We start from the raw sequence: 946,113 nt of genomic DNA, 5'->3' as shown, positions 1-946,113 counted from the left end.
GAATATTTGTTAACAAAAATTGGACAAGAACTTCAACACAACACAAAGCGTAATGCAGCTTACCCCATGACAAATAGGTAAACCAATTCAATAAGAAATGTATTGCGTCAGATACCTAATAAAATTATAAATTAAAAAGCAAGAAGTCTACCCTCGTTTTAAAATACTTGTCGCAAAAACTTACATTTTATGTAAATTGTACCTTACCATTAAAATTTTGTAAACACAATATTGTCATCAAAAGCTACAGGCATTTTTAACATATGTAAACGTTTATTAAACAGCGTTTATAATTGTAAAAATTGTAAGTTATTTATTTGATTTTTTTTTACTTATTTGTAGGGTTTATTAAACAGCACTTGTAAGTTAAATTTAACAAATTTGTGACTTTTTTACAAAATTGTTGGATTGTAATGTTTATTAAATAGGGCCCTGAGCTCAACGAGGTCCTCTGGAGTTGCAGGCGTACATAGGCTACGGAGACTGCTTACCATCAGGCGGGCTGTATGCTTGTTTGCCACCGACGTAGTATAAAAAAAATAGTTTTGTAGGTAGTTTTAATTTTAGGTGACATTTTATTCTAAGTTTGTTATTATATTTAAGTGCATGTGTTATTGGTCTGAATAAAAAAAATTACAAAAAGATTGTCAAAAATCTTTTTTTATAAAAGATCAAGAATGTTTCTAGAATGAAATCTTAATGTCAAAAGGAAGGATAACAATGAAAATTGCACTCCCAACAACAACGTACGGTCGAGTTCATAAATATGTACACATTTCTTCACCGTATTCCATTGCAACAAGGTGAAAAAACACATTACATATGTACACATATTTATGAACTCGACTGTACCCAATTAATGTTTGTTGTTAGCTATTCATAACTTATTGGTCCCATAGGTGACCGTTAACACTCTCGTGGGGTTACTTTTTATTGTGAGGGTATTTCTATAACACTAGGGATGAAAACATGATGGAAATAGCTCCAGTGGTGACGTATTTTTTTGTCATGACCCTTGACACCAAAAAACTTTAGTTTTTTAAATAAACAAATATTATAGGACATTGTTACACAACACAATTATTAAAAATTACTTGATATAGGGAGCGTGCATGAACTGTAGGAGGCAGCACAGGAGCCGTCAGATTTTTGGCGCGAGGCGTAAATGTGATGTTTATTGTTCCATGTAGCCCACAAGATGGCAGAACCTACTATGCACTAGATAACACGTGACGTGTTTGTGACGTGAATGTACATGTTTATTGTTCCGATTCAGGCCACAAGATGGCAGATCCTCCAACGCGCACGGTCCCTATAATGAACTGTTATAATCTCTGTATTGACTTTCATGACAATTTATTTCGGGGTATTGCTGCAATGTTCTGCCGCCAGAGTGCAGCACTAGCACATATTATAAACCATAGATGTATTTAAGTATTTATATATTATATATATCGTTGTCTGAGTACCCACAACACAAGCCTTCTTGGGTTACCATCGGACTTTGTAAATGTATAAGAATGTCCCTATAATATTTATTTATAGAGTAGTTTATAAATACTATGCCTTAAACACTTTTTTGACAAGTTTTAATTATGACATTGATGCAGCAAGGCGGTTTGTTTACAGTATGGAGTGTAGATCGGTATCAATCGGTATCGTATCGCTTATGGAGTGTGGAATTAAAAGGAGTCACATCTCTTATGGTAGAACTGTTGCAAAAGTGTCCAGCTGTCAGCTATAAATAATAGTTCCAAATCTCTCCAGAGTAGCGCTAGAGTAGCTAAGAACCTAGGCGCTATTGACGCCACCTAGTTAAGGTTTTTTGATGACACTTTTTGGTACATGGAGATTTATTTCCTTACCTCCACCTTCCGTAGTTTACAGGAAGCCTATTGCGAACCGCGTTAATCTAAATTTAGTTGTCTGCTTCTCTATCACTCGAATATGGTGTCGCGACGGACGCGAAAATCCGATGCCACAATACTAATTCACCTGCGGCAACACCGAACAGCGCCCTCTATGTGGAACTGTGGTAAGTTAACCAACGTAGTAAGTTGGTGAAGCTAGATTCAGTATGGCGCGAAACGCGCTAGTTCTATAAAATGTGATATAAAGTGAGGAAGCCTACAGCTGTCCGGAATCATCTAAAGCTAAGTATTTTATTTACTTGGTGAAAGCTCGCAGTAGTGGTATGGTTTCTCTGTGCGATTATCTCCTTTATTCCTTTCTGGTTCGAGCTTGCCACGTGACCTTGACGTGGAAGCTATTGGGAGCCCATCTTAGGTAAGGCGGACTAGGGACTTATGATTGTGTAGGAGTCTGCGGCTTCGGCCGCAGATCCTCCTATATCAATGTGTAAGAGAATGGCAGGTTTAGCTGCTAGATGCTCCCCGTAAGGGGGGCGGCTACTATAGAGAAAGGCGTTAGGAGTTCTGTGGCTTCGGCTGCTAGGTTCTCCTTTATCCCCGTGTAGGAGTAAGGTGGCTCCGGCCGCTAGTTACTCCTTTATCAGCACGCAAGGGGCAGCTTCGGCTGTGGTACGCCCCCTTGAAACCAGAGAAAGGCGTTAGGAGTTCTGTGGCTTCGGCTGCTAGGTTCTCCTTTATCCCCGTGTAGGAGTAAGGTGGCTTCGGCCGCTAGTTACTCCTTTATCAGCACGCAAGGGGCAGCTTCGGCTGCGGTACGCCCCCTTGACTATACAGCTACTTAGGTAGTTGGCTTTGTGTAACCTACATCCGGCCGGGTAAGATGGGGCTCACTAGTAAGATATATAGATTTATGTGTGGAGGTTAATGGTTTGGAGAATACCATGTTCATAGAGCAATTTTACCCACAGATCTCGGGTGTCATACATTCAGGCGCCTTAAGATAAGCGAAGCAGATTAAGGCTCCTCTGGCCCAGGAGTTGAGGTGCAGAGAGAGTGAGGATGAAGAGTCCCTTATGGGATATGAAGGTATGTATGCGATGCATTCTATACCCCAATAGAAACCCCCCATATATAACACACACACATATATAAGTTGCCGCCTTTCCCCTCTTTACGGTCTCATTTATATACCGTAGGCGGCTAGGGGAGAGGCGGCCACAATGGTGGTTAATGCTGGGATTCAGCAGTTAAAGAACCAAGGCTTTGTTGAGAATAAATAATATAAAGAATGCAAAGCATACATCTTCACTATAGGCATATATGTTTACTATCGGAAATCATAGATGGCGCTAACAGTAGCGAAAACTGCGAGGTTTTATATTTTATGTGTACATTTTAAAGTGTTTTCTTATTACATCTGGTTCGACATTAATTTAGGCTCGTTTTAAATAAAGAGGCTGGCATTAATATTCATCAATTGAAGATATTTTGAGTTAATAAGTCATGTTTTTATATACGTGAACGGCAGAACATCAACATTGTACGGAGCCAACATGAAGAAATTACATCGCGGTGACCGGAAGCAGTCACACGACATTTTCATAATGGATGTATTTTATTTTCCAATTAGAATGGAGTCGCAAATTAGTAAAAGAATAAACAAAGATGAATAAAAAAGGGATTGGTGCATTTGTCTATATTTATCAATTATGATATTTATTACTTTAAATTAAGTGATACACTATTGTGTAATAATGCCTTCGAGTTACCAACGTAACCGGAAAAATAGGCGGCGCGAACCGCCTAGAACAAGATGGCAGGTGTTGCCACACTAGGAAGATTATCCACCAAATCGCGGAAAATGTGCGGATTATCGGGATTCTCAAGAAAATTAAAGAAGAAAGAAAAATTATGTCGCTAAGCTGATTCAACATAGAAAAGTTATACGATAACCAATTTCCAATAAGACGCTTCAGTAGGTACGTCATAGCAAAGCGTACTTAGATATAAGTAGAAGATTTACTTTATTTTATTATACATTAGTTGTTAGAGTTGTGGATTTAATATGATTATAATAAGTAAACGTATGCGAGTCAGAATAACTAATAAGCATCTTATAAGAAACGTACGTGTAGTAGATAAGAGTTTGTATGAGTAAGCACTCTACATTTTACCTTTTATATTTACGTTATACTTTAGAACTTAAGTAGTTTTAAGAACACAAGGATGCAATCATTTATACGGAATCAACATAAAGAAGAAAGAAATTTGTTAAAGGCCCTAAATTCATTTCATATTTATCGAAATTTATGGGGTTTGAGTTGACTTTGGCAACACTGACTGTTGCAAAGTGAACGTTCCACCATTTTGAATCGTTGGCGGAAGATCTCCAAGCAGACGCGAGTTCCCCGGGAAGGTTCCTCAAATTATGCTGGTAAATATTGAGAATATTATAATTTAAAGGGCACCAACAAAGGGATAAGCGTGTAGATAGGCAAGATTGTGAAAAACTACGTATTTACTTCATAGGTACAGTGAACTCGCCGCCGCCAACCACACCGGACAAGACAACTCGGATTTGACGAAAACCCCCCTGATTAGACCTGCTATCGGACTAGACTATTTCTCGGTAAGTTTTTAAACATTTACTTCACAGTGACAGAGCTCTATTCTGTAAAACAAATGCGCGCGACGAAAATTATTTCATAGCAAGCGATCCGACAGCATGGCGGCCATGATCATTTGGGTTTCTAACAAGAAAAGGAATCCGTTTTTAACTAAGTATTCTTCCGTATGTATGAATTATGAGTCGATTTCGTCTCCTACTTTATTGAAATAATTTCACTTTCTAGAAGTTGATAGTTGGGGACGACCGTAGACAAGAGTCAACCCTATTGTTTAGGTAACACGGCTCATATTAGTACGACTCAGTTTTAGAAATATCTAGAATTTTCCAAACAAGAGGCGAACCTTAGTAATTTTCCAAGCTTACTATAGGCCTTCTGGAATGTTATCTCGGGTTCCCTAGTTAGATAGTTTGGTATTATTACGCTACCTTATTTAAACTAAGAAAGACAATTTATTTCTTTATGAATTGATTTACGGCGTATGTACAAAGGATTTAGTCGAGTAAGTAAACGTTAAGTAAGAAGTATAATTATATACAATATTATGTATATAGGCCTAAAGGGAACTTATACCTGATTTATTTTACATGCATTCCATATTGAAGTCCATGATTATATTATACGAAAGCAATTGTGGTGTGTATGTGTATATATAAGTTAACATCTTCTTTCCAGATTTATTGTGGTGACTTTTATGTGCAATTAGACTCATTAGATAAGTGATTCTTTGAAGTGTTCAAATAAATAAAATTAAAATGATTACTAAATAAATAAACCAAACAAGTGAAATAAAAATAAAATAATCATTAAATAGATCAATAAAACAAGTGAAATGGAAATAAAGTATTAATTTTCGTTGTGCTACGAGTGAGCTTGAATCAGAGACACCAACATTAGAGGTTGTGTTGTGGCAACAGTGTATAAACGTCAACATCACTTACTGACGTCGATGACGCTTGTATTGGTGTAACCTATAAGTTATAAAGATAAAACTAGACACATTTATATGTAGGTGTGTATGTTATGTTGCCTTCCACCCTTGTTTTACTCCCTCATGATATTTAAATGAAACATCGGATTATGATTGGGTCAATGGTTTCATTCATGTAATTTAATTGACTTTGATTTTTATTCTTTCTTTGGTTTCAAATTTGAAAGGATTTTAGAGATCATTAGTTAAATTTAGATTTCAATATTTTGAGATCATTAAAATAAAGAATAAATAAAATAATTTAAAATTAAACAACCTAAAGTAAGTATGAAACATAGTTACTGCAAGGCAGTATTAATTAAATCTACAAGCGTAATCATTTCATACATAAGTAAATAAATAGGACTTTAGGTTAAATGGGTTTATTTCTATACGTTACAGGATTAAACAAGAAAAGAGCTTACACAAACAACATAATGGACGATTTGCTTTTAAGAAGGCTTAGGCTCATTAACGACAAACTCACCACAGACCTAGAAGTTATTCCTGTTACCATTAATTCAGAGAACTTAGGGCAGGCTCAAATTACTTACAGTAAATTAGATGCATCTCTGAAAAGACTTGACAACGACTTGATGGAGTACTTTCGCTTGGCTTCGACACCTGCTTCTGATGAAATATGTTTACTGAGTGGATTGCAACTTCAAGCAGAGGAGACTTTGGCTGAACTTAAAGTGAAGATCGATCAAATAACTTTGAAAAGCAATGCTACAGAGAAACCTCCGGAAGCGAATGCCTCGTGCCGACTCCCTAAACTTCAGCTGCCGGTGTATAGTGGAGACGTGCTCTTTTGGTGTGAGTTCTGGGACTCCTTCAAGAGCAACATTGATTCAAGAAATCTGCCTGATGTTGACAAGCTCTCCTATCTTAAAGCCTCGGTGACGGGAGATGCCAAGAAAGCCATAGATGGTCTGTCTACTACTAATGCTAATTATAGAATAGCCATATCAATCCTGAAGGAGCGTTTCGGCAAGACCTCTCATCTCATTGACGCGCATTATGCAACACTATATAAGGTTAAGATGGCCAAAAGCACCGCTGAAGACTGTAGAAAGACATTCAACGAAGTTGAACGAAATCTCAAAATTTTGGAATCATTAGGTGAAAACATCAATCACAATCATCTTCGTTTTATGTTGCTGGAGAAATTTCCACCCGATCTAGTTTACGAAATTAAGCTGAAGGTTAATGATGATTCTATACAAGAAATCAGGAACCAATTAGATAGAATTATTACCGCAAAAGAGGATGCTGAAAGGATTTCAGGAAGAAAACGCACGCATGAAGCAGAAGATAGTACAGTCGGAACTCTACATATAAATGTGAAACGTGCAAGAAGCGCATATCCACCCAAACAGCAACAAGGTCCCCCTAAGAAACAAAATCCTCAAGGAGGTTTTGATAGAAGACCGGAAAGGAAGAATAAGTTTGATAGTATTAATAAACCCAATAAATGGAACAGACCAAAACAAACTCCGACTTCTAACAAGGATCAACCAGAACCTCAGCAGGGCTCTTCGAAGGGGAGAACAGCGTGGACATGCATCTTTTGCAAAGGTGATCATTACAATGATAAGTGCTCTGAAGCTACTACCTTAGCAGAAAGAAAGAAACGACTTGGAAAGAAATGCTTCATGTGTTTGAAGTTAGGCCACTTTATAAAAGACTGCAAGAACAAACGTAAGTGTAGCATTTGCTGTAGTGAGACACCGCATAACAGAGCTTTATGCCATTTAAATTTTCAGAAGAATACTGCAATGAAGAAACAGTCCTGACGGTTCTAGGAAAGGGATTCACTACTCTTCAAACTTCTGTTGTTAGGGCTAACCCCCTAGATGATAAAAATAAACAATATAAATATAGACTTCTTTTAGATCCAGGCTCTCAGCGCTCCTATGTCACATTTCAAACTGCCAAGGAATTGAAGCTTCCCATTGAAGAGGAAAGTCATTTAACTATATTTACCTTCGGTGAAGATCCTCCTAAAGAAATACATAGTCCAATAGTTACTTTACAATTGCTGTCAAGGACAAATAAGAAGATAGTTATACAAGCCAACTGCGTTGAACGTATTTCAAGAGGATACATACCCACTGTCAAGTTGAAGGACTTACCGGAGTCATATATACTAGCGGATGACGGCTCGCTAAGCGGACAGGTGCAGATTCTGGTTGGAAACGAGTACTACTTCAACCTAATTTACGAGAAGAAAATACAATTGGGTAGTAACCTGTTCCTGGTCGATTCTGCCCTTGGTTGGATAATAAGTGGTAGAACAGAACCACAGCTTAGTGACGAGCCCTATGTAGTGACTTACGCTCAGACTTGTATAGAAACGAAGCTTCATCAACCTGACCCACCCCTTTGTGATGGAGACATAAAGAGCCTCTGGGAACTAGAATGTATAGGTATTAGTGATTCACCGAAAGCAACTAGAGAAGAAGAAGCAATCAAGTATTTTAATAATACCACTCTAAAATTAAATAATCGTTACACGGTAAGCTGGCCGTGGATAACTTACCCACCGGACTTACCCAATAATTATGGAATGGCTTTTGGTCGCTTATCAAGCTTATTGAAGCGTATGGATCAAGGCACGTTGTTATCATACGATGATACGTTTAAACAACAATTAGATAAGGGTATAATAGAAGTTGTACTTGCTTCAAGAACGTCAACGGATAACGTAGTTCACTACCTACCCTTCCATGGAGTATGCCATCGAGGGAAACCTATGAGAATAGTTTATGATGCTAGCTCCAAGAGCAGCAAAGACACCAAGAGTCTGAACGAATGTTTATACAGAGGACCACTCATGTTAGAAGACCTCACAGGTTTACTCATTAAATTTAGAACTCATCAGATAGGACTAACCTCGGATATTGAAAAGGCGTTCTTACAGATGGCGTTACACGAAAAGGATCGTGACGTAACCAGATTCCTGTGGCTCAAAGATACCTCTAAACCGATATCTCAAGACAACCTATTACACCTTAGGTTTTGTAGAGTTCCATTTGGCGTCATTTCGTCACCGTTTTTGCTTAATGCAACAATCAAACACCACCTGTCTAGTGCGGAACATCAACAAGTCAGACTAAAAGCAAATGACATATATGTGGACAACTTTGTTTCGGGTTCCAGCACTACAGATGAAGCGATGGAGCTCTACAGAAATCTAAAAGGATCTTTTCAAGATATTTCAATGTCACTCAGGGATTGGAGCTCAAATTCTCGAGAATTTATGAAGAAAGTTTCTGATACATGTAAAGAAGATAAAGTAAAGGTACTTGGTTTAGAATGGGACATTAAGAAAGATACTCTTCAGTTGAAACCTAACTTGCAAGAGGAAGCAGTCACAAAAAGAGGAATACTGAAGACTATTGCATCAATCTATGATCCATGTGGTTATGCCGTGCCCTATACTCTATCATCTAAACTCTTTCTACAAGGACTCTGGAAGGCTGGAGTGTCGTGGGACTCGCCATTGTCAAGCGAACTAACAGAAGAGTGGAACGTCATCAGACAGAACTTAGAAGCCATTAGGGAAGTGTCAGTGAACAGATGCTACATGAAGACACCAGTGGGAAAAGGCTACCAACTACACTGTTTCACTGACGCCTCCCTACAGGCTTATGCAGCATCAGTCTTTTTAGTTTGCGGCTCGGGGAAAAGCTTCATCATTGGTAAATCCCGTTTAATACCAAGTAAAGATCAGGAGAGTCTCAAGATACCCCGTCTTGAACTATTAGGAGTACTGATTGGCAGTAGATTGATAAAGTTCGTTCTTAAATTCTTCCAGCAGAAGATAGCAAGGCAAGTCTTATGGACCGACAGCCAGATAGTCATAGAATGGTGTAAATCTGACAAACTATTACCACCTTTCGTTGCCAGGAGGATAGAAGAGATCAGAACAAATAAAGATCTGGAAATCAGATACCTTCCAACAGACCTAAATCCAGCAGACGTAGGCACCAGACCCACCTGTTCGAGAGAGGACGGGGAGAAATGGCTGAGTGGTCCACAATTTATAGTAGAAGATCCGAAGACGTGGCCAACTACATCCGGCAGTGGACCCACCAGTTCTCTCTTGACTGGGGAGGGTCTTGGGATCCAAGAAGATGAAGAACTGATGGAAATAGATGATCCAGATATACCTAATGTTAACCCGGTGGAAACGGAAGATGGCACAACTGCAAAAGAGATAATAAATCAAGAGAATGGTCAGATGCCAGACAATAAGTTTCAAAAATTGAAAGAAATTCAAGCAGAGTATTTTCCTCTAGAAGTAGAGGGAAAAGTAACTAGTTTAAGTTTGAATTTAGGCATATTTAAAGATATAGATGAGTTACTGAGGTGCAAAGGTCGTATGAAACACACAAACTGGTCATTTGACAAACGCTATCCTATACTTATTCCAAAAAATTCAGATTTCACCAACGAAATTATAATAAAGACTCATCAAGAAAATAAACATGTTGGAGTGAGTCACACGTTAGACAAGATAAGGGAAACATACTGGATTCCACAAGGAAGAAGCCAAGTTCAAAGGATCCTGAAGAAATGCCCTGAATGTATGAGACATGACGGAGGGCCATATAGACTACCGGAAACTCCTGCTTTACCGAAAGAGAGAGTCAACTATAGTTCTCCATTTACATACGTTGGTACCGACTACCTGGGACCACTTCTAGTTAACAATGGGAATGGCAATTGCAAAAGGTGGATTAGCCTTTATACATGTTTGGCTGTAAGAGCCATTCACCTAGAAGTTGTAAAGGACCTAACAGCGGAAGAAGGTTTATTGGCCTTACGCAGGATGATTTCAACAAGAGGAGTGCCTATCTTGATAACGTCTGACAACGCAGCTCACTTTAAGTTACTCTCGGAGATTCTTCAGAATCCATACTGCGTAGATAAAGAAATAAAATGGAAATTTATACCACAGTTAGCACCATGGCATGGAGGATTCTACGAGAGATTAGTCGGATTGGTTAAGAACTGTATGAAGAAAACTTTACAGAAACATTTATTGAATGACAGCCAGCTGGTTACAGTGGTTAAAGAAATAGAAGCGGTTCTTAACACAAGACCTTTAACTTACGTGGACTCGGAGCCTGATCATGTATTAAAACCTTCAGACTTTCTTACCATGGGAAAATGTATCATTATGGAAACGTCAGGAAAGGATCCTACTACGTCACAAGGAACGGTGACTAAAGACAATTTAATTAAAGGTTGGAAGAAAGCACAGATAATTCTAAGAGAATTTAAAGAGATGTTCGAGAACCGGTATCTCCTAAATTTGAGAGAAAGATATTCCCACCATCCTAAAGAACCTAGGGTAATATCCAAGTTGGCTCCAAAGATAGGTCAAATCGTGCAGATCAAAGGTGACACGAAGAACAGAGTCAATTGGAAAGTTGGGAAAATAGTATCTTTAAGAAAAGGCGCCGACGGTTTATGTAGGGTTGCCACGGTACGAGTAGGAGATACAGAGTATACAAGATCTATCGCGCATCTCTACCCGTTAGAGATCGAAGATGGAGAAGAACAGTGTAAACAAACATCATCTTACGACGAAAGCGCAGAAGAACCTCTGCAACTTCCTAATCTACCCCGTTCGTCACGCAGAGATGACATGACGGTGGATTCCGTCAACGATGTTGCCGAATCCGAGTCTCTTTCTGAGCAAAGATGCACGCAAGCAGTCAGAGATAAGCCAGAAGAAGAAGTACAACCTTATGCCTCGCCAGTAGAGGGAAGGAGTTCCTCTCAACGAATCCTAGAGCCTATGTATAGTGAGTCAAACGAGCCTAAGCCTAAGTCTATGTCCGAACCAGAACCGTTCGCGGTCGTCGACCTCGAATCTTACGAGCACACTAAGCCAGAATCACACAACCTGGAGGAGGTTACGCTAGGCAACGAGTCAAGACCTAAGAGAGCCGCAGCTCTTCGAGCCCTTGAGAAGATCAAAGAATGGACCAGCAATCTAGTCGCCCTATTCCTGCCTGTGTTGGGGAGTGTCGCGACGGACGCGAAAATCCGATGCCACAATACTAATTCACCTGCGGCAACACCGAACAGCGCCCTCTATGTGGAACTGTGGTAAGTTAACCAACGTAGTAAGTTGGTGAAGCTAGATTCAGTATGGCGCGAAACGCGCTAGTTCTATAAAATGTGATATAAAGTGAGGAAGCCTACAGCTGTCCGGAATCATCTAAAGCTAAGTATTTTATTTACTTGGTGAAAGCTCGCAGTAGTGGTATGGTTTCTCTGTGCGATTATCTCCTTTATTCCTTTCTGGTTCGAGCTTGCCACGTGACCTTGACGTGGAAGCTATTGGGAGCCCATCTTAGGTAAGGCGGACTAGGGACTTATGATTGTGTAGGAGTCTGCGGCTTCGGCCGCAGATCCTCCTATATCAATGTGTAAGAGAATGGCAGGTTTAGCTGCTAGATGCTCCCCGTAAGGGGGGCGGCTACTATAGAGAAAGGCGTTAGGAGTTCTGTGGCTTCGGCTGCTAGGTTCTCCTTTATCCCCGTGTAGGAGTAAGGTGGCTCCGGCCGCTAGTTACTCCTTTATCAGCACGCAAGGGGCAGCTTCGGCTGTGGTACGCCCCCTTGAAACCAGAGAAAGGCGTTAGGAGTTCTGTGGCTTCGGCTGCTAGGTTCTCCTTTATCCCCGTGTAGGAGTAAGGTGGCTTCGGCCGCTAGTTACTCCTTTATCAGCACGCAAGGGGCAGCTTCGGCTGCGGTACGCCCCCTTGACTATACAGCTACTTAGGTAGTTGGCTTTGTGTAACCTACATCCGGCCGGGTAAGATGGGGCTCACTAGTAAGATATATAGATTTATGTGTGGAGGTTAATGGTTTGGAGAATACCATGTTCATAGAGCAATTTTACCCACAGATCTCGGGTGTCATACATTCAGCCGCCTTAAGATAAGCGAAGCAGATTAAGGCTCCTCTGGCCCAGGAGTTGAGGTGCAGAGAGAGTGAGGATGAAGAGTCCCTTATGGGATATGAAGGTATGTATGCGATGCATTCTATACCCCAATAGAAACCCCCCATATATAACACACACACATATATAAGTTGCCGCCTTTCCCCTCTTTACGGTCTCATTTATATACCGTAGGCGGCTAGGGGAGAGGCGGCCACATATGGAAGAGTGATAGAGAGGCAAATAACGAAGTTTTGCGTAATATTCCCTATTGTGACGGGAAGGGAACAAGATTAACTCATACACCGCTGAGGTACGTTCGTAGCGCAATGGCGTAGCGTTTCCCGGCATGTAGCGTAAAAGCTTCGTAGAGGCAAAACGAGGTTTTATTTATACTACGTCGATGGCAAACAAGCATACGGTCCGCCTGGTAGTAAACACTCTCCGTAGCCTATTGACGCTTGCAACTCCAGAGGAGTTACATGCGCGTTGTCGACCCAAACACTCCGCGCCCTCGTTAAGCTCTGGCAATCTTACTCACCGGCAGGAACACAACACTATGAGTAGGGTCTAGTGTTATTTGGCTGCGGTTTTCTGTAAGGTGGAGGTACTTCCCCAGTTGGGCTCTGCTCTAGAACTGGAATGACATCCGCTGTGCTGTGCACTACCACACAAAGCGAGCTGACATTCACAATGACCATACTTACCTCTCTTTAGACGTCGATTACGGACATACCGGGGTCGGGATGTGTCATTATTACACTGATATCAAAATGATATTTGAATCATGTTATTTAGTGATCTCGCGTCTCGCCCGTCCCAATACATGTACTGACAAGTACGAGCGATACGCACAATATTCCGAGGTTTTCCCGAGGGTCTACAGTATGGAAAAGGAGTGTAGAGGTTTTTAAAGGGTCGGCAAAGCGCATGTAACACCTCTGGAGTTGCAGGCGTCCATAGGCTGCGGTGACTGCTTACCATCAGGCGGGCCGTATGCTTGTTTGCCACCGTCGTGGTATTAAAAATTAAAAAACAATAACTGAATGACATCAGTTAGATATCATCCTGAGAACAGTGTACGTTCGAATTGGCCTGTTAGTCATTTACATAATAAATATCCAATATATCGGGAAACTCGGGAAGTCGCAAAAACAAATATAACAAACGTGTCGTGATGGGAAAATCTTAATTATATTACATAGGTACCTACTTCTCGTCTTCTCTCGTGTCGAGGTTCCCCTGAACAGTGGATGCCCAGAAAGCAGCGGTGCTGACAGCCCGGACCGTGGCATCTCTCAAGTCAGATTCAGAGCACGAGTGCGGGCACGCGGGGCAATTGGGTACTTGACACATGTTGAATATTATAACAAAATTTAGTTAAATGGATAGAAAATGAGCCATCCATTATAAAAAGGTGGAATCCAAAAATTTTTATTGAGGCGCCAAAGTCTAAAAATATTTTTTTTGTCTTTAAAAAATAGATAAAAAAATGGTACCATACGATACCATACATTTTATTGAAAAATAAATTGTATGACAACTATACACATAAACGCAATATTTCAGAGTCAAAATGGCAATTTCCTTGATCTTCCATACATTTAGGACAGACTCATATGATGTGACGTCACATCACATTATAATATTGTTAGAGGCGTTTCAATCGTCGAGTGCGAACGTCAGACTTTAACTCTCATTTCTGATCTTTGTGTTGCTTAAATGCCATGAGTCCTATATAGACATTTGATCCTCAGGAAAATCAAGATCGTTTGACATTATTTACTAAAAACTGTCAATCCAGCAGACTACTGATAGGTACTGAAAATTTCGGAGGAGGTTTGAACTCACGCGCTTAACTATTTGTTGGGAGCAACCTGTAGGATCCGTCCGTACGCCGCAGTAGGCTACCTGTCTTTAAGACTGTTTTGTTGTAGATTTAAGAGGCAAGTATAGCACGTGAACGACAAAACGCCGTACAAAAAGAGAAAACGTTTTTCTACTTCTAATTATTTTCAATTCTCCATGATTTTTTAGTATGTTATTAACATAATGAAAATCTAGGTTTATTGTGTGCCCCACACGACTCTTCTCTTTCCAAACAGACTCTATATTTTTTGTATTGCAAATTTTGAAAAAACAAGGAAATCCTATAAACCTAGTTTCTCACATACTAAAAAATAATGGAGAATGAAAAATATTTAGAAGAATATATACATATATTTAAAGCGAAACCTAGAATATATTATGCTGAAGCGATCGACATCAAAATCAAAGTGATGTGGTAAGATTTAGTTAGTGGAAAACGTTTTTTCTCGAAATATAATTTCATAGAAAAAGTACCGTTATTTACCGCTTTTCTACCCTCTTAAGATACATTTACAATTCCAAGATGCAGCTAAGAAAAGCAAATTAATACCCCTAGCCACCCCCGCAGACAACCCCTCAACAAAACCGCAATACGCATGCGCGAACTACCCGCCTGTCATCTAATCTAGTCAGCTGTCACGGACCGAAGTAACACGTCGCGAATTTTACTGAAAAACGTATAAAATATTCAATTTTAGATATACTGTAGTGGCTATAAATAAAGGGTTTAGGAGATAAAGATTAAATCGTGTGAAGTGCTTAATTATGGAAATGATTATTTGAAAATCGTTTGTGAATATCAAGAAAGCTGTGATTTTAGCTGTGACTATTAAATATTTAGGTAAAAGAGTGTTACTGTGTTCATTTTGTTTGATTTTTAAGATTTGAAGCATCCAGGTTGAGTCTAAGTTACTAAGTACGCATTACTGCATGAAAGCATATCTATAAAACTTCGTATTCTAATATTGTAGACTAGGTATTCAAAAATATATAATGTCGACCTTATTGCAAGGTAGTAAGAACGTTGTAATGTACTCGTAACTTCTGACATAAGAAGTGTTTTATCTCTTTCAATTTAGTGAGATGGGAAGATTGATCTTTGCTATATGTACCTTAGTAGCAAATACAGTACAAGTTGATGTATTGTACAGTCAAGGCGTTAAATATCGACACGGACAAAGTGCCAAAATTATGTATACACGATTTTATTGCCCATACATTAATAGTGTTTACATATTTTTGGCACTTTGTCCGTGTCGAATTTTAATACTTTGACTGTACAGTAATTAAACAGTAACAATTTGAGTCAGACCAAGTTAACTCTACATCGATTTGCCAAGCAACAGAGTTTTAAAGTGCCATCGTAAAGCGCGAATTCTTATGAAAATATTAGGTCTATGGGTACTTCCTTACCTTTACGCCGTATCGAGAAATTAGCTTTCCGACTCTCTTGACGGACTCTACCTAATTAATTTTAAATTTCAGATTTCTAATGGATAACCTATTTCAAAATGGATGCTTCTTAAATAATAGCATAGTTTTGGGCGGTTATCATTATCACACCACTCTGCACTTCGGAGCGGCGTCCGGTACTGCGGTTTTTAACTTTGTACTGGTAGTATCTTGATTTGTACCTATGCAATACCCGTATGCAAAACCCGTATGATTAACCCATTGGCTGCACCTCTTCGTGCGAAGGTGCGAATTGCACGACGGTTCGCGCTTTCAGACGGAGATGCGATGCCGGCCTCATGGTATGCCACACCGAGCTCCATAGAACCGTTCGGAATTTTGTTGATATACGCCGTTCGTCGGGCACCGCATCTCCGGACGAAGATACGGAGCAAACCATTGACATATATCTAAGGACTGGCCTTACGGGCAATAAGAATGGGGCCAGTACAGCGGTGTCACGCACACGCCAATCGTACAGTCTAACGCCACAACGCGATTGGTTGACGAGTTCGCGTCACGCGCGCGATTGGTCGCAACTAGTTGCGATAGACTGCACGATTGGCTCGAATTCGTGAGTGACACCTCTGAACTAGCACCATTAGCGTCCTTATATATATGTTAGCGAAGCAAACCACACCACCGTACCGTCTTCGCCGCACGCGAATTCCTCGATGTGAAATGCGATAACCGCCATAAAATTATAATATAACATATAATACCAAAGGTTTAAAGTCAAATCATTTCATTACTGCATTTCAGTGTATAATTTTAAAGAGTTAATCATTTCATTACTACATTTCAGTGTATAATTTTAAAGAGTTAATCATTTCATTAATGCATTTCAGTGTGCGTGTGTGTGTGAACTTTCGTGTTAAGAATCGGCCTTGGGATAACCCTGCCAGTGACAGTGATAAGACAGCATATGTGGTCGCAGTAAGTGTTATTATGAGCCGGATGGACATCGAGAGTGTCGAGTCCCACAATCACTTTGAGGTAAATTAACTTATATGTAATATAAAAGTTGGTAGCACGTTAGTATCTTATAAGGTAAGCGCTCTACTGCTTGACATGCTAATGCCTAATGAAAGACAAGACAAGACAAAGCATTTATTGCAATCATATTAGGTAAGTACACAAAATTACATAATATGTATCCTGCAAGAGCGCAGCAGTCTTATAACTAAATAACAAACTAGTACAAAGATTTACAGACAATTATTTGAGATCACAGGCAGTACTTTAGAGCTAAGTTACCTACTCTTAGCATAGGTATTAATTTAACGTTTCATTATCAAAAAACTCCAGCAGCGTATAGAAAGATTTGTCTTTTAGATGTATGTTAAGTGCTTTATTGAATAGTTTTGAATTTTCTATTTCTTTTATTGACTGCGGAAGTTTATTAAAGATTTTTATGCACATCAGTGTGGTCCGGAGTGAAATATTTTTAAGGTAGAAGTGGGCAAGGAAAGGAAGTTATTTTGGCGGAGATTTAATGGTTTTGCATGACGCCCTGCTGTCATCTCTATTGACAGTGACTTATTTTTAAAGATGATATTTACTAGACAGTGATGAGTACTCGGACGTTTACTGGCTGTTTTTATCGGCTACCTACAGAATACGTGTCTATATTTATAAGATTTAAATATCTGGGAGACCGAGCTTTGCTCGTTAAACATATTAAAACTCAAAAATTTCTTAGAGATAAAACCTAGCTAGATCGAATGTACGCCCTTGAAAACCCCCATATATAGCAAATTTCATCGAAATCGTTAGAGCCGTTTCCGAGCTCCCCGAAATATAAAAAATATATATATTTATATACTGATATATACAAGAATTGCTTGTTTAAAGGTATAAGATTACCAAAACTAAGTATATGAAATGGGAGAAAATGAGGGAGTAATTATGGTCGATCTATGGTAATCCTTTAAGGCACGGACTAAATGCCATCACGTATGCAACGTATGCAATGCGGTATAAAAGCTGAACCCTGAAATTTGTATACTTGGAATAGTTATTTGTACAACAAGAGAGCAAAGTTTGATATTTCTTCGAGTGCTGGTTTTGAGTCCCGTGCAAGCGAAAGATTCTATAATAGATTCACGAGCGTAGCGAGTGAATCTAATTTAGAATCTTAAGCGTAGTAAGGGATTCAAAAGCGCACGAGATGTAAATAACTTTGATCTCGTGTAGTACACAAAATTTTTCACGTCAGTCAGCCATCAAAAAATACAACCTGAAAAAATGTAATCCAGACGGACGGATCACTATTTCACTCATGTTTTCTGAAGGTATTCTAACAATTAACTTTAATTACCGCAGTAAAACAAAACGAAAGAAATTTCAATAAAATAATACGAGAATAATGAATTAACGAACATCAATTGACAGTTCAATCGACAACTTTTTATTGTAAAAAAAAAACTGTAAGATCCGGTCCGAGTTGCGGATACTACTATTTGTCAACTATAGTAGAGATCGTTAAAAGTAGTTAAGTAGAATTATTTACTGCAATTGCGTAAATTTGTATACGTTCATTGTTTTGATTGTATAATAAAATACGTAAAATATGGTTTTTATTAAATTTTAAACTTTTATTTCATTAATTAATTATTACGAATGAAGACTCGTAGGGTGTTTTGGAACGATGCGGTCTGACTTATTTGGGGGGTCTATTATAAACCGTCAATATACCGTTGAATTACGTATGCACTTTTTTGTCTCTTTCTTTTTGCTAATGACGTGAAAGGGATAAAGACAATAGAATCCAAATATTTCGAACTTGTATTAGGCCCCGCACGTTGAAATGACATTCGAATCTAAAGGTCACTTGAATGTTATTTTGTCTCACTCGGTGAGCAAAATGCGATTTTGCTCACTGTTTTTAAGCAGCAAATTACCCTTGTTGGAGCTGCTGACGTGAAAACATAATTTTCATACGCAACGCAACGCATGACGAGTATAGTCTCCAAGCATACAAATTTGAGGGTTCAGATTTACATAATGCGTTGCATACGTTGTACATGGGCTTAGTTTATCCCTGCCTTCAGGATTATAATTATGACGTCTGTGTGAGTTTGTGTTGGTCAGTCAAAGTATGATTCCAGTTGAAGCTTCTCCTTATGAAGCGAAATATGTCGACTTATAATAACGAGCGATTTGTTAAAATATACTTAGATTGACATCTCAGAATAGAACTTTCCAACGTCTTTAGAAATTCAATAATCATTCCCGTGCCCTATTATCGGAATTTAAGGGAAATCGTGCAAGTTTCGCGCTTGACCGAGCGGAATCCCCCCAAATGGGGGAATTGCTTCACATTCGCCGGATTTGAGGCGAATTGTGGGGTTTCGGGTTTACATGAAGTAAGCGCGTAATTCGTGGATCATACTAGGTCAAATATAGCTTATATATCTTTAGAGCTCTTTCTCACTGAACAATTGAACATCCCGTTTTTTGCGGGTACAGTTTTCTGTACGATTCACGTTTTAGTAGTTAGTATACTTGCTAATATGTGTCATTCTCAATTAAAAGTGACCCTGCCTACGAAGCCGATGGTCCCGAGGTTCAAATCCTGGTAAGGGCATTTATTGTGATGAGCATGGATATTTGTTCCTGAGTCATGGGTGTTTTCTATGTATTTAAGTATTTATAAATATTTATATATTATATATGTCGTTGTCTAAGTACCCTCAACACAAGCCTTATTGAGCTTACTGTGGGACTTAGTCAATTTGTGTAATAATGTCCTATAATATTTATTTATTTATTATTTATTAAGATCCGATCAAAAATCGATCTGATCGAAACGATACCGCTATACCTTTTGCCTTTGATCTCTTATATGGCGCCACTTTTTGATATTTAACAAATTTAACACATATCAGTGAAAGAATAACATCAAAGTCAAATGGCATGCTAAAATTTTTAATCATGTGTCGAAAGATGGCAGTAAATTTAATGTGACTGCAAAGTTTCCTTTGACAATCCACCTCTATTTCAAATTATCTTTGGTCATGGAGACTCTTCGTGAAATAGAGAGAAATTATAATTAAAGTAAACCAACTAGAGCCAAAAAATATCAATGTTATAGGGAATGAAACGTTATAAGTTTACATTGTATTTTCAATTTTATAGCGTTACGCAAAATTTTAACAGAAGTAGGTGTATTTTAACAGAAGTAGGTATATTTTAACAGAAGTAGGTATATTTTAACAGGAGTAGGAATATTTTAACAGAAGTAGGTATTTTTTTATCTTTTATTCAGAAACAAACAGTCATTCAATAACATTGAACAGTAGATTAAGCAGCAGTAAATTGACCTATAGTTTCCTTAATTTACATATCAAAATACGAAGCTAATGCACTTTTTAAATACAAAAATATAGTATATAAATGCAAACAATTTTTACAATACTTTAAACAAATATCTACAGCTTGTCTATATACAGTACAAGTTGATTAATACCTAAAAATAAAAGTGAACATCAAAGTCATGTGAAATTTAAGCTAAATAACAACCAAAGATGCATATATCTCAATTATTAGAAAAAATATGCTTATTTAGGTATTCTTAATACATATCATGTGAATGCTTTTTTCAGTAAAGTAGTTGTACAGTTAAATATATCCACATCTGTGAGTTTTTCATTATTATTAAACAGTTTACAAACACGCTTAATAAATGCATTACTAGCATAACGAGTATCTTATATATCTTAACAGAAGTAGGTATATTTTAACAGAAGTAGGTATATTTTCAGAGAAATTGACGAAAAACGTCAAAACCCGCGCCATCGCGATATCTTCCTTCACAAGTTTGCTTTGTGCCGATGCAATCTAGGATGGAACAAGCTTATATAAAAGATGTCTATTTACTCTCCATTTAAAAAAAAAAACAAGTTATGGTAGACTGGGAATAGATTTAATAGCGTCAAATTTTTTGTTCCTTTCTAATTTCATCCGCCTCTTCTCATCAACCGGACATCACCAATTTTAACGATGTGTTTAAGTGTCTGCTCCAAATCGCAAATACATATCGATGGCCTTTGGGCTTGAGGGATACCAAATAATAGGTTGTTCCCGTTGGGACGCCGGCGTGAAAGGTGAGACTACCTGCCCTTAACTTAAATACATAGGTACCTGCTAACGTTTTTGAAGAATAGGGTTCTGTAAGTTATCACAATTTACTAAGTTAACATTATTAATATCTTGCGGTATCATCAGGTATGTCATGTTTGAAAACGTACTTATAGGGGACGGGTGCTTCATCATACACACGTAGTCATTTTTCTGTCTGTAAATTGACATATGGAAAATATTTTTACATAATTTGATATATAATAACCATAGCTATGTCCCTGCGTTTGACTTTTTCGATTACTTATTGTAAGAATTAGGAACGAAAAACAGATTTTGTACATTTTTCTAAATGCTTCTAACTCTTATAATAATTAAAAATTCGAAAAAAATCAAACGTATAGCTGTATATAAAACAAATAGCGTCAAAATATTTTCATTTCAGGACAATGAGGGCTATGTTTGTATGACATGGCGACTTCGCATTTTTCTCTTTGCGAGGTACGAAATGAGTCACAAATAGAATCTTTTGAATGTACAATAGGTATAGTTATTCTTTGAAAATATTATCCTTAAAGGATTATCGGGTGACTGAGGCGCCTGCGTCGTTTGAGTCATAGCGAGTAGTGCATCAATCGCATTGCTATTTAGTTTTTATAGGCATTTATTTTTGAATTAATTTGAAAACTCATATTATACTTCACTTAGCTATAATATATGTTAAGAATAAACCACGCTAACTCCCGTATATTGCGGCTTTTCAGCTGATTGGCCAATTGGGTGTTTTACATTTGGTATATGACTGCTTTAACTGGTAAAGATCGATTTAGTATTTTGCATTTCAATTTAAATTATTCATTAAAGGAACCTTAAAGTACTTGCCTTGTAGCCACTAGCCACTCTTACACCGAAGAAAATAACGGGTACCTGCTCAGTAGGTGTTGATACCTAAAAATACCTATAATAAGGGTCTATATTTCACAATGTCGAAATAAAGTCCTGAATAAGCTACTTGCCACTTATCTGATGAAGAAAGTCATCGTTGGCGTTTCACAATCTTCAAATAAGCTTAACTGGTAGATAAAGTGCTAAGTTTTACAGGAAGTTTTATTTGGCAGTTTATTTTATTTTTATTTTATTGGTATTCAGGATAACAACAGCCGTAAATATAACTAAACATATAAATGCTTACATAAAAGAAGGCCAATGACAGTCATCCATTAAATTGCAATACATAACAAAGTAAAATAACAAAAAAAATTAAAAACGACGAAAATGTACAATATACACACAAATGCTCGAAACCTTAAAAATACGTACCGGTCGTAAAATATGTACTTAATGAATAATCGAGTTTAATTTACTTTTGGTAAAAGACCATAAAATTTGCATTAGTAACATATCCAAATAAATACCTGAACATAGTATTTGAACTGAATTTTTATTAATGGTAGAATTAGGTAGTAAGAAATAAAAATTTCAACATTTAGAAAGAAACTCCTTTAAAAAAAAAAAAAAAACCTCCAACAAATTGCATTGCATTTCCCTAGTAGGTACCCATCAACACATAGCTTGAAGAAGTTATGATATGCCTACTTAGATATTATTATTGTAAGATTTGTACTTGTTTTCTTATTTTACGAACGAATTAGAACAAGTGGCAAAAATAATACAAAACGGATTTTATATTAATTTTCGTTATCTCTGAGCAAAACGGAATATATGTATTTTTTAAATTTATACTCAGACCCTACAAAAGGATCGGCAGAGCAGAATTCGGTGTTATACAAGTGTGGGATCCGTGATAAGACGGCGTTAGAACCATAGTTAGTGGAGTGGAAGGGAACATGAAACAGAGTTGTGTGTCGAGTTCGACGTCTTGGAACTCGAAACGATAAGCCAGATAACAGTTCAGGGCAGTCTAACCCATTTCTAATTATATCGAAAAGTAGGCTCAGTTAATTTATTTAAGAGCAATTCCTAGCTGAGCAACTTTTCAAATCTCGAATTTTTGAAGCTATGTTTCTGTCGCGCTGCGGTGGGCGGGAGCCGGAGCTATCTAAGTGTGAGTGCGCGCACACAGACGCAAGACTCGTGCGCTCGCTCATTGCGCGCCGTTCCGTCGACATCGCCCGCGAGCCAGACGGAATTTATTCTGCGCTGCCCGACGCAAGTTGTTTATGTTGTTACCACGTAATATTGTTTTTCATTTTTATATTATACTGTATCTATTACACCCTAATACCAAACACCCTATCACCTGTACTAAATGTATTTTACACCTATGATGACGAAATAATAAATGATTGATTGATTGATTGATATTAATTACCATATAGGTAAAAACTGCAAAAAAGAATGATGTCTCAGCTTCGGTTGTCGTCGTACAGTCAAGTGCAAAAATATGTATCGAAAGAATCGTCTCATAAATATGGTAATACGCTCTTATTACACTGGAATAAGATGCTATGGGACATATTTTTGAGTAAGATGTGTACACCCATATTTTTACACTTGACTGTACCTATCCGTATCAGTAAGTTGGGAGTGATCATGGTGTGTTGTGAAATTTTGTATGTAGGTATAAAATAAATATACCTATGGTTAAACTACAATCTATTTAACTTGTAGTACGATGGGGCTAAACTTGGGCCGCCTTATTGAAGAACGTATCGCAATGACAATCTGGGTAAAGTATGTTGGGATAATGCCGGACAATTTTGGGACCAATTGAGAGAACTCGTGAAAAAATGTTTTTTCGAGATCTCAACACGTGACAGATTCTTGAAGTACGTAGCGAATCGTTAAATAATAACCGTAGATTCGGCCTGAATTTTGGTAATCTTCAACATTGAACGGTTTTAGTTTTGTACCTGTGTAAAGATGAGACATACTTTTTTTTAGGGTAACGAGTGTTTTGCCATCAAGGGAGAACATTGGATGGTGAAAAAAAGTTGCTTTTAATGGAAAGAGAATAAGGTATCACAAAGAAATAGGTCCGGTGTCTACCCTTTTGTATCCGATCTTAAACCGGATACAAAAATTGGTAAAATTGTGGCTCTCAAACTTTGATACCTATGTCATAAGGCAATTTGATAAGTAAACAATGTGCTAAGAAACCTCTTATTGTAAGGTTTACCCGAAGTAATAAAAAAAAAATCACTAAAATAATAGATACGTTGCGTAGTTTTGACAATTTAAGATTTCATGAACTGTACAGGTTTAGGGAAAGTGTAAATGTATTGTTTATTGAATGGATGTACTGGAAGATATTAAGTACTTAAGTAGGAGGGACAAAAATCAAAATAAAAAATAATCGTGCCCAGTCATTTTTAATGAAGGTCGCCAAAAAAATAAGAATCAAACTTAGAAATCAAAAAGACTAAGTAGTTCTTTAAAAAGGTCAAGGTCACTGAGAGCCCATCTTGAAGTATGGAAAATAATTAAAATTGCGATTTTGTTGGTTTAATTTTGCAATTATGTATATATATATATATAGTCTAATACAATCTTTTTTTTTTTGATAAAATGTAAGGATCGTATGTAAAGAGTAAAGTAAATATATAGGAAAAGAGAGCCCTCTTGAAGCGTTTTAAGGAAACTAATTTCGAAGCCCTATCTCTATTTTGTATCCGAAACTAGCAATGTATGTATGCGTGCACATCTCTAAATGCATTCGTATGTGTAGGTACTTTATTGCGAAAAATTGCTCATTTGCTATCTAATTTACTCGATTTTGTTATAAATTTCAACATGTATCATCATCCCTATACAATATAAATACTCTTTATTGCACACCTCAATAAAAGAAAACAATACAAAAGAAAACATACACATAAGCACAGGTAAACAACATGCGGTCTTATCGCTAAAAGGCAACCTTTGGGTTGCGGAAATTAAAAAAATTACATTGTCAGTAACCGTCGCGCTGGTAGTGGTACTGGATAAAAATAATGGTACGAAAGTGTGATCAAGAAAACAATAAATGTGATAATTAAGGTCAGTAGGTAAATTGAAGAAAATTTAAAGTTTGATAATCACTGCTGTTTTTTAAATAGGTAAAGATCTGATTGTTTCTGGTCCGATCTTTACCTGGAAGGGTCAAGATCGGATATCGCTCTACAGCAGTGCTAGGTCTGTTAACACAATTACAAAAACAAACACAGTTTCATCACAATACGCAAAATAAATTACAGAGCGAAGATCGGATAGAAGGAAGAATTCGCGAAATTTACCTTGCTCTCTGTGATTGCACATAGCACAAGCCCGACTCCCTGAGCGACGCGGGGACACTGACAGTCGAGGCGCAATGAAATGGCGTCTTACACAATGTTGCCAACATTAAAAAATAAAGCCTAATTATATTAAATTTGCTATCTAGTGGCAAACATCAAAGTAGTTATCTTTTACTTGTGACGCACAAGTGTGAGCAATGTAAAATACTATATTTCTAAAAAAAATTGCCTACTACGTAATAAAAGAAAATGTGATTATTAAATTATAATACGAAAGGTGGTCAAATCGCAAAATGCTGTCGTTTTATTTAAAATAATGAAATAATTAGACCAGTTCCGAAAGTACCGAGAAATCCCGGTTCTTTAAAATAGTACCGGTTCTGCAATCCCTAATAAGGATGTTATGCCCATCACTATTCCTTCTGTGTACGTATATTTAGAAACTGTCTCCGGCTCCAATTCGTGCGATAAGGACAACTGCAGCTCGGACCGAAATTCACTCGCAAAAAACTCAAAAATCGAGGTTTCGCTCTCGACTGTTTCCTCCTCCAAAACGCAACTAATCATTATGAAATTTTGGAAATTGCAAGAGGAAGAAATAATCTGTGCCGCTATGTTTTGATTTTTTGGATATTTTTTGTCATATTTGTATACTGTGCCTTTTTTTACAGCCAATTCAATTTAGCCGTTTTTGCGATTTTCGAGGCGCTGTATCTTTCTTCAAAATAAAATAATCCAAAAAAGCAAAACATAGCGGCACAGATATTGATGATATTGATCTTATTTGAAAAAATCACTGCTCTAGGTTAAAAATCCAGGGAGGAATCAGTCGAGAGCGTTTGTATGGAAAAATCGCAACTAGGAATTCCTCTTAATTAGCTATCCAATACTTAACTCACACTTTGTGAAACGGGCCCTGGATCTATCTATTCCTCTTCTTCCAAACATTACTAAGCGCACTTTCGGACGTTTTTACAAGGGTTCTCAAAAAAGGATCCCCTATTTTTTTTCTAAGGAACGTGCCAACCCACCTACTCGCCGACTCAAAAAAACAAAGACAACACAATGCAACACTTTTTTATAACCAACTGAGCAACCCATCAATCGGAAAAATTGTAAAATCATTCTAATGACTTTTATGTTAAGGATGAGAATTAACTGTCAAAATACAATTACGGGGCTAGCTGATGGTGTGTGAATCTTATTTTGTCTGAGATTTGAATATATGAATAAAATTAAATGGAGTCCTTAGGCCTTGAGTATAACATGTTAAACAAAATGTTTCGATCCCACATAAATATTCTCGCAGGCAAACTTAGTTCTGCAGCATTTGCAGTATGCAAAATCCGTCACTTAACGGACGAAAAAACAGCTAGATTGGTGTATTTTAGCTACTTTCATAGTGTCATGTCATACGGCATCTTGCTTTGGGGTAATGCTGCTGATATTAATACCATTTTTGTACTGCAAAAGCGCGCCATTCGTTCAATTTATAAAATGAAGCTTAGAGATTCTCTTAGAAATAAGTTTAATTGGTATACTGACTTGTCAAAAGTGCTTATTTTTAAGCCTACTTGAATAAACGATTTTTGAAGTTGATCAGATTAGTAGAACGGAAATCGGCGATGTTTTGATTGAGCAATATTGATCAATTTTCATTTTAAGCTGTTTAAGTACTACCTATTGGTTATATGGAGTAGTTAATTATGCAATCAATAGCAGAAAATAGCAATTATTTTTATAGTTACACAGTGTGCCAATTATAGACGGGCAATAATTCAAACCGTACAGAATGTATTTGTGTAATCATGAATTAAGAAGTTTTTTCGAGTGTCACTTAATTAAGTCCTTTCTTTGTTTGTGGTTTTTGTTCAATCCTCTGAAGTCAATTCGGGTAATTTTGGTAATTAGGTACTTAATGTAAAAAGTTATTTAGAAATCTCTCGTATTGTAGTGAAATATGAGCCGCTTTCGGAATCATCCACTGCATATTTTAGTGGTTTTTCCTTAGTTTCTAAATAAGGTTGATTGTTTTTAATACTACGTCAGAGGCAAACAAGCACACGCCCCAGTTGGGCTCTGCTCTAGATCTGGAATGGCATCCGCTGTGCTGTGCCCTACCACACAAAGCGAGATGGCATTCACAATGCCCATACCTCTCTTTTGGACGTAGTTTAAGGACGCACCCGGGTCCAAAACCTGGATTTTCAGGAACGATAAAACCTCTTTGGATTCTATTTTGAAAATTTCAATCAGCACTGCCAGTGGTGACAAAATGAAAGCAAATAGAATTCAATCAGCAGCGGCAGCAGAAGAAATCGTTTTTTGACTCCAAAACGGGGACATCATTTTAAGCTGTAAGGATTTAGATCGACAATGGCTTGAAGCCCATACCATGGTTTGATCGAATCGTTGTCCTCTTTTTCATGTCTACAATACCTAGACTGCATTATTAATGGTTCCCACGACATCCCCAGTTACCACGAAACAGCACTATTAACACTGACCATTAACAGACCTTAATGCCTTTGAAATAAGATTGAAAAATTGTCAGTTTAGAGGGTAGGTAAAGGTATAATTTCATGTTCACAATCGTAGAATTATGTTGCGTGCGCCGCCCCCCTGTCTGGCTGCCACCCCACCCCTTAGCCACAGAATATAGCAAGCCCTAGACAAGTAGACTTACCCTATAGGTATGCTATGATTTTACTTTAAGATATTTACATCAAATTGTTAAAAACTGCTAACTATCAGTTATCAGTCCGATAGGGGGGGCACGAAAAAATCACGGTTTTGTTAAACATAAATCTTGACTTGGCACTTCAAAATAGCGAGTCTAAACAAGATTTACTCTATACAATACTATTTATCTTAAAATTAGGTCGAATGAAAAAAACATTTAAAAAAGTGGCTGTGACATAATCGGACAGACAGACGGACATGACGAATCTATAAGGGTTCCGTTTTTTGCCATTTGGCTACGGAACCCTAAAAATACACGTGAGGTTATGTGGGGGGGGGGGGGGGGGGGTTCGCCAAAAACCTCACCAAATATCACCAAGGGGGAGGGGGGGAGGGTCAAAAAGTAGCCGAAAAAACCTCGCATAATTTGTGCACAAGCCCTAAAGCAAATAAATGATTACTTCACTTTTATACGCTGAACAACTTTTACTGTTCCGTGAAATTGTACATTTAGGTTTAATAATTTAAATACGTATATCCTAATAAGAATACAAAATTTTAATCAGTTCTAGCTTGTATCAAAAAAGAAAGAAACGCCAGGCTAAATAAAAAATAAATAAAAATACGCGATTTAGTCCCTTGCTAGTTTACAAAATTGTGATCGAAAATCGTGTTAATTATTAACCAATTGATAGTCTGCTGATGATGATGGAGACCGAACTTTGCTTTAGAAAATCTGTAATAAAAAAAAATTGAACAAATCATCCTCTTTTGATTTGGGCTTGTTCAAATCGCCTAGGTGTACAAATGACTGTCTAAAAAAAGTACAGTGGCATCAAAAGATTAATAGATATAATGAAAAACAACTTAAAGGGAACCTACCTCTTCAAAAATCATTTATTCAAAGGCATAAACACTTTGGACAAGTCATGCAAAGTAAAATATATCTAAATATTACAAACATTTATTGAATTTTAATTATAGAAAGTAAGAGAGAAAAAATACAATTAATTAATTAATAAAAATTTCTCGTGAGATAAAAGAGATAAAGATAAAGATAGTTTATTATTCAAGTAGGCATATTACAATGCGCTTATGAACGTCAAATAAAGCTACGCCGGCTCTAACCCTACACCTCTGACCCGTGGTCGTATCATCGAATTCCGACATGATGTCATGATGTCTATGACAAAAAAATATAGGTTTCCGAGAAATCGGGGACATACCTACATGAAAACAGCTAAAAAAAGGTCTCAAGAAATTAAAAACCTTTTTGAAGATGGTTAAATTAATTTACCTACATGCTGCATACTCTATGTGCAGACTTCTAAAACATTTGTATAAGTGGCGCCTAGCGTTTGACATGCGATTGACTACACCGGGGAAAAAGGTCGTAACACCAACGAAACGTTACAAACGATTCATAACTTTACCACGCTGACATAAGACTGCAAATATTGTGATAAATTGTGACGCTGAAATGATTCATTTTATAATCAGAGAGGCAGTTACTGAAACTCCACATGTTTTCGTATTTGAAGATACGAACACGATACGGGCACTTTAATTAGGTAAAATGTACCTACGTGCTTTCATGGGGTGAAGATTGGTTTAAGGGGTCGTTCAGTAGAAAATGTGATCTCGATCTGACATGAAGATTTGATAAGTGCGTCGCGCTTTGACAACACTGGATTCAATTCAAACATCGGTTGTGCTGTATGTCGTTGTCCAGTTGTTCTGAAGCACCCTAGAGGTGCAGAGAGCATCGAGCATTCACAAGCTCGCGCCACGCCTTCCTATCTTCACCAACACTCCAATTGAGGGGGGATTTAAATCTTCTTGGGTCAGAGGTGTAGGGTTAGAGCCGGTGTAGCTTTATTTGACGTTCATAAGCGCATTGTAATATGCCTACTTGAATAATAAACTATCTTTATCTTTATCTGGCCTCACTCCAGTTCAGCCCGATCGCCCCTGAGGGCGCTGAGGTCCTGGTCGCCGAGTCCCTGAGGATCTTTCGCGTTTTCTGGCAAAAAACTATTCGGAAATTCGGAATGAAGACTTTTGAAGTATATGCTGTCAAACATCGGTGACGAAGAAATTGCGACACAGAAATGGAGATGGATCGGACATAGTATTCGGAGAGGGGAAATGAGTAATTCAAATATCGCTTTGTGCTGTGTAGAACAAAAAAATCTTACTCGAAACAAGTGGAATAGGAGGACTAAAAATTTGATCAGTTCGACTAAAGATTCGAGTCAACCCCTTCCCAGAATAAAGCCTTTAAATGGCTTAGTCGTTCATAGCCCCAACGATTGGTTTTCCGTTTGAATTGCTTACCCGTTTACTTGACTTAGCTGTAGGAAAGGGTTTCCCTTTCAGAGATACCGCTAAAATGAAAGGGTATCCCCTTCTTAATTCAAAAAAATATGACACCTGTGCTGTCAACGCGCTAGACACCCAGTCCTTCGCTTTAAACATAAATAAGAAATACTTGATTCTATTTTACGAATAGATAGTTGAAAATGGCATAAGCGTTATAATTTATAATCGATACCCCTTCAAGGGGCTAGCTAGGAACGGCTATCAGCTTACCCGTATTATGAAGCGCTTAAAAAGCCAAATGAAATTTGGTAAGCAAAGCGTTACGAAATACCCCTTCGAAAAGCCTCGAAGGGGATACCGGACCGCTCCCTGATTCAGGATCCTTATGATACACAGACAGAGGTCACTATAGGTCTCTACTACCTACCTTGTTTTATGCATTGTTTATTATTTAATACTTAAAATATAATGCTGGCTTAACATTTAGGGAAAAACGCCCCTATTATATTAAAGTCACCTTTATAATATTTACAATATTTCATTCTCTATTCAATAAAGTATTGACTGTAAGTGCCCCTCGAAAGTAAACAATAATTCCCATTCACTCGCATCCGGCGTCCTTTGTGCCGTTAAGTCGATCATTCGCTCATTCACTCACTTCCGCTCGGTCCCTGCTAGAGTGGAACAGGATATCGATAAATTGAGGAATATTTTAATATTTTGATAATAAGATGCTTCTTATACTTTTTTTTGGTCAGACCAAGCTCATTTGGCGGCGATTTTGATAGCTGTGCAAGTAGTTAATTTAAACGTCATAATTTAATAGAAGTTTAAAATAACACTTGCACAATCTGTGCTATCAAAATCGCTGCAGGTTTACCTTGGTCTGACTCTAGGACACACTTAAATCTAATCTCGCTCGAATTTGGAGCAGCCCAACCGGAGAACAAACTACCTTACAGCCTGTCTAGCATGAGTTGCGTTCTCACTAAATAATTGAATTTACATGTGTTTTCAGGCGATTGAATTTACACGTGTTTTCAGGCGATGGCCAAGTCTCAATATATTTATATAAAACATTAAAGAATTTTAATATTGATATGCGTCACTATAAGATGTTGTTAATTATTACATAACAACTTAATGCTTCGAGTACGGAGATTCCAGACACAATTGATTTTCAATTGTTATGGACCACGATCGTGGCCTTAGAGACTGGACGTATTAAGACAGAAAGTCGCTTAAGTAGAGACTGAATAAATTAATAACCGACTTGGTATTACATGGATCTCACAACTTTTTACCGCAGAACAACTGAGTTGCGAGACAAGTATTGTTTTTGATGGGATGTACTTTTTCTACTCGTCGACTGTTATGGTTGAATTAAGATATCGTATACCAAACTATAATTGCGTACTTTTCATGTATCCCAACTCAACTATAACATTCATTTCGATGTGCTGTAGTCAACTATGATAGTTTATTACGATACAAGTGCGAAAAATAGGAAATTCGTAACGAGTGGCGATAAATTAAAACACGACCGAAGGGAGTATTTTAAATCGACACATGTATCGTACAACGTTTTACAGTACATATGACCCTTAAAATTTTCGACATACTTACATAATGTGCCAATTTACGCACTAGTGCGGAAAAGTAGCACCATATGTACTGTAAATAAAATACCAATCACCTGCCGCCGCGCTCCCATAGAAAATACTAAACGGCGCTCCGCGCGTTTACCTATACTTACAAATTAATCTTCTTTCTTCTTCTTTTCGTGTCGAGGTTCCTTTTTTTTTATACGATGGAAGCCCAATAGGCAGTGGTGTTGACAGCCCTGGCGGTCGCGTCCCTCAGATCCAGCTCCGAGCAGTGATGCGGGCATGCGGGGCACGCCAGTAGATGTGCCATGGTTTGCGTTGCTGTGTCGCAGGTACATTGAGTCGAGGAGCTACGGAGCAATCCCCATTTGGCCATATTTTGCTCAGCGACCAACATAATCTAATCGCTAAACATAATCTTCATTAATTATTTAGCTTCTACAGTCAAAAAAGTATTATTTTAGATGACTCGTAGAAAAAGCATTGTATACATTAGTGATATAATCAAGCTTTTCAATCTCGCCCCTTACTTAGTAGTTAGTACACAAGGTACTTACTTAGTAGTTAGTACACAAGGTACTTAGTAGTTAGTACACAAGGTACTTACTTACCTAAAATTTGGGGCCAGGGGCCTCCACAACTTAATTGCCCGAGGCCTCCAGACCTCTAAATCCGGCATTGGGCTGTGATGTTGCTACTGTTACGAGACGTGCCCTTAACTATGTAAAAGTTAAATGTAGAACTTCGCTTCGCTTCGCTCGCTCGTTTGAATATTTAATATAATATCCATATAAAAACTTATAGCTTTCGGACGAAACTTAATTTAAAAGATGTGTGCGGTATAATAGTTTTTGTATATATGTTATATATATTATAGAATATATATGTATTTCGTTGTATATATGTGTATATATTTGTTGCAGATTATATACCATATATATTGTAGGTTGAAATAAATTCTTTTTCTATTTAATTTTTTTTGCGCCACTTTGTACAGTACGGATGTCTACCGTCTCCAATTCTCCCTCAATTGCTCAAAGGTTAACTGGAAGAGATCCCTTAAAGTGAGAATTTCGCCTTTGTACTAAAAGATAATGATAAAAATATGTTTATTGCACAAAAAAGGACACAGAAAAAGTACACAGTATACTAATGATGAGTATTTTATTTACTGTTTTGTTTTCATTTCTGTAAAATAAAGAGTTTTACTACTACTACAAAATATATAAGTCGAATTAACTAAAACAAGCGTTTCAAGTATCTCTCTTCTATCAGTACCCCTAGTGTAAATTTAGTCGATAGCGAAACGTGACGTACGCGTTTGCGTTAAGTCTCATTTTGTATGGGTTTTTGAACAGCGCGCCAAGCGGGACGTTTTGGAAAGTCAAAAATCTCATACAAAATGACACTTAACGCAAACGCGTACGTCACGTTTCGCTGTCGAAAATATTTACACTAGGGGTACAGTACCCCTAGTGTAAATTTGATCGACATCATAACATGACGAACGCGTTTGCGTTAAGTCTCATTTTGTATAGGATTTTGAGTTTCCAAAACGTCCCGCTTGGCGCGCTCTTTCTAAATCCAATACAAAATGAGACTAAACGCAAACGCGTACGTCACGTTTCGAAATCGAATTTATTTACACTAGCGGTACTGATGTTCTCAGACTCATATTCTTGCTCCTCCCTTATCTACTTCAAAATTTTATAATAGCTCTTTTACCTTCCGGGCTGTTCGGTTATGGAATGCTTTGCCAGTAGAATTAAGATTAGCTAAATCTCTCTCCATTTTCAAAAATCAGCTGGAACTATACTTTCTATCCCTACCTTAAGTTGCCATTTTATATATTGTATATGTGTAAGTATATATTTATTAGTATATTGTTGTTGTTGTCCTAAAGCACCCCAGAGGTGCAAAGGGCCTTCACAAGCTCGCGCCACGCCTTCCTATCTTCAGCTCGTCCTCTGGCCTCGCTCCAGCTCAACCCGACCGCTCGTAACTCTTAGGACGGACCGTTGCCAAGAGTGTACAGGACGCCCGGAGCCACGGGTTCCGTCCGGCGGTTTCCACGCGAAAGCTATGGTAGCATTATTCGTTTATTATTAGTATATTAGGTATTGTTTTAATACTTATACACCGTGTTTTTATTGAATTCCGTTACCTTCGGGGTATCGGTAAGTACGTTTAAGGAAACTAAATGGCATAGTTAATATTAAAAAAAAAAAAAAATGTATTTTTTTTACTATTTTTATTTTTATAAAAAGTAACTAAATGTTTCATATAGCGTTGTTGTAACACGGGCATTACATTTAACTCAACCAAACAATTGAAAACTGTGACATATCAATGTCATTTCGAACATCGATCGTCCGAGATAGTACTTACGTTTAGTAGCAAATGTATGAACTCGCACTAAACACTAATCAATAAGTAAACAGGCCCTAAGGCAAGTGTACACGCTCGTAAGGGCCTTATAAGATAAAAATTAATGATTGATTATCTCCGAAATGGAGTTAATTTGAATATCGGTGCCTTTGAGAAAGTTATTTAATTTAAGCTCAGGAATGCACCTTCGAAATTAAAGCAAATCAAAACATTTCTCACTAGATCCATTTTGGATCTATCGAGAATGAGGGAAACGTAGTCCCCATTTTATGGATATCTATATCCATAAAATTATGGAAAATAGTTTTTTTTAATAATTTGGTGTATATTAACCATAGCTATGCCGAAAACGAGCGAAAACCAATTTCATAAAAATGCTCCTAAATTTTATATTAAATAAAAAATCATACAACAAATTATGTCAAAATATTTCCAATACCTAATGTCAAGATCCAGAGAGGAAAATGAGAACTACGTGTGTATGAGAGGCGATTACGCATGGGGGCTCCATTTTCCTCTTAAAATATTAAATGCTTTTCACACATCATAAAATTCTCTTCATCTCCGCACCGCCCGCCGTCGGCAGGGTGTTCATCCTCACACCCTAGAACCTAGGCGAATAAAATTAAATGTGGATGAGGTAGTTCTCCGATACTTAGGAAAATCAGATAATGTACATAATATTTGTACCAGATTTTCTGAAACTTTTACTAAGGAAATTTTATGTATTAAACATACATGTGATGTTAAATTCTTGGTTCGTGACTCTTATGTTAATAAAATTGATTTGTCTTTTAGATATAAAAAAGTGTCTGCAATTGATGTTGAAAAGATTATTAGTAATTTAAACTCAAAAAAGGCACCTGGCATTGACAAAATAAGAATAAAAGATATTAAATACATTAGGAAGCAATTGTGTCCCATTCTGGCTAAATTCATCAATTTGTGTGTGATAAAAAGCGTTTATCCAGAAAACCTGAAAAAATCTTATATAAGACCAATTTATAAAAATGGAAATCATTTGGATTATACAAACTACAGGCCTATCGCAATCCTGTCAGTAATTAATAAAATTGTCGAGAAGGTGGTTGTCGGACAAGTATCAGGTTTTCTGGAGAAACATAACATACTCACGGACTCGCAGCACGGGTTCAGGAAAGGTAGAAGTACGGGGTCGGCTCTGGCACAATTTTCAGATGAAATCAATAGCCGCCTAAACGAAGGTAAACAGGTACTTGCGCTTTTTATTGACTACAAAAAGGCATTTGATACCCTGGACCATGAAGTGCTTCTGCAGGCGATGCGAGAATGTGGCATTGACGGCCCCGTCAATGACTGGTTCCGCAGCTACCTGGCGGGCAGGACCATACGCACGAGCATCGCCGGCACCACGGGCGCGGAGTGTGACGTCACGCTCGGGGTGCCGACCGGCTCGGTGTATGGCCCTGTCGGCTACGTGATGCTGGTCAACAGCGTTGTAAACGTTATAAAGAAATGCAAGGTATACATGTATGCGGACGATATGTGCCTACTATATTCGCATGCAGATATATCGGAAGCTCACAGGTGTATTCAAAGCGACTTTGACGAGATTACTAAATGGGCCCACGATAATGGAATAATTATAAACATATCAAAAACGAAAAGTATGCACATATATTCCCCATACAACCGCAGAGCTAAGTCGGTCAATTATAACGAGGTAGGTGTGATAGGACACGGATACGATTGCCTGCACAACCGAAAGGATAACAAATGCAACTGTGAACCGCTAGAATACGTAAACACTTATAAGTATCTAGGTATGCATATTGATCACAACTTTAATTGGAAAACACACATCAATGTGGTTTGTTCAAAATTACGCTCAGTAATGGGCAAAATGTACTACTTACATAAATTAATTAGTAAAAAAACTATGCTTGTAGTATATTATGCACTAGCGGAATCAGTGATATGTTATGGACTTAATGTATATGGCAGAACCTTCCAAACGTATATTGAGGAAATTAAAAAGCTACAGATACGATCACTCAAATACTTATTGGACAGCAAAACTAAAAATAATCTGAAAGGCGTCTATGAAAAACTTTATAAAATGTATAAAATACTACCTGTGACTCAAAGAGTACAATATTTGATAGCTATAGATAATTACTATAATAATAAATATAAAGTGTTTAAGAAAAGCAGATATAGAACAAAGAATATTAGAATAAGAAAATATGTACAACATTTTGTCAAAAACTATTATGGTAGAAGAACAGATAAATTTTTGGTCCCAAAAATATATAATGATATAGAATGTTTAAGAGAGGAAAATAAATATAGCATAATGGAAGTAAAGAACAAATTAAAAAAAATACTTTTAGATAATTTACCTTGACCTCAGCTACCGTGTATTATTATTATTATTAGACTTGTTGTTTTTGCATAGTCTATCTTCTTGTAAAATTATGTACTTGTATAATTTAGGGCATGTAAGCATAGAATGATAGCAACTTAATCCCTTAACGTGTCATAAAAAAATATAGTTTTAAATTTGAACTCAAATAGCTGTCAATAGAGTAGAAGATTATATCAGCCATATACGAGTATATAGGTTGCATATGCGGTAAGGGGTTAAGTACGGTACCTTTTTAGGTGCATAAAAATGTAAAAAATGAGCGCTGTCTCGCCAACAAACCGCATAAGCAGTTTGGCGAGTAACTTTAAAATTGATTATGTATATGTGCCTTTGAAAAATAAATGAAAAAAAAAAAAAAAAAAAAACCTAAATGGTCACGCACTGTGCGGTTTAAGAGGAACTTCCTCCCGCGCACGCTCCGGTTGTGGAATGAGCTACCTGCCGAGGTTTTCCCGAGGGTCTACAGTATGAGGTTCTTCAAAAAAGGAGTGTGCAGATTTTTAAAGGGTCGGCAACGCGCATGTAACACCTCTGGAGTTGCAGGCGTCCATAGGCTACGGTGACTGCTTACCATCAGGCGGGCCGTATGCTTGCTTGCCACCGTCGTAGTATAAAAAAAAAAATTACCTCGTATCACGTATCGTGCTAGTAACCTTTTAACTTACAATTATGCACTCATTATCGATATCACTTATCTTATCATAATCGGTATCAATTAATGTAAGCCAATTTTAAATTCAATTGGCCTTTTGTGGCAAGATTGCATCATAGCGGCACGAGTCATTAAACTAATTATCTTTCATTGTTTTAAGTAAGTAAGTAAATATTCTTTATTGCGCCAACAATTATACATTTTACATACATGTACAACTACAAATGAATTTTAAAGGAAAATAGAACCAGGTAACAACAGGCGGTCTTATCGCTAAAAAGCGATCTCTTCCAGACAACCTTTAGGTAGCAGGAAATTTAGTACTCATACAAAAGTCAACAGGTAGTGCAAGGAGCTAAATATGGAGACTATTAAACACAAACACACATACTACTTATACACCGTGTTTTTTTTGATTTGCTTTAATTTCGAAGGTGCATTCCTGAGCTTAAATTAAATAACTTTCTCAAAGGCACCGATATTCAAATTAACTCCATTTCGGAGATAATCAATCATTAATTTTTATCTTATAAGGCCCTTACGAGCGTGTACACTTGCCTTAGGGCCTGTTTACTTATTGATTAGTGTTTAGTGCGAGTTCATACATTTGCTACTAAACGTAAGTACTATCTCGGACGATCGATGTTCGAAATGACATTGATATGTCACAGTTTTCAATTGTTTGGTTGAGTTAAATGTAATGCCCGTGTTACAACAACGCTATATGAAACATTTAGTTACTTTTTATAAAAATAAAAATAGTAAAAAAAATACATTTTTTTTTTTTTTAATATTAACTATGCCATTTAGTTTCCTTAAACGTACTTACCGATACCCCGAAGGTAACGGAATTCAATAAAAACACGGTGTATAAGTATTAAAACAATACCTAATATACTAATAATAAACGAATAATGCTACCATAGCTTTCGCGTGGAAACCGCCGGACGGAACCCGTGGCTCCGGGCGTCCTGTACACTCTTGGCAACGGTCCGTCCTAAGAGTTACGAGCGGTCGGGTTGAGCTGGAGCGAGGCCAGAGGACGAGCTGAAGATAGGAAGGCGTGGCGCGAGCTTGTGAAGGCCCTTTGCACCTCTGGGGTGCTTTAGGACAACAACAACAATATACTAATAAATATATACTTACACATATACAATATATAAAATGGCAACTTAAGGTAGGGATAGAAAGTATAGTTCCAGCTGATTTTTGAAAATGGAGAGAGATTTAGCTAATCTTAATTCTACTGGCAAAGCATTCCATAACCGAACAGCCCGGAAGGTAAAAGAGCTATTATAAAATTTTGAAGTAGATAAGGGAGGAGCAAGAATATGAGTCTGAGAACATCAGTACCGCTAGTGTAAATAAATTCGATTTCGAAACGTGACGTACGCGTTTGCGTTTAGTCTCATTTTGTATTGGATTTAGAAAGAGCGCGCCAAGCGGGACGTTTTGGAAACTCAAAATCCTATACAAAATGAGACTTAACGCAAACGCGTTCGTCATGTTATGATGTCGATCAAATTTACACTAGGGGTACTGTACCCCTAGTGTAAATATTTTCGACAGCGAAACGTGACGTACGCGTTTGCGTTAAGTGTCATTTTGTATGAGATTTTTGACTTTCCAAAACGTCCCGCTTGGCGCGCTGTTCAAAAACCCATACAAAATGAGACTTAACGCAAACGCGTACGTCACGTTTCGCTATCGACTAAATTTACACTAGGGGTACTGATAGAAGAGAGATACTTGAAACGCTTGTTTTAGTTAATTCGACTTATATATTTTGTAGTAGTAGTAAAACTCTTTATTTTACAGAAATGAAAACAAAACAGTAAATAAAATACTCATCATTAGTATACTGTGTACTTTTTCTGTGTCCTTTTTTGTGCAATAAACATATTTTTATCTTTATCTTTTAGTACAAAGGCGAAATTCTCACTTTAAGGGATCTCTTCCAGTTAACCTTTGAGCAATTGAGGGAGAATTGGAGACGGTAGACATCCGTACTGTACAAAGTGGCGCAAAAAAAATTAAATAGAAAAAGAATTTATTTCAACCTACAATATATATGGTATATAATCTGCAACAAATATATACACATATATACAACGAAATACATATATATTCTATAATATATATAACATATATACAAAAACTATTATACCGCACACATCTTTTAAATTAAGTTTCGTCCGAAAGCTATAAGTTTTTATATGGATATTATATTAAATATTCAAACGAGCGAGCGAAGCGAAGCGAAGTTCTACATTTAACTTTTACATAGTTAAGGGCACGTCTCGTAACAGTAGCAACATCACAGCCCAATGCCGGATTTAGAGGTCTGGAGGCCTCGGGCAATTAAGTTGTGGAGGCCCCTGGCCCCAAATTTTTTCCAAATAAAATGGTAAATTTACCTAATTCTCTATTGTGGGGGGCCCCTCTTTTGTGGAGGCCCGGGGCAGTAACCCCGGTTGCCCTCCCCTAAATCCGGCCCTGCAGGAGCCACTTAAGCGTCTTTAGGAGTCTTCATCGAAACTGAGATATGATCATAACCTACCGATTTTTTGTTCGGCTTGTCAACCGATAAATCGTAAATTTATCGATAACATCCCCTCTCTACCGCCCTCCGGGTCACTCGTTAACTGTACTCTAATGCACTCAACTGCATTTGTCTTCTGCATAGGGTCATGTTACAATCGGATTCAAAATGGCGGATCTTCATACGTCTTCGTTGGCGTTTACGGCGTTTTTGATGCGGAGGGATGCAATTGAATGATTGTCTCGAATGTTTTAAGTGAGATATTGTTGTTAAGGGCTTGGAGTGTGTCAATGGCCTGGATGTAAGAGCTATTAGGGCCAAAGTCAGGGTACTCTCATGTTCTTTAATTTACAGACACACTGTTGAAATGTTGTTTAAAAGCCTTTCTAAAACAATGTTTTGGCTATAGTCCTCATGTTAATCCGATGCTGATTGGGGACATTCGAATACCTTCGCAAATGTATCTAAACAATGTTCTTGAAAATTTTGACGACCGGTTTGGCCTAGTGGGTAGTGACCCTGCCTACGAAGCTGATGGTCCCGGGTTCAAATCCTGGTAAGGGCATTTATTCGTGTGATGAGCATGGATATTTGGTCCTGAGTCATGGGTGTTTTCTATGTATTTAAGTATTTATAAATATTTATATATTATATATATCGTTGTCTAAGTACCCTCAACACAAGCCTTATTGAGCTTACTGTGGGACTTAGTCAATTTGTGTAAAAATGTCCTATAATATTTATTTATTTATTATTTATTTAAATACCGAAAAGAAACATACATCAAATGATATTTTACAAAATGTTAATATCTTCTTTAAAAATTTTAGGCTCTAACTAATTAAAAAAAACTTAACCTCGATATATGTAATGCCTATAAAAACTTATTAGGCCAGTTCTCAATAAATCTCATTCCCACTTCTTAGATACATGGTACGCTAAGATTATGGCATCTCGCTCGTTTCTTCCCAGCACGTGCAGAATGTGGAATGAGTTATCTCCTGAGATTTCTTCTGCGCTACGATATGGAGTTCTTCAAGAAGCTGGTATTTAGGTTCTCAAGGTTTGGTGTCCTGTCCTGTCCTGGCCAGTTTCGACCACGGCGAGTGTTGTAGTACTGATTAATAAGAGCGACGTTCGTGAGCTCTTAGGTGGCTGTCATAACCGATTTTAGCAGCAAATGTACGGCCACATTCACGGCACCACCCCTCCGACAAATTGTAATTGATGACCTCAGGTGGTCGAGCCTTTAACTCGTCACGTTTTGCATCCAGTTCCACTCGCCTCTGCTCTTCGAAGGCTTGCAGTTAAGTCCACTTCAGCCGATCTTGTGCCAAAGTCTCCCAATGCGATGGTTCAATGTCACATGTCCGAACGCGCTTCACGACGGTGACCGCCTCCCATCGGTCGTCTGCTTGAATAAGTACAAAGTCAGTATTTACTGCCACATAAAAACAGAGTTCTGTATAAGAGACCAGTCATATGGTAATCTCTGGTCAATTGATATCTTTGGCAAAATATGTGGTATGTGAGCAAACTCACGTAGTCCCAGTAGCCCACGTGTGACGGAATGTCACCGATAGTAATTTACGACTTATTATTGGCTGTTATCAGTGATATTAATGATACGAGGAAGCGATATCGGCTGTTGTTTTGGGCGTGGGATTGTTAATGGCTTAGTACTTAATGCGAAATGTATTTCAAAGTAGTATTTGATAACCTAACCTTAACCGAACTTGAACAAAACCCAAGCAAGATGGACTAAGGTGACTGCTTACCATCAGGCGGACCGTATGCTTGTTTGGCACCGTCGTGGTATAAAAAAAGATTGTAATAGCACTATATATATATTTATCCAGTTTTTCAGTATAACCTAAAAATTCTATTTGCGAAGTAAAGGAAAGGGTCGAAAGATGTCTTAAATAATAATATACCTAATAACAGTAATAACATTGTTTTATATGAAAGAAAAGTTTCAAAGTACGGTTACGTCTGAAAATATAGATACGAAAAAAGTGCCAAAAATATGCATACACGACTTTATTGCCCATATATTAAGGTAGTGTATACATATTTTTGGCACATTTTTTGCACCGATATTTTCAGACGTGGCTGTACATACAGAGTGTATTTTTAAGACGACCGCATAACCAGAGGGTAGTTAGTTTAGGCTTTAATGAACACACTTTCATAGGTATTATAAAAAAAAGACTAGTTTTTTTTCCATATTAGAACTAAGACTAGTTTATTTTACCTTCGCATTTAATGACGCGACGTCACAACTGTCACAAGTACATTGCCGTTCCAAAAAATATCAAAAATAATTATGCTTTGGTCTTCTTCTTCTTAGTCGTATACTCTTGTCAGAGTAGTCTTGGTCATTGCGGTCGTTGTACGGCTTTTTTCGCTGTTTCCCACCATGCTTCTCTATTCACTCACTCATCCACTCACTCCACCACCCACTTCGTTCACTCTCGCATCTACTACGGTCACGTTACGCGCCGGGAAGACGACGCGATGGAGAGGCTGGTTGTTCAGAGCAGAGTGGATGGCACAAGACCCAGATTGCGGCCCTCAATGCGATAGACCGACCAAGTGAACGCTCTCACCGGGTCACCTCTGAATCTGTGCGCGCGGTAGGCAATACATAGAGAAGCATGGTATGCTTTGGTAGTAAAGACTAAATTTAAAAAAAATCTTTGAGTATCGTTTTATAGCATTAAAACCTACGTCTAATTTAAATTTGCGATTAATATCAAAAATACACACTGTATAATATAAAACATAAAGTACAGTATTTATAGAATACTGAATTAATACGTATAATGAACATATATTTTATTGTTATAGAAACAACCCAGGAATCCGTTTGGCAATAAGAGCTAGGAACCAGATAGTAACTCACTGCAACAAGTTGCATTGTGCAAGTTCATTCTAATTGCACGCTTTAATTGTGGTCTGTCTGGACACTTTGATAACGGCTGCATACCTAATGAGATATATTTATTTAAATATAAGTAAAGCTATACAACTGGATGTGATTGAAACCTATAAGAACCTCTCATAGTCCATACCCTCTTTAAGATGAAAAAAAAAAAAAAAAAGTTGGTGTTCCCCTTCCGATTCATGCTATTGAAGTTCCACTGTATTATATTATCGCTCCAAAACCCGTGTTATCGAAGTTGGGATGAAGACCAGCAGGCTAAAGTGGGACTGGGCTGGACATGTCTGCCGGATGAACGATGACAGATGGGCCAAAATAGCCACTAGCTGGCATCCCCAGTGTAGTCGTGGCAGAGGCAGACCGAGAAAGAGATGGCGGGACGACTTGGATGCGACAGCGGGATTGGCGGGATCTTGCTCAGCACAGGGAGGATTGGAAAGCGAGAGGAGAGGCCACACAAATAGGCTAATAAAAAAAAAGAAAAAACTTTACATCAGCTGTTGGATGCGGGATATATACCTAGTTCGTGTCATCCACGATGACGCGCAGATTTGTCAATTCTAACCTCTAATAACATCACAATACGTGTCAAGGCATGCGTCTTTGTGAATGACACGATCTATAAGAATATTCCATTTTGTTTCTTTCAAAGATTAATAATAACAGATAACAGTGAAATTACCTCAATAAAAGCCTGTATAAATCAAGCTACAAAGATCATTTAAAAGGGCGCATTTTTGACCAGTTATTGACATTATGAGTCTTAAATTGAGATATGGAATAAAAGTACTCTCAATTAATTATACGGTAAGTCGTCCTTAACATTCAGTCGAGTTATGTGTGTCGAGCCCACGCGCTGCCGGCGGTGCCTATTGTGCCGTACATGGTACATAAGTACATAACATAAGTATTGATACGGTAAAAAGGCACTTTTCTGTACTCGTCCGTAATATGCTTTAGGTAATCTGGATTAAAATGAAACCTTTTGATAACTACAGTAAGCTACACAGATAACTGACTTCCCTGCATAGAAAATCTTTGTAAATTACGGTACATATGTTACAACACTTTAAATAGGAAACATTTACTGATTTGGGTTTATGCTTCTGGTAGTACAGTCAGTGTCAAATACTCTGTAGCAGTCAGAGTATACAGACAGTAATATATATAGACAGTAAGGCTATCAAATTTTAGCATGCTAAAAACCAGAGTCACAACGGTTTAAAATAAACGAAATAATTGAAGTATATGCATTATTTAGACTAAATAATTATAACATTCCAACTGTTCGAAGATTAGTCCATACGTAACATTTAATCTCAAAACCGGTTTAATCAAAACCAACCTAAACGGGATACTAAAATTTTATCCGTCCAGTACCCCTAGTGTAAATAAATTCGATTTCGAAACGTGACGTACGCGTTTGCGTTTAGTTTCATTTTGTATTGGATTTAGAAAGAGCGCGCCAAGCGGGACGTTTTGGAAACTCAAAATCCTATACAAAATGAGACTTAACGCAAACGCGTTCGTCACGTTATGATGTCGATCAAATTTACACTAGGGGTACTGTATTGCGTTCACTCGATTTACTATATTGCTCTTTATCAACATTAATTTGCACAGCTCAATAAATACGAATTACAATAATTGTCAGAACGGTCCGGAAGTGACATAGGTCAGATGTCAATGACAGTGACACTGATTTGACATGTTGGCGAGTAAATGCCTGTAAATGTCAATGTTGCGCGTAGGGTCCGACAAAACTTACAAGTTGGTGGACGAAATAAATTAATAAATGAAGATTAATTGGCTACTTGACAGTTTTCTGGAAATAATGTCAATCGATCTTGATTTCCCTGAGGATAAAATGTCTTTGTAGTACTCATTTTTAAAGCAACACAAAGGTCAGAAATAAGAGTTAAAGCTCGCACTCGACGATTGAAACGCCTCTAACAAAATTATAATGTAATGCGACGTTACATTATATTAAGTCTGTCCTAAATGTATGGAAGATCAAGAAAATTGCTATTTTGACCCTGAAATATTGCGTTTATGTAAATAGTTGTCATACAATTTATTTTTTGATAAAATATAAGGAATCGAATTTTACCATTTGCTTTTTAGGGTTCCGTAGTCAACTAGGAACAGTTGACTTGAAAAACCCTTATAGTTTCGCCATGTCCGTCTGTCTGTCCGAGGCTTTGCTCCGTGGTCGTTAGTGCTAGAAAGCTGAAATTTGGCATGGATATATAAATCAATAAAGCCAACAAAGTCGTACAATAAAATCTAAAAATTAATTTTTTTTTAGGGTACCTCCCCTACACGTAAAGTGGGGGTGAAATTTTTGTTTCGCTTCAACCCTAGAGTGTGGGATATCGTTAGAAAGGTCTTTCAAAACTAATAGGGGTTTTCAAGAAACATTTTTTGATAAAGTGAATATATACGGAGATAATCGTTCCGAAAGAAGAAAACAATGTGTCCCCCCCCTCTAACTTTTGAACCATAGGTCCAAAAAATATGAAAAAAATCGTGGAAGTAGAGCTTAAGAAAGACATTAAATGAAAACTATAGCGGACATGATCAGTTTAGCTGTTTTTGAGTTATCGCAAAAAGTTTTCCCTTCTTGCCTATTTGTTTAACTCGGGTGAAAGGTACCGTTTCATCCCTTGGTTAACAATTTACTATACTTTAAGCTCCAGTTTAGCTTATTGTGACGGAAGAGTAACTACGGAACCCTACACTGAGCGTGGCCCGACATGCTCTTGGCCGGTTTTTCTTTTTAAAAGTAAAATATACTTAACATTACTGTTTATGTTAAAAATATATCTGTCTGTTTCTGTATGTGTGCAATAAAGAGTATTTGTATTGTATTGTAAAATGCTGCTCAAATATTTTTATAATACTTATACGTAAAAAGTTAACTAAAGTAAGCACGTATACCTAAATTCGATGGTATTTCTTAAAGTAGGGCAATGGGATTTCAAGGTAGGGCATTGCCCCATAATGCCTAGCCTAGGCCATGCCCAGCAGTGGGACACTAATCGGCTCGTTATATCTTATCTTATACCTTTAAACTAGCAATTATTCTATATTTATATATTTCGGGGATCTCGGCAATGGCTCTAACGCTTTCGATGAAATTTATTATACGGGGGTTTACGGGGGCGAATAATCGATCTCAGGAAAAAAGTGCATTTTTGGGTTTTTTATATGTTTCCCGAGGCAAGCTCGGTCTCCCATATATTAGCTATATATAAATAATTACATCGTGGGAAATTAGATGATATAAATATTTACATCAAGCAATTACATAGTGTTTGCTTACGAATAAAATATAGTTTGTTTATGATAAACATATTTACAGATTATAAATAGTCCTTGGGAGTAACTGATAACAGAGATAACACACCAGTTTCTCGAGTACAAGTTGTGCAGGAAGATTACAGTACTTCTTCAGTATATATAATAATAATAATAATTCAGCCTATATTACGTCCCACTGCTGGGCACAGGCCTCTTCTCATGTGCGAGAGGGCTCGGGCTATAGTCCCCACGCTAGCCCAATGCGGATTGGGGACTTCACATACACCTTTGAATTTCTTCGCAGATGTATGCAAGGAAACCTCCTCACGATGTTTTCCTTCACCGAAAAGCTGGTGGTAAATATCAAATGATATTTCGTACATAAGTTCCGAAAAACTCATTGGTACGAGCCAGGATTTGAACCCGCGACCTCCGGATTGAAAGTCGAACGTCATATCCACTCGGCCACCACCGCTTGTACTTGTAGTATATCAACTGAAAAGTAACATTTTATCAGTAGTTCAGAAGGCATGAAAATTATCTTATCTTATCATTTTCGGGGGCCCTTGCGGACAAACTTCGACCCATAGGGATCTTTTGTGTAGTTGCTTAGGAAAGATCCATCAACTACTCAAGAGATTTTCCGACCATCTTACGTCCCGGATGATGGAGCTCATGGGTAGCATTTTGAATTCCTTTGGTTCCAGATAGCGTGCTCCGAAGTCCTTCATTCTTTGTCTGGCGAGGGCGTGACATTCACACATTAGGTGTTTTATTGTCTTCTCCTCTTCGCCACACATTCGACAATTGTCGGAGTGTCCCAGCCTGGCCAAACCTCCTTTGACCCCGTCATGGCCAGTAAACACCCCTGTTATAATTTGGAGTTGTCTTTTGCTAAGTGTCCATAGCTTTTTGCTCCAGCCAGAGTCTACTATACACCGTGGGCCAATTAAAAGGGCCGATTTTTCAATCCCCAGATAAATCGCCGAATAGTTATCCCACCGATAAAAATAACTGACTGTTTATTTGTTGGTTAAAGATTTTAAATTTTTCATTCCTTTTTTATCCAGAGAATAGTTATCTGTGGTCTTAGCCAGCTAACTTCGTTTTAAACAAGTGTGAGCAGGATGCAAGGATACAGAACTCAACATGTTAGAGTGAAACAGAAATACAACGCTTATTTGACGTTTGTTGCCAAACCAAACATAACCTATTACATTATTATTATTACCCGCGTAATATACGTACGACAGTGTCGTGTTATTTTATTATTATTTAAAACCGAGTTGTTTTGTGATTATTGCATTGAAAAATGAGCGATATGAAGAAACGTGAACGTTTCTCCAGCTTTGAGAAATCGAAAGTGCATTTATTAACCGAATTTTTAATAATAAATAAATAATATATATAATGATATAAATTTATAGGTATATATTTTGATGCTACATATATAAATAAAAGCAGATCAAGAATATAGTTTGCTTTAGATATTTACTTTTTAATACATTAGTATTATTATTGTTGTTAATATTAATATTTTTCTATTAACATTCTAAATTTTATTCTAGTATCTTATATATACTCGTATTTTATATACGGCGTCAAAAATATCCATTAGGTAGCCAGTTCAAGGTTGTAACATAACCTAAAACGTCCAACTTAACAGAGCGATAGGTACTAACTGGCTCTTGAACGGACAGATAACTTTATTCCTCCGTTAACGGATTTATTCCTCAGTTAACTGCTATCTGACTGTTGAAAAACTGAAGTTGCGGCTATCTATAGAATAAAACCTATCTGACTGTTTAACTGGGGATTGAAAAATCGGCCCTTAAAGGTGTATTCTTGACCGCATTTAGAGACCAAAATATCATTATAAAGTTGTCTGAAATCTTGTTTTAGAGATAAAGTAGATTTTTGTGAAAATTGTTTCTGTTATTATATAGTGAATAACGCCTTTTTAGCTGTGACGCTGCGACTATGTGACTTGGTTTAGACATACCTACTGCTAGACATTAAATTTTTAAAGTAAACTCGCAATTTTTTTTGAAAAAAAAAACTTTACTTATTCATTGTAATGTTTTTTTTCATCAGGGTGGTTGGTGGTGGGAAGGTATTGGATTTGTACTGTACTGCATTAGATTTGTGGCATAAGTACAATCTCGTAGATAAGTATGGTTTTATCAACTTGATGACGAAATCGTTACATTATATTGATCCGAATATCGCATTGTCAGTCCACGTCAGTATTTTGTCACCATTACGAGTGATGGAGACAGCCTACGCGATAACTGTAGTGTAGCTTTGTCAAACGTCTAGTGGCCGGATGATCCAGTTTTAGTAGGGTTCTGTAGGCAGAGAATTATTATATTAGCTGCACATTTTTTCATATCATTATTCAAATGTTTTCAGGAAGAAATACGTGTTTATAAAATTGTTTGTACATGTGATGAGCATGGATATTTGTTCCTGAGTCATGGGTGTTTTCTATGTATTTAAGTATTCATAAATATTTATATATTATATATATCGTTGTCTAAGTACCCTCAACACAAGCCTTATTGAGCTTACTGTGGGAATTAGTCAATTTGTGTAATAATGTCCTATAATATTTATTATTTATTTATTTATTTTATATATTATTTAAATTACGTCCCACCGAGTTTCTTCGAGGCTGTGGTGTAAGGCTAGGTTAGGTTAGCCGATACAGGTCGTATTTAGCAAGTTTTACTAAGGGGCCAATTCCGAAATCGCGAAAAGAAATTGGTTCCCCCATAGAAAACATCAACATCTGGTCAGCCAAAATATAAGATACAGCCAATTTTTTTTTTGTTATTTTGGGGTCGGTCCCATAGTAGAAGTAGATCAGCATAACCTATATATTTATCACGCAAAATATTATCAATACTTAGTTTAAAAAAAAACCTGTTTATAATATTTTGGCACCCCTATCATAAAATCGTCTCGCGCTTGTCCAATCGCTCCGCGATCAAGTACTTATCGTTTCGTCACCGGCGCGCGCGCCGATCGATCACGGGCGCGCAACGTAGGGCTGTCAACGATTTAATTAATTCCATTTCGAATTGCGATTATAAAATTAATGAATTCGATTATAGAAGACAAGGTCGTGTATGACGGAAATAATGCAGGGTTTATGATGGGTATAGAGGTTCAAATTGTATGAGTAGCTTGCATTTAGCGGCTTTTATTGTTATTATTTTGAATTGGTAGGTAGGAGAAGTTGAGAAGAAAGAGCTGAGAGTCCTAGAATTCACAAAAATCTAAATTAACAGGATTTTATTCTGCGATGCTATCATAAGCAAAACGCTAAAAGTTCGGATAAATTTTTGCATTTCTTAAAGTTTTAAAGTTAGACCAAACTAAGTTGGCAGCGATTTTGATACCGCAGACTGTGAACGTGTTATTTTAAACGTTATAATTTCATATAAGTTTAAAGTAACACTTGTACAGTTTGTGTGCTATTAAAACCGCTGCCATCTTAGCATGGTCTAATTCTAGTTTTTACCACGTTCCGTAGGTATTGTATAGGTATTTATGGATGTTTTTAAACTTGGCAACTAATTCCGAGGTATAATTACGCTTGGCAACAATGGCAACTTATCCTGACAATCGGCGTAGGCATTCGTTTTACGAAAGCGACTGCCATCTGACCTTGAACGTCATAGCTATGGATAATTTACATGAAATTATTATTATTATTTTTTTTATGTAATAGGCTGCAAACGAGCAGACGAGCCGCCTGATGGGAAGCAGTCATCGCCGCCCATGGACATAAGCAACATCGGAGGAGCCACTTATGCGTTGCCAACCTTTGAGAACCCTAAATACCTGCTTCTTGAAGAACCCCATGTCATAGCGCAAGGGAAACACCTCAGAAGGTAGCTCATTCCACAACTTGCACGTTCTGGGAAAAAACGAGCGAGATGGTTTTCCACGTGTCGAGAAAGTGAGGATGAACTTTGTTTCTTTGGCGGGAGGTGCGGTGATAAAAACGTGACGGTGGCACCAATTCAAAAAGTTCTTCAGAACATTCCCCATTGTACAGACGGTAGAACAGGCATAGAGAGCCAACGTCTCTCCGAAGACTGAGAGGTTCCAAACCATTATGTTATAATATTTTCCATAATGTCAATATCCAGATAGGAAAACGGGGACTGCATTTGTATGAAGAAGCCCCTTTCCTCTTAAACCGCTGAACTGATTTACTATAAATGTAATTTGGTTTACTTATAGAGGGTTCGAGGCCCGAGGAAGGACATAGGATGGTTTTCATCGATAATTATCATTATCATTCCACGCAGACGAAGTCGCGGGCATAAGTTAGTATTCTATAATAAAACACAGAGGTCAACGACCTTATCTGACTGCAGTGATAACAGGACACATGTTTGCTCGTGTGCGTCGCGCTTTGCTTTGTGAGTCATCGTGTGCGCCGGGCTTTATTAGCTCAGGATCATAAGGGTGCAGACACATTATCAAGTTATTAGATTTATCCTTTCGCCGGACTATATCAATGGCACAGAAACATATGGCCCCCCTGATGATAAGCGGTCATTGTAGTCTATGGATGCCGACATCCCTAAGGTTGTTACATGTGCGATGCCGATCCTTTAAAAACCTGCACAATTTCTGATATATTGCTGCTAAGGGGGATAGAGAAATAACGCGTATTCGTAAATAGCTTTCTTTGTCCCTTACAGCAGAAAGTGTCTTGAAAAAGGATGTAATATTGGGGTGGCAGTAATGTGGCGGCAAACGAGTGACATTTTATTAAGGAAATTGACAGATACAACGGTAGCAATAATGATGCCGCAACAGCAATACAGCTGCTGTTCACAGCCGATCGTCACCTGAAAAATGCAAGCCGAAGTCTTACATTAAGAGGAAATACCAGCTAGGCCCCGTCTCAGATTTAAGAATTTTAGGTAAATATCTCCGTCGCATCGTGCTGGCGGCTCATAAAATTAGTGCGATAAGGGCAACTGCGGTTCAGGCGAAAAATCCTACTTAAAAATGTCAGATATCGAGGTTTCATTCTCGACATTGTCCTCCTCCAAAACTTAACTTGAAAGAAATTATATGTGTCTGACCGTTTTCATTTATTGTTCCCGATTTTTTACGATAGGCGTCTGTTTACGGCGCATTTATTTGGCCGTCTTTAGCACTTTTTAAAGGAACCTAGTTCTTATTATCTAGAACTAATTTAGCCGCTTATCACGGCTATATTAGTTCAAATTTGAGGTACGGCCTTATCCTTTGGGGGGCCAGTTCAAGTCTGGATAGAGCATTTATTGCACAGAAAAAATGTATCCGAGCAATCTGTGATTCACGCCCTTATAAGTCATGTAGAGAAATGTTCAAAAATTTAAAGATCCTGACGCTTCCGTCTTTGTATACATATATTGGAGTCGTGCATTTTCGTCAAGAACCATATGGAACTTTTCACGACGGCCAAAACTGTGTTTCCGAGGGGCATGAGAAATGAAGGTCGTCTTGTACATGATAGTATTCCTAAGACTTCATTATATAACAGACAGTGTTTTGCAATGTGCATTAAAGTGTATAACAAGCTACCGCAACGTATGAGGGAGCTACCTATTAATAAATTTAAAAGAAGTCGTGTTTGTTACTTATTGGATAAAAATTATTATTGCCTCAAAGATTTTCTCTCCGAAAACATCCAGGAGTAAAATAAAATTGCTGATTAAAACTGTTATTCAATAGTAATTAAAATTTAAATTGTGTAAAGTTTTTGCATGCTAGTATTATTATATACATATAGCAGAATAAGCAACAAATTGTCAAAATTACATCTGTGGACACCAAAATATGTACTTATTCTATGCAAATAAAGTTATTCTATTCTATTCTATTCTATAAAAACAGGAATATAAAAAACAAAACGCAGGTACTAGTAATATTGAAGTCATATAAAAGGGCTTAGGGCCAAAATCCAGAGAGGAAATTTCAAACGTTTGTATGGAAAAATTACGACTAATGTTTCCCCTTAAGCGGTAGCGAGTTGTAAATATAATCTGACACTTACACTACAAATAGAGCAGGAGCAAAGCATGGGGGCATTATGTTTAACGTTAATATATTTGTACAAGCTTTATTGCTCGTTGGATTAACGAGGGTTCACAGAATTTAGATTAAGTTGTTGTGGGTGGCGTGCTGGCTATGTGCAAGTTTCATGGGTAAAATATTGCTGCATGAGCCGTGGCAGAAAATCTTGTTCACCACACCAACTGGTAAAGGTCCTCTTGATTGTTCAATAACGAATGAGAAAGTTGCATTTTATCCAAATGTGAGGCAAAGTAATTAGATGTAAATTTTGAGATATTTTCTTGTTAGCTGGTAGAATTGACTTTTAAATTATGTTTTTTTTATTACGTTCGTTTGGATTTGATTTAGTTTGTATCTTTTTTGGTATTTCGTTATTAGTATTTTCCTCGCGTTGGTGTGGTGAAAAAATGTGTGTTTCACTCGGAGGCAGTTCGTTTAAAACTCGTGCCTTGAAACCCTCGCAACGCTCAAGATTCCACTTCTCGAACCAACCAGCGGTTAAAGAACTTTGCCCCCTTGTAACACAAATAACTATTAAGAGGGCAAGGCAACCTGGCTCTTAATTTTACTGGACTTAGGTTCAATTGAAACTTAGTACTGTATTGATTTTTAAGTTCACTTCTGTGGACAAAATCATGAAAGTTGACCCGGGTATCATTGCGCTCCGCGAATTCAGCCATTTAAGGTCCTTTTTTTTTGTTCACGGAGTGAGCGAATGCGTTTACGCACCGTCCCCCCAGCCGAGGGAAGGCCATGATGGGGGGGTACCTATGTGGGACTCGCCGCTCCTGTCCCCTCTCTCCTGGTGAGAGGGGGGGGGGGAGAACTTGACCCTACCCACTAAACCCACTCCGGCGTTTCGCCCTCTTTGCCGTTTGCGAGAGCGCCATGGGATCGAGAACACTCCACCACATTTAGGGTCCTAGCTAAATTGGTTGTTCAATCATTACGTAATTTAATTTAATCATTTATTTCGGATAACAAGACCCATACATTACTTATTAAACAATATAATAATAAAAACAGAAACATTTAAAAATTAATAATAAAAAAAAGTCATTAAGTAATTAATTTAAAGCATTGTCAAATCATAACATCACTAATAAGAATAAATTAAAAATGAAATAAAATTAAAATGCGTAATGGAGAGTCCATTTTAGCTAGAACCCTAAATGGCTGAACGATTGCGGAGCGTGACTGTAAGTAAATATACACTTTTTTCTTATTTGAGTCTTACTTACGTATACGTACGCCTGTAAGGGCGCGGAAAAATCATATTTAGATCCGTTTTACTTCGGGATGTCTTAGATGTCTACAGGAAAAATGTGAACGAATTAAATGCAATAAAATGTGTAGCAAGATGCCTTGGTAAGGCAGTGTCTTACGTGAGCGAATAATTCGCGAACGCGAAGCGGCGCGGCGCGGGTGAATTCATTCCTTTGATACCTATGGAAGTGTCCTACGTGGGCGATCTCGGAATATCGTTGGGACGCCGCGCCGCGAGTCGTCGCTCACGTAAGCCGCTGCGTAAGCAGTGCGGTAACGTAAGGGTTGCTGAATGCAGCAATTTTCAAAATCATCACCCTAAAGCACATTACAAAAATGCCTTAACGTGCAATATTTATATTATCAAACATACACACATGAACTGCTGTTTATGCGTGCATGCTTTACTCACAAACCGAACATCCCATGTTTATTTGCTTTACTTTTTACTGCAACACTTAATCTTTTACTACACTTCCTTTCTTAGCAATATCGTCAACTTACTTTGCTGTCTGTTCAAAAATCTACTCTAAATCTATCTTCATAAAATTCTACTTCAAATAATCTACATTTTTATGTATTGATATGGAAAATTAGCCTTTAATTATGGTAGGTATAAAGCGTAAATTGGATAATATTGCGGTGTGGCCTGTGATCTATTTTGGTAGTTGGTAAAAACATATGTTTTGTGATGCAAGATGGTTTTGTCGTATAAGGAAAGAGTCCGTTTTGAAAACTTTTTATGGCGGGGAGAAGGAAGGCAAGTAATTGAGTGAATGTAAATTACAGACAGATGGGGCAATATTTTCGTATGGTACTGGTACTCTTTTTTGGTACGGACGGCTGAAGGATGAAATGCGCTCCCGCCATCTGTATTCCCTGATAAATATGATCTCGGTCTCTTAAAGCAAGAGTGAGTAGGCTTTTACTGATCTGGTGAGCTCCATCTTAGACCTTGTCTTTACTATCCATCAGGCGGCCGAAAAGTTTATAATAAATAATCTCATTTTTTATGATAAAAAAATAAAATCGACTTCAAAAAATACCAAAAGCGCCATACATGTACCTATAACATTTTTTTTTTTTTTTCTTTTATTCAGAAACAAACAGTCATTCAATGACATTGAACAGTAGATTAAGCAGCAGTAAATTGACCTATAGTTTCCTTAATTTACATATCAAAATACGAAGCTAATTAAGCTAACATTTGAAGAGTTCCCTCGATTTCTCCAAGATCCCATCATCAGACCCCGACTTGGTGCCAACGGGACCATCTCGGGGTTATACCATTATTTGAAAATCGGTTCACGATTCTCGGAGATATCGAGTAACATACATACAAAAAAAAACTCTCCCTCCTTTTTTAAGTCCGTAAAAAAAAGTACGAAAGCATTTATGCGCAGGCTGAAAATGCTGAAACGGGTATCTTCAATCAATCCCTGTTTCTCATTCCTAATAAGTATTTAGTGGCCAAAGTCACCTTAGATCAATGGTATATTCCCTTATATTGGGTTATTTCTGCGTACAGCAAATTGAACATAAGACAGAACCCTCCCCTTTGTTCTGGGAAACTAAACAGGATGTCGTAGCGCCGAGTTAGTGTGGTCCATGGAAGAGGGGTGGGAGGGGCTGGATCGCTTTTGGGCTGCGCGCGCGCCACATGCGGGCGGTAGGGGTGACACTTCAGAGATATTCTGTTATACCTACTCGTTATGACGAAGTCTTGCCCGATGATTTAAAGCAGAAAAGAATTCGCACTTCACAGGAACCATCAACAGATTCGCGCTTTACCTGCGACCTTTGTGGCAGGAAGTGCTGTGTTGCGATTGGGCTTTACAGCCACAGGAAAAGATACAATACAATAATAATAAATAATAAATAAATAAATATTATAGGACATTATTACACAAATTGACTAAGTCGCACAGTAAGCTCATAAGACTTGTGTTGAGGGTACTTAGACAACGATATATATAATATATAAATATTTATATATACTTAAATACATAGAAAACACCCATGACTCAGGAACAAATATCCATGCTCATCACACGAATAAATGCCCTTACCAGGATTTGAACCCGGGACCATCGGCTTCGTAGGCAGGCTCACTACCCACTAGGTCAAACCGGTCGTCATACAATACAATACAATACAATACAAATCCTCTTTATTGCACAACCTCTGAAAAAATGTACATGGAATTGGAAACACAAATAATACATGAAGATAGAGGTAAACAACAGGCGGCCTTATCGCTACAGAGCGATCTCTTCCAGACAACCTATAGGTAGTGGAGAAATGAAACTTAAATTAACTAATTAGGAGGTGCAAAAAAAACTAAACAGCAAGCTAAATTACCCTTAAAATGTAACATACTACTTACATAATTATAAGAAGATGAAAATGAATGAAGATTAAGAGATGTGCCGCACCTCCGATCTCCGACGGTACACGGACCTCTTCTTCCCAATGAACTGTCGCTGTAACAATCATCTGTCAAGATGCTGTGGCCAATGATGATGATTGAGAATTCGTATCAATTTTTTATCATGTACTAAATGGAATTAAAATGTAGTTCTGTATAACAGTTTAGCTAGCTGTTTAAAGTAGCTGCTTTATATTATTAATTGGCTACTACCCGTGACTACTAAATTAAATCGTTATTAATGACATATAAAAAAAAAAACAGTAGCACTCCGAGAGTACCGACAAAATGGAAAACATGAATCCCATCTCAAAAAATTCCAACATGCTTGTGTATCTATACAATATAGTATGTACATACTTATATACAGAGGTGTCGGTGACGGAAACAGTGTCGCGATTTCAATGATTTTTCGCATCTCAAAAATTGCCCAAAGAAGTTTTCACTTCAACTATATTTTATATTGTAACGTATTGTTTGTATGTTTTAAAAGTAATTAACTAAAAAGATACACATTAGATTGGATATTTTCCGCTTCGGACAACAAAACACACTGCGATCTTCAGCGTTCAGCGATTTCGGTGCGAGCGTTTTTTTCGTGGACATAATTATGATAAGTGGCAACCCTGGGTCAGTGTCACATTACGCAACGTTATGAAGTGCAGATGGCCTGCACATTTACTCTGGGCACCACAATACAAATATTAAGTTTCTTGTAAGTTTGTTATCTCTGCTTTCCAGTATCTCTGCGCAAGTATCTCTGTGTGTCTGTTATCTCTTCATGCTGAACTGATTTGGATAAAATTAGGTATGAAGATATAATTAGGTGAGGAATAACTTTTACTTAAGTATATGAATTATACATCCGTATCATAATAGTTTTGTCTAATCTAATAACAGTGAAGAATGGAAGAAAGTAACTTTTACTCACCGGTCAGGGGGCGTAGCCAGGATGACAGTCGTTTGCAGATATCAGAACGAAACGCTATTGTCTCTCTATCAGTCTATCTCCATATTATTGCGGTAGAGACAGCGTTTCGTTCCGTTTATCTGCGAACGATTGACATCTTGGCTAGGCTCCCGGGTCCCTAGCTGGGGCATTTCACGAGCTGTCCCGTAAAAACGCATTTTATTTCGTTCGTACATTGAAGTGACAGGAAAAAATCCTATACCTGCAAATTTCCAGAAAATTCGCGTTGGTTCATAGGACAATGGTATATAATTTGTATACATAGGACAGTCAAGTGCATAAATATGTATCGAAAGAATCGTCTCATAAATATGGTGTTCTTATTACACTGGAATAAAATGCTATGGGACATATTTTTGAGTAAGATGTGTACACCCATATTTTTACACTTGACTGGACAATGGTAAACAATTTCGTGCAATGCCCCCTTTTCTATTTTTAAGCAGCAAAGTATGCTTCTGAGACCATGTCTGTAGACCGATTAAGAGGAAAGAGGACGGCCGCTACTCCATACAAACATAGTCCTCATTTTCCTATCTGGATATTGTGGCATTATGGAAAATGACAGATGATGAGGACAGTATGAAAAGACGATTTCGCGCTGGTCCTCCACTTTTGCCTTAACCAAAGAGCGAATAGCATCATCAGTTGTTGTATTCCGATTTATCAAGTCAATGTACTGCCCGAAATATCTTAATTGCTACTGCACTGTGCGGTACAGTTAGATGCACAAATGCACACGCCTTATATGCACCCTTTATCTTACGCACACGTGTTCGTGCTTAGATAATTTGAGTGACACAACTGTAAAACATAAAACGTTTAAGTTTTTAGGGTTCCGTAGTCAACTAGAAAGCCTTATAGTTTCGCCATGTACGTTTGTCTGTCTGTCCGTTTGTCCGTCCGCGGCTTAGCTCCGTGATCGTTAGTGCTAGAAAGGTGAAAAGCATGAATATATAAATCAGTTACGCCGACAAAGTCGAAAAATAGAAACTAAAAATTGTGTTTTTTAGGGTCCCTAATATGAAAAGTGGGGATGATTTTATTTTCGTTTCAACCCTGTAGTGGGGGTGTCGTTGGATCTTCAATATACATTTTTTTTGATCAACGTGATAGTTTCAGAAATTATTTATTTATCGTATGGCGTTTACACACTGGTTTTTACAATAATGATTACATATTCATATTCATTACTGAGTTCGCTTCTTTTTTTTTTTTATATAGCTCCAGTGTGCGCTGCGAGGTTCGGAAGGAACAGTGCAGCTGCCAGTTTTGTTGAAGGAAAATAAATGTGTCCCCTCTCCTCTAATTCTAGAACCATAAAAAAAACAGAAAATGAAATACAGTTAAAAGTTAAGAGGGGAATATACTATGTGATCGTCATACAAAAAGAGAAAACGTTTTTTCGTTAGATTCCAAAAGATATTCTTCCCTCTTAAAGCATACCAAAGTTGTTTAAAACGAATGACAGTTTATAATGAATGAATAAAAGGCGTGAATTTGCCAGTCTCTGACGTTCTATTTGACAGCTGACAGTGACAGCGGAAGGGCGTTCCACTCGCTCCAGGCTGGATTGACAGCAGGAAGTGTGGATTGACAGATTAGAGTGCCATAATATGACAATTGATAATAGTTGTGTAAGTTTGTAGCACTTGGCTGACGTTGAGATTCAAGATGGCGCAGACGCGGAAGACGTATCGAGAATATTTTTCTGTGTTTTGCTCATTAATGTTGTTTAAAGTGTAATATTGATAGCTTATTATGCAGTGAACTATCGTAGAAGTGTGCAGCTAATGAAAAACTAATCTTGAAACGCTTTTAACCGAGTTTTATCAACATCCGGCAATCCATCGTGGCTTTTACTAAAGTCCAGCTATCTCTTTACTAAAAGCAACTACCGAACAACGTCATGCTCTGCGAGCACACTTAAAAGTTACTACTGAACAACGATACTTGACATTGGCAAAATGAGATTTGATGGGTTTGAATGGATTAGGCTATTTTAAAAGAAGAAGTTTGGGCCATTGGGCCACTTGGGCTATTTTATATGTATAATAATTAATTATTTTTGTTTAGTCACATTCAAATTTAGTTTTCAGTTAGTTTGTGTATGTACGAGCCCGGGTTCAAACCCGGGCTCGTACCAATGAGTTTTTCGGAACTTATGTACGAAATATCATTTGATATTTACCAGTCGCTTTTCGGTGAAGGAAAACATCGTGAGGAAACCGGACTAATCCCAACAAGGCCTAGTTTACCCTCTGGGTTGGAAGGTCAGATGGCAGTCGCTTTCGTAAAAACTAGTGCCGACGCCAAATCTTGGGATTAGTTGTCAAGCGGACCCCAGGCTCCCATGAGCCTTGGCAATATGGACAACGCGAGGAAGAAGAAGAGTTAGTTTGTGTATTTATTTAGTCATTTAGTATAATAATACATTAAATAAAAAATATTTTGTGATAAAAAACGTCATGTTTTTTTGCTGTCCCAACTCGATTGTTGAACTTCTAAAGTATTTTTTTTAATGTACTTATTCGTATAACAACTTAACGATGGCAAAATGTATATAGACTGATAAATACGATATTATTATTATTAAAACATATTATGTTAAAAACTAACACACTATCTAAATATAATTAAAATTTGTTGAGACGGAATCTGAACATAGCGTAAATTTCCATTCGGAAATCGCTATTTGACTGTGTAACTTAAAATATTATTTATATATGCTCCTGACCGTTTTCGGCCACGGCGACTGCTTCAACTCCTTTTTTGGCGTTCATGTGCTCTCGTGTGGCTGACGTAGCCGATCTTGTTGGCAAAGACCCGTGCGCACAACGGGCACGAGAGGACACCATCAATATAATTATAGCTGATCACCGCTGGTGGTCGGGCTTTCAGCTCATCCCTCTTGTCGTCCAGATCTGTTTGACGACGGGATTCAAAAATATCCGTATGTTTCTTAATCAAAGATCTCCACACAGGGCGGTTGTCAAGTCTCGTGACAAGTGGTAGACAGACAGATATAGTTTACCTGTAACTGGTATTGTTATCTAGCTATTGACATACCTGTATCTAAGGACGGGCCTTACGGGCAATAAGAATGGGGCCAACACTGCGGTGTCACGCACTCATATTTGAGCCAATCGTGCAGTGTAACGCCACAACGCGATTGGTTGATGAGTTCGCATCACGCGGGCGATTGATCGCAATCGCAACTAATTGCGTTAGACTGCACGATTGGCTCGAATTCGTGCGTCGCACAACTGAACTAGCGCCATTCTTACTGTTTTCTTTATGTATTGTTTTTTTATTGAGGTGTGCAATAAAGAGTATTTTATTGTACTGTATTCTTAGTACCCGTAAGGCCTGTCCTTAGATATATGTCAATGTATCTAGCACTTAAGTTTGTCAAATCGAAGGGCGGCTACATTCGCAATTGTTAAGAATGGTGTTAATGACTATTGATTTATAAGTACAGTAGAACCTCGATAACTCGACCCTCGATAAGCCAAATCCTTCGTTAACGCGAAATAAATTGTTTTTCCGTTTCCTTCAAAGCCCAAAACATATATAACTAGTTAGATTAAATCCCTAAGACGAAGAAACAAACAATTTCCTTCACGGAAATTCAGTACAATTTTTATCCCTATAACTTGAAAAGTTAAATTTGACCTCTAATTGTATCTTGAAAAACCAGACATATTGTTTTAGCGCCACTATTTTTCAAAGTTTTAAATTAAAAAACCTCTGTGACTGGACAAAAACAACAAGATTATGATTTTTCTTTTTATGTAATATGAATTATTAGTTATTACTATTACTTATAAGAACAAATTGTTTGACATGATGCCAACGGCCGCTTTCTATCACCGCACCGCTCGCCGTCGGCAGGGTGTTCATCCTCACACCCTAGAACCTAAATGGTCGCGTAATGTGCGGTTCAAGGGGAATTTCCTCCCGCGAACGTTCCGGCTGTGGAATGAGCTCCCTTCCGAGGTTTTTCCGAGGGTCTACAGTATGGGGTTCTTCAAAAAATTAGTTTATAGGTTTTTAAAAGGTCGGCAACATCTCTGGAGTTGCATGCGTCCATAGGCTGCGGTACTGCTTGTCTCCCACCGTCGTGGTAAAAAAAACATGGCATCAACTATAAGATGAATAATTAAAATACACTCGTTTGGAATAGGTTTCTCGCCGATACCGACTTAATTCTAAATAAATAAAATAACCATGTTTTTATAGTTATTGTTAAATAGATATTCATATCATAATTAGAATAAGTAAACTGAACTGGACTGTGTATCTCGGTGAGGACTGTCGTGGAGGAAAATGCATGTTTTATGTGTAAGTTAGTTTTAATAGAACCTTATGTACATTTTACTCTGTTTGTTCTCCTAATAAATAAAATAAAGTAAAATTTGCTTCTTTCAAGTCGTATTCAAGCTCGTTTTTGCCCAGAACGTACAAGTTGTGGAATGAGCTACCTTTTGATGCGTTTCCCTTGCGCTGTGACATGGGGTTCTTCAAGAAGCAGGTATTTAGGGTTATCAAAGGTTGTCAACGCGTAAGTGGCTCCTCCGATGTTGCTTATGTCCATGGGCGGCGATGACTGCTTCCCATCAGGCGGCTCGTCTGCTCGTTTACTCAATATACTCCATCGGTCCTCGAAAGAGAAAACGGAACCCTTATAGGATCACTTTGTTGTCCGTCCGTCGGTCTGTCTGTCTGTCAAGATCCTTTTTCTCAGGAACGCGTGGAGATATCAAGCTGGAATTTATATCAAATAGGTCTACTGTCCCTTGGAGCTGTGAAAAAATCAAACCTCTAAGTCAACGCAATCTAAAGATACAGCCGTTTATGCCGCAAATTTTCGACACTCGCAAGGGAATCAAAACCTACAGGGTACTTCCCGTGAACTCAGAATCTTAAAATTTGGTACGAAGCAACGTTTAATAGCACAGATAAAGGAATAATTGTGGAATAGAACATACTAGAACCTCTATCTATAAGTATAAGGTCATAGCTAATTAATTACGTTACGATTAAGGGTCTCAACGTCAGCTATTGACGTATTCGCACTCATTGGCATTCAAATAGCTATACGAAAGACTATGATTGAATGAATTATGCAGAAATCTATATTTGACTGGTTAGTCATATACATACATCGGATTTTAGAGCGCTACATCTTTATATGTATTATATAGGAAATTCCCATATCGATAAAATGAATTATAGAAGCTTTTCCCATATACGCTCCTTCCTTCTTCCTCGCGTTGTTCCGGCATTTTGCCACGGCTCAAGGGCCGGGGGTCCGCTTAACAACTAATCCCAAGATTTGGCGTAGCGAAGTTTTTACGAAAGCGACTGCCATCTGACCTTCCAGCCCAGAGGGTAAACTAGGCTTTGTTGGGATTATATCAATTGATATTTCGTACATAAGTTCCGAAAAACTCATTGGTACGAGCCGGATTGCGAGTCGCACGCTCTTACCGCTAGGCCACCAGCGCTTCCTCCTTAGCACACAACACAGATCTCCAGGTCTGTTTGTTATTTATCTTTGTCTCTGTACATTGTACAGTCGAGGGTTTTGGAAGGGGCATTTCGAAAAGCTTTGCTTACCAAAACCGTTGCTCTCTAACTCTAAAAGCGCTTTGCTGTGCTTTTTTGCTTGTATGTAAATTCCATGTTGACGTATAAAAGTGCCCTTGTGGCCTATTTGCTGAATAAATGTTTAAGTGGAAGCCTTTCATTTGGTACAGGGCCTATTCGTGGGAAATAGAAAATAACTTAGGGTTCCATAGATATAGCTATTACTCAGTCTCCGCTGTGGGCTGTAACATGAGCTGGTCATGTGGTATTTCTAGAAACAGATGGACAAAACTGTTGCATTATGGAAAGAGCGTGATGACAACCGCCTAAAAGAAAAACCCATTGCACGCTGTTAATATAAAGACATTACAAAGTTGTTGGTCCAAACTTGCAAACTGTTTTGGATCAAGAAAAATGGAAGAGGTATTTTTGTGAAGTCACTTTAAATTAAAAATACTGTTTCGAATGCAACTTATTATTATATAAAAACATTCCCAATGCAGTAGCTTAACGTAGCCGTCGGGCTCGGCTAGTATTCGGAGGCTTTTCAAAAGTACCAATAGGAGCGCTCGACATTATGAATCGCGGCCAATTAGAAGCACCTAAATTTAAACCACATTTTGTACTGATTAAATATTGCAAAATTACTCTCTCATCATCTTCCCTACATCAACAACTAACCACTTTCTACATTTAACCGTTTTGGCAATTAAACCCTACAAGGGTTTACCACTACTTTAGTGCATTGGAAAATTATAATTCACTAAGAATCGAAGTTTTATTCGAGTCGTCGAGATCGACCTGCACGGCGGCTACAAATACTAACAAGTAATTAAAAAACAACTTTTTACTAACATTAAACTAAGCACATATTTATGAAGTAATGTAATTAATAACAGGAAATAAAAGGCTTTCTATTTCTTTTTTTATGAGTTTCAGCTCACCATATGTTCGTTCGTTTTCCACTTATCAGTAGGTTATAAGAACTGGTCAAGCCTGAGTCAGTCTTTAAAAATACTCGTATTATAGGACATCCACAAATTAACTAAGCCCCACATAAACTCGCCTGCTGTGCGGGCTCTAAGGCTGCTGAACTCCCTTCTGTCATGGGCACCAGATTGTGATGTTTGCAAGTCGATGGACGGCTGTGTATCAGATGTGTCTGCGGTATTGCGAGGTGATGGACGAAAGTTGATTGTGATCTGTTTTTCATAGTATGTAATCCTATTATATAATCTGAATTGTACAGTGCTTTGGTCTCGACTGCTGTATGCTGTATATTATTATGTTTCAAAAAAAAAAATTAAGCTTAAGAAGGCTTGTGTTGTGGGTACTCAGACAAGACAGACGATATGTAATTAAAACAAATACTCAAATACATAGACACTCATGACATGATGACTCAGGAACAAATATCTGTGCTCATCACACAAGTAAATGCCCTTAGAATATCGAACTACGCATAAAATATAATTGAATTCATCGGCGTTTTAGGCATGGTCACTATCTACTAGGCCAGACTGGTCGTCGAAGCAAAATATACCACGAAACCCTTGCGGAGCAGGACTGCAAGACGAATACCTACTTTGAATTCCGTATAAATATTGACCACAACTAGGGTTGCCATCCGTCCGGGTGTCCTAGTTTAGAGGGCGTCCGGGGAGCGTCCGGGTGGGATTTCATTTGTAGTCCGGGTTTGAAAATTTGAAGTCTTAGGCCGCCCGCGACACACGCACAACCTGTTTAAAAGAACCTGATGACATATCCGGGTTCTGGCTCTAAAATCCAGGGTTTTCACGCGTCTTGTCCTGGTTTCCAAATTTTTAAGATGGCAACCCTAATCACAACTAACAGAAATACATGATGAAAACGTTCGAACCCAATTCCTTATAGTTTAAAAATCGATTATCAATGAATGTATCGCCAGGTTTACCGATATATACTTACCCAGTTTAATGGTACACACTGTACAAAGTACTACATTGAATTGAATTACTTATGAGGCTGCCGAGACTCCATTGTGTCTGTAATGAATTTATTAAACACGTGTTTGATAGTTTGTATCACACGTGCTTCGTATAATGTTTCCTGGAAATCGCAAGATTAAATGTAATTCTAGAAAGCCCTAGGTCGAAGCGTGCTTTATACATTATAATATTGATTAACGTTGGTTTGTAAATAATTGATTTGGTTTTTATTTTTCTGCCCTCTGGTCGGAAAGCGTCAACTTTGCTCCCGCTGCGCTAAACGAAGTGGCCGCTTTCCGCCTTCGTCGAGCAGAAAAATAGTATGCGCACCACGGGAGGAATCGTAGGACATCCCATTACGCGTGTTTGCCACGCGATTTTACACGCGGCACGCGATGTCCTACTTCTCCTCCCTTGGGACACAAATAACTATGGATGCTCCGGCTGATGTGGAATGAGCTCCCTGCCGAGGTTTTCCCGAGGGTCTACTCTTTATGGGGTTCTTAAAAAAAGGAGTGTACAGGTTTTTAAAGGGTTGGCAACGCGCGTGAAAAACCTCTGGAGTTTCAGGCATCCATAGGTTACGGTGACTGCTTACCATCGGGCGGGCTGTATGCTTCTATGCCACGCTATTTTTTGGATTAGTTTCTAAGCGGACCTCAGGAGACATACTCCGCAGACAAGAACCTGGGACAACAGGAAGGAGGCCGGATTCGAACGGAGTCTTTAACTTACGTGGTTAACGCCCAGGGTGCGTAACCAACATGCCAATCGTTTACGTTCCAGCGCTGTCACTGTCGCACTAATATGGAAGAGTGGGAGAGAGACAAAACGTTTCGTTATCGTAGTGCCACCTGACGTGACACCACGACGGCTTGATCGCTTTTTATTGAATGTACAGTCAAGTGTAAAAATATGGGTGTACACATCTTACTCAAAAATATGTCCCATAGCATCTTATTCCAGTGTAATAAGAGCGTAGAATATTATGAGACGATTCTTCCGATACATATTTTTGAACTTGGCTGTATGAGTCAGTTTACAAATTTATATACAACTAGTAGAACCATATTAATGAGACGATTCTTTCGATACATATTTTTGAACTTGGCTGTATCTGTTTCAGTCTACAAATTTATATACAACTAGTAGTGGGAGTGGGGTCTGGTTAAATTCGCGGGAAACCGTTGGTTGAGGGCAGCGAATAACCGGTCGTTGTGGAGATCCTTGGGGCTTTGTCCAGCCGTGGATGTCCTTCGGCTGAGATGATGATGATAAGTAGTGGGACTACTTAAAAAACAAATCAAAATGAATAATAATATTTTGTTTTGTTCCCAAAGTTGTAAAGACGTAATTTTATTTACATGTCGAATCGCATGAGGTTCCCTGTCAACTATCAATTAAGACAAATGCGACGCCTGCTGGAATGTCAGTTAGTGTCAATTACTTAAATAACTGCAGCACGTGCTGGCCGGTAATTGCAGCGGAGCGAGATGAAGATTTACGGGACCAAGGGAGTCACGGGACGACGCTATTGTGCGCTGTGTTGGTAAACATTGTACGTAAACAATGTAAAATAATAGCCGTCATACTCATTGTGACATGTTTGTGACAAGGGCCCCGGGGGGGGGGGGGGGGTCACAAACTTTTCTATAGTAATCTAAATTGTATTTTTTTCTTATTTAATGCATGTTAATTATGAAAATGTGTCCCGCCGAGTTTCATGCCGGTCCATATTGGGATACCCTCCTTCAATTGAGGAGGGATTTAAATCTTCTCGGGTCAGAGGTGTAGGGTTAGAGCCGGTGTAGCTTTATTTGACGTTCATAAGCGCATTGTAATATGCCTACTTGAATAATAAACTATCTTTATCTCTTTATGCGTCACTTTAACTTCATCAGTAACCAAAAAAGTATTTAAGAAAAAAAAATCTGTACAGTTAAATAACAAGTTTTTGAAATGATAATCGTTTTTATTCGTTTGAATTTTCTTTCCTAATCTGTTTTGGGTAATAAAATTACAAATTTTCTTTAATCATAAATATTTTGATCAAATATTAATAATTCGATTTGCTGATTTCATTGCAATCAAAATAGCTAAAAATGTGACGTCACACCATTGGGTTGCTAAATGTGACAAGGTGGGGGAGGGGTAAAAAACCTAGAAATTCGTGTGACATAGTTAATGGATGACCCCTTAGGTTCACATCTCTACCATGGACACTATGGACATACTTACAGTGCAGCCAACGTGCCAATCGTTAACGCTCCATAGTGAACGAATATGGTTAATAATAATAAGTATCGTCCATTCAATTTGAAGGGGCCCACTGATTAACAGTCCGCCGGACAATATCGGCCTGTCAGTTGTTCGAAACTGTCAACTTTTTGTTCTCACTGACAGACCGATACAGTCCGGCGCACTGTTAATCAGTGGACCCCTTAAAAGCTGGGCTCTTGTCGGTGCAGCTCGATGAAGTTGTCTCCACCCTCCACTTTGGTGGATCGGGAGCCAGCCCTTTGATTATTATTATTTATTATTATAACTTTTTTGGTCTTTTTTTTGCAAGTCTGTAAAATGATTCCCGGCTGAAAAAATGATGCGACTGCCGTCTTATTTCGGATCGGCTTGACTCCTTGGCGCTGCGTAGAGATGTGGCTTCGCTCTACATTTTCTATCGCATGTATAACGGGGAGTGCTCCGAGGAATTGTTCGGATTAATCCCTGCCGATTCTTTTCGCCATCGCCCTACGCGACAACATTTCCATCCTCACCACTTAGATGGTTGGCAGTCCTCAACTGTGCGTTTCTCCAAGAACTTTCTGCCTCGCAAAGCTAAACTGTGGAATGAATTGTCACCTGCGGTATTTCCGGACCGATACGACCTTCAAACCTTCAAGAAAAGAGCGTACTCCCATCTTAAAGGCCGGCAACGCACTAACAACCCCTCTGGTGTTGCAGGTGTCCATGGGCGGTGGTAATCGCTTACCATCAGGCGATCCGTCTGCTCGTTTGCCTCCTCTATCATAAAAAAAATGATTATTTATTTGACATTGTTAATCAAACAAAAATTTCTTTCGTCATAACACAAATGTAATCCGCACAAGCATCGTCACACACTTATTGTACATTAACACTAAAACAACTTATAAATTCCGCAACAAGTTTCATCAAAAACATCGATAATCTAACGCCCGTCCCACTCTACAACAAGCCCGGCCCAAAAGTTCCCATTATGCTTTTTTTTTTTTTTTTTTTTTTTTAAATAACACGACGGTGGCAAACAAGCATACGGCCCGCCTGATGGTAAGCAGTCACCGCAGCCTATACACGCCTGCAACTCCAGAGGTGTTACATGCGCGTTGCCGACCCTTTAAAAACCTGTACACTCCTTTTTTGTAGAACCCCATACTGTAGACCCTCGGAAGGGAGCTCGGAGGGGGAATTTTTGGTCTTTCCCTCCATAATGTACATTTGTTGTCAGTCAATTGATGTTCCCAACGACTTTGTTTTGTTACAGCATTTTAACAACACGTTAAGGCCGCAAAATGCATCGTTGCGACAGAAATTATTAGTACAAATTATACTTCACCTACTGTATAAGCGCTGGAGTGCCAACATACTGCAGTTAATTATTAAGATAATTATATGTAATACTGTCTTACTATTCATAAGTGCTTGTTGCTAGGCCTACATGAATAAAGTTTTTGAATTGAGTTAGGTCTCGAGGCTTGCGGGTTATAAACCAATCAATGTGGGATGAATAGTTAAAAAAATGTAGTCCGACAAATTAACTAAAATTTCTCATGCAAAATAAAATGACTGATTATACCTTTGGTAGGTTCAGTCAGAGACGGAAATGGAAACATATTGGTTAGTTTGTTATCAAACTTTAAAATAAAAATCCGAGTATTTACTTAGATAAGACTTAAACAATACGTCTTACCGGTAATGTGTTTATTTTTTGTGTATGTGTGTGTGTTTGTTTATTATTTTTCTACTAAACGTAACTATTATCTCAGACGATCGATGTTCAAAATATTATGTCACAGTTTTAAATTGTTTGGTTGAATTAAATCCTGGTAAGGGCATTTATTCGTGTGATGAGCAAGGATATTTGTTCCTGAGTCATGGGTGTTTTCTATGTATTTAAGTATTTATAAATATTTATATATTATATATACTAGTTTCTATGTTTTTTTTTTATGTGTTTATGTACATTACTAACAAAATATGGATCCTTGGTCTGAATTAAAGATTATAATATAATATAATATATCGTTGTCTAAGTACCCTCAACACAAGCCTTATTGAGCTTACTGTGGGACTTAGTCAATTTGTGTAATAATGTCCTATAATATTTATTTATTTATTTATTTATTAAATGTAATGCCCGTGATACAACAACACTATGCAACATTAAATAACTTTTAATCAAAATAAAAAAATTGAAAAAATTATATTATTTGAAAATGAACTACGCCATTTAGTTTCCTTAAACACACGGTGTAAATATCCTCGTCTATCGGAGTAAGTCGGATGCGTTTCGCTGATTGGTTTAAATGTAAGTAATGTCGGAATGCGGTCGGAATTGCATTTGACAGTAGCCATTTTGTTCCAACCGCATTGCCTGTCAGGATCGGGTGACAGTTTATTGGGTCGATTCTGCAATTAGACAAATTACTAGTGGCTCTGTGTGCTGTTGCCCTCACGAGAAGCTTAAAAAATGTAATTAGTAACGAAATAAATAACACGAAGTCCGACTATGGATTCTTGAATAAACTAAAAGATCACCTTATCAAATAAGCTTATTATAAATTAAATGTTTATTTTTAACTAGTCCCTACGCCAAATTTTGGGATTAGTTGCCAAGCGGATCCCAGGCTCCCATGAGCCGTTGTAAAATGCCGGGATAACGCGAGGAAGATTTTTTTATAAGACCAAGAATTGCAATTAGTTAATGAAGTACATATACAATTAATAAAAACTCGGTCTTCTCTTGAATGAACTGTTTGCTGTGCTCTAAAGGGTATCATGTTGTATACAATTGTATGTAATAGGTTAAGATACAATGTAATATGCAATAAAGAGTAAAAAATAAATATATTAATTCAAAGCGAACTCACAATAATCTTAACCGCCATTAGACCATACTGGATCCTTGAGTACTTTATGCCAATTCCGTCATTTTAACTTTTTCCACTTTTATTTCTTTTTTTTAACGGAGACTGCTTACCCATCAGGCGGGCCTCGTGTTCAGATATTTATGAGCGCCTTCGCCGCTCCGATATATCTGATGGCGACTGTACCTAACTTGACGATCCTTAGCAACATTCTTTGGGTCTTGTAACTTGTTCAACTTTGCCCACGCCACCCCCGCTTAAAAAACTACATATCTACACATCCCACAACCTTATGCACATTCATTTAAAGCCCATTATCGCTCAACCCAAATGTAAATATATCTAGGTTTACGTGATTAGATTTTTTGCAGATTATTTTGGAACTTTATCGCAATAACTAAATTACAATGAGAAGTTGAAGTGTGTCAAAGCAGTTACAACGACAAGGTACTAAAATGATTGTTGACAATGATATCAATACGTGTGTTTTTAAGACCTTCTTACATTGATATAAGGATTAAAATTGCTTGACTAAATTATATTAGACTAAGATTTTTTTGCACGTTTTCTTCTTGTCCCCTTTATTAGGAGATCTAGAGACATCTATTAATTAATTAAATTAGTTTTTTATAAAGCTTCCTTATAAAATATCCCTACGGCGTAGTTCAGAATATCGATAGAAAAACACGCGCATTAGAATCAGTAATCTATTCGATAGTGACAATACCTCAAAGTTGAAGGGTCTTGGTTTCGAATCTAAGTAAAGGTTGTCATATGGAAAGATGGAATATCCTGATCCAGCAGGGTTCCTGGACGGTAATTTATCCAAAACTTTAAAGCGCTTGAATCCCTTCCCTTATTCTAAAACCTTTAACGGGCTACTCTAGCCCCTTAACTTGCTAATATGTGCTATAGCTACATCATAACCTTCCTTTTTAGGGTTCCGTAGCCAAATGGCAAAAAAAACCCTTATAGATTCATCATGTCCGTCTTTTTTTTTATACCACGACGGTGGCAAGCAAGCATACGGCCCGCCTGATGGTAAGCAGTCACCGTCGCCTATGGACGCCTGCAACTCCAGAGGTGTTACATGCGCGTTGCCGACCCTTTAAAAATCTGTACACTCCTTTTTTGAAGAACCTCATACTGTAGACCCTCGGGAAAACCTCCATCTGTGTGTCCGATTATGTCACAGCCACTTTTTCTGCCAAAATTTTAGTGGTTTAGTGAAATTTTCACTTAATATTTATTTATTATTTGACTCCCTAGACGCTATTGCAGATTTAAGAGAGTAATTAATTCGTCTTCTTGTCGTTAATAAGTTTTTGGCAAAAATTTCATTTTTGGTACAAGCTTTTATCGCTGACTATACTTTTCTTTCCACAAGTAACTATAATAATCATCGAGACAATTCTAAAAACCCCAAACACAATTAGGTTACGTTGTTTTATCACAGAGTTCCTATGGCCACCTCCTGTCTCCATCATCAGATCATCTCGATGATACCATAATATTGCATTGTCACCCGCCTTACATATGTGTGCAAATTTTCAGCTTCATCGGAAACCGGGAAGTGGGTCAAATTTAACTTGCAAGATTTGATTACAAACAGACAACGGTCAGGTGAAAGTAAATAAAAGCTTGTAAAAACCAGTCAAGTGCGAGTTCGTTTTACTCGCGTACCGAGGGTTCCGTACAAACTTTGAATAATCTCGTGTAACTAGCGGCGAAAGACTTTTGATGAGAAGTACCTACACTAACAATAAGTATAATTGTGTACAGCGCCATCTATCGGCAACTTGTCTAACTAATTTGCACGATGTAATGCACGTATACGTTGGTTTTTCGAGGATAATTAGGGTTCCGTACCCAAAGGGTAACTAGAGTTCCGTACCCAAAGGGTATAACGGGACCCTATTACTAAGACTCCGCTGTCCGTCCGTCCGTCTGTCATCAGGCTGTATCTCATGAACCGTAATAGCTAGACAGTTGAAATTTTCACAGATGATGTATTTCTGTTGCCGCTATAACAACAAATACTAAAAAGTACGGAACCCTCGGTGGGCGAGTCCGACTCGCACTTGTCCGGTTTTTTATCTATCATGTGAACCGATTTCAAAAATTGTTCTTTTATTTGAAATAATGTGTCTTAAATGTAATCTCATACAAAATTTAAGGGAAATAAACACACGTAAAGTTGGTTAAATTGCAAAATGAAATCGGAAATGTATTTTGTTCTTTAAAAAAAGTTATCAAGATAGATAGATAAATTCAATATGTCTGGGTTAGCGTTGTTCATATAACTATTCAAAATTTCAAATCGATAGCTTAAGTGGTTGTCGAGATAATTAGCGATGTGACCGACAGAAAGTCAGACGGACGGACAGAAACGCACCATGAGGGTTCCTTTTGTACCTTTTACGGAACCCTAAAAATGGTAAATTGTTTATTACTACACAAGTGAGCTACATTTTCGGCTCTGTAGTTATTTTTTACATTGGCCGATTCTTAATAAAATAAAATAAATATGCTCCAATCTGATTATGTTCATATAAGGTATAGGTAAGAACATTGCGTCGTTTAAGATGTTAAGTGCGTTGTACACTTGACAGTACATCCGGACGCAAAATGGTGATTCCGAGCCTTTTATTGTTATTTTATTGTTTTTACGAGGACGGCCTGCAGGTTGAAAGTGTGCGCCTAAAAAGGAGTAAGAATGTACCAAAATCGTGCACCGAAATCGTGTAAGTTATTAAATTGTATGACGTGACATTTTATCAAATTTGACATCTGTATTTACAAATCTCGCATGTTAGTTTGTATAATGATACGGAAATCGGCCCCCGACTCTAATTCACATAAACTACTATTATGTGACTGGTACACAATAGGAGGCATTAAAATACAAGCAAATTATGAGCTCTCTAATATACTCGTACCTAGAGTCTGTGCGGAAAGAGAAGAGTCGTGGAATGTATGGGGCCCAATACATTCCACGACTCTTCTCTTTCCGAACAGACTCTATATTGAAACATTTTTAAATTAATTTTATTTGCATTTATTTTTATTTTATTGAATTTTGTTTTTGTTGTATTTTATTTGATTTAATTTCAATTTATTTATTCTTAATCATCATTAATTATTCCCGTTACAGTGTATACTATACACTAACCTAACCTAACCATATATTTTATGATATAAAATTTGTACTAACAAAAAATATCTCAGTTGGTCTCTCAATAAAATGAAATTGACTTTTTTTTTTACGATAGTGGTAAATTGAAATCTAGGTTATCTACAATTATAGGATACTGTTCAATATCTAATTATTCAGTGTTTTGTTATTCTCGGGACATGATAGTCGAGATTCTGTTCCTTCTTGAATTTCAAAAACATTGTTAGAGAGACAGAGGGGGAGCATACAGAATAAACCCATACCGGCCCTGGTATCACCTGCATTCTACCACGGAACATGACTATCATCTTCTATTCTTCAAATGGCTTCAGGGCAAAAAATATAATGCGACTGAGCGACTACTCCAACTGTAAGACACATAAGAAGGAGTTCCCAAGCGCACGGACGCTTACACACACACACACACACACACACACACACACACACACACACACACACACACACACACACACACACACACACACACACATAGTGTTGGTTAAGACTCGAGTCCATTGAGTCCTCTGCTTTAAGACTCGACTCAGTTTTTCACTCTTATAATTAAGACGAACCTCGAGTCCTTTTCGACTTATTAGAGTCCCGAGTCGTTTGTAGAGACTTGAGTCCTTTTCGGAGACTTGTAATTTTTTTACATATAACTTCGAAATGCGTTGTCTTTATGTAAAAGTCATGGATGTACATAACATAAATCATACAATAACGCCTATTTCCTTTACTGTAGTTCAGGTGAAACCTATAAAATTGTTGACTGTCTTAATTCTGAGACTCGAGTCCTTTTGATTTGCGCTTAAAAATACTCAACAAAGGACTCGACTGGGGACTTAAAAGACTCAGAAGTTTTTTAAGCTCTGAGTCTCGTAAAAACGAAAAGACTTGAGTTCCTACCAACACTACACACACACACACACACACACACACACGCACGCTCACACTGTCCCTTTCTTCTCAATCGTGCAAGTTATCAGCATGATAACTGAAGAGCTCTGCTCTTGTTGGTGGCGTAATCGACAATTCCTTTCTGTCATGGGCCAATCTTTCGATTTCCCCATACGACGTATTCTTTTTCACTTTGCTGAAATATGTAATTCTAGGTTTTTCTCTGCTTATAATCGTGCAGGTTCCTGTAGTGTGTTTTGTGCATGTGGTGGCTCCTGTGTTGTTGCTTATGTCCATGAGCGACGATGACCGCTTCTCATCAGGCGGCTCGTCTGCTTGTTTGCTGACTATAATCTTTCAATATTCTACACATCAAGCCCTAAGTCTTTTATGTACGTACAGCCTTTCGCGTTCGCACTGGACCATATGTTTAATGACCTCTGAATTGGTTCTCGTGTGAATTTGAGCGGTTCCGTATGAGCCACTTCCGACTATCACAATAATCTCTATATTTGGACGGAATACTTGCCTTTGTCCTTTCACTTAGGGTTGTCGATAAGATAGATTATGGACAACTTGGAACAATACAAATTATTTTATTAAATATGTGTTTTTTTAAGTAGACATCCTACTATATATAAAATAAACTGAAATATTCGTAGGTGTCCAGCTAGCCTTAAAGAAAAAGTGATCAAGCCACTATGCCACTATGTGAGTTTTTTTAATACTACGTCAGTGGAAAACAAGCATACGGCCCGCCTGATGGTAAGCAGTGTCCGTAGCCTATGGACGCCGGCAACTCCATAGAAGTTACATGAGCGTTGCCGACTCTAACACTCCACACCCTCGGTGAGCTCTGGCAACCTTACTCACCGGCAGGAACACAACACTATGAGCAGGGTCTAGTGTTATTTGGCTGCGGTTTTCTGTAAGGTGGAGGTACTTCCCCAGTTGGGCTGCTCTAGATCTGGAATGACATCCACTGTGCTGTGCCCTACCACACAAAGCGAGATGACATTCACAGTGCCCATACCTCTCTTTTGGACGTAGTTTAAGGACATACCCGGGTCCAAGTGATTATTTGAGGCGAACGGGGTAGCCAAGAGGTCCGGGGTGTTAGCCACGTTAGCTAAACAAGATCGATTACGGCCTCCGCCACATGAGAGCTTAATGTTTACTTTTCTTCTCAGTATATTATATAAGTCTATTTTAATTGATAGATGTCTCTAGTGTCTCCTTTTGATAAAGCTGCCGGAGAAAACTTTTTACACGTTGTCTGAACTGCTACTTTTGATGTTACTATACTTCACCAAATTAAATTTTCATACACAACCGGTCTGGCCTAGTGGATGACCCTGCCTATAAAGCTGATGGTTTCGGGTTCGAATCCCGTTTATGGCATTTGTTTGTGTGATAACCACAGATATTTGTTTCTGAGCCATGGGTATTTTCTATGTATATAAGTATGTATATATCGTCGCTTAGTATCTATTAGTACAAGCTTAGCTTAGTTTGGGACAAGGTCGATCTATGTAAGATTATCCCCAAATATTTATTTATTTATATTTAAATGTCTCTATTTTTCTGGAAAAACAAATACCGAATCTGCATGTTGCTTTTTGATTTTAAGAGACCGTGATTGTATTTTTCAGAGAATATAGACGTTGCGAATTCCATTCCTTAACAGATTATACTAGGAAAGAACGCAAATCGCTTAGTGCGATATAATTTCACAATCATAACACATTCGTAATAGTAACCTTGATCTAAAAAATCACATACACCATCTAATTACAATTAACATTATAATTAAACACATGCCAATACTTATACTTTGACAGCCCTAAAAGAAAAAAATCATAAAAGGTCATCTCGGTTTAGCCGCTAGGCCACAGAGCTTTTGTCCAAATCGGGCGCTGGTCGCGGTGATATGGCCTGGTGAGTAGTAACGATCAAATGTGGGCGCGTTTCCATTTTGTTACGTGACTGATAAAACACATCTCAGGTTAGCCGCTAGGCCTCCGAGAGATATTGTCCAAATCGGGCGCTGGTCGCGGTGATATGGCCTGGTGAGTAGTAACGATCAAATGTGGGCGCGTTTCCATTTTGTTACGTGACTGATAAAACACATCTCAGGTTAGCCGCTAGGCATCCGAGAGATATTGTCCAAATCGGGCGATGGTCGCGGTGATATGGCCTGGTGAGTAGTAACGATCAAATGTGGGCGCGTTTCCATTTTGTTACGTGACTGATAAAACACATCTCAGGTTAGCCGCTAGGCCTCCGAGAGATATTGTCCAAATCGGGCGCTGGTCGCGGTGATATGGCCTGGTGAGTAGTAACGATCAAATGTGGGCGCGTTTCCATTTTGTTACGTGAGTGATAAAACACATCTCAGGTTAGCCGCTAGGCCTCCGAGAGATATTGTCCAAATCGGGCGCTGGTCGCGGTGATATGGCCTGGTGAGTAGTAACGATCAAATGTGGGCGCGTTTCCATTTTGTTACGTGACTGATAAAACACATCTCAGGTTAGCCGCTAGGACTCCGAGAGATATTGTCCAAATCGGGCGCTGGTCGCGGTGATATGGCCTGGTGAGTAGTAACGATCAAATGTGGACGCGTTTCCATTTTGTTACGTGACTGATAAAACACATCTCAGGTTAGCCGCTAGGCCTCCGAGAGATATTGTCCAAATCGGGCGCTGGTCGCGGTGATATGGCCTGGTGAGTAGTAACGATCAAAATGTGGACGCGTTTCCATTTTGTTACGTGACTGATAAAAGACATCTCGTTTTAGCCGCTAGGCCACTGTGAGATATTCTCCAAATCGGACGCTGGCCGGTGATATGGCCTGGTAACGTAAAGTAGTAACGATCAAATGTGGATGGCTTGATGTGTAAATGTATAAAAATATTATTAGCTTTGTAGTAAATTATTAGGCGTATTAGCACCATCACTAACGAATTACCCCCTTACTCGGATTCATAAATCTTAACAAAACTTTGTCAATCTTTATCTCTTTCCAGCAGACGCAAATGTGAATATGACAGAAAAGAACAAACGAGCATCAACGGCTTGTTTGGTTTGACAGACGTTTATCGATAACGCTTGCTTGGTTTTTTCTTTTTCTTCCAAATAATGTACATTTTTAATTTGATATTCGTTACCCACCCAACAACAACTACTATGGTCCATGATTTCAATATGAGATTAAGTATCAATAGAAACGTTCTTTTTGGTTCTTCAATTTAGCCTTAGAACTACGACATTTTTAGCCTCAGAACTACGACATTCGTCAATTGCGGGCATTTTTCTCTGTCACTCTAATTACGTCTTAGTAAGAGTAAAAGAGAAAGATCCCCGCAATTTGCGAATTTCAGTTTTCGCGGTAAGCCCCCTGAACAAAAGTATTCAAATTAGGTTGGGTATAGTTGGGTGATTTTACCGTCTTTCAGTTAATTATAAAAACCTAGTTTTGAACCAGAAATTGCTTTGTATTTTTAACCCCCGGTGTTTATCTGTGTGTCTGTCTGTCTGTGGCATCGTAGCTCGCCAACGGATGGGCCAATTTCAATACGGTTTTACATGAAAGCGAGTTTTCCTGCGGTGGATCTTAGCTATGTTTCATAGAAATCGATTCAGCAGTTTGAAGAGTATCAGCTCATTTCCAAAACAATGTAAGGCATTTTTTGCATAACATATAGCGAAGGGTTTGTTTTAATAAAATAAAAAAAAATTAGGTAATAGTTATTTTGGCTCGCAGTCAGGTATTCCTGCCTCTAACGTAACGTGTGGACATATACTGGACATATTTGGGCAATTATGAAACTTTACCTCATGAAATGCCAATGGCTTTTGGCACCCATGTGGCCAACTTGGCAACATGGGTGCGAAATTTCGTAACTGCATGAGTTCATCTTGCATTTATTTTCAATCATATAGGGCCTAAAAAAATATTTATGGCTTCTTGTCACGACCTTAGGGATGGGACCGAGGCGTCGTCGCACATTATAAAATTCCGAATATCTTTGACGTATCGTATCGTCCAGTGCAATGGAAACAGCCAATCAAGTGGCTTTTAGCCGGCCATTCCGCCCACCGCTGGGCCTCCGTGGGCGAGGTTTCGCAACTCTCAGGGTAGCGAGAGCAAATACCTGACAAATTGACAACAGTTTACAGGTTTTTATCTTAAAAGTCTGGTAATTTATTAACCTGAATTTATTGATTTTCGACTTATGTGAGTTCAGGACCTTAAAAAGAGTATTAAAGAGGGATACCACATACTCGTTAATGCAAAAAGAGACAAAAAAAATCCACTTCTAAATATTTTCTATTTTCCACGATTTTTTAGTACTAGGTTTATAGGTTTAACTTTTTTTCAAAATTTGCAATACAAAATTTTTTTTTTGAATGGAAACCGTTTTACTCGGTTTTCCTCCCCTGTTATTTTCCTCCACATTCATTCGTAATACCTGACTTTCATCCCTCCGCATCACATGCCCGTACCATGCTAGGAGATCCGCCCTTATTTTACAAGCTTTTATTTAACTTGCAATGTACCTATGTTTGTACGGGCCAAATCTTGCAAGTTAAATTTGACCCACTTCCCGGTTTCCGATGAAGCTGAAAATGTGCACACATATATAAGTTGGGTGATAAGATAAAGCAATATTATGGTACCAGCGAACTATCAGAATAAAAACTAACAGCGGTGGCAGCATGGTTCCATTTTTATCACTTGTCACTATGCCCGTTACTTTCGCGCTTGTATACTTGTTAGAACGTGACTGGCATGGTGACAAATGATAAACAGCCGACCATCTTAGCCATACAGCGGTGGCAGCATGGTTCCATTTTTATCACCTGTCACTATGCCCGTCACTTTCGCACGTACATACTTGTTAGAACGTGACAGGCATGGTGACAAATGATAAAGAGCCGAGCCATCTTAACCCTTACAGCTGGCCATAGGAACTCTGTGATAAAACAACGCAACCTAATTGTGTTTGGGGTTTTTAGTATTGTCTCGATGAGTACGAGTGTTAGTTGCCTATGGAAAGAAAAGTACAGTCAGCGATAAAAGCTTGTACCAAAAGTGAAATTTTCGCCAAAAACTTATTTTACTACTATGTTGCAACTTTCAGGTTTCCTCTTATATACTCATTCCTTATTCTATCCATTCTTGTCACGCCACACATCCATCTTAACATTCTCATGTCATTCTCAACTTCATAAATTCGTGTGTCAGTCAGTAAATCAGAGTTACGGTAAATTTTTATAGGCACAGATAAGGATCAAAGGCATGGATACCCGAACCCAATAAACAACTGTCCCCATGACCTGTCAACATTCTGTCGCGTTAGTTTATTAGACGGTACTGTTAATAGTGTTAGTCATCGGCTACAGTAGCTGATTTTAGTACAGTCGGATAAAGATAAGATAAAGATAGTTTATTATTCAAGTAGGCATATTACAATGCGCTTTTGAACGTTAAATAAAGCTACACCGGCTCTAACCCTACACCTCTGACCTGAGAAGATTTAAATCCCTCCTAAATTTGAGGAGGGTATCCCAATATGAGACCGGAAAGAAACTCGACAGGACACATCGTTTCAAAACATTACATCTTATGATTAACAAGCATTAAATAAGAAAAAATACAATTTAAATTACTATAGAATTCATGCAATTACATACAGTACGTACTTTTCTTTACAGAAATTTAAAAATATATATGTACAGTCGAGGAAATTGATTCTTTAGCAGTTAACGTGTCACGTTACAATGGACATCTCTTACCATAAGTATGTACAGCCAAATTTACTCGAACCGCAAGTTGCGAAAGAATCAATGTCCGCGACCGTACATCAAATAATACAAATATGTGGCTCTTTCAGAAAACATATCGAATTCTTACAAAAGGAAAAGAAAATAAAATTAATAAAAAATTAGACTATAGGGTATTATTATTAAATTTAAAATCGAAGCCATGTCTCCTAAGAACAGATGTGGCTATCTCTCATAGTTTCTGACTTCTCCATACTAACCGTTTTGGATTGATCACCCTGTATATTATATAAATCTGACTGATTGCTGACTGATAGTATAAATCCTACAGTAGAAGTTTAGTAAATATATGTATTTATTTAATACTTATTGCAAAGGAAATAAAGTAAAAAATGCCAGAAAGAATTCTCTAGGAGTCGATCATTAAGCCAAACATACAGGTTGTTTATTTAGTCACCTGAAGGCAATAATTTACGGACTGAAGACATAGGTCCTACTGCGCAACTTTTACTATGGAACCAACACCGTAATAAGGAAAAAAATTGTCTGTTTCATGGGAGAATCAACTTTTTAGCGTCACTCGTTGCCATGGTTACGATTAGGTGTCCAGGGGACAAAAGTTCATTGAAATACTGATTTTATGGTACTTAAATGTATTAAACTTGCGTTTTTGTGGTCGTTATAACCAATGTCCATAATGGGCCCCCTACTAAGCATGTTAATAGAACGGCATGCAACGTCTCTTAAAACAAACTGTGCCACTGTTGTCCCTTGGACAACGGGACAGGATAACAAAACAAAAAAAGTTGATTCACCCTCTGAATACATTTTGGCTGTCTGACCTTGACATTTTCTATAGATAGTAAATTTTTATTCGCGATTTCGGGACTGATCCCATTGTGAAAGTAGTTCAATATGACCTATATATTCAGCCCGTAAATTATTGCCTTAAATAAACCCTGTATAATGTTTTAGCTACGGGGTAAATTGAAAAGATTTAATATTATATAATTAAAAAAAATTACCAAGTACGTTTCCTGGTAAAATCTTCTTCTCTTCTTCCTCGCGTTGTCCCGGCATTTTGCCACGGCTCATGGGAGCCTGGGGTCCGCTTGACAACTAATCCCAAGATTTGGCGTAGGCACTAATTTTTACGAAAGCGACTGCCATCTGACCTTCCAACCCAGAGGGTAAACTAGGCCTTGTTAGGATTAGTCCGGTTTCCTCACGATGTTTTCCTTCACCGAAAAGCGACTGGTAAATATCAAATGATATTTCGTACTTAAGTTCCGAAAAACTCATTGGTACGAGCCGGGGTTTGAACCCGCGACCTCCGGATTGCAAGTCGCACGCTCTTACCGCTAGGCCACCAGCGCTTTTTTTTCGTTTCCTAGTAAAATAGTTGCTTAAAAATAAATTATTTAAAATATGATACCCTTTCAGCCTTCAGCCAAACACAACAGAGCCCTGGAGTTATGTCACATACTAGCTGTATGTTAAATATGTATGTTATAGGCTTTTGTTGTAAATATTCAAATAATTATAATAATTTATTAAATTTAAATTTAAGGTTGACTGGTAGATAATGCCTGGTGGCATTAAGTCCGCCTTTTGTACTGTAAGATTTTTTCTTTTGTGCAATAAAGATTAAATAAATAATAAATATTGGGGAAATCTTACACAGATTAACCTAGACCCAAACTAAGCAGAGTTTGTACTATGGCGGAGTACTAGGCAACGTTATATAAATACTTATATATGTATGTAGATAAATACACATAACTAAGGAACAAGCAGCTATGTTCATCACACAAATAAAATGCCCTAACCAGGATTAAAACCCAGGACCATCGGCTTCATAGGCAGGGTCACTACCCACTAGGCCAGGGCGAGACCGATCGTCAAAAAATATTACGTCAAAAAAGTATTTAAAAAATTAAACAAACTGTAGTAGGTAGTTTATTTAATTTTTTGAATACTTTTTTTGACGTAATATTTTTTGACGATCGGTCTCGCCCTGGCCTAGTGGGTAGTGATTACTAATATAACACAACCCGTCCTGGTGCGTTGGTGGGACAAACAGTACGCCTAGTGTAAATATTTTCGACAGCGAAACGTGACGTACGCGTTTGCGTTAAGTGTCATTTTGTATGTGATTTTTGACTTTCCAAGCGGGACTGTTCAAAAACCCATACAAAATGAGACTTAACGCAAACGCGTACGTCACGTTTCGCTATCGACTAAATTTACACTAGGGGTACTGATCTTTTAAGATACGGACTGTACAGAGTTCACGTACACACGCTAAAACCATAATGATGACGTATTCGCGAAAATATTTGTTTGTTCGTGCCGATTTGAGTGTTTGTTGTTCCTTGCTCATTATCTCTTTATACGGATGTGCTGTTGTTGAACAAATAATTATCAGATAATAGTTTACTTAGACAGGTGAAATGGGGAATTAGAATGCTGCGACTTTAATTTTTACAAACTTTTTATAATTGCTCTGAATTACTCTTGGAGTAACAGTCACCTGCAATATGTTACATAACGAAGGCCGCAAAAAATAAAACATTTAAAACAATTGAAATTGCATTAACGTTTAATGCTTTAAGCAGTTCCATATGAGCTTATCCAACAAAACAGTAAATTTTACTGTTCCAAAAAACAGTAAAGTTTACTGTTCCGAAAAACAGTAAATTTTTCTGTTTTGAGTACCTAGATAAAATATAGTGACTGTTCGTTTATTTTTTAACGTTTTTTCAATACTTAGAAATGTTAAAACAGTTTAAGTTACTGTTTTGTATTTTACTGTTTTCCAAACATTTTTTGATATTGTATAAAGCAGTTAATCTTAATAAGAATCACTTTAATGTGTGCTCGATAGATCAGATTTCTTTCAGTACATGTATTTATACATACATATTTATAAATACATGTACTGAAAGAAATCTGATCGTCTGTCTGTTAAATCTGATATTACGACCGGTTTGGCCTAGTGGGTAGTGACCCTGCCTACGAAGCTGATGGTCCCGGGTTCAAATCCTGGTAAGGGCATTTATTTGTGTGATGAACATGAATATTTGTTCCTGAGTCATGGGTGTTTTCTATGTATTTAAGTATTTGTAAATATTTATATATTATATATATCGTTGTCTAAGTACCCTCAACACAAGCCTTATTGAGCTTACTGTGGGACTTAGTCAATTTGTGTAATAATGTCCTATAATATTTATTTATTTATATTTTATTCATATCCTAATCTAACTCATAAGATTCTTATTTTCCGGTGATTTTCTTCTCACAATCCCAGGCTTTAGTCTCAGGACGTCAGACAAGTTATCGAGTTGAACAGAGTCGCTATTCGGACACTGACATCGTACGTGCTTAGATTGGGTATGCCGATGCCGCTGTTCTGCGAACTGATGTATGGAGATTTGTACTAGAATCCGAGGTAACTGTTACCCTGGGCATTGTTAGGGCTTGGTATTTTTATGGGTCTTTGTAAATAACACCAAACAGAATTTGAAATAGAGGTGTATTGTCAAAGAAAACTTTGTTGCGATTTGAGTAAGATGGCAGTAAATTTACGTAAATACATAGTTTTCTTTAAAATACATCCCTATTTCAAATTCTCTTTAATAACAGTATAGCCGTGCGAAAGAACTTTTTGACCCCCGACGTTCTTGAAATACTCGAGTTCTTACTAACTCTAGCATCCTCAACTTTTTGAAAACTAAATTAAAATCAAGATCGATTTACACCATGAAAACAAGTTGTCATCAAAACAATTGCCTCCACACTACGAACGTTTTACATAAAGTACCAAAATAAACGCGAAATTAATGCAGCCGCCAAAAAACTTAATTCAAAAGATTAACGTACACGTGTTAACTGTTAATTACTTGTTTATGTTAATGTTAATACATGTACATTCAATTAATGATATTATGTAATGGCCGCCCACTAACGGAGGTAAAAACTATTTGCGCATCTAAATGGCACTTAAAGTTTGCACAGGGTATGAAATAAACCGTTTATTTTTAAAAGTATTAAAAAAAGAAGTTTAGGTTTGCAAATTTGTTACACTTACAATAGTAATATTACTCTGGAGGGGTATGATGGTTGCGCTCTCATTGTCTAATGAGACTAATGCCGAGTGACGCCTGATTCATTATCAGGCGTCACTCGAGCAGGGATCGGTTCGGTATCCCCTTCGAGGTTTGCGGAAGGGGTATTTCGTAAGGCTTTGCTTTGCTTACCAAAGCCGTTGCAAACTAAAAGGGTTTTAGCGCTTTTTAAGCGCTTCATAATACAGTTAAGCTGATACTCGTTCCTAAGCGTTAACTTCTTGAAGGGGTATCGATTATAAATTATAACACTTATGCCATTTTCATCTTTCTCTTCGTAAACATAGAAACAAATATTGCTTGTTTATTTTTAAACTTTAAAGTGAAGGACTATGTGTTTAGCGTGTTGATAGCACAGGGGTTATAACTTTTTTAATTAGGAAGGGAATACCCTTTCATTTTAGCGGTATGTCTGAAAGGGAAAGCCAATCGTTGCGGCTATTCGATAAACGACTAAGCCATTTTGAGGCCATTTTTCTGGGAAGGGGTGGCACTCGAGTATTTAAATAGTGGTTGTTATGTAAATGTGTTAGTGATTAGTGTTTGAGTTTGAGAAGACATGAAATGTGACGAGATTTTTAGACACTAGATGTCAATCGATGGGTATCAACATCAACTATCGTGTGTCGGATATTGTCATATATCTAAGGACGGGCCTTACGGGTAATAAGAATGGGGCCAGTGTCACGCACACAAATTCGAGCCAAACGTGCAGTCTGACGCCACAACGCGATTGGTTGATGAGTTCGCATCGTGCGGACGATTGGTCGCAACTAGTTGCGTTAGACTGCACGATTGGCTGGAATTAGTGAGTGACACCGCTGAACTAGTACTTTTCTCAACATTTATTCGCTTTGCTTGTCATTCAATTACAGAATCTTTCGCTTACTCGGGACTCAAAATCAACAGTCGCAAGAAAAACTAATTTTCCTCTCTTGTTGCACAAATAACTATTTAAAGGGCCGTTCGTCCGGACATTCACAATAGATCACTGCTAGGTTAACGTGGCACTAAAAAGGCCCGCAACACAAAATAAGTTGTGTTTCGATCTTCTCGTATCGTACTCTGCGACGATTTCAAAAACAGATGTCCACCGCCGGCAGATTTTGCCATAAACGGTGCAAGTTTTTCCGTAATCTGCTAATAGTCAATTTGTAAGTTAACCGTGCGATCAATGTAAGGCTTTCGGTTTCGACAGAGGTTCTTGATGAATATGTTTCCCTTTTTGTGTACATGCTGTGAATTTACTTTGCAAATCTGATGTGGTGAAATTATGTCGGTTTTTGACCATTACCAGTATTTGTTTACTTCTGAAACGGAGGCCATCGCTTTCGCTCGTTCAACAATAATTACCTAGTGTCTCATCTCATTCATATCACCAAATCGCAAGACCTATCAACTTTAACCACATGGCGTAAGGACGTCATTACAGCGTCAAACGCATGAGTCATCATGCGTGCTGTGCGCGTGCACTCGAGTGCACTGGAGGTCACACCTTGACCGCGCTACCCGTTAGTTCGAATTAGCTACTGTGTCCATTTACGTATCAAAAGTCGTCACACGCTCCTCGCAGTTTTCATCGTTTTTTGTCAAGTTTTGAGTCGTTACTCCTATATTAGTACTGTGGATAGAATTATTAGACAAATGGCTATCGGTTCCTCAATCTTTTATCTCCATTCTGGTCTACCGGATTTTGAAATCTAAAAAACACTTTTTTCGTTACTCAATTGCTGTGAAGGCTCTTACATATACGAAATATAAATATTTGGGTTCGTCCTTGACGTCTTTAAAAACTCACGTCAGTGGTCAGAGATCTTAATTTTAAATAAATTAATTTCAGGCCAACAAACCAGTTTTTTAGCCTAAAATTGTTCTTGATGCCAAATATCTCGAAGACAAGAACTTTGAAGTAAATTGGGACATTATTGCTCAAAGCCGTTGTTGTTGATATGATAAGCTACAAAAATATTTCACATTAACATTACATTAGAAAACTAAGGGATTCAGATCGAAGATCATTGGCGCCAGGGAGCCCATTAATAAATAAATAAATAAATAAAATTCTTTTATTTCAGACAGGGTCCATATACATCTTACAGTTAAAACTACAAATAAAATAAAATAAAATAAAATTAAAAAACACAATTACAAATTATATTTACCACAAATAAATACTATTCTTATACACACATTATTTATATTACACCATTTACACATAACTGACACAAAAATACCCATTAATAATCAATATCATACATGACATTAAGACTAGGTATACTCGAACATACAATCGTATAGGTGGGCCGATATGTACAATGGTATAAAGGTCCAATAAAACAATAAATTAAAAAAAATCGTATAGGTAAAATGCCCAAAACGGGCAACGCGTAACGCACGTTTGTGACACGATCTCTAGACTTAATTTTCGTCATGCATACTTTTCACAAATTCAATTTAATGAAGACCTATACGGGAAGACCGTCAACAATTTGTTTCGTCGCTTTTAACATTTGATTGAATTTTAGTTTTTAAATTTCAAAATTAAAACTTTAATTTCAAAATTTAAAATGTTAATTTCCTAATAAAATAATAATAAATATCATTTATTTCAGACCTTGGTCCATACAGTGTTAGTACGACTTACTCTAAAAAATTATATTAAATTATTATTGAAATAAATTAAACTTACGATATTTAAGGGCTTAAAACTTACAATATTTTAGGGTTTAAAACTGGAGCCAGGCACATACACCAGTAATAACTACATACACTCATGCGAGTTGTGTGTATGTAGCTACCACTGAGTGTACCCTGGTCCAGTGCACAAGAAGCTGACTGTCAAGCCTGTCAGCTATAATTGCCAGGAGACTGTTGCGGCTGCCCCGCAGGCGCCGCAGCGCGGCCGCGCAGCGCGCGCGCATGATGGCCTGGAACCCGTCCACGCGCGCATCCGCGAACATCCCGGACGCGCTGCACCAGCGAGGCAACCGCAACAGTGCCCTGAAGGCATTGTTGTATTGGATGCGTAGGTCGCTTAGCGACCTTTGCGTATAGCTGGTCCATAGTGCACATGTATAGAAGGTAGTGCAAAAAGCTCGAAACAATGTTATTTTTACTGGCGCGGTGGAACGCCTAAATCTATGTGCCAGCATCTTTGCTCTAGTCGCCAGCGCCCTACGCTCCCTTTTTATATCCTCGTCATCCTTCATATTATCACACACTACATGTCCTAGGTACTTAAATACAAATACCTGTTTTAAAGGGACGCCATTGAGCAATACTGGGGGAAAATCATCCTTACATTTATTACTATGCTTAAAAATCATATATTCACTTTTAGTACAGTTATATTTAAGGCCATGACTAATAGCATATTGCTCACATACATTTAGCAATTTCCTAAGCCCTCCTATAATGTCCGAAATATTTTTTTTACCTGTTACGCTTGTACACAGACTTTAGGCCCTGCGCTGGACTAGCAAGATGGCCATGCGATGATTGACAGCACGCATTATGGAACGCACCATCGTTGGCCCACCAACTTTGATGTGCGGACGAAAAACCGACACCGATCGCCATCCAGCCGCGCCATAAGCTATCCGACACCACTAACCTCTACACGCTGGCCCATCTTAGTTGGCCAGTATGATGGTCCATCGTGTAGCCATCACAGAGGGCTGTCAAACATCGTAGCTCGTTAAAATGTTCTCGTGGGGAAAGGTTGACAGTTCTGTAATTCCATATGGACTGCTGCAACATCCATATTTAATGTTGATCAGTTCGTTACTAGTGCGTGGTGTAACCAAACTAACTATATTATGCCGCCTTGATGTCGGCTGTATAAATAAGAAGATAATTGATTTCCTAGAATATTGTAATAATTACTTACTGGTCTATAAATAGACTGCAAGTGAGTAAACAAGAAGAGAAAAAACTGTCGCCAGAACTGATTTAATTTAGGGTTCCATAAGATTTTCTCAATACGTGCATAACTAAATACGTTAGAAACAGTATAATGAATGGCTTAGGTATTTAGACCCTACTCATAGTGTTGTGTTCCTGCCTCAACGAGGGTGCGGACTGTTAGGGTCGGCAACGCTCATGTAAATCCTCTGGAGTTGCAGGCGCCCATAGGCTGCTTACCATCAGGCGGGCCGTATGCTTGTTTGCCATCGACGTAGTATAAAAAAAGTTCATTTTACAGTATAGGTACATATGGTACTACTTTCCCGCACCCGTGCGGGAATAAGCACTTTCCATGCATACGAGTATGTCGAAACTTTAAAGAGTAATATGTACTGTAAATCGTACGATAGACGTACGAATAGATAATTCGCAACTCGTGTCGATTTAAAACACACCCTTCGGCCGTGTTTTAATTTATCATAACTCGTTGCGAATATCTTATTTTCTGCACTTGTATCGTAAATAACTATTTCAGTTAACCTTCTTGGAATTGTACCTGTAACAGGGTGTTTTTAAGTCATTTGCAATAATTTACGGGGTTAATAAGTAATACATACTGAGTAACTTTTACTTTGAGACCACCCCGAAATAGCGAATAAATTGACTCTTCCATACAAAATATCAGCATCAGACCGGCCAAAATGCAACACAGCCAATATTTTTTCTGGTGGTCTCATGTAAATAATAAAAAAATCTCGAATGTTCAGTAAATCGAACCCTTTCCTCCCTAGTTACATATTCGCTCTTGTCTATTTCTAAGCTAATTAAACTCGATTTTTTGCAAACTGCAAATACCTACCATATGCGTACAGCGGCGAGCGTAGACCGCATACCTCGACCATATATACATTATACACTATATCCATCCGTGTTGGCCGAACGTTCATTGCAATTGAGTATTAACCATTAAAATTTGAACCGTAAACCGTAACGGACGGTTACAGTTTACGGTTCAATTTGTAATGGTTATTGGTCAATTGCATTAACGTTTCAGCCCGTACTGCTGTTCATGTCCATACAAACTGACTAAGACAACCTATTTTTTTATTAATTACTTATGTATTATTATTTACTTATTTACATTATTTACTTATTAACGTCCTCCGAGCCAAGTCTGTAACCTAGTCGGAGGTCCCGGGTTCGAATCCTGGTACGGGCATTTATTCGTGTGTTCAAAACAAATATTTGTTCCTGAGTTATGGACGTTTAATATGTATTTAAGTATTCTATATCTATCTATTATACAACGTGTATCTACTTTCTGGACATTGAGATCCCGAGTAAAGTTCCTTCTCAGGAATGTTCTAGTATGGTAAATTATTTGATTAGATAACCATAAAAAAATTAAGTCAAATTAATTCAAATAAATCATTAATAAATAGGAGCAAACTGTATTAATCGTTTACGATGACGATAAAATTAAAATGACAGTGACATGACATATACTTTTCAATTACCGTGTACCTACATATAGACTGGGATAGAAATTCAAAATTGTGGTTGTGAGAAGCAAATGATGTAACAAGTTGATAAGCGAGTTATTTCAGGGTTTTGGCAATCGCTGAATCCGAAAATTGCTATTAGCACTTCGAATTATCAATAGTTTCCTCAAATTCAAGATGGCCGCCAAAAAAAAAAAATATATATAAGCATACCATGTGGGGTATCAAATGAAAGTGCGTCTTGAGTAGATAACAAATATATAACATGTTACCATATCTGCACTCACTGGTCAAGCATTTTTTTTTAAACATTGAAAAAAAATCAAGTTTAGGCGTTGATTTTGCATTGCCGTAAATTAAAAACGACTAAATGAATTTCTGTAAAACCTTTTATTTATTACTTGGGATGTCCTCTTAATTAATTAAAAGGAACAAAGACTTCACCAGAAATATTTAAAAAATAACAGATTCTCAGCCATTTCAACTTTTTACTCATTTGTCGCTTGACATATTAAAATCTTGGAAACGGCTTTAACGATTTCGATGAAATTTGGAATCTGAGGGTATTCGAGGGCGAGAAATAGTTTTAGAAATTAAAAAATGCAGGTTTTAAAAAAACGCAACAAAAATTTAGCGTTTAAAACTTTAAAAAAATATTTTAGCCGCCATCTTGGATTTCAGGCACAAGGAGTAATATGTCGAAGTGCTAATAGGGATTTTTAGATTCAGCGATGTGCAAAACCCCGGAAAAGATCTCTTAGCAACTTGTTACATCTTTTGCTTCTCACCATCAAAAATAGAAGGAATTCTGAATTTCTATCTCAGTCTAATACGAGTACAGGCTATTCCGAAATCCGAAGTATTCAATCGTAAAAATCGTATATCCATTATACTGTGGCGTTTGGAATGACGGCCCGATTTAAAGAATGAAATACGATAACGATAAGTTCTGGTTTAGATACGTTCTCATTTAGATATCGTTTGTATGTCGTATAATTGACAGAAGCAGCTCGATTCGGGCAACCAATGTCACTTTGACGTTAGAAATATCGTAGATAGATCTTATTGGGATCATAGCGGAATTGAAATGAACATCAATTTTGACATGTCGTTTAGTTATCGATCTTTTAAAGATCTTAAACATGTCTTAATCATTCTTCGAATCGGGCCGTGAGACTATGTACATAGGTTAGAAATACCCTAATCGACACGTCCTATTTATCTATGTCCAGAGGATAGAGAAACGTTGTATATATGTCAAGGACCTACAACACAAGACTAAAGGGGCCCACAGATTACCAGTTCGCCGGACGATATCGGCCTGTCAGTTACTCGCAAAAGCTGAAGCTGAGATGCTGAGAAGTGGTGCATCTATTAATTTTTTTGTACTTGTAGATAATTATTAAATTTATTATTATTATTATTTTGTATGTCACTAACCTTAATTAATTTTAAGATTAGTTGTAACTACTAACAATTATGGATCTATTATGGATTCGAATTAAATAAATAATTGAAATTGAATTGAATTGATAGCGAATAACTGACAGGCCGATATCGTCCGGCGAACTGGTATTTCAGAGGGCCCCTTTATAGTGCATGAAATTTGATGCAACACATTGTGGCTGGCAGGACATTAGCAGATGAAAAGAAATGTACAAAATAAATAAAATTAGGAATAAAAACTTTGAAATCAATGTGTTTTTTTGTAAATCTCTCTGAGCCCGCTAAGGAAAAATAGCTTTGCGATCCTAGCGGAATAACGGTATTTTTTTTAGGTACGTAATTACATTTCGGGAGAAAACGTTTTTCACTAACTAAAACTTAACCAAATACTCGCTGTAAAAAATTGTATTGCAAATAAAAAAATGTATATATATATGCGTGGCAAGAGCAGTTGAAGCTACTAAGTCAGCTACACCCAGAGTATTTTTTATTTCTATTTTTTTATCAGGTGGGTTTCATGCAGTCAGCCACCGGACTATAATCACAGAATATAAATAACAGTACTACCGTACAGAAATGACACTTCCTACTAAACCGAAGTTTGACAGCGATTCAGGGACGAATCGAGCTGTCCCTTTCTAATGTGATGGCACTATCCCTTTCGGATATTTACGCTTTTCAAAATTCAAGTCATTATATTATCTGTGGTCGTGCACGCATAGAGACGTTAAGTTGTGTCAACCCTAATAATTGTTCGGAACAATGCTGAGGGCCTACCGCGAACCACGTACGACGTGTTGCCTCTCTGTCGCACTTCTACATTTGTACGTAAGTGTGACAGGGAGGCAACCCGTCGAACGTGGTTCGCGGTAGACCCTCCGAGCCGGACAGAGCCGAGAATGCCCGAAAGGAGGAGTGTCGCCCCACTGCTATAAAATGTACTGCGTAGTCTTTTTATTTTTGTTATGTTTTTATGAACGCACCAGAGTTCATCGACTCTGATTAGATAACACGTGTGTTCCATACGTGACCTATTTCTGATGGCTCCAGGACACATACAATATGTAAGAACAGACGGTTGACTATATTTCGGTAATAAAACGGATTTACATTCAGTCTGCCATTTGTAGTTATTTTTTGTTGTGCAAGAAAGTTATAAATAGATATTTTTTTCGTGTTGGTGTGAGGGGGTTGGGGCTGTAGGGAATAAAGCGTCCTGTTTATCGAAATCTTTGTTATAATTGCATCGAACTGTCCTTTCTGTGCCAATCTATACTTGTACTTTTACAGTACCTCTGTAATTTATGGGTAATAGCGTTGGCTATAGATTTATATTACTTTGTGTTATTCCATGTTGTTTTTGTTTAAGTACAAAACAATTTTTTTCGTTTTATATGGTAACTAATATATATAACCCCAGTTGCTAGCTCTGTAAATAAGTAATTTATATAAAACCTGTATTAAGAATTATTATAATGAAATTGCTCAAAACAAAAACTATGATATTTGAGGGTTTTCGATGTCATTATTAGCTACTAGCTTGATTATATATCCCAACCACCAATCCACCAATCTCGCCACCAATTTATGGCAGTAATAAATTATATGATGATTTTCGTAGTTTATCTACGTCCAATATTACAATCACTAATTATCTTTTGATTTTCAACTAAAATAATATCGGAGTCAAAGCATAAGGAAAATCATTTTTTGAATACCCTATTTTGCGTCCCACTGCTGGGCAAAGGCCTCCCCTTTCTTCCGCCACTCATCACGGTTTGGTGCATGCTCCCGCCAGTCGCTGCAAAAAAAGCGTCGAGGTCATCCCGCCATCTTTTTTTGGTCTTCCTCTGTCCCGGCTAATCTGCGGTGTCCATTCGGTAGCCAATTTGGCCCACCGATCCGGGTGCATACGGCAGACGTGTCCCGCTCCCGCCCAAACAAATAAAAACCAGTCAAGTGCGAGTTTGTTTTACTAGCGCACAAAGGGTTCCGTACAAACTATGAATTATCTCGTGTAACTATAAAGGCGAAAGACTTATTAACAGAAGTACCTATACTAAGTATATTTGTGTACGATGCCATCTATCGGCAAATTGTCTAACTAATTTGCGCGATGTAATACACGTATGTTGGTTTTTGGTAAATTGATATTTTATATCAAAAAGGTGTATTTAATGTATCTCATAGAAATTTCAGGTGTAATAAACATACGTAAAGTTGGTAAAATTGCAAACTGAATATGGAAAGTTTTTTTGTTAATTTAAAAAAAGTTTCCAAGATAGAGGTCTGATTAAATTTTTCCTGTAAAATATATACTTAGTAATGTTAATTTAATATTATGTAAAAATTTCATAATTTTTCGTCAGTAAACTTCGGAGATAAATCAATTTGAGCTCTTTCAAATGATACCCCACGTGACTTAGTTACTAGACTTTGAAATTTTGCCCCCTCTTCATATTAGGCATTACCCATAATTATTATTAATAATAAAAAAAAACTATCAATGTGTCTGGGTTAGCGTAGTTCATAGCTATTCCAAATTTCACATTGATAGCTTAAGTGGTTCTCGAGATATTTAGCGATGTGACAGACAGACAGACAGACAGACGGACGGACGGACAGAGTCACACCATAAGGGTTCCTTTTGTACCTTTTTGGTACGGAACCCTAAAAATAGCGTAAATTGTATTATTATACAGTTTAATATATACGTTTCTTAGCTGTGTATAAGTTCAACTTCTGTTATATTTAGTTTTCTATGCCATCATCCAGAACGGATGTAGGATATCGGGTGTGCAATGAATAGACGTTTTCATGCTCCGTTGACTGGCGTTTGAGACAAAGATGGAATAAATTAGACCTCACTGGTTCGGCTAAAGTAGGGTGGCCTTAGTTCACTCTTTGATGATAATATTAGTTTACATTTGTGTCAGTGCTTTCCTGGGGGCAATCTTCTACCGCCTTAAATGGTAACAGTTGTGGAGTAGCCATACGCATCATAAGTCGTAATGAGGTGGGTGGTGGGTTATTTATTTAATCGTATGGCATGCACGGTTAGGCAATCAGAGAACAGCTTTGAGGTTGTTAAGCCAGGTAACTACGTCGGGTGTCAAGACATCTAGATCCTCAGCTGGGCCAGGATAGAAGTGAAGTGGGCAGCGCCGAAATATGTGCTCAATGGTTTGTTCTTCTTCGCCGCACTCGCAGAGCGGAGACTCCTTCCAACCCCACTTATGTTGGAAATAATTACAGCGGCCATGACCCTGTTCTCAACCTGTTCAGACGACACCAGATCTTTCGAGGTAGATGGAACCTTTTTGGTTTTCTCGTCGGATCTGGGAGATAGAGGTCATCTTTTCCAACCGTAGCAGTAGACCATTTATCTTTCCACCGGTTCAAGATGTTAAAATTGCTTAGGCTTGGCGCTATAGCACAGGGTGGGTTTCGAGAGACCAAACGTTGTGGGGGAGGGTAGCAGAACTCTGTGGTGATGGGTTAAAAATTACAGACTGATTGTTATTGCCCCATTAAGACGGTTTTAGGGTCCCCAGCATGCTCGGTTCTCCATACAAACGTAGTTACGCTCTCATTTTGAAACGACTAGCTAGATTGCTCTGAAACTTTGTACTTACAATAGGATAAGGTATATCTAGTCTTGTAATTACTTAGTTAAAAAATGCAGCGAATTTAAATTTGAACAGTTTTGAATGATTCATGGTTAGTTTCACTAGATTTTCGACACCGACCCGCTATCACCAGTTACCCGTGAACAAGATGCATGTAACTGCGTCGAAATATCGGGAGCTCAAAAACAATATAAAAAACTGGCCAAGAGCATGTCGGGCCATGCTCAGAGTAGGGTTCCGTAGTTACTCTTCCGCCACAATAAGCTAAACTGGAGCTTAAAGTATGGTAAATTGTTAACCAAGGGATGAACTGTGGGTGTACTATGAAGGGGAAACGTTTTGCGATAACTCAAAAACAGCTAAACTGATCATATCCGCTATAGTTTTCATTTAATGTCTTTCTTAAGCTCTTTTTTTTATATTTTTTGGACCTATGGTTCAAAAGTTAGAGGGGGGGGGGGGGGACACTTTTTTTTTTCTTTCGAAGCAATTATCTCCGAATATATTCACTTTATCAAGAAATGTTTGTTGAAGACCCCTATTAGTTTTGAAAGACCTTTCCAACGATATCCCACACTGTAGGGTTGAAGCAAAAAAAAAATTTCACCCCCACTTTACGTGTAGGGGAGGTACCCTAAAAAAAAATTAGATTTTATTGTACGACTTTGCCGGCTTTATTGATTTATATATCCAAGCCAAATTTCAGCTTTCTAGCACTAACGACCACGGAGCAAAGCCTCGGACAGACAGACAGACAGACAGACAGACGGACATGGCGAAACTATAAGGGTTCCTAGTTGACTACGGAACCCTAAAAAGGTAATCACGGTTCGTATCCCGGTCGATCAAAGTCTAGTTAAATTTTTCATACTAAACTTGCTTATTTTTTATTTCGTTTGTATTATTAATTGGAGCTATATAAACTAAATAATAGATATACTTCATGTCATTGAATGAGCAAAGTTTCATTATAATCTAACGCGTAGTTTTAAAATGAAAACGAAACTCTTTAAGTTTTTGGTCCGTAGTCAGCAATGTCTGGACGTAATGCTGAGTGAAACATTTGGAATTAATTTAATTTTTTTTTCATTGTTACAGGTACAAATGACGAGAAATCTTAATGCGGTTCACAGAATACATCTACTTACCAGGTTTCAACAGTTCTTATAGTTTCGGAAAAAAGTGGCTGTGACATACGGACGGACAGACAGACAGACAGACATGAAGAATCCATAAGGGTTCTGTTTTTTGCCATTTGGCTACGGAACCCTAAAAATTTTGAGTTTCACATCGTATCGAAAGTCGATAAGTGAGAAGTCACTTTGACAATTCTAAAATGCCACGATAATAGGGACCGTGCGCGTTGGATGGTCTGCCATCTCGTGGCCTGAATCGGAACCATAAACATGTACATTTTCACGTCACGTGTTTTCTTGTGCATAGTAGGTTCTGCCATCTTTTGGGCTACATCGGAACAATAAACATCACATATACGCCGCGCGCCATAAATCTGACGGCTCCTGTGCTGCCTCCTACAGTTCATGCACGCTCCCTATACGGCTTATGTAAATAAATAAATAAGTTATATTAATGTTTTTCAAACATTTGATTTTCAAATGAATGTTCTATAATAATAATGTTTTGTTTATTTATAGTTATTGTAGTAGTTATTATATTTATAAACACATAAAGTAAACATGTAAGGGTCAGATGATAAAACATCTTAGGTCTTCGTGCAGTCTTGAACTGAACGCTCAGTTCATCGTCTCTTCTGATTCCGCTCTGACAAGAGTTATTTCTACAATATTTGTATTTAAAAATACAATATTAAAAATGCTGTATAATCGTATAATATTTCTATTCTTTTTACCATCAATTATCGCCGACTGCTGCTATCCAAAAGCTATACAGTTTAAAATATGTAGCAATAAAACAAAATCCTGCCATTATTACAACGCAAAGAGACATCATGATGGTTCCTGCTACGCTATGGTGTGTGGTGATGGGCGCGGTCCTTCGATTTATAGTGATTGTGGAGTTGGGGAGTGCAACATCTTTGGATGCGATTGTGAGGGTGGTTGCAAGCCAGGGGATGCGGTGGAGCAGTTTGCAAAAGTGCATGGTGCTGAGGTTGATAAGGTTGGGATTTTAGTGTGGCATAAGCCTTGTGGGCAATATCCTTTGAAGTGGCAACATGCATGTAACCTATGGGCGTCGGTACATTGGCGAGAGTTTGTTTAAAATAAACGGTAAAATTTAAGTTTAGTAATTAAGGTCAATGTGAGGAAGTCCGTCTATCAGGTAAGACCGTCTGCAAGTTCTTTCGTCGCTTCTGATTCTTGCGTTTGTCGTCTGCGTGACATTACGCCACACCACAATAGATCTTCGGAAAGGTGGCCTCCGCTACTGGACGCCTTCACCGCGGCCCCAAAACCTGGCCCCGCTCAAATGGTACCAGGCTAGAGGTCGAGGGGTTGGGTAACGATCGGTATATCGTCCTCAAAATGACGAAGATTGACCTCCTTGACCTCCCCACATCGGTCGACCCGAATCAGCCGTCGCAGCCGGAAGGCGGACACGGCCACTCATACCTCTCTCCAGGGAGGTAACGAAGGACATCCATCCATCTTTCGTTTGTAGATATACTCCACTTACAGAAGGTCGGAAGCAGAATTATCGCAGCTTTTGACTGAGTATTAGGGAAGTACGTACCTTACACAGTTCTTGCCTTAAGACGGCCTTGCCCACGTCTTCCACATAGTGATTTTTAGTTTGGCCAAGTTTGTCTAGAATTAGGTTGAATTTGTTTAGGTACAGTAATGTTATCCTATACGTTAAATGTAGACTTTAATATATGGGTTTTTTTATATAAAAAACAAAATAAGTTGTAATAAACGTATGTTACTCTCTTAATCTAAGTAGGTAATTTTATGAAATTCTAAATTATATTCAGGACAATGTTTGAGTAAAGTCGTTAATAAGTTACTTGGTACTTATCTGACGAATAAAGTCATCGTTGGCGTCTCACAATCTTCAAATAAGCTTAACTGGTAGATAAAGTGCTAGGTTTTGTACATGAAAATATCTGTCAGTTAATTTATTTGTTAATTAGCTCTCCGATACTTCACTTGGACATTGTGAAACAGGCCCTAAATATCTTTGTATACTCCTTTTTTTATTATAATATAATTGTTAGTTTGTTGTTTTATTCGGTCATGCTTTTGTTATAATTCAATTCTTGTGTCTTTAAAATTCAAAAGACAAGTGTATTATAAAATACTATACTAAAATAATTTCCTAAAAATATTTTAATTTGTGCCGTTTATGTGAGGTATTTTTTTTTATTTACACGGCATAACTGCATATGCCAATACACCGATTAATTAGACTATACAAATACAAAACATATATAAAATTAAAAAAAAACAGATATTCATTAATAATCAAATGCAAGTGCTGTAAAGCCTATCATCCATCATCTCACAGAACCTCAGACACTCCTGGCACACATAAACTGAAATAGATTTCATTTACGAAATAGTGATCTAGATCTGAAATATGAATCGATTAAAGCGAAATTTGGTATGATGATTGTCTGAGGCTCGGGAAAGGACATAATAATAGTTTTTATCAATAATGATCATCCCCTGCAGACGACGCCGCGGGCAGTAGCTAGCTACATGTAAGGATAAAATATTCTTACAAAAATAGTTTACATTAATGGCATATTGCGATCGTGATCTATTCGGGCTGACGCTTTCAATATTAAGTGCACTCGCGAGAATGCAATAAGGGTTCGGATATAAGCGCGATTCTCATTGCGGAACGAGATGAACTGAAACTGGGCCAACTTGTTTTCCATACTAACGCTTCAATTTTGCCTTGCTTCTCTCAACAACAGCTTGCTGAGGACGTTGGCCGAGAGACTCGACTGTCCGCTCACTAAATACTGGGTCGGTGTGGTGATTGGGAGGGATAAGTAGGGCAAAGCCTCTTGGTGAGGTGGTTAGGCATGGATTAGTTTGTAGTTGATTAACATAGATAATAAGATAGCTATAAAGGTTTTTTACTAAAAGCGCTATGAATTTTTAATGGTCCGAAATAAACAATTTTTATTTTTATTTTTTTATTTATTTTTTATTAAACCTATAATGAAGGCACCATGTATCACGTGAATCACGTTGTTGTTGGTCTTATGGCACCCCTGAGGTGTATAGGACCTCCACAAGATCCTTCCACGCGTTTCTATCTGGAGTAACCGTCTTGGCCTCGTTACAGCTCAGTCCTATGCCTCGCAGTTCTTTATCTACGCTCCGCCTCCAGGTGTGTACGGGGCTTTTGCGGGCTCGCTTTCCGCCTTGAGGCCGCCAGTCAAATGCGATACTGACGCTGTTCGCAGCTCCTCTTCGTAGAGTATGTCCGATCCATCTCCATTTCCTCAGCGCTACTTCTTGGGCGATCGGAGGTTGTCGCCACATACTTTACAAAACCTCATTGCTTATGGTCTTTGGTCAGAAAATGCGGAGGATCGATCGGAGGGACTTATTGACAAATAATTGTAGATTGTGTGTCAGCCCCGTAGGTATATGATACGTGAGTTACAAATCACGTATCATATACCTACGGGTGACATAATCTCAGGAACCCGGGGGGTAACATGGTATTCTCGTAGAAATGCATGGTATCAAAATCTCGTAATCATCGTCATTGGCTTTACAAGCCTTTTTCGTAGCTTTGTTAAGCTCTGGTTTCCTAGGATAGCGGTGCTGTCATATATCGGCCGTAATATTACGGACGCAAAAATGTTCCTTCAATCACCTCTCTAGGAAACCGCGTCATTTTGTTTACATAGATAACGTTCTAGTGACGTCATTTCATGAAGTTACCGGCTATCCTAGGAATCCAGAGCTTTAGCCAATACGGGAGCGGCAAACACGAACAGAAGCGTGGCAGATGTAGTTTGCCCGTGGCAAACTCATGTCGTTCTGATGGCGCCTGGGTCGCTTACTTTTTTTATGATATAGAAGCACACAGAAGTACAAACGAGCAGACAAACTGCCTTATAGCAAGCGTCAAGTGATTATACCTGAAACAGAAATGGTAAGAAATGTTGTAACTTGCATCAAAATGTCTTTACTCTTAATAAAATTGAGTTACTACTGAACTGGTCATCGGACTGTTCGACTAGCTTAGGAAACCGAGGCAATCCGTGTCCAGGAATAGACAGACGGACAGACGTATTAATAGCGCGGCAGTTCAAGAGCAGGAATGCACCGGGGATAAACTAGGATTAGTACACGTTTAGCTTTTCTGAGGAACCAGACTCAATACCGCATGTTTTGCAGGAGTGAAATTTGATACAACATTTCAAACTTTTGCATTTTGTTTGAACAGATATTAAAACATATTTAAAATATACAATAACAATATAAACAACAAACAACAACAACAATATGGACAAGGAACATAAGAGACTGGTTGGACGTGGGCAGTACAGAGAAACTAATTCGCTTGACTTCAGATAGAATGGCATATAGACATAAGGTCGCCAACCTCCGGGATGGAGAAGGCACTTAAAGAAGAAGAAGAAGAATAACAATATATAAAATGGATATATACAGATGATTACTATAACTAGCTTACATCTAATATAGGCGCTTGAGACTTGTACCAAGGATGCTCGACGGCATTTCCTCGTTGTATCGTAATACTGATACGTTGTGCGAGGAAGCCGCCAGCTCTTCGGTCACCAGTTACGTCAACCAGACGTTTCGCGAAAACCCCCCCGCGCTCCCCGCGTTCCCCTAGTGTAAATAAATTCGATTTCTAAACGTGACATACGCGTTTGCGTTTCGCGATTTCTCCAAAAAACTAGTGCACGCTGGGATCCCATGGACCTAGTGTTTCAACGCCAAGTTTAAAATTTAAAACCGAGTCTATTGCGAATTCCAAGTCACCATCACCACCATCCACCATGGTGGGTATGCATCGTGTCATTCACGAAGACGCGTGCCTTAATTCGTTTATTTATTCGTTTCGATTGATCAATCACGTGTGCAAATTACACTAAGAGCTAAAATCACTTAAAAGATTAAATTTTTTGGAGAGCAAATGTATGAGAATTCTAAGGGGGTTATGGCACCATTATTCAGCCTGGCAACATCGGCTTTCTTGAACGCGGTCTAATAATAGGGTATTTGACTACTAGTCAAATCGGTTTCTTATTTCGAACTGTCAAAACGATTTGCCACTATAGACTTTATATGAAACACTATATAGTTCTATACGAATTATAAAATAGAAATAGTGTATAAAAATAAGTTCAGTCTATGTTTATCTATTAATAAATAAATAAATAAATAAATATTATAGGACATTATTACACAAATTGACTAAGTCCCACAGTAAGCTCAATGAGGCTTGTGTTGAGGGTACTTAGACAACGATATATATAATATATAAATATTTATAAATACTTAAATACATAGAAAACACCCATGACTCAGGAACAAATATCCATGCTCATCACACGAATAAATGCCCTTACCAGGATTTGAACCCGGGACCATCGGCTTCATAAGCAGGGTCACTACCCACGAGGCCAGACCGGTCGTCGCGATTAATATTGTGGTGTTTTATTTCGTGCATGGAGTGTAATAATTTATTTTAAATACAATCAAATACCCTATTGATTTTTTTTTAAATTTTTTTTTCAAAAATAGTATGGTACATTTTAAACTCATTTTAGGTTCGCCAAACTTACGTTTAACGGCGAAATGATGAATAATAAATTTCACTATTTATTATTTATTTATATTTATAATCGAGTGTATCGTGAATTTATTTTGTTACCCTTTGTTTCCGGTGTTTCGACGCAGGTTTCACTAGTCGTGGTCGCGGATATGGTTCGTGTCACGAAGACGCGCAGGTTTGTCAAATCTAACCTTTAATAAGATTTATATTTATTATTATAATAGATTGTTCGTTTATGTTAATTTAGTGTAAATCATAATGAGCCCATTTACTCACTGATTTCACGGAAGAAATTGAGCCTTTTATCTTTACTCGCGTAATTATGCGGGTTGACAATGTTTACTAGATTCACAAACATATGAAAATTGGCCGCGTTAGCACGCACGACGCTCCTGTGCCGTTATGTCGCGTGGGGCAAAGCAAAAGAATACAGCGAAAAAAATATTATGTACCTAATTGCCTATTAACAATTGTTCTACTTTTTATCAAGCCGATTGTCTGCAAGCGACAATATTTTTTTAAATCACTACATAAAAATAAAGATGTGCATATGTACAATGCGCTTATGAACGTCAAATATAGCTACACCGGCTCTAACCCTACACCTATGACCCGGGAAGATTTAAATCCCCCCTCAATTGGAGGAGGGTATCCCAATATGGACCGGCAAGAAACTCGGCGGGACACATCTTTTCATTTTATAAAACAAAGTCCCGTCGCTTCAGTCTATGTGTATATATGTTCGCGTAAAACTCAAAATCTAATGAATGGATTTGCAAGCGGTTTTCACCTATCATTAGTCATCTTGAGAAAGGTTTAGGTGAATAATTTGTTAAGGTTTACCCGTGCGAAACCGGGGCAAGGCGGTAGTTAAAGATATGAAAAAATTCACCTCTTCAACGTAAGTCCCCCATTATCCGGGGTCGGCTCTCCTTCTCCACACAGGACGATTTGTTGCAGTTCCGGCGTCAATATTTGTGTTTTTCAGGTTATTCTGGACCGTTGTCAGCCAAGTAGCAGGACGTCTTCCACGGCCTCGTTTCGTCGTTGGTAGATCCAATACTACTCGTACCATGTGATCTGAAGACCGTCTGAGCACGTGACCGTACCAGCGTAATCGCTTTTTTCGGCTTTTCTTCAATAGGAGCGATTTTAAAACTGCCTCTCGCGTATTCGTTACGGATCCTATCTTTCCGGGTGACTCCAGCTGACCAGCGAAGTAGGCGCATCTCTGTTGTATGTAGTTTTTGAACGTGTTGTTTTGTTGATGCCCAGCATTCGGTTCCATAAAGTAAGGCGGGTCGTACTGAGGTTTTATATAATTTACCCTTTATTTTTAAAGGCATATGAAAAAATTCACCGCCGAGTACAAAAGCAAGGAATGGTAAAATTCCCAAGCGTCTGGTAAGCTTCGGTAGCAGTTGGTTAGGTAGGTTCCAATGGTCACAAGTTTTAATCTTGGCCGATTTAAATGTCCTTGAATGTTCTTGTTGCTACGACCATGATCACCGCTACCTATTAGGTGGCTCGTCAGCTTATTTGGTGCTTTATTGACATAAAAAAAAACTTGCCTGAAACCATTTGAGAAGCACTTTGAGATTTGATAGCATTTGGAGAATTATGTGAAAATAACTTTGTCTGTCTGTTGCCTCTTCACTGAATCGCTGAAATGATTTAGATGAAATTTGGTAAAAAAATAGTTTGAGGAATGGGCATAGGATAGATTTCATCATCATCTTCGTTCCATGCAGACGAAAATGCGGGCAGAAGCTAGTAATGAATAAATGCGTATTTTAGTGTCACAGTTAAAAAAATTATGCTTAGTAAAATAAGCCAGATAGTTACGGAATAAGTATAAGTATATGAAAACTAAAACAAAAAACCGCATTTTATCGACTTAGAGAAGTGATCCCACAAATGTTCCGCGAACAAAGTTTTGTACGGAACACTAAAAATAATTACCTATTGAAATCGATATGCGATGTATGAATATTGTATGTAGTTTATTAATTATAGTAATATTTTGATTTGTGTATTATACATGTAGTTTATTATATTTTTCAGTTGTCTTCAATCATTTAAATATTTGCTTTAAGTTTTTTACATTTACCTTAGGCATCAAGTCCGCCATTTGTACTTTTTTTTTTGTATTCTGTGCAATAGTTTAAATAAATAAATAAATCGTCGGTTAAGAATGCAAACATAAATCCATTTTTTAAATTTATTTATATTTAACTTTAATGTGTATAAAATTAGGCGCAAGCTTCACTGTTTTCAGAAATGCATTTGGCAGGTTTACACTCTTAGCCAACGAAATATGCTGTTCGCTGTGAAACCGCTCTCTACCTATGAGTTGCGTCCACCGTCGAGCCTACTTCGATGAGCTCCCAACCCGTTAACAATGCGCGACAACATGGACTACACGCACACTTCCTTTGTCCCCACTTTTACCCCTCAACATGTTACTAACAATAGCTATTTTGCATATTTCCTGGAGCATGTATAGTTTCTAGAAACTTAACTCCTCGGATGTCTAAGCAGAAGCATAAAATTATTAAATTAAATTAAATTCATGCTCACAGATCAGTGCTTAGACATACGAAAAGAATAGTTTTGGTCTGAGCATGCGACTTTTCAACGGGGCCGAAGGTTACGCTGGTTACATATCAGAATACACAGGAAGGCCTCTGAGGAATATCTCTGTTTGACCCAATGGTTGACTAATAGAGAATGCCTTTTGGGATAAGTTCGCTATTTGTACTTTTTTATCTGTGGAATAAAGTTTAAATAAATAAACGCCTTTGCGCAATTCACCAAATTTTTATTCCGTTTAGTGCATTAGGTGGATTAGCTTTAGGTATTTCTTGTCTAGGTAAATTAGCTTTGAATAGGTGTTTCATGCTTTAGGTACTTCGTGCATTAGGGGTTTCGTCCATGAGGTTATTTGAACTTAAGTATAAACTTAGATCATATAATGTTTAAGTATAATGTTCGTTAGGTAAATCCTATAGGAGCCATATTTGACCTAGCACTTAACGTGACGTGCAATAGTGTCTAAGTCAATTAATGGGAGTCTAAATAAATTAATGGGAATCTAAGTCAATTAATGGGAATCTAAGTCAATTAATGGGAATCTAAGTAAATTAATGGGAATCTACGTCAGTTCATGGGAATCTAAGTCAATTAATGGGAATCTAAGTCAATTAATGGGAATCTACGTCAATTCATGGGAAGCAGATTGTGTTGGGCCCTTGAGAGAGTAGTCGAAAACCGTTATAATGATGACTAGAGGTAACATAAACGTTTAGAAATAATAGTTATCTAAATATTTAAATTAAAAGCATGGTCTTGATGCAATTTTAATCTCTTAGAGCAATGAATTAAAAAATTAAACAGCCGTGAATATTATGTCATAGCTTAAAGTCTATGGCCCCTAAGTTTACCTACTTATTTCTCTATGGTCATAGTTATCATAAAATGCTTCGTATAGAACATATGGAAGTTATTTTGAAATAAGTAATATTTTACCAGACTAAACAAAACGCTCATAAACACGTAAACAAAAGCTAAACACAAACTACTGAAACAATAGCGTAGAAAGTCCGTCCGTCCGTGTGTGTATGATGTATGATGTATGGCTCGGCGCTTGACAATGCTCTTTGTGTGATCTATGCGTTGACATTTATTTGACATGTCGCGAATTGTCTGGGAAGTGCCTCCGACATATATGAGCTTCATATATATGTACACAGTCACTTGCAATATTGTCTTGCGCAATGAATTGGACAGAAACATCTGATTTGTAGAGCGTTACGAGGGAAGTATGTACCGGCACCAATCATGGAACATTTAAGAGAAAATTTGTAGTGTTTTTGATATTTCACCGACACCTGTAAAATTTCTACCGCTTTACGCTTTAAAAGTAGAATTTTCAATTGGTTATGTTTTCTTTGTATTTAATGAAAGCTACTGTAATTGGTTTCAATATTATTAACCAATTAAAACTGTGTATTTTTTCCTCCAGTCATGGAAAATATGGCACAATTCATTTTCAAACTAACAAATATCAATGAAAAATTAAACTTAAGCAGCTCTTTGCATGTTTATGGTAAAATGTTGCCAGCGATTAAAAACGGTAAATACTTGTTTTAGGATTTGTCTATACCATTCCATTACTCGAGCCTGTTCCATTATAGGGGTGTTTACTATATCCAGTATACGTGAACGGCGATACAAAAAGAGAAAACGTTTTTCCACTTCTAAATATTTTCCATTCTCCATGATTTTTTTGTATTTTATTGACACAATGATATTCTGTAAGTAGGCCTCAAGGGCTCTTTTACAATGTCAATAAAACATTTTTAGTAACATCATAGACATAGACATAGACATAGAAGTTATTTATTTAACACCACATTGAAACATGTTTACAGGCAATACTACAAAACATTACAAGCCTTAAAATGAAACTTAATTAGGCACAAATTTATGTTTACATGTAGATAACTAAACTTTTAAAATTATGATGCTAAAAAGGAGCGAACCTCAGCATGTGTTGCAGCAGGCTTACCTACTACAACGCTGGTTTTCAGGCCGACCCTTCGTACAATACATCAATACATCATATAGTGACATGAAAAATACATAACAACATTTATAAATACAACAGCGAATACCTGGGTAAACATTACATTATAATAATCTTAAAATAAATAATTAATAAAATAGCCACTGTTAGTTTCACTTTCCATGTCGGGAATCGAATCCGGGACCATTTAGAGGCGGATATGATTAATGTCACTTTCGTTCTCATATAATTGTGATAGGTATGTTACATGTGTGGTGTATTACGTGTGGTGATGGGAATTACGATGGGAAGTGTTTGATTGACGGCTATTAATACACTGAACCATAGAGAAAAAAATTTTACTTAAGAAATTATAAGTTGTATTTATTTTTATTTTATTTTATTTTATTTATTTAAGGTTTACCAACAGATACAACACTACAAAAAAATACAGATAAAAACCCAAAAATACATGAGTAAGTGTCTATCCAATAATAGGTAAACACAACATGCGTTAATACTTAATATATATTTAATCAATTAAGACCTAAAGTATAATGTAATATAACATACTTATCGTTAAATTTGGTACTTCGTTTACATGCAGCTAGCGTTTTTATACTTTTTTATACTATAGCATTTTTATACAAATAATTCTTATATCTACTTTGACTTAAAGATAATATGTCGACTCGGGAGGCTTTAAATAACTTGTTATGTTCCCTACATATTCTATGTAGTATGGGAGGTATGGTAAAACGTATTGTTAATAAGTTTTTCATCACACTTGCTCGTAAAAGATCTTATTTCATGCAGGTGGACAAAGGCATGTATTATTCCCGGGGGAGTTATGGATTGTGAAATAACTTCCTCGTGCTTAAAAAATACTGTTTCATACTAACGTCGAGAGCTGGATGCACGATGACCACCTAGAAATAAATTATCTAAAAACAAAATTAATGACCTTCTACCCCTAGAGTCTGGCTACTGAAATATTACACAATATTTTGGCGGGAAATTAAAAAAATCTAGGGCTGGTCACACTGTGCGTAGTAGGAATTATAGTTTTAATGAATATTTGGCTAGCCAGACTCTATCAGAAAGAATCATTGGCAATCGATTTCAGCCACAACTCTATTAAACGAGAAGTAATTGACTCATTTTCATTACTCGGAATCACCATAGATAAAACATATCCTGGAAACCGCACGTAAATAACATTAGAACCAAATTATCTAAATTTTCCTATGCACTTCGCGAAATTAAAAAAAAACTACAGACATAAAAACCACTCTCACTTAATCTTATGCGAAAATAGTAGTGATGCTCCCTCCCTTTTCATTAAGCAAAAAACCTGATACGAATAATCCGATAGTTATATATATTATATTATATGCCTAGGCCTCTAGGCACCCATTTGATAACTATGGAAATGATTATTACGTCACTCTTCGTTGCATCATTCTGATTTATAAATAAATAAATATTAAAGGGACATTCTTACACAAATTGACTAAGTCCCACAGTAAGCTCAATAAGGCTTGTGTTGAGGGTACTTAGACAACGATATATATATAAATATTTATAAATACTTAAATACATAGAAAACACCCATGACTCAGGAACAAATATCCATGCTCATCACACGAATACATGCCCTTACTAGGATTTGAAACCGGGACCATCAGCTTCATAGGCAGGGTCACTACCCACTAGGCCAAACCGGTCGTCACTTGTATAATAAATTACCTGAAGAAATTAAAAAAAGAAGAAAAAGATAGTATTTTTGCAAAGAAATTAAAACAAATGCTTATTACAATATTCTGTGAATTAATATTTAAACGAGAAACTATAAAATGTAAATTTTTGTATAATAAGCTTGTTACAATTGAAGAATTGCCATGCTCTTGCAGCAAACTTTTATTTCATAAGAACTTATGTAAATACAACATGAAAGCAAAGAAACTAACTGAATACTTGGCGCCGTACCGTGGAGCAAGAGTTGGGTGTATTGGGATGGGGTGGGAGTAGGTTCCAGGTGTCAATCGAAATATAGCAAAGCTGGAGTTGCAGGTGTCTATATCCTACGGCGACTGCTTACCAGGCGGGCCATATGGTTGTTTGCGTTAATATAAAAAAAGAGACCCAGGAGAACGTAACCGTAGAAACGGGTGACAAGAAAAAGTTGATAGAACCATTTAAAATGACGATACGTAATATGACCATGATGGGTCATCGGATTGTTTCGGGTCATGGGATTAATTGATTGTAAGTATTTTGACAGATCCGCCATCTTAAAAAGACCTCTGAATTATTAATAATATCCGTGTACTTCATTTTAAAATATATTTTTAGTACATACCTTGTATACCTTTACGACATGTCAAAATTGACGTTTATTTCGATTCCGCTGTGATCCCAATAAGATCTATCTACGATATTTCTAACGTCAAAGTGACATTGGTTGCCCGAATCGAGCTGCTTCTGTCAAATATACGACATACAAACAATATCTAAATGAGAACTTATCTAAACTAGACCTTATCGTTATCGTATTTCATTCTTCGCCCGATTCGAAGCCCGATACTTGAAATTAAAAGAGGAAGTCATGCCTACAGTACCAAAATAATATTTCGTAAAATATATTCTAGATAAAATGTGACGTTCTCAAGCAACAGGTATGTACCACATTGTCGCTTACCATAAGGACACCCTGGACAGATTATTCGTATAAAGATACGAGCTGTCGTACTGCGTCCTTTTTTGCTGAGAACGTCCCAAATATGGAATTTATGTTAAAATTATGTCACAATATACCTACGATACTTTTACTTAAGTGGAGTTTAATAGAAAAGACAAATAATGTAAACAAACCAATTTACCTTCATTTCTTTCTGTAATCTTGCACTTTTTGTGGACAACCGTGGATTTTATCAGCAGTTTATATACCTGCTTAAACCTTTTATTAGAATAGAATAGAATAGAATAGAAGAAATTTATTCAGAAAACGCTTAAGTTTAAGTATCTAATACATGAGACGACAGAATCAATTTATTATTAAGCGTCACTGAAAAGGTCTCCACTCAGCCTAATGTCAAGATACCACCTAAGGGTCTCGACGCTGGTCTTCCGTGGAAACCTTTCCGAGAGAGCGCAGCTACACGCTAAAGTACAAAGTTTTATATATTTAAGTACAGAAGTTTCAAGTAAGGCTATAATTATTATTCAATTAAAAACTACAATGACAAATAAATTATTTAAATTATCGGTACCTAAACAGTCAGTCAGTCGTCATACAAGGCGAAATAAATTATAGGGTAGGCGTTCGTTCTAGTACATGGCATAGTGATGGCACAGGAGTATACCCAATATTTATAATTTGTGTATGTAATATTCATATTAATTACTGGTTAAAATATAATTGTATATTATGAATATTTCAATGAAAATAATGATCGTGAAACGTTTAGGTTATACGTAACGTCATATAAAAAAATCTATCATATGGCTCCACTACACTAACTTTTACGTGTTTTTTCATTTCCTGTCTATTTTTAAATGTATGGTGCACAATAAAGAATATTTACTTACTTTACTTACTTACTTACACGATGGGCCATCATTCTGGCCCACTAAGATGGGCCAGCGTGTAGAGAGGGTAGTGCTGTCGGATGGCTTATGACGCGGTGGGATGGCGATGGGATGGCCACGGTGTCGGTGTCCACACATCAAAGGTAGTGGGCCAGCGATGGTGCGTACCGATCTACACGTGGCCCATTCCATAGTGCGTGCTCTCAACCATCATATGGCTATCTCGCTGGTCCAGCGCTGGGCCATCGTGTGGAGGAGCTAATATTTGTTTACTTTTTGTCTTTTCTATTGGACTCCACTTGACAAACCAAGCGAAAAAAAATTTAAGGTTCAGAAAAACTAAGTGCAGGTCTGTTGAGTTATAAGTTAGAAGTTAAGGGGTTTTTGCCTACAAAAGGTTTAGTAGATTAGACTCTGTTTACAGAACCCTAAAAATTAACTAAAATAGCAAAGGATCCAACTACGATGGTTATGTTTGCGCCGCGGGCATCTCATAATAAGCCGAATGATCGATAGATCACATAATGTTTGCTATTTGACATGATATACCGTATCTATTGATCTGATGAGGTTTTAGTAGCACCTCATATATCTATAGTTTTTTTTTTGGTTTTATAGTAGCTATTTTTAATATTATGTGTTGGATGTTACATAGATACAGATACAGTTATCAGTATCACATGATAATGACAAGATAAAGGATCTTTTTATTGAGTAGTGTCAAAAAGTGACGTTTGTGCTATCGCGTCGTTATCATCATGTGAAAAACGGGGTCTGTAAACTTTTCAGAAGTTAAACTGCAGAAGTTGCCCATGGAAATCATTAAAAATAAGTTTCTTGCATTAAAAGATTCTATATAATCAATAAAAGTATCCTATACGCATCAATGTGGGTTGTTTAGGGCCGATTCGTCTGCTCGTTTGCCTTCTATATTTTTTTATACTACGTCGGAGGCAAACAAGCATACGGCCCGCCTGATGGTAAGCAGTCTCCGTAGCCTATGTACGCCTGCAACTCCAGAGGAGTTACATGCGCTTTGCCGAAGCCCCTTCGAATTGAGACTGTCAATCTTCGGCCAAACGGCTGCGAGGTAAGGTAACTTCCATTCGGGGCGCGAAGGAGCGTGACCATTCTGTGTGACTGTTCAGTAGGTAACAGTCATGTCTGAAAATATCGATACGGACAAAGTATATATACTCTCCCGGCTGGTTTCCACCACGGCGACTGCTTCAACTCCGCTGCTGAAGACGTTCATTTGCCTTCGTGTGGCTTGCGTAGCCCATCTTATATAATAACTAACTAACTGCTTTGGCTCTGCGATTCAAAAAGAATCTTGGCCTCCGAAACGAGAGAACGCCACCTGTCCCAATCCAGCGCCGTTTCCACCCATGAGTTGGCATTCAGCCGACGCAGGTCCCCCTCCACGACATCACACCAGCGGTACCTGGGGCGCCCGATCGGTCAACGGCCAGTTGGTCGCTTAAGTACGCTTCCTTGACTGCCCGATCCTCCCCCATTCTTAGTAGGTGACCGAGCCAGCGAAGTCTGCGGGATTTAGTTACGACGATGATATTGGGCTCAGCCACCAACTCCTCGATCTCGGCATTTTCCCAGATCCTCATGAGCACTTTTCTTTCCGATATCAGGAGCTGACTTTCCGCTTTTTGAGTTAGTGTCCAGGCCTCACAGCCGTATATATATATGTATATAATATTATATAATAAAAAACACCCCCACCCACCGGATTCGCAAGCTGAAGTGGCAATGGGCAGGCCACATCGCACGCAGAGAAGATGGCCGATGGGGTCGAAAAGTGCTCGAGTGGAGACCACGGACTAGCAAGCGCAGCGTAGGACGTCCACCCACAAGATGGACAGACGACCTTATTAAGGTCGCCGGAAGACGATGGATGTGGGTCGCTTCCAACCGGTACATGTGGAGGTCCAAGGGGGAGGCCTATGTTCAGCAGTGGACGTCTTATGGCTGAGATGATGATAATGATGATGAATAAAAAACACAGAATAAAGACTTGTAAACACAACGGGCTGGTAAGAACACCATTGCTGTAATTATACCTAATAGCTGCTGGTGGTCGGGTTTTCAGCTCGTCCCGTCTCATATCTAATTAGATAAGTCATAAGTCGACGGGATTCAAAGTCATCAATTTGTTTAATGACAAAAGGTTAACCAGTGGTATGATCTTCAATACAAATTGTGTTGCATTGTGTTTTATGTTTCATCTGCAAATAAGCGATTGATTGAGTTGCCAAGTGGACCCCAGGCTTCCATGATTGGTGGCAAAAGCCGGGACAACGCGAGGAAGATGATGATGATATCAACGTAGTAGAATAGGTAGCTGGTACCATTGGCACGGTCGCAGGTATGCTGGCGCGGCGCCAGGGCCCCGTTTCCGCGGACGATGCGTTTTGTCGCATAGCGCATACAGGTCAAAGGTCGATGACCTATAAATAAATAAATATTATAGGACATTATTACACAAATTGACTAAGTCCCACAGTAAGCTCAATAAGGCTTGTGTTGAGGGTACTTAGACAACGATATATATATTATATAAATATTTATAAATACACCACATACAAAACACCCATGACACAGGAACAAATATCCGTGCTCATCACACGAATAAATGCCCTTACCAGGATTGGAACCTGGGACCATCGGCTTCATAGGTAGGGTTATTACCCACTAGGCCAAAGCGGTCGTCGAAACGTCTATTTGTAAACAAACCGACACCGACGATATTATATCCTTAAATATTAAAGTTTGCTAACTACTTTTCTGTGAATGATGAGGATCCTGGTTTTTTGTGGTCTACATGTTGCATTCATTTGTTTAAATTAGCCAGCTGATAGGCCTAGGCCGTTTATTAAACGCCAGCATCTAATTTGATGCCTAGGCTTCTCTAGGCACCCATTTGATACTTATGGAAATGATTATTACGTCACTCTTCGTTGCATCATTCTGATTTATAAATAAATAAATATTATAGGACATTTTTACACAAATTGACCAAGTCCCAAGGTAAGCTCAAGAAGGCTTGTGTTGAGGGTACTCATACAACGATATATGTTATATACAAATACTTAAATATATAGAAAACATCCATGACTCAGGAACAAATATCTGTGCTCATCACACAAATAAATGCCCTTACCGAGATTCGAACCCAGGACCATCGGCTTCACAGGCAGAGAGAGGCACTACCCACTAGGCCAGACAAGAATAGTTTATATTATTAGATTTACGAACTGGCTTGAATATACGAGTGATGTTTTACATTTCCACCTGTTTTTTTTTATCTCTACATTGGACTTTTTTCTTACCTCATTTACTGTGACAATATAGTAGATTGTTAACCAAGAGATGAAAGGCACTCATTTCAGTAGGGGTAGATTGGGGCTCGAACGCAATGAGAGCGCTAATAGTCCGAGGCTGAAATTATGCCTTTTACCCGAGTTAAACACTTTACTTTTCATTTCGAATACGATGAAAGTAAAATATTATGTGTTTTTAAAGAAACATGATTAAGTATATACTTTTTAGGGTTCCGTAGCCAAATGGCAAAAAAACGGAACCCTTATAGATTCGTCATGTCCGTCTGTCTGTCCGATTATTTTAATATTTCTTGAATGTACTTTATTTAATTAACTATTTAGATAAAAGAATCGTTATTTATGAAATGGGGAGTTAAATATCAGAATGGTAATTGTAAAACAAATCCATTTAAAACAAAAATTTAATTGCCTAGCGTAAAACCAAAAAAGAAAATACTTGGAAAGTAAAATGCTCCAGTGCAGAAACGTATCACTTTCTGCACACTTCATCGAACAACAACTCTCTTTCAGAGCAGAAGAAATGAGATATTTACTGTTCATTATTTCATTATTTTCTAATAAACACTCATTCAGCTAAATCATATATTTACACGGTTAATAATTATAACAACAGATCTTTCCCAACAACATCTGACTGATTTCTCAAAATAAAGTAAATAAGTTCCTGAAATCCTGAATCACTGCTGTGAAGTTCATATCGAACGCGTGACTCATTCTATTTGTCACTCATTAAATGTTGAGTAGATTTCGCCGCCCGCCCAACGGGACATTTACACCCACTAAATTAGTATTTTATACAATCGACGGCCCGATTCGAAGAATGAGTAAGACACGTTTAAGATTGTGGAAAGATCTTTAACAGATCGATAGCTAAACGACATGTCAAAATTGACAATTGAAATTGAGTTGCTTTGTGTGGTAGTGCACAGCACAGCGGATGTCATTCCAGATCTAGAGCAGAGCCCAACTGGGGAAGTACCTCCACCTTACAGAAAACAGCAGCCAAATAACACTTGACCCTACTCATAGTGTTGTGTTCCTGCCGGTGAGTAAGGTTGCCAGAGCTCAACGAGGGGGGGAGTGGGTTAGGGTCGGCAACGCGCATGTAACTCCTCTGGAGTTGCACGCGTACATAGGCTACGGATACTGCTTACTATCAGGCAGGCCGTATGCTTGTTTACCACCGACGTAGTATAAAAAAAATCTTAGAAGAGACACACAACTAAACTTCTGTCAAAAAAAATTGACGTTTATTTCGATTCCGCTGTGATCCCAATAAGATCTATCTACGATATTTCTAACGTCAAAGTGACATTTGTTGCCCGAATCGAGCTGCTTCTGTTAGTTATACGACATACAAACGATATCTAAATGAGAACTTATCTAAACCAGAACTTAACGTTACTGTATCTCATTCTTCAAATAGGGCCGATAATAGAGAGCTTTTTCAGTCGAGTACAGTGTTTAGATAACGAAGCTTGCTGAGTTGCCTAAGTAAGGTACGAGATTGAAAAGCTTGATAATATCAATATTTGTATACAATACTTTTTCTACGAGTCATCATAAATAATATTTTTTTACTATAAATCTAAAAAAGTAGTTTTCGATCGCGATGTTTTTTTATCATTATCAGGATTAATAATTGTTGACAATAACAAGATTTTAATCTATTAGTCACTGCAATATTTGTATGACATATAATTATAAAAAGCCCCGTCTTAACTATTCTAAAAATAGGAAACGAAACGTAGTAAATGTCACACTATCGATAACTAATCAGTTCCGTGATAACACACCCAGCTTCGTAGAACAACAGAAAGGGTATACGGTCACGTCTGAAAATATCGATACGAAAAAAGTGACAAAAATATGTATACACGACTTCACTGCTCATATATTAAGCTAGTGAGGTAAGTAAGGTAGATATTTTCAGACGTGACTGTGCGAGTACTACGCGTCGTGATTAGGTCGCGGTCTTTAATTGCTGAGCCATTTAGGGTTCAAGCTAATTTGGTTGCCAATACTAACGGTATGAAATTACCAATGTAAAAAAATCCTAAGCGGCTCAGCAATTAATGTCCGTGACTGTACTTAGGTGTAGTTGGACTAAGGTTACTATCGTACGGCGAACTGGGGTCCATTTCTCGAACCATGGTCCCATTTCTCGAACCATGGGCCCATTTCTCGAACGGTATTAAACTAATAATATTGGTCCACGAACTTTCAAGTCGTATGGGTTACCATGGCAACACGCACGCTAATAATATTAGACTAATATCGTTCGAGAAATAGGCCCCATATTAGGCTAATATTATTAGTGTGTTATCATGGAAATCCATACGATTTGACATTTGGTGGACTTATAAACCATTCGAGAAATGGGCCCCTAATAATCAGTGGGCCCCTTTCGATAGCATAAGGCTCGAAATCTACGTAAATACATGATGGAAATTAAATAAATTAAAAATATAATGATTTGCGAAAAACATATTATATATTTATTATATAACATATGTGTATACCATAGATATTTTTTAGGGTTCCGTAGTCAACATATTACAGCCTTATTTTGCAGTAAGTTTCACAGGTAAAAGTGAAACAGTAACGTTAGTGAGAGTGGAGGTTATTAAACTGCAGTTAACTAATAACCTATCTCCTTCACACGTTAATACCCTTGTTAATTTTATTACCTACTTTACTATGTTCCCGCGCTTTCAGCTTTTCCAATCAATGACAATGGGAAAATCGCGGAGAAATCCACTCATGCGCATACTTTAGACGTCTGCGCGGAATATATGCGTAGGAAGATTATAGCGAAGTAAAATCGAGTAAAATACATGACATCAGGAGTATGAATACCTCGTATTTCAAAATTCAAATTCAAAATTCAAAAATTTATTCTGCAAGTAGGCCTCAAGGGCTCTTTTACAAGTCAATTAAACATTATAGTAACATCATATAGTGACATGAAAAATACATAACAACATTTATAAATACAACAGCCAATACCTGGGTAAACATTGCATTATAATAATGTTAAAATAAATAATAGTCTCTATGCTTAAAAATACATTAAATCTGGAGATGTAAAAGATCCCCAATGTCAGAGTACTAATACTAATAAGATTTGGAGGTGTAAAGTCTCTCCAAGTGTCAAAATAATATATATTTAGATTTTTCAAAGCTTGTTATCGCCTACTGCTGCTGAGCATAGGCCTCTCCTCCAGTACGCCACTTATCCCGGTCCTAGGCCGTTCTCATCCAGAAATGACCCGCAATCTTCCGAACCCAACGAGCCAACGGACGCCAGCCACTCCTTCCGTCTGAAAGCGGCCATCATTCCCTTAACAATTTGGCCTACCTGCCATCACTCTGCCTGGCAACATGTCCCTTCCAGGTCCATTTTAATTTGGTAATGACGTGTCCGGCTTCTTGCACCTTGGTATGACGTCGGATCTCGACATTCCTCACTCGGTCTTGAAATTTGATGCCGAGCATGGCGCGCTCCATGGCGCTCTGTCCCAAGTAGCACACGGGGTGGGAAATAGCTCGTATATCATATCTATTTAGATACTTAAGTGAAATATATAGCCATGACTAAGTTCTATATAGGTGGAAGGAACCCATATAGACCCAATATAGACCAAAAAGGAGAAAAATTGCAGCCTATTTTTGGTTCTAAATTGAATCTATAAGAGATCTCTCGATTACCTTAAGTGGCAATTAGAACTATGGGTGACAGTTATGCGCAGTGAACGATTTATATTGAACGAATGAATGTATTACAATTTCAGTTCGGTCAAGGAGTGATAAATGAGACGCCCAATTTCCTTTGAGTGGCGTGGCAACAATTAAGACAATAAGTTGTGTTTTAAAAGTGAATGTGATCTGCCATTTTAATTTTGGATGTACATATCTGTTTGGTAAAGTGATGAAAACTTCACGTTATACAGGAATTGAAATAAGCACGAAATCCTTGCGAATGATTTTTTACTGTGAAACTATAGTATGGTTTCTTTGTAAATTTCGATGCGCCTTTGATTTGATCCAGGAATATTTAAAAGGAGAGTGCTAAATCAAATGAGGAATTGATACTGATAAGAAATAAAACTGTTAAAAACCTGACCTAATGATTGTAGGTTACGTACAATGTTAAAGTAACATCGTCACAACTATCAAAGGTCTGTGATTATGCGTCAGTGTGATAAAATTCTGTTTAAAATAATTCATTTTCAAGGACTCCATTTGTAAACATGGCGGAACAAAAAATATTTTACAGTGTTTATTTTCACTTATTTGTTCCCTATTTAGAACTATCAGGTCTGAAAATCACTCATTTGTATCTTGCGAGTGGCAAAGCAGTGAATGCTATTGACAGAGGAGGCACCGCAATAGCAAAAAAAAATCTGGGGGCAGGGTAGTGCCCCCGCCAAGACGAGCAAAGCGAAGCGCATGGGCTACCTTTTCTAAAAGCGCTTCGTCGTTATTTTGAACCCTCATAACTTGGGTTCGGATTATACCAGATAAACAAAATTCTCGGGATAATATAATGTCAATAGTGGACTAATTAAGCATAAAAAAATTCAGATGCATAGCTCTCATACTTAAGATTCTGTTCGTATCGGAAAAACCCCGTTTTCGTCACTGACTCACTTCACTCACTCACTGATGATCACCCTTGGGGTACTTCCTGAAGTCCTAGGAAGCAAAAATTTGGTATGTAGCATAGTATTAGTATACAAACAACAAAAGAAATTAAAAAAATGGAAATTCATAGCCCTTAAGGGGGTGAAAAGGGGGGTGGAATTTTGTATGGGTAATCAATAACCGCTGAACCGATTTAGATGAAATTTAGTGTGTAGATAGTTTTTCCTATAGGGAAGGATATAGAATAGTTATCAACCCCAAAATCACCCGTAAAGGTGAAAAGGGAAGGAAAAGGGGATTAGGGGGAATAGAGGAAAGTTTGTAGAGGGGATCAGTAAAAAAAGAAGATTATATAAAAGATGCCCCCAGATACGTATTTCGGGATTTTTAATAGTAAATTTCCCCCAACCATTATATATGTATGTGATAAATATTTAACTATTTGGCCCATTGGTATGTTTTTCTTTGTAATGTGTAATCTTCTTATTCCTGTAATGTATTCATGCACTACCTGTCACTAAAGCTTTTTGTTCTTTATATCCTGCTACCCTAAGGTTGTCTGGAAGAGATCGCTCACAGCGATATGAACGCCTGTTGCTACCTTTATTTACATTGTAAATCTGTTACTGAATTTTTCTTCTGTGGTCCAATAAAGTGTATTTACTCTACTTACTTTACCATTTATATTAGGGGATGGAAGATTGTCATAAGCAACTTACAAAAAGAAGTGAAATCCTATCAAAAACATTTTCATGGAAAATGTTGCCTAGACAAAACCATAAGGCTCGCACTGTCAAAAAGTTATCAGATTTCTTGTAGAGCCAAGCTTCTAACTCTACAAGCCCTTACTTCACAAACTCTACACCTTAGTCAAAATATGTGGCTTGGCCGTTTCGTTACTACAAGTATACTTAGTGAATAAATTTTGCACCTTACGCCCGTGTGACAGTAGCGAAACGGCCATGCCACATATTTTGACTCTTGTTGTAGAGTTTGTGAAATAAGGGCTTGTAGAGTTAGAAGCTTGGCTCTACAAGAAATCTGATAACTTTTTGACAGTGCGAGCCTTATGGTTTCGTCTTGGCAACATTTTGATGAAAATGTTTTTGATAGGATATTATGTATATGACCTAATTTTGGAACTGTTAGATCGTTAGTGGTTTGAAATAAGTGAAAATAACTGCTTTTGGTTTTCAAGAACCTCCTATTGAGACTTAATTATGCGTTGGAGTGGCAATAAGAGTATTTCTAGCCCTTAAAGTTGCAATCACTTTAGGTTCCAAAAGGGCCGTAAAATTATCTCTTTAGCCACTATTGGTGATATACTACTCTATTATACTAGTCATTTGGAATTAAAAGTTCCAAATAAGGGTATGTTCCCACTTATTTGTAGAAGTTGCTTATAAGTGACTTTAGGGCCTTATATAGCACTATTGCTTCTTATTCAGTGACAATTAAAACCTGCATGCAACTTTAAGTAGCAAAATCGACTTTACCCAACCATAAGTAATAAAGTAGAAACAATAAACGTTCCTAAGCAACTACAAGTGACAGGATGAACTCATATACAATTTTGAGTTGTGTTTAAAGGTATAAGTTTTATCAAACACTGTTAAACCACTCATTTAGAACATAAAGCTATAAGATAAGCTGCAAAATTCACTAATGTGCTGCTTGGGGTGCCACTCGAATTGTATGCATAGTCTCCTTAGTGAGCGTCCATGTTTCGGCACCTAAGTCATGGTGGACAGGACACATTGGTTAAAGAGACGAGTTTCAAAGATGATTAAAAAGTAAGTTTATCATATAATTTGAGATTTCATTTTCAAGTTTTTTTTATTCTCTCTTATACAGTATGTATTTTTGATAAGATTGCATAATAATCAAAGGCTATATAGTTCAGGCTTTAATAAATATACTTTAATAATTTTCATCATTCATAATTTTGTAAGTATTTATATCCTCTACTTTCTGGTACCTTGTTGTACATGTTGCTGCATTTGTCATCCTCTTATCACTCTCTCCTCTCATCTACACTTCTTCTTCTTCTTCTTCCGTCCCTGGTCCCGTTATCTGGGGTCGGGTCTCCTCACTCTACGGCGCCAGGTTGATCTGTCCTGGGTTGTCGGTTTTGGCAATTGGGCTTTCTCATCTACTCAAAGTTTTTTTTTATAAAGATAGGCAGGCTTTTGACCACGATATCTCATCTGATGGTAAGTGATGATGCGGTCTACGGTGCAGCACGCTTACCTATGAGATACCTATTTACTCTAGCCTTGAAGAGATTCAGATTGTACTCATACGGAAACACAGACTCGGGCAGGGCATTCCACTCCTAGGCAGTTCGCATAAGGAATGTTGAAGCAAAAAGCTTCGTGCGTATTTGTGGAATACCTACCATGAAGCGATACCAGAGTGCCGATTGTCTGGTAGTCCGATGGTGAAATGGGGATGGACAGTTTTTATTTTTCCATATAAAATAATTCAGCAAGCAAAGTATCAATACTTTATTTGAACTCAAAACATCACATTTAATTACGCGACGTCACAACTGTCACAAATGACCATAATGTACGAAATACATTGCCGCTTGAAATATTTTCAAAATTTAAATATGTTTGGTAGTTAAGACTAAATTTATATTATAATTTATAACATTAAAACCTAGTCTAATTTAAGTTTGCGGTTATATAAAAAATACACACTGTACAAGTTGATTTCATTCATAACTAGAGACCGTAAATTTGCACCGGTTTGAACAAGCAGAATAAAGGGAGGGTGTGTTATGGTATAATTTTAAACATTACTTAATTCACAGTTAAAAAAAAATTACGCACAGAAGGCGAAATTACCTACCTTGTAATCTTAAGAATCTGCAGTATCTAAGCTTTAAAAGACACTGCACCTACTTAATCTTTCTGGTTTAACCCATTGGTTGACTGGCAGAGAATGCCTTAAGGCATTAAGTCCGCCATTTGTACCTTCATGTATTGTGCAATAAAGATTAAATAAATAAAATAAATAAGCTCGGCCAAATTTCATCTTCCCATGGAAATGGAGTTTCGTTCTCATTTTGAACCTACATGTTGCACTGTAATGAAGTTTTTCATATAATACGAAGTGCATGGTGGGGGTAAGTAAAGCGATCCCAGCGCATAAGGTGGTAAAAATTTGAACTAACTGCGGATAGCGTTTTTAACATTTCGTACAATTATATGGCTCGAAATGAAACTTTGATTTACGATTACTACTGAAATATTAATTTAAATTGTATGAAAGGGATCATTGTAATCTGTATGAAATGCTTAATATAACTAACGTATTTATTTTGATAATTGTTAATAATGTATCCATGTAAATAGCTTTGCAAATGCCACATATTACGTGATCTTTTTCTAGAAGTTAAGAATGGATATAGTAAGTTATCTTTAAAAGATAGACATTTAACATCGCGGACTTTTTTGTAGACCTATGAATGAGAAACAACCCCACCATACATTGTGTTGTTATAGCTCAAACGGATTAGGCAGCGTTTTCGATTAACGCTCCTAGCCAGCGTGATTTTTTCCGACAACATCGTTATATTTCAAACAATTTACACAAAACCTTAACAAGTTATATACTTAAGCCTTCCTCAAGAATCACTCTATTGATAGATGAAAGCCGTATGAAAATCCGTTCAGTAGTTTTTAGTTTTGGAGTAGTTTTAAAAGATGTAGTGAATTGACGTTTTCCCCTAGACTTGCGGACACTAGGTTGCGTGACAGTCGTGCACGCTCCCATATCTTTAGTTAGTTTCTATAGTTCTAGCTTATAAAACAAATGAAATAGAGCAAAAATAGATAGAATAGATGATAGATAGAATACTCTTTATTGGCACACCTCAGTTAAAAGATACAAGAAAATAAACAATTGATTAAATGTAGAAGCAGACAACAGGCGGTTTTTATCGCTAAAGAGCGATCTCTTCCAGACAACCTTATAAGTATAAGAAAATCAGTTTTTATGTAAAATTTAATTCGCTGTATTTTTTTTATCTATGGTATCAGAAGCTACATAAACAGAGAGCGCAACTTTGGTGCCGATGACAGACGTATGACGTCAAGCTAAATACAGAGTGTTGTTATCTGGATTATAGATACTTAATAAAATAACAACTTATTAGCCTCTTTAGTTTACTGATATTGAAACTTAAGTTGAAAGTTTTTATACGTACTGGCCACGTCATGTTGGAAATAATAATAAGAATAAGAATAAGAATAAGAAACCATTTATTGCCACACAAAATACAATGTTTCACTTAAAAATAATAATAATAGGCATGCGCGGCAAAAGGAACGGACTCAGCGTACGCTGCGTCAGCCATTTTATTACAAATTGATTGCGCAGCGCTGATTTTCAGTCCGTCCCCTTCACTGAACCACATTGATATGACATGCGGGTTAATGGATTTTTTGTTTTATTACCAGAGATAGCTAATGTATACAATTATAGTACGAAAGAAATAAAGAAATGACAACCAACTTCTGTTTACTAATATTTTTATTAGTAAAATATAATCGAAATATTATTGTTTGAAGTCGCAATGGAGTCTATGCAGCCGTATATGCGTTATTCCCATCAAAAGAAATTGATTTAAATGAAGAATGGTTGACCGTCACCAACATTTGCTCCAGGTGTGGTTATAGTGACCAGTGCGACGCCAATTTTGTTAACTGGCGAGAGATTAAAGAATTATTTAGCCCTGAATGTACGTCTGAAATGTAAGTATATATCTAAATATTAAGAAAAGACTTCGTCATTCAGAGGAACATTTTGTTGTGTTGTTTTATTTACACGCGGAATAATATTTTTTGTTTGAATTAGAATTAGTCATTACTCAATAAAAAATGTTAATCGTTTTTTAATGTTTACATTATTTTTTGTGAAATTACCAATCATTTTTATAAATAAACAATTATATATATATTATCATTATTAAGAATCATTAAGGTGTTACAATGTTGTTTTAAAAAAACATCCTGTATGCGACTTAACGTCATAACGACGTCACCAGCACGAAAGTTTCGCTCTCTGTACGAAAACTAATTAAAGGCATAAATATACCTTATCCTATTGTAAGTACAAAGTTTCAGAGCAATCTAGGTAGTCGTTTCAAACTGAGAGCGTAACTACGTTTGTATGAAGATCAATTGAATAAAATCCGACATTAAAATAAAACCCTTTCTGATCTGAACTGATCAATATCATTTTTTTCTACGTATTGCTTTAAATTAAGCGGTAGAATTTAGTACCAAAATTCCACGGCCCCCTCTTAAATTTGTCTACGATAGTATTGTAGTACACTACCTGGAATCTGTCAAGTTAATCCGATATGTCGAATTTATACCATCTTATAATCATTTAACTGTTCATCAATGAATCTTATTGCATTACAATAAGGTCTATTCTCACTCAGTAGTTTGTATCTTCGTTTTTAAATATACAACATTTTAGTTTTAAGCAAATTGAGGGGTGCATTCTCGCAACATCGACCATTTTTTGTTTAAATCTTTTGTTTGGTATCAATGCGCTATTCATAAAGCTATGCTATTGAACTATTATTGACAGTTTTTAGACGTTCCACGCTGTATAATAAACGATAAAATATAAAAAAATATCGGCCAAGAGCCGACATGCTCAGTGTAGGGTTCCGTAGTTACCATTCTATCAGAATAGGCTAAACGGGGGCTATAATAGAGAAATAGACGTAGAAAAATAATTATTTAGCATAAAAGCTACAATAGTACATTACGATACAAGTGCGAAAAATAGGAAATTCGAAACGAGTGGCGATAAATTAAAACACGACCGAAGGGAGTGTTTTAAATCGACACGAGTTGCGAATTACCTATTCGCACATGTATCGTACAACGTTTTACAGTACATATGGCCCTTTAAATGTTCGACACAGTAACGTAATATGCTACTTCTCGCACTAGTGCTATAAAGTAGCCCCATATGTACTGTAAAGTAAATATTGACACGTACACCATATAGGATGCCGCTCAGCATAAGCCGTGTCTGTTAAACGGCACTGGTGTTCATATAATAATAGCAACAGATAGAATAGCAACAGAACAAGACAGAATATGTGTAAGAAAGGGAGAGAGAGTTAAAAAATATTTCTTTTTGACTATGTCCGCTTATTTATAAACCTTCTTGGGTTATGAGTAAATACTTTTTAAGGTTGTACTTAATAAAAGAGATAAAGGATTTGCAATTTCTGATTGGTGGCGGTAAATTGTTCCAACACTTACGGCCCGACTCGAAGGATGAGATACGATAACGGTAAGTTCTGGTTTAGATAAGTTCTCATTTAGATATCGTTTGTATGTCGTAAATTTGACAGAAGCAGTTCGATTCGGGCAACCAATGTCACTTTGACGTTAGAAATATCGTAGATAGATCTTATTGGGATCACAGCGGAATCGAAATAAACGTCAATTTCGACATGTCGTTTAGTTATCGAACTTTTAAAGATCTTTCCAAAACCTTAAACATGTTTTAATCATTCTTCGAATCGGGCCGTTTGTATGGTTCACTATAAAGAGATGACTGTTGCAATAACTCAAAAACCAATTGCAATAAAAAAAGGCCTATCCAACTATACCTCACACCATTGGGTTAAAGCGAAAAAAAAAAACATTTTGTATGGTACTAAAAAAAAACTTGTATTTTTTATTTCACCGTTTAGTCGCCATCATGCATGATTGGATGATAATTAAATTACCAAATTGCAGCTTTCTAGCACTAACGATCACGGAGCAAAGCCGCGGACGGACGGGCAGACGGTCATGGCAAAACTACAAGGGTTCCTAGTTGACTACGGAACCCTAAAAATGGGCAGATATACGCTACGCAACTTTAGGATTATGATTATTATAAAATCACGTATTGGCTCTATGCGTAAGGCGGCTATGGCATACATCATTGAGTTAAATAAAGTGTACATAGGTTTACTATGTAAAACAGAGTAAACAATTGTTATTTGTTTTGTAAGATCTCCTCGGGCTTATCTAATGTTAAACATATTTTTTTTTTGTCTTAAAATATCTAAATTGAATCACGATCGTTTCAAGGCACGATGAGGGTTAAACAAACTCTGCTATGGAATTAAACACAAAAGTTTTTCATACACGAATGCGAGGAAAATACTAAACGTAAAACATTATAAAACATATTCAAATTATCGTTCTTATTTTTAATCACGGCCATATGAAAATAAGACCAACACTGTAACAAGTTGTATGTTGTATGTTAAATCTGAATCCAACTCCAGTTTCTTTTGGGTAGTTTTATTACATTGTGCTTACGTGTGTTTATGAATGAACAGAATTGCGAATGACTTGGCTGAATGACTATTTGAACTACTACGCATACTTATTGTAATATATTCTTATAAATAACTATTAAATATATTTCTCTAGAATTGACGTGACAGTATTGACCATCGCTACTTTATAATATTATAAATTATAATGTAAATGCATACTGTTTAGAGTCCAGAACCCGGACATGTCAACAGGTGGCCTAGGACTTAAAAATTTTAAACCCGGACTACAAAAGAAATCCCCCCCGAACGCTCCCCGGACGCCCTCTAAACTAGGACAAATCCGGGGAAACCCGGACGGATGGCAACCCTACTCTTCAGGAAAGATCCGTCAGCTACTCAAAGTCCCACCTTTAGTTTAGGCTGTGTATCTAAAATAACGAGATTTTACTCTAAATGTTTCATCTGCTTTGCCGCATCTGATATAAAAAAAAAACATTTATTCTGGTAAAAAAACCCTGCTTATACAATTTTGTTTTCTTCTGCCAAACTGCAAGACAGTTTGTTGGCAGAGGGAACTCCCTTAAATACAGATGGGTTAGCTTATTGCTTAGTTAATTAATAAGTTAGTACGGTACATCTTATAGCTTATTGTGGTGGTAATTTAATTTTGTTTAATAGAAACGTTTTCAATTTACATTTAAACATTCTAAATGATTTACATTCCTTTATATCATACGGTATTTCATTATACAATCATTTGTTCATTCATTTGTTCCTCGCAATTAGGTATTACGAGAAAATCATAAGTTATAGTAGAATGTTAACTGTCAAAAGGTGTCATTTCTATTTTAATCCCATCAAAAATAAACCGTATTATTAAAGCAAGAAAGCTCATTTTGAAGTAAAGTGACGTGGAAAATAAGTTTTTTCTAGTAATCAGTTATAGTCTGTTAGCTATTGTTTGAGGGAAATCGTGTGGGAACTAGTTTTTGTGCGAGTATCTTACGTTGTAATTATGCTTAAGCTAACTGTAACACTGTGTAATAGAAGTTCTTCCAATATGTCAATAATAAAGGTTTGGCAGTATTTTGACTTGAAGAAAAACGCTTTAAGCATTCAGTTATTATTACTATATAAATAAGCCATACCAAACAATGAACCTGTTGCATTCGCAGCCTGTATCACGCGACCAAAACGTCGTAAGCGCCGTGAAATTCATATCGCTTGCGCATTTAGGTCGCGAGATTCAGGCCCAGCTTACATTGTTTGTTATCGGCGGACAACAACTCATGGCGCAAAATACTGGTTCCCTGTGCCAGTCTTATACGTAGTAGGTAATAATAGTGAAGTAACTTTAAATGGAATGAACGGGGAAGCCTAGCCAAGATGTCTGACACAGAACATCGATAAATGCCAAACGAAAAGAAAAAAAGTCGTGTGACTATCTCTTTTCATTATTTGTTTTTAAATTGGCGTATTCTAGCAACGATTGTAATGAAAGCTATGTCCCCTGTAGGGCTAAGATGGTACCATGCTGCCACTGCAGATCAATCGAAAGTTCAAAATAATTTAAAAGAATGAAGTAAATTGAAAGCTCAAAAAACCGCAGTCAAATAACGCTAGACTTATAGTGTTGTGTTCCTGCCGATGAGTAAGGTTGCCAGAGCGGTGAGTGCGAGTGAGAAAGAGTGCGGTGAGGGTCGGCAACGCGCATGTAACTCCTTTGAAGTTGCAGAAGGCTAGGGAGACTGCTTACCATCAGGCGGGCTGTATGCTTGTTTGCCACCGACGTAGTATAGAACAAATATATAGAAGCAATTTTATTGAAGCCCCGAATGATTATATATTAGGTACCTACTTTATTGTTCACCTCATTTTGTTGCAATGTAAATATTACACTTGTTTATGGTTCTATAAATTTCCCACTGTTAGGCAACGGCTCCTATGTCTCACCAGTCTTATCCAGTGCACACTCTCGCCACTCTTCAAAAAATTATCAAGTTCGTCCCGTCATCTTCGTTTTGAGGGCTATTTTGTGGGATCCAATCGCAATAAAATTATATAATATATGTTTGCTGGTAATATTGCAGAGCAGAAGACGATTTCACAACTTGGGCATAAAATTTGCAGTTAAAGTGCTGGTTCAAATATTTATATTGTGCGTACATAATAGGGAAATACCGTCTGCGTGAAATATTACAGTTCCTGACAATTAAATTCATTATCACATATGTATTTTGTAATACTCGTAAGTATTGCTTTTATTACAAGCTTTTATTTAACTTGCCCTGTTAGTATATACGGGACAAATCTTGCAAGTTAAATTTGACCCACTTCCCGGTTTCCGATGAAGCCGAAAATTTGCATACATATGTAAGTCGGGTGACAATGCAATATTATGGTACCATCAAGCTGATCTGATGATGGAGACAGGAGGTAGCCATAGGAACTCTGTGATAAAACAACGCAACCTAATTTTGTTTGGGGTTTTTAGAATTGTCTCGATGAGTATTAGTTGCCTGTGGAAAAAAAGTACAGTCAGCGACAAAAGCTTGTACCAAAAATGAAATTTTTGGCAAAAACTTATAATTTATAGTGCCTTATTTAATTTTTTTTTCTTACACCATTCATGGGAAAAAATCCACACCAACTGGTAAAGGCCCTCTTGTGTTTAAAAACAAATGAGAAAGTTGCTCTTTATCCACATGTGGGGCAAAGTAATCAGATGTAAATTTTGAGGTTTCCTTATGTTAGCTGGTAGAATTGACTTTTAATTGATAATTTTTTTATAACGTTCATTTGGATTTGATTTGGTTGGTTTTTTTTTTGTATTTCATAGTTAGTATTTTCCTCACGTTGGTGTGGGGAAAAATGTTGAGTTTCACTCGGAGGCAAAGATTGTTTAGCCCTCGTGTCTTGAAACTCTCGCACCGCATTTCTCGAACTACTTTCTACGCTCATGGTTCAATTCTAGAATCTTTCGCTTGCTCGGGTATCAATATTAGCACGAGCGGTTAAACAACAACTTTGCCCCCTTGTAAAACAATTGTAAAACAATTTGCTTTTATAGATGTTGTAGTCTAAATTCAGATCCCGGGTTTGAATCCTGGTCATCATCATCTTCCTCGCGTTATCCCGGCATTTTGCCACGGCTCATGGAAGCCTGGGGGCCGCTTGGCAACTAATTCCAAGAATTGGCGTAGGCACTCGTTTTTACGAAATCGACTGCCATCTGACCTTCCAGCCCATAGGGTAAACTAAGCCTTATTGTGGTTAGTCCGGTTCTCCGAAGATGTTTTCATTCACCGAAACACGACGTAAATATCAAAGATATTTCGTACATAAGTTCCGAAAAGCTCGTTGCTATGAGCTGGGCTTTGAACCCGCGACCTCTGGATTGTAAGTCGCACGCTCTTACCTAAGCCACCAGCAGCTTTAACACGGTCATAATTTTATCACTTGTCACTATGCATGTCACTTTCGCACTTGCATACTTGTTAGAAAGTGACAGGCATGGTGATAAATGATAATTTGAATCCTGTAAGGGTAAGATGGTTGGCTCTTTATCATTTCTCACCATGCCTGTCACGCTCTATCAAGTATGTAAGTGCGAAAGTGACGGGTATAGTGACAAGCGACAAAAATGGAGCCACTGCTGGTAAGGGCATATATTTGTGTGTCTATCACGAATATTTTTTGTTCTGAGTTATGGATAATTTCTATGTATTTATCTATTTATATCGTTACATGTTTTTGTTGGTAATATGATACCACTAAGGGCCACCCCACACTAGCGTCTCCCGAGCGTCGGCGTCCAGTCAACTCTATGGCTGCTGCTCGACGCAACGTTGGCGCAACTGCGCAGCAACGACGTCATTCTCCATAGCGCCGACTAGAAGCCGACGCTAAAAAGACGCTACTTATTATTAGTGCTTTTCTTGCCTCTACTAATAATTTCACAACACGTTTTCTCAGAAACGTCGACCATACATCCAAGGACGCTAACCCGTGCGATGCGTCCAAAATGAAGTAAACGAAAAAACTCCATTAAGATTGATCTCGGAACTGCACGCGCCAAGGTCACCCGCGCGGACGCAGGGTTGGTTGAGACTTTTTACTTTTAATTTTGATGTATCGATTTAAATTACATACATACACACACTCATTTATTAAATATATATTTATTTTATACAATATATATGGGAGAGGCCTTTGCCCAGCAGTGGGACACGAAATCAGGCTAGAAAAAAAAAATACGAGTATATATATAAAACCACAAATGCATTTTTGAGGGAATGTTTTTGGGAGTTTTTGAAACATTTTGAATATAATTTTTAATATTTAAGTTCCTTGTTGCAATAATATTTTTGATTGTGAATATTTTAAGTACGTACCTACCTAGCACAAAGTGAAAAAGTGTCATTATAAATGTAATATTTTCATAGAAGCTTGATGACTTTAATGATGACATTTCCACACTATGTAATTTGAAACTCTATTACTGTTATAGGAATCTAAACATTTTTTTAAATGTTTAAACCTAATATTTATGAAGGCAATATGGAAGAAATTCGAATAATAATTAATTATAGCTATGCGCTCTTTTTACCGGTATATTACCTTCACATATTTAATTAGAAATGCGATGAATAAATAATTCTGAATCAATGATCTTGGCCTTAATAATAATTCTAGAAATGTTTGTTCGAAATAAACAGAAATTACGTCAATTCCTTAACTTAGAATGGTTTATTGCAAACCAATAAGGAAAACAGTACTTAATTCAATGTGTAAGTTATTTCAGTTCGTTATTGAAATTGTAATTTTGTTTATTATATTCGTTGTTGAAAAAAGAAATCAGTAACCAGGTAATAAAAAACTTCTTAAACTCCTGAAACCTAGAAGTACTATTGTATTGTTTTTAGATTAGGAACCTTTAATTACTCATTGAAAGTTCTAAACAAATTATAAAATATGTATAAAACATTGTATGCTTTATGGTAATTATGGCTCATACGGTTAAACAATTAAAATATTATTGGCAGCCCTCAAGAGCCAGCCCTAGCGGTATCCACGCTGCGCCAGCGCCGTCACCCGGCAGTACACTCGCGACTCCCGCGCTCGACGCACGCCCGATCGACTCGCGAAACTTCGAAATTTAAAAATATTGTAGTGACAGTGGTGCTTTTTGACGGATTTTATTTGACACTGGGACCAGTGGGACTTTTTTATTTTCAAAGGTATTTTTTTATATTTGTAGTTTTAGAGTGCGGATAATGTAATGTTAAAATTTAATTATGTCAATTAGGTACAGGTAGTAAATGTAAATAATAGTTATATAATTTATACTATACATATAAAACGATGCATTTTTGTGTTGCTAATTCATATAATATTATTTATCTTTGTCCAGCTTAGCATACTATTTATTTAATATTTTCTAGGAATGGTAAACTGAATTAGCATGATATTAAATGAATATTCTGACATTTTGAGCACACTGGCTTATTAAAGTAGAAAGATAAGCAAAATAAGATCTAAAGATTAGTGTTCTCAGAAACCAATTCTAGGAAACAAAAAGTTTACAAACCGGTTTTAATAAAATAAAACAAAACTAAAAAACTGCACCATCGCGAATCTTATATATTCTAGTACATCAAATATAAATAAATAAATAATTGATGGATTCAACGATAAGCGCCAGTCTCTATTGTTTTAATTAAATTTTATACTGAATTTATCAACAAAAAATTGAATCTTTCGTTTACAATATATTCTACGAGTATTTGTATCATTCACCAATTCAACATATTCAGTTTTTTTCTTATAAATAATTCAAATAGCTAAAAAATCCGTGCACAGTGGTTACGCCGCAGGATTTTCAGGGCAAAAAGTCTCCTAAACGACACAAAAATGTTTATCTTCTGCGATAAATGATAGTTTATCGGAATTATTGACGTCACAAAATTAATTTTTGTAATCCACATCGGACTTCGATTCGCACTTTATGGTGATTGCCATTTATTGATAAGGCTTAAGATTAAATTAATTATTGGCAAGCTCTTATTTCCTTTATTACTCAAAACTTTTCGCGGCACCAGATTAATTTTAATTCGTTTGAAATATAATTGTAGAGGAAGAGTTTTTTTTCTTATTATTCAAGAAATATTATTTAATTGCCTAGTAATTTACTGTCTGTAGGAAATAAATACCTAAGTTTTTACCAGGAAAATGGCATGTTTATATTTCAACACTAATAAATCTATTTATATATTGTGTCAAAAAACTATTATATGCCTTATTATTATTAATTATTTATTTCTGATAAAATTTTATCCATATAATTGTTATTTCTACATTTTCTACGTTGGTAACTTAACTACTAGGTACATTACTTATTTATAACTCTTAATAATTGCCTAATAGTAACGTAAATGCTATTTTATTTCTATATTTATTATCCGCCGATAAGTAGAGTTTAAAAACTATAAAAAATGTATTTGTTATTGCAGATAAGGATACTATTATAATTATAACAATGAATAAGATAGTATTAGAAGAAACCTGTGGTATTAATTCACTTTTAAAAGAAACCGTTAAATTACAATACTTAATATTATTATCATAATATGTTACCAATAGTTTAGGTTTATATATTTTGTGACATTACAAAAATAAACCAGAACGAGACCTTATTGATATAATTAATTTAAAAAAATATCTATATTACCATATAATGATTCTACTTTGCTCCCCTCTCGGTAATTAGCTCCTATTTCCTTAAATGATTTAACACTAAATATATTCAAATATTACATTTCTATTGTGTATGTATACAGGGTGATTCATGAGACGTGAGCTGGACTAAGCCTACACAATCAGTAAATGTTAATGAATCGTTCACCATCATATTTAAGTAAAACAATCACGCTTTTTATCTGTTATTTAACTTTTTCTTAAGGACAAATTTGATTATCTACAATCATGGACACCCTACAACACTTAATTAACAAAGATAAAACCTCTTTAACCGTTATGACAGCACTTTGATTATGAAGTAAATAAAATGTCACACTTGAGTGAGATACGATTTTATAAAAGTAACCAGACTCCGATGACATTCAATTTGTCACTTATTATGGATAAAACAAAGAGGGTGACCATAAATATCGTAAATAAAATAAAACTCTTTTTTTTGAACAGTAAAAATTAAATTAACGTTAACCTCACAAATACTGGTACGAAACAGTTGCTGATAATTTACCGAATATGCAGGCTTGATCCTGCTCACGTCTCCTGAATCATCCTGTATACTTAGGTAAACGCATTCATAACTTTGCGCCCCTAAGTAAACAATATTCATAATTTCTGTGGATTCGTAATCTGGAGCAAATTAGGACCATTTTACGGTTTGAATAATATTAGTAAGTGAATGCTCAAGAAGTCAAGACTTGCAGCTAAACCAGAGGACATTAGTAGATTATAATTAAACTCGGAATCCCACGGGAAGTGTCGTTATCGCTATTCCGGGACATAGTTGAGGTTTAGCGCTGGAATATATCAATTCGAGACGTTGAGTTGAGACATACAGCAGTAAAAATACTTTTCGGAAGACGTTTGGCGTTTAGGAGTTTGGCTATGACTATAAAGTTGATGCATCATGCATTTCGATCTGAACGATAAAAAGTTTGAACTGTTCGGAAGTTATGGTCGTAATTGTCTACGTGACATGAAAAAGACAGTGTTCGTCTCTTTTAATCGCGTGGTTATAAAAAAAGACACCTATTTTATCACGTGGATAAACATATAAAGTATGATTGTCATTGTCATATATTTTATCAAAATACGAAAATTAAATATATAACAACGTTGTCTTGTCCTAATTTAATTGGTACAAAATAAAATGTGTTCTTTGTTTCTACTCCATAGCTCCACTAAGCAAATATTCGAAAATATTTTTTTGTTAAAAATCTTCGTATATATTGGCGAATAAGATTACAAGTAGGTACCATAAGTATATTTGCGTATAAATTGACCTTCTAATCGTGTGACCCAGAACTTAATATTGATCTCAGTACATTAATTTAATAAAAAATAGACTTAACTTTAATTTACATAATCCAATAAGCAATAAAAAGGGTCACGAATTCTAATTTAATTGAGAGGTTATTTTAAATAATAAGGGACATCAAAAATGGTATTATGTCATTGTACGGACCGAAACGATGCCATAAATAAAATTATGGTAATGTTTGTGTGTGAGTCACTGTAACGTATGATTATTTATTTATTATTTCGCGTAAATTATAGGAAATATGAGTTTCAGTTAAATTTAGTAATGGTAACATAAATGTACTTATTATTTGCTATAAAGGGTAAATCAAAATTAGTTTATACAATAAGTCATTTGCCTGTTTATTAAAACTAAACGAATAAATGACACATCATATTGGTTAGTCATTTATAAGGATATTTTACTTCACTTTCATTAACGATAATACGAAAGTGGGGCACGATATAGTGAAACATATGCGATACATATAAAAATTAACTATCAAGGACTGATAAGATTTAGTCACAATTTTCTAGGAACAACACTGGTCTGTTGACTGATTCTGCTGGTGATAAATATCGTTCTGATTAAAATGCTCGTAAATTTGGTGCGTAACGAACAATTGCTTTGTGTAACCTTCAAAAACAATTGCTGAAGACACTGAAAGGAGATTTAACCTTCATTTTATAATTTGAGTTTAATTGCATGTGTAGTAAATTAAATATAATTACTTTCCGTGATATTACAGTTAAAAGTTTTAAAGTTTTGTATAAACTTCAGATGAAACATATATATACTGTTTCTCGCCCAGTGGTAGACTGGTAGAGTCTACCACTATAGTCTACGAGCACAATATTATTATTAATTTTCAAAACATAATGTGATATTTGTTGTTTTGTTGATATGTGGTTGTCTGGAAGAGATCTTTATAATAATACAGGCGTCTGTTGCTAACTTGTTTATGTTATTGTTTTATTCTTTGTCGGCATAAACAATATTTGTTTCACATTGTAATTTAAAATAAATATCTTAAAAACTCGTCTCAATTAATTCGCATTACTTACTTTCCAAAATTAAACGTCTCATTTTTCATACAGTTTGATAATACAATTTAACGCCATTTTTATAGAGATATGGATACCTAAGTTTATTCGTGGCCAAAAATATAAAGTAACACTGCATGCACTGTTAACTGTTAAGCGTTAAGGATTATTTTATCTTCTTCATGAATTTATGTCAATGCCTCCCGGAGCCTTAAGCTCTCCGAATAATCTAACTAATTGTACCTAATTAATAAGTGGTGAACGGTGTTGGTCACACATACTGTAAACAGTGTTTAAAATACTTTATATTTAAGCCTTTATTGTAGTGAATTTTTGTTTACCTAAATAAAAAAAATAAAAAATAAAAAAAGAGACACAAAGAAACTTATACATAACGTTAGAACATACGTAACGTTACGTTGTGTAATAATCTATAATATTTATTTATTTATTTATTTTATACCTGAAGTATTACTTTATAATACACACCTGAAGTATTATTTTATTCTCATACCTTATTATGATTATGTCATACTTTATTATGTCATCCCAGTAAATATGATAAAAAACTTTAAAAAAATTATTCGTTTCACCCCTTTTCTTGAAGACAAATCGTTGTGACACGTACATTAAAGCCCACAGCCGTACATTGCCGAGTGACCTCGCGGCCCGGAAGCACTGCAGCCTCGCGGCGACATTTGAGATATGGCTGTGTCGGACAAACTGTTTCTCTATTTAATTTAACTCCTTACTGATTACCACGGGTACTATTGTTTTATTTTACTATAACTATGACTACAATGTTTTTGTTGAAGAGACTCTAAATTGACTATCGTTTTAGCCACAAATATTAGTAAGTAAATCGGATGTTATGTAACAAGCTAAAAAATAGATTTATATTTAGACTTTTAGTCTTATAAAATTACACTATAAATTATGCTAAACTAATCTACATTAATTTATATTATGATCGTCATGAATTAATATTTATATAATATTATTTAATAAATTAATGGACATAATTCATAAAATCTCCTAAAAATATTCAATAAACTTCGCTTTCGACAAAAAAGAACATTCGACGACGCTTTCGAACATTTTGCCCCATTATGAAACATTTTTTTCTCTGAAGAACGATTTTTTTTTCTCTGTGCAAAAATTTAATCATTCTCTAAATATTTTTTTTAAAGGAATGAAAAATAGATGTTTCAAAATTTTACATCAATATTACATAGTTTAAACATTTTTACAACGAACCTTTAAACACATAACGCACCTTTAAGATTATTTCTCATGAATGAAAGATATCAATATTAAACGAAGTATCACTATAAAACGGTGTTGTTTAGTCAAGTACTAACTGTTCAAGGCTATCAACGATTTCTAATAAATAAGTCTATTCAAAGCCCATACTCCATTATCAATCGGAAGCTAAAGCATACCATTCACAAACCAACAAGAATTTCTTTCTTATCACAACAATGGGCTGCTGTGCCGGTATCAGAAGCTATAAATAATCCAGACGATAAGCGAATTCCATAATTATGGACCGGAGTAAATAGCTTCCAATCTTTAGCATTTACGACTGCGATCACTAGTTTTATTTCCTTTTTAATGCGCTGGTATAATTACTAGATATGAAATATAAATACAATTTTACCGTATTTGTTTTGTATACTATTTAATTTTATTTTCATTTTGATATTTTGTTTTATAATGTAATTTATATATAATGTATGTATGTATGTTTTAATGTAATGTTTTGAAAAGATGTGTCCCGCCGAGTTTCTTGCCGGTCCATATTGGGATACCCTCCTCCAATTGAGGTGGGATTTAAATCTTCTCGGGTCAGAGGTGTAGGGTTAGAGCCGGTGTAGCTTTATTTGCCGTTCATAAGCGCATTGTAATATGCCTACTTGAATAATAAACTATCTTTATCTTATCTTTATTCATTTTCCTTTTCTTCATCGTTTTTATTACCGCATTCTAGAGATAGATGCAAATAATTTTAAAGGATAATTCAATCATCACTTACAGTGCTTAACCAATATATCCTTCCAAGACCCAGAGTCATTTAGTATACAGTTTTGAATTTGGAACCTTCTTTTATTCCATTACAGTTTGCTTCGATGTGATTTTGTTATGTTTTGAAAGGATATCGGGACTTGGTAGTTTATGCCAATAGGGCGTTTTTAACCCACTTGCCTGTAACCTTATGGCTCCTCAACACGATGGCCCAGCGTAGGCCAGTCCAAGGGACGCATTTATGCGTTAGAGGGAGCAAGTGATATTGCTATCTCATCCCACCGCATAGCTGCGTACCTTAGACTGGCCTACGCTGGGCCATCGTGTAGAGGAGCCCTTAAGGAGTTGAGTTCAGAACAAAAACGAGTTCTGGGCTATTTTTGGAATCATTTTTTGACGTAGTTAAAGAAAATAAATGACCCAAACAAATATGAACAAAGGTTGTCTGGAAGATATCGCTCTTTACCAATAAGACCGCCTGTTGTTTTTTAAGCTGTATTTTTTATTGGGGTGTGCCAATAAACAGTATTTTATCTATCTATCTATGACCATCGACATTATTTTCCACGGATATTTCAGACATAAAAACGACATTGTAAATCCACTCTATTATTAAACTGTTTACCTAATAATCTTGTTAAGTTGTTAGGAACCACTCGCGCGCATCGCTCAATAACGCTTACTTCACGCACATTACATGTTCTCTGCTTATGTAAATATATACACAATAATAATACTAAAAGGTTCTAACTTTAATCACCTCCCAGTAGGTATATAGTAAAGCCTCGATAATCCGTACACAGACTAATCCGAAATGCCGAGTGACCCCTATATTTGATGGAAAAAGCCTTTGCTTGGTCAATAAATAGAATTGGACTATAAATTTGACGAGTACTTAAAAGGATTTCTTATTTCACATCACAATTATGTAGTGTTGAGTGGTTTTGTTACTAAGTTTATTTGTTTTTGTAATCTTTGAGTATCTTTAAATATATTTTTTCAGAATATACGTATGTTTTATTGTCTAACATACTATAACGCAATGTTCCATGAGTCCGAACAGCGGTGGTTTTTTCGAAGTACGGATTATCGAGGGCCTACTGTACCTACAACTTTTTGCAGGTTTTGATTAAAATGTGCCCTTGTATAGTCTATTTTCATTTCATCAATTTTAGGTAGATACATTTTGTTGCTGTTACCACTATTTTCCACCTGAAGCGACAATTTGTAAACCTTATTTGCATAGCCATAAGATTCATTTATGAACAGTCAACAATGTTATTATGCGGAAGGATAAACTGCTAATTTAATTTGTCTGTCAGTTGTCGGATGTATGTTAGATTTTTTGCTCGTTCGGAAATGATTATTTTTAGATGGTGAGTGATCGATAAAACGTCATAACTTGACCGTTTTGGTGCCTTATCGCATTGAGGTGTCAAAGTGATTTGAATATGATGACTGGAAAAAATGCCGCTACCTTGAGTATTAAGACAGCCTTAAGAATCCGCAACAAGCTCGGCCGAATCTCACCTTCCCATACAAACGGAGTTTTGTTCTTATTTTAAACTACGTGTTGGATTGTAATGAGATTTTTCACATACAATGACACGAGGTATATCTATGCCTGTAGTTAGATTATATATTTCTAGCCTCTAAAACAAACGAAATAGAACAAAAACATGTTTTTTATGGAAAACATAAATTCGCTGTATTTTTTTAACTCTGGTGGCTGAAGCTGCATAAAATAATTACACAGGCACAAAGTTTCAGAGCAATCTAGTTAGTCGTTTTAAAATGAGAGCGTAGGTAACTAAGTTTGTATGGAGAATAGAGCATTCTGCGGACTGTTAAATGGATATAAAATATAAAGACATTAGATACTAATTTTTTTTTGTCATTTTACTCTGTATTCTGACCCTACACCAATTAGGATCTTTCGGTTTGGCTCATGGTTGACTGGTAGAGAATGCCTTCTGGCATTAAGTCCGCCATTTGTACTCTTCATGTATTGTGCAATAAAGTTTAAATAAATAAATAAATAAAATAATTTAACCCTTCACAGACTTCGCAAGCGACGAATGTAGAAAGAAACCCCACGACATAAGCAAAATTCCTATAAAAATATAACGTTTGTTTTGTTTGTACACTGTATGGATGCCAAGTCGGTACAGGGTTAGAATATGGCCAGTTATGGCCTCTTCATACGTCTCCGATAATTGCATGCGACATATACACATTGCGGCATTTGATCGATGGATTGAATTCGTTACTTTTACTTAGCCAGCAATTCTCTAAAATCACGTGTCATATGTTGCAGTTGCAACGTCTCTCTCAACGTCTAGGAGAACTTTTGGTACCGCAGAATTCGCTCTAGAATTATTCCAGGTTCACTTGGTTATTATGGAAATGTATACATTGTCCAGATATATATGCAGAAAAAAACGGCCGTGTTATGCTGGTATTATTATAGAAAAGAAGTAAATGATAGATTTGCTGAATTGTGCAGTTTTCAATTAATTTATTGTTATTTTTGATATAAAGTTAATTTAAAATTACTTAAAAAATAAACCTGTTTTTTGTGGCAATTTAGCAAAAAACCTGTGAATTGGAGACGTAGAATTTGGATTTTTAAATAAAAAAACCGTATTAAAACCCTTCTTCGATCTTCATGCATTATTTATTTCTAACAATAAAATCATTCACAACCAACATACTGCACTTTCCCATCTGCCATTACTACCGAAACTAACGATATTGGTTCCAATAAAAATAACGATTCACTCCATAATGAGCTCAGAAAATGGGACCACCCTTTAGTAAAATTTAAATAAATATCACATAAATCTTTGATGCGCCATTAAGGGTCGCGATGTTCAACATTAAGGACCTTTAAGTCCTCTAAATTATGATTTAGCATATAAATGTGATTCTAATTTGTTTACGCCCGTTTCGTCTTAATTGGGGTAAGCTTGAACCACTGTCCACAATGTTTACATTTGCCTTAGACTTTTGTATTTATTTTCTGTAAGATGAAAGATAAAGATAAATATCAATTTATTCAAGTAGAATCTTTTGGATCTCTTGCATCGTCAATATCTAAAATTTTATCTTAAACATGCATAATTACAATAAAAATGAATTGAAAGGAGTAAGTAAAATACAAGGGAATGTCTACAAATCACAAAATAAAAATACATTGCCATTTTAAAATTTCTTAAAGGTTCTAAGATAAATTTGTTTTAATTTTGTCCAATTGGGGTCGGCTTGTGGAACCACTGTGTAAGTACAATATTTAAATTCGCCTTAGATTTGTCGTATTTATTGTCGATGGTCCTGGGTTCAAATCCTGGTAAGGGCATTTATTCGTGTGAATAGCATGGATATATGTTCCTGAGTCATGGGTGTTTTCTATGTATTTAAGTATTTATCAATATTTATATATTATATATATCGTTGTCTAAGTACCCTCAACACAAGCCTTATTGAGCTTACTGTGGGACTTAGTCAATTTGTGTAATAATGTCCTATAATATTTATTTATTTATTGTCTTATTTTTAAAGCTACTAAGATAAAACATGACACCATAACACTAACCCCGATTTTCGTTTGACAGGACATCGGTGTTGGTCTGTTTAACATATGGTTAATTTTTTAACTTGAAGATGCTCCGGTCAATCTATTTTAGACCTTATTAGTGTGAGTCGAGGTTGAAGTTATGACTTATGGGGTGTATATTAAAATAGACTGTGCGGGTGATGCGCTGTAAACAGATTAGCCTAGTAAAGGTGTAGGGTTAGCAGAAAAATGTGTTAGTAATGTAATAAAATGTTTTTTAGTTCACAAATGATTTTATTATGTAATATATACATATATGTATAATAAAAATGGTTTTATTATGTAACATATATATAATATATAATAAATAAAGCGAGGCGATACTTTACTCCGGGGCAAAGACTGCTGCTATATAAATCGCAAGTCAGGCGCGCTGTACGAATCGTTGACGATCCGACACTCACAAGCGGTATTGAACCTTTAAGTCTAAGGAGAGACTTTGCCTCCTTGTGTGTGTTCTACCGCTTGTACAATGGGCTGTGCTCTGAGGAATTGTTTGACATGACATTTAACATAAGTTTCCCCTTAATATTGTGTTCGTAAAAGACAATGTTGTAATATAAACAACACAAAATCGCTTTTAGTGTACCAACTGTAGAAATATTCAAGCTTACATAATCTATGAACTTTCCAAAAGATCATAACTTTAAAAAAACCTGCAGTTGATATTGAATCGTAAGTCATTACAAATATGGTACACTTGTAATAAAAGTATATTACAGTACATATGGGGCTACTTTATAGCACTAGTGCGAGAAGTAGCATATTATGTTACTGTGTCGAACATTTAAAGGGCCATATGTACCTACTGTAAAACGTTGTACGATACATGTGCGAATAGGTAATTCGCAACTCGTGTCGATTTAAAACACTCCCTTCGGTCGTGTTTTAATTTATTGCCACTCGTTTCGAATTTCCTATTTTTCGCACTTGTATCGTAATGTACTATTTTGTGATGATATTTAGGGGGTGTTGTGAAGGGTTGTTTGGCTTTTATCAGACGAGTGGTTTTTATGATTTATACTGTTTACCCTACATGGCCGAAATGTTGCTATTTTGCACGTTTGCCATCTGCACTATTGTTGAAACAAGAAGCTTATTAAGGGGGTGCTAATTAAATTTTTTAGTTTTTACATAGGCTTCGTCACATTACAGAAAGCTCATCCGCCTCAGGTTTCGTCAAAACCGAATGTCTAATCACACATAAGTCATCTGCAACACACACAACAGCCAGTGCTTACAATCAGGCAGGCCGTATGCTTGTTTGCCACCGACGTAGTATGAAAAAAAAAAAAAAAAAAAAAAAAAAAAAAAAAAAAAAAAAAAAAAAAAGATGACTAATTAACAAAAAGTGTGTACAAGAATAATAATAAAAAACCGGCCAAGAGCATGTCGGGCCACGCTCAGTGTAGGGTTCCGTAGTTACTCTTCCGTCACAATAAGCTAAACTGGAGCTTAAAGTATAGTAAATTGTTAACCAAGGGATGAAACGGTACCTTTCAACAAATAGGCAAATTTGCATAATCAGTACCTAATTAAAGTAAGTCTTTTTACTATGAAAGAGAGACTTTTTGCGATAACTCAAAAACAGCTAAACTGATCATGTCCGCTATAGTTTTCATTTAATGTCTTTCTTAAGCTCTACTTCCACGATTTTTTTCATATTTTTTGGACCTATGGTTCAAAAGTTAGAGGGGGGGACACATTTTTTTTTCTATCGGAGCGATTATCTCAGAATATATTCACTTAATCAAAAAATGTTTGTTGAAGACCCGTATTAGTTTTGAAAGACCTTTCCAACGATACCCCACACTGTAGGGTTGAAGCAAAAAAAAGTTCACCCTCAATTTACGTGTAGGGGAGGTACCCTAAAAAAAAAAAAAATTTTAGATTTTATTGTACGACTTTGTCGGCTTTATTGATTTATATATCCGTGCCAAATTTCAGTTTTCTAGCACTAACGACCACGGAGCAAAGCCTCGGACAGACAGACAGACAGACGGACATGGCGAAACTATAAGGGTTCCTAGTTGACTACGGAACCCTAACTAGTTGACTACGGAACCCTAAAAAGAGAAAACGTATATCCTAATCCGGTAAGTACCCGGGTACAAACGTCCCCATAACATCAGCGGCGTTTCCACGTTGAACAGCCAACGATATACGTTGGACCAGGTACGAACCAGACCTAGACCTAGGATCGCAAAAAAAAAAGGGTTTTTTAGGGGTAATGCCATGAAGAAAACAAAATGCAAGGGCAGACTCCAACCAGCATCTTACGAGTAAAAGGTAAAATAGATAAAATACTCTTTATTTGCACACCTTAGTAAAAAGATGCAAAAGAAAAGAAAAAAATAATGATTGAATAGATGCAGAAAGGCGGTCTTATTATGTTACAGTTGAGTAGATAGGAAAAAAACACGAAAACATGGCTAATTTTCATTTATTTTTAGTTGTATGTCGTTACATACCCTGCATACATTAGCAGTATAATTTCAGTATAAAATAGCTAGTGATGTCGCCGATTTAGAAACAGCGCGCCAAGCGGGACGTTTTGGAAACTCAAAATCCCATACAAAATTATACTTAACGCAAACGCGTACGTCACGTCACGATGTCGAATTTTACACTAGGGGTTCAGACCTGATTCATTTTAATCAGTAATGTATTTTCAAAGTAATCGAGATAAAAGATTAAAACCCGCGCGAAATGGTCCGATTCGAACTTTAAGATACATCAAAAAATTTCTAAAAATACGACATGTCAGTGTCAAAAGTGAGGTTTTTGTTTGAAGAAATTTTTGACACTGGCATATCTGATCTAATCCATATCGTATGGATGAAATGTTTGACGTATCTTAAAGTTCGAATCGGGCGATTGTAATTTCTTGCGTCGCAATAGACAGGGATAAACAGCTTTTTTTATTCTTAATTGAAGAACGACCAAGCGTTCTGTCTGGAAACACAATTAATTAGGTACCCTAAGATAACTTATTTCGGAATATCATCATCATTTATTTCGGGCACAAATCCCATATACATATATAATATATAAATACATAGAAAACACCCATGACTCAGAAACAAATATCCGTGTTTATCAGACAAATATATGCTCTTACCAGGATTTGAACCCGGGACCATCAGCTTCATAGGCAGGGTACTACCCACTAGACCAGACCGGTCGTCAAATCATATGTTTAATAATAAAAAATAATTTATTGTTTTGATAAGATGCTCTACTATTCACATTCCCATGTAAATAGCGATAGCAGCACATAAACAATTGAACCGTAAGATCGGTAGAACTGCAGATAACAAGTAAAAGTTACATTCTGTACCCCTAGTGTAAATAAATTCGATTTCCAAACGTGACGTACGCGTTTGTGTTTAGTCTCATTTTGTATTGGATTTCGAAAGAGCGCGCCAAGCGGGACGTTTTGGAACCTCAAAATCCTATACAAAATGAGACTTAACGCAAAAGCGTTCGTCACGTTATGATGTCGATCAAAGTTACACTAGGGGTACTGATTCTTGTGACGAATTAATGCTGGTTCTGGCACAGTCGCAATCTGGATGTAACCTTAAGCCACACCATTGCCAATTACATTAGTTAACTCTAGTGAAATGTGTAATATTTCATAGAAAACCTTCACTGTCAACAATTACATAATAATTGATTGGTCACACATTTTATTTACTTTCATTTTACTTTCTGTAACTGGTTATTTACTTTGAGATAAACCACGTATTTATTGTGTACCAACGTCCACACGCAATTTGCTACACACACCACATTTTCACCCCTTTGAAGGTTGAATTCCAAACAGTCCTTTCGTGTTGGAGCTCTTCAATATTTGAAGTATATAGTTGTGTATCAAATTTCATAAAACGCTGGCAGCTTAGCGATAAGAACGTGAGACTTTCAATTCGGAGGTGGCGGGTTCAAGCACTCGCCTGTACAGTCTCGGACGTTAATTGTTGAGCCACTTAGGGTTTAATTTACATTGGATATAGTATTGACAACCAACTTAGCTTGAACCCTAAATAGATCAACAATTTAGAGTCTGTGATCGTACCAATGAGTTTTTCGGAGCTTATTTGCGATATATTATTTGATATTCGCCAGTCGCTTTTCGGTGGATGAAGACATCGTGTAGAAACCAGACTAATCTCAATAAGGCCTAGTTTCCACGTTGGGTTGTAAGGTCAGATGGCAACCGCTTTCGTGAAAACTAGTACCTCACTAGTAGGTCATCTGGATGAGATTGGCTCAGGACTGGGATAAGTGGCGTACTAGAAGAGAGGCCTATGCTCAGCAGTGGGCGATAAAAGGCTGATATGATCATGACGATGAGTACCTACGCAAATTATTTTAGTTGCCAAGTGGACCCCAGGGTCTCATGATCCGTGGCGAACATTCGAGACAAACGCCAGGAAGATAACGATGACATCTTTCAAATTTCAAGGACCTATTTTTAACGGCTTAGGCTATATGTTCATTCAGTATGTATACACCGTGTTTTTATTGAATTTCGTTAACTTCGGGGTATTGGTAAGTACGTTTAAGGAAACTAAATGGCATAGTTAATTTTCAAAAAAAAATTTTTTTTTTTGCTTTTTTTTTACTATTTTCATTTTTATAAAAAGTAACTAAATGTTGCATATAGCGTTGCTGTAACACGGGCATTACATTTAACTCAACCAAACAATTGAAAACTGTGACATATCAATGTCATTTCGAACGTCGATCGTCCGAGATAGTACTTACGTTTAGTAGCATATGTATGAACTCGCACTAAACACTAATCAATAAGTAAACAGGGCCTAAGGCAAGTGTACACGCTCGTAAGGGCCTTATAAGATAAAAATTAATGATTGATTATCTCCGAAATGGAGTTAATTAGAATATCGTTGTCTTTGAGAAAGTTACTTAATTTAAGCTCAGGAATGCACCCTCGAAATTAACGCAAATCAAAAAAAACACGGTGTATAACGAAACTGTTTTTCATACAAACTAACTCGAACAAAAATCGAAGGGAAAAAGGGAAGAGGGAAAAGAAAAACTACATGGATGAATAACCTTAGGTATTGGACGGGAATTGACGCTGCTACGCTTGGCAGAAAGACTGCGAATAGAGAAGAGGTCTGGACTGTGGTAGAGGATATGGTACCTAAAGAAGAATAAATCCCAAAAAGAATCTTGGCCTTCGAAACGAGAGCGTGCCACCTGTCCCGATCCTGCGCAACTTCCTGCCAATTACTGACGCGAAGCTTAAGCAGATCCGCCGCACTGTCATACCTGGGCTGTGCCACCGGACGGCCTTCAGTCAGTCTTTTTTTTTTTTTTTTTTTTTTTTTTTTTTTTTTTTTTTTTTTTTTTTTATGGTAGAGGAGGCAAACGAGCAGACGGATCACCTGATGGAAAAGAAAGCCCCCTTGACTGCCCGCTCCTCTCCCATTCTGAGTAGCTGACCGCACCAGCGAAGTATGTGGGCTTTCGTTTCGCCAATGATATTGGGCTCGGCCACTAACTCCTCGACCTCGGCATTTCTCCGGATCCTCCTGGTGCCATTATCTCACTGAATAGGTCCCAGGCTCTTGCCAACTTTACATACATAGATAAATATTATCGCCATGTCTAGTATATGTCTTGTCCATGTCTCATCACATATATGATTGATATGTGGGTGACCTTTGAGTCAATGCCTTATCTATATCGGGTCAGATGAGTGTCATAATTCAATGTTATGTCAATGAGTATCATCTAGGCTGGACATGTAACTATGTCGATAAATTGATATGTTTATATTGATTTAACAATAAAAACTTAAACAAGAATAATCTTACAGATCAAAATAAAAATTATAATTACAAACTAAACTAAACTTAAAATAACGCAGCAGCCGAAAACGCTGGCAGCATTTCCTCGATGGATTGTTATACTAATACGCTGAGCAAGGAAGTTGCTAGCTCTTCGGTCTCCTGTGACGTCTCTGAGTCTCTTTGACAGGTCTTTGCATAGACTGAGTGCCTGGGCCCCACGGATCCTGTAACTGATTTATTAGCATAAAAAACTCCATGAAAAACCCGTACAAAGACTAGCGTATACCTACAACTTATATGCATTCTTTGCAGCAAATTGCTTCTTAGAGCTTAGACTGTGTGGTTTACATAATAATGGTATTCTTTTATGCGTTAAAGCATTAAAAACCAAGTCTCGGAACCGGTTATAAAAATAGCTGTTAATACCGGTTTAATTCGATTTTATTCCGAACTTTCATAAAAACGCGATCGTTTTAAGAACTTTATTGTAAACTAAATAAACCTGTTTATTCGACGAGCGACGAAACGGCCGCCCGGCCTGGTGGTGTGCCGCGTAAATAAAGACACCGATATAGGAAGAAACCAGTTTTTATTGTTCCAAACCGGTTATTCTGACAAGAACTTTATGGAAATGTTCATCTAAAAACCGGTTTGAAAATAACGGTTTTACGAACGAAACCGAAATTAAAAGGTTTTGCTCCAAAGTACAAGATAACGGTATGGAAATTTAACCGGTTTCCGAGCCATGTTAAAAACAAAACTAAACTATTTGTTAAATAATCTTATCAAACTGATACTTTCTAAGTTAACATACTCCTGCTGGATAACAATTAGAGACAGTGCAAATTAATTTAATAAATTAATTCGGCAGCTTTCAAAAAAGTCATTGATGTCACGGGGGACCGTAGGGCTGGCTCCTTCCTCGCCCAACGGATCGGCATAGCGATCCAAAGGGGGAATGCAGCCAGCCTTATGGGAACCCTTCCACAGGGCTCTGACCTGGGTGATCTAGCTTAATATAAATAATTGAGCTAGGTCACTCATGTTATGGTTTTTTTTTAGGTTTTAATTTTAGTTTTGTAGATAGGTTTAATTTTAGGTTACATTTTATTCTAAGTTTGTTATTATTTAAATGTATAGTTGATAAATTATATAATATATATAATTAATATCATTTATTTTTATTAAACGTAGCAAACATAAACAAACCATTTTGTTCTGCTATCTCTCCTTAAGGCGACAACGGAAGTCAGCCAACCGTGCGAGTTGCGCAAGCGGGCATTGTCTTGCTGACCCTACCGTCTGTCAACACACGCATAATGCTTCTCACTGAACGTAATGTCACTTTGTGTTGCTAAATGTGACACTAGGTTATTAGTGCGAAGTTTGACAAATGAAATTATATTATTATATTATAACGAGCCTATTGTGTCCCACTGCTGGGCAAAGGCCTTACAGAAAACCGCAGCCAAATAACACTTGACCCTACTCATAGTGTTGTGTTCCTGCCGGTGAGTAAGGTTGCCAGAGCTCAACGAGGGGGGTGGGGTTAGGGTCGGCAACGCGCATGTGACTCCTCTGGAGTTGCAGGTGTACATAGGCTACGGAGACTGCTTACCATCAGGCAGGCCGTATGCTTGTTTACCACCGACGTAGTATAAAAAAAAAGGCCTCCCCCCTCTTCTTCCACTCATCCGGGTTTTGAGCTACGACCGGCCAGTCCCTCAAAAAGGAGTCTAAGTTATCCCGCCATCGCCGACGAGGTCTGCCAGATCCCCGGTTTGACTCGTGGGGCACCCAATCCGTGGTTATCTTGGCCCACAAGTCATTCGGCATGCGGCAGACATGCCCAGCCCAGTCCCACTTTAACTTGGCCGCTTTTCGAGCTACATCTATAATCTGAGTTTTTAAATATAAATAGAAATGTTTTTAAATAGAAATTATAGTTCAATATTATTTATTTATATTCCCTTTATTTCTTACGTTAGGCTATTTACAATAACCGCACATTTATCGACACCAAACTTCATGTTGATGGCACTACTGAAGACTTCGGTGGTTTTCAGTAGCTCCAACAAGTCTTGGCTATTTGGTGCAAATAATTTGAGGTCATCCATGTACAGAAGGTGAGAAATGACTTCACCTCTCTCCGAAGCCGGCAACCTAGTTCCAAATACTTCAGCAGGGTGCTGATGGGATTCAGAGCTAGGCAGAACCACAGGGGACTCAGGATATCACTCTATTTATATTATGTATAATAAATTAATATTGCAGGACAAATTATTACACAAATTGACTAAGTCCTACGGTAAGCCAAGTAGGCTTGTGTTGTGGGTACTCATATAACGAATTAAAGAAAAAACAAAATGGCTGTTTCATACATTTTGGACCTTGACATTTTCTATGGGAGAGAAAAAATTTTTCGCGATTTCGGGGTTGGTTTCATAGTAAAAGTTGCTCAGTATGACCTATATATTCACCCTGTAAATTATTGCAGGTGACTAAATAAATACATATAAATATCTGTGCTCATCACACAAATAAATGAACTTACCGGGATTCGAACCCAGGACCGGCTTATGATAATATGTATATTTAAAACAAATCATAGAATATGTAATTTTAATTTATGATAATAAAAACCAATGACAACATTAATATAGTATATGCCTACTCGTAATTTCCTTAAATTATTAACAGGTTGTAGAACCTTGTCGTAATAATGCAATATTGCAATTAAAATGAAGTAAGAACAATTAGTACGCTGTTTATTAACTTTGTAAAGGTCGTAAACCGAAAAGTTGACTACGCATGTTAACACAATTTCCTTCCTGTTACAGGGTATTTGGTACGTTTTGGTAACTTATTTTATATTGCAATACATATCTCTTGAAACTAAAATTTAGAACGTATACACTCGTTCTTAACACTAATCAGTATTTGCTACTAAACGTAAGTGCTATCTCGGACGATTGATGTTCGAAATGACATTGTTATATTATATCACAGTTTTCAATTGTTTGGTTGAATAAAATGAAATGCCAAAACATTTAATTACTTTTTATACAAATGAACAATAAAAAAAAATGGGAAAACCTTTTTTTTTATCTATGCCATTTACTTTCCTAAAACGTACTAACCCATACCCCGGAGTTAACGGAAATCAATAAAAACACGGTGTATAATATTATTTTTTTATAAATAGTATCTAAATGAATATTTAATATTACATATTTAACAATGGCGAAAAAAAGGGTAGGCCTTTGCCTAGGCTAGCAGTGGGACACAAAATAGGCTACAAAAAAATACTAGAATACACATTGCAACTGAATTTATTTGATGTGAAATAAAAATTATTGTTCGTTTTTTCATCAATTTTATTAATATTTAGACCTAAGTACAAGGTCGTGTTTGAAATAGAGTATAGACATTATGTATTTTTATAATGTTAAGTAAACAATTTTGTCGACCACTGTCCAATGATATGTAATATACTAATATTAATTAGACCTGTGACTATATTAAAATAAAAACTGATAAATAGGTACGAAAACATTGATTCAACTTACATTAAAGATTGTGAGTTAAGTATAAGAATGAACTGAAATGTATGTTATATATTATTTACAAAAGAAAAAGTGAACAATGCTTTTGTTGCAATTTTGCAAAACAACAATATATTACAAAAATACAATATTTTTGTATTTTTATAAGACTTTATTTTGATTGCAAAACCGCAGTGGCAGCATGGTTGCATTTTTATCGTCTGTCACTTTCGCACTTACATACTTGTTAGAACGTGACAGGCATGGTGACAAGCGATAAATATGCGACCGTGCTACCGCCGCTCTCATTGCAAAATACAATTATTGTGTAGGTAGTAGGTACCTTAATCTAAACAATGACTTTAATAAGACACTATAATGAGGTTATTAAGGCATAATAAGATTATGTACAAGGTCATTCGACTTAATGGCGTGTCAACGTACGTTGCAAGGTAAAGTAAGTGTAGTATTTTTTTTTAATTTATTTCAAAATTTAAATAAAATTATTCTGCAAGTAGGCCTCAAGGGCTCTTTTACAAGTCAATACAACATTTATAGTAACATCATATAGTGACATGAAAAATACATACAACATTTATAAATACAACAGCCAATACCTGGGTAAACATACATTATAATAATCTTAAAATAAATAATTACTACAATACAATAGAGATGTATAGTCTCTATAGTTAAAAATACATTAAATCTGGAGATGTAAAAGGTCTCCAATGTTAGAGTACTAATACTAATAAGATTTGGAAGTGTAAAGTCTCTCCAAGTGTCAAAATAAAATTTATACTGAATGAATAAATCGCGTCTGGATTGTTAAGCTACAGTCTCATAAACTAATGCTACAGAATACATAACTAGTATGTACCAAGTCAAGAATATTATAAAATATTACAGAGACGTATAGTCGCCACGGTTAATACATTAAGTTTGGAGATGTATAAGGTCCCCACGGTCTGAGAAAGTAATAATACACAATAGTAATGACATTAATATGATTTGGAGGTTTGGAGGTGTAAAGGCTCTCCAATATCTCATCTCTCATTTAACAAATATACGCCGCTACGACGCTCTATTTGAGACATCACAAAAACTAAAACTAACAGCAGTATAGTGTTTCCCCCATTAGTCATTCACACCACTCACGCCTAGACAAACACACGGTCAAACAGTCCTATCTTTAAACTAAAACGGGACTTTATCTCATGAGTACAATACATCAATGTTATACTATTGGTTCTCTGAGCTGTACTCGTCGTTTTGAAAAACACTCAAAAACTGAAACAAAGAGGATCCATACAGGATGTTCATTTACTCACCTGCAATAAGTTACGGCAGGGATCGGAAACCGGTATTTTTTGTATGGGAACGAAAACGGTATTTTTTCGTTCTTTGTTAATTACTTCATTTCTAATTAGGCAATCTAATAATACGAAGTCGTTATCTGAAAACACAACTGAGTCCTACATTTGGAGTATAAAATAAACCGAAATATAAAATATTTCGAAGTTTTTGCAAAAAACCGGTTCCGATCCCTAAGTCTTCTATGTCTTCTATATTGGTCGTACTGAGCTACTTTTACTGTGAGATTGACTCCGAAATCGCGAAAAAAAAATTGTCTGTTCTTACATTGTGGCTTGACCTTGAGATTTTTTATGAGTATTTTTTTGGCGATTTCGGGGTTGGTCCCATAGTAAAAGTTACTCAGTATGACTTATATATTCAGCCCGTAAATTATCGCCGGTGACTAAATAAACGCCCTGTATAATTATCGATCCTGGAGATGTATTCTGATTGTAACAACTGGTTTTGAATTTGATCTGGATTTGTTATGGATACGATCTGTTAGTGGTAAAGGTAACGTTTTCCATTGAATAAATGATACTTTTGACATACTTAGTATATGCACAACAAATTCAGAACCTGTTATTACATTCAAGCACCCGTAGCACGGTCTCATTTTTATCGCTTGTCATTATACCTGTCACTTTCGCACTTACATACTTGTTAGAACGTGACAGGCATAGTGACAACCGGGACCGGGATAAGTGGCGTACTAGAAGAGAGGCCTATGCTCAGCAGTGGGCGATAAAAGGCTGATATGATGATGCTGATGATAGTGACAAGTGATAAAAATACGACCGTGCTACCGCCGCTGAATAAGCGTCCTGCAAAAAAAATCACGAGAATAAATATTATAGGACATAGTTACACAAATTGACTAAGTCCCCACAGTCAGCTCAATAAGGCTTGTGTTGAGGGTACTGAGATAACGATATATTTAAAATATACAAATAAATAAATATAGAAAACAATAAATGCTCATCACACGAATAAATGCCCTTACCAGGATTTGAACCCGGGACCGTCGGCTTCATAGGCAGAATCACTATACCCACTAGGTCAGACTGATCATCATAATTAAGCTGCCTAACATACATACAAAAGCATTTGCTAGCGGAAACGGTGACGCTTCAAAAGAGACTACCAACAACTCGACTATTTCCAAAACGGTTCTAGTTACATGTCGTTCTATAGTGACTTAAGCCGTTTTTGAATGAAAGGTTTGAGCATAGATAAGATACGTAACATGATAACTGTTCTGACAGTTGGCAAACAGCAGGGCGACGAACTAAAATAATATTGACAGTGCAAGTTCCTGCCATTATTATTAGTCTGTGCCATGCAGAGGTCTCAAATAACTACAAACTATGGTGAATAGAGGTAGGTAGAAAACTCTCTTATGAAAGAACTTGCAAAAATGTCCAGCTGTCAGCTATAAATATCAGTTTGAATTCTCTCCAGAGTGTAGCTCTAGCCATGTAGCCACTTCCCAGTAGTGGCAGCATGGTTCCAATTTTATCACTTGTCACTATGCCCGTCACTTTCGCACTTACATACTTGTTAGAACGTGACAGGCATGGTGAAAAATGATAAAGAACCGACCATCTTAGACCTACAGGGCAGCTTATTTGCGGCGCTTGAGGTCTTCGGCCGAAGATGCCGCAGCGCTAGCAGCATCTTTGGTACCCGGAACATGGGACGTAACGCAAATAATTTTACATGAATATACCACGCCGTGAACAATGATGAGTCCACGTGCTTTATAAGATTTAATTGACAATGATCCAGTTGATATCGTGATAATGACAGGCGACTGACACGTCACTGTCTCTTCCAATCGCCCTTTAATAGTAACGTTTATTTTATCTCATGGATAACTCCATCCATACATCATATAGCCATTACATTATATATAGCCTGTAAAAGCCAGATTCTAATTTCATAAATTGTTACGATTTTGAACTGGTTTTGACACGACCAATGTCTTGGTGAATATCGCGCCTGTCACACACGACTTTCACTTCATTCATCAAATCTTGAAGGTCGTATCCATAGAGGTACAATAATATAGATTTGAAATGGGGGAGGGGGGAGATGACCGAATGAGATGCTGTAAAGGAACCTTCAGTTCTAGGAGTAGCAGAGAAAGCGCAATTATTGTCTGTCCTTGTCATAGTCTCACTTTTCCTTTCTGCCTAATTATAAGTGACGTAGACGTTTTTTATTGCCCACCGTTTTTTATGGTAGGACAATGAACCAGACCAAATTACGTAGGTCGTTTTTGGTATGTTGTCAGGTATGTTAAAAGGTTTTTAATTTTGTCGGATTGCGTATGTTCTCTCTCACGGGCGCATGCGTTATAGCACATCTATACGATCCTTTCATCTATGGTCGTTTATAAGATCAAAACCATAACAATTTGTTAAGTCTGAATCAAGCTCCAGGTCTTCATCAACTCCCCTATGCATTGTGCGCCAAAATCCGCTCCGGCGCAACTTTCCCGCGCACAATGGCTGACGCACGCGCTCCTGTTTCGGCCGTGGCCAATTGACTCCTTATTCAGCTGGCATGGTTAAACGGTCCGAATAAAACAAACAGGTAGAAAATGGTCCAAATAAACTGTCTCTTAACAATAACTGTCTTAGAAAAATAGACGTCTTAGTATATAGGTAGATAGATATACGAGTAAACTTAGGTACAAACAGCATGTTAACCAAGGGATGAATGGCACTCATATGTAGAGGCAGTTTCATGTTCCAACGCAATGAGAACGCCAACAGTCCGAGGCTGAAATGATACCTTTCACCCGAAATAAACACACTACTTTTTATTTCGAATACGAGGAAAATAAAATATACGTGTTTAAAAAAAATATAGGTACGAATTAGTACTTTAATAATATTTCTTAAGGGTACTATCAATTAACAATTTAGGTAAAAGTATCGTTATAAGATGGGAATTAAATATAAGAATGAAAATTTTACAATGAATCCATTTAAAACCTAATTATAATTATATAAAAAAATAAAAAAAACTTTCTTAGAAAGTAAATTGCTCTAGAACAGAAATGTATCACTTTCTGCACACTTTATAGAACAACAGAGCATCAGAGCATGAGAAATGAAGCATGAGCATGACCAGAGCATCAGATGACAAATCTACTCTCTTTCTTTTCTGTTCTCAATTATCTGCTAAACAATTTCAGATTATTTTAGAGACGAAAAATTAATTACACTAATTACATAATTAGGTACTTTGCCCGCAGGATATTTTTTAAACGAAAAATTATAATATGTAGAACAATTACGGTACTTTTGAACGCAAACTGTTTCACTACTTGAAAAAGTATTTCAGGGTGGCGGTTAATAAATAATATAAAAATAATTAACCGCCACCCTGAAATACTTTTTCAAATAGTGAAACAGTTTACGTTCAAAAGTGCTGTAATTGTTCTTTAAAAATCGATTAAAAAATATCCTGCGGGCAAAGTACCTAATTACGTAATTAGTGTAATTAATTGTGCGTCTCTAAAATAATCTGAAATCGTTTTGCAAATAATTGAGAACAGAAAAGAAAGAGAGTAGATTTGTCGGGTTATTCCAACTAGTTACCACCAAACCAAGTTGGTGGTGGTTGGTAAAAGGTGGGAAAAAAATTCCCAGTAGTTACCACTGGTAACAAGTGGGAATAACCCGATTTGTCATTGCCATGCCTACATTCTACATATTTGCTAAATATTTGCCCGTGAAATAGAATCACGGACCGAAACGATGGTATTAATTAACAGTAATTGCTCGTTAACTTTTAAACGTTACCCTTGAATCTGATGGATGTGGCAATTGCTCCTGTCCACGACAATTGGTGGTTTGACAACATTCGGGTGGCAAATGTCGCCATTTTTCATACTTGGGAAGATGACAACAAAACGTGTAGATCAGAGGGCCTACCGCGAACCACGTTCGACGTGTTACCTCCCTATCACGCTTACGTACGAATTCACAAGTGCAACAGAGAGGCAACACGTCGAACGTGGTTCGCGGTAGGCCTCCAGAAACGGGTAATTATCAACCGTACAATACGTCTTTTATCTTTTACAGGCTTTTATTTGATTTGCTCTGTGTGTTAGTTTTGTTAGGTAAGGCTACTTGTAATTGGAAATATTTAAAACGAACTATGTCGCGTACTATAAAATAAGGTCTAAAGTTATACCGGATAAAAAATACTAAACAAAGTAAACTCCATTTTTTCTCTTAATAATTAGGAAATAATGTAGGTATAATTATTTTATTTAACTTGCCTTGTTAGTATGTAAGTATGTATGTGGTTCAAATCTTGCAAGCTAAATGTGACCCGCTTTCCGATTTCCAATTGAGTTGAAATTGTGCATACATATTTACATCGGATGACAATGCAATATCATGATGACATGGAGCTAATCTGATGATGGAAACAGGTGGTGGCCATGGGAACTCTGTGATAAAACAACGAATAGTGGTGTTTGAAGTTGTTAGAATTATATATATATGAGTATTAGTTGCCTGTGGAGAAAAACAGTCGGCGATAAAAGCTTGTATGTGGTGAAAATGTTGTATTACACTTGGTAGCAAAGTTTATTTAACCCTCGTACCTTGAAACTTTGCAACGTTCAAGTTTCCACTTTTCGAATAGCTCGCAAAGCTCGTGGTTCAATTTTGAAGTCTTTCACTTGCTCGGCTATCAGTATTAGCACGGGCGGATTGAAAAAAACTGTATGAAACAAATAACTATTCTGGACCCAATGTTTCTCTTACGTTAGGTTTATGCCTTCCTTACGAGTACCTACTAACCTCTTTAACTAACTTCTATTAAGTTAATGGTCATAAACATATATCTTATAATGTTTTTTCCCTTGTTCCAGAGCCAATGTCCATCTAAAATGTCGTCAGCAGGCGCCGTCCTCCTGGAGGCGCGGCCGTTCAGGCCGTTCAAGTCCTCCGAGGAGTACCTGTACGCCATGAAGGAGGATTTGGCCGAGTGGCTGACTATCCTCTACCCTGAGCTAAGGATCAATGCTGACAACTTCTTGGACAGGCTGGATACTGGCGTCGCTTTGTGTCGGGTAAGTGTCATAGATTTATAGAGATTGTAGTGAAACACAACTTGCTAAACAAACACTGATTTATTTTATAAGTAAGGGTACGCATTTATTAAACTACATTTACCCGTTAGTTACATATACTACAGAGGTATCTCTAGGTCATATATGAAACAAGTAGCCTTATTATTGGCTTTGAGGCTGTAAAAGCGCTCTGAGGACCTGTACGCCATGACGGAGGATTTGGCAGAATTGCTGATCATACTGTACCCTGAGCTTAGGATTAGTTGGATAACTGGCGTCGCTTTGTGTCGGGTGTCTTAGATTTACAGAGATCTTTCTAGACATTTTTATGAAATAAGGCGTCTTATTCTTGGCTTTGACGCTGTTCAAGACTCTGTGGACTTGTATGCCATGAAAAATGATTTGGACGAGTGGCTCACTATCCTCCACCCTGAACTTAGGATCAAATGCTTTCTTGGACAAAAGTCGTGCGTGAAATGCGCCCCAACCACTAAGACGATCGTCGTGTCGTGTCAAAATCATAAGAAATTTTAATGATCAAAGAATAAAATACACAAAATAACACTTTAGTAAATCAAATGGATGAAACGAAGCTGACAAACTGTTGTTGACAGCTTTTATGATGACATTTATAGCGAATAAACACATAAAAGAAACATTGACACACATGTTTGTTAAGCGTGTGTGACAAATAAGGAAAACCATGGTTCTACCATTTTAATATTTGAAATTCAATTGTAACTACCTATATAAGTACAATACTACCTACAGATATTTATTTATGGACTTCATATGGACAAACGGTATTCCAATCCTCTTAGTACCTATTAGGTTCAAAACTGTGCATTTCAATAGGCATAGTCAGCCCAAAAGCCTCACAAATCTTATTTTATTAATGTTTGTAAATAAATAAATATCGCAACTCGACACTATCATTATCAGTTCATCAATAAAAGCGATAACCAATCAATAAGGACGACGTATCAGTTTATCTCTTAATGAAACATACCTGCTATCTTATCAATAATATAAATATGATAATATTTTCTTGGCCCCTGTGTCAAGTGGCGCAGCGTAAGGAAATGGCTTGACATACGCTTGGGTAGTGATCAATTTTATTCGCTCCATGCATTACATGATTGTGGCACCGCCAAGGCTCGGGAAACGGTTAATTTTTCAAATTTTTCAAGCCGTTATCATGTACTTGGCGCAAAACCTTTTTTGGTTTCGTTCGTGGAACCGTTATTTTTAAACCGGTTTTTAGGAGAATATTTCTATAAAGTTCTTGTCAGATTAACCGGTTTAGAACAATAAAACCGGTTTCTTCCAATGTCGGTGTCTTTGTTTACGTGGTACACTACCCCCGTAGTGTACCACGTTTCGTTCAGCTGGCCGTCTCTTCGCTCGTCGATTATACCGGTTTATTTAGGTTATAATAGAGTTCTTAAAACGTTCGCGTTTTTATGGAAGTTCGGAGTAAAACCGAAACAAACCGGTATTTACTCGTATCATTTTCCTATCATTTTCATTTTGTAGGATAGTTATGCTTGGGTTGTGATAAAGTGAAACGAATAAATCATAGATGGGTCAACATTAAGCATACTTTACTGCCAATTTGCGAAATGTCCCACTTAAGCAGTTCACATATTTCTATCAAAAGCTGATGTTTTCTGCGAATAGGTACATACTAATTTTATTACATTTTATTTTGGCCTAATCCCTACTAATATTATAAATACAAACGTAACTATGTTTGTCGGTCTGTAATCTTCTCATGCTTAAAACCTTTTTTTTTTAAACTATAACGGACTAATTGTCCGTTATAGTGTCCCTCTCCCCGTGATCTCTATAGGTTCCGTTGTGCTATTTCTGGCCAGTTACTGATGAAGGTGTCTAAGTCGTCTGCCTGGGTCTGTAACTTGCGGCATCCACATGGTGGTTATACTAGCCCACCTATCCGGATGCAGATCTATTTAGATGAAATTTGGCACGGGAACAGTTTAAGTGCTGGGGAAGGACATAACTATTATCATTTGATTCACTCAGATAAAGTCACGTGTAGAAGCTAGTATTTGACGCTAGTATTGACGACCTGTCTGGCCTAGTGGCGCCTGGTCAAGGCCTAAAAGCCGAAGGTCCTGGGCTCGAACCCGCATAGCGGCATTTATTTGTGTGATGATCACAGATATTTGTTCCTGAGTCATGGGTGGTTTCTATGTACCTATATATGTACTATTGCGTCGCCTAGTACCCATAGTACAAGATTTGTTTAGTTTGGGATTAGGTTGATCTGTGTATTTATTTATTTATTTATGTATAGACCAATATTGACCAATGTGTTTTCCCATTCGGGTGCAACAACTCCCACACGGACTCCCGAACTGGTTCAGTACACGGATTGGCAAACTGGCTGGGTATTGCATTAGGTGCGCGGGCGCTGGTGAGGTGAGCCAGTGTAGTGTGGCCTTTAGATCCCTGTCACTCTAATAATATATTAGAGAAAGGTAGAACATCTCCCAATTTAATTCTGATTCTTCTAGCTTTTTAACCGACTTCAAAAAAGGAGGCGGTTTTCAATTCGGCTTTTTTGTACGTTTGCTACTTCAGAACTGTGTTATTCCTGAACTGATTTGGAAATTCATGTTTTTGTTTAATTCGCAACATCATTAGCGAAACGAAATCCCACAGACTTCGCAGGTTCGGTCACCTATTAGGAATGGGAGAGGATCGGGCTGCCGAGAGGGCGTACTTGGGAAGACCGACTGGTGGCCGCCTGGTAGGTCGGTCCAGATACCGCTGGGGAGAGTGTGGAAGCGGATCTGCATCAGATTCAAGCCGATAATTGGCAGGAAATGGAGCAGGATCGGGAAAAGTGGTGTACTCTCGTTTCGGAAGCTAAGACCCCCTTTGGGTCGCTGACCCATAATTACTATTACTCGTAGGAAGGAAGTTGTTGTTGATGAGTTTCAGATTGGACCCACTAATGTCAAAATTAATTTATGAAGATGATTAAACCCGCAAAGTTGCAACCAACTACGATTGATTGAATGCTACCTATGCCTTAATCTGGAAACGGCGGGGGTTTTAGGACTGGTTTAATCTAGTAATCAAATTAAGCAATTATAATAACATCCAAGATAATCCGGCAGGCGTTTAGCAGAATGTCACTTTGACTCTGACGAAACGTGACGGTATTTAAATTAGATATGTACCTGTCAACGTGCACCTGGTGGTTGACCAGTTGTAGGCCTGTGTTTTGGTGTTGGGTAATCCTTCATTAACATAAGTACGTGTGACATGATGTGACAGAAGTTAAGATTTAAAGTTTGCTGGCAAAAGTTGATACTAGAAAATTCGTAGTAGTAGGTTCACTTAAAATTTACAGAAATTGAGGTACACGGGTGAACTTATCCCAACTTGTCAGTTTTTCTTTAAGATAAGTTAGCAGCGATTTTGACAGCCCAGATAGTGCACGTGTTATTTTAAACGTCAAACTTCTATGAAATTATGACGTTTACTTAACATTTGCACAGGCTGGGCTATTTAAATCGTTGCCAACACAGCTTGGTCTGACTCTATTTCAGTTTATAATTTATATAGTGTAACTACTTAAAAAACACAAATAAAAAAAATCATAAAACTAATTTTATGTGTTCCCTAGTGGAACTCCCTATAAGGGGGATCTTTGCCGAGTTGGCACCTTCGAGTGGGTGAGTGGAATACTCTAATAAGATAAAATAATTAAATGAAAGAATGTTATTCTGATTCTGACGAAACTAGAAGTTATTTAAATGAGTTATGTTCCTGTCAACGTGCACCTGATGGCGGCTGACCAGGCAATCAGTGTTGGGTAATCGTTTGTTTACTTATTTACATAAGTAGATATGACAGACGTTCAGATGGAGGAAATTTGCTGTCAGAATATAAATTTAGAAAATTAGATATCACAATGGAAATGGAACAATGTTCCCAATTTTTGTAAAAGTCTTGAAATTCGGTATGTTTATTTATTTATTTATTTATTTTACATGGAGAACCAACAGCTATAACTATAAGTTAATAAAAGAGGTCCTGTTTTCATGTCCAGTCACGTCAGATACGGTTAGGGACCACGATAAACTCCCGCCATCTTGGAAAATGTATTCCATCGTTTAGAAATTCGAATGTTTTAAAATTTCCACTTAATTGAATTTAATAAGTGCGCCATTTTCAGGCAGCATAACACATTTCCTGAGGTAATGCCTAATTAGCTCTGATAGGTCTAATTAGCTCCGGCATGCCTACTAATATATTTAACGTACTAATGTCAAATTATAGATTTTCAACTTTTGAATTGACTAGGTGCTTTAGAGAGTCACAAGAAATTCGCCTAGTAAAAAATTGTACATTCCAACTACTATTTACATTGAGCATTCGCAACAATTGCGAAGTCCGCAAGGTCGGGCCGATATGGAAGACGCTAGATACCATCTTTGTTTTGCAACTAAATTACTTTTAAGGTCGCACGCTACTGTTCGCTTTGGGTGTCAAGAGACATCGGAAATTTGTATACCTACTCGTATTCAGAATTAGAAAGAGTAAATTAGGAGTTTTTATACGTAAGTTCATGTTCTTCTCTTTATTTATTTAATCGTATGGCGATATTGTCAAATAGGCAAAGATACACAAAAGATAAGGCAACATCCAGGTTATGCAGCCACTGCACAGTTTCGGGCGTCAGGTTGATGTGATCATCTCGTCTCCCCGGGTAGGCGCGGAGAGGACATCTCCATGGTTTGGTCTTCGATGCCACAATCACAAAGCGCGGAGTCGGTCTATCCCCATTTGTGACGGAAAAAGTTACATCGTCCAGTTCTTAGGCGATTCAGTCGGCACCATTGCTTCCTAGGGAGGTCCATTTCCTTATACTTGGCTGTTGGGTCAATATTCACGGCCGAAGTTTCAGCTTGGTTCATCCAATCTTGTTTCCATAGCTGATCGGTGTCAAAGGTCTCCTTAGAAAGTTTTGCTGCCGCTGCATATACTGGTCGTCAGGACTTGAGTCCCGCTGCAGGTGGGTTGGTAAACTCTGGCTTCTTGTCTTATTGTCATTGAGCGCATGCAAGCGTGAGTGAAATGGATGTGCTTGCACGGGAGCGCAGAGAGATGGATGTGAGGGCCCAGGAGCGCAGATATCATATTTTTGAATTTTAATTATTTTGTACGTTTAAATATATAAAAAGTAATCGATCAATTCCCTCAAATATCATATTGCCGATTTTTAGAAGCAATTTTAATAATTTTGGCTTACGAGCATTAGGTCCTGTCTTCATATTCCATCAGGTGTGACTACGGCCAACCGCCGATGAGATTTGTGATAGTAAAAATTATAGAGTACTCTCTATCGGCACATCTTAGTAAAAGCTTAGAGAAAAACAATTGATTAAATATAGAGGTAGAAAACAGGCGGTCTGAGAACATCTAGTTTGGGGATTTCTCATAAATTTCCCCGTCTCACTTTACCAACATTTCAGTCTTGAACTTGGAAATGTCTCATACTTCAAACACAGTACATTCCACCGGATAGGCGCAGTATTCCTGCGAGTATACAGTATCGGTTACACATATCTGTGAGTCAAGTTACGCTGAAACAGTGTAATGGGGCCTGATTCATTGAGCTCGCTATCTTTTTATTATAGTTTAAAACTTTTAGGTTTGTAGATATTTTTCAATCGCCGCCCTACACACCGGAGAGTGAAGACATGCCAAAGATTGTGTTCAGTAGTAGCCTATTCACTCTTGCTTTAAAAAGACCGAGGTCATATTTATCAGGGAATACAGATGGCGGGAGCGCATTCCATTCTTTAGCAAATCATTTCGCGCGGACAAATGGAAGATTTACGACGATCGGGTGCATTCGTTCCCCGCGCCTGGATGTCCGATAATGGAAAAGGATAGATAGAATATAAAGGAAAAAGTAGGCATAGAAATATAAATAAGCATAGAGTGCACACTCCATACATCGGTTTTCTTGCCAAAACACGTATTATTTTCGTAGTCGACACCTTTACGTTTACGTTTAAAATAACACTTGCACCGTCCGGGCTATCATAAGTGCTGGACCTGACCGCTTTTTTTCCGGAGGCGTTGACCCAACTTTCTGGTATTTTTTTTGGCAAGTTTTAAGTTAAATTATAAAAATTTTGTCCACGCCGCAACCAGGCTGGCAAATATAGACATTTAGTTAAGCTATTTCGTAATAGCAGTTAGGCATGACGAAAGCCTTCAGTTGCCGCGACTGTCTCAGATTAGCATAACCGAGCATATCATTAAACACCCTGTAATTATAGCGGCTTAGCGCCCGGCGCGGGCGCCGGTACACAGAATATGGAACAGAGAGTACACTTCACAATGTCCTATTTCACAATGTCCAAGTATTGAATATCTAATTAGCAAATAAAATTATTTTATCTTTATCTACCAGTTAAGCTTATTTGAAGATTGTGAAACGCCAACGATGACTTTATTCGTCAGATAAGTGGCAAGTAGCTTATCCAGGACTTTAGTCGGACATTGCGAAACAGGTCCTTAGTATAATAGAAACGCAGTAACATTTCTAATAGCAAAGAACATTTAGTATAGAGGCCTATTGCCAAAGTAAATTTTGTAGTCACCTAAATTTACTGCCATCTTTCGACACAGGACTAAAACTTTTAGAATGACATACGGCTATTTGACCCATGTCCTTTCACTGATATGCACTAAATATCAAACGGTGTTGCCCTACTCGAGTATAGGTCAAAGGTATATCGCCATCTATTCGAGCATACATTTTTCTTGATGTTTCGAGGCACGTTTTTATCTTAGACTTTATTTATTTTATACAGAGTTATATATCTTTGGTATTACATAGAATTGCACACAACATGACACCGTAGTGCATAATATGAGTTGAAGTTTTCAAATCAAAGTTTATAAAAAAGTGGGCTATCTGGCTACTCTGTGGCACATGCGCCGGCGCTTGATTTATTAATTTTACTGAATAAAATAATAATTACCGATGATAGATTCGCACTTTATGACTATTATGTTAGGCCTGGCTTTGTGAAATAATTGGTGGGTAAGTACTTGTAAAAATAACGCAATGCTAGCTTGTTATGATTTATTGATTGTTTTCAAGCTATTATTTACTTCGCAATGTTACTTTTATTTATTTTTCATTTAAACTTTATTACACACTAAAAACGGCATTCTCTACCAGTCAACTTTCCTTTTGTGTGTAACTCTTAGAACAAACAATATATTTAAAAGCGAAAATCACATTTTTTAAATGTACCTATAGAAAGTTCTTTCCCCTTATCTTTAGCGTATAGTCGTATGCACTTCAGGGGGCCTAGTCAAGATAACAATCGTACACCGACAAGAGTCAAACGAAAAAAAAAATTAAGCGTCATGACTATTTGTATACATTGTAAAAACCTTTATGCCTTCAAATTCAGTAAGATACGAGTATTGGTATAAAATACCGGCAAGCGAATATCGCAGGTCTGGATTCAAACCCACAGCCTTTTCCATATCGCACGTCACCTGCGCCGGCGCCTCCGCCCACGGTAGATCGGCGATAGATCGCCGAACGCCCCCGATCGGCTCAGATCAAGGCCGATTGGTAATTCGAACAAGCGTACACTGGCTGCTATAAAACATGACAACTTACAACATTGTTAAAGAACATCATAATATGTAGGCAAAATCAGGAATTTTATAGTACATTGTGCAAAGAGGGGGGGAAACTGAAATTTTGCAAACGAGGTCTTTAGATGCACGACAGCCGCAGGCTGCTTCTTACACCCGGAGTTACAAATAATTATTTTCATCATCACACACCTGCGAAGAAAAAAACTAAATTTTAAGCGAAATAATTCCTAAATACGGTGACATTTCTAACATTCGTCCGCCATTGTTGTCATTCTTTGACAGGTTAGGCATCGAAGGCACAGACCTATCCGGCATTCAGCCACGATTGAAAATTCTGAAAATATATTTCAAAGGCAATTTTTTTTTTAATATAAATAATAAAAATAAATTATAAAGGTTAGTATTTTAAAAGTGAAATTTATTTATACCTACTTGGTTCGTAGGGAGTTATAGCTTTTTTTTCACAATCCATAACTGCCGCGGGAATAATACCTTTGTCCTTTTGTGCCTTTGTCCTTCAGTAAACCTGCATGAGATAAGATCTTTTTCGAGCAAGTGTGATGAAAAGTAAGTTTCGCACACACTAGCGAATATGTTTGTGTAACAGACCAAAGGTAAGGCTAAAGATTATGTTGATATTACGCAAAATGTATCTGTTTATTTATCTATGTAAATGCGTAGGCCGACATGTTTTTTTATCGTATCGCTATGATAAATTCATGTTTATCAAATGAGTGACACTGAAAGCAACAGATAATTTTGTAATGCTGTGTTAGAGATTGGTATCATTGAAAAACTGTCAGAAGTGCACTTAAGGGCAGGTGAAATGGGTCACTATGGAAATATTCATAAAAAGTGGCTCGTTTTTATTACTTTTATTTTTAGTACTGACACATCTAAGGAATTAGTTGTATTAGGTTTACAAATAGATTAGTTAAGGCATGTATCAAATTATAACCTTTACTTAATTGTAATCATACGCATACGTATTCATACGTATGCATACGTATTTCAGTGATTGTACACTTTTGTTTGTGTTTGTCATACATTCACCGTTACTTCTGTTTTACTAATTTCCTCAAAGGTTAACTGGAAGAGATCCCATACAGGGATAAGTTCGCCTTTGTTGTATTTAATTTACTCTGTAACTGTGTTTTTCGTGTTTTTATTTCTATGTACAATACATGTGGCATACTTTGGTATGCGAGGTCGTGTATTCCCTGGAGCTGTTACAATTGAAATGAAATTATATACAGTATACGGCTAATGTTGGTTCTGTGAGCTGTAGACCTGGCGAACCCAGGTGACTCCGCCATTTTGAAAAAATATCTGATGAAAAATAAAATATATTTAGTCATCGAATCTGCTCATAAAGACGAGAATCGGTTGATGATTGCGACCTGTAGAGGGGATCATCCGGACATTATGAAATAATTTTGCCCAAGCTGAAACGGAGGCCTTCATTAACGCCCAGTCAATAAATAATGACTTGACAAGACTTCTCATTTGCACGGTACTAGTAAATAGAGGTGGATCATTAACCCACTCGCGATTCGTCGTTAATAGGTAGATATGTAAACGGCACCAATTATGGGACATTTAAGAGAAAATTTGGAGTACTTGATGAGAAACGCCAGTTACGGAAAGAAAGACCTAAGCCCTCCTACGTGTACACGTTCAACGCAGCTGGCCAACTTTATTGTCACGCGTGCAATAGAGTATTTAAGAGCAAGTTCGGCCTGGCCAGCCACATTAGGGCTCATGCTAGACAACCTCCATAATGTGTTTATTTGGGGTCGCCGTCATCGAAAACGATGAGGAGGACTATACTATATATTTCACCAACATTTGTAAAAAATTTACTGCTTTATGCTTTAAAAGTTGAATGTCCAATTCGTCCTTTATGTTTTATATGTATTGAATGAATTAAATTAAAACTGGTTTTTTGCTCCAGTCATGGGATGTATGGCGCCATTAATTTTAAAATTAATAAATATCAATGAAAAATTAAACTTAAGCAGCTTTTTGGCTCTTGTTTATGGTAAAATGTTGCCAGCGATTAAAAACTGATGGTAAATACTTGTTTTACAGGATTTGTCCATACCATCCCATTACTGGGGCCTGTTCCATTATAGGGGTGTTTACTATATAACAGGTTCAGATTGTTGGGGTAGTACCATGATGCACCTTACGTTGAACCTTGCAAACTACCTACTTGTTTGATCAACGAGGTCATTTAAAAAAAGATTTCTCAAAAATTTTAGATTAAGTAATTGAATTTATTTATAGTGGATTCAGCTTAAGAAGGTATAAAAAGTAGTAACGTAGCTAATACATAATATCCGGGAGACCGAGCTTTGCTTGCGAACATACAAAAACTAAAAAATGCGCGTTTTCCCAGAGAAGACCTAGCTAGAGCGTTATTCGCCCCCAAGTACCCCCATATAGCAAAATTTTATCGAAATCGTTAGAGCCGTTTCCGAGATCCCCGAAATATATATACATATATACAAGAATTATTTTAAGAAATATATACTTACATTTAATAAAGGCATAACATGTACTTAAACGGTTTTATTTATATTGGAATTGAGGTCTTGCCCCGCATATTCCCAGACAGCCACGGGCATTTGAAAAGCAGATCGCTTCAAAGGAACTTCCATATGTATTCCAAGTACGTGACGGTAGTGCTAAACAGGGATGGAATGTCTTTCAATATTCGCGAAAACCAATGCGAATATATTTGTTGTTACAGATCAGTGATTAATATTCTCATCTGTAGCCTATTCATTTTTGATTTGAAGATACTGACTCATAGATTGTAATCTTGAAGGAATACATACGATAAGTGCGACTTTCGGGCCCAACATTGCTATTATTTTTCATGTGAACATTATGCGTCACTTACATTAGGTCAGCGGTTCCTAACCTGGGGGTAATTACCCCCGTGGGGGTAAAACTGGTATTTCACGGGAGTAATAAGCTTAATTAAAGATATCAAAAACATAAGACCTCTAAGAAAGACTATTGATGATTATTGGGAGGAGGGGTAAAATCAGGATCCCTAGTTAGGGGTGACAGACTGAAAAGGTTAGGAACCACTGCATTAGGTTGATCGCCGTGTAGATCTGTGTATGATATCCCCTGATATTTATATTTTATTTATTGCGTACTACGCTATATTTTTGTTAAAATATTCGAGTTGCATATTTCCTTAGCCTTGGTCTTCGTCCTCCTGCCCTTATCCCACGTTATGTGGGGTCGGCACAACATGTTCTTCTCTTCCATTCTCCTCTATCATTCGCCACCTCAGCACTCACTCCTTTCTTTCTCATATCCTCTTTCACACAATCCATCCATCGTTTTTAGGGTCTACCATCTGCTCTCCGTCCATCAACATTCATTCCTAACTTCCTTAGCCTTGGTACCTACATAAACTAACTGTTTCTGTTTAGCCGAATGGTTGACTTGCAGGGAATGCCTCAAGGCGTTATGTCCGCCATTTGTATTCTTTTTTGTAAATTTGTGCAATAAACTTTATATAAATAAAGATATAGAGCCGTATAATACACAAATTTGCCAAAGTTAATTTATTATATGTATGTCTATTACGTAACACGTCTATTTTGTCTCTAACAAAAGTTAACGATTTAAAGCTGATTTTTAAAATGAGGATACGACTACTTAATTGTAATTAATCTCGCGAATTCAAGTGCGAATGTGAATGATCGTGACATCCCTAGTGCCTCAGCTGTGCGAATTGGATTCAGCGGCGAAAGGTTTAATATTCCGTAGTGGTTGTGGGATATCCGCACTACCGCAGGTGATTTGACCTAGCTGGAGTCGTAAAAAAGGTACTGTAAATGTGGAAAGAGTAAGCAGATTGTCATGTCTGTGAAACTAAGGTGTTATATATGTTTTATCTCATAATATTACGCACTTTTTGAAGAATGTTTTCCCCGGTTTCCACCATTGTGCAGCGTTGTTATGGGAATCGTCTGATTTATTTATGATTCGCGGACCGTGACGGGCCGGAATGACAATCAGTTCGTGGTTTGTGTCAACAATGTGAAACGTGTTTTATGGGGAAATGCCATATTACCTACATAAGATTTTTTTTCTATATATGGTATTATATATATATATTAGTACATTACGATACAAGTGCGAAAAATAGGAAATTCGAAACGAGTGGCGATAAATTAAAACACGACCGAAGGGAGTGTTTTAAATCGACACGAGTTGCGAATTACCTATTCGCACATGTATCGTACAACGTTTTACAGTACATATGGCCCTTTAAATGTTCGACACAGTAACGTAATATGCTACTTCTCGCACTAGTGCTATAAAGTAGCCCCATATGTACTGTAATTTTTTTTTTAAATTAACAAGAACGCATTGGAGTAATAATGAAAGTCGCAAATAGGACCTGTTAAAGTAGAAACACTTCATATTTTGGCAATACTTAGGCTAAGGCGGAGATGAGTAGAAATGAGAAACTTAAAATGTTAAAGTTGGCTTGATAGAAAAAAATCAAGAATACATGTCTAATTTTCTTTATTTTCAATTGTATATCCTTTGTCTGCACACCATAGTAGTTAAATTTTAGTATGAATTATAAATCGACACGAGTTGCGAATTACCTATTCGCACATGTATCGTGCAACGTTTCACAGTACATATGGCTCTTGAAAGCTTCGACATATGCACGGAAAGTGCCGATTCCCGCACGCGTGCGGGACAGTAGCTCCATATGTGCTGTAATAGTACATTACGGTACAAGTCCGAAAAATAGGAAATTCGAAACGGGTGGCGATAAATTGAAACACGACCGAAGGGAGTGTTTTAAATCGACACGAGTTGCGAATTGCCTATTCGCACATGTATCGTACAACGTTTTACAGTACATATGGCCCTTTAAATGTTCGACACAGTAACGTTCTATGATAATTTTCGCACTAGCACTATAATGTAGCACCATATGTACTGTAATAGTTATTTTCGAAACGAGTGCGAAAAATAGTACATTTAAGGGCTGTAAATTACAGTACATATGGTGCTACTTTCCGCACTAGTGCGTAAATTAACACATTATGTAACTATGTCGAAAATTTAAAAGGTCATATGTACTGTAAAACGTTGTGCGATACATGTGCGAATAGGTAATTCGCAACTCGTGTCGATTTAAAACACTCCGTTCGGTCGTGTTCTTTCTCTGCTTCTCTTTCATTTATCGCCACTCGTTACGAATTTCCTATTTTTCGCACTTGTATCGTAAATAACTATTTCAGCGTTATTGAGATGAAAGGTAAAAACCTGCAAGATGGCTAGAGTCAGACCAAGGTAAGTTGGCAGCGATTTTGATAGCCCAGCCTGTGCAAGTGTTAAGTAAACGTCATAATTTCATAGAAGATTGACGTTTAAAATAACAGGTGCACCATCCGGGCTGCCAAAATCGCTGCCAACTTGTTTCAAATTTTATCTTGTCTTTAGGTACATGTCAACAATTGGCTACTTGACTGTTTTTTGTAAATAATGTCAAACGAACTTGATTTTCCTGAGGATCAAATGTCTATATGGGACTCATGGCATTTAAGCAACACAAAGGTCAGAAATGAGAGTTAAAGTCTGACGCTCGCAGTCGACGATTGAAACGCCTCTAACAAAATGATAAGGTGATGTGACGTCACATTATAAGTCTGTCCTAATGTATGGAAGATCAAGGAAATTGCCATTTTGACCCTGAAATATTGCGTTTATGTGTATAGTTGTTATACAATTTATTTTTCAATAAAATGTAAGGAATCGAATGGTACCATTTTCTTTTCTAATTGTGAAAGACAAAAAAAAAATTTGTGAAGTCGGAGCCTTGTATTTTTTTATTATCTCAATATAATTTTTTAATATCAACTTTTTTTATAATGGATGGCTAATAATTTTCTATCCATTTAACTAAATTTTGTTATAATATTCAACATGTGTCAAGTACCCAATTTAGTAGGTCCGTAAGATATTGCATTGACTTAGGTATTACGATCATAACAGTTCACTGACTTGACATTTTAACCGCTAATTATAAATAACTGGACACTTCCTTCTGGTTATTTATGAGTTCACTAATAATACGCGATAAGTACTGTACGCATATGTTAATTTTGTATAATAATAAATAAATTAAACGTGTGAATTATTTATTATATATAAATTAACAAAGATGTCATTAAACCTACTTATAGTGTTGTGTTCCTGCCGGGGAGTAAGGTTGCCAGAGTAAGGTTGTCAGTGCGGGGTGTTAGGATCGTAACCGCTTACTATCAGGCGGACTGTATGCTTGTTTGCCACCGACGTAGTATTAAAAAAAACACGTTACTGCGTTACTGTATTAGTTATCGTTGCTAAAAATAATTACTTAACCAATGAAAATGGAGCGAATAGAACTTATTGCTAGTTTTAATTATTTACAAGAGTCGAAAATAAAATCTTTAAATACTTTCGATAGGATAAATAATACTAATAAAAACACAAGTGCAACCGCGTGCGTAAACTAGTATCCCCGAGTGACGGCATAATTCGTGCGCGATGACATTTATACTCGCCTTTGAACTTTACATGCGCGCGCGCCGTTTAGTTAACCAGCTTTATTTATTGATATCACTTTACTAAATTATCTTACTCTGGTAGCAGTGGTAGCACTTCTGTGGAGGTCGCGGTTCGAGCCCGGCTTGTGACAACAAAGAGAATTGGAAACAGAGAGGGATTCTCAATGTCTCTCTGTTTCCCAATGCCCCCACGATCCCATATTACTCCTTATCTCTATATGAACAAACTTTTAAATATGGATGGTCGACGTACCCTATGTTTTGCCACGCTTTTATTTGGTATTTGTAACAGTAAGAAACCCACATATTTGCATGAAAAGATGGTCTTCCAACAGCGTCGTAATAGGCGTGTTCCCCGACTGATTTGCCCAAGGCACAATACCGCTGCATTTCGTGCAGTTTTCGTTATGCTGCCACGAAGTGTTGGAACAACCTTCCACCTCCTATTTGGGGGAGCACAACTGTTAGTAGCTTCAAATCTAAAGTGAAAACATACCTAATAGCTCAACAGTTAGTTACCGCAATATAATGAATTCGTATGTATAATATGTCTACCTTTATAGCTGTAATTTATAAGTATTTTTATTTGATAATCCTATTGATAACTGATTATTTAAGGTCTGTGCCTTCGGCTTGACCTTTCGGAGATTACCTGTTATACCAATAGATGCAATTGTGCTGAGCAGCTAACACCGGATCGAGTCTGCGACCGTATCTGTCACACAAGTCGCGCAGTATGCCGTTCCGGATACCTCGCTGGCTCATATATAGAAAACCAGCGCCGTTGACAACGCTTAGTCGTACCAACTGCAATGTTGAGTGGAGACCATTTCAGCCTCACATCCTTATCTGTCTGTTTTGTATTCTTCAACTTCCCCTGTTTCTTTTTTATTTCTTGTTGTTGTTAATGTATTTTCTTCTTTGTAATAATTGATGTGTTGCCTGAATAAATATTATTCTATTCTAAATTAAATTTTGTAGCCACAGTAAATTTACTGCCATCTTTCGACACACGATTAAAACTTTTAGAACGCCATATGACTTTGATCCTTATTTTTTCACAGATATGTGTTAAATTTGTTAAATATCAAAATCACATACCGGGCATCGGCTAAATTAAGGTTGTGGTGCCATCGCTCGAAACGATGCCGCCATACCTTTGGACTTTGATCTATTAGATGGCGCCACTTTTTGATACTTAACAATTTTTTTTATATTATTGCAGGTGACTAAATAAACGTCCTGTATTAACTCCTTCCCTTCCATCCACTTCCCAAAACGTCCATCTTTCCCGAGCCCACTCCTTGACACTCCACTTGACACCTGTTCAAACTTAATGGTCAATTAACACGAACTTGACATTAACGCCGACTGTCTGCCATTTTCGACCATTAAGGAGTTAAAAACATCTGTCAATGTCGAGAGCCGAGATTCGGATATCCAGTAATCTGATTAAATGCTCTTTACGTAAATTACTATGTTAATTTACTTTAACAAGGGTGTGAAAATACTTACTGGGTATCAATAAATAATTAAACAATAACGGCTAGAAAGCCTAGCCGATATCTTATGGAAATATATACCTACGCTTACTTAGAGTGTTTACTCCATTCATATATTTTCTTACTCAACTCTTCGTATGCGTAAGCACTGATCAGTGCGCATGAATTTAAATTCATAGCTTACTACAATATAATTTATATTCGTTCCCACTGATCAGTGCTTACACATACGGACATACGAGGGGTTTATAGTAATAAGTTGTACGGGAGGTATGGTTATACTAACGATTAATATGATCAAATCTTTTTCATAAATATTAAGAAAGTTTTCACTTAGAGTGCTAAAAAGTTATTATAAATGGGGCTTTATCGATTAATTATATAATAATAATTAAGGCCGGCGCCCCACTGCTGCGCACGCTACATCCACGGCCCACGTTTTAATACAAACCGTGGGCAAGCCCACGAAATTTTGTATAGGAACGTGGGTCGTGTACATAGCGTGCGCTGCAGTGGGGCGCCGGCCTAATACACGAAGCGAACACATCCAGTGACAATGCCTACGAATTGGGAGTGTGCGGGTTCGAATTCCGGTCAGAGAATTTATTTTTGTGTTTGTTACGAAGATATAAATATTATAGGGACGTTCTTACACAAATTGATTAAGTCCCACATTAAGCTCAAGAAGCCTTGTATTGTGCCTTTGTGTGATAAACGCAAATGTTTGTTCTTGAGGTATTTGTTACGAATATATAAATATTATAGGGACGTTCTTACACAAATTGACTAAGTCCCACAGTAAGCTCAAGAAGCCTTGTATTGTGCCTTTGTGTGATAAACGCAAATGTTTGTTCTTGAGGTATTTGTTACGAATATATAAATATTATAGGGACGTTCTTACACAAATTGACTAAGTCCCACAGTAAGCTCAAGAAGCCTTGTATTGTGCCTTTGTGTGATAAACGCAAATGTTTGTTCTTGAGGTGTTTGTTACGAATATATAAATATTATAGGGACGTTCTTACACAAATTGACTAAGTCCCACAGTAAGCTCAAGAAGCCTTGTATTGTGCCTTTGTGTGATGCTGATTAACGCAAATGTTTGTTCTTGAGGTGTTTGTTACGAATATATAAATATTATAGGGACGTTCTTACACAAATTGACTAAGTCCCACAGTAAGCTCAAGAAGCCTTGTATTGTGCCTTTGTGTGATAAACGCAAATGTTTGTTCTTGAGTCGTGTGGTGTTTTCTGTGTATATCAATATGTGTTTATCATCGCCTAGAACCCATATTATAAGCTTGGCTTAGTTTGGGGCTAAGTCGATATGTGTAAAATTGTCCCCTGACATTTTTTACAAGCTTTTATTTAGTTTCACTTGCCCCATTATCTGTAATCAAATCTTGCAAGTTAAATTTGATCCACTTCCCGGTTTCCGATGATGCTGAAAATTTGCATACATATGTAAGTCGGGTGACAATGCAATATTATGGTACCATCGAGCTGATCTGATGATGGAGACAGCAGGTGGCCATGGGAACTCTGTGATAAAACAACGCAACGTAATTGTGATTGGGGATTTTAGAATTGGCTCGATGAATATTAGTTGCTTGTGGAAAAAAGTAGTCAGCGATTAAAACTTGTACCAAAAATGAATTTTTTGCCAAAAAATTTTCATTTTAATATCTGTATTTGGAAGAGTATACCAGTTACCAGGGTAGCAGATATAGTTCGTGTCATCCACTATGACGCGCAGACTTGTAAAATCTAACCTCTATTAACATGAGAATACGACTCAAGGCGTCGTCGTGAATGACGCGATCTCTTTTGGGCGTTGTTTCAACCGCTGTATTGTATCATCATTGCCTGCTCCTGTACACAATACACTCGGCCTGATTCGAAGAATAAGATACGATAACGATAAGTTCTGATTTAGATGAGTTCTCATTTAGATATCGTTTGTATGTCGTATAATTGACAGAAGCAGCTCGATTCGGGCAACCAATGTCACCTTAGAAATATCGTAGATAGATCTTATTGGGATCACAGGTCGCATTTTTGTCACCTGTCATGCCATGCGTCACTTTCGCACTTACATACTTGTTAGAACGTGACAGGCATGATGACAAATGATAAAGAGCCGGCCATTTTAGACCTACAGAATCGAAATAAACGTCAATTCTGACATGTCGTTTAATTATCGATCTTTTGCAGATCTTTCCAAGATCTTAAACGTGTCTTAATCATTCTTCGAATCGGGCAGACTGCCTGTTTTTATACCCCAGCTCATTTCACTGCCCATTAACCATAATTTTATAACATTCCCATTTTCAAACATGTCATAATTACCTCCATTTCGGCAGCAAACTAAACTAAAAAAAAACATGGCGCAAGACGCCCTTGCCCGTTAAGAATATGCTTGGCCAGTTTTTTTGATATTATGACAGAGGCCTGTCATATCGCAACTGCAAGTATAACAATTAATTTACTTAATTGCGTGATAAATCAAAATTGTTTCTTTTTGGGTCCGTTAAGGTGTGGACGTGCAGTAAGAGTGGAGTCATGTTTTAGGAATCCGTGGCGATCTCGAAGCGTGATTAACGACAGATATATTAAAATAGGCGCACAGTTGAAATGGTCCAATGTTTATTTTTCCGCTGGATCGGGACAGGTGGCGTTCTCTCGTTTCGGAGGCCAAGATTCTTTTTGGATCTCTGAGCCAAAGCAGTTAGTTAGTTATTTTTCCGCTATAATAGTAAATAATAAAAATAAAATTACAGTTAATCATTTAAAGACCAAGGAACGCTATTTTTCGGTGTTCTTAAAGGTTCGTTCTATAATCTGAAGTAGATTTCACATACTAAAATCCTCACAAATCACTCCGTTGATATTAGTGTTTCTACATTAATATGTAATCATATTTTATACTTTAAATGTAAACACAAGACGGCTTGGGCTATATTCCCCACGCTGACCAAATGCGGATTGGCGACTTCACCTTTGAATTTCTACGCAGATGTGTGCAGCTTTCCTCACGATGTTTTTCTTCACCGAAATATATAAAGAGATATTAAATTTATACCATGAAGGTTCTTTATTATTGTGTTTGGCTATTGTCTGGAATAAAATTTAACCATGATTTGAGTATCCCACTCATCCAGAACCCCTAGTGTAAATTTATTCGATATCATGTCATGAGTCATGATGTACATGTTTGCGTTAAGTCTCATTTTGTATGGGATTTAGAAACAGCGCGCCAAGCGGGTTTTGGAAACTCAAAATCCTATGCAAAATGAGATCAACTCAAACGCGTACGTCACGTTTCGCTATTGAATAAATGTACAATGTACCTCAACAAAAAAAAAGAAAACAAACACTGAAATAAACAGATTTTTTTTAAGGGTACTGGTCTCCAATGAGTACTTCCCTTTAACTCAACGCGTCTTAATAATTTACTCCTCTTTCCGTCCGTCTCACTCAATTAAGGGGTGAATAAAAATATTTAAAGCACAATTAACCCTTATATATACGTCATTAAGAGCCATTAGTGATAATGAAGCCTTGTGATTGGACGATTAAAAGTATTAACTCTTTAAGTCTGAGCTGAAAATTGTAAGTGATGTTTTAAATGTTTATAAATACACTTAATTAGTAATTACTGATGTTTTAAGTGAAAAAGTATTCCCTTGAGTTTTATTGAGACTTGCATTGTACAGTCGCCATCAGATATATCGGAGCGGTCAAGGTGCTCATAAATATCTTATCACGCCTCTATTATCAAGACGTTAGAGTGCGTCTTCAGATAATTTCAGTACTAACCCCGATATCGAAAAAAAAATACTCTCCCATAGACAGCCAAAGTGTACGAAACAGACAATTTTTTTGCGCGATTTTTGGGTTGGTCCCATAGTAAAAGGTTCTCAGTCTGACGTATATATTCATCCCGTAAATTATTGCAGGTGACTAACACATTCTGTATTATTATTCCTATTCCAAGTGCTCTTACTTAGTCAATAAATAAATAAATATTATAGGACATTATTACACAAATTGACTAAGTCCCACAGTAAGCTCAATAAGGCTTGTGTTGTGTGTACTCAGACAACGATATATATAATATATAAATATTTATAAATACTTAAATACATAGAAAACACCCATGACTCAGGAACAAATATCCATGCTCATCACACGAATAAATGCCCTTACCAGGATTTGAACCCGGGACCATCAGCTTCGTAGGCAGGGTCACTAGTAGTGACCGGTTTGTGACTCACTACCCACTAGGCCAAACCGGTCGTCAAAGTCAATGATTGTCTTAATAGTTATGGGAGTGATAAAACGAAAAATGTTACATACTAAGTATACAAAAAACCAATAAATAATGGCCATTATCACACACTTAAACCCTATTACTATTTTATCCATAGTAACATAATGAGTCATTAGAAATCTTAAAATAGGTAACACCTGAAGATACCAGTTTTTTAAATCAATGACCTATAGCTAAACAACATGACATCACGTAGCAAAAACTAGACAAACTAACACATTGACAGGCAAATTAATTGTTTCAACGCTATGTTGTTTTTCTATCTTGGCGTCTGTCTGTCTTTTTTTTTTTATACTACGTGGGTGGCAAACAAGCATACGGCCCGCCTGATGGTAAGCAGTCTCCGTAGCCTATGTAAGCCTGCAACTCCAGAGGAGTTACATGCGCGTTGCCGACCCTAAACCCGCCCCCCCCCCTCGTTGAGCTCTGGCAACCTTACTCACCGGCAGGAACACAACACTATGAGTAGTATGAGTAGTGAGTGAGTCTTGTTTTACCATTATAAAAAAACATTGTATTGTCCATTCGACATGTTTTATTGTCGTAAGTTGAAATAACATAACACTGCAAAGGCGTTACCGGCACTTATTTTATAACGACTTGATTATTTTTTAAATATTTGTCAAAAATTTTTATATAAATAAATACTTATGGACGATCTTACACATATCGATCAAGCCTCAAACTAACCAAAGCTTGTACTATGGGTACTAGGCGACAATAAACATACGTATATAGATAAATACATACTTATATACATAGAAAACATATATGACTCAGGAACAAATATTATATTCATCACACAAATAAATGCCCTTACCGGGATTCGAACCTGGGACCATCGGCTTCATAGGCAGGGTCACTACCAACTGAGCCAGACTGGTCGTCGATTTATTTATTACGTCAGGATAGATAACTTGCGTTATTGTAACAAAGGCGAACTTATCCATTAAAATGAATTCTTTAGATGAAAGGAACTTTACTTTTGGGGTAGCAAGGCAAGAAATAAATAATTTATACCATCAGGTAGAGCAGGAATAAGTTTTTGGCAAAAATTTCATATTTGCTACAAGCTTTTATCGCTGACTGTACTTTTTTTCCACAGGCAACTAATACCCATCGAGACAATTCTAAAAACCCCAAACACAATTAGGTTGCGTTGTTTTATCACAGAGTTCCTACGGCTACCTCCTGTCTCCATCTTCAGATCATCTTAATGGTACCATAATATTGCATTGTCACCCGACATACATATGTATGCAAATTTTCTGCTTCATCGGAAACTGAGAAGTGGGTCAAACTTAACTTGAAAGATTTGTCCCATACATACTAACAGGGCAAGTTAAATAAAAACCTTTAAGAAAAGGTACTCTTTTTTTCTATACTACGTCAGTGGCAAACAAGCATACGGCCCGCCTGATGGTAGCAGTATGCGTAGCCTATGTACGCCTGCAACTCCAGAGGAGTCACATGCGCGTTGCCGACCCTAACACTTCGCACCCTCGTTGAGCTCTGGTAACCTTACTGACCGGCAGGAACACAACACTATGAGTAGGGTCTAATGTTATTCGGCTGCGGTTTTCAGTACGGTACTTCCCCAGTTGGGGTCTGCTCTAGATCTGGAATGACATCCGCTGTGCCCTATCGTACAAAGCGAGATGACATTCACAATACCTCTCTTTTGGACGTAGTTTAAGGACGTATCCGGGTCCACAATATTTGTTTCTGCTGTCCGGGCGGAAAGCGTCAACTTTGCTCCCGCTGCGCTAAACGAAGTTGCCGCTTTCCGCCTCCGTTGAGCAGAAAAATAGTATGCGCACCACGGGAGGAAACGTAGCACATTCCATCCCGCGTGTTTGCCACCCTCGCCTTCGGCTCGGGTAACAATTTTACACGCGGCACGCAATTTCCTACTTTTCCTCCCTTGGGACACAAGCACAAATAACTATATCTCAAAGACCAGGTAGTGTTGCCAGTGTCCATGGGTGATGGTAATTGTCTCCTATATCACTAAAAAAAACTAGTTTTTTTTAATCCTACGTCGGTGGCAAACAAGCATACGGCCCGCCTGATGGTAAGCAGTTTCCGTAGCCTATGTACGCCTGCAACTCCAGAGGAGTTATATGCGCGTTGCCGACCCTAAACCCCCCTACCCCTCGTTGAGCTCTGGCAACCTTACTCACCGGCAGGAACACAACACTATGAGTAGGGTCTAGTGTTATTTGGCTGCGGTTTTCTGTAAGGTGGAGGTACTTCCCCAGTTGGACTCTGCTCTAGATCTGAAATAACATCCGCTGTGCTGTGCCCTACCACACAAAGCTTACTTGTGTTTTGCCACGTCCAACATTCATCTTTTTAACATGTTATCACCCTCTTTACATATTGAAAAAGAAATAATAAATGTTATTTACTTAAAAGTTTTAAAGTAAAATAGTGAACAATAGCAATACAGCCCGAATGTACCCGTTAAGGCGAAAAGCGTTTCCGAGCGTGTAGCTGTCACACGGTGACAGGACAGGCGTGTAGTAGCCAATAGGTTTCAAGTTTATTTTAAGTGCTTTTTGAGGTCCTGTAGATTGATAAATTAAATACTATTTTAGAGTTCCTTGCTTGTAATTAAATTATAGCAATTAAGTTACTGAATATATCCAGTAAGGTAAACATGGTATACCTAGTTGTCACTTGGGTGACAGGACAGGCGCGTACAATAAATAGCTAATAACTTTCTTAGCTTAAAAGTTTGTTTAAGCGCTTTTTGGGGTTCTGTAGATTGGCGGAGAGAGTCTATTCTAGAATTATTTGCTTTTTTAATTGATTTATTAAAATCTAATATAGAACAATGACAAGAAATGTACGAGTATGTACTCGTTAAGACGAAAAAGCGTCCTTTCGCGTGTAGCTGTCACTCGAGAACAGAGCAGGCGCATACCACCATTCCAGTTATATTCTTATATCACTAATCTTATATTTTAAAAATTATATCTATTCAGCTCTCCCAAACGTTGCTTGTATTCTAGGATTACAGCCAGTTTAGCCTTATCATATACACTTAGCACTCTACAGTAATTAAACAAGTTTTAATAACTATTTCAAAATTAACAGTTCTGAATGATTCACGGTTAGTTTCACTAGACTTAAATCGACCGGGATATATCGGGAGCTCAATAAAAACAATATAAAAGTTAGCCACTGTTTATATCCCGGTCGATTTAAGTCTAGTATTTCTAAATTTTTGTTTTATTTTTAGCGGAACTATGGTTTTTAATATTCTTATTTGCTTTTTATGAACTCGTAAATGCGATTAATTTTCAGAGATTCCCCATGTTAGTTTGATATTAAATTTAATTTAATTAAATATCATTTATTTTCAGGCAACTAAGGCCCATATATACATACCTTACAAACTAACATACATACAATAATAATATCTCAAATTCTAAAAATCATTTACTATTTATTACATTAATGCGGATCCCGTATGGCTGAATAGTCATGTAAAGTTCGCCTCAGTGATGATAATAATCTTCTTCTTCTTTGCCTAGCCTTTTCCCATGTCATTTGGGGTCGGCTCTCCTCGTCATTCTTCGCCAGGCGTATCTGTTCTGGGTCGTCGAGACATTTGTTTGAGCTTTCTTAAGGTCGTTGTTTATGACGGACATCCAGGTCGTAAGGGGTCTACCTCTGCCCGATCTTTTGGAGCCAACGTTAATGCTCAGGACTAATAATACTTGATAATAAATAATAATAATTCAGCCTATACACGTCCCACTGCTAGGCACAGGCCTCCTCTCATGCGCGAGAGGGCTCGGGCTATAATCCCCACGCTAGCCCAATGCGGATTGGGGACGTCAGTGATGATAGAGATGATAAAAACAAATTAGGAACAGTCTCCAAATCCTCAAGCTTACGCATATGACTGACAATAAAACAATACAAATACAGTGACGATTCTTGTATGGCCCTAGCCGTAATCGTATGTATGGGTGGCATTATGTCACAGTCACGGCACGATGGCATAGATTATTTAACTGTAGACATGACATGGAATATATTAATAGGTAATGAGAACGAAAGAATTAATGCTGGCTGTCAATGCTGGCATTGTCAAAAAAGGTGAAAACCATTCTCATATTAATCGAATTGTACTTATATCTTTTTTTTCATTCAATGTTTGAGTGAGTAATAAAAGTGAAGTCCTTTTTTTTCAAAAAAGATTTCTTTGTAACATTTTTTTAAGGTAAAGAAATATAAAAAATAAGTCCTAGGTTCAAATCCTGGTAATAGTGCTCCCACGTTGACTGCTTTAAAATGTTATAAAACATTGTGTGACAGGGACAACGTAAATTAAACACTATCAATACTATCATGTTATAACAGCCAATGTGGGAGCGCCATAAGGGTATTTATTTGTGTGCTCATCACACATATGTAATATGGATGTTTGTACGAACCTATTTAATTATTAACTTATTATGTATAACGTCGTCCAGTACCCTCAACACAAGCTTTAAATGTTGAGCTTATTGTGTAAAATTGTCCCAAAATACAATATTTACTTATGCTATGCTTGATAAAATAATGTTTTTTTCCTCTTTTCAGGTAAGTCTATTGTCCACTGCATTGGCATACTCCCGAGCGAGGAAATGTTATCTAGAGAGGTGAAGTCGATTTTAACGTTAACGAAGTGGCGAGAAAAGGTCACCTAACTTTTTTTTTAATAATATAGTGAAATACGTACTATTTTAAGCAGCGATTAAGAAAAACGTATCAGGCCCTCTGATCGGAAATCCGAAAAAGGCGCAAACATCGGAAATCGAAATTTTGCTAACCGTACGAGTGATAGAGTGGCAGGTAGTCGTAACGAAATTTCGATGTTCGATTTTAGCGTTGGCCCTCTGCGCTTACAATGCGTCAGTAAGTAGCATAGTAATATCGTGCTTCTCTCAGAGGCAGGTAGGTCGTAGGTAATCCAAACCATTAACAAAACAATAGCGTGCTAATCTGTATGTTTAATGATTCGTGGCGCGTCGCGCGCATCCTGTTGGCGCATGCGCGTAACTGGAGTTTATCTGTCACCGATTGTATTGATAGATTATCGATAAAATTTGTAGTGCATGATTTCAAAATCGGTAATCTTTTTGTGTAAATAATAAAATAGGTGTATGTATTATGGACCAACAAAAAATTAATTACGAAAAACTAACAAGAACGTAATCATAACAATTTATTATATTGTTGACGACCGGCTTGGCCTAGTGGGTAGTGACCTTGCCTACGTAGCTGATGGTCCCGGGTTCAAATCTTGGTAAGGGCATTTATTCGTATTATGAGCATGGATATTTGTTCCCGAGTCCTGGGTGTTTTCTATGTAATTAAGTATTTATATATTATATATATATCGTTGTCTAAGTACAGTAAATTTATTTATTTATTATCAACATTTTATAGTTACACGATGCTACTAAAATGCGTCACAATTTAAGAAGTAGGTGGTACGTTATGAGATTTTTTTTACAAACATTATAAATTCGAAAACTACAATTATAATTCAATGTTCACTTTTTGTTGCTTATATTTGAAGCTACAAAAAGTTAAAAACGTTTTGTGCAAATGTTTAATTCAATACAATGTATCTAATAAGTAAGTGTGAGATTGTGATCAAATGCTTACCCTTTTTCAATAAAAAAAGGCTCCGCAGCCAGCCTTTTCTATGATTGTGGAAGGCTTTCACATTTGTATGTATGTATGTATGTATATACTTTATTGTACATAGAAATAAAAAGACGAAAAACACAGTACACATTTGTGTGTGTATAAACAAGCCCCAATGTGAGGCCAGCCACACTTGCCCCGCAGTCACACTTAACTGAGTGCCAAACATACTCAGAGCCTGTTTCACAATGTCCAAGCAAAGTTATTAGTAGATATTCAGGGAATAACCTACTTGCCACTTATCTGTTGAATAAAGTCATCGTTGGCGTTTCACATACTTCAAATAATCTTAAGTTTTGCTGCTAAGGAAGTATTAATCTGGCAGTTAATTTATAATATTTGTTAATTAGCTATCCAATACTTTACTTGGACATGCTGCTAAATCAGAGTTACTTATCTGAAAGCTCCCAAAAACGTAGAAAGTGTTTAGAAACTGTAGTAGATAGAAATGGTCAAAGACAATGAGGCATAAACTGTAGAAGGCCTAGCCCCGGGCGGTGTCGTAAACAAACCGAATTTAGTAATCACTTTCTTTTGCAGGACGAGAAAGTGTGGGCAGTCACAGTCACTGTACGCTAGTACGTAGTACTTGGATTAGACTGAATAGAAAAGGGAACATTTTAAATGAAAATTACCTGTAGCCCGAGAGCATAGGTCAATACTAGACCGCAAACCATGGCACATCTACTGGCGTGCCCCACATGCCCGCATCACTGCTCGGAGCTGGATCTGAGGGACGCGACAGCCAGGGCTGTCAACACCGCTGCCTATTGGGCTTCCATCGTATAAAAAAATAATGCGGTTCATAGAATACATCTACTTACCAAGTTTGAACAGTATAGCTCTTATAGTTTCGGAAAAAAGTGGCTGTGACATAATCGGACAGACAGACGGACATGACGAATCTATAAGGGTTCCGTTTTTTGCCATTTGGCTACGGAACCCTAAAAAGGAACCTCGACACGAAAAGAGGAAGAAGAATACTAGATTGTTAACCAAATGATGAAAGGTATAACTCATTTCCGTCGAGGTAGTTTGGCCAATAGTCCGACTTTGAAATGGTGTCTTTCACCCTAGTTAATTATCATTTAGGATGCAATGTAAAATCCATGACAACATAATTGTATATAAAATGACATGTAAATGTAAATATTTACCAATAAATATGATATCATATCATATCAGAATAGGTACGAAGAAAGGAAAACACATGTGCATTTTGAAATACACGGCTAAGTATAAACTTCAGTAGTATTTATTGAGACTTTCAATTAATAATTTCGGCAAAAATATTGTTATTTATGGAATGGGGAGTTAATTATCAGAATGGAAATTGTAAAACAAATCCATTTAAAACCAAAAGTTTAGTTGAAGTAGAAAAATACGTACTTTGAAAGTACAGTGCTCATGTTTTCTGACATTCTTACACTATTTTTATTTAGGCAAATATTCCATCTATTCTTCCAGATTTCAAATGAAAAACGAATGTAGATTATTTAATAAGTAGCAATAAGTGAAGTAGGTAATGCAGACTCAGTTGAGTTGCTAAAAAGCTTGCTTATCAGATGTTATCTTCGTACAATGACTTGATTTTGCATGATCATCAAGTCACTTTAATAATTTGTGTCTCGTGTATATTTTAGAGTTCTGCCAGCGATTGCTAGTACGAAAGGAAAGTGACATAGGTACGTATCCCCTGGAAGAGGATCACGAAATGGGCCATCAAAACATAATGAAACATATATTTTTCATTGAATTTGTATCGAAACAACGAAGAAGAAGATTAACTGAATAATATAAAATACACAGATAATTCAGTACCCCTAGTGTAAATAAATTCGATTTCGAAACGTGACGTACGCGTTTGCGTTTAGTCTCATTTTGTATGGGTTTTTGAACAGCGCGCCAAGCGGGACGTTTTGGAAAGTCAAAAATCTCATACAAAATGACACTTAACGCAAACGCGTACGTCACGTTTCGCTGTCGAAAATATTTACACTAGGGGTACTGATTATATTCAGTAGAGCAAAAGTCAAGTGTGTTTAACATTAAAAACGAAAAGATTCCTCACATTGGTAACTGTATTATAGTAAACATTTTTAAGGAATAATCTTTATTTTGTTGAGCTCATTATTTGACTGCTCCCCAGTAGTTACGGACGCTAAGCGGGGCAGCCATCGTGCACGCTTCCAATATATTCATTTAGACGTAGTACTGAAGTGAAATAGGTATAGTCAAATGATTTCATTTGTGAACCATTTCGTACCTTGTCAAAGTGACAGTATGTCTCTTTGTCATTGTGACAAGATTCGAAATGGGTCACAAATTAAATCTTTTGATTGTACCTTGTTGCCGACTAACTAGAGCGGTAAATGAAAACTAGGTTCTTATAGTAAAACAATATAAAAGTAAAAATATGTACAATACTACCAAAACAACTACGTCCAAAAGAGACGTATGGGCATTGTGAATATCATCTCGCTTTGTGTGGTAGGGCACAGCACAACGGATGTCATTCCAGATCAGAGCACAACTGGGGAAGTACCTCCACCTTACAGAAAACCGCAGCCAAATACCACTAGACCCTACTCATAGTGTTGTGTTCCTGCCGGTGAGTAAGGTTGCCAGAGCTCAACGAGGGGGGGCGGGTTTAGGGTCGACAACGCGCATGTAACTTCTCTGGAGTTGCAGGCGTACATAGGCTACGGGGACTGCTTAGCATCAGGCGGGCCGTATGCTTGTTTGCCACCGACGTAGTATAAAAAAAATAAAAAAAACTAATATCCGTCAGTACGAGAGTCGTAAATAAGTAAAAGATAGTCACTGGCCTTAACGTGCGTAGATCCGTAGATTCTTGAGGTAGCTCGGAACCGAATGAATGTGGCTTCGGATGTCTTTGTATGTCCAACGTCCAACGAAGTGCGCTCACCAAGGCACCTTCATATAAAAACTTCAGCAGAAAAAAAATCGGGTAAATAAGTAACGGCCGTCTTACATCTCGAGATCAAAGAAGAAGTAAGGGCTTCAACAATCGTGCGTGCTTAAATTTCCGTTTTAAACCTATTCCAAGCCCCATTTTGTAAGAAAAACCAGTAACATACAAATACGACTTGGATTGGATTTACCATAAAACCACCCAACTATAGTCCAAAGCTCCCAACTATGGTCCACAAATAAACTCAATTTTTCTCGTTCAGTACCCCTAGTGTAATTTTAGTCGATAGCGAAACGTGACGTACGCGTTTGCGTTAAGTCTCATTTTGTATGGGATTTTGAACAGCGCGCCAACCGGGACGTTTTGGAAAGTCAAAAATCTCATACAAAATGACACTTAACGCAAACGCGTACGTCACGTTTCGCTGTCGAAAATATTTACACTAGGGGTACAGGTGTATATTTTACTATATTTTTGTAGTTCTAAGGCAAAGTATGTTTATAAATGGAAGGTAAAACTAGGAGTAAACCAAAAGGAACATTGGTATAGATACTTAATTTCCTTTTGAACTTGTGGACCATAGTTGCAGCATTGGACTATAGTTGGGTGGTTTTACGGTAGGTACTTAAACATAAGCAGAAATTTTATACCTAAATATACAAATATTCTTCTTCCTCGCGTTTTCCCGGCACTTTGCCACGGCTCATGGGAGCCTGGGGTCCGTTTGACAACTAATCCCTAGAATATAGTTATAGTTATAGTAATCATCTGTATATATCCATTATGTATATTGTTATTGTAAATAAATCATCCCTAGAATTGGCGTAAGCACTAGTTTTTACGAAAGCGACTGCCATCTGACCTTCCAACCCAGAGAGTAAACTAGGACTTATTAGGATTAGTCCGGTTTCCTCACGATGTTTACCTTCACCGAAATGCGACTGGTGAATATCAAATGACATTTCGTACATAACTCCCGAAAAACTCATTGGTACGAGCCGGGGTTTGAATTTGAACCCGCGACCTCCGGATTGCAAGTCGCACGCTCTTACCGCTAGGCCACCAGCGCTTTAAATATCAGATATCTATGTATAAAATTAAATTAAATTAAATTATTATAATAAAAAGAAAAAGCCGTATACGTCATTATTTTTGATGAAAACTCCTATAAATCAATGACGGAACCCGAAACTTCTTTGTAAATATTTGCAGAAAGATGATCTAGAATGATTAATGAAACACATTACCCCGCGCTTTTTTTCTCTGACCGATCGGCTTAATTGCCATTCGCCATTGTTACTGATTCTCACTGCTTTTAGTGCCACTTTAATTCGTAAAGTGTCAGTTTTCATATTCTAGGTAGTAATTAAAGCTGGAATCCTTTTAAGACGAAAATCTCGAAATCGCTTTTTCATACATGCTCCTACGTTTGAGTTTTTTCTAATTTTAAATTATTATAAGTGCTCTGTACCCCTAGTGTAAATTTATTCGATAGTGAAACGTGACGTACGCGTATGCGTTAAGTCTCATTCTGTATGGGATTTAGAATAGCGCGCCATGCGGGACGTTTTGGAAACTGAAAAATATCATACGAAATGACACTTAACGCAAACGCGTACGTGACGTTTCGCTATCGAATAAATTTACACTAGGCGTGCTGAGGATTTAAAAAAAAAATTAAATCGGTTATTCGCTCCTGATTCTTACAATATTCAATAAATCAAAAAAAGTAAAACGTAGTGGCATAGTTATGGTTAATATACATCAAATTATGTAAAAATATTTTCCATAATGCCAATATCCAGAGAGGAAAATGGGGACTACGTTTGTATGAAGAAACGGCTGTCCTCTTTCCTCTTTAGATTGTAACAAGAAGTTGCGTTGTTTTTTGGAAGAAAGTAGTATTGGTTTTTGGAATTAAAGATAGTTGACATTTTTGCTTAGCTTCCATTTATATTACTTTTTACAAAATTAACATAATGAGCTGATTTTATTTTGCTGCCTAGATAGAGTTCCCTATTCTGCTGTACAGTCAGCGTCAAATACTTCGTACGAAGTATTTGACGCTGACTGTACACTTAGCGCGATTTCCCTGTACCTATGTCGTAATAAACCTGTGGTGGGCAAACTTTCTTAATGGCGGGCCAGAAAAACTACTCTAAGGTATAGATTTAAAACAACATCTAGTTTTTCAATCATAATGTAATGAATATAGCAAAAAAATATAATTATCTTGATCGTTTATTTCAACCCACAGGTCAAGGATGTTAACCGTATGAAATGAACTTTGTGTCTTGGTTGGTACAATTAAGAAGAGGCTAGCTAATGCAATATTGTAGTTGGGTCAAAATGATTTTCATTGTCTTGATTTTTGGCCCCAAAAATGTGACGGAGTGTAGCTTTTTGTATGAGATTAAATGCAGTTTTTAATTATTCTTATGGTCAATGTAATCTACAGTTAAACAGACATGCAATACTACTCGTCTTTTATTATTCATTTAATGAAATACAGGAATACAAGTTTGACAGAGTGGTCAACAAAAAAACCGGCAGGTGCGAGTTGGACTCACCCACCGAGGGTTCCGTACTCTTTAGTATTTGTTGTTATAGCGGCGACAGAAATACATAATCTGTGAAAATTTCAACTGTCAAGCTATCACGACGGACAGCGGAGAAAAAGACAACTAAAATTATTAGACTATTATTAAAGGCCTTGAAAAATTATACGGAATATCGATAATTGCAAAGAAAGAACTCAAAAAAAAATGCTTAAAAAGTTAAAGTTGCTCGATATAAAGAAATAACGACAACATCACGAAATTTTCATTTATTTGTTGCAGTACAGTCGCCATCAAGTATAATTAGAGCAGACGAGATGCTCAAAAATATTTGAACACACACTCTAACGCCTTGACAATAGAGGCGTGTTCAGATAATTGTGAGCACCTTGGCCGCTCCGATGTATGTGATGGCGACTGTACGACGTTACCCTGCAGTCAGCATCAAAAGTAGCGGATCAAACAAGGTTTCAAAAGTGTCTACCATACTGTAACAGCTTAAAAAAAGTGACGGTTCTATATGTAGAACAGTTTAGTCTGTAAAAGATATAAGTACTTTTGAAAATGATTTTTAGAGATTTATCTATATTTGGAAAAGTTATCCGGAATATCAGATACTTTTGGCTCGTTATTTCATCCGTTACTATTGATGCTGACTGTACCATAGCCGTATAATTATATATAAAGTAAAATAACTAGCGATATCGAAGTATATGATCAGAAAAAGTCTAAACTAGAGTATGTTATCAGAATCATTGAGACGAACGGTAAAAAACCTTGCGAAGGCAAAATCTTCCTTCGCAAGATTCGCGCGGAGCTCATGTTTTGTGCTTCCTCCTAATTTACGGGCTTTAGGTTTATGGCTCCTCTAACAGTGTTGATGTTAGTATTACATAGTATGGTAGTACATAATACTTGTTTATTTGTATGAAAACTTTGATCTTACCGCGTAGATTGAATTTAAGAATTTTAAGATTGATGAATGTTTGTAATCGATTTGTATCAATAAGGCACGGATTGATGTCATAATTGGCATACTGACAGTTTTATTAATAGTTAACTAAGTTATAATCAGAATAAATGTATGATATATACTGTATTATAGATCTTAAAACATTATAAAATACCCTCGTTAAAATAATGTCATAATTCCATATATATTTACATAATATTATACCAAACCGCAGCTAAATAACACTAGAACTTACTCATAGTGTTGTGTTCCTGCCAGTGAGTAAGGTTGCCAGAGCTCAACGAGGGTGCGGAGTGTTAGAGTCGGCAACGCCCATGTAACTCCTCTGGAGTTGCAGGCGTACATAGGCTACGGAGACTGCTTACTTATAAAAATCTATTTTGGTCAAATTACCGAATTATAGGTATTATTTGGTTTATATCCATTGAGGTCAGTATTGTATAGGTAAGTAATTGGCTACTTGACTGTTTTTTGTAAATAATGTCAAACGATCTTGATTTTCCTGAGCATCAAATGTCTATACACCGTGTTTTTATTGAATTCCGTTAACTTCGGGGTATTGGTAAGTACGTTTAAGGAAACTAAATGGCATAGTTAATTTGCAAAAAAAAAAAATTTTTTTTTGTTATTTTTTTACCATTTTTATTTTTATAAAAAGTAACTAAATGTTGCATATAGCGTTGTTGTAACACGGGCATTAGATTTAACTCAACCAAACAATTGAAAACTGTGACATATCAATGTCATTTCGAACGTCGATCGTCCGAGATAGTACTTACGTTTAGTAGTAAATGTATGAACTCGCACTAAACACTAATCAATAAGTAAACAGGCCCTAAGGCAAGTGTACACGCTCGTAAGGGCCTTATAAGATAAAAATTAATGATTGATTATCTCCGAAATGGAGGTAATTAGAATATCGGTGTCTTTGAGAAAGTTACTTAATTTAAGCTCAGGAATGCACCCTCGAAATTAACGCAAATCAAAAAAAACACGGTGTATAAGACTCATGGCATTTAAGCAACACAAAGATCAGAAATGAAAGTTAAAGTCTGACGTTCGCACTCGACGATTGAAACGCCTCTAACAAAATGATAAGGTGATGTGACGTCACATCATATAAGTCTTTCCTAAATGTATGGAAGATCAAGGAAATTGCCATTTTGACCCTGAAATATTGCGTTTATGTGTAATTGTGTATATAGTTGTCATAAAATTAATTTTTCAATAAAATATAATATAAGGAATCGAATGGTACCATTTTCTTTTCTATTTTTGAAAGACAAATTTTATTTTTTATTTTGTGATTTCGGATCCTTGTATTTTTTTATAACCTCAATATAATTTTTTAAATTCCACTTTTTTATAATGGATGGCTCATTTTCTATCCATTTAACTAAATTTTGTTATAATATTCAACATGTGAAAAGTACCCAATTGACAATGTTGGTTTGGTAGACAAGTTGGACAGAAAATACAAACTACAACAACTCTTAAGATAATTTTATTTATATTTTTATTTTACTCTAAAAATGACAATATTTATTAAATTAAAATTGTTATACACTTTATCGGGACATCTTGAAGTCTTAACAGACGTGTTAATGGCTGAGCTGTTCTCTACTCTGAGTTGGCGGTGGGTAAGGGGAAGCACGGTGCTCAGCACCTGCGCTACAAGAACGTGCTCAAACGGCATCTGAGCACTTTGCGCCATCGACCCTGAATGATCCTGAGTTTTGAGCCTTGGGAGGAGCTTGCTCTTGGCGTTCTACCATCCATAACGGTGTAAAAACATGAAGATAACCGCCTCACTAGCCTAGACATAAAGCGCCATGTTACAGAAAGAGAGACCGAAGCGCTCCTACGTGTACACGTTCAACGCAGCTGGCCAACTTTATTGTCATGCGTGCAATAGAGTATTTAAGAGCAAGTTCGGCCTGGCCAGCCACATTAGGGCTCATGCTAGACAACGACCATAATGTTTATTTAGGGTCGCCGTCATCGAAAACGATGAGGAGGACTATATATTATATTGTATTAATAGCTGAGAGACTGTAGAAAATTATAAAAGAGAAAAATTTGATCAAACCATCTAATAAACTATTAAACCTCCCACATAAACCGACATTTCCTAGATTAGATGATGATTAAAAATTTACTTATAGACAAAATTTGTCCTTTAACGAAATGGTGACAACTTCCAGTACGTTGAGGGTCCCTGAGGTCATTTCACCGGGGCCCCTGCGGAAGCCATGCGTCGTGCTTGGAATACCCGACACACTTCCTCTACTCAAAGATGCCCTGTTGGGTGATAACTGTATTATTAGTAGGACAGATTAAAGATAGTTATGCGGGCTAAACAAAATAAAAATAAATCAATAAAGACAAAAATATTACGTGAGAAATTACTAGTTACAAGTCTTTTCTACGGGACCTGAGTCGTCGCCAGCTAGAAAGAGGCCTTGACTCCCGCTCCGGGTTTTTCCTGATGCAAAGGCTGTCCTTCACAATCTCTTGGACACCTTTGCGTCGGGGGCAGCCCGGGACTGGTATCATTAGGTAGGTAGTTATTTTATACATTTTTAGTTTATTTTTATATTTAAGTTCGGATACATTTAGGTTTAGTGATTCAGTTTAATTTTAATTAGTTTTATATTTAAATATATTTTAGTCTGTATTTTCATGAAATATATTTGTCCTCCCGTTAAAAGTTAAACATCGATTTGAGTAACACTATCCCATATTTTTTTTAGTGCATCAACATAGATTCACTAAAATAATATGAGATAGTGTTACTCAAATCGACCTATCCCAATCCTATCCTAAAATAATTAAAAGATAAATTACTAAATGCAAAAGTACAACGAATGAATACTTACATGATACCAATTATTAGGTATAGTCAGCAAAACTATTAGTATGGAAGTCTTGCAAACATAGAATACACATTATATAACACATTTGTAGGCAGATAATCGTTTTGCTGATTGTACACATACCTAGGCAAAAACTTTAACACCTGTTTGTTATATAAATAGCAACAACTATATCGCTCAATTTGTGATCAAGATCAAAAGTTTATCATGTATAATAACCATTGGAAGTATTTGACCTTATAATACGATTTTAATACATAATCGTAAAAAAAAGACTTTGTTACCTCTCGAAACACAACAAATAGTAGAAAGGGATATTTTAAAGAGCATTTAAATTGTATTGTAGTAAATTAGTCCTTTGTGTCCTTCCCGCAGTCTTAATTGTGAAGGGCTATTATGGCTCATTAGGACGAAATTAAGGTAATTAAACACGCATTTAGAGCAATGTTCTTAAAGTCCAGTGAACGAGGTAAATCACTCTCAATACAATTGTGGTTTTAACAGGCGAATCAACACTGAAAAAAATATGATCTCTCAAGCACAATTAAAGTAGTTTCATAACACTATAACACACAATAACAGCTTTATACAATATCAAAAAATGTTTGAAAAACAGTAAAATACAAAACAGTCTCGTTAACTGTTTGGACATTTCTAAGTATTGAAAAAAACGATAAAAATAAAAGAACAGTCACTACATTTTAGCTAGTCAAAACAGTAAAATTTACTGTCTTTTCGGAACAGTAAAATTTACTGTTTTATTCAATAGGCTCATATGGAACTATTTATTGCATTAAACGTTAATGCAATTTCAACTGTTTTAAATATATTTTTTTCTCAATGTACTTTTCACTGAACCACTCGTTGCCATTGTTACCGTAGCGTGGGTGGTTCTTAAAATCCTAGTTTGATGGCATTTAAATTAAACGAACATGCATGGCAGTTATGCGACCTTTCTGCAATGGAGTATCTGCTAAGCACCATAATTTAGCTAATGAAGTACAAAATGTCTTGCAGCAAATAGTTGATTCATTCAAATTTTGTATTCATAATTTTCAAGGGCTCGCCATGATAATGTACAAAGTTGTTAGAGAGATTGAAGCAAACTATATTTCTCATTTAGTTAATTTATGTTCTAATCCACTTCTAATCCTTTCTCTTTATTTGTAGTACCATAGGTCAGAACACAAACGATTAAAAGTAATGTAGTGCGTTAATTAATAACGCCATTATTATTTAGTATCAATTGCGAGCTAGGTTTGTTTAATTATATCACTTAGGTATTAAATGTTCTTTACATTTAACATATTATTATAATAGGATTGCGATTTGTTTTCGCCTGTAAAACTTTTTCTCATTTTTTGCTGACTTGTCAAAAACACAAAATTTCATAAATTAATCTTATAAGTTGGCTTGTAGGTATACACGAGGTAAACACTAACCCCCTTATTCATAAACGTGTACTAAAGTTACGATGCCGCTAATAATCGTTTGTCCCTTTCCGACGTATTGGTATGATGGAAAGCGACAAACGATTATTAGCGACATCGTAACTTTAGTACACGTTTATGAATAAGGCCGGCGCCCCACTGCTGCGCACGCTACATCCACGGCCCATGTTTCAATACGAACCGTGGGCAAGCCCACGAAATTTCGTATAGGAACGTGGGTCGTGTACATAGCGTGCGCAGCAGTGGGGCGCCGGCCTAAGGGGTATGCGTAGAAATCAGTCGTTGTTGATTGAAATACAAAGTATGTCTAACATGAGTAACATGACTTTTGGTTAAAAATAAGTAGAAAAAGTTAACGAGCGGATGTCGGGTAAGGTTAAACCGTTTTCGGCCATTTTGGCATTATAACTTAATAATAAAATTGCGGGTGGCCTTTCGGGGTCTTTGTTTTGGTTGGAAATTAAAACAATCAAGGAATGTCAAGGGTTCTGTCACTTTGTATTTTTTAGTGATCTAGTCTTTTATTAAAAAGTTTGCTAAAGAGATTCATATTACTTAGGGTATTTCTGAAAGCAGATTTTAAAGTTTTTGAACTAGGTGTCACATAATAGAGAAATAAGTTTTTGGCAAACAAAATACATGTTTGATATTGTCGTTCGATTTGTAGCTGGCCCTGACGGGCTAATCCTTTGTCTATTGTTAAGTAAACGGCACGTGCCACTACCAGCAAAAAAGGGGTCGTATAATTCTAATCGACACCTGAGCGCGGGCTAGTACAACGCTCAAAAAACCAGTGCAGGTGCGCTTTCCGATAACGCGCCTTTGTTACGCATCTCGAGCACACCTTTTAGACTGGTTCTGTAGCGTTCGACTTGCCGGCACTCAGTAACCGTAGAGGGACCACACAAGAAATCGCAAGTTATTTTCCCATTTGTTCATTTTGAATTGAAGTCGTAATTCAACAACCGGTTAAAGTGACCGGACCATTTTTTATGCAGGTAGTAGCACGTGCGGTTTCACTAGACAAAGGATTAGCCCGTCGGGGCCAGCTACAAATCGAATAACTATACAAGCTTTTATCGCTGTCTGTACTTTTCTTTCCACAGTCAACTAGTACTCATCAAGATAACTCTAACAACCCCAAACTAAGTGTAGTTTGCGTTGATTTATCACAGAGTAGGCTTGAGTCGGTCAGGACCGAAGAACTAAAAGGAATGAAATCCCACCACAGACCGAAAGGAACTAGTTCATCTTAAGCGCTCTTAATCGGTCTCGGTCCTTTAGTTCAGTAGTCGGTATGTCAGCGGGCCTACCGCGAACTACGTTCGGCAGGTTGCCTCCCTGTCACACTTACGTACGAATTTACAAGTGCGACAGAGAGGCAACACGTCGAACGTGGTTCGCGGTAGGCCCTCAGTACCAAGTAACAAATCGGTCGGGAGCGAATGATCGGAATGAGTCAAGGTCAAGAAATTCGCTCTCTCACGCTCTCGCTCTGTTTATTTGCGAGCGAGAGCAAGATATAACCTAGTCATCCTCATTCAGATCTCGAGATTTGCTCCTGAACTAAAGGACCTAAAAGAGCGAACTAGTTCGTTTGACCGATTGACCGAGATCGGAGCGCTCTTTTTAAAGACCGAGCGGGCACAACTCTATCACAGAGTTCCCATGGCCACCTCCTGTCTCCATCATCAGATCAGCTCCATGTCATCATAATATTGCATTGTCATCCGATTTACATGTGTATGCAAAACTTGTGGAGGGCTTGGTACCTGTCTTTATTATATGACATCTATGTTAGTTTATAACTTGTAACACACATAAACTATTTAAGTACTTATTTCCTTTTTTTTTGTCTAGTCTTAAAGCGTTAAGTCCGCCATTGGTAATTTTTTTTGTTATTTGCGCAATCCAGTTAAACAAAGTAAAAATAAAGATAGGTACCTATATATAAGTAGGTATCATCTGCAGATCTCTAGAAACAGTCTATGCATTAAGTCAAGGCCGAAGATTGCCTCAGAGCGCGCCTAATCATCATTTTCTGACGTTTCATTAATTGAAAACCTAAACTAATCGAATAAAGTTACTAGACCATGTAGTACACACTTAATTGGGCTATTGTGAACAGGCCTCGTTAGAAGCGGGAAAAAAACAAATTTGGTCTACTCGTATTATGACTAGCTGAAAATTAGCTATACGTCCAAAGGGGTCAGAATCAGTACCCCTAGTGTAAATATTTTCGACAGCGAAACGTGACGTACGCGTTTGCGTTAAGTGTCATTTTGTATGAGATTTTTGACTTTCCAAAACGTCCCGCTTGGCGCGCTGTTCAAAATCCCATACAAAACGAGACTTAACCTAAACGCGAAAGTTACGTTACGCTATCGAATGAAAGTTACACTAGGGGTACAGAATCAGAATCAAACTTTATTGAGAAAATATAATTATATTACATGTCAACACATTATATCTATTTTATAGGATCACACATTATTATTTTATAGATGAAAACATTACTTACACAAATATAATTATTTCAAGGTTCATGCATTAATTACGTCACAAGGGGGTGGGAGGGAGTCAAGAAAATGTGACATCTTGTGACACATTAATTACGTCACTCATTTAGGGGGAGGGAGGGGGACATGTAAATGAGACATGTGACATGGGGGAGGGAGGAGTCACAAAGTTTGTGACGTCACTTTAATTTCGTCAGTAACCGAAAATTGATTATGTTTTTTGTTCGCTATACAGTTATTTTATTTTCCTAATCGGTTTCTTGGTATAAAATTTCTAATATTTCTTTTATCAAGAATATTTTATCATTAAAATATCATTATTTTCAAATCACCGATTTCGTAGAAAACAAAATTGTTAAATATGTGACGTCACACCCTGAAGGAGGGGTTTGCCAAATGTGAAAAAGTGTGACAAGGAGGGGTGGGGGGTAGGGGTGCCAAAGGTTTGACAGCCTTCTAGCCTAGTGGGTAGTGCCCTGCTTCCGAAGCAGGGAGGTTCCTGATTTGAGTCATGGCAGGGGCAATTATTTGTGTATTTATCAAAAATATTTCTTCGAGAGTTTTTTCATTGTCCTTTATGTAAATTAGAATATATATAACAATATATATCGTCGTCTATTACCTTCAATCCTGACTGAGCATACTGTGGGATTAGATCAAACTTTTTAAAGGTGTTTTTTTTCTTTTTATTTTGGCACAAACAGTCATTACAAAAGAGTTACATTATAAAATATTACATATAATATAATATTGAAAATACAGTGCCGAAAACGTTATAGATTATAGTTATTAATTTTGTTGCAATGGACCTGAATTAAATATAAGAACAAGATGAAATTGAAAGAAGGAAAACGTTCAAGCGCTGACCACTATCCCAGTAATTGGCACCATTAAACATAAGTCATTAACAGTATTAGTGACAGTGACATGCCAAGCACTAGGACGTTCACCCTCGTAATTGTTTACTACCTACTCAATATCTAAGCGTGTTATTGGTACATTATACATTATTATTTTATCATTCGTAGCTTGTGAATTTATCATTAATTTTATTTTTCAACCCTGTTAGGCGATTAGCCCTAGTCACTCCTGATGGCAAGTGAAGACAGTGCCTAAGATGGAGCTCACCGGTTCAGTAGTAGCCTATTGACTCTTGCTTTACAGAGACCGCGGACCGAGGTCATATTTGTCATAGAGATGGATGGAACGCATTCCATTCTTCACCGTCCGTACCAAAAAAGAGGAAAACTAAACAAAACTAAAACAACTAGACCTAAAAACTAAAACTAGGAAAGAAGTAGCTCTTAAACAAATTTTAAGGTTATTTTAGATCACAATATATATATATATATTTACGCAAAGCTCATTAATAATTGAAATAATTTTCACTTTTAAACTGACCTACATTCTCACCAAATCATTTTACCTATTTCATTAAAAACCAAATGTCATATTTGTTAATGGTCAAATCTCCTGTCCCTAAATGGGCTCACTGATTACCAGTTCGCCGGACGATATCTGTCTGTCAGTTATTCGCAAAAGCTGACAATCACAAATAACAGACAGGCCGATATCGTCCCGCAAACTGGTAACCAGTAGGCCCCGTAAGTTAAACATGTTTACATTTTCATAGTTTCTCCCAATACAAGAAGGATAACGAATACATAATTAATCTCATATTAAAATTAAACGAAAGTGCACCACCAATTATTTTCTATTACAAACTAAATCCACAAACACGAATGACACTGACTAATTACGAATACGCAATCGAGCGAAAGTGTGGACAGCTATTGAATCGATTCGATTCGTCGCGGGTCGATAATCGATTGGAATCGATGGATGCAACCGATGGTTATCGCCAATGCCTAGGAAAGTTTGGCTCCGGGCGAGAAGATTAAGCTTATTTATATTAAATACAGATGATATTGTTCTTTAAAATGCACATATTTTGGTTTGTAGTGTGTATTTAAATACTTTATTGTACATAAGACAAGTTAAAACACAACAAAGACAAAACATATACAAAGTACAGTGTATAGTTTATCATAGGTAATATCAAAGAAAATTTTGTTACAGTAAATTTTGTAGTCTACTAAATTTACTGCCATCTTTCGACACAGGACTAAAACTCCCAGAATAACATATGGCTATTTGACCCCTGTTCTTTTACTGATATGTGTTAAATATCAAACGGTGTCGCCATCTACTCGAGTATAGGCCAAAGGTATATCGCCATCTACTCAGCATTTTTTCCTTGATTTTTTGAGGCACGTTTTTTCCTTAGATTTTATTTATCTTATACTGAGTTACATATATCGTTGGTTAGTATTTAATGCATAAAATCGTTGGTATATATATTATTGACTAAGCGTCCTTATTTTTTAAGCAAGCTGAGGTCTTATGTCTCAGTCTTGAAAGTACTGTTTTTTTTTTTTTATAATTTCGTATGTAATTTGGTATATAATATAAGTTATTTTAGTGTTAACTCTGCCATATTTCATGTGATGTTGAATAAAAAAATTCTATGTCTATGTCAAAACCAAACAAATTGATTGACCTTGAACAACAATCAATAAGTATTGTGCTTTTTGTTTTCAATATAACCTCAAATGTTTTCCTAAATCACGGACTAATGAACTAAAAAAAGATCTATAGATCGCAAAAAGTATGATTTACGCGGGTCAAAGCCTACGCGCGCGTCGGATTGATTCTACGCCGGTTGGGCGTGCGTGGATCATTGATCAAAACAAATCCATGGATCAGATTATGTCAGGGATTTTGTAATCGCGTTTATAAAAAAATTATTATGCCAACATTACCGTAGGTTTTATTTTTTGGTATTTGTTTAAGGATGAGAAGTATACATTTACACTACATATGTTGCTACTTTCCCACACGTGTGTGGAAATGAGCACTTTCCGTGCATATGTTGAAACTTTAAAGAGCCACATGTACTCTAAAACGTTGTACGATACACGTGCGAATATTTCACAACTCGTGTCGATTTAATAATATTTTCTGCACTTGTATCGTAAATAACTATTGCTATGCACATCATCAGTTGTATTTCCTTGGCTTGTATGGTGACAGACTTCACAATTTTTAATGACGATCTTAGGTTAGGTAGGTATTAGTTAAGTAAAATAAAATATTAGATTCTAGTTTGTAACCGTTTGTGGCGTGTGTGATTGCCTAATATAATTATAATAAAATTATCTTTCAGTTGCCATAATGCTATTTCATATATTTTTACTTGTTATAATCTAAAGTATATTTCCTTATTAGGTATTTAAATTCAGTTATTTTTAACTGACTTCAAAAAAGGAGGAGTTTCTCAATTCGACTGAATTATTTTTGTATGTATGTTACTCGATATCTCCGAGAATCGTGAACCGATTTTCAATTTTTTTTAAATCGAACGGGTATAACCCCGAGGTGGTCCCGTTGGCACCAAGTCGGGGTCTGATGATGGGATCTTGGAGAAATCGAGGGAACTCTTCAAATGTTATGGCGCTTTTGGTAATATTTGAAGTCGGTTTAATTTTTTTGTTAAAAAGTTTTTTGGGGTTCCTTACCAAAAGGGTGAAACGGGACTCTATTACTAAGACTCCGTCCGTCTGTCACCAAGCTCGTAAACCGTGATGATTAGACAGTTCAAATTTTGACATGATGTTTTCCAACTCGCACTTGTTTAATTACTCGATAAGTTTGGCTAGTTTTTTTTTCAGTGTATATCAAAATACCAGCAATGTCACGAACTGCTATTATAACGTCTTAAACAGTCCCTGAAGTCCATATCTCGTTTCCCAAGAAGGCTAATCGTTTAGATACCATTTAACTTAATTGGTTAGTCACCTAAACCTTCAATTGCCCAAATTACATCACGTACACTCAAGAGCTAGAAAAAGGGACACTTGGTTTGAAGCTTTCCATATGATGCGACCCGTTTTGATTGGTTTTAAATGGAGGGCTTGTTAACCAATCTAACTCAAGAAGCCATAAACGATTAGTTTTGAAGGTGAAAGTCAGAACTTTATGTAGATAATAATTTATTATAGTAGTTTATGACTTTTCGGCTTGTTTATTAACGTTTCGATGTGTATGTGTTGCAATAGTTAATCAAGAGTGATATTCAATTAAAATAAAAAATACCAATGCAGCTCTTAAGGACTCATTTTATACATTAAATACAAGCCAAAAACTTACATTTTTGAATGTAAGTCTTTGACAAATAATAAAAAAATTGTACAGGTTATTATCGCTGACTGTACTTTTCTTTCCACAGGCAACTAATACTCGCCGAGACAATTCTAACGAACCCAAACATAGTTTGCGTTGTTTTATCACAGAGTTCTCATAATCGCTTCCTGTCTCTATCATCAGACCAGTTCCATGTCATAATATCGCATACTGTCATTCGATTTACATATATATGCAAAATTTTGGCTCAATTGGAAATCGGGAAGTGGGTCAAATTTAGCTTCCAAGATTACCCACACTAACAAACAAATAAAAGCTTGTAAAATAATGAGAAAGATGCATTGCAACCACTCGCTACGCTAATAATTATAATTAGGACGAGGGGTTAAACAATAACTATCGCTTTGTGTGGTAGGGCACAGCACAGCGGATGTCATTCCAGATCTAGAGCAGAGCCCAACTGGGGAAGTACCTCCACCTTACAGAAAACCGTAGCCAAATAACACTAGACCCTGCTCATAGTGTTGTGTTCCTGCCAATGAGTAAAGTTGCTCAACGAGAGTGCGGAGTATTAGGGTCGGCAACGCGCACATGTAACACCTCTGGCGTTGCAGGCCTCTATAGGCTACGGAGACTGCTTCCCATCAGGCAGGCCGTATGCATGCCACCGATGTAGTATGAAAAAGGTAGGAAGTGATCCAAAATCTACAAATAAAGTACACATAATTGTGTGTATCTCGCGAGCTCGCCAAACTGTATCGACTGTTGCGACAACCACCCACACAGCAGCCCACGGCCAGCCTTGAAACCGCATATGATTTTTATAAACACTTATAAGGCAACACTTAGTTGTGATTAAATGAGTTTTTATTGAATTGAATCGTTAAATCATTTTTGAACGAAAAGTTATGAATTTTAATTTTTATCAAGCAGACACGTCTGGTAACGATAATATGATTTTTATATTAAAGAAATAAGTTTTTGGCAAAAATTCCATTTTTTGGTACGAAACTTTTGTCGTTGAATGTACTTTTCTTACCACAGGCTCATGGAGACAATTCTAAAAATCAAATACAATTAGGTTGCGTTGTTTCGTCATAGAATTCCTATGGCCACCTCCAGTCTCCATCATCAGATCAGCTCGATACCATAATATTGCATTGTCAACAGACTTACATGTGTATGCAAATTTTCAGCTCAGTCGGAAATCAAAATTCAAAATTCTGAAATTTATTCTGCAAGTAGGCCTCAAGGGCTCTTTTACAAGTCACTACAACATTTATAGTAACATCATATAGTGACATGAAAAGTACATAACAACATTTATAAATACAACAGCCAATATCTGGGTAAACATTACATTATAATAATCTTTTTTTTTATTATTATGAAACAAACGGACATACAAAAAATATTATTTCAGTTTCTTCTCTTAATCTAGACCTATAGTTTCCATGTTTGTTAAACATATCTTTATATAGAAGCACGAAAAGTACCTATCTACGTTTAGGTTCAGCTAAATAGTAAGAGGTTACACAGAATTTGAGAAATCAGATTTACAAAACACTCAGTGAAAAGCACAATGTAAAACACGTTCTACATTTATAACAACTTTTGAATAAGTATGAAGTATCGACAAACATGACATAATAATACTTATTATATACGCGTTAAGATTTATATCCTACTAGGCTTGAATACTGTTTTCAATGAACTTATGGTACAATTAAATATGTCTACATTTTTTACAATGTTATGATCATTATAGAGGGCACATGCTCGTTTAATAAACATATTTTTAGAATAGTTAGTTCTACTACATGGAATGGAGAATAAATGTTTGTATCTGGGACGACATCGGCGCTCTTTATGACCTGGAACTCTTAAACATATGTCTTTCTTATATCTTAAAATAATAATTACTACAATACAATAGAGATGTATAGTCTCTATGGTTAAAAACATATTATATCTGGAGATGTAAAAGGTCCCCAATGTCAGAGTACTAATAAGATTCGCAATCTGGAAGTGGGTCAAATCTAGCTTCCAAGATTTGAAACTAACAAAATAACATACATACTAAAAGGGCAAGTTAAATGCTTGTAAAAATGGAAAAATCCACAAAAATAGAAAGGTTTTGTTGGAAGCGATGAATTTTCCCGTTAAAAACTCTCTTAAAGCTCTAAGTGACCAGTACCCCTAGTGTAAATAAATTCGATTTTGAAACGTGACGTACGCGTTTGCGTTTAGTCTCATTTTGTATTGGATTTAGAAAGAGCGCGCCAAGCGGGACGTTTTGGAAACTCAAAATCCTATACAAAATGAGACTTAACGCAAACGCGTTCGTCACGTTATGATGTCGATAAAATTTACACTAGGGGTACAGTAGGGCTAAAATGGTCAGCTCTTTATCATTTGTCACCATGCCTGTCACGTTCTGACAAGTATGTAAGCGCGTACTGACAAGTATGTATTTTATTTCTATTGAGACCTACATAAAATTATATAATGTCACTAATTAGAACAAATATGTTTTAGACTATTTAATAATTATGACATCGCATATTAGGAGAAGTGTAAATATATCTTATAAACCATTATACAAAGAATAATATACAGGGTATACAGTAAGGGGTTCTTCAAAAAAGGAGTGTACAGGTTTTTAAAGGTTCGGCAACGCATTTGTAACACCTTTGGAGTTGCAGGCGCCCATAGGCTACGGTGACTGCTTACCATCAGGCGGGCAGTATGCTTGTTTGCCACCGACGTGGTATAAAAAATATATTTATGTAATTGATTAGGTAATATAATTACTTTTATTACGTTATTCAAAATAACGATATATGAAACTATAATATAATATATGAAAAGTAATTATTAATAATGTTGTGTACCCCCCAAATATATGTTACTATTAAGTTATAATAATTATTAAGTAATTTTTTGATGTATATTAACAATCTTTTTCATTTATTACAGGTAAGTTGACATTTCACTGATGGAGGCGAGTGTACCATTAAATAAGACATCAGGTAAATATCACCCATAAACCAAAAACATTAAATTAACCCTTTCAAAGCCCAAACTGACGTGCGCGTCTACAGTCCAATTTCAACCTTCGTGCATTACGACAAGGTTCACGTTGCCGCGCCGCGCACAATAGGCGGCGTTTAAAGGGTTAAATAAGACATCACGTAAATGTTACCTATAAACCGAAACCATTAACCCATGGTCGAATTTCGTTAATTACAAAAACACATAATTTAGGTCACAAGCCTTATAGAGTAAATTCCCATAAAACAGTCATTGTTTTTTTAGGGTTCCGTTCCCGAAGGGTGAAAAATCCTATCATTATCCCTCAGTTTTCCGTCTATCTGTAGTTTTTAGTTCAATGAAATATGTGTATTTTGTGTATTCCTACAATAATAAGTAATAAAACTGGCCAAGAGTATGTCGGGCCATGCTCAGAGTAGGGTTCCTTAGTTACCCGTTCCTCAAAATAGACTTTTGGCTTAACCGATAATATTCGCTATAGTTTTAATTGAAAGTCTTATTAATCTGTACTTTCACGATTTTTTCATATTTTTTGGACCCATAGTTTAAAAGTTTGAGGGCCCCGGGCACAATTTTTTTTCATTCGGAGAGATTATTTCGGAATATATTATTTTATCAAAAAATAATTCTTGAAGACCCTTGTTCATTTTGAATGACCTATCCAGCGACACCCCACACTATAGTGCTGAAGCGAAAAAAAAAATTGTCCCCACTTTTCGTGTAGGGCACCTCCCCTTAAAAAAAATCTATTTTTTATTTTACGACTTTGTCGGCGTAAGTTATTTATTATATATCCATGTCAAATTCCCGTTTTATTGCGATAAAGCCGCCTGTTGTTTACCTCTACCTGTGTTGCTATTTTCTTTCTGTATTTTTTTTTTCTACATATTGAGGTGTACAATAAATAGTACATATTTGTATTGTATCAATACTGAAACAGACTAAAAAACCATTGTAAAAAATCGGTGAACGTGCGGAACTATCAGAGCGCCAGTCCGACTCGCAATTGGCCGGTTTTGCGGATTCCGTACCCAAAGGGTAAAAGCGGGACCCTATTTCTAAGACTCCACTGTCCGTCTGTCTGTCACCAGGCATGATCCGTGAGAGTTAGACAGTTGACATTTTTACAGATGATGTATTTCTGTTGCCGCTATAGCAACAAATACTAAAAACAGATAAAAATAAATATTTAAGTGATATTCCCATACAACAAACGTGATTTTTTTGCCGTTTTGTGCGTAATGGTACTCGTACGGAACCCTTCGTGCGCGTGGCCGACACGCACCTGGCCGGTTTTTTATTTTTTAATCACGGACGGATGCGTGACAAGTGGCCATTCTGCAGCATCCGAACACGCATGGTTTAAAAAAGTCAATGTTTTGGCGTATCTGTTCATGAGAGTGTGACATTGGACACGGGCGTGGATGGATCAGCTTATTGCACAATGTAATTGGTTATTATAAAATATTCGGAATTTAAAGACGATTTTAAACTTTTAAGAAATAAACATTTTATTTATAATAACAATGTTTATATACAGTGATGTTTCTATAACTAGCTTAAATCTAAAATAGGCCATTGAGGCATTGTCGACCGACGATTGTCGATTGTTTGACGACCGGTCTGGCCTTGTGGGTAGTGACCCTGCCTACGAAGCTGATGGTCCCGGGTTCAAATCCTGGTAAGGGCATGTATTCGTGTGATGAGCATGGATATTTGTTCCTGAGTCATGGGTGTTTTCTATGTATTTAAGTATTTATAAATATTTATATATTATATATATCGTTGTCTAAGTACCCTCAACACAAGCCTTATTGAGCTTACTGTGGGACTTAGTCAATTTGTGTAATAATGTCCTATAATATTTATTTATTTATATTTATTGTACCAAGGATGCTGGCGGCATTTCCTTGTCTCGCAATGCTCATACGTTTTGCGAGGAAGCCGCCAGCTCTTCGGTCACCAGTTACGTCAAACAGACGCTTCGCGATTTCGTCTTTTAGGTCTAGGTCTAATGACAAATATGGCTTAAACTTTTGTCTTTGTAAATTTATTATTAATAATTGCATAATTGATTAATATTTTTTGACGACCGGTTTGGCCTAGTGGGTAGTGACCCTGCCTACGAAGCTGATGGTCCCGGGTTCAAATCCTGGTAAGGGCATTTATTCGTGTGATGAGCATGGATATTTGTTCCTGAGTCATGGGTGTTTTCTACGTATTTAACCCTCTGCAACTGAGGTGGGATTCTTGTAATTATTCCACTGAGGAGTAGTCTGTCAGACGTGCATTTTAGTTGCTATTATATTTAAAAATAATGAACTACTATAGGTGTAAGTGTATTAGTAATACTTTTTAGTAATGTATAAAACCGACAAAGGTTAATTTGATGGAATAAAACTCATAAATCAGTAAAATATTCAATATTGTTTATAAACATCATAATATAGGAACTTTTGCCACACCCCTTTTTAAAAAGCTATATAAAAAAAGTGAAACATAAAATCAATAATTATAACTTAAATTTACCTTCTTCTGGCATAAAATAAACAATAAAAAAATAATCAAAATAATCCTTAGAGCACTTTTTTTTAAATTCAGCCTTGAAATTCGGTCTTGCAGTCTTCGCAAATTAGCGCCGCACACTGCAGAACAATCGGTTTTGCACAAGAATAACAGGCAAATCTCGTTTGCTGCTTCAATTTGGCTTGGGCAAACACGACATATTTAGGATTCAGGCTCAGTTGGTGGTGGTGGAGGAGGTAAATCACTACCTAAAACACAGCGTAAAGTCAGCCTGATCATCGTGTCTTGGTAAAGAAAGAATGTTATAAGCAGGTGTTCTCGACGTCCTTGAAAAATCTGTTTAAACCAAACAAATACATTTTTGCTACGATAACAATCTCGATTTGACGTTTGAGTTTCGCTCTGCATCCTTTTTTTTGTAACTCTGACATCGGAATCTCTAGTCTCGGCTTGCCTACGCTCTCCCCTCCTCCCCCTGTTCTCATTCACCACTCTTGGCGCGGAATCCATAACCTCACCTTCCAAACTTTATTCTTCGCCTGCTGACATTTCGCTTTCCTCATGAACCACCTCTTCAATGAGAAAGTCCTGGTCGGCTACATCATCGTCACAATCACTGAAGTCCTCTTCAATTAACCATTCCAGAATTTGCTGCTCGTTGTTAATATTTACAACTCGAGAGGCTTTTCTGTCTGAGCTTCGCCATCTAGAATTAGATACCTAACAATATACTGAAATGCACCTAGAAAATATTTTTACAATAATTTACTGAGGTTACGACTGGTAGACACTATGAATATAATTATTTTACTGACGTGACGTATGTGAGACAGTATGGAGTTATAACAATATTACTGACAACACGTCTGCTAGACCCATCACTTATTACTGACCTTATGTCCTATGGACACCAAACAGCTCTAACTCCACCCATGCGCACGCCGCAGCTGCCGTCGCTGCGCTGGTGGGACGCGTACGTCCACGCAGGAAGGTACAGGGAGAGACAGAACGATACGCCACTAAATGGCGACGTAGCAACAGCGCATAGGTATTGTGGTGTCTGTCAGACGTAACGTCAGTTGCAGAGGGTTAAGTATTTATAAATATTTATATATTATATATATCGTTGTCTAAGTACCCTCAACACAAGCCTTATTGAGCTTACTGTGGGACTTAGTCAATTTGTGTAATAATGTCGTATAATATTTATTTTATTATTTATTTATTTTATTTTATTTAGTTAAGTATATTTGCATGCAACAATGTATTTTAATTGGTATTTGTATACCTAGTTTCAAAATTGTATGCATGTCGGCGAAACAGAGTTCACACATATATTTTGTACCTACCAACACTGTTACCTGTGTTTACAAATAAATCATTTGAATTGAATTGAATTGTCTGTGTATATGGTAAAGATCCTGATCGAATTTAAGTCATCTTTTTGCACTTTTGTCGATATTTTTTGGTCTTTACAGTACCAACGAGTTTTGAATTACGATATTTTGACCAACACGCTCATATAAAAAGTAAAAAATAAAAAATATCTATATAGTCAATCCTTTACGCCAGTAAAAAAGGCAGACAATTTAAAAAATGCAAGCGCGTAGCTTTTTTCACCCATAGATTTTAATTATTTCGCGCCATTTTCTTCTAATAAAATTGGTTTGTTGGATGACACACGGTAAATTAACATCTTACAGTGACTTTTATATTTAATTACTACATATTTGTGGTTATAGTTTTTCCATAATACAATACAAATACAAATAATCTTTATTGCACACCTCAATACAGAAACAGTACAAATAATACAACACATCACATAATACCAATGTAATAAAATATGTACCTAATAATAATGTAGCGATTGCATCAGAATTGTATTGTCATAATCTTAATAAAATTAGGTATATTTGATAACTTAAGTAAATCTTTTTTTGCCATTCCACAATGAAATTGCGGTCGAATATGGAACCAAATTAGCTTTGGTTATTTAGGAACGCGGTAGAGTTGAAGGCCAAGTTCGGTTAATTTTTTACTCAGACCTCAAAGTAGATACATTTTGCAACGATTTTACGAGCGATAATAAAAGCAAACCTCGAAAAATTGCAATTCAAAAAGTACGTGACTCGATTTTTTCATCGAACATGTCGCCATTAAATTTTTACGTCCAAAACAGCATTGTAGCAACGGCCTCTAAATGCCCAACAAAAATGCAATACACGGTCCTCATTATTTTCCCTGTGATTCACAATACATAACTTCGTGTGATATCACCGAAATTTTAAAAATAACAATCGCACAGATTGCCAAAGGAATGCCTGGCCTTACTGTCAACGACCGAGCTTAATAAGGATGTTAAAGGCATTGGCTTTTGACCATTTTACTTGCGTTTCGATGATTTGCCTTCGAGGTTAACGAGTTTAATCATTGGCATCAATGCTGTGAGTGTACAACTAAATCACAACGCGGCAGAAACGAGAACTGATAAATTTGCAAATTATCGAATGCCGCGGGCTATTTCAAGAGCGGGTAAATTATGATGATAACAAATGGTTTGCGTTTGGAAATTCTTTTTACTTAGTATGACAATGTTTTTGTATCTGTGAACGGGTTCCAGCAGGCGTTCTACATGACATAAAAGCTCTCCAAAGTGTTGGATTATTATCGCCACGCGAGCCTATCACAAGGCCGGGATTTAGGCCCGTGAAATCAAAATTATAATGATAAATTTATTTGCATTAAATATGGTAACATAAATAGGTTTTAAAAATATATTAGAACAATCATATTTATCCGTGAACGGCATGCAAAATACACAATGTAAATGTCTTATAATTATGTCTAGTAGAACTAAAATTAAATTAATATTAAATAACTAAACCCAAAAAAAAGCTAATAATTGGTAGATATCTTAAAACTCATCTCATAAAACAGTTTTATTATTTTACGAAAATATTACTGAAAATATTATTTAACCTGAAAGTTGACTAATAAATTAAACTTTTTATTGTGAAATAAAGTTTATATAAATAAAATACTACTTAACGAAATTATTAAGGTTAATTGACTTTTAGTTTTCAATAATGAAAAAAATGTGCACAGAATCAACAGCCAAGTTTGTTGAATCTGATCTACTAAATTTTTATTCATGTACTTACAAACAATGCTATGGGCCTTAATATGGGCTATTTACCATTTGTAGGGTGTAATACATTGTAAAAAGTATTATGTATCAAAATATTCAATGAAAAGGTTGCATGTATCTTGGTTATCAATTTCATCAATATTTAAATAAATAAATATTATACGACATTATTACACAAATTGAACTAAGTCCCACAGTAAGCTCAATAAGGCTTGTGTTGAGGGTACAGTCAGCATCAAAAGTAGCGGATCAAACAAGGTTTCAAAAGTATCTACCATTCTGTAATAGCTTAACAAAATGTGGTGGTTCTATATATAGAACAATTAAGACTGTAAAAGATATACTTTTGAATATAAATTTTAGAGATTTAGCTGTATTTGGAAAAGTTATCCGGAATATCAGATACTTTTGGCGCGTTGTTTCATCCGCTACTATTGATGCTGACTGTACTTAGACAACGATATATATAATATATAAATATTTAAAAATACTTAAATACATAGAAAACATCCATGACTCAGGAACAAATATCCATGCTCATCACACGAATAAATGCCCTTACCAGGATTTGAACCCGGGACCATCAGCTTCGTAGGTAGGGTCACCCACTAGGCCAAACCGGTCAAATATTTGTTCCTATCAATGTATTTATCCATATACGTATGTATATCGACGCCTATATAGTAACCATAGTACAAGCTTTGCTTAGTTTCGAGCCAAGTCGATCTGTGTAGGATTGTCCTCAAATATTTAATTATTTATTTTATTTATTTGATAATCCCGTGACCATAACTGTCTAGTACCTACACTCCAGTATGTTCTCAATTAAACAGTTGCACACTCAGACCATACGTAAACCTTATTCCTTAGCAATAAAGACTACTAAAAGTCAGTTAAGTACGAGTACATCCTCGACAACCAATGCCATTTGCCTACGAGTGTGGACGCAGCCGCACCATGACGTGAGTCACCGCGGCCTCCCGCGGACCGCCATTGTTGCCATCGTTTGCAATTACTTTAATTGTTCACCTGACATAGACAAATACATGTTAAAGACTTACAATACATAGTCATAGGTACATTATCTATATCTAATGATGACGACTTGTCTGGCCTAGTGCGTAGTGACCCTGCCTATGAAGCTGATGGTCCCAGGTTCAAATCCTGGTAAGGGCACTTACTCGTTCTCTTTATTTGTTCCTGAGTCATGGGTGTTTTCTATGTATTTAAGTATGTATGTAATTATTATATAATATCGTTGTCTAAGTACCCTAAACACAAGCCTTCTTGAGCTTACTGTGGGACTTCGTAAATTTGTGTAATAATGTCCTATAATATTTATTTATTTATGTAATACCTTTAAACGAACAAATATATATTTACAGTACATATGGGGCTACTTTATAGCACTAGTGCGAGAAGTAGCATATTACGTTACTGTGTCGAACATTTAAAGGGCCATATGTACTGTAAAACGTTGTACGATACATGTGCGAATAGGTAATTCGCAACTCGTGTCGATTTAAAACACTCCCTTCGGTCGTGTTTTAATTTATCGCCACTCGTTTCGAATTTCCTATTTTTCGCACTTGTATCGTAATGTACTATTATATATTTTAGGGATCTCGGAGACGGCTCTAACGATTTCGATGAAATATGCTATATAAGGGTTTTCAGAGGCAAAAAAATCGATCTAGCTAGGTATTATCTCTGGGAAAACGCGCATTTTTGAGGGTTTATATGTTTTCCGAGCAAAACTCGGTCTCCCATATATTAAATTGTTATACAATCAGTTACTCATCTTTGTTGGAGATCATGCCTTTGTTTATTAATTTAAACTTTATTGCACAAAATAAAAAAGCAGAAATGTCGGACTAAATCCTTTTGCATCTTTAATTTTATTTTGTTATTTGTAAAAATACTCTTTTAAATACTCTAGAAGCGCATAAAAATACTCTAGAAGCGCTGGTGGCCTAGCGGTAAGAGCGTGCGACTTGCAATCCGGAGGTCGCGGGTTCAAACCCCGGCTCGTACCAATGAGTTTTTCGGAATTTATGTACGAAATATCATTTGATATTTACCAGTCGCTTTTCGGTGAAGGAAAACATCGTGAGGAAACCGGACTAATCCCAACAAGGCCTAGTTTATCCTCTGGGTTGGAAGGTCAGATGGCAGTCGCTTTCGTAAAAACTAGTGCCTACGCCACATCTTGGGATTAGTTGTCAAGCGGACCCCAGGCTCCCATGAGCCGTGGCAAAATGCCGGGACAACGCGAGGAAGAAGAAGATTTGTAAAAATACTCTTACGGGTTTACAATTGACCCCATAACGCTTACAAGATAGTACCCATATAACTTAATAAATTAATTAATTATAATTAAAATTAACCGGTTAACGTCACGCACTATCTAGTTATATAGGATAAATCCCCAAAATGACAAATTATATTATGTGCACGCAAATTATATGCAATTCCCTTATTAATTTATCTGAATTTTTATTCAGGTAACAAAAGGTTATTGATAAATATGTATACAAAAATAACATATAGGTAGGTACATATAAAAAAATATAATAACATGTATTTATTTGTCTTTGTCAACTACTTAGACGTCTTAGACTAAAATAAGTCATAGAACCTTAACTTGACGCGTACGCACCGTGTATCTCGAGCTCGATTCAGACGTAACGACTTGATATGGTTTTAAACTGATTTAGATACAACATTGACGATCGTTTTGCTGTATGGCGCGCGCAATTTTTATTTCATTTCACATCCACCAATTAGCGAGCGATTTTCAAGGTAGTATGAAAACTAAGATACGTAACAAGTTGTTAAATTTCAATTGGGTCCATGGTTAACTGTTAACTGTTTTTTTTAATCATATTTCAAACACATAAGTTCTACAATTCAATTAATAGTACAAAAACAAGTAATTGTTTAATTATTCAATCGATCGAAAAAACAAACAGTAGTCGAATATAACGGGATGTTTGTATCTTAATGTTGTGTTATTTGATTGGGCGTGTGAAAGAAGAACAAAAAATAAACAGTTCGTTAATGAGTGTAACTGTTGTGTGTCTGTGTTATGATTCACATAGATTGTCAAGATATGCATGTTCAGTTTCTTTGTTACTTTTGATATAATGATATTACAAATTACTGATACTCTAAGAGTTGATCGCGTCAATCGTATATTTTTTTACTTTGGAGCCAAGTCCGAAAAGGCGAAAAACAAAACCGACCAAGTGCGAGTCGGATTCGCGCACGGAAAACGGCAAAAAAAATATGTTTGTGGTATGGGAGGCCCCCTTAAATATTTATTTTATTCTGTTTTTAGTATTTGTTGTTATAGCGGCAACAGAAATTCATAATCTGTAGAATTTTCAACTGGCTAACTATTACGGTTCATGAGACACAGCCTGGTGACAGACGGACGGACGGCGAAGTCTCAGTAATAGGGTCCCGTTTGACCCTTTGGGTACGGAACCCCAAAAACGGGCTTTCAGCGATTAATATTTATGTTTATGTCTTCAAATAGCTGTTTTTTTCAAGAATGTACGACTTATTTAGCTCTTGTCTGTGTAAGGTAAAGATTCTGACGGAATCATACTCATATTAATTAGATTATATTTATTTATTTCACTACATATGATTACTGTACAAATTACATTCATGTCAATTTATAAGAATCTATATTGTGATGGTCAGAAATAAATTCAAATAATAGCAAGATAATCCAAATAAATTCATTTCATTAATTATACAGAATGATTCAGTAGACGTGAGCAGGATCATGCCTGCGTATTCAGTAAGTTATAAGCAACTGTTTCGTACCAGTACTTGTGAGATTAACGTTAATTTGATTTTTACTGTTCAAAACTTTTTTATTTTAAGTTCGACATTTATGGTCAGCCTCTTTGTTTCACCCATAACAGATGACAAATTGAGGGCCATCGGAGTCTGATTACTTTTGAAAAATCGTATTTCATGCGCAGATTTTTCCTTGATAAATTTTCTTCTTCATCAACTTAATGATTCACACTTGGTATAATTATGTATGTTTATTTGTATTAAGTATATGTGTAAGTTTATCAATATATAGTTTATATTCATATATAGTCTCGGTTACAAATTCATTTACTTTAAAAGACACTGCACCTACTTAATCTTTCTGGTTTAACCCATTGGTTGACTGGTAGAGAATGCCTTAAGGCATTAAGTCCGCCATTTCTACCTTCATGTATTGTGCAATAAAGGTTAAATGAATAAATAAATTTCACTCAAGTGTGACATTTTTTGTTCTTCATAATCAAACTGCTGTCGTAAAGGTTAAAGAGGTTTTATCTTTGTTAATTAAGTGTTGTAGGGTGTCCATGATTGTAAATAATCAAATTTGTCCTTAAGAAAAGTTAGATAACAGAAAAGAGCGTTATTGTTTTACTTAAATATGACGGTGAACGATTCATTAACATTTACCTCATGGATCACCCTGTATATAATATGAGAAATTTCTCCTGAAAAGGATCATAAAAAAATATCAATAATAAACAATGACAATGTCAAATAGGTATGCGATTATAAATTATGAAGTTATGTCAAAAAAAAAACACTTAGTGAACATAATGGGTTGTCCAGAAAAAGTTTCTCAATAGACGCTTAATGTTGTATCGGTTGTATTTTTTTTATATTTATAGAGAACGATTTTTTCTGCTCCACACAGAAAAACCGATGTTCGAACCAACTCATAACAATATAATTCTACATATAGGATATAAATAAATAAGTACATAGCAGGAAAATACAACGAGGCACAAACGGCGCCGGTGTTTCGCTTACGTCAGGCGTATGGAACTTATTATTACTTAATATGGTAACCGACCATATTCAATCCATACTAATAACAGTACCTATACGAGTCTTAAGTTACTCAGCCTATCCTGTACCCCTAGTGTAAATATTTTCGACAGCGAAACGTGACGTACGCGTTTGCGTTAAGTGTCATTTTGTATGAGATTTTTGACTTTCCAAAACGTCCCGCTTGGCGCGCTGTTCAAAAACCCATACAAAATGAGACTCAACGCAAACGCGTACGTCACGTTTCGCTATCGACTAAAATTACACTAGGGGTACTGTTCACGGTAAAACGAAGTATGGACTCAAATGAAACGAGATAGATATACAACTTGTCATATCAAGTTATAATCGTGGTCATGTTTTCTACATATCTTACTTAAAAGGCCATTGACAGTTAGAACGTCCTAAAATACAACTACTGATAGACAGACGAACAAGTAACTGTTACCTCCTACGCTGCCCTTGTATTAGGGAGATACTAGTTTTTTTCCATGACTTCGCCCGCTTTAAAGTTGTTATTGATCTGATTTAGGTCAATCTTGTACTGGATTATATGGTTAGGTTATGTTAGGCTAGGTTGAAGAAGAAGAGGGTATGGTTTCTATGTAGTTTATATGAGGAAACAGGCGGGCTGTCGATCACGTGTCGCGTTCATTCAGCCCAATTCCCTAAAGTAGGAGCTGTAGGTTACTGTATATTATTATGTTTAAGGTATTTGTACAATCTTACAATATTGCCATTTAAAAAAATATATATTTATAAATACTTAAAATTCGAGCGGCCAAGATCACATACCCCTATTTTTAACCCCCGACACGAAAAGAGGGGTTAAAATAAGAGCGCCAATGTCTGTCTGTCTGCGTCTGTCTGTGGCATCGTAGCTCCCCAACGGATAGACCGATTTCGATTTACTTAAAGGGAGTTTCCTTGCGGTGATTCTTAGCTATGTTTAATAGAAATCGATCCAGCAGTGTGAAGAGTTCCATGTTTTTTTGGCATATAGCGAATGGGACTTTTTAAATGTTTAAATTAATAAGTATTAAGACGTCAGTGCATGTGTAAATATTTTTGAGCACCTCCAGCGCTCTGATCTATCAGACTGACGGACAAATAACTGTCACCTCCCACGCTGCCCTTGTCTTAGAGATGTTGATCTAGAATCAATCTTGTGGGCGATAATTATTCCACTGAGCGTCGAGGTAGCCATATTTTGACAGCAGATGATTTAGTTACATATTAATGTTATACAGGCTGCAGAGATAGTTGACCTGCATACAATATTCTATAGAACAAACCTAAGGCTTCTATTCATCTTTCTGTCGATTAATAAAAAAAAATAAAAAAATGTTGACCTTGGTCCACTTTGGAATTTTTATTGGTCCTTACTGTTACTGCAAAAGAACTTGGCTCTGCCAACTCTCGTGCCCACAAATAAATACAAGAAATGTGAACGATTCTTGTAAAATATCTATATAAATGTCGGAAACGGGCCTGGGATAACTGGACTTCCAAGCATCTATAGGCTACAGTGTCCATTTACCAGCGCACTTGGAACTGAATTTATTATATGAACTAATAATAACTTGTCATTATTTATATATGTAACTATACATATATGTATATATGAATGTATTTATTGTACTAGTGTTTATATATAATATACATATTATTTTAATGCATGTAAATATGTCTATGTCTTTAGTTTGTGGAATTACTTACTTCTATGTATGTATCGGCACGGTTATTCATAAACGTGTACTAAAGTTACGATGCGGCTGATCATCGTTTGTCCCTTTCCGACGTATTGGTATGATGGAAAGGGACAAACGGTGATCAGCGGCATCGTAACTTTAGTACACGTTTATGAATAAGGGGGTAAGTTCTTAGTTTACTGCTACCCAAAGGTTGTCTGGAAGAGATCGCTTTCTAGAAATAAGACCGCCTGTTATTACCTAGTTCTAAACTGTATTTAATTTTTTGACCATTTTCGACTGTATGGTGCACACCGCACAATAATAATAGTACATTACGATATAAGTGCAAAGTTGCACATGTATCGTACAACGTTTTATAGTACATGGCCCATACGTAATGTGTTCATTATCGCACTAGTGCGGTAAAGTAGCACCATATGTACTTTAAAGTATATTGGCTTACCTATTTAATTATAATTATTTTAAAAATAAGCCACACATATTCAAAATATTCAAACGAACCTTGCAGACGAGCATTAATATACAGGGTGTAACACAAGGTACCTGATAGATTTAAACCACGCACTTCAGAGCCCAAAAGAAGGAAAAAATGTTACCTATGCTTAGTAAAATTTCGCAAAAAAAAAAACTTTTAAGCAGTGTGCGAAAAAGAATTTTATCGATTTTTTTGTTTTTAAAACCTATTTTTTGCAAAGGTTACTTGTCACTTTTTGACATTTATCAAGAAGGATATTTAGACTACGCGCCATAACGGCCACCAAAAAAGCATTTTGCATCTAAGTTACAATAAGATGTTTTTTTTTATTGGTATTGTCTCTGAAACTAGGCGAAATCCAGAAAAGTTTCTATGACATTTTAGTCTCTAAATGTGATCAGGAATACACTGTTAAAATCTTTCGGTTTCATGTTACACCGTGTACGAGGTACCTACACGGCTCGTCAGTAAACTAGGTACCATACTCGTATAGGTACCTAGTTTACTGACGAGCAACAGTAGCCCTATAAGTACACCTCTTCAGTGACGCAAGTGGTGACAATAGTGCTTCCTCCGTTTGTCCGTCTGTCTGTCACAGCCGGTCTGCCAACTGGGTCGGCGCGGGTCAAGGAGCTTATCATTAACGAATACTCTATGATTTTCATATACTTGGTGTTATTTTTTATATAATACAAAATCGACCGGAATATTTACCGTGATTACCTTGTATGCATCTTGTTCACGGGTAACTGTACCCCTAGTGTAAATAAATTCGATTTCGAAACGTGACGTACGCGTTTGCGTTTAGTCTCATTTTGTATTGGATTTAGAAAGAGCGCGCCAAGCGGGACATTTTGGAAACTCAAAATCCTATACAAAATGAGACTTAACGCAAACGCGTTCGTCACGTTATGATGTCGATCAAATTTACACTAGGGGTACTGGATATAGCGGGCGGGTGTCAAAGTTGTGTAAATATCGGGAGCTCAAAAACAATATAAAAGATAATCACGGTTTATACTCGTATCCCGGTCGATTTATGTCTAGTAGTGAAAGTAACCGTGAATCATTCAAAACTATTAATACAAGATATACTCATATGTACGAGATTTTACTCATTTCTATAATATAGCATAGATAAGCTTTTACTATAGCAGCAGTTCTGAATTCTCAAAATAAAAACTATGCGGTGTTGAAAAATTTTGAACTTTTAAATATATTTTTTTGCCTTTTAGGGTCGATCTCATAACAAAAGTTGCTCATAGTCGCGTAAGTATGTCTTACATCTTAAATCGTTAAAATTATACCCCTTACGTAGGTCTTTAAAAAAAAGAAAAAAATCAACCAAAAGCTTACGAAGAAAAGTTTTTATAAAAATATTACAATCTTTTTTTAACGCTTGTTTCAATAATACACGAGACATTATTTTCAAAGCGATTCTGTGCAAAAATAGCCACTTTATCAAAAAACCTTATTTAAAACCTTAAAGTTATTTTTAAAGAATATCGTTGATATGTTTGAAATTTTAATAGTTAGATAAACTGTCAATTAGTACATATTCTAAAGTACCTTTTTTTATTGACAGCTTGCATTGCAACAAACACCGCTATAAAATGTCGAGATACGATTGAACAGGTACATTTAATGTGAGGATAATTTACGTTCAAAATTCTAAATATTATACTTTACTTTTCGTCTTGAGGAATAAATTAAACGATGTAATTATTTTACTCAATAAAAAGCGATTAATTTAAAGTTTTCGATTTAGTTAAAAGTTACAAAAAGAAACAGAGCTGAGCGGTGAATAGCTCAAATTGGATAAGTATGTGTGTGTGCGCGATATCGACTCGGCATGAAGTGAGTATGTGTGTGTGCGCGATATCGACTCTGCATGAAGTCAGAATTTTATCTTCGCGACCATAACTCTATCGATCTATTATTTCGTATATCTGGCAAAACTTCCGATTGGGTAATTTTTGTCCAAGTCCTTCAACAGGTCTATTAAATATCCAATAAGGCTAACTCCCTGCAACGACCAGTCCGCGTGGGTAGACTATTTAGTTTAATATGAACTATTTGCGTAACTGTCTGTCTGTCACTGCAACTAATTTATACCAGTCCGGGACAAATTTGTTTTCAAAAAGACAGGTGTTTATTTCGTTGATTAGTTAGTAAAAAGGTTTCAATATATCGCGAATAGTAACTATAATTTCGTTCGTATAATTTGATGATCAGTACCCCTAGTGTAACTTTGATCGACATCATAACGTGACGAACGCGTTTGCGTTAAGTGTCATTTTGTATAGGATTTTGAGTTTCCAAAACGTCCCGCTTGGCGCGCTCTTTCTAAATCACATACAAAATGAGACTAAACGCAAACGCGTACGTCACGTTTGGAAATCGAATTTATTTACACTAGGGGTACTGTACCCCTAGTGTAAATAAATTCGATTTTGAAACGTGTCTCATTTTGTATTGGATTTAGAAAGAGCGCGCCAAGCGGGACGTTTTGGAAACTCAAAATCCTATACAAAATGAGACTTTACGCAAACGCGTTCGTCACGTTATGATGTCGATGAATGATGAATTATTACTGAATACTGAATTATTTATCTTATGTCCAGTTGTGTGCGAAAGTGTCCAAATTTTTACCTTTTTGTGTAGGTAATTTAGTATCAGAAGCTAGAAAATATAACATTTTTTTTTCTATATTTTATTCTTCCTTATAGTATAGCTAAGCACCATACATGACAACGATACCCATAATTTTATATATCGCGGTCTGTCTAGCACCTACATTGTGAGAGAGACGGAATATACCAAAATATATCGTAATATACCGAGCTATATATAGTAAGTTATTGTAAGATGCCTTGCTATACGATATCGTAATATAACAAAATATGTATTATCGCGTCGTATGTGGACTCTGTCAAATAGTACGTAAAATATGTCGTAAGATGCCTATGTCTTTCGGTATTATCGCTCCGTCTATCGATCTTTATGGGAAGATTGCAGATATTAGCGACTGGTTTAATATAATGTCATATTTTGCAAATTGATATGACATTACAACCGCGCACGACGCTGGGTCCTTAAAATTATCCCACAAATCTTGCATTCCAACGGACAATCTATCAGACGCCCTAGGCCCTATTCATGAAAGCTCTAGTACTCGTCTGTGAACTGTCCAGTGAAACTTGAAACATTAGGGCCATTTGCACCAATCAGTAACCCGGGGTTAACCGGTTAAACCTGGAGTTACTATGGTAACCAGTACAATTTGACACTGGATTAACGGTTTAACTGGTTAACCCCGAGTTAGTGGGATGGTGCAAGAGACCTTTGTAAAACCTATATATTAGTCATAAAAAACCTTGGTACTTTCAAGAAAAGAGGGTATTTACGCTCATCTTAATGGCCAGCAACGCACTTGCGACACCTCCAGTGTTGCAGGTGTCCATGGGTGATGGGAATTGCTTACCGTCAAGTGATTCGTTTGTCTGTTTGTCTCCTATATCCAACCTTTTTCTTGAAACGGCCACCAACAAAACCTAACATTTAGGATTTGGCCTACCACTCTGTAACCACACGTATTTGAGTTTGTGTTTGTTCCATTGTCATTTTAAAGTCTGTTAATTTTAAGGGTGCATTCCTGAGCTTAAACTAAGTAAGTAACTTTATCAAAGTATTCTAATTATTTCATCTGCATTAGGGCCACTGTACATATTGATTAGTATTTAGTATGAGTTTATACATTTGCTACTAAACGCAAGTACTATCTCGGACGATCGATATTGGAAATGTCATTGATATGCAGTAGTTTTCAGTTTGATAGATTTAAATATAATGTCCGTGTTAGAACAACTTTATTAATTACTTTTACACAAAAAAAACAGTTTCCTTAAAAACATACTTAGCATACCCCGAAGTTAACGGAGTTTACAAAAAAAAAACCGTGTATGTAGCATATATCTCAATCAAGGCCAGAATTGTATTGGTTCCCCACCTATTTGTTAACTTCGTGAATCGTCCCTTAGGGCCCTTGCGAAATAGTTTCCATTATTAATGTGGCCACGTCCATTGACTTATAGTAGCCCTGTGATAGATCGACAGCTACAAGCTATGTTGCTTGAAAAATGATGCGAAGATCTGTCCGAATGATACATCAAGTCAGTGTTATGTCCTGATGTCTAAAATAATTCTTAGATCATTCAGATTTTCATAGATTACGTGTTTTAATGGTTGATTTTTCTGAGTTTTTCTTGGTGTGGGAATTGCATATATCGTAGCGTTTTTATTCGATATATAACATAAAATAGTCTCGCATCTTTAGTTTATTTGGGTATGTTATTTCCTTCTACGATAATGTTACGCATGATATTTACGCTTTTAATATAAAGGCGACCTTTAAATAATGCAGCATATCGAAATGCTAAGTGAAGAAAAGCGAATAAAAAAATACTGCTATGAAAATTCACCAGCTACTATGAAATAACTTATTTTTAAATAATTTAACAAGTTTACCAGGTTTAGTTTTCTAAATTATATTTTTAGTATAACCATTAAAGTATTTAAACTATAATAATAATTGAGCTTATATACGTCCAACTGCTGGGCACAGGCCTCCTCTCATGTCTCCCCCATATAGTCACCACGCTGGCCCAATGCGAGTTGGGGACTTCAAATACACCTTTGAATTTCATCGCGGATGTACGCAGGTTTCCTCATGATGTTTTCCGAATAGCAGAATAGTGGTAAATATCAAATGATATTCCGTACTTAAGTTCCGAAAAACTTATTGGTACGAGCCATGATTTGAACCAGCGACCTCCGGATTAAAAGTCGGAAGTCATGTAAAGTATTAAAGCGAAGATTTATTGTGAAAAGTCACCAATCTTATGCATCAGCTGCAAGAAAATCAATGTCCGTTTGACAAATGATCATCGACCAGATTCAAATTGTATGCGCCATGTTGCAATTCCTAATGATGGTAATATGTAGAGGTTTGATATATGGTCCCTTACTCCGAAATGTATGTATATTTAATACATAAACATATTATACTGATGTAATTTACATATCAAGATTTAAGCACATAACAATGCTAGTGTAACTTTAGAATAAGTAAATAAATATATGTTTAAAGGGGCTGATTATTATAAAGTATAGTCGCCATCAGATATATTGGAGCGGCTGAGTTGCTCAGAAATATTTGAAACACGCATACTAAGGCCTTAGATAAGGCCACGCATACTAGAGGCGTGTTCAAATATTTGAGAGCACCTTAGCCGATATATATCTGATGGCGATTATATATATCTGATGGTAATAATAATTAGACATAGTCATTACATCCTGGCGAGTGCTGCCTCTGTGTGCGTCCCATGATCCCATGATACGGGCAAGAGCAGCATCCGCACGGTGTATCTCTTACATTTCATTAAAGTGTCAAAAGGGTATCTACCTGTTGGCTTCGGCTCCGCACACGCCTCCTAAAGGTCTGGAATACCATTGTACCGTGATGGGAAAAAGTCACAGGGCAAAATAGAAGATTTATATATATATCTGTCCCATTTTTAATAGATTTTTAGTCAAAAGCTTTCAGCATCATTGAAACTATTGAGCTCGTGGATTATTGCTAAGGGCTAAAGAAAACATCCTGTTTCTGTCTCCAAGAAAGTATCAGGAGCTCTAATATTTGGCTGATAAATGTTTTTTTTTTTTAAATATAATAGGACATTATTACTATTACACAAATTGACTAAGTCCCACAGTAAGCTCAATAAGACTTATGTTGAGGGTACTTAGACAACGATATATATAATATATAAATATTTATAAATACTTAAATACATAGAAAACACCCATGACTCAGGAACAAATATCCATGCTCATCACACGAATACATGCCCTTATCAGGATTTGAACCCAGGACCATCGGCTTCGTAGGCAAGGTCACTACCCACTAGGCCAAACCGGTCGTCAAAATAGTCTCCTAGTTCAGATCGTTATATATTACAAGTTCAAATACAACACTGTCCTTGTTAAAATGACAGTAACTACAGTTTAATTTATACTACAAAGTGGCTTTAGCAGCTCAGATATTTGACCATTTATGGTTAATTTCCGTGAGTCGTGTTACAGTTGAGTTAAATTTATAGCCCACGCCACTTGATTGTTAACTTGGTAAACTCTTTGTTATTATTTTGTAATAAAACGGCAAAAAGGTTGCTGCGGACTCTAAAGGGACCCACTTTCCGGACTTTCCTTTCAGGACCAGTTCGCCGAACGATATCGGCCTGTCAGTTATTCGCGATATCGTCCGGCGAACTGGTAATCCGAGGGTCCCTTTAGAGTCCGCAGCAACCTTGGCCGAATTATACCTTTCTTCGAGCTTGCTGCGGACACTTAATCATAAAAGTAAAGATAAACAACCACTATACAGTAGCATTCACCTGAACAACCTGTGTACAATTTGCCACCAAATGTTTGGTCTTCTGTACCTAACAAACGTTCCAGTGTAGTCATCGCATCTTACTCATTGCACAATTTAGCTAAAGTAGCAGTTAATCTGAACTTCCTTGAGTTACTGCTCGGTATTATTAAGCGATTTCTGTAAATAGTTCAGTAGATATAAATAAATAAATAAAATATTTATAAAAAACAAAAATGAAGTAAATGAAATCAGGAAAATTACTTAGTGTCAAATGGTATTGGTAACCATGGTAGGTATCTCCAGGTTTAACCGGTTAACCCCGGGTTAGTGGAATGGTGTAAGTGGACCTTAATTGTACAATACATGACATATTGCTGCGATTATTGTATGTATTTGCAGTCGCAGATTTTCATTCAATAATTGAACGTTCGATGTGATAAAGAGAAAATGGAGGTTGTGCGTAGAAAAATCTTACGGGGATGAGTTTTGCACCAGCAGCATTTGTTTTATCGCCTTTTTACAGTGATTTTATAGAAAGTACATATCTAAGTGACACTTGCGCCAGCCCGGGTTAGCCACTAACTCCAGGTAACTCCAGGTTTAACCGGTTAATGGTCGGGTTAGTGGCTTAATCCTGGCTGGCGAAAGTGGCGCTATTCAACTTTAATGAAATTATGGTAAAGATAGACGAGACAAAGGGATTAGGTACGTAAAAAAATCCAGCTCTCAAAATTAGTTCTATCTACACGCAGTCTACGATTTTATACACAAACACACACACATAATTTAATACCTATCTTGTAACAATATGATCGGGCCTTGTACATCTTTACATATATTTAAGATTTAGCGACAGCGCCACTCATGGCTATATAAACCGATTCTTGAACGGCATAATCGCCCACATTTATGGCAAATAAACTGAGGGTCCTACACGATAATTAATTATACACACCTAGACTCCTTAACTCAATCTTTTCAATTTAATTTTAGTAGTTCAGCTTGTAAAACTGCATGTTTTTATATGAAATAAACAGGTTTTTTTAAAAGATTTACTACAAATATATCCCAACACCCTAAACTAACTGCGTTGCCATATCGCTATCTACACATCACAATTGTAGCCCAATTACTGCTGATAAACTCAGGATGCAAAATGGGGTCAGGCAGATTGCGAATTGAGAACCCCACTTCAACTGTCATAAGCCAATCACTTGTGAATTATTTATTTATTTATACTTTATTGCACATAAAATATTAAGTACAAACGGTGGACTTAATGCCTTAAGGCATTCTCTACCAGTCAACCACTGGGTCGAAATGAGACTTGTTAGGTGCAGGCTTTGTACTTGAGAATAAGATATCATTACCTACTTAATATTTACAAATTAAATACTAATTAATCTAATATTATGAAATCATAAACTTCAACATATACTTGTGATATTTATTTCTAGTTAGGGGTTTGGATTATCCTTCAATAGTTAACTCGCTTAAATGTGCTAGTTCTCTTATACCTCAGTAGGAAAAAGTGTGTTCAATCAATTTTATATTTGATCTAACTCATCAATTAATAATTTATCATAAATTTTTCTAAAAAATCACACTTTAATAACATTGATTTCCGTTATTACCTGGCTGCCGGGCACGCACGGCTGTCCGCTCAGTGCTCAGCGAGCTCCGATCTGAACTCTCGGCGCCTTTGGCGCTTGCCTTGACTCTTATTGTCATCTTATTAAAGATTAGATTTGACAAATCTGCTCGTCATCGTGGATGGCACGAACTACGATACATGATGAGGCTATTATTATTGGACGTTCTTCTTAATGCGAAGTTTCAGTGTGCAAATTACATTCATTAACATATATTGTACCTACACAATCTTCTGATGATATCTAAGACACACATGAGGATGAATATGTATAAACGCGATGTGAAGCAACGTGTCAAGAGGTCGTGTTTGAGCTCAGCCATCTTGGTCAGCTGCCTAGGGCGACACAAAGCATAAAACGTTGCAAAATACATTGCAAGTACGGTACTTAGATGATTATAAACAATTGTAAATTGAAAATAGTTTCATTTTGTTAGCAAAATATACAAATGTACTAAGTCCCACAGTACGCTCAATAAGGCTTGTGTTGTGAGTAAGTATACTAGTACCCACACCGCACCGGTACAATACTATATATAAATACATAGAATATATATATTTTATTTATTTATTTATATAACTTATGTTATGTATTTGGAGGAGGCCTTCACCTGCGGAGGGGTTCTTGCACTTTAAGTACTATTAGTCTAAAAAGAAAAAGAAAAGAAAAGTTAGCGTTAATCATAATCTAGATTTAGTGTTTTTTAGCTATGGCAAAATGTATAGTCTTAGTTTGCAGGAAATAAAAGTATTTTTTTATTTTTATTATTTATAACTTATGTATGTATCTTTATGTATTTAAGTACTTTATAATTAATTTATGTGTATTAGGACTCTAATTCTTTCAATAACAATTTCCTTTAGTTTTAAATGCACCGCCTACAATCTTTTCGGCTTTGCCCTAAGGTTGACTGGTAGAGAATGCTTCATAGCATTAAGTTCGCCTTTTGTACATTAAGTTTTTCTTGTCTGCAGTAAAGTTTAAATAAATAAATAGAAAACACCCATGACTCGGGAACAGATATACGTGCTCATCAATCGAATAAATGCCCTTACCAGGATTTGAACCTTTTTTTTAAATCTTTATTGAAAAAAAAGGGTTTTTTCACAATTTAAAATGTCACCCTTATTGTGACATAGCAAAACAAATCAACTCTTATTTATAATTATCTACGCTTAATACCTAGGTTAACAATCTCATATATCTTCTTCGCCTGTTTTGATTGCGGGTAGGCTAAAATTAAGTTAACTTCACCTATGTTATATAAATTACAATTGTATTTTTGCATGAAGTTTATCCTCTCAGCCTCGTTTCGAACACATTCCACCAAGATATGGAACACATCTTCTTTCACTTCACATTCGGTACAGTTTGGTGACTGGTTCTTACCCATTATAAATCCGAAACTATTAAGTGGAATGTGTCCGGAACGCAGCCTGAGAGCAGTAACAACATCTGATCTGGCCATATTTAACCCTGCAAACCAATTGAACCTACCTTAATCACCTATTAGTGGGTACTAGGTCAAACAGGTGTCCAACAAATAAACCCAAAATGATGTCAGGAGATACGAACGTAACTTTGTTCATAATCATTGCAAAGGTAAACAACCAAATGCTTCAACGAAGCTATGGCGGATCACCAAATGTATTATAATAATCCGCACCGCACAAGCATCGTGAAAATGATAATAAATAATAATAAATAAATATTATAGGACATTATTACACAAATTGACTAAGTCCCACAGTAAGCTCAATAAGGCTTGTGTTGAGGGTACTTAGACAACGATATATATAATATATAAATATTTATAAATACTTAAATACATAGAAAACACCCATGACTCAGCAACAAATATCCATGCTCATCACACAAATACATGCCTTTACCAGGATTTGAACCCGGGACCATCAGCTTCGTAGGCAGGGTCACTTCCCACTAGGCCAAACCGGTCGTGATAAATTAATAATTACGTAGCCGCATTTGTGACCTACTGTTTCTAAAGTATTTTCTTTTCTACCCGTCGACTGTAATGGTTGAATTAAGATTTCGTATACCAAACTGTAATTGCGTGTTTTCATAATTTCATAGGAAATTAAGGAACCATTCAATTTGGAAACGGATTAATCCGTCCCCATACGAAAATAAAAGTTTCCGAAACTATTTAATGTGAATAATAACTGACATATTATTTGTAGTTTAGTCTATTACAAATTAATATAGGTTAAGATGTCATATCATATCTTAACAATCGTACGAGACGCAAATAGAATCCAGATCTAAATCTAGGATGAAAGGATCTCACTGTTGCAACAGTGTTGTAACATTACAAATGGCTGCGGGCTCTGTAATGTTGGCAATGCAGACAAATATGCCGGATAGCGATCTTAGACTTGTTTATTTATAATATAAACTTGAAATACCTATAGTTGCCTATCGCCTATAGTTCTGGTGGCCTAGCCGAGATGTAAAACAATAATCGAAACTTGAAATAATGTATGGAATGGGTTTGAGTACCCGTCACAGTCGTCGGGACAGTTTCAAAACTGACATATACACCTCGCTCGCACTTATATGCGAGTACGAGGGAGATGCATAGAAAGTAAGTTACGTTCTCAATAGAGTTTTTGTCAGTGCCGAACTGGTGGTAGCCACACTGGTCGTGTGGGCGTTACGAGCTTACACGCGCGTTATATTACAGTACATTTGGTTTTTACGAGCTAACACTCTCCTACTGTCTACGCGTAGGCTCGTGTAAAACGCTAGTCTGAAACCGCCCTTACACAAGATATAAGATACATAGCAAACAATTATATAAATACAACAGCTAAATACCTGGGGAAATATTTCAGTATAATAATCTTAAAATAAATAATATAACAGTTATATGTGGTCTCTACTTATGGTATAAATTAAACTCTGATATATATGTTCGGGTCATTCAAATAAAATTGTTGCGGCAAGCATAGACAATGTATAAATTCAATAGGTACTTAACATTTCATTAAACGCAGCCGCCACACTGAGAAATAAAACCATTTAAAACAATTGAAAATGCTTTAACGTTTAATGTTTTAAACAGTTCTATATGAGCCTATTGAAGAAAACAGTGAATTTTACTGTTCCGAAAAGACAGTATATTTTACTGTTTTGAGTAGTTAAAATGACTGTTCGTTTTTTTTTATCGTTTTTTTTTTCAATACTTAGAAATGTTCAAAACAGTTAACGTTACTGTTTTGTATTTTACTGTTTTTCAAACATTTGTTGATATTGTATGAAGCAGTTAATCTTAATGAAAATCACTATAATGAACCATATTTTTTTCAGTGCATAAAGGACGATCTGCGACATATAATATCCCACGGAAATTGATCGAACATACACTATAAATTACGCAACATAAACTATAATTGGCCATAATGTAAACCGCGAGCTTAGTTCTGAACCTTTAAGTCCTTTAACGATGGCATAGACAAAGGACGAGGCACAATAACCGGGCAATTAATGAAGTAAACAATGTTCTGCGCGGGCGCCGGTCGTGACACGGCGCTCTGTGTGGTGACCATGCTTCGAGATGTCTTAGGATAAATTCGGGACTAATTTTTGGTGATAGACAAAGGACGAGGCTGAATAACCAGGTAATTAATGAAGTGAACAATATTCTGCGCGGTATTATATTACTAAATAATTAATATCGACGCTGTTAGGAAGTATATTCTGCCCTCATATTAGCTGTTAGAGTAATTTGAAAATCATTAAATTATCCTTGTTTATTAAATCCATTTATTATTTTAATTTAATCAATGAAATGCTTAATCATGTAAATTTTAATGTCTAGTTTTTAAATCGATTTAAATTTTCGTTTTTATTTTAATTCTTTTTATAAATGTTATATGTATATGGATCAATGTTGTCTGCAATAAATGATTTAATAATAATAATAATTAAAAGTTTTCTGACATATGACTTGTACAATTTTTTGTGTGGTGGGCAGTATTCTGGAGTTTAAATCGTTAGAATTTTGATGCACATGCGGTAACTATTTTTCATATGATAAAAAGAGCACTATTATGAACTATATCTAACACAAGTCTGTCCTCAAAGATAAGAATATCATAAAGAGTCCTTGAAAAGTGTGAAGCGTGGTCACCCTCATCGTTTGTCGCTGCGATGGCCGGCGGCGTAATCGGCCGCGGCACGACCCGCACGCTCCAGCGACAAATTAGCGTGTGGTCCTGCAACTATGATGCACTGAGGCCCTATTACACCAGTATTGGAGGTTACCGGAGGATTTGTCTAATCCAGGGGTTCCCAATCTTTTTCAACATGTGGCGCAGTTACAAGTTTAGTATTTCGCAACGGCGCCCTTGTAAGCCCCGGCGACCGGCGACACGACGCTATATTATTTACCGATGCGAGCGCTCAAAGAGGTACCCGCAAATATTTGTGGTTTCGGATAATGATAGAACTCACGGCGCCCCTCTTTACTTTCTACGGCGCACCAGGGCGCCGCGGCGCACACTTTGGGAACCCCTGGTCTAATCAAACATCCGATCCGATCCGTCTGCTTGTTTGCCTCCTCTATAAAAAAAAATAATAATAATATAAGTCAAGATAGGTTACAGGTGTTCCAAAATTGAAGCGCTTACCTTGTGACAAATAGTACAAGTTGTCTTTAGTCGCATCTGGGCAAGCGAGAGATGTACACGTGCTAACGAGCTCCCGCTTGCCGAAAGAGAGACAAGCTCATGTTTAACAACGAGTATGACAAAGATGAGTGGAATGCGAAAATTAATCTAAAATAACAGATTTCTTTGTAGGTATAGAAATATATAGTAATGAAATATGGAAGTATTTCTTGTGCTCCTAGCGTATCAATAAAAATAATTACTGTCTTTCCGGAACAGTAAAATTTACTGTTTTGTTCGACAACAACAGCTGTTTAAAGCAATAAACGTTAATGCAGTTTCAATTGTTTAAAAATTTTTTTTTTTCTCAATGTAGCAACTTACAAATACATTATTTTACTTATTGTATAATGTCCATCGTACTCACAGCTGACTTAAGGTCACGTAGCCATTTGCTCGTTACCTCCTACCTTTTTCTCCTTTTACGAAGTCGGTTAATAAACTACGAACAAACATAAACAAGTCAATAATGATTCCATATAAATGTCTTGTTTACTGTTAAGGGTTTGCCTGATTCGCGATATGCTTTTGCGCTTAATGAAGTTATATTATATTCTTACTATATTTTACTCGTATAGTGTAGGATGGTGAGTAAAACCGAGGCCAGAACCCCTAGTGTAAATTTATTCGGTTACGTGACGTACGCGTTTGCGTTAAGTCTCACTTTATATGGAACTTAGAAACAGCGCGCCAGGCGGAACGTTTTGGAAACTCAAAATCCCATACGAAATGAAACTTAACGCAAACGCGTACGTCACGTTACGCCATCTAATAAATTTACACTAGGGGTACAAATGACACGTAGCAAATATGCATCAAACATACAGGTTGTTTTTAGGGTTCCGTACCCAAAGGGTAAAACGGGACCCTATTAAGTACTAAGACTCCGCTGTCCATCCGTCTGTCACCAGGTTGTATTTCATGAACCGTGGTAGATAGGCAGTTGAAATTTTCACAGATGATGTATTTCTGTTGCCGCTATAACAACAAATACTAAAAAGTACGGAACCCTCGGTGGGCGTGTCCGACTCACACTTGTTTTAAATTAAGTACCTGTCATATTTATGTACATAAAAGGTGTAACGAAAATAGTGGGGGGTTGTTGGCATATTCGGAATATTGATTAAGAAAAACTGGAATAAAATAAGTTTTACGTATTTTTTTTTCTCCTTTGTATGGAGGGTTGGTCGACTTGGACGACCTGCCCCAAAGATTTTTTTTCTTGCAAATAAAATATATTTCTTTGCTAATCAAAGATCAAAACACTATCGAATATGTCCTTCGACGGATCCTAACTATTTTTGTTTGTATAAGTCATAAATGAGGCAACTTTTTCTGGAGTACCAACCCCGAAAATGTATGATCATTTTGGCTCGTCAGATATTGATGTTTTCTATGCGAGAGACATTTTTTTTTCGTGATATCGGGGCTGATTACAGAGTAAAAGTTGCTCAATATGACATATTCATCAGGCGGGCCGTATGCTTGTTTGCCACCGACGTAGTATAAAAAATACATCTCGCAAAATATTCACGATAATTAAAAAAAAACACCCACGATAATTAAAAAAAAAAAAACACCCACTTAATATAATTAATAGGTAAGCACACTAAACTTGGAGAACTTGACTGATGGCTGCGTGCGTGCTTTCTGGTGATCATTTTGATGATAACTTGGTGTAGGTTTTATAATGATGGCAAACTGTTTCAGTGAAATGTAGGAGGAGTTTATGGTAAAAAGATGTGAAACTGTTTGTACGCACAAACATTGAATACCTAGGCAGAAACCTACATACACTACCTATATGCTACCCTTCTTTAGCCATATGATAAATTATAACGAGAATAAAATATTATTCGTTTTATTATAAGAAATCTGTATTATACCAAAGACGATGTAGAGAATTACTATACTTAACTAGCTTAAATATAAAATAGGCCCTTGAGGCATTTTAACAAGGATACTGGCGGCATTTCCTCGTATCGCAATACTGATACGTTGTGTCCCATGACGACCCATGGACCTAGAGTTTCAACGACGCCAAATTAATATTGTAACGCAGTATTATACCTATATTATGTTGTGAGGTCAAAAGTCTCATTAATTCCAATGATGTGCATTTCGCAACAACGTTATACTTATCAATATATTTTTTACAGTCACGATTAGAAGACAATGAACTGAACCGTCAGCTGATTAGGTATTTCGTTGCGCTGTTCAGCTGCGATGGTGGTGTAATGGTCAGCATAGTTGCCTTCCAAGCAGTTGATCCGGGTTCGATTCCCGGCCATCGCACATTTTTTTTTTTTTGTTTTTTGTTGATGTTTGTTTTGATCAAACCGTCTAGCATGAGTTGCGTTCTCGCGCCCTAGTCCATACTTGAAGAACGCGACTCGCGCGCTCGAGAACGCAACTTATGCTAGCAGGTGCGGCATTGTGAACGGTTTCTCTCGTTTCTTTTTTTAAATGTATGCTCTTATTTAGTCTACTGTTGGAAATAACTAACAACATTTTCTTTATCTTGAGCACGAAATATTTTTATCATTAAAAACTTATGGATATATTTATGAAATAATGACTTATTTTATTTGCTCAACAAAAAATATATAATTGGTAAAACACACCTTCAGTAAACAAATCTTTGTGTTTACGATTTATTAAAATGTCCTTAAGTTAATTTTGAAATTAACTTTAGGTATCTTCTATCTATGTACTAGAACTAGAGTCCGACCAAGCTAAGTTGGCAACGATTTTGATAGCCCAGCCTGTGCAAGTGTTAAGTAAAATTAAAATAACACTTGCACTGTTTGGGCTGTCAAAATCGCTGCCAACGTATCTTGGTCTGATATCAATATCCCAACCATCCAAAACAATATGAATGATCTCATAGCGATTTTCTCTAAATCCCTACTTTCAGTAAACAATAACCAATTTTCCAAAGCAGTCCATTTTTCCCATAATTCCGAGCCGTGTCATGACTCCGGCATGGAGGTCGTCACCCCTGAGATAATGGCGTAATTATAATTCTTAAGATTGTCCACTTAGATGCATTTAATTTTGTAGATGAGGCTTTTAATCATTTGACTCTACTATTTTACCGCACAGATTGCATTTGATGTTTTAAACCATAGTATATAGTATAAAAATGTATACTCACAAATATAAACATTAAAATATAAATATGTTTTAATCATACATAAAATTTACCCAAAATTTCTAGTATTTATTGTTATGCCAAGATTTTTGGGATATTTTTCGTATTTCATGAAACTCTTCTTCTTCTACCAGCTTTGCCAGGGTCCGCTTTCTTACTTGCTTTCCTGCACTTTGCGCGATCCTGGGCGTCCTATCGTGTTAGCTCGTTTACGCTCATATCTGCTTTTTTTTAATACTACGTCGGTGGCAAACAAGCATACGGCCCGCCTGATGGTAAGCAGTCTCCGTAGCCTATCTACGCCTGCAACTCCAAAGGAGTTACATGCGCGTGAGCTCTGGCAACCTTACTCACCGGCAGGAACACAACACTATGAGTAGGGTCTAGTGTTATTCGGCTGCGGTTTTCTGTAAGGTTCCCCAGTTCCCCAGAGGCTCGTCAGTACCCGTCACACAAATAAATGCCTTTACCGGGATTTGAACCCAGGACCATCGGGTTCATATAACGAAAAAGAACATGAATCATCTATCGACCCGTCTATCCATTAATTGGATCTACACCAGCGACAGCGGATGCGCGGGCGCCGCTCTGTTAGCTCAATCATGTTGCTTTTAATTCGACTGCAACTGCAGCGCAAGCGCAAGTAGGGGGTTAAGTACGGTCATGTTGAAATCGAAGGAATTATGATTTTAGATTACCTATGTTATGGTCTTTGGGACATTCCACACCTACTCAGGTTTCAGTGTTTTTTTTTATTTCAGTACCTATTTTTTTTTAATATACTACGTTGGTGGCAAACAAGCATACGGCCCGCCTGATGGTAAGCAGCCTCCGTAACCTATGTAGGCCTGCAACTCCAGAGGAGTTACATGCGCGTTGCCGACCCTAAACCCGCCGCCCCCCCTCGTTGAGCTCTGGCAACCTTACTCACCGGCAGGAACACAACACTATGAGTAGGGTCTAGTGTTATTTGGCTGCTGTTTTCTATAAGGTGGAGGTACTTCTCCAGTTGGGCTCTGCTCTAGAACTGGAATGACATCCACTGGCTGTGCCCTACCACACAAAGCGAGATGACATTCACAATGCCCATACGTCTCTTTTGGACGTAGTTTAAGGACGTACCCGGGTCCAAAAGCCTATATATGCAATACAGATTATATCCTAGTCCAGGAGTCACCAATTAGTTTTTTTCATGGGTCCGGAAGGGTAGCTGAACCCTTTAGAGAACAAAATTTTTAACTATATGTATGCCCCTCCCCTCCCCTTGGCCATCAGCTGGCGACACCCTTTGAATAGACTGTTGAAGAATGCATCTTGGCCTTATTTGAAACACTACCAAGATTTGTCTTCCGATTTGGCATATAAGACCCAGGAACACATCTAAAAAAGGCAAGGTCGAAAATAACTCGCCACCGCCTCCACCCCATAAGGCCCTCAAGGTAAGGTCAAGGTGCAGGTTCGAACTCGGACCCGTCATATTTGTTATACCAAGCTTACCCACTCACTTTTATTACTTGTAAATAAAGTCGATAATTAGATAAGAAATTGTTAACCCTTTGAAAGCCAGTGTTTTTTTTACTCCCGGCAATATATATTGCGATGTCAAAATTCCCAAAATCACCCAGTGACCAACCCAGAAATCGCGAAAAAAATATTGTTCCTCCTATTTCTATGGCACTTATTTTTTTTTTTTTATTTTATTTCAACAGACAATGAATACAGTCCATATTTGTTAGTATCAACTTACAACCTATGTTATGTTACAGTACGACAAATTAAAATGGCGTGCAAAAAAATTGCACGTAAAAATACGCAAGTAAGTATAACGGGTTGGCACTGATTGACTAGCACGTTATTAGCAAAGTAATATTTTTTTATTTTAATTAGTGTGAATTTCCGCAAAGTAACGCCTGATTTTATTTATTCAAATGGCATGTGAACAAGGTGAGCTTTGGTTCCGGTTATATGGAGTGAGCTTTTAGGGTAATGATGTGTAATTGGTCTTAAGGTCGTTTTGGCGACCTTAGTGTTACCATTTTAATAATTTGTGCGATATAAATGACATAATAATAAATACAACACACAATGACATATAAATGGCATACAGTTACTATAACTAAACATAAATCAAACGAAATCTAAGCAACACTAAAATATTTGGATTTAATTGAATCATTCGTCAAGTCAGGAGACATCGCATAACAATTTATGCGATATGTCTCCATCACCACCACCCTGTGCCACCACACCAATCGATCGATCATGAAACAGTCGACGTCGATCGATAGTTTATACTAGAGCAATCAATCGATAATCGACCGATGGTAGAATGGAACAGTCGACGTCGACCGTCTTCGTTTCTATTAGACCATACCAATCGATTGATGTCGATCAATGGTATCGATCGATGATCGATAGATTGGTGTGGTAACACCTAAAGACAAAGAAGGGGATCACTTTTAACAAAACTTACGTTAAATTAAACAAAACAGAGGCATTCAATTAAGTATTATAATTAACATAAACAACGTGTGAACAAATAGAAAAGTAATTCAAACATTGCATCTGTCATAATTTCCTGTTATCGATTAGAATGAATGAAGAACATGTAAAATATTATTGACAGTACGTTAACTCTAAGTTGTTAGTTTAAACCTAGCTGTATAAGTGCGTGAGGTTAAAAACCGCCAATTTTCCAGTAGGTAAGTACATGCTCGCTTTGGTAAAAGGTCAAGTGACAGTTTATGATTGATTATTGTATTTCTGCAGTTTATCTTAACATTTTTTCGCAATGTGTTTCAAGTCGTTAGTTCCTTAAACCAAGTTTTTTTTTTACTTGCAACTATTGGGAAACCATGCAACAAAATAAATCTATCATATAATATTATTCAGACACATTTTTCTGCACCTGGATCCGCATGTAAATAAATGGCCGGGTTTCGGCTACTTAGTAGACTCAGGTCAAAGCATTGAAATATTATTACTACATATTAGAACCTGCACTGTTGTTGTTTTGACAACAAACCATAGAACCGGAGAGTGAATGTCGCGACCTAAATGCGTAAGCGCCATGAATATTTACGGCGCTTATGACGTTTTGGTCGCGTGGTACAGGTTGCAATTGCGACACTTTCATTGTTTGGTATGGCTTCTCTATAGTAATAATAACTGTGTGTCTATGAATTAATGGCTGTAATATCAATTTATTTATTTTATTGTTCTTTTGTCGATAAAATTACTTTTATGAAATATGGAACGTTTATTAAGTAATGCAATCATTCTCATTATATTTTACCAATCATTATTAACTTGGTTTGCTGCATCCTATCAGGGTCCACGTACTGTACACCTAGCATTGTTTATGTGTTTTGTTCTTGGTTGGAAATAAATAAATTGAACTCTATGGGTCAAAGTTATGGAGTGTGGATTTAAGAGGAGAGAAATCTCTTATGGTAGAACTGTTGCAAAAGTATCCAGCTGTCACCTATAAATAATAGTTCCAAATCTCTCCAGAGTAGCGCTAGAGTAGTTAAGAACCTAGGCGTTATTGACGGAGTGAAGTGCGCTGTCTATGATTTGATTTTTTTGTTCAAGTACTCTAGCGTAGCGCCACCTATTTAAGGTTTTTTGATGACACTTTTTGGTATATGGAGATTCCTTTCCTTACCTCCACCTTCCACGGGTCAAAGTAGTGTTTATTCTGACTGTGTGTCAGATGTCAATTTCTCTTCCTGCCAGTGCACAGATTGACTTGTCAAGCGTGATCGATTACGTGCTAATTAAACGGACCATTAAAACTACGTGAGAAAGTAAAAGTCACTCGTTAAAGCGGTAGCTGGCGGCGGATTGTCAAAAACGTACGTACATTTTTAATGAGCAAATTTGGTGATTTTCTATTTAGCAAGTAGAAATCAAATAACCAATTCAATCAAGCGTTACTTTTTTATGATATAGAAAGCGAACGAGCAGATAATAAATCCGATGGTAAACAATTCGCCCGTGGACACTTGCAACACCAGAGGGGTTGTAAGTGCCTTGCTGGCCTTTAAGGAAGTACGCTGGTTTCTTGAAAATTTGAAATTCGTATGGGTTAGGTGAGAGTTCGGGCGACAGTACATTTCACAGTTTGGCTCTAAAAATACAAAATTATTTGTTTCAGGTATAACAACCACATTAAAAAATAAAATTAATGTATAAAAATAAAAATGATTTAAATTACATTAAATAATTAAAACATAATTTACAAAGCTACAAACAGACTTCATTAATAATTTTTATTTACATATGTTAAATTTATATTTGTATCAATGTGTATTCAAAACTTGCATTTCATTAATTTCAGTGATTATCCACTTTTATTTTTTATTTATTTTATTTTATTTCTTATCCCATACAGGGATAAGTTCGCCTTTCTTGTATTTAATTTACTCTGTAACTGTGTTTTTCGTGTTTTTATTTCTATGTATAATAAAGTATATACATACATACATACATACATACATTATTATTTATTATACAAATAATTAATTATTAGCGGCACTAGGTAATAATTACTTTGTTTGGCCAGTGATGATTTCTACCCAGTGTTTTGTCATGGGGCATGGGCTTTGCGAGCTAAGAAATTTCTGGAGAATAGCACAAAAATTTCAAATGATGGAGGGTTTAAGCTTTTAAGAGAATAGCATTTTTTTCGTGTCAACGATTATTTCGTACTATGTTCTAGACATGTGTAAGTAATGCGCGTAACATCACAAATGAGATATCACTCAAACGCGTAATGTTGCATTACGCATCACTCCGAGAAACCAAGCATTACTTCAAACATCACTCGAGCATATGACTGGCCGAAGCGCGCGTAAACTCGTAAAGCATCAATATAGATTGACGCGCCGGTAGTCGGTACGAAAGGTCCGTTCAAGTAGAATCCGCGTAATGTATAATGAGCAATGAGACGTGATGGTGTGATGTGTGATGTTTGTTTGCCATGCTATCATTACTTTGCTATCCCGCTCGCACCCGCACTCACTGCTCGCTCGCTCTCATTCCGCAATGCTTTCGGAACACTTCGGATCGGTCCGCTCGGCCGGTCGGTAGCAGTCGCATTTGAGTTATTGCAAATTTCATTAAATTGATACGATAACGGATTTTTGCACCTGCAATCGATTTAAAACTGTAATGCGTTACCATAGAGCTTACAATGATTTTAGTATTTTACCTATAAGGATGCGGCTAAATGATAATTCGCTTGCGAGTTTGAATTTGACGAACAAAAACGTATTTACTGTTTATTATTGTTGTGAAATGTTTGGTTTGGTTGACTTTCGCGGCAAACTAAATTAAGCACGAGTGAAGTTACTTATTTATCTTTAATTTAATAGTGAGCTAGTGTTTACAGTACATTCTCGTATCAGTATCATATCATAATTTTATTGATATACCCAAATAAAAATACTACCTAGTGACTCTCGATGGCGTAATCTCATTAATTAAGAGATATTTTCTTTTATTTTTTATCTATGATGCATATTCTACGACTATAAAAATAAAAACATTACAAAAACGATCTATCACATGGCGGTGACAAAACGCAATGCGTAATAGATCGACGCGCCGATATGATACGCCCTAGAGTCCTAACACTCGCTGCGTAATGTAGTTGGTACTGTGATGAGTGTGACGTTGCCATCACGCGCGCGCCCGCGCGCTGTATTCGTTCGGGTAATGTTTCGTTTCGAGTGATAAGTGATGTGATATCTCAGTGTAACATTACGTTTTCGAAAAAGTGATGTGATATAGCATTACTTTATGAAGCACTGTTTCGCGCATGTCTACTATGTTTATGTTCAAGTTATCGATGTTCCACTGAATTACCTATGTAAATATGCAATGTCCATACGATGCATCTTAAGAAAAGAAATATGACTGTACTTACCACTTTTTGAACTGATGGATAGCACATTCATCTTTATATTAACAACACTCCATCACGACCTGAATATGTAACAGTACCATCAGCAAATTAACATTAAAAGCCTTTTTTCTTCCGTATTGCACCCTTTTACGGATATCTAGGTAATAAATCTGCTCTGAGTGTGACTTTCAACTTACAACAAAAAGGTTATAACCACCAAAACATATTAATAGGTATAAGACAATTCTTAATTGCTGTATTTACTTCATTAAAATGAGTCCATTTAATACGACTAGCTAAATTGCTCTGAAACTTTGTACTTGCAATAGGATAAGGTATATCTATGCCTGTAATTAGTTTATGTAGCTTCAGATACCATTAATAAAATAAGTTTTTGGCAAAAAAACATTTTTGGTACAAGCTTTTATCGCTGACTGTACCTTTCTTTCCACAGGCAACTAATACTCATCGAGACAATTCTAAAAACACCAAACACAATTAGGTTGCGTTGTTTTATCTCAGAGTTCCTGTGGCTACCTCCTGTCTACATTATCAGATCAGCTCGATGGTACCATAATATTGAATTGTCACCCGACTTAGGTACATATGTATGCAAATTTTCAGCTTCATTGGACACCGGGAAGTGGGTCAAATCTTACTTGCAAGATTTGATTACATACCGACAGGACAGACAACGGGTCAGGTGAAACTAAATAAAAGCTTGTAAAAATACGAGTACAACGAATTTAAGTTGTTCATACAAAACTTGTTTTCGCTCTATTCCGTTTGTTTTGGAAGCTGTATAAACTAAATTCAAGCATAGATATACCTCATGTCATTGTATGTGCAAAGTTTAATTACAATCCAACTCGTAGTTTTAAAATTTATATTCATAGAGGATTGTCACTTGGCTAGTCCTTCATTGGCTACGGTGATCGCTTACCATCAAGCAGGCTGTACGCTTGTTCGACGTGTTAATAAAATCTCACTTACGCCCGAGTACTTAGTTGCGTGAGTCAGTCACCCTGCGGCCTTGCGCGCGCGCCGAGGCCGGTCGGCTCCGGTCCTTATATGGGGCATGCGGAGCTTCCCGTCACGTGGACATTCTAACTTTACTGTAAAATTGTTAATTGTAATTTTATTGTGACCATAAGAGACTGCCAAACAAGCAGAGGTAAGAGAACCAAGAAAAGTAGCAATTTATCTGATGGTTAAAACTTTTTGTTTGTTAATACTTTTTGACTGATCGTAGATATGTTTTCGTTTCTTGTAGGGCAACTCTAGGCTCATATCGCGAGAATTTATACATCTAATCCTAGAAAGGTACATGTCTGGTTTAGCTGCAATATACTTTTCTTGTCGTTAATCACAAATCATAACTATCTCTGTATCTTTAGGTATTTCAATAAACCTAAACAAACAATTTGTACATTTTCGGCTAGTTATAACATTTATTGGTTAACCAACCAAATACAAAACCGCCTGGATCTGACACTGAATGACCTGACTTTAACCTACATCATGTAATGCTTTCATCTTACCCTTAACGGGCCTAAGGAGCCATTTAAGGGGAGGATTTTGTTTACTTTTATTTAAACACTTATAGATATATGATGAGATGTTCGTCTCGTCTGTTAACGTCGTAATTAGGATCTTTCGGTTTGGCTCATGGTTGACTGGTAGAGAATGCCTTCTGGCATTAAGTCCGCCATTTGTACTCTTCATGTATTGTGCAATAAAGTTTAAATAAATAAATAAACGTCCGATATCCGATAAAGTAAGTACGGCTAACAATTTTTGTTGCCCATAAACACCTGTAATACTAAAGGGGTTGAAAGTGCATTACCGGCCTTTACCTTGCCCTTTTTTATGACGGAGTGGGAATGCATTTAGCACGGTGTGTGGGACTCGCCGCTACTTTTCTCTCTCCTAGTGAGAGGGCGAGTAGAACTTGGCCAAACCCACTCCGACGTTTCACCCTCTTTGGCATTCGTGAGGGCGCCCTGGGATCGAAAACATTCCCCCCAGGTGGAATCCCCCTTTACCTTGCCTGCCTTTATTTTAGGACAACAATCTAAGTGGTGAAGATAGATACTGTGTAAAGCGATGGCGGAAAAAAGCACCGGGGATTAATCCGAACAATTCCTCGCAGCACCAGTGTTGGTTAAGACTTAAGTCCTTTGAGTCATCTGCTTTCTTTAAACTCGACTCAGTTTTTCAAACTCTAGATATTAAGTTGAAACTTGAGTCCTTATCGAGTCCTAAGTCTTTTGTAAAAATTTGATTTTGAAGAGAACTCTCAAATTATGTACAAAAGTTTTCTACAAGGCATTGTGTACACATTAAATTCATGGGTTATGCACAAATCATTAAAAAATGACAATTTTGTTTTGTGCTAGTTGCAGAAAAAATCCTGTAAACATTTTGACGAAGTCTTTATTCGAAGACTCGATCCCTCTATGTCGCACTTAAAAAAACTCATCAAAGGACTCTACTCGGGACTTGCATAACTCGGAAGTTTTTAAACGCAGAGTTGGGTAATAACGACTCTTCTTCGGGTAATGAAGTTCTTCTAATTTAGACTTGAAAGACTCCAGTTCTTACCTAGTTGGTAAGAACTGGAGTCTTTTAAGTCTTAACGCAGCACTCCTATAACTTGCGATAGGAAATGCAGAAAAAAAGGTGTTTTTGTATTGACATTTAAAAGTAAATTCATTGAGATAGGTCAAGAACGAGTAGAACGACTAAAAATGTCTATTAAACTAACCTTTGTGTTTGTCAGTTATTGATAGATATCCTTCTAAATTACAGATAACATGATTTGTTCTTGCAAATCAATTTCCGCCTGCGCCTTTGCTATTGATATAACTTAATTTATCACTATTATTACTAATTCTAGATCACTGATAACGATGTTATCATTTGTAATGTCAGTGCGAACAGCCTTGCTGGTGGACAATCGATTATAAATACTGTAATAGTTATTGATCACCATACTGGGCTATTTATGGCGATTATACGGTATTAGTCTGAATCTGATATAAAATTATATCATATATAATTTCCACCTCATAAGAATAAGTAGTAGGCTATGAGGTTATGAGTCAAAGCTTAGAACAGTTATAACTTAACTCGATAACGAATATAATAATACACGCTAAGAAATTTTATAATCAGAAAACTTATTTTATGATTTGCTGTAATTACTTTGACTCTGAATATGCTAATTTTGCAATAACTTTAAGAATGCATACATATCTCTATTAACCTATTTGACATAGCACTTGCCACAAAAAATGTGTGTGGTCCGTACTAACAGGCCAATCCGTACTTGAATATTCTTCTTCTCTGTCGTTTCGCTCTTAGCAGAGCGGTCGTGGTCACGTTGAGGCGCCCGCCATCTCTCCCTGTTGGTGTTGGTAGACTGTCTGGCACAGTAAGACACGTGGTTGCCAACTGCGGATTTTATTTGTCCAGCGCATAGGTGACCTGCACGCGATCTGGTTCCCTCCACTCTTCCTTGTAAGACCAGCCGAGCGGCTATGGAGTCGTTATCAGAGACATGTCCAAAGTACTGCAGTATGCGCGACTGTACTTACGGGCAATGAACGCTGTGTGATGCCGAGCTGCTGGAGTATGGACTTCTGTCTCCATGCATCCTCGGCATAGGGGACTGTCTGTGACTCCTGTTATAAAAAGATGTTTGTTAAATAGTCCATGACCTGTTATGACACTTGACTGACCTTCCCTAGTTGAAGGAGCGCCCTTGTGAGTTTTTCGTTGATGCCAGGCATGGCTTGTTTGTTATTAGTCGACCATGTCAATCCGTCCACGATATCCGAAGCATCTTCCTCCAGCACTTAGACTTAAATATACTGTCATGAGAATGATATTTAAATCATGTTATTTAGTTGTGCGTCTCGCTCGCGCCAATACAGTACGGACAAGTACGAGTGAAATGACTGAATGACATCAATTAAATATCATTCGGATCAAAATGGCCGCTAAGGCAGCCTGGTTCTCATTGATTCGTCATCCAAAAACATTGTATGCTGAGAATAAACACATAATAGTAACCTAGTGCGCCAGAAATCCCGTTTTGACAATTACGAAAATATAGCGTTATGAAAATTACGACAACAATAGTTTTGAGAGTTTCTGTGCTAAGGTCGGCTTATTGTTAATCTTTACAATAGGTTACAAAAATTAAGTAATTATGGAAGCCTCTTTTACCCCAAATATACGAGCCATACTCCATTATCTCATGCGACTGTTTTAAAACATAGTGTACGAGCAAAAGTGCACGGCCACTTTTTAAATGAATAGTTAATAGCATCGTTCGTAGACGTTTCTGCTTTCTGCTTTTCTGCAGAAATTAATTTAGGATGGGTGGCACATAGTGAATTGGAAGTACGGTAACCGTTTAAGAAGTGTAACGCTCTTACGGTAGATGTCGCTAGGGTTCCCTAGACCAATATGGTGGAAAGATTCGCTGGCTATGGATGAGGTCTTGGTGGCTCAGTTGGCAGAGCGCTGGAGTATCGATCCAGAGGCCGTGAGTTGAAGTCACACCCAAGGCAGCAATTTTTCCACTTTTAAATTTATTCAGAGATGAATAAGGGGTCCATACAATTTTGCAGCGGGGTGTATACTTGAAGAATATTCAATTCAATTTCAATGTCATTTATATTAATATCAATGGATATTTTTCCGTCCCTTGAGATAACTTCAGGAAGGAGTTCGACCTATGGGCAAAGCGTTGAAAGAAAAAAGTAAACATATATGTTTGGGGTCAATTTGTCACATAGCCCCAAACAAATGAAGATGAAATAGATAAAGACATAGAAAACCATAATTCAGGAACAAATGTAATGACCCCGGCCGGCAAAATGTCCCACTTTGTCGCTAGCCATAAAGATACAAACAAATCTGCAAGCGGCAAACTGGGAAGTTTTGCCGGCTGCGGTCACAAATATTGGTGATGACATTAACAAATGCCCTTGCACGGATTGGATCTACTCGGACCCAGAACATCCAGCTTCGTAACGGCAGGGTCACCACCGACTAACGGCCCGATTCGAAGAATGATTAAGACACGTTTAAGATCTTAGAAAGTTCTTTAAAAGACCGATAACTAAACGACATGTCAAAATTTACGTTTCTTTCAATTCCGCTGTGATCCCAATAAGACCTATCTACGATATTTCTAACGTCAAAATGACATTGGTTGCCCGAATCGAGCTGCTTCTGACAATTAAAAATATAAATGATATCTGAATGAGAACTTATCTAAACCAGAACTTATCGTTATCTTATCTCATTCTTCGAATCGGGCCGTAAAACTACTGGCCGCTAAAAATTTAATGTTTAGAATGTTGTAAATTTTGTAGTACAAAATACATTTACAAAATGTCACTAACTGTCCAAAAACAAAACAAAACATCCTCCTTATCCGCAATCGGCAAACAGGTGCTAACGGGGATCCAATTGAAAGCGAGAGTCGGCCTTGAGCGGTCTTCCGGTTTTGATATCGGCGCCGGCGCATGGCCCTCAATCGACGGTGCTGTTGTGATCTTAGGGCCTACCGCGAACATCGAACTTCAAAAATTGTTGGCATCTTTCTCCTTTACCCCAATTAAGGCGTAATTGAAGTGACAGAGAAATATTTATTCGGTGATCGCGGTGGGCCCTCTTATGCGTTCAAAATTCAAATTCCAATTCAAAATTCAAAAATTTATTCTGCAAGTAGGCCTCAAGGGCTCTTTTACAAGTCAATACAACATTTATAGTAACATCATATAGTGACATGAAAAATACATAACAACATTTATAAATACAACAGCCAATACCTGGGTAAACATTACATTATAATAATCTTAATTGGTTAAATGGTTAAAAACACATTAAATCTGGAGATGTTAAAGGTCCCCAATGTCAGAGTACTAATACTAATAAGATTTGGAAGTGTAAAGTCTCTCCAAGTGTCAAAATAAAATTTATACTGAATAAATAAATCACGTCTAGTCTGGACTGTTAAGCAAGCAGTCTCATAAACGAATGCTACAGTTGGTATGCGTTTTGGACATATCCAAATAAGATAGAATTAATTCATCGAATCACAAAATATGGTGAACGATCTTCATTCTACTATAGTATTATGATCTTATGTTGCATTGTGCTCGTTGCGTTTTGGACATGTCCGAATAAGATTAAAGAGTTTGATTGTGAACTTGGACTTTAATCGGAAATGCTATTGTGATCGTATATTGTGTTGTTGAACATGACCAAATAAGATTAAATGGTTCATTCAAGTTCAAGATAATCAAGATGGTTAACCTGACCTATATGATCATTCGACAATGGTATTTTGATCTTGGCTCGCATTTTAGACATGGTCAAATGAGATTCATATAATTCATGGTTGAACTTGGCCTCTATATGCCAGGTTATGACACGTGATCTTAAGTTGCACATCTTCAAAAGGGCATGAAGGTTCGTTGTCCAATTGAGATCGAAGATTAATCATGTACTAATAGCTCATAGCCTTCATTCGACAATTTTGGTAGTAGAATTTAGAATGGAATCATATTGAAATAAGTTGCCAAAAACGGGCTTCTAACTTTGATGTAAAACAGTATGTATCATATTTATGCGTATGCATTCATACCGTTAACAAATCTCCATTCAATCTCACATTCGTTATCTTCGTTAGGCAAATAAGAATGCACTACTTACTTCTTTTTTTATCTGTGTAACGTCACATCACACCATATCACATTCATACAAAACGATAAGTATTATTCAAAAGAGTGACAACTTTTATTTTGAATCTAATTATTATATCATACTAAATTTTATGTCGTTATAATTTTTTTCCTCAGGTTTTGATAAAATTTGATGAATAGATAGAGTTCCCTATTTTGTACACTGTATAGAGATACATTTTTATTTTATTTTTTATTTTTTATTTTATTAAGCTTCTGAAAAGAAACTTCTGAGCTCCCAAAACGTTTGAAATTTTCGTAATTCAACGGGTATGGAGATGGACCCTACTCAGGGTCCGTGTTGTGAAACATTTAAGATAAATTAAGATAACTGTATGTACCATGGAATGCAATAAATAACTTAAATGTTAGACATCAATCATGATTTGTTTTATTAGTATTATTATTTTTTGTATTGACATATTTATTTAGTTTGTAAGTGCTTTGGTGTAATACTCATAACATACTGTAAACTTACATTGTATTTAAGTGAAAAAATGTAATAAATATATTTTTGTGGTCCCAAATTGGAATCTCGTGTTTATTTCATAATGAGAACAGAACCTCTTCAAATTTACCAAATTTTACATTTTTACATAAAAAGTATTAAAACAAGATTTTTGAGAAAGCTTGTTACAATGTCGAACTTATCAAAATCAGAGAAAATAAAAACCGACTCTCAAAAGTCGATATTTTTTACAATTTGAATTAAAAAGTATTAAAACAAGATCTTGAGATCGCTTGTTTCAATGTCGAACAGCGCCGTGGCGCCAGTACCTGAACTTGGCACTGTCATGAAATGCCCGTTAAAGTTCTTTATAGCACTGCTAATTTGGAAGCTAAGTATACGAACAAAATGAATCGGACATCGAACAAGATCGCTCTTGTCAACGTCGAAGAGCCGTGGCGCCAGTATCTGAACTTGGAACTGTCATGAAGTGCCCGTTAAAGTTCTTTATAGCACTGCTAATTTGGAAGCTAAGTATAGGAACAAAATGAATCGGACATCGAACAAGATCGCTCTTGTCAACGTCGAAGAGCCGTGGCGCCAGTATCTGAACTTGGAACTATCATGAAGTGCCCGTTAAAGTTCTTTATAGCACTGCTAATTTGGAAGCTAAGTATAGGAACAAAATGAATCGGACATCGAACAAGATCGCTCTTGTCAACGTCGAAGAGCCGTGGCGCCAGTATCTGAACTTGGCACTTTCATAAAGTGCCCGTTAAAGTTCTTTATGGTGCTGCTAATTTGAAGGCACTTCATTTATGAACACTTGAGGTTATTTAAGTAAATAAATAATAAATAAATATTTTAGTCCATAATTTTTTACTTATTTAATTTACTTACTTATTGACTAAGTCCCACAGAATGTAAGGCTTGTGTTGTGGGTACTTAGACAACGATATATTTAATAAATAAATACTTAAATACATAGAAAACATCCATGACTCAGGAACAAATATTCATGCTCATCACACAAATAAATGCCTTTACCGGGATTTGAACCCAGGTCTTTTGGCTTCATATTAGGCAAGGTCACTAGCTACTAGGTCAGACAGGTCGTCATAGGGTCAGACCAAGTTAAGTTGGCAGTGATTTTGACAGCCCAGAGAGTGCAAGTGTTATTTCTTCTATGACAATATGACGTTTAAATTGAATTGCAAAGTTTTCATTATAATCACGTATTAAATACAGAATGAGTCATAAAAATATGAACAAACGTTCGCAGATGAATCAATAGATCAGTTCCGATCGCGAGTTCAGTGTCGCAAGCGCAGCGGCGTTACTAATGGAACTCGATTCGTACTCGCCTTACCTAAGTCGCTCTCGTTTAGCTACGAGCTATTGATATCTTCTTGAATTAAACAACTGAGGACAGGGACGCAGCATTAGTAAACGTTTTCGAATATATTAAACTTAGTGTAAACATTTCCGTAACATTTAGTTAATAAGGTTTGTATATAAAACTTATTCTTGCTCTAATTTCTTTGTATGACAACCCCTAGCAACGAAACTTACCAGACATACGGCCCGATTTGAACTTTGAGATACGTCAAATATTAGGTCTAGATACGATATGGATCTGATAAGTACGAGTATGTCAGTGTCAAAATTGGCGTTTTTGTTTGAATTAACGTCACTTTTGACGCGGACTAGCAAATGTCTGACGTATCATAAAGTTCAAATCGGGCTGTAATTTGATGTTATTTCCGAACATCGTTTTAAAATTAGAGTGTAACTTTGAACCGCTGGCTAAATTCACGTTGCTTTTTAGAATTCTGAGCAGTAGGCCCTCTCTGTCGCTTGAACATGTGAGAGCGATAGAGACAGATAACGATTTTTCGATTTTGACGGTAGGCCCTCTGATGACAGTCGAGTAACAGTAGTAACGCACCGGCGCATGAGCATAATGATTCATCTCGACGGGATTAGTGTTTTAACAGTTATTAATGGCTTCATACGCGATGTGGGCCCAACGGTGGGCGCGTGGGCTTGGGTACAGTCAGTGTCATAGCTCAGCGTTCAAAACCACGTACACTTAACTAAATTATGTATATGTTACTCTAAAGACCCATTTTTAGTCAAAACGCATTTTCCCCAGTTAAAGCTGCATTTCCAGCTTTGTGCTTCCAGAGATGTGCGAGAATGCGTAGCGAGGGATGTGTTAAGAACCAATAGAATCTCTTAATTTACCTATCCTCGCTCAGCGCAGCTCTAGTCGGCATTTATCTATGTGTTCTTAACGAAACACCCACTACGCATCTTTGCCGGTCTCTGGTGGAATCGCAGCCTTAAAAACTAGTTTTCCGTTTTGCCCCAGCGAAAAACGCGTTTTCACCAGTTAGAATTAATTTCCCGTAAGGCCTCGGTGAAAACTAGTTTTAACGGGTATTTTTCAGTCAAAAGCCTTAAAAACTAGTTTCCCGTTTTGCCCCAGCGAAATGCGTTTTCACCAGTTAGAATTAATTTCCCGTAAGGCCTCGGTGAAAACTAGTTTTAACGGGTATTTTTCAGTCAAAACTAATTTTCGTGTTGTGCCTTGGTCAGTATGTAATACAAAATAGGTAAATATAAATTAATTGTAGAAGTAATTAAGATATGTATAAGATTATTTAAATGCAAAACACATCGCCTGAGTTACGACTACATTTTAAAACGATAAGTGCTGTTTTACAATATCATTTAAAATACATATTTATAACGTCTATTGCAAGATGTTAGGCGCCAGTTACAATATACATTCGCGCAAAGCGTAATGAGGGAATGAATATGCAATGTACGAGTGCATAAAGATAAATAAAATAAATAAATATTATAGGGACATTTTACACAAATTGGCTAACAAGGAAAGGTACCCAACTGTCCGGTTCCGATTTGATTCATATTTATATATGTTATAGAGTAGTCTAAAATAACGGGCACGTATTTTTTTTAGCTGCCCAAACTCAACCTATTGGGAGAAATTGTCCTCCAAAGTACTAAAAAGTTACTAAATCTTCTAACTCCTATAGAAAGTGATGCTCGAGCAACTTGCTAGTTAATGGCTGGTTTGAGTATATGTTTGAAAGTAGCAAAAAATAATGAGCACGTGTTTTGTTATATCTGCTTAAACTCATTTTTTCCTAAAAAAAATCGAATTCAAAGTTTTATAATATCTTATGGCTAAAGTTACACATAAAGACGGGTGTGTGTTACGTTTATTATATTCCTGTTATTTATTATAATTACCAATGTTCTTTACATACAAACGCAATACGGTAATTACGCATCAAACACTACACGACTTTATGGTAATGTAGGTAATAACTATGCGGCATTTGCGCTTTGCATAGAAACCGCCGCTCCGCTCGCGTTACTTCATTGGTACTCATTGCGTGGCATTTTAGGGTAATAGCGTATTTAAACGTCGTATTTTGTACTTATATTAATTTAAGTATGGTTTTATTGGTCACTTGGGCAAGGAATTCGATTTTGAAATGATTGGCTTTTATTTGCCTACTTTAGAGTTGTTTTCATTTCATATTGTGATTTTGCGATATCCGACACATATTTTACAAGTTTTTATATAATAGTGATTTATTTATTTAATCGTATGGCATACCTAGTGACAGATATTAAAGTTTTAAAGTAAACTCGCCATTTTCGTCTGTAAATAAAAAAAAAACTTTACTTATTCGTTCTGTTTTTTTTTTTCACCAAGGTGTAAAAATAAATAACGTGTGTGCATAAAACGCAAAAAGAAATTTTTTTTTCGGAAAAAAAAATTTTTTTTGGCGAATTTGGCCAAAACTTATATAAAATTTTTTGCTCCTTATGACCTCAGGAATGCGTGGTTAAAATCTGTCGGGTTTAATTGGCCCACGGTGTATATAATATATAAATATTTATAAATACTTAAATACATAGAAAACACCCATGACTCAGGAACAAATATCCATGCTCATCACACAAATACATGCCCTTACCAGGATTTGAACCCGGGACCATCAGCTTCGTAAGCAGGGTCACTATTATTATCCAATAGGCCAAACCGGTCGTCAAAATTTGTTGTAGGTCACTAGGTCATATACCATTGCATGTATTGTAGGTTAAAATAAATACCTTTTCTATTTTTTTTTTTGCGACACTTACAGTACGGATGTCTACCGTCTCCAATTCTCCCTCAATTGCTCAAAGGTTAACTGGAAGAAATACCTTAAAGGGATAAGTTCGCCTTTGTACTAATGATGAGTGTTTTATTTCCTGTTTTGTTTTCATTTTTGTACAGTAAATAGTTTTACTACTACTACTACAAGCCTTATTGAGCTTGCTGTAGGGCTATTTAAGTCGATTCGTGAAATTGTCTCACAATTTATTTATAGTTATACACAGAATGAATTATTTGATTCCATTAATACACACATAAGACACACGGCTGCTGAAGTGGTGGAGTATGTACACCAGAAGACCGGCTACACGCTGAGGGTGTTCCAGCTTCGATCGCGTCACTACGTGCATTTCAACTCTTTTGTTGTGCGCGTGCCGCGACCGCTGCAGGGGACCATCGAATGCGCCGACTTCTGGCCGAAGGGTGTCGTGTTTCGGAGGTTCCGGGGCAAACTGCCGAATCCGACACAAGAGCAGCCGATTCAACGGAGCCACGCCGTTTTGTCGCCTAAATAGTGTTTAGTTGTAATGTTATAAAATGTATATGTATGTATATGTTAGTCTGTAAGGTATTTGTAATATGGGCCTTGTTGCCTGAATCAAATTTTAAATAAATAAATAAGAGGCTTAGTGATATAATAGTTGTAGTCCTGATGTTGTTACTATGATTCTGCGTTTAACACAAAACATACACTGTTTATTTTTGGCAAACATTTCATTTTTGGTACAGGCTTTTATCGCTGACTATATTTTTCTTTCCACACGGGCAACTAATACTCATCGAGACAATTCCAACAATTCTAAACACAATTAGTTTGCGTTGATTTATCACAGAGTTCCCATGGCCACCTCCTGTCTCCATCATAAGATCAGCTTCATGTCATCATAACCCTTTTCCAGGCCGCTCCAATCTAGAAGGCTTTCCCAAAAAATACAAATATATTCCAATCAAAACTTTGCTTTGATCATTCATTATGTCACATTTCCCGAATGTCCTGTCTAATTTGAACCTTAAATCTGAATTCTAAAGTTGAATTCGTACTAACGTACGTATGTACGTACCGTACGTTGAAATTGTACTATACCTGCATAAGGGTTAAGCGTATTGCACTGTTATCCGATTTACATATGTATGCAAAATTTCAGCTGAATCGGAAATCAGGAATTGGGTCAAATTTAACTTCCAAGATTTGCCCATATTAACAGGGCAAGCCAAATAAAAGCTTGTAAAAATTATTTCAAACAAGTGCACTTGATTCAATTGCTCTTTGCTCCACAACAGCTGATGTTCAGCAAACTAATCAACTAATTTACGACCAAACGAAATTGAAATAGACTAAACGCCATTTTTCTCTATCAATTAGCCGATTGCTTGTCGCAGGCATTCTTTCTAGTCTGATGATCAATGATTATACCTGATTATTGAAAATTCCTTTAAAAACCAGTTTAAATCTGAGCTTAGATTTCACATACTGGTTAAGTATCTGGAGGGCAAGATATGTTGGTACCTTGACTTGAAAATTAGATAGATGCGTGCTAGTAGAGATATCAGATGATGTTAATCGATATCTCATGTTTCCCGGTAGAAAGTGATCAAATGCATAATCATTTTACTGCGAAATTGTTAATTGTACGGTTGCTTACGAGAATATAAATGAACAGTATTTTATAATTACGTATAAAGAGGTATCTCGTCAAGATAATCGAATACTTAGGTTTTTATTCAGTAATAACTTATGTTTTGTGTCGTACATGTTCCTTTAAAACAATTTTTACAGACATGAGATTTTTCCTAGTAGGTAGTTAAAGTTGAAGTTTTTATGCCAAGTGCCACGTCAAGTATGGAGATTATAGGGGTATATGCATGCGTTCTTATTGCCAAGTTTGAGCAAAGTTACAGTGGCCAGAGTCTATTTAATATTTCTCCAATATATATTACCTCAAATAATCAAACGAAGAAATTTAGCAATCAACACTAACAGTTGTTTTTCTTTTGTTTCAGCACGCCAACGCCGTCCGTGACTCGGCCCGCCTGATCCTCGACTCTCCTGCCCCAGAATCCGAAGATGCCCTCACCCTGGCCAAAGCCCTCCGCTCCAGACCCCCAGTCAACATGCTGCCTGCTGCTAAAGCTGGCACCTTCTTCGCTAGAGACAACCTTTCAAACTTTATAGATTGGTGCAGGAGAGCACTTGGGATTTTGGAGTGTCTCCTCTTTGAAACTGATGATTTGTGTCTCAGGAAAAACGAGAAGCATGTGGTTTTATGTCTCTTGGAAGTAGCGAGGAAAGGAGCGGTTTTAGGTATGCCGGCTCCGCTGCTAGTTCAAATGGAGAAGCAGATAGAGAGAGAACTAGCAGGAGAGGAGCTAAGACCTGATGATACGGCGCTGGGATTGGTTCCAGTTGGTCCGCAGCCGCAGCTGGTGACCAATGACTTGAGGAGTTTAGATGAGAGGGTGAGGGACTTGGTGGAGAGGTGCTCGTGCCCGACACAGTTCCCGATGGTGAGGGTATCGGAGGGGAAATACAGGATTGGGGATACGAGGCTGCTGATCTTCGTTAGGGTGAGTTTACTGATTTATACTGATGTTTACCAGTAGATATTTATGTATGAATTTGCGAATTAACGCTCGAATTAATTAAACAAAAAACGTAAGGAGGGGTTTATCCATTTCAAATACATAAATTTAGCTATTTTACGAGTATATATAGTAAGAATGAGATTACAAGTAAATTAAATACTTGGGCAACATCACGTTATAACTTAGCTTTGTCCTAACACTTAGGTATCCTGATATTATAATTACAAGCATAATATATTAGGTGCTTACTGTTTTGTTTATGATTCACTTAAGTTACAACATTCCTCGCTACTTACGTTTCTGTTTATGTAAGTGCTTTGTTTCCTGATTTAAGCTGATGATATATGCGCTTTGATCAACATAAACATTTATTTGTTGATAAAGATACCACTTCATAAATTGTGGAGATCAATGGAATCGAGTAGACTATTTTAGTCCGATTCAGATTCAACAACTTGTTACAGAATGTTGGGAACAAATCAAATTATTTTATAGTGTTTTTTAAGTATTCAGAGTTACACGTAACAATCAGGGTTGCCGTTATTATTCGGAACTGATAGGATATACGTATTCTGCAGTGTATTAATATACGGGACGAAAACGGAACGAGAAAAATACGGGGCGCGATACTGAAATACGGTAACATATAATATATAATTTATATTCAGAATGAACCTTCTTACTGCATTGGTCGGTGCATAATATCTTGAATATACATTAATGATTTGCATGTTATGTGCGTATTGACGATAATCGAATTAATATTCAATAAAGTACCAATTTGAGTCCCACGTTTTCGAGGCAAAACAGCCTTTACATAAACGTAAATTATTTAGAAATGAATAACTAAAATCGGTGGTAGCTTACATTCTAATTTGAAGTTTGAGTTATATACTTAGATCAAATATAAACTACTTCTTGGTTCAAAGAGCATCAAGAAGTTATCAAATCGAAAATTTTGGTTGCGTATATCGATATGTATCAGCTTATGTTACATTCTTTATACTTTTACATACTTTTACATTCATTCACATTAGGCATGCTCAGTAGTATTTTCTTATTCTCACCAAAGTCTAGTTTTTCCCAAACTCGTCTATCTAAACGGCCTCGTTAGGTCCAACCTTGCGACTCTATATGGACCAACCAACCACCAACCTAACCTGACCCTCACATTCGTCAATACAGATAATAAATAAAAAAGCTTCCATAGAAAACTGAAGAATGATCACCAGATGGTATCCTCCCAAAGGTCAGCTTGAACTGGCCGTTTAAAGGTCGCACAACTAACGTTTTTCTGCAAATATCTTGTGGGCATTTGATTTGACCAAAAAAGGAGAAGATCGTGAGTCACCGCCGTGTTTTGGTCTGACCGGTATGTGGTATTAATTAAACACATGGCCGGTTATTTTTAACGCGACGGTTAAATGCTTTTACGTACAGTGTAGTAGGTAATTTATCTTTATAGATTACTAGTTTTTTTAAGCGGCATCCTTTGCTGCGATGTGGTAAATTGAAAGTGGCGAGTCAAGATCCGTGTGTTGATTTCGTCTGTAGTTTATCTTGGTGAAAAAAATAAATGGACGAAAATAAATTAAGTAGAGAGTTTAAGGCTGGTGTAAGGACCATTTTATTAAGCAGTAAAAATCTTACTTTGTAAAGCTCGTTGTCTAAATGTCTTTAGACTTCATGATATTTACTAAAATGATTTGTGTAGGTAACAGTGACTGTATCAAATGAATATGGAAATTTTGCGGATTCATAAGTCATAACCCACCATGCCGGATGGGAAGGGATCCTTGGGTCCAAGATTGCTCGCTTAGCTGGATATTGAGAACGGGTTCTAGATTACTTTTAATTAAACAGTCTATCTGGAACAGAAGATTTTTCCAAAGGGGACAGCAGCTAAGTACATAAGTTAATTTAAGGACAAATAGGCAATATTTTATAATACTTATCGCATAATGAGCGCTAATTTCTAGCAACCGATGAGAATGATTTTCGAATTTAGACACAGAATTTTGAACAAAATGTGCAAAATTTTCTTTGAATATAGGAGATCCCAGGAGGCAAAGGTTACTTTTGTCGAGTAACTTAATGTTAGGTGGAAGTTGGTTGAATTTTTGTTTCAAGTTATCAAGGTTATTATGAGAATTTTGAATAAATAGTTCATACTTATTGAAATTTAATTCTAGGCCGATGGATTTTATTTATCAATTATTACAGAAAGATCGGCTAATACAGTATTTGTGTCACCTCCTAGGGTCCCGTCATCCAGGTACCAAACGTTAAATTTGATGAATAGCTACATTTTTGGAAGAACTAACTGGTTATATTTAGCAAGACTTAGATATTTGTAATATGATTTAAATGGAATTTACTTTTTGCTTTCAAACGGAATCACGATGGTACAAATTCAGAACGAACTTATATACCTATCACACCTATTCATAATGAAGATGAAATGTAAAAAACCTATAATCTATACTAATAAAATAAAAATTTACCGCCTCATACTAAACACTTCCATCTCTCTACAGATCCTCCGCTCCCACGTGATGGTTCGCGTGGGTGGCGGCTGGGACACCCTAGCCCACTACCTGGACAAACACGACCCTTGCCGCTGTCGCGCCCAGCACCGCACCTCCCTCTCGGCGCGCCTCGCCCGCCCCAAGCAAGATTTAGCTGGAGCCACCGTCACCTACGAACGACCAGACCCTTACCAGAAAGAACCTACTTCTTTACAGTATTCCAAATTCTACAACGAAGAAAGACCACACTATCAGAGTAATAACAGACTTGACGCTCCAACAAGCTTACCTTATTTAGGAGAATTGGAAAGAGCTGCGTCTCCAAGCAGAAAACACTTAACTCCACGCGCGAATAGCCCTGGTCGAAAATCCTCCTCACCAGATCGAAGAACGAAGATTGTTCCCACTAATCATTTAGTACCCACGCCTCATGCTGTAAGAAACAAGAGTCCTAGACCAGTATCTCCTGCACCAGCGGCAGAGAGCGCGTCTGATAATGGGTCTGAGGTGTCGGATGAGGGGTATAGGAGTTTGGGAGTGGTGGCTGGATCGACGCAGGGATCGCCTTCGACTAAAACGACGAATCGATATTCGATGCACAGCCAGAATTCGTATGATGACGCTGAATATAGTGGTAAGTTTATACTTTTAAAACTCTTTGATTTAGCAGAATAATTTTTGGTTTTAAGCAAGACGACTAGATTTTACACCTAACACCACGTATAAACTACTACTAATTAGTAAATACTAATGAAGCAATGCTGCAGAATAAGCTTTATATGCAATTAGTTAGGCATAAATAAATATTTATGCTTCATTGCTCATAAAATATTAATTAAGTACAAATGGTGGACTTAATGCCTTAAGGCATTCTCTACCAGTCAACCACTGAGTCAAAAACTGCCACTGGATATTTCATAGTGTTTGAAGGTGTGTAAATATTTAGTCGATTTTTTTTTTATACTACGTCGGTGGCAAACAAGCATACGGCCTGCCTGATGGTAAGCAGTCTCCGTAGCCTATGTACACCTGCAACTCCAGAGGAGTTACATGCGCGTTGCCGACCCCAACCCCACCCCCCTCGGTGAGCTCTGGCAACCTTACTCACCGGCAGGAACACAACACTATGAGTAGGGTCAAGTGTTATTAGGCTGCGGTTTTCTGTAAGGTGGAGGTACTTCCCCAGTTGGGCTCTGCTCTAGATCTGGAATGACATCTGCTGTGCTGTGCCCTACCACACAAGGCGAGATGACATTCACATTGCCCATACCTCTCTTTTGGACGTAGTTTAAGGACATACCCGATTCAGTTCTTTCCAGTCTTATCTACATAATGCAAATTCTTTTTGCCTTCGTCCTTATTTTCTTTTAGGTATTTTGTCACGGCTGTCGCCTTCCATTGACAAGTATTTCAATTTTACGTCTCATTATTTTTGTCTAAGTAATTAGATCGTCTTGTTATACCTTTAAGGCACCTCGATCTGTTTCTAGATTCAGAGTTTTATTTTCAATATGGTCTGTTTATAATTTAATCTTTTGGGGCTCTTAAAAATTGATACAAGGAAGTTTAAAAGCACTATAAAATACAATATATTAATACATTTTACGCATACATGCAAATAAGATGTAAATGTCTCACTTAATGCTTTCCATAAATGTAACGATAAGATATACTTTACAAAAATATTTAAAACACAAAATGGAAGATTCAATGTTAATCAGGTAATTATCGTAAAAAGTATCGGTGCTAAAAGGGTAGTAAAATATTAATGTCGTCGATGAAAACAAAATGAATTTTAGACAAGATTACATGGTAATTTAATGTTAATGACATTCATGACAAGGATGTTTTGATATCGGAATAAAATTGCAATCGTATATTTTATGTTCATCGAATCTTCTTTAAGAGGTACGAAGTAACATTATGAAACTACATTTAGTTAGTTAGTTTTATAGGTTTTTAATAGACTCGGGAAATTTACATTTAAATGCCATTTCAAAAAGCTTTTAAACACATACCGTTGTGTGTGTGTGTGTGTGTGTGTGTGTGTGTGTGTGTGTGTGTGTGTGTGTGTGTGTGTGTGTGTGCGCGCGCGTGTGTGTGTGTGTGTGTGTGTGTGTGTGTGCGCGCGTGGGTGTGTGTTTATGCCGTGAAAAATGTGTTTATTAAACCAAAAAGTTGTATTTGTACCCAATTATTTTCTATCTGATGTAATCAATATATTTTTTCGTACAATAAAGTGTTTACTTACTTAAATTTATAGGATATCTGAGACACAAAATATCACTGTTGTAATTATTATATTTTACTTATTTACTTGCTTCTGCGGCGCAGCGACCCGAAGTGGATCTTGGTCTCCGACACCACAGACCGCCATGCTTCTCTGTCCAAAGCCGTTACTGTTACCGTAATTATTATATTTTGCATATAATTTATTAGGCACTAAAAGTTTCTCACTCACTTTTACCCTTTAGTTCGTGTTACTGGTGTATCCAAAAGTAAAATATATATTTTTAAAATTTAGTATTGTTATATTGGAAACCTTGAAAAGATTAACCTAAATGTTTCAAGCCCTATTGCGTCTCCGATGTCGATTATGTGCCTTTCAAAAATGTATAATAAAAGTTTGGCAATTTCGCATCAATTCGCTCAACAAAATTGTCATTTCATTGCGCAATCACAAATGACATTGTCAAATGAAAATTGCGTTCCGCAATTGACATGGCGCGTGGCGACACACGGGACATTGTTTGCGTATGCACTTATTGAATAGATCTCGAAACGCATTCATACATACATGCCAATTGCTAATGGATGAGGTATGGTCCATGTCAGAGGAGAAAAGCTAAGCCAGAATACGACTTACGGCTGATAAAATTATTTTATTATATCTTTTGGTTTATATTATGTTTATATATGATATATTTTAAAGTAATAGTGACCAAATCCGAGCCAAGAGCGGAGTAGTGGTCACTGGAGGGTTTGATCACTTGGTCACTAAATTTATTATAGTCTAAGCCAGAAAGTATTTGAAATCGAAAGTTTAGCATAAATTACGAATTACACTTACAAGTGTTAGTATAATTCTGTCGTATAATTATTCGAATATATTGAATCGACTAGATATTTTAATGCTATAAATATTAAAAACCATTTAAAAGCCATTTTGGACACAAAAATATTGCTACACTCTTAGCACCTACGATTTAGGTATTTATTTTATTTATTCACCAACTTACATTTACAGTTAAACCAGACATGCAAGTTATGGGTTACATACATACTACTACTAATTAGACTAAGCTTATCACTAGATTTAATTAATATTAATAGTTGTGGGTGTAGATATTGACTCTAGGTAGCGGGCTGCTGTGGCTAGGAATCTCGGTTCTGTTTTTATTACACTGATAGATGCCCTGATAAAGTTAAAACTATTGATATTACATATCGTATCCTTAGGTAAAGCATTCCAAACGACAGATAAAGTAATTTTCGAAAAAGCGCTGGTGGCCTAGCGGTAAGAACGTGCGACTTGCCATCCGGAGGTCGCGGGTTCAAACCCCGGCTCGTACCAATGAGTTTTTCGGAACTTATGTACGAAATATCATTTGATATTTACCAGTCGCTTTTCGGTGAAGGAAAACATCGTGAGGAAACCGGACTAATCCCAACAAGGCCTAGTTTACCCTCTGGGTTGGAAGGTCAGATGGCAGTCGCTTTCGCAAAAACTAGTGCCTACGCCAAATCTTGGGATTAGTTGTCAAGCGGACCCCAGGCTCCCATGAGCCGTGGCAAATGCCGGGACAACGCGAGGAAGAAGAGATAAAGTAATTTTCGCTTGCTCTATTTTTCGTTATTTTTTAAATCAACCTGTGTAAAACAAGCTTAAGTTTAAATTATGGAAACGGGAATTAATCGCGTATTAAGTTTTAAATTAACCTCCGTTTTAAGCTCAAGTTTTTTAAACATATTTTCTAACATATTAATATCTTTAAAACTTACAACAAATAAGATTATAATAAAATTATCATACCCGAAAAGACAGAGTTTTGCATAAACATGTGTTGCCAGTGATGCGTAGCTTCTAAATCAAGCTTGCGATACACAGTAGCAATGATTCCGGGGCGTGGTGCAAGAGGAAGGAATACAGCGATTTGTGTTGCTGTGGCAATAGGGACGATTAACGGCCTCGTGACCCTGCCTACGAAGTAGAAGGTACCATTTTTACCTATCCCCAATTGGCATTAGGCATTTCATGAGTAATCATTAATCAGTAGCAATAATTTAATCAAGACTTAAAATCCGAGGCCACAAAATGACCATCGAGTATATATATATGCCAAAAATATATCTATGCTTTTCTTCTTTCGTTATCTTCTAACGGAAGTCGTGGTTCATCTGGAAAAAATATAGCTAAAAATAACGCGTATGTACCATATTTTTTTCATATCCCAATACCTTGTTATTTAAAAGTTACAATAAAAATCAGTCAGGGTTGTCACTGTCGTAATGCATTTCCGGATATGTTTTATCGTTTTTATTTTAAACATGAAAGAACGCGTTTTTACAACATTTCAATTGTTACACAAAGTTGAAATAAAAATGTTGATAAACCAATACACAATTCACCCTTTGACCGCCAAGGACGTCAACTAACGCACGCGGCTATCAACCTTCGTGCATTTGGACAAGGTTCACAATGACGCGTCGCACACGATAGGCGTGGCGTTCTAATGATTAATAAATAAATCGCTTCCGCGCTCGCGCCCGCGCCCGCTGCCGCCCGTGCCGCGTGAACGTTTTCGCAACTCCGGCGCATCGGCGCGTGCGCCGTTGCGTGTGATTGTCCAGTAGTGTTGTGTGGTACTGTACTGGGTAATTGAATATGTCTATGTTGAATGCAGTTGCCAACCGAGAAAGGTTATTATGGGCTAAGTACTTGTATGTGCTTTTTTATGTATAAATGAAATGTATAGCTCAAGAAAATTAACCGGAATATGGGCAATCAGGGGAAATAATTCGTGTACATTTGTAAATTAGTAAAATTATAGCTTGTGCTGGTGCCAGATCAACATACTAAAAGTCCTCGAAGGTGGAGGTTGTGCTGACGGTGTAAACGACGTTTTCTTAAATCTTCTATTTTTTGTCTCTTTGTTACTTAAACACCCTGTAGCCCTAAAGTATAACGTACTTATAAATATTCAACATAGGTATGAGCAAAAATTTGAAAAAGGGTACCTTCAAACTCCAATACCCCCTCAGCATAACCCCGACCCCCCAGGATTTTTAGTGTGTTTATCCGGAAACCATAAAGTATAACTATAGGTACCAATTTTCAAAACTAGACGAATTATTTCTGTTTCCAAATATTATATAGGTATATTATATATATCGTTGTCTGAGTACCCTCAACACAAGCCTTCTTGAACTGACTGAGGGGCTTAGTCAATTTGTGTAATAATATCCAATAAAAAATATAATTAAATGGCTTAAATTAATAAAAATAATAAACAGTCACCTTCATCAACACTAATTGCCCATGACATACCTTATAAAACATCCAATTAAAAAACTATTATACACATAGACAAATACCTCCATCATACCTTAGACAGTCTATCATAGAATAATTTGTCTATGCTTCCTGGATTGCCTTGTTTGGTTCGAATATGGCTTTTTACCTTAATCGTACCTTACCTTAACTTCCTTTTCCGAGTTTGTTTACGTCGTGTTTATGGTTGTGTAAGAAAAGATAGCTTTATAGTCAATACCTTTCTGAGATCAAATTTAAACACTCGTAAATCACACTAAAATTAAGTTAATTTTGCGTGTTTATGTCACTCTCGCGACATGTTTCTGAGACTAGACTCTCATGTAAAACATGTCGCGCATTAAAAATAAAAGCGGCCAAGTGCGAGTCGGACTCGCCCATGAAGGGTTCCGTACCATTTATGACGTATTAAAAAAAACTACTTACTAGATCTGGTTCAAACCAATTTTAGGTGGAAGTTTGCATGGTAATGTATATCATATATTTTTTTTAGATGTTTCATTCTGTTATTTTAGAAGTTACAGGGGGGGGGGACACATTTTTTCACTTTGGAAGTGTCTCTCGCGCAAACTATTCAGTTTAGAAAAAAATGATATTAGAAACCTAAATATCATTTTTGAAGACCTATCCCTAGATACCCCACACGTATGAGTTTGATGAATTATTATTTTTTTTAAAATTTTAAGACGTTTTAAAAAAAAACTACTTACTAGATCTCGTTCGAACCAATTTTCGGATGAATTTTTATGACGTATTAAAAAAAAAACTACTTACTAGATCTCGTTCAAACCAATTTTCGGTGGAAGTTTGCATGGGAATGTATATCATATATATTTTTTAGATTTTTCATTCTGTTATTTTAGAAGTTAAGGGGGGGGGGGGGGGGGGGACACACATTTTTTCACTTTGGAAGTGTCTCTCGCGCAAACTATTCAGTTTAGAAAAAAATAATATTAGAAACCTAAATATCATTTTTGAAGACCTATCCATAGATACCCCACACGTATGAGTTTGATGAATTATTATTTTTTTTTAATTTTAAGACGTTTTAAAAAAAAACTACTTACTAGATCTCGTTCGAACCAATTTTCGGTGGAAGTTTGCATGGCAATGTATATCATATATTTTTTTTAGATTTTTCATTCTATTATTTTAGAAGTTACGGGGGGGGGGGGACACTTTTTACCACTTTGGAAGTGTCTCTCGCGCAAACTATTCAGTTTAGAAAAAAATGATATTAGAAACCTCAATATCATTTTTAAAGACCTATCCATAGATACCCCACACGTATGGGTTTGATAAAAAAAGATTTTTTGAGTTTCAGTTCTAAGTATGGGGAACCCCCAAAATTTATTGTTTTTTTTTCTATTTTTGTGTAAACATCATAATGCGGTTCATAGAATACATCTACTTACCAAGTTTGAACAGTATAGCTTTTATAGTTTCGGAAAAAAGTGGCTGTGACAGAATCGGACAGACAGACGGACATGACGAATCTATAAGGGTTCCGTTTTTTGCCATTTGGCTACGGAACCCTAAAAATAGACAAACACATATAATTCACAAGAAACGTAACCTGTAGATGGGTCATTCTACAAAAATCTCATTCCCCTGGCAATACATTTTCGCAATTTCCCAGGAGATGCCGCTTTATTAACATCTCATGATTGGTGACCCGTGCTAAGTTCCATCTACAACCATAACTGTTAAGCGGAATCTTCTGGGAATTCGCGAATAGGTATAGCCAGGGGAATGAGATTGCTGTATGAGGTAGAGGAGAACATACGAAAGCATTATTACCCAACCTGAAACGGAGGTACTTTTCCCTTGCTCGGCAAATGAGTATATAATTTAAATATTTATATATTATATATATCGTTGTCTAAGTACCCTCAACACAAGCCTTATTGAGCTTACTGTGGGACTTAGTCAATTTGTGTAATAATGTCCTATAATATTTATTTATTTTTTATTTTTTTTAATCTCTCTCACACTCAATATTAACATAGTTTAACATTGTTAACATATTTTCTTAATGTTAAAAACTTTATCCTATATTCTAAAATAATTATTTCCCTTTTACTTTGAGATTATTAAATTGCTTTAAACTGTTAACTTAACTATTACTTTAGCCAAATTATAATTTAATTCATTACTTTCTGTACCTACATAATTAACGTGCGTTGTATTGGTTTAATATAACCTTAACTTGCTGCTGGAAGAGCGGGGTCTCCTGTCACAAGTATTGATATACTTACCAGGAGGTCCCAACCCTTTCTCAATTTGTAACACAATGATTGTGACCAATAAACGATTTTTTCATTTTCATTTTTTTTTCAATCTGTCCAAATCAATCAAAATGAAACCCAGAAAAACACATACTTAATTATAACTAAAAATACACATTGTTAACACAAACTATACTATGGCAAATTGCGTCCACATATACTCATTTCTTCGCTCCTACAATTGATTGTGTGATATGTGCCCGCCCCACTTAACCACCGCTATACAAGAGGCGGGCACAGATAGGAAAACGATTTGTATTGAGCGTCTATTCCCTAGTCATTTGTGCCCAGCGGGGACAGATGAGAATACACCTTTATACTTTATATAAAATTAATTAATCATCAATGTACTCTACCAATGTTAGACACACATTCAGCAGCATGTATCTAAACGTACCACGTGTTCACAATAATCTGCACACGCTATTCTCTTATCAGATCCAGGTCAAGTTTTATTCTCGAAATGAAAAGGTCAAAACAACAAAGACTATGCAAAACATTTTGACCTTGTTCTTTTGACATTTCAGCTTGACCGTAACACCTGTAGACGTCTAAACTGATCCATTATGGTCATCATTCACACTGTTCATTATTGTCATGGTAAACCTTATTGCTAAGGTATTAAGGTTCATCTATAGTCAGTTATTGGTTGATAACCAGAGAGTATTAAATATTCAAGACGAAAAACCTCCATAAAACAGCGCGTTCGCGTGCCTTTTTTTAGTTTATTTATCATAAAGGTACATAACATTGTGACACCTCTTTGTTCCTCGCCAAACTGCGGTCGCAGTTTGTTGGCGAGATAGCGCTCATTTATATATCTATGCTATGCACTTAATATACTAAGCTTAGGTACTATGTGTAAAGATATACTATTGGACAAACCAGATTTAAAAAATACAAGCCCCGTCGTCTCTTTAAAGTTGCAAATAAATTGTGCAAAAGCAATATGTCAATACAAATGATGATGTTAAAGGTTCATTTTTGCCGTATAATATCTAAGTGTGCAATCTGTCATCTATTGCTTTTATGACTTACAAACATAAAATTCGACTTTCTTGACCGCTGCTGCACAAACGTGTAATTAAAGCATAATAAAAGCCAATTAAAAAAAAATGATTGCTTTATTTAAGTTTTAAATCTACTCTTCTAATTATTTATAATTGCGGTCACTCAAGTTCAATTTTACGTTTTGGAATTATAAATAGCATTGGGAAGAGAGGAATAAATAATATACATTTATTGGACGTTACAAAATGTATATAAAAAGAAGACATAAAAAACATAGGACGCTAAAATAGGATCTCCACTCAACATAATGCCGCGGCAATCCATGACGCTGGTTTAAAATGGGGGTTTGCCTTAAAATAATTAGTAGCGACGTGGTAGCGACACACACGCCAACGACACATAGAAAAAAAAACAGATATAAAAACGTAACGAAAAAATAATTAAAGCATAACTAAAGGAATAAAAAAAAAATGTACATGACAATTTTAACTACCGCTATTAAGAAAATTTAGAAGGTAGGTAAGTAAAAAGGTAAGTATGCTTTAAGGTGATAAAATAACTAAAACGAAAAAAAGATAATTAATATCGTCTACAACATTGACCGTTCTCGCGGCATTGTACGGAGGCTGTCAGTCTTCTTTATTCACTAGACTCTGGTGCTAACCTAAACATCTCCGTCGCAAACCATATCAGAAAGACCACATTCCTCGATCATAAAAGGCATCCCAGCTTCGCACTTAGCGTTGGCACAAAAGATCTTCGGAATAAAGTCGATATTCCTCTGACCCCGATTAAATCAAATGTTGACGTGGGCGGTAAATGGTAACAACTGTGTTATTAAGCAGTGATTGTCGTCTGGCTGAATGCGCCAGGAGCGCGAAGCCATTAAAAAAAAAAAAAAAAAAAAGCAGTGATTGACAGTTGGGTTTATTATGTTGGTAATGGCGGATTTATAAGGAGCGGTTGGGAAATGGTGAAGGTTAGGGTTTTGAGGTTGTCTGTTTGGGTAAAAGTAAAGCCAAGCCTTGGACGAATGAAATGAGAAGACGAACAATGTATATGTCGGCGGCCTATCATAAAATCCGGCAGATCAGAAACTTGCTCAGAGTTAGAGACGCCATTTGGCAATAACTATTATTTGAGGAACGATAGACGTTGTTAGTCTTGGAGGATTTAAAAAATAGAGACGCCTGGACTGTATTTTTATGTACAAAACAGTCTGCCGATTTTTGCAGGGGAGGGGCACGTCAAATGTATGGCTAGTTCTACGTAACGTACAAATAGCCATGTCAGATAAACGCCAGTCCATACACTACATATGACCATTGGCCGAGCTTTTTGACAGAGGGGTAAGCTCTTAAAGGCGTCTCCAGTTGTTAAATCCTCCAAGGTTTTAGTTGACTTGTTTTATTCGTCAAACGTTGGACATCCAAGCCAACCGAAAAATATACAGATGAATGCTGGCAACCTATAACTAAGTTTTAAATGAAAGTTCACTGACATTTGGAAATTTAAAGCTATAAGGGGTAAGATGAAAACTGTCTTTCATACTGGAGTCAAAAATGTTAGCTGTCAGTAAAGATTTTTCATTGAAAATTATAAAACTGATTGTGAGGCCTCGTGGTAACTTATTAGTACTTACCGCGGCTTTCGTACAAAAATTATACAATAATTGGTATTTTCAATGTCAATTCTATTATATCTTACTCTTTAGGGCTCCTCTAGACGATGGCCCAGCGTAGGCTAGTCCAAGGGACGCAGCTATGCGGTGAAATGAGATAGCAATATCACTTACTCTAACGCATAAATGCGTCCCTAGGACTGGCCTGCGCTGGGCCATCATGTAGAGGAGCCATTAAACGAACATAATAATTATACCGATTAAGTAAAATTCTCTCACATGAAATAACTAAAATAAATAAATATTAAAGGACATGTTTACACAAATTGACAAACCCCACAGTAAGCTCAAGACGGCTTGTGTTTTGAGTACTGCGACGATGACATGTATATGATATATGATGATGATGTCCTCCCAGACGTATCCGTCGACGGCGACATCCTGACAAGTTATTTTTATTTTTTTATTAATATTGTTTTTAAATATTATTTATTAACTATTACGCACATGGGCGCGAGCGTGACTTGCAAATCCAAATTTAGTCTTGAAAGTTCGGCTGCACGGAGCACAGTAGAGCTGTCCAGATGAGTTGTATGTATAGTTGTAGGAGGGCTTGGGCCGAGTTTTTCGGAGCTGACGTTTGGCGTCAAGATCTTCAAGCCGGGTGCGTTCAAAGTTGTCAAGACCCGTACTGACAGCAGCTCGCCAGTCCGATCTCCGAGTCGCAAGCTCCTCCCACGACTCGCAAGATATGCCGGTGGCCAACAGATGGCGTTTTACGACATCCTTGTAGCGTAGGTATTGCCCGCCAGCCTTACGTTTACCTGAGGCTAGCTCAGAGTAAAATACTTTTTTTGGCAGTCTTGATGGCGCCATACGCACAAGGTGCCCACACCAACGCAATTGACCTTTTATGAGCAGACACTCCATACCCGGCATGCCTGTTCGACGTAGAACCTCCGAGTTTGGAACACGATCCTGCCACTTCAACCGTAATATTGCCCGGAGACATCGTAGATGAAATGTGTCTAGACGTTTAATGTCCCCTTTGTACAAACACCATGTCTCCGAGGCATAGAGCAGCACAGGCATGATAATTGCTCTATAGACGGCGAGCTTTGTGTGAAGGATAAGATCGTGCGATTTCCAAACTCGCTGGTTCAGTCCACCAAAGGCCGCAGCAGCTTTGGCAATCCTAGAGGAGACTTCGGACTCGAGACGATTGTCACTCCGCAACAGAGTCCCTAGGTATCGGAATGTACCCACTTCGTCCAGTGCATTGCCCCTTAAATAAGCAGATGCATCGCTCGCAGATTTCCCTCTAGCAGGTTGTTTGACAATCTGGGTTTTCGATGCACTGATTACTAGGCCAAACTTGCGACATGAATCATCCAAATTGTCCAAATAACTCTGCAGGACCTCCATGCTATCAGCCATAAGACAGACGTCGTCAGCATACAGGATTTCAGTAACCGAGGCATACTGTAATTTGCGTTTAGCCCTGAGACGTGATAGGTCGAAAATACTCTTGTCCGTGCGAAAGTTCACCGATATCTGGTTGTTGCATTTCTGGAGTGCGTCATTCATCACCGCCGAGAAGTAAATGGCAAATAAGGACGGAGCCATGACACAACCTTGCTTAACGCCACTTGTGACTGGAAATTGCTCTGTGAAGGTGCTTTCATGACGTACACGAGCAGTCATACCCTCGTGAAATTGGCGCACTAAGTTGACAAACTTCACAGAACAACCACACTTTTCTAACACTGTCCACAAAGCTGTTCTAGGCACACGGTCAAAGGCCTTTTCGAGGTCCACGAATCATAAATTGAGGTCATGGTGTTGCTCAAGACTTTTTTCCTGCATTTGCTTGACGACGAAAATAGCATCAACCGTACCTCTATTTGCTCGGAATCCACACTGAGATTCGGGAAGGAAACTTTCGGCAAGTGCGTTAAGCCGCTTATTTATAATATGGGCAAGTATTTTGCCTGCCACATAAAGCAAGGCAATGCCTCTGTATGAACCACAATCTGAGAGATCTCCCTTTCCTTTATAAAGCTTGGTGATATTCGCATCCTTCCAGTCTTGTGGTATAACCTCGACATCCCAAATGTAATTTATGAGGTCAAATAACCTTGATGTGATGCTGGGTCCTCCATACTTGAATATTTCAGATGGTAGGCTGTCAGACCCCGGTGACTTACCGTTCTTCAGACGGTGCAGTGCAGCAATAAATTCTGTGAAGGACGGCGGGTCATCTAAGTTTGATACAATTGGCAGGTTCTCAAGCGAGCTTACATAGGATAGATCTACTCCTTGGCTACCGGGATTTAGGACATCATTGAAGTGCTCAGCCCACCTAAGGAGGACCTCCTCGGGATCTGTTAGTTTCATTGTTTTATCACGTGAGTAAACTGGGGCAGTTTTCGTACGACGAGGTCCATATACGGATTTCAGACCTTCGAAGAACTTTGCAGTTTGGCTGGTGTCTGCCAACCACTGCAATTCCTTCGCTTTCCTCTGCCACCAGTTATTTTTCATCTCCCGAATCTTCGCCTTTAGTTCCTGCTGGATGATGCTACGCTGTCCCACATCGACGACACCCCTTAAGACGCGCCGAGATCTTTCTACTAGCTGCCGTATGTCCGCATCAGATTCATCGAACCAGTCTTGGTTTTTCTTTTGCGGCCTACCTAAAGTCTGCAATGAGATATCATAAAGAGTCTGCGCGTAAGTGCTCCATCTGACATCAACTGAAGGAGCGTTGACGGTATGGGACATCGCTGCATCGAACTCAACGTCTAGCTTGTGCCGTATTTCTTCATCGTAAAGAAGCTTTGCAGAATCTAAAAGTGACGGGATCTTATGATTTGCTCTGCGCGGCGGCTTGTACTTCAGCCTCATCTTGGACCTTATGAGTCGATGGTCGGTCCAGCCCTGAGCACCGCGCATTGCCCTTGTGATGAGTACGTCGCTTATGTCACGTTTGCGAACAATAATGTAGTCAAGGAGATGCCAGTGCCCAGAGCGTGGATGCATCCAAGATGTTTTATACTTATCCGGTTGCCTGAAGAAGGTATTCGTTATGCTTAGATTAAATTCCGAACACAGAGTGAGTAGAGCAGCACCATTGGAGTTGCACTTTCCCACCCCATGTTTTCCTAGCACGTCCCTCCAGGCAATGTGTTCAGTACCAACACGCGCATTAAAGTCCCCAAGCAAAATCAGTTTGTCGCAGGGCGGAATATTCTGCAAAACTGCACGCAAACCTTCACTGAACGCGAGTTTATCATCATCAGATGCTGTCATGGTGGGGGCATAAACGCTTACAAGATGCAAATACTTCCTGGGTGTCAAGTGGAGTCGTAATGTCATGAGCCTATCGTTGATGCCTTTAGGAGGCTCTAGTAGCGTTCGGGCGATGCTGTTCCTAATCGCAAATCCGACTCCACTGGCAGCTCGTTCATTTGCAGGCTTGCCTATCCAGTAGTAGGTATAGCCGCCCAAGTCCTCACAGAGCTCCCCGCTATCTGCTAGGTGAGTCTCGCTGATCGCAGCAATATCGATGTTGTATCTGGATAATTCGCGTGCTATGAGTGCAGTTTTTCTTTCAGGACATTGGTTATTTACGTTATCTAGTAAGGTTCTTACATTCCAAGCAGCAATATTGAAATATTTATTAATTTTGTTTATTTTCTTTCGACCGCTAAACATTGGTGACCAGTCGACCGCGGTTAGCCGGCTGGGATAAAAAGAGACGAGCTTTGTTTAGGCCACCTTTTCTAGGCCCTTCCCCGGATTGGGGAAAGCAGTGCGATCCCTAAATAGGGCTGCTTTGTCATTAGGCGAGCTGCCGAACCAGTCCTCTCGTCTCACTTGAGTCACGGAGCGACCATCACCGCCCAACCGCCTACGTGCAGAGAACCAGCTAAAGATTAAACTCACCAGTTCAATCCCCACCACCAGTCTCCATCGCCGTAGGACTGCACTCATTATCCAGTAATTCATGCCAGGAGTCATCAGCGCGTGAATATATTAAAGTGGGTAAGCATTTGCGCGCACACAGACCCACTCTCTCGTCCCCTAACCCAAGTTACCAGTGGAGCGGAGGTCCGCTACGATGTATGGGGTGTATGTGGGGTTTTTTGCAGTGGGAACAGTTAGTACACTGATCGATCTACCAAAGTAGATACTGTCTTCTGACTGGGCTGTAAATACTCCATAAATCTCTTCACTGGTGGCTCCAAGCAGCTGTCATGCACACAGCGGCCACACCCCGGTAAACCGCGTCGATCCGCGGGCTAAACCCAGCGAAGGGGCCGTCTCTATGCGGTTAAACAGGACAGTCCCCCCATCCAGTGCACAAAGTCTCTAACGGCTTGGAAGGCGATCACCGCTAGTATGGCACATGATTCGGCGACCGAGGCGTTACAGCAGGGTATTCGTGACGTGCCTGTAAGGGCGCATGTAGGGGCTCATAGAAACATGCGGCCAGTCACTGCATCCATATGCAGTGTATGATATATATTAAATACTTAAATACGTAGAATAACGGTTAATATTTTTTTAACTCAAACAAGAAAAAAAAAATTATAAAATAGGTACGGTAGGCAATGAAGGCATTCTAAAATATTTGATAGGTATGATAAAATTCAACATTGAAACAATCCAAAAGTGGTATACTCAAAAACATGTGTACGAAACATTCCAACTCATTTTGCAACCTAATGATGTTTGTCTTAGCTCTCACGGCATAGAAAACAAGCGCACAATGCGACACACAAAAAGAAAATCGCACCGTTTGAAGTGCACTTTGCTATACCAACTTAGATGTACACTTATACAACTGCATTGTATATCTTTTGTTATAAGAGACAGGGTTGAAAATTGGTTGAAATGGAGTTTAAAGACTGATTTTAGAACTTTGTGTTTTCAACTTGCAAATTTTGCTGTAGCAACTGGAAAGGAGTTCTTATCAACTACAAAGTAGGGTTTAAAATGGTTTGTATTCTAATGTTAAATATGTAAAGGGCTCTCATATGGTCAGAACGTGAGAGTATTTTAAATAGGTGAGTCAACGACCTTATTAAGGGCATGCAAATATTATTTTCATTCGTGTCGAGTTGAATTGTAATAACGATTTGTTGATTCGAGTGTTTCAAGGTGCCTCGTTGAAGTACTTTGTACTTGAAGCAATACATATTTATATTTGAGGTATGGCTTGAGGATCAATTAGTCGATGTTTATAATATTGCAATAGTCCGGGAATCATTTTATTATTCGTGCTTCTTTGACATGACATGGATTCGAATTGACAAGAGACATGACACATCATTAGGAATGTTATAGGGACCGTGCGCGTTGGAGGGTCTGCCATCTTGTGGCCTGAACCGGAACCATAAACATGTACACTTACACGTCACGTGTTTTCTTGTGCATAGTAGGTTCTGCCATCTTGTGGGCTACATCGGAACAATCAACATCACATTTACGCCTCGCGCCAAAAATCTGACGGCTCCTGTGCTGCCTCCTACAGTTCATGCACGCTCCCTATATATTCATGTAATATTTAAAAATAAGAAGTGTGAGTATGAGGGTCAATAGTTATTTGTGTCCCAAGGGAGGAAAAGTAGGAAATTGCGTGACGCTGCCGCGTGTAAAATTGTTATTCGAGCCGAAGGCGCCTTACGGAGGGCAGAAAAATTATTTTCGTTGTTTTGTTTATTACTGGAACTGGAACTTATTGTTCCCAATAGTACATTACGATACAAGTGCGAAAAATAGGAAATTCGAAACGAGTGGCGAATTATCTATTCGCACATGTATCGTACAACGTTTTACAGTACAGTACCTGGGCGACCGAGCTTTGCTCGGTTATAATTATTTATTGTAATATGGTGGTCTATAGGTGATAATCTTAACTACATTTTTTTACTAATTTAAACTTGTCTAAAACAATAAAAATTAAAAAATGTAAAAATATAAACTTGAACATATAAAAAAAAAACAAAAGTTAATCACCGGGCGAGATTCGAACCCGTGACACTCGTTTCTAGCCGTCCGCGTCTTCACCCGCTGGACCAGACGGACAGTGGCCGGCAATACGAAATTAGCGACCATATTCTGCGTCGAAAGAAAAACGCACGAAAACTCGAAAACACGCGTTTTCCCAAACATAAGACTAATCTAGATCGATTGTATACCCCCAAAAACCCCCATATACCAAATTTCAGCGAAATCGTTAGAGCCGTTTCCGAGATCACAGAAATATATATACAAGAATTGCTCGTTTAAAGGTATAAGATATGGCCCTTTAAATGTTCGACACAGTAACATAATATGCTACTTCTCGCACTAGTGCTATAAAGTAGCCCCATATGTACTGTAAAATATATTTATGACGGAGTGTAGCTTTTTGATTGAGATGTTTTTCTTTGTCACGTATATTTATAATCGACATCTAGAAAGACATGCTACATATAGCACTCTACTTTTTAATTTATTTGATAGAGGTCACAAATCTTATACAAGCGTGATATAGTGGCCTGACACAACGAAAAGAAATTTGACCCTAGATGTTTTAACATCTATGTACAAATACATAATAAATACCCTTGTTATTCCTTTCTAGTTTTTACACTTCGAAACGTAATTCTTATTGAATAGATGCATTTTTAACTACAAATAAAAACGGGACTTAATCCCGTATTAAGTTTTAAATTTACCTCCGATGTTTCGAGGATGGCGAGAAAATGTTCAACAACAAGTGCGGGTAGTTCGAAAAACTCGCGCGGCTAGAAATTTTGATGTCAACTATAGCCAGTCTTCTCCGAGAACACGGGGACAACGCCGTTCTCGAAACGTTGGAGGTAAATTTAAAACTTAATACACGATTATGTCCCGTTTGTATTAGTTAATAATGTGTAAAAATCCGTCCGTCCGTCCGGCTGTCACCAGGTTGTATCTCATGAGCCGTGGTAGCTAGACAGTTGAAATTTTCACAGATGATGTATTTCTGTTGCCGCTATAATACTAAAAACAGAATAAAATAAATATTTAAGGGGACTTTCATACAACAAACATAATTTTTTTGCCGTATTCATAAATAATGGTACTGAACCCTTCGTGCGCGAGTCCGACTCGCACTTGTCCGGTTTTTTCATTATACATTCATTTCATAGTTATTTAAAGTGAGCCATTAAAGACACTTAGGTATACCTAAATATATACCTAAAAGTTTAGTTAGGTAGTTAAAAAACCGGCAGTGCGAGTCGGACTCGCCCACCGAGGGTTCCGCACTTTTTAGTATTTGATGTTATAGCGGGAACAGAAATACATCATCTGTGAAAATTTCAACTGTGTAACTATCACGGTTTATGAGATACAGCCTGGTGACAGACGGACAGGCAAACAGACAGAAGGGCAGCGAAGTCTTAGTAATAGTCTTTATCCGGGTTTAGCATATCTTCTTACTTTAGGGTTCCGATTAAAAATAAAACTCGTCCTGACATTATACGTATACTAAAAAATATTGATCCCATTTCTAATAACTAGTCACCCAGAAACACGTGAAATCAAAATACAGGCATAATACAATCACTCATCTAAAACAATGTGTGGAAGCAATTAAAGTTATTCACAGCTAAACCAGCTCAGTGACCCCGCTAATGAATTAATATTTACACGTCACACGATTGTTTGCCAAAACACAGAGGTCAACGAACTAATAATGTCCTAATTTAATTGTGTAACCTTTTATAATCTGTGTACTGTGACAGTCTGATCCTGCTTATAAAATCTGTATTATGCTTCGCCAATAAGAGGACTAGAAAATTATTCCAAAATCAAACCCAGTGGTCAACATTTGCCTATCTCAAACACACATATTCGTATGATCAATTGATCAATCCCTCGTGAGCATAGCATATATCGTTAAAGGACAAGTTGTACCACGCTGTTTAACGTTAAATACTCGTACGAGTATGACAGCAGCAGCTGTCTTTCCATGACCACCTTTCATACAAGGAAATTTTAACGAACTACGATGACATTATTACCCTGGTCCAACCAGCCCTAAATTCTTTTCTTGATACAACGAATTATTCCCAGCCTATGTGTCTGTTCAACTCGCAGCATGTCAACAAAATCTAACTCATTATCTCTTCTCATTTCAGAGCGTCTCGACCAAGACGACGGCTGTCACATGGATCGCGACCGTGTCGACGACTACGTCAGCCTGAACACCGGCCTCCGCAAGACCGGATACGCTGACACCTTCTACGGAGGCAAGAAACCCTCATCCATCGAAGACAAGTCCAACAGGACCAGCCCTGAGCGCATTGTCGTCGTAGAAAGCAATAACTCACCAAGCATGAGCCTTCGAGCCAGCAGAGAAGTCGAACCCAAGAAAACGCTCCGCAGCCGACCCCCCAGCAGGATCCCACATTCACCCGTCCGCGCCAGAACACCCAGCCGTGGCAACACCCCAAGCCCTAAACACACAACCAATGTACAGACTTCACCTAAACTTACTCCAAAGTTACCACCAACAGCCAGAAACACTTGGAGTGGACGCACTGCTCCTAATCAAGCCAAGTCTAAAGCCAGACCGACTATTGGCGCTGATACTTTCGATAATCCTAACAAATCTCCCAAAGCAAGGCCTAAAGCCGCTCCTCAGAATGAAGCATTCAAGAGAAATTCCCCGCTTAGAGCTAGCAGCGTTACTCTCCGCTCTCCACCGAATCAAAAGCCTCTAAGTCCTTTACTTGAACACATCTTAAGGTCTACAGAAACTGCTAAAGACGATGCTGCAGTTTTGGAAAAGATGAAGGAGATTATCAGAACGTATTCAAAAGGAGAAGATTCCTTATCTAGGACAAGCTCTAAAGACTCTGATTACGCTGATTTCACTTCAGCGTGGGTAATGTCTGACGGGAAACTGGAGAGGTCGACTAGTACAAGGCAGTTAGCTGCACCAAGGAAGGATCCAAGGAACGGAGCCTCCAGGATCCCAGCTCCTGTGTCGATAGGATGCCGGAGGTCCACTTCTACTTCCCAGTTCCAATGACAGGAGTCTCAGGATAGTGAGCTCAGTGACAAATAAAGACTGAATGCCGGAGAAGGGTTGTGATGGTTCATGTCAAGTGATAGAAAAAGTTCCGTTTTGGCAATAATTAGAGTGTATTTGGAAGACGATTTCGAAGGTTTTTGAACGGCCTGGCATAGTAGCTATAATTCAAAGCTCACGCCTGTTATGTATATGATATATCTTTTCTATTTATCGAATATAGCGTAGGCTATCAGTTATACTTATCTATCCATATCTTTTATGTGTATTAGTTATATCAGTAATGTTTAGATATTGTAGTGTTTTTGACAATTTTCTAATGTCGTCTAATTAGTGTTCGTCTTTACACTTAAAATGTAGTAAATTTACACTAACATAAAAGTAACATCATAGTTTATTGAAAGAAGTAAGGCTTCTTGATAGACACTGGTTCGTATGGAGCCGAATATTGTGTAAACTTTATATTAGGATGACCTATTTTTCTCTTTTAACACTCTTTTATGTGGTGCATTGTGTGAGAATGTGTCAATATGTTAGGGTATTTACACCACTTTTTATTATGAATTGGTCATCACTATAACTGATTTCTGTGAGATAATCTGGAGCTATTTCGGCTTGGAGTGGGAAATCATTTTTTTAACCTAACACAATTCAAGCTACAATAGTTGTAGTTTATCTTTGAAAAAAAAATAATGACAAATTTTAACTAAAGACATTTTAAATAATCCTGTAGATATAACTTAACAGATTAAAGTTAAGAGGCATTAGAGTTATATTAACGTTAGATTGTACTTTTTTTTAAACCATTAAAGCACCAGAACAAACCTTGCCTTAAATGTTCTACTAGAGTCTGTGCGGAAAGCAAAAAATGAAAATGTCATCTTTTGGACAGTGGCATTCTTTATTTATATCTCTAGGTGAGTTCTGGTGTTAAATAATATGGTCTTATATAACGTTACGCGGGTTGATTCACAAATAGCGACAAAAGATGGTGCTAATTTTAATTTTAGGTTAAATGAAATATGGCAAGATCCAGTAAACCCCATCTTGTACGTCAAAACGTATTATACGAACAAAAACACCATTATAGATTTTCGACAAGTGAAATACTTGCATGGAACCTATGTCAGTGGCGCACTGTGACATTTTATAGCATATACATCTTAAAATAATATCTTTTGAGCATATTAGACAGGCGTTAAAAGCTTATAATCAGGCCTCGGAGTTTTTTTAGCACGGTAAGACTAAGGAGAGCTATGGAGTCTTTGTTAACATTAAAATTAAGTTCATACTCATACTCATCCTCATTAATTTAGTTCATAAAATAAATAATAGCTATAAAAAATACACCACCATCTTCATTGACGAGTAACAAATAATATGAAGGTAAACAACCCCATAGAATTAACAATCAATATCCATAGAACACGTAGCTATAGGAATGAGTTCTTCAAAATCTTCACATGGTACGTGTACGTTGTTTATTTCATCAGTCCAGTTGTAAAATGTGTAAATAATTGAGACTTTTTCCATGTTCTCTGGAGTGAAACATGTTCTATGTTGGTCAAAAATCCACTTATGACACGAAAAAGATCTTTCCACATCGACTGAAGTTAAAGTAGCATGTTTTAGAACTTCCTCAAATTGTTGTGAGCTTGCCATCGTTCGTATTTCATTAATATCTGGGTTCCTTTGGAGAACTTTTACAAATTTATCTCTAATCGTGTCAGGGCCGAAACATGTAAAAAATTGTGTAATGTCGTCTATTACTTGAAACGCTTGCTTTAATGGAATATTTGTACACTGTAATTTTGTAATAGATTCAACAATAACCTGATAATTGTCTTTAATAAAACTAAGCTCATTTGGCATGTTCATATCCATCAATGCGGTTTGGGCGTTTGCTATAGAGATGGCTTCTTTTCTTGAAAATTCAAAAATAATACTTTTTATTTGCTCATAATGATCCGCGTAGTAAAATGCAGCATTCAACCATGTCCCCCATCTGGTTATTACAGGCCGCGGCGGTAGGGGCACATCAGGGGCCATCGTCTTAAATATTCGTGTTCTCTGTGGCGATTTCAGAAATATCTTTTTTACATTTGATATTAAGGCGTTGACTCCTTCATGTTCTGATCTTATTTGTTCAGCAACACGATTTAGGGCATGCGCTAAACAAGTAACATGTTTCATGTTGATAAATTTCCGTTTTAAAATTTTGTCTGCGAGAAGCATATATGCAGCGCTGTCCGTGCAAAATATTAAAAATTTGCCAATGTTACCTTCGAAATTACCTTGCCACAAAAACATAAGACTATTTTCTACCACTTCAGCGATCGAGTTTCCATTGACTTTTTCTAATACCTTACATGATAGTAAGAAGGGTCGACACGAGGATCCTTGTAATGACTTTACTATAACATTGACAACGCAATTACCAATAACATCTACTGTTTCGTCCACGGAAAGCCACAGGTAACAATCTTTAAATGAGTTCCTTATTTTGTCCATAACTGGGTTGTAAATTTTTTGGAGATAAAATTTTCTCAAAGTTGATTCGTGTGGAAGTCTTTTATTCGTTATTGGGCAGCAATATTTTTCCATGAATTTTCGGAATTCGGGATGATTAAGTCTGTTCCAAGGAATGTTGCAGGTAACCAGGAACAAGCAGAGATCAATATAGAAGTCGCTTATAGCTCCACATTTCTTTTGGTGCTTGTCAGAATTAACATGTTTCAGAACGTTGTCCTTTTTCAATCTAGTTATAGAACTTTCACACACAGTGCAGTATATAACTGCTTGATCGGTATTATACTCTAACTCTTCATAGGGTTCTATCCAGCGCTGTATAAACGAAGAACGTTGGCGAGATTTTGTATTGTGTAGAATGCTGTTGACATGCTTTAATATAAAAGTGTGTCTTAATTGCGTGAGATGTACGTCACAAGACACACACATTACTACACATTTTTCGTGATCGTAAATAAGATCTTTGTACGGTTCAATCCAGTGCAAAATTTCAGATATTTGTGGATCCGTCATAATGAAATCAGCAATTTATTCCGAAATTTGCCTTAAATGAATATATTGAAGTAACAAATCATACGTCTTAATATGTTGATACATGACATATGATGTCATTAAGTGCATTATCTAAAGCGGCCAGTGACAACGTATAGTTCCTTATCTTAACAGTAATTATAGTATGTAGGTACGTTAAGTACTTAAATAAAATATTGGAGCGATGACACTGCAATATGGGTAATATAATAATATTAACATACACATATACATATTATTACTTTTTTATAATATAACATTTAATTAAATATATGTAAACAGAATTAATTACATATAAGTAGTCTAAGTATTTATAAAACGATTCGGACGAACTTAATTAATGAGGATGAGTATGAGTATGAATTTAATTTTAATGTTAACAAAGACTCCATAGCTCTCCTTAGTCTTACCGTGCTAAAAATACTCCGAGGCCTGCTTATAATATCCTTGCCTTGTCCCATGATGCTTTGCGACTCTGACATATGTTGCAGGTGTATGGTTTTGTTATAAACGTTCAAATCCAAGACGGGCGTAAAGGCGGGATTCAACCAGTGTGTGGAACAGTGTGGCACAAGCATTTTTGTACTGAAGATGCTTGTGCCGCACAGTGCTGCACACTGGTGTAATCACGCCTTACGTTAATACTTTATTTTCAAGTAGAAAATTATTCAACAGAGATTTTATTTTAGTTCTAAGTATACGATAATCGTCGCCCAATATAATTAGTTTTAAAAAACGATTTTAAAATAAGTTTTTAGTTAGAAATTACGTTTTTTAAAGTTTTTTATTCAAGACTAAAACGGACCCGGTTGATTAACAAAATTAACATAGTATTTATTGAGAAATTAGCATTTGATGAGCATTTATCGGCGATCATTCCAATTTACCGGGAATTTTTTTTTTTTTTTTTTTTAAGTAATCTCATGTTTTGTCTATAGCTGTAGTTTTTCTAAGCGTCATAAATGATCATTCTCGACAGATTATTCGCAGAAATAAAGGTTAATGTGGGTAAATAGAGAAAAAAGAATACATTGAACGAAACGCAAGGGGTTACGTCAAAAACCCGCGTTTAAGTGGAAATGCGTATTGCCCATTGCCATATATTATATCTAAGACCCGACGGTCTTACGGACAATAAGAATGGGGCCAGTACAGCGGTGTCACGCACACGAATTCGAGCCAATCGTGCAGTCTCACGCCGCAACGCGATGAGTTCGCACCACGCACGATTGGTTGAGCCAGTTCCATTAGACTGCACGGTTGGCTCGAATTCGAGAGTGACACCACTGAACTAGCGCCATTCTTAGTGCCCATAAGGCCCGTCCTTAGATATACATGTCAATGGTATTGCCTGTGAAAAAATCGAAAAGTTGCGGGGATCAGTGTTACGTGGGAAATCGTGTTAAGTGGATATTATTAATTTGTGATTACTTTGTCGCTTTGAAGGACTGCAGTCCAATTGTACATAGGTTGTGAAGTTTAGCAGTTGGTGGTTAGGTTATATGGCATTGAACTACATCCAAAATCATACCTCATCTAGTATACCAATAAAAGAGTATTTTTTCACTCGCTAGTAGTGTAGAAAGCTTAGTGACTTGAAAATATAAGGGTTCTAATTGCATCAAAATTTAAACCGAAATATCAAATTTAAATTGAATTAGACCAAGCTAAGTTAGCAGCAATTTTTATAGCACTGTGCAAGTGTTATTTTTATGAAATTATAACGTTTACTTAACACTTGCATAGCCACAGGCTATCAATCACTGCCAACTTAGCTCGGTCTATGTCAATGTCAATTCTCAAAAACATAGGTATACTCAAAAAGAAAATAACAATTCCTCAATAAAGTGTAAGGGCTCAAATTTCCAAAAAAAATAATTGCTAAGAGTCAGACCAAGATATGTTGGCAGCGGTTTAACAGCCGAGACAGTGCAAGTGTTATTTAAAACGTCAAACTTCTATGAACATATGATGTTGACTTAACACTTGCACAGGTTGGGCTATCAAAATCGCTGCCAACTTAGCTTGGTCTGATGCTAAAAATGTTGGCACAGGATCCTCGCATTGGGAAAAAATGTTAAAGTGCACCATCCCATAAACCCGGTTAACCGGTTAAACCTGGAGTTAACAGAGTTACCAGTGCAATTTGATACTGGGTTGAAGGTTTAACCGGTTAACCCCGGGTTAGTGGGATGCTGCAAGTGTCGCTAGGTACAAAAATGTAATAAAAACCTTTATATTTGTCACGCAATATAGCCATGCCATAGACGGTCCAAAATATAAATATTTTTGGAAGAATAAATACCTGAGAATAGCTATTTGGTGAAACATAGACGCAATATTTTGACGACCGGTTTGGCCTAGTGGGAAGTGACCCTGCCTACGAAGCTGATGGTCCCGGGTTCAAATCCTGGTAAGGGCATTTATTCGTGTGATGATCATGGATGTTTGTTCCTGAGTCATGGGTGTTTTCTATGTATTTAAGTATTTATAAATATTTATATATTATATATATCGTTGTCTAAGTACCCTCAATACAAGCCTTATTGAGCTTACTGTGGGACTTAGTCAATTTGTGTAATAATGTCGTATAATATTTATTTATTATTTGTTTATTTATTAATATTATATGATGACTATGAGTCTATGTATTACCAAAAGTATGAAAGATTTAAAATTTGTATTCAATGTTTCTGATGCTTATTATATATGTTTCATTCTAACTTGTAAGAAATATTAAAAATAATTGTACATTTAATAAAAAAGGCGTATTCTAATTTTAATAAGAGGATGAGAATTAGATCTAGATTAGTTATGGATCTAATCTGTCAGTGTCAAAAGTGATATTTCTACAACCAATAACCTCACTTTTCACAATTACAGATCAGATCCATAATTCACATCCTCTTACTAACATGAAATTGAAGTGAACAAAGAAAAAAGAATCTTTTTTTTAAATGTGCAATTATTTCTTAAAATCATGCTTCGAAAAGCTTGATCAAGATCGCTTCTCTCTGTCCAATTATAGGCATCGCTTAACGTGCGATAGAGACAGAAGCTTTCGCAAACTATGCTAAAATAGTAAAATATTGAATAAGTTAGAATCGGAACCCCGATTGTACATTATGTGAACCACCAGGCTATTCTATGCTTCTACTAAATACTACATTTGTGCGCATTGTGGATTCGGCTTACAACGACTTAAAATAATGTAAAACAATGTTTTTTTTTATCACTATTCTAAAACAAAGTCCCCCGCCGCGTCTGTATATCTGTATGTTCGCGATAAACTCAAAAACTACTGAACGGATTGTTATGTGGTTTCACCTATCAATAAAGTTATTCTTGAGGAAGGTTTAGGTGTATAATTTGTTAAGGTTTTGTGTAACCCGTCCGAAGACGGGGCGGGGCGCTAGTTACATTTAAGGCTATTTGTATAAGTACTTCATATGTTAAAATCTAAGTTTTGAAAACAAAATGTGAAACCAAATCAAGCTGTAAATGATATTTGGTATTTTTTTAATATAGTCTTTACATATTTCGCATAAATATGCATCAGGTAGATGAGGTAGAGTATTATATTTATGATACTTTGTCGCTTTTTGTGGCAAATTCTGTTTACATTTTCACATTATTAAAAATGTTCGTTGTGAGCGAATCCACAAATTATTTAGGTATAACTTGGTGTAACTTAGTTATGGTTGAGAATATAGAGTTATAATTAAAGTATTAAAAGCTAAAATCTATCAGATAAATAATTACTCACTAGATGGCGCCCAAATACGCCTGAAACTCAGATTCAGGGTGGGTACAAGATGCCAATCGTTCACGCTCCGTAGCGTAGTTATCTCTATCACTCTTCCATGTTAGTGCGACAGAGACAGTTGCGTTTCGTTCGCTACGGAGCGTAAACTATTGGCATCTTTTCTACGCACCCTGATTGGCAGTCCTCAACTGTGCGTTTCTCCAGGAACTTTCTTCTTCGCACAGCTAAACTGTGAAATGAACTGTCGCCTTCAGTATTTACATATCGTCCAGACCGATACGACCTACAAGAATAAAAACCCTACAAGACCAATAAGAGAAAAAGGTGTCCATGGGCAACGTTAATTGCTTACCATCAGGCGATTCATCTGCTTGTTTCTTCTTCCTTCAGTATCATTAAAAAATTACGGGCGCCGAAAAACCCCATCTAATGAGTTTTAAAACACGATATTTTAGTTTATACTTGTATTGTACCTCTATAATCTCTGGTTTTGGTTAGTTTATTGCTAGAGGCTAAGTGAAACTTAGTTGCTTCATGGTCGTTACCACTGACAATGCCATAGACATTCGTTACTCTATTTCACTGAATAAACTTGATGCAAGATAAATGTGTTTTTTATTTAATTTTCGCGTTAACAAGAAAATCGAAATTTCGTTATCCAACCTCTATCAGTCGAGTAGAGTCGAGTGTCGGGCAGATAAATAAATTTCGATTTTTGCTGTTCCCGGTAGGCCCTTAGTAAACAAACTGCCTTGATGCATCAATGTCATATTTTATTATCTGTGAAAATTTGTCAAAAAACAGTTAAGGTACGATATAAGTTACTCTAAGTATGTATAAGTTACTCTATGGTTTACGAAAATGCTAGTGCTACACTCTGGTGGCAGAATATTGCAGTAATACTCCCTATTCAGTGACTGCAAAACAATGGCGCAATACAGCGCCATCTGTTTTGGTTGACAAACTAAGGGGCGCGTCTTTTTCTTAAGACTTTACCTCTACAATCAATTCTCTTTAATATGAATATGACTGAACAAGATGGTGGTGATAAGGAAACTTTCATTAGGAGCAACAGAGAGAGCGCTGTTATCGTCTGTCGATTTCTGTCTTACTTTCAACTTTGCCTACTTCAGAACAAACGCCGCGTCAAAACTGTAGAAGTAAAGCCCGACCAGGAATATATGATCATTGTCAAGAGGGCGCTGTTATTCCCATGTATAGGGAGCGTGCATGAACTGCAGCACAGGAGCCGTCAGATTTTTGGTGTGAGGCGTAAATGTGATGTTTATTGTTCCGATGTAGCCCACAAGATGGCAGAACCTACTATGCACAAGAAAACACGTGACGTATAAATGTATATGTTTATGGTTCCGATTCAGGCCACAAGATGGCAGACCCTCCAACGCGCACGGTCCCTATAGGGTGACTGTTCAGTTTAGTATGAAAGATTTAGTTTCAATAAAAATTCCGCAATATGGCGGGTGATCATATATTAGTGGTCAGGCTTTACACCAATGCTTGGTGGGCAACAATGAACCCGGCTAAATTACGTAAGTTGTTTTTGGTATGTTGTCAGGAATGCTAAAACTTCTTTTTAATTTCATCGCATTCCGTATTTCTGTCCTTTATGGACGCACGCATATGTCAACTCTATAGTAGGTATAATTCCTAGTGAGTATTATATTCTTTGGTATAATTGCTTTAAGCAACTAAACTTTAACGAAGTGTGTCTCTTTGAATTTAACTGCCAGCAAAAGATTATTACTGTCATAAAAAAACTGACACTGTCAAACGAAATCCTGAAACTATGCTTACCAGAATATTTAGTTTATATTAGTATTTAATTCTCAATACTGTAAAAGTCTTTATCAATATGCAGTATTGAGGAGAAACTGGAAATGAAACCCGAAGCGACAAATACATGGAGTTTTTTTCAAGCCATCTGCTTTTTTATATTATTTTATGCCGCGGTGCTCTCGATTCGGCGGCTGGCTGTCATCTCCTTCCAGTCTGACGATAGCTGCTGACTCTCTGCCTTAGAAGGTATTTATTTATTTATTTAGGTTTGCCTATTGATGCAATATATATATATATATATATAGTCCTCCTCATCGTTTTCGATGACGGCGACCCCAAATAAACACATTATGGACGTTGTCTAGCGTGAGCCCTAATGTGGCTGGCGTAGTATTGATGCAATACAACCAATACTACGCTACCTACTAATACTATATTACTTCCTACAATATATGGTACGATTCATTTCTACAATCCGTCGTGACAGACCGATCGAAGCGACGGCAGGGGGAGGAAACTAGAGCGATCGGGCGTTCTCAGCTCCATTCGGCTCAGCATTGCTCCGAGAAATTATTAGCCAATAGGATACTAGCAAAAACATCACAGTCAGGAGCTGATTTGACAAGTGCGTTTAGGTATTGTAAGGCGCGAACTAACGGTGAGTTCCTGTACGCCACAGTGCGCGCTTTAGGAACTGCCAGTAAGTCGCGCTTACGTGGCCTAAAATTCGTCTTTGATTTGCGTCTTTGATTATATGGCTCTTTGCAATCAACGGTGCGATTTTTGTCTCCTACTTGGCGCCGCACACACTGCATCGATCGCGCATCGATCGCAACGACCGATTACTCTGCGTATGACTCGCAGAGTCCTATCGTCACGATTTTCGTCAGAATTATCGAAGTGATTAATCGTACCATATATGGGAAGACACGGCATGCATGTAAGTAGAGAGAAAGTAAGAAAGAGCTGGTAGCTTCCTCGCTCAACGTATAAGCCTCAAAATTCAGCGAGGGAATGTCGCCAGCGTCGGCGGTACTATTTTTAGATTTATAGTCTGTACTATAAATGGGTACTGCAGTACCCATTTTTAGATTTATAATCTGTCACATAGCATTGGCTCCAGAGAAAAAAAGCGGCAAATTTAAAAAATGTAGGGGCGAATTATGGTCGTCCCATAGAAAATTTGAAATTCGCGCCTTTTTCTTCTGAAAAACTTGTTTGGCCGGTAATACCTACTCTAGTCCTATTTTAGATTTATTACAATTCCGTCTAAGCTAACTTTGCATCTACGTAAACAGGAAAAAGTGTGGAAATGACATAATAAACAGTAAAACCACCCGATAATGGTCCAAAATCATCCAACTATGATGATCGAGAAATACCTTGAATATCTTTGTTCAGTAGGCATAGTACAGGAGTGGCGTGACAGAGTAGCCCGCGAGATAGACTACATCTCTCTCTATCACTCCTCCATATTAGTGCGACAATGACAGTTGCGTTTCGTTCACTACGGAGCCAATGAGTAATTGAAATAAAAAAGTTTCTTTATCTCAGCCATATTAACAGAAAAATACTCGCCTACACTATATATTTCTTTCAGGATTTCTCTTTAGCATGGGAGAGACGAAAGAGGCGATTATACTCGGCTTCGTGATTTATTTCGTTCTAATAACGCTTTGTAAGTATTTCTTTTTCAAATAAATTATTATGAAATGGAATTTCACAACAAAATAGTGAAGAAAATTTTTGAGATCAGCGCCATCTACTCGTTAAACGAAGAACTTCTTTCGCAGTACTTATAATCAACGAAGCGTTCTGCAAAGCGGTCTGCATGAAGTATGCCCGCCAAGTCGCTAACGGAAACCTGCAAGACATAGAAACCAACGAGAGAAGACCCTCAAAAGTCATCACAAGGTCCCCTTCGCGATACGACCGAGGCGACGTACCTAAACATTACTACCCGAATAACAACTGTATGTATGTCGTTTAAGTAGTGTGAACAATTTCCAATAGATGGCGTTAAAACTATTAGTTCTGCTACTCACCGACAGGTAGCGTGGTTTTCAAAACCAAACAAAATGTTAGTTCGTAAAAAAGTTTAATTTATTATCAATCTTACATTACCAATGAAATAAATATAGAAAATCAGACGTTTCTTAATGCTAAACCCACTTAAACACTACTTTTATTCTTAGTTTGTCTTAATATAAATAATTATTCTTGTTTTCTTATTACAAATCCGTCATTAAAGTTTTCTACAATTCATAATAATAATTTCATTTAAATTTAATGGTGTAGACAGAAATTTTAAGGTTGTATTATTAATATATTATAAAGACTTTGGTTTCTTCTCAATAAATAAGTAATATCAAAAACAAACGACATTGTTCATAGGATTTTTCTCTGTTGCGTTTCTGTTGAAAGTCCAGATCTTTAAAATTAGTGAGAACTTAAGTCTAATTCAGTCTTCTAGAAATATTTTATTCATAGGCACCTTATCGAAGATGGTGTTAGTGACGTTTTGGAACACGGAGCTGAGACTCTTTTCGTAGGATTCCTTTAGCTCGTTGAACACTAGTTCTGAGTTCTCGTTCAGGAACCTAGAAATAACGAAACAAAAAGTCAAGTATCTGTCACTAAATCATTAAAATGGGTTTGTAGTAATTTCGTTATAACGAAAATTAGGTATATGTTTAAAAATTGGGATTGTCATTTAGTCCAATCTGTAGAGTTGAACTAAGCTTTGTATAATCTGTTTTTTAGCTGAAGTATGAAGGTACTGCCCATGGAAAATATGTAGTATGGAACGCATATATGTTTTTTGCGTAAAAAAATATTGAATATTAATGAACAAAATCCCTGCTCCGTCAAAACCGTTAAGACAAAACACCAAACCGGTGCCCTTAAGATGACTTAGTATTTCCCTAAGGCGTGTAAAAAGAAGAAATGGAAGTATTTGCACGCTTCTGACAAGCTTCCGTGGCTTAGTGGATTGAAAGAAAGGGCGCAAGTTCGGGACTTTCCGGAAGCGGGAAAACTTGTATAAATATTTATAGTATCGCTCGCAGACGTATTTTTTTTTATACTACGTCGGTGGCAAACAAGCATACGGCCCGCCTGATGGTAAGCAGTCTCCGTAGCCTATGTACGCCTGCAACTCCAGAGGAGTTACATGCGCGTTGCCGACCCTGAACCACACCCCCCCCCCCCCTCGTTGAGCTCTCTGGCAACCTTACTCAGCGGCAGGAACACAACACTATGAGTAGGGTCTAGTGTTATTTGGCTGCGGTTTTCTGTAAGGTGGAGGTACTTCCCCAGTTGGGCTCTGCTCTAGATCTGGAATAACATCCGCTGTGCTGTACCCTACCACACAAATCGAGATGAAATACCTCTCTTTTGGACGTAGTTTAAGGACGTACCCGGGTCCAAATCCGGGTATGTGTTTGATAAAAAATAGTTTAAGCTTACTATTTCTATGTTCTCAAGTAATAAAACTTTGATCTTACAAGTTCATCTGGTCGCCGAGCCGCTTGTCTCCGTTGAAGAGGTTGGTGAAGTGCAGGAACACCCGCTTCGGGAAGAAGCGGACTTTGTAGTCCTTGATGTGCATGTATGTCTGTCCGTCGCGTAACACCGGCTCGCCTATTAGATCATGCTTCACTACTAGGTTCACTGGAATCGCATATAAAAATTGCATATTAATTAAGGTTAAGGATTAAGAAAAAATCGTCCACCAGTGTTTAATAGCTGATGAAGATGGCGTGTACATCGTTATTGAGTTGCCGCGTAATTGACGACCTGTCTGGCCTAGTGGGTAGGGACCCTGCTTATGAAGCTGATGGTCCTGGGTGTGGAGAGCACGTAGAATAGTTCCTGTTTTATAAGACCCAGTACCCAGTATTTACTTAAAACGACAAACCACAACTTTTCCTCTACTGCCTCCAATGATAATGACTTACCCATAGTAACATTGGCGACACCTTTCCCTTGGATGGGTAGCACCAGGATCCGACCCTTCATCACGTAGTCAGCTATGAACTCCATCTTTGGAGTCAGGGAGTTGGTCACCAGGCGGTAATGTTTCAAGTCGGCTCTGGAAATGAAAACGGATGATGATAATCACTAAAAGTACGAATTTTTTATAGGAGTTGTCCAGTTTTCCACGTTTGCTTAGCATCAATGTATCCTTGGCTTTAAGACTCGTCTCAGTTTTTCAGACCCTTATAAAAGTCAAAGCTTAACGAAACCTTGTAGTAAATTTTAACTAAACCCCATTCTTTTGTTGAGACTGGAGTCATTTTCAAATAACTACCTAATTTATAATATATTTAATTACTTCCAAATGAGTCCAAAATGGACTTTCATGTGAAACTGATGTGTTGTACACAAATCAGACAATGACGCTTATTTTCCTTACTGTTCGTATGATATATCTGTTTTAAAAAAAAACTAGTCTTTATTCGGAGTTCGGAGGCACAAGTATTTTTGAGTTGCGCTTCAAAATAACTCAATAAAGGACCTGACTTGGCACTTAAGAGACTCGAAAGTAATTTAATCGTTGAGGCTCGTTAAAAGCAGTGGAGTCTTCAAATGTATCTGATCATAGGCCTCTCTTTTAGATACTCCAAACTTCAATTGTTCTGGTCCCGAGTTAATCGGATGAAATACAGATCTAATCCAGAAGTGACCTGACATTTTCCGAATGTCACCGACCCAACAAGCGAACGGCTAGGCGCTTCTTTCATCCGAATGTGGCTACCGTTCTGTTAATATTTTTGACCACCTGTCATATATCACTCTGCCTAGTAATATGTCACACCCAACTCCATTTTAGTTTGGTAACGACGCAACCCACGTCTTGAACCTTGGCGAGGAGTCGGATCTCGACATTCTTCACTCGATCTTGAAGATAGATGATAAGCATGGCGCGCTCCACGGCTCTCTGTGCTACTCGGGAATTTATGCACAGCCTTCTTAGTATTTAATTATATCTAGGTTCCGTACTTGTAAGTGGTGAGGATAGTTTCCGCCAGCCCATGAAGTTGTATCTTCCTGTAGTTCTGCGCTAGGACCACGGGACCGGCGCCGGATTGTATGTTAATGGCCGCTACGAGGAGGGGCTCTAGTGATGGCACAACGAGCTCGGGAATGCCTGAAATCGTTATAACATTGTAATTTTAGTTTATGAACCTAATATTGACAGTAGTCCAATCTCCTTACTTTTACTCTAGATTCCGTTAAACTACTAATCAAAAAGCGAGTAGCGATGAGGGTGTATTCCTCGCGAGTAGCGATGAGGGCTGGACATCGTTGGAGTCTTATTTCTTTGAAACGTTAAAGGCATAAAACTAAAGTCAAGTACGTTCCTCTCGTAGTCTATAGAGGAATTAGCTGGGTAATCAGAATCAATCTTATACGAATCACCTTTCCTCATCTTCCTGAGGGCATCAGGAACGGCAGCTTTCAGGCATTCGTTCAGCTGCGGGTCCTTCTGTCGGCATCTCACGAAATTCTCCGCTGAAAATAATGTTTTATTATCATTAAATATTTTAAGTTTTCTATTATATTTCAGGAGATTTATTAAAATGTTTTTTTTTTGTAATGAGTCCCAGTTGTTGAGCCACGGAAAGTTTTTAGGAAATGTTATGGTTTAGTATAGTAATGGTATAGTATGCATGTTATCATGTACAGTACGTTTTGAAAAACATATAAGTATGGTTCGATTACACCAAGTCATTTCCATCGTAGTTCGTAAACATTTGCATGCATAAATATATGACATGATGACAAAATATTGACACTCATATGTTGTTTCCGTACACGAGTTTAATGACACTAATAATCAATGTAATATCCATGACCCATTCATGGATTAGGACAGTGTCACAAAGACGTGCCAGGCTCATAAAGTACCGTATTTATTTCGCAGATCTATCCTTTCGCTTTATGAGCACTCCAACCTTCGTCGTACGTGGCCAAGATTCATAGCCTAGCTGACCCTCAGATAAAAGGGAGTGTTGACCTAATGGTCCCTATTATGATAGGTACCTTTACTCACATTTAATGCCAAGAAAACGTATATGTGTTCACTGAAAACGGGGTGTCCGACACCGTAAGTGTTATAGGACTAATCACTGGGCGACCAGATACACTGAAAAAAATAGATAGCCGAACTGGTTTTGTAACTTTACTAAATAACTAAACTACGGTTATAAGAAAATAAACTTTGCATAAATTTACAAACTTATTTTGTAGTGTATACCCAGTACCTGAACACTGATAGCCAAACACGGTTTTGTAACATATAACACATAGTTCGCAAGTCCCAATTTTTGTGTATTTATTTAATTTTTATTTAATTAGGATTACCAACAGATACATCTTACATGCTCTTAAATCTATATGACAATCAGGACTGATGCTTATCTAATTATAGGTAACCACATCTTATATAAGTGTCTTCTACCAGTGAACATGCAGTAATCTTACGGTTAAATTAATTAGTACCAGTACATTACATTAACTAATGCTATTCGTACAACTAGGATGATGGTACGAGTAAATAGTTGATAACAATTATTAACTACTTATATACAAATATTTTGTATAAATATTTTATTAAGTATTTTATTAAGTGTAAACAGTAACCAAAATTTTGTTACAGTTATGCAAACCATTTCTTTCAGTGTAGTTTACCATACATCTTACATTTATCACAAAGTGTTGCTTCACACCAATTCACAGTCCACTCAGGTGTGCTTGAGCCATCGCCAATCACAAGGCCTAGTCTAGTCACAGACCTTGTCACAAATAGGTACCCCACGATGATAACTATACGGGTTTCGAAACTGCGGTCAATCAACCCGAACTCTTGCAATAAGTATAATTACCTCATTTAAATAAGCGGTAGGTAATTTTGTATATTTAAAGCGGTTCTAAAATATGGGGATTTCAAAATTGTACATATTTAAAGCGGTTCCCAAGATGTTTCAAAATGAGCCCTGCTGACCTCGAGTAATGAAAGAATTGATAAGTAAGTTCGACTGATGAAGGCGAATGAATGAATGAATGAAAGTTTATTCACAAGAACATATGGTACATTATAATCTAATCTAATGATTAGATATAGTTAATTGTGGGTCTCTATTGTTTCCCATAAAGTTTTAAGTCATAATGTATTGTTTGTCCGCATTTTCGTTAGTCATAATTTGGTTTTTCTCAGAAACGCGTAACTTTTCAGGATTGCCATAAAACAAACCTAACCTAACCTAACCTATCTATAGGATAATCTAAGGAAATTCCTGAAAAGTTAACGGTTTCAGAGTTATGACTAATGATAATATGACTATCATTACATTATGACTTTCAATAATTATGTCAAACAAAGGGATCCGAGTTAATTGTACATTATTGACCCTTGGTATGTTCGGTCTTAGGGCATGTGACATTTTTTTTTTAATATTTTTTTTTAAATATTATAGGACATTATTACACAAATTGACTAAGTCCCACAGTAAGCTCAATAAGGCTTGTGTCGAGGGTACATAACTTAGACAACGATATATATAATATATAAATACTTAAATACATAGAAAACACCCATGACTCAGGGACAAATATCCATGCTCATCACACAAATACATGCCCTTACCAGGATTTGAACCCGAGACCATCAGCTTCGTAGGCAGGGATATTACCCACTAGGCCAAACCGGTCGTCAAAATTTATATTGACACAGTTCATGCATGTAAAAGGAAAATGCATGGCGATGATGGCGACTGTACCTACTGACCAACAAACGTTAATGTTGCTTGACTATAAGTCGCAAGTTACTACTAGGTAGGTTCCTAACTTATAAGTCACTGGTTGGTGTAACACGTACTGTAAAACATCCCAATTATAGTCCAGGGTGCGTAGACAATTTTAATATTACTCTTCCACATTAGTGCGACAGAGACAGTTGTCACAACTTCAAGAAGCGAGATGACCTCTGTCGTAGTTGTTTGTATGCTTTTGTCGTGCCAATGCGTACTCTCCTTATTTAAGTCGGTTAAACATCTACTTCCGCCGAACTTGACCTAGCTCGCTACATTTCTCGCTTATCGCTTGCGCAACCGCTTTCGACGTTACGTGCGCTGGCGCAGGCTATACTGTCCATTGTCAAGGCAGGAGCGGAAGCGGAAAACGGTAGTTCGTTTGACATCGCCAGAGGAGCAGTGCATTACAGTTACATTTTTACCGTTCCAGTGTTTATACATATTCATATTCTTTCTAATGTTATAAAACATATATAGGTCAAGAATTTTATTAAATTACTTCGAATAAAAGTTTTACCATAAAATTTCCTACGTTGGTTAGTTTCACTCTACGATCAATACTTTAGGAGCTACAGAGTGTTTAATTTAACAAAGAGACGAAAAATAAACGCTTGAAGAAAACGTTGTTTTTTCGTAATTGTTCATCACAACTCAAATTTTTAGTTTAGAATAGGCAAGATTAGTCACCTGCTGACCAAATATAAAAAACGGCCAAGAACACGTCGGGCCATGCTGAGTGTAGTGTCCTATTTTAGCGTCCAAATGTTTTTTTTATGTCTGCATGCCTTATTTTTAATGTACTACGCTGTGGCTTTAAAAAAAATGTATTTTCTTTCTTCTTTCTTTCAAACAAGGATGTGTTTCGATATTCTTAGCCACTCCGGCCATCCCTACCTATTGTACAAATAGAGCGCATCGCTCTAGCGCAAATCGCTGCGCACATCGTTCCGCTTACGCTTAAGCCGTAGCCTTACCGCAGAGTTACGTTACGTGTTTTAACGTGCGCTAAGAGTTACGTATCTCTTTGTTTCGGTTACGATGGTTGCGTGAAGTGATCGACGTTATATCTTCTTTTTGATACAGTGAATAAACAAGCATAAGGTATGCGCTCATTGATGCTGATTGACGTAAATTGACGTTGCTTGCAATTCTTATCGTGGACATTTCTCTACTTGTTTATATTACTTATTTTAGTTAAATATATATAGTAGTTAGATCACGACGTCCAAGTCCGAATAAGTGCTGCTTGGGCAAAATGGCGAGAAGTAACCGGTGTCATCTGCGACCCTAGGATACCGGTGAAGCTAAAGGGCCTTGTGTACAAGAGCATCATCCGACCAGTCCTACTATATGGTAGCGAGACCTGGCCTGTCCTCGGAAGACATGTCCAGCAGCTTCACGTCACCGAAATGAAGATGTTGCGATGGATGTGTGGCGTTACGCGATTAGATCGCATACGTAACGAACACATTCGTGGCAGCCTTGGAATTCGTGACGTAGCGGATAAGCTGCAGGAAAGTCGCCTCCGATGGTATGGCCATATAAGCCGCAGACCAGTAGACTACGTCGCAAATAGATGCCTCAACCTCACTGTCTAAGGCCCTAGATCACGCGGCCGCGGTAGGCCTAAGAAGCGCTGGCTGGAGGTCGTGAGAGCGGACATGGTGGAGAGCAATCTCACACCTGAGGATGCCGAAGATCGGGCAAAGTGGAGAAGATTAAGTAGGAGAGCGGACCCTGGCGCTAGGCCGGGAAAACGCTAGGTTGAAGAAGAAGAAGAAGATATATAGTAGTTAAATAGCTATAGTATCAATACAACGTTTCTTGTGTGACGGATGTCTTGTACTATTAAGTGATAAGATAAACGAGAAAATATCACGCCGATAATCAATTTAATAAATGTATTTCGTGCTTAGCAAAAAAGTCTGATTATACAGCCACCGTAGTGGAACAGATAATAATAGATTAAGAAAATTTGGAACTATGAAATCATTTTTTTTCTACGTCTAACGCGATTGTTTCTTTTAGTTGCCCTATCACGCACATTGCACTCTGTCTGTCTGTCCATCTGTCGGTTACTAGGGACTTTGTAGGGATAGATTGAGGTCCGAGGACGAACTCAGTGTAGTTTTTTAATCATCACCAATTCACCATTACACGCAGGAAAAGAGGGGGTTCGCAGGAAAGTTTCTGCCCCCCGAAGCTATTATACATATGGGTAGAGAAATAACCAGCTTTTAGTCACCGATTTCAACTTAATATTTTACCGTAAAACTAGTATTACAAGTTATCATCGAACTAACGACCCCAGGAAAGCAAATTATGTAAACCTCGAGCGAGCAGAGCCGCAGGGCGTAACTAGTAGGAAGTTATTTAATATCTACGTAATGTGCCTAACCTAACTCAACATAGGCTGTTGCGTCATATTGTTTACCTACAAATTACTTATAACTTATAAGAAATTTGCGTCTTTTTAGTTACGTTTGCATTGTTTACGGATATTAATGTCACATGCACGTGCATGGTGCAAACGTTTTTAAAGTGTGTTCGGAAAGAGAAGAGTTGTTGAATGTATTGGGTCCCATGCATTCCACGACTCTTCTCTTTCCGCACAGACTCTATAAGCTTTTATTTAACTTTCCCTGTTAAGTGTGTAGGTATATTATTTTGTTAGTGTCAAATCTTGGAAGCTGAATTTGACCCACTTCCCGATTTCCGATTGAGCTGAAAATTTGCATACATACGTAAGTCGGGTGACAATGCAATATTATGGTACCATTGAGCTGATCTGATGATGGAGACAGGAGGTAGCCATAGGAACTCGGTTTTTAGAATTGTCTCGATGAATATTAGTTGTCCGTGGTACGAAAAGACTTCTACCAAAAATATTTATTTTTGTTAAAAACGTATATGAATTTATGATCAACTAAATACATGACATGACATTTGCCGTTTTCGCTAAACAAAATGCCAACTCATGGTAGCCACACCCCTATGTTTAGCCATTCATACACGTTTTACAAATGAGATTTGATTTTTTTTTTATCTCGGCTAATAATAAGACAAATTTCATATGTAGGCAGGTACTGGTCAATAGATCTTGGACAATCTCGGTGTTCAATACCATCGTTCTCCGAAAAGATTACTGGGGCATTCCACAAAAAGGTTTACTTCTTATCTGGAATGCCCCATCAGCAAGATAAATCTCATGGTACTGCGATTTCATTATTATCACTTGTCACTATGCCCGTCACTTTCGCACTTACATACTTGTTACGTGACAGGCATGGTGACGGGTGATAAAAATGCGATCCTGCTAGAGAGCTGGTCGATAGACCTTGAACGATCTCGGTGGTCAATACCATGGAACTTCCGAAACGACTCAAAAGGAATGCCAATCAGAACTTTACAACAAAAGGTACATTGATATGCCAAGGATGATGTTATTGAATGGGTGAATAAATGGTTGTGATTATTCATCATGATTTTAAGCCGTTTCCAACAGACAGCACCAGAGCGTGCACGGAAGAAGAGGAAACAACAAAACACATTCTCCTAGACTGCAAACAGGTAGAAGTATACAGGAACAAACACCTAAGGACTCCGTGCACACTAAAGGAGGCAGTTAGCAACCTGAAAGCCTTGCTAGGCTTCGTGGAGGAGCTGGGGTGGTTAGAGTAGCGCTACCTCGTTTCACTCAAAATCGGCACAATGGTTGTCGATTTGCGTAAAATGCCCAGAAGCACTAACTAAGCCTTTTCCAGGCCGCATCAATCTACAAGGTTTTCTCAAAAAATCCAAATATATTCCAATCAATCCAGCTCTGATGATTCATTTGAATACCCCTTTACGGCCGGGAAAAATATTTTGCAAAGATTCATAAAAAATGCATGTGAACCGTTTTTAATTGTTATAAAATACGCGTATAAAATGTTTAAAAAAATCCTAGTGTCCTTTATCATAAAAAAAATCGCGTGCACGAAAGTGACGTTCAGGAACTATCTGGAAATGCACGAACGTGCAAATTCATTGAGTTTTGTAAAATAATATGACTAAAACGCAACATTTTACAGAACAATGCATGTGTATGCTGCACATGCATAGCATATGAAGTAATCACTATTTAATTTAGCATAATTATCACAATTTTCTTTAAGAATCAACATCTTAACGATTAAAGAATGATTAAAAACAATAATCAACAATTGTAAAGTACTCTCAATTCAACTACATCTAAAGGAAATGCTTGAAAAAAATATTTTGACGTGTAACGAACACGTTGCATTTAATATAACGAGTAATAGCCCTGCTGAAGCAGTCTGAAGCAGTCTGAAATTGGCGGGCTCTTAGAGATTTGGTATCGTCAAATTGAAGCATCATCTGAAACATCACTCAGACGCCTCAGACATGCTTCACTACGTCGTTTTCTTGGTGGTTTAACCAACATTTCTAAGATTTTGAAGCGAAAATCGAGTAAATCCAGTATTTCGCACCTAGGACGGCCTATGGCATCACAATCAAGCGAATATCCATAAAATGAATATTGATTCATTCACATGTAAAAAGAAAGAAAGAATTTAGTTTCAGTGTCCATCTCCTTTTTAAAGAAAAGGTATATCAACGCCTCCCATGGGTTTATTAGTTCATAACTTTTTCTGAAGCTGTAACATACACGTATGACCGAATCTTTATCTCCCATCTCTTGACAACCTTAATACTGATCGTTCCCGAGCAGTTAGACAGTAGGAAAACATATTTGTTGTCTTTCCTCCTAACTAGTGACACTGGGTCTGTCACCATCAGCAGACTCTCTTTAGGTACATCTCATCGTATTCGTCGTTGATTCTTTGATTTCGTTTTCAATTCATTCAAAAAGCGAATAAGGGAATTCTTCGAGGTCATCGTATAATTCCTCAATATGTGATACTCGTATCATTATTGCACAAAATTTCAAGGAATTTTTTGCCTCTTAATGGACGCTTAAAAAAACACAAATCTAACATTACAAAACGAAAAGTATTATAAAACTATCAAACATATGACTATTTCTTTTGATTTGATTTTCTGCGCAGAAGCCGGATAGACAAAAACTTGCAAATAGTTATGACCATCGATTTACGGGCTACGGCCGAACCCACAAATTCGTGCACTTCTTTTTTACGAGCATGTAGTTTCCCCTTAATAACTTATTGTTACTCTAATTTGTGATAAATAAACACACATAACTCTTTTACTGTAATAATTAAGTATTAAATAACAAGTTTGATACCAAAATTATACAATATTAAGAACTTACGTGTGCCACTACTCCCATCCAAAAATGCCACCATCTTCAAAGCAGTCTCGCGACGGACTGATCCTACTGACCTGCGGTATTTAGTACTGAAACGTGTCGCTAATGTCTGCAGATTCGATCGGAATAGGTCTGAGCTCGAAAAGACAATTTACTTGCGGGCAGGATTTTTTAAAAGTAATTTGCAGAATTATATCGAACCGGTCGTAAAGGGTTATAAGTCACATTCCTCGAAAGTGCAAACTAATTTGAACCTTCAATCGTTATGCTAAAGTTGAAATTCTATTGGTGCGTATGTGGTCGATAAATTGTATTTTGCTTGGAAAAGGGTTAAGATGAAGATGAGGTGAGGTGTGTATTCGAGTCCAGAGTCGCTTACGAACTCCAAATATTTCTGAGTATGCTAGGAAGTCTGAGTTTTGGTTTTATACTGAATCGTTAAGACAGGGTATCGATCCAGGGCATGAAATGTTATAAAACTGTTCATCAAAATAGGTTAGAATTGTTACGTACGTACCTATAATTTAGCTACAAACAAACTGAAAACTACCAAGAAATTTTTGCCAAAAACTTATAGAATACGAGTACAATCCCACCAAAAACATTTTCATGCAAAATGTTGCCATGACGAGACCATAATTCTGGCTGCATTGTCAAAAAGCTATCAGATCTTCTTCAACAGCTAAACAAAAATATATACCTAAGTCTATTTGTACAACAATTTTACTTTTTAAAGGAAAATTACCTATAACTCTGAACAAACAAAATCATAAAATCATAAATAAATAGGCAATGAAAAAGCGCAGTGGACGCTCTTGACCCAAATACGATTCACATCAACAACATGGTATTTTGAGTGGTATTTTAATGGTATTTTAACAGTGCAGTTACCGTAATGACTCTTATACCCAAAGCTCTGGTAAACACACACTTTGTGCCGAAAATACGCTACCAGAGGCGAAAAAAGACAAACGATTATCAATGGCATATTAGGCTTAGAAGATGTTTATCGATACCGCCATCAGTTATCATAGCTAAAGAAGCGCTGGTGACCTAGCGGTAAGAGCGTGCGACTTGCAATAGTTGCAATCCGGAGGTAGCAGGTTCAAACCTCGGCTCGTACGCAGAGTTTTTCGGAACTTATGTATGAAATATCATTTGATATTTACTAGTCGCTTTTCGGTGAAAGAAAACATCGTGAGGAAACCGGACTAATCCCAGCAAGGCCTAGTTTATACCCTCTGGGTTGGAAGGTCAGATGGCAGTCGCTTTCGTAAAAACCAGTGCCTACGCCAAATCTTGGGATTAGTTGTCAAGCGGACCCCAGGCTCCCATGAGCCGTGGCAAAATGCCGGGACAACGCGAGGAAGAAAAGAAGGTATCATAGTTAACCTAAATTCCAGTGAAGCCTAAATCTGATTTATATCACAGATTCTACTTAAATCAGTAGTGGATCTTACCAAACTCCCTGAATTCTGTTCGACCCCTGGTGGAGCATATTAAGAGATCCTACTGGACAGAAGGGCTTGCAACTCTAGATTTGTCACATGCATAAAAATCGTGAGAGTCAGAATGGCGGGTGTACCTAAATAAAATCAAATGAAAACCATACCATATTTTTGTACCTAATTTGTACTATTTAGTACCTCCTTTAAAAAAAATTGTACCTCATGGTACTTAAAGTTATCACCAAAAACAGTACACCCGCCATCCTGACAGTCAGAATGGCGGGTGTACTTTATTACGATATATTCCCGTGGTTATTGATAAATTCTATAAAAGGCAAATTTTTGTACCTTTTTTGTACCTTCATATTTAATTATAATATTAGCCTTTTTATTTGTGGTTTCTAAGTTTCATTTATGTATGTATGTATGTCTTCTATAGTTATTATTACTATAGAGTAATAATAACTTAATGTTGCTAAGCAAAGTTATTTACTATTGTAAGTAAATAAAATATAAGTCTTACGATATTGTAGCCGCCGTGCAGATCAGGGTCTCGACGACTCAAATAAAACTTCGATTATATGAAGTGAAGTATAATCTTCCAAAAGGTACTGGTTTAGGGTTCTTGCCAAAACGGTTCAATGTAGAAAAGTGGGTGTTGATAGTATGAAGGATGATGAAAGAGTGATTTGCAATATTTGATCAGTTCAAAACGTGGTTTAAATTTAGGTGCCTTTAATTAGCCGCGTTAGAAAATATGTGGAGCGCTCCTATTGGTGCTTTTGAAAAGCCTCCGAATATTAGCCGAGCCCGACGGCTGCGTTTAGCTACTGCATTGATTTTTATACAATAATAAGTTGCATTCGCAACATTATTGTATTCGTTTTAGATTGATGTTACGTGTTGACTTTTGATATTCGTAGTCGATAATGCATAATGATTCCTCTTACAATGTACGTGTTTAATTTATCTCTGTCAAGGTTGTTTACCTAATCGATAATCATAGTATATTGGCATACTTAGTGCTAGAATATATCTGCATATTAACATGGCTAGGGATATATACAGCTTAGATCCACTACAGATCAGTTTTTTGTATGATATGTATAAGAGGCAAACGCGCAGACGAATTGCCTGATGGTAAGCGATTACTCTCGCCCAGGGACACCCGCAACATCAGAGAGAGAGAGAGAGAGAGAGAGAAAGATCACATTTAATTAAATATAGGTAAGTCGGAAAAGTGAGCTAATGTGGACAGTAAGGTAGAAAACAAAACACTAAACCCGAAATCAGCGTTTTTGATTTTTCTGACTTTAAAACTTATAGTAGTTATAGGTTTTTACGTTCAGAAAAAAAGTAATCTAGGTGTATGAAAACAACATTACTTTTTATTAAAGGCATTTGTATAAAAATGACAAGGAGAGCCGACTCCAGATAACGGGAAAGGCTTAGGTAGAAGAATAGGCATTAGTTACAAAATGATTTCAAACTTAATGAATTTGTGTCGTCAAAGAAAAAGTCTTATTTATTTGATAAAAAAATAGTACTGATTAAAAAAGTATTTGTGAAACAAATGTCTGCAAGCGTTAGGGTGGCGTAAATTTGTACGCCATCCTAAGACGTCGAGGGAACGAATAGAAAAATTCGCACAACGTGCAACGTTCGCACACATCTGGTAGGCCTCCGGCTTCCGTGGCTCAGTTGGCAGAAGCGATTAGACCTGTGTTCCAATGATCGCAGTTTCCAGTCCTGCCGGGGGTGTAAATTTCTCCATTTTTCATTTAATTTAATATTTGTAGGTACTGATAGTACTTACTGATTATTTCCGAAACATAATAGCATCACCAAAATAAATGACCACAGTTTTGAAACAGCTATACAGGTCAAAATTATGTGTGTATCAATATCAACTAGAGTCTGGTTGGAAAGAGAAGAGTCGTGGAATGTATTGGGTTCCATACATTCTACGACTCTTCTCTTTCCGCACAGACTCTACAATTGAATCTCCAAAATCGTAACTTACAAAAATAAAACTATTTATAAAGGGCTTAACCTTTTTTGAGGTAATAAAAACACACTCTTTCTAAGGAAAAAATAGCAGTTTTAGTACCTACATATTCAAGATTTTATTAACCTGCGACCTGCCCTGGCTTTGCACTGGTTACACAAACAAAATAAATTATACCTACACCTATACTTTCCTCTAGAATCACTCTATCAATTGGTGACAACCGCACGAAAACCCGTTCAGTAGTTTTTGAGTTTATCGCGAACACGCGGCACACGTTCGGCCCGATTTGAAGAATGAGATACGATAACGATAAGTTCAGCGGTGGCAGCATATGTAAGCGCAAAAGTGACGGGTATTGACAAGTGATAAAAATGGAACCATGCTGCCACCGCTGGTATAGATAAGTTCCCATTAGGATATCGTTTTTATGTCGTATAGTTAATTGACAGAAGCAGCTCGATTCGGGCAACAAATGTCACTTTGACGTTAGAAATATCGTATATCTTATTGGGATCATCATCGGAATCAATTTTGACATATCGTTTAGATATCGATCTTTTAAAGATCTTAAACGTGTCTGAATTATTCATTATTCGAATCGGGCCGTTTGTTTTTTAAGGTGTAGTGATATAAGGTTCCAATTCGGAAACAAAACAATTGCTCAAAGGACTCAGGGGATCCCTGTTTTTATCAATTTGTAAATAAATAAAAAACTCACGCAGCTCACTCCCGAACGCTACTCCGACGGTCACAACGGCAAGCACTCTCCACATGGCACTGTCACGCACTGTTGCAAAATGCGCGCCGCGCGGTGCACGCGCAGCTTTATGTGCTTACGGCGAGGGGGGCGCACGTTCCAATATATACACCGTCGGCCCGATTCGAAGAATGACAAACGATAAGTTCAGGTTTAGATAAGTTCTCAATTAGATATCGTTTGTATGTCGTATAATTGACAGAAGCAGCTCGATTCGGGCAACCAATGTCAATTTGTCGTTAGGAATATCGTAGATAGATCTTATCGGGATCACAGCGGATTCGAAATAAACGTCAATTTTGACATGTCGTTTAGTTATCGATATTTTAAAGATCTTAAACGTGTCTTAATCATTATTCTAATCGGGCCGCGTGTTTTTACTACGTTAATTTTAAGGGTACATTCCTGAGCTTAAATTAAGTTACTTTCTCAAAGAATTAATGGTATTATAATTAACTCCAAAATGGAGATAATCAATAATCATTTTTTATCTCTACCCCTGCGGAAGTTTAATCGATAGGGTGACGTGACGTACGCGTTTGCGTTAAGTTTGTATGGGATTTTGAGTTTCCAAAACGTCCCGCTTGGCGAGCTGTTTCTAAATCCCATACAAAATGAGACAACGCAAACGCGTACATCACGTCACGCTCTCGAATAAATTTACACTAGGGGTTCTGATAAGGCCCCTACGAGTGTGGATACTTGCCTTAGGCCAAGTTTACATATTGGTTAGTATTTAGTATGAGTTTATACATTTGCTACAAAACGAAAGTATAGGTAAAAAACTTAAGTAAGTCACCTGTTCTATGTAGTTGTGACGTGTTCGAATAGACATTTGTTTTGTTTGTGTGTGTCTTTTAAACATGTATTGTCTATTCGAACACGTCACAACTACATACAACAGGTGACTTACTTAAGTTTTTTACCTATAGTATCTCAAACGATTGATTTTTATAATGATATTGATATGTTGAGTTAAATTGTACCAGTATTACAACAACGCTATATACCTACAGATTTAATTACTTTTCTGAAAAGTAAAAAATTAATATTTGTTACATTTCCAAATTATTCCATTTAATTTTAGCCCTACCCCGAAGATAACGGAATCTCGGACTCTTCAAGTGGCATACGTCGTTTTTGAGTTGTTGGAATTTTGATTTTATTTCAATAGGGAGTATTACTGCAATGTTCTGCCGCCAGGGTGCAGCACAAGCACCTTTCGTAAGCCATAGAGTAACTTATACATACTGTGCCTTAAACAGTTTTTTGACAAGTTTTCACAGATAATAAAATATAGAATAGAATAGAATAGAATAGAATAGAATAGAATAGAATAGAATAGAATAGAATAGAATAGAATAGAATAGAATAGAATAGAATAGAATAGAATAGAATAGAATAGAATAGAATAGAATAGAATAGAATAGAATAGAATAGAATAGAATAGAATAGAATAGAATAGAATAGAATAGAATAGAATAGAATAGAATAGAATAGAATAGAATAGAATAGAATAGAATAGAATAGAATAGAATAGAATAGAATAGAATAGAATAGAATAGAATAGAATAGAATAGAATAGAATAGAATAGAATAGAATAGAATAGAATAGAATAGAATAGAATAGAATAGAATAGAATAGAATAGAATAGAATAGAATAGAATAGAATAGAATAGAATAGAATAGAATAGAATAGAATAGAATAGAATAGAATAGAATAGAATAGAATAGAATAGAATAGAATAGAATAGAATAGAATAGAATAGAATAGAATAGAATAGAATAGAATAGAATAGAATAGAATAGAATAGAATAGAATAGAATATAATAGAATAGAATAGAATAGAATAGAATAGAATAGAATAGAATAGAATATAATTTATTTCAGTATAAGTACACAGTTATACAATACATATAGAGAAAGAAACAGAAAAAATATAACATTGAATATGACATTGATGCATCAAGGCCTCTTTACGGCTCGAATGTGCAAGAGTGATAGAGGTCAGATAACGAAATTTCGATTTTCTTGTTTATTCCCTTAATATTCCCTGTTAATCGAATTTGAAATTTAAATGACATAATTGGTCGGGAGCCAACGGCCAACCACCCCATCAGCTGTCAATCGATAATTATTGTGTGTGTGTGTGTGTGTGTGTATGTGTAAGCATAATGCCGCTAAAGTAGGGACGGTGCGCACCAGGACAGTCAAGGTATTAAATATCGAAACGGGAAAAGTGCCAAAAATATGTATACACGGCCTTATTGCCTATACATTAAGGTAGTGTGTACATATTTTTGTCACTTTGTCCGTATCGATATTTATTACCTTGATTGTACATCCCGCGGCCCGTCATTGTGGATGTAGGATTCGACGTCATATATCATCATATATCGTCATATATAGTCATAATATATATTTAATCTTCACATTTTCCACCCTGGTGTTGCAGGTGTCCATGGGCGGCGGTAATCGCTTACCATCAGGTGATCCATCTGCTTGTTTGCCTCCTGTACAATCCAGTAATCTTTTTTTTAATAATGATTAATTGATTTTTTAATGATGATGACTTGAAGGGCAAACTTATACGAGTAGTAATTATGATTGGAATAAATATTCCTATACTTGATAGACTAATTACGTGGAATGATTGATATCTTGCAAGCGACGCAATCATCTTATGACGATTAACCTCCTGAGTTCCAGAAACAATTTTTTTTTTTCAAATACTACGTCGGTGGTAAACGAGCATACGGCCCGCCTGATTGTAAGTAGTCTCCGTTAGCCTATGTACGCCTGCAACTCCAGAGGAGTTACATGCCTTTTTGAGTTTAGGCCTTTCTATTAATTATTGTATTATCAATATTATAATTGTTTATTGAATGACCAAAACGAAACTTTTACAATCATCTAGTTTATTATGTATGTATGTATGTAAGATATCTGTAACGAAAACTTCGTCAGATGGATACAAAAGCATGCTTCTAGGCCAATCAAATTAGAGATATTTCGAAGAATTTATCCCTAGCAAGCTGGAAATCGTTGTAATACTTTCATTTGGCCCTAAATGCGTGTAATCCAAATTTAACGCAACGCGCATGTAACTCCTCTGGAGCCTTGAAACCCTCGCAACGCTAAAGATTCAAATTTTGAAATCTTTCGCACGCTCGGCTAACAATATTAGCACAAGCGGTTAAACGACAACTTTGCCCCTTTTAAACTTTTAATGATGATTTTGAATTATTACCTAACAACTTTCATTTGAACCTGATTTGTAATTTTTTACCCTTAGTATTATCCTCGTGTTGGTGTGGTAATAAATTATGTGTTTCACTCGGAAGCAAAGTTTGTTTAACCCTCATGCCTCGAGACACTAGCAATGCTTAAGATTTCACTTTTAGGCTTTTTTAGGGTTCCGTACCTCGAAAGGAAAAAATCAAACTTCTAAGCCAACGCAATCAAAAGATACAGCCTTTTATGCCGCAAATTTTTGACTCTCGCAAGGGAATCAAAACCTACAGGGTACTTCCCGTGAACTCAGAATCTTGAAATTTGGTACGAAGTAAAATCTTATAGCACAGATAAAGTAAAAAGCGGCCAAGTGCCAGTCGGACTCGCCCATGAAGGGTTCCGTACCATTTATGACGTATTAAAAAAAATCTATTTACTAGATCTCGTTCAACATTTTACCACTTTGGACACACATTTTACCATTTTGGAAGTGTCTCTCGCGCAAACTATTCAGTTTAAAAAAAAAAAATATTAGAAACTTCAATATCATTTTTGAAGTCCCCACACGTATGGGTTTGATGAAAAAAAAAATTTTTTTTATGACTTATTAAAAAAACTACTTACTAGATCTCGTTCAAACCAATTTTCGGTGGAAGTTTGCATGGTAATGTATATCATGTATTTTTTTTAGATTTTTCATTCTGTTATTTTAGAAGTTACAGGGGGGGACACACATTTTTTTCACTTTGGAAGTGTCTCTCGCGCAAACTATTCAGTTTAGAAAAAAATTATATTAGGAACCTAAATATCATTTTTGAAGACAAGTATGTGTTTAATGAAAAAAAAAATTTTTTTTTTTATGACGTATTCAAAAAAAACTACTTCCTAGATCTCGTTCAAACCAATTTTCGGCGGAAGTTTGCATGGCAATGAATATCATATATTTTTTTTAGATTTTTCATTCTGTTATTTTATAAGTTACGGGGGGGGGGGGGGGACACATTTTACCACTTTGGAAGTGTCTCTCGCGCAAACTATTCATTTTAGAAAAAAATGATATTAGAAACCTCAATATCATTTTTGAAGACCTGTCCATAGATACCCCACACGTATGGGTTTGATGAAAAAAGATTTTTTGAGTTTCAGTTCGAAGTATGGGGAACCCCCAAAATTTATTGTTTTTTTTTTCTATTTTTGTGTGAAAATCTCAATGCGGTTTATAGAATACATCCACTTACTAAGTTTGAACAGTATAGCTCTTATAGTTTCGGGAAAAAGTGGCTGTGACATAATCGGACAGACAGACGGACATGACGAATCTATAAGGGTTCCGTTTTTTGCCATTTGGCTACGGAACCCTAAAAATTGCGAAAACCGTAAATTTGCCGGTTTTGGCCGGCCGGTTTTTTTTTGGAATATTTCGCTCGCTTAGTTACCAATACATTAACAACATTGCCCTCTTGTAAAACAAAATGTGTCGTTTTGTTCCATTAATCATCATTTTATGGGAAAACTTAATTAAGTAGAGATCGTGTCATTCACGAAGACGCTTGCCTTGACTCCTATTGTCATATTATTAAAGGTTAGATTTGACAAATCTGCGCGTCATCGTGGATGACACGAACTACTAGTTAAGTTGTCTCCGTATGAATTTATGATGACATCAATGTATATCCACCTCAATTGTTGTTTACTCTGAGAGTACATCTGAATGTCTGTCAAGATAGACCAGTTTGACAGCACTGGCTCCCCTCGAATGCGGTTGATGGAAAATCTGTGATTATAATTTGAGTGTCCAGAGATTTAATTCATGCGAAATCTATGGAAGTTACATTATTGTTATTCATACGTAAATATTTACATGATGTAAACACCAATGACTATAAAATAAGGAATGTATAACCGGTATGGTAATGAATGTGCATTATACTCGTACCTATCGGTTGTCTGAAAGATAATAAATAGTTATTGAAAGAACGTACATTGCTCAAAGGTTGACTGGAAGAGATCCATTATAGGGATAAGTTCGCCTTTGTACATTGTATATAATATTTTGTAATCATACAGACGTACAATTTCAGGTCTTTAAACATATACTAGAGAGCAAGTGTTACTTGGAAACACTAAACTTATACTACTCGGGTACCTAATATTAATCCGTATCTATACATATAATAAAGCTGAAGAGGGTCGAAAGTCTGTACATGGAAGATATTCGAAAAAAAATTGGCTGGGGATACTTAGAATCGATAACAGAACACGTTACAACAGTTTTTAGAATTTTTGTCTGTTTGTCTGTTTATCTGTTTGTCTGTTTATTTAACCGCGCATCACGTGAAAACGGCTAAACGGATTTTGATGCAAACTTTACTAATCTGTCGAGAAAATTCCCGTCCAAGTTATAGGCTAAAAAAATTCAACCCCTAGAAGGGGGGGTTAGCCACTACACTCGATTAAGTTTGCACCTGAATCTTATGGCGCTACAAAAAAGGAAAGAAGAAGGTGCAAACTTTTTTAGTTTTTTTTTTGGTTTGAAGGAGGTGCAAACTTTTTTGAAATATATGCTACGCCTATCGAGTACCCTGCTAAACTAACAGATGGCGCTGAAATTAAACGACCAAGGAAGGATTTTGCCAAATTAACTCTAAATTTAGAAGAGGGGGTACGGATATCATACATTTAATTGTATTTAACAGTAAATTGATTGTCACACATTGCACAGTGCTATCTTTTGGGGAACTGAGTAAACATTTAGTAATCAAGTAAACTAAAAATGAGTTTACTTAAATACTTACGTATTAGTGGTAAAATCAACACGCGCATAATTGCATAATTATTTAAAAAATATTAATTTTCTCCGTCATGAATTATACCTAATCGTAATTATATCTCATCCATATTCATACGTATAGCCTTCTTTAAGCACTTAATGATGGACACGAAGGTGGGTACTTTAAAAAAAAACAGTTTTCTCTGACGTTTGCGGAGTAAATGTCAAACGATTTGGAACTCGCATTTTATACGCGTTTAAATGCCTTCCCGAAAAAAATTAAATCTTTCGCGAAAGTCTCGCAACGCATTAAGGCTACAAGGGGCACGGTCTCAGGAGTCTGAGGAAGACCACGGTAAGAGACTCAGTGGCGCTCTAGCCAGGCAGGCCGCTTCGCTTTCGGCTGAAACGGCATGCCAGCGCGAGTCTCCGTTGCGATCCCAAAGACATCGTACGCAATCTGTGAGATCGCTCGAAACTAGCGACGATCGTGATTTCAGACGTAGCCACGACTACCAGAGACGTTATGCAGAATCGTTCCTTCCGTCCGTGAAAACCTCATTCGGAACGGAGACCTAGCTGACACAGGTGACGCAGCGTGAGAAATCTTGGGTTTGTGAGAGAGCCATACTCACGCAAAAAAGGAATAGGCAGCGGCAGTTAATGCGCGGAAATCGAAGGTGAACATGCAGTATATAATTCCTCTAACACTGGCTTGGATGAAGGCAACGTGACAACATACCCGGTGGAGTTCCTAAACTCATCGAGTGCTTCAGGATTCCTAGCACACGTTATGCAACGGAACCCGGCTAAAAGTAGTGCAACTGCAGCGAAACATCATCGAGGCGGAGATCCTGATGGGGTACGGCGCCGGAGAAGCCGTGTTCCTCCCGCGCATGCCCCTCATCCTGAGCAAGTTCCCGTTCCGCTTCAAGCGCCTACAGTGATCCTTGAGCGTCTACTTTGCCATGACCATCAATAAGTCGCAGGGGCAGACTTTACCGCCGCCGGCATGGACTTGCGCACGGGCAGCTCTACGTGGCGTGTTTGCGCGTTACCAGCTGCACGAAGCTATTCGTGCTAATGCCCGCCAGGGAGACTAACAATATGGTGTACAAAGAAATATTGTAAAATGTCAATGTTATGTAAATATACTTTACATACCTACTTATTTGTATGTAACTGTAGATATAATTGTATGTATATATTTGGGTGTACATACATAAACATAACTATAAATAAAATGCAAATGCTCGGCCTCAAGATTTTGATATCTCTTCTCCTTTCCTCTCATCTTACTTCTAACTAATATTAATACACCTAAATCCGAAAGTATGTTAGGAAGTATGGATTTCTATGTTTATATTTCTTACCTTTTCATGGACCGATTTGGATGATATTTGCCATGGACATGATTTGGATAGGTACAGTCAAGCACATAAAAATACAAAAATGGTACTGTATTGTCCGATATACACCTACTACTCTATGTCGTTTAAATCACCTCAAAAAATTGAATAAGCGCGAAAAAGATTCTTGATTTTGGACTGTAGTTTAAGTGGTACCTAATTGTAAAATATTTTATCTGGACTATAGTCCTCTAGCGTATCTATCTGTCAACTTTACTTCAAGTTCCACCTCCATGGGAGAGGGAGAGAAATTAGGGGCGAAATAGCCGCTTAATAACAGAAACCGAATTCCACGCGGGCGGAGCCGCGGGCACAGCTAGTAAATAAATAAAAAAATACCTACTTATATTATAATGATATAAACTGATATAAACATAATAACGTATATTCATCACTAAATATAGATAACATCAGAATCTTCGATCTTATCATACCTATAGCTTTGAACATCATTAAATTGTCTATATCCCCTCTGATACCTCAATGCCAAAGAATCACTCGGTAAAGTAGGATTAAACATTGAATTTCCATTTTGATCCATTTTTATCAACCCGAAGTACACTACATCGTCATCGTTCTTTTCTTTTCTCTTCTGTTTAATTATCAAAGGCTCTTTTATCGGAAGAAGTAACACCATGTCTTGAGTTTCTGAACCTAGTTTTACTTTCGCTTGTATAGTGCCATTTACTTTGTCTTCTTCTTGAGCTAGTTCTAGAGGTAAATGACAGTCAACGCATCGTATGTTGTCATTGTGATCATTGTCTATTGCTACAGGAAATAGTCTGTCATTCAAATATAATCTGTATCTACATTTATGATCTTGAAGAGATATCACGCTTCCCTTACTTGCAATTCTGTTTTTGGAGGAATGACATTCAAAGTAATTTTTCTCTCTGAATTCTTTAAGTTTCTTCAAACTTACTTCGTCTTCTGAAGGTAAAGTAAATATATTTGATTCTTCAGAAGATTTTTCTTGAGATAATGTAGATTTATTATCAGACGATACTTGTTTTTCATTCACTTCAGTAATAGTATCCAGTACTTGACCATTTCTGCCTATAGTGTCGAAATCATGCATAGAATCGTATAAATCAGCAAATTTTTCATTTAAATAATGCTCTTGTACCACTTCCTCTTCAATTTTAATTTTTTTATCAGTTTTCAATGCTCCCTTACTCTTTTTCGTGTTAATTTTGACATCTCTGCAAGATGTTTTTGTATAGTCTATTGTAGATTTAGAATCTGCATATTTTTCGTTTTTGTAATATTGTTTTACAACTTTAGTTTCCATTTTTATTTTCTGAGAGTCAGTTTTCAATTCCTGTTGGCTATATTTAGGAGACACAGCATGTTTACTATTTTTAGAGGACACAGCACTAGTTTTGCTTGTAGAATTTGTTACAGTATTGGAAAACACAGCTACAGCTGTCTCTATATCATCAGTATCTCCACACGTTTTGCAAAAATCCAGAATTTTACTTTGTTTTGGCACAACAGGTAAAGAATTTGATGTTTTATTCGGCTTATTTCTGGGTGGTTTAGAGGTGATTATACCAGCAGATTTAGTTGTCACTTCATGCGCACAGTCGGGGTGCCACTTTTTAGATATTAACAACTTCTTCGGCATTTTTATCTTCTCAGTAGAAGGTTTGTTACATTTATGTTTATCACACGAACTTTTAGGCTGCGGTTCACTTGGTTTTAAAGGCATTTTGAATAAAATAACTAGGAACAACAACTGTCACTCAACAGAAATGTAAACAAACCGTTGCTATGGTTACCAAGTTTGTTATACAAAGTTTGTCAGGAACGGGGTCACCAGCCGCACTTTTTATCTTAATATTTTAACACATTAAAATGTATAAAAACATATTGGTTTTAGAATACGAAAGTAATGAAATAAAATTGTACCTATAACGTGGTATAACCAAGTACTGCTAAACTTAAATAAGCTTACTACTACCATCTAGTGGAGAGTAGAACAAATAACGCGAGTGCATTTTGCTGTCAAATGTTTTCACAATTTGCTAAAAGAGGCGCTGTAATCACTAATGCTAGTTCAAATTCAAACTGATTGTTATTTAATTTACATCTCACATATTATACGTAATAATTAAAATAAGCAATAAAAATACATGTTATCAATAATCAATTATTAATTAAATACATTCTAATTTTTACACACAGTTAAAAGTTTACTAAACATAAGTAGTACGACAGCTGCACCGCCATCTAGTGCCAAGTAGCAAAACTAACGAGACAGCACTACCAACGTTTCCTCATTTTGCTAAAAGAGGCACTGTAGTCGCTGTAGCTTCTAACCAATTGTTATTCAAGAATTGTTAATGTGCCTATTCATTTGAACACATTGTTAATTGCGTTTTAGTTCGCTTTATTTTGCGGTGCGGAGATCAAGAGACAAAAATAGAGAACTGTGAGTAAAACTATATTTTATATTGCATTGAAACACCCAATTACTTCTTGGATAGGATTTGAAGTATCACATTTTCTACCCTCGTGTGCCTACGTTAGTACAGGTTAGATTCAATTTGAATTTCGAATTCATTGTGTTAGAAAACGGTATAAAATCTAATATCGCTTCTACGGTTGGTATATGAGGTGGGGTTTCTTTAAGGAAAAGAGTTTACACGAAAAAGCATTGAAGCTTCGGAAAAGTCATACAATTTATACTAATTGGACATGGTCTAAGAACAAGTGAAATGTTGGTTTTAATTTAAGTAAGTTGTTTCATACAATTTTTTCAAGTATTAGTCTGTAATCAAATCTTGCAAGTTAAATTTGACTCGCCTCGTGGTTTCGCATATGTAAGTCGGGTAACAATGCAATATTATAGTACCATCGAGGTTTGTTTTGCCTTCATAGATATTTTTTGCAGATAAGTATTGTTCTGTCTTAATATAAGAAAGAAAATTAAAAATCAAGGTCATCTATTTGGATAAAATGTACATTTCTTGTATACACTTAAATTCAAAGTTTCACGAAAAGAGCCTACCACCTATTTACTACTACCTATTCTCACCTTAAATACCGGCAACGCACTTGAAAACCCTCAGGGTGCGTATGGGGTGCATAGACAAGATGCCAATCTTTCTCCGTAGCGTAGCGTTCTTCCGTTTAGCTGCAAATTAGTTTCTATGTCTGTAATTTTTTATTTATTTATCCTGCTCTGAAAGTGGCTCGTTGTTATAGTACTCGTAGTATGCAGAAAATAATACGTTTCTGCTCTAGAGCACTGCCCGCGTAGCCAACATGCCAAGCATTAACGCTCCGTATCTCTATCACTCTTCCCCATTAGTGTGACAGAAACAGTTGCGTTTCATTCGCTACGGAACGTTAATGTACTTAACCCTGATGTAGCAGGTGTCCATGGGCAACGATAATAGTTTACCAGTAGATTCGTTTCCTCATTTACCTCCTATATCATTAAAAAATCAATTCAAATCGTTTAATACGGTATAAAAGTACATGTTAAAAACATACATAATAATATAAAACACACACACACATACTTAAAACTAATTAAACCTAAACACACGTCGATTAATATATAAAAGAACAGAGTAAGAGGAAACTGATATTTGCGGGTTTAAAATAAAGTCGGTTTACTGACGATAGTTGAACGTGACAACGTCATAAGAAAATACTGATGGAATGGTTTCATTTTTCAAAAGAAAATTTTAATTTTATTTGTTTGATAGATATTTTGTATGGATATAGAGAAGGAGGTAAATGGAAATCACAATTGAATTGATCAAGTTACATTTATTTGTACGCATAAATACAATTGCTGCCGAACGCGGAGGCCGATTGTGCCTCTTTGTCGCTCGTTGCGCGCTCTCGCTTGCACTTCAAGCCTTAAATGGAACGCCTCAGAGCGAAGTAACGCCACATGAGTCATGTTTTTTCGTGCGTGCAACCGGCTCCATCGAATTATAAGACGTTGTCACGTCAAAAAATGAAAAATAATATGTTATAGGGTGGTCATTTTTGCGATAATATATTCCTGCCTATGAAGCCGATCGTCCTGATGTGTCCTGATATCTGTTACTGAGTTATTTAAGTATTTGTATATTATAATTATATATCGTTGTCTGAGTACCCACAACACAAGGCTTCTTGAGCTTACCGAGGGACCCTTAGTTAATTTGTGCAAGAATGTCCATATAATATTTATTTATTTATGAATGTCTAAGTGTGTATCTAAATAAAGGAGAATGGGCAATTTGTCCCATGGATGTATACTGTTGAGACATATCTCGTTTGAAAGGGTTTACTCTTAGCATTATTTTATTGTATGACACCAACTTTGGATAACGTGCAGGGACTGAGCAATTAAAAAAAAAGAGTGGCGAATATAAACTGTTGTTTTACAAAGTACTTGTTACGTAGCCGGTTGTTAGGTGTTTTGTATGAAAGAATATGAGAAATTCTAGATTTCTGTTTACCACTACTTACGTTTAAGTACGTACAGGGCTGGAATTAGTTGATATAACATATGCTTGAATTAAAAATACTGCTATTAAACACTGAAACTTGCTTGTATACTCAAGCCATATATATCATTTAAAAGACATTTTTATAAGGTATTTTAATATATATATACTTGCACTCAAATGCTTGCAGGGGCGGTAATAAAACGAGTTTTTTCGTTAATTAATTGTGGTAAATGCCGCTTTGTTTGTTCTACCTGGCACTAGATGGAGCCTTGGTAGCAGTTTGGGTAATTTTTACTATTGGTATATACAATTGAGTCATATCCTATTTGGAAGGTCTTCAATTAAGTATTAATTACTTATATGACACCAAAGACCGAAAGTGTCCAGGGAAGATGATATTAATAATTTTCATCATGCGCTGCGGCGTAAACTGGAACTAAAAAATGTCATTCATATAGAGTTACTTTTGTAACCATTTACATCACTTTGCATGCCTGAAATATAATGAAAAAGTAATTTATATATTTTTTTAAATTATTACTGCTCAATAAATGGCACTAAACTACTTAATTATGATTTTTCAAATCCTCTCTAGTACTGACATCTTGCGTGCAATAGGAGAACCGAATGAGCGGCAAATGCTGGATCCGTATAGTCGCTTATAAACGCTAAAAATGTCACCGAAGAATAAGTTTGTTTAATTCGGAACTTTGACAATAAAACGAGTGGTTACCTTGAACTAGTAAGTTTCGTCTATTTATCTCTCTTGCTCTTACATATTCGAGTGATAAAGGTAGAAAAAGCATTACATTTTTTAAAGTTCGCGTTATGTCCCGCTAGAAACGTTATATAAACTTATTATTAAGGTGGTTCGATTTTCATACAAAAAACAATCGCTATTAATTAATTAATTACACAATATTATTAAATAAATAGTTGCGCATCTATCTACTTTCGAATATTCATTTGCGCTAAATTAATAGAAAAACTTTGTTTCATACAGAAATCATGCAATAATCAACGTTATATTTTTATAAATTTTACTCATGTGTGTGTGACAAATGTCGTGTACAAATACATTGCGGCGTTGCCACTCCATGCATCGGCGCGACGTTGCGATGTTTGACGCGTTTTTAGCTGACTCTGTCGACACTGACACTCAGTGTGACCAGGCGTACGATAATTGTCGCACATAGTACGATAATTTGGGCCCCGGTATGACGTAATGTTCCAAAGAGCATTATCGTACACTAAAGTACTATAATTTCAGCCCTTGGACGATGCCACCTTAAAAGTCTAGTAATTTGAAGCAAAATATGACACTTTCTCTCAGAAATAGGCTAAAATTAGTATCTTTTGGGTGTTCGGCTCCTTGGTGTAAGTTTAAAATTTAAAATGTCACAATTTCCTGTATACCGTTTGAGTCTATCCCAAAAATTCACAAACATAAACAGATTTTTTGCGCAATTTAGACGAAAATTGTCTTTTTTTATTATTAATTGGAAGTTTAAGCTTATTTTGCAAGACATTTTTAGGGGCTGCCTTTTTGATTGGCGTACGATATTTTTTTCAACGGTACAATAATATTGACACTCAAGTACGATAATTCTCTTCCGCTCACCTGGCAACACTGCTGAAACTTGACAGGACCTGGGGGCCTACCGCGAAAACCTAAATTCGCAAATTGTGGGGATCTTTCTCTTTTACTCTCACTAAGACGTAATTAGAGTGACAGAGAAAAATGCCCGAAATTGACGAATTTCGATTTTCCCGGTAGCCGCCCTGGTGCTTGAGGTACTTGATAGAAAACAAAGCTGCCGCATGTTCTGAATTGTGATTTTATGTGTTTTTGGATTGAAAATGATAGCAACGTCTAAATCAAGTTACAAAAATCATCGATATTCTGGTCCGCGAAAAACCAGGAAAAGTGTAACTGTAATTGGAGTCTACAAAAATGACCAATTCATAGAAAATATGACCTAGAAACTAGTTCACTTTTATAAAACTCAATTTTGCCCGAGATTGTACTTAGGCAAATACCTAAGTATAAGGGGTCTAACCATAATATTAAAAGAACGGTAGGTGTGATCAAAATACATTTATTTGGCACAATGAATATAACCTCTTCCAATCTAACTAACCACACGACAGTAGTACGCTTGTCGCTCAGACAAGCAATTATATTGTATCGAGTTCTAACAAAACAAAACGTACTGACCTGCTAATAATACAATCAACGTAACCACTTGTAATTTGCATCGACTGTCATCGTTCGAATGTCATCGTTCGAATGTCACCTCCCGAATGCTCGTTCAATATTTAAGATGGAGGGATCGATCACGTGACTCTTCACGTGATCGATCGTTACAAATACTTTTAATACTATAGTTAGCTTATTTAATCTAGAAAAATGTATTATAATGACAAAATATCTATATAAACTAAACAGTATCCTTACAGCTCGGCCATCCTGCTAGAGCAAGTCCCTTTGCTCACCTACATTTACCATTAGGTTACATTTTAGATTTACTCGTTTCATATCAGTATATTACAAAATAAAGTATTTTAACTAAGCAATACGAATTTCAAAATTCTAAAAGTAAATCTGCAAGTAGACCTCAAGGACTCTTTTACAAGTCAATACAACATTTATAGTAACATCATGTAGTGACATGAAAAAATAAAACAACATTTACAAATACAACGGCCAATACCTAGGTAAACATTACATTATAATTATCTTAAAATAAATAATGACTACAGTAAAACAGAGACATATTGTCTCTATGGTAAATAATACATTAAATCTGGAGATGTAAAAGGTCCCCAATGTCAGAGTACTAATACTAATAAGATTTGGAGATGTACTGTCTCTCCAAGTGTCAACATGAAATCTATACTAAATAAATGAATCACGCCTAGACTGTTAAGCTAGCAGTTTCATAAAGTATACAGCTCACATAACTTAATTTGAATTATAATTTAATTTATTAACGTCTACAAAGCCTAATCGAAAGCATTTATTTTATAACAATAGTGCAATATTCACAAAAAATATCAATTAATCTAAATTACCTATATCCTAGACTATTAGCCATGCTAACTAGCCATGATGATTACTCAGACCCATTCCATTTGGACTTTCAGTGTCGTCGTCCCAATATCATCGTATGTTTTTATTTTTTTTTATTTTACTTTTACTAACTTAACACCCAAGACAAATAAAGATAATAATAAAATAATAATTAATTAAGTTTATCATAGTAATAGTGCTCAAGTGAATCTCCATATCGAGCTTTCTTGGACAGCATAGTTATTAAAACTTCCGTGTAATCATCACGACTTGGAAATAATTCTACAAGCTTCCTTTTCCACTCTGACCACGTGTATAGGTTAGTGCTGAGACCCTGGTACCAACATTTAGCAAGACCTGTAAGTTTCAGAAGCGTGAAATGTATAATCTCTTTCTCTGCCCACCCGTAAGTCTCAGCACACTCCTCTACTTTTGTAAGCCATGTAGGAATGGTTTGATCTTTCGATATTGGATCGAACTCGAGAATCTTCATCTCTTCAACATCTTTACGATGATTAGAAATTTACTTATAGAATTTTCACCAGATTCATTCAGGTAGTCTACTTACTATCTACGACACGATCGACGCATGGAGAGTGAGAGTACAACCTTTTATGTTCAGAGGTTACACGATAGTCGTCATCAGACCTACTACTATAAACATAGTGCCCCTTTCTCTCCATGCGTCCATACCGTATTGGACTTACATGATGTCGCGGATGCTTATAATTATGCTAGTTGTCTTCATAAGAGGAACTCCACTACCATCCGCAATTTCTTGCGCGCCCGTGCGTCTATGGCGACATGCTTCAACTGCACGGAACATGTCTGGACCCAAATTTGGTGTTCGTGAACGTGGCGCTCTCTCACACCGTAACTCGCAATCATACTCTTCATCATACAGCAAGTGTTTGCGGCTTTACCTACCTTTCAGGCTCCCTTCCGCTCCCTCACTTGGCATGGTAGATGATTTAGGCGTTGGACGTTCCCGAATCTCACATTCGTTAACGTCCACTTCCGCGACATTATGATCGGAGCTGCGCTTCTCTCTGCGCCCATTATTGCTGACCTTATCGTCATTTGCGTCCATCACTGAAACTTAGATTTGTTCGGATAATATCATTGTTCATTCAAATTTTTAATCGTCCTTACAAAAACATTACGATGCGGCATTTTGCAACATATGCTTAAAATATGATTAGGTAGAAAACACGTTGTTCTTTTAAAAGAGCTCTATCAGCCGACAGGATACCTTGATTTCAGTTAAGTTTTATTATTAATTTCTAATACCATTAAAACTATAATATTAGCATTTCCAACAAGCTGTAACAGCCCGAAATATCACCCCTGCCAATTTATTAAATTTCATCAAGTCCTGAGAGTTTTCAGAAAGCGACATGTCAGGTCCTTTCTGATAAAACTACACTATATAAAAATATATTAATTTTAAATCAAGTTTTAGTCGTTTTCAGTAGCCTGAAATATCGTTTCAAGCCATTTCTAATGATACCTTACGCAATGTCAAAACATTGGAATTTATCACGAGTTTCAGTCGCTATCAGCAGCCTTAAATATCGTTTCAGGCCGTTATGAATGAATCTCTACACAATATATGAGATTTGAAATTTTAACAAGTTTCAGTTATTTTCAAAACTCTAAATTTGCATCAATTATAAGTGTTTTTCGCAGCCTGAAATAACGTCTCAGGCCGCGTCAAAACGGTTTCATTATTTTCCTTATAAAAATCATCTTAATTCCCCTCGTCATGTTACATTAAAATTATCCTAACATCACAAGGTATTTATGTATATGAATCTATTATATAGATTTATTATTGATTTATTTATCATATCGTTTATTTTCTTTATACCAATAATTTGATCACTATTTGAATAAACAACTATTCAATTTGTTCATATAAATGTAAGACGAGCAAACTCAAGCTCACCTAGGGAATTCGAACAATAAAAAAAACTAATAAAAAGAATAGGCAAGTTTGCATCATTGCCACACCATCATGCATCTAACTTTAAGCATAATGTAAAAATATATATTTTCAATAAAAGTACAATAAAAAAACCATTTTATTGCGAACATCGAACTAGAATAACTATAAAAGACTGACTTGGGCTCAAAAATGACCCCTCGGCTACTGTGCCGAAAACGAATCGACTGTGCGGGTAGTTCGAAAAACTCGCGCGATTTTCTAATGTAAATGTTGATGTCAACTTTAGCCAGTCTTCTCCGACAACACCGTCCTTGAAACGTCGGAGGTAAATTTAAAACTTAAGCGATTAAGTCCCATTTGTATAAGTTAAAGATGTGTAAAAATCGTGAAGGTTTAAATCAGTGAATTGACTGTACTAGGCGGAATTAGACAGCTTTAGTACGACAGCAGCCTTCTGTGGCATAACATGTCAGCCCATACAAAATTATTAATTCAGAAACCTATATCAAATGCCTTATTGTGCGTTTATTGGTACCAAAAATTCAATACAACACAAGAAGAAGAATGGGATTAATTGGTTTGTGTAAGTTTAATTCCTAAACATGATAAATAATTATTTAAATTAACAGACTGTTGTAGACTAATACGCTAAACCAAATGTCGTAACTATATGTATTAGTTTCATAATAACTCATGCCCTTTTGGGCATACTTTGATACGGGGTGACAGAATGAGATGGCGTTATGCAACATTTTACTTTAAAGGAACTCCAATTACTTGTTCTTATGTAAAATATCAAGTACGGTGCAAATTTCTTGCCGATAAACTTCCTGTTTTATTTATTCAAGTTTCACAAAGGACCGGAACCAAGGATCGTTACCGGTATTCTGACTACCGGTTTTAAATTAGGTATATCCGGTTATAGTTGTATTTTGCAATTTTTATCACTAAAGCTTTGATTACAGGTATAATCAATAACGGTACTCATGTCTATTAGTGATTTTGCCATTAGACAACAATATCTGTATTTGACATTTTACCCTTAAAAACCATTACCGGTTATACATGTCAATGTCAATACACTCCTTTATTTGTGACTTCGAAGATGTTGCGCTTTGCGTATTGCTAAATTGTCAGAATATTTCAGACTTAGTACTTTGGCAAGGCTTTTCCTTTGCGAATAAAAATGAAGGACATCGTTACTTAAATAATTTACTTTCAGAAGCAAATAATATTAATCTAGGTACTACTACTACACTTCAGCCAGCTATGCAAAATATTATCACGTGACGTTACAGTATTAGATCTATTTGTTGTGATTTAGTAGTAGTGTCTGATTGACATCTTACCTTTCAAGTACAATGAATGGCGGTATTGAATAAAGGTATTTAATATTGTAAATAGTCTATATATAACGGTAAAAACAAAAGCAAAATCAAAACAATACCTCTAATAGGAATATAGCTATTCTTTTTATAGCGGTATTAGTTTGAGAATTTATTTACAGGTATTAAATAAAACCGGTTGCACAATCCCTGACCGGAACAAAAAATTCTTTGGACAAAAATGCTGTTACTTTAAACAGGCAGGCACCAGGTTGATTCACTTGGTTCCCTAGCCAAACACGCGAATTTGTAGCGCACATTTCAAAGAAATTTATTACTATCAGACAGAAAATGGATAAGTGGGACTTGAAGATAAGGTTGTTCTTACGCTTACTTATATTTTTGGTTATTTCATATGTATTATATTTAAAACAAAACAATATATTCAGTTAAGAATAATATTTCAGATGGCACGTACTGAAAATATCTCGGAGAGTTCAATTGAATCTAGTAACATCCCAACAAAAGGTCGTATGATAAATAGTTAAATACTTTATTAAATTTCAAAATATTAAAATAAAACGTCGTCTCACTTATAATATTTTAACTTCAGGTTTCTTTCCATATTGCGTTGTTGTTTTGTATTATTTACATTTTATTGATACATAACTAAAAACGTATATTAAACTTGGGAAACATTCAACACTGGCATTTTATAAAATTTTGTATGTACTTTCATTGTTCCAAAATACATAATACATATTAACATTACGTTTCAAATTTTGTATGTACCGACATACACTTATAAAGTATAAACATGCCTAATCTTGACAATAAATACGCGTCAAACAATAATTTATATGAATTGGTTCCATCTTAGTATAATTATTGTAAGATTTGACAACGCCAAAATATTGTAACGCAACAACGGTTTGACGCATAGAATTTTATTATAGGCAATCAAAACTTTTATTGATCAATCACAACTTTTTGTTTAATAGCAGGAATTAGTTTATTGAATATAATTCGAAGCTGCAAGGATATATTCACGGTGAAGGGGTAGCTGTCAGTGTCAGTATGGCTGGTATTCTCTATGGAGAGCGTTGTCTATATATATATATATATTCCGTCGCTGATTGCGAACCAATCAAAACATTATTAAATCAGACCGTTGTAATTGAAATTAATTGTATAATGAAGTAAAAATGAAACTATTCTAATTAAAATGCAACAATCAACCTTAGGTTTTATATTTTACTTATTGGATTTATTGGAAATTAATCCACGCTCCACGCCACCAATCCGGGCTCCACGGTGCCCTACATTTGGCGACAGATGGAGGTGGCGGTAAATTGTCAAAGAGAAACTGTTCCCTCGAAGTGGCAACTACGTTCAGTGATGAGGAAACCGATGCAAGTAGGAGGAGGAAATTATAATTATCTAGTGTAAAATAAGTAACTGTTATTTTTGTCCTAACAACTCAGATCCTGTCCTGACCTTGTCCTGACAAGCATACGTTTTAATTTTAACGTATGCACTCGTTTAATATTTCTCACGTAAGCTAATTCAGTTTTATGATGTTATTACATTACAATATTTTATTATTTCGTTTACTATTTTTATTTATTTAGTTGTCTTATAAGCTAACATTATTTAAGTGTGAGCACTAACCTCACATAAAAAAATTATTAGTCAAAATAAGTGGTCAAACATAGACAAACAATATCATCAGTCGTTATGCGTCAGTAATTGTATTCATTGTGCCAGGGCCGATTAATTAACTTTTGCAGGCGGGATAAACGAGTGATTTGTTAAAATACTCGCCTATCCTCACTTCTGAGATATAAGGGGTCTAACCATAATATTAAAAGAACGGTAGGTGTGATCAAAATACATTTATTTGGCACAATGAATATAACCTCTTCCAATCTAACTAACCACACGACAGTAGTACGCTTGTCGCTCAGACAAGCAATTATATTGTATCGAGTTCTAACAAAACAAAACGTACTGACCTGCTAATAATACAATCAACGTAACCACTTGTAATTTGCATCGACTGTCATCGTTCGAATGTCATCGTTCGAATGTCACCTCCCGAATGCTCGTTCAATATTTAAGATGGAGGGATCGATCACGTGACTCTTCACGTGATCGATCGTTACAAATACTTTTAATACTATAGTTAGCTTATTTAATCTAGAAAAATGTATTATAATGACAAAATATCTATATAAACTAAACAGTATCCTTACATAAGGGAGCTAAGTGTATTGATCTTGAATAATTAGTTGGCTAATACATATATGACTCCAACATGATATGGACATTTACATCATAACTATTATACCTAGTTGGTTACTAAGTTCTGTTACTCGATTTCTTTCTTTCTTCCTAGCGTTGTCCCAGCATATTGCCACGGCTCAATGGAGCTTGGGGTCCGCTTTGACAACTAATCCCAAGATTTGGCGTAGGCACTAGTTTTTACGAAAGCCACTGCCATCTGACCTTCCAACCCAGAGGGTAAAACTAAGCCTTGTTGGGATTTGTCCAGTTTCCTCACGATGTTTTCCTTCACCGAAAAGCGACTGGTAAATATCAAATGATATCTGTTCTGAAGTTCTGTTACTCGATTTGCAACCTCTTTATTTCCGTTAAAACAAATGCTACCGAAAAAATAAAAAATGACATAATGTGGTGGATTTGTGAGCTATAATTATATACCACACATAACGCTTATCTCGTCGTATCTATAATGAATTGGGGCCTAAAAGAGAATCGTATTCCAATTTTTTGAAACGCTTGTATTACTTTCTATATTAACTAAAAGTTGCCTTAAAATTCAGCTTTTATACAAAAAACGGCTTTAAATATGTTAAATTAACAAAATATATTTTGAAAGATGCTTTCGCGCCCAAAACGCTCTTTGAAAATTGTGTGACGTCACAGTTTATGGTTTGACACATAACTACATACACACGTAGAAGATACGAACTGTCAACTGATATTTGTCATTTGTTGTTAATCGCCTAACTGTCAACAGTGTCAATCCGAGAGTTGTGGCGTCATCAGAATCTTCAATGACGTTTCGAGTTTGGTCACGTGACGTGTGCCAAAAGATATTTTAAATTCAATATTTACAAAAATATGGTCATTACAGGTCCCCTAAAAGTAGTTTAACATGTTCTTATAATCCAAAAAATTTTTTGGGATACAATTATGCCCTAAGATTTGTAGATGGAAACAACCCTATTGCGTTGCACAAATGTGGGTACCCGCCAAACATGATTTTGGGTGTGTCATACTCAGGGCTAACACAGATTCATTTCTGTGAAAAAGGTGTGAAAACCGGAAACTGGAAACCGTTCTCGAACCAATAGTGAAGCCCTTAAGCCACACCCTATTTCAAAACCAGCCATGGATCTTTGAACAGGACTCAGCTCCTGCACATAAGGCAAAAACAACTCAAGCCTGGTTTCGAAGGAACAAAATTGACTTTATTGCCCACGAAGACTGGCCGTCCTCCAGCCCGGACCTTAACCCCCTGGATTATGCCATATAGCAGGTTATTGAGGAGAAAGCCTGTGCTAAACCCCACACAAATCTTAACTCCCTCAAGCGGGCCATAGTTAAGACAGTGACGGAATTAGACATGACAATCGTGCGTGCCGCTATTGATGACTGGCCTCGTCGTTTGAGGGCCTGTGTCAAAGCCAGAGGAGGCGATTTTGAATGATATTGTCATATGTAATTCCTGATTTTGTGTACTTCATTTTAATATATACTTTATTAAACTTCCGTTGGTTTATTTTATGTAGATAAAGATTATTGAAGTAACAGAATTTAATAACCAACTAGGTAGAAAACAATGCAATACATATACACATAAATTGGATATGATGTGATCCGTTGAATGAAATTGACAATTAATAAAATAAATAAATAATTTTCTATCTCTAGGCATTGTGTGAAACTTCTAGTTGTGTCAAAATATCGGCAAATCAATAATATAAACAAACATGGTAAATATCTCATTTCTTTTTATAATGGTTATAAATAGAAGGCCATGCAATTTTGTAACTCACTGTAATTTAATTAAATGTATCGTAAAAAAAATGTTTTAATTCTACTGTAAAATAGTACCTACTTTTTAAAGGCTGGGCAGTAAGGGATTGCTTTAATTTTGGAACAAAACAGCGTTTTTTTTTGAAAAAAATACCGGAAAATCTGACTTACAAATTTGGACTTTCTTAGGTTCATTCTACTTAGACTCTTCTCCACCCTAGTATTAAAAAAAGATATCCTAAAATATCCATACCATTACGTCACATTTTAGTGTGAAAGAAATTTCAATGTAAAACTAAAATTTCAATACAAATTTTCGGGTTTTTTTAACACGAGGATTGATTATGCTAGTGATTCTGAGTTGGAAGAACCCAAAAATATCATGATGTGTGAGAATCAGATTTTTAATATTTTTATGGAAAACGCTCATATTTCTCATAAAATAATTTATTAATAATAGGTACCTACTTGATAATACTGATAACAAAAAAAAATTAATGAGTCTCGAACCCACATCCTCTTGCATGTATTTCCACGTACATACCGCAACGCTATTGAAGCCTACTCACGCTGTGCCAAATTGTCTACTACAAGGATCCCAGTAAGACTGTTTGAATGTGTGAGAGATACTTAGAAATAGAGTCAAGAAACATTCTGTCGACATTAAGGGGTAGTTTTTGTACAATGAAGTGTTCAATGTTTGTTGTAATAGTTCAATATTTATTTAATGAGTGCGCTAAATATAATTTACAGTATAGAAATACCAAGACTACTCCACAAAAAAATTAAAACTCAAAATTTGCAATTGTGGCGCTATCTAGTGAGGTTTAAGCTTTGGGTAACCTAATCGAACCACCTTAAACATGAAATAAGATTCCTAAGCAATAAGTAGGTAAGTAAATGTATTTATGGAGTAGTTGGAGTACCATAATTAGCAGCAAGAAAATAAATCTAAGTTTATATGTTACGATAAAATAAATCGTAAAAAGGTACTATGTACATACTTGTTTTGTCTCTCTGCAGGAAAATTGTGTAAAAGTGAAACATTTGAGATTGCGTCGCGGTTCAAAGCAACGTTTCCTTCGTTTGCCATATGAAGCAGGATTAAATTGTGTAGTTTTAAGTTCTCATGTAAGTGAATTGTTAAATTCTTAGTGAGAATAAAGAATCTTAAACCTAAAATTAACGCAGTGAATACAATAAAAGCATCAGCGACTCTTAACTGCTTGCCAAGCTAAGATAGTAGCTGTATTTCGTTCCATTATATATACCTACATATGAAATAAAAACTTTTGAATACATTTAACACCTTTATTTCATATAAATTGAAAAATAACTGACGGCATACATTTTCTTCACGGTCGCACAAATATTAGCAGGATGAGTCGACAAGTTAATTTAAAGCAAGCATTGGTGAATAGGTGCATCCAGATCCAGATAAGAGAATGCATGGTTATTGCGCCAATCTCGGACCATTTGCGATTGGTTTGCTAAGGGCACCGCTAGCTGGTGCGGATGCACAGAGCACTTATACATACTTTATTAAATAAAAACTTTTGAATACATTTAACATCTTTATTTCATATACATTGAAAAATAAGTGACGGCATAGATTTTCTTCACGGTCGCACAAATATTATCAGGACGAGTCGACAAGTTACTTTAAAGCAAGCGTTGGTGAATAGGTGCATCCAGATCCAGATAAGGGAATGCATGGTTATTGCGCCAATCTCGGACCATTTGCGATTAGTTTGCTAGCTGAAGCGGGTTAACGAAAAACAGTAACTGGCGACGCTAGCTGGCGCGGACGCGTGCGACGAATTTTACCTACAAAGGCACCCGCGCACGTGCACCCGCTCCGTGCACTCGCGCCAGCTAGCAAACGCCCTTAACCTTTTGAACGCCAAGAATACCTTAAGGCGTCGTAACTAGCTATGCTCAAAGCGTCATAAATACATTATAGCTGATATAGCCGCTGTCAGAGTAACCTTCACACTTTCAAGTAAGGTTTAGGGCATAGGGCGTCCGCAACGTCGCGCGTGTGCATGGAGCGGGCGTGCGGCTTAGAGCTCGTTCCCACTATGTCGGATGTCGTGGCGATTTTTAATCGTGTGTCGTTGCCGCTGTTCTCACTATGTCGGATGTCGGATCCGGATTTCAATCGGGTGTCGGCGGTACTGTTCCCACTAGTCGTCTGTCGTGCACGATCGCAGCTGGCGTGTATTTTTCGAGTGGGTAGCGAGGCTTAGTACAAGATGAACGTCGACGAAATGTTTGTGGTTTTGTATTATTTGCGAAAGAAACGATTAGAGGCAGTAAAAAAAAAGGAGATATTGGGTACACCCAATTCTCAGGGAAAGATTTACCTTATGAATATTTCAGAATTTGATAGCTGAATTAAGAAGCGATCGCAACGACGCGGCAGCGACGCGAGGGTGTGTGAGGGGGTGCCGCGCGGGCGAAATCGTTCCGACATCCGACAAAATGTGAACAGCGCTATATTCACTCGTACGCGAGCGAGACACGACACGTTTTTTTTCCGGGCTGGGAGGGCTGGCAAAACGCACGACATTTTATGTCGTATCCGACACAAAATCGTTGTCGGACGAGTGTGAACAGCTTCATATAAAATGTTCTGCCAGTGGAACGTACGATTAAAAATCGCCACGACATCCGACATAGTGGGAACGAGCTCTTACAGTATGAGCAACGCTAACTGGCGCGGACGCGTGCGACTGATTTTACTTACAAAGGCACCTGCGCGTGTTTGCCCGCTCCGTGCACTAGCGCCAGCTAGCAAACGCCCTTAACCTTTTGAACGTCAAGAACACCTAAAGGCGCCGTCACTAGACATGATTTAAGGGCCATGAACACATTAATGATTATAGTTGTTATAATCGCTGTCAAAGTCCCTAATGTAATACTCATGCACTTTCAAGCTCACTTGCGCCCGTGACCTTGGCATGTGAGTAACGTTTTTGTTATGGCGTTCAAAGGGTAAAATATCAATGTCGTAATGCGTCGCTAGCGCGTTATTTTCGAATCGCACCCGTGCTCCCGTGTTGGACTGCACACGCGGTGTACACTTCTTGTTATTGTAACCGTTTGTGCGCCTAGATAACACAAGTACACATACACAACTCGCAAAATGCTCGCGTGCTCTTGTTTATATGTAAAGTACGTCTTCTAGGGCCGTGGATTGGACCCACGCGACCGGCGGGGCGGTGAGCGGCATACATTGGTCGCAATGCAAGCTGTAAAGCTAGTGCAGTGCATGAGGGACGCGCGGCTTTCTCTCACCACATCTTTAGGTGTTCTTGCCGTTCAAAAGGCTAAAAGCACCTAATGAGGTGGCTTTACATTAGCTAGATGCCGGCCCACACGCCGATCCGGTGTGCAGGCTAAGGAAATTGCTATGTAGGCCAATTCGAAAGTGCAACTGACATTAAACCAATTTTAGAATAATATTGGAATGATACCAGTTAGCTGTCATTCGTGTGTTCATTTCGCACTTATACGCATGTATTTGTGCGAGCGAGACGCCCGCAACTAACTGATATAATTCCAATATTACTCTAATATCGGTGTGCACGCCCCTTTTTATTCATAAGCAAGGTAAGATTGAACCACTATAGAAGGCAGCGAAGAGGCCGGCAATGGAACTGGTAGCGTTTGATGGAGTCAGTTTTCTGTCAAATGCAAGTTCAAATTGGCCTGACTGTCTCACTCGCACACCGGAGTAGCGTTTCATATAAGCGTACTTTGTTATATCCAATCGACCCGCTCTATTCAGTAGGTTTCATCCATCCATCGTTCGATCCATCAGTTAAGTAACAATCTCTTCAATCTGGTGGATCGAGATGGTGGATCCTACTGGACAGATGGAACCTATGGATAGGAAAACGTTATGCTCAACAATTTGGTAGCAGAAGCGATGTGATTTTTTAAAATCGCGACTGTGTCGTTGACATAATATATCTGAGGACGGGCCTTACGGGCAATAAGAATGGGGCCAGTACAGCGGTGTTACGCACACGAGTTTGAGCCAATCGTGCAGTCTAACGCCACAAGTACCACAACGTGATTGGTTGATGAGTTCGCATTATGCACGCGATTGATCGCATCTAGTTGCGTTAGACAGCACGATTGGCTCGAATTTGTGAATGACACAACTGAACTAGCACTATCGTTATTGCCCCTAAGGTCGGTCCTTAGATATATGGTAAGCGTCAGGATGGCGGTGGACCTCAGCGAATTTCAAAGAAATATTTATAAACATATTGTACCTTGTGTGTACCTCAGTGTACCTTTAATATAAACCAGTGTACCTTTCCCCAAAACGAGATATTTTACAAAACGGTCCACCCGCCAACCTGACGTCAGGATGGCGGGTGGACCTATGAAATCTTGCATTATACCGCACTAAAAGTATGCAGTTATATTGTGCATGAGCTTAGCCTAGCTTGTTTTGGGGAGAGGTACACCGGTTTCTATTTCTATTTACAGAGGTACACTGAAGGTACAGTCACCATCATATATATCGGAGCGGCCAAGGTACCCACGAATATCTGAACATGCCTCTACTGTCAAGAGGTTAGAGTGCGTGTTTAGAGATCTTTGAGCACCTCGGCCACTCCGATATATCTGATGGCGACTGTACCATATAACTGCATACTTTTAGTGCGGTATAATGCAAGATTTCATAGGTCCAACCGCAATCCTGACGTCAGAATGGCGGGTGGACTTTTTCTTAAATATCTCGTTTTGGGTTAGGTACACAGAAGGTACAGTATGTTTATAAATACTTACTTACTGCTATGGCGCAGCGACCCGAAATGGATCTTGGCCTCCGACACCAAAGACCGCCATGCTTCTCTGTCCAAAACCGTTTCCATCTAGTCGACGGCGCCGAGTTCGCTAAGGTCTTTTTGCATTTCATCTCTCCAGCGGGACCTACCTAGGATGTCTAGACGGTCTTCGGCCATTTGGAACTTCAGAGTACGCCCTCCAGGCTGCACGATCCTCACCCATCTGGACTACGTGCCTGAGTCATCGGAGTCTGGCAGCGCGAAAAATCCTAGGACACACGTGGAGAGGATGGAACCTGGAGACTCCACAGGAATCAGGAGATTGAAGATCTGGTGTCCGAGCCGGACGTCATTGGATGTTTATAAATATTTCTTTGAAATTCGCTGAGGTCCACCCGCCATCTAGACGACAGATGTCAATGCCGAGTGCGACCGCCCTTAAAGCGGTGTATTATCTCTAGTCTCTCCAATATGTTCTCCTGGTGGGTCCACGGGGTTTATTTAGCGGGTCTACGTGTACCTAATTATTTTTACCATGGGCCGACCATGAACACGATTATATTTTGAAAACGTTGCCCGCGTAGCTACTTCAGTCTTAGGCGGTATATACTCTACACCACGTTCACAAAAGATTGATATTTTAGGTAAAAACTCACATTTCGCTATATTTGTCCATAGTAAATACTAATTCAAAAACTACTGTAGGGCCTAAAATCTTCTGTGATAGTAATGTAGAAATAAATACTGTTGACAGGCGGTCAACGGTATTTAGTACAATAATTACACTGAAACAATTCGTATAGAATACAGAACCTATGAATAATATATATCTAGAGAATCTAACTTTAATGCAATAATATAATTGAACAAAAGAAATACATTAGTACGAGTAGTACGATCAACCTATATGTCTATTTTTAATAGTCTTAATGTTCGTGTATCGGTTCTGTATTCTATGGCCATTAATTATGCTTTATTTTTCAACTTTCTTTGACTACACACAAGTACACATTATATTTGCTTTTTTCTTGAACTTTATCTTGCCCATGTTCGATTCTTCTTATGTCGATGCATCCTCATTATTTCCGTATGGTTTCTGAAAATACAATAACAGTTTTTGTATTGTTTTCTAATACCTATGTTTGAAGTCGGTTTTCTATTTCTAAGAGAAGTTTTTTTTTCATGTAAGTACCGTCAAGTGGGGTAAATTAGAGCAGATGGGATACCTATCGACAATTATGTCAATAAACAGTTTTACGTTCCATCAAGAATTGAGAGGTTGCCTCAATTCCTCATGGAACCCATGATGTAAGCTAGACCTTTACACAAATATTCCTTAAACCTCGTTAAGCAAGTAGCTTCTTTACAAACATAACAAAGAAGACAAATCGTCTCGCGTGAAATACGCATCGTTAAAGAGTTATTTTCTGGTCCTGATCAGAAGTTCCACTTCTTCAAATAGCACTTTTTTGAATGGCAATGCCTGGTCTATTGATGAAACTAAAAAACGCCTATAAGATTTGGGGAGTTCCCTTAATTCCTCGTGGTTTTGTCAAAAATAGGACCATCTTGGAACTATATACCCACTTTCAAACGATAACTAATTTTCAACATTGGTTCAGAAAGTTTTTGAAGTCGGTTAAAAAATAGTATCTTTACAATACTTTCCTTTTACTAAGAAGGGATGACTACTACAATTTGCTTACTAAGTAAGTACTTACTTACTATTAGTATCAGATTGGAGTCGACTCGAGAGTCGATAAAATGGGCGTCGCTACCCTTTCCGGGTGGGGGGATTTCACCGCATGAAAAAGAGACACATATAGTGAGTTCTTACTGTTCTACCAAACTACATATATAAAGTAGTCGTACTTTTTGAGTCAAATTAGTTTAATTCTAAAGGTGCGACGTAATGGCCTGAAGCCCGCTCTTAGCATACCTAGTTATACTATTTGATGGATATTGGTGTCAATTTATAATACGTTTAATTATTCATTGTCTTTACCTAATTATCTTTACCTTTACCCTGCCTATGAAGTATGAAGCCGATGGTCCCGAGTTTGAATCACGTAAGGGCATTTCTTTGTGTGATGAATACAGATATTTGTTCCTAAGGCATGCGTGTTTTCTATGTATATACGTAAATATATATTTATCTAAATAAGTATGTTTAACGTCGCCTAGTACCCATAGTATAAGCTTTGATTAGCTTGGGGCCAATCTGTGTAAGATTGTCCCTACCTATTTATTTATTTATTACGTAACGTAACCTACATTAGGTAATGAAAGCATTTTATTTTTGTAAGGGTAACAGTTTTGTTGGGATATAAAATGGTTAATGATAAAAACTAATACAATTACCAGCATTTTAACTTTATATTCATGTATTCGAAACCTATACATTTATGACAATAACTTTTGCAAGACGATAAGATTTTTTATTCACAATAACTTGTCCGTATTCGAACTGTCTGGCTACCCGGCTGGCCGTGGCTGTGTACCCGGATTTTATACTCTGAAACTGGAACTAGTGACAGATAAGAGTCGATTGATGTTTTTTTTAAAGACACTTATACTTAAATAGAATTACTTACCTATGTTTAATTAAAAGAAAGACTACTTATACATAATAATCCTTACAGTTTTAACCTATTTAACCTACCTACCTACTTTTAATAGTAGCAGTTCGGTTCACTTAGTAGAAATACCTGTTCTAAGAATAATGAAAAAGAAAGAAGAGTAATAAAAATAAAGAATCTGGAAGTCGTTGAGGTGTTCCGTTCTTCATCAGCAATTCTACTTCAACAAATGTCACTTTATTGAGTAAAAATGCTTGTAATATTGATGAAAATCCTAAAATGACTATATGTATGCCTATCCTATACAATATGAGAAGCTCCTTCGGTTTCTCGTAGAACCTATCATCAGAACTGGACCTTGACACAAATGTTCCTTAAAAGCCTTACATGCTATAAACGAAATAAAATAAAAAACACGCCTAAGGTAAAATACTTGTCGTTGAAGAGTTCCATTTTGCTCAATATCAGCAGTTTCACTTCATCAAATGTCACTTGTTCAAATAAAAAAAACTTGATATGTTGACGAAAATTACTAAAACACTCAATTCCTCCCAATTGTGAATTCAAATCGATTTAAAATCCTCAATTCCTCATTGAATCCATCATCATAACTGGACCTTGACACAAATGTTTCCTAAGAACCTAGCTTGCTACAAACTTAACAAAGAATAAGAATCGCGCGCGTTGAAGAGTTCCGTTCTGGTCAATATCACTAACTTGTTTAAATAAAAATCCAAACATTACTGTATGTATTGTATGCCTATAAGATTTGAGGAATTTCTTCGATTTCTCATGGAACCCATCCTCATAACTAGACCTTATGACACAAATGTCTTCAAGAACTTTACTTGCTACAAAATAAACAAATAAAACATATCGCACGCGAATTGGCGAGTTCCATTTTGGCCAGCATCAGCTGTTGCATTTCGTCAAATGTCACTTTTTAATAAAAATGCTTGATATGTAAATAAAAATCCAGAAATTATAAGATGTCAGGAATTCCCTCGATTATTTATGAAACCCATCATCAGAACTGAACATTGATATAAATACACCTTAAGAACGTTACTCGCTACAAGCTTAATAAAGAATACAAAACGCGTGCGTTAAAAAGTTCCGTTCTGGACAACATCAGCAGTTCCACTTGATCAAATATAACTTTTTTTAAATAAAACACCTAGAGATATTGATGAAAAAAAAAACTATATGTATTTCTATAAGGTTTGAGGTGTTCATCATCAGACCTAGACACTAGACACTGGTGTCTAGCACAGATATTTCTTAAGAACCTTACTTTCTACAAACTTAAAAGTTCCGAGGAATTGTTCGGATTAAACTCTGCCGCCTCTTTCCGTCACCGCTTTACGCTACATCATTTATATCTTCACCACTTAGATGGTTGGCAATCCTCAACTGTGCATTTCTCTAGAAACTTCCTGCCTCATACAGCTAAACTATGAATTGATCTGTCGCATGCGGTATTTCCGGCCCAATACGATCTTTCAAACTTTAAGGAAAGAGCGTGTTCCTATCTTAAATGCCGGCACCGCACTTACAATCCCTATGGTGTAACAGATGTCCATGGCCAGCGGTAATTGCTTACCATCAGTTGATTCGTCTGCTAGTTTGCTTCTTATATCACAACAAACAAAAAAAGAAAAAATCTCACGCGTTGAAGAGTTCCGTTTTAGTCAACATCACTAGTTCCACTTCATCAAATGCCACTAATGTGAATAAAAAAAGCTAAAGATATTGATGAAAATCCAAAATGACTATATGCCTATAAGAATTGAGGAGAATGAGGAGTTCCCTCGCTTTCTCATGAAACACATCATCAGAACTGTACTTCGACAAAATTTTTTCTTGAGAACCTTACTGATTACTCGCTACAAACTTAACAACGAAGAAAAATTGCGCGCGTTGGAGTTCCGTTTTGGTCAACATCAGTAGTTCCACATCATCAAATGTCACTTTTGTGAATAAGACTTGATAATATGTTGATGAAAATCCAATAAGTACTATATATATACCTATAACATTTAAGAAATTCCCTCGATTCTTCATGAGACCCATCATCAGACCTTTACCTTGACACGAATGTTCCTAAAAACCTTAGTACTTAAAACTTACTTGCTACAAACTTAACTAATAAAACAAATCGCGCGCGAGTTGGCGAGTTCCATTCTGGTCAACATCAGCTGTTACACTTAGTCAAATGACAATTTTTTAATAAAAATGCTTGATATGTAAATAAAATCCCAGAAATTATTACATGTATGCCTATAAGATTTTAGGAATTCCCTCGATTCTTCATGAAACCCATCATCAGAACTGTACTTTGACAAAAATGTTTCTTAAGAACCTTACTTGCTACAAACTTAACGAAGAAAAATTGCACGCGTTGGAGTTCCGTTCTGGTCAACATCAGTAGTTCCACATCATCATATGTCACTTTTGTGAATAAAAGTTGATAATATGTTGATGAAAATCCAATAAGTACTACATATATGCCTATAGCATTTAAGAAATTCCCTCGATTCTTCATGGGACCCATCATCAGACCTTTACCTTGACACAAATGTTCCTAGAAACCTTAATACTTAAAACTTACTTGCTACAAACTTAACTAATAAAACAAATCGCGCGCGAGTTGGTGAGTTCCATTCTGGTCAACATCAGCTGTTACTTTTAGTCAAATGACACTTTTTTAATAATAATGCTTGATATGTAAATAAAATCCCAGAAATTATTACATGTATGCCTAAAAGATTTTAGGAATTCCCTCGATTCTTCATGAAACCCATCATCAGAACTGGACATTGATGTATTAAGTACACCTTAAGAACCTTACTCACTACAAGCTTAATAAAGAATACAAAACGTGTGCGTTGAAAAGTTCCGTTCTGGAACATATCAGCAGTTCCACTTGATTAAATGTAGCTTTTTTTTAATAAAACGCCCAAAGATATTGATGTAAATCCAAAAAAACTATATGTATTTCTATAAGGTTTGAGGTATCTATCAGACCTGGATCTAGACACAGATGTTTCTTAACAACCTTACTTTCTACAAACTTATCAGGACAAATCTATTACGGCGAGTGTTCCATCGAATTGCTCGGATTAATCCTTGCCGCCTCTTTTCGTCATCGCTCTACGCTACAACATTTTTATTTTCACCACTTAGATGGTTGGCAGTCCTCAACTGTGCATTTCTCTAGAAACTTCCTGCCTCATACAGCTAAACTATGAAATGATCTGTTGCCTGCGGTATTTCCGGACCAATACGACATTTAAAACTTTAAGAAAACAGCGTATTCCAATCTTAAAGGCCAGCACCGAACTTACAACCCCTATGGTTTAGCAGGTGTCCATGGGCGGCGGTAATCGTTTACCATCAGGTGTGACGTCTGCTCGTTTGCCTCTTATATCATAAAAAAAAAACAAAGAAGAAAAATCTCGCGCGTTCAAGAGTTCCGTTTTGGTCAACATCAGTAGTTCCACTTCATTAAATGCCACTTGTGGGAATGAAAAAGCTTAAGGTATTGATGAAAATCCAAAATGACTATATGCCTATAAGATTTGAGGTGTTCCCTCGCTTCCTCATGGAACCCATCGTCAGACCTTTACCTTGACACAAAGGTTCCTAAAAACCTTGGTACTTGAAACTTACTCGCTACAAACTTAACAAAGAAGACAAATCACGCGCGTGGAAGAGTTCCGTTTCTGATCAACATCAGCAGTTCCACTTCACCAAATGTACTTACTTACCACCCATTTATTTGAAACAGTACCTAGGTACTCCATTTTGATGCCGCCAGCTTGAAACTTCAATGGCCTCAGTGTCCGATGAACAACTTAAAAATGCTGAAAGTAATAACAATTATAATAAGTTGGGGAGTAGCGACCTTACACACCCGAGTGCTCCTGGGGAGTTCTGTTACCGGACATACAATAATAATAACAATAAATCAATATTATAGGGACATTCTTACACAAATTAACTGAGTCCCACGGCAAGCCGAGAAGGCTTGTTTTGTGGGTACTCATACAACGACATAATAATATATAATATAACTAACTAACTGCTTTGGCTCAGCGATCCAAAAAGAATCTTGGCCTCCGAAACGAGAGAACGCCACCTGTCCCGATCCAGCGCGGTTTCCTGCCATGAATTGGCATTCAGCCGACGCAGGTCCGCCTCCACGATATCACACCAGCGGTACCTGGGGCGCCCGATCGGTCGACGGAATATATAATATACAAATACTTAAACACATAGAAAACATCCATGACTCAGGAACAAATATCTGTGCTCATCACACAAATAAATGCCCTTACCGGGATTCAAACCCAGGATCATCGACTTACTAGGCCAAACCGGTCGTGAAAAAAAGAGCAAAAAAAAAGAAAAATATGTCAAAAGAAACGATTTGGAAACGTTATTCGCCACTTAATATATATCTGGTTCACAGCATTTATTTGGTGCTGATATAATGCCTGCAATATTACCTACCCGAGTACATTAAAATATGAATAAATTATCATAATTTCAAAAGATGGTCCCTATAACAGTTCATTTTTACATGGAAAAATGGCTTTCATATAAAATGTTTGTCAGACATATTTTTGGAAGTATAGTACAATCATTAACTTAGAAATATAGGTAACATTTCACGAATAAAAATACGGTAACACATATTTTTAATTATTTTTTTAACTTATCCTACGCAAAATAGAATTGGAGAAACTGACATAGGGACTATCATTCGACACGACACGTATAGTAAAGTATGAATCCGCTCTAAGTCCCCTTACATAGACAGTGGGAAGTAAAATAATTCTTGTTCTGAAAACAATAAAATGTAAAATGATTAGGTAGGACAATCCAAACTTCTAAGGTCGCGTAGATCAGAAGTAGATATGAATTTGTTCGACAATACGATAGGAAACTTTTCAGCATTTACATTGGCGCATTTTTTTCTGGAATACTATCTAAATTGCACTTGGTATATATGCTACATTTTTTATATAATTTGGAGCCTTTATTTTCCATGGAGTCGAACGCTATATAGCAGCTATACGAGAAAAAATAATACTTTGATCTTACCTACCCCATGAATAGTGAAGATCATCAAGGAGCATACTCTCTGAGATCAATGGAATGGAGTGCCTTTCGATTGGAGAAAATTATAGCGTATTAGAAATATACTATTTCGTAATTACAATGTTGAATATTTTAAATTGCGTGTTTTGACAATTATTGTTGACAATATTACATTCAGAGTCATCTTGACATAACTTTAGAAATCCATAAACTAGTCTATACTTTTTAAAATGATGGAGTAAGACTGACGAGATTACCGCGATGTATAAATGTTTTACGTCAAGTAGAATTTTGCTTTAGAGCGACATCTGGCGTTGAGTAGAAAAGTTAAGGCGTAATTAACTACAATTAATTAACTCATTAAATGGTTTTATTTTGGTCCCTGCAACGATTTGACCCCAGTTATATTATACGAAAAATAGCTTATAAAAATACTTTTCACATGATATGCATGGCATTTGTATACACTCTTATTTCGCTGTGTATCAAGTAATTTTTAGAATGACGATTTTTTAAAACTGTTCATTGTGTCCCTTTAAATACTTTATCATTGGTGTTGATACAAAAAACATAAAGCATTTTTTATATTCTTTCGAATAAAATACGCTAAAACTTTTTATATCCCGCGTATAAGGAAATATAACTGCTTATATGCGCAACTTCTTTTTTTATATAGCTCGGTCCCTGCAAGTGGTCTAAGGTTGGTGCCATACAATAAAATAATACTACGATTAAGAGCTTTAAAACGACATATGTCTCAACAGTATACATCCATGGGACACTCCCCATACAAAAGTGCCCATTGTCCTTTAACCCTATTTAATTTGACCCCCGCTCTGGGGTTTTCCTGATGCTATGCCTGGGCTATCCATCGCAATCCAACGCGGCAATGCAGCGAGCGTGATGGACACCTTTGCATCGGGGGCGGCCCGGTAGCCAATAGGTAGGTAGTTATTTTATACATATTTAGTTTATATTTATATTTAAGTTTTTTATTTTTTTTTATTTTCACAAATCGTATGGTACCTTTTAGTTTTTAATTAGTTTTATGTTTAGATATATTTTGGTATGTATTTTCATGTTTAAGTAAATGGTTTTATTCATTTTAAAATAATAAATCTGCAAGCAGTCGTTAAAAAAAAACCCTTTACAGGAAAGGTTTAAATAACATAAACCAATATTTATATAGTACTTAATATATCACGTTTATTTTGCCTGGTCGAGCGTCCGGCTTCTACGCCGACAAAGTTTCTTCGCAAAGTTGTTTCATATCGAACTCGATGGGAACATTGGGAATATTCCTGTTATAAAGGGCAAGCCTTGGAACTTTGAAATGTGCGTTCTGTAAGTTCCAATAGCTAATTAATTTGGAAATATCGACATATTTACATAATGGCGATAACATGGCTGCGTTGCCAACATGCCAATCGTTTACGCTCCGTAGTGAACAAAACGCAACTGTCACTGTCGCACTAATATGGAAGAGAGAGACAGAGAGCGTTTCGTTGTCGTAACGCAAGTGATTGTCACCTTGGATAGGCACCCAGGGCCTTTAAAAAGATTTGTCAGCTACATAGAATAGAATCTATTTTTTTATTCGTTAACACCTCAAACAGTCAATAGACATGCATAAAAGAGAACATCTTCTTCCTCGCGTTGTCCCGGCATTTAGTCACGGCTTATGGGAGAGCCTGGGGTCCGTTTGACAACTAATCCCAAGATTTGGCGTAAGCACTAGTTTTTCCGAAAGCGACTGCCATGCTGCGAGGGTAAACTAGGTCTTGTTGGGATTAATCCGGTTTCGTCACGATTTTTTTCTTCACCGAAAAGCGACTGGTAAATATCAAATCTCAATGGTACGAGTCGGGGTTTGAACCCGTGACCTCCGGATTGCAAGTCGCATGCTCTTACCGCTGGGCCACCAGCGCCATTAACGAGAATATAGTGAAAATAAAGTATCACCTATGTAACATTCCAAGTTTATGCAAATTGGCATGTTATTTTCTATCTAATTCTATATTATCCTTAGTTAAGTGAATTATATATATAAATGACAATGTATGATTATTACTGAATAAATTATATGATATGATATGATGTCCCGAGTTTGCATTATTATTTGGCTTTGTCACATGCGCCCCTCCCCCCAATTTATGTGTGAAACACACCTAAATCCGAGCGTGCAAAAACACCTTTATATTATAATCGCCTCCTGCGTGTGGCAACACCGTTTAACTCTCTCTCTCTTCCCATCTGCTCTCGCAGCGTTCATAACTACCAAAATGTGATAGTTTAAGTTTTTCTTCTAATAAACGTGATAATGTGCAGTGTACCATTTAGCCTCTACAACCTTCATTCTTTACACTCATCTCAGCATGTTGCTGGTGACTTCCAGCGCTTGTCTTCCGATGAGACCATCAAATGAGAAATAATCACGGAAGGAGACAGATAAAAGGAATGAAACATAAAAAATAAACGTAAATAAATTAATAAACACAGTAAACAAACTTATACAAAAAACAGATATAACATGACGACATACATAACAATAAGTTAAAATAAAATTGCACGGACGAAACGAACGTACAGTCGCTATCAGATATATCGGAGCGGTAAAGGTGCTCACAAATATCTGAACACGCCTCTATTTTCAAGACGCTACAGTGCATGCCCAGATATTTTTGAGCACCTCGGCCGCTCCTATATATCTGATGGCGACTGTACCTAGATGTAACGTCATATAAGGGGCCCATTTCTTGAACGGTATTAGACTAATATTAATAATGTGTTGCCATGGTAACCCATACGTTTTGAGAGTTTGTGGACTAATAATGTTAGTCTGATAATCTGATACCGTTCGAGAAATGGGTCCGTGGTTGTACTATGTATTAAAGATGCGTGGTATAAAATTCGAAATCCTCACTTTATATAACAGGTTTTTTTTTCTAGATATCCCGTGTTTAATAAATAACGCATTAATCTTTTTTATAAATTGAATCCATTCTGTAAATGATGTTCTATAAGGTATAGTAAATCGTAGATAAGTTGCACATGTGATGCAGCAGTAAAATTCGATGTTTTTAGGATTTTAATTATAAAATCAGTAACATTAATATCTAATTTTTTTTTTACAAGTCTTAAACAAAAACAATAATTTATATGTAAGAAATCCGCAACGCAGGCTAACACCAATGATAATATCCGCATCAGGTTTCGTCATTTTTTTTTTTAATTTGGATTCGATCTAATCACAACCAATAAATACGTACGAGCTGAAGGCCAGACCACCTGCGGGCATACTTTACAATTATGTCGGAGGGGTGCTGACTTGCAACGAAAACGGCTAGGAGATGATGATGATGATGATGACAGTAGTATATTATTCTTTTCGTTTATACAAATATACACATAACAATACTGTTTTTTTTATTGTAAATGTCAATTTAAATCTTGGGACATCGAAAAATTTCTATTTGAAAATTGATTCCGTTAACAAATTATGTTGAATTCGGACTCGCGCCTTGAAGGAGCCGTATTATATTTTAAATTACCTATTGTTTTTCCTTAAGTCCAACTTAAGCTTGCCTGGCCTTCCTTAAAAATACGGGGACAACTACCGTTTGACTGTCAAATAACATTTTTTTTTTATGGAAAAGGGCTTGTACACAAATCACTCGAGGTTCGACGTTGAAGGATATTAGGAGACCTCACGTGTATTTTTTCATAGTGAACGAAACTAAGAAAAAATATCTACCGCATACTTTTTCTCCGTTTCGTTAAACATAAATCTTCACTAGGTACTTCAAAACAGCCAGTATAAACAAGATTTACTCTATAAAATACTATTTATCTTAAAATTAGGTCGAATGAAAAAATAAAATAAAAATACACGTGAGGTTATGTGGGGGAGGGGGGGTTAGCCAAGAACCTCCCCAAATATCACCAACGGGGAGGGGAGGTCAAAAAAGTAGCCGAAAAAACTTCGCGTGATTTGTGCACAAGCGCAAATATGTGAATTTAATTTCGAATTTTGTTATATTCATATTTCATTTGTAGCGGAAATAAAAATACTCAAGTATACAATCAGGGGCCCATTTCTCGAACGGTATCAGACTAATATTATTAGTCCACAAACTGTCAAATCGTATGGGTTACCATGGTAACACATTAATAATATTAAACTAATACCGTTCGAGAAATGGACCCCTGATGATTTGTCCATGAACGTTTCATAACAAGATAATAAAGTTTGAATCGCCCTTTGGGCTTTTGCTCATCCCTTTGCTCAAGGAACCCTAAATAACGTTACTAAATTTAACTTTAACTCTAGAGCCAAATCACGAGGCTCATTGGCCAAACGGTAGCCATTGATAAAACAGATCACGGATCGTGCGCACGCGCTAAGGCCGCTGCAGGTGACCAAGCTGTAGATAAACGACGGACAGTCTTTTTGAAACGAGTTAAGATAGTAAATAAATACTTATTATGGGAAATTTTAAATATATCTACTTAGCCCCACGGTAAGCTCGGTTGTGTTCGGCTTTTATTGCGGGTGACTGGCATTGAACCAAGGAGAAATTTCAGAAGTTGCCAAATTTTTATGGGACATTACAAATAGATATTTCATTTACCTGTCTAAATAAATAATAAATAAATATTATAGGGACATTCTTACACAAATTGACTAAGTTCCACGGTAAGCTGAAGAAGGCTTGTGTTGTGAATGAATATGTATGTGATATATTATATTAAAACTATTACTTTTTTGAAAAATCTTACAATAATCTTTCTCAGTGGAGACTTGCATTAAAATCTTGTGTAAGTTTCCAAAAACTTACGAGAATGTCCCTGCATTATTTAGAATGTTCTGCATCTACTGCGTCCAAAAGGTAGGTATGGGCACTGTAAATGTCATCCCGCTTGGTGTGGTGGGGCACAGCACAGCGGATGTCATTCCAGTTCTACAGCAGAGCCCAACTGGGGAAGTACCGCCATCTTACAGAAAACCGCAGCCAAATAACACTAGATCCTACTCATAGTGTTGCTGGTGAATAAGTTTGCCAGAGAGCTCAACGAGGGTGCGGAGTTTTAGGGTCGACAAAGCGCATGTAAGGGAGTTACAGGCGTACTTAAGCTGCGGAGACTGCTTACCATCACGCGGGGCGTATGCTTGTTTACCACCGACATAGTATAAAAAAACTTACATATTGCTAATAGATTAGTAACGACGACGACATATATAATATATGTATAGTTATATCCTAAGGCCTATAATAAGGTGTCCTGTTCATTTCTAATTTAAATATTTATTTTGACAAATAAATAAATAAAATAAATAAATAGTCCCACAGTAAGCTCAATAAGGCTTGTGTTGAGGGTACTTAGACAATAAAATATAAATAATATATAAATAATTGAATCAAATCCATTACTCAGGACAAATATTTGTGATAACACACACAAATAAATGCCCCTACCGAGATTCGAACCCGGGATATCCTGATTCGTAAACAGGGTCATTACCGACTATAGTTCGTTTTATTTAGCATTAAAAAGAAGGTAAGGGATTTGGACGTGTCTTTTTATTGTAAAACACTTTTGAAAAATAAGTCACGGATATATGCAATAATTATAAATCATATAGGATCATTAAAGTTCCGTACTCAAAGGGTAAAACGGGACCCTATTACTAAGACTCCGCTGTCCTTCCGTCTGTCACCAAGCTGTATCTCATGAACCATGATAGTTAGACAGTTGAAATTTTCACAGAAGGTGTATTTCTGTTGCCGCTATAACAACAAATACTAAAAAATACGGAGCCCTCGGTGGGCGAGTCCGACTCGCACTTGTCCGTTTTTTTTGCATTATTTTGCTTTCATAAGTAATAACTACTGATTTTTAAAAATTTTAGTAAATAAATAAATATTATAGGAAATTATTACACAAATTGACTAAGTCCCACAGTAAGCTCAATAAGGGCTTGTGTTGAGGGTACTTAGATAACGATATATATAATATATAAATACTTAAATACATAGAAAACACCCATGACTCAGGAACAAATATCCATGCTCATCACACAAATACATGCCATTACCAGGATTTGAACCCGGGACCATCAGCTTCGTAGGTAATATAATTAAAAAAAAAAACCAACTGTAGGCTAAAAAAGGAAGGCCGTTAAAACGTAGGATGGTCACCCCACGGACGTCCGCGCATAAGCCTCTTGTTCAGCCGTAAACCCTCGCAACTCACAAGTAATCGAATGTGCGTACGCGTCGGCCGCCTGTACCGCCTCTGGAGAATCAGGCGCAGCAAACAGTTCAAAGTGATTCGGAGATTTCGGGGACTGTTTAGAACATGAGGTGGTGCGCTTGCGCAGTTTTGGTATGTACGCAGATTGATTTTATTTATTTTAACTTTTTTATACCATGTCGGTGGCAAACAAGCATACGGCGCACCTGATGGTAAGTTAAACTTGATGGTAGTTTAAACTTTATTGCTTTTTGTTAAAAATAAAGTACAAATATTTATTTTTGAATATTTTTTTGGGTTTAGCAAAGCAAAGCTTATTACTATGGATACTAGGCGACGATAAGGCCGGCGTCCCACTGCTGCGCACGCTACATCCACGGCCCACGTTTTAATACAAACCGTGGGCAAGCCCACGAAATTTTGTATAGGAACGTGGGTCGTGTACATAGCGTGCGCTGCAGTGGGGCGCCGGCCTAATCGTAGTGTTGACATATAAATATTCGTGTTAGCATGCAGACAAATAAATGCCCTTACCGGGATTCGAACCCTACTCCTGGTTCGCAGGCAGTGGTAGTGGCTAGGCTCAGGAGTCAGATTCGCCCACCGAGGGTTCCGTAGTTTTTAGTATTTGTTGTTACAGCGGCAGCAGAAATATGTACATCATTTGTGAAAATTTCAACTGTCTAGCTATGACGGTCATGAGATACAGCCTGGTGACAGACAGACAGACGGACTGACAGCGGAGTCTTAGTAATAGGACCCCTTTTAACCCTTTGGGTACGGAACCCTAAAAACAAACCAACGAGGGGTGCGGAGTGTGAGGGTCGGCAACGCGCATGTAACTCATCTGGAGTTGGAAGTATACACACACTACGGAGACTGCTTACTATCAGGCGGCCCGTATGCTTGTTTGCCACCGACGTAGTATAAACAAACATTTAGCGATTAATAATTGTTTAGTTAGAAAGTTTTCTCCAAAATCCATCCAACCAAATATATATTAATTAAATTGTAAATATAAACCTGTTAATCGGTCACACGTTAATTACACCATAAATTATCGGATTGAATCTGCGTTCGCAAAAACACCGTCACGACAGATGATTATCCAGGTCAGTGGACTCTGTGTTATTGATGAAGATTCTATGATAAAATGACTTGCGTGTCTTAATTTGGATGTAAGTAATTATGGGAAAGGATAACGGATACTATCCACAAAAATCCGTCTTAATAATTTGTGCTTTCCATCAAAAATGAAAGTAATTAATTTAAATGTGATAGCATAAGTTTAATAAAGAAATAAAACAATATATTTCAGATAACAAGACACATACATTACTAATTACATAATATAATTAAAAATTATTTAAAAAATACAATAAATGAAAATCACCTAAAAATTTCTTATAACTAAAATAGCCCAACAACACGTCTATTGTTCATGTGCATGACGTTCCATTTAGCAACTGTTGGACAATCTATCATTTGCAATTACAACAAACTAGGCTTTATTGGGATTAGTCCGGTTTCCTCACGATATTTTCCTTCACCGAAACGCGACTGGTAAATATCAAATGATATTTCGTACATAAGTTCTGAGAAACGAGCAGGTGTTTAAATATGTGACATTTAATATTAAAATAATACTTTTTTGAAAATTCCTTCTAGAACCTTTCTGAATAGAAACTTTCTTTAAATTCCTGTGTAAGTTTCCAGAAATTGCCGAAAATGTACTTTAACTTGCACATTGCTACTTACAACCTAGTTGACTGTAAGACCTTACTTCTCTCGGTCGTTAATTCTGTTCTATTTCTAGTAAAATTCCTTTAAATATTTATCAACAAATATACGTAAAGAGCTCTTAAATAAGCGAAACTTCACAGGAATGTTCTAATGAAACTCGAATGTACAATCAGCATCAAAAGTAGCGGTTTTTTTTTGTATGACTATATTTTGTGAAATTTTTAGTATTAAATTTGATCTATGAATTATATTCATTAGTATTATATATGGAATAATATTTACAACATCAATAAATTGCTCTGATAATTAGATTAAGATAATTATATGTAATACTGTCATACTATTCATAAGTGCTTGTTGCTAGGCCTACATGAATAAAGTATATTTGAATTGAATTGAATTGATCAAACAAGGTTTCAAAAGTATCTACCATTCTGTAACAGCGTAACAAAAGCTAATGGTTCTATATGTAGAACAATTTAGACTGTAAAAGATATACTTTTGAAAGTAAATTTTAAAGAATTATCTTTATTTGGAAAAGTTATCCGGAATATCAGATACTTTTGGCGCATTGTTTCACCCGCTACTATTGATGCTGACTGTACAGGAAAGTGAAATAATTTTCTCTGACCTTTCACCTTCCATCCATTTCAAGATATTTTACGGGTACATACAGAATGTAACAAAAATAGCGGGGATCCGTAACTCAAAAACGGCTGGTCCGATCATGTTCGCTTAGTTTTAGTTGAAAGTATATACTAAGCTTTTGTTTCATATTTTTTTATATATTTTTTGGGCCCATGGTTCAAAAGTTAAGGGGGGGGGGGGCACACACATATTTTTCTTCTTTCAAAGCTAGGAACTTGAGTCTTTTGAGTCTGAGTTTGAAGAACTTGACTCTTTTTTACGAAACTCGGCGCTTAAAAAACTTCCGAGTCTTTTAAGTCCTGAGGTGGTCATTTATTGAGTCTTTTATAAGAGAGTTCAAAAGGACTCGAGCCTCAGAATAAGGACTCCGTCAACAATTTCACATAGGTTTAACCTAAGTAAAAGTAAAGAAATTTTATTACTTAAGGACAAAGCATTTCTAAATTTTGCAAACAAAAATTGAGAGTTCTCTGAAAAGGACTCAAGTCCCTACAAAAGAGTCGAGTCTCTAACAAGTTAAAAAAAACTCGAGGTTAGACTTAATATCATAATATCAATCTGAAAAACTGAGTCGAGTTTCAAAGCAGAGGACTCAACGGACTCGAGTCTTAACCCACACTGTATAAGATATCTTGAGATATAATAAAGCATTGCTTAAAATCATTTCCAGCAATTATGGTCACGAAGTAAACGTAAAATTTGAGAGGTATTTAATAAACAGTTTAAAAAAAATCACACAAAAATAACTAACAGCTGCCATACAATCGATGTCACGCACTCATTTGAAAGCGACTCTCCTCTCCTACCTGTAACTGCGGGCACCCAGATCAGACCATCAACCACATTATTCTGGAGTGCCCCCTTACGAGATACACAGGCCATGTAGACGATTTTAAGATCCTATCAGAAGAAGCAGTCGCTTCCTGGGAAGGGCGAAATTCTAATTATAAGTTTCTCTACCTACAGTGACATACATATGCCTTACGATAAATAAATTAGAAAGCGACTGAAATTACATGAAATTTAACATAAATATTCAAGTAACATCATCATACACTAATAAATAAACCCTGTATTAAGGTCTTGAGACACCTTGATTCTTGACATTATTATATAGATATGATATGAATCGGAACTGTCAGTGTTTCTTCAAAAAAAACGTCACTTTTGACACTGACATATCGCATTCCATATCGTATCTAGACCTAATATTTGACGTATATTAAAGTTCGAATCCGGCCGATTGCTTCCTAATTTCAATTTCTAAAAACATTTCCTATAGAAATTTGGCAACTTCGAAAACATCATTTTGTTATAATCCAACACAATTTCTTCTATAAGCAAGTTCAAGTTTATACACCGTGCACAGTAATCAGAGATCATTAACGTATCGAAAACTGAGAAACCTTTCTCCAGATTACAAACTTTCCAATACTTAAGTTCATTTATATATATTTTTTATTTATTTCTGCATTAAAATCTAATATCAAAATTATTTTAGTTTTTAGTTAGCGTTATTTTAATCTACTGTTTCTGTACAATATTCTGTTGTAAATAATTATCAAGAATAAACATTTTGTTAATATTAACTAAATTAAATGTAACAAAATAAAGTAAACATATTGTCCTATGAAAAGTCCCCCAGGTCTGTCTGTACCCTGTGGAAGGCTGCCCATGAGGCTGGCTACATTCCCCCGCTGTTTGGCAATATCTATTCTTTAGCCTAGGAATGAGCCAGCCCTAGGGTCACCCGAAATTTCACGTTCTTTTTTTTTAAATCGGGTGACGGATTACCGAGCGCATACTGCATACAAATCATGCTGCAGCGTAAGGCATGGAATCATACCTGCGAGTAAAAGATTGTCTATGTACCGTCGTGACAAATGCTTCACAACGTGGCCTTTGTGTAAGATCTACTATCAAATATATGTCTATGATTCCTGCTAAAAGGATACGTACGTCGAATAATAGTCTTTCGTTTACGAAATATCTATCTATTATTTTCATTTGTGCTTAGAATGATATCGAAAGGTTTTTTAATTTAATAAAAAGCTTTATCTTTTCATTACGAAAGGAATTAACCATAAATAACTATAACAATCTATTACATCTCGGTTATATTGTGGCAGTTATTTATTTTAAGATTATTATAATGTATTCTTACCTAATTTCTGAACTATTATTACTACATATAGAACCGGCACAGAAAACCAGTATTTTGCGCTATGAGTTGTTTTACCAACAACCCATAGAAGCGGATCGTGAATCTCGCGACCTAAACGCGTAAGCGCCATGTTATATACGGCGCTTAGGACGTTTTGGTCGTGTGGTACAGGCTACGATTGTGAGAAAATTTCATTGTTTGGTCAAATGTAGGAATATATTTAATAATTCGAAATTTATATTAGATTTGAGGATGATGTTGATGGGTCCTTCGATGTTGCTAACTGGTTTTTTGTTATGTGTATGATTGATCAATATTGTCAACATTTTTACGTGCTATGGTAAACTCATTTGTTATTAGTTTTCATAACTAAGACGTAAGGTACAAAGTACGTATCAAATTTCTATGAGATTTCTTGTCTACTCGTATTTTTGATTGTTAAAGGAAATGGGCTAATTGACCCATTTGACCTATAGGGAGCGTGCATGAACTGTAGGAGGCAGCACAGGAGCCGTCAGATTTTTGGCGCGAGGCGTAAATGTGATGTTTATTGTTCCGATGTAGCCCACAAGATGGCAGAACCTACTATGCACAAGAAAACACGTGACGTGTAAATGTAAATGTTTATTGTTCCGATTCAGGCCACAAGATGGCAGACCCTCCAACGCGCACGGTCCCTATACGGACAAGCGGTATACTCGTATCAGTATCAAAGTTGTAATTTTTTTACCATGGCAGCTAGTTCCAAATCTTTGCGGAATAAAGTTACCGGCGCACAAAGTAGTGCGAGTTGCACCATGACTTTTTTTTACGATACTAAGTTCCTGTGTCTCAGATCATGAAAGTTTTGTTATTGTAGAAGATTTCGTGTCACGATATTTTAGTTTTTTATTCGTTTTCTTATGTTTTTTCCGTGTCATTTTTTTAAAACAGAGTTTGGCAAGTCTCTCCATACAAAAAAGCGGCCAAGTGCGAGTCGGACTCGCCCATGAAGGGTTCCGTATCATTTATGGCGTATTAAAAAAAAACTACTAACTAACTAGATCTGGTTCAAACCAATTTTCGGTGGAAGTTTGCATGGTAAAGTATATCATATATATATTTTTTTGATTTTTCATTCTGTTATTTTAGAAGTTACGGGGGGGGGGGGACACATTTTACCACTTGGGAAGTGTCTCTAGCGCAAACTATTCAGTTTAGAAAGAAATGATATTAGAAACCTCAATATCATTTTTAAAGACCTATCCATAGATACCCCACACGTATATGGGTTTGATGAAAAATGATTTTTTGAGTTTCAGTTCTAAGTATGGGGAACCCCCAAAATTTATTGTTTTTTTTCTATTTTTGTGTAAACATCTTAATGCGGTTCATAGAATACATCTACTTACCAAGTTTGAACAGTATAGCTCTTATAGTTTCGGAAAAAAGTGGCTGTGACATAATCGGACAGACAGACGGACATGACGAATCTATAAGGGTTCCGTTTTTTGCCATTTGGCTATGGAACCCTAAAAATTGAGTGTGTAAAAAAACCTATCCGATGGTAGCTAATTCTTATTGGTTCATGGCCCAGTTCAGTGCCCATAAAAATCTGCCCAATCTCCTTTCTATGATATCGTGACGTTTATTGATTCCCACCCTCTATTCAAGCTGGTGCAATATTATCATAGACGGGCTTTCCTCACAAAAAATATGTAGGTACTTAACTAATAAATAGCTCGTCAAAACATATAATACGATACTTACACAACAAACAATAGGTAGAGTGACGCTCGCGGCTCAAGTATCAAGACGTGACTCGAATGCTGATGCCAGGCATTGGCGTCAAGGATCAAGAAGGAAAATCATCGGCATGTAGGGCCTGGCGACCTTAGATTGGGATGTCAGTGACATGTCGTGACATGACATACATACTCGTATCCACTACTGTCATATTAAAACAGTAAGGTGTGTTCGGGAAAAGAGAATTTGAAATAGAGGTGGATTGTCAAAAAAAATTTGTAGCCACAGTAAATTTACTGTCATCTTTCGACACGTGATTATACTTTTAGAACGCCATTTGACTTTGATCCTTATTATTTCACTGATACGTGTTAACTTTGTTAAATATCATAAAGTGGCGCCATCTTACCAGGCATAGGGTAACGGTTGTGTCGCCATCGCTCGAAACGATGCCGCCATACTTTTAGCCTTTGATCTATTAGATGGCACCACTTTTGGATATTTAACAAATTTAACACATATCAGTGAAAGAATAAGGATCAAAGTCAAATGGCGTTCTTAAAGTTTTAATAATGTGCCGACGGATGGCAGTACATTTACTATGGCTATAAAGTTTTCTTTGACAACCTAGCTCTATTTCAAATTCTCTTTGGCCAACCAAAGTAAAATAACTATCTTTTAACCTTTTGAACGCCACACCTATCGTACGCGGCGCGTAATCGTGAACCTTGTCGGTACGCATGAAAGTTGATATTGGGCTGTAGCTGTGCGCCTCATATGGCGTCTTTGGCGGTCAAAAGGTTAAACTAGAAGAAACCTTTTGTGCTGTAGCAATAGTAAGTTAGATGCCTGTAAGCGTGACAGTAGTGTTAATGTCGCTAAAGTTTGACTTGAACTTGAAAATCGTTCGATACTCACAAGGAAGGGTACCCAACTGTCCGACTCCGATTTGATTCATTTTGATATATGTTATAGTCTAAAATAACGGACACGTATTTTTTTTTAGCTGCCCAAACTCAACCTATTGGGAGCAATTGTCCTCCAAAGTACTAAAAAGTTACTAAATCTTCTAACTCCTATAGAAAGTGATGCTCAAGCAACTTGCTAGTGGCTTGTTTGAGTATATTATGTTTGAGAGCAGGAAAAAATAATGTACACGTGTTTTGTTATATCTGCTTAAACTCAAGTTTTCCTAAAAAAAACACCCGTCTTTATGTGTAACTATAGTGATAAGATATTATAAAACTTCGATGTCGATTTTTTTAGGAAATAATGAGTTTTAGCCGATATAACAAAACACGTGCTCATTATTTTTTGCTGCTTTCAAACATATACTCAAACCAGCCATTAACTAGCAAGTTGCTTGAGCATCACTTTCTATAGGAGTTAGAAGATTTAGTAACTTTTTAGTACTTTGGAGGACAATTTCTCCCAATAGGTTGAGTTTGGGCAGCTAAAAAAAATACGTGTCCGTTATTTTAGACTACTCTATAACATATATCAAAATGAATCAAATCGGAGTCGGACAGTTGGGTACCCTTCCTTGTCAGTGGCGTAGCTAGGCTTGGGCGAAGTGGGCTCTCGCCACGCACTCAATGGAGCCTTGCAGATGCCAACCCTTTTTAGGTTTCCGTACCCGAAGGATTCACAGGACCATATATTACTAAGACTCCGCTGTCCGTCTGTCTGTCTGTGTGTCCACATCTCACCAGGCTGTAACTTATGAACCGTGATAGCTAGACAGTTGAAATTTTCACAGATGATATATTTCTGTTGCCGCTTTAACAAAAAATAATAAAAAGTACCTACGGAACTCTCGATGGGCGAGTCTGACTCGCACTTGTCAGGTTATTTTCTTTTTTGAACTACTGAACCCTAAAAAATCGGATCAAAAACAGGTAAGTAGAAAAACCAGTGATAGCTATCCACATTGTAAAAGTTGTCAGTTGCCAAAACTTGCTCTGTGGCTAATTTACAAAAAACTCACGTACAGAAACATGTTTATTTGAGGTCTGCCCAAATTTCACTGCCACAGCTGAGGTCAGAGCAGTACCTTGACTTCATGGCAAGACGTGCTTAGATTATGAGCTGGGTGATAACAGAAGTAAACTTCCTTATTGGGTACACTAATAGAATAATGTATGGAAAAAACAGCAAACAAGTTCAAGTGTTTTTTTTAAATGGCAGTTTGCAAATCTCGCTTACTAAGATAACTAGGTTCTTCAAAAAATAAGTGTTCATCACACAAATATATACTCTTACCAGGATTTGAACCCGGGACCATCAGCTTCATAGGCAGGGTCACTACCCACTAAGCCAGGCTCAGAGAACGGAGTTTTTGAAAAGCCATAGCTCTTTTTAGATCACAATAGGGTTTCCAAAAATCTGGTTGAGGCCTTTTTCTAGGGACTTCAGTGATTGGGATCCTGAGTTTTTTACTTTCGCTAGAATAAAAAATCATGAACACAGGTTTAAAATGCACTTAAAAAATATATTATAAATTTTACACAGAAACTACAAATATGAAAAATATGAAAAATATGAGCAATATTGTGCTTGAGAGATTAATTTTTATTTTCATTAAAACGAATCGTTGATTTTTTCATTGTGATTGACATCTGTATATACAATTTATAGATTGATTGTAATGTGGTACATTCCACAATAAAAAAGGAAAAAAAATACATTAAAGTTAATAACAACGCCATCTCTCGAGCCGTTTTCACAAAACCATGTGTTGCGTGGTTGGAAGGCAACTCATGCGCTAACGCATGTCCTCAGAGTTAGTTGAGGTGGTAAACCTTAAAATGCAGATGTCGCTAGTAACGTTGTCACAGTTTGAATGGTTAAATTCGCAGCGAATGACGGATGGTCAGCTGGCGCAATTGGTGACGCATTGGATCGGATATCCAAAGATGTGGGTTCGAGTCCCACGTTGACCAGAATTGATCATCGTTGGTTTTTTCATTGTGATGACATCTATATATACAATTTATGATATCCGCGGTCCCAAGCACGCACATCCATCTCGCTCATCCTCAGTGAGAGTGAGAGAAGAAAACGAACCTACTGAGCCATAAGTGACATAAAAAACCGGGCAAGTGCGAGTCGTACTCGCACAGGAAGGGTTCCGTACCATTATCTAAAAAACGGTCACCCATCCAAGTACTGACCCCGCCCGACGTAGCTTAACTTCGGTGATTGGATGAGTCCTCGAGATTGGAAAGAAATATTTATTTTATTCTGTTTTTAGTATTTGTTGTTATAGCGGCAACAGAAATACATAATCTATAGAAATTTCAACTGGCTAACTATTACGGTTCATGAGATACAGCCGAGATGGTGACAGACGTACGGACGGACAGCGGAGTCTCAGTAATAGGGTCCCGTTTGACCCTTTGGGCACGGAACCCTAAAAATGGTTGATGACTTTCGGCTAAACTAGCCGCTAAAATATACTTGCAAGTTGAGCTTCTGTCAGTCGCTTTCTGTGCAATATAAAAATGGAGGGTTATTTTGGCTCGAATTGACGTTGACCCTCGTCAGTGTAACCCCACCTTTACCTGACTCGGGTTTTTAACAAAAAAATCGCTAAATTATGCTGTGGTTTTTTTAATACAGAGCTATTGATATTATAATTATGTACAGTCAGCATCAATAGTAGCTGATGAAACAACGCGCCAAAAGTATCTGATATTCCGGATAACTTTTCCAAATAAAGATAAATCTCGTTCAAAAGTATATCATTTATAGTCTTAATTGTTCTACATATAGAACTATCACTTTTTGTTAAGCTGTTACAGAATGATAGATACTTTTGAATCCTTGTTTTATCCGCTACTTTTGATGCTGACTGTACCTACATTATAATGGACACTTATTAATAACAAAAATGAAATTTCTTTAAACTATGTAGGTAAGTAAGCGGAGTGTTAAGGTCGGCAACGCGCATGTAACTCCTCTGGAGTTGCAGGCGTTCATAGGCTACGGAGACTGCTTATTATCAGGCGGGACGGTGCTTGTTTGCCACCGACGTAGTATGAAAAAACATTTTTAACACTGACAGATCATACCTACAACAAAAATATTAATCAACCTCATAACCAGTTCTTGTAATCAGAATAGGCCTCCTTATTATAAATAAAAATGACGTGAACTATAAACTGAAATAGGTGTCATATATCTAGAAACCTAGATACTAAAAAAGCGGCCAAGTGCGAGTCGGACTCGCCCATAAAGGGTTCCGTACCATTTATGACGTATTAAAAAAACTACTTACTAGATCTCGTTCAAACCAATTTTCGGTGGAAGTTTGCATGGTATAATATACATATATATTTTTTTTTAATTTTTTATTCTGTTATTTTAGAAGTTACAGGGGCGGGGGGGAACACATTTTTCCACTTTGGAAGTGTCTCTCTCGCAAACTATTCAGTTTAGAAAAAAATGATATTAGAAACCTAAATATCATTTTTAAAGACCTATCCATAGATACCCCATACGTATGGGTTTGATGAAAAAAATCTTTGAGTTTCAGTTCTAAGTATGGGGAACCCCCAAAATTTATTGTTTTTTTTTTTCTATTTTTGTGTAAAAATCTTAATGCGGTTCATAGAATACATCTACTTACCAAGTTTGAACAGTATAGCTCTTATAGTTTTGGAAAAAAGTGGCTGTGACATAAACGGACAGACAGACGGACATGACGAATCTATAAGGGTTCCGTTTTTTGCCATTTGGCTACGGAATCCTAAAAAGTGACGAAAAAGAAAGTACGATGCTTGTTTTGTGTATACGGATTACGACATGAACTACTAGGCCACCTCGCCATGGCTATACCTGCCCTAATTACTCGATAAAACGCCATCTAAAATAAAAATTGATTAAGTAAATATTTTTTTTCAAAGTTGTAATAATGACGTGGCCGGGTGGCCTACATCTTCAGGGCGTTAGTCACGTAAGTTGAACTATACTAATACTTCTATGGACACTTATATCTCTGAAATAAACAATTTTTATTTTTTATTTTTATTTTCATACGACTACTGGTGTGACTAGAAGTACTACGTTTGGTGCGATTCTGGCCTAGGCTACTGGAGTGCTTGGCTACTTGTTTTAGTAAAAAGTCGGAAAAAAGATCATTGATCCTAACACTATTCAAACTCTGTAAATAAAAATAACATAAAAATGTGTATTAAATTTCACGTGATATAACTTAATATTTTGTTTATTGTATATATACTGTATATTGTATATACTGTATATTTTATTTGACATGTAAATGAGATGTACATTTATCAATAGGGAGCGTGCATGAACTGTAGGAGGCAGCACAGGAGCTGTCAGATTTTTGGCGCGAGGCGTAAATGTGATGTTTATTGTACCGATGTAGCCCACAAGATGGCAGAACTTACTATGCACAAGAAAACACATGACGTGTAAATGTACATGTTTATGGTTCCGATTCAGGCCACAAGATGGCAGACCCTCCAACGCGCACGGTCCCTATAAATCATCTGAAATCTGAAATCTGAGTATAAGTATGACATCTATTTCAGGGGTCCAAATTGGGTTGCATATAAGTTTAAGTCATATCTTTGATACGCATAACAACTTGTGTCATATTCATCATTGCGCATACAAAAGAAAAGTCATATTATATAGTGTCATACATTTTAGCCATAACATTTGATGACGTACATAGCAGTTGTCATATATTTTTTGTTCATACCTAACGAACCTAACCTAAAACTTTGTGCCAATTTTTATGACTTAACTCATTTTATGACAAATACCCAGTTATGCTCAGGTATCATTCTGACTAAACATTTTTATGACTTACAATTTTATGCATTAAGTGTTATGACAAAAGTTGTTATAGAGGGAGTCCCCTCTTCCAGTTTATATTTTTATATTTATACCTTTATTTTTGGCAACTAGTGACCCATAGATAAACACTATAAGACTAGCGTACATTATTAAAATATATTTTAGAACTAAATAATCACACCATTTTACTGATTTATCATAGAACATAAGACACGCACCCTTTGAGACTACCTACCCATTGTTTTTGTATATATAACAGCTACACATCCTTTCCGCAACGACTTTTAGAACACTATTGTGAGTATCCCTCAATCGCCTCTGCATTGACACGTACTTTTTGCGCATTATGGCGTGAAAACCATCGACGCGAGCGCTTACGAACATACCTGAGCCGCTGCATCTGCGGGGCAGTCTCATCAGCATTCTAAAAGCATTGTTGTAGAGGACGCGCAGGGCGTCATATGCTCGTCGCGTGTATCTAGCCCATAGGCTACCCGTGTAGAAGATCTGACAATAGCTATAACTTTAACTTGTTTGTTCCAGCTGCTGCAGATAACCTGGCAGTGCAGCAGCCGAGCTTTTCCCGAAGAAAACATCAGCGTGTACACTGCCAATACCACTACGGGGCAGGGAGATGTGTATCATCAGATAGCCAATAATATCGCTGAGAGGATCACCTCCCCAATTTATAGGTAAATACTAACATACGTAAGAAATTGTGCACTTCTATACATACAGGGCAAAGGGACGTTTACCATCAAATAGGTGTTGCAGGTGTCCATGGGCGGCGGTAATCGCTTGCCATCAGGTGATCCGCATGCTCGTTTGCCTCCTGTATCATAAAAAAAGGGAATAATATAACCGAGCATCTCATAAATAGGGGATTTATAGGTAAAGCTTTATACAAAATTAGCAACCCGCTCCAGCTTCGCACACTTAAATCAAACCTCAACAAATTATCCACCTAAACTCGTTCATCGTTAGTTCATTCGTTTGTGGTGAGCGTTTCGACTGAACGACCTTCAACGAGGAGGAGTTTTGGCCGAAGGGTGCCAAGTTTCGGCGGTTCCGCGGCCGGCTCCCTGACGCTGCGGGGTTGCGTCGCAACCATAATGTGATTTGTAGTTTTTAGTTTTAAAATATACTGTTATAATATGTATGTTAGTTTTAAGGTATTTATAGATAAATACCTTAAAACTCTCTGCCTCTAGTTGCCTGAAATAAAGGTTTTCAAAGAGCTAGGTTACTTTAAAAAGGGCTAAAAACGGCCAAATAAATGCGCCGTAAACAGACGCCTAGCATACAAAATTAACAACAATAAACGCAAAAATCAAAACTAAACAGTCAGACAGATAATTTTTTTCTGGTTCCGTTCCCAAAATTTCGTAAAGATTGGTAAGTTTTGGAAGAGGAAAATCTCGAGAACGAAACTTCGCGGTCTGAGATTTTTGCGCAGGGTTTTTCGCCTAAGCTGCAGTTGTCCTTATCGCACTAATTTTAGGAACGGGAGCCGGCCCGTCAGTACGACGGAGATATTTACCTAAAATTCTCAAATCTTTACCCGAAATCTGAAAAGGGGCTCAGCTGGTATTTCCTCTTAAAGATAAGATAAAGATTATTATTCAAGTAGGCATATTACAATGCGCTTATGAACGTCAAATAAAGCTACGCCGGCTCTAACCCTACACCTCTGACCCGAGAACATTTAAATCCCCCCTCAGTATCTCAACGTAAACGTCTTCATTACTATTAACTATATCTTCACTCGAGTTGACATAAATAAAAAACAAAGAACTATTTTATTATTATATAAACATCGCAAAACTAATTAAATCTCGATTTCATAGGTGTAGCTACGAGTAACTAAGATCTAATCCATCAAAATATTAACCACTTTTCCAGATGCTAGAATAATCTAAATGAAATAGGTACCTATATAGGTATTACTCACAACTCGATCAAGAAACACTCTTTTCAACAGAAGCAATGTTTGCGTGTAAATAAATGAATTATATACAGAATGTTCAAGAAAAATCCTAATTACATATTTTGTCGTTGCAATCCCCATAAAAATGTTTTTTATTGTATTTATTTTTAATATCATCACAAAATATGAATATAAAAAGTTTTTTGATGAGAAGTTTCAGTGTCTTTTTGTTATTTTGATATCCGGGAACATGGAACAAGTACGAGCACACAAAAATATGAAATGTAAAAACATGAAAGGGTACTGTTATTTTAAAGTAGGTTTATCAAAATCACTTTATTTCACACCAAAGTCCATATAAAAAATACCAAAATTTATATAAATCACGCTAAAGATATTTATGCATCATGTTCAAACGTTTTTTTTTTTAATTGCAGTACTTATGTTCAGAAAACTTAATATGGTTTCTCCCACCCGGTATAACAGTATTTGTGCCCTAACCCCAGAACTTGGAAATATGCCCAAGAAACTAAGGGCTAATACACTTCGACAAACGGCCCGCAGCAATTCTCATGTTAGGCTTTATTGCGATATTAGAACTTCTAAGTAGGGATTTACGTTGTCATCAGTGTGTACTTAAAGTATTTAGGTATATATACGGAAGAGTGGGGTACGCTCTTACGCAATATCTTCGCTAGTTATTACCTATTTGGATTCAGGTTAGCGGTCACGACGTTTCCGCTTTCCTCATGGCATGTGACCTTTTTATTTTCGATTTTTTTTTCAGAAATGTTAAATATTTTTAATGATCAAAGTAAAATCGGGCGTGAAAATCAATAGTTTTCTTTTCGGAGATAAATGTGATCTCCACGAAAAGATCCTACAATTCGATTCACAAGAATAACCACAAAATCTTCATCTTTCCAGGTTCCTGGGCATTGGTACAAACAAAACTGAACCAACGACCAAGAAACCATGGATCAACATTGAATCCTTCGACGAACCTGAAGACGTCGCCAAAACAGACCTCAAACCACTCGGCAATGGGCTTGAAGAACGCGACGTTGAAGAACTATCAGTAGAAGCTTTGAAGAAAAATGATAAGAAACCTGAAAAAATCACACTTTATTCCAGTTATCTACCTTCTAAATTAGAAACACTTGATAACAAAGAAAATGATACAATAAATGAAGTTGATGATCCGTTTGAATTCGACGATGATGATGATGATTTCGCTACTAAACCTAGGGAAGGCGGTTTTGTGTATTACTTAGAGCTTTTAGGGAGCTTCTTCCAGCTAGCTTTAGGTGCTGTTTTGGCGATATTTAAATCGTCATCTGGTTCAAATTAGGTATTAATAGATTTTTAGAACTTCTAGTCGTGAGTAAGTCAGTATTTTTGATTAGAGATTTTACCAGTGTAATAATCAATATTAAGTGTCATATTTTACAAATTATTTTATCAAAAGCACATAAAAATATCATCCGTGTGTTTACAAGTTACCAAAACTTTTAATTCGTTAATTAACACTGTTATATCAGAATTTTCTTTATAGGTACTTCACAAATGTTAGGAATACAAGTACAATTTTTCATCATCATTTCTTTGTTAACGGTTTTTGTATTGTTTAAATTTATTTTAATATTAATTGTATTAACTATTGCGTCAATTGTTATGTTGGGTCTCAGGTTGTTTTCATATTTGAATCCTTTTGGTATCAAATTTGTTGATTTATATATTTCAAATTCATAATTGTTTTTTATAAAACAATGTAATATATAAGTAATGAATCAGTGCCATCATCATCATCACAAATAGGTATTATAAGCAATTATATTTTGTCTTGTGTGTACAATTATTTAATAAATGTAATATAATTATTTTCTTTAATAACATTTATTCCCTTGTTTAATTTAATTGCATGCAAACTGATAGCTTAAAGTAATCATGTACCAAAAGGGGTCCTATTTCACTTTTCTCAATATAAGTTTGAGTTAGACACCATATGTTTACTTTTTTATAAATTGATCCAAACATAATCAAATAGCTCTTAGTTTTAATTTAAATAATTTATACGTTTTACAGTTAATTGCTTAATGAAACGAATTTTCTTATAACCAATGAAGTAAATTATCATAAATAAACAAAAAGGAAATAAAACAAATGACTTTCCTGAGAAAATGTATGTAAAATATGTTTAGTTAACCGCCATTAAGGTTTCCTTCATTCAATTTAAATCATCAAATTGGGATTCATAGAATTGTAAAGTAGACCAAAATTAATTCGCCATGTTCCCGGAAATGTATCTAATTACTTTAATTTATATGGAACTCATTCATCCAGGTAATTAAATTATACGTACATTATATTTTTTACGGTTTAACTTACATTTGCTATTTGCATTTAAAATAGAATTATATTTTAACACCGTGTGTACAGAATGTTGAAAACTTTCCTTAATTTTTAAATGATATTTTTATTTATTTTTTTGACGACCGGTCTGGCCTAGAGGGTAGCGCCTGCCTACGAAGCCGATGGTCCCGGGTTCAAATCCTGGTAAGGGCATTTATTCGTGGGATGAGCATGGATATTTAGTTCCTGAGTCATGGGTGTTTTCTGTGTATTTAAGTATTTATAAATATTCATATATTATATAATTATATCGTTGTCTAAGTACCCTCAACACAAGCCTTATTGAGCTTACCGTGGGGCTTAGTCAATTTGTGTAATAATGTCCTATAATATTTATTTATTTATATTTATGAATAAAAACGTGTAAATAATATGATATCCTAATTCAACGTCTCCATTTTCGAAACCGGTGTGGGGTGAGGTGGGATTTAAATAAAATAAAAAAAATTTTTGATACATAATTTATTTACTGGTAGTACATCAAGTAAAAACTGCCATATATTTGTGACTTTATCAGTTAAAAAAAAGTTCAAAAGACATTACTAGTATCGGATAATGTTGTAATAAAATCTGTGTTTATTTAACGAGTGCTAAAAATAACTTATTCTTTAATAATTATTTACTTAACTATGAATAGAAGTCTTAAATGCATTGTATTTTATAATAAAACTTAACTATAGTAAAATTATTATATTTATCGTTTTCTTCATACATTTTAAAATATGCTACAAAAATCTACGACAAGAATTCTACGTATTTTACATGGTAGGTACCCTGTTCCAACCATTTATTATTAAGATTTAAGATTTAAAACAGACCAAAATTTGTTTGCCCTTAGATTTTGAATTCAGGGGTTTCTCAATGAGTTTCCTTTTAATAAAATATTGTAAAATAATATACCTACAGCTAGATGCATTTGAATAACAATTTTAATGTTTAATTTTGCAAAATCTTCTGTTTAATACTTATAACTAATTATTACGGTTTCTACGGTCGCAATAGTATTGTCTATATTTACTTTTTAGGAATAGGAAAGATATTAAGATCGGGTAAGGTAACCTTTCATAACAATAGGAGAAAGTCAATTGTTCAAGATATTATATCATGATGCGTTTGGCTGAACGTTAAATGGTGCACAAAATACTTACGCCATTCATTACGCATCTTTTTAAAGTTTGTTATACACTAGTTCATTTAGACGACATAACTTATTTTTAAATTGGCAATTTTTTCCAAACTTTTGACGTGGTCACGATCGGGGCAGATTGAAACAATGCAATTACTGATATACCAATGGAAACTTTATAAAATGTAAACTTTAAAAACCACATGAAAATATTTCGGAAAATTCCCACAAGTTAGTGTGGGAAACTAATAATTTCAATACCGACCAGGGGGTCGATTTTTGAATTTCGATCGCTCGATTTCGTACTCCCTTTAATAATATCTCCACTACTAGGCATTTAAATTCTACTAATAGAATTGAAAACGAGTGGTAAATTCCACTCGATTCCCAATTTCTATCGCTCCTACTTCAAAAATATCATTTCGCCATTTTCTACAGATTCTCGAGTGACGAAATCGAGCGCTCGAAATTCAAAAATCGCCCCCAGGTTCCGTAAAATCAGATTCTTGTAAAATAATCACGTTTTCCATAAACTACTAATCTTTACTTGCTTCGTCTAAACCAGCTGTTACCAGCAGCGGCTTCAGATACCGCATCTCACTTATTGACAACTACAACTTATCTCTATAATTCTGTTCACGTGAAATACTTCTACCTTATTCTTCTTCTTCGTCATCAACGTCGTTCGTCACTTCCTTTCTAACTTCTGTACCTAATTTTTAAAAGAAATTTGCTTAAATTTCTTGTAAAATCCCTATTTATCTGAAAACTACTAATCTTAACTTGTCTTAATGTCTAAAGCCTGTTATACACCAGCGGCTGCAGATACCGTATCTCACTCGACAGCTTGGACTCGTCTCTCGCCAACTCGTCGACCATTTCCCGTGCCCTGTTGTTGGCGTATTCATGTTGACAGTCCTTGCGTTCCACCATCTTGGATAGGGCGAGGCGGAGCTGCGCGCGCGCACCGCCGCTGGCGGACTCGGAGAGGGTTTGGAGAACGTCAGGAGAAAAACCCTGGAATTATAATGGTATTGTTATTTGGATAATAAGAAAGTAAGTAAATATTCTTCATTGTGCACAGTTCAAAATACACAGAAAATGAAATACAGTTAAAAACTAGGCACAGGCGATCTCTTGTGTATTGGGGATCTACGTGTTGGAATCCGCTTAGCGCACGCCTCCTAAAGGTCCGGAACACCATTGTTCCGTGATGGGAAAGACGTACAACAAATAATGAAGAAGTTTACCTTGAAACTACAATAATTACATGTTTTAACCCGCTCTCAACTCTATAGGTACTTTAAGTACTAAACCATAACTTTAATATACCCATCGATAAATCCAAATCACGTCCCGAAAAAGGATATAATGTTATAAATAAGTAAAAGGCTCATAAAGTGTGAACATAAAATTTGGCACACAACATAAAATGATCCCCTTAAAATCCCGTGAAAGCCATATCTGTAATCTTTGACGATATTAATAGTGTTATGTCTCACTAGGTTGCAGCCATCATGAATCTTATAAAAGAATTTTCAGTACATATGGTGCTACTTTACCGCACTAGTGCGAAAATTAGCATATTACGTTACTGTGTAAAGGGCCTTATGTACTGTAAAACGTTGTACGATACATGTGCGAATAGGTAATTCGCAACTCGTGTCGATTTAAAACACTCCCTTCGGTCGTGTTTTAATTTATCGCCACTCGTTTCGAATTTCCTATTTTTCGCACTTGTATCGTAATGTACTATTTCAGTACATATGGTGCTACTTTTCCGCATTAGTGCGTAAAATAGCACATTATGTAACTATGTCGAAACTTTAAAGAGCCATATGGACTGAAAAACGTTGTACGATACACGTGCGAGTAGGTAATTCGCACTTGTATCGGAAATAACTATTTCACCATACCAACTGGTAAAGGCCCTCTTGATTGTTCAAAAACTAATGAGAAAGTTGCAGTTTATCCACATATAACCAAAGTAATCAGATGCAAATTGGGAGTCTTACCTTATGTTAGCTAGTAGAATTGACTCTTAAATAATGATTTTGAATTATATTTTTTTTACATTAATTCAGATATGTTTTTTCTTATATTTCATAGTTAGTAGTTACATAACATAAAAATATAATATAAAATTACTTACAGTCTGAAAATTCAATACGGACAAACCTAAGAAATATATTGAGATAAGATAACTTTTGCTTAGAAATAAAATGAAAATATTAACCACACCAAACAGTTTGGCCCGCAATGTAAAACAATACACAAGTTACGATATACGAGCTTTTTACACAATGTAATGTCATGCCATGTCTCGTAATATATGCGGTACATTGCTGCAGGATAAATTTTCAAAAATTAATTTCGGTAATTAAAAAAAAAACTTCTTAATTCATGATTACACGGGTAAATTCTGTCTGGTTGGATTTATTGCCCGTATTGGATTTACACTGTATTGAACACAGAGCAAACTTTTGCAAGACAAAGGTCCGATGTTCTTAACTAAAACTGGAAGGTCTGATTTTAGTTGCGCCCCATTTCTTGGCGGAATGAAACCGCTTTACGGCGTCGTTGTTAAACTTTTATCACGTCCACGTTAAGACGCGCGTGTCCACAACGCACTCAAATTTACCCGTAATACCAGTACCGTGTTCTACAGACAATAAATGAATTATGAATACACTTAACTAACTATTGTACCAAGCTTCGAGCAACGACGGGAAGGAAGACGGCATTCGTACTATTTCCCCTCTGCCGAAGCATAGGTACAACTGTACCTATGGCGGTGCATGTTGTGACTCGTCCATACACAAGGATATCGAGGTGTGCAAGATTTGTCTTTGACGTGTGTCATTTTCTATGTATTTGTGTCGTCATTACAGATTGGATTTTGTATGTAGTGAGTGAGAAGTGCGACTGTGTGCGCGTTTCCCGTCGCAAAAAATGGCAGAACGATAGGACGGTGAGATATCGCTTGGTCTCCTCTCTTCCGACGTGTCGGAAGCCAGTGTTGCTCGAAGGTACCAGGCATAGCAATGAATAGAATTTTGTCCGATTCTAACTTTAAGATACGTCAAATATTAGGTCTAGATACGATATGGATCGGATATGTTAGTGTCAAAAGTGACGTTTTTAGAAACATCGGTTTTGACACTGACACACGAGCGCTGGTGGCCAAGCGGTGAGAGCGTGCGGCTTGCAATCCGGAGATCGCGGGTTCAAACCCCTTTTTATGAATAACTTGGAAATTTTGGAAACTTTTCCTTGGTACTTGTACAATGCTAATTTAGACACTAAATTCAATTCAATATCCCCAAAATCACGGATGAAGTAACAAGTATCGTAATTAAAGAAGAAGAAAAAATAATGGTGTTTTTTTTTCAGTTTTTGTATTTTTAAAACATAATAAGTACTTGTACTTGGAAAAATTATGGATTAATATTAATGGGTACAGTTTTTTTCGTAAAAAGAGGTCGAATTAAAGTATTCGTTGTCACTTTAATATCTGTCAATAAGGACGTCTAGGCTAGGTACCATAGTGGTGATACGTATCGCCATCAAAAACGTGTTGTAAATGCACTGAAACGCAATAAAGAAACCTTTTGTTTAAATTGGTATTAACTCTGAAACAAGGCAAATTAGAAAAAAAGTTTATATGTAATTTTTTACTAGCGTACGTCCTTAAAATTTAAAAAACGTCCAAAAGAGAGTTGTGGGCATTGTGAATGTCATCTCGCTTTGTGTGGTAGGGCACAGCGCAGCGGATGTCATTCCAGATCTAGAGCAGAGCCCAAATGGGGAAGTACCTCCACCTTACAGAAAACCGCAGCCAAATAACACTAGACCCTACTCATAGTGTTGTGTTCCTGCCGGTGAGAAAGGTTGCCAGAGCTCAACGAGGGTGCGGAGTGTTAGGGTCGGCGACGCGCTAGGAGTTGCAGGCGTGCAAAGGCTACGGAGACTGCTTACCATCAGGCGGTCGTATGCTTGTTTGCCGCCGACGTAGTATAAAAAAAAGTTGCAAACAGTGGAACCGTGTACTTATAAAAGCGTCCGTCGCGACCAATAAACCTTTTATCGATCCTTTTGTCCAAGATGCTCTGTTTTATAGTGAACTTAACTGGATCATAGTGCGTCCAGTTACGAAACCTTCATTCCAAAAAGAAATAACAGTACCTATCCCTAGTGTAAATTTATTAAATAGCGAAACGTGACGTACGCATTTACGTTAAGTCTCATTTTGTATGGGATTTAGAAACAGCGCGCCAAGCGGGACGATTTGGAACCTCAAAATCCCATACAAAATGAGACTTAACGCGTACGTCACGTTTCACTATCGAATAAATTGACACTAGGAGTACTGTTCTGAAGTAACATAAATTCAAAAAATAAATAAAAGAAAAACGGTCAAATTAAATAAATTTTGGACACGCTTACACAAATTGACTAAGCCCCACAATAAGCTCAAGAAGCTCGCACAATGATATATATACGAGTGTATACAGGGTATTTATTTAGTCACCTGCAATAATTTACGGGGTGAATATATAGGTCATACTGAGCAACTTTTACTATGGGACCAACCCCGAAATCGAAAAAAAAAACCGGCCAAGTGCGAGTCGGACTCGCGCACGAAGGGTACCATTATCTAAAAATCACTTTTTTGGGACCCCCCTTAAATATTTATTTTATTCTGTTTTTAGTATTTGTTTTTATAGCGGCAACAAAGATACATAATCTGTAGAAATTTCAACTGGCTAACTATCACGGTTCATGAGATTCAGCCTGATGACAGACGGTCGGACGGACAGCGGAGTCTCAGTAATAGGGTCCCGTTTGACCCTTTGGGTACGGAACCCTAAAAATTACTGTCCCATACAAAATCTCAAGGTTTTTTGTTGTTGTTCTCATTGTTCCGATGTTCCGAACACTTTACGGAACTTTTTCAATATCTATTTAACATATATCATGAAACCATGCTTATAAGAGAATTAGAGATGCTACACTTTTTTCAGGTCTTATTCAGAAACGAATATTTTAAAATAAAATACCAACTGACTGCTGTCAACCCTCTAAAACACGCCGTGAAATACAGAAGTCAAAATTATAGATTAAGTCCAATAGGTAGTGTAATGGATGCGATATGGATGCGAGACGTGGAAGGTTACAAAAGACATCTCGCGCCAGCTACAAGTCTGTGTTAATGCCCGAGAAAATCTCTAATGCCAGCCTCTGGAGATGCTGCAATGAGACCCCGATCGACCAGCAGATCAAGCGCCGGAAATGGAGTTGGATTGGGCATACACTCCGAAGGGATCCTAAACACATACCGAGGCAAGCCCTAGGCTGGAATCCCCAAGGAAAAATCGTTGCCGTCCAAAGCAGACCTGGCGCTGGACTATAATTGCAGAGGCGAAGGCTATTGGGAAGACTTGGAGCGAACTCAAGCACGAAGCTCAAGACCGATCCAGATGGCGGCGCACTGTGGACGCCCTCTGCCCCATCTAGGGGACATAGGACAATAAGTCAAAGTAATTCAGGTAGTGTAAAGTACTGTATTTACCTCAATTAATCATACGATAAAATGTATTTCCAACTGTAGCCGCCGTGCAGGCCAGGATCTCGACGACTCAAATAAAACATCGATTGATAATAAAGTGAACTATAATCTTCCAAAAGGTACTGGTTTAGAAGGGTTCTTGCCAAAACGGATAAATGTAGAAAGTGGGTGTTGATAGTATGGAGGATGATGAAAGAGTGATTTGCAATATATGATCAGTACAAAAGGTGGTTTAAATTTAGGTGCCTTTAATTGGCCGCGTTAGTAAATATGTGGAGGGCTCCTATTGGTGCTTTTGAAAAGACTTCGAATACTAGCCGAGCCCGACGGCTGCGCTTAGCTATTGCATTGATTTTTATACAATAATAAGTTGCATTCGCAACACCAACGGTTCGCCAACACAATCATCACGCGGTACGACCGCTCTGCTCGCCGGTCTAACATCGACTGACTCTAACTGTCAGTGACGTCACCATCACCACGTCTATACACTACAGGTAGCGTTTAGGAATAACGCTTTAAGTAATTAATTTTATCATTAACATGAGCCAAACAACGAGAAACCATTGAAGCGAAAGATCTCCACGACTTAGGCCTCTTAGCAACAGTACATCTCATCAACAATTGATAGCAAATTGATGAGAGGATTTATGTTGTTATGTTCATGTTAATGATAAAATAATTGACTTAACGCGTTATTCCTAAACGCTACTTATTGATCTTTTGTCAATCTGTAATTTTAACTTCTGTATTTTACGGCGTGTTTAGAGGGTAACAGCATATAGTTGGTATTTTATTTTAAAATATTCGTTCCTGAATAAGACCTTAAAAAGGTGTAGCATCTCTTCTCAAACTAGGAAAAAATACAGTTTCTTGATAGAGACATATGGATATTGAAAAAGTTCCGTAAATTGTTGGGAACTTCGGCACAATGCTTGGTAGAAAATCTTCCCCAACACTTATAAAAATCGTAACAGTTATTTAAAATTTTGTAGGTCAGGCCTAGTAGGTAGTGACCCTGCCTATGAAGCCAATGGTCTTGGGTTTGAATCCCGGTAAGGGTATTTATTTGTGTGATTTTATTCTAAAATTAACGTCCCTGAAGAAGACCTTAAAAAGATATAGCATCTCCATTTTATCCTCTATCTTTTGTCTTGAAATATAACGAAGTTAAAAATATTCAATTCTCTTCTAATTGACAATGGCTTAAATTACATTGAAGTATATAGTACTACGGGTATTATCGTGACCGTAATGAGGATATAAATACGAAAGAGATGCACGGAGAGTATATAATAGTCAAATCACTAACAAATTAAAATCCATTGGGGCCCAGCGCGCGTCGCCTCTATGACGAGGAGCTGTCAAAGCACCTTATGAATGAATGAATGATGCTTTTATTCGAAACAAACATACACAACAACATTAAAATAGACTTAAATCTAGGTAAATTAGAAGTTACAGTGCTGCGGGTGGTTCCAGAAAAGGATAACACTCAGCATGTGTCGCAGCACATCAGTAGTGTTGCGACGCTGATTTTCAGTGTACCCATTGACACGTAAAACAACACGAAACAACACAGAACCGAAGCAGAATACAACAGAATATGCAGTTGACATTGTAATTTATTTATAAGAAAACCAAGACATGTTTATTAATAAATACATACAAAAATATAAACTTTGAATCACAGAAGTCGGTACAAATACAAGTGGGTATAGGTATAGGTTATAGAGGCTTCTGTTGACCAGTGGGCTGGTCAATATTTTGCTCAGTGCATCAGCATTGCCATACAGCGGGGCAATGCGGCCAGTCTTCTGGGCATCCTACCGAGCGACTTCGACTTACGCCAAATTTTTTATTGATAAGTTTATGGTTTAGTTTTTTTTACTATGTTTTACATACTTGTTTATTGTTGTGTCAATAAAAGTTAAAAGTTGAATAAAAATATGTTTTTTAAAGTCCCGTCACCTCTTTCTAATATTATCATTCAATACATTTTCGATGTCATTTTCATATTTAAAGTGTTTATTTAAGGAATACCCTTTTTCTTCTAATCAGTAAATACGTATTCAAATACTTGTTCGCTGAATATTGTTCTACACCCAAAAACGACTAAAACAGGTATCTTATTAAGAGACTTTCATATAAAACTGCCCCGTGTTTATTGCTATTCAGTGTAGTACACGTTCTGTAATTCCCAGCGGATTCGGACAACCGTGAAATTAGGTTGATATTGTATGTCTATAGATATCTATATTTTCCTTATACAAACCAGCGGTGGCAGCATGGTTCCATTTTTATCACCTGTCACTATGCCCGTCACTTTCGCACTTACATACTTGTTAGAACGTGACAGGCATGGTGACAAATGATAAAGAGCCGACCATCATAGCCCTACTGGAAGTTGATTCTAATTTAATTTGTTATGATGGTTGTGATCTGGTTTTAAAACGACTTTGACAATCGGCGTATTTAATGCTAAAAGGCATACTTCGCATGATACTTAAGATTTTCATTTAGAATTAGCACGAAATAAAAGATATTACAGATACGTATTAAAAGCTGCCAATTTGCACAACATAATAAAATAAAATTAAACGTGGAAAAATTACTGCCTTGGGTGACACTTGAACTCACGGCTTCTGGATAGATACTCCAGCGCTCTGCCATCTGAGCCACCATAAACCCGTTACTGCTTGTTAAAAGTAATTTAATATGGGTAGCAGCACATCGTAATTGGTGAATTTCCAATATGACTTGGACAAGACAAGTAAGCATTGTAAATTAATAATTTAACTCAGTACTCACCTAAAATAAGTTTGTATAATGTATGAGTAGGTATGACACGAAATTGTTAGCCTTATTTTGGAGCGCACTATTCGCCAACAAACTGTCCACAGTTTGGCGAATAAATATGTATACCTACCACTTAAGTTTTCTCTTGAAATGAATAAAAAAAAACTCCGGTAGCCGTCTAAGAAGTGTGATGTTCTTACGGTAGATGTCGCTAACCCCTAGACACATATGGTGGAAAAAATTGCTGGCTATGGATGAGGTCTGGGTGGCTCAGATGGCAGAACGCTGGAGTATCTATCCAGAAGCCGTGAGTTCAAGTCTCACCCAAGGCAGTTTTCCTCTTTCAAATTTATTCTAAGCTTAATAGCATCGTTCGCAAACGTTTCTGCTTGTTATATAAATATTTATTTTTTAATAAAACGACTCAAAAAGATTTTGAAAAGGAAGAAGAAAAAAAACCTGTTGAGACTATGGGTGACCCTAGGGCTGGCTCATTCCTAGGCCAAATAATAGGCATCGCAATTTAACGAGGGAACGTAGCCAGCCTTATGGGCTTCCGCAGGGGACAGACCTGGTGGACTTTTCATAGGAGGGGTTTTTTAATAGTACATTACGATAAAAGTGCGAAAAATAGAAAATTCGAAACGAGTGGTGATAAATTAAAACACGACCGAAGCGAGTGTTTTAAATCAACACGAGTTGCGAATTACCTATTCACACATGTATCGTACAACGTTTTACAGTACATAAGTATGGCCCTTTAAATGTTCGACACATTAACGTAATATGCTAATAATTTTCGCATTAGTGCGGTAATGTAGCACCATATGTACTGTAATAGTACATTATGATACAAGTGTGCTAAGTTGGTCATTACACACGAGGCGATATTGTGCGCGCGAGCTGTAAGCGAGCGCGCAATAAGAAAGCCGATGTGGGATGACCAATGCACATGCGTTTCATTCGACGTTTTTCAACACACTTGCGAGGAAAAAACAAAACTTATAAATTAGTTTTTTTTTGTCAAAACAGTAAAAGTACAATTTTCAAAATGGTGGCTTACAGTTTTAACATCGAATAATTGCACCAAAGCGTGCTGGGCTTGTAGGCACTTATTCGCCAGTTCATTGAAGTAAGCTACCAACACGTTTTCCAAGAAAGACTGGGCGTTTTTGCTGATTTTCCATTGAATAAAAGTTTCATATGCCGCCAATTATTTTTCATCCGATTTTGATGGTAAAAGGCTATCGTTTTCGGCTCTTGTCTCTATTAGTATTACTGGGAGCGTCCATTTTATGTGTTCTTCATTTTCAATGCTTGAAAATGTCATTTTCGTCAATATAAAACATGCAAAACTATTCCAATTTTATGACAAATACGGAAAATGGCTGGCGCGTTATTTTTTTTACGCACGATTCCAATGCGCGCGCAAGGCATAGGCGCGAAATAAATCAACAAACATACAATTTAAAAAATGTAAAAAAGCAAATGTTTTCGTATTTCTATTCGACGGATGGAGATCAAATCGATAAAATGTTATTATAATAAAATAATTAATATAATGAAAAAGCACGAGTGTTATAACATACTGAAAAAGCACGATTATGAGCCAAAAATCGGTGGAATAAAAACGTTTTGAGCAAGTGTGTTGAAAATATTCTTATTAACGTTTCTTATTTTATTAGATTTAACAGAATAAAAAAGCCAATATAATATAAAGAGGAAATAACATTCTAAGGACCTTATAAACCTATCTTTTTTATTGTAAATTGATGTTTATTTGTCATACTACAAAAAAACCTAAATACCTTTAATCGACTAAAGATGATATGATCAACACAATCAACAAAAACTAGATTTAATTTCATTTTATTGGTTGCTCAATCGATTGAAATTTACTGTTTTAGGTGTAATGGCTTGTGGTTTTAACACTTTTAACTATCTTCTTCTACGAATGATTTCTGTTCTAATGTATTTTTTATTACAATTTGATTAGGTGTCGTAGCCAAGATGACATTCAACACACCAATCTAAATCTGCATCTTGCACTGTGTTATAAATTAATAGTACAGTACCTGGGCGACCGAGCTTTGCTCGGTTATAACTATTTATTGTAATATGGTGATGTATAGGTGATAATCTTAACTACATTATATATAAACTTGAACATATAAAAAAAACAAAACTTAGTCACCGCGCGAGATTCGAACCCGTAACACTCGTTTAGCAGTCCGCGTCTTAACCCGCTGGACCAGACGGACAGTGGCCGGCAACACGAAATTAGCGACCATATTCTGCGTCGAAAGAAAAACGCATGAAAACTCGAAAACACGCGTTTTCCCAAACATAAGACTAATCTAGATCGATTGTATACCCCCATAAACCCCCATATACCAAATTTCAGCGAAATCGTTAAAGCCGTTTCCGAGATCACAGAAATATATATACATATATATATACAAGAATTGCTCGTTTAAAGGTATAAGATTACGATATGTGCTGCTTAAACCTTTTACAGTACATATGACGCTAGTTTACCGCGCTAGTGCGATAATTAGCACATTACGTAACTATGTCGAACATTTTAAAGGCCATATGTACTGTAAAACTTTGTACGATACACTTGCGAATAGGTAATTCTTCGCAACTCGTGTCGATTTAAAACACTCCCTTTGGTCGTACAACGTTTACAGTACATATGGCCCTTTACATGTTCGACACAGTAACGTAATATGCTAATTTGCGCACTAGTGCGGTAAAGTAGCACCATATGTACTGTAATGTACTGTATTTATTTTAAGATTATTATAATGCAATGTTTACCCAGGTATTGGCTGTTGTATTTATAAATGTTGTTATGTATTTTTCATGTCACTATATATGATGTCACTATAATGTTTTACTGACTTGTAAAGTAGGCCTCTACTTGCAGACAAATTTTTTGAATTTTGAATCTTATATATGATAGATATATGATCATTTCTATGACAGTGTACTTGCTAAGAGGGTAATATATTCAATTCTTAAATCAAAACATCTCAGTCTTCTAAGAAACATAGTCGGGAACACATTCAGCTGCACCCAGTTATCTCAGGTCTAAATTTGAATTTATAACAGCCCGTCCTGGTTATGTTCTTCGTGCTTCTCGAACTCTGAAGCTGGCTGTCCTCCCTCATCGGACTGGATTCTTGTCCAACTCATTCACTTGCCAAGCAATACGTCTGTGGAATGCTCTCCCTCTGCCTATCAGACAAGCTCAGAGCAAGCTTTCTTTCAAAAGCAAGTTGCGTAAGCACTTATTTGAAAACATTCGTGACTAAATGTCTGCGTGATATCTCACACTAATAGGTACATTATAATTATATATATGTATGTTTATTTATATATATTGAATATGTATATATGTAGGTATATTTAAAATATATATTTGTGTAAGTATAGTATCATAGTAGTCTCGACTTGTGTCTATTTCCATATCAACTCTTTACAATCCTGCACCAAACTAACTATTTATGTTTAGCTCAATGGTTGACTGGTAGAGAATGCCTCAAGGCGTTAAGTTCGCCATTTGTACTCTTTTTGTAAATTTGTGCAATAAAGTTTAAACAAACAAACAAACAAACATTCAGATCCTTTGGGATGTTCCCGAGAACCTTGTATAATTAATTGAAGCAATAGGAACAGGAATATTTACATTCGATGCAAAGTTACACCGCGGGGAATATGTGATTTCCCTGCGGTTAGATTGATTGCTTTGACGTTTTATCTTTGAGGCAATAGTAAATACCTATTTAAATAATATACAGTATATCTAGTATGGCGCTTTAAATGCGGGGTTCAATTCTACTCGTTAAATCGAGTTACTTTTACTATGGGACCAACCCCGTTAACTGGTAGAGAATGCCTTCTGGCATTAAGTTCGCCTTTTGTAAAAAAATTACCATGCAATAAGATTTAAATAAATAAAATAAATCCCGAAATCACGAAACATTTTTGGCTTTTCAATAGAAAACAACGATATCTGATTAGCCAAAATTTATGAAAAAGTTAAAAAAAATGCAACGTCAGGATTAAAAATACATAGGTCAGTATAGCGAGCATAATTGAGCTCTGCATTTGAAGCCAAATGATGGAATGAGATGGGAGACACCCACACAGATGTAAGATGGACAGACGCAAATACGAGAGTAGGTAATATAAGCTAATAGTCTCCATAAAACTCAAGTTTATTTGTAGATGACGCTGTTTTTATTATACTTTTTGGCATCAGAAATAGGCGGTTTCAGTCTAGCGTTGTATACTCGTCTATAAACTCGTTTTAGGCGCGTATCTTAGACCAAATGTAACGAAATATAGCGCGCGTGACGCCGAAATGACCGTACACAAAGAGAAAAACACGTTAGTCTGGAATCATCCTATTAAGGTTACCTGTGCCTAGAGTAGTGCCGTTCTCGAGAACGTTCACCGTTTTGTATTTCTAAAGTAAACAGAGAACGTTATTGATAACGGTACAACTCTACTTGTGCCTGAATTCAGAAGCACAAAACAACAATGAAAGCTAATAATTATATACTGGTTGGGTAGGACATGTGTTCCGAATGCACGTCTCTGTGTGGAAAGCGTCAACTTTCGGCACACTGCCCTAAACAAGTTGCCGCTTTCCAGCTACATTCAATAAAAACATATACACAGCTCGGTCAGTAAGTAAAAAAGCCTCAGATCATATTTATTGTCAGCTGAGGCGAAACCGAATGCAAATCATTTCTTACTTTACTTTTAGATATGTAATAATTTTATACTATTGGCGCGTTGTTTTATATGTTACTTTTATGGCCATATGAGCCGCAGACCGTTAGATTACGTCAAAAATAAATGCCTTGACTTCACTGTCCAAGGCCCTAGATCACGCGGCCGCGGTAGGCTATAAGGTTCTGGCTGGACGTCGTGATAGCTGACTTGGAGGAGAACAATCTCACACATGAGCATGCCGAAGACCGGGTAAAGTGGAGAAGATAGAGTAGGAAGCGGACCCTGGCGCTTGGCCAGTAAAACGCTAGGCTGAAGAAGAAAGATATTTTTATATTATAAAAACCAGTATACTTACATAATAATCTGAAAGCCTCTGCCTCTTCGCCTCCCTGCTCAGAAGATCATACAAAAGCAGCAGCCTCAAATTGGAAGCACTCAGCTTCGACCCTCCTTTATTCCCTTGAGGCCCAGCCCTCACATCCTCAATCAATCTCTCATCATCAGGGTCATTCGCTAGTTTAATCATCTCCCTCACACTTGGGGATAAATACTGGAGATTCTCTTCCCAATCTTCAAGCATCAGACTATCTGAACGTGATATTTTATCAACATCAGCTGCAAAATGCGGTGGAAGAAGATGCGACTCTGGACTCGGTTCAATAAGCGGCTTCACTTCATCTTCATGTATAGAGAGAAGAGGCTCGTTTGTGTTGGTTTTCTGTGGCTGGATGACGGTGTATGGGGCGTTTTGGTTGGGGGGAAGGAGGTACGTGCGGTCGTCGGGCTTGGGGGGCGCGAGGGGGGCGTAGATACCGGGCTTGTGGTATGGTGTTGTTTGCTGCCTGTAAATGAGAAAAGAGACTATTAGAAGTTCGAAGTTCTTGTACTATTATTTATTCTGTGGTTCTTGCTTTGTTTGGTTCTTACTTTTATTTCTTTCACATGTAGATAAAATTTATCGACTTTACATTTGCAGTGTTTGTCACTGCAAATGTAAAGTCGATAAATTGTGTGCAACTATTAAACGACATAGTTTTATAGCAATTTGAATTTTATGGTAGCGCATTACATTGCCATTTGAAAGGCAGGCCCACCTGCCCCAGCTTAGACTTCCAGGATTTAACAACTGGAGATGCCTTTTCTATTCTCTGTACAAAACAGTCTGCCGATTTTTGCGGAGGAGGGGCGCGTCAAATGTCATATATCGTAACGTACAAATAGCCATGTTAGATAAACGTCAGTCCATACAATACATATAACAATTGGCCGAGGTTTTCGACAGATGAGTAAGCTCTTAAAGGCGACTCCGGTTGTTAAATCTTCCAAGGGCTTAGATGGACTCGAATCGATTGAAATTTGACTTCGCGTGTGAGTCTAACAACTAAGTCTTACAAGAGCGAAGAAAAGAGTTTAAAACAGATATATTCTAAGTCATATTAATAAAATTCTTCTTTGCCAACTTTGGCACGGAAAACTAAAATCTTAGGTGCTTATAAAGTTTCTGCGGGGGACAAAATTGGATACCATATTTTAGTAAACTTTAAAATTAATTTTTCTCCCTAACTACTTTGTTGACTTCAACGTTGAAGTGAAATATTGCTGCATTGCAGTGGCAGTAACTCAGCAGTCGAACATTTAATCCACAAAGTTTAACAAAGAAACTGCAATATTTCAAGTCGGAAAGCGCAAAAAGCGGGTTATTAAATATAAATTCGAAAATCGTCTGCGCATCGAATTTTGCAAGAGAGACAGTGACAGAAATAAACGTTCATGTAGATGTGTCTTGGAGACATATAGTCATTAAAAAATTAATCTTTATTGTTTTCATATTATAAAATTTATGAACAAGAAACAGGTGTATTAGGTTTGCAACACATTTAGGTAGACGGATTGAGACTCTGCCTCCCGAACTAGGTCAAAGCCTGTGACTCGGGAGTCAGTGATTCCTCCTAGGTGTGAGCTCTTGATTTGGCAACAATGGTATCTGTACATCCTAGCGAGAATTAGCGAGAATCAGTCTATGGACAGTTCTCCATCGGACAAATCTGTTCGTAACATTCTTCCAAATTGACATCTCCCAGGTAGATTTGACGTACAAATCTGTACAAATATAGGTAAAAATGATCATCATCATCATTGGCCACAGCATCTTGACAGATGATTGTTGCAGCGACAGGTTATTAAGAATAAGAAGAAGAGAGAAAATTTGTGACAAGTTATGTTTATTGTTTAAGGCATATTTTCATTCGATCAGGCGTTTAGTCAAGTGATATGGCTGCGTTCAGACTCAACTCCATCAAACTTTTCATACATTTCAGACGACCGGTCAGTCCTAGTGGGTAGGGCCTATGAAGCCGATGGCCCCGTGTTCGAATCCCGGTAAGGGCATTTATTTGTGTGATGAACACAGATATTTGTTCTTGAGTCATGGAAGTTTCCTATGTATACAAGTATGTATTTATCTATATACGTATGTATATCGTCGCCTACCCATAGTACAAGCTTTGCTTAGTTTGGGGCTAGGTCGATCTGGGTAAGATAGTCCCCAAATATTTATTTATTATTTATTTGTTTAGTATAATTTACCGGAGTTTAGATGTAGGCACAAATCTTGCAGATGACCCGGGCACAACACGCAGCCTAGCTAATGAATTATCTAGATTTATCTATATATACTGAAACTCAACGAGGGGGGGGCGGGGTTAGGGTCGGCAACGCGCATGTAACTCCTCTGAGTTGCAGGCGTACATAGGCTGCGTAGACTGCTTACCATCAGGCGGGCCGTATGCTTGTTTGCCACCGACGTAGTATAAAAAAAAATACAAGTAACGTAGGGATGGATGTATGACCATGCGTTGGGCGGACAGAATAACTTCAGAGACAAAAACCACAATACAGGCTAGCATACACTGGGCCCTAGATAGAGCGGCTTGGAGAGCACTGGTGAAGTGTCCACAGTCGTCACGTCCCTCAGCCATGAGGATACGACAAGGAAGAAGATATTTAGACTTGGTATAATAAATGATATCTATCGTGGACTAATTGATAATATTTAAATTACCTGAATAAAGTAACAGCATCCTTAACGTCAAAATCATCAGACATCTAAATTCTAAACGAAAATCATAGACTCATGAATTAATAATACAGAAAGCGTAAATTAAAGTTTCATACTTGCTATATTTATTTATAAAAGATCTTAACCGACAACACGCAATTTGCAGCAAAGTTTGAACGTTATGGAAATAGTTGAGAAGTAAGAAAGTTTGTAGAGACCAGTTAATGATAATAACTACAAAACTGCCTAAAAATAAAGATGGAAAAAAAAATTAACTGTCACGAACTTTAATTTTTGGGACATTTAAGGTACAAGCTATTTTGTTTGTCAATATTAAAGGTATGAAATATCCAATGTAAAGTAAACCCTACATGGCTCAACGATTAAAGTCCGTGACTGTACAATTAAATATTTAAATAAAGAAATCAGAAAGGATTGCGTAGCATTATAATCAATGTTTAGAAATTGCTTGTTGACATGATCGGTACTGACAATTTATTTGATAATACTAACGCACATTATTGTCTTATGCATGTTATCACATAATCAATATAATATAGTATGTCTCCCACTATGGAGCTTTAAGTTTAAGGCTCGATTCTACTTGCTAAATTGAGTTACTTTTACTTTGAGACCAACCTGGAAATCGCGAAAAAACTTCTTGCTCACTTACAAACAATTATGTAATCCGTAATTTATAGATATTATTAATTATTTTAACTTACATTGCTAATTATACTAATTACAGCTATATTTTTATATTTTAATTTTTTAATTTTGTGTGTTAAATTGTTTATTGAATGTTTTTAATGCCTAGTATGTAAGCGTTGTGGTACACTACTGTAATGCTTATGTTTGCTGAAATAAAATGAAATGAAATGCTTTTCCATAGAAGACATCGATATCTGATCAGCCAATTTTTTTTGCGATTTCATGGTTGGTCTCATAAAAAAGTAAAAACAAAAAAAAAAGTAAAAAAAAAAGTAGCTCAACGTAGCGAGTAGAATCGAGCCCTGCATTTAAAGCTCCATAATGGGAGGCACCCTAAATAACAAAATTCAGGCCTTAATTTTATCGTTAAAGGATCCAAAGTGAGATGCAAAATTATTTTATGACCGTGCTATAGTATCGCCATTTAACTTCACAGTACCGCAACTTTTATAAGTGTTGTTATGAGCAGTCTATATTTCCAACTAGTCTCTGTCATTACCCATTAAAATTTAGTTATAAAGGGAAAGGCTGAATGCGATGAAAACCTGGCCAACTTTGTATTTCATGTTTGTAAATCGGGTTACAATCTTAGTTTGTAAGATATCATAAAGACCAATACTTTGTAAACGTGCCTAAAACCTAGTACTATAAGCGTAACCATAAGCTTTATTTAGTATTTAGTTAAAAAATAATAGTTTTAGTATTTTTTTTTCTCATTATTTGGGTAAACAAACAGCTACTACAAGTAATACTTACAAAACGAATTACTATATCTACGGCACCATGCCGCAGGCGGATAGTTTTTAATTACCGTAAATCCACCCAACTATAGTCCAATACTGCAACTATGGTCCACAAGTTCAAAAGGAAATTAAGTATCTATACCAATGTTCCTTTTGTTTTACTCCTAGTTTTACCTTCCATTTATAAACATACTTTGCCTTAGAACTACAAAAATATAGTAAAATACACACCTGAACGAAAAAAATTGAGTTTATTTGTGGACCATAGTTGGGAGCTTTGGACTATAGTTGGGTTGTTTTACGGTATTTATTTTAAGATTAGTTTTATTTATTTTTAGATTTAGATTTTAAGTTTTATATGTATTATGTTGTTGTGTTTGTACCGAATAAGTTTATTATTGTATTTTTATTTAATATTTATTTTCTCTAAAACAGCTTCATTGGCTGTATGAGTAATGCCGTTGACTATTGGCAGTTTTAGAACGAAGGAGTAAAAAATTAAAAATAGGCAATCCCGCTAATTTTTTATTACTATATTGTTTACAATATGTGTGGGCCACAGCACTTACAACTAATTAGTATAAATAATATTAATTCAGAGCCAAAGCTAAACACCGACAGTCTTAAGGACTCCAGTACCCCTAGTGTAAATAAATTCGATTTCGAAACGTGACGTACGCGTTTGCGTTTAGTCTCATTTTGTATTGGATTTAGAAAGAGCGCGCCAAGCGGGACGTTTTGGAAACTCAAAATCCTATACAAAATTAAACTTAACGCAAACGCGTTCGTCACGTTATGATGTCCATTAAATTTACACTAGGGGTACTGGTGTCAACTACAACATAGAATGGTTGGTTATGTATTTGGTAGGTACATGAAATACAGTACAAGAAACTAGAAGAAGTACTTAGTTTATAGGGGGTGTTAAAACATCAATAATACGTTTTTTATAAACATTTAAACTAAAAGCAAAAATATCTACGTAATTAATTTTTTTATTTTAAGTGCTGACAAGTAGTATGAGTTCAGGTTATGCGACTTTCCTGTGGACATCATAAAACAAACTTTATTCTTATGCTGGTAGTCTTAGAAAAAAATATCCACATCGTTAACTTCGTAATATTCACAGAAAAGCCGCCGATTTATCCGAGCGTTTTTAACCCATCAGCTAAAGAAACTAAAGCATGATCTTGGAAATAGCAAAAAAAAAAAAATACTTTCAGTGTGTCTGGGTTAGCGTTGTTCATAACTATTCCAAATTTCAAATTGATAGCTTAAGTGGTTCTCGAGATATTTAGCGTTGTGACAGACGGACAGAGTCGCACCATAAGGGTTCCTTTTGCACATTTTTGATACGGGACCCTAACAAGAAGACCAACACCTAGCCTGTTGAACTGATACGTAGTGACATACACCTCGTCCGGTCTCGTCGTCAGTGGTCTGCCCGGCCGACTAATAGTCGGCCGATTAGTCGTCGTGGTCTGTGACTGGTGCTAGTCGGTCTACTCGTGGTCTTCGGCGGCTAAGACTACTACCACAACCAGTAGAGCGGCTCTCAGTAACTTTTGATCCTATTCATCATTGCAACTGGAGACGCCTGGTCTGTATTTTTCTGTACAGATCAGTCTGCTGATTTTTGCAGGGGAGGGGCACGTCAAATGTATGGCTATTTGTACGTAGCGTACACATATTGTACGTACCATGTCAGATAAACATCCGTCCGTGCAATAAGTATGACATTAGTATGACCATTGGCCGAGGTTTTCGACAGAGGGCGAAGCTCTTAAAGGCAGTCGCGGGCTGGTTAAATGCTCTCAAGTTTTAACATTATAAATCTAAGATAATACGATAGCCTAAAGACAAAGAAAGTAAAGTATATACAGAAGAAAGAAGAAAGCAAAAGACCATCACCTAGATACACCAGGCCTGTTGAACTGATACATATTGACATACACCGCGTCCGGTCTCGGTGTCATCGGCTTGCCCGTCGTCATCGGTCGACCAGTCGGCCGACTGGTCGTCTTCGTCGGCCGACTGGTGGTCGGTTTGGGCTCGTCACGCGCCTCGAAAGCCATTTGGTCGGTGAGGTGAGCGATGACTTGCATGGCGACGGGTAGGTAGGAGTCGGAGAGTGGGACTTGTTGTTTTGCTGTGTGCACCTGGAGAAAAAAAAATAGTCAGTCATATTTTCAAATTATCTGCGCCTATATCGGACGGATGTAAGATCGTACATCTACGATGTTGAGCCGTGAGGTGTACACCGTGAATGCTTCAGCGGTACACAACAGCAAATATTATGAAAAAAACATAAGATGAGACCAATTTTTCTCAGCGCTCGCACAAAGGCTACTAGACTACCTAAACTTGTGAGGAAACCACTTACAAATATATTCAAACAAACATTTATTCAAATAGGCCATAGGGGCACTTTTACATGTATTTTTTTATAAACCACATAAATAACAAAATACAAGTACAAATATGGAATATCGTCTAGTAGCTTCAAAGCATGAGACATAAGATAAGATCTATTTTATTTTAAATGTATATACGAGAAATCATTTTCAGTGACTGTTTGCGTTGCTGGGATGATTGTCCGATGATGATATCCGAACAATTCCTTGGAGCACCCTTTATATAATATGGAATAAATGAAATATTAGTATATAAAAAAATATTGTACCGAAAAAACATGGAGTTGATATAATTGGCCGGTACTGTAAATTATTCTATCACAATCACGTAGGTTTAGGCTCCACTGCCAGAAAGCGCCATCTACCCTGTCCACGATTGTGGCAAGACTGTTAAATCTAGTTTATCATAACTTAGGCCATATTTCTCCTCAACTAGCTGTCAGTGCTCATTTTGGAGTAATCCCTTAATTATCAGTCGCCATTTTGTCGGGGGCCCTTAATTGCATCTGTCGTTAGTCTAACATCTTGTGATTAAGACAAATTGCTTTTCGGGAATCTTTCCGATGTGATCTGACTTCGGTTTTCGGAGTTTGTAGTAGAATTGACTGACAGTTTGATTAATTTTATAGGAAATAAAAATAAACTAACGTGTCTATTAAATAAAACTAAAAACGAATTCTAATTCAATTAAAATACGTATCTAAAATAATATTAATACCATAAAAAAATCTACGCTCGTAGTGCTGATGGCTTAGCGTTAGCGGTATCGGTCTGAAAATACCGCAGGCGGACAGACGGACAGTTCATGCCACAGTTTCTACAGAAACGCACAGTTGAGGACTGCCAACCATCTAAGGGCCAGTTGCACCATGCCCATTTGATGTACTGATCATGTGTAAATATGGCGCTAGCGAATGCTAACTGCATATTTGGGTTGCACCACGCTATGTGTCCGTTAAAAAGTTACGCTGCCCTTAACCGGTGGCAGAGCACTGGTTAACAGCAAAGTCGTTCGATAAATATGGCGGCGCTTTTTGGAAATCGTCCGTATTTCACGAATTTATGTTTGATTATTAAATAATTTGAGTAAAAAGTAATGTAAATTATTAAAAATATATTTATAACAATAAAAAGGTGGAAATATCTAAACGCAAAAACGTGTGATAGGTGACATAATGGTTTTAAATGTCATTTTAGTTGCGAGACTACTTGTGTTTCATAAAATACATTAATTTGTTCCGGATATTCAAAGAAAAGGTGTGTTTTAAATTGAAATCGAGTGCAGAATGAGTTTAAGTTGAGGATAAGACCAGATTGATGCTATCACAGGTTAACAAATACGTCCCATAAAGTGAAACTCGACGGCATGTAATGAACACTATTTATCGACAGACTGGTCATTAAAATCAATTTAATGATATTCGAAAACAGCGAGATGACAACTATAAACATATACAAAGTCGGCCTCTGAAAATCGTAACCCAGAAGAGAAGTGAACTATATTTATAACTATAAAATCACATAAAACAAGATGCTACATATGAAATCAAGTATTTTAGTGCGAAGAAAATGTATTGGACAATTCCAGACCAGTCGGCATAATAGGTTAGGTATATATAAGTGGGCAAAATGTGTACCTAATGTAAAACTGATTATAATACTTCAATTCATACATACTTGCTTGTGTTTTATTTGCTTTTACAACATATCTTATTCATTAACCCTAGAAACAACAACTTTGCAAGTAATTAACTAAAACAGTTTTATTTATGGTGATATTTATATTTAAATTAATATTTATTAGAATACGAAGTTACAATTAGATTTAACAATTAACAGCTCCAAAAATCTACATTTATTTTGAGTGTGGGCTACCTGGGTATCTCTTATCTTCAATGATTACATTATACCTATTATAGGGTCCCGCACCCGTTAGCAACATGGCATGGCAGGGCGTCCTTCAGCATATTGCCGAGGCATCCCTACACATTGAGCTCTGCTTGTGAATGTCAAGGTATCCCTCTGGAATTTTCAGGTTTACCACAGTGTCTTAGAAATGCCAGATGTTCTAAGCATTTGTTTGTGTGAGGGATGCCTCGGCATGCCCTGACATACTTACCTTGATACTACGCCAAAGGATCTCTTACTGTGTCTAGACAATAGTGGCCTCCGAGCCTAATAAAGTAATTCTTCTGGAAATATCGAATATACATGAGAACAACTGAGTAGTTTAATAGGTATAACCTGCAGTGGCAGCATGGTTCCATTTTTATCCACTTGTCACTATGCCTGTCACTGTTGCACATACATACTTGTTAGAACATGACAGGCATGGTGACAAATGATAAAGAGCTGACCATCTTAATTGTTTCCTTTCATACTGGATAACATTTATAAATATAACAGCCAATACCTGGGTTAGATAAAATATAATATGGCCTCCCTTCTGTCACCTGAATTTTACTTGTATTCAACCAGTCATACAGTGAATTAGCATATAAATAAATTACAATGTAACAATTGTATGCAACCCTAGCCATGTATTGGAAATAACATAACAGTTAATTAGTAAAAATATAATCCATAGGTCTTAATTTGCAAAAGAGCATTACAACATACTTTAGAGAATGTGTTAACCCATTATTTTTAAACCTGACTACACATTTATTATACACACGACTGACTACTGACAATACCCTACCTACATATTAACCCACCAATCCCTATTCATCATCATTTAAAACCTAACATACCTAAATAGCTCTAAAATCAGTCATAATAAAAGGCCCTCAGATTGATTTTATTTGTTTTCCCCATACCAGTTTTTCAACAGCTCATCCATGTTTCATAAATGATTTATATCATGATCACCCCAATAAAGAAAAAAATAAATAATAGTTGGAATAAACAAGTGAAGTCACCAGTATGACAGAAAATATAATAAGTAGGCACTTAAATATAATTGTGAAATAATATATTATATGTCAATGAGTTGTTGATTTCTCTCCGGATAACCTTTTACCTCCATTAGTCACTACCTAAAAAGGATTTAGTGTAAGATAGAAAATAAAGTAAGATAAGGTAACTAAAAATGTATTTTATTATCAAAAATTAAATTCAGATATCATTTATAATACTTTATTTTTCGCAACAAGTTTTTCCAGTTAATCTAGTGTATGATTCTTTGATTTCTTGAATCGATTCACTTGTGTGTAACTTTCATCTTGTATTCCATATCAAATGGTGTATATCAAACCTGAAAAGAAAGTAACATGAAATTATTGTGCATAAAAATATATTACAGTACATATGGGGCTACTTTATAGCACTAGTGCGAGAAGTAGCATATTACGTTACTGTGTCGAACATTTAAAGGGTCATATGTACTGTAAAACGTTGTACGATACATGTGCGAATAGGTAATTCGCAACTCGTGTCGATTTAAAACACTCCCTTCGGTCGTGTTTTAATTTATCGCCACTCGTTTCGAATTTCCTATTTTTCGCACTTGTATCGTAATGTACTATTGTGATCCGTTTCAACCATTGGCAAAAAGAAAATGCTTAGATCAAGCAGGTTTAAATTAAAGTACAAAAGTAACTTGAATATCTGCTACTAACAGAACTAACAGTTATGTATTATTGTGTCAACAATATATGTAATTGGAAATGTTGCCCCAACTGTCGGTATTTGTAGGTAGCGTAGGTAATTCCTTGTGCTTAGGGCTCTGAAAGTAGTTAGGGATACGTATTAAACGAATAAGATAACTTACCGGGCAATGCAGCTCCTTGTTTAATTCGGTATTGCAGCTTGGAAAGCACTTGGACACTGAACAATCGTAGTCAGCAGTTTCACTTTAATTTAATGTGCCATTAATATAATCATAAATATATTCAAGATTGGCATGGCATAAATTGTGTAATATTTAGATTTAAAACCTGAAAAGAAACTAGTTCGCGCCTACAAGTTTTCTCGTTGTTGAAAAATTTGACAACTTTGACATTTATGACTGGGTTGCTATATGAAAAAATAATTCTACCATAAATTTTTTGGTAGGAACGCGTTCATAGTATGGCCACACGATTAGCGCCGACATTCTGTTATTTTATAGTTGGTGCAACGCATTTTATTTAGCAATCGTTAAGACCCCCACGTAAGCGTTAAAATTTAGCGAACTGTGCTTACGTTAGCAGGTGGTTTGGTGCAACTGGCCCTAAGTGGTGAAGATGGAATGGAATGTTGTCGCGTAGGGTGATGGACGACAGAAGCGGCAGGGATTAAACCGAACAATTCCTCGGAGCACTCCCCTTTATATATCTCCCCGTTATTGTCATCCTCATAATCCTTCCTGAGCACCTTAAAGTGTGTGTTACACCTCTTCCATCTTATTATTAGTTACGGCTTTCATTGATAAGACCTTGGTAAAAATTCAGGTACATTAAGCATAAAAACGGTGGAGTTAACCAAAAGCATAGCTTTTAAGTAGAGATGTGCCGACTACGGTTTTGGCCGACTAGCCGACTAGCCGACTAGTCGGCAGTCAGGTGGCCGACTAGTCGGCCGACTAGTCGGCGTAGCCGACTATGGTCTTCGCCTAAGTTCGGGCGTAATCGGGAACGTTCGGGTCGCCTGATTAGCTGCCGCACGTGGTTGCGTTTTCATGTTTTGACTAGTTTTGTTTACCTTTCCGATTCACTTGTTGCTCCGGTGTGTTATTATTAGAAAAACATACATAACGAATCGTAATTGTTGTTTAAAAGTTTAAATAAACAAGTAGTGATCTTTATAAACATTATGACTAAAAGAAAATCACGCGTGTGGTCATTTTTTGACGATGTTGAAGATGATTCAAGTAAAGTGAAGTGTAATCAATGCCAAGTACTTATTTCGCGAGGTGGACTGGGTAAATCGGCAAACACTTCGAGTATGGTGGTTTTTTATTTTATTTCCTTATTTTTTTGGAAGATCTAGGCAGTCGACTATTCGGCTCATTTTGCCGACTAGTCGCCGACTAGTCGGCACATCTCTACTTTTAAGTACATTAACACCTGAACCTTTACACGCGTAACTCCTAACTCTTACATTACTAAACTTTTACCAGCTTTCAAAGCAGTAAATTAATTCCATTCAGAACAAAAGCCACCCTTTCATCAAGTATGGTTACAGGGTTGTTCAGCCCCTATTCAGAATTAATATAGATTAGAACAGCTAGTTCGGTTGGCTTTAAAAATGCTAAAAAAATAGTACATTACTGTAGAGGTTGCAGGCCAAGTAGATATAGACGGCCGAACGTAGCGAGGTCGATTAGGGATACGCGGTCGGCAACCCCGTTTCTCGCCGAGATTTGTATAGTGCCTTTCTCAAACTTGCAATGAAATAGTACATTACTGTAGAGGTTGCAGGCCAAGTAGATATAGACGGCCGGGCGTAGCGAGGTCGATTAGGGATACGCGGTCGGCAACCCCGTTTCTCGCCGAGATTTGTATAGTGCCTTTCTCAAATTTGCAATGAAATAATAATATAAATAGAACGATGATGATTGTTTCATGCCCTAATGTGATAGGTTATTCAGTGCGGGGGTATTGAAGGGGGACAACAATTTGATTATTTTGGCGCTACGACGCAGGTGTGTAAGATTGTATGAAATTTCTTTACATGTCATCTTCACTCATCACACCGGATATGTAGTATTTCCGGACCTAATTTGAAGTAAGTCATGTCAACATATTTCATTGCAAGTTTGAGAAAAATATATTGCTTAAATGTTTGGGCCAGGCTTCGTGTTATTTACATACAAAATAACTGTTCCAAGTTTAAGCAATCTACGTACAACGGTCTTTGAGACCGCATTTAACCAATTAGCAAGACCAAAGTGATCCCATAAGTGTTCCGTGAACACATTTTGCACGGAACACTAAAAATTCGTTATTTCAGCCTTCTGTCTTGTATTACTCCAATTGTATGAGAGCGGTTTTTAGGGTTCCGTAGCCAAATGGCATAAAACGGAACCCTTATAGTTTCGCCATGTCCGTCTGTCTGTCTGTCTCTGTCTGTCTGTCTGTCTGTCTGTCTGTCTGTCTGTCCGAGCCTTTGCTCCGTGGTCATTAGTGCTATAAAGCTGAAATTTGGCATGGATATATAAATCAATAAAGCCGACAAAGTCGTACAATAAAATCTAAATTTTTTTTTTTCGGGTACCTCCCCTACACGTAAAGTGGGGGTGAAATTTTTTTTTCGCTTCAACCCTAGAGTGTGGGGTATCGTTGGAAAGGTCTTTCAAAACTAATAGGGGTTTTCAAGAAACATTTTTTGATAAAGTGAATATATTCGGAGATAATCGCTCCGAAAGAAAAAAAAATGTGTCCCCCCCCCTCTAACTTTTGAACCATAGGTCCAAAAAATATGAAAAAAATCGTGGGAGTAGAGCTTAAGAAAGACATTAAATGAAAACTATAGCGGACATGATCAGTTTAGCTGTTTTTGAGTTATCGCAAAAAGTTTCCCCTTCATAGTAAAAAGACTTACTTTAATTAGGTACTGATTATGCAAATTTGCCTATTTGTTTAACTCGGGTGAAAGGTACCGTTTCATCCTTTGGTTAACAATTTACTATACTTTAAGCTCCAATTTAGCTTATTGTGACGGAAGAGTAACTACGGAACCCTACACTGAGCGTGGCCCGACATGCTCTTGGCCGGTTATTTATTTGATGAAGGTTTGACTCTTATAAATCCCAAATTCAGTTGATATTTACATTCCTCCCAGTCGCAGTCAGATGTAAGAACATCAAAACATTAATATCAATAATTCTTTATTAAATCAGGATGGACTCTTAAACTTCTACCTACTTCAACATTTATTCAGCAAATAGGCCACACAGAAGCAAGAAAAAAGCAATCAACAATTATAAAGTAAAATTAACTGAAATCGATTCGAACTAAAGTGTTATTATTACTTAGAGATGTATATAGTCTCTTAATGTCAAATTACAAAAAAAAAACTATAATAATTATATTTAAAAAAAACTTAAATTATTTTAGCGGTGTAAATGTCTCTAAGTGTCACAACTAAAAGATTATGAATAGTTTATAAAAATATTCTTAGAGATGTATAGCGTCTCCAAGACTCAAAATCCTGTGTCCAAAGTTCTATACCGCCTACTATGGGATTATTTTTTATATAAACCTTTTATAATCGCATGTAAGGTATCAGTATCTATGTATACTACATTTTTAATTGCGTATACCCATATCAGTATCACCCGCATTTCCACTGACCTACAAGCGTTTTTCACAACCGCTCCATCTTTCACATGAAAGTTACCCACAGAATGAATATTCATAGCTATCGTCACCTTACTTATACAATGGCTTTGAGATCATTTCTCTTTGGGTTTCGAAACAGCTGTTATCTATGCTAATACGTTGAGTTTTGTTAGGTTCAAGTGCTGTTTGAGTTGCCGAAATATTCGAGTTCCTAATTCTAGTATTGCGTACAACCAAGACTTGGAACTGGTTAATAATATACCGGTTTATTTCGGTTTGCCTCCGAACTTTTATAAGAACGCGAACGTTTTAAGAACTTTATTGTAACCTTAAGAAACAATAATCACTTACCATCAGGTGTGATCGTGGTCAAACGCCTGCTTAATATCCTCCATAAAAAACCGGTTTATTCGACGAGCGATGAAACGAGCAGCCGGCCTGGTGGTGTGCCACGTAAACATAGATACTGACATAGTAAGAAACCGGTTTTTATTGCGCTAACCCGGTTAATTTTTGACAAAAACTGTTCTTATAAAAACCGTTTTTTTACATAACAGTTTTTCGAGCGAAACCGAAATTAAAAGGTTTTGCGCCAAGTACATGATAACGGTTTGGAAATTTGACCGGTTTCAGAGTACATATATATCTTTGTGTAACAGTTTTAATGCTAATATCTATTAAAAATTGGAACATCTTTGCAATGTCTATAAACAAGATTTAAATATTAGATTTTTAAGTGGCTTTACTTCACTTATTACTTTATGTTTGTATGATATATAGTAATAATACTTACCACATTAAATGTGATGACCTGGACACTTATGGCCAGAATTGCCACCTGACGAATCATGGCTGCAATCTGGAAAAAAACATCAAGACATTGTATACTGTGCGTTTTGGATATAATCGCAAACTTAAGGGGCCCACTCATTACCAGTTCGTCGGGCGATATCGGCATGTCAGTTATTTACAATTGTCAGCTTTTGCGAATAACTGACAGGCCGATATTGTCCGGAGAATTGGTAATCCGTAAGCCCCTTTAAACGTTACGAGACGAAGGTTTTAGTGCTACAAAAAATACGAAAGAAATGTTTAATTTACTCTTCCACCAGAGGCAGTGTAGCAATGTATTTCGTACAGTCAGATGCAGTTACCTGCCCCAGTGCATAGAAATTAGTTTGCAAGGGGGCGTCAAATATTCCTGCAGCCAACATCGTGATTACTTGCAAGGCTTGGAACCGGTTTTAAAAATAGCGGTAAATACCGGTTTATTTCGATTTTACTCCGAACTTTCATAAAAATGCAAACGTTTTAAGAACTTTATTGGAACCTAAATAAACCGGTTTATTCGACGAGCGACGATGTTCTAGCACGCCTGGTGGTGTGCTGAATAAAAAAAAATACCCACATAGGAAGAAACCGGTTTTTATAGTTCTAATCCGGTTAATCTGTCAAGAAAGTAAAGAAGGGTTAAACAAATTTTGCCACCGAGTGAAACAAAATCTTACACCACATCACCGCGGGGAAAATACTAATGGTAAAATATTAAACAACATGAAATCAAATCAAATTCAAATGAAATAAATATTTTTCATCCAAAATTATGATTTAAAAGTAAATTTAATCAGCTAACATAACGAACTCAAAATGTGACTTGTGACAAAATTACTTTGCCATATGTGTATTATGTGGATAAAATGCAACTTTCTTATCAGTTTTTGAATAAGAAAGGGAGCCTTTACCAACTAGTGTGGGGATAAATTAATTAGCTAGTCTAGTAAACTAATTTTGTCTTCCAGCTAAACTATAGATTACAACATGGCAAACCTGCATAGTGCAGTCATTCCGTACTGGCCAATAAAAAAAACCTATGCATCAGAATTTTTCACCTGTTAGTTTTTTATAATATTTATTTCTATAATTCTACATATGTCGTGATATTATGTGTGTATTCTGGTGTAGGGTTATATTATTGTGAAAATTACTTAACATTTAACATATAAGCCCTTTATTCTACTTTTGAGTTCAAGAAACTTGGACGCTCTTCCACATTTCACGATAAACTTTTGCTGCTGGAGTTTTGCGTCACGTGAACTTGAGTGAACTCTGTGGGAGATGAAGACACATGAGGCCAAAATTTTCATCGTTTCGTCCAAGTCCTTGAGTACTATGGACAATGTTGACACTGGACTCTCCACAAAATGCGATGAGCAAGCCCTTAGATTCTTCGGACTTATGTAGTGACTAACGCATGATAAGGGGAAACAAGTAAAATCTAGATTAGTATGTTGCCCTCTGTGGAACTATGTTGCCGTGCCCTGACTGGGTGTCACATGAACAGCCTTATATTTTAGAACACCTGTACTTGGTATGTGATGCGCAATTAACGATTTCAATTTCAATTTCAATTTTTTTAAAGGTATTCCACAATTACGCACGAAGCGATTCGCTTCAACATTCCTTATGCGAACTGCCAAGGAGTGGAATGCCCTGCCCGAGTCTGTGTCTCCGCATGAGTACACTCTGAATCTCTTCAGGGCTAGAGTAAGTAGGTATCTCATAGGTAAGCGTGCGCCACCGTAGACCGCATCATCACTTACTATCAGGTGTGATCGTGGACAAACCTGCCTATTCTCCATAAAAAAAAAATACTACGTTGGTTGCAAACAAGCAGGCCCGCCTCATAGGAAGCAGTCTCCGTAGCCTATGGAGGCCTGCAACTCCACAGAGTTACATGCGCGTTGCCGACCCTAACACTCCGCACGCTCGTTGAGCTCTGGCAACCTGACTCACCGATAGGAACACAACACTATGAGGAGGGTCTAATGTTATTTGTCTGCTGTTTTCTGTAAGGTGGAGGTACTTTCCCAGTTGGGCTCTGCTCTAGATCTGGAATGACATCCGCTGTGCTATGCCTACCACACAAAGCGAGATGACATTCACAGTGCCCATACCTCTCTTTTGGACATAGTTTATATAAGGACATACCCGGGTCCAATAATATAATTTTAGGGCAAAATGGCAACTGTATTCGCGGTGAGGCACGTATGAGATGGTCGATCGCTATGAAGTGCACTTAGACTGGAGACAAATCACATGTGGTCGAACGAAACGATAACGTTGCCTAGGGCTCATACCAACTTTGCTTAGTTTGGGGCTAGATCGACCTGCGTAAGATTATGCGCAAATATTTATTTAAGTATTTCGTTTTTTCCATGGATAAGACCGTTTTCATTTTCCGCTAGCTTTACCAATGATATTTTAACTCCAGATAGGTTATAGGCGGACACAATATAACGATCATCTGCGGCTGTAGCACGGTCGCATTTTTATCACTTGTCACCAGTAAGTGCGAAAGTGACAGGCATTTTACAAATTGCACAGTTTCTCTTTAGCACATGCTAAAGAGCTCCTACATACTGACAGACAGAGATAAGCTTATGTTTAATAACGAGCGTAACAAAGACAAGAATATAGTAAGAGAATATAGGTGGCTACTAAATACTGACTGACATCCGAAAACCTAAATTCTTTCAAGCATACATTCTTCAAAATATGGTAGAGCTCTACAAATGAGAAAGGATTTTTACCCCTATATGTCTACCCCTATAGGTCTTCAAAAATGATGTTGAAGTTTCTAATGTTAAACTTAGTGTTAAGTATGTTCGTTATGTTTATTTTATGTTTCTTTCCTTTTTTCTGTTACCTTCCGTGATTTTTTCGCACTTGATGGTCTCATCGGAAGATCAGCGCTGGAAGTCGCCAGCAACATGCTGAGATGAGGCCATTAGGTGACACTTTACTCTCACTATGTTCTCGTTTATGTCTGTCTATTACTGTTTGTGTGTTTATGAATAAAACAAATTCTATTCTATTCTATTCTAATATGATTTTTTTCTAAACTGAATAGTTTGCGCGAGAGACACGAAACTGGTAAAATGTGTCCCCCCCCTGCAACTTTTAAAATAAGAAAATGATAAAACTAAAAAAAATATATGATGTACATTACCATGCAAACTTCCACCGAAAATTGGTTTGAACGAGATCTAGTAAGTAGCTTTTTTTTAATACGTCATAAATGGTACAGAACCCTTCATGGGCGAGTCCAACTCGCACTTGGCCGCTTTTTAACATATTTATGCTAAAAACCCTAAAATAAAATAACATTTTAGCCATATATTCAGGTTAGCGTGACGTCACATACAGGTTGGGCAGCATTTGTTTATAACGCTTAAACAGCGACCGTTCAACCCGGGGTTAAAGACCTTAGGTATCTTTGATTAATAACTAATGATCGTGAACATTTCAAGAATTGATTTGGTACAAGTTTAAATCAGAAGAGTTTAGTAATAGTACATTACGATACAAGTGCGAAAAATAGGAAACTCAAAACGAGTGGCGATAAATTAAAAATCGACACGAGTTGCGAATTACCTATTCGCAGATGTATCATACAACGTTTTACAGTACATATGGCCCTTTAAATGTTTGACAAAGTAACGTAATATGCTAATTTGCGCACTAGTGCGGTAAAGTAGCACCATATGTACTGTAAAATTACTTCTAAGGTTGCCAACAATATAAAGGTAATATTATTTACGTTTATTCTCAAGCAAGAATCGGAAACCGGTATTTTTTTAATGGGAACGGAAACTATATTTTACAGTACATATGGTGCTATTTTCCCGCACGCGTGCGGGAATGATCACTTTCCGTATATATGTCGATACTTTAAAGAGCCATATTTACTGTAAAACGTTGTACGATACACGCGCGAAAAGGTAATTCGCAACTCGTGTCGATTTAAAACACTCCCTTCGGTCGTATTTTAATTTATCACTACTCGTTACGAATTTCCTATTTTCTGCACTTGTATCGTAAATAACTATTTTCGTTCCTTGTTAATTAATTTATTTCTAATAGGGCAATCTAATAATACTAAGTCGTTATATATAAACGCAACTGAGTCTTATATTTGGAGTATGAAATAAACCGAAATATAGGGGTTTTTCGAAGTTTCTGCAAAAAACCGGTTTCGAACCCTGATCTTAAGGAATATTTTTTTCTCGTTTTCAATCATATGGCTATGGAATAAATAGTACCTAACGTAACTTTGTAGTTTAATTTACTTAGATTTTGAAAATATGGGCTTTGGACTTATCGCTTGTGCACAAATCACGCGAGGTTTTTTCGGCTTCTTTTTGATATTCTATATGTATCTTATGGTTCGAAGGGCCGTAAATCATGTAAATATATATAATAATGTAAATTATTCTCTTATTTATTCAATGTAATAGTTATTTACGATACAAGTGCGAAAAATAAGAAATTCGTAACGAGTGGCGACAAATTAAAACACGACCGAAGGGAGTTGCGAATTGCGAATTACCTATTCGCACATGTATCGTACAACGTTTTACAGTACCTATATGGCCCATAAAATTTTCGACATAGTTACATAATGTGCAATTTTACGCAATAGTGCGGAAAAGTAGCACCATATGTACTGTAAATAATATTTCTGAATTGAACTCACCTAAATATACCTACCCCTGCATACTGCAATTAAAGCTTAAATGCATAAAACATGCACTAGATCGAAACCTAGGTCACTAAAATAACGGTTTCTATATCTAGCACTAGCCATTGTTGGATATGGGTCAGCCTAGAATGCTAATAAACTGGTTAGGTTCGAGAAAGGGCTTAGTTTGAGACCTAGATATTTAGGCTGCGTGGGTGAATGGGGAGAAAGTACCTGAATGTAGTTTAGATCTAAGTTACATTGTAGGTCTATTTTACGATATATATATTACGGGTAATGTTAGAAGATTAATTAAACTCAAGTGTACCCGGGTATAACTAGTATTATCCAAGCGTTTTTGGATAAAGTCCGAAAATGTAAACAACATTAATCTGTATTCGGTGTTTACCGAGCGTTGGGTAGCAAGAAATCTCCGTAGCCTGTGTAGGCCTGCAACTCCAGAGGAGTTACATGCGCGTTGCCGATCCTAACCTAAAGGTTTACACCATTACCCATCCAGACAGATGTGTACAGTCAGCTGCAAAAATATGTATCAAGAATATCGTCTCATAAATATAGTACTACGCTCTTATTACACTGGAATAAGATGCTATGGGACATATTTTTGAGTAAGATGTGTACACCCATATTTTTACACTTGACTGTACAGGTAAACGCCGAATACAGATTAATGTTGTTAACATTTTCGGACTTTGCCCAAATCAAAAGGCTTTAGTAATAAATACGAGTTATACCCGGGTAAACTTGAGTTTAATTAACTTTCTAACATTAGTCGTAACAAATATTATATATAAATACTTAAATAAATAGAAAACATCCAAGACTCAGGAACAAATATCTTTGTTCATCACAAAAATAAATGCCCTTAACGGGATTTGAACCCAGAACCATCGACTTCATAGGCAGAGTCACTATCCACAACGCCAGAACGGTCGGAAGGAATGGGACTTTTCCCAAAATATGCAATGTGTCCGTAGCCATTGGAAAAACCCTGCAATGCCACGTATGGTTACTTCTCAGGAATGCTCTAACGTTTTTTTTTTTAATTAGAAAAAAAGACAAAAAACGTAATTTGTAAACATAAACAAATACATCGATTAACGATGATATTATTATACGGCACTTTATAGAATATATAATGTGTATTATTGTAATTTAGTTCGTGTGTGAATATTCATACTAGATGTAATTAATTAATAAATGTTCATCCAGTAACAATTCATGCAACGAAATTAAGTCTCCGCTTGCTCTAATAGTACTCTAAAAGAACGAGTGTAGTAACTCTAATAGTAATAAGTCTCTAATGAAATTAAATATTTTAGTAAACACTTCTATCCCTTTTTTTGAATATTTGAAATCAGAATATTAAAGATAAGATATGACATATTAATGGCATTATTCATAAACGCGTTGCTGGCCTGTATTAGCTATGAATCGTTTGTCTTTATCTGTCATTTTGAGTTATGTATTGAAATCAGGCTCGTAAAGTTTTATGAATAAGGGGGTTAACCTTTAAGATAAGATAAAAAAAGACTTCTTTTGGAAGTGGGTTTACAACAAAACACGTCGATATTGTTTCAACCCGGGCCCGTACTTTTCATGCTGTTTACGCACAAATGACGTAATTTAACATACAGGTAGTTACTACAAATTTAGATAACTTACTTATTGATGGGTATCATAATAAATACAGGGTGGGCAAATAAGAAGTATACATTTTGTTTTTAAATTTTTACTATATTAAGTTCAAAAATTATTAAGTATTGTTTTAAAAATATATTCTTCAGGGTTGGCAAATTCATGCGAAACATAATGTCTGACATATGTCCACCTCTAACAGCAGGCAAATGTAAGCCCTTATCATCCCAATGTTCAGCATCTATTCGCACATTTTTGGCATTATCTTAGTACATTTGTGTCGAATAGTCGGTTTTAACTGTTTAAATTTCATCTGCTCGTTAGCATAGACACGTAATTTTAGATAGCCCCACAGAAATAAGTCAAGAGCTGCAAAATTTGGGGAATTTGGGTGCCAATCTCTGTCACATTTTTTCAAAATTAATCGAGCAATCAACGTGTTTTAAACAACAGAAACATTTGAGATAAAATTGCTTGCTGCTAGTGGTAGACATTTGGCAGAAATTATCTTCCGTATACAATTGCCAACCCTGAATAATATATTTATGAAAAAATATTTAATAAAATTTCCACTTAATGTAATTAAAATTTAAAAACAAAGTGTATCATTCTTATTTGTCCAACCTGTACTTGTTATGTGAATAAAAACTTGTTACGCTGTTATAAACCAAAAATATGTATTATTTATTTGTGTGACAATAAAATGAAAGTCAGTTAGACGTTTCTATACTGATTGTCAAGTATATGTATCAGTTACCTAAAGAGGTTGACAAATGATTAATTATTACGAAAATACTTAATTGGAATCATACTCTATGTAGCGTGACGTCATTTTTCTGTTAACCGCATGAAATGTACGGGCTCTGGTTTCAACTCATTTCCAAAATAAGTAAAATAAGCTTGAAGCATAACGGGTACTATTTTTTTTTAAATACCTCAACTAAAATCCACTTAATGTTAGTAGTGTTGATGTTTACTTTAACATACTAACTAATTAGTAACTAATTAGTAACTAATTAGTTTAGTTTAGTTGGAACGCATCGCCTACCAACATGATTTCACAGTTTGACCAAACGTTAATTATACATACATTGTACATTTAAAAACCTATTATCCATATTTTAAAAATAAATATACGTCCTTAATGGGGAATTTTAATATCCAAAAACAAAGAAATAAACAAACATCATAAAACTTACTAAGTACTTAAGCTGAAGATAAAAAATTTGGCCCAAATCGCCGTCAATGGACAAGGTGCCTAGAAGGCTGGCCGTATTTCTCCGCTGTATGGCCATATTTATTCGATACATACCATCTTTGGAATTTAATATATCATACATAATGTATGTCATAATGATATTAGATCACGATAATGTATATTAACGTTAATGACTTTAATAGTGTGCTCCAAGAACCGATTCCGAAAATTCGGAAAAACTTTATATTCTATTATTTAAGTATTAATTAACAAACTTTTAGAGTAAAATGTATATATAGGTACAATGCAAAATTAAACTAATTAAAAACTAAAAATCTATATTTAAAGAGACAAAGTGCCAAAAATACATAACTAAAAGATACCTAACTCAATTAAACATCTGAAGATTGTCTACTCGTATAGATACTTACATTTTATCAATTCAAAACTATGCAATAAAATTCAACTAACAAATCCAATACCTAATGTGAGGAACGGAACGTTTCCCGCTTTGTGTCAAATATTACTCGACTGTCATTGGAACTGAACTGTGAAAATACGTATCAAATAAAATCTAATTAATTAATTTAGGCTTATTTTATTAGTTGCTATATATAATTGTCCTAACATCAAAATACTAGGGTATGCTCAAACATTTTGAACCATTTCGGACGATTTTTGGATTTCAATATCATGTTTAATTTTAAGAACAGTACAACAAAATTTCCAATGTCAATTACTTGGGGAAATTAACGACCAGCTTTACTGTAAAAAGACGATCTGTGTGCGATTGAAATCTTTGAGCCAATTGGCTACTTGACTGTCTTTTGTAAATAATGTCAAACGATCTTGATTTTCCTGAGGATCAAATGTCTATATAGGACTCATGGCATTTAAGCAACACAAAGGTCTGAAATGAGAGTTAAAGTCTGACGCTCGCACTCGACGATTGAAACGCCTCTAACAAAATGATAAGGTGATGTGACGTCACATCATATAAGTCTATCCTAAATGTATGGAAGATCAAGGAAATTGCCATTTTGACCCTGAAATATTGCGTTTATGTGTATAGTTGGCATACAATTTATTTTTCAAAAAAAGGTAAGGAATCAAATGGTACCATTTTCTTTTATATTTTTAAAAGACAAAAAAATTTTTTTTTTTAGATTTCGGAGCCTTGTATTTTTTTATGATCTCATTATAATTTTTTAAATTTCCCTTTTTTATAATGGATGGCTCATTTCCTACCCATTTAATTAAATTTTGTTATAATATTCAACATGTGTCAAGTTACTTGACTCAAGTACCCAATTGAGATGTTAACACAATAAAACATCAGACCATCACCTTTATTTTTACAATTGAAATGTACAAACAATACCACATAATTTTCCACGGCATACTTTGGTATTACTTTAGATTTTGAAGTTACCGGAATATGTCGACCAAAAACAGTGTATGCACAAAAACATTGAACCAATTTGGACGATTGGATTTTGAAGATTAGCTTATGCATGGTGAAATTTTTTTACATATATTTTTTCTAATTACTTAAACGTCTTTTACAAAATGTTATTCAAAAATAAAACTACAACTGAAACAAAACGTAACACCTTCAAATAATTTCCTTAAGCTCTGATACACAAACGCAAACTTGTTAAAATTGACAACAATACGTCGCACAAAATTTGGCAAAGTATTTTAGGGTCAGTCTTTTGCTATTCAAAATCCTGCTTTATTCCACCTATGATAAGTCATAATTTCCAACAACAAATCATTAGAACTTACCGTAATGTATGGATCTCGATGTGGATGCGCGCGCGTCGGTCCGAGGGCGCCGCGGCACTGCAGCCTCCGAGGATACTGACCCCGCCGTTAGGAGAAAGGTGATCTCGAGTGGATAATACCACCATAAGGTATTAGAGTAGGATTAGGGTGATAAGTTCATGTTCTTCTCTCACTCACACTGAGTGCAAGCGTGACCGAGATGAAAGTGCGTGCCCGGGAGTGCGAATAACAATAACATTTTAATTTTTTGTGTGTTTTGAAAATAAAATAAGTAATCGCTGAGTTTCCTCAAGCATAATATTGTTTGATTTGATTACTAGTAAGTAGTACTATTAGTTATTCTGTGCTTGTAATTCTATTGAGCTGAAACATCACGAAGGTACGAATACATACGTACTTTTATACACAGTGTTTTTTTTAACTCCGTTAACTTCGGGATTTGGCTAGGTACATTTATAAAAAGGAAACTTTCCCGAATGGAGATTGAGGGAGGCGATGGCTGAGATACGCGTCATACTTGTGAACGGGTGCTGTTTGTGGAGACTGGTCTGTTTAAGCTTACACGGGCTGCATGTTGTTATAAGTGTGTAACTTTACTTTTGAGTGGCATTAACGTGAGACACTTCATTCGGTTCTTGTTTGGTTTAATTTTTTGTCTTTTAATTATTCATATAAGAATTCAGGGTCTCCAACCTCTACATCTCTAAGGATAATTTGATCTTTTTTTTTATATTTTATCTCCGACACTTAGAGACTAATTAATAGCGTTGTCGTAACGCGGACATTGTATTTAAATCTTCCAAGTAATTGCTAATAATGATATATCAATATCATTTCGAATATCGATTGTCCAAGATAGCCTTGCGTTACCAGTATCGGTTCTTTGAAAAAGTTGAAACCCATGAAATTAACGGACGTAAAAAAAAACGGTGTAAAAGCTGGGTGACAATTCAATACATAAATTATTATGATACCTTCGAGCTGATCTGATAATGGACACAGAAGGTGTAATATGTAATAAAACCTTACATAATTTTGTTTAGGTTTGTTATAATTGTCTCGATGAATAGTTGCCTGTTAAAAGAAAACTACAGTCAGCAATAAAAGCTTGTATCAAAAAAACAAATGACAAAAAAACATATTTTTTTAATATAACAACTCTAGATAATTCCCCAATCAGGACAATCGCGTTCATCGACCAGTAGGTAGTAAATGTAAAATTTTACCCATACGCATTCTTTAAATAATTCAAAACTGATTTCAAAACATTGTATGCAATCTTTATGTAAAAAAAACTGCTGAGACTGTGGCCTGTGGCTCTACCCTACTGTACGATTTACACCAGCCGGCTTGAGTCGGGCCGCCCCGAAGCGCATTTTTAAGTACCTATACATTATGTATGGCAGAATCGATGGAATCCGTCCGGAGCCGTCCTCGTCCGCGAGGAGCCGATCGGCTTTAAAGCTGCGGTTATCGCATAAAAACACCGCGCGTTTAAGTATGGAAGCGTAAAATAGTTATTTGTACAACAAGAGAGCAAAGTTTGATATTTCTTCGAGTGCTTGTTTTGAGTCCCGTGCAAGCGAAAGATTCTATAATAGATTCACGAGCGTAGCGAGTGACTCTAAATTAGAATCTTGAGCGTAGTAAGGGACTCAAGAGCGCACGAGATGTAAATAACTTTGATCTCGTGTAGTACACAAAATTTTTCACGTCAGTCAGCCATCAAAAAATACAACCTGAAAAAATGTAATCCGTCTTCATCACTATTTTACTACTGTTTTCTGAAGGTATTCTAACAATTAACTTTAATTACCGCTTTAAAACAAAACGAAAGTAATTTCAATAAAATGATACGAAAATAATGAATTAAACAACATCAATTGACAATTCAATCGTCAACTTTTTTTTGTTAAAAAAAACTTTGTAAGATACGGTCCGAATTGCGGATACTACTATTTGTCAACTATAGTAGAGATCGTTAAAAGTCGTTAAGTAGAATTATTTACTGCGCAACAATTGCGTAAATTTGTATAAGTACATTGTTTTGATTGTATAATAAAATACGTAAAATATGGTATTTTTATTAAATTTTAAACTTTTATTTCATTAATTAATTATTACGAATGTAGACTCGTAGGGTGTTTTGGAACGATGCGGTCTGACTTATTTGGGGGGTCTATTATAAACCGTCAATATATCGTTGAATTACGTATGCACTTTTTGTCTCTTTCTTTTTGCTAATGACGTGAAAGGGACAAAGACAATAGAATCCAAATACTTCGAACTTGTATTAGGCCCCGCACGTTGAAATGACATTCGAATATGAAGGTCACTTGAATGTTATTTTGTCTCACTCAGTGAGCAAAATGCGATTTTGCTCACTGTTTTTAAGCAGCAAATTACCCTTGTTCCAGCTGCTGACGTGAAAATAATGTTTGCCTATATCACTCTACTAGCATAAACCTTTAAAATAAAAACAAAACTCAACAATTGTCAGGAAATCAATAGAAATGTGTAAACATATTTTCTTACATTAATATTCCGCGCAGGTACGCAGCGAGAGAAATTGCCTCCGAAATTTACTTGTATGAGAACTCTTATTTGTTTTTGTTAATGTGTTTGGAATGAGGGCATAGGAATATGCGACACACTTTAACGTTACATGTAAGTGAAATTAATAGTAAAATGTATGAAAATAATATGCCAGGTTCATAGTATGTATGATGTAGATAATCAGTAATCACATCGTCTATGCTGGATATGTTTAAAACTAGCCAAGCTTTGCCCAAACCATTGTCCTGAATAACATAATTACTTATTAACAAGACCTTTGTTTATTATAAATATTTATGGAAATAAATTATTTTTATACTCATATTAGTAAAATTTGTCCCGCCGAGTTTCTTGCCGGTCTTATACTCGTATAGGGATACCTTCGTACAATTTAGGAGGGATTTAAATCTTCTCGGATCAGAGGTGTAGGGTTAGAGCCGGTGTAGCTTTATTTGACGTTCATAAGTGCATTGTAATATGACTACTTGAAAAATTAACTATCTTTATCTTTTAAAATAAGTAAAAAGTTAGGAAACTGTGGCCAGACTATTTATATTTTTCATACGCATAGAAAGTGCACGCTAAAACGTCGTGTTTTCGTATACATATATCGCAAGAACCAGACATAAATGGCAGTAACGAGAACTAGGGGGCCTACACACTGTTCACACCCTTGCCGACTTATCTATTATCACATACGACTTATATATTATAAACATGTAACACACACATACCCTCATTTTATACATCAGTACCCCTAGTGTAAATAAATTCGATTTCCAAACGTGACGTACGCGTTTGCCTTTAGTCTCATTTTGTATTGGATTTCGAAAGAGCGCGCCAAGCGGGACGTTTTGGAACCTCAAAATCCTATACAAAATGAGACTTAACGCAAACGCGTTCGTCACGTTATGATGTCGATCAAAGTTACACTAGGGGTACTGTTGTGACCTGGGTTCCGGCAGAAAACCAGTGCTTTACTCGAAAGAGTGAAGAGTATCACTGAGCCGTGACCCTTTTGTCCTGCTGCAACGCACACAGTATGTACGTAGGTACTTTTATTTTATTTTATTGTTTATTAATTATGCCTATTTTGTTGTCTCACTTTTCTTTTGTGCCATTTTTATTTTGTTCCTTTAATAATTTGTGTTCTTTATGATGATTTAAACTTTATATTGTGTGTTTTTGCAGCTGCCAAGTAAATGATTTATCTATCTTATCTAACATAAATCCTCATGTTTAGATACTTCTGCAGAATTTCCTCTAAGATACTAAGAAATACGAACTAGGGTCCATCATCAGACATCGGTATTTGGAGCTTTTAATAACAGGCAGGGAGTTTCTGTATTAAGAAACTCAACCCGCAATACATTATTATATCAAATAGGGGTATTTTGTCTTGATGCGGAAGTTTAAAAACTTTTGAATTAATTAAACAAAACGTTTCACATTTCAGTTATTTATTTTTTAACTGACTTAATGCTAGTTATCTTAAAAAAACTTATGGTATAAAGCAGATCCTTTCTCTCTCAATTTTCGTAAAAAGTTCCTAGGCGCTGCTAGTATATTAGGGAAATAATGCTCCTCATGTGGATCATTATAAAATTCAGTACTATGTGCATAGTTAAAAAAGTCGTCTTTGATTTTATCTACATTATCTTTCACTTTGAAAATACCAAAAGGTATTTTATGAATGTTTATATTTTGAATTACAGGTTTCTTATCTTTATCATCATCAAATTCAGCGTTTACGTGGAAAATATTTATTGAACTCTTTCTTGGGACATTTCCTTTGTTCTTCTTATTTTCGTTACTATTTTCAATACTATTTCCATTAATCACTGTGGCGTTATTCAAAGGTAATTTGATAGTGAAATTAGTTACTATAGGCTTAAAAGTTACAATGTTTGGTATATCATCAACAATTTCTGTAACTTCATAACCAGGTTTATCATCTATAGGAGGTTTGTCTGTAAGTATGTATGTTACTTCTTCGTCATTACCAGTAGCTTCCCCAGTATTTGATAAAGCCTTATTACTCTCAGGATCCTGAACAAGTTGTTTTAACCACTTAATTGTTGAAATTTCACCTGGTTCTCCTTTTGCGTGTTTGTAGGAAGTAGCTTCAGGTTCATATGTTGTTTTGTCTGTTGGTTTATTTTCTCCTGTATCTAATGTGCCATCATCGTATTCGTAATCATCGTATTCGTCATAATATTTGTAGTAATCTTGTTCTGCAACAGCCGTTGAAGATACTTTTGACAAGAAAATCTGGAAATAAAACAAGATAATCATCTTAAAGTATTTCTATAGATTTATATTTAATTTAAATATTATTTAATACTAATGTTTAGGAAACCTATGTAATGAATAGGTTAGTGACTTCCACTTTATCATTTTAATTATAAAACATTACTGTGAAATAGAAAACAAGAGAGGCGTTTGAAAAGTATAATTAATATGCAAATAGGTAGTTGATTACTTCCCGAACATTATAGAAACTCGTAATGTAAATATAAACTATACACTTTACACATTTTTTGTAAAAAATAAAATACGTCAAGTGCGATTCAGACACGCCCGCCGAGGGTTCGTACACTTTTTTATTTCATTTTAAAACCATACAAATTTATAGTTTTCAGATTTTCCCCGGTACTTGTAGTTTAAGGCGATATTACTTGTCAAATTTCTTAGTTCCAGGTCAATGAGAAGCATCCTATAAATATTGATTCCCTTGATAGAATTCCCTTGTCGAAATATACATTTTTTGAGGCATAAACCGCCGTATCTTTTTTTACGGTAACTTAGAAGTTTGATTTTTTCACAGGTTCAACGGACTGCAAACTAGAGTATACTCGTAGGGTTATAATTTCAACTCAATACTTCCATGCGGTTCCAAGATAAAGGATCTTAACAGACAGACGGACGGACGGACGAACAAGAAAAGTGATCCTACAAGGGTTCCGTTTTTTTCCTTTTGAGGTACGGAGCCCTAAAAACATCTAGTTTCTTTAGAATTGAATTGATATTTCACCAGACATTTGAAAGCAATAAACACAAAAAATGTACAATAGAACTAAGGAGAATGTGGCTATTTTATCACACTGCAAACTGGCGTTACTGAAAGCAAATTAACCTACAAGTTTTATGGACTTATTTTCTGGCCTAGTGGGTAGTGTCCCTGCTTATGAAGCCGATGGTCCCGGGTTCAAATCCTGGTGAGGGCATTTATTCGTGTGATGAGCACGGATATTTGGCCCTAAGTCATGGGTGTTTTCTATGTATTTAAGTACTTATATCTTATATATATCGTTGTCTAAGTACCCACAACACAATAAACCTTATTGAACGTACTGTGGGACTTTATTTATACGTACCTGGGCGACCGAGCTTGGCTCGGTTATAACTATTTATTGTAATATGGTGGTGTATAGGTGATAATCTTAACTACATTTTTTTACTAAATTAAACTTGTCTAAAACAATAAAAAATAAAAAATTATATATAAACTTGAACATATAAAATAAAAAAACAAAAGTTAGTCACCGGGCGAAATTAGAACCCGTAACACTCGTTTAGCAGTCCGCGTCTTAACCCGCTAGACCAGACGGACAGTGGCCGGCAACACGAAATTAGCGACCATATTCTGCGTCGAAAGAAAAACGCATGAAAACTCGAAAACACGCGTTTTCCCAAACATAAGACTAATCTAGATAGATTGTATACCCCCAAAAACCCCCATATACCAAATTTCAGCGAAATCGTTAGAGCCGTTTCCGAGATCACAGATATATATATATACACAAGAATTGCTCGTTTAAAGGTATAAGATAATATATTTATAGCAGGTAGTTCTATATCAATACATTTTATGATATTATTAAATATAAAAGAGTAAACTTTGTTTGGAATAGTTAAGTCAGTCACATTTGTGTTTAATATAGTAAATATAACATAGGGACCTATACACACGCCTACGTTAGTACATAATGACAAATATATACAGCGTGTTTTTGTGATAAGTACTACATATTCCATGGGTAGTTATAGGCCGTAACATATTAACTTTCATATGTTTTACAAAAATATGCGTTTTTTATTTTTAGGGTTCCGTAGCCAAATGGCAAAAAACGGAACCCTTATAGATTCGTCATGTCCGTCTGTCTGTCCGATTATGTCACAGCCACTTTTTTCCGAAACTATAAGAGCTATACTGTTCAAACTTTGTAAGTAGATGTATTCTATGAACCGCATTAAGATTTTCACACAAAAATAGAAAAAAAAAATTTGGGGGTTTCCCCATACTTAAAACTGAAACTCAAAAAATCTTTTTTCATCAAAACCCATAACATACCCTGTACATTCTAAAATAAGAGAATGATAAACCTAAAAAAAATATATGATGTAAATTACCATGCAAACTTCCACCGAAAATTGGTTTGAACGAGAGCTAGTAAGTAGTTTTTTTTAATACGTCATAAATGGTACGGAACCCTTCATGGGCGAGTCCGACTCGCACTTGGCCGCTTTTTGCTTATAAAAAAATAACGCAGTAAGTAATGTATCAATACTTTGTTTTTATTCAAAACGTCGCACATACCGACGCAACGTCACAGCTGTCATAAGTGAGGGTATGTATATATCTGTGGCCCTAGTGAAAAAGGGTACAAGTCTCTGGCAGTTTAGGTGTATAAGGGCATGTGTTACGTGGAACTTACACCCCTTTACACCTGCGCTGCCAGAGACTTGTACCCTTTTTCACTAGGGCCACAGATATATTTTTATATTTGTGGACAAGCTTACACAGATCGACCTAGCCCCTATCTAAGCAAAGCTTGTACTATGGGTACTGGGCGACGATATACATACGTATATAGATAAATACATACTTATATAAATAGAAAGCACCCATGCCTCAGGAACAAATAACTGTGTTCATCACACAAATAATTAGCCTTACCGGGATTCGAACCTGGGATCATCTGCTTCATCATTATACATTATTACATTGCCACTAAATAAAAATCAAAAATCAATTGCACTAGGTTAATTACTGGTACCTATAACTAATATGAAAATGTCTTTTAAAATTATTCCATGTATCACACTTTAAAACAGATCTGTCTTACGATCTCTTAATAATAATAAAAATATATTATAAAAAAAACCCGACTGCACACTAAAAAAGAGGAAAACAAGTCCACAAGAATATTGTTGTTGATGGTAAGTATCGCAGGCGGGGACCAACAGAGGGTTACTTATAGTCATTTTGGTTGTTGGTCCCCGCCTGCGATACTTACCATCAACAGCAATATTCTTGTGGGGCTTGTTTTCCTTTTTTGTTTGCAGTCGGGATTTTTTTTTTATTATAATAATTTTTTATTTATTTATAACTTTGTAGTTAGGTACCCCCAAAAATCAAGTGATCAAGACGAATCTAACGATACATCAAAATCCATCAAGCCGTTTAGGCTACAAGAGGCCACAAAGAAACAGACATACATACATACATATATACATACATACATACATACATACATACACTCGAAAAACATTACCCTCCTCCCTTTGGCAGTCGGATAAAAAAACATAAAATTAATTTCATAAAAGTTTATAACCACAAATTACTTTAAACGTAAATTTACAAGACTTTTCCATATTGTCTAATAAGATTCAAAAGTAAAGAAAGTTTCATCAAAAACTTCTCACTATTACTGTATACAAACAATACCCTATCAAATTCAAACAAAAACTCACCATCAACAAAAACAATTTAAAAAACATGTTCTTCACGTGCACTGACCACAAAGGCACCGATTTAACTAAACCCAATTACTTTACAATTGCGATAAAAAGTAAAAAACCCGCAGTTTTTATCAATACACTATAAATTAGGCCGTTTCTCTTCACAGTACGAATGTTACTATTTGGCAGTGGTACCTTTATCGAGTAGGCTTTTATGAATGAGTCAGTAAAGTGAGTAACGCGTGAGACTTCCAGGATGTCCTTTTTGTATTATTCTTTGTCTGAGCTCGTTATATCCTTAACAAGTTCAAGGTCTGTAAAGCATATCTTGTACCAAGTAAATGAGACCACAAATATTCATAGAAACTTGATTTTTTTTAATACTACGTCGGTAGCAAATAAGGATACGGTTCGCCTGACGGTAAGCAGTTACCGTAGCCTATGGACGACGGCAACTGCAGAGGTGTTACAAGCGCGTTTCCGACGCTAACACTCCGCACCCTCTGTAACTCTGGCAACCTTAATCACCGTCAGGAACACAACATTATGAGTAAGGTCTATTGTTATTTGACTGCGGTTTTCTGTAAGGTGGAGGTGCTTCCCCAGTTGGGCTCTGCTCTTGATCTGGAATGACATCCGCTGTGCTGTGCCCTACCACACTAAGCGAAAAGACATTCACAGTGCCAATACCTCTCTTGGACGTAGTTTAAGGACATACCCGGGTCCAAGACGTAGTTTAATATAATGCTAAACATGAATGACGCGTCAAAACCAAAATAAACGGTAGGCACTTGATAATTAAATTTGCTTTAAGAGTATCAGCCTACGTTACGAGCTTACTTATTAGGTGATCTTGTTTTTATACCACGTCGTTGGTAAACCTTACAACCCACCCAGTGTTAAATGGTAAGTAGCTAGAATGCTTGCAACTCTATGCGTGCCATATGTGCGCCGAGAATGCTGAGCCTCTGTCTTTGGTGTTATGGCGTTATAAAGGTAACTTTTCAAACTTTAAGGGTTCTTGGGGTTTAAAATAATAATAATAATAGCCCCCAGGGCAGCTTGTGGCGAGCTGAATGGGAAGAGACGTCCCTTGGGTCCCATACCCCTGAGAGACGGTCAGGCCTCTCTCTCTCTGGCTTGCCTTGATTGGCCGGCTGGAGTGAACACTGAGCAGGGGCCGCAGGACTCTCACCTCTGGCTTGCCTTTACCGGTCGTCCAGAGTCGGGTGTCCGAGCTATATGCTCGCAGGGTGCAAGTGAAATATGCATAAGACGCGAATTGGCACAGTGGCTGTTTACAGTCACTGGGTAGAAAGCGGCGCACACCTCTCTACACCCTGAGCCGCTCACGCAATGTTGTCCCCGTGTCGCTCCGTGCGAGCGGCCGTTTTTGGGGACATATTGTGAATTAAAATTGTTCCATGCACTGTATGCGCCTGTGGATGGCGATGCGCAAAATTCACGACACACACTTTGCACTGTATTTTTAATATAGGATCTCAAAGCCGGTACAATAACGCAGAGCAGCTTGTGGCGAGTTGTTGGGGAGTAGCCACCCCACGTACCCGAGCGCTCCTGCGAGTCTTGTCACCTGAAGGAAGGTGGTTGCGACAGGATTATCGGCCTCTGGCTTGCCTTGGCTGGCCGGCCAGAGTGGAGGCATTAGAGCTATATGCTCCAGGGGTGGAAGTGAAACATGCATACAACGCGAGTTGGCACAGTAGCTGCTAACAGCCACTGGGTAGAAAGCAGTGCACACCTTTTAATACCCCTAAGACGCTCACACTGCCCAGTATTTAGTCCATCGTTTTCACCCAATAGCCCAGTTCATTTTAGATTCCTTCAACTCTAATAGTCCTTACACCCTGGCGGGTGCTGCCTCTGCGTGCGGCCCATGAGCAAGGGCAGCATCCGCTCGGTCTTGGCTTCGGCTCCACGCACGCCTCCTAAACGGCCAGAACACCATTGTTCCGTGATGGGAAAGACATACAAATAATAATAAAATACTTTATTGCTACAAAATAAAAGTTACAAACCATTCATATGGAGTCTAACGGTGTAAGTAGCCAACTCGAACGCGGCGTGCAACAACAAGTAAAACCTGAAGGCTTCTCCAGAACTTGTAACAAATGGCATGCGATTTTATAGATCTCTTCTCTTCCTCCTTGTATCCTCATGGCTGAGGGACGTGACGACTATGGACACTCTTCACTAGGGCTCTCCAAGCCGCTCTATCTTGGGCCCAGTGTATGCTAGCCTGTAATGTGGATTTTATAGATAGTTGCCGGCTAAGTAGAAGCAACGAATTATATCTATCGATCAAATGCAATTGCATGCGATTATCGTTGACGTTTGTAGTGGCCATAAACGAGTTAAACCTAACCTAACGTAGGGTAGCGCATGCCCGTTTATATGCCTGGGCTCTAACCGCGAAACTCGAAGTTCGTCAATTGCGGGCATTTTTCTCTGTCACTCTATTTACGCCGTACTGAGAGTAAAAGAGAAAAATCCCCGCAATTAGCGAATTTTGGTTTTCCCGATAGGCACCTTGTCCAGATGGGATGATCAAATTGGCCCATTTGATCAGAAAAGAAGTTGGCATCAATCTCCAATTTAATCAACAATTTTAAATTTTTATGGTAATATTTGAGCGCTCACAAATTGGTCTTCTTGCGTCCATTCTAACGGTAATTAATATCGGTCATAATCGGTGAGCTAAAATGGCGTTTTCGTCACCACCATCCACCACCAGACTGCAGTGGCAGCATGGTTCCATTTTTATCACTTGTCACTATGCCCGTCACTTTCGCGCTTACATACTTGTTAGAACGTGACAGACATGGTGACAAATGATAAAGAGCCGACCATCTTAGCCCTACTGACTTGATCAGTCAATTTATTCAGACTGGCGAAAAATTGTTCACGCCTGGACTGGCCTTAAGGACTCACGCTAGACCGAGCCGGGGACGGGCCGGAGCTTCCGGCGCTTCTTTTTCTATGGAAAGCACCACGTGATCACCGATCAGCCGTCATAGAAAATGACGGAACGCCTCGGCCCGGGCACGGGCCGGTCTAGCGTGAGGCGTCCCTTTAAAACCTAGTAAAAACTTTTGTATGAAAAGGTGCGGGGACAAAACGTTACATATTTGGAATTTACATATATCGTTCTGCAAGTAAACATCTAAACGCAAGAGGAGCTTTAGCTAAGTTTTTTACCTATGACAAAGAGTAAGTACATACACGGCCCGATTCGAAGAATGATTACGACACGTTTAAGATCTTAAAAAGATCTTCAAAAGATCGATAATTAAACGATATGTCAAAATTGATGTTTATTTCGATTCCGCTGTGATTCCCAATAAGATCCATCTACGATATTTCTAACGTCAAAGTGAGATTGGTTGCCCGAATCGAGCTGCTTCTGTCAATTATACGACATACAAACGATATCTAAATGAGAACTTATCTAAACCAGAAATTATCGTTATCGTATCTCATTCTTCGAATCGGGCCGACAATGTAAAATGCGAGGTGAAACACGGCCGCTACTTGGAAATTGCGATCGATAAAATTACTACGAGTGAGGTTTATGAATACAATACAATACAAAATTTGTATATTTAATATACTTTATTGCACACCTCAATACAGAAACAGTACAAATAATACAACACATAAAGAAGAGGTAAACAACAAAATCATAAATCATAATGAATCATAGTAGAAAAGCCCGTATTTCTAATTAAGACACTGATACTTGTTTTAACTATTAGATAGTCTGTTAATTACACTAAATGTCGCAAGCAATTGATAAATGATGTCCAAACTATTATAGTTTTTTAATGACGCCCCGTGACGAATTGACGTCACCCGTCACTGAGGCTGTGCAGTGGCAATGACGAATGACAAAAAAATGGCAAAGTTCGAATTGGGTTCGTAAGCGAAGGGTTCCGCATTATTAGAATATGTCAAGTTTTGATAGGCGGGTGCTCACAGAGCGAGCACACGCGCGCGCCGGGGGTTGCGTGTGAGTTTTCCTCGCTTGAGCGAGCTGCCTCGGCCGAGGCACGTCTACACACTGGCCGTTTTGTGCGTGAGAAAATTGCCTCGCGCGTATTCTCGCTCTGTGTGGACCCGCCTAATGACTATCTCTGTTTTTATTTGTGTTTGTAGACACTTTATGCTATATTATCACACGTTTAACCGTTATAGAGATACAACGAAAAATAATTTAAAAAAATGCTTGCTCAAGCTGTATCTTTTACTGAGGTGTGCCAATAAAGAGTATTCTATCTATCTATCTTCTATCTTGTTTTATCCCCATTTCTGACAGAATGTAATAAATAAAACAATAAATATTACAAGTTAATTTTACACAGACCTGGACCAAAGACCTGGTCTTATAGTTAGCTCGATAAGGTTTGTATTGTGAGTACTAGACTCCAATAAATACAAGATATAGTTATATAAAAGTATAGAAAACATCCAGAAGTCAGGAACAAATATTTGTGATAAAGACATAGATAAATGGCGTTACCAGGATTTGCATCCAAATGTATTTTCTTGTGTTTTTCTTCGAACGATTGATAATACAAAACAGTGTCATTATAGCGGCAATAGAAATATATTCTAAAAAAAATACAGTCCCCAGCAGACAAATGAACGTCGGTCATCGGAAGTTTGACTAGGGTTCAATTTGTTACCTTTCAAGTAATACGGGACCCTAAAGAACTGTTAATCTAGCGTGTAAGGTATAATATTATAGAAGTTTTTTTGAAGACTGCTCTTTACTTCCTACAAATATTAAAGCGAAAGTAACTCTGTCTATCTGTCTGTATGTACCTTTTAACGCGTACACCGCTAAACCGATTTAGATGAAATTTGGTATAGAGGCACAGAGATAACTTATAAAATGATCATCGTCATAATCGTAGAGTAGGTTATTTTCCTTGCTTGCCTCTATCAATAGCTATTCTTAATTATGTATTATACAGGATGATTTTGTTATCTCTGACCAATCTCTGTAGATCATACTATAAATACAAAACCACTCTGTATTTCGTTTTTATTTTTATCTTTATTTTTTTTATTGAGCCACTAAACCTACAGGATGATTTTGTTATCTCTAACCAATCTCTGTAGATCATACTATAAATACAAAACCACTCTGTATTTCGTTTTTATTTTTATCTTTATTTTTTTTATTGAGCCACTAAACCTACAGGATGATTTTGTTATCTCTAACCAATCTCTGTAGATCATACTATAAATACAAAACCACTCTGTATTTCGTTTTTATTTTTATCTTTATTTTTTTTATTGAGCCACTAAACCTACAGGATGATTTTGTTATCTCTAACCAATCTCTGTAGATCATACTATAAATACAAAACCACTCTGTATTTCGTTTTTATTTTTATCTTTATTTTTTTTATTGAGCCACTAAACCTACAGGATGATTTTGTTATCTCTAACCAATCTCTGTAGATCATACTATAAATACAAAACCACTCTGTATTTCGTTTTTATTTTTATCTTTATTTTTTTTATTGAGCCACTAACATATTTATTAAGACGAAATCGCCGTTTCAAACATCAGACCTCATTTTACCCAGTATTTGCGTTTTTTTTTTGCCTGTTGTTACCTGGTTCTATTTTCCTTGAAAATTCATTTGTAGTTTTACATGTATTTAAAATGTATAATTGTTGGTGCAATAAAGAATATTTACTTACTTACTTACTTACTTACTTACTCTCCTCCTCAGTCAACATAATTGGGTACTTCACACGTGTCGAATATTATAACAAAATTTAGTTAAATGGAGAGAATATGAACGATCCATTATAAAAAAGTAGAATTTAAAAAAAATATATTGAGATTATAAAAAAATACAAGGCTCCAGTCTCAAAATAAAATTTGTTTTTTGTCTTTCAAAAATAGAAAAGTAAATGGTACCATTTGATTTTTACATTTTATTGAAAAATAAATTGTATGACAAGTATACGCATAAACGCAATATTTCAGAGTCAAAATGGCAATTTCCTTGATTTTTCATACATTTAGGACAGGCTTATATAATGTGACGTCACATCACCTTATCATTTTGTTAGAGGCGTTTCAATCGTCGAGTGCGAGCGTCAGACTTTAACTCTCATTTCTGACCTTCGTGTTGCTTAAATGCCATGAGTCATATATAGACATTTGATCCTCAGGAAAATCAAGATCGTTTGACATTATTTCCAAAAAAACTGTCAAGCAGTCGGGTTTTTGTTTTTATAATTAATTTACTTGTTGAAGTATGAAAAAACAACACTGCTGTTTGTTATTTTATGTCTAACATTATGTAGACATAAAATAACAAACATCCTTCCAAGTGACACCACAAGCTATCTCATCCATATCACTTTACCAAGCAATCGCTTCTCTACTAGACTACGTGCTTTAGACTCCGTTTCAGGATTATCTCATTTAGTTTTATAATAAAAGAATTACACATGCACTTACAATGTGAAACATCTAAAAAATATTGAAAGTGATCTCATGCAATAATTAAACACATTTGTGTAGAAGTAACCGTTTCATAATAGAGATATCCGATAACTATTCAGTTAACAAATTACTAAGCCGTAAAAAAAAGGTAACATTGGTTATAATTAACAGAAGCAGCTAGATTCGGGCTAATGTCACTTTGACGTTAGAAATATCACGATAGGTCTTACTGGGATCTCAGCGGAATCGAAATAAACGTAAATTTTGACATGTCGTTTAGTTATCAATATTTTGAAGATCTTTCCAAGATCTTAAACATGTCTTAATCATTCTTTGAATCGGGCCGAAAGTAACATTTAGCCGCCTTTTGATCTGTAAAATACCACTAAATTCCATACACACCCTGCTTGTTCTCACCTGCCTTACACTTATTAGGTAAACAAATGCCATCTTATGTATGGCCTTAATATGGCTATCACCAGTTTGACACTGATTTATTAGCGTATGCGTAACTTACTTTCTATGGATCTCGTTCGTACTCGCATATTAGTGCGAGCGAGATGCATAGAAAGAAAGTTACGCAGACGCTAGCGAATATGTCAGTTTGACATTGTTAAGGCAGTCGTGGTAAGACTACTGGAGTTTTCGTATTATGCTTCAATACAGATCAACAATGTGTAAGATGGCTTGTCATATCAAAAGTGTGATTAAACTCGGAAAGGTGCCATTGTGTCAGTCTCTTCTTCTTCCTCGCGTTGTCCCGGCATTCTGCCACGGCTCATGGGAGCCTGCTATATTCTACTCAGAATTAGCAGAGGGAAAGCGGAAGCACGGCGGTCAACACCTTCGATATAAGGACGTGCTAAAGCGCCACCTAAAGGCGTGTGCGATCGATAATGCACGTTGGGAGGAGCTCGCTGCGAAACGGTCATCTTGGCAATCTACCATCTTCGAATCTACCAAGTCGTTTGAGGAAAACCGCCTCGCTACATTAGACGTAAAACGCCAACTACGCAAGGATAGACCTAAGCCTTCCTATGTGTATACATACAACGCGGCCGGTCAACTATACTGTTGTGAATGTGAAAGGGTGTTTAAGAGCAAGTTTGGCCTGGCCAGCCACATAAGAGCTCATAAGAGGAAAAACCCTTGATTGCTGAGGTCGCGCCGAAATCGATGTGGAGGACTATACATGATCTGTACCTACCTCTCTTATGTATGCGTAGCGGAGATCAAGGCTGTCCCATCATTTATCTATTATCAATAAACCCGCTTCGATCGGAAATATACCGCAATTGTTGTCTAGTCTAGTAGATAAATGATCTGTACCTCGCTTGTGTATGTGTAGCGGAGGTCAAGGTTGTCCCATCGGTTATCTAATATCAATAAACCCGCTTCGATCGAAAATATACCGCAATTGTTGTCTAGTCTAGTAGGTAAATTATCTGTACCTCGCTTGTGTATGTGTAGCGGAGGTCAAGGTTGTCACATCGGCTATCTAATATCAATAAACCCGCTAAGATCGAAAATATACCGCAATTGTTGTCTAGTCTAGTAGGTAAATTATCTGTACCTCGCTTGTGTATGTGTAGCGGAGGTCAAGGCTGTCCCATCGGTTATCTAATATCAATAAACCCGCTTCGATCGGAAATATACCGCTATTGTTAGATTATTAACCCGACAATGTCCCGAATATGCGAACGTCGTCAAAACAATAATGTGAGCAGGGCAGGCAAGTAAACGGCTCGATTCAAAGAATGAAATACGATAACGATAAGTTCTGGTTTAGATAAGTTCTCAGTTAGATATCGTTTGTATGTCGTAGATAGATCTTATTGGGATCACAGGCTTCGAGCAACGCCGGGAAGGGAGACGGCATTCGTACTATTTCCCCTCTGCCGAAGCATAGGTACAACTGTACCTATGGCGGTGCATGTGGTGACTCGTCCGTACACAAAAAGAGATCGAGGTGTGCAAGATTTGTCATTGACGTGTGTCATTTTTTATGTATTTGTGTCGTTATTACCGATTGGATTTTGTATGTAGTAAGTGAGAAGTGCGAAAAAATGGCAGTACGATTTGTACGGTGACATATCGCTTGAGCTCCTCCCCTCCGACGTGTCGGAAGCCGGTGTTGCTCGAAGGATCATCATGGAAATAAAAGTCAATTTTGACATGTCGTTTAGGTATCGATATTTTGAAGATCTATCCAAGATCTTAAACGTGTCTTAATCATACTTCGAATCGGGCCGAAACACTGGAATGCTGAAGAGTCCGCAGCACGCTCGGTTCTTCATACAAACGTAGTTACTCTCTCATTTGTAAGGCAACAAGTATTTTCTAAAGTAATCGTTCCGGCAAAAAGTAAATCCCCCCCCCCCCCCCCCTTCTAACTTTTGAACCATGGGCCTAAAAATATATGAAATAAATCTCGAAACAAAAGCATAATAAATATGTTCAAAAGAAAACTATACCGAAAAGCGCTGCGAAGGTACCTACTCCCTTATACTTGTAATGTACATGATACGTACTAGCCCCAGTTTAGCCTATTTTGCAAGAAAGATTCCTACGGAACCCTACACTGAGCATGGACCGACATGCTTTTGGCCGATTTTTTCATTAAGAGTCTCACTCACGAACCCACCGTTGAAAATCGATCCCATAAAATCGAAGTTATGCTCTCAATTCACCAATTGCTGACATTTATTTGTCGTATTACAATTTATGGGATCGATTTTCAACGGTGGGTTCGTGAGTGAGACTCTTAATGAAAAAATCGGCCAAGAGCATGTCGGTCCATGCTCAGTGTAGGGTTCCGTAGCAATCTTTCTTACAAAATAGGCTAAACGGGGGCTAGTACGTATCATGTACATTACAAGTATAAGGGAGTATAGTTTTCTTTTGAACATATTTATTAAGCTTTTGTTTCACGATTTATTTCATTTTTTTAGACCCATGGTTCAAAAGTTAGAAGGGGGAGGATTTCTTTTTTGCCGGAACGATTACTTTAGAAAATACTTATTACCTTATCAAAAATGGTTTTGAAAGACCTATGCAACGATACCCCATACCATTGGATTACAGCAAAAAAATAAAAACATTTTATTTGGGAGACCCCAAAAAAAAATTTTTTTTGCAAGTACCTACTTTTTTTTTCTCGTTCGGTCGCTATGCATGATTTTGACAGACAGACGGACATGGCGAAACTATAAGGGTTCCTAGTTGACTACGGAACGCTTGTTATTATTCTCATAAATCCGAAATTTTGCTCGTGGATAATTTTAGGCGTTGGAATACTTACCTACTTTACAACTAACATTAAGAAAAGTCTGATTTAAAAAAAAATGTTGCGTTGAATTATTTTATATGGTGTGGGAACTAAAATCGACAATGATGCATGGCTAGGAAAAAAAATGATTTTTCCTTTGTATATGACATTTATTTCGTTTATAGTTCAAATAGTAGTATAAAAAACATAATTAAAAATATTTTCTTAAGTAATTCAATATGTTCTTAGAACACAATTTCAATCAATCAATATGTTTATTTGTAAACACAGGTAGATAATAAATAATAAGAATAATAATAATTGAGCCTATATACGTCCCACTGCTGGGCACAGGCCTCCTCTCATGCTCGAGAGGGCTCGGGCTATAGTCCCCACGCTAGCCCAATGCGGATTGGGGACTTGACATACACCTTTGAATTTCTTCAAAGGTAGATAATAGGTCTTATAATTATAGTAGCGTAAATTTTTGTCTAATAACTAGGTATTGTGTTATATAACCGCAAAAGCAGCGCTTATAGTCACGCACATAGCCAATAATATAGCCGGTAGTACATTAAGTAACGGACAAAGTGTCTATTCTAATTAATTAATTATCACACCCAAAATTCTTAATCACCAAATTCCATTACCAAACATCATATCTCCCGCTGAAATAAATTTCCAATTTCGACTCTATGCCGTTACCAATAGAGTTGCATTTACAATAGCACTATACCTAAACAAAGGAAATACTCAAATTTGTGCCGCATGAGTTCAAAAACAGCTTAAGGCTCTGTAGGTTCGTATTCTCATTCACACTGAGCGTATGGGCGAGATGGAGGTGCGTGGATATCATGTTTTTGAATTTTTATTTGTTCAGTTTTAGAAACGAAAATATTAATCGATGAGTTCCCTCAAAAAATATGCGCATATTAAGAATCTATTTTATTATTTTTAGCTTTAAAGTCAAAGTCAAAATATTCTTTATTCAAATAGGCCTAGCAACAAGCACTTTTAAATCGTCAAATTTTACAAATATCATCTTAATCTAAATATCAGAGCAATTTATTGATGCAGTTATTATTGTTCTAAAAAAAAACATTGAACTATTATAGATATGGTAAATTTAATAATAAGAATTTCACAAAAGGATCGTCAAACATCAAAATTGTATAAAAATACTAGTCTAGAAACTTTCTAGAATAAAATCTAAATGTCAAAAAATACGGTATATATATACATTGAATTACGGTATATATATGCTTTTGTGCATAAACCTGCACTGGTTTCATGTGCAACTCTTTCGCCCTCCAGGCAATACGTTTCTGGAACGATCTCCTTCTCCCAATACGACAAGCAAAAAGCTAATTTTCCTTACGCCAATCACGTAAATACTTTTCGGACGTACAACAACGTTCTAAGACAATATGACGTTTTTAAATGGGTAGGTACAATATTTCAAACATATACAGGGTGACCTTAGCCATTGGACAAACCCTTAAATCCCACGTGGGGTTACTTCTCAGGAATGCTCTGACGCTAATAATATATTTTTAAATTAGAACAAAATATTTAAAAAAAAAATCGAACAAAAGTTATTTGCCATAATCGACAACAAAAAGAAACACACTGTGTTTATCTTTGGCAGTATTTTTGACAATTTGTTGGAAATATTTGATAATGATGACATTTTTCAAAAGTCAGAAGCTTATTAGTGTCATAAATAAAATAAAAATTCAAAAGGGTCGAAGATGGTCCCATACTATTCTTTAAGGATATTACCTTAGGAGCTACTAACACATACAGGCTGCTCCAAAGTAAAAAATGGTAATTTGTTAATTTCTTCGAAACCGCTACACCGGCTGTTATGATACTTTGTACACTGGTTCTAATCCTTATGCATATGTACATTTCGGCTTTGTCCAATGGCTAGGGACACACTGTATATATTATATACATGCGAATAAATAATTAATAAATATAATAGGACATTATTACACAAATTGACTAAGTCCCACAGTAAGCTCAATAAGGCTTGTGTTGAGGGTACTTAGACAACGATATATATAATATACAAATATTTATAAATACTTAAATGCACAGAAAACACCCATGACTCAGGAACAAATATCCATGTTCATCACACGAATAAATGCCCTTACCAGGATTTGAACCCTGTATGTATGTATATATGATATATGTATGTATTATAATATTTTCTTTTCCGCACCAATTGTAAGTTTCTGTTTGGCCCAATGGTTGACTGGTAGAGAATGCCTTAAGGCATTAAGTTCACTATTTGTACTATTTTTGTATTGCGCGATAAAGGTTAAATAAATAAATAAACTGCTACAAATTTTTAAAGTGCGTTTTAACTTATGTTCGTTTTTTTTTATGGAGCGAAAGTCAAAAAATCAGGATTCGAATCGCTGAAGCCTCTAGAGAAAATCCTTAAGATTGCTAATCTTTTTTTTTGCAACCGTATTGTTATCTAAAAAAGCGGTAGGATTTCTGAAAAACTCCGTTCTCTGAACCTATGACAACTTAAATGATAAAACGTTAAATAACATTTTGAAACAAAGGAAGTACTGTTCATGTGTCGTGATTTTAAAAACAGCTTAAGTGACAAAGCACTAAGTATAACACTTACGACATTCTGTAAGAAAGGAAGTACTCATGTCTCGTCAATTTAAAAACATCTTAAGTGACAACGCTTTGAGCATATAGTTACGACATTTTGGAAGGAAAAGTTTGGATTATTTCGGAAGGGCACATGGCGACAGCCTTTTGTCTGAGAATTGAGACAATTATCAATCAATTAATCAAATTAATTGATTATATGTTTGAATTAAGGTGGCATTCGGGTTGTGATTTCTGTTACAGCGTTTGCACATTGTGAAAAACAGCTAGAAAATGCCGTATGACATCAAGTCCTTTTTTTTGCATTAACACTGCAGCAAACAATAATTAAACGTATCAAAATATGTCAGGCATGTTTTATAACAACTTATCGTGATGAGAGACGAAACTGGGTTACACTAAATAGAATCAAATCCGATGTCAGCTGCTGCAACCATAATATCCATAAATGGAGCTATAAGCCCTCACCGAACTGCAACTGTGGCGCACCAGATCGGACAACCGCGCACATCGTGGGGGAATGCCCCATGAGATGTTTTCTGGAGGCATGAAATAACTGCCCGCGATAACTGCGGATTCCAGGGAATGGCTATCAAACTTAGATCTTAAACTATGACTATAATATTAACGTTACCTTTGTAAACCTGTACCCCTAGTGTAAATAAATTCGATTTCGAAACGTGACGTACGCGTTTGCGTTTAGTCTCATTTTGTATTGGATTTAGAAAGAGCGCGCCAAGCGGGACGTTTTGGAAACTCAAAATCCTATACAAAATGAGACTTAACGCAAACACGTTCGTCACGTTATGATGTCGATAAAATTTACACTAGGTGTACTGTACCCCTAGTGTAAATTTAATCGACATCAAACGCGTACGTCACGTTTCGAAATCGAATTTATTTACACTAGGGGTACTGATTTAATTTTATTTTTCCAATGTAATAATATTTAATACAAGTATGTTAATAGCACCAATCATGGGACAATTAAGAGAAAATTTGGAGTATATTTGATATTTCAGCGACATCTGTAAAATTTATATAGGGACCGTGCGCGTTGGAGGGTCTGCCAGCTTGTGGCCTGAATCGGAACCATAAACATGCACATACACGTCACGTGTTTTCTTGTGCATAGTAGGTTCTGCCATCTTGTGGGCTACATCGGAACAAAAAACATCACATTTACGCCTCGCGCCAAAAATCTGACGGCTCCTGTGCTGCCTCCTACAGTTCATGCACGCTCCCTGTAGCTTTATGCTTTAAAAGTTGAACGTCCAATTCGTCCTTTATGTTTTCTATGTATTTGATGAAAGCTACTGCAATTGGTTTAAATATTATTAACCAATTAAAACTATGGTTTTTTGCTCCAGTCATGGGATGTATGGCGCCGTTAATTTTCAAACTAACAAATATCAATGAAAATTTAAACTTAAGCAGCTCCTTGGATCTTGTTTATGGTAAAATGTTGCCAGCAAATAATAACTGATGGTAAATACTTGTTTTACAGGATTTGTCTATACCATCCCATTACCGGTGCCTGTTCCATTATAGGGGTGTTTACTATAATGACTTGTTATTGTTATTAAGTAAAATGGTATTATTATGTTACCTAAAACTCTAGAATAGGATATGTAGAATATGTAGTGTAGGATATGTATCTAGAGCAGAGCCCAACTGGGGAAGTACCTCCACCTTACAGAAAACAGCAGCCAAATAACACTAGACCCTACTCGTAGTGTTGTGTTCCTGCCGGTGAGTAAGGTTGCCAGAGCTCAACGAGGGGGTTTAGGGTCGGCAACGCGCATGTAACTCCTCTGCAGTTGCACGCGTATATAGGCTACGGAGACTGCTTATCATCAGGCGGGTCGTATGCTTGTTTGCCACCGTCGTAGTATAAAAAAATGTAGAATAATAATATTGTGTGCCCTTACAGGGTGTCATGATCTAACTTTATATAATGTAACACCTATTATGTACATGACAATACAGTATTGAATAAATTGAAATTGAGTCTGTGAACTTCGCGATAAACTTAAAATGTAATAATATAAAATACTTGGTTGAGTTATAAGTAACAGCGAACTCACATTTACAACAACCTTACTATTAGCACTTAATTCATTTATGCCAATTTCCACCATTATGAATGTCTTCCAAAAAAAGAAACTACACAAAACAAACTATCTGACTACCTGCTGTTCACAAAATTTTACGAGAATCGGTCGATCTGGATATACGCAAGGTTATACCTATCTCATCTCCTAAAACCTTAAAGCCAATTACTTAACTTCATTATATGACCTATGTACCTAAAAATAATAATAATAAAAATCTATAAATATTTAACATAAGACTCATAACCTGTGTGTCTGTGTGGTGGTTCGATTTACGTACAAAAAACAATTTTGTATCAAAGTAACACCAAAATAACGTTTTTTGCGTGGTTTCTGTATGAAACATAGTTTTTCTATCAATTTAGCGCAAACTAATATTCGAAAGTAGATAGATGCGCACATATTTCTATAGTAATAGTGTGTAACGACTTCATAAAACGCAATCGTTTTTTGTATGGAAAGCGACCCACCTTAATGAGTGTTATGTTAAATATTTTTGCATTTTAATTATTATTATTTTTAGGTACATAGGTCATATAATTAAGTTAAACAATCTGCTTTAAAGTTTTCGGAGATGAGATAGGTATATCTTTTCGTCTTTCTTATCTTTTTTAATTTAAGTTTAATATATAATGTCGTTTTTATTGAAAAAAAAAAAACAGCTTTAATAACATTAAAATAAATTAAAACCCCCAAAATTTTCTTCTGGCCGAACGCATTTTTTCTAAAAAACGTGAAACTTTTAGAAGGGAATCTAATCTAATCGCTTCTACAGGATGCCTGTTTCAAAAGTTTGGAAAATTTAGCGGTTTTTGAAAAAAAAAATGCGTTCAGTCAAATTCAAATTCGGCAAATGAAACATCAGGTCTAAATTCTTGAGGGTTTCAGGTCGTTTTGGTCCGGAAATACCCCAAGCGGCAGTTAATTCCACAGTTTAGCTGTGCGAGGCAGCAAGTTTCTGCTGAAACAAACAGTTGAGTTATTCAGTTGATCTTATTGTTAACATGAAAAGACGAATTTGTACCCACACCTGTCTCCAATTTTCACCGAAACACCTTACCTCTAATATCACTAACATAACTCACCCGACAACTTTTTCAGTCTCGATTATCGCCTGGAGCTTAAAAAAACAAGGCCACGCCATTTAACACCGTACCGCGTTGCCATGGCAACGTACCGGCGCGCGCATCAGTCTATACCCAACTGAAAGAGAGACCAGACGTCTCGCGTTCCAAATATAAACAAAAACACATCGTTTTAACGGCATTTTTCGAAATTCGAACGTGATCGGAATTGTTAAAGACGTGTGTGGTATGGACGCGAGTTTGTGAGTGTGTGTGACGTGTAATGTGTTACGGATGGCAGAGGATGTCAACGGTGGTGGTTCGGTATGTATTTAAGTCGATGGAGCTTTTTATATGTAACTTTGCAAATGAAGCTTGACAATGAAAAAATTCAAGTAAACTTACACCTTTTTAATGGTTGGATAATCAGTATCAATATTCGATGGTAGCGGAAATAAGAACGCGCCAAAAGTATCTGCCGCCCTCTGCCTAATAAAGTCTAAATGTACAATATACTTAATAAGTACAATGCATTACAGTACTTTTTATTTTTATAGGTGTACCTTACATTTAAAATCAATATACGGTCACGTCTGAAAATATCGATACGAAAAAAGTGCCAATAATTTGTATACACGACTTTATTGCCCATATATTAAGGTAGTGTATACATATTTTTGGTACATTTTTCGTACCGATATTTTCAGACGTGACTGTACAGAAACAAAAAACCGAACAAGAGTGAGTTGGACTCGCCCATCGAGGGTTCCGTACACAATTAACTTATTCTTTATATTTAGTTTATTATTTTACAAATTTATAGTTTTCAGATTATTCCCTGTACTTGTAGTGTCAGACGATATTACTTGCCAAATTTCAAAGTTCTGGGTCAATGGGAGGTACCTTATAAATTTTGATACCCTTGAGAGTGTCGAAATATACTTTTACAGTACATAATGGTGCTGCTTTCCCGCACGGGTGCTGGAATGAGCACTTTCCGTGCATATGTCGAAAGTTCAAAGAGCCGGACCGATCCCAATAAGGCCAATAGTTTACCGTTTGGGTTGGAAAGTCAGACGGCAGTTTTCGTAAAAACTAGACCCCAGGCTCCCATGGGCCGTGGCAAAAACTCCGAGGCAACGCGAGGAGGAAAAAAAATAAAGTAGGATGACGACAAAGAAAAATAAAAGTAAATATAAATCGGTACCCCTAGTGTAAATAAATTCGATTTTGAAACGTGACGTACGCGTTCGCGTTTAGTCTCATTTTGTATTGGATTTAGAAAGAGCGCGCCAAGCGGGACGTTTTGGAAACTCAAAATCCTATACAAAATGAGACTTAACGCAAACGCGTTCGTCACGTTATGATGTCGATAAAATTTACACTAGGGGTACAGTACTAAGTATAAATACGCAACGCACATACATAGAAATATATAAAAGTATTAGATACACTTTAATTGTTGTTCATATAGAAACATTTCATAATTTTTATAGCATTAGGCTGAATATACTTTTGATGCGTAGACCGCTACTGTTGATGCTGCATGAACTTGATATTATAGCAACTTGTCCAATTATAGGAACTTGTCACATTATAGCAACTAATCAAATTATAGGAACTTGTCATACTATAGAGACTTGTCAAATTATAGCAACTTGTCAAATTATAGCCACTTGTTAAATTATAGCAACTCGTCAAATTATAGCAACTTCTCATCTCAAACTATAGCTACTAGCCTTATTATAACAACTTGTTAAATTATAGTCACTTGTCAAATTATATCAACTCGTCAAATTATAGCAATTTGCAAAATTATACCCACTTTTCTTTTGAACCCGGGTACGTCCCTCAACTACGTCCAAAAGAGAGGTATGGGCATTGTGAATTTCATCTCACTTTGTGTGCCAGTGGATTTCATTCCAGATCTAGAGCAGAGCCCAACTGGGGAAGTACCTCCACCTTACAGAAAACAGCAGCCAAATAACACTAGACCCGTGTTGTGTTCCTGCCGGTGAGTAAGGTTGCCAGAGCTCAACGAGGGGGGAGGGTTAGGGTCGGCAACGCACATGAAACTCCTCTAGAGTTGCAGGCGTATATAGTCTTTGGAGACTGCTTACCATCAGGCGGGCCGTATGCTTGATTGCCACCGACGTAGTATAAAAAATATATATATTGTTTATATAATAAATAATAATAATAAATAATAATATTGTTTATTATACAAAGAACAAAATATATTGCTTTTAAAATAAAAGGAACACCTAAAACCTACTTTTTCATTGTGTCAATAACACACTAAAATCGTGGAGAATGGAAAATATTTAGAAGTGGTTTTTTTTTTTTATCTTTTTCTATGGACGAGTACAAGTAATTGCTATACTTCCCTGTTAAAGCGAGAACGCGTGTGTGAATTTATTTTCCTTTATTATTCAGTAAATTATATTATACTTATTCCTTTATTTACTTTGGCAACAAATTGCTCGTATTCTCGGCGCTCTATATTTCTTGATTTATTTACTTGCGTCCTAACAAACACATTCATTATTCTGTTCACCCTATTCATATGCTTAATACCTACGTTTTGCTCATTATGTACTATATGTATGTATTATTACATAAGAAATACAACAACACGTTGTAAGCAATGAGTACCTATTCGATTATTATTGTTTATGAATTAATTAATCAATTATGATCTGTGTATGAGTGCACAGATTACATTATTACCTATTGACGTTTCCATACTAGTTTTATATGAGATGAGAGTGCGATCCCTTGCAAATATTTCTACCATAAACATAAATAATTGCTTTTAAAAATGCGTAGTTAATGCTAGTTCATCGAAAACTTTTTTAATAAAATATTTTTTTTTTTTATAGCTGTTCGCCCGATTTCTCGCCTAGGTATATCACTATGAAATGCAGGGTAACGATATATGCTCGCGCGACATCCGCTGTGCTGTGCCCTACCACACAAAGCGTGAATATTATATAATTAAATTCATTGGAAGTTTTTATTACTACTAGAGAATTAATTAGGTACCTATAATAGAAAGGTAAAGTCTAAGAAAAACACATACTCCTTATTTTGACATCCAAAACAGATGACGCTGTACTGCGCCATATATTTTGCGGTCACTCAATAGTCAAACATCAAGTTTTGACAGAGTTACCGCTAAATGTATGGAGTACAGCGCCATCTCGTTTACCTGTCAAAATCGAAACATTTTTTATACTACGTCGGTGGCAAACAAGCATACGGCCTGCCTGATGGTAAGCAGTATCCGTAGCCTATGTACGCCTGCAACTCCAGAGGAGTTACATGCGCGTTGCCGACCCTAACCCCCTCCCACCCTCGTTGAGTTCTAACACATTCATCATCATTCATGTCATGTTTCAATGTCATTGAAACATGACATTGTCTTAGAATTTACGTATCTTATCTATGTAATTTTGCTACTTATTATAATTTTTTTTGGAGGTTCATATTACGTAAACAATCAAATGCAAATTAAATTTTCCTAAGCCAACAAAAAATCGGCCAAGTGCGAGTAGGACGCGCACGAAGGGTTCCGTACCATTACCTATGAAAACGGCAAGAAATCACCTGGTGACAGAAGGACAGCCAGACAAACAGACAGACAGACGGACGGACAGCGGAGTCTTAGTAATAGGGTCCCGTATTCTTTGGATACGGAACCCTAAAAAGAACTTTATCTTAAAAACAACATAATGAAAATTCTATTATCAAGATATTATTAAGTCCAGTAGGTAAAAGCTAAGAGAAAATTAAAATAAGGTCAGATTTCAAAACTTTTAGCGCTTCGAAATTCTCAATTACCTTTAGAAATTAAATATAAACAAGAAAACTTATCCTTGAAGATTTTAATGAAATCACTGAATTATTACTAAGGCATTTAAATTACAGTTTGCTAAAAAGTAGATTTAAACGTTATATCTCAGGCTGGCCCATCATAAATATGTGCTAAGTACATTACGATACAATTCGCAACGAGTGGTGATAAATTAAAACACGACTGAAGGGAGGGACCGAAGGGAGTGTTTTAACGGCCCGATTCGAAGAATGAGATACGATAACGATAAGTTCTGGTTTAGATAAGTTCTCATTTAGATAGGTATCGTTTGTATGTCGTATAATGGACAGAAGCAGCTCGATTCGGGCAACCAATGTCACTTTGACGTTAGAAATATCGTGGATAGATCTTATTGGGATCACAGCGGAATCAAAATAGATGTAAATTTTGACATGTCGTTTAGTTATCGATCTTTTAAAGATCTTAAACGTGTCTTAATCATTCTTCGAATCGGGATGTAAATCGACACGAGTTGCGAATTACCTATCGTACAACGCTTTACAATACATACCTACGGCCCTTTACATTTTCGACATAATTACGTAATGTGCTAATTATTTCAAGCGATTATTTCGATATTTCCGCGAAGAAATTCAATGGTGACGTCATGGAAGGGACCTCTAGGAAAAAGAGGGAAAGGAAGACCCACTTTGAGGTGGCAAGATGAGACCACCAAAATTGCTGGTAGTTGCAGTCGTACACTCCAAAAAAACGAAGAATACGGCTTTTGCTGAACCAAAGATTTCCTTTGGCAGGATTGATCTTTGGATCCCTAAGATGGGTTTACGAAGTGGAGCCACATGATTTTTTCATGCAGGTGGGGGGTGGGGGGGAATTTAGCCTTAACAAAGGCTGAGGTTAATAACTGCGTAGGGTTTAGGTATATAATCGAGTTAGGTATCATTTTTGATTCAATCGAATGTCTTATTGTCAGTTCTGGAATAATAATTAGGTCAATATATAGTAAACATGGATTTCATAAAAAAAATTGTAATATGAATTTCAAATAATACGTAATTCTATTTAGGTATGTAGGTATTTACCACATTGCCTCGCACTCGCACTGATTGGGCTTTGCAGTGCCGCCCGCGCAGCCATCTCTCCCCCCTCACTCGCCTCATACCTCACCCCGCGGCCCGCGTTTGCGTTGCTGCGTGAGCTCGCGTTCGTTTGCCCTCAATCCTCAATCGGGCGGGTCGCAACTCTCGCGCGCAACTATTTAACTTGTTTTTTTTTTTCAAAATGGCAAAACGAGAAAAATTGCTAGTGGTCGCTGACTCACAGTCCCTAACCGGAGAGTCCAGCAGTATAGATTGATCGAGGTGTTGTATTTGTCAAAGCTATATAGCTGCGCATGATTTGGCACATCATCTGGATGAACAGAAAGCAGAAGCCACGAGAGGCTATCATGCAATCACAGGTTGTGCCACTGTTTGTGCGTTCTACTCAAAAGGGAAAACACTAACCTGGAACGCATGGCAGCAGTGGCACATCAACTTTTAAAGCCCTTTCTAATCCTTTAAATGAACTGACAGATGACATACTGATTAGCTTGGAAAAGAGATGCTCTTAAAATACATACACTTAGGGCAGCCTACCAAGCAGTTTATATATGGAGACAAGCTTTTGACTCCTCACCCGGATTCCCTCCCCATCAAACTGGGGATGGACTGAAAAAGAAGGACAATGGCACCCAATATGGACAAACCAGCACAGTATCTGGGATGCGGCGCGAGAGCTGGTAAAATGTGGATGTAAGAACAGCTGTAGAGGCCGTTGTTTTTGTAGGCGAGAAGGAATGCCATGCACACTCCTATACAAGACCTGTAATGGCAACTGCGATAATTCCAGGTACATTTATGTTTGAAAAACTTTCGGTTTTAGTTTTCTTGCTTGTTTGTTCCGACTTTTTTGGGTAATCATTGTTTTACATTTTGTTACAGTGTAATGGACCGCGAAGCACTCATCGAAGATGATATAGAATTGGATCCAAAGGTATTGGAGGACGTGGGCTAGGAATAATCGTGACAACTTTTTGATTTTTTTGCGGTCGATTTTTTAAAAATAAATACTGTAATGTTTACTTACTTTTTATTTATTTTACGTAGTTTAACATATTTATCGTGCAAATATGAGTCCTAAAATGAATTTGGCATCCTTAAGTCATACAAATATGGTACCAATCATGGAATAGTAGCACAATTAATGCCTCTATACAGATTGAGACTCTATTTTCCTCCAGAGCAGAAGCTGCCAAAACCTCAAAAAACTAACATCAAAAATCGCGGTGGCTCCACTTCTTAAATCCATCCTTGGGTCTTAAGGACCAATCCTACCAAAGGAAATCTTTGGTTCAGCAATAGCCGTATAATTTACCGTACAGATGCAACTATGGGCCAAATTGGATACAAGTGGCCAAGGATCGAGAGACATGAAGGGCTTTGGAGGAGGCCTTCACCTGTGAAAGCGGGGTTCTTGAATAATTTACCAAAAACATAACGAATACGTAAACAATGTATTAATTCAAGAATAAAAGGCTTTATTAGGGTTCCGTACCCAAAGGGTAAAACGGAACCCTATTACTAAGACTCCGCTGTCCGCCCGTCCGTCCGTCCGTCTGTCACCAGGCTGTATCTCATGAACCGTGATTAGACAGCTGAAATTTTCACAAATGATGTATTTCTGTGGCCGCTATAACAACAAATACTTAAAAGTACGTAACCCTCGGTGGGCGAGTCCGACTCGCACTTGACCGGCTTTTTATTATTATTTTATTTACTGTAACATCTATATTATATAAAGCTGCAGCCCGAACATTAATCGACACGAATTGTTCTCCCGGAAGGAGGCGCGGGGGGGATTCGAGTTTGGTACGGTCGTACAGAGGGCGGTCCGGTGACCTCCGGAAAAATCCGACATTCGGTCTACCGGATCGGGACAGAAAAATGTTTGACGGCCCGGCTAAACGGTGGGAGATAGTGGGGGGGTGCTCGACCAAATGTCACAGAGGGCCCCGGGCAGTTTCGGAGGCCGCCATTTTTTTTTCAAAATGGCGGATTCAAAATGGCGGCCGATTTTCAAGTCGGTCCCGGCGCGCTCAAATTTCGGTCACGGAATCTCGGGGCCCTCTAGATCGGTATGGAAAAAAAAAATTTGGAAAAAATCCAAGATGGCGGACACCATGGCCACTTTTATTTTGTATGGCAACTTTTAAACGGTGACAGATAGGTGGAGGGTGCTCGACCAAATGTCATAGAGGGCCCCGAGACAAACAGAATGGCATTTAAAAAAATTCAAAATGGCCGACTCAAAATGGCGCCGAAATTTCAAAACGGTCCGAGAGCGCCGAGAACCGGTATGTGGGTACATATGGGCCACCGCATTCGAAAAAAAAATTTTTTTTTTTTTTTAGCTCGAAAAAAAATTTGTATGGGATTTCTTTTCGAATCCCCCACATGCTAAACGGTGAGAGATAGGTCGGGGGAGCTCGACCAAATGTCATAGAGGGCTCCGAGTGGAACGTGAATAAGAAAAAAAAAATTCAGAATGGCCGACTTTTTTTTTTCTAAAACTTCAAAAAGGTCCGAGCGCTCTGAAATTTCGGTCGCGGTATTTCGGAGCCCTAATGACCCCTATGGAAAAAAAACATTTTGGAAAAAATCCAAGATGGCGGAGAAATGGCCAATTTCATTTTGTATGGCAACTCTCAAACGGTGCGTGATAGGTGGAGGGTGCTCGACCAAATGTCATAGAGGGCCCCGAAACAAATAAAACTGCATCAAAAAAAAAATCAAAATGGCCGACGTTTTTTTTTTCTTTTTTTAATGTTGGTCCGAGGGCGCTGAGATTTTGCATGCGGCGAGCCTGGGGGCCAAGATTACCATATGAAAAAAAGTTTTTTGGAAAAATCCAAAATGGCGGCGGACAGGGGCAAAGTCAAATTTCCAAGTAGGTTAAGCGAGCCCGAAGGGCGAGCTTCAGGCTGGGAGGCCGAAGGTCGACCCCGCGGAGGGCCACCAGGCCCGGAGCTTCACCCCGAGTGGCCAAGCGTGTCCTACTCCCAGTAATTTTGGGCGAGGCCGAAGGCCGAGCTGCGGGCGTGAGGAGCAAAGCGAAATCCTATTTAAAAACTGTTTTAAGCGAGCCCGAAGGGCGAGCTTCAGGCCGGGAGGCTGAAGGCCGACCCCGGCGGAGGGCCGAAGGCCCGGAGCCTTCACCCCGACCCCCAAGCGTGCAACCCCCAGTATCTAAAAGCGAGGCCGAAGGCCGAGCTGCGTGCATAAGGTGCTCCCAAGCGTTATACCAAGTCAACTGTCTTGATAAGCGGAGCCGGCGGGCCGAAGGCCCGACGGCTACGCGTCGAGGCTAGCGAAGGCCGAAGGCCGAGCTCCGCGTAGGGCCGAAGGCCCGAAGCGTCACCTGAGAGGGGGAAGTTGGAGCTTAAACACGACCCAATAGGAAAAGTGTTTTAGACAAGCGAAACGGCGGGCCGAAGGCCCGACGTGAGCTTGTCAAGACACTTTTACTATTGGGTCGTGTTTAAGCTCCAACTTCCCGCACTACTCCCGAAGCGAAACCAACCCTCCCCGAGTATCTTAATAAGCGAAGCGGCGGGCCGAAGGCCCGACGCTGAGCTTCGAAACCCAGCGAAGGCCGAAGGCCGAGCTCCGCGTAGGGCCGAAGGCCCGGAGCGTCCCATTGGATCGCCCAAGCACGCGAGGCCGAAGGCCGAGCTGCGAGAGTGCGGCCCAAAGCGGAAGTACAACCGCATTACCTTTCCCCTTTGGAAAACAAATATTCTTTATACTAAAAATAACGGGAAAAGTGCATTTATAGAGCGAACCGGTTACAAGTTAACTGTCTTAATAAGCGAACGGCGGGCCGAAGGCCCGACGCTGAGCTTCGAAACCCAGCGAAGGCCGAAGGCCGAGCTCCGCGTAGGGCCGAAGGCCCGGAGCGTCCCATTGGATCGCCCAAGCACGCGAGGCCGAAGGCCGAGCTGCGAGAGTGCGGCCCAAATCGGAAGTACAACCGCATTACTTTTCCCCTTTGGAAAACAAATATATTTTATACTAAAAATAACGGGAGAAGTGCATTTATAGAGCGAACCGGTTACAAGTTAACTGTCTTAATAAGCGAAGCGGCGGGCCGAAGGCCCGACGCTGAGCTTCGAAACCCAGCGAAGGCCGAAGGCCGAGCTCCGCGTAGGGCCGAAGGCCCGGAGCGTCCCATTGGATCGCTCAAGCACGCGAGGCCGAAGGCCGAGCTGCGGGAGTGCGTGCTCGCACGCGGACCATTCCTTGCAAGCAAAAGTACAACTGCTTTACCTTTTCTCTTTGGAAAACACAAACTTTTACACCTAAACAACAGCAACAACAACAAACACTACAACAACATTAATAACAACATACGCGAGGCCGAGTGCATGCTCGCACGCGCAGCTGAAGTACAACTGCACCACTTCTTCCCTTTGGAAAACAAACTTTTTCACTCAAACAACGACACCTACAACAACAACATTAACAACAACACTAACAACAACACAAACAACAAACTACACGATTACCGCGGGGCCCTCGGGCCCCGCGCACCAAGCAAAACTCTAACTGCTTTACCTTTTCCCTTTGGAAAACAATCTTTTTCACTCAAACAACGGCACCTACAACAACAACTCATCAACAACAACACTAACAACAGCACCAACTACAAAAACAACAATACCAACTACAGCACCATGCACACCGCGGGGCCCACGGGCCCCGCGCACCAAGCAAAATCTAGTTAACATATATAAAATCTTAACCTTTTTCTCATGCTCTGTATAAGAAGTATGAAGTAATAAAATCCAGTATATTATCATTATAATCCACAGCCTTTGACTGGGTACTGTATTTCGGCATCAAGATTTGAATTTATTATATGCCTGTCTTGGTCATGTATTATGTACATAATAATGAATAATTTCGTGTAGTACTTGCCTCAGACAGACTAGGACTAATTTTATCATATCTTTTTGTGTCTCTTATGAATATGCGAGCGTAAAATGCAAATAACTTTTTTAGGGTTTCGTACCCAAAGGGTAAAACCCTATTACTAAGACTCCGCTGTCCGTCCGTCTGTCTGTCTGTACGTCTGTCAACAGGCTGTATCTCATAAACCGTGATAGTTAGACAGTTGAAATTTTCACAGATGATGTATTGTTGTTGCCGCTATAACAACAAGTACTAAAAAAACAGAATATACAACAAACGTGATTTTTTTCTGTTTTTATAGATAATGATAAGGAACCGTTCGTGGGCGAGTCCGACTCGCACTTGGCCGGTTTTTTTATAATGTAGGAGGCAAACGAGCTGACGAATCGCCTGATGGGAAGCAACCTAGCACCAGAAAGATTGCAAGTACGTTGCCGGCTTTTAAAATGTGAGTACGCTTTTTATTGAAGGTTGTATCTGTCCGGAAATACTGGTATCAAATTAAGAGGAAAGAATAGCTTTGTAGATAACTGTACTTTTTCTATGAAACTCCGTTTCGAGAGAAAATAGTTTCTACTTACTAAATCTTAACAAATATCTCTGATTTTGATATCGATCGCTTCAGCATAACATATTCTAGGTTTATAGGTTGCGCTTTTTATTTATTTGTTTGTATTGCAAATATTGAAAAAAAAAAGGGAAACCTATAAATCTATAAACGAGGGTGCGGAGTGTTAGGGTCGGCAACGCGCAAACTCCTCTGGAGTTACAGGCGTCCATAGGCGACGGAGACTGCTTACCATCGGGCGGGCCGTATGCTCGTTCGCCACCGTCGTAGTATTAAAAAAACAGCACACATCCACTGACCTTAATTTTCAGTTCGTCCATTTTTGTTTTTCAGTGCATCGGATAGGTTAAATCTAGCCGCTGGCTGTTATCTGAGGCATAATCGAGTTAGTGGACGAACAGCTTTAGTGAAACGGAATCAGTCAGACTGACAAGACCGAAATGTGATGTGGGAAATGAGTAACGGATATACACGTTGTTGTCTGTATGATGTTTATTGTAATACTACTTAAATAAGTTGGTTAAATGCTTATACAGGGTGATTCATGAGACGTGAGCAGGACTAAGCCTACACAATCAGTAAATGAACCGTTCATCATCATATTTAAGTAAAACAATCTCGCTTTATTTATGTTATTTAACTTTTTGGGAAGGACGAATTTGATAATCTACAATCATGGACACCCTACAACACTTAATTAAGAAAGATAAAACCTCTTTAACAGTTATGACAGCAGTTTGATTATGAAGAAAACAAAATGTCACAATTGAGTGAGATACGATTTTTGAAAAGTAACCAGACTCCGATGACATTCAATTTGTCACCTGTTATGGATAAAACAAAGAGGGTGACCATACATGGCGTAAATTAATTAAAACATTTTTTTTGAACAGTAAAAAATAAATGAACGTTAATCTCACAAATACTGGTACGAAACAGCTCCTTATAACTTACTGAATGCTCAAGCTTGATCCTGCTCACGTCTCCTGAATCACCCTGTATAGTAAGTAACGTGAAAGGAGAACATACTCCACACTACAAGCTTTTAAAAAACCGTTAACTTCGTTTAACTCGCGCACCGAGGGTTCCGTAGAAGCTTGCAATTATATCACGTAACTATATTCACGACAGACTTTTGATCAGAAGTAGAAGCATAATTGGGTACACCGCCATCTATCGGCACATTGGCGAACTAATTTGCGCAACTTGTATGTATGTTGGTTTTTCAGGGATACCTAATTCTTTAACATGTGAATGTGAACCGATTAAAAATAAATTGATTTGAAAGGAGGTGTTTGAAAGAATTGAATGTGATCTGAAAGAAATTGGAGAATTTCCAAAAAAATTACACTTTCAATGTGTCTGGGTTAGCGCTTTTCATAACTATACTACATAAATAAATTTAAGTCGATAGCTTAAGTAGTTCTCGAGATATTTAGTAGGTAATATGACAGACGGACGGACGGACGGACAGAGTCGCACCCTAAGGGTTCCTTTTGTACCTTTTTGGTACGGAGGCCTAAAAATTAAGTACCGTAAAACTACCCAAATACTGTGTATTTTTAATGATAGGTTAAAGCTGTATAAACAGATTCAACAAAAAAAATTTTAAAATTTATAAGCACATTTGGGGCTTACTACTTATTTTTAATTCATAGTTTTGTAACCTATGTCGCTCTTGTTTTGAAGCGTTGGTGGCCCGCGGGTTCAAACCCCGGCTCGTACCAACGATTTTTCGGAACTTATGTACGAAATATCATTTGATATTAACTAGTCGCTTTTTGGTGAAGGAAAACATCGTGCGACTAATCCCAATAAGATCTAGTTTACGCTCTGGGTTGGAAGGTCAGATGGCAGTCGCTTTCGTAAAAACTAGTGCCTACGCCAAATCTTGAGATTAGTTGTCAAGCGGACCCCAGGCTCCCATGTGCCGTGGCAAAATGCCGGGACAACGCGAGGAGAAGAGTTTTGTTACTATTTCATAATGATTTAAGTTATAAGTTATATATACCTACACCCAATAATAAAATATTCCCGCATCAAAAATCCCTGGGTATTCTAATAATCTTGGACTTCCATCATTCGCCTGTTAACAAATGGCTTGTTTTCACCCCAAAGCTCAATAAATGGTTTATTATTCATCAAACTTATTTCAAATCCCACGACTTCATCACTGAGAAAAACAAACAAATAAACAGTACCTTTTATCGCTTGCTCTGTATCTTTTCGTGGAAATAATGTCGATATTTTATCGAGAGACGTGTTGTATCTAGACAATCTGAACTATTAGTTTTCTTTGTATTATATATATCGTTGTCTAAGTACCCTCAACACAAGCCTTATTGAGCTTACTGTGGGACTTAGTCAATTTTGTGTAAAAATGTCCTATAATATTGATTAATATTTATTTATACATTTATTTGTGTCATTGATCTGTGTCAATTTGTGTAATAATGTCCTATAATATTTATTTATTTATTTATCTGAGCAGCAACAGTAGAGATTAAACTAAACAAACTAACCTATACATAATCTGTTTTTTTTTTTACCAAAAAAAAGGTAAGCGTTTTTGATGGCTTTTTAAGGAAAAACCCGCAAATATTAAGTTAAGGCAATTATATAACTAACAATTATAAATCAGTTAGTCGAAGGTGCATGTCATATAAAATACGGCGTTGCGTGAAATTCAAAAAGATTTCCTTTGGCAGGATTGTTCCTTAGGACCCGAGGATGGATTTAAGAAGGGAAGCCACCAAGGTGTTTGATGTAGATAAATTACCAGGCCTAGTTTGAAATCGTATTCGTATAAATCGGGGATGCTAAATTCATTCCGAAGTAAAAACATATAAAACATAAAACAAAAATTTTTTCAAGTGTCTTCATAATAAAATCGCTGAAACAATTTTTATTGGCACAACAAATAACAAGTTAAACTTAATAAAAACACTTAAATAAATATTATAGGACACTATTACACAAATTGACTAAGTCCCACAGTAAGCTCAATAAGGCTTGTGTTGAGGGTACTTAGACAACGATATATATAATATATAAATATTTATAAATACATAATATAATAAATATTTATACATAGAAAACACCCATGACTCTGGAACAAAAAAACATACTCATCACACGAATAAATGCCCTTACCAGGATTTGAACCCGGGACCATCGGCTTCATAGGCAGGGTCACTACCCACTAGGCCAGACCGGTCGTCAAAACCTATATATATAAATTGGGCCTAAGTCGACCGACCGACCAACCCACCACCCACCCATACTGCAAGGCACCAGCGTCATTCCGTCAGGCCTCTTGCCATCGACCCTGGCCAGACCGTTGGGCTCGAGGAGCCGGTACCTTAGCACTGACTAGGGCCCTTCGGTTGACGTCGTTGAGTCTGGCGTGGCGAGGGATCCTTCCAGCACTACAGCACTGGGAGCTCGTGGTGGCCCAGATTATCCACCATAACTCCGCATTGGCACCGGTGGAGCATGTTTGTTGATGCCCCTATTCTGTTTCCTCTTTGTTTGGGCAGGACTCTGTAACAAAGAGTTCGCTTTTTGTAAAATTAAGGGATAAGCCTTTCGAGGTCTGTTTAATTTTTTTCCAAATCACCGAGAACTGAGATCGCTGCACCACCAAGCGTCCCATCGTCTAGGTACCATATATTCAATTTGGAATTTGGGTTTTAAATTATGGGATGGATTGCTAGGCTGAAAATTGCTGGACCGAGAGGGTCGCCTTGTTGACAACCTACGGAAGAAGCCAAAAGGCTAGATTAGTATAACAATTTAGAAGTAGAACCATAACACAGCCAAAGAAAATTATAGGCAGCCGGGATTTTATCTTTGATTTGAGTCAATAAGGCGCCTCTGTCTACTTTGAATTGAATGCATTGGAGACATCCACCTTCAAAAGAACCTCTCCTGCGTGATGTTCGATATAAGTTCGCACAGCATGAACAGCGGTTTCGCAGCTGCTCTTGGAACCGAAACCAAGCTGCACAGGCTGTTATTCTGAGCTAAGATCCTCGAGGATGCAGCGGTAAGCAATTTTCGCAGTGAGACAGCGCAAGGTAGTGCCAACTGCAATGGTAGGAATTAAAATTTGGTATAGAGATAGATAGATAGATAGATAAAATCTTTATTCAACCACAACTTACATGCTTTGTGACACAAACGAATAACAAGAGAAAAATAAAATTGACGAGAGACAAAGAAAAAGTAACATACAATTTGACACTAATATCAATAACAATGTATTACGTGTCTTATTTTTAGATTAGTAGAGATATTAGTAGAGGGTCAGAGATAATTTGAGTTCCGAGAAACCATGGGATAGTTTTTAGGGTATGAAAAGGGAGGTAGGGAATCAATAACCGCTGAACCGATTTTGATGAAATTTGGTATAGAGATATTTTGAGTCCCGGGGAGGAACATATGATTAAAATTACTTCTTACTTAATGGGCTGCCCCTAGCGCCCTTTTTCTTCTCTCCTATATGGAAAGTTAACCTTTCATAGGCTGATAGCCTTATGGTCCCGGGTTCAAACAGCAGAGTTTTATGTTCACCTAGCTGAGAACGATGAAGTATACTTTTCTACTTGTGCCTTATACGAGGTACAAGTATAATATAACACCTAAAACTGACCCTAAAGTTTTTTGGGGTATACCATAATAGTGGCCATTTGTTTCATTAATGTACCCAACTTTTGGGTGCTGAAAAGACAAATAAGGACCTCAAACTGTTATGACCCTTATAATACTGAACAGCAAAAAGAACTAAGTAACAAAATGCGAGTCGCCAACTCTCCGAGGGTTCCGTATATCTACGTAATTTTTTAGTGACCGAGCGTGAGCAAAGGTCTACATTTACAAACATGCTTTCGTATATTCTTATGTTCTCCTCTACAGGTCGCAATTCTCAACCGATTCTCATGAAATTTTCTGAGTAGGTTCAATGATTAATTTGATTCTCAAAATGGCGGAGCCAGGACACATTTATTCAGTTTAAAGCTATCCTCGCGAGGTCTACAGCTCACAGAGCCATTAGTGTTTAAATGCTTTATATGTGGGCTTAAGACTCTTTTCATCACACTTGCTCGAAAAAGATCTTATTTCATGCAGGTGTACTTAAGGACAACGACCTATATTTTTCCCGGGGGAGTTATGAAAAAAAAGCTATAACTCCCTATATAGCTTTTTTAAAATGATTACACTAATCCTTACACCCAAGTAGTTTAAATGAGTTTTGCTTTTAAAATACCGACGTTTATAATTTAATATTTTTGTTTATGTATCAAAATATTTAATTTTATTAATTTAACAGCCGTTAAAACTATTTTTACATAATTTTCAATCGTGGCTGAATGCCGAATAGGTATGTGCTTTCGATGCCTACCTGTCAAAAATGACAATATGGCGGACGAATGTTTGGTGTGTCATATATTTAAGAATTATTTCGCTTAAAATTTAGCACGCCTACAGCTGTCAGGAATTACCACACTCGCTTCTAAAATTTCACTTACCACAGTATCACCTCTCTGTGAAAGTTTAAGCTAGCATATAGATAAGACTATATCAGAGACCTTCGCGTATTGCACACAGCACTCAAATATGTCGTTATCGGTGATATCACTAACAATACACGTAGAAAGATAGCTTGCTAGTTCTGTTTGTGATTTATTTAAACTTTATTGCACACATGAAGAAAAATGTACAAATGGCGAAATGGTCCATGGGGTCCCAGCGCGCACAAGTTTTTTGGAGAAATCGCGAAACGTCTGGTTGACGTAACCGGTGAGCTGGCGGCTTCCTCGCACAACGTATCAGTATTGCGATACAACGAGGAAATGCCGCCAGCATCCTTGGTACAATGCCTCAAGGGCCTATTTTAGATATAAGCTAGTTATAGTAATCATCTGTATATATCCATTATGTATTTTGTTATTGTCAATAAATGGCGAACTTAATGCCAAAAGGCATTCTCTACCAGTCAACCATTGGGTCAAGCAGATACATTTGTGTATGTTGGTGCAGGAAAAAATAATAACAAATAATAAATAATAATGTTTTATAAATTATACGTTGGTATCTATTGGCCAAGTGCTATCCTACTAATATCATATTACATGGGGGTGTGACTGTCTTTTTAGGGTTCCTTAGTCAACTAGGAACCCTTATAGTTTCGCCATGTCCGTCTGTCTGTCCGCGGCTTTGCTCCGTGATGGCTAGCGCTAGAAAGCTGCAATTGGGCATGAATACATAAATCATCAGTGCCCAGAGAGGGTTTGTGGTAAACGTACTGTTTTCTAGTTATAAGACCTATTGTTAACCCACAAATGCAATCAAAAATTATGAATCATGTGTAGTTATTTTTTTAAGAAATTGTCAGGTAAATCACATTTTAAGTTGTATCTCTATTCACCCCAGCTGTCCCTTTTCACCCCGGATGACCGGTACTGTATTCGGTATTGTCCGACTGATCTATCGGTTTCGGCAAGTTTCCGTATGAAATCATGTTTTAGGCCGAAACTTTACTTAAGTGAATTTACCGTAATGGTGTCGCTCTTTAGTTATGGCCGAACCTGCAACCGAAACTAAAGCAACACCGAACCTTCGGTTACGCAAACCGAAGGTGTTGCAGGTGTCCTTGGGCGGCGGTAATCGCTTACCATCAGGTGATCAGTCTGCTCGTGTGCCTCCTGTATCTGTTAGAACATATAAACCAAACAGGTTTTAAACCCAATGTTCCTTGGCTGGAAGCTATATTGTTTTGTCTGTGGTTTTTATTTTGTCAGTTTAAAAACAAATGAATACACGTATCGTTTTGCTGTCTGCGACAAAATAATGTTTTACTCTATTCAATCCTTGTTGAATTCCACTCCAAAACCAATAGTATCATTAAAAAAAAAAAAACAAAAAAAAACGATATCGATCAGACACTAATTTTATGGGATTCTATAGCTTGAATTCGAAGTAAATTTAACATTCAGAAGACGTAACTAGCTAGATATGATCGTGATCTGATTTCCACAGAGGTGTGGTGTTTGTCCTGTCCACAACTCACAGACAGACAGAAGTAGGGCAAGCTCTATTGAGAATAAACATTATATGTGTTCTATGGTTACGGCATTGACGTATATGCCGGCCATCTTTTATTGTGCATTATGTTCTTTTAATATCACTTCGGTGGCACACAACCATACGGACTGCAAGTAACATACAAGTTTTTATATTTAAACGAATATTTAGAATTTAATTTTAATGATCTTAAATGAAGTTTTTTTTCTGGCAGAAACCGAAATTTAGACCGAAACATGATAATTACGCCGAAACGGATACGACATAAAATATAGTTGGATATCTCATAGGCCAATTCGAACGTGCACCTGACATCAAACCGATATTTGAATGATATTAGAATCATATCACTTAGCGCTCAGCTCGCGAGTTTATGTGAGCGAAATGTGTGCGCCAATGACGGCTAACAGATATGATTCCAATATCATTTAAATATCGGTTTGATATTTAAATGATATCGGCTACAATTTCAATGGTTGACTGGTAGAGAATGCCTTTTGGCATTAAGTTCGCCATTTGTACATTTTTCTTTATGTGTGCAATAAAGTTTAAATAAATAAATACAATTGACACAGGTTCGAATTGGACTGCCACTGGTTTAAATAATTCAAAATCATAATATTCTCGAACCCTTAGTACCTTTATAAAATGTTTTGGCAGATTCAGAACAGTCAGAAGTTAGACCAGGCAACGAAAGCTCAAAAAAACCATAGAGGGAAATGCTTGGAACACATTTTTTACTGCGTAGGTAACTTTGTTTGGAAAAGTTAGGAGGTTAACAATTAACATATCAAAAGTCCCGAGCCCTAGCCCTTGAACCGGGGGGAGAGGGGGTTTTTGGTTTTTCACTTAGGTATACTTATCTTGGAAACTTAGAATCTTAGCGGCATGACTGCATACATAACACAGGACTACAACACGAAAGCTGATTAAATTTGCTACAAGATTATTTCAGTTAAGTCTTCTTACATCTTTTCAAAACATTACATCTTATAATTAGCATGCATTAAATAAGAAAAAATACAATTTAGATTACTATAGAAATCATGCAATTACATATAGTAGCTACTTTTCTTTATAGAAATTTGATTAAAAATTATATATGTCATATCAAATCATACAAATATAGAAAGATTCAGAAAACATATCGAATTCTTACAAAAGGAAAAGAAAAAAATAATAATAAAAGAATTAATAAAAAAAATATATATATACATTATATAAATCTGTATGGTTTAAGCGTGAAGAGGAGATTTAATCTTGTAAGAAAAGTTTTTATTTTTAAGTTTTACTTCAGTATGGTATCAATGCGATAGCATAAATTAAGTTAACATCCCCGATTTATATGAAAATGATACCAAACATGGCTTAACAGCTTCATTGATGTACATATCACAGCCCCAAATAAACTTTCAAGAGAGGATATAATAAATAAATAAATAAATATTATAGAACATTATTACACAAATTGACTAAGTCCCACAGTAAGCTCAATAAGGCTTGTGTTGAGAGTACCTAGACAACGATATATTATAATATATAAATATTTATAAATACTTAAATACATAGAAAACACCCATGACTCAGGAACAAATATCCATGCTCATCACACGAGTAAATGCCCTTACCAGGATTTGAACCCGGGACCATCAGCTTCGTAGGCAGGGTCACTACCCACTAGGCCAAACCGGTCGTCAAAACTATTCAAGATATCGAGAAAGTTAACTCAAATAATTTTGTATCAAATTTAATCAGCTTTCGAGTTGTAGTCGTGTGTTGTGTATGTAGTCATGTCGCTAAGATTCTAAGTTTCCAAGATAAATATAAGTGAAAAACCAAAAACCCCGGGGTCTTTTGATATGTCAATTATTAACCACTTTCCTAGTCCAAACAAAGTTACGTAGTCAAAAATTGTATTTACGCCTTATATAAACGAAATGTATACCTTATATAAACGAAATTTACACCTTATATAAACGAAAGTTACAACTTATATAAACGAAATTTACACCTTATGTAAACGAAATTTACACTAATATTAACGATATTTACACCTCATATAAACGAAACTTCAAGTACATTACCGTTTCAACAGAAAATTCATAATTAAGTAGATGTCGTCCTCCTCATAAGCAATAATAAGCATCATCCATGAATTTTTTGATACTATTATGGGACATGCGCTCGCATCGACGGCCGGACGCAACTGAGGCGCGCGCAGGCGGCGCGCACGTATTTATGCAGCGGTTGGAGCGAGATGGAAGACAGGGCGTGCTACTCTCGCAAGCGACATTCTCTGCGGTAGTCCTGAATTGCTGTATTTTCTACTACCCACTTCATGCAACCGGCGATTGTGAGCGGGATAGAAGATATGCCATCGCACTCTAGAGAGGTGCGATTTACGTCAAAGGGTAGATTAGATTCTGTAGTTCTAAGATACCTATCTTTCTATTTTTTCGTAGGTTTAGGAATAGTATATAAGACGACGATACATTTCAATAAATGTTCATTATTTAACTGACTATACCGCTGTTTACACTTGACTCCTCCTGCCTGGACCCCCATATTTGGTGACCCCGACGTGATGCCATGGCCGACAAGATGTTAGAGCACGCCGAGCCAGTCACCGTTGCTGCAGTCACACGAGCCACAGATTTTCAAGCCCCGCAAAGCAGCGAAAACACATTTTTTGAGAAGTTATCCCAGAAGCTCGACAATTTAACACTCGAAATTGCAGCCCTTCGGTCCGGCGGCCGGCAACGCTATCGCCGTCCCTTTCGCTCTCGCAGCCGTTCCCGTTCGAGATCTATGTCGGCGCATGGAACTGCACGCAAGCCCGGTGATCCTGGATGGCTGTGCCGATATCACTTCAGATTCGGAGACAAAGCACGAAGATGTGAATCGCCGTGTAGCAAGAAGACTAGCTCATCGGAAAACTAATGCCTACACCGACTCTGGCGGGCCTCGGTGTACCTCCAGTCAGCAACCGCCTTTGTGTCATCGATCGCAACTCTCGAGAACGTTACCTCGTCGACACTGGCGCCGAAATATCAGTACTATCGTCGCATCACAAGAAGAACCAGTTATCAAGCACCTACAAGCTTTACGCCGCAAACGACACGCCGATTAAGACCTATGGAGAGAAAACAATCACTCTTAACTTGGGGCTACGGCGCGACTACCGTTGGACGTTTATCGTGGCTGCCATCAAGACCTCAATCCTCGGAGCTGATTTCCTTCGGCACTACAAGCTGCTACCTGACCTAGATCAAAAGAAGCTCATCGACAAAACCACTAAACTCCAAGTCAACGCATTAACAGTTCGAAGTACTCAAGAAACCGTCTATTTGATCAGCAGCAATCAAGCCTACTACGAGATTCTCAAACAGTATCCTAATGTACTACGACCAATGTCTTTGAAAACGCCGGCCAAGCATAACGTGCAGCATTTCATCGAGACTACGGGCCCCCCACTCTTCGCCAGGCCACGCCCACTGCCGCCCGACAAATATGCAGCGGCGAAGGCCGAATTCGAACGCTTGATGGAAATGGGCATCTGTCAACCCTCAAACAGCCCCTGGGCAAGTCCGCTGCACGTTGTCAAGAAAAAAGATGGTTCTCTACGTGTCTGCGGCGATTATAGACGTTTGAACGCCGTAACACAACCCGATCGCTATCCTTTACCTCGAATTCAAGATTTTACGTACCAGTTGCACAACAAGAAGATTTTTTCAAAATTAGACCTGAAGATGGCGTATTTTTGGATCCCCATGAACAAAGAAGACGCGCAGAAAACTTCAATAATCACACCGTTCGGGTTGTTCCAGTTTAACTCAATGACGTTCGGGCTCCGCAACTCAAGCCAAACATTCCAACGATTCATGCACGACGTTCTACGAGGCATAGATGGCTGTTTCTGTTACGTTGATGATCTTCTCCTGTCCTCTGAAAATGAAGAAGAACACAAAACACTGCTTCGACAAGTCCTGGAACGCCTAGATAAATACGGCGTAACTCTCAATGTCGATAAATGCGAGTTCGGACGAAGAAAAATCAACTTCCTTGGCTATGAAGTATCACCCGACGGCATCAGTCCCACTCAAGAGCGGATCGAAGCAATATCAAATTACCCAAAGCCGAAGACAGTCTGTGAGCTGAGAAGATTTCTAGGCATGTTAAATTTTTACCGTGACTGCCTACCACATCAAGCGGAACTTCAGTCTCAACTCAACAAGTATCTGCACAACTCCAAGAAAAATGACAAGACTCCTATCGAATGGAACACCGAGTCAGATGAAGCTTTCAAGAAATGCCGCCAAAGCATATTGGAAGCAACTACGCTATCGTATCCAGTTCACGGCGCTCCTCTATGTATCATGAGTGATGCATCAGACCACAGCGTAGGAGGTTTGGTCCAACAGAAAGTTGATAATGTTTGGAAACCGCTGGCATTTTTCTCGAAGGCACTGAGTCCGACGCAACGCCGCTACAGTGTGTATGATCGCGAACTCCTAGCGATTTACATGGCTGTAAAGCACTTCAGACGACTTATAGAAGGCAATGACGTCATCGTCTACACGGACCACAGACCACTTACGCACGCACTTACGCGAGCACCGAGCAGCAGCGACACTCCGAGACGCGAGCGCCAACTGCACTTCATTAGCCAATTTTGTTCGAGCATCCAGTATATCCCAGGCGACAAAAACAACATCGCTGACGCCTTATCAAGAATCGAAGAAATACAATGTCCGTCCGCAATAGATTTCGACAAATTAGCCACCGACCAGCGCACCGATGAAGAACTAACAAAATTGAAAACTCAAGAAAATCTGAATTTCACTGAAGTCACACTACCAGCCATCAATCGACCAATCACGTGTGAGCTCTCAACTGGCACACCGCGACCGTACCTACCTATCGCTTATCGTTATGCGGCCTACAAAGCGCAACACGATATAAGCCACTCAGGTGTACGCGCAACGAGGAGACTTATGGCATCTAAGTTCTTTTGGCCAGCAATGAACAGAGACGTCGCACTTTGGACTCGAGCATGCATTGGATGTCAACGAGCTAAAATACATCGTCACGTGATTCCACCTATCGGAGAGTTCCCGCCATCTCAGCGTTTCGAGCATCTGCATATCGATATCGTGGGACCCCTAAGAATATCAAATGATTATCGATATTGCGTCACAATGATCGACCGCTGCACGAAGTGGCCCGAGGCAATACCAGTACGCGACATAACAGCTGAAGTTGTCGCTAAAGTCCTGTACGAGCACTGGATTACGAGATTTGGATGCCCGCTACGCATCACGTCAGATCAAGGTCGTACCTTCGAGTCAAACCTTTTCAACGCTCTCCTGAAGAAGCTTGGGACCACAAGAATACGTACCACTTCCTACCACCCTCAGGCGAATTCTCAAGTGGAGAGGCTACACCGCACGTTGAAAGCCGCTCTTATGGCAAGGGGCGAAAGTTCAAGATGGTCCGAAGAGCTGCCTACAGTTTTATTTGGATTACGAGCCGCATTACGCAGCGATAACAACCTAAGTCCTGCATTGATGACGTATGGATCCCCACTACGCATGCCAGCTGATTTCTTCGTACCTACAAAGTCGACGATTGAAGATGCAGAGTTTGTACGACGTTTGTCAGAGATAATGTCATCACTTGTTCCTGTAACCCGGACGCACGCCACGCAATGGAGACCTTTCGTGCATAAGGACCTTGCGTCGTGTACTCACGTATTCGTGCGTAATGACACCGTGCGACCCCCGCTCACACCACCATATGATGGCCCGTTCGAAGTCCTCAAACGCTACGACAAGTATTTCAAGATACAAATGCCACAACGAACTACTGTCGTCACTATAGAGCGTCTGAAGCCAGCCTACATCTACAATGAAGACGTCACAAGCGACAGCCAGACTCCTGCATCTAGCCCAAACACTCAGACGTATGTGACGAGATCGGGCAGAGTCACGAAACGTATTCGCTTCGCTTGAGAGGGAGTGCTATGGGACATGCGCTCGCATCGACGGCCGGACGCAACTGAGGCGCGCGCAGGCGGCGCGCACGTATTTATGCAGCGGTTGGAGCGAGATGGAAGACAGGGCGTGCTACTCTCGCAAGCGACATTCTCTGCGGTAGTCCTGAATTGCTGTATTTTCTACTACCCACTTCATGCAACCGGCGATTGTGAGCGGGATAGAAGATATGCCATCGCACTCTAGAGAGGTGCGATTTACGTCAAAGGGTAGATTAGATTCTGTAGTTCTAAGATACCTATCTTTCTATTTTTTCGTAGGTTTAGGAATAGTATATAAGACGACGATACATTTCAATAAATGTTCATTATTTAACTGACTATACCGCTGTTTACACTTGACTCCTCCTGCCTGGACCCCCATACTATAATATCAGCTACCTTTTTCTGATACACTCTTAAGTGTATCGGAAATTATTACTGATATTGTGGTACCTAATATAGGTTTTTTTTTTTTTATACTATTTCGGTGGCAAACAAGCATACAGCCCGCCTGATGGTAAGCAGTATCCGTAGCCTATGTACGCCTGCAACTCCAGAGGAGTTACATGCGCGTTGCCGACCCTAACCCCCCCCCCCCCCCTTCGTTGAGCTCTGGCAACCTTACTCACCGGCAGGAACACAACACTATGAGTAGGGTCTAGTGTTATTTGGCTGCGGTTTTCTGTAAGGTGGAGGTACTTCCCCAGTTGGGCTCTGCTCTAGATCTGGAATGACATCCACTGGCTGTGCCCTACCACACAAAGCGAGATGAAATTCACAATGCCCATACCTCTCTTTTGGACGTAGTTTAAGGACGTACCCGGGTCCAACGGTATAGGTATATTATAACAAAATGACCCTTGACGTCGCCAGCCTTGGCCGGATTTATGTTGTTTGTAACAGATTGTCCCTAATTAAATACCCGAAGGCCTCCCTTAATTCACATTGGTTGAACGAGTCGAAATGACAGGAAATCCAGTGTAGAGTTCGACCAGGTTAAGTTGGCAGCGATGTTGATAGCCCAGACGATGCAAGTGTTATTTTAAACGTCAAACTTCTATGAAATGATGACGATTACTTAAGAGGCTGTCAACACCCAATGTCCTTGAACTTTTATAAATTTATAATTCATCTAACACTTACGGTTGATATCTCATCATCGTCTTCCTAGCGTTTATCTCGGGTTATTGCCACGGCCCATGGGAGCCTGGGGACCGCTTGCAACTAATCCCACGAATTTGCGTAGGCACTTTTACGAAAGCGACTGCCATCTGACCTTCCAACCCTGAGGGTAAACTAGGCCTTATTGGGATTAGTCTGGTTTCCTCACGATGTTTTCCTTCACCGAAAAGCGAGTGTATTTACCAATCGCGACTGGTAAATATCAAATGATATTTCGTACATAAGTTCCGAAAAACTCATTGGTGCGAGCCGGGGTTTGAAATACGGTTGATATCTAAACCTTAAAATTTGCTTGCTATTCTTCTGGAATCAAGATTATATGGTTTATAATAAAACGCCGAAAAGTAAAATAGATGAGACTAAAATTCAAACCGCAATTAAAACTACGCGATTTCCAAATAATTGCAGACTCTATGAACTAACATAACTTTTTGAAAAAATTACGATTATTGCGATCTATTAATATATAGGTAAAGTACTAATTCATCTTTCGTACTCTTGACAAGTGCAATAAAGGTTCAAATAAATGAATAGACCACAGCAACTATACTTGCTGTAAAACTAAATGCTATCTCCTTTACCCTTGTTAAGACAAACCAAGAGTGAAAGAGATGGCATTTTGACTTGACTCGCCACAGTTTTGTGGCAAACTAAAAACTTTTGGACCTGCCCTCGCACTGTTACGAGGGCCTTTGCCCGTCCGTCAAGCATTTGGAACATGCTTGTCCCGTGGGACGGCACGTTGTGACATGTAATTTACATTCAAATATTGTCAGGATAGACATGTTTACTCTATGGGACGTGGAAGGTATGGTTTTAGTTTAAATAATGAAATTTCACCTGTTGTCGGCCTCAGTCAAATGGGTTTGTTTTCAAACTCCATAATTGTTATTTTGACCTTTAAAATGTATGATTTTAACAAGAATATTAAATTATTAGAAAACTCGTAATGATTAGAATTGTACATTTTCCAATTCTATAAATAGTTAGAATATTTACTTGTTTATTTTGTCGACCGGTTTCGCCTAGTGGGTGGTGAGTCGTGATGATTCTGGGTTCGAATCGGTAAGGACATTTATTTGTGTGATGAGCACAAATACTTGTTCGTAAGTTATGGGTGTTTCTATGTATTTAAGTATTTGTATATTAGATATATCGTTGTCTCAGTCCGCACAACAGCTTAGTAAATTTGTATAAGAATGTTCTATAATATTAATCAATTAGTTTATTTATTTAAATCGATTAAGCGGTTAGCATGAAGAGTAACAGTAGTAACAGACAGACAGATAATTATTTTGATATTTATAACATAAAATGATTAGGGACTAGTAATAATTATTTGGATGTTTTTTCTATACTACGTTATTTACGTGTTGTACACTGGTATGCCACTATCAATAAATTAATTACCAGATCATTCAATAGCCTTTCCTCAATTTTATTACTCCTGGAAAAAAACGGCCATACCACCCGGGACTTTGGGGAATTACTTGCTAACTAGATATTAACTTGGATCTCCGTCCCAGTTATAAGAAGAATTTCATTAAACAATGTTATTACAAAGGTTATTAAGAGACGAGTTTTTTAAAGTCTTCGGAGATTATAATACCAAGCTTATGAATCCTAATGTCCCGGGTTTAAATCCTCGTAAGGGCATTTATTTAGCTATTTTTCTTAATAGAAAATTGATAAAATATTGAAAAAATATAGTCCTCCTCATCGTTTTCGATGACGGTGACTCCAAATAAACATATTATGGACGTTGTCTAATAGCATGAGCCCTAATGTGGCTGGCCAGGCCGAACTTGCTCTTAAATACTCTATTGCACGCGTGACAATAAAGTTGGCCAATAAATCATAAAAATACGTAGCTCTGTCAGAAAACATATCGAATTCTTACAAAAGAAAAAGAAATTAATAAAGAAATGAGAAGATATTGCACTTTACGAACACTGTAATGCGATGAGTTGAATCATGGTTTCATGGTCCATATGACAGTCCCTTGAAGTCTCTTAGGAGTCTTGTGTTAAGCTTAATTTAAAATAGGTATTAGTTTTACGGGGGCAAAATTGTTGTTTAAACGTTCGTGCTAATATTGATACCCGAGCAAGCGAAATATTCCAAAATTGAACCACAAGCGTAGCGAGTGTCGATAAATGGAATCTTCAGCGTTGTGACGGTTTCAAGGCACGAAATACAATTTTTTTAACCACACCAACGCGAGGAAAATACTAACTATGAAATACCAAAAAAAAATATGATTTTTTAGGTATTTCCAAATGAACGTAATAAATAATTTATCATTCAAAATCATCATTTAAAAGTCAATTCTACCAGTTAGTATAAGGAAACAATTCCAAAATCTGATTACTTTGCCCTACATGTAGACAAAATCCAACTTTTTCATTCATTTTTGAACAATCAAGAGGGCATTTACCTTTACTTATATCTTTTTTTTCTAAATAAATTAACATGGTAAACTTTCAAAAATGTCTACAGACATTTAATTATTGTTTATCCATATACAAATGGACTGTCAAAGCAACCATCATTTAACGCGAGAAATAAAATAAATCGTAAAGGACCATCTTGACACCTGCCCCATCTTGCCTCGCTCCCCTACTTTATTGCACATTTACGAAGTGCATCCTTGCAGTTAACGATACACTGTAAGAGGATTAAATCTTCCCCAGAAGTGCATTCCCTTAATATCTTGCTCTTGCAACTTGCACTTGCATTTTCTCACTACGCTGCATCCTTTTGGCTATACCGGGTGCTACGGATGATGGGCTTAAAAAAGTTTATATGTAACAAGTATTGAGGTCGCTTGGTCAGGATAAAAACAACACATCGAATTTATATTTATATTTGACGACCAGTTTGGCCTAGTGGGTAGTGACCCTGCCTACGAAGCCGATGGTCCCAGGTTCAAATCCTGGTAAGGGCATTTATTCGTGTGATGAGCATGGATATTTGTTCCTGAGTCATGGGTGTTTTCTATGTATTTAAGTATTTATAAATATTTATATATTATATATATCGTTGTCTAAGTACCCTCAACACAAGCCTTATTGAGCTTACTGTGGGACTTAGTCAATTTGTGTACTAATGTCATATAATATTTATTTATTTATTTTATATCAACCATGTATTTTCCGACATTCCTTTAGTTACATTTTTACAATCATATATGTATCCGTCAATCTTTATTTAACTTAATCGGTACTAGGAACAATATTTCGCAAGACATCCGTCTCATTCCGAGGTTACCAACAGAATGCCTTGCTCAGATACTCGCTTGTGTTTTCAAAGCCAGCTGTTCCCGCCAATCTACCCTCTCAGTCGATCCGCTGGACAAGTTACGTGACAGACTAGAGTCAATTGACAATCCCTTAATAAATAAAATATTATTAATGATTGATTATAAATGTGTAAATTGCCAAATGTTACCTTACACAAGCTTTCATTTAATTTTCAATGTTTGTTTGTATGTTTGGGCATAGACAAATATAAGTAGAGAAAGAGTGACTCTATACATCAGAACCCCTCGTGTAAATTTACATAAGTTGTGTGACAATGCAATATTATGGTACCATCGAGCTGATCTGATGATGGACATAGGTGGCCATAGGAATTCTGTGATGAAACACCGCAACCTAAATGTGTTTGGGTTTATTAGACTTGTCTCTATGAGTATTATTTGTCTGCGAAAAGAAAAGTACAGACAGCGGTAAAATTTTGAATCAATACCAATTTTTTTGCTAGCGAACTATTTTTTAAGTATAGTAAACACTCCTATAATGGAACAGGCACTAGTAATGGAATGATATAAACAAATCCTCAGTTTTTAATCTCTGGCAACATTTTACCATAAACAAGAGCTAAAGAGCTGTTAAGTTTATTTTTTTATTGATATTTGTTATTTTGAAAATGAATGGCGCCATACATTCCATGACTGGAGCAAATAAAAACACAGTTTTAATTGATTAATAATATTGAAACCAATTTAAGTAGCTTTCATTAAATACATAGAAAACATAACGTACGAATTGGACATTCAACTTTTAAAGCGTAAAGCGGTAGAAATTTTACAGGTGTCGGTGAAATATCAAAAATAATCCAAATTTTTTCCTAAATGATCCATGATTGCTGTCGTTAACATACAGTTTTTTTAAGTAAAGTCACGTTATGTAAGGTGAATACATTAAATAACAGAACTCCTTCTCTAGAACCAACTTTTAAATCACATGAAAATTGGATCAGCCGTCAAGCCGTCAGCTGCAAGGCTCAGAACCAGTTTTACAAAATAGCGGTAAATACCGTTTTAGTTTGGTTTTACTCCGAACTTTCATACGAACGCGAACGTTTTAAGAACTTTGTTGTAACCTAAATAAACCGGTTAAATCGACGTGCGACGAGACTGCCGGCCAACGTGGTAGTGTGCCGCGTAAACGAAGACGACATGGGAAGAAAACGGTTTTTATAGTTATAGACCGGTTAATCTGACAAGAACTTTACTCTGTACTCCTAAAAACCAGTTTAAAAATGACGGCGTTTACGAACGAAACAGAAATTAAAAGATTTTACCCCAAGTAAATAATATTACCGGTTTGGAAATTTTACCGGTTTCCGAGCCTTTGTCAGCTGAAATGTATGAACGTTATTTTTTCTTTACGATTTCAGCTATGGTCCTGCTTTCAGCTGGTTGTTGATAGGGTATATATCTCAGGAATAACATTAATTTGCTATAAACATCGATATACATTTCTAGGTTGAGGTATTTTTAGGGTTCCGTAGTCAACAAGGAACCCTTATAGTTCTGCCATGTCCGTCTGAAGTTCTGAAGTTTGAAGTCTGCCTGTTCGTCTGAAGGGTTGCTCCGTGACCCAGCCCGGAAAGTAGACTGGTATTTTCAATTATTGGACTTACATAATATACTCGTACTAGTATATAAATATAAATACTTTTACACCTACACCAAAACATCTTAAACTCGGGAACAAATATGTGTAATAAATACGCAAATAAAGGCCCTTACCAGGATTTGACGCCGGGACGACCTGCTTCGTACACAGGGTCACTACCAACTAAACACTTAACATCTTTCTCTTTTCTGAAACTCTGAACATTAACTTTAAAACTCTTAGAGTTAGACCAAGATACGTTGGCAGTGATTTTGATAGCCCAGATGGTGCAAATGTTATTTTAAACCTCAAATTTATATGAAATTATGACGTTTACTTAACACTTGCACCATCTGGGCCATCAAAATCGCTGCCAACTTGGCTTGGTCTGACTCTATAATCTCTCTTTTGGTATTTAAATAAAAGCAAACAAAATCTACCCTCAAATAGCTCCTTAAGCCAGTTGAGGGTAGATGAAAACATTACATGATCAAGTAGGTTAAAGTCAGGTCGTTCAGTGACAGATACAGGCGGTTTTGTATTTGGTTGGTAAATAAATGTTATAACTACCCGAAAATGAACTGTTTTTTTACTTTTATTTAAATACCTAAAGATACAAAGTATAATTTTACCCTGTATATCTTATGCAATGCCTGTAAATATATTGTATTAAATTGTCATTCCTTCAGCTGATATTTGCAAACGTGAGTTGGAAATGTTTTATTGAAATGTTTTTGTTTTATCTTTGTCGAGAAATCCGCATATAAACTAAAAATAGACCGTGTTACTACTTTCAGGCACTGTAAGTTCAGCCGGGCTAGCACATGATTGCCGCGACAGTATCTCGCGGCGAGATAGACTACCCATCCCTCTTTAATTACCATAGTTAAGAAAAGACGGGGAGGGGATAATGTCACGCCAATCAAGTGCTAGGCCTACTGTTGTTTCTCTTACTCTCACTGAGCCAGGCTGTATGTGCTCGGGACCACAAATATTATTGAATAGATGAATTAATAAATATTATTTATTTCAGATTAATAAAAAAACATATTATTGTTATTACACATTATATGTCAAAAACATTGGTTAGTAAGTAAAATACAATAAATCTAATTCTTACTGTTTTGAATTGTTATATTGAATTAGTTTTAATAAAAAAGTAATCTAAAATAAAGTTGCACATTTATAGAAGCAATTTTTTTAGCTATTGTACAAAAATTGTTGTAATATTTTTATTGGTGTGTTTTAGATCTATGCTCACACAAATAAATGTCCTTACAGTGATTCGAACCCTCCTGCTTCTAGGCAGGGTCACTACTAGGGCTTGTAATATCGGACGGTTTCCAATTCCGGAACTGATTTTCGATATTAGGTCCCAATTCCGGAATTCCGGAACTGGTTCCGGAATTGGGGTTCACCATATTTTTATTAGATATTTTAATAAAAATGGAAAATTCTGATCTTTACGTTTATCAAAGAAAGTATTGTTTCATCATAAATTAATATGAAGTATTATTAATCGAGAAATATCCATAAATAACCTGAAGTGGGGTGAGCACATAAATAATATAGTCAAAAAGGCAAATTCGTTCTTGTATGTTATAAAACGCTCCTTCCAATGCATATCTGTTGAAGTTTTTATCAAAATTTATAAAACATATGTCCGCCCTTTGCTCGAATATGCTTTCCAAGTATGGAATCCCTATTTTGTCAAAGACATTGACCTTTTAGAGAGTGCGCAGCGAAGAGCCACCAAGATTCCATTTAAGCTCAAACGCCTACCTTATGAAGAAAGGCTAAAGGTACTGAAGCTGCCCACACTCAAAGCCAGGAGAGCGAGAGGAGACCTTATCGAGTGTTTTAAGATTGTTACCCACTGTTACAACCTCCCCGACATTCACGATATAATCAACAAGAGAACTATCAGCCGCGAGACCCGAGGTCACAGCCTAAGAATAGTTCGCACTCCCACTACTACTAAAGCTGCATATCATTCTTTGTCCAACCGTGTCGTGGCGGCTTGGAACCGTTTACCGGATAGTGTTGTAACTGCTCCCTCGGTCAATGTTTTTAAAAACAGATTAGACAAGTGGCTTTTAAACAATAAGTTAGACTGATGTTACTTAGTGATGTGATACGACTTTACAAACTTTGAACTGTATAATACAGGACACTGTGTGACATAGGCTCATCAGCTAAATAGCTGCTCGCCTATAATTATATAATATAATAATAAATTTGAGTACCTAGTGCTGTCTTTGCACCTCTCATTTTAGCACCTTATTACTATGCTCATTTTTATTCACTTCAATGATACGGCGTATTTATTTGGGGAAACTACGGATTTATATAATTTCTAAATATAACGACTGCGTAGCCTAGTAAGTAGTGGCTCTTGAGTCTGTCTACGAAGATGAAGGTTCTGTGGTTCCGATCTCGGTAAGTGCATTTATTGTGTTTATATTACAACAATTATTTGTTCCTGAGTTAAAGTTGTGTTCTATGTATTAAAATATTCAGCTATACCTATTACCTTTGTGCATTGCTGATTACGGAACAAAACTCAAGCTAAACTAAATGGGCTAAATGATTCAAATTATTTTATTAGCGCTTCATTACAGCTGGATGAGCCTTTTTATGAAGTGTAAAATAATAACTGTAATGGCTCATAGACTTAATGCAAAACATACTTAAACGTTACGCTTTTCAAGTTTTTTTTCCTTACTAGTTCCTAATTTAGAATATAATATGTGCTGCTACAGGATCCGAAATCAGTCATTAAGGCAAATTCTTTCTGAATTGGGAATATAATATCCAAATATTTATAAATTTTGATTGAAAAGTGTCGCGTAGGTAGATTTCTGAAAGTATAGGTTTTGCTTTATTCTTCGTTTTTAGCATTAGAAACGAGGTAAATAATCTAACCTTGATGTGTGTTTTTAGTGAAAAACGCTTTTTGAAAATAAGTAAGTAAAAGTTGAGTAAGTAAAATGAAAACAATGTAAATGATTGTATATATGTTTATTTAATTGTTACATACAAATGAATGACGACCGGTCTGGCCTAGTGGGTAGTGACCCTGCCTATGAAGCCGATGGTCCCGGGTTCAAATCCTGGTAAGGGCATTTATACGTGTGATGAGCATGGATATTTGTTCCAGAGTCATGGGTGTTTTCTATGTATTTAAGTATTTATAAATATGTATATATTATATATATCGTTGCCTAAGTACCCTCAACACAAGCCTTATTGAGCTTACTGTGGGACTTAGTCAATTTGTGTAATAATGTCCTATAATATTTATTTATTTATTATTATTATAAATACAAAATTCTTTATTTCCTTAAAATAAACATGGCCATGATTTAGGGGATGGAGCCGCCCGGTAAGCAAAGAATTGCCTGTGTTGGGAGGCACCGCTCTTCCCTACGTTAACAACAAATCAACAAGTAAATTATTTATACAACATATGAAAATCTAAAAATATAATTTCTAAATATTTAATATGCTTATAAATTAAGTATTACATTTGAAGACTTATTTTATTGTATTATAAATATAACTAACTTAAACTTAAAAAGCTGTATATACATGAAAACGTTTGTGTATGTATGTGTGTGTGTGTTTGTACATATTGATTTATTTTTTCAAATGCGTTATTAAATAAAAATATATGTCAATGTCGCTCACATTATTTCTAATGCTGAAAAACGAAGTCTAATAATTATCAAGAATGAAAAAAAATCGATGGTTAATGCTGCAAGACTTTAGACTTTTGTCAGCGACGGCTAGTAACACCAGCATAGTGTAGTATCTTAACGATTTTCAGTATTAAACGTAATAAAATCTAATTAAAGTACCTAAATCCAATTCCGGAATTGTAATATCGGAAAATTGGTCCGATTGCAAGCCCATAGTCACTAGGAAGCAGTTAATATTATAATAGCCACAGGCAGACTCAACTAAATCTAGTCTATGAAAGTCATATTAGCCCCAATTCAAGTTCATCAGGCTCGCCTTGTCCCTTCTCACCCCGTTAACCCGATCCGGGCAGATTGGATGCAGCTGGTGCCGGGCTAAACGAGTTACCGGTGTTATCTAGGGCTATTTCATCATGATAGGGATTTTCCCGCCTGTTAGTAGATAAAATAGATAGGTACAAACGCAGTACTTTTTGTATTGAGACTGACTGAAATAGCACCACACGCTCGTGTATTTCCGTGAAAATACGATGGTAATAGTAACAATAATATAACTAAGGGATGACATGCACTTATTTCTGTCGAGGTAGTTTGGCACTCGAACTCAGTGAGCGCGCCGATAGTCCGAGATTGAATTGGTGCGTTTTTCAGAGTTATACGCTCTATTTTTTATTTCGAATACGATGTAAAAAAAAAAAAAAAAGTTTCTTTACCAAAAATTTTACAAGATCTCCTTAACCTATGACTGCCACACTAGGCTATGCCTGTGTTGTGGAGTCAGATTGAAAACAATACTAATTTGAATTACATCCTACGCTGAAGTTTTGGTTTTATAATAGGTTACTAATATTACGCCTACATGGGCCCATTTCTCGAACGGTATTAAACTGATATTATTAGTCTACGAAATGTCAAGTCGTATGGGTTACCATGACAACACTAATAATATTTGACTACTACCATTCGAGAAATGGGCCCTTGAACATTTGCAAATAGACCCCTCAAAATGAACATTATTATTAGTTTCCCTTGAGCCTTCTGTTCTATCAGCAGATTTAATTCCAACATCCTTTGTTTTACTCGTTCTCTAGAGTCCATTTGCCAAATTTAAAACGCTTCGGGCTGCAAATGTCGAAGGAGATAAGACTCTATACCTAAAGTAATAGACTTAAATGTATGCAATAATAATAATAATAATGAGACTCTCGCTAGGTGGTTGGATCAAGGGTCAGATGCAGAAGGCGGTGATCTTGGACACGGCGCGTATAGTACGTCGGTTCCTCTCTCTGCGGCCCTGACCACCGGCAGCTTGGGCCCTGCCCCGCTGCTGGCGGCACCCTAGGTTAGGTTTTTTATAATATATTTATACGTATTTTGGTAAAAGTTTTTGTATTTTACTTTTATATCCATATTATAAAATCCTAGCCTAAGATAAATGAAAAATAAAGAGCATAATAACGTTATTTTTATTACTACCACTACTACTATTTTATTATTAGTTCCTCGTGAGTCTTATCCGTTTTATCACTACGTCTAACTCCAGCATCCTTTGTTTTACTCGCTCTGAGTCCGTTTGCCTTTAGGAAATTCAAAACGCTCCGGGCTGCGAAATGTGCACGATGTCAAAAGAAATACGACTCTATAATAAATAATAATAATAATAAATATTATAGGACATTATTACACAAATTGACTAAGTCCCACAGTAAGCTCAATAAGGCTTGTGTTGTAGGTACCTAGACAATGATATATATAATATATAATTATAAATACTTAAATACATAGAAAACACCCATGACTCAGAAACAAATATCCGTGTTCATCACACAAATATATGCTCTTACCAGGATTTGAACCCGGGACCATCAGCTTCATAGGCAGGGTCACTACCCACTAGGCCAGACCGGTCGTCAAAATCGTCTATATCTATAGTAATAGAGTTGCGGTTGAATGTTTGCAATGGTTTGTAGTATTGGTATTGTGCGAGTGATTCTAAAGCGCGTTCCGGGTAGAACGTTGGTATGTATTTCTATAGCAATATAGATAAATTGAAAAGGCGACAAAAAGAGCATGGGACGGCTATGCTATTGTCATGATTTATATATGTTCACATTTAATATAGCAGTTGAATAATAATTGGACTGTGACAACATTGTTATGTTGCCCCGATTGATACAGGGGTGGTTGGGAAAATAACGTTATGCTGTTGGCAACACGGTAGTTTTAGCAAGTGGTGGGGACACGGTAAATGTTGGACAGGCTCGTTCACTTGGATTGGGGAAGTCAAAGAGACGACATATTGATGGTAACGGGTTGAGCAAAGTAAAGAGGCACTTCCATTTTATAATTAGAGCAATGGGATATATTTATAATATTTCAGAAGTGTTAACGTACCACTAACCCACATTAGGATTTTTAGATTCGGTCGGTAGATTAAAAACGTAAGTTGTCTTTATTTCATTAGTAAGTACCTACTTGATATGAATCTTGAGTGATTTATGTGTTTCGAATGCAGTTTGTTTCGCCGTAAGAAGCTTAAGAGTTTCATTATATTGTTGCTTTGTCGTGATGTTTTAAATTATCAAGAAAAAAAAAGGTAGTTTTATAATACGTGAGTGATAGTGTTATTCAATTTTATCATCAAGGACCAAGTAAACTTTACAACATTCAATTGTAAAAGTATTGAATTCAGTTTGGTTTATTTTGATGAAGGTAGTACCTACATTTTGCAAACGGAAAAATAGTTAAAGTTAAGTAGTCATATAAATGGGTGAGTAAGGAGTATGATTTAATTGGAGTTAAATGTTTGACAGTGTTAAAATTAGAGTATCTGACCTAACTACGTGTTCGTTGCAAAAGTATTTGGAATTTAAGAATAATTGTCGATATAAGTATTTTAGTTTTAGTACAATTATTATGATCGGTTACGATTACGACACTTACCTACAATGCAATAATAGGTAATTATTGTAGTATTAAAGCGGCAGATTTTAGATATTGGAATGAGTTGATAGTTATGTACCCACCTATTTAATGGCTATTTAACACAGATTACTGTTTTATATACAGTTATTATCTATAAATGATCAAAATTTTTGTCATCAAATTGCAGCGTCGTGAGAAAATTTATACATTTATGAGTATTTGAAATGCCTATTATTTTGATCTTATTATGTTTTCACTATTACAGATTCTTTGATGTGTGGATTTGTGTTGATGGCCAATTATCGGAATCTTATTCCTTTCATTAAATATAGGACATGCCCAGCAGGTCGAGTTAAATTAAAACGGTATAAGCTCTGTTCATGGAGATTGATTAACTATTTAAAGTGTATGTGTGTGTGGAGATATAGATACGCGATTTTTTTAGATATAGAATTTACAGTGGCCTTGTGAGAAGAGAATATAAAGTATAAGTGGGTAAAATGTAAGACAGCGTCTTGATTACAAGTTAGATCGAAATTAAGTTTGATCTCTGTTGAATTCTATAACACAGAGTATCAAATATTTTATTTTGTGAAATAAAGTAAAAAAAAAGAGAGGCGACAAGATAGAGGTAGAATAGAAGATTTGAAAATATGATGCCTGGGATAAATGTAACGCATATGTTCGAACAATAGGATAACTAATAAATAAGTGTTGAACGTAGTAAAAGAAAGGAATTCTTGAAATTATTGATAATAGTCAAAAATAATAGAGTAGAGTAATTGGGTATGTTATAACATACAGCCGTTTCTTTATAATTGATATCGAGAGGAATATGGAACAAATTAGGAGTATAGAAAGATGATTGTATCTTATCAAATAATTAAAAGACATGACACGATTGATTGGCTTGAGTTAGCTGATGATCAGGAGTTTATCAAACGAAGTGGATGCTAATAAACCTATCTACGTTTAGTTGAGCTTTTGTAAATATTATTTTGGATAAATAGTATACACGTCGCTTTATTGATGTAAAAATAAACTTTTGTTCAATTTAATCCACTCAGAACAACATAGTTGACTAAATGACTACTTATACGCAGTCTTGACGAAAGATACATGTGTTAGAGTTGTAGCTCCTTTTTAGTATTCAACAAGCTAAATGTGATAGTATTAAAAATAGTAAAATGAAATTGTGATAACATTTGACATCTTATATTGGCTATGGATGTTTAGTGTTTTTTGACTGAACTTTTGAGTCGCAAACTTTTGTGACAGCGAGTTTGTGATCAGTATTAGAAGAAATATCTTTATATATATGTGAAATTTTAGTTAATATTTTAGATTATAAATTAGTTCATATTGCATTTTGAGATATGGTACAGACATTAGACATTAGAGACATTGTTGTATGAGTATATTTTTATGCACACGAAGTTCTAACTATCTTAATTTTGAAGTAACTTTAATGATCATCGAATAAAAAGGTGTTAAATGTATAGAAATGCATTAAATAAAAGATCAGAGGTAATTAGCATGGACTAAATGAGATATTCCGTTGAATAAAACTAATGAATGCAGGTGGATGCATAATGTTGAAGTGATAAGTGCTAACAAATAAACAGTAAGAGGATAGTACCTGTATAAGTATATGTATACCTACCTATGGAGATTACCAAAATACCAAATGTTATAGTATAATAAATGTGTTTTACTGTACGACTTAAATAAAGAACAAATATAGTATATAGAGTAGACTTCAGACAGTACAAGGGCATCTCTGGTAAACATATTTTGAGTAATCGAGATTGTAAAGTAAACAGCAGATCGAACATATTGCAAACGATTTGTTGTATCCATGGGATTTGTGACAAAGGCTAACAAGTGAAAAAAAAAGTAAGCACTTGAGTGTAGATGATGGCAATTGCCCTAAATATAGATTACGTAGGGAAACAGGGAAGATAAAGGAGCAATTATTCAGACAGATCAATAGAGAGACGAATATTTTGTTTGCAGATTGAATGGTGATTATCTAGAATTGGTTGGAACGTTTTAAACTTAGCAAACGCGGTGTTCAGTTCGAACGATTCAATATAAGTTGTACTTGTAGTACCTATGCGAGTATGCGTTGTAGTCGTAACAGCATCAGTTAGTAGCGACGTTAAAGTTAGATAATTACGACAGGACAGATAAGATAATTGAGTTGAACGCAAATGTACATGGTCATATTTCGCAAGTTGAAAGTATAAAAATATGATACAGATATCCAGAAAACGTTTTAACCTGCTACGTAGTTCCCGAAATTCAAAAGTGGAAGTAGTAAAAAACGATGTATAATTTATTAAAAAAAACGCATGAAAAAGAGATGTGCAGTGCATAGACAATAGAGATTTGACGTATCTGTAGAGTTATTAGTAGCGTTACAAGGTAAATACGCAATAAATTGTATGTAAGCTTAATGAGGATAGTTAGTTAATAAAGTTAGTACTTACCTGACGATAATAACAAGTAGCGTCCAAATAAGCTATAAATATGGGTTTGACAGAAGAGTTATTTATATAATCTTTATTGCACAAAAGAAAACCTTATTTATTAAAAGGCGGACTTAATGCCATGAGGCATATTTGGGGTTATAGTCCTTTTAGTAAAGATATATCTGTTATGGTTTGCTACTTATCATAATTTATATTATTTACAAAACTAATACAAGATATTGGATGAAAAAAAAAACTCGTAGAGGTTTAAGGCAAGAGAATATTAATAAAAATGTTAACTTAGAGCAATGATATGAGCAATATATTATGGCATAGATGTAGTCCTAAAAAAAAAATATATATAGAAAAAGTAGATTTTATTGTATATGACAATAATTTGATTTGGTAGTTTCAATCATTGTTACAATTAAATGAACTTAAGTTTTTAGTGATGACACTTGTCATTTTACATTGATGTCACAGGCGCATCTAGCAGTGCTTTAGTCACCTTAAAAGTAGTATACTGGAATCTTATGTTACTGTATAAATACAACATAAAACCTGAAACCTGATAATATTTAAACTGAAACTTTTGCTAAAATAGTTGGCATCGTTTGAAATTACAAGGCACAAAATTTAATTACCTCAAGGACACTTTAGTATCACCTCTAGTAGAGAGTTGTGTAATAGCCTCTGAAAGTGGCATTTGAATAAAGAAATTGTCGTGTGTTATTGTCATACGAACACATATTATGAAATGAGTAGTATTATTAACAATCAGAGCACCTTTTGAATAAAAAAGTACAAAAATTTGAACATTGTTACAGGTAACAAGTTCCAATTATACGTTTATATAAGTTTGGCACTTCACGTGCATATATGGATCCAGAGACATAATATTGTACATGTATAAAATTTCAACTGAACTTAATAGTTTTGAGCTGAACACAGGACTAATCACCATTAAGATTGTCACGTAGACTTCAGAGTTAAAACCATTTAGGGGTTAAATATTATATCTTAGCTGTTACTACGTTACGTAACGATTAATACGTGAATGGAGTAAGATGAAGTCTACATTAACGCAGTGTATACAATATTGGGTCAAGAAAGGTTTGATTGTTAAATGTAGAACTGAAAAAGATAGTGCTGAAGTCGAACCACTTTTGACTGTAAAACAATGGGTATTGAATTAAATAAAAGACAAGTTTTAACGGACAGAAGTAATGTTTGGTTGTTTGAGAAAACAAAACAAACTTTATACATAATAAAAACTGAGCTTTGTTTTTTTTTTAGTTATTATACGAAATTAACAACAGGTATTAAGATTTTTCATTGACGTAGCAAAATGCTAATGTCACAGCATAGTAGTAAGTTATATGAACAAGGCGAAATAGAAGACCGAATGTCATGATATTATTTTCATGTAGAGATACATTATAATTTTATTTAACACATTTCCTGATTATGTAAATGTATCAATTGTGATAAGTTAAGTTTCAATTTACTTCATTGGAAACTGTTTTGACGCTTTCAATAATTTTTGACGGTTGGTGTAAGATTAAACTGGATCTAGCTTTTAGTGAGAAGGTTCGTGCGCCGGAGTCATGCACGAAGTTGGATGGCCGAATGTCATGATTTATATATGTTCACATTTAATATAGCAGTTGAATAATAATTGGACTGTGACAACATTGTTATGTTGCCCCGATTGATACAGGGGTGGTTGGGAAAATAACGTTATGCTGTTGGCAACACGGTAGTTTTAGCAAGTGGTGGGGACACGGTAAATGTTGGACAGGCTCGTTCACTTGGATTGGGGAAGTCAAAGAGACGACATATTGATGGTAACGGGTTGAGCAAAGTAAAGAGGCACTTCCATTTTATAATTAGAGCAATGGGATATATTTATAATACTATGATGTTTTACACATACCTCTTTCATCACAAACAAGTACTGCTAAAACAAAGAATAAAATCGAATGTAGTTCAGTGTGCACTAATAAAACTTACTCATTTAATTAAATTATTTATTCAAGTAACCACAACACAATAGTAAATTAACGTACAAACACATTGTGAAATCAGAACCCCTAGTGTAAATTTGATCGACATCATAAATAAATTCGATTTTGAAACGTGATTTGCGTTTAGTCTCATTTTGTATTGGATTTAGAAAGAGCGCGCCAAGCGGGACGTTTGGAAACTCAAAATCCTATACAAAATGAGACTTAACGCAAACGCGTTCGTCACGTTATGATGTCGATAAAATTTACACTAGGGGTACAGTAAGGTTTGTCTCGATACTCCATCCTGTTTTAAATCGACGCCGAGTTGCGAATTACCTATTCGCACATGTATCGTACAACGTTTTACAGTACATATAGCCCTTAAAATGTTCGACATAGTAACGTAATATGCTAACTTTCGCACTAGTGCGGTAAAGTAGCACCATATGTACTGTAAAATACTATTTTCTCACTCTGTTCACGCAGGCTTTGTTTAACAGATTAGGGCTCGAAGCTTCAGTCGAAAAATAAATCTCAGACAATTTCTACTATTATATAACTTTCAGTGACATGTGTAAGTTTTTTTCGGTGTCAAATATATATAGACAGCTTCGTTTATATTTATTCCGTTACTGACGTTTACACATAAATGAGATGAAAACAGTCGGCAAATGAAATACCAACAACAATCAACAATTAATTGTAAGAGCTGAAACGGAATGGCGTTAAAACAATGGTTTAATTGCTTATGGTAATTTGCTTGTTTCTATATGTTTGTACTAAAGACAAGCAAGAAATAAAAACTGTTAAAAGACAAAGAAAATGTTAATTTAAGATTCACACAAATCTAGCTGCCGTCGTATAATGGAGGTTACGCTCTCATTTTAAAACTACATTCTGAAATGAAATGAAATTTGACACAATACGATACAATAGTTTATTTGTGAAAGAAAAATATACATTTACACGACATTTTATTTCATACTTACTATATACATTGTGTTTATTATTGGTATGTTTGTAAGATTATAAAAGTAACATTATTGCAATTATAATATAGGTACGGCACTGGGACTATGATACAACTATATACTTATATATTTTAATTTATTAAAAATATTTTTTTCCCTGCAATAAAAACATTTCGCGTCACAAAAATTGTTCTTATATTTTTCCTAGTTAGCACACGATACCAAATGTGTACTTAAACGGATCCCCACTATTTTAGTTATACCTTGTATATCGGGGGCAAATTTCTCGAACGGTATCAGACTAGATAGATAGATAGATCAAATCTTTATTCAACCACAACTTACATGTTTTGTGACACAAACAAATAACAAGAGAAAAAAAGAAAATTGATAAGAGATAAAAAAAAAGTAACATACAATTTGACAATAATAGTAGTAATAAGGGTGATAGTCTGAGTCCCCTGTGGTTCTGCCTAGCTCTGAATCCCCTCAGCACCCTGCTGAAGGATTCGGGACTAGGTTGCCGGCTTCGGAGAGAGGGTGAAGTCGTTTCTCACCTTCTGTACATGGATGACCTCAAATTATTTGCACCAAATAGCCAAGACTTGTTGGAGCTACTGAAAACCACCGAAGTCTTCAGTAGTGCCATCAACATGGAGTTTGGTGTCGATAAATGTGCAGTTATGCATGTACAGCGGGGGAAGGTTGTAAATTCAACAAATTTACAACTTTCTGAGGCAATGGCTTTCAGATCTATCTCTGAATCAGAAACCTACAAATACCTCGGTATGTCACAGTCGTTGGGTATTGAGGATGAGGGTATTAGACAGTCGGTGAAGGAACGCTTTTTCAGTCGGCTCACAAAAGTCCTTAACAGTCTTTTGTCAGGAGGCAACAAAGTGCGCGCCTTCAACGCCTGGGTAATGCCCCTGCTCACATACTCCTTTGGCATACTAAGGTGGACTCAGACCGAGCTGGACGCCCTGGATCGGAGGGTCCGACTACTGCTAACCACACACCGTATGCTACACCCACGCTCGTCAGTTATGAGATTGTACATCCCACGGAAGTGTGGAGGTCGAGGCTTCCTAAACGCCAAAGATCTCCACAACCGCGAGGTGTGCAATCTCAGGAATTATTTCCTTAACAACGAGTGTGGGATGCATCGTGATGTGGTGGCAGTAGACAGGAACCTCACGCCGCTCTCCTTGGCAAACGAGAACTGGCGCAAACCTGTGGTACTAAGTACTGCGGATCGCAGGGCGGCATGGGAGAGTAAGGTGCTACACGGGCGGTTCTACAAGGCCCTCACGGGACCCGACGTGGACCTGCTCGCGTCGGTGAACTGGTTACGATTCGGGGACCTCTTCGGAGAAACCGAGGGTTTTGCCTGTGAAATTGCGGACGAAGTGATGATGACGAACAACTATCGGAAATATATCCTGAAGGACGGTACGGTCGACATTTGTCGGGCATGCTGCCGTCCCGGAGAGTCACTCAGGCATATAATTTCCGGTTCTTCTCATCTTGCTAACGGCGAGTACTTGCACAGACATAATCTCGTAGCCAGGATTATTCACCAGCAACTTGCTCTTCTATACGGCCTTGTGGACCGCGAAGTACCGTACTACAAGTACTCACCTGCGCCAGTTCTCGAAAATGGTCGTGCCACGCTCTATTGGGATCGATCTATTATCACTGACAGGACTATTGTAGCCAATAAGCCTGACATCGTGATAATAGATCGATCGCCATGCCGGGCCGTGCTCGTCGATATCACCATCCCCCATGATGAGAATCTCGTGAAAGCCGAGAAGGACAAGTCCAGTAAGTACCTAGACTTGGCTCATGAGATAACCGCCATGTGGGATGTTGATTCGACGATCATTGTCCCGATAGTCGTTTCAGCGAATGGTCTCATAGCGAAGAGTCTCGACCAACACCTTGAGAGACTCTCGCTAGGTGGTTAGACCAAGGGTCAGATGCAGAAGGCGGTGATCTTGGACACGGCGCGGATAGTCCGCCGGTTCCTCTCTCTGCGGCCCTGACCACCGGCAGCTTGGGCCCTGCCCCGCTGCTGGCGGCACCCTAGGTTTAGGTTTTTTATAATGTGTTTATATGTATTTTGTATTATTTTTGTATGATTTGTTGTATTTTACTTTTATATTCATATTATAAAATGCCTAATCTAAGACACAAGATAAATAAAGAGGTAATAATAATGTATGTATGTATTACGTGTCTTATTTTTAGATTAGTAGAGGTATTATTAGAGGGTCATGTGTTGTGGTAAAGAATAGGCGCTGACTCAGCATAAATGCCTCGGAGACCACAGCGCTGATCTTCCGTCAGAAACTTAAAACCTAACACTAAAAACGACCAGTGCAGAGTTAGTCAATGTACTTATATATATAGACTAATAATATTAGTCCACGAACTGTCAAGTTGTGTGAGTTACCATGGCAACACACTAATAATATTAGACTAATACCGTTCGAGAAATGGGCCCCGGGTACTAGTTTCCGTTGCTAGAAATTATAAATTAATAAATATTATGGGATATTATTACACAAATTGACTAATTCCCACAGTAAGCTCAATAAGGCTTGTGTTGAGGGTACTTAGACAACGATATAAATATAATATAAATATTTATAAATACTTAAATACATAAAAAACACCCATGACTCAGGAACAAATATCCATGCTCATCACGCGAATAAATGCCCTTACCAGGATTTGAACCCTGGACCATCAGCTTCGTAGGCAGGGTGGCCACTAGGCCAAACCGGTCGTCAAATTATAATACTAATAAAATAGAGGGAGTAAAAGTTTTACATGCAAAACTTCTATTAGTTTTATTTTCTGCATACACATGTTTATGCCAAGTCTCATGTAATTCAGTTCGTGTGACTCAAACGGCCCGATTCGAAGAATGAGATACTATAACGATAAGTTCTGGTGTAGATAAGTTCTCATTTTGATATCGTTTGTATGTACCTCTATAATTGACAAAAGCAGCTCGATTCGGACAACCAATGTCACTTTGACGTTAGAAATATCGTAGATAGATCTTATTGAGATCACAGCGGAATCGAAATAAACGTTTATTTTGACAAGTCGTTTAGTTATCGATCTATTAAAGATCTTTCCAAGATCTTAAAGGTTTCTTAATCAGTCTTCGAATCGATCCGATAGTAATAATTATGAAAAACTGATATTCTTTGATGATAAGTCATTATAACAATTTTGAATAGGTTCGTTTCACTAGACGTAAATCGACCGGGACATGGACCTTGATAACTTTTTGTATTTTTTTCGAGCTGCCGATTTTTCGACGCCCCGGTCGGTTTTCCCTGTCGATTTAAGTCTAGTGATAAGTCGTTATATTATAATAAGGTATTCATTAGACGTCTAAAATAATCTGATTGAAGTCTACATTTTGTTTGTAATTGATATAACTTCACTTCAGAGAATCATGTGTTCAAAGTTGTCAGGACCGTAGTAATAAGTTTTAACTTGATTAGGCGCGTAGAGCTGTCTAGGTATAAACTAAGTTTATTAGTAGGTTTTTCTACTCCAGCACACCAATTTTCGATTAAATTACTGCTAAGATCGAAATCAATTTCATAAGAAGCGCGCGAGGCCCCAGCGGGCCCTATGCTCCCATCTATAGGATAACTAAAAACAGTGTTCTTAGAAATATTATACAACTGTTGTTTTTTAGGGTTCCGTACCAAAAATTTGTTACTATCGTTTTTAGGGTTCCGTAGCCAAATGGCAAAAAACGGAACCCTTATAGATTCGTCATGTCCGTCTGTCTGTCCGCTTATGTCACAGACACTTTTTTCCAAAACTATAAGACCTATACTGTTCAAACTTGGTAAGTAAGTGGTAAAATGTGTGCCCCCCCCCCCCCGTAACTTCTAAAATAACAGAATGAAAAATCTAAAAAAAATATATGATATACATTGCCATGCAAACTTCCACCGAAAATTGGTTTAAACGAGATCTAGTAAGTAGTTTTTTTTAATACGTCATAAAATAAAAATAAAAATAAAATTTTTCATCAAACCCATACGTGTGGGATATCTATGGATAGGTCTTCAAAAATTATATTTAGGTTCCTAATATCATTTTTTTCTAAACTCAATAGTTTGCGCGAGAGACACTTCTAAAGTGAAAAAATGTGTGTCCCCCCCCCCTGTAACTTCTAAAACAACAGAATGAAAAATCTAAAAAAAATATATGATATACATTACCATGCAAACTTCCACCGAAAGTTGGTTTGAACGAGATCTAGTAAGTAGTTTTTTTAATACGTCATAAATGGTACGGAACCCTTCATGGGCGAGTCCGACTCGCACTTGGCCGCTTTTATTTAGTGTTAGGTTTTAAGTTTCTGACGGAAGATCAGCGCTGTGGTCTCCGAGGCATTTATGCTGAGTCAGCGCCTATTCTTTACCACAACAAATGACCCTCTACTAATATCTCTACTAATCTAAAAATAAGACACGTAATACATTGTTATTGATATTAGTGTCAAATTGTATGTTACTTTTTTTTTGTCTCTTATCAATTTTCATTTTGTCTCTTGTTATTTGTTTGTGTCACAAAGCATGTAAGTTGTGGTTGAATAAATATTTTATCTATCTATCTATCTAATAAGTAGTTATAAATATGGAATGGTATAAGGTTGTTGTTTGTAATCAAAATAAATAATTTGACACCATGCAGACCATGCACGAATATAAAAGAGGGTACCTTGATCGTGACGTCATCATTCTGTTTTTCATATAGATTCTACGGTGGCAAATCGTTTTGACAGTTCGAAAAAAGAAACTGATTTTACTAGTCAGTCAACTACCTTATTCAAGCTAAAATAAAATAAAATTTGTTCACCCCAGTCTCGTTAGGAACAAAATAAATAAAGAAAGAAAATGGGCTCGAAAAATTGAAAGGGGTTTAAAAACGGTAACTTGTCAGTGAGATATAATTACTTGTTATTCCCTCGAGGAGCGGGCCCGCTGGATTTTATATAATCTTCTTGTTTTTTTCTCACAAATTAAGTCTGTCACTGTCCATTTACAACAAAATAAAATGCAGAAGACAGAAAGTCCGAAGATGATTGCTGTGTGATTTTTTTGTCTAAAATGACTGGATGTAGCTTCGATCGACGGACTCCCGGCAGAATGAATTAATGTAAATTTGACGTATAATATTGCTGGATAAATAATATATTCCTAAACAATTCTACTTCTAAACATTCTATCAAAACTTGTTGTTTTCGTATTTGTTCGAACGAGCTACGCCGTAGCTGCCTACGCTTGTCTACGCCGTAGGCGCGTAGCAGTGACGATGTATAAAATAATAGTAAGGAGGGGAATGAATACTTGATTTGATAGTCAGTTGAGTTATAGTTCGTACATAGTCTATAAGAGCGGAATTATTAGATTTGATATCGTTTTTATGTTTGATTAAAACATTAAAAGAATAATTTGAACGTGTCAGATAATAGAATGTTTATTTCGCTCAGACTTGTCCGCACAAGTATTAGTGCGAGCGAGACGAAATATGAGTGTCTCGTTCGCAACCATCTTGAATATTTCGAAATGCTTTCGAAGAAAACATATTACTGTAAACATATTATAAAATGACATTGTGAACTGTTTTTAATTGTAGATTTTTAGGGTTCCGTACCTCAAAAGGCAAAATCGGGAGCCGTATAGGTACACTTTCATGTCCGTCCGTCTGTCTATCTGTCAAGACCTTTTATCTCGGGAATAACTGGAGGTATCGAGTCGAAATTAAAACAATATACTTAGGTCTACGGTCCCTTAAAATTGTGAAAAAAATATCAAACTTCTAAGTTCTCTCTCTCTCTTCTTCCTCGCGTTGTCCCGGCATTTGCCACGGCTCATGGGAGCCTGGAGTCCGCTTGACAACTAATCCCAAGATTTGGCGTAGGCACTAGTTTTTACGAAAGCGAACAAACACACAACAACAACAACAAACTTCTAAGTTAACTTTAAAAAAAGTTACGGCCAGTATACTACAAAAAACGTATATTTCGACACTCTCAAGGGAATCAAAATGTATAAGGTACCTCCTTTTGACCTAGAAATATAAAATTTGACATGTTACTTCGTTTAAACTACAAGTACAGGAAAGAATCTTAAAATTAAAAAAATTGTAAAAAAATACTTAAATTTGTACGGAACCCGCGGCGGGCGAGTCCGCCTCGCACTTGTCCGGTTTTTTGTGTTAAAAGATAAAGACGACTCATTCATAAATGCCTTTTATTCTATAGATTTGCCCAGTTTTTGCTGACTAGTTCGACCAAACCTTGGCATTCGGCCAGAACGGTGTTGAGAGCCTCTTATAGGTTTTACGTGACACGCCCTAACGTCACATTCCAAATATAAAGTTCACTTGAAATTTAGTTTTTCATATATGTAACAATACGAAGTATAAAAACCGGTCAAGTGCGAGTTCGTTATACTCGCGCACCGAGGGTTCCGTACAAACTTGGAATTATCTCGTGTAACTATAAAGGGGGAAGACTTTTGATCAGAAGTACCTATACTAAGTATATTTAACAGATGTAGCTTGCTTTATTCATGAAATGTTGATCATATATTATTTTATTGTAATCTTTACTAAACAGTGCAGTTAATTGACCAATTGTACACCTTATTACGTATATTGACTGTGGGACTGGAGTTGGCCATGTAACTGTACTGTGCTATATCTACTTGCTAAGTTAATTAATAACTATATCTATGTAAACAATAACGTAAGCAAATATTATTACTGAATAAAGATATTTATTATTTGTGTACAGCGCCATTTCAAATGTAATAAACACGTAAAGTTGGTTAAATAATAATAAATATATTTGCCCAATATTAGGCACTTTAACCCAATAATTCGGCCGAATGTGAACATTGGAAAACTTGCCGAATATCGAATAATTACTGAATAAATATCCCATCTCTAACGGCCCGATTCGAAGAATGATAAAGACACGTTTAAGATCTTGGAAAGATCGATAACTAAACGACATGATAAACACACATATAGTTGATTAAATTGAAAACTGAATTCGGAAAGAAGAAGAAGTTAATCTATACATGGCAACATGTAGCCAATAAGGATTCAAATATTAAAATTAGGTAGGGTGTTTATCACTGAGTCTTCACTATACCTATACCCTCACACTCATGTAAAAAACATAGTTGTCGTGTCTTCCATACTAAATAACATGTCAACATGGACGCTTATTTCGATTCCGCTGTGATCCCAATAAGATCTATCTACGATATTTCTAACGTCAAAGTGACATTGGTTGCCCGAATCGAGCTGCTTCTGACAATTATACGACATACAAACGATATCTAAATGGGAACTAATCTAAACCAGAACTTATCGTTATCGTATCGAATCGGGTCGTTATTAACTTAAGAATATAACATATTCACATTGTTATTACTATGGTAAAAGTCGGTGATAGAGAATATATTTGTTGAAAAGCGTTTGCGTTGTTTGTTACAAATAAAAACAAATCAAACACGTCCGCAAACAACCGTGTCAATATACGACGAAAACAAACCACCAACGCAGCTCCGACAAGAGTCTGACAAATATTGTTGAATGTCGCAGTCACGCTGATTTGCTCAATAAATTGAGGTAAGGCTGGCGCCATTCGTGTAGCGTGTGTAAAAAAATGTTGTAATACACAGTCCGTCTAAGCTAATTTTATATATAACAAAATGAGGGAGTGTCAATATAAACATCATGTTTCCATAAGAAATGACATTAATGATGATATTGCTGCACTTAAAATGACAATACAAAGTCATGTAGAGTCTGCTTGGTCCGACTTTGTTGACTAATTCTCTTTTCTTTAGTTTTCTTGAATCATATTTAAAACTGAAAGAAACAATATTTTTTGATAATTCTTAGCTTTGCCGTGGCCTACAGAATGGCCCCACACAGGCAGTTTTCGACGCCTCCTATTATTAACTGTAAACATAATCAGTTAATAAAATATTATATTCAATTTAATTCGATGTAACTATTTGATCAAAAACATATTATTATATAAAACTTAAAATTTACGCAAACAAACCGCTCCCCACCGTCCCGGGTGCAAAGGCGCCCATGATACTCGCAGCATTTCCACGCTGAATTACCATGGACAGCCTGAATTACCATTTCTTTTATTAGTTAATAAATGAAATGCTTATTATAGGTCGTTGTTTATTCACACTGACAGCGAGTACCTTTCCTAAACTCTCTGTTAACTATCTTTTTTTTCTACCTGACATTATTTGCACATAGAAAATACATGTATTAATCGTTGATTGCCGGTTATACTGGATACGGAGAAAATATTCTTCCGCATAGATTAAACCCGCCAGTCGCCGTCCGTTGGACAACAGCCTTACGCGTCCAGATGTGTCTGGATTGCCATTTAGCGCGACCCCCGTACGACCCCCCCCCCCCCCCGCCACCCCCCGATTTACCCGTACGTGCCAGTTTTCCGACAACCAATGTATAGCCTTACGCGCTCAGTGTTTGACGGAGCCTTACCCTTCCAGATGTGTCGGGATTGCCATTTAGCGCGATTGCAGCTAGGTACGTGCCAGTTTTCGGAGATGCAATGTATAGCCTTACCCGCTCAGTGTTTGACGTAGCCTTACCCCTCCAGATGTGTCGGGTTTGCCATTTAGCGCACTCGTTGCAGCTGGGTACTTGCCAGTTTCCCGACAACCAGGGTTAAGCTCTTTTCAAGTTTTCATCTCAGGGGGAGTTCGGGAGAGGTGGCCAGGTGGGACAGTTGGACTTACAATTAGTTTTAACAAAATAAGGACAATTGGGTTCCTATAGGATTATGACTGTGTTCCTTTTAGAGCTATCATGAATACTTTACGAAAATGCACTTAGTTTTTTTTTTTTTTGTGTATTCATCAGTTGTCTTGTTGATGTCAGCTTTAAAAAGACATTCTTTTATTTTTAAATACTTGCGGCACCAATAACAATAATACCAGATGGTATTATTTTATTCACTTCAAATCAAAATGATACTTCATATATTATTTTATATACCTACTGTATAATTATTTTATATTAATAATCACCACTATTAACATGTAATCTGCTATGTACCAGCCTAATTGTATGACGTGTAAAAACATTGTATTTTTTGTCAATAAATGGTCTGAACCTGACTCTGAATAGGCCAGGCAATGAATGCTCAAAAAAGGTATAGAGGGAAATGGTTGGACACAATTTCTGACTGCGTAACTTTGTTTAGCGCATTCACTGCCAGCAACCCGCCAGGCGGGCGCTCAGTCCGTAGTCGCTTTTCGCTACATACGCATTTTCCCATGTTATCGGCTACGCTCGTAGCGCGTAGCACGCGCTGGCACTGAATGTGTTAGACTAGTTAAGAGGTGAACATGTCAAAAGTCCCCTCTATACCTTTTCGGTGCCTAACCTATAAGTGTTATATGCGTGAAATCGAATACAAATCTATAACATATCTGTGTATTATAGTCTGTATCTTTAGGTATTTAAAAGAGTGTAAACAAACCATAATTAGGTATTTTATTGGGCAAGAAAATTCTCAAGTCAATTAATTTAACTCGATGTGCCAAAACTTAAACAAGTCTTACTACGATATATACAATTCAACATTTATTTACAATAACAATATACATAATGGATATATACAGATGATTACTACAACTAGCTTATATCTAAAATAGGCCCTTAAGGCATTGTACCAAGGATGTTGGCGGCATTTCCTCGTTGTATCGCAATACTGATACGTTGTGCGAGGAAGCCGCCAGCTCTTCGGTCACCAGTTACTTCAACCAGACGTTTCGTGATTTCTCCAAAAAACTTGTACGCGCTGGGACCCCATGGACCTAGCGTTTCATCGGCAAGTGGTACAAAATGGTACTCTTTACCGAGGCTCTTAATATATTTATTACGTTTCAAAATATATTACGATATATATTATTACGTTCGAACGTAACAACAAATCTGCTGTAATCGTACTATTTTGTTAATAAGAATATATCGGGATGATTTGATCAATCAATAGTAATTTAATTTTGTAATATTTGCTATTACTTCGCACTTGTAAATAACTTAAATAAAACAAGATCGAATATTTAGCCATTTGAGGGTAGATCAAAATATTATACGGTTAAATGAAATAGGTTAAAGCCAGAACAATGAAAGAACAGATCCAGGCAGTTTTTTATTCGGTTGGTTAACTGATCAATGTTTTAAGTACTCAAAAATGTAAAAACACATTGTTAATTTTTTTAACTCCCTAAAGATACAGACTAAAGCAACTGTAAATCATCCATATCTTTTTTTTTTAACTTTTCCTATAGATATGTGACAGCAAGCTGCACAAGCAGCAATTGTACAAGGCCTGACAGTCGATAGGCCGAAGGGCGGTCCGGCAAGGTCGAGGCCGCTTCAAGGTTGCGAGGCCTAAAGCGGGAGCGGTAGCGATTTACTTTACGGTAAAACCTGCTTAATACGAACCCATTCCGTTTTATTCACGTAATACGCCATTTACGCCTTTCTCGCAAAAAATCGCGTTTTTTGCAAGAGGTTTCAGAATCATTAAAAGCTTAAATATTTCTGAAATGTTATTTTAAAAGCTGATAATCCCATAATCGTACAAGACCCGATAGATCAGTCGATAGGCTGAAGGGCAGTATAATAAAAAAAAGGGCAATCCAGCAATCAAATGTCAAAACCCTTTCAAGGTTGTTAGGTCTAATGTGAAAGTGAAAGCGTTTTTGTTTATTTATTAGTTAGACCATGATAATAAAGATTATGCTGAGAGTTCCATAATCTTACAAGGCCAGTTACGAGTCCGTACGCTGAAGCGCGGTCCGGCAAGGTCGAGGTTATTTTAAAGCTGCGAGGCCTAAAGCGTAAGCGAAAGCGTGTTTATTAAATTTAGGTTAGAACACTCCACGTACCCATCCATCCGCAAAAAGGAATTATGAGTATAATATTTGTTTTTTTTTATCTTATCGAATGTATATGTTTTTATTGGGTTAATTGCAACATCAAATTGTTAGCAACAGAAAAGTGGTCGAAATTCTCGGAGCACATCTTGATAACAATTAGAACGGATGTTTTATCTGATGTTGACTGTACTTAAATGGAAGGTATGATACAAAATATTCTACCATTATAATCACGCAGCAACTTTAGACTATAGATATATTGCAAAGAAAAAGAATATAATATAAGGTCCACAGTATTACTGCTTTAGTGTTACGGTACAGCATGTGGGGATTTAGAGTTCTCAAGGGTCGACACCGCTTAAGTGACTCCTATGATGTTGCTTATGTCCATGGGCGACGGTGACCCCTTCCCAACAGGTGGCTCGTCTGCTCGTTTGCTGACTATACTATAACATAAACAAAGCATTGCTGCAGGACATGGCAAAGTAAGAAAGGAAAGGATTTTTCTAATTTGCTGCAATCCAGTCGGCAGCGGTGCTTTACGGTAATACTGCGCTGGTACAGTCTGAATCAGATATATCCAGTTATGTATGTGAATATGTTGCTTAAAGTTTCGCTACCGCTATAAGCACAAAAAAAACATTTCGCAAATTTTATGTTCTACAACTTTTACCTCATGTTAACCCTTTTCCAGGCATAGTACGATTTATCGACCACATACGCATCATTAGAATTTCAACTTTAGCATTCCGATTTAAGGTTCAAATTAGACTACAATTTCAGGAAATGTTACTTGTCTTCAAATGAATCACCAAAGTTGGATTAATTGGAATATATTTGGATTTTTTGGGAAAACCTTGTAGATTGGTGCGGCCTGGAAAACAGTATTGGAGCTATAGAAACCGTGATATCGGCAAAAAACTATTTTTATGACATTTTATCTTGAATAACTTCTGACGCAAACACGAGATTTTAGTCGACTTTAGAATGCCATAATGAAGGTGTATACGACTTTTCAGTTTATTCCGAGGTGAAACCCTTAATTTTCCTGGGCAACTAACGCTATCTCCTATGACTTACGCTGTTTTTAGTAGTTTTTATGACTAAGATTAAGATAAGATCGACGGCTCAGCGGAAGTGGGCCCGCCCGCCGTAACTATGTATACAATGTAGATTATTATGGCAGTTATTTTGGGAACTTTCGGGACGAAAGTTTTTTGTCCTTTTTCCGATAAGTACTAAAATGGTTATCGTTACTTCGGAAAAAAATAGATTGCTGGTTTTCATCGATTTTTGACAAGTTTTGAGTCGATATTCCTACATTTGCACTAAAGGTAGAATTATGAGCCAAATGGCTATCGGTTCTTCAATCTATTATTTCCATTCTGATCAGCCAAATTTTGAAATAAAGTAATTTTGACTTTACTATGATTTTTATTATATATAAATTGTATGTATATTTGTATGCTGCTTAAAGTATAAACATAACTATATATTAGCTGATGGTCCCGGGTTCAAATCCTAGTAAGGGCATTTATTCGTGTGATGAGCATGGATATTTATTCCTGAGTCATGGGTGTTTTCTATCTATTCAAGTATTTATAAATATTTATATATTATATATATATCGTTGTCTAGGTACCCTCAACACAAGCCTTATTGAGCTTACTGTGGGACTTAGTCAATTTGTGTAATAATGTCCTATAATATTTATTTATTTATTTTATTTATTTATTTATGTGTATTGTATAGTTGTAGTTTATGTATTTTATTATTATTTTAGTCTTAATTTTTTTCACATTGCAATTATTCTTTTGTTTTGAATCACCCATACGCTTAGCTATGTTCGCCTTTTTACTATCTGAAGTTTGTTTTTTTAAATTGCTATCTATGGTAATGCCTAGGAATTTACAAACTACAATCTGTGGTATTAGTTCCTTTATAATTAATGTTCATTCATGATACTGTAACTTTCTGCTTAAAGTACATTATTTTGTTCTTTTTAAGGTTTATTTTTATTTGAAGCCAAGGAACAATTTCACTAAGGACACGATTCATATCATTTTCATATTTATTTATATTATTACGTTTAATAGGTAATCGATGTATTTATCAACGGCAAAAAGTATCTGTACAGAGGGAAAATCATTTATATAAATTAAGAAATGTAGTGGCCAAAGTACGCATTTACGGACGGTGTGTGGGACTCGCCACTCCTTTCCCCTCTCCTGGAAAGAGGGGGGGGGGAGAATTTGGCCCTCCCCACTAAACCCACTCCAGTGTTTCACCCTGTTTGCCGTTCATGAGGGCGCACTGGGATCGATGACATTCACTACGGCACCCTCCAGCAGCCCCGGCTTAACGCCAGGGCATCCTCACAATGGAAGGGGGATCAGAAACGCTTGACCCCTCGCCCCCCGACGACGTCTATGGGACCGTGCAATGCGGGTCCGGTACCCGCTGGCCCTACTAGGGCTCGAGGCGAGCATGCGCTCTCCGCCTTTGGGCCTGCCGCCTGCGACGGAGAGGAAGCGCGTCTGCAGATCTTTCTCTCTCCCTCTCCGCCTTCTCCTTCTGCGACATGACTTCTTCGCAGAAGGAGGCCACCGCGTCCCAATTCCTCTCGCTACCCAGCACCGCCACTATTATGCTGTGTAGTGAGAGGTCTGCAACCCCCGTCGCCGCCCTAAGGGCCACTCTTTCCACGGCCCAGCGGTTGCACTCCTCTAAAGTGTGCCGGGCCGTGTCATCCATCGCACTAGCTTCTTCTGGTACATACTAGTTATGTACAGAATGGAGCATTAGTTTATGAGACTGCTAGTTTAACAGTCCAGACGCGGTTTATTTATTTAGTATAAATTTTATTTTGACACTTGGAGAGACTTTACACCTCCAAATTTTATTAGTATTAGTACTCTGACATTGGGGACCTTTTACATCTCCAGATTTAATGTGTTTTTAACCATAGAGACTATACATCTCTATTGTATTGTATTAATTATTTATTTTAAGATTATTATAATGTAATGTTTACCCAGGTATTGGCTGTTGTATTTATAAATGTTGTTATGTATTTTTCATGTCACTATATGATGTTACTATAAATGTTGTATTGACTTGTAAAAGAGCCCTTGAGGCCTACTTGCAGAATAAATTTTTGAATTTGAATTTGAATTTGCACCATATTCATGGCAATGGGGCCCCGGCTCCCTCTGTATTTTGTACCCGAAACACCTACGTCATCCTGAATGTCAGGGCCCCCTTTCTTCTCCCCAGCCACTCGTCCATTACTGGGAGGATAGCCTTTATAGTTCGGGTTCCATAACGGCCATCCTCTAAGCCATTTCTCCACCTTTGCTTCAGCCACTCCGCGGCTGCTCGGGCCAACCTCTCTGCTTCCTCCTCATCTGTGGGCTACCCGCGCCTCCTGGTCTCCACTCTCGCCCAGTATTTTTCAGCTAGCACCCCTGCGTCTAGTTCCCACGCCGGGGTTTCTTACCCCGGGCAGGCCGGGCTCGGGGCATGGAAACGTCACAAACTGTCTCCAGGGACCTTCTGAAGTGGACGGCCCTTTCATCGATACCTCTTGGGGTCGTCTGGGGAAGTACACTACCCTGAGCTGAGGGACACCGTATTTCCTAACATCTGAAGTGTATGTTGTGTACGGTTGCTATAGCTACACATTGTGCAGTATATTTGAATTGATACGGATCGCCTCGTTATGGTACAAAGGGTAACCCTATACAAAACCCTCCTTGGGCCCGATTTTGAATCAAATGATTTTTATTTTATTTTGATACGAAGTTGAAGATTGCTCTGATTTGCATGCATGCGAACTGAAGTCGTCCATGAGACGCCAATAACCAAGTTGATCATCATTTTCAAAAATATTGATCTAACATAGATATTCTTTATTTATACAAATAACAATTAATATGAATTAGAGTGAAATGTAAATATAGGTACAATACAAACTTAAACTATAAAAAAAAGAGCTCTTTTGTCCCCTGTAACATCAACCAGCCGTTTGGCCAAATTATAACGATGCTCTTAGCACCCGGGCCCCGAGGACCGAGGGTCTCGACACCGAAAGTAGCAAATTAATTATTGGCGCCCATATTTCCTTCCGCCTTTTGAGGGCCTCGGCAGCCGCGGCAGCCGCACCCACTTTCTTTGTAGTACCGTGAGACGGTGCTAGTGTGTCCACATGTCGCGTCCCACGTCCCACACCAACACTCGTCCCATCCTCCACGGTATCAGTGACATACCATCAGGTCTCTTGCTCTATCATCCAGGTTGTATCAAAATCATAACCTAATTGTTAAATTGTTTGACGACCGATCTGGCCTAGGGATGAAAATTCTGGACAAAATCGATTTTTTTCTTGAAAAAAAAATCAAAAAATAAAAAAAATCAAAAAAAAGATTCATAAAAATTAAATACGTCATACACAATGCCACTGATAAGTGATAGCAGTGAAACTTACACATTAGACGTGCAACCTTAACCTTCCTGTTTAAATTCCCAATTAAATTCATGTGGAAAATTACAGAAGTTTTAAAAAGTGGTTGTTTTTTTCGGCTTTATTCTATTTTTTCGGAAGTATTGCAAATTTGAGTTGCAATACTTCCGCTTTTTTCAAGTTTCTTTATACCCCACACGTATGGGTTTGATGAAAAAAGATTTTTTGAGTTTCAGTTGTAAGTATGAGGAACCCCCAAAATTTATTGTTTTTTTTTTCTATTTTTGTGTAAACATCATAATGCGGTTCATAGAATACATCTACTTACCAAGTTTGAACAGTATAGCTTTTATAGTTTCGGAAAAAAGTGGCTGTGACAGAATCGGACAGACAGACAGACATGACGAATCTATAAGGGTTCCGTTTTTTGCCATTTGGCTACGGAACCCTAAAAACGAGTCGTTTGGAAAGTTTTCCGTATTTTTTCGGGTTTTTTCAACGCTAGTCTGGCCTAGTGGGTAATGACCCTGCCTACGAAGCCGATGGTACTTGGTTCGATTCGTGGTCAATACAGATATTTGTTCATGAGTCATGGTTGTTTTCTATGTATATAAGTATGTATTTATCTACATAAGTATGTGTATATCGTTGCCTACTACCCATAGTATAAGCTATGCTTAGTTTGGTGCTAGATCGATCTGTGTAAGATGTCCCCCAAAATATTTTTTAAATCAGAATCGACCTTCAGTATAAGTGAATATATATTATCGACCGCCTCGTTAGAGCGCAAAGGGTAACCCTATACAAAACCCTTTGGTATTGGACGAGCATCTATTCTCCGCTTTCATTGTGTAGTGCGATAAAGGGCGAAGAGAACTGCATTGGTGGGGCTTCCGACATTTTCCTTTTATAGATCAAGTTTTGGAGCAGTGTTCGAAAAGTAACAGGAGTCACAAAATCAAATGTAGTAGTCACAAATTACTTGTGCCTAATTTTTTTTAATGCCTAATTATGTACACTTACATGCTTTTTTTACACGCATAATATGAATAAATGAATAAATATTTGGGGACAATGTTACACAGATCCTAGGTCGATCTGTATAAGATTACTGGACCTGAATTCGGCCCCGGACTCGAACTCGGGCGTGGACCTATATCCGGACCCGGATCCGGGCATGGACCTGGACCTGGATCTAAATCTGGATCTGAAACAGGACCTGCACCTGGACCTGGACCTGTAATTGGATCTGGACTTGGGCCTGGACATATCTAAAAACCAAGCATTATCATTCAGATAGTGAATTGCTCATGAAGATAGTAATGAAACTCCTCTACGACAAATTTTTTCTAAGTTTTCTTGCTAATTCTAATTAATATAAATAAATAAATAATATTTAAGGACTAACACAGATCGGCCAAGCCTGTACTATGGATACTAGTCGACGGTATACATACGTATATAGATACATTCATACTTATATAGTTATCTTTGTCCCCAGGAACATCATGTTACGGCTGATATTGTGGCATTTGATCACACACCTAATAAAGCATCATCTAGATAAATCACACCAAATTCCTTTGTTAAACCCACACCCGTATTTTAATGCCTTTCATTATGTATCAGTCACATACTCGTAAACTACTACTAAATCTTGTCCTGCCCTACTGTTTCGTTCACCCTGTGCCCTTGTTTCCGCGGGTTGGTAATTCGGCGCGCACTTTTCTGTCAACTTTGCCGAGATCGCCGTAATGAGAGTTTGTTTATACCTACACTATAGAAATATAAATATACACAGTATCTTGTACTATGTGTTTGCGGTGCATACGATTTAATAAGCTATTCTTAAAATGAAGGCGGACGACGCTTTATCATACAAACGTAGTTCTCATTTTCCTTTCTCCATATATATATTATTATTATTAAATATTGACACAAACAAATGTATATAAATCATAGCTATATACCCTTTCATTCGATTTTTTGCCTACCTATAAGAGTTGAGCATTTAAAGATTTGTATCGTTTTTCAAGAAAGTCAAACGAAGCGGCTATGGTTAATTTACTTACATTAAACAATTTAAAAATGCTAGAAATGCCTTGCTTTATCATACAAACGTAGTTCTCATTTTCCTTTCTCCATATATATATTATTATTATTAAATATTGACACAAACAAATGTATATAAATCATAGCTATATACCCTTTCATTCGATTTTTTGCCTACCTATAAGAGTTGAGCATTTAAAGATTTGTATCGTTTTTCAAGAAAGTCAAACGAAGCGGCTATGGTTAATTTACTTACATTAAACAATTTAAAAATGCTAGAAATGCCTTGCTCTCTCCTTGCCCTGGACCTTACCTCCATATAATCCTAAATCACAGAGGAGCTGGGATTATGGTTTATCTAAAATAACATATACCATGTGTATAGATAACAGCAAAGGAGCTGAACGCGCTCGTCTGATCGCAGGCTGTATAGGGAGGCTGGCCACTGGCTAAACGCATATCTTTCGTCCAATTCTAGTATCCACCTTAATGGGAACACCCTCCGTCTGGCGGTTGGGCTGCGCTTGGGGGTTTCAGTTTGTGCAACACATAAATGCCACTGTAGTGCCAGTGACGTGGACCAGATGGGGCGTCACGGTCTGTCTTGTCAGCGAAGCGCGGGGCGTTTGTCGTGACACGCTGCACTCAATGGCATTATCCGCCGGTCTCTTGCCACTGTCAACGTGCCTGCAATTCACGAGCCGGCTGGTATAGCCCGGGAAGAGACCCGACGAGATGTCGGTGATATCGTGGAGAATGGGACGAGTGCTGGTGTGGGATGCGACCTATGCGGATACACTGGTCCCGTCTCAACTTCACGGTACTATACTATAAATAAAGTGCGCGCGGCTGCAGAGGCTGCTAAGACCCTCAAAAGGCGGAAATACGGGGGTCTCGACGCCAATTACAACTTTGATGCCTTTGATGTCAAGACCCTCGGTCCGTGGGGCCCGAGCCCTCAAAGTTTTTTGTGGATTTGGCTAAGCGGCTGGTTGATGTCACTGGGGACAGAAGAGCTGGCAGCTTCCTCGCTCAACCCGCGACCTCCGGATTGCAAGTGGTACGCTCTTACCGCTACGCTACCAGCCCTTTTTTCATCAAATCGTTTAAGTTTCCCAACATTAGTAGGAAAATTAATTTATAATTCCGTCAGAGCTGAGAGTAATCCCTTTGAAGAAGTTTTAATTACTTAAAACTTTTAATTAGTACCGAAGACAGACATTAGATATATCTAGATAGAGGGATAATGTAAGTTTCCATAATTAAAAAGTAAGGCAACGCTGTAGACGATTTTAATAATGGCTAGTGACCTAGTGACTCTGCGTATGAAGCCGATGGTCCTGGGTTCGAATCCAGAGAAGGGCATTTACATTTTTTTAAAGGTACGAGTAAATACATATGTATGAATGTCTTTGATTTGCCGCTCTTCGTGCCGATCTTATTTTACTGATCGAGGGCGTGACGTGTACACGTTCGAGTCTCGTGGGAATTTATTAGTCAAAACATTATTCAGCTAAAAATAAAATAATATTATTGAATTCAACAGGAAGTCCCTTTTTTAAGGTCAAAATTTAATAGAAATTGGTTTTGTTGTCATCTTTCAAATCCTCTCATTTACCACAATAATAAATAACCCTTTAATCAAATTCAAAGGATTCCTTTATAATTTATAATATAAGAAAGCAATTTTATTAATACGGAATTGCTAGAGCCTTTACAAATTAATCTCATTATGACTCCGCATCTCGTTCGCACCAATAGCACTTTAAGTGGGTGGGAGTGAGATGCACTGCACTGGTGTCAAATTGAGATTAATAGATAGATAGATGGAATAGTCTTCATTGGCAGGCACACCTCAGTAAAAAGATACAAGAAAATAAACAATTGATTAAATGTAGAGGCAGACAACAGACGGTCTTATCACTAAAGGGCGATCTCTTCCAGACAACCTTTGGGTAGTGGAAATAGAGAAGTTAATCGAAAAAGTAGGTGTTGCTAAAACGTTATGAAGGCTACATTCACACACACAATTATAGTGAATAAACATACACATATAAGGAATACAAATAGACATACATATAAATAAATATAAAATTAACCAAAACGTAGGTAAATATGACAGCAGCATGTCAGCCACAGAGTAAAAATAACTATGTACTATATAAACGCTAACGGAGAGACAAATAATGTTCTTTGAGTGATTTTTTAAACACAGCAAGAGATTGAGCGCGTCTAATGCCGACGGGTAAAGTGTTCCAGAGTCGGACAGCTTGAAAAGTAAATGAAGTGTTGTAAAATTTTGTAGAAGAAGATGGGATGGAGAGAAGCAGGCTGCGCGACAGCCTTACAGAATTGAGATAGTTAAAACGCTCCTTGAGATAGCGGGGATTAATTTGTGAAATTAGAATGAGTTTACCTTTGATAGCGTTCCGGGAAAGTATTGTTTCGCTCTCGTATTACAGGTCTGGTGTATCATAGAAATGATGCGATTGTTTTTATTCCCTAATGAAAATGAGAGAAAATGAGGAAAACTACGGAGCTATACTCTGTATCTACAGGGTGACCTTAGCCATTGGACAAACCCTGAAATCCCACGTAGGGTTGTTTCTGAGGAATGCTCTGACGTTAATATTTTTTTTTGTAGAACAAAAGATAAAAAAAAAATACTAACAAAAGTTATTTGCAATAATCGACAACAAAAAGAAACACACTGTGTTAATCTTTGGCAGTGTTTTTGACAATTTGTTCGAAATATTTGATAATGATGACATTTTTCAAAAGTCAGAAGTACGGAAGGTGGAGGTAAGGAAATAAATCTCCATGTACCAAAAAGTGTCATCATAAAACCTTAAATAGGTGGCGCTACAATACCTAGAATACTTGAACAAAAAAATCAAATCATAGACAGCGCACTTCACTCCGTCCATAGCGCCTAGGTTCTTAGCAGCTACTCTAGCGCTACTCAGGAGAGATTTGGAACTATTATTTATAGCTGACAGCTGGACACTTTTGCAACAGTTTACCATAAGAGATGACACTCCTCTTAATTCCACACTCCATAGTCAAAAGCTTATTAATGTCATAAATAAAAAAGATAATAAAAAAGGTCGAAGAAGGTTCCGTACTATTCTTTGAGGATATTACCTTAGGAGCTACTACTTACACATACAGGCTGCTCCAAAGTAAAAAATCTTAATTTGTTAATTTCATCGAAACCGCTACACCGGTTGTTATGATACTTTGTACACTGGTTCTAAATACCCTAATGCATATGTACATTTCGGCTTTGTCTAATGGAGGGACACACTGTATTTAAATGAAAGTAAACAAACAATTTGTAAATTTTCGGGTAGTTATAACATTTATTGGTTAACTAACCAAATACAAAACCGCCTGGATTCGCACCGAACGACCTGAGTTTAACCTACATTATTTGATCATGTAATGTTTTCATCTACCCTCAACTATCTTATAGAGCCATTTGAGGGTATATTTTGTTTACATTTTTTTAAATACCTAAAGATACATAGTTCATTTGTTTTGAATAATTCACGGTTAGTTTCAATAGACTTCAATCGACCGGGATATAAAACTTGATTACCTTTTATATTTGAGCCCCGAGCCGTGGATATTTTGACGCAATTACATGCATCTTGTTCACGGGTAACTGAAGACAGCGGGTGGGTGTCCAATTTGTGTACACCGCGCTTGGTCTACCCTCATTCGTGCGCGTTGGCTGCGTTCGCTTTCAACGTTACCACTGGTCGTGTCCACACTTGTTGTTGTTGTTGTTGTTGTGTTGTGTCTTTGTTGTTGTTGTTGGGAGCTCAAAAACAATATAAAAGGTAATCACGGTTTGTATCCCGGTTGATTTAAGTCTAGTTCATTTGTGTAAGTGGGCCAAACACATTTTAGAAAAAGGTCACTTTTGTGGAAAATACATTAAAAAGACTCTAGGCCTGCTTCGAATTTTGAGACACGTTAAAAAAATGAAATACGATAACGATAAGTTCTGGTTGAGATAAGTTCTCATTTAGATATCGTTTGTATGTCTTATAATTGACAGAAGCAGCTCGATTCGGGCAACCAATGTCACATTGACGTTAGAAATATCGTAGATACATCTTATTGGGATCACCGCGGAATCGATATAAACGTTAATTTTGACATGTCGTTTAGTTATCGATCTTTCTAAAATCTTAAACGTGTCTTAATCATTCTTCGAATCGGGCCGTTTGTGTGGATACCGGTACACGAGCTAGTTACTTTATTTCCCGGTGACTAATCACACGACCAAAAAGGCTCCAGAAATAGAACTCTGTTCATACTCATGTAACGGAAGGTAGTTCCTGGCGCTTTGTGTTTAAGTCGACCTTTTGCAGTTTACACTTCTAGTACGGACATGGACTTAAATTGATGATCCATCTAAGAGTCAAGCTAATTTAGTCATTTATACCAGGGGTCTCCAAACCCCGGCCCGCGGGCCAAATCCGGTCTGCGGACACCTTATACGACAGCCCACGTTACGGGCTGCGGGAGGTTGCCAAATGTATCCCAGACTCCAGGGGTTCAGCATTCATTGAGAGTGAAACTGTTCTTGACAGCAACTAACCCCCCATCCCCCCTCTCAGGCGCAAAAACCCATAGTAGTAGATTTATACTAACGGTATGAAAATCTAGAGCAAAGGAAACCCTAAATGGCTCAGCAATTAAAGTCCGTTACTGCACAAGGAAGTACTTTTATGGAAAATTTGATTTTTAGGATACAAATATACTCGTTTTAATTAGCAACGTATCAGTATTGCGATACAACGAGCAAATGCCGCCAGCATCCTTGGTACAATGCCTCAAGGGCCTATTTTAGACATAAGCTAGTTATAGTAATCATCTATATATTGTTATTGTAAATAAAGTATCATTTTTATTACTAAACTTACACGAGAATCAGACGTAGACATTAAATCTGGTTACTGATGTTTATATTTAAAAATCTTGATATATTTCGCTCCATGAAGAGGAGCTTTATCAAGAGCCATTCGCGTCAACAGGCTGATACAAAGGTATTTGAATGTGTTAAGAATTAAGGCCTGATACTATGGAGTGTGGAATTAAGAGGAGTGACATCTCTTATGGTAGAACTGTTGCAAAAGTGTCCAGCTGTTAGCTATAAATAATAGTTCCAAATCTCTCCAGAGTAGCGCTAGAGTAGCTAAGAACCTAAGCGCTATTGACGGAGTGAAGTGCGCTGTCTATGATTTGATTTTTTTATTCAAGTATTCAAGGTATTGTTGCGCCATTTATTTAGGGTTTTTTGATGACACTTTTTGGTACATGGAGATTTATTACCTTCCGTACCTGATACGAACTTTAAGATACGTCAAATATTATGTCTATGTCAATGTCAAAAGTGACGTTTATGTTAATTATTTTAAAATATCACTAAATTAGGTTAAGTATAAGCTACTAATACAATATGGGAAAATTTCCAAAACGAAAATGATTATTTTATTTTATTTAAATTTAATTTAAAATTATGTCTTCAAATCAGTCCAGTGGGACTATTTCGCCAGTATCAAGATATTAGGAGCTTTAAATACGACTAAAATTGTACGTTTAGTACAATACAGTGTACGGTGAATTCATCAGCTCTTGTAAAGCGATAGCTGGACTTTACAAGTGGCACATGGTGGTTAAATGCGTTTCAAGATTAATTCGCCACACACTGCACACTACTACATTTGTTTACTGTATAATAAGCTATCGATATTACACTTTAAGCAATATTCATTAGCAACAAAGGAATTAATCACGAGACTAACGATCAAAATGGCGCTCGGTGATTGAAAAAACGTCACTTTTGACACTGACATATCCGATACATATCGTATCTAGATCTAATTTGACCGAATCGGGCCGTTAATCTTAATCAAAAAATGTGAGTAACCTCTCGAGTTCCAGGGACTCGATGCGAACCGGTAAATATGTAGATTCAAAATGAGAATGGAACTTTAAACCAGGGATCGGAAACCGGTATTTTATGTATGGGAACGAAAACGGTATTTTTTCGTTCTTTGTTAATTACTTCATTTCTAATTAGGCAATCTAATAATACGATGTCGTTATCTGAAAACACAACTGAGTCCTTTTGGAGTATAAAATAAACCAAAATATAAAATATTTCGAAGTTTTTGCAAAAAACCGGTTCCGATCCCTGCTTTAACCATTTTTTTTTTTTGGTGACTGTTTTAAATTTTTAAATGTACCTTAGTAACAGCAGTAGTAACAGCGTTTTTCCTCACTTTCTCGTATAAACATTTTATGGTTACCGGTACCCGTGACCTAGTTACTTTCAGCAGAGTAATCGTACGACCAAAAAGGTTCCAGAAATAGAACTTTATTAATACTCGTGTAACGGTAGTTCCCGGCGCTTTTACGTTCACGGCGAGACCTTTTGGAGTTTTCGTTTTAGGGAAGTAATTTTTAGAGAGTCTGATCTTTTAGTTTGAAGAGTGATGAATGCCTATTAAGGGCCTCTTTCACAAAGTCTTAAATTAACCGTCAAATAAAACTACCTTAAGTTGTAAAGGTCCTGGCAGAATATCAGTGCCTCTCCCATAGGGTGAAGCGTAATACTGAGCCAGAACCCTTTTGTTTTGCTGCGACGGACACAACATTTCCTACTATATGTATGGAACAGTATTATTTAAATGTTTTTTTTTCTTTCTACTTCTATTTTTCTCTCGTATAATTTTGTATTATCTGTTTTTTTGTCATTTTATTAATTGTATTTCCTGTGTGTATTGTGGCAAACAAATAAACGGATTATCTATCTATTTATCTATCTAAAGGTCATTAATTATCGACCAGTTTAAGCTTATTTGCACATAGTTTAAACGTCATTGTTGGTTTTTTGTCAGATAAGTGGCAAATAGCTTATTCAGGTTTTTTGTTCTTTGGAACAGTTTCGCGACCATTTTTTTTTCCCTTTTCCTAATTAGAACAAGGTACCAAATATGCCCTGAAACGGATCCCCATTATTTTTGTCACATCTTGTATAAGACCTTTTCAATTCTATTGATAGCTATTAAGCAAATATGTTTAATAGCTATCAATAGAATTGAAAATTATAACTGCCATATAGGGCTGCGCATGCGTTAAGGGGTTAAATAGATAATAATAAAAAGAAAAAAAAATTAATCTGTTTATTTCATATCAAAAAAAACATGCATTTTTCTAACTTAACTACTAATCTTAAATTAAAAAGATTTTTTGAGTTAAGGAGTCTAGGCGTGTAGAATTAATTATACAGTACACTAATATAAGTAACATATAGACTACCTGGCTTACTTCCTGGCTTCGTCTGCCACCAAACCACCTTGCGGTTTGGCAGAAGTATATTGTAAATGTCTATAAGGCATGAAATGTTAATAAACGTTTATTTATTTTTATTTATTTTATTTTTATATCGTCGCCTAGTACCCATAGTCCAAGCTTTGCTTAGTATGGGGCTAGTTCGATCTGTGTAAGATTGTCCCCAAAATCATGCTCGATCGTATTATACTTAGAAAGAAATAAATGATTTCTATTCAAGTGTATTTTGTTCTAGTCTATTCTATTATAATCGGTGTATGCCCGATAACTCCGTACCCCGTTAGAACCTTAAGCACGTTCTCATTGTATGCTTGTCGTCAGGTGGGCGTGTTGCCGGCTGCCAAGATGCGCCGCGCGAGGGCGCCGCGCCTCGGCGATATACCCAGGTAATGTACATACTTTGTTGCTACGTGTATACTCTCAGTTGCAATGAAAATAGGTCACTGAGCGGTCTGATTTTACAATTCAGTGTACTGCCGATTTTTAATTTGGTTTAGATTTAATTTCGTTACATTTGGATAAAAAATTACCAGTTTGAAGAGCTCTCCATTTTAACCCGGATAATTTTTTTACGAAATTCAAATTAAGGACAAAAACAGTAATTTTCCTTTGAGTTACGAAAATACCATGCGTTTTGGTAACTCACTGGAACATTTTTAGGATAAACGTTGAAATTGCTTGTATATTATGTACAGAATAGGGAAATTTGATGAAAAAAACGACAACAAAATAAAGATCAGCTCTCAAACCGCGTTCCCACTGAGTCCTAAAGACAGATAGTCGTGCGTTGTGGCCTGTATACTTAAATGGAGGTGTTCACACAGACGACACTATAACGATAATGGTCTTGTCGTGGTTTTTATATTTAATAAGAAATATAGTTCGCATTTATGACGGTACGACTGCCGGCGTTACGACATAGGGGGAACGCGGTCTAATACGACAATTCACAGTAAAGTTACCATGGGTAAGTTTGACTGGCCTTCACATTGGGCCTGTGTACACATTCATTAGTGTTTATTCATTCACATCAATTTGTGTAATAATGTCCTATAATATTTATTTATTTTATTAGTGTTTATTGTGATTTCATACATTTACCACTAAACGCAAGTAGCTTGTAGGGGCTTGTGCCCAAATCACGTGAGGTTCGATAGGGGGGGAGGTCACGAAAAAATCACGACATCACTATGGGGGAGAGGGCCCAGGGGTATAAGGAGACCTCACGTGTATTTTTTACATTGAATGAAACTAAGAAAAAATATCTACCACATGAGTAGATTTCGTTCGGTTTCGTTAAACATAAATAAATATAAATCTTCACTTCGCACTTAAAAATAGAGAGTCTATTTTACGAAATTTTGGAGCGCGCATAGTAAATATACATTACATTCATAACGTAAATAGAAAATTCAAAAAAATACACGTGAGGTTGTGTGGGAGACGGGGGGGGGGGGGGGGGGTAGCCAAGAACCTCACCAAATATCACCACGGGGAGGGAGGAGTCAAAAAGTATCCGAAAAACCTCGCGTGATTTGTGCACAAGCCCTAGCCAATGTGTGAACTCGCAATAAACACTACTCAATGTGTAAACAGGCCCCAATGTGAAGGCCAGTCATACTTATACCTATGCCACACTTACCCGTATTCATGTTGCGTTACTTTTTACTTGCATTTTATTACATCTCGCACATTAATAAGCTACACGCATGTCCAGTTTCAAGCTTTCTGCCTATACTATGAGTTGAAAAACCAATTTAAATGCAGTTCCCATCCCGTCAACACATCACACTAAACTATACAAATTACACAACCAATGCACACAGAACACAACTCAGCGCATTAAAGGCAGACACACACTGCAATATCAATACAAGGCACCGCAGCGTATTTGTCTTAAGCAACTCTGTTCATAGAAAGGAATCAGTATGCCTATTATAACGTGAGCTGTAGATTTAAAATATAGGTGGGTAATCGGAGATCAGGACTAAACTGGTATGTAGGACAATGATATTGTTCGAATAGCCAGTTAAATTAATTAGGATGTGTGCTTTATAGACAAGTTTGCTTACCGAGTAAAGAAGGTCGAATATTATCCTCGCCTCGGCATGAAAATTGCAAACGGACTACTTGACTCAATCGGTTCCCCAAGTAGATTGGAAAGTGAAATTACAAAATTTAGCCAAGACAAAACAAAATTGATAGTAACATGACAGTTTTTTACAGAAATGCTCATATAATAGAGAATAACGCGAAACTGCTGGTAAGAGCATCTCAATTTAAGCTTATATCGACTCGATAACCTCTTGATTTTATTTCCAGAAGTTGGAACACTCATGATAAATATCACTTATCTTGATCTTAATAATAAATAAATAATAATAAATATTATAGGACATTATTACACAAATTGACTAAGTCCCACAGTAAGCTCAATAAGGCTTGTGTTGTGGGTAGGTACTTAGACAACGATATATATAATATATAAATACTTAAATACATAGAAAACACCCATGACTCAGGAACAAATATTCATGCTCATCACACAAATAAATGCCCTTACCAGGATTTGAACCCGGGACCATCAGCTTCATAGGCAGGGTCACTACCCACTAGGCTAGACCGGTCGTCTTATTTCTTTGAAATTGAACAAAGCTTTCAGATTCTCAGAAATAAACTATTTCGAAGAAATATAGCCAATTATCAGTTCTGCTGCTGTATAGTTCGTGTCATCCAAGTTGACGCGCAGATTTCTCAAATCTAACCTTTAATAACGTGACAATACGTGTCAAATCACGCGTCTTCGTGAATGACACGATCTATAAGATGCATCAGAGCTGTACAAAATAATAATAAAAACTAGTCTGTTTTTCAAGAATATAACCTAGACTACATAATACGTCAAAATATTCGAAGTAGACACGTGTCAGATTTTTAAAAAGTCGGCAACGCGCATGTAACACCTCTGGAGTTGCAGGCGTCTATAGGCTACGGTGACTGCTTACCATCAGGCGGGCCGTAGGCTTGTTTGCCACCTTCATGGTATAAAAACAAAACGTGTACCTAGATACTGTGTGGAGGGTACAGGCAATACATAAATGTTCAAGCCACATAACCCTTTCAGCACGAAAAAAAACTTATATCTTTAAAATATATTTGCCTTTTATGATGCATTTAAGCCTTAAGAAAGAAAATAAATTACGAAAATAATCTCCCTCCCCTTAAAACCGTACCCAAAACCCCCCATGATTGTATCATTTTGTCAAGACCTCTACAAAGTTAATATATTTTTTGGCAGTTTTTTATCAAAAAAATCGCACATGATGATCTTGTTTATTGACTTGAACATTTTGCGCACTAGGGCTGTTACTTTGTCGACACACAACACTAACGATATTCGATTTTTCGACTGTCGATATTCGTTCTGGCTTACATAAACTAATGACTGGATTCCATGTGGATGAGATCCACACCCTCGTCCCGATTAAAATTGCAATTTTTTTATTTATTTCAATGGCTTCCCGCACTTTCCTGCTGTAGAAATGGCGATCCGTGGAAAGGATTTTAAGGTTATGCAGCTCGATCCAGACCAGAGATCGGCTAGAAGATGTTGATGTCAACTTTAGCCAGTCTTCTCCGAGACCACGGGGATAACGCCGTCCTCGAAACGTCGGAGGTAAATTTAAAACTTAATAAGCGATTAAGTCCCGTTTGTGTTAGTTATTACTGACTATATGTTTCAGTCACTCACATCAAAGAAACGACTCCATTGATTTCCACCTCATCCACAAACTCTACAGACTCATACTTGAGGAGTCTGGGGTCCCCTCGGCAAGCTCTTCCCAACTGGCACAAGCTTAAGCTTAAGCGTCTGACTAGATTTTAGAAACTTTTTTATGACATTTTGTTTACAATAACAATATACATAAATATACAGGGAATTACTAAGATAACTAGCTTAAATCTAAAATAGGCCATTGAGGGTTTGTACGAAGGATGCTGGCGGCATTTCCTCGTTGTATCGCAATACTGATACGTTGTGCGAACAAGCCGCCAGTTCTTCGGCCACCATGCACCAGTTACGTCAACCGACGCTTCGCGATTTCCGCAAAAAAACGTATGCGCGCTGGCACCCCATCGACCTAGAGTTTCAACGCCAACTTAGAAACTATATATGTTTGTGGGCAAATATCTTCCTATGTAGGTATATACTTACAACTATATTATCTATATACTTAGTGACTAGCCCTCATTTAACAAGCACCTACAGTTATTTAACTGTCAAAGTTACTTTACCTTACTATCCTGAGTTACTTGCAGAATACTGATTACTTGGTAGCCAATTCTGTTTTACCAATTTAGTATGATTTTCAACTCATTTTGATAAGAACTTTAATCGTGCCAACAAGCATCTCACACACACCAACAAGTCGACGTGGACTGTTCCATTCTACCATAGATCGATACCATCGATTGACTATCGATCTATTGGTGTAGGTAACACAGTAATTCAGTGGATAGTATTGTCGCCATGGATAACTATCCAGCCGACAGCATTACTTGCCGCATGAGTTTTTTTTTATGTTCATAAAACGCCCACTTTTAACGTTTTCTGCAGCAATGCAGCCGGCCCTAGAATAAGGCCTCAAGATTGCTAATTAAATTTATGGCAGCCGTATTGTAATAAAAAAAAAACACAACGACTTTTTTAAATCCATTTTCTGAACCTGCTGCACCTTAACGCTGACGCTCCCGATCAAGATCGCATTAAAATATGATCAAAACCACATCACATGGTTAAGTCAGAATCGGCCTCGTGGGAACTTGGGAAGTTATGAATTATTTACGTCCTGTTTACGGGAACAAAACTCATTAGCTGAGTGGAAAGTTCGCAATTCATGGTCAATCAGTCCGCGGTGTTTGATTTTGAGTCGTTAAAATTGGTGCTCGGTCGTAAAGCTATTGATATCTTTTGAGGCATAATATTATCAGTAATATTTATTTATTTAAACTTTATTGCACAAAAGAAAACGTATAGTACAAAAGGCGGACTTATATTATTAATAACATTATTGACATTAAGAAATTAATAAGTCCGCATCAATCCACAAGGTTTTCCCAAGAAATTCAGATATATTCCAATGGATTTGATGATTAATGTGAAGACAAGTCAAATTTCCCGAAAGTCAAACCTAATTTATTTATTTTTTATGGAGGATAGGCAGGTGTTTGACTACGATCTCACCTGATAGTAAGTGATGATGCGGTCTACGGTGGAGCACGCTTACCTATGATATACCTATTTACCCTAGCCTCGAAGAGACCCAGATTGTACTCATACGGAAACACAGACTCAGGCTGGGCATTCCACTCTTTAGCAGTTCGCATAAGGAATGTTGAAGCAAAATGCTTCGTGCGTGTGGATAAAGTTAGCCCCCAGACCGCACGTGTAGAAAGATTGACATGAAGCTTTGAATAATATTAACAAGTATAAGTACATAATTATACAACCCCAAAAAGTTCATTATGATAATTAGCTTTAACTAGCCCTTAACTTTGAATATTTCCGTAAAAGAGAGGTATGATTGCTGTAAACCATTCATATTTGATTGATTTCAAACCTATATCACTTCTATTAAACGTCCCGCTCTATAACCCGGTCGGTTGTATTTTAATGTAATGGTTTCCTCACGATGTTTTCTTTCACCGAAAAGCGACGGTAAATATCAAATGATATCAATATTATGTGTACAGTATTAATTTTATATGTAGTATATTTTATACGTGTAATATATGTGTTTAAATAAATAAATAAATAAATATTATAGCACATTATTACACAAATTGACTAAGTCCCACAGTAAGCTCAATAAGGCTTGTATTGAGGGTACATAGACAACAAAGAATAAATATTTATAAATACTTAAATACATAGAAAACACCCATGACTCAGGAACAAATATCCATGCTCATCACACGAATACATGTCCTTACCAGGATTTGAACCCGGGACCATCAGCTTCGTAGGCAGGGTCACTACCCACTAGGCCAAACCGGTCGTCAAACCGGTCGGTGTTTATAGGGACCGTGCGCGTTGGAGGATCTGCCATCTTGTGGCCTGAATCGGAACAATAAACATGTACATTCACACGTCACGTGTTTTCTTGTGCATAGTAGGTTCTGCCATCTTGTGGGCTACATCGGAACAATAAACATCACATTTACGCCTCGCGCCAAAAATCTGACGGCTCCTGTGCTGCCTCCTACAGTTCATGCACGCTCCCTATATGTATAGTTAGCTTTCTTTTTAATATATTAATTTGTTTTTGTCTCTGTTTGGTCCTATGGTTGACTGGGTAGAGAGTGCCTTTTGGCATTAAGTCCACCGTTAGTAGTATATTTGTGTACATTTTGTGCAATAAAGTTTAAATAAATAAATATAACAGGTAAAAATGATACAAATCTTTCTTTTCATGTAAATCTTTCTTTGTGTAATAATGTCCCATAGTATTTTTTTTTCATTAACAAATACAAATACGAATATGAATACGAATACGAACACGAACAGAAACACTCGTTATTTTCACACCTCAATACAGAAATAATACAAAAATGCAACACGAACGAATAAGAATATAGAACGAGTTTTATTTGTTCTACTTACACGTTATTTTAACCGTCATTACGTACCATTTCAATTTAAAAATAGCTTATGGAAAAAGTTAGCTTGTTATAAAAAAAACCGGTCAAGTGAACCGAGGGTTCCGTACAAACATTCCATTATATCAGTGCAACTATGAACAGGAAAGATTTATACCAGAGTGCGCAGCCAACGTGCCAATCGTTAACGCTCCGTAGCGAACGAAACGCAACTGTCGCTGTCGCGCTAATATGGAAGAGTGATAGAGGGAGATGACTACGCTACGCTACGGAATGTTAACGATTGGCATGTTGCCTAAGTACCCAGGGGGCCTAGCCAAGATGACAATTATGATGATGATGATGAGTCGCGTGACCATTCACAGCTGTCATCCTGACATATTTTTACTTTTCGTTTGGCATTTGTCTATGTACTATTATCATCGTGGCTAGGCCCTCAGAAGTATACAAAGTATAATTGTGTACAGAGCGCTATTTATAGGCAAATCGGCTAATTTACGAGACCTAATGTATATATGTTGGTTTTTTCATGGACAATACAAACAATACTTAATATCATAAATAGGAAAGTGTGTGAGTGTCTGTTTGTCTCTCTGTCTGTTACTTCTTCACGCTTCAACCGCTGAACCTATTTAGTTGAAATTTGGAATAGAGATAGTTTTAGTCCCAGGGAAGGATGGAAGGATATAGGATAGTTTTTATACCGGAAATAATCCCTTAAGAGGGTGAAAAGTGGGGTGGAAGTGAGGTATTTGAGATCATTGCGATGCATCGCCTGATAAATGATGTAAACGCATATGCTCGAATTGAATGATTGCCAACGATTTTATCTAGGCGCTTTAACGATTTGTATAATGAATCATTAAAAAGCAGATTGGATAAAAAATAAACTACCCATATTACTAATTCTATGCGGACGAAGTCACGGACAGAAGCTAGTTGTTTATCATGTGAACCGATTTAAATATTTTTTCTTTTATTTGAAACAAAGTAAGACACATTGAAAATGAATTATTTGATGTAATCTCAGATTTATTTTAAAATACTAAGAAACTGGTGTAATGACTGATCCTTTCTGCTTTTATTGAGATAATAATTTTAGCGATGTGACAGACAAACAAGGACACATAGACAGATTTGCACCATAAGCGTTCCTTTTTACCTGTTTGATACGGAACCCTAAAAATTCAATTATGTAAAAGGAAAATATGTCAATACGAAATTAAAGTCAGTTAAACCTTTTTCCAAAAATAGGAAGGCAAGGTTAGAGTTTGTCTTTACTTTTTGTTTCATTGGTTATGCAAAAGAGTGCATACTTTCAGGCGAAGCCTGGGGTTTAAAAACTTTTGCGTTTTATATTAATTTATAATAGCTATTTTCTAATCGGGTAAAGTCCGTTTTGGTTTTACGAAACAGATTATAAGTGTACTTACTTAGGCACAGCATCCTGACCATGGTTGCGGACAGGGTTGATGTATATAAATAACTGCAGCGTGATCCATGTGCGCAGCAATAAGTAGATAGGCGGATTTTCTTTCAGTTGGTTTTATTTAAGATGATCAGCTTTTTTATTTATTTAGAAATAATAATTGTATATAGTTAGCTAGGCAGTAAATAATTATGCATAATTATACTTACATTAGCCTTAAGAAAAAAATCTCACTAACACAAATTGATCCAAGTTGGTCGTAAATAAATGGATTTATTATTATTAGGTTTATTTTACATAAGTATTTGTGATTTAGCGTTGATGGGAAAATTTGTGAACACACTGAAAATTAATTCACATTCAATAGAGATATAAAAAAAAGTCATTTATTGTTGCAAGGAAAAAAATTGCCATATTACGCGAAACTGTGCGTAGGGGGCGCCACTACCACAATCCATCCATCACAATCTGATGGCCTACCGCGAAACAAGAAAATTAAAATTTCGTTATTTAACCTCTCTATCACTCTTGCATATTCGAGCGAAGAAGAGGCAAATCACTAAATTTCGATTTTCACGTTTCCCTTTGTAAACAAACCGCCTTGGTGCATCAATGTCATTGTGTCATCTGTGAAAATTTGACAAAAAACAGTAAGTATGTATAAGTTACTTTATGGTTTACGAAAGGTGCTAGTGCTGCACTCTGACGGCAGAACAGTAATACTCCCAATTAGAATGATGAAATTGGTGAACTCTGGAATGAACTATCACCTGCGGTATTTCCGGACCGATACGACCTTCAAACCTTAAAGAAAAGAGCGTACTGCCGTCTTAAATGCCGACAACGCACTTACAACCCCTCTGGTGTTGCGGGTGTCCATGGGCGGCGGTAATCGCTTACCATCAGGTGATCCGTCTGCTCCTTTGCCTCCTATATAAAAGAAACACACACACACATAAAAATACACATGAATACGATGAATAGGAAATTTGGCAAAGCAAAAACTATTGCATTGGAATTATTTGGATACTGTATAAATATATCTTTGTAGAACTTCCATACAATCATAGTCATACAATGTTTTAAGTTCTTAGTTTCCTGGTACCCAAAGGTTGTCTGGATGAGATCGCTTCTTAGCGATAAGACCGTCTGTTGTTACCTAGTTTTTAACTGCATTTAATTTTTTGTGTATTTTTAATTGTATGGTGCACGATAAAGATAATTCACTTAGGTACTTTTTTTTTCATTTTCATTGCCATTAAATTCATTCATTTATACGGGTAGAGTACCTAATTCGTATCAAATTTAAGGTTAAATTTAATTACCTAACAACTTTCTGAGCATGCAATACTAAACGTTATCAAGCCTCGAATATAATTACTTCCATAAAGTTTGAGGAGCTCACAAATGACTGAAAGAATCAGATAATACGCCACAAAGTATAACTAGCCGATAAGAGTTATTTAGTCGACTGTACCCCGGCCTTTGACGGTCGACATAAGGCCGCAGCCCATCACTTGTAAACACAGATCTACATGTACAAAATTGACTGTCAATATTCATTCCTTTGCTTAAATCTAAAATAGACCCTTGACCAACCAAGGATGCTGGCGGCATTTCCTTAATGTATCGCAATGCTGATTCGTTGTGCGAGGAATCCGCCAGCTTTTTGGTCACCAGTTAAGTCAACCAGACGCTTCGCGATTTCTGCAAAAAATTGTGCGCGCTGGGACCCTCTGGACTTAGAATTTCATCGCCAAATGGTAAGAATGGTACTCTTTATCTTATAAAACAACTAAAATTGCTGGAGCGTCACATCAGTGATCACAGCAGGTACAACCCAGCTTAAATGTCGTACAAGTTAAAGATAATGAAATTGTGCCTCGTGGACTCGTTTAAATGACTATATGCTTAAAACGCTAGAGTTTAAACTGTTGTAACTATTAAAAGCAATTTTTTTTAGGTTGCAGATCGAGCTTCTCCATATATCCAAGAGTACTTATATATTATTAAAGAGTTATTGTTTACGGATGAAAGAAGAGTGCACGCAGCGGAAATGAGAATGTTGAGATGGGTGTGTGGAGTGACGCGAAAGGATCGGATTAAGAATGACGCCGGTAGCGGAGAAGATAAGAAGTGGCAGGTTAGCGTGGTATGGGCATTTAATGAGGAGGGATGAATAACATATAGGCAAAAGAATGTTAGGAATGAATGTTGATGGACGGAGAGCGGATGGTAGACCCAAAAAAACGATGGATGGATTGTGTGAGAGAGGATATGAGAAAGAAAGGAGTGAGTGCTGAGGTGACGAAAGATAGAGGAGAATGGAAGAGAAGAACATGTTGTGCTGACCCCACATAACATGGGATAAAGGCAGGAGGAAAAAGGACGAAGAAGAGTTATAACGTTTTATTTGTTGTAACATGCTTTCTACTACTTGTACAATTAAATCTATTACACACTTATAAACAGTTCACATACAAAAAAAATTACACACATAAGAAAATCACCACCGAAAATATCTTCAGCTCATCCTATCTATTGGACGATCCCCTTACCAGCGAACTCTCCAGCTTTGAAGAACTTTATCTTAATGAAAGCAGCTTTTGTGCGCGAAATTGAACGTTCCTCCGCATTTCATGTCGAATGAAAATTTGTTCTCATGCCAATTCTGTTTTTGCGGGCTTTTTGTAAGTTGATTTAGAATTCGTTTTATAGGTGATTTGTTTGGATGATAAATACTTGACATAAATGACTTATGTTTTTTTTGTCACGAAAATAGGCAAAAGAGTCTACATAGATGTGGTTATAAAATTGACGATATGTTTAACGCATTCCATTACTTACTACTTTATCTTTTGCAAGTAGTTAAATATAAAGATCTTGACTGAAACATAGCACTTTCACATAATCTAAAAATATTTGTGTAGAACTATATATGTTCAAATGTGACTTATCCTTCAAGTGGCAGGCCGGTGGCTCGTGGAGATTTAAGTGGCTGATAGACGGGCGAGTAAGTTCGCGAACTTATGGCTCGATGACTTTTTTCGCTTGTAAAGTACGCGTACTTAGGCTGACACACGAGCGAAAAAGGTCGTTGAGCTGTAAGTTCGCGAACTTACTCGCACGTCTATCCGGGACTTAACACACTGAGTATCGGAAACCCGCTCGGCGGGAACGGCACGAAGCGGGAAAACGCTGGGATCAGCTACGAGCGTAGCGCTACGGAAACCTTGGTAGCGAATGTGTTAAGTAATTTATATTTAACATTTGAATAATTGAGATAAAATCAAAACTCCAACAACTAAAAAACGACGTATGCCACTGAAAGGGAATAATAACCTTGGTATAAATAATAAATAAATGTTATAGGGACATTTTTATACAAATTGATAAATCCCACCGGTAAGCTCAAGAAGGCTTGTGTTGTGGGTACTCAGACAACGATATATACAATGTAATATAATACAAATACTTAAATACATAGAAAACATCCATGACTCAGGAACAAACTACCTGAACTCATCACACAAAATATACCACCCAACTTTCCGGGACTTGAAGCCAGGATCATCGGTTGCATAGGCAGAATCACTACCCACTAGGCCAGACTGGTCGTTGTATAAATGGCATGTAATAAAATTATGGAACATAGTTGCAGTCCCGAATCATAGTGGTTTCACGGTCCTGATATTACTCTTTTCATATTTGAAAGACCACTGACCTGGAAACCGTTTCACCTTGCATTACCCGCACAATAAACCCGCAATCCGCCATAAAACAAATCGGTCGTAAAACGGTACGAGCGGTAAAAGTGCAACGCAAATATTTAGAGATATTTGAGATAGAAACTATTAAACAATACGAATACCAATTCACTACGGGCTATTTCAAAATTTATCGTCCTAGATCTAAATATAGTCTTATTTTCTCATGAACAAAATGTATGGGATAATATAATGTTAGTATGTACTTTTCATGTCTGAATACTTGCTATATTCACCCGACGGCCATTTGTCCGGTATAAGGTACTAAAGGTTGGTAAAAATAATACTAACTATTCTTAATATTTTCATGGTTGATTTTGATGTATGTTTTGGAGGATTTATAGTCAATATTGCCAGACCATTTCCGCTGACGGTAACTTTTACCGGACGCTTTAAAGCTGTCAAAAATATATTGTACTCGCTACTGTCGGCGGTGAGAGAGTGGGACGCCAGCCCGCTGCACGAGCGCTGGAGGGGCTACCACAAGCCTATCGTGACGGGCTCAGGGTGACCCGGGACGCAGGCCCTTATTTGAATTTTAATTTAATATAATATATTGTTATTTAAATTTTAGGATGCTATTTAATTTTATTTTAATTTGATTTAATTCTTTATGTAATGTAATAATGTATATGGAAATAATTTTCTGGATTAAATTTCATTCATTCATTCATTCTTTACTTATATTCTCAATCTTGATTTTTATACATAATTATATGATATACTCAGGGAACTATTACAATCAGCTATTGCAAAAAATCTTGCTCTATTAGTAAATTATTTATTTACATACAGTAATGTAACAGAAAGAAAGGCAAAGAAAGAGACCCATGAATGTTTAGGTCATAATTAACAACTTTTACTTTAGGGATAAACCATGAAATCGCGAAAAATTAATTTAAATAATTGTTAGTTAAAATTGTTGTTAAGTGTTAATTGTATTTTGTGGGTATTTAATTCTGTTTGTAATTTAGTGCATGTTGCATGCTAATTGATATTATCAATGAAACCTAATTTCGTATGACCTTGGGTACGACATAGTGAAACAAGCAAATGTATAACCATCATATGCAATATCATGTTGTATACACCTATGTTCGACGAATAAAGTATTTGTATTTGTATACATTTTGGTGATCTGATGTTGAAATTTCCTAAGTGAGAGTCAATTTTTTTGCTCGATTTCAAAAATTTTAAATTACTGAGTATGACCTTAACTTAGAGTATCCCATAAGGCCCAGCATATATATATATATATTATATATTTTTTTGGCATGAGAGGAACCTTTTGGACCTTGTATAGTAAATTAGGATGAATTTAGTTTGTTCGAGAAAGCCACGAGATAACAGAAATGCGTTTGGTTTTTATGAAAGGTTCTAATTAGATTGAAACAGAGTGTACATTGTAATAAAATAAAACATTTATTTCAGACCGATAAGATCCAGTAACAGTAAAATAACTCTTACTTACACCCTACGTTAGTACCAAATAATGCATATTGGGCCTTATTGGTAGTAGATTTATGCACAAATTCTAAAACGTTTCACTACTGTGGAGTGTGGATAGTATTTAACAGATTTTTCAACACACTTGCTCAAAACGACGTTTTTATTCCATCGATTTTTGGCTCATAATCCTAGATATATCTAGATATTAAACACGCGTGCTTTTTCAGTATATTATAACACTTGGGCTTTTTCATTATATTATCCGACTGAGTTAAGAAGGTAACTGAGTGCAAATAATATGCATGGAAATGGAGCCTTGTTAATTTAGTCGATTAATACATTTTTTTTCTAACCAACTATTAGGTTTCAAATGTTAGTTCAAAGAGGTTTTATCACACCAAACATAATTTATAGATTAAATTATCTCGTAAATTACATTATTGAATAAACATAACAATTTATCGATTTGATCTCAATCCGTCGAAAAAAAATACGAAAATATTAGCTTTTTTACATTTTTTTAATTGGCTGTTTGTCGAATTCGTGCGCGCCTTTGCCTTACGCGCGCATTGGAATTGTGCGTAAAAAAAATAACGCGCCAGCCATTTTCCGTATTTGTCATGAAACTCATGAAATTTGAATAGTTTTGCATGTTTTTAGTTTATATATTGACGAACATGTCATTTTCAAGCATTTTGAAAATGAAGAACACATAAAATTGATGCTGGCAGTAATACTAATAGAGGCAAGAGCCGAGAACGATAGCTTTCTACCATCAAAATTGGGTGAAAAATAATTGGCGGCATATGAAACTTTTATTCAATGGAAAATCAGTAAAAACGCCCAGTCTTTCTTGGAAAACGTGTTGGTAGCTTATTCCAATGAACTGGCGAATAAGTGCCTACAAGCCCAGCACGCTTTGGTGCAATTATTCGATGTTAAAACTGTAAGCCACCATTTTGAAAATTGTAGGTAACTTTACTGTTTTGACAAAAAAATCTGATTTATTAGTTTTGTTTTTTCCTCGCAAGTGTGTTGAAAAACGTCGTATGAAACGCGTGTGCATTGGTCATTACCCACATCGGCTCGCTTACAGCTCGCGCGCACAATATCGCCTCATGTGTAATGACCAACTTAGCACACTTGTATCATAATGTACTATTTAAAGCTTAAGGTAGTAAACGAGTAGACGAATCGCCTGATGGTAAGCTATTACTGTAGCCCATGGATACCCGCAACACTAGGAAGACGGGAGTACGCTCGTTTTTTGAAGGTTTGAAGGCGAGAATTTATTCTATAGTTTAGATATGCGAGGCAGAAAGTGTGACATGTAAGAACAAAAAAATATTTAGGTATGTTACTGACATAGAGTAATGTCAGTTGCAAACAAACATACGCCCCAAATTATAGTAAGCTATTACTACAACATATGGACGTCTGCAATTCCAAAGGACATGGGCGTTGTTGATAAACATACCACACTTTTTTGAAGAATATCGTAGTTCACAGAGATAAACTACCTATTTAACTATTTGTAGTTTATTCCACGATCGTATACAAATTTAAATTTGCACAATAAATTTTATACCAATAGTTTATTTCATAACTATTATTTCTAAAACCTAGGCAAGGTACTTAAATAGGTCATCAGTTCAGAGATCTAGTTTCTATCGCGACTAAAATAGAATGGTTCGAAACAAACTCTAAGAGAAACGGCAATTCTGAACTTTCCCTAGATGTTACTCGTAATAATGTTTCGGGAAAAATAACCTTGCTTCGTAAGAAGTATGGTTTCAAATAAAAATACATGAAATACGTAAGGAGTAGGTACTTAATAAATTTAATATACTTCAAGACAGTGGCAGGCAAATAAGACAAATGAAATGGTAATTCGTGGATGTTTTATTGAGTTTAGTACTTAGAGATAATGTTCGATCTTTTTGAAAGTATGTTAATGCTTAAGCGTAGGTATATTTAATTTAGTTAACGGTCTCATTCAATTAATGTAATAAAATTATAAGTAGGTAGTTTTTATTTGTCTTTAATAATTAAACTGATTATTAAAGACAAAGAATGAAAGCATTTAAATAATAACTAGGAGAGAAGGTCGTTAAATAGCTAATATATATAGTTAGTATATAACATAAGATAAAAATACGACGTCCACCTTACAGAAAACCGCAGCCAAATAACACTAGACCCTCATAGTGTTGTGTTCCTGTCGGTGAGTAAGGTTGCCAGAGCTCAACCAAGGTGCGCTCATGTAACTCCTCTGGAGTTGCAGGCGTTCATAGGCTATGGTAACCGCTTACTATCAGGTATGCTTATTTGCCACTGCAGGAGTATAAAAATAAAATGTAAGATATTTATTCGTGACGATCACAAAACATGTACGAACATGTACAGTCAGCATCAGAAGTAGCGGATGAAACAACGCGCCAAAAGTATCTGGTATTCCGGATAACTTTTCCAAATATAGATAAATTTCTAAAATTCTCGTACAAAAGTATATCTTTTACAGTCTCAGTTGTTCTATATTAAAGAAATCACTTTTTGTTAAGCTGTTACAGAATGGTAGTTACTTATGAAACGTTATTTCATCCGCTACTTTTGATGCTGACTGTACAGATAACAAAAGCAAAAAAAAGAATAAATCATTAAGTGTGCATCACGAAATGAACCGAACTCAACATAATGCTAGCTTTAAGCCAGCGCTGCTCTTCAGTAGGGTCCATTCGGTAATGCAACGGCAGATAACACATAAAGATACAAATTATTTAAATCTTACAAAAAAACAGTCGCATATAATACTGTTGCGTGTAAGTAAAGTATACGAAATAAAATATACAATCTATAACACATAGCTGAAACCAGCAGGGCCTAGCTATGATAACAATCATTTATAGCGAAGGCTGAGCGAAACGAAATAATGTATGGAAATAGTAACGTAACTTTTTTTATGATATAGGCCGCAAGCGAGCAGACGAATTGCCTGATGGTAACCGATTACCGCCACCCATGGACACCCGCAGCACCAGAGTTCGATCGTATTCCATAGTCTAGCTGTGTGAGGCAGGATGTTTCTGGAAAAGCGCACAGTTGAGGGCTGCCAACCATGTAAGTCGTGAACATGAAGGAAATGTCGCGTAGGGCGCTGGTGGAAAGAATAGCGAAGGCTGAGCGAAACGAAATAATGTATGGAAATAGTAACGTAACTTTTTTTAGGATATAGGTGGCAAACGAGCAGCCGAATTGCCTGATGGTAAGCGATTACCGCCACCCATGGACACCCGCAGCACCAGAGTTCGATCGTATTCCATAGTCTAGCTGTGTGAGGCAGGATGTTTCTGGAAAAGCGCACAGTTGAGGGCTGCCAACCATGTAAGTCGTGAACATGAAGGAAATGTCGCGTAGGGCGCTGGTGGAAAGAATAGCGAAGGCTGAGCGAAACGAAATAATGTATGGAAATAGTAACGTAACTTTTTTTAGGATATAGGTGGCAAACGAGCAGCCGAATTGCCTGATGGTAAGCGATTACCGCCACCCATGGACACCCGCAGCACCAGAGTTCGATCGTATTCCATAGTCTAGCTGTGTGAGGCAGGATGTTTCTGGAAAAGCGCACAGTTGAGGGCTGCCAACCATGTAAGTCGTGAACATGAAGGAAATGTCGCGTAGGGCGCTGGCGGTAAGAGGCGGCAGGGATTAATCCGAACAATTCCCCGAAACACTCCCCGTAATACATGCGATAGGCGACAGCGACAAGGAGTCAAGCTGATCTAGATAGGTATAGGAGACAACAAACAATTAGAGTCGCGCTCCGTTGAATGCAGTCTAGAGAGAGCAGCTGGTACTGTGCCCTGCCGGCAGATGAGAACAGTATTCCATGTGTGGGCGAACCTGCGCCTTATTAAGCTCTAGGCAGTGGGCCGGCGTGAAATACTGTTTCAATCTGTTAGAGGCTAATTTGGCCTTACCCTCCGCCGCAGAACTGGACTTTACTCGAGATGTCGACGCCAAGGATTCTTATTATTGGATTATTATATATTCTTACGTTGTATTTAGGAATTGATTCCTCCAACATAACTCCTTGTATCCAAGGTTGTCTTTTTTAAGGTTCCGTAGTCAACTAGGAACCCTTATAGTTTCGCCATGTCCGTCTGTCTGTCTGTCTGTCTGTCTGTCCGAGGCTTTGCTCCATGGTCGTTAGTGCTAGAAAGCTGAAGTTTGGCATGGATATCAATAAAGCCGACAAAATCGTACAATAAAATCTAAATTTTTTTTTTTTAGGGTACCTCCCCTACATGTAAAGTGGGGGTGAACATTTTTTTTTGCTTCAACCCTACAGTGTGGGATATCGTTGGAAAGGTCTTTCAAAACTAATAGGGGTCTTCAACAAGCATTTCTTGATAAAGTGAATATATTCGGAGATAATTGCTCCGAAAGAAAAATAAAATGTGTCCCCCCCCCCTCTAACTTTTGAACCATAGGTCCAAAAAATATGAAAAAAATCATGGAAGTAGAGCTTAAGAAAGACATTAAATGAAAACTATAGCGGACATGATCAGTTTAGCTGTTTTTGAGTTATCGCAAAAAGTTTTCCCTTCATAGTAAAAGACTTACTTTAATTAGGTACTGATTATGCAAATTTGCCTATTTGTTTAACTCGGGTGAAAGGTACCGTTTCATCCCTTGGTTAACAATTTACTATACTTTAAGCTCCAGTTTAGCTTATTGTGACGGAAGAGTAACTACGGAACCCTACTCTGAGCATGGCCCGACATGCTCTTGGCCAGTTTTATTTCCTATTATAATCGCTAACCATTGCCTTTTCTTCCACTACAAATACTATGTTTATACCGAAATAATAATTTATATTAAGCTCTTATTCTGAATCTTATAAACAATGCATGCTGTGATTGCCTTTAAGTGGGGAATCAATTATAAATGTGCTCTTTTAGTATGTAAATTATATAGTATGTAAATTGTATCTTCTGTTGGTAATCCTATTAAACAAATAAATAAACGAAATTACTTTGTTGTCAAAATAAGGTGACACAACGAACGTAAGCTTGTTTCGGTTAACGCGTAAAGCTGTGTCTTTATAAGGTAAGGTTAGGTTAGGTTAAGGTAAGTGCAGCCCGACAAGAGCAGCAAAGAGCAGGCTATCCGTAATAGTAACCGCGTGCCCATGATGTATGCCAACATTTCCTTTCGATCAGTACCATTTTATTACTTATCCTATGTACCATCAGCCGTAAAAGTGCATGGTGACTTTATCAATAAATAAAATAAATAAATATTATAGGATATTATTACACAAATTGACTAAGTCCCACAGTAAACTCAATAAGGCTTGTGTTGAGGGTACTTAGACAACGATATATATAATATATAAATATTTATAAATACTTAAATACATAGAAAACAGCCATGACTCAGGAACAAATATCCATGCTCATCACACGAATAAATGCCCTTACCAGGATTTGAACCCGGGACCATCAGCTTCTTAGGCAGGGTCACTACCCACTAGGCCAAACCGGTCGTCAATCAATGAATTCATTCATAATTTCTTAATGCAATTTTCACTTTACACTGGGCCTAAAACAAACCAAATACAACATGAGCGACTTCCTGTACGTTGTAGGGTTGAAACGGACTAAATTAGGTCGACCCTATTCTGAGACTTCTTTTAAAGTCTCAATTTCGGACACGAGTTTATTTCGGCTTTGAATGATCGGTCTATTGTCTCGGACCACCAGTATTTAATCGCCTCCCGGAATGCGTCAGAAATGCAACTTCCACCGCCGGTTTTAAATGTAGGTTAAACAAGTGGCTATTTACTAATATGTTTTATGTTTACAATGAATTTTTTGACATGCCACTTACCTGATATACCTGAAATAAATTATTTTTATTTTATTATTTTTATTTTATTTACCTTATAGTTTAATTTTTAATAATGAATTTTTCTCGATTGTAAATACGTAGGTATAATTAAAAACAGTAAACTTACCTTGTGTATGTAGGTTTAATATACTTAACAACGAGACGATATCGTAGTCATTCCAATCCATTTTTGTTTTCTTTTCGTTTGTCCTTTGTCGATGTACAATTGTTTACTACATATGTATTCAACTTCAATTAACGCCAAGTCAACGCCAACCAACAAGCAACCAACAACAACAACAACAACACCAACACAACAACACACAGCAACATCATACAGCAATACAGCAAGCCAACGGGGAAATACAGCAAGCGTTCTGGGAACGATGCCCTAGACAACTCTTTTAGGTTCTAGAGACGAAAACTACTAATGTGTTTTTTTTTTATTTATTAAAGTTCCAAAATAATTTTAGAAAATTCGCAGAGTTCCATGTTTACTTAATGCTAAAGTCATGCATGGCTTAATTACAGCAAGGGTTCAGACTTATTAAACAATTTTATATAACAAAGCAAATATATGTTTACAAAATATAGTCGTAATTATTTGATATGAAATAATTTTTAACTTTTTTAATTGATTTAGAGTAGGTATAAATAGGTATAAATCTTGTAAGTGTTTGGGAAGGCTATTTATTATTTTTGTAAGTATGAAATTATTAGTTCTCGTTCCGTAGACATACGTCGTTCGTTCGTTTGTGTATATTTTGTATATAAAATGTGTTCTGGGAAATATACAAGAGTAACGTCAATCACAAAAAGTAAGCCGAAGTTTACTAAGATCTTACAAATAAAGTCGAAATCGAAAGATAAACAATAAATCGACAAAATTCTTACGTATTACCTTGTGGCAAGTTTCTTCCAAGAATTCTGCGAAGTAATATTAAGAAATTTCTTGCCAAGAATGTTCCATATTTCCACTCGACGCTAAGTTATTCGAAATCTTTCTCGCCGGGAAAATCTCCATTGAATATCTACAAAAAAAGAGTTTCCCGAGTAAATAAAAATAGGTGTAGCAATGAAAAGGTAAATGTTCATAATAATTGGTTCCGTGACTAAATACGTAAATGTTGACGCAGATGTCATTGATCAGAATTGAATATCTGAACTCAAGCGTTCCAAATACTCGAACTTGGAACCAGTTTACGACTTTGTCCCGGTTGCGGTGGAAACTGGTGGACCCTGGTGTTCTGAGGCGAAAACTTTTATTAAAACTCAGGGGTGGCGGTTAAGAGAGCGAGGTTTGGGTCCCCGTTCTAGCTCATACCTGGCCCAGCAAATATCATTGGCAGTACAGCGCGGTAATGTGGCCAGTATTTTTGGAACTTTTGCGCCGGGTACGTGTCGTCTCGGTGATTAACGGAGAATCGTAGGTAGTTTTAGGTTTTTGGACAAAGCTTGTTGCGGATTTTGTGTTGTACCTACATTAACGACGAAGCCTGTGGCGGATTTTCACTTATGTAAATTGGACGAAGTTTGTTGCGGATTCTGTTTTGTATCTATGCTTTTGACGAAGCCTGCGCTGCGGATGATGGTTATGGATTAAACTAATTTTTTTAATGAATATCTCAAAAGTTTAAGTCTTTTGAGATTTCTTAGCTTTTCATTTAATAAGCATTTAAATAACCTTAGGGATAGGGAATAAGGGCAAAGAAAAAAGATAATTTTACATATTTTTTTAGTGTTAATGTACAATAAGTTTGTGACGATGCTTTTGCGGGTTACATTTGTGTTTTGACGAAGCGTGTGGCGGATTGCATTTGTATTTGCATAATAGTATAAATTGACAGCGAGTTTCGTATTGTTAAACTATAGATCAACATTATGGTTCTCAAATGTTAACAAATTTGACAATAAATTATTCAATTAAATGCAAAAAAAAATATTTAGAATTATGTTTTATTTTCTGCTCTTTCTGTTAAAAACTAATTTGTGTTTAGATTATTTTGAATACACCGCTTACTTAGCTATTTATTTACATCTGCCTCAGACTGTTCAAGATCGACATTACGAAATAATTTTATATTATACTAGTATTTTACGCATAGCTATACTGTGGCATTTGCAACCCCTCTGTTGTTGCAGGCGTCCACGGGCAATGGTAATTGCTTACCATCAGGTTATTCGTCTGCTCGTTTTCATCCTATATCATAAAAAGGTACATACAATAACCCCGCAAAAATATCTGACAAAATCATCGTCTTCCTCGCTTTGTTCCGGGATTTTGCCACAGCCCATGATAGCCTGGGGTCCGCTTGGTAACTAATCCCCAGAATTGGCGTAGGCACTAGTTTTTACGAAAGCGACTGCCATCTGACCTTCGAACCCAGAGGGTACACTATTTATTCCGGTTTCCACACGATATTTTCCTTCACCGAAAAGCGACTGGTAAATATCAAATGATATTTCGTAGATACATAAGTTCTGAAAACTCATTGGTACGAGCCGGGGTTTGAACCCTAGCCCTCGGGATGCAAGTCGCACGTTCTTTGTTGTGCAAGATATTAAAATTATAAAAAATAGATATAATTTCAATGTCAATAAGACGGACGACCTCGCTTAGGGTTAATATTTTTGTAAGTCACCCTAAAACGTTATTATGTTTAATTTGACCTTTGCATGCCATCGTCAAATAAGACACTGAATATTATTTGACTATTGGCCTCGGACACAGAACAGCAAATACAGAAAGTCCACTCAAATCGATATCAGTGGCACTGTGAGCTGTAGAGCTCGCGAGCATAAATTTCAATTTCAATTTCATTTTATTCAAGGACCAACTTAGATCATTTTTTTTTGTTAGTACAAATATGATTTATAAAATATAGTACTCTATACACTATACAACGATTACAACGTCATTCTATGCATGTTATAATAAATAAATTAATTGAAAAATAAAGAAATGAAATTAAACCAAAATATAATTTAATAATAACAACATGCAAAAGTAAAATTACAAATTAAAATTAATAATGTTAATCAATAAAAATGTCATAAATGATTAAATAAATGAATACTTAAACAAATGTACAGCTCGACAAAAGAAATCAAATCATCAAACTTTCTAACAAAATTTCAAGAGAATCGGTTGAGAATTGCGACCTGCAGAGGAGAACTGAAAATCCGGACATACGACAGCATTTTTGCCGAAGCTGAAAGGAAGACCTTCGCGAACGCTAGGTCAAAAAAATCAAGGACACCCAAACAACAATATTGTATGAACTTACTGTAATGCCGTTAGTTAACAAGCCTCGAATTATTAACTCATAAAAATGGGGCTTCATCGCGTATTATTCAAGCATATTCATATTTATTTCGTAAATGCATGATACATTACACGTCAATACATTATAAAGATAAGATTAACACTTGATATATTTTCGATCATTAATAATAAAATAGATCATTAAAAATACATATTAATCATACAAGGTCAGATTATTAACAAGAATAATAATAATAAGGGTCAGATGCAGAAGGCGGTGATCTTGGACACGGCGCGTATAGTACGTCGGTTCCTCTCTCTGCGGCCCTGACCACCGGCAGCTTGGGCCCTGCCCCGCTGCTGGCGGCACCCAAGGTTAGGTTTTTTATAATGTGTTTATATGTATTTTGTATTGTTTTGTAAGTGTTTTTATATTTTACTTTTATATTCATATTATAAAAAAACCTAATCTAAGATATGCAATGAATAAAGAGAATAATAATAAAATTAAAGGAAAATAAAATTCAATTAATTGTCACAGAATTCTCGGACGTCATAAAATGTTTTATTAATAAGCCATTTCTTTAATTTCCTATAAAAAGAGTTATTATTTTCTACGTTTTTTATGTCATTTGGGTAGCATTGTAGATCTTCGGACCGATTACATAGCTGGTTTTGGTAGACTTGGTTAGTTTGCTATTATTTTTTTTAATAGCCTACTTTGTGTCCCACTGCTGGGCAAAGGCCTCCCCTGTTTTCCGTCACTCGTCACGGCTTTGTGCATGCTCCCGCCAGTCGCCACGAAATGAGTCCAGGTCGTCTCGCCATCTCGTTTTTGGCCTTCCTTTGCCTCGGGTCTGTGGTGCCCATTCGGTCGCTATTTTGGCCCATCTGTCCGGGTGCATCCTACAGACGTGTCCCGCCCAATCCCATTTGAGCTTGGCGGCCTTCACACCCACATCTGCGATACCTGTTTTGGAGCGCAGCTCTGTGTTTCTACTACCTTTATTTTGGAGGTAAATTTAAAACTGAATACGCGATAAAGTCCCGTTTCTATGAGTGAATAATGTGTAAAAATCAGGAAAGTTTAAACCTCGAATTGCTTTGTCTCATTTGTCATTTTCACATTTGTGTTTAAAGGGTTCAAAATGTTTGTTCAAGATAATCCAGATAGGTAATTATTAGAAGTACAAAGTAAATATTGCTTTATTAAACCATCTTAGATTTGCAGATGGTCTTATAGTTACTTATCTCTGACGATCCCTCTTTCGTATCTCGGTTTTTATTTGTTGTTTATTAAAAAAATCGGTTATTAAGGTTTCTATCTCTAATGAAATAGTTCACTGAAACTTTTTAAGTCTAAGATATACCTTAAGTTTTACAGTAAAAGTAAACTTTCTGTAACAACAATCCTGCGCACGCTCCTCATGGCACTGAGACAATGATATCATCGCACCCAAGCCTTATTGACACAAAAGCTCAACTTTCAAACACATTCACGTAATTTACGTCCTTTCGTATCTGTAGCATGCCAGCCATCTTTACTAATTAGCCTTGATTCAGTCTGACAGCATTACAGTGTCGATAAACACGCAGAAAGTATGTCTAAAGGTACCAATCGGAGACTACACCACCATTACTGTAGCGTGACAATACTGCCGACTGCGTTACTGCCACAAATGTCAATTTTAACACAAATTTGTCGACAAAATTACCTTTTGACGTTTTCTACAGCAATGCAGTCGACTGCAGCAGTATTGCAATTCGACAATACTGCCGAATGCATCACTGCTACAAATGTCAAAATCAATATTGCTGCCCCGGTTGTTGAGCAGTAATGTCGCGCTGCAATCACTGCTTATACATATGTACTACCTACTAGACGGGCTATCGAGAACAAATTGTGTCCGCCATTTTCGGCGTTTGACGTCTGTCACTAAGCTAAAGAATAAGCGTAGCTGCGTTGCTAGCCAGAAGCGAAACTGTTATGACAACTGTTCATTTATATATAAATGAAATGAAAGTAGGTACTCCTCGTACTGTATTGTGTAAATCAGTATTTCCTACAGACAGCCAGTAATCACAGTTAAGGTGACAGTCCATTTCTGACCTCAGCTGCACTACTGCTCCGACATTACTGCGGTCTGCGGCGGCCTGAACGCGTTGGTGTTATTGTCAATTTCCATAGTAAAATCAATGACAATACCGACTGCACGTAATATGGTCATTTTAACGTATTTCGGACCGCAGCTGCACTACTGCTCCGACAGTACTGCAGCGGCCTGAATGCGTCGATGTTATTTTCAAATTCCATAGTAAAATGATGACAAGACCGACTGCACGTAGCATGGTGATTTTTAGTGTTTGGTGTACAGTCGAGTACAAAAATATGTATCGAAAGAATCGTCTCATAAATATGGTACTACGCTCTTATTACACTGGAATAAGATGCTATGGGACATTTTTTTGAGTAAGATGTGTACACCCATATTTTTACACTTGACTGTACATAGGACCGCAACTGCGAATCGCACGTCAAATCTTTAACCTATTCAGAAATTTCTTTGGTCACAGATATTAGTAGCTCTAAGCAAAGAGGATATATGGTTATATCCTACATTCTAAGGAGTTTATTACTTTTCGGTCTGCCTGCACCCCATCCTGCACCGTCTATGGTGTTCCGTGGTCCCACTCAGTAAACATTTTGGCCCACCTTTCCGGGTGCATGCGGCAGACATGTCCCACCCAGTCCCACTTGAGCTTGGCGGTCTTGAAGCCTACATCTACTACTCTAGTTCTGTAGCGTAGTTCCGTGTTTTTGATTCGGCCAGATCTACGAACACCTAATATACTACGCTCCATTGCTCGCTTGAGTTTCGGCTTTAGAGCCTCAGTTAATGACCAAGTGTGAGCACCGTATTAGGTTAGTATAGGCAGGATGCACATGTCGAGGAGTTTGCGCTTCAGACACAAAGGAAGATCGCCCTTCATTAGCGCTTTCATGGACCAGAAGCTCTTCCAGGCGTTCTCGATACGTCTATCGATATCTATGGATTGCCTGTTTTCGAAGGATGCTGGCCCAAGTAAGTGTACTCATCGACATATTGTATATCCTCCCCATCTACCACTACAAGTTTATACCTTTTCCTAATGTTATAAATTTGCATCCATATATATTATGTGTTGTGATCGTCATCAATGCAAAACATAAAACAATTGTAAGAAGTTTAAACATTCGTTTGTTTTATAATTTTTTTTATTATTGTAACCTCGGTCATTCGTTTGCAATAATATTTTCACTTTACCTAAGAACCACTAATGACTAATGTCTGTATTTAATGGTATTATACGTTATGTAGATATGTTTAACAATATGTGGATCAATAAGTATGAAGATCCTTTTAATCGTTACCATTAAAATGATAAAGTATGATAATATATAATATTTAATTAAGTAAAATATTCGGATATAATTGCTCAGACTAGACAGTCATAAAAAGATATACCTAGCACGTAATTCCGAAGCTGTGGAAAAAGAACTAACCATAAAATATTCCGAAGAATTAAAATCCTTTTTTGAAGATGCTTGTAAATAAATAAAAATCATTTATTTCGGACTACAGAAATCTATAAAAGGTTAGTAAAACATATTGTACATGCAGGAACTTAAAATTAAAACTATGTTAGATACGATTTGTTTAAATACACTCTAAATATTACGTCAATAGATAATGATGTCATACAGTACAAATTAAGCTTAAGCTAAACTAAAACTAACAAACTACTCAAAGAGGCCCCCGCGAGTTGTTCCCGGCGCAAAGGTGCCCATCACACTCGCTGCGTTACCGCGTTGAATTGCGATGGATAGCCTTTGCGCCAGGAAAGAACCCACGCGGGCATCACACCCCCTCTCCCTAGCTCGCCGCCCTATCTCCCTTATAAAATCCATAGCTTCCACCCCCCAGCACCCTGTCGTCTCACAAGCCAAGGGGATAAAGTAATAATTATTAAGTAGGGCCGAATATTTGTCATGCTTTCTCGCTGCAGCACATTCCGCAGCGGCCCCCGCTGTATGCACCGTACGGCTGAGGTGCGAGGCGGCAAAAGTGCTGACGCACGTGGCGTCCCACAACAGGCACTTGCCCTTCTCCCAAGGGACCAAAGTTAAGCCGTCGGGCCTTTTTCCATCCCTTCGACAGAGACCCGGCGGTTCAAGCACACAAGGGATATTGGCGGAAATTAAGGCCCTCCGAACGATATCATTGAGTGCATGGTGACGCGGAAACCTTCCCGCACAGCGACAACAACTCAATGCGTGATGACCATTCGCTTCCACCATGGAGCCGCAGATGCATCTATGAGGTTCACAAACATCGCATCCCAGGCGGAGCGCCACTGCCACACGCATTGAGTCGCTGTCCAGGAGAGTTCCAAAGTGAGGAGCAGGCAGAGCCTGCAGCCACACCCCCGCATCTGCCCTCGACACCGAACGGAGTCTAGCTAAGTCCACCCCTGTGGCCGCACCAATGAGCCGCGCCAGCGTTTCCTTGGCCCCCACGTTGTCCCATGCCCGCTGGACCTGCGGAGCTTCGGGCAATGTCGCCGATGGGAAATGGGTCCTCCACCGCGCCAGTGCATCATCAACAAACGGAATGGTGACCCCATCTCCATGGTAATTTAAAATTCTAGAGACAAGACCAGCCACTCCGTGCGCCGACGCAAGAAACGCTGGCAAACCCACATCCCCCGCGCGCCTTAAACCTAAGCCCCCATAACGAATGGGCAAAGACGCCTGACTCCACTGGTCACTAGAAAGGGACACGTTGAGTAAAGCCTCCATTGTGTCTCTCAAAGCGTCATCGAATGAGGACACCCCGTCCGGGCACAACCACGTCGGGGTCGTTCTCAATTACAAGATATCTCTTACATTTTATATGAAACTAACATATATGGTAAGATCAACTAGATGTGCTATACACGTGCGCCCGTAAGAGAAAGAACATACGCAATGCGACAAAATTAAAAACACGTTTTAAAATCCTTGACAACATACCAAAAATAACCTACGTAATTTGGTCGGGTTATTCGTTGTGTAATTTTCAATCGTGGCTGCCTTCGATGCCTAACCTGTCAAGAAATTACTAAATGGCGGACGAATGTTTGATATGTTACCGTATTTAAGAATTATTTCACTTCAAGTATATTTTTTTCTTCGCAGGTGTGATGAAAAACATTGTATATAATTGCGGGTGTAAGAATATTACAACCTCGGGTCTTTAATTCCCTCCAGCCTGCGGCTCTCTCGAATTACCACCCTCGAAAATTCCACTATCCAAAATTTCACTAACCCCCCTCGTTGCACATACTATTAAAATACCCAAGCTGAGTAGGAAATCTCTACTGTGTTCCATTTCTTAGCAACAGATATTTTTATTCCCATTTCCAGTTAACATTTTACCTTACTTATCCCATTTTCTTCTGTAAGCCCAAGATAATAGCGCCGGGACGTGCTCCACGATACATCTTTACGTGGGCTTTGTGAGAAAATGCGTTGCTTTACTCCCTTGCTAAGTAATGTGGCATTATGTTGGCACCTTTGACGCACTAACAGACTCCAGCTGTTATTAACATACCTGTACCCCTAGTGTAAATATTTTCGACAGCGAAACGTGACGTACGCGTTTGCGTTAAGTGTCATTTTGTATGAGATTTTTGACTTTCCAAAACGTCCCGCTTGGCGCGCTGTTCAAAAACCCATACAAAATGAGACTTAACGCAAACGCGTACGTCACGTTTCGCTATCGACTAAATTTACACTAGGGGTACTGATAGTTTTTGGTGCGGAAATAATAAATAAATAAATAGTATAGGACATTTTCAGAGCAATGTAGCCAGTCGTTTCAAAGTGACATATCCGATCAATATCGTATCTAATATTTGATGTATTTTAACCTTCTGAACGCTTTATGTCATAAACACAAACATTACTCAAACGCCAAGGTCCTGGGCGCATGCGAGCTAAAGTAAACCTTACTCGAAAGTGTGAAGGTTACTTTGACAGCGTCCGCCATAACACCTATAGGTGTCTTTGGCGCTGTGGGCACGACTAGTAACGACGACTTTAGGTGTTCTTGGCGTTCAAAAGGTTAATGTTTGAATCGGGCCAAAAGTCTTCTTTGTTTAAGCCCTCTCTTAAAGATTGCGAGTGCACGCTGACGTCATGAGCACATCTGGCGGACATCTCATTGAGATGGATTAAAACCGTGTGTCGGTGTCATTGCCCGTGTATGAGTACGAAAGTTCAAAGCATTCCCGAATGTTTCCCGAGGGTCTACAGTAGAGTCAGACCAAGATATTTTGGCAGCGAATTTGACAGCCCAGACAGTACAAGTGTTATTTCAAGCGTCAATGAAATTATGACGTTTACTTAACACTTGCACAGTCTGGGCTATCAAAATCGCTGCAAACTTATCTTGGTCTGACTCTATGGGGTTCTTCAAAAAAGGAGTGTACATGTTTTTATATATCCGCTCCGTAAGTCCAACGCCGAAGACGGATTAATCCGTCACAGAACTCACAGACCACAAAGCAACATAGACCTACGTGCATATGCATAAAGTTTAATTTCAGTTTGGACACTTCGGTGACGTGGCGTCCATGTAACATTGAGTTGCAAGCGTACTTAAGCTACAGTGACTGCTTAACATTAGGCGGGCCGTATGCTCATTTGCCACCGTCGTGTTATAAAAAAATATTGATCTAGATACTTATAGCTGTGTATTGCACACATATAAGTCTCTATAGCAGTTACTGAGGAAATACAAATTTACACCTCAAAGATAACTGAAAAGGATGACATTATTTACTTATGGCATTATTCATAAAGACATTACTGGCCTGTAGGGCTATGATGGTCAGCTCTTTATCATTTGTCACCTTGTCTGTCACGTTCTAACAAGTATGTAAGCGCGAAAGTGACGGGTATATAGTGACAAGTAATACACTGCGGATTTAGTTAAATAATGTTTTATTCCTTTCTTATAAATACATAAGTCAAAATTACAAATAAAGACAAACGATTCATAGCTAATTCAGCGGTGGTAGCATGGCTCCATTTTTATCACTTGTCACTATGCCCGTCACTTTCGCACTAACATACATGTTAAAACGTGACAGACATGGTGACAAATGATAAAGAGCTGACTATCTTAGCCTTAGAGGCTCGTAAAGTTTTATGAATAAGCGGGTTGGCCAATGCACAAACTCTCTTCAAATCCTAAAATAAAATGTGGCTACTTAGATAACTTTATCTACGGATCTAACTTCATACGGAATATTGGGATATGCACTTGCATATCCCAATATTCCGTGCAAGGATGCCGAATAATATCTTGAAAGATGAAATATGACTGCTGGATCTCATGTAAAGAGTTAAGTTAGAGCTTCTACCAATAAATGGACGTTCTGTATGGAATTTACGTTAAATGGATAGATAAACTATTTATTCTTTCGGCACAAAAACGACAGATCTGCTTTCTACCAAAATCATCCAATTTCAGTTATTTGTATCCAAAATATCAGTGAAATAAATGTATTTTACATGTAAATATACGTATCATCAGCGGTGGCATCATGGTTACATTTATATCACTTGTCACTATGCCCGTCACTATCGCACTTACATACTTGTTAGAACGTGACAGGCAAGGTGACAAATGATAAAGAGCCGACCATCATAGCCCTACAGGCCATCAAAGTGATCGTGTCACAATTCAATAATTGAACGAGAAATGTACGCACACTTTTGCATAGCAGGGTTAGATAACTAACTGGGAGTTGATCTTTTATACAGTAAAGCAGCGGTGGCAGCATGGTTCCATTTTTATCACTTGTCAATATGCCCGTCACTTTCGCGCTTACTTACTTGTTAGAACGTGACAGGCATGGTGACAAATGATAAAGAGCCGACCATCTTAGCCTTACAGGGCAACCACTTACCATCAGGCGGACCGTATGCTTGTTTGCCAGCGACGTAGTATAAAAAAACCATCGGATCCACAGCGTTTCTTATTTGGTTTGAAGTGAATTTAATCATCGTTATTAGCAATGTTTGATAAAATAATATTCCTATAAATCATTACCTTTGTGTATGATACGGTGAAATCAAATAATAGTTTTCATTTCAGCCAATATCTCTCTTGATTGGTATATATTCTGGCCGACTGCACTTATATGTATAGCGATTCGCTCAGAGCAGATTTGATTTGGCCTGATCATTACATGGTTGACTCGCCGCAGAATCCAAGAAATAAGATGTTTTCAATCGTAGATGTAATTGAAAACATCTCCCGATTAAGGCTTTCTTTAATTTTATTTATTTATTTAAATACACTGCAAGCTTACAGTACTACCCCAACACTTATACGCTAGAAAAATAGATAATGTCTAGAATATTACAAATAACATGGAAACAGATAATGTCAAAAGAAGATTTACAAATTTAGTCAATTAATTACAATATTTAGAATTAATATAGAGTTTCGCAGTATTCTGCAATACTTTTATTTTATAGTTTAAGAGGGAAGAATAGCTTTTTGAATCTAACGAAATAACGGTACTTTTTCTATGAAATTACATTTCGGAAGAAAACGTTTTCCACTAACTAAATCTTAACAAATCACTTTGATTTTGATGTCGATCGCTTCAGCATAATATATTATAGGTTCATATGTTTCGCTTAACATTTTTTTTGTTTTGCAAATTAAAGAAATAAAATTGTGCGTGGAGTCCCTCCGCGCGGAAGAAGTGGCACTTCGTAATGTGGAGATGAAAATAATGCTCTAAAATACATATGGTTTATATTAAGAGGTAAGTGATACCAAGTTCACCGGGTCATCTATTAATGAATATTATAAATTAAAATACGGAGGGACTCCACGCACAATTTTTGTTTTAAATTAAGGTTTATAAAATAGATTTAATTTTTATAATAGAAAATATAAAAAGAAAAAATACAAAAAGTCAGGTTCCACCGAGATTTGAACTCGGATCGCTGGATTCAAAGTCCAGAGTACTAACCTTTACACCATGTAACCGGCTGAGCTAATGGACGAATTTACTCATCACAGCAAACTCTTACTACTTTATGTTACCGATTATAGCGTTAAACGTTTAACGCAACCTTGCTAGAAGTCGCATAAGAAGTTTCACTTCAAAAAAGGAAAACCTACAAACCCAGTTTTTCATTGTGCCAATATAATACTAAAAAATCATGGTGAATGGAACATATTTAAAACGTTTTCTCTTTTGTTATGGATGATCACGTGGAATAAATAAATAAAATAAAATGCTATTTATTGAGGCATAAACCCATTACATACCAATTTAAAAATTATAGTTACAATTACAGTTATTATTAATTATTAAAAACTTCCCTCTTAACCCTTATCATAATTATAAAATGAAGGGAAGGGGCATAGCTCAGTAAGGCTAAAATTGTCGGCTCTTTATCATTTGTCACCATGCCTGTCCCGTTCTAATAAGAATGTAAGCGCGGTAAGCGCGAAAGTGACGGGCATAGTGACAAGTGATAAAAATGGAACCATACTGCCAATGCTGCTGTGGTTATGGTTATATACCAAATTACACAAAAATATTTTCCGTAATGTTCATATCCAGAGATTAAAATAGAGACTACGTTAGTGTCAACAGAGAAAGAGACCTCAATCGATCCCAGATGTCAAAAGAGTAACTTGGCGCAGAAATAAATAATAAATAAAATAAAAATGATTTATTCAGTATCTTAATTAATTACAATAGTCTGATCTGGCGCCTCTATTTAAGTATTATAAATACTTGTGTTAAGAGAACACCGCTCTTCCACTTGTTGTAACTTAAAGGAAACGTTATATAATAAAAGGTTGGTTTATATAAAATTTAGATGCACTGAAGGCGTCAATAAAAGGTTTACAATATAAAATAATAAGAAGAGGTACATAATTAGGTACTGTAGTACTATATAAGGAAAAAGAAAGAAAAAGAAAAATAAATAAATAAAACATATTTGTGGAACAATGGTGTACAATAACTAACATATTTATAAACTAAATGCCATTGACATATATCTAAGGACGGTCTTACAGGCACTAAGAATCGTGCTAGTTCGGTGGTGTCACTCACGAATTCGGGCTAATCGTGCAGTCTAACGCAACTACTCGTAGTTGCGATCAATCGCGCGCGTGATGCGAACTCAGCAACCAAACGCGTTGTGGCGTTAGACTGCACGATTGGCTCGAATTCGTATGCGTGACACCGCTGTACTGGCCCCATTCTTATTGACCGTAAAGCCTGTCCTTAGATATATGTCGATGCTAAACGCTCTTTTCATTTAGCGGATCAACTGACTTCGTTTAAAAACTCATCAAAACAAACCGTCAAAGGAACTAAATCACATTTTATTCTCATTTCTCGTGACGGTTGTTACCGTTAAAATATACTGGATAAGAGGTGAAGGCCTATAGGTAGGGCAGCCCTTGGGTCAGAGTAGGTGAATATACAGTAGTATATCTTCACACCAAAGTTTATACACCTACATAATTATGGCCTGTAATACGAGCAATAAATTTAATTGTTGGCTGTACTCATCACACTTACCAACATTTATTCGGCGATTTTTGAAAATTATGAATTCTTTATACTTCCTCTTTTTTCATACAAATTAAATATTTCCTTCAACGTACGCTGTCATTAGTGTAATTGACGTTGCTTGTCATGCTTTAAACATAACAAAATCCGCAATACATTGCGTCTTAGAATAAACTTTAAATGTTCTAAAAATCAAAATAAAAGTTATTTTTTAAAAGTCGCTGAACAAATGTTGGTCAGTTTGAGGAGTACAGCCTACAGCTTAAATTTTTGCTCCTGTTACAGACCACACCCGGTATATTATACAGCGTGTCCTTAGCCATTGGACAAGCCCTGTAATCCCACGTACGATTACTTCTCACGAATGCTCTACCGTTAATATTTTTAAAATGAAAACCCCCAATCCATCATCTTCCTCGCGTTGTCCCGGCATTTATGCCACGGCTCATGGGAGCCTGAGGTCCTCTTGGAAACTAATTCCGAGAATTGGCGTAGGCACTAGTTTATACGAAAGCGACTGCCATCTTACCTTTCAACCAAGAGGGTAAACTAGTCCTTATTGCGATTAGTCCGGTTTTCCGTTACCGAAAAGCGACTGGTAAATATCAAATTATATTTCGTACATAAGTTATGTATAACTCGGTACGAGCCATGGTTTGAACCCGCGGCCTCCGGATTGCAAGTCGCGCGCTATTACCGCTAGGCCACCAGCGCTTTTAATTAAAACTCCCTTCTGCTTCAGTCGGTCCCTCAATTGTGAGGATCGTGACATCATATCCTTCTGTTGAAGACCAGATTTCTCCATAGGCTTCTATTCTTCGCCAAGCGCATGGCCTCGTGCAGTTTTAATAGCATAGGTGCAGTGATTTGAGCACATCATCTAGTAGGGGGAAGGGCCCTGAGGTCTGGTGCTTTCAACTTTTCCCGTCATAATAACTCTCTCTAGGCTATCCGGGGAGCGGCGTGAGAGATGTCCGAAGTATATGAGAGTTAGGTCCTGGCATATTGTTGACAATCGGCGTTTTATGTGTAGCTCTTCCAATATGGACTTATTAGTACGCATAGCTGTCCAAGGTATCCGTAAACGCCGACGCCAACACCACATCTCAAACGCGTTGATACGCTTGAACAAATCTGCTCGTTTATTCCATGTCTCACAACCATAGAGAAAGATGGACAAACTCTCTATTAATAGCAAAAAATTGTTGGTAAAACTCGATTTTATATGCGATTGCGGAATTGGTCCCATTGATAATAAAAGTTACTAAGTATGATAGCCGTCACAAAATTTGACTGAAGGTTGAACCATCATCCAGTATTTAAATTTATTTATATCTATTCGGAGATAGCTTACTGTTTGAGTCCTTACTTTATGCATTGACTGGCCGCCCTTGAACGAGGTTCAACGCGGAAGTAAGTCGATATTATCGTGACAAGGTTAGATCAACAGGTTAACGACTTGGAACTCTTTTACACTATATTTTTTGATATCGGTTCGAAGATAGTTTACTGTTGGAGTCCTTGTACTGTGCCCATGACTTGTTCCTGAACGAGGGTCAACACGGAAATAAGTCGATATTATCGTGACAAGGTTAGATCAACAGGTTAACGACTTGGAACTCTTATACACTATATTGTTTGATATCGGTTCGAAGATAGTTTACTGTTTGAGTCCTTGTACTGTGTCCATGAGTTGTCCCTGAACGAGGGTCAACGCGGAAATAAGTCGATATCGTGACAAGGTGAGATCAACAGGTTAGGTGAGAGAATAGCTTAAAGAGACGCATCGTTAAACAATTCAATTCAATTCAATTTAAATTCAAATGATTTATTTGTAAACATGGGTAACAGTGTTGGTAGGTACAAAATATATGTGTGAACTCTATGTTTCGCCGACAGGCATACAAATTTGAAACTAGGTATACACATACCAATTAAAATACATTGTTGCATGCAAATATACTTAACTAAATAAAATAAAATATTAATCAATTATACAATAATATTAATAATTGTCAAATGTAGTTGTATACCAAGTTCATAATTGCGCGTATTACAAATTCACAATTATTTATTAAATTCTATTCATATTTTTATATCAATAAGTCATGCATATATACAATACAATTACTTACAGGCTAATCATCATCCATTTGGCCTTATTCCATTCACTTGCCCTTATTCCATTCACTTGCCCTTATTCCATTCACTTGCCCTTATTCCATTCACTTGCCTTTATTCCATTCACTTGCCCTTAATTCATTCACTTGCCCTTATTCCATTCACTTGGTGTCGGCAGTGTCGACACAGCATGTCTTTTCCTTCCAGACCTCTGTCTCGCCGGACAACTCATTATTCACTCGCGTTCGTTTCATATCATCTCTGACACAGTCCATCTACCTTTTCCTCGGTTGTCCTCTCCCGTTACTTCCCTCCACATTCATTCGTAGAATCTAAAAATGCGAGTTTTAATTTGAAAAATGTTTTCACTGCATGCGTGCGTGATGTGGTGGAAACTAAAACTTCCATACAATTTTTCTGGGTAATTTTTTTCATCATCTGGATTGAAATATGCTAGTGACTCTGAGTTGGAAAGAACCCAAAAAGATCAGGATCTGTGAGAATCGGGTTTTAATTTTTTTTAAAGGCTCCAGGTAACAGTGCATTGTTTCCTAGAACTTTTTAATGCTTAAGACCTTATGAAACAGTGCCCTTAAAAGTCTAAATGTCACTGTGCTTATGATGATGATATTCCAAAAACAAGGGTCTAAATTAGCTCAGTCGGTTCTAACTAGGACTTAGTTACAAATGGCCACGGGTTCGAATCTCGCTCTAAGTGGTGATTTTTGCCAGTTTTTGTTTGGTCTTATATAATAGGAAGTAATGAATTGCACAAGAATTTAAAAATGAATGAAACATGAAGGTTATCTGGAAGAGTTCCGTTTTAGGGTTCACTTTTATTTTTATTTTATTTTATTTTATTTTATTTATTTAACACAGTGCAAGCTTACAGTACTACACCAATTCGCTTACACACTAGAAAAAATAGATGTCAGGAAAATAAAAACATACAAACAGATAACATGTCAAGAAAAATAAAATTTACATAGTCAGTCAATTAATTACAATATTTAGCATATATAAAATGTCAAGGAAGATCAAATTTACAAATTCAGCCAATTAATTACAATAATTCAAATTCAAAAAGTGTCTAGCAATATTACATAGGTACGCTAAACTATTGGCAAACATGTCGGCATCTGCGTACTGAGCGAGCATTGAATGCAGACTCGATAGAGCGCGTGAGGCAGGAGCGTGCCTCGCGTAGCATGTGCGAGCAGAAGGCCGCTGCAACAGGTATTTATACTTTATGTCATTATTTTTTACTTTGGTTTGTCTGTTTTAGGGATCCGTACCTAAAACGGAAAAAAAACAGAATCCTTATAGGATCACTTTGTTGTCCGTCTGTCTGTCAAGACACTTTATCTCGGGAACGCGTGGAGGCATCGAGTTGAAATTGAAACTCCCTCAGGTGTACAGTTCCTTGAAGCTGTGAAAAAAGCAAACTTATTATTTAATGCAATAAAAAGATACGGACGTTTATGTCGAAAAAACCTATATTTTGACACTCTCAAGGGAATCAAAATTTATAGGGTACTTCCTGTCGACCTATAATTATGAAATTAGGCAAGCTATATTGTCTTACACTACAAGTACAGGGAAACATCTGATAACCATACATTTAAAAAAAACCGGCCAAGTGCGAGTCGGACTCGCGCACGAAGGGTTCCGTTTTTATAAAAACGGCAAAAAAATATGTTTGTTGTATGGGAGCCCCCTTAAATATTTATTTTATTCTGTTTTTAGTATTTGTTGTTATAGCGGCAACAGAATTAGATCATCTGTGGAAATTTCAATTGTCTGTCACGGTTCGTGAAATACAGCCTGGTGACAGAAGGACGGACGGACGGACAGCGAAGTCTCAGTAATAGGGTCCCGTTTGACCCTTTGGGTACGGAACCCTAAAAAAGTTAAAATTGTACGGAACTTTCGGTGGGCGAGTCCGACTCGCACTTGTCCGGTTTATAGGGTTCCATACCTCAACAGGAAAAAAAGGTACCCTTATAGGATCATTTAGTCCGTCCGTCCATCTGTCTGTCTGTCAAGACCCTTTATCTCGGGAACGCGTGAAGGTATCGATTTAAAATAAAACTATATACCCACTCAGGTCTTTTGAAGCTGTGAAAAAATGAAACTTCTTAGTTCACGTAAAAAAAGATACGACCGGTTATGCCGAAAAAAACGTATATTTCGACACTCAAGGAAATCAAAATTTATAGGGTACTTCCCGTTGAACTAGAACTATAAAATTTGGCAAGTAATACCGCCATACATTGCAAGTACAGGATAAAATCTGAAAACTATACATTTGTAAAAAAAAATTAAATTTGTACGGCACTCGCGCTTGTCCGGTTTAGTTAAACTTGTTTATGTACAGTCAGCGTCAAATACTTTGTAGCAACCAAAGTAGCCAAATAGTTCGGTACACCATACACTGTGTTTTTATTGAATTTCGTTAACTTCGGGGTATCAGTAAGTACGTTTAAGGAAACTAAATGACATAGTTAATTTTCAAAAAAAAATTTTTTTTTTTACTATTTTAATTTTTATAAAAAGTAATTAGATAAATGTTGCATATAGCGTTGTTGTAACACGGGCCTTACATTTAACTCAACCAAACAATTGAAAACTGTGACATATCAATGTCATTTCGAACGTCGATCGTCCGAGATAGTATGTACGTTTAGTAGCAAATGTATGAACTCGTACTAAACGCTAATCAATAAGTAAACAGGCCCTAAGGCATGTGTACACGCTCGTAAGGGCCTTATAAGATAAAAATTAATTATTGATTATCTCCGAAATGGAGTTAATTAGAATATCGGTGTCTTTCAGAAAGTTACTTAATTTAAGCTCAGGAATGCACCCTCGAAATTAACGCAAATCAAAAAAAACACGGTGTATATTTAGTATGGTGTACCGAACTATTTTGCCACTTTCACTGCTACGAAGTATTTGACGCTGACTGTACAATGAAGTGCCATATGCACATACATAAACATACATACATGTAGCAAGGAATGCACACAGCATAGTGGCGGGGTGAATAGCCACCGTTCCCGAGCGTTCATTCCCGTCGTTAGAGCGAATCTTGGGGAGAACCACCGTCGTGTAATGTTCTGTTGTCCGATTTACCGAACAATTTTCGGCTAATAATTACGATCAATGAGTCAAAGAAATAAAATGAGTGACTCATTTATTTGTGAGTCTCAATCTGACGGTAAGAGCAAACTGATAACTATTAAATTAAAAAATTTAAAAACCCACTACGTATGAAGGATGACTCACGTAAGACCGGGCCGGGGCCGGGCCGGGGCGGGGCCGGAGCTTCCAGCGCTTTGTTTTCTATGGAAAGCACCATGTGATCACCGATCAGCCGTCATAGAAAATGACGTATCGGACGCCTGGGCCAAGGCCCGGACCGGTCTAGCGTGAGTCATCCTTTATGCAAAAAAAAAAAACATTTTATTCCAAAAATGCCTTCCATCATTTTGAAAACAGCTGATACTCTTCATATTATTTGATCGAATTTTATCAAACGTAGCTAAAAATCACCACAAGGAAACTCGCTTTCACGTAAGCAAACCGCATCGAAATCGGTCCATCCGTTTGAGAGCTACAATGTCACAGACAGCACCCCTTTTTGCGTCGGGTGTTAAAAACCGTACTTGATGTATCGTAACACTTTTAACACACCGGTACTTTTATCTTTCCGTCATTTCGTCACTAATACAACTGAAATTTCATCTGTATGTAGACAATCTGTCGCTGCGGGGTGAGGTAATTCCATTCGAGATGGGGAGGAACATCCATTAGAGCCTAATTTCAATAGTAAAAAAGTTTATTACCAGGATTTGAACCGTACGAAAAATACAGGAGTAATCATAAGCACTTATCTGCCAAACTGCAGACCAGTTAATATGTGCTTTTGACTACATATTTTAGTATTAAGAGTCCGCAGCAACCTGTGCCCAATTTAAACTTCCCATAAAAATGGAGTTTCATTCTCATTTCATCAAAATTTGACCAATCACCAGATCTCGGACAGAGTGAGCCATTTTTACGTCATTAATGTCAAGTGTAGATGTTAATATAGATATGCCTCAAGATGAAATATTAAAAAGAATTCATGAATAATAATTAAACAAAAATGACAGTGCATTATGTACAAAACGAGTAAGTATTATTTATTTATTCAAATTTTTCTTTGTTATTGGTTATTGTAATAAAGAACTATAATTTTTTCTAGATTTTCAATTTTCAACGCACTTCTTGAGTTTAATATCCACTTATAGATGGAAAAAGACCTTTCTACTTCCACTCTGAAGTGAGCGGAGTGAAGTTGTACATTAAAATACCGTCCACATCTGTTCCTTCCGAATTTTTTTCAGCATAGTCCCTAAACAGATCTAAGTCTGGGTTTCTAGCTATGACGTCTTCTAATTTCTGACTGACAGAAGCAGACGAAGACCAGCTTATAAAATAATATGCTTATCATTTAAAGAGGCTTGCTATACAATTAATTTGTTTTGCTAGTTATGTAAAGATCTAAATAGAATAATTTAATTCGTTATTCAATTACATCACATCTGCCATTGAATGACTACGTAGGTATGTCCATATTATGCAAACTCTTAAAACAGCTCACCCTGTCCGAGGTCTGCCAATCACGTACCGCCGCGCTCCCATAGAAAAGACTAAACGGGTGCGGGGCACGAGGCGGGAGTCACGCGTTTATGTCTTTTGTACTACATTTTTGTCTACTGAGATACTTACCAATTTTCATTAATTATTTAGGTTTTATAGTAAACAAAAGGATTATTTTAGATGACTCGTAGAAAAAATATTGTATACAATCGTGATATAATCAGCTTATCAATCTCGTACCTTACTTCGCTAAGCTTCGTTGTCAAAACACGGAACTCGACTGAAAAGCTCTCTATTATATCACGAGTGTATTGTATTGTATTGTATTTATTTATTTGTATAAAGTACTATTAGCTTATCCTATTGTAAGTACAAAGTTTCAGAGCAATCTAGCTAGTCGTTTCAAAATGAGAGCTTGCGGGCTCTTAAAGTGGCTGGAATATCAAATCCGGGCTGATTTCAATAAGATGACGGCATAATGCAGCTGCCGAGATGCATTTCAATACGGTATTGCTGACTCGTATGGTATTCAATTTCCACTCGATTGTTGTAACGTGATGTGTGAAACTCGGTGTGTCTGTCCATCTCTTTGTAAGCCAAGCTTGACAAAATTTAATTGTGAGATATATTTATTTATTTGACATAGTCTTCTCTTCTTCCTCGTGTTTTCCCGACATTTTGCCACGGCTCATGGGAGCCTGGGGTCCGCTTGACAACTATTCCCAAGGTCAGGAGTAAGTACTAGTTTTTACGAAAGCGACTGAAATCTGACCTTCCAACCCAGAGGGTAGACTAGGCCTTGTTGGGATTAGTCCGGTTTCCTCACGATGTTTTCCTTCACCGAAAAGCGACTGGTAAATATCAAATGATATTTCGTACATAAGTTCCGAAAAACTCATTGGTACGAGCCGGGGTTTGAACCCGCGACCTCCGGATTGCAAGTCGCACGCTCTTACCGCTAGGCCAGCTTTACCCCGCAGCAGCAGTAAGTAAGTAAATAACAAAACAAAATCAATATTTAAGTTCCTTCGCTATTCTCGTACAAATCCATAAAAAACGTAATAAAAATAAGATTAAACACAACTTGTTTACCCCGAGATGACATAAGATGTTTAAGTTCGCACTGACCTTGCCATGTATGATGTAAATAATATACATAACGTAGTAAATAACGAATCGATTGTGATAAAATTATGCGTGCGATGACGCATAGAGATATAGATACACAAATTAGAACTATAATGGTTTTTATACTATTTCGATGGCAAACAGACTATTCTAACTTTAAGATACGTCAAAAATGTCCTAAAGATACGATATGGATTGGATATGTCACTGTGATAAGTGACGTTTTTGTTTGAAGAAACGTCACTTTTAACACTGACTTATCTCATCCATATCGTATCTTTAGCAAATGTATGACGTATCTTAAAGTTCGAATCAGGCCGAAAGAAGCAAAGGGTTGATGGTAAGCGATCACTGTAGGCTATGGACGCCTGCAACTCCAGGGGTGTAACATGCGTGTTGCCGACCGTTTAAAAACTTGTAGCTATAATCTATAAAAAGCCTTTTTTGAAGTACCTCTAAATATAAAAATACCGTTAAACTACATTTAGACTAATAGATAACGCAGTGTTATAAAAATAAATAAACTATTAAAAGTACTTTTATAGTACTTATTGTAAATAAATAAATATTATAGAGACATTCTTACACAAGTTAACTAAGTCTCACGGTAAGCTCAAGAAGGCTTGTGTTATGGGTACTGAGACAATGATATATATAATATACAAATACTTAAATATTCGAACCCAGGACCAATTCCTATCTATTGCCTCTGCCTCAGGCGAGGCTCGAACTCGCACCCGAGTCTGACACGAAATATTTTTTTTTTTTATATATTGACGACCGGTCTGGCCTAGTGGGTAGTGACCCTGCCTATGAAGCCGATGGTCCCGGGTTCAAATCCTGGTAAGGGCATTTATTCGTGTGATGAACATGGATATTTGTTCCTGAGTCATGGGTGTTTTCTATGTATTTATAAATATTTATATTTTATAAATATCGTTTTTTAAGTACCCTCAAAACAAGCCTTATTGAGCTTACTGTGGGACTTAGTCAATTTGTCTAATAATGTCCTATAATATTTATTTATTTATTAAATCTAAGCTTAAATACAATGGCATACCAGTAGTTGACTGGTAGAGAAGGTCTTAAGGCATTAAGTCTACCATCTGTACTAAATATTTTATGTGCAATAAGTTTATTGCACATAAATAAATAAATAATAAAATATTCATTTATCTAAAATAGGCCCTTGAGGCATTGGACCAAGGACGCTGGCGGTATTTCCTCGTTGTATTGCAATGCTGATACGTTGTGCGAGGAAGCCGCCAGCTCTTCGGTCACCAGTTACGTCAACCAGACGCTTCGCGATTTCTGCAAAAAATTGTGTGGTAAACGTGCGGTAGTATTCTGTTTTCCCATCTTTTGACAACCTTAATAGGGAGTGTGCATGAACTGTAGGAGGCAGCACAGGAGCCGTCAGATTTTTGGCGCGAGGCGTAAATGTGATGTTTATTGTTCCGATGTAGCCCACAAGATGGCAGAATCTACTATGCACAAGAAAACACGTGACGTGTAAATGTAAATGTTTATTGTTCCGATTCAGGCCACAAGATGGCAGACCCTCCAACGCGCACGGCCCCTATACTGGTTGTTCCCGAGCAGTTAGACTACTGTGTGTGTGTGACTGCTGTCTAACTGCTCAAAAACATATCTGTTTTCTTTCCACCTAACTAGTGCCACTGGGTCTGTCACTATTAGCTGTCTCTCTTTACGTTTCATAGCATTGTCGTCTTCAAATATCAAACTCAACCTGTCAGGATTTTGATTCACCATTGCTGTCTCTTTTATTTTATTACGTTTAAAATTTTTCGGCGCTTTCTTCCGCTCCGCCCGCTATTATTTTAGTATTATATTCTCTTATATATAATACTCTTATTATATTATTTTATATTTAAAACAATGCAACCATTATCAAACACGCTCATAAAAGTATTTAGTTACCAGAAATAGATGGGACTCGTTTATTGGAATATCTCAATGTTTTGCGAGATAATACTAGACAAAGACTAATAAAGATATCGATTACAGAGGAGACTCTACCACTTCCGACAAGAGATCAATTTTATTGATTAGATTAGAAGATAAAGATAATATTACGAAGCTAATATTATAAAAATATATATTATTATCGCGAAACGTCTGGATGATGTAACTGGTAGCCGAAGAGCTGGCGGCTTCCTCGTACAACGTATCAGTATTGCGATACAACAAGGAAATGCCGCCAGCATCCTTGGTACAATGCTTCAAGGGCCTATTTTAGATTCAAGCTAGTTACAGTAATCCTTTGTATATATCCATTATGTACCTATATTGTTATTGTAAATGAAGGTTAAATAATAATAATTCAGCCTATATACGTCCCACTGCTGGGCACAGGCCTCCTCTCATGTGCGAGAGGGCTCGGGCTATAGTCCCCAAATGAAGGTTATTCATAAAAAAAATATTACTAATATTATTTTATAGTGTGCAATAATAGTACATTACAGTACATATGGCGCTACTTCACCGCACTAGTGCGATAATTAGCACATTACGTAATTATGTCGAAAATTTAAAGGGCCATATGTACTGTAAAACGTTGTACGATACATGTGCGAATAGGTAATTCGCAACTCGTCTCGATTTAAAACACTCCATTCGGTCGTGTTTTAATTTATCGCCACTCGTTTCGAATTTCCTATTTTTCGCACTTGTATCGTAATAGTACATTACGACAAATAATGCGAAAAATATATATGGCCCTTTACATTTTCGACATAGTTACCTACGTAATGCGCTAACGCAACACATACTTAGTATCAAACATTGATATAGATACTCGTATGTTACGCAACGGTTCATGCCAAAAGTCATGTAATTTAAGCACATCGTTCTAAAATGAAATCCGGAGGTCGCGGGTTCAAACCCCGGCTCGTACCAATGAGTTTTTCGGAACTTATGTACGAAATATCATTTGATATTTGCCAGTCGCTTTTCGGTGAAGGAAAACATCGTGAGGAAACCGGACTAATCCCAACAAGGCCTAGTTTACCCTCTGGGTTGGAAGGTCAGATGGCAGTCGCTTTCGTAAAAACTAGTGCCTACGCCAAATCTTGGGATTAGTTGTCAAGCGGACCCCAGGCTCCCATGAGCCGAGGCAAAATGCCGCGACAACGCGAGGAAGAAGAAGAAGTTCTAAAATGAAAGCGTGATGTCGTTTGTATGGGAGCAGGCTATTTGGCGACGGAATCGTGAGACTTAAAAGTTGTAAAATAGAAAACATACGGCCCAATTCTAACCATGCTTATAAGATGTCACAGCGATACCGATCTGTCAGTATCAAAAGTGACGTTTTTGGTTTAAGAAATGTCACTTCACACTGACAGATCGGTATTGTATCGCTGTGATATCTTATTAGCTTTGTTCGAATTGGGACGATAATATTAAAAACGCCCACAAAAGTTTAGTTACCAGAAACAGATGGAACTCGTTGATCGGAATGTCTCTTGTGCCGCTATGGAGCAATGTTTGCGAGCAACTGGTTTTGGACAAAGATTAACGGTAATATCGATTTTAGACACGACAACAAGACTATATTTTTTTATTCCACAACTTACATGTACATAATTAAATAAAGACAATCGGATAGAGGTAGCAACAGGTGGTATTATCGCTTAAGAGCGATCTCTCCCAGTGAACCTTTGGGTACCGGAAATATAAATACAATACCTTATTTATCAATTTTGACATAGTACAATGCAATTACCTATCAAAATCACATAATGAATTAATGACTTTCGGTTTGTAACAAAAAAACTATGTCTCGGAAAAAGACATAAGAAGCTTCAAACAGGTATATTCAACGTAAAATAGCGATCTCTGCCAGAGAACATTTGGGTAGGGGAGACAATTAACTACCGTCTACTGTAAAAGTTTATACCTACACAATAAGTATCCCTAGTGTTTTAAGCTAACAGATGATAAATTATTAATCAATACAATGCAGCTTTTTTTATATTAAAATTAAAACTGGTTCAACGCGGATCAAGTCACAGGCGAGAGTTAGTTTGACGATAAAATAGTTAAAAAAATATATAATTTTGGACTAAAGTGTCCATGGAACTACCGGGAAGTACCAATTAATGACAGGCCATTCCGTTAACAATAAATAGTTTTAAAACCCGTTTTTTGGAATGTATTGTTTCGCTGCGCCGGCGCTGCACAGAGAACAGGTATCGCAAGCAACTGGTTTTTGAGCAAAAACTAGTTAGACAAGCTTCAAGTTACTGTAGACCTGAATATATGGTTTTGATTACCTCCAGGCGTTCCCGAGATAACGGGTCTTGACTCTTGACAGACAGACGGACGGACGGATGGATCAGATGGATGAACAGACAGACGGACAACAAAGTGATCGTGCAAGGGTGTTTCTTTCTTTTGGGGTATGGAACCCTAGAAAACGGGACAAAGTTATTGTTTCTACTAGCTAGATTAGCGTGAATAATCATTCTAAAAACAGATTAAGAATGATTAAATATTAAAACAAAAGTTATTGCAATCGTAGTATACTGAGGTTAACATTACCCCTAGTGTAAATAAATTCGATTTCGAAACGTGACGTACGCGTTTGCGTTTAGTCTCATTTTGTATTGGATTTAGAAAGAGCGCGCCAAGCGGGACGTTTTGGAAACTCAAAATCCTATACAAAATGAGACTTAACGCAAACGCGTTCGTCACGTTATGATGTCGATCAAATTTACACTAGGGGTACATATACTATAAATAACTGCAATGAAACGCGGTATGTGCGGCAAAATAAAGTTTAATAAACGCAAAGGGATTTAAATAACTGGAACTCACTGATGAATAAAAGAAAATACGGGGAAAAGACTAATACATATTTAATACTCTTTTTAATCTCTTATATCATTTCTTGATTCACGTAATATTCAATGATTTATGTAATTAAAAGGTTAAAATATCATGCAGAAACGGTAGTCATTTAACAATTAACATACCTTGAAACTAATTGTGTAAAAATATTATTAAAAAATAGCAAATATCAATGTTAACATTGATTGTTTGAATAAGTATCTGAACCAATTAAATTGACGTCTAAGGAAACTAATAAAATAAACTAATTAATCACAAAATAACCTATAATACCTCTTCGTATAGCAAATAGCCTTATCGCTCTACATTTAACATTTCATTACATTATTTCCTACAAATTTACCGTAACTTATCATTGCAATCGGTCAACCGATAAAAAGGAATCATGTCGGTTAGATTTAATTTCAATTAAGTATTAACTATAAAAATAGTTTTAAATAGAATGTGTACATACATAAGTATACGCAAGAAAAACTAGAAATAGTTATATATTATACTTGCTTGTCACATTTACTTCAGTAGGGCTAAGATGGTCGACTCTTTATCATTTGTCACCATGCCTGTCACGTTCTAACAAGTATGTAAGCGCGAAAGAGACGGGCATAGTGACAAGTGATAAAAATGGAACCATGCTGCCACTGCAGTAAGGCTAAGATGGTCGGCTCTTTATCTTTTGTCACCATGCCTATCACGTTCTAACAAATATATAAGCGCGAAAGTGACAGGTATAGTGACAAGTATAATGGAACCATGCCACCGCTGTTTATATACAGTTTTTGTTAATCCCTTAATTAAACATACCCCTGTAGGCATTACTAAGCAGCATAACTTCAGTGTCGCCTCTGTCCTCCAACTCTGCGCGCTCAAAATCTCCCGACCACATTGCCGCATGGCGCCGTGAGCCGAGCGCACGTCTTTTATTTTTATTTTCTTTTTACGTAGTGCCCATAATCCGGTATATTATTTCCTTTTTTTTTACAACAAACTGGTGTGCAAAACGGTGTTGTTTTTGTAGTTTTTTATGTGTTGTGTTGTGTGTGTGTGAAAATGAACGGGGTTTTGGATGGAGAGATCATTGACAGGTTTGTTTTTGTTTATGTTTTTTTACTTGATACCTCTTTTTGTGTATGTAGAGCTAGTATCATGTGTTGATCTATGTATATTTACTTTGTGCACTAATATCTAATAGTTTATAAAGTTTATGTTAAGTTACTAATGCACTAATGTTAATGGTTTACTAATAATTTATTTCTAAAAAAATAATTTAATTTGATAAAATTTAAATATTAGTCATTATTTCTTCTATTTCTGCTGCTAAATAATAAAATCATGCGTATAGCATTCTCTTTTAATTACAAATTATATTCTTATACAAATAATAATAATAAACAATTAAATAATCACAATCTCTCTTCTTTGCCTAAAGGTTGACTGGTAGAGAATGCCTCATGGCATTAAGTCCGCCTTTTGACCTATAAGGTTTTCTTTTGTGCAATAAAGATTAAATAAATAAATATATAATAATCAACTAAAACTTGGCTAACATAATAGGTACGTTAACTTTCTTGGAAATTAAAATTCTATTTTATTGCGTAAAATGCCTACCTAGTATTAATTTTATTACTAGGTATATTAATACATAATCACAATTTATTTTACCTATATTTCGGGCACAAAGACCTATTAACCTTAATGAAATAAAATACCTATCTAACAAAGTATCACGATTAAGTTATTTCATTATTACTTACACAATTAAGAATCCATTAGTCATTGCATTACACTACAATGACCACAATAAACTCATAATATCATAAGTAGAGCTCTATTTTTTTTAGACGACCGGTTTGGCCTAGTTGGTAGTGACCCTGCCTATGAAGCTGATGGTCCCGGGCTCAAATCCTGGTAAGGGCATTTATTCGTGTGATGAGCATGGATATTTGTTCCTGAGTCATGGGTGTTTTCTATGTATTTAAGTTTAGTATTTATAAATAAATATTCATATATTATATATATCGTTGCCTAAGTACCCTCAACACAAGCCTTATTGAGCTTACTGTGGGACTTAGTCAATTTGTGTAATAATGTCCTATAATATTTATTTATTTTTAACCGACTTCAAGATTTCAAAAGGAGGAGGTTATCAATTCGGTTGTATGTTTTTTTAATGTAAATAAGTATGTATGGCTCCTGTGATGTTGCTTATGTCCATGGGCGACGATCACCGCTTCCCATCAGGCGGCTCGTCTACTCGTTTGCTGAATATCAAATAAAAAATATATGTATAGACCATATTTTTTTCTTGTAGAGACAATAAAAAGTTGGCTTCAAACATACAATAGTAATTATTTGGAAAAGGGGGGCAAAGTTGCTGTTTATTTCCTCGTTCTAATATTGATACCAAGCGAAATATTCCAAAATTGAACCACGAGCATAGCGAGAGGAATTTTGAGTTTTGCAAAGGCACACGACCTCAGGCACGCCTTGATACCTTTTTATCTTTTTTTAGCTTATTTGTGTGTCCCACTGCTGGGCAAAGGCCCCTCTCGCTTTCTAATTCTCCCTGTGCTGAGCAAGATTCCGCCAATCCCGCTGAAACGCATCCAAGTCGTCCCGTCATCTCTTTCTCGGTCTGCCTCTGCCAAGACTACACTGGGGATGCCAGCTAGTGGCTATTTTGGCCCATGTGTCATCATTCATCCGGCAGACATGTTCAACCCAGTCCCACTTTAGCCTGGCGGTCTCCATCCCAACATCGTCGACTCGGGTTTTGGAGCGAAGCTCTGTGTTCCTCACCCTTTCAGATCTTCGGACACCCAGGATATTCCGCCCCATTGCCCCTTGGCAGACCTTGAGCCGTGATTTCTGCGCCTCAGTTAATGACCAGAGGGCCTACCGCGAACCACGTTCGACGTATTGCCTCCCTGTCACGCTTACGTACGAATTTACAAGTGCGACAGAGAGGCAACACGTCGAACTTGGTTCGCGGTAGGCCCTCAGGTTTGTGCACCGTAGTTGAGGATGGGCAAGATGGATATGTCGATGTATGGTCATACTTAACTCATTTTCCCATTGGACTAAGTACAAAATTGCGAAAAAAATCTAATGGATACCTTGTGATGAAAAGTATTGGCCCAAGGGATATTTTATTTACGATTTTCATATCAGTCCCATAGAAAACATGTTAACTTGTTATAGTTTTTACATTCGGGAAAACAGAGCAAAATCACCCAGTATACCTAAATTATCATCATGTAAACATTAAATCGTTTTAGAAGGTTTATAAATAAGTTCATACAAATATGAATAATTACGAATTTATGAATATAGCAACCGCACATACTTCCACGTAATCACCATTCATATTCAGAATTCTGTTTTGTATAGGAAAAAATCTAAATCTGAAATTGTACTGCAAAATAGCAACTAAAACAAATTTCCTCATATAATCAGCCTTTCCTCGTTTTTGTTAAAGGATGAATTGCCGTTAATAAGGAAAAAATGTCCCAAATACATAAATTGTCCTTTTTAATAATGACGTAAATTCCGGAATTTCACGTGATATTTATCACAATTTTTTCTTTGGGGGATACAATGAGGAACCCTGAAAATATTCGCGAAGAAATTCAACAGGGTCTATACGAAAGTCCCTTACCCGCTTTGGGCCAGCGTGGGGACTATAATAGCCCTAGCCCTCTCACGCATTAGAGGAGGCATGTGCCCAGCAGTGGGTGATATATAGGCTGAATTATTAAATGCAATGTTAATAATAATGCAATGTTCCCTTAGTTCATTTCACGCAAACCCACGGTTTTTGTTTACTTCATAATGTCAGTTATACTAGTGTCGCTGTGGTCTGTAGACCTCGCGTTAAGCTTAGAAAATGTAAAAAGTGAAAAATACTTAGTTCGTTGAGACGTTATCACAGTTAACTGACAATAGACCATAGACGCTATTGGCGCTAAGTCATTTATGCTAATTTCCGCATTCAGAAAAAAAATCAAAGTATTATAGATCGTAAATAAGTTTTTGGAAAAAATTTCATTTTTGGTACTAGCTTTTATCGCTGACTGTACTTTTATTTTCCACAGGCAACTAATACTCATCGAGGCAATTCTAAAAACCCCAATCACAATTAGGTTGCGTTGTTTAATCACAGAGTTCCTATGGCTACCTCCTGTCTCCATCATCAAATCAGCTTGATGGTACCATAATATTACATTGTCACCCGACTTACATATGTATGCAAATTTTCAGCTTAATCGGAAACCGGAAAGTGGGTCAAATTTAACTTGCAAGATTCCAGGACATTTAATAATCAGGACGTTAAATAAAGATATATCGATAGTAAAATAAGATATATATCGAAGTTAAATAAAAGCTTGTGAAAAAAAAAACTTTAATCATAGAATCCGGTCACAGTGTGATAACTGACTAATGCCTTTTATTTCGCTTATGGAAATTTAATGATAATAAATAAAAACATTTCATTTATTTAAAATGTACTGCACATAAATTAACAATGTGCTAGTCGGTAAGGGGATAATCTTACTTCGGTAAGTACTTACCAATTACGGGGTAATTTCGGCGTAGGAAACCAAAAATACTAACAATTCCTAGTTTACACTTGGACTCATTTTTTTAGGGTTCCGTATTCAAATTGTATTAGACTATATATTTAAGAGGGAAGTATGTATTTATACAAGTAGAGAAAACGTTTTTCCACTTCTGAATATGTTCAATTCTTCATGATCTTTTAGTATGTAATGAAAAACTAGGTCTATAGGTTTTCCTTTTTTTTTCATAATTTGCATAACAAAAAAATATGCTTAATCGTTGGCAGAGGCTACATGCAGTCACTGTTTAATTTTTAGTTTTAGTTCTACATACTTTAATAACTTTAATAAGATTTACTTTTAATGTTTACTAAACATTTACTAACCTTTAGTCTGAAATAAATGATTTTTATTTATTTATTTATATTTTTTTAAAGCGAAAGGTATAAACCTAGAATATATAACGCTGAAGCGATCGACATCAAAATCAAAGTGATTTGTCAAAATTTAGTTAGTGGAAATCGTTTTCTCCCGAAACGGAATTTCATAGAACAAGTACCGTTATTTCGTTAGATTCAAAAAGCTATTCTTCCCTCTTAAGTGTTGTAATAGATTAATTGTATTATTAGTCTAACAAATTCCAAGAAATTACCTTTAGGGATTGAAAGTTAGATTAATTGAAATTTTCAAAAAAATAGTGCCTGTGCGAATTCTTGGGTTTTATTTACCATACGGACCTTACTATTAAAGATTTAACCAGAAAAGCGTTGGGATAAGCAACAACCCAAATATTGCAAAATTTGCAGAACAATTTTAATTTCAATTTTCAATAGGTACAAAATATTCCTAACAACGTCATATTTAAAAATAGTCTTGGAAAAGATTTATTTAAATGATATTTAGCTATTAATTATTCATTAGGTGTTTATGTGCTCGACGTTATGGTAATTTTGTGTTGGATACCATCGAACCACCTCATATTTAAATTTCTGTCTGGGTTTAAAATTAGGTTCATCGATAAGCTAAGCATACCCTTATCTTTATTTATTTTGGGTCTTAGTTTAGGTTTTTTACTATATGAAAAACCTAACCTAGGGTGCCGCCAGCAGCGGGGCAGGGCCCAAGCTGTCGGACCTGTCGGTAGTCAGGGCCGCAGAGAGAGGAACCACCGGCTTTCCGCGCCGTGTCCAAGATCACCGCCTTCTGCATCTGACCCTTGATCCAACCACCTAGCGAGAGTCTCTCAAGGTGTTGGTCGAGACTCATCGCTATGAGATCGTTCGTTTATCTTTATTATTATTGATCGAGCGTTACCAAAGGTACTCCGTTTCAGCTTCGCCAAATATGCTTTCGTATTTCCAGATGTTCTTCCCTGCAGATCGCATTTATCTACCGATAATATTTGAAAGAAACGCGCAGGCCAGTTGGGACATACACTGACATCGGAAGGATATCTAAATGATGTAAATGAATTATCGAGTGTCTCGTTCGCGTCGAGACATATTAGCTACGAACACGTACAGTCAGCATCAAAAGTAGCGGATGAAACAACGCTTCAAAAGTATCTACCATTCTGTAACGGCTTAACAAAAAGGGATGGTTCTATATGTAGAACAATAAAGACTGAAAAAGATATAATTTTGAACGTGAATTTTAGAGATTTATCTATGTTTAGAAAAGTTATCCGGAATATCAGATATTTTAGCGCGTTGTTTCATCCGTTACTTTTGATGCTGACTGTACGAGTGAAATACACAATAACCGAATGACATTATTTAGATGTTATAAGTATGTTCGAATTTACTGACGTTCGCTGCCAGCGACCCCCTAGGCGGGTTCTCTGTTCGTAGAGTCCGACCAAGATCAGTTGGCAGCGATTTTAATAGCCCATCCTGTGCAAGTAAACGTCATAATTTCATAGAAGTTTGACGTTTAAAATAACACTTGCACCGTCTGGGCTATCAAAATCGCTGCTAACTTATCTTGGTTTGAATCTATGCGCTTTTCGCTACATAGCAGAAAATACGTGATTTTGGCTATACTCGTAACGAGTAGCTCACGCGGGCAGTGAATGTATTAAATACTCGTACTTTACTATTATGCCGTTAACACTCAAATACAAAGAGTTATCGCCTTTTCAAGACAGCTGTAAAATTATTTAATTTATATATAGTAATGTATGGCTGTTGTGACAGAAACTTTTAGTAGCAAGTAGCAACCATCAAATATTAAGGCGCGGTGTATAGTAAAATGCGCTATTTTTAAATCGATATTTACAGGCTTGTACAAGGATTTCATCGATTATTTTCTAGTATGTATAACTTCAGTCTTTGAACTAGCCGTATGCTTGTCAGAAACACGATGGCTCATCTTTTTCTCGATAGATTTTTGCTTTGAAAATATGCTTAAAACTGTATTTATTTCGATATTTTAGAAGTACTATGATGAATATCAATATGAAATTTACTTCATTCAATAGCTTTTAAGTAACTCTAACATTTTGCTTGTCAGTTTATCGATGCGTTAAATTTTTCATTCATAATTATGAATTCAACATTTTGTCTACTAAACGTTACCCTGCGCGGCAATACCGTCAGTACGCCAGTACGCCCGTGACCACTGTCAGCGTCGGACCTGTGCTAGTTTAGCGGACGTTACATAAAATGGATAATCACACTATAAATACACAAATATGTTATACACACAATGTTTTCATCACTCTTACGAAGAAAAAACTAATTTTTAAGCTAATTGATTCTTAAATACGGTGACATTTCAGACATCCATCCGTCATATTATCTTTTTTGACAAGTTTTACACACGCACCTGTCCGGCATACAGCCACGATTAACCAAATGATGAAATGGTGCCTTGCACCCGAGTTAAACACTCTACTTTTCATTTTTAATACGAGGAAGGTAAAATACATGTACATTTTAAAAAACACTGCTAAGTATAAAATTCAGTACTACTTATTTCGTGAGGGGTACCTACTTTTAATTATCAATTTAGGTAAAATAATATTTTAAATGGCTATTACAGTAATAATCAAATTGAATACCTATTTTTAAACGTAAACAAATAAAATTAATCCGCTTGTTTAATTTATATAAGTCATTATATTGGAACAGCTTCATTTTTAACACATACAGGATGCAGGAGATATACTGGATTTAAATAGTGCTTAGTGAAAGGTACCATTTCACGTTTTTGTGGAAGTGCTCAAATGGCTGTAATAGTTTATGTTATAAGTGTTGAATTTGTTTGGTATTTCTGGTTTATTAACTTTCATATGGTATACACTTAAGACTTTATTTACAACATTTATCAACTATTTTATTTTGTAAGGTGAGCAGGAGTGATATTTACCCTTCAAATTCCATTCAAAATTTTGCAAGTACTCGGTTCGGAAGTTCGTATATATTTGTACCTCTCGCCAATATTAAATAATAAGCACTAAATACGCTATTCGATTAGAACAATTAAATTATTGTCTTCTTCTTCTTGGTCCCTCAATGCTGAGGATCGTGACATCATGTCCTTCTGTTGAAGTTGTCCTTGTTGTTGTTAAATTATTGTAATGTTTATGCATTTCGCCACATGCACCTAACTAATCAAACCTAGCAACAGTGACAGTTTTCCAGTTTCCTTATTAAAAATGACTACCACCACAAAACAAAGTTATGATTGGAGGTAATTATTAATTAATTTAAAATTCAAAGGTTAAGTCATAAAAAGTGCCCGTGAGGAAACGGAATTTTTTTAACCACGTATTCCTGAGGTCATAAGAAGAATTTCAAGTACAACTTGTAAGTCAATTCCGCAAAAAAAAATGTTTTTTTTTTACTTTTTGTATGTTTTTAAACATATTAAGATCATGTTCTTGGAAAATTTATGGATTAATATAAATTGGTACATTTTTTTTTCGTAAAAATTAGTCTATTTAAATGGTACCTTGTGACTTTGATATCTGTCAAGAAGGTAGTCTAGACTAGGTCCCAAAGTGGCGACTGGCGACATAGCCATCAAAAAGGCGTTATGCACTAAAACACAACGAAAAATATTTTTTTAAATTGGTATTAACTCTGAAACTAGGCGAATTAAAAAAGTTTATATGACATTTTTGCCTCTAAATACGATCCGGAATATACTGTTAAAATCTTTCCGTTTCCTCGAGGGTACCGTGTATTTACAAAATAACCTCTTTAAAAATCAAGACAGAACTCGACCTAGGCGTTCGATCCCGGATGAACGGCCCTTAGCAACCAAGCGTTAACAAGCGTGTGTATGTATGTTTTCCTTGTCTAACTTGCTAGCTACTTTTGGGCGCTAGAAGAGCGTTAATATACTTCAAAGCCTTTAATTTTGCCACTAAATATGGCAACACCTCACTAACCACCCTCTGTTGGCCGACAGCTTTCTGGCTATCGCATCGACCCGTGAGTGGTGGGCCACCACTTGAAGGGATAAATAACATAGTTGACGATAAAATAATTTTGTTCATCGGAAAGTTTTGTATATTAATTAACTTTACGGAACAGGTCTTAACTGTACTTCTTTCCAAAGGAAAATAATACTCATTGAGACAATTCTAACAACCTCAAACGCAATTTGGTTGCGATATTTTGACACAGAGTTCCTATGGCCACCTCCTCTCTCATGCATCAGATCAGCTCGATGATACCATAGTATTTCATTGTCACCCTACTTACATATGTATGCAGATTTTCAACTTCATCTGAAACCTCAGTGGGTCAAATATACTTGTAATATTTGATTACAGACAGAGTAGACAGACAACAGACTGATTCTTTATTAGACATTAATTAGTCAGTCAATTATACTCATTACTATATAACTTCGAAGTAGTAGTAGTAGTATAAGTGCATTTATGCCATTATAAACTTTAAATAATAAAGAATAATAGCAGTTTTCTCGACTTTTGCATTTAAAATTTATAATCGTCTTCATTGTCGTCAATTCAAAAAATAATATAGAAATTGTCGTTACAGTTAGAGTCATGGTTCTTTTTTGAGAAGATAGCATAATTTATCTACTTTTTGGAGCTACATATGCTTGTGCATACCTTATGCTTATGTTTTCAGTTATCTCAATACCAGCAAAAACATGCTACCTTTTTACGTTCACTTCCACAAATTACTTAGCTTTGCTAGTATTCTTCCTTTTTTCACTACTTGCCCGAAATTGACTTCTATTGCATTTTTAAGGTCAACTAAGTTTTGAATAGGTATCTATATATGATTTAAAGCAGACAGTTGTAACTTTTGTCTGAATTAGTAAGTAATATTATTTCGACACAAAACGATTTGGTATCATTTTACTAGGTTCTCAATTTGCCGCGGTATACCCTAGTATTATATATAATTATCAAATTTTTAATTTCATTAAGTTTAAATCATAATCAATATAAATTTCCGGAAAAGATCCCAGAACTAACAAACCAGAATACGGATGGCGTCAGAATAAGGACGTAGACTTGCTGCGAGCGCGGCGCGCGGGGCGCCCGCCTGCCTGCTTTACCACTTCGTCTGCTTCACCCCCTCAAAAACCTAAAATCTGTCTATAAGAGCGCCTTAATACAATAAGTGCTTAAAGTTTCATTACTGCAGTAATCATCATATACGATCTTGTCCATTAAGAGCTTGGCCTTCTACATAGAATAATGACTAATATAACTATGTATGGTGTCATAATAAAATTATCACTTGTATGGTATGGTTTTATGTTAAGTTGTTTTTATTACACTTTTAAATAAAGCAATACAATTTTTGACGTTTTCTTTGTATCTGAATTTTTCAATTTATGTGGAAACAACCAGAATAAAACTTAAAAAAAGATTTTTATAATTCCCTAGAACATTGAAACGGAGCCTTATGTTTTTTTTCACCACACCATCTGGTAAATGTCCTCTTTATTGTTCAAAAACTAATGCGAAAGTTGCATTTTATCCACATGTGGAATAACCAGATGCAAATTTTGAGTTGTTTCCTTATGTCAGCTGGTGAATTGACTTTTAAATGATGATTTCGAATAATACATTTTTTATTACGTTCATTTGGATTTTATTTTGTTGGTATTTCTTTTAGTATTCTCCTCGCATTGGTGTGGTGAACATTTTGGTATTTCACTCGGAGGCACATTAATGTAACATTTTAAGTTTTTTTTTATTTATAATTTTTTTGAATGTACAAAATACTGGCTGTATGCCGTTGAGTCATTGTTCGAATCCTACAAAAAAGAGAGGTATGGGCATTGTGAATGTCATCTCGCTCTGTGTGGTAGGGCACAGCACAGCGGATGTCATTCCAGATCTAGAGCAGAGCCCAACTGGGGAAGTACCTCCACCTTACAGAAAATCGCAGCCAAATAACACTAGACCCTACTCATAGTGTTGTGTTCCTGCCGGTAAGGTTGCCAGAGCTCAACGAGGGATGGGAGGGGGTTAGGGTCGGCAACGCGCATGTAACTCCTCTGAAGTTGCAGGCGTACACAGGCTACGGATACTGCTTACCATCAGGCGGGCCGTAAGCTTGTTTGCCACCGACGTAGTATATAAAAAAAAAATAAAAAAAAAAAAAAAATAAAAAAAAAATAAAAAAAAAAACAATTTACCCGCCTTATATTTTAATGAATGTTTATTTGGATTTAAGTATAATTTCTCAAAACGTTTACTTATTATATGGTCGTGGTAGCAAAGGTGTGTTAGCTAATTTTATCGAATGTAGGATCAGGCACTATCGGAAGCATTTTATCTGATGTCGGATATCGGGTACATCCGATATCGGATCAGACAATGTGAAACCGCTCTAGAGTGCATATCAATACGATCTACTCGTACATTCCCGTGTCGACAAATCTTGCGAATATAAATTAAGCACCTTTATAAATATCTGAATAGTTTGTAATCTCATGTTAATTTCAGAATTTGCGTAGGAATTATGAAAAGGATTTGTGAGAAAGTTTTGGATAGACTTAAATAGGGATTAACCCTTAGGGATTTATTATGATTACTTATATTGATTACACTTATAGTGCTGTAAATGTAAATTTATTACATTTACTATCGACAGTAAATTTCATAGCCAAATCGATGAATACACTAATTGAATTCCCTTAAATTAAATTATAAAGTCTAACTTACTTACTCCTCTGGCGCAGCGACCCAAAGTGTGTCTTGGCCTCCAACACTACTGCTTGCCACTGTTCCCGGTCCTGTGCAGTTTCTCGCCAGTCTTCAACCTGGAGCTCGCGCAGATCCGTGTCCACCACATCCGCCCATCGATACCTAGGTCGACCAGCCGGGCGGCGTGCTGTCGGTTTTCCCTCAAACGCTCTTTTCTTTTTTTTTAAAGTCTAACTACGGGTTTAATTTTTGTAATAAAAATTGGGGACCTATATTTATCTTTTTCTTAATGGGTTATTCAAATTTGACTTAGCTTATACGTTATTTTATTATATTATACACTATCACCTACACTTTTACCAACAATAATGAGCAAAAAACAATCAAAAATCTCAACATGACTACGCCATTTTGATTTCAACCGGAAAACCAATTGTATTTTAATAATATTAACATATTACGTGTTCAAAATGGGAAAATTCGAATGCCTTATGAAGTAGATAAGCTACCACGTGCAGTATATTTTAATCGCAAAGTGCATAAGCATAGCGTTGCACATTGATATGTGCATGTTTCTTGTGCGAAGAATAGAATATTAATACTCTGCAGTAAAAAGCGTGTTTGATGAGCGTTAAATTGTACATAATAATAGCGAATAACAGTAAAATTATTATTATGCTAAAGACTATTATAAGTTGTTTAAGTACTCACTCATACTGTAGTAATAGTATGGTAGGTTATGTGACTGCTACATAATAAAAGACATTAAAATACATGAGTGTGGGTTTAAGAAACGAACGAAGTGAGTTTCATAAAAGGATCACACGAGTGTTTTAATGCCTTTTATTATGTAACAGCCAGTACAGGTACATACAATATTCTATCTACACACATATTATAAACTTTTTATGGTATATTCACTAACCCAAATTACAGCCAACATTGGGACATCGTTGCTCTCTTGGCGGAACTCGCGGATATGTGGTGGCGCCACCGAAATATTTTTATCGCTTATTTTCCACAAAACTTTTGCTATAGTTACTTTAAGAACAACTAAACATATTCATTTTATATTTAAAACTAATTAAAAGATAAACTTTACGTCAAATGGCGGTAGTTTTCATTTACCGCCATTTGACGTAAAGTTTATCTTCACAGTACAGTTTTTTTCACGCATGTCACGCATCAAAATTGTATGCAATTGACATTTAATTTCGAACAAAAAGGCTACTGATATTAGAATAGAGGTAGAATGAATAGAGATGTTCCAAATTTGAATGGCATAACCAAACCGATTTTGATGTAGTTATGAAGCAATTACAACATTGTCACAGATAAGAAATTTGTTGTAACAAAACAGTTTATCGTAATGTTGGCCATTATTTACGGATTTTGAAGGCATCATAGAGGGTTTATGATATGTGTGTAAATAAAACTCTTTATTGTACAAAAACACATAGTAAATGTAACTTACAATTAGGAAAAGCTAAGTACAAATTCGAACTTATCCCTTTAAGGATCTCTTCCAGTTAACCTTTGAGTAAATGAGAGGAGAGAGTGAGAAGAGGGTGACAAATGCAGCATATGTACAACAAGGTACCAGAAAGTAGAGAATATATATAAATACATACAAAATTTATAGAATAAATAAACAAATATTACACAAAAATGTAATAGGGAAATTACGCAAAAAAAAATTGTAAAAAGTGAATAATAATAAGCAATTATACACTAGGAAAACTGAAAAAGGAAAATTGTCCAGCAGTCAGATAACGACAGCTTCTTCAACCTCCTCTTGAGCGACGCAACCGATTGTGCTTGTCTGAGCGGAATACGCAGCTCATTCCACAGTTTAACTGCACGCAATGCGAACAATTTGTCGTATTTTTTTTTTATACTACGTCGGTGGCAAACAAGCATACGGCCCGCCTGATGGTAAGCAGTCTCCGTAGCCTATGTACGCCTGCAACTCCAGAGGAGTTACATGCGCGTTGCCGACCCTAAACCCGCCCCCCCTCGTTGAGCTCTGGCAACCTTACTTACCGGCAGGAACATAACACTATGAGTAGGGTCTAGTGTTATTTGGCTGCGGTTTTCTGTAAGGTGGAGGTACTTCCCTAGTTGGGCTCTGCTCTAGATCTGGAATGACATCCACTGGCTGTGCCCTACCACACAAAGCGAGATGAAATTCACAATGCCCATACCTCTCTTTTGGACGTAGTTTAAGGACGTACCCGGGTCCTTAAGGACGTACCCGGGTCCAAACGGGTCGTATCCACGATTTTAATGGGGAGTGGGGGGGAGGGGATGACAAGTGATAAACTCGCGCTCGAACACAGCCGGTGATCTTAGCCTTCAGCCAAAAATATTCCAAACCTTAATTTGATCATAAATAGTATCATAGTAGTTTTTAACCTTGCTGTTTAATGAAAACCCAACTGCGTACAATCTAATGCGTGGAAATTGGTTCGATACGGTCTTCATGCTCCAACGGTTAATGTGCTATTCAAACACAGAAAACAACCGTAAAGTATTCAAAATATAAGTGTACCGGGTCTTACTTTGGTAGTCTGATATGATGACAGGTAGATGCCTCGTGTCATTAAGTTTGCCTTTTATACATTAGGTTTTTTTTTAGTGGAATAAAGTTTACTCTGCATAGACTTTACAGTTACCGGATAAGGAAATGCCACTATAAAAGTAAAATTAATATGAGTTTTATATTGGCTTTTCCATACTTTGTCACGCCGAAGCTGGTGTAAATTATCTTATACAAACTCTAGGCAATAATTTATAAAAAAACAAACAATATAATAATATGGTTATTAAAAAAAAATGATTTTTTTATACTACGTCGGTGGCAAACAAGCATACGGCCCGCCTGATGGTAAGCAGTCTCCGTAGCCTATGTACGCCTGCAACTCCAGAGGAGTTACATGCGCGTTGCCGACCCTAAACCCCTTTTAGGGGACCTGTAATGACCATATTTTAGTAAATATTTAATTTAAAATATCTTTTGGCACACGTCACGTGACCAAGCTCGAAACGTCATTGAAGATTCTGATGACGTCACAACTCTCGGATTGACACTGTTGACATTTAGGCGATAAACAACAAATGACAAATATCAGTTGACAGTTCATATCTTCTACGTGTGTATTTGTAGTTATGTGTCAAACCGTAAACTGTGACGTCACACAATTTTCAAAGAGCGTTTTGGGCGCGAAAGCATCTGTCAAAATATATTTTGTTAATTTAACATATTTAAAGCCGTTTTTAGTACAAAAGTTGAATTTTAGGGCAACTTTTAGTTAATATAGAACGTAATACAAGCAAACGTATGTTGAGAAAGGTATGTTGAGATGGCTTGGACACGTGGAAAGAATGAGTGAAAGAAGGTTAACAAAGAGAGTGTATAAGCGAGAAGTAGAAGAGGGAGCTGGAAGGGGTAGACCTCGGCGGACTTTCTCTGATCAAATCGGGGAAATCCTGACGAAAGGCCAGGTCAAGAGCACCCTAAACCGACGAGCGTATATGAGCGAGGTATGTCAGGATCGTAGCAAGTGGAAATCCGTGGTCTCTGTCTACCCCTTCGGGAAATAGGCGTGATTATATGTATGTATGTAATACAAGCGTTTCGAAAAATTGGAAATAACCCTATTTTACGTTTTTTTTATCTTGGAATATTGAAAGTAGTTTTTGTCATGACATTGTACAATACAAGGTCCTCTGGTGGTGTCCGTGTCCCATTCAAGAAAAAAAAACGCATTAAACCGATTTGCAAGACCGAAGTGATCCCATAACCCGCGCTTGGTGTTTCGAAAACGCGCGGCTAGAAGGATGTTGATGTCAACTTTAGCCAGTCTTCTTCAAGACCACGAGGACAACACCGTTCTCGAAACGTCGGAGGTAAATTTAGAACTTAATACGCGATTAAATCCCGTATCCCGCGTTCTATATATAATAATTCAGCCTATATACGTCCCACTGCTGGGCACAGGCCTCCTCTCATGCGCGAGAGGGCTCGGGCTATAGTCCCCACGCTAGCCCAATGCGGATTGGGGACTTCACATACACCTTTGAATTTCTTCGCAGATGTATGCAGGTTTCCTCACGATGTTTTCCTTCACCGAAAAGCTAGTGGTAAATATCAAATGACATTTCGTACATAAGTTCCGAAAAACTCATTGGTACGAGCCAGGATTTGAACCCGTGACCTCCGGATTAAAAGTCGGACGTCATATCCACTCGGCTACCACCGCTTTTTCTATCTATAAATCCCGTTCTATAATTTAAAAATATGAAAAAATCGTGAAAGTTTTAATCAGTAAAATGTATCCCAATAGTTGACTTTTATAATGTCTATAACTGACTAACTAACTTAACTGCTTTGGCTCAGCGATCCAAAAAGAATCTTGGCCTCCGAAACGAGAGAACGCCACCTGTCCCGATCCAGCGCGGTTTCCTGCCATGAATTGGCATTCAGCCGACGCAGGTCCGCCTCCACGACATCACACCAGCGGTACCTGGGGCGCCCGATCGGTCGACGGCCGGTTGGTCGCCTCAAGTACGCTTCCTTGACTACGCGATCCTCCCCCATTCTGAGTAGGTGACCGAGCCAGCGAAGTCTGTGGGATTTAGTTACGCCGATGATATTGGGCTCAGCCACCAACTCTTCGATATCGGCATTTTTCCGGATCCTCCAGGAGCCGTCGTCACTTCGGACAGGTCCCAGGATCTTGCTGAGCACTTTTCTTTCCGCTATCAGGAGCTGACTTTTCTCTTTTTGAGTTATTGTCCAGGCTTCCCAGCCGTACATGAGAATAGGCCGATGATGTATAATGTCTATTAATGTTATTTATCTCTCATGTCTGCTCGTTTGTCTGATATGGTTTTACTAAATGTTTTTGAACATTTTCTATATAAAAAGTTAGAATAAATGGAAAAGTTAAGTGTTGACCTTTTCATATTTAGTGTAGGTAGATAATTTATCATGAACTCCATAATGTTTATTCCGATATTCTCATTCCCCTGGGAATCCTTCAAAACCCCATTTTCCTGGTTCTATCCGCAAATTAATTGTCAGGCCAATTCGAGTTTTAGTTATCAGATCTCATTGCAATATGATACTGATCTTTCAGTGTCAAAAGTGACGTTTTTGGTTGAAATAACAATAGCCTGCATGTGGTAGCAACAGATGTTGAGAAATGGTGCATCTAGAGTGCCTAGATTTTATTCATTATATTATATTAATTTATTGTACTACATATTTGTGCTGTCTATCTTAATGTGTCATGTTTGTATAAATTTTTTTGTAAATTGTATGTCACTAATCTAAATTATATAATAATAATTCAGCCTATACACGTCCCACTGCTGGGCACAGGCCTCCTCTCATGCGCGAGAGGGCTCGGGCTATAGTCCCCACGCTAGCCCAATGCGGATTGGGGACTTCACATACACCTTTGAATTTCTTCGCAGATGTATGCAGGTTTCCTCACGATGTTTTCCTTCACCGAAAAGCTAGTGGTAAATACCAAATGATATTTCGTACATAAGTTCCGAAAAACTCATTGGTACGAGCCAGGATTTGAACCCACGACCTCTGGATTGAAAGTCGGACGTCATATCCACTCGGCCATCTAAATTAATTTTCAGATTTCTCGTACTCTAATAACACTGTATGGATCTCCCTAGATTAATTGAAATAACTGAAATTGAATTGAATGTCGACATAATGCGCAATTGAGCAGGTTCTCTTGCCAGATATCCGTTAGATATCAGTCTGATATCCTAGTCATATCTAATGTCAAAGTGACAGTGAGATTGGAACCATCTCATATTGGAATGATGTCAGATCCATGTTCGATCAGTATCACATTAAATAGTTGGAATTGGCCTGTATGTTTCGATGTATCGAAGAAATAATGAATGGAAATCAATGCGAACGTCAAATTATGTTATAGCTAATGTAATTATTTTGTTATTATTCGAACAACGACGACGCATAACTCTATTTATAGCAATATCTTTTTATACAGGCCGTTTTTTAGGTTGATATGAAGGTTATAATTTGTTCGGTCAGTTCAGTATCAGTCAGATAAAGAGTCTTGACAGACAGACGGACAGACGGACGAACGAACAGACAGACAGACTGACAGCAAAGTGGTTTTATTATAAGGGTTCCTTTTTTTCCTTTCGAGGCAACCCTAAACATTAATTTTATCACGTGGACAAAATCATCCATAACATGTTTGCAGGCAATATCAGGTCGTACCCACCTGCGAGAAAATAACTTGTCAACGCCCGGAGTGACGTCATTTCGTTGTTTAAAGGCCTTGGCCTTTACTCATCCCTTTCAACGATAATGTACATTTAAAATTTTAAAGTTAGGTACATCTTTTAGATTAAATAATGAGTGACAGCCGACAGTAACGTCTAAAGTGTACCTATACAGGCTCAAAAATACGTTGTTAATATTGTTTTTTACAATATAATAATAAAACAGGGTGAAATTTTAACCACCGTTTCTAACTGCGTAAAGACTTTATAGGATTATAGGTCATACTGAACAACTTTTACTATGGAACCAATGCCAAGAAAAGGAAAGGTGAATGAAAGGTGGTTAAAATTTCAACCTGTCTAATATATCGCCATTTATTTCCATGCAAAATATACAGTTTTTAGGGTTATGTACCCAAAGGGTAAAACGGGACCCTATTACTAAGAGTCCGCTGTCCGTCCGTCCGTCCGTCCGTCCGTCTGCCATCAGGCTGTATCTCATGAACCGTGATAGCTAGACAGTTGAAATTTTCACAGATGATGTATTTCTGTTGCCGCTATAACAACAAATACTAAAAAGTACGGAACCCTCGGTGGGCGAGTCCGACTCGCACTTGTCCGGTTTTTTTATTATTATTAAATAATCTTTTTTCTTTAAATGGCCCCACTTTGGATAATGGCCTCCTCCATCTGTTTCCATTTTATCATATCCTGTACGTTAAGCTTCCAGTCTCTACCAGCAATTCTTTGAATTTTATCAATCCAGCGGTCTTTGACCTTCTTTTAGAGCTTTCAAGTTTAGGTATGTTTAGGATTGGCATCTCAATCAATTTTTCGTGTTATGGCTCCATCAAGGTGTTGATGATTCTGCCAATGTCGAGGTTGGATAAGACACAAGATATATGAATCTTATCATATTGCGATCATAGACAGTGTTCGGTGGAGTATCCGATCAATCTGTGAAGAAATACAAATTACCACTAACTAGCAAGGCACTCTGATCCGTCAGTGTCAAAAGTGATGACACTGTCAGATCAGATACATAACTAATCCAGATCTTATTTATAACCTCTTATTAAAATGATACCCTGTAATAATTCAAACCCGTTAAAAAAACAGAAAATAAGTAAAATAGATATTTATTTATCAAGACAGAAAACAATATAAAATCAGGTAGAATTTACGGCAGTGTTGTAAGGTAAGAAGTGGCACAGAAATCAGGTAGAATTTACGGCAGGCGGTTTGTGGTAGGGTGTGTGTGGTGTGGTAGGGTCTACAGTATGGGGTTCTTCAAAAAAGGAGTGTACAGGTTTTTAAAGCGTCGGCAACCTCTGGAGTTGCAGGCGTCCATAGGCTGCGGTGACTGGTTACCATCAGGCGGGCCGTATGCTTGTTTGCCACCGTCGTGGTATTTAAAAAAAAAAAGGTAAAAAGTGGCACAGAAATCATGCAGAATTTACGGCAGTGTGGTGGTAAGAAGCGGCACCGAAATCAAATTTCTTGACATTACATTATTGTAAAAATAAAAACAAAACAAAATCCTTCTTCGTATATAACTCGTACATAAGAATAAGAATAAGAATATTTTATTACGCGTCTTTGTGTGGATAAATGGCAAGCAGTGACGTCACGGCGGGCATTGACAAGTTATTTCTCGCCAGGTTGCGACCTGGGGTTATCTCGCTACAGCTGTGTTATATTAAATTGTAAACAATTGGGCAAGGCCAATACCCTATTGGTAGTTGAGATTCAAATTATTCGCCGATCGTAAGCTGAATAATAGATGGTTGTCAAGTAAAGTTACTTACTAACCTTTTTTCGGAGATGCAAAATAAATAAAAAATAAACGAAGGTATACACCGTATTTTTATTGAATTCCGATAACTCCGGCTACGGGTAAGTACGTTTAAGGAAACTAAATGGCATAGTTAATTTCAAAAAAATAAATAAATTATGAAATGTATATAAATGTTGCATATAACGCTGTTGTAACACGGGCATTACATTTAATTCAACCAAAGCATTGAAAACTGTGACAAATCAATGTCATTTCAAGCATCAATTATCCGAGATAGTACTTACGTTTAGTAGCAAATGTATAAACTCGTACTAAAAACTGTTCTAAGGCAAGTGTATACGCTTGTAAGAGCCTTATAAGATAAAAATAAATTATTGATAATCTCCGAAATGGAGGTAATTAGAATATCGGTGACTTTGAGAAAGTTACTTAATTTAAGCTCAGGAATGCACCCTTGAAATTAATGGAAAAAAACACGGTGTAATGTAATAAAGTCGTGATGGTGCATGCAACTAATAGTATTTACTAGGTTTTGGAGGTTGTGCAATAAAGAGGATTTGTATCCTATTAAATAAATAGATAAATAAATAAATATTATAGGACATTATTACACAAATTGACTAAGTCCCACGGTAAGCTCAATAAGGCTTGTGTTGAGGGTACTTAGACAACGATATATATAATATATAAATATTTATAAATACTTAAATACATAGAAAACACCCATGACTCAGGAACAAACATCCATGTTCGTCACACGAATAAATGCCCTTACCAGGATTTGAACCCGGGACCATCAGCTTCGTAGGCAGGGTCACTACCCACTAGGCCAAACCGGTCGTCGTACTTAATCTATAAAATAAATATAATGTAATAATTTACAATCCTACATAAAGTTACTACTCTGAATCCAATAGATATTCTTCTATTGAGGAATTGGCTTTTCTGTATGAAAAATATAGTATATTTTTGAATAGTACAAGAAGAAATCATGAATGTAGAAAGATTATTTTTAAAAATATTAAATGAGCAGTACGCCATATTTACTCGTATTTGTATAGATGTTATTCTGCGGAGGTCAGAAGGCAGGAGGTTATCTTGAAGACACAGCTGTGCGTGCTGAAATGACAATAACATAACGTCAATTCAATAGGCTATTTATAGTATATTTTACAGTACATATGGGGCTACTTTATAGCACTAGTGCGAGAAGTAGCATATTATGTTACTGTGTCGAACATTTAAAGGGCCATATGTACTGTAAAACGTTGTACGATACATGTGCGAATAGGTAATTCGCAACTCGTGTCGATTTAAAACACTCCCTTCGGTCGTGTTTTAATTTATCGCCACTCGTTTCGAATTTCCTATTTTTTGCACTTGTATCGTAATGTACTATTTTAATTTCTTATTCAAAGGGATGCATTGAGTATTATAATTTAGAACTACATTTTGTCTATTCAATAGTGAATGTGCTCATGACATGAAACTTGTCGTAAACAAAATAATGACCTATTAAGAACACATTTTTAGGGTTCCGTACCCAAAGGGTCAAACGGGACCCTATTACTGAGACTCCGCTGTCCGTCCGTCCGTCTGTCACTGTCGTTGTCTAAGTACCCTCAACACAAGCCTTATTGAGCTTACTGTGGGACTAGTCAATTTGTGTAATAACGTCCTATAATATTATTATGCACTATGCACAAAATGCGTTCCAGCGTGGCCCGACTCCAGCCGGTCGGTGGGAATCGTACATACACTGAGCACAGCCCGACATTCACGTGACTGGGTTTTTTTTCGCAAATTTCGCAAAATTGAACCCTGGTGTGAAATAAAGTTCAAAATCATTATATATAAAAAAAGTGAGGATTTATGGGCATAATTGGTATCGTGTTCTGAACGTGTTATGACGCGAAAAAAAAATTTTTTTTTTCTTCTTCATCTTAATCAGGCCCAATCACGTGTACATAAACGGATCCCTGCTATTTTTGATATATACTGTTTGTTTTTCCCTCAGCCTTAAAAAGGCTTAAACAAAAAGTCACGCATCGTTAAGTGCGCAACTGTGATAACAGTTTGTCGTTGTCGTTAGAACAGATCTAACTCGATTTTATCGTATCACGACTGCAGATACTGTTAGAAACAGACAGAATATCATATTAGTTTTATATTAAATATCTTTTTATTTAATTTTTTCACCTTTCATTTCGTTTTCCTTCGTTTCAAATAAAATGAAAAATGTACACGAAATGTAAGTCGAGTTGTATTTTTTTAATATTTTTAAAGAAACAACAATACACAAATTTAAAATAGCTGTACAAAAGAAAAAAAAATCCATGGCTTCAGCTGGAAAAGCTATTATTATTGCTATTTTTCTTATGTAAGGATAATACGAGTATTGTATTATTTTCCAATAAATAGAAAAAAAATATACACTGTCGCTTTATCCCCAATAGATCGAGAAATTATTTTCCAATAAATAGAAAAAAAATTATACACTGTCGCTTTATCCCCACTAGATCGAGAAATTATTTTCCAATAAATAGAAAAAAATTATACACTGTCGCTTTATCCCCACTAGATCGAGAAATTATCAACAATGAACATAAAAAAATCGAATGCATACCTAGACATGCTATACATATAAAGCCTTGCATCTCCTTTGAATATTCCTGAGACGAACTAACGTCGCTAACTATACCTATCGTGATATATTGTCTTGGCATGTAACGAATAGACCTTGAGTTCAATTCTATTGTAAAAAAAAATAGTTTTGTTAAGACCTAGACCGTTTACATACGGTCTAGGTCTTATCAAAACTATAATTTTTTTATTATGTAAACGCTGACTTAAAATTAATGTAATGTAATGTAATCCTGGACTCGAAATAAAAGGCTTTTTTTTTATTTTATTTTTTTTTTTTATTATTATATAAGACCTAGACCGGCTTGCAGATCGGCGCACTCACGCACGACCTTCACTTTAATTTGTATTTTAATTTTTTGGATTAAAGTTGTATCTAAATAGGGAACGTGCATGAACTGTAGGGGACAGCACAGAAGCCCCCCGTTTCTCCATTTCACTACACACTACCACATTAGTATACTGTATAATAAGCTATCGATATTACACTTAACAATATTAATGAGCAAAAAACAAAGATTAATCACGACGCGTGACTATCAAGTTGGCGGTCGAACCGGAAGCAGTGTTTATTGGCACGAAGTGTAAATATCAAGTTTAAGCTTCCTATGTATCCCACAAGATGGAAGGACCTACAATGCACAAGACAACGTACGTGAACTGTAGAGTGCAGAGCAGTTTGCTATGGCGTAAAGTGTCAATGTACAGTTTATGTTTCCAATTAAGGCCACAAGATGGCAGACCGTCCAACGCGCACGGCCCCATATAAGGTCAAAACCGTAAGATGTTAAATTAGAATTGAGTTCCATCACTCACGATTTAGAGTCAAACAAAGATAATGCTCTTGCGCACGACTTTGTGTTTAAACAAAGACAACAGACGTTTTAAAAATCACTTTTTTAGAATAGATTTATTGTAACATTGAACTACTAGTCGAAGTGACTTTGAATTTATTACCGCCCATTTTAGACTATAGTAAAAAGCTATGGGAAAAAAATAGGTACGCAACTAACACATAATAGCGTCCTATAATAGGACAGTCGCTATCAGATATATCGGAGCTGCCGAGATGCTCAAAATTATCTGAACACGCACTCTAATGCCTTGAAAATAGGAGCGTGTTCAGATATTTGTGAACACTTTAGCCGCTCCGATATATCTGATGGCGACTACAAAATTTAATTGAATTTATTTCTATAGTCGTTTTGTTATAAAAGGTTTTTTTATTAGAATAATTCCTAATGTTCAAAAGTTAAATAATTTACATCTGCTTGTCTGTAGTGTAATAAAATTAAATGCCCAAAATAGTTTATTTTTATTTTTATTATTTTTATTAAATTTCTTGTTTTAATATTAAACAAATCAATTACTAAATGTTTAGGGGTTCAGATATTTGAACATTAATTTGTAATTCTGGTGATCTAGGATACTTATTTCTGTTAAACTATGACACAGAAAAATAACACACAGCATGAAATCAGACTGAAATACACACTCGTCAAACATTTCACAGCAAAAAAGAGTAATAAAAACCAAGGCACTCCCGCACTGAACTTGAAAAGTTATTTCATTTCGTGCCCAGGCAAGTAACTCAAAGGATGTTGCTCGAAACTTGGAAGCCATTTCGAACATACATTCCAATATCAAAATGATGTAATTTTGCTATCATTCGCTCGTACTTATTCCCACATGGAGCCCGATTCGGATCTAACAATTGGATCTGGACTGGTTTTGATACGACATTGAAGATGCCTTACGCTGTTTGGTGCATGCGAAATGAAGTATAAGTCATGAGTGACATGATTGCGAATCACTGGTAGGTATATTAAATATAACAATAAAACTTTAAAAACTGTATACGAGTATTAATGCCTATGCTCAAAGTGAACTAACTTATGCGATTACCATCTGAGGAAATGCTGTAGATGTAAACCGAGTAACCCATTGATTTTATGTGGATATAATGCCTTTTAGCAACTATTATACATAATGTGAGAGTTCTCTTTAAAGGGCTCAAGACTTAACAAAAGACTTAGGTCTCGATAAGGACTCAAGTTTCGAGTAACTGTCTGAAAAATTTAGTCGAGACTTGAAGCCGAGGACTCAGCAAAGGGCTGGAGTCTTGACCAACACTAATATCAAAATCATAACAAAATATTGAAGCTGAATTGGGCTTAACGTGAGCGAGACATCGTCAGTGCGAATGGTAACAAAGTGACACCATTTTGACATAGGAATGTGAGTTCGAATTGGCCTGTTGGTGTTTTAAATAGCTGCTGCTAAGCTGCGGATTTTAAATGCAAACAGGTTGGTGTCGTTGTTATTTAACTTGTATTGACTTTGAAATTAAAAATCTCATTAAAATTAGTTTTACCTAATATTCAGGCTATATAAAAATATATATATTCATATTTCAAATGCCCATTATATCACGAACTAGCGACCCGCGCCGGTTTCACACGGGTTACATAAAATTACAAACACATGAAAATCTGTTCAGTAGTTTTTTAGTTTATCGAGAACATATAGACGAACGCGGCGGGCGACTTTTTTATAAGGTGGAGTGATTGTTTACTGTATCAAGTTGGTATAGATGGATAGAATACTCTTTATTGGCACACCTCAGTAAAAAGATACAAGAAATTAAACAATTGATTAAATGTATAGGCAGGTCTTATTGCTAAAGAGTGATCTCTTCCAGAAAACCTTATATATGACAATAAAATAAATATTAAATATATGACAATATTTTCCTAAAATATACCTATAATTTAAGTGGTAAGATTCTTCCAGAGTAGGCCAAACTGTAATAATAAATTATAAACTAAAATAGATGTCATTACTACTTTACTGCTATACGATACCAGCACATTTGACTACTTTAAAACAACAATCAAAATATTTTATAAAATAATTTTGATTTGTTTTCAATGTGGTGGGCATGTCATGGAATTCCTAGGCATATCGTAAAACGTGAAAATCAATGTCGCGTTCTCTGAGTCAACGGAGCCTATTCCTGAACATCTTCGGATATCTGAGGCAACCTGACGAACCTACCCTATTTATCTATTGGTTTAATGTGATTATCGTCAAAACATTACATAGGAACTTTACGATCGGGCGGATTTGGCGATCCGCCGACGACATATATAAATTAAAATACATACAATTAACACGATACTTTTAAATGACTTTAAACCTCGGTTTGTGTCAGTTAATCAATTTATATTCGCATATAGAGGTTAATGAAGATACCTAATTAGGGTATCTAACCAAATTAATGTGATTACCCCGAAAATATTTCATCCTTATATTATGGCACATTTAGGTACTTGAATTTGCACATAAAACTAATATTTCAATATTAAAATAGCTTAGATAAGCCCACTTTACTTTCATGTCTGACCTTTTTAAGTAATATAGTAAAGACAAAATACTGTTTACATTTATAAAATGATAATGTATTTTGTTATAACCTCAAAGGCTTATATTTGAGTTATTTGCCAAAATCTCTAAGGACTTAATGTACATTAAATTACAAAAATCTAAATCTAAATCTGACGTCTAAATCTTAGTCTAAATCTGACGTTCCACGGGTAAAGGTACTTTATATCGGTTGGCGATTACGTCTCGAGTAGCGCATTGGTATTGGAGCGTCGTTGGTAACAGCTTAAGCGCCGACCGCCATAAGGTACCTTTATTCTTTGATGACCAGTCTAGCATAGTGGGTATATAGTGACCCTGCCTATGAAGCCGATGGTCCCGGGTTCAAATCCTGGTAAGGGCATTTATTCGTGTGATGAGCATGGATATTTGTTCCTGAATCATGGGTGTTTTTTCTATGTATTTAAGTATTTATATATTATATATATCGTTGTCTAAGTACCCTCAACACAAGCCTTATCGAGCTTACTGTGGGACATAGTCAATTTGTGTAATAATGTCCTATAATATTTATTTATTTATTATTTTATATTTATTTATTATTCTTGGAACGTCACATATATAATCCAATATGCTAATATTTCTAAAAGGTTTTTGATATTTTATTTAGACTATAATAATGGACAGCTTGCGATATCGGATGTAGGACTCTACTCCCGATATTGGATCGGACAAAGTAAAAACGCTGTTAGCCTCATTTAACTTGACATTATACTTTTTTTTAGTTACCAATGTTTTCGCAAATGACGCCTTACCAAAGGAATTTGAAACAGAGGTGTATCGTCAAAGAAAACTTGGTAGCCATATAAATTTGAAACCCAATTTGACTTTGATCCTTATTATTTCACTGATATGTGTTAAATTTGTTAAATATCAAAAAGTTGGCACCACTTTTTGATATTTACTCTAATAGATCAAAGGCCAAAGGTATGACAGCATCGTTTCCAGCGATGGTGCTGTGACCTTTAGGTTGTGCCCGGTAAGATGGCGAAGAATAAGGATCAAAGTCAAATGGCGTTTTAAAAGTTTTAATCATGTGTCGAAAGATGGCAGTAAATTTAGGTGGCTACAAAGTTTTTTTTGACAATACACCTCTATTTCAAATTCTCTTTGGCCTTACGCTACTATTAATAAAAACATAATACCGCCAGAAATGCTAACTCCACAAAATAATCTAAGTATTTTACAAACAACAATTTTAATGTATCCAAGCTTTTAATGGCTTCCATGGCGCTAAAAAACGCTTCATATTTAGGTTTGAAGCGTTTTTTGTCGTCCTAACTAAGCCGTAATTAAAATTTTAACGTCAGCCGACCTCGCAGCAAATCCTCCGTAAAACAGCCTTGAGCTATTACCTGCGCTTACTTCGTCTCATCGGACCATTTTAAGTTTTCCCTTATGTCCTGGACCATATTGTGTTAGTTGGAGACCCCTGAATACTGGTTTTGGGGTAAAATCCGCCCCCGAAACAGCAAACGCTTGAAGGGTTTCTGTACCCTTATAACCTAAAACTGCGTTACATACGAGTATGTAGGTACAGATGATCCCTTGATATTTATTAACATAAATGATAAACACATATTACCCTTGCATTTTTTGTTCGTTAGCTCATTCAATGGACGGTATCCGGTAGATTACGGGACACTTCTGGCTGAGACTATCCCAGTACTATACACATATATTATATATTACATATATTATATATTTATATATTATATATATCGTTGTCTAAGTACCCTCAACACAAGCCTTATTGAGCTTACTGTGGGACTTAGTCAATTTGTGTAATAATGTCGTATAATATTTATTTATTTATTATTATTTTATTATTTATTACTATTATATTACGGAAGGTGGAGATAAGGAACGAAATCTCCATGTACCAAAAAGTGTCATCAAAAAACTTTAAATAGGTGGCGCTACAATACCTAGAGTACTTGAACAAAAAAAAACAAATCATAGACAGCGCAATTCACTCCGTCAATAACGCCTAGGTTCTTAGCTACTCTAGCGCTACTCTGGAGAGATTTGGAACTATTATTTATAGCTGACAGCTGGACACTTTTGCAACAGTTCTACCATAAGAGATGCCACTTCTCTTAATTCCATATATTATATATTCTCTGCCAGGACTTGAATGTGTTGCGCACAAGAAGAAAGGCTTATGAGTCCGCAGCAAGCTTGGTCGAATTTCACCTTCCCATACGAACAGTTTCATTCTCATTTTAAAGCTACGTGTTGGTTTGAAATGAAACTTTGTACATACAAAGACATAAGGTATATCTATGCCTATAATTAGTGTATATAGCTCTAGCTTATAAAACAAACAAAATAGAAAATAAAACAAATTTTGTATGAAAAAAAATTACTATATCTTTTTTTCTATGGTATCTGAAGCTACATAAACTAATTACAAGCATAGATATACTTTATCCTATTGTAAGTACGAAGTTTCAGAGCAATCTAGCTAGTCGTTTTAAAATGAGAACGTAAATACGGAGAATAATATGGAGAACCGAGCTTGTTGCGGACTCATGCTCAGAGGTAGGCAGGCGACAGGACACTAAAATGATGATGATTTTTTTTTTAAGTTTTAAGAGGAATGTGGCATGTTTACGTCCGTATTTTTCAATAAAGTTTATATTTATATCAAGTAACCGCGTAACATCTAAAACAAGTTTTTGTCGAACATTTCTTTTATGAAATATTTGGAAGTTTTCGTTTTATAGAAAACTTGCGAATATTTCATAGTTGCAATAAAAATTGTTAAATTATGATATCAATAGATAATATACCTATATTAATGATATGTATAAATTTTGAAACTAATTTAGATTTTTTCGGGAACAGAAATTAGTAAAAATAAATATGAGTCGACGCCGAAGCTAACTTTTTTTATCGTCTACTTTTATGGTTTTATTACCAGCCTATTTGAACATCTAAATAGAGTCAGTACAAAAAGAGGAGAATTGTGAGATAGATAGAGAAAATTCTATTACCCTTCTCTTTTCGCACAGACCCTATAAACCAACTTTACATGCAATTATTATTATTATGAGCCCATACTGTCCCACTGCTGGGCAAAGGCCTCCCTCTTAATCTTCCACGTGTTCCTATCCTCGAAAGTCTCCCACCAGTCTCTGCCGAAGGCATCAAGTTCGTCCCGCCATAACATTGAAAATTTAATTTTAATTAAAAACTTTAAGCCTTAAAAAGTTCACACTTCGATATAAGCTAGAAAACTGACCGACAGGTATTTTCTCTTCTGCTGAATTTTTATAACTTTATAGAGGCATTAAGGATAGAATCAATTTTTTTATAGCAGAAATCGGAGTTTTTGAAAAATCGTACCGCTTTTTTAGATAACAACACGGTTGCCAAAAATTGTATGAGCTATCTTGAGGATGTGGATGCTAGAAAAATCTAGAATTTAGATTCCTGATTTTTTGACTTTCTTCTATATCTTCTTCTCTCTGTTCCCTCTTCTTCTAAGGTCTTCGACGCACTTTAAAAATTTGTAACAACTTATGCACATAAGCTAAAAATTAGAAAACTGCTTCTAAAATACACAATTATATTTTTAAGGGAACTGAGTGATTACTTGTTTCTTTTTTTAAACTAACAACAAATTAAAATCAAAAACGTGACATCCGCGGTCCCAAGCACGCACACTTACTCATACTTACGCTCAGTAAGAGGGACAATTTGGCAGGCATATATTTACCACCATGATTAGACTTTATTTAAAAATGGCGGAGTAGAATTTCTGACATCTTTCTGCTTTATTAGGGTTAAGGAAAATTAGTCATCGTACAAATTACGCCGAGCAGCGACAAGACTAGATTAATTACACTTTTAATTAGTACGTCACTTCCGCTGCAAGTTATTGGGCTGTCAAAATGGGGAACTTAATAATGGGCCCGATAGTGCCATTTAGAACTACCAAGTCGAATTTGATATAGGGACCGTGCGCGTTGGAGGGTCTGCCATCTTGTGGCCTGAATCAGAACCATAAACATGTACATTTACACGTCACGTGTTTTCTTGTGCATAGTAGGTTCTGCCATCTTATGGGCTACATCGGAACAATAAACATCACATTTACGCCTCGCGCCAAAAATCTGACGGCTCCTGTGCTGCCTCCTACAGTTCATGCACGCTCCCTATAGAGGCGTATTATCTAAGTAAATTTTGTAGTCAACTAAATTTACTGCCATCTTTCGACACATGACTTAAACTTTTATAATGACATATGGCTATTTGACCCATGTTCTTTCACTGATATGTGTTAAATGTCAAATGGTTTCGCCATCTACTCAAGTATAGGCCAAAGGTATAACGCCATCTATTTGAGCATACATATTTCTTGATTTTTCAAGGCACGTTTTTTTCTTAGACCTTATTTATCTTTTACGGAGTTACACATATATCTTTGGAATTACTTATCTGCGACATTTTTGTGACGGCCTCCTAGCCTAGTTGGTAGTGACCCTGCCCTGCCAGGAGGTACCGCCGGGTTCGATCCTGGTAAGGGCATTTTTTTGCCATTAGGCCAGACGGATCAATCCATTTAATTTCCATTTTTCCTTTATATATGGTGACTGGCGGGAGCATGCACCACACCGTGATGAGTGGCGGAAGAAAGATGAGGCCTTTACCTAGCAGTGGGACACAAGATAGACTATAATAAAAAAAATGCTTTAAAATGCCTCAATATTACATCCAAATTAATGAAACTGTAACTGGAACCTGAAAAAGTACTCTACATAGCAGCGGCGGCGCGTCACAAATATTCGTGGGGAACCCGGAGCTAATTTTGCTTTCCTTTTCTCCATGAACCGATCGTGAAAGTACTCAACGGGCTGAAATTAGACAAGCCGGTGGGAATCGAGTTCTTTAAACGATCCGCCACTGCTACATAGCACGAGTTACATTTAATTTTTCACCGGCTTATTTAATTCCAATTCGAAAAACCCCGTAACAAAAGCAACCCAATTAAAACCAAACCAGAACAAAAATTCCAGGACTTCTCCAACCGTCGGAAGTTTGTGTAGGTATTCCATTGTCCTTTTGTCTGTCTGCATGTTTGTCCGAGCTCTCAAACAATGTCGGGTCGGTGCCGAAACCTTTTGTTTGTAAACCTGCTCAGAGTGGCCATGGGTCATTCATTGTTGGGAGTTAAATACCGTTTCACTTACACTCATTAATTAAACTAACTGTGTAAAGAAAATTCTGTACAAACTGTCATTATTTATTTGCTCTAAAGTACACTCAAAAGATTTAACTTGTGACCCATTTCGTACCTTGTAACAGAGGCAAGACAATGAAAGTCGCTAACTTTGACAAGGTATGAAATGGGTCACAAATCAAATCTTTTGACTGTACATGGTTGACACAAAGTAGATATTCTTATTATTCATATTCATATTAATTTATTCAGTATTGATTATTTATTTAAACTTTATTGCACAATACATGAAGAGTAAAAATGGCGGACTTAATGCCAGAAGGCATTCTCTACCAGTCAACCATGAGCCAAACCGAAAGATCCTAATTGGTGCGAGGTCAGAATACGGAGTAAAATGACAAAAAATATCACAAAATTATACGTACATAAATAATACGACACATAAATATACATACATACATATATAAATATATACCCATTGTGAAACATCATGAGGACGACCTTTGAACCTTATATTAATTATTTCAGTATTAATTATATTATTATTATATTAATTAATTCAGTATTATCAACATAACAAACAATATCAGTAGTAATAGGTACAGATAATAATATAAATTAATTTTGGTAAACTAGTTAACAATACTTACTTACTCCGTTGGCTCAGCGACCCAAAATGAGACTTGGCCTCCGACACAAGACAGCGCCACTTTTCTCGGTCCTGTGCGACCTCTCGCCAATTGTCGACTCGAACAACAACAACAACAACGAGTTAACAATAAAAAAATATAATTTGAAAAGCCTAAATTCTGCACTATGGAAAACAACAAACAATTATACAATGATTATAGGTACATTTCAAAGTTATTTTAACTTCATTCAGACAGAAATTCAGATACTGAATAGTAGGCCTTTTGCAACAGGAGTGATTTTAGTTTTAGGGTAAAGCCTAAGCGTGTCTTACTGTTTTAATGGTAGCTGGATAGATAGATAAATAGATAGATAGACAGATAGATAGATAGATAGATAGATAGACAGATAGATAGATAGATAGATAGACAGATAGATAGATAGATAGACAGATAGATAGATAGATAGATAGATAGATAGATAGATAATAGTTTATTCATCACACATGGTAATAGGTACATTTAAAATATACATCATGTACATAATATCTATACTACTAACAAGTGCGACTAGTCAGGCATTTTTAAAGTGCATGCATGTCATAATTTGTAACATTTACACTTCATTAAATTCGTTAATGTTATACAAAGTCTTGTTTAATAATAGGTCTTTCACTTTAGCACGAAACACTGTCAGTCTTGGTTCTTTTTTGAGATGTTGGGGTAATTTGTTATACAGTTTACGACCATACTCCTGGCATTTTTTTGACATAGCGAGTTTGGATTTTATTATATATCTGCGGACCTAAAACGTACAAACTATTTGCTGCTTTTGCAACACGGTGCCTCGGCACATCCAGGTCGTGTTGTCTGCTGTCATGAAATCGACAGCATTTCCATTTTTTTAGTGAACTATTCCAGATTCTGTCGCACGTACTTGCCAACTTCCAGTATGCGAATAGAGAAATGTCAGGATTTTCAACTCTATGAATAGCCGATTCATGTCACCAGATTTGTGGCCAGGGACCGGACCCGCTTACCCTAACCCGTTCAAAAACCCGGGTTATTGTAAAGCTGTGTTCCAAAAACCGCTTCATTTCGGTAAGCTTTTGATTGGCTTACCGGTTAAGAAACTAATCCTTTTATTTGAATTAATTCAGGTTAGCGCTTACCGATATTAAAAACCCGGGAAAGGGTTACCGCTTCAAGCGCTGATTAAATACGAACAAGCTGTTTTAACTTTTACGTGAACTGCATATGGTCTATTAACGTAGCGCCCGACGCGAAACACGGCGGTTCCATTCCCTACGTGCACGTGCGAGTGCGCGGCGCGGCGCGGCGGCAGTCGGTATTTGTCAAAGGCTTTGTAATTTGCCGACCTAATATTGCTAATTCAAACAAAAGTGTACGTTAAATCAAGTAGCGCACAACGTAGATTTCAAAACACATGCTAAAGTTTAAGGCAAATTACCTAATATGGTAAGGCGTTGCATTGATTTTGGTATATTTTTGTTTAGTACCTATTACTCCTATTATATTATAGTCACTTTCTTTATCGTTAGCTGTCTGTGCACATCTCCTGTGTCAGTGGAACTCATCAATGGCTTCTAATAATTTTATCGAGTTCGGGCTCATTTTAAAGGTTTTGACGAGTTCTTTACGATACATATGGTGGAGAGGGTCTGATGGTGGAATCGGAAGGTGTCGATGGAACTCATCGATAACTACTAATAATGCTATCGAGTAAGGGCTCATTTTAAAGGTCTTGACGAGTTCTTTACGATACACATGGGGGAGAGGGTCTGATGGTGGAATAGGAAGGTGTAGATGGAACTCATCGATAACTACTAGTAATGCTATCGAGTTTGGGCTCATTTTAAATATCTTGACGAGTTCTTTACGATACACATGGTGGCGAGGGTCTGATGGTGGAATCGGAAGGTGTCAGTGGAACTCATCGATAACTACTAGTAATGCTATCGAGTTTGGGCTCATTTTAAAGGTCTTGAGGAGTTCTTTACGATACACATGGTGTCGAGGGTCTGATGGTGGAATCGGAAGGTGTTGATGGAACTCATCGATAACTACTAGTAATGCTATCGAGTTTGGGCTCATTTTAAATATCTTGACGAGTTCTTTACGATACACATGGTGGCGAGGGTCTGATGGTGGAATCGGAAGGTGTTGATGGAACTCATCGATAACTACTAGTAATGCTATTGAGTTTGGGCTCATTTAAAATGTCTTGAAGAGTTCTTTACGATACACATGGTGACGAAGGTCTGATAGTGAAATCGGAAGTTGTCAATGGAACTCATCGATGACTTCCCATAATGCTATCGAGTTTAAGCTCATTTTCAATGTCATGACGAGTTGTTTACGATACACATGGTTGAGGTTCATCATTTTTGAAAACCACATTCCCTAAAACCTATAAAACGACATCCATGACAACTTTTATGACAAGTTGCATGGCCGCCATCTTGGATTCCAAAATAGTGATGACTTTCGAAATCCGCACTCCCTAAAACCTATAAAACGACATCCATGACGACTTTTATGACAAATTGCATGGTCGCCATCTTGGATTCCAAAATAGTCATGATTTTCGAAATCCGCACTCCGTAAAACCTATACCACGAAATCCATGACTATTTTTCTGACATATTTCATGATCGGCATCATGAATTCCAAAATGATCATCTTTTTCAAAATCCGCACTCTCTAAAACCTATAAAACGACATCCATGATGACTTTTATTAAATAGTACGTGGCCGTCATCTTGGAATTCCAAAATAGTCATCATTTTCAAAACCCGCACTCCCTAAAACCTATAAAACGATATCCATGACGACTATTATGACAAAAAACAAGGCCGCCATCTTGGATTCCAAAATAGTCATGATTTTCGAAATCCGCACTCCCTAAAACCTAAAAAATGACCTCCATGATGACTTTTATAACAAAATGTGTGGCCGCCACCTTTGATTTCAAAATGGTCATCATTTTCGAAATCCGCACTCCCTAAAACCTATTAAACGATATCTATGACGACTTTTATGACAAATTGCATGGCCTCCACCTTGGATTCGAAAATAGTCATCATTTTCGAAATCTGCACTCCCTAAAACCTATATAATGACATCCATGACGTATGATTTTTATGACATTGTACATGGTCACCATCTTGGACTCCAAAATGGTAATCTTTTTCGAAATCTGCACTTCCTAAAACGTATAAAACTACATCCATGACAACTTTTATGACAAATTGCATGGCCGCCATCTTGGATTCCAAAATAGTCATGATTTTCGAAATCCGCATTTCCTAAAACCTATAAAACGACATCAATAAAGACTTTTATGACAAATTGCATGGCCGCCATCTTGGACTTCGAAATGGTCATCATTTTCGAAATCCGCACTCCCTAAAACGTATAAAACGACATCCATGACGACTTTTATGACAAATTGCATGGCCGCCATCTTGGATTCCAAAATAGTCATGATTTTCGAAATCCGCACTCCCTAAAACCTATAAAACGACATCCATGACGATTTTTATGACGTAGTACATGGTCACCATCTTGGACTTCATCCATGACGACTTTTATGACAAATTGCATGGCCGCCATCTTGGATTCCAAAATAGTCATGATTTTTAAAATCAGCACTCCCTAAAACTTATATAACGACATCCATGACGATTTTTATGACATTGTACATGGTCACCATCTTGGGCTCCAAAATGGTCATCTTTTTCGGAATCTGCACTCCCTAAAACGTATGAAACGACATCCATGACGACTTTTATGACAAATTGCATGGCCACCATCTTGGATTCCAAAATAGTCATGATTTTCGAAATCCGCACTCCGTAAAACCTATACCACGAAATCCATGACTATTTTTCTGACATATTTCATGATCGGCATCATGAATTCCAAAATGATCATCTTTTTCAAAATCCGCACTCTCTAAAACCTATAAAACGACATCCATGACGACTTTTATGAAAAATTGCATGGCTGCCATCTTGGATTCCAAAATAGTCATGATTTTCGAAATCCGCACTCCCTAAAACCTATAAAACGACATCCATGACGATTTTTATGACATAGTACATGGTCACCATCTTGGACTCCATCCATGACGACTTTTATGACAAATTGCATGGCCGCCATCTTGGATTCCAAAATAGTCATGATTTTCGAAATCCGCACTCCCTAAAACCTATAAAACGACATCCATGACGATTTTTATGACATAGTACATGGTCACCATCTTGGACTCCATCCATGACGACTTTTATGACAAATTGCATGGCCGCCATCTTGGATTCCAAAATAGTCATGATTTTCGAAATCTGCACTCCCTAAAACCTATATAACGACATCCATGACGATTTTTATGACATAGTACATGGTCACCATCTTGGACTCCAAAATGATCATCTTTTTCTAAATCTGCACTCCCATAAACCTAAAAACCGATTTACATGACGACTTTTATGACTTACTGCATGGCCGCCATCTTGGATTCCAAAATCGTCATCATTTTCGAAATCGGAACTCCCTAAAACCTAAAAATGATGATTTTTATGACAAAGTGTGTGGCCGCCATCTTACTAAAACCGGATACAAATAAGCATCTATATAGTAAGTCAACATTAACGAAAAGTACTTTTACGTCGGTAGTTACAATATAACTATCGAATCAATTACGTAATGCCCATCTCTGCCGCGGTGCCGCAGCGGTGGAGGAAAGGCGCGGGAGAGGGGTAAGGCTTACCCTAAACCGAAAGGTTACCGGTTAGTACACGCAAAACACAAACCGAATCAGCTCCTGTAAGCGGTAACCACTTGTTACGATTAGGTTAATCTGAATAATACGGGTTAATCATTATTGTTGGGTAACCGGTTGAACGGGTTACCCAAACGATTAGCTTATCATATGAAGGGGTTACCCATTCGAACGGGTAAGCCAAATGAACGGGTTTTCCGGTCCCTGTTTGTGGCCCTCCGTTAAGATGACGTACCGAGGTCAACTGCAGCTGTATACCGTCACAGTGTTGCTGTTGCTGTATATGTCAATTTCTTTGATAAAATGAGAGAGTTTGTTGTTATAAAATAAATTAATATTATTGAAAACTATATCTACAAAATTCATACAAAGTAAATATGTAATAGTGTAATCCATTAATAACGCTGTTACTTTAAGAAAATAATATCAGAAAACTTATTTACGTCGCCATAAGATGTGTGGGAAGCGGGAGAAAGATACATTTAAGTTTAGTGAAGCTCGACTTAAGGAGTATTGTACCCAAACCTCTTTCATAAGCATCGGTATATATTATTCTACCTATCCTTACTTGTTGCTATTCTCTTCAGTATCACGTGGTTTAGTTGGTCGAGTTTTTGAGCACCATTGTAAAATGACTTCTGTAGATCGTTATTTATTATCGTTTTTTTTTCTTTAAATTTGTAACTAAATCTATTTAATCTATTTTATATTCCAAATAATAATAAAAACTGAGATTTGTAAAATTACCTTAATTAGGTATTGAATTGGTCAATTTTTAATCATGTGATTTTTAACTAGTGCTTAATTCTTAGTTATTTAACCTATACTGTGTGTGATTTTTTTTTAATGATATTTAGACATTTTCAGTTTTTAATTTGCTAAAAATAATTCTTCCCAAATCCTCTTCTCGTCTCACTATCCAAATAAATAACCTGTTGCGTCGATTGAGCTTGCCAGACAAGTGCACACAAAATAATATTCTTCTTTACAGTCTCTATATACGTATTTATATCAATCGTTTCACACAGACACCAACACACAGGGGTTTTACTATAAACGGACCTTTATGCGTAACATTTTTTGACATAAATTCTGCGTCAACATGTTTTGTACAGTAGTACGCCTATTTTGCTGGTTTATCTCACTCGTGCCCAAAAAGCCTCAGGAATGTCCTTGATCGTCAACAGAGCGAAACAACCTGCTACTCACAAGCTTATTCCGGCCCGGTGGACAGCTGACATTCTAGTAACTTACCCGGTGCAGGCGAGTTGCTCGCTCAAGTAAGCCAGAATCAAGTAAACTGGGCTTAGGTACAATGGGAAACATTGAAATTGATCATCGATTATAAACTATCAGGAATTCCTGAAAAGCGTCGAGAATATCCTTGAACGTCAACAGAGCGAAATAACCAGCTACTCACAAGTTTATTCCAGTCCGGTGGACAGCTGACATTCTAGTAACTTGCCCGGTGCGGGCAAGTAAACCAGGTCTATGCTGGTAGTACATTGAAATATATAAACTCTACCTTAATGTATGGGCAATAAAGTCGTGTATACATATTTAAGGCACTTTTTTCGTATCGATATTTTCAGACGTGAATGTACTAACCAGTCAAATCAACTTATGTCTATGAAACGTTTACTTACAAATGTTTGTTTGTTTAAACTTTATTGCACAAATTTACAAAAAGAGTACAAATGGCGGACTTAACGCCTTGAGGCATTCTCTACCAGTAAACCATTGGGCTAAACAGAAATAGTTAGTTTGGTGCAGGATTGTAAAGAGTTGATATGGAAATAGACACAAGTCGAGACTACTATGATACTATACTTACACAAATATATATTTTAAATATACCTACATATATACATATTCAATATATATAAATAAACATACATATATATAATAATAATGTAATAGTTTTAAATCTTATAAAATTATAGAAATGGTGCTTCAATAACACAATAACATAATATTATTACAATTAATCATCGATGTCATAATAGGCCAATCAAATTCGATACAAAAATAGCGTTTTGAGGGATCAATTTCCACTCTGTCTCGGGCCGAAAGTGAGTGGAACCATTTCTGAGCTGAGCCCGCCCTGGCGGAAAGCTCCTCGGCTCTACATGGAGCCGGGCTTTGTATAATGGAAATGAATTCTTGCGTTTGTTTCGCTTCAATCTCCATGGTAGGATTTTATCACCTGTCACTATGTTTATCACTTTCACACTTACATACTTGTTAGAACGTGACAGGCATGATGACAGGCGATAAAAATGAAACCATGGTACTAAAACCCCTGCAAATCGTTTTAATACATTCATTTCATAGTTCAATAGTTTTTTTGGCGACCGGTCTGGCCTAGTGGGTAGTGACGCTGCCTACGAAGCCGATGGTTCCGGGTTCAAATCCTGGTAAGGGCATTTATTCGTGTGATGAGCATGGATATTTGTTCCTGAGTCATGGGTGTTTTCTATGTATTTAAGTATTTATAAATATGTATATATTATATATATCGTTGTCTAAGTACCCTCAACACAAGCCTTATTGAGCTTACTGTGGAACTTAGTCAATTTGTGTAATAATGTCCTGTAATATTTAACTTAATTTCATCCTAAATGCATGCAATCCGAGTTTGCTCCTTCCCAGGAGGTGTGTATAAATTTTGGGAGCTTTAAGAGTTATTTTTCCTTTAATCGCCAAACCAGTTGATGTAGAAGGAACCCACCATCAATTACAATGGCACTACCAGCAAGGTTTGGTGGAACAGACACTGGTAAAAGGGGTTTTTAGATTTTTAACATGATTTTAAAATAAAAATATCCAAAGTTGTGGCCATTTTTTACAAACTTTGAATACGAATCCATATTAAGGTACCTTTCGGATCCTCAGATATCAATTTTTATCATTATTAGAACAAATTTTCCGTTGAATATACCGTTTTCGCTCTACAAGCAAAAAATCAAAAAAGAGCAACAATTGTCGTCAAGCTCACCATACTTATTAACCTATCGAATGAGCTAATGGTTTTACGGATACTGGAAAGCGATATGTAAATGTACTACATACCTATACGAGGCCTGGATGTTAGTGAGATGACGATATGAGTTGTGCTGGTGTCCGACTTTATTACCTACATATAACATGAGTATCACATGATTATCCACCTGGTTTCTTGAGCTTAATAGTCGCCTCCAAACCTCCCCTTATAGCGACCCCTTTCCTCACACAAAGTTTACCTTAAGTTCATATTAGCCTCACTGGATCACTGTTCACTCTGAGTACTGATAACGTTGGTCACAATATACTAGAGACACATCATTATTCTAATAACACCATAAGAACGTTCTTGACTTGATCTAAAAGCAAATATCACTGCCGCGTCGATCTGTTCGCACACAACCTCCTTTTTCCTACTGTCGTTCTCATCTACCCTCTCACCTTCCCTCAAAAAATCCCAATAACCTCGAAGCGGTTACTTAAGTTAAACGTGACTACTAGCGCCATCTACTCCATGACGTTGGCAAATATTAGCGGGTTCGCAATACGTTGGCGACACTCCCGCCCAGAAAGAAAATGCTACTCTTAATTGAAATTAGATGTCTATAGGCAAACATATAAATAAATCAACAACTAGATAATAAGAACACTTGTGAATAACAATGTGTTTTCTCGAACCGCATGGTTCACCCTTTGCGTCGTGAATCGGCACGGCCTGAGACTTTGTGCAATTTCTGATGACGTTACAGAAATGTGCTGAGACACTGCGTTTCTGAGATCGATCCAATCGTGCATCTGGTCTGAGTTGAGTTGTGATTGTGAGTGATCTGTCTTGAGCTGATAAAGAACAGGATTCTGAGTCTGGTCTGAGCATTCATCAATGTTTGTGCTGAGCCAAATAATAACAGGATCCTAAGACTGATCTGAATACTGATCAATTTCCGTGCTAAACTGATTGAAAGCAGGATTCTGAAACTGGTGTGAGCGTCCATCGATGTCTGAGCTAAGCTGAGTGGGATCACGGCTGCGACCTGTCATATTTGGTCCATTACTGGTCTCTCCGTCAACCCATGACCAATGTTATTTCTTACACTCCAGCGCGTACGGTTCTCGATTGCTCCGAGCAGTCTCTAGTTGCAATTTAGGTCACGAGAAGAGACCGCGTCATGCGGCCCATGTGTCAGAGAGTGGCAATGCGATCTGATATCAAATATCGGTATTATTAAACAGTGAGAGCTCCGTTCGCGATAGGTTTATCCCATCTGTAACTACCATCTGTGATTCGCTCTGTCACTTTGTCACTTTGCTCTTTTGACATCGTTATTAACATAATAACCTATTTCACCACTTCAAGTGTCACAACTATTACTACAGCAGACGTAAACAACTGTAACTGTTTTGAACACTGCGACGACCGCGAGAACGAAAAGAACATACGTTTTTTATATGCAATGATAGTTACCACACAGACAAATGCGGCCATCTTATCCGAACGGGTGTATGTAACCTAAATTCCCACTACTTCTCTTTACTGAATATTACTCGCAGTAATCTACTATGTTAAGTATTCGCTTTAAATCTATTCGCTTATCCATTAAGGCCACTGTTGACATGTCCATCTCTGGGTGCACCCACTTCATGTCCGGCAGCCCTCCCCAGCCAAGGGAGAATCACGCTATTTTTATATAATCACAAATCAGAATGTAAAATAGAATCTATTTACAACTCGACCACACTCCTTTTTTTATGCTAATTGGACATTCAACAGACTTGTCAAATCAGGCTCCCACTTCGAACCGTCAAATCCAAAACAAGTGATGTGATATTCAAGGCACCTTTTCTTACCGTTCATTTCGATTTATCAAGCAGATATTGAGTCAAAATGAACTCTGTTTTTTTTGTTTGCAAAGTGGTTTTTATTCTTCTTATCATTCTCTGGTGCGTTTATATCGCGCCTGGTGTGAAATAATCTAGTTTAAATATGTTGGGACAGTCAAGTTGTCAGCAACAGTTTTAAAAGTATTATATCGCGTCCGTGATTTTATTCACGTCGATTTACGCATAAACATTTTTGCCACACTTTATTCTGTCTAAATTGAGCTACACTGATACCGCCTTTGGGGGGTGGATGCTGGCGAGTACCTCGGTATTAATTCAACGCATTCAAAATGCTTTTCTTTTCTGTTTCTTGCCGTTCTCACATCACACCATTTTTAAACCGTTATAACCTATTAAATATGTCTGCCAGACCTACCTTACACTTTGCATCATTGCTTTTTGGAGTCATTCGCGATTAACAGCCGTCTTATCTATTTGAAAAACTTAAGATTTCGAAGGGTCATATACGTGGTGTCCTCAGGCTTAACGGCACGCAACACAGTAAGTCCGCTTTTCGTGGCAGCTTTCGATATGTTTACTCTTTGATTACATCCCCGTGCACATGCATCAGTCCTGCTAAGGATGGTAGAAACAGCAATACATATACTGTACATCCGAGGTACCGATCCATCTTCCTCATTCCGATCAGATCTTAAATTAAGCAAAATATCGCCAGCCTTCCGCACCACAGTGTTTTAACTGCTGTGTCCATCAAATTGACCCAATCTGTTTCTTTTATTCACGAATAATCACTTCACAACTTTAAAAACCATGCGAGACATATAGATGGGTACTCAGTAGCAAATTCTCAACGTGTGCCAATTAATAAAGAATACAGTGGGTGCGGCGTATACTCTTTAAGGCTTTGCGCTTTATTGACTTCGCATTCGCAAAGGCTTTTGATTTCTTTAACTGGAGTTAAATGTTCAGAGTTATGAGAAATGGGGATACCGTAACACGTAATCCTTTTATAGTTGAACGAGGAGTGCAACTGTTCACTGAGATCTGTGAATAGACAATGAGTATAGGAAGGTTGTGAGGGTGATGTCCAAGTTGGTGGCCAACTAATCAATAAACTCAGTTTTGCAGATGACATGACTATATTAGGTTAAGTGTCCGTGGAAAATGAATTTCGGTTCTGCTACAAAAGATTGGGTATGCCAGTAATGAGTCCATTTTCAGGATGCAGATCCATACCTTATGATCAATAGAAATGAGACGAAGATGATGCATGTCGATCTTCCTTGTAAAATTAAGAGAATCAATGAATTGCACGATCTTGAGGCAAGTTGTTGGTTTACTTGGTATTTTAAATAAGTGATGATGGCATCTGCGACTAAAAGGTGATCAGAAGAGCTCATGTGGCCAAAGCTGCGGTGAAACGACTCGCCAGGATATGCATATGGAATAACATAAAACAAGGATCAGACTAATGCGGGCGCCTTGGTTTCTCGATCATATTCTTTACATGTCCGAAACCTAGACCATTGAAACTGAAACCCATCATAGGACAGATGCATTTGAGATATGATGCTGGCGAAGAAAGCTTGAACGTTACTACGGTGCAACTGCTTCAACTCTTGACAAACTCGACATCACCGAGGTTATCCACTGTTAGTACCCATAGCGTTCTTAGTTTCTTCGGCTATCGAGGCCGAACCAAGAAAGGAAGAGCCAAGGAAGCGTAGGGATGGACGTATGGTCACACGTCGTTGGGCGAACAGAATAACATTAAAGATAAATCCACATTACAGGCTAGCATACACCGCCCAAGAAAGAGCGGCTTCGAGTGCACTGGTGAAGAACCACACAGGACAGGTGTCCACAGTGACTTATGACGATACGGCAACGAATAAGACTTTGATAAATCTGTCTTGTGACTATTGCTACTGTAGGAGTCGTACATAAAACAATTAAGGCTCCTCTTCCCGCAAAATACCGTAAAACTAAGTTATTCAGAACCATATTTTATATTAAACATTGATACTTTCTGAGCAGCAAAAAACATATAACAATCTACAAGATATGACCAACGATATATTTTTCTGGAAATCTATTTTAATTTACACAACTATATTTCTTTCAGTTAGATCGGTATTACTTCTGCAAAAATATGGAACTTTACAATCATTCTCACAAGACACTATAAAATGATTTGGTTTTCTTGCTTTTTGCAATTTCATAAAACTATGCCTCAATTTCTAAAAACAATAAGCCTAAATTCCGCCTAGATTCCTACCATTACCCCCCTCTGCGGAGGCAGTGCGAGGCAAGTCGTATTGCTAGACGGACCTGTGCTGCATTGCACGCGCGAGCAAGCGATATTCTATTTCGAACGCATAGCTCTGCGCGCTCGATCTTTTGCAGTGGGTGGTGCGGTGAGGGGTATAAAGCTCCGCCCACACGCGCGAGGTCATTGGCGTCGAGTGCAGCCTTAACACTACGATATTTCACGGCAATATTAAAATGAATCAAGAAAGATATCGAACTTCCTTATATGACATCTGATTCTAATTGTGATTATGATTCTTGGGATCATAGTGTAGCTCCAGTCTGCATTTCAATCCGATTAAATCTGATAAACAAGCTAACAAGCTGAGGTGTCCCGATCAATTATTATCAATAATTATTTGGCTTATGATTAATCTCTTCCTTTTAAAGGTTTAATGGTCTGAGCTTTTGCATACTAAAATAATTAATAATAAAGTCCTTTTTATTGTTTCTAAAGATGATATTATACAACATAGATGATATTATATCTGAATTACTTCTGTCATTACATTTATTAAAATAACACAATACTTGAGAAATTCTGATCTTATTCAGAAATGTATCCACCATGGTCTTCTACCGCCTTTGTAATTATTACTATGAGTATGAAGGTTGAAGGTACTTAATATGTACATCTACGACGAGTAGACTCGATTGAGTTGGCGACATCAATTAACATCTACTGCTCGATTCCACTTTCATTTAACAAAATTAAAATAGTTTTGCATGGCTAGTGACTATTCTTTAAATTATCTACCACTCCCTTACCTGTTTTTGTTGGAATAAAATACATAATAAAGAAACCACTAGCCCATTCAATTAGTATGCAATTCATTTGAAGTCTTCTCAATAATAATATATTTTAATATTTTTAACCCTAGGTTTGGGTCATCGCATGTACATGACATAGATACATACACAATTCAGAAGTTAAGTTAATATTTATCTAATTAGTTTACATCAAATCGCTAATCTGTGACTGTCCACACTATGAATCAATGGTTGAATAATAATAGGAAGTCCTTATACCTATAGGGTATGGCTTAGGTGCAAACATATATATTATAATAGCCTGGTGGCTTATAGTAAACAGTTTTGCGTTTGCAATTTACTGTTATACAAGTTGATATTTATTGATTCTCTGATGACAATCTCTAGATTGGAATGTTAATTGGGATTGAATCAAGATACTGTGCTGAGTTACATGAACAGAAAAAGTAAGTGAATATTATTTAAACATAATATTTATATTCGGCAGTTCTTTATTCGTTTACAATCCTTTTAACCGTTTATTTTTTAGGACAGCAATATCATGCATGCCAACTGTTAAATCTAGCGAGAGCCCCATATTGGCAGTTTGCTGGTGCCATTGGAGTGGCTGCGCGATTCTGATTGGGTCTCAATGATGGTCCTGGTCCTTTGAGTTTGGGTAGCCATGTACATATTATGACATCAAATTGTAATCTGATTTCAAGTGCCTCCTGCATTTTCATTAAGGCACGTTACAGGTTACTACATCTAAATGATACCTATAACTTCTAAGAAACCAACCCGTACCAATACCTTACAACTGTAACAACAAACAACAATGAGGCAAGACATTCCTTAACATCTCTTATGTTATGAGTGGTTCTAGTCCTTCAAACGAAGTGAAAGGGTTGATTTCGAATTTTGAATTACACGCAATGCGAATGCTTCTGATTTTAGCTTAGTGAAGATATGGATGCGCAAAACATACGATTATAATAGCCTAGTTTGGTTGTTTGGAAGATGTCGCTCTTCAGCGATAAGACCGCTTGTTGTGCACCATAGTTTGAGTTATGTGCTTAATCTGTATGTTATTTTCGTTTTTATATTGGTGAGCAACAAAGAATATTTGTACTGTATTATTTTATTAATCTTGATAAAATAAATTTTGTTTCATTCTAAGAGAATATTTATGGATCATATAAGTATATCGAACGAATGTTAAATCTGGTTCCTACCTAATACGTTAAACATGATACATTCGTTTTCTAAAAAGACACGCAGTATAAATTGTTTCCATCCACCACGCACACTTGCGCACACGACGAGTCAAATCAGGGCTGAGCTGATAATTTGTGATAAAGCGGATATTCTGCAAGCAATGCGTGTTATACAAAAGCATCATTCATAAGAGATTATGGTCCTTTTCACAAAATGTTATAAACACCAATATAACTAGATCCCGAAGTTACAGAAAATATACCAAATCGGGGGTCAGACCTAAACTGGTTTGTAAGCAACAACAGTCGGCAAGGCATTATATCACTATCCGCATGATAAATAAACTTTAAATTTGATACTATTAACTATAACAACTATTCCGCCAAACAGAACAATGAATGAGAGATTTTGATTCTTATTATTTTAATATTAAAATGTTAATTATTTTGTTAATGAATTGTTGATCAACAGCATGATTTGAATCTGTGATAAAGTCGCTGTTTGAAAGGATGTATCCTGGGTCACAACACAAATTGACCAGCAAATTTTAATTCAAAATGTCGTAAATGTTTATTAGTGCATGATTTTATTTAATTTATATCAAAGATTGGTCAGGCAACTAAATCTAAACACGTAGGTAAAGTACCTTGTCCCCTACATAATCAAATATAAATATCAAAATTAACATAACGTATAGGTACCTAAATATAGATTATAGTTAAACCTCTTGTTTAACTTAAACTTAGGTTTGAGCAGTTTGACCTGTTAGGTATGAGCAGGTATGGTAATGGCACCATTCATTAGACATTTAAGAGAACAATTGGATAATTGCTGACACTTCACCGATAATTGAAAAATTTCTACCGCTTTGGGCGTTAAAATTTGAGTTGAATGTCCTTTCACCTTTTATTATTTTCGACATGTTTAATGAAATATGTAGTTAGGTACTTGGTTTCAATATAATGAAATGTGAGACTTAAGAGTTCTAAGGCTCTTGTTGAAGGTAAAATGTTACTAAGTCAGTGTTTAAAAACTGATGATAAATACTTGTTTTATAGGATTTATAGTAAACACGAATTACGAATGTTTACTGAGACTTACCTGATTCATAAATGATTACTGATTACCTTTTATTATTCAGTAGAGATAACTATATTTTCTGATGTGACAATCTTTGCCACTCTCTCATTCTTTTAACATAGAAATGTTGAATCTGTTTAGTAACGTCACATATAATCATGAGCGTAAAAGTAAAATCTTGAGCGTTGCGAGTGTTTCAAGGCACGTGAGTTGAAAACAAACTTTGCTGCTCTGGTAAAACATAAACATTTTTATCACATCAATTATTGTCAAATACTGGTTCTAAAACATAAAAATTTAAATATTTATATCATTCAAAACCATAACATGAAATTCCATTCCATTCCACTGCTTATAGCTGCTATAGGGCTAATAAACACACTGTTTTCAAAGATTAAAGAGAGCTTTTTAATTCAGACTACCCTTTGTCGCAAAATATTAATAATCGTGAAAGTATGTATTTATATATCTGCTTTTTATAAACTATATTATGATACCTACTGACACTTGCAATCTCTTGTATATCAAAGAGCAAGAATGTTCAGTTAAAATGTATGTAGGTACTCACTCAATTGCCTATGTGCTCAGGTGAACCACTAACATTCGCCTGCTGAATACCTTTTTGGTAGAAATAATATAAATATGGGCTTCATGGTTGAAATAAAACATTAAATTGAATTAAATAAACCAAATATTGTAGCTCTTTAGTTGTACGCGCGTAAATAAATTGACTTTTCATATGTTAGAGATAAATATATGTTACTTTTGATGATGATAACAGTGCATGTGAATAAAAATTCCCAGCATGCTCCACCATGTCGTCAAGCTCACCATACTTATTAACCTATCGAATGAGCTAATGGTTTTACGGATACTGGAAAGCGATATGTAAATGTACTACATACCTATACGAGGCCTGGATGTTAGTGAGATGACGATATGAGTTGTGCTGGTGTCCGACTTTATTACCTACATATAACATGAGTATCACATGATTATCCACCTGGTTTCTTGAGCTTAATAGTCGCCTCCAAACCTCCCCTTATAGCGACCCCTTTCCTCACACAAAGTTTACCTTAAGTTCATATTAGCCTCACTGGATCACTGTTCACTCTGAGTACTGATAACGTTGGTCACAATATACTAGAGACACATCATTATTCTAATAACACCATAAGAACGTTCTTGACTTGATCTAAAAGCAAATATCACTGCCGCGTCGATCTGTTCGCACACAACCTCCTTTTTCCTACTGTCGTTCTCATCTACCCTCTCACCTTCCCTCAAAAAATCCCAATAACCTCGAAGCGGTTACTTAAGTTAAACGTGACTACTAGCGCCATCTACTCCATGACGTTGGCAAATATTAGCGGGTTCGCAATACGTTGGCGACAACAATGTATGCACACCCCCTAGGATGGAGCAGACTCGAATTACACGCATTTAGGAAAAAATCAAGGTATTAAAAGGACACGATATAGGGTTAGAGCCGACGTAGCTTTATTTGACGTTCTTAAGCGCATTGTAATATGCCTACTTGAATAATAAACTATCTTTATCTTTATATCCTGCTTGCTAGGATTTAACTCTTCCAAACAAAATTTTTCGGATGGCCTATGACATAACCAACATAGAAACCAACACAACTAATACCTAATTCATCACCATCATCATTTTATGGCTCCTCCACACGATGGCCCAGCATACGCCAGTCCAAGGAATGCATTTATGCGTTAGAGGGAGCAAGTGATATTGCTATCTCATTCCACCGCATAGCTTCGTCTCCAGTCGCCTACTGCTGAGCATAGGCCTCTCTTCATGTACGCCACTTATCCCGGTCCTGGGCTAGTCGCATCCAGAAGTGTCCCGCGTTTTTTCGAATGTCATCCACCCAACGAGCCAACGGACGCCAGGCGCCTCTTTCATCCGATAGCGGCCACCAATCTGTCAACATTTTGGTCCACCTGCCATCACCTGCAATTAGTTTAAATTGTAGGTTTAGTAATTCGTTTAAAATTTGATTACATTTTTTTCCCATTTTGTCATAAAGAATAATCATGGTGTATCGATAATTTGGTTCATTTTTTTTATACCACGACGGTGGCAAACAAGCATACGGCCCGCCTGATGGTAAGCAGTCACCGTAGCCTATGGACGCCTGCAATACCAGAGGCATTACATGCGCGTTGCCGACCCTTTAAAAACCTGTACACTCCTTTTTTGAAGAACCCCATACTGTAGCCCCTCGGGAAAACCTCGGCAGGAAGCTCATTCCACAGCCGAAGCGTTCGCGGGAGGAAATTCCTCTTAAACTCATATTAATATTAATACCAAAATGATAAAACGTAAGATTCAAAACAAATTCGTCGCGCCAATCAAGATCAAATAAAATATGAATAATATTATCGTAAATTCATAACATGCTGATTAAACATTCTACGTAACAATAACTTATTGGAAATCATCTGTTTTTACCATCCATTACATTTTGAACCTTAATGCGATAGAAGAAAGTATCTAATTAATAACTCAATCAGGAATAAAATGAATGACAAAAATAGTTTTTTTTTTACAAATAAAACTTAATGTCTTTTATCTTAAAGTTCAAATTGGAATGAGAATGTATTGTACATGAGATGTAGTGTATTCAAGATGGTCCGGCATTACGTATTGCAATTGTAACATATGGGACATTAATTATACGAAGTGCATAGTTAATACTAATTAGTATGGTGCCCATTATAATATTAAACTTGCATGTATTATTGTTAAGGTGACATATTCCCAGACTTATTTTGAGGTGTTTTTACAGACTTTTTTTATCTTGCAATATTTTTATAGATGTTCTGGTCTTTTACTATCCAAATTAGACACATTTCCCATTATTCTATTGAGCTGAAATTTCAGAAATATATAAGTTGTGTGCAAATGAATATTATGGAAAAAATTGTAGTTTTTTTATATATATTTTAGGACATTCTTAAACAGATTGACTAAGCCTTACAGTAAGCTCAAGAAGGTCTGTATTGTGGGTACTCAGACAACGATAGATATATGTAGTATATAAATCCTTAAAAACATAGAAAACACCCATGACTCAGGAACAAATATTTATGCTCATCACACAAATATATGCTATTGCCGGGATACGAACCCGGGACCATCGGTTTCATCGGCAGGGTCACTACCCACTAGGCCGGACCGGTCGTCGATGACTATGTAGGTATGTATTTGTGTTTATTTTTACTGTATGTATTTTTCTGATCACATCGGTTTCTGAATTGTATAACCAGTTCGTTACCACAGTTCGGCAATATTTACAGTTGTCTAAACTCGGGCCATGACGTCACGCCGTCAATATTTATGGCCGCCATGTTGGAAATCAAATAACCGTTTCACGCATTTCCAATACACTGGCATTTATATCACAGTATAAGGAAGGTGTATTTTTAGACCCAGTAGTCCTACTTTGAACATTTTATAATTCTCGTTCGAAATTCAAAATCTCGGACGCAGGGCTGTGCCGAGACTTTTCTTTAATTTTTAAATTCCTTGATTATTTTAATTCCGGTATAAACATAGAATGGTAAGTATTATACGTTTATTAGACGAGAGAGAGATTATAAGATGTTCCAAAAATACTGACAATATATTTTAGAACATAATTAGTATCATATTCCGACTACGAAAATTGGAACGAAGGTAATCAGGGGCTGAAGGATTAAATAAAATTGAAAACAAAGTGCAGGAGGGTATAATGGAGGATTCTTTACCGTTTTACGATATGAAGGGCATATATTCCCGGCACTTGCGTTCTTTATATAAAGTGAGAAGTTTTTTTGGAAAAACTCAATAATGGCTGTACCGATTATGATTATATATATATGCTCCTGACCGTTTTCGGCCACGGCGACTGCTTTTTTGGCGTTCATGTGCTCTCGTGTGGCTGACGTAGCCGATCTTGTTGGCAAAGACCCGTGCGCACAACGGGCACGAGAGGACACCATCAATATAATTATAGCTGATCACCGCTGGTGGTCGGGCTTTCAGCTCATCCCTCTTGTCGTCCAGATCTGTTTGACGACGGGATTCAAAAATATCCGTATGTTTCTTAATCAAAGATCTCCACCCAGGGCGGTTGGCGGCCTGCTTTTCCCACTGTAGCGGCTCAATGTCGCAGTTCTTCATATGGCGTTTAAGCACGTCCTTGTACCTGAGGAGTTGTCCGCCTTGCTTTCGCTTGCCTTCCTCCAACTCGGAATAAAAGACGCACTTAGCCACTCGACCTTCCACCATTCTTGAAACGTGGCCGCTCCAACGTAACTGTCGTCGCATGAGGTAGACTTCGATTCCACCCACGCCGGCTCTCCGTAGGACTTCGGTGTTCCGCACTCGGTCGGACCAGCTGATCTTTAGGATCTTACGGAGGCATTTAAGATGGAATCGGCCTAGTGTGCGGATGTGACGACGATATACGGTCCACGTTTCAGAGGATTACGATTATGATTAAAATTCTTTTGAATGTAGGTATAGGTCAAAAACTTAAGTAAGTCACCTGTTGTATGTAGTTGTGACGTGTTCGAATAGAAATTTGTTTTGTTTGTGTGTGTCTTTTAAACATGTATTGTCTATCCGAACACGTCACAACTACATACAACAGGTGACTTACTTAAGTTTTTCACCTATAGCTATTTATTAATCTTCAGGTTCTTAATAACTTTTAAATTTTTATGGTACCTATTACGTCTGGTTCAAAACTTAGAGGGGGAGGAAACATTTTTAAACTTTTGAAGCGATAAACGATTTCCAAAGTATTCACTTAAAACTGTTTTTAGACCTATCGTATACCATACGTTGATTTTTACTTTTTTTGGTTCACTTTTAGTAACAATAGCTATATGGAGTGCCGAATATTGATGTGATGTGTGATATTTATATTTCATACTAACGCTCTTTATTTTGGTTACAGGTACGAACATCCCATTTTCCCCTTTTTGAAGTTTAAGGTTTGTCTATGTAACATACGGCGGTTATGCGTCAGAGCAGTACCCGCGTATAATATTTTACAAGCTTTTATTATTAAGCGTATATTTTCAAACTTGCAATGTTTGTAATAAAGGTACATATGTTAGTTAGGCTCAAATCTTGCAAGCTAAATTAGCACTTTCCTTTACTCAAATAAGCCGAAATTTGACATAAATAATATGTACGTTGGTAGCATGAAAATGCCATATTATGGTATCATAGAGCCGATCTTATGATTGTCACGGTGGCCAGGGACTCCCTCTGGTCGCATAACAACTATTGGCATATTTTTAATTGTCATAACACTTTATGCATAAAACTGTAAGTCATAAAAATCTTTAGTCATAATTTTTATAGTCATCAATTTACTTAATTCACATAAAACCTTAGGTTAGGTTCTTTAGGTATGCACAAAAAAAATTACAACTGCTATGTATGTCATCAAATATTATGGCTAAAAATGTATGACACTATATAATATCACTTTTCATTTCTATGCGCAATGATTATTATGACACAAGTTGTTATGCGTATCGAAGATATGACTTAAACTTGTATGCAACCCAATATGGACCCCCCGTGGCCATAAGAACTGTGATAAAACAACGCAACCTAATTATATTTGTCTGTTGAAATAAAAGTACAGTCAGCAATAAATCTTGTATATGTTTGAAGCTTGCATAAGTATATGTTTGAGTATGTAACCTTTAGCTCCCACGCTTCTCGTTCTAATATATTTTAATTTTATTTTATCTGTGATCTGTTTAAGTAATATGCTATTGATTCGATATTTATGGCAAACCGCATTTGGTCACATTTGACTTCAATTGCCATCCTTTTGCGTTGGTGTAATTTAGTTTATATAAAATACTGTCCAGCACTTGAAAAAAAAGAAAATACATTTATTTACGTCAAACCAGTTAATTCCATAAAAGACTGTATAGAAGTGATGGACGTTAAAAAGGACAAGCCTCCCACTCAGCGTAATGTTTATGTCAGCCTAAGCAAGCACTGATTTTCAGTAGACATAACTTTTAGACAAAAATTAAATTAAACAGACAACACTGTATTTCGACGACCGGTTTGTCCTAGTGGGTAGTGACCCTGCCTACGAAGCTGATGGTCCCGGGTTCAAATCCTGGTAAGGGCATGTATTTGTGTGATGAGCATGGATATTTGTTCCTGAGTGATGGGTGTTTTCTATGTATTTAAGTATTTATAAATATTTATATATTATATATATCGTTGTAGTACCCTCAACACAAGCCTTATTGAGCTTACTGTGGGACTTAGTCCATTTGTGTAATAATGTCCTATAATATTTATTTATTTATTTTATATTTAACACTAGAAAAAACAAAACAATAAAGAAAAGATGACAATTATGTGCCTACTGTTATTACAACCGCACAAATCATAGAGTCAGACCAAGCTAAGTTGGCAGCGATTTTGATAGCCCAGCCTGTGCAAGTGTTAAACTTTATAATTTCAGTTTGACGTGTAAAATAACACTTGCAATATATGGACTGTCAAACACCCTGCCAACTTATCGTGGTCTGACTCTAATACTGTCACTATGGTGGGGACGATTTTTAAAATGAGATGTAAATGCTTTAAAAACAAGGAAATGTTAAATGTGTCCATTTTGCCTACGCTACGCATCCAGCTTTATCATGCGAACGGCTAAGGAGTGGAATTCACTTTCTGCTAATCTTTTCCCAGGCCACTATAACTTGGATATTTTTAAATCGAGAGTGAAAAGACATCCATGCAGGGGCCTTTTTGTAACGCACAAAATAATGACGCACTACTCGTTATATTTGTTCGAAATCCTGATGTATGTTAGAAATAACCTATCTTTGTTTAAACGCGTTAAGGTATCTGGTATAAACATTAGAACTACAGGTCGATTGCGAACAGTTCCACGTCGCATGGCAATTGCAGCAAAGAACCCACGTGTCATCGGTCCGACTTATTATGAGCGATTACCTGCAGAAATAAGGACGGAAACATCCGATACAACATTCAAGCGTCTATTGAGAAACTTTTTACTGGACAACCCTTATATTCAATAAGTGAATTTTTTGACATAACTGTATAATTTATAATTGCATAATGATTTGACATTGTCTTTGCTTATTATTGATATTATTTGACGATCCTTTTCAGGTGAAAATTTTCATATATATATATTATTAATGAAATTAATATATTTGGATTATCTTGCTATTATTTAAGTTTATTTCTGACGATCACAATATAGATTCTTATAAATTGACATTGATGTAATTTGTACCTTATCATATGTTGTGAAATAAATAAATCTAAATCTAAGTCATCTTTTAAGTAAGCATGTTCCATCCTAGACTGCATCGGCACTTATCATCAGTTGAGATTGTGGTAAAAAAAAAGGTAATTAGAGCTTTTAATAACATGGTATTGTTGCTGCCGCTAAGTGCTTTAAGCGTTGATAAACAGAGTTCGATATTTAGGTTTGAAACTCTTAACGGTTTGAGGCATAAACCAAATAATACTTACTACCTACGATATAGAAAGTAAAGCCCACAGACTCCGTTGGTTGGGCCACCTTGAGAGAATGGACGAAGATCGGAACGTAAAAAGAGCGTACCTGGGTCGCCTAGCAGGAGGACGTCCTATCGGACGCCCTAGGTATCGCTGGAGCGACATGGTGGAGGCGGATCTGCGCGAGCTTCGAGTCGACAATTGGCGAGAGGTCGCACAGGACCGAGAAAAGTGGCGCTGTCTTGTGTCGGAGGCCAAGTCTCATTTTGGGTCGCTGAGCCAACGGAGTAAGTAAGTAAGTACCTGCGATATACATAGAATATGTAGGTAATGACATAGAGGTACATCCTTAGTCTAAATGATTTGCACAAGCAAACCCAGTAACCGTCACTAACACTACATTTGCTTATCACCACAACACAGGGTCCAACACGCTGACTCATCACCAACTACAAAAAGACACATCTCCACACAGCATGTCTGTCGCTTACTACTTTTTACAACTATGTAGAAACTCACAAGGATTGAAAAGTAGTATGTTAGTTGGAAGTGTTTGGCGGTTGGGACGTTTTGGTAGTAACGTGGACAGTAAACATGGAATTACTTGAGCCACTGTGTGTGTACACAGCTGTATATTATCTCGTGTACGTTGCAGTGACTAATTGATAGTAAAGACTGTCATTAGATACATCGTTTCGTTTCTCAACTTAAAGAAGTTTTAGACTCCTTCGGTTCTATTCACATTGCCAAACTGACAGTTGAGCTGTTCCATTCTTATAAATAAAAAAGCCTGAATAATCCCACCAATTTTTACGAAAGAGTCCGCAAAGAGGTACGCGACGCGCGGCCATCGTGAACGCTACTCATGAACTGTTAGTTTTTGAAAATAGAGACTTAGGTTCTGCGCAAGATGTCGCGCGAGAGACTAATACGTAAATAAAAGAGTCCAGCGAAGAAATATATAACAAAAGTTATAAAATACCAAGCTTATGATAAATTCCTTGGAGTCCAAATCAATGACACAAAAAAAAATTAGGAATATTAGTCTTAACCAAGAAATTGTCAATAGCTACTAACTTAGCACGATGTTGTTCGTTCGTGCGGATTTTGAAACATTTTGTTTCAAGAAATTAATGATGAAAGTTGTACAATCTCTATTAAAGTGTGACTGTTAAGTGTAAAGGATGACTCACGATAGAACGGCCCGGATCCGGGACGTGGCTTCAGACACTATTATTTTCTATGACAGGTGATCGGTGATCACATGATGTCTTCTATACATCAAATAAGTTTTGGCAAAAATTTCATTTTTGGTACAAGGTTTTATCGCTGACTGTACTTTTTTCCACAGGCAACTAATACTCATCGAGACAATTCTAGAAACCCCAAACACAATTAGGATGCGTTGTTTTATCACAGAGTTCCTATAGCTACCTCCTGTTTCCATCATCAGATCAGCTTGATGGTACCTTTATATTACATTGTCATCCGACTTACATATGTATGCAAATTTTCAGCTTCATCGGAAACCGGGAAGTGGGTCAAAAACTTGCAAGATTTGTCCCATACATACTAACAGAGCAAGTTAAATAAACGCTTGTAAAAACGTGTTGGTCTATTTGGCCCAGATCGTAGTTCTAGCGTGAGCATCGTTTATTCTGAACGTGTTGTAACGAGTATTGTAATTGATATGTCCATATTATTTACCTATCACTGGTGTACTGTTGTGCCAAGTCTAGTAAAGTGTAAAGGGGCAAAGGGTGACGTGTTTAAGCGTCCTAGTCATTTGTTATTCTGAACGTGTTGAAACGAGCATTTTAATTGGGTAAATAGAGAAAAGGAGTTGAGTAAGTTTATGTATGTGCAGAAATATGTTGTCAGTGTGTATGTTTGCTTTGACCCCAGTACCTGGTACAATGAGTTACTTTCATACTAATTAACATAATAAATGTGAATATCTGTTTGTTGGAATTTTTAAAACAGCAATTAGATTCCCTTCTCTTTTTAGGGTTCCGTACCAAAAAAGTACAAAAGGAACTCTTATGGTGCGACTTTGTCCGACTGTCTGTCCGTCCGTCTGTCACATGTCTAAATATCTTGAGAACTACTTAAGATAACGATTTGGAATTGTCATGAAGTCATGATCAACAGCGCGAAAGTATTATTTTATTAATTATGGAAAATTACTAATATTAAAAGGGGGCAAAATTTAAGTCTAGATACAAACAGGTCAAGTGGGGTGGGGATATGGTGGTGGGGTTTGAAAGAGCTTAAATTAAACATTCCAAAACGATTCTTTTAGATTGTAAAAAATGGTTCATGAAAGAGTGAAATATTACTATTAAATTAACCCGTCAATTCACCCCTTATCTCCGAAGTTTACCAAAGAAAAATTATGAAACTTTTACATAACATTAACATTTTCATAAATATTACATGATAAATATAATCACACCTCCATCTTGATAGTTTTTTTTTAATTATCAAAAAACATTTTTTTTTTATTAGTAACAGTAATTTCTACACGAAAACAAACACTTGAATCAAATTATACGTGGCCTAGAATTAGCAGATTACCATCGGCTTTCAGTTCGGTTTACTGTAAACACGAATAGGAAAAATATAGCTCAATAATTTGTTTACACATTGCTAAAGCGTTGTTCGAACTTGAAAAATCTGTTATTGATTTACTACTAGAAAACAAATTGTGGCTTTCTACCAGAAAAGGGTAGTCATTAAAAAGTTTTATTTGTTAACATATAATACTTTTACACACAATAAACTTACTCCTTATTAAAAGAAGTACAAAAAAGATTGTTTTCGTTAATTTTCCTTGCGACGCGCAGTTTAATTGGTATAAAATTTTCAGGTTAAAATATAGGAAGTTGGGATTTTGGTTTGTACTGTATGGAGTTTTTATAACTTCAAGGCCGTTCAAGGACGTAGATATTTTGAATACATATCGTTATTATATTGTTAAGTACAATATAGGCCACTTCAGAAAAAAATTTTTTTTTTGGAATATGATACATGATATGATGATTGACATATTTATTAGTGTTTATAATTTATACATACTGGGTTATTGGTAAAATATTGATGCAGCGCTTTCTCGCAGCAATATTTAACACCGCCCTGTATCACCGCCTGTTGTCTGCCTCTAAATTTAATCAATTGTTTATTTTTCTTGTATATTTTACTGAGGTGTAGATTTATCTCTCTATCTCACATTCTCAATAAATAACACTTTAATTTATATAGTTCCTGACCAGGAATCTGAAAATGAGTGCAAATATATTCTTAATTGAGAACCTCAGAAAAACGAAATGCAAACTCGTCTGATGTCAAAACGAAATCAAATTTGTAAGTTCGAGTCGTCTTTCTAGCAGTTTGTTTATACTCGGAGGTATTGCGCCATACAGAAGTAGAAGTACTCATTTTTAACTGTTTTAAATATACTCTCTTTCTCTCACATACACATGCATACACACACAACAATAAAGTTGTGCTCAGATAGTAGGGACTATTACGCAAAAGGGCGCTACTAGCATAAACACAACAAGGCCTACCGTGATACACGAAACTCGAAATTTCGTTATCTACCTCTGTATTACTCTTGCATACTCGAGCGATAGAGAGGCATATAACGAACGAAAATTTCGAATTTCGCGGTAGAATATCTGTAAACAAACTTCCTTGATGCATTAAAGTCATTGTGAAAACTTGTCAAAAAACCGTTCAAGGCATAGTATGCATAACTTAATCCAGGGGTTACCAAATGGCGGACCGCGATCCGGTTGCGGGCCGCCAACCTATTTTTTTTTTTGCTTATTTTATGAACTCTCAAATAGAAACGGACCGCGATGGTCATTTTTTTAATGAACCGGTTCACTGAAGAAACTAATTGGTGACCCCTGAGTTATTCTATGGTTTACAATATGAGATAGTGCTAAGAACATTATAGTAATACCCCCTATTAGACTACCCCTAATATTACCCCCTATTATCTTTATTTGACGTTCGTAAGCGCATTGTAATATGCCTACTTGGAAAATAAACTATCCATATCTTACCTTTATCTTTAGTACCTAAACCAATAGCCATAAATACCTACCTCTTCGACAGCACCTATAATTATTGCGCTTGGTAGTGAGTTACTCATCCAATCGCCCCGACACGCCAACTAAGTTTGTTCACAATGCATATACACTGCGATCTTAGCGTCTAGTTTAATATGACCCGTAATAAATATGATTTAAGAAAAAGGCCCTCTGTATTCAAAAGGTTGATTACAATTTAACAATTCTTTATGATTTTGAAGAGGTGATACGACCTTGAGATTGGCTTGGTGTACCTACCAAGCCATATATTTTGACTAAGGTGTAGTTTCTGAAGTTTTTGCTTGTAGACTTAGGAGCTTGGCTCTACAAAAGATCTGATAACTCTGGAGTTGCAGGTGTACATAGGCTACGGAGACTGCTTACCATCAGGCAGGCTGTATGCTTGTTTGCCACCGACGTAGTATAAAAAAAACTTGACAGTGCGCGCCTTATGGTTTCGTCTTGGCAACATTTTGCATGAAAATATTTTAACCGGATTTTACTTTCTTGTATTATCAAAATCGTCGTGTCATATCCATCTTTCGGCCCGATTCGAAGAATGAAATATGATAACAATAAGTTCTGGTTTAGATAAGTTCTTATTTAGATACCGTTTGTATGTCGTATAATTGACAGAAGCAGCTCGATTCGGGCAACCAATGTCACTTTGATGTTAGAAATATCGTAGATAGATCTTATTCGGATCGCAGCGGAATCGAAATAAACGTCAAGTATGACATGTCATTTAGTTGTCGATCTTTTAAAGATCTTTCCAAGATCTTAAACGTGTCTTAATCATTCTTCGAATCGGGCCGTTTATTTTTACCTAGTCTCCTACGTAGACCAAGTTTAGATTCAATATGCAACGAGAGACCTTTTTTAGGCCTCTGGGCGTAAGTTAAGCCTCTAACTTACATTCTTATACTGGTTTGGGGTGAAGTGACGTGCATAGTAAGCTCTGCAAATAGCGTAGAGTTATGGTTCCGTTCCCTCCCATCCTATCGGTTCGGTAAATGGGACCAATGCTCCCATTTTTCACCCGAAGACATTAAATGTCGCAGAAGCAATGCTGATAAATAAGAGAATTTTAAATTAAATTATCATTTATTTCATCATCATAAAACAAACACGACAACAAACATTACAACAAAATAAATAAATTAGTTAATTAATAAAATTGAACATTATGATAAATTGATAGATTACACTAAAATTAGATGTAACAAATTGCCAAAATGACATGTCAATGTTAGTACCTAGTTATCTTATATCTAGTGTTAGTATACATTTCATACTACCCAATACATGGAGCGCACTGCAGTGATTCAGATACGCACCATCCAACCTGCTTTAACTAAGATTTTGCACTGTCCATAAACGTATTAAAACATATATCGGGTGTATAGCTAGGTAATTTATTTTTCACCACACCATATTTTTGATTGTTTAAAAACGAATGAGAAAGTATCGTTTTATCGACATGTGGGGCAAAGTAATCAAATTTTTTTTTTTACTACTTCGGTGGCAAACAAGCATACAACCCGCCTGATGGTAAGCAGTATCCGTAGCCTATGTACGCCTGCAACTCCAGAGGAGTTACATGCGCGTTGCCGACCCTAACCCCCTCCCGCCTCTCGTTGAGCTCTGGCAACCTTACTTACCGGCAGGAACACAACACTATGAGTAGGGTCTAGTGTTATTTGGCTGCGATTTTCTGTAAGGTGGAGGTACTTCCCCAGTTGGGTTCTGCTCTAGATCTGGAATGATATCCGCTGTGCTGTGCCCTACCACACAGAGCGAGATGACATTCACAATGCCCATGTCTCAAATGCAAATTTTGAGTTGTTTCCTTATGTTTGCTGGTGGAATTCACTTTTAAATGATGATTTTGAATGATAATATTTTTAAACGTTAATTTGGATTTGATTTGGTTTGAGTTTTTTGGTTTTTCATAGTTAGTATTATCCTCGCGTTGGTGTGGTGAAAAATTTTGTGTTTCTCTCGAAGACAAAGTTTGTTTAACCATCGTGAAACTCGCTACGCTCGTGGTTCAATTTTGGAATCTTTCGCTTGCTCGGGTATCAATATTAGCACGAGCGGTTAAACAACAACTTTGCCGCCTTGTAAAACAAATAACTATTCAAATATCAAATATCAAACATTTATTCAGCAAATAGGCCACAGGGGCACTTTTACATGTCCATTTTTACAAACAATAAATTAAAAAAAAAAACAATTACAAATATCGAATCTATGAAATAATAAATACTTTATTAGAGATGTATACTGTCTCTAAATGTCAAATTACACAAAAAAAAACTATGATAAAAAAATAAAACCATAAAATACTAAAATTCTTTAGAGATGTATAAGTCTCTACGTGTCAGAGATAAAATATAAAAATATATATTAAATTATCCTTAGAGATGTAGAGGGTCGCCAAGGCTTGAATTCTTATATAAATAATTAAAAGACAAAAAAATTAAAACAGACAAGAACCGAATGAAGTGTCTCACGTTAATGTCACTCAAAAGTAAAGTTACATACTTTAACATAACCTGTACCCCGTGTAAGCTTAAACAGACCGGTCTCCACAAACAGCACCCGTTCACGAGTATGACGTGTATCTCAGCCATCGCCTCCCTCAACCTTCATTCGGGAAAGTGGCGACCCGATCAACGACGCCACCGTAAGTAAAGACTTTTAAGCGAGCATGACATGTTCAAGCTGCCGGGTTGTATTAATATAAATATAATTAAAAAAAATGTGAGATACAACATTTGTGCTTGTAAGTTACATTAAAGACGGCATAGCGCCACATAAACGCGACTACATATTATTCATAAGGAGTGCCTACCTATAAAACTAAATTATAAATTTAAATTGACTTAGAGATGTACAGGTCTCTAAGTGTCCAAATCATTAAAATAGGTATTAAAATAAAATGAAATTTAAAATAAAATAAAATTTAAAATAAAATAAAATCTTAGAGGTGTATAAGGTCTCTAAGTGTCCAAAACTAAAATAATACAATCAAACGAGAACATGATGTTCTCTTGTGTCAGTTCTACTGGACGCTAGTATGGTTATTTCACAGGAAGAAAACGAGAACACTATTACTGACATTTTTATCATACTATCAAGATCAAGCTACTGGCTTAAAGGCATCCTTATCATCTATGAAATCATTCACAGCATAATACGCCTTACTTAACAAAGAGCTCTTAACGTGTGACTTAAATTTGTTAAGAGGCAAATTCACTATATCAGTGGGAACTTTGTTATAAAAACGTGTACAGTTCCCGACGAAAGACGTACTAACCTTACGGAGGCCCTTATTGTTACCCTTATTTCTGATATTTCGCTTGTATGTCAGTTTCCAGCCGAAGGTTCGGTTTCAGTTGAAACTAAAGCAAAACTGAACCTTCGGTTTCAGCAAAAATCTAGTTTCCGCCGGACTTTATTACCTAAATAGGAACAAAACAAGATAACTAAAATACGCGGGTTACCTAGTCTTTGCACTATTTGCAAGAACTAATAAGTTCTTCAAAAAACCGGCCAAGAGCATGTCGGGCCATGCTCAGAGTAGGGTTCCGTAGTTACTCTTTCGTCACAATAAGCTAAACTGGAGCTTAAAGTATGGTAGATTGTTAACCAAGGGATGAACTGTGGGTGTACGTCTTTTTACTATGAAGGGGAAACTTTTTGCGATAACTCAAAAACAGCTAAACTGATCATATCCGTTATAGTTTTCATTTAATGTCTTTCTTAAGCTCTACTTCCAAGATTTTTTTCATATTTTTTGGACCAATGGTTCAAAAGTTAGAGGGGTTTTTTTTTTCTTTCGGAGCAATTATCTCCGAATATATTCACTTTATCAAGAAATGTTTGTTGAAGACCCCTATTAGTTTTGAAAGACCTTTCCAACGATATCCCACACTGTAGGGTTGAAGCAAAAAAAAATGTTCACCCCCACTTTACGTGTAGGGGAGGTACCCTAAAAAAAATTAAATTTTTAGATTTTATTGTACGACTTTGTCGGCTTTATTTATTTATATATCCATGCCAAATTTCAGCTTTCTAGCACTAACGACCACGGAGCAAAGCCTCGGACAGACAGACAGACAGACAGACGGACATGGCGAAACTATAAGGGTTCCTAGTTGACTACGGAACCCTAAAAAAAGGCAGCTTTGTCCCCAGTAGGCCTAAGATGGTCGGCGCTTTATCATTTGTCACCATGCCTGTCACGTTCTAACAAGTATGTAAGCGCGAAAGTGACGGGCATAGTGACAAGTGATAAAAATGCGACCACGATACCGCCGCAGGTGAGCTGTACCTATACTAGTTTTCTACCTTGTGTAAACAGCCGTGCCCACCATTAAACATCGTCGTATAATATAGTTGTGAACCCATTTGCCGCGGCAAATCGTGGAAACGATATCTGTTAGGGCAGTAATATAGGAGACGCATTTCTGGTCACTGATATACAGGCAATAGATGCCGCACGATGAAAGATACATGCCAATTCGAAAGTGCACTTAACATCAAACCAATATTTGAATTATAGAGGTATTAGAATCATGTCAGTTAGCTGACATTCGCGCGGGCGTCTCGCTAAAGAATGGTAACCCAAACTCGGGTTATTACGTAGTCGACATCTAACGTAATAATGTCTTTTATTTTATTTTTTTATTAAGGTCTACCAACAGTTATTACATCCAATACGTTTACATAACTCAAAAAAAGAAACATTCAGTGATGCTTAACTAATTATAGGTAAACACAGCATGTCTTATAATATGTATATGTATGTATTCATATGTATTATAAAGTCAAGTAGTGGATTTATCAAATATTAAACAAATTTCTCACTTAATACAATTAAAATTCAAAAACAAAGTGTCACACTTATCACTCCTATTTAACCATCCTGTATATGTTAATGCTATGCTTGTGTTTGGGTGAGGTGTAGCACACACACTACACTTTAAAATATCTTTAGAAGTACGCCGAATTTGACCCATTTTCCATTACTGCAGTGCCGCACCAGCAACGCTCTAGCACTAGGTCTGCTGTAATCGCAATTCGAATTACCTTTAATTTTAATTAAATTAAATTATTTATAATAACGATAAAACTATCATAACAATGCGATTGCGTAGCAAAGCAAATATTAACCTAGGTATATAAAATTATTTCTAAGAAGTATAACATAATACAGAGTGAGTTTAATGAAGTCATTCTCAAAACAATGGAATGCTTCAATCCGGGTAGAATATTGCATAAATGTCTTAAAATAATGTATATTGCGTTATCCATGGATTCTACATCTATGTAGAGATAGCGCTGACATTTAGCGTTACAAATAAACACTCTACGCCTATTTGCGGCGTTAGGGTCGGAAGGGTGACGCTCTAGTTACTTCTGAGGTTATAAGGTCCCGTGAATTTATATATATGTTACCGTAAAAACCCGTTTTTAGTTTAAACGCGTTTTTCCTCGTCAAAACTAAGTAGTTTATTTTGAATAATTTAATTCAATCAATCCTTATGCATGGTTGTGAGGCCTGGACACTAATACAAAAAGAGGAAAGTCAGCTCCTGGTAGCGGAAAGAAGGTATTTCCAAAGATCCTTGGACCTATCAAAAGAGATGATGGCACGTGGAGAATGAGGAAGAAAGCCGAAATCGAGGAGTTGGTGGGTGAACCTAATATCATCGGCGAAACCAAATCCCACACGCTTTGTTGGTTCAGCCACCTACTCAAAATGGAAGAGGAACGGGCTGCTACCGACTCTACTCGACCCAGATACTGCTGTGGAGACAGCGTTGAAGTGGATCTGCGGCAGCTCCAAGCTGATAATTGGCAGGAAGCGGCGCAGGATCAGGAATAGTGGCGTGCTCTTGTTTCGGAGGCCAGGACCCTCTTTGGGTCGCAAAGCCAAATATGTTAGTTTAGTTAGTTAATTCGTTAAAAATAGTTTTCATCAAATCACTTTGCGATGCTGCGAGCTATACAGTCAGCAGTACAAGTCTGCAATACTGCAGCAGTAACGGTAAAATAATCTTAATTCGAATGGCACCATAAGCGGCGATCTTCTTCTACCTAGCGTTATCCGGGCCTTTGCCAGGGTCAGCTTTCCTACTTGATTTTCTCCACTTTGCACGATCCTGGGCGTCCTCTCGTGTAAGCCCGTTTATGCTCATATTTGTTTTCATGACATCGAGCCATCGTTTTTTGGTTTGCCGTGAGGTTGGGGTCCGTCAAGAGCTAGGTTAAGGCAGCTTTATAAACGGTAATAAATTATTAAAAAAAGAGAACCGAATTAAAATATGCACATACCTAAAGTAATATAAATACATCAATAGTCCATTAGATGGAACAGTTTTTATGCCGCCAGGTCATTGACCGTACTTGCGTTGATACATGTGGGTTATTCATTATTCTGATGCTAATGACTATTTATTACCTACCTACTATTCGTCAGATAAGTCAAGTGATTAATCAATTGCTTAATTTTTAGTAATAATTTATTTGAGTTTTTAGTGATTAATTTAAGCATACTATTTAACAACATTTACAATTTTAGAACCTATAGCGAATTTTCTTTAAAGGAAACACAGCATCTTTTTCATCTTCACCGAGTATGCGCCCACGAAGCCTCTCCGATTTTCCTTCTAGCAGCCCGATTTGCTGCTTCCTTCCTCCCGAGTCTGCAATCTTTCTAATGTCATCCTCCCATCTGGTTGAAGGTCTGTGACACGCTTGCTCTACCTCCGGCCCCTCTCGGCGACATACACGTGCCCGGGCCAGGGCTCATTTTAGAGTATCAACCCGTAAACCGACGACCATCTCCTCTATTCGGATTCTATCGCAGAGTATACCGAGGATACTGCATTCCGTAGCTCTTTGTGTGGTTTTTGGCCCAATTCGAACAGTGCTTCGAAGATCACACCGTTACGATACTGATCTATCAGTGTCAATAGTGAGGTTTTTGGTTGCAGAAACGTGAATTTTCACACTGATAGATCAGTATCGTATTGCTGTAACATCTTATAAGCATTGTTCGAATCGGGTCTTTAAAATCTCTTCTTTCCGGACATCATTACTTCATTAGTGTCCACGTTTTGCAAGCATAGGTATTTAATTTTAACATTTGATAGGTACATAATCTGATGTAAACATGATTACTCCGCTGATTGATGGTCTTAGAAAATTAAATAAAACTTTATTTAGCACACAAACACACAAGAAATTAATTTATTAACAAATTTGAAACCATGATTGACGGTTTTACAGTCTGTATTTAGTAAACAATTATACATATAAACCAATTTATTACTAAAACAGCAAACCGCTAGGACATAGATCAGCATTTTCCAGTTCGGGGTTCGACTATCCACACAATCTTTAATACATCACATCAACCTGCAAATACTATGGCACTTATTACTTTATCAAACTGATTAGATTTAAGCTGCCAAGTAAAGAATGCGTAGAAGTAAAAAGTCGTATAACGTAAGATTTCTTTGGTTGATAACACGTTTTGGAAGTAAACAAATTTGGAAGGTATTAACAACTAATTGGATTACCTATAATTAGGTGTTTGGACGAAATACGACCGAGTAATGTGTCTGTATTTAATAGAAAGAGCGAGATGTTAATTTTAAATACTGATACACTCATGCCAATGTTCGTCAAGCAACGGACTTTTTATGTGCGGTATATTCTCCTTACCCTTTAGTATTACGTATATTATTTTATAGATAATTTAATTTATTGAAGCGTATTGCGTAATAATGTGGGCATTATTATAGCTAATACATAGTATTAACTTATTATAAGCTGACATCCTACTACTAACCTAACCTAACTCAGTTCAGACTCCAGCAGTGGCAGCATGGTTCCATGTTTATCACTTGTCACTATGCCCGTCACTTTCGCGCTTGCATACTTTTTAGAATGTGACAGGCATGGTGACAAATGATAAAGATCCGACCATCTTAGCCCTACAGTCCCACATAAAGGTAATTGTAAAAATAAAATTAAAATTTAGGTTGTAAAATAATCCTTTGTGGGTTGAAATAAAACAAAAAAAATTTTTTTTTTATCCAGGCCACGCAGCCAACATGATCGCGTCAGATGTCAGATTGGTAAAGAGGTCCAACGGATTGCCTTGGAAACGTCTCTTTGGGCATCGTTCAACAATGTGCTGGGTTGTTTGTTCTTCAAGGCCGCAATCACACAACGGACTCTCGTTCCATCCCCATTATTCCCCATTTGTGATGCATATAAGTGCCATGACCTGTGCGGATTCTGTTGAGGCGGTACCCAGTATTTCCTCTGCAGTGAGAAGCTCTTTTGTGATGACCAGTCGTCACCTCCGCCCATTCTTCTTCCACGCTTGCTCCAGCTGAATACCCCAAGACCTCAGTTTTCTTCCTGCCTCGCTCATAGGATGGTGCAATTCGAGCTGCTGCGGCGGTGGGTTTATGGATTCATGTTGGACAGGTAGATCGGAACGGACATATATTTTTCGACTTCCCTCAAGAGCACGAGCTTCCTGCGTAAATGAGGCGGAGCTATGTGGCTAAGCATTGTTAACGAATCGGCGTAGATTTTATTGTACCGATATCACATCTCATTGCGTCGTTCAGTCTCGTGTCCACTTTTTCTACGTGCCCGCTTTCACACCATATAGGCGCGCAGTATTCTGCTGCAGAGTACACGAGGCTGAGCGCAGTAGTTTGGAACACATCGGCAGATGCACTGAGATTGTGCAAGATGTTGTTGGGTGTAGTTTGAGGACGTTTTCGTAATGTACTCCACAAGGAGTAAAAAGTCAGATATAAAATACGGAAAAGAGTTCTTTACCTTTTAGGAAAACCAATACGAAATCAAGCGTAGCGTGGCTCTGATTTAAGAAAATAAGTATTGTTTATAAAATCATAAGTATGAAACATGTGGGATGCAAGGTGCGAGCCGACTTCCCTTTGCCGGTTTCTGAAGATCTCCACACTGTAGTTTCTTGAAAAAACCTCCAGAGAATCTTAATAATTCAGCCTATATACGTCCCACTGCTGGGCACAGGTCTCCTCTCATGCGCGAGAGGGCTCGGGCTATAGTCCCCACGCTAGCTCAATTCTGATTAGGGACTTCACATACACCTTTGAATTTCTTCGCAGATGTATGCAGGTTTCCTCGCGATGTTTTCCTTCACCGAAAAGCAGACCACGAGGGAATCTTATTCAATTTCAATTAATTTGTTTATTTCGAATTATTCCTGGAGTTATTCTTTTTTAGTTTCCTTATATCTACATAGTTCAAGCGCATAATCTCGCAAAACTATAAATTGAGACTCATAATTCATAAGATGAGGAAGCGCTGGTGGCCTAGCGGTAAGAGCGTGCGACTTGCAATCCGAAGGTCGCGGGTTCAAACCCCGGCTCGTACCAATGAGTTTTTCGGAACTTATGTACGAAATATCATTTGATATTTATCAGTCGCTTTTCGGTGAAGGAAAACATCGTGAGGAAACCGGACTAATCCCAACAAGGCCTAGTTTTACCCTCTGGGTTGGAAGGTCAGATGGCAGTCGCTTTCGTAAAAACTAGTGCCTACGCCAAATCTTTAGGGGATTAGTTGTCAAGCGGACCCCAGGCTCCCATGAGCCGTGGCAATATGCCGGGACAACGCTAGGAAGAAGAAGAGATAATTCATAAGATGGAGTATTTACCATCTCTAGACATTTTTCGTCTCTTAACTTGTGACTTTTTGTGGATAAAGGATGATCGCAGGTGTTGCCGGGACAATTCGGACACAAATCATCTTGTCAAAGGAACTCGTTTTACAAGGATTTTGGGAAGGAATAATAGGGGTAGATACGAGATTTACTTTATAACCGAAAATTACACTGAACTTTGTACTACAAAATTAAATATACATTTATTTTCCACATTTATTTTACCCTCTGGCAGTCGCGTTCGAAAAACTACTACCTACGCCATCCGGGGATTAGTTGCCAAGCGGACCCCAGGATCCCATGAGCCGTGGCAAAATGTCGGTATAACACGAGGAAGATAAATAAATAAATAAATAAATATTATAGGACATTATTACACAAATTGACTAAGTACCACAGTAAGCTCAATGAGGCTTGTGTTGAGGGTACTTAAACAACAATATATATAATATATAAATATTTATAATTACTTAAATACATAGAAAACACCCATGACTCAGGAACAAATATCCATGCTCATCACACGATTAAATGCCCTTACCAGGATTTGAACCCGGGACCATCGGATTCGTAGGCAGGGTCACTACCCACGAGGCCAGACCGGTCGTCAAAAAAAGAAAAAGATGATGATAATGTCTAGTCAATATTCAAATATTCCGTTTATTACCCAATTGATTAACAATATAGGCAGACAGGCCGTCTTAAATACTACATTGTCTAGTCTAATCAGAGTCAAGCCCTAGAGGATGACTCTAAACTCTAAAGACTTTACTCTTACCAACACTACTATTGTCTCTTAAGTCACTGTCGTCCTGAAGACATGAAGACATCGACTAGCATGCCTGATTGGAATACTGATCAGGTTCCATTCCTGTGCTCTACTTTTGTTTAACTTGGCAACAGATTATTGAAACAGATTGTGCGATTTGGAAAACACCGTTAATGAAATCGGATCAAATCATACATACATACATATAATCACGCCTATTTCCCGAAGGGGTAGGCAGAGACCACGGATTTCCACTTGCTATGATCCTGACATATCTCTTTCGCTTCCGTCACTTTCATGACATTCCTCATACACGCTCGTCGGTTTAGGGTGCTCTTGACCTGGCCTTTCTTCAGGATTTCCCCGATTTGATCAGAGAAAGTCCGCCGAGGTCTACCCCTTCCAGCTCCCTCTTCTACTTTTCCCTTATACACTCTCTTTGTTAACCTTCTTTCACTCATTATTTCCACGTGTCCAAACCATCTCAACGTACCTTTCTCAATTTTTGTCACTACATCTTCGTTCATTTGCTTATTTTTATTTTCTTTATTAGAACTACCAACATCTCTTATTCTCATCTATGTAATTATTGTGACAGATAGTTCGCTAAGATGATTGTTCGATAAATTAGTATATGTGCCTGTGTTCATTTTATTATCGAAAGTTAGGTATTTAAGTATCGGAGGTAAATAAAATTATTTTAACATAAATTATAAACACACACTTGAGTAAATAGTTTTAAAATTATTGGCCCGAGGGGTCCGAACGCGTCTACACTATTCAAGGAATTAGGTAATAAAAGAGCAGACGCCACCGGTGATCGTAGAGCTGGCAGCTTCCTCGCACAAAGAATAAGTATTGCGGTACAACGAGGAAATGCTGTCAGCATCTACGACACCATGCTGCAGGGGGATTGTTTTTAATTATTTATTTTAAGATTCGTTTTATTTATTTTTAGATTTAAATTTTAATTTTTAAGTTTTATAGGTTATATAATAAAATTCTACTTGTGTTTTTTTCTTTCTTGTATTATTAATAAATATTTTAAAACTAAAAACTAGGCAAGTCAAATCTTGAAATTGAATAACGTCCTAAGTGAAATAAATGCATTGTGTTAATATGTTTTTCTTTTTATTTCAGGTAATTAAAAAACGGCGACTTTAATGATGAAGCCTGTGGCGGATTCTCACTTATGTAAATTGGACGAAGTTTGTTGCGGATTCTGTTTTGTATCTATGCTTTTGACGAAGCCTGCGCTGTGGATGATGAAATTAAAAAACACATAGCAAGACGTAGACCTACGTGCTGATTTTTAACGAGCAACGCCAAAAGGAAAAGTTCAGAGTAGATCCTTCTAAGTCCTCCTAAGTCAAATTAAATATAAATTTCTCGATATAATTACCATTTTGACGTTTCCTGCAGTAATTCAGTTGGCGGCATTACTGTAGCAGTTTTGAAACGCGACTTTATTGCCGACTGCATTGCTGCCGCAAATTGCAAAATTTATGTTGCTACCTGGATTTTTGACACTTGCTGCGGCAATAGAGTACGTTGCAATACTACCGAAGAAATGCACTGTAGTCTGAATCTGAAGGGTATCTTTAGGCGGTCAAATTAACGAGTGCACTAGCTGTTCTATAGTCTGTGGCTAAGTTGTTTGACGCGACTCACGGAAGGCGTCGAGAGTGATGAAGATATTGACTCAGATCAACTAATACACTGTCCTGTAGCAAGAATAATTTGCTGATTCATTAATTACTACTTTATAAACGGCAATTCAGACCTGTACACTGAATGTGTTTATAGCGGCATTTTTTTAAGGTGGTAAAAGATGAGTGCACTAGCTGTTAAACTTCTATAGTCTGTGGCTAGGTTGTTTGCCACGAGAGGCGTTACGGCCCGATTCGAAGAATGATTAAGACATGCTTAAGATCTTGGAAAGATCTTTAAAAGATCGATAACGAAACGACATGTCAAAATTGACGTTTATTTCCATTCCGCTGTGATCCCAATAAGATCTATCCACGTTATTTCTAACGTCAAAGTGACATTGGTTGCCCGAATCGAGATGCTTCTGTCAATTATACGATATCTAAATGAGAACTTATCTAAACCAGAACTTATCGTTATCGTATTGCATTCTTCAAATCGGGCCGTTAAGGTGTGATGAAGGCGTCAACTCAGATCAGTTAATACTATACCGTACCATTGGCTAAAATACATTACTGCCTTAAAAACGTCAAACCAGTGACTGTACTCTGAATATAAATAAATAAATATTATAGGACATTATTACATAAATCGACTTAAGTCCCACAATAAGCTCAATAAGGCTTGTGTTGAGGGTACTTAGGCAACGATATAAATAATATATAAATACTTAAATACTCAGAAACAAATATCCGTGCTCGTGACACAAATAAATGTCCTTACCAGGATTTGAACCCGGGACCATCGGCTTCATAGGCAGAGTCACTACCCACTAGGCCAGACCAAAAACAAAATAATATGAATATGTCTGCAGTTTTAGCCAAAAATATATGAGGCGGTAAAATAGATGAGTGCACTATCTGTTACATAGTCTGTGACTAAGTTGTTTGTCACGGAGGCGTCGAGGTGTGATGAAGACGTCAACTTAGATCAGCTAATGTTGTACCGTACAGAGAATAATAATTTGCGTTTGCTTCACTAATTATTGTAATAACTAAATACATGAAATGGAAAACATCGTTAACGTGAAAAGAAATCTTCTTCAATTGCTCAAGGTTAACTGGAAGAGATCCTTGAAAGGGATAAGTTTGCCTTTGTACAAATGATGTGTGTTCTTTCCTGTTTTGTGTTTCTTTTTGTACAATAAAGTGTTTTACTACTACTACTAAGATTCACGGAAGGTGTTAGAGCGCGTGATGACACACTTACCAAGTGTCCCTTTGTCTCTTTTTACACACTTTGATTTAGCTTCATCGCGTTTATTTGTATAAATATATATTGTATATGCTTCAAAACTTGTTACTCAAATATCTGTTTATGAGACTGCTAGTTTAACAGTCCAGGCGTGGTTTATTTATTTAGTATAAATTTTATTTTGACACTTGGAGAGACTTTACACCTCCAAATCTTATTAGTATTAGTACTCTGACATTGGGGACCTTTTACATCTCCAGATTTAATGTATTTTTAACCATCTCTATTGTATTGTAGTAATTATTTATTTTAAGATTATTATAATTTAATGTTTACCCAGATATTGGCTGTTGTATTTATAAATGTTGTTATGTATTTTTCATGTTACTATATGATGTTACTATAATGTTGTACTGACTTGTAAAAGAGCCCTTGAGGCCTACTTGCAGAATAAATTTTTGAATTTTGAATCTTCTAGCTTAATCAGACACCGGGATGTGGCCATAGGAATACATGTTAAAACATGCAACCTAAATGAGTTTGGGATTGTTAGAATTATTAGCGATAAAAACTTGTATTTAAAATAAAATTAACTATAAAAAACTTTCAGAGAACGTCCTTCTTCTAAATGAAAAAAAAATTCTTCCGGTTCTCTAGCGCCATTTTGATTGTTAGCATCATTCACTTGCCCTTATCCCATTCATTTGGGGTCGGCGCAGCATGTCTTTTTCTTCCAAATCTTTCTTTCACCTGTCATCTATTCTCATCTTTTTAACACGCTTTTATTAGGTCGACCTGTATGTAACTAAATAACTATATAATGGAATCTAAGATAACTAATTTAACCATCTTCCAAGGATCGTAGCGTCATGAAAATTGGCAGCTGTATGTAGTTCTGATGACAATACAATAATATGGTACTGTCGAATTGATCTGATGATGGAGCCGGAAAATATGAACTGGAACTTCATGATGGAACATCGTATCATAGCTGTGTTTGGATTTGTTAGAAAAGTCTTTAGAAGGACTTTGACCACGATTAGGTTGCAAGATCTGATGATGAAGCCGGAAGATAGGCACTGGCCTTCCATGATGGAATATCGTATCATAGTCGTGTTTGCACTTGTGAGAAACTATGAATACGATCAGGTTACAAAGCGTGTTTTTCTAGTGTTTTTAAACTATTAATTTATTTTATGTCTGCGCCACCCTGATTGTTAACCCCGTGATTAATTCATTTGTTTTTTGCTAATTAATATTGTTTAAAGTGTATATCGATAGTTTATTATACAGTAAAGTAATGTGGTAGTGTGCAGTGAATGGGGAATTAATCTTGAAACGCGTTTAACCACCATCCAAGTGCGACGTGTAAAGTCCAGCTATCGCTTTACAAGGGCTAAATAAGTCACTGTACAGTGTCTTGTACTAACCGTACAATTTTAATCGTATTTAAAGCTCGTAATACCTTGACACTGGCGATATGGTCCCACTGGACTGAAGCCATAATTATAAAAGAATGAATCAATTACGAATTGAAAACCTCTCCCTTTTCTAAGTTGGTAAAAATACAAGAAATTACAAATTAAATTTCCGAAATGCTTCAGTAGTAAAAAACTCAACACGTTAGATTAATTACGCTTTTAAACTCTCGATGATACCAATACCAACTGCCGTTAGGCGTTCACACCGAGATATGAACCCGTGACCCCACAGATAATTGCCTACTCGTGGTTAGAGCTAACACTTTTATTAACGGTCCGATGGTCAAGCGTGAGTCGGACACGGGTCAGGTTCCGTATGTCACGTCGGGATGTTAACCCGCGACCCCACAGTTAATTGGGGCGGTGTTAGTGCTAAGACGGCTAAGCGAGAGTCGGGCATTAGTCTAGTACCGTATGTGTCACCTTGGGATGTGAGATGACTAAAAGATAACACAAAATGTTTGTTTTTTTAAGCTCACAAATAAGATGAAATAAAAATCGGCCATGTTTAGTCGCAATTAACCTAACACGGTCCTCCTCGCTTCGCTCGTCTTCGCACCTACATATTACGACTCTGTCAAATGACGTTATATAGTATGTATGTATGTATGTATATACTTTATTGTACATAGAAATAAAAACACTAAAAACACAGTTACAGAGTAAATTAAATACAACAAAGGCGAACTTATCCCTGTATGGGATCTCTTCCAGTTAACCTTTGAGGAAATGAGTAAAACAGAAGTAACGGTGAATGAATGACAAACACAAACAAAAGTGTACAATCACTGAAATTAATGAAATGCACGTTTTGAATACACATTGATACAAATATACATAGATAGAAAAATAACCATAAAATAATACATACATATATATATAAATAAAAATAAATAAATATTCAATATATAATATACATAAATAAATATGAATTCGAACCAGAAAAGTAAAGGAAATTAAAAAAGTAGAAGTACTCCAAAGAACTAGGAAGTCGTAACCGTAACCAAAGTAGTATAGTATTTTGCAAATTGAATGATTTGGCGAATGAAATGTAGTCCAGATGTTGTTCGTTATAATAATCATCTACTTAATGAGAACTCTACCAAGTAAAACGTTATCGTAATATTGGTGATCATCATTCATCAGGGAAAAATTGGTTGACAAATCAATTTCGGACAGTAAAAATTTAACAGATAATTCTATAATCTTCGTCTATTCATAGATTTACTAATTAAACTTTGACAATTTTTACACTTTTATTTCCGAAAATGGGACTAGGTATATGCGTAAAGTTATTTTATTTTTTATTTAAGCGAGGGAAACAAACAGGCAAAATAGTACAATAAAAAAGTTAATACAATACACATCAAAACAGTTACCACTTATAACTAATAATATTTATGTGGTGGATATTTGTGTCTACCGGATCCCTTTGTTTGACATAATTATTGAAAGTCATAATGTAATGATAGTCATATTATCATTAGTCATAACTCTGAAACCGTTAACTTTTTAGGAATTTCCTTAGATTATCCTATAGATAGGTTAGGTTAGGTTAGGTTTGTTTTATGGCAATCCTGAAAAGTTACGCGTTTCTGAGAAAAACCAAATTATGACTAACGAAAATGCGGACAAACAATACATTATGACTTAAAACTTTATGGGAAACAATAGAGACCCTTGTGTCTACTTGTATCGTTTTTATCGCAGAAACAAACTGTTGAAACATATGGTTTATATCATTATCTATGTATTATTCATTATATAATTTTTACAACCGCTAACTAGGAACCTGTTTCTTGCGATTATACGCTATTAAGTCTCATTTTCTATCTTAAATTACTACAATTTATAAATTACTTGACAGAAAAATATGGCGCGGAAAATCAACGATAGAGTCAGACCAATATAAGTTTGCAGCGATTTTGATAACCCAGACGGTGCACGTGATAAGTAAACGTCAAAATTTCATAGAAGTTTGACGTTTAAAATAACACGTGCACTGTCTTGGCTATGAAAATCGCTACCAACTTCTCATGGCCTGACTCTAACTATTACGGAACCCTATAAAAAAGTATCAATAAGTTTATAACCGAGCAATAACCTTTAGTAAGTAATGACTTCGCGCCTACGCTTCTAATTAACTGAATTGATAGGTACTTACTGATAGACTTATTAGGATTTGGACAGATGATTCATCATCTTATAATTATAGAAAACTGAAATATTGGACTAAGGGTCTGTTTCACAGTCTGAGTAAAGTACTGGAGAAAGAATTCAACTGCAAAATATAACTTAGCACTTTATCTACCAGTTAAACTTAATTAAAGATTGTGAAACGCCAACGATGACTATCGTCAGATAAATGGCGAGTAGTTTATTCAGGACTTTACTTGGATATTGTGAAACAGGCCCGAAGGAAAGTAGTTTGATAACAAAATTACAGTTTGTCTTAAATATCAACATTTTATTTACAATAACAATATACATAATTGACATATACAAAGGATTACTATAACTAGCTTAAATCTAAAAAAAGGCCCTTTAGACATTGTACCAAACGCTTCGCGATTTCTGCAAACAACTTGTGCGCGCTGGGGCCCCATGAACCTAGAGTTCCGTACAGTTTTTCTAGTTAAAGGAAAAATATCGCTTTTTCTATGATGTAGGAGTCAAACTAGCAAACGAATTGCCTGATGGCAAGCAGCTACCTTCACCAGAGACCTCTTTTCTTGAAGGTTTGAAGATCGTATCGGTCGGTCCGGAAATACCATCGGCGGCAGTTCATTCTACAGCTTAGCCGTGCCAGGCAGGAAGTCTCTGAAAACGAATCTGAAGAACAAACACACAGTTGAGAACCATGTGAGGTTTTTATACTTAGTTAAAATTAAAAATTGACTTTGAAATAATCTAATAAATCTGACACCCTAGTGTTGATTATTTCGTATGTTAAAATTGTCTGCGCCTTACCCTCTAAATAAATAAAAAAATCTTCAGTATATATATTTTTTATTATTATTATTATTATTTATGAATGCACGGGCAGCTTATAGCTGATATGTGCACATCAATGTCCTGCACTTGTGTTTTGTCCATTTATAAAATGTTTGTCGAGTCTGTTTTTTAAAAGAATTAACTGAGGGTGCACTGATTACGGATTCGGGCAAACTGTTCCACACTTTCACTACGCGGTTAGACAGGAAGTGTCGTCTTGGGTTGCTCTACTCTGCGTCCGTGTCAACTTCAGAGAAATGTCCTCTCAGTCTGTCACACATATTCCGAGTATATCTATTTGGTATCGTACAAAAATGGATTAATCTGGAGCATTTCCAAGCAAATTAATGAAATCACCTCGATTACCCTCGAGACAACCACTTAACACCCACGTAATTAAAAACGAGCATCATCGACAGCCAATGAGGAGGCTTACTTTGACTGTAATAACAGGAGTGACATTTCATGAGGTTTCGATAATAAATTATCATTATTTAGTTTTTTTTATACTACGACGGTGGCAAACAAGCATATGGCCCGCCTTATGGTAAGCAGTCACCGCATCCTATGTACGCCTGCAACCCCAGAGGAGTTACATGTGCGTTGCCGACCCTAACAACCCTCCCTCCCCTCGTTGAGCTCTGACAACCTTACTCACCGGCAGGAACACAACACTATGAGTAGGGTCTAATGTTATTTGGCTGCGGTTTTCTGTAAGGTGGAGGTACTTCCCCAGTTGGGCTCTGCTCTAGATCTGGAATGACATCCGCTGTGGTCTGCCCTACCACACAAAGTGAGATGAATGAGAGATAGTGTCGAGATATGATAAACCAAAGAGAATTTGAAATATAGGTGTATTGTCAAAGAAAACTTTGTAGCAACGTAAGTTTACTGCCATCTTTCGACACATAATTAAAACTTTTAGAACGCCATTTGACTTTGATCTTTATTCTTTCACTAATATGTGTTCAAAAAGTGGCGCCATCTAATAGATTAAAGGCCAAAGTTAAAGCAGCATCGTTTCGAGCGATGGCGCTATAACCTTTAGGTAGTGCCTGGTAAGATGGCGCCACTTTTTGATATTTTACAAATTAAACACATATCAGTGAAAGAATAAGCATCAAAGTCAAATGGCGTTCTACAAGTTTTAATTATGTGTCGAAAAATGGCAGTAAATTTACGTCACTACAAAGTTTTCTTAGACAATACGCCTCTATTTCAAATTCTTTTTGGTTAAACCGATGACATTCTGAGAGTAGTAATTAAAAATGTGGAGAAAATTACCCTTCTATCCAACCCGCCAATTCTAATCATGAAAAAGATAAATATAACGTACCATGAGGTGGAAGGATGGAACCAGTAACATTTAATACGAAGGCCACTGCTTGTTAAGTTAATTAAGATTATTTTAAGAGGTCTTTTTATTGCCTTGTTCTTATATTGGTTTTTTAATGTGTTGATATGACTGTTTGGTTTCTGAATAAACTAAAATAAAATAAATATATGAATTTGTTATGCATATAAGATTATATGCATAACAAATTCATATCATTTTTTTTTATTTGACAATTTCATTGACAGATGTCAATGTCACAAATATAAAAATTATACTTTTGACACTAAAAGATCATATCCATTTAACAAATCCAGATCAAAATCAGAACCTGACTGAAAATCAAAACAGAACTGTAACTTTATTTCACAATAACTTATTGTACATAAGGCGAAAATAATGCCATGTGGCATTTTCTATCAGTCAATCTTAGGGCAAAGCAGAAAAGAATATTTATTGTTACATAAATCCATTGAAATATTTAAACCTTGTTAATAAATTGATGCCATGTGGCATTTTCTATCAGTCAATCTTAGGGCAAAGCAGAAAAGATTGTTTGTTGTTACATAAATCCATTGAAATATTTAAACCTTGTTAATAAATTGATGCCATGTGGCATTTTCTATCAGTCAATCTTAGGGCAAAGCAGAAAAGATTGTTTATTGTTACATAAATCCATTGAAATATTTAAACCTTGTTAATAAATTGATAATTTATTTTTGCAAGCGAAATGCACGAAGCGTCATTAGATCAATATTTTTTGATGTTTTAAATTGTTGTTTATATTTTAAATGTCAGTTTGCTTCCTTACTTAAACTACAAAAAAGCTCGTTTGGTATTAATCATTCTTGTCTAATTGGCCGAGGTATTACCCTCAGGTATGTACTTTTTTGTTTAGCAGTATCTTTTAATTTGCCTACTTCATTTGGGCTTAAAGAGTCAATATATATATTAATATATATATATATATATATATATATATATATATATATATATTATGTGGGGTCCTAATGCTCTACAGCTTTTTAAAGAGCTATCAAAAAGGCTGGTCGACTTCACAGGTGACCGAAGAGCTGGCAGCTTTCTCGCACAACGTATCAGCATCGCTATACAGCGGGGAAATGCTGCCAGCATCCTCGGCACCATGCCAAAGGGGCCAAATTTTTTTAGACATATTTTAATTTTATTTAGTATTAGTTTTTAGTTTTAATTTAGTTTTATTTAATAGATAAGTTAGTTTATTTTTATTGTGCCCGACATTTAATTCCTTTTTAATAAATCTTTGTTTATATTACGCTTAAAATTTTAAGTAAATGTCGAGTGTTATTTCTGTTCCAACAAGTTTAAGCTGGAGTAATTCCCAACAAATTAATTAAAAATTATCTTCATTACCCGCGAGACAACCCCTGAACACCTGCGTAATTAACGACGAGTACCATAGACTGCCAATGAGAATTGAGGACTCTGGAGCTCGATTTCATAATTTGTTGTGGTTTTGACACGAGCTGGTGGCCTAACGGTAAGAGCATGCGACTTTTGAAACCTTATAGTTGGTTAAAAAAAATGTATTACTCGACCAAATTAAGAAGGCTCCGTTTCCATGCATATTATTAGCAATCAGTTACCTTCTTAACTTAGTCGGGTAATATAATTAAAAAGCACGAGTATTATAATATACTGAAAAAGCACGCGTGTTTAATATCTAGGATTATGAGCCAAAAATCGGTGGAATAAAAACGTCGTTTTGAGCAAGTGTGTTGAAAAACATTTTACGGAACGTTCTCTGAATGCAGATTCAATTTTACCGTAATTTGACAGTGATAAGCTCGTAAATCACATTTCGCGGTTAATATTTTCCGCACTAAAGCGAGTAGGCTAGTTCCACAGACATATATTCGAATAGACGATATATGAGCCAAGATTTGACTTCAATAACGAACTCTGATAATGAGAAACTTCTGCGGTTAATATTTCCCGCAATAAAGCAAGTAATATGAACGAGTTTCATAGATGCACAATAAAATAGATGCCGTAACTGCCACTACTTTGCTTCACAACTTTCACCTGACTGTGGTTAGCTTTGTATTACATTTTCATTTCCCGCTGTTTAAAGTGTATCACTCCCATAATATGATTTGACGGTAATAACCCCATTAAATTGTATTTCCTTTTGAGTCAACAAGTCTTATCAAGCAAATAACTTAATGATGCCTCATGTACGGTTTATAAAACCTACATTACAGGCGTTCACAAGGCCGATTCATATATAAAGAAATGCGTTAGTGTCTTGGAACACTGGGTTGGAACGAAGTATATCATTATTAATAAACGTTTTATATTATTCATCAACAAATAATTTAAAAAAAAATCATAAAATTTCAAAAATCAGTTCAGAAATGTGACTTAAACGCAGGGAGAACAACCAAACATTTTTGTTCAAGCTGAAACTAATACGCTTCGCTTGCGCTTCACTCGCTTAGTCAATCAAAATGATGAAATGCAAGTGCAAATAAAATACCTAAAGTAATATCTGCATAATGGCGGTTCGAACCCGGATGGTCGCTGTTACAAAGTGGGTATTTGCCATTGTGCCACTATAGGATCTACGGAAGTGGATGAAATTAGGCTACTTATTCTCGAGAAAGTATTTAAATAAGAACGAGTCGTGACGGGTTTTCGTGACGGAAAAATCTTACTGTTTTATTCGCCAACCATCCGGTACGGAACTTTGTTTCAAAACTTGTTACAGATTTTATCTTATTTAGATATGACCTCAATCAGCATAAGCGATCTTCCCGCTTATGCCGATTGGTGCATGCGAATTAAAGTAAAACTTGTGAGACACGCGCCTGTCACCATCAAGACGATCAAAATTGTATAGAAACTAATTCAAAACCGTGGCAAGTTATTACATTATTGCGATCTCTTGTCTATATCACCACTCATCAGGCGGGCCGTATGCTTGCTTGCCACCATCGTGGTATAGAAAAAAAAAAATATATACTCCACTGGCATCAGATAACGCGGATTGGTACTCTAATTATATGTCTATGGGCCGTGGTCAACTGCGAGGCCGGAAGCGGTCGACATTTCAGATAGGTCGATAATTTAGCGTGAATTATCGCACGCTTTGGTTAATAGCGTTATATTTGGGGTAAATAATTATTATGTTCACTTTTAATAATAACATACAAATAGTATACAGTATAGTAAATGAAACCCTTAGAGGTGTGGCAAAACCTACAAATGTATACACTCATGTCAATGATTATAGCCGTTTTAAAAGAAGTGATATTTATATTATTATGAGTGTTAAACATAAAATAAAAACATGTTTGCTTGTAGAAAATAATAAAATTAAAATATCAAATTAATAGAGACGTTTGAAATATGTCATCAATATTATAATAACAGCTTTTCAGTAGAAATGTTTTGTGGGACTTCTTAAAAACATGGTACCCTCGTATTTTCTTAAATTCGTTTGGTAGCCTATTGTACAAATTTACTGCTTGGTAGCGTACAGAGTGTTTAGCCACTTGCAATTTGGGGAAAAAATTGTTTCAAATAGTTTTTCGTGTTTCTAAACGAATTTATGTAATGATCTAACCTATCTGACATTTAAATTTACCAAACGAGACACCAAACACAATGTTTTCACGTAACGTTCAAAACACTTAATGCCTTATTTTCTTTTGAGCAGTATAATAAAGTATGTAAGCGTTCGGAATTCGTTGTCGTAACATAATTAAAATTGACCTCGGTTCCACTCAATAATCCTGAATACTAATATTCTCAAAACAGTAACATCTTTGACAAAGCTAGGAAATGCAAACCGGTTATAACCAAAACCGAAATAACCGGTTATAACCAAAACCGAAATAGCCGGTTATAACCGATCATTTTAATAAAATAACATTGGTTATTGGAAAATCGTAAAAACGGTTACTGTTATTTACGGTTATTCATTCGGGCTATTTTTTTAACTTTTATTGAATAATTAAGACGCAGATATACTTGCATTTCCTAACACTAAACTCATTTCAGTAACGTTCTGATACCTTGATTGTAAATTTGTCATTTATTGTCAAAAACAACACCAATAATGTAAGGGATGGTGTGCGATGTGGGATGCTACCTGCTTAGACACACTAGCTCCGTCCCACCTCCAACGTACTAATGTAAAAGCGGAAAGTGCCGAAATTTTGAAAAATAATAAATGAAAGAGTCTCGGTAGAGACTACTATTTTGTACAATTTGGTGTTGAAACTCTAGGTCCATGGGATCCCAGCGTGCACAAGCTTTTTGCAGAAATCGTGAAGCATCTGGTTGACGTAACAGGGGAAAATCTGGCGGCTTCCTCGCACAACGTATCAGCATTGCGATACAATGAGGAAATGCCGCCAGCATCCTTAGTACAATGCCTCGAGGCGAGGGCCTATTTTAAATTTAAGCAAGTTATTACTGGTATTACCTCTGTATATATCCATTGTGGGAATTAAGCTTTTGATAATTAAATAGGTAAATGAATAAGTATAATATAAGGAAATAATCACGCGACTTTTCGTAGCATAATATATCCTCCTGATACATTTCTTTTCGTTTGTCATTTGTCGATATACGAAAGTAGGGATGTATTTGTATTGTATTGTATTATATTGTATTGTACTGTATTGTATTGTATTTCATTGTATTGTATTGTATAAACGATTGTAATCTTGGCTAAGCCCCGAGAGGTCAACGATATACTGGACTAAAAACAATGCATCAATGCTGAAATATAAGAATCACATCCCGCGCCGCTCCAGGCGATATTCCAATAATTACATTATTCATCCGTAATATTGTAAACAAGAAATAGCTCTCGGAACAATATTCCCGGCTACAAGCATCTTCAAAGGAATTAGGGGAAATGCCGAAGTTTGCATTTTGCGTTACACATTTGTGAATTTGAAATATATTTTGTTATTATTTACCTGGTAATATTTACAGTTATAATTAATTGAAAAATTTCTTCCGTAATATACAGTACAACAAATTAATAACTTAAAAGCAATTAAAACTAACTTCAAAGAGAATGGATGAAACACTTTTCAGAAAAAGGTCACTTCACGATTCTGGTAGGTACATATTCTGTTTTTTTAAGTACTGAAAAAATGTTACGTTATCACATAAATAAATATTATAGGACATTATTACACAAATTAACTAAGTCCCACAGTAAGCTCAATAAGGCTTGTGTTGAGGGTACTTAGACAACGATATATATAATATATAAATATTTATGAATACTTAAATACATAGAAAACACCCATGACTCAGGAACAAATATCCATGCAAATAAATATCACATTAGTCTTAGATTCCCTTAACTTAGCAATATCTACAGGACAGGAGTTTACTATGGTGAGAATTTTAGAAATCATACAATGCAAACTTTTCATATAAACCAAGGCTGTGTGAGCTGTAGACCTCACAAAATCCAAATACCTACTGGACAAAAAGGACAAAAAATTCATACTTATAATTATCGATCCTGCTTTCCAGCATATCAAATTTCAGTTGAGTTATACGGCAAACCGCCAGACAGCCAGACATACCACCAGACGGCCAGACATCCCGCCAGTAATACGACAAACTGTCAGACAGCCAGACATACCGCCAGTAATACGACAAACCGCCAGACAGCCAGACATACTGCCAGTAATACGACAAACCGCCAGACAGCCAGACATACCGCCAGTAATACGACAAACCGCCAGGTATCCAGACATATCGCTAGACATACCGCCAGTATTACGACAAACCGCCAGAGAGCCAGACATAGCGCCAGTAATACGACAAACCGCCAGACAGCCAGACATACCACCTACTGGTGGTGTTGGCCAGCAACAAAGCTTTTTTTCCCAAGCTGAAAAGAAAACGTTCACTTTCGCTCAGTCAATAAAGGCTTATGGCTTATGGTAAATGGCTTTCTAAAACTGGATGTTTACCTACAATATTTTTAACCCCGTAGGTAAACCAAACGAATGTTATTTCTATATTCGAGTATAACTGAATAGGTACAGTCACATTTTAAAATATTGATACAGACAAAGTGCCAAAAATATGTATGTACGGCGGTGGCAAACCGCCTGGCAGCAGCGGTAAGCAGTCTCCGTAGCCTATAGCGTAGCATGTAGCGTAGTTGCAGACGTACAACTCCAGAGGAGTTCTGGCAACCTTACTCACCGGCAGGAACACAACACTATGAGTAGGGGTAAATATTAAAGTAATGTATACATTATTAGATTACATTTAGAATTTATTTCTTTCATAATATGAAATTACAATATAAAATATATTAAGCTGTAGACATTATTACACAAATTGACTAAGCCCCACAGTAAGCTCAATAAGGCTTGTGTTGAGGGTACTTAGACAACGATATATATAATATATAAATATTTATAAATACTTAAATACATAGAAAACACCCATGACTCAGGAACAAATATCCGTGCTCATCACACGAATAAATGCCCTTACCAGGATATGAACCCGGGACCATCGGCTTCATAGGCGGGGTCACTACCCACTAGGCCAGACCGGTCGTAACTCTACCTTAAAAACATTGCTTACATCAAATGTATAATGTTGTCTTCAATGTGAAATTTGTGCTCTTTTAGCATGACTTTGATGGTAGTCACTTTAGTAAAGTTATTAGCTGGACTTTACAAATGGGTAGTCTTCACAAAAAAACGGTTAAACGTGTTTCTAGTCTGATTCTTCATTAGCTGCATAATAAACTATTATTTATTTATTGCACATAACAACAATAGAAAAACGTCAAGATGGGTGCAGTGAAAAGTTAACCAAAAAAATCTTTAAAAAAAATTTGGGCTTGTGCCGAAGTGTTCGGCAACTAGACCGACGTATGGACGCTACCAAGCACAAATAAAGAATGAAGAACTAAGTGGCCTGGTGCACCGGTGTATGCGGTTATAGGAAGTGGCAAAAGGTTGCTTTGACAGTTTTGATCAAAATAGGTACTCTTAAATGTGTGCGATGTTACCTGTACAATAGGGAAACTACTATATAAAGTTAATATAAAATTATACCTGAAAAATGAAGTGAAGAAATATAATTATGTCTAATTATACCTTATAGCAATGAGTATACTAAATATTATTACTATTACTTATATTTATACGTTCTTATTTAGAAGACGTTAAAGTCAGACCAAGCTAAGTTGGCAGCGATTTAGAAGGCCCAGCAAGTGCAGTGCGAGTGTTATGGAAATGAAAAGAGAGGTATGGGCATTGTAAATGTCATCTCCCTTTGTGTGGTAGGGCACAGCCGGTGGATGTCATTCCAGATGTAGAGCGGAGCCCAACTGGGGAAGTACCTCCACCTTACAGAAAACAGCAGCCAAATAACACTAGACCCTACTCATAGTGTTGTGTTCCTGCCGGTGAGTAAGGTTGCCAGAGGTCAACGAGGGGGGGTCGGGTTTAGGGTCGGCAACGCGCATGTAACTCCTCGGGAGTTGCAGGTGTACATAGGCTACGGAGACTGCTTACCATCAGGCGGGCCGTATGCTTGTTTGCCACCGACGTAGTATAAAAAAAAAAAAAAGTCATAATTTCATAGAATTTTGACAGGTTTGACAATTTTGTAGGCAATAAATAAATAGAAATTCTCGCGTAGTCTTCGCCATTTTGAATACTCCGTAATGTTGTTCACCCGGTAATCCATTCGACAGCTGACATCTGTAAAGATGTCGTCTCACGGGAGTCCATATTTATCCAACGTAGTCCCTAGTTGTCTCTTGCAAATCCCCAATCACAGCCAAATACAGTACCTCCCACTGCTGGATATAAAATAGGCCTTCTTTCTCAGAGGGCTTGAGTTATACATAATTCTATAGACGGTGTTAGGCATAGGCGACGTGGGCCACCGCCTACGGCCTCGCGATCCGAGAGGCCTCGCGCCTCAAATACATATTACACGGACGCAACGTAAAAAATTATTAGTTATTTCTTGCGCCACCAGAGGGACTCGCTTAATGTACCTTGCTTACATCAAATTTTGGTCTCGCCCCGCCACTGTAAATTCCCACTTACACGCGCCTTTGAATATCTTCGCAAATGTATCCAGGCTTAGAGCAACTTGTAAACAATCAATGATATTTTGTACTTGCATTAGTTCTGAGAGACTCAGTAGACTTACGCTACAGCGCAAATGTCATCTTGGCCAGGCCCCTTGCTGTCCGTCAGCTCATTTGGGTGGACGACATTTGGAAGATCGCTGAGCACTTCTCCCAGGATCGGGATAAGTCGCGTACACGAAGAGAGGCCTATGCTCAACACGCAACAGTACTTAGCCGTAAATGATGAACATTTTTTTTTAACTTGATTTTTATAGAGGCTTCGGTACACTCGTGGTGACGATGCCAGCCTCACTTGTAGAGTTCACGTGTGTAACCCTCAGACCATAGAGAAATAAGAAGTAATAGAGTACTCACTCCATACATCAGTTTTGGTACCAAAATGCTTATTATATTCGCAGTCGACGTCTAGCATCGAGATATCTATTGTCGGGTAGCAGTACTGAGAGTTTCGCTACGCGATGCTAGATGTCGACTGCGAAAATAATAAGCATTTTTGCACCAAAACTGATGTATGGAGGGAACACTGTATGACCAAAGTTCGGGATATTATTTATATGTAAACATTCTCTCAGCCCCTTCTGATAGCGATTGTAAAAGCAAGCTATTCAAGGATAATGCACTATCTAAAATATTTCCTAAAATGTTTTTCCGCTCGACTTGGCCTCTAGTGCATTCTATAAAATGATGAACAATACCATACCAAACATCTAATGTATACTTACATCCTTATAGCAAAGACATACGGTCTACCGACTATCAGTTAACAGAGTTGTTGTTTGTACTTAGACAAGTAGTTACCTAGTTATTAGAGAACGGATATCCCAATCATTGATCTTAGGTCATGCGCAGCTAACTGTAAAGCGCTGTACAGACACGCAGGCTTGACAACCATCACGCAGGCTTGACAAGCACGTAGCCTTGACAATCGTGACTGGTCATTTTCGATCTTACTTGAAGCGATTGTCAAGCGCAAAACGTGAAATTGTATACCACAAGGTTTTCTGGAAGCATTGAACTATTATTAGAACCGGCACAGAGAGCTAGTATTTTGCGCCATAAGTATTTTGTTTTGATAATACACCATAGAAACGGAGCGTGAATTTCCGAAGCGGAGAGCGGGATTAGTCCGGCTTCTTCGTCAAAGGCAATAATCGTCTAACGTTCCTAATAAATGAATGACACCCAATATCAATCCAACCCTGTCAATCACGCAAATCACGTCTCCTAAGTTGTGAGGTAATAGTCAAGTACTTAATTTGATTTCTGTATCATTTGTAGTTTGTCACAGTGACAATCAATATGAAAACCGTCGAAATCTCATAATTATTGTATGTGACAATGTACGAAATGATATAGATTCAATTAGTTAATAAAACATATTTTATACGTTTCTTACAAATACACATAATAATATCTCAACTAAATTTTTGGGGAGGAGCGCTAAAGTACAGATTATACCTATTCAGGAAGCAGAGTTTCTAGTTTTAAGGAAATCTTTGTAAATTGATGTTTATGAAAATAAAAATTTCATGAAAAGGTAAATATTATAAACACAATTCAAAATGACAGATAATTGATGCCTTGGATAGCATAAAGTCTCCTATCTTATTCTATTTGGAATCTAGGGTCGGCAACGCGCATGTAACACCTCTAGAGTTGCAGGCGTCCATAGGCTACGGAAATTGCTTAATATCAGGCGAGCCGTGCGCCTGTTTGCCACTAACGTGGTATTAAAAAATGTCTTTCTTTTTGAAACTGGTGACCGAAGAGCGGCTTCCTAGATACAACGAGGAAATGCCGCCAGCATCCTTGGTACAATGCCTCAAGGGCCAATAGGGTTGTTTCCAATTTTTTGAAACGCTTGTATTACGTTCTATAGTAACTAAAAGTTGCCCTAAAATTCAACTTTTATACTAAAAACGGCTTTAAATATGTTAAATTAACAAAATATATTTTGACACATGCTTTCGCGCCCAAAACGCTCTTTGAAAATTGTGTGACGTCACAGTTTACGGTTTGACACATAGCTACATACACACGTAGAAGATACGAACTGTCAACTGACATTTGTCATTTGTTGTTTATCGCTTAACTGTCAACAGTGTCAATCCGAGAGTTGTGACGTCATCACAATCTTCAATGAGGTTTCGAGTTTGGTCACGTGACGTGTGCCAAAAGATATTTTGAATTCAATATTTATAAAAATATGGTCATTACAGGTCCCTTAAAAGTAGTTGTAACATGTTCTTATAATCCAAAAGAATTTATTGGGATACAATTCTGCCCTAAGATTTGTAGATGGAAACAACCCTATTTTAGATTTAAGCTAGTTATAGTAACACCATGTTATATATCCATTATGTATACTGTTGTAAATAAAAGTATTAATTTTCACAAATCATACTTACAAGTGTCTTGGCAAGTACCTATTGTTGTTTGGGTGGCTAAACGTTACGCCAGTTACTTGTTCTTGTCAAGCATGCTTGATCGTCTGCACACCACTTAATGCGATCTATTTTTAACCACGATCTTCAACAATTGGCTACTTGACTGTTTTTTGTAAATAATGTCAAACGATCTTGATTTTCCTGAGGATCAAATGTCTATATGGGACTCAAGGCATTTAAGCAACACAAAGGTTAGAAATGAGAGTTAAAGTCTGACGCTCGCAGTCGACGATTGAAACGCCTCTAACAAAATGATAAGGTGATGTGACGTCACATTATAAGTCTGTCCTAAATGTATGGAAGATCAAGGAAATTGCCATTTTGACCCTGAAATATTGCGTTTATGTGTATAGTTGTTATACAATTTATTTTTCAATAAAATGTAAGGAATCGAATGGTACCATTTTCTTTTTTATTTTTGAAAGACAAAAAAAAAATTTTTTTGAGACTTCGGAGCCTTGTATTTTTTTATAATCTCAATATAATTCTTTAAATTCCATTTATAATGGATGGCTCATTTTCTATCCATTTAACTAAATTTTGTTATAATATTCAACATGTCGAATTCCTTCAACATTCAGGCAATCCGGCTGTGGAATGATCTTCCTCTCTCTATGAGACAAGACCAGAACAAATTCTCCTTCAAGCGCATGTTGCGCAAGCATCTGTTTGACAAGGTTCAAAGGTCGTCCTCATGATGTTTCACAATGGGTATATATTTATATATGTATGTATTTATATTTATGTATCATATTATTTATGTACGTATAATTTTATATAATTTTGTGATATTTTTTTTTTGTCATTTTACTCTGTATTCTGACCCTGCACCAATTAGGATCTTTCGGTTTGGCTCATGGTTGACTGGTAGAGAATGCCTTCTGGCATTAAGTCCGCCATTTGTACTTTTCATGTATTGTGCAATAAAGTTTAAATAAATAAAAAATAAATGTATCAAGTACCCAATTCACATCATTTAGATCAAGATCCTTTTAGTCTTATCATGTATTCCATCAAAGTCGGCTCCCGAGTTTGGGCGTAGGCGCTTACGCCTCCTGACCTTTTCCTTTCCTTCGTTTTTCCTGTTAAGTAGATAATATTTTGTTCACTAAACAAAAGTGAAATCTAATTCCAGAAGCCTATGCTTAGGGCCTGGTTCACAATGTCCAAGTATTGGATAGCTAATTGACAAATAAATTTTATGCCAGATAAAACTTTCTACGATTGTGGAACGATGACTTTATTCGTCAGATAAGTGGCAAGTAGCTTATTCAGGATTTAACTTAGACATTGTGAAAGGGCCTGTGCCCTTAGTATAAATAATATGTAAAAAGTAACGAATTTAGACCTGAATCTCTTACCGTTTTTGCCAAGTAATTAAGTTTCGTCATCACATACGTTTAAGTATAAATACGTACGTTTATGCCTAACTAACTATTTTGGCTCAGTGATCCAAATAAAATCTTGGCCTCCGAAATGAGAGCGTGCCACTTGTCCCGATCCTGCGCAACTTCCTGCCAGTTACTGACGCGAAGCTGAAGCAGATCCGCCGCACTGTCTTCCCAGCGATCCCTGGGCCGACCCACCGGACGGCTACCAGTCGGTCATCTCAAGAACACCCTCTTGACAGCCGATCCTCTACCATTCTGAATAGGTGACCGAACTAGCGGAGTCTGCTTTTGTTTCGCCGATGATATTTATATGCTTATGTTTAATTTTTTTTACCTACTATAGTATAGTGGTGGGCAAACTTTCTTCATGGGGGGCCAGAAAGCTTAAGACATTTAAGAGGAGGGCCAGAACTGCAGCAAAAATCTATTTTGATTTGCGATTATCGTGGCATTGGCCATATACTAATTATCTCATAGGACTGGCGGCGAGCCGGATAACATCCTTTCGGGGGCCGGAGCTGGCCCGCGGGCCGTACTTTGCCCACCACAGTACTAAACTTTTTAAATTATTTTAGTAGATATTATACTTATTGTACTTATTGTACTTATGAATATTGCAAAATAGATAAATTAAAAAATACAAAAATTAAAAAAAAAACGTTTATTTCGAGTAACACTATACTATACATACACATGCATTAATACAATAAAATAAAATAAAATAAACGTTTTTTTATCGCAAATCTACGATTGAATCCGTCAGAATATAAAATATAATATTAATCTTTAAAAGATCACCGTTAATAATAATTTATGTAAATAAGCAAATCTCATTTTCCCGTAAAATGCCCATCACGTTGTACCAATTTACGAGAAACGGAAATATTTTCGGCTACAATCAATAAACCTATAAGTAAATGTGTTGCTACCGTAATAAATGAGGGTTTTAGGTTCCCGGTTTGATTTCTTCCACGAGTATGTTCTGTTGTTACTTGTAACACGTTTAGGGTGGGTTCGGGAAACTTGCCCAGGTGGGAGACGTGAATCAAGTCATAAGTGCTTGTTGCTAGGCTATGAATAAAGTATATTTGAACTTTGAACTTTGAATTTCATCAAGAGGAGTGCAAAAAGAGTTAAAACAATATTATTTTGCCATTCGTGTGTCAGGAACGAATAGGCGAGATTGGAGTGCGGATAAAATAAATATTTTGATTTGACTGCACATTAAACAACCTTTTGTATGTGTGTGATAAGGATTTTTTATGCCTAGATACAGCACAACTGTAGGTATCATATCAGTATCAAATTGGAATAAGATTGAATAACTAAAACTTGATTTGGCCTGTAGGTTCAAGTCTCCTCCCTGGGCAACTCTCCCGCACTCGCTCTGTGTGTATCATTCCTTACGAAGATACATTGCTAAGATGTACGGCGCGGCGGTTCCATTTTCTGGGTTAACAAACGAAGTACCAGCGTTTCTGCAACTAATTATCCATGGCCAATCCGTGAAGTATTTTTATCTACTTGGTTCGTATGAATTAGTGACATGATTATAAACTATGTCCATGGGCATAATATAGCTCATTTCATCTCAGTATACTGGCAAGTGTGATGAAAATTTTAATATGATTTCATAGAATAACATATTTATAAACTGTGTATGTAATGTACACACCAAAATGTTTACTACTACTTATGACGGAAGAGCGCAAGTATATATATATATATATATATATATCTATTACTTCAAAAGAGGCATCGATACGGATGTGAAAAGTTTATTTATAAGTTACGAAATAAATATCTTTCATTTTCATTCTTATTTGTTTCAGGTAAGAAATAAGCTGATTAAGAATCTTCATAACGCCTCAAGCTACAGAAGTTGATGTAGTAAGTTATCCAAAATTCTATAAAAAAAAAAAACTCTTTCAATTTGGAATCGGAAAATTAGGATTTCTATACAACAATATTTTACTATATGGAAATTTCATAATTTTCGAAAATTTCCGTCGGCACATCCATATGTCCATATAAGTTGGTAACGAACACGCGTGCACACCGCACAGATTTGTTACATTCCTAGGTAACATATTTAAATCCATTCTGAATCGTTGTCAACTTCCGAAATTCCGTCGAAATGCCACCGGCGCCGGCGCTCATGAATATTCACGACTACGACAATTACACAAACATTCGAGTCACTGCGAATAATCGTTAGGATACTACGTGTATCCGAAATTTGAGTGCAACCGGGTTTAATCGATGTTTTTTCACGTGACGCTTTTTTTATTAAAAACTTTTTAAAACGCATGATCTTAGGAATCAGAATGGCTTGAAAGCCTGATACATTTTATAAACGGAAATAGATGTCATATATTTATAAAAAAAAATACTCAGAGACGCCACAGGACATCAAAAAGCTGGTGGCTTCCTCGCTTAACGCTCCGGTCTAACGGTCCAGCGAGGAAATGCTGCCAGCCCGTTCGGTACTATGCCGCATGGGCCATTTTTAGTTGTTTTATTTTAGATGTAATTGAGTCATATTTTAGTTTTATTTTACTTATAGTTTTTATTATTAATTCTAATCACTATAATTAAATTTCTCATTCATTAAAGAGACAATATCTAGTGCATTAAAAAAAGTGACGAAGCCGAGTGGCGAAGGCTGGATCAACATATTTGTTAAATATAATTTGATTTGTTCCCAAAAATTGCGTCTGATACATTTTGTTTGATAAATATACTTGTACCTTTGCAACGCGGCGAGCGTGTTGGGCTCCTTTGCATCTAGAGGGACGCGGGGCGAATTTCGGTAATAGTTTTAGTGTTTGTTAGTTTTAAATTTAGGTTAAGATTATTGTAAGTAGATTTTAAGATTTTCATTTTGTATCTTTGTTTATATATAAATAAATAAATTAATTACCCGGTTGTACCTTTGTTTGTGTATGGTAAGAACTTGACAATTTTCCCCCTCAACGATTTGTTATGTTCCTGTTAAACACTTCCGAAATTCCGGCGAAATGCCGCCGGCGCCAGCGCTCATGAATATTCACTACAATCACACAAACATTCGAGTCACTGCGATTAATCGGTAGGATGCTCCGAGCATCCAAAAGCTGATTGCAACCGAGTGTAGGGTACGTTTTTTCACGTGACGTCATTCTCGTCTATATCTCTACTAATATTATTAATTTGAAAGTCTGTCTGTTTGCTACCTCTTGACGCTTGAATTGCTGAACCGATTTATATGAAATTTGGTATGGGGATAGATTGAAGCCCTAAGAAGGACAAAGGGTAATTTTAAGGAAATAAGAGAACCGGATATTCCGGTACTGTATATGTATAGAAAACCAAGGAGCCTATTTCGAATAATTGAAATTTGAAACAAATATTTTGAACGTTATAGGGCTCCATTAAAGAATGGTTTTGGAAAATTCAATCTAGGGGTGAAATACTATTGATTATATTGATGGAAAATTGTTAATGAATTCTCAATGACGGCATAAAATGAACATAATAAAACCAATGAATCTAAATGATTTAATTAAAGAACATTTTATGAATTATATTAGGACCGTGGGTGTGACGCTAAAGAACACACTATTAGTTATAACTCAACAGCCACTCGTCTCAAAACTAAGTATTGAAATGAAAGCTCTTATATCGTATCGTATCTTCAGAACAATTTTCAAAATGCACCTAACTGTAGTGTCCGACGGGTGGTCCACGCGTTGACCACTCGTCGTACGCTAAGCTGAACCAAAAGTGAGTTGACTTGGTGTTGTTGAACTGCTGTGGAATTGAATAGTGTGCGAAGAACTTAAATCTGAGTATTTAGTAGCTAAGTTTTTTTTACTTATAGCTATAGCAGTTTTGAATAGTTAGACAGCTTGTCGTCAAGCTCACCATACTTATTAACCTATCGAATGAGCTAATGCTTTTACGGTTACTGGAAAGCGATATGTAAACATACTACATACCTATACGAGGCCTGGACGTTAGTGAGATGACGATATGAGTTGTGCTGGTGTCCGACTTTATTACCTGCAAGTAAATGAGTTTCACATGATTATCCACCTGGTTTCTTGAGCTTGATAGTCGCCCCCAAACCTCCCCTTTCCTAACACAAAGTTTACCTTAAGTTCATATTAGCCTCACTGGATCACTGTTCACTCTGAGTACTGATAACGTTGGTCAAAATCTACAAGAGACACATCATTATTCTAATAACACCATAAGAACATCCTTGACTTGATCTAAAAGCAAATATCACTCCGCCGTAGATTTGTTCGCACACAACCTCCTTTTTCCTACTGTCGTTTTCATCTACCCTCTCAACTTCATCCAAAAAATCCCAATTACCTAGAAGCGGTTATTTAACTTAAACGTGACTACTAGCGCCATCTACTCCATGACGTTGGCAAATATTAGCCGGTTCGCAATACGTTCGCGACACAGCTAGAAGTCGATTTTCAATAAGGTCAAAACCGTAACAAGTTTTCACATATGAATCGGTTTATGTAGTCAATTTAACTGAGATCCCGGCAGGCGCAGTGTGCAATTACCCAAAAAGACAGCGTTTTGAAACAAGTTGTAGTTGGTAGGTTACAAAAAGTAAAGCATTACAAAAAAGTATAAAAAAATAAAATAAATAATGAAAAAATATTTATGAACACTAAAAGATTACAATTTCTAAAAGATTTATTTTGCTACCCGCACTAGGCACGCCTATATAGAGGGGACCAACCAATAAAAGTAGTAGGTAGTAGTAACAAGGAGTGTATACCCCGTTGTCAATTTTACTTAAACGTATAACCCCTAGCTATCTAAGAGTAAAATTCTAAAACCACACATATTTATAAACTATCGGAAAATAACTAAAAACAGTTAAATTCAATTTGTTTGCATCTCAAATTTTAGTCATTTCTAATTTCTAAAATTTTCTCTGTCTCGTTGTAAGTTAAACTGGCTAGCCATTTCTTAACAAGTACTTTAGTGAGAAATACGGTTTTATTTTTAATATCAGAGTATCTTATGGTGACATTACAAATATATCTTGATATATTATGTCAGGCTCGAAGCGTTTAGCAAAAACCGTGCGCACCAGTGCGTGCGGACCTGTACCTAATCTGTAGACTATAGTTTTTCGGCCCCATCCAAAGAATGATTAAGACACGTTTAAGATCTTTAAAAGATCGATAACTGAACGACATGTCAAAATTGACGTTTATTTCGATTCCGCTGTGATCAGAATAAGATCTATCTACGACATTTCTAACGTCAAAGTGACATTGGTTGCCCGAATCGAGCTGCGTCTGTCAATTATACGACATACAAACGATATCTAAATGAGAACTTACCTAAACCAGAACTTATCGGTATCGTATCTTATTCTGACTGCTACATATTAATAAATAAATATTATAGGACATTATTACACAAATTGACTAAGTCCCACAGTAAGCCCAATAAGGCTTGTGTTGAGGGGACTTAGACAACGACGTATATAATATATAAATACATAGAAAACACCCATGACACAGGACCTCCGTGCTCATCACACAAATAAAATACCCTTAACAGGATTTGAACCCTAGACCATCGGCTTCATAGGCAGGGTCACCACCCACTAGGCCAGACCGGTCATCAAATTATCCTAATTTCCATCAATATTGCCTAATTATCGTCCAGTTCGTATCTAAGCCCATACAAAACGGTTACAAATTGTTACATCAGAATCGGGCCAGTCAGTTCAGCTGTGATCCCGGCACTGTCGCCGCCGGTCATGAATATTCAGAACAGCAATTACCCAAACAAACGACGGTGACGTTGGTTTGTGTTAGCCAAGCGACAGTGCTCTGAAAGTTGAGGTAAGGTTACTAAAAGTACAAGCCGACGAAAAAGTGTACAATAATAGTTTATGCAGTCACATTTTTTTTATGATATACCTAGGAGGCAAACGAGCAGACGGATCACCTGATGGTAAGCAATTACCGCCGCCCATCTGCAACCTGCAACACCAAAGAGTTCGTTGCCGGCCTTTAAGATGGGAGTACGCTCTTTTCTTGAAGGTTTGAAGGTCGTATCGGTTTGGAAATACCGCAGGCGACAGTTCATTCCACAGTTTAGCAGTGCGAGGCAGAAAGTTCCTGGAGAAACGCACAGTTAAGGACTGCCAACCATCTAAGTGGTGAGGATGGAAATGTTGTCGCGTAGGGTGATGGCGAAAAGAAGCGGCAGGGATTAATCCGAACAATTCCTCAGAGCACTGTTATACTTAATGCCTAATTAGCAGAGACTGAAATTATTGTGGCATTTTTGAACTGTCATAGAGAGTTCTCATTTATGGACTTCCGATACACATATATCCATACAATGTAGAACACAAAATATTAAAAATTATAATAGTTAATGAATATTTGACTGCAAAATAAGTAAATAAATGCAAAAATATATGACTACTTATTTCTTTTATAAAGAGACTAATGGAATATTTGTTAGCACTCAAACATACTTTGAACGTGGAATTGAAAAAAAAACACCGAACTGTACCGACCCCTAGTGCAAATTTATTCGATAGCGAAACGTGACGTACGCGTTGGCGTTAAGTCTCATTTTGTATGGGATTTTGAGTTTCCAAAACGTCCCACTTGGCGCGCTAAATCCCATACATAATGAGACGTTTTAACGCAAACGCGCATGAGAGGAGGCCTGTGCCCAGCAGTGGGACGTATATAGGCTAAATTATTATTATTATTTATTATTTAACGCAAACGCGTACGTCACGTCACGCTATCGAATAATTTACACTGGGGGTTCTGAAGTAATTAAATGTGAAACTATTGTTTTCATTGTTTTTATTGCACATCTCAATTTCGCTGGAAGAGACCGCTCTGCAGTGATGAGATTGCTTGTTATTTACCTATACTTTTAATCTTTTCTAATATGTTGTATTCTACATTGTGTTGATATAGGTTTACCGAAATTCGTTAAATGAGAAGTCCCTAATGACAATTCAAACTGCCCCGAAAATTCGAGTCAATTTATCGCCACTCGTTGTGAATTTCCTATTTTTATAATTATATTATCTATTATATGTAGTATATCACACCATATATGCAGAAAAACAACTCAATGCTGGAATTTCACTTTATTCAACTGCCACATAAACTTGCACTTCCACTAAGGTATACATACTTTTAGGTACCATAGAATACAACAAGTTGTTAACACTACCGCAGTCAAGCAAAGAATGACCTGCCAGCCCATTGTTCGGTCCTTTTAAAACCTCCGCTCGGTCACGCCATCTCTCGGCGCGTACTCAATGTTGCCAATATTGAAATTAAATTTTCGCGTTTTGTTAATATTACCACAAAATACATCAACATTAATCACGAAACCCAACATATAATTTCAACAACAATGTAATTATTGACAACTGTCAAAGCGCCGATGTATTAACACTTTCGAAACTAGTTATAGAGTTTGACTCGTAACTTAACTCGATACTCGAGGGACGCCAATAGTTAGCGAACTGACGAGACTCAACTTTTAAGTACATTGTCGTGTTGCCAAGACAATTTGTGTACTCCGTGGGGTGAGTCGTCACTTTGTTCTGAAGGTTAATTTTGTATCAATAGGAAATAGTCTTATAACCATAAATTTAATTTTACCACACCAACTGGTAAAAGACCTCTTGATTGTTCAAAACTAACGAGACAGTTGCATTTTATCCACATGTGGAGCAAAGTAAGCCGATGAAAATTTCGAGTCGTATCTTTATGCGGTAGAATTGACTTTTAAGTGATGATTTTGAATTTATTATATTTATTTGGTTAGATTTTTGGTATTAGTCAGTATTTTCCTCGCGTTGGTGTGGTGAAAATTTTTAAGTTTCATTCGGAAGAAACGTTTGTTAACCCTCGTGCCTAAAAACCTCGCAACGCTCAAGATTCCACTTCTTAAATTTTGCAAACTTCCGCTTGCTCGGGTATCAATATTAGCGCGAGCGGTTAAACAACAACTTTGTCCCCATGTAAAACAAATAACTATTTTTGATTACTTCAAAAATAATGAGTTATGCACTGAAAGAAATGTGTGCATATTTTTTTTACTATTATTGCCATACACAGAAATTGGTGCTTGTGAATATGCACCAGCCTAACAGGCCGGTTTATAACCACAAAATCACTTGTAGGATACTGATCAAATTTTATTTTCTTATTAGGTACTTAAGTTTATGAAAGAAAGCATTAGAAACAGATTATATCATGCCTGCCGGCATGCATCCATTTTGGGATGGATTCCAGATCTAGAGCAGAGCCCAACTGGGGAAGTGGCTTCACCTTACAGAAAACCGTAGCCAAATAACAGTAGACCCTACACATAGTGTTGTGTTCCTGCCGGTTGGTAAGGTTTCCAGAGCTTGAGTTGGTAGGGTCGGCAACGAGCATGTAACTCCTCTGGAATTGCAGGTGTACATAGGCTACGGAGACTACCATCAGGCGGGCCGTATGCTTGTTTGTAACCGACGTAGGATTAAAAAAATGGATGTCTTAGTATAGTACAGGGTATAGTAAAGAAAATATATGTTCGTTAGGGGTCATCCATTAATCACGTTACACGTTTAGGAAGATGGAGGGGTCAAGAAAATGTGACATGTTGTGACAAGGGGAAGGATAACGTAACAAACTTTGTGGCGTCGCTTTAACTTCATCAGCAACAAAATACTTATTTTCTTTTTCATTCGCTATACAGTTAAATAATGAGTTTTTGGAACGAAAATCGTTTTTATTCATTTAATTTTCTTTTATTTCATTTATTCAATGTTGTATTGTCATGTTACATAATAGGTGTTACATTAAATAAGGCTAGTTCATAACACCCTGTAAGGGCATATAATAATATTATTCTATTCTAACCTAATATTTACAATACATAGTCTGGACCTCCCAACATTTTAGTTTAGGTACTAACATAGTAATTTAAGTATATTTGTAACTAACAAAATATGGATTGTGTCGTCCGAAATAAATGATTTTTATTTATTTTATTTATAGTCGATTTACGATTCTTTCCTAATTGGTTTTGTGTTATAAAATTACGAATATTTATGTTATCAAATATATATATATATATTTTTAAATTATAATACCTAATTGGTGTTGCCGATTTCGTTGAAACAAATTCGACAAAAATGCGAAGTTACACCCGGAGGAGGGGTTTGCAAAATGTGACCAAGTGTGACAAGGAGAGGTCCAAAAACCTAGAAATTCATCTGACTTAATTGATGGATGACCCCTTATGACAGTTATATCTGATAACTATTATATTAATAAGCCCGCCATTTGTACTCTTCATGTATTGTGCAATAAAGTTAAAATAAATAAATATTCGTTTAGGATATAATTATGTAAGTAATTAGAACTTATTGCTACCTACTTTAACAACACACGGCTTGCAATTGACCTCATATCGATAATCGATTTACATTTACGGCCCGATTCGAAGAATGAGATACGATAACGATAAGTTCTGGTTTAGATAAGTTCATTTAGATATAGTTTGTATGTCGTATAATTGACAGAAGCAGCTCGATTCGACCAACCAATGTCAATTTGACGTTAGAAATATGGTAGATAGATCTTATTGGGATTACAGCGGAATCGAAATAAACGTCAATTTTGACATGTCGTGTAATTATCGATCTTTCCAAGATCTTAAACATGTCTTAATCGTTCTTCGAATGGGGCCGTTAATCCACTTTATATCGACACGCATTTACAAAACAAGCGATAAAGCGTATCATATCGACCTCCCTATTTAAAAACCTACTTATAACTTTATGCGTAATTTAAGCAAATTGCTCGAATAATTGGCTAAAAGATAATTATGTCCATAAACCTTGGTTCTTATTCAGCGGGTACATAAACACGCATTATTTAGAACAGCAGTAAACGTTTATTGCGGCCTTTATGAAGGATTTAGGATTTAAATAGTATGATACCAACGTGTATTTATCTTGGTGCATTTGAAACAAATAAAAGTGTAAAAAATTCACTGCCGTGGGTGGAACTTGAACCCACGACTAATGAATCGCTAGCCCAGTCCTCTGCCATCTGAACTACTAAGATATTACCCAATACAGCGAATATTTCCACCATATATGAGCCTTAGGGAGACCCCAGTGACAGCTAACACTACAGCTAAGTTTTTTTTTATGATAGAGGAGGCAAACGAGTAGACGGATCACCTGATGGTAAGCGATTACCGCCGCCCATGGACATTTGCAACACCAGAGGGGTTGTCAGTGCGTTGCCGGCCTTTAATATGGGAGTACGCTCTTTTCATGAACGCACAGCACGGCCAACCATCTAAGTACCTATACAATTATATGTGTAAATGAGTATATATGTTAGTATATATAATAATGTCCTATAATAATTAATATTATTATTATAGGACATTATTACACAATTTGACTAAGTCCCACAGTAAGCTTAATAAGGCTTGTGTTGAGGGTACTTAGACAACGATATATATAATATATAAATATTTATAAATACTTAAATACATATAAAACACCCATGACTCGGGAACAAATATCCATGCTCATCACACGAATAAATGCCCTTACCAGGATTTGAACCCGGGACCATCAGCTTCGTAGGCAGGGTCACTACCCACTAGGCCAAACCGGTCGGTCAAATCGGTCAAATATATGGTATTTGTATGGTCCTTGTTGCGTGATTTAAATTTTAAATAATGTAAAAAATATAAAAGGTACTTTCGTAGAAAAACTTGAAAAAAACTACGAACTCAGAAAAAGGAAAAGCTTCAGAAGCTCATTACAATGTTAATCCGGGGCTTGGGGTTCGACGCGCTCGGAAATGTTGGATATTTCCCTCAGGAAACTTTCAAAATATTTATAAAGTTATGGCATTTCAACTTCTGAAAGATATTTTTACATTTTCAACTTGCACCTCGGAAAGTTTCACTGTTTTAATGTTTTATGCATATTTTATATGATGTTATCAAGAAAGCAATTCCAGAATAGTGTTATGTACGTGACGATATTTTTATCACTTCTAAAGCTAAGAATCCGATATGTGACATACATAAAACGATAGATAACTTAGCTTTAAATTCAACGGTGTATGATAGAATTTTTTACATACATACATAATTATAATAGAATACAAATACTCTTTATTGCACACCTCGATTAAAAAAACAATACAGGGAGAAAACGGTATCAGAAGTAGAGGCAAACAACAGGCGATCTTATTGCTAAAAAGTGATCTTTTCCAGGCAAGCTTTAGATTTATAATCACGCCTATTTCCCAGAGGGGTAGGCAGAGATCACGGATTTCCACTTGCTACGATCCTGACATACCTCTTTCGTTTCCTTCTCTTTCATGACATTCCTCATACACGTTCGTCGGTTTAGGGTGCTCTTGACCTGGCCTTTCTTCAGGATTTCCCCGATTTGATCAGAGAAAGTCCGCCGAGGTCTACCCCTTCCAGCTCCCTCTTCTACTTATACTATTCTACTACCAATTATACTGTATATTTTTGGGGTCATGATCCCGAAACAAATTTCCTCATGGGACTAACCACAAAATCGCGAAAATAAATCTACTGAATTCCCTTGAGGCACCAAGTAGACGAAATGTATGGGTCCAAGAGTATATTTTTTTCACAATTTTCATATCGGTTCCATGGGAAACCTTGTTCAGTATGACCATCTCAATACATTCTGACATTGGAGATCACGACCCTGAAATGACCCAGTATTATTCTCTGTAGTTTATTAAGGTAGGTAGGTACCATTACGCGTCATATCCCGACAAAGTAGACCTTTTTGTGGAATATCACAAAAGATTTCCAATTCCGAACTCCGAGCAGCTAAAGCGGTTTACATACTGAAAACATTCGTCACATTTTTATTAATGGAAGATAGGCAGGCGTCCCACGATCACACCTGATGGTATGTGATGATGCTGTCTACGGTGGAGCACTCCTTACTATGAGATACGTATCACCTAGGGTAGTAAAGTAAGAAATATCTCAGTTATATGAGGCTTTCTCATTTACTGGCCGAGGTGTGTATACTATTTTTCTGTTCACCGAAACCGGAAAATGGCAACTTCGTTTAGCGCAGCAGGCCGAAAGTTGACGCTTGCCGGTCGTAGAAGAAAAAGTAATTAGCTAAGGGATCAAAAAAGTTGGACTGTTTATATAGAAGACAGCGGACTGGACGCATGCGGCGTACGGCTCGACGAGCGTGGTGGCGGACGGCGTGGCATGCGGCCGCCGCTATCGTCCAAAACATTCATTCAATTCTATACGTTTTGATAGCGCCGCCCGCCTCCCCGCTCGCCGCACCGTGCGCCAGTCGCGTCCAGTCCGCGCCCTAAGAGAAATTTTACATTACCTACTAACACAAATGATCTTCAAACAGCACTAACTAAAATATACATAAACTTAGAACATTATGTAGGGAATATGCATACATTTTACAAAGCGGGATTTAAATGACATTCCCAACTTGGCACACAGAGCTTACGATGTGAAACGGAGCTTACTATGCTTTGAGTTCTCTAAGTTAGCTTTATGTTGTTCAACTTGAAATGCGTAACACGTAGTGAGGTGTTGGATTTGATGCTCTTTGAAATTAAATTTATATTTTCAAACCACGTATTGTTACCGATATAAAAAAAGCAACAAACACAGAACAAGAACAGGCACTCACAAATAAACTGCACTGAAAAAAAATAATAGCCGAACTGGTTTTGTAACTTTACTAAATAACTAAACTACGGTTATAAGAAAATAAACTTTGCATAAATTTACAAAACTTATTTTGTAGTGTATAATAAATACCTGAACACTGATAGCCAAACACGGTTTTGTAACATATAACACATAGTTCGCAAGTCCCAATTTTTGTGTAAACAGTAACCAAAATGTTTGTTACAGTTATGCAAACATTTATTTCAGTGTGTGCTATCGCCAAAATGACTTTTCTTTTTTAATATTATAATTATTGTATATATGTTCGTCTGTAAGGGACGGGTATTTATATATCTATGGGCCTTTGTTGTCTGTATGAAACTTATATCGGTACTTAATCCCTGCGGGCCAAGCATTTCGCATTTTTACCGTTTGTCACCATGCCTCTCACGTTATAAGAAGTATATAAGTGCGAAAGTGATAAACATAGTGACCAGTGATAAAAATGCAACCATGCTGCCACCGCTGGTTTAAACTGGTTACACCTATGTACATATATGTATTAGCGCGGGCGAGACGCACGATAACTAAATAATATGGACCATAATGTTATATCCGCAACGCAGGCTTCGTCAGGTTAACACAAACTCACAATCAGCTACAAAGCTTCGTCACAAAACAATACAGCGGTAAAATCTGCAACAGGCTTCATCAACTTACTCTAAAAGCATTAACTTACTAAATATTATGAATTTATTCAAATATCATTCGGATGTCAGTGTATATTTGAATTTGCCTGAGCCTTAAGTTAGAATCTTGAAATTTCCACTACCTGTAAGTCGCGATTACGTGGCCTAAAATTAGTCTTTGATTGAAACAGAGGGGGTACGAGAAGATACCATTTGCGAAACCAGCTGTGGACGTCTGAATCTCTACGTATTATTCGGCACGCCCATATTTTATACAATCGAGATGCACTTATAATATCAAATCAAAATCGTATTTTTAAAATAACAATGCACCTTGGCCGAATGCAATTATTGCAGCACCGCTCTATCAGCGAGAGAGGAAAAACTGTAATTGGTTTTTAGAATTTGTAAGTTCCCTAGAAACGTTGGATATTTTCATTTATGGCTGTTCGCACCTGGCTGTTGTAAATCCGCACTTAAACACTGCACTTTAAGTTTCACTTTACTGTTACTAAACACTGTTACTTTACTACTACTTCAATGTATCATTGTCACTTCCAGTGTTGCCAGGTGAGCGGAAGAGAATTATCGTATTTGAGTGTCCTAATTATCGTACCGATGAAAAACTTATCGTACGCCCATCAAAAAGGCACTACTCCCAAAATTTCTGGCAAAATAAGCTTACGTGTCCAATGTATAATCAAACAAAAACGCAATTTTCGTCTAAATTGCGCATAAAACAGTTTTATATTTGTGTATTGTTGTGATAGATCCAAACGGTTTACAGGAAATTTCGATATTTTTGACGTAAACCAAGGAGCCGAACATCTAAAAGGTGCTAATTGTAGCCTATTTCGCAAGGAAAGTGTCATAGTTTGCTGCAAAAACTAGACTTTTTTCGTGGCATTGTCTAAGGGCTGAAATTATCGTACCTTTGCGTACGATAATGCTCTTTGGAACGTACAACGTACTGGAGCCCAAATTATCGTACGTGTACGACAATTATCGTACGCCTGGCAACACTGGCACTTCATTTTTTGGTTACTGACTTGGAATGGAAACTGTTTGACTCCATTGTTTTAGCAAAACACATCGTTATTTAGTTTGAATTCTAAAAAGCGACATCTAGCGATCAATTCAGTAACTAATTTACAGTATGTACTCTTATGCGGCAATTTTAAATTTCAACAATGGCTTTGACAAAAGCTTAGGTGAAATGACGTTTTATGTCAATATTAGAGAGACTGGTATTGGATGCAACTTTTTACAGGCTTTTATTTATTTTTCCCAGTATGGATATTAATAGGTACTCTGTAGTATCATAGTACAATTTCAGTTTTTTATTCCTATTAATTATTTTTGACATTTTGATATGGCAAATATTATATGACAGATTTATATACCATTGTATATAACTACCTCTACCTCTATAACATTATATTGTATTGTAATAATATTAAATTTCACATTGTATCCGACGATCACTATACGATAAGTAATTGCTTATGTATCCTTTTACATTAACTTTGAACATTGTATTGAGAGATAAATGAACTAAACAAAACTAAACTATGTTAGTTAGTGTGGGTCAAATCTTAAAAGCTAATTTTTACCCATTTTCCGATTTCCGATTGAGTTTAAAAATGTGCTTACATGTATGTAAGTCGAGTGACAATGCAATATTACGGTACCATCGAAATAATCTGATGATGGAGTGTTGGCGACAGGAGCTGGCCATAGGAACTGTGTGATGAAACAATGCAACCTAATTGTGTTTGAGGTTTTAAGTATCGTCCCGATGAGTATTAGTTGCCTTTCTTAAGTAAGTAAGTAAGTAAGTAATATTAAGAAAATGCAGTCAACGATAAAAGCTTGTACCATAAATGATTTGCCAAAAACTTATTTACTGTGTCTTCAAATTGAAAGTTTATGAAATTTAAAATTAATTTTCTGAGAATGAACCGATTCTGGTGTAGTTTTAAGTCTAAATACAACAGTCTAGTACCTATATATAGGAAAGTTATCGATAATTGAATTTACCAATCTATAAACTCCCTGTCTTCTACTATTTTTCGCCCCCAAAAATCCGATTGTATAGTTTTAGTGTAATGCTGTAAAATCAACCTGGTACAGCCATAAAAGATTTATCCAAACCAGTCCAAACGTTTGGGTGTGTTCCACTGGGAGCTGAATTCGCCTGCATTACGAAAATGGAACAACGGATGCATTTCGAATAATTTAGCAACACTAGCTTTCCTCCAACAGTGTAGTTACACCTAACCAGACCTAGTATATATGTGGCTTTCCATAACAGAAGGGTCCTTATACTTCATCTGCAATGAGGACCTTTCTATTGGAATTTCAGATGGAAACATCCTTATTGTACTTGAAGCATAAACACCCTTCTGTGTTGGATAGCCACATATTATCAATTTTGTAGGTGTGGTCTGGTATACTGAGAACAAGAAAATGGAACATCGGATACAGAGCTCAAATAATTTAGGAACGTTTTAGCGCTTATTCGTATGTAAGTAGACGTGTTTCGGTGTATTGATCCACACGGAAAGAAATATTTTCATAACAGTAACAAAATATGTTTACAGTACATAATTATGGTAGCACTAGTGCGAAAATTATCATATTACGTTACTGTGTCGAACATTTAAAGGGCCATAATATATATTATGTACTGTAAAACATTGTACGATACATAGGCGAATAGGTAATTCGCAACTCGTGTCGATTTAAAACACTCCCTTCGGTCGTGTTTTAATTTATCGCCACTTGTTTCGAATTTCTTATTTTTCGCACTTGTATCGTAATGTACTATTCTGTTCTCAGTGTTGAAAGCGTCAACTTTCGACACGCAGCGCTAAACGAAGATGCCGCCTTCCAGCTCCGTCGGTTAAAAATTTTTGTATATGATGCATTTTTGTTAAGAGTCCGCAGCAAGCTCGGCCGAATTCCACCTTCCATTACAAACGGGATTTGGTTCTCATTTTATAACCACGTGTTGGATTATAATGAAACTTTGCACATACAATGAAATAAGGTATACCTATGCCTGTAATTAGTTTATATAGTTCCAGCTTATAAAATAAACGAAATTTTGTATGTCAAACTTACATTCGCTGTATTTTTTTAACTGTGTTCATGTCATCTCGCTTTGTGTGGTAGTGCACAGCCAGTGGATGTCATTACAGATCTAGAGCAGAGTCATTTCCCCAACTGGGGAAGTACCTCCACCTTACAGAAAACAGCAGCCAAATAACACTAGACCCTACTCATAGTGTTGTGTTCCTGCCGGTGAGTAAAGTTGCCAGAGCTCAACGAGTGGGGGGCGGGGTTAGGGTCGGCAACGCGCATGTAACTTCTCTGGAGTTGCAGGCGTTCATAGGCTGCGGAGACTGCTTACCATCAGGCGGGCCGTATGCTTGTTTGCCACCGACTTAGTATTTAAAAAAAAAGCTAAATAAACTAATTACAGGCATACATATATATATCTTAAACTGAAATAAATGTCATGTACTAAGAAAAAGTGACCAAGGACCCCGTGGCCGAGTGGCTCAGGCACCTGCCGCGATAGCAGAGGACGCTGGTTCGATTCCAGCCTGGGGCACTGGAGGCCTTGGTCACTTTTTGTTAGTATGACATTTATTTCAGTCTATAATTTATATAGTAGTGGTTCTACTTCAAATATAAACAAATTAAAATAATTTCTGTAAATAATTTAATTTGTTCTAATACTTCTAATAGTATTCATATACCTTATCCTATTGTAAGTACAAAGTTTCAGAGCAATCTAGCTAGTCGTTTCAAACTGAGAGCGTAACTACGTTTGTATGGAGAACCGAGCTTGCTGCGGACTCTTAATTATCATTCGCCCTTGCGCCACAGACAAGTACGAGCAAAATTCACGCGTCAATAATAACTAAAAGACGTTTAGATATCATTTTGATATCAACGTGTACGATCGAATTGGCTTCCTAGTGCCTAGCCCTAGTATATTATCGGTGTATTCCGCAGTGCCGGGAACACTCGGAGATGGAATAATAGATAGAGCTCGAATAATTTAGGATCAGCGTTAGCTTCTGACTTGTGGATATAGTATTAGCGCAGACTGAATAGAGCGGGTGAAATATCGATAGCTGACTAAAGATACGTTAAAATATATAAATATACTTCAGTTCTTTGTTATTACAAGGAGCTTACTGCAATACAGGTGTCGGAGACGAGTATAACTTTATTCCATTCAGGGTCGAGACCCTTGGTCCGGGGGCCCTCATGCTCTGAGTCTCTTCAAAGATCTGTCGAAGAGACTCGGAGACGCCATAGGAGATTGTAGCCGGCTAACTAAAGCGGTAATAACTAAATGAAAACAGGTTCTTACAGTAAAAATATAATTGTAAAAAATATGTACAATAAAATAAACTAATATCTGTCAGTACGCGACTCTACACCAAAACAATAAAATATCGTCACTGGCCTTAACATTCTTGAATCTTCATCGAGCCAAACGATGAATACTGGCAGGAGGTGCTACTGAAGGCTACGCGGGCCCACCAGGCGCAAGCAGATGAAAACTTCAGCAGCAATTATCAAGAAATAAGTAGTCTTCAATTTTAGATAAGAAGAAAGGGCTGCGTTAGAGGCAGCCCATTAAGTAAGAATTCTTTTTTTAAATAACAATAGAGCGTTTAAGCTTTAATAACATTAGATAAATGTAATTTGATTTGTGCGATACGCCTTCAAATTGTCGAGCAAATTTCCCCCTAGAAAACAAAAGACGAACGAAAAAGGGCATACCGGCCAGTGCGCGCGGTGACTGCACCATGCAGGTTTGCCATGTTACAAGATCGAAGAGCTGGCTTCCTCGCTCAACGTAACAGTCTAACGATCCAGTGAAGAAATGCTGCCAGCGTCGTCGGTATTATGCCGCAGTGGCCATGTTTAGTTTTGTTTTAGTTTTATTGTACATTTAATTTATGCATTATTTACAATGACATTATACATAATGGACATACAGTGGTGTTACTGTAACTAGCTTAAATCTAAAATAGGCCCTTGAGGCATTGTACCAAGGATGCTAGCAGCATTTTCTCGTTGTATCGCAATGCTGCTACGTTACGCGAGGAAGCCGCCGACTCCAGACGCGGTTTATTTATTTAGTATAAATTTTATTTTGACACTTGGAAAGACTTTACACCTCCAAATTTTATTAGTATTAGTACTCTGACATTGGGGACCTTTTACATCTCCAGATTTAATGTGTTTTTAACCATAGAGACTATACATCTCTATTGTATTGTATTAATTATTTATTTTAACATTTGTCATGATTTATTTATGTTTACATTTAAGATAGCAGTTAAATAATAATTATACCGTGACAACATTATTATGTTACCCTGATTAATACAGGGGTAGTTGGGAAAATAACATTATACTGTTGACAACACGGTAGTTTTAGCAAGTGGTGGGGACACGGTAAATGTTGGACAGGCTCGTTCACTTGGGTTGAGGCCGTCAGAGAGGACGCATCGTAATGAACTGGTTAGGTCAGAGTACCTGCAAGTATCCCGATTGTTGTAGTAGTAATAGTTTAGAGTAACCTGAGTAACCATGCGAGAAAAAGCACTATAAATCAGAAGTGTTAACGTACCACTAACCCACATTGGGATTTTAAGATTTATTTTGATTCCTAAGTTTTATGAAACGTAAGTTATAGAAATAAAAAGTATTTTATTTCATGAGTTTAGGATGATTTACATGCTTCAGATATATGTTGTTGGTGACTGCTTGTAAGCAACTATTATATGTATTATCAATTTAAAAAAACAAATGCATGATGAAGTTGCAGGTAGCTTTAAAACTCGTGAGTAAAAATAGTCATTAAGAAGTATATCTTACCACTTCTTTGTAAGCAACTGATAACAATAAATTGGCTGGTAGTTTGTTGTGATAGATAATGCATTTATGATAATTTATACAGGTAATATGAAATGATTGTTGTAAATCATATGATGGCCCAAGAAAGTAAATTAAATATATATTATGAAAACATAAAGTGTTCGACTCAGTTGCGCACAATACAGTTTTTTATCGTCGTCAACTTGACTTCCTTGCACCCTTCCTTTATAACAAAGTCAACGAATATTTATACATTCAAAATGATAATAAACACTGCTTGATAAAAAATATCCGTAATTGGACTCTGACCCTAAACTACGCTAACACTGAAAAACTCCTTGAAATTGTAAGGTGATTGGCTAGATTGATTCCGTAAGATAAGCATTTAAATAAGTTTTTCTTCTTCTTCGTACTAAAGGTAAAATAATCTTGTAACAGTTGGTCTTATCAATAAAAAGCGATCTAATCAAAATATTGCAACCACTCATAGTCTTATATACGTAAGGGCTATTGTTGACCAACAACCAGCAGTAGGTATATGTATGATAAATTAATAATATATAATGAAAAGTTCATCACACAAGCACACACACACACACACACACACACACACACACACACACACACATTACTGATATTGTATACGTATATACTTAATTAAGCAAAATGATTATCCAATTTTTAGATTTGTGTACCAACTAACCTTTGCTGCATTTCTAAAAATAGAGGTGGTTCCCTGATCCCTATAAGACAGGTTTACCTAGTTTAGGGCTCAGGACACTATTCCTAGGCTTTCCAACAACAATAGAATGCTTCTAAAAATGTAATACTTTTCTACTGTGTAATAAGCTGCAATTTTGATACCTAAATAAATCATTTTTCATTTTCATTTTCATTTTCATTTTCATTTTCATTATGATAATAAAAGTTCCTTTAAGACATCAGTATATGAGGCATCATGACCATAAATAAATTAGTTTTGTCATTTTCACACATGGAGTAGCTTATGCTTTCCTATTTTATTTTTCTTTGATAAGCATTTTTAAAAGCATTTATGTATTTCGTTGTTGTACACGTCATGATTTATGTTCAATGCAGCAGTTTTAGTTAAATCTATACGAAACCAGTGAATTGGTAGTAGTAAAATATAATACCTTGTTGGACAGCATTAAAATGTGAAATAATTAGTACCTATTTATAGACCTATTATTGTCGAAATAAATACCTACGTTTACAGTGTTACATATGTTATCTGTAAATTTTACTCCAATTTAGCTAAAATTGCATGAGACTCATAGCTTCTGCTAATAAAAGCCTTACAGTTGAAAGCGGGCTAGTATAAAATTATAAGTAAATACAGATACTTATTTAAAGTAAGCTAGTGTACAATAACGTGAACAAGCGTTTTGTGTAGTATATACTTATGTAGTTTTAATAACATGAGTAATATTAAGAGTTTGGACGTGATAGTACGAGATAAATAGAATAACAGATTCATAATGTGAACGTTCATCATGGTAAATTTACATGAGCGTATGTAAATTAGATGATGATAGTTTTTCATAATGTGAGCGTACATTATGGTAAATTTACATGAGCGTATGTAAATAAGATGATGATAGTTTTTCATAATGTGAGCGTACATTATGGTAAATTTACATGAGCGTATGTAAATAAGATGATGATAGTTTTTCATAATGTGAGCTTACATTATGGTAAATTTACATGAGCGTATGTAAATTAGATGATGATAGTTTTTCATAATGTGAGCGTACATTATGGTAAATTTACATGAGCGTATGTAAATTAGATGATGATAGTTTTTCATAATGTGAGCGTACATTATGGTAAATTTACATGAGCGTATGTAAATTAGATGATGATAGTTTTTCATAATGTGAGCGTACATTATGGTAAATTTACATGAGCGTATGTAAATTAGATGATGATAGTTTTTCATAATGTGAGCGTACATTATGGTAAATTTACTTGAGTGTAAGTAAATTAGATGATGATAGTTCTTCATAATGTGAGCGTACATTATGGTAAATTTACATGAGCGTATGTAAATTAGATGATAGTTCGACATAACGTTCTGACGTTGCATTATAGTAATTTTAAATGAGCGTATGTAAGAGATCTTAATGAGATATAAAGAGATTTGTTAGGGGCTAGAAGCCTGAAATAGACAATATTTTTTTATTGATGAGATAATTTAATTGGGTTAAATGACACTATAAGTCTAATGTAAGAATGGATTTTGACAGTGTTTAAATTTAAATGGATGGATTCTAAATCACTTATTTAGTATTAAACGACAACATAGAACTTGGAAAGAAGTTATGATAATTAAACTCATGCCGAGTTTGTGTAAAATTGCTATCCGATATGGTCTACAAGTATGATTCGAAGTTACGCAGGTACACGATATATAATAATAATGTGAGAGAGCATTGTGGCAGCTTAACATAAGCGAAGGTAACTTAAGAGAAGTTAACTCGAGCTTTTGTATGACAATAATAAATAATATATTTATTAGTATGAGAGCGAGTATTGAGAGTTTGTGTTATAGAAATCTATGCAGTGTCAGTGCCAGATGATAGTTTTGTTAAAGAGAACAAAGAGCGAAAGAAATAAAATTTATAACGAATGTTTGTTTTCAGTGATGAAAATATTTTTGTTCAATTAAGTTATTTAACTTTTGTTGGACGTGAGAGTGCGTCTAAAATTTGATTATCGTTTGACGTGAGCATGCGTCATGGAAGTTGGAAATTATTTGACGTGAGAGTTCGTTTGAAATATGATTTGTGCTTGACGTAAGTGTGCGTCAAGGAAGTTGAAAATTATTTGACGAGAGAGTGCGTCTTAAATTTGATTTTTATTTTATGTGAGCGTGCGTCTTAAATTTGTTTTTTGTTTATCGTGAGAGCACGCCAAGGAAATTGTTTTTTATCTGACATGAGCATGCGTCAAGGTAGTTAGAAGTTATTTGACGTGAGAGTACATCTGAAATTTGATTTTTGTTTGAAGTGAGCGTGCCTCAAGGAATGTAAACATTAAAGTACGTGAGAGTTCGTCTTAATATTTTATTTTTGTTTGACGTGAGGGTTCGTCACGGATGTTGAGAATTAGATGAAATTGTTTGTTTTTTGTCGGAAGTGTACATCATTGAAATTGAGAATTATATAATGAGAATGTGCGACTGGTCAATTCTGTATGACTAGTTACTAAAGATTTGACTATGGCGGTCGCGTGAATGCGACGGATGTTTTTTTAGTCCAAATAAGATGACTAATTTTTTCTCTGATTGTTCATAAATTATATCCTAACGTGACATTGCAAGTAATATTTACAGTATTTAGTACGATGACGAGAATGCAACTGGTTATGGATGGAATGATAATAAAAAAAAGTAATTTGTAGCTTATATTGATTTTTTATTCCAACAAGCAAGCCTATGTATTGATTAAACGGAGATACAGAATCACAATAGTGACTTATGAGAGCTGTGAGTAAAATATGAAGAAAACGTAACGTTTGTAGCGAAATGGTTCATATATTATTTTATTGCTTTATATGGATGACATTAAAATAACCCTGAGCATAGGCCTCAAATTTTGGAGAGATGAATCAAACGAAAGATGAATTAGTGAAATTACACTCTTATGAAGATACGAATTATAGATTTTTATCGACGCTGGCAGTTTCACGACTGTTGTATGTGTATGTGTGTGTGGAGATATAGATACGCGATTTTTTAGATATAGAATTTACAGTGGCCTTGTGAGAAGAAAATATAAAGTATAAGTGGGTAAAATGTAAGACAGCGTCTTGATTACAAGTTAGATCGAAATTAAGTTTGATCTCCGTTGAATTCTATAATACAGAGTTTCAAATATTTTATTTTGTGAAATGAAGTTAAAAAAAAAGTATAACAAAATCTAATGGTTTACATCTACCTAATGGTAGAAACTATTAATAGATGGTAAAATGAAAAGAGAGATTTATTTTTATTTTATTTGTTAGGAGAACAAACAGAGTAAAATGTACATAAGGTTCTATTAAAACTAACTTACACATAAAACATGCATTTTCCTCCACGACAGTCCTCACCGAGATACACAGTCCAGTTCAGTTTACTTATTCTAATTATGATATGAATATCTATTTACTATTGGCACAAACTATTGCATGTTGGTAAACAAAAACAAACAAATTATAGCATCTTATGTGTAAAGGCTATATTTACAAATAACAATTATTGGATTTCTATTTTTGCAAGGAAAAGAAAAGGTAATCTAATTAACATATGATGTGACTTATTAACTATCAGTCTTCTGGGATTATTCCAAGGATTTACTTTTGAAATTGAATTTTGGTAGGTAGTGTTAAAGATGTCGACTGAGTCGAGGCTTTTATTGTATGTGTCGCAAGTGCGACGTAGTGGCGCTCGCACCCCAGCGTTGGTGGCGCACGTGGGCACGGCGAACAGGGCCATAGAGCGCGCCCCGCTCCGCGGCACCCGGAACCGCATGAGTTGTAGCAGCTCGCTGCTGTTGTAGATAAGTTATACATAGAAACCATATTGTATGTCTGTGAGCATTGTCCGATTGAAATGGTTAATACTATTAATAGATACTAAAATGAAAAGAGAGACAAGTTATACACAGAGAACAGATACTGTATGTCTGTGACTATTGTTCGATTGAAATGTGTGTTAAAATAAATATTTTTTACAAAAATGTTTTGTTAAATTTGGAGAAGTTTTTCTCTTTTTCTAGAAAAAAATATTTGTTTGAATTTCGGGTGTTGAGCCAGATGAAGAACGTAATTGAACATGAATGCGTGTAATCCTTGAACATTGATTAAGGCTCTTTAGTTTGATATAGTGATCCAAAACTAAACTGCAGGAATTTAAGCCGTCGTGAGTAATGATACAGTAGTAAGTACGTAAAGTGACTGACTTCTAACACAGATCGAGGTTTTCTTTCATTCTTTCCAGTAAAGAGATTTGCCTTTAAGCAGGAAATTGAAAAGTATCGAGGTACTTAGGTAGGTAAGCAGAGGCCGGTATCTAATGATTGGCGTCGAATTATTCTTAAAGTGACTAGAGAGAAAGATTTTAAAAGTTTATACGAGATTGATAAATATAACAGAATTTAATTGTCATTTGACGGGATAAAGAGATTCATAATGGATAGACCAGAGCAGTATGAGTAGTCTTTTTGAGAGCTGGACAAAATACATAGTTAAAATAGAATATAAATATTTTATTGACAAACTGTGTAGAGGTGATGTCATTACATACTAAAGTATCAAGTTACCCAGTTTGGGCATGAAATTAATTACAAGCTACTTAGTGTTATTTTTGACTGTGTCCTTAATGCAACCGATAATTAAGATACGAAACAGTATTGCAAAAGTTTGCTGTAGTTTGTTAGCTTACTTATAGTAGAACAATTCGTGATCTCTTGTGAGTCAATAGTGAAATGAGAAACAGAAACGTAGATAATGACTCAAACAGTTAAAGAAAAGGGAGGCGACAAGATAGAGGTAGAATAGAAGATTTGAGAATATGATGCCTGGGATAAATGTAACGTATATGTTCGAACAATAGGATAATTAATAAATAAGTGTTGAACGTAGTAAAAGAAAGGAATTCTTGAAATTATTGAAAATAGACAAAAACAATAGAGTAGAGAGATTGGGTATGTTATAACATACAGCCGTTTCTTTGTAATTGATATCGTGAGGAATATGGAACAAGATAGGAGTATAGAAAGATGATTGTATCCTATCAAATACTTAAAAGACATGACACGATTGACTGACTCGAGTTAGCTGATGATCAGGAGTTTATCAAACGAAGTAGATGCTAATAAACCTATCCACGTTTAGTTGAGCTTTTGTAAATATTATTTTGGATAATTAGTATACACGTCGCTTTATTGATGTAAAAATAAACTTTTGTTCAATTTAATTCACTCAGAACAACATAGTTGACTAAATGACTACTTATACGCAGTCTTGATGAAAGATACATGTGTTAAAGTTGTAGCTCCTTTTTAGTATCCAACAAGTTAAATATGATAGTATTAAAAATAGTAAAATGAAATTGTGATAACATTTGACATCTAATATTGGCTATGGATGTTTAGTGTTTTTTGACTGAACTTTTGAGTCGCAAACTTTTGTGACAGCGAGTTTATGAAATTGATTAAACTTTTGGATAAGTAACTCGATGTTGTTGATGATCAGTATTAGAAGAAATATCTTTTTATATGTTTATGTGAAATTGTTAATTATTTTCATATTTCGATAGATTATAAATTAGTTCATATTGCATTTTGAGATATTGTACAGACATTAGAGACATTGTTGTATGAGTATATTTTTATGCACACGAAGTTCTATCATAATTTTGAAGTAACTTTAATTATTATCGAATAAAAAGGTGTTAATGTATAGAAATGCATTAAATAAAAGATCAGAGGTAATTAGCATGGACTAAACGAGATATTTCGTTGAATAAAATTAATGAATGCAGGTGGATGCATAATGTTGAAGTGATAAGTGCTAACAAATAAACAGTAACAGGATAGTACTTATATAAGTATATGTAAGTCTATGGAGATTACCAAAATACCAAATGTTATAGTATAATAAATATGTTTTAATGTACGACTTAAATATAGAACAAATATAGTACAGAGTAGACTTCAGACAGTACAAGGGTATCTCGGGTAAACATATTTTGAGTAGTCAAGATGGTAAAGTAAACAACAGATCGAACATATTGCAAACGATTTGTTGTATCCATGGGATTTGTGACAAAGGCTAACAAGTGAAAAAAAAAGTAAGCATTTGAGTGTAGATGATGGCAATTGCCCTAAATATAGATTACGTAGGGAAACAGGGAAGATAAAGGAGCAATTATTCAGACAGATCAATCAAGAGACGAATCTTTTGTTTGCAGATTGAATGGTGATTATCTCGAATTGGTTGGAAGTTATATTTACATAACTAACGTTTGAAACTTAACAAACGCGGTGTTCAGTTTGAACGATTCAATATAAGTTGTACTTGTAGTACCTATGAGAGTATGCGTTTTAACAGCATCAGTTCGTAGCGATGTTAAAGTTAGATACCTAATTACGACAGGACAGATAAGATAATTGAGTTGAACGCAAATGTACATGGTCATATTTCGCAAGTTGAAAGTATAAAAATATGATACAGATATCCAGAAAACGTTTTAACCTGCTACGTAGTTCCTGAAATTCAAAAGTGGAAGTAGTAAAAAGCGATGTATAATTTATTAAAAAAACGAATGAAAAAGAGATGTGCAGTGCATAGACGATAGAGATTTGACGTATCTGTAGAGTTACAAGGATAGTTAGTTAATATAGTATTTACCTGACGATAATAACAAGTAACGCCCAAATAAGCTATAGATATAGGTTTGACAGAAGAGTTATTTCTTTAATCTTTATTGCAAAAAAGAAAACCTTATTTATTAAAAGGCGGACTTAATGCCATGAGGCACATTTGGGGTTATTGTCCTTTTAGTAAAGATATATCTGTTATGGTTTGCTAATTATCATAATTTATATTGTTTACAAAAAGTAATACAAGATATTGGATGAAAAAAAAAAGCTCGTAGAGGTTTAAGGCAAGAGAATATTAATAAAAATGTGAACTTCGATCAATGACATGAACAATATATTATGGCATAGATGTAGTCCTAGAAAAAAAATATATAAAGAAAAAATGGATTTTATTGGATATGACAATAATTTCATTTGGTAGTTTCAATCATTGTTTAAATTAAATGAACTTGAGTTTTTAGTAATGACACTTGTCATTTTACATTGATGTCAAAGGCGTATGCAGTGCTTTAGTCACCTTAAAAGTAGTATAAGGGAATCTTATGTTACTGTATAAATACAACCAATTATCGAAACTGAAACGTTTGCTAAAATGTTTGGCATCCTTTGAAATTTCAAGACACAAAATGTAATTACCTCAAGGACACTTTAGTATCACCCCTAGTAGAGTTGTATAATAGCCTCTGAAAGCGATGTTATTCAAGGTGGCATTTGAATAAAGAAATTGTCGTGTGTTATTGTCATACGAACACCCATTATGAAATGAGTAGTATTATTAACAATCAGAACCTTTTAAATAAAAAGTACAAAAACTTGAACATTGTTATAGGTAACAAGTTCCAATTATACGGTTATATAAGTTTGACACTTCACGTGCAGATATGGATCCAGAGACATAATATTGTAAATGTATAAAATTTCAACTGAACTTAATAGTTTTGAGCTGAACACAGGACTAATGACCATAAAGATTGTCACGTAGACTTCAGAGTTAAAGCCATTTAGGGGTTAAATATTATTTCTAACCTGTTGCTACGTTACGTAACGATTAATACATGAATGGAGTAAGATGAAGTCTACATTAACGCAATGTAGTATAATACAATATTGGGTCAAGAAAGGTTTGATTATTAAATGTAGAACTGAAAAAGATAGTGCTGAAGTCGAACCACTTTTGGCTGTAAAACAATGGGTATTGAAATAAATCAAAGACAAGTTTTAACGGCCAGAAGTAATGTTTGGTTTTTTGAGAAAACAAAACAAACTTTATACATAATAAAAACTGAGCTTTGTTTGTTTTTTTTTTAGTTATACGAAATTTACAACAGGTATTAAGATTTTTCATTAACGTAGCAAAATGCTAATGTCACGGCATAGTAGTAAGTTATATGAACAAGGGGAAACAGAAGACCGAATGTCATGATATTATTTTCATGTAGAGATACATTATAATTTTATTTAACACATTTCCTGATTATGTAAATGTATCAATTGTGATAAGTTAAGTTTCAGTTTACTTCATTAGAAACTGTTTTGACGCTTTAAATAATTTTTGACGGCTGGTGTAAGATTTAAATCGATCTAGCTTTTAGTGAGAAGGTTCGTGCGCCGGAGTCATGCACGAAGTTGGATGGCCGAATGTCATGATTTATTTATGTTTACATTTAAGATAGCAGTTAAATAATAATTATACCGTGACAACATTATTATGTTACCCTGATTAATACAGGGGTAGTTGGGAAAATAACATTATACTGTTGACAACACGGTAGTTTTAGCAAGTGGTGGGGACACGGTAAATGTTGGACAGGCTCGTTCACTTGGGTTGAGGCCGTCAGAGAGGACGCATCGTAATGAACTGGTTAGGTCAGAGTACCTGCAAGTATCCCGATTGTTGTAGTAGTAATAGTTTAGAGTAACCTGAGTAACCATGCGAGAAAAAGCACTATACATTATTATAATGTAATGTTTACCCAGGTATTGGCTGTTGTATTTATAAATGTTGTTATGTATTTTTCATGTCACTATAAATGTTGTATTGACTTGTAAAAGAGCCCTTGAGGCCTACTTGCAGTATAAATTTTTGAATTTTGAATTTTTGAATTTTTGAACTCTTCGGTCACCAGTTACGTCAACCAGACGCTTCGAGATTTCTGCAACAAACTTGTGCGCGCAAGGACATGGAACTAGAGCTTCAACGCAAAATCGACGCCGTCATATTTTAGTTTTTTTTTTATATGTACGCCGGTAGCAAATAAGCATACGGCCCGCCTGATGGTAAGCAGTCTCCGTAGCCTATGTACGCCTGCAACTCCAGAGGAGTTACATGCGCGTTGCCAACCTTAACACTCCGCACCCTAGTAGCAACAGGCTCTGGCAACCTTACTCACTGGCAGGAACACAACACTATGAATAGGGTCTAGTGTTATTTGGTTACGGTTTTCTGTCAGGTACTTCCCCAGTTGGGCTCTGCTCTAAATCTGGAATGACATCCGCTGTGCTGTGTCCTACCACACAAATCGAGATGACATTCACAATGCCCATACCTCTCTTTTGGACGTAGTTTAAGGACGTACCCGGGTCCGGGTCCAGGTTTTAGTTTTATATGTATGTTAACAAAGTTATCTCAATTTGGTTATTTAACTCGAATCCATTCTCTAAATGTACAATAATTCCCGCTCAGACCAGACCAAGAATATCTCCAGTCGCCCATTACCGCTCCTCACTGAGTGCAGTTGCACTCCGACGATATATTACTCCCCCGTGATGGTACAATGTTCTTTTGCACTGTTCCTTCACGATATATTACCGGGTAACACAAGATATACGGTTATTTTCTTTTCAACGAACAATTCTTCAGACAGGTATTCCACCGCTTAATTAAGAATAATGTTTCTAAAGAGTGTGAGTGTGCTTTTTCGAATACAAAGAGTTTATTTACCAGAATATGTTTGCAAATAGATAAAAAAGGAACTAACAGGCCAATTCGAGTTTTATTTGATCTGTTTTCGATATGATACTGATCTGTCAGTGTCAAAAGTAACATTTCTTCAACCGTCACATCAGTATCATATAGGAAACAGATCGGCTAACTAAAACTCGAATTGACCGGTAACACTCTTAATACCCCGGGTACGTCCTTAAACTACGTCCACAAGAGAGACCCATACCTCTTTGTGAATGTCATCTCGCTTTGTGTGGTAGGGCACAGCACAGCGGATGTCATTCCAGATATAGAGTAGAGCCCAACTGGGGAAGTACCTCCACCTTACAGAAAACCGCAGCCAAATAACACTAGACCCTACTCATAGTGTTGTGTTCCTGCCGGTGAGTAAGGTTGTCAGAGCTCAACGAGGGGAGGGAGGGTTGTTAGGCTTGGCAACGCGCATGTAACTCATCTGGAGTTGCAGGCGTACATAGGCTACGGGGACTGCTTACCATCAGGCGGGCCGTATGCTTGTTTGCCGCCGACGTAGTATAAAAACAAAATAATTAGCTGTGCCTCCAAGACGCTTTCCTCTGGGGACTTCAGCGATTCGAATCCAGATTGTTTGACTTTCACTTCATAGAAAAAAATTACGAACAAAAAAAAAATTATTTTTATTTAGGGCACATACAGTTACATTATACAAATGGATTTGAAGTACAATGTAGAGTACTTAACATACTTCAGAATCATAGACCAGGTTCATTATTAAGTACATAATGTTAACATATATACTAACAGCATAAAGAAAATGAAATCATGAGCCATACTTAAATTCTATTTAAGTGCTAGTCTTCAGAGGAAAAAAAATACAATAAGTGGTAATACAGTAAGCAGGTTTGACATTACTGTCTGTTTCATTAAATATCGGATATGTTGTATTTTTTTTTATTTACTAATATCTGGTAGGTATTAGGACAACCGAAATAACACTGTAAATTTTATAACACTGTATACAATTGTTTTGGCTGTTAAACCCTTTCAGAACTAAACTCGGCTGCCACTCACATCCATTGTACTAGAGTATGTGTGGACAGTGACGAATCACTCACTTAACCCATAGTCGAATAAGGGCTTATGTGCCATAAGAACACGAAAATACTTAATACATTCTAAAATTTGAATATGTTTGAGTGAACTGTGCGCATTATAGGTACCTATGTCTGAGGGGTTTGGGGGAAAACATTTACTAGTAATTTTGCTCATTGAAGTAATATGTCCTAGTGTCGTCTGTTTGTTTGATTTAAATTCCTGTCTTTTAATTATTTCTATAAAAATTCAAGTATTTTTTCGTTAATATATTTTGTCTCTGACACTTAGAGACTTTTACATCTCTAAAGAATTTTAGTATTTGTTGTTTTTATTTTTATATCATAGTTTTATTGTGTAGTTCGACATTAAGAGACTGTATACATCTTTAATAAAGTATCTAATATTTCATTGATTCCATATTCGTGATTGTATTCTGTAATTTTTGATTATTTTTAATGGACCCGGGTATGTCCTTAAACTACGTCCAAAAGAGAGGTATGGGCAATGTAAATGTCATCTCGCCTAGTGTGGTAGGGCACAGCACAGCAGATGTCATTCCAGATCTAGAGCAGAGCCCAACTGGGGAAGTACCTCCACCTTACAGAAAACCGCAGCCAAATAACACTTGACCCTACTCATAGTGTTGTGTTCCTGCCGGTGAGTAAGGTTGCCAGAGCTCAACGAGGGGGGGTGGGGTTAGGGTCGGCAACGCGCATGTAACTCCTCTGGAGTTGCAGGTGTACATAGGCTACGGAGACTGCTTACCATCAGGCAGGCCGTATGCTTGTTTGCCACCGACGTAGTATAAAAAAAAAATGTAAAAGTTCCCCTGTGATCTATTTGCTGAATAAATATTCTGATGTAAGCGTACATTGAAAATAATATTAAATTTGTATGAAAAAGATAAAATCTAAAGATTTCATAATTTTTTAAAGTTGTTAATCAAAAGTTATATCGTTTTAGGAGTACAATATACGGTTTAATTATTTGCTCGTGTTGCAGGAAACACCCATGCAACAGGAACAAATATCTGTTGTTGAATAAATGTTGCCAGTAGGGCTAAGATGGTCGGCTCTTTATCATTTGTCACCATGCCTGTCATGTTCTAACAAGTATGTAAGCGCGAAAGTGACGGACTAAAGATGGCAGTAAATTAACTGTGGCTACAAATATTTCTTTCACAATCCACCTCTATTTCAAATTGTCTTTGGTATAAAATTTAAGATAAAGATAGTTTATTATTCAAGTAGGCATATTACAATGCGCTTATGAACGTCAAATAAAGCTACACCGGCTCTAACCCTACACCTCTGACCCGAGAAGATTTAAATCCCCCCTCAATTGGAGGAGGGTATCACAATATGGACCGGCAAGAAACTCGGCGGGACACATCTTTTCAAAACATTACATCTTTGCTTAGTTCAGGGCTAGGTCGATCTGTGTAAGATTTTTTCCATTTTTTTTTTCTACATATAGACACTCGCAACACCAGTACTTAAATGTTTATGTCAAATATCATGTTATTTTCAAATGTCGTTTTAAAATAGGAGCGTAAAAGTGAGGCCATACTGGTGCGTTGCGTTGCGTCGCGTTGTTCGCAAGCGTCATCGCAGCGTCAACGCTGCGACGTTTTACATATACATATGTATTTTTGATGACATGCCACATTGGTGCGTTGCGATGCATTTACCGCAAGACAACGCTAAACATATATCCTCATGTAAGGCACTTAAATAAACATATATATCGGTGTCATGTAAGGCTACGGAAACCTTGGAGCCACGTAATTGGTTAACAATCCGCTGATTACAGTAACCAACGGCCATTATCGTATTAAACATTAACATTGTTATTACATGCACAGTATGTATACACAGTATTTTCACTTCAGTTTTCGATTCATCCATACTTATAACCAAACCTAAATGGCTCCACCATTAATTCTTAATGTTGATTAAAAGATTTACAATAACAGTATTTACAGTATACATAATGGTTATATACAGTGGTGTTAATACACCACACTGTACATATATATCCAAACAAAGTCTGAAAGTGAAGGAAGCGAAAGAGGTATGTCAGGATCGTAGCAAGTGGAAATCCGTGGTCTCTGTCTACCCCTTCCGGAAAAAGGCGTGATTATATGTATGTATGTATGTATGTATGTATGTTAATACACCAAGTGTTGTTCACGTGCTGGGACTCAAGCCTTCCTATGGCACAACCGGAAGTTAGTATTTAATAAATACGATTTAATTAATTCATTAATTTAACTTTAATTATAATAATTTAGTATAATATACTATTGTAATGTGATATGATCCTAAGTTGGTCGAAATAAATTAAATAATAATTTATTATTTATGCATACACTTAGGAGCAAAACTGTCCCAATAGCATATTAGTAGAATGTGGAGAAGTTGATGTCGATCAAGGGGAGGGGCACATGATTGATACATAACAGTACTCCTTTAAAATTTTCTAAAAATCGGCCTAACATATGATATCCTTAGCTTTTACGGTTATTTTGTAATTTCGAATCGAAAAGTAGAAAATAAACTTTTTTTTTCAGTATTTCCAGGATGCCAACATGTTAAAGATAGATAACATAAATCATGTAACATGTATTAAGGTAAAGAATTCCATTAGGGATCATGTTATATGGACGTCAAGACCCAGATAGGTAGGTACTGCATGAAATTAACCGATTTGGCGACATTCCATCAGGGCTGTTTTTTCAACCTACAAAATTATAAAAAAAATCTGTAACCTCCGCAAGGGCTCCTTCACAAGTCAATACTTCACAGAGACATCATATAGTGTCATAAAAAATATATGGCTTGCTTGTCCTACCCAATAGTTTTGATAGAATTTTTCTAATAACAATCATTCCCGGTCATTTAACTGCCCAAAAGTATACTGTAACCAAGTTTATCATTAGGGCTAATGTATGTTGTTGTGGATTAAATTAAAGTACTTGCGGTGGTCCTAAGTGAGTACGGGTAGAGCAAATCATCCTTCTTTGTTCAGTTTTTATATAACAATTGTTGCGAACAAGCATACAGCCTGGTAGTAAGCGGTTTTTGGGATGGCAATAGCATTATTTTGACGACCGGTTTGGCCTAGTGGGTAGTGACCCTGCCTACGAAGCTGATGGTCCCGGGTTCAAATCCTGGTAAGGGCATTTATTCGTGTGATTAGCATGGATATTTGTTCCTGAGTCATGGGTGTTTTCTATGCATTTAAGTATTTATAAATATTTATATATTATATATATCGTTGTCTAAGTACCCACAACACAAGCCTTATTGAGCTTACTGTGGGACTTAGTCAGTTTGTGTAATAATGTCCTATAATATTTATTTTATTTATTTTTTATTTTATTTATTATTGTTTGATTTCATGGGGCATTCCATATTAATGTCGCTTTTCACGTCCTGCCTGGCCTAGTGGGTAGTGGCCCTGTCTATGAAGCCGATGGTCCCGCGTTCAAATCCTGGTAAGGGCATTTATTTGTGTGATGAGCACGGATTTTTTTTCTTGAGTACACAAGCCTTATTGTGCTTACTGTGGGAATGAGTCAATGTGTGTTATAATGTCCTATAATATTTATTTATTTCAATGCTTTTTCATCGTATGGCAGCTACCACAAACTAATGCGTAAAGCTTGAGAATATAAATACTGCAAAATCGTGAAATATGAGACCCAAATATAGTTTTTTAAGCAATTTTAGATTATATACTTATATATCTGACTGAGATTACGGGACAAGTGGCGTAATAGAAGAGAGGCCTATAAATTAATTAATTAAATTAAATTAAATTATCATTTATTTCGACCATCTGGGATCCTACCTCAGGACCTATTGGACCTATGCTCAGCAGTGGGCGATAAAGGGCTGATATGATGATGATAATTAGGTATATGATTCATAATCATAGAATGGGTCGAATTGAACGTTAGCGTCTAAAAGATGTAAGGTGTTGACCGTATGGACCACGGAATACAATAATAAATTTTCCGTGTTTATGACGCCTGCAATTCGCGAATCGTGTGGTAACGATCCTTAAGAAATATATACACTCGTTTTTGAAGAACTCCATGCTGAATTCCCTTAAGAAAATCTCGGTAGTGTGTTTATTTTTTAGTGTATCTTTACGTATCAATAGATTCTGCTTTCTTATAAAACTTTTTATAAGAAATAATTTATTTTCTAGTCGTCGACTGTAATGGTTGCATTAAGATTTCGTATACCAAACTATAATTGCGTACATTTCATGTATAGGCTCCCAACTCAACTATAATATTCATTTCGAAACGCTTTAGTCAACTATATAAAATAACAATCACGTGCCGCCGCGCTTCCAAAAAAAGACTAAACAGGCGCGGGGCGGGACTAAATAGTCGCGCGTTTGTGTCTTTTGTACTACATTTTGTCTACTGAGATAGTTACCAATTTTCATTAATTACTTAAGTTTTTTATTTTCATTATTGGGGAAAAAACAAATACGGGCCAATAAAATTTACAGGCATGATTTCAAAATGACAGATATAGCCTACATCCTAAGACAATTCCCACTACAGCTGATAGCTTTTTATATTAAAAAGAGTGTTATTTTAGATGACTCGTAGAAAAAGTATTCTATACAATAGAATAGCAATATAATCAAGCTTATCTATCATATTATATCACGATTGAATTAAATAATTGTATCCTATAATTGGCTCTGTGTCACTATTTATGTCGTTATAGGCATAATTATAGCTGTTGGTACTCCATGAAAAAAAAAAAAAACTATTATCTACTATCAAAATGGAATATTTACAAAAACTAAGTATATAGTCTTCCTCATCGTTTTCGATGACGGCGACCCTAAATAAACATTATGGAAGTTGTCTAGCATGAGCCCTAATGTGGCTGGCCAGGCCGAACTTGCTCTTAAATACTCTATTGCACGCGTGACAATAAAGTTGGCCAGCTGCGTTGAACGTGTACACGTAGGAGGGCTTAGGTCTCTCTTTCCGTAACTGGCGTTTTATGTCTAGGCTAGTGAGGCGGTTATCTTCGAATGTTTTGACACCGTTATAGATGGAGTAAAACTAAGTACCACAATATTTAACCAGCCCACAGCCTCTTATTAACCTCTTATTGTCTCAATGTTTATCCTACCCCTATTAAAGTTCCAAACAGAAGGTTTACAGTCAACAATAGGCTGAATAAAGGTCTTTAACTGCTTAAGGACCCTTTCACGGGTCCGAGGCAAACAAGCACTCGGCTTAAGCATGCTAACAATAGCCTGGACAGAGACGAGTTAGCTTTAAAGACTGACTATGTCCATGTGATTGTATATGTGTTATTTATTTACTCTTGATATATAAACGTAGCGAACAGTCATTTAAATGACAGCTAAAGTAGTTGCTCATCAATCATGTTTTATCGTTATTTTAATGAGTATTGTTTATTCAAGTCAATAAATTCAAGGTGAAATTTCAAATATACTTATTATAAAGTGGTGGTGGCCTGTATAATATTGTAAACCCGAAAAATATAAGCATTGTTACCGTGAAACTACTCGTATTATATCTCTATCTTGTTAGAGACGGTAACAAAAAAAAACAAATTCTTCCTTTTCTTCTCCACGATATATAAAAGATATTTACAGTACATATGGTGCTACTTTACCGCACTAGTGCGAAAATTAGCATATTACTAGCATATTGCTGTGTCGAACATTTAAAGGGCCATATGTACTGTAAAACGTTGTACGATACATGTGCGAATAGGTAATTCGCAACTCGTGTCGATTTAAAACACTCCCTTCGGTCGTGTTTTAATATATCGCCACTCGTTTCGAATTTCCTATTTTTCGCACTTGTATCGTAATGTACTATTAAAGTTATATTTTCTACAAATAAATTGATGCTACATACATGTATTTTTTCGTAGCCTTAATGTAATGTATAAAGTGATTTTTCTCAGAAAAAGTTCAGCAATACGCATCTCCTTTGTTTGCAGTCGCTGTCATACAAAGTAGTACCTGTACCAATTATTGGAATGAAATAACCGAGCGGACCCCAGGCTCCCTCAGTGAACTATGGAAAAATGGCCGGGACTACATTAGAAAGCTGTTCACCAGAAACAGATCTGTTTTTCGCACAATTTGTTTCCCACGTGAAAACATAATCGATTGTTTTTTGGTTTTCGCCGACTTTGGAGAGTTGCAGGGCTTGGAACTGATTTTTTTGAAAAACCCGAAATAGCCCAATATTAATAGCGCAATATTTTTAATTCCTCCTTTGTTGTGACAGTTGCCTTATAATGTTCATTACAATTACACCCGCAACTTTGTATGCCAATTGACAGTCTTTAGTTTTCACTGGTCTCTTTTTCGGGTTAATTTGTTTGTCGAGAACAGTTATTTAAATTTTTAAAAGCAGCTGAAGGCGCGGCTTTACGAGGATCGTGTTTTACGTCTTTTGTACTGCTACTTCTTTCAGTCTTTGTTGTGTTAAGTTAATATTTGCTCCTTAATTAAGTTAAAACTAAAACGGAGCGCTGGTGGTGCGACTTTCAATACGGAGGTCGCGGGTGCAAACCCCAGCTCGTACCAATGAGATTTTCGGAACTGATTTACGAAATATCATTTGATATCTAGCATTCGCTTTTCGGTGAAGTAAAACGTAAGGAAAACGGACTAATCCCGATAAGGCCTAATTTATCTTTTGGGATATCAGATGGCAGTCGCTTTCGTAAAAACTGGTGCCTACGCCAATTCTTGGGATTCGTTTCCAAGCGGATCCCAGGCTCCCATGAGCCGGGACAACGCGGAGGAAGAAGATTTAAGTTGAATGGTATTATAACTTTTATAAACATTTTCATATTGACGACTGGTTTGGCCTAGTGGGTAGAGACCCTGCCTACGAAGCTGATGGTCCCGGGTTCAAATCGTGGTAAGGGCATTTATTCGTGTGATGAGCATGGATATTTGTTCCTGAGTCATGGATGTTTTCTATGTATTTAAGTATTTATACATATTTATATTATATATATATCGTTGTCTAAGTACCCTCAACACAAGGCTTATTTAGCTTACTGTGGAACTTAGTCAATTTGTGTAATAATGTCCTATAATATTTATTTATTTATTATTATAAAAAATATTGTTTGACGAAGTAAACAGAATTTTCATACATTTTTAATGTAGCGTTTACTGTCAAGGCAGCTCTTACATACATAATTATCTTTGATCTTAAGTGTATTACATTTATTAACCGTAAATGTCAAGGCGTCTTAAACATGTGTTAGTAATTTAGAGCCTCCTGTGCAGGCGTAACAGCCGTAAGTGACATTATTAATCTGTTTGAACTTGGACTTTACTGAGTGACAATAAGGTGAACAATTGAATGAGTTTTAGATTGAGTAATGGTCGTTATGTGTGGTAACGTAGAACAATAACCCTAATTACTTGTAAGGATAGTATGTAATTTGTGTCTTAAGTAAGGGGATAAAGGCAAGTGCACACTTGTATGGTAAACGTCGTTAATTTTTCTTTTTATAATTTTTATTACCTTAAAGGTTTTGTTATTAAAGTTGATTTATTAATGTATTATATATTTAAACATAACGACAACTGACCGACAACCGACTTCAAGAGACATTTTCATGAATAACTAATCTATAAAATATATGTGACACTTTTAAACGGAAAGTGGACTTGTCAAGCCATAGTTTTCATTAATTAAATTTATGTAATGCAAGAAATAACTCACTCATTTCACTCACTCACTCACTCATTCACTCACTCACTCACTTATTTTCCTGAGCTTATTTTTGAAGCGTATTTTTAATATAACCGCAACATGAAGCGAGACGTCAGTTAATTAATTAATGCTCTGCTATTTTAATTAAGACCAAATTTAAAATATTCAAGTATAGTGTTATGAAACCATCTAGAAAGAAATTTTAAAGTTGGTCGGATAGCAGGCCATTAATTGCATGTGGTTATAAAATAAATTAATGTTATAGGACGTTCCTACACAAATTGACTAATCCCCACACACTACCCGCAGTAAGCCGGATAGCTTATGTTGTGGGTACTCTGAAAACGATGTGTAAAATATACAAATACTTAAAATACATAGACAACACCCATGACTCAGGAACAAATATCTGTGCTCATCACACAAATATAAATTCCCTTACTGGGGCTCGAACCCACGACCATCTGTTTCTTAGGTAGGGTCACTACCCACTAGGCCAGACCGGTTGTCAAATATACACATACTAAGCAATAAAATGTCATTCAGTTGAATAAAGGCTGTAATACAAATAGTATCCCGTTCCCGTTTGTACCACGGAACCCTGAAAAAGGCAATGAAAACAGCAGTCTAATTGTGATTTGTGATCACATGTCCTATCGGGGCGCCTGATCAAATGAAGGAATTGCTTTCTGTGTACTGTGTACCTGATTAAATGAATAAATGTATAGATTTTGTACTTTAAGGCGAAAGATTAGCTCTGTTTCGCTTACTCAGTCTGAATAGGTTGGATATGGGTGGATTCCAGTGTATTTTGGCAGAGCCTTCGTCAGTTGAGGCCAAACAAATTTATTTATTTGTGTTAGACTATTTAAGTAGATGTAAGACTATAACATAAATATTGACTGTAATATTGATCAAGGTACGATGGGGCTGACATAATCATTAAGGATTGTAAGTCCCTAAATAATAAAATAATAATAAAAAAAGATTTTGTACTTTAAGATTAATTCATTCATTCTTTTAAACTTATGGCTTCAGTATAGTGAGACTATTTGCCAATATCAAGGTATTAGGAGCATTAAATACGACTACAATTGTACAGTTCGTACAAGATAGTGTACGGTGACTTTATCAGGTCTTGTAAAGCGATAGCTGGACTTTACAAGGAGCACGTGGACTACCAGCCATTGACTCCAAAATGGTGGTTAAACGCGTTTCAAGATTAATTCTTCATTCACTGCACACCACCACATTAGTTTACTGTATAGAGTCTGGCTAGCCAAATATTGTTGACAGATTTTTCCTTGTTGTATCACCAATTGTCTATGATTTAAAAAACCTAAAGGCTGTTGTCAATTTATGTCATTCATGCAAATTGTTCGCGGTTTATAAGGGGTTTATTTTAAATAATATTAATAATGACTATACCGAGTGAGGTCCGGAAACTATTATTTAAGTTCGTAAATAATTACGACAATGTGCGAAGTTGACGTGAAGCGTTGTATAACGAAAAACTGCTATGTTTAGAAGTCGTAAACAATTTAGTAGATTTGTGCTCTATTACTATTTTGATACTTTAAGTACTAGCTCTAACATTTGCCTATAACTTTAATTAAGTACGTAAATTTATTAATACCTGAATCTCGTGAAGTGTGTAAAGAAACGGATAAACTAGAAGTTCTTGAAAATATCAATAAAATGCAAACATTGGAAGGTAACGAGTTACTGAAAACCAATATTTATAAGAAATCTGTGGAGTGAAGTGACTGGTCAGTAGTAATTTGATTTAACAATATAAAATATATAAAAATATCTTGGCAAAACATGTCTATATATGTCTTTGTTTACATAGTGGTAGAAATTATGTGAGCTGACTTTGAGTGCACATCAACGTATATTTAACTGATTTCCTTGGCTACCTTACGTGTGCACAGAAAATCAAAAATATGTTCTAGTATCAAAACTATAATTCCTACTACACAAAGTGTGACCAGCCCAAGATATTTTTAATTTCCCGCCAAAAAATTGTGTAATATTTCGGTAGCCAGACTCTAAGAAGCTATCGATATAACACTTGAAACAATATTCACGAGCTAAAAATGAAGGAATTAATCACGAGGTAACTATCAAGATGGCGTTCGAAGCGGATATCAAACTTTAAGATACCTATTATAAATATTAGGTCTAGATACGATATGGATCGGATATGTCAGTGTCAAAACTGACATTTCTTCAAACAAAAACGTCACTTATGCTTGGTTGCCACCGACGTAGTATGAAAAACTAGTTAATTCACCCTTATGAAGGTCATACTGAACAACTTTTATTTACGGCCAAACGAAAACACATTTTTTTTTTTCGGAGCAATTATCTCCGAATATATTCACTTTATCAAGAAATGTTTGTTGAAGACCCTATTAGTTTTGAAAGACCTTTCCAACGATATCCTACACTGTAGGGTTGAAGCAAAAAAATGTTCACCCCCACTTTACGTGTAGGGGAGATACCCTAAAAAAATTTTTTAGATTTTATTGTACGACTTTGTCGGCTTTATTGATTTATATATCCATGCCAAATTTCAGCTTTCTAGCACTAACGACCACGGAGCAAAGCCTCGGACAGACAGACAGACGGACATGGCGAAACTAGAAGGGTTCCTAGTTGACTACGGAACCCTAAAAAAAAACACTCATTTATCTATGTTTCCTTTTATTTGGAACAGTTTATATTTTTCGCTACTTAGGCTTATATGACTTAGATCTGATTGTATGATATATATTGATATGATTGTATACCTATTGTAGGTACACAATTCTCAGACGTAAACATTTTACTATGACATTGAATGTCACCCTGTTTTTGGAGTGCTTAACTTAAAAAATGGTGAGCTTAAAAATTCCACCACCAAATCGCTTAGAAAGTAAAAAAAAACATCATTAATGTATGTAGAAAAAATATTTGTCAGTTATTGAAATCAGGACTAAACATGTAATAAAGGAGTAATTCTATAATTACAGACACGAAATAAATAAATAATAGTACATTACAATACAAGTGCGAAAAATAGAAAATTCGAAACGAAGTGGCGATAAATTAAAACACGACCGAAGGGAGTGCTTTAAATCGACACGAGTCGCGAATTACCTATTCGCACATGTATCCTACAACGTTTTACAGTACATATGGCCCTTTAAATGTTCGACACAGTAACGTAATATGCTAATTTTCGCACTAGTGCTATAAAGTAGCACCATATGTACTGTAAATATTATAGATACATTCTTATACAATTTTGACATAGTCCCACGGTAAGCCAAGAAGGCTTGTGTTGTGGGTACTATATATCTATAATATACAAATACTTAAATACATAGAAAACATCCATGGCTCAGGAACAAATATCTGTGCTCATCGCACAAATAAATTACTTACTTATGGATTTACGGCCACGATACGCCCACGGACATCCTTCGGATAATTTAATATCCAAGAGCAACAATTATACAAACTATTCTCATAAATTTAAGGAGCTTTACCCACAAGAGAGGTAACAAGTGGGTAGTAATGTTAATTAATCATTAGAGGGATTAATACTGTAAAACTTTGGCTTTTGTTATGGATTATTTACACACTTTAATTTAACTCAACTCCGTATAGGAAACACCCCTATAATGGAACAGGCACCAGTAATGGAATGGTATAGACAATTTTTTTTTATATCACGTCGGTGGCAAACAAGCATACGTCTGATGGTAAACCGTAGCTTATGGACGCCTGCAACACCAGAGGTATCACATGCGCGTTGCCGACCCTTTAAAAACAAATCCTGTAAAACAAGTATTTACCATCAGTTTTTAATCGCTGGCAGCATTTTACCATAAAAAAGAGCCAAAGAGCTGCTTATGTTTAATTTTTCATTGATATTTGTTAGTTTGAAAATAAATGGCGCCATACATTCCATGACTGAAGCAAAAAAAGTTTTGATTGGCTAATAATTTGAAACCAATTGCAGTAGCTTTCATTAAATACATCGAAAATATAAAGGACGAATTGGACATTCAACTTTTGAAGCGTAAAGCGGTAGAAATTTTACAGGTGTCGGTGAAATATCAAAAACACTCCAAATTTTCTCTTAAATGTTCCATGATTGGTGCCGTTAACATATATTCCTATAGTGCATATTTGTATTAAGTAGTGCTTCATATCTCGTAACCAAAATTTGAACCGCTTTCCGGTATCTGATTCAGATGAAATTTGAAGTACAATATTGGCAATGCAATAATATGCTAACATGGAGCTGATCTGATGATGTACCTAGTTGGAAGATAGCGAAAGCAACTCCTCGATGGAAAGACACAAACACATCGACTTTAGGCTCATTAGAAAGGTCTCGAGAAGAACTCGATGGACATGACAATGAGAATGACGTCGAATAGTCGGCGATATAAAATAGTATTATATACAATCAGTTGAGTAACATATTTAGGCAACGAAGCTTGCTGAGTTCCCTAAGTAAGGTACGAGATTGAAAAGCTTGATTTTATCACTCTTGTTTACAATACTTTTTCTACGAGTCATCTAAAATAATACCTTTTTACTATAAAACCTAAATATTTAATGAAAATTGGTAAGTATCTCAGAAGAAAAAAATTTAGTACAAAAGACATAAATGCGCGACTCCCGCCCCACGCCTAGCACCCCGCACCTAGCGCCCCGCGCATGTGTTTTCTAATGGGAGCGCGGCGGCAAGTGAGTTTTTTATAGTTGACTACAGCGTATCGAAATGAATCTTATAGTTGAGTTGGAAGCCCATACATGAAAAGTAAAGTGGTATACGAAATCTTAATTCGACCATTACAATCGACGAGTAGAAAAAATTAAAAATGACGCCGGCCGTCAAACTTTGATATATATTTATTTTATTTATTTATTTATTTTAACAACAAAATTACACAGCATTACAGTATGTACTAATGCACTGCGAAATTTAGGACAGAAAGTATACAAATATATACACATCAGGTACTGAATACAATCTGGGACTAGGTAGGTCAATATTATTTTTAAATTATATATCCGTACACAAATAGAAGGGTATTGATCATTAAATTGTGTTATACATGAAAAAATAGAATTACAAAACACAGGAGAACCTTAATAACTAACTGAGGACGGACGGTCATCCATCGCCTCACAATGGTTTTTGCATTGCTCACAAATTTGCCTCCAATTACTGGCAAAAAATTCGCAGTCTGGAGCCGACTGGAGAAGTGCGTTGATGTAGTGCAAAGCACGAATCAGTGGTGATTGCCTGTACGCCTTCGTGCGCGCTTTAGGAGCCGCAAGTACGTAATATTATACGCCTATACCTATAGTATCCGAAATACTGCAGGTTTGTACTGTTTAAAGCACATGCACTGTGATCTGGGCCCAGACGTAATTCATTCCCGACCTGCCTCAAGCTCAGTCTCAGTCCTCCGTCGGGTGAACTTCGTTACGGACTAACCGAGTTAACCGGCACAGGGAGGTTTGTTAATATAGAGACACTGCATTCGTACAATAGCTATCCTAAAACTGGGGAGTCTCATAACTTAAAAATATCTATTATTTTAACCTTTTGGACGCCAATAATACCTAAAGCCATCGTTACTACGTCGTGCCCATAGCGCCAAGGACAACTATAGGTGTTGTTGCGGACGCTGTCAAAGTAACCTTAATACTAAGTAAGGTTTACATTAGCTCCCTTGCGCCCGGGAGCTTGGCGTTTGAGTGATGTTTGTGTTTATGGCATAAAGCGTTCAACACGTTATTATAATTTATTCATGAACAATATAATAATTGTATTTGAATATAACTACTTACTAAAATTCCTTAAATCTAAGTTCTAAATCTAATAATTATATAATCTAACATGCAGAACAATATCAGACGTATTTATCTAAATTAATTACCGACCATCATTATGTAGGCAAATTACTAAAGTAGGTCACAAACTCCTCTGTAGAATATTAGAATATTAGTACTCTGACATTGGGCACCTTTTACATCTCCAGATTTAATGTGTTTTTAACCATAGAGACTATACATCTCTATTGTATTGTAGTAATTATTTATTTTAAGATTATTATAATGTAATGTTTACCCAGGTATTGGCTGTTGTATTTATAAATGTTGTTATGTATTTTTCATGTCACTATATAATGTTACTATAAATGTTGTATTGACTTGTAAAAGAGCCCTTGAGGCCTACTTGCAGAATAAATTTTTGAATTTTGAATAAAAGCACTCTTTCAACATCAATGTTTTCAATTTGTTTTTAAAGATATTTATTTAGTACAGTCATAACAAATGCATAAAACGCGCAAAATTACACAATTGTTCTCGTTTAAATTACAAAAGTGTCCAAGACCCTTAACGCATTCACTGCCACCGACGCAAATATGCGTTCACCGTCATACAAGTTTGTTCCTAGGCCACGCCCCCTGGACACTTTTGGAATTTAAACGAGAACAATTGTGTAATTTTGCGCGTTTTATGCATTTGTTATGACTGTACTGTAATAAATATCTTAAAAACAAATTGAAAACATTGATGTTGAAAGAGTGCTTTTATTTTACAGAGGAGTTTGTGACCTACTTTAGCTAGACCTACATTACCATAAAAAAATATTGTGAAAAACAAAAAATAAACATTTTCATTCCACTGTGTCACGTAATATACTAGTCGAAAATTCGAAGGTATCAGACGTGACTCGTTAAAAATATACATAATGTAACACTCGTATATCTGAGTCTCACCAGTTCATAAATTTATATTTATTTTGCACTAGAACTGTGTTTCGTTTCGTGCCAGTAATTGCCCTGAAAGGCTATCAATTTACCAAGTTGGAAAATATCATATTTCTGCTCACGTAACTACGCCGTGTTGCTAAGGGAGTAACAGGAGTCTACAGAAAACTCCCTAATATTATCAATAAGAGTACAAACAACGTTATACATACACATTTAAGGGCCCTTATTCGACATGCTAAAAGTGACGTTTCGTGTTGATTTCCATTTGATGTGAGAAATATTGTGACTTGTCGAATTGCTATTATCACCACCTGTCAGTGAACAATATCCACACTAGAGGCGGGGCGTTGTACCGGAATAGTTTTTGGAACAGGTTATTTGTAATAGACTACTTTTAGCTTGTCGAGTATTTAAAAGTACGGACTTTGATTTCTGAAATAAAACAAATATGAAACTTTTATCACCTCGTACCTCCATTCTTACCGTTACTTTAGGTAAAATAAAATTTTGTTAACAGATGGTCGTCTGGGTGTCTGTTGTATCTAAAAATAATGTAATAATATATAACAAAAATATGACAATAGATTCATAGCCTTCACTCAAAACGTCACCATATTTCCGACCCTTACCGAAATAATAAGTCGATATTTGTATAAATAATCCTTATTTGTAAGACGCCTAAGCACGGCAAATACGTAAACTGCCTATTGGGGGTCATACTCGTAAAACTGGTATTTTAGACGTACTTTTGGTACGAGTAACAGAGACGTACTTTTGGTACGCAGTCCCAGCTCTAGTCAGGATTCTAGTTGTCAAATATAAGCGTGTCGAATACGTATTAGTTAAATGTCAAATGAAATTAGATCAACGGTAGACTTTTTTGTCGATGGGTATGGCTGCCATGTTTGGATTTATGACATTTAAAAGGGGATCCTAAGGCAGAGAGTAGTTTTACCAGTACGATTTTGATTCTTCTACTGGACGCAAGATGGAGTTAGCTGCCAAATTCCGATCAGGCTGACGCAACTAGGAAGAAAAATGTTTTGTATGGAATTTGTTTCGCAAATCATTGCCAACGAAGAAAAAGAAAACGTCAGTGCTATTTATTCTGTCAAGTTTACATCAAGTCTACTGTCAGCCTAATTGCTTTGTTTGTTTTGAAGGCTTCAATGTTTTGTTCGGGTATTTCGTGTAATTTCTTTATTATTTAGTGCAAAAATCGATACTGTAGATAAAGTCATGTTTTTCCAAGGCTGTATGTTTTCAGATGCATGCAGTGGGCCAAATTTGTTGGGAACGAAGACCTGATACATTTTCCCATAGAAAAGTTACATTTATTCAAACATGTATGTGCACATAATTATGAAAATCAAGCATTTAATAAAATAAAAAAAACACGACTTAAAAACTGTATTAAAATAATTCGGGTCCACATTAAGCCCGACCAGATAGTAGTCCAATTAAGAACTATCCACTATATAACATACAACTTAAATGTGGACTCGATGCTAACCTGATTTCGAGTACAAAATTTGTAGACAGGAGCCTATGTTTCAACCCTCCCCATTTTATCGATATCGATAAGAATCGTAAGCGTGTAGCGTACTACACTATTTAAATCGCTTATGTTGGTACTATGGTTCTTTGACGGTTCTTTGTCGTACATTTTGGTAATGATTTGCGAAACAAACTGATTCCACTCGCTAGTATGGAAGTCCCGTCTCTTAAAACGTAGTGATTATATGCTCTTTGACAATGACATGCAGTTGCGTCGATGTAGATCTATCATAAAACGTACATGTGACGCATGTGACAATTGTCCAGGATGAAAGAACTATCTTGACAATTAACATAAAGCAATACAATACCACAAAATGTCAACAAGAAAACAGATTTATTATAAAAATACAAATTATATACAAAGCTTCATTTTAAAACCAATGGTCGTGGGTTCTAACCCCGGCTCTTAACAATGTGCATCTTGTAACATGTACCGATTGCTTTACAGTAAAGTAAAATATATAATTATCATGAGGAAGATGGAGTAGCCCCAATAAGGTATATTTTCCCCTCTGGGTTAGAAGGTCAGATAGTAGTGAGACAGGGAGATATAGTGAAGAATGCGGAAAAACAAGCATTTATTGTGTTGTTAGGCTAGTTCTTTTTTTCAAAATTTGAAAACGAACGCAACAGCATGCTCAAAGCCCCCTGTGAGTCAGAATCTGTTAAATTCAGGCTTAAGACGAAACAGGAGCTGAGCCCGTACACAAATTTGAGATTTTTAGGTAAAAGGTAAAAAATATCGCCGTCGCGCTGACGAGTGTGGCACCCCGTACCTAGCTAGAGACTATCCCTTGTGTGTGTACCAACAAACCAAATTTTAGACAAATATGATACGTCTTCTTCTTCTTTGTCGTTGTACTCTTTGCAGAGCGTCGTGGTCAACTGCTGATATCAGGCGTAGATGTTGCTTGCCGTACGATTTCTCGCCATTTTTCGCGGTTGGGGGCCATTCTGGCAAATGCGTTCAGGGGACCCTTCATGGCAGATTTGATTTGGTCAGTCCATCGCATAGGTGGCCTTTTGCGCGGTCTTTTTCCGTTTGCTCTACCCTGCACCACTAGACGCTCTATGGAGTCGTTGTTCCTCCTCGAGACGTGACCGAAAAAACTGAGTATGCGGGTCTTTACGAGAGTCGAAAGGCGCTGCTTGATACGGAGTTCTTTAAGGATGGAGACATTAGTCCAAAACTCGGTCCAGGATATCCCCAGCATTTTCCTCCAGCACCATATTTCTAGGGCGTCTATCGTCTTTTCCTCTGTCTTTCGGATAGTCCAGGTCTCCGCAGCGTGTAAGAATATAGGAAAAACGAGGGCCCGTACAAGTCGAACCTTCGTGGTGTTTGTGACGTTTCGGTGATACGTAGCCTATACGTAAAAACTAGCCAAGACAAATCCTTTATAATTTCAGGATTTTCTACACAGCACAGAACATGGGACCCATATAGATCTCAATTCCGTTGTCGGCGAATCAACAACAACTCATATTCTTAATATTGAACTTAACTGGCTCTCATTTCACATTTATGTTTTAAATTAATTATAGGCATAGACATACCATATCATATTGTAAGTACAAAGTTTCAGAGCAATCTAGCAAGTCATTTTAAAATGAGAGCGTAACTACATTTGTATGGAGAACCGAATTTGCTGCGGACGCACTATGTAGCATAATCGGATTAGGACCAACCTCGAAATCTCTGTAACAGTCATGAAATTTATTATGTATATAAATTAAAGGCCCCTTTTCATGCCCAAACCATTTAACATTTGGGGATCTCGAGGAATCCGAGCCAACTTGGAAAATGTGTACCATCAACACAACAGTCAACATTAAAACTTATTAAATTCTACACAAAAAAGTCCTCGATATCTTTGCAGAACAATACATCTTGTTATAGAGAATACTTGCTGAATCTAAGTTTAACGCTTATACACTTCCAGGGGACATTCTCTTAAAAGGAAACTCGGAGGAATATGAATTCTATTTTTAACTATACATTTGTACGTGGTCTACCCCAATATTAACATTTTACTCTACTGTGACTATACCAGAAAGAAGGGTTATGGGTGTACGTACTGATGATTCAGTACACCCAGTAGCTAGGTATTAGGATACTGGACGGATTTTTTTAAATGACGTATCGTTAGATTTCTCTTGCCATTCACAACCTACTTTTACTTGTTCTATTAAAGAAAAATCAATACAGCCGCCTTGAGAGGACTCCGAATATTAAATCATATTTTTTCTTCTAGCGCCTAAACTATTGAGCGGAGTACAGTAAAACAGACATCAGTAGATCCACAGTTAGTATACAAGTGCTATGCAATACAAAGTTACTAAAATTAACGGAAGAAAAAAGTTTAGGGCTAAATAATACGTCATTTAAAAAATCCGTCCAGTATCCTAAGGTACAGGGTGTCCTGAATCCTCAGTACTTATACCCATAACCCTACTTTCTGGTTAAGTTGCAGTCAAGTAAAATATTGATATTGGGGTAGATTATGTACAAATGTATAGTTAAAAGTGGATTTTTTATTGTTCCAAGTTTCCTATTAAGAGAATATCCCATGAAAGGGTATAAGGGCTAAATCTGGGTTTAGCAAGTATTTTTTACAGCAAGATCATTTTTTTTCGCAAAGATGTCTAAAACTATTTTATGTAGAATTTTATAAGCTTGAATGTTGCCTTACACGATTATTGAATAAAGAACGTAGATTTAGAGTAAAACGCGAATTTCTCCTGGATGGTCCACATTTTCCAAGATGGCTGCGGTTCCTCGAGGTCCCCAAATGTCAAATGGTGTGGGCATGAAAAAGGGGTCTTTAAGGGGCGTATATACATACCAAATTTCATGACTGTTCAGACATTTCGAGTTTGGTCCTAATCCGACTGTGCTAATGCCACTATGTACGTAAACTGTAACTGTACTGCGGACTCAACCTTCACGTTATAATTTTTTAAGTATTAACGTTGACATAGTAACGAAAATAATAAACACGTCAATTGAAGTAAACAATATTATTATATGCAAGAAAATTTTGCAAAATAGGTACATTAAACATTAATGATTAATATGTAAAACACCATTAATTATTGAATTAAAATTATGATTTTGTGTTAAAAAATATGAGACCAATTATACAGCCCGATTACACGGGCTACATATTAAAAATGATTATCATGGAAACAGTAAATATACACAGGTGAACAAAGTTATAGTAAAATAGGTGCATAATTTCAGAGCTTGCCTGGCCCACCTGTACCACCTACCATGACCACGGCCGTCTCCTACTATTATTTTTTTCTAATACCTATGGCCTTACTAGCGAATAGTATTCCATGTTCTTGATCCAGAATTTAAACCCTAAACTACATATTTGTGGCACTTGGGGTTGAATTTGAAACTCTAGGGCACTAGCGTGGCTCTATGAGAGCGCCTTATATAGGCTTCTGGAGACCAGAGGATCAGCATTGTTAACCAGCGCGGAAATGCACCCAGCCTTCTGGGCACCCTACCGAGCGACCAGAATATAGGGCAAATATTTTATGTATAGGTACGTTTTTGACTTAAGTGTTTTTATCATGTTTTATATTTAAACTTACAGATGTCGAACTACCAGCAAAGTTTTTGAAGAGGTGTAGTTTTTATATTTCCTGGTACCAAACTGATACAGGAAATTGGAACATCAGTAAATAATCTACACCGAAGACAATGAAATATAGTCACATAATACTTTAATGTTTTATTTTATTAAAGAAATCAGTAAAAAAATGTGTTAACTGAAAAAGATAAATTTTATTTTATTTGTAGTTGAATAACAAAATATGTATTTAATCTCCTTTTAACATAGGAATTCTCTTTGTGTAGGTACATATAAATAATAGGTACTTAGGTCTTGGTAAGTAATATAGACAGGACAGTAGGTCTTATCTTAATAATTTGAGATCTCATACATGCGTTCCGATATATCTGATGGCGACTGTACATACAATGGGGTCGCGTATACGAGTACAAAGAGCATTAAAATAGTTGTTGATAGACCAAGTGAGCGAGCTACTATGGTACCTATCTTTATATCAATTTTATGCATTATGTAATAGCGCAATACAGAATTTTTTTTTTGACAAATGTAGTATTATTTTTATAGTAATAAAGGTTATTCATGAACCATCTCGTAATTTAAAAAAAACGGACTTTATCTCTAAATCATATGCCTTATATTTACAGATGTGTTAGGTTACAACTTGGTTCGTTAACGTGGTTTAGAAGCAACTTGAGACTGGGTGCGGAGTAAATTGCATCAATTTTTTTTACAATTTTGAGCGTTTCTAGGAGAATATGTGGAGCGAGCATTATTCGACGTGTAGGTGTGGGTTCAACAAAAAGATCGCATGTCAATAGTGCTTTATTGTCGTTAAAATTCAATTAATAATCGCCTTTATCGACCATCAACTGTGTGGTCACTTTTTAATTGATTGACATTGTCAGGTATAGTTTCACTACTCGCCGCCGCATTATTCTTAGCGCATTACTTATACTATCGGATACAAGATGTCGCTGATTCTTGTAAAGTTATGTTTTAAAAAAAAAAGACGCCTTACTCTATGCCATATATTGTATGAAAGGAAGGGTATTCCCTGTCGTACGTCAAAAAATCCAAGATGGTGCCCAAGCCCATAGACAATAAAGTCTAGCAATAAAATCAACACTTGTCAAAATTTGACATTAGCAATCCACAGTCAGGTGACAATCAAATCAAACCGATCCACTTCGAGTTCAGAGCCATTACAAACTGTATAGTAGTAATAAACAAAGTTGATTTTAGTTTGATTATTTTTTCTATGAATGAGTTTTGATTGTTCCAAATGATAATATCCACAGTTGATAGAATCAACACTTGATACAATCAACATGCGATAGAATCAAGTGTTGATTTGATGTGGACGCGAAATTTGACAGTTGTGCATGTCGAATAAGGCCCAAGGTTAGAATGTGTTATTTATTTGTGTATTTATCTCCATTTCACTTATATATTATGTGATTTCAAACAGCGATACAATATTTTAATACATATTTAATTCACGGTGGAAGCAAATACCAGTTTTCAAACGAACATTGTCATTTACATCGAGTTTCTTGTTGGTCCCATATTGGGATACCCTTCTACAATTTAGGAGGGATTTAAATCTTCTCGGGTCAGAGGTGTAGGGTTAGAGCCGGCGTAGCTTTATTTGACGTTCATAAGCGCATTGTGATATGCCTATTTGGAAAATAAACTATCTTTATCTTTACATGACTACCTGTCTGGCCTAGTGGGGTAGTGACCCTGGCTATGAAGCCGATGGTCCCGGGTTCAAATCTTGGTCACGGCATTTATTTGAGTGTTTTCTATGTATTAATAAATATTTATATATAATATTTATCGTTGTGTAAATACTCACAACACAAGCCTTATTTAGCGAACACTGTTAGTCAATTTATGTAAATTTGCCCTGTAATATTTATTTATTTATTAAAAACGATAACTACTTAAAAACGAACGATAACAGGATACCATCTTCATCATCATTATCATCACACATCAGAAAGTGTAAAAATATATTCCAAAATGTCTATATCCAAAGAAAAAATGTAGAATACGATTGTATGGAGAAGCTATCCTCCACCATCCTCGAAACAGATATCTATGACACCCCAACGCCGTATAATCACAATAAATAATAGTGTTATCGTACAGAAATGAAATTTGACAGCTTATGCTGTCCCTTTCTAATGTATTGCACTATCCCTTTCGGATATTTAGGGTTGTCAAAATTCAAGTCATTATCTTATCTGTGGTTGTGCACGCAGTGACGTCAAGTTGTGCCAACCCTGATAATTGCTCGGAGCAATGCCTAGCCGAACGGACCCGAGAATGACCGAAAGTGTACCAATGAGTTTTTCGATTTTATCTACGACATATCATTTGATATTTAACAGTAGATTTTTTGTGAAGGAAAACATCGTGAAGAAATCGGACTAATCCCAATAAGGCCTAATTTTCCCTTAGGGTTGATGGAAGTTCAGATGTCAGCCATGTCGTGAACCATTTTGAACTTTGTCATTCAAATGTTGCTATCACTATGGTATACGGTATAAGGGAAAAATTAACGCCGTGTGAAGTTGGTATGCGTGTGAACTTAGCCTTTCATACCAACTTCACAATATGGCTTCTGCCTGTCGACCCTATGTTGAAGCTTTCCAGATTCCAGCCCTAGGTAATATGGAGGCCTTGGTCACGTTTTCATTCGTATACGACAACTTTCAGCTTGTAATTTCAAAAGTATTTACAGATTATTTATCTAAAAATACGTAAGAATTTTCCTTAAAACATTGAAGGCTTACCTTACATACCCGCCTTTTCCTTACTTATTTTTATACTCAGCCTCGTCTGTTATAGACAATATATTTTTTAATATCGCAAAGTATAAGAAAACACGCGGCTGACAGATATGAACGAGCGAGAAGTCGGTACTCTGTCATCCATCTTACAGAGTTTACAAAAAGTTCACACAGAGACCATTCAGTAATTAGAGACTGTTCATACTAATTGTAAGAAAAAACTCTTGACAGATACGATAGACTTTAGAGTCACTCGGTACGGAGTGAAATATGTCGAGCATTTTCGACTTAAATTACGTGCATGGCCCTTATAACATATTTAATACATCTGGTCTCCCGCGATACAGGTCTAGCCTAGTGCAGAGAGTCCTGGAAACTCTGTTGTCGACCTAGTTATGCACCAAATCCTAGAAACAACTGCTGTATACTTTTCTGTGTCATTTTTATGCAATAAAAATATTTTTATCTTATCTTAGCTGCAGAAATTCTATATGTCGGCAAACAACTCATTTTGCGTTGCCGTGTGCAGCAGAAATTGAGGATTCAAAATTACGCGACTCGCAAATTACTCTCGTCTGAGGACCTACCGCGAACCACGTTCGATGTATTGCCTCTCCATCGCACTTGTGGATTCGTATCTCAGTGTGACAGGGAGGCAACACGCCGAACGTGGTTCGCGGTCGGCCCTCTGGTCTCATCCTAATGAGTAACTAATTATTTTCTATCCGATGTAATCAATATTTATTTTTCTCGTACAATAAAGTGTTTACTTACTTACTTATGAGTATTGAAGTAGGTTTTCAGTGAAAATGAAAATGCCATCTCGTAGTATACTTTTAGGCCTTAAGGCCGATTTTTTTAATTTCTAGCGCTCGATTTCGTCACTCGAAAATCCGTGGAAAATGGCGAAATGCTATTTATGAAATACGATCGATAGAAATTGGAAATCGGTTGTTTTAACCGCTCGTTCTTAATTCTATTAGTAGAATTTTAATGCCTAGTGTGATAGCATTGAAGTGAGCCACATGAAATCGAACGTTTGAAATTCAAAAATCGGCCCCTGGTCTGCTATTGCGAGAGTTGGTCCTTTACAGCAACACAAGTTCATTCTAGATTGCCAGTCTTCTGTCTCTGGTTGTCTCTGGTCCGACTGATAAATTGCATAATCTATAGATTTGAAGCGATGACGTGATCGTGTGCACCTGCTGGGGAGGAACTTTGACGTAGCACGATAACTTTTTAATTTGCGTTTCAATCATAGTTTTAGTGACGAGAAAGTTTTCCTTAGCTTAATGTGTCGCGTAACTACAGACAGAACAGTACCCCTAGTGTAAATTTGATCGACATCATAACGTGACGAACGCGTTTGCGTTAAGTCTCATTTTGTATAGGATTTTGAGTTTCCAAAACGTCCCGCTTTTTCTAAATCCAATACAAAATGAGACTAAACGCAAACGCGTTCGTCACGTTTCAAAATCGAATTTATTTACACTAGGGGTACAGTTGTTTGTTACGTGCTAGTAAGAATTAAATAAACTTATAAGGGAGCAGGGTATTGATATTCAATAGCAACATCGGAACTGTGTGAGGTGTCCTGGAGGAGGAGTTTGTGTGTTTTCTTCTTCTTTAAAATCTTCTTTAGTTAATTTCAAGTTAAATATAGTAACTCTGGCCTATACGAGTAGTGTACTGTGCTAACCAGCAATTGTCACCACAAATCTAGATGTACTGGTGAGAACCTGTAATTGGCTTTTTTAATCATATGTAAAAAACCTATAGCAGTATTAACAACTCTTGGATCTCCGAATAATTGTAAATATTTTTTCATAAAATCTGTGTATATGTTTGTAGTAGTGAGTGAGTAGTGTAATAGTAATGAGTTAAACCAGTTTTTTTCATGACATGAAGGTTTTTACATTATTTGACGCCAAAATCGCAAAAATAAAAACGGACTCTCTGGGAGCCAAGATATCCAGGGTAGACAGAAATTAATTTATAAAACCTTCAACTGTAGCATACTGCTGTATTTATATTAAAGCAGTGGATTATTTTTTTAAGACTATAATTTTAGATGTACTTAATATAAACTTAAGTGATCTGTATACATATAACACTGTAATTTTGTAATATTGTATACTCGAAAAGGGCAGCCGTTGTGACTATATATGTACATATAATTTTAACCTCTTGTTTGACACGGTAAACAATAAACAAAATCTTATTCTTATTCAGACATAGAAGAGTAGGCAATTTAGACATTTGAGAAGGAAAAATTTAAAGAATTTGAGGAGTTCTTGGGTATTATGAGATAGTTTTAAATAGCTAAAAGTATTAATTTAAAAGCAACAAACTGGTTATAAGCATACGATCCACCAGATGGTAAGCGGTCACCGTAGCCTTGCAACTCCAGCGTTGTTACATATACGTTGAAGACCTTTTAAAAACCTTTATTCCTTTTGAAGAACCTAATACTGTAGTCCCCAGCGGCGGCGCGTCACAAATATTCGTGGGGAACCCGGAGCTAATTTTGCTTTCCTTTTGTCCATGAACCGATCGTGAAAGTACTCAACGGGCTGAAATTAGACAAGCCGGTGGGAATTGAGTTCTTTGAACGATCCGCCACTGGTAGTCCCACTAGAAACATAATTATTGTTCACGATATTAATACATTTGTATCCGCTTGTTCCAGACATTCGGCGTTGGACGTTGGCGTCGGCGGCGACGCACGGGACTCCAAATTATGGCAAAACGCAGATGAAAACAGGTGAGAACTTAAATGTTACCTAGTTATGTTCTTACCTTTAACTTTAACTTACTTTCTATGCATCTTACTCGTAGGGAACACCTGGCATAGTTGTCTCAGGGGTTAGTTTCTCACAGCAGCCATAATAAATAACTAAACGAACGAATAAGTTCATCTACCGGTGTCGAACGATCGCAAGAGGCGTTCTTCTCTACGTAAGTAATAAATCGATGAACTTTTGTGATCGTTTACTTATTATGGCCGCTGTGACAAACAACCCCTGAGACAACCATACCTATACTCCCCTACTGGTATAATAGTGATTTCTTTGAGTCCTTTGCATTAACACTCAACTCAGTTTTTCAACTCGAAATTTGTTTTTTTTTTCAACTTTTTAGAGACGTGAATGTTTTGCAGTCTTGAGTCCCAAAAACAATAGTTCTAATTTTTTACAACAATTATCGAATTATCTTAATGAACCAAAAAAATTTTTTAACAACCTTTTATTCACAATCAAAATTATCTTAATAAATTAAGTATGATTTCAGTATTTAAATTTATTAAAACAAATGATCTGCAGAGTTGCAAATCATTTCAAGAAAATTACCTAAAAACACACTTGACTTATCAATCTTAGAATTAATTAATGAAGATGGATTTAATACCTATATCAACAAGAAACGAGTAATTGATCCTCACAAAGTCACTAACTCAATTTGTCAAAGTGGCTCGATTGTTTTTGGTGGCACTGCTAGATTAGTCATTTTGATTCAATATTGTTGGAATTTGAAGGTTAATCAGGGACGCTCTTTAGTTTTTAGAACTTATCCACTCACATGATATAATACAATACAATACAAATCCTGTTTATTGTACAGTCAGCATCAAAAGTAGCGGATCAAATAACGTTTCATAAGTATTTACCATTCTGTAACAGCTTAACAAAAAGTGATGTCTTCTATATTAAGAACAACTAAGAATGTAAAAGATATACTTTTGAGCACGAATTTTAAAAATGTATCTATATTTGGAAAAGTTATCCGGAATATCAGATACTTTTGGCGCGTTGTTTCATCCGCTACTTTTGATGCTGACTGTACAACCTCAGAATCGATAGAACAGAACAGAAACGTACATGAAAACACATATAAAACATGAATATAGTGGTAAACAACGGGTGGCGTTCACTAGAGAGCGATCTCTTTCAGACAACGTTTATGTAGTAGAGAAATGAAACACGCATATCATAAGCAATATCGTAAATTAAAAGACGACTGCTTGTAAAACGACCCGAAGTAAATCTTGGGCCAAAGACCGCCAGGTTATTTGTCCAGGGTGCTCAGACAAGATGCCGAATGTTCACGTTCCATAGCGTAGCGTAGTCATCTCTCTCTACCACTCATCCATATTAGTGCGATAGATACAGTTTTGTTTCGGTCGCAACGGAGCGCTAACGATTGTCATCTTGTCTACGCACCCTGAGTGCCAATCGTTTACGCTCCGTAGCGTAGCAAAGTTATCTCTCTCTATCACTCTTCCATATTGGTGTGACAGAGACAGTGGGGTTTCTTTCACTACGGAGCGACCCAGGCGTCCAGGACGGGAGCGGGTATCTGGGATTCTAGCCAAAATGACAATAGTAACATCGACAAATATCAAACCAAAATTAAAATGCATGAAGATGACGGATGCTACGAAAAGTCAAGTGACATTATTTAAATTTTTTTTTTTCTTTTTATTTATTTATATTACGACAAATTACACAAAGAACTTAAACCTAAGATACACCAGTGAAATTCGATTTGATTCGATTGGCGTTATACATATAATTTGTATTAATGTCATGTCATACTAACCCTAGATTTAAGTATTTGTATGTCACTAACACGATATGGACCAAAGAATATAATACTCACATATGGACACTGTTCGAAATAAATTGTTTTTGATTTGATTTGTTATATCGTCAGGTGACAAGCAAAAGTCACTAATTACTACCATACGTTCATAGCCACCATGAACCATATTACTACTGAAATAAGGTTGATTTTTGTTTATTTATTTTATAGTAATTAGTGAGTTTTGCTTGTCACCTGACGATATCTAAGATTGTCATCGTGGCTAGGCCCTAGAGTCATTTCTGTTCAATTGACAATGCCGAATTCGCTACGATCTTTTTGCACTACGTCTCTCCAGCGGTACCTAGGGTGTCCAGAAGGTCTTCGGCCATTTGGTAGGTACGCCAGACCAAACACTTGTTGGTAGTTAGTTAGTTAGTTAGTGGTTCTGGGCATTTTCCGCAAATCGACAACCATTGTGCCTATTTTGCGTGAAACGAGGTAGCGTTACTCTAACCACCCCAGCTCCTCCACGAAGCCTAGCAAAGTTCTCAGGTTGCTAACTACCTCTTTTAGTGTACAACACTTGTTGTATTATTGTTACTAAGAATACGTGTGTAAAACCGTTAAAGTATTCTATTCTATATTCTGTTTTTTTATTCCGCAGTCATGTGGTACTAAGAAATGTCATGTCTTACATATGAAACGTCATTTTAGTCTACGGAATAAAAAAACAAACCTTAGTTAGATATTCGATATGAATTCTAATCCAATATTTTTAAGTAGTCAATAAATATTTATGGGGACTTCTTAAATATTTACAACGACCTTTCGCGTAAGAGTCACCCCTACTTTTTCAATGCACAGTAAAGGTCATATTAGTTTAATAAAACAACAGTAAAGGAAAAATATGCTTACATATTTATGGGCACTTTGCCCAGTTACACATACCCATACTTCAAGTAAACAATATACTGTAAAGTCTGACATCTGATATTGAGTTTGGTCATTCTGCAATAATTAAGAGTATATCAAAACATTCTTAAACAAATTGACTAAGTCTCATGATCAGCTCAAGAAGGCTTGTGTTCTGAAACAAATATATGTGCTCATCAAATATCAAACATTTATTCAGCAAATAGGCCACAGGGGCACTTTTACATGTCCATTTTTACAAACAATAAAAATTACAAAATACAATTACAAATATGGAATCGATCAAATAATATATACTTTATTAGAGATGTATACTGTCTCTAAATGTCAAATCACAAAAAAAAACTATGATAAAAAATAAAACCAACAAATACTAAAATTCTTTAGAGATGTATAAGTCTCTAAGTGTCGGAGATAAAATATAAAAAAATAAATCATTAAATTATCCTTAGAGATGTAGAGGGTCTCCAAGGCTTGAATTCTTATATAAATAATTAAAAAACAAAAAAAATTAAATCCGACAAGAACCGAATGAAGTGTCTCACGTTAATGCCACTCAAAAGTAAAGTTACATACTTATAACATAACATGTAGCCCGTGTAAGCTTAAACAGACCGGTCTCCACAAACAGCACCCGTTCATCACAACAATAACTCCACATCACACAAATAAATGTCCTTACCGGGATTCGAACCCAGAACCATCAGCTTCATAAGCAGGGTCACTATCCACTAGGCCAGACCGGTCGTCAAATAAGATAAAAACCGTAACAAACCGTGAAATCTGAATCGGCTCCTGTATACCGATGTAATGTCGCATCTGCGGTCACATGAAAGCTCCATAAATGATATTTATTGCGAATTCTATTGCTGGACACAGCTGCTACCTAACCACAGCTTAGAGACAGTTACAACCATAGTTATAATTGTTTTCTCGTTATTTTTGACCGTTCTTCGTGACGACCGGTCTGGCCTAGTGGGTAGTGACCCTGCCTACGAAGCCGATGGTCCCGGGTTCAAATCCTGGTAAGGGTATTTATTCGTGTGATGAGCATGGATATTTGTTCCTGAGTCATGGCTGTTGTCTATGTATTTAAGTATTTATAAATATTTATATATTATATATATCGTTGTCTAAGTACCCTCAACACAAGCCTTATTGAGCTTACTGTGGGACTCAGTCAATTTGTGTAATAATGTCCTATAATATTTATTTATTTATTTATTTTTTACTCGGTTTGTGGATCTGTTTGTGTCTTATTCCACCATTGTATCAATAACGGAGAACATTTTAATGAACGGGGACGTCATGCTCTGTGGCAATCCCACATTGCGTTTTGACATTTTATATTAAGTTCTTAAGGATTTAATACACAATATGTAGTAGATGGGTACTTAATTTGTAACTTCGTAGACTTAAATCGACCGGGATTACCTTTTGTACTGTTTTTGAGTTCCCGATATTTCGACGCAGTTACTTACATCTTGTTCACGGGTAACTGGAGATAGCGGGTGGGTGTTAAAGTTGTGTACACCGCGCTCGGTCTACCCTCATTCGTACGCGTTCGCTTTCAACGTTACTATTGGTCGCGTCCACATTTGTTAGTCTATCCAAGCACGCTACACTCACAGTGTTACTACGCGTGTTTGATTCGGATACCATAATTCTAGAACTAGATGTAATAGCGTGTACACCTGTAAAGGTAGGGTTCGGTGTGACTCATTTTCTGCAATTGTAACTGCTACTTTGTAACCTGAATTTCCAAATACGCAATAAATTCATTCATTCATTCATTCATTGATTTTTACACAAACAAATCACAGGATTGGATCTTTACGATTGACATTTTTGTATTTGTGAGTACAAACGAAACAATACAAAAGCCGGTACTGGTTTCCTATACAACGGTTATTCCCGGTAATCACCGTACGGTCACGTCTGAAAAATATTGATACGAAAAAAGTGCCGAAACTGTGTATACACGACTTTATTGCCCATATATTAAGGTAGTGTATACATATTTTGACACATTTTTTGTATCGATATTTTCAGACGTTATTATACAAAGTCAGTACTGGGAGCATTCCCTTTTCAGTCTAGATAAATAGGTAATGACATAAGCTGCTTAAAGCTGAAGTGACTGATGCATTATGTCACTTCATAGCTACAGATGTTGACATACGGCCCGAATCCAAGAATGAAATGCGATAACGATAAGTTCTGGTTTAGATAATTTCTAATTTAGATATCGTTTTTATGTCGTATAATTGACAGAAGCAGCTCGATTCGGGCAACCAATGTCACTTTGACGTTAGAAATATCGTAGATCTTATTGGGATCACAGCGGAATCAAAATAAACGTCAATTTTGACATGTCGTTTAGTTTCAAGATCTTAAACGTGTCTTAATTATTCTTCGAATCGGGCCGACAGATCTGTTTACGAGTAGGTATTGAGCTCTTCTATGCCGCAATTGTTTAGATAAATAGTTATTCTGGTTTCTAAACTTTAGTGCCTAAGGACTTGGGACTAGTTGACACACAGGCCAATTAGTTATTTCTTACTACTTAGGAACTAAAAATATTTTTAATAAAATTGGGAGCACTGTTTTGAGTAGGTGAATCATATATATTGCATCTGAAAGTAAATTTATTTTTTCGCTAAAAAGCTGGCCTAATAAAAAGTGAAAATAAAGTCAAAGTTAAGCCCAAGAAGATATATTTTATGCATTTGTTTGTATACTTTTTATAAAATTAAAATAAAAAAATAAAAATAGTTTATTTACCAAAAATTTTACAAGATTGCATTAACCTATGACTGCCACACTAGGCTATGCCCGTATTGTGGAGTCAGATCGAAAACAATACTAATTTTAATTACATCCTACGCTGAAGTTTTGGTTTTATATTATAAAACCAAAACTTCGTATAAAATTTATAATAGGTTTAGTAATAGGTTTACTACATATATTTTTATTTATTATACTACCCCACTGCGGACAGGGTTAGGTATTATGTATATTTTTTGTAGTTTATGCACTTTATGTTATTACATACATACATGCATAGGTTAGGAAATATAAATAGCATAGGAAATACTATGGCAGTTATAGTAATGACGCAACAGTACTTTGATACTCAAATCAATGCAAATCAATGATTCTTTTAGACATAGGTTAGGAATTATTTAACTGTGTTTGAAAGGGAAAGTTATTGTTTTTTTTCTCAAAACAAACTGAGGGCCTACCGCGAACCACGTTCGACGTGTTGCCTCTCAGTCACACTTACGTACGAATTTACGAGTGCGACAGAGAGGCAACACGTCGAACGTGGTTCGCGGTAGGCCCTCTGTTTATAAATCATTTTCCTTAATCGCGTTATATAAAAGTACATATTAAGTAACGAAGCAACCACACGTTTTGTTTTTGGTGTTTAAACCAACACGTACTAACCTAGAAAGAGTGAAAGAAAGAAAATACATTTATTTAACGCCACAACATATTCAATTTGGAAAAAGAAGAACATACAGAGAAAAAAACATTGGACGCTAAAATAGGATCCCCACTCAGCATAATGCCGCGGCAATCCGCGGCGCTGGTTTTCAGTGACCGGACTTAAGACTATGGTAGTGGCGGCACATACGCCAACAAAAGAGGAAAAAAAACCGACATAAAAAAGGAACACAAAAAAAAATGTATACATACTAAAAACATACCAAAAATATTTTTGCTACTCTACATTATTAAAATTGAAAACCTGGTTTATATACCCTACTACGGCGAAGCAAAAGAAGTACTATACAGAATACGTACGCTCTTCAAACTAAACATTTATGTCTTCCCTCGAGCATCTATGAAATTAATCCTCACGTAGCCGAGCTCCCGGGGCTTCAAGCGGAGGCGGAATCATAATAATTTCATACACTAGTACAAGCTCTGTGTTATATTACTTGTTGTATTGGCACGGACGGGCATAGTCTACGTGTATTAAACGGCATGCTAAAAAATTAATCCTCACATAGCCGAGCTCCCGGGGCTTCAAGCGGAGCCGGAATCATAATAATTTCATACACTAGTACAAGCTCGGTGTTATATTACTTGTTGCATAGGCCGGACGGGCACAGTCTACGTGTATTAACGCATTCACTGCCAGGGGGCGTGGCCTAGGAACAAACTTGTATGACGGTGAACGCATATATGCATCCGTAGCGTGCAGCATGCTAAGATTAATCCTCACGTAGCCGAGCCCACGGGGTTTCAAGCAAAGGCGGAATCATGATAATTTCATACACTAGGACAAGCGAGCCAGTGGTATTTACTTGTTACATTGGCACGGACGGGCAAATTTTACGTGTATTAAACAGCATGCTAAGACATCAATCCACACGTAGCCGAGACCCCGGGGCTTCAAGCGGAGGCGAAATAATGATAATTACATACTCTCCTTAGAGCAACGCAGTGGTATATTACTTGTTATATTAGCACGGACGGGGCGCCGTACTTATACAGGGCGTCCCAAGACTATGGGACATCAAGGGAAAGTACCTTAAATATCGTAGATTTGCTGAAAGAAGACTTTATTTTATTTTTTAAAGTAATTAATATTACATTCAAAGAATTCCTAAAAAAAATTGAAAATAGCTTATTTTTTCTGGGAATTAAACCGAATCTTGAAATTTTAAACAAAAAATTTTACTCTTTTGCGATATCATATTCCTGAGATGACTTATTTTTTTATGCATTCTTTCGATTGGCATCATAAAAATACAGGTGTGTTTTTTTTCACATTCGAGTCGGTTCGATTTCCAGACAAAGTAACTTATTTTTTTTAAATCTTTGAATGCAGTATTACTCAGTTTTTTAAATAAAATAAAGTCTCCTTTTAGCAAAATATCGTATGTCTTATATTTAAGGTACTTTCCCTTGATGTCCCATAGTCTTGGGACGCCCTGTATATGTGTATTAAACAGCATGCTATTAAATTCATCCACACGCAGCGCGAGCCCCCAGGGCTTCAAGCGAAGGCGGAATCGGACATTTAATTAAGTATACGTCATTGATATATAAACTTTTAAAATCTCCTGGACTTTCTGAGGCTCACTTCACTACTGCTGTTTCTACAATGTTTTGTGCGACCCTCACACACCTACAAAAAGATTAAACTACCCGACTTTAAACCTTTTCTTCATAGCATAAAATCCAAACTAGACTAACAGCATTCCGGAGGCATAATTGAAAATGAATTAAAAATTTAGCACCAGAGATTAAGCTTTGAGTTCTCAAAGGCGACCTGTGCGTTAACTTTGGAAAAGTCGTATGTTAAAAGATTCTTTCATTTTTAATACGACTTTATAAAATAGTGCACAGAGTTTATATTCCAATTGTTATTTTAATTTAGATATGGGTTTGTGAAAATTGTTTTTATTATTGAAACGAGGTCATGTTTTTATTACTTATACTTTGCGGCTTACTGCACAAGTGGATTGAGTTGAAAATTAACATTTCTCTTTGAAAGTAAATACAATAGAAGAATAGGATTTATAATTTGAATTTAATATCTAAAGTCCCGGATAGACGTGCGAGTAAGTTCGCGAACTTACAGCTCGACGACCTTTTTCGGTCGTGTGTGAGCCTAAGTACGCGTACTTTACAAGCGAAAAAAGTCGTCGAGCCATAAGTTCGCGAACTTACTCGCCCGTCTATCAGCCACTTAAGTGGTTTAATGTTTCTTTAAGTGTCACGATTTGTGAAATAAGAAGACTTTTTTTTTTAATTGGTGGCCGTGTATTTTACTGATTGTCTCATTTTATTTTCTTTTTACACACATTTTATTGAGCTTCACCGCGTATCTTCTCTGTATAAATCTACATATATATATATATATATGTGATGAACATGGATATTTGTTCCTGAGTCATGGGTGTTTTCTATGTATTTAAGTATTTATAAATATTTATATTTATATATATAGCTTAAAATTTTGTAACTTAAATTTGAACCACTTCCTGGTGTCTGTTTGAGCTGAAATTTGGTATACTTCCGTATTTCCGATGACAATGCAATAGTATGCTAACATGGAGCTGATCTGATGATGCAGTCGGAAGGTAGCCAAAGGAACTCTTCGATGGGAAAACGTAAACACATTGAATTTAGGCTTTTTTAACACATTCGCTACCAACGTTTTCGTAGCGCTACGCTGGAAGCCGATCCCAGGGTTTTCCCGCTTTGTAGAGGAAAGCGACTACGAACAGAGAACCCGCCGAGCGGGTTCCCGGTACTCAATGTGGAGTCCCCGGCAAGCTCTGTCGAATTTCAAGTATCGTTCTCATTTTAAAATTACGTGTTGGATTATAATGAAACTTTTCACGTATAATAATATTAGGTATATAATATACATCTACATAAACTAATTACAGGCATAGATATACCTTATCCTATTGTAAGTACAAAGTTTCAGAGCAATCTAGCTAGTCGTTTTAAAATTATTTCTAACACTAACCGCAGCCAAATAATACTAGACCCTACTCATAGTGATGTGTTCCTGTCGGTGAGTAAGGTTGCCAGAGCTCAACGAGGGGTGGGAGGGGGTTAGGGTCGGCAACGCGCATGTAACTCCTCTGGAGTTGCAGGCGTACATAGGCTACGGATACTGCTTACCATCAGGCGGGCCGTATGCTTGTTTGCCACCGACGTAGTATAAAAAAAATGAGAGCGTAACTACGTTTGTATGGAGAACAGAGCTAAAGGGACACTTAAGAGTGCAATTTTTGTCGGGATTCCTTGTTTACGGCTCAAGTTCTCAGCTGGAACAATCTCGAATGACTTACAAAGTCCTTTGTGTTGCATTTCTCAAAGCAGACGTAGACGCTGCTAGCCCAGTCATGTTACGGTATTGCTAAATCTTATAGGTACCTTTAAACGAGCAATTCTTGTATATATATATATATATATATCTGTGGCGCTAGTGAAAAAGGGTACAAGTCTCTGGCAGCGCAGCTGTAAAGAGGTGTAAGTTCCACGTAACACTTATGCCCTTATACACCTAAACTGCCAGAGACTTGTACCCTTTTTCACTAGGGCCACAGATATATTTCTGTGATCTCGGAAACGGCTCTAACGATTTCGCTGAAATGTTTGGGAAAACGCGTGTTTTCGAGTTTTCATGCGTTTTTCTTTCTACGCAGAATATGGTCGCTAATTTCGTGTTGCTGGCCACTGTCCGTCTGGTCTAGCGGGTTAAGACGCGGACTGCTAAACGAATGTTACAGGTTCGAATCTCGCCCGGTGACTAACTTTTGTATTTTTTTTTTTATATGTTCAAGTTTATATATTTTTTTTTAATTTTTATTGTTTTAGACAAGTTTAATTTAGTAAAAAAATGTAGTTAAGATTATCACCTATACACCACCATATTACAATATATAGTTATAACCGAGCAAAGCTCGGTCGCCCAGGTACTATTTTATTTTATTTGAGAACTTGGTTTTCAAGATGTGCAGTGTACTTTATATATAGGCATAACAGATTTATCTAGTCATTTAACATCATCTTCCTTGCGTTTTCCCGGCTTTTTGCCACGACTCATGGGTACTTGAGGTTCGCTTGACAACTAACCGCAAGAATTGACGTAGGCCTAGTTTTTACGAAAGCGACTGCCGTCTGACCTTCCAACCCAGAGGGTAAACTAGGCCTTTTGGGAATAGTCCGGTTTCCTCACGATGCTTTCATGAAAATATGCGACTGATAAATAACAAATGATATCATTATATTATATAACTTCCGAAAACCTCATATCTAACCATTCACCATTAAACAATAAAAGCCTGATTGTTTAAACCTATATTAAACATATTTGTGACCTATGATATTTATTATTTATTTATTTATTATTCTTTGTTAATATTGGGATATATTTTATATATTTAGTGTTTTTATATTTTACTTTTATATCCATATTATAAAAATCCTAGCCTGAGAAAAGAAATGAATAAAGGAAATAATAAAATAATAATAAAAATGTTATTTATTCAGGTATTAAATTAACCCATTAAATTACAATAACGCAACAATACAATAAAATAAAATATTATTATTATTATTGAGTATAACGATATTTTTGCCACAATAATTAGTAAAACGTGAACCCGACAAAAAATTTCAAGTACTAGATAAAGAAATATTTCATCAGACAATTATGTTAACAAGTGCCGACAAAACATGTTTGTAAGTATTAAAATTCTAGTTAAATCATAACGTACACGTACGTATTCATGCCCGTAGACAGCCTCTCGCTCGCAAGTTAGGGTAACGGCGCCTATTAACGCGGGTATCAAAATCGACGTCTAACACCGCGGTGTTTACAAATACGCATTTTTGAGGTATCTACAAGTACTTTAGTGAAACAACCGGATCTGATAGATGCTCGTTTATTACTGGTTTTTGTACATTACAAGTAGCCGCGCCTGTGTGCGCGCGGACGCACACATGCAAATACACCACATTTCTCCACCGTTAATTGTAAGACCTGCCAATAGAATAAACAATACATCAGTACTTAACACTACATAAGGTGTATAATAACTAACACACACATAACTAAACCACATAATAACATTAACACTTGTAACTAATATTTTTATCTCTAGGCCTTAAATTCGGTCTAGTAATTGTCGGAAGCGGCGGCGGCAACCGTGCGTCGGCGGGCGCGGGCGCCACCTCCGCGGCAGGTGCGACCGCGGCCTCCGCGGCCTCCGGAACCACCGCGGCCGGCGCGCGCGACCCCTCACGCTCCTCTACTTCCTCCTCCTCCCCGGAAAGCCCAGTATCGTACTCATCGCTCACTACGTCACGCGGCTGAACATCCGCCTGTAGAGGACTGTCAGCCCGGAGGGAGGATGGCGGAGGGTTCACGCACGCCGCCGGGGGCGCGGAACCAGCCGGAGCTGGCGGCGGCTCGAGCGGTGGCGACCACGAGTCCTCGTCAGCCCCGGCATCCTCGGTTTCATTAATAACGTCAAATTCACCACCTGTATACATAAGCATTTGATCTACGTGGCGTCTACATACAGTATTTTTAGTATGCACATAAATCAAAAACATTCGGTTACCAATTTTATTTTGAATAGTGCCTAAAACCCAAATCTCTTTTTTTTCAGTAAACCATTTAACCCATACTTGATCCCCGATATTGAATTTTCTACAATTGTCTATAACACATTTGTCAATATTGTCTTTAGTTTTATTAACATCTGGTATCACAAGATCTAGCCGTGATCTTAAATTACGGCCCATCATCAAACTCGCTGGAGTTTGGCCCGTAGAACAATGGGGAGTATTACGGTACTCGAATAATAAGCCCATCAGTTTATCCTCAACTTTTGACTTATCTGTTTTATCTATACATTTAATCATCTTTTTACATGTTTTCACAGAATTCTCGGCCTGACCATTGCTGGCCGCGTGATAAACTGGAGAAGTGACGTAACGAATGCCATTCATTGCACAAAAAGAATTAAATTCGGCCGAATTAATTTTAATATCATTGTCGGATACAATGACATTCGGTACGCCAAATCTGGAAAATATTTCCTTAAGTTTACATATCAGCGCTCGAGTAGTAGTACCTTTGTCCATCAAAAGACACTCTAACCATTTGCTATATGCGTCAATGACAATTAGGTAAACTTTCTGATGAATAGACATGTAATCGATATGTACCCGGTACCAGGCAGACGGAGGACGCGGCCAAGGCGCGGGAGCGGCGCGGGGAGGGGCGGCGCGCACGGCCACGCAGGCGGCGCATGAGCCGATCCAGCGCTCGATATCGCCATCAATGTTAGGCCACCACATCTTACCGCGCGCGATGCTTTTCGTCTTGACAATACCTAAATGTCCGGTGTGTAATTCACGTAACAGCTGATCTCGAAATATTGTCGGAATAACCACCCTGTGGCCACGGAAAAGAATACCATGATCTATTTGTAAGTCGGCTTTGCATCTAAAATAAGGTACAATAGATGCACAGCTTATCTTTCGCGGCCAACCGAGACTCATATACCTAAAAACTTTTTTTAGTGTAGGGTCATTTCCGGTAGCTTGTCTTATTTTATCAGCTGTCACGGGAGTCACACTGTCGTCTAAAAAGTTTAAATAAGACACGTCATCATAATCTTCGTTATGTTCATCATTGTTCATGTTAGGCAACGGCGCACGAGAAAAATAATCAGCTACGAGATTATTTGCACTGCTTATATACTGAACCTTATAATTATACGCTGATAAAATAATTGCATATCGCTGTAGCCGGGAAGCGGTCATGACAGGAATGCCGCTATTTTTGCCGAAAATGGACAACAAAGGCCTATGGTCGGTTTTAAAATGAACGGATCTTGCCTGCCATATAGATACTGGTGGAACTTTTTAACACCAAAAATGATTGCCGCGGCTTCTTTCTGAAGTTGACTGTAGTTCCTCTCGCTAGCGTTGAGCGAGCGCGAGGCGAACGCGAGTGGGAGCTCGGCACCGGTTGCCGGGTCGCGTTGTGCCAGAAGGGCACCTAACCCCCCAGGTCCTGCATCCACACTGAGCACTGGCTGAGCCTCCGGGTCAAAATGAGCCAACACGCGCTCAGAGCCTAACTCCCTTTTGACTGCCTGAAACGCCTCCTCCTGTGAACGTCCCCACTCCCATTTTGCCTCCGCGCGCAGTAGTTCGTGTAACGGACTTAACATGTTCGATGCGTTCGGAATGAAACTACGGTAATAATTTACGAGTCCTAAAAAACTCTTTACCTCCGTTACATTAGTCGGCCTTGGTGCCTTATGAATAGCTTCCACCTTTTTTTGAGACGTTCGTAAGCCGTTTTTATTAATAACGTAGCCTAAATAAGTAACACTACTACCTAAGAAAACACATTTCTCTTTCTGTAACTTTAAACCTGCATCACTAAACCTAGTCAAAACCTCTCGCAATCGCGCCAAATGAATCTCGTTCGTCGGTCCCGTCACACACACGTCGTCCAACCAACAGCTGACTCCGTCAATGCCTACCAACAGTGACTCCATAGCGCGTTGAAAAATAGCCGGGCCGTTGGCGAGACCATAAACTAGCCTAGTATATTTGTAAAGACCTTTTGTAGTGCTAATGGTCGTAAGCGCCTGAGAGCTATCAGACAAAACGAACTGATTGTACGCGTTGCTAAGGTCTAGTTTTGTGTAACTTTCACCACCGCCTAGTTTAGCAAACACCTCCTCTATACGCGGCATCGGATACTTATCGATAACCATGTCTTTATTTAACGTGACAGAGAAATCGCCTGCAATTTTGACCTTGCCATTTTCCTTCAAAACAGGCACAATAGGCGTTGCGTATTCAGAAAAATTAACCGGTACGAGTATACCTAAATCTACCAGCCGGTCGATTTCTTCCTCTACCCGTTTTTTTAGAGCGAACGGAACTGACCGCGGTTTGAAAAACTTAGGTTTAACGTTCTCTTTCAATTGCAAGTGTACTTTGAACTTATTAAATTTGCCCAACCCTTCTTCGAATAAACTCCTAAATTGTTCTAACAACCTTGTTACCTCACTCGAGCTCTGATTAATTTTTAAATCTGTAACAAATTTGTTATCTAGAGTGAATGACAAATTAAACTTCGCCATAAAATCACGGCCCAATAATGGCGGACCGCCGTTTTCTATAACATAAATTTTCAAAAATCGGTCTTTTAACATAAACTTTACTTTCGCAACGAAAAAACCTATTGGCGTTATTTGATGATAATTGTATAGACACATTTTTAAATCACTTTTATATAATGATACATTAGGGAATATTTTCCTGTATAATTTATCGTTAATAATGGTAGCACCGGAGCCCGAGTCCAGTTCCATGTTCAATTCAAGGTTATTAATAGATACATTAAGTAATATTGGTTTATAATTAACGTACCTTAAACTTAGAAGTTTACACTCCTTGCAATTTTCGCAGTCCCCACCTTCTGCCGAGAACTCTGTCGCTTCAACATTGTTCACACGACTCTTGGACTGCTTCTTGGAAGTACACACTTTCTTGAGGTGTCCCTTTTCACCACACAGTTGGCACCGGTAGGACTTATATCGGCACCTACTCTCGTCGTGGCTCCTCATACCGCACACCGAGCAGGTCCTCGCCTCGGGGTCCCGGCGGCCGGCGGACGGCTGCGCGCCCGCCCGGTACACCGGCTCCTGCTTCACGGCCACGGCCACTGCATCGGCGCGTGCCTTCTGCGCGCACTCCGTCTGCTGTGCCAGCTCCATCGCCTTCGCCAGCGTGAGCGTGGTGGCGTCCTGCTCGAAGAGTCGCTCGCGCTCCTTGCCGGCGCGTAGCCCCAGCACGAACTTGTCCCGCAGCAGCATGTCCAGCGAGTTTCCAAACTCGCAGTGTACGGCGAGTCCTCTGATCCTAGCCGCCCACTTCTCGACACTCTCCCCCACGTCACGCATAGCCTCGTAGAATTTGGTCTTATCAGCGAAGGTACACCTCTTCGGAGTAAAATGACCGTCGAGCACCCTCAACAACTCGTCGTACCCGACCTCTTCTACCTTACTCGGGTACACAAGGTTCTTCAACAGCCGGTATGTATCGTCATGCAGATGTGTCAGTAGCACTGCCTGTCTCATCTCATCTTTTATTTGGTTTAAAACAATGAACTGCTTCAAACGACTACTGAAAATTTCCCATTCTTGGGTGTTATGGTCAAAATGACTTAAATTTCCGATAAAAGTAGTAGCCATTATAAATAACAATTATTTTAAATACACACGCGGGTAAGTCACGGATCGTCGCCAGTGAGGTATCTACAAGTACTTTAGTGAAACAACCGGATCTGATAGATGCTCGTTTATTACTGGTTTTTGTACATTACAAGTAGCCGCGCCTGTGTGCGCGCGGACGCACACATGCAAATACACCACAATTTTGCAAGCAAACAGATCTATTCTCTAAGAAATAAAGCATACACAAAACAAGCTCATTCATTGGTCTATCGTGCCCATTAGTGTGCATTTGTGTGAGTGTAACAAAAAACTCGCGATTCGTCAGTTTGTGCGACGGCGGCACAAGAACCGGTTGTTCCATACAGACGCGTGACTCCACAGGTAAGTGCACTCTAATCTTACTTAGTGTTTTACGTAATAGTTATGGCAAATAAACTAGTGCAATGCCTTTTAAGAGGTTGTGTATTGTTTTCTACACGATTTTGAATTACTTTTAACTTAGTTTTTGACCGGGAAATACGTTTAAAATTGAAAATAAAATACAGCGGTGATAGGCGCCAATTACTTCTGTGGTAAGTAATTCCGTGGTATGCCACGTTAATAGAAAAAGTGGTAGTTTTGTTATTTACTCTTTAGTTTAGGTACAAATTATCAATTTTATAATTTCTTTTATTTATTCCAATCTTGATCTATTCACGCTATTAAAGAGCTATTTCCGTGGTATGGAAAGTATTCAACTAACCCTTAATTTTTAACAAATACTTCAGTACCGATTTCCTTGTTTCTATGGGAACCCTTAATCTGTCAACTTTTTTTTATTTTGAGTTAAAACCTAAAATTTACTTGCCAGTTATGTGATTTTGTCTTTACATGAAGCTTGTAATATACGTGTTTGATTTGATTTGAAAAAACATCTGTGTTTTATTCTTTTTATGGGTCGGAATTAGGTTTAATTAAACTCCAAATTAAGCCTATTACCGATGGTATGATCAGATTACCCTCGGTAATAGAATGTATAGAAATCTATTACCGACCCAGAGAAATATCGAATGGGTCGGTAATAGGCTCATAAAGAGTTATCTATTACCGAGTGACTATTTGGTATTGTATTGAAATATCGCATTTAGGGTACCGCAAGTACAGATTTCGTTGATAAAATTTAGACTTCAGTTATCATTATCAGATTTAAATTCTTCTGTTTTCTGATTCAGTTATTACTCTGACAGACAAGGAAGGGTACCCAACTGCCGGACAATTCCGATTAGTTTTTTTTTTATATAATTTTATTTATACAGTAGTCCAAAATCTCAGACATGATTTTTTTTAGCTATAAGAATCAGCAATAAGAAAAGTACTGTGATTTGTTAGTTATAAACGGGTAAATTATAACACATAATATGTGAGAGACTTTATTTAACTTAATTACCTTATCAAAAATATTAGAATTAAAAATTTTCATGTTTTTATATATAGTCCAAATTTTATAATGTGGACGTTTACCATTTCACTGTGGTAAACTTTCACTCAGGTGGTAAACGTCCAGCTTATAAAATTTCGACTATAATTTACGCTGTGCCTTATGAGAAAATGTTACTTACTTGTTTTTTTTGTGCAGCTAATTACGTCAGTAAGACAAACTCTTATCAATCTTTATAGCATTTAAAAATTACTTTATTTAATAACAGGCAGGCCTATTTGTCATATACGTCCTTAGTAAAACTTTACTAACAATAATTTTTGTTGTTTTACATGTAAAACATTCAACTTATAACTTGTTATACAGGTACTCGTGGGTACTTGGTAAGCTAACTATTTAATAGTATTTGATTGTGCCAAAGTGTAATTATAATCTCTTCGAATATATCTCTTGTTTTTAAACATACTCCTATAGTTTTATTTTTTATTTTTGTGTCATTATTCAACTTAATATACAGAATCCACGTCGTTATTATTGTTTTAACCCTCGGTATTAGGTTTCGAATTTTGAGTTTGGTTTCTGTTAACGAGTGCAGAAAAATCATCCCAATTGTACCCTCGGTAATGAAAGCTCAATTCGCGATAATAGAATCACAGCCTGTCCCTTGCCACGGTAATAGAAGATTTGGTCATTTTGGCTTCAAAAAATATTTTAATACATATAATAACCCAAAATGAATCCAAAAACGTGTGAAACGGAAAGTTCATTAAATGCTCTGATGAAAAAAAAAATTCCCGGCTGTTAGACAGCATTGATACCCTTAATTTTTGGATCTCTTTTGAAAAGTTCCTTAACTACCACGGTAATAGGTGCCTTTACCCTATATGCTCTATGCTAGTAAGTTCGCCATTCGACCCGATTCGAAGAATTCAATACGATAACGTTAAGTTCTGGTTTAGATAAGTTCTCATTTAAATATCGTTTGTATGTCTTATAATTGACAGAAGCAGCTCGATTCGGAAAACCGATGTCATTTTGACGTTAGAAATATCGTAAATAGATCTTATTGGGATCACAGCGGAATCGAAATAAACGTCAATTTTGACATGTCGTTTAGATATCAATCTTTTAAAGATCTTCCCAAGATCTTAAACGTGTCTTAATCATTCTTCGAATCGTTGCGTTTGTACATATACTTACATCATTTACTTTGATATTTCTATTTTGTGTAAACTTGTTTATGTACAATAAAGTGACTTATATGGAGTGTGGAATTAAGAGGAGTGGCATCTCTTATGGTAGAACTGTTGCAAAAGTGTCCAGTTGTCAGCTATAAATAATAGTTCCAAATCTCTCCAGAGTAGCGCTAGAGTAGCTAAGAACCTAGGTGTTATTGACGGAGTGAATTGCGCTGTCTATGATTAGATTTTTTTGTTTAAGTACTCTAGGTATTGTAGCGCCACCTATTTAAAAAAAGTTGATTACACTTTTTGGTACATAGAGATTTTGTTCCTTATCTCCACCTTCCGTAGTGACTTACATAATTACATGACAATTGTGTTAGATTCTGTTTCATATTTCATAATAAAACCATGATGTAATTACATTTTAAATTTTGCTAGTATACATTTTTTTTCCAATCCGCCACACTAGCGATCCCTAAATTGACTGGGATACAGCCTATTCTCGTTCTTTCTGTGAGTTTCCAAGTCAATTATTTCAATTTAAGTCCAAGTCGGAACTTCCAAGGTTTTTAAAAATAACAGGGTAACGGTTTGGTAGCATTTTTTTTAAAGGTTTTGTTTCACAATTTGTACTTTAAAAAGAAAGGTTTCACTCGAGTTTTATTTTTAGGCTATTTCTTGAAACTCTTTGGTTATTTTAATTATATAAAAAGGCTTTCTTAGGCCGGTTACAGACTAGCGTATTTTTACGCGCTTATACGGTCGTTTCGGCGATATGAGCTTATACCCGGCTGGACCCGGGTACGTCCTTAAACTACGTCCAAAAGAGAGGTATGGGCATTGTGAATGTCATCTGGCTTTATTTGGTAGGGCACAGCGAGTGGATGTCATTCCAGATCTAGAGCAGAGCTCAACTGGGCAGTACCTCCACCTTACAGAAATAACACTAGACCCTACTCATAGTATACACTTGTAAACTACTAGTGTACTTGTATACACCTGTAAAGGTAGTGTTCAGTGGAACTATTTCGTCATATGCAGTTGTACCTGCTATTGTACCTAAATTCATTCATTCCTTAGTGTTGTCTTCCAGCCGGTGAGTAAGGTTGCCAAAGCTCAACCAGAAAGGGTATTAGGGTCGGTAACGCGCATGTAACTCCTCTGGAGTTGCAGGTGTGCATAGGCTACGGAGACTGCTTACCATCAGGCGGGCCGTATGCTTGCTTGAAACCCTCACAGCACTCATGATTCCTAGCTACGCTCGTGGTTCAATTTTGGGATCTTTCGTTAAACAACAACTCGGAAAACAAATAACTATTTACCATATTGAAACCTATATAGACGCTTCGCTCGCACTTTGAACTCCCTCGGTCAATAAACACAAATCAAGTTGGTCGGTCGATATTTCATTTTATTACTAACAAATAACATGAATAAAAGTTTATTCACAAGAACATATGGTATATTCGATATCATTAAGTGTACATTATTGATTCTTTATATGTTCGGCCTTATTTCTCTGAGATAAATGATTGAATTGAATAAAGGAAATCAAAGTATACAACAACTTCTAGAAGCTTTGAAAGTCGTTCAAAGCTTAAAGCAGTTTAAATAGAACAACACAATGTAGCTACTGAAGTCTGAGCAAAGCAATTCTCGGCAGCAGTGAAGTTAGGCGTGGCTGAATAGCCTGAATACTGCATGCTTACTTCACTCAATTGCTCATTTTAAAGTTTAAACTTTGTGTGTACATGAAGCTCAATTCTAACTATTCGTATGGTGTTGAACTGAACCCCTAGTGTAAATTTATTCGATAGCGTGACGTGACGTACGCGTTTGCGTTAAGTCTCATTTTGGATGGGATTTAGAAACAGTGCGCCAAGCGGGACGTTTTGGAAACTCAAAATCTCATACAAAATGAGACTTAACGCAAACGCATACGTCACGTCTCGTTATCGAATAAACTTACACTAGAGGTACGTATACTGGTTTTGATGCGACCTTGATGATCATGTTAGCGATTGACGAGCATCTACAAGCCATTCTGCAGCCGATACAACCATTTTCGGTCGTCGTTACGACTGTTTTTTTGGAAAACCCTTATAGTTTCGTCATGCCCATCTGTCTATCTGTATGTCACAGACACTTTACTCGGAATCACGGAAACTATTTGACATATTTTGACAAAACTTAAAACGTAGGTTTTGTGAGTTTAGAAGTTAAAATTTAGAAAAATATATATTTAAGGGGGCACTTCATATATGTTATCGGCACCAATCATGGAACATTTAAGAGAAAATTTGGAGTGTTTTTGATATTAGACCGACACCTGTAAAGTTTCCACCGCTTTACGCTTTAAAAGTTGAACGTCCAATTCATCCTTTATGTTATCTATGTATTTAATGAAAGCTTCTGCTATTGGTTCCAATATTATTAACCAATTAATACTGTGTTTTTTTGCTCCAGTTATGGAATGTATTGCGCCATTCATTTTCAAACTAACAAATATCAATGAAAAATTAAACTTAAGCAGCTCTTTGGCTCTTGTTTATAGTAAAATGTTGCCAGCGATTAAAATCTGATGGTAAATACTTGTTTTACAGGATTTGTCTATACCATTTCATTACTGGTGCCTGTTCCATTATAGGGGTTTACTATATGTAACTAGAAGTGTATGTATGTAAAAAAAAAAAACCAGTAAAATAAACATGCGCCACATCTTTCGATAGGTCTTTAAAAGTAATATTAAGAGGGAACTAGACTAACAAATTTTTGATGAAATTTCAATTTCTGGGGAAAAAGTTTTCCACTAACTAAATCTTACCAAATCACTTTTATTTTAATGCCGATCGCTTCAGCATAATATTCCAGGTTTATAGTTTAAAAAATAAACATAGTTTTTATAAAGCAAACGAATAAAATGTGATTAAAACTTGGTCGAATTAAGCCGTTCCAGTCGACGGAACGGCAAATACAATTGAAGTTTTAAACAAATCTTACTTGTAAGTATTGTCTATTTTCTAGCATATGTCAATTAGATATTACCCTAAGTCTATATCCTATCCTATAAAACTTAAAAAAAACATATAAGTCACTATTATTACAAAAAGAACCCTCTGTACAAAATTAATAATTAAAAATTAAAAATAACAGTCGAGTTAAGTGCATAAGTTTATTTTATATAAATTACACTTATTTAATCATATGGACAAAGTCATAAAAAGAAGCATGTTAGCGTATGGATTATCTACGTTTGTGCGAAAGAGGCGAATTTCGCGAACGAGTTTTTTGCAGAAATCGCGAAGCGTCTGGTTAACGTAACTGGTGACCGAAGAGCTGGCGGTTTCGTCGCACAATGTATCAGTATTGCGATACAATGAGAAAATGCCGCCAGCATCCTGTACAATGCCTCAAAGGCCTATTTTAGATTTAAGCTAGTTCTAGTAATCCTCCGTATATATAGCAATAATATAAATGAAAGCCTGAGGAATACTAATATACTTATAATACCCAAAACAGCGTAGTTAGGTCCTAAATGAGTTGTCGTCCATTATATTTACATTTTCATTTGCTTAATTTCCCATTTAATATTCTGACATGAAACGGTAATTCGAGGTCCGACAACGGTACTTAACAACTTAATGTTGTACAAGACTGAGCATTTATTTGGAAATTGTATCAGATACGGTACTTACGAGAACCTAGTTACCAACTGCTTTTGGTCATCATCATCATACACCGGTTTGACGGGTGCAATTTGTTTTAATATTAAAATAATATACATAATGGATATATACAGGGGATTACTATAACTAGCTTAAAGCTAAAATAGGTCCTTGAGGCATTGTACCAAGGATGCTGTCGGCATTTCCCCGTTGTATCGCAATACTGATACGTTGTGCGAGGAAGCAGCCAGCTCTTCGGCCACCAGACGCTTCGCGATTTCTGCAAAAAACTTGTGTTGCGCTGGGACCCCGTGGACCTAGAAGTTTGACGCCAAATGGTTCAAAATGGAATAGTAATTATCTATAGCTATCACATATTGTACTCTTTGAGTCACGGGTAATATTTTATACATTTTATAAAGTTTTTCGTAGAGGCCTTTCAGATTATTTTATATGCCTTTCATATTTGAAGAGTTCCCTCGATTCCTCATGGACCCCATCGTCAGAACTCGAACTTGACAAAAGTTTGTCTGGAAAATCTAATTTATTTAACAAACACAGCGAAGAGGCCAAATCGCCAAACGTGTACTATGCGTCGTTGAAGAGTTCCATTCTGATCATCGTCAGCAGTTCCACTTCATCAAATGTCACTTTTTAAAATACAAAAATCACTATATGTATGCCTTTCACATTTGAAGAGTTCCCTCGATTCCTCATGGATCCCATCATCAGAACTGAGTTTTGACAAAAACGAGACCAATCGTGCAATCTGTATATATATATATAAATTAATAAATAAAATAAAATAAAAATCATTTATTTCAGACCTTGGTCCATATAGTGTTAGTACGACTTACTCTAAAAATTATATTAAATTATTATTGAAATAAATTAAACTTACAATATTTTAGGGTTTAAACTTACAATATTTTAGGGTTTAAACTGGAGCCAGGCACATACACTAGTAATAACTACATACACTCATGAGAGTTATGTGTATGTAGCTACCACTGAGTGTACCCTGGTCCAGTGCACAAGAAGCTGACTCTCAAGCCTGTCAGCTATAATTGCCAGGAGACTGTTGCGGCTGCCCCGCAGGCGCCGCAGCGCGGCCGCGCAGCGCGCGCATGATGGCCTGGAACCCGTCCACGCGCGCATCCGCGAACATCCCGGACGCGCTGCACCAGCGAGGCAACCGCAACAGTGCTCTGAAGGCATTGTTGTATTGGATGCGTAGTTCGCTTAGCGACCTTTGCGTATAGCTGGTCCAGTAAATATAGATTCAAGCAAAAAAATAATTATATAGATTCAAGCAAAAAAATAATTTTGAAAATCGGTTCAGCAATGACGGAGTTATGGAGTAACAAACATTAAAAAAAACATACACACCGAATTGATAACCTCCTCCTTTTGATATCTTGAAGTCGGTTAAAAATGATCGCATGAATCGTTTCTAGTCTCAAAGCTGTATTTCCGTATTTCTAACTGCTTTACTTATACCATTTAATTTATTTCCTTCGTGAATTGATTCGCTTCGTGTCACGGACAGGCCGACTAAAAAGAGTGGCATCGCGTAATCTGTCCGTGAATGGCATCAAGCTTAGTTTCCGTTTACCCTTTATTTTGTATTAATCCATCAGGGGCTCCTATTCGCCATGCTCCAAAGTAATATGACTATACATTTTAGTTTTTATGACTTCGATTTAGGGTTCCGTAGCCAAAATAACAAAAAATAAAACGCTTTATTAAAGTTAAAATACAAAATGAATACTTAGGATGGTGATACATGTAAGTAAAACTAAAAAAAATCAGAGTAGTCGCGTACAGTCAGCGATTAAGCTTCTACCAAAAATATTTGTTTTGCTAAAAACTTATTGCATGATATAATCTTTTTATTATACATTACGATAATTTATTATACTACTCGTAGTACCTAGTAGTGCCCCCAAACACGAATACTAGCTTCGCAAATTATTGGTATTCTTGCATCCGCACCTGCATTTTATTAATGATATCCGTCATAATCGGCGTTTGAAATCGACGAACCAAATTGGCGTTCGCGTCCGCACCTCCTGATTTGATCCGACAATCTAATCGGACTGGCGAAAATTGGTTCCCGTCTGGACTGGCCTTGACAGATCGGCATCGTAACGCTGTGATATATTATAAGCATTGTCCGAATACGACCAAGATGCTACGAAGAATAATCATTCTACGGGAAGTCTACGGCGTAGCTGCTGCGCTGCTACGGCTTTTGGCTTGTAGATCTCAACAAGGCATTCAACTTTAAAAAGCCTCTCTAGATCTCTTGTTTGTGGTATATATTATACAGTACATATTGTGCTTTTTTACCGCGCTAGTGCGATAATTAGTACATTACGCGACTTATGACGAACATGTAAAGGCCACATGGCCTGGTACTGTAAAACGTTGTACGATACATGTGCGAATAAGTAATTCGCAACTCGTGTCGATTTATAATACTACATTCGGTCGTTTTTAGGGTTCCGTAGCCAAATGGCATAAACCGGAACCCTTATAGTTTCGCCATGTCCGTCTGTCTGTCTGTCTGTCTGTCTGTCTGTCTGTCTGTCTGTCTGTCTGTCTGTCTGTCTGTCTGTCTGTCTGTCTGTCTGTCCGAGGCTTTGCTCCGTGGTCGTTAGTGCTAGAAAGCTGAAATTTGGCATGGATATATAAATCAATAAAGCCCCCTACACGTAAAGTGGGGGTGAATTTTATTTTTCGCTTCAACCCTAGAGTGTGGGGTATCGTTGGAAAGATCTTTCAAAACTAATAGGGGTTTTCAAGAAACATTTTTTGATAAAGTGAATATATTCGGAAATAATCGCTCCGAAAGAAAAAAAAATGTGCCCCCCCCCCCTCTAACTTTTGAACCATAGGTCCAAAAAATATGAAAAAAATCGTGGAAGTAGAGCTTAAGAAAGACATTAAATGAAAACTATAGCGGACATGATCAGTTTAGCTGTTTTTGAGTTATCGCAAAAAGTTTTCCCTTCATAGTAAAAAGACTAACTTTAATTAGGTACTGATTATGCAAATTTGTCTATTTGTTTTACTCGGGTAAAAGGTACCGTTTCATCCCTTGGTTAACAATTTACTATACTTTAAGCTCCAGTTTAGCTTATTGTGACGGAAGAGTAACTACAGAACCCTACACTGAGCGTGGCCCGACATGCTCTTTGCCGGTTATTTAATTTATCGCCAATCGTTGCGAATTTCCTATTTTTCTCACTTGTATCGTAATGTACTGTTACGTATGTATTTCAAACAAATATGTAACTCCATAACTGAGTGGTTAGTGCAACAAACTTCGTCTACAGAACGACTTCGCGACGAACGAAACGCTAATGTCTCCTTATCACACTACTATATTAGTGCGACAGAGAGACATTATCGTTTCGCGGGCTACGGCGCAAACGATTGCCATCTTTGCTAGGCTGTAACGAAATGGTTTTTTATGTTAATATACCAATTGAAACTCCTTATTATGAATGAATAATGATTATCATATTACTTTTCTCAATACATTTTTAGGGTTCCGTACGTAAAACGGGACCCTATTACTAAGACTCCCCTGTCAGTCTGTCACCAGGCTGTATCGCATGAACCGTGATAGGTAGACAATTATTTTATTTACAGATGATATATTTCTGTTGCCACTATAACAATAAATACTAAAAGTATGGAACCCTCTGTGGGCGAGTCGGATTCGCACTTGGCCGGTTTTTTTTTCTTTTCAGCGCGATGATTTCGTTTAGATTTACAACATTGGATAAATTCTCCTTGTTTGTGACAACCCTCCTTCATGCTATTTGCGGCTATCCTATAGACCTGTCCCTGCCAGCACTGTCGCTCCCACCGGCCAAATCGCCTCACCGACTCACGGTTACATGATGGATCTGAAATATATGGGAAGATCCGCGAATCCGGATCCAGATAATTTCATACATTTCATTTTCATTTCATTTCATTTTTAAGATTAGTATAGAACCGAAGTTATAAAGAATGAAGCATTAGATAAATAGTTAAAAACTGAAAACTGCATATCAACTTAGGTATAAACCTGAATGTCATATTTATTATATAAAAATAAATTTTCGTTTTTCGTTGACTTGCATGACATTTATATGTACTTCTGGTCTCCCGCGATACAGGCCTAGCCTAGTGCGGGGACTCCTGGAAACTCTGTTGTCAATCTAGTTATGCACCAACTCTTAAAAACAACCGCTGTATACTTTTTCTGTGTCCTTTCTTGTGCAATAAACATTTTTTTTATCTTTTTATCTTTTTATTTCGGGTCCGGATTGTAAACCCTACTCACAGATCTGGGGACCGATTTTTGAATTTCGAGCGCTCGATTTCGTCACTCGAAAATCTGTGGAAAACGGCGAAATGCTATTTTTTTTAAACGAGCGATAGAAATTGGGAATCGAGTGGTATTGACCACTCGTTTTCAATTCCGTTAGGAGAATTTAAATGCCTAATAGTGGAGATATTATTGAACAAAATACACGAAATCGAGTGGTCGAAATTAATAAATCGGCCCCCAGAAGAGAGAGCTCCCATTAAGCGTTCTTAGATTTTTGGATAATAAATAAATGCAAGTCGTTTATTTCCAGAGACCACGGATTTCCACTTATCTAGGCCAGTTATCTACAAAAAGGCTGTGAAGGTTCCAAACCTTCACAGTAACGAGGCTCTTTAACGATATTTATGACACAAAATTTCGGCGCTGAATCATGTTAGCTGTTGTGCATTTCGCTAGTACTTGTCAGTACATGTATTGGCGCGAGCGAGATGCACGATAACTAAATAACATGATTCAAATATCATTGTCATGTCAATGTACGTTCAAATTGGCCTATTTTACGTAACCGCAGACAGGTCGTAGATAAAGATCCTACTTTGGCAAGTTTAGGAATTCAGGGCGAGGGATAAAAGTTTTATTATAGGCTTTATGCGATAAGTTTCTTTTGGGATTTAGGCATTTTATACGACTAACTTTTTTAGTACGTGAATTGTTTGATGATGTGTTATTGGCTTGACTTTGAAAATGTTTTGTATTATTTATACGTATTAGATATGTTAATAAAAACACCGAAAAAGTAATAGGGGAGGCAGGACATAGTTGTCTCAGGGGTTGGCTGTCACAGCAGCTATAATATAATAATATAGTCCTCCTCATCGTTTTCGATGACGGCGACCCTAAATAAACACATTATGGACGTTGTTTAGCATGAGCCCTAATGTGGCTGGCCAGGCCGAACTTGCTCTTAAATACTCTATTGCACGCGTGACAATAAAGTTGGCCAGCTGCGTTGAACGTGTACACGTAGGAGGGCTTAGGTCTCTACTCTTTCGTAACTGGCGTTTTATGTCTAGGCTAGTGAGACGGTTATCTTCGGTGTCAAAGCTATAATAAATAACTAAACGAACGAATAAGTTGGAAAGATCACAAGAGGCCTTCTTTACGTAATGAATGAATCGATTAACTTTTATGATCGTTAGTGGTTTATTGTGGCCATTGTGACAACCATACCCGGTCTCCCCTAGTATCTGACTTCTAGAAACGAACATTGAATAATTTTAATACATCTATACAAACCATGTCGCTTAAGTAGTGTGAAGTATATTTTAGCATTTGTTATTTTACTAAATACCTGTTTACCAGTTTTGGATTGACCTTCTTGGAAGAGTAACTTTTAGTTATTTTTATAGTAGGTACAATACAAATACTTTTTATTGCATACCTCGATAAAAACAATACAGAGAGGAAACAACATCAGAAGCTAGGTATTTAAACATTCACAAGCTTTATTTTAGCTAGTCTTGAGACTAGCTCCCGTTAGTCTTAAATTAAGCTCCACATTAAAAACTAACAAGGAAAAGTACCCAACTGTCCGGTTCCGATTTAATTCATATTTCCATATATTATAGAGTAGTCTAAAATAACAGACACGTATTTTTTTAGCTGCCCAAACTCAACCTATTGGGAGAAATTGTCCTCCAAAGTACTTAAAAAAATACTTAATCTTCTAACTCCTATAGAAAGTGATGCTCAAGCAACTTTATTTGTTGGTTTGAGTATATGTTTGAGAGCAGAAAAAATAATGAGGCAGCTGAAAAAAAATACGCGTCTGTTATTTTAGAATACTCTATAACATATATAAATATAAACCAAATCGGAACCGGACAGTTGGGTACCTTTCCTTGTAAGTTATTCAGTAGCGTCCCAGCCAATATTCATCACCCAACTTCTTGTCCACAGACTATCAACATTCCCCGCCAGTGGCGACCGACAGAACCTGCTCCGGTCTCACGCGGCAAAGAGCGCAGAATGCGGGGCGGGAGGATCACCGCGTGTGCGGCGCGCGCCAAGGGAATCTCGAAGAGTTTCCCTTGCTCAGGCTCCGGGATATGTCCAGCTCAATCAGTACCGGCTGCTTGAACCCATTGGACAGGTAAACTTTTTTTAAGCTACGTCTTTTCTATCGTACAGATGCAAAACGCACAGAAAGATCTCCGCCTGTGCGGCGTGCAACAAGATAATCTTGCAGGGTTTCCCTTGCTCAAGCATCGAGATATGGGCAGCTCAATTAATACCAGCTACTCGAACCCTCGGACAGGTCTGTAATACTAACTACCACTGACGAAACATCAGATACATCTGGTCTGGAGGCCTAGCCAAGATGACAATCGTTGATAGAAAACGCCATAAATAATGTATGGGAATTGTCACGTGACTTTTCGTAGCGTCTGTCCCGCAACATTTTTATAGAACGCGAGCCAGGAACAGATTTCCGTGACCAATCGCCTCCCAGGCTATATTCATTGTCAGATGATAGTTCAGATGCTAATGTCAGTTTAAAAAAATAGTCAGCCGGTTCTATCGCAGTAGTAAGAACGTGAGCTGGTCGCATGAACATGTAAAAAATAAGCGCTTTACCTTTTTATGATAGTAAAACAAAATCATGAAACTTTGCATGTAGCATTCCATCAGGCGTTTCAAATAAACGGATTGCGCAATTTACACATTACCCATACTTCGCGGGCATAAAGTGGGTAAGGCGCGTATTTTTACATGTTTATGTGAATAACTCTAGTTTTTCCACTGCGATACAACCGGCTGACGGTTGTTTTTATTTAAAACAGCATCTAAACTATCAACTGACAAAGTATCAGCCGGGGGGCGATGACCCAATGACTGACAAATTGACGATATATGCTCCTGGCCCGCGGTCTATTACTTTTTATTTGACTTTTGTCGATATACGATTGTCATTTTGGCTAGGCCCCCTATATTAATTAAGGTGAGCGAATAAACAAAACCAGAGACAATTGGAAAAGCGAGCCGGATTCAATCGAATTAAAATTAAATCAATTATGCGTTTCCGTTCGGATTTAGTTTCCGGGCGGATACGACTTTCAAATCACTAAGAAAAGAACGTACTCCCATTTTAAAGGACGGCGTACTTGCAACTCTTCTGGTAGTGCAAGTGTCTGTCTACGAGCCTGATGGTCATGGGCGTAGGCAGGTACAGGCAGGGGCTAGAGCTCAAAGTTTACATAAAATGTATGCCCCTCTGCGGCACCTGATCCCCCCCCCAGGCCTCCGGTGATATCAACTTGCCCCCCCTCGTTCATAGGCTGCCTACGCCCTTGCTGCCATTATGATTACTATCAGCCGATTCGTCTGCTTGTTTACCACCTATATCATAAAAATACTGTCATACATATACATCTCACAGTGTGTTGGTATTACAGGGGTCGTATGGGATCGTGAAGTTGGCTTACAGCGAGGAGGACGACACGCATTACGTAAGTAGGAGAACACACATACTAAAACCGTTTTCACATCGTCCGATCCGATATCCGATGTCGAATGATCTTTGGAGAATGGCAACTAGAGAGTGCGAAACGGCATCATGTTTTTTTTTGTTATCTTTTAAACAATAAACGTTTAAACAAAGAATTAATTCATATAAAAATCAAATTTTACTTTTGTTATCCGATATTAGATCTAATAATGTGAAAACGCTCTAATATTATAGGCTTTTAAACGTCTTCATATAAAGTTACGTCATTTTATAGTAATCTTGGTTACGAAAGTACTGTAATTAAGTATGTATAATTTTATACACGGTCTCTTTCGATCATCATTCATCATTGACCTATAATTAGGCTTCATTTTAGATACGCTCTATACAAAGTATCATCAAATAACACAGAACGTGGCTTATTCCGACTTAACTTTGCAAGTCTATTTCAGGCGATGAAAATCCTCTCAAAGCGCAAGCTGATGCGACGCGCGGGCCTCTTTGGGCGTGCGCCGCCGCGTCGCCCCGGGCCCGGCCCGCCACCGGACCCACTGCAGCGGGTTTATCGCGAAATAGCGACACTGAAGAAGTTGGACCATCCTAATGTTGTGAAATTGGTTGAGGTATGTTTACCTAATTAAGTATGTCAAGTCTTAAAGTAAACATTTGTGAGTCTTAGATATGACGTATGTGCCACTTCGGGTCCAGCCCAGTGCCGGACCCACTGCAGCGGGTTTATCGAGAAATAGCGACGCTGAAGAAGTTGGACCATCCTAATGTTGTGAAATTGGTTGAGGTATGTTTAGCTAAGTATGACAAGTCTTAAAGTAAGCATTTGTGAGTCTTAAATATGACGTATCCGCCACTCGGGTCCAGCGCAGCACCGGACCCGCTGCAAAGATGTCCCGAGATATTAGTTATTTATTTATATTTATTTATTTATTTATGTCGTTAAACTGGTTAAGGTAAGTATTGTTTTTATATACTTCACCTCTCTATTACAATCAATTCTCTTTACTGTTACTAAGTTGTAAGTATTTGTCATTGTCTCGCAGTGAGCGTTCCTCTGCAATCAAAATTATTATCCAATATAATATTTATCAATCCTATTTTGTTTTAAATAAAACATTTATATGTCCCTTAAATCAGTATGAAATAACAGTGTGCGGGCAAAGTACGTTAAACATTTAACTTGCCTTTCACTAAGTCAATCTGACACGCTGTCAGATCAATTCATTTTGTGCGAAAGAGATATTTTATTATATTATTTTTCAAACTTGATGTGTAACGTGACAGGTGTCATCTGTATATAATTTATAAATTGAATTGAAATGACACCTGTCAGCGCATCTATCGAGTTTGAAAAATACTTTACAAAATATATTGAAGTAGCGGATAATTCTTTTGACATATTTTCATTCTTCGAAATCTTTCTGTTTAATAAATAAGGCTCGACTATCTTATTTGCAAAATAAAATTAAACAAAGCGCTTGCATAAATACAGATATATAAAGACTAAAAGATTCCAGAGAAATATACATAATATATATTAAAGGCAGAAGAAACAAATGAAAAACACTTACGAACCTGAGCGTTCATAAAACGCACCGGTTTTGAGTGGATAAAATATACCCTGAGATTCGTGACTAAAACCAGAGACTAGTAACGTAGTAACTTATCCGAGACGAACAACCTTCATACAACACCGCGTTCAACGCGAGCCTTTCTACTATTTTTCCATTTTAGCGTAATACGCAAAGAACTGGCACGTAAAATCCGACTTTCTTTACCGCTGTCATGGACAGTCAGCAAAACTTAATAGTTTAGCACCCTTGCATAAATGCAGTAGTGTTAAGCAAATAGTTTAGCTAACTGTACATAAAAATACAATTAGATTAGAGCATAATAAATGCAGTATAGGCATATTCTTATTTCATTGTGGCAATTTTTATTTATTTTTATTCTACGGCGGTGACAAACAAGCATACGGTGGTGAACAGTCTCCGTAGCCTATGTACGCCTGCAACTTCAGAGGAGTTACAAGCGCGTTGCCGACCCTAACACTCCGCACCATCGTTGAGCTCTAATAGTTAATATTTCAATATTTTAAAACCTTTTCTAAGAGCTCAAAATGTTGTATTTATGCTTTAAATATTTTGTGTGGCTATTACTGCGGTCAGCAATATCTTATATTACGTTAGAAAATCTTAAATAGCAGTAGTGTGGCAATTTTCATACACAAATAACTAAAATGTTAAAATAATATTTTAAAAATATTATCAACAACATTGAAAGGTGTCGCGGCATGGTACGGGTATGTGGGCTGTCAGTGTTCTTTATTTACTAGATTCATCTAAAAACAACAAACTAGTGCTACTCGAATAATAAAGTAAAACCTTGGATCATTTTTATGACTCACATTGTTGACAAAAGCACTCGAGAGTTCGTTACACCAATATCGGGTATCATTTTGTCTCGGTTTTATCTCGATTTAATACTTTGCTTTTGCGAGAAAAACAATGTAAATCTTAGGGGGAGATGCCTGCGGAGGTGTAGAAATATATACAAGCACATAAATTTAAACGACACAAAATAGATGAAATAAAAAGTGATTTTGTTATATCTGATTAAACTGAAACAAGTAATGCGTGAAAAATAATTAAATATGTACGTGGTTCTTCCTTTTATATCACCCGGTCCTCCTCCTTGCATCGGTTTGCTCATCACTGAGGGTCGTGGCCACTTCTAGGGAACAGCTTCTTTGACAATTCGCCGCTACCTCTTTGTCTGTCGCTGGATGTTGTGCACCGTGGAGCGTCACATCAAGACGCGAATTTGGTCTGTCCACCTCATTGAGCTCCTGCATCTCGGCTTATCGCTTTCGATATCACCCGGTACATTTTTTTGGGAAATAGCACCATGAAGTCGTCTCAAAATACCTACGCTGAAGCTAAGATCCGCGAGTGACTAACGGTATGCTAAGCAGCGTGTTATCGGTTTAATTGGTTTGATGTCAGTGCACGTTCGAATTACTTATTACAACTCCCAATTTTTATAATTCCCAGCACCAACACAGTAACTTTAGTCACCAGTCCTCTGTATGTAGCACTGAATCACATAAATAATATCCTTCTATTCGACCCCCAGACAGACATATTTTGACAGAAGGAACCGAGACTAGGAGTCGATCTCCATACCCTCGACTACACCGTCCTAATATTAGTGTTATTAGTCATTTATATAGTATATAGTAGAAATACAATAATTTGTTATGTTTATAAAGTTTATCTGTTTCGTATAGTGTTGTCTTGTTAAACTAAGTTCAATGTATAGTAACTTACTTGCTTGGTATACCTGTTAGGTTAATGTAAGTTAGTTAATATATAAACATCAATAAACAATAAACAACAAACTTACTTACATATACGGCATTTTTAACTGACTTCAAGATTTCAAAAGGAGGTTATCAATTCGGTTGTGTTTTTTTATGTTTGTTACTTCATAACTCCGTCATTTCTGAACCGATTTTGAAAAATTATTTTTTTGTTTGAATACATATACAGATTTGTCACGTTTTTGTCAAAACTCAGTTCTGATGATGGGATCCATGAGGAATCGAGGGAACTGTTCAAACGTGAAAGGCATACATATAGTTATTTTTGTATTTTCTTTGATCCCAGATGGTCGAAATAAATGATAATTTAATTTAATTTTAATTTAATTTAACAAATCAAACATCTACCTTTAAAAAAGTGACATTTGATGAAGTGGAACTGCTGATGATGATCAGAATGGAACTCTTCAACGACGCATAGTACACGTTTGGCGATTTGTCCTCTTCGCTGTGTTTCATAAGTAAATTAGATTTTCAAGACCAATTTTTGTCAAGTTTGAGTTCTGGCGATGGGGTCCATGAGGAATCGAGGGAACTTCTCAAATGTTAAAGGCATATATACAGTGATCTTAGTATTTTCATCAACAAATCAAGTATTTTTATTTGTAGAAGTGACATTTGATGAAGTGGAACTGCTGATGATGAACAGAACGGAACTCTTCAATGATGCATAGTTCACGTTTGGCAATTTGTTCTCTTTGCATGTTTGTCAAGCAGTTAGGTTTTCAAGGCACATTTTTATATTTCTATCCTATTTAGTTTTTTTAATAATTATCTGGTGCTTTATTTCATGAAGGGGGTGATATAATTTATCTTAAATACAGTCGAATACCCTATTGCGGGTATATTACCAGTAAACCATAGGGCAAATCTGAAATGTGTCAAGGTGGGTGCAGTGACTAAAAAACCATGTTACTTCCTTTGCTACATAATTAGGCGTAGACGCTGTCTTTTTAATTTCACTGTATGAAATCCAAAATCAACAATAATCGTTCTTTCACCGGGCTCCCTAATTGAAGTCGGTTTTTTTTCTTAAAAATTATGTGGGTACAACGAACAACGACAAAGCTTACGGTAGCAAAAGTCGAAGAAACAGTCAGAGGTAGTGTCTATTTATATTTTCTCTTGCGGCGTAACCACGCGTGTAATAACTCGGCCATATTCAACAAGTCCTCGCCAACCTGTTGAGTTCTGACCTGCCGGAACTTTCTTTGCCACAAACTTGGCGGCCTTGGAAGTCTAATCGCTTTCAATACGAACAGTCACGCCCGAATAACTACTCACATCTTTCAAATAGGTACTTAATTATAATAAACTTTCGCATCACATAGACACTCACAAACAACTTTGAGGATAGGACTTTGAAACCCTTCAAACGGTGTAGAGCTGTAAACATGTTTTTTTTTCAAGTTGATATGTCTGCGACTACAATTTTTTATATTAAAGAAAAAACCGGCCAAGAGCATGTCGGGCCACGCTCAGTGTAGGGTTCCGTAGTTACTCTTCCGTCACAATAAGCTAAACTGGAGCTTAAAGTATAGTAAATTGTTAACCAAGGGATGAAACGGTACCTTTCACCCGAGTTAAACAAATAGGCAAATTTGCATAATCAGTACCTAATTAAAGTAAGTCTTTTTACTATGAAGGGAAAACTTTTTGCGATAACTCAAAAACAGCTTAACTGATCATGTCCGCTATAGTTTTCATTTAATGTGTTTCTTAAGCTCTACTTCCACGATTTTTTTCATATTTTTTGGACCTATGGTTCAAAAGTTAGAGGGGAGGGGACACATATTTTTTTTTCTTTCGGAGCGATTATCTCCGAATATATTCACTTTATCAAAATTTTTTTCGTGAAAACCCATATTAGTTTTGAAAGACCTTTCCAACGATACCCCACAATCTAGGGTTGAAGCGAAAAGAAAATTTCACCCCCACTTTACGTGTAGGGGAGGTATCCTAAAAAAAAATATATTTTTAGATTTTATTGTACGACTTTGTCGTCTTTATTGATTTATATATCCATGCCAAATTTCAGCTTTCTAGCACTAACGACCACGGAGAAAAGCCTCGGACAGACAGACAGACAGACAGACAGACGGACATGGCGAAACTATAAGGGTTCCTAGTTGACTACGGAACCCTAAAAAATGGAAAATCATGCGCTTTCCTTTGCTTTAATGTAATGAATAAGTATAAATACTTAAATACTTAGAAACAACCATCAAGCAAATAAATATCCTTACCAGGATTTGAACCCGGGACCATATTCGGCTTCACTACCCACTAGACCAGACAGGTCGTAGAATTCATCTGTCAGGATCGCCATGTACGTCAATTGAGACAACTTGTTAGTTGAAAGTATAATTTGATCCTGATATATGAATTATATATGATCTTCAACCAACCTGAAGGTGTGTGTAACGGACATAGTGCACACTACAAGATAATAATTACGAATCTTTCCAGGTGTTAGATGACCCTGAGGAAGACCAGCTGTACTTGGTGTTTCAACTGCTGGAAGGCGGGCCGGTGATCGACATACCGACAGATAACCCGCTAAGCGAGGAGCTAGCGAGGAAATACTTCCGAGATGCTCTACTAGGGATCGAGTACTGTAAGTACTACGTGTTAGATGAAGACCGACTTAGGTGTTGTAACTACTGGAAGGCGGGCCAGTGATCGACATACCAACAGACAACCAAAAGACAACAAAGAGAAAGTTCTTCTGAGATGCTCTACTCGGGATTAGAGATGCAACGAGTGGCTTGGCCGAATACCGAATATTCGGCGGAGCCATCGGCCGAATAGCCGAATATTCGGCTGCCGAATGTTTCTTGTTTTTGTACTATCTATGAATATAAAGGTAGTTTGAAAGATTATACTGATCTTAATAATTGATTGCCTACTTGTAGTTTGTTCCTTTTTAGGGTTCCGTAGCCAAATGGCAAAAAACGGAACCCTTATAGATTCGTCATGTCCGTCTGTCTGTCCGATTATGTCACAGCCAATTTTTTAGGATGCATAGCTGAATGTGCAAGTCGCAAAATGTGCAGGTTAGGTAAAATGAGCAAATCGCAAAATGTGCAGATCTCACAATGAGCAAACAGCAAAATGTGCAGTTCTCATAATGGGCAGATCGCAAAATGTGCAGATCTCACAATGGGCAGATCGCAAAATGTGCAAGCAGATAATAATATAACTAACTATTAACTAACAACTGTCCCTTCCTATCGTATTGCTATGGCTACCGTGTTGGTTACAAATGAACGTTGATTAAATATTCAGATGTCCTTGTTTATTCTATTATTTTTTTCGCGTATTTTATATAATATATTCACCTATCATAGATTATTCTTTTTAACCAATGACTACTTTTAGAAAAGGACAGTGGTCTCTTTTGCTCTCTTTTTCGGCACGTTTTCCTCCTTCAACCCTGTCAAATGAAAATGGACCTTAGTGTGTTTTAATAGAGTGCTCTTATTAACATTTTTGACAGTTAATCTTCCTCCGTATGGAAAAACTTCTTATTTTAAAGTCGTACTAACAACTACACGGGCCCGCCAAGAATCGTTTCCTCTAGGACAAGGTTAAGGTCCAGGTTAAGTTCACGTCCGGATCTGCGGTATCGGCTCTACTCGGGTATTGAACACCCGTGACCCGCCCGGATGAAGAGAATTCAAGAAGACTTCTCATTCTCATCTACGAGTACAGTGTGATCTGCACATATTGCGACCTGCACATTTTACGAATTGCACATTTTGCGACCTGCACATTTTACGATTTGCACATTTTGCGACGTGCACATTTTACGATTTGTACATTTTGCGACCTACTCGTTTTACGATTTGCACATTTTGCGACCTGCTCTTTTTACGATCTACACCTTCTGCGATTTGCATTAGTGCACATTTTGCGACTTGCACATTCAGCTATGCATCCATTTTTTACCCCTCGTTTAGCGTTATCTACGTACTAGTCGGTATTCGGCCGAATACTGTGCCAACATTCGGTATTCGGCCGAATAGTAAAATTGTGGCCAAATTGGCCGAATACCGAATAATGGCCGAATATTCATTGCATCTCTCTCTCTCTCTCGGGATCGAGTACTGTTAGTACAAAATTATCCCGAAATATGTTTTCTGCATTAAGATATTTTTGAAAGTACCCACAAGGGCCATTTCCCAACATTGAAATTTCCACCTTCTTTTAAATAAAATAATATTGGAACAGACGGAAACTTTGTGTAAAACATTATAACATGAATAATTAATAAACACTTAGGAGATTTATGGCAGTACCGTCCTAAATTTATTGCTGATATTTGCTGTCTCATTGAAGATACTGAACAAACCCTGCAAGGGAATGTTAACTGGAAAGCCCGAATAATGTTCACCGCCGGCTATAACTTTACTGGCTTCAAATTATTCTTTTAAACAGTACACTACCAACGCATCGCGCACCGCGACATTAAGCCAGCTAACCTCCTGCTTGGCGACGGCCGGGTGCAAGTGGCTGACCTTGGTGCCTGCGGAGAGTTAGCAGATGCTGGGCTTGCGGGGGGCGTGGGGACTCCGGCCTTTAGGGCTCCTGAAGCGGCTGCACCAGCTGATCGGTATAATGGGGAGGTAAGATCCGCAGCAAAATATCTCCCTCCGTGACATTAAGCCAACTCTTCCTGCTTGGCGACGGTCGAATGCAAGTGGCGGTCCTTACTGCCTGCAGAGAGTTAACAGATGCAGGGCTTGCCGGAGGAGTGGATACTCCAGCTTTTAGGACTTGTGAAACGGCTGCAGGAAGGTAAAATTTATTCTAGACCATCCCCATAATATCCACCCAATCCCAAATTACTTATACCTGATTAATTACTTAGCCAGACGGTCATATCCTTGACGAGAGATGGCTTCATGCCTTGGTGTGGAAGCGACTTATGATTATGAAGATTTGGTACTTCCTGGTAGACTAGCATTATTTATTATATTTTGTTTTCAGACGTTTATTTCTTGAGGCTTTAACTTTCGGGCCACGCTGTAGTCTTGATCCGTGATCTATGGTTTAATAATCGAACCTTAATTTAATGTAACTCTCCATCCCAGCTACCTCCACATGGTGGACATTCTTACCGCTTCGGGCAACAATTGAACTTGCGGCCTTTTGATACACTGATTCGATTGCTTTCTTAATCAATCCAGCTACCGAAGGTTCCCAGAAGCATGTGACTTTTCCCATTCCTTAATTTTTTTGTTTACATGCTTTACAGAGACGCATAGCAATATCTATGGTAAAGGAAATTAAAAATGGAATAACCTTTTTTTTCCATTTCAGGTTTCAGATTAGCGTTTTATACGAGCGTATAAGCTCGTTTTTAGAAGCGCGTGTAGGAGCATATACGCTCGCGTACCATTCGTACGAGCATTGTCGCGCTAATATACACGCTCGGGCCGTGCGAGCTGGCACGCACAGGTTCGAGCGCACACGCCGGTGTAAGCTCGTATACGAGCGTTGTTTGCTGAAACGACCGTATACGCGCGTAAAAATACGCTAGTCTAAAACCACAAGTATCGCTCGCAATTGTACCTGCTTAATAAAATTTACTAAAACTTTGTTTTCCCCAGGCGGCAGATATCTGGTCGCTAGGCGTAACCCTATATGCCATGGTGACTGGCCGCGTACCCTGGAGCGGCTCGTGCGTCGAGATAGCTCAACGCGCGCTCACTGTACCATTGAAGTTTCCATCACGACCGACGCTTTCTGCGCCGCTCAAGGGACTGCTCTTGCGCATGTTGGATAAGGACCCGGCGAGAAGAGCTACGATGCATGAGATTAAGGTAAGAAAGAGCAGGACAGCACCAGAACGACTGGTCGCTAGGCGTAACCCTTTACGCCATGGTGACCGACCGCTTGCTCTGGAGCGGCTCATGCGCCGAGATAGCTCAACGCGCGCTGACGGAACTCCTGTTTCCATCACGACCGACGCTTTCTGCGGCTTTGAAGGGGTTGCTTTTACGCATGTTGGATAAAGATCCCGCGAGAAGAGCTACGATACATGAAATTAAGGTTAGAAACTAATAGTAATTCCCCTACCTAAAGGTTGTATAAGTAATAGATAAGTAATGTTTTAATTAGATAAATAATAATATGTGTAATCCCATTAGCTGTAAAGTGTTGACATGTAAAATGCTTATATTTTATCAATAAATATTTGAGTGATTGATTGTTGTCAGGGAGAGATCGCTTTGTACCGATAAGACTGCCTATTGTTTACCTGGACTAATATTGCTGTTATTTTTGTATTATTTTCTACTATTGAGGCGTGCAATAAAGGCCTAGAAAAATGTACGTAGACAAGGATTGTTTTACTGTTTGTTAAAATTATCAAAATACTTATGTTATTTTATTATATTGATAATTTTAACAAACGTTTGCTTTAAACGTTATGTGTTAAAGTGAAAACTTGACAGTAGATTTCATTTTTAATGAGATTTTTTTTAAATATGAAGACTATTCCTAAAAAAATGTTAAATAATTTTTGGGTCATCTTGTACAGTTAGTGAAAATTCATCTGTTTTAGCAGTACTTTAATTTTATTTCTTTATTTTCTGTACAGGAACACGGCTGGGTGACAAACAACGGAGCTGATCCTCTACCCTCGGAACAAGAGAACTGTCGCCTGGTGGAGGTGACAGACGAGGACATGGAGCGAGTCGTCACTTCCATCCCCAATCTGTCCACCCTCATCCTGATCAAGACCATGCTCAAGAAGCACAGCTTCCAGGTCAGTGTCACATAATATTAGGAACACAGAACAAGAGATCTGTCGCCTGCTGGAGGTGACAGATGAAGATATGGCACGAGTCGTCACTTCCATCCCCAATCTGTCCAACTTTAGCCTCATCAAGACCATCCCCACGAAGTACAGCTTTCAGGTCAGTGACTAAGGTTACCTTAAGGCATTAGCCCAACAGCCTTTGCAGCGGCATATACACTTGTAAGATGTCGCGGGTAATTTTCGAACATATTTGTTAGCGATTATACTAAACTTATTAATAATAATAGCTCAATGAACTAAGAATAAACGGTATATAAGACTATTTACCGAAAGATGCCTCCAGATATTACCAGGTCCACAAATACGGCCTAAAAGTTAAGATAATCACCAGGACACATGATTATTATTTTTGGCAGTAACCAAAAACTTCATGGATCATGCCTTATGTTTCAGAACCCGTTCCTCCGAAGCCGGGAAGGCAGCACATCCCGCCGCGAGTCCTCAGAGACCATCAAGGAGGCTGAAAAGCCGAAACGAGGAGGCCTAGCGCGTTCAGGGCGGTCACTTTCGGCTCCTGGGAACTATCTTATGGACAGGTACAAAAAAAACATAGGAATGATAAATTACTATACACAATGCACGAAATAAAGTAGGTAATAGACAATTGTTTGAGAAACGTACATTGCATTCGTGTTTTGATACAAATTCTATGGAAAAAACTGCAAAAGGAAGGTTATGAGTATGACACATAACATATGACTAATACTATTCACCATAGTGATCAGTCATTATAATACGACTTTTTAGATAAATCTTTTCATCTATAAGAAGGTGCGGTCAACTTTCCGGAATGCTCACTACACTGGCTACGCTACGCTATACACACTATAACGCTATTTACCCCTACTAATTGGAATAAAATATTTATTATATCGTGTACTTGACCAGTAACTTCTATTCTAGCCGACAAACATCGTTTGACATCGCCCTAGAGTCAGTCCAAGAGTCCCGCGACCAGCCCCAGGACAACGAGACCAAGGACGAGGAAAACAAGATGGCCGCGCGGTGATACGACAAGATGGCGGCACCGCCCGCCCCCTGCGTCCGCGCGCCCGCGCAGCGCGTCAAACATTAATGCTGCTTATTCACTAGGGGACAAAGTATAATATCGCAGGAAGTCGGCTGTGACGTCAGATGAAATCATTGAAAATTATTATTTTACGTTTGTTTTCGTAACGTCGTCGCTGCAAGCAGTGTACGTTTAGTGAGCCGGTCTCATTGCTTGCATGGGCCAAAATGTTACACATAGTGTAAAAAGTACGTGGGTAAAAAATGTTGGTGACAATATGATTGTTAAATGTTTAGACATTCGAAATTCTCTTAACATGTCTGAAACGTCACGTTAAATTTCATTTGATGTCATTGGCGATGCGTAGATATTCTTGTCCTCTAGTAGATAAGATGCTTTAGAAAAGAAACTTATACAAAAAAAGAGATTTTTAATGATATATTCATGCATTTTTTGCCTTTATAGTTTGTAGATTAATTTCTAAGTCAAGTTTCTTTAGTTTTTGTACTTAAAGCTAAAGGTGACATAAAGTGAGGTTAAGCAATTAGTAAGGGAAGCACGAAGATGATATTTTTTATATATTATAGTATAGAAATATTGTAAATATTTTTAAACATTAATATTTCATTCCTCGACTAGTCCCAAGGTTTTAAATGATATTGTAAATAAGGTATTTTTGCCCTTTTTGACCTTAAATAAGGACTGCACTTCTTAGAATTTTCTCTAAACATATAAATTTTATATCTTTGGCAGCTAAAATACATAAATATGTTAAAAAGCCATTATTTTTCATTATCTAAGTACTTAGATATATAGATTTATTTTTATTGTTATACATAAGATTTGTTGTTATATTATTACGATTTGTCTTATTTCACTATGTACTTACATAGTTTTTTTTTTATGTCGACCATAGCTTCTATAATTATTAGTCTGTCACTTAATATAATTATAATAAAATTGCTCAATGCATTAAATCATGTACATACATACCTTACTTAAATAATTATTATATTCATAATCATAATGTTAAATGTGTGCGTTAACCCAGCGGGCCTCAGTCAAAACACAATATTTTAACTACCTGCCGAATAAAATTTGCAAACACAAATTCTGGTCACTCAAAATTACACAATTACATAAATGCAAATTAAAACAAAGCTTTTGAACGTTACGCTTGAATTGATTGTTTCTTCATTAATTAGAGATTTACTTCGATTCGTAATGCTACGTAAATATTATTCAGTCTTAAGTTACGTGGTTTGCAATGAAAATGGAAAATGTTTGGCCCCTCAAATATCAATAATTTCAGCGGCGATTCAAATATGATGTTTATTACGGCACTTTGTCGGAATTGCGCATGTAATAGCCTTGGAGGTGCAATCATCCATAGGCCCCGATGACCGAAAAATTGTCAAATCAAAGTCAGTGCCAAGCTATTTTCATCCGACCAAAGTTTGTATATAATAATTAATAACATTTCAGTAGCACAAAATAAATGACTGTCATATTTTCTCTTCGTATCACACTGGTCAGCGTGTGTCACACTACTGGACAAAGTACGAAATATCCACATAAGAGGGAGTTATAAAGTCGAGCCCATAATCGACAACGTTAAAGAACGTCGCCTACCATGGGATGGACATGTACTCCGCCGCCCTGAAGAGCATATGGTACGAGTTGCCCTGAACATACCCACGACAGCGCGAGGCGCCGGAAGACCGCCACCTGATTAACGACGGTCCAGAAGGAACTAAAAGGGATAGTAGATAACACCCTAGCCCAGAACCGGGAACAGTGGAAAAGGCAGACAAGGATAGCCGACCGTAGACAGTGGGATAAGGCTTAGGACAAGAAAAAGATATTTTCTCTTCTTCCATTAGATACAATACAAGACACTTCATCTGTTTAATAACAACATTCACATTCGCATCTCAAAAGCAGTTTCATTAACAAGACTTCACCGAGCACAGATCACTTCGACACGATGGCACATTTAAAACGACCCACTGTCACCATATACGCGACCGCTTATTTCAGTTCGTCCACGTTTAAAATCTGTTTTAACGCTTTACTTAAAAGTAAAAGTAAAAACAACCTTAAAAAAGGAAAAATTAAATACTATCCCTTCTATATATGCTAGCAACTGCTATGTTTGAAGTCGGTGCCAAGCCAAATCTTTAATAAAGTTTGAATTGATAACCCATTTTTTTTAAGTACTTATTTAAAAACTTAAGAAATAGTCGGTTAGTTACAATAATGTATACTATTGTATAATCTCTTATATTAGGTACTATACAATAGTATTAAATTGTACAGGATGCAAATGATTACTGTACGCTACGGGGCGTAGCATTTTAAAGGTAAAATGTCATCTATGTTTTTTTTTATTATATATTATAGAACATTATTACACAAATTTACTAAGCCCTACAGTAAGCTCAATAAGGCTTGTGTTGTAGGTACCTAGACAACGATATATGTAATATATTATAAATACTTAAATACATATAAACACCCATGACTCAGAAACAAATATCCATGTTCATCACACAAATATATGCTCTTACTAGGATTTGAACCCGGGACCATCAGCTTCATAGGCAGGGTCACTACCCACTAGGCCAGACCGGTCGTCATCTATGTGTATCTTGCTTCGTAAAAATCACAATGCGGAGTTTGTTTACACGGTGTCATCGTGACACGTTATCACGTCAAATCACCCGTCCCTTTTCAAGTCGTAAAGCAGAAAAGGAAGAATGTTTTATAGCCGATAAAAGTTGAGATAAAAATTCCGTCTGAAAAAAGAGATGCTTCGAGAACAGTAAAACGTGAAGAGTAAAATATGTACGAAGATTCTTAAACAGTGAAGTAAAAACTTATCTTATTATAAGACTAAGAGCGTTTTCATTATCCGATCCGATATCGGACCCTACATCCGCGTATTCAGACCGCGGCAGCGCCATCATTAGCGGTCACGCACACTACAATATATATTATGCCTACATTATGCACACAAACAAATATTATCGGTCCGGCAGCTGATGGAGAGCTCCAACATGTCGGTAGGCACCTATAAGAAAAACAGCTGCAAGAGAGTACCATATAGCATCAAGTCCGCCTTTTTTCGTTATCTATTTTTGGTAATAATTATTTATTACATTAACAAATAAATACAGAAAAACACATGACTAACGTTTTACTTTCATCCGTCATCCGATATCGGATGGAACAATGTAAAATCGCTCTAATAATGCTTGTTGTTGCATCAAGGGTTCAAATCTTTGATTGCGTCAGGTATATTTGAAACTTATATTATAGCAAGTCGCTGAAGTAAGATTTTGCTATAACCCACTTAGTCCTGGGGGAATGATAATAACAAAGTTAAGTACTGTTAATATGGACGTACTTGACATATCTGAGCGAACACTTTTTCATTATTTTCTATGCATGTAAGGGACAGGTAGGTGCAGCTCCCCCCCCCCCCCCCCCGGAACTCAAATAAGCCGTCTGATATGATTTCATATGTCTGCGAGGTCAAAATCATAGGTACGAACTTCGGTTGTGTCAGCACAACCTATACATATAAAGCAGAAAAATCTTTCTCGAAAAAATTGTAAAACTATGTCAAAAATTGTATCAAGATCCTTATCACACACAGACAAAAAGTTCAACCGTAAAATTAGTTTGTTTTAAATGAGTACAAAGTACGTCTTATATCACCTTAAAATTGATGAATATAACATCTAACTAAGGACAATGAAAATTTAACCTGAACAACAACGAAAGGAACTTAGAAACTTGTCTTATGTAACCTAATGAGTATCCACTTTAACCCCCTTATTTCTTTTTTACTGCTCTTTTTTGTTTACTATGCCTTTGAGCAGTCTCCCGAAAGTAATCATGAAACTGGTCCGCTACGCTAACGCACACAAAAACTTATACAGTTAATGAAGAAAAGAAAGGGAATAAAAGCATTTTCTCTTTTTGTTTGAAGATACTTACAAAAGCGCCACAGTATATTTATGAAAACAGTAAGTTCATCATTTTCGGCCCATCTCCATTCTTCCTTTTCTCTCGAAAATTCTTGAGGCAGCAGCTCATAAACAGATTTCCAAATTTATACACGGTAACAACCTGCTTTCTTCGTTTCAATCGGGATTTAGATCAGGGCACAGCACCACCACCGCACTTCTCAATGTTGTTGAAGATGTCAGAAATGGCATGGAGAATTCCAGAGTAACGGTGTTGGTGCTTATCGATTTCTCCAACGCTTTTAATGCGGTTGATCATGACCTACTTGTTGCGACTCTTACACATCTGAGGGTCTCATCAAAAGCGACTGAGTGGTTCGCGTCTTACCTTTCTGACCGCGTTCAGGCTGTTAAAGCCAGTGGATGCTTATCTGCTTGGTGTGACCTGAACACGGGAGTACCACAAGGTGGGATCCTTTCTCCTCTTTTATTCTCAATCTTTATTGACCAAATCACCTCCAAAATCCGCAGCTCTTACCATTGATATGCAGATGATTTGCAACTTTACGCCCATGCTTCTGTGGAAAACGTAAATTCTGCTGTTTCCCTCATCAATGACGATCTAGTTTACATAGCTGAATGGTCCAATAGCTTTGGCATCAGTGTCAATCCGGCAAAATGTCAGGCTATTATTCTGGGTACCCATCATCAACAAGTAAAGCTTGGTGCGGTTTCTGTCGCGCCGATTTTGTTTGATGGCACTGTTATTCCAGTTACTAAACAAGTGAAAGATCTCGGCCTTGTATTAGATTCTAGCCTTACCTGGAATGACCAAGTCTCTGAAATAAGTCGGAAAGTTTCAGGAACATTGCGTTATCTCTATAAATTTAAGAATTTTCTCCCAGTAGGTACTAAGAAATTACTTGTGCAGACTCTAATTTTGCCAGTTATTGACTATGCGGACGCGTGCACGACTAATATCTCTCAGGAGTACCTCAATAAGCTAGACCGTCTTATGAATAATGGCATACGTTTCATTTTCGGACTTCGCAAATACGACCATGTTTCTTTTTATCGCCGTCAGCTAAATTGGCTCTCCATCCGTCGTCGTAGGTCCCTTAGAATCCTGAGTATTTTATTCTCCATTTTGTTCGAGCCTTCCTCCCCTGGTTATCTTAAACGTAAATTCACTTTCATCACCCCCCGTCCAGGATGTGAACTCCGTTCCTCCCGTTCTCTCAAACTCTCGATTCCTTCACACCGTACTGGTTTTATGTCTAACTCTTTCGCCGTTGAGGCAATCCGTCTCTGGAATTCCCTCCCTCTCTTTATTCGACAAGCCCCAAGCAAACCCGTTTTCAAACGACTACTTCGCAAGCATCTTCTGTCAGAAGAACTTAAATAAGGTTCACCATCATGTATATGTACATAATTATATGTATTAGTCTATCTTTTATACATTATATAAGTAGTAGTATTTAACTATTTATATATTTTTGATATTATTTGACTTCACGTTTAATTTTTTCCTTATTATTTGTTATTATTTTTTCCTGCACCAACATACACAAATGTCTCTGTTTGACCCAATGGTTGACTGGTAGAGAATGCCTTTTGGCATTAAGTTCGCCATTTGTACATTTTTCTTTATGTGTGCAATAAAGTTTAAATAAATAAATAAGTATACTTAAAAAATACTCTATTAGAGACCCTTTAAAAGCCTGTGCACTCCTTTTTTGAAGAACCCCATACTGTATACCCTCGGGAAAAACCTCGACAGGGAGCTCATTCCACAGCCGGAGCGTACGCTGGAGGAAATTCTGGGAAAACCTCGACAGGGAGCTCATTCCACAGCCGGAGCGTACGCGGGAGGAAATTCCACTCAAACCGCACAGTGCGCGACCATTTAGGCTCTAGGGTATGAGGATGAACACCCTGCCGACATGCTGGATAATTCTTTTAAACTAAGTTATTTTTCAATTCACAGTTTATCAATCTATAGTATCACCTACTTTTGGCATGAAAATCCGAAAAACTTTAATAATTACAACCAAAAATAAAGCAAGAATGGCTGACCACTGGTGCATGGCCGAGCACTGGTGCCTTTACCCTATATCTATAGAGAAGTTTAAATAAAATAAGACGCTCTCGATAGCTGCTTACTGCAACAAAGTAGAGGCGATAAAAAATAATCTTGGTTTTTTGAAACCAGTCAGTTTAATTTATAAATTCGTGTAATCCATAAACAAAACCTTTTCAGGATTTTGACGGTCACTTTAGCATTGATCCCATTCAAGCAACGCTGGGCAGCATTCAAAAACATTTTGGTTTTAGAACATATTAATTGCATAGATTTATCAACTTTTTGAATTTGCCTCCGTCTCATTGAATTTAAATGAACCTTGTAACAACTCTAAAACTATAAGAATTCTGCTTTAATGTAAAATTACTACCTAAAACAGTTCTAGAATTACTGCGTCATAAATATACTGTGACACTAGAAACCCTTAGAAATTACGATGGCACCTACTTATTTTAAAATATATTTATTATCTCACCGACCAAATTCCGTTTACAACATTATGTTATTATTACATGAAATTGTCGCAATCGCAACCTGTACTACGCGCCGCAAAATTGATGGCGCTTACGCGTTTAGGACGCGAGATTCACGCTCCGCTTCTATGGTTTGTTGTCAACAACAACTCATGGCGCAAAATACTGGTTCTCTGTACCGGTTCTATACGTAGTAATAATAGTTCAATGGTTTACAAGGGAGCTTTAATCAGCGGGCCTAAAATGGTCGCAGTTTTATCGTCTTTCGAAAGAGGAGCTTCGACAGGAGCCACATGCATTATCTGACCAACGCAGACTGTGACCGGTTACTTCAATGGAAGTGATGATACATGCTAGACGATAAAAGGGCGGCCATCATATCCGTACTGTATCGAATTTTAACGCGACAGGGTCCCAACAACGCAGCCACATCCTTTCCTTGTTTAATGTAAGTATATTTAGAATTGTGCAAGTAATGTGAGGGGCGGACGAAAAGGTTTTGGTACCATCATATTACTTTGTCGAAGAATATGTTGATAAATATTAGGGATGGTCTCCTTAGACAATTGTGGCGCAGCAGCTGGGATCTGGTAGCTGTTCTCAGTGCCCCGTTTAGCTACTTCTGTACATAGGTTTGGTTAATATCAACAAAAAATCGTTACCATAGAAAAGTCTTTTTCAGTATATTATAACATTAGAGTCGCACCAAGCTACATCATTGAGCTACTATTACGCTAGAGAAGCCATACCAAACAATGGAACTGCCACAATCGCAAGCAAACAGTCGTCAGCGCCTTAAAATTGATGGCGCTTACGCGTTTAGGTCGCGAGATTCATGCTCCGCTTCTATGGTTTGTTTTCAAAACAACAACTCATGGCGCAAAATACTGGTTCTCCGTGCCGGCCCTATACCTGGTAATAACAGTTCAATGCACTGCCTGGTATTTGCAATGACAAATTATGGAATGTCATCATTAATATCAAATTTGTATGAAAATTTGGCGTTTATTTACATTTCCTCTCTTTGTTTGGTAAAAATCGGTGTAAAGTTAGCTTATGTTCCCTTATCTTATTTTATCTTATCTACAGAGGTTCGTAAATTTCAGAATGAACTATTCTGCCCCTGACTTTGCTTGCACACGACCCATTAGTCCAATCCGAGCTTAGATTAGATCAGTTTTAAGCTAGCGTCTGCCAAAAATAATTGTTATGATTTTAGTAGTTATTTCTTGTTATTTTAACTGGTAAATTATTATTCATTTTTTGTATTTTTTTACTAGCGAGACTCATATACATTCACAACTAGGGCACATTTTTTTCGAACAGGGGCCCATTTCTCGAACGGGGGCCCATTTCTCGAACGGTATTAGACTAATATTATTAGTCAATGAATTGTGAAGTCGTATGGGTTACCATGGCAACACACTAATAATAGACTAATAAATTTCGAGAAATGGGCCCCTGTATTAGACTAATATTATAAGATTAAATGTCAAGTCGTATGGATTACTCGTACCATGGCAACACCCTAATAATATTAGACTAATAAATTTCGAGAAATGGGCCCCTGTATTAGACAAATATTATTAGATTCAATGTCAAGTCGTATGGATTACTCGTACTATGGCAACACGCTAATAATATTAGACTAATAAATTTCGAGAAATGGGCCCCTGTATTAGACTAATATTATTAGTCGATTAAATGTCAAGTCGTATGGATTACTCGTACCATGGCAACACCCTAATAATATTAGACTAATAAATTTCGAGAAATGGGGCCCTGAACTTACAAATAAATCGGTCGCTAAGATAAAACTGCGACTTCATGGCAAGCCGATTTTGCTTGCACACATACCTACTCACATATCGGGTTAATTACTTGCCCGCGAGTTAAGCATGTGTGTGTATCATATATACGTAAACATGATAAATTCAGCGTACATACAGGAACACACCCCGATTTGACAAATTCAAGTTGTTTTGACGTTTAAAAGTACGAGAATACGTGAAACTTATTACAAGCTTACTTTGTTCTCCATTAGTAATTACAATAATTACAACAAAGGCAAACTTATCTCTTTAAGACATTTCTTCCAGTTAGGTTGTTTATGTTGTTAAATAATCCATCCTAATATCTTCTGAGGATCGTTAAACAATAACGTAACTACGTGGGTGTCACGTAACCCACGTCCTTAAACACATTACTTACCTAATACATTTATATTATCTTACGTACATATTACACGCCGGCCCTTTTTATCTTGGCTCATGTATATATTATCAAAGAGAATGTTGATGTTGTCACGGTAAAATTACTGCCATCTTTCGACACATGATTAAAACTTTTAGAACGCCTTTTGACTTTGATCCTTGTTATTTCACTGACATGTGTTAAATTTGTTAAATATCAAAAAGTGGAGTGTACGCGATTGTACTCATTGCTACGATCAACTTTTACTATTACAGGAATCCTGATAACACTATAAAATCCTGATTTTCATACATTTGTCGAGTTGAACTTCAACCAAACAAACAACAACACACACGACAAAACATTTCTACAGAACAGTTCTTTTTGGAACTTCTGTACCCCTAGTGTAAATTTGATCGACATCATAACGTGACGAACGCGTTTGCGAAGTCTCATTTTGTATAGGATTTTGAGTTTCCAAAACGTCCCGCTTTGCGCGTTCTTTCTAAATCCAATACAAAATTAGACTAAACGCAAACGCGTACGTCACGTTTCGAAATCGAATTTATTTACACTAGGGGTACTGATCTCTTTATGCGTTGCTCTTATAACAAAAGTTGCTAACAGTCTCGTATGCAAGTATATCTTCTATTACAAAATATTACATCCCGTATATTGAAAAAGTTTTTTCATATATTTTTTTGTTATTGGGCAAAGTCTATGAAGCCAACCTCCAAAATAGAAGTACATTATTACTTAGAATTATTATAAAACGTTACATAATCTACGAATTACAGCAAAATAAACGTTTTTAAATAGCCCGGTATCTTCTATTTAAGAGGCTGTCAATACCTAAAGCGCGCACACTGTCTATTTGTATCGGAGTAAATGAGATAGCACTGTCGCATGTTACTGGGCCTGGGCAAGGGAATAATAAGAAAAATATTTAAATAAAAAAAAGTGGATTATTAGTGTAATATTTTACTCAACAGCGGTTTAGATATAAATGTTTTGAAATTGTGATTTTAATTGCAGACCCATAAGTCAACACAATAAAGACATAAAACCGTTTAATTGTGATTTTAAGACCAATCTTTGCAATTATTTTCTATCGAGCCGATTTGGTTCAATCATGTATCGAGTACAACCACGGTCTTTGAAATATAATTAATATGAACATATATTTTTCTTACTTGACTAAAACGAATAGTCTTTCTTAAAAAAACTGTTTAAGTAACATCAATTTCAAGGACATTGGGTGTTGACAGCCTCGTAACAGAAACCAGAGTAAGCGAATTACCGTTCGGTATTTAGCCCTCGAATTGCTACGAACAACATTGCTTACATTCGGCCCTTCGGTTACAAACAAACAGGCGGTGTTCCTATTCCCAACGGTCACATACGACCCGATTCGAAGAATGATTAAGACACGTTTAAGATCGTTAAAAGATCGATAACTAAAGGACATATCAAAATTGACGTTTATTTCTATTCCGCTGTGATCTCAATAAGATCTATCTACGATATTTCTAACGTCAAAGTGACATTGGTTGCCCGAATCGAGCTGCTTCTGTCAATTATACGACATACAAACGATATCTAAATGAGAACTTATCTAAACCAGAACTTATCGTTATTGTATCTCATTCTTCGAATTGGGCCGATTAACTGTATCACAGAAAAGATAATATATACTTCATTACAAACAGCCATTACTTTTTTTTTTAGTGTGATATGGGTGTACTAATGTACGTGATGCCTGAAAATAAAACTTTATTTATTTTATTTTTATTACACAATAATATAAAGATTATTCATCCCCACTTTTCGTGAATGGGAGCCACCCAAAAAAAATATAATTTTTATTTTAAGTCTGTCTACACAACTGATTTATATATTCGTGACAAATTTCACCTTTCTAGCACTAACGATCACGGAGCAAAGCCACGGACGGACAGACGGAAACTATAATGGTTCCTAGGTGACAACTGAGGGCCTACCGCGAAAACCGAAATTCGCAAATTGCGGGGATCTTTCTCTTTTACTCTCACTAAGACGTAATTAGAGTGACAGAGAAAAATGCCCGCAGTTGACGTACTTCGGTTTTCGCGGTAGGCCCCCGGAACCCTGGCAAAGCAAGAGTCTATGATATGATATTTTCTATAATAAAAACAAAGAGCTTATTTACACTGGTTCGTCTACAGTCTGTGTCTTTTATTTTCGGAATGAGATCCCAGTCCGTCCGCTTCCACATCAAAGGCACGAATTAGTTGCCCACTGCGGCGTCGAACTTGTAACTACGTCGGCATTACAGGCGTAGTTTCTATTTATTCCCCTACTACGGTAACAAATACAAATGGGTCAATATTTTTTTGTTACAAAAAATGTTACTCGTTTCTTGTTCGTTTTCATGGTTACGTTCCCCTGACTGACTTTTAAAACCCTGATTTAATGGATTTTCACCACACCAACTGGTAAAGGCCCTCTTGATTGTTCAAAAACAAATGAGAAAATTGCATTTTATCCACATGTGGGGCAAAGTAATCACGCCGCGTAGCCAACGTGCAAATCGCTTACGCTCCGTAGCGATCGAAACGCAGCTGTCACTGTCGCACTAATATGGAAGAGTGATAGAGAGACACTAAGCGTTTCGTTGTCGAAGCGATAGCGATTGTAACCTTGGCTAGACCGGCAGATGCAAATTTTGAATTGTTTCCTTATGTTAGCGAGTAGAATTTACTTTTAAATGATGATTTTGAATGATTATTTTTTATGACGTTCATTTGGATTTGATTTCATTTGATTTTTTTTGGTATTTCATAGTTAGTAGTTTCCTCGTGTTGGTGTGGTGAATCTTTCGCTTGCTCGGGTATCAATATTAGCACGAGCGGTTAAACAACAACTTTGCCCCCTTGTAAAACAAATAACTATTAAAATTTACTTGCATTTTTATAGTAGTTTAAGTTCTTTCCACGAGCCATCTACTTAGTATATCTAGTAGATCATGATATGTTGTAGGAGTATCATGGTCTACGAATATTCTAATTTCTTGGAACAACCTGTGCCACAATGCCCCTAGACAACGGGACAGAATAACAAAATAAATGATCTCAATTTTTTTCACGATGTGCAGGGTGTCACTGTATTAAGAAACTTCTTAACCCTTAAGGGTTAAGAATTCTTAACCCTTCCTAAGATTTGAAAAACAAGACGATTCAAGCCTCATCACCTCCTTAGAGTCGTAAGAAAAAAAAAACATGATTAATTAAAAAGATAAGTGTGCCCTATAAAGGGATAATCATTAAGAAACTTCTACATTTAATTTTTCAAACAAGTTTTTGGCAAAAATTTCATTTTTGGTACAAGCTTTTATCGCTGACTGTAATTTTCTTTCCACAAGCAACTAATACTCATCGAGACAATTCTAAAAACCCCAAACACAATTAGGTTACGTCGTTTTATCACAGAGTTCCTATGGCCACCTCCTGTCTCCATCAACAGATCATCTCGATGGTACCATAATATTGCATTGTCACCCGACTTACATATGTACTCGTATGCAAATTTTCAGCTCCATCGGAAACCGGGAAGTGGATCAAATTTAATTTGCGAGATTTAATTAGGTGAAGCTAAATAAAAGCTTGTAATATTGACCTGAATGGCTTCCCACATAGAATTCGTTTTCCTAAGATACAAGTCAATGTTTGTTTATCAATATACATCGCACCCGAGGGTGCGTTTTTACATCAAAGGGACAAATTAGTTGTCCACTGCGGTGCCGAATTTGTAACTACGGCGTAGGCATTGCAGGGATGGGGTAGTTTTTCATTTATTTACTTCGAACTTGTCGAAGTGACTAGATAACCCTCCGTACACATATGTAAATACATACATATAATCATGCCTATTTCCCGGAGGAGTAGGCAGGGACCACAGATTTCTACTTATTACGATCCTGACATACCTCTTTCGCTTTCTTCATTTCTTCACTTCTTTCATAACATTTACGACCGGTTTTTGACGACCGGTCTGGCCTAGTGGGTAGTGACCCTGCCTATGAAGCCGATGGTCCCGGGTTCAAATCCTGGTAAGGGCATTTATTCGTGTGATGAGCATGGATATTTGTTCCTGAGTCATGGGTGTTTTCTATGTATTTAAGTATTTATAAATATTTATATATTATATATGTCGTTGTCTAAGTACCCTCAACACAAGCCTTATTGAGCTTACTGTGGGACTTAGTCAATTTGTGTAATAATGTCCTATAATATTTATTTATTTATTTATAACATTTCTCATACACGCTCGCCTGTTTAGGGTGCTCTTGACCTGGCCTCTCTTCAGGATTTCCCCGATTTGATCAGAGAAAGTCCGCCGAGGTCTACTCCTTTCAGCTCCCTCTCCTTATATTCTCTCTTTGTTAGCCTTCTTTCACTCACATGTATCGTTAATAAAAATAGTGACAATGTTGATTCTTATTATGATTTTGCAGCATATGTAATGCTAATGCATTGTATGGGAGCTACCTCAATGAAATCCGTAAAGTTAGAGAATATAATGCCAATTTGTTAGCCAAGACTATCACTTTCTGAGCGTTTTCACAAGTATGACAGATAACTGATATGATTCCAATATCTTCTTCTCCGGCCTTATCCCATCTTATTTGGGGTCGGCTTTCCTAATCGTCTTTCTCCAAAGGTATCTTCTCTGGGTCGTCTTTGGGTCTATTTTACTATTCGTTAGATCTTTTTTGATGGTAGCTATCCATGTGAGTCGGGGTCTTTCGCTCTTTCCTGGATCTAGATTGGCTAGACTTTTCTTGTCATGTGGTCCTCCTGTCGCCTCATGACGTGGCCGTACCATCGCAGTCTGGTCTCTGCTTATTTGTCCTGTATGGGCCTTACTTTGAAGGTTCCTCTTATGTAATGGTTCGGCACTTTGTCTAACAGGGTGGCCCCAGCCGACCACCTGAGCATTCTCATTTCGGCTACGTGTAATTTATCCGATTGTTGCTTCTTGAGCGGCCAACATTCGGCACCATATATCATATGATATCATATGATATGACAACATTCGGCACCATATATCATATGATATCATATGATATGACAACATTCGGCACCATATATCATATGATATGATTCCAATATCACATTTATTTTTGTTGAGCACTATCCTAAAGAATGGTCTGATAGTCTGATTCGTTACTTTTGATGCTAACTGTACAACAACAATATTAGACTGCTGTTTTTGTAATAAAAGCGGAACATTAAGAAGCTAATATTGAACGAGGGCATACAACTAACCTTTCCACAATGTATTTGTACAAGTAGAACAAACTCTTAATGCAATTTACTAAGTGCTAGCAAATATCTACAGTAGCAGAAGTAAGTAAGCGGGCGAAATGTTCAAAATTATCTGGACACATTACTCTCAAAAGAAGACCGTTTGCAGACCGTTCTGGATGGCTCGCTGTTTCTAGTGCATGTGCGTATGGAGAAGACAATACTACACACTTGGAAAGTTAACCAGTTTCATGAATGTTGAAGTAATTTGCTAATGGAACTTTACAATTACATTCTTGACGCACATCTATTTTTTTTACACGACTGCCCAAAAAAAAGGAGTGTACTGTTTTCAGGATTCATGTTTGTATGTGGGTGGGTACGTAAGTTTCTTTGTTCTATCGTAACATTTAAATGACCAAACCGATTTAGGTACCTATTATAGGTATTCCTAAAATGAACAATCAGGTTTTTTAAAATAAACTTTTGCAACCTCAAGGTTTCGTCGTTTATGTCACTAAACGGTATTAAATAAATAAAATAATTCAAAAACGATTGCAGTGAAATATCTAAAATGGAGACGAAGAATGTACAGATACAGTAACAGAGATAGCCCTACAAAGTCTGGTAGTCAATTTTATTATTATTTTTAACTTCTCAGTTCATTATTTTATTTATTTAAATAATTTCATGACTTTCTGTAAACTTGATCTGAGTAAAAATAGGCGAAAACTTGTTAGTTCTAATATTTTATAGTAAAAGCTGGCATATAAATTTTTCTTGTATAATTTTCTTATGTTTTCTCATTTTCCTATAATATAATATTATTGGCAGACGCAGTTTAGTTTATATTTCCTTGCAAGCGAATGGTCCAAATATTTTAAAATTGCCTTTCCACGTTGTGATAGAAAATTAGACGTGTCGCTTTTAATATTGACATTCTATTATTATATATTAATTATATATAATTATTACTCGTACATAGTCTTATAAGGTTTTTGAAATTGACTTTGTAACTAAGCTTCATTATTATTAGCGTGTTTAATAGATCTGAAATTATAATAGACAATGGAAAGTTAAAAGTGAATAATTTAAGAGTCCGCAGCAAGCACGGTTATCCATACAAACGTAGTATTTAAAGTCCGCAGCAAACACGGTTATCCATACAAACGTAGTATTTAAAGTCCGCAGCAAACACGGTTATCCATACAAACGTAGTTACGCTCTCATTTTAGTGGGTTAGCTAGCTCTGAAACTTTGTACTTACAATAGGATAAGGTATAAGTAGTGGTTCAGTAAAAAAGTGGGAGTGAATTATCGAGTATATTTTTAATTTTTTACTAATTATGAAGTAGTTTATTTTTGCAGTAATCTGCAGATAAAATACTATATAACAACAAAAAAATCATACTGAGAAATATCAGATTGTTTGAGTTTTCTCATTTTTATTGCAATGTACTTCGTGACTTTTTGTAGAACACAATTTGTCAATCTTCACCTGCCGTTTTCCACAATGCCAGACTTGAATTTCAATTTTCACATCTAGTTGTATGCTTTTAGGAATATCATCTTACGAGTAATTTATACTAATAAACTGGAGTTCATCTTCGGTAGTCAGGAAGTCTCTCCAATCTAACCTCTGACAGAGGTTTTTCTATGGGAGACAAATTTCTGTAAAAATCGCAAATACACAAAAATGGAAATTCCATGCAAGTACCTCAAAGTGAAGTCAAATCAAAAAAGAGCAATATCGAACATGAGACAATTTAATACTGTATTAAGTAGCTTATCAAACTTAAAGAAAAAACTATGTTTATGAGAAACACCTCATAAATTCTACAGAAGCCACTGTTCAAAAAGTCTTACGAGACATGTAATATAAAAGGGGAACACTTCAAATCACCCTTTTATTTTAAATATGATTGTATTTAATTGTATAGAATAGTATGTACGGATTACCACAATAATGCGCTTATCTATGCCTGTAATTAGTTTATGTAGCTTCAGATGTAGTCATCCACGATGACGCGTAGATTTGTCAAATATAACCTTTAATAACATGGAATTACGAGTCAAGGCATTCGTCTTCGTGACTGGCACGATCTATAGCCTACCATAGTTAAAACATACAGCGAATTTGTTTCTATACAAAACTTGCTTTAGCTATATTTCGTTTATTTTATAAGCTGGAGCTATATAACCTAATTACAGGCATAGATATACCTCATGTTATTGTATGTGCAAAGTTTCATTATAATCCAACACGTTACCTTTATTCGTTGTTCATAGGCTATAGTGTCCGGATACCATCAGACAGACGACGTACTTGTTTGCCATTGTCATGGTATAAAAAAATCTACTAGTGAATAGGCTAAAGCAAAACAAATTCAGAATCAAAAATTAATCCATTTTCATTGCACGCGAGTGTGTTGTTGAATAAAAGAAAACCCTTTTAACTTTCCACAACATTGGAATTGTTTACTTTATCCTCAAATCTCAAAGCGAGCACAATTCGCATTTATATCTTAATCAGAATAAGCTTAGTTTGTCAATTTAATAATGTAATAGAATAATGCATTTTATTCAGTTATTTTTTAAATCGGAATTCGAAAAATAAATGAAATTTTATCTCAATATCTTGTTTTAATAATATTTAACCTAATCCTTTTGCAGATTCAAATATGGGTAGATATACAGGATAATTCGGGAGACGTGAGCAGGATCAAGCCTGCGTATTCAGTAAGTTATCAGTAACTGTTTCGTACCAGTATTTGTGAGATTAACGTATTATACGTTTCTTCGTTACGTAATTTTATTCTGTTCAAAAAAATAATAATTTTTAATCACACTTGCTCGAAAAAGATCTTATTTCATTCAGGACAAAGAACAAAGGCCTATTTGGTCCCGTGGGAGTTATGGATTGTGAAAAAAAGCTATAACTCCCTAGAGTCCCTGGGGTGTTATAATTTTTTTTTTATTATGTCACTTATTCATACAAACCAAATAGCATGAGTTTTACTGTTAAAATACTAGCATTTATAAATTAATATTTTTGTTTATGTTTAAAATTATTTCATTTGATTAATTCAACAGCCATTTAAAATATTTTTACATAATTTTCAATCGTGGCTGAATGCCGAATAGGCCTGTACCTTCGATTCCTGACCTGTCAAGAAATTACAAAATGGCTGACGAATGTTTAATATGTCACCGTATTTAAGAATTATTTCGTTTAAAATTTAGTTTTTTCTTCGCAAGTGTGATGAAAAACATTGTGTGTAACTCCGGGGGTAAGAATATTGCAAACTCGCGTCTTTAATTCCTTCCAACCTGCGGCTGTCGGGAATTACCACTCTCGTATCCAAAATTTCACTTACCCCCCTCGTTGCACAATGTACTATTATTTACGACATTTATGGTCACCCTCTTTGTTTTATCCATAACAAGTGACAACTAGAATGTCATCGGAGTCTGGTTACTTTTGAAAAATCGTATCTCACTCAAATGTGACATTTTATTTTCTTCATAGGTAATTAAAGTGCTGTCATAACGGTTTAAGAAGTTTTATCTTTGTTAGTTAAGTGTTGTAGGGTGTCCATGATTGTAGATAATCAAAATTAGTCCTTGAAAAAAGTTAGATAACAGAAAAAAAGCGTTATTGTTTTACTTAAATATGATACGGTGAACGATTCATTTACTGATTGGTCCTGCTCACGTCTCATGAATCACCCTGTATATTTAAAATGGAGCAGGATAATCAAAAAGAGGGTATTTTATGGATGTATATGCTTAAAAAAAAAGAAAGAGTTAAATAAATACAACAATTGGCAAACCCTTTATGAGATCTCTTCCAGTCAACCTTCGAGGAATATTATGGGTAAAAAAGAAATCTTGAAGCCAACTGCAATTTGCGAGAATATTTCGAAAAGTTGGGAATACTATGGATTTTTCGGTTTTAAAGATATCTTTGTGGAATTTTTTACATTTTTAGAAACTTTCCGTTGGCTCATCAGTACTTGACATTTAGGCAAGATTTGTTCAGACACTACAATGCCTAAGGATTCCGTCCGCCATTTTATTGCTTACTTTGCACCTGGCAGAACTTAACACACGACAATGTGTAAAAAAATTGCACATCACCTGCCGAAATTCAAAATTCAAAAATTTATTCTGCAAGCAGGCCTCAAGGGCTCTTTTTACAAGTCATTACAACATTTATAGTAACATCATATAGTGACAAGAAAAATACATAACAACATTTATAAATACAACAGCCAATACCTGGGTAAACATTACATTATAATAATCTTAAAATAAATAATTACTACAATACAATAGAGATGTATAGTATCTATGGTTAAAAACACATTAAATCTGGAGATGTAAAAGGTCCCCAATGTCAGAGTACTAATACTAATAAAATTTGGAGGTGTTAAGTCTCTCCAAGTGTCAAAATAAAATTTATACCAAAAAAATTAACCGCGTCTGGACTGTTAAACTAGCAGTCTCATAAACTAATGCTACAGAATACATAACTAGTATGTACCAAGTCAAGTATATTATACAATATGACAGAGACGTATAGTCTCCACGGTTAATACATTAAGTTTGGAGATGTATAAGGTCCCCACGGTCTGAGAAAAATAATAATAATAATAAAACACTTATTATCGCAAAATCATTTTAACCAATCACTTATCACCTGACCTGCTAGCATGAGTTGCGTTCTCGCGCGCGACTCCATACATCTAGCGCGACTTCAAGTATGGACTCGCGCGAGTACCCAAATCATGCTAGCAGGTCTGCACGGGCTACTTCACAAGTGTAAACAAGCCTTTATGCCAACAGTAACTCTTTGCAAATACATACATAATATATCTCTTTGTGTACACCTATTAGAGAATACTCTATCATTTATGCCAACTGTACGCTAAGCCTTCTATTGTGTGAATGATTAATGCGTAACATAGGCAACTGAATAGGGTAAGGGCACCAATAAACGTCCGTCTACTGTACACGTGTACGGCGACGCTCGTAATTAATTTACGACCCCTAACATAATACGGGGTGGGAGGTGACAGTAGAGTAAAACGAAGATAGATTTGGACTAAGTTATCTCAGCACGGACTGCAATGACAGAGTATGGACGTGCTATAATCATCAGTACCCCTAGTGTAAATATTTTCGACAGCGAGACGTTACGTACGCGTTTGCGTTAAGTGTCATTTTGTATGAGATTTTTGACTTTCCAAAACGTCCCGCTTGGCGCGCTGTTCAAAAACCCATACAAAATGAGACTTAACGCAAACGCGTACGTCACGTTTCGCTATCGACTAAATTTACACTAGGGGCACAGATTACTAGGAACATTACATACCCTAACATATGACTCTGTTTGTTTGGTCTGGTTCTTTGTTCGGTCAACTCGTAGAGAATGTCGTTTAGCATTAAGTTAAGTGCAATAAAGTCTTACTTGGAAAGTAAAATGCTCTAGTGCAGAAACGTATCACGTTCTGCACACTTTTTATAACAACAATGACCGAGAGGGTCGGAGCATGAGAAATGTAAATATTGTGTTACAATATTTTTTTCGATTGATTACTGATGCAAAAGAAGTGTAATGTTATTCTAACAATTTTTGGCACCTAAAAACCTGCTCAGCCTCACAGTACCAGTTCAAATCGAATATATCCAATTTTTTAAACCCTAATAAGCGCCACTTGCACCATCCCACTAACCCGGTTAAACCGTTAACCCAGTGTCAAATTGTACTGGTCTGGTAACCATGGTAACTCCAAGTTTAACCGGTAAACCCCGGGTTAGTGGGATAGTCGTGTGGCACTAAAAGGAGTATTAGAATTATTGATTATTGGTTATTTGGTTTGGCGGGTCCCGTATCTACCTTATATTATATTATCATGCTCGAATTCCGGAGTCCTCTCAACCAGAAGTGCTGCTAGCTGAGCCGACAGGTAATTGACTGGTATTACTGCAAACGTGAACTGCCCAGGAATTTCTATAACTAAGTACTTTATCTTTGGACATCACTGTAGTAATAGTCGTAAACTCAATATTGCTTTTTAGCGATAAGACCGCCTGTTGTCACCTGGTTCTATTTTCCTTTAAAATTCATTTGTAGTTTTACATGTATGTAAAATGTATAATTGTTGGTGCAATAAAGAATATTTACTTACTTACTTACTTATTGTCTAGAAATATATATTAAAAGTAACAATCAGTAAGAAGTACAAATGCGAACGTATCCCTTTTGAGGAATATCTTCCAGTTAACTTTTGATAACGAGAATTTGAAATAGAGGTGTATTGTCAAAGAAAACTTCGTAGCGACGTAAATTTACTGCCATCTTTCGACACATCATGAAAACATTTTAGAACGGCTCTTGACTTTGATCTTTATTATTTCACTGATATGAGTTCAATTTGTTAAATATCAAAAAGTGGCGCCATCTTACCGGGCGCTACCTAAAGGTAGCGCCATCGCTCGAAACGATGCTACCACATGCTACTTACTTTTGGCCTTTGATCTATTAAATGGCGCCACTTGTTTATATTTAACAAATTAAACACATATCTGTGAAATAATAAGGATCAAAGTCAAATGGCGTTGTAAAAATTTAAATCTGCTTTGCCTAAAGATTGACTGGTAGAGAATGCCTTACGGCATTAAGTTCGCCTATTGTACAGTGTGTTTTCTTATGTGCAATAAAGATTAAATAAATAAATAATGATGTGACGAAAGATAGCAGTAAAATTACGTCGCTACAAAGTTTTCTTTGACAATACACCTCTATTTCAAATCCGCTTTGCTTTTAAGTAGAATAGAGGGTAACAAATGCAGCAAAAATCCTAACTTAGCAGCGAATCCTGCTAAGAGCATTTATTTGTGCATTTATCACAAATATTTGTTCTTGATTTATGGATAATTTCTATGTATTTGTATTTATATGAACATGTACTTATTTATCGTCGTCTAGAGCCCGTCACAGATGGAGAGATAATATACCAAAATATATCTTATAGCAAAGCATCTAGACAAACCTTACAGGACGGGAATTAAACGGGAGTATCCGACAACCTTACAGGTTTAACGATACTTAATAAATAAGCTTTATCCCGGTCCCGAGCCAATCTCATCCAGAAGTGACTCGCAATCTTCCGAATGTCCAGAAGAGAGGCCTATTCTCAGCAGTGGGCGATAAAAGGCTGATATGATGAATAAATAAGCTTAGTTTTTTTTTGTAATCACATGAATAAATAAAAAAACTACATTTTACTTACTATTTGACAGAGCACAACAAGGAGGGGGGCGGGTTTAGGGTCGGCAACGCGCATGTAACTCCTCTGGAGTTGCAGGCGTACATAGGCTACGGAGACTGCTTACCATCAGGCGGGCCGCTTTGCTACCGACGTAGTATAAAAAAAAGTCCACACACGAAGCTATAATATATGTTTTGGTAAACCTCTATCTTGTCATGTCAGTGTACGTTTGAATTTGCCTGTATTTATAAATCAAATGCGACCAATGAGTGTCGGCATTATATAACGAGACATCATTAGTAGCGGCTATATCTACAGCCTGAACTGCGAGTCCCTGGCAATGAATTATTTACTGCAAGAGCTACGCACTGTGCGCTTCTGCCGCGCGTTTTACGTTCGAAAGGGTACATCTAGGAGAGGCAGTGTTGACCGAACTGTAATTAGAATTAACGTTTAACCATTAAACATTGAACAGAACCCCTAGTGTAAAATTAACTGATAGCGTGACGTAACGTACGCGTTTGTGTTAAGTCTCATTTTGTATGGGATTTAGCGACAGCGCGCCAAGCAGGACGTTTTGGAAACTCAAAATCCCACACGTCACGTCCAATACGTCACGTCGCACTATCGATTAATTTTACACTAGGGGTACTGTAAACCGTAACGGTTGGTCACAGTTTGTAATGGTTAATTGGTTAATGATCAATTCTGATTACCGTTCGACCAACACTGAGGAGGGGGTACGATAACTTCGTACTAGACAAGTCGCGAATAAAACCTACTCTGTTATACGTCATCCTAACAGACTAACTTCTGCTCACAATATCGTCGGCGTACCCATTTAGAAGTCATTCAATTGACACACTATAGACTATAAATAAATACTCTTCAATCTGTTATCTTACGTTCGTAATATTACATACAAGAAAAATGTATTCTTACCGAATTATGTTGCTGTGTATGTAAGAAAATGTACCTATTTAAATATAAAAATAAATTAATTAACACTAATCTGTTGGCCTATATGTTTTCTATTTCAGTAAAGAGCAATAAAGCAATGTGTCTTATAAAAGCTATTTTTATTTATTTATCGTATGGCAATTACTACACTGTACATTGATTAACTATTAGTTTATAATCTTAATCTATTTTATTCCAAGTAGGCAATGGCTGCCCTTGTTATGGTTTTAAAATCCTCCACTGGGCCATCGTATTTTGTCAGTGGGCACTCCAAAACGATAATTATTTATTCAAAAAATTTACACAGCATTACAGCGAGCTAATACACTGTGAAATTTATAATAGACAGTATTTATACTAACTAGGTACATGATACAGTCTAGAAAGGATAAACAGAACAAATGTAAGACAGAAGACTAATACAAGACAGAATATTCTCGCTTATCCATCGTCTCACAGAACTTCATACATTCTTTACACAGATCCATCCAACTACTTGCAAATACATCACATTCCGCTGCTGATATGCCGAACAGTTTAATGTCCGGCATATCGTGTTGCAAACTGTCACGGTAATCCTCCATCATTAGCTGCGACAGCGCCCAGCCTGAAACAGTCCCTAGACATGAATTATTTACTGCCTAGGAATATACGCACCGTGTAATTTTGCCGCTCGTTTTACGAACGCATAATCGCTGAAACTTTTACTAAGAGATGCATGATGACGGGCTAAAAATAGTACTTTGCTGCTAGCTTAGTGTAAGGACATAATTTTTTTTTTTTTTTTATATGATTAATGATTATAGTATCGAGTTACAATGGCTAAATCAACTTTTTCATACACAGTTAGAACTTTGCAGTATTTGAATAGATTTTCATAGTTATCTTTGAATTTATATTTGATTTTTGTAGGTACAATCGTTTTAAGTAGACGTAATTGTAGGTTGTAAATGTCGCTTAGATATGTTTTATATGTTCTTCCAAAGCTCTCCAAACCGTAACTTATGACTGAATCGGCCATTGACATGTACAAAAGTCTTAATGTAGTGTAGGTAATTCCCTTCAAGTTTGCAGTACATTAGACTTTTCAATGTATTGGCTATTATGCGACGCCAACGCACTATGTGATGAAAATATGTATAGTGAGCTGCGGAATTGCATGCAGATATTATGAATGAATTCATTGATAATCACCATGCACTTTTGCGGCTGATGGTACTTATGTGGGATGACATTTTCATACCATTTGGCAGCTGCCAACTGACAAATAAGCTATATGTCCCACGTCCGGGCCACCACGGGCGGCGCCACAGTCATGCACGGAGCGAATAGGTAGGTCAGACATGAACGCTTGTCACTGTATAAGGTGTCTTCTAATGGGCATTACTCCAATAGCATGTCGAGCGCAGAATTTTTAATTCAATTCAATTCAAATTATTTATTTCATAATTTAAAAACCCATAATTACAACACAAATAAAATTAACTTAAAAATATAACAATAGTCAAAATAACAATCATAATCATAATAATTAAAAAAAAACACAAAAAAATCAAAATTCTATTTCGCATGTAGTCTAATTGTTGACCTTAATATAAACATCCCTAAACCAGCGTTTCAAAAGCGCGATGCGTAAAATTCAAAAATGCAGCGGATACCACGCTGATTTCCCTAGAGCACTTTATGGAAAAAGTCATTTTCACTTCTCGTTTAACGTTACAATCATTCAAATTTAAACTTTAACACAACCAAATAAGTCTGAATTCATCTTGGCTGATGACTTGCGGTTTTTTCTACATTCTGGAGAAAATGGAGAGAAGTGTACCGTTTAGTATTTAATTTGGTAGAATTACGCATTATTTGCTGACGAATCGTTTGCATACATTTATTTCTTTGTGAGCTTTCATTTTCTTGAATTTTTCAGTTCACGCTTAGGAATAATAGATTTGTTCAATATTTAAATTTAAAAAAAAACCGGCCAAGTGCAAGTCGGACTCGCATAGGAAGGATTCCGTACCATTATCTATAAAAACGGTCACCCATCCAAGTACTGACCCCGCCCGACGTTGCTTAACTTTGGTGATTGGATGACAACCTCGAGATTGGAAAGAAATATTTATTTTATTATTTTTAGTATTTGTTGTTATAGCGGCAACAGAAATACATAATGTGTAGATATTTCAATTGGCTAACTATCACGGTTCATGAGATACAGCCTGCTGACAGACGGACGGACGCACGGACAGCGGAATCTCAGTAATAGGATCACGTTTGACCCTTTGGGTACGGAACCCTAAAAAAAAGAAAAGACGCTTGCCACAAGGATTTTCGTACATTGATCCACCTTTTTTCTATGTCTATTATATGCGCATAATTATAACTTTTTTATAAATAACAAAATACATATGTATTTCAGGATTTTAAGGAAATCACATTGGGTAGGTGTGATGAAACTAACAAAAATAAGTGAAATCATACCAAAACATTTTCATGTAAAATGTTGCCACTTGCCAAGACGAATCCATAAGGATCCACTGTCAAAAAGTTATCAGATCTCATGTAGAGCCACGCATCTATCTCTACAAGCCCTAATTTCACAAACTCTACACCTTGGCACACCTTGGTAAAAATATGTAGCATGGCCGTTTCGCTAAGAAAAACTTATCAAGCGAACTATGCTTTTGAAATTATACTACAAATGTTTTAATTAAAGTATAATTAGAAAATGCCCGAGTGGTGTATATTTCATTTTATTTGGGTACAATAATACAGACTTCCATCAAACAGTTTTTAAGAAGTAGGTTTTTATGGCTTTGAAAGTTCAAAATGTGTTTCTATTTGTCGGCTCCATGTGACCGCCGCGCCGCCATACATGAGGCGGGGACAGATGAGAACGATTCATAGGAAATACACCAAATTAAGCACTAAAGCTTTTGAACACCGGTCTGGCCTAGTCGTTAGTGACCCTGCCTATGGTCCAGGGGTTCGAATCCCGGTAAGGGCATTCATTTGTGTGATGAACACAGATATTGTTCCTAAATCATGAGTGCTTTCTATGTAATAATTATATATGTATCTACGTCGACTAGTATCCATTTTACAAGCTTTGCTTAGATTAGATATAATGTTAAAAAATATATACTAAAAGCATTTAAATTTAACAGAAATATACCTTTTTAATAGAAAGAAAGGGAAACCCTGTTAAATATCAAAATGATATTCATAGGTACAAAAATTCTAAAATAATTAGGTATACAACAAAAGTTTATATCAAAAAATGCTATCAAACCAAATATCATGCACCCAAACTTGATAAAAAAAACCGCAGATTCTCACATTTCGGGAACCAAGTTTATTTTGCATTTCAATAATTATCAAACAACCAAATTGTAATAGCAAGATAGATTATTTTACCATAATTGGCTGCAAAATTAACTTTGTATACCATGTTTGCGGTTACCAAATTATTTTGCGTGTGGGCAAATATCAAACTAATATCGCGAACTACAAATTTAATAATATATTTTGACAGTGTCGCTTCAATTGACTGCATGTGTAAGTTTGTATTTGCACTTGTTACTACGCCAACAGACAATGCATGTATCCTATGCACACGGTTTTTCAGCGGTATAAAAATGTGGTACTCCGCTGAATCGGTACCATTTGGCCGTGGACCACACGGCCGAAAACGGGTTCCCTTATATTTTCACTTTATTTTTATTTTACTGCCGGTAAAAATAAGGGTAAGTGTTTTTAATTTAGTTTATTCAACTGTAGATGGCACCTTTTTTCCTTATAGTTATAAATCCTTTTTATTTACTACCCATGCTGGACCTGAGAGTTATTTTTATATCGATACCACTTATATGTATATAATAATAATTTGCTCTAAAGAAATGTACCTATAATAAACCTACATTTCTTGTGTTTGACTTTCCTCATAGTCGAAATGAAAAATAGAGTGTTTAACTCGGGTAGAAGTAACCATCACACCCTCGAACTCTCGGGTGTTCAATTTCCACCCTTGGTTATTAATCTACTATAAATCTAATCTAGTCTAGTTTTTCATCTTCATGTTAAAGAAAGTAACGCTATCCACCACTAGATGGCGCCAGACTATGTCGATCATGGCGTTATTTAAAATTGTTCTCGGCTCGGCAACACACAACAGTTATTTATTTTATTTAATTTGCTGTATCCTCTTCTTTCCGTTAAATCCATATAGTGAATTTTCTTTATAATTACCAAAGTTCTCCTATCCGCCACTAGATGTCGCTAGTAGTTACATACTCTCACCTAAATCAGTTTTGGTGTTGACCATAATATTCGGTTCAGCAGCACCATGAGCGGCAACAAGCAGGACCTGCTGCTGTTCTTCGACCGGCCCACGGAGCCCTGCTTCATGCAGAAGGGCGAGGACAATGCCGTCTTCCAACTGCCTGAACACTACTACGTGAGTATTTTACCATTTATTAATAGATATACTCTGCAAAATTCACATATTCTGTAGGTATAGAGTATGACGTGGCCACTGAGAAATTCTAGATATTATAACCTTTTTTTGCCTAAATTAAAAGGAGCGGACAACCCTCTGAGGTTATAAAACCAAAGTTTTTAAATACTGAGATTAGTCAATATTTCCTAAATTACTAATTTCAAATAATCTTTTTATTGTGATCGTCACCGGAACTCTATTTTCAACTCCTACACTTACTCTGGTTATAATATTAGCTGAAAATCGTTGAGCATTAAACTAGTTGTTTGCCGCGATATCTATTGTCGTGTAGAGAAGCTGAGAGTTCCGCTACTCGATGCTAGATGTCGACTGCATATATAATAATCATTTTGGTATCAAAACTGATGTATGGAGTGAGCACTCTATTACTTCTTATTTCTTTATGTCAGTAGTTAAGTCGCAGATTCTTGCAATAATGTGACTGTATTTAAAATGAATTATTTTACATCATGCGTGAAATAAAGCACCAGAACATTAATTGAGAAATGTGGGCTGAAGATATTCTTAGACACAAATTCTATTTTATAAATCGTATAGAATTATAAAGAGTAGGTAACTTGACCATGACGTCATTGTGTAATATTATTCTTGTTTCATATTAATTCCATAGTGGCAAATAGAGATGTGCCGCCGTATGGCCGCCGTGAAATGTAATTACCCGTTCGGAGAACGTTACCGCGTAAATTACCCGAAAATTCTCTCTGTTCTCGTAATTTACGGTAACGGCACATCACTAGTGGCAAATCGTTTTGACAGGTTGAAAAAAATACTGATTTGACTACTAGTCAAATACTGGTCAAGAGTATAAAGCCCTAAGTATCCACATTTGAGTTCCACGAGGGAATATACTGTTCAGAAGGCTTGACAGGCATCAGTATGAGCATCAAGCTTTGCCCGCATCCATAGGGTGAGCCCATGGGGATTGGGTTAGCTCGCAACATAATGGTGGTATCCCACGGGTAGTGGGTCATATTGCCAAAATGTTTGGTGTAGTACCATTCGAGGAGTGGGTTGTTCCGCCAACAAATACCCTATTTTGTTCCAGCCGGACAAATACAAAAGCGCATCAGCTCAGCTAGAGAGCAAATTCGGCTCGGACTCCGGGCGCTCCATCCCAATCCGCAACATCGCGCTCCCGGACTTGTCCCTGCCCATGCAGCTGCCTTACAATGACCAGTTTTCGCTGTTCGTGCCCGCGCACCGCCAGCTCGCTGGCAGACTTATCGACATCTTCATGAGTAAGTCCCATCTACTGCATCTGCCCTCCAGACCAGTTCTTGCTCTTTATGCACGCGCATCGACAGCTCACTCGCTTCATGAGTAAGTCCAATATCTACTGACGCTGGCCATGCAGCTGTTACAACGACCAGATTAATGTGGAGGACCATCTATAAGCTCTTTCCTCGCTTCTCTTGCGTGTGTATACATACTACACTTACAGTAGGTCTGTAGAGCAGAAGGAAGTATGTCTAAGCAAAGTACGTGTTGGAATTCGAGGTTCTTGTTCTATGACGGTCTTTCAACCAAAGAAATTACATGTCGGTCTTCTCCACATTTACCTTACTTCAAAACCCTGTTGTAAGACTCTTAAAGATGCCTACACCTCTAAAGATGCTGATGAGAGCGAAATGCTTACGTGTGGTCGTCCAACCTTTTTATACGAGTAGCTAAATAGCGCTAACCTAACATTCCTTTCCTCTACGATATGCTATCGCAACTTCGAAGTTCGTTTGCCCGATGTTTCTGTTGCTGAATTTTCATTTAACCGAATGCTTTTTTTTCGAAAACCATATTTTTTTCTAAACTTTTAATAAGCATTATGTAGAAGCCATTGGAGGTAGGTTAGGTTAGATTGATGTCCTGTCCCTTCTAAAAATATTACGGTTTAAAAAAACGAGTTGGGTCAAATGAAAATTTGGCAAATAAAACATCTTAACAAATAATATTTTGAAGTTGCGATAGGTAAGCTTCTTCTACGAATTCAATGATTTTTTAGTGTCTGTAAACTAAAGAAGCTGCCTGCCCTGAAAAGAATATTAGAAGAAACACCCGGCCACTTTTTAATTAAATATTATTTTTTTAAATATTATCCTCTTACATGCGTATCCTCTTAAATAGTATCTTTCCTCAGACATGCGTGACGTGGCGGACTTGCAGTCGGTGTGCGCGTACTGCCAGCTGCGTATCAACCCGTACATGTTCAACTACTGTCTCTCCGTCGCCATACTGCACAGGTACATAGTGGCCGCTTGCATCGTATGATTTTCCACCCTGTGACCTAAATCGGACTCGGCGTGGACACTTCACACCAATAAACGAAAGGTTCATGTGTGCGCATTACCAGTCTACATACACTTCCTTGTGCGAAGGACGCGCCATCTTGTACTACTTACTTCCAACAATATGCAAACTTTTTTTATAACTTGTCTACGCAAAAAAATAAAATATAGGAGAGCAGATTGGAAAAGCCTTTTAATAGCACATTTGTTTAATAAAATAATTTGTTACATTCCAGGCCTGACACCAAGGGGCTGAACATCCCCACGTTCGCAGAGACGTTTCCTGACAAGTTCGTGGACCCCAAGGTGTTCCGTAAGGCTCGGGAGACCACCACTGTCGTGCCTGAGGGCTCCAGGGTAATCAAAATCAATTTTTAAGACACTTTGATGAACCTCACCTACCGTGGAAGGACATTCTAAGTAATGTATGAGTAGTTTTGGGTCCTTCCCGCGACAATGATGCAACAGAATGGGTGGACGTCGACCACGGGCGGCGATAATCGCTTACCATCAGGCGATTCGTCAGCTCGTTTTACCTATAAATATCATGAAAAGATTTTTTTCCTTAGAATAAACCTGACTACCTATATCTAAATAACTTCTTGTTGATAAGGTTAACAAGTAATTGTGCAATTGTTTGCTCTTCCCAAAGATGCCAGTAATTATCCCACAAAACTACACGGCCGCTGATGCTGAACCGGAGCAGCGCGTGGCGTACTTCCGCGAGGACATCGGCATCAACCTGCACCACTGGCACTGGCATCTCGTCTACCCCTTCGAGGCCGCTGATAGAAGCATCGTTGATAAGGACAGAAGAGGAGAGCTGCTATATTACATGCATCAGCAGATCATTGCTAGGTACGTCTCTCATTTTGGCACCTAGTCCATCATTCTCTGATATCTTGTCTACTCCATCGAGGCTGCAAATAGAAGAACCATCGACAAGGATATACGGGGGGAGCATCTGTACTACATGCACCAGCAGATCGTCGTTTGGTATATCCATCATACTCTAGAGTGGCCGTTCCTCTTTGCCTCGTGCTTGCTGGTTGGGTCCTGATTGGCTGGTGTTACCATAGATTAGTATATGTTATTACTGTAAGGTGTTACTTCCACGACACCGATATCAACGTGCACTGGCACTGGTACCTCGTCTACCTTTTCGAGGTAACTGACAGATGCATCACCGACAAGGACAGGTGAGGAGAGCTGCTGTATTACATGCAGATCATCGCTTGGTCGCATCTTTGCTGGTTTACAAATTAGGTACTACGTGTAGTCAGTACGTGCTTACTCAGCCTTTTTCCTCTGAACTCTAAAATCATCTAAAAATCGAGTGTGCTAAATTGAAAAAAACATCACAAGTTTATCTATGATTTTTTTCTTCTTCAGATACAACATGGAGCGTCTTTGCAACAACTTGCCAAGGGTGACGCGCTACAATGATTTCCGCGCCCCAATCGAAGAAGGATACTTCCCCAAACTGGACTCACAGGTCGCGTCTCGCGCCTGGCCTCCCAGGTAACCTTTGCAAATTTATCATAACTCGCTTGACAAACTCATAAAACCACTAAGCTCAAAAGGACTTGGCTATGAACGGCTCAAAGATTTATACGCTGAAATGCCGTAAGAAAGCGACCAAGATGCATGGTATTGGTTCTCTGCTTTGCCCGAAGGTTGACTGGTAGAGAATGTCTTATAGCATTAAGTCCGCCTTTTGTACGATTGTATTTTCTTTTGTGCAATAAAGGTTAAATAAAAAATATGAACCAAGGCATGTCCGAGGCCGGATACGAACGCAGTATATAAGCGTAACCTACACAGAGGTTTCCATATACGCGTTATCTAATGATTTGTTATTGGTTTAAACTAATAAATTAAAAAAATATTTTTATTGCTTCCAGATTTGCGAACAGCGTCGTTAAAGACCTGGACCGACCGGTGGATCAGATCCGTGTGGACGTGACCACACTGGAAGCCTGGCGCGACCGCTTCGTCCAAGCCATCGAGGAGGGCGCTATAGACCTAGTATGTAGCTCTTCGACAAGACCTGGACCGCTCGGTGGATCATATCCGCTTGGAATCCTCACTGGAGACCTGGGAAAAGCGCTTCATCCAAGCCATCGAATAATTGTAGTTGATGACCGGTTAAACATTCATCCTACACTTTTGAATCGTCCTCCTCTTTGTATTAGTGCTTTCCCAATTGATGAACAAGAAACTTGTTGGAAACAGTGGGGGGAAACCCACGATCTCCAGCTTTGAATCCGTGGACGTGTGGCTATACCACTAGGTCACCAGCGCTTGCCTTTCTCTTATACCTGTGATTCCCTTATACCATTAGTCAAAGAATTGACGGACAGGGTGCCTATAATAGAACCTATATCGGCAAAACGTCATCATGTCATGATGTTCCCTTGACTATCTTCACCGAAGTGTTAAAGGAATGGCAGTTGCAAATCTCCTAATTTCTCTTTTACAGCCAAGCGGACGCAAACTTCCTTTAGACGAGAAGACCGGTATCGATATCCTGGGTAACCTGATGGAAGCATCCTCGATCAGCCTCAACCCTGCCAAATACGGAGACTTTCACAACATGGGGCATGTCGTCATCTCGTACGCTCACGATCCTGACCATAGGCATCTTGTAAGTATTCCAAAATTTTAAAAGTTTGCATTGGAACAGTGCACGTTGTTAGAGTCGGTGGGTATGCTAAGTTTTCATACCAAGTGCTACGTCATCAACATCACCTACTTTCTATAGCACTCCGGTCACTGCCAATTCGGTACATGGGGTATTAGCGGGGAGTAGACGGACTCTGCTCTTGCATTTGGTGCAAGGAAAAGAAAGCGGAAGAGCAAAGCCCATGAAAGGGAAGTGGTTAAAAGTTTGGAGGAAAACAATCCGATAAGGAAATTCATAATTTAATCAATTTGCAGGAACAATTCGGCGTGATGGGAGACTCGTCGACAGCCATGCGAGACCCCGTGTTCTACCGCTGGCACGCCTACGTCGACGACGTCTTCAATCTGCACAAGGCGAAGTTACCAGCTTACACCCCGCAGCAGGTAACATATGTGTAGCTCCCGCTCCCGTTCACAATCACTCTTCATTACGGATATGCAGCCCAAGGCAACTTTTTAAATCTATGAACTTGAACATGTGAACGCCTTTCCACTATAATCCTAATCATTATTTGCTCCTAACAGCTGGACTTCCCATCCATCCGCGTATCCTCCATCAGCGTCCAAGGCCGCGGTGGAGCCAACACCTTCGCCACCCAATGGGAGCAGAGCACCGTGGAACTGTCTCGAGGACTGGACTTCCAGCCGAGAGGCAGCATGCCAGCTCGCTTCACCCATCTGCAGCATGAGGACTTCATGTACAAGTTAGTACATAACACGTCCAGATAGTGAGAGCCGTGGAAATGTGCCAAGATCTGGACTTCCAACCGTGAGGCAGCGTGCCAGCATGCTTCACCCATCTGCAACATGAGGACTTTAAAGACTACATGCACTAGAATATAACACGTCCTTACAGTGGCAGCAACACCGTAGAATTGTGCTGAAAGCTGAACGTTTAGAAGCAGCAGACCAGACCACTTAACCTCTCTGACACTTCAAAAAAATGAGCTAATGTTTAGATTCAAAAATTAGATTATAATAAGCGTATAAAGTGAGAAGTTGGTGAAACAAAATACCTACTTTGCCAACAGTAAGTTTCAAAAAGATCGCTAGATTTCTGTGGTCCACTAACTCGTTTGTTCTCCGATCTCTCACCCTCATAAATGATTCCCACCCATTTGATGAGGAGGATGACCTGTTATCTCCTTCCACTTTATCCTGCTAGATTTAGCTGCTTTGGCATATCAGCAGCTAACAAAGTCTTATTCATTAACCCCATTCTAATTGAATTTTCTTTTAAACCACTTCGGTGGCAAACAAGCATATGGCCCGCCTGGTGGTAAGCACTCGCCATAGCCGATGAACGCCTGCAACTCCAGAGGTGTTCCATGCGCGTTGCTGACCCTTTAAAAACCTGTACACTCCTTTTTTGAAGCAACCCGTACTGTAGAACTGTATAAATGAAAATGTTCTATCTGCGCAGCATCGAGGTGAACAACACCAGCGGGCAGTCTATGATGGGCACAGTTCGCATCTTCATGGCTCCGGCGGGAGACGAGAGCGGACAGCCGCTGCCGTTTGAAGACCAGAGGCGCATGATGGTGGAGCTCGACAAGTTCTCTACGCCATGTAAGTGTGTACCCGTCTGGCTCCGGCGGGACACGAGAGCTGACAGTCGCTGCTGTTTGAGGACCAGAGACACATGATGATGATGATGATGATGATGAGATGACGATGGTGGAGCTCGACAAGGTCTCTACGCCATGTGAGTGTACTGCTTCTGACCTGTGACAGTAGCCACTGTACCTAGCTGGTTCCGGTGGGTTGTGAATTACAATTTTAATTTATCTCCATCATTAATTTATCACATATATTGTATCAGTCAACTTTGTGATTATAATATTGTACATGTAACATGGTTCTCTATTCCATAGTGCCTCCTGGCAACAACACGATCAAACGCAGCAGCAAAGACTCTTCGGTTACCATCCCATTCGAGCGCACCTTCCGTAGTCAGGTATGATACGATTAATGTTATAATTATATGATACAATCTACTATTTACATACAAGTAATAAATAGTTATTTGTTTTATAAGGGGCTAAAGTTGTTGTTTAACCCCTCGTGCTAATATTGATACGCGAGCAAGGGAAAGATTCCAAAGTTGAACCATGGGCGTAGCGAGTGCTTTATAAATTGAATCTTGAGCAAGAGTTTCAAGACAAGGGTTAAACCAACTTTGCCACCGGGTGAAACTAAAAATTGTTCACACACCTATGCGAGGAAAACACTATCTGTAAAATATTACAAATAGAATTCACAAGAAAATAAGAATTGAATTTTTATCATTCAAAAGTCATATCATTCAAAATTATCACTTAAAAGTCAATTCCACCAGTCAACATGAGAAAACAACTCAAATTTTTTTTTTTTTTTTTATTCATGGATACATTTAATTGGGCATTGTAAAAATAAACTAACTTATCTATTAAATAAAACTAAATTAAAACTAAAAACTAATACTAAATAAAATTAAAATATGTCTAAAAAAACAAAATTTACATCCAATTACTTTGCCACTCTTGTGGATAAAATGCAAATGTAGTATCAATTTTTGAAGTAAGAGAGCCTTTACCAACTGGCGTGGTGAATGAATGGCGTGGTGACTATCTCTCATGGGCATCTAGAAGTTTACCATAAAAAAATAAATATTATAGGACATTATTACACATAAAATACTCCATAAAATAAAACCAAGGATCTGAGAAGACACGAATACCTTGACTAATATTTAGACAGCTCGCTTCATATTTATTTCCCCACTATCCCAACATACGAATATGTACTTTGGAGTACCTAAACCTATCTAACTCGTAACTTCAGGACTCTCGTCGTGGCGAGCCGGGCTCCGCCGAAGCAGCTGAGTTCGACTTCTGCGGCTGCGGGTGGCCGCACCACATGCTGCTGCCCAAGGGCACCGCGCAGGGGTACCCCTGCGTGCTCTTCGTGCAGGTCACCAACTGGAACGAGGACCGGGTAAGGAGGAATTATATTTAATCATGAATTCAGGGCTCGGCTCCGACCAGGTCAAGGTCGACTTCTGCGGCTGCAGCTGCTGCTGCTCAAGGGCACTGCCCAGGGGTTCCACTGTGTGCTTTTCGTACAGGTCACCAACTGGAACGAGGACCGAATAAGAGATATTATGTACCATTTGATCCAGTTCGTTTAATTCTCTTTAATGTACTAAATATCTAGTGAACACGAAATGCCAATCACGAAATGTACATAATAAAATCCCAATTATAGGCAATTAACCTTTTGAGGAAAAAATGTGTACCTTCATGTATCGTGCAATAAAGATTAAATAAATTAATTAATTAACAACCAAACTGTATTTATCATCTTGTTGGGCAGTAAATAATTTAAGATCATTTCTTCGTAGGTGGAACAAGACCTAGTAGGCTCCTGCAACGACGCAGCATCCTACTGTGGTATCCGCGACCGCAAGTACCCGGACAAGCGCGCCATGGGCTTCCCCTTCGACCGCCCCAACCCTGCGAGTTCGCTCTCCGATTTCCTGCAGCCCAACATGGCCGTGCAGCAGTGCAGGATCAAGTTCACAGATGCTACAAGGATTAGGGCTCAGAATTAAACTAACTTGACCGCCTTAACCCTCAATAACCTCAACTCAACAATTTCGGCATGGCTGCTTAAGGGATGTATGAAGGGGCCCACAGATTACCAGTTCGCCTGATGATATTAGTCTGTTAGTTAATCGCAAAAGGTCACACACTAACAGTTCCATTTCAGGCTTCGGCCTGACGACTAATAAGAACGGAGAGTGTGTGGCAGCTTGACGATTCCGGTCAGCATCGACAGTTATCGGCCGGACAGTCCGTGGTCTTGGAGCGGAAACTGACGACTCTCAACTGCTAGTGTTCAGTCGCAGAGGTGGCAGCAGGCCATTGCCGGCAGGCAATAATCACTAGACGTTACTGGCCTAGGACGACAGACCGCCTGATAGGACCAGAAACTGCAGGCGGACTAGTAACGGGTGGGACCCTTAAGAGTAATAAAATAAAAGATTCACAAATGCAGGGATCTTGATTGAAGTTGTACTTTCCACTAAGAGCGTCCACGGTGCGGGTGAGCGGGTCAAAGATAATGTTATGAGCTACGCTAACTGGCGCGGACTCGTGCGATGGGTTTTACCTACAATGGCACCCTCATGCCCGCGCCAGCTGACGGACGCCCTAAGATCACCACCACATCAACACTCTTTGAACAACTTCAATACAACAGACTTTCTACTTTTATATGGCTGTAGTAGCAACTCTAAATAAATATTGGATCTGATTTACGAACGCCACTAGTGTCAGGACTCAGTCAAAGTGATCTTACTTTCCCCTGATCCTCACAGGATTTCTGCAGCTAACATATACTCGTAATTACCTTGATTCTCCTTCTTATTCGACTTTGCTTTTTGAACATTGGACACCGATTATATAGAATTATTTTTAGTATATTATATTTTACGTTTTTTTTAATCATATACCTATCTATTATACGAACTTATTTAATTACTTAAAAAATACCTTTATTGACTTGTTTATAAACGTTAGGTGATCTCTGGTAAATAAACAAAGGTCGCACTAAATTTTTTTAGGATTGTCACGAAAATATAGCAACAGATGCAAATGCAGTTGGTTGTTTGAAAATATACCTATGTTATTAGTTGTATTTGTAATTGAAACATCATTTTTATTCCATAAGCATTCATGTGTTACCTAATTAAATACATATGTTAATTGAAAATATACGACAAGATTGTTTTAGCCTAAACATTTAGGTACGTAACTAAAAAAATTACGAATAAAGAAAAAAAATAAAGATCGAACCAACCACTGATAAAACAGGAACAAATACAGCATTTTTATACAAGTCAATAAAATAACTTGGATTAATAGTTTTTCTTACTTGCATATTAGTTAAGATAGTTTTTAGCAAACGGGTTTAATTATAGCTATTACATAAGTACATACTGTATATATTAGTTATAACAACAATACTAAGTAAATCTAGCCTCTTACAAAAATACCTGTTTTTTTTCTGTCGCTGCCTAACTTTCCTATAAACAATATTTTATCCTAAATAATTTATTTTCATATAATTTAACGACATTCCCAACGAATATATCTTTGTTTAAAAATAATTATGAAAGTACAAGTGATCAATTTACTACAATTCACTGTCGTATTATTGGAAAGATTTTGTACCAAACTAATAGATCAGTTGGTAGTCCTCCTGCCTATGAATCTCAAGTTTGAATCCTGGTAAGGGCATTTATTTATATGATGAGTAGGGATATTTGTTCCTAAGTCAGATTATATGTATATTTCGTTGTGTAAATACCCACAACACAAGCCTTATTAAGCTTAATGTGGGGCTTAGTCAATTTGTGTAATCTATCCTATAATATTAATTATATATTTATTTAAGGTACTCTAACTATTTAGTATCTAGGATGTAAAAAAAGGTTTAGACTATTAGGTATATTCCAGTACAGCTGACTCAGCTCATTTTCATTAAAACTCGTTATATTTTACAGTAATTACGTTGGTATTTATGAATTAACGCAGCCTCCTGCACAGTTACATACATTATGGAAATAAAAACTAAGTACTAATAAATTTACACGAACGATTTCATCCTGTATTAGGCTAGCTCTCCAAGGCAATCAAAATGGGTCATTTTATTTAAAACTAGCTTGTATTAGTAGGGCTCTACAACATTAGCAAAATTAATGTTTTAAATTTCTAGGTCCTATCTGAATAAGGCTTAGGGTGGGTTTAAAAATCATCTGTCACAAGGCTCGGAACCGGTTTATTCTTCATACAAAAAATACCGGTATTATTGCGTTCTTTGGTTTATTATTTCATTTTTAATGGGACTATCTAATAATGCGAAGTTGTTACCTAAATACATGATCCAGTCCTACGTAAAGAGTATAAAATAATGAAATATATTGGGCTATTTCGGGATTTAAAAATAAAATAAGAGATTAGAGTTCCTGCAGAAGCATCTGCTGCCGTTGGGTGGTGAAGGCGATGGTCCTGGGTTCAAATCCTGGTAATGGCATTTATTCGTGTGATGAACACGGATATTTGTTCCTAAGTCATGGGTGTTTTTTATATATTTAAGTATTTATTTATACATCGTTGTCGAAGTATCTACAATACAAGCCTTATTGAGCTTACTAGGGGACTTAGTCAATTTGTGTAATACTATATTTATTTCATTTACCTATTTATTATTGTATAGGAATTTACATAGTATACCGTTGAATGACGTTGATCAGCCCGCTAATTTTAATTTGTGAACGCGGCCGGCAAAACGTCCCACTTTATCGCTTGCCATAAGGACGCCTTGACAGATTATTCGTATAAAGATAGAAGTAAATCTCGTCCTTATGGCAAGCAACAAAGTGAGACGTTATGCCGGCCGCGGTCACATTTGTGCAACTGACAGCCTGTGCTTTGTGTAGTATGCCAGTATCAAGCAGTGATACTAAACGTCACGAAGACTTATTCCTTGACTCTTAATGTCATGTTATTAAAGGTTACATTTGACAAATCTGCGCGTCATCGTGGATGGCACGAACTATAAACGAATTAGTTGTTAAAGCTAAGGTAATTCCGTACGGCATTTGCAATGACAAAATGTTGCAATGCCATATATATATCGATATATAGTACAGTCAGATTTACCGCATAATGTACGGAACCGCGCTATGTACGAGTATGTTAGCTGTAGTAAGACATTTTATTTGTGATTGTATAAGAACGTTTATTCTCAAAAATCCTGCCTTTATACAATATACATACATATTAGGTTGTCCTGACACAAGCAATATGCGTTTATGTCGCAGTAAACCACCAGTAAACATAATTGCCATATTACATGAGTGATGATCAAAAATCGTGGGATCAAAACCTCGGGTAAGCTTAAAAAACCTTTCTCAGAAAACAGATAAAAATTCAGTCAGGATCATCGTACATAGACAACAGGTTAAATTTTGACACAAATGAACCATTTTGATTGCTCTCCAGTGTATATATTGGTAATACCAAGGTACTTAAGTATAATCAGCATATGTTACGTTCAGAAGGATGCGTGAATCGTACGCTTGGTTGCTATTATCGATATGCTTAAATTGCTTAACTAGTGGTTCTCCGTGGCTGCACCCGATATGCATCAGTTCCTTTCGTATAGGTCGAAAAATAGTCATACTCATTTATTCATATGGTCAATTTACGTGTCAAAATAAAATGACTACTAAATTAAAGTTAAAATCTAACTTAAAATTAAAATTACAATAAAAATTAAAACAAAGCCAAAAAAAAAAATAGAATTACAGTCATAATAAATTAAATTTTGTGTTATGATATGACATAAAGCGTTCAACGGGAGCAATAAATGTAACAAAGGATGGTAAAATGATGCAATGAGACAACATGACAGGTCCCATGATTTATTTAGAGATATTTCACTGAAGATATACAGACAAACATTGTTATTGTTAAGTAAATCATTAGTATGAATAACAAGGAGTGGCGGACATAATTATGTATGCGGAAGCTCTTTACCAATACACTGCAAAATATGTGTTGAAATGTTGATTAAACACAAATTAGACCATTGTGCGTCTGTCCGTCCGTGCTGCGCCTCCTCATAAATCTACAATGAAGTCCTTAATATTAGTAAGTAATTCGTTATTATGTTATAAATATTTTAAAAGTAGATGTGTAAGCAGAAAATTCAAAATAATTCCGAAAAACTCTGGAAGCTTTCATGAGAAAATTATCATGCAATGTTCCCGTTCAGATTTTGGATTATTATTCAATATTCTTACCTGTTGATGACAGGACCTCTACTCGACTCACGATAAATGACGTAACGTGTTGATCTCCCGTTGACGTGGGAAAAATCGTGACTTGTCGCATTTTCACAATCACAACCTATATTTCGTCAGGTGACAAGCAAAACTCACTAATTACTAAAAAATAGTTAAACAAAAAGAAACGTTATTTTAGTAGTAATATGGTTAGTTATGGCTATGAACTTGTGGTGGTAATTAGTGAGTTTTGCTTGTCACCTGACGATTTCATTTACATAAACGTCACTTATTGGACTTAATTTCAAGTGTCATAGATATCGATCTAGCTGAAAGAAGGTTTGATAATAAAAGTGCAGGAAAAAACCGATGGGAAACTAGCAATTTTTGATAATTTTCGCATGAGAATTTTCTGATGAAAGTTTCCAGAAATTTAGGAAATTTTGAGAATAAGGCGGAGGCTTGGCAGGTTTGTCTTTTTAGGGTTCCGTAGCCAAATGGCAAAAAACGGAACCCTTATAGATTCGTCATGTCCGTCTGTCTGTCCGATTATGTCACAGCCACTTTTTTCCGAAACTATAAGAGCTATACTGTTTAAACTTAGTAAGTAGATGTATTCTATGAACCGCATTAAGATGTTTACACAAAAATAGAAAAAAAAAAAACAATAAATTCTGGGGGTTCCCCATACTTAGAACTGAAACTCAAAAAATCTTTTTTCATCAAACCCATACGTGTGGGATATCTATGGATAGGTCTTTAAAAATGATATTGAGGTTTCTAATATCATTTTTTTCTAAACTGAATAGTTTGCGCGAGAGACACTTCCAAAGTGGAAAAATGTGTGTCCCCCCCCCCCCCCCCCCGGTAACTTCTAAAATAACAATGAAAAATCTAAAAAAAATATATGATATACATTGCCATGCAAACTTCCACCGAAAATTGGTTTGAACGAGATCTAGTAAGTAGTTTTTAGGGTTTTTTTTTAATACGTCATAAAATTTAAAAAAAAAAAAATTTTTCATCAGACCCATACGTGTGGGGTATCTATGGATAGGTCTTCAAAAATGATATTTAGGTTTCTAATATCATTTTTTTCTAAACTGAATAGTTTGCGCGAGAGACACTTTCAAAGTGAAAAAAAGTGTGCCCCCCCCCCCCCTGTAACTTCTAAAATAACAGAATGAAAAATCTAAAAAAAATATATGATATACATTACTATGCAAACTTCCACCGAAAATTGGTTTGAACGAGATCTAGTGAGTAGTTTTTTTATAATACGTAATAAAATTAAAAAAAAAATTTTTTTTATCAAACCCATACGTGTGGGGTATCTAGGGATAGGTCTTCAAAAATGATATTTAGGTTTCTAATATCATTTTTTTCTAAACTGAATAGTTTGCGCGAGAGACACTTCCAAAGTGAAAAAAAGTGTCCCCCCCCCCTGTAACTTCTAAAATAACAGAATGAAAAATCAAAAAAAAATATATGATATACATTACCATGCAAACTTCCACCGAAAATTGGTTTGAACCTGATCTAGTAAGTAGTTTTTTTAATACGTCACGGTAATACGGTACGGAACCCTTCATGGGCGAGTCCGACTCGCACTTGGCCGCTTTTTTTACTACATTTTTGTCTACTGATATACTTATTAATTTTATTTAGGTTTTAAAAATCTCGTAGCTTACTCAGCAAGCTTCGTTGCCTAAACACGGTAGGTACTCGACTGAAAATAGCGAGCTTATATCACGATTGAATAAAATATTTATTCTTTCGTAAATAAAGTTTTTTTTTATACTACGTCGGTGGGAAACACGCATACGGCCCGCCTGATGGTAAGCAGTCTCCGTAGCCTATGTACGCCTGCAACTCCTGAGCGAGTTACATGCGCGTCTTTTAAAATACAATGTGTTTGTACGCGTATAGTGGAGCCGTTAACCACGTATAGTATGATGAATTTTATAAACAAATCACCCCTCAAACCTATGTTTCTCAACCATTTTAAAAATGCACCCCTTCAAAGTTTTATGGCGCCAACCACGACTGCACTTGGTTAATGTACCATTCATTATCTGCCCATTTACCTGTCGCACATTTAAAAATTAATCATAATTCGATAGCTTATAAATCAGGGCATACATTTGAGGCATAAATGTCTCAGAGAGTTTTCCACAATTACTCGAGAATTAATAACAAAGATAAAATTTGTCGTCAATTTTTTTTAAATTTTTTTCTTTTTTTCGATAACGAGGTCGTTGACCTGTACTTATAATTGTAAAATGATGGTACAGGATATCAGCTAAAAGTTGATATTAAAATAATAGCCCTAGTTAAAACATTTCACAAGTTACACGAGTCCAAACAAGACTTAACGAGGATTTCGTCTTGTCGAGGTTCCACTGTACCGTAAAATCAGGGTTATGAGAGTTTCCCAGGACTTCCAGGAGAATATAACCGGCAAAGCGTGACAAGAAGTTGCTTAGCTCGAAGGAATGAATTGAGAAAACCGAAACGAGTAAAACTATTTTTCAATCTTGCCTGCCCTTTTCAGTTAGTCCTCCTCATCGCAACAATCCACGCATTCACCATCCCCAACCCCAAAACCCCGATGAAGACTCAAGCTCTAGAAGACCACAAGATCAACAAGCGGTTCATTTCTGCATTGCTGATGAGCATGATGGACGATGATGACTATTTTGATGACGATCTGCCATCCATCATTGGGAGGAGACGACCTTCAAGGAGGCATCTGCAACTTGCGCAGATGATGAGGCAGTTGGCTGGTCCACGAGGATTGACGAGAGCACAGGTATGATAATTATATATATTTATTATTTTTCGTGGCAGATGACAAAGTGTCCACTTTGGAGCGCCATATGCATCAGTACTTATGCCTCCTCGTAAATTGGCCGAACTGTGCCATTTGCAGCTTCAAATTTTGCGGTGATCAAAAAGCGGAATAAATATGCGGTCCTGGGCCTGAGCGATAATAATTATTTTGTAATCCTTATTACGTTTGGGACTCAGTAGTCTCAACCACTGGGAGGCGAAGTCTATTGCTTTCATTGGGGAAGTCGAACATCGAATTGGAGAGGTTAGTTTTTTGCGCCAAGGTAGTCAGGCGCCAGGGACAACTCGAGGGCGAAAAGTGGAATTTAATGTAGTGGAACTGCCGATGAAGAACAGAAAGGAACTCCTGAACGACACTCGGCGATTTGTAAATATAGTATAGGTATGTAGTTTCTGTCAGCCTTTCCAAAGTAAAAGATCTCGTTTTCTTAAGGGATATTGGGTATCTTTACAAATGGATTTCCTTTGTAATTTTCGAATAATTTCTCAACTATTGAAATTAAAAACTTTAATGAAATGACGCGAAAGAGGGTTACGATTATGCCTTGATTAGTATAGTTCTTGATGCGCCAGAAACATGCTTTCGATAATAAAATTGTCAAATCTCCTATTTTAACTTACATAGCAAACAATTTTATTAAAATTGCAACATTTTCTAAACATTAAGACCAGATTGCCTCCATGTATCTAGCGCAACAGCGCAAGTTATTCTAAGCAGTCAGGTATAAATGAGAGCTGTAAAATGCTTGAAAAGCCCTTATAGCAAGAGCAAATTGTATAAAATGCCAATTATTAATTATTCATTTCAGATGGAGAATATGCAGCAGAACCTTCAGAATCTGCAGCTGTTGCAGAACATGCAGCAGATGATGCAGTTACAGAATCAGCTGGGGCAGAACACGCAGGGGCAAAATTCGCAGGGACAAAACTCGCAGGGGTAAAACCAGGGACAGAACTTGTATGGGCAAAATTTGTAGTACAATTCGACCAACGACGTTATAATGTGATTGATGGATATATAAAAGACGTAAAAGTGTTCTGAATAATTCAAAGAAAGTACTTTCTATTCACAAAACATACACACTTTAAAAACACATCCTGATATAATGCCTACAGGGGCCCACAGTGTCATAACGAACAAAGTGTGATAAATTCAATATTGTAGGCGAGCTAAACCTCTTAAATGCTAATAGTATATCCATGGCCACAGCTGCTCATCTAGGATATTTAGTGCAGCCTATATTTTTTTCATTTCCCGTCTTTTCACTGGTGTCGTCGTGTCGTGTAAACAATTTCCCTTTAAGATCTTCTAGATGGGCTACACTTTTACACCAATATGTGGTCTAAGAATATGGACATATTGCTCTTATTTAGGTATTTTACTCGTATATATAGCGCTATGCTTAGTTGCTAGATACATAATGCCCAAAAAAATTAGTCCCGCTAGAAGTACTTTAAACAAATTGTACTTAAATTATACGTATTATGTTTTTAATACGTATTTTATTTCTAATTAACTTACGAAACGACCTGCTCAATGCGAATAAAATAATTTAATTTTAATTCTGACTTCTGACTGATACTTGGTAAGGTTGTATTTAAGGTTAAGTATTATTTCAAGGTTTTATTGTTTACCTGTTTAAGCACAGGATAGGTATTTGTAAATATTTTGTTTTTCTCGGCAGTTTTTCACTATTTACTTAATCTTGAATATTTTAAAAGTGTTACTAATTATTTCTGTATCAAAAACATACTAGCAGTGTTTTACATTCTTTACTTGTGTTTTTTAATTTGTGTTTATTTATTTTCTATTCTATAATAAATATTACAAATCAACTCTAGACGGTTTTATTTAGTGTGCGATCATTTATTAAAACAATCTATTCACAATTAACAATTAAATAGTGGATTATTAAGTAATATTTACATCAACTGTAACATTACTTCCATTATTAGTACACTGATTTCCGATTACTTAATCTTGAAAATGAATAACGTCAATTTTTTTTCCTAATCAGAACACGATACCGAATATACCCTTAAACGGATCTCCAATATATACTTGATTTATACATGTTTTGTCAAAGAGAATTTGGAATAGACTTGTATTGTCAAAGAAAACTTTGTAGAAAATTTACTGCCATCTTTCGACACATAATTAAAACTTTTAGAACGCTTTTCGACTTTGATCCTTGTTCCTTCACTAATATGTGTTCAATTTGTTACATATCAAAAAGTGGCGCCATCTTATCGGGCATGGCAGGTTATGGCGCCATCGCTCAAAACTATGCTGCTATACCCTTGGCCTTTCATCTATTCGAGTTCGAGCAGAACTATTCAAATTGCCCAAATGATGAGGCAATTGGCAGAACCGCAAGGATTGACGAGAGGACAGGTAAAAATTCAATAAAAGAATATTCTGCTATTAGGACTCAAGAGTTCTTTAAGAAGTCTTTATAGTGAAATGGAAAACACATTTGAAAAATAAATACAATACCAAAGGTCTCGGTTTCTAAAAAGCTGTTAGTCCTCTACATCGCGTCAATATACATTGCTTCATAAGAGCTGATCCGTGATTTGTACTGAACTGTCAAATTTCGTATATATAAAACCGACCAGCTTTCTCGAATCTTTCTATATACGCATTCACCATCCCTAACCCCAAAACCCCAATCAAAACTCAAGCTCTCGAAGACCACAAGATTAAAAATACACATTTACAAATAATCTCAGCCTTGTTGCTCAGCATGATGGATGCGATAACACTTCGATGACTCTCTGCCACCCATTACAGGGACGAGACAACCTTCAAGGAGACATCTTCAACTTTTCCTATTACTTGTTTATTACCTATTTGCTAAATAAATGTTTGGGTTCGAATTTAGGCCCTTGTAGTACTCACGGCAGCGAAATAGCGCTATAACCGTAAGTTCCATCCTGATAATCCACAAAAGATTCACTTTTGCCTTCCACTATCAGTGGACTTAGCGGAGCGAGAGAGGTGTAGGTACTCGTAAAATGATTGATAAGCCCTCATCAAGAGCAAATTGAATGAAATGAAAATTGCTAATAATTTAGCAATTGGCATTTTATTAAATTTAAATCAATTAGGTACAGTCAGCATCAAAAGTAGCGGATGAAATAACGTTTCATAAGTAACTACCATTCTGTAACAGCTTAACAAAAAGTGATTTCTTTAATATAGAACAACTAAGACTGTAAAAGATATACTTTTGAACGAGAATTTTAGAAATTTATCTATATTTGGAAAAGTTATCCGGAATATCAGATACTTTTGGCGCGTTGTTTCATCCGCGACTTCTGATGCTGACTGTACATCACACACTTGCACTTGCAGATCTTATTGAACTTTCTTATGTTTATTATATTTTAATAATAAAATACTATAAATCAACTCTATGGCGTTTTTATTTCGTGTTTCATAATTTATCAACACAAGATTGATATTAATTAGCAGATGGTTAAATAATATATTTCCCAATTAGTTATGATTAGTTATAGTTAAATAGTAATCTCATCAATTAATTTGACTATTAATATATTGATTTCCGATTAATCTTGAAAATTAATGAAATATTATCGGTAAACTTTATTAAAAAGGTTTCATACTATACAAGGATTAGGAGTCAAGTTATTAATCAAAAAATACATAAATGGGCCCATAATAGAACCCTGCGGCACTCCTAAAAATCTTACTATAATTCGCTACACTCATGGATTGCATTAAAACAAATATTTGTGTGAGGTATTATAAAAAGATTTAGGGCACATTATATCGACGATAATGTTCTTATTTTAAGACGAGCGTTCCAAGATTCATGCAATTATTTAAATGCTTTAGAAAGATCACAATCTATATATCTTATACCTTTAAACGAGCAATTCTTGTATATATATTATATATTTATATATATATATATATATATATATATGTATTTCTGTGATCTCGGAAACGGCTCTAACGATTTCGCTGAAATTTGGTATATGGGGGTTTTTGGGGGTATTCAATCAAACAATCTATCTAGATTAGTCTTATGTTTGGGAAAACGCGTGTTTTCGAGTTTTCATGCGTTTTTCTTTCGACGCAGAATATGGTCGCTAATTTCGTGTTGCCGGCCACTGTCCGTCTGGTCCAGCGGGTTAAGACGCGGACTGTTAAACGAGTGTTACGGGTTCGAATCTCGCCCGGTGACTAACTTTTTTTTTTATATGTTCAAGTTTATATATAATTTTTTAATTTTTATTGTTTTAGACAAGTTTAATTCAGTAAAAAAATGTAGTTAAGATTATCACCTATACACCACCATATTACAATAAATACTAAGCTTGAGTTAAAACAACTATACGACCTATTAGCGACTCATGATTTTAGAAATATGGTAAATTTTCCCACAAGGGTCACTGCCACTACGTCGACCAACCTGGATCACGTATACTGGAATGGGCCGCGCTCCGCGCTGCGCACCGCGCCAGTCACCACGCACCTCAGCGACCACCTCGCTGTGCGCGCCGAGCTGCTGCGCCCGCGTGCCCCGCCCGCGCCCCTCACTCGCCGCGCGAGGGTGTACTCAACGCGATTTTACAACGAATTCCGAATAGCGATACGGAGTGTGGACTGGCACGAAACCATACACCGCAATAATGGATCGGTCACGAAACTGATAGAGTCCCTAATTAACACGATTAAAAATAAATTCGAAATTTGCTTTCCGATTAAAAATATTACTAATAGGAAAAGGGAATCGTGGGTGACCCCCGACATTCACGACCTCAAAATCTTATTATTTGACATTATCGATCTCGGTAAGCGATTGCCCGATAATGAACATGTTTCAAATCTCATAACCGGCATGAACCGAAAGTATAATAGCCTACTCAACTTAAAAAAAGCAAACTACTACTCTAAAAACATTACCAATAGGGTAAAGGCACCAGTATTCGCAGCCTTATAACGCATTTTTAAAGTTTGTACTCTCGACGTTTCTACAGGATTAGTCGGATAAATAAACGCATGACATGGTTAGATCAAGTGTTTATTATAGTTTTGAAATAAAGTATGTCAAAAAATAACAATCCTCTTTATAATATCTATAATTAAGATTAAACAAAAAATGGCACTTTTCTCCAGTAGTCAGCCTCTAAAATCCAGTAAGCAGCCTTTGTGTACCCAGTACTCAGCCTTTATAAACTATTAATAACAATGAAATAAAAAAACACTATTATATGTATTAAAGTTAACGATATTATAATATTTATCATTCCTAGGTAGGAAGCTAGAGTATAAGTAGGTCTAGGTACCTATACTCTTATAAGTACAATTCTCATGCCACGAAATACGAAATTTGTAGGCCATAGGTGCTTAAAATTATTCTTGCAAACAAATAAACACTGTATTTATCTTCTTATTTTTTATTAATGAATCTGTTTATTGAATATAATTCATTATTTTTAAAATCGGTTTAAATGCTGGTGAAACCCGTGCAGGGGTCCGTTAGATATTGGAATATTTCTCAACAAAAGTATGTATACACTTTTGAACCTTATTTAAATGAGTTAAAGTTCATAATATTTGGCAGCGACGTAGCAAGGAAGATAATGGCTGAGTACTGGATCCGTGAAACCCAGTGGTCAGCCGTATTAAAACGTTATTTCAAATGCGGCTGACTACTGGGTTTTACTTTAAATTGACTGAGACATGCCTAACTAAATTTGAAAATGTAAATGTAACGGTCCTAACGGTCGCATTGGATCGAAAATAAAAAAATATAACTAATAACCCGAAAGTCAGCCGCGGGAGGCTGGGCACTGGATTTTTTGTAAAAAAGTGGTATCCAGTGGTCAACCTCCTCAATTTATAAGTTAAATATTGATATTTCTATTTAAATATAACGCAATTTAATAAATAAACTAACCAATAAACCCATCTTTAACAAAAAACAGTAACTTTTTATATTAAAACATATTTTTTCTCACGCGTTAAAAGAACACCACGTGCAGTAAAAAATATGGCGGACATGACACTCCAGCTCTCGTCAACAAACATCACCTTTATGAACGAGTATATTTCCTCTCCCCGATACCTCACAGCACCTGCCGCGTCACGTATTAACGAATAAGGAATTGGAGCTCCTATTTGACTACACGCGATTTGTTTAATCGAATATACCAGATATTTATGACCAATAAACGACTTAAAAGGCTGACTACTGGTCCCTGGCTGGCCACTGGTGCTGTTACCCTAGCACTAACACGATTAGGACGATGTGGGGTATAATAAACCGTGAAAAAGGGAACAAAACTTCCATAGATCTCGCGGATTTCACAGATCTAGTTCTCGACTCTGACGGGGTTAAGTACAAAACAAAAAAAGCCGCCGCTGACGCGATGAATAGGTAATAGGTTCGCAGGAGCGGCAGTTGCATGCGGCGCGGCACCTGCCGACGTGCGGCGCGCTCTGGCCGCCCTGCGCGCCGCCGGCCCGCCCGCTGATCGCTGCGTTAAGCTAAAGCCGTTTACACCAGACGAAGTTTTCCGCATTATCACCACCTATATAGCGAAAAAAACAACTCGAGACATTTACGACATCTCCGTGACACTGATCCATTCAGTAGCAGTCGATATAGCTCCAATACTCGCCTTTGTTTACAACAGATGCCTTCGAGAGGGCGTCTTTCCCGAACCACTGAAAGAAAGCCGAATTTCACCGCTATACAAAGGGAAGGGAAAGAGAACCGATATCGATGCATATAGACCCGTAGCGATTATCCCGGTGATCGCCAAAATATTTGAGCACGGCCTAAGTTCTAGGTTGACGGACTTCCTCATCACAACCAATGCACTGTCTAATAGACAATACGCGTACCGGAAGGGACGTTCAACAACTACATTGACACGAGCCGTGGTTCGTCAGATACTGGAGGCCCGCGAGAGCAAGAGCCAAGTCGCCGTCCTCTGCTGCGACTTGTCTAAGGCGTTCGACGTTGCGGATCATAACCTCCTGACTCACAAACTTCAGCACTATGGCTTAGCAGGTCCCGCGTTGGCGTTGATGGCAGATCTAATACGGAACAGGAAACAGCTTGTTTTGGCTGACAGTGGTCGCGTACGATCTGACGCAGTGGTCACAAGTATGGGCGTCGCTCAGGGTTCCTCAGTATCTAATATACTTTTCTCTTTGTTGTTGAATGACCTGCCCAATGCTGTAAGCTGTGGAGAGACCTTCATCTACGCTGACGATGTTGCAGTTGTTGTGCACGCAGAGTCATATGAGGAGCTCGAAGAAAAGTTGAATGTGACTGCCGCAACAATAGCAAACTGGTTTAGTATCAATGGTCTCATACTAAACACTCAAAAAACTCATCTCATTAATTTTGATCTTTCTGGACGCCAAATGAGATCGTTATCAGTGCTAGCTAAGGGTGATGTGATTGAACAGGTCACTAACTCAACCTTCTTGGGATTTGAGCTAGACAGTGGACTCACCTGGAGCTGTCACATTAATAAGGTGTGCAATAAACTCGCTACAGCATGTTTCGCGTTAAAACGACTCGCACGAGTCCTGCCTGTGGAAACTGTCCGTGCTTGCTATTTCGCTTCGGTACACGCGCACCTTTTTTTTTTTTTTTTTGTTGACGGAGTGGGAATGCATTTACGCACGGTGTGTGGGACTCGCCACTCCTTTCCCCTCTCCAGGGAAGAGGGGGGGAGAATTTAGCCCTACCCACTAAACCCACTCCGGCGTTTCACCCTCTTTGCCGTTAATGAGGGCGCACTGGGATCGATGATGACATTCACCACGGCGCCCTCCGCAGTACGGGGTTGAGTTTTGGGCAGGAGCCGCGGAGTGGGAGAGAGTGTTTAGGCTTCAGAAGCGCGCAGTACGTGCTATAGCGCGCGTCCCGCAAACTGTTTCAGCGAAACCGATATTTAAGAGCCTAGGTATTTTAACGCTACCCTCCCTTTTAATATTACAAATGACTGTGACCACACGAGGTGAAGTTGAATCCAACCCCATTAGTAACGAGTCTTACCGTAGGTACAAAACCCGAAGCGCGCGCGCCGGAAAACTACCTCTTTTACCTCTCAGACTCGCCAAATCAAAAAAACTCGCTCACGTTATGGGTCGCAAGGTTTATAATCACCTCCCAAGCGAAATAGTTGCTGCTCCTAGTGCGTCGGTTTTCAGAACAAAACTAAAAAACTGGCTTGTCGAGCAGGCTTTCTATAATCATAGCGAGCTATTTTGTGTTGATTTTGGATAGGATACACATACTGTTGTACTGTATTTTTTGTGTGTAATTTTGAATACTTAATTATCTGCAATATGTACATATGTACTTAAGTATAAAATGTATTGTGACATGTAATAGGATATTACCAATAAATATGATTATGATTATGATTATTATGATTAAATAGTTATAACCGAGCAAAGCTCGGTCGCCCAGGTATGATTTATAAAGAGGTATATAAGATGACTTATCTATGTTCCATAAGATCTAAAAAATGCCTGATAAAATTGTCCAATGTGGCCGTAGCTTCTCGTTGCCTTTGAAAAATAAAATGTTCGTTGTTATATATTCTTATCCTTTAAAAACTACGTGCGTGCTACGTTTTATGTTTTCTGCCGGATGAGATATTATTTCAAATTATATAAGTAATCCATATTGCTTGCAATGTATGTTGCGTGTGTGAAATAAGAGTCGGCCAGGAGCGAGTCGGACTCACGCTCTCAGGGTCCCATACCATCACATATTGGTGACCGAGCGTTAGCGTTCGTTTTAGCTTGGCCCCAAAATGCTTTCGTATGTCCGGATGTTCTCTCTGCAGAGGAGGATTTCTCAACGGATTTTCATGATATTTTGTGAAAAGTTCCGGTAGTCAGATAAAAATTTTCTGTTTTCGTTTTTTGGACAATTTTTAAAATGGTAGAAATTGGCATAAAGGAATTAAGTGCCAATACGGCCTATGGCACTAAAGACTATTATAGGCTCCCTGTAATATAATGACACATCGAACTGTTTTTTATTTTATTTTTTAAGCTTATCGTGAAGTCTATAGAAGCGCTGGTGGCCTAGCGGTAAAAGCGTGCGATTTGCAATCTGGAGGTCACAGGTTCAAATTCGTACCCAATTCTTACCAATGAGCTTTTATTAGGAACATTACACATATAATTTGATATTTACCAGTCGCTTTTCGGTGAACGAACATCGTGAGGAAACCGGACTAATATCAATAAGGCCTATTTTACCCTCTGGGTTGGAAGGTCAGATGGCAGTCGCTTTCGTAAAAACTAGTACCTACGCCAATTCTAGGGATTAGTTGCCAAGCGGACCCGAGGCTCCCATGAGCCGTGGCAAAAATGCCGGAACAACGCGAGGAAGATGATCGTGAGGTCTATAGCTCATAGAGCCATTAGTTTTACCCCCCTTATTCATAAACGTCTACTAAAGTTAACAAGCCGCTAATAATCGTTTGTCCCTTTCCATCATACAAATACGTCGGAAAGGGACAAACTATTATTAGCGGCTTGTCAACTTTAGTAGACGTTTATGAATAACGGGGTAAATGCTTAATTTTGTTTCATAATTTCGAATCACGCCATTCACGCCTGAACAGTTTTTATTATTTACTGTATGGAGTATATTTTTTTTATTGCTATACTAAGGTCTAATCGTTTTATGTATACATACAAAAACTACATATTTAGTAAGCTGATAAAAAGACAGACGTGACAGATGAGATGCACTAGAACTTAAGAGGCTGTCAACACCCAATGTCCTTGAAATTGATGTTACTTAAACAGTTTTTTAAGAAAGACTATTTGTTTTAGTCAAGTAAGAAAAATATATGTTCATATTAATTATATTTCAAAGCCCGTGTTTGTACTCGATACATGATTGAACGAAATCGGCTCGATAGAAAATAATTGCAAAGATTGGTCTTTAAATCACAATTAAACGGTTTTATGACTTTATTGTTTTGACTTATGGGTCTGCAATTAAAATCACAATTTCAAAACATTTATATCTAAACCGCTATTGAGTCAAATATTACACTAATAGTCCACTTTTTTTATTTAAATATTTTTCTTATTATTCTCTTGCCCAGGCCCAGTAACATGCGACAGTGCTATCTCATTTACTCCGATACAAATAGACAGTGTGCGCGCTTTAGGTATTGACAGCCTCTTAATAATACTTGTATTGAATTTCACCCTTCGGGTACGGAACCCTAATAATCAAAATTTGTAATATTTTATAAATACATGTTAATTATCAAGGTCCTTCTCTAAAATGCAAATCAAGTAAATAACTGTAATCTAACAGTTTCAGTGGGTTTATTTTGCGAGTGTCGATTGCGCAGTATTTTAGCTGAGAACAGAGTGGAAGGAGCTACTACCAGCATGAAATTACTTATAGTAAGTTTTTTTTTTATCTTGCTTGTAGGAAAATTATTAAATGTTAGTAGTAATACTGGTTCTAAATATATTGCTAGAACTAAACAAAGGAATTAATCACGAGACTGACTATCAAGATGACGCTCGAACTCGAAGCCCATTTTGTAAAATTGTAGTGTTAAAAATGTACATACATGTATTATTATCATCTTACTGGCCTTGTCCCGGCTTATTGCCATATGGGAGCCTGGGGTCGGCTTGCCAATTTAGATGTATGAAGTTATATAAAATTCCGTCGCGCTCTTAAACACGGTGACCAATCAGCGACCGCGAAAAAAATATTTGTAAACTCACACTTGATAAAATAACCGTCTCTTTTAAAATCGCGCGATTGAAGCCACTGTAATTATAAGGTTATTACATAGACAAGTGCGGTCCTCAAAGACACACACAGTCTTCAAAACAAGACTGAACGGATTACAGAACCTTCCTATCAATTAAGCATTGTATATCGTGTAATTTTAAAAAATCCTGCTTCGCCAGATCTTCTTCGCAGCAGCCTACGCCGCGCCGTCTCAACCCGGCCACGGGGAGTCTCTCGGCCACGCGCCGTCTCACCACGGCCAAGTTGAGTACATCAACTACGAGCCTATCGGCTACGAGCAGCCCAACTACGACCGCTACAGCTACGGCTACGGGAACCCCGACTATGTCGGCTACGGAGGGCTCATCGAGCAGCCCGTGCCTTACGACATCGGACGACAAGGCATTGGCTTCGACAAGAGGACCGCCTTCGCCTACGGCTTCAGGATGCCCTTGGCTTATGACATCTTGAAGATACTCAGGAGGTATCCCGACAAAGAGGTCAATAGCGTCAAGGTGTAATTTCATTTAAACATTTTTAACTAAATTAACAAGCAATTTTGATACTTAGGGAATCGCTACAATTAAATAATAATAATATATTTTACTGAAAAAGCTAATTTAATAGTTCTTTGTAAGACACGCTATTTACTAATTATTTCAAAATTCTGAATTTGGTTTTACAGTGTTGTCACTAGACTTTATAATTCACTTTGAAATCTTCAATCTAAGTATATCTTCTTCTTCCTGCCCTTATCCCAGTTTGTCTTAGGATGGGGCCTCCTTGTACATCAGGCCCAGGATAACCTATCCTCGGTTGTCGCTGGTGTAAGTTTCTGGCATTTTAAATCCTTATCCAAAGTTGTCCCGGCTAGTCGTCTGCCTCTTCTTCTAGATTGTGTACTGGCCGCGTACCCAAACGTGCAAATCACTTACGCTCCGTAGCGATCGAATCGCAACTGTCGCTCTCGCACTAATATGGAAGAGTGATAGAGAGACACCAAGCGATTCGTTGCCGAAGCGATAGCGATTGTCACCTTGGCTAGGCCGGCTGATGTTGACAACAGTTTTTATGGATCTATTATCTCTGCGTATAATGTGATCATACCAACGGAGTCTACTTTCTCTCAGTTTATCTGCTACTGGCGCTACTTTGAAAGATCCTCTGACATATTCGTTACGTATTCTGTCCATGTCAGCATTTTCATTTCTGCGTGCTTTTTGAGGGAGGCCCAGAGAATCTTCAATGTTTATTTTTTAAATTTTTTTATTTCTATTCCTTTCCTTCTTCTTGTTTGTTTATTCGTCCAAATTACAAGCATAATATTTATATGTAGTAATATCCTCAATGTGACAATTTGGGTTACCCAATCTTCATAAGAAACTTTTATAAGAACAAATGTTATATCTAATTATGAATGTGGCTTACCTAGAAATATTGTTTAATGATATAATATCACTGATATTCAAGTAATTATTCAAGTACTCATATTCTGATTACAGACTACTTATACTGTATATAATATCATTTAGTAAAATGGTCTTCTGGTGCCTGATTAAACATAAAGTTTATTATTAGTTCCTTTATTACTTCTAGCTTATATGGAGTTTTCTTCTAACGCTTAGCCAACATTACTCTCTCTTTCATAGAAAACATCGACATCTGGTTGCCTAGCCATGATGCCAATCCTTTGCGCCGTAGCGAACGATACGCTAATATTTCTCTGTCGGCGGCGCAAATGATTGGCATCTTGACTAGGCCCTCTGACATGTATGGTCTTATAATAATGATTTTGTAAGTATTTACCTACTTACTGTTATTCTAATTGTATTGACAATCCTTATTGAAGCTATAATTTTATTTCATTAGTACTGTTATTATTTTCATTTTTATTTTATTTTGACGATCATGATAGAATTTCTTATATTTTTGTTTGACATCAATGCAAATTTATTATGTAATTGTCTTTCATGAAATAAATCATCTAATCTAATCTAATCTAATAAAAGTTACTCAGTACGACTCCTGTCACAAATAATTTTGTATGTAATAGGTAAATATTGAATATAAATACATTATTTTTTGTGTATAACTGTATTTTTACAGCTCTCCATCATATTTTACCACGGCATAGAGTTGCCTTTTCAAGTTATCTAACTATTAAATCTTAAATTTTACTTCTTTATAGGTATGTATTATGACGAAATCCTTCTTGAGATGATTATTAAATGAGAAATGATTGCGTTTGAATTTGTTTTTTTTTTTATAGAATAACATTGGTGCAATAACATTATTGACAGAATGTAAAAATAATGGCACAAGTTCGCTACGTTTAAAATAAAATATTAGCCAGCATAATAATATTAAGTATGTTACCGGCACCACTCATGGAACATTTAAGAGAAAATTTGGAGTGTTTTTGATATTTCACCGACACCTGTAAAATTTCTACCGCTTTACGCTTTAAAAGTTGAACGTCCAATTCGTCCTTTATGTTTTCTATGTATTTAATGAAAGCTACTGCAATTGGTTTCAATATTATTAACCAATTAAGATTGTGATTTTTTGCTCCAGTCATGGAATGTATGGCGCCATTAATTTTCAAAATAACAAATATCAATTAAAATAGTACATTACGATACAAGTGCGAAAAATAGGAAATTCGAAACGAGTGGTGATAAATTAAAACACGACCGAAGGGAGTGTTTTAAATCGACACGAGTTGCGAATTACCTATTCGCACATGTATCGTACAACGTTTTACAGTACATATGACCCTTTAAATGTTTGACACGGTAACGTAATATGCTAATTTGCGCACTAGTGCGGTAAAGTAGCACCATATGTACTGTAAATTAAACTTAAGCGGCTCTTTGGTTCTTGTTTATGGTAAAATGTTGCCAGCGATTAAAAACTGATGGTAAATACTTGTTTTCCTAGTGCCTGGTGCCTGTTCCATTATAGGGGTGTTTACTATACATCAGTCAAGTTCATAATTACACCAAAATGTATCGGGTCGGGAGTTATGATTCCATTGCGTGTTTGCTTGCGTATCATCAATAATTATAGATACGAAGGTAACTCTGTCTGTCTGTTTGTACCTTTAACCGATGAACTGACTAAAATAAAATAAACTACGGAGGTAGTTTGAAACCCGGGATCTTTGATCTTACATAGGATAGTTTTTAGCCCAAAAATCATCCGTTAAGGGGTGAAATGGCAGAAGCTAGTTACCTATACATTATGTAAAGCGATGACAAATATGGAGCATACAACAAAATGGTCACTCGCGTTTACTTATTAGTTTAGTATTGTTACGTTTCGTGTTCTGCGTTTCACTTTAGGTGCAATAAATCAATTTAACTGTAAAATAATATAAACCTCTAGTATGATATCAGGTTCGGCTGGTACGAAACGTTTATCATTAACGTTGAATGCAGTGCAATAATTAGTGGTCAGTAAAGCGTAGTTCCGACAATTATGCAATGTTTTAACCTCAATACGTGCAGTCGAACAAAGTGCATCTTGACCCACTTAGCCGGATAATGGTTTGTAACTGTCAAAATATAATTTACCGTTTAATCTAATATTTATTAAATAATTTAACGTAAATTATTGTAATAAATATTAGATCAGTATGATTAACCTCGTCATCTGCACGAATTAAATTATATTAACTTTAACAAAATTAATGCTTATAGAGTCAGACCCGGCTAAGTTGGCAGCAAATTTGATAGCACAGAATGTGCAAGTGTTATTTTAAACATCGATCTATGAAATTTTGACGTTTACTTAACACGCGTTAACGTTTTCACATCACATGCATAAGGCCGCTACTGGCCGAGGGCATGGAAACGCGCCAGGGGCAGAAGGTCGCTCTTGAATTTAATTTTATTTATAAATTAATAGGCCTTCCGACTTCGACTTCAGAAGACATATTAATGTATGGATGAAGGAATGGAATTCCAACCTGCCTACAACCTGCAGCGACTACAATCCAACTGAAAGGCCCAAAGGCTTCTCGGCCCCAAGACGCGAATGGTGCCGCTTAATAGACTTCGCACAGAGCACGGCCGATCTGGCGATTTCATGTTTAGGTGTGGATGGAAAAACACCCCGGAATGCGATTGCGCCTATACAATCTATCCACCATATTATTAACGAGTGCCCGAACCGAATGTACCCTGGTGACCCTCTGGACTTAATAGCGTTTAGTGAGAACGCAGCCCAATGGGTAAAGAACCTAGATATAAATCTGTAAAAATAAAACTGTAGAACGACTCATAATAATATAAATAAATTTACAATTTTCGTCTTCCATTAAAAAAAACTAACAGGATAAAATTATCTACTTTCTAAATAGGTACCCATATAAAACAGTCATACGATACAATATAAATGCTAACAGGAATCGCACAGCCCAAACTACTGAAGGTTGGAAGTGTTGGAACCTTAAATTTGGATTTTGGAACATTTCCTTCAGATGTTGTACCCAGTGAGAAGGGATTTTTAGAAATTCGAAACTTTAAAAGACGGACTGGTAAAGTCGTGGGGAATAGTTGTCTATTAAAACTATTTTTTTTTTTATATACATTTGTTGGCTAATTTGGCCCTTCGAGCCCGATAATAGCTTCTTTTGATATTCTCATTGAAGAAAGTTTTTTTTTAAATAAAAATATGGTCATAGTGGTATTCATCAGCCATCTTCCTAGAATTAAATTAAAAACTGTTACCAAATTAGCTGTCAACCTCTCAAAACCGCCAGCGGGTTTTCCAAGCTAATCGATATTAAACATAAATAAAATAACGACATAATGACACATTCGTCATTTCTGCTGTTACTCGCGCCATGGCTACTACACAGGTATGTTTTAATTTTATATTTTCTAAATTAAATCTCTAGACAATGTAATTGGAGCTTTATTGTATTGAAATAAAGCCGAATATTATTTGACAATATGAGTTTCTGTCAAATCTTTCAAGTCATTAAGGTTCCTCATTAATGCTCGAACCATTCGTCAATCAACCTGTTTTATAATTGATGTATTGTACTTAAATCGTTTTAAAATAATAGTAGTTTGTGATTACATGAAAACATTACGGTATAGTTATAATAGATATCTTTCCTAAATACAAAATTAATTTAGACTGACTATTGTGACATGTCTATATGTATGGGATGTGAGATTAAGCTTATTTAGATATAGGACCTAATTAGTCAATCTTAAATTAAACCTCCTACGAATCGCATCAAGTCAATCAAGTGTGTATTAATTTCTGGTACCTGGATTACTCTCTATATTCCAAATAAGTACAAAGAATTCGCTTGTCTATTTCCAGATCATTCTAATCATCGTTTGTGCAGCAGTTCTGGCAGACTGTAAATTGCGAGGGAAATTCAGCATCATACAGAAGAAAACTCATGAAGTAAACTCAGACGCAGATGCAGAACATCAAGTGCTTGAAAATATGAAGACAAGTGATCGTGTTGTTACAGGTGTAAAGGCTCATGATTCAGATGCGATATTTTTTCCAAGTGATGATGATACGAGACTATATCTTGATGTGAATAAGATTATCAGTGAAACTCTAAGTGCAATAGATAACAATAAGCATAGTGATGTTGTTAAGATTACTACTGACACGCCTTTGTTGCCGAAAGTCGTGCCTGCTGTTGAAGCTAAAGAAGTTTTTACTAATCCAATCCCTACAGTGGAAGTGACTAATAAAACTATGGACAGTAAATATACTATTCTAACAAATCAAATACCAAATGAAGATCCTAAAGAAACTAAAGTCTCAGAAGAAGCCAATGTTACTCAAGAAAATGTAACTACAAACGACAATATAACAACAGTGGAGAATATGAAAAATGATATAGCACGTTCTAATGAAACCAAGCTAGATTTGACTAGCAGATTTGGAGATACTAGTAGCTATATGCTTGTTCCTGCCAATAATGTTCAAACTTATCAGCCGATACAAACAAACCCCAATTTACAAGGCAATTTCCCACAATATGGTCTTAATAATGATAAAGGAAAAATAATGAATCCTGTTGTTACAAATGTTGGGGAAAATTCGCAATATATTCCACAAAATACAAATGCAAATTATAATGGGAATTTACCACAGGGTACAAATCTAGTTCCAATAACAGTTGCAAATACATACATGATCAACGGTCAGCTATACGCCGCCTTGACCGTACCTAATAACATGAATGTACCGAGTAGTATATATTTGATAAATCCACAATTACCACAGTCGGGGTATCAGGTGGCTAATAATTTGCCGGTGTATAAGGTGGTGCAAGGTGACGGATATAACGTGAATAACGTTTAATATGTGCCAATAAACTAAATAGATTGATTGTTCATTTGTTTGTTTAGCCTGATTTTTATTTATAGTCAAAGTATTGAATAGGATTTCGTGAAAAGGACAAAATTCCTCATTTTGGTTAAACAGATGTAGGTATCTATCGCAAGTATCTACCTAAAACTAAATAATTTTTTGAATCCTTTAAAATAGCACACCAATATTTTATAAATCTACCAACAAAATGTTGAACAACAGATAAAACATCGTCCGAAGTAAAAATATAAAATGTTAAAAATAAAATAAAATAATTTACAGACAATAGAATCGTGTAGATAGGTAAGAAAAAAACAATTATTTGTAAGAGGCTAGATTTACTCAGTCTTGTAGTTGTAACTATATACAGTATTTACATATGTAATAGCCATAGTTAAACCCGTTCGCTAAAACTAACTTAACTAACATGCAAATAAGAAAAACTACCCAATTTAATTAATTTACTTATAAAAATAAAAAAAATGTTGTAGGGCTGTAGACCAGCTAAACTTTACAATAGTAAGGTATGATCTAATCACAGCAAATAGTAGGTACAGTCGCCATCAGATATATCGGAGCGGCCAAAGTGCTCATAAATATCTGAACACGTCTCTATTATCAAGGTGTTAGAGTGCGTGTTCAGATATTTTTGAGTACCTTGGCCACTCCGAAATATCTGATGTCGGTACCTATGCCGATACCAATATAGGTATCGTACTTATACATGCACTTAATGTGCTAATAATGAGGTATGTGTGTGTGTAATAATGAGGTCACAAAAATTAAATATAACTTGATAAAATAAGATATAAAGAAAAACAAAAATGTATGCTCCTAAGGCACTCTAACAATAAAAAATCCAAAATTTGACACTGGAATTTGAACCTATAGTATAGAGAATACAGTTGATTTTGTTTTGTTTGAAAACTGAATGAAAAAAAAACAAAAGTAATTCTGTTCCAATTCAATATGATTTAAATGTCATCGAACTGAATAAGTACTATAGGTAGGACCCTGAGCCTTAGGAAGTTACAACTAATAGAAGCTTGTTTGCTACTACGAGTATAAGCAACGAAACTGAAGATAATGTTACCATTAACAACTAATTTAAGTACTATAAATAATTTAAAATATAATGAATAATTATACATTAATCGTTGTCCAATATTCATAAACCAAAGTCGATTGCGATGAACCAAGGTGATTTCTCTAATTCTATGCCCTGACCCTTGTCATCTTCTTACTTTCGGCAACCATATCCAGTGCATAACAATAACACTACATACTCGTACTAAAATATTATAGTTAATCCTAATAAAATTCCTATATTTATTGAGCTAAAGAAAGTTATGGTTAGGGCGGTTTTTTTGAAGAATAAGAACGCTCTGATCCTAGTGATTTAGAATATTTCGCTACAGAAAGTTTTAGAAGCCATTTCGTGATGCTCGTGGATGATGACGATGTTGTATTGAAAAATGTTGGTAATGTTAGGGCAATTTTTGCAAACTAAGATCTACCGTTGCGCTCTGACCCTAGTGGCATCTGTGAACTTGATCCTGCACTGCTGCACGGCCATGTTGGGCTGCAGGAAGTCGGAGAGCGAGCGCGCGGGGTTGGGGCGGTCGAAGGGGAAGCCCATGGCGCGCCTGTCCGGGTACTTGCGATCGCGGATGCCGCAGTATGATGCTGCGTCGTTGCAGGAGCCTACTAGGTCTTGCTCCACCTGAGAATATAAGGAAAAGTTGGAAAAGTATACATTGATATTTGGCACATCTACCCCAAGTCATGTCCAGTAAAATATGGATAAATATAACAATATAGGAAGTTTAATAATTACCTGATGACATTAATCATTTTGTCGATTAGGTATAGTTGGTCCGAACGGACACTGACCTCGGACGCTGGCTGTACTTTTATTTCGACAGGCAACTAATACTCATCGAGACAATTGTAAAAACCTCAAACACAATTAGGTTGCGTTATTTTATCACAGAGTTCCTATGGCCACCTCCTTTCTCCATCATCAGATCAGCTCGATTGTACCATAATATTGCATTGTGTCCTGACTTACATATTTATGCAAATTTTCTGCTTCATCGGAATCCGGGAAGTGGGTCAAATTTAACTTGCAACATTTGACCCGTACAAACATACTGTAATTTAAGACATCAATAAACAAGTAATCTCTCTAAATATTTTCCTGCTTACCCGGTCCTCGTTCCAGCTGGTGACCTGCACGAAGAGCACGCAGGGGTAGCCCTGCGCGGTGCCCTTGGGCAGCAGCATGTGGTGCGGCCAGCCGCAGCCGCAGAAGTCGAACTCGGCCGCCTGGTCCGAGCCGGGCTGGCCGGGGCGCGCTTCCTGAAATAATGATGGAAAAAATGTTCTTATTATCTTCATTCTGCAACAGCACCAACTTCCGAAAACACAAACTACCCAACCCAAAAACTATCCAAAGGTTATCAGGAAGCGATATCGCTCTTTATAGTATTTTTCGAACTCGATGGGTACGGTAACAGATGTCATCTCAATCCAATTTTGCGATATTTGGCGTTTGTAGGTTATGAATTATATGAAGATTACACCTGTCAACCGTCAAATCAATTGTCATCGAGTTTGAAAAATACTATAGCGATAAGTCCTTCTGTTGTCGGCTTTAATGACTTTTTTTCTCACGTTCTATCTTTTACTGAGGTGTGCCAATAAAGAGTGTTCTATCTATCTATCTTGTCAAGCAACATAGTGTGAAATCGCTATCATAAATGTCAAATTCTGATGAAAATAGGATGTCAAGTGCCTACTAAACAACGTCTTAATTTAAACGTACTAAATAGAAATTGACCTAAGATAGAACCCTGCGGTACTCCTAGTTTTAAAATGAGTGTTTAATAATCCACTAAATCGAAGGATTTCAACAGGAAATAATTATCTTAATACGGTCGTTACCTGGCTACGGAAGGTGCGCTCGTAGGGGATGGTGACCGAGGAGTCTTTGCTGTTGTGCTTGATGGAGTTGTTTCCGGGGCGCACTAAAAAAAAAAACATTTTTAAAGTAGTATCCGATTTATCCTCTTATATTTATATAATTCTTCTTTAAAATGGTTATCTTGAAACTTGAACGACTTATGGTTAAGTTTTTAAAACAACGTGCGTTGCACTAAGCCTAAGGTGAAGACTTACAGCCAACGGAGAATTTGTCAAGTTCCACCATTCCGCGCCTCTGGTCCTCGAAGGGCAGAGGTTGTCCGCTCTCGTCCTGTACCGGAGCGAGGAAGATGCGGACGGTGCCCATCACTGACTGGCTGCTGGTGTTGTTCACCTCGATACTGTGGGACAGAACAATACCTACTATTAATTGCTCAGACTAGCACCCTTAATTAATAACACTTTGTTTATGCAAAATTTTGTTCCTTCTAACAAACAAATGCCAAAATGATGACAAACGATCATGGAGGGCTAGTTAGACTTGACAAGCGCTTATGAATAACGCTATAGTTTTTTACCCGGCTTCTTAAATATATAGATATGCTATGTACTAACTATTTAAATCACAACTTCCGATGACATATAAGAAAATTATTATGGACTCAGACATACTACCATGCCTCACATACGGATGCCAAACATGGACGTTTGACCTCAAAACAAGAAAAAAAATTCAAACAACTCAAAGAAGGATGGAGAGAAGCTGCCTTGGAATAAAATTAAGAGACAGGGTGAAAAATACGCTTATCCGTAAGAAAACAAATATTATGGACGCCCTAACTTTCTCACTAAAGCGAAAATGGTCGTGGGCTGGTCACGTGGCCAATGACGATAGATGGACCATCAGAGCAATAAAATGGTTTGGACCACGGGGCACGCGAGCCAGAGCACGTCCGCGCGCCAGGTGGGCGGACGAGATAGTAGCGACAGCAGGGCAAAGGTGGCTCGATACAGCCATAGACAGAGATACATGGAACACTTTGGGGGAGGCTTTTACCCAGAAGGGGTCCACACACCTATAACTTCATTTTAGTTCTTATATTTTTTCTTTAATACTTAATTTTTATTTTCTATTTATGTTAAATGTATATTTTTCTTTTTATTACCTGTATATTGTTGTGTGTGGAACTAAATAAAGCTTTTTATTATATTGTTATTATTATATATGTACTAACTTGTAGACGAAGTCCTCATGCTGCAGATGGGTGAAGCGAGCTGGCATGCTGCCTCTCGGCTGGAAGTCCAATCCTCGGGACAGTTCCACGATGCTCTGCTCCCACTGGGTGGCGAAGGTGTTGGCTCCGGCGCGGCCTTGGACGCTAATGGAGGACACGCGGACGGAGGGGAAGTCCAGCTGAAAGAATATAATAAATAGGATCCTACTTTCTCGTATTTTCCGTTTTTTTTTTGCTTCCTTTAAGAACCCTTTAAGGGGGCTTTACCTGTTGCTTGCTGTAGGGCGTGAGCTTAGCTTTGTGCAAGTTGAAGATATCGTCAACGTAAGAATGCCAGCGGTAGAAGATCGGGTCACGCATGGCTGTCGCAGAGTCTCCCATCACGCCAAATTGTTCCTGTAAAGTGAATCATCTATCACTCCTTTTCTACGGCATTGTTATCATTTTGAGCCTGTTATCGACACTATTGAGCAAAAGGCCTGTCTGTGAGGTGCCTATCTCCCAGCGATCACAATAATTAAGTTTGAAATTTTATCTTCAAATAAATACTTAGTTAACTACGGATCGGATGAAATTTCTTTGAAGATAGGTGCCTCAAAACTTGGCAACTCAACTTAGGACCTTGGTAGTAAAAACATCGCGATATTATGATTAATAATTTTTATTTGAAGTCAGCCTCGGATTAGTTTTAGCTTTTCCAGCAATAAATAGGTACTTACAAGATGTCTGTGATCAGGGTCGTGAGCATAAGAGATAAACACGTGTCCCATGTTATGCAGGTCTCCGTACTTGGCGGAGTTGCGGCTCAAAGCTGATGCTTCCATCAGGTTTCCTAGGATGTCTATACCGGTCTGTTCATCTAAGGGGAGCTTGCGGCCGCTTGGCTGGAAGACGAAGACATTCAAATCATGAATACGGGAAGCTCCAAGAGCCATTCTATTCAGACGTTTCTGGTTTATCTTGTATAAACTAGGCGAAGATAAAGAAGTGATCCGAGCAAAAGTAAATTACTGGCATTGGCTATATCATGACAACGACTCCATGCATATGTCGCAGCCAACTGGTTAAATTAGCCAGCCGGGGGCAAGATGTGTAAATGCATTTATCCCTGCGTCAAAAAAAATGGTTTCGTAAGGTTAGTTAGCATGCAAAATAGTCACTACATCCACAAAGATTTCAAAGTTTTAGATGAACGTAGACGCCATCTTCGATGATCGGCATATTAGTCATAGTCATTAAAAGTGAACGCTGACCAGATCAATAGCGCCATCCTCTATCGCCTGGATGAAGCGGTCGCGCCAGGTCTCCAACTGGGACACGTCTGCGCGGATCTGGTCCACCGGCCGGTCCAGGTCTCTGATAGTGCTGCCAGAAAACCTGTACACAATTAATCTTCATTAACATCTAAGAACATTGATTTGAACGAATTACCTACTTACTTACTTACTCCTCTGGCGCAGCGACCTAAAGTGTGTCTTGAACGAATTACTGTGTTACTTTTTATTTCAGGGTTGTACAGAGTAACCAATCTTTGATACTTCAATCGAAACATCCTTCCAGTTTTTCCATTGATTGAAAGGGTGTGTTTACCTTAAAAATAATCCTTAAGATAACTGTTAAAAACCAGATTGATGTTAAGTAAGTACCTACGAATAAGACACTACTTATGTTAGAAAAATACTTAAATACATAGAAAACACCCATCGCAGGAACAAATATCTGAGCTCATCACAGGAATAAATGCCCTTACCAGGATTTGAACCCGGGACCATCGGCTTCACAGGCACTACAGGCAGGGTCATGTTACATGATGTGGTGGAGGTGGCCTGCGAGTCTAGTTTCGGGAAGTATCGTCCTTCTTGGATGGGAGCCCTGAAGCCTGTGGTAGGTTACAATGGTCATGTGTCTGGTTACATGATGTGGTTGGTTACCTGGGTGGCCAGGCGCGGGAAGCGACCTGCGAGTCCAGCTTCGGGAAATATCCTTCTTCGATGGGAGCCCGGAAATCTCTGTAGCGCTGCACTCTTTGCAGGTTGTTGCAGAGTCGCTCAAAGTTGTACCTACAAAATAGGTAGTTAATTAGAAATTATAAACTTAAACTAAGATTTTAGTTTGATAGACAGGAACTCATTTTGAAGACGAATGGTTTGCTAAATGGGACAATACAGTCTTAGGTAAATAATTTAAAGCTGAAGTTACATCGATCACACACTCTATTTACACAATTAGTACCATAGTGCACAAACATAAGGTCTTTGTTACAACCAAATTTTCCGCGTAATTGGTGCTTACGAGGAGGTTGTCTGAAAGAGATCGCTTACAGCGATAAGACCACCTGTGGCTGCCTTTATTTACATTGTAAATCTGTTCTTAAATTTGTTTTCTTTGTGGTGAAATAAATAATATTTACTTACTTTACTTAGGTACGAGTGTGAAGTTGTGAACTTGTGAACTAGGGTGTCGATATGTCATATATACGTAAAAGCATTAAGTGACCAAGGTCTCCAGTGCCCAGGGCTAGGTTCGAAACATACACCGTCTGCAAGTATTTAGAGCTTCAGAAAATCTGCAAAGGTATGTTTGGACACAATCTGCTGATGATCTATTAGACCAGAAGACAGAAGATGACGTGAAGGCTCAGGGAGCCTACCGCGAAACCGAAATTCGTAAATTGAGGGGATCTTTCTCTTTTAGAATGACAGAGATAAATCTAAAAGCAATTGACGAACTTCGATTTTCACGATTATAGCCTAAGTAACAAATTACGCAAGAAATACCTAGCGATGATCTGCTGATGCATGTAGTAGAATAATTCGCCTCTTCTGTCCTTGTTGACGATGTTTCTGTCAGCGGCCTCGAAGGGGTAGACGAGATGCCAATGCCAGTGGTGCAGGTTGATGCCGATGTCCTCGCGGAAGTACGCCACGCGCTGCTCCGGTTCAGCATCAGCGGCCGTGTAGTTTTGTGGGATAACTACTGGCATCTGTGATGATTTGTACAAATATTACGTAAAGTGAGATAGAGAGATAGCGATCTTTATTTGCATACCAGTATGATACATAGGTACATAAAGGACCCTGGAAAGGGTGTAGCAAAACATGATGTTCACAATACAATGCTTATCTTACTTAGAGGATAATTTATTCAAATTTTCTAAATTTCACTTCTTTACCTGGTTGGAACAATAATATTTTAATTTTTAACAAATAACAAGTGAGCTTTCTTATGCAATCTGTTTCCATAAATTAGAAGAAAGATTTCTAGCAATGACACTCTTACAGATAAATAAAAAGCTTGAACACGAAAATGTAAAAATTTTGATAACATTTACACCAGGTTTAATTTTCCTTGGTTTTTGGGAGCCTAGTACACAGATACTTTAGTCGTTCCTGGTGCAAAGGCTGTCCATGGTATTGGTAATCCAGCATGGAAAAGCTGCGAGCATCATGGGCACCTTCGCAAGGGGATAGCGGGGAGTGGTTTCTTTGTGTAAATTACTAGTTAAATTGTTTAGTTTTAATTTTTATTTTTAAAGTTATCATTTTTTATTAAAATATGCTTTTATCTAGTCTTATATCGAACATGTCATTCAAGAAGACGCGTGGCTTGACTCATATTGTCATGCTATGCAAGGTAAGATTTGACAAATCTGCGCTTCTATGATATGATGCTAACTTTACGATGGTGTCATCTATACCTATTTATTTTATTAATTAGGTAAGTCATTAACACCCCATATAACCGTTTGAAGAATGTATGTGCAATGTGCACGAATGGAATCAAATGTAAATACAGGACTGACTAATAATAGCTTCCGAATCTGACAGTGTTACGTACTCTGGAGCCATCGGGCACGACGGTGGTGGTCTCCCGCGCCTTACGGAACACCTTGGGGTCCACGAACTTATCGGGGAACGTCTCTGCGAACGTGGGGATGTTCAGCCCCTTAGTGTCTGGCCTGGAACACATTATATCAGCATTAGTCATTTTATTCATTTGCAAACGTAATATTAATACGTTATCTAACGAATAATTACCAAGCCGCTTTTAGATTAAATGCATTTAAGTAATTGATCGGTAAGATAAGCTTAGGATCGGGATAACGTACCAACTTGAACCGAAGTTTTGTGCTCAACAGGTGGATAATGTTCATACCATCAATAGGCCTGTGCAATCTTATCATAGTCGTAACATTAAGCATAACGTAACTCTATAGAATATGTTTTGTACGATGATAATGAATATGCCAGAAGACTTGTAACTAGCACTAGCACATGCATCAGTCTTTTTGAGCTGTGACTGCACGCTTCAGGTTCTGGACAATCGTCTTTTTGTTATGTTGCTTTTTGTTGTACCTACATTAATTCAAATACTACACATAATAACATGCATAGCCTGTAATTTAGTATTAAGCTAGATATAAGACAATTTGCCCTGACAGGGTGTCATGGGAGCTTACTGTATAACTTTAATAACATCTTATGTACACGACTTTACAAATAATCTTATCTCAAATAATAGTGAATAATTAATAACTTTGTATTGTTGTTAAATAAATCAATCATTATGCAAATCCATGCAGATAAGATTTTTGTACAATCCACCTGTCTAATTAGACATATAATATAGGTACGCGTAATAATTTGGTTTCCTGAATCTACTCCAACTACCTGTGCAGTATGGCGACGGAGAGACAGTAGTTGAACATGTACGGGTTGATGCGCAGCTGGCAGTAGGAGCACACGGACTGCAAGTCGGACACGTCTCGCATGTCTGTGGAGAGACAGTTTTTTAAGTATACAAGTTCCAGGATGGTACTTTAGGAAAGCGAGGGCCTTTGCTTCAAAATATTTTCTTCTGAGAGTGACAGAGATGGCAGAACGTGTACTGAAAAAAGGTAAGTATAAACCCTTAAAACCCTCATAAACTAGAGATAAGTATTAAGCTCCGAACTGAATGAGCTTGTCAATGTTAGGATTTACTCATGAAGATGTTGATGTGTTTCCCAGCAGCGTACTGCCGGTGTGCGGGAACGAAGAGCGAGAACTGGTCGTTACAGGGCAGCTGTAGTAGTAGACGGAACTTACTCATGACATGAAGATGTCGATGAGTTTCCCCGCGAGCTGGCGGTGCGCGGGCACGAACAGCGAGAACTGTTCGTTGTAGAGCAGATGCAGTAAACGGGACTTACTGATATGTATGTACTTAACAATGAAATAAGTGCGGACAATGGAAGCTCATTTATTACTGGCAGGCAGGCCATGAAGATGTCCAAATTCCAAATTATTTATTTGTTAAACATATTAGGTATGTACAACAGTAGGTCTTAAATGTATAATAAAATATCACTATGCTTCTGCCACATGGCATACAAATAGCTACAGATGTAGGGGCCGTTAGCCCTTACACTTGCTTGATGCGACTGGTAGCGCTGGTGGCGGAGGTAGAATAATACACTGAAGGTTGGATGGTTACTGAACGATTTATTGAGGAAAACCAGGGTTTATATAGTTGCTGTCTACGTGCATGGCATTTAAGTGACATTTAACAATATTAAATATAATTATAATTTCTTAGATGATTCATACCCTTGACATTTCTATTGTGCGTTAATTAATCTATTTTCTATTTTCTTAATGTCACATGACGTATGCATCACGTAGGGCTTACGTTATAGTTTATCGCAACGTAAGCATGTACAGTAATGAGACTGTACAACAGAGGACACGTAGCATGCATTTACAAACTAAATCCATGATAAATAATGAAATATACACAACAAATTAAAAGGTAATAAAATTTCCATTATTTCCTGATGGGGTCAAGGAGGCTCTGCGGACTAAAAGAGAGGCTCTTGAGGTTGTGCGGGGTCACTTGGGGAATTTGTCATCCCATGTCGCTTTGACTTTGTTGCGAAATTGTTTTGCCACGCCGCGAATGACTTATATTTTAAGGACGTCGCCGTCGTGGATTTTTGTCGGCGACGCGAGGGAGTTAGAGAGTTAGAGTCGATGTCGATGAGTTTGCCCGCGAGCTGGTGGAGCGCGGACACGAGGAGCGAGAACTGACGCAACTGTCACTGTCGCACTAATATGGAAGAGTGATAAAGAGAGATGACTACGAATGCTATGTTGATGTTGGCTACGCGGGCTGATGGTCGTTGTAGAGCAGTAGACGGGACGGGACAGAACTTACTCATGAAGATGTCGATGAGTTTTCCAGCGAGCTGCCGGTGTGCGGGCACGAACAGCGAGAACTGGTCGTTGTAGGGAAGCTTCATGGGCAGCGACAAGTCCGGGAGCGCGATGTTGCGGACGGGGATGGAACGCCCGGAGCCCGAGCCGAACTTGCTTTCTAGCTGAGTTGATGCGCTCTTGTATTTGTCCGGCTGGAACAAAATAACTGCAAAATTACCCTTTTCTTCATGTTAGCTTTTTCCCGATTACAGATCAAGCCACATTGATGCATATGAGCTGCATCTCTGACTAGTAAATTTGCAATAATGGTGTCGTAGCGGTGCTGTTATTAGAGTCAGTATAAGCGCTATATATACTCATTTTGTAAGTGACAAAGCGCGTAAGTGTCAAAAGGCATCACAACATGGTACCTAAGAGACGGGAAAAGAAATGATGAAGGGCTAAAAATGAGATGGGAAGACGAGTCCAGACAGGTAGCTGGAGCCTTGTGGAGAAGACAGGCTCTGGACAAAGACGCGCGGAGAGGCCTATACCAAGAGCAACCAGACGAAACGTCTGCAGAGAAAGGCTAGCAGTAAGTAAGTAAACACACTTTGTTACTGCAAAGTTGGTGGAGAGTTAGCTTAGTCGGACTTCACGCATGATGTGTGGATTTATTTTGCATCCTAAAGGAGCCTGGGATCCATAATTGGGGTAGACTTAGGTATACGAAAGTGATTACCATAATATCTAGCCTTCCATTTCAAAGGGGAAGTTCCTATTGATAACATTTAACACGTTGTGCATATAATATACAAGTAAATACCTGGGCGACCGGGCATTGCTCGGTTATAACTATTTATTGTAATATGGTGGTGTATAGGTGATAATCTTAACTACATTTTTTTACTAAATTAAACTTGTCTAAAACAATTAAAAAAAATATATATATATAAACTTGAACATATATTTAAAAAAAAAAGTTAGTCAGTGGGCAAGATTCGAACCCGTAACACTCGTTTCTAGCCGTCCACGTCTTAACCCGCTGGGCCAGACGGACAGTGGCCGGAAAGGAAACACGAAATTAGCGACCATATTCTGCGTCGAAAGAAAAACGCATAAAAACTCGAAAACACGCGTTTTCCCAAACTTAAGACTAATCTAGATCGATTGTATACCCCCAAAAACCCCCATATACCAAATTTCAGCGAAATCGTTAGAGCCGTTTTCGAGATCACAGAAATATATATATATATACAAGAATTGCTCGTTTAAAGGTATAAGATATGTATTGGGAGCGTGCACGACTCGACTGTCACGCAACCTAGTGTCCGCAATTCTAGGGGAAAACGTCAATTCACTACATCTTATAAAACTACTCCAAAACTAAAAACTACTGAACGGATTTTCATACGACTTTCATCTATCAATAGAGTGATTCTTGAGGAAGGCTTAAGTATATAATTTGTTAAGGTTTTGTGTAAATTGTTTGAAATATAACGATGTTGTCGGAAAAAATCATGCTGGCTAGGAGCTTTAATCGAAAACGCTGCCTAATCCGTTTGAGCTATAACAACACAATGTATGGTGGAGTTGTTTCTCATTCATAGGTATACAAAAAAGTCCGCGATGTGAAATGTCTATCTTTTAAGGATAACTTACTATATCCATTCTTAACTTCTAGAAAAAGATCACGTAATATGTGGCATTTGCAAAGCTATTTACATGGATACATTATTAACAATTATCAAAATAAATACGTTAGTTATATTAAGCATTTCATACAGATTACAATGGTCCCTTACACCATACAATTTTAAACGAATATTTCAGGAGTAATCGTAAATCAAAGTTTCATTTCGAGCCATATAATTGTACGAAATGTTAAAGACGCTATCCGCAGTTAGTTCAAATTTTTACCACCTTATGCGCTGGGATCGCTTTACTTACCCCCACCACGCACTTCGCACGGTCCCATACTTACTAAACTTACTTAAACCCGTTAATGTTTAGATCATACTTTTACTATGGGACCAACCCCGAAATTTTGTAGAGAAAAGATTTTTTTTTTTAATATGGTAGAGAAGGCAAACGAGCAGACGGATCACCTGATGGTAAGCGATTACCGCCACCCATGGACACCTGCAACACCAGAGGAGTTGTAAGTGCGATGCCGGCCTTTAAGATGGGAGTACGCTCTTTTCTTAAAGGTTTGAAGGTCGTATCGGTCCGGAAATACCGCAGGCGACAGTTTATTCCACAGTTTAGTTGTGCGAGGCAGAAAGTTCCTGGAAAAACGCACAGTTGAGGACTGCCAACCATCTAAGATTTCGTACATTTTGGCTGGTCTAGCGTTGAAATTTTCTACAGGAGAGTCCTTCTTGTTTTCGTGATTTCAGAGTTACTCAGTACGACCTCAAAATTAACGGGTGTAAGTAAATAGTTTCAGTTAATTTACACAATGTGTAGAAGTTTATAAAAAAGAGTGCCACTTTATGCCAATAATCGTTCAGTCAGAAAATTATGCTCTTAACTTTGTTATGTCTAATGGCGACTTGTCTTGGGGGGGTGTTAATACTAGGATACTCACGTAGTAGTGGTCCGGAAGTTGGAAGACGGCATTGTCCTCGCCCTTCTGCATGAAGCAGGGCTCCGTGGGCCGGTCGAAGAACAGCAGCAGGTCCCGCTTGTTGCCGCTCATGGTGCTGGACCAACACGAACAATTTTAATAATAGTCTAAGCTGACCGAGACATTTCGTAACGACTAGCGACATCTAGTGGCGGGTAGCGGAACTTTTGTAAGTACGCGGTGAAATTCACTGAACATTTATTTTAAGAGCCCATCAACGTGCTCACTAGCGCCACTGGAAAATAATTGTGATTGTTTAAATTTTACTATAGATATTTTAAAAAGAGGGCCGCTACGTACTGTATTTTGTATTTAAGTACCTTTTGAATACATCAAACTAGTTTTTTCTATGTTGCTTGATTCGTCGATCTATGAACTCAAAACAAAAACGGCCGTTTTAACTTTGGACGCCTAGATTGATGAATCCAGCAACATAAAACCTATTATGATGTATTCAAAGAGTACTCAAATACAAATGCAGTACGTAGCGGCCCCCTTTTTTAAATATCTATCGTTAAATTTAAATAACCACAATTATTTTCCAGTGGCGCTACTGAGCACGTTGATGGGCTCTGAATGCGATTTTTTACTTACCTATTACATTAAGTAAGCTCCTAATACACTAATACTTAATGTGTTATGCACAACTATTATCTCAAAAAATATTATTTACAACTAACTTATTAAAGTTATTAAAATCGTTAAAGAATTGAAACATTGGGAAGATCCGCAAGTAGAAAAAAGCGACAAATTAAAAAAAATGGCGCGAAGGGTTATCGTCCCATACAAAATTTTAATTGTGCGCCACCTCAATAAATTGTCATACATAAAATTCGCAAATAGGTACACAAATAATTCACATAAGCAAATAAACATGGGGGAGTTTAAAAGCAAATCAAAGCACTCACCTTTAATTAGAATTTCAAACAGGTAATGAAAAAATGCCGTTCATTGAACCTCTGTCTTCAACCGTGTTGCACGGCCAAATAGTGCCCACTTTACAGAGTACCACCATTTTATATCACTGATAAAACCGTGTGCACATCCAAAACTAACAAAATGACCACAAAGTAACTAGTGCAAATGCAAAATAACACATGCAGCTCAGAGTGGTGCTAGTATCTATCCTTTCTGTTAACTTTGTACGTGGCTATATTAGTTCCATATCTGTCCACGTGCTAAAATATGTTGGTAACCGCAAATGTTATACAAAGTTATTAATGCAGCCAATGATGGCGCTGCAATCTATGCAATCCGGAAATTTATTATGGCAGTGTTAAGTAGTTTGATAAATATCCGCACGCAAAATTAAAGTGGTACTGGAATGTGGGAGACTGTGGTTTGATTTATCAGTATGACTAGAAAATAATTGATAATGTATTTAAATAGTTGTTATTTGTAGCTTTTTTATTTCTAGTACTATTTATAATGTTGGATCTATTTGTCTTTCCTGTTAACGTAAGCTAAGAACATATTAATGAAACAATGCCCAAAATTTCATTGATACTATACTTGCCGCAAAACTAACTGGCCATTGAGATCATAATGCTATCTCCTTTACCCTTGTTAAGACCAACCAAGAGTGAAAGAGATGACCGGCCAGATAGATTTTGCGGATAGTATGTTTTGTTTTTATTTACCCTAGGTTGGTATTTAAGAAGCTTTAGATACTGGATATAAGTGGAATCGATTGACATCAACAACTTAGTAAAAATTGATGATTTTGTGGCTTAGGCATTACATTATTTCCAACACCTACGTAGATTGTCAACCACCGTTACTTAACGTAATAAAATTAGGAAAGGTTTTCTTAGACCATTTTGGCGTATTAAATACCACTAAGTTGTAAGCAGACGCGTTAATAATCTAGGGCCGAAGATCACGGCCATTCTTCCCCATACAAGGGATTTCAACTGAGGATGCTGTAACTAGCCTCTGCTTGCAAATAGTTGAACAAATAGACAGACGTGAGAAGTGCATGACGGTCTTCTTAGATTTAAAAAAAGCCTTCGACACTGTCTCTCTCCCCATCCTTTTACATAAATTGGAAAAAGTTGGAGTAAGAGGAACCCCACTGGCTCTATTCGAAGACTACTTTAAAAACAGAAGTCAGCAAACTAAATTAGAAAATTATATAATTGTAGCCAAAGAAGTGACCTGTGGTGTTCCTCAAGGTAGCGTACTCGGTCCGACGCTTTTTCTCATTTATATCAATGATTTGTGTAATATGCAATTAAAAAATGCTAAAATTTACTCTTATGCCGATGACACAGCTGTTACTTTTACTGGTAAAACATGGGATGATGTAAGAGCTAACGCTGAGGAGGGATTACAACAAATAGGAAAATACCTCAACAATAATATACTTACCCTTAATACTGATAAAACCAATTATATATGTTTTGGAATCTACAATGATTCTCAGCCAAATGAAGACTTTACCATCAAAATCCACAGCTGTTGCAATAGCCCTAGCATAGGAAACTGTACCTGTCCTATTATCAAAAAGGTAACGACCACCAAATATCTAGGTATATTTCTAGACCAGCGCCTCTCCTGGTATCCACACCTCGAACATGTTTCTGGACGACTACGTAAACTGACTTGGATTTTCAAAACATTAAGAGAGGTTGTACCAAGAACGAACTCTGAATCAAAGATATCCAGTAGAGACCTTTTAAAAGAAATTTATATATCTTTGGTTCAATCAGTATTGAGATATTGCATACCGGTTTGGGGAGGGGCAGCACAGCGGTGTCACGCACACGAATTTGAGCCAAACGTGCAGTCTAACGCCACAACGCGATTGGTTGATGAGTTCGCGTCACGCGCGCGATTGGTCGCAACTAGTTGGGTTAGACTGCACGATTGGATCAAATTCCGCTGAACTAGCACCATTCTTGGGCTCGTAAGGCCCATCCTTATGGCTCCTCTACATGATGGCCCAGAAATGGACCAGCTAGATGGCCATGCAATGGTGATGGCTCCTTTACACGATGACCTAGCGCTGGATCAGCGAGATGGCCATGCGATGGTTGAGAGCACGCACTATGAAATGGGCCACGTGTAAATCCGTAACGCACCATCGCCAGCCCACTACCTTTGATGTGCGGATGAAAAACCGACACTTTTTTTATATAGAATGTCGGTGGCAAACAAGCATACGGCCCGCCTGATGGTAAGCAGTAGGTATCCGTAGCCTATGTACGCCTGCAACTCCAGCGGAGTTACATGCGCGTTGCCGACCCTAACCCCCTCCCACCCTCGTTGAGCTCTGAGCAACCTTACTCACCGGCAGGAACACAACACTATGAGTAGGGTCTAGTGTTCTAGTGTCCCTATGGGTCGAAGTGTATCCGCAAGAGCCCCCCAAAATTAGAAGATAAGATAAGATAGGGTCTAGTGTTATTTGGCTGCTGTTTTCTGTAAGGTGGAGGTACTTCCCCAGTTGGGCTCTGCTCTAGATCTGGAATGACATCCGCTGTGCTGTGCCCTACCACACAGAGCGAGATGACACTCACAATGCCCATACCTCTCTTGTAACAACACTGTGGCCATACCTTCGCCATCCCGCCGCGCCATAAGCCATCCGACACCACTATGCTGTCCTGTCTACATGCTGGCCCATCTTAGGGGGCCAGTATGATGGCCCATCGTGTAGGGAAGCCATTAGATATATGTCAATGGCCCGTCATGTTTCAATGTTGGTTTTATTTTTTTATCATAGTTTTTTTGTGTAATTTGACATTTAGAGACAATATACATCTCTAATAAAGTATTTATTATTTCATCGATTCCATATTTGTAATTGTTTTTTTTATTTTATTGTTTGTAAAAATGGACATGTAAAAGTGCCCCTGTGGCGTATTTGCTGAATAAATGTTTGATATTTGAGAGAGCATAGTCCGCTGGCTCTCCATTTTCAAACACTAAGTGTGCTGGGCGGCTACCGGGAAAATCGAAATTCGTCAATTGCGGGCATTTTTCTCTGTCACTCTAATTACGTTTTAGTGAGAGTAAAAGAGAAAGATATTTGCATCAGATTACTTTGCCACACATGTGGATAAACTGCAACTTTCTCATCCATTTTTGAATAATCAAGAGAGCCTTTACCAGCTGGAGTGGTGAAAAAGAAATTGCCTGATCGAAGCCAGTTACGAAAAAGTAAAACAAGCCTTTTCATTTCTTATGCTCTAAAAGTGGGGCGTGGTTGTTCTAAAGTGGGCAGAAAATAATACATGAACACTGTACCAAACGTTTTATTTCTTTATTTTATTTTTTGCGTTAAGCAAAATAAAATTTGGTTTTAAGTGGATTTGTTGTACAATTTCCATTCCAATAATTAACTCCCCATTCTATAAATAACGATATTATTATCTGAATTGTTAATTGAAAGTACTCTCAAGAAATACCTACTACTGAAGATAGGGCCAAGGGTTCCGTACCAAAGAAGTACAAAATTATTTTACCCATAGTTAATATAGAATATGAAGGAAAATGTGAAAAAAAAGCACCATTCCCCCTCCCCCGAAGTTTACCTAAGAAAAATTATGAAATTTTGACATAATATTAACATAACAAGAAGTAAATATTACAGAAAAAATAATATAATAGACCTCTATCTTTAATAACTTTTTTAAATTCGCAAAAACCATTTCAGAATTCAGTTTGAAATTTATCCAGCTTTTTGTGTGTTAATTACATTTGGAATTGCTATGAGATTACAGATTACATTAAAGACACCTTTTTTAAATGAAAGAATTTTTGGAATAGGTTCACATGCATTAAGTACCTATAGAGAATTATCCTCGAAAAACCAACATACGTGCAATAAATAGCGCAAATTAGTTATACACTTTGCCGATAGATGGCGCTGTACACAAACTTAGTATAGGTACTTCTTCTTTTCAAGATTCTCTAATATACACGAGATAATTCAGTTTGTACGGAACCCTCGGTGCGCGAGTTAAACGAACTCGCACTTGACAGTGTTTAACTCAGGTGAAAGGCAGTAAAGGCACCATATTTAATCCCTTGGTGAACAATCCACTGTTGTTGGTTCCATCCCGTTATAATAATAAAACCGGGCCAAGAGCATGTCGGGCCACGCTCAGTGTAGGGTTCCGTAGTTACTCTTCCGTCACAATAAGCTAAACTGGAGCTTAAAGTATAGTAAATTGTTAACCAAGGGATGAAACGGTACCTTTCACCCGAGTTAAACAAATAAGTAGGCAAATTTGCATAATCAGTAGGTACCTAATTAAAGTAAGTCTTTTTACTATGAAGGGAAAACTTTTTGCGATAACTCAAAAACAGCTAAACTGATCATGTCCGCTATTGTTTTCATTTAATGTCTTTCTTAAGCTCTACTTTCACGATTTTTTTTCATATTTTTTGGACTTATGGTTCAAAAGTTAGAGGGGGGGGGGACACTTTTTTTTTTCTTCCGAAGCGATTATCTCCGAATATATTCACTTTATCAAATTCTTCTTGAAAACCCCTATTAGTTTTGAAAGACCTTTCCAGCGATATCCCACTCTAGGGTTGAAGCGAAAAAAAAATTTCACCCCCATTTTACGTGTACCCTAAAAAAAATTAAATTTTTAGTTTTAATTGTACGACTTTTTCGGCTTTATTGATTTATATATCCATGCCAAATTTCAGCTTTCTAGCACTAACGACCACGGAGCAAAGCCTCGGACAGACAGACAGACAGACAGACGGACATGGTGAAACTATAAGGGTTCCTAGTTGACTACGGAACCCTAAAGACTACACAATGATAACATTGATAACCCTTCATATGCCTATATTATTTTTCAAACATGAAGGGTACGTGGCTTAACCTTTTCCAGGCCGCACTAATCTAGAAGGTTTTACCAAAAAATCCAAATATATTCCAATTAATCCAGCTTTGATGATTCATTTGAAGACTAAGTAACATTTCCTGAAAGTGTAATCAATTTTGAACCTTAAATCGGAATGCTTAAGTTGAAATTCTAATGGCGCGTATGTGGTCGATAAATCGTACTATGCCTGGAAAAGGGTTAAAGGATAATATTAGGTTATAGCCATGCCCTAGCCGAATTTCAATTCGAGACGCCTAATTCCTAGTTTTGGCTTAAGAATGCCCTAAGTGTTTTTGTTCAAAATAAAACATTCTATGTGGTTTGTAAGAAAGTTTAATAATAGAAGTAGTGAAAATATCTCCAGTGAATGTATCAACAAAGAAAGTAAACAATAGATTTAGTTAGGTACTAACATATGACTTTCACACTAAAGTCTAGGAATAATTAACTAAAATTTTCTTTAATATAAATATACACTAAAAGTGAATGTTTACCACAAGTCAATATTGAATCTTAAGTTAAGCTAAACACAGTACATTTACACAGTGCCTCGCGGGCTGCCGGCGCGGCCGGCGGCCCGGCGAGCTCTCTCACACGCGGGCCGCGCGCCCCGCCTCGCTAGCTCGCACTGGCTGCTGTAGGAATGTAAGCGACCCCCGCTGTCCCGACCCCGAGGCGAGGCACGCGGGCCCGGTAATACTGCATCCTAACAACAAAAAATTTAGAGCGAAGTGTGCGGAGGGGGTTTAACCACTCTTGAACAGGAGAATGGCGACCTGGCCGAGGTAGAAGTAGATGAAGTGGCGGGTTTCGTGCGTCACGTACGAGCCGAAGTTGCGCCCGACGATGCAGTGCCACGTCGGGTTGTATTTCTTGTCGAATTCCTTCTTGATGAACGCAGCAATATCCTGGAATCAGAAAAAAGTTTATTTAGTGAACAAAGATAAAACCTTTTCAATATGATACAGATTACTTTATAGCAGTAGTCCCTTAGTTTCGAGCAATATGAGTTACATTAAGCTGCATCACTGCAGTTCATTTTTGTGGAGCGACACCCGTATGGTCACGTCAGAAAATATTGATACGAAAAAAGTGCCAAAATATGTATACACGGCTTTACTGTCCATATATTAAGGTAGTGTATACATATTTTTGGCACATTTTCCGTACCAATATTTTCATATGTGACTGTACCTAATGTCTACAAAAGTAAACTGCGGAGTGAATGATGCCTTTATGCTTAGAAATGGTTTTCAAAAAAATAATAAAATAGTACATTACGATACAAGTGCGAAAAATAGGAAATTCGAAACGAGTGGCGATAAATTAAAACACGACCGAAGGGAGTGTTTTAAATCGACACGAGTTGCGAATTACCTATTCGCACATGTATCGTACAACGTTTTACAGTACATATGGCCCTTTAAATGTTCGACACAGTAACGTAATATGCTACTTCTCGCACTAGTGCTATAAAGTAGCCCCATATGTACTGTAAAATATTTTTTATAACTTAAACCAATAAGGTTAATCATCATTACCAAACAAAAGAATCATTTTCACATGAAAACCAGCAACCACTAACCACAACAAGGAAACTTGTTATCTGTATCTGTCAGCACAATTAAAATATAGGTACCTTCTCAATGTTGAACTTTTCAAGCGCTTGCGTCGCGCAGTCCACAGCATCCTGCTGCATCTCCTCGCTCATGTCAGCATTCTTGATCACCGCCTTGCGGTCACACATCTTGTCAGTTGTATGTCTGGAAAGTTTTTCAAACTTTAAAATCTCACTTGTCGCACTACACTAAATTTTGCACTGGTAACTGGTAATCCGGGGTTAAATTGATTATAAAGATTATTTTTATTAATCAGGCAAGCGGCGGCTGATGTCTGTATCGCGCGCGCTCTGATGATGTTCTGAGAATATCAGGTGTGCAGCCCAGGTAAGTGCTAATTCATGACCTTGCCCTTTAGTTACGGTACATTTACACGAGGCCACTTGGCGAGTTCCAAGACGATGTTATTGGCGTGTGTCAATACTGGCAAACCAATAAATTGACGTGGATTTGATGGATTGTCTCATTTACATTCAACTATGATTGCTGGTGAATTCGCTCGCCAAATTGCCTAGTGTAAACGCGCCATTACGATATCGCTGGAACTTACGACTAGGACTAGGAGAGAAATAAATAGGATAGAATTATCTATTTCAAACGCGTGGATGAACATTGTCAATAGACCTGGAGCAAAGGTTATCGCCTACCCTTCTAACATTCAATCAATAGAATTTCCACACAAGTACAAGACTGTTTATGTTCAATAACAGCTAAAAATAACTTTTAACTAAAGGTCAGGCGCGAAACCCGGGACTCTGGATCCAGCGCGCCTTTTACGAAATATCCCAAGTACGCGCGCCGAATAACTTCCAAATACAACACATATTTGCGAACCTTCGCTTTCGCTTCTAATCAAATTACCTGTACTGGGTCTCTGACTCGGCCTTAGATGGTTTTCTTGTGCTAATTCGAACGGAAGCACTAGCAGTAAGGCCCGTCATCAATAAGAAAACGCGAAAATTGCCACCGCCAAGCTAATTCGCTAACATGTTAATCGGCATTATACGAATAAGATCATGAAAAACTACGACGTAGAAAGATATTTCTATGGAAACATGACAATTAAATCAATAAAGCGACTTTATTGCACCTTTTTTGCGAACGAAGGTGAAAACATGTTCATCCGCATTCAGACTTTCATGCACCATTTTGTGAATACGGCGAACTACACGAAAATTTCACAATTAACGAATCACCAATCCATTGTTAAGCTAAATAAATAATATAAATAATGAATTACTTACATTTGCTTCGGAAAAACGAATGAAATATCACGCAAAGATTTTGGTACCGGAGATTCTATGCCTACTCTCTAGAGGATTCTTTCACAGGCTTCTTTCAGCAAAGATCTCTTGTTGTGTGCGGCAGAGGGCGTTCTAAATTCAAAGACAATTCGAAAAATGAAAAATGGTTGCGTTCTTTTCTCAAGTTTTCTCAACTTTGTTAACGGCTAGTACTCGAATTTCATTATAAAGAAGTAAAATAATAACAGCGATGATTTCATAAAACAACTTTACAAAGCATTTCTAAAAGTTTTTTTAGTCTAAATAAGTTAAATGAAAATAAACCACTAATATTTAAGTAAATTGGATTCCGTATATTTCTGATCAAACCTCTTTTGAACCATAGACATTAGGACGAAAACAAACGTTTCCCTTTCCTCTGGAAGTAACTCATTGACGCCATCTTGATTTGTCAAATTTGCCGATCAAGCCGAAGTAGCGTTACGCCGCAAAGTTTATATAAATTAATTCGTTATTTAGTGCAGAAAACTTTTTAAAAAACCCATAATCATGTCGGGTGGAAGCGGCGGCAACAGAAATGAATGCAGAATATACGTCGGAAACCTACCCCCGGACATAAGGACAAAGGACATTCAAGATCTCTTTTACAAATTCGGCAAAGTTACATTCGTTGATTTGAAAAATAGAAAAGGTCCTCCATTCGCATTCGTGGAATTCGAAGATCCGAGGTAAGCCCTGCTATATTTAGCTTGTGTCTCTAGGTGAATTGGTTTGTGTCCCACATAGATATTTGAAGCCCGCAACTTGACAACCTTAATTATGTAGGTAATGTAGGTATCAAGCATAGCATACCTACTGTCGTACATAGGTACGTTATTTAGTATGACTATAGGTATTATGGATGATTTATTCATACGTCACTACTGTAATAACGTGAGCTCCAAGGGTAGACAAATTACTATCATTATTCGTATTTAAATGAGTATACTTCTCATTATTATCGTTTCACTAAGTTTCGAGGCCTCGTAATGGTAGTTTACACTTCGCCACTTAATTGAAATGCTAATGTAATGGTTGCAAATGATTCAGTCAGGTATTGCAGCTATTGGCATTGCTAATGAGGACTGTGCTAACTCGGAGCAAAAACACTAAAAGGATGTTAATTATTACAATTTAAGGTAAATTTAAAATAAAAAGAGGCTTGGTATTAGACACATGATATCAAACCTTTTTACAGTATTTTAGGATTTCCAATCAGCAAATGCATAAATATACATCAATAAATTTTAATAATAAATATCACTATTGACAAAAATGGGAGCAATCTGTATGTGTATAAATGTCTAGAGGTTAGAATGTTATATATATATATGATATAAGTTAGGATATTCAACAGTGCCAAAATAACCCTATTAAGTTTTTTTTTTAAATAAATGAATCAGTGCCAAAGAGAAAAAATTTACAGGAGTTGTAGGTTACTAAGGAAATATATATTGAACTAATTGGTGTTGGTTCAATACATTTGCTTAACCATAATTACTATTAGTTTATATCAGTACATTTGTGGCTGTTGATAACATGTTGCTGATAATGGCTTTGCTATTTGTAATTTGTGTCACATGATGAAAAGTTATTCAAACTGTTTGCTTTGTTTCAGGAAAATATGTAAAGATAATGTATTAACTAAACACACGTTTACTTTTCACTGGAATGTTTTTTTTTTTTTTTCATTTGATGTAAGACAAGATATGAGAATTACTGAAACATACTTTTTAATAGAGAGGAGGCATTTCAAGGTCTACAGGATCGGGTTTAGGGTTCAGGTCACTCACTGAGTGTATTTGTGATCTAAAAAAGTGCTATTTATATTTATCAAAAACTCAGTTGACTGAAACTACTTAATAAAAAAAACTTAATTAGTATGTCAGTCTGGTTCCCATTCATGATTTATTGTTATAATGTATGTGCGTTGGGATACTCTTCTAAATTACATGATTTAAATTGTCTAAACATTAATTTTTGGCCTAGGCCTAAGTTCATTATTTATTTATGAGTTTGCTCATTGCACATGTTAGTAGAATGTGTACATACAGCATTTGTTTTAGTTTTTAACTACCACCCATATATTAATTATTGTCTATCTAATAAAAAAAGAAATAGTAGATCAACTGATTTCCATATTAGTAGTGGCCTATCTAAGTAGAAGCCTATCTTTGGCAACATTTTCTAGTCAATCTGTACATCCGGCAGAGACGCCGAGGACGCGGTGCGCGCCCGCGACGGCTACGACTACGACGGGTATCGCCTGCGCGTGGAGTTCCCCCGCGGCGGCGGCGGCGGGCGCGGGCCGCGCGGGGCCGGCGCCGAGCGCTTCCCGCGCGGCGCCGGCCGCGGCCCGCCCGCGCGCCGCTCCGAGTACCGCGTGCTCGTCACTGGCCTGCCGCCTTCAGGATCGTGGCAGGTAACCTAGAGGAGCCGGCCGCGGCCCGCCCGCGCGCCGCTCCGAGTACCGCGTGCTCGTCACTGGCCTGCCGCCTTCAGGATCGTGGCAGGTAACCTAGAGGAGCCGGCCGCGGCCCGCCCGCGCGCCGCTCCGAGTACCGCGTGCTCGTCACTGGCCTGCCGCCTTCAGGATCGTGGCAGGTAACCTAGAGGAGCCGGCCGCGGCCCGCCCGCGCGCCGCTCCGAGTACCGCGTGCTCGTCACTGGCCTGCCGCCTTCAGGATCGTGGCAGGTAACCTAGAGGAGCCGGCCGCGGCCCGCCCGCGCGCCGCTCCGAGTACCGCGTGCTCGTCACTGGCCTGCCGCCTTCAGGATCGTGGCAGGTAACCTAGAGGAGCCGGCCGCGGCCCGCCCGCGCGCCGCTCCGAGTACCGCGTGCTCGTCACTGGCCTGCCGCCTTCAGATAAATTCTACAAAAAAATTGACGAAGTCTTTATGTATATCTATCTATAAGCAGCGGTGGCAGCATGTTTCCATTTTTATCATTTGTCACTATGCCTGTCAGTTTCGCGCTTATACTTGTTAGAAAGTGACAGGCCCATGCCTGTCACGGTCTGCCTGACCATGACAAATGATAAAGAACCGACCATCTTAGCCCTACTGAACTGGTTAAACTGTTAAACCCAGTATCAAATTGTACTTATAACCATGGTAGCTCCAGGTTTAACTGGTTAACTCCGGGTTAGTGATTGGTGCAAGTGGCCCTCAATAGCTCAACAATCATGGAGCGGTCAAACTGAGGGTATTTTAATTCCTAAATTTGTATTAAAGTAATACTTTATTTATAGGATCTGAAAGACCACATGCGCGAGGCCGGGGACGTGTGCTTCGCGGACACGTTCAAAGATGGCACTGGTGTGGTCGAGTTCCTGCGCCATGAGGATATGAAGTATGCTGTTAAGAAGTTGGACGATTCGAGGTTTAGGAGCCATGAGGTCAGTGTATTTATCTATTATTAACGCGGATAACTGACAAATTTGTCATTTTTTTTTATACAATATTTTTATGTTTTTAGTCCTATTTAATCTGTAATAGGTATGCAGAATGCAGAGTTATTTTTAAGTGAAATTGTGCAGATAATAGATTTATTTTTCTGAAAACTACTTCAGCATCAGTGATCTTGAGCAGTTAATGGAGGGGTTTTCAGAAAAATCAGTCTTGCTTTTGATTTTTTTTTTGTGGAAATATGCAGTGGCGTAGCTAGGCGTGGGCGAAGTGGGCCCCTCACCCATAGCTTCACACTTAAAGGGACTCCGTAAAGGCTAACCCTTTTTGTTACATTGGGATTAAACATTGAAAGAAAAGGGTCTCGCAAATACGACTTTGCCCATGGCTAGAATAAATCATGTTACGCCACTGGGAATATAGTTGATTTCATACATTTGTATTAAAAACATTTTAAGATTAGGCTAATTTTGGGTAATAAATGTTAGTTGTAAGATGATGGGAATATAGAATAAATTGTGTTGTTTTGTAGGGCGAGGTTTCGTATATTCGAGTGAAGGAGGACTATGGTGGTGGCGGTGCTGATCGTTATAGTGGCGACCGTGACAGGTATCGTGTTGCTATTTTTTATATTTTTTTATTTAGTTCCACTTGTCCTGTTGTCTGTGTCAGTGTAATCAAATCTTGCAGGTTTGACTCACTTCCCAGTTCCAATGAAGTTGAAAATTTGTATTCATATGTAAGTCGGATGACAATGCAATATTATGGTACCATTGAGCTGATCTGATGATGGAGAGAGGAGGTGGTTATGGGAATTGTGTGATGAAATAACGCAAGTTAGTTTTGTTTGGGGTTGTTAAAATTGTCTCGATAAATATTAGTTGTTTGTGTAAAGAAGAGTACAGTCAGCGATAAAATTCTATACCGAAATTAAATTTTTGCTTAAAACTTAATATATAGTACTTTTCACCATATTAGGTGGTAAAGGCCCTTATGGTTGTTCAAACACGGATGAGAAAGTTGCATTTTATCCATATGTGTGGCAAAGTAATCTGATGATTTTTAAGTGATGATTTTGAATGATAAATAGTTCAGTTCGAATTTTGTGTCGGTGTGGGGCAAAAATTGTTCTTCACTGTGTGATCGAATTTGTTTAATCCTTGGGCCTCGAAACCCTCGCAACGTTCAAAATACCTCATTTCGAACCACGTTCGTCGTTCAATTTTGGAATATTACGCTTATCGCTCGGGTATCAATATCGGCACTCGCGGTTAAACAAGTTCGCCCCTTAGTGAAATAAATAAGTATATGTGAAGTGAGGCAGTCAGCACAAGTAGTCGGTCGGGCCGCAGGTCGCGCTCGTACTCCCCGCGGCGGCGCGGCTCGCCCACGTACTCGCCGGTGCGGCGCTCCTACTCGCGCTCGCGCAGCCGCGACCGCTCCCCGCGCGCCGCCCGCGAGCGCTCCCCGCCCGCCGCCTCCGCCCGCGACCGCGACTACTGAGCGCTCCCCGAGACAGGTCGGTACCGAGACACACTTACACCACACCGAGCTAACTTGCCAGTCATTTTGATAGCCCCCACTTTTTATACTACGTCCATAGCAAACAAACATACAGTCCGCCTGATGGTAAGCGGTCGGCCTATCTACGCCTGCAATTCCAGAATTGTTACATGCGCGTCGCCGACCCTAACACTCCGCACCCTCGTTGAGCTCTGGCAACCTTTCTCACCGGCAGGAACACAACACTAGTGTTATTTGGCTGCGATTTTCTGCTCTGCTCTAGAATGACATCCGCTGCGCTGTGTATGACATTCACAGTGCCCATACCTCTCTTTTGGACGTAGCTTAAAGACGTACCCGGATCCAAAGTGCGAGTGCGAAACACATGCGAGTGTTGTAAACGTCAAACTTCTATAAACTTATGACGTTCAAATAACACTTGCACAATCTGGCCTATCAAAATCCCTGCCAATTTAGCGCGGTCTTACTCGACTACTACCTACTTTTGTACCATTTACGTACTGTGCCCCTAGTGTAAATTTAGTCAATAGCGAAACGTGACGTACGCGTTTGCGTTAAGTCTCATTTTGTATGGGTTTTTGAACAGCGCGCCAAGCGGGACGTTTTGGAAAGTCAAAAATCTCATACAAAATGACACTTAACGCAAACGCGTACGTAACGTTACGCTGTCGAAAATATTTACACTATACTGAACAATTAATTTCGTACAAAAATTTATGAAAAATATAGGAAAACTGTTAATCAGTAGATTTATACATATGCCTAAGCTGTTCCATTTCAAACACACTTTAACCGAATGTATGATGTAAGTATGTTAATATATTACAATAAGCACTACATTCTCTACGACTTCAAGGACACGAACACAGCTAAGTATACAGAAACCTCAACTTTTTATAACCCAAAAAATTAAGTGTTAAATTATCACTAACACAGTTCAAACTTCTCATGTAGCTACCTTTTCCATTACTCTGCTTCACATCACATATCCCTATTTAACATGTTTCTAACAGAACAAAACTGATTTCAGCATTTCTTTTACCTATCAGTTAATTTCATTTAATTAATTATCACTTATATTATTTCCTTTTTCGATCTTCCCTTTAAATGCACTTAATAAATACCCATAAATTTAACAGTTTTGAATGATTCACGGTTAGTTTTACTCGACTTAAATCGACTGAGATATGGAATATGGACCGTGATTAACTTTTCAATTATTTTTGAAGTCCCAACTTTCACACCCACCCGCTATCTTTAGTTACCCGTGAACAAGATATGCATCTCACAAAAGGTAATCACGGTCCATATCCCGGTCGATTTAATTCTACTCATTAACATAGTACTGTAGTTTCAAATCCATTTTTAATACCATAATGTAAAACTCATCTATATCATGTAGCAAAACCCCTATTTCAGGGATCGGAAACCGGTATTTTTTGTATGGGAACGAAAACGGTATTTTTTCGTTCTTTGTTAATTACTTCATTTCTAATTAGGCAATCCTGAGTCCTACATTTAGAGTATAAAATAAACCGAAATATATGGTTATTTCGATGTTTTTGCAAAAAACCGGTTCCGATCCCTGCCCTATTTAGTTACAATTCATTCTTCTCGTTACCAAATAACTTGTTTTACTTGTTTTACCCTGAATAACTAAACAAGTTTAGTGTGAAATGATACAAAATACACTAATTTGAAAACAAATTGTACCATTTTATCAGGAATGTTTTCTTTGACTACTTTTATATAACCATTTCTATGTGAATAGAAGCCGGGACCTGTTTCCTATAAAACAACTGAGCTGATAACATTAGGACTTAAAACAGTAGTAATTTTATCGTAGTGGTGTTTGTACGGAACAGGTGCCTGACCTTGTTGATGTGTCGGCGGCGGCGGCGGCGCGGCGCGGCGCGGCGACTAGCATAAGTGTACCCCTGTGTAGCGACCTGCCTCCTGACACGCGGACAAACATATTTTATGTATGACCAAAACTGACTGTTTGACCAAAACTTGTTTGGCTAACTGTGTATCAAATTTCAGGAATGACCGACACAAAAAAAAACTTAAAGCATTTCAAGTTTTGCGGTGTCCTATTTTGTCTATAAATTAGTGATATCTTAAATAGAATGAAACAAAGCTAATATTAAAAATTAAATTGTAGATTGTTTAGTGAAGTCAGGAGGTATCTCGCGCGATATGACGATTTGTATGACTAAAAGCGTTTTCTTTTGTTTCATCCACTGTGGATTGGATTGGCTCGGAGTTGCTTGCTGGATGAGGGCATAGGATCGCGGATAGGATGCACTCGGCGCGGATCTTTGGATTTTTGGATCGTACCGAAGGATCGGATCTTTGGATTTTTTGGATCGTACCGAAGGATCGGATCTAGGATTTTTTGGATTGTACCGAAGGATCGGATCTCGGAATTTTTGGATCGTTGCAAAGGATTTTTGGATCTCGGACTTGCTTAAAAACTTTCGGATCGTGCACCGGATCGGATCGGATTGGACCGGACCAGGATCACGGATCTTTGGGTATGATTTTGAAATTTTTGCAAATAATTATTTCTGTTGAGTGCACGCGGGCCGCGCGGGCGAGGGGCCCATCTTGCTCGCTCGGGACACTAATGGCTCATACACACTTGGGTTCACCACAAAGTGAATCCAAGCTATTTGAGCCATTAGAATTAATGAACGTTTTTATAACTCGGCAGCAACCTCCATTATGTGACTTTGAATAAAAAAGACTAGCAGAGCTTGTAACACAACTCTGCGAGTCTGCCACTAAAAATCATCCTTCAAATATTACATTCATGAATTATTAATTACAATTGTCATTATAAATAATCATTAAAAACTAATTTGAGTTCATTGTGCTTATGAATTTTTTAACGTAGTCATCTCTTATTTGATGTTTTTAAGTAAAATTATGTGTAACAATGAATTTAAGGATATTTATAAGTTTTAGTTATCCTTGCCGGCGTCACTCCAAAATATGTTGATTTAAATTATGTGTATAGTCAATGTCATCTAGCTAATTGATTTGTATTTACTTTCAATAATTACAAGCTATTTTGACACTTGACTATTAGTCGCGATAAGTTAAAATAAATGAAACTTAAAACTACGGTCTAATTTTGGTGGGCGGAATGTTCAATTTGGTCCAAGTTTCGCCTTAACGGATTTTGGTTAAGTCAGTTTCAAAAATTAAAAAATATTGGTTTTATTATACAAATTATATCTTATTGCGGCTTTAGATGTATTAGAGATAATTAAGACGCATTCCAAACAGTCTTTTGTACTGTAAATTGTTTGAATTGGTACTATTGTTAGTATTTGTTTTGGAGCGGCGCCGGCGCGAGCATTGACTCGCATAGCGGCGACTACATGGATGTTATTATGGGATTTTAAACAACTACTTCTAAATTTTTGTCATTTTTATCCACGTCGAAACACCACACGTGCAAAATTTATCCTAAATTGTCTATGAAACTATTTTTTTTTTGTATGGAAGCGCTATAGTCACGGTATTAGTGTGGTGCGGCTAAGAAACGGTTTCTCAAATATCTAACTTAAGTCTTGGTATTCAATTATGTTTTTAATAAATGGATATAGTTAAGACACTTGACCGAGTTGAATTTGATAGTTAACATGATCAAAACGATAGCTCGCAATCATTGAAGCATAACTAACACATTTTGGAACATCACCTTTGATGTCAATCGCTCAATGACCCAATTCTCAGCTCGATTGAGGTTCGAGGTAATCATTAGCCCTAACTGGGTCAGTGGCCTCATACAATGTTATATTACAGATTCCCCGCACAGCTGTTATAGTCATTGTTATTTTTATTATCGATTATAAAGTGTCGATACTAAATCGATCTAAGGTCATGATCCAATGTTAGCGCCTTGGCCATTTTGAACCGCCGCCAACAATACATTTCCTTGGCGCCATCGCTCTCGGGTGACAACTTGGCTATTTTGACCGTGTCGGGACTAATTGACGAGTGTAATCCTAGCACAATCGATATTCGAGGTCAAATATACGTATTTAATATGAAATACAGTTCAACAAGATTCACTTTCAACGAGACATCGTAAAATCTTCAAACTTATATCGTCACCAAATAGTTTTTAATTTGCATATCAGTATTATTCAAGTATAAATTATCTCAATAATTCTCTACTCTGAATATGAGTCGAGTTTTTAGGTCAATAATTTAGTGGTATTTTGCAAATAAAATTGTAGCGTGTTTAGCTCACTAAAGTCACCCACCCGCACTCAAATTTAAATAGGCGAGTTTTATAGGATTAGAATAGTTAGATTATTGTAGGTATGGCCTATTAGCAGAACTTTTATTTTTTGTTTGACATCTGATCGGCGTGAGCATTGAACACATAATGAATATTGTTGAAATCCCGTATACCATCCTTGTATCGCTTACCCTCGCCCTTCGCGATTCCCTAACACTTGCTTTTCGATGTTTCTATACCTGTAGGCTTAGCACAAGTGCACCGCGACTTATAGCGCGCGGGACAGACTACCCTTTCTAAGTGGATGATGATTATACCAACTACTTACTTAAATAAATAGAAAATGAGCAATCAAAATAAATTTGACACAAAATAATAAATGAATGAAACATACAAAACCAAAAAGTTTCAAGTTTTTGGTTTTTTTTTTATATTTCTAAAATGATAAAAATTCCCATTCGATTCCTTACATTTTATTCGTTTTATTACATTATAAACGCAATATTTTACCGTCATAATAGCAATTTTTTTACTTCATTTATTAAGAGGCCCTAATCTTCATTTTGTTTTCCATCTATCCTTTTAGTAATGGACGGGTAGTCTACCTCGCGCGCGATACTGTCGCGGCGCACTCGTGCTAGCCCCACAGGCCCCGAAGCGATCGCTTCCCGCCCTAGTAGCTAACTAGCCATAACTAGCATGCTACGCCGAGTGTGTGACTGGTCTTTACTCTGAGCAAGCGGGAGGTATGTTAGACGGCCGAGCGCTAGGCGAGGCCTGTTATCACAAATGTATATGTACTTGTAATTTAGGTTCTGCATTCCATGTCGACACAGTTTGATGGACTCAATAAATTCCTATTCAATATTGGTTGTTTTATTTAAATCTTAATAAAGGAAATACTTATTAGTAACGTTAGGCAACTATCCAAATGGTGATAGCGAGATAATTACTTCCTATAATTACTTTAATTGCCACTTCCCTAAATTATTTATTACTCCCTTAAAGCTTTTTTTGTTTTACGATATTCCTTCACATTAAGGTCGACAGTGGATTCGTTAAGGGCTAGTCGGACATTCAAATGAAACCCAATTTAATTAAACATTGAAAATTGTAGCAGTACGAGTAATTCATAAAAAGGAAATTATCAATACCAAATTCTGGTAAATTCATTAATTTTTCTAACAGAAAATGCACTTATCGAACAGATTTACTCTTATTTTTATTAAATAATATAAACTATCATATAAAAAAGTACCAAGCAGTCAATAGTGTGGTCATGTACCTACAGGGAGTGGTTTTGGTCTGCTAAGTCTCACATTGAAACGTCATTTGAGTCTCGCGTCTAACCAATCTCACTCTGAAGGCATTTGCAATTACAAAGTGTGGCAATGTCACAATTAATGCCAAATTTAGGTATATGAAAATACGTTCATAATGACGCTCCTCACTTTCTGTTCTAGTCGCTGCAAAATTAACTTAGTCTAGGTGTTCTTGGCATCCAAAGGGTTCAATAAAATAGTTCAACAAGTTCCCTGGTAGTTAGATCTTGAATCCCGAGTGTATGGCGGTGACGCCGAAGGTTAGGTTTTCGTAGGTGACCTGTCTGAAGCCGGCGTCTTCGATCATGGACTTGAACTTCTCCTGGAATGATAAGTACAGTTGTATAAGGTATGCCTGCGTTTTTTAACTCTACTGCTTTTAACCCTTTAAACGCTTTATGTCATAAACACAAACAAACGCCACGAGAGCTAATCTAAACCTTAAGTAACTGTGAAACTCGAAAGTACGGTGGAGGTAAGGCATACAATCTCCATAGGTAAAACTATTGCAAGTGTCCAGCTGTAAGCTATAAATAATGTTCCAAAACTCTCCAGAGTACCTAAGAACCTAGGCGTTATTAACGGAGTGAAGTGCGCTGATTATGTTTTTTTTTTATTAATCTAGGTATTGTACTTCAGATTTTTTGACGGACACGTTTTGGTACATGGAGATTGCATTCCTTGCCTCCACCTTCCATAACCTAGGCGTTATTGACGGAATGAAGTGCGCTGTCTATGATTTGTATTTTTTTTATATTATAGGTATTGTAGCGCCACCTATTTAAGATTTTTTGACGGACATTTTTTGGTACAAGGAGAATGTATTCCTTACCTCTACCTTTCATACTCGAAAGTGTGAAGTATGGAGTGTGGAATTAAGAGGAGTGACATCTCTTATGGTAGAACTGTTGCAAAAGTGTCCAGCTGTCAGCTATAAATAAAAGTTCCAGAACTCCAGAGTAGCTAAGAACCTAGGCGTTATTAACGGAGTGAAGTGCGCTGATTGTTTTTTTTTTTAATAATCTAGGTATTGTAGCGCTACCTATTTAAGATTTTTTGACGGACACTTTGGTACATGGAGATTGCATTCCTTGCCACCACCTTCCATAACCTAGGCGTTATTGACGGAATGAAGTGCGCTGTCCATGATTTGTATTTTTTTTTTCAAATATTCTAGGTATTGTAGCGCCACCTATTTAAGATTTTTTGACGGACACTTTTTGGTACAAGGAGAATGTATTCCTTACCTCTACCTTTCATACTCAAAAGTGTGAAGTATGGAGTGTGGAATTAAGAGGAGTGAAATCTCTTATGGTAGAACTGTTGCAAAAGTGTCCAGCTGTCAGCTATAAATAATAGTTCCAAAACTCTCCAGAGTAGCAAAGAACCTAGGCGTTATTGACGGAGTGAAGTGCGCTATGATTTGATTTTTCAAGTATTCTAGGTATTGTAGCGCCACCTATTTAAGGTTTTTCAATGAGACTTTGGTACATGGAGATTTATTTCCTTACGTCCACCTTCCGTAGTGTGAAGCAAAGAGCATATAATCACTACGTTGTGTGAAGGTTACTTTGACAGCGTCAGTCAGTTTCGAGTAATGTTTACATTAGCTCCCTTGCGCCCGGGATCTGTTTGTTTTTTCATCACACTTGCTCGAAAAAGATCTTATTTCATGCAGGTGTACTGAAAGACAAAGGCCTATAGTGTTCTCGCGGGAGTTATGGATTGTTAAAAAAAAATTATGCCACTAATTCATACAAACCAAGTAGCGTAAAAGAGTTTTACTTTGAAAATACCGTCGGTAATAATTTAATATGTTTGTTTATGTTTAAAAATATTTAATTTGATTAATTTAATAGCCGTTTAAAATATTTTTACACAACTTTCAATCGTGGCTGAATGCCGAATAGGTCCGTGCCTTCGATGCCTAACCTGTCAACAAATGACAATATGGCGGACGAATGTTTGATATGTCACCGTATTTAAGAATAATTCTGCTTAAAATTTAGTTTTTACTTCGCAAGTGTGATGAAAAACATTGTGTGACTCCGGGGGTAAGAATATTGCAAACTCGGGTCTTTAATTCGGGTCAAGAATTACCACCCTCGCTTCCAAAATTTCACTTAGCCCCCTCGTTGCACAATGTACTAATGACAGAAAGCGTTCAAAGGGTTAAAATAGTTATAGAACTGCTGGTATAGGCCATGAGGGGTACCTAGCCTACCAACATTTGCATTATTTGGTGTATTCCTATTTGTCCTCGCCCCACGTGACCGCCGCCACCTGGGGCGGGGACAGATGGCAATGATTCATATAAATACACCTATTTCTATTTGTGCCCGGTAGGGACATACGGGAATACATATACTAAATAAAAAGTGCCAAACACCGTACCAATGCCATAACCTCTTACCACACGGTGAAGGCGACACCTGGATGCCTAGCCAAGATGCCATGGGATGAGATGGAGCCCATCACGACCATCTTTCATCTTTATAACACGCTAGCTTTTTGCCCGCGACTTCGTATGCGCGGAATTAGTAATTTGGTAGCTTATTTCTACACAATTCAAATGGGAATACAGCAGAAATTGGGACTGGTGTCGCATGAACCCGTGTGGTCAAGATTATTAGCCGTAAAAGATAAACCCCCTTATTCATAAACGTCTACTAAAGTTGACAAGCCGCTAATAATCATTTGCCCCTTTCTATCATACCAATACGTCAGAAAGGGACACACTATTATTAGCGGCGTGTCAACTTTAGTAGACGTTTATGAATAAGGGGGAAAGAATCCGGTCTCTGGCGCTGGAGGATTTGGTTTCTAATACAAACCTGGTTAGGGAACTGACGTATGCTCTCAACCAGGTACTGGTAGGGCTTCCACTGGCCAGCTATGAGCTGCCCCAGCACTGGGATCACTTGGAACGAGTATTGGTCGTACGCCCTGAAATATAATAATAGTTGTTCAGTTTCGTCATTATTATCGCTGAATAGAAAAAACAAAACCGGCCAAGTGCGAGTCGGACTCGCGCACGAAGGGTTCCGTACCATTATTTATAAAAACGGCAAAAAAATATGTTTGTTGTATGGCAGCCCCCCTTAAGTATTTATTTTATTCTGTTTTTAGTATTTGTTGTTATAGCGACAACAGAAATGCATCATCTGTGAAAATTTCAACTGTCTAGCTATCACGGTTCATGAGATACAGCCTGGTGACAGACGGACGGACAGCGAAGTCTCAGTAATAGGGTCCCGTTTGACCCTTTGGGTACGGGACTCTAAAAAATTGACCGAAAATTGCAAGCGCAGTAAGGAATTTGACTTTTGTACCACTTCGGACATTGTACCGTGAGAAGGTACAAAGTTCTTTTAAATTATATTTGAGCCAAACGAGCAGTCGAATCGCTTGATGGTATAGTTGTTAGCTTTGTAGCTGGCCCCCAACGGCTTATCCATTGTCTATTGTTAACTAAATCCGCGCGTGCCACTACCTGCATAAAAAATGGTCCGGTCACTTTAACCGGTTATTGAATTACAACTCCTATGGTAATTGAAATAAGATTCAAAATAAACAAATGGAAAAACTATTTGCGATTGCTTGTGTGGTCCCTCTACGGTTACTGAGTGCCGGCGAGTCGAACGCTACCAAACCAGTCTAAAATGTGTCCTCGATATGCGTAACAAAGGCGCGTTATCGGAGAGCCCACCTAGACTGGTTTTTTGAGCGTTGGACTAGCCCGCGCTCCGATGCTAATTAGAATTATACGACCCTTTTTTTGTAGGTAGTGGCACGCGCAGCTTTAGTTAACAATAGACAAAATATTAGCCGCTAGGGGCCAGCTACAAAGCTAACGACTATAAGCAGTTGCCATCACCCATGGACACCCGCAACACTAGAGTTGTAAGTGCGTTGTCGTGTCGGCCTTTGAGTATGCTCTTTTCTTGAAGGTTAAGATTGTAACTGTTCAGAAATACCACGCCACGGGCAACAGTCAATTCCAGAACTTAGCTGTACGAGGCAGAAAGTTTCTAGAGAAATGTACGGTTGAGGACTGCCAACCATCTGAGTGGTGAAGATGGAAATGTCGCGATCATCGTGCATCGCGAGTTTAGTTTTATGCGTTCATCCTCACTGCCGCCATACAGACACTTGGGACGTGTTCTAGGGTCTCTATACGTTCTACATACACCATGGGCTGGTAAAACCTGACAGATTTTAACCACGCGTTCCTGAGGTCATGAGGAGCAACAAATTTTATATAAGTTTTGGGAATTTTCGGCAAAAAAAAAATATCAGACAAAAAAAATTTTTTTTTTTTTGCTTTTTCTTCATACGACACTTTAAGTATTTCTTCTTACATCTCGGCGCAAAAAAATTAATTAGTTGCAATGAATAAGTAAATTTTTTGTTTCATTTACACTAAAAACTGCGAGTTTCTTATAAAACTTTTGTCTGCCAACAGTTTATCTAACCCAAGTCACATAGTAACAGAGTCGCAGGCAAAAAGGAGTTTTTCACTAAGTTATTACAGAAACAATTTATTAAAAATTTTATTTTGACACTTGGAGAGACTTTACACCTCCAAATTTTATTAGTACTAGTACTCTGACATTGGGGACCTTTTACATCTCCAGATTTAATATGTTTTTAACCATAGAGACTATACATCTCTATTGTATTGTAGTAATTATTTATTTTAAGATTATTATAATGTAATGTTTACCCAGGTATTGGCTGTTGTATTTATAAATGTTGTTATGTATTTTTCATGTCACTATATGATGTTACTATAAATGTTGTATTGACTTGTAAAAGAGCCCTTGAGGCCTACTTGCAGAATAAAATTTTGAATTTTGGGTAGTAATGTTAAGGACGACTCGCCACTGCAGCGCCTCGCTGGGCAGGCGGCTGAACTCCAGGCACACGAAGCGGCCGCCCGGCGCCAGCACGCGGTACGCCTCCTCCAGCACCTGTCGTACCACAAACAACATTGGTGCAAAACTAATGTTTCTCACAATAGAAAATACTGGAGACCCGTTCTTCACGAATTAATCGATTTATATATGGGTGTTTGAAGCCTCCCTCAGAAGCAAATCAATAAGTTTCTAGAGTTGGACAGCATTTTTTTTACTTTACCATCAAGAATTTCAGTATAACGGGTTTTATATTGTTTTAAAATGGGCAAGCCGATATGAACCGAGTTATAGACTCTTCGCTACTATACCTTATCAATATGTGTGCAGTTCCGGATGCCAAAAGCGATGGTGTAGGCTGTGTAGCTGTCATCAGCATGCGGGAGTTTTTCCGCGTCTCCACACACCCAGTCGATGTCTACCCCGCACGACTCTGGGGTATATCCTTGCCTAAACACATGGAGGATTAGGGCCCTTGCAGACCGCGTCTTTTTAACGTCGTTTTAGGACCGCGCGTCGATGGCGCGTTTTACATTCCAAAAAGCAGTTTGCGTTTGTTGTTGCGCCGTCGACGCGCGCTTGTATCGTTCTGACTGCCGGGTTATCAGTGTTGGTAGGAACTCGAGTCTTTTGAGTCTGAATTTGAAGAACTCGACTCGATTTTACGAATCTCAGCGCTTAAAAAAAATGACTTCAGAGTCTTTTAAGTCCCGAGGCGAGTTATTTACTTAATCTTTTTTAAGAGAACTCAAAAGGACTCGGGTCTCCGAATAAAGACTCCGTCAACAATTTCACAGGTTTAACCTAAATTAAAGTAAATAAATTATGCGTTATTGTACAATTTGTGTCTAATCCACGAATATTACTTATAGACAAAGCATTTCGAAATTTTGCAAACAAAAAAATTTAGAGCTCTCTGAAAAGGACTCAAGTCTCTAACAAGTTGAAAAGAACTCGAGTGTAGACTTAATATGTAAGTATGAAAAACTGAGTCGAGTTTCAAAGCAGAGGACTCAAAGGACTCGAGTCTTAACCAACACTAGTTTCCTTCATGTTTTTTATGTGTTTCCATGTACATTTTTTTTTTTCAGAGGTTGTGCAATAAAGAGGATTTGTATTGCATTGTTATCCTAGTCTCTGCTAAATAAACCGCATTTAGTCCGCGCGTCTGTAAAGATACAAAAGCGCGTTAGCATCGCGTCTGTATCACTACAAACGCGCGGTTAATAAAACACGGTGTGCATAATAGGCCCCGTACATAAACATAAATATTCCCAAATAGAAAAAAATTAAGACTACTTTTGTATTTGTGGTACCTAATTTGAAGTGATTTGGGTAGCAACAGTTGAATATCCGAAATCTATCTAATTATTCATGCCAAAGAGTAACCAACCTGCCAAGTTCACGATGACTCACCGCTTCCGATTGGCATGGCGTTAAATGGGTTAATAATGTAATAAGTATTTTTTCCCCTATATGGCTGACTCCTCGCAAATTTATCAAGATGGATTCTGTCAATGTCGAGGTGAAGACTTTTGACTTTTGGTCTTTTTGTAATAAGTATAAAGCCATGGAAAATGCATTTGACATTTGAAACAGGTTCCGCTGTACGGCGATAGGTTCCGTTGTATAGTTTCTATTTTTCTCCGTGAGCTTCTACGGATTATCGTCTTATCTATTGTTTAAAAACCGCAAAGGCGCGTGCCACTATGAAAAAATGGTCAAGCCGCATAGGTAGCGTTTATTGAATTACTACTCTATTGAGCACGGAATAAGATTCATTATGAACTAATACAGAATTCTAACAGAATAGCTGTCTGATCTCTATTGGTGCGTCTAAGGTAGGCGACTAAACGCTCTCAAACCAGCTTAACTTGCGACACTGCGATCCGAAACAAAGATACGTATTCGAAGACCTCGCTTGCACTGGTAATGCGAGCGCACGGCTAGCTAGCGCCAAGGAAGCAATGTTATGTTTCTCGAGGAGCAGGTAAAAAACAGGGCCGGATTTTCACACAAATATATTTGGGTGGTTTTACGTTCTTTAATTTAAAGAGATAAAACATAACACTATTTAAATAGTAGGTACACATCTAACAGAATGGGTTTGTGTAATTACAATAATAACGAGTTATACTTATTTTTATAATCAACTGTTTAAACAGTTGTTTGCTAATTTTAAACTTTAAACAGGCTAATTTTAAATAAACAATAAAACAATGGTAAAATAGTAATAAATATGTATATCCATTTAACAATCCCGTACTACTAATGTTAAAATAGACCTATATGTTATAATTATGTACACTAAAATAAAGATATTATTTATAATAGAGTACAAATTTAGTAAAACATTTATACAAATTTATATTATGAGTCAACAAAAAAATAAGTAACATATACATAATAGTGTATGCATAAAATAAATAAATGTAAAACAAAATATGCATATCGTTTAGAGTCAAATCACGCTAACTCTTTCAAGCAAACCATACAAACAGTGTCAGTTTGTTAGAAGTCTGAAGAGTTAGCGTTATTTCGTAAAACCACCCAAATATATTTGTGTGAAAATCCGGCCCTGTTTTTTACCTGCTCCTCGAGAAACATAATATTGCTTCCTTGGCGCTAGCTAGCCGTGCGCTCGCATTACCAGTGCAAGCGAGGTCTTCGAATACGTATCTTTGTTTCGGATCGCAGTGTCACAAGTTAAGCTGGTTTGAGAGCGTTTAGTTGCCTACCTTAGACGCACCAATAGAGATCAGACAGCTATTCTGTTAGAATTCTGTATTAGTTCATAATGAATCTTATTCTGTGCTCAATAGAGTAGTAATTCAATAAACGCTACCTATGCGGCTTGACCATTTTTTCATAGTGGCACGCGCCTTTGCGGTTTTTAAACAATAGATAAGACGATAATCCGTAGAAGCTCACGGAGAAAAATAGAAACTATATATTATGCGGTAGTTATAGTCAAAAGTTGAATTACCACAAGGCATATGGTGCCGTATAGCGCCATCCAAGTCAGCCGTCAAACACAATTACATTCTCTACAATCTATACCTAATAACTCTTTATTTATTCCTAATTTGAATGATGTAGTAGTGTATTATAAGCTAAACAAACATCACTTCGTTCCCACCGGAGATTTGCGATCCTCGCACATCTCTGGTAGAAATGCAGCCTAAGGAGCAGAATAATCTAGCTACCTTTGTGCCCTGACTTTGCCCACATCCAGCATGGCTTGGTTGATATCGCAGACTGTGACAACGCTCCGCCTGCCCTCTGGCGCAGGACCCAGGTTTTTCAGATAGTTTATGTACCGGAATGTAATGTCCCCTGTAATCAACAAACAAATATTCTCATTAAATATTAACCCCCTTATTCACAAACGTATACTAAAGTTACGATGCCGCTAATAATCGTTTGTCCCTTTCCATCAAACCAATACGTCGGAAAGGGACAAATGATTATTAGCGGCATCGTAACTTTTGTACACGTTTATGAATAAGGGGGTAAGTTTTTGGCAAAAATTACATTATTGGTACTAGCTTTTATCGCTGACTGTACTTTTCTTTCCACAGGCAACTAATACATCGAGATAATTTTGAAAACACCAAACACAATAAGGTTGCGTTGTTTTATCACAGAGTTCCTATGGCCACCTCCTGTCTCCATCATCAGATCAGCTCGATGGTACCATAACATTGCATTGTTACCCGACTTACATATGTGTGCTAACTGCAAAGTTTCAGCTTCATTGGAAGTCGGGAAGTGGTTCAAATTTAACCTGCATGATTTGACCGGTACAAACATACATAATGCCTAGTTACATTGCGTTAAGTAAAAGCTTGTAAAATAAAATAAAATGATAGGGTTGAGGGATAGGTATTTTTCTGTAATGATATTTTAACCCTTTTCCAGGCATAGTACGATTTATCGACCACATACGCGCCATTTGAATTTCAACTTTAGCATTCCTATTTAAGGTTCAAATTAGATTACACTTTAGAACTAAGGGAGCGTTCCTTAGACTAGTATTTAAACTGTGGTAAGACATACTAACATAAAACTAATTTTACGGTTTACATTCACATGTTTTTAGTCACTCGCGCGACCTCGGAGAGCCTAGGTCTTCTTTCTCTAGCACTAAAAGTGCGAGCATATAAACACATTTTTTTTCAAGTAGTTGATTTTTTTTTAGCGTTTAATGCTGATGATTCGTTTTCTGAGTTTTTTTACTATTTGTCACAGAAAAATAAATTGCTATACCTGCAATTCTTCAGAAAATTCGCATTTTAACAGGACAAAGGTAAACGATTTCATGGAATGTGCCTAAAATATAGTCCTATAATTATACCTGTGCCTCCAGCTACATCCAAAAGCTTGGTCCCATGCGTAGGAGCCAGCCGCTGCATGAAGATGTCCTTCCACAGTCGGTGGATGCCCAGCGACATGGCATCATTCATTACATCATACTTGTCCGCTACTGTTTCAAACACATTGTGTACTGAAAACAAAGAACTTACATTAATATTTTAAAAATGACTTCTTTTATTTACATTTATGCTCGTTACAAGTATGTAAAGGAGCACTTAAACTTTAATATTATGTACTTTAATGCTTGCCTCAGTCTATTTATTGGTTTTCTTTTTTCTATCTCCATAAACATACAGTTATATTATACCTATAAGGCCCAACACCAAAAAAAAGGAGAAAAAGCTGTAGGAGGCCTATGCCTCTTAAGAGGGTTCTGGTGTAATTTTCTTCAAGCACAAATTAGGTTAATCCTAGGTTAAAAGTATTTTTACATTTTTATTGTTACCCAGAAATTAAAGGCCTTTTTTATACCTATAAGACAAAGTGTACTTATAATAGTACAAACTCATGCTCTATCTGACTCACCATGCACCATGCCTCAACTCTTCTCAATACTTGACAGCCTCAGTAAACTGGATGTGTTTTACAGCACTGAATCGCAATTTCTACCAATTAGCAGCCGATACTTGGAGTCTGATGACTTCAAGTTCCATTCACTCGTGATATTAACCTTTTGAACGCCAGACGACAAAGGAACATGCCGTGCCCCGGACGCTGGCTATCACGATTATTTAAGCGAAATTGAACTTTACAGAGTCCGCGTTAGTCGCTATTGCATTGGCGAAACTGTCGGCTGTAGCCGTCGTTGGCGTCCTTGGCAAGTCATTCAGATGTCGGCGAAGGGTTAAGTTGCTGCTCTAGATCCTTACATCTAGGTAAGATGTTACCTACCTTATGTTTATACCCTCCTGTACAATTAACATGTATAGCCTGTCTGTTAGTGTTAATTTAAGGAATAAAAAAAATATTGGTTCTTAGTTTTTTTCTACCTATTATAAGTTTTATCTGTGGACAAATGCAAATATAAAACAGTGCGATAAGAACTGTAAAGCCAAGGATTTTTGTCTTATACCAACCTTTTTTCCACTTCTCTTGCTCATCGACCGTCTGGAAGCCGAAATGAGTCTGTTTAGATTTTTCGCCTTCGTTGATCTTTTCAGAAGTCTGGGTACTTAGAGCTCGTAGTCGCATATGACTGCTAGGACGACCTAGTTTAGCTAACTTTAAAACTGAATTTCTTAACGCCATAGTTTGAGTAGTTTATTTATTATTTCCTAAATAAGCCCTATCGAAGTAAAATACGCACGGCGCACGCATCAGCTGTTATATAGATATACCGAAATGACATTGACAGTCCATTTAAAATGTTTAAATACTGCATTGCATTACGCAACATTTTGATATATTGGTGTTGTAACAAAACGCATATTTGACATACGGTAAACCTTTTCTTTTTACGCAAAGTTAGAGGATAATAACTGAAGCAGTGGCATACATCAAAAGCTTTAATAAGGCAAAAAATTATTCAAAACATAGAGGTTAAACTTGATTTAGTATCTTGTATTAGAAAAGATTATTAGTAAAATGTTTATTGTCGTGTAATCGATTATCACAAAACGGACGCAAAACCTAACCCAATGCAAATCGGAATATTGCTTGCATTGCCTAGAAACAAAAGTCATATCAGAAACCTTTTCGGCGAAATGTATGACTAATAAAAATGTACCTTTTTACCACATTTTCCATATTATGAACTTATTTCAAGTTAATAAACAAGTATTGTTACTATCTCCTTAATGTTACTTTAGCACCGAGTCTGGTTTAAATGGGTTCTGCAGCGGAAAATGGTATGTAAACAAAGTCGTTTATAACAATAAAGTTTTGATTTCGGTTTTATTTTCTTATTTCAACTACCCATTCAGACCCACGTATACAGTAATAAGTATTTTAATAAATGAATAGTAAAATAAAAATCGAAGTTTTTATTTTACTATTCAATTATCTTTAGATTTTAGAAGTCTGTAATTTTTGTAATTTTTTTTTATATTCTTGTGGGTGGATACCAAGAATTTGAATACACAGTGTATACAGAACATGAGTTGGAGCACTTCACTCAGCGGTATTCATGGGACTGTGGGGTGGCCTGTGTCACAATGCTGCTGGATCCAGCACAGCGCCAGGAGCTGCTAGACAACTTTGAGCAGATCTGTGAGGAGGAGGGCTTCGGACAAATTACATGGACTATTGATCTGTGTTATTTGTTGAAGAAGTAAGTAAAGAACCATTCAAAATTGGTTAAAAGAAATATAGGTATGCTTACTGCAGAGGCTTAAGATTTGTTCTGGATATTTGGATATTAATTGCCTATTTTACTACTCAATCAATTGGCATTGTACCATTTTTGTACTTAAATGACAGATTGATTCGACAATTGGGTTAATCAAGTGTTTAAGTGTGTGCGTGTGTGTTGAGTGTTTGGGGTAATTAAGTGTGGATATTTGGGGATATAAAATCAAAGTTCAGGTAGCAACAACAAAAACATTTAGGTTCATTAGCTTGCGAATGTTTGGGTTCATACCAAGTACTAAAACAGACAATATATGCCATCAGGTTTGAGGTCCCTCACTGCATGCACACCACTATGTTGGGGGTGAATGAGGCCCATAGGAAACACAACTACTACCGGAATATCATTGACAAGGTGAGGCATTTTCATTAAAATATACAAATCACAAAGATGTCTTGATTTACTGAAGGGTATTAGCTTCTTTGTGTTGTTATTATTTCATTGTCCAGGGTAAAATATAGTTGTACATTTTAATAAAAGAAATCCTGTGTTACATTAGATAAAGGTGATCAAGATTTATTTATTTATTGAACGGATTTAACCAACTTACATTTACAGCACATTGCCAAACATTGCCAGTTATAGGTCACACACAATACAATCAATACCTAGCATTTCAATGAATTAATTGATAGACATTTCAATTTGGTAGGTGTCAATTTAAACTATTATATATTCATTAATTTTGCTACACATATAGACATGCATAAGTTAGTTTTATTTTATTTTATTTTGTATATGGGTTGTTATACCTGTTTTTTTTTTTCAAGTAGGCATATTCCAATGCGCTTATGAATGTCAAATAAAGCTACTTCTACTATATAACATGCTTAAATAGTAAGAGTTATAAGGATTTCCCAGTGGAAAGTCAACCATGGCTATAAGTAACCAGAAAAATTTGGTTCATCCAATGTTTACCAAAAATTTTCGCTTTGCCTACAGTATAAATAAATAAATAAATGGTATGGTTAACTGTTTTATAGGACCGCCTCCGCGTCTCTCAACGCTTCGATTCCGCAAACGCCGCAGGCATAGAGTTGGTAGAAGGCCACCTGCCAATGGACGCCATAGTGCGTCATCTGCGTCACGGCCCAGTATTATTGCTAATCGACGCAGGCTTGTTGTCATGCGACCTCTGTAAACACAACAAGCTAAAGGCGGACTTTAGGTAAGAGACGCCATAGTGCGTCATTATCGCTATCGCCCCGCGTTTTGCTAATAGACGCAGGTTTGCTGTCGTGCTACCTCTGTAAACAACAAGCTGAGGGCGGACTTCAGGTAAGACATGACGCCATAGTGCGTCATCTGTGTCCCTTAGCCACCCACAACCAAACCTAGTTTCGATAAGTAACTATGGATCATTTAGATTTTTACGTGTATTATAATATTATAGTGATATACATCCCTCTGCTGGGCACAGGCGGCGTCTCATGCGCGAGAGGGCTCGGGCTATAGTCCCCATGCTAGCCCAATGCGGATTGAGGACTTCACATGCACTTTTGAATTTCTTCGCAGACGTACGCAGGTTTCCTCACGATGTTTTCCTTCACCGAAAACGTGTTACGTGTGTTAAAACTTAGATTTAAGTAGGTATATTTTTGAGATAAATACCGGAAGTCAGTATTTTATCTGATATTTTTAACGAACTGCCGTGGTTCTCTAGAGGGACTTCCTTCTCAGGAAAGGAATGTTCTAATACTTAGGTATAGAAAATTATTTGCTTAGATAAACATGTAAAAATTAAAAGATATTTTTTGTGTTAAATTGTAAAATCATTAATTTTTTTATATATTAAACCCATACATGACGACTTCTTCAAGGCGACACATTCAGGATTTCTCCGGGCGCGGATACAAGATTTGGCTTAGGGGGGGGCCATTTTGAGAAAATCATATATTTTTGCACAGAAAATAAGGTAAAAAAAAATGTTACTCAATTTAGTAATGTGAGAGCCAGGGTTTTAGGGGGGGGGGGGGCCATTGCCCCTATGGCCCCCCCCCTTGTATCCGCGCCTGTCTCCGTTAATACTGTGTCGTTTGGAATGCGACTTTGTACATAGGTTAGAAATGCCCTTTTTTAGTTAACGGATTTATTCCATGCTTTAACCTGCATTGTTATTTTTAAAAGCAGCGCGAAACTATTCCATCGCTAACATTATTTTTAGCTATTCATAGTAAGGTGAAGCCCGACCAGAAATATATGATCATTGTCAAGAGGGCGCTGTTATTCTCATGTATAGGGTGACAGCAGTGGGGCGACACTCCTTTCCTTTCGGCGTTTCCCGGCTCCGTTCGGCTCAGCATTGCTCCGGGCAATTATTAGGGTTGGCATTACATGCAGAACCACAGATAAGATAATGACTTGAATTTTGATAACCCTAAATAGCCGAAACGGATAGTATCATAAATTAGAAAGGGGCAGCATGATTCGTCCCTGAATCGCTGTCAAACTTCGGTTTTGTAGGAAGTATCATTTCTACGGTAGGTAGTACTGTTATTTATTCTGTGGTGACAGTTCAGTTTAATATTAAACATTTAGTTCCAATGAAATTCCGCAAAATGGCTCGTGATCATATTGTCAGGTGACAAGCAAAACTACTAATTTCTAAAAAAATAATTAACCAGAAATCAATCTTATTTTAGTAGTAATATGGATCATTATGGCTATGAACTTGAGGTGGTAATTAGTGAGTTTTGCTTGTCACCTGACGATATATTACTAGTCCAGTGTCCATGAGCCTTGTTTGCTTGAATATGAATGACATTTGTTTTGTTTAGATAACATGTTTGAACTTTTACTACCCAGACGTTGCTTCGGCGGCTCCTTCACCGGTCACTTCGTCCTCCTAGTGGGCGTCCGTCGCAACAAGCTGCTGTACCGCGACCCCGCCTTACGGCCACGCACATGTGCCACCAGCATAGCGCGCATGGAGCGAGCTAGAGCCCCGCCTACTGATAGAGATGTTATACTTGTTTATAAGGAGTACAGGAGGTGACACGAGAGACAACTATAGGTTTTTTTATTGTTACTTATTTACAAGAATGTGTTCCGGCTAAATATTCTTCACCACACCAACTGGTAAAGGTCCTCTTGATTGTTCAAACACTAATGAGAAAGTTGCATTTTATCCACGTGTGGGGCAAAGTAATCAGATGCAAATTTTGAGTTGTTTCCTTATGTTTGCTGGTAGAATTGACTGTTAAATGATGATTTTGAATGAAATTTTTTTTATTACTTTCATTTGCATTTGATTTGGTTTAATTTTTTTGGTATTGCATGTTTAGTTAGTATTTTCTTCAGGTTGGTGTGGTAAAAAAAAAGTATTTCACTCTTGAGGCAAAGTTTGTTTAACCCTCGTGCCTTGAACCCCCGCAACGCTTCTCAGTGGCGGATTAACCGAACAGCAGAAAAAGCATATGCTAAGGGCCCCGCGCCTTGGGGGGGCCCCGCGATCCGACCCTGACCATGCGATTTAGGCACGTGGATCCGACCAAGTTCAAGTAGAACTGGCACTCCGCGGATCCTGTACTACCACATTTTATTTACAATGTATTTTTTCGTAAGTCTGTAACAATATTGATCAATTATTATTATTTGTTATAATCCTGTCTATTTTTCTTTATGACGATACCAAATTTAAAGAATTTTTAGGCTTACACAAAGACCAAGAGCAGAGTTTAGCATAAAACCGAAGGTGCAGAGTATTTCAAAACTTTTGTGCATGGCTAAGCTGCAAGAAACAGCACAGCTCGGAAACCAACAAAAGAAGATACCGTATTTAAAAACATATTAGTGAAAAGAAAGGGAGGTGATTTACTTATAAATTATTATTTCAAATAACAAATTGCACCTTACAGCTAATGCCTAATGATTTGAGCCCGTAGGAGGCCAAAGGACGCGCTCCTCTACGGCTGGCCGGGCGCCCAAAAATGCCGAGTTGCTGCAAAGCCGTGATACATATGATCTAATTGTCAAAATGTTATAAAAAGAAAACAGTGGGGCCCCTATGCAGGGCTTTGCATACGCATAGGCCGGATGTAAAGCCCTACATAGGGCCCGATACCCAAAGCATCCCAGCAAGTCGCACTTTCGAGCAAGAACTAAGGCGAGCAGCAGGCGAGCCGAGATCACATTAGTTCAATTCCAAACTCTGTTCTCCTACAATTCAGCCTTTGCCCATGCAAACTACCATTACCGCGCTACCATTAGCGCGCCGCGATAGATGAGTATTTTGCTCGAAATAAAATGATTTCAATTTCAATAGAACGCTCCGGGCCTTCGCCCTTATACGGAGCTCGGCTTACAGCCTCGTTCACACTCTGACATTGGTTTAATTCTAGGCTCTGCTTTCCTGCAGCTTGGCCTTCAGCTTCACACGGGACCGCTACGACATCGGGTGGTCGGATATTCAGCTCATGGGGCTCAGCCTTCGGGCTTGTTTTTTGGCTCACTTAGCCATTAGTTCCCACTTCTTAGGTCCGACTCACTTTTCACCTATTTTTACAAGCTTTTATTAAACTAGTTTAATAAAAGTTAGTTAGGTTTTTATTTAAGAACTTTGATTACTTTGATGTTGTTAAACAGTATCCCTACATGCTTTTATTTAACTTGCAATACTAGTAAGTTGTTTTCAAAATATGCAAACCATATGAATACTATTTCTTTGACCATTTGTCAAAATTTGGCAAAATCGACCTGATCTGATGATGAAAACCGAAAGGAACTGTGATAAAATAACACAACGACATTATGATTAAGCTCTTTTAAAATCTAAAAAAAAACGAAATTCCGGAAAATCTAAATAAAAAATTATTATATCGGAATTCTTTCAAATTAATAAATAAGGAAAATATTCCGGATTTTAAATGACGTCATATACTTATAGTTCGTGTCATCCACGAAGACGCGCCCCGCTCTTCCTAATCGCTTATAGTACAAATCTGCAATTTTTTGGCAATGTAGTAGTTATTTCTACTAATTAATGTGTATAGACAGAACTACTATACTAGTAAAAGATTGCACACCACACGTGCAGGTATTATAGGCGATTGGGAGGAGGAGTGGGGCGCGTCTTCGTGGATGACACGAACTACAGACACAAAAAAAAACATTTCTTGTGTAGGGGCTCCGTTAATTTTTCTTTTTATTTTATATGTATTATTGTTACCATTCACTCAAAAAAGGCTAAACGGGGGCTATTAGTACGAGTAGGTTTCATGTACATTACATTACAAGCATAAGGGAGTAACCTTTGTAGTGCTTTGTACGTCTTTTTAGTAAGAAGAGAAGATTTTTTGCAATAACCGAAAAGCGACTAAACCGATCTTTTTCGCTATAGTTTTAATTGAAAGTATTTTTTCTTTCTTTTGGAGCGATTATTTCCGAAAATAATAACTTTATTTAAAAAAAAAAGGTTTTTGGAGACCCTTATTCGTTTTGAAAGACCTTATCCAACCATACCTGTAGTGTGGACTACAGGGTCAAAGCAAAAAAAAAAAAACAAAGAAAAAACATTTTGTATGGGCGGTATGCTATTTTTTTTATAGGTTTTATTTTACCCGTTTTGTCGCAATGCATGATTTATGTATCCATGCCAAATTACAGCTATCTAGCACTCACTACGAAACCCTAAAAATACACTGCATAACATGTTAAAAGCTAATCGAGAACGAGTGTAAAAAAATTAAGACATCGTAAAAATGTTGTGATGGTACTGAATCCTCGGGTTGCGAGTCCGACTCGCACTTAATTTTTTTTTTTAAACCAGGGGGCCCCGCGAACTTTTGTGCTAAGGGCCCCGCGCCTTCTTAATCCGCCCCTGACGCTTCTTAAGATTCCATTTTGCGAACTACTCGGTACTAATGCTCGGTTCAATTCTACAATCTTTCGCTTGCTCGGGTATCAATATTAGCACGAGCGACGAGCGGATAAACAATAGTTATTTGTACTCGGTAGCAAAGTTTGTTTATGTTTAACCCTCGTGCTTCGAAGCCCTCAAGATTCCACTTTTCGAACCACTCGCTACGCTCATGGTTCAATTTTGGAATCTTCTGCTTGCTTGTGGGTATCAATATTAGCATGAGGGGTTAAACAACAAGGTTGGTACTTTTTAAAACAAATAAATATTAAAACCTTAATCCCATGAGCCCCAAAGTGAGTCGCCTTAAGTAACATCAGTACCCCTAGTGTAACTTTGATCGACATCATAACGTGACGAACGCGTTTGCGTTAAGTCTCATTTTGTATAGGATTTTGAGGTTTTAAAACGTTCCGCTTGGCGCGCTCTTTCGAAATCCAATACAAAATGAGACTAAACGCAAACGCGTACGTCACGTTTTGAAATCGAATTTATTTACACTAGGGGTACTGATTTCAATCATTGACATATATAGTAGGTCAAACCAATTTGTCAGTTAATAAGAACAAAAAAAACTATACTCGTCTTTTTTTTTGGGTGCTAGTATCTACTAGTGTAAAACAAAGATAGTATGATTCTCTCTGTCTATGTTGACATGAGATCGTCCTTTGACAAACTATATCTAAGGACTACTGGAGGCCTACCGCGAAAATCGAAGTTCGTCAATTGCGGGCATTTTTCTCAGTCACTCTAATTACGTCTTAGTGAGAGTAAAAGAGAAAGATCCCCGCAATTTGTGAATTTCGATTTTCCCGGTAGGCCCCCTGGCCTTACGGGCACTAAGAATGGTGCTAGTTCACCGGTGTCACTCACGAATTCGAGTCAATCGTGCAGTCTAACGCAACTAGTTGTGATTGTGACCAATTGCGCGCGTGATTCGAACTCATCAAAGAAGCATGTTGCGGCGTTAGACTGCACGATTGGCTCGAATTCGTGTGCGGTGGCACCGCTGTACTGGCCCCATTCTTATTGTCCGTAAGGCTCGTCCTTACATATATGTAAATGATTCTAATTCTAAAATTTAGAACCTCTTATTTAGCTGAGTAAAGACCCCAGGGAGTTCAGGGGTTGATTTATTAAAATGTTAATTTAAAGTACTTTTGTATAAAAATGTGTCTCATGGGTAACTTTTATTATTATACACCGTGTTTTTATTGAATTTCGTTAACTTCGGGGTATCGGTAAGTACGTTTAAGGAAACTAAATGGCATAGTTAATTTTCAAAAATAATTTTTTTTTTGTTTTTTTTTTACTATTTTTATAAAAAGTAACTAAATGTTGCATATAGCGTTGTTGTAAAACGGGCATTACATTTAACTCAACCAAACACTCAACAAAACTGTGACATATCAATGTCATTTCGAACGTCGATCGTCCGAGATAGTACTTACGTTTAGTAGTAAATGTATGAACTCGCACTAAACACTAATCAATAAGTAAACAGGCCCTAAGGCAAGTGTACACGCTCGTAAGGGCCTTATAAGATAAAAATTAATGATTGATTATCTCCGAAATGGAGTTAATTAGAATATCGGTGTGTTTGAGAAAGTTACTTAATTTAAGCTCAGGAATGCACCCTCGAAATTAACGCAAATAAAAAAAAACACGGTGTATAGTAGAATTGATAACGATAATTATACACTTATTTATATGAAATCCACATATAAAGAGGATAATCAATGTAATAACATGACAAGAGGAAACAGGGATTTTACTTATTTGTTAATGAAAGATACGAATAATATTTTATTTATGTAATGTGGAGAATATGTTAGAAATTGTCATAACTTTAGGAATATTTTGTCAATACAGTCAATATTTTATCTTGTATTATATATTATGTGCTAGAATATTTATTTCAAAATGTTTCAAATGTCTTAATTCTACAGGAATTTGAGTTCTCTATGAACTACTAGTATGATTAAATCCTAAATACCTTTAATTTATTGTGACCATGACAAAATTGATATACCACACTAATCAACGACAATTATTTAATGAAGTATGCTAATGAATAATGATTTACAGGAAATAAATTAGTACTTCATTATTTTTATTTAAGTAATTGACTTATTTTCTTAATATATTTTGAGACCTGTCCTCCTGCCGACCATCAATCCTTCATGAAAAGAGCGTATCTACTCATCTTGCAACCCCTCTGGTGTTACAGGTGTCCATGCCATGGGCAACGTTAATTGCTTACCATCGAGCGATTCGCCTGGTCGTTTGCCTCCTATGTATGTAAAAAAACTGTAATAGTACTTATACGTAAATGTACATTTTATGTATAACGAGTATTGATACTTACCTTATTTAAGCCATAATCAATTAGATAGGTATCACATCACTCGTTTCGATAAACGTTACATAGGTACACTAATTTCACTTTATTTATTGTTATACCATGAAGGTTGTAAACTAAGTAACTATATTTATGAAGTTTCTGTTTTCGTTCACAAATATAAATACCTATTCACGGATAATAACCCATTGGATTGCCGCGTAACTAGACCTAAATACAGACACAGATTACCTAAGCCATATGTAAACTTGTCACTCACTGCAAAAAATGCCTATATTATGTGTATCACAATTTATAACAAGTTACCTGATCGTTTTAAGGATATGGATCTCAAACTGTTCAAGTCAAACACAAAAATGTGGCTTATAGAAAAATGTTTTTATTGTGTTAATGATTATTTAAGTGACTCATAAGTATTGTTATTCTTTAGATAAATATGTAAATACCTATATATGATGCAAATGTATGTACACCTGAAAAGGTAAAGTCTCAGTGTAACGGAATGTGTAATTGTATATTCGACCTGCAATGTAACCTGATTCTTATATACAATAAATAACTTTGAACTTTGAACAAGCATACGACCCGCCTGATGGTAAATAGTCACCGCAGCCTATAAACGCCTGAAACTCCAGTGGTTCCTTTCCTGAAAGTGTTTTTTTTATTTCAGACTTTTTCAAATACGTATTTTTGTTAGTAGTTACACATGTAGAAAAATGGTTAGTAAACAATGATGAATATGAATAAATTAATAAAATTAAAATTAATCAACAAAAATAATCCTGTAATTATATTTTTCGGGTGATAAAACTCGACTACGTGTGCTTTCTCACCCAGAAAAATAATATAGGATTGTTCCATCTCTCGGCAATGGCTTTCAACCACTTTCACTTTTTTTGGCTTAAAAAAACACAAAATATTACTTTGCTAATCCGCGAAAAGACGTGCTAGTCAATCATTGCTCACCCGTTATACTTACGTATTTTTGCAATTGCAATTAATGTTCCCACCCCCCCACCGCAAAAATAAATACGCAAATAAATATAATAATCCACCACCGAAAGTACAAAACTCGACGTGTTTCGTCTCTCTACGTGACATCCTCAGGAGATGTTGACGGTCCGAAATCCGACGACTTCATCAGAGTTTTTATTTTCAGTCGTCTTTTCGCGGATTAGCAAAGTAATATTTTGTGTTATAATCAATATGGATTTCCGCAAAGTAACGCCTGATTCTATTCGTTTTTGATTTTGTTTGTTATGTCATTTTTATACCAATTCTTTAAACGGAACGGAACTAAGCAGCGGCAACTTCATTTATCTTTCAATTTAGTTAAGTCCGTTTATTTATTTTATGCAGGGATCGGAACCGGTTTTTTGCAAAAACATCGAAATTAACATATATTTCGGTTTTATACTGTTTTACTGTAATTGAATTTGATTATTATTATTTATTATCTTAATTGTACTTAAATTGACATAGACCTAATTATATATTGTATTACCTTTTGACTTGTAAAATTTGCAATTTTATCAATAAAGGAATATGAATATGAATATGAATAGTTTATACTCTAAACTTAGTTGTGTTTTCAGATAACGACTTCGTATTATTAGATTGCCTAATTAGAAATGAAGTAATTAACAAAGAACGACAAAATACCGTTTTCGTTCCCATACAAAAAATACCGGTTTCCGATCCCTGATTTTATGTATGTTTTAGTGAGAGCGTTTAAGGAAGTAAGTGTTCATCTCTATATTGTTTGTACCTAACAATGTAACCTATTATCCTGTCGCATACTTCTGTTGTTTCTCCAATAAAAAGAAAAAAAAAATGCCCTTTGCACAAACACTGAACCAACATGTTCACTTTGTTCCGCGACTTTTCATTTTTTCCACAATTCACACGTAATTTTATGAACAGAAGTGATTCCAACTATGACACTGGCCATGGACAATTTGACGAGCATCTGTAATGTACCTACCTAAAAAAATGAATGAATACAACTTTACTATCAAACCACTATATTCACCACAATTAAAAGCTATTAAAGCAACCGAAAATACTACTGAAAGCAACCACGTCACAAGAAAAAAGTATTTTCCTTAAATAGTCTCGTCTAGTTTAGTCTATGCCCGGGGAGTCCCCGCCAGCGAGGGACGCGCTCTTGCTGCGTTGTGTTAAGGACCATTTTCCATTGACTCCTTTTCACTTAATCTCGGTCACATGTGGCTATTAAATCTGTTTTCAATCTCTTTATCTATAGTTTCGATTTGTTCTTCGATATTTAACATCATGCATTTTTGTTTGCTTATTCAGTTTACTGAATATTTTAAGAGTACCGCTAGAGATGAGGGAGTTTTTATGGGGTACTTAAACTTTAATGGCTTTTAAAACGCTATTATAGACGTATTTTTCGTAAAATATACCTACTATAAAACGGGTAGGGCAGCTGATGACCTGATATATTGCGTATAATATAATATATATACCTGCTTACCATCAGGCGGGCCGTATGCTTGTTTGCCATCGTCGTGGATATAAAAAAAATAGTTAATCTAAACCATATGACGTCGGGCGCATAGGGCGTCATATTTCCATTGCTTAAAGAACACAGGGTAACTGATAGGTATCTAATTCAGTAATAAGTCTCGTAACAACTATACCTATACATATGTAAACCTAGAAGCTGAAACCTAGAAACCTAGAAGCTAGAAGATGAGTTTTTCGGAACTTATGTACGAAATATCATTTGATATTTACCACTAGCTTGTCGGTGAAGGAAAACATCGTGAGGAAACCTGCATACATCTGCGAAGAAATTCAAAGGTGTATGTGAAGTCCCCAATCCGCATCGGGCTAGTATAGCCCGAGCCCTTTCGCGCATGAGAGGAGGCCTCTGCCCGGCAGTGGGACGTATATAGGCTGAATTTATACTCTTTATTTCTCTTTCTTCTTAGGTTATGTTTTTTACAATATGGATATAAAAGTAAAATATAAAAATACATCAAAAAATATTATTATTATTAAACCTAGAAGCATTTTTTATAAATTTGTGGTAAAACTTTTTTCTATACTAATTTTTTCAAATAAATAGAACATTTTGGATTACATATGCTGTGTAAAAATATCCTTTTTTTTATCCAACATGTGTGATATATTGACAAAATCACTCATGATTTTCGAAGAACGAAAAGGAAAATAAAGTTTTTTTTAAAATAACCACGCCATGTTTCGCTCGACGAGTCTCCTGTGACTTTACGGAGAGACTCGCGCTAGCTGAGTTATAACAATCACACCTAAATGATCTACGCAATACTATAAGTGTATATAAATATAACTGTATACTCGTTCTCTGTCATGTCATATTTTATTCCCCGTTAATATCGGAAGCACGGTGTTTAACAACGTAACATTAATTTAAACGTTCGTTCTGCCTCAGAATAGTGAGATGCTAAGAGTGTATTTTTGTTTAGTGCTTTGCGCTGTGCCCGCGTTATCCAGGGTAAGTATTCTCTTAAAAGTACCTAAATATTTTATCCGCCGCAGTTTAGGCTTAACATTAACCATGACTTTTGATTACTAAGACCACATTTGGAATTTAAAAATATTTATTTGTTATGGCTAAGTACCTACCTATACATAATATATGTAGATCGGATAGAAGTGGGGTTTTAATAAAAAGATCCCACGGCAAAGATTTTACTACTCCCATTCACATTGTTTTCAGGTAAAAATGATCCTAAAAATAGGAGGTATTGTTATGGGAAGTCCCTTTTCCCTAACTTCCTGCATATTTAAGATTTTTACCTTTACTCCGACCAAAGCGTGTGTGAAGTGCCTCATGGCATTAAGTTCGCCTTTTGTACAGTCGAGGAAATTTATTTCTTTAGCAGTTGACGGATCATTTTACACTGGATAGCTCTTATCATATTAACCAAATCTACTTGAACTGCAAACTGCTAAAGAATCAATTTCCTCGACTGTACATTACGTTTTTCTTTTGTGCACTAATACCTAATTTTAAATTTAACTATATTTAATATCATAAGGTCGTAATTCTATAGTGCCACAAGTTATTAGTTTCCTTGGCAATGTTATATAAGTTCAACTTGAAATATGATTTCAGTGATGGTAAATGATTTCCTAATCTAGCATCCCTTTCCTTTATAATTATATGAGGAAAACTAAAACAAATACGCAGTTTGTGCATACACTAAGTAGCACTTGAGTTCTGAGGAGCAAAACTACGACCTTGAAATTTTTTACCCCTTTTTTAGGTGACTCAATTGTTTCGTAGTAGGTACCTACATACTTTCAATTAAGAATGGCAATTTCTGAGAGCATCGCTGTGTGGAAAGAAACAAAACATAGGTATCTTGCGAGAACTCTCATAAATTTACTTTACATAATTCTTCGATATGTTTATCCAGACTGCGATCTTTTTGCCAGTAGTTGGAGGCAAATTTGTGAGCAATGCAAAAACCATTGTGAGGCAATGGATGACCGTCCGTCCTCAGTTAGTTATTAAGGTTCTCCTGTGTTTTGTAATTCTATTTTTCATGTATAACACAATTTAATGATCAATACCCTTCTATTTGTGTACGGACATATAACTTAAAATAATATTGACCTACCTGGTCCCAGATTGTATTCTGTACCTGATGTGTATGCATTTATGTATATACTTTCTGTCCTAAATTTCGCAGTGCATTAGTATATACTGTAATGCTGTGTAATTTTGTTGTTAAAAATAAAATTTATAAGCTTTATATTGTAAACAAAAAAGATGCTGCCATACGAGTATAAAGCGATATGAAAAACCTTGGACCGATTTTTCTGGCATTGAAATCTGATCATTTTACTGTGCAGTACTATCAACTTAAGGCCTTTTGAAACGGCACTGATATATTGCGGCCTGGAGACGCCAACGTCTGTCATTTTCCGTACAAAACAGTCTGCCGATTTTGCGGAGAAAGGGGCACATCAAAAGTAGGTATGGCTATTTATACGCAACGCAAAAATAGCCATGTCAGTCCATACATAAGTATGCACAATTGTGCAAGGTTTTCGGCAGAGGGGTAATTAATTCCTAAATGCGACTCCTGTCTAAATGCTCTAAGATTTCGGCAGTTGATCGATCGATTTAAATCATTGCTCCTTTTTAGCCGGCAACTAAAACCGCATGCCTTAGTTGCATCGTCTATAGAAGCCTTTACTACGATGCGGACCGTTGCCGGGGATCTTTGGCGACCATAAACAAAATAGTCAAATTTCTGAGAAAACGCCTTATATAAACGCTTGACGTTACCTTTCGAATTCTAATTCCATGTATACTTTGGGACGAGACGTTGTTCGTAAAAATTACAAAACGTGTTGTAATCTTTAATATATTGCATCAGTGTACGTTAATTTTAATTTATTTATTTATTACTTACTGTCATGTAAAAACAGTAGCTTTAGTAGTATTTTATTTATATAACTGGTGAAATAGCGCATAGTTGCTAACTGCGTAGTGTTGTGTGATATTTTGATTCCGAGCAAACACTTGTTCATTTTTACGACGGAACAAAAATTGGTAAGTTTACTTGTTAATGTTACTGAAATAGGTACATATACATGTTTGATTTGCACGGTCGAGTTCACAATGACGTTCACAAAATAACGACTTTATTTACAGTGTCTAAAGTTAGTGCAGCTAAAAACTAAAATTTCTTGGTCCAATGTGTATTTACGTCTCACATTTTTCTTAATCGTAAAAATATTAATTGTGGCTATCTAGCTAGAGTTATGCAAATAGTGGCTTAGGTAATGGTTACCTCTTGCTCAAAAAAACAACCTTTTGGGAATAATAATAATATTATAAGAGTTAGGAGCGAATAAAAATTCCATACAAATTATTAAATGCTCCTATTACAGTAATTAAATAAACCGGCCAAGAGCATGTCGGGCCATGCTCAGAGTAGGGTTCCGTAGTTACTCTTCCCTCACAATAAGCTAAACTGGAGCTTAAAGTATGGTAGATTGTTAACCAAAGGATGAACTGTGGGTGTACGTCTTTTTACTATGAAGGGGAAACTTTTTGCGATAGTTAACTCAAAAACAGCTAAACTGATCATATCCGCTATAGTTTTCATTTAATGTCTTTCTTAAGCTCTACTTCCAAGATTTTTTTCATATTTTTTGGACCTATTGTTCAAAAGTTAGAGGGGGGGGACACATTTTCTTTTTCTTTCGGAGCAATTATCTCCGAATATATTCACTTTATCAAGAAATGTTTGTTGAAGACCCCTATTAGTTTTGAAAGACCTTTCAAACGATATCCCACACTGTAGGGTTGAAGCACAAAAAAAAATTCACGCCCACTTTACGTGTAGGGGAGGTGCCCTAAAAAATTTTTTTTTGATTTTATTGTACGACTTTGTCGGCTTTTTTGATTTATATATCCATGCCAAATTTCAGCTATCTAGCACTAACGACCACGGAGCAAAGCCTCGGACAGACATACAGACAGACGGACATGGCGAAACTATAAGGGTTCCTAGTTGACTACGGAACCCTAAAAATCGAAAAATTCACACAAAGCGACATAGCTGTGGTTGATATAGCTACATCAAATTGCGTCAAAATATTTTCAATAACGTTAATATCCGGAGAGGAAAATGGGGACTACGTTTGTAAGGAAAGGCGGTTACGGGGCAGTCGTCCACTTCCGTCTTAAGTGCCAATTACATCGACACTTTATCAGGCCTGATATCAGGCCCGACGTCGGGCTCGAGCAAGAATATTTTGCTGTTTCACCAAATACCAGGACACCGTCTACAAAATTTAAAAAGTAAAAAATTGGTTCATATGTAAAAATACCAGCATATGCATACCCAGTACCAACTTCTCCCTCTGGACCGCATCCAACGAGGAGCGTCTCGAATTGTCGACTGCCAGCGTAGTTCGGATCGGCTTGACTCCTTGGCGCTGCATAGAGATGTGGCCTCGTTCTGCATTTTCTATCACGGGGAGTGCTCCGAGGAATTGTTCGGATTAAGTAATCCCTGCCGCTGCTTTTCGCCATCGCCCTATGCGACATCATTTCCATCCTCACCACTAGATGGTTGGCAGTCCTCAACTGTGCGCTTTTCCAGAAACTTCCGGCCTCGCGCATCTAAACTGTGGAATGAACTGTCGCCTGCGGTATTTCCGGACCGATAACACCTTCAAACCTTCATGAAAAGAGCGTACTCCCATCTTGAATCCGGCAACGCACTTACAACCCAGGTGTACATGAGCGGCGGTAATCGCTTACCATCAGGTGATCCGTCTGCTCGTTTGTCTCCTGTATCATAAAAAACAAAAAAAAAAAAACATTGAACATTTTTGGCAGTTAGAGACAAAGTATTTTTTACATTTCAAATAATGTTAACGATGTCTTGATAAACGGAAAATAATTATTTTAGACGACCGGTTTGGCCTAGTGGGTAGTGTCCCTGCCTACGAAGCTGATGGTCCCGGGTTCAAATCCTGGTAAGGGCATTTATTCGTGTGATGAGCATGGATATTTGTTCCTGAGTCATGGGTGTTTTCTATGTATTTAAGTATTTATAAATATTTATATATTATATATATCGTTGTCTAAGTACCTACGCTCAACACAAGCCTTATTGAGCTTACTGTGGGACTTAGTCAATTTGTGTAATAATGTCCTATAATATTTATTATTTATTTGTTTATTAATTATCTGGCCCGACATCGGGACTACGGCCCCGATACCGGGAAGTGTGGAAGTGGGCACACTATAATATAGATTACTTATTTATTACAAGTAATTGCCCTCATGAATTCGGCTTCACCTGCGTCGGGTCAGCCGCTATCAGACGCTGATAGTGATAACAGTTGTTTATCAATCTCAGGCGACGCCACACGTATCTCCAGAACAAAAACTAACAATTTTGTTCGAGATTGAGCTAAAAAGAATACAGGTTAGTGCTTAAAATTGAGCTAACATCTTAAAAGTTTTGTGTAAAAATGGAAGTCTATTTCTAACGTCTTTATTAAAATAAATTAAACATTTTATATTTAAGTTATAGTATAATTGTATATCAATTCTGTACAGTAGAGTATTTCTCAATGGTATCCTATAAATTAAAAGTGCAAGTTTAATTTTGAATTTTGCTTAAAAATACAAGCGTTAATTATATAATTAGTGAAGTAATGCTTTATCATTATATCTTTTATCTACCGGTACGCAAGGTATACGTCAACGAAAGTTGACATATTATATCAGTACCCCTAGTGTAAATATTTTCGACAGCGAAACTTGACGTACGCGTTTGCGTTAAGTGTCATTTTGTATGAGATTTTTGACTTTCCAAAACGTCCCGCTTGGCGCGCTGTTCAAAAACCCATACAAAATGAGACTAAACGCAAACGCGTACGTCACGTTATGATGTCGATCAAAGTTACACTAGGGGTACTGTATGTACCTAATCGTTTTTTTATACAACGCCGCTAGTAAACAATCATACGGCACGCCGTGACAAATCCATGATAGAAAACAATCGTAACTTAAATAATGTAGGTATATGATGTAATGTCCCACGCACTCAAATAAAAAAAATGAAATAAATATAATAGTCACGTGACTTTTTGTAGGTAACAATGTCATCCGGATACATTTCTTTTGGCTTGTCGATTGTCTGGGTTATTTTTACATGTTGCCGACCCTACTTTCATAACAACATCACCACACCCTGTCCCAACCGGCAGCCGTTGCCCACAGCTCGACTCCATATTGGAAGTGCGCGACTGATTTATTTATTTAAAATATGTTTACACGACATTACAGAAATCTAATGCGTCATGCAACCAAGATCAAACATATTAACAACAGCACATAATAAAAAGAAGATACAATAACATTGTACACAAAATAAAACAATATCTATTACATTACACTCGAAGACCTGGCATCCATCACCTCACAGAACCTCAAGCATTCATTTCTGACACTCGCCCACCGCCATGCAATCAGATCGCACTCCGGTGCTGACGCCTAGAGCGCATTAAGCAGTGAGAGAGCACGGCGGGGCAGTGGCGAGTTCTTACGCGACACAGTCCGAGCAGCCGGGACAGCAAGAAGAAGCTGATATACCTCTATCATTTCGTACATAAGTTCCGAAAAACTCATGGGTATGAGCCGGGGTTTGAACCTCCGGATTACAACTATTGCAAGTCGTACGCTGTTACCGCTAGGCCACCAGCGTTTTTTTTTTCAAAATTGAAGATTCACAAAACACAGCAATCGAGGATTCTTTTGTGGTGTTTGATGGAGTGACGCACGTTGTTCTTAAAAAAAATCAAATGTTTTGGTACTTTACAAAGCTGTAGGTTTGCCATAATTCAATGGTTTTCACCAGCCTTACACACAACTTGACAAAACTTACAAATCACTAAAATCTATATTCCCGGAATACTCCCATCATAAAGGCCGGCAACGCACGTAAACCCCCTCTGGTAGTGCAGGTGTCCATGGGCGACATCAATTACTTACCATCAAGCGATCGTCTTCTCGTACTTGTCTGCTGCGGCAGGAAAAATAATTATTTTGCTTAACATACAGTATACAGTTGCATTATGTCATACCTACCTAACGTATAGACGCTGCATTATTAAATTAGTCAGTATAATAGAAGATAAACAAACAATAATATTTCACCTCTATCATATCGGTGAGTCGTTATCAGCTGATTGGTCGCGTCATGGGGCAGTGGCTGTTTACATGATGGATGAGGTAGATTGGGGTAGAATTTAAAAAAAGCGGCCAAATGCGAGTCGGACTCGCCCATGAAGGGTTCCGTACAATTTATGATGTATAAAAAAACTACTTACTCTACCGGTGACCAGAGAGCTGGCAGCTTTCTCTCGCAGCGCATAAGTATTGCCATTCAGCGAGGGAATGCTGCCAGCATCTTTGGCACAATGCCGCGGGGGCCTTATTTAGATATATTTTAATTTAGATTAGTTTTTACCATTTTGTTTTATTATATGCCTTACTAGATCTCGTTCAAACCAATTTTCGGTGGAAGTTTGCATGGTACATCATAATATATATTTTTAGTTTTATCATTCTCTTATTTTAGAATTTTCCGGGGGGGGGGGGGACACATTTTGCCACTTTGGAAGTGTCTCTCGCGCAAAGTTTAGACAAAAGTGATATTAGAAACCTCAATATCATTTTTGAAGACCTTAGATACCCCACACGTACGGGTTTGATGAAAAAAAAAGAAGGAATCTAAGTATGGGGAACCCCCAATTTTTTTTTTCTATTTTTGTATGAAAATCTTAATGCGGTTCACTGAATACATCTATTTACCAAGTTTCAACAGTATAGTTCTTATAGTTTCGGAAAAAAGTGACTGACATACGGACAGACAGACATGACGAATCCATAAGGGTTCCGTTTTTTGCCATTTGGCTACGGAACCCTAAAAAAGACATGCGAGACAATCATAAACATGTACAGACAACAAAAACGGAGAAACAGAACATTAAGTGTGCATCACATCATCTTACATGGCCTTATTGATTCTCCCAACCTTTTGTCTAAAATTTACTTTAATTTTTCTTCTATCTTATTTCTCTATACCAAGATACAAATCGCTATGTTCCGTAGCGATCGAAACGCAACTGTCACTGTCGCACAAATATGGAAGAGTGATAGAGACAAAGCGTTTCATTGTTGTAGCGATGGCGATTGTCACCTCGGCTAGGCCGGCTAGTCGCAATTTTTCGACTATTATGCCATTATATTAGTAAGACGGCATCTTTGATCAAGTCGAAGGGCGAGATACGTCTGCGAGCGATACTATTTTTAATCGACTTCAATTTCATAGAAGGAGGAGGTTCTGTATTCGGTTGTGGCTATTTATTTTACGCTCTTAACCGACTGTCTCAGCTTACAACCGACTGTTCTCAGCGGTAGGCCCCCACTGCGAAAATCGAAATTCGCAAATTGCGGGGATCTTTCTCTTTTACTCTCACTAAGACGTAATTAGAGTGACAGAGAAAAATGCCCGCAATTGACGAACTTCGATTTTCGCGGTTATAGTCCAGAAGTGTGCGAATCTTTCCATTTCTTCCTTTTTAGGGTTTCGTAGTCACCTAGAAACCCTTATCGTTTCGCCATGTCTATCTGTCCGTCAGTCCGCGGCTTTGCTCCGTGATCGTTAGTGTTACAAACCTCCAATTTGGCATGAATACATAAATGCATGGCGACAGAACGGTATTAGAAGACCTTCAAAAACAATTTTTTTAGGGTACCTCCCACATAAAATGATTTATTTTTTATTTTTCACAAAATCATGAAACAATAACTTAATAAATACTCTCAATGAAAACGTTAGCGAACATGATCGGTTTAGCCGTTTTTGAGTAAATGCCAAAAAATATTATTTAGAAGGAAACGACGTACAACTCGCTGCGAAGGTACTCCCTTACTTCCTTATGCTTGTAAATTAGTTGTAATGTACATGATACTTGATAATAGCCCCCGTTTGGCCTGTTCTGACAGAATGGTAACTACACGGAACCCTACACTGAGCATGGCCCGGCATGTTCTTGGCCGATGTTTTTGTTTAGGTACAGTCGACGTCAAAGACATGTTTACATATTTTTCGCCTTATTAAAAACGCCTTATTTGACGACAAACATATTTTTGAGGTCGACTACATACATGGGTATGCCCGAATTTTTTTTCGTATTTTCCAGAACGACAAGATGGCGAAGCGCACAGTGCTGAACGAAGCTTACAAGGGTCTGGTGGAGTCCATGTCTATCCCAGTGGAGCTGCACGAGCGCGCTGGCCGCAAGTTTGCCAGCTTCGGCGGCGTTCTGCCCATACACTGCGCCACTGAAGAACAGGTACTACTAGCGCCCTCCTGTGATGAGTAGTAAGACTAAACGTTATTAATATTTGAGCAAAAAACTAAACAAGGCCTACAAAAGAGCTGGTGGAGACCATGTCTATCCCGGTAGAGCTGCACGGAGCGCTGGTCGCAAGTTTGCTAGCTTCGGCGGTGTTTTACCTACTAACTGTACTACGAAGAATATTTACTACTAGCGCCCTCTTGTGGCAAGTAGCCAAACTAAACGCTATTAATATTTTGTTAATAAACTAAGTGAGGCCTACAAGGTTTTAGTGGACTTAGTCTATCCCGGTATAGCGGCTTTACTGGTTCGGCGGCGTTCTGCCCATACTCTGTGCCACTGAAGAATAAGTCTACGTCCCACTAGCGTCCTCTTGTGGCGAGTAGAAAAACTAAACTCTTTCCTTGCATTTCAATCGTGAATCTAGTATGTATGACTGGATCAGGCATGAGCGGTGGGGGAAATGACCGAACGGGATAGTTTTATGTATTTTTCAGTAGGAGTAGCAGAGAAAGCGTTATTTTTTTTCTTATCATAGTCTCATTTTGCTGTCTGCCTATTTCTAAAAAATCCTAAGTGACGTAGGTTTTTAGTTGCCCACCGTTTTTTATGGTGGGCAGCAAATAACCCGACCAATTTACGTAGGTTGTTTTTGGTATGTTGTCAGGAATATTAAAACGTGCTTTTAATTTTGTCGTATGGCGTATGTTCTGTCCCTCACGGCGCAGGCGTATAGTACATCTATAGGATCCTGCCATCTATGATTACGATGAACAAATGAAAGGAGCAAAATGATGAATGAAGCCTACAAATGCTTATTCTGTGCCAATTTTGGTTTAGCTTCATGAGTGCCCTGGTTACAAATTTGCTAGCTTCGGCGGCGTTCTGACCATACGCTGTGCTACTGAAGAACGGGTACTACTAGCGCCCTCTTTTGCCGAGTAGCCAAACGAAATGTCATTAATATTGTAACAAAAAACTATACAAGGCCTATAATGTTCTAGCCGTTTTAGGTGTCTATCCCGAAATAGTTGCACGAGTGACTTAGCGGGCAGCACCTAAAGGTTGTGGCGCCATCGCTTGAAACGATGACGCTTTGATCTATTAAATGGCGCCACTTTTTCATATTTAATAAATTTAACACATATCAGTGAAAGAATAAGGATCAAAGTCAAATGGCGTTCTAAAAGTTTTAATCATGTGTCAGTACATTTGCTGTAGTGTCAAGAACAGGTACAACTAATGCCATCCTGTGGCGAGTAGAAAAACTAAGCGCTATTCATATTATTAACAAAAAACTAAACAAATACTAATACATTTATTTCATTACTTATTACAGCAGTTCATAGGTACAAATATTAGGTAGGTAAGTAGTCCATCTTAGGTTTAACGAGCCTAACAAGTTTCTACTGAAGTAAATGTCTATCCCGGTAGAGCTGCTGGTCGCAAGTTTGCCAGCTTCGGCGGCGTTTTGCCAATACACTGCGCTACTGAAGAACAGGTGCTAGTAATATTTGAATATTAAACAAAGCGTACAATTGGGTTATTCCCACTAGTTACCACCAAGTTGTTACCAGTGGTAACTACTGGGATTTTTTTTCCCAGTAGTTACCACTGGTAAAAGGTGGGAAAAAAATTCTCAGTAGTTACCACTGGTAACAACTTGGTGGTAACTAGTGGGAATAACCCGAACTTATGTACAGGTATTGGAATTAGCGAAGACGACCCACCACTACTGCGACGTGTTCACGAATGAGGTGTTGGCGCCACTAGCGGAGCTGGCTTACGTACGGCTAGACGAGAATACAGCTGAAAAGGTTGGTCATTTGTTTCATGATATAAATATAACAAACCACCAAAAGTACAAAACACGACACGTGTTTCGCCTTTACGGGGCATCCTCAGGATCTCCTGAGGGAGAGCTGGACATGGTGACGGTCTGACGCCCGGCAACGGAAACGGCAGTCAGAAAGGAACAGCTTCGCTCCTTCGGCTCCACCGACCTTTTGTAACTGGAGTATTTACTGTACAGACACAATAGTTAGAAGCGATGAAATAGCATGTAGACGATCTGGCATGATAGGCGGCCTTCTCCACATTCCAGGCTTTCACAAAAAAATCGTCAACTTAACATTAGAACAGAAAACAAAAAAGATAAAATTAATAAATAAAACAATGTCACGCAAAAAAAGAAATTTCGATGTATACATAGCCAACCTAGGTATTGTCGAATGTCAAAAAGAAAAGAACAAATATATTTAATAATAAAACAAATGCCTAAGTACACAGACTTCAGATAGCTTTTAGTTTTAAATGCACCGCCTACAATCGTTTCTGCTTTGTCCTAAGGTTGGTAGAGAATGCCTCGTTTTTTTTTTTTTTTTTTATGTAATAGGCTGCAAACGAGCAGACGAGCCGCCTGATGGGAAGCAGTCATCGCCGCCCATGGACATACGCAACATCGGAGGAGCCACTTATGCGTTGCCAACCTTTGAGAACCCTAAAAAACTGGTTCTTGAAGAACCCCATGTCATAGCGCAAGGGAAACACCTCAGAAGGTAGCTCATTCCACAACTTGCACGTTCTGGGAAAAAACGAGCGAGATGCCCGCTTGTTCTTGGTTTGCCACGTGTCGAGAAAGTGAGGATGAACTTTGTTTCTTTGGCGGGAGGTGCGGTGATAAAAACGTGACGGTGGCACCAATTCAAAAAGTTCTTCAGAACATTCCCGATTGTACAGACGGTAGAACAGGCATAGAGAGCCAACGTCTCTCCGAAGATTAAGAGGTTCCAAACCGACTGTGAGATCGGGGTCACCAACAATACGAACTGCCCGACGTTGGATGGAGTCAAGTGGAAGAAGTTGGTATTTCGGTGCTCCAGACCAGAGGTGAGAACAGTACTCCATATGTGGTCGAACCTGCGCTTTGTATAACGAATGGCTGAGATACACGTCATACTCGTGAACGGGTGCTGTTTGTGGAGACCGGTCTGTTTAAGCTTACACGGGGTACAGGTTATGTTAAAGTATGTAACTTTACTTTTGAGTGACATTAACGTGAGACACTTCATTCGGTTCTTGTCTGTTTTAATTTTTTTGTCTTTTAATTATTTATATAAGAATTCAAGCCTTGGCGACCCTCTACATCTCTAAGGATAATTTAATATATATTTTTATATTTTATCTCTGACACTTAGAGACTTATACATCTCTAAAGAATTTTAGTATTTTATGGTTTTATTTTTTTATCATAGTTTTTTTTTTGTGTAATTTGACATTTAGAGACAGTATACATCTCTACTAATAAAGTATTTATTATTTCATAGATTCGATATTTGTAATTGTTTTTTTTTTAATTTATTGTTTGTAAAAATGGACATGTAAAAGTGCCCATGTGGCCTATTTGCTGAATAAATGTTTGATATTTGATATTTGAAAGCCGGTGTGAAGTACTGTTTCGCTCTATTGAGCACCCCGAGCTTCTTAGAGGCCAGTTTGGCTTTGAGTTCCAAATGGCCCCGAAATTGGACTTCGTTCGTTTAAGTTCATCTTTTGTACATTAAGTTTTTCTTTAGTGCAATTAAGTTTAAAGAAATAAATAAATATGTGAATAGGTAATTTAAATGAAAAATGATATGAAAATAGGTATATTAAATGTTTACGACCTTAATAGCTAAACATATTAATAGCAATGCCACAATAATAAAATAGATATTAATAATGAATAGACAGTTGAAATTTTCAGATGATGTATTTCTGTTGCCACTATAATAACAAATACTAAAAAGTACGGAACCCTCGGTGTGCCAATCCGACTCGAACTTGGCCGGTTTTTCTACATACATTAATAAACTTTCAATATCTCCGTGTTTCTTTATTAGATCTGTAACGTGGGAACAAAAAGTATCTTGGATATATTTTTAATAACCCGTAATTGTACAGGTGTTTATAAACAGAAGTAAGCGCATCCTGCTGACCTCCAGCGACGGGCAGCTCGCCCAGTGGCGCTGCGCCCCCAGCTTCGAGTCCGCCAACCGGTACGTCGCGGGCACGCCCATCGTCAACCAGGACGGCGCGCTGGTGTCCGTGGTCACCGCCAAGAGGGGCAACCACTATGCCGTGTCTTCGTTTGAGGTTAGTTTTAGTTAAAAGGCCTAAGTCGATTAGCGCAGGAGTGTATCATCGTCAACCAAGAGGGCGCACTGGTGTCTGTGGTTACTGCTAAGAGGGGCAACCACTGTGCAGTGTTTTCGTTTGAGGTCGGTTTTAGTTAAGAGTCAAGTAGTGCATAGCGGGAACACCCTTTGTAAACCAAGAGGGCGCACTGGTGTGTCTGTCAAGACTGTCAAGAGGGGCAACTACTATGCTGTGTCTTCGTGGTACGACGACGTGGCACTCAAAAAACCCCTCTAACACAGTAATAAACTTTAGCTATTTATCGTTGGCTAAAGTTGCAAATCTCTTGTGTCCTTCAGCTCATTTCTGTCTGTCACGTCCCCAACAAGTTGTCAACATAGGTACGAGTATTTTCTTTATTTCCAGGGCGAAGGCGGCTACTTCGACACTACCCTCCCCTGGAAGACCCTGGACTCCCCGGGCATCATCTACGGCGACCAGAGCTTCCCCTCCCGCGAGGCGCTGCGCGGCCACGTGGCCTTCCTCCCCCCCGCGCACAAGGCCCCGCCCTCCCCCCCCACTCCCGTGCTGCACCGGAGCGCGACCCCCCGCATAGCGTTGGTTGCGGGGAACGGCCGACAGATGGCGCATATTTATTTGCAAGGAGTGCACGCTGACGGAATTGAATATTTGTAATATCGGAAGATTCAGTAGCAAAATACGCAGACCAAGTGGCAGAACTATGTAAACATGAAACTGTTTTTGATGATGTTTTTTTTATTAAAATAAAACGTTATATTTCAAAGTCTAAGATGTAACACACGAATGCTTGGTCTCGCTTTCTATTTACGTAAAAGCCATTTTGTTGTTAACTTATCGTGTGTAATTTGTATTTTATTTTGTATCTATGACATTGTTTACGATATTATTGATTTTAAAATGGTTAAATTAAAGCAATATTTACTTTTAAAAGTTACTTTATTCCATTGAGATAGAATCAAGATTAATCCCCCTCCCGCTCCGCAGCCCCGTGGCTTTCCTCCCCCGCGCGCAATTTTGTAACATACTTTAATATATATTTTTTATAAGTACTTAATAATTATTATGTTATTCAGTATCGACTTCTTCCGAAAATTATTGCGGTCACCCGACATTCTGAAGTAGGTATTCCAGATTACAAGAATAGAATACACCCAATATTTTTTGATAAATATATATCAACTATAATATTATGCTATTATTGTTAGGGTTCCGTAGCCAAATGGCAAAAAACGGAACCCTTATAGATTCGTCATGTCCGTCTGTCTGTCCGTTTATGTCACAGCCACTTTTTTCCGAAACTATAAGAGTTATACTGTTCAAACTTGGTAAGTAGATGTATTCTATGAACCGCATTAAGATTTTCACACAAAAATAGAAAAAAAAAAACAATACATTTTGGGGGTTCCCCATACTTAGAACTGAAACTCGAAAAATCTTTTTTCATCAAACCCATACGTGTGGGGTATCTATGGATAGGTCTTCAAAAATGATATTTAGGTTTCTAATATATTTTTTTCTAAACTGAATAGCTTGCGCGAGAGACACTTCCAAAGAGGTAAAATGTGTCCCCCCCCCTGTAACTTCTAAAATAACAGAATGAAAAAACTAAAAAAAATATATGATATACATTACCATGCAAACTTCCACCGAAAATTGGTTTGAACGAGATCTAGTAAGTAGTTATTTTTTAATACATCATAAATGGTTGCGTCAATTACGCTGTCAATTTTGTATAGGTAAATGTCATGAAGCCGGATTCGAACCTCCAAAACCGTCTTTAAACGCCATGAAATGAACCCTTCTAGACCAGTCCGCCAGCGCGGAACTGTTCTAACTTGTTCCTACTACTACTACAATCGCTGCCAACTTAACTTGGTCTGACTCTAATGGCGAAAATAAAGGCAACATAATTTAATAATAAAAATATATAACTGAAAGTGTAGATACTAAATCGTTATCTGTAATCACCGATAGGTTAATAATAAATAAAAAACGAATTACAATTATTTTGTCATTTTATTAAAAAATAAACCTTTACTTACAATAAAGTAATGTACTTATTCTAAACCTTATCCCAACTAAATAAAGCCCATATTATAATCAGTCTTCAATAAACTATTTAGTATTAATACCAACCAACAATAATTATCTTTTTAATATAAAATCTTGATTAGCACTGGTATATGATCAATACACGATTTTCTGTTTGTCCTACACCGATTTGGATTCTCAATGTTGACAATTTAGTATATTTCTGATTCGATTTATGTGCGTTTCTGGTCCTAAATCAAGTCATACCAGGCAACCATTGGGTTGTACCATTTTTTTTAATGTTTAAGTCGCACCAATAATTTCAAGTGATCACATTGTTTTTCCAAAAGCAAGGCATGAAACTTGCGAATCCGTGTTCTAGTCCAATGATATTATAAAGCTATAGATAGGTTATACTCATAGGTGACTAGTCAAATCAGTTTCTTTTGTCAAAACGATAAGCCACGATGGAATCTCTAAAAACAGAACAATGACGTCATGGTCAAGTTACCTACTCTTTATAGTTTTCTCAGATTTATAAAATAGAAATTGTGTCGGAAAATAACTGCAACCTAGGTCTTGCAAATGTTTTTCTGGGGGTTTATTTCGTGCATGGTGTGAAATAATTTATTTTAAACACAGACAACATCCCTATTGAATCTGTTTTTGTTTTTTCGCATACTATTTACCTTTGTTACACTCGTTGACCAATACTATTTATTTTGCGGTGTGCTAGCTTGTTAGCACACTTACCTAGGCGCGACCAAAGAGCACCTGTATAATTTAAGAGGGCGCGAAAGATAGAAATTTAGAAAGGAACAAATATATGGTTTTGATGTTTTACCTATATATACATATATATATATATATATATATTTTTTTTTTAATTAAAATTTCGCTGGTCAAATCCCTCGGAAAAAACTAGCCATACTAAAATCTATATATCACTAGCTATATAAAAAGTGGATTGCAATGTAACGGTATACAATTGAAAATAAATGAAAATTAGACGTATCCGTGTTTTTTTTTTCTATCGACTCAACTTTAACCTTTTAAGGTTTTTCTTGGAATTTGCCTTGGGAAATATAGTGTAGTTTCCGTATGATTTTTTCATTGCATTTGCCCTTAATTAAAACTTGAAAATCTAAATAAAAACTACAATTTTGCGCGAGCCCCCACTTAAGCGTTTTAATTTTGGAACGCCTATAACCTATCTGGAGTTATAATATCATTGTTCTAGTCGATATACATTCGCACGAGATCGGCCTCCTGCGCCGGCAGCCGCGTGGCGGGGCAGGCGCGGCGGGCGCGGAGGTGGCGCGAGATGCAGCTGTAGCAGAATATCAACCTGGAAGGTGACGGCCGACGTGAGCATCCCGGGTGGCGCATATACACCGTGTTTTTATTGAATTCCGTTAACTTCGGGGTATCGGTAAGCACATAGTTAATTTAAAAAAAAAAGTTTTGTTTATTTTTTTTTTCATTTTTATAATAAGTAATTAAATGTTGCATATAGCGTTGTTGTAACACGGGCATTACACCTAATTCAACCAAACAATTGAAAACTGTGACATCTCAATGTCATTTCGAACATCGATCGTTCAAGATGGTATGTACGTTTAGTAGCAAATTTATTAACTCGTACTAAACACTAATCAATATGTAAATAGGCTCTATAGGCCTTATAAGATAAAAAATAGTTATTGATTATCTCCGAAACGGAGTTAATTAGAATACCGGTGTCTTTGAGAAAGTTACTTAATTTAAGCTCAGGGATGCACTCTTGAAATTGACGTAAATCAAAAAAACACGGTGTATATGACTGTCAAAGACGTCCAGAGACACGGTTACAGTGTAATATAGATCTTCATGCATTGGCGTAGGTATTACAATCAATAAAGCCCGAAAACGTTTAATTTTTTTTAAATAACTAAGACAATGAGTGAATTGTGTTCCGAAAGATACCCGAATAATTATCAATAAGAAAAAAATAGATCTTTACCCGGAGACGGGAAGAGCCGTAGGCGTCTTCCACTGTTGCAGACAGATGGGACATTTGTTACGCCATCGCTCTAAGCCAGGGTCCCGCTGTGGGAGGAGTCAGTCATTAGGTATATTATCCATGAAGTAGAAGAGGTAGAATTAGTAGTTAGAATATATTCCACCTGTGGGGGCGGCGGGCAGGCGGCGGGGCGGGCGGCGGGCGCGCGCGCGTCCCACCAGCGCAGGAACTGCACCGCGAAGGCGCCGTACTCCGCGCAGCGCAGCGCCGCGCTGCCCAGCATGGGGAACGTCACTGCTGCACTTCTGGAAAACCCACCCATATTTAATTTCATTTTATTTTTTATTTTTTTATTCTTTTATTATTTAGGGACTTACAATCCTTAATGATTATGTCAGGAAAAGCGTTCATAGTTTCGCCAGCAGTGTCCCGGAAAGGCTTGTGCATCGGTTAGGGCTGGAGGCACCTCCTAGTTGGATCAGCTCGACGAGTGACCAGGATAGTACTTACCCACACTGACCAGCCACCAGACTTCTGACCAAATCCCCCCAGGTATCGTCCTGTGCTTGAGGGGGTGCGTCTCTTAACGTCAGCCCCAGGGCTGCCAGGGATGGAGTAGGGCTGGATGCGCCTCTGAGATATGCCGCTAGTTGGACGAGCTTGGCGAGTGAGGTGACCAGATGGATAGTGGAGTAGACGTGGATGGCTGCGCGCTTTGCCGTGGCTGTGTGGCCCTGCCGGGAGATAATTTTGATTGATTTATTATATTAGAAGATTGTCCCACTGCTACACACAGGCCTGCTTGTTTTATTTATTGCGGTTCACATAGAAGAAATCAAATTCATATTGTATTTATTTAATTTGTGTTTATAAAATTTTTAGATGTTTGGCGTACTCATGTTAGATAGAATACTCTTTATTGGCACACCTCAGTAAAAATATACAAGAAAAATAAACCATTGATTAAATTTAGAAGCAGACAACAGGCGGTCTTATCGCTAAAAAGCGATCTATTCCAAACAACCTCTGGGTAGCGGAAATAGAGAAGTTAATCGAAAAAGTAGGTGTTGCTAAACCGTTATGAAGCCTAGATTCACACACACAATTACACTGAATTACAGATGTTGTAAGGTTTATAAAAACTGCTAGGAAACTAATTAAATAATTTTTTTAAGAAAACTGGACTTAATCGGGTGCATTTTCTTTTATTATTTCTCATTAGTCTCATAACATAGTCACATGAGTGAACATAAGTAGTTTTATTTTAAATTCACGTAAACATACCTTTCCAAGTACGCCATCTTCATGCTCGTCTCTCCAGCGTGTCACGGCGCTCTCCAACTTGTCTCGCAGGTAAGGCAGTACCACTAATAACGCCAGTGACCCAAGTTCTGCGCCACGGGGCAAGCGAGTCCCGGAGTGGAATTCCCCACTTGGGGATAATGGTGCTCTCACCAGGCCGTAGAAGCTTTCAGAAAATGATGCAGCTGAAGTTGAAATAACAGTGTTTAGTTTCTGACAAAATAGTAATAACAATTAATCCAGCTTTGATGAATTATTTGAAGACAAGACCGTTTTCTGGAAGTCAAATCTAATTTGAATGTTAAAAAACATTGCAAAGGTTGAAATTCTATTGGCGTGTATGTGGTCAATAAATCATACCATGACTGGAAAAGGATTAATATTCAACTGTAACTGTTAGCCTTGCAGTTTTTTATCTCTCAAATTGGCTTTGTTGCTCTAATGAACCATCGAAATTTAACTAAAATAGCTCTCTCTTATTAGGTATTTCTGGATGTCCCTGACTGCCCCATTTATGTATTTAACATCCCGTATATTACTGCTAAATTAGGAACATTGTTATAAATAAAAGCAGAAGGTCCAAATCAAATTTGAATATTTTGTGTTTTCCTAGAGTAAACATGTTAGACATACGAACCATAATGCTTGAGGTAGTGGTATTGCAGAAACCCCTCAAATAACAGGAAGAGCTCATCGTACCAGCGCTCACACCAGCCCAGCTGCTCAGGGTACACCGTTGCCAAATACTGCAATATTATGATATTTTACACTTTGTATATATTATGGTATGTACTACACGGAGAAAACCCATATGAACGCCATATAGGCACAAGAATGTTAGAGATTAATGTTGATGGATGGAGAGTGGATATGGAGCGGTAGCGGTAGACCCAAAAAATGATGGATTGATTGTGTGAAAGAAAATATAAGAAAGGATTGAGTGCTGAGGTGACGAAAGATAGAGGAGAATGAAAGAGAACATGTTGTGCTGATCCCACATAATGTGAAATAAGGGTTGGAAGAAGAAGACACTATACTGAGAAAACCCATACACTCAATACCTGAGACTTATAATAACTCATTTAGTGTTATTAAACTCTTTCTACTGCTCTTTAAGGTCCGACCGAGATCTCGGTCTCGGTCTCGGTCTCGGCATTCTCGGCCAAAAATCGGGCCGAGATCTCGGTCTCGGCTCTCGGCCAAAATGGGCCGAGATTCTTGCCGAGACCGAGACTAGGCAATAAGTTATCATTGGTGGATTTTGAATATACCGCGCACGAGCGCCCGTTTCTAAGCCACCCGTTGGTTGCTTCGCCCGCTTTTGATTGGTTTCGTACCCACATTTTAAGCCAATTACTTATCAAATACGGTGTTGGGATCGGATAGGCTCGGTTGCCAGTAATGACTTGTTCTTTGCTTCTTTTCGTTTTGTGGTTGTTGTTATTGCGGAAGAGTTAATAAATGAGTGTATATTGTTATTGAGATGTAACTTAAATTAACTTGATGTGGGTGTAACATGACACTGGATATTTTGATACTTAATATATTTTTGTTTACGGGAAAAAGTAAAGCAGTAGGTAAGTACAAAACAATACCTGTGGCGGCTTACTGTTGTGGAATATTGGACATAATTTCATGCTAACTTTGCATTTCTATGCAGTTTTGACGAAACTCGCGGTGTGGTTTTTGAGACATAGGTTGATTTTCATTTAATGTGGCTTAGCTTAGTAGCAAGCCACTAACTGACCAGTTAAATGACGAGCATTGTCACAATTTAACGGACCATAACGCTGAAAAATTACGTTTTTTGGGTAACAATATATAACTTTTTAAATTTTAATTATTGTTACTGTACCTCTTTTTGTGCACATCCGTACTAGAAAGACCGGCCAAGTGCGTGTCGGGCAACGTATAATGGAGGGTTCCGTACCTTCATACAATACAAAAAGCCAGACAAGCAAAAGAGCGAATGTTCGTGGCACTTCCTTCATTTTAATAAGAAGATATTCAATATCATTTCCCTGAAAAAGTATTTATTACAGCTTAATTATTTACCTTACTAAGATGCGACTTACATAATACACCATCGTTCCATATATCGTTTTAAAATATATCGTATAGTTTTCGAGTAAAATGGTTGTGACATACGGACAGACACAGACAGACGGCAATGGCGAAACTATAAGCGTTTTTGCCATTTTGGCTACCGAACCCTAAAAATACTATTTATTTAATAGCGCTACGAAGTGGCCATAATAACTTTTTCTGATAAATCATCAAATTTCGACTTTTAAAACATTGTATTGTATTGTAGTTCGGGCGATTTTCCGCAACTCGACGACTGGCGCCTATTTTGCGTGACAAGGGGGGGTGGAGGGTTGGCTACTCTTGCCAGCCCAACTCCTCGAGGAATCCTATCAAACCTTTGATGTTGAGTAGGACCTCAGGGAGGTCTCTCGGGGATCCGAGATGTTTTGCCCTGTATGGGGCCACTCCGCTGCATTCCAGCACCACGTGAGAGGCTGTTTCTTCTGTCTCCATGCATCCTCGGCATAAGGGACTGTCTGTGACACCTGTTATGAAAAGATGTTTGTTAAATAGTCCATGACCTGTTATGACACTGGTTACCATACTCAGTCGGACCTTCCCTAGTTGAAGGAGCGCCCTTGTGAGCTTTCCGTTGATGCCAGGCATGGCTTCTTTTGCCTGTCTGCATCCAGTCTGATTCAGCCAGTGTTCTGTGTGTAGTTTCCCTGTACGTGCCAGCAGCATTGAGCGTACCTTGCTAAACGGTATCGGAAGAATCGGTTCCGGACCAATCGCCCCCGCACCCGATCCTTGCCTGGCAAGCTCGTCCGCAGCATCGTTACCCCGGGATCCACTGTGTCCCTTGATCCATTGTAAAGTGATCTTATTATTATTATGACATACCTCCATAAGTCGTTCGTGGCATTCGTGTATAAGTTTGGATGTAATTATATGGCTATTTAGAGCCATTAAGACTGCTCTACTGTCGGAGAGTATGCGGATGGAGGATCCTACTACCTTCCTTGCAATGATGGCAGCCGCCGCGTTTAAGATGCCCATGCACTCAGCTTGGAATACCGAGTTATGTTATAAACATTTTGATTGCTAAAATCTATTTTATAAATTCTCGGTCTCGGTCTCGGTCTCGGCCGAGAATGCCATTGAATCTCGGTCTCGGTCTCGTTCTCGGCCGAGACAGAAAACGCGTTCTCGGTCGGACCTTACTGCTCTTTCATCTCTCTCAAAAATTCAAAAAAATCAAATAGAACTAATAATGATGAATGAATGACACATTGCAACACCAGAAACTGTTTTTTTTTTTGTTGTCTTCTTTTTTAAATTTGCGGACCATAAGAAGCAGAACTTTTTTGAAACCATGAAAGTATGATAAAATAAAAGTATAGTAAAATTGACATCATTTATTAAGTATGATTTGAAGTCAAAACATAGGTTGAAATACAAGTATAATCCAAACAAGTTTAAAGTGAAGTTACCTACCTCTACAAGTTTCCCAAAAGCAGGTTTCACAGTAGCTCCCAGTGCCTCCTGCGCCACTACTTGGAACACCGAGGGGGCTCCATGCAACGTCCTCGTCAAGTGCGCAGCGTACACCGCCATAGTTATAAGTTTCACAAGGGGCAGTAGCAACAACAAAATTTTACTACAAATATTTACAATAATTTCTTGACCTGTGTAATGTGACGCTCAGGCAGTAGGAAGCCAGTAAGAGTAATAAAAACCTATAAAAATTCACAGTGTTTACCAATCTGGTAAAATGTTCTTAAGGCTCGAATATATGCCTTTCGGAAAAATCATTGGAGTACACTTTTATCATAAGTAATTTATGAACGATAATAGAATGGGATATAGGATTAAAATTAATCTACAAATTAGATTTCTTGTTTTGTAGTTGATTTAAGGTTATGTTATTATGTCAGTCGAAATGTCAAAAAGTGGTTTCGTAGTACCTGTCAACATTTCTTCTACTATTTAAAATGACATTTTAAATTACCTTTAAAAACTTGGACACTATCATCAAAGTCATCATGTATGCAACACAATAATGACTTCACTTGTTTAAGGACCCAAAAACGTTTTTCGCACCGTTAGAGCGGTTAAACTCAAAAAACGCCCCATGTCGCTCAACTGACAGCTGTCACATCACGCATCTGTCACCGCGACGTCACTGCCTGCATTGGCACTAGCAGTTCGCAAATAAGGACTCACTCGAGTCCACCTGTGGCTTTACCCTGCGTAACTTACTAGTGTAGTGTGATGGGAAGTCACCACAGCCATGAAGAGAAGGGTGAGAAGCAGGAAAAGGGGGGAAGCGGGCTAAACACGCCGCGAGGGGGTTCTCGGCGCGGGACCGTCACATCTGTGCCAAGATCAGGATCTGGAGCTGATATCCAGGAGCCAGAGAAGCCCCAGACGTCCATGGTGCCCGTGGAGAAGCTTGGGAAGGTGAGTGAGTGCTAGCGAGGGTCGTCAAGGTTGTTTCATGGTTGCCCTGTCACCGCGTGACAGAGTCGATTTGTTTGCATTGGCTTATAAAGAGTGTCCTCGGAATGTCTGCTGTTAATTATTTACGTCTGTCATCCTCATTATGGTTATTGATCCTTAACGGAGACATTTTGCGTGGTATTTTAGAAATTATGGCACCAAATGTGTCATCAAATAGTCATAGATAATAATGGTTTTTAAGTGCTGATAATATGGCAGCAATGAATGTTTGTAAACAATCAAGATAATAAGTGTTTAATAGGATAATCTTTACAATAATTACATTTCTTGCGTCCTGCCTGAAATAAGAACTGCCAAATAAAATAAGTTTGAATATTTTGTGTCTGAAGCTTAAACAAATATAATATTGATCTTTTTTTAATATAAGGCAAAGAAATTTTAAATCAACTGGGTTTGAAATTAAATATTAGAGCTAGCAATATCAACATATTCAATAACAAAAAGGTAGAAAACTTGTTGAAAATTATTTGTTCTAGAAGGAATAATTTTTATTTTAAGCTCCACATTAAATAAATTGAAAAAAACCTTAATAAGTTATAATGGTTAATAACATTATACTGTTCACATATTATTTTATTATTTATCCATAGCTCAAGCAAAAACTACATGTTAGATTATCATGGTAATTAACTGTTCAATAACAAATACAAATAGTCAAATTTTTGACACATCTTTTTGGCTATAGATTCAGAAGGCTGTGATGTAATGTTTGATCATAGAACATTTCCACAACCGGCTCTTGCCTGATATTGAACCAATTAACACTTTACATACAACCAAAACAATTTGGTCCTTGTTAAAAAGGAAACAAAGCTCATATTGACTTAAAGAGTAGTGTTATGCAGAAAAGAAAGTGAACCTGTTTGTTCCTTTAGTCATTCTTAGGTATATTACAAATTAGGTATATTACACTTTTTGAGGTCAACCTATATATGTGCCTGTGGATGGTTACATATTTATGAGTAAGCTGTCTACAATCTACATATTATTGATGATGACCGTACTAAGATGGTAAATCTTGGAATATAATCTTGACAGCAGCGAGAGATAAGAGTCTTATAAACCAGACATAAACTAGGATGATCTTCATGAGTCATGCCTAAATATACCATTCTCATGTGATTGCAAATACCTATAAAATTAATGCTAAATTGACCTAAAAATATCTACGCACACTTCCAAATAACTTGTTCAAATATAGAATTGTGCTTCATCTCTTTTTCAGGGGCCATAGCTTCAGAGACAAGAGTTTTTGGAAAACCGTACCCCTTTTTACAAGCTTTTATTTAGTTTCACCTGTCCCGTTGTCTGTGTGTCGGTCTATAATCAAAGCTTGCAAATTAAATTTGACCCTCTTCCCGGTTTACAATAAAGCTGAAAATTTGCATACATATGTAAGTCGGGTGACAATGCAATATTATGGTACCATCGAGATGATCTGATGATGGAGACAAGAGGTGACCATAACTCTGTGATAAAACAACCTAACCTAATTGTGTTGGGGGTTTTTAGAATTGTCTCGATGAGTATTAGTTGCTTGTGGATAGAAAAGTACAGTCAGCGATAAAAGCTTGTACCAAAAAATAAATTTTTGCCAAAAACTTATTTCAATTACAATATCTATGGTTGCCAAAAATGTATTTAGCTATTTTGAGGATTTTCTCTAGTGACTTCAACAATTCGAATTCTGATTTTTTTGACTTTCGCTCAATACAAAAAAATCACGAACATAAGTCTAAAAAGCTTATATATACAGACCATGAGTCCGTTTTTAAATTAAATTAAATTAAATAATCATTTAATTCAGGCATAGCCCATATAAGTGTTAGTAACAGCCTTAAATAATAATGTTAAACTATGACTATGACTATTACAATTTCCTATAATCTACCATGCAACACGTATACTTAGGGCTAAGACTATACAATACCGGGCGAATAGTTAATAATAATCATAAACCATTGTTTTTATTTTGCTGTTGCTGGATAAAAATATCAGGATAGTTGTCTGATAGTGATAACCCAGCCCTATCATAATCAGTGCACGTCACCAGCCTCGCCGCAATCTGTCAAGCTCAACACTAAAACCCTTATCAATGTCACCGTAATCTGCCTCAATTAACGCCTGATTTGTTTAGTCTGTGATTATTGTGTTGAAGAGACAGTTCCTTTATTTATTTACTAAGATTAATCCCGGCTTTTAAACGTACGAAAATATTAATAATTTGATTTTTTTTATATTAAAAAAAATTATTTAATCCAATAAAAAACCTTACAATATTCTTTATTGCTTAACCAGTTGTCCGTGATCCAAGTTTGAAAGGAAAATATTTTTTTACAACGATATAAATGTGACATGTGACAAGCCTGAATGTGCAGCGTCCGTTGGTACGGTAACCGCCTACTGCAGACGGAGTGTATGCTCCTTTGTAACAGGCGGATCTGCAGTGTTGGCCGCCCTAGGCCCCAGGCCCTGTGGTACTGTCTAATATCTCGCGCGAACGCGTTCAGATATTTTTGAGCACCTCGGCCGCTCTGATATATCTGATGGCGACTGTAATTACTAGCCCCTTTCTCAGCACGCATCATGGCTCAGTTTCATTGGTCGATAGGGCCCGTATGCGGGGTGCGGGAGATTTCCATAAAGCATGCCATAGGGCCCGGATTCGGGGAACAGTTTTCATTGGTCTATAGGGCCCGTATGCGGGATGCGGGAGTTTTGCAAAACGCATGCCATTATGAGTTTCACTAGTCGTTATACCACCTTTATACGGGAAGTCACCCGCATGCTATATATCGACCGAACTATCGACCAATGAGTTTCACTATTCGTTACACCGCCTGCGGGGAGTCCCCGCACGCTTTATATCGACCAATGAAACTAAGCCATCATATAGACTGCCGCTTCGCTGATACCCTACTGGGCCTTAGAGCAAATTCGCCACTGGCAGTGATTTAAATAAAATTGGTAAATAAAAAGTATTCGAAATAAAACGACCGGTCCTCCGTACGGTACGGGGGAGACCGTAGAAAGATGGAACGCTGGGAAAAAGTGCGCGTGCACTTTCGAGTCAAGAGCTTGAAGTTTGCTATCGTCGGTATACAGGAGAGCAGGATCAAGAAGAGGAAAACCGCTGCTCCTACTTGCAAGGTACATACTGATATTAAGGGATACCTACCGAATTAAGAAGAGGACATTGATTGATTAGTGTTTGGTTGTTATGTATGTATACCACATACCGCAATGTCATCGCCAAAGATTTAAACGCCTGTGGGTTATCGGAAAACGACGTCCAGGATAGAGCGAAGTGCAAGGAGAAAAGTAGGAAAGCGGACCCCGTCACAGTACGGGACAAACGCTAGGAGGATGATGATGTATGTATACCACATACCCACCGATAGAGATAGGAACAGGCGGGTACAATGTACGCAATTCCTCGTACTAAGCGTCCTTTCTTTACCTTTGTCTGCCAAATAACTAGAAATTTCATCAAAATGTAGAATCTCATCGTCAAAAGTGTGTCCAAAAATCAAACCCATAAACTCCTTCTGATCCAATGTGTACGTAACGAGGATTTGAAATAGAGGTGGATTGTCAAAGAAAACTTTGTAGCCACAGTAAATTCACTGCCATCTTTCGACACATGATTATGATTAAAACTTAGAACGCCATTTGACTTTTTTATTCTTTCACTGATATGTGTTAAATTTGCTAAAGATCAAAAAGTGGCGCCATCTAACAGAGCATAGGCCAAAGGATATGGCGCCATCGCTTGACACGATCACTTGTCTCTCATCAATCACACGCTGCACGCCCCGCCGAAGCGAACGCTCTGCTTCGGAGCGTGCCTCAAAATGATACCCTGCTAGGGCATACAATATATAAGGCTGGCTGCTTGCTAATATTCTATAGAATATTTAGAGGTGATCTGGACGTAAGACATTATACAGTCGATTTTTTATTGACATGAACTAGCCTTGTGCTATAAACGGACACAGCACATTCGATCATGGCCATGGTCAATATAACAGCAACACTAACTGACCTCCGATGGACCGTATTATCTATGCAATATGGTTAAAGTACGAATACTCAGTTACCAGTATGGTATTGTCAAGCGCTGGTGGCCTAGCGGTAAGAGCGTGCGACTTTCAATCCGGAGGTCGTGAGCTCCCACCCCGGTTCGTACATACCAATGAGTTTTTCGGAACTTATGTACGAAATATCATTTTATATTTACCAGCAGTCACTTTTCGGTAAAGAAAAACAGGACTAATTCCAATAAGGCCTAGTTTACCCTCTGGACTGGAAGGTCAGATCAGATGGCAGTCGCTTTCGTAAAAACTAGTGCCTCCGCCAATTCTGGGGATTAGTTGTCAAGCGGACCCCAGGCTCCCATGAGCCGTGGCAAAATGCCGGGACAACGCGAGGAAGAAGTATAGTATTGTCAGTGGCGGGACAAGACCAAAATTTGGTGTGGGCAAGGTACATTTAGCGAGGCCCTCTGGTGGCGCAAGAAATAACGAATCATTTTTTACGTTGCTTGCCAGTTATATGAATTTGAGACGCGAGGCTCCTCGAGCCGCGAGGCCGTAGGCGGTGGTCCACGTCGCCCACGCCTTGCGTCGCCTCTGGGTATTGTCAATAATTATCAGGAAAAGTGTCTGTCAAATGTTCAGGATTGTCCTATAGTTATTTGAGGGTCTTTTCCTTACAATAATCAAGGTTCGTTGTTGTGATTTATTGTTTATAAGAGGTAACATAACATAACATTGAGTTTGAGTCTTTCAGCGTTTGACTCTAGGAATGCTTGTACAGTCAGACCAAGGGTGTCTCTCTGTTATATTGTAGTAATTATTTATTTTTAACAATATTACAATGTAATGTTTAGCCATGTATTGGCTGTTGTATTTATAAATGTTGCTATGTATTTTTAGTCACTATATGATATTACTGTAAATGTATTGACTTGTAAAAGAGCCCTTGAGGCGTACTTGCAGAATTTGCGTAAAGCGAGTAGGCCGCCTAACGCGCCTATTCAAGTACTTTCATATTCGTTGGCTTGCACCCATGATCTTGGCTTATGTATGTCACTCAGAGATCTCTCCTGTGGATACAGCTAAAGTTTAAGGCTATAAAACTTTTTATTTGGACTCATAATGAGCAAAAACGATGTCTCCTTCTGTTGAAACAGTTGTTTTGGTTGTTATGCGTATTAGAGCGTAGTTATTGCCTACATGAAAGTGTAAATATCGGTAAAATGCTAAACTTATTTTTTTCTCTGTTGTCTATAGCTTCTGGCGCAAAGATCTCAGAAAGAAGATGGAGTTAACGGTGTTACAGAGAAATCGTTTACAGTAAGTAAGAGCGTACTTCCATCTTAAATTCCGGCAACGTATTTACAACCCCTATTGTTGCGGGTGTCCATGGGCGACGGTAAACGTTTACCATCAGGTGATCCGTCTGCTCGTTTGCCTGAATCTCAGCGAAAAGGATCCATCCACTAAAGTTTGACATTACAATGAATGACTTTTCTTTTTGACAGATAGTTCAAATTCTATTGACAGGTTTTTGTGGATTGGATCCTTTTCTCTAAATAACGTCTAATTCTTTCACGAAGTTTAATTTTTTGTTGATTACCTAATTAATGGTTGGATCTGTTGACCTCGCCCAGGCAGTTAAAAGGTATAGTATAACGCATAAGAAAAAAAAATCGTAACGATCTAGAAAAGATAATTGGCGACATCGCAAATGCAAAGAAAAATCTGACAAGGGCCAAAAAAATTATAATAGAAAAAAAAATTAAAACTTTTAATTCAGACAACACATTCAATAACACAAATAAAATCTAAAAAGCTTTTTGTACAAAAAATGTATGTAGCGTGTCAGAAGATAATTCTTTTGATAATTTGTGTGCAGAAATACCTGTTCCCCATGTACCCCGAGCTGGCCCATCAGTTCTACGCATACATCCACAAAGTGGGCAAGTGCAAGAACCAGCACATCCCGGCGTCCGTCTTCAGGGTGCAGTGCGAGAAGATACTCGGCATGTTGGACGATGCGGCCATTATAGAGACTTACGTCAGGTAATTTGAAATAGAGGTGGATTGTCAAAGAAAACTTTGTAACCACAGTAAATTTACTGCCATCTTTCGACACATGACTACAACTTTTCGAACGCCATTTGACTTTAATCCTCATTCTTTCACTAATATGTGTTAAATTTGTTAAATTAATTAATTAACATTAATTTGTGCCTACTTAAGTTTAATTCTAAGGCTTGTAATGTTTTGTATTGCCTGTAAACATTTTTCAATATGGTGTTATAAATAAAAACTATGTCTAAATATCAAAAAGTGGCGCCATCTTACCGGGCATAACCCAAAGGTTGTGGCGCCATCGCTCGAAACGATGCCGCCATACCTTGGGCCTTTGATGTTTGCCACTTTTTGACATTTAACAAATTAACACATATTAGTAAAAGAATGAGGATCAAAGTCAAACGGCGTTCTAAAAGTTTTTATGATGTGTCTAAAGATGGCAGTAAATTTACTGTGCTTACAAACTTTTCTTTCACATCACATCTCTATTTCAAATGCTCTTTGCTAGTAGGTAGTATACTTCTACTGGTGCGAGAACCAGCACATTCCCGCATCCATCTCTAGAATGCAATGCGAGAAGATACTCGGCATATTGAACGATAATGCCATTAGAGACTTTCGTCAAGTTTTCTTTAAGTATATTTCTATGTTATTTAGCCTTTACGCACCAGAAAAAAGTCATATACAACATACTTAGTAAGACCTGGCCGCGTAGCCAACGTTACAATCGTTAACGCTCCGAATCGTAGCGTAGTCATCTCTCTCTATCACTCATCCATATTAGTGCAACTGTGACAGTTGCGTTTCGTTCGCCACGAAGCGTGAACGATATGCACGTTGGCTACGCGGGCTGGTCTGCACCACAGCAAAAGCTGCATCCATCCCTTAAGTCACACAATTTGCTCTATTTTTTTTATGATTAAAATATATGCCTAGTGGGTAGTGACCCTGCCTATGAAGCCGATGGTCCCGGGTTCCAATCCCGGTAAGGGCATTTATTTGTGTGTTGAGCACAGATATTTGTTCCTGAGTCATGGGTGTTTTCTATGTGTTTAAGTATTTGTATATTATATTTATCGTTCTCTGAATACCCACAAAACAAGCTTTCTTATGTGTGCTGTAGTGCTTAGTCAATGTGTGTAAGTCCTATAATATTTATTTATGTAATTTTTATATTTATTTTATTTATTTATAAACAGGATGTTCTCCGTGGAAGAAGAAGAAGGCACAGTATCGGCAGCCGCGCTCCGGGCGCTCCTCTACACCAGCTACAAATTGTCCATGGACCACTACCCTGATGGGCCACAGACCTGTCTTGCAGTAAGCGATACCTGACCCTACTCATGTGCGAGCGGCACATCGCTATACGGCCATAGCGCTGTCTCGTTCACACACAGGAGCGGCGTGCGAATTCGCATCAGTATTATAACATTTATAACTGCGTAATCGCTATGAAGTGTAAGGCAGAAGTACACATCCATTAAAGGCACAAGATTATCATTTTCCTTTTGTACACAGAGTTGTTTCATGTATGTTAGTCTTCATTTTGATATTCTCAAAGTACTTGAATTCTACCTTGTCTTAGGAAGGTATTAGTTTTAAGTCTATGACTTTACTTCTACTATTACCATCAGACTATAAATATCTTCATCTGAAAATTTCTGACGTCTATATAAGTAGTTCTAACTTTTCTTTTCAGATAAACAAGGTGTTGAATTCCGTGGTGAACGGCTGTTTCAACAAGAAGGACTCCCATTCCGTGGGTTTTGTTGTGCGCTGGCTGGAGCAGCACTGTCACCGTCTCATCTTTCCCGTGCACAGGTAAAATACACCCTCCATTCTGACCCACATTTGTTAATTTATATTTGGAGTAAGAATTTTCATTAAACTTCCCGTACTTCCCCTAGGTACATATTCAAAATTTAAAAATCTGATCCTGTAAGTAAACCTGTTTCAATTATCAATAAACCACTTGGGTCAAAAACTTCTTGATACTTATGCGAGCTTTGTGTCTTTCCTTTCGATATCACCAGGGGTCGGACAAAAAGTGCGAATGACGTCAAACCACTTATAGGATGATTTCAAATAGTATTTTTGATTTTCATAAACAATTATCACGTATCATTTATCAATCTCTTTATTGACCTCTTTATTAAACGATATCGCCACTTGAAATGAGTAAGTACGTTTTTGACTGACACATTGTCAATCAGATGAACAGTCAGCGTCAAATACTTCGTAGCAGTCAAAGTGGCCAAATAGTTCGGTACACCATACTAAATATATGACCGAACTGAAGATGTTGCGATGGATGTGTGGCGTTACGCGATTAGATCGCATACGTAACGAACACATCCGTGGCAGCCTTGGAATTCGTGACGTAGCGGATAAGCTGCAGGAAAGTCGCCTCCGATGGTATGGCCATATAAGCCGCAGACCAGTATACTACGTCGGAAATAGATGCCTCAACCTCACTGTCCAAGGCCCTAGATCACGCGGCCGCGGTAGGCCTAAGAAGCGCTGGCTGGAGGTCGTGAGAGCGGACATGGAAGAGAACAATCTCACATCTGTGGATGCCGAAGACCGGGCAAAGTGGAGAAGATTAAGTAGGAAAGCGGACCCTGGCGCTAGGCCGGGAAAACGCTAGGTTGAAGAAGACGATAGGAATACGACATCTATTTTGATTTATAACATAATAATGTGACTTCTTATTCTTCAAGCGTTTACCAGGCCTAGCGCCAGGGTCCGCTTTCCTACTTAATCTTCTCCACTTTGCCCGGTCTTCGGCATCCTCAGTTCTGAGATTGTTCTCTTCCATGGCCGCTATCACGACGTCCAGCCAGAATATTGAATGAATCCCTCGCAGGTACTGCGTCCACCTGCTGGCCACCCGCCACCGCGACATCTCCGCGCACGTGGCGTCGGACGGCGCCGGCGCGGGGCTGGAGCTGGCGACGCCGGTGCTGGAGCGCGGGCGGCCGGGCGGCGGCGCCCTGCTGCCGGCGTCGGGCGCCTGGCTGCTGGCCGGCACCGCGCCGCCGCTCTACAGCCGCCCGCTGCAGCCGCCGCCGCTGCCGCAACACGGTCAGTGAACGTGCCGGGTGTCCACTCACTATATACTGGAGCGCGGGCGGCCGGGCGGCGGCGCCCTGCTGCCGGCGTCGGGCGCCTGGCTGCTGGCCGGCACCGCGCCGCCGCTCTACAGCCGCCCGCTGCAGCCGCCGCCGCTGCCGCAACACGGTCAGTGAACGTGCCGGGTGTCCACTCACTATATACTGGAGCGCGGGCGGCCGGGCGGCGGCGCCCTGCTGCCGGCGTCGGGCGCCTGGCTGCTGGCCGGCACCGCGCCGCCGCTCTACAGCCGCCCGCTGCAGCCGCCGCCGCTGCCGCAACACGGTCAGTGAACGTGCCGGGTGTCCACTCACTATATACTGGAGCGCGGGCGGCCGGGCGGCGGCGCCCTGCTGCCGGCGTCGGGCGCCTGGCTGCTGGCCGGCACCGCGCCGCCGCTCTACAGCCGCCCGCTGCAGCCGCCGCCGCTGCCGCAACACGGTCAGTGAACGTGCCGGGTGTCCACTCACTATATACTGGAGCGCGGGCGGCCGGGCGGCGGCGCCCTGCTGCCGGCGTCGGGCGCCTGGCTGCTGGCCGGCACCGCGCCGCCGCTCTACAGCCGCCCGCTGCAGCCGCCGCCGCTGCCGCAACACGGTCAGTGAACGTGCCGGGTGTCCACTCACTATATACTGGAGCGCGGGCGGCCGGGCGGCGGCGCCCTGCTGCCGGCGTCGGGCGCCTGGCTGCTGGCCGGCACCGCGCCGCCGCTCTACAGCCGCCCGCTGCAGCCGCCGCCGCTGCCGCAACACGGTCAGTGAACGTGCCGGGTGTCCACTCACTATATACTGGAGCGCGGGCGGCCGGGCGGCGGCGCCCTGCTGCCGGCGTCGGGCGCCTGGCTGCTGGCCGGCACCGCGCCGCCGCTCTACAGCCGCCCGCTGCAGCCGCCGCCGCTGCCGCAACACGGTCAGTGAACGTGCCGGGTGTCCACTCACTATATACTGGAGCGCGGGCGGCCGGGCGGCGGCGCCCTGCTGCCGGCGTCGGGCGCCTGGCTGCTGGCCGGCACCGCGCCGCCGCTCTACAGCCGCCCGCTGCAGCCGCCGCCGCTGCCGCAACACGGTCAGTGAACGTGCCGGGTGTCCACTCACTATATACTGGAGCGCGGGCGGCCGGGCGGCGGCGCCCTGCTGCCGGCGTCGGGCGCCTGGCTGCTGGCCGGCACCGCGCCGCCGCTCTACAGCCGCCCGCTGCAGCCGCCGCCGCTGCCGCAACACGGTCAGTGAACGTGCCGGGTGTCCACTCACTATATACTGGAGCGCGGGCGGCCGGGCGGCGGCGCCCTGCTGCCGGCGTCGGGCGCCTGGCTGCTGGCCGGCACCGCGCCGCCGCTCTACAGCCGCCCGCTGCAGCCGCCGCCGCTGCCGCAACACGGTCAGTGAACGTGCCGGGTGTCCACTCACTATATACTGGAGCGCGGGCGGCCGGGCGGCGGCGCCCTGCTGCCGGCGTCGGGCGCCTGGCTGCTGGCCGGCACCGCGCCGCCGCTCTACAGCCGCCCGCTGCAGCCGCCGCCGCTGCCGCAACACGGTCAGTGAACGTGCCGGGTGTCCACTCACTATATACTGGAGCGCGGGCGGCCGGGCGGCGGCGCCCTGCTGCCGGCGTCGGGCGCCTGGCTGCTGGCCGGCACCGCGCCGCCGCTCTACAGCCGCCCGCTGCAGCCGCCGCCGCTGCCGCAACACGGTCAGTGAACGTGCCGGGTGTCCACTCACTATATACTGGAGCGCGGGCGGCCGGGCGGCGGCGCCCTGCTGCCGGCGTCGGGCGCCTGGCTGCTGGCCGGCACCGCGCCGCCGCTCTACAGCCGCCCGCTGCAGCCGCCGCCGCTGCCGCAACACGGTCAGTGAACGTGCCGGGTGTCCACTCACTATATACTGGAGCGCGGGCGGCCGGGCGGCGGCGCCCTGCTGCCGGCGTCGGGCGCCTGGCTGCTGGCCGGCACCGCGCCGCCGCTCTACAGCCGCCCGCTGCAGCCGCCGCCGCTGCCGCAACACGGTCAGTGAACGTGCCGGGTGTCCACTCACTATATACTGGAGCGCGGGCGGCCGGGCGGCGGCGCCCTGCTGCCGGCGTCGGGCGCCTGGCTGCTGGCCGGCACCGCGCCGCCGCTCTACAGCCGCCCGCTGCAGCCGCCGCCGCTGCCGCAACACGGTCAGTGAACGTGCCGGGTGTCCACTCACTATATACTGGAGCGCGGGCGGCCGGGCGGCGGCGCCCTGCTGCCGGCGTCGGGCGCCTGGCTGCTGGCCGGCACCGCGCCGCCGCTCTACAGCCGCCCGCTGCAGCCGCCGCCGCTGCCGCAACACGGTCAGTGAACGTGCCGGGTGTCCACTCACTATATACTGGAGCGCGGGCGGCCGGGCGGCGGCGCCCTGCTGCCGGCGTCGGGCGCCTGGCTGCTGGCCGGCACCGCGCCGCCGCTCTACAGCCGCCCGCTGCAGCCGCCGCCGCTGCCGCAACACGGTCAGTGAACGTGCCGGGTGTCCACTCACTATATACTGGAGCGCGGGCGGCCGGGCGGCGGCGCCCTGCTGCCGGCGTCGGGCGCCTGGCTGCTGGCCGGCACCGCGCCGCCGCTCTACAGCCGCCCGCTGCAGCCGCCGCCGCTGCCGCAACACGGTCAGTGAACGTGCCGGGTGTCCACTCACTATATACTGGAGCGCGGGCGGCCGGGCGGCGGCGCCCTGCTGCCGGCGTCGGGCGCCTGGCTGCTGGCCGGCACCGCGCCGCCGCTCTACAGCCGCCCGCTGCAGCCGCCGCCGCTGCCGCAACACGGTCAGTGAACGTGCCGGGTGTCCACTCACTATATACTGGAGCGCGGGCGGCCGGGCGGCGGCGCCCTGCTGCCGGCGTCGGGCGCCTGGCTGCTGGCCGGCACCGCGCCGCCGCTCTACAGCCGCCCGCTGCAGCCGCCGCCGCTGCCGCAACACGGTCAGTGAACGTGCCGGGTGTCCACTCACTATATACTGGAGCGCGGGCGGCCGGGCGGCGGCGCCCTGCTGCCGGCGTCGGGCGCCTGGCTGCTGGCCGGCACCGCGCCGCCGCTCTACAGCCGCCCGCTGCAGCCGCCGCCGCTGCCGCAACACGGTCAGTGAACGTGCCGGGTGTCCACTCACTATATACTGGAGCGCGGGCGGCCGGGCGGCGGCGCCCTGCTGCCGGCGTCGGGCGCCTGGCTGCTGGCCGGCACCGCGCCGCCGCTCTACAGCCGCCCGCTGCAGCCGCCGCCGCTGCCGCAACACGGTCAGTGAACGTGCCGGGTGTCCACTCACTATATACTGGAGCGCGGGCGGCCGGGCGGCGGCGCCCTGCTGCCGGCGTCGGGCGCCTGGCTGCTGGCCGGCACCGCGCCGCCGCTCTACAGCCGCCCGCTGCAGCCGCCGCCGCTGCCGCAACACGGTCAGTGAACGTGCCGGGTGTCCACTCACTATATACTGGAGCGCGGGCGGCCGGGCGGCGGCGCCCTGCTGCCGGCGTCGGGCGCCTGGCTGCTGGCCGGCACCGCGCCGCCGCTCTACAGCCGCCCGCTGCAGCCGCCGCCGCTGCCGCAACACGGTCAGTGAACGTGCCGGGTGTCCACTCACTATATACTGGAGCGCGGGCGGCCGGGCGGCGGCGCCCTGCTGCCGGCGTCGGGCGCCTGGCTGCTGGCCGGCACCGCGCCGCCGCTCTACAGCCGCCCGCTGCAGCCGCCGCCGCTGCCGCAACACGGTCAGTGAACGTGCCGGGTGTCCACTCACTATATACTGGAGCGCGGGCGGCCGGGCGGCGGCGCCCTGCTGCCGGCGTCGGGCGCCTGGCTGCTGGCCGGCACCGCGCCGCCGCTCTACAGCCGCCCGCTGCAGCCGCCGCCGCTGCCGCAACACGGTCAGTGAACGTGCCGGGTGTCCACTCACTATATACTGGAGCGCGGGCGGCCGGGCGGCGGCGCCCTGCTGCCGGCGTCGGGCGCCTGGCTGCTGGCCGGCACCGCGCCGCCGCTCTACAGCCGCCCGCTGCAGCCGCCGCCGCTGCCGCAACACGGTCAGTGAACGTGCCGGGTGTCCACTCACTATATACTGGAGCGCGGGCGGCCGGGCGGCGGCGCCCTGCTGCCGGCGTCGGGCGCCTGGCTGCTGGCCGGCACCGCGCCGCCGCTCTACAGCCGCCCGCTGCAGCCGCCGCCGCTGCCGCAACACGGTCAGTGAACGTGCCGGGTGTCCACTCACTATATACTGGAGCGCGGGCGGCCGGGCGGCGGCGCCCTGCTGCCGGCGTCGGGCGCCTGGCTGCTGGCCGGCACCGCGCCGCCGCTCTACAGCCGCCCGCTGCAGCCGCCGCCGCTGCCGCAACACGGTCAGTGAACGTGCTGGGTGTACACTCACGCGCGGGCGGCGGCGACCTGCTGCCATCCACTCACATGCTTCATATTTTTCAGTGACTTCTATTACAATAATAAAATGAGGGTGACAGCTAGTAACTACAGTTACCAAAAGCAAGTGAGTGGATAGGTAGACTCACTAAATAATGGAGCAGGTACGGGACGCGAACTAGCCGTACTTGTGTTAAACAGCACACTCACAAAGGACATCGAAATATATAGTGTCAATGGACAAAATAACAACGGGGGCTAAGTGGATTTACTTAGTTTAGACATGACATGGAAAATTATATAACATAGTTTAGACATGACGTGGAAAATTACAAAAACATGTACTAAACTTGAAACATTTCACCTACATAGATAAACCGTATGAATTGAAGAAGTGTTTTTCAAAATTAAATCAAGCTACGTTTGCTGCATTTTAACGAAAATGTCACATATACATTGATTAGTTGAATTTCTCTTTAGTTTATCGGAGTTTTTTTACTGTTAGATTGTATAATTAAGTGAAATACTTGTGCTCAACAGATTTGGCCTCAACAAGCGATCCACAGAGTAAGTTGGGCCTGTTAGAGAGCCACAGAGAATGCTATTCGTAGCACTACCTTATCTTAATATGAAATCCGTCGCTAGAGTCTGTGCGGAATGAGAAGGGTCGTGGAATGTATTGGGCCCCATACATTCCACGACCCTTCTCATTCCGCACAGACTCTAGCACTTGATTACGATCTATTAAGAATCTCCAATTTAAAACTCGCGCTTATTTCGATTTTTAACCCCCGACGCAAAAAGAGGGGTATACCATATATAAGTTTGACGCCAATGTCCGGCTGTGGCATCGTAGCTCTCAAACGGAGGGACCGATTTCGATGCGTTTTTTTTTGTGAAAGGGAATTTCCTAGCGGTGATAATTAAATATGTTTGATAAAATAAAATCGATCCAGCAGTGTGAAGAGTACCGGCTCTTTTCCAAAATTATGTAAGGCATTTTAGTGCGTTGGTTTTTTTTTTTTTTTTTAATAAACAAGTGGATAAGTATTTCAAGACAAAGTTTTAAATTGGAGTATCTATAGCACAATTTCTTAGAATGTTAGTTTTATTTCATGTAGCATGATCAAGTTCTATAGGCTAGCTACAGGGATCAAGAGAATGAATGTTTATTTCCTATTTTTTATCAATAAAAATCTTAATCTTCATTTTGTTGCACACAGTTTATTATACCAATTTTTTGGCTTTAATCCTTTTCACGAAAGGATGTTTAATTTGTTGTTGCGATTAACTTTCATATTGTATTGTAAGTGTCTCTGTTTGGCCCTATGGTTGACTGGTAGAGAATGCCATTTGGCTTAAAGTCAGTCATTGTTGTATATATTTTGTGCAATATAATTTAAATAAATAAATATATATTAATTGCTATATTGAACTGATTTGTGAATGGCATGAACGATTTAAATTACACATTTTCAACGATACATCATATCATTTATCATGGTGCATAGTGTTATTTCTTGTTTATTTTGGAATGTAACGTAGCGGTCATAACTTTGTCACCGTCATTCGCTACTTATTCATTATAACTACCTAAACTACTAATTCCTAATTGCGCTATTGTTTCACTAAATAATGAATCTCCTAACTAGTTTATTACAAAACAGGTTAGATTATTACAAGGCTGAACATTTTTGGCGGAAAATAAGACGGCAAATTTAAAAAATGTAGGTTAAAAAGTTGACAGTAAACATGTCAAATGTCGAGTAGTTTTAACGACGGAAATGATGAGCCTGCATATCCTTACTATATCGCTTTAGTTATACTACCTTCAATTCCTATTTCTTTTCATTTACAATGATTAGCTATGTCCTTATATCACGGACCGGAAACCGGTATTTTTTCTACACTGAAAAAAATAGATAGCCGAACTGGTTTTGTAACTTTACTAAATAACTAAACTACGGTTATAAGAAAATAAACTTTGCATAAATTTACAAACTTATTTTGTAGTGTATACCCAGTACCTGAACACTGATAGCCAAACACGGTTTTGTAACATATAACACATAGTTCGCAAGTCCCAATTTTTGTGTAAACAGTAACCAAAATTTTGTTACAGTTATGCAAACATTTCTTTCAGTGTATGGGAACGAAAGCGGTATTTTTTCGTTCTTTGTTAATTATTCCCTTTCTAATTGGGCAATCTAATAATACGAAGTCGTTATCAAAAACCACAACCGAGTCCTATATTTGGAGTATAAAATAAACCGAAATATATGTTTATTTCAGTTTTTCCAAAAAACCGGTTCCGATCCCTGCCTTATATGTTGTGATGTGTCAGTTTGTGTTTAGTTCTTATTTCTTTGATTAAACTTGTATAATTGTCGATGGGTGTTGATTTCAGCGGGTACGCTGGCGTCTACAGCATGGTTGGCGCGACTAGTGTGTGCATTACCGTCCCACTGGGCCCCCTTATACAACTCCAACGAACACGGACTGGGCGCTAATAGATTCCTACACCATACGCTTAACTACAGGTGAGTAAGGTTGCCAGAGCTCAACGAGGGGGGTGGGGTTAGGGTCGGCAACGCGCATGTAACTCCTCTGGAGTTGCAGGTGTACATAGGCTACGGAGACTGCTTACCATCAGGCAGGCCGTATGCTTGTTTGCCACCGACGTAGTATAAAAAAAAAAATACTACTCTTGGGCGCCACAGTGAAGTAACCCAGTCCCAAAATGTTATCTGTCGCTATCACAAAACGTGTCGGCTCCGAATAGCACTATTGCCTTTCGCAAAATATCCCTTTTTACTCCCTCCTTTACCTCCCTCCCTTTTACAATGCCTGTCTTATGTGTAATAATTATTTTATTTTTCTTAATAATCTTCGCATACTTTTCACTTCGGGTTCGAGACTCAACTATAAAGATTTCTCACGAAATGCTTTAGTCTACAGTAATGAATTCGACCAATCACGTGTTGCCGCGGTCAAGGGGAATAAATCAAAGGACGCGCTACTATTTAATGAATAAGAAGTGCGTTGATGTCTTTTTATCTACTGAGATACTTACCTAATTTTGTTTATTTATATATTTGAATAAGTATTATATTAACCGTAGAAAAAGTATTGTATACAGTAGTGATATAATCAAACTTTTAATTCCGTACCTTAGTTAGGCCATTCAGCAAGTTGCGTGGCCTAAACACGGCATCGGCACTCGACTGACAAGCTCTCCATCATATCACTATTGTATAAATGTGTTTATATATATATACAATACCTACTCTGGCTGTTAATTTATATCTTGAATGATAACATTGACAACCTCTTTAAATCCTCTTGGTACTTTAAAGAAAATAGGATTGACATTCTTTACGTTCATGTATATTTGACAGAGGCCCAACGCTGGTGGTGGTAGCCGGCGGCGAGGACCTGAAGGTGGTCCTGGCGTGTCCGCAGGAGTGGCGCGAGACGCACACGTACTGGGGCACGGCCGACTGTGCCCTCATACAGCTCTTCCCTACGTAAGTGCCCTAACATTGCTTACTAGTCCAGTTAGGTGTTCAGTATCCGAACAAAACGCAGACATTGTGCCCCATGGATAAATCTCCACATGAATTCTCTAATTTAATCGAATCATAGTTTTTGGAAGAAACATTGATATTATACTTAATAATATTTAATAAGTTAATAAAAATAGAATAGAATAGAAATACTTTATTTGGTGTAAAAAGTAAAACTTAACATATATACATCTTATTCTAATAACACCAAAATCTCTCGGCATATATTATGTCGATGACTAAGATAACAAAACAAACTATTTATTACCAAAAAACAGTACACAAATCCGTGCTTTGAACATTTAGAGGGTCTTCTTCTTATTCGTGTAAAGGGATCAAACTTTTTAAATTAAATTCTTGTCTGCCAATGCTTTGCCACTTCTAGCCCTCTGGGTGTAGCCCTCAGGAGATCTTCCTCAGTGCACATCGTTGAGCACAGGGAACATTCGATCATGTGTTTTGTTGTTTGGAGGACTCCACACTCGCAGAAAATATCACCTTGTCGGCCAATACCCCATCTCAGAAGATTATCTTTTGACCGACCAACTCCCGTTCGAAGTCGGTTAAGGGCTTTCCATACTATACGGCATTTAGAGGGTAGGTGAAAGTATTTGTTTGTAAATTTGAAACAAACTTAAAAAATAATAAAATAACATCTAGCACACTACGTCAGCTCACGTGTTGGAAGTTTGGAGATCAATGAAATACTTTTTTAATCTTACTTTTAACAGTTGCTGTCGAAGTACAATTTCTAATAGGTGGTGACAGATTATTTCAACACTTCGTGGCGGCGTATCGAAAGCTGCCACGAAAAGCAGCCGTACCATGCTTCAGACCAATAAGTCGTTGAGCGCCCCGCACTTCACGCTTAGAGCATTGTATCTTATTACAGAAATGTGATGGTTTTATAAATGCATAAATTAAAAAATTAACAAAGAGAAGTGTAAAGTTCGCCTGGCCGACATATTCATTAATTTATTGTTGTTTAAAAATGGAGTTATGTGGGAGCGGCTTGGTACAGTACTTAAATAAGGCATTTTGTATAAGTTGTACCAATGTAGAAGTACGCGCAAGCAGCCTCCGTAGACAACATCAGCATAACCCAACTTAGATAAAATAAGTGACTCACAGAGATTTATTCGCAAATCAACACTAATAAAGTCAAATTTAAGTGAAACATTCTCATTTAATTAAAACTTCGTAGGGCCGGGCCTGCATTTAAGTGAAGGAGAAAGTTTCACTTTCACTTATTTTATTAACTTAATAAAATATTATTATAATAACAATGTCGCTTCCAAAAACTATTAAGCGATTACGATTAAATTACACAATCATGTGAAATATTTGCTCTATTAAAATATTAAACCAGACTTAATTGCGTATAATTAAATTTTAATGGTGTTATTCATAATATATTCATCTATATTCGTTACTGGCCTGAATTAGCTATGAATCGTTTGTCTTTTTCTGTCATTTTGAGTTATGTATTTATAAGAAAGGGATAAAACATAATTTAACTAAATCAGTTTTATGAATAAGGGGGTAAAAGTTTTGCTTAAAGATTAATTTATATACCTATGTTTAATTATCTTAACGGGTCTGCCCCGATTAAACTATTTACGGGTAATTTAGTGTTGCTTACCCATATCCTCCTTAAAATGTTGGTGGGACGTCATTTATCCGTGACCACAGCTGGTGCTGACCAGTTGAAACGTCGGACTTAACCCTTGGAGTGGTAGGCCGTCGATTGCCGACCGATTATGTCATTTAAATTTCAAATTTGATTAATTGAAATAAAATTCCAATAACTCAAAAACGACACATGCCACTTGAAGAGTTAAGGTAAAATTATGAAATTATATATGTTCCAGGTTCTCAATAGTTGAACACGCCCCTAAAATGATCTACCTGAACACATCGATCCGCGGCTACCCGAAGGGCTTGCGCGCGGGTAGCGATCCCCGCAAGCCTTTACTTATCATCGAAGAAGGCTTCGACAAGATGTCCTTCAACAGCGTACCTTATTCTCTACGAGCGATCGAGGTTGGTAGACAAAGTAGCTGTACGAAATACTTTGAACACATTTTTCTTCTTAATGAAGCGAGCGTGGACACCTGTCCCTCTTACCCAATTTTGATCCATGCTAGACTCTGCTCATCATAGCCGAGAGTTTTCCACAAGTTTGTCTTGTACAAACATTTTTTTTGTCTTTTGAAGTATGTTCTAAATACCAGTCGAATTGAGGAGTAAAAGTTGTAAAATCAATAAAAATTCTTTTCAAAAATCAGGTGTGGGGCTGTGGCGATCAGGCTTTAAGAGAGAACCAGCTCGAAGTGAAAAAGTGGCAAGTCAGGGAAGCGGAGAGACAACGACAGGTAACATTAAACACTAATAATCACTTTACAGTATTCAACACTATTCGCCACTTTTATGCACTAACTTACACTATCGTATTTTCATAATAATCACTAATCGCCAATCAGCCGGGAAATTTGTGACGTGAAAAAGGTGACTGACGGTTTGGTAACAATCGACCCAAATTTACTTTAATATGATGATTTTTTTTTGTTATTAGTTATTACTATGGCGTCGATGGCATATAGTCAATTAAAGAGTTCGTCATTTTAAATTCAATGTGTGGTCATGTTCTATATGCTCGTTCCGTGTATGATATGGCGGCGCCCTCGTGCGTGCGGGACACATTGCTCGGTTGACCGTCGGCAGCTGCCAAATAGTATGAAGATATCGTCCCACGAAAGTTCATATTTTCATAATGTCGTGCATTGGCGTCGCTTGTATTTACCCCACCACCAACTGTGTATATAGACAATCATCTTCTTTTCAATCCAGTTACCACCTGCTGGAGTGTTTATCTTATTTACATAATCTTCCACCGCCTCCGGTCCTGGGCAGCTCGGGTAACCTCCTCCCATCCGATTCCCAATAAGAGTTAGGGAACTCTTGCTCCACGGAACCGCGCCAACCCAATTCAGGGCGACAACGTTTCCTTTTGTTGGGCGTCTTTCAGGTTTGGGCCACTTTGAATAGGTGGGTGTCAAGTTTCCTAAGGATATGCCCAATCCAATGCCATTCCCGCGTCTGGATCTCCTTGTGTACGGGTAATGATTATTCTCCATAAGAGATAGCCAATAGTAAGGTGTATATATGTTGTGCAGGTGAAGCTGTCGGCGGCGGACTGGATCGAGCACCCCGACCGCTACCTGCTGGAGCTGGCCGGGCGGCCGCAGTACAACAACTCGGCCAGCTAGGGCGCCGGGTAGAGGCTCATGCTGACGCTGCGAGAACGAGAACGAAAGTATTGTAGCTTCATTTTAATCAATCGTTTGAAGACATACTTGTATACGAAAGTGTGTCCTTATCTCTGTCTGTTACTTCTTCACGCTTAAACCACTGAACCGATTTAGTTGAAATTTGGTAATGGGTTCAACCTTTAAGGGAGTGAAAAGAAAGTGGAAGTTTAAAAGGGTATTAATAATTTCTTTAAAAAAGGACTATGAGACTTATCGTTTCACTTTTCGTTACAAATCAAAAAATGTATATCCCTTTTGTAATTAGTGTAGTATTGTTGATACATAGTCAATATTGTAATAAACTTTGCATTCGAGTTCTCGCACCATCTATCTGAGCCTTAATTCTCTAGTATACGAAGGAAGACCATGAAGTGTAATATATTGTGGTCGCAAAGTAGATAGCTGAACCAAATGGCGTTGTACTGTCCGTGCATTACTTCTACTATAACGGTCAAATTTGTGGCTCTAATATTTTGCACATATTTGTATTCCTTTGTCTACGCTATAAGATAGAAATTGTTATACCTAAGCTTGATTATGATCTAGATATTCTACGGCTACTAGTAGAAAGGTACATGAGACGTTTAAACTAAACGTTTTGGAGGTGATCGAAATAGCACAAGCATTTCTGCGTTTAAAGTGTGAAAATGTGATTATCAACTATGTAACATTTAGTGTTTTTAAACTACTGTATAAGCGTAATTTAGTTCAACTATCTTTATCATAATACCGGGTGGGCAAATAAGAAATATATACATTTGGGGAATTTATTTGCCAATCACTGTCACTTTTTCTCGAAATTAATCAAGCAAACAATGTGTTTTAAACAACACAAATATTTGAGAAAAAGTTGCATGCTGCTAGAGGTAGACATTTGGCAGAAATTATCTTCCGTATACAATTGCCAAGCCTGAATAATATATTTCTGAAAAAAATATTCAATAAATTTTGCACTTAATATAATTAAAATTTAAAAACAAACTGTATCACTCTTACTTGCTCACCCTGTATATATCAAATGTAATATAGGTAAAAAACTTAGTTCCAGACTCTCTGTTTGGAAAATGGTTCCCTATTTATAATTTATAATATTTATGTCTTATTTAAAAAAAATAAGAAAGAAGAATAAGATTAATTAGAAATAAAGGTCAATGTGAAGTCATTTATTTAGTATTTTTGTAAACTGTATATAACTAAATCCATTAGAACTGTAGCTAAGTTTTTTACCTATTTTTCTTGCATTTTAAGAAGGTGTTGACAGTAGGAAACTTATTATAATTTCATCAAATCCGCTCACTATAGTGAAATGCAGGAATTATAAGGATTGTCAGCTTTTACCTGCATGTGTTTAATTTTCTCATGTACTTAATTTAAATTATTAATTATATGCCAAATATTCCCGGGAACATACATCAATTATGTCGCACGAAATTTAAGATTATAAGCAATTGTTACATTGTAGTAACGAAGTTGCTTACAACTATTTAAAAGTTAGCTACTTAAAGTCAAATAATAAATATATATACTTCAGGACTGATTCAGTCTATTATAATAACAATTATGTATTGCTGTTTATTTAACACTATTATATTTTATATCGTGCTTGTTCATGCAATGATATTATTTTATAGTATAAAAGCCATTAAGAGGATCGTAGATGACTTATTTGGACCTATTTTGTTTTGTTGTCGATTTTTTCGTCATATTTCTAATTTGGTGGATACATAGTTTCCTATTCTGTAAAATATAAGTTCCATTTCACAGTGTGCCCTAAAAAATTTCCTTTGAGTTACGAAAACAAATGGTAATTTCTTAACTCAACGAAGAATTACATAGGTATTTCTCGGGACATGTTGTGACTTCGTACTTATTCCGCCCACAATGAGGAGTTATCAAACCAGCCAAATTTTATCCAAGAGTAACGAAAATAAAACCAACAAAAAATTTAAAATCGGCCATTTGGTTTGTAACGTCCACTTTCCTCTTATTTAGGTATATTTTAAAGTTAAACATTTGTTCTCATTTAAATTGTTATTGGATCTAGGCAAAGGAAAACTATGAATAGGCGGGCCATCATATTTTAGTGTTGACTTTGACTAACATGTGATTGTTAATTGTAAATAGATAGTTGCTCAATAGAAATTGGTTCCATTTGGGCGTAAATATAGGACTGTTTAGAATAGTAGATTGTGTCACAAGGGAGTAAAATTACATATTTACGAGCGTACATTGAATCCTGAGTGCAGTGAGGGTTTCTAGTGTTAACGCCCAAGGTGGAAATAATTTCGCTACAATGTGACACATACTGCTTTTCATATCACCTATGAGGAAATTATAGTTTCATAATACATATTATAATCTATATGGTATGCGAAAAGTGTCATAGAACAGAAAAGTGCTTATTTGATTTCTCCTAGCAGGGAAGAAAAAATCGTTTTCCGAATAGGTGATGTGAAAAGAAAAATCCACTCACAGATATCCAAATTTTTAATTTAAGATCCATGTGATGACAGCGTGTATTTTTGATATTACCACATAATCAATGGGTAGTTATTTTACGCTTTATATATATATAGGGATAATTTTCAAGATACATTGGTATCACTACTTGGTTTGAACTCAAAACGTCGCACTGTACGAAATACATTGCCGCTCGAAAAAAAAAATATTTATGCTGTTCTGGTCAAGAGTAAATTAAAATTTTCTTTCAGAATCATTTCATACCATTAGTGGTAATCGTATGTCTCCTTTAAGTTTGTGGTTAAATCAAAACTCCGCATTTATCCGCTTTTAGGCCTAAGAGTGGGAAAATATCTACTATTGACAGCTAATGTCAAAAAATCCTATCGGCTAGTGTTAACAATATAGAAATGTTTGCTAGTGTCCAGAATTACTGATTCCTAATGTAGAAAAGTGTCAACTAGTGTTGGAAAGTGTTATATAGTGTTGGAAAGTGACAACTAGTGTCAAATTATTCTGGCTAATATAAAAGCTAGGAAAAAACACTAAAGATCGTTCCTAAATTGAGAGCCATAACTTTCTGAGTCATGCAAGTATTTATATTGAAAATGTCAATGTTATAAATAAATCACTCATTATTATGTAAACGTATATTTTTTGTGTAGCTTGTAGTGATTGATATTGATGGTGGACCAAATATTATCGTTATTTTATATCCTGGACTTGAGTATGTAAATAAAAAGTTGATATACTTGTCTTAAGTGGAGTTCAATAGGAATGGCAAATAATATAAACAAATATGACAAATTTTGTTAGCATTTGACGTATAACCTAAAAGTTTTACGATGGTTGTTTTCATTGTAATATTAATAATTAACGTAGACTTTAACTAGTAATTGATATACATAAAAGATTAAAGTATATGAACTATTGCTAAAATCATGGTTGTCCATGAAAGTGCGAGATTACGAAGAAACAAAGGTAAATTGGTTTGTTTGTTTGCCATTTCTATTGAACTCTACTTGTCTATGGTCAGGGTTGATTCACTAAAAGGCATCATATTCACTGGCACTTTTTAGGACATTTAAGTTTTGTTTGTAATCCTCTTACTGTCGGTGAGACACACAATGTTAATTGTTCATCACATTTGCGATGAAATAAAAAAGTATGTGGCCGTGGTACGCGAGCAGCCGTCACATGCTGCAGCCGGCCTGTCAGCGACACCTTCTCGTAAATCATGAGGCCCTGGTACTAGCTCCTTGCTAAATTCAGTTTTTGGACAGTTGAATTCTAGCTAAACTACAGATATACGGTTACAGACATGAATCGTTGATCCATTCAGGGTTAAATCTGTATAAGTGGCGGGAAGTTTCAAAAAGCTATAATAGTACTTGGAAATTACAGGAAAATTTCACAGGAAACTTTCATTTTGGTAATGGGAAGTTTCGATTCCTTTACAAAGATATGAGAAGTCTCCAAAATTTTAACAAGTGAAAGTTAGCAATTTTGGAAACTTACAGCACATCAGGGCTATAACCGCGAAAATCGAAGTTCGTCAACTGCGGGCATTTTTCTCTGTCACTCTAATTACAACTTAATGAGAGTAAAAGAGAAAGATCCCCGCAATTTGCGAATTTCGGTTTTCGCGGTAGGCCCCCAGTAGCTTACTACTATAAATAAATAAATAATAAATAAAATAAATAAATATTATAGGACATTATAACACAAATTGACTAAGTCCCACAGTAAGCTCAATAAGGCTTGTGTTGAGGGTAGGTACTTAGACAACGATATATATATAATATAAATACTTAAATACATAGAAAACACCCATGACTCAGGAACAAATATCCATGCTCATCACACGAATACATGCCCTTACCAGGATTTGAACCCAGGACCATCAGCTTCGTAGGCAGGGTCACTACCCACTAGGCTAAACCGGTCGTACTATCTATCTAATCAACGTCTGTCAGAATTATAAATTATTTATTTGTCACAATGTGCTCCAAAATGTCGGTGAAAATGAGTGCTAACTCGCTTGTATCTTGTCTTACTGTAGAGTGTAGTCACGGCTTATTGCTCCGGTGCTCTTATTTGCCTTTGTATATGAATTAAAATTATTAATAAACTATTTTACATAGATTATTGAATTTTGTTTTACCTCCGTGTCTGTTTATTGTTTAAGAGACTAATTTCTTACCAAAGTGATGTGGAGAGCGAAGTTAAAATGCGAAGTTACCTTTAAAATCTCAACGTACAAAGTAACAATTAATTTATTTAAACTTTATTCAAATTATTTCAAATATTATGTACTTTCAGGCAATAATATGCACACAATAAAAAATCTTAGAAGCCAAAAGTTATGTCGGTGAAACAGTTCTCTGTTACAATGTACGTTTCGGCACATTCCCACGGAACCGAATATCACACCCTTCGGGCACACAAAATATATACAACAAATCAACAATAAACAAACGGCGGACTTAATGCCAAACGGCATTTTCTACCAGTCAACCATAGAGCCAAACAAAAAAAGAAACAAACAAACAATTATGATTAATTAAAAATAACATGAACAATGACCCATAAAGTATAAACCCTGGTTAAAAAAAATTCTCATCATTACCTATAATCATACCATAATCATAAATTCCCTCAATTATGTCAAGTACGTCTGTTTACCGTGTTGACCAATAAAATGAAATGACTTCCTAGATCCAACAATACACCGTTAATATCAAGGGTACATTTCGCTCCCAAGCATAAATTAAATGAGATAATATCAGAGAAACAGGTATTGTAATATTTCTAATTAACTGAGATAATCAATAATGATTATTTATTAAAAAGAATGCATCAGTGGTACACCGTATACGCGGGAGCACCAACGGGATCCTGAAAATGATAGCCGAGCGGTTAGATTCTGGTATTTTGGGACGATTTATCGAATGGCATGTTCACAAACGTGCAGTTCGGTAAATCGGCCAAGATAATCAGCAATCTAAAGTTACCTAATTTAATTTATGTAATTTATTGTGCGGAAGGTAACATAACATAGGTTGTAAGTTGATACTAACAAATATGGACTGTATTAATTGTCTGAGAATAAATAATTTTTATTTTATTTTTTTTATTTATTATTATTATGTTGCGGCATAAACTAATAATACATAGGGCTGATCCCCTTGACATGCTTGTAACCAAAATTCTGTTTATTTTCGTAGTCGACATCTAGCGTCAAGTAGCGGATTTATCAGTACTACTACTTGACACTAGATGTCGCGAGGAAGAAAAAGTCTAATGCTCAACAATTCTGTTTATACACGTTTCTTAGAAGATGTATTGTACTCATTACGAAACATTGTTTATAAACCCGGTTTCTAAACAAAAATGTTTATAGTGAATACGTGGCTTTATAAGCGGCCACAATTATCAAGCTTTATATCCTTTACCAAAGATATAGCAAAATTAAAAGAAAGAAGAATCCCGTATAAGAAAAATAAAGCCTAAAAAAACGTCGATTAGATGGCGATATACCTTTGGCCTATACTAGAGTAGATGGCGACACCGTTTCATATTTAACACATATCAGTGAAAGAACATGGGTCAAATAGCCTATGTTATTCGAAGAGTTTTAGTCCTGTGTCAAAAGATGGCAGTGAATTTAGTTGAATACAAAATTTACTTTGATACGCCTCTATCCTATACTCAATTCTCGATGCCTTCACCAAGAACATATGTAGGTAGGTACGTGTATAAATAAATATAATAATCGAGTAGGTATATTACATTAATGGTGTCTCAGTTGTTATTTCACACAATTATTAGTTCATAAATGGTATCGAATAGATAAAAGCTTCAGCTTGTTTCTATGTTGTTTCTGGTCGGGCGGGTTTCGACAGCAGCAGGGCACCGTGCCGATGCCGTAACGGAGAACTGGTCTATTGACCTAGGTCACCCGCTCTGTTCATACCGTTGTGATGTTGGGACTGTGATGCACTTTCTTCACAAAAACGGTGTTCTGCGTTTTCGCCGAAGTTTTATTGACCGAATTTCACTTGCTAACCAACTTTTCGCAGATGATTTACTTTGGCAACCAACATTCGGCAAACTGTCACTTGGGAAATAACATTCGGGAAAATAATTTCCGGCAATGATTTAGAGAACCGACAGAAACATATTATTGGAGCCCGATTCTGATTCAGCAAATTGTTCTGGATTTCAACTAGTTTTAATACGACTTGGACGATCCTCTTGTTGATTGGCACGCATCTCGCGCACGACTTGGGTGTGAACAATGGATCTGAAATGTATGGGAAGATCTGCGGATCCGGATAATTTCATACATTTCGGATCTGGATTGCAACGTTACCCTACGCGCGACCTTCACTTAATATCGCATGTACCAATTTACAATACGCTTATGAACGCCGAATCTACCCCAGCTCTAACCTCTCTAAATCCCTCTTAAATTTGTAGGAGGGTATCCCAATAAGGGACCGCCAAGAAACTCGGTGGAGTCAGGGGTCTTTTCAAAACATTACAGCTTATAATTTAAAAAAAAAAAACAATTTAAATTAACATGGTATAAAAAAAACATAAAATAACATACAGTAGGTCCTTTCTTTAAAGATTGATGCACTAGATTGCTATTGCAGGACGTTGTCATTGCCAAACATCCTTGATATATTCGCTTATTTTGTAGTATTCTAGCGAAATGCGTTGTTGCTTAACAAGCAGAGTCTGGATGCTCGGTAACAGTTTTTAGTAGCTTTTTATTGAATTCAAGGGCTTCGAGATGTACAAATTCATATCATAGCTTACTCCGAAAGGTGAATATGTTGGTCAAATTGAACAACTTTTTAGCGTTTAACCCTGAAATAGAAAAAAAAACACTGTTTTATACAGGCTGGCCTTTATACGATAACAAAAAAGTTTACACATTTTTTTTTTACTGAGGTATAATCAGACCAAGGCAAGACTGCAACAATTTTGATAGCATACACAGTGCGAGTGTTATTTTAAACGTTACACTTCTATTAAATTACGACGTATAATATAATAATTACACTTACACTGCGTGTGTTATCAAAATCGTTGAAGACTTATGTTGGTCTTACTCTATTACACGTATTTTACAATATCTCACATTAAACATTAAAACTACAATCATCTAACAGAAACGAAATGTCTTTAAATATTCTCCTTTTATATACACACAATCTGAAACTATACTTCCTAACTTTAAGTTGCCATTTTATATATTGTATATATGTAAGTATGAATATACTCCCATACAAAATGGTCAGACAGCCAAAATGTATGAAACAGACATTTTTTTTTCTCGATTTCGGGGTTGGTCCTGGTCCCATAGTAAAAGTTGCTCAGTATGACCTATATATTCACCCCGTCAATTATTGCAGGTGACTAAATAATCACCCTGTGTTTTATTTTTAATTTTTTGAATGCAATATTACTTACTTTTACAAATAAAATAAAGTCTTCTTTCAGCAAAATATCCTATCTACGATATTTAAGGCACTTTCCCTTGATGTCCCATAGTCTTGAGACGCCCTGTATATTGTATATTTATTTGTGTATAAGGTATTATTTTAATACTTATATATGTAGTATGTCGTATGTGTGTTTGTGTTTAATAGTCTCCATATTTAGTTCCTTACACTACCTGTTGACTTTAGTATGAGTTCTGCATTTCCTGCTACCTAAAGGTTGTCTGGAAGTGATCGCATTTTAGCGATAAGACCGCATGTTTTTGACCCTAGTGCTATTTTCCTTTTTAAATATATTTGTAGTTTTACATGTATTAGGAAACCCTTAGAAATCCCTGCTGAAAAGAAGCTCATAGTTTACTTGTAGAACAAGTTTTGTCATTGTCATAGATCGGTAACCTTTTGCTTTTGTCACATTTATAATGAATAATTTTAATATCATAATCAAGGTTTACTGAGGTCTGATGGACAGTGTTGCTTGCCAAATTTAATGCTTAGGTGTAACTTTTCATATAATACCTAATTGCCAGAATAAAATTTAATTAAACAACTAGTTTGTTGGTGATTTATCCTATAGTGTAAGAATACAGATATGAATGAACCAACAGCTTTCATGTATAATTGTTGGTGCAATAAAGAATATTTACTTACTTACAATCTTTGTCAACGTATTTTACACGAGCCAATAAGATTTTTTTGTTCTCGGGGGCACCGACCTATTACACATGCCTTATAAATCTATGCTCGAGTTTTTTTTGCACGGGCAACAAGACTCCAACGCATAACATATGATGGTGTGAAGAGTTTTTTAACTCCTTAAGTAATAGCTTAATTAATAGCCCAAGAAATTTAAATTTGCATTATTAACAAACAAACATTACGTTAACAAATAAACCTAGTTTAAATTAGCTTTAATTATGGCGATAATCGGCCAATAATGATTAAGGAATCGTCTGTGTGATCATAATTTATAATAAACATACGTTAACAAAAAATAGACCGAGGTGAATCGGATCACAGGGCGAATTGAATCAGACTAAAAAATGTTGATAATCAAAATATTGCATGGCTGGCGTCGCAAACTAAGAGGAGAGATATCATTGCAATAATTGGGCATTTCTCAGAGGTGGCGTTTTTACGTGTCCGGGGGCATAAACACGTGAATTTGTTGCCTATAAAATCTGAATTAAATCATGCAAATCCATCAGCATCTGATACACCTCGACAACTGGTAAAACATTCCATGTAGTATATATATTATAAGAAAATATATGTTAAGTGCTAAAATTGACGAACAGTGGGTATGTCCCGCACCCAGATTTGTTGAAACAAAAAATCATAACTTAAGACTGGAATTTTATTTTAATTTTTATAGTTGGTTCATGTATTCTACATAAGCCTATCATTTATATTATTAGACTCAAAATAATTTACGCATTAATATTACAAAATAAATCCAATTATTCGACTTGTCCCGCGGCAACACGTGATTTCACTGGAATTTATAAACCTTGTCGGCATTTCACAAAGGAATATACCAGGAACGTCACGCCGCGTGCGCAGGTAGCTTCAGTCGCGCCACGTTTACCGGCGAGAGCGGACGTAGGCTCCCGGTCTGCAAGCGGATTTCGTAAAGGTTTGTTCGGCATTCGGTGGGTTTGGTTACGTGATTTTTTGAATTCGGTGAAGCCATTAATTGTTTAAGTGCTTATGCTTTTTTCAGTTAAATAGTGCGTAAGCCATCCTCAGAGGTATGTGATTTGGACATTAGAAACTCTTTTACATACTATGATTATGTTTTCTGTAATTATTTAAAAGCGATTAAAATTGAATTCAGTGGGCGTGATTACCGTGGATTCGGTGGGTTTTTTGACCACCGAAATCAAAAAATAGTCCACCGTTGTCAATCTTTACTATATTGTTCGTTATTTTTGTACTTTACATACAATGATAATTTAAATTATATACGTTAACATGTGCTTATTATATATGGCCAAATAAATATATAATTTCGATTGTTAAGGTGGTGCCATAATTATTGGTTTTTATTTACAGTACAATCTGCAATCTTATATGAACATGCATACAAAAAGCAGTTACTTTAATAGTATAAGTGTAAAGGAAAATTACAGCTTCTGGAAAGATATACCTGACTTGGAAAACCTGATAACTCCATCTTTAGCACAGCATGACATTTCACTTCCTACATTTGATTCAGATAATGTCATTGAATTAGACGATGATTTAAATATATTTGATTAATAGCAGATCTCAATAACTCATTGATCTCAAATATGTTTATTTATTTTTAAGAAATATTTTTATGTGTATATGTTAAGTGTTATTACACGGGAAATGTCGCCTTTTGTTAATTTTTATGTAGCTAAAACTAAAATGTTATTGAGTTATGAGTATTGTGATATTTGTGATGTGTCTGCACATTGTCAGAGAAACCGACTGAATATTATATTAATAGGGATATAGACATTACATAGTTAAAATTAAGTTCGAGCAGGATATTACGCAGTTTTTTCTTTTCAATTTTATGTTAAAGGTTAAAGCATAACTGTTATTTTCTTCCTAAGATTTTATTTAATTTTGTTGTTGATTGTCAAGTGTTTGCTTGCGAGCAGGCCAATTTTGCCTTGCTTTTTAAAGATCTAATTAGTTTATTTTTTGATATTTAAACTTTAATTTGTTATTGATTTTAACTGCTTATTTAAAATAATGATTCTTTTACCGTTCTATCTTGATTTTGATTTGACTCTTTAGTTTTTGAAGCCATTTACTTTTATAATCATAAATCCATAGTTTGTAGCAGAGCATAACTTTGTTTTATGATGAATCACAATAATAACATAATTATATATTTTTTTTCTTTTTATTCGGGACAAAAAACAGTAACACACAGGTTTAGACACAAAAATAAAATACAAAGAATAATGAAGTGTGAGACCAACAACATCGTCCACAGATTACTAGATTACCTACTGATAAATCTACAATATATAGCGCTAGGTAACAATATAAAGGATATAAAACTAAGATTAACACAGCTACGGTTACAAGATACAGTAAGAAATTAATTATCGAGTTAGCAGAAGTAGTTTTGTATAGATACATTTTAAGGAGCGAGTAAAAACGGCAAGGTCCACCGGGGCGACTTTTAGTAATGTTTTGTTTGAAGCAACTGAATCACGTTCTTCTTCATTATGATGTCTTTAAATTGATAATAAAACTATTTTAATGCTCAAATAATATTGTTTTATTACAATCTTGGTAAGTGTTGAATTCAGTGGCACCCTTTTTATTAATATTGATTTCGGTGAGTGTGTTTGATTTCAGTGTTTTGAAAAACTCAAATATCTCGCGAACCTTTACGTCTATAAGGAGGCCTTCACTACCAATATTTTTTAAATTTAAGCCTAATTGTTAATTTTAACATCACATGTCTATAAAGTAAAAAAAAATAATCGGCACCGAAGTCAGGCACCGAACGTCACCTCTGAGAAATGCCCAATTCTAATATTAACAAATTTTTCATCTTGATCCGATTGGCCCTGTGGCCTATTGCTTTGTTGTGTACTGTTTGTTCAGTGATTCGTTAAAGTTATGTTAGAAAAGTTGTAGAAAGGTATTTGTTTACGGTTGAACAGGGAAGTAAATCAAGTTCAAGTAAATAAACAATTATACCTAGTACCACTGTTATTTTGTTGCGAAAACTAATAATATAAACTTGCGTCACATCACTGAAGTTCCTCCTTATAATATACTGAATAAATACCTACTTGGTTTTAAGTATTTACATGATACGTATAGGAGCCTGATGGTCAGCAATTAAACGCTGCATGTGTCATCACATGCAATTTCACAGAGGTTGCAAGTGCGTTTAAAATGGGAAAAATCCTTATCCTTTTTCTGGATGGTTTGAAGATCGTACCGGTCGGGAAATACTGTAGTTCATTCTACAATTTCTCAAAGAAAACAACTTTAACAAAAATGTTTACTCTGCGCGCAAATAAATAGACAAATTTTAAATTCGTTGTAAGTATTGCATTAATAAGAAGCTATTTTTGTCAAAGTGTCATTTACGTATTGCAAATTTCTTTAATGTGCCGTCTTTTATGTCGTTATTTATCAGTGTTGGCCGAACGTTAATTGCAATTGACAATAACCATTACAAATTGAACCGTAAATCGTAACGGACGGTTACAGTTTACGGTTCAATTTGTAATGGTTAGTTGCATTAACGTTTCGACCAACAGCGTTTTGTATAATGTCTTCTTAAAACACAACCCTCCCGTTTTCGGCAGACGAATACATGGAATAACTTCAAGTACTGCTCCATCCTAGGATATAAGTAAACAGGAAAAATACTAGCATGAGTAATGCCAAAATGAGCTTAAATGTAAAAAAAGTAGGCCAAGTTCTCTTTGATCAGAGACAAATACATGTTAAGACTGTTAATCTTCATTCAATTGTGACGTCCTCGTGAGAAAGACTAGACTTTTATGTGTTCCAGTTCCAGTTGTAAAAAATTAGAGATGTTGATCTTCACCGCTTAGATGATTGGCAGTCATCAGCTGGGCGTTTCTCCAGGAACTTCCTGCCTCGCACAGCTAAACTGTGGAATAAACTGTCGCCCGCGTTATTTCCGGACCTTCCCCTTCAAGAAAACAGCGTACTACCATCTTAAAGGCCGCAACGCACTTACGGACGTGAGGTGACGGAAAAATCTTAAACTTTTTTTCTCTTAGCTTAGCTCCCCCATCCGCCAACCGTCCGATAAGGAACTTTGCTCCAAAAAAAAATGTTCATGAGATATTATGTATGTGATATTATTCAGATTTCCTCAGTCTTTTGTGTCTGAAGTGTTTATTTTTAAATTTTAATGCAGCCGCAAATTACAACGAGGAGTACGTTAGTATAATTATTTTGTAATGGTTAATACTTTCATTGTATTTCTAAGCAAAATTTATCCCAATATACTTACTTCTGAGGTCCTATGTTAACCTCCGTTTAAATATTCCCCGTATTGATTTTACCCACTGTATTGCTGTCCCGCCCATGATGCCAGCTGTCAAAGATGTCAATGTACGAAAATCTATCTAAGCGCCATTTCTTGACAAAATGGCCTTATCATAAATACACATTGTATACGCGATTTTGTATGGAGATGAACAGACTGTTCTTTAACGTGTTGCCTTTTACGCAAGTGATTGTTGGGCCGGTAAATCAACTCGGGATCCATGCCAAGTTCAAAAACATTATTCTTCAAGATTTTAGGATTCCGTAGCCAAATGGCAAATAACGGAACCCTTGTAGATTCGTCATGTCCGTCTGTCTGTCCGATTATGTCACAGCCATTTTTTTAATGTTGACAGAGTCCAATTTCACTCTTCATCTTGAAAATAAATATGGTGCATTTTAATATATGATGTCAGATTTTTTGACCTGAGGACTATGTCTAGTACATACTATAATACATTAAACTAATAAGATTATTGTGTTTTTCCCATAGTTTGAGAGCTGACGGCTGTCATTCCATACAATTTATAACCTTACAATGCAGAATATGTATTGATGTGACAGTTATATAAAGCCCGACCAGAAATATATGATCATTGTCAAGAGGGCGCTGTTATTCTCATGTATAGGGTGACAGTTCAGGTTAGTATGAAAAATATAGTTCCAATGAAATTCCGAAATATGGCGCGTGATCATATATTACTGGTCAGGCTTTACCTACCTAATCTACTTATGTGAAAGATACCCGCAGTAATAGTATTGGTCTAGTAAAGGTCTCGTACCATCCGACGTTTTGATTGTGTTACTTATTTATTTAAACTTAGGTAATTGTAAAAGATACAAAATATTACGGCGGCGTGACTTCTGCAAGGTCGCACTCTCTCTCTCTCACTACAAACTTTACCTAACTCCCACTCTCGCCAGTTGCCACCTGTGCCGCAAAAAAAACACAACCCTCTACACACTTTAGATTACAGCATAGGTATCTACTTACTACATTTATTACGGCAGAGTGACTTCCGTAAGTTCGCACTCTCACCGCAAACTGTATAATAAGATTAATAAGTTGAAGGGGGCAAAGTGCGCCTGCCGACTAAGTGCGCCTACCCCTATTATATCTATATAATTCATAGGTGAGGGGGGCCGAAGTGCGCCTGCCATGTAGGTGCGCCTATATTTTATACCCAAAACTCCCACCCTCGCCAGTCACGCATGCAGCAAAAAAAATTGAACCCTTTGCATCACAACTTGATCACAAGTATCACAACTTTATTACCTCAGGGTGTCTTCCGCAAGGTCTCTTCCACCACTCTCGTGCCGCGCTCCCACCCTCGCCAGTCGCCACCATGCCGCCGCGCGCCGTGCTCGTGTGCTTGTGCCTAATCGCGTGCGCGCGCGCCGCCGCCGCGATCAGCGCCAGCGATCTCACCGGTGTGTGCTAGCTTTAAAGTTAACGACTGGTCAATTTTTTAATCTTAAAAGTGTTGAGTTTGTGGTGAAGTTTGTTTTATCATGGCATTTTTTTTGTTATTTGGTAAAAATGAGGAAAATTATCGAAGTATTTTTTTATATTTTCACGGGATGCCTTTCTAAAATAAGAGGTTTTTGGAAACATAGTAAGAGTAAATTTTTCCCCCGTAATAGCAAAAGGTATTTGCTTATTATTAGTTACATTTCGGCTAATCACTATTTTGATGTTTTTACATTGACAGCAATTTTTACATTGACATTGACAGTTCTGCTATTCGCTAAGTATGGCCTACATATTCACCTCTGAGATTATGGTCAGTCTTTAACTTTGGTTTGTTTATTCTAATACACATATATATGTTTCAATTTAAAAGCTAAACCTCTGGCAGAAGTATTGTACTTAATGCATACCTACATATGAAACAGCTAAATATAACAATTAAAAGATAATTAAATATTTACTTTCATATTCATATATCTTACATCAGCATTGCACATGAACAATTACACTTACTAAAACACCGACTCTTACGTGTAAGACATAATTATAACTAGTACACATATTATACAAACAGATGCGCTACATATTTATTGCAGAATTGTGAATAAACCTATGCGTTTACAAATATTAAGAAATTGGCCAGTCTTAAGATATTATATCATAAACATAGTGCGTAAGGTTAATAAATTAGGTAATGCTAAGTAAAGAGAGTGATGCCATCACAATAATCATTAATATTAGCGAAACTGCAAGCAATGGAGCGTTCAAGTTTAAATCGGTTTACAAACGGTTTACATATTGGGTCCATTGCATGCAAGTGCGTGCAGACCGTAGCAATACACAATACGAGTATACCTGCATATTTAAATACATGTCATAATTTCCGATGAGATGTGAGAAATGTTATAATACATTTCAAATTCCCGATGAGACGTGAGAAATTTAATGTGTGAGTGTTTGGAAACTTAAATCTGACGTGAATTAAAACACGAAAGTGGAAAGAAGTTATTGTGATAAAGTGCCATGACTTCCACGATACCGCAGACAATTTGGCGACGCTAAATAAACTGCAAAGATTGTTGGAGTTGCTTGTTCTTTGACTTATTGCTATACGGCGAAGGAAAACATCGTTAGTCGTAAGGAAATCCACATACATCTGCGAAGATTAGGGAGAGTGACTTCCGATTCACATTGGGAAAGCTTGGGGATAAAAGGGTGTCCGATCTGTCACCGCCGGGTGCAGATAAAAATAGGCGCTACATATTCATTATAGCTGCTAGGAATACACAGATTATAGTCCTACCGTGGCTCTTATGTATTGTAACCCTAATTTTTGTATCTTAATCACCAAAGCAGCAGCTGAGGTTATATCTGGGATAAATGCTAAGAGAGATTTAATGTGAGACACAGGTGATGGGGATGTTTAGTTGTCTGTTTTGTTGATGACTCTTTGATTGCGTGTGACCACACTGGTGTGTTGCATCCTTTGGAGACACGGTTAATTGACCATCCGCGGAACGTATTGCAATGTGATAACTTGATAAGATATAGTCATTATTAAAGCGTGTTCTTTTGTAATCATCGAGTTCCCTGCTATTCTACACTCGCGTAAAGTATGTTGGTCATAAGCTTGAGACTAGCTAGCTAGAATGGTCCGGGCCAAGTCGTCCGACACTTCGTTTTCCATGACGGGTGATCGGTGATATCGTGATGCTTTCTGTTTAAAACGAAGTGTCGGACGCTTGTTGCAGTAAGATAGTTCGAGAGTGAGTTAATCTTTAAAGTGGTGCCTGTCCTGGGAAATCTGAAGTGGCGTAAGAAAAAAGTTTTCAAAGTCAAAGTCAAAGTCAAAATATTCTTTATTCAAATAGGCCTAGCAACAAGCACTTTTAAATCGTCAAATTTTACAAATATCATCTTAATCTAAATATCAGAGCAATTTATTGATGCAGTTATTATTGTTCTAAAAAAAAACATTGAACTATTATAGATATGGTAAACTCAATAAGAATTTCACAAAAAGATCGTCAAACATCAAAATTGTATAAAAATACTAGTCTAGAACCTTTCTAGAATAAAATCTAAATGTCAAAAAATACGGTATATATAGTTGGTCAAACCAATTTGTCAGTAAATAAGAACAATAAAAACTATACTCATCCTTTTCTTTTGGATGCTAGTACTAGTGTAAGACAAAGATAGTATGACTCCCTCTGTCTATGTTTGAAATGAGATAGCCCTTTGACAAACTTTATATATATACATTGAATTATCAATTTCATCATTAATAACATAACAATAAATAATTCATTCTTTACATTTATTACATAATTTTGCTTGCTTTGCATTCAAGTGGTAGAATATATGTATTGAGGGAAACGCTGGTGTGGGTTTAGTGGGTAGGTTCCGCTCCTCCCCTTCTTTCTCAATGGGAAAAGCCGGGAGGTAAGAGTCCCATATACCCCCCAAAATGGGCCTACCTCAGGCCAAGGCACACCGACAGAAAAAAAAAGGATGATATCTGAGGGCCAACCGCGTTGAACGTTGAAAATATAAATGTCGTTATCTGTCTCTCGGACGCTCTTGCGCATTCGAGTGATAAGAGGCAGTGTTTCGATTTTCGACATCCGCGGTAGGACCTTTGGAAACTAAGTATAGTACGGCCACGTACGTCTTATCATTCATCTTAAATACCTACTTACATTCATCGTGCCTACTGATGTGATGTTGAAAAGTTTCAGAAATTGCGAAATTTCCACATTGAAAATTTTCCAAAACTTCAATTTTTTTTACAATATTGAGATTTGCTGGTTACTAAATGTATGTTTCCTTTTTTTGGTTATAAATCCAATAATTTATTTTTTATTATCATTATGGCATAATAATAATTTCCCGTTATTACAATAAATACATAAAATCCTTACATAGAAATTAAATCTAACACAATACATTAAAGAAAACAAAAAATCTTACAAACTAATCGTTACCAACCCTAATGTAAGCCCGAGGCATTATTCCGAAGACAATTTTCTATAAAATTTATTTTATACGTTTTTTAGTGTCTGGTCTGACAACCAGGGCCCAAGTGTCTCAGCCGCCAGTGTCACCAATACATAATTGTTTGTTTTTGTTTGTTTGTTGTGTTGTGTGTGTAATGACAAAACAAGGCAAATTCTGCACATCTTTTGGCCTAACTGGATCACAAACGCTCACTTATGGAGAATAACCGGACAAGCACCCGTACATAAGGAGATCCAAACGCGCAAATGGCATTGGAGCCAAGGTGGCCCTGACTTGGAAGATGCCCGGAAAACGGAAACATGGTCGCCCTAAATCTACTTGGCGCCGTTCCTTGGAGCAAGAGTTGGGTGTATTGGGGATGGGGTGGGAGGAGGTTACCCAAGCTGCCCAGGACCGGAGTCAGTGGAAGAAAATGGTTCGAGCCCTACACCCCAGCAGGGGGTAACAGGATGAAAAGAAGAAGAAGAAGTTGTGTTGTGTTGTTCCTTAATTTCGTATTTTTCTGTAATTACCGAGTTCTTTTCCAACTTTTTTAAAACTGGCAAACTTGCGCATCTGTACTTTGTAGACAGACCCCAAAAAAAATGTGTAGTCATATTAAACAATTAAGCTAGTTAACGTTTCACCAACATAAACATTTTTCTAATCATTCTACATACGTCACAGTGTATGTTTACCTACTTCAATGTTTATTGGCGTAACCAGCGACTTTGCGGTTACCTAAGTACCTAAGTTCACTGTTGTGTTGTTATGTGAGTTGTCAATTTGTCACTCGCGATTTCTTCCATGGCGCTGATTTAACTATATATATATTATGTATTAGTGTGCTTTTACGATGGCTGTTACGGAAACTCATTTGACAGTTCGTAGACTAACGTATAATAATTCAGTGTTATGTTAACGGCACCAATCATGGAACATTTAAGAGAAAAAAGCGGCCAAGTGCGAGTCGGACTCGCCCATGAAGGGTTCCGTACCATTTATGACGTATTAAAAAAACTACTTACTAGATCTCGTTCAAATCAATTTTCGGTGGAAGTTTGCATGGTAATGTATATCATATATTTTTTTTAGATTTTTCATGCTGTTATTTTAGAAGTTACAGGGGGGGGGGGGGGACACTTTTTTTCACTTTGGAAGTGTCTCTCGCGCAAACTATTCAGTTTAGAAAAAAATGATATTAGGAACCTAAATATCATTTTTAAAGACCTATCCATAGATACCCCACACGTATGGGTTTGATGAAAAAATATTTTTTGAGTTTCAGTTCTAAGTATGGGGAACCCCCAAAATTTATTGTTTTTTTTTATTATTTTTGTGTAAAAATCCTAATGCGGTTCATAGAATACATCTACTTACCAAGTTTGAACGGTATAGCTCTTATAGTTTCGGAAAAAAGTGGCGGTGACATAATCGGACAGACAGACGGACATGACGAATCTATAAGGGTTCCGTTTTTTGCCATTTGGCTACGGAACCCTAAAAATGGAGTATTTTTGATATTTTACTGACATCTGTAAAATTAATACCGCTTTATGCTTTAAAAGTTGAATGTCCAATTCGTCCTGTATGTTTTCTATGTATTTAATGAAAGCTAATGAAATTGGTTTCAATATTATTAACCAATTAAAACTGTGGTTTTTTGCTCCAGTCATGATGGGATGTACGGCGTCATTAATTTTCAAATTAACAAATATCCATGAAAAATTAACTTAGCAGTTCTTTGGCTCTTGTTTATGGTCAAATGTTGTAAGCGTTTATAAACTGATGGTAAATACTTGTTTTACAGGATTTGTCTATACCATCCCATTACTGGTGCCTGTTCCATTATAGGGGTGTTTACTATATTTGTTCCTTAATAAAATTTCAGCAACATTTCAATTATAATCACTTGCGAAATTTAATTACTCAATTTAAATTGTTCCGTATGCAAACATTATAACTTTATTAATAAGGACTTTATTATTAAAAGACCTACTCCATTTTTCTCCACAAGTCTCTATCAGTTGCCTTTTCTATGTTTTTTGCTCTTTTTACTATTTCGTCACCATCTCTGCGCTGGCTTTCATTGTTTTCTCTTTTCTCTCTCGTAGACTAACAATGTTAGTTTAAGAAATGGACCCCAAATTGACACCCAATATATTAAAGAAAATACTGGTAAAAAGCAGTGACCCATGCTACGAGTATTAAATTCAATAGGTATTAACTTATTTACTGTCTGTATGGTGCCAGAAGGGTCATACGAGAATACGGATATGATGGTTGTCTACCGCGTCATTCGTCACTCTCGCATTTCCATAAATATACTTGTTAAAGAGTGTCAGTCACGATAACTGACGATTAAATCGCGACCATCTAAGAGTTGTACAAGTAACCTTCAATGTCGAAAAAAGAACAAATATAAAATAATGAGCCACAAGTTGCTCAAGTACTTGGGTAACGGTCTATTCACAGTGATCTGTCAGTTTATGTAACTCCACTTTTACATCCAGTAGCCTCATACGGCGTTTATGTATGATTTTCGGCATGAATGTCAAGGTCAACTATAGCCAGGACTGTAGCAGTCGATATTCAAAGATTCAAAGAATTTATTTGCATAGAACACAGTAATATAAAGGTCTTACAAGATAAAAGAATCCGTGCATTCAGTCTGCATGCAGGCGTGCAAATATTTTAAAAAACAGTCAATATATATAAAAATAGAAACAAAAATTTAAAAATATCAAATTTACACAATGTCAAGTAAAGTAAAGTATTGCACAGCGAGTTACTAGTATTTGATAGGTCTTGCTTGCAGTTGAAACAGAGGCAATTGAAATGAATGAAGAGTTAAAAATTACTTATTATTTATACCCGAGTGTCGCGGAGTTTTCAAATTTGTGAAACTTTTCAAGAATTCGGACATTTCTAATAAGTTTACACGAAATGGTCCCGACTCAGGAGATATGTGATATGTCTAGAACAATGACTTAGACTAAGTATAACAGATACTTTTGAACGCGAACTGTATAGTCATAGATTTATATTAACTTGAAAAAGTATTCTAAGATGATACTTATAGCGTGTTATTTCATCTGCTATAATTTTTAAAATTAAAAAAATTAAAAAAGCTTATCTGCTGTTTCTTTAACTGCCAAATGTGTAACTCAACCATTGATTTAAGGTCAAGTTTCCTTAATATTTGTGTGCACCTAAATAATACGATTTATCTAAAGTCAAATCAAGCTAACTTGGGACCAAGCTAAGTCGTGTGTAATGAAATTATGACTTTTACTTAACACTTGCCCCCTCTGGACTGGATGTCTGTCGATACCCCCCGTCAGGGGGGTATGAGGGGCCGCTTCCGCCTTCCGGCTGCGGCGGCTGTCGCGGGATACTTGCCCCCTCTGGACTATCAAAATGGCTGCCATTAGCTTGGCCTACCGCGAACCACGTTCGACGTGTTGCCTCCCCGTCACATTTACGTACGAATTTACAAGTGCGACAGAGAGGCAACACGTCGAACGTGGGTCGCGGTAGGCCCGCAGACTCTAGTTATGCTTTTATTAGATAACGCTCATTCTGTTGGCACCGGTAACCTCAGAGTTGGTCACGGTGGAGTAACGGTTGCGTAACCGGGACCCAAACTTGCACAAAATCTATGAAAACGTGAAGATGCTGTCGGCCCAATTCGAAAAATGAAATACGATAACGATAAGTTCTGGTTTAGATACGTTCTCATTTAGATATCGTTTGTATGTCGTATAATTGACAGAAGCAGCTCGATTCGGGCAAGCGATGTCACTTTGACTTTAGAAATATCATAGATAGATCTTATTGGGATCACAGCGGAAACGAAATAAACGTCAAATCGTTTAGTTATCGATCTTTTAAAGATCTTAAACGTGTCTTAATCATTCTTCGAATGGGGCCGGTAACTCAATTGATGTTGCCATCTTAACCTCCGACGTCCCACGTTCCTAATATTATTACAAATGACCTCCAATTTTTAAATCATTATTAAATGGACCAGAGTTTCTTTTGTTTTGTTTCATTCGATTTTAAAATGAAACAAATTCAGTTCTATTTTCTGTAGCGCTAAGCTGGTCGGCTCTTTATCATTTGTCGCCATGCCTGTCACGTTCTAACAAGTATGTAAGCGCGAAAGTGACGGGCATAGTGACAAGTGATAAAAATGGAACCATGCTGCCACCGCTGATCCTATTTGATTCAAGTTTGACTGCCGCTTCTTGTTTTATGTGTAGTGACGTCTAAACGACAAAAGTCACGTGACCTACCGTTTACGCGCGTGTTTCAAATTAATTTCGAAATAAACGTGTTTTCTCTGATGACATTAAAAAGAATTGTAAGATATATAAATCAAGCAAACGCACTATTTAAAATACTTTTCTAAAAACTGCCAAGTAGCCAATTTTTCTTGTACCTATTGGTGGGCGGCCGCTGCACGCTGGAGTTTAAAAGCGACTGGCTACGCTGTAATGCATGACCGTGGCATTATGCCGCGTCTCAGATTGTATTTTTTAAACAGGTTTATTTTAAATACGATTTAATGGGGTCATTTTAATTATGTGTGTCAGCACTGGTCAATGATAAATTTAAATACATAACATTCTCTGTGAGTTGTTTGCTTCATCAGTACTAAAGTACAGTTTTAGTACTTTTTTGGGCCAACGAAATAAAGTGATCTGACCTACCGTTGATTTTATCAGAAAAATATATTAATTTTACTATATGTGTTGCATTGCTGGGCAGGCCCTCCCTCTTTCCCGCTTTCTGGGGCCCATTTCTCGAACGTTATTAGTCTAATATTATTAGTCCACGAACTGTCAAGTCGTATGGGTTACCATGGCACACATTAATAATATTAGACGAATACCGTTCGAGAAATGGGCCCCTGGTCCTATCCAACGGACACTCCCGCCACAAAATAATATTGCATGACGAGTTGACGAGTGAAATTGATTGATCGATTGATTAACACGTTCACTGCGGCTTGAGGCAAAACCGCCCCAAGCTCGACTATACGCTGGTGCGGGGCTAAAAGTTCGTGTTATCTCTCTCGTGCGGGAGCTGTCGCCGTTTACTTACAAGGCGTACGATAAAGACAAATATACATTTCTTTATGTTATTCAAACCCAGACTCATTGGTACAAAAAAAGTGTTTGAGATCAAAATAAGCCTCGAACGCACTGGGTATATACATATTTTATCCACACAGTGCGGGTTGAGGTTTATTTGAGGCCCCTAGAAAGTGACCTCAAGGCCGCACTGAGCGGGACGCGGGCGGCGCGGGAGTCGATCGCTTAACGTTAGTGCGGCCATAGTTGTCGATAGGGAGCCAGCGTGTTTCACGTAAATAATAGGTATAACCTAAATACGAAAACGATCGTGACCTATAGTGTTTCAGTTAGTATTTGCAAGTGTGAATTAAATTGTGTTTTAATAAATGTTAATAGTGTAAAGCATATACCGGGTGTGGCCTGTAATAAGAGCAAAAAATTAAAACATAGACTCTACTCCTCAAACTAGACAACGTTTTTCAACAACTTTTAAAAATAACAAGTATTTAGAATTTTATTACAGTTATAAACTTATATTGATGTCATATACAAAGGAAAAAGTGACCATAAATGTATTATAGTCCGCATAGCATGCAGAAAGAAGTGGTTTACATATTTGCACAGGCATGCAGTCGGTATATTTGATAGTTCAGAAATTATTTGTAAAAATGTGTGAATTCCCCCTTATAGTGTCATCCACTGAGCCGCTAACCTTACTTACTCGAACTCGAAATAATAAATATAGCATAAATGCATTAGATTAACTTAAAATTGCGTCTGAGATATTGTATCGAAGATGGTCGACGAGATGATGACTTTTCATCGATAATTTAGCGATAACTATCATTCCCTTCACTAGACTTAGATAAAATTTAGTGCGTTTCGAGGCCTAAAAGACCTCAACAATTCTTTAGGTATTTTTTCTTTAACCAGAGGTCAGAACCAAGGGCGAAGCTAAAGGTATTTTAAACATTTACTGACAAATGAAGACCACAATAAACAAAACACCTAATCCTTGTCTAGGCAAAATTATGAAGGTTGTAAGTAACTACTGAAATTTGAGGTCCATAACGCCTCACCCGCACTGTAAATGAGCTTAGGTTTGGGCTGATTCGATCTCAACCGCACCAGTTTAAAGTTCGCCAAGATTTGTCCCGCAGTGAACTTGTTAAATTGTCAATGTCATGTTTTGTATCTCACATGACAATGAATTTATAGGGACGTGCAATGTAGATCAAAATATGATTCGTTTCGTCATAATTACAGCAATTTTTACGTGATCAGTAGATACTTAGATAGTAATACTTAACTATCTCGACAAATTGTGTGCCTTTCATCCCTTGACTAACAATTTAACTATTAAGCCGGCCCGAAATGAGGTCAGCTAGGAATATAAGTATTATCCCGGTAGTATCGCATTAAACCTAAGGGCCAAATATAAATAGCTTGGGCTAGGGACAAAATGTCAGTAAGCAGGTTTACAGCACTCTAGGTAGAAACTTACTTAACCCGCAAAAAGCTTATTTCGTAATCCGCATATTTGTTACTAGTCCCTTATTGCAGCTTGTGTCAGTGTTACCAGAACACAAAGAGCTAAAGTACGACTAAGATTTTCCAAAAAAGTACGGTTTCCTTATTTATTACGTAAAATTTATTTTGGGTGTGGTATTTACCACCAAAAAATACTGATGATTCGCTTATGATACGTTTTAACATTTTTAAAGGACTTTTTGACAAATTATGTTTAAAGTTTATCTGTTCTGTTAAAAAAAAACTTATATTCTGAATCTGAACTACAGTAATATCCCAGAAAGCACTATTTTAACACAATAGGGTTGTTTCCAATTTTTTGAAACGCTTGTATTACGTTCTATATTAACTAAAAGTTGCCCTAAAATTCAACTTTTATACTAAATACGGCTTTAAATATGTTAAATTAACAAAATATATTTTGACAGATGCTTTCGCGCCCAAAACGCTCTTTGAAAATTGTGTGACGTCACAGTTTACGGTTTGACACATAACTACATACACACGTAGAAGATACGAACTGTCAACTGACATTTGTCATTTGTTGTTGGTCGCCTAACTGTCAACAGTGTCAATCCGAGAGTTGTGACGTCATCAGAATCTTCAATGACGTTTCGAGTTTGGTCACGTGACGTGTGCCAAAAAATATTTTAAATTCAATATTTACAAAAATATGGCCATTACAGGTCCCCTAAAAGTAGTTTAACATGTTCTTATAATCCAAAAGAATTTATTGGGATACAATTCTGCCCTAAGATTTGAAGATGGAAACAACCCTATTGCGGGCAACGCATGTAACACCAACGCACAATTTTAACAAGAAATACGTAAATATGTACGAAAAGGTCCGATCTGGCGACACTGACATACTTAGTCCAGCAAGTGACATTACAAATAATTGAGACGAAATCAAAAGATTGAGTTTCTGGGTTAATTTTATAATCCGTTGGCACATCGCGATTCCTGTGCGAGTGTTTATATTGCCAAATTCGTTCTAGGTCAGATTTGGAAATGCTTACTTGCATTTGTGTTATTTTAATCATTAATGATAGTATGTAACAAGTGCCAAGTTAAAATATTTTGTAGATTATTTCAGTTTACCGAACTCATCCAAAGGAATACTATTTTCCCTACCTACCTACTTACCTAGATTTATTTATTTTAAACTTTATTGCACATAAAAAAGAGTACAACAGGCGGACTTAATGCCAATAGGCACTTTTCTACTCTCTACTAAATTTCAAAAATAAGTACCGCTTCTAGTCTTAGGAAGTAGTACAGTGTGAGTATTAGCAAAATGTGTGTTGAAACAATTTGTTTGGCTGACCGGCATGGCTTTGAGTTTTCAAAAACGAACATTTCATAGAAATACCCTAATTAATAAAAAAAAAAACTTTAAAGTTAGGTTAGGTTAGACAACACAACATTACGCCAAGAACTTTAACGAGACGTTACGCCGCCGCAAAAACGATCATTTTTTACTTGAGTGCTCATTATAAATTCATATCAACTGCCTAGCACTGTCGATAATCCCGTAATACAAGTGTCCCGGCATTGCCAGTTGGTCCAGTAGTTACACGAGCTGACTGTACGAAACAGGCCTTGTACAATCGCCTGCAATAATATAAGTACAACGATCATGACAATATTTGATACAATAATTATTGAACGACCGAAGCAAACCTCCGTTTCTGCTTGGACAAAATGCTTTCGTATGTCAGGCTGTTCTAGATCCTCTTGCGAGGTGTAACGTCAATTGAGGCAACTTGTTGGTTGGAAGTATAGTCTAATTATGAAATTTGATCAGAAGATTCCAGGTTCGTATCCTGGCAGGGTCGCCATGTGAGGTGTGGCGTCAATGGGGTTGGCAACTGTCAAAGGTTTGCATAGATGGCGCCATCATAGCTTGCCCCTGTCTCTAGTTTTGTTCTATGAGATTTGGCTTAAAGTACTGGAATCCAGGTCACAAAATTTCAAAAAAAAAACAAGAATTTGACACAATTCTAGGGATTGACAGGGCAAGCTATGATGGCGCCATCTGTTTAATACTTCGACCGGCCAACCCCATTGAGACAACTTGTTGGTTGGATACTCTAATTATGAAATATGAATATGTGTGTGTAACGTACAGTGCATACCAAACTCTACAGCTCGCATTTTTCAATCAATTCTTTAAAATTGTATGAATAGGTTAGTTAATTATGTGGAATATTTTACCGATTCAAATATCGTATGGGTGTTTGCTAGGTCTACAGCTCACAGACCCACTAGTTTATGATGTCATAATTGCCATAAGAGCATAGAGCATGTCATTTTCGCGCATCGTTATACAATATTTGAATACCTTATATTAAAGAAAAAACTCAGCGCTTGGGGCCAAAAATAAGATATACCTAAAAAATGTAGTATCGCTTGATAAATATTAGTTTAGATTTTGATGGCAGTGTAGACGTCAATAGTCGTCATTGCATTATGTCTGCGTACGCAATCGTGTGAATGGATTGGATCGTTGTTGTAACAGTAATTCATAATACGAGCGTTGCGTGGCCATTTGCGGTTTCGTACTTACTGACGCTGGACCAATTACCGTATAAATGCACGATGAAGTTAAAATCGCATGGACAAAAATACAAGACGGTTGGTCAATGTGTTTAATCTGTGTTCACATTATTCACATCTAGTTAACGTCTTGTCTGTGTGTGATAACGATCCTGACAAAATTTTTAGTCATATTCGAGAATGTTTTTTCTATTTTATACAACGCAATGTAACCTACCGTAACCTGGTCGTCTTGGTTCCATTATTGGGAATTACATGAAAACACGGAATCTATATGTCTTAATGAATTATTGACGTTTGTCTTAACTCACTTGATTGATCCTTGAACACCATAAATACATAATTATGGCTGCCATACCAGTGTTGGCGGATCGTTAAGAAGAATTGACCATTAACCATTACAAATTGAACCGTAAACTGTAACCGTCTGTTACGGTTTATGGTTCAATTCGTAATAGATCATTTTCAATTCTAATTAACGTTCGGCCAAAGCTGTACCATACTATGGTAGCTGGGTCAAGAAGCTTAACGGGAAAACTTTCCTGTGGGCAATACGAAAAGTAACGATTTGGGTAGGTACTTTTTACTGAGGCTTTAATCATACAGCTTTTAATTTGGAATTCTCAGGAAGAAGTAAAAAGAAGGAAGGAGAAAGTTGGAAGATTTTCATAAGAAAGACGCTACTAAAAAAGTTTTTGAATTAGCTGTCACCTTGTCACTCTGTTTAGTTAAAAGGATGACTTACGCGACGCTAGAACGACCCGGGTCAGGGCCGAGGCAACCGACACTTCATTTTCTATGTGATATGTGAGGTGACCGTGATCACATGATGCTTTCTATAGAAAATGGAGAGTCGGATCACAAATCGATAGCCCAAGAAATGCTTGTACTATGGGTACTAGGCGACGATATACATACGTATAAGTATACACCGTGTTTTTATTGAATTCCGTTAACTCCGGGGTATGGGTAAGTACGTTTAAAGAAACTAAATTGCATAGTTAATTAAATGTTGCATATAGCGTTGTTGTAACACGGGCATTACATTTACTTACGCCAAACAATTGAAAACTGTGACATATCAATGTCATTTCGAACATCAATCGTCCGAGATAGTATTTACGTTTAGCAGCGAATGTACACACTCGTACTAAACACTAATTAATATGTAAACAGGCGCTAAGACAAGTGCATACGCTCTTAAGGGCCTTATAAGATAAAAATAGATTTTTTATTATCTTCGAAATGGAGTTAATTAGAATACCGGTGTCTTTGACTTGAAAGTTACTCAATTTAAGCTCAGGAATGCTCTCTTGACTAACGGAAGTAAAATAAAAACGGTGTATAGATAAATACATACATACATATAAATAATAAATATTATAGGACATTATTACACAAATCGACTAAGTCCCACAGTAAGCTTAATAAGGCTTGTGTTGAGGGTACTTAGACAACGATATATATATAATATATAAATATTTATAAATACTTAAATACATAGAAAACACCCATGACTCAGGAACAAATATCCATGCTCATTACACGAATACATGCCCTTACCAGGATTTGAACCCGGGACCATCAGCTTCCTAGGCAGGGTCACTACCCACTAGGCCAAACCGGTCGTCAAACATACATATGTATATATAAATAGAAAACACCCATGACTCACGAACAAATATCTGTGTTCATCACACAAATAAATACCCTTACCGGGATTCGAAGCCGGGACCATCGGCTTCATAGGCAGAGTCACTACCCACTAGACCAGACCGGTCGTCAAATCGTCATATTGCACCTATTATAACATTAACTATGCAAACTTAGCATTTCGCGTTGCGATAAGCAATTAAGCGAGCAGTCAGAGCGAAAGTAATCTAATCAAAACAATTTAATAAGTATGTCACGTTCTGCGGTGCTCGGAGATGGTTGATAACGGGAGTGAGGCGATTAACGTTCTTGGAAACAAAGGTTTTGCTATTATCTCACGAAGAGTATAACTACCGTAAAACCACCCAACTATAGTCCAAAGCTCCCAACTATGGTCCACAAATAAACTCAATTTTTCTCGTTCAGGTGTGTATCTTACTATATTTTTGTAGTTCTAAGGCAAAGTATGTTTATAAATGGAAGGTAAAACTAGGAGTAAACCACAAGGAACATTGGTATACCTAGATACTTAATTTCCTTTTGAACTTGTGGACCATAGTTGCAGTATTGGACTATAGGTAGTTGGGTGGATTTACGGTATTTATTTGGTTAAAGATTTTTATTGTAAAATTAATTCATAAAATATTTCTTAAGCTAAATGTTACGGTATTGAAACAGCTACTGCACTTAGAATTATAGAAACAGGATTTAGTCGCGTATTGAGTTTTCCCAGTACTATAATTTAATAATGTTTAATAAACCCGGGTACGTCCTTAAACTACGTCCAAAAGAGAGGTATGGGCATTGTGAATGTCATCTCGCTTTGTGTGGTAGGGCACAGCCACTAGATGTCATTCCAGATCTAGAGCAGAGGCCAACTGGGGAAGTACCTCCACCTTACAGAAAACAGCAGCCAAATAACACTAGACCCTACTCATAGTGTTGTGTTCCTGCCGGTGAGTAAGGTTGCCAGAGCTCAACGAGGGGGGGGCGGGTTTAGGGTTGACAACGCGCATGTAACTCCTCTGGAGTTGCAGGCGTACCTACATAGGCTACGGAGACTGCTTACCATCAGGCGGGCCGTATGCTTGTTTGCCACTGACGTAGTATTAAAAAAAGCGGCCAAGTGCGAGTCGGACTCGCCCATGAAGGGTTCCGTACCATTTATGACGTATTAAAAAAAACTACTTACTAGATCTGGTTCAAACCAATTTTCGGTGGAAGTTTGCATGGTAATATATATCATATATTTTTTTTAGATTTTTCATTCTGTTATTTTAGAAGTTACAGGGGGGGGACACACATTTTTTCACTTTGGAAGTGTCTCTCGCGAAAACTATTCAGTTTAGAAAAAAATAATATTAGAAACTTAAATATCGAAGACCTATCCATAGATACCCCACACGTATGGGTTTGATGAAAAAAGATTTTTTGAGTTTCAGTTCTAAGTATGGGGAACCCCCAAAATTTATTGTTTTTTTTTCTATTTTTCATAATGCGGTTCATAGAATACATCTACTTACCAAGTTTGAACAGTATAGCTTTTATAGTTTCGGAAAAAAGTGGCTGTAACAGAATCGGACAGACAGACGGACATTACGAATTTATAAGGGTTCCGTTTTTTGCCATTTGGCTACGGAACCCTAAAAATATATCGTGAAAGTTTAAATCATTATTGAGCTACTGCACTGTTTTCAATTAGAGTGCTTTCTGTTTTTCAAAGAAATAAACCTTAGAGTCAAACCAAGATAAATTGGCAGCGATTTTGATAGCCCAGACTGTGTAAGTGTTAAGTAAACGTCATAATTTCATGGAAGTTTGACGTTTAAAATAACACTTGCACTTTCACTTTACCATCTTTCATTATCTCATTATTGTTAAGACATTTTGACGACCGGTCTGACCTAGTGGGTAGTCACCCTGAAGCCGATGGTCCTGGGTTCGAATCCCCGTAAGGGCATGTATTTGTGTGATGAGCACAGGTATTTTATTTGTTCCTGAGTCATGGGTGTTTTCTTTGTATATTATACATATATATCGTTGTCTGAGTACCCACAACACAGGCCTTCTTGAGCTTACCGTGGGACGTAATTAATTTGCGTAGAAATGTCCCTATAATATTTATTTACTATACCTCTCTCTCGGTCCCTTATATGATAGTTCCATCAAGTCTGTTTTGTTTGGCAATCAATTAAAATAATATTGGTGAAATATCTTTTTAGCCTACTTTTATCACAAACACATATGCCAATGTTACATTCCTAAATTAATTAATATGCTAAACTTCCATAAAATGTAAAAAAAACATATCACGTGTCAGCTACTCCATATAAAATTGAGCGATCATGGAGACAATCATTCGACGCGAGAATTTATAGATAGGTACGTAATGCGTGATGGATATTATCCGCAGGAATAAACGACATAAACGCGCGTTCTAATGCAGTTTTACAAGACCTATATTTCGAATTCTTGAATACCTACTAATGTAGGTAATTATGTGGCTACATAAATAGACAAAAGATAAAGATAGTTTATTTGTCAAATAGGCATATTACAATGCGCTTATGAACATCAAAAAGTTACGCCGGCTCTAACACTACAATTTTGACCCGAGAAGGTTTAAATCCCTTCTAAATTGTACGAGGGTATCCCACAATATCTTACATACCTTACCAATACAACACAAACTTAAATATTTCATTAAAATAATTATATTGTTCCCTAGTTATTATAATCAATTTCTAACATCCAAAATGGCCAAATAGTTAATCACAACAAACTTTTGTTACCACAGGAAAAAGGATGTGTTACAATTGTTACACATTTAGTCATCTCGATTCTGACTGTACTGTACCGAACCGAATACCACACAGATGCAAGTAATTCAGTAACGTAATTACCTAATGTAATAAATAATAATTAAGTACAACTGTACATTGCTCCACTGCTTCAAGCGGGCGATTCGTATGAACGTTTCACTATATAGTGGAATTTTACGTGTTAAATGCTTAGAACAAGTCAAGTAGAGCTTATAGAAATATATGTATTAGGTATTTATTACTGCCAAATTTGTACAAAGTTAGCGTGTTCAGGGTCCACGCCGCAGGTAGTGCCACTGAGTTGCATTGCATCCTGCACCATTGTTTCACCATATAGGGTAACGTCATTGAACTATTTTTACCTTAATATTCTCAGTGCCGGTCAGGGCCGGATTTAGGGGAGGGCAACCGGGGCTACTGCCCCGGTCCTCCATAAAAGAGGGGCCCCCCACAATAGAGAATTCGGTAAATTTACCATTTTATTTGGAAAAAAATTGGGGCCAGGGGACCTCCACTCCTTTATTGCCCGAGGCCTCCAGACCTCTAAATCCGGCATTGGTGCCGGTTCTATACGTATAGAATCGATCACGTATTTTCTTTTTATGTCCGAATGTTAAAGCGTAAGGAACACTCGGACACTTGTAACAATTTTACCATAAAATGGATACAACGGAATAAGCAGTCGCGTTCCCATATTAAATGATGACTGGCCCGGTTTATCGTTAAGCAATTTCTTACTCATAATAACAAATGTGACTCATCCGTGAAGTAAACAATATTAATCAAGAATGTTACCTTTACTTCCTTTACTATATATTTGATAAACTATTGAGTTAGTAATTCTCTTCACAATTAATTTATTACAATTTGATACATATTAGGCGTATTTTAATGTCTTAAACGTGTTAATTATTTAATTTAAGTAATTTAACAGTTAAGCATAATAATCATTACACTAAAAATACATCTTATAAGTGTTAAAACTTAAAATAAAAACCATAAAAAGTATGCAAAAACCTACTCTAAATAAATAAATAAATAATAAATAAATATTATAGGACATTATTACACAAATTGACTAAGTCCCACAGTAAGCTCAATAAGGCTTGTGTTGAGGGTACTTAGACAACGATATATATAATATATAAATATTTATAAATACTTAAATACATAGAAAACACCCATGACTCGGGAACAAAATATCCATGCTCATCACACGAATAAATGCCCTTACCAGGATTTGAACCCGGGACCATCGGCTTCATAAGCAGGGTCACTACCCACGAGGCCAGACCGGTCGTCAAAAATCTCTCTCTAACTCTAAAAAATAAGCTATTTGATTTATTGTCATTGCAACTGTAACTATCTGACATCTGACTCCAGTCATTCTGTGAATAATTAAAATTACATTGAATAAGATAATTGTATTGTTAAGGCGATTAAAATATTACATTAGGTTATTTTATTACTGTTTTACGTCATCATTTTATCGATATCGATTATAGTACTTATGCTTCGCTTGTCCTCGCACTTACATCAAATCTTAAACATCAAACGAAATTGCACCTGTCAAACAGAGGGCCTACCGCGAACCACGTTCGACGGGTTGCCTCTCTGTCTCACTTGTAAATTTGTACGTAAGTGTGACAGGGAGGCAACACGACGAACGTGGTTCGCGGTAAGCCCTCAGGGGTATGGCTGTATGATCTGGGTGCCTAGCCAAGATGCCAATCGTTTACGCCCCGTAGCGAACGAAACGCTAATGTCTTTATCGCACTAATATTCATATTCATATTTATTATTATTATTAATAATAATAATGTACACATACATTACATGTCAAAATTACAATTAGTGAAATGAAATTAAGCGGATTTTAGTTAATACCAACATCTAGATAATAATATAAAAATATTCACATAATGTGTTCAATAAAGTTACAAATTAAAAACTATAATATTTTACCATGTTCTACATTTGCAATATTTCATCAATGTCATAAAAGGCGTTGTCAATTAGCCATTTTTTTTATTTATTATAAAATGTATTATGGGCAGGAAGAAGAAGAAGATGAAGAGTTATAGAGTTTCAAATATATGGAAGAGTTGTAGAGGGAGATTACCGTTTCGTTCGCTAAGGAGCGAATGATTGGCATCTTGGTTGAGAATCACCCAGCTTGGACGATCGGGGGCGCTTATGCAAGCTACCGGTTCGACAACCGACGACAACACGATTAAAACGTGTATATTGTAAACCTTATAAGTATCTTTGAGCCAAGGGTTATAATATGATGGTCACCATGGATGGTTCCATCGTCTACACTGAATGTCTTTATGGAAAAATCCATGCAGGAGTGAATACACAATATCAAACCAAAAATTTTAAAGTTATGCATTTAGGTAAGGTGCCGTAGTCTCAGAAAGCGGAGTTTTGAAAAATCGTACCGCTTTTTTTATCACATTACGGTTGCCAAAAATTTAAATAGCATTCTTGAGGATTTTCCCTAGAGACTTCAACGATTCAAATCCCGATTTTTTGACTTTGGCTAGATAGAAATAAATCACGAACACACAAATTTTTAAAGTCTAAAACGCACTTTAAAAATTTGTAACAATTTATGCACAAAAGCTAAAAATGTGGAAATTGCTTCTTAAAATACACAAAAGAAAATAAATTCGTACAAAAGGCGGACTTAATGCTATAAGGCATTCTCTACCAGTCAACCTTTGGGCAAAGCAGAGAACTTGCTTGGCTCGTTTGCCTACTATTACGAGTACCTAAATCATTAAAAAAATCACAAAATTCAAGTTATATTTATACTACGTCGGATCGTTTTTATACTACAAGCATGATGGTAAGCAGTCTCGGTAACCTATGGACGCCTGCATTTTCAGAGGTGTCACATGCGCGTTGCCGAACCTACCCTCGTTGAGCTCTGGTAACCTTACTCACCGGTAGGAACACAATACTAATTTGTTTATTTATTTATTTGATGAGTAGACTAATGAGTACGGTCTAGTGTTTTTTGCTTACGGTTTTCTGTAAGGTGGAGGTACTTCCCCAGTTGGGCTCTGCTCTAGATCTGGAATGTCATCCGCTGTGCTGTGCCCTACCACACAAAGCGAGATGACATTCACAGTGCCCATACCTCTCTTTTGGACGTAGCTTAAGGAAATACCCGGGTCCATTACCACACTAGTTTACTTTCATAGACTAGCTGCTTTTTCCATTAAGTATAACGATATAAACTTAAATTGCACAACTTAAGCCCTAAAACCCAAGCCTAGGTGAGCTAAGAGAACCAGTCGGTGACATAAGCGCGTTAAATATTCAAGAACATGATCAGTGATAGCTCTTATTCCCTTGTATTAAGTTCTACGAATGGTCAGTTGTTGATACGCACTTTCTAAGTGCTCGCAGTTTCCTTACGGAGTTCCTTGTGCAAGTATTTGTTTGCTGTTGAGCAATATCAGTATGGTTGTTAGTTCGAATCCGGGTAATATGCTATAGTTTACCGAATCTGGAAACTCGGGTAAAATTTATTTACAAAAATATACACAAAATCTATTTTGCCTCAAATCCTTCTGTACACATATAATAAATGTTACAGTGATCCCCACAAAATCTCTACCCTCAAATGGCTCCTTAAGCCAGTTGCGGGTAGATGAAAACATTACATGATCAAATAATGTAGGTTAAAGTTAGGTCGTTTACTCACAGATCCAGACGGTTTTGTATTTGGTTGGTACCACTAAATGTTATAACTACCCGAAAATGTACAAATTGTATATTTTATTTCAATACCTAAAGATACAGAATATAGGCACAGCCTGTATCATGGGGACCCAGATCGGACTGAGTTCCCAAAATATATGCTGCACGCAAGTCAGGTTCAAAATACGTACCACAAATGACAAAAAGCGGCCAAGTGCGAGTCGGACTCGCCTATGAAGGGTTCCGTACCATTTATGACGTATTAAAAAAACTACTTACTAGATCTGGTTCAAACCAATTTTCGAAGGAAGTTTGCATGGTAATGTATATCATATATTTTTTTTAGATTTTTCATTCTGTTATTTTAGAAGTTACAGGGGGGGGGACACTTTTTTTCACTTTGGAAGTGTCTCTCGCGCAAACTATTCAGTTTAGAAACAAATGATATTAGAAACCTAATATCATTTTTGAAGACCTATCCCTAGATACCCCACACGTATGGGTCTGACGAAAAAAAAAATTTTTTTTTAATTTTATGACGTATTAAAAAAAAACTACTTACTAGATCTCGTTCAAACCAATTTTCGGTGGAAGTTTGCATGGCAATGTATATCATATATATTTTTTAGATTATTCATTCTGTTATTTTAGAAGTTACGGGGGGGGGGGGGGGCACACATTTTTCCACTTTGGAAGTGTCTCTCGCGCAAAATATTCAGTTTTGAAAAAATGATATAAGAAAGCTCAATATCATTTTTAAAGACCTATCCATAGATACCCCACACGTATGGGTTTGATGAAAAAAGATTTTTTGAGTTTCAGTTCTAAGTATGGGGAACCCCCAAAATTTATTGTTTTTTTTTCTATTTTTGTGTAAACATCTTAATGCGGTTCATAGAATACATCTTACCAAGTTTGAACAGTATAGCTTTTATAGTTTCGGAAAAAAGTGGCTGTGACATAATCGGACACACAGACGGACATGACGAATCTATAAGGGTTCCATTTTTTGCCATTTGGCTACGGAACCCTAAAAAAAAAAACATCTCTTTTCGTGTAGGGGACATTTTACGACTTCGTCGTCGTAACTGATTTATATATCCATGCCAAATTTCAGCTTTCTAGCACTAACCATCACAGACCAAAGCCGCGGACGGACAGACAGACAGACAAACAGACGGACATGGTAACTATAAGAGTTCATAGTTGACTACGGAACCCTAAAAATGGTGTACCTAAGACGCAACTTAGCACTGTTGATACTTACTTACTTACTTACAAGTAAAATAGCAAACACTTCACAATGCGGAGTCCGTGCGGTAAGTGTAGAGGTTTAATCTGAACATCAAACACGAGATTGTAAGATTGTACCACGTGAAGAGTTTGAAGACCGCGTTGCGTGTATAATGCAGCTTTAGACAAATATTTCGACAGCCCGTGTATCAATCGCGCTCGTGACGTAACGATGAAATGCCAAGTTCACCGGCGTCGGCGCCGGCGCAGCCGATGCAGACGGGAGCCCGATTCAGGTTTCAAAACTTGTTACGGTTTCGATCTTATTTTCATACAACCTTGCAGACCGCTTGCGCTATATAACACTCTGTTAAATTATAGAATTCCTTACCGTCTTCTCTTCGACAGTGTCGTGAGATGTGTGCGGCTAGGTAGATTTGTATATAATAATTAATATATGTATTATATAGTATAGAATGTATTATATACACTTGCGACGACCAGTTTGGCCTAGTGGGTAGTGACCCTGCCTACGAAGCCGATGGTCCCGGGTTCAAATCCTGGTAAGGGCATTTATTCGTGTGATGAGCATGGATATTTGTTCCTGAGTCATGGGTGTTTCCTATGTATTTAAGTATTTATAAATATTTAAATATTATATATATCGTTGTCTAAGTACCCTCAACACAAGCCTTATTGAGCTTACTGTGGGACTCAGTCAATTTGTGTAATAATGTCCTATAATATTTATTTACTTATTTTATTTATATATTATAGCTATATATGACTATTTATACATTTGTTTTATTTCATATTCCATTTATAAATTGTAGGTTATAGGACTTATAGGTTTACGTACCTTTTTTATTTAAATTAAATATTTTGTTTATGCCGTTTTGTACAATTTTGATGTCCACCGTTCTCTAATTCTTCCTCAATTGCTCAAAGGTTAACTGGAAGAGATCCCTGAAAGGTAATAAGTTCGCCTTTGTAAAAATAATGTGTGTTCTTTCCTGTTTTATGTTTCTTTTTGTACAATAAAGTGTTTTACTATTACTACTAACACTTTTAAACTCTCGCGTTTTGTACAGGCTGGCAAAACAGGAGCCAATAACTTTAGCAGTCACCCCAGATGGTTTACATACTTAGTCAAGGGAGTATTAACGTATATTAAAATTCTTGACCGCATGACCCAGACCATGTTGAGTCGTAAATTAAAATAAATGCACAGTTAAATAAATCCAGTGCATAAAGTTTGTAATTAAAGTAATTAAATCGCCCTTGGGTAGTCCTTGTCTAGACGGACAGGGCTCTAGGTCATTCCATTTGCATTTATTCAGTAAACAATTTAATTCATTATTGAAAGCAAAACTCGTATAACATGTGAATATAGTTGCGGAAATTTTCTAGAAAATTTCAAAATTTTGGTTTAAAAACTACTTAAGTATCTGCAAAAACTAGCACATCAGTATCTTGTGTCTAATTTCAGGTCAGGTCAGGTTGTGGTGTGTGTTGTGATTCCAGGTGTTTCCTATAACACGAGCAAATAATTAAACCATATATTGTACTCCTAAAACGATATAACTTTTGAATAACAACTTTTAAAAATTATGAAATCTTTAGATTTTACCTTTTTCATACAAATTTAATATTATTTTCAATGAACGCTGACATCAGTGTGTTTGATAGCTTGTCACGCTTTAGACATAACAATACATTGCGTCTTAGAATTAACTTCAATGTGTAACAAAAATCGAAACATAAGTTATTTTTCACAGTTGTTGAACAAATGTTGGTCAGTTTGAGGAGTCCAGCCTACAGTTTAATTTATTGCTCCTGTTACAGGAAACACCCGGTGTAAGCCATAATCAAAGATACATTGATTAAGATGAGTAAAATCAAAGACAATTGGCTCCTTGACTGTTTTTTTAGGGTTCCGTAGCCAAATGGCAAAAAACGGAACCCTTATAGATTCGTCATGTCCGTCTGTCTGTCCGATTATATCACCGCCACTTTTTTCCGAAACTATAAGAGCTATATTACTGTTCAAACTTGGTAAGTAGATGTATTCTATGAACCGCATTAGGATTTTTACACAAAAGTAGAAAAAAAAACAATAAATTTTGGGGGTTCCCCATACTTAGAACTGAAACTCAAATCTTTTTTCATCAAACCCATACGTGTGGGGTATCTATGGATAGGTCTTTAAAAATGATATTGAGGTTTCTAATATCATTTTTTTCTAAACTGCGAGAGAGACACTTCCAAAGTGAAAAAATGTGTCCCCCCCCCCCTGTAACTTCTAAAATAACAGAATGAAAAATCTGAAAAAAAAATATGATATACATTACCATGCAAACTTCCACCGAAAATTGGTTTGAACGAGATCTAGTAAGTAGTTTTTTTTAATACGTCATAAATGGTACGGAACCCTTCATGGGCGAGTCCGACTCGCACTTGGCCGCTTTTAATTAAATAATGTCAAACGATCTTGATTTTCCTGAGGATCAAATGTCTATATAGGACTCATGGCATTTAAGCAACACAAAGATCAGAAATGAAAGTTAAAGTCTGACGCTCGCACTCGACGATTGAAACGCCTCTAACAATATGATAAGGTGATGTGACGTCACATCATATAAGTCTGTCCTAAATGCATGGAAGATCAACGAAATTGCCATTTTGACCCTGAAATATTGCGTTTATGTGTATAGTTGTAATACAATTTATTTTTCAATAAAATGTAAGGAATCGGATAGTACCATTTCTTTTTCTATTTTTGAAAGACAAAAAAAAAGTTTTTTTTTGAGATTTCGGAGCCTTGTAAGTATTTTTTTATAATCTCAACATCATTTTTAAAATTCCACTTTTTTATAATAGATGGCTCATTTTATAATAATAATAATAAAATACTTTATTGTGCACTACAAAGAAATATACATGTTACAAACAAAAAAAAGGACATAAGTAAGTAGGTAACAACAGGCGGACTTATCGCTAAAAAGCGATCTTTTCCAGACAACCTTCAGATAGCGATTCAGTGGCTAGAAATAAAGTTATTGGGCAGTTTTATATCTATTTAACTAAATTTTGTTATAATATTCAACATGTGTCAAGTACCCAATTATGCGCTTCGAATTTGACAAGTAAACGAAATGGCGCTGTACAGTCAGCATCAAAAGTAGCGGATGAAATAACGCGCCAAAAGTATCTGATATTCCGGATAACTTTTCCAAACCCTTCGGCCGCGTACGCAACCAGAGCTTCGTAACCAGATGCGTTCGAAAACTATTTCTGCCTTGTACGAAACCGGTTGCGATCAAAAACTAATTTCGTCTTACCCGTAACCAGTTACGATCGAACACTTCTCGTTCTTATACGAAACCAATGTCTGGGCCATCTAGCTATAGGTTTTTTTTTTCAAATATTTTGTCATGATACTCATGATAATTTCTTATCCTGTGCATTTTTTGGAAACTATTGATTTAACAAAACTCAACTCAAGCCAGTGTCTTTTAAGGAACAAGGTTACATTGTATTTGCCAACAAAGTATTTGAATATTATCAACTGGTACAATTTTTGTGTTCTGATTTTTAACTAGATATATAACGTGTACAGTACTTATACTGTATAACAAGGTGTATAAATATAATCATAACTGACTTTATCAACGGTCGAAAGGTTTCGTACAACAAAGAAAAGTGTTCGATCGTAACTGATATCTAGTAAGACGGAATTAGTTTTTGATCGCAACCGGTTTCGTACAAGGCAGAAATAGTTTTCGATCGCATCTGGTTACGAAGCTCTGGTTGCGTACGCGGCCGAAGGGTTTCCAAATATAGATAAATTGTTAAAATTCGCGCTCAAGAGTATATCTTTTAGTCTTAGTTATTCTACATTAAAAACATCACTTTTTGGTAAGCTGTTATAAAATGCTTAGATACTTATGAAACGTTATTTGATCCGCTACTTTTGATGCTGAGTGTAAAACTTTATATTACATTTTGCTGTGACACTGATTGTGAAAAGTTGATAATTCAGTGACCGCAAAACACATAGATATAATATTCCTTCCAGCTGTAACCAGAGCGTCACACACACAGCTGTACAACAATGAGTAACCAGACGCTGTGGCCATGTCGATAATGCTAGGTACTCCGGCCGATCCGGATTGCAAGTTGTTCCAGAGACCTGTCGCCATTTTATCCATCCCGAATTTATTATATTTCAAGTCACGGTCGATGTTTCCATCTCTTTAGATCAATGACTCAAGGTAACGAAAGTCGGAGCAGACCAGGGTCATTTTCTGAACGCGATTTTTTTTCTGTCCGAGATCAAAATCGGAAGGTGCTACCTTGTGAAGGTGTCAGATGATATATATTACGCACCTTCTTTTTTCATAAACATGTCACACTTCCATACCTCTCTGATACAGTATGCATACATATTGAGTAGTAAAAACATAACAAAACATTTTAAACAAGTGATGAACGCTAAGGATGCGCGGAGCTTTGGTCTAAGGGGCTTTTGGCTTTTGTGGTTACCTTGGTTTCCAATTCCCATCTCATTTTGAAAGCGAAATACATAGTTTCCAATACTTCACACTTATGTTTTTTGAAGGATACATATAGTACACAGCAAAGCAAACTATTAAATGAAACGAACACGTTGAGTAGTGAAGGGGATACATTAGCAATCTGCAATAATGATGTACTTACTTAAGCATTAGGAATGGATATCTGAATTCTGCATGAACAGTACATGAAGTCGGGTGTTGAATATAGCTATTCAGCTGATGACAAATGTTGATAGAAAACCGCAATCGAAATTTCAATAATCAATGGGAATAGTTAAGGGTTAAGGATGTCTCAAGTTAGACCGGCCCGGGGTAGGGCTGGGACAGGTTATCGGTGATCACGTGATGCCTTAGAAAATGAAGTGTCGGCCGCCTCGGCCCGGCCCCAGGGCCGGTCTAACTCGAGTAATTCTTTAAGTTACTTCTCGTAGCAATCTTCATAAGAATATGGCAGTAAGTAGCTTGGTATAGCTACATGACAGTACTTACTGCTTAACCATGCAAAAGGAATCTGGTGGATTCAGTTATTTATTTATACTTGTCCCAGTGCTAGGCAAAGGCCTTCCCTCTTTCCCTCCATCTGGTTCTGTCCAATGCACAATCCCGCCACTTTGTTATAGTTCAAAAATTGATGGCTTTCTTTGTTATTTTCAGCTGAGGAGTACTACTCCATGCCTCAGCTGTTCCACCTGGACGAGTACGAGAGCTGCGTGGCGACGCGCGGCGTGTACTGCCTGGGCAGCTTCGAGCTGTCGCCTGACGGGGAGTCCAGGGTGTTCCGGCTGATGCAGGTGAGGACCTTGATGACTTCATGCTATAACTGTTTCATCTGCAGTACGAGAGCTGCGTGGCGACGCGCGGCATGTGCTGTGTGTGGACTCGAGAGTAGTCTGCCTCTTGCAGGTGAGGACTCTGAAGAGTACTCCATGCCTCAACTCTTCCACCCGGAGTATAAGAGCTGCAACGTGACGCGCGGCGTGTACTGTCAGTTCGCATTCTATCGTAATATATTGGTAATGCGATATTTGCAATGTGCATCAAACCGGGACGGTGTACCCAATACTGCCCGGACTCACGTCACCAATTCTACACATTATAAGTATTACAACGAAAGGATTTCTAGAACAACGTGAAACAAGTAAGACAAAAGGGGCAAAAAAGTGTTGGGGACGTGACGCTATTTTTTAACGCTGATAAAGCTAAGAAGCCGATATTTCACATGAATACTTAACGTTGAATAACATAATAGCTTAACGTTTGATTAACTAAGTTTTAAATTTAACGGTATATAATATAGGTACTAATACAGATTTCTGCAGGTTTACACTTAACTTTATTATCGATCTACCAGTGGATGTAAGGAAATCGCAATCTGATGCCTCACTCAAGGAGAAGTTGAAAAAGTTGTGGTTATTAGACTCCTGAGGGCCTACCGCGACCACGTTCGACGTGTAGCCTCTTTGTCGCACTTGTAAATTCGTAGGTACGTAAGTGTGACAGGGAGGCAACACGTCGAACGTGGTTCGCGGTAGGCTCTCTGATATTAGAACTGAGTACTTTTTATTTATATATATATTATATGTTTATGTATGCATATATTTATTTATAATATCTATCTTATATATAGGTTTATTTTATGTATATGTTATAGTTTGCGTATTCATACTACGGGTTGTCTACTTTTTATTTTATTTTATTATTAATGATTGCCCTCGTCCTATTTTTATGTGTATCCAAAATTCTCATATTGCTACTGTTAATATTGATTTGTCTTTCACATGTTAGTGTTTGATCCTTTCGCATTTTCTCAAAGGTTAGCTGGAAGAGATCCCTTCTAGGGATAAGTTCGCCTTTGTACATAACATTGTTTTTTGTTTTGTTTTGTCTTTTTTATGTTAACCTGTTTGTGTGCAATAAAGTGACATACATACATACAATATTACAACGAAATTACTTATATGAAAAAGTGAAAACATATACCTACAATCACTTATTTACGCGCCCGCGACACAGAATACGACGCGCTATCAACGACGCGAACCAGTCCTCAAAATGTTTGCTTAAAAATGGAGATCTAGGCTCTCCGAAAAATGTCGGTCCGAGTTACTAAAATTTTACAGAACTCATGTAGTGTTTTGTAAAATAAATTGAATTAGGTAGAATAGGTAGTATTGTGACCAATGATTCACTACAGTTTAAATTCGATTGAAATGTTCACCTACATTATATCAGTACCCCTAGTGTAAATATTTTCGACAGCGAAACGTTACGTACGCGTTTGCGTTAAGTGTCACTTTGTATGAGATTTTTGACTTTCCAAAACGTCCCGCTTGGCGCGCTGTTCAAAAACCCATACAAAATGAGACTTCGCTATCGACTAAATTTACACTAGTGGCACTGATGTGCACTGTACTTACGCGTTGACGTAAAACTGAATAAGAAACGAGTTACATTATGAAACCTTCTCGCAAGCCAACAATTTCGCAAACATTAATAATTAGACATTGGTCACTTCATATCGAAACTAAGATTCATTGGAATTATTTACAAACCTTATCTAGTAAGTAAATCACATGCGTGCAGACTTTGGACATAAAAAACTAGCAACTGTGTTTTTGAAACGAGTAGTTTAACTCTTCTTCGAGCTAAATGTCAACACAGTTTAAGCCTTAATTGGATGCCATAAGGCTCATTATTTATTTAAGCTTGTTGTAATCTTCATTACGCACTGCGAAGCGCAATTGAAGAAGTAAGAAACGTCAATTGAAATCATATGCTTAATGCGGGTGTTCGCAGTCGTACTCGTATGCTTTAAACTTACAATGAGCTTACAATTTAAACCCAAAAATAACAAGATTTAGTTATTTTATGATTTTGTATCTCTCTAAGATTGGAAAATACATAAATAACATACTTATGTAACTAATATTATTCCAATTATTACTGCAGGAGTACTCTTCAAACTGGGTGGATAACTTCAATCACACGCGGCTCCATCGAGGACTATGCGTGTCTCGGCGATGTGGCGAGCCGAACTTACCTGTAGAAGCTCCGGAACCTTCCATGGACTCTTGGTTAGTGTCCTGTCTTACAGCCCCCGGGTGGATAACTTCAATCACACGCGGCTCCAGCTCCAGCTAGGACTATGCGTGTCTCGGCGATGTGGCGAGCCGAGCTTACCTGTAGAAATTCCGGAATCTTCCATGGATTCTTGGTGAGTTGTCCTGTCTTACAACCCCTGGGTGGATAACCTCAATCACACGCGGCTCCATCGGGGAGCATGCGTGTCTCGATGACGAGGTGGGCCGAACTCAGCTGTAGAAGCTCCGGAACCATCCATAAACTCTTGGTGACTGTCCTGTCTTACAGCCCCTGGGTGGATTAGTTCAATCACACGCGGCTTCACCGGGGAATATGCGTGTCTCGACGATGTGGCGAGCCAAACTCGGTTCTGGAAGCTCCAAGATCTTCCGTGGACTCGTGGTAAATCCTACATCACGTGGTCATTTTCATTATTAAATTCTCGAGTGGCGTTCACGATTGTGGATTCTCACTTTAACTATACAAGTATCTAGACTCTGACCACAATAAATTTGCACAAACATGACACTAAGAATGCATCCCTATAACCTCCATACTTGATTTAGCACTTGGCATGAATATTTAGCGTGGTCCGACTCTATCATATTATGCGTTACTCTGTCATTTACATAGAGGTATAGAGGTACTTGTTAGAAAGTTACAGCCATGTTCACTCGATATGAGTACGCGAGTAGTACGACTCCTTCCTCGGTTCTTTTTCGATCTTTAATCCGCAGGTGGTATGTTTGTAATTGTTCTGGAGTTCTGCCACCAACATTCGGGTTTTATCAAGAAAATCGTTTGTTTCCAGGTTCGCATCATGCGTGAACGCGAGCACCATGTCGTCGCACAACCTATCAGCGCGTCTATACCAGTTGGACTACTGTCAGCGGGGGCAGGAGAGTGCTCGGCCTTTAGACGCTGCTGATAGAGCCTTCCCCGTTGTACTGGCAGCCTTGGTCGCTCTTGCTGGGGTCTCTACAGCGTTGGAATGGCTTCTATCTCCACAGACTAAGAAAGGTCAGTATACTAGCCTCGTGACCTATCACCGGCTAACCTAACCAAACTGAACCAGTGCCAAAGAGAAAAAAGAAACGTTTTCTTGACTTCATTAGCCACTTGGTCATTACAGCTGGTATTTTCACTGCTGCGGAGTGACTGTTATCGCCATAGACAAAGAAAGTTCATATCACCCGATCCGATACCAACAATATCTTGAACCGTGCACCTGTATTTCTGACGTTAACGCCTCATCGAAAACACATAGTCATATATAAGGTTACAAGTTCACCTTCGTTCCATATTTCGTCATATCGACCAAAAGGTTAAGGGCAAGGGAGATGGAGCTGTACTGTAGAGTATGTCCAAGGTAACTCTGCACCTTTGACAGAATAAAGTGAATCAATGGTATTATAAACATTATTATTATTTTCATAGACAGTTCACACATTTCCACGCTTTGTCTTAGCAAATCGCAGGCGGAATTAGCTTATTGGTCCGACTGTACGAGTTTATATTTGTTCGCTAATTTACTTTCATTTCGGCAAGATAACAGAATATGCAGTATAGGTACATAAGCAGTATACTTACCAGCTCGAAACGTCGCGAGATTCGCTAACCGGCAAACATGATCGCTTGCGTTTGCGCACCTTGCGCAAGGACCAGTCCTTGTCTAACTACAGCCCTGTGTTTTGCGAAATTATCCCACACGCGGATATACTTTTACTCCATCTAGTGCTTATGCTATACTTTCGAGAAGCGCGCGGTTGTTTTATGCGATAAACGCAGCGTTAAACGCTATGTGTTTGCCGGACACCCATTTTACATCAAATAATCTAATGACACATCTGTTTTACGCGGTAAGCGCATTCTCTTTTTAGGGTTCCGTAGCCAAATGGCAAAAAACGGAACCCTTATAGATTCGTCATGTCCGTCTGTCTGTCCGATTATGTCACCGCCACTTTTTTCCGAAACTATAAGAGCTATACTGTTCAAACTTGGTAAGAAGATGTATTCTATGAACCGCATTAGGATTTTTACACAAAAATAGAAAAAAAAACAATAAATTTTGGGGGTTCCCTATACTTAGAACTGAAACTCAATAAATCTTTTTTCATCAAACCCATACGTGTGGGGTATCTATGGATAGGTCTTTAAAAATGATATTGAGGTTTCTAATATCATTTTTTTCTAAACTGAATAGTTTGCGCGAGAGACACTTCCAAAGTGGTAAAATGTGTGTCCGCCCCCCCCCCCCCCCCCCGTAACTTCTAAAATAACAGAATGAAAAATCTAAAAAAAATATATTATATACATTGCCATGCAAACTTCCACCGAAAATTGGTTTGAACGAGATCCAGTAAGTAGTTTTTTTTTAATACGTCATAAAATTTAAAAAATATATATATTTTCATCAAACCCATACGTTTGGGGTATCTATGGATAGGTCTTCAAAAATGATATTTAGGTTTCTAATATCATTTTTTTCTAAACTGAATAGTTAGCGCGAGAGACACTTCCAAAGTGAAAAAAATTGTGTCCCCCCCCCCCCCCTGTAACTTCTAAAATAACAGAATGAAAAATCTAAAAAAAATATATGATGTATATTACCATGCAAACTTCCACCGAAAATTGGTTTGAACAAGATCTAGTAAGTAGTTTTTTAATACGTCATAAATAGTACGGAACCCTTCATGGGCGAGTCCGACTTGGCCGCTTTTTTTCCTATATTCCATTCACGCATGCACACGACGTTTTTATTTATTTTTTTATTTTAAACTTTATTGCACAATAAAAATAAGTACCTACAAATGGCGGACTTAATGCCTTAAGGCATTCTCTACCACGACGTTAATGTATGACTTCACCTCCTCCTCGCAGAATTTCACATCATCATCAAAATCAAAAATCAAAATCAAAAATGTTTTATTGTATGGTTATGGGTTCTACAAAGGTCTTAGGTAAATGAGTCATGTTCTCCATATCCTGCCTTACAAAGGCGTACAATATTTGGTGAGGTACTTATCTTAGATCTAAATTCAATGTAAAGTACATTTATTAACAAAAACAAAGCATGATATTAAGTGATATAAATTGCCATATTATGTAATTTTACTTAATAATAATGATTATATAACAACAACAACATAATATTAATTACTTATTACATTATTATCATACTATTAATTACTAACATTATTGTGATTTACCTACTAACTTAGTAAAAAGTCATTTATGCTATAGAAGCATTGCTTGACTAACCAATCAAACAGTTTGTTTTTGAAAGGTAATGATGGCAGTTTCTTAAGGTCTGTGGGAAGCTTATTGAATATCTATAGACTCATGCATATAATGCTTTTTGAAAAGAGTGCTGATTTATGGTTAGTGCGTATTATGTCGTACATATATTTGGTTCTGATTGCTTGAGTAGTAGATTTTTTTACGGGAAACAAATCCGGATTATTTTTTACAAATATGCAGACTTCATATATGTAGAGTGATGGGAAAGTAAGTATTCTGTTATCGATAAAGTAAGGTCTACATGATTCCATTTGATTAATACCGTAAATGGAACGAATGCATTTTTTTTGTAATCTGAAAATTCTGTCTTTATTGCTGCTGTTTCCCCACATTATTAGTCCGTAACGCAGATTTGACATTATATATGAGTGGAAAGCGAGTAGGGCAGTTTGATCTGATGATATATTTTTTAGTCGTCGTAGAGGGTATATGAATTTGGCTATTTTTTTTAAATATGTTCCGTATGGTGGTGCCAGTTACTATGTGAATCAATAATTATGCCTAGGAATTTTGATTGGTTAACATTTTCTAGCTCACAACCCTTATAACTTATTTTTGGTTGGATGTTTTTTCCCTGTGGTGAGTAAAACTCCATTAATTTAGTTTTCTGTAAGTTGACTTGAAGGTTATTGGCTTCCATCCAAACATTAATGTCACGAAACACATTATTTATTTCAGCCTCATAGTTTTCAGTCTCATCACCACGAATAATTACGGAGCAATCATCAGCGAAAAGCAGTATCTTATGTTTTGTTATAGTCGGTAAATCGTTGATATAAATTAGAAACAGCAATGGACCAAGAATACTACCTTGTGGTACTCCATAAATTACTTTTTTATATTCAGACCTGTAGGAATTTAATGTATTGCTTTTTTGGCAGTGTGCTTGAATTTCAGTACAATGGTGTCTGTTTTCGAGATATGATTTTAGCCATGAGAAGCAATTCCCTCGTATTCCGTAGGCATATAATTTGTCCAGGAGTCTTTTATGACACACTCGATCAAAGGCTTTGGACATATCCATAAAGATAGCAGATACAGGAATCCTGTCATCTCTACATGTACTGACAATTTTTATAAGCTCGTATACAGCTAAAGCCGTAGTTTTATTTGCTCGAAAGCCAAATTGTGCGTTGGTAAGTATATTATATTTATTAAAGAATTCAATTAATCTATGGTAAACAATTTTTTCTAGTATTTTCGAAAACACAGGGATAAGGGCAATCGGTCTATAATTATCTATATCGGAAGATTTACCTTTTTTAAGAACTGGTTTAACTATTGTTACTTTAAGTTTATTAGGAAAATAACCATCTCTAATGGATAAGTTAATAATATGGTTTAGCGGGTATATGAGTAGGTCAGCATTTTCTTTTATGAGTGAAGTTGGAATATTATCGTAGCCTACTGAATTTGTGTTCCGTAGATTCTTGATGATTCTATAGATTTCGGATGGATCTGTTGGTTTCATATATATACTAGATTTTAAAACATTACTTGTATATTTATTTTCCTGTATACTATTTTTACTGTTGGTACTAATTTCATCAATAAATTTATTATTAAATGCAGTAGCGATTTCGTCAGGTGAAGAAATTAAATTGTTGTTGACTAGTATTGATTCTATACTTTTATGTGAATCCTTGCTACTGGTATTTTCTTTGATGATATTCCAAGTTCCTCTAACAATATTATTACATTTTTCAACATATTGAGCATTTGTTATTTTGTGAGAAGTTACTATGCATTTCTTTAGTAAAGTTGCGTATGTTTTGTAGTTTTGCTTATGGTTTTCATTGGGAGAATGTATGTATCTTTGATACCTATAACGTTTACCTTTTGCAGAAATCTTAATTCCTGGTGTTAGCCATTTTGTCTTTTTCGTGCTATACATTTTTATTTTAACTAATGGAAAGCACAATTCAAAAAAGAGAGTAATAAGGTCATGAAATTCCGTAAATGCTTCATCCTTTTTGCACAATCTGCGAAATTGACGCCACACTTACGTTCGCGGCTTCGCGCCCTGATTGGCGCATGAGTGTGGAGGGCCCTTTAGATAATGCGTGAGGCGGTTCGCGCTCAAAACCGGACAGGTGGAAACCACGCCACTTTAGTGATGTGACGCTGGTAGCATTTGAATAGCTGCACTTTAACCGATGAATGGCGCAACCGCCTTTTTCTACTTAACATTTAAACTAAAATCAAATAAACCTTTTATTAACTTAATTAAAGCTATAAGTCTAAAGGAAAAAGAAAAGGAAAATAAATAAGAATAGAAAACCTATAGTTATACATACTTACTTAATATTATTGCTATATCTAAGTTATAAAAAAACTGATGTATATTAAATTAATCGATATACTTTCGTTGCATTTCTTGCTTGCCGTTGAGCGAGCTGCGCGGACGCAGCTGTTTGTTTACACAATACATGTCATAACAGATCTGGGCCTTTCGCCGCGGCCCTGACCCGCCTCACGTGGCCGGCACCTGGCACGTGTCGATGACCGGTTTAGGGCCAAACACCGGGCTAAATTAAGTTTACAGTAAAAATAACTGAGTTAACTGACCCGCTGATCTACTTGTTTTGGGGAAGATAGTGAAATTGTTTTCGTAATAAAAGTATCTACGTATTTTTAGATCATAACTATTTTATTTATATAGGTACTAAGGTGTTAAAATAATGAAGTGTTCATTTAAACCTAAGGATGCTGTGGTCGCTGTTATATAAGTATCCCACGTAAGGCTTACTTTTACAGGCTTCGTATTACGCATTAATTATTATACGTGCTAGGAAGCTTATTGGAGATGAGGGATTGGTAGAGGCTAGACTGCAGAGCCTAGAACACCGTAGAAAGGTAGCCTGTTTATCGGTATTCTACAGGATACATTCGGAGAAGAGGTCCTGTTAAAGAGTTATTAAATCATATAACCTAGAATTTGCCAAATTCTCTTCGTCTGAGATTCTTTGAGATGTTCAATTGGGCAAGCCGGTGGTCAGTTCTGTCATAAAAGGCCAAGGACTTAACGACATCATATCTCTTACTTTAATCAGCCACTCGAATTTTAATTATACTACTGATTACATCAATGTTTCCTTTATTACAAAATCCAAGCCAAGCAAGCGATTCAAGCCACACTCGACATATTGAAATCTGTCAAAGTACCTAGCTACACATTTAAACTTCAGAACATGCAGAATAAAGTAGTGGCGTACGTAAGAGATAACGTGTACCTAAATATATGTAAAATACGCTATAAGTAAAAAAAAATCACTATAAGTACCAGTTGGTTGAAATGGCTTTCTATAAAAAACGAAGTACTTATCAGATGCCTTAGCACAGACGCGGGATGTTCTAACGTTAGTCATCATTTACTCTGGTGTTCAGAATTATCTAGCAAGAACCAATATCTAATTCTTGTAAGATTATTTATACATATTTTTCAGAATACCAATGGGCCTTATGCTGGTCTCTCCCCGGCTGCTGGCGTGCACTGCGGGCTCCACCGCCGGCCGTCAGCGCCGCCGGCGACCTTCGGGTCTTCGACGGAGTCAGGGTGCTCTGCATGATGTGCGTCATCATTGAACACGTGTGCTGGTTGAGCACCATCGCTTATGTTGCTGATATACGGTATTTTGAGACGGTTAGTACAAATAGATAAACCTTTTTCAGGGTCAATGTATCTAAAATACCTACTTGATTTACAATAAAGATCCATCTATCTTAGATAGAAAATTAGACGGCATTTAGTTGAGTACAGCACCCAGCCTATACATGTAGGCGTCGATGGTAAAAATGAATGGACCTGCTTTTCTTCGATGGGGCCAGGGTTTCTCTACATGATTTGTGTCATCATTGAATATGTCTAATAGCTGTGTACCATCTGTTTTGAGACGGTTAGTACAGATAGATAGATAATTATTTATTCGTACACCCATACTATTGAAATGGGCGTCTCTGATAAAAGTGAATGGTATGTTGGAACACCCTAGCTTATGTATCTAATACACGGTTTTAAGAGACGGTATTCCACGAATAATTTCGTCTAGATAAGGGGTCCATTTCTCGAACGATATGTCACGAACTGTCAAATCGTATACGTTACCATAGCAACACACTAAAAATATTAGTCTAATACCGTTCGATAAATGGGCCCCAGTTTTAAACCAAAAGTGAGTCATTTAAACATGAACAATTGAATTTCCACAAGGTGATAGATAGTCAATTCACTAGTAATTATTATCCAGAAATTTCTAGGCTGTTGACTAGATGACACGGCGTTTATCGATGTACGATTGTCATCTTGGCTTGGCCCTATGGCACATTTTTACTTTTTGATTGGCGTTTATCAATAAGCTATTATCATATGCTATGGCTACTGAAGCTTGGTTATGACTCCTGTTTTTTTATGAATTAATATTGCAGATCCGCCGCTCCGGGGACGCGATACTCCTGGGCAACTCGACGCTGGTGGTACAGGTGTTCTTCCTGATGGCCAGCTTCCTGTTGGCACACAAGATTCTTCTGCAGAGCTCTAAAGGGTCCATGCCGCCGTGGCGGTCGTTCTTCTCCACAATGATCAATAGGATCATCAGGTTAAATTATATTCTTACAAAGGATGCATAGTTTTTTTTTTTAATGTTATGCTGGTTATGTACCTAAAGCTTTCTCGTAAGTCAATAGATACCGCCAATTATGATTATTATATGGTTGAAGCATGAGTTAATGACACTTTAAACATTATAAAAGGCATTTACGAAACGTTGACAAAGAATCTTCGTCACTTGGCCCACGCTTGGCGTCACGCGGCTGAGAGGTTTAAGCTGTGCCTACCCGTATTTTCACCATAGATACAGCTTCTGGTTACAGAGTTTTAATTAGCTAGACTTGCATTGTATATGCTCTTTATTTTGAATGTAACAGAGTCAGCCCGTCATACTACATGGTAGTGTGGTTCGCGGCGACCTGGTGGTCGCGCCTGGGCGCCGGGCCGCAGTGGGCGCCCCGCGTCGACTCCGAGGCCGAAGTCTGCCGCTCCAAGTGGTGGGTGCACCTGCTGTACCTGAACAACGTACTGGATGCGGACAAAAAGTGTTTAGTCCAGACCTGGTGAGTTCAACATAAATGATGTGTCTGTAACGCAGCAATTGCCGGTCTGCCGGAGATCTATTTGCAAAGATATCAACGAAACAGATCGGACGATCCCACAGTAGGCGACCATCATCATCAATTCGAAGTTTATTTTATAGGTTAAAAAATATTTACTTAATATACTATGTCGGTATAAAAGGGTATAAGTAATAGATAGTTTCCTTCTTTGACTTTCCCTATACTTGACTTCAGCTTGCCACTAACATACCACTTTTTCTTGTTCTTGCTCCATTTAACGGACGCTGGATCTGCCTTTACCTTTTTCGATTCAATCCCTTTGTCAACCCTTCCAAGAAAGTCGTAACTTCTGAAGTTATATCAACATAAATTTTAAACACTTGTTGTTATTAGGGGAAGATTGGCACCATTCATACACGGGGAAGCTTCATACAGTCACTACAACCGCCTGTTAGAACTACGTATTTATTACGGCTTTGCGTATGTGAGTAGGCTCGGGCGGCCGTCAGTTGTCAACGAAGTTAGCCGCCAGGGCGGCCATTGCGAGCAATGCGAGAGGACGTAATGTGTTTTTGCACGCTCAGAGTAAATATTTTGTCGATGTTTCCAGGTGTTTCGTGCTTATGTGAAGTGACAAATTCTATTAGATTATTGCTAATTGGTAAGTAACTAAGATCACGATAATGATAATGTATCTTTTTTGTGGGTTTTTATACATGATTTGTGTGTGGATAAAAATCTTTCATTTTTGACCTTCGGGGCAGATTCGTACGCCTACTGATGGGCACATTCGTACGAATAACTAGCAAGTAACGTACACGTACGAATGTGCCCCGTAACTGTACGAATATACCCACACGTACATGTATTAACAGGTTTTTTTTTTTTTCAGAAAATACGCAAAAATGGTGCGGAGTTACAAGAAAAAAGAGACTAGGTCTACATTAATAAATGAAGAAAATATGTCCTCGGCAATAAAAGACGTTTTGGAAGATAAAATGTGTTACAGAAAAGCAGCGGATAAATATAACATTAAGACCTCAACTTTGGAGTCGGGTAAAAAAAATAAAAGATAAACATGATGATGCTGGCACGAGCCGCACGTATCAGTCTAAATTCACCAATTATCAAGTATTTTCTCAAGAACAAGAGTCCCAATTAAACGAATATGTAGCAAAAAGCTCAAAAATGCATTACGAGCTCACAATATTACAAGTCAGAAAGCTGGGATATGATTATGCTAAAGTTCTGAAATGTACCTATCCGCCAAAATGGGATAAAACTGGACTCTAAGTATGTCTGATACAGCAAATAACTAGAATATTGATCTCTTATTGACCGATTCGGTTTAAAAATTAGTATAGTCTACACCATGTTGTGTATTTTCTACTTATTGATTTATTTTCCTAAGAAATGAATATGTTTTGATGCTAAAAAGTTTTGTCATTTACTTTATTACATCGTTGCTATTTTTAATGCCAATTAATACGAGTTTTGATAATTACTTTGCTATTTTATTTTACCTGTACCTACCTACCAACCTACCGTCCGAATGTTCCCTTATCTATGTACGAATGCACCCCTATAGTGGGGTAGTTTCGGACATTTGACAGCTTTTACTAAAATGCATTTCATTCATTTATTTTAAGAAATAATTACTCCATACATTTTTATTAGGAAGCTGAATATATGTAATTTGTTATAATAACCTATTTAGCAATTTATCTTTGATATTAGAATTTATAAAAATCAAAATCTAAAAAGTGTACGAATGGTGCCAATCTTCCCATACTTCACGCGTACGACCGATCGTTGATATTTGATCGATCCTTACTGAGGATCTTTTTCTTCCTTTCGGTGGATTTCATAATGATGATGAATTGACATCGCAGGTACCTGGCAGCAGACATGCAGCTGTACGCCGTAGCCTTGCTGCTGACTCTCGGCCTGGCGCGCTGGCGACGCGGTGCGCTGCCGACATTGATGACGTTGCTGTTCATCTCCGTCGGCGGGCTGTTCGCCATCTCCTACTGGTTGAAGCTCGTGTCCACGTTCGTCATGCATAACCCTGAGTAAGTGCAGTTTTACTCGTAATTTAGACCTTTTTCTAATTGTAAACCGTTGGCAAGAAATTGTTAATCTAAATATTCAGTCTCTCACGGATCAAACGAGATATAATTCTGTAATTTGATTTCTCTCTCGATCACGTTTTTATCTATCGATATTTCTACATCTTTAATGTAGGAATTACACATACTTATAACCTGTTCTACAAAAACTTAAATGGTTTTTACAGAGTGGTCCGTATGAAGTACTACGGAGACCTGTCCTTCAACATCCTGTACCAGTCTCCGCTGGGCAACGCACCGGGCACATTGGCAGGTCTACTGTTAGCCTACGTCCACCATGAGATGCTGGAACGGAACAAGCAGCCGCAGCAGTATCGGGTATGTTACCAGTCCTATACCAGTCTCCGCTGGACAACGCACCAGACACATTCGAAGGCTGGTTGCTGGCTTACGGCTATGTCCATTACAAGCAACCGCAGCAGTCCCTGCCTAACCGCAAAACTCCTGGCTTGATAAAGTCCTGTTATTCCGAAAATGTATTGCGATGTGAGAAGTAATTGAAAGGACTTGTTACCTTTCGGGCGTTTGTTCCAACTGCTATATATGGGCCAATACAAGTGTTATGTTACCTACATAACTTATATACTAGTGACACATAGAGAGTACACAAAGAGTATGTAAAGAGTAGATGATATTCGTAGGGTATCTTGAGTTGCTCTACACCTGCAACCTTCAGAGTTACTGCCGCCTCCTGTAGCGGTTTGAGCAATCATGATCTCGTCCGTGGATGTACTGGAACCCATAGTTCGAGCGTATGATACCAATGTCGAATTCTAACAAACGTGCACCAAGAAAAAGAAGTTGCAATGGGGAATGATCTGCGACGTCATATTTTCCCCCGACACTTTTGAATATTTTAAACACAATGTCCTTCACAAATTTCCTTCTTTTGATTAACAACTCGCGATCTTCAACCGAGATCCTGGCAAGGTCGCCATGCGATGTGGAAAGTAATTTAAACGATTAGTTACCTTTAGGACGTTTATTGCAACTGCTACATATGTGTCAATACAAGTGTTATATACTAGCATCATAGAGTACACAAAGAGTATATATGCAGACATGTAATAAGGTATAATACTTATAACACTACAGTATCTACCACAGTTTACCCGTTTCATTTCTCCACTACCTAAAGGTTGTCTGGAAGAGATCACTCTGGAGCGATAAGGCCGCCTGTTGTTTACCTCTATCTTCATGTGCAATAGATACAATACCATACAAATCCTCTTTGGATTTGTATTGTATTGTATTGTATCTATGGCCTAAGCGCCACTTGCACCATCTCATTAAGCCGGGGTTAACAAGTTAAATCATTAACCCAGTGTCAAATTGTACTGGTAACCATGACAAGTACAGGTTTAACCGGTTAACCCCGGGTTAGTGCGATGGTGCAAGTGGCCCTAAGGAGGTTAAAGTAATTCCGATTGATTTTTGTGAAATAATATCGATGGTAAATAATATAGTGTATATCATCACCTAGGACCTACAGCACAAGCTTTATTATTGCAGTGGTTCCGCTGGGTGACGAGCGCGGGCGCCCCGCTGGCGATCTGGTGGGCGGCGTCGTCGCCCCTGCTGCTCGGCGCCGGCGCCCCCGCGCGCGCGCCCGCCGCCGCCCTGGCGGCGCTGGAGCGCCCCGTGTTCAGCCTCTTCGTGGGCTTGGCTCTGCTGGGGGCTATGCATGGCGTGCAACGTAAGTATACTATACAACGTGTCAGCTGGCGACCTGGTGGGCGGCGTCGTCGCCCCTGCTGCTCGGCGCCGGCGCCCCCGCGCGCGCGCCCGCCGCCGCCCTGGCGGCGCTGGAGCGCCCCGTGTTCAGCCTCTTCGTGGGCTTGGCTCTGCTGGGGGCTATGCATGGCGTGCAACGTAAGTATACTATACAACGTGTCAGCTGGCGACCTGGTGGGCGGCGTCGTCGTCTTTTCGCTAAAGTGATGTCCTTAGACAGCCTTTGGGTGGTGGCCACAAGGAAAGAAAAATGTGTATGATGATACTGTAGTGAGGTTCACACAGCTGATCACACCAGATCAGCTGACAAACATAAAATACTTATATAAATGATAATAATCCCTTTTCCCTCTTAAACGCATGATTTAAACTTAATTAACTTTCACAGTCCATTGATCACAAACAATGTACTATGTAACCTAACTAAAACGACGCGTGCCACTACCTGCAAAAAAAAAGAGTCGTATAATTCTAATTGGCACCTGAGCGCAGGCTAGTCTAACGCTCAAAAAACCAGTGTACGTGTGCTCTCCGATAACGCGCCTTTGTTACGCATATCGAGGACACATTTTAGACTGGTTCGGTAGCGTTCGACTCGCCGGCACTCAGTCAGTTTTTTTTTTTTTTTTTTTTTTTATACTACGTCGGTGGCAAACAAGCATACGGCCTGCCTGATGGTAAGCAGTCTCCGTAGCCTATGTACACCTGCAACTCCAGAGGAGTTACATGCGCGTTGCCGACCCTAACCCCACCCCCCTCGTTGAGCTCAGCTCGTTGGGTCAGTAACCGTATAGGGACCACACAAGAAATCGCAAATTATTTTTCCATTTGTTCATTTTGAATCTTATTTCTATTACCACAGGAGTTGTAATTAAATAACCGGTTAAAGTGACCGGGCCCTTTACTTGCAGGTAGTGGCATGCGACGTTTTAGTTAACAATAGACAAAGGATAAGCCGTTCAGCCAGCTACAAATCTAACGACTATACTTGACAAATAGAGTAAACCACTTTCTTGGCTGACTGTACATATTGACGTAAGAATAATCCTAGTATATAAGGCAAGCACTTTCCCAATGAAACATTCAGTAGGTATTTTATTTACCCGACTTATGAGTTGTTATTATACTCCCCTAACGCCGTAGTATACTCCCCGTACACGCCAATATTATTTTTTTGCTATTTCCAGCGATCTGGGTGAGGTTCTTCGCGTGGCCGGGCTGGGCTCCGGCGGCGCGGCTGAGCTTCGGGGCCCTGCTGCTGCACATGCCGATCAACACGGCGCTCATCGCCGCGCGTCGCGCGCCTACTGAATTCAATCGGCTTTCCGTAGTACGTAAAATATAGAATAATACAGTATTGTAACAACATTGGAGACAAGCTGGGATCGTCTATAATGGAGGCATTACCGTGCAGATGTACGTGCAGGAGTTCCAAGCCAAGCAGCGCACAGAACTTCACTCTAAGCGCGACGATCTAAACACCAGACCAAAATTTACTATTGCTTCGAAGGAAACACATTTGCAGTTAATGTGACCGCACATTCGCTCCAAAATGATCTGTTATTTGCCTGAGAGTGCAGCAGCGACGCTCTCAGCTGTAGAGCGCAGTCGCGGTGGTCGAAAACGGCTAAGAGAAATAATGATGAATTGACGATGTTATTCTGATCTAACATAAGGGCCTGTTGCACCTACACCGGACGGATTGATGAACGTCACAGCAAAAAAATCCCATTCAATAAAATGTTGCGAACGTTTCAACGGCGCAGACTGACGTTTGGAGTAACCGATTCCTACATACATATTTGAATTTGTTTTCCAGATAGTGGAATGGTTCGGCGTGGCGGGCGCGGCGTACCTGGCGGCGCTCCCGCTGGCGCTGCTGGTGGAGCTGCCGGCGCAGCGCCTGCACCGCGCGCTGGCCGCGCCGCGCCGCGCGCCGCCGCCCGAGGACGCGCCGCAGCCTGTCGAGAAGACCAACCTGTGATGGGATATAACCGTGTACCTGTTACCTGATTTTATTTCGAATGCTGACTATTTAATTGCAGCATATTAAAGTTAACACGTTTTGTTAACCTTTTGAACGCCACGCCTGTTATACACGGTGGCCAAAAAATATGTGCATTCCCGTTGCCAGGGAGGTTTTTTGGCTGTTTCATACATTTTAGCTGGTCCATTTTCTATGGGAGGGTAAAAAAAATTGGGGTTGGTCCCATAATAAAAGTTGCTCAGTATAATCCCAAAACCTCCCTGGCAACGGAAATGCACATATTCTTTGGCCACCTTGTATACGACGCACCATTGTGAGCGTTATCGAGATGCACGAAGGTTGATATTACACTGTAACCGAGCGTCAGTTGACGTCTTTAGCGGTCCCAGGGTTAAATAATATGGTGGTCGCTGTCAACGCCGAGCTTGTGTTTCGTGGCCGAAGCGCAAGACATAATTACTAATTAGCGTCAGGACCTTGATATGGTAAGCTAGGTAAGGCACGACTTACCGTGATAGGTTTGGCCCTAAGATTATCCATTTTAAAATAAAAACAGGAAGAGTCCGTCTCAGCCAAATGCTACGTCAAGTATAGAGCTTGGATAATATGTGCATTCTTAGTGCCAAGTTTGCGCAAGGTTACCGTGGCCGTGGTCAGAGTTTAACTTACATTTTCTTTCTAAAAATTAAATGTCAATTATTACATACAAAATTAAAATCCGTAAATTAAATTTAGAGTTACCTACGAAACGTGGTAAAAATGTAAATATATTATACTGTCTAGTCTAATCGGTGATGTTATATTGGGGAACCATGAGGGTTTTATGGGCTTCAAATTCTGAAGTAAATCTCGAAAAGTGGTTCTTCCACATTTACTGACTACAATTAAATATTACATTACACGCTGAGCGACGGCGAGCCAATATATTTAGTAACGTTAAGATTAAGTATTAGGTAGGTATAATAGTGTAAGCAAAGTGCTCTCTGAAGCTTTGGCATGTTTGTGATAATTTCGGTTACCTATGGATGAGATGTGGCTGCTGACAGACAGCAGTATGTGTTTAATTAAGCACTTGTTTTTTTTTAATTTCCAGATACTAAAATGACAGTTTGATAGGGCAATTTGCTTTCCACCAACGTCCTGTTTCCCAACTTGATGGATACGCTGACAGATGTTATCTCTAGCCAAATTTGCGAGATTTGTCGTTTTGAGGTTATAAATTATATGGAGATAACACCCGTCAGCCTACCCATGGAGTTTGAAAAATACTTACATTGGAACAGTTTTGTACTTAATTGACCGACTGATAGGGGAAATATCTGAAATATAACTTATTTAGTGCTAAATAGGCCCAATTTCCTGAAAACAATGAATAATAAAAACTTTTTCATGCTTTTAACAAAAATATGCGTTAAGATTCCATAAAATGGGCCCATTGACTGCATGTAGTTTAGCAAAAAAATCTGTCCCCAAGTATACCTTACTTTACCTGAGTACCTTATTTTTATCAGGTTTGAAATTGAATCATTTCCTGACATGAGGTCCTTATAAACCCAATAGACAGACTACATCTCATATTTACTGTAAGTTGGTAAAAGTTGTGAATAGTAATAAGCTAAGTCTGTTCAAAGCAAAATGAGCCTTGTGAAATAAGAAATATGCCTTAGATTTATATGGTGAGGTTTGGAGACTAATTAGACTAAATTTTGCTCAATGTTAACTAATACTAAGCAGTGTAAATAAATGAAACTAGAATGGTATTTCTTTGTTTTATTGTGTTCACATACATCACATATTTTATACACAAGATTTGCGCCCACTAAGTTTTGATTTTACATTTAGATCCCATTACTTTGACAGAGATATTTAGACTTCTCAAATAACTAAATAATTCAGTTATTGACTAGTCTTAATGTGCTTGAGCTGATTTTAATTCTCTCAAAATAAAATGATTGAAGTTAAAATTCTGTCAAAATAATAGGTTTAGAGGGTATTGAGTATTATATAGGGACCGTGCGCGTTGGAGGGTCTGCCATCTTGTGGCCTGAATCGGAACCATAAACATGTACATTTACACGTCACGTGTTTTCTCATGCATAGTAGGTTCTGCCATCTTGTGGGCTACATCGGAACAATAAACATCACATATACGCCTCGCGCCAAAAATCTGACAGCTCCTGTGCTGCCTCCTATAGTTCATGCACGCTCCCTATAGGAAATAAGTATGAATATGAATATGAATATAAGAATGTGGATATTTTTATTTCCTGAATACCTCAATACCCTGAACTACTCTAGGAAATAACTAGCAGGTTTGCACCAATCTTTCAGGCCAGTAGGATCCTTATTTCTAATAAAAGATTTTGATGGTGTTTTGATCTAAAAATACAAGACCTTTATTTACAGAATCTGTAATTGCCATCAAAATCTACAGACAAGTCATCAAAAATATGTCTGCAACCACAAAAGTCAGGTGGCTGAAAAAATTAATAATGACCCATTATTTAACACATTGCTGTGACCATCAAACATGAAACAGATTGTGGAGTGAAATACACTTCAACAAAATAAATACAAAAGTATCCTCAGACAGTACAACTGCCAATAAAATGCAGATTCATTGGCAATACTGTATTATGTAAACTTACATACAAGGCGCGGCAGTGAGCCGGGAGTAGAATAGTAAAACTTAGTCTAGCCTAGCCTACTGGATGGCGGGTGTGGACTAACGTCTCGAAGGCCCGGAGCCACCTTGCCAGCCTCCACGGTGCCCGCCGCCTCTCCCGCCCGGTCTACCTCGACCTGCAGCTGGAAATAGATTAAAATACTGTTAGAATCATTGGTTGAGAATAGAATAGAATTATTTTATTTGTAAACACAAACAACACAAATTTCATGATACAACAAAGTATAAATAACAGTATAAGTAACATAGAAAGTATAAAATGCCACAAAATGCTGCTGGTGGCTTCCAGCTGCTTAAATATTGTGACAATCCTCAATTGCTCAAAGGTTTACTGGAAGAGATCCCTAAAAGGGATAAATTCGCCTTTTCACTACTACTACTACAAGGGAAAGGATAGTTTGATCCAGTTAAGGCTTAGTTGAAAGTTATTTTTACCCAATATTTGGAATTAACAATTGTCTTTCAAAAGAGTTCCGTTGATACTCAAGAACTCATGAACTAAAATATTATTCCATGATCAACTAGGTAAGTTACAATAGTAGTCATATCTGTTACTACATTGTATTTGTAGTTGTATTGTAATATTTATATTCAAAGAGTACGTAAATTGTAATAAATAGCATACTACTAGTTAAGTAGTGTAATCAGCTGAGAAGTAACAACAATGCATCTTTACATACTGCATCTTATCAACAATAACAAACAACCCAAATGTTTGTATCAGAACATTGAAATAGCTGCTGCAGCTACCAACCTTGTGCCCTTAGTATAGCGCTCTTCCCGCGTCCTGCCGTCGGCTTGTTCCCTTGCCGCTTAAACATCGGCGCATTCTTCAGCATGTCGGGCAGGATGAGGAAGCGGATCTTTGAGCCCCGGATGTACACGTTCTCCAGCTGAGCGACGCGGCCGTCGCGGTACGTCACCGTCACCTGCGTCATCGTGCAGTTCATGTTGTCTTCGGCCTCGATTAGCTTCCCCCGGTAAACTTCACCGGTATTCGTTTCGCAGGTCACTACGTGACCTTCGGCTTCGTGAAGTACTTTAATAGGCACACCGATAGACATATTGGAGACTTTAAGCTCAAATTTTCTATCGAAATCACAATATTATCAAGAAATTGAGGGGATTTTTCGCGATTTACACCGTAATTTCGCAAGAAATTTTCAATAATAATGGCGGCAGAGGGGACGCTGACCAAATGACAGCTGTCATTTGTCAATAAATCTGTTTAACACATATATAAATACGCAGAAAACTGTTGCCTGGTAAATAAATTATTACTTTCTTTATAATTTTATTTCATGGAAAGATTTTCAATTACCAAACAAAATATTTAAATTTATTTACTCCTACATTTTTTCGTAACAGATAACAGAACAAAGGCATTTAAATAAATAAATATTATAGAACATTATTACACAAATTGACTAAGTCCCATAGTAAGCTCAATAAGGCTTGTGTTGTAGGACCTAGACAACGATATATATAATATATTATAATTATAAATACATAGAAACACCCATGACTCAGAAACAAATATCCGTGTTCATCACACAAATATATGCTCTTAGCAGGATTTGAACCCGGGACCATCAGCTTCATAGGCAGGGTCACTACCCACTACCTACCCAGACCGGTCGTCAAATTTTATTCGGTCGGCATTTAAATAATTTCATGATTTAAATATGAACGGCGGCAAGCCTTATTTAATACCAAATTTTTTATCATATTTCGCGTTAAAAATAAGGGCGGAGGGCCTACCGCGAAAACCGAAAATTGCAAATTGCGGGGATCTTTCTCTTTTAATCTCACGAAGACGTAATTAGAGTGACAGACTAAAATGCCTGCAATTGAGACGAACTTCGATTTTAGTGGTCATAGCCTGAAAACCAGCTCTTTGGATTCAATCAAGATTAACATTGATTCAAGTATCCCAAATAGCTTAAGCGTCACTTTTTGAACTGTCAGTAGTGAGTAGTGTCACAAACGTAGTGATTATATGCTCTTTGAGTGTCACATTTCTGTCACTGCGTCGTTCTTCCGACTCTTCCGAGCGAAGAGCGAATTCCTATTACTCTACGGTTTACGTTTGTGTATTTTTGTGCATCACTTTTAAATATCAAGCACAGTGTGATGGCGACGGTGATGAAGGTGGAGACGGAAGCGGAGGCGTGCTGCGTGTGTGGCGGCGGCGGCGAGCTGCTGTCGCCGGAGGAGCACGACGCGGCCGCGCCGCCTCTCTCCGGCGCTCCGCCGCTGCGGACTATGCTGCTGCAGATCAACAACAATAAGGTACTGTAGCCGCCGGCAAGCTATCGGTATTGACTCAGTGTCCGTACTTCATTTCTCGTCTGCTTAGTGGATGGCGGGAAGTCACGATGTTTTTATGTCCCAGATTCTAATATAGACCAATTTACTATTCAATCATCCTTTATAGCAATTTCGTATTCGATTGATTGCTTAGATAAATTGGGTCCAAGAAACTGTAAGCCTTAAAAAGAACATTGGGGGCAACTATAAACAACAAAGGAGTTTTAGGATAAAACTGTATCTAGGTTTCACATTTACCAAATGCACTTTATTTCCCTATTGTCTTAGGTGTTGCCAGAGGGCCGTATCTGCGGTGGTTGCGCGCGCCGCGCCGCGGAGGCGTATGAGTTCAGCTGTGCATTGTCGGCACGGGCTGCGGCCCCGCTAGGCGAGAAGTTACGCGCCTTGCGTAGACGCTTGCACGAGCTCACACAGCGCATTGATGTGTTTATTGTTGTGGGTGGAGCCGGGGCTGCTCAGGGCACATATAGTGAGGAAGGTATGTCCACAGTAGTCTTGTTTTTCTCTGATGTAGTGTTTGTCAAAGATTGTACAGGGTTTGAGACAAGACAGCAATAGATTTTATAGATATGTCACAGGTGATTGTCGATTGTGTTGACACATGTTGTGTTGAGAAAATAATATATTTAATGTGTTATTGTCTGCAGACATTATTATGGTGGAGAAAGATGCCTTAGCTGCTGCTGCAGCTGCCGATGATGAGGAACTGGAGCGTGCAAGGAATGCCCGAGGAGACCATGTGTACCAGTGTTCTGTGTGCCCACTTTCTTTTCAGGTATTAATTATTTGAGGATATCTGTTATCCTGCATGTTACCTATAATACCTGTTGCTATCTAAAATTTTGCTGCACTTAAACATCTCTTGAAAATCCTTGAGCTCATAGTGCCCAGATAGTATTTTGCGCATCTCTATTAAGTCTCCACATTCTCTGCGGTGCTTTAGACTAGTGAGTTCCTTTAGTATTTCTAAAATTTCAATCGATATCATGCGCGGGCTCCGTGGTATAGGCTTCCCAGTGCGGAGATCATTAGTGTACTCTGCATATAATGTATTTAAGATAAGTTTAATATTACCACTCTTTTTCAACATTTAATTAGGTCTTTGAATAGTAGGGAGACATTGGCTATTCAAGAAAAAAATGACTACTTTTACACCATTATTCCATTCTGACATAGTTTATCTGTTTCAGCGTGTGTCAGAATACCGCACGCACATGGCGACGCACCCGACGGACGCGCTGCACTCGTGCTGGACGTGCGGCGCGCAGTTCGCGGCGCCGGCCGCGCTCCGCGAGCACCAGGCCGCGCACGCGCCCGCCCCGCAGCACGCGCAGTGCAACCTCTGCCACACCCAGCTCCAGGTACCAACTGAATAAATACAAACATACTTCATTGTTTTATATGGATACCTTCCGTTGCGCCATATTTGTTGTAGTACTTCGCATGAAAATTTAGGCTCGATTTACATATTGATTACTAAATGTAAGTAGCAAATCTATGAAATCGCACTTAACAAACCAACGTGTAGTTCAGGTCGTATGATTGGATAAAAAAAAAATGTTCCCAGTCTCAATCCGAGCTCCGTCGGCACGAGCAGCAGTGCCCGTCGCGCTGCCCGTGCTGCGCGCTGCTGCTGGCGGACCGCGCGGCGCTGGCGGCGCACGTGGGCGCGGCGCACGGGCGCGGCGGCGCGCGGCACGCCTGCCCCGCCTGCTTCCTGCCGCTGGGCTCGGCCGCCGAGCTCAGCGCGCACGTGCTGCGCCACCGCCAGGCCCGCCAGTTCGTGTGCGGACACGACGGCTGCATCCTGCGCTTCGCGTCCAGGTCAGCCTGCACACCGTTTCATCCACTCTACAACATGTCTGTTAACTTTGCTTTGTCTTCGTAGAGACTTCCGAGTCTATCCAGTTTCTTAACTCACGTGTCAAACACAGTGAAGCGAGGCAGTGTGCTTCGCTTCACTGTGTTTGTTTTATATTAAAAGAAAAACGGAAAAACTTCACCTACAGAAAAGCTTCTAGTGAGCTTCGATAGCTCAGTTCGTTAAGAGGTAGTGGTGGAGAAATTTACAGTACCGCTCGCAAACTTATCTGTTTTATAAAAACTAGTTTAATAAATCATCACAGTCTATTTTAATCTTCTTAAGGACCACTCGGTGGAGTTGCACCGACCACAGTTGACGGACTGACTAACGACACTATATGAGGTTTACGATACAAGACAATTTAGTGAACTTTTTAACGGTGACAGACGGTTTGGTGTAACCGACCTTACCCACACTTTGTGAGAGTAGTCCTTTGAAGTACTATTGTTATAACTGTTCTGTTGGTCTGCAGGAGTAACCTGATGTCGCACATCCGCAAGTGCCACGGCGGCGCCGACGAGACGCCGCGGGAGGCCGACGCCACCTCCTGCGAGGAGTGCGGCCGCACGTGAGTATCGTCGTAGCGTCCTGTCGGTCTGCAGGAGCAACCTGATGTCGCACATTGAAGTCACCAGATATGCGAAGTGCGGAAGAAGTTAAGGCGACAGAAAGAAGCTAAGTAGAATATGACCGCGGGGGGCCAGGCTGACCGCCACTGTCCGGCCGGCCGCGGGGGGCCAGGCTAAAAACTTGCATCTGATTACTGTGCCCCACAGGTGGATAAAATGCAACTTTCTCATTAGTTTTTGAACAATCAAGAGGGCCTTTACCAGTTGATGTGGTTAAAAAAAATATTTTCTAGTTTTTATTTTATCTTGTGCATTGACACTTCACGCCAAAGCAAGTGGAAGTGGTTACATTGGAAGGATAAACTGCACATTTACACCTCGCGCCTAAAATCTGACATCTCCTGTGCAATCATTGTAATTTAGGCAGTTGCAGTAAACCCTTTTATCCGGGTCTGCCTAAAACGTAGTCTGACTAATTCGCATTATGACAAAAATTTGAAATTCGCTATTCGCCTAAATCGCTATTGACCTATTACTTATATCGCTATATGTCCCAAATGCAGTAAGCCTAAGTAGCTGTTTGTCCATTTCGCGATACGCCTAATCACCAGTGAATCGCTCGATCTACGCCGTAAACTCGTTTGTTCGGCGTAACGAAATTCACAGTCGTTTTTTCCCCCAAAGTGTAATGTTTTCAGGGTAGTCACAATTATTCAATAGGTAGGTTAGGATCGTTAGGCAACTTCAGATGCTCGAAGGGCAAACTACCCAGAAATAGGAATCCCGCGAAGCGGGGATCCGTCTAGCAACGTTTAAGAGGAAATGTTTTTGGAAAATAAACGATTAGAAAAAATCTATTATAGGAGCATTTGGATAAAAACGTAATACGTAAGTATAAGTCTCACTGTGCCAGATTCGCTTTTCGACAATAATGCAAGAGGCCTAAGTCTTCTTGTGCCAGATTCGCATTTGGACAAAAACTCATTAGGCCTAAGTCTCAGTGCGACTATTTCTCGGTTGGTCTAGGCATGACGCGACTTAGTCAGACTACGTTTTAGGCAGACCAGGACAAAAGGCAGTCAACTATCGTCTTGTACTCGTATTTGTGATCTTTCTGTTGGTGCTTCGGCATTTGACATTCCTTGATTCGCATCGGTTACATCATCCGCTAACAAGCATCGTTCGCAGATGTTTCGGTTTGATACAAAATTCATACATGTATGTTATGTCATTCATTTGTTTATGTATTTTGATGACTGGACTAGCCTAGTGGGTAGGGACCCTGCCTATGAAGCCAACGGTTCTGGGTTCGAGGCCCGGTAAGGGCATTTATTTGTGTGATGAGCACGGATGTTCCTGACTCATGGGTGTTCTCTATGGTTTTAAGTATTTATATTATATTTATCGTTGTCTGAGTACCCACAACACAAACCTTCTTGAGCTTACTGTGGGGCTTATTTATTATTTAACGTGCAGGTGTGTCGTGTTCTATATTTGTAGAACGTTGAAGTGTTTACATCTGTATGGTACATGGTAGTTGTGTGTAGTGTTGAGTTGCTCACTCGTGAGGCACCTCATTTGTACCACTCATTTAGTTAAATTGTCGCAGAACTTCACACCGCATAAATGTCATACATCACTCCTCAATTAATTTTACTCATTTACTCGCGCGCATCATACACAGCTCTTACCACTCAAACCATTCAAACACTTCAAATTTGAAAAAAAACTCTCAGCCTTTCAAACTCACTCGCGTTCCTCACAACTCGCAAGAGAGTCGCGAGGCGCTCGGTGCTCGCCGACATTCAAATGAAGAAATGAGTCATTGACGTCATCGCATTCATCGCTCACACTATCAACTGCCCAACTACAAACCTTATTGCAAGGACAAAAGGTCCACCGAGAAATGCGTTTTGTTTGTACCATTCACTCGCCTCACTGTGACATCCCCTCAAAAATCTTTTCAAAATGAAACAATGAATTAGATTTACCGAAAGAGGGAGTGAGACAGACACGCGCCGTGTGTGCTTCAATAACACCTCATCGAAAATACGTTAAAAATGAAACACGAATAAAACAAGCGTAAGCGTCCGCAAGCTTACATACATATTACGCCATTTTGATCCTAGCATTGCTAAGTTACTTGTCAAAAGCGAAAAATCTAAGTCATCAAAGAACCTACCGAAGAAAGTTTTTTCTCTCTGTCGCACTTGTAATTTCATACGTAAGTGCGACAGCAAGGCAAAACTTCGTGGTTCGCGGTAGGCCTCCATATTTGTTAGCTATTATTGTACTAACGCGCATACCAGTATAACCTGACCTCAAGACTCATATTGCTGGTGTCATGTATAATCTGAATCAATTAGACTGGACAGTGAAATGGTTACTTGGTAAGCGATTGAAATGCCAACCAAGTCTCACTGGGCATTTACGAAGCTAGCTTAGAAACAGTTATCGTTTAAGAGACCAAAATATTATTTAAATTATTGAAATATAATATAGTGGCGTACACAAAATATGATATTTTACATTAGTTTATTAATAAAAAAGTAAATATAATGTGTATAGGTGAAATAAACATGTACATTTTAACGATTTGAATTTGTAATACTTTTTGTTAACGTGCTTCGTATAGTATTTCGATCATTTATGATTTTGACATATTTATAGTACGAGAAACTCGAAAAACTTGTTCGTAATCTTTAGTTGTGTTTTATAAATAGTGATCAGTGACCATTCTTATAATTATACCAAAATAACAATATATTAACATTGTTTTCGCGATAAAATATACCTGTGGGTCTTTCTTTGTGTCTTTTGCATACAAAAATCAAGTGTATATTACACGCCGGTGGCATTACCGCGCGAACGTTATTGAGGCTTTCGTTTGTTATCATATTACAATGCTATTATTACTGATAAATTATGAGGTGGTAAGTTAGTAATTTCTATATAATAATGGTACAAAAAATATTGGATTTGTTCTCCTTAGTTTGTTAATTGTTTGTTTGGTAGTTTATGGTTAGTATTTATTTCAATATATGAATGTTAAACTTAAAATTATATCAAGTAGCAAGGATTGATACTGAACAATCTAACAATAAAAATAATAAACTGCTAAATTAGAACAAGTTTCATAAAAGCATCAAATTAAGTTGCAATAGGATGTATGTACTTTAACTCCTTAGTTTGATTCTTAAATGTATGTCTTCTGTTGTTAAAGTTCTGTTTTAAACCTCCAGAATTGCACTCCAAGTAAATATTTAAAAGGAAGTTTAGCAATGCCTAAATATGTATTTACATTAAATATGGTTTGCTGCCGTTGGAGTTGATGGAATAGTCGATGCTGCAAAAGTGCTAGTACCTCTCCTCATTTGATGTAAGACATTGTAACACCTCATTTTAGAGAATGAGGTACTCATACAAACTCATTTTAAATTGATGTCCTACCCATCACTAGTTGTGTGCGCAGGTTCGCGAGCGCGGCGGCCATGAAGCGGCACGCGCGCGTGCACCGCAACGCGCAGGTGGAGCCGGCGCAGGCGCAGGTAACACACTACTTTCCAATTACGTTGTAAGGGCTCCCTAGGGAGTTGTAGCTTTTTTAAATTATTATGTCACGTATTCATACAAACCAAGAAGCATAAATGAGTTTTACTTTTAATATACTTACGTTTGTAGTTTAATATTTTTGTTTATGTTTAAAATTATTTAATTTGATCAATTTAACAGCCGTTTTAAATATATTTACACAATTTTCAATCGTGGCTGAATGCCGAATATGTCTGTGCCTCGACACCTAACCTGTCAAGAAATTACAAAATGGCGGACGAATATTTGAATATGTCACCGTATTTACCTAACCTTTTCAACGCCAAAGACCACTAAAACGGTCATCGTCTGTCGTGCCCGCGACGCCAATGACCATTAAAAAGGCTACGGCGGACGTTGTCGAAGCGACTTTCCTACTGACAGTTAAGCTTCATATTCGCTCTTCACCGGTTAACTTTTTGGCGTCCATGGCATTTCTTGACACGTGGAAAAGCGTTGAAAAGGTTAAGAATTATTTCGCATAAAATTTAGTTTTTTTTCGCAAGTGTGATGAAAAACATTGTGTGTAACTCCGGGGGTAAGAATATTGCAAACTCGGGTCTTTAATTCATCACCCTCGTATCCAAAAATGAAGTTACCCCCCTCGTTGCACAATATAGTATCGTTGTTGTCCACAGGAGGCGGAGGACGGCGCCGAGCTGCCGATGGAGGCGGAGGAGCCGGAGGGCGAGGTGGAGTACCTGGAGCTGGAGGCGCTGGACGACGCCGCGCCGCCGCCGCCGCCCGGCCCGCGCTGACGGCCCCGGCAACCAACCGACCGACCACGAACTATTCCGAACATTGACACGCCTCTTCCTATCTCTTTCGCACGCGCGTACATATATTGCTGTCCCGTTCACACATTGCTCGCCGGCATCAAGGGCGGGACAGCGATATAATTACGCCCGTGCGATAGAAATAAGAAATTCTTTCATTGTTCGAAATTCTTCGCGCTCAGCGTCCTACTTTGCGTTCTACCGTGAATTAAATTAAATAAAAATAAAAAACATCTATTTCAGATATGTCTGATTGACTTAAGTTTGATTTTATGACGTAGTACGAAAAATACACGTGTTAGGTTTATTTATACCAATATATATTGACAATAGAAGACCAAAATACTATGGTATTGTCTCTAAAATATCCTAAGTATACTTAGTTTTTATGTAACAAAATTTTTAATACTGTGAACGCCAAAAATACCTAAAGGCGTAAAGTCGTGCCTCTGGCGCCAAGAACGCTTCAATGCTATGGCTTACGTTGTCAAAGTAACCTTCAATGTTTCAAGCGGCGGTAGCTTGGTTGCGTTTTTATCGCCTGCCGCGTCATGCGTCACTCTCGCACTTACTTGTTAGAACATGACAGACGATAAAGACGCGATCATCTTAGCCCTACAGTACAGTTTGTTTGTTAGCTTATACCAGAGATGTTGGCGTGTGCATGACGTTCTTGGGTTTGACAGATAGCGCTCAAAAGTATGGAAGGTAGAGTTAAGGAATAGAATCTCTATATACCAAAAAGTGTCTACAATACCTAGAATACTTGAGAAAAAAATCTAATCATAGCCAGCGCACTTCACTCCGGCAATACCGCGTAGGTTCTTAGCTACTCTAGCGCTACTCTGAAGAGATTAGGAACTATTATTTATAGCTGACAGCTGGACACTTTTGCAACAGTTCTGCCTATAGAGATTCTGTGCCTTGCCTGTACCTTCCATACTCGAAAGGTTATAGATCGTGTCATTCACGACGACGCCTGCCTTGACTAGTATTGTCGGTTGTCGTTGAGATTCAAGATGGCGAAGACGTCTCAAGAATATTTTTTTGTGTTTTGCTCATTTATGTTGTTCAAAGTGTAGTATTGATATTAGCTTATTATGCAGTGAACTATCGTGGAAGTGTGCAGTTAATGAAAAACTAATCTTGAAACGCGTTTAACCATGTTTTAATCAACATCCGGCAATCATTGATGTACGTAATAGGGGTAGATGAGGTACCAGGCGCTCGATCGTGAGCCACAAAATATAGGTTCCGGGACCTATATTGAATTAGTCGTACGGGTGACGCTGAAGTGTCAACATTGTCATCAAATTCGATAAAATATTGCCAAAGAAAGCCGTGTTGCGCCTTTTTCCAGTGCTTCAATAGCTCCAAGCACAAAAACAAAGCTCACGGTATCACTTTTCATTCGTAAGTACTGTTATAACATTTGAAAACATATTTTTTTCTAAATAAAATTAAAAATTTCCTTGTTATTGAGTGAGCGCGACAGCTAAATAATGCATTACCCATGTGAGTAACACGTTTATCCGAGTGTCAAGTAGGCCTGCCCACTTCATGCATTGTAGAGTCAGCAATTTTTTTTATAAATAATGCAACTTTTTAAATCATGTGCTCCTATTCCTTGAAACTATAGAATGTAACCGGTTTTTATTTTAATATACGAATAACCGGTTGTTAACCAAAAATTCAGTTTTTCTGATAGTATTGTTAAAACAATATCTTGCATTAACTTGAAATCCAAATATCGGGAATAGTCCATCAAAAATTACTAAATAGTACTTGTACAACAATAGGAAAACTATGGACAACATTTTTAACGAGAGCTCGATTTACAATTTTAATATGCGAGTTATAGT

At 37.4% G+C, this 946,113-nt stretch overlaps 26 protein-coding genes, 7 long non-coding RNA genes and 2 other non-coding genes across 50 annotated transcripts; 19 read left to right on the top strand and 16 right to left on the bottom strand.

Annotated features, from left to right (window-relative positions):
* Nucleotides 1-3,749: 3,749 nt before the first annotated feature.
* Nucleotides 3,750-8,598, top strand: LOC133528830 (uncharacterized). Its single transcript, XM_061866313.1, has 2 exons — nucleotides 3,750-4,500; nucleotides 5,871-8,598. The coding sequence occupies exon 2, from the start codon at nucleotides 5,906-5,908 to the stop codon at nucleotides 7,262-7,264; it is 1,359 nt and encodes a 452-aa protein (XP_061722297.1). The 5' UTR covers nucleotides 3,750-4,500; nucleotides 5,871-5,905; the 3' UTR covers nucleotides 7,265-8,598.
* A 15-nt stretch (nucleotides 8,599-8,613) lies between these two features.
* Nucleotides 8,614-12,644, top strand: LOC133528829 (uncharacterized). The gene is made up of 2 exons (XM_061866312.1): nucleotides 8,614-11,594; nucleotides 12,399-12,644. Coding segments are annotated over exons 1-2 (2,949 nt in total). The 5' UTR covers nucleotides 8,614-8,646; the 3' UTR covers nucleotides 12,400-12,644.
* A 73,465-nt stretch (nucleotides 12,645-86,109) lies between these two features.
* On the bottom strand, nucleotides 86,110-86,547 carry LOC133529284 (uncharacterized). Its single transcript, XM_061866981.1, has one exon. The coding sequence runs from the start codon at nucleotides 86,545-86,547 to the stop codon at nucleotides 86,110-86,112; it is 438 nt and encodes a 145-aa protein (XP_061722965.1).
* A 42,595-nt stretch (nucleotides 86,548-129,142) lies between these two features.
* On the top strand, nucleotides 129,143-272,595 carry LOC133529077 (GAS2-like protein pickled eggs). The gene is made up of 5 exons (XM_061866694.1): nucleotides 129,143-129,290; nucleotides 154,411-154,611; nucleotides 248,989-249,552; nucleotides 252,108-252,732; nucleotides 270,747-272,595. Exons 2-5 carry the CDS (start codon nucleotides 154,429-154,431, stop codon nucleotides 271,640-271,642), a joined length of 2,268 nt encoding a protein of 755 aa, XP_061722678.1. The 5' UTR covers nucleotides 129,143-129,290; nucleotides 154,411-154,428; the 3' UTR covers nucleotides 271,643-272,595.
* On the bottom strand, nucleotides 203,412-204,731 carry LOC133529095 (uncharacterized). Its single transcript, XR_009801097.1, has 2 exons — nucleotides 204,048-204,731; nucleotides 203,412-203,777 (listed from the first exon to the last, which is right to left on the bottom strand). It is a non-coding gene; the product is annotated as an uncharacterized LOC133529095 (long non-coding RNA).
* Trnag-ucc (transfer RNA glycine (anticodon UCC)) lies at nucleotides 228,733-228,804 on the top strand. The gene has a single exon. It is a non-coding gene; the product is annotated as a tRNA-Gly (tRNA).
* Nucleotides 272,596-280,157: 7,562 nt separating the features above from the next.
* Nucleotides 280,158-282,436, top strand: LOC133529094 (uncharacterized). The gene is made up of 3 exons (XR_009801096.1): nucleotides 280,158-280,511; nucleotides 281,866-281,943; nucleotides 282,059-282,436. It is a non-coding gene; the product is annotated as an uncharacterized LOC133529094 (long non-coding RNA).
* LOC133529088 (protein takeout) lies at nucleotides 282,347-297,675 on the bottom strand. Its single transcript, XM_061866711.1, has 6 exons — nucleotides 297,553-297,675; nucleotides 285,690-285,782; nucleotides 285,270-285,417; nucleotides 284,225-284,358; nucleotides 283,772-283,937; nucleotides 282,347-282,865 (listed from the first exon to the last, which is right to left on the bottom strand). Exons 1-6 carry the CDS (start codon nucleotides 297,605-297,607, stop codon nucleotides 282,727-282,729), a joined length of 735 nt encoding a protein of 244 aa, XP_061722695.1. The 5' UTR covers nucleotides 297,608-297,675; the 3' UTR covers nucleotides 282,347-282,726.
* Nucleotides 297,676-305,373: 7,698 nt separating this feature from the next.
* Nucleotides 305,374-306,789, bottom strand: LOC133529105 (uncharacterized). The gene has a single exon (XM_061866726.1). It carries the CDS (start codon nucleotides 306,715-306,717, stop codon nucleotides 305,401-305,403), a length of 1,317 nt encoding a protein of 438 aa, XP_061722710.1. The 5' UTR covers nucleotides 306,718-306,789; the 3' UTR covers nucleotides 305,374-305,400.
* Nucleotides 306,790-311,236: 4,447 nt separating this feature from the next.
* LOC133528738 (uncharacterized) lies at nucleotides 311,237-318,980 on the bottom strand. Its single transcript, XR_009801046.1, has 2 exons — nucleotides 318,065-318,980; nucleotides 311,237-311,503 (listed from the first exon to the last, which is right to left on the bottom strand). It is a non-coding gene; the product is annotated as an uncharacterized LOC133528738 (long non-coding RNA).
* A 2,455-nt stretch (nucleotides 318,981-321,435) lies between these two features.
* Nucleotides 321,436-323,427, bottom strand: LOC133528737 (uncharacterized). Its single transcript, XR_009801045.1, has 2 exons — nucleotides 321,722-323,427; nucleotides 321,436-321,672 (listed from the first exon to the last, which is right to left on the bottom strand). It is a non-coding gene; the product is annotated as an uncharacterized LOC133528737 (long non-coding RNA).
* Nucleotides 323,428-325,504: 2,077 nt separating this feature from the next.
* LOC133528739 (uncharacterized) lies at nucleotides 325,505-326,719 on the bottom strand. Its single transcript, XR_009801047.1, has 2 exons — nucleotides 326,408-326,719; nucleotides 325,505-325,778 (listed from the first exon to the last, which is right to left on the bottom strand). It is a non-coding gene; the product is annotated as an uncharacterized LOC133528739 (long non-coding RNA).
* An 11,626-nt stretch (nucleotides 326,720-338,345) lies between these two features.
* Nucleotides 338,346-354,557, top strand: LOC133529089 (uncharacterized). Its single transcript, XM_061866712.1, has 3 exons — nucleotides 338,346-338,754; nucleotides 351,275-351,423; nucleotides 353,586-354,557. Exons 1-3 carry the CDS (start codon nucleotides 338,728-338,730, stop codon nucleotides 354,007-354,009), a joined length of 600 nt encoding a protein of 199 aa, XP_061722696.1. The 5' UTR covers nucleotides 338,346-338,727; the 3' UTR covers nucleotides 354,010-354,557.
* Trnas-gga (transfer RNA serine (anticodon GGA)) lies at nucleotides 347,773-347,844 on the top strand. The gene has a single exon. It is a non-coding gene; the product is annotated as a tRNA-Ser (tRNA).
* Nucleotides 354,558-355,517: 960 nt separating the features above from the next.
* Nucleotides 355,518-431,384, bottom strand: LOC133529085 (uncharacterized). 3 transcript variants are annotated; one of them, XM_061866708.1, is made up of 5 exons: nucleotides 393,671-393,956; nucleotides 384,298-384,363; nucleotides 375,779-375,984; nucleotides 369,669-370,155; nucleotides 355,518-357,213 (listed from the first exon to the last, which is right to left on the bottom strand). In XM_061866708.1, exons 2-5 carry the CDS (start codon nucleotides 384,352-384,354, stop codon nucleotides 356,992-356,994), a joined length of 972 nt encoding a protein of 323 aa, XP_061722692.1. In that variant the 5' UTR covers nucleotides 384,355-384,363; nucleotides 393,671-393,956; the 3' UTR covers nucleotides 355,518-356,991. The 3 variants fall into 3 exon arrangements, with proteins under 3 accessions (XP_061722692.1, XP_061722691.1, XP_061722690.1); XM_061866707.1 differs by lacking the exon at nucleotides 393,671-393,956 and adding an exon at nucleotides 431,329-431,384 and having other exon boundaries at nucleotides 356,866-357,213; nucleotides 375,737-375,984; XM_061866706.1 differs by having other exon boundaries at nucleotides 356,866-357,213; nucleotides 375,737-375,984; nucleotides 393,671-393,949.
* On the bottom strand, nucleotides 379,317-380,461 carry LOC133529096 (uncharacterized). Its single transcript, XR_009801098.1, has 2 exons — nucleotides 380,012-380,461; nucleotides 379,317-379,495 (listed from the first exon to the last, which is right to left on the bottom strand). It is a non-coding gene; the product is annotated as an uncharacterized LOC133529096 (long non-coding RNA).
* Nucleotides 397,670-402,339, bottom strand: LOC133529191 (uncharacterized). Its single transcript, XM_061866847.1, has 2 exons — nucleotides 401,984-402,339; nucleotides 397,670-398,497 (listed from the first exon to the last, which is right to left on the bottom strand). Exons 1-2 carry the CDS (start codon nucleotides 402,008-402,010, stop codon nucleotides 397,718-397,720), a joined length of 807 nt encoding a protein of 268 aa, XP_061722831.1. The 5' UTR covers nucleotides 402,011-402,339; the 3' UTR covers nucleotides 397,670-397,717.
* Nucleotides 417,560-722,696, top strand: LOC133529080 (calcium/calmodulin-dependent protein kinase kinase 2). 2 transcript variants are annotated; one of them, XM_061866700.1, is made up of 12 exons: nucleotides 417,560-417,874; nucleotides 484,466-484,530; nucleotides 675,495-675,569; nucleotides 703,627-703,819; nucleotides 705,123-705,176; nucleotides 705,628-705,798; nucleotides 711,039-711,186; nucleotides 713,010-713,197; nucleotides 714,185-714,397; nucleotides 715,177-715,344; nucleotides 715,792-715,934; nucleotides 716,302-722,696. In XM_061866700.1, the coding sequence occupies exons 1-12, from the start codon at nucleotides 417,845-417,847 to the stop codon at nucleotides 716,405-716,407; spliced, it is 1,554 nt and encodes a 517-aa protein (XP_061722684.1). In that variant the 5' UTR covers nucleotides 417,560-417,844; the 3' UTR covers nucleotides 716,408-722,696. The 2 variants fall into 2 exon arrangements, with proteins under 2 accessions (XP_061722684.1, XP_061722685.1); XM_061866701.1 differs by lacking the exons at nucleotides 417,560-417,874; nucleotides 484,466-484,530 and adding an exon at nucleotides 530,516-531,100.
* On the bottom strand, nucleotides 686,732-691,272 carry LOC133528935 (uncharacterized protein K02A2.6-like). Of its 2 annotated transcripts, none has more exons than XM_061866445.1 (2): nucleotides 690,266-691,272; nucleotides 686,732-686,843 (listed from the first exon to the last, which is right to left on the bottom strand). In XM_061866445.1, exons 1-2 carry the CDS (start codon nucleotides 691,087-691,089, stop codon nucleotides 686,831-686,833), a joined length of 837 nt encoding a protein of 278 aa, XP_061722429.1. In that variant the 5' UTR covers nucleotides 691,090-691,272; the 3' UTR covers nucleotides 686,732-686,830. The 2 variants fall into 2 exon arrangements, with proteins under 2 accessions (XP_061722429.1, XP_061722430.1); XM_061866446.1 differs by lacking the exon at nucleotides 690,266-691,272 and adding an exon at nucleotides 688,037-688,658.
* Nucleotides 722,697-742,301: 19,605 nt separating the features above from the next.
* On the top strand, nucleotides 742,302-753,925 carry LOC133528867 (phenoloxidase subunit 1-like). 2 transcript variants are annotated; one of them, XM_061866347.1, is made up of 15 exons: nucleotides 742,302-742,395; nucleotides 742,991-743,105; nucleotides 744,214-744,406; nucleotides 745,300-745,402; nucleotides 745,684-745,804; nucleotides 746,100-746,305; nucleotides 746,840-746,968; nucleotides 747,352-747,475; nucleotides 747,930-748,094; nucleotides 748,388-748,516; nucleotides 748,658-748,836; nucleotides 749,556-749,701; nucleotides 750,007-750,089; nucleotides 750,956-751,108; nucleotides 751,515-753,925. In XM_061866347.1, exons 2-15 carry the CDS (start codon nucleotides 742,995-742,997, stop codon nucleotides 751,722-751,724), a joined length of 2,052 nt encoding a protein of 683 aa, XP_061722331.1. In that variant the 5' UTR covers nucleotides 742,302-742,395; nucleotides 742,991-742,994; the 3' UTR covers nucleotides 751,725-753,925. The 2 variants fall into 2 exon arrangements, with proteins under 2 accessions (XP_061722331.1, XP_061722332.1); XM_061866348.1 differs by having other exon boundaries at nucleotides 742,305-742,395; nucleotides 742,988-743,105.
* A 1,572-nt stretch (nucleotides 753,926-755,497) lies between these two features.
* On the top strand, nucleotides 755,498-760,466 carry LOC133528865 (uncharacterized). The gene is made up of 3 exons (XM_061866346.1): nucleotides 755,498-755,832; nucleotides 758,521-758,778; nucleotides 759,629-760,466. Exons 1-3 carry the CDS (start codon nucleotides 755,815-755,817, stop codon nucleotides 759,758-759,760), a joined length of 408 nt encoding a protein of 135 aa, XP_061722330.1. The 5' UTR covers nucleotides 755,498-755,814; the 3' UTR covers nucleotides 759,761-760,466.
* Nucleotides 760,467-769,104: 8,638 nt separating this feature from the next.
* LOC133529152 (uncharacterized) lies at nucleotides 769,105-770,200 on the top strand. The gene is made up of 2 exons (XM_061866791.1): nucleotides 769,105-769,260; nucleotides 769,783-770,200. Exons 1-2 carry the CDS (start codon nucleotides 769,246-769,248, stop codon nucleotides 770,122-770,124), a joined length of 357 nt encoding a protein of 118 aa, XP_061722775.1. The 5' UTR covers nucleotides 769,105-769,245; the 3' UTR covers nucleotides 770,125-770,200.
* A 2,758-nt stretch (nucleotides 770,201-772,958) lies between these two features.
* LOC133528788 (uncharacterized) lies at nucleotides 772,959-775,976 on the top strand. 3 transcript variants are annotated; one of them, XM_061866254.1, is made up of 3 exons: nucleotides 772,959-773,151; nucleotides 774,345-774,467; nucleotides 774,944-775,976. In XM_061866254.1, exons 2-3 carry the CDS (start codon nucleotides 774,453-774,455, stop codon nucleotides 775,946-775,948), a joined length of 1,020 nt encoding a protein of 339 aa, XP_061722238.1. In that variant the 5' UTR covers nucleotides 772,959-773,151; nucleotides 774,345-774,452; the 3' UTR covers nucleotides 775,949-775,976. The 3 variants fall into 3 exon arrangements, with proteins under 3 accessions (XP_061722238.1, XP_061722237.1, XP_061722239.1); XM_061866253.1 differs by having other exon boundaries at nucleotides 774,291-774,467; XM_061866255.1 differs by lacking the exon at nucleotides 774,345-774,467.
* A 299-nt stretch (nucleotides 775,977-776,275) lies between these two features.
* LOC133528787 (phenoloxidase subunit 1-like) lies at nucleotides 776,276-790,434 on the bottom strand. Its single transcript, XM_061866252.1, has 15 exons — nucleotides 789,831-790,434; nucleotides 788,884-788,998; nucleotides 786,313-786,505; nucleotides 784,788-784,890; nucleotides 783,955-784,075; nucleotides 782,895-783,100; nucleotides 782,049-782,177; nucleotides 781,371-781,494; nucleotides 780,837-781,001; nucleotides 780,385-780,513; nucleotides 780,118-780,296; nucleotides 779,138-779,283; nucleotides 778,904-778,986; nucleotides 778,166-778,318; nucleotides 776,276-777,680 (listed from the first exon to the last, which is right to left on the bottom strand). The coding sequence occupies exons 2-15, from the start codon at nucleotides 788,992-788,994 to the stop codon at nucleotides 777,471-777,473; spliced, it is 2,052 nt and encodes a 683-aa protein (XP_061722236.1). The 5' UTR covers nucleotides 788,995-788,998; nucleotides 789,831-790,434; the 3' UTR covers nucleotides 776,276-777,470.
* Nucleotides 790,435-795,088: 4,654 nt separating this feature from the next.
* LOC133529068 (dynein light chain 2, cytoplasmic) lies at nucleotides 795,089-797,782 on the bottom strand. Of its 2 annotated transcripts, none has more exons than XM_061866686.1 (3): nucleotides 797,635-797,782; nucleotides 796,411-796,534; nucleotides 795,089-795,679 (listed from the first exon to the last, which is right to left on the bottom strand). In XM_061866686.1, exons 2-3 carry the CDS (start codon nucleotides 796,516-796,518, stop codon nucleotides 795,518-795,520), a joined length of 270 nt encoding a protein of 89 aa, XP_061722670.1. In that variant the 5' UTR covers nucleotides 796,519-796,534; nucleotides 797,635-797,782; the 3' UTR covers nucleotides 795,089-795,517. The 2 variants fall into 2 exon arrangements, with proteins under 2 accessions (XP_061722670.1, XP_061722669.1); XM_061866685.1 differs by lacking the exon at nucleotides 797,635-797,782 and adding an exon at nucleotides 797,252-797,390.
* A 270-nt stretch (nucleotides 797,783-798,052) lies between these two features.
* On the top strand, nucleotides 798,053-807,730 carry LOC133529066 (serine/arginine-rich splicing factor 1B). The gene is made up of 6 exons (XM_061866680.1): nucleotides 798,053-798,362; nucleotides 799,885-800,095; nucleotides 800,925-801,071; nucleotides 801,614-801,690; nucleotides 802,434-802,600; nucleotides 804,471-807,730. Exons 1-5 carry the CDS (start codon nucleotides 798,184-798,186, stop codon nucleotides 802,582-802,584), a joined length of 765 nt encoding a protein of 254 aa, XP_061722664.1. The 5' UTR covers nucleotides 798,053-798,183; the 3' UTR covers nucleotides 802,585-802,600; nucleotides 804,471-807,730.
* Nucleotides 807,731-808,060: 330 nt separating this feature from the next.
* On the bottom strand, nucleotides 808,061-818,824 carry LOC133529065 (2-methoxy-6-polyprenyl-1,4-benzoquinol methylase, mitochondrial). Of its 2 annotated transcripts, none has more exons than XR_009801094.1 (7): nucleotides 818,555-818,824; nucleotides 817,459-817,608; nucleotides 816,308-816,437; nucleotides 813,413-813,551; nucleotides 813,020-813,158; nucleotides 811,020-811,131; nucleotides 808,061-808,507 (listed from the first exon to the last, which is right to left on the bottom strand). XR_009801094.1 is itself a non-coding variant. In XM_061866679.1 (7 exons), exons 1-7 carry the CDS (start codon nucleotides 818,724-818,726, stop codon nucleotides 808,406-808,408), a joined length of 894 nt encoding a protein of 297 aa, XP_061722663.1. In that variant the 5' UTR covers nucleotides 818,727-818,824; the 3' UTR covers nucleotides 808,061-808,405. The 2 variants fall into 2 exon arrangements, 1 of the variants encoding a protein (XP_061722663.1); XM_061866679.1 differs by having other exon boundaries at nucleotides 813,070-813,158.
* A 145-nt stretch (nucleotides 818,825-818,969) lies between these two features.
* Nucleotides 818,970-827,807, top strand: LOC133529067 (protein GUCD1). Of its 3 annotated transcripts, none has more exons than XM_061866684.1 (5): nucleotides 818,970-819,325; nucleotides 819,570-819,747; nucleotides 820,089-820,179; nucleotides 820,809-820,993; nucleotides 822,631-827,807. In XM_061866684.1, the coding sequence occupies exons 1-5, from the start codon at nucleotides 819,304-819,306 to the stop codon at nucleotides 822,818-822,820; spliced, it is 666 nt and encodes a 221-aa protein (XP_061722668.1). In that variant the 5' UTR covers nucleotides 818,970-819,303; the 3' UTR covers nucleotides 822,821-827,807. The 3 variants fall into 3 exon arrangements, with proteins under 3 accessions (XP_061722668.1, XP_061722667.1, XP_061722666.1); XM_061866683.1 differs by having other exon boundaries at nucleotides 819,561-819,747; XM_061866682.1 differs by having other exon boundaries at nucleotides 819,546-819,747.
* A 3,588-nt stretch (nucleotides 827,808-831,395) lies between these two features.
* LOC133529223 (poxin-like) lies at nucleotides 831,396-845,051 on the top strand. Of its 3 annotated transcripts, none has more exons than XM_061866900.1 (5): nucleotides 831,396-831,549; nucleotides 839,805-839,957; nucleotides 841,667-841,780; nucleotides 843,906-844,097; nucleotides 844,506-845,051. In XM_061866900.1, the coding sequence occupies exons 1-5, from the start codon at nucleotides 831,496-831,498 to the stop codon at nucleotides 844,773-844,775; spliced, it is 783 nt and encodes a 260-aa protein (XP_061722884.1). In that variant the 5' UTR covers nucleotides 831,396-831,495; the 3' UTR covers nucleotides 844,776-845,051. The 3 variants fall into 3 exon arrangements, with proteins under 3 accessions (XP_061722884.1, XP_061722886.1, XP_061722885.1); XM_061866902.1 differs by lacking the exon at nucleotides 831,396-831,549 and adding an exon at nucleotides 833,385-833,622; XM_061866901.1 differs by lacking the exon at nucleotides 831,396-831,549 and adding an exon at nucleotides 835,808-836,017.
* Nucleotides 845,052-847,031: 1,980 nt separating this feature from the next.
* Nucleotides 847,032-853,556, bottom strand: LOC133529222 (peroxisome assembly protein 12). Its single transcript, XM_061866899.1, has 7 exons — nucleotides 852,982-853,556; nucleotides 850,094-850,202; nucleotides 849,439-849,641; nucleotides 848,665-848,888; nucleotides 848,318-848,459; nucleotides 848,155-848,240; nucleotides 847,032-847,500 (listed from the first exon to the last, which is right to left on the bottom strand). Exons 1-7 carry the CDS (start codon nucleotides 853,099-853,101, stop codon nucleotides 847,389-847,391), a joined length of 996 nt encoding a protein of 331 aa, XP_061722883.1. The 5' UTR covers nucleotides 853,102-853,556; the 3' UTR covers nucleotides 847,032-847,388.
* Nucleotides 853,557-853,631: 75 nt separating this feature from the next.
* Nucleotides 853,632-877,081, top strand: LOC133529224 (uncharacterized). The gene is made up of 11 exons (XM_061866903.1): nucleotides 853,632-853,947; nucleotides 859,302-859,364; nucleotides 859,927-860,093; nucleotides 861,308-861,428; nucleotides 861,808-861,929; nucleotides 862,975-863,192; nucleotides 869,984-870,116; nucleotides 870,975-871,103; nucleotides 873,014-873,185; nucleotides 873,431-873,517; nucleotides 874,319-877,081. The coding sequence occupies exons 1-11, from the start codon at nucleotides 853,759-853,761 to the stop codon at nucleotides 874,409-874,411; spliced, it is 1,494 nt and encodes a 497-aa protein (XP_061722887.1). The 5' UTR covers nucleotides 853,632-853,758; the 3' UTR covers nucleotides 874,412-877,081.
* A 10,821-nt stretch (nucleotides 877,082-887,902) lies between these two features.
* On the top strand, nucleotides 887,903-934,194 carry LOC133528742 (nose resistant to fluoxetine protein 6-like). 2 transcript variants are annotated; one of them, XM_061866193.1, is made up of 12 exons: nucleotides 887,903-888,885; nucleotides 915,749-915,885; nucleotides 918,044-918,168; nucleotides 918,987-919,195; nucleotides 924,922-925,118; nucleotides 925,901-926,070; nucleotides 926,399-926,584; nucleotides 928,477-928,656; nucleotides 928,881-929,031; nucleotides 930,226-930,409; nucleotides 931,635-931,777; nucleotides 932,267-934,194. In XM_061866193.1, the coding sequence occupies exons 1-12, from the start codon at nucleotides 888,801-888,803 to the stop codon at nucleotides 932,429-932,431; spliced, it is 1,932 nt and encodes a 643-aa protein (XP_061722177.1). In that variant the 5' UTR covers nucleotides 887,903-888,800; the 3' UTR covers nucleotides 932,432-934,194. The 2 variants fall into 2 exon arrangements, with proteins under 2 accessions (XP_061722177.1, XP_061722176.1); XM_061866192.1 differs by lacking the exon at nucleotides 932,267-934,194 and having other exon boundaries at nucleotides 887,904-888,885; nucleotides 930,226-930,585; nucleotides 931,635-931,774.
* On the top strand, nucleotides 926,985-928,088 carry LOC133528744 (uncharacterized). The gene is made up of 2 exons (XR_009801049.1): nucleotides 926,985-927,245; nucleotides 927,477-928,088. It is a non-coding gene; the product is annotated as an uncharacterized LOC133528744 (long non-coding RNA).
* LOC133528743 (small nuclear ribonucleoprotein Sm D3) lies at nucleotides 934,190-936,336 on the bottom strand. The gene is made up of 2 exons (XM_061866194.1): nucleotides 935,875-936,336; nucleotides 934,190-935,242 (listed from the first exon to the last, which is right to left on the bottom strand). Exons 1-2 carry the CDS (start codon nucleotides 936,182-936,184, stop codon nucleotides 935,160-935,162), a joined length of 393 nt encoding a protein of 130 aa, XP_061722178.1. The 5' UTR covers nucleotides 936,185-936,336; the 3' UTR covers nucleotides 934,190-935,159.
* Nucleotides 936,337-937,135: 799 nt separating this feature from the next.
* LOC133529365 (zinc finger protein 668-like) lies at nucleotides 937,136-945,522 on the top strand. Of its 2 annotated transcripts, none has more exons than XM_061867071.1 (8): nucleotides 937,136-937,412; nucleotides 937,719-937,929; nucleotides 938,099-938,226; nucleotides 938,642-938,812; nucleotides 939,019-939,275; nucleotides 939,788-939,883; nucleotides 943,357-943,426; nucleotides 944,114-945,522. In XM_061867071.1, exons 1-8 carry the CDS (start codon nucleotides 937,254-937,256, stop codon nucleotides 944,231-944,233), a joined length of 1,212 nt encoding a protein of 403 aa, XP_061723055.1. In that variant the 5' UTR covers nucleotides 937,136-937,253; the 3' UTR covers nucleotides 944,234-945,522. The 2 variants fall into 2 exon arrangements, with proteins under 2 accessions (XP_061723055.1, XP_061723054.1); XM_061867070.1 differs by having other exon boundaries at nucleotides 943,357-943,432.
* The last annotated feature ends 591 nt before the right edge of the window (nucleotides 945,523-946,113 follow it).

Source organism: Cydia pomonella, chromosome 20 (assembly GCF_033807575.1).
Source record: "Cydia pomonella isolate Wapato2018A chromosome 20, ilCydPomo1, whole genome shotgun sequence".
In the NCBI taxonomy this organism is placed as follows: domain Eukaryota; kingdom Metazoa; phylum Arthropoda; class Insecta; order Lepidoptera; family Tortricidae; genus Cydia; species Cydia pomonella.
This window is presented reverse-complemented; position numbering and strand designations above follow the sequence as displayed.

Bases quoted from the DNA above. Each gene is read 5' to 3' on its own strand.
- LOC133529067 (XM_061866682.1), top strand. From the start codon at position 819,304: ATGGGTTCTGCAGCGGAAAATG. The intron at 820,180-820,808 runs GTGAGGCATTTT...ACTGTTTTATAG, and splicing joins ACCGGAATATCATTGACAAG to GACCGCCTCCGCGTCTCTCA. The intron at 820,994-822,630 runs GTAAGAGACGCC...TTTACTACCCAG, and splicing joins AAGCTAAAGGCGGACTTTAG to ACGTTGCTTCGGCGGCTCCT.
- LOC133529085 (XM_061866707.1), bottom strand. From the start codon at position 384,354: ATGATTCGTCAGGTGGCAATTCTGGCCATAAGTGTCCAGGTCATCACA. The intron at 375,985-384,297 runs GTAAGTATTATT...TTTTTTCTCCAG, and splicing joins AGGTCATCACATTTAATGTG to GTGCACACAGCAAAACAACA. The intron at 370,156-375,736 runs GTGATGGTCTTT...TCTCATTTACAG, and splicing joins AACAGGCCTGGTGTATCTAG to GCAGCAAACAACACCATACC.
- LOC133528830 (XM_061866313.1), top strand. From the start codon at position 5,906: ATGGACGATTTGCTTTTAAGAAGGCTTAGGCTCATTAACGACAAACTC.
- LOC133529065 (XM_061866679.1), bottom strand. From the start codon at position 818,726: ATGGCGTTAAGAAATTCAGTTTTAAAGTTAGCTAAACTAGGTCGTCCT. The intron at 817,609-818,554 runs GTTGGTATAAGA...CTTTGTTTTCAG, and splicing joins GCAAGAGAAGTGGAAAAAAG to TACACAATGTGTTTGAAACA. The intron at 813,552-816,307 runs GTAGCTAGATTA...CCATGTGTTTAG, and splicing joins GGCAAAGTCAGGGCACAAAG to GCAAGGATATACCCCAGAGT.
- LOC133528935 (XM_061866445.1), bottom strand. From the start codon at position 691,089: ATGGCTACTACTTTTATCGGAAATTTAAGTCATTTTGACCATAACACC.
- LOC133528865 (XM_061866346.1), top strand. The intron at 758,779-759,628 runs GTATGATAATTA...TATTCATTTCAG, and splicing joins GAGGATTGACGAGAGCACAG to ATGGAGAATATGCAGCAGAA.
- LOC133529066 (XM_061866680.1), top strand. From the start codon at position 798,184: ATGTCGGGTGGAAGCGGCGGCAACAGAAATGAATGCAGAATATACGTC. The intron at 800,096-800,924 runs GTAACCTAGAGG...CTTTATTTATAG, and splicing joins CGCCTTCAGGATCGTGGCAG to GATCTGAAAGACCACATGCG. The intron at 801,691-802,433 runs GTATCGTGTTGC...GTCGGGCCGCAG, and splicing joins TATAGTGGCGACCGTGACAG to GTCGCGCTCGTACTCCCCGC.
- LOC133529089 (XM_061866712.1), top strand. From the start codon at position 338,728: ATGAGGTGGTGCGCTTGCGCAGTTTTG. The intron at 338,755-351,274 runs GTATGTACGCAG...TGTTTGTTCCAG, and splicing joins GGTGCGCTTGCGCAGTTTTG to CTGCTGCAGATAACCTGGCA. The intron at 351,424-353,585 runs GTAAATACTAAC...TCATCTTTCCAG, and splicing joins ATCACCTCCCCAATTTATAG to GTTCCTGGGCATTGGTACAA.
- LOC133528829 (XM_061866312.1), top strand. From the start codon at position 8,647: ATGGAGCTCTACAGAAATCTAAAAGGATCTTTTCAAGATATTTCAATG.
- LOC133529105 (XM_061866726.1), bottom strand. From the start codon at position 306,717: ATGCCTTTAAAACCAAGTGAACCGCAGCCTAAAAGTTCGTGTGATAAA.
- LOC133529068 (XM_061866685.1), bottom strand. From the start codon at position 797,331: ATGACGGGCCTTACTGCTAGTGCTTCCGTTCGAATTAGCACAAGAAAA. The intron at 796,535-797,251 runs GTAATTTGATTA...AAAACTTTCCAG, and splicing joins GAGTCAGAGACCCAGTACAG to ACATACAACTGACAAGATGT. The intron at 795,680-796,410 runs GTACCTATATTT...TTCTGATTCCAG, and splicing joins AAAAGTTCAACATTGAGAAG to GATATTGCTGCGTTCATCAA.
- LOC133529222 (XM_061866899.1), bottom strand. From the start codon at position 853,101: ATGGCGGTGTACGCTGCGCACTTGACGAGGACGTTGCATGGAGCCCCC. The intron at 849,642-850,093 runs GTTCGTATGTCT...TTTCAACTTCAG, and splicing joins CCACTACCTCAAGCATTATG to CTGCATCATTTTCTGAAAGC. The intron at 848,460-848,664 runs GTAAGTACTATC...TGGGTTTTCCAG, and splicing joins CTGGTGGCTGGTCAGTGTGG to AAGTGCAGCAGTGACGTTCC.
- LOC133528743 (XM_061866194.1), bottom strand. From the start codon at position 936,184: ATGTCTATCGGTGTGCCTATTAAAGTACTTCACGAAGCCGAAGGTCAC. The intron at 935,243-935,874 runs GTTGGTAGCTGC...ATCTATTTCCAG, and splicing joins CGCTATACTAAGGGCACAAG to CTGCAGGTCGAGGTAGACCG.
- LOC133529191 (XM_061866847.1), bottom strand. From the start codon at position 402,010: ATGTTTTTTAAATTGTTTTTGTTGATG. The intron at 398,498-401,983 runs GTGAGTTTTTGT...TTTTATTTCCAG, and splicing joins TTAAATTGTTTTTGTTGATG to ATTTTCTTGTCAAAAGTATC.
- LOC133529223 (XM_061866900.1), top strand. From the start codon at position 831,496: ATGCTAAGAGTGTATTTTTGTTTAGTGCTTTGCGCTGTGCCCGCGTTA. The intron at 831,550-839,804 runs GTAAGTATTCTC...CGTATTTTCCAG, and splicing joins CTGTGCCCGCGTTATCCAGG to AACGACAAGATGGCGAAGCG. The intron at 841,781-843,905 runs GTTGGTCATTTG...GTAATTGTACAG, and splicing joins ACGAGAATACAGCTGAAAAG to GTGTTTATAAACAGAAGTAA.
- LOC133528787 (XM_061866252.1), bottom strand. From the start codon at position 788,994: ATGAGCGGCAACAAGCGGGACCTGCTGCTGTTCTTCGACCGGCCCACG. The intron at 784,076-784,787 runs GTAGTTGGAGTA...AATGTGTTCCAG, and splicing joins TCCGTCGCCATACTGCACAG to GCCAGACACTAAGGGGCTGA. The intron at 782,178-782,894 runs GTATTTCTTGCG...CCTATTTTGTAG, and splicing joins CATCAGCAGATCATCGCTAG to GTACAACTTTGAGCGACTCT.
- LOC133529080 (XM_061866700.1), top strand. From the start codon at position 417,845: ATGGCAGAGGATGTCAACGGTGGTGGTTCG. The intron at 417,875-484,465 runs GTATGTATTTAA...GCTTGTCGTCAG, and splicing joins ATGTCAACGGTGGTGGTTCG to GTGGGCGTGTTGCCGGCTGC. The intron at 484,531-675,494 runs GTAATGTACATA...CGCTTGTTCCAG, and splicing joins CGCCTCGGCGATATACCCAG to ACATTCGGCGTTGGACGTTG.
- LOC133528742 (XM_061866193.1), top strand. From the start codon at position 888,801: ATGCCGCCGCGCGCCGTGCTCGTGTGCTTGTGCCTAATCGCGTGCGCG. The intron at 915,886-918,043 runs GTGAGGACCTTG...TTATTACTGCAG, and splicing joins GGGTGTTCCGGCTGATGCAG to GAGTACTCTTCAAACTGGGT. The intron at 918,169-918,986 runs GTTAGTGTCCTG...GTTTGTTTCCAG, and splicing joins GAACCTTCCATGGACTCTTG to GTTCGCATCATGCGTGAACG.
- LOC133528867 (XM_061866347.1), top strand. From the start codon at position 742,995: ATGAGCGGCAACAAGCAGGACCTGCTGCTGTTCTTCGACCGGCCCACG. The intron at 747,476-747,929 runs GTATGTAGCTCT...TCTCTTTTACAG, and splicing joins AGGAGGGCGCTATAGACCTA to CCAAGCGGACGCAAACTTCC. The intron at 751,109-751,514 runs GTAAGGAGGAAT...ATTTCTTCGTAG, and splicing joins CCAACTGGAACGAGGACCGG to GTGGAACAAGACCTAGTAGG.
- LOC133529284 (XM_061866981.1), bottom strand. From the start codon at position 86,547: ATGAAGGATGACGAGGATATAAAAAGGGAGCGTAGGGCGCTGGCGACT.
- LOC133529365 (XM_061867070.1), top strand. From the start codon at position 937,254: ATGGCGACGGTGATGAAGGTGGAGACGGAAGCGGAGGCGTGCTGCGTG. The intron at 937,930-938,098 runs GTATGTCCACAG...TATTGTCTGCAG, and splicing joins GGGCACATATAGTGAGGAAG to ACATTATTATGGTGGAGAAA. The intron at 939,276-939,787 runs GTCAGCCTGCAC...GTTGGTCTGCAG, and splicing joins ATCCTGCGCTTCGCGTCCAG to GAGTAACCTGATGTCGCACA.
- LOC133529077 (XM_061866694.1), top strand. From the start codon at position 154,429: ATGTCGTCAGCAGGCGCCGTCCTCCTGGAGGCGCGGCCGTTCAGGCCG. The intron at 154,612-248,988 runs GTAAGTGTCATA...CTTTTGTTTCAG, and splicing joins CTGGCGTCGCTTTGTGTCGG to CACGCCAACGCCGTCCGTGA. The intron at 249,553-252,107 runs GTGAGTTTACTG...ATCTCTCTACAG, and splicing joins GGCTGCTGATCTTCGTTAGG to ATCCTCCGCTCCCACGTGAT.
- LOC133529224 (XM_061866903.1), top strand. From the start codon at position 853,759: ATGGGAAGTCACCACAGCCATGAAGAGAAGGGTGAGAAGCAGGAAAAG. The intron at 861,429-861,807 runs GTAAGCGATACC...TTTTCTTTTCAG, and splicing joins GGCCACAGACCTGTCTTGCA to ATAAACAAGGTGTTGAATTC. The intron at 873,518-874,318 runs GTAACATTAAAC...TATGTTGTGCAG, and splicing joins AAGCGGAGAGACAACGACAG to GTGAAGCTGTCGGCGGCGGA.
- LOC133529088 (XM_061866711.1), bottom strand. From the start codon at position 297,607: ATGTGGAGAGTGCTTGCCGTTGTGACCGTCGGAGTAGCGTTCGGGAGT. The intron at 285,783-297,552 runs GTGAGTTTTTTA...CATTATTTTCAG, and splicing joins AGCGTTCGGGAGTGAGCTGC to CGGAGAATTTCGTGAGATGC. The intron at 282,866-283,771 runs GTAAGATCAAAG...CGTTATTTCTAG, and splicing joins CTCGGCGACCAGATGAACTT to GTTCCTGAACGAGAACTCAG.